Here is a 1,153,433-nt window from a genome sequence, read left to right as displayed (position 1 = left end):
AATTTTTTTAAAATCCTAATTTTCATTACATTTAAAAAAAGTGTATAGTTATCAAAAAATATCTTTATTTACATTAATTTTATTATATTTTAAAATGAAATTATTTATATTTAAAATTTTCTAAAATGTATTGTAATGGGAGTAAATTTTAAATAATTGGATAATAAAATATATATGTATTTAATTTTGGGATATAAACATAATACATTTATAACTAATAGGATTTTATAATGGAAATCAAATATTATTAAAATACATTTTAAAATTGAAATTGGATTATAAAATTTGTAAAACATTTGAAATTTTTAACAAATAATTTAAGAAAAAAATATAAATATTTGTAAAAATATTTAAAACATAAATATTTTAAAATTTAAAATTTAAAATTGTTCTAATTGTGTATTACAGTAATTTTTTAAATGTATGTAATTAAATATTTAATTAAGAATTATACTTTTAAATATGGTATCATTAGATTAATGTTGTTTTTGGTGCTAATATTGATTATTGTGTGATTGTTTGTTACACATTTTTCATATCAATACAGAAAATAGTAGATCAATTTATAAATAATAATTATAAAAAAATTATAAATGTAAATAAAAATAATATATTGTTATTAGTATGATAGTTTAAGATTTATAGTTTTAATATATAAAATATTTATTGAAGTAACAATTATTTATTAATTAATTATTTAATACTATATTAATAATTAATTATTAGATTTTTGATATTTATATAGGAATTGCTATCTAAATTTTTATGAGATTGATGTAATTTTTGATGTAAATAGTTAAGTATAAAATTAAAATATAGATGTAGTTAATATTATTAATTAATATTATTTTTTTATGAAATTAAAAGGTTTATTACAATAACATATTTATATAGAGTGTATTGTGAATTATTTATCACATGGTTTCTATGTACAGCTTGTATTTTGACTTTCTATTTTGTGATTAAGAAATATTTAATGTCCAAAACTATGATTGAGTTTACTTTTGGTGGAGTGGGAATATTAATTTGTATGGGGTCAGTGTCCAACACCTTCCTTGAGTTTACACTTGGTGGAGTGGGAATAGTAATTTGGATGGGCTCAGTGTCCAGCACCTTCCCTGATTTAATACTTGGTGGAGTGGGAATAGTAATTTGTATGGGTTTAGTGTCCAGCACCTTCCTTGAGTTTACACTTGGTGGAGTGGGAATAGTAATTTGGATGGGCTCAGTGTCCAGCACATTCCCTGATTTAATACTTGTTGGAGTGGAAATAGTAATTTGTATGGGTTTAGTGTCCAGCACCTTCCTTGAGTTTACACTTGGTGGAGTGGGAATAGTAATTTGTATGGGTTTAGTGTCCAACACCTTCCTTGAGTTTACACTTGGAGGAGTGGGAATAGTAACTTGGATGGGCTCAGTGTCCAGCACCTTCCCTGATTTATTACTTGGTGGAGTGGGAATAGTAATATGTATGGGTTTAGTGTCCAGCACCTTCTTTGAGTTTACACTTTGTGGAGTAGGAATAGTAATTTGTATGGGTTTAGTGTCCAACACCTTCTTTGAGATTACACTTGGTGGAGTGGGAATAGTAATTAGGATGGGTTTACTGTCCAGCACCTTCTTGGAGTTTACACTTGGTGGTGTGGGAATAGTAATTAGGATGGGTTTAGTGTCCAGCACCTTCTTGGAGTTTACACTTGGTGGAGTGGGAATAGTAATGTGGATGGGTTTAGTGTCCAGTACCTTCTTGGAGTTTACACTTGGTGGAGTGGGAATAGTAATGTGGATGGGTTTAGTGTCCAGCACCTTCTTGGAGTTTACACTTGGTGAAGTGGGAATAGTAATTTGGATGTGTTTAGTGTCCAGCACCCTCTTGGAGTTTACACTTGGTGGAGTGGGAATAGTACTTTGGATGGGTTTAGTGTCCAGCACATTCTTGGAGTTTACACATGGAGTGGGAATAGTAATTTGTATGGGTTTAGTGTCCAACACCTTCCTTGAGTTTACACTTGGTGGAGTGTGAATAGTAACTTGGATGGGCTCAGTGTCCAGCATCTTCCCTGATTTAATACTTGGTGGAGTGGGAATAGTAATTTGTATGGGTTTTTTGTTACATATAAAAATGAAGGAATTGTGAAAAAAATAAATGCTTAATGTAACATGTATAGTTACGTTATGTTTTATAGAATAGTTTTTGCTATCATTGATAGATATTCTAGTCCTTTGCTAGTTGGATAGAGGGTCACCTGGCTTTGTAGTTTGTTATACATTTTTTTTGTTTCTTTGGTGAGTTTTGGTCCAATCAGGGTTACTGATTGCTCCATTCGGAGCTCCTGGTAACTCAGTTCTTTTTGTAAGGATTGAATTAATTTATGAAGGGCAGGCGTTCCTCTGCCTGTAGTTGATTGGAAGGCATTGTGCCATCTTACAACTGCATTGTTGGTTTTTGCTTCCTTATTTAGTGTGCTAAGGTAGACATTCCACCAAGCTATTTGGTATTTGGGTTGTCTTCTATGGCCTGATCTGTGTAAATGTAAAATGTAAATGTAGTATACTTGTAAAGCGCACAGCTGCCCCAGCAACGGGGCGTCCTGGCGCTGTATAACTCTGGGGAACCCGTCCTGGCTTTCCCTGTGGGATGGTCCCTTGCTGGGAGTCTCCAAGGTGGAGCCAGGCATCCCCGGAATTGGTGGGGCCGTTGTGGAGATTAGGCAAGCTAATGCCCAGAGTTGCCGAGTGGAACCCCTGATTAGAGTAAGCACCGAAGCGAGAATTATCGAGTCCGCTGACCAAGGTCCACGACCCTGCCGCGTCGGGAATTGAACCCTGGTCCCGGGCTGACTTCTGCTCTCAGGCCTGCCGCCTCTACCCAGTGAGCCACACTACCTTCCTACCCATGTGTCTTCGAAGTAGTCAAGCATAGGGCTTAGTCTTTCTTCATTTCTTTTATAGTAGGGGCTGTCTATTAACAAGTTATAGTGTTTAGTTACATCTGTCAATGGAACATAGGCTAGGGCGATGAGTTTTTTTATTTGATAAGCAAATGTGCTATCTTTGGCGTATTGGACACTCAAGGTAGATTTTTGTAGATGTCGCCATATACATTGGTTAAAATGGTAATAGCAACCTTGTATTGCTGTGTGTGGGTATGTTTTAAGGATGCTGTTTATCATTGCTTTCTCAAAGTCAATGATTATTCTTTGGGGAAAATAGTCGTTAGGATGTTGTTTGACTTCAGTTAGTATTTCTTGATAGGTAGCTTGCTGTTTGTTTGGTAGGAGGGCATATAGGAATGGAATATTAGCATTTTGGAAATGACAGTGGATAGTGTATAATTGATAAAAAGGTTTTGGACATACAGAAAATGTACCGTCCATCATCCAAGTTTGGCATTGGGTAAGTTTAGTCATGTTGTTTGCTGTGGCAAACAGTATAATTCTTTTTTCTTTAGATTTGTTGTCATATAGTATAAATTGATCTTTACTGTGAGTTACAGAGAGTTCAGGTGGAATTTGCACTTCTTCAAAAGTTATAGGTGTGGGAGGAGTAGTGCATGTTGCTCTTTTTTGTCTAGCTACAGTTCTTTTAAGGGATTCTATAGATGGTAGTTGGCTAGAAGCATGTTGAGGAAGTACACTTAAATGATGTTTCAAAATAGCAGTTGTTGGTTGATCAGTACTAGTACTAGCTTCTTTAAGGGAATCAAGCATTTGTCTAATCTCTATTTCTGTTACATTGGGTGGGTGATTATGTTCCTTAGTATAAGTAACAGTTGTTTCCTGAGTTATAGCTCTACCATAACATTTGTTGGCATAATATTTTGTACACTTCCAAAAAACTTTCAAATCTTTTTGTTTCTCTTGAGTGTAGACATATCCCATGTAACAAAGAAGCATTTTCCCTTTTTGAGAATAAATGAATTTAGCTTCTTCAGTCATGCTTGTATTTTAGTGCTAGGAGGTAATTAAAAGAAAATATCAATAAATTGTTTAAAGAATGAAAGTTGTATTCTAATCACACAGTTTAACACATTTCTGATTTACCTGTATATCTTTTTTTGATTTCAAGCTGTTCTTTTCAGGTGTTGATGTTCTTCAAACTGTTATTTTCAGTGTATATCTTTTTGTACCTGTAGAAATAGACAAAATGTGAGCAAATATTTTACAAGTATTTATGGTTTTTTTGGTAGTGGTTTTTTAGCTCGTTTCTATTTAGTTACCTATCTATTAAACTTCCAAGTTACAACTAAATTATATACTTACTTATTTATATTTTAAGATTGATGTCCAGGTGTTGTGTAGGTCTTCTGTATAATCTTTTTGTCTGTAGGATAAAGAGTAGAAATAAAAGAAATGTTTTAGGTATTTGGCTTTTAAATACAGGTGTGAGGTTTAAGAGTTACATTTTCGATGGATATTCAGTTAGTAATACTTACTTTAGATAGGTGTAGCTTTCTTTATGTTGAAGTCAATTAGTTTTCTTTCAGAAATCCTGCAGAGTTTCGCCTTCCTTTAGTTTGGAGATTTAGGGCCAGACGTAGGTAATTCTATTTTACCGACTCATAAATACCAAATTTTACCGATTCGGTATTTATGAATCGGCAAAATAGATGGAGGGAGATTTAGGTAAATTCGGTAATTGAATTACCGAATCTGTAAAAATCGGTATTTACCGAATCGGTAAATACCGATTCGGTATTGCCCATTGATTCCTATGGGCCTTTGAAGCCCATAGGAATCAATGGGCATTACCGAATCGGTATTTACCGATTCGGTAAATACCGATTCCAGCAAGGGTGCAGGGGGTGTCACTTTGACACCCTCTAGCACCCCAAATACAGGCATGTGTGCCGTGTGGCACACAGACATGCCTTAAGGGCATGTCTGTCTGTCACATGGCATAGGTGTGCATGCACACATGTGCATGCACACCTGGATTCGGTAGTTTACCACCCAATTGGATTGGGTGGTAAAATACCGAATCTGAAATGCCTTTGGGACTCAGAAGAGTCCCACCTACATCTAGAAGTTACCGAATCGGTAAAAATACCGATTCGGTATTTTACCGATTCAGTAAATTTACAGAATCGGTAAAATTGGCCCCCTACATCTGAAAACCCAAATACCGGTCGGTAACAGCCGAATTCGGCCGTTACCGACCGGTATTTGGGCTCCTAAATCTGGCCCTTAGTCTGCATTTTTAGTTTGTTTAAATCTTGTTTATATAGCATTAGTGTAATAGTTTCTGAAATATGATTGGTTGTTTAAATTGATAGTCTATTCTTATTTGTGGATTTGAATTTTTTCACATGTTATGCTAATTGCTTTCCTTATATGGGTGACGCCAATTAACGTGTTTTTTGTGTGTAAGGCCTTATTTTATATAGGTAATGTTATCTTTATGTTTTTAAAGTAGAGGAATATATATAATTTTCATTAAGAAATGTTTAGTTGTTAGGAACGTTGTTTATGTATTATAAAATGTATTTATGATGTAATTTTGTGTTTTCAATGTTTTTAAAGATATAGGGGTCGATCAGGATGGCGGACGGAAGAGCCACCGCGGCCCTGGAGTAGGCGGAAAAAGCCTTTTCCGTGTCCGCCTGCCGCGGATACTCCGTCCGCCATATCAGGATAGGAAAACGTGTCAAATTTCCGTCCGCGACGGAAAAACACGCTCCGCCGGCCAACTACACACGACCACGCGGCGGACGGAACACATCCGGACGCTCCGCCGTACGCACTGACGTCGAAGACCGTCCCCCAAATCAAGATGGCGGAAAACACACATAAAAACGCAGCGGAAAAACAACCTGTCTTAACACGGCGGAATCCCCACAGCGAACATAGGTGACACAGCCGAGATACCCACCGCAAGCTGACCACCACCATGGACCCGGCGCTACACGCTTTCCCGATGCTCTTCGCGATCCACCACGTCCTAGTCATGGCCTACTATGGACGACGACGCAGGTAAGGTACAAACCATTGGCTGTCTGGAGGGGAATACCAGCAAGGGACGTGACGTAGGGAGGGGGAGTGTCATGTTACCGAAACCACTGATGAGAAGCATATACGAATACACATTTGCAGTACGCAAGCAGGAATGACAACGACAGACCACGAGACTTGATAGACTACCTTTATTGTCCAAAATAGGGGTCAAATCACAGTGTATGCGTGAGCATGGGCAAAGTGGGCACCAGAGCAGGTACAACATAGCAGGCAACGAGAGGGCAGCATGCAGTATCAGAGCAACAACAGGGCATTGTGCATTACAGAGCAGGTACATCAGAGGCAGGTAACGAGAGGGCAGCATGCAGTATCAGAGCATCAACAGGGCATTGTGCATTACAGAGCAGGTACATCAGAGGCAGGTAACGAGAGGGCAGCATGCAGTATCAGAGCATCAACAGGGCATTGTGCATTACAGAGCAGGTACATCAGAGGCAGGTAACGAGAGGGCAGCATGCAGTATCAGAGCATCAACAGGGCATTGTGCATTACAGAGCAGGTACATCAGAGGCAGGTAACGAGAGGGCAGCATGCAGTATCAGAGCATCAACAGGGCATTGTGCATTACAGAGCAGGTACATCATAGGCAGGTAACGAGAGGGCAGCATGCAGTATCAGAGCATCAACAGGGCATTGTGCATTACAGAGCAGGTACATCATAGGCAGGTAACGAGAGGGCAGCATGCAGTATCAGAGCATCAACAGGGCATTGTAGAGTACAGAGCAGGTACATCATAGGCAGCACGTGAGAGGGGCAAAGTGCATCAACAGTCCATTGCACAGAACAGGCCCATCATAGGCAGCACGTGAGAGGGGCAAAGTGCATCAACAGTCCATTGCACAGAACAGGCCCATCAGAGGCAGCATGTGAGAGGGGCAAAGTGCATCAACAGTCCATTGCACAGAACAGGCCCATCAGAGTCAGCACGTGAGAGGGGCAAAGTGCATCAACAGTCCATTGCACAGAACAGGCCCATCAGAGGCAGCACGTGAGAGGGGCAAAGTGCATCAACAGTCCATTGCACAGAACAGGCCCATCAGAGGCAGCACGTGAGAGGGGCAAAGTGCATCAACAGTCCATTGCACAGAACAGGCCCATCAGAGGCAGCACGTGAGAGGGGCAGTATGCAGTATCAGAGCATCAACAGGGCATTGTGCATTACAGAGCAGGTACATCAGAGGCAGGTAACGAGAGGGCAGCATGCAGTATCAGAGCATCAACAGGGCATTGTGCATTACAGAGCAGGTACATCAGAGGCAGGTAACGAGAGGGCAGCATGCAGTATCAGAGCATCAACAGGGCATTGTGCATTACAGAGCAGGTACATCAGAGGCAGGTAACGAGAGGGCAGCATGCAGTATCAGAGCATCAACAGGGCATTGTGCATTACAGAGCAGGTACATCAGAGGCAGGTAACGAGAGGGCAGCATGCAGTATCCGAGCATCAACAGGGCATTGTGCATTACAGAGCAGGTACATCATAGGCAGGTAACGAGAGGGCAGCATGCAGTATCAGAGCATCAACAGGGCATTGTAGAGTACAGAGCAGGTACATCATAGGCAGCACGTGAGAGGGGCAAAGTGCATCAACAGTCCATTGCACAGAACAGGCCCATCAGAGTCAGCACGTGAGAGGGGCAAAGTGCATCAACAGTCCATTGCACAGAACAGGCCCATCAGAGTCAGCACGTGAGAGGGGCAAAGTGCATCAACAGTCCATTGCACAGAACAGGCCCATCAGAGGCAGCACGTGAGAGGGGCAAAGTGCATCAACAGTCCATTGCACAGAACAGGCCCATCAGAGTCAGCACGTGAGAGGGGCAAAGTGCATCAACAGTCCATTGCACAGAACAGGCCCATCAGAGTCAGCACGTGAGAGGGGCAAAGTGCATCAACAGTCCATTGCACAGAACAGGCCCATCAGAGGCAGCACGTGAGAGGGGCAAAGTGCATCAACAGTCCATTGCACAGAACAGGCCCATCAGAGTCAGCACGTGAGAGGGGCAAAGTGCATCAACAGTCCATTGCACAGAACAGGCCCATCAGAGTCAGCACGTGAGAGGGGCAAAGTGCATCAACAGTCCATTGCACAGAACAGGCCCATCAGAGGCAGCACGTGAGAGGGGCAAAGTGCATCAACAGTCCATTGCACAGAACAGGCCCATCAGAGTCAGCACGTGAGAGGGGCAAAGTGCATCAACAGTCCATTGCACAGAACAGGCCCATCAGAGTCAGCACGTGAGAGGGGCAAAGTGCATCAACAGTCCATTGCACAGAACAGGCCCATCAGAGTCAGCACGTGAGAGGGGCAAAGTGCATCAACAGTCCATTGCACAGAACAGGCCCATCAGAGTCAGCACGTGAGAGGGGCAAAGTGCATCAACAGTCCATTGCACAGAACAGGCCCATCAGAGTCAGCACGTGAGAGGGGCAAAGTGCATCAACAGTCCATTGCACAGAACAGGCCCATCAGAGGCAGCACGTGAGAGGGGCAAAGTGCATCAACAGTCCATTGCACAGAACAGGCCCATCAGAGTCAGCACGTGAGAGGGGCAAAGTGCATCAACAGTCCATTGCACAGAACAGGCCCATCAGAGTCAGCACGTGAGAGGGGCAAAGTGCATCAACAGTCCATTGCACAGAACAGGCCCATCAGAGGCAGCACGTGAGAGGGGCAAAGTGCATCAACAGTCCATTGCACAGAACAGGCCCATCAGAGTCAGCACGTGAGAGGGGCAAAGTGCATCAACAGTCCATTGCACAGAACAGGCCCATCAGAGGCAGCACGTGAGAGGGGCAAAGTGCATCAACAGTCCATTGCACAGAACAGGCCCATCAGAGGCAGCACGTGAGAGGGGCAGTATGCAGTATCAGAGCATCAACAGGGCATTGTGCATTACAGAGCAGGTACATCAGAGGCAGGTAACGAGACGGCAGCATGCAGTATCAGAGCATCAACAGGGCATTGTGCATTACAGAGCAGGTACATCAGAGGCAGGTAACGAGAGGGCAGCATGCAGTATCAGAGCATCAACAGGGCATTGTGCATTACAGAGCAGGTACATCAGAGGCAGCACAACTACGCGTCCCTACCAACCCGTCACAGGGACCACAAGAGTGCCACGCAGTTCTCAATGGACACACCATGTGAATTAACATTTGAGTGAAGTGTACAGCACCTCACATCACAGATTCAGGGGGACTGCGTGAACTACCTGCCTCGGACACACTGGCAGCACCAGCAACAGGAGTGTGAGACACAGCCACAGCCCGAGTGACACACACATGGGCCACGGACCCAGACTCACTGGCAGCACCAGCAACAGGAGTGTGAGACACAGCCACAGCCCGAGTGACACACACATGGGCCACGGACCCAGACACACTGGCAGCACCAGCAACAGGAGTGTGAGACACAGCCACAGCCCGAGTGACACACACATGGGCCACGGACCCAGACACACTGGCAGCACCAGCAACAGGAGTGTGAGACACAGCCACAGCCCGAGTGACACACACATGGGCCACGGACCCAGACACACTGGCAGCACCAGCAACAGGAGTGTGAGACACAGCCACAGATGTAGTCACTGACACGTGAGCCACTGACCCAGACAGACTGCCAGCACCAGAAACAGGAGTGTGCAACACAGCCACAGATCTTCTAACTGACACGTGAGCCATAGACCCAGATATACTGCCAGGACCTGCAACAGGAGAGGGCAGAACTGACACTGTGCCACCATCTGATACATGAGAGTCAACTGCACCAGCGCCACTGGGACAACTGAAATGATGAGCCACAGGGCTGTATGGGCCAGGAGGCAGGGTGGGCCTGGGAGCTGGGGATAGCACACCTAGAGCCAAATCGGGGTTTGCAGGTGTCAATGGTGTGTGTCTGCGTTTCTTAGGGAGGTGTGAGTGCACCCTGGACAGAACAGGACTGCCAAGTGGTGGGGACTCCAAAGAATCACCACCCAGCATAGGTGGAGCAACTGCTGCCGGGGATCTGGTTTCGGGGGACGTGCTGGAGCCTGCTTGTCGTTTGCTCTGTGCCTGCCGCCTGGACTCGGAATGATGTGTAATGGGGGATGCAACAACAGGGGACACCCTCCTCTGCTTCTGACTGGCCTGGATGGGAGTGGAGGTATGGGGGGACTCCGCCGCGGAGACATCAGTTTGGCGTTTAGTAGAAAACATCAGCCTCAGTGCAGCCAGGGGTGAAGTATGCCTGTCCTTGATTGCGCCATTGTCCATGCTAGATGCCTTGTCCGTAGGATGTGCCTTATCCTTAGGTGGAGTGTTGTCTCTGGATGTAGCCTGTGCCCTGCTCGCCGCCCTGTTCCTGCCAGCAGACTTGTCGTCTGTGGTGCACCTGCCTCCAGCAGACACCTGCTCCCTGTGTGTGTCCCTGCCCTTGGGAGTGTTCCTATCCACTGCTGTGGGCCTGCTCTTGGGAGTCTCCCTGCTCTTAGTAGGTGCCTTAGTCTTCTCACTGTCCTTGGGAGTGTTCCTATCCACTGCTGTGGGCCTGCTCTTGGGAGTCTCCCTGCTCTTAGTAGGTGCCTTAGTCTTCGCACTGTCCTTGGGAGTGTTCCTATCCACTGCTGTGGGCCTGCTCTTGGGAGTCTCCCTGCTCTTAGTAGGTGCCTTAGTCTTCTCACTGTCCTTGGGAGTGTTCCTATCCACTGCTGTGGGCCTGCTCTTGGGAGTCTCCCTGCTCTCAGTAGGTGCCTTAGTCTTCTCACTGTCCTTGGGAGTGTCCCTTACCTCTGCTGTGGGCCTGCTCTTGGGAGTCTCCCTGCTCTCAGTAGGTGCCTTAGTCTTCTCACTGTCCTTGGGAGTGTCCCTTACCTCTGCTGTGGGCCTGCTCTTGGGAGTCTCCCTGCTCTTAGTAGGTGCCTTTGTCTTCTGACTGGCCTTGTCCAAGGAACAGTCCATGGACATGTGAGTATCCCTTGCCTTCGGAGTACCTTTCGTGTTGAATGCCTGTGTAGCTCCGGAAGGCATGTCCCCCAACAACACTTGTGGATCCTGTGTGTGTACTCCAGTGCATCTGACGTCGTCTACGTGAACAGATTTAGCTGATCTAGGGGATGGGGTCTGTGCCCTGCGTGCCCTGACGTGCTGTCTGACGCTGCTTCTAGTGCAATAACCTGTATTTGAGTCCTGCTCTGAATAATCACTACCCCCTGAGACATCCAGCGGTGTAGATGGGGAAACAGAAGTAGCACCCTGTTCATTCGACTGTACTATTGCAGACGACACACTGCTTGCCAATGACTGCACTGTCCTGTGTAGACCTGCAAGATCGCCATGCATCCCTTCCATGAATGCCACCACCTGCCCCAACTTCCTATCATGATCCTGGAAAGCATTTGTCATATTGGTCTGACCCACACACAGCTGTCGCAGCAGATCAACGGCCTCAGCACACAGTGCATTTTGGCTCACCGTGGCAGGGGCAGCGGTGCCTGCACCGAACGCCACTCTGCTCCCCCTACTCCTTCGGCCACGAACAATACATGGTGCAGTTGGCGGAAGTGTGGGCCCTGTGTGCTGTCTTCCGACAGAAGGTGATGAGTGCCCACTCCCAGTCTGTGACAACAGTGCAGGCTCACCAAGAGTGTCCGACGAGGAGGACGATGGTGTCTCCACATGCGAGTCCTCAGGGACGGTCCTGTCCCCCTCTCCGGCGCTGGCCTCCTCCGTGTCAGTCTGCGTGTGTGCGAAGTCTGAGCCGGACTCATTTCCTCGGCTACTCTCCACCGTCTGTGGCTGAGTGTCCTCTGTCAAAGCTGAAATGCACAGAAAAGATGTGTGAGTCATGGGCACACTCACGTACAGAAGGAACAGGATAGCCAAATCACATAGCAGACAAAGGTTCATGAGCCCTCATCCTGCACATGGCCCACCCCTACCAGTCATCCTCACATTTTCTGCCATGGGGACATGGACCACTAGGGGATGTGCTTTAACACTCAACTACTAAGCAAGTGGCGTGTCAACATGGCGGACCTGGATGTCAAATGAGTACCACCCAATGGGACCAAAATGCCATCACAGGCATACATACGCAACACGGAACTCAATAGTGTGTCTGTGCACCAATACATGCATAGCACTCACAAGTTTCCTACACAGACAGTATGCTCACCGCTAGTTTGCTGTTGATCGGCACTCAGACGTTCGGCCAGTTCAGGATGCGTCACTGCAATGATACGGTGCATGAGAGGGGTCATGGAGCGTCGGGCCAGACGGGGCGTCCTTGGAATCAGGCCCAGTGTTACTTCCGCTACATTCTTGCTCAGCCTGGAAATGTCGTCCCAGCGTTTGTGGCAGTGTGTATGTCGTCTGTTGCACACCCCCAATGCCCGTACTTCCCGTGCTATGGTCCTCCACAGGTCCTTGCGAAGGTGCAGCTTGACCTACCATGATGGGAGACAAAAGGGTTTAAGTCAGTGGACAGGTGGCCTGTCACACACATAGGGGCAAGACGTTACTGTCAGCAGCCATGCACAATCAGGAACATATGTCTAGCCCACACTACACAGCTAAGATATAAATAGGCCTGATCATTTGGCCACCTCATGCACACCAACATGTCCCACACTGCACTTACCACCCGTCCCGGTGCGCCGTAGAGGCGTCCATAGTTGCGGAGTACACCGTCCACGAGGACATCAAGCTCCGCGGCGGTGAAGGGTCGAGACCGGATCTCTTTGCCACTCGACATGGCAAGATCACGGAGTATGGCACTAGAGCAGCAGTCGGTGGTCAGCTCAGCAGCAGCAGCAGCAGGTCGAGGTGATGGTCACAGGCAGCAGTCGGTGGTCAGCTCAGCAGCAGCAGCAGCAGGTCGAGGTGATGGTCACAGGCAGCAGTCGGTGGTCAGCTCAGCAGCAGCAGCAGCAGGTCGAGGTGATGGTCACAGGCAGCAGTCGGTGGTCAGCTCAGCAGCAGCAGCAGCAGGTCGAGGTGATGGTCACAGGCAGCACTGGTCCCCAGGGTAGGAAGTTTCATTTTGGCCAAGACACATATATAGGGCCCTCAGCACGTGTCAGTGGCATACGTCGCCAGCAATTGGTCAGCCCTGGAAGCGTGATCGTGAAATGGGCCAATGACTGGCCCTGTTGTTGCGGTGCACAGCTTCCGCTACTTGCGATTGGCCGTATGCGGCCAGCGTCCCTCTTCCCATTGGCTGCATGTGCAGGGACCGTCACGGGCACACATCGGCAACCGCACGTGCAAGCTTCAGGCACGGATGCTTCAGTTGCAACAATGTACTATCACTGGCGCCTCCATGGCGGGGCACGTACACAGCGGGGGAGGTGCAGGCCTATACACCCTGCAGATGTACTCAATGGACATGCCAGTTCATGACCCCCCTTACAGTCACCTTGCATCATCCACCGTACACCGGCCGGAGCGGCCGGCCCATGAACAACCGCCGTGCCCGGCCATGAACACAACCGCCATGGCCGGGACCGGCGGTTGTTCATGGCCGGGCACGGCGGTTGTTCATGGCCGGGCACGGCGGTTGTTCATGGCCGGGCACGGCGGTTGTTCATGGCCGGGCACGGCGGTTGTTCATGGCCGGCACCGGCGGTTGTTCATGGCCGGGCACGGCGGTTGTTCATGGCCGGGACCGGCGGTTGTTCATGGCCGGGCACGGCGGTTGTTCATGGCCGGGCACAGCGGTTGTTCATGGCCGGGCACGGCGGTTGTTCATGGGCCGGCCGCTCCGGCCGGTGTACGGTGGATGATGCAAGGTGACTGTAAGGGGGGTCATGAACTGGCATGTCCATTGAGTACATCTGCAGGGTGTATAGGCCTGCACCTCCCCCGCTGTGTACGTGCCCCACCATGGAGGCGCCAGTGATAGTACATTGTTGCAACTGAAGCATCCGTGCCTGAAGCTTGCACGTGCGGTTGCCGATGTGTGCCCGTGACGGTCCCTGCACATTCAGCCAATGGGAAGAGGGACGCAGGCCGCATTCGGCCTTTGGGAAGTAGCGGAAGTTGAGCACCGCCATGGCGGCGCCAAATATGTGATCTTGTCAGACGCTGCACCGTGATGTGTTGTGTGCAGTTGCGTCATGAGGGATGTGAGCGTGATTGTGAAAGGTCATATGTCATACAATATAGCATGTGTGTCCATACAATGGACATCGGTCGGCACACAATGGCCAACAGATGTGCATTCGTACGTGTTGACGTCGGGTTTGACCCAACAGACGTTGTTACATCTTCACAACTACACAGTACATCACGGCTGTGTGGCCAATTAATGCATCTGTTGTCAGTTTCTTGTTGTGTCGAGGTGACTACAGTGGTGGTGGTACACATGCATTCCGTGTATGTGATTTATACGTTCTGTCACCATGCATGTCATTACCGTATGCACATCATCATTGGTGGTGGCATTTGTGCTTGATGACATGGCGTGTGTAAACTTATCGTTTGTGTGCATGCAGTTGCATGAGTGTCTGTGATGTGTCTACGATACATTAGGGTGACGACTGGAGTTTTGTCAGTAAGGTACACATGTGATGGAGTTGTACACGTATGCGTCGTTTGTACGTTGACCTAAGTTACATCTCTCTCCCACACAGGAGGGCTCCAAATGTGCATCGCCCATACACTCAGCTGGAGGATATGGTAGACGAGGAGGTGATTCGGAAATTCAGGCTGGATCGACGTCGGTTGCTGGAGCTTGTGGCTCAATTGTCTCCTCATCTGCAGCCACGTAGAACGTATCCTGGCTCGTTTACACCCACTGCAAAGGTCATGGCGGTACTACATTTCTTCGCTACTGGCACATTTCAGTATACAGTTGGAGGTGCCGGGGGTATGTCACAGGCAATGTTCAGCACAGTTCTTCGGGATGTGTTAACAGCTATGATGCTGTACAAGGATGAGTACATACATTTCCCACGTCCGGAAGAGTTGCCAGCTGTCAAAGCTGGTTTCTATGCACTGGGCCACATACCTCACGTTGTGGGCTCAATTGATGGCACGCACATCGTGCTCATTCCACCACGGGCACGCGAACAAGTGTTCAGGAATCGCAAACACTTTCATTCGCTGAACGTGCAGGTGGTGTGCCTGGCGAGCAACATCATCTCCCATGTGTGTGCAAGATTTCCTGGATCCGCACATGACGCCCACATCATGCGAACCAGCAATGTCCCACGACTCATGGCAAATCTGCCACCCGGTCAAGCGTGGCTTGTTGGTGAGTGTGCAGTGGGAACTCTTGTGATCTCTGTGTTGCATGGGGTACCCACCATATCTTGTTCTGATGTTTGTCTCTGTCATCCCCCTACATAGGCGACTCGGCTTACCCAAACCGGCCCTGGCTCCTCAGTCCCCTACGTAATCCGAGGACGGCGGGTGAAATGCGGTACAATGAGGCACATGGAAGGACACGGAGAGTCATCGAACGTACCTTTGGACTGCTCAAGTCTAGGTTTCGGTGCCTCGATAAGACCGGAGGGGCCCTGCCTTACTCACCAGGAAAAGTATGCAAGATCGTGATTGCCTGCTGCATGCTCCACAACCTGGCAGTACGCAATAACATTGAACTGCTGTTGGACCCTGAAGACGAAGGAGTTCCTCGGCCTCCCATCCCACCCATGTCGACTGATGAGGATAGTGGTGAGGAGGAAGGTGTGGACCAGAGGCGCCAGCTCATTGATCGCTACTTCCCTTGAATGTGAGTATCTACCTCTAGTGGCGGATGACAATGCCTCATGTATGTTTTCTGGTGTTGTGTGGATATGGGGTTAATCAGCTGGGTGTGGTTTGTGATGGTTGCACATGTGTGTCTTCATGTCTTTGGACATAGGAGTGTCCATGATGTGTGTGCTCCCATCCCATGCTTGTGTGATGGTTGTCGTTTGTGTAATGTTGCTGTGCATTGTGTTGTGATGTGTGTGAATCGGATGTATGACGTTATAACGCATACTTTTACTCCGCAGACCATTACAACGCGACTTTTACACCGCATACCGTTACAACGCATAGCGCCTTGGGGCGCTGGATAGTGGTAAGTATAATTTACTATTCTAACTCCAGTCCCCGTGGACCCTAGGGAAGGTGTTGGATAGTAAATTATACTTATTCCCTATCCTAGAGCGCCCCTCAGCGCAATGCGTTGTAATGGTATGCGGAGTAAAAGTCGCGTTGTAATGGTAGTGCGGAGTAAAAAATGCGTTGTAACAGGTGTATACCGTGTGAATCTCTTTACTGACGTGTGTTTGCTGTCTCTGGTTTTCTCTAGGTCACTCCCGCAGCGCCATGATCATGTGCGACTATGATCCCTGTACCTGTTTACATCTGTATCTGATGGCAATCATGTGAATAAACATGGAGGCAAAACATCATTGTGTGAGTAAATGCAATTTATTGACAGGTTGTGCTTTTGTGCTGGTGAATATTTACAAGTAAGTGGGGGGGAGGGAGTTGGAGTTGAAGGTAATGGCAGATGAAATGTCCGTGCTGACACCACATTGGGGGGTGTCAGGCTAGTCCAGCAGACCAGTGGCAATGATTGTCTATGTGGGACAGGATGGTTTGCAGGGTGAATGTCTGGCACAGGCAGTGGCATTGTCAAGGTCGTCCCCTCTTGGAGCGTGTGCCTGGCGCTCCAACACTGCTCTCAGCAACTTCCTGCCTCGGCCGCCCCCTCCGTCTCGGAGGTGGTACAGAGGCAGCTGGGAGGGCAGGTTGGTGATGGGCCACATCCGTCGCCAGGGGCTCAGGTGGTGGTGGCGGCGGTGGAGGCGGAGGCGGAGGTGACGGGGGAGGCGGAGGTGACGGTGGCGGTGGCGCTGACACACATGGTGGAGGGGGGGGGGGTTGTTCCGGGCAACCCATTCCCTCCACATCGTTGCCTGCTGGCCCATGATCACCAACATCTGGCCAAGGATGCCAGAGATCTCGCGCAGGCTGTTGGTGTTGTCCACTGAGTCCTGGTGAACACGATCAGCGTTTGCCTGGGACCGGTCGTATGAGGCCTGGCACCTGGCAAGAGCTTGTAGGGACTGTGCCACTGGCTCGGGTAGCTGTCCCTCCTCTGACCGGCGGTGTGTGGGTCGCCTGATTGGCAGTTGTCCCGTTGCCTGTGTTTGTGGCCCACTCACCCTGCTTGTGTGTGGGGCCGTTGGACCAGCGTTGCGCGCTGGGTCATGCTGGGTGGCACCGGCAGGAGTCGTGGTGCTGGTGGTAGTGGTGGTACTGGTGGTACTGGTGGTACTGGTGGTACTGGTGGTGGTGGGGACTGTGCAGATCACAGAGACGGGTGCCGCGGGAGTCACACATGCGACGTTGGTCGGTCCCGGGAGTCCCTGTGAGCCAGATGGCCCTGGCTGCGTACTTGGTCCCGCTCCATCCTCCGCCCCGGAGCTGCCTGTGTCGTCGTCGGCAGAGAGTCCTGTAGGTGTGGGAGGCGAGGCTGGCGGCCGGGTACTGCTTTCCCCAGTCAGTTGACGATCACCTGAGGGACAAGATCGAGCTGGTCAGTAATGTGGACAGTACATGGTTACATTGATTTGTAGACATTTCTGTTTCCTGTCGCACACACCCCACCCTCCACCACCACCACCACCCTCCCCGTGCACATGGGGGTCTGTTGGGAGTTGTAGTTTGGGCCTCTCACACACCCCACCCTCCACCACCACCACCCTCCCCGTGCACATGGGGGCCTGTTGGGAGTTGTAGTTTGGGCCTCTCACACACCCCACCCTCCACCACCGCCACCACCACCACCACCCTCCCCGTGCACATGGGGGCCTGTTGGGAGTTGTAGTTTGGGCCTCTCACACACCCCACCCTCCACCACCACCACCCTCCCCGTGCACATGGGGGCCTGTTGGGAGTTGTAGTTTGGGCCTCTCACACACCCCACCCTCCACCACCGCCACCACCACCACCACCCTCCCCGTGCACATGGGGGCCTGTTGGGAGTTGTAGTTTGGGCCTCTCACACACCCCACCCTCCACCACCGCCACCACCACCACCACCCTCCCCGTGCACATGGGGGCCTGTTGGGAGTTGTAGTTTGGGCCTCTCACACACCCCACCCTCCACCACCACCACCCTCCCCGTGCACATGGGGGCCTGTTGGGAGTTGTAGTTTGGGCCTCTCACACACCCCACCCTCCACCACCGCCACCACCACCACCACCCTCCCCGTGCACATGGGGGCCTGTTGGGAGTTGTAGTTTGGGCCTCTCACACACCCCACCCTCCACCACCACCACCCTCCCCGTGCACATGGGGGCCTGTTGGGAGCCATGGACATGTTAGTGTGTTGGTGTCCGACGTGCATGGGTTGGGGCGTGGGGGATGTTTAATCTCAGTTGTGTGAGCCTGACCATGTCGTGCTGATCGTGGTGCTTGGTTTGTACTCACCAGTCTCTTCTCCTTCGTCAAGGCCGTCTAGGCTCTCTGGGTGTAGTATCACCAGCACCTTCTCCTCCCAATCGGTGTAGGGTATGGGCTCCGGGGGTGTGCCACCGCCAGTAAGATTGGCTCTGGCGTGGTTTTTCGCTCGGATGCCCTTGACCCTGGTCTTAAGGTCATGCCACCGCCTCTGAATGTCGTGCTTGGTCCTCGGCACAGTCCCCGACGCATTCACACGAGTGACGATCCTGTCCCACATGTGGTTCTTTTGCGCCACGGTCGTCTGCTGGACTTGGGCCCCGAAGATGTTGGGCTCCACACGGATAATTTCATCTACCATTACCCGCAACTCTGTCTCCGTGAATTTGGGGTTTTTTTTGGGTGCCATGGTGTGTGGTGCTCAGTGTGTGAGTTGAGTGAGTTGGGAGGTGCAGGTGTGTGGTGTGTGATGTGTAGGATTTGTGTGGTGGGTGTTTGTGTGGTAGGGTGGTGGGTGGGTGTCTTCTATGTGATTTTATGTGAGTTAGCAGTGTCTCGAATGGCCCTCTTGCTGGCAGCAATGCTGTGGTGCAAGGGATTGTGGTTGTGTGGGGGTGTCTTTTTGTAGTCGTGTCTCAATGGTTGTTGCGAGTCAGGTGGTAGGTGGGCGTGTTGACTTGTGTGCATTATTGGATAATTGGGACGTGTCATGGTGGCTTGGGCTGGGGGGGGGCCTTGTCAATGTTCGTATGTTTGCTTATGACTTGCGGTGCACTTTCATACATTTGTTAGGCGCTAGGGATGTTGTGCGTGTTGGCCTTCCGCCCTGATGCTGTGGTTCTCGTTGCATTGTTTCCGCCGCGGACGTGGATGGCTGTGAGTTCCGTTGTACGGGCGGATTTATCCTAATTGCGGCCGCGGAGTATTCTCAGGGATGGCGGTACATGTTTTATTTTCCGCGGTCATTTCCGTCCGCGGCAGTGGTTGTTAATTGGACTCCGTCCGCCGCGGACGGACTTGGTTGTGTTCCGTCCACCGCGGACGGTGTTGGTTGTGATCCGTCTGCCGCGGTCGGAGTTTCGTGACATGAATATCCTAATCCCAACCGCGGTTTCTCCGCGGCGCAGCCGGGAGTAAAATTTCCCCCACCATGGCGGACAGTACCCATTTCCGTCCGCCATCCTAATCGGCCCCTAAGTGTGTTTTAAATATTTTTAGAATCACTTTGTGATTAATTGTGATGAATATGACAAATTTCAAAAATTATAACGTGATTTATTTAAGTATGTAGTAAATTCGATATTTTTAAAAAACGATATATTTGCAATCTATATTTTTGTTTTCGATATGTTGACTGTATTTCATGTAAAGATGTGATATTCGATGTTTTAAACATCGATAATGTTGTTAGTCGATATTGTTGTAGTCGAGGTTATTTATAATCGATAATGTGGGTTCGATATTTTTGTCTTTTGTTGTTTAAGTATAGGCAATCGATAATTTTGTGGTCGATAACTTGGCATCGATATTTTGTCCAGTCGATATTCGGTCTGTCGAGGTTATGTCAGTGATCCACCTCATGTAAGCCCTACACACCGGAATTCCTGAGCGCTGGTCAGAGGCCCAGCACCCTTTTTCCACCACTTTGCAAATGCGACTACTAGTTAAAGAAGTGTTTGCAATGTAATAGGTTTCGCATTTGTGAGAATTAGAGCTATTGGCGTTGTAAATGCAAACGTTTTTACTACTGTTTTTTGGAGTTGAGTGGATGTACAATGCGTGTAGTGGAATTTTGTGGTATGTTGTGCATTGAAATTATGTGGATAGAAAGTATGCTGTATTTAGTTTATAGGAATTATGTAGAGTGGAATTATGTGTTATGGAGAGAAATTATGTGGTATGGTAGTCTGTGTTGTGGAGTGGTAACCTCAGATTTAGTCTCCCTCGTTTCCATAGAAGCTGAACTATGAACTAATTTATTTATGAGTTTTTATATTTATTTTTATTTATGAGTTTTTATAGCGCTAGAATCGACTCCAGCTGGAGTATCTCCGCGCTTTTGGGCCAGCTGACATACACCGAGGAAAGAGTAAGGCTGGAACTAGATCTCATTTTTAAACAGCAGGGTTTTAAGTTGTTTCCTGAATTTCAGATGTTCAGAACATAGTCTGAGAGTTAGAGGGAGTCTGTTCCACAATGCGGGTCCCACTACTGATAGGGCTTTGCCTCCGTGCCTAGCCTTCTTGGCGCGAGGCACTACCAGTAGATCATTAGATGGCTATTACTGGATCTGAGCGATCTGGGGGGGATGTAAGGAATAAATTTCTTTTCCAGGTAGGTGGGGCCTTGTCCATTTATGCTCTTGTGAATCAGACAGCATATTTTAAATGTTGTCCTTTGTCGAATCGAGAGCCAGTGCAGTTTATCCAGGAGGGGCTTAGATGCTGTTCTTGGAGGGGCATTGAGGACTAGGCGAGTCGCTGTATTTTGAATTACCTGGAGTCTGGCCAACACTCCCTCATTGGCGGAAAGAAACAAGCCATTGCAGTAGTCGATTCGACTCAAGATAAGGGCTTGTACTAGGGTTTTTCTGAATGAGTCAGGCAGCAGGGGAAAGACTTTGCGCAGCAGGCTAAGGGTATGGAAGCATGAGCCTGCAACATAGTTGCTGTGTTGTATGAGCGATAATTCCTGATCAAGGCGGATCCCCAGATTTTTGACGACCTGTTTGGGTTTTGGGACCGTACCAAGATCAGGTGGCCACCAATCCGGGGTCCACAGTATTTTAGCTTCTCCGAACAGCATAACGTCAGTCTTGCTGATGTTGCACTGTAGATAGTTGGTGGACATCCATTGTGCTACAGCCTTCATGCCTGCAGAGAAGGAGTTCCTTAGTTCAGCGGTGAGGGTTTTAAAGGGAAAGAGGAGCTGCGTGTCATCCGCATATGACACGGGGATGAAACCGAATTTGCGCATCACTCTTGCCAGGGGTGCACCGTAGATGTTAAAGAGTGTTGGGCTCAGGCATGAGCCCTGTGGCACCCCTTTTGAAATCTCTACCTCCGCTGATTGATATGCACCCATGGTAACAGTCTGGGTGCGATCGGATAGGAAGCTCCTTAGCCAGGCAAGGGCTTTGTCCTTGATTCCTACGTTCGACAACCGGTCAATAAGGATGTTATGTGACACGGTGTCGAACGCTGCCGACAGATTCAGTAGCACTAGGATCACAGAGTAGCCTTTGTCCTGGAACATGTGCAAATCGTCAGTGACAGACAGGAGGGTGGACTCTGTGCTGTGTTTCGGCCTGAAACCTGATTGAGAATAGTCCAGGCCGCCAGCTATTTCTATGTAGCTGGATAAATGTCGGTTGACATATTTTTCAGTCAGTTTTCCCAAAAATGGTAGCAGGGAGATGGGCCTGAGATTGGCTAATTCGGTCCATGGTGTGGCAGTGTTTTTCCTAATAGGCCTTACTAGTGCCTGCTTCCATTCTCTGGGGACGGAGCCTGTACTAAGTGACAGATTGACAAGTTTCTCAATCGTAGGGCATAGTGTTTCCAGTAAGGTGGGCATTAGTCTGGTTGGAATAATATCATCTGGGCTCCCGCTTTTGATCTGCGTGGTGAGTACTGACAGCTCCTTTGGAGAAATAGGGGGCAAAATGTCTAGGGTATGTGTGTTTTGATTGTGTTCTGTGACGTGATAAGCAAGAGCTGCGTCGGTAGTCATTGCATTGTTGGAGTTGACTATTTTCTCATAGATGGTATCTATTTTATTTGAAAAAAATAGAGATATTTCGTAGCAGAGCTGTTGTGATGCCAGCTCAGAGCTTTCACATGCTACAGATTTGACAAAGGATTGTAGTACTTGAAATAGGACTATGGGGGAATTACCTGCAGCTGTGATTTGAGATGCTATGTGGGTTTTTTGTGCAGTACGGATGGCTTTGTGATAGGTGGACAATGAGTCCCAGTAGAGACTCCTGTCTGTCGCCAGGTGGGAGGTTCTCCATTTCTTCTCTAGCTTCCTAGCTGCTTGTTTTAGTGTCCTGAGGTCATCAGAGAACCAAATTTCCTGCTTGTTGGCTGGCCGGGGTCTAAATTGTTTTAAGGGGGCTAAGGTGTCTATGGCAGTCTTAGTTGCTATTTCGAACTTCTTGAGGGCGCTTTCAATATTCTCCGAAGTGGTAATGGAGGGTTCTGTGAATTTATCTTTAAATGCGCTTTCGTTGACTTTATGCCATTGACGTCGTTCACTTGGGAGGAAAATCGGCCCATGGAGAGCAGGTTTGGGATGAGGGGTGTAAAATTCAATGATAAAATGGTCAGTCCAGCTGACTTGGGTGGGAGGTAGACAAGTAACTGTAGGGAAATTAGCTAGTATCAGATCTAGGGTGTGCCCTGCCTGGTGTGTTGGCCCCAAATTTCGTTGTGTTAACCCCAGTAGGGATAGGTCATTTAGTACAGATTGTGCCTCCTTGCAGTCTTTCTGTTCGCTGTGTATATTAAAATCTCCTACTAGTAAGAAGTCCCTGTCTTTGTTAACATAAGGGGCAAGGTTCTCAAGTAGCGTGTTAGAAAAATTTGTGCAGGGTCCCGTTGGGCGGTACACTAGGGCACCCATTCTGGTATGTTTGGGGGAAAAGGCAGATTTGAAAATCAGTAATTCAATATCTGGAGTGCTCAGTTCTGCTACTATGTTGCAGTTGAATTCTTGTTTATGAATAATCGCGATCCCTCCTCCTGTTTTTGTGGGGCGGTCTAGCCTGATAATTTTGTAGCCGGTTGGAATTGCTAGTGCAATTGAGGGGGTCGAGTGGGGTTTAAGCCAAGTTTCAGTGATGAAACACAGATCTGGGTCACTGGTAGAAACTAGGTCCCATACTTCTGATGCGTGCTTGGGTAGTGACCTTATGTTGCAAAGCAGATTTTTCCTCCCAGTGAGAACACTGGTGGATTTTTTCTTGAAATTGGGGGTGGGTGTATAGGCTGTTACATGCCCCTTAGTACAGGTTTCCAGAAACTGTGTGGTAAACTGGGCTCTACAGTGGCGACAGGCGAAAGGACCTTCCACAGAAAGGTTCTCTCCCTTAACACAATCTTGCGTTTGTTTCTCACATAGATTTCGGAGTACCTGGGCTGAGTAGGTTATCCTGGAGAGGGGGAATTTGCAGGTCGTTTGTAATAGCCCCCATGGCCCCTGTGCCCCGTCCTGTAACGGACGGGCACAGACGGGCTGGTCTTAGGCTAGTCTTTGGCGCCGTTGAGGGCGCCCCTCTGCGCGCAAACGCTGCGCGGTTGGGCCGCCGACTGGCTAAATAGTCCTTCTCAAAGTGGTGCTAGAGCACTAACCGCTCGACTGCCTCGGGGTTGCTGGACGTGTCTGGCTCTCACCTGCTCCGCCCTCCGCTCAACGGTATTGGATACCGAGTCGGACCGGGGCGGGCAGGTTTGAACACGGAGCGCAGACCGGGAAATCAGCCCCTGGTGCCCCTTACAGTTCTGGGGAGTATCGTTCGTGCACAGAGGGTGAGTGTGTAAAATTAGCTATCAATTTCAGACACAGCGTGCAATTTATAAAATCTTTGTCAAATGACATGCGGTGCAAGTGAGTTATTTTAAAATTCGCAATCAATCTTAAAAAGGTCCACCAGCTCTTTACGAGTGTTCCGCTCTGAGGATGAAAGTACCTGGCACCAAGCGGGGTCGGGAGACACTGCCACTGTCCTCCCCCTACCCTCATTGAGACAAAAAAGATGGAATAACTGAGGAGCACTTGTGGACCTAATCAGAGGTATGAGCAGGGTCACTGGAATTATGTGACTGTTTGGCTGCACCGACGTTTGCACAATTATACATTTTCTGCATTAGCCACATATTTCATCATTTGCACCCTAATCTGCAGATTTGAATTAAAAAAGCCTTGTTTCTAGCTGAAACAGGTCAAACGTTACCAGAAAATGCAGCAACAAGTTTTACAGCGTGATGGAAGGCCCTTTGCAAACCTAGAATGGTCACCTGTTATTTATTGCTAAATGTGGGTGTTAAATTGGTAGTAATGGTGGATTCGCACGAGCGAGTGAAAACAAGATGGCCGCCGCGATGTGAGCTCTGAGTTTTTAATCCATTTTAACGCCGAATTTCAGCTATTTTCATTATGATTTATCTTTAAATATTGCTGACAGTCCTGTGAAGCTTACCTGCGGCTGTATGGGCGTTTTCCTGGTACTGTTGTCTTCAAGTGCAGTGTGCTGCTACCTCTGGTGGCTGCTTGGAGCTCCTCATCAGGTACTGCCCAGATTTACGGTCAGGGGTGTGGAGCAAACTCTCAGGAAAGGCGCCTGGCTTTGGCCTAACCACTCCCACAGACCATTTTAGCTGCTGCACCAGCCTTATTTGCTACATTTTTCTGCGTTTATCATATTTATTTGTGCTTTACGGTTATTTACTTATTCATTTTATTTAAATTGTGAAAATTGAGAGTAAAAATGCCTAAAATCCCAATAATAAAAGGAAACAACAGATTTCTCCTCCTCCATGTTAAGTCTAAAGTGGTGGAATCAAGTGAACCCTCTTTGTCTTTCATTCTCTATGAACTTCATGCTCTACATGCCACACTGATAATATTGCATCAGAAATAAAAAAAACTGTGTAAAGATATGGCTAGCATGTCGATAAGGGTCTCGGATAACTCCATTAAAATACGAGATAACAAGGTTAAAATCAACGCCTTTTCACCTCTTGTGGCTAAAATCTCTCCTATGTCTGCTCAAATATTAGATATGAAAAATCGTAACAAACAATACAATCTACACATTTTTAATTTGCCAGAAGATGTTGAAGGCTCCAATTGCAGATTATATCTGGAGAATTTGATTCCTGGTCTTTTAAATTTTAAATTTCCAGAGAAATTTGAAATAGATAAAGCGCATAGGATTCCATCCCAACGCAATCCTCATCATACCAAGCCACGACAAATGATTTTTAAGGTTCTTTGTCCTCATCATTTAGTTTTGATAAGGAAAGAGGCACGTGAAATTCCATCTTTAATGGTAAATGGCAATAACATTTTTATCCACATAGACTTCGCCAAAGAGACCTAAGATTCGCAAGGAATTCTCTGATTTGCGTCCTCAACTCCATAGTCTTGGATTTAAGTATGGCATCTGGAGAGATAATTTTTCGAAGTCCTTCCAACGCCCAGAAGATTTAAAATTGTTTCTGGAACAACAGTCACATCTTTCGTAGCATTCTATGGATACGAATGACTCTGCTACTTGAATAATATTTTAGCTGATATTTCTGACTAATTTTGTCATTCTCTAAAAGCTGGGCTCCAACGGTTTGGTGGTGCTTGTTAAGTGCATGTGCATTTCGCATCTGTTATTGATGTTTCTCTGTGTTTGTCATTTTTGTTGTCGTCATTTGAGTGTTGGTCTGTATACTCTTTTTCATACCCTTTGCTTTTCCCCTGTTCTGGAGCTACTATTCTTCATGTTCTTTCCTTACTTCTTACTTTCCTCTTCTTGACCTTTTTCTTTTTCTCTTTTATCATGGTTAAAGTTCATAACATTAAAGTAGTCTCATTAAATGTTCAAGGTTTACATCATCCAGTTAAACTTACAAACATTTTAGACTACTTAGGTAGTTGCAAGGCAGATATTTGTTTTATACAGGAATTCCATATTGAGGACAAAATCTTAGAATATATGAAAAAAAGTGGGTTGATAATATTGTCTCTTCTCCTGCAGTTGGCAAAAAAAATGGTGTGGCTATTCTCTTTTCAAAAAAATTACATTGCCAAATTTGGAGTACATTTTCAGATGCTGACAGGAGATATGGTAAACACCCAAAATATAGAATAAAAAATATCAAGAGGACATAATATCGAATGAAAAATATGGAGAGGACAGAATATAGAATGGACATAATATAGTTGGAACATATAGGTAAGTAATATCGAATGTCATATCGAATGTCATTATATAGTGTGTCATAATATAGAATGTCATAATTTGGAATGTTATTATATCGAATTTTTTAAAATTGTATTATATGTAAGTATATGTGTCTAATATTTGTTTAATGAATTATATGTTAATTCATTTTTGTGCATATTAGTTCCTTAACGGGTTGTGGGTTTATAGGGGAATATAGGGGAATAGGGTGGAAAGTAATTTAATTTAAATTAAAAAAATAATTTATTAATTAATAATTTTATGGTTAATAACTAATATTAGTAATTAATTTTTGCGTATATTATTTCTGTAGCAGGTTGTGGGTTTATAGGGGAAAAGGGTGGGAAGTAATTTAATTTAAATTTAAACAAAATATATTTATTAATTAATAATTTATGGCAATAATAACATTGCTAATTACGTTAATTAATGTATTATTAAATATTCAAAAAGTTATTAATAAATATTTTCAATGAATTGATAAATATTTAAATTGTTGTTAATTAGTAATTAATACAATATTAATTATTAATAATTAATGTATTAATATGTTAATTATGAAGTTTTTTGAGGAGTGTGTTGAGTGTTTATAGGGGAGTATGGTGTTTACTAAAATATTCGAAAATAAATTTTTATCAATATTGATATAATATTTAATCAAAGTTATTTTATACTGTTAATTGTGTTCATTAATTTATATATCATTGTTTTTATATTTTTGCTAATTGTGATTAGCTAATTAATGAATTGTTTAATAATTATATTAATTTATTAATACTTTAGATTATTGGAAGTGACGTTTATAGTGGAAAATAGTGGGAAGTAAATGAAATTTAAATAATTAATTTTGAAAAAAATAATTTTAATTAAATTGTAGGACTGGGTCTACTAAATTATTCCTCTACGCTATCCAACACTTTCCCTACTGTTGCACTCTCTGGAGGGGGAATAGTATTTTTCACCCCAACGCTATCCAACTTTTTCCCTACTGTTGCACTCTCTGGAGTGGGAATAGTAATTTTTACCCCTACTCTATTCAACACTTTCCCTACTATTGCACTCCTTGGAGTGGGAATAGTAATTTTTACCCCTACGCTATCCAATGCTTTCCCTGCTGTTGCACTCACTGGTGTGGAAATAGTAATTTTTACACTCCCGCTATCCAATGCTTTCCCTATTGTTTCACTCACTGGAGTTGGAATAGTAATTTTTACCTACCCGCTATCCAACGCTTTCCCTACTGTTGCACTCACTGGAGTGGGAATAGTCATTTTTACCCTCCCACTATCCAACAAATTCTCTACTTTTGCACTTGTTGGAGTGTGAATACTAATTTTATTCCTTTAGCTATGTAATGTTTTTAATTTTGTTATATTTAATGTAGTGTAAATTATTAATTAACATAAAAGTATTATTAATTATGTAAATGATTATATATTATTTATTTTTATATAATAGGTTTATTTATATATGTAAATATATTTTTAATAATGTTTTAAATATTTTACAATTAAGATTAATAATTATTTATAATAATATTAAGTAAATATATATATTAAAAAAGTATGTTTCTTTTACATTACATTTATTATTTTTACATTTTAAGCTTTTTTACATTATTTTATCTGTTTTATTTAATTGTGTTTATTATTTAATTAATTTTACATTATTTTTGATAGATTTTAAAAATTAGATATTTTTTTTAATTATATTTGTACTATCGATATTTTGTACTTGATATTTTAGTACTTACCTGTTTGTAGATAGGGATTCTATATTCTGTCCCTCGATATTTTTGAATCGATATTCTGGACAGTCGATATTCTGTCCCTCGATATTTAGTCACTGAACCGGGAGATATGTCATAGTTAAAATTAAAGTTCATGATTCAGTTATATTTTTACTAAATGTTTATGGTCCTATTGCAGATGATCCTGCTTTTTGGTCTACTCTCGCAACTGAAGTTTTAAGGTTAGGAAAAGTTCATCTAATTGTTGAAGGTGATTTTAATGTTATATTTGATCCTTTATTAGATAGATGATCTCTCACTAAATGTCATCCTCCTAAGGCTTTTTATGCTTCAAAATCATTTATTCAAACCACACAGTTAGTAGATATTTGGTGACTACATTTCCCTACAGAAAAATGTTTACATTCTTTTCTAATCCACATCATTCTCATTCTAGGCTTGATTATTTATTAATCTCTAATGAATTAATTAACTCTGTCAATACTCCTATGTTTGGTAACATTAATATTTCGAGTCATGCTTTGATTACTTTTGTTTTGAATTTAAATTCTTCCCTTACAAAGCAATCTAGATGGCGAATGAATACTGACATTGTTCTTAATGAGCGTAATAAACCTAAGCTCTTAAATGCCTTTCAGGAATACTTCCTCCTTAACCCAGAGGGTTCTACCTCTATGGTTAATAGATGGGACGCTTTTAAATCTTATATTAGAGGTGTAACTATTTCTCTTATGGACCACGAAAATAAAACCTTTAATGCAAATATTAAACAATTGGAAAAGCAAATAGCAAAATTTGAGAGACTTTTTATTATGTTTAATGTCTCTCAATATAGAATCAAATTACAAAAACTTCGATATGAATTTAATTCAATCCTTAGCAAAAAAGCTGGTATTCAGATCTCTAATTCTAAAGCCAAGTATTGTTCCAATGCCAATAGGTCCGGTAGACTTTTAGCTAATTATCTGCGTATAAAAAAAGATAAAACTCAAATCAATTCAATTCATGGCCCTAATGGTAAAATTGCTTTATCGCACAATGATATTGTTAATGAATTTTTGGATTTTTATTCTACCCAATTTTAGTGATATTTCCCTGATTGATTCCTTTTTAACTAAGTGTGGTTTACCCAAGATTTCACACTCAGATAAAACTGGGCTTGACTCTCCCATTACTCACGATGAAATTCTATCAGCCATAAAATCTCTTTAAAAAAATACGTCTCCTGGTCCCGATGGTATTCCTGCTGAGTTTTACAAAGAATTTCAATTACAGCTTATTCCTATTTTATTTCAACTTTTTACCTTTCTTAGTTCTACAGGAACTACTTCAGGTTCTGTTACTGAGGTTTTAATTATTGTACTTCCCAAACCTGATAAAGATCCCGTACTTGTATCAAATTCTCGCCCTATCTCTTTAATTAATCAAGATTGTAAATTATATGCTAAAATACTTGCTTCTAGATTGTCCCCTGTGTTAGATTCTATTATTCATCCAGACCAATCTGGTTTTATGAAGAATAGATATTCTGCTAATAATACAAGAACTCTATTACATGTCATTGAACAAGCTTCCAATATATCTCTACAAACAGGAATTCTTGCATTAGATGCTGAGAAAGCTTTTGATGAAATTCACTGGCAATTCTTATTCCATACATTATGATCATTTAACTTTGGTGACACATTTATTCACATGATTTCTGCTCTGTATTCTGCTCCTACTGCTCGTTTATTTATCAATGGCCAAACATCAAACTAATTTTCCCCTTTTAGAGGTACAAGACAAGGTTGACCCCTTTCCCCACGTTTGTTCCTTATAGGTATTGAACCTTTACGGACTTCTATAAGAAATTGTGATAATATTAAGAGAATCAATATTAAGGACAACATTATTAAAACGTTAGCATATGCTGATGATGTACTTTTATTTTTTAGTGAATCTTTACGCTCATTCCCTCTCCTATTAGAGATTATTTCGAAATATTCCACATTATCTGGCTACAAATTAAATACCAATAAAACAGAATTTTTTCCTTTCATTATTTATTGTACTCCTGCTATGTTACCTATGAATGAAACTATTTCGCAAAACGATAAATTGTAGTATCTCGGTATTCTGTTCTCTTCATCCATAAAGTCTACAATAACATTGACGTTATTTTAAATTATATTAAAGATAAAACATCCAAATGGTCTTTACTTCACCTTTCATGGTGGGGAAGAATGGATTCTATTAAAATAACTATTGCTCCTCATATTTTCTAAACTCTAGTAATGATTCCTACACAATTTTCATTAAAATTTTACAAAGATGCTGATAAACGTCTTTCCAAATATCTTTGGAATAAAAAATCAACTCATATTAGTTATATAAAATTTAAAATACCCAAATGTAATGCAGGTTTTTGTTTACCTGACTTTTTTCATTATCACAAAGCTTTCATTTTGAAACAAAGTTCCATATGGTTTAACCATTCCTCTTTAAATAATCCACCTAAGTGGCTTCTTATCGAGAAGTCAATAGTTACTCCATTTCTATTACCCACTTTGTTAACTATGTCTAATAAATCACCATTTTTCATACATCTGTTATTCCTAAATCCACTAAATAGATATTTAATGATTTAAACTCAATGTTTCAATCTCCCATGTTTACTACAGAAGACATGTCATTATGGTACAGCACAGTCATTAAATGAAATAGAAATATACTTTTTGGTATTCATGGATTAATGCTGGTATTTTTTATCTTAAAGATGTCTGTCACAACAAGCATTCATATCATTTGATTCTCTACAAACAAAATTTAGTTTACCTCAGTCTGATATTACCAAATATGAATATTTATGTAGTTCAATTCTAGATGAATTTCCTTAAGTTATTCCTTCTAATGTTAAAGCTGACTTATCAATTTATAGTCAAACTATTTCCACATCATCTCATTTATAATTTATATAAAAAATTATCTAATTCTCTAGGAACCAACATTAATATGATTAATATGATTTCAGTGTTTTGGAATCATGAACTTTCGCTCTCCTTATCTGTTGATATGTGGAAAGATATTTGGCGTAGTAATATTTCTGGTTGGTTACCTGTCTCCCTTTATCAAACTAATTCTTATATTTTATTTAACTGTTTATGGACTCCATTACATTTATTTCAAGCTAAACTTCTTCAATCTTCAAGTTGTTGGCACTGTAAATTACACCTGGGTTCATTAAAACATATGCTTTTTGATTATCCTTTAGTTGCTAAATTTTGGACAGACGTTTAGGATATTATAAAAAAAGATATTCAGTGGCAAAGTGAGCAAGGGGCCCATGTCTGGGCATACCCTGCCAACATAGGGCATACAAAGCAAAACCAAAGGGGATGATGGACGGAGTGTTGAACATTGCAAGCACTCACACCCAGTCAACTGATCTGGGTTTAATCCACCATCATTCTTTAGCTCAATCCGCCACCCCAGTTCAGACATGGCCATATGCAAATCTGTCTGACCCTGTGCCTCATGGGAACCGTTCAGCCCAAACTTCCAAGCCATGTCTCCCCTGGACCGGAAACAAGCATCCTGTGACCGGTTTCTGGCTAATCAGCCGTCATCAGCCAGGCTAGCTTCAATCCAGTGGCAATCCTAAGAATCAAAAGTCACATCTGAGAGGAATTGCACCAAGACCTCCATTTGAGCCAAAACAGGAGTAGGGTGCCCTCTAATCCTGAAGACAGACAGTCAAACAACTTCTCAAAATCCTCCAGCAGGACCTACGAGGCATGGGCCGCACAAGTGCTAGCACGTACCCCAAAGTGAGAAGCAGTGTAAGAACATTTGAGAGCAGACTCCACCTTTCGCTCCACCGGATTTGACAGGGAAGCGTCCTCCGATGCCAAGGAGGAAGAGGAGGAAACGCCATAGAGGACAAAAGAGAATTGATGAAATTCACTGGCAATTCTTATTCCATACATTATGATCATTTAACTTTGGTGACACATTTATTCACATGATTTCTGCTCCTACTGCTCGTTTATTTATCAATGACCAAACATCAAACTAATTTTCCCCTTTTAGAGGTACAAGACAAGGTTGCCCCCTTTCCCCATGTTTGTTCCTTATAGGTATTGAACCTTTACGTACTTCTATAAGAAATTGTGATAATATTAAGAGAATCAATATTAAGGACGACATTATTAAAACGTTAGCATATGCTGATGATGTACTTTTATTTTTTAGTGATCCTTTACGCTCATTCCCTCCCCTATTAGAGATTATTTTGAAATATTCCACAGTATCTGGAAACGGAGAGTCAAAGTCCGCCAGGCAATACCACTTCCCCAGAAAGTGAGGAATACCCTGCCTATCCACCTCAAGCAATTCTTTAGTGAGGATATCCTCAGGACATCATGGAAGGGAAAGTCATCCACCATAGAGGAACTATACTGTGCGTAAAACCCCTCATCAGCCAGAGACTTAGGGTCAAAACCAAGCACCTCCTGGATATGGACCAGCATATCAGAAAAATCCTTGCCCTGGACATACTTCCCTTTAGGGTAAGTTTCCATGTCCTCCTCATCATCCTTAGCCCTATTCACCGCAGGCTCCAGCAGCACAGACTGGACAGCTGAATTTATCAAATCCTGTAACATCATCCTCTTGCAGGTCTAGGACATTATGCTGCTTGGAAATCGCCTTCGCAGGTAGAGGAGAAGAAACTCATGATGAGCAGAAAAGAGTAAACCTCTTGGGAACTCGCAATATACAAAAAAGGAAGTGCCCAACAACCTTCCTTAAATACTGCCCCTTAAACAGCAAGTCTTGCCACTTGAGACCTAGAATATACAAAAAGGGCAGCCCTGTAGTCTCCACCCACAGCCACGTACTTCAAACATGGCCACGAGGGCCGAACGCTGCTCGTAAGCACCAGGGCCGGAATGACCCGAGGCCAGGACACCAGGAGAGCTCCCTGTATATATGTACGTGCATCTACCTGAAGCGCAGCGGGCGAGCGCAGCGGGCGCGACGATTGCGAGCCGAAGGCGCGCATAGCAAGCTCGTCTGCGCTCGTCCGCGCCGAGTCCGGGCCCAGGGCCATACCCCTTACATCTCAGCCTCAAAAGACCAGACAATACAGCGCGGACACCCTCCGCAGCATAAGGTCCTTAGGAACTGACTGTGGCCTGCATTGTTATCATGCAACAGAACTGCCAGATACCTGCCCAAAATGTAAACTATCTCTTAAACCTAAGCAGGTCCAAGAAACGAAACAGGAGTACTGTATGTTTATGTTAAACTGCAGATCCCTGCCTAAGCATAGGGTAGAGATTGCCCTTTTGTTAGAGGAACGCATGCCAGATGCAGTGTTTCCCACGGAAACGTGGCTCGCAACAGACTCCGACCCTGTCTTAGTAACAGCCCTCCCTCCAGGCTTCCAAATTACCCGCCAGGACCGTCCTGAAGGGAGAGGAGGAGGCCTAGCAATCATACACAAAGAGCAGTTTCACTGTCGAGTTATCCCAGAAACAATTCCAGACTGCGAGAGCTTAGCTTTCACTCTGGAACTCTCTCCTAACAACTGCTTCTCGGGAACAGTAATATATCGCCCCCGGGCCCCCCTAAACAGTTCCACAACCACCTTCCTTCGATTGTGGCCGAACGCGTCAGCACTGCCTCTAACTACACTTTGCTAGGAGATTTTAATTTTCATTTTGATACTGCTCTGGATCATACAGCCATGACACTCGCAGACGATCTAGCCGCTCTTCAATTAATCCAACGAGTGAAGACCCCGACTCACGTGAAGGGCCATTTACTGGACCCTGTGTTCAGTAACTGTGCAGACCTTGTGGTAGGACTACCAATCTCCCTCCCGTGGACTGATCACTTACTGGTGCCCTTTACCTGGACCACTTTTAAGCGACCCCCCGTAAGACCCACGATGAGACACGCCAGATCCTGGGCGCGGATACCAGTCGATGAATGGACTAGTAAGCTCGCTAGTGATCAACCCTCTTACAACGAGGATCCTTGTCTGGCCAATCAGGCTTACGAAGACTGGATCACACAATCCCTTGAAGCCACCCTCCCCATGAGGAAAATAACGCTGAAACGTCCCCATAAAGCTGCTCCCTGGTACTCAGAGGCTCTCAGGGAAAAGAAACGCCATTGCAGGAAAATAGAAAGACAATGGCGTCTAGACTTCTCTCTGGAGGTAAAAATTTGTTACCGAGAGGCAATCAATACCTACAAAGCTGAAGTCAAAACTGCCCAATCTGTATACTTCTCTGACAGAATTATACTAGCTAAATCCAAACCTAAAGAAATTTTTCAAATACTGGAAAAACTTACAAAACCCCCATCCTCCAGCCTGCACGAGGTAAAAACAACTGCCCACTGCAACGACTTGGCAGAATTTTTCCACCAAAAGGTCAATAAAATCTACTCATCTTTCCCCTCTACAGTCTCTCCCCCCTTAGCTCAGGACCAAACAAAGCTGGTAGACACTCTATCAGATCCCCTACCTGTACTGGACCACTTTCCCCCTCTAGACCTCGAAACCTTGGAGTCTGTGGCCCGCAAGGTAAAATCTGGGTCTCCAAGCGACCCGGCACCTCCTGATGTCATGATGTTAGCATCCCAGGTCACTTTACCAACTATTATGGACCTCCTGAACGTATCCATCACCTCTGGCACTGTCCCTCCCGCTTGGAAGCGGGCCATGGTCCGAGCCCTGCTAAAAAACCCAATCTGGATCCCTCGGATTTTAGCAACTACCAGCCTATTTCTCTGCTCCCCTGGGTGATCAAAATCCTTGAGAGGTACATCAACCTCCAGCTGGTGAATTTTCTAGAAAATAACCAGCTGTTGGATACCACCCAGACGGGTTTTAGACCCAGACATGGAACAGAGTCCGCCCTCCTAGTAGTCACCGAGGAATCCAGAAAAATCCTTGATCAGGGAGGATCAGTGGCAGTGATCCTCCTTGACCTCAGTGCGGCATTCGATACGGTCAGCCATGACACCCTGCTGAGCCGCCTTTCGAGCGTCGGAATAGTGGACGGGGCTTGGCTTTGGCTCAAATCCTTCTTGAGTGATAGATGATTTCAAGTATTTGATGGAGAGACATTGTCCATGAGTAGGCCTTTGAGGTGTGGAGTCCCGCACGGCTCCTCCTTAAGCCCTGCGCTTTTCAACATCTATATGAGACCATTGGCTGAGGTTGTTCGTCCATTTGGGGTTAAGATTATCTCTTACGCGGACGACACCCAGCTGGTGGTCTCACTGGCGCAGGAGGCCAACCGGCCGTTATAAGGTGGGCTAGTAAAATGCTTAGAGGAGGTAAAGGTCTGGATGACTTCGTCATCCCTCAAGCTCAATGGGGACAAAACGGAGCTGATGCTCCTGGGCCCCTCAAACCCCACCTTCTTCAACTCATTGTGGCCCCCCTGTCTAGGCACCCCTCCAGCACCGAAGGACAACATTAAGAGCCTTGGGGTGTGGCTGGATAAGAGCCTCTCATTTAACACCCAGGCTACAAAGCTTTCGGCTACCTGCTTTGGCCTTCTTAGGATGTTAAAGAAAGTCCTCCCTCTTCTACCTATGGAGGCAAAGCAGGTGGCCATTCAGGGTTTGATACAGTCCCGCTTAGATTTCAACAATGTCCTCTACCTTGGTGCCCCGGAGTACACCTTGCGTAGACTGCAGATAGTGCAGAACTGTGCGGCCCGCACACTGTTACAGCTTCCACGCAGACTATCAGTCAAAGCTGGACTGATTAGCCTGCATTGGTTACCAGTGCGTCAGAGAATCATCTTCAAGGCCATGTGTATTGCCCATCAGGCTTTTTGGGACACAGGCCCTATGATCATCCGCGGCCTAGTAAACCAGTACCAACCTAGCAGAAACCTCCGATCTAGCCAGGCCTTCATGGCTATAGCTCCGAGAATAAAAAAGGCAAGGTCTGGCGGCAGGACGTTCACCTACAATGCCGCCACGACCTGGAATTCACTTCCACTTCATCTCAGATCCAACCCCAACCTTTCTTTTTTCCGAAAACAGCTAAAGACTTTTCTGTTTAACCCCCCTCAGTAAACTTTAGCTAGCTGCTGCTGTCACGTTCTTCTATTCTGGTTCCTAGCGCTTGGACGCCCCCGGGCAGCAACCGCGCTCTTATAAATTTACGTTTCATTTCATTTCATTTCCTGCACTAGCCCAGCACATGCGCAGGGAGCGTCCTTACCTCAGCACAGGAGGGCGGCTGACTGGAGCATGGGAGCGGCAGCGCCGACAGAAATAGCAATTCCAAACATGAAACAGATTTCAAAGAACATGAAAAACAAGAAAAATCACTCACGGCACCGCAAGTCATCCGGAGGTAAACTGGAAACAGAGACATGAACCGGGAGCACCAGCGTTCCGACAGCTGTCGGAGGAGAAAAAAAACAGGCATGGTGGTAGGTGGGAGGGGCTTATGTAAGCTTTTGAATGCTGGCGTTTTGATTGGCTGGGTGGAGGCCGGACTGCCTCACATAGTAAGGACTGGGACGGGGAGAACCCATGACGGGGTAATGGCCGTCAGTCAGAGCTCCCATGGGCTGTCTGGGCAAAGCCATCTCATTGCCTCTGAGCGCTCATAAACAGCCTTACAACCGTACACCCAATTCCAGGAGTTCCTGAGAGAGCTGACTGCCACAGTTTTCAGATGCCAATACTTTAGTAACTGACTGCCCCGTCATTGGCTGCCTCCCGGCCTCTCTCCCTGTGATGAATCCGACTGCGACCTCCTCAGGACATCCCTCGTAGGCTTCACCAGTGCCCTAGCAGTGTCACAGATGAATCACAGCAAGTGAAAGCACCAGGGAAAAACAAGGCATCTCCGAGGAACAAACAAGGAATTCAGCCTCATCAATTAGTGGTCTGCAGGTAAGTGAGTGCCTGAAAATCATGGGCTGACAACCTAGTGGCTAGTGGCGGTGAGGGGAAGAGAGCTCACTCACGGCAGCGTCAGCCCGCCGCCATCTTCCTTTACCCCCCAACTCCAAAGGCAAATTGATCAAAAGTAGGCAGTCCAGCTCATTCTGTACAAAAAAGAGCTTAACATTTACATTAAATATTCACAGCAAAGTGACTTCTATTTGCTGAAGTCACTTACAACCTATTTACAAGAGTCCACCAGCCATTATTAGAAAAAGTCATGTTAAGTACACTGTGAAGGCTCCCAGAGAATGCCCATCCCTATAGAAAGGCTGACCCGTGTCAGGTTTAGCTGCTTAGAAAAATATATAAACATTCAGAAAAGGTCAAGAGCCACACAAGTGGCAGGGGCTGAGGCACTGACAGCACTGTGATGAGGCTACTGTGGGAGGCTCATTGAACCCTCCCTCTATCTCCAGTAGTCGGTGCTCAGTGGCATCTGGTCCATAGGCCCCCATAGGAAACAGGTCTGGAACACGGGTCATCCGTCCATGTAGTGGTCTTGTCACCAGGAGGAGGTCTGAGAAGAGGACTTCTAGGTGCTAGCTTGTTATGTCTGTCTATAGGGAGCGCTATGTGCCATGGCCCCTGCCTTAAATGATCTCTGAAGATTTCTAAGCGCTAACGCCCGTGTTGATGCAAGGGACCTCTGGGAGCCATGCTCCGGCACTGCTGCACCATGGGTGGCTCACAGGGCCATGCTTTGCACTGGGGGCCCTTTGGCTCGGCCTAGGAGGAGTCCGAGTCAAACAGCATTGTTGAGGCTCTGTTTAATCAATTTAATCAATCTATTTACACGCAACAAGGTAATACGGAAACTCTTTTCAACCTCGAGAGGGGACCAGTGACACCCTCTATCATAGCTAAGCCGTCTACTAATAACCCTTAGCTTCTTTCACTTAGCAAAGCTCTGGCAGTTACAATGACAGAGGGTATAAATGCATTAAATACTAAACCTATTGTAGTAATATCTTTATTTGATTTTTTTGAAAAACTGTAGAAGCACAATCGAAGTTACATAGACATAAGCAATACATTTACAATACGTCTCAGTTGTACACCTAGGTACATATGAGTTAGATAATAATAATGATACTCCATTTATACATAAATCACATTATTCCAAACACAGAAAGCTAGAAGTAACAGTTGAGAGTTGTACAAGTACTAGGCCACTCTTCTATTTCAGCCTTGCGGTCATTGGCAAAATTTAATAACATATACGCTAACCGTTAAGGAATAGGCTTAGTAAATCATCATGTACAATAAGATTCTTAAAACCAAAATTCTTAGAGTTATTGAAACATATTCATTCCGTAATGACCTTATAGGTTCCAATTCAAATAACCATTATTTAAAAAGTCTTGATTTCACCTAAAATCTATTACAAATTGACTCTCTATAAAAATAGAATAAAATATAAGAATTCAAATACAGTTAATTACTACTAATATCAGTTTCACTGCATTACAGGGGATTTCGTCATCCTGCTTCTCAATCCCAAAAGGTATAGCATATATATAGACACTTTAGGGTATATGTACAAGAACTGCCGCTAACTAATGCTAAAGCTAGTTAGTGGCAGTTTTCTTAACACGGCCTATCACCAAAAACTATCGCCATGTTAGAGATGTATTTATAATTTTCATTGCTACATGGCAATAGTTTCAGGTAACTGCAGTGAAAACTGAGACTAACACTAGCGTGAAGGTGATACAAATTGTGACGTTAGCAGGCAAAAACTGACGAAAGGCCCATTAGCGGCAAAAAAACTCATGTTAGGCAGCACAGTGTAACTTTTTTGCCTCTAGAAGCAAAAATAGCTGATACGTCCACCTCCAATAAAAATAGGAAACAAAACCAATGGAATGACGAATGGAGCAGCCAGGGCCAAGTGCAGCACAGATCAACAACGCCCCCCCCCAAAAAATTTAGGACTACAATCATGAAAAGAGACACATCGCTGGGCAAAACAAGTGATGCATCACTTATCATTGCGTACTCCTTGCAACACCATGGCATCCAAACCCTTAAAAGCTCAAACATTCCCAGGGGCCTGGAGGCCTCGCTGGGCCTGCGTCTGGGCCCCGTTGTGGGATGCGGAGGTGTTGTGGAGTTGCTGAGCCATGGCGGTAGACATTGAGGCGTCGGCGATTGCCTTTACCTGGTTGTAAATTCTGCCAGGTTGCATTGAGACAAGTTGCAGACCTGTGTGAGAAGTCCGCCTGTTGCCCCTTGGAGCTGTGAATGGTAGAGACACTCCTGTGCACCAATGTAGAGAGGTATGCATCGCATACCACGTGCCACAACTACACCATGGTGCACGGAGGAGATTACCAATGGTGGGCGTTGCCTCTTTGCATCACAGGCCGGAGGATGTTGCACTGGCCAGACGCTATGAAGGGTGAGGGTCCTGAGCTGTGCCAAACTTGTGTGGTGGGAGAGCTGCAACTTGATGCCTAAGGAGGCCCTTTTGCACCTTCTGCATCAAGAGGTTCCCCAGTGAACTTGGCGACGACTGCTGTACCGAGGCTTGTGGAATCCCGCCCGGCTGAGGTCCCTGTTGACTGAGTCACAGGTTTGGAGAGAGTGCAGCGGATTGCACCACCGTGTCAATGTCCAGGTGAGGAGAAGATGGCATGCGTAGCAGAAGGGGGCCGGGGGTTGAGTCAGGCCCAGGCCTAGCACCTGTGGGTGATGCACCCCCAGTGGCGGCTCATCTTCTATGGGGGAATAGCATCGCCCCACTGCTTTAAAGCAGTGCAAGAAGAGGAAACATAACATGATGATAACTTTCTGATGTACTTATGCTAAGTTTCCTTTGCGGGCGGGAGGGTGGGTGGTACTGCTCTACTCACTGAGCAGGACAGAGGCGGAGTGGTATACCCACTCAAGTGCGCAATGACTGTTTGGTCAGCCCTCTCAGGCTGCCCTAAGCAGTCATGCGCACATCCCTGTGCGCAATGCAGGCTGAATTACAGCCTGCATGGAGAACACATCCACCCCTCCAGCTCCTGGCTGAACACCCTATCATGGCGCTCAAGAACAATCACAACTCTGCATTGCAGCATTGTGATTGGCTTAGGGGCGTGAACCTGGCTGCCTGCTTCCTGTTGCTGGAAGAAGACTCAGGACAGCAGAAGCACAGAAAATGTGGGACCCGGCCTCAAGGTAAGAATTGGTTTAAAATACAGTTACAACCCGCTTCCCCGTGTCCCTGCCCCTCCAGTGTTCTTTCCTGCGTTTCCCACCTCCTAGCCGTCCAGTCCACCCGCAGCCATGTGCAGCAGGTGTAACACTGCTGTCCCAAAGGCAAGTCCATCTGCCTCCGTCTGTCCCTGGACTACGACCAGCACCAAGGACCCTTCTTATTGGACACTCCACCTCTATGACACCAGCACCCTCCTCGCCATCAACCCTGGACGCCACACCACCTGCCATCTAGCATCATTGTAGAATTATCTTGCACCCTGTCAGAACTGCAAATGCACCTTCTGTCACATCAGCACACCAGCGCCTCCTGCTGCCCAGCTGACCAACAGCTCAGCCCACCAGTTCAACTTCATCCTTCTCAATGTGCAGTCCCTCCACAAACACGCAAAATAAATCTGGGATCTCCCTGACACCACCTCTACATCGTCTTCTTCATGGAAACCTGGACCAATCTCTGCTCTGGACCGGACATTGCCATCACCATCCATAACAGCTACAAATTTACCCGCATGGACCACCTAGAGTGGCAGAGAGGAGGCAATGCCATTGTCTGAAAAAGCACACTCCGACTGACCAAGCACACTAATGACCTGACGACGACCATCAAACACCTCCACTCCGAGTCCGGACCAACCCCAACACCACCCTCTGCAGCACCCTCATCTACAAGCCCCCGGGTCAAGATCCCCCATTAACCGATGCCATTGTATACGTCAACGCACCCCATCTCTTTCATCCACCAACTACATCCTACTCAGAGACCTCAAGTTCCACCTGGACAGCCCCAGTGAACAGAACACGACCCCCCTCCTGGGGAACCTCACCAACATCGAACTCAAGCAGCTAGTCACCGCACCAACCCATTTTGACTGACACACACTCAAGCCCGACTTCTCCATTAGCAGGAACTTCAACTACAGCTACACCACAGGACTCTCCTGTACCGACCATCATTGTATATATATGACGCCTTCACTATGCCCACTGTACACCATCGCCATTATTGCCCCCTCCCCGCCACAGCTGGATGAGGGCCACCAAAGAACTTCCTGTCAACTCCTTCAGCACCACCACTCTGCCAACGCTCACAGATGCCAACACTGCAGTGCACAACCTCCACCGATGGACCTCCATCTGCACTGACACCCTGGCACCCCTCAAGAAAAGATCAGGCAAACTAAACTCCAAGAAATCCAACTGGTTCACTCCGACCCTCCACTAGTCCTGCCCCACCTGCAGACAACGTGAAAAGAGATGGAGCCACATTATCAATCAACTCCGCAACACAGTCACCCGTGAACCATGGAGCAAGGGTGCCTGCGTTGGCGCATGGCAGCCATTTTTGCACCAACGTAGGGGAAAGAGGCAAGGGGGCTTCTTCCAGTTTCACCCCGCCGGCGCATCATTTTCTTGACGTACTTGCAGCGGGATTCTTCCACCACGTTGTGCCATATTTGCAAAGTGGTGCATCTAGGCATATGCGTGACCTTGTGAAGCCCTGTACCACATCATACCTGCATCTGGTATGTAGTATGCAGGGTGGGCGTTCCTACGCAACAAAGCCTCATAGGAGTGGTGCAGTGAAATCCATCAGATTTCACTGCAACAACTGTGGGATGTCACTGCGTCAGCACCTTACACCTTCCTCATGGCAGGCATAATGGTGACGCAGTGCCACAGGAATAGGCTGGCCCCATGCATTGCTGGAGTTGAATCATGCTTCTGACACAACTGCAGCAATGCGTGACTTTAGTGCTGACAGATACTTCAGGATTCCAGACGTATCTGTCATTGATTGAAACATGGAGCGCCGTACATTGAATACGATTCAGAAAAGGGGGTGGTGATGAACAGAGTGTCTGAATTAAGCAGACCACTCTTACCCAGTCCAAAGATCAGGGCTTGATCCATCACCGTTATTTAGCTCACTGCCCCATCCCAGCTCAGAACCTGGCTATATGCAAATTAGTCTGTCCCTGGCCCAGTGCATCATGGGAACAGGGCAGACCAAACTACCAAGCCAATTCTTCACCAGAAAGGAGACAAGCTACCGGGGACCGGTTTCTGGCATTTCAGCCTCGTCGGCCCGGCTTGCTTGAATCCTGATGGAGCAGTGAGCAAGGGACTCATGTCTGAGTATACCCTGCCACACCTATAGTGTGCACTATATATACTGACTGAACACAATGTGATTACCCCGGTGCCACTCTCACTTTTTACACTCATAAGGGCTTATTAACAAGCCCTTTGCGTCGTTGGGGCGTCACTTATTATCACATAAAAAGAGATGCACTGGCAGTTCAAGGGGCTTGTAAATAAGCCCCACAGTGCCTTAACTCGTGATCAGGTCAAAACATTTGAATGGACCCCACTGCTGAGCATGATAGTGTGTACCTTCCCAGCTGCTGCATGTAAGTTAGTAGCAGCCAATCCCAGTGGTGGATGCCAATAGGGAAGCCGAGGGAGCCCTCTGACCCTGACACAAATGCAATGGTCTACCGCAACCCCCGAACCCACAGCTCGCTCACCTCCAAAGTCTGTATAGTCATATCCTGATGTGTGTGTGGTCCCCTGGGAAGTGTAGGGGTGTGTTTCAGGAGTAGATGACCACAGGTGGCCCAACAACACACATCCTTGACTTTTTTTGCTTGTGGGGGGCTACAGCCCTCTAAGCAGTAGACTGCCATCCAAAGTTTCTGCATCATGACAGTACAATATGAGCAATCTCCGCCTCCATCCCAGGGCATTATCCAAGGGGAAGAATAATCAATCAGTGACAACATCTACCTACAAAGGAGAACTCACCACTCATGCCCACACACAACTCAGACAAGGCAATGCTAGGTGGAGGAACATTTTTTGTGAGGACAATAGGTTTTGCATAGGCCACTGTACTCAAAGCGGCCATTCCAAAAATCAGTCAATGACATTCAGTGGCAGTCAGCAAGCTGCAGCAAACACATACTACAACCTCACATTTCATCTGCCAACAGTTTTTGCCTACTTACGTACACATATAAACTACATATATGCACTTTTCACATAGCCTCTTGGCCTGTATAATCACTACTTGTGCGGTTATGACCCCTCTCACGTCCACCTCAAAGTACATGCCCATCTCTCAAAACTATTATACATGCACAAGCACGTCATAAGCCCCCTCTAATGCATTTCTCTGACAAAGCATATTTGCCTCACACGCTCCAGCCTAGTACTCAAACTCTTCCTACATGAATCTCCATATCTCACACTAGTGCTGCCGTTCTTACATCCACATCTACATTCGCAGCAACATTCTTTATCACTATGTACACAACACCTCTCATATACCTGGCATGTACACAATGTACTGTAGAGGAAAGTGTAAACCTCTTAGTAGGACTGGAAGTAAAAAACTTTTTCTTTCAGATAACCCTCACCCCCCCTCCCCCGGGTTGCCCCTTTGTGGCATGCTTAATAATAGGGTTCATCCCTGCCATCTATGGATAGGGGTGTGCTACTATCTGGACCTGGCCTGGCAGCTCGGTCTGGACTGTTCCCATGGGGCCCAGGGTCTAGGGTCAAGACTGATATGCATATGGCTGGGTCCAAACTGTGATGGCGTAGTGGGCAAAAGAACGATGGGTTTAACCCAGATCTTTTGATTGGAGGAGAATGTTTGCATTGTCAGCATTCTGTCCATCATTTGTTTACTGTGCGCTACTAACTATAGAGACGCGGGAGCACTTTATGAAAAAGGGGTGTTCCTATACATCTACACACCTATATGGGTCATTAAGATGGAGTTTGTTATTGCTATTGCCGAAATAGTAATGCATTGCTCCCCGGATTACTTAATTTTTTTATGAACTTGCCACTCATACTCCCTGGGAAGGTGTTTAAGACATTGGATACCTTACTGGCAGAGCTAATTTGGGGGACGGGCCGCCGCCGAATTGGACTATCAAAACTTTGACTAGGCACAAGACATGGGGGAATGGGAGTCCCGGACTTCAAGACATATTGCTACGCAGGACAGTTACAATGGCTGGCGTATTGGATTGCAGGGCGTAATCTGCAGGAGACTGATATGTCCCGACGCGATTGGGAACGGGGTAGGTTGCATACTCTCCTGTTACCAAACAGTAGGATACCTCATAATGTACCCCCACTGTTGAAAGGGACATTGTTGTACTGGGGGAGTGCGCTGCGATACACTAAGTGACAGACTTCATATTCCCCCAATGTTCCGCTATTGGGTACTGGAGTACCGAATACCTTATTCCTACTACACGTGAACATAGATATGTTAGAAATACATTGGCACCTGCGGAGTCTAAACCCCCGACACATGAATTGGTAGGCATGCAATATCTAATGGGGAACGGAAGTGACTTAACCAAATGGCTATCATATGGGATACGAGCACACACGGTAGTAACATTGCAGGTTTTACATAATAAGTGGCATACCGACGTGGAGAGAGTACTCCCAGATAAGGAATGGGGTACAATCCTTGAACACCCAAGCAAGGTGGCACGTAATCCGAAGTTTAAACTCATTCAACTTATGATAGTACACCATGCTTATCTTACCCCCCCACTGACTAAGTGCTATGTTTCCAGACACAACAGATACATGCCCACGGTGCCAAGAATCTGATGCTAATTTACGTAGGGCTGGGCATAGTTTGCGAAGTAGCGCTTCGCAAAGCTAAGCAAAGTGCACTTCGCACTACGCGAGCTACGCGTAGCAGTACGCGAACTACGTAGTAGCATGTTCGCACTGTTCAAGATGCCGTTTTCAATGATTGCACAGTGCGGACAAGCATCTGGCACTGTGCAATAATTGAAAACTTCATCTTGCACTGTGCGAGCTGTAGTTTTCTGCCGCTCAAGTAGATTTTTACTCGAGCGTCAGCTTTCTCAACGTGGACTGGTAGTTTCTCATCATGAGGGGTTGTGAGTATACGCGACCACTCGCAATGAGAAACCTGACCTCCCCGCGTTAAGAATCTCGTCAGTTGCCAAGGCCAGAGAAGCTGACCTCAAAGTGCGAGAAGGCATATAAAAAGCCAGCCTGTTTCTGATATATTTGGCTCCGATGCCGTGGAGCGCCTTGAAGGCTAGCGTGAGAGCCTTAAACGCCGTGCGCTTTTTAATGGGGAGCCAATGAAGTTTTTGTAACAGTGCCGTCGCGCTTGTTCTGCGATGGAAGCCAAAAATGGCTCTAGCAGCGGCATTCTGTACAACTTGCAGATGAGAAATGAGAAAATTCGGCAGGCCCAGATAGAGCACATTAGAATAATCCAGGCGGGAGCCTATCAAAGCCTGGACCGTCACTTTCCGGTGACATAGAGACAACATCGGGAGGAATTTCCTGAGCGTTTTGATGATGCCAAAACACTTGCCCACAAGGCCCATGACCTGGGGTTTCAGTGTCAGTCCATCATCAATCTGAACACCCAGGTTCTTAGCCCTGGAGGACACAGCCAAGGGAGGGAACATATCTGGTGGCCACCAAGACTGCCACCTGGGGTCTGATGGGCAGCCAAAAAATAGCAGCTCCGACTTATTGGAATTGCATTTCAGGCTGTGTTGCTCAAACCATTGGAAGACCGCTCCTAAGCAGCCACTGATCTGCACACCGTCAAAATCAGCACCCTTCGGGCAAGTAAAAAGAAGCTGGGTGTCATCACATAGGACACGATCTGGGCACCTTGGGACTCCGCCAGAGCCGCCAGGGGTGCCATGTAGATGTTAAACAAAGTAGGGCTCAACACAGAGCCCTGCGGCACCCCGACCTCCAATGGCATCATCTTGGCGGAGAACGGAGGGGCCCAGACCGTTTGTCGGCAACCAGCAAGGAAGGATTTAAACCAGTTGAACACCGCTCCCCTCAGCCCGATCTCCTTAAGTCTGCACAGCAGTCCGCTGTGGGGAACGGTGTCAAAGGCTGCCGACAAGTCCAGCATAACCAACAAGTCCTTACCTCCCGCGTCCAGCACCTCTCTGATGGCATCCGTGACTTCAAGTAATGCCGTCTCCGTGCTAAAATTAGCACGGACGCCTGACTAAGTGTCATGTAAGATGTTATTAGTTTACCAAAAATTGGAAAGAGAGGCGTGGACGTGCTTCTCCACGACCTTAGCCAATGCCGGGAGAAGAGAGATTGGCCTATAGTTGGCATGCAGCAAAGGATCCAGACCAGGCTTCTTCAGAAGCGGCAAGATCAGGGCATGCTTCCATGCCTGGGGGACCACACCCGTGCTGAGCGAACAGTTCAGCACTGGGTTGACAAGATCGTTTATCACTGGGGCCATTTTGCCCAGGCATGTTGCAGGACTGGGGTCCAAGGGTGAGCCAGATTTAAGCTTGGACAACAGATCATGAGAAACAGTTAACGAAAGAAACGGAACATTGGCAAGAATAGGACCATCATCAAGGGAAAGAGAGGGGGAAGAGGCACATATTTCAGAAGGCATAATCGGGATATTGGTGGGAAATGATTTTTTAACAGTTTGAATTTTAGAAATAAAGAAAGAGGCCAGCTCCGACACCCAAAGTTCAGAATGTTGGTGCATGGGCAAAACAGAACTGGGCGTAGTAAATTCTTTAACTATAAGAAATATTTCCTTGCTAGCTACAGTGGCGGCCTCAATTCTCCTAGCGAGGTACGCTTTCTTTTCCAGGATGATGCTGCCGTGATATGCCTTGATGGACTCTCTATAAGCAATTTTCTCCTGGGGATCATAATGACGGCGCCAAGATCTTTCCGCTTTTTTACAGCTGCGTCGCAAATCCACAAGAGAGGCTGTGAACCATGGGGCAGATGCCCGCTTGCAGCTTTTGCGGAGGGTCAAGGCAGGAGCAAGTTCATCAAATCTCTCCATCAACCAGTCTTGCAGAAGAGCAAGATCCGTCTCAAGACTGCCCGACAACAGGCATGGATGGTCCACGAGAGCTTGTGTCAGCATAGATGGAGTTACTCGATTGTACGCTCTCGTTGTCTGACGCGCGTCCTCTAAGGGTCGTGTTAATGATTTATTGGTCACAGGAATCCGGAATTTAACAAGAAGATGGTCTGACCATAAAACCGGGCACTGAGGAGACACGGCCATAGGTGTGGTGCAGAAAACTTGGTCTAACGTGTGACCTTTGCTATGTGTAGGAGTAGTGATGTAAGGAACCAGACCTAACGGGGTGGTAACATCTAGTAGCTTGATGGTATCGACATCAGTGTTTATATCCATATGGATATTAAAGTCCCCCAGCAACAGACAGTGGTCCTTTCTTAGGCACAGAGCTGCTACAGCAGTGTTAAGCTCTTCATAAAAGGCGCCGAGGGGGCCAGGGGTCTGTAGAGTAGGATCCCTGTATAAGTTTGATGTGGGGACACAGCCAGAGAAAACCCAAGAGTTTCACAGCCTACGATGTTGTCTATCGAAATAGTGGTGCAGGGAAAGCGTTTATCCACTACCAGGGCTATGCTACCCCCTCTGCCTTGTGCTCTATCTTTCCTAATGATGACGTAGTTGGGGGGGATAGCCGACACAAGGTCGGGTCCCGAATTTTCACCCAGCCAAGTCTCCGTCAGGAAAAGGCACAGAGGGTTCATGTCCACCAGCAGATTGTAAATATCCAGAGAATGTCTGGAAAGAGATCTTGTATTCAGCAGAAGACAAGTCAGGTTTATAGGCGAGTCCCGGGGGGAGGATGCTGTCAGGCCCCCGCAGCTCCAGCCACAGGCAGAGCAACGTTTTTTAAAAGCATGTCTCCCAGGAAAAAGCCTATGACAGAAACCCGCCATTCCTCTTATAGAGACAAGCTCTTCAGATGTATAGGTTAGCATGCTGGGAAAGGCTTCGGTTCAAAAGAGGGACAGAGAGCAACTGCCCGCACCCGTCCGCCTCCGGGACGCTGATGGGCGCAGACGGGCTTAGCTTAGGCGCTCCTTTGGCGCGAAAGTAGGCGCGCCCGCACCGCGCGACCGCTGCGCGGAGAAAAAGGCCCCTAACTTTATAGCCAATCCTGGGAAGGTGGGGAAGACCGCACCACTGGTCCGCCGACCAGCGTGCCGGTAATCCTCCAAAGATGGCCTCTGAACACTAACTGCAGCCTACTGGCCTACAGGACCCAGAACGCCTTGCGTGCCCAAACAGCCGAGCAGGTCTGGGGAAATGCGCGCAATAATCACCCGCGCTGCTGTTGCCACACCAGCAGTCTGGGAGAGAAGTGAGGAGTGGGGAAAAAATGCTAAAGTTGCGGGCAGAAGAACACCCGGCTTTCCGCCTCAGGTGGGGAGATTGAGGAGGAGAAATGAGCGTCAGGTAGGTAGTGTCACAAAGTAGGCACAAACTCTAGTAGTCAGCGCACATAGGAAATTAATACACACGCTAGAGCAGCCGCCTGACGCGCTAGCAATCAGCGCGCAGTAGCGGTGAATACAGCCAAACAAACACGATTTTAAAAGGTTAAAATGCACTCTAGATCAGCGCAATTAGAAATTTTTAAGATTTGCTCTAGTAACAGTACAGGAACAGTACTTCAAACCTCCGTCCTACCACACCCAGCATCCGCCTCAAAATGCAGCGGGAGGGTGGTCAATCAGTCCGGGGGAGAGTCTGGGCCTGCTTTGTAGCCAATCCTGGGAAGGTGGGGAAGACCGCACCACTGGTCCGCCGACCAGCGTGCCGGTAATCCTCCAAAGATGGCCCCTGAACACTAACTGCAGCTTACTGGCCTACAGGACCCAGAATGCCTTGCGTGCCCAAACAGCCGAGCAGGTCTGGGGAAATGCACACAATAATCACCCGCGCTGCTGTTGCCACACCAGCAGTCTGGGAGAGAAGTGAGGAGTGGGGAAAAAATGCCAAAGTTGCGGGCAGAAGAACACCCGGCTTTCCGCCTCAGGTGGGGAGATTGAGGAGAGAAGGAGGAGGAGAAATGAGCGTCAGGTAGGTAGTGTCACAAAGTAGGCACAAACGCTAGTAGTCAGCGCACAAAGGAAATTAATACACACGCTAGAGCAGCCGCCTGACGCGCTAGCAATCAGCGCGCAGTAGCGGTGAATACAGCAAAACAAACACGATTTTAAAAGGTTAAAATGCACTCTAGATCAGCGCAATTAGAAATTTTTAAGATTTGCTCTAGTAACAGTAAAGGAACAGTACTTCAAACCTCCGTCCTACCACACCCAGCATCCGCCTCAAAATGCAGCGGGAGGGTGGTCAATTTACTGCACATGCAGTGGACCTGTCCAAGACTGATCCCTTACTGGGCTACAATCCATACAATATTAAACGCAATAGCCCCGGGGTACACAGGAGTTTCACTAGAACACTACATATTGGGGCTTGGTCCCAAATTCAAAAGTGGATATCCCACATATAGGTTTGTCAACCTGGCATTGATATTAGTGAAATGAACAATAATCATGGATGGAAAGCAAAAAAAGCACCAGCGGTGTTGGACTGGTATAATGAGATGGTCAGATGGGGCAGGCATAGAGTACAGCGTCACAGAGAGAGGAACGCAGAGGTATGCGTAAAAAACCCATATCGTTAGACTGTAATGTGATGCTGGAGTTACTTATAGCAACGGAGGTACCACTGGTATAATCTGTTAATGTCATTTATCACTGCAACAAAAGTTGTGCGAGAAGTCCAGAATGTGATATTGGTCTATCATGACTTTGTTACTTACTGTTGGTGATGTGTTCCTAATTGCCATGGATAAAGAAAGAAGAGATGTCGGCTACAACTGCTGTTCAGAAGTAGATCTGAGTACGTGAGTGAGGGGAAGGGGGAGTTATGTTTAGATTAGGGTCATTGACACGGGAAGGACCGAGCTGTGAAATACAGTCAGATGATCATAGTAAGTTACTGATGCACACAGAGATGGCCCGGAAGTTATTGCGATGTTTTGGTTTGCATATGCAAATGTATACAAATGTGTAAACAAGGTTATAGTCTCATAGTTATCTATGTACATCAACCAGTGTTCTATATCTGTGTCATATTATGAAAGGTGTGTACATGCAGTGATAAACTCTCAGAAATTGTAAAATGTGTTAAAAAAAAGATGGAGTTTGTTAAACTATGTGAAAAAAAGTTTACGGATATCAAGCTAGTGGGACGAAAAAACTTTATTTTACTCCCCTAGTTGATATGCTAAAATATGGGGCCCAATGTGAATACTTGAGGTGAAATACCTGCTGTTTCCCTGGTCAGTCGACTAGTTTCAAGCCCTACCCCAAGACTTTTCTTCAGGACCTCAAAGGAGAAAAAATAATCCTACTCCTAAAGTTCTATTCAACAGATAAAGTATAATGATAAACAAAAAATCCAGAAAATACAGTGTATACAGCACCTTATTGGTCTGTTTAAATTGCAAAAATCCTACAGAGGTTTGGAGAGAAAAACAAAAAAGTTAAAAAATGCGCTACCCAGCTGGTCTACAATTATGTAAAAACATTAGTGAAGCAATGGTCTTAACGGTGGAGATAATGCAGATATGTGAGCACACAGTGCAGCGTATCGTGACACTTAACTCACAAGACAGACCAACATAGTAAGACTCACAAAGCATATATTTGCAGGTCATCATATAAATATGGTGGTTAATGCTGATTACTAGTATGGGCGAAATTTGCGAATTCGCAGTAAGCGAATTTGCGCGAAAGCGAATTTGCGTTCCGCATAATCCGCGAATTTGTGCGAATTTGCGGGGTTTTTTGCGTGTTTGCAGGGGGTTTCGCGTATTCGCGGGCCAGCTTGCAGCGCACTGACCGCGAAGTTACCCACGCGGTCCTCAATGGGCGCGGCCATCTTGTTTTTCATTCATTGCTATGGTTCTGGGCATGGCTTTTCTATCCTCTTTCAATCTTTGCAATCCTTTGTTTCTTTGAACTTTTTTTGCTCTTTTTTGCTCATTATCTAGCTCTCTATTTGTCTAGATCTATATTTTGTTTTTTTCAACTTTTTGTTACTTTAATAACTACTTTTTTTTGTTTAGCTCTCTCTTTTATTTTATTTATTTTTATCCCCCTATTCTTTTCTTCTTTCGCCCAGGACCATGGCAAAGAGAGCCGGGAAAAGCAAGGGGAAGGGTCCCGCACCCCGTACCTGGCTCCCATGCGGGCGATTGAGGGGGGGAGGATGTAGTGGCCAGGGAGGTTTTCACCGCGGTGGAGGTGGCCGCTCTTATATTTTTTGTTCTGCGCCACCTCCCTAAGACCATGGCAGCAGGGGGCAGACCCGGTCAAGGGTATGGCCTCCGGGAGCGTCGCCAGCGGTGGGATAAGGTGTGCCGGGCCATGCAGAGGGAGTCGGGGCTCCGGCGCACCTATGACCAAGCGACGCACCGGTGGGCCGACGTCCTCGACCGGGAGCAGGACCTGCTACACCTGCTAGGCATGGAGATCCCTGGCCTTGGTGAGTAGCTATTTAATAACTACTTTGTTTTCTTCTGCTCTGTGTTATATTGCTAATATATGTTTTTCCCGAAGAGCAAGAATGCTGCCTATTCGATTACATTGCAGGTAAAATAATGTTTAAATAGCTTCTGTGATTGCAGGTGCTTGCCTCCTCGGTGGCCCTGCTACTATGCTTACTTGTTTGCAACTTTGTGCTCATTTGGCCTGAATATGTATGAGTGTAGTACTTTACAGAACTGCGTAATGCTAGAGAGACTAGAGACTCAAGTCTAGTCCTTCCTTTGTACTCCTGCTGCCACTAAGAAGAAGAGATAGTGCTGGATTAATAGGTTGAGTATATTATGACTTGTTATTAGTCGTAGGACATTTTCTAGTGGTCTGCAATCATGATGACGGACTGTGTCTGTCACGTCACGTGCTGCTGAGTGCTGGCAGTCGTAGTAGAACCTTTTTGTGGTTGGTTTGGTTAGTGATTTACATAACTTTCCAAGTAGACGGTCCGCAAATCCAGCAATACTGTACTAGTATCCTCCTAGTTGACCAGATCAGTTAGGTCAATACATGTATTGCTATTGTTGCTAATTTGTTTCCCCGAGATAATTTTGGATTGTGGTCAAAGAAATCAAATGTTTCCAAAAAACAATCATCCATGTTTGTGTTAATTTCATGATCATCAGCACCTCCCAGGGTCAAGAAGACAGCAACACCCCAGACTCCGGCGGAACAGAGTGGGCAGGAACGGTCCTCTGCAGGCTCTTCTGCTGGCCCCAGTAAGTTGTTCTGTTGTTAATATAATTATACTACCCTAACTTTTACAGCTCCTATTCATTCCAAACTGTTTCCTAATTGTTTTTTTACAAAATAGTCTTTGATCTTCTTGTAGACTGTTTCTACATTCTTATCCTGCCTCTCTACCATCACTCTCTGTGCTACTACTATTTACTCTTATTTATGAGTCGGTCTGTGTAGGTAGCTAAGCTTTCCAGTCGGCAAACGGTGTTAAACAAAACTCTGATCCAGCAATAGCTCTAGAGGCACTCAGTGCAGTCCTCTGGGTTGCACTTGCTGTCTATTCCAGTCTTCTTAATGTTAGTGCTTTGACAATTTCCAACAACAAAATGTCAATGTCCACCAAGAATAAGCTAGTACTTGATAGTAGCACATACCATACCACTAATGTTTCAGGGACTATTCTGCACATACAGAAGTATGGGCAAGAGAAATAGGACATTGTTGATGATAGGTGCAGTTCGACTTTCCACATACCTCAGTCAGAAGTAACTGTGAGGGACTCGGGAGCCCTCACCTTGTTGGAACTTCAAGTCCTCCTGGTGGTGATGAGGAGTGGTTGGTTCTGTCTGTAATTATAAAAATGTTGCACGTTAAAGAGCAAGCATTCATCAGTTGTGCCAAAAAGAGTTGCATGTTATGGCTAAGCATATAAGTTAACACCCTCCCTAAAACCGTGACTTCTTTTCAGTCCCAATAATTAAAAATTGTTTAACATTTTCTCTTCCATTACGAGACGAAGTAGGGGGTGGTGTATGGCATCTAAAAATATGACATGTTTTTCTAGGCGTCACAACATCAGATGCAGCACCACCAGTGCCGGGGCCAGCAGCTCGGAGGGGTCCACTCAAGCGGCGGATGCGGCGGCGCCACAAGTGCCACCAGGAGGAGCTGAGGGGGATGGCTCAGCAGCGGCGGACGGTGGTAAGTTATTATTATACTCCTTACTTATTGACATTTTAGAGTAGGCTCGCAAAGGAGTGTATGATGTACTGTACAGTAGACAGTACACTACTACAAGTACACTGTACTGTTAAGAACAGTTACTGATTTAGAACTACATTGTAGCCAATCACGGAGAAGACAGTTACCCTTGACTTAGCAATAGCATTAGCGGTGGTAGTTCTCGAGTAAGCAATGGCCCCCTCTATTTGACTTCAAATCAGCTGGGAAACTTTTATCGTGAAGCCAAGTCATATCAGATGAACTTGAGGGATGTGATGAACCAAAAGGGAAAGAACTTAGGGTCAATGGAAGGACGAGCGAGTCGTAACATTTATGACTGTAAAGAATGATACGTGTTTTTGAATGCAGGCAGAGGTGGCTGATAGGAAGGAATCAGATGAATGGCTGCTTGAAGCAGGGATGGTTGGAGGAGAAAGAAAAAATGACTGCCTGTGTGGGTGAATCAGAAAATTCATGTGTGGTGTGCATTGCAATATATCATTTGGGTGAAACTCAAATGCAAGTCAAGCAGCTGGTGTCCACCCCCACCCACCTCGCCGGACACACACTCGACGCAGCCTTCTCTTCCAGCCCAGACATCGACTTCAGCCACGCCACAGAGCTTCAATGGACGGACCACAGCTGCGTCCACTTCACCTTCAAGAGAACGACGACCCACCACCACCAGCAACAGACCGCCCGCAGAAGCTGGAACAAGATCACAGCAGACCAGCTCGCCACCTCCCTGAGCCAGCACCCTCCTGCCAGCTCAGCGAACCCCAGCCAGGCTGCCGACAACCTCACGAAGTGGATCAGCATCTGCGCGGACGAGCTCGCCCCGCTAAGGACCCCGCCCAGCAGACCCGGCAGCAAGAAAGCCCCGTGGTTCACCGACGAACTCAAGAGCTCCAAGAAGAACTGCCGAGCCCTCGAGAAAGTCTGGAGAAGGGAACCTACACCGGACAACAGGACCACCCTCAAGCTGGCCACCCGGAAGCACCACCAGCTGATCCGCGCCGCCAAGAAAACCGCATTTAAGGACCGGTTGGACAACAACGCACACAACTGCAAGGAACTCTTCAACATCGTGAAAGAGCTATCCAACCCCAGCGCAGGAAACAACGACATCACCCCATCGCAAGACCTCTGCAACTCCCTCGCTACATACTTCCACAACAAGATCGCAGACATACACAACAGCTTCAACAACCAACCAACGCACACCAGGACCGAACAACCACCCCTCACCACCACCCTCCACGCCTGGACCCCGATCAGCACCGAAGACACCATCCAAACGATGAACTCCATCCACTCCGGATCTCCGACAGACCCCTGCCCTCACTACGTCTTCAATAAGGCCGACGCTGTCATCGCACCCCACCTGCGAGACATCATCAACACATCCTTCGACACCGCCACCTTCCCTGAGTGCTGGAAGCACACCGAACTCAGCGCTCTACTCAAGAAACCCACAGCGGACCCCACCGAACTCAAGAATTACCGCCCCATCTCGCTCCTCCCATTTCCAGCCAAAGTCATCGAGAAGACCGTCAACAAGCAGATGGCCGCCTTCCTCGAGACGAATGGATCCCTCGACCCCTCACAGACCGGCTTCCGAGCCAATCACAGCACCGAGACCGCCCTCATCGCCGCCACCGATGACATCCGAACCCTGATGGACAACGGAGAAACAGCGGCCCTCATCCTCCTAGACCTCTCCGCGGCATTCGACACTGTCTGCCACCGCACCCTAGTACAGCGCCTCAGCAACGTCGGAATCCAGGACAAGGCGCTGGAATGGATCATCTCCTTCCTCGACGGAAGAACACAGAGAGTCCGCCTCCCACCGTACAAGTCAGAGGCATCCGAAGTCATCTGCGGCGTCCCTCAAGGATCCTCTCTGAGCCCCACCCTCTTCAACGTCTACATGAGCCCACTCGCGGCCATCGCACGCCAACACAACCTCAGCATAATCTCCTACGCCGACGACACCCAGCTGATCCTCTCCCTGACCAACGACCCAGCCGCCGCCAGAGCCGACCTGCACGAAGGGATGAAAGAGGTAGCCGAGTGGATGACGACCAGCCGCCTGAAACTGAACTCCGACAAGACGGAGGTCCTCATCCTGGGCTCTTCACCCTCCGCCTGGGACGACTCCTGGTGGCCTCCCGCCCTGGGCACCGCACCCAAACCGACAGACCACGCACGCAACCTGGGCTTCATCCTGGACTCCTCCCTCTCCATGACCAGGCAAGTCAACAACGTCTCCTCGGCGTGCTTCAACATCCTACGCATGCTACGGAAGATCTTCTGGTGGATCCCCACCGAGACCAGGAAGACCGTCACCCAGGCCCTCGTCACTAGCCGACTGGACTACGGCAACGCCCTCTACGCCGGTACCACCGCCAAACTCCAGAAAAGACTCCAGCGGATCCAGAACGCCTCTGCCAGACTCATCCTCGACATCCCACGAACCAGCCACATCTCCGGACACCTGAGAGACCTTCACTGGCTCCCCGTCAACAAAAGAATCACCTTCCGCCTCCTCACCCACGCACACAAAGCCCTACACGACCAAGGCCCGAGCTACCTCAACAGCCGAATCAACTTCTACGCTCCCAAACGCTACAAAAGTAAGAGCTTCCCTATCCTTGCCTGCATGTACTGCTTAAAGTAATGCATGCAAGTCTGCGTCATCATGGCTTCTGTCTCTTTTTCTTGGGTGCAAGCTGACTGAGCTGGCATTATGCCGGCTAACACAAGTTCACCTACAAGTAATTTCTTTCGCAAAACTAGAGAAAAAAGAATACTGGTGTACTCTCTGACTCTCTGACTATGTATTGAGTCCATAGTGCTGCCTGGCAATAGAATTCCTGAAACTCCCACTGTTACAGGCCTACAAAGACGCCGGAAAGATACATGCCAACATATTATACTGTGTTTGCAAATTGCTAGTGTTACTGTGAGACAACTTTCTGTTGAAATATTTTGTGTTATTGTTAAAGAGTATTGGTTACATTATTTCTCTTTCTTTCTTCATATAGATGCTCCCAAAAAGCTCACCAGACAGGAGATGATTGTCCGGGCCAGGGCCCGGAAGCTGGAGGCCATTTGTGTGGAATATCGCCGGCTGTGGGCTCGGGAAATGGGAATTGGAGGAGGGGGCGTCAACATCAACAACCTCCACCAGCACTGCCCCCGTGTCCACCAGCCAGCAGCCTCCAGCACGGCGCTGTGCTCGGACAGCCTCCCGCTGCCGCTCAGCTGCAAGAACACCAGCAGCTGGCCCCCCTAGAGCGTGGATGGCACGCATGCGCCGCCTACGCCTAAGAGTGGACTAACTGGAGAGCAAGGTGGACAATCTTGAGAAACAGCCCCGGCACCTCCGCAAGGAGCGTCGGGACCGCCTGTCCAGACACCGCCGGAAGTGACTGTGTCCCTTGCCCCTTTTTTTAAAGACTGTTGGGGGGGTGGGAATCGGGAGTTGGGGATTATTTGGGACTTTTCAGAGGACTATTTGAAATGGACAATTGTTTGGGTTAGGGAGGGGTGGGACTAATTTATTTTTGTTAGGGTAAATATATAATTATTTATTTTACATACTTCAACATAGTGTACGCCTTGATGTTATTTTGTGGGGTGGTGGGCGGGGGTTACGGCACGTTTGGTTTCCTCAAACTTACCAGCATGAATTATCTAAAACGTCCAACAATGTTCAAAAGTGCCACTAACAGAGTTAGTGAATTCAATTGGCCTACTAGTAATTTACTAGTACTACTGTCAGTCTCTCCACCGAGTCCTAGCCCATTATTCTACCTCCCCAAAGTGCTTATCTTACCTGTGATTCGTGTTTGAGAATAGAGCTAGGCACAACGCTGGCTGCATGGCAAATGGCGATTACGCCATCCCAGACCGAAATTCCGTTGTTGTGGTGTTAGTAGGAGTGGTACCACACTAGCAGTAGCAGCATATGAAAAACAAAGTAAAAAATGAGACATTGAGTGGCCTGAGAGGAGTATTAGAAGGAACAGTAGCCTAAGCAATTCTGAAGATAAGTATGGGGAAAAAAGAATTGCATGGATGATTATGGCTACAACAAGAACAGTGACACAGCAGCGTAACAACAAGTCTTCTTGACATGTAGGAGGATGATGTTGATGATGGATCCAATCGATGGGGGGCATGAAATTCAGAATTTATTTTAAAATACTCATTGTTGTTTTTTTAACCAGAATTACAATATCCTAGGATTCATCTAGTTGCCTTAAAATTGATTTGAGGAGATTGCTTGCACCTTATCCTCCCCAGCAAGTGTGTGGAATTATTGTTGTAATTTACTCACACCTCAATGAAAACCACACAGCCCGGGGGAAGAGGGTTAGGGTTTGAAACTTGGATGGGAATGGGGTTTGTGGGGAAAGTTTTGTGGAGAGAGGAAAAAAAACCACAGCATGGACAAACAACAAATGAAGATAAACAAATCTTTGGATATGAACCTATCCATAAATCTTTTAAGGGACATAAAGAAAGTGCATGCACTACTGCATGCATGAAGTTGTTTGCTAAATGGATAGGTTACTGAAAAGTAAGTAGTACTTTCTATAATGTACTAACTACGAAGAAACAATGTGACAGTACAGGGCTGCAGTAATTACGCAATTTCACTTGCCTATCTGCCCTCAGAGAGAAGAACCACTTAGTACATTAAATTAGTTTAAAAAATACCAAAGAAAAAAGTATACAATGGCCACCCATAGAAGTTCAAAGCAATAACATTACTTAAAAGATAAGTAGAAATGAAGATGGATACTGTAACTGTATGTTGTTGCAGTTGTCCTGTTGAATTTGGGAAGTTGCATACATCCAGCCATTCCTCTTTTTCGCGGTACCCCTCCATTCCATCTGACGCTCAGTCGATCAATGTTGGGGACCAGAAGACACCTTGTCCACTGCCTGCCTGGCGAATGCTGAATTGCAGCTCGCTAATGGTAAGCCTGAGTTCATCCTAAAAAAGCCGGCCTGTAATTGTTGATGGAAAAACAGGAAGCAATATTATATAAGGTACGCTGTGTAGTGCAAAATAACACTTTCACTTTCAGAGTCGACAGTATTACAATACATACAAGCATCATTTCGAAAGTGCGTACTCTGAGTCTCCTTTTCAAGGATAAATAAGTGTGGGCGAAATTTGCTGATCTTTCCCCTCAAGCTAGGTGTAAAGTGTAAACTGCGATTTTAGAACAAAATTAGACCTTCCCAGCAGTGCCCCCAGACCCCTCAACCCACCCCCAAAAAAGTATAACACGCCCAAACAGGCCAAAAGCAAAAATAGAAAATGCCACACTTAGAAAATCTACAGAGGCCTACCTGAAAATCGCTCCAAACGCGCTCTGCAGCTAGACCCTAACCCCGCTTTTTCCACCATGTATTTTCTTCAAACCACTTGCAATCAAAATTAGACCTTACCAGCAGTGCCCCCAGACCCCTCAACCCACCCCCAGAAATGGAGAACACCCCCAAACAGCCCCCCAAAAACACGCAGGAGTGCTATCCTCAGTGAGGCCTACCTTTAAATCGCGCCAAATGCGCTCTGCAGCTAGGCCCTAACCCCCCTTTTCCACCATGGATTTTCTTCAAACCACTTGCAATCAAAGTTAGACCTTCCCAGCAGTGCTCCTAGCCCCCCAACCCACCCCCAAAAACCTAGAACCCCCCAAACAGCCCCCCAAAAACACGCAAGTGAGCTAACAAAGAAAAACCTTTTCACCATGGATTTTCTCCAAACCACTTGCATCCAATATCAGACCTTCCCAGCAGTGCCCCCAGACCCCTCACCCACCCCAAAAAAGTAGAACACCCCCAAACAGGCCAAAAGCAAAAATGGAAAATGCCACACTTAGGAAAATCTACAGAGGCCTACCTGAAAATCACTCCAAACGCGCTCTCCAGCTAGGCCCTAACCCCCCTTTTCCACCATTGATTTTCTTCAAACCACTTGCAATCAAAATTAGACCTTCCCAGCAGTGCTCTCCCAACCCCCCAACCCACCCCCAAAAACCTAGAACCCCCCCAAACAGCCCCCCAAAACATGCAATACTGCTAGGCCTCAGTTTAAATTGTGCCAAAACGCTGTCTGCAACTACGCCCAAACCCCCCTTTTCCACCATGGATTTTCTCCAAACCACTTGCAATCAAAATTAGACCTTCCCAGCAGTGTCCCCAGACCCCTCAACCCACCCCCAAACATCTAGAACGCCCCCAAGCAGCCCCCTAAAACATGCAATACTGCTAGGCCTCAGTTTAAATTGTGCCAAAACGCTGTCTGCAACTACGCCCAAACCCCCATTTTCCACCATGGATTTTCTCCAAACCACTTGCAATCAAAATTAGACCTTCCCAGCAGTGTCCCCAGACCCCTCAACCCACCCCCAAACATCCAGAACGCCCCCAAGCAGCCCCCTAAAAACATGCAATACTGCTAGGCCTCAGTTTAAATTGTGCCAAAACGCTGTCTGCAACTAGGCCCAAACCCCCCTTTTCCACCATGGATTTTCTCCAAACCACTTGCAATCAAAATTCGACCTTCCCAGCAGTTCTCCCAGACCCCTTAACCCACCCCAAACATCTAGAACCCCCCCAAGCAGCCCCCCAAAAACATGCAATACTGCTGTCCCCAAAACATGGGAAATCACAAATCGCGCCTTGACAAAAAAGTGCTGTTTTCAGCACTTCCACTACTTCGATCCTCTTAAAACTTACCAGGACACTTGTTCCAGTGATTCCCAAGAATCTCAGCAAGGCAGAACAAAATCGATCCACTGTAAGGTGTACGACTAGTTTACCCAAACACAGCGCCCGCAAAACATCAAAAAAGGCCACAATTCGTCCAATTCTGAAAAAATGCCAAACCCCACCTAAAACCTTGCCAACATGATTATGAACGAGCCTGCATCGGGCCCTGAGCCCTAGACTCCGGGAACCCTACCAAATTATTAATTAAACCCAAAAACCCTAGTAAACCGCACTGAACCCTAAACCCTAGATATGCTTTGTCTGTCTGTGTCAAAGAGCCTAGGTATGCTACACCAGGTTGCTTCACTCAGTGGTGCCTGCCTTGACCGTACTCTGCATGGCCTGGGCCAAAAACAAAAGTCCGTTCGGCTCGCGAAATTTACTGTTTTTCGGAGGCAAATTCACAATCCGAGAAGCTCGCGAAATTGCCGAAAATTCGCAAACTCTTGAGCGTGACAGATTTTTGGCCCATGCTTGCGGCAGGGCCATGCAGACGGTCAAGGCAGGCACCACTGAGTGAAGCAACCTGATGTAGCATACCTAGGCTCTTTGACACAGACAGACAAAGCATATCTAATTGTATGAAGCAAGCCAAATAGCCCCAATTTTACATGAACTGCTGTACTCTGTAATCTGCCGGATATAACAACACTACACTGCCTCGACCACTCCATACCACGACTAGACAGACATGTAGTTCTGCTGTAGTAGTTGTTGTAGACTGGTGTACCTGTTTGATACTCACGAATTGGCCATAGTTCTTCCCTAAACCGACGCTGATAATCCATCCATCCCAGTGAGTGACTGTAAAGAAAAAAGATATAATATTTAATCAATCATCATGGTATATTGGCAAATAGTAAGTCCAAGGACATTTTGCATATTGGAAAATGCAACGTAGTGGCTTCTGCAGTTGAAGTACAATTTGAATTAAACAAGGTAAAAAAAGCAGAGTAGACTTGAGTTACATTTAGGGGCAGATTTACAATCCCCTTGCGCCTCTTTTGCGCCGCCGTTGCGTCACTTTTGTGACTCAACGGCGGCGTAAAAGATGCTCCATAGTGTGGTGTATTAACAACGTGACGCATCTGGGAGATACGTCACGTTGTGGAGCCCTGCGCCATAAGGAGGCGTTCCTGTGCAGGGGGGGGGGGCGTTCCTGCGCAGAAACGCCTCCTAAAAGAGGCTGAGTGAAATCTACAAGATTTCACTCAGTCACTTTTAGGCCAAGGCTGCTTCAAAACCCAGCGCCTGCTTGAAGCAGGCGTAAGGCTTGAGGCAGCATTGAAAGAAAAGGCACCCCCAGAGCATTGCTGGAGCTGCGTCACGCTTGCGACGCAACTCCAGTAATGTGCCGCTTTTACGGCACAGATGCGTCACGCATCTGTGCCGTTTTGGCCCCATGGTGCGCCGCATTGTAAATGCGGCGCATCAAGGGTAGCGGAGCTGCGGCGCACAATTACTGGTGCATCCCTGCTAATTTGCAGGGATGCGCCAGTAATTGTAAATCTGCCCCTTAGTGTGTAAAAGATTAAATAATAACAGAAGACATATGATTCATTTCATGCACAACAAACAAACAGCAATTGCTTTCATCAGAGCCAGACACTAGGACAGCCATTGATGTCCTCTGCATGCCATCTTCTTCTCATTATTCATTACCTGTTCCAATTTTTGTCCACATCTTCTCCTGAAAGTGCTGGACCACAGGGCAGCCTCTCCTGTCAATTTCAGAAGTAACTGTCAGCAATCAGCAAGCATGTAGTCAGTAATTCCAGTCCCACTTGAGGGGATTCGTCTATCAGTACAAAAACAAAGTTTCTTGATTCTGCGTAATCCAGCCATCTGCCTTGAGGGAAATGGATAGGGGGAGTCTGGAGGAGGAGGATAGAGGAGCATGATTGAGTTGTGAACTTGTGAACCTCAGCAATGCAGACTGCGGCACCTTCAAATCAATAAGGAAAGAAGATGAAGACAGTGCTGCTGATGGACTTGTTGTGATTAGGTGATTAGAGTTTTGTTGTGGTAAAAGTTGCAAAACAAAGAAAGATACACAGGAATAAAAGTGAATAAGGACGAAAAAAAAAAGGAAGTTATTTTCAGGTAGAGCTAGTCCTCAAACTCTATGAATTGAGATGGGAGTAGGTCAGCTAACAGAGAAGAACTTCCGTCACCTAAGTCAGTGTCCTCTTCATCCTGCGTGCATTCACGTATTTTGTAATCTGGTGGTATGAAGTGCTGATTCGTCTTGATCAGTGTTAACCTCTCCACGTTTTTGGGTGAGAGACGGGTCCTTTATGAAGTTACAATGGCACCAGCAGCACTGAAAACATGTTAGACACACTTGCGAGTGGGCAAGACAAATAATTTACAGCCAGGTTGGTGATCCGTTGCCAATGAGGCCTTTTCCGATACCAATACATCAATGGGTTTTGATTAACAAAGACCTCTGTTGGGTCATCCAGTTAGACCTGCACCATCGACTCAAGGTTCTCCAGGGTTGCTCCACTTTGCGTACCATATGTGGCCTTTGCATCACTGGAACGAGCAAACCCTTGATGAGTTAGCCAATCCGCTTCCGACAATATTATGGCTGGGCCTGGTGCAGGTGAGGATGATGATACGGTTGCTGGTGTCGGTAACGGCTGTGAGGGAAAGTGACTTCCTTCGGCCACAGATTCAGAATTGGAACTTGACGCCGGATGGCCTTCTGATTCAGTTGTACTTCTGCCGGCTCCTTCCTTTTTCGAACCGAGTGGCTGACACCGCTATCCAATGTTTGTACTTTGATGAAACATCTGCTTCATCAAAAGGAATGAATGCTTTGCTGGCCACTGCCTTTTTGTACCGTGGATCCAGAATAGTGGCACAAATGTAATGTTGTTCTGTATGTATGTTTTTAAGCCTTTCATTGGCATCTAGGCGGCTTAATACCCTCTCCGCCAACTGATATGCGTCTTGCTTTTCAGCATCACCTCGGAACGTGGAAGACACCGTCTTCAGTTGTTGCTCTAGCATGCGCAACAAAGGGATAGCTTTGCCCAAAGAACAGTCCTCCCTGCTGACTTCACGCGTGAAGACCTCAAAAGGACGAAGCATGTCTGTCAGGCTTGCAACTAGCTTCCATTCCTCCAACTCTAGCCTCATGTCTTTCATAGTAGAACCCAGTTTATAGACATAGTCATTTATTACCCCCCCACTGCTCAGACAGACGCTCAAGCATGTAAAAGGTTGAGTTCCAACGTGTTGCCACCTCCTGGATGAGTCCTTTGACGGACAGCTTACGTTCATGTTGAATGCTCCCCAGCTGCTTCCGGGCCTTAAAAAAGAATGGCTGAAATGTGTGCAGATTCTTCGGCAGGTGGTCAGTAACTCGCTGACTGTGTTTTCTTTTATCAAGAAATCTTGCACCACGATGTGCGCCAAACACGGCACTCTGAAGTAGTTACCATCCTGCATGGCCTTAACTATATCACTGCCATTATCCGTGGAAACATAACCAATCATGCGATTTCTTGGTTCCAGCCATTCAAAGACCTTCCTATCAAACTCCTCCAAAAGGTTAGGTGCAGTATGAGTTTTCCCCATGGCAAACATGGATACTGTTGCATGTTTCCGAGTAGCTTGAAAAACTGTGTCCGTGTCAACACCTGCTTTTAACTTGTCTTTAACCCCTGCAAAAGAGACCCAATGTGCAGTGATGCACATGTAATCAAGGGCTTGGCAACTGGTCCACATTTTGTCAGGTGGATAGTCTGAACAACACTCTTCTGAATAGCTGCACCAATCACCTCCAGCACATCTTGATGTAGTGCTGGAACAGCAACCCTGGCAAAATAGGACCGGCTAGGAATCTTCCATTTAGGGCAGACTGTTGCCACAAATTCTAGAAAACCCACCCCTTCCACAAAAGAAAAAGGGAGAATGTCCAGCGCTAGCATTTTAGCCAGCTTTGCGTAATACAGACGTGCCATTGGGTGGTTGCATTCAAATGGTGCATCCGATCAAAACATGCTTCTAATGGTGGGCTGGACCATTTTACCTGATGAGGATGATGCAGACTTCTTCAAACCAGTTAGGCACATTGTTGTACTTTTTCGCATTGGTGTATCTCCCAGACTCTTAGTGTGCCTCATACATGTTGTAGGGGTAGAGGGTGTGGGTGCTACCACTGCAGTGCTGCTGCCAGGGGTACTGGGTGTACCAGAAAAAATGTCTGTCGCTACTTCACTTCCCCCCTGCATGATCAGCCCCTTGTCATCATCAGATTTCCTGATGTGCCCCTACTTCTGGAGGAACAAGCATTGTGGGCAGTTGTGCCGCTCCATGCGCCTCTAGTTGCGCCTCTAGTTGTGCCTCTCCTTGCGCCTCTCCTTGTGCCTCTCCTTGCGCCTCTCCTTGTGCCTCTCCTTGCGCCTCTACTTGCGCCTCTACTTGCACGTCTACTTGCGCCTCTACTTGCACGTCTCCTTGCGCTTGCACTAGTTGCACCTGTGGTTGTCGTTGCGGCTGTGGTTGTTGAACACTCGTCAGCTGAGTTACCCCCTGCTTTGATTGGGTGCTACTTTCTTGCGATGAGCCAACATCACTGGTCGATGTTGATTGACCAACCAAAGTGGCTGCCTCTGCAGCACTCATGGACTTGGACCTAACTTGGGGTGGTGGCACTGAGCCCAATGAAGCGACGGTGCTGCTCCCAGCTTGGTCCCCGGGGGACCCCACTGCGGCAGGCGTTGTGTTTTTTTTCCCGAAAAAAGTGTCTGTGGGCACACCAGTCTTCTTGGTAAGTGGCACCACTTGCTTCTTCTGCTCCTTCTTACTGGCAGTGGCAACTTTCTTTGTAGAGGAGCTACGGCCACCTTTCTTTGGGCCCATCTTCTTCAGATGTCAGAACAGCAGGCCGCAGTTGCACGAGTTGCAGAGTTGTCTGTGGCCACACGTGACGTTGTACTGCACACACCACTGCAGGACTTCTTCCTGGCACTGGTGGTTCTCTTGTGCACCTAAAAGCAAAGTAAGCCAGAGGAACATCAGTTAAACAACCCAAAAAGTCGAAAAACACACAAAAATCAACACAATCCAATGCCATCCATGCCCTCAATGATGCTTAAATTCAAGAGGCCCCACACAAAGCTTTGGTCCATGCACCACTCACTACCTCTGGGCATAAGGAGTGAAAGCAGGGCAGGCTGGGTGCAGGCCCATGGCTCAAAGCAAACTGCCTGGCTTCAAAATGGCCCCTTGACCCCCACCACATGGCCAGGCCCTGCCTGGACCAGGCCTCAAATGGCCCCCACCCACATGGCCAGGCCCCAACAACACCCCAAAAAGTCGGAAAGCACACAAAAATCAACACCATCCAATGCCATCCATGCCCTCAATGATGTTTAAATTCAAGAGGCCCCACACAAAGCATTGGTCCATGCACCACTCACTACCCCTGTGCATAATGGGTGAAAGCAGGCTGGGTGCAGGCCTATGGCTTTAAGCACACTGCCTGGCTTCAAAATGGCCCCTTGTCCCCCAGCCACATGGCCAGGCCCTGCCTGGACCAGGCCTCAAAATGGCCCCCACCCACATGGCCAGGCCCCAACAACAACACTCCAAGAAGTCAAAAAACACACACAAATCAACACAATCCAATGCCATCCATGCCCTCAATGATGTTTAAATTCAAGGGGCCCCACACAAAGCATTGGTCCATGCACCACACACTACCCCTGGGCATAATGGGTGAAATCAGGGCAGGCTGGGTGCAGGCCTATGGCTCAAAGCACACTGCCTGGTTTCAAAATGGCCCCTTGTCCCCCAACCACATGGCCAGGTCCTGCCTGGACCAGGCCTCAAAATGGCCCCCACCCACAAGGCCAGGCCCCAACAGCACCCAAAAAGTTGAAAAACACCTACAAATCACCACAATCCAATGCCATCCATGCCCTCAATGATGTTTAAATTCAAGACACCCCACAGAAAGACTAGGTCCATGCACCACTGAGTACCCCTGGGCAAAATGGTTAAAAGCAAGGCAAACTGGGTGCAGGCCTGAGCACAGTGCCTGGCTTAAAAATGAACCCTTGACCCCCACCACATGGCCAGGCCCTGCCTGTACCACGCCTCAAAATGTCCCCCACCCACATGGCCAGGCCCCAACAACACCCCAAAAAGTAAAAAAAAACACACAAAAATCACCACAATCCAATGCCATCCATGCCCTCAATGATGTTTAAATTCAAGACACCCCACAGAAAGACTTGGTCCATGCACCACTGAGTACGCCATGGCATAATGGATGAAAGCAAGGCAAACTGGGCGCACTGCCTGGCTTAAAAATGGCCCCTTGACCCCCACCACATGGCCAGGCCCTGCCTGTACCAGGCCTCAAAATGGCCCCCACCTACATGGCCAGGCCCCAACACCCCAAAAAGTCAAAAACACACAAAAATCACCACAATCCAATGCCATCCATGCCCACAATGATTTTTAAATTCAAGACACCCCAGAGAAAGACTTGGTCCATGCACCACTGAGTACCCCTGGGCATAATGGATGAAAGCAAGGCAAACTGGGCGCAGGCCTGAGCACACTGCCTGGCTCCAAAATGGCCCGTTGAGCCTTGACCCCCACCACATGGGCAGGCCCTGCCTGGACCAGGCCTCAAAATGGCGCCCACCCACACCTCAAAATAAAAAAAAATCAACATATAACAGTGAGCTAAAATTCCATGACATAAATGAGAATTAAGTTAAACAAAATCACAGAAACAGTTGTATTATGCACCCATGACTAACCCTGGGCCTACTGGATACTGTGGCTACCCACAATATATATTTTTTTTAAGTTGTGAAAACATTTTTAAAACTGTAGTTGCAGCAACTGCAATGCCCCAAACAAACAATACCAACTTAGTTGTAAAATCTCAAGTCCAAAAGTGATCCAAACTCCAAAGTCCAAAAAGTCCTGAAATACAAATATCCAGCAGCAGCCACAAAAAGTAATCTTCCATCTCCAGATCCAAATCAAAAGTGACTAGGACATGGACAAAGCACTGGGAGGAGCCTGCTGGACAGGAACAGGAAGTTGGAGACTCTGGGGCACTTCCTTCCTCCCACCCCTCCACAAAAATGGACTCCTTGCACCAAAAAGTGCAGCCAAATGTCAATCTGAGGAGTTATTCTGATCAAAATCATCATTTTCAGAAGGTTTATGCTGCCTGCCTGGATTCCTTGTGCAGAATTGCAATTTTAGCAATTTCGAGAAAGCGAGCTGTTCAAATCTCCCGCCGGAAGTCAGCTGCGCGCTGCATCTACGTGTTTGGCATTGTTTACTCCCGCGATGCGTGATCGCAGGCCCTTATGATGTACTCGCGTGGTCAAACTCTCGCTGTGCAAGATGGCGGGCCGCGATGACATAATCACGTTCGAAAAACTCTCGCGCGATCACGCAGCAAGATCCAAAAGGGCGCCGCACACGCAAACCGGGAAAAACAACTCGGCGAACACAGAATCACGGTAAATCAACGCAGCGCGCGCGATATTGTATTTTTCAAGCGCGACCAAGCAAAAAAATCTGCAGCTTGTGAATTTGCGGATTTGTTGGCAAATTCGCGCGATTCGCGGACCGCGAATTTGCCAAAAATCTGCAAATTCCGTGTACAACACGGATTTTACGCCCACGCTTAACGATGACAGAACCCTCCACGCACTCAACACAGGACTATCACACACCTGCTTCCTGGCCGCCCGAAGCGCATCCACGGAGCATTCACCTGCCGGAATTGCAGCTTCGCAAGGGATTCGCTGAATGATGCTGCCGACCAGGAAAGAACCCAACCACCTCAGATACATCCTTCTCAACACCCGCTCCGCCTGCAAACACGGGTGAACAGCCTTTACAACGAAACTTTTACAACGCACTACCATTACGACGCAACTTTTACAACGCAAACCATTACAACACATAGCGCTGGGGGGCGCTCTAGGATAGGGAATAGGTTTAATGTACTATCCAACACCTTCCCTACTATCCACGGGGACTGGAGTTGGAATAGTAAATTAAACTATTCACTATTCAGCGCCCCAAAGCACTATGCGTTGTAATGGTATTCGTTGTAAAACTTGCGATGTAAAGGTAGGCGTTGTAAAAGTATGCGTTGTAACGTCATACATCCGCAAACACGCCGTTGAACTCTGGGACCTACTCGACTCAACCTCCCCAGACGTCGCCTTCCTGACGGAGACCTGGCTGAACCCCACCTCAGCATCCGACATAGCCATAGCCGTCCCGGAAGGCTACAAGATCACCCGCAGGGACCGCACCAATGGAGCAGGAGGAGGAATTGCCATCGTCCAAAGGAACACTCTCAGAGTCTTGACCAACACCGACGACACCCTCAGCACCGCCAAACATCTGCACTTCCAGATCTACACCGATCCCAGCACCACCTTCAGAGGAACCCTCATCGACAGACCCCTCGGATCCCGAACACAGTTCAGCGACTCCATCGCCAACTTCGTCAGCACACACGCCCTCGCCTCCACGGGCTACATCCTCCTCAGGGACCTGAACTTCCACCTCGAGAACAACAACAACACCAACTCCACCACCCTGATCGACAACCTAGCCAACCTCGGACTCAGACAACTCGTCACAACACCCACCCACTCCCCCGGTCACACGCTTGACCCCATCTTCTCCGCAAGCCCCCACGTTTCCTTCAACCACACCACCGTACTCCACTGGACCAACCATCGCTGCATACACTTCATCTTCAAGAAACCCACCAGGCATCACCTCACCCTACAGATGCCTCGCTGCTGCTGGAGTAAAGTCAACGAAGACCAGCTAACCACCACCCTCGCCCAGAGCCCACCCACCGACCCCACTGACCCCGTCACCGCTGCCCACATCCTTAGACAGTGGGTCAACGACTGCGCCAACTCCCTCACCCCGATTAAGAAACCCTCCAACAATCACACAAACAAGAAAGCCAGCTGGTTCACTGAAGACATCCGGGCCTCTAAGCAAACCTGCCGAAAGATGGAGGTCTGGCTCTGTAAATGAATACGGGACAGCCACGCAGCCCACAAGAATGCCACCCGCAGACACCAACACCTCATCAGATCCGCCAAAAGGGCTTCCTTCAAAAACCGCCTAGACAACAACGCGCACAACAGCAAAGAGCTCTTCAACAATGTGAAAGAACTCTCCAACCCCAGCTCCAAAACCAACGAGGTCCCACCCTCCCAAGACCTGTGCGACTCGCAGGCCACCTTCTTCCACCGCAACATCACAGACATCCATGACAGCTTCAATGCCACGACCGCCACGACAACCACTGAGACATCTGCCCCCACGACCGCCATCCGCACCAACTGCCTGCTCTCCTGAACCAACATCAATGACGACGACACCATCAAGATCATGAACACCATCCACTCCGGATCTCCGTCAGACCCATGCCCACACCACATCTTCAACAAAGCCAGCACATCCATCGCACCCCATCTCCGTAAAATCATCAACACCTCCTTCGAGCCAGCAACCTTCCCGGAGAGCTGGGAGCACGCTGAGATCAACGCTTTACTCAAGAAACCCAAGGCGGACCCCAAGGACCTCAAGAATTTCCGGCTCATCTCCCTGCTCCCGTTCCCTGCAAAGGTCATAGAGTAGACCATCAACGAACAACTGACCTGTTACTTCAAGGAGAACAACATCCTGGACCCTTCCCAGTCAGGGTTCCGCAGCAACCATAGCACCGATACTGCCCTCATCGGCGCCACCGAAGACATCTAGTCCCTGCTGGACAATGGAGAACCGGCGGGCCTCATCCTCCTGGACCTGTCAGCCGCCTTCGAGAAGGTCTGCCACCACACACTACGAACACGCCTCCACAACGCCGGGACCCAAGAGAAGGCCCTGGTCTGGACCACCTCCTTCCTCTCCGGCAGAACACAGAGCATCCGCCTTCCCCCTTCTGCTCCGAAGCCACCGAGATCATCTGCGGTCTACCCCAGGGCTCATCCCTCAGTTCAACTCTGTTTAACATCTACATGGCACCACTCGCCCACATTGCCCGTCGGAACGACCTCAACATCATCTCCTACTACGATGACACCCAGCTGATCCTCTCCCTCACCAAGGAACCCCACACCGCCAAAACCAACCGACGGAATGAAGGCCGTCGCTGAATGGATGAGGAACAGCTGACTGAAGCTGAACTCAGACAAGACGGAGGTCCTCATACTCGGATTATTTTGAAAAGAACAGTAGTGAAAACCAATAAACCAAGTGGCAAAAAACCTAGGGGATTCAACTAAATTAACATTCATAGTGACATATGACCATGATAAAGTGAGACCAAACATGAATTATATATCAAAATACTCTTTTAGATTTATTTATCTTTTCCTTAGTTTTTTGTTTTTTTTTTGTTTGTAAAGTTCTTTTTGTGGTTAAAATTACAATTCAATAAGTGAATAAAGGACATATATTTTTACAATACAAAATTATGTAACAAAACGAGGAGAGAAAGAACCCAAACGACTTAGTTGTAATTGTGGGCTGATGAAGTAAGCAAAGCGGTGGATGAAAAACTCAACGCGCGTTTCGGCTATTGCCTTCTTCAGGAGTCCGTCATTTGCAGCAGGACAAGTTAACCAGTCAAAAAAAATGGGAGATGGAATCAATGGATGGGCCACGTTTGGTCATAAATTGTAAGGTTTGATTTGTCTTCAGCAGAAATATAGTCACTGGTTGCTATGTCTTTACTTTCATAAATGCGTTACGACAGATCTTCGTTTGACATAATATTGTGAATATTATGATCAGTTTGTTTGTGGTTACTCTGTGTGGCTATAGGAACAATTCAGACCTCAGAAGTCAGGAGCAGGCGTGGTTGTCAGGACTAGATGAGGACCGGTGGGCCTCTGAAATAGCTTTAACTTGATATGATGTAATCAAAATTGATTCTTTATATTATACGCTTGCTTGCAGAATGTTGATTGAAGATTTTACATCAGATATATTGATGGATTTTCTATTTTTCTTGGCTATATATCAGGATACTGTTTTAGCCATCCATGCCCTGAGTTCAAACGGCGATCATGGTGTAGAGTTTGCCTCTATTGGCGTGATAGATTAAGTCCGTAGTAGAGAGTCTGATGGACCGGGACCGCTGGCCGCAACCGGATAGAATTACCGGTCCTCATACTCGGATCCACCCCTTCGGCCTGGGACGACTCTTGGTTGTCGACGGCACTGGGAACTGCTCCAGCACCCACCGACCACGCACGCAACCTAGGGGTCATCCTCGACTCCACCCTCTCCATGACTAAACAGGTCAATGCCGTTTCCTCCTCCTCCTTCAACACCCTCCACATGCTCCACAGGATCTACAAGTGTATCCCCACTGAAACGAGAAGAACGGTCACCCAGGCCCTCGTCAGCAACAGGTTGGACTACGGAAACATCCTCTATGAAGGAGCCTCAGCCAAACTCCTGAGACGGCTGCAACGCATCCAGAACGCCTCTGCATGCCTGATCCTCGACATCCCTCGTCACAGCCACATCACACCCCACCTGAGAGACCTTCAATGGCTCCCAGTCAACAAGAGGATAACCTTCAAGCTCCTCACCCACGCACACAAAGCACTCCACAACACCAGACCAATGTACCTCAAGAGACGACTCAGATTCTACATCCCCAACCCGCCAGCACCTCTCCGCCGACCTTGCCCTCGCCACAGTTCCCCGCTTCCGAAGAGCGACCTCCGGTGGCAGATCTTTCTCTCACCTCGACGCCAAGACCTGGAATACCCTCCCCATCCACCTACGGCAGACCCAAGACCTGCTGACCTTCAGACAACTCCTCAATACCTCGCTTTTCGAGCAGTAGCAGCATTAACCACCCCAGCACCTTGAGGCCCTCACGGGTGAGTAGTGCGCTTTACAAATGATATGATTGATTGATTGATATTCCGGCCAGCATACCACCACAGTCTTCATTATTTAAAAGCAAATAACTACCGTTTGATAGCAACGTGAAAGTCATGACCGGGACCGGATTTCCTTTTAAAATGCATGGTAAATTCGGGGCCATGCAATTGGATGTTCCTACAAACTAATGAGTTGAAGTGCAGTATACACCTTTCAGATAAACTTCTTTACCTTCCCTTAGGCACCTATAGGTGAATGGCAGAGATCAGACTTCATGGAGAAAAGCGCTGCCCAAGGGTTCATATCTGCCTGTGGCATAATACTTCATATATAAATCAAATTTGTAAAGGGGAAAAGGCAACGTTATTACCATATGAATGAGCCATACAGCTGAATTACATTCGGCAACAGAAAAAGGCAATGGCTCTAATTTTTCAATATGCAAAAGTGAATATGCAGCATCTTTCATAGACATGAATTGTTGTTTCACTGTCAAATAATTAAACGGTAAAAATGAAGAAGTATTCATGTAGTCCCAAGGCACTTTAAAAGCCTTCAACGTTTACAATGTCCAAGCAAATTGCATAATGGAACGTAATTGATTTTGACTATGGTACAAAACAGACACTTCGTCATCCACAGATGAAACAATATTGTCTAATGTATAAATTCGGGAAGAAAGGGTGTCAATGCTGTTATCAACAACTGCAAGCCCTTTTTCTAAATTCGCCTAATCTATTTCACGTAACCTAGAGGCCGCTTCAATTTGAGACAGTTTCCAAACTTCATTGTAAACAGCATGCACCCATCTTTTCGATCTGCCTTCCACAGAGCCTTTAACAAAGCCAATCAGAGCAACATCTTCAGTTAATTTGGACAGATGGACTTTAACTGATGCTAAGGTGGACTGTTTGAGCCAGTTCTGACATAACTTGCCTACTGAATAGGAAGGAACAGAATGATCACTTTGAAAACGGGGATCCACCCTCACCTGTGTATAGCCAGGGGTCAGACCCAGAAAACGATGTTGGCATAAATCAGAGCTTGTGTGCCATAACAACCACCCTTGGGAATCGAAACTGGAAACATTAAAAGACGAATTCAGCATCAAAGACTGTAATTCACTAAGAGACAAATCTGTGTGATTGTACCATGTAGGGTACTCTCCTAAATCAGGAAGAGAGGGAGCATTTAATTCTTTAGATGTAGCTAATCCAAAGCAGGTTGTTTGTAAAATTGTCTAATTTATAAACAACATATGATTCGGGATGAGACATGCACGATGCAAAGCCTCAGCCTTTGTACCTGCCAGCCTTTAGAACCCCAAACAGATTTAAGAACAATAGTATCTTTCCACAGTTCATAGCCCCCAACTGCTAATTGGTCAAGAAAGGACTTAGAATATAGTAATTTAGTGTGGGTAAGTCTAACTTAGGAAGAGGACTTGCCAGTCATCTTAAAATAAAATGCGTCAGGATTAGATTGATTAAAATCAGTAAAATATGTAAACTTTTTCAAAAGAGTTTTTGAGTTGCCTTCAATGGGAGCCACACCATGTTCCCACTGTGTGTAATTAACCACATTTCTAAATGTGTTTCTTTGTGCAGAAAATGGCTGCCATAATGTTGGTAGCAAAACAAGTCAGCATAATCTGCTGAGTCTAAATATAAATCTTCAGCATCAAAAGCAGCATAATATTTCAAATCAGAAAACAGAGCCTCTATGGCCTGGACATCCCAGTCATCAGAGCGTATATTTTGTTTAACCACATCCTCCATTGAAACATGTAGTACATTGGGAACAGTAATAACCTCTGAGGGGCCGTGGATCTGAAATTTCACAGCATCCCATACAATCCCAAAGCCAAGCAGTGATGTTAACAAAAGTCTGGCCCCTCTTCATGATGTGTGATGAGGAGTGGGGTGCCAAAGTTCCATCAATTAGTCCAATTTAAGTTCTTTCTTTAACATAGTGTCCTTTAAAAAACGGAAAAAATACACCACAAATCCAATTGACATTGATAAAAAACATTAAAAAAGCACCAGCCAAATGTAAGTACAAGGAGGTATCAACAATGTTTTCCTAAACCAAACAGCAAAAATCGAAATTTTTGTTTGGGACTTTTATGCAACAGAGTCGGAGTCAAATGAAAAGCATGACTGGTGAACTGCAGATGTTTGCAAATCAGGCATCGACAAGTCTGTAGGGTAGGTATACTCAGTATCATTAAGGAGATCACCAGCTGGTGAACTCAATAAAGGACTTGCAACTATAGGCATCTCGATTTCAACGTCAGGCCTGGTGCTAACTGCAGGAGCCAAAACAGAATTTCTCAGCATTGCTGGACAAGAGACCGCTGGAGTCATACTAAGAAGAATCAGCCATTCGCTGTAATTTGACATTGTCAATGGAGATGTACGTGTTTTCCTTGCGACCAGGAAGTGGAGGTAAAATGACTGTTCTTGTACCCTGCACGGCAAGCACAGGAACTGGTGCACAATATGAGGGGCCGAACTCCTTCTTGTTCTCCACCTTCTCACAGACCAGATCACCACCTCGGGGTAGCCAGCCAACTACCGGAATCTGAGAGCAGCATCAGATGTGGAGGGCAAATGTTCCTTTGCAAGACTGTCTCTGGTCTTTTGTAGATTCTGTAAAACAGCAGAATGTTCATCTACGTCAAAGGATGCAACAGACGTCGCCATGTCTAGACCCTCGAGGTCCCGAACAAATATTTTGATGCCAAAGAGCATTTCGTATAGAGTCCTCCCACCCAGAGACCTTCTAGGGAGATTATTAAATGCACGCTGTGCGCTATAGACATGGGCTAGCCAGTTCCGGCCTGTACCTAAAACCTTAGCTGTCAAGCATTGCTTTAAAGCACGGTTCACTCGCTCCACAATATTATTGACCTCCGGCCTGTATGGAGACGAAAATTTGACTTGGACCCCCAATGAACGAATAGCATCCTTGTACGCCTTAGAGGCGAATGCTGGACCCTGGTCGAATGAAAGATGCCACCTGCAAAAATTCCCACAAAGACACCCAAATCCCTGATGACAGTGCAGGCATCAGTACTCCTTTGCGGCCACACCCAAACAAAGCTGCAACTAAGATGTACTTATACGCAGTATCAGAGGAGAAAGGACCGCAGTGACCTAAATAAACACACCCAAGTGGCTCATTAGATATGTACAACTGTGTCTGGGGCGGGCACGTAGCAGTTGAAGGTTTAATCTGCTGGCATATGTCACAATGAAGGACATAATCACGCGTCTGTTTGTACAATCCACGCCACCAGTAACGCTGTTTTAGGAGAGATACAGTAGTCGACACGCTGGCATGAGCAAAGGCCATGCCCTCGTGAGCCGCTGTTATCAACGCCTGCCTGTGGTCTGCGTTGGGAATCAACCTGTCACCAACGTCGCTAATTCTCACATAGGGAACTTTATCAGGACTTAAAAGATAAAATTATTTTGAAAGGACACCACTAAGGTAATTACATCCCTTCTCTGTTGCGGCAATAGCTTCCAAGACGTCATCATCAATCTTACTTTTTGAATGTGTAACTGCTGCTACTAAATATGTTGCAACTGCAGTCTTTGCTGCTTCATCAGCAAGACAGTTACCAACAGCGTGTACACCCACGCGTTGGTGACCAAGAGTATGAATTACAAACACAAGTGGCAGCTGTTCTTTAAGCTCGGCCACTAGAACCCATAGCATTTTGTGTTTAATTGTGCTACCTTTGGAATCACGATAGTCATTCTGAGTCCAAAAGAATAAATTGTCATTGTAAGACTGAACACAGCAATAAGAGTCACTCACAATAAGAGTAGTCACACAAGGGTCAGCGTACTCCAGTGCAAGCACCAGAGCACTAAGCTCTGCCAATTGGGTGGTACAGTCCGCTAATGTCTGTGTATGCACGACATCGGACTTGAACTCTCCATTCACCAAAGAACCAACCGCTATTGGGCAGGTCGCTGAATAAGCATGTTTTGAACACCGTAGCCGGCTGCGCCAATCCGTCAGTGTAAATGATACAATGGAAATCTTCCAGCAGGCGCATTGTCAGAGAAGCCAGATGAACGAATTCGTACTGCAAGAACTCTTGACTTTGCAAAGAGGAATGAAAGATGAATGTGACATCCAGAGATGTCAATGACATGGCCCTTCGTATGCACCGCGGGCGCAAAGCTTTGGAATTTGGTAAACTAGCTTTCGCCACTGCGTCCATGGCAGGCTACGATGTAACAACCAACATGCGCTTCCCCTGCAACAGTGCCCGTTCTTTCAGAATTGCCATCTGTACTGCAGTCAACACTTTTTCCACTGTGAAAAAGTGCATTTCAGCCGAAGTGTACAAGTGTGACTTATAAGCAATAGGGACTGTGTCACCCTCATTAAAAGTCAGGTACGTTAAACCCACCGCCCCAGGCACATTTCTTATTACCAGGTTGGTGTGGTTGTCAAGAGTCAGTAGGTATTTAGATTCAAGAAGATCAGACTGCAAAGATCGCAAAATTGCAGAATGTTCAGGCAGCCAGCAAGATTTGGTGAAAGTAGGTTGTACCAAGGTGTAAAGAGGCTTGATACGCCTGAAATTTTAAAAACCCAGTAAAGTTTGTAGTTTTTTCAGAGTTGTTGGAGCGTGCAACTTTGCTCATGTTTCCAGGAAGTAAGGTGCTAAACCTCGACCTTCATTGTTGAGCTCATAGCCCAGAAGCAACATTGCGTACTCTGCAATGTGTGATTTTGCAAAGTTAAATTTGTAACCGAAGTCTGCAAACATGCAAATGATGCGATCAACGCGACACAGATGAGGCTATAATTCGTCGTCTGTGAGATAAATGTCATCAACATACGAACAACGCATCAGGGTCGAGTCTCTCCAAAAGAGAGACAATGCGGGCGGCAAAGACGCCTGGACTGTTCTTATAGCCCATAACTAATCTTCTGAACTGTTTCTGTTTACCGCCACTGGTGAAAGCTGTCCATTGACTACTAATAGAGGACAGATTATGGATAAAAAGCCATTGGATATGCCAAGTGTAGTCTAAAACCGTTTACACACAAGACTATCCACAAGGGCTGAACTGTGAGTATTCTGTACTGCGCAGGTCCAACAATGAGAGTTCAAGTGCCGGTAATCCAATGCCAAGCGTTACGGTCACAGTAAAAAGAGAATTAGTCATTGGAGTTGCTGTCACCTTCAGAAATGGACGCAATGCTTCCCCACTACTGTAATTTCCGCTGCGCTGTCTAGCAGCGTCAGCGCCCATGTCAGATTCCGAAGCTGCGTTCTCACTATCAATGGCATACCTCGCTGTTAAAGCGGCACCTTTTTTCTTCTGAAACTGGGATCTTTGACGCGGACAGTCGTCTTGCTTGCCTTTACCCTTTGTCTGTCTGGGCTGCTCACTGCTTTGTTTGGCACCCGACCTCTGCCGCTGTCTCCTCCACCGGTTGGTGTGGCCGATGTATCCTGCAAAGAGCGAGGAGAACATTGATCAGGAACCTGAAAACGATCAGGTGACTTAACATTAGCGTGGTCGCGAAAATCATATGTGCGCTCAGTAGATACAGGTATTGGCGAAGAAGGACGTGACCCCTGTTTCTGCTGCTTTATCCCCTGTTTTTTATTCTTATTCCAATTCTGCTTTGGAAAAGTGGTGCGTTTGTCTTTATCAGAAGTCGCCACCTTAGTTTGCTTGTGCGCTGCTGTTTTAACAAAAGGCTTAACACCCAAACTATTGCGGCCAATGGTCTTAAAAGCAGCAGCAATGATTTGCGGCATCAGGGACATCGCGCAAAGCATTAGAAGCCTGGAAGTTCACCGCATCTCCCTCAACATTAGCAAGGACGAGATCCGAAACAACCTCAAAGGCTCCCACGAGTCTCATTCCTAATTCAACTGCCGCCTCCGCTCTGTGCTCATCTTGGACACGCTTAATGACAGAGGGTATGACAGTCATGGACGGAGTGCCGAAGCACTTAGTATAGACTGTCGCAAATATCTTACCCTAGGTCTCACAATCAGGAACCTCTGGTATTAAGTCTTTCTGCAAACTTATGGTTAGAATCCTGTGTTTCTCAACAGGAGTCGTATTAGGAAATACTGTTTACAGCTGGTCAAATTTCTCAGCAAGCCAAAAAGGTAAATCGTCTTTATCTTGGGACCGCTAGTCCATGACTGAATTAACCATGACGGGATTAATTTTCATCCCGGCTGGCCCAGCTGGTTGCGCCGCAGTGCCAGGCAGCCCTGCCTGGACGTTGCTGGAAATGTATTGCCCTAAAGCCCTAATAACCCCTACTGCAGAGGTATAAAGGACTCGTAGGGGTCGATTAGGATGGTGTTGAATCCGCATCCTCCTGGCCGGTGGAAGCCACCACCGGCCCGGAGGATGCGGATTCACCGCCGCGGTCCCTGTAAACACCACCTGCCAGATTAGGATGGCGGTGGGATCAGCTGCGGACGGCAAGTCCGTCCACCGCTGATCCGCGGGGTGTTTCCTGCTGTTTGGTGGCGGTGTCTGCAAGACACCGCCAGCCAAATTAGGAAGCGTGTGTAAACATGCTTTTCCGCTGCGGTTTTTCTACCGTGGAAAAGCATGTGGACCTTTGCTTCTGGGAGGCCCTTGCGGGCCCCCAGGGTGAAGGAGGGTGGGGGTGCACATGGGGGGTACCTACGGTGCCGCACGGTACCACGCGGTGCCTGCCGCTTTGTGCATGCAAATGCAATGCATGCATTTTTAACATTGCGGCGGGTGCTGCTTGAAGCAGCACCCGCCGCAAAGTTAAAGATACAGGATTTTACCACCAGGGTGGCGGTCACATCCTAATTGGCATGGAGGGAACGCCGCTGCCCTTGCGGACGGTCCCTCCACCTCGGGGGGTGGTGGACGGACGCAAGTGCGTCCGCCATCCTAATCGGCCACTATGTTTCCCAACAGGAACTGCCAAGTAATGCGGGTGCGGAGTACACCCGGCTAAAACAGGCCAAGTGGCCCCAGGGATGGACAAAGGACCTAATCTAACTGCCGTTACTGAGTGGGGAAGGGCGCCATTAAACCAAACTCGATGCTGCCAAGTAGTAATAGGATTCTTCAGTGTCCTATACGGAGTATACTTCAAAGGCACGTCAGTGGGAGTGTAGGCATGAAAAGTATTACTATCTGCATTCACCGCAGGGAATGTAACCCATGTTTAGAAAATCTCAAACGGGTATGCCGCCTCACCACTCACCACAAAAACTACTGCCATGCCCTCCAAGGGGACGGCATACGTCTGCAAATGATTGCAGACAACCATCCGACTATGCTGGGATATTTCAATGTCACCCATAGCGACACAGAGGAGAAAAGACAATGTCAATAAATTGTAGCACTAATGGGTAGTAATTCAATGTATGAACCGTTTTAAGTTATCAAGCTTGAAAAGACCTATGTAACCTTAGTTAGGTTAATCTGTCACCACTGCCAACCAGAAACAATAGTGAGGGTGTCATGGACTGATATAGGCACTATTCGAGAGTGTCAAAATAAGACCACTACGTTAGGTGCACCATGTTGCAGGGATTCTGCTCATACACAGGACTGTGCATAGAGACCCAGGACATCAGTGAATTGTGGTGGACCAAAAACTCACCTCAGTACCTAGAACCCCTAACGGACTAGCATCAGTGTCACATTAGCTCTTCATCCTATAGCAAAGGTACCAATGATTAGACAACCCAGAACATGCAACTTAGGTTACTCTCAGGAATGGTGGGAATCACGAACACTCTTTCGTTATATTCTCATACCAGTCCACAACATGGGTAAAAAAGAGACACAATAAAGTTTAAAATATTTATTTTTACGACGTGCTCTAAGATGCAGTATTTTTGCGAGCATAAGCAGGCATATGATTAAAAATAATACAATCAGCATTGTTACAATTCCATAAAACACAAAAGGAGAAATCATATAATGATGGAGGAAACAGATACTATAGTGCTTTGTACGCCACCCTCCCTGGCTAGGAACTACGTTTTATAAAATATAGAAGGTCTCTTAGGCTTGAATAAGGGACCCCATACCTCCAAGATCAGCAGAAGTGAATCACAGCAGGATCTGCAAATGCTCTCTGTCTCTCTGGAAACAGATTTTCTTCAGAGTGTCTAAACAATGCGTGCAGAGTAATATTAAAGACGCCAGAATTTCAGCTAGCTGCAACTGCGTGCATGATATGTCTAGTGCATGATCCGATCAGCTCGAACAACACCTAACATTGTTATGATAACCTTGGAGGCTTCAGCATTCACTGTGCAGACTAAGGTCGAGATGTAAGTCTAGGGACGTTGAAAGCAAGCCATTCTCAAGTGAAGCAATTCAAGCAACCTAACTCACAACAACATTTAGGGGCCGATTAGGATGGCGGTTTTTCCGCATCCTCCGGGCCGGCGGAAGTGTCCGCCGGCCTGGAGGATGCGGAAAAACCGCGGCGGAGACTCCAAAGACCCACCGCCAAATTAGGATGGCTGGTGGGTCTGGAATTCCGTCCGCCGCTTTTCCGCCGCGGTCGGCTTCCGACCGCGGCGGAAAAGCTATAACATGGCAGGCGGTGTCTATGAGACACCGTCCGCCATATTATGATGTTGGTGTAAATATGCTTTTCCACGGCGGCTTTTCCGCCATGGAAAAGCATACGGACATTCACTTTGGGGGCCCGTTGCGGGCCCCCTGGGTGAATGGGGGTGGGGGGTGCACATGGGGGGTACCTATGGTACCCCCCTGCATTTGCGTACACAAAGCAGCAGGCACCGTGCGGTGCCTGCCGCTTTGTGCATGTAAATGCAACACATGCATTTTTAACATTGCGGCGGGTGTAGCTTGAAGCTGCACCCGCCGGAATGTAAAAAATAAAGGATGTGACCGCCACCCTGGCGGTCACATCCTAATTGCCATGGAGGGACCGCCGCTGCCCATGCGGACGGTCCCTCCTACTCAGGGGTGGCGGACGGACGCAAGTCCGTCCGCCATCCTAATCGGCCCCATAGTGTAGTGTGCAAAAGCAGCAAAAAGGTAAAATGGGGTTTAAACTTCTAAGAAGCCTATGCTAACATAGCAATGTGCGCAAGTAAGGCCCTGCCTTCACTACACTTCCTGTAAAAATAAAGGGGCAGATTGACAGGCTTGCTAGGAAATGCAGTGGAAATACCGGAAGAGACTCCACTGACCTGATAAGACCTAGTGCTGTGATTTGAAACTCGAGTGAGTCAAGGTGTCACTGCATATCAGCAGAGATGCATCAGCTAAATTGCGTCATGTAAAAAAAACGTTGTGCTACCATGGATGCGTCGCAAGGACTGACCGATGTGTGACGCATCTGCCTGCGTAAAGGTAACGCAGTACTGCTTAGGGGCGGTCTATACTTGCTGTGCTGCATCACTCTTTATGCCTGCTTCAAGTAGGCACAAGATGTTAAAGTGTAGCTTTCACTGCATCACTTTTATGAGGTTTCTTGCGTGGAAATGCCCAACTTGCATACCTTATACCTGACGCAGGTATAATGTGACACAGGGCTTTACAAAGTGACGCATCTCCCTAGATGCCTAAAGTTGTAAATTTGTTGCAACGTAGTGGATTGTTTCTAACACCGCTGCGTCACAGAAGTGACCCAACAGCAGCATAAATGTGTCGCAAAAGGCTTGTAAATCTGCCCCAAAATATTACTTGAAGAGCCCCACCTACCTTGGCTCAAATCATCCCAGTCAAGTTTGGGCTTGTTCTTTTTCTACATTCCCTCTCCATATGCCAATCGAAATGTGGTTCAAAATGGGGAGGGGAGGTGTTATTTTTTTCTACTTCCTTGGTTTCAATCTTTGCTCCTATCTGAGGAGCTTTGACTTTATTCACCCTTGGAACAAGCATTGTTGTCCTGATCTTTATATCAAGTTTTTTTGAACTATATGTGTTCCTCTGACTTTTTATGAATCTTCTACTCCGATATATATATATTTTAACATTAACGAAATCACGACATATAAACACCATGACTCTCTCAAGTTTCAAATCACAGCACTTGGTCTTATCAGGTCAGTGGAGTCTCTTCCGATATTTCAACTGCATTTCCTAGCAGGCCTGTCTCTGAGCACGATTTTCCTCCATGTCTTGACTCTTTTTGTACCATTTCTAAATCAGATGGTCTCCCTCCTTTTTCCACAGCAGGGCACGGTCTCACCATCAAACGAGCTTCTCGCAACAGTTGTCAAATCTGTTTTCACCTTGCTCCTATGTAATCTCTGGGTAATCTTTCCATGTCTTCTGTAATATGTCCTTCTACTTTTAAGACTGCATCCATTCTGTTTTTTTCAAAATATCATATTTCAATCCTCACAACTTTCCAAACCTCAATCAAGTTTTATGTTCTTTCACCGGCTGTTTGTTCTTCTTCATGCTTGGAACCTCCACACTCATTTTAATGTGGTTCTCCTCCTGGTTACTTCACTGAAACTACACGCCTTGCTGTCTCTAACTGTCTTCATTTTCTTATCCCAATCAGCAATCTTCTACCTTAATCCTTATTGACCATTCTGCTGGTTTTGGCACAAAATGGTTATGCTACCATTTTGACTTCCTTGAGCTTTTTGGGCATTTCAGGTTCTGCCCTGTCCTAGCATTCCTTCTACCCCTCTGACCAATTTTTCTCAGTCTCTTGGAATTGGCCTGCATCTGTTCTCGATCCACCACACTTTGGGGATTCCTGTTCTGAACCCCTTTTTTTCTTTTTGTGTACCACTCCTTTGTTCTATATTATCTCATCTTATAACTTGGAGTTTCACTTTTGCATGCATGTCTCCATAATCTTTTTTCTTGTTCTTCAAGAATTTGACCCCTCACATCTCTCGTCTATCCAGGACTGGGTGGCCAATCCTTTTTTAAAACTCATTTCCAGCAAGACTGAGATTCCTTTTTTCTACTCATTCTTCTTCTCCTATACTATCATCTCTAGTCTGTTACCTCCTTCTACTGTTTCATTCTCTGCCTCTGCCTCTGCTTAAGGTGTGGGTTTTATCTTTGATTCATCCCGTAACTATGACCTTCAGATTGCTGCTATTGTCAAATCTCTGCTTATTCTATAATGACCAGTCAACATCGATGTGTCTAGCTGATGTTGAATCTGTAAGAGGATATGATAACAACAGGACTTTCAGTGAATACATCCTGTTAATAAAATCGTGAAATAGATACTTATAAACTTACTTATGCACCATAGGAAGTTCATCCTGAGAAAAACAACACAACAATGGAAATAAACAAATATGACCACAGTTTAACTATGCGCTGTGGACCCTGTGGGGAGAAGGTATGAATGGGGAGGGAATTTGGAATGAGTGGTAGGAATGGCATCCATCTTGTTTAAAATGACATTTCACACAGAAATGTGGCAAACTTGTTTCAATTGCTATTATACTAATTCAATCTGCAGATTGAGAATCATTCATAAAAGACAAATGTATCCTCATTTGTTGTATTCAAATATAGAAACCCAAAAACTATCTCCCAACTCTCCCCTGAATGAATGATTGTAGAACTTGTGTGGCACACTGTCACTCGCAATTGGAGCATCCTGGCGCTGTGCTGGGAAGTAACATGGTTCCCTGTGTGACAATGTATGCATATTTAGTGGAAAATAATTGTGAATTAGATGAGGGACAGACAAAGTGCATTGGGGGCAAGCAAGAGCCAAGTTTTGAGGTATTTTTTGAATTTTGCTTCAGTGTCAATGAATAGTGAGAAATGGGGGGTAGGTCTAGGCTGTGGCCCCAGCATCATTAAGGATTTCCCCCCGTCCCCTGGGATTTGAGTCTCTAAGACTGGGGCTGTAGAAGGTTGGCATCAGAGGATTTAAACGTTCTTTGTGTCTTGTAGTGGCAAAACCAAGAGATAATATATTTGGGGCCAGAGTTGTTAAATGCTCTAAAGACTAGTAGTAGGATCTTAAAAAGAATCCCTTTGTGGAAAGGTAACCAATGCAGCCTATTCAGAGACGTGAAGGCAGAGCTCTGTCGAGTCTTGAAGTGATGAAGGCGAATGCAATGGTCTTTTTGGTGGCAAGAGGAAGAAAGAGAAATAATTTTTATAGGGAATTGACTAGATTGAAACACATGCCTGCCACTGTTACAGCCTGTGGGTAGAATGGAAGGGCGGTGGTGACTTTGACCTGCAGATTTATTGCTACTTATACTGTGGACAGGGGAGGAGGTATAAAGTTAGGCCTCTATTGTGAGGGGGAAAATGGATTGGATTTGTTGAAGAGTAAAATTTTTGTTTTGTTAGTACTGCATTTTAGGTGACTGCTCTGCATCCAGCGGATAATATCATAGAAACAGTTGTGAAAATTAAGTTCCGAGGTCAATGATTTTTTGTGGAGAGAGAGAATCAGCTGTGTGTCATGAACATAGGAGGTGACCTCAATTGAGTATGATGTGATCAAGGAGATGAGGGAAGCCATGTAGATATTTAAAAAGATGGGACTAAGGGAAGATCCCAGTGGCACTCCCATTGTGATTGATGTGACTGATCTGACTATCCTAAAATCGCTAGTCAACATCCATGTGTCTATTTGATATTAATTATTATGGTGTGTTGGATTTGACGGTCCCACCATGTTAATTAGGTGTCTTATTGGAACATTCTAGGTGTTTTGTAATCATTTCCAGCCCACTGACCATCTACAATAAGTATATGCATTTCAGTTCTGATTTTTCTATTTTCAATGTGAAATCAACTGCTGATGTTGATGCTCTATATAAACAGAAGTAATTAACAAATCCCTATCAGAAATAAACCTATGAAGTCCAATTGGTGCGGTGTAGTAAAGCTAGAAGCCCCAGCCTTGCAGAGGGAAAGGTGACTTTTAAGGCATCACGTTCTCTGCCACAGGGCATGATTTCTACTAATATGTCTTGCCTTTTCCCTAGGTCTGTGGGCCGGCTTGGCAGTGTGTACCTTCGTTTCTGGCTTCTTCCTCACTGTATGTATATTTAGAGCCAATTGGAAGGATATTACTGAGGAGGTAAATCACTGCAGCTCTTTGTTAGTTTAACATGTCCGTTAATTATTGTGGATATTAACAGCAATATTTTACTCACATAAATTAAATTATTTGTGCAAGTTTCTCAGCATAAGACTGCCGTACCTTTTTCTATGTTGTTAACACTACTTCTCATGTGTTAAGAAGAATTAAGACGATGTGGTGTATTGTCTTTGCTAATTGAATTCAAGATGCAGAGTACTGATTTTAAAACTCACTTTTTGATTTGACCACAAGGTTTTAGCCTTCCCTGCATTTTATGATGCCTATTGGGATTTCCTCTTATGTATTTACTTCTTACACTTGTATCATGAGCACAGGACTGTAACTGTAGTTGTTATTTTGGTATTGGATGGGCAGACTTTTGGAAAGTGGATTATTGGTAGCGGTAAGTATGCACCTACCACTAGTAATAAGGAAACCAACAAAGTATAGGGTTCAATTCACTAATCCAAAGGTTTGGATTTTCCTAGATGGTCTCTGGGATGTTAGGACCACAATCTCCACAATGCAACTGGCAAAATCCTTACAAGTGTTACTTGATGTACTCCAGGAGGGGGACTCTTGATAGAGATGATGTAGGTGGGCTTTGTTAACCTTAGCTTGTATGGAATCCACTCCTTAATCCTTTTTGAAGCAAGGCATAGTCCTCAGGGCTGTAGTACCGGATCCTGCAGCATTCAGAGTGTAGGCCTTTGGGTGCAAATCCAGATTCCAGCAGGGAAGGCCTTCTTTTCCTTGAAGTTTCACGGAGCTTATCTGAAAGACTGTGCAGCTGTGACATATTTATTTAGCGCTTTGGGAAGACAAGCATGGGGCACCTCTTTCCAATGAGATGGCGGGTGCCACCCAAAAGCACCACAACTTCCTCCAAAGTGTGGCATCTTCTTGTCCCACAAAGCACTGCACTTCCAAAATCCAACATGAATGATCTGTCGCCAAAGGAGTAAGAGCTAACTAAATCAAGTCACAGTGTGGCTCATTTCCATTAGCTCACCTTCCCCTGACCTCTGCAAATCCCTGTCCTAAGCTTGCCATCTGGCTGGGGCACAGAATGTGGGGGTAGGCACACCTGGCATTCCTTACTGATCTGCTCTGTCTTTGAGCTCGGTTTGATTTACCCAGCCCCCTTTGCAGGACCCATCCCCCTCAGCTTCAGAGATCTCTCCATCGGATGACCTCTGCTCCAGCTGGGCCACTTATCACCAAAACAAAGCAGCCTGGTGTAGGAAGGTGGATATCTGACTATTGTTACCCCCAAACTTTTTGCCTGGTGTTTAGCTGGTTTTTTACTTTAGTTGTCCCGGGATCCTGCTATTCAGGGCCCCAGGCTAATTGCTCTCTCCTTAAAATGGACTCCATGTACCTTAGGTACATACACAATTGGAACTGGTTCACCTTATTGGCCCCTGTAACAGTGTACCCCAGGTACCCAGGGCATAGGTGCTTCCAAGGCCTACCAGGGGCTGCAGCACGTATTGTGCCACCCCTGGCCTGGCCTCCATATTTGACACAACTGGCTGATCACTCAGCTGGGGTAAGTGGGTGAAATCACCCCTTACTTAGGTTTGGTATATCTATATTCAACCTAAAATGGACACATATGTTCCTATCAGCCACTCCTATGGAAGGCATCATCAATCCTGGAGGCAGAGTGCTTGGAAATATGTGAGATGGTGCTCTGGCATGAGCTGAGCCTGTCTGAAGCTTTCGGAACCAAGTCCTTTAGCTGTTTCATGATACTGCCATACCATATACTCTTAAGTGCATTATGAACCTTGCGGTTAAATGCTATCTTTGGTTTGGCTTTATCAAAACATGTCGAGTAAGGTGTCATACGAATTGGAATACTACCCCCTCGCCAGTTATGGCAATGGGGGTAGCATTCCACCCTTCTAGAGGGACACGACATGTACATAACCTGAAACCCGGGTAAAGTTAAACCCGAGCCTCAGCATCACAAAATGGATGCTGCCACCACAGACACAAGTCTGACCTCCTGCTGCTGGGAGTCCTTCCAGCGAGGGTGGCTTGGACAAAGGGTTTCCTGCCTTGGGAGGTGCTAGCACCACCCCAGACAGGGTTTTGTGTATTGGGTAGGACAGGGCTGAATAGAATCAGACATGCCTGGGGCACACAAGGTGTCCCTGTGCATTTGCCAGTTCAAACCGGAGCTGGGGCTCTCCAGCCCCAGTCTTGGCGTGAAGCTGCACAAAGGAAAGGGGGTGTAACCGCCCCTCTTCCTGGTCCCACCCAGAGGAGGGACCTAGTAGGTGATCCGGCCCCTAGAATTCGAATAAGAGTAGGAGCTGTGTCCCAGGACTTCAGATCATCCTGAACTCGACTTAAAATAAGAAGAAGACTGGACGTCGACATTCTGCTGCACAGAAGACGGAAGAGAATCTCCCTTGTGGCCAAGGAGTGATCACCCTGTGAATACAGGCACCAACCAGCAACTCGACGTCTGCTTTGCCGCCGCCTCCCGCCGGAGCCCGAGCCCAGAGCCTGACACGACCCAGACTCCCAGACATCTCAGAGCCCGATCCACAGTCCCTGAAAAGAAGAGACGTGGGACCAGACATCTTGGAAGACCCCCAAGAAGCTGACTGCGCAGCACCCAAGGTACCCTAGACGCTGTGCTTTGGGGTTTGAGAAGCCCCAAAACCGAGCAGCATTTGCACCGAAGATCAGCCCCCCCAGCATCTCCATGATCCGCGTGGGGCCCTTTTGCACTTTGCCACTTGACGCGCCATCCCGGCCACTTGCCACGTGGCTAGCGGCCATCTTGGCGACGAAAACTACAACTTACACTGCTGGTCTGGTTGCTCCAGACTGGCCCTTGCTCCCCTGAAAAGGAGCACCCACTCTGACCTTGCTGGTCTGAGTGAGAAGCTTGCATCGATTCCTGCGTGGCTTGCTTTAGCCAAGGCCTGTTTGCTCCAATCAAGTTGCCGACACGGCCATCAGCGAGAGCCTGCGTGGGACAGCTCGTGATCAACTCCTGGACGTCCTCGACCTCTTCGTGTCCACGTGGCTGCAGAGACAATCTTCACTTCATCACCTGTTTGCACCCGACATCGCCTGGTTCCATCCTGGTTCCACGGTAGTCACTGGCTAGTGACTTTGAACATTTTCCCCTCTGCTTTCAGGTCTTCACCTCTTCAGATCCACCCTTGGATCCACCGGAACTCTCCTCGACGACCCGCCTGCAGCATCTTCAGCTCCAAGCACCATCGACCTGCGTGACGAAACCCGACACTACTTCGCACCTGTGCACCCGCTTCCTGTGGGTGAGGTAACTCAGCAACGCCGGTGTTCCCACACTGGTGTATACCTCTAGTGCCGGTGTCTAAAGTTTTAGCCTTGTAGGTCCATCGGAAGGTTCCTTAAAAACTAACATTGTAACTTTTACGCACCATTGACATTGCATTGGTGCATGCGTGCGCTTTCCGCACTGCACCCGAGTCCCGCGGGCCTTTGCCGACTTCATCACTGCTAGTCCCGAACAGCTCCAGCGATTCCCCAGGCCCTAGGCCTCTTCACTTTCCCCATAGTGGTTCTTATACCACTATTTTAGTATAAGGTTTAGGTGGCCCCTAGGGCTCATCCATATTCGTGCAACTTTTGTATATTTAAACTGATGCAACTGTTTTGTTGAATTTCAACATCATTTAGGGCATGGATGGCATTGGATTGTGCTGATTTTTGTGTGTTTTTCGATTTTTTTGGCTGTTGTTGGGGCCTTTTGCCCAGGGGTATTCACTCAGTGGTGCATGGGCCTAGTCTTTCTGTGGGGTGTCTTGAATGTAAACATCATGGAGGGCATGGATGGCATTGGATTGTGGTGATTTTTGTGTGTTTTTCGATTTTTTGGGGTGTTGATGGGGCATGGCCATGTGGGTGGGGGCCATTTTGAGGCCTGGTCCAGGGCCATGTGGTGGGGGTGAAGGGGCCATTTTGAATCCAGGCAGTGTGCTTTGTTCCATAGGCCTGCATCCAATGTGCCTTGCTTTCATCCATTATGCCCAGGGGTACCCAGTGGTGTATGGGCCTAGTCTTTCTGTGGGGTCTCTTTAATCTAAATATCATGGAGGGCATGAATGGCATTGGATTGAGGTGATTTTTGTGTGTTTTTCGATTTTTTGGCTGTTGTTGGGGCCTTTTGCCCAGGGGTACTCAGTGGTGCATATCTTTCTGTGGGGTGTCTTGAATGTAAAGATCATGGAGGGCATGGATGGCATTGGATTGTGGTGTTTTTTGTGTGTTTTTTGATTTTTTGGGGTGTTGATGGGGCATGGCCATGTGGGTGGGGGCCATTTTGAGGCCTGGTCCAGGCAGGGCCTGGCCATGTGGTGGGTGTCAAGGGGCCATTTTGAATCCAGGCAGTGTGCTTTGTGCCATAGGCCTGCATCCAATGTGCCTTGCTTTCATCCATTATGCCCAGGGGTACCCAGTGGTGCATGGGCCTAGTCTTTCTGTGGGGTGTCTTGAATGTAAAGATCATGGAGGGCATCGATGGCATTGGATTGTGGTGATTTTTGTGTGTTTTTCGATTTTTTTGGGGTGTGATGAGGCATGGCCATGTGGGTGGGGGGCATTTGGAGGCCTGGGCCAGGGCCATGTGGTGGGGGTGAAAGGGCCATTTTGAATCCAGGCAGTGTGCTTTGTGCCATAGGCCTGCATCCAATGTGCCTTGCTTTCATCCATTATGCCCAGGGGTACCCAGTGGTGCATGGGCCTAGTCTTTCTGTGGGGTCTCTTTAATGTAAACATCATAGAGGGCATGGATGGCATTGGATTGTGGTGATTTTTGTGTGTTTTTCGATTTTTTGGTGTGTTGATGGGGCATGGCCATGTGGGTGGGGGCCATTTTGAGGCCTGGTCCAGGGCCATGTGGTGGGGGTGAAGGGGCCATTTTGAATCCAGGCAGTGTGCTTTGTGCCACAGGCCTGCATCCAATGTGCCTTGCTTTCATCCATTATGCCCCGGGGTACCCAGTGGTGCATGGGCCTAGTCTTTCTGTGGGGTGTCTTTAATGTAAAGATCATGGAGGGCATGGATGGCATTGGATTGAGGTGATTTTTGTGTGTTTTTCGATTTTTTGGCTGTTGTTGGGGCCTTTTGCCCAGGGGTACTCAGTGGTGCATGGGCCTAGTCTTTCTGTGGGGTGTCTTGAATGTAAAGATCATGGAGGGCATAGATGGCATTGGATTGTGGTGATTTTTGTGTGTTTTTCGATTTTTTAGGGTGTTGATGGGGCATGGCCATGTGGGTGGGGGGCATTTTGAAGCCTGGTCCAGGGCCATGTGGTGGGGGTGAAGGGGCCATTTTGAATCCAGGCAGTGTGCTTTGTGCCATAGGCCTGCATCCAATGTGCCTTGCTTTCATCCATTATGCCCAGGGGTACCCAGTGGTGCATGGGCCTTGTCTTTCTGTGGGGTGTCTTGAATGTAAAGATCATGGAGGGCATGAATGGCATTAGATTGTGGTGATTATCGTGTGTTTTTCGATTTTTTGGGGTCTTGATGGGGCATGGCCATGTGGGTGGGGGCCATTTTGAGGCCTGGTCCAGGGCCATGTGGTGGGGGTGAAGGGGCCATTTTGAATCCAGGCAGTGTGCTTTGTGCCATAGGCCTGCATCCAATGTGCCTTGCTTTCATCCATTATGCCTAGGGGTACCCAGTGGTGCATGGGCCTAGTCTTTCTGTGGGGTGTCTTGAATGTAAAGATCATGGAGGGCATGAATGGCATTAGATTGTGGTGATTTTCGTGTGTTTTTCGATTTTTTTGGGGTGTTGATGGGGCATGGCCATGTGGGTGGGGGCCATTTTGAGGCCTGGTTCAGGGCCATGTGGTGGGGGTGAAGGGGCCATTTTGAATCCAGGCAGTGTGCTTTGTACCATAGGCCTGCATCCAATGTGCCTTGCTTTCATCCATTATGCTGTGGAAAAGTAAATTTTGCCATGTTCTGTGTCCCTACGTGTTCCCCATCTTATGTTATGTGTGCATGATTAATATGCATATGTATTCCCCATGATCGATTAAAGACGCAATTACAGTTGTGTCCATCTCTAGTATGCCAGTTTCCAGTTCTCGTGAAAGCTACGAGCATCAGGCCTATGTAAAGTTACGTTGCCACGTTTCTCAGTGTGCACGTTATTTCATTGTAAAAATCCCCGTTTCTAGGCCTCAAAAGGGCCCGGACTCAGATTCAGCTCCTGTCTCCTGAACCCTCGCTGAGGAGCGATACAGCCCCCACCTGTATCCCTGACCCTTCACTTACTTCCTGCCTCACAGTGCCCGGCTCGGCCTGGCTCTGCCTGCCAGTCTGCCAAGAGTATGTTATGATTCCAGTTATCAGTCCAGCTCTCCTTCTCTGCATTCCTAAGTTACTGAATCGCATCAATAGTTTCCGTCATCGTCTAGCCTTTACGTCTCCATGTAAGAGAAATACTGTATTAATGGTCATTTAATATTCCTCAACACACACTACATGTAGAATAATGCATGCACCAGTCTTAGTGTCTGTTAGCCTTTGCCCTGATAACTTTTGGATTCTATCAACATGTTCTCTAAACATCAGATACTAGATAGTGTTTTAGGTACATGTCGCTCTGACTCTCCAGACTTTCGTCTCTTCTTCTAGCGCAGAAGTCATAGCCCCCAGCTTCTCCTAGTAACACGTCATTGCCAGCTTGCGCGCACCACTAGGTTAGAGGTCCCGGCTCCTTAGGTAGCCCCCTCCATGTTTCCGCCCCATTTATGACATATTCTGTTACGTCTACATCACATGTCTATGTATACGCCTCCTGTTACACCCACTTTCATCCTTATCTTTCGCGACTGTTGCTAACTCCACCCACTATCACACCTACTGTATGTACTGTAATGCAATTGTTTTAGTATATATACTTGTGTATTGTTATTAAAAGCCAGCGCGCTCATTCCAGCTCCTGCCCGACAGCTGTCGGGGCCCCCTGTTGGCTAGCCATCCCAGATCTTGCCCGTGCAGGTTGTCCTGTTCCTGTCCTTTATGCTGTATTAAACCTGCAAACTCCTACTACCTCGAATCTTGACTCTTATTTATTGAGCTATCTGTTATTGTTATATCTAGTCAAAAATAGAGGTATTATTTATTTATTTACCACATAATGGCGCCCGAATAGGGACTTGCCCTTTCCCCACGCGCCGGTGAAGCCACGCAAGCCCCCTGATCCTCTGCAGCCGTGACGGAACCATACCGTGCACGTGCAGATATTTCTGCTTCAAGTATCCCTCAGGCCCACGGAGGAAACGGAGGTTGCGGTCCAGCATCCAGACGAGGCGGTGGAGGAACGCGGCGAGTCCCGACCAGAGCCCAAGCCGAGAGTCCAAGGTCCGAGGTATCCGGAGGCCCACCCGTAACTGAAGTCCAAAGTTCGTCCGTCCGGCGTCGTAGCAGTCCAGTCCAGTCCGAGGCCTTCTGTTCTTGCTGCCCGGTGAGTATCGTTGCTGGGGTAGTATCTAGACTAGTCAATCTAATTGTCTCTGGTCCGTGGGTTTGGGTACACAGATCCAACACGAAGTGTCCACCTAGGTGGATGCGGGTCCTGACGTGTCTCTTTATGAGACCGGTAAGTTTCGTACTGTTTCAGCAGTGCATCTAGTAATTCTAGTCAGTTCTGTTCTCGAGAAAATTCATGTGTTCTGTTCTCAGTATTTCAGGTAGTATCTTGTCCGAACTGTTATTTTAAATGTCATTCATGTATTTCAATGTCGTGGTATGAATGTGTGTTCTAGTAATCATCGTGTTCATTGTGTATTGTATTGTGTCTAGACTCTAGTTCAGCCATGCCTCTGTTCTCGAAATTACGTCAGTTAAAAACTAGAAAAGGTCTGCTCGAAGAAGCAGTTCCTGTCCCGCCTAGGGACAGTCCAGGTCATTTTATGTATCAAAAGCATGGCATAAGTGCCATATTGTATCTAGATTTATGGGTGGAGTACACCAAACAGTTAGAGGAAAAGTATAGATGGCCCGTATCAGGTACATGGGATGCCGAGTGCATCATGCGAGTAGAAGAAGCATTATGGAAAAAGAAAGCCAGACAGTCCCAGAAAGACGCCATCGAGTTATGGCGCAAAGAATCTCACAGAAGAACAGAAAAAGAAATCAGAAAGTCAGAATTAAGTAGAGAATCCTTAGAAAGAGCCCAAGAAAGGGAATTAATCGAAGTAGGTGAACGAGTTAAAGCCGAACAGTCAGACCGACAGAGAAATGCCCTCATTAAGGGTATGTACCCTCTTCTTGCCGAGAGCTTGCCAAAAGCAACCCCGGAAGCACCATGTAATTTTCCGCCACCCTTAGTTCCGACCAAGCTACGTCACAAACCGACCGCAGCTGATATTTTTCTCTCGTCCTATTTGGACGACACAGTCCCAGAATATGCAAATCCTGTTCCGCCAGCTCCTGTAAATAATGTAATTCATGATCCTCCAGTCACCGGGGCACCTGTTGCAGTACCTGCTACGGTACCCCCGGTCCAGCCCGTAGTACAAATTCCCGCTACTTCAGTCACTCTGCCAGCTCGAAGAGTATCAGTCGACGATTCCAGTATAGGGGCCGCGGGAGGAGGTCCTCCTGGTACCCCACCGCCAAGTAGACGTCTAGGGGCAGTCGAGTTACATGAACGTGCGTTACAGCGTACGCCTAAATATAAGTCCATTGCAGAAATCAGGCGACTTCTTACTGAATGCTGTTATGATCCAGTCCCAGGCGAGGATGGTATGGTTATATATTCCATACGTATAAGGCAGGTGTCCGAGTATTTGGTCACCCTACCGAATATGAAAGAAGATCTAGACAGAATGTATCGTTTCATTCGTACAGGACAAGATCCAGAAAGTATTGCTGAAGTCATGTCTCTCAGGAAATCTGAGATCCAGTTCATGTTATTAAAGTTTCTGATCAATTGTTTAATTAGGGAACAAGATTCCCCGACTAAAGATCCGAACGAAATGAAAATTTTGACAAAGTGGAGTGATAATATAGCCGAGGGTAAGCACAAGACACTCAATAGTATAGAGAGTATGTACAAGAAAATACGTAAAGAAATAATAAGGTTACACGAACAACGAAAAGAAGCACAAGTAAGCGAGAAAGAAAATGACTCTTCTACTGAAGAGGTAGACGACGAGACTACCGCCAGAATAGCGTATGTAGGTAAATCTAGACTTCCAGACCGACATTTACGCCTAGAACACAAGAAAGTCTTTCATCTTCCAGCACCAGAACAAGGTTCTCTAGAACAAGTATTTCAAGCTACCGATCAAATTCTGAAATCACGAATCGGTTATAGTGAATTAAGTACCATGCATGAACAAGAACTAGCCCGATCAGCAGTCCGATGGATTACTGATTCTACCACTTTTCCAGACGAAATAGTGGCACAAATGTTTCTGAAACTGCCCCCAGCCGAGCAGCGACTGGTGGGTATGTATATGATCCAGCACCTCATTACGCTGTATGAGGGTCAACATTCTGATCCAGGTCCGTTACATGATGTCCTGAACGAGTTACTCCAGTATAGATGGAAAGGTTTAGGTACCGATTTAATTAGTGTCATTCTAGAACAACGCCACAAATATAGAACGTTTTTGAACCCGCATTTTGTTCATGTCTCACCCCCAGAAAGTAAACCATTTTACATAGACAGACAGCATCCGTTACGAGAAGTACACCCAGTTAGGACACCAGATGGTGAAATGCAACGAGTATTTGTTTACACCCCAGTTACCAAGATGGAACTCTTAGAGATGAAGAAATTAATTCCCTGTCACGACAAAGATCCAGCAGGGTTCCACCGTGAATTAAAAGACATGCTCCGTATGGGAGAATACACGTATCCAGATATTATTAAAATGCTAAAGTCCTGTTGCCTGCAGGCATATATGAAAAACTCAAGGAAAAGGATTGGGAGGTGGGAGAGAAAAAGATCGATTGGACAGCTCTAGAAGCTGAAGATAAGATACGAGTACCAGGTACCGGTCTTGGAGACAAATGTAAAGAATTACCTGAACTGTTAATACAAGTTTTGCCTAGATTATTAACCACTAAAAAGGAAGACTGGGATGCAATCTCAGCCTGTAAACAGAAACAAGACGAAGACACTAGTGATTTTTATTCTAGATTTGAGAAATGTTTTATAATAAACAGTGGTCTCAAGACGAGTAGTGAGTCATACCCTCATCTTTTTGTTACTAAACTAGTCGAGAACTCAAGTCCACAAGTTAAGAATCGAGTTTTGAAAGTTGAAAGTACCTGGCAAGCTAGTACTCCGTCCCAAATGCTTCAGATGCTCCAGTATCACCAGAATAGAATCAGGGAAGAGCAAGAACACGAGAAAAGACGTATGAAAGACACGAAAATGAAAGTACTAGTTGCACAATCTGTTCCACAAGACAGTCAGAAGAGGGGTCCGAATCAAGCCAGTCATCCTGCAGCTCCCGTTAAAGGGACATGTAATTATTGTAAACAGCCAGGTCATTTTATAAACGAGTGTGCAGTTCTGAAACACAATATAGCCACTGGTAAAACTAAAGAAAGACCACGTCCGCCTAGACAAGAACAAGTTTCACAGACTTCTCAGCCACAGAATGCACAACAGACAGTTCCAGCACCGCAGCCTATCGCTGCAACACAGCATGTTACACAGCAGATGTACCAGTATGCACAGACAGAGTATCCAGAGTATCAGCAGTATTCATGAAACAGCCTAGAGAGGGAGGTAGGCTTGCCTCTCATCGAGATACCTGTAGATCAAGAGGGTCCCTATGTTCACAGTCAAGTATTAGGGAAAGACAGAAAGTTTTTGATTGATACAGGGGCAAGTAGGACTACCATTAGTCACGACGAGGTTCCAGGGGCTCCGCTCTCAGGCTCTAGAAATGTTTCCCTTGGATTTTCAGGAAAGCCTATTGTAAACGAGATATCAAAGCCAGTTACTCTAGAAGTAGGTCCATTGTCCCGAACTACTGATCTATTGCTTACAAAGTCATGTCCAGAAAATTTGTTAGGCATTAAGACACTGAAAGAATTAGGTGCAGTTATTTGCTGTTCCCCAGAGGGGATACGTTTGTTTTTACGTGACTTCAAGGGTCACTATGTATTACGAGATTTTGATCCAAGATTGTCTAACGTTCCGCAGCATCTATGGGCGCAAGGTCCAACTGATGTTGGTTTTATGCAAATCACACCCCATCGTGTGACTCTCAAGCAAGGTGTAGTGTTACCACGAATCAGACAGTACAGATTGCCACCTGAGGCTGTAGCAGCCTTATCCAAAATTATTGACGAGCTCATGGCTCAAGGAGTAGTTGTAGAAACTGACTCCAATATATGTAATTCTCCGATCATTCCAGTCATGAAACGTACTGATCCAAATGCACCCCCAGTATATCGATTAGTGATTGACCTTCGAGAACTCAATAAATGTATCATTCCCCAGTATCCAGTAGTCCCAGATATCTCATCTCTATTGACAGCCATTGATTCTGAGGCTACATTTTTTACAGTCATAGACCTCAAAAACGCATTTTTCAGTGTTCCAATTCATCCAGACAGCCAGTACCTTTTCGGTTTTTGTTTAAATGGAAGGAGCTATAAATTCACACGAGCTCCTCAAGGTTTCACAGAAAGTCCTAGTATTTACAGTCAAGCACTTAAGAGACAACTAGACAACATTCACATGCCAACTGACACTGCCCTGCTCCAGTATGTCGATGATCTACTGATCACAGCCCGTTCTGAACATGCTTGCGAGCGAGCATCGCTTACAGTCCTGTATTTTCTAGCCGAGATGGGGCACAAGGTGTCCCCTTCGAAGCTTCAATTCTGTGTCCAGCAAGTGATCTACTTAGGCCACTTACTGTCCAAGTGGGGTAGGCAGTTGACACCTGACCGTATCCAGTTAATAGCGAGTCTTCCACAGCCCAAGACACAGAAGGAGGTACGTGCTTTTATCGGCCTTACTTCCTATTGCAGACAATGGATTACTCAGTATGCATTTCTAGCCAAGCCACTGATACAGTTAACGACACAGGAGGCAGCCGTATCGACTGTCCTCCCTTGGACATCTGAACATACACTTAGTTTTAATGAGCTAAAGAAAGCTTTATGCCAAGCACCTGTTCTAGCTACACCGAACTACAGTAAGCCTTTTACACTTTTTGTCACAGAACGTGATGGTACAGCATTATCTGTTCTTACCCAAGATCAAGCAGGACAATACAAGCCCTGTGCTTATTTTTCGAGCACACTAGATCCTGTAGCCCAGGCTCTGCCTGCGTGCCTCAAGTCAGTTGCAGCCACAGCACTAGCTATCAGACAAAGTGATTCCATAGTATTAGGACATTCCCTGACAGTACAAGTTCCACACTCCGTGGAAGTTCTTTTAAACCGAACACAGACTCAGCACTTGACAATTGCACGTTTGACAGGTTATGAATTGACACTGTTCCAGCCACACATAGAAATCAGACGCTGCAACGTTCTAAATCCTGCTACACTGTTACCGTCAGTTACTTCAAATCCTGCCACACATGACTGTGTGGAAGTAGTTAACACCATGACAAAACCAAGACAAGACCTGACAGATATTCCATTACCAGATCCCGACCTGACACTTTATGTGGATGGTTCATGTATGAGAACAAGTACAGGAGAACTAGTAGCCGCGTATGCAGTGACTACTGACACTGAAGTTATTGAAACACACCGTATTGACACCCTGTCTGCTCAGGCAGCAGAGCTAGTTGCTCTGACACAAGCCTGCATACACGCCAAGAACCTGACAGTTAATATTTACACAGATTCACGCTACGCATTCGGAGTCGTACACGACTTCGGAGTGCTCTGGCAGGAGAGAGGTTTCATGACTTCTCATGGAACCAAGATTCAGCATGGTTTCCTTATTCAAGCTCTGTTAGATGCAATACATTTACCGACATCTATCGCTATCATGAAATGCAAAGCACATACGAAAGTTACTGACATTATTTCCCAAGGTAATGATCTAGCAGATCGAACAGCCAAGCTTACAGCACAGACACCAGACATACCAGTTAACAAGACACCGACATCCACTCTAGAACAGACTACTTGTATGACAGTTAAGGACCCTACTCAGGATGTCATAGATATCCAGTTACATGCTACTCCCGAGGAAATCAAGAAATGGTCCGAACAAGGAGGGGTCCAGACAGACCAGGGATGGGTGACGAAGGGAAAAGCCACATGGTTTCTCCCCGACTCAATGGTTCAAGTCATTATCAATACCGCACATAGTCCAGCACACTTAGGAGAAAAAGCCATGTTAGACAGTATCCAGAACATTTGGTTTAACAAGCATTTACGAGCTGCAGCCAAGCAGAAAGTCCGTACTTGTATGATATGTTGTCAATTCAATCCAGGTAAAAGTGTCCCGGTGGAACAAGGTGGATTCCAGCCCCCTGACCACCCTTTTGAAGTCCTCCAGATGGATTATATTCAGATGGAGCGATGTCGAGGTTTCAAGTATGTCCTTGTAGTTGTATGCGCTTTGTCCAGGTGGACAGAAGCATATCCAGTCCCAGATTACACAGCCGCGACCACTGCCAAGCAGCTGGTTCGTGAATTCTTCCCCCGTTATGGACTCCCTAGGGTCGTGTATTCTGATAACGGCCAGCCATTCTCATCCGAGCTTATGAAGCACGTTTCCCTTTTGTTAGGGTACCAGTGGAAGTTTCATTGTGTACGCCATCCTGAAGCAGCCGGTCTCGTAGAGAGACATAATCAGACCCTGAAAATCCGCATTGCAAAAGTCTGTAAAGAGAAAGGTGTGGACTGGCTAGTAGCTCTGCCAGTCGCCCTATTTTATATGCGCATGGTCGCACATTCCAGATCAGGTCTGTCCCCTTACGAGGTCGTATTCGGCCGCCCCCCGAATATGTGGGGTACGCCCAGACCCCGAAGTATTACAGATGTTTCCAGTAATATGCTGACAGATTACCTAGCTTCCTTGATGTCTGCCCTACACTCTTGTCGTTCACAGGTTGCCGCCGCATTTCCAGACAATACCGAGGTGAAACCGCATGAAATCGTTCCAGGGAGCTTGGTTCTCGTGAGGAATTTCGATCGTTCAAGTCCGCTGGAGCCTCGTTGGAAGGAGCCGAAGCTCGTCCTCTTGACCACCCGAACTGCCGTCAAGCTGGAAGGCAGGAAGGGGTGGGTCCACCTGTCTCATGTTAAAACATTTCACGGACTAAAACCTAAAAACATTTCCAAGGATTGCCAGGATTTTAAGGACTGCCAAAATACTATTCTCAAGGACTGTCCCGCAAATGACATTGATACTAAGCCCTCCCTGTTAGAGAAAACTCCGCAGCAGGAGTATAAATGTAAGCTCCGGTCTAGTAAAATAAGTCAGCCAGTTTAATTGTCTAAGTCCTCCCCTAGGTGAAACGGTTAGACAGGTATCTGACATGTATGAAATAGACCCCCATAGTGAGAGAGTTAGTCAAAACTCAATCCGATGTATCGTTTTTCTAAGTTTTATATTGTTTTTCAGCTTGATGGTTACCTGCACGAGTTATGCATTTCATTTATGTTTTCCAATTTCTCATGTAAATAAGTTTTCTAATGCTACAGTAGAGCACACGTTTAGTGATCTGCCTCCTCACGAACTATCCTATCGTCTTGCTATGCGCAACAATTCATTTATCCGTATGTTACATTATTCACACCAGACCAGCAATGCCACTAATTGTTGGGTGTGTGGTCGACTCCCCCCTTTCCAGACACCGAAGGGAGTTCTGCCACTCTTTCCTTATCCGTTTTCACATAATGGCTCATGTGGAGCATGGTCCACGTTAACGTCATCCTCAACTGATATGTCCCTTCTGAACAGTACATGTTTTCCAGACAAGCAAGGTCTTCCCCACAGAACAGGGTTAGATCTAGAAAATGAAGTCTATAATTTAGGTAATTATTCTTCGAATTTCATGGTCCTGAATGTTCAGTCTGATCCTACTCCAGACTTACCTGCTTTTTCAGTATTACCAGTCAAAGGCAAATTATGTGTCCGAAATAACGGTTCCGTACATGTAGGACATAGTGATTGTACTACTATTGTCGAGTATAGTGACAGTGGGAAATCTATTTTCAAAGCTTCACGTCATTCTTATTTTGTTTGTGGTCAGACCGCATATGTTCGTCTGCCCCTCGATTGGGAGGGAACCTGTTACATTGCCTTCCTACTGCCACCAGTTTTTCTAGCCCCATCCGATTATCATAGAAACACACATCTAGTACACATTAGACATAGAAGGGAGATTGAGTCCCCAATTGTCGATCAAACTGAAACTGCTCTAGAACAGTATACAGATTTCAATAGAGGTTTCTTTTTCTTTATAGGACCTATCCAGAATAGTAAGCTAATACGTAGACTAACCAGAACTCTTGAAGCAGTAGTGAATGAGACTGCCTCTGCCCTAGGTAACTTAACCGAGGAGCAATCTGCTATGAGATTTGTCGTGCTCCAAAATCGTCTCGTTCTTGACGTCATACTGGCCGATAGAGGAGGAGCATGTAGAGTCATCGGATCTAGTTGCTGCATTTTCATTCCTAATAACGCGCCGTCTGTTTATTTAGCTATAACCAGACTCCATAAAATTGCCCATCAGTTACACCAGAATCCAGGCACCTGGACATGGTCCGGTTGGTTTTGGAGTATAATTTCTGCCTGGGGATGGAAAGTATTGTCATTTCTAGGTATTGCAGTAGCGATCATATTCAGTTGCTGCCTCTGTATACAATGTGGCCCTGCGATTTGCGGCATTTGTGCTACCTCTTGTATTCCCAGTCCCAAGTCCCGTCCTAAATCCCGTTCCAAGAAAATTCGAGACGAGCAAATGATACTGTATGAAATGATAGATGGTATCATGAATATTGATGTTTCCTGATGGAAACGTAGTGACAAGGAGGGAATGTGGAAAAGTAAATTTTGCCATGTTCTGTGTCCCTACGTGTTCCCCATCTTATGTTATGTGTGCATGATTAATATGCATATGTATTCCCCATGATCGATTAAAGACGCAATTACAGTTGTGTCCATCTCTAGTATGCCAGTTTCCAGTTCTCGTGAAAGCTACGAGCATCAGGCCTATGTAAAGTTACGTTGCCACGTTTCTCAGTGTGCACGTTATTTCATTGTAAAAATCCCCGTTTCTAGGCCTCAAAAGGGCCCGGACTCAGATTCAGCTCCTGTCTCCTGAACCCTCGCTGAGGAGCGATACAGCCCCCACCTGTATCCCTGACCCTTCACTTACTTCCTGCCTCACAGTGCCCGGCTCGGCCTGGCTCTGCCTGCCAGTCTGCCAAGAGTATGTTATGATTCCAGTTATCAGTCCAGCTCTCCTTCTCTGCATTCCTAAGTTACTGAATCGCATCAATAGTTTCCGTCATCGTCTAGCCTTTACGTCTCCATGTAAGAGAAATACTGTATTAATGGTCATTTAATATTCCTCAACACACACTACATGTAGAATAATGCATGCACCAGTCTTAGTGTCTGTTAGCCTTTGCCCTGATAACTTTTGGATTCTATCAACATGTTCTCTAAACATCAGATACTAGATAGTGTTTTAGGTACATGTCGCTCTGACTCTCCAGACTTTCGTCTCTTCTTCTAGCGCAGAAGTCATAGCCCCCAGCTTCTCCTAGTAACACGTCATTGCCAGCTTGCGCGCACCACTAGGTTAGAGGTCCCGGCTCCTTAGGTAGCCCCCTCCATGTTTCCGCCCCATTTATGACATATTCTGTTACGTCTACATCACATGTCTATGTATACGCCTCCTGTTACACCCACTTTCATCCTTATCTTTCGCGACTGTTGCTAACTCCACCCACTATCACACCTACTGTATGTACTGTAATGCAATTGTTTTAGTATATATACTTGTGTATTGTTATTAAAAGCCAGCGCGCTCATTCCAGCTCCTGCCCGACAGCTGTCGGGGCCCCCTGTTGGCTAGCCATCCCAGATCTTGCCCGTGCAGGTTGTCCTGTTCCTGTCCTTTATGCTGTATTAAACCTGCAAACTCCTACTACCTCGAATCTTGACTCTTATTTATTGAGCTATCTGTTATTGTTATATCTAGTCAAAAATAGAGGTATTATTTATTTATTTACCACAATGCCCAGGGGTACCCAGTGGTGCATGGGCCTAGTCTTTCTGTGTGGTCTCTTTAATGTAAACATCATGGAGGGCATGGATGGCATTGGATTGTGGTGATTTTTGTGTGTTTTTCGATTTTTTGGGGGTGTTGATGGGGCATGGCCATGTGGGTGGGGGCCATTTTGAGGCCTGGTCCAGGGCCATGTGGTGGGGGTGAAGGGGCCATTTTGAATCCAGGCAGTGTGCTTTGTGCCATAGGCCTGCATCCAATGTGCCTTGCTTTCACCCATTATGCCCAGGGGTACCCAGTGGTGGATGGGCCTATTTTTTCTGTGGGGTCTCTTTAATGTAAACATCCTGGAGGGCATGGATGGTATTGGATTGAGGTGATTTTTGTGTTTTTTTATTTTTTGGCTGTTGTTGGGGCCTTTTGCCCAGGGGTACTCAGTGGTGCATGGGCCTAGTCTTTCTGTGGGGTGTCTTGAATGTAAAGATCATGGAGGGCATGGATGGCATTGGATTGTGGTGATTTTTGTGTGTTTTTAGATTTTTTGGGGTGTTGAGGGGGCATGGCCATGTGGGTGGGGCCATTTTGAGGCCTGGTCCAGGGCCATGTGGTGGGGTGAAGGGGCCATTTTGAATCCAGGCAGTGTGCTTTGTGCCATAGGCCTGCATCCAATGTGCCTTGCTTTCACCCATTATGCCCAGGGGTACCCAGTGGTGCATGGGCCTAGTCTTTCTGTGGGGACTCTTTAATGTAAACATCATGGAGGGCATGGATGGCATTGGATTGAGGTGATTTTTGTGTGTTTTTTAATTTTTTGGCTGTTGTTGGGGCCTTTTGCCCAGGGGTACTCAGTGGTGCATGGGCCTAGTCTTTCTGTGGGGTGTCTTGAATGTAAAGATCATGGAGGGCATGGATGGCATTGGATTGTGGTGATTTTTGTGTGTTTTTCGATTTTTTGGGGTGTTGATGGGGCATGGCCATGTGGGTGGGGGCCATTTTGAGGCCTGGTCCAGGCAGGGCCTGGCCATGTGGGTGGGGGTCTAGGGGCAATTTTTAAGCCAGGCAGTGTGCTTTGTTGTGTCATAGGCCTGCACCCAGTCTGCCATGCTTTCATCCATTATGCCCAGGGGTACTCTGTCAGTGGTGCATTTTATTGGTCTTTCCATTTTGGGGGGTGGGTATAATAAAAATGCTTACTTGCAAACTATTAATTGAAGCGCTACATATGCAACATTTATTTAACTGATGTTCCTCTGGCTTCGTTTGCTTTTAGGTGCAGAAAGACGAATCATCAGCCTCATCGTTCCTCATCAGTGCCAGGAAGAAGTCCTGCTGCGGTGTGTGCAGCACAACGTCACCTGTGGCCACAGACAACTCTGCAACTTGTGCAACTGCGGCCTGCTGTTCTGACATCTGAAGAAGATGGCCCCAAAAAAAGTTGCCCATAGCTCCTCTAGCAAGAAAGTTGCCAGTAAGGAGCAGAAGAAGCAAGTGGCGCCACTTACCAAGGAGACTGGTGTGCCGACCGCCGCATTTTTTGGGAAAAAAAGTACGCCTGCAGCAGCAGCGGGGTCTGCTGGGGACCAAGCTGGGAGCAGCACCTCCGCTCCATTGGGCTCAGTGCCACCACCACCATGCCAACTTAGGTCCAAGCCCTTGAGTGCTGCAGAGGCAGCCAGTATAGTTGTTCAATCACCATCGACCAGTGATGTTGGCTCATCGCAAGAAAGTAGCAGCATCCCTCAATCAACACAGGTTGTTGTAACTCATCTGACGAGTGTTTAACAACCACAGCCTCAACAACAACCAAATGTGCAAGTACAAGCCCAAGTACATGTGGAAGGAGAGGCGGCGCAAGGAGAGGAGCAAGCAGAGGTGCACGGAGCGGCACAAGTGCCCACAATAGTTGTTCCTCCCGAAGTAGGGGCACATCAGGAAATCGACATTCAAGCCGAGGTATCACATGAGGAAGCCACTCCTCCTGATGATTCATTGTCTTCCAGATCCCCAGCAAGGAAAAGATCAAGGATGGTGTCTACTTCTTCTTCAAGCCCCCTTCCTCCTGATGATAAGGATGAAACTTGGGAACCACCACAGCCGTCTGAGAGTGCGGCACACCATGATCTGACAAAGGTAGCTAAGCGTAAAAGGAAGGTCCCCGAAAGTCTCAGAGTTATGGAGTGTGATGATGACGCTGAACAAGAAGTGGCGTATACTCCTGCTGATGAAGACTCTCACGACGACGACGCAGTCATCATACACGTCACTCCAGCCTCAGGAGGCATGCAGCAAACAGACATTTTAACCCTAGCCCGAAATGCTGCTGAGCGTGATGATGATGATGGCGACGTGGGAATGGGACCACCACAAATGCAGTTAACTAGTACACCACCACCTACAGCTTCCATATTTTCTCGCCAGAAGGGACCTCCATCCACCTCGACCTCCATTTCCTCAATTAGTGGTGCTGTAAGTGCACAACGTACTAAATTTCGGCAACACACATCCTCCAGTTCATCTGGCATTAGAAGCATTCCCAGTATCGCCTCCTCCGCCCCCCACAGACATTTGAAGTCCGCAGTTTGGGACTTCTTTAGTGTTAGCCCAACAAGGGAAAACATAGCCATTTGTACCATTTGTAAGGTTCGAGTTAGTCGTGGTAAGCTTGGTACCAACTATGGTACCGGAGGCCAGAGAGGTCATCTTGAGAGACAGCACACTGTCAAATGGCATGCGCACCTAAGGGAGATCAAGGATGCCCGAATTGCAAGTCAACAAATTGTATCCGTTGATGTTTCATCTGCTGATGACGAGGAGGAAGAAGCGTTAAACATTGCTTCAGTTACACCCAGTACCCCTGTCAGCAGCACACCCCCTGCAAGATATATGAGCCACCCTAAGAGTGTGGGAGAGAGTGAGACACCAATGCGAAAAAGTTCATCATCACTGAGCGTAACTAGGTCGCAGAAGTCATCATCATCCCGTAAAATGGTCCAGCCCACCATTAGAAGCATGTTGTTTTCAGAAGCGCCATATGAACGCACCACCCAATGGCGCGTCTGTATAACACTAAGCTGGCTAAAATGCTAGCGCTGGACCTTCTCCCTTTTTATTTTGTGGAAGGGGTGGGTTTTCTTTAAATGGTGGCAACGCTCTGCCCTAAATGGAAGGTTCCTAGCCGGTTCTATTTTGCCAGAGTTGCGGTTCCAGCACTACATGAAGATGTGCTGGAAGTGATTGGGGCAGCTTTGCAGAAGAGTGCTGTTCACACTATACATCTGACAACAGACATGTGGACCAGTTGCGCAGCCACTGATTACATGTGCATCACTGCACACTGGGTCTCTTTTTCAGGGGTTAAAGCAAAGATAAAGGCAGGTGTTGACTCGGACAAAGTTTATAAAGCTGCTCGGAAACATGCAACAATAGCCATGTTTGCCATGGAGAAAAGTCATACAGGAGAAAACATTTTGCATGAGTTTAACACAAAGGTCTTTGAATAGCTGTCCCCAAGAAAACGCATGATTGGTTATGTTTCCACGGATAATGGCGCCAATGTAGTTAAGGCCATGGATATGGGTAACTATTTCAGAGTGCTGTGTCTGGCGCACTGTATAAACCTGGTTGTTAAAAAATTCTTGAGTGAAGAAAGTCCAGTCTCCGAGTTACTCACCACCTGCCGAAGAATGTGCACACATTTCAACCATTCTTTTAAGGCCCGGAAGCAGCTGAGGTGCCTGCAACATGAACGTAAATTGCCAGTGAAAGCACTCATCCAGGAGGTGGCAACACGTTGGAACTCAACCTTCTACATGCTTGAGCGTCTGTATGAGCAGTATGCGGTAGTTGATCGGTATTTCTTTAAACTGGGTACACCTATGATAGACATGAGGATACAGGTGGAGCAATGGGACCTAGTTAAAAGCCTGGCAGACATGCTTCGTCTTTTTGAGGTCTTCACGCGTGCAGTCAGCAGGGAGGACTGTAATTTGGGAAAAGCTATCCCATTGTTGAGCATGCTAGAGCACCGACTGTAGGCGGTGTGTTCTAAGTTTGAAAAAGATGGAAAGGAAGAAGCATGTGAGTTGGCGGAGAAGTTATTACACCGCCTACTTGCCGATGATCGTCTTGAAATGATCAACACAGAACAGCATTACATTTGTGCTACTATTCTGGATCCACGGTACAAAAAGGCAGTGGCAGGCAGAGTATTCTTTCCTTTTGATGACGCAGATGTTACAAAGTACAAACATTGGCTAGCTGTGTCAGCCACTCGGTTTGAAAGAGAACGGCAGGAAATTGAAGGAAAAGGCAGTACATCAGCATCAGCAGGCCGTCCGCAGTCAAAAAAATCCACTTCTGCATTTGTGACTGTGGCAGAAGTGAGTGATTTTCCCTCCCAGCAACGACACCAGCAACCGTATCATCTGCACCAGACACAACAGTAATATTGTGTGAAGAAGAGGATTGGCTAACTCAGCTTGGGTTTGCTTCTGAAATGGTCCCAGAAAAAAGTAAGCAAAGTGGAGGAACCCTGGAGAACCTTGAGTCGATGGTGCAGGCCTATCTGAATGACTCAACAGAGGTCCATCTTTCTCATGACCCATTGGCGTATTGGCATGGGAAAACAGATGTGTGGCCAGAGATCACCAACCTGGATATAAATTACTTGTCTTGCCCACTCGCAAGCGTGTCTTCTGAACGTGTTTTCAGTGCTGCTGGTGGCATTGTAACTTCCAAAAGGACCCGCCTCTCGCCCAAAAATGTGGAGAGGTTAACAATGATCAAGATGAATCAGCACTTCATACCACCAGATTACAAAATACGAGAATGCACGCAGGAAGAAGACGAGGAGGACACCAACTTAGATGAGGGAAGTTCTTCCCTGTTAACTGACCTACTCCCGTCTGAATTAGCAGAGTTTGAGGACGAGCTCTTCTTCCCTGACACCGAGCCCTGAAAATGAGTCAATGAATCACTAACTTTCTTTTTCGTCCTTATTCACTTTTATTCCTGTGTGTCTGTCTCTTTGTTTTGCAAAATCTATATAAAAAAAACTTTAATCACCTGATCACAAAAACAAGCCCATCAGCAGAACTGTCTTCACTTATTTGCTTATTGATTTGAAGGTGCCGCAGTCTGCATTCCTCAGGTTCACAAGTTCACAAGAACATGCTCCTCTATCCTCCTCCTCCCCCAGACTCCTATTTCCCTCAAAGCAGATGGCTGGATTACGCCCAATGAAGAAAGACTCTGCAATTGTGGGGGTGTTCTACTTCTTTGCGGGTGAGTTGACGGCTCTGGGGCATTGCTGTGAAGGTCTAATACCGGATAAAAGTTGTTTGGAGAAAATCGGAGCAGAAAAAGATTTTGCGCTTTTGATCACTTGCCTGTCTTTGGGGTGCTGTTTGGTGGGCTTTTAGGTTGTTGTGGGTGGGTTTTGGGGTCTGGGAGCACTGGTGGCACAGTCTAATGTTGATTGCATTTGTTTTTCAGGAAATCCATGGTGGAAAAGGGGAGTTAGGGCCTAGCTGCAGAGCGCATTTGGACAGAATTGAAGGTAGTAGGCCCATTTTTGCTTTTTGCCTGTTTGGGGGTGTTCTGCTTTTTTGCGGGTGGCTGCAGGGGTCTGGGGCCATTGCTGGGAAGGTCTAATACCAGATAAAAGTGGTTTGGACACAATAGGAGGTGACATTTTCTTTGCATTTTTGCTGACTTGCTTGTCTTTGAGGTGCTGTTTGGGGGGGTTCCGGGTGTTTGTGGGTGGGTTTTGGGGTCTGGGGGCACTGCTGGGTATGGATAGTTTTGATTAACCCTGGGCGGCCAGCTACGCTCCGTGCACGGAGTGCACGGAGTGCCGTCTCCTACGCATTTTGCGTAGCCGGCGTAGCCAGGCGGCACTACGCGCGCTCAGCAGACGGGGCGTAGCCCGCCGCCACCCGCCTCCCTCCCGCCCTCCCTAAATACATAAATAAAGGCAAATAAAGGCATAAAAAGCTTTTAAAAACACTTACCTTGTCTGCCGCGTCCCCGGGGCTCCCTCTCGCCGTCCCGCGATGCGCGCCGCCATTTTGGATCCTAATGCGCATGCGCGGGCGGCCGCGCATGCGCATTTCTCGTGAGGAATGCGCATGCGCGGCCGCCCGCGCATGTGCATTAGGATCCGATGCGGTGGCGGCGCGAATCGCGGGACGGCGAGAGGGAGCCCCGGGAACGCGGCAGACAAGGTAAGTGTTTTTAAAAGCTTTTTATTCCTTTATTTGCCTTTATTTATGTATTTAGGGAGGGCGGGAGGGAGGCGGGTGGCGCGGAGTGGGGCTATGCGGAGTGCGTGGGTGGGCGTAGTTGTGCGCCCACTTCACGTAGCTCCGCGGAGCCCCACTCCGCCCACTACGCCCAGGGTTAGTTTTGATTGCAAGAGGTTTGAAGCAAATCCATGGTGGCAAAGGGGAGTTAGGGCCTAGCTGCAGAGCGCGCGTGGAGTGATTTTGGAAATTTGCCTGAAAATTTCTAAGTCCCCATTTTTGTAGTTTTGCTTTTTGGCTGTTTGGGGGTCTTCTACTTCTTTCCGCCCGGGTTGACGGGTATGGGGCCATTGCTGGGAAGGTTTAATATCGGATAAAAGTGGTTTGGAGAAAATCGGAGCAGAAAAAGATTTTGCGACTTTGATCACTTGCCTGTCTTTGGAGTGCTGTTTGGCGGGCTTTTAGGTTGTTGTGGGTGGGTTTTGGGGTCTGGGAGCACTGCTGGCACAGTCTAATGTTGATTGCATTTGTTTTTCAGGAAATCCATGGTGGAAAATGGGAGTTAGGGCCTAGCTGCAGAGCGCATTTGGACTGAATTGAAGGTAGTAGGCCCATTTTTGCTTTTTGCCTGTTTGGGGGTCTTCTACTTCTTTCCGCCTGGGTTGACGGGTCTGGGGCCATTGCTGGGAAGGTCTAATACCGGATAAAAGTGGTTTGGAGAAAATCGGAGCAGAAGAGATTTTGCGCTTTTGATCACTTGCCTGTCTTTGGGGTGCGGTTTGGCGGGCTTTTAGGTTGTTGTGGGTGGGTTTTGGGGTCTGGGAGCACTGCTGGCACAGCTTATGTTGATTGCATTTGTTTTTCAGGAAATCCATGGTGCAAAAGGGGAGTTAGGGCCTAGCTGCAGAGCGCATTTGGACTGAATTCCAGGTAGGCCCAAAGTTTTTTAAGTGTGGCTTTTCCCGGGTTTTTCCTTTTGGCTTTTTGGGGGGGTTAAACTTGTTTTCGCCCAGGTTGACAGTTCTGGGGCCATTGCTGGAAAGGTCTAATACCCGAAAAAAAGTGTTTTGGAGACAATCCCTGGGGGAAAAGTTTTTGTATTTTCTGAGATTTCGCTCACTCTACCGTTTTCGGGGGGCTGTTTGTGGGGGTTCCTGGTGTTTGTGGGGGGTTTGCGAGTTTTAGAGCAATGCTGGGTATGGATACTTTTGCTTGCTTGCAAGTGGTTTGAATACAATCCATGGTGGGTAAAGGGGGATTTGGGCCTACTTTACTTTCAAAGTACGTTTTGTCACCATTTTCTACTAGGCCTCGTTTTTGGAGATCTGATTGGGGGTCTTCTACATTTTTCCGACTGGGTTTTGTAAGGGTCTGGGAGCACTGCTGGGAAGGTCTAATTTTGTTCTAAAACACAGTTTACAGTACACCTAGCTTGAGGGGAAAGATCCGCTAAATTAATTCGCCCATACTTATTTATCCTTCAAAAGGAGACTCAGACAGAGTAGGCACTTTCAAAAATATTGTACTGTCTATAAGGAAACTCAAAGTGTGACTTTTTGCACTACACAGCGTACATACCTTATATTTACTTGTCAGTGGTGTTCTAATATCACTTCCTGTTTTTCCATCAATAATTACAGGCCGGGTTTCAGCCTTTGCAATGGGAAAAAAAGGATGAAGTCAGGCTTCACATTAGCGAGCCGCAATTCAGCATCCGCCAGGCAGGCAGTGGACAGGGTGTCTTCAGGTCACCAACATTGATGGACGGAGCGTCAGATGGAATGGAGGAGTCCCGCTAATAAGAGGAATGGTTGGATCCATGCAACTTACCAAATTCAACAGGACAACTACAAAAACATACAGATACGGTATCCGTTCTTTTCTAATTATCTTTTAAGTAATGTTATTGCTGTGAACTTCTATGAGTGTGACTCTGCATTTCTTTGATCTCTGCTTCTAAATTCATCCCTACAGCCATTCTATAGGTTTTACTTCTGCTATTTTTTAAACCTAATTTAATGTAAGAAGTGTTTCTCTGAGTGCAGAGATAGGCAAGTGAAAACGCATAATTATTACTGCAGCCCTGTACTGTCGCATTCTTTCATTCAAAGTTGTCGAAAGTACTACTTACTTTTCAGTAACCATGCATGCAGTAGTGCATGCACTTCCTTTATGTCACTTACAAGATTTATGGATAGCTTTGTACCCAAAGATTTGTTTATCTTCAATTATTGTTTGTCCATGCTGTGCTTTTTTTTTCTTCTCTCAACAAAACGTTCCCAAAACCCCCCCATTCCCATCCATTTTCCAAACCCTAACCCTCTTCCCCCGGGCAGTGTGGTTTTGATTGATGTGTGACTAAATGACAGCAATAATTCCACACACTTGCTCGGGAGGATAAGGTCATAGCAGCAGGCTGGTGAAGGAATCCGAGGATATATTCTTACTCAGCTTGACACTGAGTCACTATTGCCAAATGAAAGCAGATTTTCATGTGCGCCATCAACTTGATTGGTCATCAAGAACATCCTCCTCCTAGACGTGGCAAATTATTACGCTGCTGTGTCCTTCACCTTCAGTACTATTTCTTGTAGTAGTAGCCAATTTTTTTTTTTTAAAGACATTTATTGTACTAAATGCATCGTACACAGCTTACAGCTTACAACCCCTCGGGGCCGGCCGCGTGAATCAAGAACCATACATTACAGTATCAGGTGAACACAGCCGTCTGGCCGACAACCCGGAGGTCCGGCGGCGTAATACGCATCGTGTGTAGCATTCAAAATTTAGCAAACTACATATCACGTTGGGCAAACAGGTCTGTGAGGTTATTATTTTTTTGTAGCGCAATAGCGGGGGCGTCACGGTCAGTAGTCGGATAACAGCTCGCATCTATGAGCGTATATGACCAGTAAATGTGTCTACGGGTGTCGTCCCCCATGGGGATGCGGGGCATCAACGCAGAAGTGTGGTGCGATACAATATCGCAGATTCGCTAAGGGTAAATGAGTGCATAGCTAATTATACCTTGTGGGAGAATTTCGTGAGGACGGCAGCGTTTGGCGGGACCCGCCCCAGCTGTGTCCGTCGTATTCAGCGGTCTCATGATAGCGGCGTCACCCAATAGTAGTGGTTCGAGCAAGCTAGCCGGTGGTATGAAATACCATCTGGATCTATCTACCCATCTCCGGGCAGTGAGCGTGTGTGGCGGCCAGTCCCCCTGTCCGTGTCATGGTGATATCGTGTTCTGTCAGCTCCGGACAGAGGGGAGGGGGCCAGGCGTGTGGAGCAGGCTATGGTGTTTGAGGGTCGTCGTGTAGTTCGTACAATGTCTTTATTAACTAAAGCAGGAAGATCTGGTCAGGGAGCCGAACCATTGCAGCAATAAGCATCGAAACCTCAACTGGGGGGGTTATATACAAAGGGGAAAACAACTCTTGGTTGGGTGCTTGTGCATTGTCGGGGAAAATAAGGGTAGGATTGCAGCAGTTGTGTGGGTGTAGGTCTGATGTTCAGGGATCAGGAGCATCACGGAGTCGATGCGTCCGTTCGGGGGGGACCCAGGGGGCCGTCCGCAGAGTGCAGCCCATGAGGTGGCCTCGTCCGGGTTGGAGTGTGAAGAGTTGGCGTGTATATGTGTAGGTGGAACACCAACGTTTCGTCGCCAACAGCAGAGTACACCATGCAGGAAACCCGGAGTGGGCGGTGTGCGGGTAGGGCGTATTGCATGATGCGCGGCATGGCAGGGGACACAAGGGTGTGTGGGTCGTAGTCCGCTTTACCCAGTCGGGGAGGGGGGGGAGAAGTGCGCCGATAGGGGGAGCAGTGGGCATAAGCACAATCCGTGGTGATCTGTATAGACGCGTGGAGGTCAGGTGCGAGTACCCTCAGGTGATCCCTTGTTCTAAACATTTCTGTTGGAAGGATTGGAGGATGTCATCCCAGTAATGTGCAATGGGGAATTTCCTAAGCCCTGCTGTCTCCTCCCGTCGTAGGATCGTGCCTTCCGCTTGTGCCCAAGTGGTGAGGGACATGCACCAGTGTCGTACGTGCGGGGGGGGGTCGGCCTTCCACCTCTTTGTGAGCAGTCGTTTGGCCGTGATTAGGCCGAGATGCCAATATCGGGCCGGCACCTTGTTGAGTTTGGTGCGTTTGTATAGTCCTAGAAGACAGGCTTCCCAAGTTCTCGGTATGCGTTCACCGGTGCAGTGCGTAAGCAGCGCTGTAACCTCGTCCCAATACTGCTGGATGTTGGGGCAAAACCAGAGCATATGTAAAAAGTCTGCATCCACCCGGGAGCAGCGGCTGCAGGCGGTATCTGTGACTGAGAAGTATCTGTTGATCTTGTCTGGTGTGAGATAGGCGCGGTGTAGTATGTAGAGTTGTGTAATTTTTAATCGACGGTTGCGTGGGATGTTAACCGGCCCAGCGAGCACCATCGCCCATTCTTTGTCCGTCCAGTCCCTCCCTCTGTCTGCCGCCCATTTCTCCCTTAACTGCGAGGTGGTGGGTTGTGTGTGAATCAGGAGGGCCTGCGCTAACCAATGCACTATGTGGGAGCCATTGCCCATAACATGGAGGTTTTGCATGAAATGATGTGTCGGTGGTTCCTCAGATATGTCGCCCCATGCGGCATTTAGCGTGTGGACAAGGGACGCATGTAACAGGAATTGCCCATTCGGGAGGGCCGTATCCTCCGCGAGGGTCACAAAGGGGAGGAGGGCCCCGTCGGCGTATAGGTCACCTAATGTCTCCACACCCGCGGTGGACCAGTTGCCCAACTTCGCCTCCGTCAGTACGCCACCGGTCGTAGGGGTGCCTAACAGTGGGAGAGTCGGGGCATATGGTACGGTTGCTCGGGTAAGCCGCAGACATCTTAGAAAACACTTGCGCGCCACTGCCAGGTGTATCTGCGGGGGGCGGGGGGTGCGGGCCCTTGTAGTAGTAGCCAATGTCAAAGAAATTCAACGCAAGTACTTTCAATACTTTACCATTTATTCGGCTACATTGTGGCACTGTTCTAGTGTACTGTCACCTGCTATATTCTCTATCGTACCGTTCTAATGCTACGGTAAGGACAAACAAGGTTTCATTTTCTTTTTTTCAGATGCTGCAACTGCCACTGTGTAACACCACAAGTACCACCGCAATGATGACATTTCATCCGCCCAGGATTGCCAACCTTAATCGCCATTTCCTGGGCAGCCAGCCCTGTGCCTAGCCCTATTTCCAAACACAAATTACAGGTAAGATAAGCGTTTGGGGGGAGGTAGTATAATGGAGTATTAGGAGAGACGAGAGACTGACGGTCCTAGGACTATTGAATTCACTTACTCTGTGACAGGCACTTAGTTTTGAAAACATTTGGGAAATTACTAGTACTTACACAACTTGAATCAAGATGCCACTTAAGTTTCAGGAAAACAAACTTACTGTTAAACCCCCACCCACCAGCCTCAAAAGCAGTAAAAAACACGTATGCTAAGATATGAAGTTTAAAATATATTTATATATCCCTAACATAAATAATCTCCCACAAGACCCAACCCACCCCCCCTCCCAAACCCCAACGAATGTCCGTGAAAACTAAGTCCAAAAAAGTAGAAAACCCAACTCCCAATTCCCACCCCCCAGAAGTCTTTAAAAAAGGGGCAAGGGACAGTCTCCTCCTACTGCTGGCTGCTGTTGACTTTTCGGGCCAGGTCGGCATGCTCCTTGCGGAGGGTCTCGAGCAGGGTTTTGGTGTTGAGGAGCTCCTGCTCGAGGTAGGACACCCTCAGTGAAAGGCGGTGCACGCGTGCCTTGCACCTGCTGTGGGGGGCAGCTGATTTCTTTGCTGCTCGGCGGTGGCGGGTGGCTGCGGTACCCCGGCTCCGTACCGCTAGAGACCTGCTGCGCTGATTGGATGACCCAGGGAGCGCCGAGGAGGATGCAGGTGTCGCCGTGGATGTTGTCGCGTACTCTGCGTGTCCTCCTCCTCCTGGGCCACCAGCCGCCGATATTTGGCGACAGTGGCCTCCAGCCTCCGTTGCCGGGCCCTTTTAGCTAGCTCCTTCCGTGTTGGTTTGGAAGGAGCATCTATATGAAGAAAAAAAGACATAGCCTGTAACCAATGCTCTTTAAGATTAACACAAAATGATTCAGCAGAAAGTTGTGTCACAGTAGAACTAGCAACTTGCAAGCGCAGTACATAACTATTGTGGCCAGTATCTATCTAACCTCCCACTTCTTCATCCTTGCTCTAACATTAATGGGAGTTTTAGGAATCAATTCTACGAGCACTATGGACTCACTCCATTAGAGTCGACTATGACAGTACACCAGTCTTATTCTTCTTCTTCTCTCTTGTTTAGCAAAATTGGTACGTTAACTTCTGCAAGCCGGCATAATGCCAGCGCAGTGACCTTGCACCCGAGAAAAACAGACGCCCGCCATGATGAGTGAGACAGACTTGCGTTACTGTTCCAGTACATGCAGGTGGTGATGCTCTTATTTTTGTATTACGGGTGGCACTGAGAATACTCTGTTACAAGGGCTACTGCTTAATTAATTTAACTTTCACCCTACAGTGCCAAAGAATACTAGAAAAGGAAAATTAAGAAGATAAATAATCTGATTATCTATCACTGCACATGGTATGTATTTGCTTACATATGGGATGACTTTAGGTGCTTTGCTTTTTATTGAGTGAACAGTGATACATCCACACATGAATGACCGAGTTCTACTAAACTTATTAACAGAGGTAGTGAGTGGCCATCGTAATAGCCGGATATATGCTGTGCTTGCAATACAAACTACTGCTACTATTCATGGTAGTATTCGGACAAAATTACAACTTCTTTTCCTTGCCTTTCCTACACTGGGACGGACGTGCGGTGCGGTGTTACATGCTCTTCAAAATAACACTTAGTTCATCCAGTGACCGTCTACTCTCTCTAGATACACATATGCTATCTAAGAGTCAGATAGTACCATGATCCAGGCATCCATCCTTTCAAACTATATGTCAATCATTCTTCTTCATGTCTCTCTTCTGGACAAACCTTACGTTTTCTCACGGGAAAACAACCTTTTCATTTTATTTGGGAAACCGCAAGCCATACATCCGTGCTTGACTTGCATTTGAATTTCAACCAAAGCATATATTGCGCACACATACAGTTTCTGTTTCACCCACCCAGGCTGTTCTCCTTCCACCCATCCTTGCTTCATCCTTCACCCAGCCATGCATCATATTCCTTCCCAGCCACCTCGGGCACCAATCAAACACGTATCATTCTTCTTTGTCAGTCATCATTACTTTTATCTTGCTCGTCCTTCCACACTTACTTACACCCTTCTTTCGCTTTTCGTTCATCCCATCCATCAAGTTCATCTCAGATCTGATTTGGATTCTCGAAAAAAAACTTCTCAGCTGAGTTGAAGTAAATTTAGAGGAGGCTACTACCTGCTTGATAAAAAACTTTGTTCTAAATTTGAAAGTCTTCTTAACAGTATAGTAACTTAACTGTAGAACATATATAATACACCCGTGCAGAGAGCACACTATGCAGTCTGCAATCTCAATAAGTAAGGAATATAAGAGCTTACCACTGCCCGCCACTACCGTTCCACCTACAAAGTACATTTAAGAATGTTAGATGTCATAGACATACACCACTCACTAGTATTTTGTCTAGGAATGAAGAAATGTGAATACAGAAACCAATCTAATAATTTGTGACTGTCTACTCTAAAGTAAAATGTCCCTTTTTCCAGGGAAGGGTGTTGTCTTGCTGCACTTTTTTGGCACAACTGATGAATGCTTGCTTTTTAACACGCACCATTTTTCTCATAACAGACAGAAGCTTCACTTCTAAGAACAAATCATCATCACTAGGACGGAGTGACCAAGGATTCAGCACCAAAAAGAAAAATTAAAGTTCAAACCAGGTGAGGGCTCGGCTCGCCCACAATAAATGTGTGAAATCACTAAGCACTTTCCCATTTTTAATCAACCGTTTATGTTTTATGACAAGCTTGATTTTAATAAATATTTTTACTTTTAATAAAGCTTTAAAACTTAAATAGACTCTGTGGTTTTTGGTCAAGAGTGAATGAGCAAAAGGTTTTGCAATTTCCAAGCATGAGTCCGTGCCTCTGACACTTCTGGACTCTGACTCCGTACTCTTGTCCTGCGTTGGATACTCATCATTGGGGATCAATCATCGATGAATTCGGGAGCTAAATGACTCTGCCACACTATCTAGTCAGTAAGGAGATTGGGGGTTCTTCAAAGTCTGATATCACTGAGGTATGTGGAAAGTCTCCCTGCGCCTATTATAATTGATAAACAATGCACTATTTAGTGTCCATAGTTCTGTTTCTGCAGATTTGTCCCTGCAACAGTAGTAGTATGGATTGTCCTCCTATCCAAACTAAAAGTAAAGTAGTATCTTATTCTTTCTTGGTGGTCATTCACCTTTTTATTGTTGGTAATTGTCAAAGCATAAACATTTAGAAGACTTGAAAAGACATTATGGACAATCCCAGAGGAGTGCATAGAGCTATTGCTGACTAGAATGGGAGTTTCGTTTAACACCTTTTTCCAAATGTGCAATCTTAGTTAGCTACACAGACAGACTAATAAGAACTATCTAGTAACACCACAGGGAGTCATAGTAGAGTCAGGATAAGAATTTAGATACAGTCTACAAGAAGATCAAAGACGATTTAGAAAAAATCGAATGAGGAACGCTAGGAATAAATAGGTACTCTATATTAAAATTAAAACTTACCGGGGCCAGCAAAGGAGCCCTCGCCTGACCGATCCTGGTCTTGAACAGCAGCAGCAGCCGATAACCCCTCCTCCTCTGTCCTCTTGCCCCTGGGGGGAGCTGATGTACAACATGAAAGAAAGAAAGACCCGAAAACATGGATGATTGTTGTCAACCAAATCAAACATTTCAAAAGAACAATAACAAAATATTTTGGCGAAATAGCAAATAGACAACTATTCCACGGGATATATTGACCTATCTCATGTGGTCTATTGCGATATTAGTATTGCTTGATTTGCGGACCGTCGACTTGGAAAGTTATGTAACTCACTAAACAAACTACTAAAAAGGTTCGCCTAGGACTGGCAGGCAGCAGTCCGCAGCACGCGAAGTGACAGACAAACTCTATCGTGATTGCAGATCAGCGACAACACTAAAAAGTTTCCTACTACATTAACCAGTCATTAAAATACTCAAACTATCAATCCACCACCACTATTTCTTCTTATTGCCAGGTGTACAAAGGAAGGACTGGAATTGAGTCTGTAGGGGCAGATTTACAAGCCCCTTGCGGCTCTTTTGCTCCATTGTTGCGTGACTTTTGTGACGCAGCGACAAAACAAAAGAGGCACCATGGTGCGGCGTATATTACCAACGTGACGCATATGGGAGATGCATCACTTTGTAAAGCCCTGCGCCATCAGGGGGCGTTCCGGCGCAAGGGAGGGCGTTCCTGCGCAGGAACGCATCCTAAAAGTGGCTGAGGGAAATCTACAAGATTTCAATCAGTCACTTTTAGGACAATGATGCGTGACTCAAACCTTGCGCCTGCTTGAAGCAGACGTACGGCTTCACACAGCATTGGGGAGATAGGGCACCCCAGAGCATTGTTGGAGCGGCGCCATCGTTGCGACACAACTCCAGCAATGCGCCGCCTTTACGGCACAGATGCGTAACGCTTCGGTGACGTTTTGGGCCCATGGTGCGCCGCATTGTAAATACGGCGCACCATGGGTGGTGGTGGCGTGGCGCACAATTACTGGCGCATCCCAGCTACTTTGCAGGGATGCGCCGGTAATTGAAAATCTGACCCTTAGTGTCTAGCATTACGCAGTTCTTTACACTACACTCATACATAATTTCTCAGGCCAATGAAATGAACACAAAATCGAAAACAAATAAGCATAGTAGCAACGCTACTGAGAAGGAGAGCAGTGCACCTGAAATGCACTGAAGATTTTGAAATATAATTTACCTACAATGTAATCGGCAGCATTATTGCTCTTGGTAAAAAACAAAAATTTGCAATATAATAACACACAGAGCAGGAGAAAACAGAGTAGTGATGAAATAGCTAGATATAGCTACTACTACTCACCAAGCCCGGTCCAGGAGATCCATCCAACCGTGGGTGGCCTGGTTGTAGGTGTGCCGGACCCGAGAGTGTTGAAACATGGCCCGCCACACCTTCTCCCACCGCTTCCGGCGCTCCCGGAGCCCGTAGCCGCTATCGATCTTGCCGCCTGCCATGATGGTCCTGGGGAGGCGGCGCTGGACATAAAACACTAGTGCGGCCACCTCCTCCGCGCTAAAAATCTCCCGGGCTATGACTTGCTCCCCCTCAAATGCCCGCACGGGAGCCTGGCACGGGGTGCGGGACCCTTCCCCTTCTCAGGCTGCTTCCCGGCTCCCTTTACCATGGTCTGGGCAGAAAGGAAGGTAAATAAGAAATAAGAAATAGAATAGGGAAGAAGAAAAGAAAAGAGTTTAAAAAAGTAGTTTAAAATTAACCAAAAGTAGCAGAAAACACAAAAATATAGAGCTAGAAAAATAGAGGGATAGATAATAAGTAAAATAGATAAAAAAAATTCAAACAAGCAAAGGATGGCAGAGATTGACAGAGGATACAGAAAGCATGCCCAGAACCATAGCAATGAATGAAAAACAAGATGGCTGCGCCCGTTCACGACCACGTGGGTAAGTTCGTGCGAGATTTCCCCCGCGATCACACGCAAACTTGTACTAGCGAGCCGCACACTTTGCGAGATTACACATAGCGCCCGGAAACGGAAATACGTCACGCAAACAAGATGGCTGCGCCCATGTACGACCGCTAGGGTAACTTCGCGAACGTTGCGCTACAAGCGGCTTGCGAAAACACAAAAAATCACGCGAACTAACACGCTGCAAAAAAAACAAATCGTATATGCGCACGAATTTGCGGCTTCCGAATTCGATCTCGCGCAAATTTGCACCCCGCGAATCGCGCGAAATTGCAGAAAAACGATTTTTGCAAAACTGAAAGCACTCAGCAGGTGCAAAAGTTCAATCTTAACATTAGTAACCATTCCCTGTAGTGTTTCCTGAGGGGCCCCTTCAGAGTTCAGTTGCCTACTTGCAACTATTCTATGACCCTGCTCTGACCCTCACAGCAGGCTCAGAGAATAGCTACAAGTATGCCACAAAGGTCCTGTTAAAAAAAAATTACACTGCAACAGAAAGCAATTACAGATAAGGAAGGAGGTACCAGCCTGGAATTTCAAATTCAGTGACACATTAATCAGCCCCTAATTCATTCATGTCAGTTGAGGCAGGGAAGGTGTGCTAACGAATTTTACAAAACTGAAAGCACTTGGCAGATGCAAAAGTTCAAGCTCATCATTAATGAGGAAGCACTTACAGCTAAGGAAGCAGGTGCCAGCTCAAATTCAGTGACACATTCATCAGCCCCAAATTAATTCATGTCAGTTGAGGCAGGGCAGGTGTGCTTTTCCCCCATAATCTACAGTGATGAACCAGAGGGTGGCATGGGTGAGCCAGAGGGTGGCAGTGGTGAAACAGAGGGTGGCAGTGGTGAAACAGAGGGTGCTGTGATGAACCAGACGTAGAAACAACATGGTCGCGACCGTTGCTACCCGACAAGTAAGTTTGCGTTTGCGACTGGTAAAAAACCCTTGGGAAATGGCAGAAACACTTGCGAATACAAAAAAAAGAATCTGCAAAATTCGCGAGAATTCGCAGATTTTGCAGATTGCGTATCCGTAAATACGCAATTTCGCGGATTGCGAATTCGCAAAATTCGCCCATGCTTGATATAAACTACACATATGCACATTTCAAATAGTCTATTGGCCTGCATAATCAATGCATGTGCAGTTACATTATGTCCTTTCTCACGTCCACCTCAAAATACATGCCCATCTCTCAAAACTATCATACATACACAAGTACGCCATAAGCCCTCTCTCAAGTGCATTTCTATGACAAAGCATATTTGCCTCAAAAGCTCCCAAGTTGTACTCAAACTCTTCCTAAATGAATCTCAATATCTCACACTGGTGCTGCTGTTCCTACATCCACATCTACATTCACAGCACCATTCTTCATCACTATGTACACAACACCTCTCATAAACCTGACATGTAGACAATGTACTGTAGAGGAAAGTGTAAACCTCTTAGTAGGACTAGAAAGAAAAAAAACTTTTTCTTTCAGGTTGCCCCTTGGTGGCATGCTTCATCATAGGGTTCATCCCTGTCCTCTAAGGACAGGGGCGCGCTACTACCTAAGGAGACACTGGGGCACTTTATGAAAAAGGGTGTTCCTATACACCTACACACCTATGTGGATCATTAAGATGGAGTTAGTTAAACTATGTGACATTTTGTTTACAAATATCAAGCTAGTGGGACCAAAAAACGTTATTTTACTCCCCTAGTTGATATGCTAAAATTTGAGGACAAATGGGAAATACTTGAGGCAAAATACCTGCTGTTTCCCTGGTCGGTCGACTAGTTTCAAGCCATACCCCACGACTTTTCTTCAGGACCTCTATTCAACTAATAACCCTTTAGGTGCTGCCGTCGGCCAACGGTCGTTACGGGCACTACCTCCCCAGTGCTGCGTGCGACCGCTGGACGTCCAGTTCAGCACTGGATAATGGACAGCGCAGCACTGGGGAGGTTTGTTTACGAAGCTCCTAAGGTGATAAAGTATAATGATAAACAAACGATACAGAAAATAGAGCAGTGCCCAACAATCTATGATTACCTCATGTGTGGTAGACTTCAGTTGTGGGTGCGTAACATAGGATTTGCTAAAGACCATCCAGGCTGGGGCAGGCTGCAGTCACATCCATTGCACTTACAAGAGATGTGGCCACATGCCATAATGATGACAATGCATTGTTTATGCTGTGTGTGTAGAGACCACAATTCAAGTGTGGCATGAAAGCCAAGGCAGTATCAAACATATGACCTTCCAGTCCATGAGCGAAAGGTATGATGGTGCCAAACACATTGAAATCTCAGCACAAGCACATTCCTAAGTGTCCGGGGGAGGGGTGTTGTGTGTTGATTCTGCATCATCCAGAAGCATTGTGGATGCAAGCCCAAGGGAGGGGTCTGCCTACCTGTGGCTCCTAACTGTGACTGCACACTTGAGGCTTTGTTGCTGGGCTTTGTAGTCATTGCCATTTGTGAGGCCCTGGGCAGCAGTATATGGGTAGCTTCAGCCTGGACTGGCACACAGCATACACCTTGAACTAAACCACTCTACACTACTTCTGGTACCAACAACTGAGATTCAGACTGCTTTCATTAACTGAGACAAGAAGGGGATTATTGCTGTGCAGTGTCATGCTGAATATGTATACCTTCAGCTGTGTCACATGAGGATGCCTGAAGGGCCTTAGGTTTACCAAGCACAGACAAATGTTGAACACACAGAATGTACCAACAGGACTTGACAATGCCTATCCAAATCAAGTCACTTGAAAGATTTGTGTCATTTCTTTGTGTACGTGGGTGTGTACAAACTCACTACCATGTCGTCAAACTCCATATCTATCCAGGTGAATTGACGAGACAGTGGTCTTCCTGCGCATTACAAGAATATGCAGCATGTTTCACATAAACTGCTGTACTTTGCAATACTTGCACTATGTTGACATCTGGAAGCATAAACCATGTTGGACAGTGTTTTCATTGACATCTAGGCAAAGTAGCCATAACAATCTAAGATACATACTGACCAAGTAATTGTACCCTATGGACCATATGCAATCCACACCATACCTACATCATTGTATGCTTACACCACATATTACACATTAATACCAGTTAACCAGAAAACCATGTTTAGGACACAGACACATATGAAAAAATAAATAGAAAATGCTTTATTCAGCAAAAGTAAATATTGAATCTGTAATGCGAAGAATGCCAATGGCCAGTCCAATAACAGTCAATGGCTTTGAGGGCCACAAATGTCTTTCTCCTCACTGCTTGCCTGTACTTCCCTTGGGAGGGGCGTCTAGGGGGCATGCCAGGCACCAAAGGGACAAACCTAGGGGGGACTGGTTTGGGTTTTGAGAGGGATGGAATAAGGAGAAGTGGTGGGTCCACTGCAGTGGTAGGTTCTGATTGAGGGGGTGGTGGCTATACTGTAGTGGTTGGCTCAGATTGAGGGGGGAGGGAAGCTGTTGTGGGATGGGTAGATGAAGGAGGTGTGGTGGGCTGTATCAATTTGGGATTTTCACAATCTTTAAGGGGTTTGACAAGAATATGGAGGGTATTAGTCTGTTTAGGAGGGGGTGTTTTGGGGATGGAGGTACTGGGCTGGGCTGGGGAAGTATGGGTTGCTGGAGGGATTTATTTTTGGGAGACCGGGGGGGAATTTTCTTGTGGTTGGTTGTTTTTTCCATCACAGCTTGCCGCATGCAGCACAACCTGGCTGTAGGGAAAGAAATACTGCTCAAACAGGATGATGGAGACCAGCAGCTGCCATCGAGGGAGGAACCAGGACTGGGACATGTTGACATTGGTGATGAGGAGGATGGCTTGGATTTCAGACAACAGCTTAGCCACATGTTTTTACATGAGTGTAAGTATGCAATAAGAGGATATGACTATCCCCAATTGTTTGTTGTTGTGTTGCTGGAGGACAATGTATATATATATATACAAATACTTGTGAGTGTCCGATACTTGTTCTGTTTTTTTTCCAAGGTGGGTCATTTAAGTGGGCAGTTTACCATGTACCGTGTTACCAAGAAGCCTAGTTAGGGTTCACACTGTCATTCCTGTGCTTCCGATGACATCGTTTGCAATTTATGTTTTCCTTCCGTATGATGTATTCTCAAGTGTTATGATACTGCTGCTATTTTATTTCCGATGTCTTGAGGATTATGAATTTTTAACTGTTTTTATTTCTGCTGTGATGATTCCTGATGCTTATTTTTAATATGAAGATGCTTGGATTTGAGATTGAAAAATTCTCTTTTTAAATTATTTGTTTTGTACTAAATACATTTTTGTAATACAAATAGCGCATCACCTTTGGAGTTGTTCCAAGTGAAAGAGTGGGGTATGTATGGATCAGATTGATAATCTTGTAGTCCAAAGGGTTAATCTTTTTAACAATATTGCAAAAATTAGCTACCTTAGTCCAGTGTTCATAACTCTGTTCTAAGTTTCTCCTTACCAGCGTACTTTGCCATGTCAACTGCAGAGTTGTAACCTCACCAGACCCATGATGCTGTGACATACTCCAACAATGAACTGTTGTAAAAATCCCTGGCACGCACTTCCTTCTGAACTGATGGCGTTTTCTTTTTACTTGGGAGCATTTTCTTACTGTGTGATGTGATCTGACTTTAGGTTAAGGTGCCAGCTTGTATATGGGGAATAAACCTGAGCTCCATAATGAGGTGTGCCTTGACTGTTTTCACACATCCAAGGATTATTTTGAACCAAAACATGTACAATGGTAATCTTGTTTGTAGAAAATGGTTGTCGATCGATCTTGCAAATGGTGATAGTTTTGTCGACAGTAGACTTCCATCGAATCAGTACAACTATGGGTTGTGTGATAACCTGGTTGTATCTATCTATCAACTGTGACAAGATACAATTACTCACAAGCTATTAGTTGACAATTTGGAAGTGGTTTGTTACCAATGTTGTTGACACATTTTGTTTTGTGTTTTGGTGCATCATTTAAATCTGTACATTTTGGATTCAACGTCACGACATGAGCAATTATTTTGTGAAAAGTGATTTATTTTAGTGCATGACATAAGGAGATCCTTCCACACAATGGTGGAGTGCTCAACAAAAAAAAACTTTAAAAAGTGTAGATGGGAGTTGGCAGTGTTTGTAGATGAAGTCTTTAAAGGTAAATCTACTGTTATTTCAGTCCAAAGTGCAACTTAGACCCTCATTCAAATGTGGGACAGTTCTTGATGACAGTCAACAAAGTGAACACTTGGCACAAAATTGAAGCTATCAGGAGCAGATTGTCACTCGGAGGTAGGGGGGTGATGGATTGTGATCTGTCACTCAGGGATTCTTCCTCGGATGACCCTTCCCACGCTTTGCGGGAGGACCCTCTGCTGCAGGCAACTGAAGTTCTGGGGACTCTCTCAGAGTCCACATATCTCCCTTTGGCTTGTGCATATGATAAGGCATCAGATGTGGGCAGACCGGGTAGTGTGGACATGTTGTTAGCAATCTTGCAGAGGCAGGTGACAATATCCCTGTGCACTGCAGTCATTTGGCCTATGTGCTATAAAAATATCCAGACGTTGATTTTGGGCTGACTGCAGCTGTTCGATGTTCCAGAGGATCCCTACGACCTGGACAAAATCTCCCTGGCAACCCAGGTAAGCACTGAGGATCCAGGAGAGGTTTGGGATATCTTCCTCAGCCGCACAATCTGCATGACGGCCCAGGTCCCCAAGGCCCCTCCCACCACCCTTACCCACCTGAGCAGGTTCAGTTGGTAGTGGAACTGTCAACACTGAACCTCATTCCTTGTTGCCAGGGCTGTTGTTGTGTGCCATCTCCAGAGTGCCCTCTGTTGCTGTGCTGTCGGTAGGGGCTCCCGCTGCTATGTCCCATCAGTGTTGGGACAGCTGGGTGTTGTCAGCTGAGGCGGGAGTGGTTGCAATGGATCCTGCTGTAGCCGCTGCTAATGTTGTTTGGCAACCCCAGCCTGATGGTCTCAGCTCCCAGTGCATGACTAATATGCCCTGGTCGCTAGCACTTGATTAGCAAATTGTACTGCTGCTACTGCTAAAATGTGCACACTTTTTAAACTTCGCCGTGTTTTTAATAATTATAACTGCACTTTACTCTTTATCTCTGGGCTTTCAGACTGATTACTAGTTTGCTGTCTCCTTACCGTTTGTTGCCTCGCCTGCCTTGTGCCCTGTTCCACCGTGGGTGTTCCCGTTTGCGTGGAGGGCGCGCTCGGCAAACAGCTGGTCCCTGCTCCCATTGGCTGGTGTTGGTCAGGTGGGACGCCAGACTCGGGATCAGACCTATTTAACCAGGATGACTTTCTCCGCGCACAGCGGACACGCACAGCATGAGCGAAGCCGAAGTTGCGCCTAAGTTAAGCCCGTCTGCGCCCGTCCGCGCCGAGGACGCGCCAGGGGCCAGGCGGGCTGAGCCACGATTTCCACGTCAGCCAGACTGTGAGTTATATACTCCTTCTTTTTTGCTCTCTGTTAGGCCCTCTCCTAGGGCATGCCATTTTACCCTGTCTCCGGATCACCTCTGTAATATGCAGTGTTGTATGGGGACTCCAAGAGCAGTAAGATCTCGGCATTTTACCAGAAACAAGGTACAACTCGGGCGAGTTAAGCCCGGAGAAAACCATTTAAAGGAGGCAGGCCTACTTTTAAACGCTAGGTCACTATTCCGAAATAACGTTGCTTTCAACGATTTTGTCTCGCAAAGGAAACCCCCCCTGGGTTTTTATAACGGAAACCTGGGGCTCAGACTCCGCAGGCCCGGATTTGGTGGAGGCAGTTCCTGAGGGCTACACCCTCACTAGGATGGATAGGGCCCGTCGTAGGGGTGGTGTGCTGGGAATTTTATTTAGAGATGTTTTTAGCTGCCGTACTGAGCCTCTTTTGTCGTGTATTTCTATAGGTTCTGATTCGATCCCCCTATTCCTGACCCTATTCTGGTTAAACTTACTAGCTAGTTAACTAACAGTCAGCCCATGAGGCAAGAAAACCCCCATGATGCAGATACCGTTATCTGACGCAGTCACACTACGGCACAGGAACGTGTTATCTGATTAGGTCATAACGCTTGAGATCTAATTAGACAAGCGACATTCCTCCAGCCCCTGATAAGGCATACGACGTTCTCATAACAAATCAAACCTATGACAACCTGGATAATCCGTGCGGCCATTGTTTTGATTTCACAGAGAACTTTAGTAAAGAATGTGCTAACGAGCAAGTCGTATGACATCTTTATTGACGTACCTATGTCCATCCTTACGTCAATCTCGGCACCTTTAAGGTATAAATATTGCCGACCTTGCCCTATGCAAACACACGCGTGGTGACAAGACGGAGCAGCCATACTTGCCGAAGCCGAGAGCAGAAGCAGACCCCGCAGGCAGCAGCCCCGCCTTCCTGACGCGCTGAGAGACGCGCTGCTATCTCAAGCCGAGAGACCCAGCACCGGCGCTTCTGGGCAGCCCTCGCAGGCAGCCTGGAATATCGAGAGCAGAGAAAGAGATACCATTCCGCATTCATCCTAAATTCCAGGTACAGAACTGAATAACCCCTCCTAGAGAATTCTTTAGTTATTCACTTGGCAAAAACAAACTTAACTTAAACTGTAACTTTCTATTCCCGCCCACGCATTAGACTTAGGTCAGGTACACGGGGTAGGCGTATTTAGAAACACCAGTTGAGTACGTTTAATCAAAATGTATATGTGTATGTAAATATATTTTAATCATTTTAAACATCATATGGCTCAGAAACCATATCAATGTTTTTACAGTATTATTTTATACTATTGCTTCTAATGTATGCACTTTACTTAACTATAAGTATTGCAATAATATCGATCCATTTCTCTTGTACGAGAAAAGAGACTGATCAATAAATAACATCTTTTATTGAACACGCCCGTCTCTTCCTTTTCTCTACATTCTGATGAGACTAAGAATGCACGTACTGACTGAGTAAAATAATTGCCTTGTGCTCACACGACTCTCGAGATTGACTCTTGATTAGGGGAGAGCAAAGTTGTCATGTTCTATGGTTGTCAGAAACTAAATCCCTTCTTGTCTAATCAGGGGAGTTAATCCTTCCTTGAACATTCGAGAAAGTTTCTAGCGAACTCTGAGCTTAGCTGGCAAACCCAAAAATTAAGTCTAGTATCGACAGTAGTAGACCTAGTTAACGTCTGGCCTAGGCCTTTACTGCTGTAGGTACTATTCCAATGCGCAGAGCCTATTGGGAAAATAGGAGCTACACTACATGGCGCCCAACGCGTTTGGAAAGGGCGATAAAACTAACGTAAGACATTTAGAGTAACTCAGTCGTGCTTTCTCACTCAGACCCCTTTTCCCAAATACTCCAAAGACGTCTGGAGTGGGTGAAAGGTTATAATATCCTCCAAAACCTCGCAGGAGGGAACTCCTATGTATGGTTCTTGGTCTAGTCAACGTTGAAGGATAAAACAGTTCCAGAATATTGTGCACCTAATCTCTGTTTCCATAAAGAAACCTGATCTGCAAACAAAAATAATACCATCCTGTCAGTAAAATGGGAGACAGCGATGGAGAAAGAGAGGCAATTAGATTAGCTACTGAAATAGCAGCAGCTGATACTACAGCACTCGATGCAGACCCGGATATAATACTCATCCAGGTCGCCAAAAGGAGAGCTATAACTCTAAAACTTATAGAAAATGGACTGACACCTAGAGGTGGTACAGTCATATTCGTAATCGAGGCACACGAATATCGGCAGACAGAGGTATACTATACATGGATACATTTTCCAGCAGCAAATGCTGTAACAAAGTACTTCCACTATTACAAAGTAGAGGAACCTCCTGAAACGTACACTCCTTTCGAGGAGGTGGAAGTACCACTCAAATTCCAAGAGCATTTGCTCTTATTTGATGGCGCCCTAATACATAACAATCACATTACAAGGCTCGGTCCTTTAGGAAGACCAGGAGCAACGTGGCCGGTCCTAGCCGGATACACACCACATCCAGACATCGAAAGAATGCCTGCAGCAGAGCTGTTAATACAGCTAAAACAACTACTAAAAATTCACAGACAATTAGTTCAGTATGTAATGCGGACTTCAACAATTCAGCCAGCGATTAAACTTCCACAGCTGACCCCTCACCAGGGGAACACAAATAAAATTACACCACAGAACATCCAATCCTGCCTAGGTAAAGTTCCAGCTAAACGGGAACAAATACCATTCTGGTTGGCACAGAAAATTACCCAAATAGAGGCGGTGTTTCCTGACACCACCCCGCTGGAAAAACACAGGATTCTGACTATATGTCTCCCAATGGGAATCGCACCACACATTGAGGACTGTGACACTTGGGGTACAGTCTTTGCTTCCATCTATACGAAAACGCACGGTGTTCCATCCATTTCGGTAATACCAGATGTGCTAAAACAAATTCAAGATGAATACGGTCCAGAACCTGCTTTAACTCTTGGTATGAAATTACTGAAAGACTTCAAGCAAGTCTCGGCTATATTACTAGCCAACATAAAAGGTGAAGCAGCAAACGTGGCGATCCGCCAGAGGTTAAAAGAGACAGATATAGCAGACCAACCAGCTGAAATTGCCAGAATCATAGAAAAATCCTATGAAGAACTAGGCAGAGATAGTCTAGGTGGAATACCAGTAAAACCGCAACTGACTACAAGTCCAGAAAAAATATTTTTTAATAATAATTCACCAAAAAAGAACTGGGATGGAAATAAACAATCCAATCCTAAAGAAAAGAAATTCCAGTCCAGAGGAAGGTCTCCTATGCGAAGAGAGAAATCTCCAAACCCGAGACAAAGGTCACCTCAGAGTGAACCCTCTGGGAATAGATATAACCTTAGAAATAGGGATAATATTAAAAAACCTGATAGATATCAAGACATTGATACACGTCCCTCTCAATCTTTTCAGAATTCCTCGCAGAAATCGGAAAGAGGACGATCAGAAGAGCACGCCAAGTCCAAAGACAAGGAACCTGCTCAACTGAAAAAGAAATCACAATTTCCAAAAAAGAAGGTAGCCAGTATCAAGGTAGTTAACAATGCCGAGAATACTGAGGACACAACTGAAAAACGGAGAATGGGCTCAGACAATGCTAGACAGCGCAGCAGAGGTGAGCATAGCTCGCAAAGTCCTTATGAATCATCTGGAGACAGTGGACACGAATGAATACCTTCAAGTGGAAACTGCAGATACCAGAGTTAGCAAGCCCCATAAAATATACGAGATAACATTACGTATAGAGGGAGATAAGACTAGGAAAATAAGGGGACTATTTTGGGATAACCTCTCCAAAGGCTATGACATCCTTCTAGCTGAAAAAGACTGGCCACCAGAGTTTGTCAGGGAGTGCCCTCATGGCGAAGAAGTAATTATGCCTGCCTTCTCGAATCAAATACCGATTCATAAAAAATATACACTTGCTAGAAAGTGGGCAGTGGCCTTAGCACCTGCTTTATATAAAAATCATGTGGGATGGGATGAGGATTCTCCTCCTCACAAAGTCCAGTTAAAATCACAACCAACTGCACAAAGGCAGTACCCAATCAAGCAAGAAGCTAAAAAACAAGTAAATGAAATACTAGATCAGCTAGAATACCAAGGGGTGATTGAAACTTGCACCTCACAAATGAACAATCCTTTGTTTCCGGTCTCCAAACCAGACAATTCGTACCGTCTAGTTTTGGATTACCGACACCTTAACACATGTTGCAAAACTTTTGCAGTGCAAAACTCACACAGTGCTGCACTAATGAATAACATAGTGCGCAAAAAATACAAAACAACCTTGGACATCTCCAACGGATTCTTTTGTCAAAACATAGCACCAGAGAGCAGATATTTAACTGCATTTTCAGTAAATGGCACTCAAAAACAATTCTGTCGGTTAGCCCAGGGGTACAAGAATAGCCCGGGGGTATTCTCAGCGAGAGTAACAGAATTACTACAACTATATGATGATGAAGCATTATCTTATGTCGATGACATTTACTTAACAGATGATGACTTGGAGACTCACTTGAAAAGAGTGAACACCATAATACTTGGTTTCGCTGCAGAGGGTTACAAATTCAACTTCAAAAAGTCCAGAATTGCCCATCTGAAAATCCAGTACGGAGGATATGAATTATCAAGTATTGCCTGGTTAACAGTCTTTTAAGAAACTAGAAGAATTAAAAAATCTAAAATATGAAAAAACGTATCCTCTGCCAATCGACATTCTGCCTCTACGACATTACGCCTGTGTAATCTATACAGACGGACATGCTCAACCCTCCGTTTGGGGAGAACATGCATACAATCCCACATGTGAGATTACAAAAGAAGTGTGGCACGGAGGTAAACTAAGACCTCTATTAACAAAATCACACTCAGTAGAAACTAATTCAGAACTACAAACTGAAATAATAGCTTTGAAAATGGCGCTAGATAATGCGGATCGCGAATTCCCGACACTTATAGTGTCAGATTCATATTTCTGCGTCAAAGCATATAACAAGGATTTGCAGACATGGATTCAGAACGGTTACAAAGATGACACAGATGCACCAATAAAGCAGAGATTGCTCTGGGAACAAGTAGCTCTTTTGAAAAAAGAACTACCAAAGACTCACGTGACACACTCACTGAGTCACCAGCGTGATGGCGTTCACGTTGTAGGGAATTCATTGGCTGAAACAGCCGCAGCGGCAGCCAGTAAACCGGCTCCCGTAGATCGAAAAAAGCGTACATTAAAATACATTGACGGCGAAACATTGCTGGCAGTAAAAACGTCATCAAAAGGCGACTGCTCGGCGTTACCGATCAACTATCCACTCAATTACACATACATCATAGATGCAAACTCCATTCCTTTTGCTCGAATCCCTGGAGTGGGGGATAGAGTGATTCCAAACATGGACAGGAGAAACTTGTTAATCGCAGACGCACACATGGGCGAGGGTCTCAGACACCTTAAATTAAAAGATTCTCTGGAAGAATTACAATCACGGTACTGGTGGCCAGGCATGAGCCTGCACTACACCATGTTTGTAAAAAACTGCCCAAACTGCAACAGAGATCGCAGTGGGGAGAGAAGCAGTTTAATACCTCGTCGTATCAAGGCAGATAACATCACCACTAAAAAGAATGGCTTGCGATTAACATATACAGGCTAGTTCCCACTTATAATGTAGATCCACAGCACTCGGCTGACGTCCGGACTGTTATACAAGATTTGCGAGTCTAATTGGCATATACGCTAAGAGCATGCTACGTTCGACCATTTTTTTTTTACTTTTCTCAGGCAATCCAGCCTGGGGGGGGGAAAGAATGGCCAAATGAGCACAGCCCAGCGGGAATCTTCTCACTTCCTTCCTGAGGGTATGGGATGGTGTAAAGAAAAAACCAAGACAGAAAGCAATCTATAATAGAAAGGATATTAGGTTCGGGAGCTGGGTGGGTCAAACATCTAATAAGTGTCCAACGTAGTCTAAATAACTTGCCAAGAAATTCTCTGAAGGGATTCAGTCCGTACGAATTATTATTCGGAACTAGGATGTTGATCTCTGACCTTGATAGTCAGACTTCAGTGGTAACAGAAAAAAGCTTTGATGTCAAAGACCGTTTGGCTATTTTGCAGGACTTAAACAAAACAAGAAAAGACCTGAGCAACATACAGTTGAAAGAACAGCCAACGACCACTGAAGAATCACCACCTGTCCCAGCAAGACCTGTCTGGATTCCAAAAGTCGGGGATCTAGTCAGGGAGAAGATCGCGGTAAAGAAGGAATTTGGGCCTTCTTACAGAAAAGCAGTTCCTGTATTGTCTGTCAACAGGACAAGATCAGTTGTACTACCGCCACTTGCTGGAAAAAAGGAGAACCGAGTTGTATCCATCGACCTGGTAAAACCACAACATGTGGCCGATAACCAACAGTAGGCCAAGTGGACTCCCAATAAGTAGCAGAACACCAAGGTTTGCTACCAGTACAGAGGTCCTATCAAAGAGGCTCATCACATTCGAAACGCCTACAGAAGAACAACAAGGACTATGCAACAATGCAATAGAACTTAGACCTCTGAAAACCCAAATAAAGACATTTAGCAGAGACACACCAATCTATACAGAAGTACCAAGTGAAAATGCGAGAAACAAAAATCCTGAACCAATTGGAACAATTGACAGAACTGCATCCGGTTACTTCATCAACTTCGATGATTCCTCTGAAGGCTTCAGCGAACAAAAGACACAGCCATCATCAAAATCCTTTAAAGACAAAGCTAAGGAACTTTTGAAACAACTGAAAGAAACATATCTAGTTTCTCCATGGATTGAATTTTGGGTGGGTTTTGGTGCATTTATCCTCATACTTTGGCTCATCATGGTATTTACCTTGGGACGCTTCATTGAGGGAAAATATGCTAAAATGGACACAGCAAGTCAGAACATCAACTTGGTCCTCAAACCACACACATCTTCACACGTCGAGAAAAGAGAACTTTCTTCAGAACTTTCTTCAGCCAACTTCACAGCAATTCCAATACCTGGTGGGGTAGCCTGGGACAACACTGACTATGAAATTTATGGTCCGGTCGAGATCCTGAAATATCCACACCAAATCAAGATCTCCTTGAGTGACTTTGCAAAACCAAACTCATTTGCTGATGATTGGGACTTTGAAAGTATAAACAATATGATGTCTGACTTAGTAATGTCTGCTAAATTTACAAAACATGATTATTTGCAGGGTTCTACAAATTATGACAGCATGTACTGCTATAACCATTATGGTAACCATTTCTTGCATAAATCTGCACAACCTAGAAATGTTTTAAATTTTAATCAATGGGAACATTGTGCTACACCTCCAAAAGGGAGCTCTAGAACCGTGTATGGCAAATATTCATATTTTTCAGGTTTTAACATAACTAATGCTGAAACATTTTATTACAAATTGTCAAACAAGACAGGGATGAAAACCATGATAACCAACACAAAATTGATATATTCAGATTCTTTCTTTGAAAAAATGAATACTTTTGGATTTGATTATTGGGACAAACATGTTGATTTGAAAAGTGTTTGGGGTACAAAAGAATGGCAAGTACAGGGTATAGAAGCTTTGTTTAGAGCCTGCATGATCCCAGAACAAATGATATTTTTAAATGACACCGTTCAACAAACCACCTGTCTTGGCTTAGCCAAATTCAAAGATTTAAATAACCTGTCTATTCCAAAGCCAACAATGTTTAGCAATAACTCTGAAACAGATGAAGAAATAGACATAAACCATATACTTAACCAAAACAGAACACATCCTGATTGGAAACAATGGTTGATCTGGCCCACAGATACAAATAACTGTCAAGATAGATTCCTGAATAAAACACAGGGTTTCAAAATGAACAGGCCAGACCCTAGATATCCCCAAAGACATCACCCAGGGATAATAACAACCTACAGTGTGGGCAAATTATGCCTTCAATGGCTACAAACTTCCACACTGCCTGAAATTAAGCAACACCTAACTTTACTTACTGATGGTGCTGACTTGCGTGATTTCATAATGGGACCACGCAAACAGCGTCAAAAGCGTTTCATAGCAGCCTCTGTATATGCAGCATACAATGAGGCCTGGAAGGTTACTCAAATTGAGACAGCAGAGAGAATACGGGAAATTGACCGTATTAATTTGGAAAAATCACTTTCTGTAGTGGACAATGGGTTAATGACTCTGTCCTCCAGAATTTTTTCATTGGACAGCATTGTGTCTTCAGCAATCGATATATTATCGCAAGACTTACTGTTATTACAACATGGTCAGTCACAATTGCGTTCTATTGTACAGCTTGGCTGGACGTTACAAAATCTGCGTTCAGGCTATGTGCCTTGGCGTTTAATCAACACAACGTCACTATTCCAAATCTTTAACCTTACTGATAGACAAATCGGTATGGCGCAGAAGGGTGCTGATTATACAATCTTGAGCATTGAAAAACTAGAAAGATTACCGTTGACAATGTCAGAACGACCTGTCAGTGAATGGATAATCCACGGAATCATAAATATTCCAATCTCAACCTTCAGGTTTCAATACTGCCAAAAATATATACAGGCTGGCATGTACGAGAAATTGGGAAAGGGGTACCTTAAAACAACATGGAACCTGCCCTATTCACATGCATGTGTCAGTAACAAAGGACAGAAAGTGTTTCTTAGTGGCAACAATTGTGCTATGTCACTAAGCGGCACGCTTCTGTGTAACGGTATTAGTTTGCACGGAGCCTGTGAAGGGAATTCATACAACCTTTCATGTCACCAGCAAGGCGCACCTGCAACTGAAATAGAACCATTCTTTCAAAGACTCTATAATGGGAGTTACATTCTTATTGTAGACCGCAGATGCTGTAGTCTTATGCCCGGGACTCCTTATCTCGTCACTACGACGGCGAAGGTCAAGTGCTGTGGACGTTCTTTGTTTCCCAGCTCCTTTCCAGACAGGGAGGCAAGGGCATGGCCCGGTTTGAAAATTACTTCTATTCGAATAGACACTTTAAGCAGAATGAAAACAGTGCTTCTTCAGACGCCTACAAGGCTCACGTCATCTAAAGAAACGTATGATCTACAAGTCGCAAGGACGACTGCAGAGATACATACATTATTATCAACTAATTCCCCCGTACATTTCGCGGAAATCCTGAGCGAAATCTTAAATATTTCTGATACCACTGGGGTCTCAAAGGTATTTAAGACAGTATTTTCGATGGCATTAACACCATTCAAAGCCATACTGGGTATTTTTCCAGATTTCGTCCATTCGATTTTTGGCGGACTTCCCCTGATCCTAGGACTAATTGCAGGAATCCTATTCCTAGTCCTTATTTTTCGTTATGGCAACCCATGTCACAGATCAAACTCTCGCGACAATGGAAGATACGATCCTAGCCATTGGATACCGGGACCGGATATCAAAAATCCTGGGACTATCCCGGCTTAGAGACCTAAACATGACTTGGTTTCTATCATTTCGACCAATGTGGCAAAGGTGTGTTTTACCTGTACTAAGGTGTCTGCTATGCGGAGAAGAATGCGTGTTAGACACCTGTCTGACGCTACAATCGGATGCGCCGGTGGATGCAGATACACTGTTGGTTCCTACCAAGGTTCACGCACTGTGCTGCCCTCAAAGGCTGCCAATTCTGATGACGGCATTCCTGGAATCTTCACCACTGCGATTGAAGAGTAGTGAAGTTCAAGATGAAAGCAGCATCGAACAGGTACGACCTTCTGTCAGCAATGCAAATCAGAATGTCAATGGAGACAATCATGCGCATGAATGCATGGTTACCCCTATTTCCGACTTAGAGGAACTTTCCCATGAAGCTGTTGACAGTTTTTTCGAAAGCCTGAATGATATGATGTTCTCTCCGGAACAGAAATAGAGACTTTTGAGTAAACTCGCACACGGCGTTCCCTGAATTCGGCCTTCAACTTTAAAAATAAAGTCACATGAACAATTACAATCCAGTTCACGGACAGCAACCTTTTTCAGCAAGCCCCTAAAATATTTTTCTATATATTTTTTCCCGGGACACTGATTTTCTGCTTAAAGTAAGAGACTATTCCTAGAGAACTAAGATTTCTATTTTAGATACTTTATAGACTTTATAGACTTTAGCTGCCCGCTGGTATGTTCGCAATAGATTTTATGTGATGAAATGGTTTCGACTTTTTTTCTGTATAGCCATATTAAGAGCCATTTCATGTGTATTTCTCATATACCAACAAGCAATAATGCATAACAATGCGTGTTTACTTTTGCATTTAATTCATAGCTTAAGTGCATACAATATATATGACTGCAATTTTTCAGTATATTTGAAAATTTCGAAATGCATTTATGTATTTTGGGGTGGTAAGGTATACACTATACTCTATAGTATGTTGTACTATGTTATACTATGCATAGATTAGTAGATATGACCATAGTTAGCGTGGAGTGGGTGTCGTGTATTTCTATAGGTTCTGATTCGATCCCCCTATTCCTGACCCTATTCTGGTTAAACTTACTAGCTAGTTAACTAACAGTCAGCCCATGAGGCAAGAAAACCCCCATGATGCAGATACCGTTATCTGACGCAGTCACACTACGGCACAGGAACGTGTTATCTGATTAGGTCATAACGCTTGAGATCTAATTAGACAAGCGACATTCCTCCAGCCCCTGATAAGGCATACGACGTTCTCATAACAAATCAAACCTATGACAACCTGGATAATCCGTGCGGCCATTGTTTTGATTTCACAGAGAACTTTAGTAAAGAATGTGCTAACGAGCAAGTCGTATGACATCTTTATTGACGTACCTATGTCCATCCTTACGTCAATCTCGGCACCTTTAAGGTATAAATATTGGCGACCTTGCCCTATGCAAACACACGCGTGGTGACAAGACGGAGCAGCCATACTTGCCGAAGCCGAGAGCAGAAGCAGACCCCGCAGGCAGCAGCCCCGCCTTCCTGACGCGCTGAGAGACGCGCTGCTATCTCAAGCCGAGAGACCCAGCACCGGCGCTTCTGGGCAGCCCTCGCAGGCAGCCTGGAATATCGAGAGCAGAGAAAGAGATACCATTCCGCATTCATCCTAAATTCCAGGTACAGAACTGAATAACCCCTCCTAGAGAATTCTTTAGTTATTCACTTGGCAAAAACAAACTTAACTTAAACTGTAACTTTCTATTCCCGCCCACGCATTAGACTTAGGTCAGGTACACGGGGTAGGCGTATTTAGAAACACCAGTTGAGTACGTTTAGTCAAAATGTATATGTGTATGTAAATATATTTTAATCATTTTAAACATCATATGGCTCAGAAACCATATCAATGTTTTTACAGTATTATTTTATACTATTGCTTCTAATGTATGCACTTTACTTAACTATAAGTATTGCAATAATATCGATCCATTTCTCTTGTACGAGAAAAGAGACTGATCAATAAATAACATCTTTTATTGAACACGCCCGTCTCTTCCTTTTCTCTACATTCTGATGAGACTAAGAATGCACGTACTGACTGAGTAAAATAATTGCCTTGTGCTCACACGACTCTCGAGATTGACTCTTGATTAGGGGAGAGCAAAGTTGTCATGTTCTATGGTTGTCAGAAACTAAATCCCTTCTTGTCTAATCAGGGGAGTTAATCCTTCCTTGAACATTCGAGAAAGTTTCTAGCGAACTCTGAGCTTAGCTGGCAAACCCAAAAATTAAGTCTAGTATCGACAGTAGTAGACCTAGTTAACGTCTGGCCTAGGCCTTTACTGCTGTAGGTACTATTCCAATGCGCAGAGCCTATTGGGAAAATAGGAGCTACACTACACTTTCTTCTATCTCTGACAATTTTGAGGCAATGTATTTCTCTATTAATTTCACCCCTTCAGCATCCTTTTCAGGTATTCTCTGTTATAGATCCCTGGCCCTAGAACCACCTTCTCTCAAAACATTCTTAATCTTTTAGAGACCTTCATTGATAAGCCCAATCTAAGCATCTTGGGCGATTTCAATTTTCATTTAGAGGCTGCTGAGGTCAAAGATACCGCGGTACTAGTGGAAGGCCTAGCCGCGTGCGGTCTGGTTCAACTGGTTGACGGCCCCACTCACTCTGCTGGCCATACGTTGGATGGCATTTTTACTAATGATGCCAGACTAACGACTGGAACACCTATCCCCTTGACTTGGTCTGATCATTGGGCAGTGCCTTTTCATCTTAATGCCAATCCTCCGCCACCTAACCACTCCAAGGGCAATCTATGGGAGGTCAGAATGAATTACAGAGAGATCAAGGATGCTACTCTTGCACCATTTATGAATGCTTTCAGCTCTCTCTCTCTGTCTGATCCCAATACTGCAGCACTAGGCTTGTCTAATGCCTTATCCAACGAAATAGACACCCTAGCACCGGCAAAACAGCATTACTCAGCCCGTAAAAGTCCTTCGCGACCCTGGTACTCTGACCGCCTCAGGCTTTTGCGACAGAAGTGTAGGCAACAGGAAAGGGTCTGGCACGTTCATCCTGACCCTACAGGAAAAGCCCTACACAAATCACTGTTGAGGGATTACAAGAAGGCTGTGGAGGAAAAAAGGAGTTACTTCACAAACCTTACTGCATCCCTAAAATCATCTAGAGACCTGTTCAAAATAATCGATACTCTATCGGCACCTAAAGCTGCTGACCCCACCATTGAGACGCAGGAACTTTGCAATAATATCGCGAGCTTTTTTCACTCTAAAATCGCTGATATTCACAACTCTCTTGAATCTCTCAATTTGGAGTTGGATGCTAACTCAACACCCTTCCCTCCCTTGCCTTTCCCCTGCCAAGCTGAGGCTGTTGAAGGCAACTCCAAATTGCGCCTCACTAGTTTCCCTCTTCTGACCCTGGAAGATTTAAATCATCTTCTTGATGACATTAAGTTATCCTCGCCTTTGGACCCTTGTCCTTTAAAAACCCTGAAGACCTGTAGAGGGGTTGTTCTCCCACCCTTACTTGAGGTCATGAACTTGGCTATTAGTGAGGGGACGTTTCCCCTATCGTGGAAAACTGCTGTCGTCAAACCTTTGCTCAAAAAGGCCTCTCTGGATCCGGGAGTTGGACCCTTGCCCTTTAAAAACCCTGAAGACCTGTAGAGGGGTTGTTCTCCCACCCTTACTTGAGGTCATGAACTTGGCTATTAGTGAGGGGACGTTTCCCCTATCGTGGAAAACTGCTGTCGTCAAACCTTTGCTCAAAAAGGCCTCTCTGGATCCGGGAGTCTTAAAAAACTATCGACCCATCTCCTTGCTTCCAGCCCCGGCCAAGATACTTGAGGCTCACCTCAATCGCAATCTCTCCATCTTCATGGAGAACTCTAACCTGCTTGACATCTCTCAGCACAGGTTCCGTGCTGCACACAGCACAGAGTCTGCCCTCACGGTTGTGATAAACAACATCCGTTCTGAGGTTGATAGGGGACATTCCACTCTATTGGTGCTGTTAGATCTCACAGCAGCTTTTGACACCCTTTCCCCGTCAATCCTAGTTTCTAGACTTGAGGATATCGGGGTAGAGGGCTCTGCTCTTAGTTTACTCTCCTCCTTCTTACACCACAGAGAGCAGAGTCAAGATGGACAACTTTCTTTCTTCATCTCACTCGGTGCAATGTGGGGTTTCGCAGGGCTCCTCGCTGAGCCCTCTCTTATTTAACATCTATGTTACCCCACTTGCTAGGGTGGTGAGATCTTTCGGATTTGAGGTGCTATCGTATGCCGACTATACCCACATCATGGTTTCCATCACTCAGTCGGCAAGCGACTCAGCCCTCAAATTCAGAGCATGCATGGAGGCAGTCTCCCAATGGATGGTACGCAATTTCCTAAAGTTAAACGGGGAAAAGACTGAGGTTATGGTCTTTGGAGGAAATCAGGACCTGTGGTCTAAGGAGTGGTGGCCGGCTGCCCTAGGAGATTGCCTTCACCCCACCCTTTCCGCCAGAAACCTCGGAGTCTTGATTGACCCGACCCTTTCATTCGACCCTCAGGCCAACAGAACGGTGTCCACCTGCTGTGCCATCATAAGAACTCTGAGGAAGATCGCCCCTTATCTGTCTCATGCAGCTCGGAGACAAGCAACAGTGGCCTTGGTCTCATCCAGGCTTGATTACTGTAACACCCTTTATAGCGGCATCAATAAGTGCTTCATCCATCGCCTGCAGATGGTGCAGAACGCTGCCTCCAGGATGGTCTTGAACTTGCCGAGGCTGGCTTCGGTAACTAAGGCCAGAAAGGATCTCCATTGGTTCCCGATCCATTCCAGGATCTCCTTCAAACTCCTCTGCCTGGCCCATAGAGCTGTATATGGCTCAGGTTCAGAGGGCGTTAGGTCTCTTCTGTGTGTCTATACGCCCAGAAGAACTCTCCGCTCAGCCTCCAAGAATCTGCTCTCGGGTTCCTAGATTTGGGAAGGCAAGGTGGGGAGGTAGAGCCTTTTCCACTCTCGCTCCCAAACTGTGGAACTCCCTCCCCCCAGAACTGTCCAGTCAGTCCTCTCTGATGGTCTTTTGTAAGCTTTTAAAGACCTGGCTCTTCTCCCAGGCGTACTAGGGGTCCTGCATTCGGCTTTCTGAGACTTTTTCTGTTCGTCTGTCCTTTGCGCCTTGATGCCCTTTCTGGGCTAAATCTGCGCGTTATAAAACCTTTTTCATTCATTCATTCATGGGCCTCGTTGTCTGAGGATTGTTGAGAGACATCTCCGCCGGAGAGCTCCTGGTCGACCAGAGTCTGGAATTGACTGTCTTGGTCTGTTCCGAGGTGGTCCCTGCTCGCCCTGTAGGTACATAAACGACACAATGATTAGTGTGAAAGTCCACTGCCCCTAAAATCATACACAGTACGTAGATGACTGAACCTGGTAATGAGTTAATGCAGATAGATTGGCCTCCTTCATCCATGATGCTGGCCTATGTTTTTGGAGAACAATGCAATTCAGAAAATATGGGGATTAATGAACATGTCCAGCTCTGTGCATCAATGGGCATGTTTTGTTTAGTTCACATCATATGTCAAAAGATATTGACTGGTTTGTGACAACCTCTGAAGGACGCAGGTGGGTTTAGGTTGTCCATATCTGTACTTTCACTGTGATAAATGTACTCTTTATCTCCCAATGTTGATATTTTAAGGCCTGTGTACTGGGCTTAGTGCATGTCTTTGGCAGTCACATAGGATTGGCTACCTACACACTCACAATCTGATCTGAGGTGCTTTTTGTTCTCATCTCATTATACAAATATGAATGGCTGTGAGGAGCAAAAGGCGTGACTGCTTAGCTTTGAACATTCACAGATCATGTATTTTGTCCTCTTTTATTCCATAATCATATGATCACAAACTGTGGTTTCTGCCATTTTGTGACAAACAACTTTAATGAACTGAGGTTTGAGTGCGTGGGCTCTGTTTGTGAAACTCACACTCCTCCTCACTCAGCCTAAGCAGGCCACCAGGAAGAGTGTTGTCCAAACAATGCTGGGAAGTGTACTAGCAAGAAGGTTGTCACTGGTGGCTGGTGTTTGTAGCACAATGGCAAACTTTGTAGTTGTCCCCATTTTGTCAGTACATTTCCACTCACTATCAGGTAAGCATGGTTCCTGGTGGGCTGTGTGTGCTGGGTGGGAGGAGGAGTGTTGTCCTGCGTACATCTCCCATCAGGCTCTGTCCTCCACAGACCATCCTACCCATCCCAACCAGCTTACCAGGGACTCGGCTTTCCTGGTAGTGAGTGGCAATGTGCTGCCAAGATGGCTGACACTGGGCACTGGTGTCTGATTTGTCCACAACTCCCAACAGTGCCTTGAGCTCCAAACACCAGTCCCGTAGTGCCAGACATCTGGCCAGTACATTCTCATTGACGGTAAGGGAAACAGTTCCAGGTGGGCTTGTTGGGAGGAGGAGTGTTTGAGCTAAAATCAACTCACATCATGCCCTATCCTCCCTATACCTTCCCAGCCAGCCCAAACAGCACATCTGGAACAATGCAGTCCCTGACCATGAATGGAAATTCACTAGCAAGACGGCTTGACACTGGGGGCTGGTGTTTGTGACACAAGGCCATGATGGGATTTGGCTTCAAGTTCAACACCATGTCGCAGTGTCAGCCATCTTGCAAGTACATTTCCCCATACTGCCAGGTAGCCATAGGGCCAGATGAGATATTTGGGCTGGGTTTGAGGAGGAGCACTTGCTGTCACTACAACTCCCATCAGGTATGGGCCCACTCACACCTTCACACACTGCTCAAACAGCACACCAGAAAGAGTGTTGTTCAATGAGGGGAAGAGTACCATCAAGATGTCTGACACTGGTGCCTGATGTCAGAGTTGACCACAAACCCCATAATGGCCTTGTGGGCCAAAACCAGTCCCCAGTGTCAGCCATCTTGCCAGTACATTTCCACTCACCATCAGGGACAGCATAGTCCCAAGTGTGCTGTTTGAGCTGGGTGGGAAAATGTGTGTAGGACAGAGCCTGGTGGGAGATGTAGTCAATGCAAACACTTCTCCTCTCAGGCAGCCCAACCAGGCCATCAGGAAGAGTGATGTCCTGATGATGAGTAAAGTGTGCATTCAAGATGTCTGACACTGCTGCCTGCTATTTGATTAGACTGTAACACCCACAATGGCCTTGTATTCCAAACATCAGTCGACAGTGTCAGCCATCTTGCTAGTACATTTCTACTCACTGTGAGGAAAGCATAGTTCAAAGTGTGCTTGTTGGGCTATGTGGGAGGAGGAGTGTTTGCCGTCACTACAAATCTTATCAGGCCTCTGCCCACACCCACCTTCCCAGCCCTCCCAAACTGCTTACCTGTGACTCACCTTTCCCGAGAGTGAGTGTAAATGTGCTGGCAAGATGACTGATACTGGTGACTGGTGTTTGGAGCACAAATCCTTGCTGTGAGTTTGTAAGACGTATGCACATGGCAGGAATTTTCATTTTCATTGCAGGTATTCATACATATCACATGCTCATTTACTCAAGTTTGCTTTTATTTTCAAAACAGTCACTTTGTCCTTTACAGTGATGTCTATGGAGGTGTAATTGGGAACTTTGTTTGAATGTGGAGTAGGTACTTACAGACTCTGGTGCTTCTGGTAGTCCATAGATGCTCTACGACAAAAAGATGGTACGCACCTTTTCCTCCCAGGACGTGAAGTGCACAGGTGGTGCAGGAGAGCCACCGCCAGTCTGGTGGCTCTGGGCTTGTTTTCTGGGCAGCAGTTTGTTTACCCTCCTTCCCACATCATAATACCTACTCCTGAATCTAATCTCCTCCATTGTGCACAGGACAGATGCTTCGGCATTCACCTTGTTGACTAACCTGCCCCAAATCCTATTTCTCTGGAAAAGGGGGTCTGTTGGACTAGGTTCCCACTTAACTGTGGCTTTAATCTGACTATTACATCTACAAGCACTTCTAATTCCTTCTCTGTGAACCGTGGCTGCTTCCTTGGGGCCATGGTGAGGGTGAAGGTAAGGGTGAGTGTGAAGGTGAAGGTGAGGGTGAGTGTTAATATGAAAAAGAGTGTGTGATTGTAAGAATTTGTATGTAATAAAATCTGTGTACGTTGTGTGGTGTTGTAAGTGAGAGTGTGTGAGGCAGAGAGGCTGAGAGCAGGGGATGTGTAATGACTCCTCAGACCTATTAGCAGTTGTGTTGTAGCAAAGGATCATGGTCATGTTTTTGTGCCTTTATATAGGTGGATTGGTGGGTGTGGCTAATATAATTAAAAATATATATATTTGGCGTTGCCAATGCTTATTTTGACTGTTTTCATCAGTTTCCACTTGCCGTTTGTAACACAAACCAACACAGTTCTGAAACCACATTGGATATATTGTTATCTGGTTGAGGGATAAACCGAGTCTGATTCGGAACCGGAATGCTATTCAGCATATCCGAATGATTCGCTCGCATCAGGCTTGTTTCTGGACAATTCGGTAGTGCGGATTGCTTTCCGACTGACTCGGTAAGAGTGTAACATGCAATGTATCCTTATTAAGAAGCTTCACATTAATCCTAGAGCCTAAAGAACCTATGTCTATTCTAGAATATAGCAAGAAACAACTGAAAACAAGATTTATTGCTGCCAAGGACTTAGCAAGGGAGGATGAGCAAAGCACAAAACAAAGTGTTATTTCTTATTATGAACGCTTTTTTATGGGCATACAACCCTACCTTGTTATAGTAAGCAATGTCCAGCATAGGTTCTTGCTGACCAGACTAAGACTTGGTACCCCACATTATTTGGTTGCGTTTCCTAAGACGAGGAGAAGGTATTATGTATTACCAAATTGTCCATGCGATGGAAAATCGTCTCAAACCACTCTGCATTTTTTAATATTTTGTGATTTTTACAGGGACATTTGTAAATTCGTTTTGAAACCCCTTTTTAAAACAAATACATATTATCATTATAAACAAGCTTTTAATATTATATGTAGCTTGGAGGATGAAACAATTATGAATGCTGCTTTTAATTTTATTCAAATGTCAATTAAGAAAAGAAAGACTTACTCCCAATTGGAGGCTTTAACTTATGAAAACTATGAGAACTGGAGTTGGATAACATAATGCTCAAAATTTTAATATGAGTGACACCTAAAACCGAATGCACTGTATTTACCATGTGATGATTTTTTTTTAATTAATGAATTCATAAGATCTTTATGAATTTGTACTGAACTGTTTCCTACGAGCCTTATCGAAATATGGACTGTATTTTGTAAATTAATAGAGAATGTGTAAATTATATATTTGCTATTTTATGTTTTTAGTATGCTTTTATGGTAATTAAAAATGTACAGAATAAAGCTTTTTGAATTTGAATTTGTATCCTAATGCGTTGTTCAGAAAGCTCACTTTTGAGTCAATTGGAAACCATTGCTGAACCGCTTGGATCTGAAGGCTTTCCCAACGGCATTGTAATTGGCCCCATAACGTTTTACCATGTGGATCAACAATCCTACCCCACAAACTTGGGCAAGCCAAATGTACCTCATACTGTTGTCCCACGGTCAAATGAATCGGTGTTAAACCCCAATTTCAAAGTACCTGGGCTAAGGCATCTCCCCAAACATCTAATCAACAGAGTAAAATAGATCATAAGTAAGGGGGTCTACTCATTATCAGAGTTCTAAATCAAATTTAAGTTAAAGGATTTTATTCTAGAATTCAGAAATAGGCAGTACAAGATCAAAGCCATGAAGACTTTCAGAAGCAGACTTATAAAAAGTATATAGAAATCTGAAAATATTTTAAGTCTCAAATGATCAGCAAAATCAGTAAATGGCTGGACAGCTTCCTTAGTTGTCTTCCCTAAATCTCTGTCTCACCCCCAAAATCAAGGTTTTTTATGCATAATTCCAGCATATGACATTAGCAAAACTGCAACCTCATTGTGGTATGAGCGAAAATATAATTTTTTAAAATCAGAACACAAGAATAATACACGTTATTATCACCCCACCCTAGTACCATCCCAATTTCCATGAAAAATATTCAACACCCTTTATTCTATTGTCATCCAGAGATATTCAAACAAATATGAAATACTGACAATGATGGGACTTTCTCTAAGTGAATAAATACTGTGAAGAAAAGAGACCAATAGATACTTGTTGCAAACTTACATAAAGACCATAGGATGTTCATCATGAGGAAAACGAAAATACAGCAAAGTAAATAAACTAATATAACCTTAGTTTAACTGCGTTCTGTGGAGCCTTTGTGGAGATGAATAAAGAATGGGAGAGAATACTGGATTACCGAGCTTCAACTACTACCAATGGTAGGGTCAAACTGATCCAGTTTTTTGTACTCCATAAAGCCTTCCATCCCTCTTTTGAAGATAAAAGAGTTCTTCTCTGGGGCAAATGCTTGCTGCCTCCGTTGTTACCTGCACAGTTCTGATCTACTACAAATGCCGTGGTCCTGTCCATATTTAGATCAATACTGGTCGACTGTTACAGAACCATGTGCCCAAGTAATGGGCCAACCCACTTTGTATAGTTAGAAGTTTTGTGCCCTGCGCTTATTTAAACACACCCAGATAAATAAAGTAACCACCAGCTTCTTCAACCTAACCCTGCACAACCAGAAGGCATTAATAAGGCGCCAATCGTTGTTGGTTTGGACCAAGTCAGAAAACACAGCTTTGAGGTGTTAGGAGGTTAGAGGCCTTTGAAAATACCTTATTACCATGTACTGGGATGAGCTCCCGCTTCATTTTCAGACAGAGGATGACGACGATACCCTTCCACCATATAGGCCACATCACCTAAGGGGTATTGCCCTTTACTAGCATCTAATTCCCTATATGGAATTTCCCATATCAGTTTCACCTTGAAACTTCTCTGGTTCCTCATTATAGCCTAAAGAAAAATATAGCCTTTCAGCCAATGTCATTAATACCTAGATGATCTGCCCAGCAAATGCTCTCTGCCAAATCCTCTCCCTGAATAATTGGCAGAATTATGTATGATGTTACCATTTACCTCCTTCTCTGCACCTGAGCAGTTATAAGTAGTCCGTTAAGTTTGAGCTTTAAGGTTCTTATCATACTCTTTCTTCCCTTCTTGCCAGTGTCATGTCGATATGAGATCAGTGTAAATTGTGTATTGTCACACTGAACACATCGGCTTTACTTCCTGCCATGACAGAAATAAAGATGTGATTTTACCAAAGGGGCGATATTAATATGTTTGGGATATTTCATGCATGTATGTTATATCAATACCAAAACAAAAATAAAATTAAAAAAGCAATAGACTAGCCTCGAACTGTCCTACTATCAATTAGATTAATACCCATCAAGCTTTCATACAGACAGACCATGGACTTCGGTCAAGGCAGGTCTGAAGCCTTTTGTGACCCCGAGCAGAAAGGGAATGTGTGAGGGCCCCCACCCCCAATGTGAATATGACGTGAAATCACAGAAAATGACACCTTAAGAAGTGCCATCAATTGTCTAGTGTTGAGCTACTTTGCAAAAAGCTGATTTATTGGTGCGGATATCACTTAAACAAATGCATTAATATTAACACTAATAAAATGAGCACATACATTATAAATTTCAATTAACTGGAAATACATTATATACGTCACACTGGATGGAAAGGTTTGGCCTAGGTTTCTCCAAAATGTCTAAGGTCAATGAAATGTTAAGAATTTGTTTACAGATTAGTGCATTAGATACATATGTGTGCATGCAATATTTCTATAGGCCAGGGCATGGCCCCTTCGAGTCATGCAGTGCTTTCCCATATTTGTACGGTCCACAGAAAGGATGTCCTTTCTCTGAGTCTTGCCCACCCTGGTCCAGCACTACAAAGCACATGGGAGAGCCCTGCCCTCTGGAACTTGCAGCATAGGTCCATTGCTGGGATCTCATGATGAAACAAATAATTTACTAACTTTTAAAAGTGAAGACCTTCGGAAAATCATTTTCTTCCTGTACCTTTTCGTCTTTACCTACCATTATCTCATGGGCTTACTGGCCATTAGCTTAAAGGTCTCAGGGTGAGTGCTGCTCATTATGGGGTGATTTATTCTCTCTGTTCTCAATTTTAGCAAGTCTAAAGGTAACATTTTATTAATGTGCACTTTGTACAGCACTTCCTTTGGTACAAGTCCTCAATCCCAGTACCATGTTAGTAAATGCTTCCCCCTGTACCTCTGTACAGGTGAACCAGTGTTTTTTTTATTTATTTTTTATTCTTTTTATTTAGAATAATGAGAACAAACTTGGCCAATGCCTTACACGTTAGAGTCTGCTACAGCACCAGAAACACAGTGACAATACGGTACATTCATGACATATACAGCTGTGGAGAACCAATTTTCATTCTACATCTTCTAAGTCAGTCTGTAAGGCCTGTGGAGGCTCGCAGATGTTACCTCTGAAGTCATTCCAGCATGACCACACCTCCTCTCATTTCCGAGGGCACCCTCGTGCCACGTACACAGTCTTTTCCTGCAGCAAACACCAGTCCATATCATTTTGCCAGTCTACCAATTTTGGTGTGGTAGGGGCGCCCCACAATCTGGCGATGTTTCCTTTTGCTACCATTTGTCCAAGTGTTACCCAAATTTTCCCTTTTGCAGGCAGATCTGTAGGCTCCCAGACTTTTAGGAGACATCTCTTAGCCTCTGGGCGTATATCTACCCCCCATACCTCTTGCATGCACTGCACCACCCGTCTCCAGAATCTACGCACTTTTGGGCAATCTCAGAGTATATGGAAGAAGGAGCCTGTCTCACCACAACCCCTCCTGCAGATCCCTTCTCCTCCCCTCCCCATCAACTGTAATCTTGTGCAGGAGATGTACACCCTGTGCAATATTTTCAGTTGGATTAGCCGCAGTCTGGCCGCATACATCCATTCTTCTTCATCAATCTCTAGCCCATCAGCAACCCATTTCTCTTTAAGGGAAAGGAGTGGGTCAGGGGGATTATTGATCAATTTTTTGTATGTGAGCGAGATGGCGTGTTCTGGCATGTGGCCATCTAGCAGTCTGTCTTCAAGTGGGGAGGCCTGTGGCAGTTTCGTCCCCGGCAGAATATTTGACTGGAGGGAGTGCCTTACTTGCATGTATCTGTAATATTCAGTTTGTGCTAGTTCGTGCATTTCTTGCAAATGGACAAAGGAATGAATCCCTTCAGGGCCCCATAAATCTTTAATTTGCGAGATACCTATGAGGTCCCAGTTGTGGAACCCCTTGGTACGCCCCAAGGTGCCTAGTTTTTCGGACGCCCATAGTGGAGTAGCCATGGTAAGGGTATTTGACCAACCGAGCTTCCGCTGTGCTATGTGCCATATTTGCACTGAGTGTTTTGTCGGTCCCGTGAGTTGATGTTTACCCGGTTAGGAGTAGAGTGCAGCTTCATAATTCCCCCCAGGAAGTAGCCATCTGTCCATTCAGTAGCCTGGATCATTACAGTCGCTATATGTCCCTTGGTTAATTGCAGAGAGGTGGGCGGCCCAGTAATATTTACTGATGTCAGGGAGGGCTATCCCACCATCGTACCAACCCAGTGTGAGTTTATGCAATGCAATTCTAGGCGCACCCGCCCAGAGGAGGTCACGCTGCGCCGCTTCAATTGCTACAAAATAAGAGTTAGGTACCAGGTCAGGATAGTTTTGTAAGGCATAAAGAAATCTTGGCAGTGCCATCATTTTGATGAGGGCCGCCCGGCCCAGCAATGTCAATGGGAGTTGCTGCCAGGACTTAGCGTCACGTTGGAGCCTTCTCAGAGGCGGTAGTAGATTCCTTTCATAAATCTTGGCTTTGTCTGTGGAGACAAAGACTCCAAGGTATTTGAAACCGTCCTCTGCCACGGTGATTGGGCAGGTGCTGGGGAGCCTCGGGGTGTCGCCATGGAGGACGTAAAGGTGAGATTTGCTCCAGTTAATACGAAACCCGGAGTTTCTCCCGAGGCTTCACAGCTAAACTGTTTGTTTTATAACCCATATTGCGTAGACTGCTTCTCTGAATCTGTTCCTTAGCAAGCAAAAAAGGTTAGACGTTAGACATCCTGCAAGAGCTCATTACAATATGCAGTGCAAATATCTAAAAGGAAGTGCAGAGCAATCTAGAATACTGCATTCCTACTTTGGAGGGCCTCACTAGACTGCACCATGGCTTTGATATCCAGGAGAATAAAGGCCTCTCCTGAATTGCAGCGCTGGATCATGGCTGTGAGGCCTAAGTGGGCGGGCTAGTGGTGTAGAAAAGGTGCCATTGGTCATAGTTAATGGAAGATAAATGGACCCCCTCTACTCTCCTCCCAGTGAAATACATCCATAATTGTGGTACATTTGGTCCAAAACACCCAGGACTCCAGTACACCTGCTGCACTAATAATACCTAAGACCCTGGAGGGACCACATCCTATGGGCCTTGCAGCCATAGTCCTGTAAAGACAGCCATAATATAGGTATATTGGGGACCTAGTACCCCAGAGATCTAAGTTCATTGCACCTGTTGCACTATTATTAGCTATGCCACTGCAAGAGGTCTCACAGTCATGGTCCTGTGATGTGAGGCCTTGCAGCTGAGGAACATGATTGAGAGAGGAGGGGAACCTGTGCCGTATCAGTGGTGCATTGAGCCCTGGTGCAATCAAGGTAAACTGTTCCTCCTCATTCTCTCCGGCCACTGAATGGACAGTTAAATGCAGCCATAATTTGGGTGCATTTGCCCCAAAAACCCACAAGGCAATTGTGACAATGCACTTGCTATCCTATCTAAAGCTATGACCCTCTGAGCCATGGTCCAGTGCTGGGAGGCCTGGGACTGAGTCTTCCTATCTTGGGTCTCTGAGTACAGGACCACGGCTATAATGCTTAGTAGAGGATAGGCTTTCCCTGGCCCTCGCTGGTCAGGGTCATGCCTCTGAGGTGCATGGGAGAAGGGACCAGTAGCATAGTATGGGCTGTGATGCAAGTAAACGATACTGGACAGTTAAACACAGCAATACTTTTGGCACACTGGCTCCTTCCCATCCATGAACCCTGGTGCCACACCACCTGCTGCACTATTGGTAGCTACACCCAGGAGGGAGCCCGCGTCCCCAATATCTCATATCCATGAAGCACTGTATGAAAGCTCATGGGCAGGCACCCTCTTCTCTGGACATTCAACCATGGCTGAGAGGCCCAGGGGAGAATCTGTCTGGTTGTGAGGCAGATGAAAGAGGCAAGTTGCGTAGCAATGTTGTCATGGCCCCTGTGCAAAGGAAAAGTGTCCCCTCAAACATGTCCACATCCTGCACAGTAGAATCCATAATTTGGGTACATTGGGCACTAATACCTCTGGACCCGGTACTAGGTGTAGGTGAGGGAGTCTAACTCCTTTGGGTCTTGCTGGACTGGACCATGGCTATGAGGCCTAGGGCAGGTCCCCCCTCCCCCACTGCCCAGGGCCTCTAGACTATGGTCTAGAGCTGCAAGGCCCAGGAGAGCCGAGCTCAGCGTAATGGAGCCCTCTTCCCTGGATCTAGCAACAATGGTCTGGAGCTGCAAGCCCAGTTAACAGTGGTTTCCTCCTCTGGATATTACCCCTCATGATCCAGAGCTGAGAGGGCCAGAGGAGTGGGTAGGAGCTTTCCTTTGGACCTCACATTTATAGTCTAGTGCTGTGAGGCCTAGGGGGTATTGTCCCACTCCACTGTGCCCCCAGCCATGGTTTAGCACTGCTAGGCCCTGTGAAGGGTGGTCCCTTACTCTGGCCCTATTAGCTGGTGTGGCAAGGCCCATGAGAGGAGGCCCCACTGACTTGGGCCTCACATCCATGGTCTAGTGCTGCAAGGCTCAGAGTAGAAGAGTCTCCATTGCTGGTCCACGCATATATGACCATTTACTGTGAGTCCCTGGATCGGAGGCCCCTGTTACATGTAGCTCACCGGCAAGGCATAGAACTGGGAACCCATAAGAAGGCGGCCAATTTCTCATTTTCATTTCATAGGACACTTTGTGCCCTCGGAGGCACATTGTGCTTGCAAAGACATCAGAAGCATTTCTAGTGGAACAAAGGAACTGCAAGTCACATAGAACATTTTTGGAACTTTACTTTGAATCTGCGCCTCTGACACAGACCATCTTAAAATAATTTGGCTGGAAATTTAGTTTATTGATTGTGATTGTCATACTAGAATTAATGTCAGATCCTGTTAACAAGTCCTGGAGTAATCCTTCTCACTATTGCAAATTCTGAGCAACAAGTTTAGAAAACTCTGGTATTTAAATTTACTGTATAATTTAGTTAACACTGCTATTCGTAATCCAAAAGTAATTCTTCAGTTTCTAGTGATGTGTGCATGAAAACACTACAAACTCTAAAAGCACTGAGCAGGTTCCAAATCTTACATGTGACAGCACCTTTTTCCAGAGATCAGACACTAAAAATGTATGTGAACAAAATCCAGTTGATTTCATATAAAGCATCTTTGGAATCTCACTACCTGACATACCAAAGCCATATTTATCAGTAATGTTCTATAATACACCTCATCAACCTTCATTTTTACTCTTTTCATGCTTCTACTTCAGTTTAACTCATGTGAATAAGCATTGACAAAGCTAATAGGCCCTGTCAGTGAAACCAGTTGGCTTTGCCAGTGCTGTTTTGGGGTTAGATAGCAGCCATCAAAATGCCCGCCTCTGCAATAACCATCTTGGAATGGGATTTATTGATATGCAATGCATTTAAATATAGCCACAGTGTTCACATGGGCTATTGTTTAATGTTTTTGGAATGTTTTAACACTGTCCTATAATTCAAAATGTTGCTCTTAATCCATGCAGTCATGGTAATATATATGCCCACATACACCAATTTGTTTTTAGTTGACCGATGGTTCTGTGGTGGAAGCAAATCTTGTCTTTTTAGATATGCAACTTCATCTGTATCTAGCTATCACTACAGAGTCACCACCCTTGCAGCATTATTACAAGTCATTGAAAGATAATTGTTCCTATTCAAAATACCCTTTGAATACTTTAGATCTAAAGTTGTGTAAAACACATGTTTGTGTACAACAAAATAATAATTGACAGTTCTGGGTAGATTATTCATCCACCCTTCAAGTTTCTGCAAACGCTCTGTGGTTTCCGTGCTAAAGTCGTCCACATAGCAGTACTAATAGAACAAGATACAATTGAACCATTCTATAAGATCAGTCATGATTAGGTAGAACAGATAGAGTATTAAAAATATAATAAGTCAAGTTGCTTCATAAGCACCACCTTACATATTTAAGTTCAAAATACAGTTTTGGCCAGAATCTATTAGTAATTTGCATTGCTCAGTGCGCTGCCAGACCCACAGCCATGCTACATACATGAGAGAAAATTTGCCTCTGAGATCTAAAATAGTTACAATTCAATATCATCCCCTTGCAGTATTCGTTAATCCATAGCTGTTTCACCATGGAACATTGTCGAACATTTGTACACAAGCTCTGAATATGAAATGTTACAAAGGTAATCCCTCTGGTAAATGAGATCATATTTCCACTTTTATAATAACTCTGTAGAGACTGAGGAAAGTAAACAAGTTGAGAAGTCTAGAGAAAAAGAATGGACTAATATAATTAATCATTTTAATCAACAGTTATCAAACACTTGGGAAAGAGAAGTGATACATTAGTGGTGACTTTAGGAAATGTCATTATTAAAGATAAGAGCCCTTCACAAGAAATTAGTTTGCAATTGTCTTTTTACTGGGAACCCAGCACCCCCTTGTTGCCCTTGACTCTCTCAGGGTAGGGTAGCAGAGCAGCCCAAGGCCTACTCAGCACAGATAGTGCTGGCTATTAAAGCCAGCTTGCTGGTATGCAACAACAACATTCAAATAATTGTCCAGTCAGTCCTTTATCTTATAAAAAAGTAACATTTATTTATTACACCCACTGCTAAATTATGCATTAAAGTACACTTATATACTCTCAGATAGATGGAAATAGCTTTGGTGATATGCTGACAGCACATATCTTTAGTTTACACCCTGAATGTACCCTGAACCCTATCACCACAGTATCCCTCACCTATACTACACGCAGAATTAAAAAAAGGGGGTGTTATTATCAATTTGGCAGGATGATTTGCTGTGTTAGGGCATCACAATATCAGTAAAAGCAAACCACATTTTATATTTCACCAATGGAAATCCATTCAAATCAGTGGGCGTAGTCCCACTATCCAAAATATGTGGGTTTTTTTTGTTTAAGAAGTTTTGATTACATTTTTCAAAGATAAAAGAGAAATTGGAAACAATAAAAGGGAGGAAGGGAAAAGGCCATAATAAAATATACAGAGCATAATTAAAATAAACTATGAGGCAAATAACACATGAGTATATATTTATATCATAATTAAAAAGAGGTAGGAAGAAGAAGAAAGTAGGAGAGAGAAAGATAGAAAGGTGAAAAAAGGAATAGAGAGAAAGAAAGGAGAGGAAGGAACAAAGTGATATAGGAGACGCTTATAGAAAAAGAGAGAAAAAGAATTAATGTATAAGAGAATGAGAAGGAAGACATGTAGTGAAGGGAAGCCAAAGAAGATCAGATTTAATTTTTTGAGAAAGGGAAGGGGAGGAAACAATAGCAATCCTATGTTCATCACAAATAAAATTCCACCAAATCAGTGGAGATATTGTAGAATTGTCTTTCCAGGATGATAGAATTACCTTAAAAACGAATGCACTAAAAAGATCAAATAATTTGGAAACCGAAGATATAACAGCTACATCAGGTGATAAGGAACCTAGAAAAACATTTTGTAGTTATAAAGTAGCATTGAATTTGAAGATTGACAAACAAATATTTCAAACAGAGTTCCAAAAGGATAAAACATTAGGACACTCATAAAGTTGATGTGTTAACGTGCCCATTTCAGTGGAACAAGAGGAGAAGAGGTTGTCGAAAATTAATTTTTTTTAACAGGAGTAATAACAGCTCTATGGTAAATAAAATATACGGTTTGGGTTATACGAGCAGAAGCAGAAACTTTAAATAACTTGGACCACAATTTATCCCAGGTTAAAATAGGAAAAGAAACAGACAAATCAGTTTCCCATGCAACCTCAATATGGGACTTAGGTCTTTCAATAACATTAGACAACAATAACTTATATACAAGAGTGGCTTTAGGTCTGTGGGTTGAAAATAAAGGAAATAGAGGAGTAGAAGGGGTTAAAGACGGTGTGTGAGGGGGAAGGGAAAAAGTAGATAGATGAGATTGTACGGCAGTAACAATAATATTATATTCATTTAGAAAAGAGTCGGGTAATTGATAGCGGGTTTGCAAAACATGAAAAGGAACAATAGAATAGTTATGGAGTAATTGATGAACAAAAATAATACCCTTCTCTTTCCAATATTTGTAGTAGAATGTTTTGCCTTTATATTTAGGAAATGTATTATACCATACAGTGGAGGACAGAAAACATTGAAGTGGAGTAAAATCCTTAGAAAATGAGTTGTATAATAAAGTTGGGAGTATTTTAAAACAGGGTTAGTGGACAAAAGGTGCAGTGTGACATAAAAATTACATGTTGAATAGAAAAATCTTTTAATAAGGAACGTTAAAAAAGGATCCATCTGGGAACAGGAATATTTACAAAATCATAAGCTAATGCAAAAGATTGTTTAATCAAAAAAGCTGAATGATAAGCTTTAAAATTTGGGAAACGCACACCACCTTCATCTTTGGAGCGAATGAGTTTGGTTAGAGCAATTCGTTGGTGTTTATTGTTCCACAAAAATTTCACACATAAAGAGTTAATTTGAGCTAATATACATTGGGAATTTTGATAGGGAGCATAGATAATGTATAAAAAACATGAGAAACAATCATCATTTTAATGGTATCCAACCTGCCCCACCAGGAAAGGAACAGGGGAGAGCAAATAAGGAGGAGTGATTGGATTTTATTTATTAAAGCATTACATGTGAATTTAATGGTATCATTTAGGGAAGATGAAAACCAAATGCCAAGATATTTAATTTTTGAAGGACACCAAGCAAAATTAGTATCACTAAACATAGAGTTTACGGGCAGGACTTTTTTAGAGAGATTAAGTTTGTAACCAGAAATACTGGAGTATAATCGAACTTGATTCATAAAATGTGGGAGAGATTCAACCAGGTTAGACATATAAATCAGAATATCATCTTCATAAGCAGATATTTTAGTTTCTACCGAATGAAGTTTGAAGCCAGCGATCAGGGAATCAATACGGATACACTCAAGGAACGGTTCAAGGCATAAGATAATTAATAAAGGGGAAAGAGGGCTTCCTTGCCTTGTGCCTCTGGTTAAAAAAAAAATCCTGAAAAATTATTATTAACGAAAATACTGGCACGAGGGCAGGAGTAGAAAAGTTTAATATAAGAAATAAAAGAGGGCCCAAAACCAAACCATTGGAGAGTTTGAAACATGAATTGCCAATTAATACGATCAAAAGCTTTTTCAGCATCTAAAGATAAGGCAGCGAGGGGGGATTTATATTTTTTGCCATAGGAAATGATATTAACAAACATCCAAGCATTATCAGATGCTAGTCTGCCTTCAACGAAACCAACCTGATCAGTTTTAATCAAAAGAGGGATAATGATTTCAAGAAGGGAAGCGAGAATTTTGGCAAAAATGTTACAGCCATAATTAATTATTGATATAGGGCGAAATTTTTTACAATAAGAGTGGTCTTTATCCGGTTTAGGTATTATAACAATTAAGGTATCCATAAAAGATCCAGATGCTTTAGCATCAGAAATAAAGAAATTAAAGAGTTGTAAGAGCTTGGGAGCAAAAATGGAATTAAAGATGCTGTTAAACACTACAGACAAACCATCTGGGCCTGGTGCTTTCGACTGCTTTAGAGATTTGATAGCATTGGTTACCTCCTGAAGAGTGATGTGTTTCTCTAATTCATGAAATTCATCGGGGAGAGACGGAGGGGAAGGAAGACCTGAGAAAAAGGTGTTTACATTTTGATTAGTGGGAAATGTATCTTCAGAGTAAAGAAACTTATAACATTCATGAAATACCTCGGCAATATCCTCATCTGATGAGACTAGTTTTTTTGTAGATTCATTAAGAATAGGACCTATATTTTTACGTTCAGATTTAATTTTTAAGAAATTAGCTAGCTTCTTACCCGCTTTATTTTGACCACCATGGTATTTAGATTTAACTTTAAGCAAAATATTACATGCTTCAATCGTCGCTAATTTGTTGAGTTCAGTTTTTACCTTAATCAAATCATGAAGGACATTAGGTGACCGAGAAGAAAATACATATGTTTTAAGTCTTTGAGTTTCTGTAGCTGATCCTCATATTTCTTCCTGGTGGTCTTCTTTTTTTTTGATACATAGGAAATGGTAAAAGCTCAAAAAGCGGCCTTAAAAGCATCCAAGTTATTAGGAACAGAAGTATCCAATGGGTTGTTGATAGTGAAAAATTCATTAATAAAAGTGGTGGCTTCTTTGATATAAACTGTGTCAGATAATAAAAAAGTATTAAGTTTCCATCTACTAAAATGGGAGGAGGTGAGTGAAAGATCCAAAACAGCATGAACAGGGGCATGGTCCGATAAAAAAATTGATCCAATTTCAGATTTTTGAATAGAAGGAAGCATGGGTTTACTGACCAAAATATAATCAATCCTAGAACGGGTGTGATGTACATTAGAACAAAATGTAAATTCAAGCAAATCAGGATTACAAGTCTTCCAAACATTATACAATGAACGAGAGGCAATGGCCGATTGAAAAGCTTTATGAGATTTATCAGGTTGGAATTTACATTTGGATAATCTATCAGAAAAAGGGTCTAACCATTGGTTGAAGTCGCCAGCAACAATAATAATAGGGCAATCAATTGAAGAAAGTAGAATTTTAATATTGTTCCAAAATTTTATCTTGCTTAACAGGACCATAAATATTTAGCAAAATTAACTTTTATTTTGTACCACAATCTTTGCCATTACCCATCGCCCATCGTCATCATTCTGGGTAGACAATATTTGTACTGCTAAAGCTTTATGAAACAATATAGCGACACCCCCTTTTTTGTTGGATGCAGGAGAAAAATCAACTTGACCCACCCATTGCCTTTTCAGCTTAAGTGACTCCACGTCAGTACAGTGAGTTTCCTAAAGAAAAGAAATCTGAGAATTTAGTTTAGATAAATGAGACAATACCTTTTGCCTTTTGACTGGATTCCCAATACCACGGACGTTCCACGTGACAAAATTAAACATAATGGAGGGATGGGAGGGTACAACACAAGAGGAGTTGAGACACTTCAAGGAAGAAACAACAAGAAAAAATACACCACAAAACAAAATTACATATGGAAAATATTACGAAAAAACCCACAAAGCCAAGCTACATAAACCATATAAAAATAACATAGGCAAATGTTGAACAAATAGAGATAATTAAAGGAAAAAAGCATAGAGAAAGGGAAAGAAGAGAAGATAGAAAAAGAGAAGAAAGAAGAAGGATGACAGAGAAGAGACAATAAACAAACAGATCAAAGCAAAACAGCCAGACCTGTAAAAAGAAGGGAAAACAATGTAGAGGGAACATAGTGACGCACGGCAAGGCGGATCTCATGAAAATGAATGAGAGATATAGAAAAACGAGAACCACAGTAGGAGATACAACATGTAAGAGATAAAGAAAAGAAGGAAAACAAATGAGTTAGAAGAGGCAGTCGTGATGAGCTAGTTAGATATAGACAAAGAGAGGAGAACATAAAAGAAAATCAGGCGTTAGTATCCATTCCAGTGGAAGAAAAGGAATGAAGAAAAAGTTTAAGCTTTTCAGGATCGTCAAAGGATCGTGATCGCCCATCATGGGTGATCTTGCAGAGGCAAGGATGAAGTATTCCGTATTGAATATTAACATGTCTCATCTGGGGGCGCAAGGCAAGGAACTCTTTCCGACGAGCGTTGGTTGCATTGGAGATGTCTTGTGAGATGAAGATATTATGGCCAGACCAACTAAGATGACGCTTAAGTTTAGCAGCCCTCAGGACACTCATTAGATCAGTAAATTCCAAAAAAAGCATAATGATGCCTCGTGGTTTCGTGGGGTTAGAAGGAAGGCGCCCAAAGCGATGAGCTCTCTGAATGTTGATGGGAGTGGTTGAAGGTGGAAGACTGAGAAGCTCAGGAAGGAATTTCTGAAGAAACACCACAATATTGGAGCCTTCAACATTTTCCAGAAGGCCATAAAGGCATAGGATGTCGCGATGGTTACAATTTTCCAAATCCTCTGTGTGAATTTTCAGTTTATGTATTTCCTGCTCAAGAATTGGAATCTTCGTAGAGACCTCTTGCAAATCGCTCACACGTTGTTCCAAATGTAATACTTTACTTTCCATAACGATTCATCTCTCCTCAATTTGCTTGAATTTTTCATTTGTTGCAGACATAAAAGGTTAAAGGCCACGCACTTCCTCTAAAATAGAGTCCAAAACCGGGTTTTGTGAGGAATGAATAGGAGAAGGTGTCTCTTTGGTTTTGTGCCCATAACGGAGGATCTAGCAGAGTGTAAATCGCTGGCCATTGTTGAGAAAAGAGAAAGTAACTGTGGGAAGAACGCAGCGAAATACTCCGTAAAACACTCTGATGAGAGTAAAGTGTAAAATGACGGCACACGTAGAGAAGACTGTCAGGTCCTAGCCTTCGCGCCTGCATTGCGAACTACATTTCCCAGGGACTGCGGGCCAAGAACTACATTTCCCATGACCCATTGCAGCCCTCGCGATATAGCGTTGCCGAGCGGCTTGCTCGGGGCTAGTGATTCTGGACATCCCCGCGGGAGCGGCTGCTCTCGGTTCCGGTTCTCCTTCCTAGGAGAGAGGTCTGCGTAGGTGTCAGCGTTGAGGACGTTCCTGGATCGGTATCGTTATCGACACTGTTCCCTGATTGCTGGGCTCATCGTTTCTTAGGAGAGCCAAGTGTATACTCTGGCCAGGATCTGCAAGTCGCATAGAGCTGGCACTGTACTGTGTTGTTGTACTTTCAGAACGTCTTTGGATAAGGCGTGACTATCATGTGTTTATTTTATTTATGTTTCTTTCTGGGTTTGGTGCTTCAAGTGGCGGAATGAAGGGGGAAGATAATCTCCTCATTGCAGTCATGAGTTCTTGACTTGTGTTTGTTCTTCGAATTCGGATTACAATTCCCAAAGCGGGAGGCAGTGGCATTGTGGCTACACTTCACCGTGTTTGGTTGGGTTTGCCTAAAAGGAGGTTTCATGTTCCAGGCAAGGATTTCAATGCAGTAATTGATATCGCACTTTACGGAAACTGGCCTCTGCAGTTTAGCCTCCTGTTGCTTGCATACCTTGATCTGCTGGATAGCAGGAACATAGCAACGTGCAAGACTTTCTTGGCTGTAGGATTTTCAGGAGGAAGAGTGTTGCCACTCTGGGGGTGCGTGAAAACAATCTACCAGTGATAGCTGATGTACATGGTGTTGTCATCCTTGTATGTGTTAACTGTGTTCCTTGTGTTGTATAGGGATTGGAGGAAAGGGATGAAGGCCGTCGAGCGGAGAATGATTCTTGTTTGATGCAGGTGATTAGTCCTCTTAGCGAGACTTTAATGAGAGTAGTTATAAGGAAATGTACTAACCTGTTCTTTTGTTTTACAGCTTCCTTTCCCTGCTGTCCCCTCCTTTCCTTCCTTGGGTTTTCCCCGTTTACGGGGTTTTTCCCTCACCGTATCACTCGAACACCCTGTGTATTACAGTCAGGGTGTTTGGGAGGTCCGGAGGTGGAGCATATTGCTGCAAACGAATCCTGCAGAGTGCTGATCCTGACAAAGACCTAAAAAAATGAGCATATGTTGTTCCTTAACAAAAATATATTGTACTATCCGTATAGTAGTAGAAGAAAAATAAGGAAACGTGAGCTCAGCGGCCAAAAATGGCGGACGCCCACATCTCCAGCACACGAAAAGACGCCATAAAGCAAGGGTAAACCATATGTAGTAAAACCTGAGTCAGTGCAAACCCAAGTTGTTGCACAGGGTGAGCGGAGCCGAAGAAAGTTGACAGTAGATGCGTTCTACAACTCAAAAACTGCTTGAAATACGTTGGGTGATAGAAAAATTTCCTCAGAAGACAGCAATAGAGAGCATTGCCAAGAACAACTGTGCACAGTAAGGGCTTTCAGGTCATAGCGTAATTGATAAAGAGAAAAAAAATTATGTAGATTGAATAATACAGATAGCCGTAAAAGCAAGCATTCAGCAGTATGTAGGTATGAAGCATAAAAAAAAAACAATAGTAACTGTGAACCAGGAAGGATGTGAAGGAAAATGCACCATCGACATGCTGCCATTTGGATTGCAGGAAGCAATATTAGATGAGAAAAAAATAAATACCGGGTAGTTGAAAATACGCGGATACGGTGACCTAAAATGGAGGCCGCCCGCGTTTACTTGAAAAGAAATCCACGGATGTCGCAACCGGAAGCCCAGGGCACGAAGGAGCTTGAAAAGAAGTCCAGAACGATCGCGGCATGCTCCGGAGCAAAATCCCGGTGTTTTCCGGTAGTAAGAGGAGAAGAATAAGCAGCTCTCGGGAGAACACGAGTCCCGCTAAAAAGCAGAGCTCACGGAGAATCCGCCATCTTGCCAGGGCGTCGAAACCACGCCCCCTCCAATATATGTTATAACCCACCATTGAAGACAATGGGGGGTAATACCAGCAGTCAATTACATAGATACTAATGCAAAACATTGTGTTGCTTTCTATCAACGATATAAAAAAAAGTATTGACTTGAATCACGTTTTCCACAGTATTTCTTTCACTTTTACAACGATCTTACTTGCTGTAAGACCCACCAATAGAAATCTGTGTAGTCCAGATCCGAAGAGCAAAAGCTCCAGCTTCAAGAGTGTTTGGAAACAGGCAAAAACTCTAAGCACATCACTGACACAATATGAATGTAAACTATATTTTGTGACACAAATATCTTGTCAAAAATATTGTTTACCAAAATATTGTGTCTCAATACTTTTAACGTTAAGTTGAAAAATACCAGAAATAATGTTTAATATTAATACAACAAAAATAGTGTTTCTTTAATATACATCTAGTTTAAAGTAGTTTGATGTATAACAAAAAATATAATTTAAATCACATACATTCCACTAACACTTCACACTGGGGGGCCGATTATGATACATCCCGTAAAGGCTCAGACTTTTGTTCATAGCCTCATCGTAATCGGGTGGTAAATTTCCTTTCTGACTGTGTCATTTTGATGGAGGCAGTAGGAAAGGAAACTGGACGGTTATTCCGGCCAGCTTCTGATGGTCGGAATGCGGCCTGTAATCTAGAAGGGCGACTCTGTCTGCCTTTGAGATTACAATGCATCCTTTCTGACATGGTTTCCAAGCCAGTCTGTCCGATATGGAAACCTTTTTGGAAAGTGTGTTAAGGAGCCCCCAGCAGGGCCCACTTGCGCATGGCCTCTGGTTGGAGGCCAACATGCCCCCCTGTTGATCCGTTCACCTTGTGGCAGGTACCTTGAGGGGCCTGCACGGGGTGCAGGGATGAACAGCACCTCCATTTCACTATGGGAGCATGCATTACAGGCGGTTTATGGCTGTAATGCTTGCTCCCATAGTGAAATATAGGAATGCAACTGAACAGTGTTCGGTTGCATCCTAATGGGTCAGTCTGGACCGCCGACCGGGTGTTGGTCAGTCCTATGACCAAGTCGGTGTTGGGCAGAAGTGATTCCACCCAACAGCTTAATGAGCCCCTAAATATAAATATATACTTTTATAAATACACACATACATATGTGTGCATATATAATTATATATAGTAAATATGTGTATAGTGTAACACAATTATTATTAATATATATTTTATATTATATTAAATTCACTACAATGAAATATATATATATATATATATATATATATATATATATATATATATATATATATATATATATATATATATATATATATATATATATAATATATGAGTCACTAGGGTTTCTCTGAGAAACAGTGAGCTGGTGACCCTCGGTTGAGAAGAAGGGTGTCCGCCATCTTTGCATCTGAGAGTGCAGAGGTCTGGTCATCCATCGAATGAACCCCACTCTTGGCGGCTCCAAAGTCATCAATGAGTTTCTGCTGGTGCTTCTGCTTCCTGTTAGCCCACATCCAGGAGAGGCTGCTGCAGTCTATGTTTGCCATGCATTGCATTCCCTGCTACACACCTGAGACCTGACACCGACCTACAAGAAAACAAAGGAGTCGGCCATCCCTGTAGGTGAGGCCGTTTGGCTGCCTTGCTCCTGACTTGGACACCAGATCGACGCTGCCATTGCCACTGGTGCCTAACAGTGCACCCTGCAGCGCCTGCTGAAGACCCGATGCTCTGTACATCCTCTCACCCACTTGTAATCTGGCACCATTTGTCAGTGAGGGTGGGAGTCCACCCATTTTGGACAGCCTGGGATCTGCCAGCGTGCTGCTCCAGCAAGAGTACAGCCTGAGTGCTGCAATATTGCCCTGCTCTAATTTCAACCTGATGGCGATGGCCTAACATTTTGAATGTCCCCATCGCTTAACACTTTAAAAACCCACTTGCCCACTGCCCACACCGGCTGCTGACTGCATCTGGCATGGACTGAATCCACTGACAAAATATCGACCACAAAAATAGAGATGTAAAAAAATATCGAGGTAAAAATATAGAATACAAAAATATGGACTCCCTATACTTAAAAAGGTAAGCAGAAAAACATTGAAAGAAAATATTGTTTACAATAATATAGTTGTGTTAAATATCGATTTTAAAATATAAATAATTTAAAATATTAAAATACACATAAATTAAAGGCTAACTTTAATTTTTTTAAAATATATACGTAAATGTATATTTTAACAAATACAACCAATTAACAGCCTTTTAATAATGTAAACACACACATATATATGGCAACAAAACAATTTTAGCTTCCAGAGCACTCCCAACAGATGCCGGCAAATCGGATGGAATCAAGCCTGTGAATACATTCAATAAACAAAAAAGGATGTTCAGTAGATTTATTTAAACCACTAACACCAACGCGTTTCGACACGTGTCTTAATCACGTTGGGTATGTCCTACCTTATTTACCATTATATACTAGTATCCCATCTTGCCTGTAATGATGCATTCTGGGAGATGCAGTTCCAAGCACAATATATATATCCATAACCAAGGTGTGTTTGGAGATACTTCCCTCTATACCACATTGGTGCCGAGTAACACAGTTCAGTATCTTGCAGTATGACACTCAAAGCGTCAACTGTAATTGGCCCAAAAGTGCCTCAATGGCCTCATTATTGGCTCAGTGTACTTCAGAAAATATTAAGACAGACATTCATTAGATAAAGTCTACATGTGGTATTGTGGTAAATAAATAATTAATTACCGATACTATTTTTCTATACATTAACTAAAACAGATAGCTCAATAAATAAGAGGCAGGATCCGTGATATCTGAGTCGGAATGGCTTTAATCGGATGGCTCGAGCCTAAAGACCATGAAGTGGCATGCAATGGAATGGAATGGCAGCTGCAACGTCTCATCAACATTACATAGTATATATAGTAAAATAGTACAATTGGATTACATATAGTAGGCGTAACAAGTGACAAACGTAAGATAAGAACATATGTGCGTACAAAGAAGGCGTGTACGGGGCGTGCACGGAGACATGTGATGAAAACGTCACAGAAATGTCATAAATGGGTGGATACATGGAGGGGGCTACCTGGGCAGCTGGAACCTTTAACCTACTGGTGCGCGCAAACGGGCCATGACGTGTAACTAGGGAGAACTGGGGGCTCTGACTTCTGCACTAGAAGAGGAGACTAAAGTCTGGGATGTCAGGACGACATGTACCTATAGCATATCTGATATCTCGTGTTTGGAGAACATGTTGATAGAATCTAAATGTCATCAGGGCAGAGGCTACTTGACACTAAGGCTGGTGCATGCATATATTCTACATGTATTGCGTGTGCTATGAATCTTCTATGGATATTAATTCAGCAATTCTCTTGCATGGAGACAGGAAGACTAGACTATAGCTGAAGATGTTTATGCGGTTCGTTAGCTTAGGAATGTGAAGCCGGGGAGCTGAACTGATAACTAGAGGCATAACATATTCTTGGCAGACAGGCAGGCAGGCCAGGCCGGGCACCGCGCTGCTTGGCAGGAAGTAAGTGAAGGGTCAGGGATGCGGGAGGGGCTGCATCGCTCCTCAGAGTGATTTCAGGAGACTGGAGCTTGAATCTGGTGTCCGGGCCCTTTGAGGCCTAGAAACGGAGACAGCTCGATGAATTAACGTGCACAATGCAAGACGTTGGCAACATAGGCCTAATACTCGTTGCTTTCATGAGGACTGGAAACTGGCATATTAACGTTGGACACAACTATAATTGTGTCTTTATTCGGTCAAGGGGGAACATATGCATATCGATCATGCACATATAACATATAATGGGGAACACGTAGGGACACATGACAAGGCAAAATATAATTTTCCTCATTCCCTCCTTGTGTCCTACGTTTCCTTCAGGAAACATCAATATTCATGATACCATCTATCTGTTCATATAGCATCATTTGCTCGTCTCGAATCTTCTTGGAACGGGACTTAGGACTTGGAATACAAGAGGTAGCGCACAAGCCGCAAATCGCAGGGCCACATTGTAAACATAGGCAACAACTGAATATGATCATTACTACTATTCCTAGGAATGACAATATTTTCCATCCCCATGCAGATATTATACTCCAGAGCCAACCGGACCATGTCCAGGTGCCTGGATTCTGGTGTTTAACATAAGTACGCATCGACTACGCAAATTTTTACAATAACGTATTTTCTTGGAGTTTCGACTAACTCTCTCACTATGGGGGTCTATCTCATACATGTCAGGAACCTGTCTAACCGCTTCACCCGAGAGGGACTTAAACAATTAAACTGTCTGACTTGCTAGACCTCAGTTTTAGTTTATACTCCTGCTGCGGAGTTTTCTCTAACAGGGGGAGTTTAGAGTCAGTATCTGGGCAGTCCTTGAAAAAAGTCTTTGGACGGAGTCCATGAAATCGCTTGACGTGACTGGAGTGGATCCATCCCTTACGGCCCTCCACTTTGACGGCGGTCCTTGTGGTCATCAAAACGAGCTTCGGTTCTTTCCAGCGGGGCTCCAGCGGGCTTGAACGATCAAAATTCCGGATCAACACTAAATCACCTGGAACGACCTCGTGCGGTTTCACTTGCGTGTTGTCTGGAAAGGCAGCAGCGACCTGTGAACGACAAGAGAGTAGTGCAGACATCAAGGAAGCCAGGTAATCTGTCAGCATATTACTGTCAACATCCGTAATTTTACGTGGCATTGGTGTACCCCACATATTCGGGGGACGACCGAAAACAACTTCGAAAGGTGAGAGACCTGAACGGGAGTGAGCGACCATTCTCATATAAAAAAGGGCGACTGGCAGTGCTACTATCCAATCTACGCCTTTCTCGGCACAGACCTTTGCAATGCGGATTTTCAGAGTCTGATTATGTCTCTCGACGAGGCCGGCTGCCTCGGGGTGTCGTACACAGTGGAACTTCCACTGGTACCCTAACAGAAGAGATACTTGTTTCATGAGTTCGGATGAGAATGGCTGGCCGTTATCTGAATACACGACCCTGGGCAAACCATAGCGAGGGAAATACTCACGAACCAACTGCCTGGCAGTGGTCGCGGCAGTGTAATCTGGGACTGGATATGCTTCTGTCCATCTGGACAAAGCGCATACAACTACGAGGACATACTTGAAACCTCGGCATCGATCCATCTGAATATAATCCATCTGGAGGACTTCAAAAGGGTGGTCAGGAGGATGGAATCCACCTTGTTCCACCGGAACACCTTTACCTGGATTGAACTGACAACATATCATGCAGGTACGTACTTTCTGTTTGGCTGCTGCTCGTAAATGCTTGTTAAACCAAATATTCTGGATACTGTCTATCATGGCTTTCTCTCCTAAATGTGCTGGACTATGTGCGGTATTAATAATGACTTGAACCATAGAATCGGGGAGAAACCATGTGGCTTTTCCCTTCGTCAACCATCCCTGATCTGTCTGGACCCCTCCTTGTTCAGACCATTTCTTGATTTCGTCTGGGGTAGCATGTGACTGTATGTCTAGTACATCTTGTGTAGGGTCTTTAACTGTCATACAAGTAGTCTGGTCTGGAAGATCTGTCTTTGTCGTGTTAACTGGAATGTCTGGAGTCTGAGCAGTAAGCTTGGCTGTTCGATCCGCTAGATCGTTACCTTGAGAAATGGTGTCAGTAGCTTTCGTATGTGCTTTGCACTTCATAATGGCAATGGCTTTCGGCAAATGTATTGCTTCTAACAGAGCTTGAATGAGGGGGCCGTGCTGAATCTTGGCTCCATGAGAGGTCATGAAACCTCTTTCTTGCCAGAGTACTCCAAAGTCGTGTACGACTCCGAATGCATAACGTGAATCTGTATATATGTTTACTTTCAGGTTCTTAGCTCGTAAGCAGGCTTGAGTCAGAGCAATGAGCTCTGCTGCTTGAGCAGACATGGTGTCAATACGATGTGTTTCTATAACTTCAGTTTCAGTAGTCACTGCATACGCGGCTACTAACTCTCCTGTACTTGTTCTCATACATGAACCATCCACATAAAGTGTCTGGGTCAGGTAATACAATGTCTGTCAAGTCTTGTCTTGGCTTTGTCATGATGTTGATAACTTCCACACAGTCATGTGTGGCAGGATTTGATGTAATCGAGGGTAAGAGTGTAGCAGGATTTAAAATGTTGCAGCGTCTGATTTCTATGTGTGGCTGAAACAGTGTCAGTTCATAACCTGTTAAACGTGCAATTGTCAAGTGCTGAGTCTGTGTTCGGTTTAACAGAACTTCCACGGAGTGCGGAACTTGTACTGTCAGGGAATGTCCTAACACTATGGAATCACTTTGTCTGATAGCTAGAGCTGTGGCTGCAACTGACTTGAGGCACGCAGGCAGAGCCTGGGCTACTGGATCTAATGTGCTAGAAAAATAAGCACAAGGCTTGTGTTGTCCTGCTTGATCTTGTGTGAGTACAGACAATGCTGTACCATCACGTTCAGTAACAAAAAGTGTAAAAGGCTTACTGTAGTTGGGTGTCGCTAATACAGGTGCGTTACATAAAGCTTTCTTTAACTCATTAAAAACAAGTGTATGTTCCTGGGTCCAAGGGAGGACAGTCGATATGGCTGCCTCCTGTGTCGTTAACTGTATCAGTGGTTTGGCTAGATATGCATACTGAGGAATCCATTGTCTACAGTAAGAAGTGAGGCCGATAAAAGCTCGTACCTCCTTCTGGGTCTTGGGCTGTGGAAGATGTGCTATTAACTGGATACGGTCAGGTGTCAACTGTCTACCCCTCTTGGACAGTAAGTGTCCAAGGTATACCACTTGCTGGACACAGAATTGCAATTTGGAAGGGGACACCTTGTGCCCCATCTCGGCCAGAAAATACAAGACTGTCAGTGACGCACGTTCGCAGTCACGTTCTGTACGGGCTGTGATTAATAGATCATCAACATACTGGAGCAGGGCAGTGTCAGTTGGCATGTGAATACTGTCTAGTTGTCTTTTAAGTGCTGGACTGTAAATACTAGGACTTTCTGTGAAACCTTGAGGAGCTCGTGTGAATTTATAGCTTCTTCCGTTTAAACAGAATCCGAAAAGAAACTGGCTGTCTGGATGAATGGGGACACTAAAGAATGCGTTCTTGAGATCAATAACAGTAAAGAACGTAGCTTCAGAATCAATGGCAGTCAATAGGGAAGAGATATCTGGAACCACTGGGTACTGGGGTATGATACATTTATTAAGTTCTCGGAGGTCAAACACTAATCGATATACTGGAGGTGCATTTGGATCAGTACGTTTAAGAATCGGAATGATAGGAGAGTTACATACATTGGAGTCAGTTTCTACAACTACTCCTTGAGCAATGAGCTCGTCAATAATTTTCGATAAGGCTGTTACAGCCTCGGGTGGCAATTTGTACTGTCGGATTCGTGGTAATACAACACCTTGTTTCAGAGTGACACGATATGGTGTAATGTGCATACAACCTACATCAGTTGGACCTTGCGCCCATAAATGCTGTGGTACATTCAGTAATCTCGGATCAAAATCTCGTAACACATAATGACCTTTAAAATCACGTAAAAACAATCTCACTCCTTCTGGGGAGCAGCATATAACTGCTCCTAATTCTTTCAATGTTTTAATACCAAGTAAATTTTCAGGACATGATTTCGTGAGTAACAAGTCTGTAGTTCGGGATAATGGACCAACTTCTAGGGAAACTGGTTTCGATATTTCATTAACAATAGGCTTTCCTGAAAATCCCAGGGAAACGTTTCTTGAGCCTGAGAGTGGAGCCCCTGGAACCTCGTCATGACTGATGGTAGTCCTACTTGCCCCTGTATCAATCAGAAACTTTCTGTCTTTCCCTAATACTTGACTGTGTTCATAGGGACCTTCTTGATCTACAGGAATCTCGATGAGAGGCAAGCCAAGCTCCCTCTCTAGGCTGTTTCATGAATACTGCTGATATTCTGGATAATCTGACTGTGCGTACTGATACATCTGTTGTGTAACGTGTTGTGTGGCAGCTATAGGCTGCGGTACTGTAACTGTCTGTTGTGCGTTCTGTGGTGGCTGGACATTCTGCGGAACATGTTCTTGTCTAGGAGGACGTGGTCTCTCTTTCGTCTTACCTGTAGCTATGTTGTGTTTCAGAACTGCACATTCGTTTATGTAATGACCTGGCTGTTTACAGTAATTGCAGGTCCCTTTAACTGGAGCTGCAGAATGGCTAGTCGGGTTCGGACCCCTCTTCTGACTATCTGGTTGAACAGACTGTGCAACTAGTACTTTCATTTTCGTGTCTTTCATACGTCTCCTTTCGTGTTCTTGCTCTTCCCTGATTCTGTTCTGGTGATACTGTAGCATCTGGAGCATTTGAGATGGGGTATTAGCTTGCCAAGTACTCTCGACTTTCAATACTCTATTTTTAACTTGTGGTAAAGAATTTTCAACTAGTTTGGTAACAAAAAGATGTGGATACGACTCACTACTTGTTTTCAGACCGCTATTTATAATGAAACATTTCTCAAATCTGGAATAAAAATCACTAATGTCTTCGTCTTGTTTCTGTTTACAGGCTGAGATGGCATCCCAATCTTCCTTTTTCGTGGCTAATAATCTTGGCAAGACTTGTATTAACAGTTCGGGCAACTCTTTGGCTTTATCCCCAAGACCAGTACCTGGAACTCGTGTGTTATCTTCGTTTTCTAATGCGGTCCAATCTATCTTTTTCTCTCCCACCTCCCATCTTTTTCTTTAACTTTTTCATATATGCCCGCAGGCAACAGGACCTTTAACATTTTGATGATATCAGGATACGTGTATTCTCCCATACGGAGCATGTCTTTTAATTCTCGATGGAACCCTGCTGGATCTTTATCGTGACAGGGTATTAACTTTTTCATTTCTAGTAGTTCTATTTTCGTGATAGGGGTGTAAACAAATACTCGTTCGAGATTACCTCCCGCTCCCTTAACTGGATGCACTTCTCGTAACGGATTCTGTCTGTCTATGTAGAATGGGGGTGAAACAGGAACAAAATGCGGAGTCAGGAACGTTCTGTATTTGTGGCGCTGTTCTAGAATGACACTAATTAAATCGGTACCTAGACCTTTCCATCTGTTTAGGAGTAACTCGTTCAATACATTATATAAGGGACCTGGATCAGAATGCTGACTCTCGTACAGTGTAATGAGGTGCTGGATCATGTACATACCCACCAATCGCTGCTCGGCTGGGGGCAGTTTCAGAAACATTTGGGCCACTACTTTGTCTGGAAACGTGGCAGAATCACTAACCCATCGGACTGCTGATCGGGCTAGTTCTTGTTCATGCATGGTACTAAGTTCACTATAACCTATTCGTAGTTTCAGAATTTTATCTGTAGCCTGGAATGTTTGTTCAAGAGAACACTGTTCTGGTACGGGAGGAGGAAAAACTTTCTTGTAATCTAGGCGTGAATGTCTATCGGAAAGTCTCGTTCTACCTACATACGCAATTCTAGTGGGATTCTCGCTATCTACCTCTTCGTTTGAAGAGTCATTCTCCTTCTCGGCTACTCTCACTTCTTCCTCCTTCTTGTGTATACTTATTATTTCTTTACGAATCTTTTTGTACATGGATTCTATACAATTTTGTGTTCTGTGTTTTCCTTCTGATATATTGTCACTCCATCTTGTCAGGACTTTCATGTCTTCCTTGTTTTTATCAGGATAATCTTGTTCTCTTATTAAACAATTTATCAGAAATTGCAAAATCATGCCTTGAATCTCGACTTTCCTGTGTGTCATAGCTTCGTGAATACTTTCTGGATTCTCCCCTGTCTGAATACAATGGTATATTCTGTCTAGATGTGGTTCCATATTCGATATGGTAACCAAGAAACTTGCAACTCGACGTAAACGTATGGAATATATTAACATGCTATCTTCCCCTGGTACTGGATCATATCTACAATCAGGTCCGCACTCTGTAAGATACTTTCTGAGGGCGTCATACGTAGCCAGTTTTGGCGTATGCTGTAACGCTACATCTCTGAGCGTCCGTCGTCTTGTTTGAGGCGGGGTGATAGGAGTACCTCCCCCTGCTCCTCCTGAACTGGAATCGTCAACTAATACTGAATGTGCGGGTGCTGGTAACATGACTGGTACAGTAGTAGTACGTAATGTGGGTTGATCCTGGGGAACTGGCGCATGGATAGGACCAACGACTGGAGGCACAGGAATTACATTAACAGGAGGCTGGACTTGAACTTGGACTGGCGGAGTAGGATCTGTATTAGCATATTCTGGGACAGTGTCGTCTAAATAGGAAGAAAGAAAAATTTCAGCTGCAGTCGGTTTATGACGCAGTTTAGTCGGGACCAATGGTGGCGGTAAATTACGGGATATTTCCGGGGTCGCCTTCGGCAAACCCTCGGCGAGAAGAGGATACATACCTTTACTTAGGGCATTTCTCTGTCTGTCTGACTGTTCTGCTCTAACTCGTTCACCTTCTTCCATTAATTCCCTTTCTTGGGCTTTTTCTGAGGATTCCCTACTTAATTCTGCTTTTCTGAATTCTTTCTCGGTTCTTTTATGGGATTCTTTACGCCATAATTCTATGGCATCTTTCTGGGACTGTCTGGCTTTCTTTTTCCGTAATGCTTCTTCTACTCTCATGATGCACTCGGCATCCCATGTTCCTGAAACAGGTCATCTATATTTCTCTTCAAGATGTTTGGTGTAATCCACCCATAAATCTAGATACAGTATGGCATCTAAGCCATGCTTATGATACATGAAATGTCCAGGACTGTCCCTAGGAGGGACAGGAACTGATTCTTCGAGTAACCCTTTTCTGGTTTTTATCTGACGTAATTTCGAAAACAGCGGCATATTTAAACCGTACTTGAACTTGAACACAATACACAATGAACACAGTAATAACTAGCAAAACAATCATTCATACCACGACATCAAGAACACATTAATAACAGTTCGAACAGAATACTACCTGATACATTGAAAACACAGTACTTGAATTTCTCGAGAACGGACTTACTAGAATTACTGGATGCACTGCTAAAACAGTACAGAACATACCGGTCTCCTAAAGAGACACGTCATACCGTATCCACCTGGTGAACACGTCGGACCGGATCTGTGTACCCAAACCCGTCGGACCGGGCACAAACTAACGAACACCCGTCTAGATACCCCCAGCAACGGTACTCACCGGGAAGCAAAACTTGAAGGCCTCGGACTGGACTGGACTGCTACGACGTCTGATTACGGCTACGTACTACGCATGCGCCTCGGGCTTCGGAAACAGGTTACAGGTGGGCCTCCGGATACCTCGGACCTTGCTCTCTCGGCTTGGGCTCTGGTCGGGACGAACCGCCTTCCTCACCGCCTCGTCTGGATGCCGGACCGCAGTCTCCGTCTCCTCCGTGGGCCTGAGGGAGACTTGAAGCAGAAATATCTGCACGTGCACGGTAGAGGTTCCGTCACGGCTGTAGAAGGGTCAGGGGGCCTGCGTTACATCGCCGGCGCGTGGGGAAGGGGTAAGTCCCTATTCGGGCGCCATTTTATGTGGTAAATAAATAATTAATTACCGATACTATTTTTCTATACATTAACTAAAACAGATAGCTCAATAAATAAGAGGCAGGATCCGTGATATCTGAGTCGGAATGGCTTTAATCGGATGGCTCGAGCCTAAAGACCATGAAGTGGCATGCAATGGAATGGAATGGCAGCTGCAACGTCTCATCAACATTACATAGTATATATAGTAAAATAGTACAATTGCATTACCTACAGTAGGCGTAACAAGTGACAAACGTAAGATAAGAACATATGGGCGTACAAAGAAGGCGTGTACGGGGCGTGCACGGAGACATGTGATGAAAACGTCACAGAAATGTCATAAATGGGTGGATACATGGAGGGGGCTACCTGGGCAGCTGGAACCTTTAACCTACTGGTGCGCGCAAACGGGCCATGACGTGTAACTAGGGAGAACTGGGGGCTCTGACTTCTGCACTAGAAGAGGAGACTAAAGTCTGGGATGTCAGGACGACATGTACCTATAGCATATCTGATATCTCGTGTTTGGAGAACATGTTGATAGAATCTAAATGTCATCAGGGCAGAGGCTACTTGACACTAAGGCTGGTGCATGCATATATTCTACATGTATTGCGTGTGCTATGAATCTTCTACGGATATTAATTCAGTAATTCTCTTGCATGGAGACAGGAAGACTAGACTATAGCTGAAGATGTTTATGCGGTTCGTTAGCTTAGGAATGTGAAGCCGGGGAGCTGAACTGATAACTAGAGGCATAACATATTCTTGGCAGACAGGCAGGCGGGCCAGGCCGGGCACCGCGCTGCTTGGCAGGAAGTAATTGAAGGGTCAGGGATGCGGGAGGGGCTGCATCGCTCCTCAGAGTGATTTCAGGAGACTGGAGCTTGAATCTGGTGTCCGGGCCCTTTGAGGCCTAGAAACGGAGACAACTCGATGAATTAACGTGCACAATGCAAGACGTTGGCAACATAGGCCTAATACTCGTTGCTTTCACGAGGACTGGAAACTGGCATATTAACGTTGGACACAACTATAATTGTGTATTTATTCGGTCAAGGGGGAACATATGCATATCGATCATGCACATATAACATATAATGGGGAACACGTAGGGACACATGACAAGGCAAAATATAATTTTCCTCATTATACCGATATTACCCTGTGAATAGTAGGTACATATGTTGCTCTATGTTGAAATAGTTGGGTCACCAATATTGAGTGTGTTTTGGGATGCAATTGCAATCATCAGCATTGAGCCCATGGGCTGTTTTGTCCTGAACCGTATCATCCTTCATGATTCAAGGCGTCTCAATTTTAATGTTCTATTTTCACCTCTTTTATGTTTGAGAACGTGGACAATGCCATAGTATTTCATGTTCTGCCACGTGTGACCTTTATGTGTGGCAAGTTGTTTTGCCATTGCATAGTTAGCGTCTTTGTTTTGTATCACTCTGATATGTTCTAATATCCGTTTCTTTAGTTGGCAGATGGTACTACCTGTGTATCTCAGGGCACAGTCACATGTAATCATGTATACCACATTACTTATCTCACACGTGATCTTGTGAATGATTGTAAATTGTTTTCCCTTGAAATGTGTGAGACGCTTGGGGGCCCATTATGATGGCGGGCGGATTGCCCCTGCCAGGCTGGCGGTGGCCACCGCCAGCCTGCGGGGGCAATCCACCCGCCATATTAGTATGGCGAGGAGGACCTCAGCCATCCACTCTCCCACCATATTAGTATGGCGAGGGGGACCTCGGCGGACGGAAAGATTGCCCGTCGCTTTTCCGCCCGGTCGCCTTGCGGCCGGGGCCGAAAAGGAATAATATGGTGGCGGTGTCTATCAGACACCGCCAGCCATATTATGATGTGCTTTTGGCAATGCCGCCACGGAAAGGCAGACGGACTTCACTGTGGGGGCCCCGTGCGGGCCCCCAGAGTGAAGGAGAGTAGGGGGGGTGCACACGGGGGGTACCTGTGTTACCCCCCTTCATTTGCATTTACAAAGCGGCAGGCACCGCGCGGTGCCTGCCGCTTTGTAAATGCAAATGTGAAAGTGCTTTTTCAGCATTGTGGCGGGCAGTGCTGAGAGCACCGCCCGCCACAATGCTTAACATGCAGGATGTGCCCATCGCTGTGGCGGGCACATCCTAATACCACCCCCGGGACCCCCGCCCTTATGGCAGGCGGTCCCGAGTCCCACTAGGATGACGGGCGGACTAAGTCCGCCTGTCATCATAATGACCCCCTTGGTGTTTTTCCCAATTTTACACGCCTTGCATTTGTCACATTTTGTGAAGTCTCTTTGATAATCAGTTATTCAAGTTTCACTTTTTGATCTCACAACATGGCTTCTAATAAATTTGTGCTTTAAGGATTGCGCTTTCCAAAATTAGACATCTGCCTTGTTACTTAGAGTGTCCCTCTGGAAAATACTACATTGAAATACAATTCACAAGGCAAATATCAAAATCCTTGAACATAAATGAGCAGTAAGACACAAATAATGAACACTACCCAGTAGCTAAACACTTCAAGGAAGTACATTAACAAAATGACAGTTGTTGAGATTTGTGGTACTTGATTCAAGTAAATGACAGAAGAGGGTTGGTAACAGAGAACCTGGAATCCAGGTATATTATTGATTTGAAACACTTGCACTAATAGGACTGAACTCAAGGGAGGAATTATCAGTACATTTGGGATAATTAAAAGAATGCATACAGTGGATTGGACGCTAGTCTCAAAAACAGCAGTTCATAGGCTATTTTGAGTTGCTAAAAACGCAAATGTGAAACCCATGCGTGAAAAATAATGCTTAATATCCCAAAAATTGTGCATGGTATAATATGATTTGGATTTGAATTGGGTTTTTGTTTACCATGTACATACATTATTATGACATATAAGATTAGATCTTAATGTAAATTGCTGAATAATTGCATAGACCAAGATGGCGCCGTCTTGCACTGCTCGCGTATTGTAGTCCTTTGTTGATTTTATTGTGAATGCTTATGTAAATGAAAATGGTGGTCCACGCAACATACCGTTAACAAGGCGAAAGACAAAACACGTTTCTACGAGACAACATTGTGACAATAAATATAAGAAGCATCCTGGAGTGTCCTGGTAATCACTTGATCACGGAGATATTTTGGGGATTATAATTATACATATGTAAATAAAACTAATATTTTAATCATTAATATAATTTCAAAAACTTTAAATAGCATAATATTATCAGAAATATATGTAAATATATTTAAATATGCCAATATAATTAAAAATAAGTTGCAAACATAAATATTGTAAAATATAATATTATTATAATAAAGCAAACACATGATTATAAAAATTACAACATAAAATACATTATTACAAATTAAAATAAATATATATACATTTCCCACCACATTAAAAAGAAAACATTTTTCTACTAAATAGATTTGAAAATAATTACTGTCACCTAACACAATACAACAGTATCAAAATATTTTATACCACAGAAAAATAAGATTATCATTCTAACTGTAATAAAAATAAAATTACATTAAATATAACATCACACAATACTACAATTTCCTATTCCCAATACACTTAACACAACAATAAAATGTATAAATAACAAAAAAAAGCAATTCCCTTTTCAATCATTCCAACAATTTTCTATTCCCACTCCAGTTAGTGCAACAGTAGGGAAAGCGCTGGATTCCCACTACACTCAGTGCAATTGTAGGTAAAGCGTTGGATTGCGGAGAGGTAAAATGTACTATTTCCACTGCAGTCTGCAGAACAGTAGGGACAGTGCTGAAATGCAGAGGGGTATAATTTACTATTCCCACTCCAGTCAGTTCAACATTAGTGAGAGAGTTGGATTGTGGAGGGGTATAAATCAATCAATCAATCAATGCATTTGTATAGCGCGCTACTCACCCGGAAGGGTCTCTAGGCGCTGGGGGGAGGGGTACGTCACTGCTCGAACAGCCAGGTCTTGAGCTGCTTCCTGAAGGAGAGGTGGTCTTGGGTCAGTCAAAGGTGGATGGGGAGGGAGTTCCAAGTCTTGGCTGCCAGGTAGGAGAAGGATCTTCCTCCGGTGATGGCTCTGCGGATGCGTGGTATGGAGGCGAGGGTGTGGCTGGTCGAACGTAGCTGACGGGTGGGCGTGTAGAAGGTCAGGTGGTCGTTGAGGTACTTGGGGCCCAGGTCGTGGAGAGCCTTGTGTGCGTGGGTGAGGAGCCTGAACGTGATTCTCTTGCTGATGGGGAGCCAGTGCAGGTCTCTCAGGTGGCCGGAGATGTGGCTGTGTCGGGGGATGTCCAGGATAAGTCGTGCGGAGGCGTTCTGGATGCGTTAGAGTCTTTTTTGAAGTTTGGCTGTAGTTCCGGCATGGAGGGTGTTCCCGTAGTTCAGTCGGATGGTGACGAGTGCCTGGGTGACGGTCTTCCTGGTTTCGGTGGGGATCCATCGGAAGATCTTGCGGAGCATGCGCAGGGTGTTGAAGCACCATGAGGAGACGGCGTTGACTTGTCTGGTCATCGAGAGGGAGGAGTCCAGGATGAAGCCGAGGTTGCGTGCGTGGTCCGTTGGTTTGGGAGTGGTGCCCAGGGCAGGGGGCCACCAGGAATCATCCCAGGCGGGGGGCGATGATCCCAGGATTGTGGAATTTTAGTTCGTGAACTGAACATCATCTGCGCCATCTTGTCCATTCCTCAGACTCACGTATCAACATGCACGACAGCCATTTTAGGTACCATGGTCTCCCTGTTCACGATCGCTCGTCGTCGCACTTCCCCGACCCTGCAAGCATCCCCCATGCACCCTGACCGCCCCCGCTCTCACATGCACAAGTCATGAACCCTTCTCCTTCTGCATGACGCTTTCATGAATGAATCACACCCCGCGCCTGACCAACACCTCCTTTCCTTCCATGAATACCCCTCCTTTGATGACCCCGTCCTCTGAGCCTGATTGTCTGCGCGGACCGCTGGTCATCCCTCAGCCTGAGGATACAGTTTATTGCCCTCTACTGTATGCACTCGCCCCTCTTCAACGGAGCTACTATTGATCATGATCTCCCCACCCCATGAGATTCGTTCAGGCGCACACATTCCAAAGGAATCGGCAGAACACTCAGCTGTGTGATAGCCCCCTCCTATTGTATGAGGGGTAAGGGCCTCTACTGTTGTCATGTGTTGGAATGGGCCGGAACTGGGGGGGGGTGCCGGGGATGTCATCCTCATACTTCACAATGTCTTTGTTGTGATAAAGAGCGTTCACATGTCTTAAACCAGTGTATAAAAGACCAGGTCTCAGAGAGGCTGGGAGACCACCTCGAGACGATACCTTGTTGTCCGATCTGACGTGTTCTGCTCCGTCGGAATAAAACTTGTTTCCTGTCTTCCTGTCTCCAGCGCCTGCCTCTTTATTGGATAACTTCGTATGGTATTAGAGGCGTTTAACGCCGGGCAAATTTAACTTAGGAAACATCAACTGAATCGCCTGACCATTTTGAATTGATCTTTATCAGAATGAGGACTTCCGTCTTGTCTGAGTTCAGTTTCAGGCGGCTGTTCTTCATCCACTCGGCGACGTCTTTCATCCCTTGGTGTAGACTGGCTCTGGCGGTGGCGGGGCCGTTGGTGAGGGAGAGGATCAGCTGGGTATTGTCGGTGTAGGAGATGATGTTGAGGTTGTGTTGGCGTGCTATGGCTGCGAGGGGGCTCATGTAGACGTTGAAGAGGGTTGGGCTGAGTGATGATCCTTGTGGTACGCCGCAGATGACTCCGGTGGCCTCGGATCTGAACGGGGGGGAGGCGGACTCTCTGGGTTCTTCCGGCGAGGAACGAGATGATCCACTCCAGTGCCTTCTCTTGGATTCCGATGTTGCTGAGGCGCTGCACTAGGGTGCGGTGGCAAACAGTGTCGAACACAGCCGAGAGGTCCAGGAGGATGAAGGCCGCTGTTTCCCCGTTGTTGAGCAGGGATCTGATGTCATCGGTGGCTGCGATCAGGGCGGTCTCGGTGCTGTGGTTGGCTCAAAAACCGGACTGCGAGGGGTCAAGGGATCCGTTCGTCTCGAGGAAGGCGGCGAGCTGTCTGTTGACGGTCTTCTCGATGACTTTGGCAGGAAAAGGGAGGAGCGAGATGGGGCGGAAGTTCTTGAGGTCGGTGGGGTCCGCTGTTGGTTTCTTCAGGAGGGCGCTGAGCTCGGCGTGCTACCAGCTCTCCGTGAAGGTGGCGGTGTGGAAGGAGCTTTTGAAGATGTCCTGGAGATGGGGTGTGATGATGGCTTCGGCCTTGTTGAAGACGTGGTGGGGGCAGGGGTCGGTTGGGGATCCGGAGTGGATGGTGTTCATCGTGCGGGTGGTGTATTCGGTGCTGACCAGGGTCCAGTTGCAGAGGGTGGTGGTGGCAGGCGTTGGTTCGGTGGTTGGGTGCTTGGTCTGTGCGCCGAAGCTGTTGTGTATGTCGGCGATCTTGCGGTGGAAGAAGGAGGCGAGTGAGTCGCAGAGGTCTTGCGAGGGAGTGATGTTGTTGTTCCGGCGCTGGGGTTGGAGAACTCTTTGACGATGCTGAAGAGTTTCTTGCAGTCGTGGGCATTGTTGTCCAGTCGTTCTTTGAGTGCTGTCTTCTTGGTGGCGCGGATCAGCTGGTGGTGCTTGCGGGTGGCGTGCTTGAGGACGGTCCTGTTGTCTGTGGTCTGGTCGTGGCACCAGGCTTTCTCGAGGGAGCGGCAGTTCTTCTTGGAGTCCTTGAGTTCGTCGGTGAACCAGGGGGTTTTCTTGCTGCCGGGTCTGCTGGGAGGGTTCTTTAGTGGTGCGAGGTTATCGGCGCAGGCGGTCAGCCACTGTGTGAGGTTGCTGGCTGCTTTGTTGGGGCCCGTTGTGCTGGTGGGAGGGTTCTGGCTGAGGGAGGTGGTGAGCTGATCGGCGGTGATCTTGCTCCAGCTCCGGCGAGGAACCTGTTGCGGGTGGTGGTGGGTCGTGGTTCTTCTGAAGCTGAAGTGGACGCAGCTGTGGTCAGTCCAATGAAGTCCGGTGGAGTGGCTGAAGGAGATGTGCTTGCTGGATGAGAAGACGGGGTCAAGCGTGTGGCCGGCGTAGTGGGTGTGGGGTGTTCACCAGTTGCTTGAGTCCGAGGTTGGCGTGGTTGTCCAGCAGGGTGGTGGTGTTGCTGTCATTGTTGTTCTCCAGGTGGAAGTTGAGGTCTCCTAGGAGGGTGTAGTCAGCGGAGGGAAGGGCGTATGGGCTGATGAAGTCTGCGATGTCTTCACTGAATTGTGTGCGTGGTCCCGGGGGTCTGTAGATGAGGGTGCCTCTGAGGGTCGTCTTGGGGTCGGTGTGTATCTGGAAGTGGAGGTGTTCGGCGGCGGTGAAGGTGTCGTCGGAGTTGGTCGAGATGCGGATGGTGTTCTTGTGTACGATGGCGATGCCTCCTCCCGTCTGGTTGTCGCGGTCTCTCCGGGTGATCTTGTATCCGTCCGGGAAGGCGATGGCGTTGTCGGGCGTTGAGGAGGCGTTCATCCAGGTTTCCGTGAGGAAGGCGACGTCTGGTGCTGTTGTGTCGAGCAGGTTCCAGAGTTACTTAGAGTGCCCCTCTGGAAAATACTACATTGAAATACAATTCACAAGGCAAATATCAAAATCCTTGAACATAAATGAGCAGTAAGACACAAATAATGAACACTACCCAGTAGCTAGACACTTCAAGGAAGTACATTAACAAAATGACAGTTGTTGAGATTTGTGGTACTTGATTCAAGTAAATGACAGAAGAGGGTTGGTAAGAGAGAACCTGGAATCCAGGTATATTATTGATTTGAAACACTTGCACTAATAGGACTGAACTCAAGGGAGGAATTATCAGTACAGTTGGGATAATTAAAAGAATGCATACAGTGGATTGGACGCTAGTCTCAAAAACAGCAGTTCATAGGCTATTTTGAGTTGCTAAAAACGCAAATGTGAAACCCATGCATGAAAAATAATGCTTAATATCCCAAAAATTGTGCATGGTATAATATGATTTGGATTTGAATTGGGTTTTTGTTTACCATGTACATACATTATTATGACATATAAGATTAGATCTTAATGTAAATTGCTGAATAATTGCATAGACCAAGATGGCGCCGTCTTGCACTGCTCGCGTATTATAGTCCTTTGTTGATTTTATTGTGAATGCTTATGTAAATGAACATGGTGGTCCACGCAACATACCGTGAACAAGGCGAAAGACAAAACACGTTTCTACGAGACAACATTGTGACAATAAATATAAGAAGCATCCTGGAGTGTCCTGGTAATCACTTGATCAAGGAGATATTTTGGGGATTATAATTATACATATGTAAAAAAAACTAATATTTTAATCATTAATATAATTTCAAAAACTTTAAATAGCATAATATTATCAGAAATATATGTAAATATATTTAAATATGCCAATATAATTAAAAATAAGTTGCAAACATAAATATTGTAAAATATAATATTATTATAATAAAGCAAACACATGATTATAAAAATTACAACATAAAATACATTATTACAAATTAAAATAAATATATATACATTTTCCACCACATTAAAAAGAAAACATTTTTCTACTAAATAGATTTGAAAATAATTACTGTCACCTAACACAATACAACAGTATCAAAATATTTTATACCACAGAAAAATAAGATTATCATTCTAACTGTAATAAAAATAAAATTACATTAAATATAACATCACACAATACTACAATTTCCTATTCCCAATACACTTAACACAACAATAAAATGTATAAATAACAAAAAAAAGCAATTCCCTTTTCAATCATTCCAACAATTTTCTATTCCCACTCCAGTTAGTGCAACAGTAGGGAAAGCGCTGGATTCCCACTACACTCAGTGCAATTGTAGGTAAAGCGTTGGATTGCGGAGAGGTAAAATGTACTATTTCCACTGCAGTCTGCAGAACAGTAGGGACAGTGCTGAAATGCAGAGGGGTATAATTTACTATTCCCACTCCAGTCAGTTCAACATTAGTGAGAGAGTTGGATTGTGGAGGGGTATCAATCAATCAATCAATCAATGCATTTGTATAGCGCGCTACTCACCCGGAAGGGTCTCTAGGCGCTGGGGGGAGGGGTACGTCACTGCTCGAACAGCCAGGTCTTGAGCTGCTTCCTGAAGGAGAGGTGGTCTTGGGTCAGTCAAAGGTGGATGGGGAGGGAGTTCCAAGTCTTGGCTGCCAGGTAGGAGAAGGATCTTCCTCCGGCGATGGCTCTGCGGATGCGTGGTATGGAGGCGAGGGCGTGGCTGGTCGAACGTAGCTGACGGGTGGGCGTGTAGAAGGTCAGGTGGTCGTTGAGGTACTTGGGGCCCAGGTCGTGGAGAGCCTTGTGTGCGTGGGTGAGGAGCCTGAACGTGATTCTCTTGCTGATGGGGAGCCAGTGCAGGTCTCTCAGGTGGCCGGAGATGTGGCTGTGTCAGGGGATGTCCAGGATAAGTTGTGCGGAGGCGTTCTGGATGCGTTAGAGTCTTTTTTGAAGTTTGGCTGTGGTTCCGGCATAGAGGGTGTTCCCGTAGTCCAGTCGGATGGTGACGAGTGCCTGGGTGACGTCTTCCTGGTTTCGGTGGGGATCCATCGGAAGATCTTGCGGAGCATGCGCAGGGTGTTGAAGCACGATGAGGAGACGGCGTTGACTTGTCTGGTCATCGAGAGGGAGGAGTCCAGGATGAAGCAGAGGTTGCGTGCGTGGTCCCTTGGTTTGGGAGTGGTGCCCAGGGCAGGGGGCCACGAGGAATCATCCCAGGCGGGGGGCGATGATCCCAGGATGAGGACTTCCGTCTTGTCTGAGTTCAGTTTCAGGCGGCTGTTCTTCATCCACTCGGCGACGTCTTTCATCCCTTCATGTAGACTGGCTCTGGCGGTGGCGGGGCCGTTGGTGAGGGAGAGGATCAGCTGGGTATTGTCGGTGTAGGAGATGATGTTGAGGTTGTGTTGGCATGCTATGGCTGCGAGGGGGCTCATGTAGACGTTGAAGAGGGTTGGGCTGAGTGATGATCCTTGTGGTACGCCGCAGATGACTTCGGTGGCCTCGGATCTGAACGGGGGGGAGGCGGACTCTCTGGGTTCTTCCGGCGAGGAACGAGATGATCCACTCCAGTGCCTTCTCTTGGATTCCGATGTTGCTGAGGCGCTGCACTAGGGTGCGGTGGCAAACAGTGTCGAACACAGCCGAGAGGTCCAGGAGGATGAAGGCCGCTGTTTCCCCGTTGTTGAGCAGGGATCTGATGTCATCAGTGGCTGGGATCAGGGCGGTCTCGGTGCTGTGGTTGGCTCGAAAACCGGACTGCGAGGGGTCGAGGGATCCGTTCGTCTCGAGGAAGGCAGCGAGCTGTCTGTTGACGGTCTTCTCGATGACTTTGGCAGGAAAAGGGAGGAGCGAGATGGGGCGGAAGTTCTTGAGGTCGGTGGGTCCGCTGTTGGTTTCTTCAGGAGGGCGCTGAGCTCGGCGTGCTTCCAGCTCTCCGGGAAGGTGGCGGTGTGGAAGGAGGTGTTGATGATGTCCTGGAGATGGGGTGCGATGATGGCGTCGGCCTTGTTGAAGACGTGGTGGGGGCAGGGGTCGGTTGGGGATCCGGAGTGGATGGTGTTCATCGTGCGGGTGGTGTATTCGGTGCTGACCAGGGTCCAGTTGCAGAGGGTGGTGGTGGCAGGCGTTGGTTCGGTGGTTGGGTGCTTGGTCTGTGCGCCGAAGCTGTTGTGTATGTCGGCGATCTTGCGGTGGAAGAACGAGGCGAGTGAGTCGCAGAGGTCTTGCGAGGGAGTGATGTCGTTGTTCCAGCGCTGGGGTTGGAGAACTCTTTGACGATGCTAAAGAGTTTCTTGCAGTCGTGGGCATTGTTGTCCAGTCGTTCTTTGAGTGCTGTCTTCTTGGTGGCGCGGATCAGCTGGTGGTGCTTGCGGGTGGCGTGCTTGAGGGCGGTCCTGTTGTCTGTGGTCTGGTCGTGGCACCAGGCTTTCTCAAGGGAGCGGCAGTTCTTCTTGGAGTCCTTGAGTTCGTCGGTGAACCAGGGGGTTTTCTTGCTGCCGGGTCTGCTGGGAGGGTTCTTTGGTGGTGCGAGGTCATCGGCGCAGGCGGTCAGCCACTGTGTGAGGTTGCTGGCTGCTTTGTTGGGGCCCGTTGTGCTGGTGGGAGGGTTCTGGCTGAGGGAGGTGGTGAGCTGATCGGCGGTGATCTTGCTCCAGCTCCGGCGAGGAACCTGTTGCGGGTGGTGGTGGGTCGTGGTTCTTCTGAAGCTGAAGTGGACGCAACTGTGGTCAGTCCAATGAAGTCCGGTGGAGTGGCTGAAGGAGATGTGCTTGCTGGATGAGAAGATGGGGTCAAGCGTGTGGCCGGCGTAGTGGGTGGGGGTGTCCACCAGTTGCTTGAGTCCGAGGTTGGCGTGGTTGTCCAGCAGGGTGGTGGTGTTGCTGTCATTGTTGTTCTGCAGGTGGAAGTTGAGGTCTCCTAGGAGGGTGTAGTCAGTGGAGGGAAGGGCGTATGGGCTGATGAAGTCTGCGATGTCTTCACTGAATTGTGTGCGTGGTCCCGGGGGTCTGTAGATGAGGGTGCCTCTGAGGGTCGTCTTGGGGTCGGTGTGTATCTGGAAGTGGAGGTGTTCGGCGGCGGTGAAGGTGTCGTCGGAGTTGGTCGAGATGCGGATGGTGTTCTTGTGTACAATGGCGATGCCTCCTCCCGTCTGGTTGATGCGGTCTCTCCGGGTGATCTTGTATCCGTCCGGGAAGGCGATGGCGATGTCGGGCGTTGAGGAGGCGTTCATCCAGGTTTCCGTGAGGAAGGCGACGTCTGGTGCTGTTGTGTCGAGCAGGTTCCAGAGTTCGACGGCGTGCCTCTGGACGGAGCGGGTGTTGAGTAGGATGCACTTGAGGTGGTTGTTGCTGGGGCTCGGTTTGGCGGGTTCGGTGCAGGTCCGGAGGCAGGTGAATTTGCAGGCTTGGCAGGTGAAGGGTCCGTGGGTGCGTTTCGGGGTGGCTCGGTAGCAGGCGGGTTTCCGGCCGGCATTGAGTGCGATGAGGGTGGTGGAGTCGTAAGTCCGTCGTGTGGGCTGGCATCTTTGGGGGCCAGGGGTCCTGGCGCTGGGTGCGGGCCAGGCACGGACGGGCGCAGATGGGCTTGCCTTTGGCACGCCTTCGGCGCACAATTGGTGCGCCCGCTGCTCGTGACCGCTGCGCGTACGCGCGGGCTCCATATGAGGCGAAGTGGGAGGGCGGAGCAGCTGGGAGGCGGGAGCGGGGGGCCAATCGGGTACAGAAAGGAAAAAGGGGGCGGGGCCGCGATGGAGCAGCGGCGGGAAGAGGGAAGCGGCTGGGGGCACCCGAGGGAATTGCGAGGCACGCTAATATAGTACAAGTAAAGAAAAGGCAGCAGTTAAACACAAGGACAGGAAAAAAACAAATGCAGAGTTAACACACAATTACAGGAGAAAATTACAGTGAGCACAAAAACGGGCCGAAAACGGAGCAGGGAGAACGAGCAGCAGCGAGGGGCACCGCTGGCGAGCCGTGCGGCGTGGGGGGTGTCCTGAGGTACAAATTCCCACTCCAGTGTATCCAACAGTAGAGAAAGTGTTGGCTAGCGGAGGGATACAATTTACTATTCCCACTCCTGTTAGTACAATAGTAGGGAAAGGATTGGATTGCTGCAGTCAGCACAATGGTATATTAAGTTTTGGATTGCAGAGGGGTAAAATGTACTATTCCCACTCCAGTCAGTTCAACAGTAGGAAAAGCGTTGTATTATTTAGGGGCACACTTTACTATTCCCACTCCAGTCAGTAAAACAGTCATGAAAGAGTTGAATTGCGGTGGGGTAAAAATTCCCATTCCAGTAAATGCAGCAGTAGAGAAAGGGTTGGATAGCGGAGGGGTGACATTTACTATTTTCACTCAGTTAGTAAAACAGTAGGGAAAGTGTTGGATTGCAAGGGGTAAGATTGACTATTCCCACTCAAGTTGGTCCAACATTAAAAACAAACAAAATATCTTCAACAAAATACAAATATTTTAAAAGCAAAGTAAATAAAAATAAATATGTTGAAACAAATATATTACCTACTGGCGGTCGCCAGTAGGTATATATAGTTAGGACCTAGTTACCATAGGAAATTCCGAACATTCTATTGGGATTAACTTTGGCGCCGATTGGGGGATCTGCCTGTAATTTTCGTTAAATTTGCCTCGCTGCGCTCCACTCCTTCCCTGAAAGTTTCCGGGGGATTCGTCAAGCGGGGGCCGAGAAAAAAGGGGGGTCCCAAAACGTGTTTTCCCCATGTTAATTTCCATAGGGACATTCTGACAAGGCTACAACTCGAACGGCTGAACGGAATTACACCAGATTTGGCAAAATGGTAGGGACTGGTATGCAGCAGTGCCTTTTGTATGTTTGGTGTAAATCCCTCCAGTAGTTTTTGAGAAAATTGAATGTGAAATTGAGTCCAATGCAATTTTCCATAGGACATTTAGACACGGCTACAGCCCGAACGGCTGAATGGAATTACACCAAACTTGGCAAAATGGTAGAGCCTGGTATGCAGAACTGCCTTTTGTATATTTGGTGAAAATCCCTCTAGTAGTTGTTGAGAAAATCGAATTTGTTCAAATTATATATCTATATGTGGCACATGTGAGTGCACTGTAAGCTTACTGTACTCTGTACCTTCCAGAGTACGAGCTGCATGTTGATTGGCTGCTACTGTCCTATCGGCCAATATGACGTCAAGGACGAGACGATTCTGGAGCACGACAATTCTCATGAAGGATTGTTCTTCGGTTAAATTACTTAGAGCAGAAGTAGTCTCAATTACTACTGCTTCGAGTGTTCTGGTTAATCTACGTATCAGTTTACTATTCACGACTGTACCTAAATAAGGGAAGACACCTTTATTGATATCTATATATTGTTCTAGAGCAGTTTCAGTATAATCGACAATCGGGAGGTTTCTCTTGTGTCTTGTATGTACTAGGTGGGAATTCCTATGGTAGTCGGGTGGAGCTAGAAAAACCGGTGGCAGTAGGAAGGCAATGTAACAGGTTCCCTCCCAATCGAGGGGCAGACGAACATATGCGGTCTGACCACAAATAAAATAAGAATGACGTGAAGCTTTGAAAATAGATTTCCCACTGTCACTATACTTGACAATAGTAGTACAATCACTATGTCCTACATGTACGGAACCATTATTTCGGACACATAATTCACCTTTGACTGGTAGTACTGAAATAGTAGGTAAGTCTGGAGTAGTATCAGACTGAACATTCAGGACCATGAAATTCGAAGAATAATTACCTAAATTGTAAACTTCGTTTTCTAGATCTAACCCTGTTCTGTGGGGAAGACCTTGCTTGTCTGGGAAACATGTACTGTTAAGAGAAGACATATCTGTTGAGGATGACGTTAACGTGGACCATGCTCCACACGAACCATTATGTGAAAATGGATAAGGAAAGAGTGGCAGAACTCCCTTCGGTGTCTGAAAAGGGGGGAGTCGACCACACACCCAACAATTAGTGGCATTGCTGGTCTGGTGTGAATAATGTAACATGCGGATAAAAGAATTATTACGCATATCGAGGCGGTAAGAGAGTTCATGAGGAGGCAGATCACTAAACGTGTGCTCTACTGTAACATTAGAAGACTTATTTACATGAGAAACTGGAAAATACAGGTAAAATGCATAACTGGTGCAGGAAATCATAATACTGAGAAATAATATGAAACATAGAAAAACGATACATCGGATTGAGTTTTGACTAACTCTCTCACTATGGGGGTCTATTTTATACATGTCAGAAACCGGTCTAACCGTTTCACCTAGGGGAGGACTTAGACAATCAAACTGGCTGACTTATTTTACTAGACCTTAACTTGAGCTTATACTCCTGTTGCGGAGTTGTCTCTAACTGGGAAGGGTTCGTAGCAATGTCTTTTGCGGGACAGTCCTTAAGAATAGTACTTTGACAGTCTTTAGAATCCTGGGAAATGTTCTTTGAGACTGGCTTCAATCCATAAAAAATTTTAATATGCGAAAGATGCACCCAGCCTTTGCGTCCCTCCAACTTCACGGCTGTACGGGTGGCGAGGAGGACCTGTCGGGGCTCCTTCCAGCGAGGCTCCAGTGGACTTGAGCGATCGAAATTTCGCACTAGGACCATGGATCCGGGAACGATTTCATGCGGTGCCACCTCGGTATTGTCTGGAAATGCGGCGGCAACCTGTGAACGACAAGAGTTGAGGGCAGACATCAAGGAAGCTAGGTAATCTGTCAGCATATTACTTGAAACATCGGTAATACTTCGAGGTCTAGGTGTACCCCACATGTTAGGGGGACGGCCGAAAACGACCTCATACGGGGACAGACCTGATCTGGAATGTGCGACCATGCGCATATAGAACAAAGCGACTGGCAGAGCTACTAGCCAGTCCACACCTTTCTCTTGACAAACCTTTGCAATTCGGATTTTCAGGGTCTGATTATGTCTCTCTACGAGACCGGCTTCTTCAGGATGGCGTACACAATGGAACTTCCACTGGTACCCTAACAATAGGGAAACATGCTTCATGAGTTCAGATGAGAATGGCTGGCCGTTGTCAGAATACACGACTCTAGGGAGTCCATAACGGGGGAAGAACTCACGAACCAACTGCTTGGCAGTAGTCGCGGCTGTGTAATCTGGAACTGGATATGCTTCTGTCCACCTGGACAAAGCGCATACAACTACAAGGACATACTTGAAACCTCGACATCGCTCCATCTGAATGTAATCCATCTGGAGGACTTCAAAAGGGTGGTCAGGGGGCTGGAATCCACCTTGTTCCACCGGGACACTTTTACCTGGATTGAACTGACAACATATCATACAGGTACGGACTTTCTGCTTGGCTGCAGCTCGTAGATGCTTGTTGAACCAAATATTCTGGATACTGTCTAACATAGCTTTCTCTCCTAGATGTGCTGGACTATGTGCGGTATTGATAATGACTTGAACCATAGAGTCGGGGAGAAACCATGTGGCTTTACCCTTCGTTACCCATCCCTGATCTGTCTGGACCCCTCCTTGTTCGGACCATTTCTTGATTTCATCGGGAGTAGCGTGTAACTGGATATCTATGACATCTTGAGTAGGGTCCTTAACTGTCATACAGGTAGTCAGATCTGGAGTGTATGTCTGTGTCGGATTAACTGGAATGTCTGGAGTCTGAGCTGTAAGCTTGGCTGTGCGATCTGCTAGATCATTACCTTGGGAAATAGTGTCAGTAACTTTCGTATGTGCTTTGCACTTCATGATAGCAATGGATGTCGGTAAATGTATGGCATCTAACAGAGCCTGAATGAGGAGACCATGCTGAATCTTGGTTCCGTGAGAAGTCATGAAACCTCTCTCCTGCCAGAGCACTCCAAAGTCGTGTACGACTCCAAATGCATAACGTGAATCTGTGTAAACATTAACTTTCAGGTTCTTGGCGTGAATGCAGGCTTGTGTCAGAGCAACTAGCTCTGCTGCTTGAGCAGACAGGGTGTCAATACGGTGTGTTTCAATAACTTCAGTGTCAGTAGTCACTGCATACGCGGCTACTAGTTCTCCTGTACTTGTTCTCATGCATGAACCATCCACATAAAGTGTCAGGTCGGGATCTGGTAATGGAATATCTGTCAGATCTTGTCTTGACTTGGTCATGATGTTAACTACTTCCACACAGTCGTGTGTGGCAGGATTTGGATTAACTGACGGTAACAGTGTAGCAGGATTTAGGACGTTGCAGCGTCTGATTTCTATGTGTGGCTGAAACAGTGTCAATTCATAACCTGTTAAACGTGCAATTGTCAAGTGCTGAGTTTGTGTTCGGTTTAAAAGAACTTCCACGGAGTGTGGGACTTGTACTGTCAGGGAGTGTCCTAAGACTATGGAATCACTTTGTCTGATAGCTAGGGCTGTGGCTGCAACTGACTTGAGGCACGCAGGCAGAGCCTGGGCTACAGGATCTAATGTGCTCGAAAAATAAGCACAGGGCTTGTATTGTCCTGCTTGGTCTTGTGTGAGGACAGATAATGCTGTACCTTCGCGTTCAGTGACAAAAAGTGTAAAAGGCTTACTGTAGTTCGGTGTAGCTAGAACTGGAGCTTGACATAGGGCTTTCTTTAACTCATTAAAACTAAGTGTATGTTCAGATGTCCAAGGGAGGACAGTCGATACGGCTGCCTCCTGTGTCGTTAACTGTATCAGTGGCTTGGCTAGAAATGCATACTGAGGAATCCATTGTCTGCAGTAAGAAGTGAGGCCAATAAAAGCACGTACCTCCTTCTGGGTCTTGGGCTGAGGAAGACTCGCTATTAACTGGATACGGTCAGGTGTCAACTGCCTACCCCTCTTGGACAGTAAGTGTCCTAAGTAGACCACTTGCTGGACACAGAATTGAAGCTTCGAAGGGGACACCTTGTGTCCCATCTCGGCTAGGAAATACAAGACTGTAAGTGATGCTCGCTCGCAAGCACGTTCAGAACGGGCTGTGATCAGGAGATCATCGACATACTGGAGCAGGGCAGTGTCAGTTGGCATGTGAATGTTGTCTAGTTGTCTCTTAAGTGCTTGACTGTAAATACTAGAACTTTCTGTGAAACCTTGAGGAGCTCGTGTGAACATATAGCTCCTTCCATTTAAACAAAATCCGAAAAGAAACTGGCTGTCTGGATGAATGGGAACACTAAAAAATGCGTTCTTGAGGTCTATGACAGTGAAAAATGAAGCTTCGGAATCAATGGCTGTCAATAGGGAAGAGATATCTGGGACAACTGGGTACTGGGGAATAATACATTTATTAAGCTCTCGGAGATCAATCACTAATCGATATACTGGAGGTGCATTTGGATCAGTACGTTTCATAACAGGAATGATCGGAGAATTGCATACATTGGAGTCAGTTTCTACAACTACTCCTTGAGCCATGAGCTCGTCAATAATTTTGGATAAGGCTGCTACAGCCTCAGGTGGCAATCTGTACTGTCTGATTCGTGGCAGGACTACACCTGGCTTGAGAGTCACACGATGGGGTGTGATTTGCATATAACCAACATCAGTTGGACCTTGCGCCCATAGATGCTGCGGGACATTGGACAATCTTGGATCAAAATCTCGTAATACATAGTGACCCTTGAAGTCACGTAGGAACAATCGTATTCCCTCTGGGGAACAGCATATAACTGCACCTAATTCTTTCAGTGTTTTAATGCCTAATAGATTTTCTGGACATGACTTAGTAAGTAACAGATCAGTAGTGCGGGACAATGGACCTACTTCTAGAGTAACTGGCTTTGAAATTTCATTTACAATAGGTTTTCCTGAAAATCCAAGGGAAACATTTCTAGAGCCTGAGAGCGGAGCCCCTGGAACTTCGGCGTGACTTATAGTGGTCCTACTTGCCCCTGTATCAATCAGAAACTTTCTGTCTTTCCCTAGTACTTGACTATGAACATAGGGACCTTCTTGATCTACAGGTATCTCGATGAGAGGCAAGCCTACCTCCCTCTCTAGGCTGTTTCATGAATACGGTTGATACTCTGGATACTCGGACTGTGCATACTGATACATCTGCTGTGTAACATGCTGTGTTGCAGCAATAGGCTGCGGTACAGTAACTGTCTGTGGTGCATTCTGTGGCTGAGAAGTCTGTGAAACTTGTTCCTGTCTAGGCGGACGTGGTCTTTCTTTAGTCTTACCAGTAGCTATGTTGTGTTTCAGAACTACACACTCGTTTATAAAATTACCTGGCTGTTTACAATAATTGCATGTCCCTTTAACGGGAACTGCAGGATGACTGGCTTGATTCGGACCCCTCTTCTGACTGTCTTGAGGAACAGATTGTGCAACTAGTACTTTCATTTTCGTGTCTTTCATACGTTTCCTTTCATGTTCTTGCTCTTCTCTGATTCTATTCTGGTGATATTGAAGCATCTGTAACATCTGGGACGGGGTATTAGCTTGCCAGGTACTTTCGACCTTCAAAACTCGATTCTTAACTTGTGGACTTGAATTCTCGACTAATTTAGTAACAAAAAGATGAGGGTATGACTCACTACTTGTCTTGAGGCCACTGTTTATGATAAAACATTTTTCAAATCTAGAATAAAAATCACTAGTGTCTTCGTCTTGTTTCTGTTTACAGGCTGAGATTGCATCCCAGTCTTCCTTTTTAGTTGCTAATAGTCTGGGCAAAACTTGTATTAATAATTCTGGTAATTCTTTACATTTATCTCCAAGACCGGTACCTGGTACTCGTGCCTTGTCTTCAGCTTCTAGGACTGCCCAATCGATCTTTTTCTCTCCCACCTCCCATTCTTTTTCCTTGAGTTTCTCATATACCCCTGCGGGCAACAGGACTTTTAACATTTTAATAATATCTGGATACGTGTATTCTCCCATACGGAGCATGTCTTTTAATTCTCGGTGGAACCCTGCTGGATCTTTGTCATGACAGGGAATTAACTTTTTCATCTCTAAGAGTTCCATCTTTGTGATCGGGGTGTAAACAAAAACTCGTTGCATTTCACCACCGTCTGTCTTAACTGGATGCACTTCTCGTAACGGATTCTGTCTGTCTATGTAAAAGGGTTTACTTTCTGGGGGTGAGACATGAACAAAATGCGGGTTCAAAAACATACTATATTTGTGGCGCTGTTCTAGAATGACACTAATTAAATCGGTACCTAAACCTTTCCATTTATACTGGAGTAACTCGTTCAGGACATCATGTAACGGACCTGGATCAGAATGTTGACCCTCATACAATGTAATGAGGTGCTGAATCATATACATACCCGCCAGTCGTTGCTCGGCTGGGGGCATTTTCAGAAACATTTGTGCCACTATTTCGTCTGGAAAAGTGGTAGAATCAGTAATCCATCGGACTGCTGATCGGACTAGTTCTTGTTCATGCATGGTACTTAACTCGCTATAACCGATTCGTGATTTCAGAATGTGATCGGTGGCTTGAAATACTTGTTCTAGAGAACCTTGTTCTGGTGCTGAATGGTGAAAAACTGGCTTGTGTTCTAGACGTAAATGGCGATCTGGGAATCTAGATTTTCCTACATACGCTATTCTGTCGGGATTCTCGTCCTCTACCTCTTCTGTAGAAGAGTCATTTTCTTTCTCGCTTACTTGTGCTGCTTTACGTTGATCGTGTAACCTTATTATTTCTTTACGAATTTTCTTGTACATACTCTCTATACTACCGATAGTCTTATGCTTACCCTCGGCTATATTATCACTCCACCTTGTCAGGACTTTCATTTCGGCTCGATCTTTGGTCGGATAATCTTGTTCCCTTATTAGACAATTAATCAGAAACTTTAATAGCATGAGCTGGACTTCAACTTTTCTTTGGCACATGACGTCACTAATACTTTCTGGATCATTCCCTGTACGGATGAAACGATATATTCTGTCTAGATCTTCTTTCATATCTGGTAGGGTAACTAGATACTCGGTCACCTTTCTTACGCGTAATGAATATAAAACCATACTATCCTCGCCTGGGACTGGATCATAGCCACATTCGTTAAGGGCTTTTCTTATTTCTGCAACAGACTGATATCTGGGCGTACGCTGTGACGCTTGTGCATGTAATTCGGCTAACGTTAAACGCTTGTGTGGCGGCGGGGTTTGAGGAGGACCTCCCCCTGCGGCCCCTAAACTAGAGTCGTCTACTGATGCTCTTCGTCCTGGCAGAGTGGGAAATGGAAATGCAGACTGGACTTGTACGGCGGGCTGGACCGGGGGTACCGTAACAGGTACTCCGGTGTCTGGAGGAGCGGGAAGTGCCTGATTTACAGGGACTGGCGGAGTAGTAACAGGATTTGCATATTCTGGGACTGTGTCGTCCAAATAGGACGAAATGAAAATATCAGCTGCGGTCGGTTTGTGACGTAGCTTGGTCGGAACTAATGGTGGCGGAAAGTTACTGGATGCCTCCGGGGTCGCTTTTGGCAAGCCCTCGGCAAGAAGAGGATACATACCCTTAATAAGAGCATGCCTCTGTCTGTCTGACTGTTCGGTTTTGACTCGTTCACCTATCTCGATTAATTCCCTTTCTTGGGCTCGTTCCAAGGATTCTCTACTTAATTCTGACTTTCTGATTTCTTTTTCGGTTCTTTTATGAGATTCTTTGCGCCATAACTCGATGGCATCTTTCTGTGACTGTCTGGCTTTCTTTTTCCATAATGCTTCTTCTACTCTCATGATGCACTCGGCATCCCATGTGCCTGACACAGGCCATCTATACTTTTCCTCTAACTGTTTGGTATACTCGACCCATAAATCTAGATACAATATGGCGCTTATGCCATGCTTCTGATACATAAAATGACCTGGACTGTCCCTAGGCGGGACAGGAACTGCTGCTTCTAGCAGACCTTTTCTAGTTCTCAACTGACGCAGTTTTGAAAAGAGCGGCATGACTGAACTATAATCTGGACACAATACAATACATAATAAACACGATAACTACTTCACACTCATACCACGACATCAAAGTACGTGAAGAACATTTAAAATAACAGTTCGAACAGAATACCACCTGGAATACGGAAAACAGAATACATGAATTTTCTCGAGAACAGAACTGACTAGAACAGAAACTAGATGCACTGCTGAAACAGTACGAAACTTACCGGTCTCATAAAGAGACACGTCAGGACCCGCATCCACCGAAGTGGACACTTCGTTTTGTGGGTCTGTGTACCACCAACCCACGGACCAGAGTCAATTAGATCGACCCTGTCTAGATACTACCCCAGTAATGGTACTCACCGGGCAGCAAGAACGGAAGGCCTCAGACTGGACGGGACTGCTTGGACGCCGGACGGACGAACTTCGGACTTCTGTTACGGGTGGGCCTCCGGATACCTCGGACCTTGGACTCTCGGCTTGGGCTCTGGTCGGGACTCGCCGCGTTCCTCCACCGTCTCGTCTGGATGCTGGACCGCCTCCTCCGTCTCCTCCGTGGGCCTGAGGGATACTTGAAGCAGAAATATCTGCCGGTGCGCAGAAGAGTTCCGTCACGACTGCAGAGGGTCAGGGGGTCGGCGTGGCTTCACCGACGCGTGGGGAAAGGGCAAGTCCCTGTTCGGGCGCCATTATGTGGTAAATAAATAAATAATACCTCTATTTTTGAATAAATAAATGAATAACAGATAGCTCAATAAATAAGAGTCAAGATTCGAGGTAGTAGGAGTTTTGCAGGTTTAATACAGCATAAGGACAGGAACAGGACAACCTGCACAGGAATAGGATGGCAGCGCTGCCGGGGGCAGAATCGGGACAAGGATCAGGATAACCTTTTAATAACAGTACACGATCATATATACTAAAACAGTTGCATTACAATACATACGATAGGCGGAGCAGTGGGTGGAGCAAAGGGTGTGACGCGTAGCAGTCGCGAAAGATAAGGGTGAAAGTAGGTGTAACAGGGCGTATACATAGACATGTGATGCAAACGTAACAGAATATGTCATAAATGGGGCGGAAACATGGAGGGGGCTACCTAAGGAGCCGGGACCTCTGACCTGATGGTGCGCGCAAACTGGCAATGACGTATTACTAGGAGAAGCTGGGGGCTACGAACTCTGTGCTAGGAGCAGAGACTGAAGTCTGGAGAGTCAGGGCGACATGTACCTAAACAGTATCTAGTATCTGATGTTTAGAGAACATGTTGATAGAATCCAAAAGTTATCGGGGTAAAGGCGAACAGACTCTAAGACTAGAGCATGCATTATTCTACATGTAGTGCGTGATGAAGAATATTAAATGACCATTAAATGCAGTATTTCTCTTACATGGAGACGTAAAGGCTAGACAATGACGGAAACTATTGATGCAGTTCAGTAGCTTAGGAATGCAGAGAAGGAGGGCTGAACTGATAACTGGAATCATAACATACTCTTGGCAGACTCAGAGGCAGAGCTAGGCTGAGCCGGGCACTGTGAGGCAGGAAGTAAGTGAAGGGTCGAGGATACAGGTGGGGGCTGTATCGCTCCTCAGCGAGGCTTCAGGAGACAGGAGCTGAATCTGGTGTCCGGGCCCTTTTGAGGCCTAGAAACGGGGACTTTACAATGGAATAACGTGCACACTGAGAAACGTGGCAACGTAGCTTTACATAGGCCTGATATTCGTAGTATTCACGAGAACTGGAAACTGACATACTAGAGGTGGACACAACTGTAATTGCGTCTTTAATCAAACATGGGGAATACATATGCATATTAATCATGCACAGATAACATATGATGGAGGACGCGTAGGGACACAGAACATGGCAAAATTTACTTTTCCACAGTGTGGGCTGGCATCTTTGGGGGCCAGGGGTCCTGGCGCTGGGTGCGGGCCAGGCACGGACGGGCGCAGATGGGCTTGCCTTTGGCACGCCTTCGGCGCACAATTGGCGCGCCCGCTGCTCGTGACCGCTGCGCGTACGCGCGGGCTCCATATGAGGCGAAGTGGGAGGGCGGAGCAGCTGGGAGGCGGGAGTGAGGGGGCCAATCGGGTACAGAAAGGATAAAGGGGGCGGGGTGGCGATGGACCAGCGGCGGGAAGCGGGGAGCGGGTGGGGGCACCCGAGGGAATAGCGAGGCACGCTAATATAGTACAAGTAAAGAAAAGGCAGCGGTTAAACACAAGAACAGGAAAAAAACAAATGCAGAGTTAACACACAATTACAGCAGAAAATTACATTGAGCACAAAAACGGGCTGAAAACGGAGCAGGGAAAACGAGCAGCAGTGAGGGGCACCGCTGGTGAGCCGTGCGGCGTGGTGGGTGTCCTGAGGTCAGGTCACACTCACCTGCTCCGTGCGGGCTCCATATGAGGCCAAGTGGGAGGGCGGAGCAGCTGGGAGGCGGGAGCAGGGGGCCAATCGGGTACAGAAAGGAAAAAGGGGGCGGGGCCACGATGGAGCAGCGGCGGGAAGCGGGGAGCGGGTGGGGGCACCCGAGGGAATAGCGAGGCACGCTAATATAGTACAAGTAAAGAAAAGGCAGCAGTTAAACACAACAACAGGAAAAAAACAAATGCAGAGTTAACACACAATTACCTGAGAAAATTACAGTGAGCACAAAAATGGGCCGAAAACGGAGCAGGGAGAACGAGCAGCAGCGAGGGGCACCGCTGGCGAGCCGTGCAGCGTGGGGGGTGTCCTGAGGTCAGGTCACAATCACCTGCGCCGCGTGGGCTCCATATGAGGCCAAGTGGGAGGGCGGAGCAGCTGGGAGGCGGGAGCGGGGGGCCAATCGGGTACAGAAAGGAAAAAGGGGGCGGGGCCGCGATGGAGCAGCGGCGGGAAGAGGGAAGCGGCTGGTGGCACCCGAGGGAATTGCGAGGCACGCTAATATAGTACAAGTAAAGAAAAGGCAGCAGTTAAACACAAGGACAGGAAAAAAACAAATGCAGAGTTAACACACAATTACAGGAGAAAATTACAGTGAGCACAAAAACGGGCCGAAAACGGAGCAGGGAGAACGAGCAGCAGCGAGGGGCACCGCTGGCGAGCCGTGCAGCGTGGGGGGTGTCCTGAGGTACAAATTCCCACTCCAGTGTATCCAACAGTAGAGAAAGTGTTGGCTAGCGGAGGGATACAATTTACTATTCCCACTCCTGTTAGTACAATAGTAGGGAAAGGATTGGATTGCTGCAGTCAGCACAATGGTATATTAAGTTTTGGATTGCAGAGGGGTAAAATGTACTATTCCCACTCCAGTCAGTTCAACAGTAGGAAAAGCGTTGTATTATTTAGGGGCACACTTTACTATTCCCACTCCAGTCAGTAAAACAGTCATGAAAGAGTTGAATTGCGGTGGGGTAAAAATTCCCATTCCAGTAAATGCAGCAGTAGAGAAAGGGTTGGATAGCGGAGGGGTGACATTTACTATTTTCACTCAGTTAGTAAAACAGTAGGGAAAGTGTTGGATTGCAAGGGGTAAGATTGACTATTCCCACTCAAGTTGGTCCAACATTAAAAACAAACAAAATATCTTCAACAAAATACAAATATTTTAAAAGCAAAGTAAATAATAATAAATATGTTGAAACAAATATATTACCTACTGGCGGTCGCCAGTAGGTATATATAGTTAGGACCTAGTTACCATAGGAAATTCCGAACATTCTATTGGGATTAACTTTGGCGCCGATTGGGGGATCTGCCTGTAATTTTCGTTAAATTTGCCTCGCTGCGCTCCACTCCTTCCCTGAAAGTTTCCGGGGGATTCGTCAAGCGGGGGCCGAGAAAAAAGGGGGGTCCCAAAACGTGTTTTCCCCATGTTAATTTCCATAGGGACATTCTGACAAGGCTACAACTCGAACGGCTGAACGGAATTACACCAGATTTGGCAAAATGGTAGGGACTGGTATGCAGCAGTGCCTTTTGTATGTTTGGTGTAAATCCCTCCAGTAGTTTTTGAGAAAATTGAATGTGAAATTGAGTCCAATGCAATTTTCCATAGGACATTTAGACACGGCTACAGCCCGAACGGCTGAATGGAATTACACCAAACTTGGCAAAATGGTAGAGCCTGGTATGCAGAACTGCCTTTTGTATATTTGGTGAAAATCCCTCCAGTAGTTGTTGAGAAAATCGAATTTGTTCAAATTATATATCTATATGTGGCACATGTGAGTGCACTGTAAGCTTACTGTACTCTGTACCTTCCAGAGTACGAGCTGCATGCTGATTGGCTGCTACTGTCTGTGAACATTCCAAAACAGAAATTATTGGCAGCCATCTTGTGCCTCAGTAGACTGAGGCACAGGAAAGCAGAAAAACAAACTTGTAGAACTCAAAAAGGGGGCAGGGTAGAAGCACCCTGACCCCCTAGGCCTGCTCAGGGGGTCCCACAAGGCCCCCCCAGGCCCAAAAAAAATATATTTTTTTTCGGAAAATCGCGTGGGTACAGAGTACAGTAAGCTTACAGTAAGCTTCCCGTAAGCTTACTGTACTCTGTACGGTGCGCGTACCCTCGCAATTTTTCGGGAAAAACATTTTTTTTTGGGCCTGGGGGGGGGGGGGAGCCTTGTGAGGCTTCTACCCTGCCCCCTTTGCGTGTTTTGCACCTTTGTTTCACTGCTTTCTTGTGCCTTGGTTCTACCAAGGCAAAATATGGCTGCCAACATTTCCTGGTTTGGAGTGTTAACAGACAGTGGCAGCCAATCAGCATGCATTTCACAGGAAAGCAGCATGCTCATTGGCTGTCAACACTTCTAACCAGGAAGTGTTGGCATTCATCTTGTGCTAGGTAGACCGAGACACAAAAGAAGCAGAGCTCACAGCCCACACAGCTCTCACAGCCCACACAGCTCTCACAGCCAACACAGCTCTCACAGCCCACCCAGCTCTCACAGCCCACACAGCCCACACAGCCCTCACAGCCCACACAGCCCTCACAGCCCACACAGCTCTCACAGCCCACACAGCTCTCACAGCCCACACAGCCCACACAGCTCTCACAGCCCACACAGCTCTCACAGCCCACACAGCTCTCACAGCTCTCACAGCCCTCACAGCCCACACAGCTCTCACAGCCCACACAGCTCTCACAGCCCACACAGCTCTCACAGCCCACACAGCTCTCACAGCCCTCACAGCTCACACAGCCCTCACAGCTAACACAGCCCTCACAGCCCACACAGCTCACACAGCCCTCACAGCCCACACAGCCCTCACAGCCCACACAGCTCACATCCCACACAGCTCTCACAGCTCTCACAACCCACGCAGCTCTCACAGCCCACACAGCTCTCACAGGCCTCACAGCCCTCACAGCACACACTCTTGCAGCCCACACAGCTCTCACAGCTTTCACAGCCCACACAGCCCACACTCCCACAGCACACACAGCTCTCACAGCCCACACAGCTCTCACAGCTCACACAGCTCTCACAGCTCACACAGCCCTCACAGCCCACACAGCTCACATCCCACACAGCTCTCACAGCTCTCACAGCCCATACAGCTCTCTCAGCTCTCACAGCTCTCACAGCCCATACAGCCCACACAGCTGTCACAGCCCACACCGCTCTCACAGCCCACACAGCCCTCACAGCCCTCACTGCCCACACAGCTCTCACAGCCCACACAGCTCTCACAGCCCACACAGCCCACACAGCTCTCACAGCCCACACAGCCCACACAGCTCTCACAGCCCACACAGCCCACACAGCTCTCACAGCCCACACAGCTCTCACTGCCCACACAGCTCTCACAGCCCACACAGCTCTCACAGCCTACACAGCCCACGCAGCTCTCACAGCCGACACAGCTCTCACAGCCCACACAGCTCTCACAGCTCTCACAGCCCACACAGCCCACACTCTCACAGCCCACACAGCTCTCACAGCCCACACAGCTCTCACAGCTCTCACAGCTCTCACAGCCCACACAGCTCACAGCCCACACAGCTCTCACAGCTCTCACAGCCCACACAGCTCTCACAGCCCACACAGCTCTCACAGCCCACACAGCTCTCACAGCCCACACAGCTCTCACAGCCCACACAGCTCTCACAGCTCACACATCCCTCACAGCCCACACAGCTGACATCCCACACAGCTCTCACAGCCCATACAGCTCTCACAGCCCACACAGCTCTCACAGCCCACACAGCCCACACAGCTCTCACAGGCCTCACAGCCCACACAGCCCACACAGCTCTCACAGCCCACACAGCTCTCACAGGCCTCACAGCTCTCACAGGCCTCACAGCCCTCACAGCCCACACAGCTCTCACAGCTCTCACAGCTCTCACAGCCCACACAGCTCTCACATCCCACACAGCTCTCACAGCCCACACAGCTCTCACAGCCCACACAGCTCTCACAGCCCACACAGCTCTCACAGCCCACACAGCTCTCACAGCCCTCACAGCCCACACAGCTCTCACAGCCCACACAGCTCTCACAGCCCACACAGCTCTCACAGCTCACATAGCTCTCACAGCCCACACAGCTCTCACAGCCCACACAGCTCTCACAGCCCACACAGCTCTCACAGCCCTCACAGCCCTCACAGCCGACACAGCCCTCACAGCCCACACAGCTCTCACAGCCCACACAGCTCTCACAGCCCACACAGCCCACACAGCCCACACAGCCCTCACAGCCCACACAGCTCTCACAGCTCTCACAGCCCACACAGCCCACACAGCTCTCATAGCTCACACAGCCATCACAGCCCACACAGCTCACATCCCACACAGCTCTCACAGCTCTCACAGCCCATACAGCTCTCACAGCCCACACAACTCTCACAGCCCACACAGGTCTCACAGCTCTTACAGCCCACACAGCTCTCACAGCTCTCACAGCCCACACAGCTCTCACAGCTCACACAGTCCTCACAGCCCACACAGCTCACATCCCACACAGCTCTCACAGCTCTCACAGTCCATACAGCTCACAGCCCACACCGCTCTCACAGCCCACACAGCTCTCAAAGCCCACACAGCTCTCACAGGCCTCACAGCCCTCACAGCCCAAACAGCCCTCACAGCCCTCACAGCCCTCACAGCCCTCACAGCCCACACAGCTCTCACAGCCCACACAGCTCTCACAGCCTACACAGCCCACACAGCTCTCACAGCCCACACAGCTCTCACAGCCCACACAGCCCACACAGCTCTCACAGCCCACACAGCCCACACAGCTCTCACAGCCCACACAGCTCTCACAGCCCACACAGCCCACACAGCTCTCACAGCCCACACAGCTCTCACAGCCCACACAGCTCTCACAGCTCTCACAGCCCTCACAGCCCACACAGCTCTCACAGCCCACACAGCTCTCACATCCCACACAGCTCTCACAGCCCACACAGCTCTCACAGCTCACAGAGCTCTCATAGCCCACACCGCCCACACAGCTCTGGCAAAGATAATACCAGCAGCGAACAAGCACTGGCAAAGACAATAACGGCAGCAAACAAACACTGGCAAAGACAATAACGGCAGCAAAGAAACTCTGGCAAAGACAGTAACGGCAGCAAAGAAACACAGGCAAAGGCAATAACAGCAGCGAACAAACACTGGCAAAGATAATACAATCAGGGGTGGCAGGGGCACGAAAAACGTCACAATTAGGGGACAGAAGGCCTGACAAACGGCACAATCAGGGGGCAGAAGGCAAGAAAAAACTGCACAATTAGTGGGCAGAAGGCAACAAATACGGCACAATCAGGGAGCAGAAGGCAAGAAATATGGCACAAGCAGGGTGCAGAAGGCAAGAAATATGGCACAATCAGGGTGCAGAAGGCAAGAAATACGACACAATCAGGGGGGCAGAAGCCAAGAAATATGGCACAATCAGGGGGCAGAAGCAAGAAATACGGCACAATCAGGGGGGCAGAAGGCAAGAAATACGGCACAATTATAGAGCATCCTGCTCCGGTCCAAAAATTGGTTCCCTAGGGCTGCTCAGGTGGTCCCACAAGGATATTAACATATTTAAATGTAATCCGCTAATAGAATTAGCATTTTAAAAACCTTGCAAATTCACTGAAAAAAACAGGTTTCAGGCCTTATTTTGTTAGGAATTAGCATTTAAAAAACCTTGCAAATTCACTGAAAAAACCATAGGTTTCAGGCCTTATATAGTTAGGAATTAGCATTTAAAAAACCTTTGAAATTCAGTGAAAAAACCATAGGTTTCAGTCCTTACATAGTTAGGTATTAGCATTTAAAAAACCTTGCAAATTCACTGAAAAAAACATAGGTTTAGGAATTAGCATTTAAAAAACCTTTGAAATTCACTGAAAAAAACATAGGTTTCAGTCCTTATATAGTTAGGAATTAGCATTTAAAAAACCTTGCAAATTCACTGAAAAAACCATAGGTTTCAGGTCATATAGTTAGGAATTAGCATTTAAAAAACCATTGAAATTGCTCCTATATAGTTAGTTGTACAAACTATATTTCACGCACCTGCAATCCACTGCTGATGATTTTACATCATTCATGACATGGTCAGTGACATCACTGATGACAGCACTGATGACATCTCAAATGACATCACTGATGACATAATCCAGTGACTGTGTGTTTCTGTAAAGTTTAAATATGTTTTACATGTTGAAGAATGAGTGGAAGTATAAGTGTCTGGATGAAAGATTTAGTAGGTACATGACTGAATGTATGAGTGAGTGATTAAATGTGTCTTACTGAATGCATGGGTTAGTGACTAAACTGTCTGAATGTGTGCATCAGTATGTCTGTTGTTGCGTAAGCAACTGCATGTGTTGATCAGTAGATATATGAGTGGCTATATGTGTTATTGATTGTTTGCCCAAGTATTTGTATGGGAGACTGAGTGTGTGTGTGGGTAGCTGGCATATATAAATGACTATACATAAGAGCCACTGATTGTGCGAGTGGCTGTATGGATCATTGTGTACTTGTATCAGTAATTCTATAACACCGTAAGTATGTGTTAGTATATGTTTGAATAAGTAAGGTGTTGTGTGTATAACTGTATAGTTAAGGAAATGAAAGTGTGATTGATTCTTTGCATGACTGACTAGATGTGTGAGTAACTCCATGGATGAGTGGCAGAATGTGAGTGTCTGTATAGGTGTTTGAGTGCAGATGATAGTGTTGTATTGATGAGTGACTGTATGTATGAGTGAATCTATGGGTAAATGATTGGATGTGTGTATAGACCTAGCAATCAGTGCGTGCGTATGTAGTAACTGGTATTGGTGTGTCAATGGTTTCAAGAATGGTAGTCTGTGTTTAACACTGGGTGTATCAAAGGTTATATTAGAGTGTGAAGAAGTGCCTCGTATTATCACATGAATGATATCATCAGTGATGTCAATTGAGATGTCATCAGTGATGTCATCAGTGATGTCACTGACCATGTCATGAATGATGTAATATGTGACATCATCAGCAGTGGATTGCAGGTGCGCGAAATATAGTTATTGCAACTAACTATATAGGAGCAATTTCAATGGTTTTTTAATGCTAATTCCTAACTATATATGACCTGAAACCTATGTTTTTTTCAGTGAATATATATATATATACATATATATATATATATATATATATAGTTAATAGTAAACATTTTAAAAAATAAAAACATATTATAATGTTAAATACATATAACAAAACCTACAATAATTAATTATAATACATAAAATACAAGAATGATTTTCATACACAAAATGATTTTTATTTAGAAATTACTTATTAGCAAAAACATTATGACATAAATTTAGTTTAGTTACTTCCCACCCTATAACACCATAAAGTTCACAACATGCACCTAAAAAATTATTTACAATATAAATACAAATGTTTAACACATTTGAATTAATTAAATATCCATTAATAATCAATTAGAATGAATGTGCTTCCCACAATATATCCCCACAAAACACACAACACAATTAAATATTACCTTAATAATTATTATTACATTTTTAAAACATTATTAAATATTTAAAATGCATTTACTTTCAACGTCATGCCGCTAAAAAACCCACATCTAAAATATAAACAAATATATATTTACACAATTAACTTCATTCATAATCAATTAGGCAAATATTATTAATTAAAAAACAAATTATAATTCGTTAAAATTATTTAACTTCCCACCCTATAACCTTATAATCCCCAGAACCTGCATCTAAAATTGAATTTCAAAAACATTAATTACACAATTAAAATTATTTTTCAATTAAATAACTAAAAGTAGTTAACAACTACTTATAAATTAATTTACACCCCACTCTTTACCCCTATAAACCCAACATCCACACCCAACAAAAAGTAATTAAACAATTAATTAATAATAATTATCAACTAATTATGCATTAATTCAAAATAAAACATTTTCTTGGTGACTGCAGCATTCACTGGAACAATACAAATGACCTGTTCTTGAGCAGTTTCAACTCCTTCCTCCCAGGCCTCAACCTTATACAAGTCTGCAACATCCTAACCCATAATAATGAAGCCACCCTACCCTTAATCATTGCAAAAGATAACACCCTTCAAATTGACTCTATTCTCCCCTGCAACTGTACTGACTGCCACTGCATCAACATCTTCCTAAATAAAAAGGCAACCACCTCTAAGTGTCAACCAATGAAAGCCAAACACTGGGTCAGTGACACCCGTAATCTTAACCCACTCACTGAACCGACTATTTGAAACAACTTCCCACTCCCACCCTCCTCCATGAACGATGCCCAAGATCACACTAATCACTACTTCAAGTCCATGTCCAAAATCAAGGACACTATTACCCCCTTATAATAAAAGAGAACCCTGTCTAAAAGATCCACACCCTGGTTCAACTGTGCCCATAACGAAGAATGAGGTCACCTCAGACTAGCAGCAAAGAGCATGGAGACATTCCCCCTCTCTGGTCAACCTCAAACTCTTATGTCAAAGACAGAGTTCCTACATTAGGCACATTAGGAAATCCAAGGCAGTCTTCTTCCAAAATTAACTAGACTCTGCAACTAATCAATCAAAAAAACTGTTCAAAATTATCAAAAATCAATCGACCCACATAATAAAGATCTCTCTTCCACTGACAACAAATGACTACCTAATTGCAAAACCTTTGCCTCCTTTTTTGCTGAGAAAAGCACGATAATCTCTAATGATAACCACATAGCTATTAAACTTTTTCCACATGAACCCCCCCCACACTACTCCCCAATAGATCAATCATGCACGAAAAATATCTCCCAAATATAACGCCACCTGGTCATGCTTCAAAACCCTCAATGAGGATAGTATCCTAAATCTTTTGACCTCCTTAAAATAATCCAACCTCTTCAACAATCCCCTCTCTTCCAAACTCCTGAATGAGTCCATCCACCTTGTGATCCCACTATGGACTAGGATAATCAATGTATCACTCACCCAAGGCTGCATACCCGACTACCTAATAAGTAGCCAGGTCACCCCTCTCCTAAAAAACAACTCTGATCAATTCAGCCCTAACAATTACCACCCCATCTCTAACATCCCTACTTTGGCCAAACTCATAGAAAAAGTGTGCACTTACAGCTTCACAACTACATCCAGCCATTCCAACTCCTTGACCATTGTCAATCTGGCTTCCTATTGGTTCATAGCACCGAATCAGTCATGGTCCACATTTTCGACTGTGCTATACACTCACTCGACCAGAATGCCTCCTGATCTTATTGGACCTGTTAGCAGCCTTTGGTCCCATCACCCATGCTACCCTTCTAAACCCTCTAGAAGACAGGATGGACCTCTCGGGCACCATGCTGAATTAGTTCTCCCCCTTTCTACACATCTGATCACTGCGCAGTCTAACCAATCAGACTCACTGGGCGTACCTTAAGGCTCTATTCTCTCCCTGACACTGTTTAACCTAACTGAAACCTTCAAACGTTCATATATCACCTACCACATATATGATGATGACACCCATCTCTACATAGAGAAAGTGTTGGATTTCGGAGGGATTATATATACTAGCCCTTCTCCAGTCTAGTGAAAGCAGGGAAAGCGTTTGGAGGGGGTTACATGTGTTATTCATTCTCCAGTTCGCCCAACAGCAAGGGAAGTGTTGGATTTCAGAGTGGTTACATTTAATAATCCCACTCCAAACAATGCAGCAGTAGTGAAAACGTTAGACTTCAGAAGGGTTAGATTTGCTAATCCCACTGCAGTATGTGCAACAGTAGGGAAAGTGCTGGAGTTTGAAGCCTTAATTTACTATTTCCTATTTCCTCTCCTCACTGTGCAACAGTAGGGAAAGTGTTGAACTCGGGAAAGGGTTAAATTTACAATTCACAATCCAGTATAAGCAACAGTAGGGGAAGCACATTACATATTTGAATAACCCTATTAATTTAGAAAAAATATTAAGCTCTTAATATAAACATTAATAAATAACATTATACATATATTTATTACTTAATTAACTTTTTACCCTATACCTCTACAAACCTAGTATCTCACACTTAAAATATAGTTAAAATAAAAAGAGTATAGCACAATTTCCATAATTTCCATATTTGATAATATATTAAATTATTAATTACAAATTATTAATTTCTAATTATTACTTAATTAACGTGTCACCCTTTAGCCCTACAAACCCAACAACCTCCATCCAAAGAACTGAAATATATAAGAATTAAACGATTTATATAGTTATATAGTTAATAATCAAATGATTAATTTACAATTAATAATTATTTGTTAATTAACAACCAGATCATTTCCTCTATAAATCTAGCAACCCCTACCTAAAATATAACCAGAATATATAAGGATTCCATGATTGATATAATTAATAGTCATTAAAATATTTAATTCTGAATTAATGATTTATTGGTAATTAATTCATATTTAATGAACTTCCCACCCAATACCCTACAGACCTAGCAACCCGCACCTAAAATATAACTAAAATAAATATTATAGTATTACATAGTTTACATAATTCATCAACATTTATTATAAATTAATATTTAATTATTACCAAGGGGCTGATTATGAGTTTGTCGGGGACACCAGCAGCCCGCAGCGACCGCGGTTAATAGAATGCCACCAAACAGGCGACAGCCAGACCAGAGATCTTGGCAGTGGACTTGCAGCACACTTGCAGTGGCCTGCCTGCCTTGTAATCCATTGGTCGGACCACCAGGGTTATAGGCATTCAGACCGCCAAAGAACGACGGCGGTCCCCGGACCACCTATGTCTTAATTAGGTCCTTAGATACCTTCTGACCCCATCCCCAGAAACCTAACATCCTGCTACTGTAGGGCGTTCCATTTTGTAATGCTGAATTACTATTAACAATGAATCAAAACATTCTAAATCACCTAAAATGATAAACTATATTGAAAACAAGATTTTTTTACAATTATGTTACTGAAAACGATATTAAAACAATGATTTTTTTAATACAAGTGGGCAGCATGATTTTTTGCTCTTGACTCAAGTGGAAGAAAACTGTGTCTCTTTGGTCGGTAGTGGGCAGGAGGCAGAATGTGGCGTACATTGCCTCCCCCAGAGAGGGGCATTGGGGGTGGGCAACGCATCTGTACTTGGTTCCTTGTGTCCTAGGAAGATTGGATCCCCTGGGACATTACAGTTTTCCTTTGGGGATCTAGGCTGAGGTTGGTCTGAGGAGGCGGTTGTATACATGACCCCTCCCCATCAACAATAAATTCATGAGATTGCTCTAACTCCTTGAAGTTTGCCCGTCCCAGGTGGGTTGTATGAAAATATGGCAACACAATATATACTTTATATTTTACCCACTCCCCCAGGGAACCTGGCTCTAGCTCGGGCCTGTAGAGACTATGGGCCTCATTTATGAGAAATGACGCATCGCTGCGTGCAAGCAGCGATGCGTCACTTCTCAGTGCGCACTCCTTGCGACATTCCTGATGCGTCATATCTAATGTATGACGCATCATGTCGCAAGGAGTTACAGATACGTCAGTATTTCTGACGTATCTGTAAGCGCAAAAGTGACGCATTGCTGGAGTGTGTCACAAAAGTGACGCAACTCCAGCAATGCGCCCTTTCACATGGGGCAAGCCCCATGTGAAAGGGCCTGCGTCAGTCTTGCGCCTGCTGTGAGGCAGGCGCAAGATTTTGACGCAACAGTGTCCTAAAAGTGACGTAGGGAAATCTCATAGATTTCACTGGGTCACTTCTACGACCCTTCCTTGCCTCAATACGCCCCCCTTGCATACATTATACCTGGCGCAGGTATAGTGTGGCGCAGGGGTTTAAAAAGTGACGCATCTACCTAGATGCGTCACTTTTTAAATATGGCGCAACAAGGCGCATTTTTTTACACCACTGGTGAGTCACAAAAAGTGACGCACCGGCAGCGTAAAAGTGACGCACAGCCTCATAAATGAGGCCCTATGTTTGCAAGGATGTTGTTGTTTTGCTCCTGGTGGCTACCTAGAGCACCCTCTTCACACATTCTGTCCTTTGGATTTGGATTTTTCATTTGGTAGCCTGAATGTTACTGCTTCACTGCAAGAGCTGTCCTCTGCCAGGGCTCCTCTTGTTCTCTCCTGCTTGGAAGGTGTCTTCCACAGACCCTCTATTTCCATCCATCAGAGCCTACTCCCTGCTTCACTACTTTCAGGCTCCTGCCTTCTTGAAGGGTACATGTGTGTCACCGTAGTCAATCGATAAGAGCAAGAAGTCCAAGGAAAACCATCCTGACTCCTCCCCAGGTCTATTCCCCCAATTGTTCCTGTTTCGGCATAAGGGGGCCAACTCCATTAGCCCCAGGATGACCCATCCTCCTGAGGGTCAGCTGGGGTTCAGTCCTTCAGTCTGTCCTTGAAGTGGCATCATGTGATCCTACCTTCCAGCTAGGCATCATTTTGCCATTGTCGCCCATTGGTTCAGTGTCTGCTCATCTGTCTCTTTCCTGTGTAGGGGATTTTAAGTGGGAGTAGAAAGTTTTAGAAGCCAGGCACCCTGGCTAATCCTACGGTGCAACATCGTCACTTCATCCCTGTCCCAACCCTCCAACACAGCGTTATGGCAGAAGTTCAGTTACACCCATGGTGAGATCAAGTTGCAAATCCCCTATAATAAGTCCATATGGCCTCCTGGAGCAAATCACAAAAAAAAACTTTTAAAATGTACAGCAATTATGGACCCATAAGCAAACTTGTACTCATCAACAGCAAACCGCATCTCCCACTAACTGTACAAAAAGTAAACAGATGGAGACCACCAGGAATCCATAGCCCCAGTCTGTGGAACACACTGAATTCTAGTTTGAGGGCAAATTCAAACCACGTGTGTCCAGAGAAGTGTGTAAAAATTGAACTGTTCCACACTGCCTTCGTCTTAATTCACAAAAAATGGTAGACGTAATTGAAACATATAGAACTCTGGCCTAGTTCTGCCATCTATTCAATATACACATTCCTACACACCTGTTACACTCTGAAGCATTTAAAAGTAACACAGTATGTTATACAATTCAGTGAATAAATACATTCCAGGTCCCTTTGTCTAGGTGTTTTCAGTAAAACTGGGGAGGTGATAGAGCTAAAGCTGAAGTTATTGAGAGCTGGTAGACAATCTGGATTTGAATGATCTCAAGCGGGAATTTAAGCAGGGTTCTTAGGGCAATATATGTTTAAATTTGTCAAGATTGTGTCTCCTTTTACTATCCAACTGTATCTGGTCTTTTTGTTTGTAGGTGCAGGAACGAGCAGGATTGAAGCAGAAAATACCAGCAGGGCTGGTGCCAGATTACACAGAATCTGTCTTTGGTAAGTACTGTATTGTTGATTTTGAAGAAGAAGATCTTGAGCATACTTCTTTTATCAAACAATCAGGATTTCTAAAGTGTGGCTCATCACCCAATATGGGGTCCAAGCACTTGCAGGCACTGGAGGCTTATTTGAACAGTCAGATCTTGAGGGCCATTCGGAACTCCGGAAGTGAACTGTCCTGAGGTGTCCATGGGGAGGCTGCGATGTGGGAGCTTCAGTAGATGTGGGGAGTATGGGCAAGTCAAAGGGAGGCAGAGTGTAATATTCTCAGTGGTTGGTGGAAGTTCAGGTGGTGGTTAATGTAGGTGGGTACTTGCTTGTGTAGAGCTTTGTGTACGTGGGTCAGCAGCTTGAATTGCTATCTCTGCTGTACAAGGAGACAGTGGAGTTTCCTGAGGTGGGGTATGATGTGGGTTCATCAGGGAAGGCCAAGGATGAGTCAAGCTGTGGCATTCTGCAGAAGGTGTGTGGTGATTCCTACATAGAGGGCGTTGCCCTAGTTCAGTTGTCTGGTAATGAGGGCCTGTGTCACAGTGCGTCTCGTGTGTAGGGGTAGCCACTTGAAAATCTTGCATTGTATTCACAAAGTGAGGAAGCAGGCGGAGAATGCTGCGCTGATCTGTGATTTCATGGTGAACTTGTTGTCAATGATGATTCCGAGGTTGCTGGCGTGGTTGAAGGGAGTGGGCTCCCCACCTGTCCAATAAGGTTATTTTGATAGATTTGACAGCAGGTTTTTAGGCTGCTGCAGTCAAGCCACATATGGGTGGCTATAGCCATGTTTTACAGTCTCACTCTGTGAATGGCACAATATGTGGTGCAGTCCTCAAGTGACATTTAACTTCCATCCCATATACTAGGGACTTATAATTAATTTAAATAAGACAACTGGAAGTACGTCAATGTTGATCCTGTTTGAAGGGGGAGCACAGGTACGTTACACAGAGATCTAATGCACCAAAATAGATAAGGCAGAAATTGGGGAGAATCACACAAAAGATTGTAGCTTCCTACACAGTTCTTTTAAATTATTGTGATAAGGGTTAGGTTTCATTACCTAGTGACCACTTAGGGCTGGGGAGGAATTTAATAGACGCAATGTTATGTGTTGAACTGTAAAGGGATTTAGACATTTAAGTGTAAATACAGATATTTATTGTGCAGAAATATTGATGCACATTTGTATTGCATGTAAATGTTTAAATGTTACACAATTACAGAGGCAGTATCACTTTCATTTCAGAGCTAGAACAGGGTGTGTCATATAGAAGTACTCAACCAAGAAATTAGAAACTTTGGGGACCAGGAGAAACCTCTGCCGTGGCTCAAGGAGAGCTAGTATCAGGAGCATCACATTTTGTGATCTATAGACACCTAAACACTGTCAACATTTCCTCAACCTACATCCTTACAACATATTGGCTAGACATGGGCAGCTCCCAGCAGTTGCTTACTACCAATGAAGAATCAGTGGGACCCAGTAAAGGTATAAGGACTTAACCAACCTCAAGGTGATACATTTCTAGAATCACAAAGCTTTGTTTCCTACTTATAGTCTTATGTTCAATATATTACCAAGGCATGTTATTTATGTCATTATTATGTTATGCCTCCTGTACTTACAAGATCAGTGAGTGAAGGCTGTTACTTCTTTCAGGGAAGCCTTCAGTTAGAATCAGTGATGTGATTCGGCACAGCCTATCCTCTTGTGACCTCGCTTGGAGGTCCCCTCTAACCGCTCTTTATGTTGAGTTTTTTTAACATTATGCCAGTGTTGTTGAAACTCTTTGAATAAACAATTAACTAAGAGTGGTATGATGGCTGTTCACTTATTTTAATTTTGCGAGAGTGTGTTCTTTTGAACAACAAAAATAAACAAGACACATAATTAGCAATATAAGCAATCGCAATGGAGCACACACCGCTAGCCCCTCCTCCGGATCGCCCCTCGGGAATCTGGTACATGGAGTTCTTGAGTGGTTCACCCATGTGGGTGCAAGTAGGTACTTGTCAAACTGATGATCTCTAGACCCGATACATGTCCCGGGTTTTTGGATATCGCCCGAGACATGGCTCGGGTTTCGGGATAACTTCCCTCATCAGTAGAGAAAATAGTTAGGGGTGGAAGAGAAGGCCGCCAAAAACCCGGGACATGTATCGGGTCTAGAGATTCATCAGTCCAACAAGTACCGACTTGCACCCACCTGGGTGATCCACTATTGAACTACAAGTACCAGAATCCCGAGGGGCGATCCGGAGGAGGGGCTAGCGGTGTGCGCTCCATTGCGGTGGGTTCTATTAATTGGCTCCCTTGAGCTTTGAGCCGACGGGCTCCTGGATGCTGCCCTGCGTGCCGGTTCGGGCATCGAGGCCATTGACGGTTGTTTGGCGGCCTTCTCCTCCACCCCTAACCATTTCTCTACTGATGAGGGAAGTTATCCCGAAACCCGAGCCATGTCTCGGGCGATACCCAAAAACCCGGGACATGTATCGGGTCTAGAGATTCATCAGTCCAACAAGTACCGACTTGCACCCACCTGGGTGATCCACTATTGAACTATAAGTACCAGAATCCCGAGGGGCGATCCGGAGGAGGGGCTAGCGGTGTGCGCTCCATTGCGGTGGTTTCTATTAATTGGCTCCCTTGAGCTTTGAGCCGACGGGCTCCTGGATGCTGCCCTGCGTGCCGGTTCGGGCATCGAGGCCATTGACGGTTGTTTGGCGGCCTTCTCCTCCACCCCTAACCATTTCTCTACTGATGAGGGAAGTTATCCCGAAACCCGAGCCATGTCTCGGGCGATACCCAAAAACCCGGGACATGTATCAGGTCTAGAGATTCATCAGTCCAACAAGTACCGACTTGCACCCACCTGGGTGATCCACTATTGAACTACAAGTACCAGAATCCCGAGGGGCGATCCGGAGGAGGGGCTAGCGGTGTGCGCTCCATTGCGGTGGTTTCTATTAATTGGCTCCCTTGAGCTTTGAGACGACGGGCTCCTGGATGCTGCCCTGCGTGCCGGTTCGGGCATCGAGGCCATTGACGGTTGTTTGGCGGCCTTCTCCTCCACCCCTAACCATTTCTCTACTGATGAGGGAAGTTATCCCGAAACCCGAGCCATGTCTCGGGCGATACCCAAAAACCCGGGACATGTATCGGGTCTAGAGATTCATCAGTCCAACAAGTACCGACTTGCACCCACCTGGGTGATCCACTATTGAACTACAAGTACCAGAATCCCGAGGGGCGATCCGGAGGAGGGGCTAGCGGTGTGCGCTCCATTGCGGTGGTTTCTATTAATTGGCTCCCTTGAGCTTTGAGCCGACGGGCTCCTGGATGCTGCCCTGCGTGCCGGTTCGGGCATCGAGGCCATTGACGGTTGTTTGGCGGCCTTCTCCTCCACCCCTAACCATTTCTCTACTGATGAGGGAAGTTATCCCGAAACCCGAGCCATGTCTCGGGCGATACCCAAAAACCCGGGACATGTATCGGGTCTAGAGATTCATCAGTCCAACAAGTACCGACTTGCACCCACCTGGGTGATCCACTATTGAACTACAAGTACCAGAATCCCGAGGGGCGATCCGGAGGAGGGGCTAGCGGTGTGCGCTCCATTGCGGTGGTTTCACATAATTATCAACCTTTTAGAAACCCTTAATAAATCAATAAGAAATTATGTAAAACAAAACATTCAGGGCCTGATTTAAAAAGGTAAACTTAGACCAAAAGTCTAGGTTTAGACATGAATCTAAGTGTAGACCTAAGGTCTAACTTTACTGCTAGTAAAGTTAGACTTTTGGTCTAAGTTTAGACCAACAGTCTAACTTTACAACTACTAAATTTAGTTTAACTTTAATAGTTGCAAAGTTAGACGTTTGGTCTAAGTTAGACTTTTGGTCTAGACTTAGGCCAAAAGTCTAACTTTAGTAGTAGTAAAGCTAGCCTTTAGGTCTAAACTTAAAATTCAGGTCTAAACTTAAACTGTTGGCCTAAGTTTACCTTTGTGAATAAGGCCCTCAGTGGTTAGATTAAATATTGCAAATATATTCAAGCATTACTTGATTTCATGTTGCAGAGCATATTAATATAAACTAAATGTACATTCTATTAATCATACATATTTATTCTGGATTGATTGATTAGCACATGCAAGTCAAGAAAGGGAATACCCAGAAGAGAAAAGGCAAAATATTCATGACAATGAAACTACTGACCGTGCTTCTCTTCCTTGCCCAATCTTGATGGAATTCCCTAGGCTTCTCTTGCCTCCAAGTATCATTTTCAAAATAAGCTGCATCATTTACAAAGCGAGTATGACTATCACTCTCACTTGCTTATCCTACAGGCAAACTGACCATCTTTGGTGGTTTTTGTCACACCCAGTGCAAGGACATGAGACTAAAGTCAAAGAACTGTAAAAAAAGAAAAAACAAGATAACAGGCCTTTAATATTTATGCAACCAGGACCTGGAACAAAATCCTTCAGGAATGTCCCAATGCTGCTCTAATTTAATAACAAATCAACTCTTTAAAGAGCATTATAACACAATGGATTTGCTGCCTACAACTCGTCTTCTTCTCCTATTACTCCTTAACTTTAAGCTTGTCTTTGACTATGTACAGCGCTCCGCCGCCTTTTGTCTACCTTTACACTATAGAAATACCATACACATATGGGGGATTTCCGGTACCAGTGGGCAATCTGTATGATAGAGTAAAGCCAGCATTTAACAAAGTCCGGATACAGGTCTTAATATCTCTTCTCAGGTTAATGTCTGAGTACATTGTCTTCTCCAGACACTTCCAGAAAGAAAGCCTATCCTGGTATTGTTCTGCTCAATTAGGGTCTTTACATATGGCAGTGGTCTGTTAAGCCGCACTCATGTAGCACTGAAACTTCCAAGGCCTTGCCTCTCACTATTCTGGGAGATTTTAATTATCACTTAGAACTGTCGGATAACCCAGAATCTGCCAAATTGCTAGATACTTTGGAGGCGTACGGTTTCGGACAACTAGTTACTGGACCGACCCATAAGGCAGGCCATACCTTAGATGGCATTTTCACAAGTAATCCCGATCTTGAGTTGGGGGTCATATTGTCCTTGACTTGGACGGATCATAAGGCCATCCATTTCACCATCAAAACCACAAATCTTGTTCGAGAGCCCGTTACCAAATCTGGTAAAGTAAAAGTTTGGGGCTGGAAAAAGGTTCAGGGTAGTGACTTTGAGATGGCACAGGACATGGGCCCTGACTTGTCCTCTTTGAACAATGATGCATTGAACATCCCTGTTCAATGAATGGATTTAGGCGGCGGCTAAGCATGTAGCCCCTGAGAAAGAGTTAACTGTAAGGAGGCCAAGGATATCATCTCCTTGGTACAGTCCTCAGCTCAAAGCTCTAAAGGTGGAATGCAGGAGAGCGGAAAGTCGGTGGAGACAAGATTACAGTGAAAGCAGTAAAATAATTTATAACCATGCATTACAGAAATATAAGAATGAGATAATCGTCGCTAAGGAGCATTACTTTACTACCAAAATCAGAGACGCGGCCAACTCTAATAAAGAACTTTTTAGAGTGGTCAATTTTTTGGCAACACCTCATCAGAAAAATGCTTTTAAGGCAGACCAGGAGATGTGTAACAATTTGGCCCTTTTTTTCAAAACAAGGAGCAAGTGATATATGAGGGTCTTTTAAATGCACAGGGATCCCAGGATGTCAATAGACATAATGAAGAGGATGATCGGCCGCTGATGCAGTGCAAGTTATCCTGTTTCCCAGAAATGGCAAAGGAGGAGGTGCAAAAGCTGCTCCTCTCTATGAAATCAGGCTCTCCTAGAGACCCTTGCCCCCCTACTATTATGCATCTAGCCCCTAAGAAGATTTGTGAAAAGCTGACGCCCCTCATTAATCAAGTATTGACAACAGGATCATATCCGGCTCGGTGGAAACAAGAGGCCATTAGGCCTTTGCTTAAAACACACAACCTGAATCCCGAGGTACTAAAGAACTACCGTCCGATTGCAGGACTACCCATTGTGGCGCAGGTCATCGAGAAATCACTGAACAAAGTGCTCAGTGACTATTTAAATTCTTACAAGTTGCTAGACTCAACCCAACATGGCTTTCGCGCCTGTCATTCCACTGAATCGGCTTTGATTGTTGAAACTGAGGAAATTCGGAGGGTGGTTGACGAGGGGGGCAGGGTGGTCCTCATATTCCTAGACCTATCGGCAGCATTTGACACCGTGAATGACACAGTGTTAGTGCAGAGGCTGAAGGACCTGGGGGTTGAGGATACCGCCCTTGCCTTGCTCACCTCCTTTTTGGAGGATAGGGAACAAAGTTTGCTCTGGGTTAGACTGGAGTCTAAGAATTTTCATCTTCCATGCGGGGTCCCACAGGGATCATCTTTATCCCCCACACAGTTTAATATCTACGTCACCCCGTTTGCGAGGCTCATCAGAAGACATGGTTTCGCGTTGGTATCTTATGCTGATGACTCACAGCTTGTTATTTCGATCTGCAAGCAGCCTGAGGTCACAGCTGCTAAATTCCACGCCTGCCTATCTGCGATCATTATCTGGATGAACCACAGTTTTCTGAAGATTAATACAGACAAAACGGAGGTGATAGAATTTGGAGGGGGGACCCCCGTATGGACCGACTCATGGTGGCCAGACGAGGCTGGGAAATGTCCGGTTCCTGTCTCTAAGGTTAGGAACCTGGGGGTCATCTTTGATGATAAGTTACATTTCTCAGCCCAGGTCAATAGTTTGACATTGTCCTGTTTCTTTCTCCTAAAAACCCTAAGAAAGATTTTCCCATTCATCGCACGTGACCTCCAGAAGACGGTGATGGTGAGTCTTTTTTTCTCCAAATTAGATTACTGCAACACCCTGTTTACGGGCTTAGATAAAACGCAGATGGGAAAGCTCCAGTCCCTTCAGAATGCAGCAGCAAGGTTGCTTCTGAACATTCCAAGGGGTTGTTCAACCTCAGCTGGCATAAAATCACTGCATTGGCTTCCAGTACAGCAGCGTGTTGATTTTAAGGCCTCAGCCTGGTTCATAAGGCACTTTATGGTGGGGGTGCCGATGAAGTCTCTAAATTATTCACGCCCTATGCTCCCTCACGTCATCTGAGATCAACTAATCTAGGGCTACTTAAGACATTTAGGGTTAAACGGGCCAGATTGGGGAGGAAGGACAGTATCAAACGGGGCAGTACACCTGTGGAACAGACTACCTCTGGATATGAGATTCCAACCAGATATGAGGCTCTTTAGGAAGAACCTGAAGACGCTGCTTTTTGTAACTTAGGCTGGCATAAGTTATGGTTTTGGATCTGTATTCACACACACCAAGACGCCGCGGCATTCGAGCGCTTTATAAACTGTTTATCCTATCCTATCCTAGTAGATTTACTACATTGGAAAATGAAACATGCCATCACACAGTGTGATATGGTAACCTCCATTTGGCAGCACCCATCAATAACCTTCAACTGTAGATTTTAAGTGTAACACGACTCAGTAGCTCTCCTATTTTATTCTTGTCAATGTGAACCATATTTAGCAAGGTTTTAGTTGGTCAAGTAATGCAAAGCTTAATAACTATAGAAGTATTCCTAGCTTTACTTTTATTAGCCTCAAATGCCTGTGTTTTGCTCTTCTCGAGCTAAGTGGAACACAGTAGGTACTGGTGTGAAACCTTTTTGCAGTATCACATTGAAAGACCAGTGTCTTCTTATCTGTTCTTCAAAGTGCATGTTAATGCAAGGACCACCTCTCTCTGGTGAATAGTCATTGGCCCCAAGAATCATTTATGCAAAAAACAAGAAACCTCCATTTGCCAGCACTCCAAACAGGACTGGCACTCACAAATAGTCATCTAAACAAGAGGAACCATTAGCTTTTGAGTAGATCCAGCACACATACTCCCTTCTGTAGTAGTTAAATGCAGGGGTGTGCAGTTCCTGGAACAGGGGAAGGAGGTCAGGTCAGTGGAATAGCCTCCAATTGGAGTAAGTGCCCTCACACACCCGAGAGGTGTCATGCTTCATCATCTGGACGTGCTCCTAGAAGGAGCTCTTCGGTGAAGTTTTTTTTTTTTTGGAAACCCAGTTGGGTGAGAGAGGGTATGTGGACTATGAGAAGTTGTGTAGTGGAATAAAAAAGGTAGTTAAACTAGGTTTTGTGATGCTAGGTTTTTCTAAACTTTATTGGTGGGGGTCACTATCTAATAAAATCAGTGTAGCTCAAGTGGGATACATGGTCCTATAGAGCATGCATGCTGTGAAAATGTGTGGTCAACATGTTTCTTGCCTCATCCAGCCCCTAAGGGGTCTATTGACACAAGGGCTGCCTTAGGCATGTTCAAGCTGTGCACCTGCACAGGGCCGCCAAACCCAAGGTGCCGCCACGCCAATAAATATCTGTGACGAAGTGGGGTCGGAGCAGGGAGAGGAGGGAAATGAGGTAGACTGATGGACCCTGACACCCCTATCTCCCCCTCTTGTCTCCTTACAGCCGGAGGAGTGGACACCAGCATCCTTGCTGCAGCAACACAAAGAATACGATGGTCCCTTTAATTGGGAAGACCACAAGATTAAGGCCACGCCCCTCACTCTGACGCAGCATTGCAAGGACCAATAAAGAGATGGGATTCCCCCTTTGTGGTGTGTGACAACACCAGAGAGTAGTAAGTAAGTAAAATTTTTATTGCACAATTATTTAAAATCATTGCAATATGCACATACAGAAAAAGACCTTTTAAGTAAAAAAGATGTATTCAAGTTTAAAAAAGACAATAACATTGATGGGTAGGGTAAAGGGAAGGGAAAGCGGAAAAGCCAAGGGAATGTTACCTAGGGGGGTTAAAGTTCAAGCTTGCTCGGATGATAGTCGAGGAGTTAATTTCTGTAATGAATTTTACAAAGAGGGTCGCCAACTGTGGCGAGTCCCCCCTCATACATGCCTCAAGCGCTTCTTGACATGTCCTTATGCCTAGAAGAAGCCAAATTGGTCTCAGCCAGAATATTTTTTGCGCCCAAAGGCGATGGCAAATGCACAGAATGTGGATTAGGCTTTCCTCTCCCTGGTTGCAAAAACGGCACTGAGAGGAGGCTTCTTTTTTGTATCCTTGGCCAAACTTGTATGCCTTCAACGGAATTAAGCCAAAACGAAATCTCATTAATTGATGTTTGATATACGGCTTCATTGCTGATGCGAGATATGATGGGAGATTTTTCGGGGCATATAGTTTGGCAGCCCAGGTGCCATGAAAAAGCTGGAGAACCTGTTGCATATCCGATTGGTTTGATAGAATTTTAGCTTGCTTGGTTAAAAGCTTCGATTTCATTTCATCGGACATGGAAAAGGACCATATGTTCCCCGCTTTGAGGGAATTGAGACAGAATGTAAAATATTTATTCCATGATGTAGTTGGGTTGTTAAGCAGGAGCCATATGCGGCTCTTCAGCGTAAGGAGGTTAGCTTGTTTCGCTTTGAAACAGTATGAGACGTATCTTGCTCCCATAATCCAGCGCATAGAGGATAAGGAAAATTCTTTCCTGATTTGGGCATGGGAAGTCGAATTTGGCAGTCGGAAGACCCGGCGATAGCATGATGATTGTGCTCTATCTAGCCAGTTGTTCATTTTGTCTTTGAAAATTATTGCACCAAAGGAGATTGTAGGAAGGAATTTTGCGTTGATCAGTTTTGTCAAAGGGACAAAGTCTTGGGAATGCAGAGCGCTCTTCGTTCTCGTGAAGGCCCCCTCTGAACTACGAGCCACTGCCTGCATCTCGGTTGTATGTACCGCGCATCTCCCTTTATGATCAATCCAGACGCCCAGATATTTATATGCAGTGACAGTCTCCAGTGGTTTCCCTTCTATAAACCACTTGATCTTTTTTCCATTCGCGGGTGAAATTGCCATCGTTTTGGTTTTACTAACGTTCATCTCTAGCATATTGTTGTTACAATACTGGGCGAGGGAATTGAGCAATCTTTGGAGGCCCACCTGGGTTTGATCTCGAAGAATGGTATCGTCTGCGTATTGCAGGATTTAGATTTTACTTTGACCGATTCCTGGGGGAAAGGCTCTTGATCGGGACAGCCATTCAGGGAGGTCCGCAAGGTACAGATTGAAAAGTATTGGAGGTGGACCATTTCGATGTTACTCTGACTTTAACCCAGGTGTCCGTGTGTAGGGCTATTAGTGCGTTTAGTAGCGTCCGTGGGATCCCCGATCTTGTCAGTTTTTCCCACAATTTGGGCCGACTAACGCTGTCGAAGGCTTTACGGAAATTGATGAATCCCATGTACATTGATTTGCCTTTTGCAGCTAGGGTTGTTTCCATCAGGTGGGCTATGGAAATCAAGTTATCCTCGATGTGGCAACCTTTTCGGAAACCAATTTGGCTAAAAGGGATTAAGCTTTTCATTTCCACCCATTTTGTTAGTTCTTTTAAAAGTACATTGCGTAGGCTTTCCCATCCACATCAAGTAGGGCTATCATCCGATAGTTATCGGTGTTGGTGCGCGAGCCTTTTTTATGGAAGGGTACAAGGAATGGTCCTTGCCAGGAGGGCGGGATGGTGTGTCCCAGTATTGCATCCTCGAAGAGAGGGGTCAGTATTGCGGCCCATTTTTTTGTGGAGACTTTGAATACTTGCGTAGGGATCCCATTGGGTCCGGGGGCACCACTGGAGCGCATTTTCTTTAAGACTCTTACTATTTCTTCTGTTGTTATCTTGATGGAGGTTGTGCCATCCTCGGTGATGAGCTGATCGAGCGTGGGTTGGGTACTACTGCTGTTATTTGATGTGTGCGGTGCTGTGTACAGTATTTTAACGTAATTCTCCCAATCAACGGGGGAGAAATTGGCTGCAGTGGGTGGTTTAATGACTTTGGTTGCCTCATTTACCCAATTCCAAAATTTCCTTTGGTCCTTGGTTTTGATTATCTCAAAGACTGTCGCCCAACGGAGCTCTTCTTCCTGTCTTTTTAGGGCGAATCTGGACTTCCTCTAGTCTGTTCTGGAAGCAGATATATCACTTTTCAGGGATTTATATTCACTTTCATTGTTCGCATGGACTTGTTGCAACTTATTTAATTTACTCTTTGTGGAAATTGTAAGTTGTTTTTGCTCTAACAAAGTAGTTGGGACCGGAAGGTCCTTCGGGGGGCTATTTGTTAGTTTTAATGCTAATTGGTCTCTGAAATCGTTTAGTCTTGTCTCCCAGGAGGATCCTGTCAAGTAATCAGTGTCATCCAGATTCTGTTCGGAGAGAAGATTATCAACTTCCGCTTCTATTGCTTCACGATTCCATTCCGACCATCTTAATTTCCTTACATTCTCAAGGTTTGATTCCCTTCCAATCAGGGGAGTTGTCGGGCGATGTTGCTGCCTAAGGGCAATCTTGCATACTAGAATGGCATGATCGCTGTCTAAAGATGGTATTATCGAGAGCTGACGTGCCAGATGAACGGCAGTATGAGATATCTATATGTAATCTAAAGTGGCCATTCGGGATGAAGATATATGGGTGTATGCAGCTGGTTGATCAGAGGCTAACCTTCCGTTAAGAATGCGCAGGCCGGATTGGTTTAATTTTGTTGCTAATTTTATTCCATTGGCTTCCTGCCGTTGGTATTGGGACTTTATCTCCGGGATTGCCCACTCTTCATTTACTGATGATATTTGAGAGGAATGGGTGGGGTCAAAATCCATTAGATTGGAGTTAAAGTCACCCGTTATCAGCCACAAATCGTTTGGGAATAGAGCTTCAAGATTATTTATTATAGGAAGCAAGTTGCTTAAAGTAGTTTCTCGACGAGGTTTTACGGGGTGCAGGTAGACACAGCCAAGGATGATTTTTTGCTTTATTTTTCCCTTAATATGACTCTTAATCTCAATGCTGAGGAAAATGTAGTCGCCTCCGCCGTTATAAAGTGTCTCTAGTTTTGCAATCAATGTGTTCTTTACGGCGATCAGCACGCCTCCGGATGCATGGCCACCTGCTGTGGATGGAATAGCAAAGGATTCGGCTACAGTGAAATCTTCCCAGATGGTATTCTCCAGGGCCCAGGTCTCTTGAATGGCGAAGATATCGTTTGACTTCCGGAGGTCCGTAGTTAATCGACCTATTTTCTCTTTTGTTAGGCCCCGGATGTTCCAGGAGCAAATATTTAAGCAACAGGCTGTGTCGTACTTTGGTTCGTTTACATGCTGAATTGTCTGTGCACTACCCTAAGACCTTCGAAAGCCAGGACCAGTCTTGGAATTTGTTTGATTTGAATACACATTTACGTGGGCCGCCTGATGTTGTGGCTGTTACTTGGAGTGGAGTGTCGATCCAAGGTGCTACTGTTGATTCCTGTCTGTGGCCGCGTGACATCCGGGGTAGCTGTTGTTTGCTCCCTTCCAAATTTAAGTCTGAACTAATGTTGTTGGTCAATAGGAGTTCAGGGGTGTTTTTTAGGAAGGTCGGATAGTTAATGGTGGTGTAAAGGCTAGCTTGAATGCCCCATTCGCTCAGTTGCTTTACGTTCTTCGATAGTGTTGCAGCCAATTCTGGGTTGAAAAAAGTTACCAGGGTTGACTCATTTTTCTGGCCCATAACAGGATCTATAAAGGCCACTGTTTCAATGTCCGCTGTGTTGACACTTTCTAAGCCCGGAAGATGCTGGCATAGCTTTAGAAGATTTCTCCTGCTTAGGATATCCCATTGACCCTGGGATTCATATTCCGGATATAATAGTACTTTTTTTTGCTGTAACTGTGTGGGTCGAGACTCTTGGTTATTGGTATTGGCTTTGTGTGGTTGTGCCCAGTTGGGGCTACATGTTAATCGATCAGTTTTGAACTTTTCATTTCCAAGGTGCTCTAGATTATTTCAAATAGTTGACTTTAGAGTCGTGCAACAACTGCTTGTTGGCAAATTGCTCGTAACTAGTTCTTGGGTGGGGGGGGTCTTATTGTCTGATCCAGCATCCTCTAGTTTTTCGTCTATTCTTGGTAATACAATTTCTGTAATAGAGGGCATTTTTATTTGTCCTAGGTCTTCAGTAATAGATGTGCTTTTTCCGTTAGTAACGGCAGAAGGGCTTTTGATAACGTATTTAATAGACTTGTCATTTTGAATGGAATGATTAATACAAGATTTTTTTATTATTACTGCTATTTTTAGGTGTTTTATCCTCCTTTGGGTCTAATAATTTCTGCGTGAAATTTAGAGATGATTTCGGATTTTCAGTGGTATTTGTTTTCAAGTCAATTGATTTTTCTGGCTCCTCTGCCCGATTTGTAGTATGGTCCCTCTTGTTTGTTTCAAGCCATTGCAGTAATACGTTGCTCTTTTTTTTTGCTTTGTTTAATTTCTTCCGTTTTTTCTTGTTCTTTCTGGACATCGTTGTTCCTTCCTTCAAAATTTGTTTGGTCTCGATTAAAGGCATAGAAGAGCTTATAGTGGTAGGTGACTGCTCGAGCTGAATATTTATTGTAGTATTAAGTCGTTGTTGGTCCAGTTTCAAGTTATTATAATTATCGCTAGGGCTAACTGGGTTAATGAGATTTAGTTTTGATGTTCGAGAAGTTTCTTGGGTTTGAGGTTGAGTCGGAGAATTCTGCGATGTAGTTTGAGACTTTATCCTTAAATCTTCTATTAAAGTAGACATTATTTCGGGCAGGGACTCGAGTTTTTTTATTAAAGGCTCACAAGTGCAGTTGATCTGAGTGTGATTTGGATACGGGATTATATTTGCGGGCAATTCCTGACTTAAATGTACTACGGAGGTGTAATTTTGGCCCGCATTATTTTGAACTCTTCGTATCAGTGCGTTTAGCTGTTCCAGTTTAGAGTCTATACCCATTATAGAGTCTGCTAATAGTTGAAGAATAGCTATCTGTGTCTCCAGTTTATCGGCATGCATATGAGCAGCATTAGCCATGGAATCCAATGCTTGGTTGGTGGCTGCGAGAAGCTATTCGAATTTAGGCATTCCTGGGCTTGCTTGAGAAGGCTTTTGTCTAAAACCTGCAGAGTCAGGATTTTTTTCAATGGGCTGATTGCAATCGAAGGATGAGTTGGTAGATAAATTAGTTTGGTATTTTTGAGGGTTTCTGTTAGGGTCGTAATTGGAACCGTAGTCTTTAATTCCAGTTTTAACATTGGTAGTATTTGCAGTTGAAACTATAGGTGGGCTTACTTTGGTCAACGCATCGGGTGAGGCAATATTGCTGAGAAGAGTAAAATGAGGTACCCCATTAGGAGTTGGTGTGGATGTTTGTGATAGGAAATCGGGGCTGCGTTTTTTAATGTAATCATTTGATGCGCCCTTTATCGAATTTGTCATATTTTCTTGCGGTAATGAACTTTGCTGGATTGAGAGCTTTGATGATTGAGTCAAGGAATCTGACGATGAAATCCAAATTATAGAATCAGCTGAAGTGCGTGCCATGGCTTTGAGAAAAGAGAAGAATCAGGAAGCCGGAGAAGACGCCCGAGATGGAGGAAAGAATTTAGCGAGAGAAGAGGACCAGAACCGTGACGAGGGATTGCCAAGTGCTGTGGGAGAGCTAGGAGGCCAACGGAAATGACTTGGCCAGGTACGTGAGCGTTTTGCAGGCTGGGTTGGGAGGAGGCAGAGCGCAGCTAAGTAGCCCGACACTCCGCCAGCTGCTCTCGTCTTTGTAAAAATACCCTTCCCCGAGCAATCTCAACTCACACTCCCATTACTGAACGTCTTTCACCACATTTAGGAGTGCTGCACGAGTGTTCTCCCTCACCCCCTTTCCCACTGAAGTAAACCACTATCACAACCAAAATGACACCCGTTCTACTTTTCTCTTTTACGGAGGTGGAACTGGATCCGATTCCCAAACAACGGAGCCGAGAAGAAGCTGTTAACCAGCCCCCATACCATCGGTAACCTTTGAGAGTAGAGTACAACAAAGGACTGGGAAGAGGGAAAGTCTCCTTCCCCTCTTTGCTACAGACGTTAACCTACAAACTGAACTCATAGCGTTAAAACTGGCTTCTTACAGAAAACGTGTATTGGGAAAAATAAAGCCCTCACTAACTAGAGCTGGAGTACGTGCCCCTTATTCTGTCCCGCAACAATATCCTTAACCCCTTCAGTGCTAATGACAAGGGTAACTCGTCATGGAGTTTCCATTGATTTCAATGGAAAGTCAATGGAAGTGCCTCAGGTGCCTTAGCAGCCAAGTGGTTAATATAATATTCCTCTGACGATGGATACATATTTGCGTGGCGGCCCCTCAGCTCTGTACCTTGGTTTTAGAATGAAGGAGGTCTTGTATCTCTCTCTCAGGACTCGATTTCCCAGCAACCCGCAAGGGTAGCCTGGAAACACTGGAGCTGGATTTCTCGGCAGGAGAAAAGACAGCATCTCTCAGTGCGTCAGCTGGGGGGTTGGCTTCCTTCGGCACTTGCTGCAGCAGAGCATCGGGCAAGTAGTCAGTCGATCTGCTCCAAACCACCGTGCGTTTGTCTGGACAAATGTAGGCATATTTATACCTTGAAGGTGCAGAGTTTCACGTATGATTGGACATAATAACATCACTCAAAGACTCAGTTCTTTGAAAACTCCATGATTTCCTAGATAAATTAGTATTCAGATGAGGGGAAGTCCCTAGCTGCTGAAGGCGGGTTTTTCTAAGAAATCATTGTTGATTCTCGGAACTTAGTGGACGTAGCCATGCCGTATTTGGGCTGCATAGACTCGGTCTAAATATGGTAATGATTTCTATGCCTATATAAGGATCGGGTAATTTATACCTATATATGGGCATGAATCGGGAAAATTACACTAGGGTCCTAGATTCCTACACAACACCCACTCCACAATATTAAGTTCAATAAAACTAAATGTATAAGCACTGAACATATCTAAGGCAAGTGTTTACAATCCCACCCAAAATACAAATTGCATTTGAAAGGTTTGTTCACATGAAATGAGTATAAACTGTATGAAAAAATAGGTCTCAACTGATATGAAGCATAGTATGAGAGCATACATTCTAACATTTATGAAAGACGAAATTGCATTTATGAAATGTTTCTTTAGGGTACAGAAAAAACGTCGAGACTATCCCATAGCATAATATTTAAACTGTTTTGTTTTTTAGAACAAGGCCAAATATTGTCATTAGGAAGTTTTCAAAAGAAATCTTGTTCTCTAAGAATATTTCTACTTTAAGCAGATTACTCTGTGCCAACAAGTTCTATTTTGGAAAAAGTTCAAATTTGTTATACAGTTTGTTTTGAAAAAACGAAGGCTGAATTTCAGAGTTCAGGGAACGCTGCGTGAATTAGTCAAAAGTTATTCTCGGTGTCAGGAGAAAACATCAGATCGTCTAGGCTGGCAAAGAAACCGTCTACCATAGTAGGCGAAAGTGGAACCACTTCAGTTCGCAGGTCAAATGTGCATAGATGAGGATCATGGCCGTCAGCGTTTGATGCATTAGCAATGTCGGCAGTAGGTGGTACCTGTGTGCCTGTAGTGTCACGTATCTCACCCTCAGTTAGACTTGGCAGTGAGACCTCAATGAATGCTGTCATCAGAATGGTCAGCCGTTGGGGGCAACATGATGCATGAGTCGTTACCGGACCTAGCAAAGTGTCAACATCCGATGGCAGGACTGATGGTAGTGTAATACAAATGTCCAACACGCATTCCTCTCCGCAAAGCAGGCATCGCAGAACAGGTAAGATGCAATCTTGCCAGATTGGTCTGAACGAAAGGAACCGAGTTGTGTTCAGATCCCTTAAACGAGCCAAGCCAAGAATCTGTGTAAATCTCTCACGAAACCTCATGGCAAGGAGGGCTTGTTCCATGGTAGTCTGGGTATCGCTGGTGACTGGACTTGCCATATCGGAGCAGAAGCAATAAAAATAAAATTCCTGGTACGAGTCCCAAGATGAGAGGCAGGCCGCTGAAAACAGAGTGCACGAAACTTGGAAAAATGCAGAGGACTGCTTCAAATGGTGCTAACAGCACCTCGTAAGGAACGTATTCCGTTGGAGGTTCCTCTACTTTGTAGTAGTGAAACTCGTGTGTTCCTGCATCTGCAGGAGGAAAGTGAATCCATGAATAGAATACTTCTGTCTGCCGATATTCATGTGCCTCTATAACAAAGATTACTTTACCACCTCTCAATGATACTCCATTGTTTATGAGTTTGTAAGTTAGAGTTTTACGTACATTTACAGGGAAGATTATAACATCCGGGTCATTCTGTAGGAGATTTCTGTCATCTAAAACTGCTTGAGCTGCAGCTGCAGCTATTTCTTTGTCACTAATCATTATTTTACTGACTAAGGAGTTTGCAGAACAAGTTTCAAGGAAACATAGATTAGGTGCACAATATTTTGGAACACTGTATCCTTCAACATTGAACAAACCAAAAACTAATACATAGGATTTTTGTCCTACTCAGTTTTGGTGGATATTATCCTTTCACCCACGCCAGATGTCTATTGGAGTATTTTACGGGAAAAAGGGGTCTGTGTGAAAAGAACGACTGAGTTACTCTAGTATCTAGCGTTAAATTATCACCTTACCAAACGTAGGGCGCCATGTAGTGTAGTTCCTATATTCCCAATAGGCTCTGCGCATTGGAATATTATATCCTGTAGTTTAGACGTAGGACTGAGGTCGACTAGGTCTCTACAGAATATATTAAACTTAATTGTGAGTGCCAGCTAGCTCAGAGGTCACTAGAAACGTTCGCGAATTCACAAGAAGGGATTAGTTTCTGACAACCGCATACACATGACAACTCTGTTTCCCAAGAATAAGAAATAAATCTCTAGAGTCGCGGAAACAATAGATAGTTAGTTTACTCAGTCAATCGTGCATGCTTCGTTTCACCAGAAGTGCTGAGTAAATAGAGAGACGGGCGTTTTCAATAAAAAGTATTTATTGAACAGTCTTCTTTCTCGAGCATAAGAAATGTACTGCCACAATTGTAATACTGGTTATAAAGTACAAGGCATATATTACAATAAGTATTATAAAGTAGTACTGTAAAAGCATGATATGGTTTCTAAGCCACAAAATACCTAAAATACATATAGTAATAAAATAATGACTAAAAGTACTAAACTGGTGCTTCTAAAATATGCCTACCCCGGTGTACCTGACCTAAGTCTAGTACAAGGGAAGAAGTAAATGTGGGGTAGCGTAAGCTTAGTATTCTTTGGCAAGAATCTATTCCAAGAATTCTCTAAGGGTCTACGTACCTTGGTTTTAGAATGAAGAAGGTCTTGTATCTCTCTCTCGGGACTCGATTTCCCAGGAAACCCGCAAGGGTAGCCTGGAAACACTGGAGCTGGATTTCTCGGCAGGAGAAAAGACAGCGTCTCTCAGTGCGTCAGATGAAGGGTTGGTTTCCTTCAGCACTTGCTGCTGCAGGGCATCGGGCAAGTAATTAGTCGATCTGCTCCAAACCACCGTGCGTTTGTCCGGGCAAATGTTGGCATATTTATACCTTGAAGGTGCTGAGTTTGATGTATGATTGGACATAATAACGTCACTCAAAGACTCAGGGGCATATTACCAACAACTAGCGATAACTATCGCTATGTTGGCTTAGCGGCAATATTTTTATCGCCGAGCTGCGGCGATTTTTATTGCTTAGGAACCTTGCTATTATCAAGGTTTATCTCGTAAGGGATAAAAATCGGCCGAAATGCATGAATATCACTGTAAAGTCCGCGATATTCATGCATTACTGAGCAAATGCTCTTAGCCATGTTATCCACCTACCATTAGATAACATGGCTAAGAACTGCTCAGGGGCAGGTGTTAGCTTTTGGAGATATTCGCGCTTAGCGTGAATATCTCCAAAAGTTGGTAATAGGAGATAGCGATGTTAGCGACTGTTTCCAGTCGCTAACATCTTGGCACGCCCACTTTGCATGTCATTAGTGATAAATTTCACTGACATGCAAAGCGGGGCCCAAGATGGTCGCTATCTTCTACTAGCTGTCGCTAACTGGTGTTAGCGACAGCTAGGTAATAGGGAGATAATTTTATCTCCGCTTTCTTGGCTTTTAAAGCCAAAAAAGCTGAGATAAACCCCCTTGATAATATGCCCCTCAGTTCTTTGAAAACCCCATAATTTCCTAGATAAATTAGTATTCAGGCGAGGGGAAGTCCCTAGCTGCTGAAGGAGGGTTTTTCTAAGAAATCGTTGTTGATTCTCGGAACTTAGTGGAAGTAGCCATGCAGTATTTGGGCTGCATAGGCTCAGTCTAAATATGGTAATGATTTCTATGCCTATATAAGGATCGGGTAATGTATACCTATATATGGGCCTGAATCGGGAAAAATACACTAGGGTCCTAGATTCCTAGACAATATCTCTGCTACATCAGATTTGTTTTGCTACATGCTCTATAGATTCTGTCTTGTACAATATTTGTTTTGAGAGAAGCTATATTCATTCATTTATGCATTATATGCACTTTGCTATGTGCTATTTGTTTCAGAAAGTGTAATATTTGTAGCTGTGAAAGTGTTGATACCTGGAATTATTCCAAAACATGTTTCGCCCTTTATTAGGAAAGGGTATCTTCACATGGGTATTTTCCCTTTCTGCTCCTCTTGACATAGAAGGTGAATATATAGGTTTGGCAGTTGAGGGTTCCACATAAATACTAAAGGTTTATGATCTGGAAAAGGTGGCATTATTCAACTCGGAAAATAATGTTAATTACGGGTGACATCCTAAAATGAAACACCGGATGCAGAAAAAGCATTGATCAGTTCTTGAACATGGGAAGAGAACCAAAGTGGCTACGCTAACTACTGCTTGGCTCAGAAAAAGAAAGATGGCTTTGAAATGCTTAAGACACTTTTTGCAGGCAGGACTATATACAATACTCCAGAGAGTCCACCCTTTTTCCTGAGTAAGTCGCTTTCTTGTCAATCTCAACCAACGTGTTTGTACATCCTCAGTAACATAGCTCTTTTTACCTTGCTTTTGATTGGCTGTAGTATGTGGCTTTCCTCTGCATGAGATCATGGAACCAGTTTTTGAGTTTTTGTCTTTACTGCAAATATTTTTTTAAGCGCAACATGCTCTTTATTTTTTTATCCTATGAAATGTTACTGATTTCAATCAAAATGGGATACTCAGCATAAGATCTCCCAACAGTATTACATATTTTAGTATGAGTAAGCGGCAATGCATAACCTATTCCTAAGAACTACTCTCCTTCCCAACTCCCTGCCTCTCTCAAAGGGTGAGGTTATAGTAAAATAACAATAACACAGTCTAAACCAATTAATCAGTCTGGCAGTTACCAGGATCTGCCGGCTTACACTTGTATGATTGCCATAAGAAAGCAATTCGCTGAGAGTGCCACAAGACGAGAGATCTGAATGGTTTTGAGCAGTCAGTAATCCTCTGTACAATAGGTAGCTCACTGAGCGATGCGAATGTTTCTCATATTCGTTGTCCATTTCAATTAACTCATAAGACAGTTTTTCCATGGACAGTAACGTCCAGAGTTTACAGGCCCGCACCTGCACAGCTGGGATAGCTACAGACTTCCACTTTTGTGGAATCCGCTGCATGGCTGCAGGTAACATCTTACGTATAAGTCAACTGGATAGGGAAAGATTCATGGGCTTATTTAGAAGTCCCTTGCGCTGCCGCTGCGTCACATTTTGTGACACACTGGCGGCAGATTTTGCTGCCCCATGTTTTCAAGGACAGGAAAAGCCACTATAAGTGGCTTTTCCTCTCCTTGTAAATACTTCCCCTGTACACAAAGCACTTTGCGTGAAAGGAGCGTTTCATGGGTGTTACTGTGGGTGTTCCCACGCAACACACATGGCACCTGACACATTTCCAGATTTACGAGAAATCGTAAATCTGGAAATTCATCTGAATGCTATGCCTCCCCAGGGGAGGCGCAGGGAAGCAAGAGGAGAAATGTATTAATTTTTTTTTTTAAACTCCTTTCTTTTGCAGCACACAGAAAACGAGAAAATCACCTCTGGTCATTGTGTAAGTGCAGGAAGTTGTCCCTTCCTGCACATAAACAATCATCCAGTGTTGCAGGAATCCTTGCACCAAGGTGCAAGGTTGTCAGCATCGGCGCATGGCAGCCAATTGTGTGCCAACACAGTGGAAAGCACAGGGATGCAACATATCATTGTAAATATGTCCCATTCCTCTGCTTTGAACGTGCTGCAGCGTGGCTAAGCACAGGGCTTGCGTTGTCGAGCTGTGTTTCTTGTAAATGAGGCCCTCAGTATCTGAGCTAGCCTATGACCCAGTAGTATTAATGCTGGGTCTAGTCATATCGGGTTACTTACCACTCCATCCACCCCTTATATGGCTTAAAATTTCTTTCCAAAAGATTTTCAGTTTGACACAGGATCACCATATGTGTATTGCCTTGAATGTGCTACCATGCCATGTGCTGACATTCCTTCATATATGGCCTTGCAGGGCTTCTCCTAGTGTAGCGTAGATATTTTAAATGAGACCTTAGTGGAGATGTTTGTCAAAGAAGGCTTTTCAAATGATGTGGGTGATCTAGTTGACACTGCATACTTTTCTGGATAAAGAGCCCAGTGGTGTAACAGGAAATAACCTGTGGCGGCTTCACCTCTAATGCAGAGGAGTGCCGCCCTACTGCTGCAAAGCAGTGAAAGAAAGAACAAATACAATGATAATAACTTGATGTTATTATCATTGTATTTGTTCCTGCTGGGCAGTGCTGCTCTCTGAGCAGAGGAGGAGTGTTTGCCCACTCCAAGTGCACAAAGACTGTTTGGCAGACCCACTGGGGCTGTCCAAAACAGTAATGCGCACTTTACATGTTCTCCCTGCATGCTGCACTACAGCCTGCATGGAGAACATGCCCTGGCCCCCATCCCCTGGCTGAGCACCGATCCATGGCGCTCAGACCAACCACAGCGCTGCATTGCGCCGTTGTGATTGGCTTTGAGGAAGGAGCCTGGATGCTTCCTGTTCCGACACGGAGAGGAGAGACCAAGACGATGTGCAGTGCGGGAGAGCACAAAAAGGTACGTTTTTTTACTTTTTATTTTTATATCTCAGTCTCTGTCCGACTGCCCCTGCCCGTCTCACCACTCCCTATTCACGCCTGCTGCTACTGGAAATAACACCTGCTCTAATTCTTTTAGGTTGTACTACTGCTTGAATAGCAGGACTAGTTAAATAGATATATCAACATTCTACATCCTCCCACATACCATGCCTCAAAATTAAGTTTTGAAAGCCCTGGTGAGAAGGCCATGTTACCCAAAAGTGGGGTGATGGGTGAAGGGAATGATGTCAATTTATAAAGTTGCTTTTCTGAGTCCTAGATTTCAGGAGTGTCGGCTGTAGTGTTTGCTAGTAGTATCATACAGAATTTCGGACAGCCCTGCTAGCCAAGAAATTGCCCGCGGGGTTCTGTCCATGACCACCGCATCCACATAGGCCTAGTGGAGCTCTGTTTCATATAAGACCAATCAAAGAAGATCAAGTTGAGCTCATTGATAGCATTTTCTTATATTAGGTAAGCCCAATCACCCTTCACAAATAAAGTGTTTATAGCTTTTTGAAGAATCTTCAAATTCTTGTCTGGAACCTTTACTGGGAGCGCCTGAAAGATGTAAAGCAGACGAGGAAGTTTGTGTGGGTGCTGTAATGTACATTCATACGTTCGACACCTAGGACTGCAGGATTCAAGGGTAATCAAAAGTCCTGTGACGACATCGCAGCTGCTTTTAAAACCAAAGTCTGGGACATTTGTAAAAATGTTGAGGATACCTGAGCTCACCCGCCCACACACTATTCCTCCAATAAGCCCTTATTCGGACAAAGCCCCCCTGCATAGCTTTTCACCCATTTCCTCTGAAACAGTGGCGAAACACATTCATGAAACAAAGTCAGGATCTCCCTCCGACCCATGCCTGCCACCATTTCTGAAAGAATTTGCGGATCTGGTTAGTCTCGGGTTACCAGAAATTTTCAATTCAATGTTTGTTTCTGGAAAGTTTCCGGCCATGTGGAAGGATACCTCTATCCTTCCGCTGTTAAAAAACAAACACCCTAGACGCAACCAACCCCAACAACTACCGTCCTATAGCACGGTTGCTGTTGCCTGCCAAAATAATTGTCAAACTGAAGAATATCCAACTAACCAAATTCATTCGTGAAAATAACTTGCTTGATCACTCCCAATTTGAGTTCCGCCAAGAACACAGTACGGAAACGGCACTCATTAAAGCCACAGAGGTACTAGTACTCCTCGATCTGTCAGTCGCTTTTGAAACTGTTGATCATTCCCTCCTGCGACAGCGGCTGGACAGTCTGGGGATCAGGGGCACAGAATTTGGCCCTACTGTCCTCCTTTCTCAAGGATAGGAGATTAACGGTTTCGGTTGATGGGTATTGCTCCAAGCCTTATACCGTCCCATGTGGAGTGCCACAAGGCTCCTCCTTGAGCCCGTCTCGATTTAATGCATATTTTTCCGAACTAGCCCCTCTGATCCGGGATTTCGGGATCAGTCTTAAGTTGTACGCTGATGGCACTCAGATTGTGGTGGCTGCATATAAAAATCAGGATCCCCCTTTCAAGCAATTTCAGAACTGCAATTGTGCTATTAACCGAAGGATTAGTACACACTGTCTTAAACTTAATTCTGATAAAACAGAGATCCTGATTTTTGTAGTATGCAACCTAACTGGGACAATCTGTGGTGGGCGGCAGAGATGGGAGATCCACCTAAACCTGCGGTGAAGGCCAAGAACCTGGGAGTGTGGTTGGACAACAAACCTTCGCTTACCCAGCACACCAATGCAACTGTTTCTTCCGTCCGAATAGTCCAAAGTAAGGAATATTCTTCCTTTCATTCCTGTGGACACCAGCAAAACTGTTGTTACATCACTGGTTCAGTCCAAACTTGATTATTGTAATGGGCTGTATCTAAACATTCAGCAGCAGTGCCTAAAAAAAGCTCCAGGTTGTACAAAATACAGCAGTAGGACTATTGTCCCACACCCATAGGTACAAATCCATCTCCAAAGAGATTTTTAAATTGCACTGGCTTCCTGTAGCACAACGGATACAATTCAAGGCTCTGTGTCCGGCTTACAAAGCTCTGAACCACACTGGCCCCATCTTTTTGCAAAACCTTCTCGCCTGGTATGAACCGACCAGACATCTTTGCTCTACAGGGGCCAAATATCTGACAGTGCCCAGAATTTCAACATCGCACTGGGGTGGCCGCAGTTTTTGCTTTGGAATCTCTAAACTCTGGAACACTTTTCCAAGTGAGCTCAGAAGTGCAAGCTCCCTCCCCTCCTTCAGGAAATGACTTAAAACCTGGTTGTTCCAGAGCTAGATGTCCGAGCAGGCTCACTAATGTCCTCAACGCCAAGACACCTCCTGGTGTCCGTGCGCTTTATAAATCCCAGTAATATTAACATAAATATGTTAGTTTATTATTGTGCAATAAAAGGGGCATTTCTCAATCAGTTCATGGGCGAATTCTGGAGGGAAGCCTATGTTTAACTTTCGGATTAAGCAAGAATCACTTTGACACCCAACACCTTGCCAAACATCACACAATTTGTGAATAAAATGCTACCCACCTGGAGCTGTAAAAAACCACTTAACCACTACACCTCATGTCCTACTTGGTAGGACTGCTTTCCATCTGATTTTCATTACATGCCTCACATGTGAAAAATAAAAATAAAACAATTCAAGTGGGAATGGAAACTTAATGCAACTAATATAGTTTTGAATGTCCTATTTGACACTAAATAATATATATAGTAAGTCTTTCAACAACACTCATTGCGGATCCTGTTCACGGTGCTGCACTAAGCTTAATTTCAAAATCATGTCAAATAAAAATCCTGGAGGACAATACTGAGCTCCAACTTCTCACCAGGAGTGTTGGTATATTTTCTCGAAAAGTCTGAAAATGTTAAAAGTGTCAATGGATTGACTGATATAGGGCCTTATTTAGATCTTGGTGGTCTTCCCACCATCCTGCTTCAGTGGTGGGACTGAGTACTTTGCCAATCTGACAGTCTTCTGCCCACCATATTTAGATGTAATACACCGAAGACCACCGCAGCGGTTGTCTTCAGTGCTGTCGAACCGCCTGTCCTCTCCATTGCGGGGTCCCGCTGAACAGATTTGGATATATCCTGTCGGCAGAGTACTGACAAGGGCGACCGTGGTGGTGGGGAGACAGGTAAGTAACATTTTTTACACATTTTACACATATTGTAGCAGGGATTCTGCTCCTACACAGAACTGTGCATAGAGACTTGGAACCTCAGTGAATTAGGGTGTGCATAAACTCACCATAGTACCCAATATCCCCTAGCAGACTAGCATCAGTATCTCATTGGCTCTTCCATAATACCAATGATTAGAAAACCCAGAACATGGAACTCAGATTACCTCAGGCAATGTGGAACACATGAACACTCTTTCATTATAGAAGAAGACACGTGCAAGTTTGAAATATTTATTTCTAATGCTGTGTTCTTATGCACAGTCTCTTAGCTAATACAAGCAGACATATTATAAGCAACAAGATTATAAGCATAGTTACTATTCCATAAAATACAAACGGAGAAAGCACGTTACAATGCTAAATGGAAACAGGTTTAAAATATACCTATATTTTACCCTCCCTTGCTAGTAGGTTATTTTATATCTACAGAAGGTCTCTTGGGCCCCATACCTCTGGTACTTAGCAGAAATGGATCACATCAGATTCTGCACCAGCTCTCAGCATGCAGCCTATGCAGTGCAATATTAAACGAGCCAAAATCAGAGGTGGCCACAGCTGCATATATGTTATGTCTAGAACGTACGCTGATCAGTCTGAACAACAACCACTGTGTTGAACTAACCTTGAAGGCCTCGGCACTCACTGTTCTGACAAAGCTTACCAAGCAAGGCTGCTAATATAGAAAAACATATTATTTTAGTGTGAAGCAAAATACTCTGCTAGACTCTAAACATTTATTATAATGTGCCGTTTGCAAAAGGCAGCAGAAACGAAACATGGCGTTTAAACTTCTAATAAGCTCGTGTCAACTTAACACAGTGTAAATGCAAGGCTCAGCCCCACGACAATATATCTTGTGTATGTGTACATATGTGTCTGTAGGTTTTACGCAGTAAACATATTTTGGACATTTTGCTTTCCACCACACCAACCTACTCACTCCAGCACATACCTGCACATGCCATGGGCACCTACCTTTGGGTCTGTCAAAATGGGGTGCCGGTCTGTTGCGATCATGGTGCAGCAAGTAAAGGGGGGCCTGGGCAAAGCAGAAGAGGAAAAAAATCACATGCTGTTCCCCAAAAAAAGGGGAATATACACCCTTTGTCGTTCCATTCCAACAACTCGAAGTAGGAGAGATTCCCGACAAAATTCCCTTTGAAACAGCCCATATCTAAATATGAAGGGTGAGAATCCACGCTGGAGTCCCGCCATGGCCTATTGCAGTCCATCCCGCTGTAGGGGCGGGGAGCAAAGTCCTGAAAGAGTTGGCAGGACTTCAGCGCTCTTCTTTTATATTCCCGATCAGCATCTAAATCGGGTGGGCGGACCACCAGGGCAGCATTTTCTTTCCCCTTCTCAGTTACTGACATATTGATCTCTGGCTATGTCTGGAAGGGAGCAAAGGCTGTACTGTACGAGGGTTCGATTAGGGATTCTGCAAGCATTTTTGTAGTGTAATGAACAGATGTTCAGAAAAAAAATGGTTGCATTCTGGGTAATTTAGGCAAGGGGAAATTAAAGGGAGGTACCTGCCATACATTGTAGTGCAGTACCTCATTGCCAAAACTGATACTTTCAACATTGGCAAACGTGACCAATTGGCATTGCCAAAGCTTGTTTAGTTATTAGTTCATTACTTTCATACCTAAGGAGCTGAAATTCATCTTTCTTCTTAGTGCATCTTGTCTTGTAACAAAATAAAATGAGCCGTAAGCAAAATAACCTAAACACCTTCAAAAAGCAGTCTGCTGATGCAAGAAACACTTGGGGGCTTATTACAAGTTTGACAGTTCAGCGGCGGGACCGCCCTGCTGCTGCACTGCCAAACCCACATGAGAACTGCCTGCCAAATAATTACTTTTTTTGTCATTGGTGGGTGAGTCCTTTGCCGTTCCCTCGGCGGTGCCTATAAAATAGGCACCACAATGGGAACGTCAAAGGAAGTTCCAGAATAACATGGACTCGAAAGCCCATTCTGTGCTGGAACTTCTGTGCATGCACACAGGAAGGCACATGTTGAGCTCCCCCTTTATGCCTCCACAAGGCATGAGGCACAAGTTTACTTTAATTAAATTAAAATTAAACAATAACCTCCATTGAAAACAACTATCTGTATTTTATGCAGACCCCAAAACACGACCGACTGTCTCCCCTCATCAGTATTCCAAACTTACAGAACCTTAATATATTATTTGTTTTCTCACCTCTGTTGGGCTTTCTTTTGGTGTTCCCACGGCGGTGCCTATAATAACAATCACTGCAGTGGGATACACAAAAGGAGTTCCTGCAGGACGTGACTCGAAAGTCCGTGCTGTGCAGGAACTGATGTGCATGCACACAGGAAGACACATGTTATGCCCCCTTGTGTACATCCACAAGACATGAGGGAAAAGGGGGCCCTGTAGGGCTACCTTTGTTTCCTCTCTGACAGGTTTACATGGAGGAGAAACCGCTATGTAAACCCTGGTGGAGAGGAAACTCGTAATATGCTTGCGGGTCCCGCCAAGCATATCGCGGCCTCAGAACTGCTGCCCCCTACAGCGAACTGCGTTTCCCTGGTGAAATCAGTGGTTCCATTATTGAGCAGTCAGGAGACCACCACAGCCGCGCCCACATGAGTCTGGCGGTCCTCAGACCACCAGACTCATATACGGGTCTAAATGTCTGTATCATGTGGATCATCCGCTCAGGCAGTTGTCTAGAGCTAGGACCCAGCTTTCTGCTACACAATAATTAATATAATGCATTTTGTTTTAATATGTTACAGAGAAAGAAGAGAGCCAGAGCAAAATAGATTTCCCTGATAGAATCTCAGACGGGCATCTTTCTGATCAGCAACCATTTAAGGACTTCTTTTCACCTGTGGAGCCAACAAAAAAGGACCTCCGGCCAAGACATTAATTTTAGGACGGGTTTTGCTTTTCACAGCTGCTCTGGGTATATTAGTAGTGGGAATTTTGGTAAGGGTTCGGTTAGCACATAAGTAGACAAGTGATACCATTGAACCTCTGATTAGAATATTCTGTTGCAAATGGTGTATGAAAGAAGGGAGAACAGTACAAATTAAATTCTGATTGTTTCACCAAACCTTTCTGGAAGAAATGTTGTTTTGTGGGGTGCGCAAATATAACCTCAAGGAATAGTCACAACTCTTGTCAGGGTGAACCTCAAAGTCACTAAGTTAACCTGAGTTCAACCGTCTCGTAGCTATGGCACAGAGCAGACAAGCTTAACTTAGGGCAATGCATAAAGTAATTATGCGGTTCTAAAACAATAATGAAGCAAAAAAAACTAAGCCAAAAAATTGATAGATAATAAATAAATAAATAATATGACACCAAAACAAAAAAAATCCAATAAGGGGAATCAGGGAAATACATTTTTAAATTCTTAAGTGCCACAAATTGCAAAGCGCCATTAGTAGTCAATGGTTGCGGTAGACTGGGACCTAGGTATGATTTGAGGGGGAACATGGTGGATCCCTGGTTGGATACACCAACCAAGTTTGTCAAGGTCAGGAGGTTTTAACTTGAGATCTTTTAATGTTTTCTGGAAGTGAATATACTTTCGCAGGGCAAGACAGTAGGATGTATCTGAGGAAGTATTTACAAAGTTGGAAACATGTTGGATGAGGTACTGATGAAGCCACTGATTTTGGCCTGAAAAGTTCAGAGCAGGAGATATTCGAATTATGTACCCAGGGAAGTCCACTCACTGGTCAGTTACTTTAATCACCTTCGCCCAATCAAAATGCTTACCTTTGGGTTTAGGGCCTGATTTACAGTTCAGCCAACAGGTTACTCTCTCACAAACATGATGGATATCCCATCTGCCATATTACTAGTGCCACTGGATATAACACACTTGTAATGCAGCGGACGGGATATCTGTCATGTTTGTGATGGACAAACGTATTCACATTCACTGAATTCTAAATTAAGCCCATGTTTTGGTGGTCAGAATTCTTCTTTGGAGTAAGGCTGTGACTCATTTCTATGCTGAGTTTCGTAGGGCTTATTACCTTCTAGCTGAGGGTCCACTGACACAGATTTGCTGCTGTGGAGAAGCACTGAGCATAAGAAAACTGACTTCTTAGCCCTGGAAGGTCGCACCTTGATCAGATAGGATGGTGTGGTTTGTCCTGGTCCTCCATAGTCCTGGAAATTCAAATATGTTATAAGTCCCAGGTGGTAGAAAAACTGCACATACACACAGTCAAAGGTCCCACAGCCTCAGAAGCAGTATGAATTTGAATTTAAAACATTTGTAGAGCGCAGCGTTCACCAAACGGTTTCTTGGCGCTATTGTGGTAGGTCCAGCAACTGAGGGCAAAGTGAACCAGGCGCAAAGGAGGATGGGCAGGTTACAAGGGAAAAGCCTGTCGAAACAAGAACGTTTTAAAGTCTTTACGAAAGGATGAATATTGTGTGGCCAGGCGTAGGTGATCAGGGAGGGAGTTCCAGAAAGTGGGAGCCAAAGTTGAAAAATTGGCTCCACCCCACTTTTTACGCTTAAAACGTGGAATTTGCAGGAGAGATTTGGAGGAAGAGCGAAGCTCTCTGATCGGGACATAATCGTGGATCAGAGAGGAAATAAAGGCGGGGCAGTGCCCTGGCGAGCCTGAAAACCATACAGCCGGTTTTAAAAAGGGAACGTTCCTTAACAGGGAGCCAATGGAGCTCCTTTAGGAGGGGTGTGGAATGGTGAAAGCGGGGGAGACCGTACACCAACCGGGCCACTTGGTTCTGGATCATCTGGAGCTTCCGCAGGCTGTATGCAGGGATGCCGTTGTATGTGGCATTAGCATAGTCCAGCCGCGAAATCACCAGTGCGGACATGATCAACTTAAGTGCTTTGGGGGAAAAGAAACGGGAGACAGTGCGAATGGTTCGAAGAGTGAGAAAACAGGAAGAGACAACTGAACTGATTTGTGAATGTAGAGTGAGTTGATTATTTATTTTGACACCCAGGGTTTTGACAGTGGAAGAAGGAGTGGGGGAAGTACCAAAAGAGGAAGGCCAGAAGAGAGAATTCCAGGGACTGGAAGAACCACCAGTGAGAACCAACTCGGTTTTATCCGGGTTCAGTTTGAGATGGTTGTGGTTCATCCAGTCCCTGATGAAAATCATAATGGATTGGAAGTTTAGAATAGAGAGGGGTGAGGAAGAGAGATTGAAGATGAGCTGGAGGTCATCCGCATAGTTGTACACGGTGACCTCCAGCTGCTGAAGTGCAAAGATTAGAGGAAAAATGTAGAGGTTAAACAATAAGGGAGAAAGAGAAGAACCCTGAGGGACACCACAAGTGACTTGTAAAGGTGTGGTAGTGAAATCCCCCAGTCGAACCGCCTGGGTGCGGTCCCTCAGGAAGGAGGAGAGCCAGACCAGGGCTGAGCCCTCTATTCCCGCCGCCCTGACACGTGAAAGTAAGATGGTATGGTCCACCGTGTCAAAGGCGGCGGAGAGGTCGAGGAGCACCAGCGCCTGACGTTTGTCTTGATCCATGCCCTCCCTGAGGTTGTCCAGGACCGACACCACGACCGATTCGGTAGAGTGCCTGGGACGAAAGCCGGCCTGGCGAGAAGCTAAGCCTCCATTTGCTTCTACGTGGGCGCTGAGTACTGAGGTGACATGGCGCTCAAGCACCTTGCCCAGGTAGGGTAACAAAGAGATGGGGCGGTAGTTTGCTGAGATAGAGGGGTCAGCGCCGGGCTTCTTTAAAATGGGCACTATTGTGGCTGATTTAAGAGCGGGAATCACCACTCCCTGAGTAAGAGAACTATTAAGGAAAATGATGGGGGGCTGGGGACAGGCAGAATAAATCTGTTGTAAGATTCTTGCCGGACAGATATCTGCCGGAGAACCCGATTTACTTTCGAGAGTATCGCTAAGAATGCTTCCTCAGTGATGGGGGGAATGACATTGAGATGGCTTTGAACAGTGGGGGGGGAAGGGTCAACAAAGGTAGAGGAAGGGGGGGGGGATGTTGGCTTTGATGGTTACAATTTTGTCCACAAAATAGGTATTCAATTGGTCACAAAGGAACTGGGTAGGGGGGATTTGGGGTGAGACTCTATCAGAGAAAGCTAGGTCGTTCACTATGCCAAAGATCTCCCTAGGTTTGTTTTCCGCTGTCATTATTTTTGTTGAAAAATAGATGGTTTTGGCAGCTGTGATAGCTTTTTTATACTCAGTAAGAGATGTTAGATAGTGAGTTTTTAATGAGGGGCAGTAATTTCTTCTCCATTGCCTCTCTGCTTGCCGTACGGTCAGTTTTAGATCTTTTAGGTGGTCAGTGAACCACCTGTTGGAGTTCTTGGGTCGACGGGTGGAGATACGGCGTAGAGGAGCAACCGAATCACAACCTCCAGCCAGCCAGGTATTAATAGCAATGGCTTGAGAGTTGGATGAGAGACCAGAGAGGGTCGGAGAGGAATTCCGAAGCAGGGAGGTCAAGGAGAGAAGATCAACCCGGTTCCAATTCCGCGCCCAGGTGTTTTTGGCATGTGGAACCTTGGACACCGAGTTGAGAAAGATGGAAAAGGAAATAAAGGCAAAACTGTTTAATTTTATGTTTGCACTGTAGCACTTTAGGGCGCCGTGCAGCGGACCTAGCGCTGTCACGTGACACCCTCTACCGGCTTCCATCGCCGCTGGCCACGCCCACTTTAGGCCACGCCCCCTTCCCGCCCTACTTATAGCGCGGGCTTACGAACGCTCAGCTGGTTCTTGTCTCCTGAGGCGAAAAGCCGGGAGTTGCCGCATTTTGTCTTTAAACTGTGATTTTAAAACTTTTTAATTTTATCTTTGCACTGTAGCACTTTAGGGCGCCGTGCAGCGGACCTAGCGTTGTCACGTAACACCCTCTACCGGCTCCCATCGCCGCTGGCCACGCCCACTTTAGGCCACGCCCCCTTCCCGCCCTCACGGTCTTCTATTTAAATGTGCAACCCTAGAACGCGCACGGCTCCCTAAAGTGCTACAGTGCAAAGATAAAATTAAACAGTTTTAAAATCACAGTTTAAAGACAAAATGTGGCAACTCCCGGCTTTTCGCCTCAGGAGACAAGAACCAGCTGAGCGTTCGTAAGCCCGCGCTATAAGTAGGGCGGGAAGGGGGCGTGGCCTAAAGTGGGCGTGGCCAGCGGCGATGGGAGCCGGTAGAGGGTGTCACGTGACAGCGCTAGGTCCGCTGCACGGCGCCCTAAAGTGCTACAGTGCAAAGATAAAATTAAACAGTTTTAAAATCACAGTTTAAAGACAAAATGCGGCAACTCCTGGCTTTTCGCCTCAGGAGACAAGAACCAGCTGAGCGTTCATAAGCCCGCGCTATAAGTAGGGCGGGAAGGGGGCGTGGCCTAAAGTGGGCGTGGCCAGTGGCGATGGGAGCCGGTAGAGGGTGTCACGTGACAGCGCTAGGTCCGCTGCACGGCTCCCTAAAGTGCTACAGTGCAAAGATAAAATTAAACAGTTTTAAAATCACAGTTTAAAGACAAAATGCGGCAACTCCCGGCTTTTCGCCTCAGGAGACAAGAACCAGCTGAGCGTTCGTAAGCCCGCGCTATAAGTAGGGCGGGAAGCGGGCGTGGCCTAAAGTGGGCGTGGCCAGCGCCGATGGGAGCCGGTAGAGGGTGTCACGTGACAGCGCTAGGTCCGCTGCACGGCGCCCTAAAGTGCTACAGTGCAAAGATAAAATTAAACAGTTTTAAAATCACAGTTTAAAGACAAAATGCGGCAACTCCCGGCTTTTCGCCTCAGGAGACAAGAACCAGCTGAGCGTTCGTAAGCCCGCGCTATAAGTAGGGCGGGAAGGGGGCGTGGCCTAAAGTGGGCGTGGCCAGCGGCGATGGAAGCCGGTAGAGGGTGTCACGTGACAGCGCTAGGTCCGCTGCACGGCGCCCTAAAGTGCTACAGTGCAAACATAAAATTAAACAGTTTTAAAATCACAGTTTAAAGACAAAATGCAGCAACTCCCGGCTTTTCGCCTCAGGAGACAAGAACCAGGAGTACCGGAGTAATCAGGGATCAATTCTTACTCCGGTAGAGTCCACCACAGTAGGGCCCAGGTCAGTTCCAGTTGATACTGGTCACCTGGGTGCCTCAGTGAAAGTCTTCCTGCAGATTTTTGTACTTCTAAATGACTCTTGTCCACTTTGTTGTCCTGGGCACATGAGGGAGCAAGTCCAGTCCTCTCAAGAGCTCCCCTTAGGTCACAGAGAGAAGGTCCAGTCCTCTTCTCTTCTTCTGCAGGTCCAGAAAGTGTTCTGATGAGGGTGAATGGGGATGCCATTTATGCCTAGCAACATCTAGTGGGTGGGGGTGAAACTTGGCCCTTCCCGAGCCAAATGGTAAAAGTTCCTAAGGTTGACCTTACCCACTTTTGCAGCAGTTTCTGTTGGCCCTACTGCACAGTGCCCCCTACCAAATTCCAAGATGAGGAAACTCTTTTCCCCTTGTGCGGAGTCTGTGTGCCCACACATCCATAGTCACTGCAAACCAGTACTGAGAGCAGCTCTCCCCCACTGGGTTTGGTACCTACCTGACTGGGTGGACAAAAGCTAACGCAATATCATATGTCACCTAACATTTACTTGTGACAGGGGAGAGCTCTTTATACTAAATTAAGTTACTGGCTACACTCCAACTGAAACACCCAAATCATTGTTTCTGCTCCCGGAGGAGTTATCACACTTCATCGGGGTTAATCACCCACTGGACTACTGACGGAAAGCATTTGCCTTCAGGCGCTTCAAGCAGGGCAAGGTGACTTTCTAGAAGTTACATTTCTTTAATGTTTATTGACAATCTGACTTCACCATTAAGGGGTCGATTACAATGTTATTCTGAAAGGCTCTGGATTGGATTCGGGTCTGCCGAACCCGATTCAGAACCCGTCTTTCTGACCGATTCAAATAGCTTTCTGAACTACCGATTATGTTGTTCAAAAAGCATTCGGACTTTCCGAGTCAGTTCCGTATGGCATTTGGAGGAACCGAGTCATTTGGAGCCGACTCGTACAGGTCAACGGGCCAAGTTTCCGAGCAATTATGATATCAGATTCGGACAGCCTTTCCGAATCGGTTGCTCCGACAAAGATCCGCTGTCAGAATATGACTTTGGGGACCTGTAGCAGGCCCCCTTCATCTGGAGCCTATCAAATGAGACCCGTGGGGATATCTCATTGATCCCTCTCTGCAACCATGCGCAGTGTCGTAGGCACCATGAAGTGCTCACCACAGGGTACACGGTTTACCCCCAACCACCTATTTTTTCAATGGGAGCCTCTGTTCTCGCTAGGAAGACAGGCTCTCGTTGAAGTCAATGCAAGTCCTATCGGACGATGTTCTGAAGCATTGTAATCGGTCGGTCGGACTCACAATACTCGATTTGGTCAGAAACAATTCCGAAACCTATTCAGTCAGAAATGGTAATCGGCCCCTAAGATGGGCTTTTAATAAACATGAGTGGGTTAAGCATATTTTTACTTTGTCCCAATTCAAAGGTACCAGAATTAATATTTAATCCCACTTCCCATTATTTCCTATGCAACAGCCAGAACCTTCTAACTGTGAAAATAGTTTTTGGGCGCTAGTCACTATAAGAACATGTTAACTTCACATTTCTAAAGTCTTCAGTATTGTTTTAGTGAATCACAATTTAGGTTTGTTTCATGCCAATAGGACTTTTTGCTGTCCTAACCTACCCTATTTTTGCGATTCTGACAATATAAAATCTCCATTGTATGTCTGGCCAACAGTCCCATATGCTTTCAAAATGGAAATACAATACAAGAGCAAATTTCACCAGACAGAGGAGTTGGCCCACAGAATTAACAGCAGGAAACTTCAGTTGCAAATGTGGGAGAAGAGTGTGCAGCAAGGCATTGTGTGCGGCCAGTAATAGAGAGCATGATGTGCAAATTGTGTGTGATTCCCTATTCTTTCATGCACAAACTGTAATTAGCTGTGACATGGGTTCAATGACAAAATATTGCCTATGAAAATAATGCCATACCAAAATATCATGACCAAAATATAGTTTCCCAAAGTATCATCATCCTATACTTATAATGGCAAGAACAAAAATAGAAAAAAAATTATATCGTTGTCATCAATATCATTGTATTAAATATTGTTTTTTAAATATATATCCATGTAAATATTAAATAGTAACAGTAATTTAATAAAAATAAAATGGAATATATATTTCAAGAAATATAAAAAATAAACGTATTTGACCACTTTGCTGCTAGGCATCCCGTTTCCCCTCCCCCCACCCTTCTAGGCATTTTCTGGCTATTTGGGGTAGTTTGCGCCTTGGCCCCTGTAACTTTTTGATCACATAAGGTATCCATGCCAAATTTGCGTCCTTTTCTTCCAACATCATGAAGATCCTAAAGCTACCCAGGGTTTGTGGATTGACCTGGAGGGGACCCAGAAATTAGCTAAAATACAGCTAAATGTAGTTTTTGGGGGGAAAATGAGAAAAAGTGCTGCAAATGAAAGCATCTGGGTTTTTTTCCTGCAACTTGTATCAAAAAAGGGTTTGTGGGGCTGAAATTGCCATTTTACCACCGTTTAGGGAAAGACAGACTTTTGTAAGAAAACAAACATTTTTTACACAGTTTTGGCATTTTTCGGGGACATAGCCTATTTTTGCTCTTTTTTGTGCTTACAACGTCTTCCAGGTAATGGTAGGAATATGTATAAAAGCAATAATGGATCCTGGAAAGCTATACATTTTAGAAAATTAGACAACATTCTTAATTCAGCAAGGAGTCATTTGTGTAGATCCTTCAAGGTTTCTTTAGAGAAACTAACAGTTAAATATAGGAAAAATAGAAAATTTGTTGAAATAAACTACCATTTGTGTCAACGTTTTCCCCTGTAACTTCTTCTAATTATAAAAGCATTATACAGTTACATTCGCTGGGCCTTACTGGTTGTGGAGATATATAGGACTTGTAGGTTCACCAAGTACCCGACGAACCCAGAGCCAAAAGCTAAGCAGCGACTTGCAATGGTATTTTATTATGTACCTCGTATATAGCAATTCTTCTGAAAAAATGTGTACATGGAAAAATCGGTCTGAAAGACACCTATGTATTTATGAAATGTTAACAAAATATAGAGTTTTAAAACAGTAGATATTTTCACATTTCCGAAACTGGGAATACTCATATTAGCATGAGAATTATCAGTCATTTTTCAAAATGACTTCTTTTTTACACATTGTATTTTATTTGGAAGGCAGAAATGCATCAAAAGTTAATAGGTAATAACAGTTGCTCTACAAATCTGAATTACCATAAGTCTCCTGATAAAAAGGTACCTCACTTGTATGGGTAGGCCTAGTGCCCACAACAGGAAACGGCTCAAAACGCAAAGTGAACACACCACATTTTCACAATGAAAAAAGACCCTTTTTTTGCAAAGTGCCTAGCTGTAGTTTTTTAACCCTAACTCTGCCGGCACCTAGGTAAACCTAGCAAACCTATACATTTCTGAAAACTAGACACCCAGGGGAACCAGGGATAGGGTAATTTGACTGTCTCTCACCAGGTTTTGTTACCCAGAATCCTTTGCAAAACAAATAATTGTAAAAAAAACACATTTTCCTCACATTTCTGTGGTGGAAAGTTCTGGAATCTGTGTGGATCCGCAAAGTTCCACACACCCCGCGTTTCCCAAAGTCTTCCAAGAAAAATGGTAGCTCACTCGTGTGGGTGGGCCTAGTGGCCATGACAGGAAACAGCATAAAACGCAACGTGGACTAACCACAATTTCACAGTGAAAAATGACCCCTTTTTTGCAAAGTGCCTAGCTGTAGTTTTTGAACCCTAGTTCTGCCGGCACCTAGGGAAACAAAGCAAACCTATACGTTTTTCAAAAAACTAGACACCCAGAGAAATCCAAGATGGGGTGGCTTTACTGGCTCTCACAAGGATCTGTTACACAGAATCCCTTGCAAACCTAATAAATTGTCAAAAAATCCACATTTTCCTCACATTTCTGTGGTGGAAAGTTCCGTAATCTGCGTGGATCCACAAAATTCCACCCACCTCACATTTCCCAAAGTCTTCCAAGAAAAATGATACCTCACTTGTGTGGGCAAGCCTAGAGTCAGTGAAGGGAAACAGTGCAAAATGCAACGTGGACACATCACAATTTCACAGTGAAAAATTACCCTTTTTTTACAAAGTGCCTAGCTGTAGGTATTTAACCCTAGCTCTGCCGGCACCTAGGCAAACCTATACGTTTCTGAAAACTAGACACCCAGGGAAATCCAGGATAGGGTGACTTGACTGGCTCTCACCAGGTTCTGTTACCCAGAATCCCTTGCAAACCTAAAAAACTGTAAAAAAAATGCATTTTCCCCAAATTTCTGTGTTGGAAAGTTCTGGAATCTGCGTGGTTCCACACATTTCCACGCAACCTGCATTCCCCAACGTCTTGCAAGAAAAATGGTACCTCACTTGTGTGGGCAGGCCTAGTGCTTGTGACAGGAAACAGCGCAAAACGCAACGTGGACACACCACAATTTCACAGTGAAAAATGGCCCTTTTTTTGCAAAGTGCCTAGCTGTAGTTTCTGAACCCTAGCTCTGCCGGCATCTATGGAAACCTAGCAAACCTATACATTTATTAAAACTAGATACCTAGGGAATCCAGGATGGGGTGACTTAACTGGCTCTCACCAGGTTCTGTTACCCAGAAACCCTTGCAAACCTAAAACATTGTCAAAAAAACAAATTTTCCTCACATTTCTGTGGTGGAAAGTTCTGAACCTTGCGTGGATCCCCAACATTCCACCCACCCTGCGTTCCTCAAAGTGAGGGTAGGCCTAGTGCCCATGACAGGAAAACGCCAAAAACTTAAGGTGGACACACCACAATTTCACAGTGAAAAATGACCCTTTTTTTGCCTACCTGTAGCTTTTGAACCCTAGCTATGCCGGCACCTAGGGAAACCTAGCAAACCTATACATTTTTTGAACCTAGACACACGGGGGATGCTAATGAGGTATTACTTCCCCCGATAAAAATGGTGCTTCACTTGTGTGGGAGGCGTAAATACCTGCGACAGGCAAGGGCCCAAAACTTATTGAGGCGACATCAAAATTGCCTATGTCAAAATGACCAGGTTTTGCAAGGGGGTCACCTGGGGTTTTGGCCTGTGCTCCGTGGCCATCTAGGGAAACCTATCAAACCCACACATTTCTGAAAACCAGACACCCGAGGGATTCCATGGTATGGCTTGCATGGATCCCCCAACGTTTCCTTACCCAGAATCCCCTGCAAACCTCAAATCTAGCTAAAAAAAAATCACTTTTTTCACACATTTTTGTTTGGAAAATTTGTGGCATCACCAGGCTCCCACAAATATCCTACCACTCAGCGTCCCCCTGGGTCTCCATATACAAATGGTGCCTCACTCGTGTGGGAGGCCCAGGTACCCACACAGGCAAGGGCCCAAAACATATGTAGGCAACATCAAAATTGCCTATCTTAAAATGACCTCGTTTTGCAAGGGCCGTTGCCTGGGTTTTTGGCACCGTGCTCGGCTTTGTTTGCTCTAAGTTCGCAGGGTATGCCCAGACGTGGGTCCCTTGCTCACTTTGCCACTGGATTCAAGCTAGCCTGGCTGATGACGGCTGATTAGCCAGAAACCGGTCCCAGGATGCTTGTTTCTGGTCCAGGGAAGACATGGCTTGGCAGTTCGGCTGGACTGTTCCCATGAGGTACAGGGTCAGACTGATTTGCATATGGCCATGTCTGAACATGGGTGGAGGAGTGAGCTGAAGAATGACGATTGATTAAACCCAGAGCAGTTGACTGGAGGGAGGGGTTTGATTTGCTCAAACGCTCCATCCATCATCCCCTTTGGTAATGCTTTGTTCGCCCTAAGTTGGCAGGGTATGCCCAGACGTGGGTCTCTTGCTCACTTTGCCACTAGATTCAAGCTAGCCTGGCTGATGACGGCTGATTAGCCAGAAACCGGTCCCAGGATGCTTGTTTCCAGGCCAGGGAAGACATGGCTTGGCAGTTCGGGCTGGACTGTTCCCATTAGGCACAGGGTCAGACTGAGTTGCATATGGCCATGTCTGAACTGGGTTGGTGGAATGAGCTAAAGAATGATGATAGATTAAACCCAGATCAGTTGACTGGGGGTGAGTGTTTGATTTGCTCAAACGCTCCGTCCATCATTCCCTTTGCTATTGCTTTGTTCACCCTATGTTGACAGGGAATGCTCAGAAGTGGCTGTCCCTTGCTCACTTTGCCCCTGGATTCAAGCTAGCCTGGCTGGTGACAGCTTATTAGCCAGAAACCGGTCCCAGGATGTTTGTTTCTGCTCCAGGGAAGACATGGCGTGGAAGTCCGGGCTGGACTGTTCCCATGAGGCACAGGGTGAGACTGATTTGCACATGGCCATGTCTGAACTGGCGTGGTGGAGTGAGCTAAAGAATAATGATAGATTAAACCCAGATCAGTTGACTGGGGGTGAGTGTTTGTTTTGCTCAAAAGCTCCATCCATCATCACCTTTGGTATTGCTTTGTTCTCCCTAAGTTGGCAGGGTATGCCCAGACGTGGCCCCTTGCTCACTTTCCCACTGGATTCAAGCTAGCCTGGCTGATGATGGCCGATTAACCAGAAACCGGTCCCAGGATGCTTGTTTCCGGTCCCGGGAAGACATGACTTGGCAGTTCGGGCTGGAGTGTTCCCATGAGGCACAGGGCCAGACTGATTTGCATGTGGCCATGTCTGAACTGGGGTGGTGGAGTGAGCCAAAGAATGACGATAGATCAAACCCAGATCATTTGACTGGGGGCGAGTGCTTGATTTGCTCAAACGCTCCCTCCATCATCCCCTTTGGTATTCCATCTCACTATGGCACAATGCCCCAGTAGCAAACAAAAAGAAACAAAATGATGTCCTATATTTTTCTTTCCCTGTGGGGCTGATAATAGAGACCTAGGTCTGATCATCCCACAAGAGAAAAGAAAATGCTAATATTTAACTGTACCACCAAAGGAGTGCTGCCACAGTGTGGCAAACCCCTTCCCAAAAGAGACCACCTTGTTGGCAAGTGGATTGTTCTTTTTTGGGGGTGGAAGATTTAGCTGTGATGCGGGCATAGGAGAAGAGCAGCATTGGAAAGGGCACTAAGATTCTAGTCCCAAACAGCAAAAACACTATGAAAAAGGCCAAGGCCAGTTAATATTTAAATGTGCTCCCAGTAGTGTCAGCCAGTGTGGTGGGGGCAACCACCCCATCCCCCCAAAATTGTCCCTAGGTGTTAGTGGAGATTCCTGATCAAGGTTTGTGCCTCGGCTGTGCTTCCCATCCAGAAATCCTTCAGTGAGTCATTGTTAGAAAGGGGCAATTCACACCTTTTTCAAACTTTCCCCTCTGAAGGTTTGCGGGGGCCCATGGGCAGAGAGAATGCCTCTTCAATGTGAACCACAAGAATTTCCAATCGCCAGCGGGCACATTTTCCTAAAGAATAATGACATCTGCACCCTCACTGCTGGTCTCATCATTTTGGGAGGGTGGGTGATTAGGGCTCTCACAGAAGCACAGCAAATAAAATGCCCCTAAATGTGGCTGTTAGATCTGGGGGTCTCTAGTTGGCAGAGGTAGGTACCACTGTCCAAATAGGGACCCTTGCTTCTAGTCAGGACAAGGAGATAACTCTCTGAGATAACCCCTGCTCGCCCTCTAGGTAGCTTGGCCTGAGCAGTCTAGGCTAATCAGAGGCAATGCGTAAAGTATTTGTACCAACACTCACAGTAACACAGTGAAAACACCACAAACTGATTCCACAACAGTTTAGAAAAATAAAGGTATTTAATCTAAAACTACACAAGACCAAAACGATACAAATCCAACATACACAGTTCAAATATGGTTTAAAAAAGAGTTCTTAAGGTTGCGTTAAAATTCTTCAAGTTGCGGTAAAATTAAACACAGATGCGTGAAAAGTTCACAGTTGCGTCACGTTTACTCACAGTACCTTTAGTTGCAACAAAGTTCCAAAAGCAGAAGCTGGTGCGGTGGAAAACAAGCGATGCGTTGCTCCTGAGACCCTGGGGAGGCGTTTGCGACAGCCCCGCTGCAGCAGCGGGCGTGTTGCGACGAATCGGTCTGTATGGGGAGGGAGGCCACTTGTATGGATTCCGGTGCGTAGGTTCCGTAGGAAGTCTGTTCTCGCAAAGGCACGATGCGACGATCTCGTAGGTGCTGCGACGATCTCCGGGGCGACGATGCGCGGTCCAGCGGTGATCCTTTCTCTCGCAGCTCCTCGATGCGATGATTCTGCGACGACACTCGCAGCGACGTGATGCGGTCCGCAAGCAAGCGGTGCGGCGTTCTCACCCAGCGACGACAGGCTCTGCGACGATACTCGCAGCGATGTTCGATTCTCCCACACCGGTCTGGTGCGTCCCGCAAACCAAGGATGCAACGGCTCTGGCAGCGGCATCAGGCGCTGCGACGATCTCGACCTTCGTAGCGGCGGGAAACTTCTCACACTGTCGGGGATGCGCTCCGCAAGCGAGCGATGCGACACTTTTCAGATTCAAAAAGTCTCTCAAGCTTAGTTTCAAGCTTCCCAGCACAGGTACAACCTCCAGAGGCCCCACAACTGGATCAAGCACTCTAGGAGGGACAGAACTCTCTCAGCAGAGTTCAGGGAAGCTGGGGGTGAAGTCCTTTTGTTCCTGGGACTTCACAACAGGGAGCCAGCTCTTCTCAGGCCCTTGGAGATTCCTTCAAGACAGGGGACACAGCTCACAGCAAAGTCCTTCCCCTCTCCTTGGCAGCAAAGCAACAGCAGGTCAGTCCAGCAGAGCAACAGCAGGACAATCTTCCTTCTTCAGAGTCAGCTTTCTCCTTGGCAGAGGTTCCTTCTTGATTTCCAGGATGATCTAATTTTCTGTTGTCAGGGGTCCTGTACTTATACCCCTAAAGTCTTTGTTCTCTTGGTGCATGTGGGCCCTGTGCCCGGTCTGAACCAGTTCTGGGTGGATCCTGAGTACTTTGTTTTGCTGGCTGCATCTTTCCTTTCAGAGTGAGGGGCAGGGTCCTCAGCCGCCCAGCAGGGGGGTGGAGCCAGCATTGTGGCAGGCAGGCACAGCCCTATTCAGCCCAGGTGCTAACTCCTCCCACCACTCCAGTTGCAACTGCAGTCATTCAGCCTAGTGCTGACTCATCCATCCTGCTGGGGAATTCCCCAGCCCCTGTCACTCACAAACCAGACAGTCAATACACAAACAGGCCCAGGCGCACAGAAGGGTCAGACAAGAGAACAGCAACTTTCTAAAAGTGCTGTTCTCAAACACAGGATTTAAAAACAACCTTTCCTAAAAGATGTGTTATTAAATTCTGAGTTCAGGGATACTAGATACTTATGTCCTATCTTGTTCCTATGGGAAGAAATGCTGTTAACCACTGTAGCCAGCATCCCCCATGTTAACCTATGGAGCAAGATAGCCTTACAATAGTGAAAAACGAAAATGGCTGTAATTAACTACCAGAACATGTTACCTGCACCAGTACATGCTCTACCTTTCACATACACTGCACCCTGCCCAGGGGGGTACCTTGGGCCTTCCATATGGGTGGCTGATGTGCACGAAAAGGGAAGGGTTAGGCCTGGTCAGTGGGGACACTGACCAGGAGGACATGGCAGTTCTAAACTGCCCATAGGCACTGCAGTGGCAGGCCTGAGACACCATTTTAGAGCTACTCCTGTGGGTGGCACAATCAGTGCTGCAGGCCCACTAGTAGCATTTGTCATCACCAGCCCTGGCACACCCAGTGCACTTTACTAGGGACTTCATGGTGATACAAATATGCCAAACAGGTATATTCAATCAGAATAACAATTTACATAGAGAGCATATGCACTTTAGCACTGATCAGCAGTGGTAAAGTGCGCAGAGTCCTATTGCCAACAACCACAGGTCAGGAAAAATAAGGGAGGAGGAAGCAAAAAGTTTGGGGATGACCCTGCAAAAAGGGCCAGTTCCAACACAACCCCCTTCCAGCCTAAAGCCAGGGTAGACCAAACGATACCTCAATGGGATTCCCTGCTTGAGGCGATAGAACATGGAAACTGGCCCACACGGCAGGGCAGTCCTGTTCTACGCCATCCTAAACCCAGTTCAATCACTCTATCCATACTCTCAGGGTCCACCATGCCAATCCATGTGGAACCCTTCTCCTCACCTGTGGACACCACCTGTGCAGCACCTAACCTTAATTTCCTCACAGGTGTGTCCCAACAGACAGACAGCCAGCCACAGTGACCACCAACAGTGATCAGGGATGAGATCCAGGCCTCATGCCTCTCATGGCTCTCAAACCCCTGTGGCATCAGAGGGTGGGGGGCAGTAGCCCCAGGTGCTTGGCACCCTTTGTCCACTCCCTCTCTTGTCAAGTCAGGTCTAACATCCTGGCACTGACCCACCAGTCCCGGACCTGTATCCGGCGGCTGGACAGGAGGCTGAGGTGGGCTTCTCCACACCCGGTCCTCCTCTTCCTTGGGGATCTGTACCCTCCCACCTGGAGCGGTACCCCTTTCTAGAATAGCCAGGGCACCTGTGGCAGGTGTCCCGCACCATTCACCCACCAGTTCAGGGGTGCTATCCTGCAACTGGTTTTCCAGGTCAGGGGGGACACCCCAGACCTGGCCCTCAAACCTAGGCTCCAAAGCCTCCAGGTCAGACAGCACCTGAACCTGGCTTCCCCACCCAGGGACTAACCCCTGTAGTGGAACACTTGCCTGGCGCACCAGGACTTCTGGGGACTCACATAGTACCCCCTTGAGGGTGACACACAACTCATGTGTCCTGTGACAGTCTGCCTGGCGCAGATCTCCCGACCCCTGTCCACCTGACAGCGTGGGAAGATCCCCCAGGACAGAAGTGAGGTCACCATGGTCACTCACTGGGGACTCAGCCCTTCTGACTGGTCTCTGACCCACTGGTTCTCCCACTGGGGACTCCTTCCCCCTCTCACCCCTCAGTCTGGACTTCTGTACCCTCCCAAATGGAGCGGCACTGCCAGACACCAGAACTGATGGAGGCCTGGTTACAGGCACTCCCCGTTCAACAGACACTAGGAGATCCTCCTCAAATGGCCTACAAGTACAGTCTAGGTCCCCAACCTGGTGTTCCCTTAAGGAACCCTCCAGGCCCTGAGACTGGGTTTCGGGCACCGTGAGACACACCGTCCCACACTCACTCCTTCTCCACTGAGACCGGACATGAGCCCCTACACCCCTCCCACTACACTGGGACCTAACTGGGCTACACTGAACCTCTTCCACCTCACAGGTCTGGAAGACATCTATGCCACTCCTCTTGGGATCACTCCCCAATGCCTCTTCAGACCCTTTGGAATCCACCAAGAGGTCTGCCTCCAACGCAAGCTCTCTGGGGTCAGAGAACTCACACTCCACCGGGTGTTGGCATAGCTCTGGAAAACAGGGACTTAAAATATGCTCTCCAACAAATGAATCACACAGCCCCCCACAGTTGTTAACCAAGCTACCCTTTGCCTCACCCGCCAGTGCCTCACACAAGTACCCCACACCACTCTCATGAGACTGGCAAGACAGTATCTGACTGTCTCTGTCACACAACCCACACTCTTCTGGCTGGTCTTCACACACACACACCAAGGTTTCTACCACGGGGGAACCCCTCTCCTTGTACCTCTCTTCTAGAGTCAGTAGAGTGTCCCTCCCACCACTAGGAATATGGTCCCCTGTGCTAGTCCCGCAATCTACTTCAGGGACACTGCACTCCACTGGAACTACATCATATACCTGAACCCCCTGGTGTATGTCGACCCCCTCCCTCAAGTCAGGCGCCACATCTCTGGGTGTTTGTACCTTTCTTTCCACACTAGATATCATAATCATGCTGCCACCATCTGAACTGGACTCCACCTCCAACTCAGCAAAGCTCCTGCCTTGAGCATCCCATTTTTCTTTCTGGGCTAAGGCCCACCGGATCATACCTTCCTTGTTTAGCCGGTCTAATTCTCTGCACCTTTGCTCAGCAGCAAGGAGCCACTCATCTTTCTCTTCCTCACTATCAGAGAAGTCCTCCTCCTCAGAATCATCTGCTAATGTTGCTTCCCAAATTCTGGCCTCATGGGAATACAGGCATGCCTCAAGATCCCTCCTTGTGGAACCTTTCTCCACAGGCAGCCCCCTCTTCTTGCAAAAGGCTTTTATCTCCTCTTCTGTGTAGATGCACAGGTGAAAAAAGTTGACTTCCATTTTGGCAGGATTTTACAGGTGCAACACTTAGCCAGAGTCTCAATATCCAAAAATACTTCCAGGAGGACACCGGAAAAAACAAACAGTATGTGGTGGCGTAGTGGTCTGCACTCACTAGTGATGTACAGCAATTACTGTGGGTCAAGTACAAATACAAGTTCAAATCCCACCGCCTGACCACCAATGTTAGATCTGGGGGTCTCTAGTTGGCAGAGGTAGGTACCACTGTCCAAATAGGGACCCTTGCTTCTAGTCAGGACAAGGAGATAACTCTCTGAGATAACCCCTGCTCGCCCTCTAGGTAGCTTGGCCTGAGCAGTCTAGGCTAATCAGAGGCAATGCGTAAAGTATTTGTACCAACACTCACAGTAACACAGTGAAAACACCACAAACTGATTCCACAACAGTTTAGAAAAATAAAGGTATTTAATCTAAAACTACACAAGACCAAAACGATAAAAATCCAACATACACAGTTCAAATATGGTTTCAAAAAGAGTTCTTAAGGTTGCGTTAAAATTCTTCAAGTTGCGGTAAAATCAACCACAGATGCGTGAAAAGTTCACAGTTGCGTCACGTTTACTCACAGTACCTTTAGTTGCAACAAAGTTCCAAAAGCAGAAGCTGGTGCGGTGGAAAACAAGCGATGCGTTGCTCCTGAGACCCTGGGGAGGCGTTTGCGACAGCCCCGCTGCAGCAGCGGGCGTGTTGCGACGAATCCGGTCTGTATGGGGAGGGAGGCCACTTGTATGGATTCCGGTGCGTAGGTTCTAAACTGCCCATAGGCACTGCAGTGGCAGGCCTGAGACACCATTTTAGAGCTACTCCTGTGGGTGGCACAATCAGTGCTGCAGGCCCACTAGTAGCATTTGTCATCACCAGCCCTGGCACACCCAGTGCACTTTACTAGGGACTTCATGGTGATACAAATATGCCAAACAGGTATATTCAATCAGAATAACAATTTACATAGAGAGCATATGCACTTTAGCACTGGTCAGCAGTGGTAAAGTGCGCAGAGTCCTATTGCCAACAGCCACAGGTCAGGAAAAATAAGGGAGGAGGAAGCAAAAAGTTTGGGGATGACCCTGCAAAAAGGGCCAGTTCCAACAGTGGCCATGCCAGATTTTTCTTCAGCAATCGATTTGGTTTCAAAAAATCGTCTCTCTGAGAAATGGAGCATTATGGGCATTGATCTTGGGCTCTGGGAATTTACTCAACAGTTGTATACTAGAACATCTTCCCAGGTGAGACTCAATCAAATAGGTCACATCAGTAAAAGATTGTATACCAACAGAAGGTTCAAGCAAGGCTGCCTCTTGGTTCCACTCTTGTTTTCACTCTACATGAATGATCTGTATCATGAAGTACGAAAAAGCCATTGATGACATCCCAACAATAAATGGTTTCAAGATCTATGCCGACAATTCCATTTTGATAGCAAAAAACCCCCAAAGATTTACAAGCCCAACTTTCAGGTTTAGGAAACTATTGTAAAACAAATAACTTAATAATGAATGCAGGGAAAAACAAAATTCCGACCTTTAGGACCAACTGTGGCAAAAAGTATTCATTTTTTATAAACCAAGCCAAGATTGGAAGAAATTGCTTCATTTAAGTACCTTAGGGTAGTAATAGACAGACCACTAAGACTGAAAGCCCATATACTATAAGTTATAGGAAAATCTGAAGCTGCTCAAATGCCATCTTATGGATGGTGAGCAAACACAGTCATCATTTTCCTTTTTTTTTTAAGTCTTTCAGGCAAAAGGCAGATGTCAAATCTTGTACGGAGCAGAGATGTAGGGAATAGACACGTTCACGAACAGCACATGGTGCTATGAGAGGACATTTTGGAAATCATTGCACAAATTGCCATCAAGCTTTCCAACAGCAGCCTTGGAATCAGAAATATGGATATTCCTCCATTAAGATGAGTTATCAGATGGCCCTCATTAAGCACAAGCTAAAAAGACTCAGATTGCAAGGCACAAACATAGTCAGTCAATAAGGGGTTTATTACGATGGTGGACTGACTCGGGGAGTGGGGCTGCCTGCCTACAAGGTAGCAGTCCCACAGGGGGTATTAGGATGCGCCCAACAATGTGGCGGTCGCACTCATCATATTTTGCATTTCAGCGGCTCGTACTGGCTGCAGCACCCGACACAATGCAAAAAAGGCACTATTTACATTTCCCAGCTCTACGTGCAGGCACCATGGTTCAGGGAAATGTAAGGGAACATCATAGGTGCCCCACAAACCCCAAACAAAAGTGCCCTCTACAGGCTGCCAAAGTCCATTCCCGCCTTTCATGGCGGGTGAACCACCATGGAAAGGCTGGTGGAGATGGACCATCATAATCTCAACAGCGGTGCCTGGTAGGCACCGCCGCCATGTACGGGTTTGTGAGGGCCTCCGCAGCACCCGCGGGCTCAAGGAGCCCATTTGATGCGTTGTGGTCAGAGTTTCCGACTGTCACGGACCCGCTCGCCATTATAATATGGAGGTCGGAAAATGGTTTCTCGATGGCGGTGAGTCTACCACCGACAGCAGGTTTACCGTCACCGTAATCAGCCCCAAAGTCTTTATTCGACTATAAATAGCCATAAAAATGCAAAGTTAAACAATGAAACAGTTGCATTAGATGATCTTTACCATATATATAATAAATTCCAGGAATACATTTATATTAAAACAGTTTGTCTAAATCAATCTAAAATACAAGAATAATGTTTACTGAAGTATTGAAGATATGGTTAAATTCAGGACTTCAAGCTTGTTTGTGGCTTAAAAATTGGAATTGAAATTACTGCTGATCTCATACACATGCAATTTCCTCTGAACAGTACTTTTAATGTGAGAAAGGTCGATTATTTGAGGTGTGTTATGTATGAGATGAAATCACAACCTAGACATGCACAGTTTGAAGCTTTGAATGAGTGGCATCATGTAGCAAAGAAAAAGAACATAGGAATATGATGTAAAGCCAGGTCAAAAGCACAAGAAGCTATCAGTTTAGAAGGGAAATGGTGCATTCAAACGAAAGCATAGAGAGAAGACATGATACAGGGTGTGAGTCTGTTTTCTGCAATGTAAAAGAAATAGACAAAGAGAATATAAATAATGACAAAGATGACACCAAAACTGACAAAGAGAAAGAAAAGACAGAGCTAGAAATCGATTCTTATGAGGAGGATGGATTTTTAGATGATTTGCTAAGTTTGAGTACATTGAACCTGAACAACAGGTGATATGTTCCTTTTTATTTTTCACTTAAACCCACAGCAGTAGCAACATCAAGGTCCTGACGAATGCATTGGTACTGTCCATCTATGCAGAAACATGTAGATCACTATTTTGCTGAAATGGATATTCTGTTAAATCCGTCTTTTCACTATTGTTTTTAAGCTTGAGGAGCTGAGAGAACTTATTAAAAAATGTCATTTCTACTCAGTCTCACCCAATTTTATTCTATCACTAATCACTTTATTTGCACTGCTTTTTTCAGTTGTCACATTACATTGACACCACCCACCAGACAACACGATAGGGCTTTCCTATACTGTTGTGACTGTGATCACACTAACTCCTGGGTAAGGAGAACCCAAATGATGTGATAATGGTGGAACAGGTCGACAACTGATGGGAAAAATTTTCACCTACCCTTGGTTGTGTGTTTCCCTGTAGAACAATCACGTGCACTGTAATTCACTACATCACGTGGTGTTACCGAGTAATTTGGTCCGCGATACCTGGTTTTTGTCGCGTCAAAAGGGTTTTCTGTGTTTAGAGCCTTTTCCTTTGACTCCTAGATATTTTTGGTATGTTTTAAGTTTGAGTCCAACCAACCACTTTCGTATAATGATGAGTCCTGGGCGTTATTTTAGTTATGCTGGAGCAATTTGCTAATTTTGCTTTACACTTGTTCTGCGTAATTACCGATATTAATGTCATGAAGCTACATTGGGTAACGATTTTACTGTTCAAGGAAATTTGTACCACATGATGGAACTGAAATAATACAATAGCAAGAATATGAACATTCTTCTTCATTTACCAGGAGTGATGGCGATCATGTGAACACGATCCGAAATTTAAGCTGGATTTTCAAAAGTCAACAGGGGCTCTTTAAAGCGGGCAGTTGATGGTCAACATTTTGGATATATTTTGTACCCAAGCGGCTGGGAATTCAAATCAAAATGTATTAATATGTAGATATTTTACCCAAACTGACAGTTTGGTCATTTTTATTAGCACAAAAAAAACACGAAGAAAGTGCTGTAGAGACTGGGAGGCAACTATGCACATAATAGCAACTTGCTCTTACTATTCTAAAGTCTCTTCCCTCTGCATTGTTCAGCCCTAAGTCACTTTCGATGTGTAGCTTGGAAGGAAAGCATCACTCTCTTTGTCTGCAATGTTTACTGCAGCCATATCCTTACAATCAAGTTTGTTCAATGCAGCACTTGTGAAGATTTTTGTTGTTTGAGGGAGAGCTTGCACCAAAATTTGGTGGTGGGTGACTCTCAGGTTTCCTCCCTTTATTCATCTATCTCGTGAAAGATCTGGATACCAAAGTACCAAAAGTATGTTGCATCCACCCAAAGAATTCCAGATGGAAGCACTGCAGTCTGCTCCATGTCTGCTGCATGCAGCTCCAACTGCTCACCCTTCATTTGATATGTTTCCAGCGATCTCCAGGCATCATTATGTTCCAGACAAAAGCGTGTATGCCCTTCAGCATGGTCTTCAGTTTTCACAGGGAGGAGGAGTGAATAGTGGAATCCCTACTCGTGCAGTGCCCTTTTGACCGCAAAGAAAGAGGCTTGTTTAGTAGGCACAGCTGTGCTGAAGTCAGGGAAGAGGGACACCCGACCATTACCCACCCAGAATGGGCCCCCACCTCTTGCACATTGTAACTGGGCGTAGTGGCGTAACAAAACTTGAGGGGCCCCCTACAAAGCACATGGAGGGGAATTCTTCCCTCAACATACTCCTCACCTCTCTACCCAGAGGTTTTCTTATCCAATGTTTTATGAACTTGGCAACATGTTCATGCGGCCACCAATCCGCACTTCTTGGATGCCTTATTTCATATGGATTAAACATGTTACCTTGGCATTTGGTGGTTGGCGCGAGGAGTAGCACGCGCTGTCTTGGGGCCAAGCTCTGCAGACACTGTGACTTTCTATTCATTTTTATCTCGACTGCTGACGGATGATATCCAGAAACACATGTCTAGAGATTTACAGCACTAAATTGCACCAACTTTGGTGGAATACTCCAGTAAAATCTCAACTAAGCATGTACCATGAAATGCATTTACCCCTGTGCTGGGAGGTGAAGCAGTGTGCTTCCACCCCTTTCTGTTTGAAAAGGTCCCCTTGAGCCTTTGAACTGACACTCCTGTGGAGATGCACCTGTATGCCTGTGAGTGGTACTGAGACCTGAAAGGGTTGTGGCAGCCTGCTCAGCAACCCCGGATTAAATTTGTTTTTATTTCTACTGATGATGGATGATATCCAGAAACATGTGTCTAGAGATTTACAGCACTAACCTTCACCAACTGTGGTGGAATACTCCAGTAAAATTTCAAGTCAGCATGTTCCATGAACTACATTTACCATAATGCTATGGAGCGAACTGTGCTGGGAGGTGAAGAAGTGTACTCCCACCCCTTTCTGTTTGAAAAGGCTTCCTTGAGCCACTGAGCTTACAAGCTTGTCGAGATGCACCTGTGTGCCTGTGAGCGGTACTGAGACCTGAAAGGATTGTGGCAGCCTGCTCAGTAAACCCAGATTACATTTGTTTTTATCTCTACTGATGACAGATGATATCCAGAAACACTTATCTAGAGATTTTCAGCACTAACCTGCACCAACTTTGGTGGAATATTCCAGACAAAATTCAAGTAAGCATGTACCATGAACTGCATTTACCATAATGCAAAGTGGAGAACTGTACTGTGAGGTGAAGCAGTGTTCTCCCACCCATTTGTGTTTGAAAATGCTCCCTTGAGCCATTGAGCTGACAAACTTGTAGAGATGCACCTGTCCGCCTGTGAGAAGAACTGAGACCTGAAAGGATTGTGGCAGCCTGCTCAGAAACCCCAGATTCAATTTGTTTTTATCTCTACTGATGATGGATGATATCCAGAAACATGTGTCTAGAGATTTACAGCACTAACCTGCACCAACTTTGGTTGAATACTCCAGAATAATTTCAAGTAAGTATGTACCATGAACTGCATTTACCATAATGCAAAGGGATGAACTCTGCTGGCAGGTGAAGCAGTGTGCTCCCACCCCTTTCTCCCTGGTTATATTGGTTCAGCCAATGCACCCCTTAGCACATTGTACAGGCCAGGGACCCCCCATACCTCTTGCGGGTCACTGCAGGCTACCAGAACAGCTCCAGAGGTATGCCCTCCAGTCAACCACCTTAAGTGCTGACTTGTGCCCAGAAAAACGGACAATGGCAACCACTGCTCAAAATCTCAGCCCCCAGAGCTCCTCTGCAGGGAAAGGAAGAGCCCCCTCTTCTCCTAAGGGAACTGCCATGATTCAGCTAGGCCCAAAATCTACTTCCTCTCAGCTCGCCACCTCACAGTGGAGGAAAGTTCCTCACTGCCTATGGGGGGCTCGCATCCTCGAACCTTGCACTTGGATATCACTTGAGGGGGTGCCCAGGGTCTGAGGGGTCCCTGCATGCTCAGTGGTTCAGTCTCTCATCCACTCCAATTTCTCCATGGGGTGGGTCCCTTCCACGCACAGGCCCCTGCCCATTTGCAGGATTCGGACCCTATCACCATCCTCTCCGGGGTGGCAAGAAGCTGCTGGCCCCCCAAGTGCATGGGCCCCAGTCACCATCTCATGCTGCATCCCCGGCTCCGCTCCAGTGTGGCTCTGCTGGGCCCCTGGCCCAGTTGCGCGCCCTGGCCTCAGTGCAGCAGCCTCCCAGCAGTCTAGGCCATCCACCAGCAGCCTGGCACCTCGCCAATCTCTGCTGCTGTGTCATCAGTGAGGGCGAAGCACCCTTCAGTATGCAGATTATCGATGTCGCATCAGGAACCAAGCTTCGTGTGGGCCAATGCAAAGCTTGAAATCAAGCGTCCACCATCTCTTCTTGGTTAGCCATGCTTCCTTCTATTAAATATGAATATATATTTAATTCCAACAATAACATTACCCACCCCAAAATTATTAGAAATGTAACTTACAATTTTGAAGCTGATGTCCATTAACTCCACAAAAAAAACAATTAAAAAATCCAAAGATAAACCCAAAATAATCTAAAAGTGAAAGGTCCAATAATAAATCCAAAGAAATACTTCATAATTCAAAGAGACAATAAAAGCCCAAAAAGTGAAATTAAAAACACTCCAGGAAAACTTGCTTCAACCACTCGCAATGAGAAATCCGATCACCAACGTTGAGAAATCTAGCCAGAAGGTTGATTTTCCTCACCCGCCAACCTGACCTTGGGGAACATGAGTGAGAAAAATTCTCGCCGTTAGGTAGATTTTCCTTACTCGCCAACTTGACTTTGATAAGCTCAAGCGTGGATAAAAACTCCACTCCAGTTTTTGAAAACTCTGCATGCTCCGTGGAGTACGGAAAACTCTGCAAACTTGGCAAACATTGTGGAGTTTACCGCATAGGTTTAGTTTAAATATAACCAATAACCTTTCCTTTCTTTTTCTAAAAAAAAGAATTTGCATCCTTAGATAGGAATAATCTTGTCTTGAGAGAGAAAAATCTGTAAAAAACATTTCAACAATACATCGCAAACATTACTGACATAACCACAAAAGCTAATATATGTAATTACACTCTACAAACTGAAGTAAGACCTAATAGACAAGGCCAAAATTTAAATTAAGCTGGCATAATTTGCGTAATTCGAGTGTTGTGCATTATGCTTGTTATTCAAAATTCTTGAAATTACACCATAGTGCCTCTATGCATAATTATGTGCCATTCAAGTAAAAGTAAAAATAAGCCACAAATAGTCACAGTTCTGGTCATTTGTGGTGAATTTGTACCGCTATTTACCACAAATTGCACAGGAACAACAGTACTCAAATAATTGTTATTCACTGTCCTCTTATTTAAATGATTTGTGTCCTGAAGGGTCTGACAGTGACATCATACCCTGGTATGCCATTGCTTGAGCAAGCTTCACAGACTGAAGGGTCTAACTGAGAAACCATCAAAGAACTGAAATGCTATGCGCCACCCTCATCTCATAACACCAATGCCAAGGCAAGCTTAATGGACCCTTAGGGCTCGGCAGAAAAACGGCCGAAAGCAGAACAGTCAAGCTCTCCTTAACCCAAGAATACCAATACTAGGGAATATTCTCGAACTGAAGGATCCGGTTGCACAGCTGTCAAATGATGGAACCCCCAATCTCTCAGCCTTTACACAAACATCAGGGCAAATTTCAGGAACTGAAGGGCTTGACTGCAAAATTGCCCAAATACAGACCCACAAAGCTCACACACATCACAAAACACAAATGCCTGTTAAGCTTCACAGACTCAAGCTCCTGGCAGTGAAACCTTCACAAGGCAGAACCATCAAACTTCCCTTCCAACTCTGGAACACCAATGCCAGGGCAGGCTGCAGGGCAAGCACCTGTGCTAGATCTGTGAGCCGTAGAGTGGTCTTCCCCCAAAGATGTTACCTTCCTCCTCCATTTTTGTTGATCTCTTTTTAGCTGGCCTTATGACTCCGCACACTTTATCACTGCTAAAGTGGATGTGCTCCCTCTTTAAAACACAGTAACATTGGCTTATCCCCAATTGACATATTTAATGTACTTGTCTGACCCCAATAAAGAGGTACTACATGTGCCCAGTGCCTGTAAATTAGATGCTACTAGTAGGCCTGCCGCACTTATTAGGACACCCAATTAAGTAGCCTTTAAACATGTTGCAGGCCTGCCGTTGCAGGCTGTGTGTGTGTGTGTAGTTTCAAACTGCCATTTTGACCAGGCATAATAAACCTTTTGCCGAGCCAAGCCCTTCCTTTTTAGTACATATAGGTCACCCCTGGGTAGGCCCTGGACAGCCCAGAGGGCAGGGTACAATGCATTTAAAAAGTTGAACATAAACTTTCAGGATTTACATGTGTTGGTGTTGAAAAAATTAGTTTTTTACTACAGCAAAGCCTACTTCTACCGTGGGTTAGAATGTGGCGTTATCTTATTACATTTAATAAGCTATAATTTGCAAATGGGAGTGGTCAACCATTTCATGTTTGGTATCTTTGGAATTGTAATGCAAAATCCACTCTCATGGTGAAGTCAAATTTTGAATTAAAAGTTTGACAATGCCAGTTTTAGTAAGTTTTTAAGAAAATCAAAACATCTAGCTGACCAGGTTTAAGCTGCTAACATTTAGGCAGACTCACACTAAATACACAAGTCAATTGGTCTATTACATTTAAGTATTCATTTTTAAATGATTTTATTTTTAAATCCTCAAAGACAGATGTCAGATACACATAAAGTTCACATAACATCAAAACAAACATAATTGAAACATAGTCACAAATAACAAATAATAAAAACTTCAAGTAATTTCCAGTCCTAGTACAGAAAAAAACAGGTAACCCACAAATCTGATTTCCAAGTACACTGGGGTTACCTCTCAATGGGGATCAAAACGTATTTGGGTAACAAAGGGTTAATCCATTTAATACATATATTTCCCTACGTTGCTATGCATATTCTTATTCAAAATATTCCCCTGATGGTACAAAGAGTGCCAACGCGTTTCAAGTCCCAACTTTATTTAGGGGACTCTCTTCAGGGCTGTGACTGGATTCTGAAAAAAAAACAATAAACACATATATATTGTTTTAGTGAAAGCCCCTCCTTTATCTTTCATCTCTTTTCACGTATGGACTATTCAGTAATATATCTACCATGAGTAGATCTTGGGCACCCCTCCAAGGATTAAGGGGAATATTGTCGAGTTATATTCTGAAAAGACAAGGGGGCATATTACCAACAGTTAGCGATATTTATCGCTAACTGAGCTTAGCGGTAGTTTTTTTAACGCCACGCTTCGCCCAATATTATCGCTGAGATAACGTCCTATTACCAACATTTATCTCAAAAGCGATAATATTGCAGGCGTTAGCGTGAATATCGCTGGAAAATCAGCGGTGTTCACGCATTAGCGTGCAAATGTTGTTAGCTATGTTATCCACCTCCCATTGGATAACATGGCTAAGAACTGGTATTTGCAGGCGTTAGCGTTTGGCGATATTCGTGCTTAGCGCGAATAATTCCATCGCTTCGCCTTTCTTGGTAATAGCCGATAGCGAGGTTAGCGACTGCTTTCAGTCGCCAGTGCTTAATTTGTGCCGGGGCTTTCCGGTGCTCAGCACCGGTACTTTATTGTCAGGGCCGGGGCTATACATGTCTTTCAGGAGGCAGTGTTGGTGAAGGTAATTTTTCAAAAATACGGAGTGAGACAGCTTAACTTTTTCCACGTTGTCTGTGCTGCTCAGCCTCGTCTCACTGTCTCCTATTCATCAAGGCATGCACTGACTCCTGGCTGGCTGGCGGATGGATTTCAACTTTCGTGCTTTCACTAATAAACAAGCGTTTACAATGCAATGGTCTCGGCATTATTAAAGGTAGAGCTATTGGCATTGCTCATGACAATTTTTTTAATTTTTTTAAAAAACATAAATAAATGGTATTGTCATTTACAATGGCAATAGGTGAACATTAGAGAGTAGTAGAGAGTATTCGCGGACACAGAGTCGCACACACACACACAGACAGACAGAGCTGTGCGCACAACACACACAGAGCCGCGCACACACACACAGAGCCGCGCACACACAGAGCCGCGCGCACACACGCACACAGAGCCGCGCGCACACACGCATACAGAGCCGCGCACACACACGCACACAGAGCCGCGCGCACACACGCACACAGAGCCGCGCGCACACACGCACACAGACAGAACCGCGCGCACCCACGCACACAGACAGAGCCACGCGCACCCACGCACACAGACAGAGCCACGCACACAGACAGAGCTACGCACACCGACAGAGCCATGCACACAGAGCCACGCACACAGAGCCACACGCACAGAGCCACGCACACAGAGCCACGCACACAGAGCCATGCACACACACAGACAGAGCCATGCACACACACAGACAGAGCCACGCACACACACAGAGCCACGCACACACACAGACAGAGCCACGCACACAGCCACGCACACACACAGACAGAGCCACGCACACAGACAGAGCTACGCACACCGACAGAGCCATGCACACAGACAGAGCCACGCACACAGAGCCATGCACACAGAGCCACGCACACAGAGCCACACGCACAGAGCCACGCACACAGAGCCACGCACACAGAGCCATGCACACACACAGACAGAGCCATGCACACACACAGACAGAGCCACGCACACACACAGAGCCACGCACACACACAGACAGAGCCACGCACACAGCCACGCACACACACAGACAGAGCCACGCACACACACAGACAGAGCCACGCACACAGAGGCACAGAAAAAACCAGGATGACAAGCAGGGAACAGAGGCACAGAAAAATCGGGGGAACCAAGGCACAGAAAAACTGGGGAACTGAGGCAGAGAAAAACCGGGGTGACAAGCAGCACAGCTTGTGCTTAGTAACCCAGTACAGTGTGCAGACACCCTGCTCTTTCAGATGTAAACACTTGCAACACCACAATCCTCATCCAGCAACGAAAGGCTGGTTGGAGAAAGAATACCACACCAGTATATCAGATGAAAGCAAGTACAATGCTACAATCCGCGCATAGTAACTGAGCCGAGCTCTAAGGAAGAGGTACCCAGACCAGTAATCAGATGTAAGGTAGAAAACCACAATTGAATTGAACTTTGTGCAGGAACATGACACTAACATCCTAGATGTAAATATGTGCAGCAGCGCAATCTGCACTATCAGCAAAAAGATGTCTTCGCTTGCATTCCAGATGTCAAAATAGGGAACGCCACAATGCCTGCACATCAGCTGTGTCGTGTCCAACATTGCTATTATAGACTGGGACTGCAGAGAGATGACCACAGTAAATGTCAGATCCAGCTACAATCCCTGTATATTAAGCCAGTAGAACTCTGCAGAACGCTGACCACACTATCCTTTCCTTGAACAGGCAGGAGCTATGCGCAGAAAAATGTACAACACAGCAATCCCTTTATTATAGCAGATCAGGGACCCTTTAATAATTGGAGATTAGTGGCGCCTGCAAAAAGTGACCACAATGAAGATTCTTATATGTACAGAATCACGAACCGTGTGCAGGGATAGACCAGTTGTGTCTGCAGAAGGGTAGGAAGATGTGCACAATGGATATGTACATTTGCAATGCCAAAAACCCCATTGAGTAAGCGCGAAGTACACACACGACGTCCGACTTGTAAGCTAAAGACAGAGTGGAACGGGTGTACACCAAACACACACACACAAATGAGAAACCCCGTCCGCCCATAAACAGATGACAGAGCAGTACTGTTGTAATCTCCCCTCTGGTTCTGGCCTTCCCTCCTTTTCCCCCTGTGGCCATACGCCCAGTGGTTTGTTCCTAGAACCTTCAGAGAAAGGCTGCATTAGAATGTTGACTGAATGTTTGTTCCCCTCTGGCACTGGAGGCGCTGAACTGCTTTATACTGGTGACAATAAACAAAGGTGTTACCTAGAAGCTGTTTGTGATTTATTACCACAATTTGGCGACAGAGGACGGGATGCTGTGTCAGGGACAGCGTGGTGCCTTCCCCTGAAGTTATTAATTCTTGCGAGAGGACGGGAGTTTTGAAGAAGTTACTCTTCATCTTAACCGTGAGTGACGAGCTCCAGTATTTCAAGGACTTTTATTGCCACAAATTTAAAGGAGCTCCTTCCTATGCGGTCTTGGGTTTGGATTGGTGCTTACTTTAATCATCTGTGGTGCGGCCACTAACCTTTGCGGAAGTTCATAGGAGCCTGGCCGTAGGAGCGGATACCTGCTCGAGAGTATTTACCGTAGGAGCAGTGCGGTGTGGTGTGGCCGGAATTCGAGTGTCAGGTCGGACACTAGGGCTGCGTGAGGAGCGACATTGTTTAAGGGGGACCTGTATTAGCGTTCTTCCTGAGGCTGAAATGCGCAACCACCCCCAGGAGTGGAAGCTGTGAAGAGCCAGGTGAGGAGATCTGGTTACGTAAAGGGCAGCTGCGGAAACTCGTGTGTCAGGTCGGGCACAGGGGCGGCGAGTGTAGAGCTGCGGATTGTGTGTTAGCAGTGGTGTGGAGCTCGTGGCAACTCGTGTGTCAGGTCGGGCACAGTGGCGGTGTGTGGAGAGCTGCGGATGGGGTGTTTGTTCATCGGTGTAGACATTGGAGCGAGGAGACGCATTCGGAACCTCGTAAACGGCAGTGCAGCAATAGTCCGTTATAGTGGACGCTTTGCGGCAAAGATTCCTGCTCCGGTCAATATTTACAAAAAAAAAATTATTGCGAAGAAAGTCAAGGGGTTTTCACCTCATTCGGCTTTTCCCGGGCGGCGGACATACAAGCCTGGCTGACACCTCTCGCAGTCTCCTCCTCATACACGGCAAAAAAAAAAACATAGAAAGGGGGCTTTTAACTGATATCGGTCTGGTTATCCCAGGCAGCACTTTCCTAGAAAGACGCAGACAAACACAAAACACAAAGACTGCGGCGCCCACCAACTTGAGAAATATTATATTTACGTCTTCGATTTTAAAACTGCTGAACATGTAAATGAAATGTTTTGCTTTACCGCAGCCGTGTGCTCGGAAATAGAAATGTACCTTTAAATTTGTAAGCTTCAGAAAGCGGCAGCAACTTCATTCGATGCAGGGTCGTAATTAGCAACACCCGTGGGCAGCACTTAACAAGCCCATTTACTTCGCCACCCCTTCCATGGGCCAGCCTGGAAGCCATAGATTTATCTGTTATTATTCAAGACAAGGGAACCCAAAGTAGCAATAGGTCTGGGACCTTGGGAATGATTACTGTTACAAGGAACACTGGTCCCAGATTTCAACATAGATAGCCAAGCAATAAATATAGACCAAAATTGAAGTCTATATTAAATGTCCAGCCGGACATATTTAGTAATTTATTATATTCAAAATAGGAAGAGATTACTAGACAATTTCCAAGTGAGACACAGCCTGTGTCCGACTACCACATGAGTACAAACAAGGAAACAGTAAAATACAAGGCAAAAGCAAAAAAGTCTGGGCAATATTCACAATTAAAACAGACAATTAGATACACTATGTGTGATTTCATCAAATGAAAAAATACAAATCATCAAGTGCAAGTTGTCGACGACGTTTCGATCCCCTAAAAATGTGGGATCATCATCAGTTGTTGTGTTGTTTGTCAATTTCATGTGATGTATTATGTTTGGCAATTCTTATATTAGTTAAGGCATTAATGTATAAGTCCTGATGATGATCCCACATTTTTAGGGGATCGATGAAATCACACATGGTGTACCTAATTGTCTGTTTTAATTGTGAATATTGCCCAGACTTTTTTGCTTTTGCCTTGTATTTTACTGTTTCCTTGTTTGTACTCATGTGGTAGTCGGACACAGGCTGTGTCTCACTTGGAAATTGTCTAGTAATCTCTTCCTATTTTGAATATAATAAATTACTAAATATGTCCGGCTGGACATTTAATATAGACTTCAATTTTGGTCTATATTTATTGCTTGGCTAACTATGTTGAAATCTGGGACCAGTGTTCCTTGTAACAATAGATTTATCTGTGGCAGCGACGCATAGCACAAAAAAAAAATGGCGGCCGCAAGCTTCCGAAATTTTCAGATTCGGGGCCATGTATTTGTTTTTCTGAGTGACGGATGACGTCACCGTCGAAAGAACAGCAAAACTTACGCCCCCCGAATCCGAAAGAGACGGGCTTGTTTGGAGTGACTCCCTTCTCCTCCAATGGCTGGCCTCCGTTTAGGAAGCCAACCAATGGAAGAGTATGGAGGAGACAGGCGGGTTCAAGCCCCCTTACTCAAAGTCATAAAATCTCCGACTTCCGGCTGGCAAGCCAGCCTTCGGTTCGAGACCTAAAAAAAGCAAACGGGCTCCCCAAGAGCTGTCTTTATTTCCATGGTTAATCTTCCCCCTCCCTTCGACCAAGTTGGAGAGCCCCTTCCCCCCTCCCTTCGAGCGGATTATAGAGCCCCTTCCCCCTCTCTTCGAGCAGGTTACAGAGCCCCTTCCCCCCTCCGTTCGAGCAAGTTACAGAGCCCCTTCCCCCCTCCCTTAGAGCAAGTTACAGAGCCCCTTCACCCCTTCCTTTGAGCAAGTTAGAGAGCCCCTTGATGAGCGGAAGAAGGCTGGACTCTTAATGCCTGTTACCTGTCACGTAGGCCTTCAGCAGCTCCTTATTGGTTAATGAAGGTCTAGGGAGTTGCTCAAGTTAAACAGACACTGAAATTTCGGGTCGAGATCCCTCCAGCCACGCACACATGACAATTTCTTCCAGGATGCAGAGGAGCTTGTTTATGATAATTGAACCCGCCCGGGCAGTCGAGTCAGACTCCAGCCAGGAGAAATGAGTTATGAATGGCTCTGCTCACCCCAGGTACCGATTGTTTTAAAAAGTGAGGCATGATGCAGGTGATCCATTACCGCTTGTATTACATAGGATGCATTGCTTTATGGAGCTAACACTCAGAAAATCACAGTGCCGAGAGTGTACACATGGATTTTAAGAACTCTAATTTTACCTCTTAAACACGGTGCATGCGGGGCTAAACCTCTACGTTATTTTTTTACCCCTTCTGATCCTCCTGCCCTTTCTATTGCTCCACCCTTGGGCCTCTCGTGCTCAACCGAGGTCGCTTCACACCTCTCCCCTTCCTTCACTTCCGAGGCTTGCAGTGAAGCACCTTGATTCCTCTTGTCATGCAATTCTTGGGCCCTCCCTTCACAAGTTGCTTACCGTCTGTTTCATCCGGTGCCTCTCACCGCTATTCTCGGCCATTAATGTTTCATCCAGGTCTACATTTAAGCACATTACTTTTTCTGTGGGACTCACATGCAGCCTAAAGGCCCACCCCATCACTTTCCTTTTCATGAGCCCCGATCGCTTTGATTTATTCCTTCACCAGCACCTCGGAATCAAGAGGCCAGAAAAAGAAAACAAAACGAGCAAAACAGAGTTTGCTTTTGCAGGCAGGTTTGCAGTGATACATTTACCACAAACTAAAAGCCTAAGCCCTACAATGTCACCAAAACCTTGCACTTGAAACTATGAGGGATTTATAAGCTGTTATGTGCAGCACCAATTGTGACTTTAAAGCAGCACTGGGGCGCTAGACTGAGGGTGATTTCTTTAAGCCAGGACAAAGGCCATCCATTGACATCTGCTACGTGATGCGACCTGAGGCTCTCACAGAGACTATTGCCAGGGCCACTGGAATTATGTGACTGAGCCACTATGGGCGATTTTCACATAATTATAGATTTGCCTCAGAGTGGAACCCTTTTTTGTAAAGCTGGAATAGTCAACCCTCAGGTGCTTATTGCTGTGTTTGGATGCTAAACTAGTAGTGAATTGCAAGTAATGCCCACAGAGTGTTAGCACGTTTAAAAATGATAAAACTATAAACCAATTCTATTACAAAATGTGCTGCATTGTGTCGCATAATTTGCCTTTTACTTGCCATGTAATTTACTCAACCCTGCTACATAATTTGGCTCTCTCCTGCCGCTGAATTCCAGTGGCCCTAACTATAGCTCTGGTCGCACAACATGCATGCCCACAGGTGTTCCAAAATCCCACATTTTATCTAATTTACAACAGGCGAGTCTCTGAACGCTCTTTTTGTCCCTTCTACTCCCTGCAAACACTATAAAAGTTCGGGTTAACCCCTTCGACGCTCATGACGAGCTGGGCTCGTCATGAGGTAGCCTCCCAGCACGCTCATGACGAGCCCAGCTCGTCATGAATAATGGGTTTTTGAAAATCCCAGCGCAGGAAGGGAAAATGTGCCGCGAGGATGTGGTTAAACACAGTGCTCCTGTGCTGTTTTGCAACTTGAAGGTCAGAGGATAACTTCATATCAGCTTATCATCATTTATTGTCTACTTGTACTTTGGAAAAACAGTCATTAAAAGGTGCCCTTGCGAGAAATCTTGCTATCTGGGCATTGGACGAAATGAATCATCCACCCCTGATTTACCTTGAGTCAGCAACAACATTCCCCAAGGTGCCCCTAGAAAGGCTACCCCTTCCACTTCACGCAGCCCTGATTGCAGTGCTCATTGTAACCTTGTGTGGTGAGATTAAATGGAATAGTATTTTTAACTTTGTAGAAAATGTAACAGTTCAAATCCGGACAGACACTTTGCCGCCCTTTTTTCTTTTACTTTACATAAATCTTAATAGTTGGAATTGCCACGAATACAAAATGCTGTATTTTACTTTAGTAATAGCACTTAAGGTGCTGCAGCATCCCTCCCTCGCCCCCAAATACATGTAAGCTGATGTGGCCATAAACAATTTTAAAAACTCTGCTTTGACACTGCACAGTTTCATTCTATTTTCAAGAACAACACAGCCAGAATGCACTTTGGCCACATGTGCTGTGAGTTTCATTAATTTTCTTAAGTGTAAGACACATTTGTGTGTTTTTTTATTCAATTCGATTTTTTTAAGACAAATACCAATATATGGGTTTAGTGTGATTTTTCCTTCATTTTTCAGTTGAAAGGTTACTGTTTGATTATTACAAAATGTATTGATTAATTAAACGTTTTAAGTGGTAAACTGACAGAATGAAAAACTAGTACTGAAATCTAGAAGAGTGTATTTGGCTGTTTCAAATGTTTTGTGCATGTGTAATATGTGTAGTGCATTTTGTACAGTTGAATTTGCTAACCTTCAAATGTCGCGTATACATGAAAACAAAACAGGATGGTATCAACATTCAAATTATTTTGGTCCATTGTCTCTTCATCTATGCACCCTGTCAAACATAGACCTCTTTATAGTCTGTTGTCAATTGTGTTCTGTGATGGTATTACCTTCATGTTAGAGAGCAAAAGGCCCTGTTGTATGTTGGGAACATTATTTTAAGGGTTAAGGGGTGCCAATTGGGGTAAGATGTGTTCGGTTTATTCCCATTTACAATGCACTTGTGAGAGTAAATCCCTTTCTAGAGACTTGTCCCTCCTCCATCTCTCCTTTTACTCCACCCAAGCCTCATCTTACTACTTTGATCTACCTAATAACCCTTTCTAGATTCTTCCCTCCTCTATCCCTCCCTCCACCCATCACAGACCTTGTTTTACTACCATCTCCTAAATAACACTTTCTAGGTGCGTCCCTTGTCCATCCATCCATTATACCATTCAATGAAACTAACAGACTCATATGTCCATCGCTCAAATTAGCATACATTTCCCTATATTAACTCACCACTAAGACTTTTTGGGTTCCAGAGTAGCGTACTACTCACTGAAAAGTGCTGTGATGCCTCGTCAGGAGTGGAAGTGCTATATAAATACAATTACAATATTGGGCTTATTACAGGACTGAATGATGTGCCAACATCATTACAAGTTGTATACATATCAGGGAGGTGCATATTGTGCCTCTAACAGAGTAAATATATTCTTTATGTGATAGATGCCTTCATAGTGGGCTTGTACCTCTGAACTCTGTAATGTCATGTATGCTTTGGCTAAAAAATGTACATATATCAGTGGGAAATTCCCCAAATTCTCAGAGCAAAAGAATTGAGAATTGTGCAAGGAGTGGTACTGTCTTTTAGTAAAAGTTTGGTTCGGGGCAGTTTAGTGTCAAGCCTGGGGAGGCACAAAATACAACAGAAGATGATAGTCATATCAGCATTACTTTAGAGTCAGGTCTCTAAAGGTCAGAACAAATTCATTATCTTTGGTTCCAAAAGTCATGACATCCAGTTTCTTTTGCTGTTTTGCCTTGATTGTATTAAGATATCCTTTCCAAGAAGCTCGAGACCAGTACGTTTAAAGTCAACCATCATATTACTAAGGTAGGAATTCAAATCGGGTATTACATGTGGCTTTCAGCCGAGCCAGTTGAGGATGTGGGTGGAGCCAGTAAAGGAAGTGGGTGGAGCCAGGAGAAGTGGGTATGGCTTCCCACAAAAATGTGAGCACCTGCACTTCATATTGTACAAATTATGCACTGTCAGTCGCTAACCGGTTGGGTACGCCCACTTTGCATGTCATTAGCGATAAATATCGCTGACATGCAAAGCGGGCCCCAAACTGCTCGCTATCGCCTACAAGCTGTCGCTAACTGGTGTTAGCGACAGCTTGGTAATAGGGCGCTGGAATTATCGTCGCTTAGCGGCCGAAAACGGCCGCTAAAGCGGTGATAATTCAATATCTCCACCCTTGGTAATATGCCACAAGGTTATTTAGTTAATCATTGCCCTCGTTTCACATTTTCATGGGATAATTACAAGCAATGGCATGTCTAATGCACTTACTCGAAAAGCAGATATCTTTTAGTCCAACAAGCTTTCTTTCTTTTCGTTACGTTTAACTTGACTGTAGGTTCCGGTTTGTTTGAAGCCTGCAAGCATAGAAGTATTGAGCGTGAGCCGGTTTTTGGCTTTTTAAGAAAGAACATGTGAGTGTTCATTTTAATATTCTTACTTGCTATTCGAATTAGCGATGTTAATAGAGGCAGTTCTGTTTATGGCCTCATTTGCTGTTCTGAAAGACCGAAATGCGAGCAGAGTCATAAATCTACTGTGTATATTCCTTACGATAGAAGGTCAACAATCCCTTCTACAAGAACGTATCTTCATAGTGCTTTCCTCATTACACCAGCTCTCTGAAACGCTGGTTAAACGTTTGAGTTCATTTTGTTGAAAGTGGTCTCTGTAGTTTAAAGTGTGCGCATTTTTCGAAGTCATTGCCTCTTGTTATCATCATTGCGAGCAGTGGCGGCTGGTGGATTTTGAAAGTGGTGGGCGAAGAATGTTGTACCCTAATGAACCGCAAAAGGAGGGTGCAGGGGGTTTTCCTCCGCAAGAAAATTTTGAAAAAATTAGATTCAAATTGTGGGTTTTACGCCACATATTTACTGCAAATTGTTGAAAAAGGGGGATCCAAATATAGCATTTTGAAGCACAAGTGTGAAGAAAAAACATTAGAATCAAATAACAAATGTGCCCAATCCTCAAACTGGTCTGCTTGCAAAATGACCCTCAAGCCAAGCACATAGAACCAACGGAAACAGGCCCTCTAAGTGTTTCCCATCTGTAACACATCTCTGAACCACCTGTTTTCATTGTATATAATAATGGAAATGCTGCAGTCTGTTCTTATTTATCTTATGCAACTTACAACCATTGACAAAGCCTACAGTCCTGGCTGGTTGTAGGTTTAATGTCGTTCGTATGTAGCACAACAAGACAGAACATAGCACCCAGCAAAGCATATGAACACTTCACAGCTCAATACAATGTCACAACTCACACCTCTGCATCGCATCATAGCTCACTGCAACCCATCACATCATCAGAGCTCAAGGCAACTTGCAACATCATACGACACATCACACCACCACAGACCAGCTCGTCACAGTATCAGTGGGACATATACAACACAATGACATAGCTATACCCACAAGATCATTGAAACAATCTGTGTGGAAAGAGGCCAGTGTACATGCAGCCAGCTGCGCAAGGTTCTACCTGCCTCACATCTTAGACCATCACCACAACTTTCACATTTCTTGAAGACTTTCTCTGAAATCACTATGGAGCTGGAGTTCTCCAAATACATCACACAACTTGTTTGCAGTTTCGTATCAGAGGCAGCATTACACCACGGCAATCCTAACAGCACAACACATTAGTTACCATGGTTGGAATGGCTATTCAAGGTCACCTATATGATAATTTTCTTATGTTAAGAAATGAATGCTAAGCTTTTGATTTTGCTCATGCCTCACCTGTCGACTTTGTCCCAGGCACAGAGGCTTTTCGTAGGCTGTGCTTTAAATCCCCACAATTCAGTATTTCCCACATTTATACTCCCCTTTTCATAAATGTGAGCAACGACTTACTTTGGAAAATGAGACGCCAGTTGCAATTTTACAGATACAGAAGACTGCTGTGTTTAGGGAAAAAGCACACTTAATAGTACATTCCTCGATAATAGCAATCCGGCGAGGAGGGTGAAGACTACTTCTGTCGAATTTTTTATTTGGAAATCCATTGGAGAGTGGAGAAATGCGGTAGGCAAAACGATCCTCGAGCGCTGTTTTTGGGAAGTGCAAATACTGTGACCTGGAGATGCCCTGTCTGTACGGAGAGAGTGGAGAGGGGTGCCGAAGACAAAATCACGTCTTCACACTGTTCTTTTTCATGAGGATACGAAAAGGAGCAGATCTCGATGAGGATTGGTGGGAATGTATGAGGAAAGCTTTCTTCAGTGGTGAAATGTTTTTAATTTGGAGAATAAAAAGAAAGAACATATTTTTTTTTACATTGGGCAGCTCTTCCTAATGTGCAGAAATGCATGCTATGCACAACTGCTTACAGTAGGACTAGACAGCCTAAACAAAATCATATGCAACAAGTACCCCTGGAAACCGGCATCCGCCGTGGCTTTCCGTACTATTATACTGTTTGATGATTTTTTTTAAAGCATGGAAATACATTCATAGAACTTCTCCCATACTTGACACTTTTTTCGTGAACCAGGCCCACTCTGAACAGTTTCATCAGGTTTCTACACGAGAGAGACGAAGACCTAATAACAATATGGGTCCAGGGGTGAAATTGAGTCACTAGTGAAAGCTTTGTCATGACGTCCATGCTTGCTCCCTCCCACATTTAAGGAATTCCGTACTAGTGCGTTTCCACGTAACTAGGGGCAGACAGGCGTCCAGTGCACCATGACCTCGAGTTCCCAGAACCTATTCTCTCATTCCAGTGGGAAATGACAGATAATTTCAGAGAAATAGGAGGTTTCGTTGTTCAAACACAGAACCTCCGAAGCACCCCTGCACAATGACCCAGACACAGCTATCACCCCGGTCTGGCCAACATGAAAGCGGCCCTGACTGTGTGTCACAGGAGACATTGACACCATTGCAGCCCCCAGCATCCTACATGACAGTGATAGCGCCGTGGTGGTATTACTGTAAAATAGAAATGCCCGCCTGGGCCTTACCTGAACTTGTGAACTGACCCGAGTTAGTTCAGAGTGGACGACATCACGTCAGCAGGCAGTCCGGCCTAGTACTCTCTGGCAGGCGGGCAGCAACAAGTTCCAAAACCGGTGCTATTTGAATCGGAAAGCAAGGCGGCAATACTGCGAAGTAATCAGTGCTGGCCTGGCACTGCAGTAAATAATGATGATGATGACGCAGATAAAAAATGCACTCCGACCGCAATTTCCACAGTGACTGCAGAGTGCAGGGTCATGCGCGGGAAGCCTGTGGTGGTCGCGGGAAGCCTGTGGTGGTCGAGTCTGCGCAGACTCATTTCCTGCTTCCCACCTGCCACACCCTTTCCCAACTTGTCACTGGGAGGGGTCCCACCCACCCCCTGTAACGAGCTGGGAAAGGGCGTGGTAACAAGCTCCACTCTCTCTGATTGACGTGGAGGGTACCGATCCGGGGCTTGTTTTCAAAACGCCCGGGGCTAACTGAACCTCCAGGCCATCAGGGGGTGGAGACTGCGCCTCGCAGCTAGTTGTTTGCCGAGCTGATGACATCACAGCCTTCAGGGCTGTGAGGTTCTCAGCCGGCAAACACGTAGCCTTAGGCAGGCTGCTTGCTTGAGAAAACAACAGGGCAGGGTGAGTCATGTGAGGTGAGAGGTCATAACAATGAACACTGCAGTGGTGATATCGGTGAGCGAGTGTGGGGCATACAGTGCCTCGTGTTCAAGGCATTGATTTTGGCAGCTCGTAATTCATGGGTATTTTTCATAAATGACATCCAGCAATGTAACGGGGGCGGAGCCCCGACGCCCTAATAGAGAAACCGCCACTGATTGCGAGATCAAAATTTCTTTGCATTTCTAGTCAAAGGCTTACGTGAACCTTAATTTATGGATATTTTCATCACACCTTAGGAAAGAATTCAGGAACAATGATGTGCCTTCTGGGCTCTTTCAATTTTCCTTGTCAATTCAGTATGTTCATAGCGACTAGTGCTCAAATGAATTTGAAAAACATCAGTTTCATACTCTGATGTTCTGGTGGTTCTTTCGTTACTCATAGAACTATAAAACATTTTATAGAGGCACAAATGAGTTATTTCCTTTTAGGTTTGCAACCGAGCTGTAGCTCTGATATTCATTCTGGAATCATACTTTTTATGTTCTTGAAATTTCTGACATTTCGTTCAGTCCTGATAGAGTACTGGCCCAACCTAGCTGAGTGGTACAGGGCCCACCCCTTGCGTTACTAACTTTTAGTCAGTTGTCATTTTCTCCCTTAGCCATTTAGTACCTCTAGCCTGCCCCTGAGTCACATGACTGGGTCTAGATGATAATTGACTTTTTGTATTCCTCCTAGACAGCCAAACATTATAGAGAGATTAGGTGTGATTGGATGGACCATCACTGTCAGTATGGAAGGCCGGAGCTGGGCCCAGCCCTACATACACTTGAATAGACTGTGTCTTGCCTCCACACAAAGAGCTGCATACCCCCTGTAGTTAGTCTGGAGTGAGGACAGGGAAAGCAGAATACCTGAGGACTTCGAAGGGAAACCTCTAGAAACTTTTCCCCCTTCAAAGGCAGAACTGGGTAAAAATATTGGCCCGCAGACACCAGCTCTTCAATACAATTCTGGACCTGTGAATACTCAGACAGGAAAAAGGACTGCTGTTCTGCTGAAAGGACTGCCACTCTGCTGGACTGCTGATTAGAAGGAATTCCTGCACTGCTGCACTGACCTGCTCCCCTCTTGGCTGGATGAGAAGGACTGGACTTCCATCTGTTGAACCCAGCACTCCAAAGTGACTCAAGGATCTAGTTGGCTGGCCTCCAGACAGACAAGGATAAAGGGCTCCAACATCCTTGAGCACAGCGCCTTGGCTCTGCCATCTAAGTGGTGCCATCCTAGTCCTGGACTGTTGGAAGTGGGCCTGAAGGTTTTCTGCCAGCCCATCTGTGGACCTAGCAGATAGGATGCATCTCTTTTGCGGTGCAGCGCAAACTTGAGGAGAACTGATGCATCACCTCTGTTGCAAGGGTTCCCTGACACGAAGGACTCTGAATTGACATTGCCACCCACAACATAACTACTGCCTGCTCAAAGCTATCCTAATGCAGGCCCTCGCATCACACATCTCTCATCAACTGCCTACATATGACAATGCAGGTTCTCGCACCGTAGCCTCACAGCTTCTCGGAACTGGCACATTGCTTCGACTGCCCAACACTGGACTTTGCAGCGCAAACCTTCATTGACTGGATCCTCTACAGCAATGCCACACCTTGAATCGCATCTCCTCAGAACCGAAGCATCTCCTTGGCTGCGTGAAGCATCCTCAGTGTGGGGCCTTGCAATGCTCCACAACCAGAGTCTTAGGATACTCTGTTCAGCGGGCCTACGTGGGTCCCTGTATCCAGCCAGCACTTCATCATGGTTGCGGTTGGCCTGAACTTGCTGCTGTGTCCCGGTCCGGAGTGACCAGATATCCACAGTTGGCGCTTTGTTGTTTTTGGTGCTATTTTTACTTAAATCTTTAAGCATGCATATCCCCAGTTCTATTCATTGGATTTTGACTTTTTGGTCTTGTTTTATTTACTAAAAATTACTTTTTTTTCCAACCTGGTGTGGGATCCTTTTGTGGTGTGTTTTCACTATATTACTCTTTCAAGTGTTGCACAAATACTTTACACATTGACTTCTCTGTCCCAAGCTACCCAACGGGTGAGAACAGTTTCATTTTTGGTTTGCTTGTGACTTCACCCTGACAAGGATTGCAGTTTATGCTTGTGTAGGGGGTTCATCCCTCTCAACCAGCAACCAAATTTCTTACAGCCTAACGGCAGAAGCACCAAAGGCAGAATGTATCCAGCTCCTCTCCACCCTGGCACACAGAAAAGTCCAGGGCAAGCTTCATTGTCTGAAGCGCCCAGCTATGATACCTCCAAAAGACAGAACTACGAGGGAATGATGCAGGACAGAAGGGTCTAGTTGTGAAACCACCAAAAGACACAACTACCAAGCTACACATGCCCAGAACACCAATGCTATGGCTAGCTTTATAGTTTGAAGAGCCCTGCTGTTACAATGCCAACAGGTGAAAAAACCAATCTACTCTCAAACCTTCTATGCCAGTGCAAGCTTCATGAACTGAAAGGTTCGGCTGTGAAGACTCCAAAATCAGCACTACCAAGCTTCTTTTACATTCAGGAACACAAACACAAGGGAAAACTACATGGACTGCTGAGCCCTGATTTGAAATGACTGAAAGGTGGAGCCATCAAGCTACCCTCACCCGGTAACATAGATCTCAGGGAAAGGTTTGTGAATTGAAGGGCCCGGCTGCGAAAGGGTAGCAGGGGTGCAAAACTGAAAAGGTGGAACTGTCAAGCTCTCCCCCACCCGTTACACCAATGGAAGGACAAGCTTTACGGAGGGGAGAGCCCAGATGCAAAACACAACAGGTGATACAATTGAGCTCTCGTTCAGCCCAGTAAATCAACACCAAGGCAACATTTAAGGCCTTGAGGGTCCCTCTGCAAAGCCACTAAAGATGGAACCAACAAAATCTCCCCCACCTTGATATTGCAATGCTAGAACAAGTTTTAAGGACTACATTTCCTGGGCATGAAACTTGCAAAGGCGAACAATCCTTCTGATCCCACCACCTCGGAACAGGAACATCTGGGTGAGCTTCATGGACCGGAGGGCCCAGCTGTGAAACTGCCAAAGCCATAACCAACATGCTTTTCCTCAACCCGGTAAACAAATGCAACAGGAAACTTCACAGATTGGTGGGCCCTGCTATAGAACTGCCAAAGGCAGAACCATGCAGCTCTTGCCCACTCTGGTACACCAAGGAGCATGCTTCTTTACTCAATATACGTACCTAAAACTAACAATACAGAGCTTCCATACTTCAACCATTGCGCATTAGGAACACTAGCTAAGCTTTGAAAAAGCCATAAGACAAAACACATGTTGTTTGCTGGTTTCTGGATATTGCCACACACTAGAGAAAGAATATTTGGCTATTGGCTAACATCACACACTTGAATGGGAACATATTGTGAACTTACGGAATAAAACATACAAGTATACCAAAAAGAAGAATCTATGCAAACCAATGTACTTTGACTCCTTATGTGACATCTAAAGGGTTCTTTGTGTGCTCTCATATTAATTCCTATATGTAGGCTGTCCGGTTTTAGGTTTAAACCTATACTAACTGATAAAATCCAACCGGAAGGGAAATAGCCCTCACCAGTGTAAACATATAAACACTGGAAAAAAACCTGCACAACCACAAACTAAATGCCATTCAAAGAAAGGAATAGGAGAGTGAAAGAGTCATTTTTGTTTCTTCCTGAAGGGGCCAATCCAAAGTAACTTTGTTATATAAGGTAGCAGTAAGAAAGACTGGGCTAACATTATTCTGCTTGAGATTTGTTGTTTAGGGATGTCACTAAAATATTGTTTCTTCTTCCATTTTTCAGTTATGTGGTATTTTGTCTAAAGATACATGGGTTAGAAGCATGTTTTAGGTGTTGCTTATTTATTTTATAAACTGTAGAGAATCAGGAAATATCAAAATCATATTAGATTTTTCGCTATGTTTGAGTCTTTCACTGATAGGAAAAAGGTAGGTTTCATAAGAATCTTTCCCAATATGTACCATCACATTAACCTACAAAGAATGGGTAAAAACTAACCGTGGGCGTAAAACCCGTTCCGCTCGCAGAATTTGTGGATTTTTGGCAATTTCCCAGTCCGCGAATTTGTCTAAAAATCCACAATTCGAAAGCTGGTGGATTTTTTTGCTTGGTCGCGCTTGAAAAATACAATATCGCACGCGCTGCGTTGACTTTCCGTGATTCTGAGTCCGCCGAGTTGTTTTTCTCCCGGTTTGCCCGTGCTGCGGCATTTTGGATCTTGCTGCATGACCGCATGTACGTCATCGCGGCCCACTATCACAGCGAGAGTTTGACAACGCGAGTACGTCATAATGGCCCGCGATCACGTATCGCGGAAGTAAACAATTGCGAACCCGTAGATGCGGCGCGCAGCTGACTTCCGGAGGAAGATTTGAACAGCTCGCTTTCCCGAATTTGCAAAAATTGCAATTCTGCACAATAAATCCACCGCAGGCAGCATAAACCTTCTGAAAATTATGATTTTGATCAGAATAACTCCTCAGATTGAGATTTGGCTGCACTTTTTTGTGCAAGGAGTCCATTTTTGTGCAAGGAGTCCATTTTTGGGGGGGGGTTGGGAAGAAGGAAGTGCCCCAGAGTCTTCAACTTCCTGTTCCTGTCCAGCAGGCTCCTCCCAGTGATGTGTCCATCTCCTGGTCACTTCTCATTTGGATCTGGAGCTGGAAGGATTACTTTTTGTGGCTGCTGCTGGATATTTGTATTTGAGGACTTTTTGGACTTTGGAGTTCTTGGATCACTTTTGGATTTGAGATTTTACAAGTAAGTTGGTGTTGTTTGTTTGGGGCATTGCAGTTGCTGCAACTACAATTTCAAAACTTTTTCACAACTTTTAGAAAAATATATTGTGGGTAGCCACAGTATCCAGTAGGCCCAGGGTTAGTCATGGGTGCACGATACAACTGTTTCTGTGAGTTTTGTTAAACTTAAATCTCATTTATGTCATTGGATTTTAGCTCACTATATGTGGAATTTCTTTTTTTTTATTTTGGGGTGCCTGTAAAGCCACACTAGCCAGTAGGCCCAGGGGTCGCCGGCAGATTCACATTGCCGAAAATTCACAAATTCTTGAGCAGAACGGATTTTTGGCCCATGCTTGCAGCAGGGCCATGCAGACAGTCAAGGCAGGCACCACTGAGTGAAGCAACCTGATGTAGCATACCTAGGCTCTTTGACACAGACAGACAAAGCATATCAAGGGTTCAGGGCTGTTTTGGGGGTTCAGTGCGGTTTACTAGGGTTTTTTGGTTGAATTTGGTAGGGTTTCCGAAGTCTAGGGCTCAGGGCCCAATGCAGGCTCGTTCATAATGATGTTGGCAACGTTTTAGAGGGGTTGGCGTTTTTTGGTCCAGAATTGGCCGAATTTTGACCTTTTTTGGAGTTTTGCGGGTGCGTGTGTTTGGGTGAAAAGTCAAACACCTTCCAGAGGATCGACTTTGTTCTGCCTTGCTGAGATTCTTGGGAATCGCTGGAACAAGTATCCTGGTAAGTTTCAAGAGGATCAAAGTAGTGGAAGTGCTGAAAACAGCAATTTTTGTCAAGGCGCGATTTGCCATGTTATCCAAAAGGCGGGTTGGGGAGCTCAAGGAGAAAGTGTGTTTGTGGTGTTCCAGTTGAGCTAATGGAATGGGGCTTCTGTGAGTGGTAGGGAGGGTGAATTGGTGGGTGTGCAGGAAATTTGGGAGGAATCGATTGATGGGAAGGGTGTGTTTAGGCAAAGTCGAGGAAGGGAAATCACTGCCATAGGCGCTAATGTTAATTTTCGAATATTGCGTTTTTTAGGGTGCGATTAGAGTGTGTTGTAGGTGATTCTTAGTGGATTTGCTTAGCTGGGATGAGAGTTGGGAATGTCTAGTTTTGATTGCAAGTGGTTTGAAGAAAATCCATGGTGGAAAAGGGGTGTTTTGGGCCTAGTTTCAGAGTGCGTTTTGGCACGATTTTAACTTAGGCCTCTGCAAGGTAGCAGTATTGCATGTTTTTGGGGGGCTGTTGGGGGTATTCTATATTTTTGGGAGTGGGTTGAGGGGTCTGGGAGCACTGCTGGGAAGGTCTAATTTTGATTGCAAGTGGTTTGAAGAAAATCCATGGTGGAAAAGGGGTGTTTTTGGGGGCCTAGTTTCAGAGTGCGTTTTGGCATGATTTTAACTTAGGCCTCTGCGAGGTAGCAGTATTGCATGTTTTTGGGGGGCTGTTTGGGGGTGTTCTAGATTTTTGGGGTGGGTTTAAGGGTCTGGGAGCACTGCTGGGAAGGTCTAATTTTGATTGCAAGTGGTTTGAAGAAACTCCATGGTGGAAAAGGGGAGTTTGGGCCTAGTTTCAGAGTGCGTTTTGGCATGATTTTAACTTAGGCCTCTGCAAGGTAGCAGTATTGCATGTTTTTGGGGGGTTGTTTGGGGGTGTTCTAGATTTTTGAGGATGGGTTTAGGGGTTTGGGAGGCAGGGTTGGAAGGTCTAATTTTGATTGCAAGTGGTTTGACGAAAATCCATGGTGGAAAAGGGGTGTTTTTTAGCAGTATTGCATGTTTTTGGGGGGCTGTTTGGAGGTATTCTAGATTTTTGGGAGTGGGTTTAGGGGTCTGGGAGCACTGCTGCGAAGGTCTAATTTTGATTGCAAGTGGTTTGAAGAAAATCCATGGTGGAAAAGGGGGGTTTGTGTAGGAAGGTGGATACCTGACTATGGTTACCCCAGATTTTTTGCCTTGTGTTTAGCTGGTTTTTGACTTAGTTGGCCTGGGATCCTGCTAATCAGGGCCCAAGGCTATCTTCTCTCGCTATAAAATGAACTCCATGTACCTTAGGTACATACCTAATTAGATATTGGGTCACCTTATGAGCCCCTGTACAGTGTACTATAGGTACTCAGGGCATAGGTGCACCCAAGGCCTACCTGGGGCTGCAGCATTTCTTTTGCCAACCCTGGCTGGCCATCCAAACTGACACAACTGGCTGATCACTCAGCTGGGGCAAGGTCGTGTAATCACCCCTTGCTTAGATATAGCATACCTATGTCTAACCTTATATCTGGACACATATACACCTATAAGTCACTCCTATGGCAGGCCTTAACAATCCTGAAGGCAGAGTGCTTGGTTTTATGTGAGATGGTGCTCTAGCATGAGCTGAGCCTGTCTTCAGCTTTCGGAACCATGTCCTTATAGCTGTTCTAGGATATTGCCATACCATATACTCTTAAGTGCATTATGTACCTCGCGGTCAGATGCTAACTTTGGTTTGGCTTTATCAAAACATGTTGTGTAAGGTGTCATATGCTTTGGAATACTACCCCCTCGCCAATTCTGGTGACGGGGGTAGCATTCCGCCCTTCTAGAGGGAGAAGACATGTTACTTCCATTAATCCCGGTTAAAGTTAACCAGAGCCTCAGCATCACAAAATGGATGCTGCTGCCGCAGACACAAGTCTGACCTCCTGCTGCTGGGAGTCCTTCCAGCGAGGGAGGCTTGGACAATAGGTTTCCCGTCACAGGGAGGTGCTAGCACCACCCCAGACAGGCTATAGTGTATTGGAGCAGGGAGGGCTGAATGAAAGGAGACACTGCCTGGGGCACACAAGGTGTCCCATGCATAGGCCAGTTCAAACCGGTGCTGGGGCACTCCAGCCCCAGCTCTGATGTGAAACTGGACAAAGGGAAAGGGGTGTAACCACCCCCTTCCTTGGTCCCACCCATAGGAGGGTACTAGCAGGTAATCCAGCCCCTAGATTTGGTATATAGGTAGGAGCTGAGTCCCAAGACTTTAGATAATCCTGACTGAAACTCTGATATGAAACTCTGGACCCTTCGACATCCTACACGACGTAGAAGACTGAAGAATCTCCCTTGTGGTCAAGGAGTGACCACCCTGTGCAAGAAGGCACCATCAAGCGCTCAATGGTTTGCTTTGTCGTTGCTCCCGCCAGAGCTTGAACACAGAGCCTGACAAGACCCAGACTTCCAACAGCCCGATCCACGGCCACAGCAAAGCTGAGACCCGTGGAGGCGAAGAGAGACGTGGGACCGGCCATCTTGGAAAGCCAGTGAAACGCTTTCTGTGCAACTTCTGAGGTACCCTTGAAGTTGTGCATTGGGGATTGAGAAGCCCCAGCCCCGAGCACCAACAGCACTGAAGATCACCTCTCCACACTCACCAAGTGCTTCGTGGGGCCCTTTCGCATTTTCCTGCTCAACGCGTCTGTCTTGTCACTTGCCCGTTGGCTAGTGGCCTCTGTGATGACAAAAACTTGAATTTCCAATGCTGGTCTGGTTGCTCCAGACTGGCCCTTGCTCCCCTGAAAAGGAGCAGCCCATCAGACATTGCTGGTCTGATCCAGAAGCCATCTTCGATTCCTGCGTGGGTTGCATTTGCCAAGGCCTGTTGATTCCAAATCGAGAACCGACACCACCAACATCGAGAACCTTTTGTGGGACAGTCCGTGCCCAGCTCCTGGTCATCGTCGACACCTCCTGGTCCACGTGGCACCAGAGACCAGCTTCGCGACATCACCTGATTGCTCCCCGACATCGCCTGGTTCCTTCCTAGTTCCATCTTGGTCACTGGCTAGTGACCCAGACTCTGTCCCCTCTGCTTTCAGGTACTCTTCATCATCGATCCGCCCTTGGATCCAACCGGACTCTTCTCTCCTGGTCGCCTGCAGCATCTTTTCTCCAAAGCTCCATAGAACTCCACGACAAAACCCGACACACTTTGACACCTATGCACCCGCTTCCTGTGGGTGAGGTAACGCAAGTACTGCGGTGCTCCTGTAGAGGTTTACACTCCTAGTGTCCTAGTGGTTAGCTTCTAGTCCAGTTGGAAGACTCCTAAACTTTTAACTTTCTAACTTTACGCACCCATTGACTTCTATGTGTGCACGCGTGTGCATTTAGACACTACACCCGCATCCCGTGGGCCTCCTGCTCCCTAACTACTGTTAGTCCAGTGTAGCCTCAGCGATTCCCAAGGCCCTAGGCCTTACCATTGTTCGTGATGTGGTTCTTATACCACTATTTTAGTATATGGTTTAGCGGGCCACCAGGGCCTATGCATATTTGTGCAATTTTTGTATGTTATATTAAGTTACGTGTTATGCGCTTGTGCTTTTGTGCTCATAAAGAGTTCAGAGGGTTGTTTAGAAATAAATACATATATATTTTGAATATATAACCTGTGTGGTGTCCTTTCATTTGGTATTAAAAGGATTGCATATGGTAAAACAGCTGGCTTCACATGCCCTCTTGAGTTTAGCCTAAGACTGCTTTTGTCCATGCTACCCCTAGGATAGCTGGTCTATAAGGTTGACTTTACAACCATCACCATGAGGGTTGTTTGGACTGGTGCAAGGTGCTCACTAGAATAGTGAACATCATATACCAGGTCAACTTCTCACATTGGTGTGCAGCGGTTGGGATTTGAGCTTGCTGTTGTTTTACCAATTGTAATCTTTGATATCATTTGAAAGATCACATTAGGTATCATAGGTACATATAACAAGACCTAGAATACATAAGTTCTACTGAACTTAGTTATAGTTAGGTGCACACACCACACCTCACTAGAATCATGTCTACCACAGGTGAGCCACGTATGACTCTCCCTGTGGGAGGTGACCCTCCCAGGGCACCATCTAGATATGAAATGCTCAATTTTCAAGAGATGAGGCACTTGTGCACCTCAAGGAGATTGAAACAGGGTTCTAACCCTACCATTTCCCACCTGATAGAAGTCCTAGAAAGGGCTGATGCTGAGAAGGCCTATAGACAGGGTCCCTCAGTGCAGGCAGAAGAGGTCTTACCCTCTACAGATGATGCATCTGATCCTACTATCATAGGTGAAGAGGGAGATGAACAAGAGGAAGGCTCTGAAGAAGAGATTTTCCAAGATAGCCAGGTTCAAGTAGGAAGACTTAGCCAGGCTATCCTAAGCCTACATGGAGCTGACAATGGGGAACACCCATACAGACCTATTAGTAGACTTAACATGGGGTATGAGAGGAGGAGGTCTCACTCAGGTGACTCCCACCACTCTCAGGCCTCTAGGGGATCCAATAACCCTGCTCAGAGAAGGATGACCTCTCCTGAAAGGAAGGAGCATCAGGCTAGGATGAGGGAAGCTACTCTAAGGATTGAGAGGCAAGAACTTAGGGCCCGATTCACAAAACTAACTTAAGAAAAAATCCTAAACTTACTACCATTTTCGTATTCACGGAAGGCATTTACTCATTTTCGTATTCACAGAAGACACTTACTCATTTCGGTGTTCACAGAAATTAGAAGTCCTAACTTTAGGACTCCCAAATGCCTTCTGTGAATACCGAATGTCTTAAAATTAGGATTTTTCTCAGTTTAGTAGTTGTAAAGTTAGGACTCCTAACTTTAGGACTCCTAAATGCCTTCTGTGAATACCGAAAGTCTTACTGAACTTAGTTGTTGTAGAGGAAAGGGCTTAGCACACCCTGACTACAACTCCTAGAGAGGTTCTAGTAGGTAAACACATAGTGTCGGTAGGTGCACACACCACACCTCACTAGAATCATGTCTACCACAGGTGAGCCACGTATGACTCTCCCTGTGGGAGGTGACCCTCCCAGGGCACCATCTAGATATGAAATGCTCAATTTTCAAGAGATGAGGCACTTGTGCACCTCAAGGAGATTGAAACAGGGTTTTAACCCTACCATTTCCCACCTGATAGAAGTCCTAGAAAGGGCTGATGCTGAGAAGGCCTCTAGACAGGGTCCCTCAGTGCAGGCAGAAGAGGTATTACCCTCTACAGATGATGCATCTGATCCTACTATCATAGGTGAAGAGGGAGATGAACAAGAGGAAGGCTCTGAAGAAGAGATTTTCCAAGATAGCCAGGTTCAAGTAGGAAGACTTAGCCAGGCTATCCTAAGCCTACATGGAGCTGACAATGGGGAACACCCATACAGACCTATTAGTAGACTTAACATGGGGTATGAGAGGAGGAGGTCTCACTCAGGTGACTCCCACCACTCTCAGGCCTCTAGGGGATCCAATAACCCTGCTCAGAGAAGGATGACCTCTCCTGAAAGGAAGGAGCATCAGGCTAGGATGAGGGAAGCTACTCTAAGGATTGAGTGGCAAGAACTTAGGGCCCGATTCACAAAACTAACTTAAGAAAAAATCCTAAACTTACTACCATTTTCGTATTCACGGAAGGCACTTACTCATTTTCGTATTCACAGAAGACACTTACTCATTTCGGTATTCACAGAAGTTAGAAGTCCTAACTTTAGGACTCCCAAATGCCTACTGTGAATACCGAATGTTTTAAAATTAGGATTTTTCTAAGTTTAGCGGTAGTAAAGTTAGGACTCCTAACTTTAGGACTCCTAAATGCCTTCTGTGAATACCGAAAGTCTTAAAATTAGGATTTTTCTCAGTTTAGTAGTAGTAAAGTTGAGGAGTCCCAACTTAACTACTACTAAATTGAGAAAAATCCTAACTTTAAGACTTTCGGTATTCACAGAAGGCATTTATTAGTCCTACAGTTAGGAGTCCTAACTTTACTTTTGGAGTCACCCGATCCTAGTAGTAATAACACATCGTCTCCAAGCCCTTTAATACTTTCAGGAGATCCAATATCTGAGTCAGTCCATTCTCCAATGCCCCTCACTAATCAAGCTTAGTCTGCTACCGCAATTTCAGACTCCACAATTCCCGTCTCAGTTTCAGGCCCTAACACTTTCGGAGAGCAGGAGTCGGTCATCTCTCTATTAGACATTATTTTACAAACCTTAATGAGCCACAATTCGGAGGCACAGGAGCACTTCTTGCAGTTGCGGGAGGACAATAATAAGGTGCAGAATTCTCTGCAAGAGATGACATCCAAACTAGGCGGGATTACAAAAGACATTGCGAAACTTCAACAAAGGGTCGTAACCATTGAGGAGGGATCAGCTCGCATGGAATACTTGGAACAACATAATGATCAGATAATATCCCTACAATTGAAGATAGAAGATTTGGAAAATCGACAACGGAGATCTAATCTGAAACTCTTTGGTATCCCAGAAGGTGCAGAGGGGTCGGACCCGAGGGCCTATCTAGTCAAACTAATGCATAACGCCTTCCCAGAGCTCTCTGATTGGGATTTGGACTCTCAGCTCCAGAGAGCCCATCGCCTCCCCTTAATGCAGAGGAATCGTGAGAGTAAATATTCCAGGCCCTTTCTCATTTATTTAGGCAACTTTCTTCTAAAACAAACAGTCTCGCTGAAAGCACGCCCCAATTCTCCTGTTATATTTGAGAACATGTCTCTTTTTGTCCGTTCTGATCTGAGTAAAGGAACTATGGTCCGGAAATGGAAACTACGAAAACTCATCGACCCGTTTAAAGCCAAGGGGGGGCAAGTGTTCTTGCAGGAGCCGGCCCGTCTCAAGGTCATCAAGGGTGGCCACACTTACTTTTTTCACGATAAGAAGGAAGCTGAAAATATGCTCTTAAAATTTGGTTAACCAAAGTGAAAGAGAAACGTGGATCCTTTTGTTTATAGAATTAGACGTATCTTTTTTTTTTGCAGAGTTTTATATAGCGCGAACTAGAACCGAACCGAATCAGTTATCAGAGCGCTTTACATAGCACCAGTTACGTTAAATGAGGACACACTTTCATTTTAGGCACGGGGAGATTAAGTGATTTGCCCAGAATCACAGGGGGTTTTTGGCGTCGTTACCGAGACTCGAACCAAGTTCCCCAGGTCCGAGGTTGAGCGCCTTAGCCGTTAGGCCAACCCCTCTCCCCATCTCCCCTATCTCTTTAACTTCTATCTTTTCCTCCTTCTGATTTTTTTTTCTTTCCTTGAGACTGATATAATTCCAAAAAGGGGGGGGGGAGGGTGAGAAAGGGGGAAAGGGGAAAAAATAAAAAAATATAAATAAATAACTAACAGGGTGGTCGGGTGGTGGGGTAGGCATTAGGCTGCTTCTCTCGAGAGCTGCCTTTCCAGCGGCAGCAACTTGTAGAAGGGTGCTCCCTCCCGGGTGGGGGAAGGGAAAAGGGGGTGGGGGGCCTCCGGGTCTCCGGTGGAGGCCTCACTGAGGGTGGGGAAAATATTATTAAAAAAAACAACACGAGAGGATGAGATATTGACTACAATGGGATGGAGTTTTTTGGTTTTTGAGCAAAATGATAGATTATATCTAATTCTTGTTTTTGAATGTCTAAGTTAAGATGCATAGCCTGGAATGTCGCGGGTCTCAATAATAAGAAAAAAATACGACTTGTCTCTGAAGAACTTAGAATATATGATCCTCATCTTGTTTTTTTATCAGAGGCGCATATTGCATACAAGGATAGGAAACTACTCAACCAACTTGGATATGATGTTATAATAAGCTCTGCATTATCGGTTTCAATTAGAGGTGTTGCTGTCCTTAAAGACAGACGACTGAGAGCAGAAATTCTTAAAACTGCTACAGATAAGGATGGCCGCTGGACAGTTGCTCAATTATCTATAAGAAATTGTAAATTTGTACTGTGTGTGATTTATGGCCCAAATATTGATGATCATACTGTTTTTGACTGATTGAACATGGAACTTATGGGGTGGGAAGGCGAACATATCATTATGGGGGATTTTAATTGTATCATGGATTACCAACAAGATACTACCAGACAAGGTGCTTTTCAGCGCATGCGTAAATCGCGTGCTGCAATTTTAGAAATCGCCCTCATACATAATATCAAGGATATCTGGCGCTCTCTTCATCCTAATACATCAGGATCTACTTATTATTCAGCACCCCACAGACTGTGTTCGAGCATTGATATGGCCTGGGCCACAGATAACATATTACAGTCTAGCTCTGTTGAGATCTGTCCCCGGGTCACCTCGGATCACAATCCGATCTTGCTTGTGTTTAATAACCCTCAAACACAAACGGTTCACAGGATGTTTACTTTTCCTCGTTACCTATTATCAGATGCAGGGTTTATTTTACAACTTAAAGTACATCTCAGCGACTTCATTGAACTTAATCTTAATTCTACTTCCTGTTTATTCGTCTGGGATGCATGCAAAGCCAGTATTAGGGGATTTAGCCAAAAATATATTCTAAGGCAGAGCTTAGAGCGCCGTATCCAAAATAAGAAATTGACTTCTGACATTTTGCCATTAGAACTACTTCTCGCTGAAGCTCTTTGTAATGGTTCGTCTAATGTGGCTGAATTAGAGCTAAACCTTGGTTGTGTAAAGTCAAATCTAAAATCAATTCTCTTCAAAAAAAGCAGTGCTAAATTACAAAAGGTAAACATTTCCCATTATGAAAGCAGTGATAAAATTGGTAAAATTCTGGCTTATAAAGTAGCGGACTATAGAGCTGTCACTATGATTAAAAACATCAGAGGTTCTCATAATACTATATATGATCAACCAACGCAGATACTCGATCAATTTGTCAAGTTTTACAAAATCTTATATACTCCAGAAGATCAACCTAGTTCAGCCAAAATACTTGATTATCTAAACAGCAACATTCAAGAAAATTATAATATAGCAGGGTTAGATAAATTATCTGATGAGATAACGTTATTAGAGATGAAGCAGGCTATCTCATCTCTTCCTTCAGGGAAAGCAGCAGGGGAAGATACTCTCCCAGTCGAGCTCTATAAAATATGCATGGAGGAATTATTGCCTCTATTTTCTCAGGTGATTCGATCTATTGGGGAGAGAGGGAAGGCACCTAATTCTTGGAATGTTGCCAAAATTGTATTTTTCTTAAAAAAAGATAAACCGGCTGATGAGTGTGGGTCTTACAGACCCATCTCACTCATCAATACAGACGCTAACATTTTTGCAAAAACTTTGGCTGTTCGGCTAGCTCAGTTTATACCTGATTCACTCACAACAGCATGGCTTCTTAATGGGAAGAGATACTACAGCACACATTAACATGGCCATTACGGCATTTGATATAGCTGAGAAAGAACCCACCCCACTCGGTATGATTCTATTAGATGCTGAGAAAGCGTTTGATCGAGTGGGGTGGGAATATCTTTGGTCTGTTTTGACTTTTATGGGTTTTAAGGGCAAATTTGTTAAATGGATACGAGCGCTATATGACAATCCCACGGCGAGTATTGGTTACGCCGGGCTGACATCTTCCATCTTCTCCATCTCCCGAGGCACCCGACAGGGCTGTCCTCTATCACCCCTGCTCTTCGCCCTGTCGATGGAACCATTCCTCACTGCTCTCCAGACTCAGCCTCAAATAACACTGTTTAGATATGGTCCGCATTCATTGAAAATCACCGCATATGCGGACGATATTGCTATTTACTCTACGAGTGTCGTAGAAGCATTAGAAGGGATAAAAACTGAGGCTAGCAGATTTGGAGACATTTCAGGGTATAAATTAAATATAAATAAGACGCAAATAGTCATCAATTATCAACCATCGGCGGCAGTCTCCGGAATTTGTAAGATCGCCACTTACTTAGGAGTTAAAATCTCATCGAAAATCAATGAGGTCATCACCATAAACTACGACGCTTTGTTGAAGTCTATCACTCTGTCCTTAAAAAAATGGCATAAACTTCCTTTAAACAGCATCAGCAGAATTAATCTGATTAAAATGAAAGTGCTTCCAAAATGTCTCTATTTATTCCGCTCTATACCGCTGGCACTTAGCAATTCCTTCTTTAAAAAACTTGATGGGATAATCAGTGCTTTTATTTGGGGATATAGGAAGGTTCGTAGATCTCTGACGTTACTAAAGGGCTCTTTAGATATCGGCGGACTCGATTTTCCCGATTTCAAATTATATTATTGGGCTAGTTTCCTGGGTTGGCTACGTTCTCTGCTCAACTCTGACACTCAACTTTATTTTCATATCATCATGCTAAATTCAGATTCTAAAATGTTTCTGCTAAAACTTAATGACCCCAACTATCACAAAAGGGTTAAATTTACGACCGCTAAAGATATTGCGAAAATCTGGTTTAGTATTATGGCATTCTGCAAAGTCTCCTTCTTTCACTCTAAATTGCGGTTATGGGGAAATGCAGGCCTTCCCGAGATTTGTAATGATGGATTGACAAATACATGGTTTAACCTTGGCATTAAAACAATGGGGATCTTTATGGTTCTCATGGCTTTTTGGGTTTTGAGACACTGAAAAAATTATACAAATTGACAGATTCAATGAAATTCAAGTATATCCAGATTCACGATTTTTTTGTTCGAAAGATGAAAATAGGTGTTAGTTCAGACTCCGATATTTGGAACTTTCTTTACTCACTTAAAACTAAATCTTTAATTAGCGACGGATATCGGTGCTTCAATACCTATAAGAGCGGCGATTGCTCTAAACTAGCTGAGAGATGGAGCTCTAAGCTGAGATTGAGTATAACTTCGAATCAAATCACCTCTTCTTTTTCCATTCTTAATAATTTGATCAACTCCTCAAATTTAAGACTACAACTATTTAAAACATCTTGCATGCTGTTTCATACTCCAGAAAAGATTTCCAAATGGTCTAATAATATTCATTTCAGCGACGGTACTAAATGTCCAAAATGCAATCTAGAAGCAGCCGATCTAGAACATATGTTATTTTCTTGTCCAGTTTTATCCAAATTCTGGTTTGACTTGGACAAAGTACTAAAATTGAAACAGAAAAGACCATCTTTTCTATCAGCGGAAATGGTATTACTAGATGTCCATCCTGTTACTTTCCTCCAACAGGCTTTAGTTACTATAATGTTATCCTGTGCTAAATTAACCATAGCTCGTGCCTGGATTTCTTCTAAACCTCCCCATATCATGGATTAGTGGTCTTTAGTCAACGAGATTCATTCTATGGAATTTGCTTTGGCTAAATTTAGGGGTGTTCGCTCTTTAAGAAAATGTGAAAAAAATTTGGGGTAACGTCAGTTAAAACCAGAATAAACTATACATGTTCTCTGTCTCAGGATACTTAGGGGAAAAATTCTCCCCGTCATGTCTGTAATTAATTTATTTTCTTGTTTTCTTTTCGTGTCCGGTCTCACGAAATTGTCTGTATATTCATTTTGCTACATTCTATATTATTCCCATTGCCATGCTAATATTGTTATTGTTTTAATTTTCTTTGCCTCTTGTATTGCAAATAAAAACAATTTAAAAAAAGTCTGTCTTAAGTCTGTCTTAAGTCTGTTTTAAGTTTGTCTTAAGACAAACTTAAGACAAAATCCTAACTTCTGTGAATACCAAAAGTAGTAAGTTAATTCTGTGAATACCAAAATAGTAGTAAGTTTAGGATTGATTCTTAAGTTCATTCTGTGAATTACACTGTCCTGAAGAGTGCTCTGATTGATGGGTTTGACTTAACCACTGAACAGTACAGGTTGATGTTCCGGGATACCCAGAAGACACAGACTCAGGACTGGACTGATTTTGTAGATTGTGCTACTAAGGCTCTGGAGGGCTGATTATTGGGCAGCAAAGTACAGGACTTTACAGGATTCTATAAAATGGACTCCATGTACCTTAGGTACATACCTAATTGGATATTGGGCCACCCTATGAGCCCCTGTACAGTGTACTATAGGCACCCAGGGCATAGGTGCACCCAAGGCCTACCAGGGGCTGCAGCATATCTTTTGCCACCCCTGGCTGGCCATCCAAACTGACACAACTGGCTGATCACTAAGCTGGTGCAAGGTCGTGTAATCACCCCTTGCTTAGATATAGTATACCTATGTCTAACCTTGTATCTGGACACATATACACCTATGAGTCACTCCTATGATGGCAGGCCTTAACAATCCTGAAGGTAGAGTGTTTGGTTTTATGTGAGATGGTGCTCTAGCATGAGCTGAGCCTTTCTGCAGCTTTCGGAACCATGTCCTTATAGCTGTTCTGGGATATTGCCATACCATATACTCTTAAGTGCATTATGTACCTCGCGGTCAGATGCTAACTTTGGTTTGGCTTTATCAAAACATGTCGTGTAAGGTGTCATACGCTTTGGAATACTACCCCCTCGCCAATTCTGGCGACGGGGGTAGCATTCCACCCTTCTAGAGGGAGAAGACATGTTACTTCCATTAATCCCGGTTAAAGTTAACCAGAGCCTCAGCATCACAAAATGGATGCTGCTGCCACAGACACAAGTCTGACCACCTGCTGCTGGGAGTCCTTCCAGAGAGGGAGGCTTGGACAATAGGTGTCTTGTCACAGGGAGGTGCTAGCACCACCCCAGACAGGCTATAGTGTATTGGGGCAGGGAGGGCTGAATGAAAGGAGACACTGCCTGGGGCACACACGGTGTCCCATGCATAGGCCAGTTCAAACCGGTGCTGGGGCACTCCAGCCCCAGCTCTGGCGCGAAACTGGACAAAGGGAAAGGGGTGTAACCACCCCCTTCCTGGATCCCACCCATAGGAGGGATCTAGCAGGTAATCCAGCACCTAGATGTGGTATATAGGTAGGAGCTGAGTCTCAAGACTTTAGATAATCCTGACTGAAACTCTGATACAAAACTCTGGACCCTTCGACATCCTCCGCGACGTTGAAGACTGAAGAATCTCCCTTGTGGTCAAGAAGTGACCACCCTGTGCAAGCAGGCACCATCAAGCGCTCAACAGTTCGCTTTGTCGTTGCTCCCCCCGGAGCTCGAACACAGAGCCTGACAAGACCTGGACTTCCAGACATCACACAGCCTGATCCACAGCGACAGCAAAGCTGAGACCCGTGGAGGTGACGAGAGACGTGGGATCGGCCATCTTGGAAAGCCAGCGAAACGCTTTCCGTGCAACTTCTGAGGCACCCTCGAAGTTGTGCATTGGGGATTGAGAAGCCGCAGTCCCGAGCACCAACTCCATCGAAGATCACTTCTCCACACTCACCGAGTGCTGCGTGGGGCCCTTTTGCATTTTCCTGCTTGACAAATCTGTCCTATCACTTGCTCGTTGGCTAGTGGCCTCTGTGATGACGAAAACTTGAATTTCGAATGCTGCTTTGGTTGCTCCAGACTGGCCCTTGCTGCCCTGAAAAGGAGCAGCCCATCAGATCTTGCTGGTCTGATCCAGAAGCCATCTTGGATTCCTGCATGGGTCGCATTTGCCAAGGCCTGTTGATTCTGAATCAAGAACCGACACCACCGACAGCGAGAGCCTTTGTGGGACAGTCTGTGCCCAGCTCTTGGTCATCGTCGACACCTCGTGGTGGTCCACATGGCAGCAGAGACAAGCTTCGCGACATCACCTGATTGCTCCCCGACATCGTCTCGTTCCTTCCTGGTTCCATCCTGGTCACTGGCTAGTGACCCAGGCTCTGTTCCCTCTGCTTTCAGCTACTCTTCATCCTCAATCTGCCCTTGGATCCAACCGGACTCCTCTCTCCTGGTCGCCTGCAGCATCTTTTCTCCAAGGCTCCATAGAACTCCACTACGAAACCCGACACACTTTGACACCTATTTAGAAATAAATACATATATATTTTGAATATATGACCTGTGTGGTGTCCTTTCATTTGATAATAAAAGGTATGCATATGGTAAAACAGCTGGCTTCACATGCCCTCTTGAGTTTAGCCTGAGACTGCTTTTGTCCATGCTACCCCTAGGATAAAAGTTCAAGTTCAAGTTCAAAATTTGTATAGCGCACTACTCACCCAGTGGGTCTCAAGGCGCTTTAGGGAGGGTGGGGTATTTTACTTATCGAATATCCATGTTTTTAGTTGCTTTCTGATATAGCTGGTCTATAAGGTTGACTTTACAGCCATCACCATAAGGGTTGTTTGGACTGGTGCAAGGTGCTCACTAGAATAGTTTCAGAGTGCGTTTTAGCACGATTTTAACTTAGGCCTCTGCAGTATTGCATGCTTTTGGGGTGCTGTTTGGGGGTGTTCTATATTTTTGGGAGTGGGTTGAGGGGTCTGGTAGCACTGCTGGGAAGGTCTAATTTTAATTGCAAGTGGTTTGAAGAAAATCCATGGTGGAAAAGGGGTGTTTTTAGCAGTATTGCATGTTTTTGGGGGGCTGTTTGGGGGTGTTCTAGATTTTTGGGAGTGGGTTTAGGGGTCTTGGAGCACTGCTGGGAAGGTCTAATTTTGATTGCAAGTGTTTTGAAGAAAATCCATGGTGGAAAAGTGGGGTTTGAGCCTAGTTTCAGAGTGCGTTTTGGCACGATTTTAACTTAGGCCTCTGCAAGGTACCAGTATTGCATGTTTTTGGGGGGCTGTTTGGGGGTGTTCTATATTTTTGGGAGTGGGTTGAGGGGTCTGGGGGCACTGCTGGGAAGGTCTAATTTTGTGTAAAAGTAGCGGTTTGGTCGTAGGTTGAGGGGAAAGGGGAATTTGGCCCTGTTTCTGAGGTGCATTTCGGCTCATAGGCTAACATTGCCGGTAAGGCATTATTGCAGATGTCACTGGAGACAACTCTTCTGGCACTTTACGCAGCTGTAGTGTAGGAAAAGCACTATACATTTACCCAACGAGGTAGCACTTACTGGATTAGCCAGTAGAAAGTACTCCAGTAATAGTTATGCAAATCGCAAAAAAATCCGCGAGTTTGAAGGAAAATCCGCGATTTCTCTGATTTTTTTTGCAATTTCGTGGATTTTTTGCAGTTTTGCGTGAATTCACGTACCGCAGATCGCCCATAGTGACTAATTACTATCCTTGAAAAGGAGACTCAGGGTACGCACTTTCGAAATGATGCTTGTATGTAATACTGTCACCTCTGAAACTGAAAGTGTTATTTTTCAACTACACAGCGTACCTTATATTTTTTTCTCCGTGGTGTTTTAATATCACTTCCTGTTTTTCCATCAACAATTACAGGCCGGCCTTTACCCTGTGCCATGGAACAAACGATTAACTCAGGCTTACCATTAGCGATCCGCAATTCCGCATCAGGCAGGCAGTGGACAGTGTGTCTGGTCACCAAGATTGATCGACGGAGCATTCGATGGAATGGAGGAGTACCGTGAATAGGAGGAATGGCTGGATGCATGCAACTTCACAAATTCAACAGGACAACTACAACATACAGTTACAGTATCCTCTTCTCCTTATCTTTTAAATGTTATTGTTGTGAACTTGAACTTCTACATGTAAATGTAAATGTACAGGAATTTATATAGCGCAAATCACCAAGCGGTTTCTAAGCGCTTGCTTAGGGAACCCGTCCTGGTATTCCCCTGTGAGATAACCCCGGCAGGGTATCCGCAAGGTGAAAGCCAGGCATCCCACCGCGAGGGGCCGTTGTGGAGATTAAGCAAGCTATTGCCCAGACTCGCAGAGTGTGAACCCGTGAATCGAGTAGGCACCGGAGCGAGAATTGTCGCGTCCATGGACATTTTAGGACTCAAGACCCCGCCGAGCCGGGAATTGAACCCTGGTCCCGGGCTGACCGCTGCTTCCAGGTCTGCCTCCTCTAACCAGTGAGCCACACTTCTCCACAAGTGTGACTCTGTGCGTTTGTTTGCTCTCTGCTTCAAATTCATCCCTCCAGCTATTTGATAAGTTTCTTTGCTATTTTTAAAACTAATTTAATGTACTAATAATTGTTTTTTCTCTCTGAGGGCAGAGAGGCAAGTGAAATTGCGTAATTACTGCCCTGTACTGTCAAATTGTTTCTTCATAGTTACTAGTAAGTTGTAGTAAGTACTACTTTTCAGTAACCTAACCATCCATTTAGCAAACAACTTCATGCATGCAGTAGTGCACTTCCTTTATGTCCCTTAAAAGATTTATGGATATCTTCGAATCCAAAGTTTTGTTTTTCATCATTTGTTGTTTGTCCATGCTGTGTTTTTTTTCCTCTCTCCACAAAACTTTCCCAAAAACCCCATTCCCATCCAATTTTCAAACCCTAACCCTCTTCCCCCGGGCTGTGTGGTTTTTTCATTGAGGTTTGACTAAATGACAACAAGAAATTCCACACACTTGTTGGGGAGGATAAGGTCAAAGCAACAGAAAAATCATTCAAATCAGAATTTCATGTGCGCCATCTTGGATTGATCATCAACAACATCCTCCTCCTACACGTGACGAATCGAATGCTTAATGCTTATGTTTCTGTGTCCTTTGCCTTAATACTATTTCTTATAGTGCACTGTTCTCTACCATACTATCTATCGTACTGTTTCTAATGCTACGCTCAGGCCACTCAATGTTTCATTTCCTTTTTTTTCATATGCTGCTACTGCCAGTGTGTACCACTACTACTACCAGAACAACGATGATATTTCATCCGTCCAGGATTCAAGTCAACACCCAACCTTAATCGCCATTTGCCATGCAGCCAGCCCTGTGCCTAGCCCTATTCTCAAACACGAATCACAGGTTTGATAAGCATTTTGGGGAGGTAGAATAATGGGCTAGGACTCGGAGGAGAGGAGAGACTGGCAGTAGTACTAGTAAAGTACTAGTCGGGCAATTGAATTCACTAACTCTGTTAGTGGCACTTTTGTACATTTTTGGATGCTTAGATAATTTATGCTGGTAAGTTTGAAAAAACCAAACGTACAGTAACCCCCGCCCACCACCACACAAAATAATATGAACGCGTATACTATGTTTAAGTATGTAAAATAAATGAATATATTTCCCCTAACAAAAATAAACTAACCCAACTCACCCCCCTTCCTAATCCCAACCAATGTCCAAATGTCCTTCTTCAAGTCCCTTTCCCCAACGCCCAATTCCCACACCCCCAACAGTCTTTAAAAAAGGGGCAAGGGACAGTCACTTCCTCCGGCGGTGTCCTGTGGACAGGTGGTCCCACAGCTCTTTGCGGAGGTCCCGGGGCTGGCGCTGTTGCTTCTCTGCCAAGCGCTCCAGGTAGTCCACTCTCTTTCAGAGGCGGCGCAGACGTGCCATCCAGACTCTGGGGGGGGGCAGATGTTGTTTTTGCTGCTGTGCGGCGGTGGTGGGAGGCTGTCGGGCCACGGCGCCATTTCACTGGAGGCTGCTGGCTGGTGGCCCCGGGGCACTGGAGGAGGATGCAGTAGTTGCCGCCTCCTCCTCCTCTTGCTCCCGAGCCCACAGCAGCCGATATTCGGCGCAAATGGCCTCCAGCTTATGGGCCCTAGCCCGGACAGCCATCTCCTTCCGGGTGAGCTTTTTTTGTTGTGGAGCATCTATATGAACAAAGAAAGAAAAATACTGTAGCAAATAGTCTTGAACATTAACTCAAAATAATTCAACAGAAAGTTGTCTCACAGTAACACTAGCAACTTGCAAGCACAGTATAACATTTTGGCATGTATCTTTCCACCGTCTTTGTAGGCCTTTGACATTAGTGGGAGTTTCTGGAATTCTACTAGCAGCACTATGGACTCACTACTACATAGTCAGAGAGTCAGAGACTACACCAGTCTTCTTCTTTTTTTCTCTTGTTTTGCAAAAGAAATTACTTGTACGTGAACTTGTGGTAGCGGCATAATGCCAGCTCACTCAGCTTGCACCCAAGAAAAACAGACACACGCCATGATGACGCAGACTCGCATTACTTTAAGCAGTACATGCAGGTGGGTATAGGGAATCTCTTACTTTTCTATATGGCCATACTCGGTTACATCAAGGGCTACTGCTCAATGTAATTTATATTTCGCACTGCCCCCCGGGCCTTGACTACTACAAAAGGAAAATGAAGATTATTCATTTCTGATCATATATCCTGCTGCCGATCACATGATCTTTGATTATATGATGGATGTCTTTATGTGCCTTGTTTTGCTAGATTGAGTGAACAACAGCGATAGTCCACCCATGACACAGCTGAAAGAAAATTATTAACATAGGGAGTGAGTGTGGTACCCATAATTTCCTGAGGAAGGGACTTGACTTGATATAATGTCAACTATACAATACATACATAATATATGCTGTGCTTGCAAAGTAAACTACTGTACTGTTAGTCAAGGGAGTATTTCTGAACAATAACAACTTCTAGTATTTGGATTTCCTCAGCTTTGCTACTCTGGCATGGACATGCTGTTCAAAGTAACACTCTTCATCCACTGAGCATCTGCTCTACTACATACACCTCTGCTATCTATGAGGAAGAAGAAGATACCGTCCAGGCTTCCAAAGTAAACATCTATCATTCTTCTTAATGTCTCAACTGTACCAAGTTTACTTTTTCTCAACGACCAACTAACACCCTTTTCATTTTATTTGGTAAACCACCGTCTTGACTAGCATTTGAGTTTGACCCAAATGATATATTGCAATGCACACCACACATGCATTTTCTGATTCACCAACACAGGCAGTCATCTTTTCTTTCTCCTCCAACCATCCTTGCTTCAAGCAGCCATGCATCTAATTCCTTCCTATCTGCCACCTCTGCCTGCATTCAAAAACAAGTACCATTCATTACAGTCATAAATGTTACGACTTGCTCGTCCTTCCTTTCACCCTTCTTTCCTTTTTCGTTCTTCACATCCCTCAAGTTCATCTGATATGACTTGGCTTCAGGATAAAAGTTTCCCAGCTGAGTTGAAGTCAAATAGAGGGGGCGATTGCTTACCCGAGAACTACCGCCGCTAATGCTATTGCTAAGTCAAGGTTGACTGTCTTCTCCGTGATTGGCAAAAATGTAGTTCTAAATTAGTAACTGTTCTTAACAGTACAGTGTACTTGTACTAGTGTACTGTCTACTGTATAGTACATCATACACTCCTTTGCGAGCCTACTCAAAAATGTCAATAAGTAAGGAGGCTAATAACTTACCACCGTCCGCCATCGCTGAGCCATCCCCCACAGTTCCTCCTGGTGGCACTTGTGGCCCCGCCGCATCACCCTCTGGAGTGGACCCCTCCACACTGCTGGCCCCGGCACTGGTGGTGTTAGATGCCGCATCCGATGTTGTGACGTCTAGAAAAAACATGTCATATTTTCAGATGCCATACACCACCCCCTATTTCGTCTCGTAATAGAAGTAAATGGGAATGAAAAAAAGTGACGGTTTGGTTGAGGGTGTTAACCTTTTATATGGTTAGCCATTAAATGCTACACTTTTTGGCACAACTGATGAATGCTTGCTTTTTAACGTGCACCATTTTTCTAATTACAGACAGAAGATTCCATTGCCCTTCTGCCAACAGGACAATTCACCACCTACTCCTCATCACCAGCAGTACTTTAAGCACTTTAAAGAAGGTGGGGGCTCCCACACAGTTATTCTAATAATTTGATGTGTTAAGTTGAAGTATATTGATTCAAGGGAATGTTGTTTAAACTTTAACGTCATCTGTCACCAGTGCTCGCTCGGAATACTGCGCTATTAAAAATAAAGAAATAGTTTTTTTATTTCTTCTTTGAAAATAAAACCTTAAAACTGACAAACACTGTGTAGTTTTTGTTCACGAGTGAGTGAGCGGAAGGGTTTGAACTACTGCACTTTGCAGGCATGTTTCCGTGACTCTGATAGGTCGGGAATCGGCGGTAGTCTTCTTCTGTTCTTCTGGGTCGTAATCATTGGTCAGACACACTAGATAGTCCGTCAGGGGATTGGGGGTTCAACTTCTGTTCGGACTGAGGTATGCGGAAAGTCAAACTGCACCTATCATCAACAATGTCCTATTTCTCTTGTCCATACTTCTGTATGTGCAGAATAGTCCCTGAAACACTAGCGGTATAGTATGTGCTCCTATCAAATTAAAAAATCCAACTACTAGCTTATTCTTCGTGGATACATTGACATTTTGTTGTTGGAAATTGTCAAAGCACTGACATTAGGAAGACTGGAATAGACAGCAAGGGCAACCCAGAGGACTGCACTCAGTGCCTAGAGCTATTGCTGGATCAGAGTTTTGTTTAACACTGTTTGCCGACTGGGCAAGCTTAGCTACCTACACAGACCGACTCATAATAATAGTAAATAGTAGTAGCACAGAGAGTGATGGCAGAGGCAGGATAAGAATGTAGAAACAGTCTAGAAGAAGATAAGACTATTTTGTAAAAAATAGAATTAGGAAACAGTTTGCAATGAATAGGGGCTGTAAAAGTTAGGGAAGTATAAGTATTAATATAACAATAGAACAACTTACTGGGGCCAGCAGAAGAGCCTGCAGAGGACCGATCCTGCTGCCCACCTTGTTCCGCCGGAGTCCTTGTTGTGGTAGTCTCCTTGCCCCTGGGAGGTGCGGAGGATCATGAAATAAACACAAACATGGATGATTGTTTTTTTAAAATATTTGATTTCTTTGACCACAATCTAAAATTATCTCGGGGAAACAAATTACCAACAATTGCACTACATGTATTGACCTATCTGATCTGGTCAACTAGGAGGATAGTACAGTATTGCTGGATTCGCAGACCGTCTACTAGGAAAGTTATGTAAATCACTAACTACACTAACAACAAAAAGGTTCTACTACAACTGCCAGCACTCAGCAGCACGTGACGTGACAGACACAGTCCGTCATCATGATTGCAGACCACTAAAAAATGTCCTACTACTAAATAACAAGTCATAAATAATATACTCAACCTATCAATCCACCACTATATCTTCTTAGTGGCAGCAGGAGTACAAAAGAAGGACTAGACTTGAGTCTGTAGTCTCTCTAGCATTACGCAGTTCTGCTCTCAAATGAGCACAAAGTTGCAAACAAGTAAGCATTGTAGCAACGCCACTGAGCAGGGGAGCACCTGCAATCACAGAAGCTATTTAAACATTAATTTAACTGCAATGTAATCAAATCGGCAGCATTCTTGCTCTTCGGGGAAAACATATATTAGCAATATAACACAGAGCAGAAGAAAACAAGTAGTTATTAAATAGCTACTCACCAAGGCCAGGGATCTCCACACCTAGCAGGTGGAGCAGGTCCTGCTCCCGGTCAAGGAGGTCCGACCACCAGTGCGTCGCTTGCTGGTAGGTGCGCCGGACCCCTGACTCCCTACGCATGGCCCTGCACACCTTATCCCACAGCTGGCGACGCACCCGGAGGCCATACCCTGAACCGGGCCTGCCCCCTGCTGCCACGGTCTTCGGGAGGTAGCGCTGCACATAGAAGGTGAGTGCGGCCACCTCCACCGCACTAAAGACTTCCCTGGCCTGTACATTCTCCGCCCGCAAGGGAGCCGGCTACGGGGTGCGGGACCATTCCCCTTTGACTTGCCGGCTCTCTTTGCCATGGTCCTGGGCGAAAGAAGAAAAGAAAAGGGGGAAAAAAATAAAAATAAAAGAGAGAGTTAAACAAAAAAAGTAGGTATTAAAATAACAAAAAGTTGAAAAAAACACAAAATATAGATGTAGAAAAATAGAGAGATAGATAATGAGCAAAAAAGATAAAAAAAAAGTTCAAAGAAACAAAGGATTGCAAAGATTAGGGAAGGATTGAAATAGCATGCCCAGAACCATAGCAATGAATGAAAAACAGATGGCCGCGTCCATTGAGGACCGCGTGGGTAAGTTTGTGCGATATTTCTCTCGCGAACACGCAAAAACGGACGCAAACACGTAATTGCGGCCCGCATGTAGGAAATGCACAACGCGAGCATGCAACTTGCGCCCAGAACCGGAAATATACAATGCGAACAGGTGAAACAAGATGGCCCCGCCCATGTACGACCGCATGGGTAACTTCGCGGTCATTGCGCTGAAAAAAATCCCGCAAACATGCACCCCGTGAACACGCAAAAAAAGAAATCCGCAAATTCGCACGGATTTTGCGGACCGCAAATTCTATTTCGCGTGAATTCGCGTGCCGCGAATTCGCAAATTTCGCCCATACTTAGTAAAAACCCTTGATACATCAGCCCCCATTTCTAGTGAGTCCGTATTGATAGTAGGTGAACTTCCAAACACCCCAGGCTTTAAACATTCAATGCAAGGTATAGTGACGGGTATATGTGAAAAGAGTGCAATCACAAAGCATCTGGGATACTGGTGAAAACTTGACACCAGACTTTTGGAAATCATGGAACGCAGTGTCACTTGGAATACTGCTGCAAAATGTTCTTACCAAGTTCAAGAAAGATTGGAGTGATATTGTTTGTATTTGCAGTGGTTCAGCTATGTTTATAAAAAAAGTTGTACAATGACCTGTCAAAATCGATATACTTACATAAACGAGGAGTGGAGGGTCTAAGGGAGTTTTAAGACCTGCCCAGGCTAACATCCCCTAATTGTCATACTGAAAATACAAAGAAACCTGGGGGTCTAAAGAAAGAAGAACAAAGAGTCAAACATATACTCTAAACTTATAAGACTAAATGTCACCAATGTACAAGGTAAATAACCAATAAGTCTTACACAGAATTAATAACCCAACGCATATAACCACCAGCAAAAGTAGGTGAGACCCAAGATCCAGAGATGGATTCCCATCAAAATCTTGTTAGTGATCTAATTTTCTCATCTGGTCATTCAAAGGTTGGGCTGGTGTGTCTCTAGACCATTGAGACTGCTTCCAAACCCACCAAGTAGGACAGGGGTCAAACCCACGATAACTTGTAGACCATGAGTGGGATCACTAAATGGGACCAAGTGCAGTGCAAAACGTGAGTGTGTGTAAAGTGAAGATTAAAAGTAGAATAGACAACAAACAGTAGGACAACTTTAATAGCTGTAAGCCTCTTTCTGATTAAAAACCAGAGCAGCGCAAAAAAGCAGTGTAAACAAATAACCGCTTGTGGGCCAACATGTTTCTGCCATACAGGGGGATTACCTCCCTAGGCTTTCTTCAGGGCCTCTGTTCTAAAAGAAATTCTTTGGCAACTGCTAGTGCGAACTAAAATGAAAAACCATATAAACTGTGAATAAAGTAACAACATAAATGATATATATTCCTATTCCTCCATGTCAAATGGTGTATCATTCACCTACAAAAAATGCAGAATGGTATCAATACATTGGGTATAACTTCTATATGTAAATCAAAAATTTATATATAAAGGACAACCAAGATTCCTTACTCACCCATAGTGACAGGGGATATTACCTCACCTCGCCTGGACCAAGCTCAGGATAAGGGAGGCCATGCTCTAAAAGGGTAAGAAAAGAGGGGATGCTCACATTAGGGGGAAAGGAAAAGAACTACTCCTTTCTATTTCTAGTGAGTCCCTTATAACTATCTTAGCTTTAGAGCTCATTCTTACAAACAGTTCTCACCTAGGCTCACCCACAGGCTCTCTGCCTAAGTAGTCTAAAAAGGGGAACCAAGCTCACTTACTAAGTATCTCAACATCAGGGGTTAAATGAGTATCTCACCAGCAAGGGTTAGATAATATGGCCTCCAAATTCATCTACTGCTTACCTCTCCGTCGTTACCTCGGACAATTCCTGAGGTTGGGGGAGGTAACGAACGGGAACCAAGCAATGTCTTATATTGGGTATTTCTTCCATGATCAGCCACCCATCAAACACGTCAGATAGTATCGCGTGCAAAACGGTGGCCAATCAATGGGCTTGTTGTTCGTTTTAACGGACGATGAGTCTGCTAGTTTAATACATCTTTGTTAGTTTATGAGAAACGCTCACCTTTTGGAGTAAAGCTTTAAACGAACCCTCTATTTGTGGATGAGTTAAGGACCCGAGCCGGCAAGGAGATTCATACCGGCATAACGTAGTCTCGCAGATCGTCTCAGGCTTAGTCTCGCGAGAGCATAAAGAACTACAAATAAACGTCATATCAGTGGGAGTTGAGTTCTCTCTTCTAAGAGACAAGAGTTCGATCCTTCAGTGTGTCATTGGGAAAAGTGAATTTAAACAGATGAAGGGGAGGTTTGCTTTACGTATGTCCATGTCATGTGTGTTGAACAAGGTATTGCGTGTATTGCACAGACTTATTATGATGTATTTGCTCGTTTCTTACGGTAACTATGACTACAACGTGGCTACATCAATGGCCTCTTTGTAGTTTACTATTAATACTGCAGTTTATAATAGTGCCATTACGCTTGCTCCTAATGGATGAAAAAACTGGTGCGCATATTCACCTACTGTTAAAAAGGTATATTAACCAGACGATCTCTTCGGGCAGCTTCTTGGAACAGACAAATAGTCGTTACTGCTCAGGACCGAAAAACTGGTGCATGAATCTATCATACACTCAATAGTGCCTGGATGCCTGTATGCAGGAAAGGTTTTGTAAAATGGGAAACCCTTTCGAAAGATTCCAGTAGTACGACAGTATGGGGGTATTGAACTTGTCTCCACACAGTATATAAATAAGTACCAATCAATACCCTGGAAAGACTATCAACAAAGGGTATGACCTACTTATACCGAATGAGTATAAAAGTTCGAAAGAAGAGTTCTATAGTTCTCCTCATAGAGATCAAGTTGGAATCTCAGTCTAGAATGTCTAGAGCAGGTCATAACATAGTCCAAGGTATTTCGTCATTCAAACCCCGGGAATCTGAGGACAATCTAAAGATCCATTTTTGTTCTCTAACAAACAAATATCTTGAAACGTCCCCAATGTATGAAGGTATAAAGGGTTTCTCCAGGACTGTCCATGTGAAATCAGTTTCACTATGGTTGTGCTCGATAAAGTGTTTCGTGAGTTTAGAGACGCTTTTTTTTCATCTAAACGCACGTTTGTGCTCCAGCATCCTCGTCCGCACTTTTCTGAAGAATTATTGTATGGTGTACTACGATAAGTTTGATATGTAAAAATGTATTTGGTCCTCATATACACTGTATGTAGACTGTCTATATACCATGCACTATCAGTGCATAAAGCAAGCAATAATAAAAGCAAAAACTTCCATAATCACCGGAAAAACACTGTTTTGGTTGTTGTTAATGGCGAGAAAATGTGTAACCACTGATAACCACTTTATTTACGGTATTGAAATCACTTGAAAACACTGAAAAACTCAAGAATTTACCAAAAATAGAAACTGAAAACAGGACTGCCTACATATATGTATTGTTAGCAGAAACCCTAGGGTTAATTCTATTACAACACCACGGGGTAGCAAGGTGTTTAATATTGTTGTACCACCTCTTTATACATGGACAACTATCTTCTGACATACTTAAATCAGAAGCAATAATATCCTTTCACAACAACAGGGATGTGTAGCTGCAATGTAAAACCATGGGTCGTGAGGGAGAGGGGAAAGTGCTGCATGGTAGAGGCATAGACCGGTGCCTACCAGGGCCCTCAAAGACCATGGAATGGGAAGACATTTCTTCTCCAGAGAGCTCTAACATCCATACCACCCAGATCCCCTCTCTGCCATAGGCCCAGTATCTAAACCCCCATCCCAGGTGGCCAATAGGGGTTGAACTCCAAGGAATCAAGGAAAACTAAAGTGCTTTAGTTTTCCCGGCCAGCAGGTTACTTACATTCGGGGCAGTTTAATTCATAATTCCTGTTGAATAACAGGGTCATTCTATCTGGAATTGTCAATTCTAGCTGGAATATTTATGTCAAGTTACGGGGATCTCAAATAGGGGCCTGGAAGGGAAATTCAAACAACTTTTATAGAAATTAACAAACTTGCACCATAGCACGTGGTGTCAGCAGGAGCAGTGTCTGCTTTAACTTTGTTGATGCTCCTTAATGACCTCCTTCTCCACAGATCCTCTCTCTACCACTCTCCAAGGGTGCCCCTCATCTCTGCAAAGCCTCTCTAACATGTATTTAATTTCCTTTATAGCACTACTCGTACTAATGTAGGGTGTCAGAGAACTTTGCACCACACAGTCAATGCACACCATGGAGTGGCAATGAATCAAAGATGTGTAAATCGATGTATTGTAAATGTTACATATGTCATTCATAATGGTAGTCACTATATTTTATGAGTGATTGGTCTGGAGAAACTCAAGCTCAGGATTTAAAACGTAACACAGTGGTTATTGTTCGCTTTACTAATAAGAATATATTTCTACCCAAACAAACCCTCTGATGGAACCCTAGGATAATGAAATGGTGCTGGAACCATTTTAAAAAGTGAGGGTGCTGCTGACATTATTAATGTTTCATCTCTGAACTCATAGGAACTGTGCAAATTCCGAGGGGAGATTTACTAAGATTTTAAGTAAGGGTGGGCGTAGTTCGCGAAGTAGCGCTACGCGAAGCTACGCGAAGTGCACTTCGCACTACGCGAACTTCACGTAGCACTACGCGAGCTGCGTAGTAGCATGTTTGCACTGTGCAAGATGCGTTTTCAATGATTGCACAATGCGGACAAGCATCCGGCACTGTGCAAGCATTGAAAACGGCATCTTGCACAGTGCGAGCTGTAGTTTTCTGCTGCTCGAGTAGATTATTACTCGAGCGGCAGCTTTCTCAATGCGAACAGGTAGTTTCTCATTGAGAGCGGTCGCGAGCATGAGCAACCACTCACAATGAGAAACCTGACCTACTCGCGTTGAGAATCTCGCCGGGATGTCATTTTGCTTGCTCGTGGTCGCGAACATGACGTTCAGGACCGCGAACAAGCAAAAAATGACCGATGCACTACGCTACGCTGCACTACGCATGTTCGCACTGAGCTACGTGCAGCTCGCGTAGTGCGAAGTTGCGAAAACATCGCAAACTCCGCGAGCGTAGCGTAGTGCTTCGCCCAGGGTTAATTTTAAGCCATGTTTGCATCACAAAAGTGAAGTAAATCGGCGCAAAATCTGTTTTTGATTTACTTTAGAGCTCTAACCCTGTTGAAATAACATGAAAGCATTTGCATTACCATGTGTGGTGCATGGACATTTCCATGCTACCACCCAAGGTTTCTGATGCAAACCCCTATTTACTAAAAAAAAGTACACGGGGTTTAGCCTCAGAAAACTGTGCTCTTTTGAAGTAGGTGCAAGCAAAGAGAAATGCTTTCATTTCTCCTTCCTTTTCTGACTGTATTATTAAATTATATTTATATGGCCAACAGCTACCCGGAGGATTCCCGGTGCCTACAGACCCATGCAGAAAAAAAGAACAGAAAGTCAGAGCTCAGAGGTTGAATAACCACGTTTTTAGGTCTTTACGGAATTTAACATAATTATGTTCATAACGAAGTGGGAGTGGAAGGGAATTCCATAAAGATGGGGCCAACAAGGCAAAGGACTGTCCACTCATTCGAGTGAGTTTAATCCTAGGGACAATAAACTTTGCCTGTTTGGATGATCTAAGAAGGCGAGTAGGAATATACGGGTTAACTACGGTACTAAGGTAACGAGGAGCTGTACCGGAGTTAATCCTGTGCATGTAGCAAAGGGCTTTGAATTTGGACCGGTTTTCTATCTTAAGCCAATGTAGGTCCCGGTGAGTCCCTGTGATAGAAGCCATTTGAGGTAAATGACAAAGAAGTCTGGCCACCGAGTTTTGGACCACTTGCAGCCTCCGAATTACGTCCTTTTTAGCACCTAAATACAAAACATTGCCATAGTCCAGCCTGGACATGATCAGGGCCTGAACCAGAGCTTTTTGTGTCAATGATGGCAGCATCCATAGGTTTTTTCTGAGCCATTTCAAAATGAAAAAGCAAGTTGAGGCAACCATGACCGCTTGCTGACGCGTAGATAGTTGATCATCTATAATAATGCCAAGGTTGCGGACAAAATGAGAAGGTTGGGGTAGGGCACCCATTTGTAGAGGCCAATGTTGTGGGCCCCAGAGAGCTTTGTTTCCAAACAGAACTAGGAGTTCCGTTTTTCCTCCATTCAACCTCAAATTGTTAGTGTGCATCCATCCAGCAATTTCTTGAAAGCCTGTTTGAAGAGAGGATACCTTAGAAGTGTCTTTAGGTGATAGGGAAAAGGTGAGCTGGGTGTCATCAGCGTATGAATATATGGTTAGCCCAGCCTCTTCTGCTAAGATCGCCAGAGGGCTTATGTAAATGTTAAAGAGCAGAGGGCTGAGAATAAAGCCCTGTGGAACTCCATAAGGGGAAGCATGGGATGTGGAGCTGGCTGTCGGGGAGAAAACCTGAAACGTTCGATTGGTTAGAAAGCATACCAACCATTTCAGTGCTATGCCGGCAATGCCCTTAGAATGTTATACTTGAAGAAGGGTCACGTTGGACACGGTGTCCAAAGCGGCACTCAGATCAAGTAATATGAATGCCACTGTGTCTCCCATGTCAAGCAGTTGGCGGAGAGTTTCGTTGACTCCCAGAAGCGTCGATTCGGTGAAAAACCCGTTCTGAAACCAGAGTGGGATGGATGTAAAATGTTTTGGGAGTCCACAAATTGTGTGAATTGCTGGTTGATATGTTTTCCCAAGATTTTGGAAAAGGCAGGGAGCAACGAGATCGGTCGGAAGAATTTAGAGAGAACTTCCGGATCAGCATTTGGTTTCTTTAGCAGAGGAAGGATCATAGCATGCTTCCACACAGCTGGTACTACTGCTTCAAGAAGTGAGGCATTGAGAAGTTTCATTATAAGTTTAAGAATTGGAAGGTACAATTTTTAAGAACAGAAATTGGAAGGGGGTCTTTAGGGGAGCCTGTTTTGATACTTGTTAAGATGTGGCTTAAAGACAAAATATCAAGAGGTAATCAACTATCAAGTATATTATCAGGTCTATCCTTTTTTTTCCAACGTTCCAGAAAAAGAAGTAGAGTCTGATAGTGTATTGTTGGTCTTAGATGGCAGTTCTCCATTAATATCAAATTCAGAGTAAATTTTGTCAATTTTATCTCTAGAAAACACCGCTAGATCTTCGCATTGTGTCTATGTGTACTGCAACTTTACAGCATACACACATAGAGGGAAAAGGGTTAATGTAAGTCTAGGCATGGTATTTTGTACTAGAAGGCTACCCTCCCAGTGCAAAATCTATGCTAGACTAACGGAGACTCCCTTGCACTATGGCGCAAAGGTGTCTCCGTGTCACATGGCATCTGATTTCAGCACCGGCACTAGGGAGAGGGAAGGAGAGTGCTATATTTTAGTAAATATGGCGCTCTCCTGCTCTCTCATTCTCCTGCAGCACAGTATTTGCTGCTGCTGCACTGCACTGTACCATATGAGAAAGTGATAAATCTGACCCCAGGTGCTTAAAAAAAAACAAGTGAAGCACATAAGCCACACCATTCATCAGGAGAGTGGTAAAGGTGTGGTATGTAGCCAGTGGTGAAATATGGGCAACACTATTGCAAATATATTACTTAAGCATGGTGTGGTAGCACACTGTTATTTACAGACAGCACATTTTCTATTGAACTACCCACATAATTTGCACTGACATGCAGTTTCACAGATAAAACTATATGGGATATAAATAATAATGGGTGGAAATAGGATTTGAACAAATATTTATCATTTGCACATTGCCAAGTAAAGTGTCTTGGTTAGTTATGATCGTATTAAAATCTTTGTTTCAATCACACTTCAGAATTATTTAAAAAAACGTGCTTCATTTGTTGGTTTCTAACTGATGATATATTTCAAAATAGTTGCACAGTTTATTTACAGGTATTTCAGTTTTTTTGTGTTAGAAAAAACTGATAACCTGCAAATTTTCCTTACACACTCCCTGTAGCCCAGCAAGATTGTCAGATAGTTCCCTTTACAAAATCCTCCAACTTTGTATACCAAGAAAGAAAAATAAACACCAATCTACATGTAAGAACAGTCAGCAGCGGATGTATGACGTTACAACGCACACTTTTACAACGCATACCTTTACAACGCATTTTTTACAGCGCAACATCCATTACAACGCATTCCCTTACAACGCATGCCATTACAACAAAATTTTATAAACTACATATACAACGCATTCCATTACAACACATAATACCTTTACAACGCATACCATTACAACGCATAACATTACATTGCATGTTTTGGTAAGTATTGGCTAGTGTAGGGGTAAAAATTACTATTCTAACTCCAGGGGGTGCAACAGTAGGGTAAGTGTTCGGATAGTGTAGGGTTAAAAATTACTATTCTAACTCCAGGGGGTGCAACAGTAGGGTAAGTGTTGGATAGTGTAGGGGTAAAATTACTATTCTAACTCCAGGGGGTGCAACAGTAGGGTAAGTGTTGGATGGTAATGTTATGCGTTGTAATGGTATGCGTTGTAATGACTGAGTTGTAATGACATGCGTTGTAGTGGGGTGCGTTGTAGTGTCATGCGTTGTGATGGTTGCGTTGTAAATGCATGCGTTGTAATGGATGTTGCATTGTAAAAGTTTTGTTGTAATGGTAGTGCGTTGTAAAAGTTGCGTTGTAAAGGTTGTTTCCCGTCAGCAGCTATTTGTCAGAAGACACAGACTGACAATTGACTGATGTCTTTAACTGCACAGCAAATGTGACACGATAAAAATACAATTTAAAGGCATCTTTATTGGTCATTCACCTTCTGAACTCAAGCATAGTTATTTTGAGAGTGAAGCATCACCCCCAGTAACTTTACTTCTGGCACTTACCGGATAACGAAAGACTGGGGAAGAAAATATATGGCTCTAAACCTATACTTTGTAGTTTGCATGCAGCTCTTGAATGCTAACTTATAGCTCACTGTGCCATATTAGAAGGGTTGTAAGAAACCGGACCTGTGTGACAAAAGCAATGCCCCGCACAGTTGTCTACATAAAAAAACAATTCTGTGATCGGCATGTTACTTGTGCTTTGCAGAAGGCACATTTACCCTCCGTACTACTTTGTGATGTCAAACCTGTGACTAAAAGTAGATCTTTTCATTGGGTACATTAACCACCCGAGTTATCTTGACATTTTTTCCAATACCTAAAAAATTCTGGATGCACAAGGAACTCTGCAGCAGTTGTACTTAAACCCATACTATAATTCAAAATGCAGCATCCTGGAGCTGCCTCGCCCGGTGCGGAGACACGGGTCAAACTGCACTAAAGCTAGCACTGGGGGAGAAATAGGACACTCCAAGATCAGCAACACACCTGCTCCAGCAGCACTTCCAGTAGTTTCCCCGATGGATATTAGTTCTACAATAGGGGCACGCATGCCTTAGGCGAACCTGGTTACCCTGTTTCATATAACAACGGATTCATTCAGAATGAGCAAATACGTGTAACCAACGTGGACTAGGACTGTGCTCTTCCGCAGTCATCTTGTGATTCACGTCAATTCCACACTCTGCTGCAGGTCGTTATGCAAAAATATGTTTTAGAGAGGAGTGGCAGGGTGTGGCTTGGCAAACATCCGTTTGCATTAAGCTCCTGTGGTTTTTTATGGTCGCTTTTGCTTATGTTCAGTGGGAGAGATAGATGCGGAATCTTTTGACCGAAGTTTCTCGATGGACCGCTTGGCCAGTGATGGAAACTGTGATATCAAAAAGATATGCCCAGTGCCACCTTTGGAGCACCCCGTGTGCTGGTGCAGGGCTTGTGCAGGATGGTTGCGATGGTGCGTCCCCGTCGGCTCCCTGGACAAAGTCATATCCCTCATGAACCTGGCCGTGCCGCTGGTAAGGACGAGTGCCAACCATCTTATATCACATGTTAAAGAATGGATGAATGAATGAGTGGCATCGTAGAACCCTGCGCAAAAAGTGTGCCTTATATTTGTGGTTCCTGGGCTGTATAAGGCCTGCTTTTCTCTAAGAAGCAACTTATTTGAGGATTTTATCCGAGGATTTGATTGGATAAGCTCACAGAACCCCCAGGGGCATGGTGCTTTATGTGCTGCTCATGTATTTGGGGCCCGACTAGTTGCATTTGTAGGTGCTGTGTAGGGTTTTGAATGTGAATGAGATACAGAAGGCGAGTGGGGTAACTGGGCCAAAGAGATGGAATCCTTGAGCTCTTTTAGTAGCTAATTTGCATTCGATATTTGGACCACTTGAGCCCTGATTATCAGCTGGAGGTTAAATTCAAATTACTGTGGACACAGAAGTCCCCAGTGTTGTGCCCTGAAAAGGCCTGGCAAAATTGCCAAACTTGTGGAAATCAGTGTGCTAAATATCGATTACACTTTTTGTATCTCATTCCTGAAATTGAACATTTCTACCACACATGGCAAACACCTCACTTTGGGCTAATGGTATTTACCACGTGTGTTACAGACCTCACTTATTCTTCACAACTTAGAATTAAAGCCTTGGAGGTAGGTGATTTGGTGCTTTGACATATGAGGGTGATTGAACTGTAGTAATTGGCACAGTAGTTCAAGGCAGTCCCCAGCACTTCTCATTGGCCTACTGGGCAAGTGAAGGACAGGATGCTTTGCAGTATGTATAGATAACCGAGAACCGTGCTGATCAAAGAGGGCAAGCCATTCTTTTGAGTTGAAGGTTTCTTTTATACTTTCCTCCATGGTGCTAGCGATGATGGACTAACCTACAACAGGGAGGTGAAGGATGCATCTGGGGACAAATTTACTAACATTCGACGTAGCGCAAGGAAGCAAGACAACTTGCTGTGCTGCCTCAACTGGAGAGAGCAGGTTTGCGCCACTCTACCAAGATATGCTGCATTCCTTCTCTCTTTCTGCACTGGAGTATTAGGGGCTGCCGAGTGCCAACAAAGAGAAAGACATCACATATAAGTTACATCACTGCGGACATAATCAGTGGCATCACTGAAGGTTCTCCATGTGCCTACATGCCAGAATCAATTCCGCTCAATGTTTTGTCAATACTAGAAGGTGCTGGGAGAAAAGACCGCCCTGATCCAGGCCCTGGGTTGTGTGTATTGTATTGCATCGTAGGCACCTGCTGCAAGGCGGACAGCTTCCATGTTACAACATGGGAGAGTGCTCAATAAGAAGAGTTGAACTTGTAAATGATTCCTATATGTGCAACACAAACTTCAAAGACCTTGGGGTAGATTTATGAGGCCCTTGCGCCTCTTTGCGCCGCAATTGCGTCCCTTTATTTGACGCAACGGCGGCGCAAACAATGCGCCCTATTTACAACGTGACGCATCTAGGAGATGCATCACGTTGTAAAGCCCTGCGCCATCAGGAGGCGTTCCTGCGCAGGGGGGGGGCGTTCCTGCGCAGGAACGCCTCCTAAAAGTGGCTGAGTGAAATCTATAAGATTGAAATCTATAAGATTTCACTCAGTCACTTTCTGGCCAATGCTGTGTCAAAAGCCTGCGCCTGCTTGAAGCAGGCGTAGGTCTTGACGCAGCATTGTTAAGATGGGGCACCCCCGAGCCTTGCTGGAGCTGCTTCGCGCTTGCGACGCAACTCCAGCAATGCGCCACCTTAACGACACAGATGCGTCACGCATCTGTGCCGTTTTTGCCCCATGGTGCGCTGCATTGTAAATGCGGCGCACCATGGGTGGCGGAGCTTTGGCGCACTGTGGCGCACATTAACTGGCGCATCCCTGGGGATGCGCCAGTTAACATAAATCTGCCCCCTTGTATGTAACACATCCCACAAACTATCTGTCGTTGTGAATTCTATCGCTTTCAGTTGAATATCTCTCACCCTCACTGAGGGAAGGGCACTGATTGATTTGCAAAAAAAATAGGTGGCAGGGCCCAGGCCAGGAGGCCACTGCAGCTTGCGCCAATCATTGCCCCGTCATCACTACCAATGGCGATACCAAAACAAAAATTAACCATCTCTCTCGCCTTCAAGTGCGACAGTTCAGATTATTCCAGGTCCCCAAAGCTAAAGGAAGGGTTGGGGAGGTAGGTATTAGTATTTTGTAATGTATATTGTATTCATAAACAACCGTTGTTCTGCTCATCGCTGAATTAGATGAGCAGCGCCACCATGTGGCTCAGTGTCATAAGTACTGTGATGACTATTAAGTGCCAGTGCCGATCACCAGAAACCAAATAAGTGTCAATGCCAGGACTGGAAACCACCGGCTCAAATGAAGTACTGAGCAGGGGCCTGATTTGCAAGTTTGCTTTGTTTTCAAGCTTCATAGAGCGTAGCCTAATTCAGATTGTTTTATGAAGGAAAATAATTGTACAAAGGAAAACCATTCTAAGAGTAAATGGCCTTGGTAGAGTGAGCCGGAGGTAAATTGCTTACTCTGAAACAGTAAGACCGCAGTTCTAATTGTGGCTTCACTATTTAACTATGTGAATGCAGATACATTTATACACATGTGGCTCTTTTCCCTCGGGTATCGATTAGCAGAGTATATAGTCAGTGTGAGCATCAGCGCAAAGCATTGTGTGCAAAGACATCTGAACACGCCTCAAATCGCCTCCTTTCCATTCAGCTTTGATGTTGCAATTTACCGGGGTGTTTACAGAGAAATGCGCGCTTCGCCGAGTTTGGGATAGTCACTGTAGCTAAAGTGGAGTTCAGATTTGCCTAGTAAAAGGAGTTTACAATTTTCTGACAACTTAGACTGTTCGACAAAACTGCTCAACACAGAACTTGGCAGAAACTTGTCCCCTACAGCTCAGGATATTTTTATCAACTTTCTTTTAGAATGATCAAGAACTAACAAAGTTATTGAGGGTGATCTAAAAATATAGAGGCAGATTTACAAGAAAGTGACTCACTGCGTGCTGCAAGCCATTTGGCTATGCCGCACTGAGTCACTTTCATCGCACAGGGATGCAACATATTTACTACAATACGTTGCATTTCTGTGCTTCCCCCTGCGCTTGCGCACAAACTGCTGCCATGTGCCGGCGCAGGCACCCTTGCACCATGGTGCAAGGGTGTTTCGTGTGAAGATGGTTTTAGCTCAGGAAGTGTTCCCTTCCTGCGCAAAAACAATCTGAAATGCCATTTTTCAACTTCTATGCGTGCTGCATTAGCACACATAGAAGTTGAAAAACGTAATTGTTTCAATTATTGTTTATGTACTGGAAGGGAACCCTTCCTGAACAAAAGCAATCTCCCCACGATGCAGGCATCCTTGCACCATGGTGCAAGGGTGCATGCGCCGGCACATGGCAGCAGTTTGTGTGTTATAACCTTTGCCGGAGGTGATTTCCTCCTTCTATGTGGGACACGTTCTAGTGTTCCGCAGGAAGCTGTACCCTCAGCCACTCCCTTGAGGGCTGGACAAACTGCACCCCCACACCCATCTATCACGGGTGTCACGAGTGATGTGGCCCCGCCAATAAAAGGGCCTGGGTGCACGTACTTGGGGCCAGTTACTACACTACCTTGTCTGGTGTCTGTGTACATCTTTTGCCGTCATGTGGGCCTGAGGCCCGACACCACACAGGCGACAAGGTGGGTCTATGATCCTGCATGCCTGCTGCCCTGCCTTTCATCATTTCGCATGGGGGAGGAGAGGAGCCTGGCAAGCGGAACCCCTGGTGCGCTCTTTCACGCCACCCGTGACGGAAACGAGGAGTGTGCCCCTCGTGCCACCCAGGCATGCCTCCTGGCCCCAAGAGGATTGGTGTCACCTGCACAGTGACACAAACATGCCCCATTGCCAGCACGCCAGCAGTAGCCCTGCCGCAGAGGGAGGAAAACACTGTGTGCTTGGATCGCGTCACGGGGAACTATAGGGAGGTGCCCGGAGACGCCCACACACTGCTGACGCTGCAGCCGCGGTGCCGGACTGCCCAACAGATAACGTCAGTCAAACTCTGCAAGCACCGAAGCATCCACAGGCTGTCCCACCCGCCGTGTCTGTACTGAGAGTGGACAGCGCAGGGACTGCTGCCAGCAACTGCCCGAGTCACGGAGGAGTGTCATACCCACTGGGAATGGGCCCGCAGCTGTGCCCAGGCGGCCGCCTTCTCAGTGCAGGCCGGCGCTAGGCATGGGCAGCATGGGCGGCTGCCCAGGGCCTCGAGCTCAGCCAATCAACAGGGGGCCTCGCAAAAGTGTTTCCCCACCAGCCTCGCGCCTGTGGTGAGCACTGCGTGGCCCAGGGAAGGGCTGCCTCTCCTCTGGGCTTCGCAAGCATGTGTAAGAATAGCAGAAGAGGCCCCCCCCCCCTGTGCCTCGCAGCACTGGTTAATGGCTGTTAACCCCCAGGGAGGGGGCCCCTTTTCCCCAGGGCCGTGCAGCCCACATGTAGTGCGAGGCCCGTCTGCATTTGCAGCTTTGACCTGTAATTGGGGACAGGGTCGGATTGCGAAGGCAACAGTCGAGCATTGGCTTAAAGGTGTGACATGTGGGCTGGTTGTTAAAGGGCCTCAGCTTCATTCCTGCCTCCCAGGCCATCACACTTCTGGCTATGGTGTGCGGGGCGAAGGTGTTAAGTGTGGCAATCTGCCTTAATTGTGGCCAGGTGTTGCTCTAAGTGTTGTGTCATTCTCCCCTCAGCCCCCCATTGGGGCCGCAAAGAAGTGTCTTGCCCCAGACCGCTCCCCTGCCAGGCAATGGTGGGTGGGGGCAGGTGGGAGTATGCCAGGGCCCGGCACTGAGGGAGCAGGTTTTTGGCTATGGGCAATTGACACCTTAGTCTCCACAATAGCAGCAGTAGCTGTGTCCTTTTTCTTGACCCCCCTCCCCTGCAAGGTCATCACCCTGAGGAAATGGAGGGCTGGGGAACGAGTGAAATATGATAGGCCTTCCTGGAGGGTGTGGGTGTATTTACATGGGCCTCTCAGTGAGATAACCTTTGTTAGGCTTTTATTAAACTAGAGAGGATGTGGCGTTGTGTCCTAAGCTGCCGGAGAGCAGGTTCTAGTCCCAGCATCAGCTCAACATCCTGTCATTCTGGGCAAATCACTTAATCTCACCAAAGATTAAAGTAAACATACCTTTGATCTTGTGCAGTGTAACTGTTGCCCATGTAAATCACCCCAATGCCCTAGCACCGAGTTCACCTTATGTAAACTATAAAAATCACGGACCGATCGCAAAAATACATTTTTTTTTACTTAATTCCAGCTATTTTAATGCACACTAACTGTCTGATCGGCTCACAGTGCAACAACAAGGAGTTTAATCCCCAAGCCATAGTTTCCACTTGCCTTGCGTTTGCTTGAGTTTGTTTTGTGCTCAATGTGTCGAGGTATGCATATAGCACCGTATGTAGATTTGCATATACACCTGGCACATAGCACTCCATGCATTATCCTCACTGGCCTTTGCTTTTCTCCAACTATGTATTTTAACAAAAATAAAACGTGAACAAAAAGTCGGAATGCTTGTTCTTTACTTTGCATGTTTGTTGCCTCTGAGTAAAATTAACTGTGGTTTTTGCGTGAGACAGTGTAGGAACAGAAACTGTCTATGAAGAGAATGCTGCAAAGCGTTCAAAGCAAAGAGAAAATAAAACAGCAACTTATTTATGTTATAAGATTCTGCAACGTCCAGAGCATGATAATTAGAGAGCACTATTTATATATAAATATCCATATTATTTTTAACATTTCTTATCTGTCTTTCTGTAGTTTAACTATTGGTCATAGTTATGTAAAGCAGCTTAGGAACATATGTTAAAGTGCTTTCAACTTACGTTGACTGTTTACATACTGATCAGAGAAAAAAAATAGAGACTTCCGCCTTTTTCTTAATTTTCACACCGGCCAGGATATTAAAATGCAGGTCATGTCAGGTGGCAACCCTAGCCAAATCAGGTATTGTGGCCCTTGTGCCATTTTATTTCACCTAGTCCGCATGGTCTAAATGCAGTGCTTCTAGTTTTCACCAATCTTACTAATTCTAGAGGATTTAAAGTGCTTAGGTTACCAAACATTTCTCTAAACAAGCATTTACAATGCAATGGTCTCGGCATCATTAAAGGTAGAGCTATTGGCATTGCTCATGACATTTTTTTTTTAAATCATAAATAAATGGCATTGTCATTTACATTGCCAATAGCTTAATCGTTAAATAAATGGCATTGTCATTTACAATGCCAATAGCTTAATCGCTCGCAAATGCATGACCTATTGCATTCACATCCACACAGAGCCACACACACAAAGCCACCCACACACACATACAGAGCCACCCACACAGAGCCACTCACACAGAGTCATTCACATAGAGCCCCCTACACAGAGCTACCCTCACACAGACAGAGCCACCCACACAAAGAGCCACCTACAAGAAAAGCTATCCACACAGAGCCACACAAACACACACACACACACACAGAGCCACACACCAACACAGAGCAACAGAGACACACACACACACAGCCACACACACAGAGCCCCACACACACAGAGCCCCACACACAGAGCCCCACACACAGAGCCCACACACCCAGAGCCCACACACCCAGAGCCCACACACACACCCAGAGCCCCACACACACACCCAGAGCCCCACACACACACCCAGAGCCCCACACACACACCCAGAGCCCCACACACACCCAGAGCCCCACACACACCCAGAGCCCCACACACACCCAGAGCCACACACACACCCAGAGCCACACACACACCCAGAGCCACATACACACCCAGAACCACATACACACCCAGAGCCACATACACACCCAGAGCCACATACACACCCAGAGCCACATACACACCCAGAGCCACATACACACACAGAGCCACATACACACATAGAGCCACATACATACACAGGCGAGGAAGCACAGCGAGGGGGCAGGGAAGCAAGCACAGCGAGGGGGCAGGGGAGCAAGCACAGCCAGGGGGCATGGGAGCAAGCACAGCCAGGGGGCAGGGGAGCAAGCACAGCCAGGGGACAGGGGAGCAAGCACAGCCAGGGGAGCAAGCACAGCCTGGGGGCAGGGGAGCAAGCACAGCCAGGGGTCGTAACGCAGCACAAGCACTAACTATCATTACACCACCTTATCAAAAGGGAAAGGCAAGGAGGGGGAGGTGAGGAGCTCACGCACACACAAGCAACGAGGGGGGTGAGGAGCTCACGCACACAAGCAACGAGGGGGGGTGGAGGAGCTCACGCACGCAGAAGCCACGAGGGGGGTGAGGAGCTCACGCACGCAGAAGCCACGAGGGGGGAGGGCGGTGAGGAGCTTACGCACACAAGCAACGAGGGGGGAGGGGGTGAGGAGCTCACGCACGCAGAAGCCACGAGGGGGGTGAGGAGCTCAAGCACACAAGCAACGAGGGGGGCGAGGGGGTGAGGAGCTCACGCACACAAGCAACGAGGAGGGGAGGGGGGTGAGGAGCTCATGCACAAAAGCAACAAGGGGGGAGGGTGGAGGAGCTCACGCACACACAAGCAACGAGGGGGGAGGGGTTGAGGAGCTCACGCACACAAGCAACGAGGGGGGGAGTGGGGTGAGGAGCTCACGCACGCAGAAGCCACTTAAATGCAGCACTTTTAGTTTCTTATTCATCAAGAAGATGATTTTCATCTAAATGCTTAATATATGCCTTTCACTCTGAAGCTATGATAAAGGCCCAAATGCTGTTATGACAATACCAGCCCAGTGTGCTGAGCAATAATTTTCCCTGCATGTCCCTGTATGCCTCCCGAGAGGTACACCTCTATGGCACAAAACATGTCATCGTTTAGCAACAGCCCTTACTAAGAGGCCTATAATTGTAGGAGCATGACCCTGCTCACTTGCCTGTGCCGATTTTAAGTGCGCAGTCAGAGAGCTTATGTTGCTGCACAACACTTCAGATTCCAGTGTTCCCAATCTGTCACCTTTCAGGCACACCGAGAGAAAATGCAGCATATGAGCCTTGAGGGAAATCGTTAAACCTGCGCACTAAACAATTCCCCACATCCCCACCCACAAAGGCATCTGGGAGAGTGTGCAGTCAAACGCCTGCCTGTCTGGGTAATCAATGTAATAGCCTCTCCCCGCAGAAGGAAAATGACATTTCCATGTGCTCAAGATGGGAAAACCGGATTGTGCAGTGCGAGCAGTAAAGTCGGCCTTAAATCAATTTGATCCAAGTGAAGTTGCTGCCCTGCGTGCGCCCGCGGAGCAGGGCTGTTTATTTATTTCCCACTCCGCACCGCTCCCTGCACATCTGGCACATTTAACGTGCCCATTCCCGGTGCTTGGGTGGTAGCATGTGTCCGTTAGTTTTACCACCACCCAATTGCAGCTGCCACCCAGAGCAGGCACTGTGGGCTCAAGAGCCGTCCACACAGGTAGCGCACACGTGCACAGCGCCTGGAAGCAGCGCTGTCCTCACCTGTCTCTTTGTCCCGTACGTCGTCCAGGTGGGTCCCAAGTTGTTTCAAGGTTAGTTGGAACATTTACCCACACGTCCCGGGGCATGTATAAAATCTCCATTCCCACCACCCCCAGCCGAACTGGCATAACTCCCAGGAGCAGCCGATAATGCTGAGCGGGACTCCAGAAAACTGCTTTCGGCCCGGGCGAGTTGCACTGCCATGGTTGAGGGGGGCGCTTAGTCGGGCAAGTCTACCGTTGATCAGTTGGTGGAGCAGAGGACAGCAGTCCAATAACAGGCATCATTGGAGCGCATGTTCGAGTCCGTATCTATGTGTTTTTGCCCCGAGGGGCATGAGCAGGGAGCACTGGCAGGGAGGGGTCGGCCGCTCATCGCTCTGACCCTGCGAGGGACACCTACCCCTCGCAAAGGATGTCTGCTGTTACAGAACAACTCTTGTTTTCTGTGTTGTTAACGCTGGCTGCAGCGCTGCGATCTGTCTGCAGCACTTACAGTGGATGCGCTGTAGGGACCTGTACTGCTTTCAGTAAAGGCACTGTTTGGAACGGCAGCGCTTACAGTTAAGTTAGTAATGGAATCTGCTGGGATTGCAGTGAAGGCAGCAGTGCTTGCAAAGAAAGAACTGCTTGGACCTGTCTGCATTGCTTGGCGTGGTGGGCACTGCTGGGGTCTGCATTGCCTGCAACAGAGACTTCGGATCGCCGATGCTTCCGGGGGAGGCAGTGCTGGGATCCTGGGACAGGATGAGGAAGAGTAGGGCGGGTTGGAGCACTGGCCTCTAGCTTGAGTTGAATAAGGCACCAAATTAAACTCTGGACTTTGCCCGAGGCACAGCAAGTCACCACCGACTCGGGTTATGAATGACTTGGAATGGCGGGTGGGGATGCCCGGGGTACAGTCCACGCTGTGGCACCACAGGCTGGATGCCAGCCTCCTGCCTGGCACACGAGATGTCCGATGTTGATGAGACAAAAGGAGACACGGACAGCGGGAGGGGGGGCGGGAAAGGAGACACGGACAGCGGGAGGGGGGGCGGGAGAGGAGACACAGACAGCAGGAGGGGGGTGGGAGAGGAGACACGGACAGCGGGAGGGGGGACGGGAACGGGCACAATCAGAAGGCAACAGGCACTCACCTGGCACTCTTCACAGCGCCTTCGGCCTCAAATGGCTGCCACTCTTCACAGCGCCTACATTTGGCTGCAGATACCGAAAGCACATCAGGCTGCCCCTGGCAGAGGCAGATGGAGCGGACTTCAAACAGGGGTGCAGGAGCACTAAAAACGGCATAAACAGGGGCAGAGGCAGAGGCTCGATGCTCACCTTCACTGCGGTGAAACAAAATGGCGGCCGCAAGCTTCTGATTTTTTCGGAATCGGGGGCGTGGTTTCGCTGTTTTGCTGCTTTGAGTGACAGACCATGTCACTGTCTAAAGAACAGCAAAACTTACACCCCCAAATCCTAAAAAGACGGGGCTAAATCGGAGTGACGCATCTCTCCTCCAATGGAAGCCAGCCAATGGAGGAGAGACGGGCCAGGGAGGCGGGTTCTAAAGCCCTACTAAGAAACATTAAATCTCCTCCCCAGACTGCGCAGGCGCAGCCTTTAGGTCCTCGACCTAAAAAAGAGTCCAATGAGACTAATCAAATGATTTCTGAAAGAGCACGACCGGCAAATGTGGGCCACTTTTTAGGGACTTCCCGGCCTAATTGCAATCCCAATCCGACCCTGATTGGGGATGCCATCCACTTCCCACCCCTGGGCCAATTAACACACATTTTGGGGCCTGACAGTTGTAATGATTTAGAAAGACAAGCAACTCTCACTCTTTCAGATGCTGATGGGCTGTGAAAGAGATGCTGGTCAGTGGCAGAAAGGACGGCCTTGTAGCACACGAGGGGGGCATGCACCATGCAGGGTCAGGAGCACCTTCCGTAATTTAGATGCGAATATCTTTCAATCTCTGAGTTCCAAAGAGCTCTCTCAGTCCAGGGGCTGTGTGTCAGGTCAGTTAAAAATGTTAAGTGTTTTGGTGGAGAGTTCATACTACTCCTCATTTCAGTTGTGCATGAATGTTACGCGGCATCCCCAAAGCTTCGAGGGAAAAGAAAGTTACCTTTTAATTAGTAGTTACGAAAAATCTTGATTGTGAAAAATTATGTCTATTTGAGGAGTACCGTGTCTAGTAGTTTAAGCCCTAGGCTACGTTTTACAATGTTTTTTTTTTTAACAAATCTATGGAGAGAAAAACACTTTAAACATCGAATGCAAATATATAAAATAAAAATGTTGCCTACCCCAAGTTATGCCCTTGAGTATATTCCCATTTTTAATTGGCCTATTTGAAACGTATACAAAGGGAAGATTTTACGAAAAGTTTGTAGCCTAAGCTCTGCTTTCCCAGTACTAATTCTTAGGCTATAGCTTGGACTCCATCAACCATGTTCAAGCACTGGCTAATGTGATTTGTTGGGGGGTACAAGGTCCTTAACTCCCTTTGCTGCTAGGCCTTTCCCCAGTGCTAAGCCTTTTTTTTGTCCATTTGTTGTAGTTTGCGTTTAGGCCTGTAACTTTGTGCATGCAAGTGGATGGAACCACCCTCCCCTGGGCCCTACAGCTCGGGCTCATGGTGGGGGGTCCACATCTTGAAGCCATGGTGTAGCACTGAAAGGCCTTGCAGAGGGCCCCTCTCCCCTGGGCCTCATAGCCATAGTTCAGTGCTGATAGGCCTTTGGGTCTATCCTAATCCTCTCAATGCTACACCATGTCTGAGAGTCACAGGAGAGGGGCGCACATTGTGTGGGCCCCCACCCCTGTGTCCAATTACATTTTTCTCACAATGCTGGACCCTGGCCCTGTGTAACAGAGGAATAGCTATCGGTAGTGCAGCAGGAGGCATGGCACCAGGATCGGGCATATTAAGAGCTCAATGTTCCCATATTATGCTTTACTGTACTGTGCAGCCAGTGGACGAGGGTGAGAGAAGCTTTCACTTTGCACCATGGCACCACTGGTGTGCTACAGCCTTCTTTCATGGGCCTCACAGCCATTTTACAGAGCCGTGAGGCCTGCGAGAGGCCTACCTCCAATGGGCATCACAGCCATGGTTCGACAATCACAAGAGGAGGCACCCTCCTATGAGATAAGCAGCACTGGAACATGGCTATGAGGCCCATGGATCCTCTCTCAGGGGGTGTAGTTAACAATAGTGCAGCAGGTGCAGTGGCACCAGGGCTCTTTCTTGCATCACGGTCCATGACAACATTACTATGTTACTGGTTCCTTCTCCCTTGCACTGCACAGCCATGATCCAGTACTGCTGTGCAGCTCAGTGAAAGCCCACCCTCCCCTAGGCCTCACTGTCATCGTCCAATGCTGGGAGGCACAGATTCATGACTCCCATGCTTAGGGCAAGAGGCGACATCTGAAGGGCATAGCTATCAATAGTGTAGAAAGTGCAATGGGATCATGGTCTTGTGGGGTTATGTGTCCAATGCACCCAAATTATGGCTGTATTTTACTGCTCCGTCAGTGACCAGAGGGTAGTGGGGAGTCATAATTTGCCTTGCTTGCACGATGGCTGGCCTGCTCTCCTACACCTTGCAGCCATGATCCTGATCTGCGATGTCCAAATGTCATTCTCTCCCTTGGGCCTTATGTTTTTTATTATATGTGTTGTGTTTTACACTTAACATAATTCTGGCGAGTAAAGAGCCTACACACAAAAAAGATTGTCCTACGTCTCTTAGCATGTGTGTGTGGAATACTGGTGAGAGAGAGGATTAATGCTAAAACAAATTACGAAGTATTAATGTCATCCTAAGTTAGCACAATAATGGCACATAAAGATAAGGGAGCCTTTTGAAATTTGCAATTATATCCATGGTGAGTGAGGTTTTCTCTTGTGTCATTTTATATTTTGAATGATATCGCCCCTCATTACCTCACAGGATTGCCCCCCTTTATGAGGCAGAACTGGAAATTGTATCATGCACTCATCTGGAAACAATCAGTTAACGAGGAGTAAATAATATACATCTTTGTGAGACCTGCACCTAGCTTTTCCATCCAATGTGACAAATGTAATCCATTTAATACAGTTTTAAAATATATGGACTTATTTCATTTGTATATTTATTTTTTTGTCCATGTTACTGCTATCCATGTTAGGTCTCTTCAGAGATGCCAAATAGGATCAATAGTCCTGCGGTGTAACTTTCTGTTATGCCACTTCTTGTGATGTTACCAAGGGCGACTCCTCCACTAGGGCGGAGGAGTGTCACCCCACTGCTTTCTCGCAGAGCGAGAAGCATAAATATAATGCGAGAAGCATAAATATAAAATGAAAAAACTACCATTTTATGTTTCTGCTATTCACACTGCGAGAAAGCAGAAGTGTTTGGTTGGGGGCAGGTGGGTCTGCTTTAGGGCAGGGGAGGAGTGCCTTGCCCCCTGCTAAGGGCCCTGACTGTTTTAGCCGGCCCTCCGGGACCGACCTAACCAGTCATGCACACTCTGGCCTTTCTCCATGTAGGCACCAATGCACCCTACAAGGAGAAAACGGCCTCCCCATAGGCGCCTGTCTGGTAGGCCTCCCAACCAATCACAATGCTGCCATTGGGCAGGGAGGCTGCCTGCTTCCTGTTCCTGCCAGAGGCAGGAAAGAAAGAGAGCAGGTCAGGAGCAGAGATGACGCGAGACCTGGGAAGGTAAGTTTATTTTATTTTTTAAATAACCCCTGCGAGACCTCCCACCCGCGAGTCATGCTAGCCGCGACTGGATTTTACATGCAAATTAGAGGGGCCTCACATCTTCCCTTTCGCCCGGGGCCCCAGAAGTTCTAGGACCGGCCCTGTCTCAGTGGTGCGGTCCTGTGACCCCCAACTGGCAGCGCTCAAGGCCCTGCCCTGCGTCTAAGCCGCCAGGCTCAGATGATGGACGGCACTCCAACCGGCACCCACCGATGGCACGCCCCGGTATATGGGTCAAGGACAGCATGGCGCTGTGACCTAGTAGGGCGGGAGCGCTCCAATCCACAGCCTCCCTGCTGCTGCACACGTGAAGATGGTGCGGTGCCGCAGGCAGAGATTAGTCGCCCTGCATCCCGGCGTGGTGATAGTTTGGTGCCCAGCCGCACCAGCGGTGAAGAAAGTCCACGGCGTCTCTGTGCCCCAGCACATCACAGCCCGGACCGCCCACAGCGCAGTAGCAGGCCATCAGCAAAGCATTGTGTGACACCACCACACAGCTGCCCCCACCCCCCATACCTCCCGTCCTATCAGCAACCCTCCAACAGGCTGCCCACACATGCTTGAAACAGGAAGGATAGAAGAAGGTGCACCTATCTGACACCGGCGGCTCACCGCACGTAGTGCTCCCATGCCTGCCTCCATAACGCCCGGAGGGCGGCTCAGCAAGCCAACGAGAGAAAGGTTTCCACGCCCATGGGAAGAGCGCTGGCATCAGCTGGAGTCTCCAGTCCGAGGATATGCCTGCACCTTCCAGAAAAGACTGACGGGATGAGCACTGAAGCGCTGCATGGCCACCCAGCGGCCACATGTGGTACTGCACCCACACCAACCAAGCACGCAAGGAAGAAACAGCCTGCAATGCAAAATCAGCAGAAAGTTAAATGCATCATGGCAGGAAGGTCCAGGCCAGTGTGCCCACAGAACTGCTGAAACCAATGGACCACAGGCCTAAGAACAAGGGTGAGCAGTGAGGAATGCCTTAGACCCCCACACAGGTAGAGGATGCAGCTCACTCACCCTAGCATCAAGTGAAGCACTCAGGGTCCCCAGCTTTCGCACCGTGGCCAATAGAAATAGACACAACTCCAGCGAAGAGGAAAGCTGTCGTCCAGGTGGCAGTACCAATTACTGCAGGGAAGAGCCAGACAGGAGAGAGCATCCTGTGAGGACAGGGGCCCACCAACACGGCGCATGGCCCCACACCTGCATATTCACTCCCGCCTGATTTTGCAGTGGCCGCAAGCTGACCCAGCACCTGAACAGATACCGCAGTGCTTCTAAGGGTGGTGCATGACACAGTACCTCACCACAGCGTGCACAACGCTGGCAGCAAGAGGAAATCTACCAAGGATCAGCGAAACCCCCCCAGCACAGCCAACAGAGACACAGCATAGGAGAAGTAGTCAGCGGCAATGCTAATGCTTCCATGCCCAAAACCCCCCCCCCCAAAAAAACCCAAGAAGTCCAAAATACAGACTGGCCGCCCGAGCCAGACCGCGACACCCACTACAGCATCAGCACTAGGGCAGACCCAACACTTCTGTGACAAGCACGAGTAGCAGAACTAACATAGCTCGGACGGATGATGGGGGCACCGCATGCCCCACTGGGCTACCAAGACTTCCAAAGTGGAGAGTCTGTTGCACATCGCCAAGGGCCCCCAAGAAGCCTGAAGCCTCTCCAGCCCAGGCAAGCGCCGACCAAACACAAGCAGCAACACCAAGGACAGCCGCCACCAGCAAGGGTGGACGACCAGCCAGACATCAACGTCTCAAGGTAGCTGTCCCAACCAACAGCACAAGAAAGCCTGGTGCAGTGCGCGCACCACAAGCGGCTGCCCAACGCCACAGCCAGTGACAAGATCATTACCCGCTCCTACTTGTGAACAGACACAACCGCAAGCTGAACCACAGGCACACCAAGTGCCAAAACAGAGCATCCAAGAAGATGACGGAGCACGCAAAGTGAGAGGCACGCAGGAAGCCTCACCAGTGAACCTGACTGCACAGACAGGCACCCTGGAGTTAGAGATATTTCCACAAAGAATCACTGCTGAACGCAGGTAGGAGAGCATCCACGTCTCCACCACCCCCGCGAAGCCCCGCAGTGGGCCGAAGGCAACACGGAGCGTCCTCCCTCGCACTGCCTCAAAATGGAGTCGGCGGTAACCCGACAGGCAAGAGAGGAGTCTGTAGGAGAGTAGGTTCGGCGACGACTTAAAGAAAAAAAAGTTGACTCTCAGGCAGGCCGAGAGACAATGGAGAAGGCATTACTGCCCCTTATTAAAAACTCACTATACGACTCTACTGAGTGATTATAAAAGGGCCATTTTAGGTGCTAAAACTGCTTATTTCTCTGCCAAAATATTGGTGGCAGAAATACACCTAGGGAGATCTTCTCCATTGTCCATGACTTGGCCTATTCTGATAGGGCCACTCTTAAGCCCCATCCTACCCAGTCCCTTTGTGATTCATTAAACTTATATTTTTTGGAAAAAATTAGCAACATTAAAGCCAACATTCCCCTCCCCTCCCCTATTTTTGTTGAGCCTCACCCCCCGGTTGCCCATGGCTGTCTCTCTTCTATTCCCCTGCTTACCGAAGAAGTGTTCCTCGCAATACTTCCAAAAGTTAAGTCTGGTTCCCCGGCAGATATCTGCCCAGCTCACATACTACAACAAATTTACACTACTTGCCCCAATCCACCAATTTCCTTCCTCAACAGCTCGCTGGCTCAGGGTGTGGTAATCCCAGCTCTTAAATCTGCCATCATAGTGCCCATCCTGAAGAAGCCTGGTGCGGACTCTTCCGCTCCAGTCAATTACCGCCCCATCTCCCTCTTGCCCTATTTGGGCAAGGTGTTGGAGCGACATGTAGCATCGGTTCTTAGTGCCCATGTAGAAGCCAATGGAGTCCTAGCATCTCGTCAGGCAGGTTTTCGACCTAGGCACTCCACCGAGTCCGTCATGGTGTCGGTCCTGAACAACCTCAGGGAGGGTATGGACCAAAACAACTACCAGGCTCTGGTGCTCCTCGACCTCTCCGCCGCCTTCGACACGGTTGATCATACCATCTTACTTTCCCGTGTCGGAGCGGCGGGGGTCGGGGGCTCAGCCCTGGTTTGGCTATCATCCTTCCTGAGGGACCGCACCCAGGCGATCCGGTTGGGGGACTTTTCAGCCACACAACTTAAGGTCACTTGTGGTGTCCCCCAGGGTTCTTCTCTATCCCCTCTCTTGTTTAATCTCTATATCTATCCTCTGATCTTTGCTCTTCAACAACTGGAGGTCACCGTTTATAATTATGCGGATGACCTCCAGCTTATCTTTTCTCTTTCTCCTTCTCCCCATTCTATTTCTAATTTTCAGACTACTATGATTTTTATCAGGGACTGGTGGACCACAACCATCTGAAACTGAACCCTGATAAAACGGAACTGGTCCTTACAGGTGGTCCCTCCAGTCCCTGGAACTCCTTATTCTGGCCTTCTTCCTTAGGATCCCCTCCCACTCCCTCTTCCTCAGTCAAAACTCTGGGTGTCAAAATCAATAGTCAACTCAATCTTCATTCACAAATTAACTCTGTTGTTTCTTCTTGCTTTCTCGTTCTTCGAACTATTCCCTCTGTTTCTCGTTTTTTTTCTTCCCCTGCACTTAAACTAATCATGTCCGCTCTGGTGATCTCCCGGCTGGACTACGCTAACGCGCTATACAACGGCATACCGTCGTATAGTTTGCGGAAGCTCCAGCTGGTTCAAAACCAGGCGGCTAGATTGGTGTATGGTCTCTCTCGTTCCCATCACTCCACCCCCTTACTGAAGGCACTACATTGGTTACCGGTTAGGGAGCGATCCCTTTTCAAAACTGGCTGCATGGTCTTCCAGGCGCGCCAGGGCACGGCTCCTGCCTTCATTTCCTCTTTGCTAAAGGAGTATACCCCTGTTCGGGAGCTCCGATCATCCTCCCAATCTCTTCTCCATGTACCCCGCTACCGACGCAAGAAATGGGGCGGAACCAATTTCTCAATCTTGGCACCATCCTTTTGGAATTCCCTTCCCAATCATTTACGTCTAGCTAGACATTATCCCCTCTTTCGGAAAGATCTCAAGATCTTTTTATTTACCCAGGCTTTTCCCAATGGTATCTGATTTTATTCCCCCTTCACTGGCTTGTTGTTCCAACTGTTAATTTAGCTTTCAAAAGCGCCAAGAAACCGCATGGTGAATGTAGCGCTATACAAATATTTTAAATTCAAATTCAGTAGGATCTGCTTCTCATGGTTACCCCCACTTTTTGCTGTGTTTCACTGGTTTTTTGACTTTAGTCTGGCTGTGGCCCTGCTAACCACAGCCTAGCTGTTTTCTCTCTAAAGGTCAGCAGGTCTTGGGTCTGTCGTCGGTTCAGTGGGAGGGTGTTTCATGTCTTGGCGGCGAGTTGGGAAAAGGATCTCCCACCGGTGGATGCACGGGACGGTGGTGAGTGAGAGGTCGGCGGAGCGTAGCTGGCGGTTGGGGATGTAGGAGAGCCGTCTGTTAAGGTAGGCTGGGCCGTTCTTGTGGAGTGCCTTGTGTGCTTGGGTGAGGAGCTTGAAGAATATCCTCTTGTTGACGGGGAGCCAGTGCAGGTTTCTCAGGTGGGAGGTGATGTGGCTGTGGCATGGTACATCGAGGATCAGTCGTGCCGAGGCGTTTTGGATGCGTTGCAGTCATTTGATGAGCTTGGTCGAGGCTCCCGCATAGAGGGCATTTCCGTAGTCGAGTCTGCTGCTGACGAGGGCCTCAGAGAGGTATTGCTGTTAGATGACCTGAAGAGGGTTTCAGAGCCTGTAAGGGGAGGCAGTGGGTTGGGAGCAGCAGATGAGGAAGATCCCAGTGTTCCAATCTCACAGGATTTAGACTCTGATGCTGACTAGGAAGTTGACAATGAACTAGACCTGGAGAACCCAGATACTACTGGAGATGAGGAAGGCCCAAGGGGCCCTCTCTTTGTCCCCCCAGGAAGAGGTGGTGGTGGGCCCAGAAGACCAAGATCACCTTCAGTGGAATCTAATCATTCTGGCACATCTATAGGGTCTTCCGCCTCTTCTCATAGGAGGGCTACCTCCCAGGATGGAATAAGCTCAACTGAGAATAAGGAGACAAAGAGGAGCCTTAGAAAAGGAAACCCTAGCTCTTGAAAGAGCAAGACAAAAGATGAGGCTAGAGTCCCATGGTGGCAGCAACTTCCCTAGTGGCAGGGATAGGTCTTATGACCATAGAAACCTAAACAAGATTGTCCCTCCCTATCAGACTGGGGATGACATCCACAAATGGATTACTGCACTGGAGAGGGCCTGCAAAGTACAGAAGGTTCCCCAGGAGCAGTGGGCAGCAATCTTGTGGCTATCTTTTGCAGACAAAGGTAGAGATAAGCTCCTCACTATAAGAAAAGAGGATGCTGATGATTATAAGGTCCTGAAGTGTGCTCTGATAGATGGGTTTGGCTTAACCACTGAACAGTACAGGATACAGTTCAGAGACACCCGGAAGGCACAGACTCAGGACTGGATTGACTTTGTTGATTGTGCTACTAAGGCTCTGGAGGGCTGGTTGTTGGGCAGTAAAGTGTGTGACTATACAGGATTGTATATTCTGATCATGAGAGAACAAATTCTTAATAATTGTCAGAACCAGCTGTTGCATCAGCACCTGGTAGACTCTGATCTGACCTCTCCCCAAGAATTGGGAAAGAAGGCCGACAAATGGGTCAGAACCAAGGTGAAGCAGAAGGTACAGAACCAAGGTGATGACCAAAAGAAGCAAGATCAAAAGGTTGGGGAGAAAGGTAAAGACCAGAAGTCTTCACAAGGTCCCCAAAAAGCTTCTAATGGTGGGGCTCCCCAATCTAAAAAGAAAGAAGGCCCTAAGAAACCATGGTGCAAAGTTTGTAAAACTAATAGTCACTGGACTAGTGATTGCACCAAAAAGGAGACAGCTCCAGCCACCATTGCCCCTAAAGCAACTGTTCCCCCTAGTTCAGCTACAAATGGTGGTTCCCAGAAAAAGGGTGTAGTAGGGTTGACTCTGGGATCTGAGATGGACTTTGGCCTAGTCAGAGTACCAACTCAAGCTGTTTTGATCTGTGATGGAGGCATGGATATGACTTCCTCTGTGAGTCCCAGTAATATGGGCAAGTGCAGACAAACACCTCTAATTAACCGCTACCGCGCTAGCGGGTTTTCCCGCTGTGCGCTGAAATTTTTAAATCGCGCGGTTTGTGACAAAGCCAGCTCGTCATCTGCGTAGCGCAGGTAATGCCCATGACGAGCTGGCTTTGTCATCCGCATCGAAGGGGTTAATGAGAAAAAGGCTGAGGCCTACAAGGACACAGGAGCCAGTGTCACAATGGTGACACCAGACTTTGTGGACCCTGGACAAGGTATACTTGGTGAGACTTACCAAGTGATCAACGCCAGCAATGTCAGGACTACCCATGCCCTGGCAGTTGTTGATTTCTCCTGGGGAGGGATAACTGGCCTTAAGAAGGTTGTGATCAGTGAAGACCACCCTGTAGAATGCTTGCTTGGCAATCATTTCGAAACTTCAGCCTGGTCTGAAGTGGAGTTGAGGACCCATACAGCAGTGTTTAGAATTCCTGCACATGTGCTTGCTGTGACTAGGTCACAGGTCAGAAAGTCTAAGACTGGACAGGCACTGGATTCTGGAATAATGGACCAGTTGCCTACCAAGAAAAGGAGCAGTAGGGTTAAGGCAGTGCCTTTCCCCCGACTCAGAGTGAGGATCAGCCTTCTGAGGAAGCTGATTGTGAGCCTAAAGAAGGAACTCTCCCAGAGGAGATTGAACCTGTTCAGGTTGAGTTCTTAGGGACAGGGGGCCCTTCCAGGGCAGATCTGAGTCAGGCACAGTTGAGCTGCCCTTCTCTTGAACCCTCAGACAAGCTGCTGCTGAGGCTGCTGGAAATGCTAGTGGCACCCATAAGATTTACTGCGATGATGAACTCCTGTATTCAGAGAGTAGAGACCCCAAGCCTGGTGCAGCCAGGAGGTTGGTCATACCTTTGGCATTCAGGGGCTTCCTATTGACACTAGCCCATGATATTCCCTTAGCAGGACACTTGGGCCAGAACGAGACTTGGAACAGAATTGCCCCTCACTTTCACTGGCCCCATATATCTGAACACACCAAGGAGTTTTGTCACTCCTGTGTAACCTGCCAAGCCAGCGTCAAAACAGGTGGCACTACAAAGGCCCCCCTTATACCACTACTTGTCGTGGGGGTTCCCTTTGAATGTGTAGAGATTTGACATTGTTGGACCAATGGATCCCCAAACTGCATCTGGGCACAGGTTTATCCTAGTGGTAGTGGACCATGCCACTAGGTACCCAGAGGCAATTCCCCTTAAGACCACTATAGCACCTGTTGTGGCAAGAGCCCTCTTGGGAGTTTTCTCAAGAGTGGGTTTCCCTAAGGAGGTAGTATCTGACAGAGTCTCCCAGAAAAGCTCAGGCGGAGATGGGACATCCTGCTACCCTGACTTTTGTTTGCATACAGGGAGGTTCCACAGAAGGGGGTTGGCTACAGCCCATTTGAACTTCTGTTTGGGCACCCTGTCAGAGGACTACTTTGTCTGGCGAATGAGGGATGGGAGTTACCTCTCAAAACCACTAAACAGGATATTGTGGACTATGTACTTGGTCTCCGCTCCCGGATGGCTGAGTACATGAAAAAGGCAACTAAAAACCTTGAGGCTAGCCAGGAATTACAGAAAGCCTGGCATGACCAAAAGGCTGTACTGACTGTTTACCAGCCGGGACAGAAAGTGTGGGCGTTGGAGCCTGTGGCCCCAGCAGCTCTCCAGGACAAGTGGAGTGGGCCCGACACTATTGTTGAACAGAAGCAAGAGGTCACCTATTTGGTAGATCTTGGAACTCCCGGGAGCCCCAATAGGGTGCTTCATGTCAACAGATTGAAACCATATGTTGACAGGGCAGACATGGGCTTGCTCATGGCTACAGATGAAGGACAGGAGGAAGAGAGTGACCCTCTCCCAGACCCGCTCTCTCAGAATCCTGATGATGGATCAGTTGATGGAGTAGCCTTGGCAGACAGCCTCACTGATCAGCAGCAAACTGATTGCAGACAAGTTCTACTGTTGTGTAGCGTTTTAAGCTCCGAGTGAATTTTCCCGATTCATGCCCTTATATAGGTACAATTCACATTGCCCTTATATAGGCATAGAAAAAAATCCCTTATTTAGGCATAGCCCATGCTACCCAAATACAGGCATGGCTACTTCCACCAATACCAAACATCACAACAATTTCTTGAAAAACCAGCTTAAGCAAGTTGGGGAACTTCCCTTGCTTGAATATTGATTTGTCCAAGAACTCAGTTACTTTACAAAGAACAACTATTCCCTAGGGGTTCTTTCCTGACATTCATATGCCCGACTTTAAGTCAAACTATGGCATTCCTAAACACCTTCAAGGTATAAATGTACCTTCACTTGCTCTAGTAAGATACGGTGGTTCAGGGCAGTTCGAAGATCTACTTGCCCGACGCAGCTCGCTACAGCAGGTGCTGTAGGAAGCCAACTCTCCAGCTGATGCACTGATCAAGAAGCTGCCCTTCTCCTGTCGAGAATCCAGCTCCAGTGTTTCCGGCTCCCCTTGCGGGGTGTTGGGAAATCGAGTCCCGAGACAGAGATACCAGACCTCCTTCATCCTAAACTAAGGTATGGAGCTGATTAGAACCTAGAGAAACCCTTGGTAGATTCTTGGCAAAAAACAACTAAACCTATGCTACACAATACTTACTTCTTCCCTTGTACTAGACTTAGGTTAGGCACATTGGGGTAGGCGTATTTTAGAAGCACCAGTTGAGTATTTTAGTCAATGTTATTTATGTATGTATTTTAATATGGCTTAGAAACCATACAATGCTCTTACAGTATTATTTCATATTACTGTTTACGCTGTTCACATTATACTTTGTAGTCTGCATAATGATTGTAACAGTTCACTTCTCTTGAATGAGAAAGAAGACTGTTCAATAAACCCTTTTTATTGAAAACGCCTGTCTCACTATTTCTCTTCAACTCAGTAGAAACGAAGCATGCACGATTGACTAAGTGAAAAACGTATCTATTGTTTCCGCGACTCTGAGAGGTATATTCTTATTCTTGGGAAACAAAGTTGTCATGGTTATGCGGTTGTCTGAAGCTAATCCCTTCTTGTTTATTCGAGAAAGTTTCTAGTGACCTCTGAGTTAGCTGGCACACACACAATTAAGTTTAGTATATTCGATATAGACCTAGTTGACCGCAGTCCTACATAAATCTATAGGATATATTATTCCAATGTGCAGAGCCTATTGGGAATATAGGAACTACACTACACTACAACAGTTCAGACATATGTTTTCACTGACTACAAGTCAGACAACCTGGTGCACTCATGAAGTGGACACTGGGGACAGTCTGCCTGTTAAAAATAAGATTTACAGTCAACCTGATCATGTCAGGGACAGTATCAGGACAGAAGTCCAGAAAAGGCTGGATCTGGGAGTGATTGAAACTTCAGATAGTCCATGGGCTAGTCCAGTAGTCCTAGTACCCAAACCTCACACCCAGGGTTGTAAGAGAGGGATGAGGTTTTGTGTAGACTACAGAGGTCTCAATGCAGTCACTAGGACTGATGGCCATTCAATTCCCAGAGCAGATGAGCTCATTGATATGTTGGCATCTGCCAAATTTTTTAGCACATTTGATCTAACAGCTGGCTACTGGTAGATCAGGCTAGCTGATGATGCAAAGCCAAAAACAGCATTTCCAACCCCTAGTGGACATTATCAGTTTGTGGTAATGCCCTTTGGTCTGGAGAATGCGACTGCCACATTTCAAAGGTTGGTGAATAAAGTCTTAACAGGCCTGGAAGCCTATAGTGCAGCTTATCTAGTTGATATTGCTGTCTTTAGCTCCACCTGCGAAGATCAGCTGATCCACCTGAAAAATGTTTTGGAGGCCCTGCAGAAGGCAGGCCTAACTATCAAGGCTACTAAGTGCCAGATATGGCAGAGTCAGGTTGTGGACCTGGGTCACCTTGTAGGTGGAGGCCAGGTTCAACCATTGCAGAGCAACATCCAGACCATAATGGACTGGGTTGCTCCAACCACCCAGACTCAGGTCAGAGCTTTCTTGGGCCTGACTGGGTACTATAGGATATTTGTCAAGGGGTATGGTTCCATAGTGACACCCCTGAATGACTTAACTTCTAAAAGAATGCCTAAGAAAGTTCAGTGGACGGTCAGCTGTCAAAAGGCATTTGATGACCTGATGCAGGCCATGTGCACTACACCAATTCTGCAAAGTCCGAACTACTCCAAAGATTTCATTGTCCAAACAGATGCATCTCAGTTGGGGGTAGGGGCTGTGCTATCACAATTAAATGATGAAGGTCAAGACCAGCCAATAGCTTTTATTAGCAGAAGGCTAACCCCTAGACAGCAACGTTGGTCAGCTATTGACAGAGAGGCCTTTGCTGTGGTTTGGGCTCTTAAGAAGCTGAGGCCATACTTGTTTGGCACTCACTTCACAGTTCAGACAGACCAAAAGCCCCTCTTACAGCTAAAACAGATGAATGGTGAAAATCCCAAACTGCTCAGGTGGCCCATTTCCCTACAGGGAACATAGACCTGGGAGTAACCATGCCAATGCAGATGGACTCTCCAGATATAGTGACACTTAGAACATGAAGACTCAACTGGTCATGGTTAATTTACTGTCCCTGCATTTGGAGGGTGTTATGTAGGAGAGTAGGATCTGCTTCCAATTGTTACCCCCACTTTTTGCTGTGTTTCACTGGTTTTTCGTCTTTAGTCTGGGTGTGGCCCTGCTTATCAGGACCCCAGCCTAGCTGTTCTCTCTCTAAATTGATTACATGTACTTTAGGTACATACCAGATTGGTTACTGGGTCACCCTCATGAGTCCCAAGTATATGGTACCTTAGGTACCAAGGGCATAGGTACCCCGGAGGCCTACCAGAGGCTGAAGCATGTATTATGCCACCCCTGGGAAGACTTCCAAAATGGCACCACAGGTTTGCACTTGCAACCTGGGTAAGGGGGTGTAAGCACCCTTTACTGGGATATAGTATACCTATATCCACTATTTGAAACAGACACATGTTAACCTATAAGTCACTTCTATAGCAGGCCTTGACAATCCTGAAGGCTGAGTGCTTGGTTTTGTGTGAGAGGGTGCCCTAGCAAGAGCTGAGCCCCTCTGCAGTTTTCGGAATCCCTTCCTTATAGCTGTTCTGTGATATGGCCATACCATATACTCTTAAGTGCATTATAATCCTCGTGGTTAATGCTAAGTTTAGTTTGGCTTTATCAAAACATATCGTGTTTGGTGTCAAACACTTTGGAATACTACCCCCCCACCGCCAGTTCTGGCAGCGGGGGTAGCATTCCACACTTCTAGAGGGAGAAGACATTAACACACTTACCCGGTAATGTTTAAAAGAGCCCCAGCATCACAAAATGGATGCTGCTGCCACAGACACAAGTTTGACATCTTGCTGCTGGACAAAACTCCGGCAGGGGAGGCCTCGACAATATAGGTTTCCTATCCAGGGAGGTGCCAGCACCTCCCCAGACAGGCTTTAGTCTATTGGGGCAGGGTGGGTTGCATTCAGTGAATGCTTTTCATATACTGCCTGGGGCACACAAGGTGCTCAATGCATTTCCCAGTTAAAACCGGTTGCTGGGGCACTCAGCCCCAGCTCTGGTGTGAAACTGGACAAAGGGGAATGGGTGCAAACACCCCCTCCCCAGGTCCACCCATAGGTGGGACCCTAGAGTTAGTCCGACCTCTAAACTTAGTATAAGTATGGGAATCCAGTCACTATGACTGTAGATTACCCTGGGCGAAACTCGGAATATGATATCTTGGAACTTCGACATTCCATATCGACTGGAAGATGGAAGAAATCTCCCTTGGGGTCAAGGAGTGACCTCCCTGTTCAAACAGCCACCAAAGAAGCATCTTGCTGGTCTGCATTTTTGAGGCTCCCGCCGGATCCCGAAGAATCTGTGACACAAAACGCAAACTTCCAGAAATCTCCGAGGCTGACACGAGCCTCCAGTAAAGCTGAGACCTGTAGCGATCACGAGAGACGTGGGACTGGAACTCCTAGACATCCTACAAGTTTGCAAGTGCACCTACTTCCTAAAATTTCCTGAAGTTGTGCATTGGGCTATTTGTTGCCCTTGCCCCTAGCACCTTTTGCACTGAAGCTGAGAGGCCTACACTCCACGAGTGTTCCGTGGGCCCGCTTTCTTCACCACAGCTTGAGGCTCCTTCACAATCTCTAGTCCATTAGCTAGTGGGTCCCCACAATGGACAATCCTTTGTTTCTTGGGCTTTTCTGGTTGCTCCAGACGAATCCTGACTTCCCTCCAAAGGGTGAGTCCCTCAGACCTTGCTGGTCTGCACCGAAGCCAATCTTGTCATCTTGCGTGGGTTGCTGTTGCCAAGGCTTGTTGGGTTCAATCTGGATACCAATGCTGCAGCACTCGACATCCGATGTGGTACAGCTCAAATCCAGCTCCTGGTTGTCGTCGACACCTCTTGGACCTCGTGGCAGAAGAGTCAAACTTCACCTACTTCACCTTAAAGCACCCAACATCGGCTGGCATCTTCTTGTTGCCATCCTGGTCACTGGCTAGTGACCCAGACTCTGTCCCCTCTGCTTTCAGGTTCTTCTGATCTCTGATCCACCCTTGGATCCATCTGGACACTTTTCTTCTGGTCGCCAGCAGCACTTCTTCGCAGCTCTCCATTGGAAATGACGATGAAACCCGCCACGAAAAGACACCTATGCACCCGGCTTCCCTGGGTGAGGTAACACGAGTACTTCAGTGCTTCCATGGTTCTTGACTCTCGTAGTGTCTAGTTCTAAAGGGGTTTCACCGCAGTCCACTCCTAAGTGTCCTAAAACTTTAAAACTGTAACTTGAATTTCCTCCATAGAAGTCAATGGTGATTCGCGGCTGTGTTTAGACACTGCACGCGTTCCCCGTGGGTCTTTTGCGTCCCTACCTTGGGTGGTTCCTGGTTGCCCCAGCGGTTCTCCAGGCCCTATGCCTAACTTCTATCCCTCACGTGGTTCTCATACCACTATTTTAGCATATGGTTTGTGAGGCCCCTAGGGCAAAACGTATACTGTGCTATTTACTATGTGTTATTTAAGTTCTTGTATTTTACTTTGGCCTCTAGCCTCATAAAGGGGATGGAGGGGTTGTGTTTAGAATAAATACATATATTTTATATAATACCTTGTGTGGTGTACTTTCATTTGATCGTTCAAGAGATTATAGACTGGTAAAACAAGCTGCTTTACATTCCTTCAAGACTTAGCCTGAAGGCTGCTCTCCACAGCTACCACTAGGAAAACTTTCTATAAGGTTGTCTTTAACCTACCATCAATAATGGTCGTTTGGACTGGTGTAAGGTGCCCACTAGAATAGTGGACATCATATGCCAGGCCAACTTCTCACAGAGTCGCACACCCCATGTGGCAGGCCGCCACATCAACATGTGCTCCACCAACCAATGACACACGACCGGACATCACGTCGCCCAGCAAGCAAGGAGCGCGCTGGAGCGAAAGCAGAAGCCGGTGCCACGAAAGCGCCGCCTCAAGGTCCAAGCGCAACACCCTTGAAGAAAGAAGAGAGTGAAAGCCCTTTCACCCCAAATACCGGATGAACACAGGTGGGCTGAACAGACCAAAAAAGGGAGAAGACCGAGGACTCGCACAGCAAGCCAAGAGCACACCCTGACACTCTAGATAGCCACCAAGGTGGACCGACGTCCCTGGATACAGCATCACGGGTGAACCAAATATAAGCCGCAGCAAGCGCAAACCGCATCTCACCCCAACACTTCCCAAGGCGCCGTTCATCCCCGAGCGGCGGCAGTCTAAGTCAAGCAGCATCCCTGCCCCTGTCCGCAGATGCTACGGGTAAATATAAGCACCGAGTGTCTGTCAGCACACTGCCTCAAGATGGAGTCGGGAGTGGCCCCAAGTCAGGCAAGAGAGGATTTGTACACGCTACGTGTCAAGCCGCCACTGAAACTCCATTTCAGCAAGGCAGAGACACATGGCTGCTATGTCCCTCCTGACATCCGACTCTCCCAGCAGGTCACCACCCCCTGTCATGCCGACTCACCACATGGCTGGCAACCACCATCACGCAAGCCCTCAGCAAATGCGTCAAGCACCACTACCAGTGTACCAATGGAGTGGAGTCCTACACCGTTGCCACGTCAACCGACAAAAGAAACCCGAGGCTGTCTGTGAACCTGGCCTACACCGGAACTGCGGCAGCGAGGGCAAGTCTTGGCCCAGACTCATCCACCCCCAAGGGCTGTGCGTGCGACTATGTAAATGCTCCTCGGCGGTCCTGCAGCGGCCCCCAGTCAACACACAAGCGGCCCCAGCGCATCTTTCCTGCAGTCCCGCAGCAACCCCGACAACGGGCCTCCCCAGGCGGGAGAGGGAGAAGAGACTTTGCCCCACCGACAGGTTATCGGTTACAGACTAGCGCTTCAACAGAGACATTTGATCAGGCAACGCTTCTGTGATCTCTCACCTGGGACTCCATCCATGTCCATGATGGAACCCACTATAAGGAACTGTTATAACACACCACAGACCATCACCGAAGTCAGCAAGGTGGGAGTCAGGCAAGACCGCAAGACATGTCATCATCAGTGAACTGACTGTATGCAGCGGATGTCCCCAAGCCATCTGTCGTGTCCTGAACCCATCAGGTTAAACTACGGGTGCCCGCCGGGAAGGTCCTGCAGCAAGCAAAGTCACCAGCTTGTGTTTAACGTCATCTTGCCACCTGACTCAGAAGACTGATGGACCCTGTGGTATTTAGTTAACTGTTTGTTTTGTCCCCAAAGGTTGGACTTACGTTTTGTTGGTTCTTCAATAAAGTTGGGGAGGAATGTAGTGTCCTGCGGGACACATTCTAGTGTTCCGCAGGAAGCAGTACCCCCAGCCACTGCACCCCCACACCCATCCATCACGGGTTTCACGAGTGACGTGGCCCCACTAATAAGAGGGCCCGGGTGCACGTGCTTGAGGCCAATTACCACACTACCTCGTCAGGTGTCTGTATCCACCTTTTACCGTCATGTGGGCCTGAGGCCCGACACCACAGGCTGAATGCTCCAGCCAAGCTACCAAGGGGGTGAGCAGGGGTTATCTTAGCTGTGTGACTACCTTACCATGACTAGAGTGAGGGTTCCTACTTGGACAAGGTGTAAACCACTACTAACTAGAGACCCCATTCGTAACTCTTACCAAGAACTTCACCATTCAGCCTCACCTATGCTGGGTATCAATCTAGATAGCCTCTGAGATATGATCTAATTAAGGCTTGCCCCATTGGTGCACAGCCGTTTTTGAGATCCTGTGGGAGAGTGATAGGAGTTGGGGCACTAATCCCTGATCAACTTTTAGACTTGTTGGCCTTGTTTTGAATAGATTAAATCAGGGCCTTTAAAAAATGTGTAGTTTTTTAATGTTGCCTACCTTGAATGCTCTTCAATTTCTTTCCTCACATAGGTAGTGTATTTCTACAACAGCAAGAATACCCTTGTCTCTAAAAAGGCTTCTGGCTACTATTCATATCACCAACTCCCATTCTTTTTGATTTGGCATCATTTTTCACATTTCACAGCATCGCTGCCTTGTGCATGTTGTCGTATGGATTACTGGTCCTTCATTGATTAGCCCTCTTTTTTGGTGTACATTAACATGACTTTATTGTCTTTTTCAGGTTACAAATATGCAACAAAGTCTTAAAAAAGTTAAAGAAAAGGTACAAATAAAGTACCAGATCAAATTAAAAGGAATTGTTTGGTCTAGCGTTAAATCAGAAACGTCAAAATTACCCAGGTCCTGGCCGACTTCCCTTCTACACATTTATAAACGGCCCAGCCAGAGCCTGGTCCATTGGGCCTGACTCCCCTTGATACCACTTATGTAAGTGTGGCACCCTGCACTAATCCAGAAGACCCTTGTGTTGATTGTAGTGGTTTAGACAACCTTAGAAGGGCTCTCTAAGTAGTAGCTGCGTAGTGCAGCCTACAGGCTTAGTCTAGGAGGAGTGTAAAGCAGCTTGGTTTACCAGTATTTAACCTTTAGTATAGGCTAAGGGAAAAAGAACCACACAGTGTACTTATAAAAATAGATATTTATTACAGTCACTCACTAACACTCTACAACAGAGGTCTTCAAACTTTTTTAGGTTGAGCCCCCCCAGCTGAATTTATTTAGATGTCGGGTCCCCCCATCACTTGACAAAAAATTCTGGAACCTGGTATTCTACATAATCGACTGTCATCCACATTTCCCAGTCCATATCTGGCTAATAATGTTAAACACAGTAAGAGTGTGGGTTTCTCATACTTATGCTTTTTCTACCTAAGCGCGCTATGGTGAGCCCAGGCGGTCCATATGTTACTGTAAGTGACAAAAAGACCACTGTTAAACACTTTGCAAAACAATAAATACATAAATAACATACTCACGTTCTTGTTTTCACTTATTCTCGTTCACTTGCACTCTTTTCCTCTTTCTCTCTCTCTCACACACACACTCATCTTCTCTCATTCCCTTTCCCTCCATTTTGTTGCCCAATTTTACGCTTCTTCTTCCCCATTTCGCTTTCTAGCTCTTCCTTTCTCTTTTCATTCCCTTCTATTTCACACTCACACTCACTTCCTATCTCCCTCTTCCTCCTACTACCACCCATTTTTTTCATACCTCCTAACCTCTCTCTTCCTCTGCCCGCCTTCTTTTTCTCACCTTTCAGTATATACCTCTCCTCACTTCTAAGGCCTCGTTCATCCCCTTCTCCTCCCATGTTTTCTTGTCCTCCATTCTGCCTCTCCCTTTTCCACTCTCCTTCCTGCTCTGCTTCTCCCTCTTCCTTTCATTCTCCTTCCTACACTTTCTTTCACTCTATGCCCCGTTCTAATCCCAGATCCTTTTATGTGTTTCATCTCCTGCCTCCTCCGGCTTGTCTTTAACTGTCCCAGTTTCCTCTGGATGCCAGCAAAGCGTGGGTGTAAATGCCAGGCCGGGTATGATGCCCCTGCCCTCCCGTTCTCCGGAGAGATCTGGATCCTTAACTGTAGGGCGCGGTTTCTACAAGGAGCCCGAAAATCTCTCTAAATGTTTTCATCTTACTGGTTACGCTGTTAGACAAGTATTGCAAGGACTCTGGAGAAGGGGACGTTATTTCCGTGGTGCCTTCACTGCGTCTTCATTATTTTTTATGCTGCCAGCAGCCGGTGAATAATTTCTCAGATATCATTTACAATACGTGCAATCAGCAAAGCTGGTGCATTAAAAAATGATTACCTCTAGGGCTGCTCATCGATTGTGTCTGGAAGTGAAACACGTAGGACTTATCGTGCTATTTCTGGCAGCGGCGGGAGAGAACACGAGCCAAGAACAGGCGCGCAACGCCCATTGGAATTAAAGGGCTTTCCCCCCTCCTGGGTCTCTGGGTGGCAGCCCGGGATGACACAGCTTCAGCTTCGCAGACACACAGCCGCACTCGAGTACTTCACAGGTCTTTTAAAGACCTTTTTGCATGTTAATCAGGCGTTGATGGTCTTCACCCCTTCTTAGGGCCCCTGCAGCTCCACTCTGCCTCTCCGCCGTGGGAAACAAGGAAAGGTAACATTTTATGGTGGAGAGCGCACGCCCCCCCTGAGATGGCGTCGGGCCCCCCCAGGGGGGCGAGCCCCACAGTTTGAATAACTCTGCTCTACAATATCTCCTACCCAGAGATATAATGACAATGTGCACAATACTTCGAAATAGAACAGTATGGAGCACCAATACACAGGGGTCCCAAGGAGGAGGCCAAACCATATACCAATATAGTGGAATGCGAACCACAACAGTTGTAGAGACAGGGCAGGAGAGATGTAGAAGATTTTGGCACCCAGGATACCACCCCAGATGAGAATCTAGGCACCCCAAGACAGTAGTATGCAAAGAGGATATTTGACAGTGTACTCTACTATTCAATGGGTATGCCGAGCCTGCAGTCTTGGAGAGAAAGGACCCTTCCAAGGGGACCCTGAAAACACCCCGCGGCGGACAGAAGGCTTAGGAGCCGCCCACCAATTGATACCCTCAAAATAAGAGGACAAGTAAGGCCTAGGAATGCAGAACCACCACCTTTGTGTTGCTGATCCTTTTGGAGTCTGTGGAAGTCCAGATTCAGCAGGGCGGTCGATTTTGTTGTGGTGCCTGCAGATGCAGTAGAGTGACTCCTGCACTCCAAAGGAGATTCCTTTGGATGTAATGCGGTGTCCACAGGCCCAGGACGGAGCCTGTATGGAACATGGACACTGATGTTGCAGCTGGTTTACAGGACAACGAGGTCAGGAGTAGAAAGAGTCTTACCGGTTGCAGTCTCGGTTCCCAAGCAAAGGTCGATGCAATCAGTCCAACACGGTCAGCACAATTCTGCCAGGATGTCCAGACAGTCAAAGATGAAGTGAAGTTGGATCTGAATCAAATTCCATGACGAATCAAGGGTCCCACCCACAGGTAAACCCCTAAGTACCCTCAGGAAAGGGTTGGGATGATTCAAGGTGTGAGAAGTTGGCCTGGTATATGATGTTCACTATTCTAGTGAGCACCTTGCACCAGTCCAAACAACCCTTATGGTGATGGTTGTAAAGTCAACCTTATAGACCAGCTATCCTATTGGTAGCATGCACAAAGCAGTCTTAGGCTAATACTTCATAGAGCATGTGAAGCCAATTGTTTTACCAATTATAATCCCTTGAATACCAAATGAAAGGACACCACACAAGGTATATATCACATATATATGTATTTATTACTAACACAACCCCTCTGTACTCTTTATGAGGTCAGAGTTCGAGATACAGCACAAGTTACTCAATAAGCATACTATTAGTTGCACAAATACAATTCTGCCCTAGGGGCCTCATGAACCATATACTAAAGAAGTGGTATAAGAACCACTTCAGGAAAGGTGAGTAGGCCTAGGGCCTAGGAAATCGCTGGGGCTACACTGATCAACCAAAGGAATGGTAGTGGAGACCCACAGGATGCCTGTGCAGTGTCTAAACACACATGCGAGTTACCATAGAGAATCAATGGGAACGTAAAAGTTACAAAGTAGTTGATTTCGGACACTTCCGGGTGGACTACGGGAAAACCCTGTTAATTAACCCTGGGCGTAGTAAGCGTAGTCGCGCTACGCGAAGACGTTCTCGCACTACGCGAGCTTCGCGAGCGTGCGTAGTAGCTTGCTGGTCCCGTTCGTGAGCCGTTTTTCTTGCTCGGGAGCGCGTTGTGCGTGTTCGGGGCGCTGTCTGCGTGTTCGGGGGATTGTAGCATGCGACCTTACCCATGTGGTGGGCTATGAGCGCGGCCATCTTGTTTTTTCAATTGTCCCGCCCGCTCGCGTCCCCTATTTCCTCTTCCGGGTCGCGTATAACGTGTTCGCGCGGTGCACGTCTTGTTCGGGAACACAACTACTTGTTCACGCTGACAAAGTGCGTGTTCGCGTGAAATCGCGCGCGAACTTACCCACGTGGTCGCGATGGGCGCGGCCATCTTGTTTTTCACACTCTATGCTATGGTTCTGGGCCTAGTTTTCTATCCACCTTATATCTGTGCAATCTTTACCTATTTTCACAGTTTTTCTTACTTTTTTTACTTATCATCTATCTCTCTCTGTCCCTAAGTTTATATTTTGCATTTTATATCTACTTTTCCACCTTTTTTTAAACTTTTCTACTGTTTTATTTTACTTCTTTATTTAAGCTCCTACTTCTTCCCCCTAACTTTTTTCCTTTTGTTCTAACTTTTCTTTTCCACCTCCACCTCCACCCCAGAACCATGGCAAAGGGGAGCAGCAGAACCAGCTCGAAGGGCAAGGCGCCTGCGCCCAAGAGCCGGCTGCCTTGCGGCAGAATGAGACCTGCAGGGGTGCATGCCCAAAATCTTTTCATCCAGCGCCACCTCCCCTTGACCTTGGCAGCAGGCGGCCGGCCAGGCTCCGGTTACCGCCCAGAGGAGCATCACCGCCGGTGGGCAAAGGTGCGCCGGGCAGTCTACCGTCGCTCGGATATCCGGCGCACCCTCCAGCAGCTGGCCCACCGGTGGGCAGACATTCTGGACAGGGAGCAGGACCTGTTGGACCTGCTAAATGTCGAAGTCGTGTGGCTTGGTGAGTAGCTAGTAATATTTAATATATAATATAGTAGTATAAGTATTGTGTATATTTCATGGACGAAAAAGTAACACGATTACTGGTGCGCTTAGTTACATTGCAGATCAATTCCGTCTCATCCTCTGTTATTGTATGACACAGGTGCTGCTCGCCACTTCTCTTACTGGTTTGTAACTTTGCGCTAGCTTGGGCTGGTGATTATTGATGTTAGATTTTTTAGAGAACTGAAGTTAGTTAATGCTATTGCTGGAGTCTAGTCCTTCCTTACATTGTCCTTTAGTGAAATAGTGGTGGATGGATAGTATTATTAGCTCATATTATTTTAACGGTCTGCATGACGCCTCCTCTGTCACTGAATGCTTAGTTCTTATTTACCCCACCCCTCTATAGAACCGGTTTGAAGTTTGTTTACTGAGTGGTAAGCTTAGCAGCAATAGCATGGTCAGGTGAGTCAGTAGCAGTTCATATGACGCAAGCAACCAACAATTCCGTGTATGCACAAATTTATGCATGTGTCCTCCATCTCATCATCTATGCATGTTTGCGGGCAAAAATAAAATGGAAATGCCGACTTACTGAACAATTGGCCCGTCTGGATTTTTGAATAGGACAGGTGGTATTGGCTTCGTTAGTATATTCTGCAATCAGAATGTTTATGGAACATTTGATTAGTGTTCTAGAAGTAGACGGTCTGTGTATCCTGCAAGCCAGTAGTCATTTAGACTTCGAAGTCAATTTTATTGGGATTGTTGTTTCCTAAAATCTTTGAGAGGATTTTTGAATGATGTCTTTGTTTCACAGCACTTAATGTTTCTCTTTCTTTATTATTTCTTACATGATCAGCACCACCCAGGGGCAAGAAGACGGGGTCCGAGTTGGCGGGACAACCACAAGAGGAGCGCTCCTCTACCGAGGATCCTGCTGCTGGCCCCAGTAAGTCCTACAGTGCTTATATTATTAACAATTATATTTCCCTAACTTTTTAACGCACCTTATTGTTTCCAACCTATTAAGCCTCCTTCCTAATTCAATGTTAGCAAAACCTTGTTTGGTCTTAAATTTTTTTTCCAAAATTTGGGTATCCAATGCCATCCCTGACTTTCAGTTCCTTCAAACTGCCTCTGCCCTAAGACTCTCTGTGCTACTACTATTAGACTGTGTGTAGCTAAGCTTGCCCTGTTGGCCACTCTTTAGTTAAGGTATTCTTTTGAATAAAGCTGTGATTGAATAGCTGTAGCCACTGGGTCCACTCCTGTCTTTTGCGTTGTCCTCTGTAATCTCCAGTCTTTGTCAATTCCCTACAACAAAATGCACAACCAGATGTTTGCCTACTTATTTTTGTTCAGTTAGTATACTACTACTACTGTTGTGGTTATTATTCTTCTCTGCACATACACATACAGAACTATGCACAATAAAATAGGATGTTGATGTCGGTGATAGGGAGGTTGGACCTTACACCCTAGTCACAGAACTCAGTCAGAAGAACCCACAATCCAATGACCGTCTACCTACCTAACTGTCTCGGTCATAGTCATTTGTCCCACTCCCGACCCCCACACGAAGATAGTTAGATATATATACCCAATGATTTTATTACACAACCCAGGCCAGAACAGAAGAACACCCTTTCGCTCACTCACTCGTTTCAGTCCACAACACCCCAGACACTCAAAAATATACCACAGAGTCTATGTGCAAGTTCTAAAACATTATTTTTTTAACAAGCTTTGTATTGTTGTACCTTGTAAGTATTCCCATGAACAAACATCCTGCTCCACCATGCAAAATGAAGAAGATTAAATACTATACACTTTGTACATCTAGTGCACGATAGAGAAATGTGTGAATTGTGGGAGACCCCTCACCGTTGAACGTATACACATGCATCTTTCGAAAGCTCTGCAAATCCCTTGTTTCGTAGAAGGCAATCTTATCATCTGCCTATGAGAAAAATGTTGCACGTTAGACAGTGAATACAACTATGCCAGTTTTCAGCAGTCATGGCAAAAAGTGCAACATTATGTATAAGAAAAAGGGACTAACAACAATACTGGTTTGTCAACCTCTTTAGTTGTATGCAACACTCATGTGGCCTCAAAGGTGTCTTTCTTACTGTGCAACAAGCTGCGAGGTAACATGGGCAAAGCAGTAGACCCGGATCTAAAAAGGTTATATGGCTCAGGCTAACTTTCCAAAGACTAGAGTAGGAGTAGAGATTAGATGACCCTAGGGACCATCTAATAAATTAAAACTAAACTCTGTCTAATGTGACTGTTGTACAGTAGGACGCAATTTGGACTAGTTACAATGATTTATGTTGTACGTCACTGTTTTTTCAATCTTCCTTCCTGGTGAAAAAAGTACAACTAGTAAAATAGGGGGAGTTGTCCAGGCATCTAAAAAGGTGTACTTGTTTTTATAGGTGCACAATCACTACCAACCACCAGTGCCGACGGGGCCAGCGGCGATGCGATTGCCTTCCAGGAGGGGACAGGGGCTGCGCCACCTGCAGGAGCATCAGTGGGGGAGGAAACTTCAGCGGTGGGCGGTATATTCATCCATCCATCCATCATCCCCTTTTGTATCGCTTTGTTCGCCCTAAGTGTGGCAGGGTATGCTCAGACGTGAGTCCCTTGTTCACTTGGCCACTGGATTCAAGATAGCCTGGCTGATGAGGATTATGAATCCAAAACCGGTCCTCGGAAGCTTGATTCCGGTACAGGGAAGGCATGGCTTGGCAGTTCGGGCTGGACTGTTCCCATGAGGCACAGGGTCAGACTGATTTGCATATAGCCATGTCTGAACTGGGGTGGCAGAGTGGGCTAAAGAACGGTGATGGATCAAACCCAGATCTTTTGACTGGGTGTGAGTGTTTGATTAGTTCTGATGCTCCGTCCATCACCACCCCCTTTTGTACCTACAAGCAAAGAAGGCAGAACAACATCAGTCAAATGTGGATTTTTGTTAGCTTTAATTTTAATTACTACTAGAAGTATTAGTACACTCAGTAAGAGTAAGAATAGCAAAGAACTAAAATGCAAATGTAGTGGAAGTGGAACTTGTTTATCCTTAATTTGTGCATCGTTTCAGATGGATGCAGCATCAGGCACCTGCAGCACATAGCAATGGGGATGTGAACAGTAGTAAGCCAACAGGAACAATGGCAAGACACAGGCCAATTTGTCAAAAACAAAACAGCACCCTACTACTACCACCACAGCTCCACATGGGCACTCTCGTCACAGGTACATGGGTAAAGGCCAGAAAACAATAAACTCAAGCAGGCCTATATCCCTCCCTACATGGCCAGAAAAAGTAGGATGCCTGTTACACATCACAGCTTAATGCAAAAAAGAAAATCCCCATGGCTAAAAGGTTTGAAAGTTACACAACAACACAAACAACAAAGGCATTTACAGTTTACACCCAAACAGTTAACTACATCCCAAACACCACATTTGAAAATTCAATAATACATTGCCACCCATGCCCTAAATGATTTTAAATTCAACAGACAAAATGGAAACCGCTACATCAAGCATCCCCGCTGACTACCTCTGGAACTCTAAGCCAACTGGCAGAAAAAATCACAAGTTTGTAGGCCTGCGGCAAAAAAACTAAAGCATGATGGAAGGTCACACAAAATGGCCGCCCCCACATGGCCTGGCCACCCCCAAAAACATGAAAAGAAAGAGAAGACAGACAATACATTCCTATGGCAAAAGGACTATGCTTGGCTTCACAAAATGGCCGCCAAGCCGCCCACATGGTCAGGCCACCCTCAAACAACAAAGTACAAAGAGGACAGAAACAGTAAGTGGTCCATGCTCCAAAAACTACAAGCAAATGACAACCTGAGGAGTTTCTTTAGCAAAATGAACAGCATCTACATTTTCGGGAAGTTTTTAGGCAACTCGTGAGATGTTGCTCGCGAGAATGCAAATTCGGCGTGTTCGGCAGCGCGAACTGTACAAAACATCGTTATCGCGTTCCCGAGCATGCACATTGAGCGCACGAAAAAGACAAAAACTGTAAGGTCGCGTTGTAGCACTGTGCAAAGTTACCAAAACTACGCAAGCTGAATTCTAGGGTTACCTGTGCGTAGAAAAAGCCATATTATTCAACACCCACCCAAAACCTGCAATTCAACACAAAAAACACATTTTGTTAATTAATCCAAAGCCATCCATGACCTACATGATGTTACACTTAGAACTTAAACACCCCAATAACAGTTGAACAACTTTCATGCACCCATGATGAGGACTCTAGTAGTACCCTTGGGCCTACTGGCAGAGTAGGCCACAAGCTTGGAGGCCTATGGCAAAAACACAGTGGCTACAAACACAAAATGGCTGCCACCACCTGGCCAAGCCACCCACAGAAAGTAAATGAACTCAAGCAGGCCTACACTAACTACATGAACTACTAGGGTTACCTAATTTTACTAAAAAAAATTTAAATTCCACTACAACAGAGTATGCAATTAAATCCAATGCCATCCATGATGTTTTACAGACACCACAGAAACATGGGTGGACCCTTGGGTACCTCTAGGCCTACTGGATGAAATTTCAAACACATACAACTTGGCCCCTCATGAAAGTACAGGCCTCCCTCAATAATAATTTTTAAGAAAGATTGAGAAGCACAGAAAACTAGTTAAAAAAACCCAAACCAAACAAAGATTTACAGTACACCAATTCTCAATTCTCAAACTTACTTGTAGAAGAGGGACTGGACAGTGGGGAGGATACTCCCATGTCCTTTGTCCAGTTTTGCACTAGAGCACGAGCCAAAGGCCCCTTGAGCAGGTTTGAATGCGAATATGCAAGAAGGGCACCACATGTGTCCTTCCAATAGACTATGTGGCTCTGGCAAGCGTCCCCACCCCGGCCTAATACACTAGATCCTGTCTGGGAGGTGGTCACACATCCCTGTGATAGGAAACCTATTGCCCTACCTTCCACTGCTCGGGCTAGGCCTAGCAACAGGAGAGCAGAATCAAGTCTGTTGGCAGCAGCAGCCTTAGGTTGCTGTCAGGCTCTGTAAGATCGGTCCCGGGAGCATGGAGGCTCCACAGAGGGGTCCTACTGTGGATGGAATCATACCTCCAACTCCGGAAACAGTGTTGGGGTATGATTAGAACATGTTTGATACCATACATGCCCGCTTTGTTCCAGCCACTTTAGAGATGGTCATCGCGTAATGACTCATGGCCTCTCTATATCGTAATGGCTGATTCACTTACAAAGTCTAGAGAATGGACTCCAGGATTTGTGTCGGGTTTCGTCGATCAATCCTATGGAGAGCTGCAAGAAAGTGCTGCAAGCGACCAGGAGGAAGATGTCCGGATGGATTCAAGGGTGGATCAGAGCAGTGAATAACCTGAAAGCAGAGGGGACAGAGTCTGGGTCACTAGCCAATGACCAGGAAGGAACCCGGCGATGTCGAGATGCAATCAGGTGAAGATGTGTAGCTTGTCTCTACAGCCACGTGGACCAGGAGGTGTCAACAATAACCAGGAGCTGGATATAGACTGTCCCACTAAGGATCTAGCTGTTGGCGGTGTCGGTATCCGGATTGGATCCAACAAGCCTTGGCAAAGGCAAGAAATGCAGGGAGGGAAGATCGCCTTCTGTTCAGACCAGCAAGGTCTGCGGAGCTTCCCCTTTACAGGAAAGCAGCAGCAAGCCCAGATCAACCAGGCAAGTGGTGTTGTTTCAAAAGGATGTCTTCAGGAGGGCCAATAGCCAATGGGCTAGCAACCGCGAAGAAACATCGAGGAGAAATGCAGGCGCAGGCCCCACGCGGCACTCGTGGAGTATGGAGGGCTGAGCTTCGGTGTACTTACTGCTCGGGGTTGGGGCTTCTCAATCCCCAATGCACAACTTCGAGGATGCCTCAGAAGCTGCACAAGTAGCAAAAAGCAGATACTGCAGGATGTCCGGTCCCACGTCTCTCGTGTCCGCCACAGGTCTCAGCTTTGCTGTGGATGTGGGTCGGAGTCAGAGAAGTCTGGAAGTCCAGAGGCTGCATCACTAAGTCTTCGGGATCTGGCTGGAGCATTGACAAAGCAAACTGGCAAGTTACTGGTGGTGCCTGTTTGCACAGGGTGGTCACTCCTTGACCACAAGGGAGATGTCTTCAGTCTTCCAGTCGAAATGGAACGTCGAAGGTCCAAGAGTTTGTTTCAGAGTTTCTTTCCAGGATAAATCTAAAGTCTCTAGACTCAGCTCCTATCTTTATACCAAATTAAGGGGCTGGATTACCTGCTAGGTCCCTCCTATGGGTGGAACCTGGGAAGGGGGTGGTTACACCCCTTTCCCTTTGTCCAGTTTCGCCCCAGAGCTGGGGCGGGATTGCCCCAGCAACTGGTTTGAACCGGGCTATGCGTGGAGCACCTTGTGTGCCCCAGGCAGTCTCATTTCTTTCAACCCACCCAGCCCCAATACACTAAAGTCTGTCTGGGGAGGTGCTAGCACCTCCCAAGGCAGGAAACCTATTGTCCAGGCCTCCCCTGCCGGAGTTTCGTCCAGCAGCAGGAGGTCAGACTCGTGTCTGTGGCAGCAGCATCCATTTTGTGACGCTGAGGCTCTGATTAACTTTAACCGGGGAAAGCTACAACTACATGTCTTCTCCCTCTAGAAGGGTGGAATGCTAACCCCACCGCCAGAACTGGCGAGGGGGGGGGGGGTAGTATTCCAAAGCGTATGACACCTTACACGACATGTTTTGATAAAGGCAAACCAAAGTTAGCAATAACCGCAAGGATTATAATGCACTTCAGAGTATATGGTATGGCTATATCATAGAACAGCTATAAGGACATGTTCCGAAAACTGCAGACAGGCTCAGCTCATGCTAGAGCACCATCTCACATAAAACCAAGCACTCTGCCTCCAGGATTGTCAAGGCCTGCCATAGGAGTGACTTATAGGTATATATGTGTCTATATATAAGGGTAGATATAGGAATACTATATCTAAGCAAGGGGTGATTACGCGACCTTGCCTAAGCTGAGTGATCAGCCTGTGGTATCAGTTTGGATGGCCAGCCAGGGGTGGCATAATACATGCTGCAGCCCCTGGTAGGCCTTGGATGCACCTATGCCCTGGGTCCCTATGGTAAACTGTACAGGGGCTCACAAGGTGACCCAATACCCAATTAGATATGTCCCCTAGGTACATGGAGTCCATTTTACAGAGAGAGCAGATAGCCTGGGACCATGAATAGCAGGATCCAAGGCCAACTAAGTAAAAAACCAGCTAAACACTAGGCAAAAAGTTGGGGTAACCATATAGTCAAATATCCAATACATGCTGCAGCCCCTGGTAGGCCTTGGATGCACCGATGCCCTGGGTCCCTATGGTAAACTGTACAGGGGCTCACAAGGTGACCCAATACCCAATTAGATATGTACCTAAGGTACATGGAGTCCATTTTACAGAGAGAGCAGATAGCCTGGGACCCTGAATAGCAGGATCCTAGGCCAACTAAGTCAAAAACCAGCTAAACACTAGGCAAAAAGTTAGGGTAACCATATAGTCAAATATCCACCTTCCTACACAGAGCTCCCTCCTAGAAGAGGGACTGGACAGTGGGGAGGATACTCCCATGTCCTTTGTCCAGTTTTGCACTAGAGCACGAGCCAAAGGCCCCTTGAGCAGGTTTGAATGCGAATATGCAAGAAGGGCACCACATGTGTCCTTCCAATAGACTATGTGGCTCTGGCAAGCGTCCCCACCCCGGCCTAATACACTAGATCCTGTCTGGGAGGTGGTCACACATCCCTGTGATAGGAAACCTATTGCCCTACCTTCCACTGCTCGGGCTAGGCCTAGCAACAGGAGAGCAGAATCAAGTCTGTTGGCAGCAGCAGCCTTAGGTTGCTGTCAGGCTCTGTAAGATCGGTCCCGGGAGCATGGAGGCTCCACAGAGGGGTCCTACTGTGGATGGAATCATACCTCCAACTCCGGAAACAGTGTTGGGGTATGATTAGAACATGTTTGATACCATACATGCCCGCTTTGTTCCAGCCACTTTAGAGATGGTCATCGCGTAATGACTCATGGCCTCTCTATATCGTAATGGCTGATTCACTTACAAAGTCTAGAGAATGGACTCCAGGATTTGTAGAGGTGGTTTGCTCATGCAGGGCCACCCTCACACTTGGGACAGAGCACCCTGCCTTTGGGACTGAAAGGCCTGCTAGAGGGGTGACTTATGCAAGTGCAGTGATGTAAGATATAAGGGAACTTATATCTTTCATGAGAGGTGTATGCAGCAACTCACACAGGCTGCAGTGGCAGGCCTGTAGTCAGAGTTTTGAGGGTCCCCTATGGGTGGCGTAACAAATGCTGCAACTCATGGGGACCCCTGGTGTACCTAGACCCTAGGTACATTGGTGCCATATACCTACTTGGGTACACCAGCAGCCAATTAGGAATGTATCAAAGTACTCACCATGGCCAATTAGGGAGGTAGCACAGTGACTGGGGTCCTGATTAGCAGGATCCCAGTCAGACTAGTCAGAAAAACATGAGAACACCAGAAAAATGGGAATAACCATGAAAGCAGAGCCTACTTTCCTACAAGTGTTATCTGGGGAATCCCCCTCAACCGAGCAGAACAAGATATGAAATCTCTTGCTAATACATTGGTGCTCTACTTAATCAATCAATCAGGGGTTGTAAAGTACACTACTCACCCGTGAGGGTCTCAAGGCAGTGGGGGATTGTGGGGGGGTGGTCCAGCAGCTCCATAAATCATTCGAAGAGCCAGGTCTTCAGGTCCTTTCTGAATTAGTGCAGTGTTGGGCTTTGTTAGATGCGGCGGGGGAGTTTGTTCCAGGTCTTAGCCACCAGGTAAGAGAGGGATCTGCCAGCTGCTCTGGCCCTGTGGATGCGGGGGACCGTGGCTAGGGCGAGATCAGCAGATCGGAGGTATCTCATGGGGGCATGGAAGGAGTTTTGTTTGTTGAGGATGTGGAGTCTGGTGTTATGGAGGGCTTTGTAGGAGTGTGTGAGCAGTTTGAAGGTTATTCTTTTTTTGACAGAGAGCCAGTGGAGATCTCAGAGGTGTTGGGTTATGTAGTCATGTCGTGGGACGTCAAAGTAAAATCTGGGTGTGGGGTTCTTGATGGTCTGGAATTTACCAAGGAGTTTTTTTGTTAATTCTGGCATAGAGGGATTTTTCGTAGTCCAGTCTGCTGGTGATGAGCGCATGGGTGACGGTCTTCCTGGTTTTGGGGGGATCCATTTGAAGGTTTTACAATGAATGTGGAGGGTGCTGAAGCAAGTGGAGGACAAGGCATTGATCTGGTGGTTCATGGTAGGTGAAGAGTCAAGAATGATTCCGAGGTTGCCTGCATAGCCCATGTGTGGGTGGGTTTCCGAGGGTGAGGCCACAAGGTGCTGTCCCATGTGGAGGGGGTGGAGCTGAGGATGAGGACTTCTGTGTTCTCCGATTTGAGCTTCAGGCGGCAGCTCCTGCTCATGCAGGTTGCAACATCTTTCATCCCTTCTTGGAAACTGCGCCTGGTGATGTTGGGTTGCTATGTGAGGGAGAGGATGAGTTGGGTGTTGTTGGCATATGAGACTATGGTGAGTCTGTGTTTTCTGATGATGGTTGCGAGGGGGGCTATGTAGACTTGGAGAGCGTGGGCCTGAGGGAGTATCCCTGGGGTACTCCACATCTGATCTATTAGTTCGGAGAGGAAGGGCGGGACTCTTATTCTTTGTGTTCTGCCTGAGAGGAAAGATCAAATCCAGTCTAGGGCTGTTCCCTGGATGCCGGCGCCAGTGAGTCTGGTGGCTAGTGTGCAGTGGGAGACAGTGTCGAAGGCTGCTGAAAGGTCCAAGTGGATGAGCGATGCTTTCTGGCCTTGGTCAAGGAGGGCGCGGATGTCATCGGTGGCAGCTATGAGGGCGTTCTTGGTGCTGTGGTTGCTTCAGAAACCAGATTGAGATTTGTCTAGGATGTTGCTGGTTTCTATGCCGTGTGCTAGCTGGCTGTTGACGGCTTTCTTGATAATTTTGGTGGCGAAAGGTAGTAGTGAGATGGGCCTGGAGTTCTTGAGATCCATCGGGTCTGCGGAAGAGTTTGACTTTGGCACATTTCCAGTCATCGGGGAATGTGGCGGACTAAAGAGAGAAGTTGATAATTCGTCGTAGTTTGGGTGCGATCGTTGTGGCTGCCCTCTGGAAGGTGTGCGGTGGGCATGGGTCAGTAGGTGCTCCAGAGTGTATGCTTTTCATTGTCTTAGCAGTGTCTTCTGTGGTGGGAGGGGTCTAGGTGAGGAAGGTCTGTTGGAGGGTGTTGCTGCAGGGGTGTTGAGGCGGAGCTGTAGTCTTGGTTGTTGAAGTTGTCACAGAGCATCTTGATCTTGAGGTGGAAGAAGGAGTTAATTCTGTTCCAGAGGTCTTGGGAGGGAGGGAGGGACGTCGACTGTATCGCTGTTGGGTCTGGCGAATTCTTGTATGATGGCATAGAGTTCCTTGGAGCTGTGGGAGTTGGAGAGGATTCTGTCTTGAATGAAGTTTCTCTTAGTTAATTTGATGAGTTTGGGGTGTGCCGTGATGGCTGTCTTGTAAGCGGAGCGTGCCTCCAGGGTTTTGTTATTTCTCCACGGTTTCTCCAGTCATCGGCACGAGCGCTGGGATTTTCGGTGAACCAGGTTGCTTTTGTGTTGTGTCATCTCGTGGTGTTCTGGAGGGGGGCAAGAGTGTTGGTGCAGTAGGCAATCACTGCTGTGTTGGTTTCAATCGTAGTAGGGGAGGAGTGCAACTGAGGTCAGAGGTGAGGAGTTCTTCTAGGACTTTGTTCCAATTTCTGCATGGGAGGTGGGGCGTTCGCTTGTGCGTGGAGGTTTTCGAGAAGGAGTAATGGATGCAGTGGTGGTCTGTACAGAGCGCCTCAGTAGTGTGGCGGAAATTAATGTTGGATCCTCTGGCAAAAATGGGGTAGAGTGTGTGTCCTGCTGTGTGTGTGGGGGTGGAGACAAGTTGATTCAGTCCTATGTTGGTGAAGTTCTCCAGGAAGGCGATGGTGTTGGGATCGCTGATGTTGTCTAGGTAGATGGATGTTAAGATCTCCGAGCAGTATGTAGTCTGTGGAGGCGAGGGCGTGGGGAGCGATGAAGTCTGCGATGTCATTGACAATGTACAACTTAGGGGTTATCAAAGAAGAAGGATGGCAAGGACGAGGAAGGAGAGAGGCCATCGCGGGGGAGGCAGCCACGCCAGGTAAGTACCTTTTTTATATTATAATTACTTTGAGAGGGTGAAGGGGCTGGCTAACTCCGCTCCGCCATGGAGTCGGAGTGTTTTCTAAACTCTGCGTTCGCAACAGAACGTAGAGTAGGCAAAAATCTGGAAACTCCACAGGCAGAGCAGAGTTACCTACCTGGGTTAGTCTGTAAGCGAGTGTTCCACAGAGCATCGTTCTAGGGTTGGGCTGGATCTGGAAGTAGAAGTGTTCAATGAGGGTTGAGGCATCGTCCGAGCAGTTGCTTGTTAGTTGGAGGGAGCTTATATGGACAATGGTGAGGCCGTCTTCTGAGCAGTTGTGGCAGTCCTTCCTCTGGATCTTGTATCCGTCGGGGATGGCGGTTGCAGTGGCGGGAGCAGAGCTGGCGTTGGTCCAGGTTTCTGTGAGGAAGGCAACATTAGCTGAATGAGAGATAAGGAGGTCCCAGATTTGTACAGCATGTCTGTGCAGGGAGTGTAGATTGAGGAGGATGCAGCTCAGGGGCTTGTGTACTGTGGCATCTGGTGGCTTGGGGGTGGCTGTCTGGATCCAGAGTTGGGTGAAGGTGCGGCATCTGGGGTTGAGTGCGTGAAGGGTGCTATGGTCGTAGCAGCGGGGGTCGGGGGACCAGGGTCCCTGGCGCATGTTGCTGACAGGTGCAGATGGGCGCAGACAGACTTGCCTTTGGTGTGCCTTTGGTTCACCAGCGGCGTGCCAGCCGCACGCAGTAGCCATTAAGTAGGTTTGTGGGACAGTGAGCAACTGAGAGGCGGGAAAACACTGGGGGGAGGGGCTGCGGGGGACACCAGTGGCAGGGAAAAGGCAACGCAATGCAGGAAAACAGAAAGAAAAACAGAAAAAGGCAAAACTGTCAAAAAAACAGGAAAGACAGAAAAAGGGAAAAACAAAAAGAGGATGGCACACACAGAGTGGACTAGCAGAAGAGCAGGCTCTTCCACTAGACCGCCAGAGATGAGGTGCAGGTAGGAGCCATTGGGTGGAGGACCGGCCTGAACACCTTCCTGGATCACAAGAAGGCGCTAAGGGCAGTGCCTTAACGGTGGACCTGCGGAAGAGGAAAGCAGTTACTCTGACCAGGAGGTCAGAGGTCTTGCCTCCTTGGCAAGCAACAGCCACCATTAAGCAGGGGTGGAGGGAAGGATGAGCAGCTGGGAGGTGGGAGGTGGGAGGCCGGAGCAGGGACATGCTGGGGGGGTGGAAGGCTACCCCAGGGGCAGCAGCAGCCTCGAAAAAGGCAAAGCAAAACAGGAAAACAGAAAGAAAGACAGAAAAAGTCAAAAAACAGAAGACAGAAAGAGGCTAAAACAGAAAGAGAATGACACACAGAGAGCGGACTAGCAGAAGAGCAGGCTCTTAATAGACTATTGTAACTTTCTCTTGACTGGTCTTCCCAAAACCCATATCACCCCTCTGAATTCGTTTCTACACTTGACAGCACACTTCCTCCACGGGACAAAAGGGTATGAACACATCACACCTCTGCTGGTCTCTCCCTGCTGGTTTTCCATTGAAGCTAAGGCTGTATACAAAACTGCTTGCTTCACTCATAAGGCCGTACATACAGACTACCTGGTGGACAAGCTCAAACTTTCAGGAGGTTCTACTCTACACCATCATGAAACACTGAAGCATTGCTGCCTAAAGCGAGACACCTCTTGGTATAGAACGACACTATCTGCACTTCATCAGATGCTTACAAATGTGTCAATGCTATGTACACCCACTGTATAACGTATTTGTTTTTTCAATAATATTTACCATTTTGAAAATTTAGGAGCATACGTAACTATCCGCCTGATTCATCAAGCTAAATTGCGCTCGCAAAGGGCAAGATTCTCAGAATCTTGCCTTTTGCGAGTGCAATTTTTGCATTTGGGATTCATCATCCCAAATGCAAAATTCGCTATTTAAGAATTCGCACATTTGCGAAGAATAGAATTTAAGGAATCTCTATTTGAGATTCCTTAAATGCAATTCATGAAGCATTTTAAAATTGCGAAAATGCAATTTTGGGCCGCTATTTACCGAGAGGTCAGACCTCTCGGTAAATAGCAAAAACTTAGAAAAATGCTTTTAAAAGCATTTTTCTAAGTTGCATGTTGCACACACACATGTCCTTTGGACATGTGTGTGCGCAACACCTGTTTCAATTTGTATTTAAGGGGTGCTACAGGGTGTCCTTTGGACACCCCTGGCACCCTTTAAATCGCTATCTTATTTGCGAGTAGCAAATTGCTAATCGCAAATAAGGAATACTCCCCATTCATTCCTATGGGCCTTTTGGCCCATAGGAATGAATGGGGAGTTATTCCTTATTTGCGATTAGCAATTTGCTACTCGCAAATAAGGAATGTGTAGGAATCGCTATTTATTTAGCAATTCCTACATGAATACCGTTTTGCGAGTCCTTAATAGCGATTTGCTATGAATCGCTATTAGGGGCTCGCAAAACGGCCCGTTGATGAATAAGGCTGTTTAAGTGGTAATATTTGGTCATTCTTGAACCCTGTCTAGCTATCCATGTTATATCATAAGTCTACTGCTAAGACCCTGGCACCTTTTGGTGTTGTTCGCACTATATAAAAATGCATAAATAAATAAATACTCTACACAGCTGCTGCATCACTGCACTCGCACCTCTTGCTCCTAAATCACCAGGCACCATCTCCTCCGCCCAGGGTCCTGCTTTCTGTCCTTTTTCCGAGTTCATCAAGTGTTCATGTAACAGAACAGCTCTGACTAACCAAACCTTAATCTAAATATAAGTTTAGCTGAGATTACTGGTAATGACTAGATTTGCCCGAGATCACATGTTGTGTCCTCAAGGGAAGAGTGAGTGGACTACAAACTCTGCTTCACACCTACCCTGTGTTGTACGGTTTCCATGATGGAGAATTGCCCTTCGTGGAAGACCACATTAGATACTAACAGCCTTTCGATTTTTAAAGCTAACAATGGCTTTACTTTAGCTGTCCCTGGGCTATACCTGTCTTTGCTTTAATGCACTTTAATGGGGGGAATGAAGTCGCCAATTTTGTTTCGGAGTGTGATGCTTTCTAGGTGTGCACCGGCAACTCTCCTAATAAAATGTCTGACGTCGGTGGCATACATCCTTATTCATAAATGCTCCCTGTCAGGCTCCCTCAGCAGTCACTACTACCCAGTGTGGAGGGGGAGGAATGTGTTGGTCCTCAGTCATGTGATAGCGAAAGATGGTAATCAGTTCCATTTATACTTTGTTGTAGGTCCTTATAGATTAGAAAGGAGGGGGAGGCAGCTTTCTAAACAACTCTGGACAATGAGTATCTTGTTCCTTTCGGCTGCTCCTCCTGCGCGTGTTTAAAACCGGAGAACTCCTCAGTGGGCTGGTGTTCCTTGAGCCTTCTCCATGGATAGACGGGCCACTGCTGGGGACACCGATGTACTGGAAACAATGCAGGCGCCCACCCCTGCTGCCTCGAGGAGCCCTCTCTGCTGCTGCCCGGCGTGCGCACGATGTTTGCGCCGCTGCATCCCCATCGGCTGCCTGGAGGAAGCCAAAGCGCTCGGAAAGCTAGCCGTGCCTCTGGTAAGGACGCGCTCTCTCTACCGAACGTGTCAATGAATCAGTGAATGAATGAGCTGATATATGTAGCACTATTACAGCTCTACAAAACAAGGGGTAGATTAATTCAACCTCAAGCAAGCAGCGCAACAACCAACATCTGAGCTGATTGGATGAGAGGGAGAGAGCCGAACAGCGCTATATTAAGATACTAAGATTTGGCGCTGTCCTGCGGTCTCCCTAGCACTGGCACACAATCTGGCTGCATAGCACCACTCACCTGTGCACCAGGGTCCAAAGGTGTCTGCGTCATGTCTCGCATAGATTTTATACTGAAAGGGTTACCACCAAGTACAAAATACGATGCCAAGACAAACTTTGAAACTTTTCACACTTTGGATGAATGCTACACAGTGTAGCACACATACAAAGTCAGACGTTTTGGAGGAATGAATATATTTCTTCTTTTTAATGCTTGTTTTTTTTTGGCACAAAACCCGGTCTATGTTTGTAGATAGGGCTTGGCATCACAAACCATGGGTGTATGCATGGGAACACCCATGTTCCCCCCAGGGAACAAAATGCTACTTTGCTTTACGTAGATGCATCTGCTCAGCACAATTCTAGTTTTTCTCCGAACGTAAATTCCGAATTAACATTTTTGCGCCGGTTTGTATCGCTTTTTGGGATGAAAAACTGGTGTAAAATGTTAGTAAATATTCCCCTAAATCTTTAGGCTTGGAAGAATATATAAGATTGGGTGGAGCAATTAATATTTTTAGGTGTGGCGTAAAAAAAAAAGCTACAGGTGGTGAAAATATACCAAGTAGATTTTGGCTTTGCAATAAAAGTATTTTGCGCTCACTTCAAGCTGTTGGCTATTTGGTGCATCAATGCATCTTCTCTCCAGTGCTCACATCTAATTACCTTACATGGAGGGCTGTTTTACATCGTGAAAATATACTTAATCATGACATTTTAAAATCTTTATCGCATAAATGCATTGTATGCAGAAAACAGTAGTTTTTATTTTGCCTGCACTACTGCTGGCTTTTAGAAAACTGTTTTAATCGGAACTTTCTGCAGAAAGAAAGGGTGCCTTGGTCAGGGGCAGAGAGTGCACAAGGGGCATGATCCATAGTTAGGGCCCCTGGCGGCAGTGGCGTAGGAAGGGGGGTGCGGTGGGTGCGGTCCGTCCCGGGTGTCATCACTGAGTGACAAAATGGCAAAATATGTGCTTTAAACACATATTTTTGCCATTTAGTCAAGCCGGGGTGACAGGACATTTTCTGCACCGGTTACCACCTGACCTTGCAACACCACTGCTTCTAAGCAGAAGCCTGAAAGTGGGGTTTCGGTGCAGGTTTGGTTGGGGTATGCATGCGGAAACTACAGGGTCATCGCGTTTTATTGGTTTTTGCTCAGTAATTTGTCTCTTCTGTGGATGCACTTTGAGTGGCGTGACCTTAGGGTCAGGGAGGTAGAGTCCACGAGCTCTTTGTAATTGGTTAGTTGGCACTGTATTTGGAAATGGACAAGAAGGCATGATAGTTTCTAACACTAGGGAGTTTAAAATGACGTATTCTTGGCTATTATTAAGTTTAAAGCTACGCTTTTTAGCTTGGAAAAAGGGTTTAGTGTCTGATCTATGTTGAATGGAGTAGTTTAGTCTGTTGGGGCGTTGCTGTGTGGAGGCTGAAGGTGGGATTTATGTTGCATAGGAAGAGTTCTATTTAAGTGCCATTATTTCAGGAAGCTTCTAGCCATCCAGGATTTTATTTTCTCATACAAATGAGCAATAACAAACACCACCACAAGAACACAAGAGCAGTACGCACAAGATAGTAAAAATACAACATTGCCAAGCGATATACGAAAGCAATTCCATCACCTCTGGGTGCTTAAGTGTCAAACTTACTGCAGCTAGGAATAGGCATTTCAACTTATTATATTTTGTAGCTTCTGAGAGTGCAAGCAAATGGAAAAATGTACAAGGGAACAAAACAATCCGAACAGAACATGCCTATAGGGGAGATGTGTACCAATCATGGCTGCTCCTTTTAACCGAAATTGTGCGATGTGATGTAAATCACTTTGGGCCATATGTATGAAGCCAATTTGCGATTGCAAACGCTGAAATTCACAAAATTTCAGCATTTGCGATCACAAATTAGCAGTGTGCAATGTTTCACACAAAAACCTCCTCACAAAATAAGTAATCGCAAATTTTGCGATTCCCTATTTTGAAATTAAATTTAAGGAATTGCAAATTGTGATTCATTAAATGCAATGTAAGAAGCACAAAAGAAATTGCGATTTGGCCTTAAGGAATTGCAAATTACAACCAACTTCAAGATGGTGGTAAATTGGGATTTCACTTAAAAATTCACTATTTTGCATTTTTTAAAGTGCCATGTGGCACACATACATGCCCTTAGGGCATGTATGTGTGCCACATGTGCACACATGCACATTTCAGGGGTACAACAGGGTGTCCTTGTGACACCCTGGCACCCTTGAAATTGCATTCTCAATTTGCGATTCTCTAATTGGTAATCACAAATTAAGAATGCCTTCCTATTCATTCCTATGGGCCTCCTAGCCCATAGGAATGAATGGGAAGTTATTCCTTATTTGCAAATCTCAATTTGCGATTCGCAAATAAGGAATGTGTGGGATTCACAGAATTATTAGCAAATCCCACATACATTGCATTTTGCGATTCTTAAACTGCATTTTGACGAAAATCGCAATTTGCGAATCGCAAAACTCTATTTTGATACATATGGCCCTCTATCTGCATTTGTCTGCTTTTCCCTCTGTACAAAAGTTGAGAGCACAAGTGAGGCCATTCTGCATAATTCTTGTAAGCACTAAATAATGTACATGTGCTACGCAAGGGGACATCGTATACTTTGGTAATAAAAATATTCAGAGGCCTAGAGTGCACGTAGGATCATGCTGAACTGCTCTTTAGCTCCCCTTGGGTACAGGTCTTCAACCAGGCTTTGTGGTCCGTGCCCATGGAGGTTCATGAACTTTGGCCAGGTTCATTGTGGTGTGAGACAGGGTTTGACCTTCAGCCTGGCCCTGCAATTGCTTCCTGAGTGCCCCAGCTTCACTGATGTCATTGATGCTATTTTTGATGTTCTTTGCTATGACATGTCTGAGTACAGCTTTCATCATGTTCTTTTTATGGATGGGAGTTGTGGCCACACCCTACACCCATTCCCCTTCACCATAGAGCCTGCTGCATCTGACCTTTGGATGTGGGCGGCAGCCTCTGACTGCATGCTTGGCAAAATGACCAGAAAGTGCGGTCTTTGCCAACCTTAAACACAGGCTACAGCCCCTGCTCTGTACATGTACCCCCAGCACCTATTAGGCTCCAGTCTCCTTTTGTCACACGGACCATTGATCATGACTTATTTTTTTTTTTTTTTTATTTTTTTTTATTTTAGAGAGTTTTATATAGCGCAAACTTGAACCGAACCGAATCAGTTATCAGAGCGCTTTACATAGCACCAGTTACGTTACATGAGGACACCTTTTTTTTTTTTTTTTTTTTTTTAGGCACGGGGAGATTAAGTGATTTGCCCAGAATCACAGGGGGTTTTTGGCGTCGTTACCGAGACTCGAACCAAGTTTCCGAGGTCGAGCGCCTTAGCCGTTAGGCCAACCCCTCTCCCACTTTCAGTCTAGTACTCCCTCATCTGGTCATCTGGGAATTCATTCCGGCGAATTGCCCCTCCCCCTTCAATAGTTTGTTCTGTATCACTGTAGGAGTAGTGTAGGAAAGTGGCTCCATATATACTGGACCAAATTAAGGTACAGTGTGTATAGAGTCCCCAGGGGTTTGGCAGAGGCTAAAGTTAGATATAACCTTACTCTCTAAAGTGGTAGCTTGGTTGAGCAGTAAGGCAGTGCCAGAGGACAGTGTAAAACATTTGTTGTACACACCCAGTCAGCAAATGGTCTCACACACTTAAGAACTGTACTCTAGGCCAATGGTTTTGTATCAAAAGATATAGTTGTTTTATTTTAGAACCAACAAGGTATCAAAATATACTTTCTCAGGATGAGTTACTTTAGTTAAATACTTTTCAAATAGGCAATAGACTTTTTGAATGCAATAGTTACAGTTTGTTGCAATAGGCAACACAATTTCAAATACAATGCAACATTGAGCTCAATGGGAATTTCTAGTTAAATGCAATTAGTTACTTTGTAGATTACTTTTCTAACTACAGGACTGGATCCTAGATTCAGTCACGGGACATGAGCTGTAAACAGTTAAGTAAAAGCATTTTGGTTACAGTAGTGATTTTTAAGGAGTTTTATTGTGTTTTAAAAGTTGCCACTTTTTCAGCTGAAATTACCAATGTTATCCAATCCAAGTTGCAGGTAAAGTAGGTTCTCGTTACTTTTGTAATCCAGTACTGGACTCCTAGGTTCAGCACAAGGACTTCTATCTAAAACAGGTAAGTAATTACATTTTGGTAGTTGTTACGATTTTGAAAGAATATTTGTAGTTTGCAAAAATTGACACTTAGAAGAAATTTCACAGAAAAACAGTCAATGGTTTCCTATGGAAGAAAATTCAGGTTACTGGTAAGTATGGCTAAAATTACTTTTCAGGGTTTGTGCTGGGCTAAAAGGTGAAGCACTGAGGTCTCTCCTGATAACAGGTGAGTAAATCGGAATTCGTTGTTCGGCTGATTTCAGGTAATTATTTTAAAGTTCCAAAACCGCACACATAATTTCCAAGTGAAACCAGTCAATGTTAGCCTATGGAAAAAAAGTGAGTTATCGGCTTTTAGGTAAGTACTCGACTGGCAGAGTTAAGGTTCTGGGCATAGACTCAGGGGTCTCCCAGGGTCAGGTAGGTACATTTGGTACACCCTCAGCGGCACAGGGGCAGCCGGGTGCAGAGGTAGTTAGGCCCAATGTTATCCAATGAGAGGCAGGGGGCCTTCGGTTGGTGGCTGCTGGCTAGCAGGCCACGTGGCCGGGGGAGCTGGTCTTCTGGTCACTTGCTCAGGGCAAATGGGGAAGTAGGATAGGACACAGGTTGCACTGCCAGGGGCACTCGGGCAGCTGGGTGCAGGGTGCTTTTGAGCCATTGGGCGCTCAATGTTATTCAATGGAGATCTTGAAAAGGGAACAAAGGCTGCAGGTCTGGGGGAGGTGAATCTTCTGGAGCGACCAACACTTCGAGGGGTAAGTTGGAATCTTGGAGAGTAGGTAGGCACCCCGGAGTTGGGTACAGGAGGCCGGGGGTGCCGGGTGCAGGGGTGTCTTTAGACATCGGGAAATCCTACCCTCTGCTGGTCACGGTAGGAGGGGTCCCTGGTTCTGAGTCTGCAGGCGTCATCTGGGTCGTCAAGGAGGGTCATTAGGCACTGGATTACAGGTCAGAATCGCGGGGGGATGTCCTCAGGGTCTTTGTCCACTTGGACACAGGCCGGGCTCGGCGGGTGCAGAGTAGGCTGGATTTGCATTTCCTGGCTGGCACCAGGGGTATTTCTGTTTGAGCAGAGCCACTGCTCGTGGGAGTCCCAGTCTCTAAGAGGGTCAAGGCAGGCAGGTCCTCCAGGGTTCTCGAGGTTGCTGTCCGTAGGAGACGCAGGATTTTAGCATGAGCAGGTTCAAGGATCAACAGGCCTGTAGGGGTGGGGCCAAGTCAGTTGCAGTCATCCTCTTGTTAGCAGCTGCACGGCAGGTCTTCTTCTTCTTAGTCTTCTTTTTGTTTCGAAATCGGGATCTGAGGAAGGAAGGTTCAGGGTGCCCGGTATGCCTTTGAAGCTTTCTCCTGCCCATCCTGGGGGGAGGAGGCCTAGCACCTCGCCCAGGATGTGCATTGTTGCAGCCCCAGGAGAGTGGGGGCTCTCCAGCCAGGGCTCCAGCAACATGTCTGCTGTATGGCAGCCTAGGCACCCTCTCAGACCAGACGTGGATTGTAGGTTAACTTTCAGGGGGGCATCTCTAAGATGCCCTCTGTAGTGCATTTTACATTCAATCCCACACTGGCATCAGTGTGGGTTAAATGTGCTGAGAAGTTTGATATCAAATTTGTCAGACTTCAGTGTAGCCAATATGGTGCTGTGGAGTTCGTAATGACAACCGCCCAGCACCATATACTGTTAATGGCATCACTGCACTTACAGTGCCCAGGAATGGCCCTGGGTACTGTAGGGGCACAGGACTCCTGCACCTGTGCCCACATCATTGGCATAGGGCACCCAGCTAGAGGAGTGACTGAGGTATGCCAGGGCAGTGGGTGTGTGGACATGGGACACAGGGATGTTTGCCATGTCAAGACTTTGGTTAGTTCTGCACCAGGCCACTCAGTCTGCAAAAGAAGTGTGTGGTTGTCAGGGTGCAGGGCCCCTAAGGGTGGCACAATAAGTGCTTCAGCCTGTAGGGGTGTTCTCTGGTCACAATGCCCTGGGTACCTAGGGTACCATTTATAAGGGGCTGACAAGTGGCCAGAGATGCCAATTGGGTTTCAGCTTCAATACAGTTTTAGGGAAGGATCACAGGCCCTTGGTACCTGATTGGCAGGAGCCAAGGGGAAAGTCAGTTAAAGCACATCAGCAATTCAGCAAAAAGTGGGGGCATACCAATGCAAGAAAGATGGCACTTTCTCACAAGTAGCAATAGTCTCAGCCAACTCCACTTGACCGCACAATGTGGTTGACAAACGTCACACGCAGGCCCATTGAATTCAAACACCTTTTGAGTTTTTGTAGATCCCCCTGTTTATCCCAGTTTACTTTTCTGTGGCACTCAAACAGTTCCTGGATGGGACTGGTTTGGGGTTTTTGCATTTAGTATTCCATTGTACATATTTTTCTGACAAAAAAATGTATTGTACACTCTACTGGGATTTGCAGTGATCTGCTTTGGGGTTTAGATGTGCCTTTTGCTTCCACTTGGCCCACGAGATTTTCTTTCCGATCTGAGGAATTGGAGAACACAGAGACAATATAAAGGCCCATATTTATGAAGCCAAACGCCAAGGCTTCAACAATATTTACAAAGCCATGCAAGCCCTGATTTGCATGGTCTTGCATGAGTTTGTAAAGAAATGTAATGCAAGGCAGCTGCTTGCACTGCAATATGTTACATTTTAGCTTGGGAGGCGTCCCAAGGGCGGAGCATGAGGGACCCACACATTAACCCTTGGATTTTGGTGCATTCCCAGATTTACAAAGACTAGTAAACCTGGGAATGCATCAAAATGCTATGCAGTGACAAGTGAGGCATAACAAGGAGAAATATCTTTAGTTCTCCTAAATTTCTGTTTCCACATGTGCTGCATTATGGGGCACACATAGAAAGAGAAACATGCCACTAAGGATTGTTTTTGTGCAGGATGGTGTCCCTTCTGGCACAAAAACAATTCTGCCTTTAATGCAGGCATTCTTGCACCATGGGTCAAGTGTGCCTGAGTTGATGCTAGGCTGCACAGAGTACACCAGTGCAAGGAGAGAGCAGAAATGTTCAATATATTTGTAAATATGGCACATTTCTGTCCTCTCCCTATCATGCAAAGCAATGCAGAATCTTTGCTTGCTTCCCTGCGTTGCATGAAAGTGTATTAAATGTGCCCCTCAGTTTCTGACAAATCAGATATGTATTCATAATGCAAAACTAGTTCTCTTATTCTCAGTTTTGTGTTTATATATGTTTGTTTTTGATTGAGCGTAGACTTCCTTAGGAAATAGATTTTTTGTACAAGATCTTAAGTGCTGTTTAACAAATCTTTAGCAAATTTGGCAGACACTTCACGGTCTATTTTCTAAGATTTTACACCATGTTCGCATCATAAAAGTGACACAAATCGTTGCAAACCCTTTTACTTTCCAGTGCTAAACGTGTTTAGTGCAGGACAATCACTTGAAAATAACGCAAAGCAGCAATTAGCGCCAAGAGGGCATACCATGGGTGGTGCATGAGCGTTTTCATTCAACCACCCAAGCTTTCTGATGCAATGCCCTATTTACTTAAAAAAGTAGACAGGGTTTAGCTTCAGAAATGTTTTTCAAGTAAGTGCTATGAAGGAGAAATGATATCATTTCTCCTTCCTTTTCTGACTTTGCATGTGTGCTGCACTGTACAGCACACATGCAAAATTAGAAATGGTTTATAGTCAGTCTGAGTGTAGTATTTTGTACCGGAAGGCTATCCTTCCAGTACAAAACCATGCTAGGCTCACTCAGACACCCTTGCACTATGTTTAAGCAACACTATGAGCAAACAAAATTAATTGGAGTGCAGCCCAGAGCAATTTTTAGTGGTTGAGATTAATTCAAATGCTCCATCGATCACTTTTATTGTTTTTCACAGTATGATGCCCTAAGTGTGAAAAATATGCCAGAATGTGAGTGGTGGCTCATTGTGCCACAGCATGCAAGCTGCACCTCGCCGATGAGCCCCAAAAAGGTGGAAACTGCTCTGTGGTTTTTTTTGTGTTCCTATTCAGAGGGGATGGAGCCTAGCAATTTGACCTGGAATGTTCCTAGTGAAGCAGGATCAAGCCTGATTGGTACTTATGCATATGGGTGCTCCCAGTCTAGAGTAGCACAGTGAGCCGAAAATGATAGACTGGAATGTGGCCAGGAGTAAATAACATTGGCTGTGATTATTGCAATCACTCAACACACCATTTAGTTTTCCTGGTATGAAACTTAAGTGTGATTATTATGTCCAGAAGTACTTCCCCTTGCTTGACATCAGTCTTTGGATGCTTGTGTTGTCTTTCAAAGAGGGGTGGCCTAGTGGTTCAGACTGGATTGTTCTTATTTGAGCAGGACTTCATTGATGGGGCCCTACTTAAATGAAATCAGTCTTTGGACATTTGTGCTGTCTTTCAGGGAGTAACTCACTTGGCGATTCAGGTGGGCTTGGTTTAATTGGAGCTGGACCACGGCTTATTTTGATATAGTGTCTCCCTGTATAAAGTGTTATAGTTGGCAAAAAAAACTAAGTATTGGGATGTAACCTAGTCATTACCGATAGCCAAAGATTGGTTTAAGCAGTCCAAAGATTTTTTCTCATTTTATTATTTTAAGTGCCGTAAGTATACTCGGATATAGCTCTAACGGCTCCTTGTGGCACAGATCCAGAGCTACACTTTAGAAATTAGGCGGGAAAAGACAGGGACCAATTTAGGGTTCTTGTTTAGAGGGGATGTGCCTTGGAGGTTGGTGACATATTGTTCCAGGGCTGACATTCATATGTCGTTTATGTGTCTCGAGATGAACAGAAACAAAAACAAATGATGCAATAGAATGGAGTCCAAAATAATGATCAGCGGCTAAGATAAATGCAAGTATTCAAAGCATCACATTTATCACTTTTAGTTTTTCTCAGTGTCACATTTTAAGTGCTATGGGTAAGTCCATGACATGTGTCCCATAACTCACTGTGTCAGAGGAAAAATGCTGCACCTCACTAATGAGGTCCAACCAGTCTGAAATAAGTCTGGTACTGCTTATATTCCTTTTCAATGGGACAGGTTCTGTGGTTTGGGTTGGACTGTTCTTATTAGAGCAGGACCAAGGCTGATTAGCACATGTCTGTTCTCCGGAGTGGCACAGGGTCAGCCCCAGCTCAAGGACCCTGGGGAACATAGGTTTTTCTGGGCCTCAATCGTGGGGGTTGAACCCACTGAAGTCAGCGGCCTGGCCTAATATAGATACTGAACACCTATATACCCTTTTAGCACTTGTCTTTAAGAGTAGGGAACACTGTAGAAGTTAAAACCAATAAAATAAATTTGCAGTAATATTCAAGGCATCACTTTATGAAACACAGCGGTGTGAAGTCATTCACTCCCAATAGCATTTTACATGGGATTTAGTACCTTTCCTGATAAGGATAAGGTGTACCACCTCACTCGGGCATAGGGAAGGTCAGGCACACTTTTTTGCAAGGAGCGCTGTAATGGGATCCCGATTGTAGGGTCTCTTCTATCATATTCAAGTCCTTGGCTAGCCCTGCTTTCATCAAGGCTCAAGGGACTGAGCGACTTCAGTTAATGTGGCAGCGGTAGACCAAAGCAAAACCTTCTCCCAAACAGTGATACAAAGCCACTGCATAGATTTTGTGCCAAGTTACAGGAACTTGTACGGGAACTTAGAGCTGTTCTCATGTGCCATGCTCTGGGATCCTTAGCACACTACAAGTGGAGAATCCAATGACACAGGGCTCATTGATCACCAATAGCAATAGTTGGTTGCAGTAAAAACCACAGACAGCAATCTTTTGCATCCTTATGCCACAAAATGCTTCTTGAGCATAGTTCAGTTCAGTTGCAAAGATGGAATGCAGTCTCATGTATTCCCTGTAATGGAATCTCAAGCAGAGTACATGCTGGTTACAGTTATTGCACTGGTCCACTCCAGCCACCACTCCAATCCAGGGACAGAGACCACTGACAGACCACTGTGGTGGTCCCACCGACAAACAGCCCTTCAGGATGACTGCTGTCTTACGATGCAGACAGTTTGACCCTTAAATCTCGGGGAACAGACTGCCGCCTCAGACAGGATCTATTAATCCCGAGGGTGCAGTAGTCAGAAGTGTGATCCAGAATGGAGTAAGTGTCTGCTCAGGCACCACCACCAGGATCACAATGTCCCTTTCTGACTGCCAATTCATGGTGGTCTGGGAAAGCTATGTCTTTGAAGCATGACCATTGTGGGATCCTACCAGAATAGGTTGGTGAGAGATATGAAGCAGCCTTGGTATTGTCGATGTGCTGTCAAAACGTTTTTATTTTTTGTTACTGAAGACGAGGTTGATAGTATTGCACTTTTCTATGGAGTGAGGAATACATGGGTCTTGCAGGGTGTTTATGCGGTGATTTATTGTCCTGAACAGTGTTCTGCTTGTGTGGTGGCTTCATTGATGAGCTGTCTCTGGGTCGTGTGGAGGGCCTACAGCTTCAAGAGGCTATTAGGAGTTCTGTTTTTCTTTTATTTGCTTCTGTGTCTGTGGAAGGGTCGTTTATTGCCAACAAGGTCCTTAGAATACCAGTGCGCTGAAGACTCTGGCTTGTGCTTGTATGTTGTAATGTGGGCGTGAACATTCACATGACTTTCCAAAACATTGTGGGAGTTCTTTAGAAGGGTGTTGGTATCAGATGTGGAGTTAATTAGAAGAGAGATGATTTCAAGCATTAGGTTTTCAATGGAGAAGTCTTTGTAGGATATGAAGGTTCAGTGTGAAGAAAGTGAATTATTATTCAGGGTGGTGTGAGATCTCACCAATTAATAACATCACTAATCCATAGCAGGTCCAGTTATATTTATTTAAATCAAACATTAGCTGAGTCTGGATAGGTTTGGTATAGAGCAGTCAGGCCTAACTCAAAGGAAAAGAAATGTCAAGTATTTATCCGTACCAAAACAGTCAAGTTAAATGTAAGACAGAATAAAAACCCCACTCCAGTTAAAAATATAGAGTATATTATTATCTTTAAATAGGCCCCAAAATGACCATGATCTGATGAAAAGTTATAGTTTCTGCAAAGTATCATATATCACTGCCTTTCAGACCTACAACTTTAGAAAACTTGAAAAATTATTATAAGTCACTGGTATTCGCTCATAGTGGTAGTTTATGACCTTTGAACGCAAGGTCTGGGGCAAAGTTTCAGGATGACCACGACGGAAGTCAGGTTCGGATGAGCTTGTCCCAGATTTTACCTTCTCACTTAGAAACTTTTCTGGTTCTTTCATGCATTGACGTTGATATCTGCAGAGTCCTCTGCAGTTTGAGTATTTCTTTGGGATCCATGTCGGTGGACAGGTGAAATCCAGGGGGTCGGTGAAATCCTTGGTGCTGGGCAGTGTTTGCGGCTACCAACAAACTGGCAATCAGTGGTAATATATGAGCCTTGGACTTCGTGCTAAAAAAAATTATCTTTCGTCTTTAGATGGCAAGTTGCAGTTCTGTCGTGAAAAAGTGCCTGGTCCAGCACTAGCCAAGGATTAAGGACCAGAGAGGGACCTCCCTGCGGATTACACCAGCAGAGTCCAGTGATAGTTTAGTGCAAAATGGTCAGCTAGGCCTTGAAGTCCACTCACTGTTCTGTGGCACAAGTGGATGCAAGTTCAGTTCTTAGGGGTCTCTCTCCACTACTTCAACAGTAGGAGCAGCCTTTCTCTTTCTGAATTAATGCCCTGGCCTAGTAGGTGCAGCAGGTGCAGTCTTCCTCAGTGCAGTCTTTCATTCTTGATGTCCACAGGTTCAGCAGGTGCAATCTTTCTTCTGTTCCTTCTGAATACAGTGGTGTTCTGGGGCTTTTAGCCAAGGGTGCCTCTTTTCTGCCATATTTATAGTTTGTAGGTGGGGAGGTTTCACTAACCAATGGCGTTACTAGTCCAATGGGTCAACCCTACCCTACCCATAATGTTCTGTGGGCTTTCCACTAAAGAATCCCACAGTGCATCTCTCTGTGCAAATCGAAGATGTCAGGACTCTTCTTCCTTTGGACAGAGCCATGGGATTGCCTATGTGGTGTGTCCAATATAATTAGCCATTCCTCCTGCTAAACCAGTTTTGCAATAAGTTTTCCCTCCTTTGAATATATGTGTCTATGTCTATATCTATGTGCACAAAGTGAAAGGCAGGCTACAGTGTAATTCTCATTTGCATGTCAGATGCAGTAGCCCATTTGAAGCTGGGCCACGTGTGGCTGCAGCCCTGTGGCCATCCTGCTGGAGGAGATCACACCTCCTCCCACCAATAGTCATTTTGTTCCATGGTCTGTAGAGAGTTTTACACCTCTTGGCAGGTGGGCAACAAGCTGTCTCAGCAGACAACTGATGTAAGTAAGTAGAAACGGTTACTAGAACTTTGGGGTAAGGAAGTGGTGAATTTCATTGTGCATTGTAATTGTCCCCTGAGGCGGAAAGCCGGGGGTTAGGCTAGCGCTTGGTTAAAAAAAACGAAGCTAACAGTTTTTTAATTGTGTGTGTTTCACTGAAGTTTTACTGGAAGATTTCTATTTCCTTCTTTAAAAAAAACGCTGTGTGTGTGTTTCACGGGAAGACTCGATTTCCCTTTAAAACGCTGCACTCACCTGCGCCCCTGCACCTACTCGATCCCTGGTCCTTGCACAGCGATTTACAGCTGATGCACCGAACTCAGGGACGGAAGCCATCTTAGAGAGAACAAAGGGCAGCGCTCTAGTCCTGCGACGCCTCCCGCCCTCCCAGGTACAAAAGGAGCCCTACACCTGCGCACATTATTTCATTGTGCATTGTAATTGTCCCCTGAGGCGGAAAGCCGGGGGTTAGGCTAGCGCTTGGTTAAAAAAACGAAGCTAACAGTTTTTTAATTGTGTGTGTTTCACTGAAGTTTTACTGGAAGATTTCTATTTCCTTCTGAAAAAAAAAGGTGGACTGATAAATGCACGTTCCATGGGTGCCCATAGCCAGGACATTAATGACCTCATTCTGGAGCAAAATCTAGACTGCCTTCTCATAACAGAGACATGGCTCACGAACAGCAGTAACCCAGACTTAGCAATAGCCCTACCTGACGGCTATACTATTGTTAGGCAGGACAGACCGAAGGGAAGAGGAGGAGGTCTTGCTTTGGTGTTGAGAAACCATATAAAATGTCACACTTTTAACTTAGACTCTCTGCAGGGTTCTGAGGGGATTGGATTCTCCATCAAATTGAACGACACCACCTCCTTCTCAGGAGGACTAATTTACCGGCCACCAGGATCCACAACTAAGTTTTTAGAGTCACTGAGCGACTCCCTAGGCCAGCTCCTTCTCCGTTACCCTCATTTCACACTCTTGGGAGATTTCAATTTACATCTGGAATCCAATATAGACACCCAGGTGCTTACCTTCCACCAAATTCTGGAGATCTTCAATCTACAGCAAAAGATAACCAAACAGACACATCAAGCAGGTCATATCCTGGATGGGATATGCTCGAACTTTCCCCTTTTGAATGTCCACACTCCCATTCCACAAATTTGGACAGATCATAGTCTGATACCCTTTAACATCAAAATTACACGCCCCCCTAACTCATCAAAATTGAATCAACAGGCAGTAAATAGTATAAACTGGACTAAGGTCGAAGACAGTTTTAAACTTCGACCCATAATACAGAATCAGACTCCTAACTTGTCTGGCAATGTAGAACTAGACTCAATACAGTTCCATGACTGGATGCAGCAAGAGAACACACAACGTGTTCCACCAAAACATCCCCGCAAAATGGAAAAAAGAGGAAAGAAGAGTGCCCCCTGGTTTACACCAGAACTAGCAGAGCTCCACTTATCATGCAAGAAAGGGGAACGCAACTGGCGCAAAACCTATGATCCTGCCCACAGAATCCTTTATGTACAACAGAGGAAAATATACCTAGCCTCTATTAAAATTGCTAAGAAGGATTACTACACTAATGCTATAAGGGAAGCAAAACAAAAACAAAAAACATTATTTTCCATCGTAAAGACCTTTACGCACCCAAAATTCCTACAGCCAGAAATTCCACCCTCCTTAGAGCTCTGCAACCAAATTGCAGACTTCTTTGTGGAAAAGATCGATCTTATACAAAAAGATTTCCCAATTCCTAAAGTCGACCAGCCCTCAACTCCCTTTCACCAAGGAGCAAATATAACTGATAATCTTAACACCTTCACACCAGTATCGCTCGACCTCACCAGGGAAGTAATTCTCGCCTGCAAATCAGGTGCCCCTTCTGATTCGTGCCCCCCACGAATTCTCCATCAGGCAATAGAAGTGGTCAACCCTTTGATAAACAATATTGTAAATACCTCTCTTAATACAGGCATAGTCCCTTGCCAATGGAAACAGGCAGTCGTAAAACCACTAATGAAGAAACTCAACAAACCCCCCACAGAGCTGGCCAATTTACGCCCAATATCACTTCTCCCAGTTCTGGGCAAGATTACAGAACAGATGGTACATAAAGAACTAAAAAGGTACGTGGAGACCAACAATATTTTGCACCCTCAACAATCGGGTTTTAGACCTAGCCACTCCACAGAAACAGCCTTGATCGAACTCTCCGACTCCATAAAAATCCTGCAGGACCAAGGAAAGAACGCCGTCCTAATCCTATTAGACCTCACAGCGGCATTCGACACCATCTCCCATACAATACTGATAGGGAGACTTAGAGATATCGGAATCTCAGGGGTAGTACTGTCATGGATTACCTCTTTTCTGACGGAGAGATCACAAACTATCGCTCTAAGCCCTTTCCTATTTAAGGAAAAAAAGATCATGTCAGGAGTTCCCCAGGGCTCTATTCTGAGCCCACTCCTGTTCAATATTTACATGGGCCCTCTCATTTCCCTCATTGAATCATACGGCATACTGGTAACATCGTATGCCGATGATACTCAGCTCATTGTACCTCTGGAGAAGAACTCTACCAATGCTGAGCTTAACCTTAAGAACTGTTTGAAGGATGTGTTTCTCTGGATGGACAAAAACCATCTTAAATGCAATGTCAGTAAAACAGAGATTCTTCCTATGGGAAAGTCCCAACATTTTTGTCCCAGCAAATGGTGGCCTGAAGACTCTCCTGTTCCCCCACAAACTGTGACATCAGCAAGAAACTTAGGGGTTTTATTCGACACCGAGCTTTCATTTGACCAACACGTAAGGAATGTCGCAGGAAGTTGCTTTAGCATCATTAAATCCCTAAAGAAATTCTTTGACTTCCTGCCCATTGACTCACGAAAAGCCGTCACTGTAGCCCTAATCCTAGCACGCTTGGATTATTGCAATGGCCTGATGGCTGGCGTTAAGAAAACTACACTAAAAAAACTCCAAAGTGTACAACACGCGGCAGCCAGATTGGTCCCTAAATTGCCAAGAAGATCCTCAGCGTCAGCTGCCCTAAAAACCTTACATTGGCTACCCCTCCACAAGAGGATCTTATTCAAAATCTTGATTGTTGCCTTTCGAGCTTTCAATGGCGTCGGCCCGAAGTATCTTACTAAACGCTTCCCCCATTACACTCCAACTAGGACATTACGATCAGCAGGAGAAAACCTCATTAAACTGATCAAATTCAACCTCAAAACAAAGGGGGGTAAGACCCTAACCTTCTTATCCTCCAAGGCCTGGAATGCGATGCCCAAACACCTTAGACTGCTCACTCAGGAAAAACAGTTCAGGAAACATCTGAAAACCTGGATCTTCAGTCTTCCAGATGAGTACGTAATGACAGCCATCTAACCCAAAACCCGCAATTGTATGCACTTTGTTTTACTAGCGCCAAGATGCTCCTTCCGGAGCGATAGTTGCGCTCTATAAATAACCAATACAAATACAAATACAAATTTTCTAAAGTCATCTTCGCATTAAAAGTTACTTCAAATCTGAATTCAGCAATAAGTTGGCTTTAATTTAACAATGAATTCAATGCCTTGAAGTACTATATTCGGAGGTCCCAAACGAAGGCTAACTGTTGTAATCTGGGATGATCTGTCTTCTATGTCTATATAATTACAGTCTTACAGTATGTCATTGTCATCTCTATAGAAACAGAATGTTTAGCTTTGAATATTGACTCTCTGCTCTAGGCTGTCAGTTTCCTGGGAGCAGTTGTGACTAGTGGTGAATAAATACCATCTGACCCATCATTTGTGTATGTGTGGGCTTACTTCAAATTGGCGACAAGGACTGGCCATTAGTCACCTTACCCACGTGTGTTTAAGCTTCTGGATTGCCATTAGAGTGAAGTTTGGAGAAAAATATATATTTTTTTCTCATGTCTAACGCTGATGGGATCGGGGATCTCAGCGTATATCGGAAGCTGTGTGGAAATCAATTCTTGATTACATCAAGGTTATGATTTTGTAGAGAATTGGTGACTTGTTTTTACTCTACGATTTGGAATTTGTTTTTTGCTTGAAGCTGTCTATGTGTCATGAACACGTCAAGTGAAAGTATTCAAAGGAAGTTGGAAGTACGATCTAATTCACTGACATGACGAAATTGGTGAAGACATCTTTATAAAAAATCATCTCACCATTATTCAGCCGTCAGGGTATCGTCATATGATCGTTTGCTTTTACAAGAAATCTGAGGTCGTCGTATGATCGTTTGCTTTTACAAGAAATCTGAGGTACTGTATCATTTTAAGTATTGGAATTTGATCTCACCTCTGTTCTGAAATTGTTCTTGTTTCGCTATTTTCTTCATGCGAGCTTTATGGTGTATGACTGTCTCTAACTGCCATAAGTGACCGTTAATGATTCTCTGGTGCTGGAGCTCCATTCCGTGCTGCTTCAGACAACAAGTCATGACGTTGTCCAATCCGGAGGAGGTGTAGGCGATTGATTGCTCACACGTCAGAAGTGCACATCATAAGTGCAGCGCTGAAAGAACGCTACTACCGGTGTACTAAAGAACGTCAGCACGTAACTTGGAAGCATCTATTCTTTCACGCACGTCAGCACATAACCTGGAAGTGGAAGCCTTTATTTTTTTACGCATGCGTGCTGTGTAACACTTATGGTTAAGAGTTCTTCACAACGGAAGACGTATTACGCGCATAAGAAAGAGACACTGGCATGTGCTGTTACTGACTGTTATTGGATCGCATTCGAATAATTAACTGACATCTCGATTTGACACATCGCTATGCAGCCTTGAACTTCATTTTCATGGTCAGTGGAAGAAATCAATACTATCTACATCGTGCAACTGAGGAACATTGATCCATTACTTATTGGACTTATTATTATTTTTGGCGGGGGCTCCAAACAACAGCATTTCTATGTCATTTGTCTTTGTTATAATGCTTTAACAGTCAACATATATTCTACAATATATCAATAACTTATACAGGTGTTCATTGGAGAAAAAGCTGTTGATAATTTAGTATACACTTGGTATACATTTACATAATTTAGGGCTGTGTGTGTGTGTGTGTGTGTGTGTGCTTTATCCACAGTGCTATTCATAATATCTGTTTTGGGGGTTTTCTTTAAAATGCAAAACGTACAAGCTCCCAGGTGATCCACCAGTGAAATGGAAGGTATGGTTTAGGGCTTTTGAAAAATATTTAGGAGCAATTGGTGGTAGTAGATTTAGTGTTCAGAGGAAATGTTTTATACTTGAGCATAACTTAGGCTTTGAAGGACAAGCAGTGTTAGAACATCTTCCCATAACACAGTTAGGAGAGGAGGGGGAGGAATTAGATGAGTTTCAAAAGGTAGTTATGAGTTTGAAAAAACAGTTTGATGTCGAAAGTAGCTTAGTAGTGGCCAGACATAAGTTTTTTACTAGGAAACAAGAAGAAAATGAAAGCATAATTTCTCATGTTTCAGCTCTACGTATACTTGCATCTGAATGTGAGTTTAAACAGTTCACGTCACAACTGATTCGTGATCAGATTGTGGTTCATACAAATAATGGGAAAGTTCAGGAAAAGTTGTTAACGCTTAAAAATCCTACATTAGATGAGAACATATCGATTGTAAAAAGTATTGAACTTTCACAGAAATCTAAAAAAGAACTTAAACCAGAGAAGAACATGGTTAGTGTAGTGAAAGAGACTGAAGTTGTGAAAAATGCAAAAATTCAGGTTAAAGTTCCACATCGAGTTGAGTATAAAGTTTCAAATGGTACTGAATCGAAAGGTTCAAAATATGTACCCAATAAGTTGGTTTTAAAAAATGTGTGTGAAAAGTGTGGGTTTGCAGCTCATTTTCCAAATTCGAAAATTTGTCCAGCAAAGAATGCTACATGTCATAAGTGTGGTAAACAAGGACATTTTGTGAAAGTCTGTAATTCAAAAAATAGTGTGAATATAGTCTATGTAGAAAAGGAAAAGGAATGTGAAAGTGACTGTGAAGTGGTAAGTTCATTATCTGATTAGGTGGTGGTTGTGAAAGATGAATGTGAGGATTGTGTGGATCCAATTGTTGAGATTTTAGTTGATAACAAACCCCTTGATTTGTTAGTCGATTCAGGGGCACGTATAGCAATGATAACTGATGAATTATTTGAAAAAACTTGGAAAGAGAAATCGCTTAATCCACCAGATAGAAACCCAGTTTCATATGAAGGAAGGAAAATTGAATTTTCTGGGTTTTTTGAAACTACATTGGTGTTTAAGAATAGATCTATTGAAGGCAAGGTGTACGTGGCGAAAAAAGGACTTAACATTCTAGGATGGTATCATCAAAGTTTATTCGGCATGACACTTAGGCCAGGTACTAAGGAACAAGTTTCAGTGGTGGAAGATCCTGATATGGAAAAGACACCGAAATCATGGGTTGTTAAATTTCCTAAGGTATTTGGTAATAAATTAGGATGTATTTCTGGTTTCAAGCATTTAATTAAAGTAAAGGAAGGTACTGTCCCCATTAAACATAAGTTACATAGTGTACCCTATAGCGTTAGGGATGATTTAGCTATGGATTTCAAGCAAATGTGTGAGTCAGGAGCAATTGAACCTATTGAATCCCTTTGGTTGTCTCCCTTGGTTGTCAGACGCAAACAGAATGGTAGTCTTAGAGTCTGCATTGACCTTCGCAGTGTGAACAGAGAAATTTGGGTAGATTCTCATCCCCTTCTGCGTATTGATGATATTCTTTCTAAATTTGCGGGTGCTAAGTATTTTTCTAAAATTGATTTAGCATCCGCTTATCATCAAGTTCAATTTGATCCTTCATGCAAACATGTTACAGCGTTTGTGTCACCAATAGGGACATTTCAATTTAGGAGGATGCCCTTTGGACTGACCTCTGCGGCTTCAGTCTTTCAGCGCATAATGGAAAGGGTTTTGGAAGGAGTTGAGGATACAGTGGTATATCAGGATGATATTTTGGTGGCGGGTAACACAAAAAATCTACATGATTACAATTTATCTAAGGTTTTAGAAAGAATGGAGGGAAATGGAATTGTGGCAAAAAAGCTTAAATGTATTTTTGGTGTGCTATCTATTGAATATTTAGGACATCAAATTTCAGGTGCAGGAATAATACCTAGGGAAGGTCTTATTCAGGCGATAGTAGATGGTCACAGTCCAACATCAAAGGAAATGGTATCTTCATTTTTGGGGATGTGTGAATTTTATTCAAAATTCATTTCAAACTTTTCAATGAAAACGGTGCATATGAGAGAGTTACTTAAAAAAGAGCTATTTTTAAATGGGATGAGACATGTCAAAATGAATTCATAAGTTAAAAAAAATAGTTGGGATCTTGTGACATTCTTACGCCATTTGATCCAAATATCAAATGTACAGTGTCAGTTAATGCTAGTTTCTATGGCTTGGGGGGCATGATATCTCAAGTGAAAGAAGGGAAGGAATTTACGGTGGGGTTTGCATCACGTGCGCTAAGACCCAGTGAGAAAAATTACTCTGTAATTGAGCGTGAGCTACTGGCATGTTGCTGGGTCATTGAAAGGTTAAAATGTTTTTTGTGGGGAAGGAACTTTAACCTACTCACAGCACAGATCATAAACCTTTAATTCCAATTCTTCAAGGGAAAGTGGTGAAAGATCATACACCACGAATTGCCAGGCTTAGTTCTGAACTATTACAATATAGTTTTCAAGTTGCACATATATCGGGTGGTAAGAACACTTGGGCTGATTTTCTATCAAGATTTCCAGTTCCTATGACTAAGAATGATTTTAAAGAAAACATTGATGAGGATTGTTTGATTGCGGCAGTGGATGCTTTTTCAGTGGGGTGTTTCACTGAAAGTGAATGGTTTTCAGCCATGGAGGCTGATTTAACACTTAAGAAAATTAAGCATTATATTGTCACAGGGTGTCCTAAAGAAAAACATCTTGATAAAAATGTTCATCCTTTTGCGAAAATTGCTGATGAACTTACTGTGTTATGAATATGAGAGGGGAGAAGTTTATTCCACCTGAATCTTTGAGAAATTGCATAATTAATTTTGGACATGAGGGACACCTTGGCCAAACCAATACTAAAAAAAGGATTTGCAATTTTTATTGGTGGCCCTCTACGGATCGTCAGATTAATTCAGTGGTGGAAGATTGCGTGATTTGTAATACCAGTGACAAAGTTATAAAGATAGTTTCACCTCCTGTACAACAGGTGGAGTTGCCGGATGGGCCTTGGTTAAAATTGGCGGACTTTGTAGGACCTTTTAACATTTTACCTAATAAGTACAAATTTGCCCTGGTCATAGCTGACTATTTTAGTAAATGGTGGGAGGTTCATTTCATGACTGATCCCAATTCATTAGAGGTTATTAAATTTTTTCAGAGTTTATTTGCAAGTTAAGGATTTCCAAAAGAGATTGTTTCAGACAATGGGGTGCAGTTCACTTCGAAGGAAATGTCTGACTTCTTATCCCAATCAGGTATTGTTCACAAGAGAGTAGCTTTATATCACCCACAGGCAAATGGTTTTATTGAGAGGAATAATCGTAATTTAGTGGAGTGCATTCAGTGGGCGGTTTCATCTAAATTTAATATCAAAGAGGCAGTGCAAAGTATGTTGTGGGCTCATCGCACTACACCAGGTACTACCACTGGTTTAAGTCCATTTAAGCTGTTAAGAGGAAGAGAAGCATCATTTCTATTGTGTCTGGCTTGGATGAAAAAGTGGGGTTCTTTTACTCAGAGGATGGGTACACAGGGAAGTAGTTGTTTGAATGATCAATCTGAGTCTGTTGTTAAGGAAATAAGTTCATTGGAAGAAAAGGATTCTTTAAAACAACAAAAGGTACTTAATCAGAAAGTCTTTGATTCGAAGATGGGTGATTGTGTCAAAATTAAATCACCACATAATGTACCTAAAGGATTATCTAAATTTGGTTCACCGGTGAAAGTTGATGCTATTACTCGACATGCTGTCAGGATTAATGGGAAAAACTGGTGGAATCTTTCACGTGTTTATAAACTTTCTCAGAAAGTGGTGTTTCAGTTGGGTCTTGAACAGAACAATGATGGAACGTATATAACATCTAATTGTGAAAGAGGTATGAGCAGTGATCTCAAAGTGATATATGTTCCTCCAAGGAGGGGCAGTAAGATCCGGGTTATGCCAAAACGTATGGATCTTTAAATTGTTTTTGATTCAACTTTTAATATTTATGATTTTTATATTATTATTTAAATGTTTATGTTTTCCTGTATGTTTTTTCTAGGATTCTTTTGTTGTTCTATATTTATGGTTGTAATTTCATTTTTGTATTATTATATGTATAGTACTTGGTTCATGCAAAATTTAGGTTGATAAATTATAAAAGAAGGGAGATATTGTAGTAATCTAGGATGATCTGTCTTCTATGTCTATATAATTACAGTCTTACAGTATGTCATTGTCATCTCTATGGAAACAGAATGTTTAGTTTTGAATATTGACTCTCTGCTCTAGGCTGTCAGTTTCCTGGGAGCAGTTGTGACTAATGGTGAATAAATACCATCTGACCCATCATTTGTGAATGTGTGGGCTTACTTCACTAACACCCAGTGAAACCACATGCTAGCCAATGATATTACCAGTCTTACTCAGTTAAAATTACAATTTCAAGTTTTCACATGCCCTTCTTTTTAACATCTGCCAGCCTGCCGTATGGGTTACCAAGGCATGCTTTATGGGTGACTTACATATATTTACAAATATTTAAAGGTTATGACTGCCCATCTAGGCTGCAACGGCAGACCTCAACCCATGTGGCGGCACAATAAGTTGACAGTTGACATGTGACATTTAACTTGCTAGCCCTGAGTGCACTTTGTAACATGCACTTAGACAAGCCTGTGCTTTAGGCTCTTTTCATTCTCTTATGTTATGGCACCAAGATAGAGCTGGGTAAACTACAGTTTTTGCAAGTACCAGTAAAATACCATACTTTAGAAGTATAATAAACATGCTAATCTGGGATTAGCCAATTGCACATACGCTTTAAGAGGTACAGAGCACAGGGTAAAGAGCACATGCACTGGCGCCTCATCAGTAGTGCCCACCGCACTTCGGAGTAAAAAAAAACAGCAGCATCAGTCCAAAAAGAGAGGTGTAAGGGGTTCTGGGTAAAGAGATTTGGAGACTGGAAAGGTTAGGATTTTTTCAATGTAAGTAGTTTCACTCAGAGAGATTATGATACCAACAGTACTTTGTTTGTTAAGAGCTTGAAAGGGTTTCTGGAGTCAATCGGTCTGGGGAGAATATCTGATTTGACAGCGTATGCGTTGATCTTGTTGATGACATGTCTTGATAGCTTCGAGAAACTCGAAATGAGAATTACTAAATTTAGAAATTGATGAGAGGGAAGGATAAATATTTTCCTCTAAAATAGTTTATTTCAGCAGGATTATTACAATTGTCAACAACGTAATTCGAACACTTAGGGGGATATTCACAAAGACGGGCGATAACTATCGTCATCGCCAGAAAAGGTAACGCTGCCTAACCCTGATGAATAGCGCCATGTTAGCGGACTATTTTCAAGCCCACTGTACATGGCTATAGTAACAGGGAATGGGTGTCAAACCCCACGTACTAATCATCGCGATGGCGAATTCAAATCCTGCGTTAGCCGGCGGTACGTTGTAAATGGCCGATAATCACCTGAAAAGTCCCATCTTCACTACTTTAAGCTCCCGGCCCAACACTGCCCCTGCTGGAAGCCAGGTGTCACAGTGAGACTGGCAGCATGGTGACCGCGGCAATCAGCTTCCTCGAAATCTGACCATTTGTTTTAACCAAAAATACTGTAATTTTAGTGGGGCTAACTTAGGAAGACAGCTTAAATACCTACATCTTAAAAGGCTCCAGGCTGTGTTCCTTTCCATGCTGCAAGTAGTCGTCCTGCTTAGCACCAGCAAAAGGCAGGTGTAACATTTCTGGTGCTATGGCTGGTTATCCCCGGTTTTTGCTTCGCGTCGTAGATCTGGCAGTTCGTTGTGAATGTGGTGTTGTGGTTTTCTCATGTGTTTTTACACGGGAACGCCTACTCTGCATCTCATTTGGCGCAGTTATCTCGGGAATACTGGTGTTGTCTGCAATTTGCACCAGATTGTGAATGGGGTGTTAAATATATCTCCACTTTTGCTGCGTTAAGGTGGAGATAAATCGGAGTTAACTACTTGTGAATATGCCCCTTAGTAGTGTTGAGACTGGAGAAGGGTGGTATACGTGGAGCATGGTGTTCTCTAAAATCACCGCCAAACACCGCATGGCGTAGTTTACCGCCTACCCCAACTTTTCTGGTGCTCTCTGGCAGTAAATCAGCTCTGTTGTCCTATGGGAACACTGCTGTGGCATTATTTGCGGCTGGTACAGTGATAAAGGATCCTGTTGGGGTTTAGAGGTGACCCCACATGAGCAGACCAGCAGCGGAGAGGAGTGCAGACATCTAACGTAGGTAATGAGTAGTTTCCATCTCCAAGGGTCGGCGACCCTTTAACCGGGGTTGGAATGAGTTACCTATAGATTACACAAGGTTCTTTTGTAGGAAACAAATACATCCCTAATAGAAATTACTCAAATCACAACTATTCACCCAAAATGGGCAAGCATGGATTATTAACACAGGAGTCTATACATTTTGGGCCTGGACTTTGTGGTCTACAGGATAATGCAGAGCTCTGTAGTAGTCAAATCAGTCAGATTGAGCTTTGACAAATAGGTTCTGCTTGGAACTATACAGCCGAGCAGACACCCACTGAGCTATCTAGCCTAGTCTTGCTACAAATGAATGCATGTATCTTTAAATGATAACAGTGGTAGACATGCACTTTATGGGGTGAGGAATAATAATCAAAAAGTAAAACATGTTCCAGTGAGTTCACTAACTGTCACTGACCCTCCTCTCACTCACAGCCTTTGCAACCAAGTGCCAGTTCATCTACTGCATTGACAGACTGCCCTGGAAGGCTTTCCCCATAACCTGAGGCAGGCCCCAACACCTGTGCTACACAAACATAGCAGAGAGGCCATAGTGTTAGTCTCCCATAACAAGATGTCTCCGTAAACATGCAGAGACCCTAGATAGCAGCACAACAGCTTCAGATCACAACAAACGCAACAAGAGATAACTGTGCCTCAACCACATTATTTATACTAAGTCAAAAAAGAACAGGAGAGGGTGCATGACAATAGTGTACTTCAATTACTGCATGATGGAGGAGCTGGACTCTAGCTGTTCAGCCAAAGTGCTGTGCTGAACATCTCAATACCGGAGACCTGACATCATGCAGACAGCAGTGTGTAGCAATTACAAATTTGGACTTCATTTCATATTAATGTGTGAGGAGTTTGCGTTCCTAGTTGCCCATTTAGAAATTTCCTAGGCATTGGGAAATTGTAGTTTATTAGGATAGGCTTGTTCAGCGCTGACATTTTACCGGTCTTGCACACAAATATTACATTCATGACAGAGCCAAGCCACTTTTAAGTTCATTTAAAAATATACCAGTTCGTCAGTGTCTAACTGTCATTGATGTGGATCAGCAAGGAGCCAGAATACCATGGAGAGCACACTTCATGAGCGCTTCTGAGGCCAGCGTCTTGTGTCTTGCCTAATAAAGGGGAAGGCAGACCTGGCCGCCCCTGTGGAGAACTTTGCCTCCAGGACCTTTTCGGCCAGTGCCAAATTGAGTTGCTTGTCCCTATTTTCACATGGCGGTTATATGCCACAATCACCGACTCAGCCACCTCATTTTACATGACATTGTCAAACATCAGCTTCTGAAAATTAGGAATGGTGGTGGAACTCTGAGTAATATCGCAGTTTTAACTTAACACTGTGGAATTCCGGGCAGTAAAACTTCACGTATTCCACCAACCCCTAGTCGAGACGTAGGGTAGAGACTGTCTGAGTCTTCACAAGACTAATGGGCTGGTTTATATATCGGCAGGCATTCAGTTTTTTCCATCAGAACAATGGAGTAAATTACTTTATTGCCCTAATGAAGATGCTGTCTGCTGAATTTAGAAATGACTACCAAGCTAGCGTTGCATTTCACAGTTTGGCGCAGGGCTCCATCAACATGATGGAGCCTTGCAACAAAATGTTCTCTTCTTTCATTTCATTAAGAAAATACCCAAACTGGATTTTCTTTTTGTACATAAAATAGACAACGCCTTCTCACCATAGAAATTATTTCACAGGCAGAGGGCGGTGTTTTTTGTTTTTACTGTCCCTTTTCACTCGTATTTGGCTGGCGGCGATGGGAAGTATAAAAAAAGCTATATGTTTGGCCATCCTAATTGAGTGGATGAACCAATAGTCAATTATCTGACTTACGTTACCCTGTTGGGATGTTAGAGAAGTTTGGCCACTGGGGTGACTTAGTAGTCACTACCATAGCCAAACCTCTGGTCTGTGCACATTAAATTCGGATGGTCAGACCACTTTGGCCTACAAGACACTCCACAACATCGGACCACAATAGCTCAACTACTGCCTCTCCTTTCACATCCCCAAGAGAAACGTCCGCTCAGCTGACCTCTCCTTACCCACCGTCCCAAGTTTCTAAAGGAACAGAACGGGTGGAAGGTCCTTCTCCTACCTCCCAGCCAAGACCTGGAACGATCTGCACCTTCACCTCCAGTGAAGCTTGACACCAAACTGATTCAGGAAAGACCGCCATACCTGGCTCATCGAATGACCCCAACGGATCTGAGCTCTGCACTCCCTTTCCCACCAGCGCCTTGAGACTCTAATGGTTGAGGAGCACGCTCTATGAAGTTCTGATTGATTGGTTGTGTTGGCGGGGAGAGACAACCGTTGCTGTCGCCATGGAGTGCCCTCTCTGCAAATATCAAATTCAGCCCCAAGTCAAATGTCAATAACTGAAACCTGCACAAGACAAGAATTCAAGTCAAAACCATAAAGGTTTCTTCAAATTGTGAGTCATTAAAGAGAGCAAAGTTGTTAATTAAATCACTTGAAATCATCAATTAAAAATCAACCATTATAAATAAAGATATGCAAGAAGATTGACATTAGGTTGATCTTAAGAGCAAGCATCTGCCAGAATCAAAGTATAGTTATGTGAGGAACAACATAGAGTCTGCTCCCTAAGCAAGTACAAAAAGCTATAAGTATAAATCAACAGATAGACTGACATAGAGTCAGCACAGTTAGTAAAGCAAAAATGTCTAAGTATAAATCAATAGCCACGCTAATACAAAGTCTACCTTCTAAGCAAGTGCAAATAGTTCTGGCCCATCTCCAAAAACATAATCTTTTACATGGTTCGAGGCAAAAGAAGCCACTCAGTATGGTGATACGTGACATAATAGGGATGGATTAACAAAAATGCATTCAACAGTCAATCATTTTTCAAATACGCTAGATACATGAAATAAGTTACAGCTAGCACATGCCTACTTTGCTGTATATGAATAAGAAGGTGTGCATCAGAAGTGAAGGCGATAACATGAAATTTATATAATACAGAAATAAAATAGGTAGTTCAGATAATCAATGGTCCCTAGAAAAAACTCAAGCAGAGCATCTAGAATGTTAAAAAGACAGTAACATCTGGAATTTGGCTTCTTTATAAGGAGGACACATTTATACACTTATACACAGTAAACAACAACAAAAATAAAGCTTCTATTTTGCTGATTTTGCTAAATAGAACATCACAGATATAAAAACATAAACCGGCAGAATGCTTGCTCACATAAAAAAAAATGCATTTTCTTTCTGTAAACTTGAAATGATGCTCATGCATGCTGGTTAAGGCCTATTCAGGCTAACTTGACCACATAATTCTTCCTATTAAAATTATTTTTAAATCACCATACTGCACTTCACTTTACTACAATATAATACTTCATTCTTGGTTCCAACTACTTTTTCTACAAGGCCTTTAATTCATAATACATCTTGGCTTTAAGTTCATCAAGTTTGATTTTCTCTCTCTTCCGTCATCTGGTCAACTTTTTTCTTCTTCTTGGCAAAATAGCACTTTGAACCTCCTTTAAAACAATTAACTTCAAAAATGTTTCAATATTACTACTAAGTCCACTATGCGTAATATTACATTTATTGATGGGGTCGGAAATGTCTTTAGTATGCCACTGGGTATGCCTCCAGACCATTCTCCTGTCCTACCAAATCCTTCACTAATTTTTCAAAACTATTCACTAACAGTTTCTTGAACACCAGGTCTCCAAAACAATGAACTTCTCTTGCAATGTAGGTATATTATCAATACATTTATTCATGGCCTTGCGATTGTCGGGGAGAAAAGTGCAATACTGTTGAAACAAAATTACATGGAAAAGTCCACCTTCTTTAGCGTAAAGCATATTTAAATCTAAGAGGTTCTGGATGACCATCACATGAAAGCACTAATTTCTTCATTGATTTTAGTTAATTCACCTGTAGTATTAGTAGTGAAACAGTCCACTAAATTAATCAACTTTCTCATTTTCGCATCTTTCAAAGCCACACCAATAGGAGGAATAAACGCACCAAATGCATCCATAAACCCTTGACCAAACCCATGTTTAATTAGTTCAAAAGTGATTTTATTCAATTAATTACATGGAAGATTTTAGGTAACACTAATGCTAAACAGTAAGAACCTACACAGTTTTTTTGAATAATAAGTTAAGCTGTTTACCACAGATGTGATATATGCATCTGAATATAAATGATTCCTTCAACTTAAAATTTCTATAAATCAAATATTCATAACTACACATACTTGATCCAGTCATAACTGATGTAGCACATCTAATGCTTGCCACATGGATCATACATACCACTCCTTTATTCTCTTGTGATATACTAAGTCAAGGATGTAGATGCATATTCCTATAGTCTCTTCTTTGAATTATACTCCATTGTGTCAACACCACTGATACTAATTTGCACTCTCCTTTCATTATATTCTCTTAATAAATTACACCCTTTATCAGTCAATCTACACATACGCCTCTAGTTAGTGTTGATAGCTTCTGAGTTATAGTAACTATAATGGGACTATCACCTTTAGTAGAATAATCTCATCTTACAAATTCTGCAATTGTTTCTACAGAAACATTATAATCTACTTCATATTCTTCCAGCAATTCCTGATACATATTTAGGGAAAAATAAACACTGCACCATAAGCAATGAGAAAGGTGTAACTGGACATGAGACACCCTTTCTGTAAAAGTGGTAGGAAGGTGTGCACAGATAGAACAATTAGAAAAAATCATTCTGCTCTTATACTTATTAAGCAGATTTGCATAAGTATTTTCCCCAACGTTTCCATCAAATTTATTCCTCAAATTTATTCTACTATCTTTCGAATTGTTATGATGTTGTGTACGATTTAAATGGATTAAGTATGTCCAGCAGGGAAGTATAAACTCATCAAGATTCCAATTACTACTACAATATAATTATAATACCTATTTATAGAGCCAATTACTGTCTTCCTATACATGAAACCATCTTCTTTCTATAAACAGTCTCTTAAAGTTTCAGTCTAACAGTAGAAACATTTTTAAATTCTCCAAAAATGTTACAATCAATATGATGCATGCATTTAACTATGTCTGGGTGAAGTATTGATTACGGTGGCCTAACTTGCTTACTTTTGGGAATGTCATGTTACTCTTTTTGTGCTAAATTCCTAAAATTATGCTACTTTTCATAATTATGCTGCATTCACAATTAAAATGTACCTTGAATGGTGCAATTGTGGTACAAATGTACTGCAAATGCACAGGGACCACAGGACACAAGCGACTATAGTTCACAGTGCAATTTGTGAGAGGATGCATTTCATATGAATAAATAGTGTAAAATAACAGATTTGCATTTTCTGTAATTATGCTTAATTTCATATAAGCTTAGCTTGGAGGCGACGGACCAGAGGGCAATAGCGGAAAAGCGAAAGAGGACAATCGAGCGATCACCGCAACCCGAAGAGGGCAGACCAAAGACAAATAGCGATAAGCGTAAGAAAGTATCGAACAACTGGAAAACAAGAGTAGCAGCCAACAAGAGACCTCTGGTAGCAGGTGAAAAGCATAGCGGCACACTCTCGCCACAAAGGGCATCCAACTTAACCATGCAGAGGTGGGACAGTACACCAACAAGCAATACAGATCAGACACGCAGTAGATCAAGGCACAAGTCAAAGGCCTAAAAAACGGCAAAGGCGAGTAAGGAGCCCAGCCTAGTGTACCTCTAAGGGAAGAACAAGCAGTAAGATACCAAGAGGCAGCCTGAGAGTAACTACTGCCATGGAAAATTAACAACTCGGCAAGGACACAAAAAGGCTAAGTACGTGCATATCAAAACTACATTATAGATAGCGTGCATCAGGCTCACATAGGCAAAAAGTGCACAGAGGAAGCACAACAAGGCTGGACACACCACAGAAGTCAGACAGAAGGGCGGTGAGAAGACTCTTAGAAAACACAGGGCACAGAAGTATAAGGAACTCACACTGGGAAGCACTCTGGACAAACCCCAAGATCAAATATAAGGAGAAACCACTCAACATAGAGGCAAGGAGGAAAACAGGAATTTCATTCCCAGCTCAACTCGAGACTGATGGAAAACCATACAACTTTAATAGCGTGAAAACTAAACATGATCTCCCTGATATAGAGCTATACAATTTCCTGGCAATAAAAACAGCACTAGCAAAGTCAAAGCTAGCCAAACACATGCCATCAATCTTCCAATACATGGAAACCATTAACAAAGCGGGACACCAAACCTCACTCCTATATAAACTCCTCCACCCTGTATCTAACAAGCTCAACGCCAAAAATACCAACTACTGGGAATCCAAAATAGGTTCCAAACTCACAAAAACGGGAGCTAGAATCCCTCTGGGAATCTCCCTAAAAAAACATGATGTCCCCATTGCTGGCACAAACTAAATTCTGGTTACTTCACCAGGCGCACTGGACACCAGCCCGTCTCGCCTCAATGGTCATAAGAGACAGCGACTCCTGCTGGAACTGCGGTTTGGAAAGGGGAGACCTAGCGCACCTAATCTTTCACTGCACTAAGGTAAAAAAATTCTGGAATAAGGTGCTCGAATTAGCCACAAATGAAGACAGATGCCTGCTAGACTTCCTCCTCAGCACAGCAGTCAAAATACTGCAAACCAAATGGAAGGACACCTCCAAAGCCTCTTTCAAGGAGTGGCTAAACTGGGTGACCTTTCTCAGGGGTGCAGACAGCACTGCACCTAGACACACACTGGTGAGGCATGTGGTCGAAATTGGACAAATTCCTAGACACCTACAATCCCCCGTAGACAACGAAGGCAGGTCTAACAAACCATTCCAACTCAACGCAACTTCAATGGCCCGGCGCTCTGTCACCAAATAACAACTGGTAGCGTAAATGTTCTATGTTTCAACTGGAAACGCGCCCAACCGCAACAACCCATGTGTTTAGTGTTATATGTGAACTAGATTATGTGGGGCGGACAAGCAAAATCTGATAAAATAATCATGGCTGCTCTATACTACTGACTGCAAAACCTGCTTTATGTTATCTGTCCTTGTGTTTTCTTTTGTAATATGTAATCTGTAAATACAAATAAAAACGTATATAAAAAAAAGTCCTTAAAGCAAAATGTGAGGGCATATTTAAAGTAAAATAGTCCTTAAAAAATGTTGGTGCAAACAGAAAATAATGTACACATGGGCATATAATTTACCAGCTCATATATTCCCCAAATGTCATATGGGCAAGGGAAACAGTTCAATTTAGCACAAAAATATGGGCCTCACTACGATGGTGGGGTGACCGGTACTGTTGGGCCATTGGTGGCGATCCCACCGCCATCAGACCATGCTTGTCTGCCCGATTCAGTATGATGCCAGGGGGATGGAGGGCGGTTTACCATCAGAGGGACAGATATCCTTACAATAGGGGCGGTGCCTGACCAGGCACTGCCGTAGGAATTACAAATTCCCTTTTTCCACCGGCCATTTGATGCAGCCATGAAAAGGCAGGTAGAAAGTGACTTAGGGGCCTGTAACAGGCCCCCCTCCCCTTCCGGACCTCCGATATGGGATCTGGAGGGCACCAATGGTGCCCTCCCAACATATCCCTACACCATGTGCCAGGCACCGGAAGGTGCCAGTAAAAGGATATGTCGGATGTGTTTTTTTTTGTATTGCAGCATGTGCTGCATCCCACAGCACATGATGCAATACAACAAATACACATTGAAGGCTCTTGCATCATAATACCAATGGTGGGATTACCGACAGCCAGTCAGGCGGTCCTATTTCCGAAAGGATGGCGCTTGGATGAAAATACGACCGCCATCCTAATAAGGCCCAATGTCCAAATGTTCACAAAAATTATATGGGCAAGAAATAACATTAGTGCAGCTGTTATTATCAAAAGCTATCTGCTTTATCCAGGTGGATATCTAAATAGATATAAAATGAGTCTTCTAAGATGAGAGCATACTCTTAATATGCAGGCAAAATCAACATTTCTTAAGTGGAGATTTAAGAGGGCATACTAATAAAAATTCAAAAAACAAACATTTTCTTCCCAGAAGTTCAAAAATTGAATAACTTTATTTTATTAGAAAATTATTTAATGTTGATCATCTTCATTCGCAGATCATTTTTGGTTTCATGGAAGTTCTTCAAATCACTCATATAAATGTCTCTTTCTTCTGGTTCAATCTTTGCCAGATACGCTCATTCAGGAGATGTGTGATTTTTGTTAGGCAATCTTACTCTTGTTGATCTTCTTCCTGCTAATTTTCCAGACTCTTTGTAATTATATCTATCACTGCTTCAGCTGATTTTCCTTCATTCCTGTTGTAGCTGTTCAACCTTTGCACCGTTCTCTCTCTCTCTCTCACACCTTCAGACCATTCAGCTTGCCTCAATCTCCCAGCTTCAGCTTCAGCTTCATTTGCTTCCCCTGCCTCATTTTCGGAGTTTGATTTTTTTCTTGTTGACAAGTTTGAATGTGGGTGGAAGTGTGAAAGCGACCACCAATACTTGCATTTTAATCTTTAAAAGTTTGATATTTTCTTGATTTATTTGGTTTTTCTTATTCTTCTTTCGGCTAAACTCTTTGTTCTCCAGGCTATGGATCCATGTAGCGAGCACTGGCTTGTCGCTTGGATCATCAGCTTGAACCACTGCTTCTTCATCGGCAGTCTACACTCTTTTCCTGTGAGATACATGAATACAGTAATACATTTGCTAATATGGGAACTCTCCACACATCATACCAGTATTAAGTGGTAGGGCCCTTTCCAGCGAGCCTCCAGGCAGATCTTTTGAATGTATTTCTTCACCACAACTCAAGCTCCAGCTGCTGGGCAAAGGTAGGGTTCATTGTTTGCTGATGCTGTACTTAGTTTTACCTGGTGGGAGATAGAGCATACCAATTCAGCCAAAACCTGACAGTAATCCACATCTATTCATCAGTAATATCCTTATGGCTCTCCCCATTAACATCTCATGTGGTGTTAATCTTAAACTTTTATTTGGTTTGCTTTTCATGATGTGTAGAACTAGAGGAAGAGCATTTGTCTACTTTAATGATGTAGAAGAGCACATTTTAGTCAATTTTACTTTCATTGTACTGTTCAGTCTTTTCACTACACATGATGCTTACATATGGTAGTATATTTTTAGTGCAAGGTATAGGGCCCTCATAACCTCGTTGTTGTAAATGAGTTCCCATATTTGATTCTGAAGAAGTTGGCAGACCAAATCTAGGGATTCACTCCCTCTTTAATAGCTATGCCACTGTGAGTATCAATCCATCTACAGAACAAAGAAATGACTACTAAAATATTTCTTAGATCATTTGCTAACTAACATTTCAATAAAATGTATTTGCAGCATCATGAATGAACCCTCCAATTTTTCCATATGACTCATGGTTACTTAAGTCCTTCTCCCTATGTTCACCTACAGACAGATTATACATCTTTGATATACATTTATTTTGAGCACTACTTTTAAAATGAGGATTAAAGTCATATTTCTAGAATGTGGCTAATTTTCCATAACGTCCCACATGAGCAGGTCGAAGCATGTATCTTGCAATTTACAGTAGCATTGAATCTGGCAGCCTAAACCTTCATCAGTTGGCTTCCACAACTTATTGTTATCTTGAACACAACCTGCTTTTCCCATTATTTATTTTCATTATCTGATGCCTCACTCTGCAAGTCCATGCGTTCCTGCAAAGTTTGACATGACATTGATAAAAATATTATTTACAATTCCTACTTCTGTTTTAGAGTTCACAACCAGTTTTAAAGTACCAGACATAAGAGCGCAGCATTTTGCAACTTCATCTGCTAAATTATGGTCCGATGAAAACATGTCATCTCTACTCTTGTGCTTGGCACATTTTAACAACAAAGTTCACAGCAATTGTCTTTGGAAATGTTAAAGCTTCCAGTAAGTCTATAACTCATGGGCCATTCTTTACTGGAGTGCCAGCAGAAGTTGTGAAACCCCTTGGGGACCACAATTGACTAAAATCATGGCCCACGGCACAACCATACTGGCTATCTGTGTAGATTGTAACATGAAATTCATTGGCCACACAGCATGCTCTTGTAACAGCAATCAGTTTCTCTAGTTGTGCTGAAGTCACACTAAACAAGTATGATGTCTCCACAACATCTGTGGATGTGCAAATGGCATATGCTGATTTAAGTGGAACTCCACCCCGCTCACACCACAGGGTTACCCAAGCACCCTCTACCACTACCCTTGAGACACCTTTGCCCTCGCAAGCACACCCGTAGTCCGCTTGACCTTACAGAAGAGGAAATCCTTGCCATCTTCAGTGACTACAACCCTGACTCAACCACCCTTTGTCCGCTAGGCATGAGAGCCGAACATGCCATCCGCACAGTCTCTATCAACACCAACAGATCGGCTACTTTCTGCAACAGAAGTGTGGTCAAGAGAAACCTTGCACCTGTACACTTATCCACCCTGACTCCCGACACTCCTGCAGATTCCTCTCTGTCTGGTCTTTTAAGTAATTGCCGATCGGCGTTTAAGCACGTCGTTGACATTGCTGCACTCATCCTAAACAAAAACTTCGACCTAGCTATTCTAACAGAATCATGGCTCAACGATTCCTCATCTCCTTGCCTGAACCTCTTAGTCCCTCCCGGCTATAACATCGCCACTAGCAAGAAAGGAGGGGGCATCGCCTGCATCTACCGCTCTAACCTCAACATCACTGAACGTCTGGCTGATTCCTACGACTCTTGCAAATACCTCGCACTCTCCATTTGTAACAACTCCACCCTATTGTGCAACCTACACATCATCTATCATCCCCCTGGCACGAACAACTCCTTCACTGACCACCTCATGGAACTTATTACTGCTAAGTTCTCCTTCAATTCCAAAGATATCTTCCTGGGTGATTTCAGCCTGCATTGGAATGACCCCAAGGACCCTCATGTCAACGCCATCAAAGACCTCCTGTCCGATCAAGCCCTGACCCAAGCCTGCTCTCTCCCATTACACTCAAAAGGGGCCATCCTTGACTGGATCATTTCCAAAGAATCAACAGTCAAGCTTATCTCCATAGACCCATGCGACTGGTCTGACCACCACGCCATCGCTTTCCTGCTACCTGGCACCCACAAGATAAGGGCCCCTCAACCAGTGATTCCCAAATGCTGGATTAGAAATACTAGAAACCTGGTCTACAATGAACTGGAGGCTCGCTGCAAATCTGACCCCCCCTCGCATTGCTCAACGGTCAATGACCTCAATACCCACTACTCCGCAACTACCTCGAACATTATGGATGACCTAGTCCCACTAAAGCTAAAAAGAACTCAAACTAAAAATAGGAACCCCTGGTTCACTGGACCACTCAATAATGAGAGGAGATGCCTCCGGCAATCCGAAAGAATCTGGAGACAGGACCTCCCCTCCGCTCATCTAAAACTTCTTCACCAGGCCAGAAATGCCTACAACACGTCCTGAACTCAAAGAAAGAATTTTTCAGATCCAAACTTGAGAACGCAAAGAACAGACCTCGTAAGCTCTTTGATCTGGTCAAACACCAATCCAATAAACTGGTCAAAACCTCGAAAGAAGCCCCCAAGGCTTTAATATCATCTGAGGAATTCTCCTCCTTCTTCGCGCACAAAGTCGCAGCCTTGGAAGATAAACTTAGTGCCGCCACATACTCTCTATCGCTTCCTGGCTTGTCGCCCCGGCCTCCTGCGATGCCCCCACAATATTTACCAAAAAATAAAGCACTCCAGACTGACATCAACCTCTATGACGAAGACTCCGTTTCTAAAATCTTATCATCCCTAAACCCGAATAACCATTTCAATGACCTGCTCCCCTCCAACTGCCTAGCGGCTGTCGCCCAATCCATTATTCCTAGCTGGACCACAATAATTAACGCCTCGCTCTCGCAGGGTTCCATTCCTAACTCCCTGAAAGCAGGCCAAGTCCTCCCCATTTGAAAAAACCATCGCTGGATCCAGCCATCCCCAAAAATTTCAGACCTATCTCCAACATCCTCCTCCTAGCCAAAGTGTTGGAGAAGTGTGTATAACAGCAACTAAGTCAGCACATCAACAACTTCCACCTTCTCAATGATTTCCAATCCAGTTTCCGACCTGGACACAACTCTGAAACGACCATGCTCTACATCGTTGACGATACCCTCCAAGCCCTGGACCAAGGGAAAACATGCCTTTTAATCCTCCTAGATCTATCCTCGCCTTCGACATGGTCAACCACGAAAAACGAATCCAACGCCTCAAACTGAGGATGGGTTTGGACGGCTCTGTTCTAGAATGGTTTAAACCCTTCCTCCAAAACCGATCGCAGCGATTCCTAATTAACAGCAAACTATTTTCTCCCTCTCCGGTCAAGGTCAGAGTCCCTCAAGGATCAACCCTGTCCCTTACCCTCTTCAACCTTTATCTTGAACCACTTACCGAAGTACTACGCACAGTGAATATCTCCTGCCATATGTATGCTGATGACACCCAGCTCTATCTCAAAGCCTCCTCTCTTGAGGATATTCTCTCCCTGAACGAGGCCCTGAAATCAACCGTCCACTGGCTCACCTCCAATCAACTTAAACTTAATGCCAAGAAGACATAATTTCTCCTAATTTCCCCTCCAAAAACTATGGGTCAAGGCTATCACAGCCTTAGATTTCCCACCGACCATTGTGGACTCAGCAAAATCTTTGTGAATAACCCTTGACTGCAATTTGAACATGCAAAACCACATCAACTTGATGGCCAAATCAGCCCGATTCCACCTGATCTACCTCTGGAAACTGAAACCCTTCCTTGACACTACTGACCTAAAAAGCGCAGTCCAAGCGCTAGTAATCTCTAGACTGGAATACCTCAGTTCCACTCTCTCAGGCTTACCCAAGATCTCCCTAGCACCCCTAAAAGCCTGCCTTAATGCCGCCGCCAGACTTCTTACAAGCTCAAAAAAAATTGACCATATCTCTCCACACCTGAAAGCTTTGAACTAGCTCCTGCTCGAGGCAAGAATTCAACTCAAACTGGCTTGCATCACATACAAATCTTTATACTCTAACTCCCTTGCCTACCTTGCACAGAAACTTGTGGTATCCGGCCAAAGCAGAAACTCTAGTTCTGCCGGAGACCTTTTACTCCAACCTGCACGGTTCCAGAAAAAAAAAGTATAACAGGGCTTTCTTTGGATCTGTTCCAAGAATATTGAACTCTCTCCTGTGTGCCATCAGAAGAATCCCTCCTCTGGAACGCTTCAAAAAAGAGGCCGAAACCTTCCTTTTGGGTAAATTCCTCTCCTAAATGTTGCCTCCTGCCGATTCACAGACCTTGACCAATACACAGACCGCGACCAAATACGGACTAGCGCCTCCCTTCGGAATACCAACCTACCTCTTCAAGAAATGTGGGGCTTATCTGGAGTTAATTATATGTAAACAGTTTCATACGTGTCTGCTAAACCATTGTGATTCCTTGCCTATTGTGCACTGCTATGTTGCCCTGTAAAGCGCTCTGATACCCTACGGGTGAAGCTCGCGTTCTATAAAACAATAAATTAAAAATAAAAAAAATTAACATGACGGTCTCTCAGACAAGAACTATCAACAAGTCAAATCAAATCTTCCAACTTGAATGGTACATCTTGAATATCTGTTCTTGACATTCTGCAAATGTAAGTTACTTCAGTACTATCATGCCTAAAGTCATAAATTCTTTCATCAACTTCTTTTGCTTCTTTCTATGGCAAAGGCAAGACAGTGGCAGGATTCAGGGTATTGCAACATTTAATCGAAATGTTCTTTGCCGCTAATATAATCTGTTCATACTTAGTCAAGCGGTCACTGCTCAGTGCATGTGTAAATTAACAATGTCTCAACTGAATGTTGAACCAAGACAAAAGGGGCCCAATTACAAGTCTGTCAGTGCGGCGTCTGGTCTGCCCGACACTGCACCGTAAAACTTGTGGGGTTTTTTGGCAGTCCCACCGTCTTTAAAAACTAGCAGCCCAATGGGAACTCCAAAAACAGTTTCTCAACGGCATGGACTAAAAAGTCCATGCCGTGCAGGAACTGGTCTGTATGCACACAGGGGGCTACATGTTGTGCCTCCCTGCGTGCATCCACAGGGCACAGAAGCACCAGGGGGCCCTGTATGGCCTCCTTTGTTTCTTCTCCGCCAGAGCTTACATGGAGGAGGAATTGCCATGTAAACCCTGATGGAAAGGAAACTACTAATATGCTTGGAGGGACCGCAGTGGTCCTAACAAGCATATGGATGCCTTCTGACCGCTGCAACACTGCAACGGAACGGCAGTTCGCTGACAGCAGCGGCAGGGCTGTGGCAATCCCACCACCAATCTCATAATAGGGTGGTGGAAAGACTGCCCCCACTGAGCGTCTGGTGGTCCGAAGACCTCCAGACTCGTAATCAGCCCCTAAGTGAATACGATTCTACATTTGTCTCATTCTGTAGTGCCAAAGTAGTAGCTGCAATGTTCTTTATGCAACCATGAACTTCAGTGGCTACTTTATCTAATGTTGCAGAAGGGTACGCAGTGGATCTCTTCCCAGATACGTGGTGTAGAGTAAGAACAGAAGGTGCGCACTCTTTCTTTTTATGACAAAATTAAAATCCTTCTTATATTATTGCATTCCTAGAGTGGTGTGGTACAAAATGTCCTGATTCACAAAGGTAAACTTACACATTTGTGTAAGTTTATGATTGTTTGCTATTCACAAACGTATTTTACAAGTAGGATCTTTATGACTGTGAAGCCTCTGCACTTTAAAAGATAGGACAGTCCCGTCTTTTTATGTGCGGAGACTCCACAGTCATAAATATGCTACTAGCAAAATATATTTGTGAATAGCAAACAATTTTAAACTTGCACACAAGTGCAAGTTTACCTTTGCAAATAAGGGCCTAAGTTACAAAGCTCCAGGAAGGCTCTCCTATATTTAGTGTGCCAGGACACTTGAACACTGGCACCCTTATGCATCAGCCTCGGCGGTGGCTTTGAAGTCAAGGAAAAATTTGAATCCATTGACGACAGTAGCCAACCATTCCTAGAAACAACCTCACTTTGCTCTGTGGGGTTGGTAGGTTCGTTCTAGGGGTGGGTGAAGAATTCCGCTCTGCCAGCGGAGTTCGCAGAGTTTTACCCACTCTGTGGAGTTTTTTTCTCAAGTGTCTTGCCAACTGTAAGTTGGGGAATGCTTGCAAGAAAAAATTATGTGCTAGACCTCCTCCTGGTGAGTTATCTCATCGCGGGTGGTCGCAGTAGGGCATGACCGCTCACGTTGAGAAATCTTGGTCATAATTCATATTCATGGAAGGAACGTCAATAAGGAAACGTAGAGCAGCTTTTGTGTGTGTTGAAGTCATTTATTGAAAGTAGAATTTGAAGGTCCCATTTGAAGGAAAGAAAAGTTGCAGCGGAGATCCTTGTGGAAAGAGTTCCAAATCTTAGGAGCATTTCTTGAAAAGGAGCGCCCCTGGGATGATTTCTTCTTTAGTTTAGGAGATATGAGAAGAAGACCATTAGAGCTTCTCAGTGCCTGTACTCTTCCTGCTTGAGATTTTGTTTTCTAAGTATTTGGTGTTTTTTGTATGAAGGGCTGATACAGACTGTTTTGAAGATGCATCTTCTTTGATGGGATGTGAGTTCAAACTTTTGAGGGCAGGAGATATCTTATCAAATATTTTGATTCCTGTGAGGAGTCTGGCAGCTGCGTTGAGAACTGCTGTAAGGGGAACAAGGTGATATTTAGGAATTCCTATAAGGAGGGCACCGATCCAGTAGTTTGGAAAAGAAGATGGCTTTTTCTCTAAAGATGTGTTTCTTCTAGAACAGCAGTTTGGATCTGAGGAGTGTTAGGTGAGCCAGTGAGGCGTTCTGTCTCCAGAGCCTTTCGATTTGTCTACGTTGTCTCCTCTGTGGTAAATAAATAATTAATTACCGGTACTATTTTTCTATGCATTAAATAAAACAGATAGCTCAATAAATAAGAGGCAGTATCCGGGGTATCTGAGTTGAACAGGCTTTAATCAGGCACAAGGGAAGGGACAGTATCGGAACAGCCTGAAATAGAATGGCATGGAATGGCAGCTGCAACGTCTCATTAACAGTACATAGTATATATAGGAAAACATTACAATTGCATTGCATACAGTAGGCGTAACAAGTGACAAACGGAAGATAAGAACACATGGGCGTAAAAAGAAGGCGTGCACAGGGCGTGCACGAAGACATGTGATGAGAACGTCACAGAAGTGTCATAAATGGGTGGATACATGGAGGGGGCTACCTGAGCGGCTGGAACCTTTAACCTAGTGGTGCGCGCAAACGGACCATGACGTGTAACTGGGGAGAGCTGGGGGCTCTGACTTCTAGCACTAGAAGAGGAGACTAAAGTCTGGGATGTCAGGACGACATGTACCTATAGCATATCTGGTATCTTGTGTTTGGAGTACATGTTGATAGAATCTAAAAGTCATCAGAGCAAAGGCTACTTGACACTAAGGCTGGTGCATGCATATATTCTTCATGTATTGCGTGTGCTATGAATCTTCTATGGATATTAATACAATAATTCACTTGCATGGAGACAGGAAGACTAGACTATAGCTGAAGATGTTTATGCGGTTCGTTAGCTTAGGAATGCGAAGACGGAGAGCTGAACTAGAGGCATAACATATTCTTGGCAGGCAGGCAGACAGAGCCAGGCCGGGCACCGCGCTGCGCGGCAGGAAGTAAGCGAAGGGTCAGGGATGCAGGTGGGGGCTGCATCGCTCCTCAGAGTGGTTTCAGGAGACTGGAGCTTGAATCTGGTGTTCAGGCCCTTTGAGGCCTAGAAACGGGGACAATTCGATGAATTAACGTGCGCAATGTAAAACGTTGGCAACATAGGCCTGGAAGCCTAATTCACGTTGCTTTCACGGGGACTGGATAACTGACATACTAACGTTGGACACAACTATAATTGCGTCTTTATTCGGTCATAGGGGGACATATATGCATATTGATCATGCACATATTACATAGGATGGGGAACACGTAGGCACACATGACAAGGCAAAATTCAATTTTCCTCATTCCCTCCTTGTGCCCTACGTTTCCATCAGGAAACATCAATATTCATGATACCATCTATCATTTCATATAGCATCATTTGCTCGTCTCGAATCTTCTTGGAACGGGACTTTGGACTTGGAATACAGGATGTAGCGCACAAGCCGCAAATCGCAGGGCCACATTGTAAACATAGGCAACAACTGAATATGACCATTACTGCTATACCCAGGAATGACAATACTTTCCATCCCCAGGCAGATATTATACTCCAGAGCCAACCGGACCATGTCCAGGTGCCTGGATTCTGGTGTAACTGATGGGCTATTTTATGAAGTCTGGTTATAGCTGAATAAGCAGACGGTGCGTTATTAGGAATGAAAATGCAGCAACTAGATCCGATGACTCTACAAGCTCCGCCCCTATCGGCCAGTATGACGTCAAGAACAAGGCGGTTTTGAAGAACGACAAATCTCATAGCAGATTGTTCCTCGGTTAAGTTACCTAGAGCAGAAGTAGTCTCATTCACTACTGCTTCAAGAGTTCTGGTTAGCCTACGTATTAGCTTACTATTCTGGACAGGACCTATGAAAAAAAAGAAGCCTTTATTGAAGTCTTGATATTGTTCTAAGGCAGTTTCAGTTTGATCGACAATTGGGGACTCGATCTCCCTTCTATGTCTGACGTGTACTAGATGTGTGTTTCTGTGATAATCGGATGGGGCTAGAAAAACTGGTGGCAGTAGGAAGGCAATGTAACATGTTCCATCCCAATCTTGGGGCAGACGTACATATGCGGTCTGGCCACATACAAAATAAGAATGACGTGAGGCTTTGAAAGTATATTTCCCACTGTCACTATACTCGACCACAGTAGTACAATCACTGTGTCCTAGATGTACTGAACCATTCTTTCGGACACATAATTCGCCTTTCACTGGTAGAACTGTAATAGCAGGCAAATCTGGAGTAGTCTCGGACTGAACATTCAAAACCATGAAATTCAAGGAATAATTACCTATATCATATACTTCATTTTCTAGATCTAACCCTGTTCTATGGGAAAAACCTTCCTTGTCTGGGAAACATGTTCTATTCAGAAGGGACATATCGTTTGAGGATGACGTTAACGTGGACCATGCTCCACACGAACCATTGTGCGAAAACGGATAGGGAAAGAGTGGCAGAACTCCCTTCGGTGTCTGGAAAGGGGGGAGTCGACCACACACCCAACAATTTGTGGCATTGCTAGTCTGGTGTGAATAGTGTAACATTCGGATTAAAGTATTATTGCGCATGGCAAGACGATAGGATAACTCGTGAGGAGGCAGTTCACTAAATGTGTGCTCTACTGTAACATTAGAGGAAAAATATACATGTGAAACGATAGGAGGAAAATATATATGAAAAACATAACTTATGCCTGTAATCGTAAAACTCAGAAATAATAAAATTAAAAGAGTAACAATGCATCGACTTAGAAGATTCTTTCGATAACGTATTCTCTTAGAGTTTTGACTAACTCTCTCACTATGTGGGTCTATCTCATACATGTCAGGAACCTGTCTAACCGTTTCACCCGAGAGGGACTTAGACAATTAAACTGGCTGACTTACTAGACCGTAACTTTTCTTTATATTCCTGCTGTGGAGTTTTCTCTAACAGGGGGAGTTTAGAGTCAGTATCTGGGCAGTCCTTGAGAAGGGGGCAGTCCTTGAAAAAAGTCTTTGGACGGAGTCCATGAAATCGTTTCACGTGACTGGAATGCAACCAGCCTTTGCGGCCCTCCACCTTGATCGCCGTCCTTGTGGTCATCAGAACGAGCTTTGGTTCTTTCCAGCGGGGCTCCAGCGGACTTGAACGATCAAAATTTCTAATCAGAACGAGGTCGCCTGGTATGACCTCGTGCGGTTTCACTTGGGTGTTGTCTGGAAAAGCAGCGGCGACCTGTGAACGACAAGAGAGTAGTGCAGACATCAAGGAAGCCAGGTAATCTGTCAGCATATTACTGTCAACATCGGTAATTGTACGTGGCCTAGGTGTACCCCACATGTTTGGGGGACGACCGAAAACTACCTCGTAAGGGGACAGACCTGAACGGGAGTGAGCGACCATTCTCATGTAAAAAAGGGCGACTGGCAGTGCTACCATCCAATCTACGCCTTTCTCTGCGCATACCTTTGCAATGCGGATTTTCAGGGTCTGATTATGTCTCTCTACGAGACCAGCTGCTTCGGGATGTCGTACACAGTGGAACTTCCACTGGTACCCTAACAGAAGAGATACTTGTTTCATGAGTTCGGATGAGAATGGCTGGCCATTGTCTGAATACACGACCCTCGGTAATCCATAGCGGGGAAAATACTCACGAACCAACTGCCTGGCAGTGGTCGCGGCAGTGTAATCTGGGACTGGATATTCTTCTGTCCATCTGGACAAAGAGCATACAACTACGAGGACATACTTGAAACCTCGACATCGATCCACCTGAATATAATCCATCTGGAGGACTTCAAAAGGGTGGTCAGGAGGATGGAATCTACCTTGTTCCACCGGGACACCTTTACCTGGATTGAACTGACAACAGATCATGCAGGTACGCACTTTCTGCTTGGCTGCTGCTCGTAAATGCTTGTTAAACCAGAGGTTCTGAATACTGTCTAACATGGCTTTTTCTCCTAAGTGTGCTGGACTATGTGCGGTGTTAATAATGACTTGAACCATAGAGTCGGGGAGAAACCATGTGGCTTTTCCCTTCGTCAACCATCCCTGATCAGTCTGGACCCCTCCTTGTTCAGACCATTTCTTGATTTCATCTGGGGTAGCATGTGACTGTATATCTAATACGTCTTGTGTAGGGTCCTTAACGGTCATACAAGTCGTCTGAACTGGGACGTCTGTCTGTGTCGTGTTAACTGGAATGTCTGGAGTCTGAGCTGTAAGCTTGGCTGTTCGATCTGCCAGGTCGTTACCCTGGGAAATGATGTCAGTCACTTTCGTATGTGCCTTGCACTTCATGATAGCGATAGCTGTCGGTAAATGTATTGCATCTAACAGAGCTTGAATGAGGGGGCCATGCTGAATCTTGGTTCTATGAGAAGTCATGAAACCTCTCTCTTGCCAGAGTACTCCAAAGTCGTGTACGACTCCGAATGCATAACGTGAATCTGTGTATATGTTTACTTTCAGGTTCTTGGCTCGTATGCAGGCTTGGGTCAGAGCAATGAGCTCTGCTGCTTGAGCAGACAGGGTGTCAATACGATGTGTTTCTATAACTTCAGTTTCAGTAGTCACTGCATACGCGGCTACTAGTTCTCCTGTACTTGTTCTCATACATGAACCATCCACATAAAGTGTCAGGTCGGGATCAGGTAATGCAATGTCTGTCAAGTCTTGTCTTGGCTTTGTCATGGTGTTAACAACTTCCACACAGTCATGTGTGGCACGATTTGAAGTAACTGAGGGTAACAGTGTAGCGGGATTTAAAATGTTGCAGCGTCAGATTTCTATGTGTGGCTGAAACAGTGTCAGTTCATAACCTGTTAAACGTGCAATTGTCAAGTGCTGAGTCTGTGTTCGGTTTAAAAGAACTTCCACGGAGTGTGGAACTTGTACTGTCAGGGAGTGTCCTAACACTATGGAATCACTCTGTCTGATAGCTAGAGCTGTGGCTGCAACTGACTTGAGGCACGCAGGCAGAGCCTGGGCCACCGGATCTAATGTGCTAGAGAAATAAGCACAGGGCTTGTATTGTCCTGCTTGATCTTGTGTGAGAACAGATAATGCTGTACCATCACGTTCAGTGACAAAAAGTGTAAAAGGCTTACTGTAGTTTGGTGTTGCTAGAACAGGCGCTTGGCATAAAGCTTTCTTTAACTCGTTAAAAACAAGTGTATGTTCTTGGGTCCAAGGGAGGACAGTCAATGTGGCTGCCTCCTGTGTCGTTAACTGTACCAGTGGCTTGGCTAGATATGCGTACTGAGGAATCCATTGTCTGCAGTAAGAAGTGAGGCCGATAAAAGCTCGCACCTCCTTCTGTGTCTTGGGCTGTGGAAGATGTGCTATTAACTGGATACGGTCTGGTGTCAACTGCCTACCCCTCTTGGACAGTAAGTGTCCAAGGTAGATCACTTGCTGGACACAGAATTGCAGTTTCGAAGGGGACACCTTGTGCCCCATCTCGGCCAGGAAATACAAGACTGTAAGTGACGCACGTTCGCAGTCACGTTCAGAACGGGCTGTGATCAATAGATCATCGACATACTGGAGCAGGGCAGTGTCAGTTGGCATATGAATATTGTCTAGTTGTCTTTTAAGTGCTTGACTGTAAATGCTAGGACTTTCTGTGAAGCCTTGAGGAGCTCGTGTGAATTTATAGCTTCTTCCATTTAAACAGAAACCGAAAAGGAATTGGCTGTCTGAATGAATGGGGACACTAAAGAATGCGTTCTTGAGATCAATAACAGTAAAGAACGTAGCTTCGGAATCAATGGCAGTCAATAGGGAAGAAATATCTGGAACCACTGGGTACTGGGGTATGATACATTTATTGAGTTCTCGAAGGTCAATCACTAATCGATAAACTGGAGGTGCATTGGGATCAGTACGTTTTAGAATCGGAATGATAGGAGAATTACATACATTCGAGTCAGTTTCTACAACTACTCCTTGAGCAATGAGCTCGTCAATAACTTTTGATAAGGCTGCTACAGCCTCAGGTGGCAATTTGTACTGTCGGATTCGTGGTAATACAACACCTTGCTTTAGAGTGACACGATATGGTGTAATGTGCATACAACCTACATCAGTTGGACCTTGCGCCCATAAATGCTGAGGTACATTCAATAATCTTGGATCAGAATCACGTAATACATAATGACCTTTAAAATCACGTAAAAACAATCTCACTCCTTCTGGGGAGCAACATATAACTGCTCCTAATTCTTTCAGTGTCTTAATACCTAGTAAATTTTCTGGACATGATTTCGTAAGTAACAAGTCTGTAGTTCGGGACAATGGACCAACTTCTAGGGAAACTGGTTTCGATATTTCATTAACAATAGGCTTTCCTGAAAATCCAAGGGAAACATTTCTAGAGCCTGAGAGTGGAGCCCCTGGAACCTCGTCATGACTGATGGTAGTCCTACTTGCCCCTGTATCAATCAGAAACTTTCTGTCTTTCCCTAATACTTGACTGTGTACATAGGGACCCTCTTGATCTACAGGAATCTCGATGAGAGGCAAGCCAACCTCCCTCTCTAGGCTGTTTCATGAATACTGCTGATATTCTGGATATTCTGACTGTGCGTACTGGTACATCTGCTGTGTAACGTGTTGTGTGGCAGCTATAGGCTGCGGTACTGTAACTGTCTGTTGTGCATTCTGCGGTGGCTGAGAATTCTGCGGAACATGTTCTTGTCTAAGAGGACGTGGTCTCTCTTTCGTTTTACCAGTAGCTATGTTGTGTTTCAGAACTGCACATTCGTTTATATAATGACCTGGCTGTTTACAGTAATTACATGTCCCTTTAACGGGAGCTGTAGAATGACTAGTTTGATTCGGACCCCTCTTCTGACTGTCTTGTGGAACAGACTGTGCAACCAGTACTTTCATTTTCGTGTCTTTCATACGTCTCCTTTCATGTTTCTGCCCCTCCCTGATTCTGTTCTGGTGATATTGTAGCATCTGGAGCATTTGTGACGGAGTATTAGCTTGCCAGGTACTTTCGACTTGCAGTACTCGATTTTTAACTTGTGGTAAAGAATTCTCAACTAGTTTGGTAACAAAAAGATGTGGATACGATTCACTACTTGTTTTCAGGCCGCTATTAATAATGAAACATTTCTCAAATCTAGAATAAAAATCACTAGTGTCTTCGTCTTGTTTCTGTTTATAGGCTGAGATGGCATCCCAGTCTTCCTTTTTCGTGGCTAGTAATCTTGGCAAGACTTGTATTAGCAACTCGGGCAATGCTTTAGCTTTTTCCCCAAGACCGGTACCTGGAACTCGTGTGTTATCTTCAGTCTCTAATGCGGTCCAATCTATCTTTTTCTCTCCCACCTCCCATTCTTTTTCTTTACGTTTTTCATATATGCCCGCAGGCAACAGGACCTTTAACATTTTAATGATATCGGGATACGTGTATTCTCCCATACGGAGCATGTCTTTTAATTCACGGTGGAACCCTGCTGGATCTTTATCGTGACAGGGTATTAACTTTTTCATTTCTAAGAGTTCTATTTTCGTGATAGGGGTGTAAACAAATACTCGTTCTAGATCACCCCCCTCTCCCTTAACCGGATGTACTTCTCGCAACGGATTCTGTCTGTCTATGTAGAATGATTTTCTTACTGGGGGTGGAACAGGAACAAAATGTGGATTCAGGAACGTTCTGTATTTGTGGCGCTGTTCTAAAATGACACTAATTCAATCGGTACCTAGACCTTTCCATCTGTTTAGGAGTAACTTGTTCAGTACATTATACAAAGGACCTGGATCAGAATGCTGATCCTCATACAGTGTAATGAGGTGCTGGATCATGTACATACCCACCAGACGCTGCTCGGCTGGGGGCAGCTTCAGAAACGTTTGGGCCACTACTTCGTCTGGAAACGTGGCAGAATCACTAGTCCATCGAACGGCTGATCGGGCTAGTTCTTGTTCATGCATGGTACTAAGCTCACTATAACCTATTCGTAGTTTCAAAATTTTATCTGTAGCCTGGAATACTTGTTCTAGAGAACACTGTTCTGGTACGGGAGGAGGAAAAACGTTCTTGTAATCTAGACGTGAATGTCGGACGGAAAATCTAGTTCTACCTACATACGCTATTCTGGCGGGATTCTCGCTGTCTATCTCTTCACTTGAAGAGTCATTCTCTTTCTCGGTTGCTCTTTTTGCTTCCTCCTTCTGGTGTATACTTATAATTTCCTTACGAATTTTCCTGTACATACTTTCTATACTATTCTGTGTCTTATGTTTTCCCTCGGCTATATTGTCACTCCACCTTGTCAGGGCTTTCATCTCGTCTTTGTCTTTATCAGGATAATCTTGTTCTCTTATTAAACAGTTAATCAAGAACTGTAAAATCATACTTTGAATCTCGACCTTTCTGTGTGCCATAGCTTCGTGAATACTTTCTGAATTCTCCCCTGTACGGATAAAATGATATATTCTGTCTAGATGTTCTTTCATGTCGGGCAGGGTGGCCAAAAAGTTGGCAACTCGTCTTAAACGTACGGAATATAATATCATGTGATCTTCGCCTGGTACTGAATCATATATGCAGTCAGTAAGGTGTCGCTTGAGGTCCGCGTATGTAGTCACTTTTGGCGTGCGCTGTAACGCTGCGTCTCTCAGCGTCAGTCGTTTTACTTGTGGCGGGGTGGTAGGAGCACCTCCCCCCGCTCCTCCTGAACTAGAATCGTCAGTTAATACTGAACGGGCTGGTAAAGTGACTGGTAAAACGGGCACACGTAATGTGGGCTGGTCCGGGGGTACTGGCACATTAACGGGGTCCCCGGGACCAGTGGCTGGAGGAACAGGAATTACATTATTAACTGGGTGCTGAGGGTGAGCAGGCGGAATAGGATTTGCATATTCAGGGACTGTATCGTCCAAATAGGACGAAAGAAAAATTTCAGCTGCAGTCGGTTTATGACGTAGCTTAGTCGGGACCAATGGTGGCGGTAAATTACAGGGCACTTCCGGGGTTGCCTTCGGCAAGCCCTCGGCAAGGAGAGGATACATACCTTTAATAAGGGCATTTCTCTGTCTGTCTGACTGTTCTGCTCTAACCCGTTCACCTTCTTCTAGAAGTTCCCTTTCTTGGGCTTTTTCTGAGGATTCCCTACTTAATTCCGCTTTTCTGAAATCTTTTTCGGTTCTTCTATGAGATTCTTTACGCCATAACTCTATGGCATCTTTCTGGGATTGTCTGGCTTTCTTTTTCCATAATGCTTCTTCTACTCGCATGATGCACTCGGCATCCCATGTACCTGATACAGGCCATCGATATTTCTCTTCAAGATTCTTTGTATAATCCACCCATAAGTCTAGATATAATATGGCATCTAAGCCATGCTTGTGATACATAAAATGTCCAGGACTGTCCCTAGGAGGGACAGGAACTGCTTCTTCGAGTAACCCTTTTCTGGTTTTTATCTGACGTAACTTTGAAAACAGAGGCATATTTGAGTCGTACTTGAACTTAGACTTAAACACAATACACGATAATCACAGTAATGAAATGGCAAACAAATCACTCATACCACGACATAGAAATACATTAATAACAGTTCGAACAGAATACTACCTGATACACTGAAAACATAACGCTTGAATTTCTCGAGAACGGACTTACTAGAATTACTGGATGCACTGCTAAAACAGTACAGAACATACCGGTCTCATAAAGAGACACGTCATACCGTATCCACCTAGATGGACACGTCGGACTGGATCTGCGTACCCAAACCCATCGGAGCGGAGACAAACTAATGACCCCGTCTAGATACTCCCCCAGCAACGGTACTCACCGGGAAGCAGAACTGAAGGCCTCGGACTGGACTGGACTGCTACGACGTCTGGTTACTACGCATGCGCTTCGAACTTCGGGCTTCGGAAACAGGTGGGCCTCCGGATACCTCGGACCTTGCTCTCTCGGCTTGGGCTCTGGTCGGGACGAACCGCATTCCTCACCGCCTCGTCTGGATGCCGGACCGCAGTCTCCGTCTCCTCCGTGGGCCTGAGGGAGACTTGATGAAGCAGAAATATCTGCACGTGCACGGTAGAGTTCCGTCACGGCTGTAGAGGGGTCAGGGGGCCTGCGTTACATCTCCGGCGCGTGGGGAAGGGGCTCGTCCCTATTCGGGCGCCATTATGTGGTAAATAAATAATTAATTACCGGTACTATTTTTCTATGCATTAAATAAAACAGATAGCTCAATAAATAAGAGGCAGGATCCGGGGTATCTGAGTTGAACAGGCTTTAATCAGGCACAAGGGAAGGGACAGGATCGGAACAGCCTGAAATAGAATGGCATGGAATGGCAGCTGCAACGTCTCATTAACAGTACATAGTATATATAGGAAAACATTACAATTGCATTGCATACAGTAGGCGTAACAAGTGACAAACGGAAGATAAGAACACATGGGCGTAAAAAGAAGGCGTGCACAGGGCGTGCACGAAGACATGTGATGAGAACGTCACAGAAGTGTCATAAATGGGTGGATACATGGAGGGGGCTACCTGAGCGGCTGGAACCTTTAACCTAGTGGTGCGCGCAAACGGACCATGACGTGTAACTGGGGAGAGCTGGGGGCTCTGACTTCTAGCACTAGAAGAGGAGACTAAAGTCTGGGATGTCAGGACGACATGTACCTATAGCATATCTGGTATCTTGTGTTTGGAGTACATGTTGATAGAATCTAAAAGTCATCAGAGCAAAGGCTACTTGACACTAAGGCTGGTGCATGCATATATTCTTCATGTATTGCGTGTGCTATGAATCTTCTATGGATATTAATACAATAATTCACTTGCATGGAGACAGGAAGACTAGACTATAGCTGAAGATGTTTATGCGGTTCGTTAGCTTAGGAATGCGAAGACGGAGAGCTGAACTGATAACTAGAGGCATAACATATTCTTGGCAGGCAGGCAGACAGAGCCAGGCCGGGCACCGCGCTGCGCGGCAGGAAGTAAGCGAAGGGTCAGGGATGCAGGTGGGGGCTGCATCGCTCCTCAGAGTGGTTTCAGGAGACTGGAGCTTGAATCTGGTGTTCAGGCCTTTTGAGGCCTAGAAACGGGGACAATTCGATGAATTAACGTGCACAATGTAAAACGTTGGCAACATAGGCCTGGAAGCCTAATTCACGTTGCTTTCACGGGGACTGGATAACTGACATACTAACGTTGGACACAACTATAATTGCGTCTTTATTCGGTCATAGGGGGACATATATGCATAATGATCATGCACATATTACATAGGATGGGGAACACGTAGGCACACATGACAAGGCAAAATTCAATTTTCCTCACCTCTCAGAGTTGAGATCAGAGTTGAACCAGGTTCTGGATTTAATTTTTCTAGAGTATTTAAGTTTAAGTGGGGCATTTGGTCAAGCGCTTCAGTAATGGCAGAGGAATAATGGGCGGTAAGGTTGTCAGTGGTGTGAAGGAGAGGTTGCAAGTGTAGTTGGGTGCAGATTCTGGATTCCAGTTCCATTAACGGGATGTGTTTATTGGCGGGGGTGGGTGGAATATGGGATGGACATTTATATTAAACAGTATGAGATGATGGTCGGATCAGTTGGTGGGCTTTCTAGATTGGAGGGAGGCAAGCTAATTACTTGACATTATGGCAGCAAGAGTAGAGCCTTTCCTTTGAGTTGGTTTGTTGCAAAATTGCTTGAGGTTGTTGATATCATGAAGGTTAGTTAAGTTATGGACTGTGGCGTTTTCAGCACTGTTGCAGTGCAGATTGAAGTCACCTAGAAAAATGTTATTGATGTCAATTAGGGAGTGCTGTGGAATAAGGTCAGTTAGTTCTTCAGTGAAGATTGGCTGATCACCAGGGGCGTGGTAGATGGTATGGAGTTTATTGGGAGTGATGGCTTTTGCTGTGAGTATAACTTCCAGGTATTTGTAGGTTGAAAAATTCAGAGGTTCTAGTGATTTAAGCTGAATTTCTTCTTTGTGGTTGATTGCTAGCTCGCCCCCTGTTCGACCTGGTCTGTCACATCTGATAACAGAATAGCTAGGTAGAGTGAGCAAGTCTAGAAACGGAGTAAAGTGTTTGTTGAGCCAGGTTTCGGTTAGGAAATCTATGTCAATTCCTTCTTCAAGTATAGGTTCAGCTAGATCGATGATGTATCTCACTGCTTATCTGCAGTTATGGAGCATATAGGATAGTGAGTGATAACTATTATTACTGGAGTGTATTGTCTCAACAGTAATGTATTATGCGGGAGGTCTAGTTGATGTGTGGGCTCGAGGGAATGGATTCATGCCCAGGATTAGAGGGACTCTAGCGAGAGGTTTAGGGTCAGCAAGAGGTGTTTTTGTGCTGTAGGATTCACTAAGTGATTCAGCTTCCACTGGGTAAAGGGGGTTGAGATCCTCGAAGGTGGTCTGTTGGAATGTCAGCAGGGGTGTTGTCTGTTTCTTGGAGATCATTTTTGGGGAGACGCTTTCTCTATTCTCAGGCTGAATAGTGTGTGATCTTGGTCTGGATCATGCAGTCATTTTTTAAATGAGAGATGACTTTCGCTAGACAGTCAAGTTTTTGTTGAATTCGGCTCAGGCGCAAGGTCCGATTTTCTATGAGGCTATCCATTCTGTGGTTTAATGGAAAAGCGGAGGGCCCAGAGTCTGAGGTGGAAAGGAGATCCTCAAAGGAGGGACGGGCATTGTTATCAAGGTAGGTGGAAAGGAGGGTTTGTTTGTGTTGGCTGGGTTCAATATGGGGATTCAGGGTTGTGTTTGAGGGGAGCTCTGTGGTGTAAGGACTAGAAGTTGAGCTGGTGCTGTCATGATCGGTGTACACGTTTAGGGGAAGTGTTGCAGTATGATCGGGTGTAAGGGTGGAAGCAGTGGGGTTTGGACTGATGCTTACCAAACTACGTCATGTGACAGGAGAGGAAGGAGCTGTGGACTTTATGGCGGAGGAAACCAAGGGTGGAGTGGCTAGACGGTTGACTGGTAAGGAAGAAGGGTATGGGGAGGGTTAGGAGTAGGGCCAGCATGTCTTAATGAGGCGGGAAGTGACAAAAAGTGTTGATCAAAGATGGTGAGGTGCTGGTCTGATTCTTAGATTAGTATGCAGCCTGTTCTGTGGATATAAATGGAGACTTCCTCACTGAAACTTTGGGAGGGGGTGTTTGTGAGTTTAGTTCCATATGAAATGTTGGTTGTTTTTGAGATATGACGGTGAAGAAGGAAAATGCTTCTCCATTTTGCAGGGCTTTGGAGTAGAAGAATGTCAGTTGTCAGAGTACCGCTGTTGGCTCTGTAGTGTGCATCAGTATTAGTCTTTCTGGAAGTTGCTTGAGTAGGTTGTGTTTGAATTTATTTGTAATTACTTGAGAGGTTATGTGGATATTTTATGCTGCAAGAGTTGGGGCTGTATCTCTCAAAGGGGGAGTTGGAAGGAGTGGGGAAGGAGTAGGATATTTTGGACATTTCCTTTGAAATCAGGTGATGAGGTGGTGTGTTGAGGGTTAAGTGCACTGCCTAGGTGTGGGATCAATGTACTCGGGGATTATGTTGAGAAGACTCTCCAAGGGTTCTTTTGTGAGTTATGGGGTGAGCTTTAAGCTAAAGTATGTAGGAGTAGTATGTGCAGTGGAGCTTAGACTTTCAGTTAAAGATATGTAGGTGTCAAGTTTGACTTCGTGATTTGTCTTTCTCCGAGTATCAAATTGACTCCTGGGCAAAGAAGCATAGATTAATTGTGGGTGCAGGTAGCTGTGTCTGGCTGTTGAAGGAAGATTTTGGAACTGAAGTGTTGCCAGTATTGACACAGCCTATGGTAGTCCATCAATATGTGTCAGCTGGGGGTTTCACCAAGCCAAATGCCATCACAAGTGATTCAGGTCTTTCAAACCCCCAGCTGTGAGGCTATCTACCCTAAGCCCTCTGCTGTGAAGCTTCAGTCTCCTGGCCTCCAGTGGCAGTAGCAGGCTATGAACTTCCACCAGTAAGCATGCCTGCAGCTCGATCTATCTACACTGGACTGCAATGGTGCTGTCCGTCCACTGCACTGGTATTTCGTGGTCCTTGTTTTGGATCATCGAGTCGATCACAGCATCGGTGGGACCAGGGATGATGCAAACGATCTCTACACGAGTCAGGTGTTCAATAAACCCAGGAATGTGAGAGACTTCACATAAGGAGGTCATCGAACGATGGAGTCAGCTTGGGAGGGATCTGCCTACTCAGGGCGAATATGTCAGGAAGCCATTGGCCTCCGGTCCTTCTTTAGCTGAGCTGAGATTTAAAAGAGCCATACTGAAAAATTGCTACATTAAATTGCCAACAAAAATATTTGTTTGGAGTCTTTTGTAAAGCCAGAAGTTTCCTAGGACAGTGTTGAAATTTTGACAGCAGCACAATGTTCCTATTAAGTCCCCTTATCTTTGCATACTGCCCAGTTGATTTATGGGAGCTTACATTCCTCTCAGTGAGGTATACGTTGATGCTTGATGCCACGGGCATGCAGTTCATGGAAATAGTCTACAAACCTGCTACGCCTAGGTCAGCAGAGCTGTGAGGGGCAAAGGGCAATGGAGAATATGCACTAAATAGGTACGAATGATTCACACTTAAAGCTAAGTTTTGACCTCCCCCCCAATGTGAAACTGAAGTTTAGGTCACGAGCTATAGCTATTAAGAAATTCCCTCAGCACTGAGTCTTTCACATTAGGGAAAGCCCCACTCCAAGATGACTGCCATTGTGGATCTCATCTCCTCTTCTATTCAGTATGCACCAAAGTTACTCTTCCAAGATGGTCGCTGAGTTATTGACTGTAGCCTCTTTCAGTTCTGACACCCCCATCGTTCCCTGTTTCTCCGGTCCGGGGATGATATTAATGAATAATTAATTCATGTGGACCAGCAAAAGTATTGTCGCCAAATATTTATATGGGTAACGCTCCATGACATCACACACTCTTCTTTGCAATCTGCACAAACTCATAGTATGGATCGTTGTATTTGACATACTGCCAACCAATGGACCCATTGTGACTAGTAATCTTCATGGGACATAATTCGTAATACTGGAAGCATCCTTGCTTAATTCACACAAATGCACAATGCCAACCAATGCAAATTTGTGAAGGCTACTACACACATTTCCATGTCATCGGACTATGTGCACATACTTCACCAAATAACAGTCCTTGAAAAAGTATTTGTGAAGAAACATGTGTCTGCTGTACCTGATGAAAATGGACACCTTATATGGCCACTTAATATCATTGTCTAATAGTGAGGATTCAACCCTCACAATCTACTCATCTGTTGTACCAAGAGTGTAGTCTGTTCTAGCACAAAACTAGATGCTATTCTGCTTAGCTTGCTGATCTAGAGCAGTAGTGCTACTTCCCAGGCAAGTGTGGTTTTCAGTACCATTGCTAAAATTGTAAAGTTCAACGTTATATTTAACTTGAGTTCTCAATTCTCCATAAATCTGCAACCTTTACACATGAATCCAAAAAACGAAACCTTTACATTAAAATCACATAAAATCATGTCTCTTCATCAAAATACATTACCCTATACAAATTGTAAGGTTATAGAGCTGTTTCACGTTGCACAACACATTAGAATACAGTACAACCTTACATTTTTAACGCATACTCAAAACACAATACTACTGACAAAATGTAAAAACACAACCGAAATCACGAAGTCACATCATACCACTGCAAGACAAAAATACACCTCACAAAAACCCCATTAATACTCACCTCTCAACAACATCTACAGGCGCTACAATAATAATCCAAATGATTCCAGGATTCTCCAAGGTTCTGAAACCCAAATATTTGTCCTAAATAGCCTAATAAATTTGCGTTATTAGTGTTGATTAGAGTAACTGACAGATTAACTGCATTCTCCACCAAAAATCTGTTAAAACAATTCAGAGGTTTGAGACTAGGAGCTATCTGAATCTTCATGAGACTAACAGCCAGATTCATCAAAGGTAAATCGGCTCGCAAAGCACCAGATTCTGCACCCTTTGCGAGCGCTATTTTTGCATTTGGGATTCATCATCCCAAATGCAAAAATCGCATTTGTAGAAATCGCAAATTTGCGAAGATTTGCATTTAAGGAATCTCAATTAGAGATTCCTTAAATGCAATTTATGAACCATTTAAAAATTGCGAATTCGCAATCTGGGGCCGCTATTTACCGCGTAGTCTGACTTCGTGGTAAATAGCGAAAACTTAGAAAAATGCACTTAAGTGCATTTTTCTAAGTTGTATGTTACACACACACATGTCCTTTGGACATGTGTGTGCGCAACACCAGTGTACATGAGCATTTCAGGGGTGCTATAGGGTGTCCTTTGGACACCCTGGCACCCTTGAAATCGCATCCTTATTTGCGATTCGCAAATTGCGAATCGCAAATAAGGAATGAATGGGGATGCCATTCCTTATTTGCGATTCGCAATTTGCGAATCACAAATAAAGAGGCAGTAGAAATCGCTATAATTTGTGAGATTTCTACATGAATCCCGTTTTGCGAGTCCTTAATAGCGATTCCTTAATAATCGCTATTAAGGGCTTCCAAAACGGGACTTTGATGAATCTGGGGGTTAGGCCCTTATTACTCATGCTGGCAGTCTGGCAGTCTGCCCACAGCCGAATTACAAGTGGGACCGTCAGACTGCCATGAGACAGATGGCTCCACGGAGATCAAGGATCCCGCTGTGCCGGCACTCTGAAATGGCACAGTAATATGCTGGCAGTGCTGAAGCCAGCACCACCAAGCATAGTAGGAGATGCCTTTCCACCACCATTTTCATGGCGGTGAGACAGCCATGAAAAGGGTGGAGGAGAGACTAATAAGGGAGCCCTAACCAGGACCAAGGACATCTCCATAGAACCTCGGTGAGTGGGGGCCTGGGAGAAGGCACTATATGTGCCTACGAGAGCCAGTGAAATCTCCCTGCAAGAGGGGCCCTCGTGAGGGGGGCTCCCAGGCCATGAATGGTGCAGAGTGAAATGCACCAAAAGGAGCCCAGTGAACGGGGCTCCCTAAGGCACTGTTATTGCCAGCGATTGTGTCCACAGCTACCCTGCCGGCCAGCGGGCAGCTGCAACGTGGGGCAATTTTGTTCATCACTCCAGGAGTGGGACCTTAAAGGCACGGTGGTGCCAGTGCTTGTGGGATGCCGATGTCTTCACAGCTGACCCCCCAGCTGGAGGGCAGCTGCAACATTGGGCAATTGTGTCTTTAGAGTCCCAGTGGGGGCTCAGAAGGCACCGCAGTGCCAAAGGTGATTACTCAGGTGCACCGCAGGAGCACAGGCAGCTGCAACACAGAGGCATTTTCTTTTTGTGAGTAGGAGAGGGTGAGCCGCCCTGCCCAAGTGCGCTAAGCACATTGTTTCTGCTGCATTGGCAGCCACAGGGCCAGCGGAAGGTCCCAGTTTTATGTTCTTACATTTAGGACAAAGGGCATTTGAGCCCCATGGCAGGCCAGTTGGCCTGAGTTCAGTTTGGGGTACCTGTGTGTACCGGTAGGGTGCAAGGCCATAAGGGAAGGCCATAAGGGAAGGCATAATGAAGCTATGCCAAAAGTGATGTAGATACATGGGGAATGTTACTAAGGTGCGCTCCTAATTCTGATTTATGCATAAATAATGTGTATGATGCCTAATGTGATGCAGACATAATGCGTTTATGTTGCTAGTGCTAATGCTGAGTACAGTATTTTACCAGTAGTTACTGGTTGTGTTATTTACTGCTTGTGCTTTGTGATGTTTCTGACAGTGGCCGGATTAGCCCTGTCATGTATATAATCCCCTGTGAATATTGCCTAGTGCCAGTTGGCACAGTGTATATGTGTGATTATGATTCTATTGGGTTTTGGATAATACAAAGGCTACTTTTATATAACATTGTGTGGAGTTTCTTTTGTGTTGTGCCTAGTGTGTTGCTGCTCTGTGTGTGTGTTGCGCAAACACTTTTCACATTGCCTCTGGGATAAGCCTGACTGCTCATGCCAAGCTGCCAAGGGGGTGAGCAGGGGTTATCTTCAGTGTGTAACTCCCTTGCCCTGATTAGAGTAGGGGTTTCTGCCTGGCTTAGGTGCATGCCCTAGCCAACCAGAAATCCCCTTTCTAACAGTGAGACATGACATAAAAGAGTTGGATTAACAAAGATACATTTATGCAGATCAAGCCTTTTTCAAATATACAAGATGCATCAAATAACAAACATCTACGAACATCTACTTTGCTGCATATTAGTAAAGAGGGATGCATAGTAAATGAATGAGATGTCCTGACATTTATATAATACAGAAATACAATAGACAGTTCAGCTAATGAGTGCACCCTTGAAAAGACTCCAGCAAAGGATCTTCAATGTTAGAAAGACGGGAGCATCTTGAGCATGGCTTCCTCATGAGGAATACACATTAATACATTTATATTTAGTGCAGTAAACCACACCACAAAGAAGGCTTCTATTTTGCTGATTTTCTGAAGTAAAAACGCACGCAGAGAAACACATGTAAGTGAAAAATTCTCCTTCACACAAGAGAAAGCACTTTCTTTCTGCAGGTTTTTCAATACAAGCTGGTTAAGGCATAGTCATCCTAAATTAAACACATCCAAATTAAGTTTTATTTTCTTAATATTATAAGTGATTCTCACTATTATTACATTTATTAAAATGCACTTGAGGAGGCACTGTAAATCTATAATTATCAAAGCACAATCTAACTAGAAAATGAGAAATAAGTGAGACCAATTGGCTTGTTTCTGAGGACTCTTTTCTTTCAAATGCTCTAGACCATGTTTATACTCTTTTCATGACAATTTTCGAAGGCTTATTACTTGGGCCAACTCTCTGTGGTTCTTCCTCAGGCCACTGAACTATACTCTTACACTTGATCCACAAACTCCAGTAAAGAGCTGTTCGCTACTATCAAAAAACGAGCAAAACTTCCGACAAAAGAGCTATCAGATAACAACCCAGATTTTTGTAACGTATTAGGTCAGGATTTTACCGACAAGGTGGAACTATTGTATAAAACCTTTACTAAGCCCCCTGTTGAATCTACATCCCAAAGGAGCGCCTTTACTCTGAGTTTTCCTGGTTTTTCCTTCTTCCCTCCGACCAAGGAGCAAATTATCAAAACCATAGTGGGTATTAAATCAGGGGCCCCGTCCGATCCTTGCCCCCCTAAAGTCTTTCATCTTTTCTCAGAGACCCTTGGCGAACAATTGAGTGATCTATTCTCAGGAATAATACTGCATGGAAAATTCCCTGATGTATGGAAGGTAGCATCGGTTTTACCGCTACTAAAAAAACCTCATCTAGACCCTGCAGAGCCTAATAACTATCGGCCAATCTCCAGAATTCCTTTCTGTTCTAAGGTCCTGAAGACAGTGCTTAATACTCGGCTTACTGCCTTTGTCTCCTCTAATACTCTGCTTGACCACTCTCAATCCGGATTTGGAGAGGGGCATGGAATAGAAATGGCTCTCATCGCCGCAAGTGAGGATCTAAGGATGTCATTGGACGAGGGCGGGAAAGCCGCCTTGGTATTATTAGATCTGTCGGCGGCCTTCGACACTGTCAATCACAAAATTCTTATCAATAGATTGTCTGATCTGGGCGTCCAAGAATCTGCTACAACCCTTTTAACATCATATCTCGCAGAAAGATCTTTTCGAGTTGAATTAGGTGGGGTCAGTTCCCAAACCTTTAATTTTCAGTGCGGAGTGCCACAGGGCTCGTCGTTGAGCCCCACACTGTTTAATATTTAGGTGTCCCCATTGGCTGCTCTGATTAGACAGTTTGGTTTCTCCGTAATCTCCTATGCAGATGACATGCAGATAGTCGTGCCCATAACCAACAATGAAGACGAGGTGGCGGATCGCTTTAACATCTACATGACCCATGTCAATTCTTGGATGCAATCCAATTGCCTTAAACTGAACGGCACTAAGACCGAAGTTCTACTCTTCGGTGCTAATCCATTGACTTGTTCTCGGAGGTGGTGGCCTGTAGTTTTGGGGGACTGCCCAATACCGGTCTCTAAGGCAAAAAATCATGGGGTCACGTTTGACTATAGGTTGACCTTCGCCAGTCAAATTAATGGTCTTACTTCCAGCTTCTGGTTAATCCTCAAAATGATTCGGAAAGTGCGTATTTGTGCCTTTGGAGGCAGTAAAGATGTTGGTGACTGCGCTGGCGTTTTCCGGACTAGATTACCGTAATGCACTGTATGTAGGGATTGAAACCCAATTCCTTAAAAAGATGCAACGCCTACAGAATGCAGCAGCCAGATTACTATTCAACATCCCTAAGCACGAATCAGTTGCTCAACAGTTGGGAGCACTGCATTGGCTACCGGTTAAGAAGAGGTTTGTTTTTAAGACTCTTTGTATCACATTCAAGGCACTTCATGAAAGGGGTCCTGCTTACCTAACCTCACGTATAAAATACTATGCACCGTCCAGGAATCTCAGATCTGCAAATCATAGACTGCTGCAACTGCCCAGGTTCAAGCAGGTTTGATGGGGAGGAAGGAGCTTCCTGTTGGGAACCACCAAGTTTTGGAATCGTCTTCCGCTCACAATCAAAAACAGCTTGGATCTTCCAGCATTTAGGAAAAAATTAAAAACTTGGTTGTTCCAAACTGATATCTAGTTCATCACAGTCTAGCTTCTCGCTCTCTGAGTCCTTAGCGCCAAGATGCCTCCGGGCATTCATATAAATTGAATAATCAAATCAAATCAAATCAAATCAAATCTTTATGTATTATAACTGAAAATAAAAGATATACAGGTAGATTCATCAAGCATTTTTGCGAGCACAAACGGTGCGAATCGCAAAATGCGGCCGTTTGCGCCTGCAAAAATGGCATTTGAGATTCATCAATGGTTCATGAACTCGCAATTTGAAAAATCGCAAATAATTGCGATTTCTCAAATTGCGATCGCATTTAAGGAATCACAATTAGAGATTCCTTAAATGCTATTCATGAACCTTTTAAAAATTGCAAATTCGCTATTTTTTGCCGCTATTTACCGCGAAGTCTGACTTCGTGGTAAATAGCGAAAACTTAGAAAAATGCACTTTAGTGCATTTTTCTAAGTTGTATGGTACACACACACATGTCCTTTGGACATGTGTGTGCGCAACATCAGTCTACATTGATATTTCAGGGGTGCTACAGGGTGTCCTTTGGACACCCCTGGCACCCTTGAAATCGCATCCTTATTTGCGATTAGCAAATTGCTAATCGCAAATAACGAATGACTCCCCATTCATTCATATGGGCCTTTAGGCTGTAGAAATCGCAAATAATATTGCGATTTCTACATGAATCCAGTTTTGCGAGTCCTTAATAGCGATTCCTTAATAATCGCTATTAAGGACTCGCAAATCGGGACATTGATGAATCTGGGGTTTAGGCCCACAGGAATGCATGGGGAGTCATTCCTTATTTGCGATTAGCAATTTGCTAATCGTAAATAAGGAAGCTGTAGAAATCGCAAATAATATTGCGATTTCGACATGAATCCCGTTTTGCGAGTCCTTAATAGCGATTCCTTAATAATCGCTATTAAGGACTCGCAAATCGGGACATTGATGAATCTGGGGGATAGATCCTTCCAAAGCTCCTGTGAAATAGTCACCATTCTTTCCACTTATGTATGCCAATTTAATGGCTTCTCCCTGAGCTTCAGTAAATTCTTGGTAAAAGTCTGCAAGCCACTCCTTGACCAAGGTTTTTGCACATATGATCCTCCAGGCACTTCTCTTAACGGAAACTGTCACTTCACATTCAGATTCACTCACATTTGTATCTCTTTTGATTTACGCATTCTCAACCCTTTCAGGCTTGTTAGGATCTTCTGTCCACGTATCCCGATATCTCAGCACATCTCTCATTCTCTAATATATTCAGTAATTCTCTCAGACTCTGTCATAAATGTTCAATCTTTTGCTTTTGCTATTCAAATTCAGTCAGTTTCATTCTAAAATTCATACAAATTATATTTGTATTCAAATTCACTTTCAATTCAATCCACTTTCAATTCTTCAGTCATTTTTTCTCAAATGCACGATGAGCATGCTCCCCTACTTCTGCACCCAGAAATGACAATTCGTCTATATTATATTTTGAAATTTAGTCATTTAAAAATTTCCATTTCGGCCATGATTTCCAAATCTTCATTAAGTTTTAAAATACTAATGTCCATCACTTTTGTCTCTCTTTGTGAAGACAAGCTGGAGGCTTGTTGATCTCTGCTTAAACTCTGCTCTCCTACTGCTGCTTCTCTTCCTAGTGTGTGAGCCTCATTATATGTGGTGGCTGTGCATCAATAAACAAACTATCTATGAACTAATCCTCCATCTCAGAATCAATCCCATTCTCTTTCTTTTTATTCTTTTTCTCATCTTTAATCTTATTTATGTCATCATTTGTTTTCTTTTTGTTTAAATCACTAGCAATCACAGGAAACACACCTACAGTCTCCAGAACATTAATTCTACATCTTTTTCTGTAAACGCAATCTCACATACAACCACTAGTTAACAGCCTTTGTTATGTGCTTATTGATTCTCCACATAATCGCATTCATTCAGTTCTTTGAACTGTGCAGGTCTTGACTTCAGCTTCATCTAAAACATTGCATTGCTTAAATTCTCAATGTTTTTAATCTCAAGCATACCATTCACAGGAGCTTTGAACTTTTTATTATTCGTGGTAATATTAGGTCATTTTTTAATTCCAGTCAGTCAGTCAAGACAGCTTTATTCGAGATTAACTCATAAAAGCAGCAAAAGAAAACATCCATAATTAGTACAGAAATACCAAATTACAAGATAATAAGTTAAAATGTACAGGCTTGAAAAAATAATAAGAAATACATGATCCAGACAAATGGAAGAATACAAAATTCATTTGAACTAATTACAATAGGATAAAAATCATTTGCTAAAAAGTTAAAAACTATTAATAACAGATTATAACCAATCACATTACATAGTCGATCTAAAATAACTAAAATTATTATTCAGAAGCCCTCAGAAGACTCCGAATTGAATGCTGCCTTAGCACCCAGACCCATCCTAAGTATTTGGCTACCGCTATTGAAATGAATGGCAAAGTGCTGGTGCATATAAGCCTTTCTGCTACAGCGCTTCTGGTAGTGCCCAATAATTTGCACATTGGGGTAAGCCAAACACGCCTTGGGTCTACAAATACAGGGCAGGCAAAAAGAACATGACCAATTGTTTCCTTTTGACTCCCACAAGCCCGGCAGATAATACTGCTAGTATCCGACCACCTTGAGGTCAATGATTTCAGGGGTAATGTTCCAGCCCTAAGCTGAAAGTAAAGCTTCCTATCCCCAAGCTTAGTAATGATATCCCAATAGGATTCAAGCCTGGGGGTAAGTATTACCCCTAAAAAAAATCCCCGTCATGGAAGATGGATCAGTGTTGCTCCAGGCGAGATATGCAGCCTGCTCCCAGTATAGCTCCTTTAAAACTTTTTTAGAGGGGAATAAGGCTTCTGCTGGGTTTTCCCGCAGCTTTTGCATGCCCAGAGCAACCAAGCTATTTCTAAAATTTCTTAGCCAGCGGATCTTGTGGAAAGAATCAGATTTTATAACAGCCACAAACCCTGCGGCGTAGGAGGAAAGCTCAGGTGTCGTCCACAACCTGCGCCAGTATAAAATAGGGTGCAGCTTGGCGACATCTTCAATAGCCTTCCTACCCAAGTCATATCTTAGCGGCTTTAAGGGAGTGCTCTGTGGGAGACCGGTGATGTTACGAAGGAACTTTTTTTCTGAGAGGGTTAGTGGTACTAGGTTCTCAAACCCCCATAATTCCGCACCGTATTGCGCGGAGCTAACGGCTTTGGATTCGTAAACCTGGAGAACAGGCTTGATTGGTTTCGTTAACGACCTTTTGTGCTCCAAGCTTAAAGCTCCTGAAGATTGGCGATGTTTTAGAGTGGCTATATCTATATGGCAATCCCACTTAAGTTCTTTTCCTAAGTGGACGTCCAAATACATAAAAGATTTAACCAACTCAAGTGGTTTCCCATTCATAAAAACTTTCCCCTTAAAACTAGGATGCAGATTAAAAGTCATAAATTTATTTTTTGCCACGTTAACTTCTAGCCCTTGCGCTGTGCAAAACTCTTCAACAATCACCAGAGCGCGCTGGAGGCCACTAGGAGTTTTAGAAATAATTAACGTGTCATCTGCAAACATTAAAATCGGGATCTTAGCACCAGCTAGAGACAAGCGGGCGACATTTCCATGAATGTACAAAGAAAATAGGGTTGGTGCCATAGCAGAACCTTGCCGCACCCCATATTCAACTGGAAATTGGGTGGTGACCCTTCTCTGTCCACCCCATTGGATTTTAGCATAATTATCTTCGTGCAGTCTCATTACCATAGTTAGGATCTCATCAGGGAGACCTAGTTTCTTTAGTGTCACCCATAACTGTGTGCGGGGAACAAGGTCAAAGGCTGCCCGTGGATCACAAACACATATATGTTCCTTGATCCACCAGCATTTCATGGGCAGCTGTGTCAACCGGAGGTACCGCCTCTCTGTACCTGCACACAGTCCATGCAATAATAATGCACATAGCCCTTTGAAAATCTACAAAGGTTATTTCTTGGTCACAATTCATTTAAGCTTGGGGTTTGGCATGATCTGGGCGACCCTTTCCTCTTACTGATTCAGTTTTTACACCATAAGCGCTTAGAGACCTATCGGTGATAATTTGCGCTATACAAATTGAATAAATAAATAAATAAATAAATAAATAAATAATAAATTTATTTTATTTTTTTACATTTTATATACCACTGGCTAGACCCGAGGGTATCGGAGCACTTTATGTTAAAGATTACATTTACAAGAAAGAAAAGAGCAATACATCATTAGGTGGTTATAAAGTCACAAGGGAACAATTCAAGGATGCATTGAGAAATGGCATCAGGATATTCCTGGAAGGAACGTCAATAAGGGAAACGTAGAGCAGCTTTTATGTGTGTTGAATTCATTTATTGAAAGTAGAATTTTAATGTCCCATTTGAAGGAAAGAAAAGTTGCAGCGGAGATCCTTGTGGAAAGAGTTCCAAATCTTAGGAGCATTTCTTGAACAGGAGGGCCCCGGGATGATTTCTTCTTTAGTATAGGAGATATGAGAAGAAGACCATTAGAGCTTCTCAGTGCCTGTACTCTTCCTGCTTGAGATTTTGTTTTCTAAGTATTTGGTGTTTTTTTGTATGAAGGGCTGATCCAGACTGTTTTGAAGATGCATCTTCTTTGATGGGATGTGAGTTCAAACTCTCGAGGGCAGGAGATATCTGATCAAATCTTTTGATTCCTGTGAGGAGTCTGGCAGCTGCGTTGAGAACTGCTGTGAGGGGCACAAGGTGATATTTAGGAATTCGTATAAGGAGAGCATCGATCCAGTAGTTTGGAAAAAAAGGTGGCTTTTTCTATAAAGATGTGTTTCTTGTAGAATAGCCGTTTGGATCTGAGGAGTGTTAGGTGAGCCAGTGAGGCGTTCTGTCTCCAGAGCCTTTCGATTAGTCTAAATTGTCTCCTCTCAGAGTTGAGATCAGAGTTGAACCAGGTTCTGGATTTAATTTTTCTAGAGTGTTTAAGTTTAAGTGGGGCATTTGGTCAACCACATCAGTAATAGCAGAGGAATAATGGGCGGTAAGGTTGTCAGTGGTGTGAAGGAGAGGTTGCAAGTGTAGTTGGGTGCAGATTCTGGATTCCTTTTCCATTAAGGGGATGTGTTAACTATACCTTGCCCACTGCGTGGGTTTATTGGCGGGGGTGGGTGGAGTATGGGATGGACATTTATATTAAACAGTGTGAGATGATGGTCGGATCAGTTGGTGGGCTTTCTAGATTGGAGGGAGGGAAGCTAATTTATTGACATTATGGCAGCAAGAGTAGAGCCTTTCCTTTGAGTTGGTTTGTTGCAAAATTGCTTGAGGTTGTTGATATCAAGAAGGTTAGTTAAGTTATGGACTGTGGCGTTTTCAGCAATGTTGCAGTGCAGATTGAAGTCGCCTCGAAAATTTTTATTGATGTCAATTAGGGAGTGCCGTGGAATAAGGTCAGTTAGTTCTTCAGTGAACATTGTGTGATTGCCAGGGGCGTGCTTGGTAGACGGTATGGAGTTTATTGGGAGTGATATCTTTAGCTGTGAGTATAGTATTTGTAGGTTGAAAAATTCAGAGGTTCTAGTGATTTAAGCTGAATTTCTTCTTTGTGGTTGATTGCTAGCTCGTCCCATGTTCGACCTGGTCTGTCCCATCTGATAATAGAATAGCTAGGTAGAGTGAGCAAGTCTAGAAACGGGGTAAAGTGTTTGTTGAGCCAGGTTTCGGTTAGGAATTCTATGTAAATTCCTTCTTCAAGTATAGGTTCAGCTAGATCGATGATGTATCTCACTGCTTATCTGCAGTTAAGGAGCATATAGGATAGTGAGTGAGGACTATTATTACTGGAGTGTATTGGCTCAACAGTAATGTATTGTGCGGGAGGTCTAGTTGATGTGTGGGCTCGAGGGAATCGATTCATGCCCAGGATTAGAGGGACTCTGGCGAGAGGTTTAGGGTCAGCAAGAGGTGTTTTTCTGCTGTAGGATTCACTAAGTGATTCAGCTTCCACTGGGTAAAGGGGGTTGAGATCCTCGAAGGGGGTCTGTTGGAATGTCAGCAGGGGTATTGTCTGTTTCTTGGAGATCATTTTTGGGGAGACCCTTTCTCTATTCTCAGGCTGAATAGTGTGTGATCTTGGTCTGGATCATGCAGTCCTTTTTTAAATGAGAGATGACTTTGGCTAGACAGTCAAGTTTTTGTTGAATTCGGCTCAGGCGCAAGGTCCGATTTTCTATGAGGCTATCAATTCTGTGGTTGAATGGAAAAGCGGAGGGTCTAGAGTTTGAGGTGGAAAGGAGATCCTCAAAGGAGGGACGGGCATTGTTATCAAGGTAGGTGGAAAGGAGGGTTTGTTTGTGTTGTCTGGGGTCAATATGGGGATTCAGGGTTGTGTTCGAGGGGAGTTCTGTGGTGTAAGGACTATAAGTTGAGCTGGTGCTGTCATGATCGGTGTACACGTTTAGGGGAAGTGTTGCGGTATGATCGGGTGTAAAGGTGGAAGCAGTGGGGTTTGGACAGATGCTTACTAACCTACGTCGTGTGACAGGATAGGAAGGAGCTGTGGACTTTATGGTGAAGGAAACCAGGGGTGGAGTGGCTAGACGATTGACTGGTAAGGAAGAAGGGTATGGGGAGGTTTAGGAGTAGGGCCAGCATGTCTTAATGAGGCGAGAAGTGACAAAAAGTGTTGATCAAAGATGGTGAGGTGCTGGTCTGATTCTTAGATTAGTATGTAGCCTGTTCTGTGGATAGAAATGGAGACTTCCTCACTGAAACTTTGGGAGGGGGTGGATGTGAGTTTAGTTCCATATGAAATGTTGGTTGTTTTTGAGATATGAAGGTGAAGTAGGAAAATGCTTCTCCATTTTGCAGGGCTTTGGAGTAGAAGAATGTCAGTTTTCAGAGTAGCGCTGTTTGCTCTGTAGTGTGCATCAGAATTAGTCTTTCTGGAAGTTGCTTGAGCAGGTTGTGTTTGAATTTTTTTGTAATTACTTGAGAGGTTATGTGGATATTATATGCTGCAAGAGTTGGGGCTGTATCTCTCAAAAGGGGAGTTGGAAGGAGTGGGGAAGGAGTAGGATATTGTGGGCATTTCCTTGCAATCAGGTGATGAGGTGGTGTGTTGAGGGTTAAGTGCACTGCCTAGGTGTGCGATCAATGTACGCAGGGATTATGTTGAGAAGACTCTCCAAGGGTTCTTTTGTGAGTTATGGGGTGAGCTTTAAGCTAAAGTATGTAGGAGTAGTATGTGCAGTGGAGCTTAGACTTTCAGTTAAAGATATGTAGGTGTCAAGTTTGACTCCTTGTTTCTACATGAGGGGTGATTTGTCTTTCTCCAAGTATCAAATTGACTCCTGGGCCAAGAAGCATAGATTAATTGTGGGTGCAGGGAGCTGTGTCTGGCTGCTGAAGGAAGATTTTGGAACTACAGTGTTGCCAGTATTGACACAGCCTATGGTAGTCCATCAATATGTGTCAGCTGGGGGTTTCACCAAGCCAAATGCCATCACAAGTGATTCAGGTCTTTCAAACCCCCAGCTGTGAGGCTATCTACCCTAAGCCCTCTGCTGTGAAGCTTCAGCCTCCTGGCCTCCAGTGGCAGCAGCAGGCTATGAACTTCCACCAGTAAGCATGCCTGCAGCTCGATCTATCTACACTGGACTGCAATGGTGCTGTCCACTGCACTGGTATTTCGTGGTCCTTGTTTTGGATCATCGAGTCGATCACAGCATCGGTGGGACCAGGGATGATGCAAACGATCTCTACATGAGTCAGGTGTTCAATAAACCCAGGAATGTGAGAGACTTCAGATAAGGAGGTCATCCAACGATGGAGTCAGCTTGGGAGGGGTCTGCCTACTCAGGGCGAACATGTCAGGCAGCCATTGGCCTCCGGTCCTTCCTTAGCTGAGCTGAGATTTAAAAGAGGCATACTGAAAAATTTCTACATTAAATTGCCAACAAAAATATTTGTTTGGAGGCTTTTGTAAAGCCAGACGTTTCCTAGGACAGTGTTGAAATGTGTTTGCGCAACACACACAGAGCAGAGCACGGGCAGCTGCAACACAGGGGCATTTTCTTTTCGTGAGTAGGAGAGGGTGAGCCGCCCTGCCCAAGTGCGCTACGCACATTGTTTTTGCTGCATTGGCAGCCACAGGGCCAGTGGAAGGCCCCAGTTTTATGTTCTTACATTTGGGACAAAGGGCATTTGAGCCCCATGGAAGGCCGGTTGGCCTGAGTTCAGTTTGGGGTACCTGTGTGTACCGGTAGGGCGCAAGGCCCTAAGGGAAGGCATAATGAAGCTATGCCAAAGGTGATGTAGACACCTGGGGAATGTTACTAAGGCGCGCTCCTAATTATGATTTATGCATAATTAATGTGTATGATGCCTAATGTGATGCAGACATAATGCGTTTATGTTGCTAGTGCTAATGCTGAGTACAGTATTTTACCAGTAGTTACTGGTTGTGTTATTTACTACTTGTGCTTTGTGATGTTTCTGACAGTGTCCGGATTAGCCCTGTCATGTATATAATCCCCTGTGAATATTGCCTAGTGTCAGTTGGCACAGTGTATATGTGTGATTATGATTCTATTGGGTTTTGGATAATACAGAGGCTACTTTTTATATAACCTTGTGTGGAGTTTCTTTTGTGGTGTGCCTAGTGTGTTGCTGCTCTGTGTGTGTTGCGCAAACACTTTTCACATTGCCTCTGGGATAAGCCTGACTGCTCGTGCCAAGCTGCCAAGGGGGTGAGCAGGGGTTATCTTCAGTGTGTAACTCCCTTGCCCTGACTAGAGTAGTGGTTTCTGCCTGGCTTAGGTGCATGCCCTAGCCAACCAGAAATCCCATTTCTAACAGTGAGACATGACATAACAGAGTTGGATTAGCAAAGATACATTTATGCAGATCAAGCCTTTTTCAAATATACAAGATGCATCAAATAACAAACATCTACGAACATCTACTTTGCTGCATATTAGTAAAGAGGGATGCATAGGAAATGAAGGAGATGTCCTGACATTTATATAATACAGAAATACAATAGACAGTTCAGCTAATGAGTGCACCCTAGAAAAGACTCCAGCAAAGGATCTTCAATGTTAGAAAGACGGGAGCATCTTGAGCATGGCTTCCTCATGAGGAATACACATTAATACATGTATATTTAGTGCAGTAAACCACACCGCAAAGGAGGCTATTATTTTGCTGATTTTCTGAAGTAAAAACGTACGCAGAGAAACACATGTAAGTGAACAAAATTCTCCTTCACACAAGAGAAAGCACTTTCTTTCTGCAGGTTTTTTAATACAAGCTGGTTAAGGTATAGTCATCCTAAATTAAACACATCCAAATTAAGTTTTATTTTCTTAATATTATAAGTGCTTCTCACCATTATTAAATGTATTAAAATGCACTTGAGGAGGCACTGTAAATCTGAAATTATCAAAGCATAATCTAACTAGAAAGTGAGAAATAAGTGAAACTTTTTTTAAATTTGGGGGCATATTTACAAGGGCGGGGTTAAAATTATCGCCGTTTTAGCGGCGGAAAACTGCTGCTGAAACGGCAATAATGGGCATGATAATAGGCTCTTGTGAATTCCAGAGAATTCCAATAGAAGCCCAAGTTTACACCCGAACATGGGCTTCTATTGGAATTCTCTGGAATTCTCAAGAACCTATTATCAAGCCCATTATCGCCGTTTTAGCGGCAGTTTTCTGCCGCTAAAGCGGCGATAATTTTAACTCCGTCCTTGTAAATATGCCCCAAGGTTTTAAACTTCTCTAGGTCGCAAATTATTCTGACATACTGAGGGGTTGTTTCACACGTTTTGCACTAGAGCAGGAAATGTTTTTCCCTCGGATTAGCAGTTATTTGGATGGCCCATACCAGCATATACGGGTTTCATTCATTGACCAGGACCAATCCCATGTCAGAACTTGTGCATGGTAAATAAGTCATGGAGTTATAGTCTTCTCCGAACGCGAGTCAGTGCAAAACTCATAATGCCGGAGTTACATTTTCCAGGGCAAAGACTAAAATTCCGTCTCTGCAAACAAGATTTAACATTTTCTTTAGTTAATTTTTTTAATTAATTACCTGAATGTGCCCAAGAACAGTGCTCCAACCCTGTATGTTCATGAGCTGAGCACTGACGTTGATCATGATGCGACAAAGAGTCTGAAATTCCCACCTAGAAATAGTCTAATTTTGTTTAGAGTGTGTTCATAGCCACTGTAACTCTTTGCAGTAGCATTCAATTGTTCCTCCAGAGATAAGTTACAGACAAAGGTGAATCTTAATTTTGTCACTTTTTTGTATGTCTGGATATTATTTGCATGAATAGCGAAGTAGTTATAATATCTGTTGTTCATCTAACTGCAGGAATCATTTGGATGATGGTGTTCATCTCTTTCTTTAGGGTGTTCAAGGCAAGCCAGTGATTGGCCATCTCTTTTGAAATACTTGTAAATAGTTTATTGAGCTTCACCTGAAATTTATAATTGCCTTTTAGAGGAGAGAACAGGTGAGTGTTGTCTGCATGTACGTGGAAATATCACCCCTGACCCCTATCTCCTCGGGCTCACCGCGTAGGTGTTAAATGGAATTGAGGAAAGAGAGAGAGCGGGGGCCTCCAGGAGTAGCAGTCAGCGCCTGGCACTACTTAAGGACTACATTAACTTCCTTAACTCCCTCCGTTATGAAACCCCTAAACCAATTAAAGGGTGAGTCAGGCCCTCGAGCTTCTCTAGACAAGACACTGTTTGTGCTTCACAATCCTGCGTGATCTCTGCTATTTGAATGCATTCGGTTGTTCCAGAAGCCAAAGCTGCATCACTGAACCTTGTTAACAGCCCACAGCGGCTGTCCTCTGACACCAATAGTAAGAGGCGTTAGCCCCCAATGTCCCGGTGCTGTGAGGCACGGAGCGTAGCCTCAGGGTAGATCAAATATGCTCTGTTGCTAAAGCTCCTAAAGGTATGTTTTGCAGCTCCAACTGTCTGTCCTTTTCGTCTCTGTATGTGTATTGTTTTTCCTCCTTCATGCGGGCCCTTTCCCCTTCTCTCCTGCTGGTTCCCGTTCCCTCAACTTACCCTCGTCCCAGACTGCATGATACCCCTACCAGTAGCCTGTTGCTTCTCCGAGCCATGTTCACCCCTTCATACCTCCAGTGTGAGACTGTATTTACCTCCTGCAGCACTGACCATTTCGAAAAATGGGAACAGATGCTTCTCATGCTGCTGTTCTAGCTAAAACAATAGAATCAGGGTAAGTCTCCTTCCATCACTCTGTATTTTTGTTACCCTTAAAAACACTCCCTTTCTTTTAAAAAAATATTTGTATTGGTTTTTACACTTACAGCATATGACATATCATCGTCATCGCTTTGTCAAAACAGGGGTGACAGCCCACGTGGCTTAGTTCCTGGTAGTACAGTTTACACTTAAATTTATTAAGCTTGTCCGTCCCTGCATTACTACATATAACACATATAGCTACGAAGCAGCAGCTGTCTGTGAGGAAGTTCAAGAAGGACAGGGGAGCGCTTGACCGTGTCAAATAAGGAGCCGGGGTCTCTGGTATCCACGCACAAGTAACGAGTTTGCCTGAAGGGACTTGTACTGTCAGCACAATCACTATCAATCACTAAGGGCCACATGCAACAACCTTTTTTCCGGTCGCAAACGTGCCGAATCAAAGAATCGGCCAATTTGGATTTGGAAAAAGGTCTTTTTGTGACGCATGAAGCAATTTTCATTGGCAAATTAGGGAATCATTTTTTTTTGCGATTTCCTAAATTGGGAATGCATTAAGGGAATCGCAATTTGAGTTTCCCTAAAGTTTCCCTAAAAGCGATGCATCAGGCCTTTCCTAAATGCAAACTATGGGGCAGATTTATGTTAACTGGCGCATCCCCAGGGATGCGCCAGTTAACATGCGCCACAGCTCCGCCACCCATGGTGCGCCGCATTTATGATGCGGCGCACCATGGGGCAAAAACGGCACAGATGCGTGACGCATCTGTGCCGTAAAGGTGACGCATTGCTGGAGTTGCGTCGCAAGCGCGACGCAGCTCCAGCAAGGCTCGGGGGTGCCCCATCTCCACAATGCTGCGTCAAGACCTACGCCTGCTTCAAGCAGGCGCAGGCTTTTGACGCAGCATTGGCTTGAAAGTGACTGAGTGAAATCTTATAGATTTCACTCAGCCACTTTTGCGAGGCGCACCTGCCCCGGAACGCCCACCCTGCGCCGGAACGCCCACAAGCGGCGCAGGGCTTTACAACGTGACGCATCTGCCTAGATGCGTCACGTTGTAAATTGTTCGTAGGGATGCGCCACGTTTACGCCGCCTTGCGTGACGCAACTGCGGCGTAAACGTGGCGCAAGTGCCTCATAAATCTGCCCCAATGCATTTATGAAATGCTAATTACCATCAGTTGATGGTAATTTGCGCATTCTTTGAAAGATGCACTAAAGTGCATTTTTCAAAGTGACATGTGGCGCACACACTTACCTTTTTGGGGGTTGCATCAGGGGGACCTTAGACCCCCTGGCACCCTTGGGATTGCATTCGCAATTTGTAATTACCAATTTGGTAATTGCAAATTGCGAATACATTGCAAAACATTCCTATGGGTCTATAGGCCAATAGGAATGAATGGAGTAACATTACCTATTAGCGATTCACAATTTGCAAATCGCTAATTGGTAATGTAAAGAAATCACAATTTATTTTGTGATTTCTACATGCATAAGGATTTGCGATTCCCAAATAGCGATTCCTTAAAAATGGAATCACAAATCCTACTTTTGATGCATGTGGCCGTACGTCTCAGAGTCACGCAGAGGGGCATGGGAAAAGAATGCCTGCTCAAAACTTTTCTGCCTAGCATAAATAGTTGAATTCTAAGCCTTGTCAAACAAGCATTTACAATGCAATAGGTCTTGCATTATTAAAGTTTGAGCTATTGGCATTGTAAATGACATTTCCTTTTATTCATTTGCATCGGTGCGTAAACAAGCACTTTGTACTTATAGTCCATGCTTATTTGAAGCAAGACTGGTAGTCTCTTTTACTGCCAGCCTTGCTCATCGTAAGCAAGGACTAGACGTTCAAAGTGCGTGTTTCTGCACCGATTACAGGTTTTAAAAACAAATGAATAAAAGGCATTGTCATTTACAATGCCAATAGCTCAAACTTTAATAATGCTTACACATTGTAATGAATTAGATTGAAACAATTACAAATGTTAAAGAAGTCATATTTTATTTACTATAAAGAGTTTTTATTTTATACATTTACGACACTGTCACATGATTTACATGCCTAGTCTTTTGATGGTTCTATTCATCTTTCGGCTCCCAGGCAGGCCAAGCCCTGCTCGCGGACCTCTCTGTCAGTCTCTGACTTGCCCTGTCCTCCCTAGTGGTGGTAAAAAGTCTGCAAGCGTGAGGGTCTAATAATGACAGTATAGCATTAGTCCTATATCACACAGGTATGGTTAGATGTGTTGCTTTTCGACAGTTTTTATGTGGTACCCCGGGCAAAATTACTTAATCTGGTCAGAGCTTGGTTTATTTCCTGGACTCTGGTCTGTTTTGGCGTCAGCTTGGCGCTCCTAAAACAGCTGGGAACAGAGAGGGAGTGACAGAGGGGGGACGAAATGCAAGCTCCGTCTTTGATACGGAGGGTAAGGCAAGCTGCTGGTCCATGTTGAGAATGGAGAGCATAAGGAAAGCCCCTGCGCGCGGGACCTCCATCTGCAGCTGCCTGCAGATTGACACCTCTACAGCCTACCTCTGTTGACCCGCGCCCCAAGAAAGACAATCCGCAAGGAGGGAAGCAACTCAAGGTGTTTACCCGGTAGCTGACCGGACTTCGTGCACATGAAGAGTACCATCTTAATAAATTAGGAGGCACGGGTTTCCACCAGCCGTGGCCGGTAGTGGGAGTACCGGCCAGGCAGTGAGGTGGGGAGGGGGAGGGGGAGGGTGGGGGGTAGTAATGTATGGATTACGGACTTTAAAAGGTAAGTAAACATAAAAATAAATAAAACGAATTTCGTTGCACACACTGCATCACCAAATGCGATGCAGTGTGTGCAACGAAATTTGTTTTATTTATTTTTATGTTTACTTACCTTTTAAAGTCCGTAATCCATACATTACTACCTCTACCCTGCCCCTCCCCCTCCCCACGTCACCGCCCGGCCGGTACTCCCACTACAGGCCGAGGCTGCCTCCATGTTGTACAGGGCTCTGAGACCCGAAAGGGTCATGTTCGCGGTGTATAAAACTCGCTAAATAAATATTAACTGACAAATGCGAGCTGAGGTCAATAATTTACTTAGTCCACCCGCCCCAAAAGGAAAGACGTTGCATTAATGGATCAGATATTCATTTATACAAGTGTAATATATATAGGGACATACATTTTGCTTTAGTGGGAAACGATCCTCTTTGACCAGCCCAGGTCGGTAGTGGGAGTACCGGCCGGCCGGTGACATGGGGAGGGGGAGGGCCAGGGTGGGGGGTAGTAATGTATGGATTATGGACTTTAAAAGGTAAGTAAACATAAAAATAAATGAAACGAATTTCGTTGCACACAATGCATCGCATTTGGTGACGCAGTGTGTGCAACAAAATTCGTTTTATTTATTTTTATGTTTACTTACCCTTTAAAGTCCGTAATCCATACATTACTACCCCCCACCCTGCCCCTCCCACTCCCCACGTCACCGCCCGGCCAGTACTCCCACTACCAGCCGCGGCTGTTTAAAGTCCGTAATCCATACATTACTATCCCCCACCCTGCCCCTCCCCCTCCCCGCGTCACCGCCCGGCCGGTACTCCCACTACCGGCCGCGGCTGGTTTCCACTGATATATTCTCCCTTAAATCAGGACTAGGAGATGGGGTTGTCAATGCGTTTTAGCAGTAGTTGTAACAGCAGGTTGAAATTTACGGTTTGTTTTTGATGGCACAAAGAGCCAAATAGTTTTTTTGATGCAGCTTTTTATTGCTGGACTCAAACTTTCAGACAAGGTTCATCTGAGCTCAGTTAAGCAGAATGTGTAGCGGGGTCAGCTTCTGTAACATGAAGATAATTTGAAGTTAGAAGTGCAGGTTTTTTCTGGAAATGGGGCCTGATCAAGAAAATGTATGTAAAAATATGGCCAGATCGTTCCACATCCGCCTTAACTGATTTGTTGTTGTTTATTCCCTATTCACCAACATTTCTGGCAGCACTATTGGGAAGCTGCCCCAGGTGCAAGTTTCCTGATGGACTAGTGAGATCAGGTGACTTTTCCTACTGGCTTCTATTCCCATTAACTGGGAAGTCAGACCAGGAGGCTAAAGCCCCCTTGTGCAAATGCAGTTTTTTCATCCATAAACATTTTGAGGTTGGAAAGGAGTCATATCAGAGAACGGACAAATGTCCATGTTGCTGAGCCTTCTAAAGCTTCCAAGGCAAACCAAGCCTAGAATGCCCTTTTCCCACCCCTTGAGTGGAATTTACAAGAGTGGCCATCTCTGCATTGGTGGCGCAGATTTCCGCCCATGCAAAAACCATTTACATTGGCCCTGAACCCACTCTGAAATCCTGGCAGGCGTAAAAAAAAAACAACTGAATTTTAGTTTTGAACATACTTTTATGGCCAACTTGAAATCTGTGATCAAGTCCCAATGAATGTTTCTCTGCGTCCTCCCCTTTGAGGCCCCCGCCCCCCACTTCTCTGACACGATTGCCTGATTTTATAACCCCCGCACAGGGCCCACTCCGGAAACAGACATGTTACCAAAATCACGGCCAACACGAGTTGTAGTTTGTTGTGGTCGTTGTTGGCCGCAGTTTTATTATCATTATATACCAACTCATTTTTCTGTCCCCTGGGCATCACCTTCATGGCCAGGGTCATAAATCATTATCATGACATATCATAAATTACGCATCATACATCATCCGTATGTCATAAATCATTTGGTGTCATGATAAATTGAACATCATAAATGATTAGCGTCACCTGCCATAACTCGAAAATTCTTCTGCGCCGCTCCCCAGCTCCACGATGTAGTGACGAGCTGCAGTAGGGGGGGGGGCTCTGCAATAAGGAGCGTACAGGTCACTTAATTACAAAATGACACCCTCCGAGCCCACACCAACCCCTCCCGAGTCAACTGCCAACTATTCCCAAAGGTCCTCAAAAGGTTGATGACTTGATGCATGCGGCACATACGGGGTCAATTACCCAATCATCGAACCACCCGAGCACTAAACTCAAAACATTCCCACCACAGTGCAAGCAAACTTGCTTTATAATTAAATGTTGGCTTGGCCTCACTGTAGGGGGGGGGGGTGTGCAGATCAAGTCAAACGCTAGTTTAGGTCACGGGTACCATTACAGCTCCCGGTGACATCACTGAGCGTGACATCACGGAATGTGACATCTGAGGCTGACATCACCGAGGGTGACATCACGTAGTGTGACGTACCTCACTGAGTGGCGCCTCATTGTTGCAGTAGTAGCTGCAGAGTCTTATGCTACGCTCCCGACAGCGCGTCAAAATGAAAATGATCACTTAGGCGCTAAAGAGGCCAAATAATGATTTGAAAAGCGAAAGACCCCAATTTGTTGGCGCTATATAAGAATCCAAAGTTACGAGTGGCTTTCTAGAGAGCTCCCATTAATTTGGTTAATTTTTATTTATATAGCCATAAAAGTAAACAAGCTGCAAACTATGCGAAAACAATACTTACAAATACTTAGATTAAATGTGTTTGTACACCAATACAAAATAAAAGAAAACATGTAATACAGCTGTAAAAATTCAAAATTGCTTCGTCTAAAAATCTTCTTGGCGCTAGTGGGAGGTGAAGAAACAAAATGATCATAACAAGAGACTAGAATATTACATATTAAGCGACTTTTGCTGCTCCTTGTGAAAAAAAAATTCAAGTGAACAAAATTCGAGGTGAGGCTGCATGCTGGGGGGAGAGAAGGGTTTCTGGAGAAAGAGGCCGGAAGGGAGGCAGTATGGTCACCTGTGCGGGCGGTGTCTGCAGTACCAAGTGACACCCAAGGGAGGCACAGTGCTGAGATTTAAGGCGTTTGTTGAAGCCAAGACTCATTTTTGAGGCATGTTTCCTAGAGACAGACCCAAAAGTTCAATTTATCGCACTAAACACAAGCCGCTGCTTGCATTCCTAACTCTCCCGCTCAAGCAGTTTGTCGTGGATCAGTTCTGGGGGCACACAATGGCTGCACCCTTGGCAAACAGCATTTTTAACAGGCCCATCACTTTTGACATGAAGATCTGAGGATCAAAGGATGCTGTTTCTAAGACCCTGCGTGCGCCCTGCACAGGACGCAAGTCCAGTCCTGTACCAATCAGAGATGGCTATCTGTGCTGATAACTGTGCAGGACCAGACCAGGGTGCAGGAACTGGGGTCCCGGCTGGTGACCCCCGGGTGCATCGATGCAGGGCTTCAAAGGGGCAGATAGGTTTATTAGTCTCTTGTTTGTTGTCCCGGCCCTAACCCGGAGCAGCCCCCTGCACACACTTGCATCTGGCCAGCAGCCGCTCCAGCTATTTGCACTTCACTCGCCCCTAGAGGAAGGGGCGAGGCTCACCTGGGGACAAAGGCCTGCTATCAGTTTGTCAGAAACGGATGGAAAAAAAAAACATGCCCGCGAGTGGTGCGCGCGAACCACTGCGAGCATATGTTTTCAATTATCGCGCCCGTCTCTGGGCACAGTAATTGAAAACATATGGGCTTTGGTGCGCATAACAGACACCAATAGGCCATAGGCAGAGCTACGCGACCGCCTATGGCCTGTTGCGTGTTCTGTTAAAAAACAGCACGCACGCAAAGCCCAATCAAAATGGACCATAGGAAATGAACACGCACGAGCATTTGGAATTTCCAGGTCCATTTTGAAAACCCCTACAAAACGTCTCGCCTGCACGAGCACTGTTGCGCAGTGCATCACGAGGGCTCGCCCTAAAAATGTGTACATTCTGCTCAGGTTGCCAAGTTTCATTCTTCTTCTTCCGCTCAAAGCGCAACACAGTTTGCTATGGCTTGGCAGGATGATGTATTCATGGCTGCAGCGCACGACATGAGAAATGCAAAGTCCATTAATACTGCCAGACGCGTTTCGGGCCCTTCCTCTTATGCATTGGCTATGAACACTGGAATTCAGAAAGTTAGTAGTACACCTGAAGATCTTTTCAAATCCCACGCCCTTGTGGGCGCGGCCACTTGCAAGGCCTTCTGGGACTTTGTGGTGTACTCAGTATTACTCGAGTGAGCCTTAATGCCGACCGCTGATACATTTATTCATATTATTCCGCTGAAATAATAAAAAACATGTTTTTTTGGCCAGGACCCCCCACCCCCCAAAGACGCCTAGGGGGTCAGGGTGTTTCTACCCTGCCCGCTTTTCTTTTTTTTACTTTATTTTCTGTAACTTGGTTCAACCGAGTCACAAGATGGCTGCTAACACTTCCTGGTTTGAAGTGTTGGCAGTCAATCAGATCTCAGCACGAAATCAGGAGGGCTTGCAGATCATCCCTGTGCCCAGATATACAACTAGAAATGTCTTTACATTTCTTTGCTACTGAACGGATTTACACCAAATCACAAAAAGACACATTCCTGAATGACCATCTATCTTCCTGCCAAATTTTGTGCAATTCTGTTCAGCAGCTCAGGCTGTAGTCGTGCCTAAAGCTTCCAATGGAAATGAACATGGGGAAAATGCATTTTGAGATCCCCACAAACCAGTTTTGAAAATTTCACGTGGATTCGTCAAATGATGCTAAAGGTATTGGCAAATCAAAAAACGCTCTTCCTATGGAAACTAGGTCTTAACTATAGGTACATTCTGGTGAGCGCCAGTAGGTAACAAATATGTATATATATATATATATATATATATATATATATATATATATATATATATATATATATATATATATATATATATATATATATGTGTGTATATATATATGTGTATATATATATATATATGTGTATATATATATATATATATATATATATATATATATATATATATATATATATATATATATATATGTATATATATATATATATTTTTTTACAAATACCACCATCGACTGCCGCCAAATGGCTGCATCCATAAAGAAGGGGGTAGGACCCGTTTGTTCCACAACAACTATGTAATTAGTTCAGAGCATTCACTGGGTATTGAATGATTGTATTCACTACAGGCACGTTTCTATGCAATGCCTTCTTCTATGCGGTAAACAAATTATCAAATATGCACAGTGTTTGCCTCGTTTTAAACATCCAATAATTGTTCCTATTGGTGGACTTGTGGCCAATGCGAGGACGGCAAAGTTCATACTTGATTTTAATTAGCCCCCAGATGTGAGTAATACGTGTTGACATCCTTACTTTTGATTGATATACGCAATGTCCAATTAGCAAATCTCTCTCGGATGCCCAGTGGAATATTGCTCACAGTCCCCCATGCTGGGATTCAGCCACATTATATTGCTAGTGCTAGTATTACTGTTCCAAATGGATAGCAAAGAACAAAGTCACTGGGCATAACACCCCTTGCCTGCCACTGGATGTTACTCACAATATCTTCACACATGTCTGTCATATGACTGGACCCTATGTTTGTATAATCCACATCCTCCATATTTGGTTTTCACACACATAATTTCCTAAGAATGAGTGTGGAAGTGTGTATATATGACGTTTTTATTTTTAAAGCAGGAGTCACTTTAAAGTATATAGGTTATGCACTAGGCAGGAAGATATTTGACATAGTAAACGTGATGTTATTCAAATTCATGAAGTTTGCTTTCACTGCTATATTACTTACCCACTTTAAGCAATGTTAGCCCTTTAAATATAGAGCACTTTTAGGCACTGTGCACTTTATGTGGTTTGAATTAGACAATTACATTCAGGCCTTCAGGGCCCGATTCACAGAACTAACTTAAGACAACATCCTAAACTTACTACCATTTTGGTATTCACAGAAGGCAGTTATTTGTTAAGCACACTACATACCCGCGAGGGTCTCAAGGTGCTGGCGGGGAGGTGGGGGCTGCTATTGATCGAACAGCCAGGTCTTTAGTATCCTCTTGAAGGTCAGCAGGTCTTGGGTCTGTCGTAGGCTCACTGTGAGGATGTTCCATGTCTTGGCGGCGAGGTGGGAGAAGGATCTCCCGCTGGTGGTTGTTCTTCAGATGCGCGGGACGGTGGCGAGTGTTGCCACACCCCGAACACGCTGGGGCCCGCAACGTGCGCCCAACAGCAGGAACTGCCAACCTTTCCATGGCAGCAATGCAGCCATGAAAAGGCTGATCACAACCTGCATCATAATATGGATGACGGTGTCTTCCAGACACCGCCACCATATTAAACCCGTTTTCCGCCGGTTGGCGAGTCGGAAAAGCAACGGACGGTCTTTCCGTTCACCGCGGACCACCCAGCCATCATAATATGGCGGGTGGTCTTTGCAGTCAGGATGGCGGGCGGATCGCCCCGCCAGGCCGGCCATCGTAATCGGCCCCTAAGGGCCTGATCATGAGTTTGGCAGTTAGATGGACTGTCAAACCCACAGTGGCGGTGCAGCAACTGCCGCACCAGTGGTCCGACTAGCGTATTACAATCACGGCAGTCAGACCACCATAGGACCACTGCAACTGCTAGGGATCTGCAATCCCTGGCAGTAGCCAGAGGCTCGCAATATACTGGCAGTCCCCCTGCAGCACCACCAAGCATATTACGAGTTTCTTCACTGCCACACTTTTCATGACTGTGAGCCCACCATGAAAAGTGTGGCAGTGAGGAACCAAAGGGGTCCTATAGGGACGCCTGTTGTCTCAAGGGCTGGGGATTCATGCAGGTGGGCTCCTGGTGTCCCTCCCTGTCCGCACGCACCCCTGTTCCAGCATGGCACAGACTTTACAGTCCATGCAGTGCTGAGATGCACCTTTGAAAGGCAGCGCTGTGGCCAACCTCCGCAGGACTGCCCACCCAGATTTCAACTTGTAATCCAGCAGGCAGTCGGTGATGAAGTTTGGCAGTATGGGAGTGGGGCAGTAGCAATCCACCACGCTTTCTCACCACCAAACTCATAATCAGGCCCTAAGTTGGTAGGTATAGTCCTTGACCCAGATGAACCTGGTTGGAGTATCCCACCAGCAGTCTGTCACCATCTGTCTCAAATTGCAGCTAGGTTCCCGGGATCAATGAAATATTATCTAAAACACAAATATTGACCCACAGAAATATTGAGTCCTAAATATGGATGTTAAATATATAGCCTCCTTATACTTATAAAGGTAAATTTAATAACATCGGAAAGATCGGAAAGAAAATATCGGTTTGCACTAATATCGAATAAATATATACAAAAATATAGTTTTTAATATATATAGTTAAAAATAATAAATATTAAATATTTTAACATGTAACATTAATATAGTATAAATTAAATATTTTTGAATAATATTTAACACTTTATATAAATATATACTTATATAAATAAATACACACATATATGTATGTGTTTATGTTTATGTACAGATATGTAATGTAACATTATTACTAACAATATTCATTTAAATGCATATTATCTATTTTGTCATTTTTTAATTTACTAATATAACAAGTATGTTCATATATATTTATGTGTGTCTATATATACATATATTTATAAACATATATATATATATATATATATATATATATATATATATATATATATATATAAAAGAAAATATACTAGAAAAAAAAAATAAAAAAAAAATAAACTGCAAACAATTTTAGAAATTGGCAAATTAATTATATATAAAATGTAAACAATACAAAAGCAAGTTATAATAAAAATATCCAAACACATAATAATAACATATATTTAAACAATATTAACAAAACTATTGAATTCTAGAAATAATAAATATACTATGCTTACTCCAGTCCCTGCAACAGTAGGGAAAGCGTTGGACTTAGGAGGGGTTACATTTACTATTCCCACTACCGTTGGTTCAAAGTAGGGAAAGCGTTGGACTCAGGAGGGAGAACATTCACTATTTCCACTCCAGTCTGTGCAACAGTAGGGAAAGAGTTGAACTCAGGAGAGGTAACATTTACTATTCCCACTCCAATCTCTGAAGCAGTAGGGAAGGTACTTCACTTCAAACAAATATCATATTTTAATAATGGCACTAACTGAACAAAAATATAAAACCCTTACTATAAAAATTATATATGTATACATTTTAAAAACATCGAATCAATTTACATAATTACAGTTTTTTATAATTAATATATTAATGTATTAATTATAATTAAAATAAATACACAATTAACATTTTAAGTAGTATATTAAATAATTAATAAATGTATAATTAATTGTCAATTAATTATGACTTACATAACTTCTCAGCCTACCCCCTTAAAAACACCACAACCCATACCTAATATAGAACATAAAACATATATTGATTACACATTTAACATACTTATAAATCAATTACATATTTTCATTAGAACTAATAATTCATTGGTACTTGATATTTACACAATTAACTTTCCACCCAGTACCCCTACAAACACAACAACACACACCTAAAACAAAACTTAAAAATGATAATAATTGCACCATTTACATACTTAATCATCAATTAAATAATTAATAATAAATTGATAATCGATTCTTAATTAAGTATTACTTCTTTACATTTCCACCCTATACCACTACAAACTCAACTACCCGCACCGAAAATATAACTTAAAAAATACAATTACACAATTTACAAAATATCAATTAAATAATTAATATTTGTTGGACCTGGACCTTTTGGCAGGTTCACCCCAAGACTTTTTGCTTTTTCCTAGCCTGTTTCTGGAAACTGGGTTGGTGATTTTAGGCCTCTGCGCACTTTTTCCACTGTGGTACAGTGTAAAGTGCGTGTGCTCTCTGTGTATGTGTGGTGAGTGACCTGCCCTCCCATAGGAATGAATGGGGAATATGTATGCCCATGGTAGTTCCTGATGTGTGGGGAGTGCAGGGTCGAGTTTGATATGTGTGAACTTGTGAGATTAAATGCTGCGTAATGGTGTATGCGGCATGGTTGTGTCTAGTCTAGAAGTACCACTTTTAGAAGTTGGCATATTTGTGTAGTGAGTCTGCTGGCACGTGATTGGCTGGTGAGCCTGGCCCAGGAGTGCCTGGGCCTGCTTGTGGATTGACTGTCTGGTTTGAGTGTGACAGGGGCTGCGGAGCCCCCAGGAGGTTGTCTGAGTCAGCCCGTGGATGAAAGGCAGCATCTGCTGCCAGGGAAGTGGGAGGAGATGGCACCTGATAGTGAAGGGCTGTGCCTGCCTGCCACAATGCTGGCTCCTCTGTCCCTGATACTGGAAGGACTTCCCTATAAACCAGTCTAGCTGGTTCTCACACTGCCTACACAAAGACTTCAAAGACTTTTCTGTGTATAAGAAGGGGCTGTGTCCCCTTCCAAAATGTTCTTGTTTCTAACTTGAATCTGCCAGGGGCGTGCTGCTGCTTGGGCTCAGGGGAATCCCTGGGCCCTGCCCAGCCCCTGGACACCTGATGGACTTTTCCTGGATGCTGGAGGATTTTCCTGCTGGGGGCTATGCTGCTCCCTCTTATTCCTGGACTACTGAGGTCCTGGACTACTGAAGGACTTTTTATTTGCTTTATTGTGGCCTCTAGCGCTTTGGAGCGCCTTATCTCTCCCCCAGCGCCTTATGTTGTTCAAGAAGCGCTGTATTTCATTTATAGCGCGGAGAGCGCTTTCGTTTTGCCCCCAAGCGCTTTGTAGCGCTTTCATTGTTTTTTTTATCGAGGGTGCCACCCCTCGGATCGTGATTCCCCGCCTGCCTGCCTAAGCGGGGCCGCTGCGCTGCCCGCAGCGACCCGGAAGTGGTTGGCCGGCCGGCCAATCCGAGCGCGACCGGCCGGAAGTCCCGCCCCCGCAGCCCGGGTGCCAAAAAATGGAGCCGCGAGGCGTGATGAGAAGAGGAGAAGAGGCGGAGATTGGCGATGGCCGCCCGGGGCCCCCGTGATCTGGAGGGAGCCCCGGGAGAAGAGGAGTAAGCGTCGCCTGCTGCTGGGGCTCCCGTGTGCTGAGGGAGCCCCGTGGAGAGAGAGAAGTCCGGCGCGAGGCTCCCCGAATGAAGGGAGAGCCCCGAGAGAAGAGAAGAAGCGTGGCCTGCTGCTGGGGCACCCGTGTGCTGAGGGAGCCCCAGGGAGAGAAGGAAGCGCCAGCGAAGGGGAGCCGCCGCCCAGGACCGCCGGGAGATGGCACCATAGCGAGAATGAAGGTAGGGCGGCCCCAGATGGCAGTGGGCCGCCCCAACGTTTTAATGGAGCCTGAGGCTCCCATGCCCACATTTGTCTGTGAGCCTAGTGAAAGGCTCTTGGGCACCAGTGTATTTCGAGTCCCCTCCGAGGGACTCCAACGAAGGGGGCCATAGTTGTTGACGAGCCCCGAGAGGCTCCGCAAGGCGGCCCTTATTTCTTGCAGTTAGGAGCCTAGTTCATGGTGGGGCATTTAGGGCGGCCCCGGTTGGCAGCGGGTCGCCCCAACGTTGTCTAGAGCCCAGGAGGCTCCCTGGGGACATGCTTGTTTAGAGCCTGTCTAGGCTCCCACGACCATAGGGGCATTGTGATTTTAGAGCCTGTGTGGCTCCCACAGTGGGTGCAGTTTGCGCCCAAGGGTCAGTGAGGGCCCTGGCGCAGTTTTGCTGATCTCCAGCTGCCCAGCAATTAGTGGGCAGCTGCACTGTTTAGGCGCAAGATGGAGAGTGAGTCCCTGAGAGAGACAGAGATGGCACAGAGGTGCCCGGCCAGTCACAGCTGCGCAGCACTTAGTGCCAGCTGCAGCGTTTAGGCCCTTGTGAGTGTCCCCAGGTGCCCAGCAAGTAGTGGGCACCTGCACCGTTTAGGCCCCTGACATTGAGACACAGGGCGTCCTAGCCCCAACAAGGCCAGTTGGCCAGGGACTGCCACAGGTGGTGGCTTATGTAGGTTTTGCGCAATTGCATGGTTATTGCACCTCTGAATGTGATTTCTTGCATCATGTGTTATTCCTGCACCTCTGAATGTTTTTTTTATTACATCATGTGCTTTGTTCTTAACACCGCTGAATGTGTAGGTTTATGCATCATGTGTTTCCCTTTATTACTCCTCTGAATGTATATTTGTGCATCATGGGTAATGTGTTCTTTCCTAGACCCCTAAACGCTGTGTGATACTTAGGTGGTTTTCCTTTACTACTCCTCTGAATGTGTTTTATGCATCATGGGTAATGTGTTCTTTCTTAGACCCCTAAATGCTGTGTGATACTTAGGCGGTTGTTCTTTTTAGTACAGGTGGTCCTAGTGAGGACCTGGTCCCCTGCGTGACATTCTCCTAAGGTGTTTAGGGTTGCATAGGTGGTACTTACCTGTCCCCAGTAGTTACTGAATGTGATTTACAACTGTTATTCTTTTTGCTATACTTATTCTAAGTTCTATAAGTGCTATTTCTATATCTACAAAGTGTTGATTCTGAAAGTGGCGCATGTGGCCCTGTCCTGTACATAATCCCTTATTAATGTTGCCCGTGCCAGTTGGCACAATGTACATGTGTGATTTTTATCTGATGTGTTTTGACAATACAAAAGTTATTTTAATATAACCTTGTGTGGAGTTCCTTTTGTGGTGTGCCTAGGATGTTGTTGCTGTTGTGTGCTGGCGCAAATGCTTTACACATTGCCTCCGAGTTTAGCCTTACTGCTCGTGCCAAGCTACCAAGGGGGTGAGCAGGGGTTATCTTGGCGTGTGACTTCCTTGCCCTGACTAGAATGGTGGTTTCTGCCTGGCTTTGGCGTCAGCCTTAGCCTACCCGAAATAGCCAGTTCTAACAATATTAAATACACATTTATTATTCATTAATTATACTTAATTGACTTCCATACCCGTACCCCTGTAAACTTCACGACCTGCTACAAATTACTATTAACAATTAAATATAAATTATCATCAACATAGAATTACAAACTATATTTAAAAACATTAACAACAATGATAAAAATAATATATAAAATATACAATTAACCAATAAATTAACACATATAAAGATAATAAAAAATTATATTTTTTACAACTATACTGTTAAAAACGATATGAACAACACAGTTTTTTCTAAAAACAATATTACTTACGTAAAGAAATTGATATTTTTGACAACAAAATTTCTGCATCACAATATTTATGTGTCACAATATTAATGTAGCTCAATATTTTTGACTTGATATTTGGCCAAATACCAGTCCCGGTCTATCACAACCTTTGACTAATTTGGAGACTAGTGCTTTCCTAATAAAAACCATAAAAATTCATATCATGTCTTCCCCTTATTGGATTTTTGTCATTTGTATGTTGTTTCTGTTTATTTGTGTTGTGGTACTGAATACAAATGTTACACTTTACCCTAAAATAAGCTTGTCTACTCTGTGCCATAACCACTAGGAAGTTGAGATCAGGTTAATTTAGGGGCTGTTAAGGTTAACCCTGTCAAATGTTGTGATTATTCCTTGAAGTGGGTAGTCACACACCCCAAATGATAATCCAATTTCTTACAACGCAGCAGGCCGGATGCCTGGATTTTCCTTTTACCTGATACACAATTAATAAAGAAGTAACATAACATGGACCTGGTTAGAAACAAGTTTGTTTTATGTTAGAATGATACGTCATATGGCATGACTGATTTTTCAACACTCTGACAAGCAATATCCCACTTCAAACTTAGTAATAGAGTATTTCAACAATTTATGCAAATTATAGCCTCATGCTTTTCTCAGTAAATGTTCCAGTTACAAAACGGATTTTATTGTGGCAGTAGGCCTCATGCTGCATAGCATACCAATAAAGTACAATCAGTGCAAATGCTCTATACTGAAGACTTGTTGAAGGGATACTGTCATTTCAAATGCCTTGTCTAACAAACATAAATCATTTCGCCAGTTTTTTCTCCTGCTTCACAAACCACGACAGCTGACATATTTAGCCTTTCAAAAACAGACAGCAGTGCAGCTGGTACCTTAGTGTTATAGTCAGTGCAGGGATTTTATGCTACCCAACTAATTAGAATAGATGCTTAAGGCCCATCCCAATTAAAGGAACTCTTGATTTTCATTTGTATATGGAAGCAAAATTATAAATTATTATTATCCAAGACACCTAAGTAGGAATAGTAATTTTCCAATTTGGTATTACGTAACCACTAGTCTCTTACTGGAGACTTTATCTGCTTGTCAAAGACCATTGTTTTGGTCCTATTAACACTGAACACAAGTCCATTTTCTTTGGCATGTCCTATAATGCAGTAAGTTGTCTCTGCAGTCTAATAGGTGTAATGTCAATATTAAGAACTTCCTCAACATACTCTTTCAATGGAATAGAATAAACAGCAGTGATCATGTGAAGGATCTCATACTAACCATATGCAAGTAAAGGACGCTGTATAAAGTGAATAAAGGGTATAGTTTTTTTCTACTACATTCATTATTGAAGCATATCATTCCTCTAACCCAATTCTCTGTGGGTTGTGGTACTTAAGAGTTCAAAGGGTCTATTGATATTCTACAAGTCATCCATTTTGTCCAGGGCCATCCAATTGTATGTGGGGCCGCCCACCTACATGGGGCCGGTCCCATAGGGAAAATTAGGATGTGACCACCACCATGGTGGTCGCATTGCCCATATTTTGTATTGTGGCGGGTGCTGCCCTCTGCAGCACCTGCCGCAGTACAAAACAACCACCCCACACAAATCCATACACTGCTTGGCAGACACCATGGGGAGCCTGCCACACAGTCCAGGAATATATAGGGGGGGGGCAATGTAACAGGCCCAGGTGGTAAGGGTGGCCCACTTTGGGCCCCCAAATCCGTTTCCGTCTGCTGTTTTGCGGCGGGTTGACCACCGCGGAATGACAGGCAGAAAGGGATTTTGTAATCCCCACGGCATTGCCTCACAGGCACTGCAACCAGTCTGGGACTACAGGGAGGTCCGACAGGTGGTCGGATCAAGACCACCTGTCGGGACCGTAAGGGACCGTAATGGTCTGTGTTTCCGACGGCCACCCATCCGGAAGCCATTATAATATGATGGATGGGTATCTCTGTTTCGATGGCCGAGGGACTGCCTCTGGCATCCTGTCGGGGGCGGTACCTCGGCCATCGTAATGAGACCCATATACTCAGGATACACAGGTGGGCTTGGCCAGTGTAAGCAGAAGACAAGATGTAACTAATTCATGGGAGTACAAGGATCCTGGCTCAGGAATGGAACAAGAAGGCAACATCACTGCAGCGTTGGGAGGAGGGAGCTTGGAAAAGCCAGGATAGGGGACATATAAAGGATGCAATGGAGGATACAGTTAAGTTACTATCCAGGGGGTACATGGTGATCAATGGAATGATTGTGGGGAAAACAACAAAGGTGAAGAAACGTAATATCCAGGTGCATACCATATCGAGGTGTTGAGAGAGTCAAAACAACTGAAACTGCCAGACAACTTGCCCCGTACAATAAGTACTTATATACTCTCTGCCATCGGGGCTGCCTATATTACTCGGTGGAATAGTTCTGATGGTGTGAATCCTTATTCGCTTTTGTCCCAACTGTGGCTGATAACGGCATTTTTCTGTGACCCTTTCTTTCCTTCAGGTGCAATAAAATAGTTTTAGCCTCTCTCCATTTTTGGAGTTCTATCCACCAACCCTTAATAGTGGGGGCTACTCGGGTTTTTCCTTTTATGCCAATCATATGCTTGTCCAATAGAAGAGAAAGGTCTATAAATCTAGAGGCGGGCCTACTGGCTGCAGGGCAAGGAGCTAATCCCAAGAAACAGCATTCAGGATAAAGTATATTAACATACCCCGTAATAACAAATAACAAATAACAAATAACATGCTTGGTATTTGCATTGAGTATTCGACAATAACAACGCAGATGCCAGAACCCTGCCCCATAATATGAACATCTTGGGCACCTAGAAGTAACACGGCAGGGGCTTAGTAAGTCCTGTGAAGGATAGTAAATTAATACATTTAAAACAAGCAGTCCTTCAGATACTATATGGATAAGAACCTAAAACTTGACTCTTTCCCTAGAAATAGAAGGTTAACTTAAAATGATTCAGCAGCTCCTGTAACAGTCATTTCTCCTCTTTACTGATAAATTACTAGCGCCAAGATGTCCGTTGGGCGATAGTTGCGAATTACAAATGTCTAATAATAATAATAAGCTATGATAGTATTTCACTCAGCGGCGTGGACACACCTGCCCAGAGCAGCATTCCGTTAATCTCTGAGGAGTGAAATGGGATCACTCATAATTTTCAGCAGGGCCCTGTATAACCAGTGACAAGATGTCACCCTCTCCCACAGTATAGATGGTTTCCACATTATCTATGCTGTCGGCTCAATATCCGTAATATTCCAAATTGTTTTAAATTATTTAATGAGGCCATTGCGTGTGATAAATTGCATCCTGTGCAAGTCCAAAATTGTTCATAATAGAGTCAAACTAGAGAAGCTGACTATTATCATGCAGATCACCCGCTGCAAATATGCCTACTTTATCCCAATGCACTGTGTCATTACTGTTGAAATAACTCTTGACCTTGAGAAGATCCTTATGAGGGACTGAGGGCGCATATTGGACTTTCTAACATGGGTTGCTTTTAACTGCTTTCTAGCAGTGCGGGCCAACTCTCAACAATCCAGGGGGCGAACCAGCCGGTATACGTTTATCTTACAGCATGTTAAATAATGTGCCATCCTGATTCATATCAAGTCGATTTTTTTTTATTTTTTTATTTTATTAAAGTTTTGTATAGCGCTAGCTGGACCCGAGGGTATCAGAGCGCTTCACAGCAAGGGTAAAGGCGTTAGACAGACAATGCGGACAAAAAACAAGACAATGAGCACAGGAGTGAGTACAATCTGTACAATAGCCACCGGGTGTGAAACAGGGCGGAGAGTCGTAGGCAAGTCAATCAGCTCTGGGGTGAATGAGAACATGGAACTATAAAGTCTAGGTTGAGTTCTAGTTGGTTCCGGAACGATCGAGGAAGAGGACTTTGAGTAACTTCTTGAATTTCGGGAAGGATGCGGTCATTCTGATTTGTGGGGGGATGGAGTTCCATATCTTGGGAGCATTGCCCGCAAAGGATTTGCTGGATATCCAGTCTCTTTTACGCCAGCACTCACAACAAACACATGATCCAGCGGATTCAACCTCACCATCGTGGCCCTGATATTTTAGACATTTTCCTCTTATGAGGATAGATCTCCCTCTCTGGCTGGATCATTTACTTTCACTTTTTTTTACGTGCTGGCTTGGTCCACCGATGGTCCTTTTTTAATCATACTGAGGGACTCAGGTGCCTCCCTACCTCAAGATTGAAAACAAAGTGTAGAAGAACTGACCCTGCTTCTCTTTTCTTTAAACATATTTTGACACTCGAATAATGCCCTTATGGATTTGAACGTCTTCATGACTAAAGGAATGTGACATTAAATATTGTAGAAAAGACCTTGTTCATAGGGCATGCTATGCATGTGCATTCTATATATAATTTTTTCTTGATAAGAAATAGAAACACCTTCATTCATTTGATGGAAACACCCCTTCTTCTTGCAACTGGAACATCTTAGGCAGAAACAGTGCAAGTATCCCTCCTGCCGAGTTCAAATATAGGCAGGGTGACAGAAATGCATGCTTTAAATGAGGAGCTCAGGGCAGACAAGCTATCAAGAGAACAGTGAACAACCAAGAGTTGCTGGGACAGTCAAGTATTATAAAAAAGATAAAAACTGAAAAATTAGGAATTTAAACGAGCTTGTGAAAAGAGAAAATTAATAAAAAGGGAAATATTAGGTGGGGTGGATGTGGAAAATGTACAAAAGCAAAATGCCTTCGCTCAAATTGAAGGATCCCAATGACTGAAGTGGATAGAAGACCAGCCCCATGAATGCTGTGGTGGATATAGGCAGGGAGTCTTTCCCCAATAGGACAAATGCACAAATCAGGCAACAACAGTGCAAGTTCCTTTTTTTTTGTCCTCATTTGTGACAATGGCTGGGAGGTACACTCCAAACTCCAAATGTAGCCCACAGCCATTAAGGGTTATAACCTCCGAAATCCAGCCTCCTTCAAACAATTAATGGAAGGTTTGTGGAAGCCACCACTCAACTCCTCCAAAGTTGAGGTTTGTCTTTAATCCTTGGACTATAAAACCGAATTATATGGTCTCGTGGTTGGCCCGTCCCAACGGCAGTGTTAACTTGTCAAGAGGGAGTGGAAGGGTTCCCACATCTTGGTGCTCTTTACTGAAGCACTTATACAGTCTATCCTGCCACTGCACTTCGCTGAGTTAACCCATTCCATCAGTGGTGACCCGTACAGGTAAGCACGTTGAGGCGGTGGTGTGAGGCAGGGGTGGTTGGGAGTGAAAGTGACAAATGACAGACTAGGTAAGTTAAAAGAAATAAAACCACTTACCTTGCGTTCGCCTCATCGCCGACTTGGCGATGCGGCATGGGCAAGGTAAGTGGTTTTATTTATTTATCTGACCTATTACATCGTTTGTCACTTTCACCCCCACCACCCCTGCTAGCCCCTCCGTGCTTACCTGCATGAGCCACCAATGCATTCCTTGCAGGTATGTAGAGTGCTATATATCCATTTAAAGCAAATTGGTCTGAGTGCAATTATAAGAAGTAACTGAGACTGAGATTTTACCAATTTCGTGTTTAATGTTTCATCCTCTAGAATCCCCAAAATAATCAGTCAGGCTTACCTCTATATCTCTTTTCATTACTTCTGTTAAAATCTTACCCACTTCTTGCTTGAAGACTTGGACTCCTGGACACTGCCAGAGTAGATGAACATCGTCTGCCTTCTCGAGTGCACATTTTGGACAATACCTCGTTTCTGCCCTCAGAACAGTGCAAGTTTTGCTTCCACGCAGAATCGATGAAGGACAGTAGCAGCAAAGCAAGCTTCCCACGCTGACAGTAGAAAGCATTCCCCAAAAGTTCCAGCAGTACAAACAAGTACAAACTTTCACCTGTCACAGAACATGTACTGCTAAGGCAAGTTTAGAATGAGACCTCTGAACGGGTCTGCTGAACTCACTGAAGGGATTAGTGTGGGAATATGCACGTTTTCACATGATTCTCACTTAAGTAATATTTCACATCCGCATCCCGAAAGTCTTACTTGTATCACATATTGAAAAGTAGCCATTACCTAATCGATTATTGTTATTTGGTGCAATCCAGCCTGGTAATGATTTGAAATCACACAGCAGGGACTGTAAAATCCTAGCCTTGGTGATGTTGAGGGCTAGTGTGGTGATGCTCTATTACTTACCGGTATTCTTCATTACTCCTGGTCCCGTTGTCCTCGGCCCATTCATTACTTATGGAGATAACCATCTCCCCGACAGAAATAAAAACAAGACGAATGCTGGGATATACCTACTGCCCCTCCCCCCGGGAGTATAAAGGCAGGACTCACCCAGCAGGCCACCTGTACAAACAAGCCCAGACAGGACGGCCAGCCGCCCAGGAGGGAGGGAGGGGCGCATGAATGGGCCGAGGACAACGGGACCAGGACTAATGAAGATTACCGGTAAGTAATAGAGCATTACCCCCAGGTCCCTTATGTCCTCGGCCCATTCATTACTTATGGAGAAATACCAAAGCAGAAAAAGCCGGCCTTCCCAAACCAAACAGAAGCCAACCCGGAAACCACACCAAGGCAGCAACTGCAGGAAGAAAAAGGAAGAACCGGGGAAAACACAGGCAGAGCCCCCGACAACAGAGGACTCCAACCAGCCCAGCACACACCCAACAAAACCAAGGGAGCACAGCCAGACGACCAGACCGGCCACCACAGAGGCCAACCAGCCCACCGCAGGAACACCCCACAGCCAACCGGCGACAGGGAGAGCACAGACACCCAAGCCACTACAGGCAAGAGGACAAGAGCAGAAGAGAGGCCAAACAAAGAGAAAGGCCAAGAGCCACCAGGCCAACAAGCTAGAACGGGCAGAAGAAGACAACCCAGGCAAGAACAGGCAGGAGACAAGCGGACCAGAGGAACCAAAAGGTCCAACAAAACCAACCCCGGGAAGAACAGTGGAAGCCCACCAGCACCCAACCCGGAAGGCAAGACCGAGCCCACGGACAGGGAAAGAGAGAAAACCCAGGCACCAGGGAACGAAGAGCAAACCCCAGGAAGCCCAGCCACCAGGTCCCGCAAGACGGGGACACAAGGCAAAGGGAACCAGCACCTCCAGGAAACCCGAACAGGAAGAACCAACAAGGGCAATCAACCAGGACAAAGAGACCCGGAAACAGAGGAAAAGGGAACCGAAGGAACCCCAGGAACCACAAAACAGAACTCCAGCCAAGGCGGAGGAAACGGGAGCAGGAAGCAACAGCCCGAAGAAGGCAAACCTGAACACCAGAGCAGGAGTGCAACCGGACGGGCCAAGGACCCAGAGGACCCAAGACGACAGCAAGGGAACCACGAGGGACACAACAACCCCAGCCAAGCCAAACCAGAGGCAGGCCAGGCACAAAGACCCCAAACAGCCCAAGCAAAGGACCGTGGCAGAAACCCAGAGGCCAGAGAGACCGAGGCAAAACCACCCCAGAGGAACTCACAGAAGCAACCGCAGCCAGGGAGGAAAGCACAAGCAAACCACACCCCACAGCCCGGCAAGACCCAAGGCAGGGCAGGTACAGGGGACGAACCCCGCACGGCGAAAAGCCGCAACCAAGGATACAGACAGGAAGCCGAAGCCAAAAGCAACCCGCAGAACCAACCCAAAACAAGGGATGGACAAAGAAGGAAAGACCCCAACAGAGCACAGGCCCAAGAGCCAACAGCCCCATCGACGCCCCAACGAACCCAAGAAGAGGCAAGAAGGGAAAACAAGAAGGCAACAGCGTGACGGCCAGAAACAAGAAGCAGACCGGAACACACCATACCCAAAAGGAACCGGAACCCAACGACACAGGGACCAGCCACCCCACAGGCAGACAGGGCACCCGCAAAGAAGTGCCAAGCCACCCAAGAAACAACCAGAAGAGACTCAATCAGGCAGCCCAGGACCGCAGAAAGAGCACAACCAGGCAACCCAGAGCAGGACGCAGAAACAGAAAAAGCAGACCAGCCCAGAACAGGAGCCAACAGGGAGGAAGCCCAAGGCAACAGGCCATCCCAGAAAGCCACAGCCGAAGGACAAGCAGAAGGAAACGCAGGTCACAGCAACAAGCGCAGCGCGGCTCCCACACGGCCAAGCCACGGGGAGACGCGCACAGCGACCCGGAAGAAACGGGGAGGCGGCGCACCCGCCACAAAGGGCAGAGAAACCGGAACACCGGCCAGGAGGAAGCCATGCCGCCCAGCAAGCCCGGCAGGCCGGGGGCAGACCCAGCAGACACCTTTCGGCGAGAGAAAAAAACCCATAGGCCCAGGAGAGGCAACAACAACGGTCACCCCGCACCACCACCAAAACCAGAAGAGGCAGGGAACGAAAACCGAAGGAAGAAGTCAATCGCACCCCGCAGCCCCAGGCGGCCAGGCAGAAACCAACCAGTCTCGACCAAGCACAACCACCGAGCAGACAGCGGAGCGCGGGACCAACACACCAACCCCGAGAACAGGAGGCATGACCGGACCCGGCAGCCGCCAGGAGGCCACAGCCAGGCAACACAGCAGACACAGGAGGGGATGCCAGGAACGCAACAGCAGAACCCAGCAAAGGGAAGGCCACAGCACCAGAAGGACTCAAGCAGGCCCCCACCACGCACCACGCCCGACAACAGGCGCAGGCCGGGAGGAACAGAACAGCCGGACCCAAGGCAGCCCAAGCCACCCAAGCAGAGGCAGAGGGGAGAGAGCACCCCAAAGAACCAACGGCACCAACGAGAGGAACCAGGCGCAGCCAAGGAAAAGGAGGAACAGGACCAGGAACCAGGCGCCCCAAAAGACGGCCAACTACACAGAGGCCAGAAAGGGAAGGACCAGGACCCCCAAGCAGGGCAGAGGCCACAACAGCCAGCCCGCGGCGGAGGCAAGGCCACCGAGGAAGAACAGCATGGCAGGCCAACCCGAGCGAGGGGAGCCCACAGGAACCCCCCCCCACCGCGAAGCGGCCCAAGAAGCAGGAACAACGACCCACTGCTTGAACGGGGCAGAGAGCCGGAAGCAGAAGGCAACCCAAACAGGCCGCCTCAGCAAAAAAAGAAGCGACTCCGACACCAGAGCACTAGAGGGCAAGGCGCAAGCAAGCAGGCAGGAAAACCCCAACCACACAGGGAACCCACGAGCAAGCAAAGGCAGGAGCAGCGAAAAGAACCAGCCACCACAAAGGCGACCGGAACCCAAGCCAGCCCGAGGCAGGCCAGAAAAAGAAAGGGCAAAGACCCCCAGAGGCGCCAAGAGCATGGAACGCCCACCACCGGAGAACCGGGGACAGGCCAAGGCAGCGCGGACCCCAGAAACAGCAGCAGCAGGAAACCCCAAACGGGAAGGCAGCACAGAGCCCGCAAGCAAGCCCCGACACCGCAAAACTGCCAGAGCGGAGGCCAACCAGAAAACGGAAGGAAGCCAGGGACATAAGCCCCCAAACCCCCCCGGCCAAAAGAACAAACCCCAGTGCACACCAAAGCCGCACAGGGGGCCGGAGGACCGACAGAGGGCAAAGCGCCAACCAACACAGCAAAAGGAAGCGCCAGCAAGGCAACCCAGGAGGCGGACGAGCAGCAGCACGGTAGCGAGGAGCCCACAACAAGGAGAAAGGCACCCACACCCAGCCGCAGCGAAAGAGGCAGAAGGGAAGAGGCGCCGAACAAAAGAAGGCAACAGCCACCGAACACAAAGGCACGCCACCTAACAACCCCAGAAGGCGGAAAGGAAGAGCGGACCAGCCCAGAAAACGAAACCCAGAACACGAGGACCAAACACAAGCCCCGCAAGGGAATGCAGACGCCGAGACCAGAACCAGGACCACCCAACGCAAGGTCGCCCGGCCAAGGCCGAAAGGGCAAGACGGGCAGAGAGGCAGGGACGGACCAGCCCCCACCACAGTGGGGGAAAGCACACCCCTCGAGACCCGGGCCCACGAGAGCACGGGACAGAGCAGCGGCCCAGCTGTCACGCAACACACCAACAGCAGAGGCCAAAAACAAACCCCCGTCGCACACCCCCAACCAAGACCATCCAAGAGGAGGCGAGCAGAGGGGGCATTGGGCAGCAAGCATCGCAGCACCCACACGTAAGGCAGCACAGGACACAAAGCAGAACCACCGGGACCAGGGCCAGCAGACAAGAGGGCAGAACCAGAAAACCACTGCATAGACACATTGAACACCCCGGAACAAGAGAAGCCGCAGCAGAGCTCCTCCGTGGGATAGCGAGCGAAAAGCAGCCAGAGACAGAGCACCACGCTCCGAAGCAGGCCACAGCAGCAGCGGCAGCCTCAAAACATCCGAGGCAGGAGAGCCAATAAATGCCAGCGCCGGTGGAGCATTGAACCGAAAGCAGGACTCCACAGCAAGGTATACATAACGGAAGGAACAGCAATATGTCAGGCTCCAGCCGTATATTTGCAGGTAGAAGAGGCAAAGCCAAGCAGCCCTACCCCCACGAAGGCTACGGTCAGCTCTGCAAAGCAGGAGAGAGCAGGCGCCGAAGCTCCACACACCTATAGGCTGGCTTTGCACCCGCCCGGATACGAACCGGGGACCAGGCGCGTGTGAGGCTAACGAGACAACCACAACAGCATACACAGACAGGGGGAGAAAAAAAACACAGCAAAAAGCGGAACTCACCCGGAGGGGGGGCCTGAGCAGCATCAGCAAGACCCCCACACCCACAGCCGGATCCGGGATCGATCATCCAGCGCAGCGCGTCTCCCACCCGGCCAGGCTCGGGGAGACGCGCACAGCGACCCGGAAGCAACCGGGAGGCGGCGCACCAGCCGCAAAGGGCCGGAAAACCGGAACAACGGCCGTGCAGAAGCCATGCCGCCCCCGCAAGCCCGGCAGTCCGGGGGGCAAAGACATCAGGAAATCCCACCCCTGCCCGCGAAGCCAGGCAGCCGGGCAGGAGGAGCAAGAAGAGCCAGCACGCCACCCAAGCCCAGCAGGAGCAGGTGCAGCCCATCAACACCAACAGCATCCATCAACCATTCTGTCGAAGACAGAAAAAAAGAACAGGTGGCCTGCTGGGGGAGTCCTGCCTTTATACTCCCGGGGGGAGGGGCAGTAGGTATATCCCAGCATTCCTCTTGTTTTTATTTCTGTCGGGGAGATGGTTATCTCCATAAGTAATGAATGGGCCGAGGACATAAGGGACCTGGGGGTAATTGCCGTTTACTTTTCGTATCTCTGGCTATAAAGTTAGAAAGTTAGGGGATTTTGCACAGTGAACTGTTTGAACTATGTGACAGTCTTGCTGGCAATCAGTGAGCTGTAAAAGGAACGGTTGTAAGATGTCTATTTTTTTCTAACACACACCAACATTTCAATACATGTAAATGAACGGTATAAACATTCAAAATATATCAGCTCACTTTATTGTAATTCTGATGTGGGACAGAAACAAGGATTAGCATACTATCAAAACAAATCAAGACATTTTAATCGATGATGTACAAATAATAAATATTGCTTGAAATCCATCACTTTATGTGTTGTTTGTGCTCTATATAATGTTATCAGTAAAAGTGCATGTCTGTGCAACTTGTGTGGCGATTTAAAATGGAAAATGTGCTGTCTGTAAATGGCAGTGCGCTGCCACACTATGGGTCTCATTTATGAAAAGTGACGCATCGCTGCGTGAAAACAGCGATGCGTCACTTTTCACTGCGCCCTCCTTGCGACACCAATGATGCATCATATTTAATGTATGACGCATCATGTCGCAAGGAGTTACAGATACGTCAGTATTTTTTACGTATCTGTAAGCGCAAAAGTGACGCATTACTGGAGTGTGTCACAAAAGTGACGCAACTCCAGCAATGCGCCCTTTCACATGGGGCAAGCCCCATGTAAAAGGCCCTGCGTCAGTCTTACACCTGCTGTGAGGCAGGCACAAGATTTTGACGCAATGGCGTCCTAAAAGTGACGCAGTGAAATCTCATAGATTTCACTGCGTCACTTCTACGACCCTTCCTTGTGTCAATACGCCCCCCCTTACATACATAATACCTGGCGCAGGTATAATGTGGCGCAGGGGTTTACAAAGTGACGCATCTACCTAGATGCGTCACTTTGTAAATATGGTGCAACAAGGCACATTATTTACGCTGCTGGTGCGTCACAAAAAGTGACACACCGGCGGCGTAAAAGTGACGCGCGGCCTCATAAATGAGGCCCTCTGCTTTCATACTATATTTGCAACAGTGTGCTCCAAAATGCATCACCGGCTTAACCAAACCCTTATCACTTTCTTGCTGAATAGGCGTGGCTCATTACACTTTTTCTTAGTGTGATGCTTGCCAATTACTACAGTGATGCAACATTGATGGCAGCACCCCCACTCTGAAAATCTACCAGCGCCTTTGCTATTTTCTGAACACAAAACTATCAAATAAATAAATATACAAATAAATAAATAGGTAGAGAAGTAAATACAATAGTCACAAACAACTTTTCATCTAAAATTGGAGGCATTGTCCCTTGTTTAAGCACTACTCTCAACGTGAGAACCTCCACTGATACTGTACGTTTCCTGGGCCAGGCCTGAGTATCTTCTAAATAACATAATCAACAGTGTCCTCAATGGGGAAAACGATTTCGAAGTTCTTCCTCATTTGACACTTTCTCTTGGGAGTGACTTTCTACATTTGCTCACTATTTGTATCCAGGACCGCAGACAGAAAAATGCATCAGCCGCCCGGCTGCATCATGCGGTTGCATCTTGTGCTAAAGAGGAATTTGAGCTCTGCACAGGGTATTGTGTCAGTTATTACCAAAGGGGGATAATGGGCGTGCACTCAGGCCTCACAAAAGGTGTGTGTAAGCCTCCTCAGTAGCCTCGGGGCCATCTGCATGAGCACGTTGTTTGATGTCACAGCAACTATAAAATCAAGCATTAGCAAAGCCAATAGGTCTCTAGCATCTGCAGATGTTTGGGCTTTGGGAGCGTGTATTTCCTTTGGAAATGTTTTTGTAAAACATATACAAGAGATTTAAAGATGGCCTCACATGAGTACTTGTGTGCTCATGAACGGGCAGCCAGTGGGTAATTTGTTTTGACAGGCACGGCTCCCAAAGCATCCACAGGTTTTATCAAAACAAATTAAAAATCTCATATGACTGACCTTGCGTCTGCGTACAACCCCATGCATGGGTGATCATCTTGAAATGTTTTAAAACTAAAAACATTCCAATATTGCCGCACAAGTGCTCGCATCCACAAACAACAAGCCCATCTTGGGATGCTTTTCAAGGGGTCGTGTCCAAGATGTTGGCCTCAACAATGACCCTGTACCAGTTCTTGCTGAGCTACCAGGCCCTTGCATTAGAACACAAATAAACGGCTATAAAGAACCCCCACAGGTTGGGCCAGCCGTCCCTGACCCCAAAGGGGACTATTTACAGGGATGGTGGCAGGCAGCAATGTAGACTGCGGAATCAGTCACTGATGCGGAAGGGTGCCGGTGGCTTCAGTGGGCTGGCCGGGTACCCAGGCTGTATGCGGTGCTATTAGGAAATAAACTGTGAATGACACCTCAAGAGGCCATTGGATGGAGAGGGCCGACTGAAAGAACCTTTCTGAATCTATGCAGATGCAAGTATGCCAAATGCATCTCAAGCATGACATTCACAAGCTGTAAAAAATAGAGAAAGCAAAAACTAAAGCAAGAATAAGCCGGCTATTAAATCTAGCCTTTGCAAATACATTTTCTATTTATAACAATAATAGCTTTGATATAAATACAAGTTGATTAAAAGTGTTCAAAGTATGTGGAGAAACAGTTTCTTTGGCTCCTCTATACGGATGTACACTTGTCCACAGTTAGTCTAACTCACTGCTGATGGTCAGTTATTTCAGACAGCAGTGAGAATAAAAGAACAAACACTGACACCATACAGCAACAAATGAGAGAAAGATGCTGCGACAAACTGCTCTGTAGACAAACACTACACGCATAATGCACGAAAGTACAAGAAGTATAAAAAGATATTATGTGCGTCCACACATACCTGAACGTTTCAAAACAACGTCTGTAAAACCCAGTATTTGTTTATTTGATCATAACGCTCAAAGCAAATACAGCACACATGTCTACATACTGCTTGAATCTCTTTCATTTGCTGGTCTAGAGTGCTGGTCTGACTTTTAAGCCAAGCCAAACAATAAGACAATTGAAGAGTTCGTTTCAAGTAAGCAGACGCGTTTCTACACAGAGAATACAATAATACACAAACTAATAGCAAATGTGGCTCTTCCTTTCGTCTTCAACAACACATACACATGAGAACCAGCACATAATGAAACAGTCAATAGAAACAACCCAACGAACACAGGCTTGGTAAAATAAAATACACACAAACAACAATATTGAGTAAGTAAAAAAGCACTAGATTCCCAATTTCCTCATTATAGAATTTTCAAACAAACAACTTATCTTGTGAGTAGGACATAATATTAGTTAAGTGCTCACAGGCCACAAGAGCATCCATCACGAGGCAAGCTGTTTCATTTATGATTGGTGGCCGTAGGAGGAAGAGGGAGGAGGGATCGCATTAACAGGGTGGAGAAATGGGAGCCACAGACGACCAACAAGTGATGTTTCAACAATAACACTACTCAGTAGAAAGCGGATGTCAGGAAAAGATGAAAGTAGAGAGCGTTTCCCATCTAAGAATAGAGCTGGTACTGAAACGTCACCTAAATCACATGACAAGTAAAATGTGCTTGTCTGCATGTAAAAATATAACCATTCACATTTATTCACATACACAGGCAGTCAGTATTTTGGAGCTGTGGTAACAGTAACTGTGGCAAGACTTGTGCACTTGACAAAATAATTTGATAATAGTGCTCCGAAACTGACATGGTGTTCTGAAGAAAGAGGCCCTAATATTGTCGTCACTGCTGTGTCCCATGAGAGGTGGAGACTGGCTCACAGAAGCTGAGGGAACTGGAACAGGGCGGGAATGGACGCTGCTGGGACTGTCAAGAGCCTTTGAAAGGAGAAGCTCGGGGCGGGCAAGGTATTCAGAGAACAGTGCACCATCACTAAATGTAAACTGAAAAATAAGGAATTAAAGTAAGCTTGTGAAAAGAGAAAATGAAAAAAAGGAAGTATTTGTTGGATGGATGTGGAAATTTTGCAAAAACAAAATGCCATCGCTCAAATTAAAGGGATTCAATGGCTGAAGTGGGTGGAACCCCAGGCCCTTGGCGTATGCTGTGGTGGGTGGGAGGAAAAAGTGAATGATGCTGCAGCAGAACAATTTAAGAAAAGGGCCAGCTATAAGCCCACATAATGGAGTGTGAGAAAGGGGATTATTAGTTGGATTGTTAGTTAGTAATAATGTCACTGTTCTTGTTAGGTCCAGTAGAGGTTTCAGTAATTTAAACCTAAGTAGCCATGGCACCAAGCGGATAGGCTTATCCTAATAACATGTGTAAAGCATTTAGAAGTTCCAAAAAAAGTGGAAAAGTCAAAAACACACCACAATAAAAACCCCACTCAAATGTATAAAACATAGAGAATAATTTAATGAACAAAATGACACTAAAATGACAAAAATCCACAGAAGAAACCAGGGAATTAATCTAAACATTTTAAAATAAAATTAGCAGTAATAAGCATTAATCAACAACCACAGTCTTCTAGCTGCGGTTTACCAGGAACTAGGAACAATTTAAGGCTGACCTCGATGAAGCACGGGTCAGATTTAGTAACCATGTTTATCCCAGTTGGAGGTTTTACCTTCTGACCTAGGGCCAGATTATGATGTCAGTGGCTCCGACGGCTCATCGGTGTCGGACTCACTGATATCTGCCCCTGCAGTCCGCCTGCCGTATTACGGTGTAGCAGGCAGAGGCATCGGGCAGAGGGACCGCCGCAGAGCTTCTGACGGGCTCAAGGAGCCCGTTGAAGGGTCAATAATCCATACAGCTGTAGGGATTAAAATGTCCCTTTCCACATGCCATTTCATGGCAGTTCACTTGCCATGAAAAGGCAGGCGGAAAGTGACCTTGGGGGCCCTTAGCAGGGCCCCTCATCCCCTGGCCCTCCACTATGGGGCCTGGAGGACACTGTGGTGCCCCCCTAACCATCCTTGCACCATCCCGGCATCATGTTTCAGGCACCGCATGGTGCCTGCCACATGGTGCAGGGATGTTTCTCAAGTGTTTATTTTCTATTGGGGCATGTGCTGCAGCCTGCAGCGCACACCCCAAAAGAAAATATACCCATTGCAACTGCCATGAAGGCGGTTCCATTGTGATCAGGGCAGTGGGACCGCCGACTTCTAGTCGAGCAGTTCTGCTTCTGCTATGGTGTCAGTCGGATGAGAGTCCGACATGCATCGTAATGATGCCCTTAGTCTCTTAAATGGAAGTCAAAAGGCTTCAGCAGGGCAAGGTAACAGGATGTGGCTGAGAAGGGCTCCAACCAACTCCCAGCGACACTGTTAAATTTTAGGGGAGAAGTTCAGAGGAGGAGAAATTAAAAATCTCTGCCTAGGGAATGGTCCTTGCTGGCCATATACTTTTGCCACCTTCACCTAGTGAAGAAATCTATGCCTGGACTCTGTCACTTTTTTGTGACTCTGATTCCTCCAGCTTGAAAGGCTGCAAGTTGTAGCCAAACAGGGCTCACAAGGCCAGATACCCTCTCCATGATGCCCTACTGTAATGAATTTGCTGCTGCAGAGAAGCTCAGGGTGTTATCAACAAGAATATTTGACCCAGAGGCAACATACCTTTGTTGGATTTACTTATTTACTTGGCAGGTTTGCTCTGGTCCTCCAAAGGTCGTTGGAGCGAAAAAAACTTCTAAGTCCCAAGTTTTTCAAGATTTTATGAGTATACATTTATGTAGCCAAGTTTCCCAAGACCTCAGAAAGAGCACTTGGCGGGTCAAGACTCACTTCAGCCGAAACCACCAGCATGGTCTAGGGCAAGTGCAGTTGGAACTGGTCACGTGGGCTCTTCAGGAAGAAGGGATTCTAGCAGCTTGTGTCCTTGTAGCTTAACCAGATGTCAGCCACCTGACCATTGGCATTCACTTCCTTTTCCTGGGTACAAGTGTGAGCAAGTCGAGCCTTTCAGATCCCCTCACAGGTCTCGAAAGCAGGTGCAGTCTATCCACTGTCTTCTACAGTTCCCGTACCGTTCTGATGAGGGTGCCCAAGGGTGTCTCTATTATAACTGGTACTAGGTTGTGGGTGACTCTTGCCCCCTCCCTATCCAATAAAGACAATGTTCCCAGGGGTTACCTTACATACTTTTTTAGCAGTTCCTGTGTGCATATCTGCAACCAATCCCATAGTGCCTACTCTACCTAATTCCAACATGGCAAAATCTTTCTTCCCTTGAGCAGAATTCTGGTGCCTATCCTAGAGGAATGGCCAGGGAAATGATCAGTCTCTCCTCTGTGGTTATTCAAAACAAGTTCTGGGGGCAGCACTTCTTCCACTGGGACTGGAGTGCAGCTCGTCTCCCACTGGAATTGGTGATTGGTTGACTAGAGTGACCAAGGAGGGGACAGGCCCTGGTGATAGGTGCAACTGCCTCTGACAGGGCAGACCTCTTTCAAGTTACGTTCCTGAGTACAGCCCAAATGGCCATCATCCCAGGGGAACAGAACACCTCCCTGAACCCAAGGCCTTTGTCTCAGCTCTGGTAGTAAGTTCACACCTCATGAAGGAGCTATTTAGCTCCAGGGTGACACTTGGAAACTCTTCCAAATTGGTTTCTAGAGGCTTTAGAGTGACTTTCTAAAAGTCCCTACCCTAAAATATTTATTAAAAATCCAACATTCCCAGTGAAGTGGGTTTTCAATCAATGTTTTAAAAAGTAAGAGAATAAATATTGTAGATGTTTCTTTGGTGGAAGTAACATTATTCAATTTAATTTGGTTTCTTAATGCTTTCCTATGGAACAGGTAGCCCTACAACCGTGTGAATAGCTTTTAATGCCTTTTCACTGCAGGGACATATCCAACATGACAGGCTTGCATGACCTCCTTTTGTGTTGACAATTTTTATTAAAAGATTTTTAGATGAAAATGCAGAAATACATACACATGTAAATAGATAATAAAGTTAAATATGAAAATGATATAATTATACATAGGATGTATTAAATGTGGAAAAGCAAAAATATCAAATATTCAATAAGCTATAAAGCGAAAAATAGCAGAAAAGAGGAAAGCGAAAGAATGAAAGGAAAGGAGAAAAGAAGAGAAAAGAAAAAGAACAAAGAAACCCAGAGTAACAAAAGAAAGGAGAGAAGAAGAGGAGACCGAAACAAATGAAGAGGATTAAGGAGCAGAATAAAACCAGGAAGAGCACACAAACGCAAAAATAAAAGGAAAAATAATTCAGAAGGGATAGCAGACGTTGGGGAAGAAGGAATGGAAACAGAGTCACTATTCACCGTGGTTTCTATGAATGGGGACCATGTTTGAAGGAAAACAGAAACCTGATCCTGCAAGTTATAAATTACACGTTCATAAGAAGCTGTTTGTACCATAGCCACCAGCCACTCTTCCTGAGAAGGAGATAAGGAAGACTTCCAATGGCGTAATATACAGATTTTGGCCGTAGCCAAAGCAGTATGAAGAAGACGAGTTTGTTGTTTAGACAATGTCGGAAGACCTCGAAAATCATGTAAAATGATATTCGCTGAATTAATGGTAATGGTAATGACATGATAGACGCCAGAGTCTTTCTAATAAAAAGCCAGAATGATCTAGTACGGGGGCATTCACAAATAATGTGTGTAATATCACAGCCAGAAGCAGAACATCTCCAGCACAAAGAGTGTGGTATCAATTTGGCATGATGTAGTTTAGATGGAGACCAGTGCCATTCATAGATGATTTTGAAAATGCAAAATTTGAGACGAGCTTCTCGGACACCTTTATGTAAACTTTCCAGAATTTGATCCCATTGAGTAATGGAATATGTAACTGATAAGCGAGATTGCCACTTTAATTGAAGAGCTTTCGAGAGGGGTTGCGAAAAGAGAGGATGCAGGAAAGTTTTGTAAAGACCAGAAGTCACACCTTTAAGATTTCCCCACAGATGTAAATAAGATAAAATAGGAGATACGGCCAACAAATCGGGTGGAGAACATAAATGTTTTGTGATGGCTTGTTGAAGTTGAGTATATTGATGGGATTCTGTGGGTGGTAAATGGAATTCCTCACTGATTTGAGAGAAAGATTTAAAGTTATTGTCATGGAACAGTTGTTCCAAAGAGTGAACACCAGCCTCCTGCCACAAAGGCCATGATATCATACGACCATGAACACGAATAGCCGAATTGGACCATAAAGGAGCTTTGACATGAAGCCGCGAATTGGATTTAAGTAAGCGATGACTTCTTTGCCAAGATTTATGCATAGCAGATAAGATAGGATTTTTAGGGTCGGAAGAACTGGAACCTTTACCATATAAAAGGGACAGGCCAAGACTAGAAGATAATAAGTGACGTTCATGTGGGACCCATTGAGGTATGTCCTTAGACTTGGGCAAAAAGAAGGAAAGTTGTGAAAGATGGAGGGCGAGTGAGTAATGCTCAATAGAGGGAAGACCCAAGCCACCATGCAATTGATGGGATTTGAGTTTGGCCAAGGTAATACGCGGCTTAGCCGTACCCCAAATAAAAGATTTTATTTTGGAGTCGATGGACCTTAGAATAGACAGGGGAATGTTTAAAGGGAGCATACCTAAAACATAAAGAAAACGCGGTTGGGTGACCATCTTAACAACCTGAACTCGCCCCCAAAGAGATAAGCCGAGGACTTTCCATTTATCGAAATCTCGCTGCATTTGTGCAATCAACGGTGTTAGATTGTCCATAACTACATTATCCAATCCTCTGTTAATTAATACTCCTAAATATTTAAGACGGGAAGATTGCCAGTGAAACGGAAAACCTAAAATTGCAGCTTTTGTAGTACCAATGGACATGGGCAGTGCTTCACTCTTATCCCAGTTAATCTTATAACCGGAAAAAGAAGAGAAATTATTGATGATGCGAAGAAGAGCAGGGAGAGAGCGGGGAAGATCGGTAAGTGTGAGAAGAATATCATCCGCGTAGAAATACATTTTTGAATGACCAATTGGAAGAGGAACTCCAACCACTGCAGGTGATTGACGTATTGCAGCAGCCAAAGGTTGCATTGCCAGACGGAAAAGAAGAGGGGAAAGAGGACAACCTTGACGAGTACCCCGTTGGATTGGAAATGGAGTAGAAAGGAAGCCGCCACAGTTAACTTGAGCTGAAGGACTATCATATAGCAGACGCACTTTAGCTATAAATTGGTCGCCTAAGCCAAAACGTTGCATTATGGTAAAAAGATACTCCCACTCAATACGATCGAATGCTTTTTCGGCATCCAAAGAAAGGAGTATGGCATCACTAGCAAGATTTTTAGCTGACCATAAGGCATGAGAGAGAGTACGTAAATGATTTCGAGATGAACGACCAGGAACAAAGCCTACCTGTGAATTGTGAATTAAAGAGGGTAAAACCTTACGAAGACGTGATGCGAGGATACTTGCAAGAATCTTAACATCAGAGTTTAAAAGAGATATAGGGCGGTAACTACCACATAGCAGAGGATCCTTACCGGGTTTTGGTAAAACAGCTATAATGGCCTTGTTGGAAATAGAACCAAGAGAGGAGTCCTCTGTGGCTTCTGCAAATGCGGCATGTAGAGTATCAACCATACTCTGACCAGTCCACTTGAAAAATTCAGGGGGGAAACCATCCTCACCTGGTGCTTTATGATGCGGTAAGGTAGCAATAGCTGAGGAAATTTCCTCCTTCATAATAGCTCCGTCAAGTAGAGCTCTACCATCATCAGAGAGTAGTGGAAGATGTACTGTATCCAAAAAATTGGACATCTCTGATGTGTCTCTGTGAGTGCTTGGTGAATAGAGAGATCTGTAAAATGAAGCAAATTCATCAACGATTTCCTGCGGTCCAGTAAGCATAGCACCAGAACTTGATGTAATAGCGGGAATTGCCATAGCAGCCTCCCTCTGACGCAATTGCGCAGCTAGTAGCCGGCCAGCTTTTTCACCTTGCTCATAGTGACGCCCTTTCATCCTTTGTAAGGCATATTCGGCCTTAGAAGTAAAAAGACTGTTGAGAGACATGCGTGCCTGTTCCAACAATTTACGATTTTGAAGGGTTGGTTTCGAAACATATAACTGGGAAAGTCGGCCAATGTCTTTTTCCAAATTAGCCTGTTTGGCAGCATTTTTCTTGTTGTGTATAGCAGCGTCCCGCATAAGTTGGCCTCTAATAGTTGCCTTAGCAGCTGCCCATACCGTTCTTTTAGAGAGGATTGAGTCCTCATTATTCAAAAGGTAGTCCCGTAGGTGCGACTGTAGGAGAAGTTTACCTGACGGTGTCTTATATTTATTGATGTTTAGGCGCCAGGATTTGCGTCCCGGGCTGGAAAGACCCAAATCAAGAGACAAGAAAATAGGGGAGTGGTCGGAAATGGCTGCTTCTAGAATTTTCGATTCTGTAACTAGCCGGACTGTATGTTGCGAAAGAAGAAAGTAGTCGAGACGGGAGAATGTACCATGAGTAGAAGAAATTAATGTGTATTCTTTATCCTGAGGGTGACTGAGTCTCCAGTGATCAACCAGACCAGTATCAGTAAGGATGTCTCGCAAAATGGCCCTATCAGATGCATTGACGGTATCAAGGCAACCTGTTCTGTCAAGGGCAGGATCTGGAGCCAAGTTCCAATCACCTCCAATGAGAAATTGGGTAGCATTTATTTCTGTGAGGTGGCGATTGAGTCGAAGAAAAAATTGCTTTTTGGAACCTAACGGGGCGTAGACAGAACCAAGACAAATGAAAGAATTTCCAATTTTCAACTTAACAAATACATACCGACCATCCGGGTCAGTCCATGTCTTGATAATCGTTAAAGGAAGTGACTTGCGAAAAAGGATGGCAACGCCACATTTACGAACAGGGTTGGGATTAGTGGGGTCCGGTTTAGAAACACTGCTGTGGATGACTTTACCCACCCAATCCCTGGTAAGTTTACTAGATTCGAGATCGTCCAAATGGGTTTCCTGCAGCAAAGCAACGTCTACATGTTTAGAATGCAAATAAGAAAGAACCTTCTTTCGTTTAATATAATGGGTGAGGCCATGAACATTCCATGAAATCACCGACAACGGATGGGTAGAAGACATGACAGTAAAATTGAACAAGAAGATGAAAGAGGAAAAAGAAAATAAATAAAGAGAAGAGGTTTGTTACTCTGGGCAAGGAGGAAGAAGAAAGAAGAAAAAGAAGAGGGAATGTAGTTTATAAATGCAGAGCGAAGAGTAGAACAGATAAAGCAAATATGAATAGAGAGAGAGAAAGTATTAAAGATGGAAAAAAGAATATGAAAAATAAAGAAAAGAAAAGAAAGAGAAGAAAAAAAAACTAAACCTAGACTGTTAACTACGGGTCTGGGTGCACCTACAGCAGCACCAAGGGAGGCCGGACCCCCTCCAAGCAAAGAAGAATGGGGAGTCGGGGAACAAGTAATAAAACTGAATATGTAAAACGCAGTTAGAATATGATTACAACAAGAAAAATATGTAAAACCATATACCATTATTATGAAATATAGGCAGTAAAATGGAAAACATCATGATATAAAACTATACAATAAGAGAATAACAGAAGGAGAAAAAATAAAAGCAAGGAAAATGGAAGAAAAGGAGACATATTACATAAGAAAGGAGGTGAGAGAGATAGAATGAAAGAAATATGAAGGTTAAATGAGAGAAATAGGGAAATCCAGCACCAGCATAAAGAGGGGAAGAAAAGGGAATAGTGAGTACAGATAATAAAGTATGGGAAGAGGAACATAGGAAAATACCAGAACCTATTTTAAAAGAGTATATGGAAGTATCCAAAACGGAGTGAGCAGTGAAGGAAATTAAGAATGTCACGTGAAGGAACGAATATAATATCATAGGGAAGGAATACATCGGAAAAAGGATCACCATAACAAAGGTAACAAATTGGAGGCGAGCCTACAAACAGAAGTATACACTGAGGAGGTCAAACGCATATTATAAAACCATGAAAGAACATGGAGGCAAAAACACAGTAGGAAACGGAGAACCGAAGTTATAATACCCCAAAAATAAAGACAGCATCAGAATAATACCTAGACGAGGATATTGAAATGAAGAAAAACACGAAAAGGATACAAACCAATAATGGCACCTAAAAAGAGGGAAATACATAACATGTAAGGACAAGGAGGGAAAACCATGAGATAATGCAATGGAAGGGAAACAGAAAGAAAATGATCAAAAACAGTCTAAAGATAAAAAAACAGTGAAACAAATAGACAACATTCAGAAGCGAGATAATCAATCAATGGAATATTGAGTGTTTACCCGAACAATAGTAACATCACTATAACAGGGAGAACGGATATGAAGAAAGAAAACTACGTGTAAAAAAATAACAGCCTATTAGTATATAAGAAGCAAAACCTGAAAAATGATTAAATGACTGTAAAACTGAAAATCACAGATTAATAGTGAATATATAATAACAGTAAGGCATAAGACATCATATAGAACACTTAGTATAAGGAGCCATGTTATACAATGCATGAAAGGCTCAGTTGACCAAACAAACAGCAAAAGCATTATGAACAACAAATACTACTTATAAACTCATAGAATTAGGAATAAAAACAAAACCCCTAGAACATAAAAGAGAATTCAGTCAGCATCAGAAGGTGTCTTAAGAGGTGACCTGGACTTGTCTCTCTGCTGTGTGTTAGTGAGAGAGAAGACAGAATGTAGAGCTGAATCCCTGTCCTCCTGAGTACGAGACAAACAGGTGAGATCCCTGCCACGTTGCCTAGATTCAGGAGAGGTGTATAATTGAGACGCTGGTAGGTTCATAGAGAAGGACTTGGACTGAGGAGGTTGAGCAGAGGAAGGAGACTGAGTGTCCATATCATTGGATTTAATATCGTCCAGAAACTGTTGCAGAAGTGAAGGATCATAAAAGTCTTTGGATTCTCCATTCCTTGTAACACGGAAACGTGCAGGTTCAAATAAACCATATTTGATGTCCATTTGACGTAACTGGGGCCGCATAGAAAGAAACGCTTTCCGCCGTTCATTTGTTTCTTTAGAAAAATCTGCAGCCATATGGATGGTATGACCTTGAAATAGGAAGGAGCCATGAGTGCGAGCCAATAATAAAATCTGTCTGGTCTGCTCATGCCGAAGAAAACAAGCAATAATTGGCCTGGGCCTTGCCGAAGGACCAGAACGCGGTGGGCCTAGTCTATGAGCACGTTGGAGCTCAAGAGGAGGGGCAAAAGAAATTCCAGTCAAAGTGGGAAGGGCATTACAAAGAAAGGACTTCACATCTTGTTTTTCAATATTTTCTGGAAAACCAAAAAAAGCGGATATTGTCTCTACGACTGCGATCTTCCAAATCGATGATCTTACTGTGTAGAAAAAGTAGATCTTGATCCGAACCCCGAACAGAATCCAGTTGGCTTTCTATATCCACTATTGTAGAGTCAATGACGTCAATCCTTGTATGGAAAGTAGCAAGTTCTGCCCTGATAGACTTAGTCTCTGCGGTTAATGAAGTCATGGCAATATCCAGACCTTCCAGTCGTCGGCTAACCCCAGAAAGTTCCTGCAAAATGCGTTGCATAGTATCAGATAAGGATTTATCGTTCTGAGGCAATGCAGCTTGTGATAAAGGAGGCGACGCAGATCCATTACCTTTAGCTGTCGAAGTAGAGGATTGTTTGACCACATCAGTAAAAAGTGTTTGTTTAGGCCCACGACCACCATTTCTATTATTAGACATTTCCGTGCACCGTTGTAGTGGTGGTCTGCAATAGCGAATAGAGGAAATATTGGAATATGAGGCAATGATGAAATATATCAAAGAACAGGAGAGTAGAAAAATATGAGCAGCAAGTGAATGACCAAAACGAGCAGCATACAATCAATGCCTGAAATTTGAAAAAATCATTACAGCATTGCCACAAAATAACAAATAGTATGCCACTAAACCAAGGTAATGCTGAGGTGACAAGTCACGTATACCAAAAGTACCTCAGAAATCAAGCATGGAAAAACAGTCTAATAAACCTGCCTGTGAAATTTCAGTAGCATAAGCGTAGCAATAGCCCATGTATCTGTGACATCAACACATCAATAAATGCAAAATACAGTTGAAAGGGTTCCAAAAATATCAAGTGCAGAGAGGCAGGAGAAAAAGAACCAGTCGAAAGTACTTCAAATGGCCTCTAGTTGGTGAAATTCGTCGTGAGGAAACATTTCTGAGAGGATTCTCCTACTAAGCTTCAAAGAAATCCATTGAAAAGCACTTTGAAATGGACCACGCCCAAATGACCTCCTTTTGAATACCATGTACTCTGTCTTTTGGATATTATGGTCTACTTAGGGCTGGCCTATTAATATTTCAAAGGAAAATTTAGGCCTGTCAGAAGGGGTTAGTTTCAAAGGCCACATTTTCTGCTATAAAACTGCATAGACAGGCTACTGTGGTAGGGCCGCAGACATGTTTGCTCTGTCACAGTAGTGGGTTGCACAATGGGTGCTGCAGTCCACTAAAGGCATTTATATTACAGAACCTGCGCATACTTTCTACCATATACTAGTAAATTATAGGTAAGTTTGATATACTAATTAAGAGTATAGCCTAAAATAAGGTTTCACAGTGGCACTTTGCATGTTCATCACTTCCGTGTTCCCCTTGCTTCCTGGGTTATAACATGACTATTGCTATGGCCTTAATAGCAGGGCCTCAATATTTTGAGTTAAAATGTCTTTTGAAACCTGCGTAACAGGCCTGTGGTCAACATCAAGCGCTGAGAATTACTCGTCAAGGCACTAGAAGCCTTGGAGTCCATTTCGGAATTGGACTAGTCAAGAGTTTACCATGGTAAACACAAGTTGGCAAAGGGGTAAAGCTGTGGTCCTTGGTTCAGATCTCTTCTTTCAAAACCCCAAACTTTGCAAATCAACCAGCTCTCCCTTCGTTTGTCTGCACCCCTGTATATGAAGTGGACCCTGTCTCTCCTGCCCTTTCTTCTGTGTGAACACCCCCTAGTGCTCACCAAAATCACCCTTAGACAGACATCAAGTGCAAGAAGTTCCACGTCTCTCACTTCTAGTGCCTCTTTTCAAAGTGTCTTCTTTAAACTTCGATGCGCCCCGCCCCAAGCTTTGAAATGTAGTGCTTAGAAGCACAGCCACAAAGCAGGCGGGCGCAGAAATGCGCGGAGGAGCAGTCACGTGACACGCTGGGCTGCCAATAATGCACCCGTAGTGAAGCTCAAAAGACACTTCGCACTCGGGGGGCCTGCATACGGGCCTGCTAAGTCCCCAGCTTTCCTCCTTTTCCTGCATTAGTTCCTCCTTCCCTTTTGTTCTCCTCGAGGTCCCACCTTCTTTCTTCCCCCTCCCCACCCCAATTTATTCTGCAGTTCCTCTTGTTCGTGCTGTTGTTTTTTTCCCAATTTTTTTTTCCTCTTACTCTTTTTGCTGCCCCCTTCTCGGTACCCTCTTTTAATCTTCTCCTTAACACCCTCCTCCTCATCTCCTCTGTGCATTGTCTCCTCTTCTTTCTGCTCCTCCTCCTACTCGACCTCCTATTCATTCTCCGAAGTATTCTTCTGCGCCTTCTCCTCATTTCCCCCCTCTCTTCCCTTTCCTTCTTTTATATCTTTCCCTCCTCTGTTTTCAACAGCCAATCCTCAAACATCTCTAATCTCTTTCTCCTTTTTGTTCTTCTTCTTGGGGCATATTACCTAGAAGTGCGTTAGAAAACGCACATCGCACATCTTCATATCGCCGGATTTTTTTCGCCGTGATAGCGCGCAATTATCAATGCCCATCACGTAGGCGAAATGAAATCTGGCGATAGTCGGCGATATGGCACATTAGCGCATGAAAACAAATGTTGTTTTCCTGCGCTAATGTGTGCATTGATGATATGGGGGGGTGGATTCAGCTTTATGATCCACACCCCCATGTTATCAATGCCCTAACACCTGGTCAGAGCAGGCGTTGGGAGACCTGCGATAAACGAGTTTATCGCGGGTCTGCCTCTCCCAACGCCTGCCTTGGTAATAGGGTGTTCCCACCTCCAACCACATTTTACATGTGGTTGGACGTGGGAACGCCCACTTTGCATGTCATTAGCGATGTTTGTCGCCGACATGCAAAGTGGGCTTGAGGCAGGCGTTAAAATACCCTTGTGGATAGGGCTTTAGAAGTATCGTCGCTTTCTCTGCACAATTCGCCGAAAAAGCGGCGATACTTCCCCTTGCTAATATGCCTCCTTGTTCCCTTACTTCTATTCTTTATATTACCTTCTCGTCTCCTCTTCTCTTTTTTTATTTTTGTTCTCCTCCCGTGTCCCTACTTGCCCCTCTCCCCTGCTGTTGGGTGCTCCATCCACAGATTTCCCACCCCCTTCCCTGAACCCCTCACTGCTCTGCTTTTCCCATTTGGTGCTTGCTCCCCATAACTAACCCCCATCCGTTTCTTCTCCCTACTACCCACCTACTCCTATCTGTTTCTTCTCCACCCGAATCTCCCACACCCATTCTCAGAGTCATGCAATTGTGAGTGTAGCGGGCGTACTGTGGAGTGGTGTGGCTCACTGGTTAGAGGCGGCAGACCCGGAAGCAGAGAACGGCCCGGGACCAGGATTCAGTTCCTGACTCCCGAGGGTCGTGGACATGGTCACCGGACTCGATAATTCTCGCCTCAGTGCCTACTCTAACCAGGGATCACACTCGGCAACTCTGGGCATTAGCTTGCCTCATCTCTACAACGGCCCCCCACATTCGCCTGGGATACCTGGTTTCACCTTGGACATACCCAGTAGGGACCATCTCACAGGGATAGCCAGGACGGGTTCCCCAGCGGTCTACAGCGCCACGACGCCTCAGGGCAGCAGTGCGCTTTACAAGATACAAGAAACATACACATACTGTGTGCTCTTGTTTTTAATGTTTACTTTGCGCCGTGGCTGCCGGTTGTCAGTGCTTGTTTTATCATTGGTGTCTTTGGCGTAAGCATTGTACAGAAAACAGTTTTTTTTTTAGATATTTATTTAACCCCTGATGCACTCCGGGCTCCGATAGCGGATTCACAAGGGCGGATATGTTTTTCTGTGACCGGCTCCATCAAATTATGTAATTTTACATATTGATGAGACGTTTGTGCGATTAAGCATACACTAGTCACTGGCTGATTTGCTCGTTTTGCCCATCTCTTTTCCTTTCCCTCTCCTACCGGCTTTGCTTACCTCCAACCCTTACTATGGAAAAAACATGGGCTTATTTACCAGCAGATTTTTCATGTTTCGAATGTTTTATTTAACGAGTTGTTTCCTTTTCCCACTTTGGAAAGATGTACATCCTTAGTACTGCGTTTTCTGGAAATATTTGTTTATCATATCCCTTAGGCTACTGGCCTTGCATTGCCCCCTGCAGCAGTTGTGACTAGTTAATAGCAGTGGAAGGCAGCAGTGTCTTATCAGAGAAACAAGCATTCATGCCATCAGTGCTGCTTCAGAACTGTATATTCAAAAGAAGTGAAGAAATTAATACAGATCACACCTTTCTTGTGTTTGTGTTTTCATGAGATCGAGTGCCTTCACAATGGAGGCTTGTTTTTCACTGCTGCAAAGTGGCTTCAGCCTGGTCCATCTCTCTCTACAATTGTGACCATTGCCAGTACGTGTTTTTGTCTCTGAAGTCAAAGGGGAGCAGCGCCATAAATTAACTAAATTGTTTGCAGGGAGGATGTGGGGTATTGGGGGCAGTTTGGAGATAAATCAAGGAACGGGAAATACTATTTTCATCACCGTTATCAGTGCCTGCTGCTGAGATCAGAGAAAGAGTTTGCGTGACCGATCCGGTCTCATAAAGACTGAAAGACCGTCTCACTCTGACTTCAATCCTTCAGAATCCAATATGCAGACCACTAGGTTAATGCACATATTGCAGAGCTCAGCATGCAACGTAAAGCTCAGGGTTTGCAATGCTATGGGGTCTAACTGAGCATTTGAACCTTCTTCGGCTGATGGACTGCGCTCCACCTCCTGTTTAGCTAGTGCAGGGGGCAGGGAGGGTCCCTACTATTTGTCGCAACTAAAAAAGGTATTTTGTTAAGTCCTCTTACTCCAGGTAGATTTACAAATGAGTCACATTGACAGAGGTAGGAAAAACAGGAAGCCTATCTGTGCTGCCAGAGTATTTTTCGCAAGCTTTGTAACCTATACAGTTAAACAATAATCATTTGTCTTCAGCGCCTTTGTGACACCCACACTTTTCATAACTTTACAATATAAACGTACAATTCACCATCCATTAGCATGGAAGCCTGGCCTTACTTTGGTCTGCGATTGGCCATGCCATATACATACGAACTGCTTAGCTAAGCACTTAAAAGGTACCAAAGGCGAGACCACACACACAACCACACACACAACCACACAAACACAACCACACACACACAACCACACACACACACCCACACACAAACAAAGTACACACAAACCACACAAACAACCACACAGAGAACCACACACAACCACACCCAAAAACACACACAACCACACACACAATCACACCCATGCACACCGAAACACACATCCACACACACACCCACAACCACACACATGCACACACAACCACACCCACACACACAACCACATATACAACCACTTACACAAACAACCACAACCACACATAACCACACACACAACCAGACACACAACCACAAACACACACAACCACACACACAACCACAAAACACACACAACCACACACACACAACCACACACACACAACCACCCACACAGACACTCACACAACCACACACACACACAACCACAAACACACACAACCACACACACACAACCACACACACACAACCACCCACACAACCACACACACAACCACGCACACAACCACGCACACACACAGCCACACACACACACAACCACAAACACACACACACACACAGAACCACACACACACACACACACAACCACACCAATAATTGACATAGCCAATAGGTCTTGCCTTTGAGACCTTATAAGTGTTTAGCTATGCAACAGTTGATGTTGTTGCACCAACGATATTGTGCTGCATAACTAAATACTTAGAAGGTCCCAAAAGCGAGACCTATTGGCGTAGGTAAAACATTCCGGGGGCACTGTTTACTCCTCGCGCCGATCGGAGAGCGCCATTTTGGATTGGGGGAAGCTCTCTCTGTGGGAGCGCCATCTTGCTGAGGGAGAGCCACTCGCCCTGCCAGGACCCACGCATAGGAGGCGGAGGCACTATAAGTAGCACCTCCTCACTCTGCCTTGCTAGATCTAAACCCTGCACTCGCGCTGCACTCGCGCTGCTGACAGAACAGCTAGGCTTGTTTTTTAATCTTTTAAACTTTATTGTGTTCGCGCTGGGCGCTAGCTGTAACTATCTTTTTCCTCCTGTTCTTCCGCTTAGTGGGAACTGAGGGAGCCACTTACCCGCATTTAACACGCTGCATACCCACACTTGTGGGTTAGAAGGGACTCGGGGGCACTGTTTACTCCTCGCGCCGATCGGAGAGCGCCATTTTGGATTGGGGGAAGCTCTCTCTGTGGGAGCGCCATCTTGCTGAGGGAGAGCCACTCGCCCTGCCAGGACCCACGTGACCTTTTGGTCAGGCTTCTTAACATGGCGGAGGGACTGGCGCGCAGCGACGGCGCGCAGCGGACGCGCCGCAGACGCGCCGGAGGTGCGCCAGAGGTAAGCCCGTTTGCGCCCGTTCGCGCTACGGGCGCGCTAAGGGCCGCTGCCTCTGGCCACCTGCTCCCTTCCCCTCGGGTCTACTCCCACTCAGACCTGTGTGCTTTGAGACCAGCGCGTGACCCTGCAACACATGGTCCCAGCACTCGTTCGCCGCCCCAGCCACTCCTTTGTGGGTTGCTTAATGTGCGGTCACTCTGCAAACACCACACGGAGATCGCCTTCTTGGTTGAATCCTCCGGGTTGGATGTGTTGTTTATGACGGAGACTTGGACTCGGGAGGACTGCCTAGTAGAACTCGGCCTGGCCTGTCCCCCGGGCTTCAAAATTATTCATACTCCGCGCCCACTTAATCGTGGCGGCGGAATTGGCATCATTTTCCGCGAACAGCTGGATGTCTCTCAGCTTAAAATCGGCGAAGTTTCGGGTTTCGAGTTCATGGGCTTTTCATTCAGTAACCCAGAGAGAACGCTGCTATCTGGCGTGTTATGTTATAGACCGCCGGGTTCGGCCTCTTCGCTGCCGGAGTTCCTGGACCTAGTGTATGATCTTTCTAACACTCATTCTAATCTACTTGTCCTGGGAGATTTTAATCTCTGGCAGGGGGGTCCTTTAGATGGAGCTTTCACCTCACTCTGCCAGGCTTTGTTCGACATCCATCTGCAACAACTGGTTGGCTCCACGACTCATAGGGGTGGTCATATGCTCGACCTTATCTTTGCGGGCGCCCACTTGGTGGTGATCATTGACATCTTAGTCCAATATTGGACGGATCACACGCTGGTGGTCTTCTCCCTATGCCTTGGGAATAACCCCCCGGAGGTTTCAGGGGTGGGACTCTCGCAAGTGGGTCGACCGTGGTCTAGACTGCTCAGTCTAGCGCCTTTGCCCTCTTTGATACCTGCCAATTTTGGCCTGAGGAACTCAGTGGAAGACAGCTACTCCTCCTTCTGCCGGTCCATTACTGAGTCACTCGATAACATCGTGCCTCTTCGGAAAGCAAGAGCGAGGGCGAATCGGGCCTTTCCTTGGTACACGGTGGAGCTACAACACCTGAAGCTGAGCTGTAAACGGGCAGAGAGAGCATGGAGAAGGGAGTATTCCCCCTCGGCCAAAGTCTTGTTTAGACTTGCACTGAGAGGTTACAAGGAGCAGATCAAGCAGGCTAAGACGTCTTTTATACAAACATCTTTATTACAGGCGCCTAATAAATCTCAAGCCTTGTTTAAGATTGTTAATGACTTGTCCCACCCGGTCTGCGCGGCTAACTCCGTGCGAGCCTCTCAGGCTTTATGCGACTCGCTGGCGTTGGCCTTCGAGGAGAAGACCGCTAAGATTCTGGCTGGCCTAACACTTCCTGCAACTGAGGAGGCCTGCCTTGTTAGCCCTACTGACAGGGGGCAGGGAGCCCCGGGCAGCCAACCCCAGAGGGTCATCGGGGCTCTGGATCTGGGCGCTCCGAGCGGCTCACCCAGTCGACCCCAACCGACGGGTATGGGAGCTCCGGGCGAGCAGCCCAGTCGACCCCAGACAAGCACTGCTGTCTCTGTTCTGGGAGCTCCGGGCAGCTCACCCAGTCGACCCCAACCGACGGATAGGGGAGCTCCGGGCGAGCAGCCCAGTCGACCCCAGACAAGCACTGCTGTCTGCCCTGGGAGCTCCGGCCAGCTCACCCAGTCGACCCCAACCTACGGATATGGGAGCTCCGGGCGAGAAGCCCAGTCGACCCCTGACAAGCATTGCTGTCTCTGATCTGGGAGCTCCGGGTAACTCACCCAGTCGACCCCAGCCAGTTGGCGTGGAAGCTCCGGCGGAGCAGCCCAGTCGACCCCAGAGAAGCACTAGTGTCTCTGATTTGGGAGCTCCGGGCAGCTCACCCAGTCGACCCCAGCCAGTTGGCGTGGGAGCTCCGGTGGAGCAGCCCAGTCGACCCCAAAGGAGCACTAGTGTCGCTGATCTGGGAGCTCCGGGCAGCTTACCCAGTCGACCCCAGCCAGTCGGCGTGGGAGCTCCGGTGGGGCAGCCCAGTCGACCCCAGCCAGTCGGCGTGGGAGCTCCGGGTTGTTCACCCAGTCGACCCCAGCCGGCCGCTGTGGCCTTTGGGGCGGGCGATTTGATCACCTCACCCAAACCACCACGGTTGGACTCCTTCCCCCTCCCGTCCTTTGAAGAATTTTGTAAAACGGCTTGCTCGGTGTCATCTGGATCTCCGCTTGATCCACTGCCCCCCAAATTTTGGAAAACTTTTCAGGAAGAACTGTTCCCGCCTTTGTTTTCAATCTGTCGCCAATCTCTGGAATCGGCTTCTGTCCCGGGTTGCTGGAAACTAGCAGTGGTGTCGCCTCTGCTAAAAAAGCCAACCCTGGATCCAGCTGTCCTTTCCAACTACAGGCCGATCTCCTTGCTTCCCTTTCCAATCAAGATCTTGGAGAAATGGGTAACTCGCTCTCTTTCCGGCTACCTGGAACATATTGGTTGGTTCGATGAGGCCCAGTTTGGCTTCCGACCTGGTCACGGGACGGAGACCGCACTTGTGACCGTGCTGGATAATCTACGTTCGCGTGTCGACAGTGGTCGGGCAGCCTTTTTGGTGCTGCTCGACATGTCGGCCGCGTTCGACACGGTCTGCCATCGGACCCTGGTTCAGAGGCTGGAAGAGTGCGGGATTTGCGAGGTAGCCAGAGACTGGCTGATGTCATACCTCGAGGGCAGGCAACAGTTGGTGTCACTTCCGCCTTTTAGCTCGGAGCCAAGGAAAATCGGACAGGGGGTGCCACAGGGCTCGGCCATCAGCCCGCTATTGTTTAACCTGTACCTCCGTCCGCTTGTCCAGCTAATAAAATCTTTTGGGGTCTCGGCATTTAATTATGCCGATGACACTCAGCTGGTGTTTTCCTTGGAAGGGAGCAATGCAATCTCGCTGAACACCTTCCATCACTGCATGGCAGCTACAGCGGATTGGCTTCAAGCAAATTCTTTGCAATTTAATAGCTCGAAGACGGAGGTGCTCCACTGCTCCACCGACCGGATCCCGCGGGCTCTACCTACCGACTTTTGGCCTAGCACTTTTTCCGAACCAGTGTCGGCATCGGAGTCAGCCCGTAATTTAGGGGTCATGTTCGGCCCTAACTTACAACTTGACCTACATGTTAATAAAACCACGGGAACATGTATGATGCTGCTCCATATGCTCCGCAGAGTTTTGCCTCTGCTTCCTGCTCAATCCAGGCCGGAGGTAGTCCGTGGGACTATTTTAAGTCGGCTGGATTACTGTAATGGTCTCCTTTTGGGGGCCCCAAAAAATCTGATTGGGAAGCTGCAGAGGGTGCAGAATATGGCTGCTAAACTGGCCCTTTCACGACCCAGATCTAGCTCTTCTACTCTTGCGCTTCATGACCTGCACTGGCTCCCGGTAGAACTACGGGTCCAATTCAAAGCGGCCTGCTTGGTATTTAGAGCGGTACACCTCTTAGGCCCCATCCCGCTACAAAACATGTTTGCATGGTATTCTGCCCCACGGCTTCTGCGGTCGTCATCGGCTCACCTTCTGGTGGTGCCTAGGTTTCAAAGAGTGAGGATGGGCGGCCGCTCATTTAGAGTGGCGGCAGCTAAATTGTGGAATTCTCTCCCACTCACTCTCAGGAGCTGCAAGGACTATCTTCCATTCAGGAAAGCCTTAAAGACTCATCTTTTTCCCAAGTAATGGCTGCGCGTTTGCTCTGGTCTTGTGCGGGGGTTCTCTGATCAAAGCGCCAGGATGCCCTCTGGGTGACAGGTTTGCGCTCTAAAAGTATGCGAAATAAATAAATAAATAAATAAATTCCGTGATCAAGGAAATGCTTTTTTAAATTTGTGTCAGCAAAATATTTCTATGCAACTGCTGCTCTTTTTACTTCATATCTCAAGATGTTTTGCATGTGTGAATTTTGGCACATGACCTCTGAGGCAGAGTGTTCCAAATCATGGCTTAGTTGCAACTTTTTATAAAGGTTGCTAAAGAAAAAGGAGCCCAACTCGGATTGTTCAAAACCCGAAGCCATTCCCAAGCAGACCGCTGTGCACTGTCCTGTGCTGAATAAGCTACTGGTCTTAGCTAAGTTACCAGCACACCAAAGTTCACATCACTGAAAGCACAATCTCAACTGACGTTAATTGGAGCCCGGCTCGATTTCCTTCATAAAATGCGCCTACCTCGAGACTCAATTGGCCATCGTTTGTGTCTACATATCTTCCTGCCAACAAATGTCAGTGCACACTTTTCCACCAGGCAAACACACCACCAGCCTTCAGTGCACGCTTCCAGACACACACACAACCAGCTGTTAGTGCACGCTTTGCCACCAGGCACACACACCACCAGCCGTTAGTGCACGCTTTCAACAGGCACACAAACACCACCAGCTGTCAGTGCACGCATCCACCAGGCACACACACACCACCAGCCGTCAGTGCACACTTTCATCAGGTACACACACACACACCACCAGCCGTCAGTGCACGCTTTCACCAGGCACACATCACCAGCCATCAGTGCACGCTTTCACCAGGCACACACACCACCAGCCATCAGTGCACACTTCCACCAGGCACACATGCCACCAGCCATCAGTGCGCAATCTCTACAGGCACACACACCACCAGCCATCAGTGCACACATCAATTGTTAACGCATCCACAATGAACTATTTTAGCAATTGCAGTATGGCGCACTTTACTTTTAAACATATTCATCTAAAGGGCAGCATGACACCATTGCTACAAAAATAAATACACATTTTTTTGCCTACAATTTATAGACTTTTATTGCAATTGGTGTTGCAATATTTCACAATGCCAATAGCTCAAACTTAGTTAATGCGAGACCTATTGTATTGCAAATGCTTGTTGTGAAATGTTGTGTAAATTCGTTCAGTCGTTCCTTAGAAATTTAAACATTTCTCAGAAATACAAATAGAGACCCAAAGGATCCGCAAACCCTCCCGATCTTGTGCCTGAGATCTGATTGGCTGCCAGCACCTCCAACTAGGAAATGTTGGCAGCCATTTTGTGACTTGGTTGAACCGAGTCACAAGGAAAAAGGTGAAAAACACTATGAATAACATGAAACAGGGTCAATGTTGAAACACCCTGCACCCACAGGGACGCCCAGGGCTAAATGAAAGCATTTTTTTGTAATTTTTGGCTGGATATACATTGGATCTACGAATCTGGCTGAAAATAAAATTTTAAAAATGAAGTGCGGGCTCCCGCGCTTGATTTCCTGTAAGCCCCGGGGTGGGTCAGGTCACCTGAGGGCCAGGACTAAAGTAGACTTCATCCCCTAAATAGTAGTGTGCCTGGAGGTGCATTTGTTGATTGGTATAGAAAGGGACATGGCCTGCGACCACCTCTCAGCAATCCCACTGTGTGGTGCTCACTGGAGGTAACAGGTGGGCTTGTTGGGCCCTAAGGACCCTCAGCAGCGAAGGAGGCTTCATCCCCAAACTAGCAGCATGCAAGGAGGCATGTTTGCAAGGTGCTGGAGAAAGGGGCGGGCCACCAATAAATTACCACCTTTTTTTTCCTTTACTCTTTTTTGGACCATCACCAGGGCCCAGCCTTTTATTATTTTTATATATATAAAATAGAAAGGAATTTGAGCTACACGCCCACCCTCCCGGGCCCCTCCTCTAGCCAGAATCACTGGCCCCCTCATGGCAGCTGCCCCGTAATCCGATGGTACATCTGGGAGACCAGAACATGCACCAACCGTGCCTGGGGAGCCCCTCCTCCCCGGGGCTCCTCTGGGTGCAACTCAGGCCTCCAGTAGGCCCCTTTAGTACCAGACAAGGACTTCACTCACCAGGGCTTCTGTGCGACTTCAGGGCGACCTGGAGATGGCTCGTAGGGGAGCCGGGAGCATCCCTAACTCTTGGTGGCTCCATACACGAGCGGAGGGCAGTAACAGCTGAGGGGAGCCCACAAGGCTCCAGTCCCTCATTCACCGCCGGTCACCACAAAAGAAAGACACGCAGGGCTCTCCCTTTCCTCATGGAGCAACGCTCGGCATATACGGACTTTAAGGTTCTTAGGCCCCGCCCGCAGGGAAAACTCCAGAGCCTCCTCAGCTGCTTGGACTGGGTGCTGAACACCCCTCCTCCTGCCAGGCAACGCCTGACTTCCGGTGACGGGCACGTCCTGCCCGTGGCTTTGTTCTGGCTATGTGGGCCCGACTACAGTCAGGCAAAGGCACGGCAAAGGTCACGCACGATCGCAGCGGCCGTTTCTTTTCTCCTTCTGCGGGGGCAATAAGGGGGAGGCTCCCATTTTAAATGAAGACACTTGCGGTGGGCACCCGCTAAGTATATATGAAACAAAAAAGCAAAGATGTAGGGGGGTACCCGCTCGGTGCACAGAAATGCGGGTTGGGCACGTCGGGATTGCCCCAAAAAGCAAGGAAGCTCCGTGCTGCGATGCCCCAGCCCTCTTCTCTTGGGCAAATCAAAATAAAAGCCCTCACTGGGTGCTAGCAAGCAGGCAGGCCAAAGAGTCTTATTGCTGGGGAGACCACAGCACAGCCAGGCAGGCCAGCACGTAGGGACCCCCAGGAAACACACTCGCTGAGTCCCGTGACAGTTCCTCCTGGCAGAGGGTCTCCTCCAAGTAAACACAAGCATAGAACAATTTCATGGTGTCACAGCCGGTACATTTATACCACATTTTCCTTTGTATGTAGTGCAGGGCATGGGGCAACCAGATGCAACTGGTTCAGGGGGGAATTGGAGCACGTTGTTTTCCAGGCTCCTCTTGCCCTTTGTCAGGTGGGTTATCGTCATCAGATACACCACAGGGGGATGAAGCCAGCATTCACTAGGGCAGGCACCATCCTATTCAGGGACTTCTCCTCCCACCACTCCAAATGCAGATGTACAATTCGGCTTAGCGTTGACTCACCCTGTCCCTCCTGGAGCCACACACATCTCACTGGCCCCGTCACTCAAAAGCCAGACATGCAATTCACATCAGGCAGGCAGACACATAACAAACAGAAATGCAACCATCTAAAAGTGGCATCTTCTAAAATAGCTATAATAAATCTGCACACACCATTGTGTAGCATTTATTATTACTATTTTAAACATACCAAACTTGACCACGCTGCACCTCTCATATCAGAAATTACCACTGAAACACTTATTGGGGAATCCCAAATGCATTCCTATGGGAGGACAGCCCCACAGTAGTGAGAAACCAAAAATGTCTGTTTTTCACTACCAGCACATGTCACACACTTAAGGTACATGTCCTGTCTTTTACCTACAATGCACCCTGCCCATAGGGCTAGCTAGGGCCTACCTTAGGGGTGACTGACATGTAGTAAAAGGGGGGTCACGGACATGGCACACACTTTAGGTGCAACATCACAGCGGCAGTGACACTGCGCGCACAGGCCCTGCAATGGCAGAGGCCTGAGATAGGTTTGAAAGACTACTTTGGTGGGTGGCGCAATCACAGAGAGCACACATGCTTTACACTGAACAGCGGTGCTAAAGTGCCCAGAGTCCTAAAACCACCAACACCATGTCAGAAAAAAAGGCTAGGAGAAAGGCAAAAAGTTTAGGGATGACCCTGCAAAGAGGGCCAGGTCCAACACAGTGTAGTGCACCAGCATAGAATGGATGGACATAGAGTGGAGTAGAATGGCATAGAGTGGAAAAGAGTGTATTTCTGTGCTGTAGAGTAGAGTTGCATACAGTGGAGTACAGGAGCTGCGTAGACAGGAGTATAGTACAGTGTCATAGAGTAGGATAAAGTATAGCAGAGTGGAGTATAGTGTAGTGGGGTACACTGAAATAAGGTAGTGTAGAGTGAAGTAAACTGTCATAGAGTGGAGCTGCATGTTGTAGACTACAGTGGCATGGAGTGCAGTAGACCGGATTGGCATAGCATACAGTTGAGTAAAGTGTCATAAATGGGAGTACTGTGTTGTACAGTAGAGTGTAGTGGGGTGTCATACATTCTTGGAAAGTGGTGTAGAAATAGATTTTTGCTGAGTGGACGAGTGTACATTACAGTACAGTGTTGTAGAGTCAGGTATAGTTGATTGGCATACAGTATTATAGAGTACAATTGCATAGTGTGCCATAGAGTGGAGTGGCATACAAAGAGTTGCGTACAGTTTTATATAGTGGACTGGAGCATTGTAGAGTGGAGCAGAGGGATTTACAGTGAAATACAGTGTAGTGTAGTGCTATATAGTGGGATGAAAGGGTATAGACAGGAATAAAGTGCCAGGGAGTGGCATACATTGTAATACAGAGTTGTATATTGGAGTTGTATAGAGTACAGAAGTGGTTAAAACAGTAGAGGTGCGTAGAGTGGATTGTTTTAAAGTAGCATAGAGTGAGGTAAAGTCTTGTACAGTGAAGTAGAGTCAAGTGAAGTGGTGTGATTAGTGTGGAGTTAAGTACAATAGAGTGTGTTGGTGTGTTGTAGAGTAGAGTGGCATGGAGTGGAGTATACTGACATAGCTTAGGTAGTAAACTGTTATAAATTGGAGTGACTAGAGTGTTGTACGTTTGAGTGTAAGGGCATAGAGTAGAGTATAGAGTTGGAAAGTGGAGTGTACAGGGATAGAGTGGAGTAACATGTCGTAGAGTGCCATAAAATCTGATAAACTTTTATAGAGATGAGTTATATAGGGTGGAGGAGAATGTCATACAGTGGAGCAATGTAAGGTGGAGTGACATCCACTGTAGTAGTGGAAAGTGGATTACCGTAAATGGGAGTAGCATACAGTGGAATAGCATACAGTGGAATAAAGCACAGTGGTTTATAGAAGAGTGGCGGGCATAGAGTGGAATAGCGTAGAGTACAGAGGTATACAGTGGAATGGTGAAGAGTGGAGTAGGGTACAGTGGATTAGTATAGTGTAGGGTGGCATACATTGAAGTGGCATAGCGTTGAGTGAAATTCTTCAAAAGTACAGTGGTGACAGATTTCACTACATTTAAAAGCCTTTAAAACCCTTATAACGTAAGAAAATACGGACCCTACTTAACTTCAGTACTCCAAAAGCATAATCTCTGCACCATAATGTATAATTCTGCCAAATTTCATGTAAATCTATTCAGCTATTTTTGTGCTACACCAAATACAATAGTCTATTGAAAATACATTGGTGGAAAGCTGTGCTTTGGGACCCCCTTTTATCTCTGCACCCCCTTAACGATTCAACACAAAAATGAAAAAAACGCTATAGATCTGGAAACTTTCGTGGTGATTTGTCAAACGGGTGGGAATATATTAGGGAGCTAATATCCAAGGAATTCCTATCTTTGGAAATAATTACTATAACTACAGAGTGGCAATGAGATTTTATGTAATTTCCTTCTATTTATCAATTGTATTTGTTATGTATTTGTTCATTGATTTACATAGTCATGTGACCATGAATGTGTCTTTTAGTTGTACCTGTAGTACTTCTGAAACTTTACATATGCAGTCTAGTTTATTTTGTGGCTTCCTTGCTATTTTAGCCGGTTGTGCTATATATGAAGGCCAAAGTGAATGAAAGCTAATAATTGTTGTTATAAAAATTAAGATTATAATTTTTTTTCCTAATGGCAAAATATCATATCCTCATTTTGGTAGTTTGTGTTGCTTACTGCTGAGTCACTTTGCAATTTTGTTGCACATGGCGTGCATAAGAAAGATGTTTTTTGTAAGGCTTTTTGGATCAGTTTTATTTTGTGAGTCAGAAACCATGAAAACAAAATTTATGAAGATTAAGATGTATTTTATTTGTTACGATTTTTTTTATAGGTTTCCATTAGCGTGTGACCATAAATGGGTCTTTCAGTTGTTAATGTGGCAAATCTAAAACTTTACATATGCAGTCTAGTTTAGTTTTTAGGCTTCCTAGCCACTTTTAATAGCATTGTGCTACAATACGTAACTGAGATGTTGGCCTGTATTATTTCATATCCACTTCACACCATCGCTTGCAATAGCAAAAACTATTAGTTACATAGTTTAATTTACATTGCTGTGAAATTTCTTTACAATCCGTTCAGCTGTTTTGCCATTACATGAAATAAAAAAGTCTATCTAAAATGCATTGACTTTCAAGTGTGTTTTTGGAGCTCCCTTTTTTCTTTGCACCCCCTTAACCAAATTCTGTTAAAAACTTTCAGTCCTCCGACAATTAAATGGGTTCAACAGTTTTATCAAGTTTCATGGCGACTTGTGAAATGGGTGCCAAATTATTAAGGGACAAAGGGCCAGATGTACGACCGTTTTTAACAGTCGCAAATCGAAATTACTGACTCACAAAATGGGGTTTGTAAGTCGCTGTTAGGACAGGGCAGCCAAGGGCGTCCCTTCTTTATAGCGAGTCGCAGGAGGATGTACAATTGCTTTGCGACTGCAAAGCGGTCGCAAAAGAATCACAGTAACCCAACTACTACAAGTAGGTAGTAAACCACTCGCAAACAGGGGACCCCTTCACCTTTGTGTTTGTCAGCAAAAATACGGACCACTGCCTGCCCTTAAAAAATTCAAAGACAATGATATTTTCTTTCTTTTAAATGCATCCTGTTTTCCTTTTAGGAAAATAGGCTGCATTTTTTTAATAAAGTTGCTATATTTAAAAAGCAAACACAGACATGTGATTATAGCCTATTTCCAATGGGTCACAAATTGCGAACTGCCTCATTGATATTGATGAGGCAGGCCATTTGTGACCCCATTGGGAATGGCTAAATGTGCACATTAGTACATTACGTTTTGCGAGTCACAAAAAATCGCAATTTGCTACCCTCAAAATGGAATGATCATACATCTGACCCAAAAATCCAAGAAATCCCTATGTATGGTAACCCTAACAGTAACAATATTTTGACATTTTTGCTCACCCAATGCTCTCTTGCTAACGTAAACAAATGCAAATATATAAAAATGATTAGTGTCACGTCATTGTACATGAGAATACACTTGTTGACTTCCAAGTGACTTTGCTTCACACATGTCATTATATACCTTACCAACATATTTGCTCATAAAACAGTATTAATTAGTAGAACCATAACATTGCATATATTGACAATATGACTGACTGAATTTTGCTCCAGTGGACAATAGCGAATATGTGTCTTTTTCTATATGTGTTTATCAGCATACTCAAAATGTGTAATTAAATTCTCTTCCATGTTGAGGCCTCCTGGTGTCTTAATGTTCAATTCCAGGTTGTAACGTGATCCTAATCTTCAGAGTTGCTTCACCTTATTGCCCCCCACGTGGGTTTTTAAATACTGAACCACTAATGAAGTATCTCAAACCCCCAACATTGCTGCCATGCCGTTCCTCTGGCCTGGGTTCTTTCTCCTCCTTTTGAAATTCTTTCTGGCTTCCCCTCTGGGTGTCAGGTTCGCTCTGTGATCTATCCTTAAAAAAAGCCACTCATCTACCACAGTTGGGAATGGCACTGTGCCTAGTTAGATTCCACAGTAATTACCGACCCCTCTTCAACATCAGTCTCAACCTCTGAGCTCAATCATGAACCTGTTTCAGATATATGCAGCAATTGTTTTTTTTAATGTTACTATCACTTTAATGTTGTCTGTATAATTCTCAAATCTCCTGGCAAATGGAAAAATCTGCCCTCTTTCATAGTCAACTTTATCTCTGTGAAATGTCACAGTTTTGTATTCTTGACTATATCCTCCCTTTTCTTAAGTCTTTTTTCATGGCAGTCATATATTTATTCTCAAAATCCTGATCCACATTTTGCTTTTACAATGACCAGAAAAGGATGTAAGAGTGCCCAGCCGACCCGTGCTTAGCCATGCTGTGGGCCCTCCCAGGCTACAGTTGGCGGTGAGTGGCAGCGGGACAACGTAGGACACGGACCTTGAGGGAGAAGTGGCGGCAGAGGGTAAGTTCAAGCGGAGTGCTTTTCCAGCTTACCCCGTGGCTCTCCGGCCCTCCCACGGTTTCAAGCGTGACTCTCCTCCTCCCTCCCATCCACCTACCATTCTGCTATCCACCCCGTGCTCCTGTGGGTTCTTCTGTTGGAAGGCCGGGGGCCCCGGGTGCAGTGGCTGGTTTATGCTGGGGCGGCACCAGTATTCAATCCGCCTACATCCGATGGCCACGCGGGGGGGCATGCAGCAGTCTGTCTGGTTAGGTGAGAGCTCCTGGTGATCACAGGAGCTGCCTCACAGTGTGATTTGAGGAGGAGGGGGCAACATTAGCCCACCAGACACCAAGATACTGTCAAACTTGGCCAAATTTTGAACTTCCAAGTTATTAGACCTCTAATCTACAAATACTACTCCTTAGCATCTACCGTCAACCACCGTCAACCACCAGCAGCCGCTAGTAAGATTTTTAACAATATCACTAGTCCTACAGAACAATGGTAATAGCACGAATAATAAAAAAGGCAAAATCAAAGGCAAGGTTAAAGGCAAAAAAAATAATAATACCATAAAAAAAGAAGAGGCCAGAGCAAATACTACAATAAATCAAAGGAATACTATAGGAATTCTAAGGCAACCCACAGGTGAAGAGAAATAATCAAGGAAAAATCAGAGGCAAACCAAGCATAAAAAAGTCGAAATAAACAGGCAAAAAACAATAAATAACAAACCAAATACAAAACACAAACGAAAAAAAAAAACAGATAATGATCAATAAATCAAAGGCTAAATTCAAACACCAAACACCAAAAACTGTAGGAAAAATTCGACAACAGGATAATAGGATCATTATGCTGGGGCGGCAACGGTATTCAATCTGCCTGCGTCCGAGAGCCACGCAGGGGAGGGACATGCCGCAGTCTGTCTGGTTAGGTGAGAGCTCCAGGTGATCGCAGGAGCTGCCTCACAGTGTATCTGCTGCCACTCCTGCAAGTTCACCTGCAACCGGACCCACGCCACACCAGCACCCACCAAGCCGAACACCAGCAGCACCCACCTGAAGTGCATCCTGCTCAACACCCGCTCCGTCCACAGACACGCCGTCGAGCTCTGGAAACTGCTCGACACCACAGCCCCAGACGAGGCCTTCCTCACAGAAGCCTGGATGAACGCCTCCTCAGCGCCCGACATCGCCATCGCCATCCCGGACGGCTACAAGATCATCCGGAGGGACCGCGTCAACCAGACAGGAGGAGGCATCGCCATCATCCACAGGAACACCATCCGCATCACGACCAACACCGACGACACCCTCGCACCCGCCGAACACCTGCACTTCCAGATCCACGTCAATCCCAAGACCACCCTCAGAGGCACCCTCATCTACAGACCCCCGGGACCACGCACACAATTCAGCGAGGACATCGCCGACTTCGTCAGTCCACACGCCCTCCCCTCCGCCGACTACATCCTCCTCGGGGACCTCAACTTCCACCTGGAGAACAACAACGACCGCAACACCACCACCCTGCTGGACAACCTCGCCAACCTCGGACTCAAGCAGCTGGTGACCACCCCCACCCACTACGCCGGACACACACTCGACCCCGTCTTCTCATCCAGCAAGGACATCGCCTTCAGCCACGCCACGAGACTCCACTGCACGGACCACAGCTGCGTCCACTTCAGCTTCAGAAGGACCACGCTCCACCATCACCAGCAACAGGTTCCCCGCAGAAGCTGGAACAAGATCACTGCAGACCAGCTCGTTACCTCCCTGAGCAAGAACCCTCCCACCAGCACAACGAACCCCAGCCAAGCGGCCACCAACCTCACGAAATGGATCAGCGACTGCGCAGACGACCTCGCCCCTCTGAAGACCCAGCCGAGCAGACCCGGCAGCAAGAAAGCCCCATGGTTTAACGACGAACTCAAGAGCTCCAAGAAGAACTGCAGAGCACTCGAGAAAACCTGGCGCAGAGACCCAACACCGGACAACATGACTGCTCTCAAGCTCGCCACCCGAAAACACCACCATCTGATCCGCGCCACCAAGAAAACCGCAATCAAGAAACGACTGGACAACAATGCACACAACAGCAAGGAACTCTTCAACATCGTCAAAGAGCTCTCCAACCCCAACGCCGGAAACAACGACATCACCCCTTCGCAAGACCTCTGCAACTCCCTCGCCTCCTACTTCCACAACAAGATCGCGGACATACACAACAGCTTCAGCACTCAACCAACGCACGCCGCGACCGAACCACCGCCCCCCACCACCACCCTCCGCGCCTGGACCCCGATCAGCACAAAAAACACCATCCGCACGATGAACTCCATCCACTCTGGATCTCCGACAGACCCCTGCCCTCACCACGTCTTCAACAAAGCCGACGCTGTCATCGCACCCCACCTGCGGGACATCATCAACACCTCCTTCGACATCGCCACCTTCCTAGAGAGCTGGAAGCACGCCGAACTCATCGCTCTACTATAGAAGCCATCAGCCAACCCCACCGACCTCAAGAATTACCGCCCCATCTCACTACTCCCGTTTCCGGCAAAAGTCATCGAGAAGACCGTCAACAAGCAACTGGCCGCCTTCCTCGAGACAAACGGTTCCCTCGACCTCTCGCAGTCTGGCTTCCGGGCCAACCACAGCACCGAGACCACCCTGATCGCAGCTACCGATGACATCCGAGCCCTGCTCGACAACGGAGAAACAGCGGCCCTCATCCTCCTGGACCTCTCCGCGGCCTTCGACGCTGTCTGCCACCGTACCCTTGTACAGCGCCTCAGCAACGTCGGAATCCAGGAGAAGGCACTTGAGTGGATCATCTCCTTCCTCGCCGGAAGGACACAGAGAGTCCGCCTCCCCCCGTTCAGATCGGAGGCCACCGAAGTCATCTGCGGCGTTCCTCAAGGATCCTCGCTCAGCCCAACACTCTTCAACGTATACATGAGCCCCCTCGCAGCCATCGCACGCCAGCACAACCTCAACATCATCTCGTACGCCGATGACACCCAGCTGATCCTCTCCCTCACCAACGACCCCGCCACCGCCAGAGCCAACCTGCACGAAGGGATGACAGACGTAGCCAAATGGATGTCGAACAGCCGCCTGAAACTGAACTCGGACAAGACGGAAGTCCTCATCCTGGGATCCTCACCCTCCACCTGGGACGACTCCTGGTGGCCCCCCGCCCTGGGCAGCGCACCCAAACCAACAGACCACGCACGCAACCTGGGCTTCATCCTGGACTCCTCCCTCTCCATGACCAGACAAGTCAACGCCGTCTCCTCGTCATGCTTCAACATCCTGCGCATGCTTCGTAAGATCTTCCGATGGATCCCCACCGAGACCAGGAAGACGGTCACCCAGGCCCTCGTCACCAGCCGTCTGGACTACGGCAACTCCCTCTACGCCGGAACCACCGTCAAACTCCAGAAGAGACTCCAGCGGATCCAGAACACCTCAGCACGACTCATCCTGGACATCTCCCGCGGAAGCCACATCTCCGGACACCTGAGAGACCTGTACTGGCTCCCGGTCAACAAGAGAATCACCTTCCGGCTCCTCACCCACGCACACAAAGCCCTACACAACCAAGGCCCAGGATACCTCAACAGCCGCCTCAACTTCTACGCTCCCAAACGCCAGCTTCGATCGACCAGCCACGCCCTCGCCGCCGTCCCCCGCATCCGAAGAGCCACCACAGGAGGAAGGTCCTTCTCCTACCTGGCCGCCAAGACCTGGAACTCCCTTCCGACCCACCTCCGCCTGACCCAAGACCACCTCGCCTTCAGGAAGCTGCTCAAGACCTGGCTGTTCGAGCAGTAGCGGACCCCCCCCCAGCACCTTGAGACCCTCCGGGTGAGTAGTGCGCTATATAAATACTTTGATTGATTGGTTGATTGGGGGCAACATTAGCCCACCAGACACCAAGATACTGCCAAACTCTGCCAAATTTTGAACTTCCAAGTTATTTGACTTCTAATCTACAAATACTACTCCTTAGCTACTTCAGTGAACCACCGTCAACCACCAGCAGCAGCTAGTCAGATTGTGAGCAATATCACTAGTCCTGCGGAACAATGGTAATAGCACGAATAATAAAAAAGGCAAGATCAAAGGCAAGGTTAAAGGCAAAAAAATAAATATTAAATAAAAAAAAAGAAGAGGCCAGAGCAAAAACTAAAATAAATTAAATGAAAACTAAGGAAACTCACAGGTGAAGAGAATTAATAAAGGAAAAATCAGAAGCAAACCAAGCATAACAAAGTCAAAACAAACAGGCAAAAAACAATAAATAACAAACCAAACACAAAACAAAAAAAACCTAAAAAATAATAATCAATAAATCAAAGGCTGAATTCAAACAGCAAACACCAGAAACGGTAGGAAAAATTCTACAACAGGATACTAGGATCATTATCCTCCCCAAAATATTTTAAGGACCCAACTAAAATCTATAACAAAAAGTAACATAAGAATAATAGGAATCATAAGAATCACAGGACCACAGGAATCAGGTGCATAAGGGTCTGACGGGATGATATCAGGCAGGGAGAGACGAACTGTCACATCCTTACTGAATAAAATGAAAAAAAAGAGTAAAGGACTAACTGACATATCCAGCGAGGAGAACCTAATGATGGAGGAAAATCCCAACCAGATTCTGGTAGATGTTGCAGGCCCCGAACTGAACACAAAAACTACAAAAACCAGCTATCAGCCATAGGTTGACACAAAATTCACGTTTTTGAGGGACGCAGGGGCAGTGCTCTGCATAAGCAACAAAAGTTGAAATGGCCCCCTAACTCTCTTGTACTCAGTGAAAATAGACAATCAAGGCATTAAGCCTAACACGCCTGCTCAAGGCAGTGAAGGTTCAGAAGGCAACAGGGAAAAGCCCATGGATACAAGCACTCCACACTGGGAAGGACAGCAAATGGGGTTAGCGCCCAGTCAAAACACCAGTGTCCCAACTAAGAGAGATCATGTAGGATCTTGCCTAGCACCAAAAATGGAAAAAGATTTGGAGGTAAACCAGGTAACAGTAACAGGAGCATTTTCTGCTATGACTGAGCCTGGCACAGGTATACCACTTGAACCGATCATCAAAATCTTTTCTGGGAACACAAACTTCATTTCAGATATCAAGCCTCAAAATACTGAAAAGGCACCTACAGCTGCCCCTAGCTCACCCCCTTCACACTCAACTCAAAATGAGGCAGAGTGCCCAGAAAGCTTGGCCTGCAGACCCAAGCCAACACACAATGAAGCTATGTGCATTGAGGAAGAGAACCGTACTGATCCCTGTTAGAACTGGGGGTCTCTAGCTGGCAGAGGTAGGCACCACTGTCCAAATAGGGGCCTTTGCTTCTAGTCAGGGTAAGGAGGAAACACTCTTCAGATAACCCCTACTAACACCCTTGGTAGCTTGGCACGAGCAGTCAGGCTTATTGAAGGCAACGTGCAAAGTATTTTTACCAACACTGACAGTAGCACAGTGAAAACACCACAAACTGACTCCACAACAGTTTAGAAAAATAAAGGTATTTAATCTAAACTACACAAGACCAAAATGACAAAAATCCAACAGACACAGTTCAAGAATATGGTTTCAAATGAGTTCTTAAGGTTGCAGTAAATTTGTCCACAGTTGCGTCACGTTTTAGCCAACAGTACCTTTAATAGCGACAAAAGTTCCCAGTGAAAGCTGTAGCGTTGAAAAGCAAGCGATGCGTCACTCCTGAGACCCTGGGGAGGCTATGCGACAACCCCGCTGGACGTAGCGGGCATGTTGTGGTGACTCCGGTCTGTATGGGGAGGGATGCAATACCTTGCGTGGATTCCAGTGCACAGGTTTCGGTGGAAGCGGCTCGCAAAAGGTACGATGCGACGATATTCTGGGTGGCGACGATCTCCGGTGCGGCGACGATGCGCGGCTCCGCGTTGATCTTCTACTCTAACGGCCCCTCAATGCGATGGCTCTTCGACGACTCTCGCAACAAAGTGATGCAGTACGCTAGCAAGCGGTGCGATGATCTCACCCAGTGATGACAGGCTCTGTGACGATACTCGTGGTGCGTCCCGCAAACGACGGATGCTACGACTCTGTCAGCTGCAACAGGCGCTGCAACGATCTCGGCCTTTGTAGCGATGGGAATTTCCTCGCACTGACGGGGATGCGCTCCGCAAGCGAGCGATGAGATACATTTTGCAGAAAGTTCTTTAAAATCTTGGTGTCCATCTTCCCAACACAGGTACAACTTCCAGAGGCACCACAACTGGCCCCAGCACTCTAGGAAGGACATGTCATGCCTCGAGGTCCGCAAACGGGCGGTCCCTTTAAGAAACCCCTACATAAGCAGGTAGAGCCCTTGGAGCGACGCTTTACGTCCTTGCGTCAAGCTCCCGTTACTGCGATTCCTGTCCTGTTACCTGTTGCCTGATTTCCGGAAATCCTTAGTGTTTGAACGAGCTCGCCTCCGTTCCTCTGCATTGAGGCTTTCTACTTGTTCCTGCTGTGGTTCCGAGTTCTGGAACTTGTCTTAGAGCCTCGTTTTGTATTTAGACTGCTCCGCCCGACGGCCGGGTTTTGCTCCGCCGTCCGGCCGGGCAGTGTGTCAGTTTTCCCCTTGGTCTTGCTGGCTCCGCCCGACGGCCGGGTCTTGCTCCGTCGTCCGGCCGGGCAGTGTACTGACCTCTCCTCTTTTCCCTTGGCTCCGCCCGACGGCCGGGTTTGTACTCCGCCGTCTGGCCGGGCTGCTGCTTCCCCGTCATTTCTATTACCTGCTCCGCATTCCAGCCGGGCTTGTTCCCCGCTGCCTAGCAGGGAATTCTTTAGGTATTTAGCCGTGTTTATTCCTTCCCTCCACCCGGCGGCCGGGCTTAGTCTCCGCCATCCGGTGGTTCCCTTACCCGCCATTTGTTTCCTTCTTGGTCCTTATCATCTTCCCTCACTTCCTGAATTCCTGGCCATACTTACTGTGTGTGGGTTCTGCACTTGCGTGGACTCGTGAAAGATACATCTCCACATCTCCCAGAATCACGGTAACAGCGCAGTGCGCTATTCTTATGTTATTCTCTATAAAGCCATTCTTGAATTAATGAATGTTTGTTTTGCATCTCAGACAGTTAGTTCTACGTGAATGTTACCTTCTGATTCTGGTGTGCTCTACTGCGATACAGAACGTAAAGCCCATGTGGTTTGTTCTGCCCGAGCGTCATGGATCTCGATGCGGTATCCCTGGCTGATGTTGCTAGTATGTTGGGGAATCTACAGGTAGAGACCCAAGCATTGATATCTAGAGTGGATGTATTACAGCGACAACAGTCTGGTGGAGCTACTGGGGGAAGCACATTGGTGGTTCAAGTAACCACACCCCCTTCTCTACCTTTAGCACCACCTGAAAGGTATTCCGGAGACGGGGCACGATGTGCCGCCTTCCTTAGTCAGTGTCAGCTGCATTTTTCCTGTAAAGCTGCATGTTTTCCGTCTGACCAGGCTAAGGTAGCTTTTGTAATTTCCTACCTCAGTGGGGGAGCTGCAGATTGGGCCATACCGTTAGTTGACAGGGATGATCCGTTGCTACACAGTTACCCCGCATTTAGGAGGGAGTTTCGAAAACTTTTTGATAGACATGTATACACCCAGTCTGCAGATACAGAATTATTAGCCTTGAAACAGGGCAATCAAGATCTCGTGTCCTACATTACTTCTTTTCGTAGACTTGTAGTTGAATCCCACTGGCCAGAGGAGAAACGTGGCACCATGTTTTACAAAGGTCTCAGAGATGACTTGAAGGATGCTTCATCACAAATTGTAGATCTGCCTACATCATGTAACGAGCTCATTGATTTAGTGGTAAAAATAGATCACAGACAACAAGAAAGAAAGAAAGAGAAGGGTAAACCTGAAGCAAGATATCTTCCTTTACGTGAAAAGAAGGTCACTGTGGAGAAATCCACTGACGAGAGTGAGCCCATGCAGATAGGCATAGTGAGGGGACCTCTCACACAAGAGGAAAGACATAGAAGACGAACACTCAGACTGTGTTTGTATTGTGGGAAGGCAGGCCACTTTTTGAAAGATTGTCCTGTAAAACCCGCACAGTCTAAGTTTTCGGGAAACTAGGAAGCCTGGAGTCCTGCGAGACAAGGACTCCAGGTAGGTTAGGATTAACAGTCTCTTCCTCTGACTATAGAAACACCCCAACGAATCACATGTATGAGTCTGCCTTTTTGTCTAGCGGAGCACATGGTTTACATGCGTTAGTAATGATTGATTCAGGGGCATCAGGGAATTATATGGATCAAGAATGGGCCAAAGAAAACTTGTTACCTTGTACACCAAAAGCCATAGCCAGTCATGTCACCACCATTGACGGTAGCCCCCTTGTCTCAGGCCCTGTGACACATCATACCTCTGTTTTACACATGACTATAGACCCCGAACATCACGAAGACATAAGTTTTGATCTTATTTGTTCTCCACAATTTCCAGTACTCCTAGGTATACCCTGGCTCAGAGCCCAAAACCCTAACATCAATTGGGAAACCTCGACCATAACGTTTCCACCTAAACCAGGGGAACCAATAGGGGGAACATTAGTTAACATGGTTTCTTTGTGTAGCAGTAGTGATGAGAACAAGACTGAACTACCCTCGTGTTACCAAGATCTGCACTCGGTCTTTGATGCTAAAGAAGCAGAGATCCTCCCGCCACACAGGGTTTATGATTGCCGCATAGACCTAGAGTCGGGAGCAAGAATTCCATGTAGCAGAGTATATGCTCTCACCGAAAAGGAGAATGTATATTTACGCGATTACTTGGACGACATGCTTGCTAAGGGTTTTATAAGGCCTTCCCGTTCCCCGGCCTCCTCTTCTCTATTTTTCATCCCTAAACGAGAAGGAGGTCTTCGGTGCTGTATTGACTACAGGAAGTTGAATACTGTCACGATCAAGAATCGTTATCCATTGCCTCTGATCAATTCCCTCCTTGACCGAATCCGCAATGCCAAGTTTTTTACCAAGCTGGACTTGCGTGGCGCATATCATCTTGTGAGAGTCAGGGAGGGAGATGAATGGAAAACCGCGTTTTGTACTAAATTCGGGCTATTCGAGTATCTGGTGATGCCCTTTGGGCTCTGCAACGCTCCTGCAGCGTTTCAGTTTTTCATAAACGAGGTCCTGAAAGAAATGCTGGATCTATACGTCATTGCATATATCGACGATCTTCTGATTTTTTCTTCATCTTTGGGTGAACATGTACAGCATGTACGCAACGTGTTGGAACGCTTACTAGAGAACCGTTTGTATTGCAAGCTAGAAAAGTGCAACTTCCATACACAGGAGGTCCCCTTTTTGGGTTATATAGTGTCTCCTTGGGGTCTCAGCATGGATCCCGCTAAGGTGGAAGCAGTCTTGTCCTGGCCAGAGCCTCGTACAATAAAAGAGATCCAAAGTTTTTTGGGATTGGCCAATTTTTATAGAAGATTTATACAAGGATTCTCTACGCTTGTAGCACCTATCACTGCTTTGTTGAAGAAAGGAATCCCTTTCGTTTGGTCCCTAGCAGCAGCCGAGTCTTTTCGCCTGCTGAAAACGGCCTTCACTAGCGCTCCTGTTTTGAGGCATCCGAACCCGGCCTTTCCCTTTGTGGTGGAGGTAGACGCCTCACTGGTGGCAGTGGGTGGAGTACTGTCCCAAATAGACACGGAGTCAGGCGAATGTCATCCGGTGGCCTATTTCTCCCATAAGTTCACCCCTGCTGAATACAACTATGCAGTGGGAGACAAAGAATTACTGGCCATCAAGAAAGCATTCGAAGAATGGAGGCAGTATTTACTGGGTGCCAGATATCCCGTGGTGGTATATACGGACCATCGCAACCTACAATATATCAATTCCGCTAAGGCACTTTCCATGAGACAATTACGTTGGTCACAATTCTTTAGCGAATATAACTTTACAGTTCACTACAGACCCGGGAGAAAGAATGGAAAGGCCAATGCACTGTCAAGATTAGGGTTTGAAGTTCCTACGGACGTAGTCGAACAACCATACATCATCCCTAGAACTAGTATTGTAGGAGGGACGTCAGAGGAAGAAGATTTCATAGCACAGGTTCGGAGTAGCCAGGCTGCAGTGGACATGACAACGTTGGTGGGTTCCCAAGACATGATCTCAAAAGAGGGTGTAGTCTGGGTACAGGGGGGAGTGGTGCTACCTTCTACTGACCTACAACAACAGGTTTTGAAGTGGTATCATTCACATCCAGTGGCAGGACACCCAGGAATAAAGAAAACCACCAAGGCCGTGAGAGAGAGATTTTGGTGGCCTGGTATGCTTAAGGATATAGAGACCTATGTGAAGACATGTCACGTTTGTGCCCAAACTAAGGCTTCTCACCTTAACCCAGTTGGCCTGCTCATGCCGTTAGCTTCTCCTCCTAGCCCTTGGCATACGGTGTCACTTGATTTCATAGTGGATTTGCCTGTGACTAAGAGGAAGAACAACACGCTACTGGTAGTGGTAGATTTGTTTATGAAAATGGCCCATTTCGTACCCCTACAAGGCTTACCTACAGCAGCTAGCTTGGCTTCCATATTTCTACAGCACATAACCAGACTCCATGGGGTCCCTTCCGTCTTAGTGTCCGACAGGGGTGCCCAATTTGTGTCACGTTTCTGGACGAGTTTCTGTTCCATGCTCCAAATCGATGTCCGACTGTCCTCAAGTCACCATCCGCAGACAGACGGACAGACAGAAAGGGTCAATCAATGTTTTGAACAATACATACGAAATCAAGTATTACATTCATTGAGTGATTGGGATGAGTTAGTATGGTTAGCCGAGATTTCATACAACAACAGTCCGCATTCCTCTATCAACGCAACCCCTTTCTTTTGTTCCTATGGGTATCACCCCAAGCTATTGCCTTCAGTAGTCCCTACTGATGGATCCAATCCAGCTGCCACTGACAGACTAGAGAAACTACAACAGGTACACAAGAACGCTATCGACTGTCTAGATATGGCTAAGGTGCGGTACACAGAAGGGGCTAACTTACACAGGAGGCTAGAACCCATTTACACTCCAGGAGACAGAGTATGGCTTTCCACAAAGCATATAGCATTGAGGGGTCCACGCAAGTTCAACCCTAAATACATTGGCCCCTATAAGGTGGTGAAGATGATAAATCCGGTGGCCATGAAACTGGAACTTCCCCCCTCTTTCAGGATTCACCCAGTGTTCCACGTTTCACTGTTGAAACCGGTTGAACCAGGTACCAAACTGCCCCAAAGACCTGCTCCTGTGAACCTCCAAGATTCGGATGAATATGAAGTGGAGGAGATTCTGGATTCCCGTAGAAAAGGAAGGGGCTTGCAGTATCTGGTGCACTGGAAGGGTTACGGAATAGAAGAGCGTACATGGGAACCTGACACTAATATCCATGCCCCACGTCTGATACGTCTGTTTCACCAAGGTCATCCTGACAAACCCACACAGAAGTCTACAACCAAGAAGAATATTTTTTCCCCGCCTTTCCTTGTTTTGTCTCCCTGTTTTCCCCTGGCGAGCCTCTCGGTACTCTAGTGCTTGATAGAGTCGGAAGGCCGTAGGGGAAGGCTGTGGAATATTCATCGGATTCTTGGCGCTCCTGCGGAACCTGCCTGAGAACCATTACAGGACAGAACTCTCTCAGTAGAGTTCAGGGAAGCTGGGGGTAAAGTCCTTTTCTTCCTGGGACTTCTTAACAGGGAGCCAGCTCTTCTTCAGGCCCTTGGAGATTCCTTCAAGCAAGGGGACACAGCACAAAGCAAAGTCCTTCCCCTCTCCTTAGCAGCAAAGCAACTGCAGGTCAGTCCACCAAAGCAACAGCAGGACAGTCTTCCTTCTTCAGTCTCCCAGCTTTCTCCTTGGCAGAGGTTCCTTCTTCATTCCAGGATGATCTAATTTTCTGTAGTCTGGGGTCCTGTACATATATCCCAAAAAGTCTTTGTTCCCTTTGTGCAGGAGGGCTCTGAGTCTGGTCCAAACCAGTTCTGGAGCACTCTGTTTACATGACTCCTTCTTCCTTTCACTGTACAGAGCAGAAGCCTTGGACGCCCCACAGGAGGTGAAACCAGCATTGTGGAGGGAAAGCACAGCCCTGGAGCACTTTGTTGACATGATTCCTTCTCTCCTTTTACAGTGCAGGGCAGAGACATCAGACGCACCACAGGGGGTGGATCCAGCACTGTGGGGGGCAGCCAAAGTCCTATTCAGGTCCCAGATGCAACTCCTCCCTCCCAACTAGATGCAGATCTCGCTATTCACCACTGGGCGGACTCATTCTGTCTCCTGGAATCCCCCAGCCCTGTCACTCACAAACCAGACAGTCAATTCACAAACAGCCAAAGGCACACAGAAAGGTCAGACAAGAAAGCAGCCACTTTCTAAAAGTGCCGCTTTCAAACACAGGATTTAAAAACCACCTTTCCTAAAAGATGTGTTATTAAATTGTGAGTTCAAGGATACCAAAGTTTTATGTCCGATCTTGCTCCTATGGGAAGAGATACAGGTAACCACTGTACACAGCATTCCACATGTTAGCCTATGGGCAAGATAGCCTTACAATAGTGAACAACGAAAATGGCTGTAATTCACTACCAGCATGTCACCTGCACTAGTACATGCTCTACCTTTCACATACACTGCACCCTGCCCAGGGGGGTACCTTGGGCCTTCCATAGGGGTGTCCAATGTGTACAGAAAGGGAAGGGTTAGGCCTGGTCAGTGGGGACACTGGCCAGGTTGACATGGCAGTTTCCAGACTGGACACAGGCACTGCGGTAGAAGGCCTGAGACATCATTTTAGGGCTACTCATGTGGGTGGCACAATCAGTGCTGCAGGCCCACTAGTGGTACAAAAGGGGGTGGTGATGGACGGAGCATCTGAATCAATCAAACACTCACACCCAGTCAAAAGATCTGGGTTTAATCCATCACCGTTCTTTAGCCCACTCTGCCACCCCAGTTCAGACATGGCTATATGCAAATCAGTCTGACCCTGTGCCTCATGGGAACAGTCCAGCCCGAACTGCCAAGCCATGTCTTCCCTGGACCGGAAACAAGCTTCCGAGGACCGGTTTCTGGCATTCCAGCCGTCTTCAGCCCGGCTTGCTTGAATCCAGTGGCAAAGTGAGCAAGGGACTCACGTCTGAGCATACCCTGCCACACTTATGGCGGCCAAAAGCGGTACAAAAGGGGGTGGTGATGGACGGAGCATCTGAATCAATCAAACACTCACACCCAGTCAAAAGATCTGGGTTTAATCCATCACCGTTCTTTAGCCCACTCTGCCACCCCAGTTCAGACATGGCTATATGCAAATCAGTCTGACCCTGTGCCTCATGGGAACAGTCCAGCCCGAACTGCCAAGCCATGTCTTCCCTGGACCGGAAACAAGCTTCCGAGGACCGGTTTCTGGCATTCCAGCCATCTTCAGCCCGGCTTGCTTGAATCCAGTGGCAAAGTGAGCAAGGGACTCACGTCTGAGCATACCCTGCCACACTTATGGCGGCCAAAAGCGGTACAATAGGGGGTGGTGATGGACGGAGCATCTGAATCAATCAAACACTCACACCCAGTCAAAAGATCTGGGTTTAATCCATCACCCTTCTTTCGCCCACTCTGCCACCCCAGTTCAGACATGGCTATATGCAAATCAGTCTGACCCTGTGCCTCATGGGAACAGTCCAGCCCGAACTGCCAAGCCATGTCTTCCCTGGACCGGAAACAAGCTTCCGAGGACCGGTTTCTGGCATTCCAGCCGTCTTCAGCCCGGCTTGCTTGAATCCAGTGGCAAAGTGAGCAAGGGACTCACGTCTGAGCATACCCTGCCACACTTATGGCGGTCAAAAGCGGTACAAAAGGGGGTGGTGATGGACGGAGCATCTGAATCAATCAAACACTCACACCCAGTCAAAAGATCTGGGTGTAATCCATCACCGTTCTTTAGCCCACTCTGCCACCCCAGTTCAGACATGGCTATATGCAAATCAGTCTGACCCTGTGCCTCATGGGAACAGTCCAGCCCGAACTGCCAAGCCATGTCTTCCCTGGACCGGAAACAAGCTTCCGAGGACCGGTTTATGGCATTCCAGCCGTCTTCAGCCCGGCTTGCTTGAATCCAGTGGCAAAGTGAGCAAGGGACTCACGTCTGAGCATACCCTGCCATACTTATGGCCAGAAACCGGTCCTCGGATTAAACCCAGATCTTTTGACTGGGTGTGAGTGTTTGATTGATTCAGATGCTCCGTCCATCACCACCCCCTTTTGTACCGCTTTTGGCCGCCATAAGTGTGGCAGGGTATGCTCAGACGTGAGTCCCTTGCTCACTTTGCCACTGGATTCAAGCAAGCCGGCCTGAAGACGGCTGGAATGCCAGAAACCGGTCCTCGGAAGCTTGTTTCCGGTCCAGGGAAGACATGGCTTGGCAGTTCGGGCTGGACTGTTCCCATGAGGCACAGGGTCAGACTGATTTGCATATAGCCATGTCTGAACTGGGGTGGCAGAGTGGGCTAAAGAACGGTGATGGATTAAACCCAGATCTTTTGACTGGGTGTGAGTGTTTGATTGATTCAGATGCTCCGTCCATCACCACCCCCTTTTGTACCGCTTTTGGCCGCCATAAGTGTGGCAGGGTATGCTCAGACGTGAGTCCCTTGCTCACTTTGCCACTGGATTCAAGCAAGCCGGGCTGAAGACAGCTGGAATGCCAGAAAACGGTCCTCGGAAGCTTGTTTCCGGTCCAGGTAAGACATGGCTTGGCAGTTCGGGCTGGACTGTTCCCATGAGGCACAGGGTCAGACTGATTTGCATATAGCCATGTCTGAACTGGGGTGGCAGAGTGGGCTAAAGAACGGTGATGGAATAAACCCAGATCTTTTGACTGGGTGCGAGTGTTTGATTGATTCAGATGCTCCGTCCATCACCACCCCCTTTTGTACCGCTTTTGGCCGCCATAAGTGTGGCAGGGTATGCTCAGACGTGAGTCCCTTGCTCACTTTGCCACTGGATTCAAGCAAGCCGGGCTGAAGACAGCTGGAATGCCAGAAAACGGTCCTCGGAAGCTTGTTTCCGGTCCAGGTAAGACATGGCTTGGCAGTTCGGGCTGGACTGTTCCCATGAGGCACAGGGTCAGACTGATTTGCATATAGCCATGTCTGAACTGGGGTGGCAGAGTGGGCTAAAGAACGGTGATGGAATAAACCCAGATCTTTTGACTGGGTGTGAGTGTTTGATTGATTCAGATGCTCCGTCCATCACCACCCCCTTTTTTACCGCAGGCCCACTAGTAGCATTTTTATCACCAGCCCTGGCACACTCAGTGCACTTTACTAGGGACTTCTTGGTGATACAAATATGCCAATCATGGATCAATCAATCAATCATTTGTAAAGTGCACTACATACGGGCAAGGGTCTCAAGGTGCATGTGGGGGGCCGCTACTGATGAAACAGCCAGGTCTTGAGTATCCTTCTGAATGTCAACAGGTCTTGGGTCTGTCGTAGGCTCAGTGGGAGGGTGTTCCATGTCTTGGCGGTGAGGTGGGAGAAGGATCTCCCACCGGTGGTTGTTCTTCAGATGCGCAGGATGGTGGCGAGTGAGAGGTCGGCGGTGTGTAGCTAGCGGTTGGCGATGTAGAAGGAGAGCCATCTGTTGAGGCAGGCTGGGCCAGTATTGTTATGTTATGTTAAGTGTCATTTATAGAGCGCGCTAACACCGAAGCTTCATGGCGCTTTAAGACTGAGTGAGTGAGGGGGAAACATGAGTGAACGCTGTTATTGACCAAGGGGTGGGAAAAGGTGAGTTTTAAGAGATTTTCTGAATTGCAGGAGGGAGGGGCTGGATTTAATAGAAAGAGGGAGGAGATTCCAGAGGACGGGGGCTAGGTGGGAGAAGCGGCGACCGCCGAATTTCTTGGTTTTAGCTTTGGGGGTGACTAGCAGCTGGAGGTGAACTGATCGGAGGTTGCGCGTAGGTCGATAAGGGGTGATGAGGGATTTGAGGAATGCAGGGCCGGTGCAATGAAGGGCCTTGAAAGTGAGACAGGCCACCTTAAATGCTGCCCTTTGGCCAATTGGTAGCCAATGCAGGCTGTGAAGTAGAGGTTTTGCCGATTGCCATCTGGGTGTTTTGTGAATAAGACGGGCCGCTTGGTTCTGAACAACCTGGAGACGGTGCAGTAGAGATTGTGGGAGACCATGATAAAGGGAGTTGGAGAAGTCCAGACGGGAGAGTACTAGTGAAATGACGACCTGTGTGAGTGCGGCGGTCGGAAGTAGATGGCGAACTTTGCGGATCTTCTGGAGCTGGTACATACAGGATGAGATGACCGCACCCACTTGGGCTTTGAGCGATAGTTCAGTGTCGATAATCACACCCAAGCTCTTCACTGATTTAACCGGGATTGGGGGGGGGGGCCTAGCTCAGAGGTCCAGAACTGTGGACCCCAGTGGGCATGGCTGAGTCCAGGGAGAAGGAGCTCAGTTTTCCCGGGATTTAGCCTTAGTTGATTCAGGTTCATCCATTGTTGGATGGGGATCATGACAGTGTGAAAAGTGTTGATAGCATGGGGTGAGTTAAGAGGAAGGACAATCTGCAGATCGTCGGCATAGTTATAGACATTGATGTCCCATTTTTGGAGTGAATGGATCAAGGGCCGGAGGTATAAGTTGAATAGGAGTGGGGAGAGGGACGAGCCCTGAGGGACTCCGCAGGTCGTGGGGGTTTTGGTTCCAGTATAGGGGCCCAGGCGGACGGCCTGTGTTCTTCCGGTCAAGAAGGACTCTACCCATTTGAGGGCAGTGCCCTGGATGCCCGCCTGTCCGACACGGTGGAGAAGGATGTTGTGGTCCACTGTGTCGAATGCGGCCGACAGGTCCAGGAGCACGAGGGCTTGGGGGGTCCCTGCGTCCGCATTACTCCTGAGGGTGTCCAGGACTGCCAGAATGACGGCCTCAGTCGAGTGGGCAGTTCTGAAGCCGGCTTGGTTGGGCTCAAGGTGGCAGGAGGATTCGATGAAGTTAGACAGGCATCGAGTGACGTGGGACTCCATTAGTTTGGAGAAGTAAGGAAGGAGGGATATGGGGCGGTAATTGGATGGTTCCGCGGGGTCGGCGCCAGGTTGTTTGAGAAGGGGCACTAGGATTGCCTCTTTGAAAGAGCTAGGAACGATGCCACGACTGAGTGAGCCATTCAGCAGGGTAAGGATGCAATCAGGTAGGTTGAGGCAGATGTTCTGTAAGACAGGTGGTGGACAGCAGTCGTAAGGGGAGCCCGATTTAACACGCATAGTAAGTTCTGCTAATGAAGTAGGGTTCAGAGCCGTAAAGGTAGTGAACGTCCGGGGGTTATTAGAGGAAGTGTCCGGAAAGTGTGACTGGGGAGGGAGGGGGATAGAGTTTTTGATTTTTAAGATTTTTTCCACAAAGAAGAGGTTAAGAGAATCGCATGCCTCTTGAGTGGGGGTCTGGGCTGGGAGGGTTCTGTCGTCGGTGGTGAGTTCGTTCATGACTTTGAACACCTCCTTAGATTTATTAACCGCAGACGAAATCCTATTGGAAAAATGTTCCGATTTTGCAAGGATAATTGCGGTTTTGTATTCTTTGCGTGCGGCCAGGTAAGACGACCTGGCTGAATTAGAATAATCACGTCGCCAGGTGCATTCTAGCTGGCGCGTTTTTAATTTATGATGCTTGAGGTCCTCGGAGAACCACCTGTGGGAGTTGGGATGCCTAGTGCAGGGGAATTTGGTGAGGGGGGCAAACTGGTCACTGGCTAACCTCAACCAAGAGGTGATGTCGTTTTCTATAGCGTCGATGTTGTCAATGGGATTGGCGACTGGGCAGGTGTCTGTTAGGGTGGTAAGAAAGCCCTGGGAATCGTAAGCGCTCCATTTCCGACAGGAACCGCCAGCCATCAGAGGAGCGGGAGTCCGGCCAACGACCGTGATGGACGTATCAACAAAGTGATGATCTGACCAGACGCAGGGGGATACTGCTGGTTGCGACAGAGCCAGATTGCAGGTCCAAATCTGGTCCAGAATATGGCCCTTGGAGTGAGTAGGTTTGGTGACCTGTTGAGTGAGATTTAGGCTATTGAGAAACTCAAAGAGCTCGATAGCATGGGGACCGGCGTTGGAGTCATTGAACCAGTAGTTCAAATCGCCGAAGAGGGCGAAGCTGGAGTGTTGCGTTAGTAGGTTGGACAACTGTTCGCTTATGGTGGTAGAAAAAGATGGCATAGGATGTGGAGGCCTGTATAAGAGGAGGAAAGTGAAAGTGCCAGTGGCGGTTTCCAGGCTGACGAGCAAGTTGTCCACCTCTGGGAGGGGGAGGGAGTAAGAGGAAGTAGTGTTCAAGCGCTTGGATATGATAGCTGCCACCCCACCCCCTGGTCGGTCGCCGGGCCGGTTGGCGTGAAGGATGTAATAATCAGGGGGGAGGGCCGCCAGGATATGTGGGAGAGATTCTGACGTTAACCAAGTTTCCGTTAGTAGGAGTATGTCCAGTTTGTTATTGGACAACAGGATGTAAATATCCTCGCGGTGTTTTACTAAAGAGCGGGTGTTCAGGTATGACACCCTGACAGAGGTGGGATACGTGGTCGATGTAACTATAGGAGTGCAGCCGTGAGAGGAGGGTAAGGCAGTAGAGAGTAGGCCGGCTGTGTGTATGCGGCTATAGGAATTAGGAGACACCGGGGGGGCTGAGTGCTGTAGGTCCTTAAGAGCTTGTGCGGTGTATGAGATGGGCCGGCCGGCATGGTTTGCCCTTAGGCCCGGCCTAGCGCGGACGGGCGCAGACGGGCTTTCCTTTGGCGCGCCCGCTGCGCTCGTCCGCTGCGCGTCCGAAAGGTGCACTTTTTTTATAGGTATGGGAGGACGGGGGCGTGGCCTCAAGAGGGGGCGTGGCCAGCTTCCTCGCCGAAATGGCGACTGAAAGACTTTGTTGTTTCTGGGGGCCTCGGCAGCGCTAGGGCCGCTGCGTGGCGCTGAAGCAAGAGCAGAGTGAATGACACGTGCAGGCAAGTAATAACAAAGTAAATCATAAAGTTAAAAGCAAGTTTTTTTAAAAAAAAGCTCTCGGCTTCCGCCTCAAGAGCTCTATTCAATCCTAATGCCCGGCGCTTGTAATCAGCGTCTCTATATAGGGCGACGGCGGGGGGCGTGGCCTCAAGAGGGGGCGTGGTGAGCGTCCTCGCCGAAATGGCGACTGAAAGACTTTGTTGTTTCTGGGGGCCTCGGCAGCGCTAGGGCCGCTGCGTGGCACTGAAGCAGGAGCAGAGTGAATGGCACGTGCAGGCAAGTAATAACAAAGTAAATCATAAAGTTAAAAGCAAATTTTTTTTTAAAAACGCTCTCGGCTTCCGCCTCAAGAGCTCTATTCAATCCCTTGTGGAGTGCCTTGTGTGTGTGGGTGAGGAGCTTGAAGGATATCCTCTTTTTGACGGGGAGCCAGTGCAGGTTTCTCAGGTGGGGGGTGATGTGGCCATGGCGTGGTACGTCGAGGATCAGTCGTGCCGAGGCGTTTTGGATGCGTTGTAGTCATTTGATGAGCTTGGTCGGGGCTCCCGTGTAGAGGGCGTTTCCATAGTCGAGTCTGCTGCTGACGAGGGCCTGCATGACTTTCTTCCTTGTATCTGTCGGGATCCATCTGTAGATCTTGCAGAGCATGCAGAGGGTGTTGAAGCAGGAGGAGGAGACGGCGTTGACTTGCTTGGCCATTGAGAGCGTTGAGTCGAGGATGATTCCCAGGTTGCGTGTGTGGTCAGTGGGTGTCGGGGCTGCCCCCAGTGCCGTCGGCCACCAGGAGTCGTCCCAGGCTGAAGGGTTGGAGCCGAGGATGAGGACCTCCGTCTTGTTCGAGTTCAGCTTCAGATGGCTGGTCTTCATCCAGTCGGCGATGGCCTTCATTTCTTCGTGGAGGTTGGCTTTGGCTGTGATGGGGTCCTTGGTGAGGGAGAGGAACAGCTGAGTGTCATCGGCGTAGGAGATTATTTTATATTGAGGTCGTGTTGTCGGGCTACGTGTGCGAGCAGGGCCATGTAAATGTTGAACAGCGTCGGGCTGAGGGAGGATCCCTGGGGTACACCGGAGATGATCTCGGACTCGGAGGCTTTGGAATGGAATGGGGGGAGGTAGACAATCTGGGTTCTGCGGGAGAGGAAGGAGGTGGTCAAATCCAGAGCCTTGTCTCGGATCCCTGTGGCGTGGAGGCGTGTGCGTAGTGTGCGGTGGCAGACGGTGTCAAAGGCGGCAGAGAGGTCTAGGAGGATTAGTGCTGTGGTCTCGCTGTTGCCCAGCAGTATCCTGATGTCGTCGGTGGCAGCGATGAGGGCAGTCTTGGTGCTGTCATTACTGCGGAACCCTGACTGGGAAGGGTCCAGGATTCTGTTTTCTTTGAGGTATCTGTTGACGGTTTTCTCGATGACCTTGGCCGGGAAGGGGAGCAGAGAGATGGGCCAGAAGGTGTCTTCGATGCTCACGCTGGCCCAGGCTAGCAAGGGGTCATGGTCGATGGTGTACAGAGGGTCTGTTGTGTTGCTGTCTGTTGGGGCTGTCTGGGTGTTGAAGCTGTCATGGATGTCTGCTATCTTGCGGTGGAAGAAGGTGGCGAGGGAGTCACACAGGGCTTGCGACGACGGGATCTCGTTGGTGTTGGACTGTTCCTTCACGATGTTGAAGAGCTCCTTGCTATTGTGTGCTATGTTGTCGAGGCGGTCTTTGAGGGAGGTCCTCATTGCCACCCTGATGAGGTGGTGGTGGTTGCGGATGGAGTCCTTGTGTGCTGCGTGGCTGTCCGGAGTTTGTTCACTGTGCCAATTCTTCTCTAGTTTCCGGCAGGCTTGCTTGGAGGCTAGGAGTTCTGGGGGTAACCAGATGGCCCTCTTGCTGGTGTCTCTGTGGGGGGTTTCTTCAGTGGGGCGAGGGTGTTGGCGCAGTCCTTGATCCATCGTCTGAGGCTGTGGGCAGCGTTGTTGGTGTTGGAGGGTTCTGTGGGTGGGCTGAGAGTGAGGTTTGCGTGTAGTTGGTCTTCGGTGATTTTGTTCCAGCAGCGGTGGGGGATCTGTTGGGTGTGGTGGTGTGTGATGGGTTTCTGAAAGGCGAAGTGGATGCAGCGGTGGTCGGTCCAGAGGAGTTCAGTGGTGTGGCTGATGGAGAAGTACAGGCTTAAGGAGAAGACTGGGTCGAGCGTGTGGCCGGCGGAGTGGGTGGGCGTTGTGACGCGTTGCTTCAGTCCGAGGCTGGCGAGGTTATCGATCAGGGTTGTGGAGTTGTTGTCGTTGTTGTTCCCAAGGTGAAAGTTCAGGTCTCCGAGGAGGATGTAGTCGGTGGAGGTCAGGACGTGCGTGCTGATCAAGTCGGCGATAGAGTCGCTGAACTGGGGGTGGGGTCCGGGAGGTCGGTAGACGAGGGTGACTCTTACGGTGGAATTAGGCTCTGTGTGGATCTGGAAATGCATGTGTTCGGCAGTGCTGAGGGTGTCGTCGGTGCTAGTCGAGACCCTGATGCTGTTCTTGTGGACGATTGCTATTCCTCCTCCGACTCCGTTGGTGCGGTCTCTGCGGGTGATGTTGTAGCTGTCTGGGGTGGCAAAGGCGATGTTGGATGCGGAGGAGTCGTTAAACCAGTTCTCTGTCAGGAAGGCGACATCCGGGGATGTTGTGTCGAGCAGGTCCCAGAGCTTGACGGCATGCTTGCCTGCGGAGCGGGTGTTCAGTAGGATGCATCGGAGGTGGTTGGGGTCTTTCTTGGCGGGTGGTTCGTCGGCTCTGAGGCTGGTGTAGCTGCAGTTCCGGCAGGTGAAGGGGCCGTGTGTGCGTTTTTCGGGGCAGCCTTGAAGCAGGTGTGGCTCCGTCCAGAGTTGAGAGCGAGCAGAGTGCTGGCGTCATAGTGGCTGTGCTCGTCGTGGCGGGTGCGGGGCCAGGGTTTCTGGCGCTGGGCGCAGTCCAGGAACGGACGGGCGCAGACAGGCTCGCCTTAGGTGCGCCTTCTGCGCGCCAGCGGCGCGGCCGCGTATTGGCTGGCATATATGGGGAGGTGGGAGGGAGGAGCAGCTGGGAGGCGTGAGGTGGGGGCACCGAATGGGCAGTGGGCAGTCAGGGGGGTTGGGGCCGCAGAGGACGCAGCTGCGAGGGTGGTGAGGGACAAATAAGGTAACAGAAGGAAAAGGAGCACAAAACTCGAGGGTAAAACGAGTGGCATCATCCCCTTTTGTATCGCTTTGTTCGCCCTAAGTGTGGCAGGGTATGCTCAGACGTGAGTCCCTTGTTCACTTGGCCACTGGATTCAAGATAGCCTGGCTGATGAGGATTATGAATCCGAAACCGGTCCCAGGATGCTTGTTTCCTGTCCAGGGAAGACGTGTCTTGGCAGTTCGGGCTGGACTGTTCCCATGAGGCACAGGGTCAGACCGATTTGCATATAGCCATGTCTGAACTGGGGTGGCTGAGTGAACTAAAGAATGATGATGGATTAAACCCAGATCAGTTGACTGGGGGTGAGTGTTTGATTTGTTCAAACGCTCCGTCTCTCATCCCCTTTTGTATCACAGAAGGCAAAAGGGCACAAAAAAACAAGTGAAACAAAAGGCAAAGGGGACACAGAAACAAGGGAAAAACGAGTGGCACAGAAGGCAGAAGGGCACAAAAAAACGAGTGGAATGGAGGGCAGAAGGTCACAAAAAACGAGGGAAAAACAAGTGGAACAGAGGGAAGAAAGGCACAAGAAACGAGGGGAAAACGAGTGGAACAGAGGGCAGGAAGGCACAAAAAAATAGGGAAAAACAAGTGGAATAGAGGGCAGAAAGGCACAAAAAATGAGGGAAAAACGAGTGGAACAAAGGGCAGGAAGGCACAAAAAACGAGTGGAACGGAGGGCAGAAGGCCACAAAAAACGAGGGAAAAATGAGTGGAACAGAGGGCAGAAAGGCACAAAAAACAAGGGAAAACGAGTTGAACAGAGGGCAGAAAGGCACAAAAAACTAGGGAAAAATGAGCCAGGGGTTCTGGCGCTGGGAATCCAATTACAATAACAATTTACACAGAGAGCATATGTACTTTAGCACTGATCAGCAGTGGTAAAGTGCCCAGCATCCTATTGCCAACAACCACAGCTCTGGGAAAACAAGGGAGGAAGAAGCAAAAAGTTTGGGGATAACCCTGCAAAAAGGGCCATTTTCAACAATCCCCTATTGCCACAGGTGCAGAAATCTTTTGGACCGAAGGACTCAAACTATACCAGCCCGGAGACAGGTAGGGAAGCATGGCACGGCGAGATTAGCCCCAGCGGGGCAAACAGCCCAAGGACAATAGAACACCAAAACAGGATAACTCAACTGTAACCAACTGCTCCAGTATTGACTTACCCCTCCAGTCTAGTTCACAACTAACCAATTTCTCAGGAAGTTCAGATCAAATATTTAGGGACAGGGAATCAGGAGCCATAGAGGTCCTAAAAGGTGCAATAGCCAGCAATTTAGCCCAAATAACTTGCAACTAAGCTCCAAAAGAGCTTTCCCATTCTTCTACCGCCTGGCAGGCAAAGGCCACCCCTCTTCAGCAAACTGACATTAAAGGATCGAATCAATTAGACTCAGATAAGCTCTGGGAATACTTATTAGATACCATGCAACTTTCCGTCAAGTCAGTGCAGTACCACTCTGGCAAGATGGATGTTCAATTATCAATCCTTAACTCCGTGGCCATCCGTATCTCAAATATTGACAGCAGACTAGCAGACATGAACAACTTGATTACAAGGGCCCAGGCAGACACGCAATGACTTCCAATGCACTGCACCTGCTTTGCCATTGTTGATAAACTCTCCACCCTCCCCGAGGCAATGGGCAATATCCTGGCAGAAATCAGGAAAATACCAATAAGCCCAAGCACATTACCTCAGGAGTCCCAATCAAAAGGGCCCTTAACGGGCTCAACCGTCAATCAGGAGGTCCCGAATAACACAGAGGGAGCAAAGGGTCAACCAAAGGATCCTTATAAAGAAACATGATCAGCCGGAGACCCAATCGTCAGACCATTCAGTAATGCTACAGAAACTGCTGATCAAAAAAGTGAGGATCCCGGCTGCCACAACACACCAGAGTATAGAAGGGACCCAGAAGATAGCTACGACCACCACCCGGAGGAATTAAAACAATTAAAGCTTGAACCAGAAGCTCCAGAAAAGCCCCATGCTGGGAGGAAAGAAGACCAAACATATAGCCGCAAGTAGAGGATAAAGGGAAGAAAGAAGAAGAAGAACATGGCAGATTATTTCCATTCAGGTAGCAGAAGACCTGGAACAAATGGACAGGTTGCAAGCAAAATAATAGAACTACCTTCCCAAGAAGGAGACAACAAATTGAGCCACTTGACTATTTCAATATTAGAGGGGTCGGAAATCAACTTGGATAAGGCAGTGGACGATTCAACAATGCCATCTACAAAAACATCAGATGGAAGCACAAAGAACGCAAACACCAGAGCTTCTGCACTTTTCACCAAAAAAAGATCTGCAGAGGTAGTCATTCCTGGAAAAACAGAAGGAGACCACATACCACGCCTTTTGACCACTTTAACATCAAGGGATCTAGATACTATACTGGTTAAAACAGCGGATGAATCAACAGAGCAAGCGATAAATACATCATATGGAGCCAGAAAAAACAAATGTATGAGAGCTCCGGCACACTCTATCAAGAAAAAACTTGGGGAGGCAATCACCTCAAGGAAACCAATGACCACTACCAGGGAAGACTGTGGTCTCCGAGTGGATCCATCGAACCCCCAACTCGATGTGGAACCAGTTATCCAGGCAAAATTGCCAACCGCCAGCCAACAACAACTTAAAAACAACTCAATTCTGTTTATCCCTGAATACAAATCCAGAGGTTGTGGGGATATCCTGAACAGAAGGAGCATTCTACATCTAATTCAAGCAATTAGAAATTTGGCAGATATAAGTACACAGGATCTGGAAAGAATAGCATTTAAAAACATCAAAGAAATTTCTGACAGAGAAATAACAGAGACAACCGGATCTTCGGAAGAAATAGCGAGGAGGATTCTGGAGGAAGAACCCCAACTAAAAGTATGGGGAATAAAAATACTACTCTATCAAAGGCCTGGCTACCTTGATCCCCTGATTCCAAACAAAAGAGACCAAGGAAAGTTAGCTAACCCGTTAGCGGGGCTGCAGCCACAATCAGTACTCAAAGGCGCGTGCAGTACTGACGCACGACCATCAGAAAGGAATGATTTACACTGCGTAATCAGGTCAGAAGATTGGTCCTGGCTAACAAGGACAATAAACCAGCAAGAGGAGAATACTTGACTAAGGACAAAAAGACCACCTCCAAGCAATCACCACCTATGAATCTGCTCCTGGAAAATTAACGGTCTGAGCAACAAAACATCGGATGAAGACCTTCTGGATTATTTTCAAGGCTTCGATCCAGTGGTGGCTGGTGACAGTTGAAAGTGGTGAGCCGTAAAAGTTCAGGATGAGCGGCATGTAGCGAGCGAGCGGAGCATCCCTTCAAATTACACTTCCACCACACACTAACAATGATGCTCCATTCTTTTTTCCGTCATTGGTACCACACACAGAAGAGTGGCACAGCATCCCTTCTATTTGCACTCGACCTCAAACATTTTAGACATACTGCATCCTATTTCCATTTCTATCTTATACAGAAGTAAAGTACAGCACTCCTAATTGCACTTCGACCTCACACTACTGAATCACAATGCATCTTTTCGATTTCTAGTTCTAGCTCACACAGAATGGTGGCACTGCATCCAATTTGATTGCACTTTACCCTCACACAGCCGTGCAGTACTGCACCCTATTTCCAGTTCTACCACATGAAGCAGAGAGTACAGCGTATGTTGTTACTCGCGTCTACCTAGCACAGTAGGGAAGCACTGCATGATTAGGATTTGTCACCCTGACACAGCCAGCTGTTCACACTTCTTCGTCTCCCTCATAGACACCCCTCCATGCTGACAATGCGATACCTTCCAGATTGTGCCCTTATCCGAATCACTTGTATTATACTATAATTGTAACAAAATAAATACTCATTGTTTTAAAATAAAATAAACATGAAAAATATTCCTGAAGCTTTCAACCAAAACATTCCAAAATTATTTTTCTTAACCTTGGAATTCCTCCATTTAGCTTCCCACTGCTTTTCAAGAATGCCCAACAGACTGTAGTCCTCACCCAACAAGCCGTGGTGATAAGACATTGTTCATAAAGGTCTTTAAAAAAACCTCAAAGGCTTTAAACTTTACACAAAGAGATTCTTCGGGGAGCTCTTTTCAGGCATGTTTTGAATAAGGCTGGAATAATACAGCTTTGAAACTCGCCAGAATCTCTTGCAGATTCCTTGCCATAGCCACTGGGATGGCCCCCTTTTCATGAGGCTCCACACAGTTTCCTGGGGCTATTTTAATTTTGTAGCTACTCCCTTGGGCATAGGGTGTTACAGCAGGAGGTCACATCTTTCATGAGGCTGAACCCACTTCAGCAGACTGACTCCGCTCTTATGCCAGACGTCAGCCATTTCTAGTTCAACCAGTAATGAGAAAGTCCCGTCCTGCCCCCGCTGTGCAGTCTCCGTGGCTCAGACACTCATAACAATGTCTTCTCCCTTTCTCCTTTTCCCTCAACAAACACCCAAAAATAACCCAGCAGTGACATCACTCAACGGCCTTCTTCCTCCTAGCGCCTTGTGATCCATAGCCAGGGCACAAGTGTGATAAACAGCAGACAGCATATACCTGGACGTGGGGGGAACAGATGCACAGGCCTCCTGCAAAGCACACACCTAAGATGCACTGTCCCATGCACCCGCACACACACTTTGGAATGAACAGTATGAGGCATCCGCATACAATTAGGGGCACACTGTCATCACCTGCACACGCCTGGAATGTACACAAAAAGTCACCTGCGCATACACTTCTTCTCTACTCGCTACAGAAGCAAAGAAGCCCAAGACCCGCCTCCGTGCTTTGCTACAATTTACACTGGTTTCTTTAGCCACTTTACGGTCGCTTCAAAGCGCTTTCTTCCCTGTGAGCCCCCGTACCTTCAGCCTCTTGCCTGCAGTAGCAGCTCGACCTCAATCTTCCCCACTTATACTCTTTCAAAGTTTTAGTGGCCGCTGGAAGGACTGTTTTCTGGATGGTTTAGAACTTAGTAGTCAGCCACATTCGCTCTTATATTTTGTTTGGCATGGGTGTCGCGGGGGGTGTCATGGGGGAGCATGCGGGGGGGTGGCGGGGGGAATAGCGTGGGGGTGGGTGCGAGGGAATTAATTATGAAAAGGAAAAAAACTTACCTTACAGCCGGTCCGCGCCACCTCTGCTGCTCCCCTGGCTTGGCGCCTTCACTAATGGCCCTCTCGAGTGTACTGGCAGTATCTCTCAGCCAAGCGCCAGGATTGGCCTGGGGCACAGGCTTCTCTTCACCCGCAGCACGCCCATTAGGATACCGAGGGGCTCCTAATGGGCATGCGCAATTAAGTGGAAACACAAGTGCGCATGAGTGGGCACGGGTAAAAAACTCACCCTCCATCCCCACTCATGCGCACTTGTGTTGCTGCCTGCTGGCCCTGGTGACAATCATGTCAGGCAAAATGACGCCAGACTGCCCACCCCTTCAGACTCTGAAGGGGTGGGCGGTCCGACATCATGCTGACTGACATGATTGTCAGTTCTTCCTCGGCGTCTTTGAACTTGAGTAACCTGCTCAGTTTACTCAAGTTCAAAGACGCCGCGGGAGCTGCGGGCGTGGGGGCGTATGCAGGCAGGGGGGCTATGCCCCCACGCCACAAAGGACGCACCGCGCCTGCTTCGATCTCATCCTGCTTCAAGAAACATGGTTAGAAGAACCCTTCCATTTATTTTATTTCAAAACTCACCATACTCCAGCAGTGAGTGGCTCCAAATTCGGACATCTAAAGGGTGGTCTAACAATTTATACATCAAAAAAATCAATATCAGCGACTGAAGATGTTGACACCTTCACATCTTCCACCAATGCAATTAAAGCACTCAGAGTGAGTACACGGGATGGAAATACTATGCAACAAATACTACTTATAAACACCTATATACATCCTTGTGAGAAAATTAAAGGAGTCAAAATGGTGGAGGCAGAAATTTCTAGGCTCCTCTCGGACAAACCAACCTCAAATCTACTGCAGACAAGTGACTTCAATATGTACCTAATAGGGCCACAGACGAGGGATGAGCTACTCGAGGAACAACATACTGCCTGTAATATTCCCTGTCAGGAGCTGAGTACTAAGAAGCAGCAATCAGTATTCGCTAGGAATTTTGTCAAAAATCTGGAACCCCTATGCTTTGTCTTGCTAACCATGTGTTTCTCAGGAGATCAGCCACTGACGGCAACATTTCACAGCGCAATCTCAAGCACGCTGATAGACTACACCTGTGTATCTTTATCATTTTTCAGTTGTATTACAGGCTTCCGGGTAGGGACCCAAGATCAAACCAACCATCTGCCACAGGAAATCTCCACAAGAATAACTGACTCACCATTAGACCAGTCTGCTGAGGACCCCGAGTCCATGCATATGGACAATTTCAGGAGGATTACATTAAAAACTAACCAACCAGATGAACTACTGGTCTCAGTGAAGTCACTATGGGAACAAAGGGACGAGACTGACATAAATGAGATAATGCACTGGGAGCAATTGATCAAAACATTGGGAGAAACGCACTCGCCAAACGCTCTTTCAGCCTCAAAGACAAAGAGACCTTTAGATCATCAAGACAAACAATTTCATGCTACTAAAACTCCAAATCTCCGAAATCTCAAGAAAGCAATAAACAAAACACTGTGCAGGCTTCGGCGTACAGGGCAGGATCCAAGTTTACAAAGGTAGCTAGCGCAACTCAAAGCAGAAAAGAAAAAAATAATCTGGCAGGCAAAAGAGACTCAGATGAAAATCTGTGGGCTACACTGCTACATGACTCAAAATCAAATAACAGCACAAGATTCTGGCCCACAATAAACAGCTGAGCTAACACAAATTTTCAAAGAATCAATAGACACCTGACAGAGGAAGCTTAAGCCTCTCATCTGCTTCACCATTTCAATTCTTTTCAGGAGCAGACCACACGCTATATCCCTGAGTCAATCCCTGCCAATCAAAATGCGAAACCAGAAAACGAACATCTCTCGTTCACAACTCAGCAGATCAAGAACAGAATAGCTCAAGGCAAGCAGGAAGGCACCCCGGGTCCTAACGGGATTCCACCAAGCTTATTAAAAAAAGACATGGAATACTGGGCTTCTAAACTGCTTCTGCTGTTTGCGTAAATTGCAGGAGGAGATACCATCCCGGACTCTTGGAGGGGGTCAATCATATCCCCAATATATAAGAAAGGGGACAATAATGTAGCAAACAGCTACAGGCTAGTGACTTTAATTGACATCAAAGCGAAATACTACGCCAGTCTACTTTTGGAAGACCTCATTACTTGGACAAACGAAAGATCAATCATACCCATCAATGAAATGGAATTTTGCAAGGGCATGGGAACAACTACAAACATACTTGCCCTGTCTCTGTTGCTAGATGGGGCAAAATCATCAAAATACCCTCTATTTTTGTAAGTTATTGACTACTCATCAGCGTTTGATGAAATCGACAGGAGCAAACTTTGGCACAAGCTTAAGGATACAAAATACCACCTGCCCTCCTAAGCCAGTTAATACTTCTCCACACAAATACGTGGATTCAAGTCAAACTAGGAGATGGAAAGTTCCTGTTGCGGAAAATCCCAACAACCATGGGGCTCAAACAGGGGTGCGTTTTGGCACCAACACTTTTCAACTTGTACATGTCCGATCTATCATCTGAATTGGACACTTGCAAACCGTACGCGCCAAACATAGGAGGGCTGCTACTCTCCAACCTGCTGTACGCAGATGACCTTGTGGTGGTCTAGAACCCCCCATTGGCCTTTAACATCTTTTAGACACACCCAGTAGATATTCAGCAAATAATGGTTTAACCATTAATTTTGACAAAATGAAGGTCAGGAGGATTAATCCAAGAAAAGAAACTAAATTCCCCTGGCACCTGGCTAACTCAACAATAGAAGTAGTCGACCAATACAAATAGTTAGGCGTGATAATAGACAATAGAGGTACATTTAACCCACAAAAAGATGTCATCAAAAGAAGAGGCAATTCTATTACGGCATCAATAAAATCTATCAAACCTAAAACTACCGGTCCAAATCCTACTCCACTTTTACAAGTCTGGCAAGCAAAGCTCATTCTGGCAATCACTTATGGAAGCGAGTGCCTGAGGGGAAGAGATACGGCTATATTAGACAGTACTATCTCATGAGTGGCCAGAATGATTTTAAATTTACCTAAGTAAGTCTCGCCTGCCCAAATAAGGTTAGAATTCAGCCTACAAAGCCAGGAAATAGCCCGAAAGGGAGCATACGTCAAAAACTGATACAGGACCAAAAGGGCCAAAGCAGGGGCACTGAATTCCTATCTTTGGAACGAAATACATCGAAAGAGGGACTAGGCAGCCTTGAGCTATCTTTCAGCAGCAAAAGAGCGTCTGGGCCTGGAGGAATTCTGGGCGGCCTGAGGGTCCTACCATTGTTTTAAACAAATCGTAAATAAGACAGTGAAAAAACTTTCCCTAGTAGAAGACAATGCAGCACTCACAGAAAGAGCCCATGTATGGTTTGTTGTTCAAAGTTATATCAAGTCCTCTACGCAATCTTACCTAGGCATAGATTTCAACACGAGGAAGAAAGAAAAATATCTTCATCTTTGAATGGGCATTTTACCATCATTGCCCCACATTCCACCTGGGAAACGATCGCCGTTTCAGACAACATGTTGTTTATGCAAGGAAGCTAATGAAAGTGTATTACACCTTTTGTGCATTTGCGGAGAACTACAAGATGAACAACGTCAATTACTGAAGCCTTTCTTTGTAAGCAAGGGGATAAGATCCTGTAGACAAGCTGTGGTGGCATGCCACAGAGGAGGAAACGTTCACCTAGCATGCCGCTTTGTGCAATTTATGGAAGCAGCAGGGGAGAAACTTGCCCGTAAAACAACGACCGGTATGTATCATCACTGCACCAAACAGACTTTTTAAGAGACACTTCACAGCAAACAACACATATTTAGATTGCCCCTCATCCGGACGTCATATGTTCCAGCGAAACCAGTCTACAGCAATTATCTACTACTGCCGCTGTTCAGAAAGCAACTGTTTAATGTACGTTTACCTCTTAACTGAGAACCTAGTATTTGTTATCAAATTTTTAACTTTCTAGATCTTTTCTTCCCTCCTAACAATTATTAGGATCTGAAAAAGGGCAGTACTAGCAAATCACTTGGCAATCCTTTAACATACTGAAAGGTTGAAACCCCTTTAAATGTATTATGTCACACAACATTATCGATAATTGCATTATTGATTTTACCACAATGTAGGGATGTTTCACTGGCACGTTTCTTTTTAAAAATTTTCTTTTAATTAGTTTTAAACCATGAACTTTGCTGCAGTGTCTTTTTTAGGTCTCGCTGCGTCCAGCGAAAGACCTTATGTTGTTCACTTGCGGGGAATGTTGGACAGGGGAAGGGTACGCGCTTTCCCTCGGCGATTTCATCACTAGGACGCGCTTCTGCTCGCGGGCTTTCATCACGTGTGCAGAATCTCTTGGGCGCTGCTGGTGTTGTGAGCGCGCCTAATGACTTCTGTGTCTCGCTCTGTTTAGGTCGAGTCCCCGCCCCCCTTACCGGGCACACACGGGGCTTACATACACCCCCCACCCCACTCACTGGGCACACGTGTGGCTTACATACACACACACACCCTCCCCACTCACCGGGCACGCGCGGGGCTTACATACACATACACCTCCCACCTCACTCCCGGGGCTTACATACACACACAGACACCCCCCACCCCACTCCCCGGGCACATGCGGGGCTTACATACACACCCCCCACCCCACTTACCGGGCACACGCGGGGCTTCCCTCACTGGGGGGGCTGGCACCGGCAATGTGCCCCGACGCCCCCCCCCTCACTGGGTCTGTCAGACTCCTCTCGTCCCGTCCCGCGGTAGTAGCGGCTGCATGGGATTTGTAGGCGGCTGGCTCCCTTCTCTTCACATGAGCGCGGGGTAGGCTCCCGTCTGCTTCCTGTCTGTGCTGGTGGCCCCGCCCTCAAGCAGGCAGTCCCGGGCAGTCCCGCCTGGCTTCCTGTGTCTCGCCCGTGCAGAGAGGACCCCAAATTTCGTGGTCGAAACTAGGTACTTCCCCAGCTCTGCCACTTGTTTTAAATTGTCAATTATGTTTTGTAAAAGAGAATGATTTAGTTCACGCATACCTAATAGTTGTGAAACCGAGAAATGCACGGCAGAGTCCCCTGTGTTTTAATGCTCATTGCGAGAATTGGTTAAGAGCTGCTCAGGGACAGCAATAATCATAGGAGAGCAAAATGCAGCTGAAACTGGCGGATCAATATAATTATGTGAATAAAGGGAAGGCAAAACACTATGGCCTTGAAGACCGTAGTGCAAGAGATCTTGTCTGGATAATTAAAACGTGATTGCTGAGCTAAAGAAGTCAGATAAATAATTCTGATGAGACGAGGTCTCCAGCCTCGTGTAATATTACTTGCACTGTCTGTAATCTATATTCAGTGCATTTTGCTCACATAGCCCGGAAAGATGTGCAGATGGCGTCCGGCATAAGCCTGAGTTTGCAGATAACTCTCCCGTAAAAAGATTAAAAAGTGCCCGGCTTACAGAACCTGTTACATCATGGCTAAAATACGTGCTTCTGGGGGGTAGATGGGGCTTCATCGAACAGATCAGATTACATCACACACAACACTTGTTTCTTACACTTCTTATTCCGGTATGGAGACGGAAAATGGTACTTTTATGACCAGAGATAGCGAGTTGAAGGAATGCGTTCAGCATGCGACGCTTGAGGGGCAATGAGGGGCCCCAGGCTAGCAGGGCTGGAACCTCCACTCCCATACAGCGGGGTTAACGAGAGGTGAGATTAGCTCAATTTTTCCACAAGAGCTTTTAAAAAAAATGTATTTCACATTTTCTATATAGCACAACACTGCCTAGTCCAGTGTTGTGCATTTTACAAAATCGAGAGGTAGAGAACTGCGTCTGTTTACATCCAAGTAGAGATCTGGAAACAGTGAAACAATGAGCCTCAGGCTGGTTACATTTGGCATCCGGAAAGGGTTTGAAACACAAAGTAATGCAGGTACAGAGTGGGATATAGAACAAGCATTTGCAATGCAATTGGTCTCGCATTTACGCGAGTTAGAGCTGTTGTCATTGTAAATGACGATGCCTTTTATTTATCTTTTGGTTTTTAAAACATAAATAAAAGAAATTGTCATTTACATTGCCAAGGGCTTGTACTCGCGTAAATGCGAGACCTGTTGCATTGCAAATGCTTGTTCCTCTTTGAGAAATGGTAAAGGTTTTAATTGACCAGACAATAAACTTATCTTATCTATGACACTCCGCATCACTCTACTCTATGACACACCACTCCACTCTGCCTTATCAATGTACGCCACTCCACTCTATGCCCCTCCACTGTAACTCACTCTATGACATGCTACTCCATGACACCCCACTCCACTCTGTTTTATGGAACACCACTCTTCTCTAAGCCAGTCCACTGTACTCCGTGACTTCAACACAACACTTGCCACTCCACTCTGCTCCACTCTATGACACTCCACCCCACTGTAAGACACACCAGTCCACTGTACAGCATGCCAGTACACTCTACAAGATGCCACTCCATACTACAACATGCCACTGCATTCTATGCCACTCCACGGCCGTCCACTGTAAGACACTATATTGAACTTTACTACATGCAACTGCATTGAATGCAACTCCTCTCACTGAGTCCTTTTTTTAGGACACAGTGATTTTATAATAATTATCACAGAGGCCCCACTTGTTTTTAATGTGACCAGCAGACCTGCGAATAAGGTTTTTTGAGGTACTGCTGGGATCTTTTAATTTTACACTCACATCACTGAGCACACACCACCAGCTTCACAATTAACCTGCTCCGCTGCAATCGCAGGCGTCGAAGCACACGGGGGGGACATTCGGTCTCCCTCGTGGGAACCCCATGATGAAGCATGTCACCACTAGGGTGAGTGAGGGTTCTTTTTACTAATAGAGTTATTCCCTTTACTAATAGAGTTGTCTTTCTTTTCATTCTAGTTTTCCTTTTCCCTTCACACAGTGTATTGACTGGTAGTCACTCTTTAGTTGTTGTTTATATATATGTGATGGGGGTAGGAGAGTGACCTCTAAATCCCTGACTCTCTTGTTGTTTGGATGTAATCACCTAAGGTAGCCAGGGCTTACATTGAGGAGTTGAATACTAAAACACTAAATCTACAATTCATAGGCAAAATTAATGCTTTGTCTGTGAATTTTTTGGATTTACAAGTCCTTGTGTATGAGGGGACTCTCTGCACTTGGCTTTATAGGAAACCCAATGCGGGCAATTCACTATTGCATGCCACCAGCAATCACCCACATAAACGTATCAGCAGCATCCCCCATGGGGAGTTACTGAGGTTGAAAAGAAACAACACACAAGATGAAGATTTCCAGATTGCAGCGAAAGAAAGTATGGCCTGGTTCAGAACCAGGAGTTACAACAATCAAACTTTGGTAGAATCCTTGAAATAAATTAAATCTTTACCTAGATTAGATATGTTGAAATACGCCCCGAAAAAAGAGCAAGAAAATGACATTGGCAAGTTTAGAATGGAAACTACATTCTCGGATAATGACAATTATTTAAGAAGAACTATGCAAAGAGACTGGTATATTCTTAGGACTGATCCCGTCATAGGCCAAGACATTCCATTGTGTCCTTTATTGACCTTTAGAAGAGCTAGTTCTCTTAACAATGACTTGATTCATAGTCATTTTGATTAAGAGGTGGCACGTTCCATCTTCAAAAAACCACAGGGTTTCTTCATTTGCGAGAAGTGTAAGGCCTGTAACAATAGAAAAAGAACCCTTTCCTTCAAAATTATTGGAATAGCTAGACCTAAAAACATCAGAAAATTCATGACTTGTACCACATCGTACAAGGTCTAATGCCTCACATGCCCCTGCGGACTAAGGTATATCGGGAGTACGATTCACCCAACCAAGGTACGAATATTGGACCACATGAGGGCGATTACTAATCGAGATGCCACATATCCTGTGGCTCAGCATTTCAGTAAGAAGCATAATAGAGACATTCTAACCTTCTTCTGCATGGTTCATGTACTAGCCAATGCTAGGAGAGGAGATAGGACTCTCAAATTGAGAAGGTTAGAATCACGCTATATAATGGATGTCCAAACCAAAGCTCCACACGGTATGAATAACAGTGTGGAACTAGCCGTTCAAACGTAAAGCCAAGCGGTGGCATTGATTCAAGAATCACACTTGATGGGTTTGGCATGCAAAACCTTAGATAGATGGGGCTTTAAAATGGTGGCACATTCTGAATTCACCTCTGGTTCTCGGTCAACAAACATTTCTCCCTTATTATTACTGGGTCTTGGACTGATGGATAAGGACGTTTTGCAGAAATAGCGTGTCAGTGGGAGGGACGATCATACAATTTGGTATCGGTCTATATCATGCCAGCACTTTATCGGATGGCCTTTCCGGCCCTGGGTAAATTCCTATTAACACTCCCGCAAGGAAAATTGATTATGGGAAGTGATTTGAACACCACGATTGATGCAACCCTAGACCGAAACCCCCACAGAGACCCCAGTAGCGCAGATCTTAAATTAACAGAATTCATGGATGCCCTAGGGCTCATCGACACTTGGCGATCTATGTTTCCACAGGAGAGACAGTATACTTTCCACTCAGGAGTCCATAATAGTCTCTTGAGAATAGACTACATTTTCACACTAGCGATGGGTTTAGAGAGAGTACTAGAGATACCACACCTGCCCAGGGGTATTTCAGACCACTCACCTGTCCAAATTAAATACACATCGCATATCCTGGGACGGAGACATGTTTTTCCACTTTACCCCGGATATCTTAAAAACCCCAAGATAGAGAAAGGTCTACTCAAAGCCACAGGGCAATATTTTGCAGAGAATGAACACTCAGTTACATCCCGACGACCTTATGGGAGGCATATAAAACAGTGTTACAAGGCCACGCAATCTCATTAATCTGTAGATATAAACAGGAGCAGCGACAGCACATGTAGACCCTGGAACAGGGAGTGTCCCAGGCTGAGGGTGAACATGCCATGGACACCAACGATACCACGGCGCACAAATTAAATCTGGCCCAACAAGAATACAGGGCCAATGCATGGGAGGAGGCAAAAACTAGACTCACCAAGAATCAGCACACGATTTCTGAAGTTGGCGACAAGACAGGCAAGCTTCTAGACTGGTTTGTTAGATGGGAAAGAGCTAGTCGAGTGTTGTCGCTACTAAAATTATATAATGGAACTGGCACAACAGACCCACAGCAGATAGTGGACGCACTAGCGATCCACTACGAGAAGGTATACTCGCCTACAGCCACACCCACAATAGCTGATAATCTAGCCTTCCTCAAAGATATCCGAATGCCTATATTAACCCAAAGTGCAACTCAAGAACTAGAGCCGGATCTGACCTCAGACAAACTGGCATTAGCACTAGGCGCATTGCACACTGGGAAGGCCCTGGGACCCAATGGTACACCTATTGAATTCTATAAAAAAGCTGCCACTCCACTCATACCACATTTGCTTAACATGTACGAAGATAGTTTGAAAAGAGGAGAATTACCAAGGGACCAGCGTCTAGCAATAATTGTAGCAATACACAAACCAGGCAAACCGCCACGGGAATGTACGTCTTATAGGCCGATTTCTTTAATAAATGCAGAAGCCAAAATACTGGCGAAAGCTTTGGCCGTCAGGCTGCAACCGTATCTTACAACGCTGATTCACATTGACCAATCGGGGTTTTTGCCAGGCCGTAACATGGCACTCAACCCGAGGCGACTATGCAGTGTTATGGCACGCATACCCACTATTCAGGAGGACGCTGTCATTCTCTACTTAGACGCACGCATTGCATTCAACCTTGTCAAATGGCCTTTCCTTTTTGTGGTCCTCCAGCATCTGGATTTTGGCCCCAGGTTCTGTGCGTGGGTCCGGCTGCTATACACAAGACCCCTGGCACAGATGGTGGCAAACGGACGCATCTCGGCGGACTTTCCACAGGGAAGAGGTACAAGACAGGGATGCCCCTTGTCACCGCTCCTATTTGTGCTGGTATTAGAGCTGCTGGCGGCATGGATACGGCAAGACCCGGTTATAAGAGGGTTAAAATAGACAATGGGATGGAAATGAAATGAAATGAAATTAAATTCAATTTGTAAAGTGCATGGCTGCCCTAGAGCGTCCCAGGGGAAGATCGTATTTCGCTGTATGCAGATGATGTGTTACTATACATGGCATCCACTGCACGTTCCATTAATAGCTTATTAGACATCTGCACAGCATATTGGAAAGTCTCAGGTTACACCATAACCTGGGCAAAACCACTCCTATATGTGCTTCATGGTCCCCCTCTGCGGCTCCCGCTGGGCTGTGAATTACAAATTGAGGTCAAAGAATTTAAATACTTAGGATTATACATGACGCCCGAGCCCACGCAGTTTATTGAGGAAAACCTCATGGAGCCACTAAAAAAGATTTCTCTGTGATTTTAAACACTAGAGATCGCAACCGCTGACACTACTGGGAAGAGCAGCCCTCTTTAAAATGATAGCACTCCCCAGATTCCTATACACGCTACAAAACAACCCATTCCTGCTTTCCCCCGCATATTTCAAAGCGATTGATCCCGAAGTGACTAATCTCCTATGGGATGGGAAGCCCGCCCCTATAGCAATGAATAAACTGGTAAGTGGCTGGTATGATGGTGGAATTGCACTGCTGAATATAAAAATGTACTATTGGGCTTTACAGCTTACAGTAATAAACTAATGGCTTCATGCCTCCCAAGAGGAACCAGCGTTCTGCATTGACAGATATGTCCTTTCTGCAGAAGGTGTTATGGGTGCACTATACAATAACTCAAGGAAGACTACCCTCACAGGTCCAACAGCGCACACTGTACGGATATGGTTCACTGCACAGCGAGCACTAGGAAGGGAGGGAGTTCTAACTTAGGCTGCGCCACTCTGGGAAACCCGATGGCTATGCAAACTATGCAATACCAAGGGATTCAGGCAGAGGGACCTAATAGGTATCTCAAAGATAGGGATCCTGTGGAAAAAGGGTGAAGTCATTGCTTTCTCTCAACTAAAAGACACAATTGGATCGGCACCAACGGAAACTTTCCGCTACATGCAGATCAGACATGCACTCATGGGAGTCATCTCACCTGCAAAGCATCTACCAGAGGCCTCATCGTTAGAGGACAGACTTCTCACGGACCACATGTGTAAAAAGGCCATTTCCCAAACTTACCAAAAAATAATAAACAACCAACCAGATCCCACGGCAGCCCTTGGTGAGTGGTGGCAGACTGAGATAGCAGAACTGGACGAAACAGATTGGCAGGAGGCACTCGCATCCCCACGAAAAGTTGCGAGCTCATTCAAATTAAAATCGGTACAACTGAAAATCCTCCATCGCATGTACTACACGCGCATAACTATGCACCGACTAAGTCGGATGAGCACACCACTCTGCTTACGACAGTTTGGCTTGCCAGGTACATTCTATCACATAATATGAGACTATCCAGAGATCACACCTTACTGGGAGGCGGTCATACGCACGATTTCACAGGTTGGTGGAGCTACTGTCCTGCTGGAACCAAAGAGATGTCTCTTCAATATTTGGGAACCCACAGATCTGAACCTTATGACTCAAGATTGGGCGACGCTGGGGATGGTGATCGCGAAGCAAAATAAAGCCCAACATTGGGGAACGGGGCTGACCCCCACCTATCGACAAGGGGGTCATGACATGGACAGCGCAATGATAGCAGAAAGGGGCAGTCTATACACATAGAGGGTGTCTCAGGAAATGGTCAAGGATATGGGGAAAATGGAAAGCTTTTCAGGGCAACATCTGTGATCTCCCTCAGGAGGAATCGATATCGGATGTCAGTGAATAATGGATCTGTGACAAAGATATAAAGTCGTCAAAAATAATTCTCTGTGATGTGTCGTCAATGAATAGGGGTCATAAATAGATAACTAATACGAGAGTTTAATCATGTAATGTATGATCTTTTCCTACACCTTGTATGCAAAGTTGAATCTAATGTTATGTTGTGCATGTCAACAGTGCAAATTGCCAATAAAATGTTTTTCAAAAATGAGTTTCTTTTAGCTGCCTGAAATTGCCTCTCCTTCAATAGACGTCAGTGGGGGAAATGCATTCTCCCGATTATTGTGTTTGTTAAATCTCCCACTTTCCTCTTTCAAAATGTTGCCATGTATGCTGGGTGGTAAAGTTCACTGTTCCGCGAAGGGTCCATCAATCATTACACGTACCCATGCCACAATTTGTGTGACTGACTCCTTCATACAGTCCTAGTTTTTTGTCAAAGCGCTTTGCTGGCAGAAATATTCTAAGGTCATTTCTAAAACTTTGCACTAAAGGCGATTTTTTCAAGCTTCCATCTAATTGCATAAACTGAACTTCTTACAGAAAAGCGTCATTCAGAATATCACACAACAGGCATTGAAAAGTCACACGTATGCACACTGAAAACATTGAATTTCCTACCTAACGTCTAAGTCCTCTACAACGAAACTACAACAACGAATGAAACTTAGCTCATAATTTAAAGTCAATGGCACAGATTCATCAAGGTAAAATCCGCTCGCAAAGGAGCAGATTCTCAGAATCTGCCCCTTTGCGACCAGTATTTTTGCATTTGGGATGCATCATCCCAAATGCAAAAATCGCAAATTAAGAAATCGCAAAATTGCGATTACTTGCATTTAAGGAATCTTAAATTGAGATTCCTTAAATGCAATGCATTAAAGTTTAAAAAATAGCGATTTCGCTACTAGGGCTCGCAAATTACCATGAAGTTGAATTTCATGGTATTTTGCAAAAACTTTGAAAAATGCACTAAAGTGCATTTTTCAAAGTTTGATGTTGCGCACACACATGCCCTAAGGGCATGTGTGTGAGCAACATATGTGCACAGATCAATTTCAGGGGTGCAACAGGGTGTCCTCTGTACACCCCAGCACCCTTGATATCGCATTCTCAATTCGCGATTCGCCAATTGCGATTCGCAAATTGAGAATGTCTTCCCATTCAGCCCATAGGAATGAATGGGGAGGTATTCCTTAATTGCGACTCGCTATTTTTTTGTGATTTCTTCATGCATTGCATTTTGCTATTCCTTAATAGCGAATCGTTATTTTTCGCTATTAAGGAATAGCAAAATGGGTTCTAGATGCATCTGGGGGAATGTCCCTTGTGAAACCACTGAACGTATTTAGAGTACCTCCGCTGTTATTGCATGTGACATAAGCCAGTACTGAGCACCTTCTTAACATAATAGTGTCCCATAGAAAACGTGTAACTTGTCGAAGTTCTTTTACCTCATTTGACACTTTCTCTGGGGGTGAAATTCTGTATGTGCCAAATATTCTGATCCTGGTCCCCTTATAGAAAGTTTCCAGGAGCCGCTCGGCCTTAACCTTAACTAGAAAGATTTCTCCAGGTCATGAGACCCGGACTGAATCACATGGTTACGCATCCTGTACTCTACTAAAGAGGAATTTGTGCTTAACACAGAGTGTCAGGAGGGGGTATTGTAAGGGGGCATTATGGGCGTACACACTGGCTTCACACAAGGGTTTCTTTAACCCCCTCACTAGCCTTGGGGCTGTCTGCAACTCTGCATGGTCCAATGTTTGATGTCACTGCAGCAATGACAACATCAAATGCGGAATGTTCTTTGAAGACATGCCGTCCGTGCTCGAGGGAACTGCGGCGTGACCGTCATTTGATATTTGTGCGTGAGGAAGGGGTGAAAGTGACTTACGACAGATTTCCTCCGTCCGTTGTCTGTTCTGGGCCGTGTGAGCTCCCTTATATTGTACTGCCTTTGGGCTCTGAAGAACGTGGAAAGCAGACTTGTCTTGAATGAGAGCTTCGTGTTCATGTCTGTTAGCCGAAAAACGGATACATTTTAGGGGAACAGAAAATCTCACCACTGACTAGGAAGGCAGCGGTTTGAGTGAATTCATAACCTTGAGCCAGAGTGACTGCTGATTCTAAAAGATGGGTGGCTCTAGGCGCAGCCAATCTCATGTCAGGCACTACTTGCAGACCTGCCATCTACCTGATGTACGTCTAAGGGCCGGACAGGGACAGAAAATAGATCCGGCCACCAAATTGAAAGTGAACCCCATTAGGAAATCAGGGGGCATATTATCAAGGGGGTTTATCTCCGCTTTTTTGGCTTTAAAAGCCAAGAAAGCGGAGATAAAATGATCTCCCTATTACCTAGCTGTCGCTAACACCAGTTAGCGACAGCTAGTAGGAGATAGCGACCATCTTGGGCCCCGCTTTGGATGTCAGTGAAATTTATCACTAATGACATGCAAAGTGGCCGTGCCAAGATGTTAGCGACTGGAAACAGTCGCTAACATCGCTATCTCCTATTACCAACTTTTGGCGATATTAGCGCTAAGCGCGAATATCTCCAAAAGCTAACACCTGCCCCATAGCAGTTCTTAGCCATGTTATCCAATGGTAGGTGGATAACATGGCTAAGAGCATTAGTTCGGTAATGCATGAATATTGCTGACTTTTCAGCAATATTCATGCATTTCGGCCGATTTTTATCGCTTAGGAGATAAACCTTGATAATAGCAAGGTTCCTAAGCGATAAAAATCGCCGCAGCTCGGCGATAAAAATATTGCCGCTGAGCCAACATAGCGATAATTATCGCTAGTTGTTGGTAATATGCCCCCAGATCGCTAAAAAAAAGTGGCCTATATTTGCAAATTATGGCAGTTTCAAAAAGACGAGCTGAATAGATGTTTAGCAAGGTATGTTAAAGTGTATGCATTTGTGTTTGCTGCAAGTGATGCCAATGACTTTTATTTATGTATTTGGAAAGCCTGCAAGCGGTGCATAAACATACACTTTGTACTTATAGTCGTTGCCAACGAGAAGCAAGGCTGGCAGTAAATTCACCTTTTTTAAATACAAGGCATTGTCATTTACAATACCATAGCTGTTTTGGTGGCTATGCAAAGTCATCTTTCATTACAAAATAGCAATGTTCTCTAGAGTTTGACAAATTTCCAACCAGCAAATGGAAATACAGTGCATAAAAGTTGTTGCTTGCTGTATCTTTGAAAGTGGGTGTTTCCTTTGCAAAGTGACTTACAGCGCACCTGATTCTTTTTTTTTTTAACCCCTTCGCCGCTGGTGGGATTACCCCGCTGTGCTGGGGGGCGCATACAGCGCCCCCATGCTCATGACGAGGTCAGCTCGTCATGAGCCACGGCGCTCCGGTGCTCATGACGAGCTGAGCTTGTCATGACCGCGGCCGTTCCAATTGAACGTTCAGCACAGCAGGGGAATCAGCTCAGCGTGCGAGCGTTCCTTCTAACGGGCGCGGTCATGACGAGCTCAGCTCGTCATCAGCACCGGAACGCCGTGGCTCATGACAAGCTGACCTCGTCATGAGCGCTCAAGGTGTTAAACCTTTGTTTTCCATTTTGAAAAAACTGTTGTTAGCAGTACATATACAAGATTGCCAGTCAGATTGAGTTCATGGGGCGACATGGTTTCTTAAGAAGTAAATTTAACAGCACTCTATCTAGTAAGGGCGCTTTGCGTTTGTGATTTTTGACCTGTGGACTCTGGAGATGGCACTGTTGATTGAGCAGTGATTAAGCGATTTGATGCCTCGTCAGGGTTAGTAAGCACTGTATAAATCGAATTACAATACAATACAATTATGTCAAAATCAGGTGACACGGTTAATGAGGCTGAGAGTTCACTTCGCTCTGGTCACAGGTATACATTTTATGCTGAGCGGTTATACTTTCACTGAGGCACATGTTGAAGATGGTTGCCACTCTAATAGCGTTGGAAAAACCTAATAAGGCAGTTCTAATTATCAACTGGGTTCTGTAAAAGAATTGTAACGCCACTCCCCCCCTTGGGTCACACTAGAGCAGAAGCAGAGGTAGAAAAATAATTAGCATTGAAACTGACATCAACTCACCCTAAAGTCACAGTGTAAGCCATAAAGTCCAATTTTGACATGGCTGTTTGGGGATTCACAGATCCGTCAGGCAGTGGACATGCTTCTTTTAAGACTGATCAACTCGTCGCCAAATTATGTAGGGGCAAATGAGCCAACATCGCTGGAAAACAAGCGATGTTGCATTCAAAACAGAGATAGCCTTGGTGATACGACCCTGTGGTCGTATCACCATGAGCTACCTCCCATGTTAGGTATGCCTTAGTCAGGAATTTAACAGACGTTGAATTCCTGCGTTAAGGCATAGTTAACGCGATGATTATCGCTAAGGCTCTTTGCTGATATCGCAAAGCTGCCAGAGCGATAATTTCCCATGTTGTTACCCACCAATGCCTACTTTGCATCTCATTAGTGATGTTTGTCGCTGAGATGCCAGGCGTTGGGAATATGGCAGCTAACATGCGCTAATGCATGTTAGCACCGCCTTGTATGTAGGGCAATAGGAATATCGCTGCTTTAGCTAAAGCGGCTTTCATGCCCTTGATGATATGCCCCGTAGTTTGGTCGCAGTTGAGACAGGCTTGACAGGAAGTTGTTTTATTTGCTTTCTGATGTACAGTTACAGATATTAAATCTCTCCTGGCCAGCCAGATCCAGCTGACCAGGGAATAGCATTCCATTCTCTCCTGACATCACTGATCATTCCTATAATCTGTCTTAAAGCTACAATATAATTCAAATTGATTAGGTATTGGAATGTACCATTCGCTACAGTAGAACAATAAAATATATTTGTAAAAAGTCTCCACGATTGGTGAAATCAGCCTGAGGTGTGGGGCAAGGGCACATGCTCTCAGTGGCGGGTACGCTGACAGACTGCCTGATTGGATGATAGACTGGCCAGCTTTTTGGCTGACATACTGAATGGCCACCTGCCTGGTTGGATGACTGCCTAGCAGATTGACTTGTTGACTGGCAGATTGAATGCCTGGCAGGATACTGAGAAGGCTGGCTGACTGAGTACCATACTGCCAGACTGACTGAATGACAGCCTGACTAGTTGTCCATCTGGCTAGCTGTCTGGGTAGTTGGGTGGCAGCCAGATTAGCTGCATGCCTTGACATTGGACTGTCTGACTCGCAGGCTGACAGACCCATTGTCTAAATATCTCTTTAGATGGAAATTCTAGTGCAAATGTGAGTAGTTCAGTCACATTGGAGTTCCTCGCACCTTGTCCAAGAACTCACCTGTCTCTGTCAAAGCATAGCTCCCCCCACCCTCTCTTTAGGAAGAGGACAACTCCAAGGTTTGACAATTTGGAAAAATATGTCTGTGCTCTCCCTGTAACATGGAGAGCCTGGAATTAACGAGGTCGTTCAAGGAGCCCACTTCATACCGCTCCAAGGGGCATATCATCAAGGGCATTATCGCTGTTTCAACGGCACTTTTTGCCGCTAAAGCAGCAGCATTCCTATTGCCGTATAAACAAGGCGGCGCTAACATGCATTAGTGCATGTTAACTGCCGAAATACCAACGCCTGGCATCTCAGCGATAAACAGAGTGCAGAAAACTCATCTACAAGGCCTAGTTTCTCCCTCAGGCCGTCTGCAATCTGGTAAGGAGAGGCTTCCATCCTCAAAAAGCTCCTCTCTGGGGCATCTCAGCTCCAAGGCGTTCCTCCGCTGGGGCCACACTGCTGATGGGAGCCTCCTCAGTTCAGCACCACAGCCCCTGCTGCAAGCCCCAGGGTTCAGGCCTCATCCACCAATGGGCACTCAGTGTCTCTGGTAACTGTTCATTAGTCCATCGTGTTGTGCAGCAAACTGCGGCTGCCATCTGCCCAGGCCACCACGGTGCTTGGTGGCGAGGCCACACCAGATAAACAGGTGGCTTACTTTTGGCGGATCCCGGACCCTCGTAGTCCGCAGAATGGGCAGCTGGTTGCAGTTGAACATAGTGTTCTGCTAGTTTATGGGAAAGAGCCGCATCTGTCAGCCAGCTCTTGACCAAGGGTGCGGGCCCGCATCCAGAAGCGGGCCAGACATATCCTGGCCTAAAGTAGTAGAACTCCTGTCAGCCTTTTGGTTGGTTTTGGATGTTTTTTCTGTGTATCCCAATAATGCAAGTAGGGGACTGCTTTCGATCAGGGTTTCAACTAGTCTCTTCAATTTTATGGAAGACTTCCCCCCAGTAGGCCACGACAGGTGGAGACTCTGAAGCCAAATGGAAGAAGCTAGAGGGGTAAAATGATCATCTTATTGATTGCACTGGTTTTCTCAGGTCTAGTATATGTAGGTAGAACAGGGAGCAATACATTTAATTGAGGAATTTAAAGTGAAAGAATATGTGCCTGTAAATAATGGAAAGCTGTTTTGTCTGACCACAGCAAAATTTCCAAATGTCTAGAGTAATGTCACTGTTTAGATCTAACCACCATTTTCCTAAGGCGCTATGGTCTGTTGATGAACTAATCTCAGTGTATAGTTTGTACAATATAGAAACCCAGCATCTTTGTTGCTTTTTATATCAATTGGGTAAGAGATGAAAACTCTGTGGGTTTATCTGGGAATTCTTGCCAGATAGACTTAGCTGCATGGCCGAAGTGTATTTCGTGAGAAAGAAATGTATGTCACTTGGGGAGAAAGACAAACTCGGATTCACACAAGCAAAACTTCAATCAAACTCAAGAACCCCAAACAGCGGGGAGTACATATATACTGAAGTCACTCAACTGAAACACCACCAGGCCCAAGAATGTAGCGGCAGAGACTTTATTCATGAAATCTTAACAACCAATTCCTATTGTAAATATAACAATTTTCATTTAAAATCCATCCTGAGTTGTCTTACAATTCTAAAACACAATGATTCTAATATACATTAACCTCTTCCGTGCGGCCCCGATTCCCCCCCGGTGCTGAGCCCTAATGAAAACGGGCGTGGTCATGACGGAACGATTCCGTCATAAGCACAGCTCGACCGATGCTCATGACGGAACTGTTCCGTCATGAGCATTGAAGGGGTTAAAAACAGTTCATATTGAGCACAATAAATCCAAAATACAATTGAAACCACCTTATTGCTTATGCTATGACACATTTACGTCCCATGAGAACAAATAGTCAATTATAATAAAACATTTTCAACAAGGATATACAATAAAAAGAAGAAAAAAAAATTAGAAGAAGAATTATAAAAACAAATAGGGAGACCCTATTGCACAGCTAGAGAGGTACTGTTACAAAGCCTGATCCAACTTATTACGTAGAATTCATGTCTTTGTTGCTGTCCATCATTGTTTTTTGCAACATTCTTTCACGTAGTTGGATTCAGTAATTTAAAAGCGTTGACACGTTTTAGTGGTTTTGGCACTTTAAATCCCACCTTCCTCAGGACCAATAAGGTTTATAAGGGTTAAGAAATCTCCAGGGACTACAAAGAAATTAAATCTAGTAAAAGAAGCATAGTGAAGAGATATATAAAAATACATTTCCAGTGGTATGACCCGTTTCATTAACTAACTACCAATTTTTTTATATAAAAAGGTTTCTAAATACCCGTGGGCAAACCCCAACTGAGCAAACATCAACATCCCACCTGGGGCATCTGTCAATACATTAATCGGATATGATGGATCACAGTGAGACCCTCATTCTATCATTCGCACACTTCGTTCGTTCACACTTGTTCAATTCCAATTTCAATACTTTCAGTCGTTTTGTAAGGAGACTTCACTCACCAAAAATGGGTGATGTGCTATCAGACGGCATCAAATAATCTATGTGGTAAAAAGTTTTATTATATAATGTTCCTTTTTCTCTCAACCGGGTTTGACTAAGTTCTGTCCTCGGTTCTAAAAAAAGGGGAGGGAAACATTGTCTACTTAAGTTTGGGGTCAATGAAACGTGCAATAGAGAGGTTAATAGGTGTAAATCATTATCAAGTCATTATAGTGTACATAGTCTTACCTGAGTGATACATTTCTAATAGCACTACAAAAAAACGTAGGTTGTATGGTCCCAAATGGATCGTCTCATCGAAAGTGCTAACAATACCGGAATTTGAATAACCGGGGAAATCGCTATACATTCGTTCCTTATGATGAAGGTGAGGCAAGGGCTTTTGATACCAGCAGGGGGCCCACCTACTCAGAGTCTGGATAACCATATAGGGTGTTTATCTACAACCTGTGTCTGCTTTTTCTAAGGGAAGTCGTCTGCACCCATCCACGCTTGGACTGTGCCCCGTGAAAGCCACGACACCGACACCGCTACAACGCCAGCAGCCTCCACGCACTCAATGCGGGCCAATCACACACCTGCTTCCGTGCCACCCTGAAGCAGACCCATGGACCCTTCTTCTGCCAGAACTGCCACCACACCAGCCTCCAAACCACCACCATGCCCACCGGGGTATGTCGCAACAGCCTCCGATGTCTACTACTCAACACCCGCTCAGCCCGCAAACATGCCATCGAACTCTGGGACCTACTCGACTCCACCTCCCCAGATGTTGCCTTCCTGACGGAGACCTGGATGAACCCCTCCTCGGCACCCGACATCCCCATAGCCATCCCTGACGGCTAAAAGATCACCCGCAGGGACTGCACCAACGGAACAGGAGGAGGAATCGCCATCCTCCATAGAATCTCGACCAGCACCGACGACACGCTTATTACCGCCGAAAATCTGCACTTCCATATCCACACCCACCCCAACACCACCCTCAGAGGAACCCTCATCTACAGACCACCCGGTCCCTGGCCACAGTTCAGCAACTCCATCGCCGACTTCGTCTGCACGCACGCCCTTGCGTCCACGGACTACATCCTCCCCGGAGACCTGAACTTCCACCTCAAGAACACCAACAACAGCAACTCCACCACCCTGCTCGACAACCTTGCCAACCTCGGACTCGAACAGCTCATCACAAATCCAATCCACTCCACCAGACACATGCTCGACCCCGTCTTCTCAGCCAGCAACCACGTCACCTTCAGCCACACCACCGAACCCCACTGGACCGACCACCGCTGCGTCCATTTCACCTTCGAGAAGCCCACCACGCACCACCGCACACAACGGGCCCCCCACCGCAGCTGGAGCAAAGTCACCGAAGACCAGCTAGTCACTAACCTCGCCCGAAACCCACCAACGGACACTACCGACACCGACTCCGCCGCCGTCAACCCCAGGCAATGGATCGACGACTGCATCAACACTCTCGCTCCGATCGAGAAACCCTCGAACAGACGCACTGACAGAAAAGCCATCTGGTTCACCGCCGACCTCCAGGCATCCAATCAGGCCTGCCGTAGGCTCGAGAAGAAATAGCACCACGAACAGGCACCAGACAGCAACACAGCCTAAAAGAGTGCCATCCGCAGACACCACCAACTCATCCGTACCGCCAAAACGACCTCCTTCAAAGAGTGCATTGACAACAATGCACACAACCGCAAAGATCTCTCCAACCCCAGCTCCAACTCCAACTACATCCCACCATCACAAGACCTCTGCGACTCCCTAGCCACCTTCTTCCACCGCAAGATCGCAGACATCCACGACAGCTTCAGCAACCAGGCCCCCCCGACAGACACCGATACCTCAAACTCACCACCCCCCAGTCACATCGACATTGACCCTCTGCTTTCCTGGACCCACATCAACGATGAAGACACCATCAAAATCATGAACACCATCCACTCAGGTTCACCATCCCACCCCTGCCCGCACCACATCTTCAACACAGCAAGCTCCACCATCGCACCCCATCTCTGCAAAATCATCAACACCTCCTTCGAGACCGCCACCCTCCCGGAGAGCTGGAAGCACGCCCAGGTCAACGCCCTACTCAAGAAACCTAAAGCTGACCCCAAGGACCTTAAGAACTTCCGGCCCATCTCCCTCCTGCCGTTCCCGGTGAAAGTCATCGAGAAGATCGTCTACAGGCAACTGACCTCCTTCCTTAAAAAGAACAGCATCCTGGGCCCGCCCCAATCCGGCTTCCGCAGCAACCACAGCACCAAAACATCCCTCATTGCCGCAACCTACAACATCAGGGCCATGATGGACAACGGAGAAACTATGTCCCTCATCCTCCTGGACCTCTCGACCGCCTTCGACACCGTCTGACACCACACGCTCCGCACACGCCTTCACAACGCAGAGATCTGCGACAAAGCACAGGACTAGACCACCTCCTTCCTCACCGGCAGAACCCAGAGTCGCCTCCTCTCCCCATTCCGCTCTAAAGACACCAAGATCATCTGCGGCGTACCCCAAGGATCGTCACTCAGCCCGACACTCTTCAACATCTACATGGCACTTCTTGCCAACATCGCCAGATTGCATGACCTCAACATCGTCTCATACGTCAACGACACCCAGCTGATCCTCTCCCTCACCAAGGCCCCCACCACCACCAAATCCAACCTCCACAAAGGAATGAAGGCCATCGCCAAATGGATTATGATCGGCCGCCTGAAACTGAACTCGGACAAGATGGAGGTCCTCATTATTGGATCCACGCCTTCCGCCTGGGATGACTCATGGTGGCCAGCCGCACTGGGAGCTGCACCGACGCCCACTAACCACTCATGCAACTAGGGAGTCATCCTGGACTCCGCATTGTCAATGTCTCAGTCAGTGAATGCTGTCTCCTCCTCCTGCTTCAACACCCTCCGCATGCTCCACAAGATCTACAGATGGAACTCCACCGGTACCAGAAGGATAGTCACCCAGGCCCTTGTCACCAGCATACTGGACCATGGCAATGCTTTCTACGCAGGAACATCAGTCAAACTCCAGACAGGACTACAACGCATACAGAATGCCTCTGCACGCCTCATCCTTGACATACCCCACCACAGCCACATCACAGCCCACCTGAAAGACCTACACTGGCTCCCCGTCAACAAAAGGATCACATTCAAGCTCCTCACCCACGCTCACAAAGCTCTAGCAACAACGGACCAGCGTACTTCAACGAACGACTCACCTTCTACACCCCAAACCGCCAGCTTCGCTCAGCTGACCTCACCTTCACCACCGTCCCCCGCATCAATCGAGCGACCGCCGGCGGCAGATTGTTCTCATACCTCGCCGCTAAAACCTGGAACACCCTCCCTATCCATCTACGACAGACCCAGGACCTGCAGGCCTTCAGGAGACTCCTCAAGACCTGGCTGTTCGAGCAGTAGCAGCACCCCCGCCCCACCCAACGCCTTGAGACCCTCACAGGTGAGTTGTGTTTTTACTCACACGTGTATATATTCAGATGTCTCAAGATGTGTCAGGCTCTGGTATTCATGAACGTGATCTAGGGTGAGGAACTCTCCGTCTATAAGCAGCTGCCCCACCCTTGTCAGTCCAGCATTCTGCAATCTACATATCAGGCTTCATTCTAAGGGTCTGAGAAGGGTTATTTATGAGAGGGATATGTGGTGGGCATGTTTGTGTGAGTCCAGCCTGTGCTATAGGGTCCAGAGTGAACAGCAGAGATATGTACCGGTTCTAGGGGTTCAATGGTTATGGCAGTATGAAAGTCCCCCAATAGCACCTGATCTTTTTCTATTGGGATAAGAGGGGCACCTCCCGTGAGGAGTCCAGAATACAGTATAGTTAGATTGTGCAGCATAGAAGTATAATTCTATATTGGAGACTGAGAAGCCTCCCCGGTCAAAGGGCAGGTCTAAACTGGGGTGGCATGGTGAGCAAAAGAATGAGGGATTTAACCCAGATCTCTTGATAGGGGTGAATGTTTTGATTTGTTCTGCATTCCATCCCTCAATTGTCTGTCTTTTGCTTTCTCACCCTAAGTGTGCCAGGTAGGCCCAAATGTGGGTCCTGGGCTCACTGTGCGACTGGAATCAAGCTATCCTGGATGATGAGGGGTGAAATCCCAAAACCGGTACCAGGATACTTGTTTCCGGTCCATTGAGGACCTGGCTTGGCAGTTTGGGCTGGACTGTTCCCATGAGGCACAAAAGGTCAAGACTGATTTGCAAATGGCCAGGTCTAAACTGGGGTAGCATGGTGAGCAAAAGAATGATAGATTTTATCCAGATCTCTTGACTGGGGGTGAATGTTTTGATTTTTTCTGCATTCCGTGCATCAATTGTGTGTCTTTTGCTTTCTCGCCCTAAGTGTGCCAGGTAGGCCCAAATGTGGGTCCTGGGCTCACTGTGCGACTGGAATCAAGCTATCCTGGATGATGAGGGGTGAAATCCCAAAACCGGTACCAGGATGCTTGTTTCAGGTCCATGGAGGACCTGGCTTGGCAGTTCAGCTGGACTGTTCCCATGAGGCACAGGGTCAAGACTGATTTGCATATGGTCAGGTCTAAACTGGGGTGGCATGATGAGCAAAAGAATAATGGATTTAACCCAGATCTCTTGACTGGGGGTGAATGTTTTAATTTGTTCTGCATTCCGTCCATCAATTGTGTGTCCAATATTAAAGTCGCCCATTTGAGCATCGGGTTGCGGCCTGCCCAAATTATGTTGATGAGTAGGGATTGTAGTTGGTGTAAAAAGGTTTGATTTGGCGGGATTGGGATTGTCAGAAAGTCATCCTTTTTGCCCTGATCACCTTCATTTTTCACTGATACTGGTGGTTACTGATTGCGCACTGGACTCTGCTAACCAGACCCATGGACAATGCTCTGTCTAAAAGGTATATGGTAATGAGGTGTTTAGTATATGGTTGGGCATATAGGTTTGATAGCCCAGCAGAGTTAATTCACTGCTATAGGGCATGCTGTCATTTTAAAAGTCAGCCCTGATTTGCAGGCTGCCTTTAAATGAAAATTATATGCAGGTTTTCCATTGTTGCCTTCTTACAGTCAGTTAACGCTGTGTGTTTCCTGGGTTGCTATAGACAAACTCTGTGGAATGCAGCCAGTGAAATCTTGCCAGCAATTCTGGAAGACCCATGGGCCTCTTTAGTTCAAACGATTCATGATGGACAAGACACAGCCAAATATGTTATCAGCGTTGGTCTACATACTATTACTAATTTGGGGAGAGCAGTTGGCATGAGTGTGGGGCATTGTCCAATACGCAGTTACCCGCTCCACAGGATTTCTGGTGAAATAGAGGCCTCCCTGAAGGATATCCCTTTTGATGGGTCTAATCTTTGAAGTGAGAAGACAGACTCCACACTGGAGTGCTTTAAAGAAAGTACTGGCACACTGCACTGCTTGGGTCTCTTAACCCCTGCCAAAAGTTTTGCACACCAACTCAAAAAGCTCAGAGGCTATTCCAGATGCTGGTACATGGGCAAATATTGCATTCCCAATCAGTTTAGAGGCCATTGGCATTGGGGCATCTGTCCTCCTAATCCTCTTTTACTGCTGTATCAGCCACTAAACCACTTCAACAAGACCACTGACTCATTGTCAGTGAAATTTCTCTCCTCCCTCGCAGCTCCAGCATTAAGTGAGGCCTTCACTTGTTTTTTACCCTCATCTCAATCTCCCCCTTTCACTCTCCTTCTGTGTCTTCTGTCTTTCCTCTACTATTTCTTGCACTTTTGCTGCCTTATTTACACTTTTCTCTCTCTTTTTGCATTTTTCCTTTTGCCTTTTTCAATCCGTTTTTCCCCTCCCCGCTCCCGCCTCCCAGCTATCCAGCCCTCCCCGACCCCTACTTAATGGCGGCCGCTGCAGGGACAGGCGAGCAAGACCACTGACTCATTGTCCGTGAACTTGTCTCCCTCCCTCGCAGATCCACCACTAAGTGAGGCCTTCCCCAGAGCCCCTGCACTCTCGAGTGTTGGTGTTCGAGGCCCACCTCCACCCGCAGGTTTCACCTGCACCTCATCCCTGGTGGTCCAGTGGACCTCTGTCTCCATTCTCTCGCTCTGCTTTTTCTCTCCTTTTTCCTAGTTTTTCCCCTCACTTCTATCTCCCCCCTGCACTCTCCTTCTGGGTCTTTCCTCCATTTTCTGTTGTTTTCCCCTCTCTTCAAGCTCCCCCTTCACTCTCCTTCTGTGTCTTTACTCCGTTTTCACTAGTCTTTTACCCTCATCTCAATCTTCCCCTCTCACTCTCCTTCTGTGTCCTCTGTGTCTTTCCTCCACTCTTTCTTGCTTTTTGCTGCCTTTTTTGCACTTTTCTCTCTTTTTGCCTTTTTCCTTTTGCCTTTTTCAGCCCGTTTTTCCCTGCCGCTGCTGCCCCCACAGCCCCTCCCCCCAGCACGACTAGTGTGACCGGTCCAATCCAGCTCCCCTCCCCACCCCCCAGCTGTCCGGCCCTCCTTGACCCCTACTTTATGGTGGCTGCTGTGCGGCTGCGCCGCAGGTGCACCAAGGGCAAGCTCGTCTGCGACCTGACTGCGACCAGTGCCAGGAACCCTGGATCTCTGCACCGCCAACGCTGTGACCCAGCAGCACTCCACGCTCTCAACTCAGGCCGCAACAACAACTGCAAGCTAGCATCACCAGCCGACACCCAGGGATCCTTCAGCTGTCACCACTGCCGGCACACTTGAAGCACAGCCAAGGACCCAGCACAACCCGCCCGCAAGAACACAACCGAACCGCAGACTTTGCAATTCATCCTCCTCAACTTCCGATACCTCCACAAACACGCCACCAAAATCTGGGACCTCCTCGACAGCACCACCCCAGACGTAGCATTCTGTACCGAAACCTGGACCAAAACCACCTCGGGACCGGACATCGCCATCGCCGTTCCCCAAGGATACAAGATCTCCATGAAGGGCCGCCACACTCACCCGGGAGGAGAAATCACCCTTGTCCACAAGTCCACCCTACGCCTGAGCACACTCCCCGACGAGCTCACAGACCTGATGGAACACTTTCACTTCAAGATACTGGCCAGCCCTACCTCCACCCTCCGAGAAACCTTCATCTACTGACCCCCTGGACTCTACCAGATCGTGACCGAACCCACACACTCAGCAGGACACACCCTCGACCCCCTCTTCACAACAGGAAACTCCATCACCTTCAGGCACACCACCGAACTCCCATGGACTGACCATTAATGCGTCCACTTCACCTTCAGAACACCCACCATCCACAGACTCCAGCACCTGCTCCCATGAAGAAACTGGACCGGAATCCCCGACGACCAGCTAACGTCATCACTCAGCAACTCCACCCCAACCATAGCGGAAAATGACAATCACAACACAGCAACCTGAACCCTGCACAGATGGATCTCCAACAGTGCCAACACCATAGACCCCTCAAGAAAAACCACAACACCCACGCCAAGAAAGCTAGATAGTTCACCACTGAACTTCAAGAGTCCAGAGGCACTTGCCGCCGCCTCGAAAAGGCCTGGAGGGACACCAAATCCAGAGAAGCCCACAACAACTTCAGAGCCGCCACCAACGCCCACCACCAACTCATCAGAAAAACGAGGAAAAAAGCAATTGAAGACAGAATCTCCACTCATGCACACAACAGCAAAGAACTCTTCAACATCATCAAGGAGTTCGCCCAACCCACCAGCGAGTCCACCAACATCCCTCCATCACAAGACCTCTGCGACAAACTCAGCACCTTATTCCACCACAAAATCAAGAGCATCTACAACAACTTCGACGAAGACAACCAACACACTGAACCCTCATCAGCCACCCCCGACACCCTGTAGCCAGCGATCGACAACTGGACAGCCCTCACCACCAACGACACACTGAAGATAATGAAGTCAATCCACTCCGGGGCCCCCACAGACCCTTGCCTCCTCCACATTTTCAACAGAGCCGCTGACACCATCGGACCCATGCTCTGCCACACCATCAACTTCTCCCTGGCAATCACCTCGTTCCCTGATGACTGGAAACACGCTGAGATCAACCCCTCCTGAAGAAACCCTCGGTGGACCCCACCGACCTCAAAAACAACAGACCCATCTCCCTGCTGCCTGTCCCAGTGAAAGTCATTGAGAAAGCCATCAAAAGTCAACACATCCATCATAGAGCCCAACATCCTTGAATCCTCCCAATCCGGCTTCAAATAAAACCACAGTACGGAAACAGCCCTCCACGCTGCAACAGATGACATCCATACCTTACTGGACAAAGGAGAAACAGCAGCCCTCATCCTCCTTGACCTCTCAGCGGCATCCAACACGGTCTCTCACCGCACCCTAATACGCAGACTCCACGACGCAGAGATCCAAGACAAGGCTCTCAACTGGATCCACTCCTTCCTCTCCGGCAGAGCGCAGCGGGTCAGGCTCCCCCCTTTCCTCTCGAACCCTACACCTACTACCTGCAGAGTCCCCCAGGGGTCCTCACTCAGCCCTACGCTCTTCAACATCTACATGGCTCCGCTTGCCCCCATCGTTAGAACCTACGGACTCAACATTGTGTCATACACAGACGACACCCAACTCATCCTCTCCCTATCCAACAAACCCAACACCGCCAGACACAACTTTCGAGAAGGCATGGAAGCCATCACCAAATGGATGAAAAACAGCTGTCTACAACTAAACACCCAAAAAACGGAAGTACTCATCATGGGCCCAACCCCTGACACCTATAACAATACCTGGTGGCCACCTGCCCTCAGAAGCCCGCCCACCCCCATGGACCATGCACGCAACCTGGAAATCATCCTGGACTCAGAGCTCAAAATGGACCACCAGATCAATTCTGTCTCGTCCTCCTGCATCCACAGTCTTGGCCTCCTATGTAAGTCCTTCAAAAGGATCTCCTACGAACTCAGAAAGACTGTCACTCACGCCCTGGTCACCAGCAGGCTCGACTATGGCAACGCATTCTATGCCGGAATAAACAAAAACATCACCGCAAGCTATGGAACACCCAAATCGCTGTCGCAAGACTGGTCTTCAACTTGCCAAGACACTGCCACATCTCTCAGCACCTGCGCACACTCCACTGGCTCCCCAACGAAGCTAGAGTCACCTTCAAGATGCTAACACATGCTCACAAGGCCCTCCACAACACCGGACCAACATACCTGAACAGCCGACTCAAATTCCAATCAGCCCAAAAGACCCTATGATCAGCCCAGCTCTCCTACGCAGTGGTGCCCCGCACCAGAAAGACCAGATCGGGAGGCTGCTCCTTCTCCTTCCGCACGGCTAGAGCCTGGAACGATCTTCTGCTCCACCTCGGACAGATTACATCTCTCCCCATCTTCGCAAGAAACCACAAACCTGGCTCTTCGACAGACCCCCTCCTTGATAGACTGGAACAAGCGACCCCCTCCACCCCCCACCTCCCAGCACCTTGAGACCCTTACGGGTGAGTGGTCACGCTCAACAAACACCTGATTGATTGATTGAATAAGTTTGATCTTATTAGCACATTTTCACTCAGAGGAGCCAGAATTCGTAATTTCCTTCCACGGTGGACTGGAGATCAGTTACGTCTGACAGATTGGTCTTACAAATCATTCAATATGGCTATACCCTGCTTTTTAAATTTGTGCCACAAAATATCGACCTTCACAACAGAGAGAATTTTAAGTCTGGTGCAGAGAGGTGCAAGTGTCACTCTCCAAGGGTGCTAATGAGATGACACCAGTCTCAGAAATAGGAGAGGGTTTCGCTAAGTACTTGTGCTGAAGAAGGAGGGTGCTCTCAGGCCTATTTTGGACTTACAGCCTCTAAATGCTTTCCTGCAGTAGGATACATTCCAAATGGTCACACTGACCCAGATCAGGCCTGAACCTGGGCTACTGAATGATGTCCTTGGAGCTGTAAGATATGTATTTTCAAAAACCTGTCCTACATTCCCAAAGACGTTATCTGCAATTCAAGGAAGGCCAGAAGCATTTTCAGTTTTCCCAGCTCCCATTCAGCCTCTCCAATGCTCCTTAGATGTTCACACATGTTATGGCAATGGTCGGAGCCCACCTTAGGGGGTAGGGGATACTAATTTTGCCCTCCTTCGATGACTGGCTGTTGAAGGTGGGCTCGCCACAATCAGGCATTCTGACGTTCTAACACATGGTGTGGTTGTGGGACCTTACTGTTTAATAAAGTCACAATCCCATATTAGGTCAAGTCAGGTCTGTTTTTAAAACCATAGCTCATAACTGAGTAGCTGTGGCTCAGAGCAGTCATGCGTTGTCAAATGAACGCATGCAAAGCATTAGGAAGTACCAAAACAGTTGAATAAAAAGAGAGTACAACACAATAAAAATCCTACACCGGTGTAAGAAAATATACACTTCAATGACAAAGTTCCACCAAAGGGTTCCAGAGATATGAACTTTTAAGGAACCAATAAATAACAGCTGTTCAGTAAAGTCATTGTTTAGGGATAGCCATGTCATATGACTTCAAAGTGGGTATATGGGCACTCTTATGGGAACCAATTACAACTGGGAGCCAGTTACAGGGTTGACTCTGGTCCAGTTGGACTGTTACCTCACAGTTTAATCAGTCTCCAGTCAAGTTCCTAGTCCTATGGGTGAACTGTCAAAGAAGTCCATGGATAGATCCTGATTCAAGAGATGCAGGATGCTAAAGATGCTCAAGTATGCTAAGCTGCTGTTGAGGTTCTACCTGTAGCCATCCCTTGGTCCATGAGCTTGGGGGGGCATCCTTGGTCTCAGGGTTCGATATCCCACAAAGTCCAGGTGTAGTCTAGCACAAACCCAGTTGCCACTGGTCTTATGGTCTCTGGTTACACCAAAGCCAGCAGTTCCCATTAGCTTACAGTGACTGTCATGCTGGGTGACCAACATGCAATCTGAGGACTCTCCCTGGTCTAGGGTGTGACTTTTGAGGGCCAGGATTCAGTCTCCCAGGCTGTATTTTAGCATCTAGCTTCCTGATCAGGCTTCTTGGCACTGAGCTCTCAAAGGAACAGGAATCCCAGCTTTAATGGCCCTGTGGCTGCAAAATAGAGTCAGCTAACTGACTCTTGGAGTCACCTTCTCTGTCTTTGACTCAGTGGATAATTTTTCATTGAGCGGGACACCGCATGCCCAGTCCCATCTTTGCTAGCCCAAAATGCAGCAGGTGCTTTCCAGCCTTTGGTGCTGCTTCTCTTCGCTGTTTCCAGGACACAGTAGGGCAATCCTTCTGCAGTCCTCTCTCTAGTCCACACGTGAAGTGAGGCTGTATGTCAGAATTATCACTTTTATACCACTACAAGCCTAAGGGATGTGGTTACTAACTAGTGAAGTGATGCAGCCAGCTCCTTCTGCCTTATTCGCGTCCCATGTACATCCCTGAAACTGCTTCAGAATCACAATTGAGAGGTTTCTCCTGTCTCTGTGGGGTTATGTTACATCCTCTGGAAGGTATCTTTATAATTTCCTTGCTCATTATTCACAGTAATATTCATAAAGACATTCATGTCAGTACATTTAATTTTACTGCATGGAAGGAGGAGCTTCACGCGCAACCAAGATAGACGTGTGAGCAAGGGGCTCCCGAGACCCTCGTAACCTCCGAATATATCCTGTCACTTGTCCTGTGTGCAGTTGACACCTTTGTGCGGATGAACCACCGGTGATCCTGCTATCGTTTCCGCCATCCTTATCGGACCCCGGGGGCCTGAGTTGTGCGGCTGTGAAGTTTGCGGCCTTCGTCTTCTGGATGCCCGGCGCCCGAGTTGACGTGGTGCCTGGGGCGTAATTGAACAACAACGGCGTGGGGCAGCGAAGAACCCCGGTCTAACTCAGTTTCACTTTCGTTTTCGGTTGTCGTGGTGGCCGCCGGATTCGAGCCACCTCACTAACTTTCGCTCTCCCGGCCCCCCTGCCGATCTGTCGCCTTGGTTGGCAGTCCCTCTGTGTGGAGTTAGTTTTTTTTTCTCCCTGTCTGATCTACTGGGTCTCCCCTCCTCTCGTCTTTCCCTGGGACATTGTCTGATACTGTCCCGACATGGCGGGCAAACCTGAGGGAGACAAACTGAAGGTGAAGAGTACCAGAAGGGGCAGCTGTACCCAATCCAACGTCATGGATCGTTATGCCCAGGTTCGGGGGTCGCCCAGTGGAACCGGGAGGTTGCTGGAGGAAGCGAAGAGCTCGTCGGACCCGGTGATGGAGCCGACGCTGCAGGATGTGATGGCCGCCATAGACGGTATCCAGTCCTCCCTCGGGAAGCAAATGGAGACTCTTGCCCACAAGTTGGACACTGTGGCGATTGAGGTGAACTTGATCCGGACGGACCTCACGAAAACCAATGAAAGGGTTAAATCACTGGACATTTAAACATCGAGCCTCACGGACGACGTTGTTGAGCTACAAACCAAGGTCCGTGCTTTTGGGGACTCTCATGACATGGTTGTTCGCCGCCTGGAGGACTTTGAAGGACGGGCCCAGCGGAACAACGTCCGTATTATCGGCGTTCTGGAAAAAGCAGAGGAGCCGGCTAATGACCTTTTTGTTGAGGATCTTATCGTCAATCATTTAGCGCCAAAGGGGCTGAGCAAGTTTTTCATGGTGGAACGGGCCCATAGAATCCCTGGTGGAAAACCAAAAGTGGGAGCCCCGCCGCGGCCTCTGATAGCACGGATTTTCAACTTTCGCGACAGAGATGCTATCCTTCAGGCCTCGCGTGCGGGTGGTCCCCTGAAGTTTGAAAACTCTTCCATCAGTTTCTACCCAGACTTCACACAGATGGTACAGAAACAGCGACTCAGTTTTCTGGGTGTGAAACGGAGACTTCGCGAGATGGGCCTTAAGTATGCCATGCTCTTTCCTGCCAAACTGAGGATTGAACACAATGAAAGGGTGCACTTTTTTGATAAGCCTGAGGTTGTGGCTGATTGGTTGGACACCCTGCCGGCCCGACAAGATCCTGAGAGTCAGCCTGGTGGAGCTGAGGGTGGACTTGAAGAGCAGGAGTGAGCACCGTCTTCCAGGTCTCCGGGGACTATGAAAGGACTTTTCATACGGTGGTTCTGGATTGGACTTATCACGGCCAGTTTACTTTTGCATGGGGGGTTGCGGGGATATCGTTGGGGTTTATTCCTCCTCAGCCTTACTTTTCGTAGTCTAGTTGGGTATGGGGCGACAGGCACACTGCAAGTTGGGGTGGCTTTTTAGTCGTACGCAGGGGTGGGGGGTGTTGTACTGGGTTGTTTGGGGGTGGGTGGATGGGGGGTGTGGATGTTGTGTTCGTTGTTTTTGCAAGGTGCACTATTTCTGGACATTTTCATCGAAGCATTGGACCTAGCTCGTGGCTGGACCTTCTTTTTCTTTTATGATGGGGGTAGGGGATTGAGGTTGATGAGCTGGAATGTCAATGGACTAGGGGACAAGATTAAGCGGGGGGTGGTACTACAGCTCCTGAAACGCCAATCCCCTGATATTGTTCTTCTTCAGGAGACTCACTTAGTTGGGCATACGTGTCATGCCATGAACAGGAAGGGGTATCGTCTTATTGCCCATGCTGGGTTCTCCTCTGGATCTCGTGGAGTTGGAATTATGGTTAGAGCTGCTCTCCCTCTAGAGGTGGAATCCTCTGTCATTGATGATAGGGGACGCTATGTGGCGATTTCTGGGCGGTGGGAGGGTCATACTATCACTGTGGTTTCTATTTATGTTCCTCCAGGCTTACAGTCGACTACCTTTGCTGATCTGGGGCGGGTGTTGCTTGACCTCCCGGTTGGGTCCCTGATTTTAGGTGGGGACTTTAATGCGGTGGTTTCGGGTAGGCTTGATAGACATCCACCCAGGGACGTCAAGGGGACGCATAATTGGCTGCCTGATTTTATTGATGCACTGGGTCTTGTTGATTTTTGGCGACTGCTTCATTCCACTCAGCGGCAGTACACTTTTCACTCGGGAGCCCATGGTAGTCTCTCCAGGATTGATTATGTGTTAGTACCGGCTGCGCAGGCATTTGGTGTTGCAGAGGTCCGTCATATGGCTCGGGGGATATCCGACCACTCCCCGCTGTGGCTCCGCCTAGACTTGGTCCCGGGTGCTGAGGGTCGGGTTGCCCCGATCAACCCTTGGTATCTTCTTAGCCCTAAGATTCGTAGCGAGCTTGTGAAGGCTTTGGATCATTATTTCCGAGAGAATAAGGGCTCGGTTTCTTCTGCGGTCTGTTTGTGGGAGGCTTTTAAGACCGTCCTGAGGGGTCATGCCCTGTCATTGATCGCTGGCGCAAAGAAGCGGAGAGAGGAGGAAGTGGTCAAAATAGAGACGGAAATAACTGATTTGGAATTAGCTCTGGAGCAGGAGGTGACCCACTCAAAATTGCATGTTCTGCAGCTGAAGCAGCTTGAATATAAATCAGTGGTCTCAGATGCGGCGAAGGCTCTTAGTCGGGAGCAGCAGGGGCGTATCTATGATGTTGGAGATAAGGCTGGCAAATTGATAGCTTGGCTAGATAGGAAAGATAGAGCAAGTCGTGTGGTGCCAGAGATTGTGACTGAGGATGGGGGCCTAGTTACGGACCCGCAGGAGATAGTGAAGTGTTTCGCCAGTCATTTTCACACCGTGTATTCCTCTGTGTCCGATAGACCGGAGGAGGATTCTCGTTTACTACTTCGAGATATAGCCCTTCCAAGCCTTTCTGAGGAGGATAGGGATCTGATGGACTCGGCGATCACGGTGGATGAAATAGAGTTAGCTATGCGCTCCTTACGTTCGGGTAAAGCCTTGGGCCCCAATGGTTTGCCAATTGAGTTATATAAGCTTCAGCCCGATAGGATTGCCCCGTATTTGAGGGATATGTTTCTGGAGTCCCCCGACGGTGGGTTTCTCCCACGGGATCAGCGTTTGGCTACCATAGTTGTCATACATAAAGAGGGGAAGCCGCCGAATAAATGTGTGTCGTATCGTCAGATTTCATTGTTGAACGCCGAGCCAAAAATTCTTGCTAAGTTGTTAGCTACTAGACTAATCACGGTTATTGGCGATCTAGTTCATCCGGATCAATCTGGTTTTATCCCGCACCGGAATACGGCACTGAATCTTCGGAGGCTGCATGGTGTTATTGCTAGGGCGGCGATGCTGCGTGAATCGGCCATTTTGGCGTCTTTGGACGCCACTATGGCGTTCGATACTGTGGAATGGCCGTATTTATGGGCGGTGCTGACTAAATTTGGTTTCGGCTCGCAGTTTATTGGCTGGGTGCGGCTTCTTTATGCGGATCCCCTCGCTCAGGTAGTTGTAAATGGCCACGTTTCTGCAACGTTTAGTCTCGGGCGAGGTACCCGTCAGGGTTGCCCGCTGTCTCCTCTCCTATTTGCTCTGGCGCTTGAGCCGCTGGCTGCGTGGATCCGTTGGGAACCCTCTATAAAGGGTATTTATTGGTCCCCCGAACACGAGGATCGTAACTCCTTATATGCGGATGGCATCCTTTTGTACCTGACCTCTCCCAGAAAGTCCCTGATAGTATTATGCGATGTTTTGATTTCCTTCGGTAAGAACTCTGGTCTGATTATCAACTGGACCAAATCTTCTGTTTATGTACTTAGTGGAGATGTACCGGTTTTGCCGCATGGATGTCCTATCCAGATCGTACAGGAGGGGTTTAAATATCTTGGTGTTTTTATTTCAATGGACCCCTTGCTCCGGTATTAGAAAAATCTCCTTCCCCCTTTGGAGCGGCTGCGGCGAGAAGTGACGAATTGGCAGAAACTTCCCCTTTCATTACTCGGGCGTGCAGCCCTTTTTAAGATGATGTCCCTTCCTCGTTTTTTGTACGCCCTGCAAAATACCCTTGATTTGGTTCCCGGTAGCTACTTCCGTATAGTTGAGGGTCTGCAGAGGAAACTGCTGTGGGATGGTAGGCTCCGGATTGCGCTCGCCAAATTGACGCTCCCCTGGTACGACAGGGGTATTGCTCTTCCCGATATCAAACGGTACTATTGGGCGTCGCAGTTGGGGGCCATCAACCATGGTACGTATTGCCCCGGGCCAAACCCAGGTTTTGCTATGGACAGGTGGTTGCTCCCTGGAGGTAATTATTATAGGGCATTATACTCTAGATCGGTTGTGAGGTCTCTGACGGGGCCGACGCGGACAGCGGTGCGGGTTTGGCAGGACGCAACCATCGCGTTGGGGTGGAAAGACCGCTTGACTTTGGCGACCCCGCTTTTTGGCTCAGATCGGCTTGGTAGGCTGTGGAACACGAAGGGATTTGACAAGTAGGACCTCATTGGTATTTCCAGGGTGGGGGATCTCTGGGTTAAGGGGCAAGTGAAGTCTTTTGTAGCCCTGCAGGCTGAGTTCAAGCTGGGAGGAACGGAGTACTTTCGTTATGCACAGATCCGTCATGCCCTTCGATTCTGTCTTCCCTAAGGGGGTGTAGATACCTGAGTCTAACCCACTGGAGGACCGTGTTCTGGATGGCTATGTACCGGATAGTACCATCTCCCTAGTGTATAAAAAACGGATCAACCATAGAGCAGACCTTTTGTTGCTACTGCGAGATCAATGGACCCGTGACGGTCTGGAACTAGATGATGAAGATTGGCAATCTGCGATCTCCTCACCGAAGGAGGTCGCGATTCCGGCTCGCCTGAGACTGGTCCAACTCAAAATATTACATAGAGTATATGTCACGGGTCCCCGCTTGGTTCAGATGGGTTTTTCTGAGGAGGGTCTGTGTAGGCGGGGTTGTGGCCAGCTGGCCACGTTTATGCACATCATCTGGGAGTGTGGGAAAGTGGCTGATTATTGGTGCAGCGTCCACAGTGTGCTTCAGGAAGTTACGGGTGTCGCACTTTTGCCTGAAGCCAGGCGATGCCTGTTAAATGTTTGGGAGCTCACTGATCATACTGTAGCCGGGACGCAATGGGTAACCTTGGGAATGATGATTGCTAAACGCAATATTGCACAATTGTGGGGATCCCAGCTGCCTCCTACTATCGAGGGTTGGATAGACGACATGGATTGGTGTATGTTCAGGGAAAAGACTGTATACGTGGCTCGAGGTCGTCCCCGAAAGTGGCATAAAATCTGGGCCCCCTGGAATCGCTATAGAGGAGATATCTGTGTACCACCTGAGACTGTTGTATTTGATCCCCCGATTTCCCCCTGACCTTGACTGCAAAGTATATTTGATACCTCTTATTACTTCTTCCTCTCCCCTCCCCCCCCCAATCATATTCCCCTTTTATATTGTGATCTGTGTACTGATGGTCCGCCCTTGTACAGTCTATTTGCTTTGTGTAATTTATTGATACCTTGCTGTTTTCTTTGTTTATTTTTAATAAAAAGAAATATAAAAAAAAAATTTTTTACTGCATGGTAGCCCCAGATATTATTAACCACTAGTAAGTAAGTAAACTTTTACTGTTTTAGGTTAATTAAAACCATTACAAAAAATACATTGAAAGCACGTATCCTCAGGTAAAATTTAAAAGAAAAGGTTTTAAAACCATAAAACTTTAGTTATAAAAGTAATAGTGCTAAAACAGTGTGATATGGGAGGTGAGCGTTGTCCATTGCGACTAGTCTTTGCCATAGTTCCTTAGGTCAATCTGGGCCGAATTCATGGCTTGTTAGTTTCAACTCCACTAGTTTCAGGAATTTCACCAACTTTCCATTTAGTGGCGGAAGACCTGGATCAAAACAAGCGAGAGCTGCTTGTTTACGTGTGCGAATTCTTTGTTCATTAAAGGCAGTTTTTAGCAGGGCTGCTCTTTCCTCTTTCTGCCTCGGGCAGGTGCATAGCAGATGTTCAAAGTCTTCGTTCCTTGCCTACATTTTGTCCCACAGTTCTTGCTCAGCCATGGTTGTAGATGTGGTATGGCTGGTAGAATTCCTAGCCTATGTTTTAAAAAGGCTTCTTTAGTTTTCCTGCCATACCCCAGACCAAAGTATGCTTGTAGCCCCGGTGATTTGTATGTACACAGAGTCGTCCAAGCGTGACGCCTGTGGGAAAAGGTGGCTTTGTCTCCCACATGCGAATGTCTTTTTACGCTCTTATTTACTACATGCTTAAATTGCGCTTGCGATAGTGGAGTTTCCCATAATTCTTTCAGTCATGTGACAGTCAGGGACTCCTCTAAGTATGTTTTCGCCGGCATTTTGGAGAAGCTGCTCAAGTCTTGCCAGAGCTGATGGTTCAATGTATTTTCTGGTGAATTTTTTATTTTATGCCAGCACTTTATATATGACCCTCTTCGTGCGAGCGTTTGGCGGGTCAGTCCAAATTCAAACCGGATCTGGGCTAGTGAGGTGTAGGTTGGCAGGTTAAAGAGAAATCTGTAGGCCTTTGAAATGGTTATGTCGAGCAGTTTCGCATCTGTACCTCTTAGAGCCTCGCTGCCGTACTTGATAGATGACTCTATTTTGACTTCAGCCACGCGGAGCAGTGGCAGAAGAGTGGGACCGTTCAAGTTTGACTTTAGTTGATTAAGTGTCGTAGCTATCAGCATACCTTTTCCTCTTGATGGCCTCTTGTTGGTTTGAATAGCGCCCTCCTTTGTCGACCAAGATTCCAAGATATTTGTATTCCGAGCAGTTTGCGAGTACCTTTGTTCCAAGGAACCAAGTGTGCGGCTTTTTATTCCCAGTTATAGACAAAACTTTTGTCTTGTCAATGTTCACTTCTAGTAGATTTTCTTCGGTGTATCCGTGCAGCGTGTTGATAAGATTCTGGAGACCTATTTTCATGTGGCTAACCAGGACCACATCGTCTGCATAGGATATGCTAGGCAGCGTTTTGCCCCCCAAACGGGGTGAGTGCAAGTTGCAAGCCTCTAGAGCAAGTAGCAGGTCGGCTGTAAATAAGTTAAAAAGGGTGGGCGCTAAAACGCACCCTTGCTTCAGGCCTTTTGTGGTCAAAATGCGCCTAGAGAGGTGTGTGCCATTCCCAAGCTTTACCTGAACCCACGTGTTGGTGTGCAATTTGATCAAAAGGTTTAGTTGAGGCGCGAGGATCCCCCAAGAGGCCAGTTTCCTCCAAAGGTTACCTTTGTCATTGTCAAATGCCGCCTTGAAGTCCACAAAGCAAAGGTGGAGAGCCTGATTATTTACCCTTGCCTTGTCGATAAGTAGCGAAATTGCCAGCAGATTTGTTGTTGTTCCCGTGTCTCTGCAGAATCCCATTTGGCTAGATGGAATTAAGTTGCGGTTTGTTGCCCATTCGCACAGCTGGGTCAGTAAGAGCCCCGCGAAGTACTTATCCTCGACGTCCAAAAGTGCTATCAGGCGGTAGTTTTTTCGTAGTGATCTGTCCCCCCCTTATATATTGGTGAAATGATTGAGCCTCTCCATGAGGCAGAAAGGCTCCCGGAGTGGCTAACAGACATGTAGAGGGGGGTCAGCGTTTCTGCCCAGTATTCCGGCTCAAGTTCAAAAAGGGCCGGGGGAATTCCGTTTGGCCCTGCTGCGCTGTCTTTTCTTCCTTTGGAGATTAGTTTCCTGAGTAAAGCCGCAATAGTTCCAAATTTGACTTCTTCCCGTGGTGTTGTTATTTGTGGGGGTTGGCCCTCTAGAGCAACCTGGGGCTTACTTGTTATAGCGACCTGTTGGTTAAAGTGTGTGTCTAAGAAAGATTCCCATGAAGATTTGGTTGTGTGGGATGTTATTACGCTGTTTTTCGGATTTAACATTTTGTTTATTGTGGACCAGAACTGGGCGCTGTTGTTTCCCTTTGAGTCGTAGTGAAGTTTGGCGCAGAGGTCATCATCATTGGATCTTTTGACTGCCCATTTCAGTTTTTTAAGGTCCGTCCTGTGCTTGTGAAGCTGTGCAAGAAGAACACCATCCCCCGGGGCTTTTTCTCAACAGTCTTAAGGATTTATTGATCGCTTTTTTGTGGATTTTTAACGCTAGTTTCTGGGTGCTCAAGGTCTTCCTTGTGACACCCGAGCCGGAAAATGGAAAATGCCGTACAGTTGTTGAGTATTTGTTTGCAAAATCGGCCGTGAATTTTTCCCATCCTGCTACTGGGTTGCCCGAAGGATAGTTTAAGCTGTTTAATTGAAATTTTGCTGCTTGAAGTACCTCCACCGTGTTTGCGGCCGAGGTTTTGATTCGCTTAAGGTTTATGGTGTAACTGGCGTGTGGTCCTGTTGGGTTTGAAATGATTAGGTCCGGAAGGGCACAAATAGAGACTTCTTGGGGGCGGTGGTCACTATCACCATTGTCCCCTAGGTTGAAGCCCAGTACGTGATGAAAAAGTGGAAGAGAGACTAACGTGAAGTCTATTGTAGAGGTTGCGTTGCCTGAGTTGAACGAGGCCACAGATGGGGAATCTTCAGGAAATCTTCCATTTAGAACCCTCAGGCCCATGTGTTCCAAATCTTCCAGCAGCTCCTTTGCAAGCTTGGGGATTTTACCATGGCTGCTGAATGATTGGATTGGAATGTTCCAGTGGTAAGACTGGGCCTGAATGTCACTGTTTAAGGATGACCCGAAGATACATTGATTGAAGTCTCCGGAAAGAATTAAATTGGATGAGGTCCGCGTAGACATGACATAATATAGGTGGTCCATTAGGAGTTTCACCTCTTGTTTATTCTTTTTTGGATTTATGTAGGTGTTAATCAGCTGAACCTCTTTCTTCTTTCCCCCAAAGTTTAATGAAATCCCAACTGTGTTTATAGCCGGAGAGTTGGTGGTGAGTGCCTGCACATTGCCAACAGTTGAGATTTTTATGTAGGTTGCTAGGCCGCCTGCCAGCCGTCCGAACTTGCTTTTCCTTGTGGCTGGGGAGTGGTAGCAGGTGTAGCCCTCTATGTGAACCGGCTCCTCCAGCCATGTTTTCTGGAGGAGGATGATGTCGAATGATTTCACATATTGTAGGACTCAGTGTCTGCTGCTTTGTTGTTAAGCCCATTTAGGTTCCACGAACATAGTTCCAGGTATAGCGCGGCCGAGCGCAGGCCAGACTCCGTTCGATTTCCTTGTCATTGAGGATTGCTTTGTGTGTTGCTTATTCTGAAGAGCCGGTGTTCGACTGTGCTGTACGAATTAACCACTAATTCTGCTTCTCATTTTCCCTTACCCCTACCAGTGCCTGACAAAAGTACCCCATGTCAGTATCCCTTCCCTTAGTTACACACATTGGGTGTGCACTACATACTAACGCATTTCCCCTTCTGTATCAGTTATGCTCTTCCTTATCTTCAGAAGGCATAAACCTTGTTGCCCTAAATAGACAACCCACTGTTTTGATTTACAGGTGTGCCCAATCAGTTGGTCTTGATGAGACCCCACCAATTATCTGACTCCATTGATTGTAAAGAGGACTTGTGCTCAAACATTGTTTACAATAACTTGGTTGTTTATGTGATATTTGTAAACCTTTCTTGCTTTATTATTTGTTCATTTCACTGTATTGTCATTTTTGGCTTTCTTCAGTTCTGTTCACGTGGGACATGTAGCACCATCTGCATTTATTCGCATAAATACAGACTAAAAGTTGACATTTTTTGGGTCTTCTCTATTAGCGTCCTACTACAGTCATATCATGCCATTGTGTCTATTTAATACATAAGCTATACATATATTTTCCGATAGGAACCATTGTTTCATTGATAATACTTCTGACAAGTGTGGCCTCTGGATACCCCAGAAAGCACTATTCTGCCAAAACCCAATATGGAAGAGCTCTTCTCATGATGTTTGGAGTTCCCTAGCCCAACCAGAGGTGTGGCTACCAAGGGACTACACACCCTCTGAACAAATAGTTTGTCAACAGCTTTTGCCTCTCTGCTGAGATGCCAGACTGTCTGCTAAGATAAACGAGCAGTCACTTCAATGTGTAGCTACTATTTGTCGCTTGAAGGTGTCTTTCCCTTTGAAGCTCACCTTTTGGGCTTACACCCACTCTGGACATTCTGCCAGGAGGAGGGCACTTTCCTATGCTCTGCAGGTCCTTTGTTGTTCTTCACACTTGTTACCAGGAAAGTAGAAGTCTGTCTGGGACTGCTGGAAACTTTGGTCAGCAAGTGGCGACTTTCTAAAGTTGCCGTTTGTGAAAAAGTTACATTAAGTTCAACTTGAATAACAAGTCTTGTTAAATGCAACAATTTGTTTGCTTGAAGTACCATATTAAGTAGTACCATTTGGAAGTTAGCACTGCTGAGCTGTCAGCATGTAGCTCCATGCTCGCCAACAGGGACACTAGTCTTTCCACAGTAGAAAACAACAATGCAGGGTTTTTGCTGTCAGGAAATGTAAGTTTAATAAAACATACGTCCATCTTTTAAATATAATGCACCATGCCTTTAGGGCTCAGTAGGCCTATCTTAAGGGTGACTTACAGATATTAAAAAGGAAGGTTTGGGCTTTGCCATTGGTTTAAATGATTTAGCAATTGACAAAGCTCTCCCAGTCTGCAATGGCAGACTGGGAGTCATGCTTTGCTTTGTCATACTCGTGGTCAAACAATAAGTGCTATAGTCCATGAGGAACATTTAACTCACACGCTGGTACATGGTACCCCTGGTACCATATAGTAGTAAAATATAAGTAAGTTAACTTATGACAATTTGAGGTTAACCAATTAGACAAACACATTTTAAGGGTCAGAACATTAGCACTGTGGCTTTTTTGACAGGACTCATTGCACCTTCGACGCCAAAAAACCAGCACCATCAGTCAAAGATCTTGGGGATGATCATGCAAAAAGAGGCATTTCTTTATAGTAGTAGACCACCTTTAGACAACAGCAAACCTCCAGACATTTTGGGAGTTTACTATCAACTAGCCAAAGTTGCACCGGATGCTTTTGCGGAGGCTTCCATTCATTGGAGCTTTCCTAGACACTGATCACTGAGAGCAATTGAAAGACAATGGAGGCACACTCTTTCCGCTGCCCACCTCGAACTACTAAGAAGCACCAGAAACTCCTACTACAGAAAGATTGGACATTCAAAAGCTGACTTCATATGTAAACAATCAGACCAAGCTAAGAATCGCCCGAATTTCTTTTTTTGAAATAATCAAAGCTCAATCTAAGGGTGTCTCCCACTCCCCCAAGCTAATCCAGAAACACTCCACAATTGTGAGGAACTTGCCGCCTTTTTCAGAACAAAGACTCAAACTTTAAAGACAGACCTACTTAACAACCTATTATCCCACACCCACCCACACATTAACACCACGCTGACCACACCAGTGACCCCGCCTAACTGCTCTACAAAGCTCGACCTCAGGAACAACGCCTCCTGGACCACCTTCAACTTCGACAGCGAAGAAACTATCTTAAACACGCTCATGGCTTTGACTCCCTCCAATCATTTCACAGATCCTCTCCCAGCAACCACTTAAAGACCTTCATGCCGCAGCTAGTGCCCCTATGGACGAGGGTTATAAACACCTCCCTTTTGCAAGGAATCACCTCAAAGTGGGTCAGGTATCCCCTATCTTAATGAAAGTATCAGCAGACCCGTCAGACCTGAATAACTATCGCACAATATCCAACATCTCGACCATGGTCAACCTACTCGAAAAATGTGTCCTCATGCAGCTTAGTAACCACATTGACTACTTCAACCTGCTAGATCAATTTCAATCTGGCTTTCGATCAGGGCATAGAACCGAATCAGCCATGACCCACATTATAGATGATGCTCTACAAATACTGGATCAAAATAAAGCCTGTTTGTTAATCCTACTTAACTTATCCTCAGCCTTTGATACAGTCAAACACAGCAACCTACTAGACCTTTTGAAACATAGAAGGGGTTTATCTGGAAGAGTGTTAAACTGGTTTACTTCCTTCCTCCAAGACAGAATGCAAAGATTCAAGATCAACCAATCTTTATCTAGCCCCACCCAAGTCACCTTGGGAGTACCCCGGGGATCTTTCCTCTCCCCAACAGTCTTCAATCTGTTTATTGAACCACTCACTGAGCTTCTCACGTCTTAAAACATCAAATATCACATGTACGCCGACGACACACAACTCTACATTAAGGTCCACTCTCTTGAAGACATCAAGTCCCTTAACACTAAAAACAGAATTCCTCCTTATCGCTCCCCCCAAACAAACAGACATGATCCGCGAGTGGATGCAGCACCTAACTGCACTCGATGGTCAACCTCTCATCATTGATTCGCCGAAATCCCTAGGAATAACTCTGGATAATAAACTAAATATGCAGAAACACATCAGCGCTGCGACTAAAGGAGCCAATTTTCAGATGAACACCATGAGAAAACTGAAACCCTTCATACCCGCGAATGACTTTTAATAGGCAGGTCAAACTCTAGTAATTCCCAGAGTGGACCATGGGGGTGTCGCTCTCTGCAGCCTTCCCAGATCAACAACCGCTCCGCTAAGAGCCTCAATCAATACATTCGCTAGACTCATCACAGGCTCCAGAAGAAACTGCCACATTTCCCCTGACCTTCGTGCTCTGAACTGGTTACCTTTTGAGGCCAGAATCCATTTGAAAATCACCTGTATGACACACAAGGCTTTGCACTAAAAAACCCAGAGATACCTTTGCGGAGAAGCTAGTACTATCGGGTGGTAACAGAACTACTAGGAGTTCTGATAATCTTCTACTTAAACCACAATGTTTCTCCTCCAAGAAAACAACTTACAATCGTACCTTCTCAGGTATGGCCCCCAGGATTTGGAACGCCTTGCCCCCAGAAACAAGACTGAATCCATTCGCTGCTTTCTTAAAAAAAGAAGTGAAATCGATTTTCTTGTCCAGATTCACTTGAACTTTCTTATACACTCTTGTTGATATGTGCTAGTCGCTAACAGTTACCAGTAATGTATTCACATAGCTCATCATATTTATATGTATCTGTCAATCACCTGCATGTGCCCAGTAAATCGCTCTGATACCCGCAAAGGTCATGTTCGCGCTATACAAAAGTGTCAAAATAAAATAAAATAAATTGCAGTTCAGAGCATTCACTCCTCTGCAGTGAGTCCATAACATTGGGGCTATGATCCCAATGTTTCAGCCTAGGTCCTAGATCTCAGTTAGAGCAACTTTTAGGATTCTTGGCCTCTTAGCCTCCTGCTTTCTTCATCTCAGTTACACCAGATGGAACATGTAGACTGTGCAATAGAATCTGAAATTCCAGTTGACCCAGGGTCAAGGAAATCTGACAGAGGTCACCCAGATCTAGGAGGAGGTGCCTCATGATCTCCAGTTGTAGCTACTCAAACGCCATTGGTTCGGCTTCATACCCCTCTCCCTTTTCCAGCCAGATCTGGCATCGCCCTTACTCATGCAAAGCTGACGGTAGTGATGAGTCGTGATTGCTGGGTGGGAAGGTCAACTGGGGAAGGTGGAGATCAGAGGATGCTGGTCTCCAATGAGCTCCATAGCAATCTGTTATCGTTCCAATCCAATCATGTGGCTCTGAAGGACTTCCTGCTTTCCTTCAGGGTAGGCTGATGCAGGTTCTCATGGACACCACCACTGTCACGAGGTATTGCAGCAAGCAGGGTGGAGCAAGGTCCTGTGCCAGGATGCTCTGCGCCTGTAGATTTGGTTGTAGTGCCAGGGAATGTCCCTTATCACAAAGCTTCTGACAGGGTTACTGAATGCCATAGCAGACAAACTAAGCAGGCAGCATCTGGTGGATTATGAGTGGAATCTGCATCCTGACTTGGTGCATGGCACCTTCTAATGGTGGTGAGCCTTGGCTAGCCATTTTCAGTACCATTGAAAACACACATTGTAGAAGATGTTGCTCACTGGAATTTCTGCAAGAACACTTGTGAGGAGATGTGTTCTCCTCTATGCCTTCTTGCCTCTGCTTTATTGTCCTGAATTCTAAAAAGCATGAAGAACAACCGGGCCAAAGTCAACCAAGTGGCTCCAGATTGGGCCAGGAGAGTGTTGTACAGGAACTTCTCCGGCATGAGCATCTGATCCCTGATCAGGTTTCCACTTTGTTAGGATCTTCAGTTGCAGAAAAAGTCCAAGATCCTTCGCCCAAAATATTTCTACATGCATGTAGACTGAGTGGTGGTAAATGACTGCATTTAGGGGCAGATGTATGACCTTTTTTGTGGTTGCAAACAGTAATTTGGACCATTTGTGACCTCAAAATTGGTCAGCCCCATGTACAAACAATATTTTGCAAGTCGCTAACCTAGTAGCTACTCGCAAAATATGGTTTGCGACTCGCTGTTAGGAAGGGTTGTGCCAAGGGCGTCCCTTTCTAGTAGCGAGTCCAGTATCAATGTACTATTGTTTTCGACTGCATTTGCGGTCACAAAACACTCACAGTTTACCACCTACTTCAAGTAGGTGGTAAACCATTCACAAACGGGAAGGGTCCCCAGGTGACCCCTTCCCCTTTGTGAATGGGTGCGCAAATATTTTTTAAGAGCAGGCAGTCATCCCAGGGAACACTGCATGCCCTTAAAAAATGAAACTGAAAAGTTAAATTTTTCTTTTTTAAATGCATCCCGTTTACCATTAGGAAAACAGGCTGCATTTAAAAAAAACTGCTTTACTGAAAAAGCAGTCACAGACATGGTGGTCTGCTGACCCCCACATGCCACCATCCCTGTGAGTGCTAGCCATTCCCAATGGGGTCGCAAATTGGGCTTGCCTCCTGGACATTGATGAGCCATGCAATTTGCGACCCCATTGGAAAACGCAAACAGTGTCTGAGACACTGGTGTATATTCAGTTTAGCGAGTCGTATTTTTGTGCAGTTTGCGACTCGCTAAACAGAAAGGTCGTACATCTGGCCCCTGATCAGCAGCCTGATGTGGTGGATGGCATCCTTGTCAGTGGGCACCCTTCCAGGAAATCCAGTTAAGGTGGTTGAAATAAATTTGTGGCCTTGTGCAGCATTCGTAAAGTTGATCCAGATAAGCAAATCTGTTGGCTGTTCTTTTATTTGTTACAGCTTTTGGCCCAGCAAGGCCTTGCTGTGGACACTATTAAATATTGTTTGGCGGCCCTTTCAGCATTTCAACATGTACCTGACCAACGGTCTTTATTTAAATCACCTTTTGTGATTAAACTTATTGAAGGTTTGACAGACATGTTCCATCCTAAGCTGTTTATGATGGCACAGTGGGACCTTAACTTGGTCGGGCATTTCTCATGGGGACACCCTTGCTCACTGTATGACTTTGAATATTATTTTCCTCATTGCAACTATGTAAGCCTGTCAATTGAGTGAAGTCCAGGCACTGTCAGTGCAACTGCCATACACCAACTTTCTCCAGGAGAAGTTGGTGCTGAGGACTTAAGCAGCGTTCTTGCCAAAAATCGAGACTCCTTTTCATGTTCAGCAATTCAACAATCTGTTAGTGTTCTTTACCTAACAAAACAACAGGAGAGGCTCCATTGGGTGGACCACAAAAGGGATTTGAGCTTTTACACTGATCTTATCAGTAAGCACCTTATTGATGAACAGCTTATTGTGGGGTTGTCCAGGGTGATGAAAGGGAAGGCTGTTCAGATGAAGACTCTTTTAGGGAGGATAGTCCTTTGCTTAAAAAGGCTGCTATGCACTGTTCAAGAAGAAGCTCCCAGAAAGTCTGAAATTCCATTCTACCATGGCTAAGACTGCTACCATTGCACTGGATCGTGAAATGCCTGCCCTTGGCATTTTCACGCTGAGACATGGGCATCAATGCATGCATTCACAAAGCACTACATCCTTGACAGCTAGGTCTGAGGGTAGGGTTCCTTCCTGGAAGACGTTTTGGTCTTAGTCCAGTCCACAGACCCTTCACCTGAGGAGGTACTGCTTTAGTATCTATTCTAAATCAAGGAATTTGTGGTTAGGAGTATCCACCAGGGGAAAAAGTTACTTACATTTAGTAGCACTCTGAGCAGATTCCTCACTGTCCTCCACCCTCCTCATCTCTAGAGTTGCCTCTTTTTATTATCTGTTAAGGTCCTGTGAGAAATTATGTTATTAGTTGAGAGGTGTGGAAGCCCCACTCAAATGACAAACGGAATCCTTCGCCTGCCATGGTGAACCACAAAAATCTGTAAATTAACGTGTGCTTAACCCTCTGGTAGCATAGTGCATAGCAGTCAGGCAATGTGTTAAGTATGTATGCAGCACACACATAGTAATACAGTTAAAACACAACACAAGAAAAATCCCACATCAATATAGCAAAATAGAGTAATGTTTAAGAAATAACATGACACTAGAAAAACAAAAATCCAGTTGGTAGAACTGGAGAGATGGAATTTCAAAGATATAAGTAAATATAGTATCTAAAATCACAAAGTGCCAACTGAGGGTATATAGTTGCACTGGACTGAGATTAAGTCACAAGTTTAGGCCAACCGGCAATGGAGCTAAGGCACAGGAGCACGTTTTGTCTGCTAGAAGTTGCACCCTATGTCTTTGGTGCAAGGTCTGAGTAGCGTTGCTTTGCAAGACATCATGTCTCTTGGCGTCAGTTCCAACATCGCTTGCAGCTGTGCAACGAAGCTTCGCAGTACTTTGCGTCGCTCGGCATCATTTTCGATAAAGCTTGCAGTTGTGTGGCCAAGCTCTGCTGTAATTTGCATCTCTCTGCATTAGTTCTGATGAAGTTTGCAGCTGTGTGGTGAGGCTCTGTGGAGATTGGCATTGCTCAGCATCAGTTCCAATGAAGCTTGCAGCTGTGCAGTGAGTCTATGCATCACTGGCAATGGTTCCCAAGAAGTTTTCAGCAAGGCATTGTTGGGCTTTTCATCACTTTTGGCCAAATTTGATGGAACCTTCAGTTTGGCAAGGAAGAGTTCTCTCTGATGCTAGCCAGGGGTCTAAGACCTGGGGAGGCACCACTTGTGGATCAGGGACTCACTCTAGCAGAGGCCATCAGGGCTCAGGCAGGTCCAGTTGCAGGTCCAAATCAGTCCTCTGCAGAAGGTCAGTTGGGCAATTGAAGGGAGGCGTCTGGAGCTTGTTGTGTCCCAGTAGTTCAGAACAGAAGGTAAGTCAACTAGCCCATGGAGACACTCTGGCGGACCCGGGTTCAAGGAGCAGATACATGCTTCCTGCCTCAGGCAGCAGTACAGTCCTTCCAGCACCAGGGCAGCCTTTCTTCTGAGTCTTTCTTCACTAGGTCCAGAAGCAGTCTTCTGAGTGGCACAGGAGGTCCAATATTTGTACCTGGTGCTAGTCTTTGAATTCTGGAGACTCCATATACGACCACAACATCTGGTTCTGGAAAATACTTCTCTTCCCCTGCAAAGCCTCCAAATAGTCTGTCGTTTCTTTGTGTGTATGCTGAAGGCAGTCCTTCTAAATGTAAACTGGGCTGGGCAGAGCTCCGCCTCCAAACATCCTGGCGGGATGGCCCATTCTGCCAACAACTAGTCCCCTTTTGTCTCACTGTCTGGGAAGAATACACAAAAGCCAATATTCAGAGTCATGTGAGCCAGGACATAGATAGCAGACACTAAATGGTTAGGGCAAGAAAATGCCACATTTCAAAAAGTGGCATTATCAGGATTGTAACTTAAAATCCAAATTTACCATTAAAGAGGATCATAACCTAGAATTTATTTGAGTGTAAAAATAATTTTCCTATCTGCTCCCAAACTTAAGTTGTTGGATTTGCCCCTTTCAGCAGGATCACCCCCAAACATTATGCCTTCCTCCACCCCTTTTCGCTAAATTTGTTTTGTTGACTTTAGGACTCTAGCTAACCAGTACTAAAGTGCATGTGCTCTCTACTTAAAACATAGTAACATTTGGATTATCCACAATTGGCATATTAAATTTACTAATAAAACCCTAGTAGAGGGCACTATATGTGCCTAATGCCTGTGTAAATTAAATGCAATGAGTTGGCATGCAGCACTAATTGTGCCACCCACTTTAGTAGCCTTTTAAACATGTTTCTGACCTGCCATTACAGAGGATGTGTGTGCAATTTTAAACTGCCATTTTGACTTGGCAACGTACCCCTTTTGTCAGGCCGAAACCTTCCTTTTTAATACATATATAAGCCACCCCTAAAGTAGGCCCTGGACAGACCCTTGGGCAAGGAGCATTGTATTTAAAAAGTAGGGAATGTACTTTTAAGTTTTACATGTTTAGGTGGTGAAAAACTGTTAAATGTGTTTTCACTACTGCAAGGCATATCTCTCCCAGAGGTTAACATTGGGATTATCTTATTACATTTTATAAGTGAAATTTCCAATTGGGAAAAAAAGTCCAGACTGGTGTCTCTGGATTTACAATTTAAAAACACAACTTATTGGATTTTAAGTTGCAAGACTCAAATGCCATTTTTAGAACGTTGCTATTTTCTTACTTTAATCATGCTGTGCCTTAGCTTGTCTCTGAATAAACGTCTGGGGTGGGTGACAGCTGAGATTTGGGCATTCCCTCGAGACAGCCACACACAAAGAGAGCTTAGGCGTTCCTGATGTGCCATCACCAAGTTTATAGGCCATCCTGAGTAGGATGGGAGGGAGGAGCTGACACTTGCAACTGAATAGGGCTGTGCCTGTCCCTACAAAAATAGCTGCATAGCCCCCTGTAGTGAGTCCGGAGCCAGGGCAGGGACCATGTGCACTTCAAAGGCCTCTCTTTGAAGTCTCCTCCACTTTAATGATAAAACTGGGTATAAGTACTGGATCCCTCACACCATCATCGTATTACACATCTGGACCTGTGGACATTCTGCCAGGAAGGACAGCTGTACTGCTGACAGGACTGTCACTCTACTGGACTCTGCTGGATTTTGCTGGACTCCTGCTTGGCTATGCCTGCCCTGCTGCCTGCTTCCCTCCTTGCCTGGGAGTGAGAAGAACTGGACCTGCATCTCTACATGCCCAGAACCAAAGTGACTCCAATTTCTTGCCTGGCTTGGCTCTAGTTCTGAAGTCTTAGGGATATCAAAGACTTCCAACAACCCTTCTACAGCCTCTGGGCTCTACCAACTGTGAGTTCAGCACTGCCAAGTGGCACCAATAAAAATTGGGCCCTTAGAGGTGGGTTTTCGGGCTATGGTCTGTTACAATCCACACATTGACGTTTTTGCATCAGTCAGAATCGACGCATTTCACCTTGACACCAATGCATGCGAGTTGCAGCCGAAGATGAGGACATCGCATCACCCTCTGCGCAGTTCGACGACGATGCATCACCTTCATCTGGAGGGGTTTGCCGATGACACACTTCCGACTGAACGGATTGTAACTGTTGCATACATCCAGCTGGATTAAGGACACTGCATCACTTACAACTGCTTCTCTTATTGGGTCCTCAATGACGTCTCATCCTCCATCCAAAGGTACTTTTCCAGCGGGGCAAGGTTGGTCCCTGTATCTGACCAGGACAAGCCTGGGTGCCAGACGCAATCAAGGAAATTAAGCACTATTACATGTACTGCACTGCACACAGGACAGCCACAAACGTGTGCTGCCCTGGGGGCAGCGGAATAAAGTGAAATACAGAGCGGCTTCGGAGCAGCTGCTCTGTGTTTCACTGTGCAGGCGGCAACCCACCTGCACTTTTAAGAGGATTAGAGATCCCCTTGCAGACGGGTGCAGTCATTGACTGCACCTGCCTGCAAGGGGATGTCTGGGGGCTCCATTAGACCCACTTTTCCCCCTCCAGATGGCTGCTATCAGGGGACGCTCTGTCAGTGCGCCCCCTAACAGCTTCTTTGCCTCAGTGCCTGTGTTAATAATACGGCGCTGGCGCAGAGGCAAAGGGATTCCCTCATTTGCATGGGGCATGCCACCATTCAAATGAGAAAGAGATAACAATAAGGCAGGGTTTGTCTTCAGCAAATACATTTTAAAAACATAAATATTTTTTTTCAACTAAAGTAGACCTGTGGTTTTTCTTACATTAAACTCAATTCAGCCGAACTGAGTGATATGTTCATTCATTAATTCATTCAATTAATATAACATTTGTTAAAATTAGTTTGCAGCAGACAACCCCTGCCTTATTGTTATCTCTTTTTCTTTCCCTGACTAAACCAACACAGAATAAGATTTTGTGATAACATGCAATTATTTCCAAAGTGAGTTCCATATGATCACGTGTTGCAAGCTATAGCTTAATACTCAGTTCACAAGGACATATGGGTCTCTCTTGTTTTTTTTTAAATGGCCATGCAAATGAGGGAACACCCTCTGAAGATAGTTCTGGCACTTTATGGGGACGCACAAGCATCTGAGGCTCCTTCTGTAATACCTAAGTCCCCCTGGTGCATGCAAAGCGGGCGCATATGCCCATTGCGCCCCTGTGGCATCTTGTACAATATGGCCCCTGATGTTTCTGTTGGCACTTTATGCTTTTAAGCACTATATTTAAATGTAATCATTAAAATGTAACAACTCCGGTTCTACTTTTTGGATTTATGTAGTTTTGGTCTTGTTTTGTTCATTAAACCATGCTCTATTTTTCTAACCGGGTGTGGATTAATGTTGTGTGGTGTTGTAGCTGTTTTACTGTATTAAGTGTTGCACAAATACTTTACACATTGCCTCTTAAGTTAAGCCTGACTGCTCTGTTCCAAGCTACCGGAGGGTGAGCACAGGTTAATTTATGGTGTGTATCTGACTTACTCTGACTAGTGTTGTGGTCCCTACTTGGACAGGGTGCATACCTCTGCCAACAAGAGACTCAATTTCCTACATAAAGTATCACTTATTAAGTGTAAGTAATATCCTAAGAGGGAGATAGGCCCTGCAACAGTAAAAAACAAATGCAGGAGTTTTTTACTACCAGGCCATGTAAAATGTAAGCCCACATGTTCTACTTTTTACATACAATACACCCTGCCATATGAACCTTTAGTGCCTACCTTAGGGGTGACTTATATGCTTTAAAAAGGTAGGTTTAGGCCTGGCATAAAGTGTATTGTGCCTGGGTGAAATGGCAGTTTAAAACAGCACTACACGCTGCACATGCAGGCCTGAGACATTTTTTAAAGGCTACTTTGGTGGGTAGCAGTGCTTCAGGCCCTTTAGTAGCATTTCATTTTCATGCCCTGGTTTCATGTAGTACCCTTTACCAATTCCAATTCCAAAAATTCTTTATTTCGGCCACAAGGGCCATAAAAGATGCAATAAAAAAACAGTACATACTTTTAAAACACAGTATTTACAATAAAAGTAGAAATGACCTGCTAGGCCTGCATAGGTACAGAATACAAAATAATGTAAGTCAGGGGGACATTTTCTTCCTTATTATCCATGCTGCCATTAGAAATTTTGAGACCGCAAACACAATATGGCCCAGAGTATTAGTCTTCAAAACCCTGTAAGCCTGTGGGTACTTCCTAAAACCCAAGTTCCGACACAAGGGTGCTATCCAGCGCCTCCTCGGGCTCCGGTAAGCATAACAACAAAACATAATGTGCAGATCATCTTCGTCGTGGGCTATACAGCATGGACAGAGTTTGTCACCCCCTGCAGACCATTTATAAGTAAAAACTTTGGTGGGTAGTGTACCAAACCTCCATTGCAGGAACAATTTCCTTGCCAAGAGAGGAAAAATAAAATCCATAAAAGGTTCAAATTCGTAGGAATTTTTGGATTCTAAAAAATGTCCCGTCAAGGTGCCACTATCATGAGCATTAACCATGGCAGCAAGGTGTTTGTTCTTGTACAGCTGGGCAAGGGTTTTTCGCGAAATCCTTTGGCATCCCTGGGCTGGGTCATCCCATAAGTCTGGCAGGTTCAAGCTAAACAGTTCCGACTTGATAAATGCCAGCCAGGGAATTTTGCTGTTGGCATTCAGCCTCATGACTTGAATAAGGTCCTGTCTATAGTGATGCAGTTCCTCGGTGGTCCAAATCCGATGCCAGAACTTCACAGGCTTGGACAGAAGATCCTCAGCAATAGAAGGAAGGCCCAGGTCGAGTCTTAAGGGGAGGAGTGGCGTACCTTGCGAAAGCGCAAGTAGGCGTCTGAGAAAACAATTTTCCACCCCTGCCATGACCTTGCCTGCTTTGTGACCCCACAGCTCACTGCCATAAGAGGCTGCTGCCTTCGCTTGTGACCTGTAAGTTTCCAGGGCCGGGCTTACAGGCTTAAAGGAGGACTTATTGGCCACCTTCAGGAGTGCGCCCGATAGCTGGGAGAGTTTCAGCCTAGATCTAGCTACCTGGGAGTCCCATGACAAGTTTTCTTGCAATGATACCCCCAGATATATAAAGGTCGAGACCCTCTCAAGAGTGGTATCCCCCAGTGTAGGGTTGGGTCTGGTTTTGGTGGGGGGGTTGAAGATCATGAACTTAGTTTTTCCCGTGTTCACCTCCAACCCATGCTGGCGACAAAAAATGCCAAAACCGTCCACAATCCTCTGTATCCCCATAGGGGATTTGGAAAGCAGGAGGGTGTCGTCGGCAAACATTATTGCCGGGACCCTCCTGCCTGCCAGGAGCGGGGCGTCATTGTCTTTAACAGCGTCAAGATGTTGAATGACGCTGTTGATGTACAGACAGAACAGGGTCGGGGCCAGGACACAACCCTGTCTGACGCCTCGGCGGACCGGGAATTTGCCCGAAAGCTTTCCATCCCTCCCACACCTTACTTGTGCAAAGTTGTTCTCATGCAACCTAATGATGATACTAAGAAGGTGTGGGGGTACTCCTAGGTTGTTCAGAACCTCCCATAGCTTGCCTCTAGGGACGAGGTCAAAGGCTGACCTCAGGTCCACGAAGACCATGTACAACCGTCCTCCCTCCAGCGTGACCGTCTTCCAATATAGGAGAAGGAGGCGGAAAATTTGGTCCATGGTCGACGTGTTCTTCCTGAAGCCAGCCTGAAGGGGGCTCATGATGTCGTTGTCCTCCACCCAGTCTGTAAGATGGTTTAAAATGAGGCGCGCAAAAAGCTTTTGGGGGACATCAATTAGGCTAATGGGCCTGTAATTGGCGGGGAGCAGAGTAGATCCCTTCTTGTGGATTGGAACAATCTCTGCCCCAGCCATGACCCGGGGATCGCCATACCTCCTAAGATGGCATTAAAAAGGATAAGAAGGTATGGGCCCCAGATATCCGGGTGATGCCTAAAGAGATCCCCGGGTAACCTATCCAGGCCTGGCGCCTTCCCCAATGGTAAATGCTCCAGGGCAACTTCCACTTCCCCCAAGGATAGTTCCATACCAGAAACCTGGGAGCCCGGAGGGACTTGGAAAACTATGTCAGGGCAAGAGTCAGTGTCATGATAAAGTACCCCGAAATAGGCCTCCCAAACCGCGGGGGCAATATTAGGTTCGATTGCTTTATTGAGCTCCCCTGTCCCATTGTTTACAAGGGCCCAAAATTTCCGGGAATCCCTGGCTTTTAGGGCATCATGGAGATCCTGCCAGTGGTTCCAGTCCCACTCGGCCCTGGCAGTCACCATCACTGATTTATAGTATTTCCTGAGGTCACATACCTTGGCCTTATTGGACCCCTCTTTAATTGCAGCAATAAGCTCAGATTTTGCTGCCCTACAGGAGGAGGTATACCAGGTGGGAACATGAGTCTTTTTCTTTCGAGTAGGCACCACCGGGTGGAAAACCTCAGCCAGATCCCTCACTAGGTCCTGGTGTATATTACCCAGTTTCTCATTAAATTCTGGGATCCTTGGCTCAACCAGAAGTGCGTCCACCTCCATGAACCTTGGGAGTGCCCGCTCATATAGATTGATAATGGCCTCTTCTGAGCTCACCAGCTTCCCCCACTTGACCCGGCGCCTATTTGTCGTGAGGCGCAGTTCCCCCACGTCTTCCCCTCGCTCTACTAGGGATACAGCCGTCGAGGGCAGAGGGCACTGGATGTTTAGACAGAGGGCATTGTGATCACTATCTGCCCTGTTTAACACCACAAAGTCAAGTACTTTTGGCCAGAGTGTAATGTCCACCATGATGTAATCTAGCCTCGACTCATGGCCCCTTCTGTTGAAGGTGCACACTGAGGGGGTATCGGAAGGAGTACGACCATTACAGGCCCTCAGTGCGCAATTCAAGGTGAGGGAAATGAGCTGAAGTGCTAGGGGGGACCAGGCTTTGGGGTGGGGAGAGGACGAGGGTGGCACCCCCCAATGATCATCCTCGGCCGTAAGGGCACCATCCAATAACCCCTCCAGAGGTTCAAAGTGGCAATTGAAGTCTCCTCCAAGCACCACCTTGAGGTCTCCTGGAAGTTGGCCCAAAAAGGAGGACAAATCGTTTATGGTTGGTGATTCATTTAGTGAGGCTACTGGACGGGAGTAGACGTTAACAATGGCCCACGATGGTTTGCCGGGCCATGTAAGCCGAACACACTGAATGTCCTGCGAAGACGTGTGGACCTGCTCCGCCCGGCACCCAGTGTGACTCGCAATCCAGATTGCCAAGCCACCCGATGGCCTCCCCCTCCCACTCCATTTGGCAGGGATTTCAAATATTTCGAACCCTCTCCTGGACTGGGTATCCCTCGCCCATGTTTCTTGGAAGAGGAGAATGTCACTGCCAGCTATTAGCTGATCCCACTCCGGTAGACCCTCCTTATTTGCAATTCCTGCCACATTCCAGGAGAGAATTCTCAACCCCTGGTCAGGAGGCAAGCCACCTTGGCTTCCAGAAGGTGGTTGCACAGCGACCAAGGATAGATTAGTATCTAGGGGGCCAGTGCAACAAACCGCGCTGGCGGAAGGCCCGACCAAGTCCGCCACCCCAGATTGCAGAATGTGGGCAGAGCTGATATTAGGAAGGGGTCCCAGTTGTCCCGCACTATCAGCCGTATCAGCCGTGGCAGGCAGTCGCTCTTTGGCGTTATCATGCCGATTAGGATCAGTCACAGGGGCTGTGCCCGTACCCACGAGACTTTGCACCACCTCATCCAACCTCTTCCCAGGGCCAGAAAAAATTTCCCTGGCTTGTGGTCAATCGACCTGATCCAAGCAGGAAAATCTGTTAGGATGTATAAAATTGGTCTGGGCAGGTGGTAGATAATGCCTAGGTCTGTAACGCGAGCCATCCACAGCAAAGCCTACTCTAGTCCACCCCTTCTTGCTCCCTGTCACCGTGTTACTATCACTAGGGTAGAAATATGAGAGGGGTACTAACTCAATATTGGACTTATCAGGCCTTACAAGCCAGTTGCAGATGTAGTTTGCAACATGTGGGCTTTTGAAGCTTAGGATGATGCAGTCCCCTATCCTATTCTTTGGGGTAATACCAATCCATGGTATCCTCCTTACCATCAAGAGCTCGCCTTTCAGGTTCGGAGGCAGCGGCCTATTGATACTAAGCCAACTGATAGCCTTATTACGTAAAGAATCTTGGGTCTCCCTTGTACCACCGGTTAGCTCAGGAACTCCTACCATAATTGCCGTATAGGGGACCGCTTCTGGCGGCAAGTTAACCACCCTGCGCCTATCGGTCGGGGGAGCGATACCACCAGTCGGTGCATTGGTGGCACCCGCTACCCCCCCGGTTGCGGTGCAGGAGGCGGCTTGGATCTCCTGGGAGCCGGGACAGGGGGCCTAGGCGCTAGAGGTAACAAGGGGCGCGCCTGGGAAGCAGACGCACCGATTGTGCTCAGCGATACCCTATTAGGGGCCTTAGACGTCACAAGAGACAACGGTCTATTCCCATGTGGATCCCCGGTGGCTGTAGGAACATTTGCAACTGGCCCAGGGCTTTTTCCAATATGGTTATTTCCCAGTGACTGAAGTCGATTCTCTATGGCATCCAATCTCACTGCAATGGGGGTTAGCAGATTTTTAATAATGGCTGCGAGTGAGTTAATTATTGTATCTGCACTGTTTGAACTTGCCCCCCCAAAAATGAATGGGCCCGGCGGCAATGGAAGTGAGACCGGGGCAAGAGAGCCCCCGAGATCTGACCTAGAGCCCGCTACGCTAAGATCAGGGGAAAGCGAAATATCTGTGCTATCTTCATGGGTTGATTCGACTGTATCAACTCTTGCTCTTTTTGCCCCCTTTGATTCCCTAGACCTTTTCCTTTTTGGCGGATGTTCCACCCCACTGTCTGCAGGTTCTAAAGGGAGCTCAACCTGTCCCGCTACAAGCATGTCTATTCCCATATTATCCGACATGGGGGAATGGTTGATAGTCCCAAGTGGGCGGGGGGAGTTCCTATCCCTCTGTGTTAGGGGAGTTCTTAATTGCTGGAGGACCGACTCAATTGTCTGATCTATACTGTCGAGTAGTGACATGTGGGTAGCGTCCAGGGGGATCGGTGTACTAGCATCTGTTGAGGATGTTTCCCCATGGTCCAGAAAGACGCTTTCAGGACCCATCAGGAGGTGAGAGTCTGTAGATGAGTGACAAGTGCTAATTTGGGAGCTCGCTTTTGGGAAGAATTTCTCCAGAGTACTTAAGACTTGTTGGGCCGACTTGCTCCGTAAAGTTCTGGACGCCATTGCGGGGTAAGTTACAAGGGACACGAGCTGGAAGCGTTAGAGGGGTGGCCCGGTCCGGTCTCTCCCGGCCTCTACCGGCCTAGAACGTCCCGCTCTTTGCCCGGTCTTCGCCCCGGTAACCGCCCCGCGCGCGTCCCGCGGTGCGCGTGAGGAGGTTCTCCTAAGTATGACAATGGGGCGTGGCACTGGGAGGGGGCGCGAGGCGCGGCGGGAAGAGGAACCAGCTGGCGTTGACAGATGGACTGCTGGTCCTCGCAGTCCCGCTCGCCTGCGCCTCTCGCCTCCGCTGCGGCCGGACTTTGCAGGTAACGTTCCCCCAAGTGGGCGTTGGCTCCCAACCACTCCTGTGGCGAGCAAAGCAGCAAAACAGAACAAACTCCTCACTCGAGCGGCACCCCTTTACTGTGGAGTTACAAGAAACTGACATGCTTATTAGGTGTAGGCCAATTGTGATGTGTTTTAGGGAGAGAGCACACACACTTAGCCATAGTTAGCAGTGGCAAAGTGTGCAGAGCCCTAAAGCCAACAGAAACAAACTCAACAAACAGGAGGGGGTCTAGGCAAAAATATCAAGGGGAGGGGGTGGGAGTACCACTCAGGGGAGTCCGGCTAACGGGTCCCAAGTTAGTACTCTGCATACTGGTACCAACACGTTGTCATTCTCTGTATCTGAGGGCATGGAAAGGGTAAAACAGGAAACTGATGTCAGCACCGAAGGGTGGCACTTACATGTTGCTTTGCTCTATTAATTTAAGGGCGGTACAGAACCAACACAGAGGGGTACATGGCCAGCTATCTGAGAGCAGAAGCACAGTTTATGAAACATGTTCTGGATCCATTCTGGTGCATGGGAATTGATCTACGGTATCCTACTCACTTCATACTAGTTGAGCGGCCCAGCAAGCACAACATAAGAACTGCTGGGTACTCACCACTGAAAAGACTTAAATGCATAGCAAGCATGTGAGAGAGGGCTGTGAGTGTAAACACAGTGAAACAGTCATAAGTAGGATGGGGCACAGCAGCAGCAGGACCTCCATGAGCTAACAGGTAACAAGAATGGTAGGGTACATAACATGTTGTACACGACCATCACCTCTGCTACAACAGTGACCACCACTATTATTACTGTCACCACTACCACAATTGTCACCGTCAACCTTACCACCACTATGATCATTAGGACCAACACCACCAGCATTGCTACTATCGCCACCACTACAACTATCACCACCACGTTCCTGTGAGTATGTGTATAACCACAGCAACCTCCATGCTCTTGTATGTGTATGCGTACAAACAAATTATTTATTTACAGTATCGTATGTGTGCATAGAAGAAAGTGTATTGTGGGCATGTGTGTTAGAGCCATTCTGTACATGCTAAATGTCATACCAAAAGGCCAGACCTGTTGGCTTTGTCAGTGCTTGTTTCAGTATATACCTGCAGAGAGGGAGCCTAAAGGCCCTTAAATGTAAAGTCCGTTACTCCACCATAACTGATATCTTCAGTTCTGTGTGTTTGTGTGTAGAATGTGTGGTTACAAAATTTAAAATATGAAGACTAAAAAAGCTACTGTGCAACCTGTTCTGTGTGAAGTCCACTCTGTTGGTAGTTGAGTGCTCTATTGTTTGCATACCATGATGGTCTTTTTTGTACTGCAACCCTTAATGCAAATCATTCTTTTCTTCCCTTACAGATCATATCACAGATGCTAGTTTTCCTGCTAACTCTAGTCAGCACCATGTTCTGTGGCCACCTAGGGAAAGAGGAATTAGATGCAGTGACTCTCGCTAATAACGTATGTATTCATTTTGCTTTGTATAATTAATTATAATTATACTGGATTATACTGGTCGTATTGCTGGATATACAGCCTTTTGTCTTGTGCCAAAACAGACTATTTCAGGGTGCTAGTTTTGGTATTGCTGTCCCTAGGAAAAAGGTGAAAGTTCCACTCTCTAATTTTCAATAGGAACTTCCGTTAGTGAAATGTGGAACAGATTAATATTTTGCATCCGCCTTAAAATCTCTTTTATGTTGGTTTATGCATTTCTTGTATACCTCAACATTTGAGCTTTCTTGACCTCGGTGCTATTGCGTGTTTAAGGAGTTAATTTGTAGAATGGCGGACTTAAGGCCAGTCAGCGCTTAATTTCAGCAAATGGCTTCAGGTGAGGACCCCCAGCACTCGTTCTTGGGACCTGGCAACTACATTTTTCCTCAGCTGACTCTGACCTAGGGGACGATAGACCACATAACACGGGGGTAGTAAAAGGAAAACACAGAGACAAAGAGAGAAAGCAGGGATGAAAAAGAACCTGAGAGATTGAGATAAAGCGGCAGGATGTGTCTGGTGGTGGATTTAAGAGTCATGAGGGAAAATCAAGACTATGCACCCTTGGTATTTGTTACCCCAACATTTTATAGTGCCGATCACAGGGTTTTGAACAAATCTTTAGGCCCAGCACTTATTCTTTTGCAAATTAAGCACTGCAGTGCCATGTCACACAAGGCCATCACCTCCATATGTGCTTGCGATTCATAGAGATCCTTCCTAGCAGGTGAGGGTCTCTCTCCTTCCAGTGGAGCTACCTACCGCTGCGACATATTCACTGAAAGCAGCAAAGCCTTGGGGGAGACGCGTCAAGCTTGATGCACCCGCTCTGCAAAGTCTTGTGTTTTTCGAGAAAAAACTGCCAAAGTGAGAGTTTATTAAAAAAAAAAAAAAATCAATGGCACTGACGCATATGTAGTATTCCCTTTGTATATGGGAGCCATTGAGTGATTTCCTGGCCCCCAATAGCTACGCCGTGCATGATGGCTTAAGGTTGGGAAATCAGATTGGGAAACATGACTCACCCTAAATAGAGAGCGATGACTGTTGCAGTGAACTGATGGCCCTTTGGAAGATGGACCACCTGGTCAAAGGTTTCTGATGTCTGTATCTACCTGTTTATACAAATTATACACCCTAACTTGATTCAGTCAAACTGGGAACCCTCCCATTGACCTAAGGAGAAAAGAATCCTTTTGCTTTAAAGAACATGCAGGCACAGACAGAGGTATTTTAAGTGAGCAGGCCAGGCGGGACCTTGGAGTCTGTCTGACAACATGCATGCCTCTCCTCCATGGCCCTTTGGAGCACTATTAGGTGCCTTAATATTTACCCACTTGCGAACACCAAGTAGGTGGTTTAGTTGTGCTTGACATATGTGTGGTAAATTCACCAGTTACATATGCATTGGATTGTGGTAGAATAATCAGTCCTGACGAAAGCCACAAGCATTTGGGAACATACGTGGCAAAAAACCTGTTGCCCCTTAGAGGAAGTAGGGGTAACTAGAGCCCTGGGACTTCCTCACTTATCCTGTTTTTAATTATACTGGCGGACGCCCGGAATAACACATTAGGGCTACCAAGCGGGTATTTTTAAAGAGTAACCCTGCCCCCACTCACTATTCTATACCTTTTCCAACAAAGTACTCTTGTGCCTCATAAATTGTAGCACACCCTAATCCACAAAAGCATGGGAAGGAACTCCACGATAAAGCAAGCCACCAAGGGGTACCGCTGGTGGATGAGAGTTTGTTAAAGTAAATGGATTCTTTTCTCCTTAGGTCAATGGGAGGGTTCTTGGATTGACCCGATATGTCATCATCTTCTTACTTATATCAGGCTGAGTATGATCATTTTAAGGTGGCCTTTCCAGAGCAATGTTCTTGGTCTCGAGATTTACCATCTAGACATGTAATAATGTATGGTCTCAGTGCACTTGCCACTTTATAATGTTTTACACTTTATGTTCTTATCCACGGGCGGTTTATCTTCCACCAGTGCTATGTAGGGCAAATGTTACACAATATCGGTTAGCACTAGATTTTTTGCAAAAACTCCCCATGAAAGCGGTCTGTTATGCAGTTTTAAATTATAAAGAAAGACTTGGGTATTAAAAAAAGGTATGAATTATTATCTTAATACAAATATTACATGTATTTCATGTTTTATAGGAAATATTATGCTTTATGGTCTGTATTTGATTAGCTGATATGTTTTTATTTAACTTATAACATTTGTATGTAGAATCGTTTAATGGTTTTATGGCATACTGCTGAAAAAAGATGCTCTGACTGACTGATTGATCCAATTGACTTGCGCTCTAAAGTTTATGTAAAGTTCTGCGTCAGAGGAGGGTTAGCCCATGCGCTACAGCACTAAGTGGTCCTGACTTGTACTCCTGGTGGAGGAGTTTAATACCACTACAGGCCATTCTGAGACCTATTGTTTTCTCGCCCAGGATTACCAGATTTAAAAATTCAGAACCCACCAATCTTGAACTTGGAAGCATTGGACCTGGAACCTAGTTTGCTGTTGGGGGACTGCAGGGAGCTGCTGTCTCTTCAGCTGTCCTCCTGAAAAAAGGTGGTAGCAGCAATGCTATCCCCAGCTCACCCTTCAGCTACTGTGGCCTTCCTCGCACTAATAACCCACCACCTGCTATACTACTGTCAAAATAGCCCCATACCCATTTCATGCACGTGGTATATAGGTATGGAATGGACCCGTTATTTCCACTGGCCATCAGAGGCCTTTATTACCTGGTCTGTGTGTGCCAGGTGTGCTAGGTCCTCGAGCGCTGCATCCTGTTAGAGGTGGCAAGAGAATACTTCTTTGCAGGATCACTGGGGACTGCTTGCCACAGAGGCTACAGGTTACTATTTTTTAGGAGACTTTTTTCTCACAGGGTGGTGAACACCAGATTGGGTGGTGGTGCGTGGGTTCTCCTGGCGATCCTCTTCATCACCCAAGTGGTGTATTGCCTCTTGTCCTCCAGGTGGCATTTTCTGGTTTTGATGCACCAAATAAATTAGCTAAAAGCAAAGAAAATGGCAGCGCAAACTAGACAGGATGTGAACTGCATGAACTGCCACTCTCTTATAATAGTAAGAGGGTGGGAACTTTTTGAGTATACATCAAAGTAATGACATTTGCCAATGAGATGATGTTTCAATTTACAAATGCAGAAATGGCACTAAAAAGGTTCAGATACATTTGATATTTGAGCCTGTCAGACAACTTCAAGCTTACACTTTCAATAAAACCACCCCTTCACAGTGAACTCAATTTTTTTTAAATGTTCCAGGTCCCCTGTATTCCACCCCTCGAAACTGGAAGTAAAGTCACGCGGAATTGCAGCAGGATCCTCTAATTGGTTCTATTGTTTCTCTGGTACCGCTGGAGCACTTCAAAACCTTTCAAAAAGAAATAAAAATGAAAGCAACCATTGGCTTTTCAGATGACACAACTCGAAAAAAGCCCACACCTTTTAGAAACAATCTCAAATGATTTTGCTAACCACCATTACTTGACTGGTGTTTAAGAGAGAGAGACTGCGGGAAATGCAATCTAAACCCTTTGGGACCTCAGATAAAACTAGAGAACAGCAGACAACAACTGCATCTTCAACCAACGCTTTACAAAGTATACCATCTGAAAATGATGCCATCAGTGTTCTCCCAGGTTTACTTCAGCAGCACCACAAGAAGGAAGTCCAGCAAAGGAAACACTGGTGTGGCCCTTTTCGAGCTTCCAGCTGCTGAGAAAAGAAAACCAATGTTCAAGAGGTTACTTGCACTTTGTGCCAGAAACCTCTCCACACATATGGCTAATATTCAATGGGAACTGACAGAATCTGGAGGCACCTGATGGGCTATTGAGGGGTATGCATCCAAACTTCATAGTGTGTGGAGAAATGCAGAAGAAGTGAGCAGTAGAAAGAGAATTACTGCTCTAGAGGATGTGCTACAACATGAAAAACAAGAAAACATGTAGCATTTCAGGATGTACTGCAAACACTTTCATAAGGTTGTGGTTTGGGGTGAAGTTAATAGAAGACTCTATAAATGGGCACTGGAACAACATCTGCAAATAGAACACAAAGACTTGTAAAAAAAAAAAGAAGTGTTAATAAAGGTTTTCAAAAGTATGAAACAATAAAGATTTTTCTTTTACAAACACCGTACTTGAATATGTTGGTTACCAGTCTTTTCTTTTGAAAATCTTCCCGGACTTCCTTTTGGGAGGGGTGCAGGGCCATGGCGGTGTCAGTTTAAAAAAAACAAAGGTGAAAGTGGCATTATAGTTAGGCATTGGCATAAGACAAAATCTAACATTTAAAAACCTCACAAAAATATATTTCACTGAACTGTCTATAACTTACGCCCCGCCATGCATTGGCATCACTAATGACATCAACCAACGTACTGTTCCTCAAATTATGAAATACATAGCTAGATCATTTAAAAACAAAAAAAAACATAATAGGTAATAAAGGGTCCACAAATATATACAGCATAGATTGACGATATGTAGGAGTACATATATGAATTAGAAACAGTGTAGTAGTGGAGACAAGTCTGATTCAGTAGCTTCCAGTGAAGTGTTTAGTGCAGGCAGTTCTACATACAAACAAGGCAAAGACAAAGCTCTATTAGAAGGACTTGCACACATAGGTTACAAATAGGCTGTGGCTTAAATTGAAGTCCTATTGCCAAAACAAGTGTGAAAAACGAAAGCTTCTCCTTTCAATACATTATTAATCTGTGAAGTACATGCTGATATTAAACACTTGTCATGTAGTGCTATCAACAATTTCAATATAAACTAGAAAGTTATAAAATGCAGATAAGTATTTCCATAAATTGAGTGAAAATTCTGAGACGTTATATATTGTTGTAGAATGTATGGTGTATAATTCAAATAAAAGGTGCGTTGGAGTTTGGCACACACTAAGCTATTTATGAGGCTATCACTTTGGATGAAAATCCATGATTTAAGTAAGTTCTCTTTGGTTCACAGAAGCTTCTTTTAATCCCAGACCCACTAGCCTGGAAGAATGACTACTGGAAGGTCCAGTCAACTACAGGTTCAACATTGTAAAGACCCCCACCCTAATGCTGTTCCTCACTATATTTAGCGGTACAAAAGCGGGTGGTGATGGACATAGCATCTGAACCAATCAAACACTCACACCCAGTCAAAAGATCTGGGTTTGATCCATCACCGTTCTTTAGCCCACTCTGCCACCCCAGTTCAGACATGGCTATATGCAAATCTGTCTGACCCTGTGTCTCATGGGAACAGTCCAGCCCGAACTGCCAAGCCATGCCTTCTCTGCACCGGAAACAAGCTTCCGAGGACCGGTTTCTGGCATTCCAGCCGTCTTCAGCCCGGCTTGCTTGAATCCAGTGGCAAAGTGAGCAAGGGACTCACGTCTGAGCATACCCTGCAACACTAATGGCAGCCAAAGCGGTACAAAAGGGGGTGGTGATGGACGGAGCATCTGAACCAATCAAAAACTCACACCCAGTCAAAAGATCTGGGTTTGATCCATCACCGTTCTTTAGCCCACTCTGCCACCCCAGTTCAGACATGGCTATATGCAAATCAGTCTGACCCTGTGCCTCATGGGAACAGTCCAGCCCGAACTGCGAAGCCATGCCTTCCCTGGACCGGAAACAAGCTTCCGAGGACCGGTTTCTGGCATTCCAGCCGTCTTGATTGATTGAGGGTTTCTCAAGCGCTAGAATCGACTCCCGAAGGAGTATCTCTGCGCTGTAGACCGCTGGGGAACCCGTCCTGGCTTTCCCTGTGAGATGGTCCCTACTGGGTACCTCCAAGGTGAAACCAGGCATCCCCGGCGTATGTGGGGGGCCGTTGTGGAGATGAAGCAAGCTAATGCCCAGAGTTGTCGAGTGTGACCCCTAGTTAGAGTAGGCACCGAGGCGAGAATTATCGAGTCCGTTGACCCTGGTCCAAGACCCTGCCGCGTCGGGAATTGAACCCTGGTCCCGGGCCGTCCTCTGCTCCCGGGTCTGCCGCCTCTAACCAGTGAGCCACACTACTCCAGCCCGGCTTGCTTGAATCCAGTGGCAAAGTGAGCAAGGGACTCACGTCTGAGCATACCCTGCCACACTTATGGCGGCCAAAGCGGTACAAAAGGGGGTGGCGATGGACGGAGCATCTGAACCAATAAAACACTCACACCCAGTCAAAAGATCTGGGTTTGATCCATCACCGTTCTTTAGCCCACTCTGCCACCCCAGTTCAGACATGGCTATATGCAAATCAGTCTGACCCTGTGCCTCATGGGAACAGTCCAGCCCGAACTGCCAAGCCATGCCTTCCCTGCACCGGAAACAAGCTTTCGAGGACCGGTTTCTGGCATTCCAGCCGTCTTCAGCCCGGCTTGCTTGAATCCAGTGGCAAAGTGAGCAAGGGACTCACGTCTGAGTATACCCTGCCACACTTATGGCGGCCAAAGCGGTACAAAAGGGGGTGGTGATGGACGGAGCATCTGAACCAATCAAACACTCACACCCAGTTCGGACTGGACTGTTCCCATGAGGCACATGGTCAGACTGATTTGCATGGGGGATGCCCAGGCCAAGGGCGGGCCTGTCTGAGCGCGTCAGAACCCGAAGGAGACCGGGCTGGGCCATATTCCTTGGTTTGGCAGCGTGATTTCCCTGCTGTTTATTTACTTGTGTGGGAAATGTTCCATAAGGTGGGTGTCTTCATCGTACAATTGATCCACATATTGCCAGAACAAACCACTCAATGACTTAGAGTTTTATAACTTGTTTTAATTTCGCCTCCTGTGAGATCTTTCCAGCCGAATATATTATATTGTGACTGAATTTTTGTCCCCTCCACAAATTAACCAGCCAAACTGATCCAAAAGGAGATTGGTAAAGTTGCACACTTTCCCGTTGGCCATCTAAAATGGGGAGGAAAATCTGCTCAGGGAAAAAAGCAGTAGTATCTGCGCAATAACCAACAAGCCACCAACCTACCTCAATCGACAAGATGCTCCAAAGGGCTATATGGGTGGTTTTAAATGAGATTGAACTGATCGAAAGACGTTTATCAATAACCCCAGATTTAGCCTGTCTATGTTTAATACTGAACTGCAATCTGCTTTGTCAACCATCAATCCAGACCCCCAAGGGCTCAATCCAGAACATGTGCATTAGTACATGACGTGCAAACTCTGGATTTGCATACTGTGGATACTCCTCTGGACTCTCGAAAAAGAGTGAATGCTAAAACTGCTGCGAAAGCTGGGAAAACTCGGAAGAAGGGAGCCCAGGATTCCACAGAAGATGGGGTTCTAGGGAATGTAGGGCTGGGGGGGGGTGACTGAAGGCACAGAAAAACCACAGTGGCTGTCAAATCTGGTCAGGGATTTACATCTGGAAATAAGAAATATAATTAAGGGGGAGTTGACCACTCTGACCACTAGGGTAGATAATCTCGCATCTCTATTAGATGTTTACATTAATAAGGCAGGACCTAGGGAGAAAGATCCCCACCAACAGACCTAGTCCCTAGCCCACCCAGCCCACCTAAGAAATGACCATGTTTTAGAAACCACTTGCAATCCGACTCAACAAGCTCAGAGTAATAGGGAAGATGTGGTTATTTGTATGAACACATCTAGTAAACTAATTAATGCTATTACTAGCCTAGAAAATCAGGAATCAAGTCAGAGGTGGGAGACTGGTAGACAACAAAGATCCCCAGCAGAAGAACCCCAAGCACGAACAAATATGCAAAACTTGGGTTCAAAGTGCAGAACTAGAGAGGGGCAGGATCTGCGAAATGTGGCATTAGAGGGCAGCTCAGACTTACCATGCATTAACCTTCCCCCTGACTCTACACCATACGTCTTGATTTTACCAAATGTGCCAGAACTCAAAATGGGGCAAAGGGAATCGTATTATGAACTAAAAAATAAGTGTATCTTTTGGCTATCTAAACAACTCCAATTTTCCTAGAAAGGATGCAAGTGAGATTTTATTCACGCGCGGGGTGAGGTGAGTGGGCCAAAGAGTAAAAGACTTAGATTGCGATACCATTGTGATCAATTTTAGAAATCCACAGGTTGTCAGGACACTCTTAACGCAAACCCATCATATGCACGAAGGGGCATCAGGCCCCTTTTATTGGGGTACTTCTACCCCCGAGATCGGTACCAGACAACAACCCATGGGCAGTCTGCGGAGTAGGGCCCAGAAGTCTGTATGAGCAAAATTACACCAGGGGGCAAGAGTATACAAATATACTATCTTTTAACCTTCCACTTGCAAATAGATTTGCTCCCTTGGATTCCGTTGACTGACTAAAATCAATACAGCAATCAAACTCGGAATCGAGGGAAACAGAACAGACAGCAAGGTGGGCTGAGGGAGTAGAAGCTGTCCATAGTGAAGGAATGGAGAGGCCCCACCTAAATTACATTGTCTTAGGTACACCATTAACAATAGCTCAAACTCCCATAGGCCACCAGCAGCCATTTCCAGCCTTTACAACTACTAACCCTCTCCATTCTACCATTGGGGTTAGTACCAAGCCAACTGCAGTAGTTTATGGCAATATAAACCAACCATTAAATAACAAACCCAAATTCCATGTTTTATCCTGGAACATTGCGGGTTTGATCCCTAAACAGGGTAACCCGGAGTGGAGATCCCTTATTGATGTAAATGACATCTGCATGTTCCAGGAGACCTGGGCCAGAAAGGACACCCATAGATTGGGTTACGCAACTTTTTGCTTGGCAGCTACGAGTAGGGGAAGGGGAAGACCTACGGGAGGACTTAGTGTCTGGGTTGCTGTCCACTTGGGATGCACTGCAAAACAGATTGAACCACCCTCACGTGACATTCTTTGTGTCATCCTGAGTTTCCCCACCAAGATTAGAATAGCCTTAATCAATGTCTATTCTCGCCTGGTTACGTACGGCCAGGAGTCATCAACTCTTGAGCATTTGTCAACCTTTATACATACCATCTCTGATGGCACTCTGGTGGTACTTGCTGGTGACTTTAATTGTCAGTATGAACCACTGAAGGACCTAATTGGGGGTGACATTTATGAGGAAGACCAACACTGGTCTATTCCAGAACTGAATGCCCTGCCAACTCAAGGCTGGACCCCTCCGGTGCTTCAAATGAATACTCTTACATTGACCCATTCCTTCAGGGCCTGTAATGGCCAAATCAAAACTGATTCCCCAGCAAACCATACTTATAATAGATCTGGAAGTTCTTCCATTTTAGAATACATCTTGATGGATATTAAATCCTGGTGTTGGGTGATTGATTTTAAGGTCATACCTAGATATGACAGCGACCACAACGCCCTGGTATTATTGATGGTATCACCTTGCTCTATGGGTATTCAATTAGGTAATCATTTAAATGGGTCCAGGTTAACCTTGACTGGTTGTAGGAGGCGAGTGAAATGGGGAGCCATCTGTATTTCCCAGGACAAGTTGGCCTCCCTTTTTTAAAATTGTTATTCTATACCATGAGATTGCCAATCAATTTAGCTGCACAACAGTCTCTAATACAGTTAGCATTGGAAATCAGCAGACCTGTCCAAAATATTTTGGACAGGTCTGCTGATTTCCAATGCTAACTGAACCCAATGTTTGTATGGGATTTAAATAGATGATAAGGGGGCCTTAGTAGGTTAGTGTAACTTGTTGCTTTCAGCATATACTACAGAGCTTTTCACCATGTTGCCTTTCAGCCTATGTATGCCTGGCACCCAATGCTCAGTACTGACTTTGCTTTTAGTTGAACTGCGATCTACATGTCCTACATGGGCTAACTGTCATATCGGTGGGGGAATGATCTTTCCCCCATGACAGATGGAATCACTTACAATGCAGAGCTCATGTCTCACTTCCCAAAATTTCAGTACGGACCTTGATAGAGGTGGGCACACCTTCTGGACTGGCTAATTTTTCCCACCTGTCTTTCCGCCGAAAGGGAGGGGAGACAGGAAGGGTACCTGCTCCTGCTAGCAGGAGAGGCTGGGGTTGCATTACAAAGGCGGCAAGGCCTTTGAAGTTCCCCTGCCATGGAGAAAGCAGGGGTCTCCCTTCCAAGCGGGTACAACAAACTGCCTAAAAAATTATTAAACTGGTTTCTCAGTGAGTGAATTTTAGCAGTGTCCTGTAGCCCCACAGAGATAAATTAGGAGCTGTACTCTGCAAACTTAGATTTGCTGGCTGGGAACTCTGCACGGGGTGATGCTGCCTCCATCCCCATGGGGATCATTGCCAGTGTTACAACAAGATATGGTGAGCAAAGGATAGTAAGAAAAGCTGGTTTATTCTGCATCACCAATCCAGTGAGCTGCTCAACATCAAATGATTATCAACGTTCTCAGGTGACAGTTGACAGCTGATGGAACGTTCCATTGAACAGTAAGGTAAGGGGGCAGGAGGAAAAGATGATCAGGCAGGTAAGTTTATTTAAGTGAGGTAATGGCATCTATAGGAACAGGAACAAATTACAACAATGCATTCATTATCTATCTCTGTCTTACTCTCACTCATTCACTACGCCCTCTTTTACTTTGCCTATCCTCCTTTCTCCCTCACTTATTATCTCTGTGTCTCTCTCTCACGATCCATTGGTAGTTTTCTTCTGTCGCAATTTTATTTTATTGTCTGTCTCTCATTCCTTGCTATTTATTCTCTCTTTCTCTTACTCTCTCGTTTTCAGCAAATTGCGCAACGCATGCATCTACAAGTAGTTTTCCTTTTCCCATTATTACTTATGGTGATATATGTATCATCATGTTTAGCATTGCTGAGTAAAAGAATTGGATCGAATAAGAGTTGCAGCATGCGTAGCGTAAAATAAAAACAGGAGTGACTCAGAGTCAATCTTAAATAAATGGCTAAGTAGACCCACTGGGATCTGGACTACTGACCTTGGCAGTCAAGCACAGACCCCTACAGTAGATGCATTATCTGCTCATCCACCAGAACGAGCATCAGACACAATCGGCCTCCTGTTCTTCCTCTTTTATATTTATATGTTGGCTTATCTCATAATAAGGAAATGGCAGTGCTTAATTTGTGAAATAATAAGTACAGGTGCTGAAGGCTTTGGTCAGGGGATGTTGGCTGCTGCTACCGGTTGGCAGGTGTGCCTAATACCACTTCAGGTTATTTTATTCCACCACCAGACACTCTCTGCCAATTTCTCTCTCTTGCAGGTTTCAGGTTCCTATTTTCTCACTTCATCACAATCTATCCGCCTTTCTCTTTATTTTCCTTGCCCCTTGTGTGTTTTTCTGTTTATTGCTCTGTGTGAAAGTCTCTTGAAGTGCTGGTCCACAAAGAAAATGTACCCCCAGGCCTCTGATCACAATTTAACACCGACCCAAACCTCTAACATTAAACCCAAAATGACCTAACCCGCTAACCACAACCCTAACCTTTACCATTGACCTAAATCTAACCCCATTCCAAATCTTAACTCTACGCTCACCCTCATTCCATCATTGATTATCCCCAAACTCCACCCATAAAGCTTTATTTAACCCCATTGTTTATCCTCATGCAATCTCATAACTTACCTTTTCTGCAACCCTTATCTTACCTCTGTAGGAAGCTGGGTTTCTGTCGCAATAACCCGCCCCCTCACCTTTTGACAGATTTCTGATTCAGTTTGACTTGATGTGCCCTGGGTCCCTGCCAATCAGGTTCTCAGGCCTGTGTCCTTCACCAAAACTGTACCTTGTATCCTCAATTGGCACCTCTCTGGCCACATGCCAGTCCCTTGTAAATGATACCACGGGTCCCAAGGGCACTGTGGCCAGGGAAGGCCTTTAAGGGCTGTGTCACTTATTGTGCCACCCTTAGATGTCCTGTACCCTTACACACATAAACACTGCCGTTGCAGGCTGCATGTTTTGGTGTAGAACAAAGTGAAGAGTGCCATGCCTACAACCCACTGCCCTGGCATAGGTCAGCCACCCCTCTATCTGGGTGCACTATGCCAGTGGTGAGCGTACAGGTGCATGAGCCCTGTACCCCTACAGTGTCTAGACCAATTCATAGATATTTTAAGTGCAGTAATGCCATTAAGAGTATATTGAGATGGGAGTTTCTCATTAGAAACTCCATAGCACCATAATGGCTTTACTGAAAACTGGGAAGTTTGGTATCAAACTTCTCAGCACATTCAACCCACACTGATGCCAATGTGGGATTTATTGAGAAATGCACTCTAAGTGCATTTTAGAGATGCCCCCTGAACAATTGCCAGCCTTTGGTGGGTTCCCTGACTGGTACACACCAGCCTGCCACCACAAGACATGTTTCTGGACCTCTGGGGTGTGAGCCTTTGCTCCCTGAGCCCAGAAACAAAGCCTTTCCTGGGCGGAGGTAGTCACACCTCCCCTGGGTCAGGAAGAGCCATCTATGGCAGGGGAACTTCAAAGGCCTTGCCACCTTTGTAATGCAACCCCAGCCTCTCCTGCTATCAGGAGCAGGCACCCTTCCTGTCTCCCCTCCTTTTTGTCAGAAAAACAGGTGGGAAAAATTAGCGAGCCCAGAAGGTGTTCACACCTCTGCCAACCCCACCATTCAGGTGGGAGAGGCGAGATGAAGCCCACTCTTCAGTGCCCGCTATCTTGCAGGTGGCAGGCACTCCGCAATCAGGATTAGGGATTGTGCCCACTCCCTCACATGGGGTGAGCACACCAAGGGTGTAGTCACCCTAAGGTCAGTAGTCCTTTGGCTAATGACCCCGAGACCCCTGAAAGGCCCCTAAACACTGTATTTAGGGGGCAGCCCTGAACCAAGAAGGCATATTCCCACAACCTACAAAGAAGAAGGATGAAAGAAGACACCCAGCAGAGGAGACTACAGAAAAGAACTGACTTGGCCCCAGCCCTACCGGCACGTCTGTAGTTTCCAGCGATCCTGCACCAAAAATCACCTGGTCCTGCAACCAGTAACGTCCAGCCATGGGAGGACTGACTGGCTTCAACAAAGACTCCTGTGAACAACAGCTCTCTTCAACAGAAACTCCCAATTCAGACTCTGAGCCTGCAGAAGGACAAAGAAACCCAACGTCTGAAACTACACAAGTAGCACGCCAGTTACCAGCAAGGTCCCCCAGCACTCCAGAGTCCGAGTCCACCATGGGTTGACCCCTCCAGGACTCCCAGACTTCGCCTGCTGCTTCTGCATAGAGAACCAAGTGGCCCAGTAAGATAAAATCTGACCTCAAAAGACACCCCTGCATCCAACTACCCTATGCCCTGGAGAAGAGAACCCAAGGTGCACCTACGTGCCACAGCCCTCCAACTTACCTGCCCAGCTGTGGGTTCCTCCCGGAAATCTTCCTGGACCGAGCCTGCAGCCAAAATCCAAAACTGGTAACTCACATTGAAAACAACAGGGCACCGGAAGTCAAAACAGCACCCTGCACCCAGCTGCCCCTGCGCCGCTGTGAGTGCACCTTGTGTGCTTACTCAGACCCCATTTGCCCTGAGCCTAGCACCTAGAGTTTTGCTTACACAACCTTGTGACCTGTTCGTGACCTTCCACCAACTGGAGATCCTCTACCCCCACTGGATATCATTGGGCCTCAGTACTCTGCAGCCGGCCGCTCTAGTGCCGCTGAGGGTGCTTTGAGAGTGCATCCTCAACCCTGGGGGAACCCTGGTTCTAACCCCAGAATACCAAATCACACAAACGTGTACTTACCTGCAAACAGATAACTTAATTTCCTTCCATAGTATTGCATTGACTGTTTTCCCTGAAAATTCTTCTAAGTGTGGTGTTGGTTTGTATGAAACACTGAAAAACTGCAAATATACAAAAACTGATTTACTTACCTTTCCTTTAGTAAATGTCCCAGTGTGATATCTAGGCATATCACACTTAGTAGTAAAAGAAACTTAAAAAGCAATCTAAAAAGTAATGTACAAAGTAATCCGTAAAGTTATTTCGAAATATTGACTTATCACAAATTCAATCAACTGCATTTGAACCTGCATTCAACTGTAAAACATTGCATAAGGTTTTCCAAAGTATTTATTTCGCTTACCTGCACCAGGCTTGCCATGGTTCTAGAAATAAAATAACTTAATATTTTTTTTTATACAAACAAATTTGTCTTTGAGTGTGTGACATCATTTTCTGCCTGAGTGTGTACAACAAATGCTTAACACTACCCTCTAATAAAGCCTTACTGCTCGCCCACACTACAACAAAAAGAGAGTAAGGTGCTATCTACTTTCACCTCTGCCTACCTTTGGGATTCCATTGTAATCTGTGCACACTATACCTCATTTTGGTAAAGTATATAGGGCCCGATTCACAGAACTAACTTAAGACAAAATCCTAAACTTACTACTTTTGGTATTCAAAGAAGTTAGGATTTTGTCTTAAGTTTGTCTTAAGACAGACTTAAGACAGACTTAAGACAAAATCCTAACTTAAGTCTGTCTTAAGTCTGTTTTAAGACAAACTTAAGACAAAATCCTAACTTCTGTGAATACCAAAAGTAGTACGTTTAGGATTTTGTCTTAAGTTAGTTCTGTGAATCGGCGCCATAGAGAGCCAGCTTCCTATAACCTCTTAACACTAGCCCTTACACTACACCTTGCTGTTTAATTCTCCCGTATTCTTCACCCAAAATTCTTACCTTAACCCATCCTTTGGCCTGGCCCCTATACTTAACCATAACTCTAATTTATTGAAATTATTAAGAGATCATGTATGTTTTTACCTTATTTTCAATATTTAAAAAAGTTACAAATAAACAACAGGGGCCTAATTCACAAAGGTAACTCACACTTTTGAGTATGTTTGCTGCTTTTGGCTATTCAAAAAATTCACCTGCAAGTTACTACAAAACCCCCCAAAAAAGTAGTAAGTCCATCACCACAAATTGCTCAAATTAATGTAACAATATTTCTATAAAAATATATCAACATTTATTTTAATGACTGCATTAATACATAATACAAGTTTTTTTCTTTAAGTAGGAATTGATTTAAAATTCAGAAAAATATTTTTCATTTGAATTATTTCCATTAATTAAAGATTTATTTCAAAATGAAGTTATACAGCTGTAGCATTTTGTATTTTTTGTTCCACATTTAAAACAAATATAAACAACGCTGGAGCCATGGGAAGAGCCCAAGTAAAATGTATTGTTCTGTCAACAATGTTGTGGAGACGCATTTTAAAGGTTAACTCCACAAGCAATAGTAATGCAACAAACAGTACATTTTGAATTATAACATTCTTAGAATGAGCATTATGTGGGCACATATAGAAACCTGCGAATATTACTCATAATATTACAGATAATACACAATAAAAGTACACAATGAAAGCCATTCTCTGCTAATACTACACATCTTCCCTTCTTCCCCAAAAGAAAATAAAAAAAGAGGAAAACAAACTGAACAAGAGCAAAGCAGAAAGTAGCAATAGAAAATGAAAATTACACAGAATCACATACAAAACCTACTCCACATGAAGCTAATTCGAAAGCTTCTCCTTGGAATCTCACTCTTAGGCAACATGGAGGCCTCACAGTTCCTAGTGGACAAAGGTTTCTTGGTAACTTCGTCGATCACACATTCATCACAAGGACTAACTCTGACATTGATAACCCTAGCAAGATTCCACCAATGCCCCCTTCAACTTTGTTCGAATTACCACCAATCTTTATCACGCGGGTAAGCTCACCAACCTTGTTTTTTCCTTTTTCAAATTTTTAGGAGACATAATCCGTACGATGTCCCCCCCGCAGGAGGAACCATTTAAGCACCTATTTTAGTATCATGATTTGATTTGATTTGATTTATTATTTTGTATAGCGCTTGAATCACTCCCGAGGGGGTATCTCAGCGCTCGGAACGTGCAGTGACAGCGGAGTCAATGGCTAGGCTGAGAACAGTGTGGTTTTCAGTGTTTTCCTAAACTTCAAGTGGTCGGGGCATTGGCTTAGGGCCAGAGGGAGTTGGTTCCATATGATTGGGGCTTGGTGAGAGAAGGACTTGCCTCCAGTCCTTGACTTCTTCATTCTGGGGGTATTGAGGAGGGCTTTGGAGCTTGAGCATAGGGTCCGAAGTGGGGTGTACGGGTGGAGCCTCTCCGCCAGATAGGCGGGTCCGTTCCCCCTTTATAGCTTTATGGGTAATGCAACATATTTTGAATTTCACGCGTTGTTGTATGGGTAACCGGTGCAGTTGGTGAAGGAGAGGGAGAGAAGCAGATCTACGGGGGCCATTTAGTGTCAGGCGCGCAGCGGTGTTTTGTATCATTGGAGACGGTTTAGAGAGGACTCGGTAGCTGCAATCAGGAGGGCATTTCAGTAGTCCAGCTTGCTCAATATCAGAGTTTGAATCTAGGTCTTTCTGGTGGAGTTGGGTAGGTAGGGGAAAGCTCTCCTTAAGATGCCTAATATGTGGAAGCAAGAGCCTAGGATGTGAGTAACTTGCTTCTTCATAGTGAGGGCCTGTTCGAGGTACACTCCTAGATTCTTAACAGCGGTTGCTGGGGAAGGGGCCTTCCCTAGTTCCGGGGGCCACCAGTGGTGAGACCATAGGAGTGGTGCATCACCAAAAGCAAAACCTCTGTTTTTCTGTCATTCAGCTGGAGGTAGTTGGTTTCCATCCATCGGGATATAGCTAGCATGCCAGAAGAGAAGGTGGATTGGGCGGTCTAAGATGTTTTGTTGAAGGAAAAGGTAAGTTGGGTGTCGTCCACGTAGGATATTGGGACAAACCCATGCTTCCTTAGGAGAGCAGCCAAGGGGGCTATGTAGATATTGAACATAGTCGGGCTTAGGCAAGATCCTTGTGGCATCCCCTTGGTAAGTTCTTGTGTTTTGGAGCTGAAAGGCCCTAGGTTGGTGGTCTGGCACCGGTTAGAAAGGAAGCTGACCATCCATTTCAGGGTTACTCCCCCAATCCCTGCCTCCCTCATTCTCATGAGCAAAGTCTGGTGGTCGGCCGTATCGAAAGCGGCAGAGAGGTCTAATAGCACTAGAAGTGTGGGCTGGTTCTGATCTAGGGCGAGCCTGATGTTGTCGGTCACAGCCACTAGAGCAGTCTCAGTGCTATATTTGGGCCAGAAGCCCGATTGGACCGGGTCCAAGTAGCCTGCCGCTTCGATATGGTTGGAAAGGTGTTTGTTGACGTGTTTTTCCAGGCCTTTGCTCATGTACGGTAAAAGGGAGATGGGGCGGAGATCTGATAGATTCTCCGTGGGTAGTTTGGTGTTCTTCCGTATGGGAATGATTTGGGCCGCCTTCCATGAGGGGGGTAGGTATCCGTCCTCCAGGGATTGGTTTAGGAGGGTGCAGATGGGCTATGATAGTTGTTTTACCAGGGATGACATGATCTTGGCTGGTATAGCGTCAAGTGGGGATCCGGATTTTATGTTGCGCATAACTATTTCTGTTTCCTCTTGTGTTAGAGGGGGGAAGTGCATCATGGTGTGTTTGTTTTGTGTAGGGATGCAGAGGGGTGCTGTGGGGGGGCCTAGGGGGGGGTTTGGAAGTAGCGATGTTATTGTATATAGCGCCAATTTTCTGAATAAACTGATTGCTAATGTTGTCGCATAGTGCTTGAGAGAGGACTTCTTCTGATTCGCAGCCTTTGGGGTTGACAAATGTTTTTAGGATTTGATACAGGACTTTAGGTGTGTTTTAAGCTTGGCTAATTTGTGTGGATATATATAGTTTGTGGGCGCGCTTAATGTTTTTGTGATAGTGGGTGAGTGCAACCTTGTACTTCTATTCGTGGGCAGTAAGATTGGTACGCCGCTATTTTCTTTCCAGGTTTTTGCACCTGGTTTTTTCGAGGTGAAGTTCTAGAGAGACCCATGCTGCCTTTGTGGTGTTAAAGCAGATACAAAGGTGGCTGGGTTGACTTTATGCCATTGCCTATAGGTGGAATGATTCGGTGTAATGGGCCGGGGGGGTTCTCTGGGTCCTTTTAGATGGAAGTCGATGATTGCGCGGTCGGTCCAGATGACTGACCTCAGGCCTCGCAAGTGAGGAGGGGGGAGTTCGAGAGAATAATATCTAGGGTGTGCCCTGCTGGGAGGGTGGGGCCGTTATTGATTTTGTTGAGATTGAGTGAGGCGAGGTCTGCTAGGAAGGATGCGGTTTCTGCTTTTTCTAGGTTCTCGCTGTGGACGTTGAAATCTCCCATTAACATGAAGCAGCTAGAGGAGATCACGTGCGGGGCTAATATATCCATTAGGAGGAGAGAGAAACCAGCTAGGGTGGCCGATACACTTATGCCCCTTTCCAGGTTTGTTGGAGTGATAGGTCCAGTCTAAAAATCATAATCTCGATCAGTTCATCCGAACGTTGTTCTAAGATGGAGAATTTTGCCCTCTCATTATGAATGCTGGCAATCCCTCCTCCACCTTTAGGATGCCTGTCTTGTCTAAGGATCCTGTACCATTCTGATAGGACAATGGCAATTGCTGGAGTGCTGGCTGGTTTCAGTCATGTCTCTGTAATAAAGCCAATATCAGGGGACTCGAGTAGGTTCCATATTTCAGTTGTATGCTTCGGGAGAGATCTTACATTTCACAGGAAGCCTTTCCAGTTAGTTCGTGGGGGAGGAGTTATGTGTGAGGGGTAAGAGTCAGCGTTAGCCTTAGTTATTCCCTTAGTGCCTGCGATGGGTGAGGGGTGGGGGGTGAGGTATGGGCTGGGCTAGTGTGCAATACGTGCTTTGGTATCTGCATTGAGGGCATGAGAAGAAACCCTCCATATTTTGAAGGTGATTCGAGCCCTTAGTGAGGCAATCTTTGGTTTGGGGGAGGTGGCGATCCCTGATATGCATGAGCTCTGTCTTGGAGTAGACGAGTTTATTGTCTTTGAGGCGAGGGGCAAGTTGGGCATAGTCCCTGGTGGCTGACGGAGGTCTGGCACGACAGACGCAGACGGGCATGCCTTTGGCGCGCCTTCAACGCGCCAGCGGTGCGCCAGCCGCGTGCGCCTGCCGTGTGTGCCAGCCACGTGCGCCAGTGGCGTGCGTCCGCTGCGCGTCCGCTGCTCGTTGATCCTACCATCAGTTTTTATGCTGTCAGGCAACTGAACTGCTGACCTATAATTGAAGTTTGTTGTTATGCACGTCACTTCCGGGTGGTGTTGACTCCCTTCACTCAAACAGAACGATCCGCGGTGGACGTAAATGGAGCAAGTTAGGGTAATTTTTAAAACACAGGATGGAGAGATCGCAAAATAGTGCAGGTTAAAAAAGTGGCTGTTTGATTTGGCATGAAGGGAACTAAGAGGTGGGTGCATAGATTTAAAAAACAAAGTCTAAAAGCAATAATTCCAACGAGCCCTTTCCCAGGCGCTCCCAGGTGCTGCAATGTCGCTCGTTAGTACCGGACACCTGCTTTGATAGCCACAAGCGCATCTGCTGCGCGTCGGTCCTACCATCGGTTTTTATGCTGTCAGGCAGCTGAACTGCTGACCTGTAATTGCAGTTTGTTGTTCTGCGCATCACTTCTGGGTGGTGTAGACTCCCTCCACTCAAACGGAATGATCTGCGGCGGAACGGGGAGGCACCCCCACGTGACGAGCAGCAGGTAAATGGAGCAAGTTAAGGTAATTTTTAAAACACAGGATGGAGAGATCGCGAAATAGTGCAAGTTAAGAACCAGTGGGAGTGGCTGTTTGATTTGGCACGAAGGGAACTAAGAGGTGGGTGCATAGATTTAAAAGAGTCTAAAAGCAATAATTCCACAGAGCCCTTACCTAGGCACTCCCAGGTGCTGCAAAGTCGCTCGTTAGTACCTGACACCAGCTTTAGTAGCCACAAGCGCGTCCCAAAGTTCCTGTTTTATCTGTGTCTGAGCCATATTCTCATTTACAATAAGCATACATTTCATCACGTCAGAGTCTGATTTGAGCCACTTACTCATCCAACCAGGTCTAAAACTTGTGTTTACTCTTCTTCCTCTCAAAAGCTTTAAAGGCAGAACTTTGGTGGAAGAATGTGGTGTAGTTCTGTAGAACCATAATATGCTGCTCAAAGATTTGGCAGTATCCCGGTTCACAGATTTGGCCCACTTAATACACTCCCCCACCACACTGTTTATTCTCTCCACAAGACCATTTGACTGTGGGTGGTATAAAGAACTTTTCAAATGCTTTATCTAACATGAAGCAAAGAAAAATTGCAATTTATTACTTATGAACTGAGTTTCATTGTCTGGAACAAGAACCTCCGGGAACCCGTCTCTCATACAGACTTCCCTCAAAAAGTCTACAACACTTAATAGATTCTGTTCCCTGACCATCCTGATCCCTGGACATTTTGACGCAAAGTCCGAAAATATACCTTGACACACCTGGCAAAGAGTCATAGGGCCCCATGACGTCAGTGTCCAAATCGACTCACAGACCCGATGGACAATCAATAGGCATTAGAGGGGGCGTTACCACTTTGAGGCTTTTATCAGCTGACCCACACACACAACGATTACCCACCTCCTCATCATTCTCAGGATCCATACTTGGCCACCAAAATGTCTTCTAAATACCACTCTTCGTGAGGGACGCTCCCAAATGTCTGTCATGAGCCTTGAATGAGATTATCAGGCAGTAAGAGCATACCATCTTCAATAGAGATTTGACTCTCAACCTTACAGTAAGGTTGCAATAAAGGAGATAAAACCTTTTCTCTGGGCCTACCCTTTCGCACCAGTTCATACACCTGCTGTGACAATGAGTGACTCCTCAGCGCACACATCCAGTACTTTTCAGAACCTATGTTCAATTTAGGTATTTCCAAGCTGCTACCAGGCAATGCTTACAATCCTCATCACAAACATTACATTTCATATTCTCATGTTCATCCACTTTTTGTGGGAAACAGGAAAGAAGTCAGTTCTCCCATTCTTGCCTCATGAAAAGTGGGTCACATCAAACTGTTACTGTAACAACTTGTTGACCATCCTCAAACTCCTAGGAATACAAAATGTGCTCACTCCACTACCCAGAATAATGACTAAGGGATTGTGATCTGTTTGTAACTTGAAATGCCTTCCCCATGCATATGGTTGAATTTCTCTCTGGCCCGCAAACATACCAATAATTACTTCTCAATAATTGAGTACTTCTGCTCTGCATCCCTCAACACTCTGGATGCAAACGCCACAGAGTCCTATCCATATGCAACACATTGTATCAAACTAGCTCCCAGCACCACCTGGCTTGCGTCAACCATTATGCAGCTTAGAAAACCTTGATTAAAAACTTTGCTTTTGCCTAATGTGAACTCAACGTTATCAAAGGCAGCAACGCAATCATCACACCACACAAATTTCTAATAAGGCACACCTTGGTGGCAAAATCAGGGATAAGCTGAGGGTAATACTAGCGTAATCCCAGCAGAGAATTAACACCAATCAATAGCAGAGGAGCATTCACAATGGCTTCCACAAGGTCAGGCATAGGTTTAATCTCCACTTATTAGATCGTGTGATCTACGTATTCCACCTCATTGCAGAAAAACGTACATTTTTCCATCTTTAGGACTACCCCGGGTCTTTAAAAAAAGGCTTAGTACACTGCGTAGTACTTATCATCCTTGGGAAAAATCAGCACACCATCCTGGAACACTAAATTGTGCATTACTCTCTGAAAAACTAAACCCCCAGATGCTAAGCCAAAAGGCATGCATCGATATTGTAAAGTACCAAGTGGTGAAATAAAAGCAGTCAGATGACGTGAGTCTGAATGCAACTCTACCTGATGGTAGGCACTGGCCAAATCAAGGTTAGAAAAAAACTTGTCCCCCTAAAGCAGGCAAACAAATCATTGATTTTTCGCAGGTGGTGCGAGTCCACCCGGATTTCCTTATTAAGTGGCCTCAAATCGACTAATACACGTAGCAGACTATGCCTCTTGTGAGTCACAACATGAGGAGAAAGCCACAAAGATGATTCAGTCAGCTCAATGATTTCCTTGTCGCACAAGCTCTTAAGCTCTTTTTCAAGATGTTGTGCTTGATAGGGACCACCCCTTCCTTTATGATAATGTTGTGCTTAAAGCCCCAAACCATCACTAAAAACTTCCCTTCCACTTTTTCCCCACATCTTCGCAGTCAACCACCAAAACTTGCTTTCTGACATCTGGCCTTAATACCATACCAAAAAACCCTTTGTTAAACCACCCCAGTATATTAACTCCTTCTCTGCGGGGGTAATTCCCCCGCTGTGCTCGCGGGTGGGGGGGTGCGCACAGCGCCCTGGTGCTGATGACGAGCTCAGCTCGTTATCAGCCACAGTGCTCGTGTGCTGATGACGAGCTGAGCTCGTCGCGGCCACGCCCGTTCCGTAGAACGCTCAGCACAGCAGGGGAATTATCCCCACGTGTGAGCGTTCTAACGGCCATGACGAGCTCAGCTCATCATCAGCACACGAGCACCGTGGCTGATGACGAGCTGAGTTCGTCATCAGCATGGGAGGGGTTAAGGCCCTTGACCACAACATAAATCATGCCCCTGATCTTCCTTCACTTGAACATCATCTCTTCCTCCACGAAAACCAATAGCTCAACCCTGCGACCTTCATAAGAAACAGGGGAACATTGAGGTTGCAAGTCAACAACTATCCCCCCACGTCTCCTCAAATAACTGTTGCATAATCATAATGAACCTAGCACCCAAATTAACCAAAAGTTTGAGAACTTTACCACCCACACTCACTTCTGCTATAGGGTCTACACAGCAGTAAGGATCACCCACAACAGGTTCATTACAGGAGTCTCCACTGCCTTGAGCACACACTTGTTCATCCCTGACCACAGAAATAACCTCAGTGGCTGATTCATCCTCTGAATCCATCAAACAGACCTTGGCACAATGTCCAACATTTTTTAAATAGTTGTTTATAGCATTATCTGCAGGATATTTCTTTCTCCTCTTTAGGGTGTGGAGCATTACCACCATTGTTTGAACTCACATTCTCTATTTTAGGTATAGAACCACAGAACGTATGATGTGTCCAGAATTCTGTTTGACTTACCTGCCCAACCCACACTTACACTCTCAAGCGTTTTTTCATCTAGTCCCTTTAATGAGACCTGAGAAATCTCAATACACCTGGCTATTAAGAGAAAGGAGACGCGCGCTGCATGAAGTGCTAATTCCTGATATCGCTGTGTTGCATTTTTAATTTGTTTGTTCACTAAGTTTGTTCACTTAGGTGTTTTTAAGACTCACCGTCGCTTCCCCGGTCCACCGCTGACTTTGTCAGTTTGTTGTGGAGGGAAGTTGATTAGACGAACACACCGGAAGTGACTAGACTTCCGCTGTGCATCCTGCACCAGTCAGGGGCCCGGGCGGTGCTACATAAGGAGCAACAGCCCGCTTTCCCAGCTGATTAAGAGTAAGGAGACGCGCGCTGCATGAAGTGCTAATTCCTGACATCGCTGTGTTGCATTTTTAATTTGTTTGTTCACTAAGTTCATTCACTTAGTTGTTTTTAAGACTCATCGCCGCTTCCCCGGTCCACCACTGACTTTGTTAGTTTGTTGTGGAGGGAAGTTGATTAGACGAACACACCGGAAGTGACTAGACTTCCGCTGTGCACCCTACACCAGTCAGACGGGCCCTTGGCATATAAGAGGATGTCCATCCAAGCGCGCAGCGGACGCGCGCAGCGGGTGCGCCTATTGCGCGCCGAAGACGCACCAAAGACAAGCTCGTCTGTGCCCGTCTGCGCCAGTACGTCGCCTCTCGCCAAGGACCCTGGCTGTAACGAGTTAGCTGGGCTCACCTATTCCTGGGATATACTCCTAAGCCTTAATACATTAGTAACATCCTGTACTAAGACATCACCATATCATTTGAGGGGCATTTTAAAATGTACCTGTGGATACACTCTGCCGAAGCCCACTGCACTCCCGTCCTCCACTATCACCTGCCCTCAACAACGACTGTTGATAGCGCAGCTTAACATTAGATCTTTGGCTAAGCATCCCATGGAAGTGCACAATTTGGTTGAGGAATATTCACTAGATATCCTGTTTCTTACAGAGACTTGGCTCCAAGAGGACATGAATACTGTCATCAATTTGGCCACTCCACCGGGGTGCTCTACCCACTTTCTGAATAGACAATCCAGGGGTGGAGGTATCGCGGTTATAGTTAAATCGCAATACTTCTGCCGATTTACCAAGATGGACATTGAGGGAAGCGAATGCGCTCGCTACAGTATTAAGATTAACCCCCATCTAACTCTGTCAGGTATTCTGATATATAGTCCCCCTGGACAGGATAGCAGTTTCATTAAAGCCCTCCTAGAAACAGCATGTTCCTTGGCAATAGGGACTGCTAACTTTAACATCTTCAAGGATCTAAACTTCCATTTCGATCTTATTACGGACAAAAAGATTAGCAGCCTATTAGCCAACCTTGCCGCATTTCAACTCTGTCAGCTAGTCACGAGTCCCACGCACAGGGGAGGCCACCTTTTGGACCCCATCTTTTCTAACCTAGATGAAGCCACGGTAGAGGCGCCTATTCCAATTCCTTGGTCTGACCACATGTTGGTTATTATGTCCTTACCTATACACGACCCGTCTAACATGAACAACGCCCAACGGGTACTCAAACGTCCATGGCGGAAGCTACGCCTCGAAGATTTCTATGCCCTGCTGAAAGCTGACCCACCCGAAGCAGGCGGCAACACTGAGCAGGGCTACGAGAACTTCTGTACCTGGCTTTCCCAGGCTCTGGATTCACTGATCCCGGCTGACTGGATCAGAGCTCGTTCTCAAGAGTCCAGCCCGTGGTACAATGAGGTGCTTACCATCCTCAGGAAAGAGTGTAAACAAACTGAACGTAGCTGGAGGAAATCGTACGACCCGGTACTAAAACCCCATACTTGGTCGCACAAAAGAACTATCATAGAAATATCTGTAGGAGGCGAGCCGCTTACTACGCCAATGAGATCAGAACTAGCCAAAACCCCTCGAAAGCTATCTTTAAGATTCTGAAGGATCTTAGAGCCAAAAAAGCTGTTGTGGCAACGACTGCTTCCTACATACATTGTAAAGAACTGGCCTCCTTCTTCATAGATAAAGTACGGACGATCTATAGCTCCTTTTCAGCCACTCCCTGTTTAATCCCCTCCAATATCGGGCCAACTAATAAACTTATGACTATACCTGACTTAAGTCAGGATGATATTCTCAGACTCTGTGGGAAAATCAAGTCGGGCTCGCCTGCGGATCCCCTAAAACATGCTCAATTCAGAGAAGCCTACACGCTTGTACTCAACCCCCTTCGACAAATTATCAATTCGTCGTTTAAATCTGCCACTATACCCGCTAGATGGAAGTAGGCATGTGTATCTCTCCTTATTAAAAAGCCCACGCTAGACCCCACTAGACCAGAGAACTTTAGGCCTATTTCACTGCTCCCCTGGCCAGCTAAGGTGGCCGAGTCTCACGTCAATAATATTCTGACGAAATTTCTCTGCTCAAATAACATTCTGGACCCCACCCAGCATGGCTTCCGTGCGGGCCACAGCACCGAAACAGCACTGCTGAGTGTGACGGAACACATTCGGACCATCATGGATACCGGCCAGACGGCAGCGCTGATTCTATTAGACTTCAGCGCTGCCTTCGATACGGTTTCACAAGAGGTATTGCTGTATCGACTGGAGGTGGCAGGGATTAGTGGACAGGCACTGGACTGGTTCAGGGCGTTCCTGACCGGAAGGTCCTTCCGGGTCTCCATCCCCCCGTTTCTATCAAAGGAACGATCAATTGAGCAGGGAGTACCCCAGGGGTCTGCACTCAGTCCGACGCTATTTAATCTTTACGTCCAGCCACTGGCTGAGGTTGCCAAACGGTGGGAGCTATCTATAGTCTCATACGCAGATGACACTCAGTTAGTAGTGTTGCTGAGTGACCATTCCGGCTGAGCGCGTCCAATTTTAAACAAGGCCTAACAGCAGTAACCAACTGGATGACATCAAACTACCTACAGCTCAATGCCAATAAGACTGAGGTCCTGCTGGTAGGAAAGGATGTCTCGGCCTGGGGAGATAAATGGTGGCCTGAGATTCTTGGTAACCCTCCTGAGCCTAAGAGTGAGGTAAAAAACCTTGGAGTTTGGATAGACTCTTCTCTTAACTTTGTCCATCACACTAAAAAGGTTGCCGCCATGTGTTTTGGGATTCTTCGGAACCTCAAGCCGATCTTAACATTTTTTGATCCATCCACCCGTCAGCTCATAGTGCAGTCTTCCATCCACTCTCGACTGGATTACGCGAGCTCTCTACTTTTTTTTTTTTTGAAAACCTTTATTTATCTTATGTATAATACACAGCGTCTGCCTACAACCACTTCGGGCCGGCCGCTATGACAATCAACAACAGTCCAGGTCGTCTTACTATGCGGAAAAGCTAAAAAATAAGAGCGTCGCGGTGTATGAGCAGCAGACATAAGAGAATAACGTAGGTTCCAATTTATAAGTTTAAGAAGTGTCATACATTCAGACCAGACAACCGAAAGGGCGAGACATACGACATATTATCAACTAAAGGAGCAGCAATAGTTAGGATTTGTGCGTTGAACATTTTAGACAGGATACATAAACACTATACTTCATTCCGCGCCAGTCAGTGCCCACCCAGTCAATACATTTCTGCAAGTTTTATTTGCAAACTTAACCACTATATAGCAGGACATGAGAGGGCACATTCTTACTGCAGGAAGAAAGGATCCAGTGTCATACAATAAAGCAAGTTATACGTGGAACAAGCCATGTAGGAGGATACAGGCCCTCTAAGAAATACAATCGTGAAGTGAAAACAGGATATGCGAGCATTCAATGGCTGCGTACTAATATCAACGCCATACACACAAAATCCAATAAACAGTGCAAACAACATAGGCACAGAGTACTAAATCCTACCCAAAAGGAACACCACCCGACCCCCGGTCTGATCTAAAAGATACGAAACATTAAAGGGAAAGGAAATAAAGAAATATAAAAGGAGAAACACAATCGTGCAAGATGGGCGCCACCCCGGGCCAGGCATCCCGCGGCTAACAATACAGAAGAAAGTAGAGAGCTGGCGAGAAGAAGGGTATGGCAGTCGCGACGGAGCATCGAAAGAGATAAAAGTGGCATAGCAACAGACCCCAACACACTCATGCCAGAGAAGCGAGGAAAGAAGCGGCACCGCTATAAAGGGATAGAAGAGGGCCATAGAACCAAAAAAGAAACATCTGAAAGACCCCGCCCACCCGTCCCACCCCGCACCCCTGCAGAAGGCTACGGCCTACCCTCCAAACAGCGTGCCTGTCGCCCTAATCCGAAACCCGAAATATAGTAAAGAAAGAAGTAGAATAAGGAGACAAAAAGAAGGAGGAAAGGGAATATGAAACAAAAATAAGATGTGAAGGAGGAGCCAGAGGATATGAACAAACACACTCGGCTACGACCCTCCCCCGACCAGCAAATGAATAATTATCAAATCAATGCTACACCTTCACTTACAGCAAAAAAAAACCCAGGGGGGGGGAGAGGGGGAAATTTTAACGTTTCACAATATCGAGAATACAAGCATCAGTGCCACGGACAGGTAACCCAGCAATCTATTAGTGTCGTGCAACTTACCCCAGCCCTTCCTAATCACGAAACCAACCCAATAAAGGATAACATGGAGCGGACCACCCAGCACAAAATAATCGTAATGTTGACCAGGGTTACGGCAGTGATGTTGAGTAGGGAGAGCCTTCATACTAATGGAATACAAAAAGTCAATGAGGCAAGTCAATTGTAGCAGCAACGACAGGGCAAGCAAAAGCAAGCCGGAGTCCAGTTTCGCAGTTCGACAGTGCCAAGGTGCCCCACCAGGACAAAAGCTCGAACCCATCGAAGCGGGAACAAACAGCGGTCCACCATAGTTCTCAATTGTCCGGGAAGGAGCAGATCTCCACGTCGTGTGCAAGTCCTCGAAGTCCGGGCGGTGAGGAAGCAGAGGTTCAAAAGCCACCGGCCCATCAAGCGGCCAAAGAACAGCGACAGCAACTCCTGGCGCAGCCGAAGGGGGCAAAACAATGGAGGCATCAGGACGAGAGGGGTGCATGAAAGAGCGACGACCCAAAATGGCGGCGGGCCGCATGGGGTCGGTAGAAGCACCGGGGGCCAAGACAGCGTACAAAGACATCAAGGCGTCTAGGACATCTCCGAGCGTGGGCGCTCGAGCACACGCCCAAGCCTCCACGCAATCCGGCCAGCAAGGTTCGTCGGTGCAGAGCGGATCACCCCACACGTTGTTGGTAACCATTTTGTGAGTTTCGCCGCCCCGCACTCCACCGTGGGCCCCCAAACAGTTCCCAAATGTAGGACTTTACAGACCTCCGGAGGTTCCCAACAATGGCCTCACCGGCACAGAGCGGGCCAGCGCTCAACGGGGGGGGCCCCCCTCCGAACAGTGGCGGGCCCCTCAAGCGAGAGCCAGGCGCGGGGTCCAGGGCTGCCGGACGGAACAAAGGCGAAGGGACCCCTTCACACAGTCAGCCCCCGACAGATCTCGTCCCCCTCCAGCCGCACGGTCCACAAATCGGGGCCGGTTCAGGATCGCCGGGGCATACACACAACGGCTCCCACCAGCGGCTCACTCTCGCGGCCGGGGCCGGCAATCTCAGCACCGCCAGTCGGGTCCCACAGGCGAGGTCCCGGTCTCGAGCGCCCGGAGGCCCCAATCCCAACGAGGGCACAGCTGCAGACCCACAGCACGCTGGAACCTCCGGACCAGACGGTGAGTAAGAGTGGGTCGTTAAATTCCAAAATCTGCAGTGAAGTATCGTCGCAGTACAGGATATATTGCAGGATATTCGAGGTTGGCCGGAGGGCCGATGGAGCCGAGCTAAAAGGCGGCCATTACGCTCTCGAGCTAGGCTCCTCAGTGAGCTCTCTACTTTTAAGGGTTAACCAGGCAGAGGTGGGAAGACTACAACGAGTGCAAAACGCGGCAGCCAGAGCCCTGATTTCACTCGGTCTCTAGTACCCTGACTAAACTCCACTGGCTACCTGTGGATAAGAGGATTCAATTAAGACCCTTTGTTTGTCATTTAAAATCCTGAAATCCGCATCTCCAACCATGCTCTGCCCCCTTCTGACCCCTTATATCCCTCATCGAACCCTGCGTTCGGAGGGCCAGTACCTGGCAGTGGTTCCTCGAATAAAACGCTCCCGGATGGGAGGACGCTCTTTCCGCTATCTTGCAGCAAAATTATGGAATGCCCTACCGCTCCAGATACGCGACTTAAATGACCTTCTGATGTTTAGAAAGGCCATCAAGACCCATCCTTTTTCGCTAGACTGCTTAGTTATGTTATAGCCACGATTATATTCCTGCGGTAGCCGACTTTCCTGCTTTTAAAGCGCCGGGACGCCCCTTAGCTGGGGCAGCTGCGCGCTATACAAGAATATATAACATAACATAACATATCTTAATAATCTTACCGAATGTAGGATTATCGATAGCTAATAACTTCTCTCTAAGCTCTAACATTTAAATAAAACTACAACGGACATGTATGTTGAACAAATACTGAGGACATGCAGTATCAAAATAGTGTGCACAGCACCATGTATGAAAATAAATACAATACACATTAAGCGGTATGCACTTTGCTGCAAAGTTCAAAAGTTGTGTGCACACCATAAAGGCCCAAGATTTATGTATAATTGAAGAGAAATAGAGCAGGAGTACATCACCCCAATGCTGTGGTAGGAAAAGGCAGGTTCTACTATAGGCAAAGTCATGATCTGCTTCCAAAGTACATTCAGTAACATTCAGGTGCGCGGATCACCATGCGCTATTCTCATTAACACCTCTATTATGCAGGCAGAAGCAGCCGGGTGTGTGCTCATCGCCGTGAGCTGTGTTCAAAGTAAATCAATGTGAAGAGAATCTACAGTGCTGAGTTTCAAAATGGCCCAGAGGCTGTAAATGACGCTACTTCGAAAGCAGGAACTCTACACCAAAGACGGCACCAGTATCGCCTGGGCTGTGGCTTGGCTTAAAACATCAGGAATGGCAGATAAGGAAGACTGGAGTTACACAGCATAAGAAGAAAATGGCTGTTGTGCATAGATTATGTCCCTGATGGTCGGGCTGGCACTTACTTCAAAGATGGGGCAGAAAATAAACTAGAACATGAACCCACTAATGCGATCAATTCCCAACAACAACGGCATCAGGTAAATGTCAAGGCCTTGCGAAAACCACCAGCAGCAAGAGAAAAAACAAAGGTGGCAAAAAGCAAGATTGCACACCACTGTCTGGAATACACAATCAGCAAAGTAACATCCCCAGCAGCCAAACAAGCAGAAACGAGTGCCAGCAGCTGGAAGACACATGCTGAACAGTCCGAGCCACGGGAAGAGCTCAAGTAAGATTTATTTTTCTGGCTACATGGTTGTGGAGATGCACATCAAACGTTGACTTCACAAGCAACCGTGATGCAATAAACAGTACATTTTGAAATATAACATTCTTAGAACTCGCATAATCTAGGCACACATAGCAACCTAAAAATATTGACTAAGAATGTTCACCTATAAATCAAGAACCAGTGAAACTGACAGGCAAGCATAATGCACTCATTCTCTGCCAATCCTAGATGAGCTTACGTAGAGAACAGGTCTCTTTGGGATTCCTCCAAATGTGGTCTCTGCTCCACCTGCAGCATGGAGCTCTCTGTCCTGGACACTATGGACGATTGTCGCATCAGCTTAGACCAGGGAGGCATAGCCACCCTTATCTTACTCTAGCTCACCGCTGTCTTTGACACAGTGTCGCATCCATACTTCTCAAAAATTATTTGAATCTGGTATTTGTATGAATGCCTTGAATTGATCTTCCAGATTCCAAATAGTCTTCCTTTCACTATTCAGCTCTGATTTGACAGACATCTCTTGTGGGGTTCCTCAGGGATCTTCCATGAACCCCACTCTCTTAAAGTACAAATATCTTTGTTGATTTAGTCCCCTGCTGGAGATAACAGTGCATACAAACATAAATAAACATTTGCAATGCAAACGGAAGTGCAGGTGAGAAGGCACGAACAGCGGGAGTGGGGGTGGAACAGAAGGCACGGACAGTGGGAGGGGGCACAGGGAGAAAATAGTGCTCATGCAACACGAAGTAAAGGGGCCAGTAGCCATGGAAGGATACAAATGATGACATGGCTGTCATAAGGAGGGACTAACAGCCTATAAATCATTCAGAAGTCAGCATTTAGAAAGGACAAAGACACAAGCCAATGAAAAGCGGGGGGAAGTGGGCATGGCTTCTCCCCCATACTCTACTAACACAGATCAACCCCAGAGCAGCACTTGCGTGCTGGCTCAGGGCTCGACCTAAAAATGAGTACTGTGCAAGACTTCCATCCATTATAGTGCAATGCCGTTTTCCATCCATAATAGTGCAGTGCAGATCTATTGCCTAGTAGATATTTTTAGATATGATACAATTGCTTTTCATTAGTTGATGATAAAAAAAGAACTGAGATATTCCATGCATTGTACACTACTGAATAATTAAAATAAAGATCTAGAAAACTAGCATGAAAATGTACAAGCCAACACCTAAAGTATATTTGGTCCAGGTTCCCTATTCCATTGTTACATAAAAGGCAAGTTCAGCAGAAATCCCACTTTAAGCTCCTAAAACTGCTGTAAATGCGCATTTTGTCGGTCATAAACATGAATATAGTTCTTCTAATGTTATGATCAATAGCCAATAATAAAATATAGTTACATCTTGCCCAATAACAAGGCACCTGCAATAATATTACATTTTTCAACGGTGAGCAGTGCAATTTACCAAAATTATAGCTAATGAAGGGAATTACTCTTTTTATAACAAGTCTAAGATGGATATATTTCCAGGCTAATAGGTAATCATAAGGAATTTCCAAAATTGATAAAGCATGATGCAGTTCGAGGACATTCATGCCATTTTATATCTAAAAACAATTCTTTCTTTAAAAATTAAAGATCCTGTTCTGGAGTGTAACATATACCTCCAGCACACTCTGCAGCACAAAATATAATATAGGCACGTGAAGTCCCACTTCTAATCGCAGAGCATGAACTAGTATGCTAAATGCTACGGAAAAATTTGCTTAGTATGTTCCCCTTGGCTTTTTTTAAATAAAGACCAATCTTTGTGGGGATATCTCTTATCCTGTAGAACAGTGTAGGTGAAATGTTGTTCATACATATATGTCTAAGATGTTTAAAATACCTTTTCCTAATTCCATTATGGAATGTATTTATTGCTCTACCATGAACTGAAGCTTTCAAGCGTACATGTCCAATGTGGAGTTTTGCATTTAGGTTTTGGCATAGGATTCTAACTAACTTGGGGGCATATTCTCAAGGAACTATCGCTGCGTTTTCAGCACTATTTCGCAGCCAAAGTTGCGATAAAACTAACGCCCCATTCACAAGCTGGTGCTAACAGCCCATAGCCCCAGTTTACCCGCGATAGCAGCCGCTAAAAACATCGCCACAGATGACCCCTGCAACAATCGCTAATGAGATGCAGATTAGGCATTCCCATGCCAGAAGCCGTGACAACACCACTTCGCCGCATTCTCAACGACCATCCAGATCGGCGATACGACCACAAAACATGCGATACAGCACGTTAGCAGCAGGAAATTAACACGTGCTCTGACCTGGTGCAAAGACGGACAGCAGCCCGCACAAAATGGAGCCCAGCCCACAGCCACACCTGAAGACAACAGATGCCATGGAGCTACTCATCATACAGCTCGGAGCCCCAACAGGCCCACAACACTCACTGCCACCATCCCCCAGGCCCACCACCACCCTCCGCCCCCCCCGCACCACCCCTCCCGGACCACCACAGAGGCAGCGCAGACACAGACCGCGGACCATCAGAAAACGCACCAGCCTCACAGACATGACACCAGAGTATGTCATTGCCCACTACTGGCTCAAAAAGACAGCCATCCTCCACATCCTAATCATCATCTCCCACAAGCTGAAGGTACCAACACAGTGGACAACCAGCATCCCTCCGCAGACAAAGCTGCTGGCCGTGCTACATCTGTTGGCCTCTGGTACCTTCCAACCAAAAAACGCCAGAGTCAGAGGAGTATCGCAGCCAACCCAATCAAAATTCCTCACACGTGTCCTGTATACCATCATCAGCTTGGTACCCCAGTACCCATACTTCCCCCACAGTGCACAGGTTACAGCTCGAGACCAAGCAAGCCTTCTACGGCATAGCTGGATTCCCACATGTGTTGGGGGCAATTGACTGCACACATGTCCTATCTGTGCCCCCTGCTGACACTGCACACAATTACTGCAACGTAAAGCGCACACATTCCTTCAATATGCAGGCAATAGTGGACAAACTGGGACTCTTCACCAATGTCGTCGCCAAGCACCCAGGCTTTTTTCTACGACTTGACCGCTTTATGGGACTCACAAGAGATTAATAAGCCCCGATGAAGTTCCGCAAAGAACGAAACGCGTTGGCTGAGGCCTTTTAAAGATTGAACTAATAAAGGACTTTTACAATACTGCAAATTGGTTGGACTTCTATTTTTGGTGCACCATCCTTATTCTCAAGATTTGGTATCTGTCTCAACAGTGGAGCCTCCGTGTGCCTAGCTCCGGATGTTTTGTGCACAAACCAGTACTGACAATCCTACTTTGAAACTGAAGTGCTGAACCTTGGTCAGCCACATTTTCCGTTCTTTATAACTACCCAGGCAGTGTGCATGATTCCTTCATCTTCCGACAGTCCATCATCAACCGGCGCTTCCAGGATGGTACCTACGGAATTGCACTGCTCGTTGGTAAGTACCAAATGAACACACCACACACCTCAACGCCACAATCATGCAACTCACAACTCTGGCAATGCACACGCTACAAGCTCACATACAACATGCCAAACAACATGCCAACCCACCAGACATGACAGCACAACTTACTGTGGGAACCTGGGCTAGCCATGTACACAAGCCATCAACGGCATGGCACCTCAGCCACACAATCGCAGATTTTGGAGAGCGGTGGGAACCAGGCATGTGCGAACCCGGCAAGTGACCCATGAAAAAGCATGGAAACAATACCAAGTGTGGGGTGGATATGCTGGCCAGACTGCAGTAGGCAGACCACACACATATCCATGTCAACACACACTTTTGGTATTTGGAGTGTAGTGGACAGTGGACGCAACCATGTCACCTCAGCCTGAGGGGGGGAGATCAAGGAAATGTAGCTTGTCACGTCCCCTCTCTAAGCGTGAGTAGAGTGGGCTTGACGTACGTATGCCAGGCCAGCGTAGGGGTGTGAATCAAAGGCACGTAACTCTGGATGTGGTCCTCTTCCGGAATGCCCAATGTCTCTGCCAGGGCGGCACCTCTCACCCCTCCATGAGGCCAATGCGTCGCCGTGAGCTGTGTTGCCTGCGATTCTGTGCACCTGCTGCACCCCGGGCCGTTGGTCCCCGAACCCATCTTGGCCGCCCATGCGCACCCAGGCCTCAATGCCCGACTGTCAACATCGGCGTGTGTCAAAGAGGGCCCACCACGTGCTCGTGCAAGCTCCAGGCCCAAGGCCCACGACTTTGGCAGCCTCCTCCAACCATCACGGTCTCCTCGACAAAGGCCTGCAGAACTCCATTATTGTTGGCGTACTCCACCGGCATATACACAGTGGACAAGTAGGACACACGGTGTACAGTCATAATATCGAGTCTTTTATTTCGACTGGACAGAATATCGAGTAAAAAATATAGAATGGACATAATATCGACTAGACATAATATAGACAACAAAAATATCGACTAGAGAAAATTAATATCGAATAGAATGGACATAATATCGAATCAAAAATATAGAATGGACATAATATCGACTAGACATAATATAGACAACAAAAATATCGAATTTAAGGTAAGTTAATAATAATTTTTATTTTTTGTGTAATATAAGTCTGTAGCGGGTTGTGGGTTTATAGGGGAATAGGGTGGGAAGTAATTTAATTCTAATTAATTAAATATGTTAATTTATGTATTGATATATATTTAGAATTAATTGTTAATTAATTATTAATTGGTAATTAATTAAAATATAATTGGTAATTAATTATAATTGATTAATTGATAAATATTTTAATTTTAGTAATTTATTTTCTGTAGCGGGTTGTGGGTTTATAGGGGAATAGGGTGGGAAGTAATTTAATTATAATTAATTAAATATGTTAATTTATTTATCGATATTTATTTAGAATTAATTGTTAATTAATTATTAATTGGTAATTAATTAAAATATAATTGGTAATTAATTATAATTGATTAATTGATAAATATTTTAATTTTAGTAATTTATTTTCTGTAGCGGGTTGTGGGTTTATAGGGGAATAGGGTGGGAAGTAATTTAATTATAATTAATTAAATATGTTAATTTATTTATTGATATTTATTTAGAATTAATTGTTAATTAATTATTAATTGGTAATTAATTAAAATATAATTGGTAATTAATTATAATTGATTAATTGATAAATATTTTAATTTTAGGGTTCAGGGTCAGTTTTCAGTTTTTGGGTAAAGGGGTATTTTTAGGGTTCAGGGTCAGTTTTCAGTTTTTGGGTAAAGGGGTATTTTTAGGGTTCAGGGTCAGTTTTCAGTTTTGGGGGTAAATGGGTATTTTTAGGGATCAGGGTCAGTTTTCAGTTTTTAGGTAAAGGGGTATTTTTAGGGTTCAGGGTCAGTTTTCAGTTTTTGGGTAAAGGGGTATTTTTAGGGTTCAGGGTCAGTTTTCAGTTTTTGGGGTAAAGGGGTATTTTTAGGGTTCAGGGTCAGTTTTCAGTTTTTGGGTAAAGGGGTATTTTTAGGGTTCAGGGTCAGTTTTCAGTTTTTGGGGTAAAGGGGTATTTTTAGGGTTCAGGGTCAGTTTTCAGTTTTTGGGGTAAAGGGGTATTTTTAGGGTTCAGGGTCAGTTTTCAGTTTTTGGGGTAAAGGGGTATTTTTAGGGTTCAGGGTCAGTTTTCAGTTTTTGGGTAAAGGGGTATTTTTAGGGTTCAGGGTCAGTTTTCGGTTTTTGGGGTAAAGGGGTATTTTTAGGGTTCAGGGTCAGTCTTCGGGTAAAGGGGTATTTTTAGGGTTCAGGGTCAGTTTTAAGTTTATGGGTAAAGGGGTATTTTTAGGGTTCAGGGTCAGTTTTGGGTTTTTGGGGTACAGGGGTACTTTGTAAAAATAAAGTAAAATTACATTTAAATTAAATTTATTTAATAAAATTAAATTATATTAAATTATATTATAATATTTTTTATTAATTTATATTCAAAAAATTATTATATACTTACCAATACTTACGTTGTAATGGTATGCGTTGTAAAGGTATATGCGTTGTAAAATCTTGCGTTGTAAATGTATGCGTTGTAAAAGTTTTTGCGTTGTAAAAGTTTTGTTGTAATGGTAGGCGTTGTAAAAGTATGCGTTGTAACGTCATACATCCCTGGAGTGGGAATAGTAATTTTAACCTCTACGCTATCCAGCGCTTTCCCTACTGTTGCACCCACTGGAGTGGGAGTAGTACATTTTACCTCTACGCTATCCAACACTTTTGCTAATGTTGAACTCACTATAGTTGTAACAATAAATTTTAAACATTTTCTAAAATCTTATATATGTTTATTTAATAATATGTTTATATATATATATATATATATATATATATATATATATATATATATATATATGTGTGTAATTTTTGGTGATATAATTTTTTTAATTATATAAATTATTTATTAAAATTACATTTTATTATTAATTATTTCTAAGTTTATATTAAATATATTTATTACTATATTAGTTTTAACTTAATTTTAAGACATTTAAAAAAATTGATATTTTGACAGTCTATATTTTTGTAAGTCGATATTTTGGAGTCGATATTTTGGTACTTACCTGTTTGAAGATAGGGAGTCGATATTTTGTCAATCGATATTTTTGACTCGATATTTGTGTATCTCGATATTTGTGTCGTCGATATTATGTCAGTGATCCAGGACACACATTTGGAACTGAGTCTTGATTACACCATGGCAGAGTACATTTTCATGGCTGAGGTTAAGTAAATTTTCAAGGCTGAGGTTAAGTCATTATACTCCCTTCTATGTGGTGGCACCAAGGCTGTGCATAGGACTCGCACCAAACGTGTCTGTGGGCCCTTGCTGACTGCGGCCTTCGGCCTACATTGCGGTCCTGCAGGCCTCACACCAATCCAATGGAGTCCGTCACCGGCAGGACTCTGCATCTTTGCTGGCCAAACACACACTCAGCTCTGGTGTCACTACCTGTCACCCACAAATGTAATAAAAATGCCATCCCAACATCGTGTGTTAGAGATCCAGGAGGAGATGGCTGGACAGCGGTTAACCCGCACTGACCACAGACTCCGCCCGACCCTGCGGCCATCAAGTGAGTCTTGATATCTTCATGGCAGTGTACATGTCACAGTATGCAAGGAGATGAGTAAGGGGAAGACGTGCTTCAGTCCGGAAGAGGTGGTGGGCTACTACCAACAACGCCACTGGTGCCACTGACTCTGTGCAGCGCATGCCTACCACAGGTGGCTGTGGGCCCCTGATTACCGCTGGCTCCGGCACACACTGCGGTGGAGTAGGTCACACATTTTGAACTGAGTCTTGCCCTCTACATGGCAGAATCAATGTCATCATACAGGCCTCGTCGCAGACTGTAACCCCTTCCAGCTCTGGTGCCCCTGAGTGTGTGCCCTGAAATTCATGGGCGATCTCTGTACGTCTGTGGCGTCTGGGCCCATGGGCTGGAGGTTGTCTTCCTCTACATATAGCTGATACTGACAAGGTGGAAAAGTGGAGTCTGTAGCATTCAACTCCGCCATTTGCCGGTTCCTGCTTGCTTCTGCCCTTCTCATCATGCTCTGGAGGAACACCTTCCACTGTCCTCCGTAACCCTCCGCGACATTCCCCTTGGACATTGACGAGTACACGCTCAGCTCACGTAGCCCTATCTCAGTGCACCGCAAGTCACCGTCCCGTGACGATGTGCCTGTGCCAGCCGCTTTGCATCTGGGGCCACTAACTCTGGGCTGCTGAAGTCAGGGACCCAGGATGTCCATACTCTGTGTTTGGATGATGACACCTCTCCGAGCCCTGAACACACAGGCCCAGAGGCAGTACAATGTGGCCCACAAACGCACCAGGGTCATTGTGGAACGCACATTTGGTGTGTTCAAGTCACGTTTCAGGGGTCTGGATGTCACAGTTGGCAAGCTCCTGTACAGTCCAGACCTCATGTGCAAGGTGATAGTTGCATGTTGTGTGTTGCACAACATATATGTAGACAGCAAGGCCCCTTGGATATGAGTGCCAGATGCACCAGACCATGATGATGAAGATGGGGTAGGTGGACCACACCCCACTGCAACCGCAGCAGGAATAGCGCATAGGGACTACATCATTGACAATTTCTTCTCTGGTTGACGTCACATTGTGTGGGTCCTTAGCAGTAATGGCACAGTAAGTTGACTGACCACAGTCACTGCATGAGCATTCTGATACATAATCCCTGCTTGTATGTCACTCATCATTCTGTACAGGCGCTTCAATCAGACAAGTGTGGGTGCGACATGTTGTGCTGTCAATTTTGGGATTTGTTAATGGATGGTGGGTGTGTCACCTCTGTGCAGTGAGGCTCTTTATGGTGTCACATATTCGGACTACCAGTCCTGTGTGTCACAGTTTTTAAGGTATCTCACTCTTCGGCATTTCACGTGTCCCAATTCATTCCATTTTGGCTGTCATTTGTGGTCTACAAGTGACAACAGGGATTCTGTTGTGCTTGTATATGTGCCGCCATGATGCAGGGATGTACCCTTTGTGGGAAGTCCCACGACATGGGCAACATGTACTTAAGGGGGAGACACTGCCCCAACATTAGTCCGTGCTTTCATTCTTGTTTGATCATGGACATGGCACGTCGGTGTGCAGGGGGTGTTGTTTGTCCCTCTGCAATGTGTGGGGGAGATGCGGTTTCACAGTGTGTACCATGTTTGTTTCTGCATTGGCGCAGGTTACATACTGAATGTATGTCGATGTACATTGTTGCTGTTTGTGGGGAATTGCCTATCTGATTTGGACAATGGTCATTTCTTCTGCGTCACAGCTGTGCGGTTGTGCTAGCACGTTGTCATTTCATCATTTATTTACTCTGCTTGTATGGTGTATTTTCCCACCAGATGCGTGGGATTTTCAGCCCGATCGCAGGTATTCGGTGCTTTTTGAACCTCGATTGGCCTCATCGCAATATTTATTGTGTTCGCTTTTCTGAGGCTTGGCATTGATATTAACGAGGACATTTAACTCGTTATCTGGAGACTGCCGCATGGTACCGCCGGTGTAAGCGTCATTTTGCAATGGTTCTTTTTAAAAATGCAGCCACAATTCCTTCATTAAACCAGTTTAAAAAAAAAAAAAAAGAGAACGCACCAATAGTCAAGAGAACTCACAGGCGTGTATATGATTCTTGCCTTCTCCCAACACCACTCTCTTCAGCTCGTGCTTTCATTCAGAAGCACATCCCGGTATGATATTTCCGTGATGACACTTGTGATCACGTCACGTCGTCCTGTTAGACTAAACCCCTCTTTAAATAGTAATTTATAGATCTGCCACCAAACTTCATTGTATTATCAAATGGACTGAACGCAAACACTGAAACCCATGCGTTTCAGCCCCGAGCGACACATTCACCTTTTGTATTTCCCACATCTTATCCAGGCCTCGACATTAGGACTACAATTAACAGGAGGAGTCCATGAGTCTGCTTCCCAAAAGGACTCTTGAACATGGACCCAATTAAAAAAAAAAACCTTTTAAAAAAGATTTTTTTTTTTAAATATCAAACCTGGGAGGAGCGCGATGCACCTGGGAGCTGATCGAATCAAGGCTCCATAGAGGTTATAATATTATTAATAAAGGAGAGTTCTTCCTGTCAAAACCAATCCATTCACATGTGTTATCATAAGATATGAATCCATAGGTACACAACCACCACCACAGACATCGATACTGCAGCCAATACGTTTTTTGGAAATAGGGAGGGAAAGTATGTAACAAACTTTCTCTCACAACTGACTTATCTGCTGATTTTGTTCCACTCAATAAAATCATTAAGGCCCGATTGATCAGCCTTTTCAGAAAATATCCAACGGGCCTCCTTTCTTGCAAGTGTCTCTTCTACACTATATGCCTCACCAGTTACTCTTTCCAGCACCGTCCACTTTAGTGCTCTAAAGTTGTGTTGTTGTTCCTGAAAATGGCAAACCAATAATGTTCCTGCTTTTATTGTACTGAGATGTTCCTGGATTCTTACTTTCATTTTTCGCGAAGTTAAACCAATGTAATTGTATATCGCATTGGTGGTATTACAGTTGCTGAATTTATTGATGTACCATGTCTTACCACTCAGCAACTGCACATTCCTGTTTTTTTCCATAAGGTCACAAACCAAACAACTACCACAAGGGTAATGTCCAGGTGGAATAGTCGAATCTTTGTTGAGTTGAACTGGGCGAGTATGAACCAACTTGTCGTTCAAGTTGAATGCTCTCTTAAACACAAATCTTGGTGGTGGCATGCTAAATTCACTCGTGGTCAACAGTGACCAATATTTCCTAGTGGTTTGTCGTATTCTCATCGACAATGGATCAAAAGTCGTGACCACTGGCAAGCAATCATTATTCTGCCTCACAGTGCTTTCCAATAATGCGGTGCGGGGCATATTTAGAGCTCTCTTGTGTGCTCTTTTTACCACACTAGTAGAGTAGGCCCTCTGTTCTAATTTAACAACCAGGTTCTAAGACTGCTCCATGTACACATCCGTAGATTTGCAGTTCCTGCGGTACCGCAGAAACTGTCTCATGGGATGATTGTCCCGTATGCCCTCGAGTGAAAAGAGTTGCAATGGAGTAATTAATTTCTATCAGTTGGTTTGTGATGAACTGTATTACACAGTTTGTTGTCCACTACAGAGATATCCAAATCCAAGTACACCGCTGACCACCGACTTACACCCAGTGAATTGTGAGTCTTAAATAAAGGCTTGCGTTACATACCCACAGCTTAAAACAACACTTTCAAGTTCAAGATGGAGTTTCAGGAAGTGATGAGAAAAATCAAACTTCCTAAAAAGTTGTTCATAAATAAGAGCCTTGACCGCCCTAGTTATTTTCAACGAATTTACTCCACCCTTCACAGTTTTGTCAAACAAGTACCTCTGTGGGACCTGGGGTTCTTTGATCAGCGAGTGCTCCAAGACATTACCACACTAGAGCAATCTGAGAACCAACATACGTTTAGTAACATGAGTCCTGATGTCTGGCAGACAATCAAATCTTTACAGGGCGATGAGGGAATGACTATAAAATCCACTGATAAAGGCGGAGTGGTGGTGGTGCTGAACACTAAGGATTATGAGACTGAAGTTTTAAGATTACTGGGGGCTCATGAAAATTATCAACCCCTGCCCAAGGATCCCTCTGGGGAACTTCAAGACCTAATTTACGCTATGGTACATCAGTCAAGAGGGAAAAAGTGGATTACCTACAAGGAGGCCGAATTTTTAATAAATCCTAAACCTAAGACACCAGCATTTAACATACTGCCGTAAATTTATACGGCACAATGCCCTCCACCGGGTCGCCCAATAGTTTCGGGGATTCAATAAGTCCGAGAGCCATTGTCTCAGTTTGCCGACTTCTTTTTGAGGGAGTCGGCTGTAAACCAACCCTCATACATTCAGGACACCAATGACGTTTTAAACATCCTTAATGATGTAGATTTTGACCCCGTACATCAGATTTTGGTGACCATAGATACTGATTCTCTTTATACCAGCATACCCCAAGATGCCACACTGGTGCCAGCAGCGTGTGTTCTTGGGGCTCAAGACTGGTTCTATGACACAAGCCAATCTTTTGTACTACAGTGTGTGGAATTGACTTTGACCAGAAACTACTTTGGTTACAGGAACCAGCTGTTTTTACAAGTGTTCAGAACATCCTTGGGGGTAACTTTTGGGCAGAGTTTGGCCTGTATTTATGTTGGTCAGTTTGAAGAGAATTACATCTACCACGGATCAAACCCCTTTCAGAGGAATATTTGCCTCTGGAAGAGGTATTTTGATGATGTGTTGTGTATTTGGAATAGGCCCTAGGTCAGACTCCAGGAATTTTTGACATGGCTAAATGAATTGGACAGGTGTCTTAAGTTTACCTGGATAATAAGCAAGCAGGCGGCGGTCTACTTGAATTTGGATATCTTTGTAATGGACAACAAATTGTGTACCACGGTACAACAAAAGCCAAGTGATAGAATTGCATTACTCCATTACAACTCTTTTCACCACAGGGCATTACAGGACAATCTTCCAGTGGGACAGTTTCTGTGGTACCGCAGGCACTGCACATCTAAGGATGTGTACATAGAGCTGTCTGAGAACCTTGCTAAATTAGAACACAGGGCCTACCCTACTAGGGTGGTAAAAAGAGCACGCAAGAGAGCTTTAAATACACCCCACGCGCATTATTGGAAAGAACTGTGAGACAGAATAATGATTGCTTGCTAGTGGTCACGAATTTCAGGGCCGGACTGGTCAGTCTGGGCACTGGGCAATCCCCCGGTAGGCTGGATGGGTTGGGGGCCGTTTTCGTGACAGGGAGGCCGGTTCTGTTGTTGAGGCCGATTTGGACTGACCGTGACTCACGGTTGGTCCTAATCGGCCCCAACAACAGAACACAGTGCTTATAGCAGTACTTTAAATTAGCACAATCAGGTCGCCTGGCTCTCTGAGAGGCCTGGTGTGAGCTGCGTTGCCATGGGCGTCCGCAGGGGAGGGCAAGGGGGGGCACTTGCCCCCCCTGGAACACCGGTCCGTCACTATTGAAAGCCCCCACAGTGGTGTTTGTCTGCAGGGCCGTCAATTTTAAAAGCGTGAGAAAGCGCTTGCAATGACGGTCCTGCTGATGGGCAGGAGAGAAGGTCCGGGCCTGGCTGCTCCCACAGCTTGAAGCAGAGGCGCACGCGCACCTAGAGTCAAATTTCGGGGGGGGGGCAAATTTTTCAAGCTAAGGAAGAGTGGAACTGCAGCCAGGGGCCCTAGGAAGGGGTGAAAACCATCAAAGCCTCATTAACGCTGGCACCGAATTACACAATTCGCCCAGAGATGCAATGTGTGTGTCTGCCTGTTTTTTGCAAGATCAATTGGAAAGTCCTTCTGTGCACTCGGATTTATTCGTACTCAAGCTATATTCCTTTCTTTTGTTGGTGCTACTACATCCTGGTACCTACTCTTTAGGTGCCCTTTCGTATACCATATCGTGTGTGGTGCAGACACTTCTGTTCCGATGGATGTGTGCACTTTTCAGCGAACATTAAAGTTTCATCAATTTCTTTTCCATGGTAATAATCAGTTTTAATTCATATTTTGGTTTCCATTGTTAACTGTTGTTATACGTTTTTTAATATATCAATTATTTCTAAAATAAAATAAAATAATGGATATATTAAAAAACAGTTAACAATGGAAACCAAAATATGAATTAAAATATTTTGTTGACAACTGAAAAAGAGTTAAAACTGAACAGAAGTGTCTGCACCACACACGATATGCCTGTTTTTTGCACCATAAGCACTAGTATTACAGAAGGGTCTGCTGCAATGAGATGGATTAAAGAGTTTACGCCTTGAGCTCCAAAGGGGCAGGACCTCGTGTTCATTGCAGTATCGACCACTGTCTGTACTCACTGTCGCCTGCCATGATTCACAAAGGGAAAACTGTCCCACAGAGACAACTTTTCTTTTCTGAATCATGTACCAACTGCAGCTCAGTGTTGGTATCAGATCAACGGTTTGCGACTGCCATTGCGTTTGAAAACCATTGATATATGTCATTGTAAATTGCAATTTGAAGATAGCACCCTTTCCACTGCCCCTCCAAATTCCAATATGAAGTAAGATGCAGAACCCCTTTTGTCAATCATGAAGGTTATACATGCAGTAGCAACCACTGTGATGCTGCAAATTGTAAGCTTTATGACCACAACATCCTTTTGTATTTGAGGACCCTAGTTATTTAGATAAAGCAGGAAGTGCACTGAAAGGAATGACGCTACAAATGAGTAGTGCCTTTAATGATCTGGAAATGCTAGGATCTCCAATCTACCTCTCTACCTCTCTCCCTCTACCTTTCTCTCTACCTCTCTCTCTACCTCTCTCTCTACCTCTCTACCTCTCTCTCTACGTCTCTCTCTATGTCTCTCTTTACCTCTAACTCTCTCTCTACACCCCTCTCTACACCTCTCTACCTCTCGCTATCTCTCTCTCTCTACCTCTCTACCTCGACCTCTCTCTCTACCTCGACCTCTCTTTCTACCTCTCTCTCTCCCTCTCTCTCTCTACCTCTCCCTCTCTACATCTCCCCCTCTATCTCCCTCCCTCTACCTCTCTCTCTACCTCTCTCTCTACCTCTCTCTCTCTACCTCTCTCTCCACCTCTCTCTCCACCTCTCTCTCTCTACCACTACCTCTCTACCACTACCTCTCTCTCTCTACCTCTCTCTCTCTACCGCTCTCTCTCTACCTCTCCCTCTCTACCTCTCTCTCTCTCTACCTCTCTCCCTACCTCTCTCCCTACCTCTCTCCCTACCTCTCACTCTACCTCTCTCTCTACCTCTCTCTCTACCTCTCTCTCTCTACCTCTCTCTCCCTACCTCTCTCTCTCTACCTCTCTCTCTCTACCTCTCTCTCTCTACCTCTCTCTCCCTACCTCTCTCTCTCTCCACCTCTCTACCACCACCTCTCTACCACTACCTCTCTACCTCTCTCTCTCTACCTCTCTCTCTCTACCTCTCTCTCCACCTCTCTCTCTCGCTCTACCTCTCTACCACTACCTCTCTACCTCTCTACCTCTCTCTCTCTACCTCTCTCTACCTCTCTCTCTCCACCTCTCTCTCTCTCCACCTCTCTCTCTCTCCACCTCTCTCTCTCTCCATCTCTCTCTCTCTCTCTCTCTACCTCTCTCCCTCTACCTCTCTCTCTCTACCTCTCTCTCTCCACCTCTCTCTCTCTCCACCTCTATCCCTACCTCTCTCCCTACCTCTCTCTCTACCTCTCTCTCTCTACCTCTCTCTACCTCTCTCTCTACCTCTCTCTCTCTACCTCTCTCTCCACCTCTCTCTCTCTCCACCTCTCTACCACTACCTATCTACCTCTCACTCTCTACCTCTCTCTCTCTACCTCTCTCTCTCCACCTCTCTACCAATACCTCTCTACCACTACCTCTCTACCTCTCTCTCCACCTCTCTCTCTACCTCTCTCTCTACCTCTCTCTCAACCTCTCTCTCTCTACCTCTCTCTCTCTCTACCTCTCTACCACTACCTCTCTACCTCTCTCTCTCTCCACCTCTCTCTCTCTCCACCTCTCTCTCTCCACCTCTCTCTCTACCTCTCTCTCTCTCGCCCTCTCTCTCTGTCCCTCTACCTCTCTCTCTCTACTGCCTCTCTCTCTACCTCTCTCTCTACCTCTCTCTACCCCTCTCTCTCTACCCCTCTCTCCCTCTACCTCTCTCTCTACCTCTCTCTCTACCTCTCTCTCTACCTCTCTCTCTACCTCTCTCTCTACCTCTCTCTCTACCTCTCTCTCTACCTCTCTCTCTCTACCTCTCTACCACTACCTCTCTACCACTACCTCTCTACCTCTATCTCTCTACCTCTGTCTCTCTACCTCTCTCTCTCTCTACCTCTCTCTCCACCTCTCTCTCTCCACCTCTCTCTCTACCTCTCTCTCTCTCTCCCTCTCTCTCTCTCTCCCTCTACCTCTCTCTCTCCCTCTACCGCTCTCTCTCTACTGCTCTCTCTCTCCCTCTACCTCTCTCTACTCCTCTCTCCCTCTACCTCTCTCTACCTCTCTCTCTCCCTACCTCTACCTCTCTCACTCTACCTATCTCTCTCTACCTCTCTCTCTACCGCTCTCTCTAACCTTCTCTCTACCTCTCTACCCCTCTCTACCTCCCTCTCTACCTCCCTCTCTACCTCTCTCTCTCTACCTCTCTCTCTACCTCTCTCTATCCCTCTCTACCTCTCTACCTCTACCCCTCTCTCCCTCTACCGCTCTCTCCCTACCTCTACCTCTCTCTCTCTACCTCTCTCTACCTCTATTACTCTACCTCTCTCTACCTCTCTACCTCTCTCTCTACCACTCTCTCTCTCTCTCGCTCTACCTGTACGTCTCTCTCTACCTCTCTCTCTCTCTACGTCTCTCTCGCTCTCTCTCTCTATCTCTTTATCTCTTTACCTCTCTCACCCTCTCTACCTCTCCCACTCTCTACCTCTCTATGTCTACCTCTCCCACTCTCTCTACCTCTCTACCTCTACCTCTCTCCCTCTACCTATTTATTTTATTTATTTATTTATTTATAGAGTTTTGTATAGCGCGGACAAGACCCGTGGGTATCAGAGCGCTTAACAAGGAGAGAATAACATGTAGACATTATGGTAGCAGTAAATCACAAAAAAAAAAAACATAATTATGAGGTAGAAGGTAATGTAGTGTATAGACATGTTAGATATATACTTCCTAATGTCTGTGCAATTAGCAATTGGTGACGAAACTAGGCTTAGCTTGTGTCGTGGTAATGGTACAAGCATGGAGAGGTAGAGTTATAAGGTAATTGATTGCATATAAGGATAATATGGTTAAATAAATATAGTGAGGTAGCAGTTATATAGATTATGACTGTGAGATAGAGTATAAGTTCCCAGGTATGAGAGGAAAACAGTAACATGACAATCCTCGACTTGACCATGCAAAGCGGACAGTTATCAGCCTTCAATTTTCCAAATTTCCAAATTTTCGATGAGGGCCACCCTCTGGTAGCGTAAATGATCATCCCAGTAAACAGATGGATTCTCTATGTAGGGAATTTACTCATCAAGTGAGACTTAAGTTCCCGTTTGAATGTTACTGTGTTTTGAATTTTTCTGATGTTTGGAGGTAGTGAGTTCCAGATTCTGGGGGCAGCTCCGGAGAATGCTCTGTTGTAGGTCTTTATCTTGTGGAAAAAGGCTGGTCGCAATAGGAAGTCTTTTGTGCTTCTAGTTGGTCTGTTGCCTCCTGAAGGCATGAGTTTCTTGGCAAGGTATCTAGTACCTCTCTCTCTCTCTCTCTACCTCTCTCTCTCTACCTCTCCCTCTATCTCTCTACCTCTCTCTCTACCTTTACACCTCTACCTCTCTCTACCTCTCTCTCTCTCTACCTACCTCTACCTCTTTCTACCTCTTTCTACCTCTCTCTCTACCTCTCTCTCTACTTCTCTCTACCTCTGTCTCTCTGTCTCTCTACACCTGTCTACCTCTCAACCAGTTGAATTCTGGGAAGCCCAAATCATCAGTATTTCAAATCTGCGCATGAAACGTGGGTAGGATGAGCCGTGCAGCTCAGCAAGGGATATTCTTTTTACATCATTTGTATTTAATAGAATTGGGAAGCAGGAGAGCAGTCTCACAGTTGAGATAGGGATTAACATACACTGGTGACAGCTTTTGAATTGGCTTTAAAACCATTCAAAGATGGCTGCAGCATCTACGTGGGATGTGGTGGACTAAGTGGCAGCCGGAGCCATATAGCACTGCTTATCCTTACCAGCACGCAGGCAGCCCACCTAAGCCTGACACACCAGCGGGACGCCACATCGCTCCTGGGGCCCTGACGCTGTGGTCTCGCCGCCCCACTCCATCGCGGCAGCTGGAGACTACAGCTCCCAGAGGGCTGAGCGACAACTTCCGCCCACTTCCTCACGCAGCGCGCCCGGAGGCGCTATTAAAACTGGGCTCTTCCTCGACGGAGCGGGGACCATCCTTACCAGCACGCAGGCAGCCCACCTAAGCCTGACACACCAGCGGGACGCCACATCGCTCCTGGGGCCCTGACGCTGTGGTCTCGCCGCCCCACTCCATCGCGGCGGCTGGAGACTACAGCTCCCAGAGGGCTGAGCGACAACTTCCGCCCACTTCCTCACGCAGCGCGCCCGGAGGCGCTATTAAAACTGGGCTCTTCCTCGATGGAGCGGGGACCATCCTTACCAGCACGCAGGCAGCCCACCTAAGCCTGACACACCAGCGGGACGCCACATCGCTCCTGGGGCCCTGACGCTGTGGTCTCGCCGCCCCACTCCATTGCGGCGGCTGGAGACTACAGCTCCCAGAGGGCTGAGCGACAACTTCCGCCCACTTCCTCACGCAACTGGGCTCTTCCTCCGCGTCGCGGACGGCGCCGGGCGGAGCCCGGGCAGAGGGCGGGCCGTCTGTGGCCATCCGGGGACAACGAGGGACGGGACGGGCCATCCCTCTTAGCCCCTACGCTCCCCCTTTGACAATACACCCAGGTACTGCATTGTGAGTATAGGGAATTTGCACAGGGTATTCAAGCCCACCTAAAGCCATTAATCAAACCCCCACGGAATCACACAAGAGGATTGGCAGTAACCTACGCAGCACAGAGCTGTTGTGATAAGGTAGGAGTCCTTTAAGGGAACTATGTCTACCCATCCCAACACACGTTCGGCTGGGAACAAATCAAACAAAAGAGCGACCCCTAAACCCGCACGGGGGGAAATAAAGGAGGGCGCCCTCGCAAAGGGGAACAAACCCACAGCAATTGACCTAATGTTAAAGAAAGTCACAGGGGAAATTGAACGTATGGAACGAAGTTTATCCTCCTCGCCCAACCTCAATGCTATCACTCAAACAAACTCTAGAGACGTACTAATAGCAGATAGCCCAAATACCCAGGACAGTATATCCCAAATAAACAATGACATAGAGGATGTCCCCTGTGCACAATCCTCAGGCCCAGAAACCTCTGAGCTCAATGACACGACCCATCGAAAAAAAAGGAAGCGATTGGGGAGGAACAAGGGATACCAGAGACAGAGGAAAGCACTAGTTAGAGACAACTCTCCAACACGTATACAAGAGTATATAACAGTAGAAAATGACTCCCAAGTAGAATCCATTCCACCAGGGTGGATCGAGACAGTAGTCACAGATCTCAAAAAACAGCTAGAATCCCTCATTGTGGCACAATTAAAGCCTATAATAAGCAAGGTGGATAAAATAATGTGTGAGCTCTCCAAACAGTCTAAGGCACTAGAGCACACACTCGCAAAAACTCCCCCCAACCCACCCCACTTAAATGAGGAAGTCACAAATGACAAGGCAAATACAAAGAGACTGCAAAAGAATAACTGTGTTAATCACTCTCAACATGCTTTAGCCCAGATTCATGAGGCCCCCAAAACTGCCCAAAATCCTAAAGGGGATACCAACGATGACTCTAGAGGGAGACACAATCAAGGTGCGAATAACACACAGAGGGAGAAACCCTCCTTAAAACCACTAATGCAATGGAGACAGGAAGATCGCCCTCAGAGGGAAGGGAATTCTAATCACTGTTATACAGACCCCGACCCCGTGTATAACACCAACACTCATGCTCCACATATAGATCTACCCCCTGAGGAGAGTCCTTTTGTAATAATTTTTGCAGGGGTACCAGAAATTAGGTCCAACGAGAGAGAAACACACTACCAATTGCTTTCCAAAATCTCCAAGTGGCTGAACATTCACAGACCCTTAAATAATGGGGAAAGAGGAGAAATAGCAAGTGTAAGAAGGGCAAACTGGATCGGGGGGAGAAACAAAGATATAAGAGGAGACTGTATAGTCGCAAACTTCACTGACACTAGTCTGGTTGAGTACATCCTAAAGAATCCCAACAGGAATCAAACCAGTACTATTTGCGCACTCCCACTTGGGTATTTCTACCCAAGGACCCGGAATAACAATCGTGTGGGTGATGAGGGAGGGTGGACGCTGGGTAGACCACAGCGCCCATATAGACCTAGACTAGCAAACCACCTCGAACAACCCTATTCCCCCCGAGACTATGCACAATGGAGAAATAGATTTGCCCCAATCCAATCACTAGAGGATATCGATTGACTTAAACCCTCAGAAAACAACAGCGTAGCAAGTTTAGCCACTAGTAGATGTCCAGGTCCAGAAATAGGGGGCAATCGTGGGAGTGAGGAGAGTACATTAATTGGGAGATTAGACTCATTCCGGTGTCAGGGGGAGAACAAAATAACCAACATAGACTTACCAAGAGCTGGTGAGGATAGATTAATTGAAACCCAAATAGTAAGAGATAAAGAGAATAGGAAGGGTCTGACCATCCTATCCTGGAATATCGCAGGGCTGGAAGCCAAATTAAAAAGCAAGGAGTGGTTAGAATACATAAAGCGTTTTCATGTTATAGCGCTCCAAGAAACTTGGGCTAGGGACACGGGCCCATGTCAACTGGAGGGCTATAAGTGTTTCTTTAGACCTGCCCAAGGGACAAATTCGGGCAGAGCAGAAGGAGGCCTAGCATTATATGTAGACTTAGACCTGAAAGGCACTTGGTCATACCCAGTCTGTTTGTCAGACAACATACAAGCAGTTAAACTTCTACATCAGGGGGAGAGTCTACTGTTTTTAAACTTCTATAACGCCGGACCGGTGGAGGGGAATTTCCCAATCTTAGCGGAGCTGGAGAGCAGACTAAATGAGGAACTAGATCAAAGGACGAAGGGGCCAGAACCAACTGTCCTGTTGATGGGGGATTTTAACTGTCACCTATGCCCCAAACTACTTCCTCTAACTCCCGATTGGTCAGCTTGTCCACTAGAAAAGGGCCCCCATTTTTCACACAGTAAAGAGGGTACAACTCTGATGAAGCTTTTAGACAATTTCGCCCTCACTCATGTTATGGATCTAACCGCACTCAAGGTAGGCGAATCCCCAATACCGACATTTAAGGGCAAAAGTGGGGGGTCCATAATAGATTATATAAGGATTTCCGCTTGTGCTAGAGAACAGATTTTAAATACCAGCACAGAGTGGAGTCCCTTCAGTGACCACAACCCTATTCTAATAGAAATTATAGGGAACGATGTAATTAGAAAAGACCCGGGGGTGATCCATCAAACAGAAATTCAACCTATAGACCAAGGGAGACACCTAAGGTGGTCAGTGATTAACCCCCAAGAATTTTATGTCAAATTAGTGGATGAAGGGAAAGCCCACATAGAGACCTGTTTAGATCATACAACAGAGGGGAAAGGAGTAGTAGAGGCGTTCGAATCCTTAACTAAAATTATAGAGAGACTCCTGATAACCAAGAAGCCCGCAAAACAGTTTTCCTCTCCAAGATGGTTTGACTCTAACTGTTCCAAAGCGCTAAGAGACCTAAAACAGAGTTTAAAAAAGACCCCAAGGGACAAGGTTGAAATTACTCGCTGCAGACAGAATTATAAAACCCAGGTAAAGATCAGGAAAGGGACTCTCCAAAAAGAAGTCTGGGCCGACTTAAGGGAGGCTGGTGAAAATAAGGACTATGCCCAGTTTTGGAAAATTATAAATAGACCATGTTTTCACGATTCGAGCTCCCCAGTCATCAGCTCAAATATCCTGCCGGAACAATGGGTCGCTCATTTCAAATCCTTGTACAATCAACAGGAGGTAGACACTGGTGATGGAATATGGAGGGGGCCAAGGGCAGAAAAATTTGAATTATCTTTGGATGAAGTACTCAAAGCAATCATAGGGCTAACACGGAACAAAGCCCCGGGCCCGGATGGGACCCCCCCGGATCTATTTCTTAGTAATACCGAGCTATGGGCCCCAATGGTAACGAGAGTACTGAACGCAGCAATCAAATCGGGTTTGCCGAGATCATGGTCCACGGCGGTGATTGTCCCGATTTATAAGAAAGGCTGTAGGGACAGCCCGCAGTGCTACAGACCAATCTCGCTTATTGATGTTTCCGCCAAGGTACTAGGGAGAGCACTTCTCAACCGCCTATTAGAATGGACTGACACCCACAACATCTTGGTGGACACCCAGTATGGGTTCAGAACAGGCAGGTCAACTAGTGACCAATGCCTTAACCTATACCTTCTCACCGCCAAGTACACCAAGGCGTCTGATGGCACCATCTACATGGGGTTCATGGACTTAGCAGCGGCGTTTGACAATGTCAACAGAGCCAAACTATGGTCACTCATGTCTAACCTGGGAATTGATCCGGATCTTATTAACATCTTGAGGGAGCTTCACTGGAACACCACTGCCAAGGTCCGCTACAGCACGGGGGGGGTGAGTACTGACCCCTTCCCGTGCTCGGGCGGGGTGAGGCAGGGGTGTATCTTGGCGCCATTCCTGTTCTCCCTTTATATAAATGGCTTGGAGAACGACCTGATAGCACTGGGAACTGACTGCCCAAAGGTGGGCTCGCGTCACCTACCAGTACTTTTATACGCCAACGACTCGGTCCTCCTAGCCCGGACGGCTGTCGGTCTGCAGCTCTTAATCAAGGGTTTCTCGGACTTCATGAGGAAATTGGACCTCTCCGTTAATATGACAAAATCTTTCATCATGATAGTGGGAAAGAAACCACAGAAGAAATTCGTATTTAAACTGGGGGATCATGTCTTGGACATTGTCAAAACATTTCCATACTTGGGCCTTTTATTCGATGAGAAGTTAAATTTCGCCCCTCTGATAGAGGAAAGGGCGAGGAGACTAGTCTCAGCTAATGGAGCTATACTAAACTTCGCCCGTAGAATGGGACGCTGGTCCCCAGAGCAGGTGGATGACTTTGTATAGAGCAGTCAGCATCTCAAAGACCATCTACGGAGCTGAAGTGTGGGGTATCAGAGATGCACAACCAATACAAAGAGAGGAAGATACATTTCTAAAAAAATTGCTAAAACTTCCGCTGAGCATCCCTGCAGCAATAACACACGAAGAGCTGGGAACCACATTTATAGCCGACCTGATTAGACTGAGACCCATACTGGCCTGGCTTAAAATTTGGTCAAACCCCAACGCGGAATTAACCAGACAGATCTTGCGGGATTGCATGATGAAAGAGAAATGCCTTCAAATCCCCTGGCTGAAATATGTTAAAGACACTTTGGGGGATATTGATGAACAAAGGCTATTCTTGGACCCCTCTACGGTGGACATATACTCCAGACACTCTGTTCAAAGGCAACTGCTGGATAAATTTAATGGCAAGAGGAGGGAGCGTGACTCTACTAAACCCTCGGCAGTCGCTCATTTGCTTGTATCTAATCAAGCAGGCATGGAACCGTACCTCTTTTTAATGTTCAGTCAGCACAAGAGGTTTTTAATGACTCGTTTTAGGCTCAATTTGTTGCACCATATTTTATCTTATCCATTAGGGTTCACTCAAACAATTGAGCAGAAGGGTGCCTGCGGCTGCGACAATAGGTCTCCGCAGGACACCCTTCATTTTGTATTATTGTGCTCTTTTTATAAAACACCGCGCCAAAGATTTTTAGTGGGTGTCTTAAAGGACTCAAATATTATCCATGCCAAATCTGCTTTACTGTATTTGCAAAGAGCCACTGAAATGCGAACTCTATTTGCTATTACAAGTTTCCTTAAAGTTGCTTTTAAATTGAGAAATACAAGGGGTTGATGCAATTGGTGGGTCTGGGAGGGACCTAAAATGTCATATGGGGTCTTGTATTATATTTGCACCTTGGTTTTACTGTTCACAAAAACCCTTTTTAACTTGATGCCCTTTTTAAATAATGTCACGTTGTTCAGAATGTTTTCACTTGAGATTATGTATTATTATTACTATGCATTTTCATGATGGTTTTTAACCTTCGAAACAAATAAATGAACTGAACTGAACACTGCTTGTCATTTAACAAAAAAAAAGCATTGACATAGCCAATAGGTCTCCCCTTTGGGACCTTATAAGTGTTTAGTTGTCTAGTACAATATCCTTGGTGCAACAACTTCAAGTGTTGCATGGCTAAACACTTATAAGGTCCCAAAGGCGAGACCTATTGGCTATGCCAATGCTTGTTTGTTTTTTCCTCTGCTTCATTGTGGTTGCCAGGTAATCTGCTGTGAAGCCTCACATGATTTTTCTCCCACCCCATGGGTTTCTTTGTTTATTTAAGCTCTTTGTCTTATTAGATTTTTTTATTTGTTTATTTAATACTTGTGCTCAATCATATCGGAGGATGGTGATGAAGTAAAAATGTTGCCCCCCCCTGGAAAACTTTCTGCGGACGCCCATGTGCGTTGCCGCGCCGATTTCAAATAAATTATTATTTCATTTTGATCAGGCGGCAGTCTGCTCAGCTCTGGGTAAATCTAGTGCAACAATGTTACAATTGAATCTGCCCTGGGGGCCGGGCCTGCCTGCGTGTTGAAATTCGCACCCATGAGGCACTGACTCACTTGTGGGGGCACCAAGTTTTTCTTTCAGGGAGGCTCCTTGTTGTTCCAGGTCTTTGCGCTGGTGTGGAGTTCCGGCTTTCAGGGCCCCCCTCTCGCTCCAGCCTCAATTTGCTTTTCTTTTGTATTCTCGGGAGTCGGCTTCGGATTTGTTCTTTCAGTCTCTGCTTGTGTTTGTGCCTCGATGGTGAACATTTCCAGGGGGGGGCGAGGCAAGCCCAGGCGGCAGCCGAATACAATATACAATTTAAAATTAACAATATTAACTATCCTGCAGACTACAGACTAAATAACCTGCATTGAAGGTGCCTGTCAGCTGCCAATTTTCCCAGGTCCATGCACGACTATTTAGGCCAGAAAGGCTTTTTTCTTAGAATCTGGGAATACCCAGCATAAAACACAGTCTACAAGTTCCAGAATTCTGAGTAAAAAAAAAACGCTGTGACCTAACTAGTTATGCTTAGGAAACTAAACTAGGCAGACTTGCTTTCCCAGCTGAACAGTATTAATCTTGTGTAGTCCCATCGTAGGGATAAAAGATAGAGCTATCAGGTCCTCAAATTGAGAACTACATTTACCCCTTATTTCTCTCTGTAGCGTGTAGTTTTATTACACCCATTAGAAATGCATAACGTCCAGTAGCAGAATGCAAAGGGGGAATAGGAGAGGGAGAGCTGCTAGAATCTGGTGACATGACCCGCAGACTGCTTACAGATTTCTGCAGCAGGTGCTCAATGCACTGAGAAGTCTAACCATTAATATGTAAAAAATCAGGCTTCCAATAAAAAAATCTGCACGGGGGTGAAGAATGGTGTTTTTCACTATTTATGTTAAATTGTTGCATATAACTTGCACTAAGAGCCTCGGAGATTGCTTTTAGAATTGCTTCTGCTAGCTTTGTTGAAACAAATATCAGTTGCTTTTATTCGTCGTTTAATGACAAAAACAGAGTGGGGCATATTATCAAGTAAGGGCGTTACATTATCGCCACTTTTATCGGCAGGGAACTGCCGATAAAGCGGCGATAATGGGCTTGATAATATGCTCTATGAATTCCAATCGAAGACCATGTTAGATGTGAAGACATCTAACATAGGCTTCGATTGGAATTCATAGAGCATATTATCAAGCCCATTATCGCCGCTTTATCGGCAGTTTCCTGCCGATAAAAGCGGCGATAATGTAACGCCCTTACTTGATAATATGCCCCTGTGTTCTTTGATTTAGAGAGTAGTTCGAGGCAGGTGTGTGTCGTGTTAGCTAAGTCAGACATACGAATGTCACCCCCACCCACAAATTACAATGACACACAAATGACTAAAAGTATATTATTTTCAACACATTTACATCTTGTAGTCAAATGGAATATTCTAAATGCTTCGAAAGCAGGAACGTGAAAATAAGAAAGTTACTGCTTATTTGCTTCAGGTATGGCAAGCACTTTGGGGCATATTATCAAGGGGGTTTATCTCCGCTTTTTTGGCTTTAAAAGCCAAGAAAGCGGAGATAAAATTATCTCCCTATTACCTAGCTGTCGCTAACACCAGTTAGCGACAGCTAGTAGGAGATAGCGACCATCTTGGGCCCCACTTTGCATGTCAGTGATATTTATCACTAATGACATGCAAAGTGGGCGTGCCAAGATGTTAGCGACTGGAAACAGTCGCTAACATCGCTATCTCCTATTACCAACTTTTGGAGATATTCGCGCTAAGCGCGAATATCTCCAAAAACTAACACCTGCCCTGAGCAGTTCTTAGCCATGTTATCCAATGGGAGGTGGATAACATGGCTAAGAGCATTAGCTCGGTAATGCATGAATATCGCTGACATTTCAGCGATATTCATGCATTGCGGGCGTTTTTTATCGCATTTGCGATAAACCTTGATAATACCAAGGTTTATCTGCGATAATTTCTGACGATGCTTAGCGTTAAAAAATTCGTTGCTAAGCATCGTTAGCGATAAATATCGCTTAACGTTGGTAATATGTCCCTGTGTTTTTACGCATGTGTGTTCCATTAATAAATTAATGCATTCTGTGAGTTGTAGTCTTCGTTTGCTTCGATTAACTAATGCATCAAGTAATCATTTACAACAACAAAGTCCAGAACTGGATTCAAAGTGTTTGGTCTGGATGAAGTGGTCCACCATCAGACCCAATTATGCCTCATGTTAGCAATATAGACCTTGAAGGTACGTGTAATGGTACTTTCGTATGATTATAGCAAAGAGGCCAATGATACAATGTTCACTTAGAGTTGTGGATTGTCTGTAGGTCTCTTATTCTGACTGCATGAGTGCATACATGTCTCACACACCGACACGCAGGGTCAGTGAGTCTGCTCAATTTTCAACTGTGGTAGTTAGTCGCACTATACTCGTCTTGTGACTGGCCCGGTGAGACCCATCTTCTGTGGTGCAACTTTAGCTTTTGAACTCAGCGTGCTGAGCATCACTAAGTCAGCAGACTTTGGAGTGTACAGCTCTGTGACAGGCTGCGGCTCATATGATAACTGCTGCTGCCAGTGGGGCTGGACAGGTAGTGTGCGGTGCGGCAGACCACTAATGATTTTTACAGGGTTGAAGATAATGAGATAATTTGTTTTTGAATATATGCAGCCTGGCTGTGATCGCTGTGTGTGCATCAGCCTCACTCTCCTGAGACTTGCCCAATGCTGTGCTGTCTGTGGTGGACTTGCTGTAGAGTCAGCAGCCAGCTAACTGCTGCCCTTCCATTTCTGGTGCTTTATAGCAGTTTTAAGATGTTCTTACAGTTTATAGTGGCTCAAATGGGTGTAATTTCTGATATTTATGTTTCCCGCTCATCTTCCTTTTGCTTGCGAGAAAGTGTCACTCATAGGGGCATATTATCAAGGGGGTTTATCTCCGCTTTTTTGGCTTTAAAAGCCAAGAAAGCGGAGATAAAATGATCTCCCTGTTACCTAGCTGTCTCTAACACCAGTTAGCGACAGCTAGTAGGAGATTTGCGACCATCTTGGGCCCGGCTTTGCATGTCAGTGATATTTATCACTAATGACATGCAAAGTGGGCGTGCCAAGATGTTAGCGACTGGAAACAGTCGCTAACATCGCTATCTCCTATTACCAACTTTTGGAGATATTCGCGCTAAGCGCGAATATCTCCAAAACTAACACCTGCCCTGAGCAGTTCTTGGCCATGTTATCCAATGGGAGGTGGATAACATGGCTAAGAGCATTAGCTCGGTAATGCATGAATATCGCTGACTTTTCAGCGATATTCATGCATTGCGGACGTTTTTTATCGCATTTGCGATAAACCTTGATAATAGCAAGGTTTATCTGCGATAATTTCTGACGATAATTTCTGACGATGCTTAGCGTTAAAAAATTCGTTGCTAAGCATCGTTAGCGATAAATATCGCTTAACGTTGGTAATATGCCCCATAGTCATTGAAATGTCACTCATAATTACAATGAAATTATGAAAATGTCACACATAGCAATCTGAAGCCTTGGCAGCTATGACTGCCTAATACCGAGACCCCGAGCTGGGCCTGGCATGAGCAGGTCGTTGCATTAATGGCTGTGCCTACAGTGCATGTGGCGCCATGGGCGTCCTGGAACAGTTAACAGGAAGGAAGTCGTCTGTCAGAAGCAACGGGACTCAACTGGAGTGCGGTGCTGTATCAATGTCCCGGCCCGCATCGCAGTCTGAGAGAATATGTGCTGCTGAGTGCGTATTTATCACCCGGTGTTGGACCACGGGTGGGACGGAACAGCATTGACCTCACCTGACTCACTCTGAGTCTCATCATGATCATGGTGGCCGCCCGGCATGAGAGGCATGATCGGGCGCTGCGTGCGATGCGGGGAGACTGCATGCTGCAATGCTGTGCGGCGGGCTGTGACCCAGTGAGGCTCACTGCTGCGGCCCCTGGACCAGCGCTCAGAGACTCTGACTGAGACAGACAGTGCATGTCACAGACTGGACTGTCTGAGACTACAGAAATAAATAGACGTTCACAAGTAAGGTGAGTGCTATTTGCTTGCAATCTTCCCCCGTGATTTCCCATTTGGCATTGCCTATTTGACCTGTAATGAGCGCCTTGTAGTAGCATTACCCGGCTCTACATACTTTTTTTTCTATGTCTTCTAACTAGAGATTTCATTTGTATTATTTACATAACTGTACAGCCATTCCACATCAATATGCAGAGGAGATACATCATAGTTCTTTTAACCTGGCCGCTCTGAAGTGGTGTGCTTGTTATTATTTGAGTACATTGAGCAATATGTACTCGAGTGTCATTGCAAAACCCTTTGGCATATAATTTATTGCATTAAAAAGACAAATTGCATGCGTTTTTTTCCTGGTCTGTTAGTTGCATGTGTGACATGCTACATTGTTTTTAAAGGTCAGCTCTAGCAAAAAGCTGTCAGGTTCCCATCTTGTGAGAGTCGCCTGGTGTCTGCCTGCTACAGCAACTTGAACACTGACCAGATATAGAAGTGTGTAAGCCTAATAGGGTGCAAGGTCAGCAGTTGGTACTCTTGTAGGAACGCTTCTTTTCATAGGCTGCCAACCAGCCAAGCCGTATTCTCATAAACTGTACTGTGAGCGGAATGGCCGTGTGCTCTGAACTTGTGTCACGACGCCCCATGTATGAGCAGCCTCTCTGTCCAGCCAGCTCCTTTTGACAAGGATTAACAACTGTTGCTTGTAGCATCTTGGCTGAAACGTGCAATCAATGTTTCTTCTGACCAGACAAGTGGTCCACAACAAGCTATGCTCATAAATGGTCGATCAGGTGTAGACCTTTACAGAAAACACACTTACCCATATAAGTACTCTTTTAATCTAACGGTGTTTTGACCAATTTTACACCATCAGTGTCCTTACCATTGTAAGATCCCCACTCCCTGTAGAGTTCTGTTATGAAACTACAAAGTTTTAATATTACTTGCCTACTGTTATTTGCACCCTTTGAAGCTATAGCGGTTCTTTCCTTGCCTTGGCCCAAGAGAACCAGGAATTGTACATACTTTGACTCTCAATCCTAGCATGCAAGCTTCACACCGGGTCCGAACGAAAGAGATTTTCTTAAACCATGGCCCTCATTGTGGGCCTGATGTACTGTTTCCATTTATAAACCAGGAATGTGCAATTTACTCACTGATTGCACAATTCACATTGCAACCTTTGTACTAATAGGTAATTTCTCATATTGTCCATTCGAAGAGATTACGAAGTGGACTACTAACAGATATTAATTTGGGGGGGGTGGATCACAGTTTGCAACTACCAGGGACTGTAAATTAAATGCTGCTAGTGGGCCTGCAACACTTATTGTGCCACCCACGTAAGTAGCCGGCATGGCCCGGGCCTGTCATTGCAGTCTGCCTGTGCAGTTGTAAAACTGCCATTTTGACCTGGCAAAAGGAACCTTTTACCAGGCCTAAAAATATTCCCTTTTACTACACATGTCACCAGGATGTCACCACTAGCGCAAGCCCTTTGCATTAGGTAAGGGGGCAGTATGCAGAGTGCAGTGTCTTTAAATTCGTTGGCATATACCTTTACGTTTTTTATGTCCGGGAATAGGCAAGGCTGAATTGCTACCCTTGTTCTTTGTGTGATTCTTGAATTTTTCACAATCCCATGACTTCAGTGATGTACAGGCAACATTGATGACAGCACCCACAGTTTGAAAAGTGTTCCAGTGTCACTGGTCTGGGTGCGTGTGTGTGAATTTTTCATGCTTTCTCGCTAGGGTGCCATGTGAGACATTTCCATGCCTTCTGGCAGCCTGGGTGCTTATGTGTGATATTTCCATTCTTTCTGGCCTGGGTGCTTATGTGTGCTATTTCCATAGTTTCTTGCCTCAGTGACCTGGAGGCTCATGTGTGACATTCCCATGCATACTGGCCTGGGTGCTTAAGTATGGCGTTTCCATACTTTCTGGTTTGGTGTGACCAGGCTTGGGTCAGTGCCTAGGTGCTTATATGTGACATTTCCACAGTTTCTGGCCTCAGTGGCATGTGTGCGCATGTGTGACATCACATGTCAGTGCTTAATGACAACGTGAGTGACAATCTATTGAAAATACAAAAAAAAATATCAGAATGTAGTTTTTATGCTGTAAAGTTATGACATTGAAAGAGTCTTAAAAAAAGCCTAAAACACATAAGGTTATCATTTACTATGCTTTAAAAGTTAATACAATCTAATAAGTAATGAAAAATGTGTTGAAAAATGCTTTGTTTTGGCCTTTCTGTCTCCAAAATATTCTTGGGGGGCCAACCCCTCAAACTCCCCCAAGTAGTGTTTGCTCACTGCGTTTGCTCGCTTTACACCATGTGGGGGCTGGTCTCACTTTTACTTTGTTCTCTCTGATTCACTACTTGTATCTATTTTTGATGCTCTCTGAAATAATGTCTATGGGTACATATAACTGGGTGGGTAACCTGGTGCTCTTTAAAGTCATCATCCACTATTTACTGTGCCTTGATAGTTAATACAATTGAATATGTAATGAAAAATGTGCTGTAAAATTCACCATTTTGGTCTGTCTTTTTCCAAAATTTTCTTGGGGGGGAGAACACCCCTAAAACCCCTAGTAGTGGTCAGGCTTGCTCGCTACATGCCAGATGGGGGCTGCTGTGGCAAAAGTTGCCAGGGCTGCTTTCAGTTCCCAGTCCGACCCTGACGACTTTTGATCCATTGATGACGAGAATATGACAAACCATTAGGAAACATTGGTCACTGTTAACCACAAGTGAATTTAGTATTCCACTGCCTAGATGTGCGTTTAAGAAAGCATCAAACTTGAAAGACAAGTTGGTTTATACTCACCCGGTGCAACGCTTCAAAGATTCGACAATGCCGCCTGGACATTACTCTTGTGGTAGATGTTCGGTGTGTCACCTTACGAAAAAGAACAGGAATGTGCAGTTGCTGAGTGGTGAGACATGGTACCTCAACACATTCGCCAACTGTAATACCACCATTGTGATATACAGAGTTACCTGTGAATGTGGTTTACATTGCATTGGTTTAACTTCGCAAAAAATTAATGTATGAATCCAGGAACATCTCAGTACAATAAGAGCAGGAAAATTAACCACACAATTGGCTCACCATTTTTAGGAACAACAACACATTTTTAGAGCACTAAAGTGGATGGTGCTGGAAAGAGTAAGATGTAAGGCATATAGTGTAGAAGGGACACTTGCAAGAAAGGAGGCCCGTTGGATATTTTCTGAGAAGGCTGATCAATCGGCCTTAATGACTGTATTGAGTGGAACAAAATCAGCAGACATGTCACTTGTGTGAGAAAGTTTGTTACATACCTTCCCTCCCTGTTTCCAAAAAACCTTTTGGCTTCAGTATTGATGTCAGTGGTGTTGGTTGTTTACCTATTGATTCATATCTTATGATAACACATGTGAATGGATGGGTTTTACAGGAAGAACTCGCCTTTATTAAGATATATTAATAAGATAATTAAGATAGATTATTATAACCTCTATAGAACATCGATTCAATCGGCTCCCGGGTGCAGCGCTGCCCTCCCAGGTTTGATACTTTATAAGAATAGTTTTTTTCAAGATTTTTTAAAAATTGGGTCTATGTTCCAGCGTCATTACGGAAAGTAGACTCATGGACTCCTCCTGATAATTGTAGTCATAATGTTGAGGGCTTGATAAAGTGTGGGAAATACACAAGGTGAATGTGTTGATCTGGGCTAGAACCCATGGGTTTCAGTGTTGCGTTTAGTCCATTTGCTAATACAATGAAATCAGGTGGCAGATTCGACAAATAACTATTTAAAGAGGGCGCTTACTCTGACAGGACTATGTGACGTGACGAGAAGGGTCATCACGGAAAGGTCATACCGGGATGCGCTCATGAATTAAAGCGCGAGCTGAGGAGAGTGGTGTTGGTAGAAGACAAAAATCATCTACACTCCTGTGAGTTCTCTTAACTATTGGTTGGTTCTCTTTTTTTAAAAACAGCTTTAATGAAGGAATTGAGGCTGCATTTTAAAAAAAGAACAATTACAAGATGGCGCTAACACTGGCGCGATCATGTGATGTGCTCACTAGTGGGGTCACGTGGCAATGTTCTTCTTAGACGCGCTCTTGTAGTAGAGCACGAGGACAGCAGAGAGACGCTGGGAGGAGGTAAAGCGGTGTACACACAAAGATGCAGTAAGGGTATGCATGCCATTGCGATGGGTGGTGAGAGAACCGGGAGCTATGCCCCTTAAGGCATACGAATAGGACGAGTGGTCATGTATAGTCAAAGAGTGATGAGGAAGTCTAGTGCCCCTATCCTGCATTTACGCTAAAGAGGAGGAACACTTTGGCGGTTTGATATGGATCTCCCATTGAAAATAAAGGGATAACGATTAACAGTATTGAGGGGATGAGGACTTAGAATGGCTGTACATGCCTACAATTTCCCGCACATATTTAGACCATAGCCTTGAGAGGGACTTGTGTGCCCCTGCTTGAATTGAGTAATGCATGTATCACCATGGGTTGTGAACATGTAGATACTGATTAGCATATGTTTACAGGTATTCGGATGGCAACAGATTGTGCTGTTGGGGGATTTAAGATTGAAGGACACGGTGGGAAGCCAGTATGAATTCTAATGGCTACCACCTGGTAAATATATTCTGAACTTTGTGCTTCGTATATTACCTTTGACAATCTGTCAGGTCACGCGATGTAGGATATCCTAATTGGTTGGTATTTTAATTTGCTCTTTGTTCATTGTTTATCAGTCACTCAGTGGCTTAATTTGGAAGTCCAGAGAGGTGAAGTTTGGCCCTGAGCCCTGATGAAATTGCTGTAACTGTAGATTGAAATGAAACATATTGGTCCATTCTAAAGTGGTCTGAAACATGCCGTTTGGTTTTAATTTTGAGTAGACTCATAGTATGGAATAAAATTGCGATCTTGTGCATGTGTGTCATAACTCAGTTTTAACTTGGAGAAATGTGGTTATTCTTTCTCACATTACGGGGTCTAGTTTGACACAAACACAATTCTGTGCATATTCTTCTTCAGTCCTCTTTCACCTCTTACATTTTACACTGGACACTGTTTCTTTTCTTTTCATGGGTAAGAAGGTTACAGATGATGAGAAACGTGTGTTAACTGATGAATACCTGCTAGCAGCTCCTCTGGTGATGCTTACGTGAGTGACTTTCTTACCCTCACACATTTTTTGTACACACTTTCCAGTGGGGGTACAGATACACTGGGGGACTGGTAAATATATATTTGAAAGATTGTTGTGGGATACAACTGGCAATTGACTAAAGTCAGCGGTTGGGTGGAGAGATTAGTATCCTGTCCCCAGTTTTGAACAAGTTTAATATGTCCTAATACTGTGAGGTCTATTCAGTATATTGTTAGTACGTCATGGGCGCCAGTAATGCTTAGCATGACAGGTACCTTTCAGTCAAAGTAGTGTCCAGTTCCAGGCTCTTGGGGATAACCACTATTTACATCAATGGAGTGGTCCTGATACAAGAGATACAGGATTTTGAAGATGCTGAGGAGCTTGATCTGGTTTATAGGGGTCTTCTTGTGACCACACCTCATTCTACAAACATGATGAGGTGACTTAGGCTACAGAGACCAACGTCCCTCTATGTCACAGTGATGTCCAGCCAAACATCAGTTGCCACTGGTCTACTAGTCTCTGGTCATAGTAAAACCATTGGTTCTCCTTAATTGCGGCTAGTGTCCATCTTGGGCAATCAAACTGCACTCCTCCCTGGTCCAGAAAACTCTGGTGAAAATTTTGAGTGTCAGGGGATTAACCGTTTGTGGCTACCAACTCACCAAGGCGGCTTCTTCAACTTTTGGTGCAGTCTCTTTTTTGCCAGGTACAGGAAACAGCTGGCTAGTCCTTCTTCAGTTCTTTCTCCAGTGTAGATGTAATCTGAGGTCTGGATGCCAAAGGTGCCACTTTTATGCTCACAAATTGCCCTCTGGGTATGCGGAGACTAATAGCCAATGGGCTACCAGGTCCCCCCCACTTGATGATGACTTCCTGCAACGTGTGGCATCTAGATATCCCAAAGTGCAATCTCATTCTCAAGTGCTTTATTTGTAAAAGAATGAGTGCCAGGGGCCAAAGCTCTTCCCAGAAGTCTGTGTCCAGTGCAATAAAATATCAGTGTGCCCAATACCAAGGCTACTTAGTCTTGAATTCAACTCATGCCACTTTAATCCACTACCCCCTGCCGACCCCTCTACTTGACTCTTACAGGTTTCTCCTTTCTCCCTTTTTGGTCTGTTTACATCATTCTCTTTCTAGGTCTTTGTGCTTGGTTTGTTTTTCCCTCTGTTGCATTCGTTAACTGCCTGATGCAGAAGAAGGAGTGTTGATCCCCGAAAAATAGTGCCAGTGGCCCCCACCAGCAGCTACCAGTTCAAATTTAGCACTGTTCTGCCCATTCCCAAAATAGCAGCATCCTTCTTTTTTTCAAGTGCAAAGCTTTTGCAGGCCACCCTAGAGGTGTGGCTACCTGAGGGCTCCATGCCCACGAGAAAACTGGTTTGACCGCTGTTTCCCCCTCTTTGCCCCCGATCTATTTACCAGAATAACGGACAGACAGACCAAGATGGCGAATTTTTACAGCACTTGTTTCATTACATATTCAATTTTTTTAACTTTCAAATTACAGTAAATAGTGGATGATGACCTTAAAGAGCACCAGGTTACCCACCCAGTGGTATGTACCCATAGACATTCTTTTCAGAGAGCAGAAAAAATAGACACAAGAAGTGAATCAGAGAGAATAAAATTGAAAATGAGACCAGCCCCCACATGGTGTGTAGCGAGCAAGCGCAGTGAGCAACCACTACTTGGGGGAGAACATTTTGGAGACAGAAAGGCTAAAATAAAGCATTTTTGAACACATTTTTCATTACTTATTAGATTGTATTATTTTTTAAAGCATAGTAAATGATTACCTTATGTGTGTTAGGCTTTTTTTTAAACTGGTTCATTGTCATAACTTTACAGCATAAAAACTACATTCTGATATTCTTTTTTGTATTTTCAATAGATTGTCACTCACGTTGTCACATATTAAGCACTGAAATGTGATGTTACACATTAGCACACATGCCACTGAGGCCAGAAACTGTGGAAATGTCACACATAAGCACCTAGGCACTGACCCAGGCCTGGTCACACCAGGCCAGAAAGTATGGAAACGCCACACATAAGCACCCAGGCCAGTAAGCATGGAAATTTCACACATGAGCCTCCAGGTCACTGAGGCCAGAAACTATGGAAATAGCACACATAAGCACCCAGGCCAGAAAGAATGGAAATATCACACATAAGCACCCAGGCCATAAAGTATGGAAACATCACACATAAGCACCCAGGCTGCCAGAAGGCATGGAAATGTCACACAAACGCACCCAGGCCAGTGGCACTGGAATGGATGTATGACGGTACAACGAGTGGTATTACCACACGTACCGTTACAACACGTTTTTTACAACGCAAGTCGTTACCACGACTTACGCTGTAGGGGTGCTGGACCAACACCAGCCTACGTACAGTAGGGAAGGTGTTGGAATAGTAAATCTACTATTCCTTGTCCTTGAGCGCCCTCCAGCTCAAGTCGTGGTTACGACTTGCGTTGTAAAAGACGTGTCATAACTGTAGTGCGGGGTAACATCCACGTTGTAAAGGATGTTCCCCCACTGGAACACTATTCAGAGTGTGGGTGCTGTCATCAATGTTGCCTGTACATCACTGAAGTCATGGGAATGTGAAAAATTCAAGAATCACACAAAGAACAAGGTTAGCAATTCAGCCTTGCCTATTCCGGGACATAAAAAACGTAAAGGTATATGCCAAACCATTTAATGACACTGCACTCTGCATACTGCCTCCTTACCTAGTGCAAAGGGCTTGCGCTAGTGGTGACATCCTGGTGACATGTGTAGTAAAAGGGAATATTTTTAGGCCTGGCAAAAGGTTCCTTTTACGAGGTCAAAATGGCAGTTTTACAACGGCACAGACAGACTGCAATGACAGGCCCTGGCCATGACGGCTACTTACGTGGGTGGCACAATAAGTGTTGCAGGCCCACTAGCAGCATTTAATTTACAGTTCCTGGGGGTTGCAAACTCTGATCCACCCCCCAAATTAATATCTGTTAGTAGTCCACTTCGTAATCTCTTTGAATGGACAATATGAGAAGTGACCTATTAGTACAAAGGTTGCAATGTGAATTGTGTGAGTCCTGCCATCAATGCTGCCTGTACATCACTGAAGTCATGGGATTGTGAAAAATTCAAGAATCGCACAAAGAACAAGGGTAGCAATTCAACCTTGCCTATAAAAGTATATGCCAAACCATTTAAAGACACTGCCCTCTGCATACTGCCCCCTTACCTAATGCAGGGGGCTTGCGCTAGTGGTGACATCCTGGTGACATATGTAGTAAAAGGGAATATTATTAGGCCTGGCAAAAGGTTCCTTTTGCCAGGTCAAAATGGCAGTTTTAGAACTGCACAGGCAGACTGCAATGACAGGCCCTGGCCATAACGTTTAAATAGGCTACTTACGTGGGTGGCACAATAAGTGTTGCAGGCCCACTAGCAGCATTTAATTTACAGTCCCTGGGGGATGCAAATTGTGATCCACCCCCCAAATAATATCTATTAGTAGTCCACTTTGTGATCTCTTTGAATGGACAATATGAGAAGTGACCGATTAGTACAAAGGTTGCAATGTGAATTGTGCAGTCGGTGAGCAAATGTCACATTCCTGGTTTATAAATGGAAACAGTACATCAGACCCACAGTGAGGGCCATGGTTTAACCCCTTCGCAGCGGGGGTAATTCCCCCCCTGTGCTGGGGGCGCACACAGCGCCTTGGTGCTCATGCCGAGCTCAGCTCGTCATGAGGCACAGTGCTTGTGTGCTCATGACGAGCTGAGCTCGTCACGGCCACACCCGTTTTTGTGGAACGTTCAGCACAGCAGGGGAATTATCCCCACGTGCAAGCGTTCCACGGCTCATGACGAGCTGAGCTCGTCACGAGCACCATGCCTCATGACGAGCTGAGCTCGTCATGAGCATGGAAGGAGTTAAGAAAAGTCTCTTTCGTTAGGACCAGGGGTGAAGCTAGCATGCTAGGATTGAGAGTCAAAGTATGTACAATTCCTGGTTCTCTTCGGCCCAGCTAAGGCAAGGAAAGCACTGCTATAGTTTCAAAGGGTGCACATAACAGTAGGCAAGTAATCTCAAAACTTTGTAGTGTCATTACAGAACTCTACAGGGAATGGGATTAGGTTTGTTTTCTCAGAACGTTAGTGGAAATCTTACATTGGTAAGGACACTGATGGTGTAAAATTGGTTAAAAAAATACTTTATATGGGTAAGTGCGTTTTCTGTAAAGGTCTACACCTGATCGGCCATTTATGAGCATAGCTTGTTGTGGACCACTCGCCTCGTCAGAAGAGTCACTGTATGCACATTTCGGCCAAGATGCCGCAAGCAACAGTTGTTAATCCTTGTCAAAAGGAGTTGGCTGGACAGAGAGGCTGCTCATATATGGGGCGTCGTGACACAAGTTCAGAGCACACGGCCAGTCCGCTCACAGTACAGTTTACGAGAATACAGTCGCTTGGCTGGTTGGCAGCCTATGAAAAGAAGCGTTCCTACATGAGTACCAACTGTTGACCTTGCACCCTATTAGGTTTACACACTTCTATATCTGGTCAGTGTTCAAGTTGCTGTAGCAGGCAGACACCAGGCGACTCTCACAAGATGCCGAACCTGACAGCTTTTTGCTAGAGCTGACCTTTAAAAACAATATAGCATGTCACACATGCAACTAACAGATCAGGAAAAAACGCATGCCATTTGCCTTTTTAATGCAGTAGATTATATGCCAAATGGCTTTGCAATGACACTCGAGTACATATTGCTCAATGTCCTCAAATAATAAAAAGCACACCACTACAGAGCAGCCACATTAAAAGAACTGAGATGTACTCTTCTGCATATTGATGTGTAGCGGCTGTACAATTATGTAAATAATACAAATGAAATCTCTAGTTAGGAGACATAGATAAACTATGTAGAGCAGGGGAATGCTACTTCGTGGCGCTCATTACAGGTCAAATAGGCAATGCCAAATGGGAAATCACAGGGGAAGATTGCAAACAAATAGCACTCACCTTACTTATGAACGTCTAGTTCTTCTGTAGTGTCAGGCAGTCCAGTCTGTGACATGCACGGTCTGTCTCAGTCAGAGTCTCTGAGCGCTGGTCTGGGGGCCGCAGCGGTGAGCCTCACTGGGTCACAGCCTGCCGCACAGCATTGCAGCATGCAGTCTCCCCGCACAGCACACGATCATGCCTCTCATGCCGCGCGGCCTCCATGATCATGAAGAGACTCAGAGACTCAGTGAGTGAGTCAGGTGAGGTCAATGCTGTGCCATCCCACCAGTGGTCCAACAAAGGGGGATAAATACGCACTCAGCAGCGCACTCTCTCCAGACTGCGACTCGGGACATCGATACAGCACAACACTCCAGTCGAGTCCCACCGACTTCCTTCCTGTTAACTGTTCCAGGACATCCACGGCGCCACATGCACTGTAGGCACAGCCATTAACGCAACAACCTGCTCAGGCCAGGCCCCACCGAGGGTCTCGGTATTGGGCAGTCATGGCTGCCAAGGTTTCAGATTGCTATGTGTGACATTTTCATAATTTCATTGTAATTATGAGTGACATTTCAATGACTGTGAGTGACACTTTCTCGCGAGTAAAAGGAAGACGAGCGGGAAACATAAATATCAGAAATTACACCCATTTGAGCAACTATAAACTCTATGAACATCTTAAAACTGCTATAAAGCAGCAGAAATGGAAGGGCAGCAGTAGCTGGCTCGCTGACTCTACAGCAAGCCCACCACAGACAGCACAGTATTGGGCAAGCCTCAGGAGAGTGAGGCTGATGCACACACAGCGATCACAGCCAGGCTGTATATATTCAAAAACAAATTATCTCATTATCTTCAACCCTGTAAAAATCATTAGTGGTCCGCCGCACCATACACTACCTGTCCAGCCCCACTGGCAGCAGCAGAGATCATATGAGCCGCAACCTGTCACAGAGCTGTACACTCCAAAGTCTGCTGACTTAGTGATGCTCAGCACGCTGAGTTCAAAAGCTAAAGTTGCACCACAGAAGATGGCTCTCACCGGGCCAGTCCCAAGACGAGTATAGCGCGACTAACTGCCACAGTTGAAAATTGAGCAGACTCACTGACCCTGCGTGTCGGTGTGTGAGACATGTATGCACTCATGCAGTCAGAATAAGAGACCTACAGACAATCCACAACTCTAAGTGAACATTCTATCGTTGGCCTCTTTGCTATAATCACACGAAAGTACCATTGCAAATACCTTCAAGGTCTACATTGTTAACATTAAGCATAATTGGATCTGATGATCCAGACCAAACACTTTGAATCCAGTTCTGGACTTTGTTGTTGTAAATGATTAACAGATGTATTAGTTAATTAAAGCAAACATAGACTACAACTCAAAGAATACATTAATGTGTTCTTAAGAGAACACACATGAGTAAAAACACAGTGATTGCCATACCTGAAGCAAATAAGCACTAACGTTCTTATTTTCACGTTCCTGCTTCCAAAGCATTTAGAATATTGTATTTGACTACAAGATGTAAGCGTGTTGAAAATAATATCCTTTTAGTCATGTGTATGTCACTGTAATTTGTGGGTGGGGGGGTGACATTCGTATGTCTGACTTAGCTAACACAACACACACCTGCCTCGAACTACTCTCTAATCAAAGAACAATTTGGGGTCCATTACGATGTCGGGCGGATCGCCACCGCCATGGTGGCGGTGGCGATCTGTCCGACATTAATGCCCGCCCGCCACCCATTTCCCCCCGCTATATTACTTTTGCGGGGGACCGCTGCGGACGTAAACACCGTCTGCCGCTTTTCCGCCCGGTGCGGAAAATGTTTAATATGGTGGCGGTGTCTAACAGACACCGCCAGCCATATTAGGATGGGCCAGCAGACAAGCTTTTCCGTGGCGGCAATGCCGCCATTAAAAGGCATGCGGAGACTCCCTGCGGGTGCCCGTTGAGGGGCCCCCTGGGACTCCGGGGCGTGGGGGGTGCACATGAGGGGTACCTATGGTAACCTCGGCATTTCAAAGTGCAACATGGCAGGCAACACACGGTGCCTGCCATGTTGTGCTTTGAAATGCACAACATGCATTTTCACCATTGCGGCGGGCGGCGCTTTCTGCACCGCCCGCCGCAATGGTAAAAATACAGGATGCGCCCGCCAGTGTGGCGGGCGCATCCTAATTTTCAAGGTGGGACCGCCGCCCCTATGGCGGGCGGTCCCATTTTGCACTGGGCCGCCATCCTAATGGACCCCTATGTTTTTGTCATTAAGCTACGAATAAAGGCAACTGATATTTGTTTCAACCAAACAAGCAGAAGCAATTCTAAAAGCAATCTCCGAGGCTCTTCGTGCAAGTTATATGCAACAATTTAACATAAATAGTGAAAACGCCATTCATCACCCTGTGCAGATTTTTTTGATGGAAGCCTGATTTTTAATATTAATGGTTAGACTTCTCAGTGCATTGAGCACCTGCTGCAGAAATCTGTAAGCAGTCTGGGGGTCATGTCACCAAATTCAAGCAGCTCTCCCACTCCTATGCCCCCCTTTGCATTCTGCTGCTTGACTTTATGCATTTCTACGTGCTACAGAGAGAAATAAGGGGTAAATGAAGTTCTCAATTTGAGGACCTGATAGCTCTATCTTTTATCCCTATGATGAGACTACACAAGATTAATACTGGTCAGCTGGGAAAGCAAGTCTGCCAAGTTTAGTTTCGTAAGCATAACTAGTTAGGCCACAGTGTTTTTTTTTTTACTCAGAATTCTGGAACTTGTAGACTGTGTTTTATGCTGGGTAATCCCAGATTCTGAGAAAAAAGCCTATACTGGCCTAAATAGTCGCGCACGGTCCTAGGAAACTTGGTAGCTGATGGGCACCTTCAATGCAGGTTATTTAGTCTGTGGTCTGCAGGATAGTTAATATTGTTAATTTTAAATTGTAAATTGTATTCGGCTGCCGCCTGGGCTTGCCTCGCTCCCCCCCTGGAAATGTCCACCATCGAGGCACAAACACAAGCAGAGACTGAAAGAACAAATCCGAAGCCGAATCCTGAGAATACGAAAGAAAAGCAAATTGAGGCTGGAGAGAGAGGGGGGTCCTGAAAGCCGGAACTCCACACCAGCGCAAAGACCTGGAACAACAAGGAGCCTCCCTGAAATAAAAACTCGGTGCCTCCACAGTCAGTGTCTCACGGGCACGAATTTCAAGGCAGGCAGGCCCAGCTCCCAGGGCAGATTCAATTGTAACATTGTTGCACTAGATTCACCCAGAGCTGAGCAGGCTACCGCCTGATCAAAATTAAATAATAATATTTTTGAAATCGGCGCGGCACCGCAGCTCACAGGCTTCTCAGAGATCCAGGAGACTTGATTGTGCTTATTTAATGTACTGCTGTAAGCACTGTGTTCTGTTGTTGGGGCCGATTTGAACCGACTGTGACTCACGGTCTGTCCAAATTGGCCCCAACAACAGAACTGGCCCCCCTGTCACGAAACCAGCCCCCACCCCATCCAGCCTACGGGGGAATTCCCCGGTGCCCCGACTGACCAGTCCGGCCCTGGCCTCACTGAAAGTACAGATCACTATTTTAAAGACAACCTCATCTCAGTGGACTACGCAAACTGTGTGGGGGGCTTATAAAACAGTGGTGATGGGCCTTGTGTGGACATAACAGAGTTGAAGTGCCTCCTCACAACAGAGATGGGATTGGAAGCACAATGGACTTTAGCGCTGATGCAACAGGAATATAACGACCTGGATACTGAGGCCGCCTAGGCGGTGCATAGTGCTACGGCTTACTGCCTGTATAATGTCGGGAATAAAACTGGTGAGTTTCTGGTGTCGCTAGGTAAGAGGGATCCGTTAAGAAACTAACTCCTGGAGATCAAAACAGAGATAGGAGAGCTCATCAGGGAAGGAGAGTGTAAAGCGGGGAAGTTAGCAGCTTGTTACATTCAGCTATACTGCGCCAGCAGTGACAAAAATTGCAGAGGATACAAATGTCTGCCATACACCTTCTGAGAATATCAGGTGATGATCTGGAGTTTCTAGAAGCAGATATTGATATTTGGTGGCAGTGGGGAGGGAGCTGCGGTCCGGGAAGGGCTTCGATCTGAACGGACTGCCAATTGAGCTTTACAAAATGATGGCAACTAAGCTTGCCCCACTGCTCTTAACTATGCACATGGAGAGTAAACAGTGGGGATCTCTGCCCCAGGACCAAAAGACTTGCCACTGTACTGATGATAAACGAGGAGGGAAAGCCCCCTGAGGAGTGCCCCTCCTATAGACCTATATCGTTGTTGAAAGCTGAGGTCAAAATATTGGGCAATGTACTAGTGAAGAGGCTCAAAAAGGTAATCCGCTCACTGATCCACACAGATCAGTCAGGATTAATCCCTGGTTCCTATACGGAAGAGGGCTAATTTAAGGGAAAATGGGACCGGTGCTGTCACCGAATGGCAAAATGGAATTTGATACAGCTGAATAGAACTACATCTTTGCAGTTTTGGCCATACATTTGGCCAATGCGTTAGGTCCTCCCACTCTACAATGGTTCTCTGGCCAGAGTCAAGGTAAATGTGGTGCATTCCCAGGTTTTTAAACTTCGTTGGGGCACTAGGCAGGGCTGTACATAACAGGACTTGGTGGTCCGAGGATTGCAATGTGGGGTCCGTGGGAAGATAGAATATCACTGTATGGGGAAGACATGCTTCTTCAGGTTGCTGACCAGATTTGAAGATGTCTAGATCGATGGAGATCATCACTAATTTTGGTCAATATTCTGGATATACTATCAAGTGGCACAAGTCTTTAAACCACCCAGTTTGGCGGGATGTTCTGCATCCGCCACCAGGTTGTAGGGTTCCTGTGGTACTGACTAGCCTCCGCTACTTTGGGAAATACATTACACCTAACACAGAGCTTTTCTTCAAGTGCAACTTGGCCCCACTATTAGACTAATTACGAAGAGATGTGAGGCACTGACGGACCTTTCCACTTTCCCTACTGGGTAGCGTGGCGCATTATAAAATGATTTCACTGTCATGTTTGTTATATGCTTTGCAGAACACCCCCTCTGAGGTTAATAGTGAAACAAGAGGGGCTGCAAGGGATGTGTAGGAAGGCTACAAGCAATTCTTGAATGTATTATAAGGTGCAGGACAGTGCTATTGCTAAATAATGTTGATGTTTTCATAACATTCTTAATAAAGAGATCTTTTGAAAAAATATATCAGTTTTGGACACTAGGGCACAGAGAGGTTACTCTACGTTGTTGGTCAGGAGATAAATATGCTCAGACCTTGTTCACAATTAACAACGTAACTACTGAACCACATATCCTCTGCATATGGTGAAATATTAGTTTGAGCACCTGCCTCTGATTTAATTACAGCTGTGTTTTTTTCCAGGTCATGGCCGTCCTGGGTTTTTCTTTGGGAGTCGGATTCTCTGCAGCAACTGACACACTCATATCACAGGTGAATACTGTCATGATAATGATATTTTCTTATACTTTATTTTGTGATTGCTTTTTTGCCTGCAATGATTTTAGAGTTGCAAGGTATGTGATAGTGCATTTAAACGTTTCTTCTTCCTGCAAGGGATCCGTAAAGCACCGCATCTCTGTCCTTGAAGTGAAGGAGTTTCACCAGCATTGTGTGAGGGGGGAGCCCAGAGGTGGGTACCGCGCTGGGACCCGGTACACCCTCTCGAGGGAATAAAAGGGTGTAAGGATGGGTTGAATGTTTTGAACCAAGCCTCTAGGTAGGCAATGGGGTCAGACCCCTCAATTCCCTCCAGCAGCCCCAGAATAAGAATATTGATCCTCCGGGAGCGACCCTCCAAGTCATCTGCTCTAGTCTCCAACTGTGTTACGCGAACTTGTAGGTCCCGGATTTCCACCAGATGATTCTTCATGAGTGGCTGTCGGGCAGAAAGGGTTTTCTGGATGTCTGTGACTCTGTCCGCAAGCTTGCAGTGGTCATCCCAGAGGAAGTTCAGGTCTGTGGCTAGGAATCCAGAGCTATCCTCCATGGTGATCCTGGAGTGTTCTATTGCTGCCAACACTTTGTCCAATTAGTTAGATGTGGAGAGGGTCTGCTCTCCCTCCTTCCCCCTCATATGGCATCGGGAGCTAGGGAGACCAATTGCGCGGGAGCCGGCATGTGGGTCCCAGTGGCTGACCCCTGTTGGCAAACATGGTAGGCAAAACCTCTCTACTTACCAAGGATATTGTAATGTTGGATCTGGTACATTAAAAAAGTTGAGAGTGCACTTAATAGAGCTCATGCTGGTCTCAGTCTGGCAATAGGATCAAAAATCAACTCTCTTACATTTTGGGAGATATGTGAGAGATGGGGATCTATTCGCGACACAGAAGAACTCTCAGCTTCTGCAATTTCTGTCAAGATGCTAGGATCAGCAGGCTGTAGAAATAGAAGCCTTGACCAGCCCCAGGGTAGATGATCTTATCTATGCCTTCCCCCTCATTCCTCTAAATCTAAGGGTTCTGGTAAGACTCCAGAGGGAATCAGTGGAGATGATTATGGTCCTTCAGTTCTGGATAAGCAGACTGTGGTTTTCTCTCCTGAGACTCCTAGCAGTGGAGCAGGAATGGATACTACCTTTCTCGCCATCTACTCTGAATTACCCTCTTCTACCTCTAGACACCCTACCACGATTTAAACTGCTGATTCAGAGGTTGAGAGGGCAGTTTTTCTGAATAATGGTCTCTCTCTCTTTAGCTGTCTCTAAATCTCTGCAAGCCTCCAGAGGGCAGTCCACTAATAGGACCATCATTGGGCTTCTTTCGATGCTTGATGTATAGTGAAGTCCTTCAGTTCATACAGGACCGATTTTATGAGGTTAGTAATGTCTACTTAGACTGCACTGGACTGCAATTAAGGCATTGAAGTCCCCCTGGAGTGACCTCTACCCAGTAGAACCTCTAGTTTGAAAGCTATTTAAGGGTTGAGACAAAGGATTTGAGATTGTTTTTCAGCTTGAGATCTAACGCTAGTCTTGTTTTTCCTCCAGAGGGCTCCCATTGAACCTTAGAAGTGGTGTCTGAGCAATTTCTCACACTTAAGGTGTTTGTTCTAGGTCCAATAGGCACCTCAAAGAGGACAAGGGAATTAAGGGCCTTTGTATGTTGACACCTTTACTTCAGAATTTTGAAGATAGAATGGTCTTCTCTCTGGACCTGAGATGCCTTCCACAGATTAATTCTAATTTTCAGATAAGTCAGGAGAAAATACTACCTTTCCTCACAGCCAGACACCAACAGCTCAGGTCCTTTTGTACATCTTTTAGATGTGGTGAGGGCAGTTAAAACCTAATTTAAGAGGTTGGCCAAATATAGAAGATTTGATAGTCTATTTGTTAATTTCAGGCCAGGTAAAAGCTGAGACTAGCACTCCTTGTGCACCCTACCAAGGTGGATAAAGGCGGTCATTTTCTCTGCCTATCAGGATTGTGGAAGGGAGATTCCTAGGGTAGTGGGAGTACATTCTACCAGGAGAATAGCAGCATTATGGGCAGATTGGGCAGAAATGTCCACTAGATATAACTGTAAGGCTGGCACTTTGCACTCCGCTTTGAACTTTAACTTACATTATTAGCTGCATATTATTTAGGATTCTGAGCTGGCTTTCGGATCACACCTTACTTTATGATGAATGTCCCTTTCATGTTTTATCTGAAATTAGAGTACCTGTGTTTTTTTGTTTCTTTCTGTGTTCTTGTTGAAGAAAATAATAATCAAACAAGCGAAAGTATGGTAGAGGAATGTAAGACGGACGGAATGACAATAAATTGCTTCCAAATCTTTACAGTGTAAAGGGTTTTTTTCCCCTGATGAAGGAGTTTTAGCTTCAGCAAACCTCGAAAAGTAAGGAAAGGATGAGGATGGAAGAAGATGAGGAAATTCTTGGATTATTTACTGGTAATCTTTGTAAATATGCACATTTACTTGGAAAGTAAATATTAGGACGAGTAAGAAAGGATTGGAGTAATGAAGATTTGATGTAAGTAAGCTGACCTTTCACTCCTATGAGACACATCATTTAAACTTCACATTCATTCAATAAATGCAGATCTAAAAGAAAAGTATTTTTAATTTTGTATAGCTGCGTGAAATGCAAAGAAATACGCAGTATAAATATTTATGTATATTTATATGTATTCCTGCATTAATTGTGTATTTTTATAGTGGCAACTTTGCGTGGGTGCTATATAGCATTGTACATCAGATATGTGAGATAATTCACATCTATGTATATTCCATTCGGTTTGTACTCGTTGACATTACACGGTTACATTGAATTTCACAGATTGAAAAAAAGCAAATTAATATTGGCAGAGTCATTTGACCCAATCAGTAAAATTAAGCCCCAATTATCTCACCACAAATTTAATTTATGATGGGTGCCTGCAATGTTTCTATGTAAGAATTAAATATTAGGACACATCTTGACGAATTACGAAAATTGTGTTTTCATCCATTTTTTTGTATATAATTAATCATATTTTCCTGTTTTTTACACACAATTGCAAACAGCTTACAGTGCTAATGCAAACCATGAGCAAGGAAAGTTTGCATACAACTCTCAGGCACTAGTGCGAAAACATGCATAACTGCGTTTTGCATCAATTTCAGCCCGATAGCTCAATTCTAAATAATCAAATAAGTGAATTTTCTAATCACATGACTTTTAGTCGTGTGCCAAAGTGAGGATTGCAACCAATTTGTCCAGGCAGGAGTGTGGCTCACTGATTAGAGCGGCAGACCCTGATGCAGAGGTCTGGCCCGGGACCAGGGTTCAATTCCCGACGCGGCAGCGTCCTGAGCCCAAAAATGTCCACGGACTCGATAATTCTCGCCTCGGTGCCTATTCTAATCATGGGGTCCCACGCTGCAACTCTGGGCAATAGTTGCTTAATCTCCACTACGGCGGCCCACCCGCTGCGGGATGCCTGGCTTTCACCCTGGGGATACCCAGTAGGGGTTATCTCACAGGGAAAAGCCAGGACGGGTTCCCAAGGCAAGCGCCTTGATGCCTTCGGGTGATACGTGCGCTATAAGTTGCAATACATTTACATTTACAGGCATATTACCCACTAGAGAACTTATTCTTTATTTTATGTGTTTTATTTTTATGTTCTTCTTTTACCTTTGGTGATGCAGTGCGTGCAACGAAATTCGTTTTATTTATTTAAATGTTTACTTACCTGTAAAACTCCGTAATACATACATTACTACCCCCCACCCTGCCCCTCCCCCTGCCCACGTCACCGCCCTACAGAAACACCTACTGCTGACCGCTACTGTCTCTGACCCTTTTCCCTACCCTCCCAATCCTGCATGCGCTGCTTCTCTCTCTCAAAAGGGGGTGGTGATGGACAGAGTATCTGAGTTAATCAGAACACTCCTACCCAGTCAACAGATCAGGGCTTGATCCATCACCGTTTTTTAGCTCACTGCACCATCCCAGTTCAGAACCTGGCTATATGCAAATTAGTCTGTCCCTGGCCCAGTGCATCATGGGAACAGGGCAGACCAAACTACCAAGCCAATTCTTCACTGGAAAGGAAACAAGCTTCCGGGGACCGGTTTCTGGCATTACAGCCGTCTTCGGCCCGGCTTGCTTGAATCCTGATGGTGCAGTGAGCAAGGGACTCACATCTGAGCATACCCTTCCACACTTATGGTGGCCAAAATAATTTCAAAAGGGGGTGGTGATGGACAGAGTATCTGAGTTAATCAGAACACTCCTACCCAGTCAACAGATCAGGGCTTGATCCATCACCGTTTTTTTAGCTCACTGCACCATCCCAGTTCAGAACCTGGCTATATGCAAATTAGTCTGTCCCTGGCCCAGTGCATCATGGGAACAGGGCAGACCAAACTACCAAGCCAATTCTTCAATGGAAAGGAAACAAGCTTCCGGGGACCGGTTTCTGGCATTACAGCCGTCTTCGGCCCGCCTTGCTTGAATCCTGATGGTGCAGTGAGCAAGGGACTCACATCTGAGCATACCCTTCCACACTTATGGTGGCCAAAATAATTTCAAAAGGGGGTGGTGATGGACAGAGTATCTGAGTTAATCAGAACACTCCTACCCAGTCAACAGATCAGGGCTTGATCCATCACCGTTTTTTAGCTCACTGCACCATCCCAGTTCAGAACCTGGCTATATGCAAATTAGTCTGTCCCTGGCCCAGTGCATCATGGGAACAGGGCAGACCAAACTACCAAGCCAATTCTTCACTGGAAAGGAAACAAGCTTCCGGGGACCGGTTTCTGGCATTACAGCCGTCTTCGGCCCGGCTTGCTTGAATCCTGATGGTGCAGTGAGCAAGGGACTCACATCTGAGCATACCCTTCCACACTTATGGTGGCCAAAATAATTTCAAAAGGGGGTGGTGATGGACAGAGTATCTGAGTTAATCAGAACACTCCTACGAGTCAACAGATCAGGGCTTGATCCAACACCGTTTTTTAGCTCACTGCACCATCCCAGTTCAGAACCTGGCTATATGCAAATTAGTCTGTCCCTGGCCCAGTGCATCATGGGAACAGGGCAGACCAAACTACCAAGCCAATTCTTCACTGGAAAGGAAACAAGCTTCCGGGGACCGGTTTCTGGCATTACAGCCGTCTTCGGCCCGGCTTGCTTGAATCCTGATGGTGCAGTGAGCAAGGGACTCACATCTGAGCATACCCTTCCACACTTATGGTGGCCAAAATAATTTCAAAAGGGGGTGGTGATGGACAGAGTATCTGAGTTAATCAGAACACTCCTACCCAGTCAACAGATCAGGGCTTGATCCATCACCGTTTTTTAGCTCACTGCACCATCCCAGTTCAGAACCTGGCTATATGCAAATTAGTCTGTCCCTGGCCCAGTGCATCATGGGAACAGGGCAGACCAAACTACCAAGCCAATTCTTCACTGGAAAGGAAACAAGCTTCCGGGGACCGGTTTCTGGCATTACAGCCGTCTTCGGCCCGGCTTGCTTGAATGCTGATGGTGCAGTGAGCAAGGGACTCACATCTGAGCATACCCTTCCACACTTATGGTGGCCAAAATAATTTCAAAAGGGGGTGGTGATGGACAGAGTATCTGAGTTAATCAGAACACTCCTACCCAGTCAACAGATCAGGGCTTGATCCATCGCCGTTTTTTAGCTCACTGCACCATCCCAGTTCAGAACCTGGCTATATGCAAATTAGTCTGTCCCTGGCCCAGTGCATCATGGGAACAGGGCAGACCAAACTACCAAGCCAATTCTTCACTGGAAAGGAAACAAGCTTCCGGGGACCGGTTTCTGGCATTACAGCCGTCTTCGGCCCGGCTTGCTTGAATCCTGATGGTGCAGTGAGCAAGGGACTCACATCTGAGCATACCCTTCCACACTTATGGTGGCCAAAATAATTTCAAAAGGGGGTGGTGATGGACAGAGTATCTGAGTTAATCAGAACACTCCTACCCAGTCAACAGATCAGGGCTTGATCCATCACCGTTTTTTAGCTCACTGCACCATCCCAGTTCAGAACCTGGCTATATGCAAATTAGTCTATCCCTGGCCCAGTGCATCATGGGAACAGGGCAGACCAAACTGGGTAGGAGTGTTCTGATTAACTCAGATACTCTGTCCATCACCAACCCCTTTTTGAAATTATTTTGGCCACCATGAGTGTGGAAGGGTATGCTCAGACATGAGTCCCTTGCTCACTGCACCATCAGGATTCAAGCAAGCCGGGCCGAAGACGGCTGTAATGCCAGAAACCGGTCCCCGGTAGCTTGTTTCCTTTCCAGTGAAGAATTGGCTTGGTAGTTTGGTCTGCCCTGTTCCCATGATGCACTGGGCCAGGGACAGACTAATTTGCATATAGCCAGGTTCTGAACTGGGATGGTGCAGTGAGCCAAAAAACGGTGATGGATAAAGCCCTGATCTGTTGACTGGGTAGGAGTGTTCTGATTAACTCAGATACTCTGTCCATCACCACCCCCTTTTTGAAATTATTTTGGCCACCATGAGTGTGGAAGGGTATGCTCAGACATGAGTCCCTTGCTCACTGCACCATCAGGATTCAAGCAAGCCGGGCCGAAGACGGCTGTAATGCCAGAAACCGGTCCCCGGATAGCTTGTTTCCTTTCCAGTGAAGAATTGGCTTGGTAGTTTGGTCTGCCCTGTTCCCATGATGCACTGGGCCAGGGACAGACTAATTTGCATATAGCCAGGTTCTGAACTGGGATGGTGCAGTGAGCCAAAAAACGGTGATGGATCAAGCCCTGATCTGTTGACTGGGTAGGAGTGTTCTGATTAACTCAGATACTCTGTCCATCACCACCCCCTTTTTGAAATTATTTTGGCCACCATGAGTGTGGAAGGGTATGCTCAGACATGAGTCCCTTGCTCACTGCACCATCAGGATTCAAGCAAGCCGGGCCGAAGACGGCTGTAATGCCAGAAACCGGTCCCCGGAAGCTTGTTTCCTTTCCAGTGAAGAATTGGCTTGGTAGTTTGGTCTGCCCTGTTCCCATGATGCACTGGGCCAGGGACAGACTAATTTGCATATAGCCAGGTTCTGAACTGGGATGGTGCAGTGAGCCAAAAAACGGTGATGGATCAAGCCCTGATCTGTTGACTGGGTAGGAGTGTTCTGATTAACTCAGATACTCTGTCCATCACCACCCCCTTTTTGAAATTATTTTGGCCACCATGAGTGTGGAAGGGTATGCTCAGACATGAGTCCCTTGCTCACTGCACCATCAGGATTCAAGCAAGCCGGGCCGAAGACGGCTGTAATGCCAGAAACCGGTCCCCGGAAGCTTGTTTCCTTTCCAGTGAAGAATTGGCTTGGTAGTTTGGTCTGCCCTGTTCCCATGATGCACTGGGCCAGGGACAGACTAATTTGCATATAGCCAGGTTCTGAACTGGGATGGTGCAGTGAGCCAAAAAACGGTGATGGATCAAGCCCTGATCTGTTGACTGGGTAGGAGTGTTCTGATTAACTCAGATACTCTGTCCGTCACCACCCCCTTTTTGAAATTGCTTCTCTCTCTCAGACATGCTCCTGGATGCAGGGCTTCAAAGCACCAGAACAAAGAACACTTCACTCTAAGCTTCATATACTTGAGTAAACTCACAAAGGCCTTCGCCGAGAGTGGCACAGTTCAGTCAAGGGGGAAGACATGTTCTGGCCCTCAAACCTCCTGGCTCCACAGCTAACCAATCAGGCCCACATTTCCCAGGAGTAAATGCCTCTAACTCCTAAAATTGAGATGTACATCAAACCTAAGCCAGAGAACAACACAGCTGCTCACAGAAAAGGTGTTGTACATCATTTTTTAGCAGCCAAACCCCCACCTCAGTTTTCGATCTAGGGGTACGCTGTTTTCTGAAAAAAAGACAGCAGGATTTCCAGTTATAATCAACTTGGCCCACGCAGAGGTGGTTTGCTCGCCCTGCCCCCTCCCCTTCTCCTCTGATGGAGATGTTTATAAGGGAAGAAACAGGAAGCCATGTCATTATTTTTGTCCCCTCTCTCTCTCTGCCACAGGGATACCTCTGTGATTAACAAAATAGTTATGTGTATTTTTTGTTTTTATTGGGGTATTTGACATGCACGAAACTCCAATAACCTACAGACAGTGACTACGGCATGAGCGCATCGTCTGTGTGTGCATAGGCATGAGAACACACACGTGCGGAGTCGAGTTGACACCAAGTAATGCAGGAAATGTATGCGTGCTGTAATGAAAACTGTGCATCAGGCTGTTAGTGAGTGAGGTGAGATCGTTAAGTAAAGTTTCGCTGTTAAACGATTTGTGATCTACAAGTGGCGAGTTACAATCCGGATTTCGGGCAGCTTCCTCCCATACTTAGATCGGTAAATTGAGTGGCATTTACATTTACAGTTGTATTTATGTATTTATATGTTTACTTAGAAACTTATATAGCTCGCAGCTACCCCCAACGGAGGCGTCCCACTCCCGGCGCTGCGAACAGTAAGCAGTTGTGAGTGTCTCTGTGCGACTAAGGGTTGGTAAACACACCTAGGGCCTCATTTATGAAAGCCTTGCGCCACCGGTGCGTCACTTTTTCCCATGTTAAAAGTGACGCACCGGCGGCGCAAGGCCTTCATAAATAAGGCCCCTAGGTTTTTAAATTGTGTTGAAATAAGCATTCCTATTCTGTCATATGGAGGGACAGTGTCAAGCTGTTCCAGGATCGAGCAGATCTGTGTTTGTAGCGCTGATAAACATTTAGGTTGAGGCGCCTTACCAATTAAACTATAGGATCGTATCGTCTCTACCACATGACTTTCCAGGTTATGTAATCTGCACTTCGTTCATTTTGAACTGTCTCTTCTTCTGCCAGCAAGCTCTAAAGGCGCACAGAAAAGAGTCTGGCAAAAACAATGAAAACCAGCTGTCATTCGATTATAGCACTAAAGTACTCTCGGAACCCTATTGGACACCACAAATATTGAAATATTCCTATACAAAACGTATGAGTAGCTAGACAATTTGTTATATATGTATTTATTGTGATTGAGTGGCAGCTCACAACATGTTGTTTCACAAAATCTGCAAACAAATACTTCCTGACTTTGCCTGCTAATCTCTGCACACCACCAGCATTCGCCTGCCCCCCGACTCTCCTTTTCCCTTTATGTCAGTCTCTCTGAATTTTCATCAAAGATTCCTCACCTTCTAATTAACATTTCTTTCTGTTCATAAAACGTTCAATCCCCCCTCCTTTCTGATGTTTACCTGCCCTCACGGGTGCACTCCTGGCACTCTCCATTAAACATAGCATGCACCCCAGATCCAATGTCACACATTTCCATTGGCTCATTTTAATGTCTGGAGGGTTTGGGACAGACAAGCTGACATCACTGGGGATTTGATTACTCAAGCGCATCTCATTCGTCCAACTTCAATCCCCTCTGTGATGAAATGGTTTGATGCCTCCCCACCAACTGATCCCTAGATGCGTCACGTTGTAAATAGGGTGCATTGTTTGCGCTGCTGTTGCATCACAAAAAGTGACGCAATGGTGGCGCAAAGAGGCGCAAGGGGTTTGTAAATCTGCCCAGAGGTCTTTAACATTTATGTCAGAGTTTCATTTGTTTTTATATTATTATTATTATTTAAGATTTGTAGAGCGCATTGCTACCCTAGGGCTTCCCAGCGCTGAGAAGAGACAGGATGCAAGCAGAGGCTGGATGGAAGTTAGAGATACTGCTTGAACAGCCACGTTTAAAATTGACTTCTGAAATTCTAATTCTTTATTCATGATCCACGATTCATGTGGTAATGAATTCCACATTTTGGGTTCTAGGTGGGAGAAGGATCTGCCTCCCCACCTTGCTTTCCTGATGAATATTGGTTTTACAAGTCCTTCTGAGCTAGATCTCAGGCTCCTATTTGGGACATACGGGGTCACCAAGTTTCTGATTTTTCTTGGGCCCATGTTGTGTAATGCTCTGTGTGTTATAATCAGTGCCTAGAGTTTGATTCTGACCACCACCGGGAGCCAATTAAGGGCCCGATGTAGGTAAATCTTTTTTACCACTTCTTAAATACCGATTCATACCGAATCGGTATTTAAGAAGTGGTAAAAAAGAGGAGAGCAGATGTAGGTAATTGTATTTTTACAATTACCGAATCGGAAGGATTCGGTATTTACCGATTCGGTAAATACCGAATCGGTAATGCCCATTGATTCCTATGGGCATTGAAGCCCATAGGAATCAATGGGCATTACCGATTCGGTATTTACCGAATCGGTAAATACCGAATTTTGCAAGGGTGCAGGGGGTGTCACTTTGACACCCTCTAGCACCCCAAAGACGGGCATGTGTGCCATGTGGCACACAGACATGCCCTAAAGGCATGTCTGTGTGCCACATGGCACAGGTGTGCATGCACAGATGTGCATGCACACCTGGATTCGGTATTTCACCACCCAATTGGATTGGGTGGTAAAATACCGAATCTAAAAGGCCTGTAGCACTGGAAACAGAGTTACCTACATCAGGAATTTCCCGAATCGGTAAAATTACCGATTCGGTATTTTACAGAATAGGTAAATTTACAGATTCTGTAAAATATAGCCCGCTACATCTCAATGACCCATTTACCGGTCGGTAATGGCCGAATTCGCCCGTTACCGACCGGTAATGGCCACCTACATCGGGCCCTAAGTGCTTTGTGGAGCCGGAGACCGCCCATACTGTACTTAAAAATTGTATCTGAGCACTATTAAGAGTCTGGGAGTTTGGCTTGACCCAGCTCTTAATTTCCTGGTGCAAGCCGTGAAGGTAGCAGCTACTTGCTACGCCCTGATCGGATCACTTAGGAAAATCATTGGGCCTCTTCCGTTCGAGGCTAGGCGGATATTAGTACAGGCCCTGATTTTATCACGCCTGGACTATTCCAACGCAGTTTACTTGGGGGCCCCACAGGGGACACTCAAGGTCCTACAGACTGCTCAGAATTGTGCAGCCCGGTTGTTATTGGACATTCCATGAAAGACTTCAGCCAAACCAGCGCTGCGACAACTTCACTGGCTGCCAGTACAACAAAGGATTGAATTTAAGGCCATGACCATTGTCCATAAAGCCTTAACCAAGGTCGGACCAGCCCTTATCCAACCTATGTTCCGCCCCTATCAAACCTGCAGGACCCTAAGGTCCAGTAACAAGAACTTACTGGCGATCCCTAGGATAAAGAGAATCCGTATGGGTGGCAGGTGTTTTTCTTTCAGGCGGCAAAACTCTGGAATAACCTTCCGGATGTTATACGGCTGGAAGATAACCATCTTAGGTTCAGGAAGTTGTTAAAAACGTTTCTGTTCCTTTAAACCTCGGGAATGAATGGATCACTGAAGCGCTGGGATGCCTCCGGGTAGCCATGCGCTATACAATTGCGTAGTCTTTCAGTCATTCATTCATTTTTGTCTGACTCCCAAGCTGGGGCCTTACGCAGCAGCCTTGCTGCCACATTCTGGACCACCTGATGTCTGTTGATCATGTATTTCAGCGTCCCAAGGAATAGTGAGTTTCCGTAGTCCAGACGTGATGTGACAATGGAGTTCACTACAGTCTTTCTGAGCTGTATGGGAATCCGATCTAGTATTTTCCGGAGTGTTCTGAGTAGTCCAAAACAGGTGCTTACTACTTTCTTGGCTTGAGTTGTCATAGATAGGTCTTTTTTGAGCCAGAAGCCCACATTCTTGATGGATTCTTTCAGCGTGGGTGGGCTGCCACAGCAGTTGGGCCAGCCTATTGATGACCTAGTAATTGTCTTCTTCCCAAGGACCATTAGTTCCGTTTTGTCCCTGTTTAGTTTTTAAGCAGCTGTTAGTCATCCATTTCCATAACTTTCTCCATACAGGGAGATAACCTGTTGGAGTCCCAGTTAGTTCTAGGGTCTAAAGAAATCACCAGCTGCATATTGTCAGCGTAGGATGTCATGGAGATGTTGAAATCTTCGGCGATCCGTGATAATGACTCCATATAAACATTGAACAGTGTGCGGCACCCCACAGGTTAGGGACATCGATTTGGAGAGGATATTATTTTCCATAACTTGGAAAGTTCTTCCTTCCAAGAACACAGCCAGCCACTGTAGCGTGGTGCCTTGTACACTCATGGCCGAAAGTCTGTTTCACAGAATGTGGTGGTCCACCTTGTCGAAGGTGGCACTCAGGTCCAGGAGTAGTAAAGCTGCTGAGCTTCCCCGATCTAACGACATTCTTATTGTCTCGACCACTGTTAACAGAGCAGATTCAGTGCTGTGTTGTGCATGGAATACCATCTGGATGGAGTGGAGACAATGGTTTGTTTCCAAGAACTCTGCCAATGATCTGTTTACATGTTTTTCCAGTAGCTTACCGATGAATGGCAGCATCGATATGGGGCGGTAGTTCCCTAGTTGTGCTGGGTCTGCATTGGGTTTTAAAGCAAGGGTCTAATTATGGCATGCTTCCATGCCACTGGAGCTACGCCCAGCTCAAGATACTCGTTCCTGATCTTAACTAGTGTAGGGAGGATGGAAGGTGTGACTGTTTTGAGGATGTGCGGGGGGCTCGGTCTAGTGGTGAGCCAGACCTCACCTTGCCCATCGGAAGTTCCAGATCCCCTGCCTGCACTAAAGGGAGATTGTTGATGGTTTGTAGGTGGGAGGTTTCCACCCGATACTCTTCCAGCCTTGCAGTCATTTCCCCTTCAGTCCTAAAAGAGCTGTAGATGTCCGTGACTTTAGAGAGGAAGTAGGTGGCAAAGTCATTGCACCTTTCCTCCGATGTCTCAGTTAGGTGATGATCCTGGGCTGGAGAGGTTAGGGCTTTGACTACTGCAAACAGTTCTTTTGAGGAATTCTCCTCAAAGAGTTTGGCTGGTGATGCTGTTGTGGTAAAGTCTAATGGGTGCCTTGTAAAAGGTTTTAAGTTGTGGGTCATAGTTTTACCTCCAGTCCCTTTACATTTTTTTGCAGTTTTTCTTTAAAGAGAGTAGTTGGTGGTTGAACCATCCCCCCGTTTTGTGTCTGGCTTTTGGTTTTGAGGTGATTTTGGGGGCTACTTTGTCCAATGATTGGGTGATCTAGGTTTCCCAGTTTCAGTATGCTTCCGCCACTGTTTCTGATGTCTTGATGTTTGGTACGGTCACATCTGCTAGGACGTTCTCCCAGGCCTTTGCATTCAGCTTGGTTCAGCATCTTTTCTTTGTCTCAGCCGTGGTTGTGGCTTTGCCCTGCTCTCTTGCACTCTTCCCTAGATTAAAAGGAATGAAGTAATGATCGACCAGGGCACTGATATCGATGGCACAACTTTAGTGTTGGGGTTATTAGAAATAACTAGATCCAATATGTGTCCCATGGTATGTATGGCAGACGTTACTAACTGGGAGAGTTGTAAGCCCTCGAGATGTAGCAGCAGCCTTTTGACGCTAAGGAGATTCTGGTCCTCAAAGTGTAAGTTTAGATCTCCTACAATGGTGGTGATGTTTATTTTCACCAATATGCTAGCGAGAGAATCAGATAGGTTTGTCTTGAAACTCTCCATATGGGCCCGGATGTCTATAAATTAGGAGCCCTGAGAAGGTGTTGGTAGGTGATAATGAAATAGAAAATTGGAGGTATTCTCACCCATTGTTGGGGAGGGCATCGATGGTACAGTTAAACTCATTTTTTTATCAAAATGTTCGGTCCACCCCCCACCTGCCCTATCCGTTCCAATCTGTATATTTTGTATCCTGGAGGCAGGGCCAGTACTATGTCAGGGGAGGAGCATACCATAAGCCAGCTTTCTGTGATGAATAGGACATCTAGGGGGGTGTCCTCTAACAGCAAACAGGTTTCTGTTTTGTGTTTGTGCAGAGAGCTGCAATTGATCAAACCTAGCATCCATGCCTGCAACTCCTTTTGCAACTTGATTTTACTCGTCCCTGGCTCGGACAGCGCTTTCATCTCTAGGTTAAAAGGTTGACAGGTTTTGTCTAGTGTTAGCTTGCCCTCGAATTCCCAGCCCCTGTTACAACCAACTACACAGGGTGTGTTGAAACTATGTAATTCATCACCGGTGTAAGTGATTCTTGTAATTTGTGCAGGGTTCCTGGCCCCTGTTCCTGATCTGCCGTGGACGGGTGCAGATGGGCTTGCCTTTGGCGTGCCAGCAGCATGCTTGCTCCTCAACCTTCATTTAAGGGTGTGGGGCCAGTCAACTAGACTGCTGACCTCCGTTCCCCAGAGTGCACTCTGTGGTAGAGAGGGGTATCTCTACCTGTCCAACGCACTCTATGATCTTGCCTAACGGCCAATGCACTGCATACGCTGACCTGCAAGGTTTTTCTATTCAGCGTACTGCGTTGTGCGAGGTGCAGTGTGGCTATGTGCACTACCATAATGGGGAAAAATGTGCGGTAAGTACTTTTTTTTTTAATCTTTATTGTGCAGTTCATAGCATACAAAAAAGCGAAAAAAACAGTAGAATTTAAAACAGTAATAAAGTAAATATCATAAACCATGCTTTCACAATAAAAGTTCCAGATGTTGGAGCATTGGTTGCCATATCTTCAGCCCTAGTTGTTTTTTTCTCACAGATTTGATGAGGTATAAGTTAAATTCTAGATGGAACACATTATAGAATTTAGCTCTCCACATTTCAAAGACCAGGGCCTCTGGTTTCAACCACATTGTAGCAATACATAACCTGTCTACCGCCATTGCCATAAAAATAAAATCTCGGTGGGGATAATAATTCTGTACACTTTCCATGTCAGTACCCACCCCAAAAAGCAGCAATTCGCGACTAATATGACATTGCACCTTCGTTGTTGCAAACAGAAATTCCTCAATACATAGAAAAAACTGAGAGAGTGCATTGCAATCAAAAAATACATGAACAATATCTGCTTCATCCATTTGACATCTAAAGCATTTTCCATCATGAATATTACCCCACTTCATCATTTTAGCTGGCGTATGATATAAATTAAACACAGTTTTATAATGTTGGGTACGTAGATTTGCAGACAAAACTACTGCTGCCGCTATATCAATTGATTCTTGCAAGAATGAACCAGAACTATCCAATCGATTTGCCATTTCACATCTTGCATTTCAATATCGGCCGGTTGCTTTAAAAGTAAAATTTCATACAAGGCCCCAATCTTAGCCCCTTTTAAAAGAGCTTCAATAAATTCAATGTTAACAATACCCTGTGGTCGACATTGTTTATATAGAAAATCCTGTATTTGTAAATATTTGAAAAAATCGTTCTTCGTGATTGCATATACTTCCATTAAATCCATAAATGAAACCAGTGCACCTTCCTTAAAAAAATCCCCTAAACGACAAACCCCTTTATCTCTCCAAGTTTGCATCTTTGTAGCCAAAAATATCAACGGTAATATGGCCCTGGAGTCAAGAGGTGTATAGAAATTGATCCGTTGAATAGCCAGAATTTTCCAAAGCCACTTCCACCCCTTGTAGGCTGCGGTCATAATTTTAAAGCTGGTACGCTTGAAATAGCTTGGCTCATAGAACTTCAACAAGGCTTCACACGCCTGATTTCCCATTGTCATCTGATAAATATTAGGTGACTCAAACTGCTGTGTAGCCCCCTCTGTTACCATATACCTCACATTTTGTATAAGGCATACTAAATAATATTAGATAAAATTTGGGACCCCCATCCACCGCGTACCAATGGTAACGTCCTATATTTTGAAGCACCACGGGGTTTCCTCCCGCCCCAAATAAACCTATCCGTAATACCTTGAAGCAGCATTAATTGTGCCCTTGACAACTCCAAAGGAACCGTCCGAAAGTAGTATAGGACTTTGGGGAGGATACACATCTTTAGCATGTTACGACTTCCAACCATTGACAAGTGTAAGCATTCTAGTTTTTCTAACTGGCTTTTAGCAGCCCCTATTATATCATTCCAATTTACATCAATTATCTCCTGAATGGACATCCTAATTTTAATCCTCAAGTACTTAGCCTCTTTCGTTACTCGTGGCTCACTCGGACACAACCCCGTCGTACAAATAACTTGGGTTTTAGAGATATTCAATTTATACCCAGCAACCTGTCCAAATGATTGCGTCAAACATTCAACCTCCCTTAATGCTGACTCAGGATCCGAAATCACGACCGCGATGTCGTCAGCATAGGCAGGGACACGCACATCGTATTCGCCTACCAGCATTGATTGTATTAAATTGGTATACTCCAGTAGTTGTAATAGTGGCTCTATATAAATAGCGAAAAGCAAGGGAGAGCAAGGGCAGCCCTGCCGCGTTCACCGGGTAATATAGACAAACGATGACTCTTGTCCCATAGTACATATTTTAGCCCGAGGGCTCCTATACATAGTTTGTAAAGCCTGCAAGAACAAGGGACCCAACCCCATTTTACGCATTGTGACCCATAAAAAACGACCACGTAACGCGGTCAAATGCTTTTTCCGCATCCCAAAAAATAATACCAATATTCTTTTGAAGTGCAGTTGCATAGTCTATTAAGGCTATTACCCGATGACGATGGTTTACTATACTTCTACCTGGAAGAAACCCAAGCTGATGACGAGATACAAGCATTGGGGTAACTCGCACCAACCGAGTAGCCAATATTTTAGAGTAGACTTTTGCATCAGCATTAATTAATGATATGGGCCTGTATGACCCCAGCAATCGAAGAGGCTGATCTTTTTTTTTAAAGACTACTATATTGGCGTCGTCCCAGGACGCCGGCGGGTTTCCACATTGAGCAATAATAAAAGTAGTGAGCAAAACCTCCTTAATAACGCTAAATAATAGTTGATAAACCTCCAGAGGTGTTTATCCGGGCCAGATGCCTTCCCTAACGCTAACTCTTCTACTGCAAGCTGCAGTTCTTGCATAGTAATTGGAGCCTCCAGCATTTCCCTCTCAGGAGACCCAAGTTTAGAAAAGTCAAAATCCTGAAGATAAGTTTCTATTTGATCTTGAGCAATTAAATCTTGGGTATATAATTCTTTATAATATATACGAAAAACCTCCATGATACCATTCATGGTTTCAACCAGTTCCCCTCTATCATTCCCCAGCATATCAATACGTTGAGACGCCTGCCTGCCCCGCATTCTATGAGCCGAGCATCTACCCGTTGCCTCTCCATATTCATATCTTTCAGTTTTATGAGCATTGTACTGAGCAGCAATATCTTGACTCCAAACCCCATTAATCCTAGCTTTCAAACTAGCAACCTTAGTTTGTACAACTTGGGAGTCAACATTAGATTGGATTACCGACATAAGTTCACACTCTGCCACTCTAAGTTCCTCAATCAACCCTGCTATCATAGCTCTCTGTTCTTTTTGTTTAGCACAGCCATAGCTGCATGTTTTCCCCTGACACCTGCATTAAAAGAATCCCACACCATCGGTTGACTAGCAGTGCCTCTATTGTCTTCTAGAAACTGCGTAGCCCATAACTTAATATGAGTTATAAACTCCTCATCACTAATACGTTTTTTGTTGAAAGTAAATGCTCGTACTACATGTACCGGCTGCAGGCAGATCACATCTAAAACTACTGGGCTATGATCAGAAGTAATTCGAGGCATAACTTGCATCTTTGCGCCAGCAGTTAAAAATCGGGGTAAAAAAATATAATCCAGCCTCACAAATTTAGAATGGGGAGAGGAAAAGAAAGTGTACCCTGGATTACCCGAATTTATCTTGGACCACCCATCACCTAGTCCATGTTGGGATATCAGCTGATAGGCCCGATATACCTTCAGCTTACGACCTTGATAACCCTGAGAATGAAATCCCCATGTATGGGTGTCTCCATGTATATTAAAATCACCAAGTAATATCAATGGCATTGGCCACTGTGCTAACTCCACGTTCAGGAACTCAAGAATTTCTGCCTCGTCAAAATTAGACCCATACACTGTACATATTGTAACTTTGGTGGCCCATATAGTACACTCACTAATCGCCCACCGTCCAAGATTGTCAACCCGTATCCTACCCGTACCAGCTACAGCTCGGCTACCCATTATGGCTACCCCCTATTCATAGTAGATTGTTTAGACCCTGCTAATACAGAAAAACCCAATTCTAATAAAACCTTGTAATTGGACCAGGAAATGTGGGTTTCCTGCAGACAAAGAATATCAGGATTAATTAAACTCAATTCATTAGTTACCCGTTTTCTTTTCAAAGTATTATTGAGACCGCAAACATTAAAGGAGCAAATTCGTAGCTTCCTAACCGCCATCAAAACAGGTAATTTGCAGGTCGTTAATAAATAAACAAGAGTTTAACTTCGCTCCAACATACTTAAAGCAGATGCTATGAACTGACACTTTAGCATTTTTTCCCCACAAACCCTTGCACCCCCCATACCCACAAAACCCACAGTGCCCCCTAACCCACCCCAACACCGCCACCCCAAACCCCCCTCCCTCTTGAAGTGGACCCTCCCCCCTTAGTTAGGGCAATAGGGCTGATGGCCCTTGTGATGCTCGGTGAGTGGTTCCCATGCTGCTCGGCTCACCAAATCTAAATATATCAACCTTTGTCTCTTATCTTAATACAAACAGAATAAGTCGGAGACCTCCTAAAAAAAAAAAACAGAGACAAATAGAAGGAAAGAAGAGAAAAAAAAAATGAGAATACGGTGTAGAATCAAGAACAGTCCAGGCAATATATCGGTCCGTCAAGGAAGTGTATGCATATACTCTTTTGCAGCAGCCTCTGAAGTAAAGAAAGGATTCTGACCCTTATTAACAATTTTTAAAGTTGCAGGTTGCAATAAAAAAACTTGTAGACCTTTTGCTTGTAAGGGTACAATCAGCTGCCGTAGTTTCCAACGCTTTTCAACAGTAGAATGACAAAAGTCTGGCCAAACAAAAAACTGTATACCTTTCCCAGTTATCTTACTATCAGGCCTTGCCATATCGTATAATACCTGTCTTGCCAGAAAATTGTTAAAATTGTTCAAAGAAATCAGAATAGCCCATCGCTGCTGTGGGCTTACTTGACCACTTCTTGGCGATCGCTGCCGAAAAGGAAACCTATGGGCCCGTTGTATCTTGCGACTCCAATTCCATTCAGAAACTTCACGGAACGCTTCCTCAAATAATTCTGCAACAAAGTTACACACATCCTGTCCCTCAAGACCTTCCGAGACACCAAGTAAGCATAGATTATTTTTTTTTTTTTTTTTTTTTTTTTATACCTTTATTAGCATCAAAAGGATATACAATTCTAGGCCTACAACCAAATCGGCCGGCCTCAATATGTAAAGCGGTCACAGGTTCCAAGGCAAATAATACAGATTCAAGCAGCAAAAGCAAAGGCAAAACAATCGTAAAAAAGGGGGGAGAAGACACCTAGGAACCAGACGGCCAAAAAACAGGAGCAAAAAAGGTTAATTTTATAATATGGGGATAAGGCGTATGATAGGCTCACTTTCAATATAAAGGCGTCCGAAGTCCCACAACCATCCGCAGCAACAATAAGGGGGCATGGGACCGCAATACAGGAGAGGCAACATAATACACACCGGGAGACAGGGACATTTTAGACATAATCGACACGTGTTCAGTAACATCATTACATGCCCACCACCCAAACCACAGCCAAACCAGGACAGAGGGATCGGACAAACACCACATCAAAACTAACCCATCATAGTGACCTCTAGGAAAAAGGGGGAAGGGGGCCAGGAAAAGGGAAAAAAGAGGGAAAGGAGGGGGAGGGGAGGAGGACAAAACGGAAAAATAATAAAAAGAAACGAAACACAAAACGAAGGAAAGAAGACCACGCCGAAACAGGAGTCCCGTGGCGAGAGTATAGGAGAAAACAGGAGCATCCATAACAAGGAGGGTACAGCAACCGAAACGAAACGTAACCAACCCAGAAGAGGAGGATCGATGACGCCTCATACCCACTCCGAACATACCACGGGAGGCAAGGACAGACGCGGCCTTACTATAAAGAGAGACAAAAGAAAAGGGCCATAGAACCATAGAACAGACAACAAATAGATCCCAACCCACCCATCCCACCCTGCACCCCTGCAGAAGGCTATGGCCTACCCTTCAAACAGCGTGCCTGTCGCCCTAAACCAGAACCCGAAATATAGCGAGAAAGAAAGAGAGAAAAATGAGACAAAAAGAAACATAAACAAAAATAAGGAAAACAGGAGGGAGGAGCATAAGAACAGAATCAATACGGTCGGCCGCAGCCCTCCGCCCAACCAAACAATCGTAGCAAAAACCAGACCAGGACGACACCATTTCAAGCACCATAAAACTTACAGAGGAGAGGACCTCCCACCGCGCCATGGGTACAAACAATCGCGCCACAAAGTCGTACAGCAAGAATCCCCAGGAGTCACGCATATCACCCCCAACCCTTACGAACCACAGATTCCACCCACAACATGACATTGTAAAGTGAGCTACTCAATACAATACCAGCACACAATCGAAATAAATTGTTTCCGCCATGAGGACAAGGAGAAACAATCGGTCCGCAAGTGAGCAAAAGTCCGAATAGAGAGTTTATAAGCACCAGCAATCGCAGCACGGGTGATGAAGAGCAGGAGAGCAGTGTCGCCGTTTGGGAAAGCGAGGGGTTCTCCGCAATAGACAAATGCGAAGCCATCGGTGCAGGCGCAGGCGGCAGTCCACCAATAGTTCCGGGCATCCCAGCCAAACAGGGCCGCGGTACAACGTCCCAGTCTCCGGGGTCAGAACCTAGAAAAGCAGGGAGCTGCAAAGTCCCCGGCACATCAAATGATCGTCGATCAGCGGCGGCAACACTTGCAGCAGTCGAGGGGGGCGAAGCAATGGAGTCTCCGAAACAAAGGGGAGGCAAGAAGAAACGGCTGCTCAAAATGGCGGCAGGTCGTGGCGGGCTCACGGGGACATCTGGGGCCAGGAATGCGCGCAGGGATCGCAGAGCTTCCAGGATATCTCGGAGGGTAAGCTCCCGCTCACCAGACCAGACCCCCGTGCAATCAGGCAACCCAAGCCCGCCGCCACGAGGCGATACCAGTTCCAGATGGTCGGCCGCCATTTCGCGAATTCAGCCCAGTCGCCACCCTCCGCGACTCTCAATAACAGTTCCAAAATGTAGGACTTTACAGAGCTCCGGGGGGCTTCCAGCAATGGCAGCCTTGGTGCAGAAAGGATGTCCGCCCAATGCGGGTCTCCGCCTGCACCAGCACCGGCGCCCCAAACAAGCAGAGTCCGGGCGCCAAGGTCCAGGGCCGCCGGAAACCGCAGCAGCGGGGGGACCCCTTCACAGAGTCAGTCCCCGGTGCATCTCACCCACATCAGCCTCGCGGCCACCAGGGCAGGCCCGGATCAGGAACGCCGGGATGTTCGCACAACGGCTCTCATCATTGGTTCACTCTCTCGACCGGGGCCGAGAGACGTCGGATCCCACAGGCGAGGTCCCGGTCTAGGGTCCACGGAGGCCCCGATCTTGCGGAGGGCACAACTTTGGAACCGCTGCACGTCAAAACCTCCGGGCCAGATGGTAAGTACAAGTGAGGTGTGCCGTCTCCAATTCCACGATAATTTGTCGTCTCCGGACAGGATAAGGTACAGGATATACGATCAGGCCGGAGGGCTGTGGGAGCCGAGCTAAAAGTTCAGAAATTTATATAGCGCACTACTCACCCAGAGGGTCTCAAGGCGCTTGGGGGCGCATTTACTTATCGAATATCCAAGTTTTTAGTTGTTTTCTGAAGGAGAGGTGGTTCTGAGTAAGGCGGAGGTGGGTGGGGAGAGAATTCCAGGTCTTGGCCGCTAGGTAGGAGAAGGATCTGCCCCCCATGGTGGATTTACGGATGCGTGGGATCGCGGCGAGGGCTTGATTGGATGATCGTAGTTGGCGGGTGGGGGTGTAGAAGGTGAGTCGTGTGTTGAGGCATTCGGGTCCAAGGTCGTAGAGGGCTTTGTGTGCGTGGGTGAGGAGACGAAACGTTATTCTCTTGTTGACAGGGAGCCAGTGGAGGTCTTTCAGGTGGCCGGAAATGTGAGCTAGACGAGGAATGTCCAGTATGAGTCTGGCTGAGGCATTTTGGATGCGTTGAAGTTTTTTCTGTAGTTTGGCTGTGGTTCCGGCGTAAAGGGTGTTTCCGTAATCCAGACGGCTGGTGACCAGGGCATGGGTGACCGTCTTTCTTGTTTCGGTGGGGATCCAACGGAAGACTTTTTTGAGCATGCGTAGGAAAACGTAGGAAATGCGTAGGAAATCTCCAAAGGAAAACGAGCAACCGGACAGCGGAATCCTCGTGAAAAGGTGAGCCGAGTTACAAACAGGGGAGCTCCTCACACACATGCCCGCACGGCGGACGCCATCTTGCCTTCAGATTGCGGTAAGTACTTTTCGGCGCAATTAAAACAAGCCATCAATAATTAAAATATGTTCTGTTACTGCATTTTCATAATTACAGTGTCAATAGTACTTGTGTCCCACCCGGACCACCTCTACCATTCTGCGCTGTCTTCGCTGCACACCCGCTGCCTGGCCTTCGTTTAAGGGTGTGGGGCCAGTCAGATAGACCACTGACCTCCGTTCCCCCAGAGTGCACTCTATGGTAGAGAGGGGTAACGCTACCTCTCTACCGCACTCTATGATCCTGGCTAACGGCGAACGCGCTGCATATGCCGACCTGAAAGGTTTTCCTATTCGGCGTAGTGTGTTGTGTGATGTGCAGGATGGCTATCTGAACTACCAGTACGGTGGAAAATATGCAGTATGTACTTTTCGACACAATTAAAACTGGCTATCAATAATTAAAATATATTTTGTTACCGTGTTTTTAAAATGACAGTGTCAATAGTACTCATGTCCCACTCGGGCCACCTCTACCATTCTGCGCAGAGTCTATGTTAGTTTGTTTACTTGCTTATATTTGGTTCTGGCCTTTGTCTAGATTCAGTTACTGACCTCATGGTAGCCCTCTTGCAGATTAGGATTTTAATTGAGCGACTTGATTAATGAGTATTCATGTGTTGCCTTATGTAATGATCTTAATTTTGAAAAAACCTATAAAGTTTAACCCTGGAATTCTATCTTGCTTAAGTTTGTTTTATTAACTTGGACTAAGTCTTATGAAGACTCACATAAGCTTATGCATCGATCCTCTTAATTATTTTAATTAGATTGTCGAAAACATCCCCTGAATAAAAAACACAGATATTCTAATAAGTGAATGTTTGCTTATTGAAGAAATCCACTTTATAGTTATTTGCAATGGAAACACCTCTGGCGAGCTGTGTCTTTTGAGCCTGGAAAGCAGCTGCATAAGATCCAGCAAGTCCGCTATGTACATACTGACTGATAGTTTGTTTACCTTTTCAGACATTTGGTGGTAAAAACTTGAAGCAAATTGGCGTCATCCTGCAGAAATCACTGCTCATGTTAATTCTCATTTGTTTTCCCTGTTGGGCTATCTTCATCAACACGGAGAAACTTCTGCTGTTAATTAAGCAAGATCCGAACGTGTCCAGGTAAGAATTTTAATTTTACATTTATCATGTACCAAAACCCGATCCCGGACGATCATGCCGGTGATGTATCAGCATACTCGACAGGACTTTGAAACAAAACATGCTTGCGTGGAGAATGCAGCATAATAGGTGTTGGGGTGAGATGCACACTTGTCCAGAGTGCATAATCAGGGTCTCGTTAGTTACACAGCTTCTGAAGTTCAAATATTCTGGTGTAGATTAGTATACATATTTACGAGCCAGCCCCTAGCAAACTTAAAGGCAATTAATGACAGTGTGAAACACAACGTCTCTGGCAAACAGATTAGACCATGCATGATGCGCTTTAGGTGTTGAAAGTGACACTTATGAAAGCAAGGAGCGCTCAACTTATATAAGGCTATCCTCAATTATTTATCTACATTATTTTCTTAATTGAATTGGTATAAATGACTTGAGTCTACAGTTGCACTGCACCTTTCCAATGCAACTATTCGTAACTGCTTATATATTAGATTGGATGCTGAGTGACATTTCTTTCTAATGCAATAAGCACTAAGAAATGTACCTTCCTCATTGTATCTGGGGTTCTGGTCTGTGAGGTTGCAGTTGAACTTCCAGCTGCTTTTCAAATGGATACAGATCAGCCGCGATGATTCACCAGACTTTATGCTTCCATGTGTGAAGGCGGCATCCCTCTGGATGGAACCTGTGCCACTCTCTGGTCCATGCACTCCCTCCCAAGTGGAGTGTTTCTTTCTTCTGTAGCCTTCTGTTCTTCTTCTACTCCTTCCTGAGGCATACTCACCCGCTTCCTTCCAGTGAACCATCCCACTGAACTCTGCTGCCACCCTCAATTCTTATTTTGTTTCGCTGTCATGTCAGCACCTTATCTTTGAGCCCACCAGCCTATCTTTCTCCCTACCTCTGTAGCATTGATTAAGCCTGCACCAATTTCGTGTTGTCCATATGGACCTGCGGCAAAATAGACCATGTCGGCAGGTACAGTGCTGTTCACGCTCTGTTTTACCCAGAACATCTGGCATCCGACTCGACAGACAGCTGATCCATTGCACGTGTAAGATACTGGCAGAGTCCTCTGAAGTTTCTGAGATTTCAGACACATGTGGTGAAAGCATGAAACATTGTGATTGAAGAAGATGAAGGTTTGTGTCCACACTAGAAATAGAAATCGCCTCTGAATCCAAATCTGCATATGGTTGCATATCCAGTGACTGAGTTTAAGGGTGGATCAGTGAAGGCAGTGATGGTGTCCATCAAAGCTGAGTCAACAACATCTGTGATGTCCCTTGGAGAAATGGCACTAAGGTGTAGATGGTGACTGCGGTGCAGGCATTGTAGGTGGCTGCACAGACATATTAGGTATGGTGATGCTATTTAAGGTCCTACTGCTGGCATTAGCTGTGCAGCTGTAAAAGAGTCACGGTGAGACATGCAGAGCATGGCCGTACTTGCATCTGCCCCGTATTTAACCTGATGTCTTGTCACTCATCCCATCAACCTCTGGCCATCTCTTACCCCCTCCACCTAAAACCGGTATCTGGCACCCTAGCAACCTCCCAGAGCACACACAACATTACCCTCAACCCCCCTCTCAAAAAATAGAAACATGCCTGGTATCCATCCACCCAACCACCCTCGCCACCTTCTTCATTTACCCCCTGTCCAATTCAAAAAAACAAAATGCTGGTGTCCTGCTATCAGGCGAGGTGTGGAAACAGAGGAGAAACACCTTGTTATCAGATTTCTATTGCAATCTTAAACAGGCCCTCTGTCGCTGTTTGTCTCAAACTAATTAAAAATGAGTTATAGAAATCAGACACATTTGGTCTAACCAGTTGAACTGTGACCTATTTTTCAATGTGTGGATAATATCAATAAAGAAACATTGCATAATCTTCACCTTCGTGACTTTTCAAACACAGGGGGGCATATTATCAAGGGCTTTATCTCCGCTTTTTTGGCTTTAAAAGCCAAGAAAGCGGAGATAAAATTATCTCCCTATTACCAAGCTGTCGCTAACACCAGTTAGCGACAGCTAATAGGAGATAGTGACCATCTTGGGCCCCGCTTTGCATGTCAGTGATATTTATCACTAATGACATGCAAAGTGGGCGTGCCAAGATGTTAGCGACTGGAAACAGTCGCTAACATCGCTATCTCCTATTACCAAGCGCGAATATCTCCAAAAGCTAACACCTGCCCAGGAGCAGTTCTTAGCCATGTTATCCAATGGGAGGTGGATAACATGGCTAAGAGCATTTGCTCGATAATGCATGAATATCGCTGACTTTTCAGCGCTATTCATGCATTGCGGCCGTTTTTTATCGCATTTGCGATAAACCTTGCTAGTAGCAAGGTTTATCTGCGATAAAAATCGCCGGTTTGCGGCGATAATGTTTGTCTCTAAACAAGTTAGAGACAAAAATTATCTCTATTGGTTGGTAATATGCCCCAATAATTCCTTTCAGAGCTGAAGAGAATTCTGAATTACCGTTCCAAGAACATCAGCTCTTCCAAAATGCTCTCTTTTGATATAAGTTTAGTTATGTTGTTTTATTTTCCATTACAGGTTAGCAGGTGACTATGTACTAATCTCCATTCCTGTCCTGCTGGTAAGTTTGTCTTAAAAACTATGCTTGCTGTTCATTGATATATTAGAGTTCAATTAAACTTAGGTAAAATAAGTACTAGAAAGTATACTAATTATCTAATTATTCAACTGTGGTGGAATGGTGTGAAAAATAACGATGGGTTGCGATGCAGCCTGAGCTATTTTTGATGGCTGGCTGAGATTAATAGAAGCATTTTATCCATCATTTTTGTCTAGACTGACGAGTCCAAATTAGGGTAAAATAGATCTTAGGTTGCTTGTGTTCCGATTTAGGGAGGACCCTGCCTGGCAGTTAGGGCTGGACTGTTCCTATTGAAGCAGGGTCAAGATTGAATTACATTTGGCTCGGTCCAAACTGAGGTGGCATGGAGTGCAATATAAGGGTGGACTGGGATGTGGCCCCAATTAATTACATGTGGCTGAGATTAAAATTTCACCCATCACTTTTTTGCAAACTCCAATCATCTCATTGAAGCTACTCAGAATACAGGAGTACAAACATTTTAGTATGTTTTATACACACTTCAAGATTTGTGGGTTATCACTGACTCACAACCTATTGACTTGAGGTTAAATACATCATTTACCACTGGTGAGTGAGGTATTTAAATTGTTCTAATTGGGCACACAGCCTAGGGGGAAAAAGGAGTGGACGTGACTCTCCTAAACTCAGCTCTGCACCCGGGTCCAATAGCATGATTATACTGCTTAGCAACCACTTCTACCGTCAAGGAAATATAGGCTTTGTGACTGAATACTTGCTGCCTCAAATTGCTTGTCCCACGTCAAGGGGAGGCGCAGCCAGAAAACAGGCAGCAAACAGAGAGATGAATAACTGCCATCTTTAAAAATCAGAGCCTGAAAGAGAGATTGGTGTGAGAAAGATCTCTACTTGCACCTTTTAATTCTTTAATGTCTGGGTGGTGAACGCACTTGCGAAAAAGTCAACCAATGCATCTCCTCTTTCCAGGCCACTACACATTCCCATATTGAGTGCACCACTTTGTGGCAGCTCTGAGGCACTGTCCCTGTTAATATGGGCCTGATCGTTCAACCAAAGGTACCTCAATGCGAGACTTATGAATCACAATAGAGGATATTGAAAGAGCAAAGAAGGATGTACTGCATCATGTGAAGATAATTAGCAGGCACAAAGAGATGGGTGAATGTGGCACAGAATCTGACAACCAAGTCCCTGGACTCATTATGGAGCTAACTCATATGGGGCCTGATTCACAAAGGCAAATTACACTTTTGAGGAATTTACACTTTTAAATACAGTCAGTCAGTCAGTCATAATAACTTTATTTTGATTCGTAGAAACAAATCATAAAAGTTCAGATATTTACACAGTTTAAAAACATGATACCATTGTGTTTACAACCTTAAACATTATTATGTTACCACTAAATGTTTTACAAGTACAAAAAAGTCACATATATAAAAACACATAAAATTTCAGTCGTTACAATACAATTCATATCAATGCTAGTCTATACGATATTTTATCAATCAACTTGTGTACCATGATGATAATCAATATCGGTTTCTGATAGTAAGTGCCACTCTAATAAAATTAAGCACGGCATTGCATATTGCTGGGGTTGATAGTGAGAGTAAATGGTCATATTTATCTTTATAATAACGAGTTCCAAGGGATAACAAAACCGGCCTGATAAAACGGTTTCTTGAATCTTTGTACAGAGTGCAAAATAGTACAAGATGGAGAGTATTTTGAGAAACTTTGTTGTTACAGGCACAGGCGGGTAAACTCTCACACCATCCCACTTGTTTTGGAAAAGCAAATAAGAAATGTAGTGTATTAAGGCGGAACCTAGTCAAGTAAAAGCGCCATTGTATATGTCCTATATATGAAAGGTAAGGTTGATGCTGCAACCTTCCCTTGTAGTAAACCACACTCTCACTGTTTCTCAGAGCACCTAACCTGGTGCGATATGCCTCTTTAATTAATAACTTTGTCTCACTACCAATGGACTCAGTATTCGTAAAGATGTCACCCAAACCTATCCTAAAAAGAGTTTCCCTAACATATGATAGCCAAGGGATCTTCCGGAAATACTCCAACTTGAGGCAGTCTTGTAATATTGCCTTTGTGAGTTTCAAATCATCTGAGCTCCAGACCTTACTCCAGAGCAGTAAAGGGGAGACATGGATGATATCACTCACAAATTCAAGACCCACCTCAGTGTGGCAAAACATGTTAGAGGTGCCCGTTGGCACACATAGGAGCCGTTTAACAAACTTATTCTCCATAATTTGAATTTTGTTGCAGGATTGCGTTCCCCACACACCCGCACCGTATGTTGCAACTGGGATGCATTTTGCTTTGTATAGGGATATTAATTCTGCAACCGGCTTCTGACCCAGTTTACTGGAGAAACGGAAAATAGCCTCTACTGCTTGGGTGGCCTTTTGGACATGGGCAGACACCAGGGGGTCCCAACTCAAGGTTTTATTAAATATGTTCCCCAAGTAATTAAAGCAGTCAACTTTCACAATATATGAGTCCTTCACCATAAGCCGGCGAGATTTTATTCCTTTGGGGCCGCAATCCATAGGGAAGGACTTTGTGAAGTTGACCCTTAAATCTAGACCCTGCATGAAGGTTTCGAAAGCATTTAAGCAAATTTGCATGTTGTTGGCAGTTAGGGTCATTAGAACCGTGTCATCTGCATAAGATAACGTCGGTATCCGTTTGCCATTAACCTGGGGAAAATCAGCACAGCTCTCCAACAGGAAAGCTTCCAGGCCATTTGTGTACACCAGGAATAAAAAGGGAGCCAGTATACACCCCTGGGAACACCCTCGGTCGATGTAATGGGCTTGGTTTTCTCCCCGGCTGGGCCAAATCTAATCCTTACTGTCGTGGCAGCATGGAGTCTGCGGAGGAGTGTAACCAAAGGCTCCTCAAACCCCATAGACTCCATCATTTGTCAAAGTTTGTTTCTACAAACAGTATCAAAAGCACTGGATAAGTCTATGAAGGCCAAGTGGACACAACCACACCTGGCCCTCATGTACTTACCCATGATTAGCGCCAAATTTAGGCACTGCTCTGTGGTGCCTTTTCCCCGCCTAAATCCATATTGGGATTCCACAATGATGTCATTTGACTCAGCCCAAGTTTCCAAACGGGCCAAGATCACCCTGCCCATTAATTTACAAGATGCATCAATAAGCGATGTAGGTCTGTAACAACAAGGGTCACGTTTGTTGCCTTTTTTGAATATCGGGACCACTGTCGCCTCTTGCCATGAGTCTGGAATATGACCCACCACGACTGCTTTAAACAAGAGTAGAAAAAGTGGTGCCCACACTTCTGTATTGTGTTTAAAAAGGTCCAAAGGTACTGAGTCGGCCCAGGGGCCTTTAGTGACGTGCCCTTTCTTAATGCGGCCTCTACCTCAGAAAGAGTTAGTGAGCGGCTAAGCATATTCGCTGACTCCAGCTTAGGATCACCGATCCTATCACTACTAATTACATCCGGGGCCCCCTTTGGATTAAAAATATGCCCACAGTGTACCTCCCAAGTTTCCCCTGGAATGTGCACCTGAAGGGTATCCTTTTCCTCACATGTTAAAAAGGGGCGGTTTATAACCTCCCAGAAGAGTCGGCTGTATTTTAATTCTGAGGCCTTCCATAAGTCATCCCACGCCTTTCTTTTCAACTCTGTTTTACGCTTAAAAATGGCATCTCTATAAGTTTTCCTTGCCCCTTTAACCGAATCCCTATCCCGTGGCACTTGGCGTAAAGCCTTCGTTAGGCTAGACTGAGCTCTTGAACATTCTCGGTCAAACCATTTGCAGGTATTTCCCCTATTACCACCCACAGGTTTCAGTAAATGCGAGGCCACATTGTCTAAAAGTTTCTCAAAGTTATCAATTATAACCTCCGGCTCATTTAGTGAATTTAAACAAGCATCTATCCTATGTGTGTTTATTTTAAAAATCTCACGCTCTAGGTGACTTACATCTATCTTGTTCCACTTTAAGGTGACCCCCTGATTCTGGCTGAATTTGATTGCATGCTCCAGAATCTGCATTCTCTTGGAAGCAGGACACAAACTCAAAATTAATGGATTATGGTCACTTACTGGATTAGCCTCAATATGGAAATCGTTAATAAGATAAGAATATTTTCTAGAGACCAGGGCAAAGTCAATCACACTCGCCTGTCCTCCTGTTCCATAAAAAGTGGGGATGCTCAACAATCTTGAGAAGTTAGACATGTCCAGGGCACAAAGATCAATAATTATTATATTATTGTTTAAAGCCTCTCCCTGTTTTGTGTGCTTAAAATGGGCAGATGGCTGATCATTTAGGTCTACCAGACCACAGACACTTGTACCGCTAAATTTACACAAACTTCAATTAAAATCTCCTACCCACATAATAAATAGAGGTGATGTAGTATTGGATACTTTACTCGTCCTGTAATTTTTGTATGACCTCTGTAATTTGGGAATCTAATATATTGTAATACCAATTAATTAAAAGCAAGGGCACCAAAAATAAGTCCTTAATCAGAAGTAATTGGTACCATAGAGATTCTACCAACATAACAGTATTTATCCCAGTATGCTTTATAGAAATAGCTGCCATAAGGCCGCCCTTGGCTCTACCAGCAGGTGAAGGTTCAGCTGGAACATTAAAGGATTGATAACCATCAAGACCAAGGTCCCCTCTACTCCATGTCTCCTGGAGACAAATAATATCAAAGGATGCGACAAATTTTAACCATGCCGGATCCTCTAGCCTCCGTGCTAGCCCAGCTATATTCCACGAAATCAAACGGAAAGAGTAACCCTCGACCATGCTATCTACCTCCCTCTGATGTGTTCGAATTTGCAACTGGGATACGTCATTCACTCTCGAGATTGCTTCCGTTAAACCATTATCTACACCCAGTGGGGGGGATTCTAACTGTCTGGGAATGGCTTTCTCTCCCTGTGATAAAATACAAACAGTATGCTCCAGATCCCCATTTAGACAGCTAGTTGGAGTTGGTGGTCAGTCCACCATCTCCAAACAGCTGTACCTATTCCTAGTTGGGATTCCTCTCCAGGTGTCCCTAAAAAAAGGTTCTTTGGGAAGAAATCTAGTAGGATTTCCTCCCCATTCCTCTCCAGTAGGATATCCATCAAAATTTCCTCTCCAATCCTCCCACTCTCTTCCTAAAGCTCGATGGCCTACTCTGTGCCAATTATCTTCATTGGCTAGGTCATTATAGGACCAAGGGGGATAAAAAAGGAAAGCCATTTTGCATCTATGCCTTCATTATTATCTCGGGGGCCCCATGAACAGATATAATTCACAGTACGAGGATCCTTGAAATTTACCAAAATGCAGTCGCCTTGGATTGACTTCTTTCCATGGCCCACCCAGGGAACTCTACAAACAGTTCAAATCTGGCTTGACCAGCAAGGTGGTAATGGACGGTTGTTATTTAGCCAGTATTGGACCTTGTTGTTTAGTGCCCAAGGGGGTTCCTCTGAGGTGTTTGACAGCTCTGGAACACCAGTCAGCACCACCACAAAGGGGCCAGCCTCAGGGGGAAGATTGGCGGGGAATCTACGATTAACAATTTCCCTATGGAAATCCCCATTAAGATCTGTCAGGGGTACTATGGGGGTATTGCTAACCACCTTTGTTTTATCGGTAGTTTTCTTCTTCTCTACTGCTGCAGGGGTTTTTGATGTTACAGTTTGCCCTGCTCCCGCCGCTTTTGTTACTTGCGGGACCACTGTTTTATCAGTAGGTAGTTTATTGCCCCCTATCTTTGTTGCCCCGTGAGTCAATGGGTTATTCCTTTTAGAAAGAGTGAGTAGTTCATCTAGATGTTTTTCAATTTTTTGAAGTCTAGTTTCTAACGGGGAGAGGAGAGATTTAAACAACTCTCCCAATTTTGTTAGAAATTGGTTATCTACCACTGTATCTTTATCTCCCCCCACCATCATAGTCAAGACTTCAGGGATTTCATTTCTGATGGACTGATTTGATACTGGAATTTGTACATCATTTTTTCTATTTTTGTTTATGTCCCCCCCCCCCCCCCCCCCTTCGGGGAAGTTTGATTTAGAGTCACCCCCTGATGTTTGGCTAGCTCCTGTGTCCTCTTAGTCCTTTAAGTTTTCAGTTTATCCCTTTTTTTCCTTACAGCCCCATCCTTCTTTCCTCTCATCTGTCTTGTAACCTCTGGCGTAGTGTGTAAGGATAGGTCTGGTGTTCTTTCTGAACTGATTTGGGAATCAGAGAGGAGTTCTGATGCTGATAGGTCCACCACATTTGGTAGACTATGGACATCAGCACGAACTTCAATCGAGGGGGTTTTCATTATCTGCTCAGGGGTTTTTGCAGTTGCGAGATGACCCAAAGAAGATCTTTTTTGGAGAGCCAATGTTAAATCTTGAGATACTCTACGTTCCAGATCGGCAATACCCTGATCAATAAACGAATTTGCTCTCATAAGGAAATTATTAGGAAATTTTAAATACGTTTACTACTTATAGGTGTTTAGAAAATCCAAGTGTAAGTTACTACTAAAAAATCAAAAGTAAGTTCAGAATCACACATGACCGGCCACTGATACTGCAACACCCTCTCATAGAAAATAATGGAGGTAGGGATATAAAATAAAAACTGATAGGAAATAATGTTAAATTAATGTAACAATATTTTTTATTAACAAATAATTAACTTGATTTTAAATAATTGTATACATCACTTTGATTAATTATCAATGCTTTTTGAAAATATTTGTGTCTTACACAAATTGCATATGCTGAGTATAAACTTCCATAGGCATCCTTAAAACATGAACCAAAACTCAAAATTCCCCAATCTCCACCACGCTGTAAAAAACATAATCATTGTTATAGGGCTTCTTAGATGCTTTCCAACTGTGAGTACTCATCTTACTCTGCTTCAAATCAGTAGCAATGCGGGGTGGCGGGGGGGGGGTGAATATCGTGTAAAGGAAGGTGCAGTGTCAAGGGACAATTTTTTTTTTTTTTGTTAAAGATAGGAAGTAGCTCATGAAAGCAACCATCAAATGTTTGTTGGGTAGTGCTTGCAACTGGCTCATGTTATCATCTTTGACAATTCCCTTTTCAAACAGGAGAACTGTTGTAATCCATTCCACTTGGTACGTTTCGTTCCCCCCCGCCCCGCTCCTCCCATGGTTTTCCCCTCCTGTGTTGCCAACATTCCACAGTGCCCTCTAGAGAGCTGCCGGGAACCTGTGGTGGTGAGAAGACTAATAAAGTACAGTTACCTTCATACCGTACATTTGTCTTCATTTCAACACTGGTGACTATTCACTGGGTAGGGACGGTTCACCACCACCCCAACGCTTACTCCAGGTCAGCAGTTCTGATTCTATGAAATACAAGTGAGAAACTCCCTCATTTCGTCATCCTATTCTCCTGCCTCACCTCCTCATCTGACTTCGCTGTGCCTGGGTATGTGCCTTAAGGACTTCCAACGTTCTCCGCTGCCTGCTCATTTCCTCATTTGGCCCCAGTTGACGTGACTGTGGTGTTCTTTTACTGGATTTATTTGACAGCGCTAGCTCAGGTGGAGCGTTGTAGCAGTAATTCCTCAGAGGCGTCTGTTTCTTTTCCTGCTTTTTACTCTGTAAGGAGCAAGCGTTTTGGGGCATATTTATGAGTTCTGGCGCATCTCTGCAAATCAGCAGGGATGCGCCAGAACAAATGTGTCACGCAAAACTACCGTTGCGTACAGCTGATGCACAGCATTTACAATGCGGCATGCCGTGGCGCAAGGGTAGGCAGATACGTGACGCATCTTGTGACGTAAGGGCAGCGCATCGCTGGAGTCGCGACGCGACTCCAGCAATGCTCGGGTGTGCACTATACTTAACGTGCTGCGTTAGTCCTTGCGTAAGGAATTGACGTAGCAGAGTCGCACAAGTGCCTGCCTGAAATCTTGTAGATTTCACGCAGGAACTTTTGCGAGGCGCACCTGCCCCGGAACGTCCACCCTGCGCCGGAACGCCCACATGTGGCGCAGGGCTTTACAACGTGACGCATCTGCCTAGATGCGTCAAGTTGTAAATGGGTCGCAGGGATAAGCCACGTTTACGCCGCAGTTGCGTGACGCAACTGTGGCGTAAACGTGGCGCAAGTGCCTTGTAAATCTGCCTCTTCGTTTTTAACGCGGGTGGGCGCTTAACTGGAACCCTGCCGTCAGCGCACTGTCGCATTCCTGTGTACTTGTAGCGGTAGTGTCTACATTCTTTGCCGCTTCAGTAAGGTAGTTTGTGGCAGATTAATGAAATCCTGCTGTCAGCACTCCTGGGCACTCAAGGATATTCGTTGAAGCAGTGCAGGCACACAGAAACTCATTAAAGCTGTGGTTCCTGCTCTGTATCTCCATATTGACAGCCAACATAATTTGACGAGCGATTTTGACTAAAGCTTGGGGCATATTTACAATAACTGGCGCATCCATGCAAAGCAGCAGGGATGCGCCAGTTATTGTGCGCCATAGCTCCGCCATCATTGTAAATGCGGCGCACCATGGTGCAAAAATGGCACAGATGCGTGACGCATCTGTGCCGTAAAAGTGACGCATTGCTCCAGCTCCAGCAATGCTCTTGGGGCCCTATCTAGTTAATGCTGCGTCAATCCTTACGCCTGCGTCAGGCAGGTGCAGGGTTTTGACGCAGCATGGGCCTAAAAGTGACTGAGTGAAATCTTGTAGATTTCACTCAGCCACTTTTAGGAGGCGTTCCTGCGCCGGAACGCCCCCCCCCCTGCACAGGAACGCCTACATGTGGCGCAGGGCATTACAACGTGACGCATCTCCCAGATGCGTCACGTTGTAAGTACCCCTGCACCATAGAGCAGGATTTGCGCTGCCACTGCGTCACAAAAGTGACGCAACAGCGGCGCAAATGAGGCGCAAGGGGCTTGTAAATCTGCCCCCTTATGTGTAGTCGGTGTTGGAACTCTCACGCACTTAGGGGCAGATTTATGTTAACTGGCGCATCCCCAGGGATGCGCCAGTTAATGTGCGCCACAGTGCGCCACAGCTCCTCCACCCATGGTGCAAAAACGGCACAGTGTTTTATGACTAAAGATATGGTGGAGTCTGGAATTTGAGGCCCACTGCAGGACGAGCTGTATGCAGGTGCGAGGGTCCTAATCAGCTCGAATGAAAGGGACTTTGTTCAGTGGCGCCTTGCGCAGGCCTGTAGGAGTTTCCAGGAATTTCAGGGGGTATCAGCGCACTGAAGAAGAAGCCTGGGAACCAAGGTCAACTATAACGAGGGTCTTCAAGAGTACCATCATGGAGTTTACCGCGCAAAGATGTACCACGTGAGGGGCGTCCCAAGGGGCGTTCCTATCAGAAATGTGATTTGGTATTAGGGAAAGAGACCCGGGAGGAGAGCAGAGCAGATGATTTTGGGAGCCTAAGGAAGCGGATGGGTAGGCAGATAGGCTGATCAGGAGAGACCCATTATCAGAGAAGAGACAAAGAGAAGTGCGTGATCTTCTTAGGAAGTCACCACGGCTGACACCTAGAGGGTAAAGATCTTGTTAAGTAGGGATGTCACTTAGTGTAGTGTAGGGACAGACTAACCTTAATTTTCTTTTCTGTAATGACTTTGAGGTTGCAACTTGTATCCATTTTGGCAACCCTGATGGTTTTCGAGCTTGTACTTATTATTCTGTTTTTCAGACTCAGACTATTCAAAAAGTTCATGTTCATAGTGATACCGATTTATCTTCTTAATCTCATTTTGAGAAGTTTGTATCTTCAGTTATCTTTGACTTTATATTAAATCTTTAAAACTTAAGTTTGGTCAGTGGTCATTTAGAGTGGTGTAAGTTCTTAAATTGATTGACTTATTGCGAGATTACCTTTTACTCCAAGACAGGTACCAACGATTCAGTCGACATAGTTTGGGATTTGGTAAGATAATTAGTAACCAGTAATCCCGCGTTAGCAGTTGGTAGCAGAGTGAGGATGGTTATCTTCTTGAGGAAGGTAATCTAGAGAGGTTAGTTTACCCCAAGGCCCGAGACGTCGAGAGACGAGCAGCGGAAGAATCGTGTGCCGAAAGGTGCAGACGGTGCAGACGGTGCGAGAAAAGCAGCAGTATCGGAGAGTGAGTATAAAAAGGGTCATGCGTGAACAGATTGCGGTGTTTTGTGTTGTATTTGTATTGTAATGTCTTGCGGAGTTGAATGCCTGTAGTATGAATGAGAGAAGGTTGTGAGCGCGCGCAACCTGGTAAGCTGGTAACCTGGTAAACGGGTGAACTGGTGAAATCTTAAGTTCAGGCCAGAGCTTAAGTGGTTTTGGGTGTATCGAACATCCAGGGTAGTTGTCGACCATAGTACGGAGGTCACGAGGTACCATTGACCGCCGTGGATCCAAGATAGGGGGAGTGTAAGAGTGAGTGTATGAGTAACGGACGCTGGTCGAAAGTTACTGCGTGTGAGTAACCTATCGGAGAAGGCGATTGTCTGGAAGTAAACGGAAAGACATTTCGCCAAGTTAAGGTGACAACTACAGAAAGACTGTGGGCGTACAGTCAAGAAAGGTGATCGCTTGGACGGAAGTAATCATTTTTCAGAGTATGAATGGGATGCGTGCATGACCGAGGAGACGAGCTGAGAAAGGAGGGGAACTGCTGCGAAGGGGGACGGGTGACGTCGGCTAGAGCCGCGCTCTGATTGAGCGGTTGGTGTGACGTTAGCTAGAGCCGCGCTCTGGTTGGGCGGCTAGAGTGACGTTGGAGGAAAGTCGCGTACGGATAGGCCAGTTAGTGAGAACGGCGCTGAGATTGGTGGAGTGTCATCAGGAAGTAAACAAACGCGGAGAAAAGAGAAATCATGAAGTGTTTTAAGTGTTTGAAAGGGATTTTTAAACGTAAACGAAGTGAACATTATTACGGGGAAGAGGCTCCCCCAGAGGGTACGCCAGCTCATTATATGGCAACGAATGTGGGGCTGCATACGATATTGTGGATTGGGGCTTGGAATAAGCTTACGGAAGGGAATGAGGAAATGCAGTTCCCGAGGTACGGGACGTTTAAGTTAGAGGTGTTACATCGGCTAAAAGCAACCATGTCCTCATTGAAACCCTCGCCCAGACCAACACAGTTTGAGGCTCTTAATGCATGGATTAAGGCTGCACACGACCGAAATTTGAACAGGCGTCAACAAAGACTGACGCGATCGGTAAGGGCAGTGCGAGATTCCAAATGGGATGAGGAGGAAAAGCGTTGGAGAGTACAGACTATTGAGGTGGAGAAAATGTATCCGATGAGGGAGGTGTCAGGAGGAGGAAACCTCATGGAAGAAGACGAGGAAAGCGAGTCGGAGGACAATCTGATAAACAGATTGTTAATGGATAGACCACCTCCGAGAGTGGGGTTAATAGAAGATAGAGGGCTCGCAAGGGAAGATGGAAATGACATAGAGGGATATACACCACTCCCTATATCGGAATGGACACCTATCAAAGGCGGAGAAACACCTCCAAACAACACTGTACAGAGTGTAGTGGGAAGGTTTGTGGTGCAGAAAACGCCAACCACAGAAAGGGTTGAGTCTGTGGGATTGCCAGACGCTCTTCAAGTGCCTGTTACCATAGGACCCATAGTTTCGATCTATAATTCTGAGAGAGATAGAGGGGAACAACAAAGGCAATTGGATAGGGAAAGGATTGAGATGGAAAGGAGGAATAATGTGACAAATGCATGGAAACAATTGCCAGGTTCGGTAACATGGAACACCCCATTAGACACAACTGTTGGTCCCAATTCAGAACAGGGAGGTCCGAGAGGACCAATGGATCTAAGGGGACCACGGCCAAGATCTTTTTCAGAGTTAAGAGCTGATTTGAGGGAATGGGACGGGTCCGTAGTATCTCCGAGTAACAGGACAAGAACAGAACCAGAGTGGGAAAGCAGGGGTAACGGGACTGTATCTCATTGTGGGGCCAGCGAAAGCAGTCAGGGCCAGGAAGGCCAAAGTCAAGAGAATAGAGGGGATGCATGTCCTACAAATCAGAGAGAACAGCCGGAACAAAATACTAGGATTGTAGAATGTGAGGAAATGTCCCGTCTCTGGGGGAAAGGAGGAGATGAGGCGGTACGGGCTTTTCAGAATAGGTTTAGGTGCCTTCATCATACACTTGGGGAAGACGTTCAACATTGGAGAAAGGAGAACAGCGAAAGGTCTCGCCACGCCTCGAATAATCAGGAATCACAGGGAAGTAGGGAAGAAAGAGGGAGTAATGGAACATCTTACCCTGCATCCCGTGAAACTAGCCCGGATGGGGAGAGAGGGGCTATGAGGCATGAAGGAGTGTTTCACCACCCACCCCGAGAAGATGGAAAGGCATGGGATCTAGAGAGATGGGAACGGGGGAGGACTCCCTATAATTCACCAATACCTAAACGTAGATCTCGGAGCTGGGATGGGAGAGATGCGGATGGAGGAGCTAAATTGAGTGTCTTGAAAGCTGAAATTAAGGCAAAAAGGCTTGATGTTACTAGTTTAAAATCAGATGTTGATGAGATAATAGATGGAACATTGCCTTTGGAAAGGATAGAATTGTATGAACAGGATGAGTTATTGTTCATGGCAAAGGATATTACTAGGAAAGCTAGAGCGTTTCATGAGAAATTGACTGATTTGGCAGACAGGTATGCCGTGGATTTGTCTAGGACAAGGGCATTACAGAGTAACCACAGATTACAGTACGCAGACCAAGATCTAGATGAGAAGAGAACTACTGGATTAAAAACACACATAAGAGAGCTGGTAACAGGGATAAGAGTGTGGAGGGAACTGGATAAATGGGAAGAAAGGTGGTCGAAAAAGGGCACAGTTAGGCGAAGTACAAATGTGATGACCCCTGAGGGAAGGGTAATGCAGATGGAGGCATTCCCTTTGCGAGAGATATCAAACGGAAATTATGTACATGTGCCCTGGAGTAGATGAGATTTAGCTGCATTTACCAACTCGTTTCCGAAGTTGCGGGACAATCCAGTCGAATGGTATAAACAGGTAGAGAGGTTTGTCAAAATCTCGAAAGTATTGTGGATTGATTTGAACACGTTGTTTGACATCGTGGTCCCATCTGATCTGTGGACCCCTTGTAAGACTAGTGTCGAATGGCCAAATGCTGAACCATTGAGGGATGCTCGGACTAATGGACCGTCTGAGATTGTCATGCGAAAGTATGAAAGGGTAATAGCATGGCTGAAAGATAAGGTACCACCACAGGACATAGATTGGGTAAAAATAGACCGAACAAGGCAGGAACCCAAGGAGACAGTTCACGAGTTTTATGAAAGGTTATTGAAAACATTCAAGCAATACAGTGGACTGGATGTAATGGATCCCAAAGATATAGGGCAGTTTGTGTCAAAGTTTGTCTTGGGGTTGAGACCTGATATTTGTTTGATGATACAGCAACATTTAATCTGTTGGCAGAACAAACCACTAGATGAGATTTTACGTTATGCGAGGTACTGCAGTGACGAGATAGATTCTAAAGCCAAGAATCTAAAGGAGAAATTGATGGTGGTGCAAATGCAGTCCGCTGGGAAGGGTGGCCAGCAGAAGCAGGGGATGGGACGAAAACCAAATGGTCAGAGCAAAGATAATGAAGAAGGGCAGAGACCTAGGATAGACTTTGCCACTTTAAAGAAAACGACAAAGTGTCATCAGTGTCACCAGGTGGGGCATTGGCGACGCGAGTGTCCCTTTAACCCTGAAAATGGAGAGCTAGAAGTAGAAGAGCAGGTCCAAGAAGTCCCAGTGCAAAAGGTGACAGTCCCAAGTAGTAAGGTGGCCAAAGGGGGGACTTCGGCTCCACGGGCCCAATTCCCACAGCCACCGAAGATAGCAGCTGGGGGAAAGGTCTTTAAACAAATGCCTCTGTTTATCGAGGAAGAAAAGTGTTATTACATTGACCCATTGACAGGACAACGGGTGAGCAGTGAAGAGGATTGTACCCTCGGGGCAGTCCTAGAAGTGGATCAAAGAGGGCCATTTGTTGAGGCAGAAGTGGCAGGGTGTCCCACTACGTTCTTAGTGGACACTGGGGCTACTCGTTCGACTCTGAGATCAGCGGTAGTTCCAGACTTGCCAATGTCAGGGGAAACAATTCAAGTGGTAGGAGTCGCAAATAAAAGAATGACTAGTCCCTTGACAGAACCAGTGTCTGTGAAAATTGGAAACCACATGAACGAACATCAGTTTGTGGTTTGTGACTCGAGTCCGGTATGTCTGTTAGGAAGGGATTTGTTGTGCAAATTGAACTGCACCATATACTGCACCCCGCAAGGAGTGGAGGTACAGACTACCGACGAAGATGCTACTTTTAAGGTGGCCAATTCCAAATCTTGTGTAGAACTATATCCTACTCTGACAATAGAAGATCTTCCCCAAGACCTACGAGATGCAGTGGCGTCAGAGGTATGGGATTTCACAGGAGAAGAAATAGGATTGATTAAGGGGGTAGAACCGGTAAAAATATTGGTAAAACCAAATGTTGAGTTTCCAAGAACGCCTCAATACAAATTGTCCCAGGAAACGATTGCGGGAATAAAACCTGTGATCGAGTCAATGATACAGCAGGGAATACTGAAAGAAATCGTGGGTAGTCCTTGTAACTCCCCGATTATGGGTTTGCAGAAACCTAGCGGGAAGTTTAGGATAGTTCAGGATTTACGAAAGATTAACAACATAGTTGTTTCATGTTGTCCCGTGGTACCGAATCCATCAGTGATATTGTTTCAAATACCATGTCAAGCAGAATGGTTCACAGTGATAGATCTTTGTCAGGCTTTCTTTTCAATCCCATTGGATGAAGAGAGCAGGTATCTTTTTGCTTTTAAAATGGAAGATCGCGTTTTAACATGGTGTCGAATCCCACAAGGATTCACAGATAGCCCATCCATCTTTAATCAGTTGCTGAAGAAGAATCTTGAGAATCTAGTACTGCCACAGAACTCGGTTCTGGTACAGTACATAGATGACCTACTTGTTGCGTCAGAAACAGAGGAAGCTTGTAAAGCAGATTCAATTGCCTTACTGAATCATTTAGCTGAAAATGGACATAAGGTATCTCCGAGCAAGTTGCAGTATTGTTTGACAGAAGTACAGTATCTAGGGCACAGGTTAGAAAAAGGGAAACGTAAGGTGTCCCCAGAGAGGATTGAGGCGATAATGAAAATGAATGCGCCTACAACTCAGAGAGAGGTTAGAATGTTCCTAGGAATGGTGGGTTACTGCCGACAGTGGATAGTTAACTTTTCACTGAAAGCAAAGCCCTTACAGAAACTGACGCACAAGGAGGTGAGTGATCCGGTACCATGGGATGAAGAATGTCTGGTGGCGTTTTTACAGCTGAGAGGCGATTTGTGTCGTGCCCCAGCTTTGGGAATGCCCGATTACGAGAAGTCATTTTCACTCTATTGCTGTGAGAGAGAGGGATGTGCTTTGTCAGTCTTGGCACAGACCCACGGAAATGCCCGTAGACCAGTTGCATATTTTTCGGCTACATTAGATCCAGTAGCCGCAGCGTTGCCCGGATGTCTCAAATCCGTTGCTGCAACGGGTGTCAGCATTGAAAGGAGCGAGAGTATTGTGATGGGACATCCAGTAGTGGTGTATGTACCACATTCAGTTGAATTGTTAATGACCAGGACGAAGACGCAGCATCTGACCAATCGCAGGCTCACGCGTTACGAGCAAGTTATACTTGCCGCAGAAAACGTGACTCTCAGGAGATGCTCTGTCTTGAATCCTGCTACTTTGATGCCATTACCTACTGTAATAGAAGGCGAAGGATGTGAAGACCACGATTGCCTTGATGTGACTGAACTATGCACGAAACCCAGACCAGATATTGTGGATGAGCCATTGTCAGACCCCGATGAAATTTACTTTGTTGATGGCTCATGTTTAAGAGACGATACTGGTCGGTTGAGAGCAGCTTATGCTGTTTGTACCATTACTGGAGTTGTGGAAGCCGCTTGCCTGGAAGGAGTACATTCCGCACAGGTAGCAGAGATTATTGCCCTAACTCGTGCCTGCATAGCAGGAAATGGAAAGAGAGTCACCATCTACACGGACAGCCAATATGGTTTCGGTGTGGTTCATGATTTCGGGCAGTTGTGGTCTCAGAGGGGTTACATGACCTCCTCTGGTTCGCCCATTCGAAATGGAGAATTTGTGCGATTGCTGATAGAAGCATTACAAGGTCCTGTTGACATCGCGGTAGTGAAGTGTGTAGCTCATACTAAGAATACAGATTTTGTGTCACAAGGTAATAGATATGCTGATGAAGTCGCACGCTATTGTGCGGAACAAAGTTATTCTTTCTCAAAGGTGGAAATAGAAGGTGCAGAAGAAAAGACTGAATTAAGTATGATGTTAGAAACTGTAGACACTTGGGAGGATTTAAGAATAATGCAGGAGAACGCACCTGAAACAGAGAAAAAGGCATGGGAAATAGCAGGTTGTGTGCGAAGTGAAATGGATTTTTGGGTTTCAGCAGATGGGAGAGCTGTGTTACCTGAAGAATTAGCTAATCCCATGGCAAGAGAAATACATGGTCCAGTACATCTAGGAAGGGATGCTATGATGAGAGTTTTTAGGCAGACTTGGTATTGCCCGAAATTCAGAATAGCAGCAGAATCAGTATGTAAGCGATGTGTTACTTGCCAACAGCTGAACGTAGGCAAACGAACACCAGTCACACTGAGTCACATTGGGAGGTCGGGGGGGCCTTTCAATAGAATGCAACTAGATTTCATCGAAATGCCAAGAGTCAATCGCCTTCGGTATGTGTTGGTGATTGTATGCGTATTTTCCAGATGGGTTGAAGCGTACCCTACACGTAGGTGCGATACACTCACAGTGGCTAAATTGTTGCTCAGGGAGTTGATACCGCGCTTCGGGGTGCCTGCCTCTTTGGAATCTGACAGAGGAAAACATTTTAACAGCGAAATAGTGAAGATGTTGTGCTCCACACTGAATATCGATCAAAAGCTGCATTGTAGTTATCGACCAGAAGCTTCAGGAATTGTGGAACAAGTGAATGGCACTTTGAAGAATAGATTGGCTAAAGTAGTGGCATCCACATCCTTGAGTTGGCCAGATGCTCTTCCTTTAGTGCTCATGAGCATGCGCAGCACACCTGATAGGAGGACAGGTCTCTCTCCTCACGAGATCCTGATGGGGAGGGCCATGAGACTTCCTACAGTTCCAACTACTGCTCTATTGAATATTACAGATGATCTGATCTTGGATTATTGTAAAGGACTGTCTGACGCCATCCATTCTGTGTCCCTTCAGGTGCATGCGGCTGAAGTTCCAGCAGCGAGGAACCTGTGTCATGACCTGAACCCAGGGGACTGGGTCTTAGTTAAAAAACACGTCCGGAAGAACTGCCTAGATGTTCGCTGGCGTGGGCCCTTTCAGGTAATCCTGATAACGAACACCGCGGTGAAGTGCGGGGGGCTGCCAAATTGGATCCATGCATCCCATACTAGAAGAGTTCCAGCACCTCTAGAAGGAACAGCTCCCATCCCAGACGAAAGCCCGGAAGTGGAAGAAGAGTCGCAAGAAGGGATTGAGGCAGCTGAGGGGGTGTCGGAAGAAGTTGGGAACGCATCGGATTCAGAAGAAGAGCGAAGGCAGGACGGCAGTGAGACAGAAGACGCAACTGAAGGGGAGAGCAGAAGTGAATACGACTCAGACTCAGATCCGTATCGGAGCGACCAAGAACCAAGTGGGAGGACAAGGAATAGGAGAATAAGGCTTGGAGCTGCCACTTGGCCAACTAGGAGAAGAAGGCTAAGTTTGAGGTCGGCCCAGGAAGAAACGCTTACTCCTATATCCGAAGACTCAGATCCAGAAGAAGATATCCAGGATCAAGCCGAGGAGGGTCTTAGAAGATCAAGGAGGGTGCGAGTGCCTAGTAGAAGATACTCTACTCCCGATTGGACCTACCTCGTTGCAGATGTCTGGGAGACACAGAACAGGGAGGATCAGGGAAGTGGAACTGATCAGAACTGACCCGATCATCACAGTGCAAATAAGGTTTCTACTACCAGGAGCGGAGACCGAAAGGTTGCTGACACTCAACATCGTTCATCCTGCTCTCCTGAGTGGAATAAGAAAATTGATTTTAGAGACAGTTGAGTTTCCAGTTTGCTGTTCACGATATCCAATATTGGAGGGAACTCTTCTTCGTTTGGAAATGCTTGAGCGAATAGTAGAAATGCTAGGAGCGCTTATTGTTGTGGATTAATAACATATTGTGAATGTCTTCAAAGGGGCGCAGAACTGGAAAGGTGAAGAAAGTGATCTTGATTAGAACGGACCCCTTTGTAATTGTGGATGTAGAACTGATAGTACCAGGAGTGGAAATTGAAAAAACGCTAACTCTCAATTTTGTCCGTCCACTTGTCTTGAGCGAAATAAGGAGAATAATCCTAGAAAAAGTTGACTTTCCATGTTGTGGTACGAACTGCCCAGAACCTGAGGGAATGATACTTCGGATGGACATTTATGAAGACGTAGTGTCACTCCTTGAGTCATACATAACTTCAGACGAAAATAAGACTGTTGAAAAGAAATTGTAAAAACTTGTTGCAAGATAACCTAGCGCCGAGTGGAAGAAGAAAAGTGATAGGGGTTTCATTTTAGTGGATGGAGAAGGGCTAGGGTTGTCTATTTTCTACTGGACTTTGAACTGTTTTGCGGAAACAAATTGTCAAGCTTCCAAGTGTTCAAAGAAAGACATTGCAAGAGAGAAAGACTTTGTTTGAAAAAAAAAAAAAGAGGAAGTGAATGCTGGAAGAAAGTCAAAAACTACACTGTTTGAGAACATGGAGGCTGGCAACCCGAACCGCAGGGTAAAATGTATAGCTGTTACACTTTTAGGAGTAGTGGTTTCTCTTATAATTTTAGTGGTAACTGTTTCATTCCTAGTGGGACACGAGGGGGATGAAACCGCAGTCAAGGAGGATAAGGGAGTATCAACACCGAAAACTACCATTATTAAAGAGAAGGGAAACATCAATGAGAAAGACAAAGCATTGTTAGATGCAGAAATAAAAAGGCTTCACACCGACGAGTCACAGGGAAATTACAAGTCAAATGCTTATGCTAAATTGCTTTATGAATATGTTGATGCCATGGAAGTAAAGGATTGTTACGTTTGTATGCAATTACCAGCTTCAGTGGAGGAGGGTATCAGATACCATCATCTTCCGTTGACATATGGAATAACGTGCAGTTTATTGTTGAGCATGTTTTATGGACGAGAAGGATTCGAGTATTATTTCTCGAATTTCGACTCGACATTGCCAGAGGTCCCGAATTTCAAGCATTTGAACAAATGGGACTACTACAAAAGCGAAGACAGATTACACAAATGGTTTATTCCATGGAAAACGTTAGATACTTCACATGCTCGAAGGAACAATCTGACTTGTCAAATATCGGAAGTTGAGAAAAAGTTTATAGCACAGGTAGATACTAGATATAGGAGGCAGAAGATTTTGAAAGCATCAGGACAATGGGAAACAGATTGGACCAAGGAAGAGAGGGCACATCAAAGAAAAGGTAGTATTGGTCCAATTGCTTTGGATAAGGATAAACGGGGAAAACTGTGCATACACAGGAGTTACTCATATTATGAAAACTTTTATGTAGGTCAAGTCCATTGTGAACATGCCTTTCAATTGGAGTATTACTCTAAGAACTTTATGAAAGGGATGCAAGCAATACCAAATGTATATTTTGTATGTGGAAGATATGCCTATGTGAAGTTACCAGATAATTGGTACGGATCATGCTATCTGGCTGTTGTCTTTCCTAAAATATATCATGTTGAGAATTTAGACACGCCTAAGAAGGAAATATCAACTAGATGGAAACGAGGGCTGGGTGCAGCAGAGGTAGTTGGAGATGTACTAGGTGCTGCATTCCCTTTCTTAGGATTGATAATGAATGACATTAAGATCAGGAGGTTAGCTACAGTCGTAGATAGGCTATCTGCTAGTACTGCAAGATCCTTGATGCTGATAGAAGGGGAGATGCAATCGATTAGGGCGATGGTTCTTCAGAACCGACTTGCTTTAGACGTTCTGTTAGCAAAAGAGGGAGGAGTCTGTAAGGCCTTGAAGGTCCAGGAATGCTGTACTTACATTCCGGACAATTCAAAGCCTCTAGAGAAATATATACAAAACATCACTGCCATACACTACGAAATTGAGGACCTGGCAAAGGTAAATGTGTGGGAAAAAGTAGGCCATGGAATGGGTAAAGTTGGAAGTTGGTTTGCCAACTTAGGAAAGGGTATCGTTTGGTACATACTGAAACCCATCATCATAATTGTGATTTGTGTAATCACTTTGTGGGGATTGGTGCGTTTGTATCAATGTTATAGAGCAAATAGGTTACAGAGAGCTATGAAGAAACAGGAAGAAGAGTTGACAGCGATGCAGGACACTCAATATAAGAGTCTGAAAGCATTAGAGAGTATGAAAAGAGGTGGAACTGCCCTGTCTTCACTTTAAAAGGTTCTACATTTTTAGTGTCTTGGTGATGATGACCCCTGAAGGTCATCAAAGGGGGGACTGAGAGAGCACAAGTTTGAAAAAATGTATAAGTACGCCATATTTACAAGCACGTAGTTAGTTTAAACATGTTTTGCACACGAGTATTTTATATCCAGGAGTGAAATATACAGAGTGGTTTATATTCAGTAGTGAAATGTATAGAATGTTAAGTAGAGTAACTATAATTATAACGGTGTGAGATTAATGTAGAAATGTTGGAATATATGTGAAAACCTCATGTTCTCATGTTAAAAGAATCATGTCCGAATTAAATGTAACTTTGAAAATCCAGTATTATGTGTAGGCCTTAGGGCAATTCACAGCAAACCTGAACGTGCTGCTAAAATAATGTGAGATAAGGTTGACATGGTTCTTCCAAATGTACTATTGAACTTAGGGTTAAAAGTATATGCTTTATAGATGTGTTATTTTAGAAACGTATGCTAGTTAAGAATGTTTGCTGTTTAAATCAAGTTAACGTTTTAAGAGTGCAGGGACCTGCTGCATGTAAATCAAGTAGGCCAGAGGAGATAATGTCATGTCGTGTAAATCGTCATGTGCTCGTTAGAGAAGAGGTCGAGAGGTGTCCAGCACCGAGCTTTGAGAGTGTTTTATGACTAAAGATATGGTGGAGTCTGGAATTTGAGGCCCACTGCAGGACGAGCTGTATGCAGGTGCGAGGGTCCTAATCAGCTCGAATGAAAGGGACTTTGTTCAGTGGCGCCTTGCGCAGGCCTGTAGGAGTTTCCAGGAATTTCAGGGGGTATCAGCGCACTGAAGAAGAAGCCTGGGAACCAAGGTCAACTATAACGAGGGTCTTCAAGAGTACCATCATGGAGTTTACCGCGCAAAGATGTACCACGTGAGGGGCGTCCCAAGGGGCGTTCCTATCAGAAATGTGATTTGGTATTAGGGAAAGAGACCCGGGAGGAGAGCAGAGCAGATGATTTTGGGAGCCTAAGGAAGCGGATGGGTAGGCAGATAGGCTGATCAGGAGAGACCCATTATCAGAGAAGAGACAAAGAGAAGTGCGTGATCTTCTTAGGAAGTCACCACGGCTGACACCTAGAGGGTAAAGATCTTGTTAAGTAGGGATGTCACTTAGTGTAGTGTAGGGACAGACTAACCTTAATTTTCTTTTCTGTAATGACTTTGAGGTTGCAACTTGTATCCATTTTGGCAACCCTGATGGTTTTCGAGCTTGTACTTATTATTCTGTTTTTCAGACTCAGACTATTCAAAAAGTTCATGTTCATAGTGATACCGATTTATCTTCTTAATCTCATTTTGAGAAGTTTGTATCTTCAGTTATCTTTGACTTTATATTAAATCTTTAAAACTTAAGTTTGGTCAGTGGTCATTTAGAGTGGTGTAAGTTCTTAAATTGATTGACTTATTGCGAGATTACCTTTTACTCCAAGACAGGTACCAACGATTCAGTCGACATAGTTTGGGATTTGGTAAGATAATTAGTAACCAGTAATCCCGCGTTAGCACACTTATACCAGCACATCATAATCAACCCAGGCTGGCAGGTTTATTCACCATGTTGCCTATTAGGAGAACAGCTACTTGGGGTGCTTGCATGCAAAAGGAGTCTCATATTCCTTTTTCATCTCCTCGTTTCACTGATGGGCACAGTTTATGGATACATTGCACTGCCTGTCATTTCACGCTGACGGGCACAGCTCTAAAATGTAAATTTACACTGATGGGCACAGTTATTTTCATCATTGCCTTGCCTGTCTTTTCACGCTGACAGGTTCAGCTCTGCTCATTTTGTTTCACTCAGCACTGTTTGTCTACAATTGCACTACGTACTTTGGGGCATATTATCAAGGGGGTTTATCTCTGCTTTTTTGGCTTTAAAAGCCAAGAAAGCGGAGATAAAATTATCTCCCTATTACCTAGCTGTCGCTAACACCAGTTAGCGACAGCTAGTAGGAGATAGCGACCATCTTGGGCCCCACTTTGCATGTCAGTGATATTTATCACTAATGACATGCAAAGTGGGCGTGCCAAGATGTTAGCGACTGAAAACAATCGCTAACATCGCTATCTCCTATTACCAACTTTTGGAGATATTCGCGCTAAGCGCGAATATCTCCAAAAGCTAACACCTGCCCTGAGCAGTTCTTAGCCATGTTATCCAATGGGAGGTGGATAACATGGCTAAGAGCATTAGCTCGGTAATGCATGAATATCGCTGACTTTTCAGCGATATTCATGCATTGCGGCTGTTTTTTATCGCATTTGCGATAAACCTTGGTAATACCAAGGTTTATCTGCGGTAAAAATCGCCGTAGCTTAGCGGTGAAATTTTCTCTCTAACCAAGCAATAGCGATAATTATCGCTATTGCTTGGTAATATGCCCCTTTGTTGTTTAGGTGCTTTGATAGTCTGTCACGTAATTTTCAGTTATTACTTAATACATACGGGCACATATCCAAAGTTTTTATTACTTCTAATCTTGATTTACATTTCCCTATCAACTGCATATCATACAATAGTACGTTTTAACCAGCTTTAATTGTACATTTTAACTGTTGATATCATGGCAGCTGCTAACATGTTGAAACCCTCACCCTTCCTAAATGAGGGGGGTGGAACCTTTACTGCCATGGAAGCAATGGTTTGGATTATAAGAATCTTACCTAATTTCTATAGGGGGGAGAAGTTTTCGCATTTACGCAAACTACACAGCCTTTTGCACAACTTGGGCATTGAGGGCCGTAAAGTTTATGATGATATTTCTGTCAATGCAGAGGGCGAAAGTGATAGTGATGATGATGAGAATGTATATCTTGTGGCTGTTAACAAATTAGAAAAACATTTCAGCAAGAAAATAAATGTGGTGTTAGAGAGGCCTAAGTTCTTTTCAAGGACACAGGGGAAAAGTGAAAAAGTTAAACCAGTCATTGCTGCGTTAAAGGGCCTAGCGAACACATGTGAGTTTGAATCTCTTCAAGAGTCCCTTATCAGGGATCAGTTGGTTAGATGCACCAACAATCCCAAAATACAAGAGAGGCTTCTGGTGGCCAACCCTAACCTCAAGGAAGCCATAGACATAGCGGTGGAGATTGAACACACAGCAGATTGTATGGTGGCTATGAAAGGAGAAGGGGCAAATCCACGGAGGTCAATGCTATAAGTAAACCTGATACAGGTAAAGATAACAAAAACAAACCAGCCAACACGTTCTCACCCGAAACTAAACTCAAGTGTTATAGGTGTGGGAGCCCAAGCCATCTTGCCAACAACCCTATATGCCAAGCCCATTCTGCTATCTGCCACACGTGTGGTAAAAGGGGACATTTGTCCAGAGTCTGTCATGATCTGTGCACAAAATCTGTGTTGTCCATTGAACCTGAATCGTCCCGTGAGCCTAAATTAATCTTCCAACTTACTGCCAAATTTACATCGTGCAACATCACCTTAGACAACAAATCTGTAACAGTTTTTGCTGATTCTTGTTCCCCATACACCGTAGTTGATGCCAAGGTATTTTTCCCTCATGGCAAGAAAGCATACAGCCTCCAGACATCCTACCGGGGGGTTTCAATGGGGACCCAATACCCTTATTGTGCATGACCACTAAGGAGATAGGGTTTAAAGGTAGGAATATCGTAGGCAACATTTACATCACCCAGGAGGGATCCAATTTGTTGGGGGTGGAAACACCAAAGGGAACTGGGGATCAAGTTAGATCCCAACAGTCCTGCTCAGGTTCTTTTGGTAGATCCTTCAGTAGGTAGAATGGAGGTGTGCAATGATTTGCCAAAAGTATTTTCGGGGGAACTAGGCTTACTTAAGGGTTACCAACACTCCATCAAGTTAAAATCTAACGCTAAGCCGGTATCACACAGAGCTAGACCCATACCCCATTTGATGCATGCTCCACTTAGTATAGAGATAGACTGTCTCTGGGGGTGATTGAACCCATTGAGTGCTTGCAATGGTTGGCCCACATTGTCCTCACAATGAAAGCATCTAGTAAAGATATCAGGCTATGTGTTGACCTCAGGGACCTCAATGAGAACATCTGGGTAGACAGGCACCTTCTTCCACGCATTCATGAGGTCCTTACTCTTATCAAAGGTGCAAGTTGCTTCAGAGAGCCTCTCCCCCCACGACAATTTAGGAAACAATAGTGCATTCTACAACCCATTTATCATTATATATTGAATTGTATTAGCTTTAAAAGAATAGCAAATGATGACTTTACTATGCACCAGGATACGATAATCTTTGTTCGGGTTCTTCAGTGATTCCCTTTTTATCACACTCCAACAGTCCCTCTCGTCTATCCATAGTCCCTCTCTCACATGTATTTCATTTGCTTTATAGCATCTCTCATACCATTGTAGGATGTCAGAGCACTTTACAACACACACACATATAGGGCAGATTTACAAGACCCTTGCGCAACCAGTGCATCACAAAAAGTGACGCTCCGGCGGCGCATTTTAGTGCCACATATTTATAAGAACAGGAAAAGCCACCCTGCGTGACTTTTCCTGTTCTTATAAAAATGGCCCCTTTGCACACAGGACTTTGCGTGAAAGGTGCGTTTCATGGGTTTTGCTGTGAGTGTTCCCAAGCAACACCCATGAAACCAGACACATTTCCAGATTTACGAGAAATCATGAATCTGGAAATGCGTCCGAATGCTACACCTCCCCAAGGGAGGCGTAGGGAGGTCCAACAAGAAGAAATGTATTCATTTCTCCTCGTTGTTTAGGAAGATGAAATCCCCTCTAGTGATTGTTTATGTGCAGAAAGGGAATCCTACCTGAACATAAACAATCTCCCCACAACACAGGCATCCTTGCACCATGGTACAAGGGTGCCTGTGCCGGCGCATGGCAGCAGTTTGTGCACCAGCGCAGAGAGAGAACTGAGATGCAACATACTATGGTAATTATGTTGCATCCCTGTGCTTTGAAAGTGACTAAGTGCAGCACAGCCAAATGGCTTGCAGCACTCACTGAGTCACTTTCCTTGTAAATCTGCCCCATAGAGACAATGAATCATACATGTAACAACATAAGGCAAAGGTGACTACTAGTTGTAGGATTCACTTCATTCATACTGGTAGGCATAACAGAGTGTTTAGCACTGACTTTAACAATGAAACTGTATTTCCATTCAAATAAACCTTTTTAGCAGCATCAGGATAATGAAAGACTGGGAAGAAACTTAAGTTACTATCTTGTACCATGCAGTTTGCAAACATCTTTTTGATGTCAGTTTATATGTCTCTGTGCTAGATCACAATTGTCACTTATAAACTGCACAGTAACTAAAGAATCTCTGTGACAAAAGCAGTAACCCATTGACCTATGCAGATCAAACACAGTTAAAAAAATAAATACAGGCACACTTTCTTTGCAAGAGGCATATTAACCCTCTGTGCTACATTAAATAAGTCAAGCTGCCACTGGACAAAACACATCTCTCTCCAGCAGGAACACTAATCACTGGTGTTATCTTGGTCTTGACACTTTTATTGTTGCTCGAAAACTTCTAATTATACTTGGAACATTTGCAGTGCTTTTAAAACTGCTGCCTGCGGACCCCCTGGGAATGTGTCACGGACCTCTAGGGGTCTGCCGACCACAGCCCTAAGCTATACATTACATATGAGTTCTCAGGCCCTAAATCAACTTTTTAATGTGCAGCCCCTGGGCTCATGCCTAAACATGAAATCACATGCTAGTGGGGGGGTCTGTTAGTTGTTACCTGATAAATTTACTTGCTGCGCTGCATGATGTTTTTTGTAGATATCCTCCCCCCCACCTGTTGCCTAAAGGAATTGACCGAGATAAACATCAGGTAGGTCACACTGTATAAGAAGCAAGAACTCCCTCTTACTGAAACCCCCAAAATTTAAAAAGTCCCAGTCACTACATCAGATGCAACTAACCTTTGAAACTCTCCCCCACTCCACATAAGAACTCACCCTTTTCTTTATTTTTCAGAAAGCCACTAAAGGCTCACCTTTTCCGCCTCTCTGTCAACTAAGATGAACCTTAAAATAATTTGTAAACGTATCCCTGCTACGTGGTCCACCTTTCTTGTTCAAATGGCCCCATGTACTGGTTATACTCTATAGAGAGTATTAATATCATTGGGGCATATGTGCTGTGGAAAACTGTGCTGAACAACAGATGCAAACAGAAGTAGGATATATTTCATAAATATTTTGGAAGAATGCTGGCTGACATCTCATGGAATCACAAATGGGGCCTTTCATAGGAGAAGAATTAACTACATTTTCTGTGAAAACCCTGATTTTAAAGGATTAACTTCACAGAAAAATAACATCAAATATAAACCATTGTCAGTAGGTAAGTTGTTCCGTGAGTGTAATTGAGAGGCACCTGCATAGTTCTCCTTATAGACTTTATACATTGGAACATGGTACAAAAGCGCCTCCTTATTGTTTTCATTTTTCATGATGATTAGCTTTTCTTACAAAATTCTTGGAGTAGCATTCCTAAAAATATCATTCAGCTGCATTGTTACATTTAGACAGTCATTTGAATTTGTCTTCCTAAAGCCGCATATAGTAACCATAAAGAGGGCACAAAACTACATTTGTAGCGCGTTCAGATGGACATGAGCATTGTTCTCAATGGCTAACGTATGAACCCAATCCGTAGACATTGTGGGGGATATTCAAAAGGAAGTGCACGAGAGAGGCGTCAGCCTTCTTAGCTTAACGCCTCTCTCCGCCACTGCAGAAAATCAAAGCAGCACCTTATTCAAAAGGACATGGTGCAGCCTTGCTTTTCCTCCTGCGACGGCGCTAAGTTTTACAACTTAGCGCCAATTCAGGAATCCTTGCAACAGAGTGCAAGAGTGTATGCTAGCAGGGAGGTTTGTTTATGCACAGGAAGGTGTCCCTTCCTGCACATAAACAAACCTAAAATGCCAGTTTGTAACGTACATGTGAGCTGCTTCATGCATCACAGATTTAAGTTACTAACAGCATTAAGAAAAAAGGTTTGTTTATGTACAGGAAGGAACACCTTCCCGTACATAAACAAACAATGGCATTTTGCATTTTCCATGTGTGCTGCAAAAGGCAGCACACATGGACAATGTTAAAATGAGGAGAAATAAAGCATTTCTCCTCGTATCGCCAACTTAAGATCAGGGGGCCTCATTTATGAGGTCTTGCGTGAGTTTTGCGCTTCCGATGCGTCACTTTTTGTGACGCATCGGCGGCGTAAAACTTGCCTCCTGACGCGCACTATTTACAAAGTGACGCATCTAAGCAGATGCCTCACTCTGTAAACCCCTGCGCTACATTATACCTGCGTCAGGTATAATGTATGCAGAGGGGGCGTTCACCCGCAAAAGCCTCGTAATAGTGACGCAGTGAAATCTATGAGATTTCACTGCGTCACTTTTAGGACGCTGTTGTGTCAAAATCTTGCGCCTGCCTCACAGCAGGCGTAAGACTGACGCAAGCCCTTTCACATGGGGCTTTCCCCATGTGAAAGGAAGCATTGCTGGAGTTGCGTCACTTTTGTGACACACTCCAGCAATGTGTCACTTTTGCGCCTACAGATACGTCAGAAATACTGACGTATCTGTAACTCCTTCCGACATGATGCGTCATATTATAAATATGACGCATCAATCATGTCGCAGGGAGAGCGCAGTGAAAAGTGACGCATCGCTGTTTTCACGCAGCGATGCGTCACTTTTCATAAATGAGGCCCAAGCTTTTCCTGGTCTTAAGTTTGCCGTTAGCTCCTATTTACTCTGCCCTTGTGAATAGGGGGCAGCGTAATTATCAATGGGTGTTGCGGTGGAACGCCCACCATAACACCCACTTCACGCCCCTTTCACGCTAAAAACAGCGTGAAAGGATGCCTATTCACAAGGCAGCGTAAGCCACGATAATTGGCTTAGCGCTGCCTTGTGAATAAGTGACGTTGTGGTGGCGATAGGGGCTTGTGAATATGCCCCTGTATTTCTTGTTCTAATTCTAATTCTAAAAAAAGAGTGTTCAGTGTTTTTCCACATCAATCCGATCTGGTATTCTGGAATTTAATACTTGTGATTCATGTACCCTCACCTGACGAAGTCATTCTTAAAATCACCCTGGTGCATAAATACAGCAGGACACCTAATATACATTCAGAAAATGAAAATCAATATTATTCAAATGAAAATCATGGTACTAAAATACGATTGGTAATACATTTCGAACATCGTTATGCAAAACTTGTATGCACTACAGTATGCAGTGGCGTAACGAACCTTGAGGGGGCCCCCCTGCAGGGTACATGAAGGGGCCCCCTCCGGACTCAATCTAGAGCTCCCCAGCAGAAGTGCGGTGCTGACAGGCCCCCCTGGAGGGTGAGGGCCCCCCCCGCACCGCGGGGGCTGCTGGGGCCTGTGTTACACCCCAGACAGTATGACAATGCAAAATGTACCTATGACTGATTTTAAAGTAAAAATGTTATTTTATTTGTCTGTTCATGACTTCAAAACCAATATTACATTTAGTTAACAGTGTTCCATTTATGCTGAAGTAAGCTTTATGCAAAAAGCTTGTTTATTTTTAATGTTACTGGAAAGGCGGGATTTTACCTCCAGAGTCTGCTTACCATTCTCTAGAATCCCGTCACAGGCCGACTGGACCTTTTCACCTGTCATAGAGTGTATTAGGCAACCTAGTCACAGCAAAACAATTCAATTATCCCAATATCCAATTGCTTTCCCCAAAGAACCACTGACTAAAACTGAATTTAAAAGGTTTATTACATAACCAAAAATAACTGGAGATACAGACACCTCAACAAGAGGTTCAGAAGATAAACCGGTACTAATACAAACATAATCCTACGGAAAAGTCTCAAGCGGCTAATGAATAGGACCAGGACCTTTTCTAGAATCATCAGACTAAACAAGATTGCTATAACTTGAGTTCTGGTACTCATCAGGATAATAGACATATATTCAGATTAGTCTGTCCCTACTCTATGCTAGGTGACATCCCTACTCAACAATAGCCCAACCTAACCAAAAGGTGTCAGCCGTGGAGACTTCCAACAGAAGTTCGCCACCTTCTCTCTTAGACTAGAATTTCCATCACCGCTGCTAAGCTCCTTGCCCATGCGACCGCTCTCTCTAGCTCCTCAGCTCGTCTGCTCTGCCTCCACCCTCGGGGTGCTGTCCCTAATACGAAACCCCACAATGTAAAGGTCACGCCTATAGGTACGCCCCTCTAAAAGATGTTGGATTCTGTAAAATTACACATATCATGGGTCCATCCTTGTCCGTTCAAACGTCCTTGGGTCCCAGGCTCTTCTTCCTTTCAAGTCGCCTTCTTGAATTCCTGGTCTACTCCTCCATGTCTGAGTCTAGCATCCTAACGCTCATACACAATGGGCCCTTCTACTCTACTATCTGCTCGATGAGGCGCCTGCAAAGGAATACACGCAAATAGCTCACAGTCTATAATAGTTGCAACATTTTCTAAAAGGTTCTTTTATAAATCATTTCTACAGTTAAATGTTAAGCAAGACATTTTCCAACAAGCCTGTACCCATTCACTGAACTAGGCCTCTGCTTGACTTACAGGCCCAGCGCTTTGTATTAACACTTTTCTTGGTTCACAAGGCCTCCAACCTTATACTGCAAATGCATTGGCTCTAATTTAAGCTAATTATCGAGTACATAAAGCATGATTATACATTTCGCTGTAATCCATCCGAAGGCACGTTAATAAATCAATTAACACTTCTATCAATAGTGAAAGAATTCATTTCAAGCATCTCTACATTGCAGTAAGCATGGGATTGCACTTTGTAACTCTAGCTCTGCACATTTTCTGATACCAATTTATTCTAATGCTTTGTCATATATCGCATCTAAACATGATTAAACGTCCTCTATATATACGGGTGCTGACTACTTGTACATATGCTGCACCCCTACAAATTTCACTGCAAATGGCGCTCTCTCAGTTCCCCCCTTTGATGACCCGTGTCATCACCACACTCACTTCAGCCTCAGGGTAAGAACTAAGCTAAACAGAGCTTGTGGCCATTTTCCCTCTTTTGAGCATCTCCAATGCCCTCAAACTGCGATATTGATTGTCTTGCAGTCTTTCCATTCGCATCTCTTGCTCTCTCATTGATCTCGCCAATCTGTTCGATCTATACCACTTGTACATTCTCACTAAACCCCACAAGGCAATCACACATGCCACTGCTATGATAAGGGGTTTCAATACAAATCCAAGGAAACCCTTTCCTAGGTTGGCAAACCAGTTTCCAACCTTTCCGAATCCCTTGCCAATGGTCTCCCATGTATTCTCTTGGGTCAAATCCTCGATCTCATAATGGATTGCAGTAATGTTGGTTATATATGTCTCCAGATCCTTAGAGTTGTCTGGTATATAAGTGCAGCATTCCTGAATCTTCAAACGTTTACAGACTCCGCCCTCCTTTGCTAGTATGACGTCTAGGGCAAGACGGTTCTGTAAAACCATTGTCCTTATCGACAACATCTCACCCTCGACCAACACTAATGACTTGGCTGTATTCATTGACAGCTCATCCACTACAGTTGCTAACCGCCTTATCTTAATGTCATTCAAAATGACCCCTAACATAGGTATCGCTGCTCCAAACACATCTCCAATAATTGCTCCAGCATTCTTTCCTCGCTTTACCCTCCTATGGGACCCTCCCTCCAAGAGAGCAAAATCCTCAGTATGGTAAATCTTGGGGAAGATAATTGCTAGGTAACACGTTCCATACCACTTCTCTGGCAATCTCACATACGCATTCCTTTCACAGACAAAATATACCGTAGGGATCACCTGCACTACGCTCTTCAAGAAGTCTTTAGTATAATACTCTAACGTAAAGGTGTGTTCAAGTCAAATTGTGTCGGTGTGCATACGGGGTGTCTAGCTCTTGTGTGGGAATGAAAAAATATCCCAGTCTATCTTCTGATTTATAATAGTCCCACTTATTCAAGTGCTTGTAATTTGGGACCTCTGGCAACACAGCATCATAATTGGAAAAATATTATTCAAAATGATTCCGCCCATATAATATGCTAATCAACAAACTACATGAAATTCCATATGTCAATGAAAGGTGATGGTATCTAATACCCTCATCTACTGAAGCTGGCAATTGCATACACACGTAACAGTCCTTCGCATCCATCGCATCAATGTATTCATACAGCAGCTTTGCATATGCGTTCTGCCCAAAATTTCCTTTAGACAGATCTGTATGTAACCTACGACTTTCTGCAGCCAGCAAGGCCTTTTCTCTCCTTTCCCTTTCATCCTTCTGACTAGGGGTGTCAGGTGCCTGGGTTCCCTCAGCCTTCTCTACTTGTTCGTGTGGTGCAAAATAGTAAACCGAAACTACTATAACTATAAGGAGGATCACTCCTGCTAAAAGGGTGCCTACTATGCACTTGGCTCTACGATTCGGGTTTCCAGGCGCCATGGTCTCAGCTCAAGCAGTTCGTTCTCGGAAAGCACCCAAAGTCTCTTTTCTTTGTTACTCGAGTTTCTTGTACCACACCTGGCAACAGAAGTTCTCGTTTCAGTTCTTCTTTTCGGACAGCCCTAACCCTTCTCCGTCCTCTGTGGAAAGTCCCTAAAATTCTTCTTCTTCCACTCGGCTCTAGGTTAGTTTCAACAGATATTCACAACAGTCTTTTTCAAAGTTCTTTTTCAACGCAAAATTTCAAAGGTCGAGCATATTCAAAAGTTCAAAGTTCAATTTACGGCTCTTAATAGTCTATGATTATACTTGATCCGATTGCCTGCAACACATAATCCAAAAGTTCCATGCGAAGCACAACTTCATCATAGGCTGGCATATCCGGGACAAAAGTAGGAAATATTAGTCTATCCAGGAGTAAATCACGTATCTTGCTTAGGAGTGGGGGATTAGGAATGGTGAGTGTTAGTTTACCTTCGATTTCAAGTCCAGGTACCAACAGTATCACCTCCAGCTTAACATTGGGGATGGTGCTGGTCACCGCCACTGACCTCACCCTCCCGGACCTCAGTACCCCTGGCATTGGTACTCCTAGCATTTGTGAAAGGGTAGGTCCACTCTGGAGTGGCGTATCTCTGGCAAGGTACTCGCACCCTCCTTGACCTTCTCGGGCCTTCCTGCTCAGCTCCTTCGTTTTCCCCTTCCAGATCGGACTCTTCGGACACAGGGGCAAATTCTCTTTCGGAAGCCAATCTCACATTCATTCGCCTCCTTCTTTCGGGCCAACGAGCTTCTGCTCCTCTTGCTCGCCGGCCTCTTGTTTGCGCGCCCTGTTCGTCCTCACTGTCAGCCACTTCTGCACTCAGATCACCTTCTCCGCCACTTCCTTCTTCTTGGGCGGATTCAGTATCACTGTCGTCGTGGTCATATGCAGCCTGATTAGTGGAGTCCCCAACTTCCACTGGCACCCCCACAGCGTGACTTGTCCCCTCTCTCGGATCTTCTTCCTCGTTGTTGTTCTCATCTACGAGAGGAGCTGTTCCTTCTTCAGGTGCTGGAGCTCGTCGGGTGTGGGAAGCATGGACCCAATTCGGCAATCCGCCACACTTCACAGCAGTAGTGGTTATGAGTATCACTTGGAAAGGTCCTCTCCAGCGTACATCTAGGCAGCTCTTCCTCACATGTTTTCTTACGAAGACCCAGTCACCCGGGCACAGGTCGTGACAAAGGTCGCTAGCAGCCGGAACTTCAGCAGCCTGCACCTGAAGGGACACAGAACGGATGACATCAGATAGTCCCCTGCAGTAATCAAGAATCATGTCATCTGTGATATTCAGCAAGGCAGTTGTAGGAATGGATGGCAGTCACATAGCCCTCCCCATCAGGATCTCGTGCGGCGAGAGCCCTGACCTCCTATCTGGGGTACTACGCATGCTCATTAGTACCAACGGCAGTGCATCGGGCCATTTCAGGGACGTGGATGAGCACACTTTTGCCATTCGGGCCTTTAGGGTTCCATTGATCTGCTCTACTATGCCAGAAGCCTCTGGACGGTAGCTACAATGCAGTCTTTGATCAATGTTCAGGGCAGAGCAGAGCATCTTCACAACTTCGCTATTAAAATGTTTTCCTCTGTCTGATTCCAAAGAGGTCGGAACCCCAAAGCGTGGCACCAATTCCCTCAACAATAGTTTGGCTACAGTGAGCGTATCGCACCTACGAGTGGGATATGCCTCAACCCATCTGGAGAACACATACACGATCACCAAGACATACCTGAGGCTATTACACTTTGGCATTTCAATGAAATCTATTTGCATCCTGTAAAAAGGTCCGCCGGACCTTCCAATGTGACTCAGTGTAACTGGTGTTCTTTTTCCCACATTTATCTGTTGACACGTCACACATCTCTGACATACTGCTTCCGCAGCCTGTCTAAACTTGGGATTGTACCACGTCTGCCTGAACACACGCAACATAGCATCCCTTCCCAGATGCACAGGACCATGTATCTGTCGTGCCATCGCACTCACCAGCTCATTCGGCAACACAGCTCTTCCATCAGCCGAAACCCACATGTCCAAGTCTCCCTTAACACAGCCAGCCGATTCCCACACCTTTTTATCATAATCTGACGTCTGTCCTTGCATATCTCTCAACTCTTCCCATGTATCTGCCACCTCAAGCATCATGCTTAGTTCAGTTCTTTCCCTTGGTCCCTCAATGTTTTGTTCAGTAAAGGAGTATCCCTGCTCCGCACAGTAGCGTGCAACTTCATCAGCATAATTATTCCCCTTTGACACGAAATCATCGCCTTTGGTATGAGCCGCACATTTTACCACTGCTATTGCTGCGGGACCTTGCAAAGCCTCCAGCAATAACCTGACGAACTCGCCATTCCTGATTGGGGAGCCCGATGATGTCATGTAACCCCTCTGAGACCACAACTGGCCGAAGTCATGGACCACCCCAAATCCATATTGGCTGTCAGTGAAGATGGTGATCCGAATCCCGTTGGCTGCCAAACAGGCACGCGTCAACGCAATTATCTCAGCCACCTGCGCGGAGTGTATTCCTTCCAGGCATGCTGCTTCAATTACTCCAGAAATAGTACAGACAGCAAATGCTGCTCTCAACTGACCTGTATTGTCTCTTATGCATGAGCCATCCACAAAGAAAATTTCATCGGGGTCTGTCAATGGCACATCAACAATATCCGGCCTAGGTTTGGTGCATAGTTCAGTTACATCAAGACAATCATGGTCTTCCCAATCATCTTCTATATCATTTGGTAATGGCAACAAGGTAGCACGATTCAGGACAGAGCACCTCCTAAGAGTCACATTCTCCCCAGCAAGTATAACCTGCTCGTAGCGTGTGAGTCTATTGTTGGTCAAGTGCTGCGTCTTGGTCCTGGTCATCAACAATTCCACAGAATGAGGTACATGCACTGTCAGTGGATATCCCATCACTATGCTTTCACATCTCTCAATGCTGACACCCGTTGCAGCAACGGATTTGAGACATCCGGGCAACGCTGCGGCTACTGGGTCTAAGGTAGCCGAAAAGTAAGCAACTGGTCTACGGACTCCTTCATGATCCTGCACTAAAACTGCCAAAGCACATCCCTCTCTCTCACAGCAGAATAATGCAAATGATTTGTTGTAATCAGGCATTCCCAGGGCCGGAGCACGACACAAGTCCTCTCTCAACTCAAGAAAAGCCATCATACAGTCTGTGTCCCATGGTACCGGATCACTCACGTCCTTGTGCGTCAGTTTCTGCAGGGCTTTCGCTTTCAGGGAAAAGTTAGCAATCCATTGTCGGCAGTAGCCAACCATGCCCAGGAACATTCTAACCTCTCTTTGGGTCGAGGGCACGGTCATTCTCATGATCGTTTCAATCCTGTCAGGCGACACTTTCCTCTTTCCCTGCTCTATTCTGTGGCCCAGATACTGCACTTCTTGCAGGCAGTACTGTAACTTGCTGGGGGACACCTTGTGTCCGTTCTCTCCCACATGGTTCAGTAAGGCAATGGTGTCAATCCTACAAGCATCTTCTGTGTCTGACGCAACAAGGAGGTCGTCTATGTACTGTACGAGAACTGAGTTCTGTGGCAGTACCAGACTATCGAGATTCCTTTTCAGCAACTGATTAAAGATCGATGGGCTCTCTGTATACCCTTGAGGGATACGGCACCATGTTAAAACGCGACTCTCTATTTTGAACGCAAAAAGATATTGGCTTTCCTCGTGCAGCGGGATAGAAAAGAAAGCCTGACACAAATCAATCACGGAAAACCATTCAGCTCGAAACGGTATCTGAAACAGTATTACTGATGGATTCGGCACCACTGGACAACATGGGACAACTATGTTGTTAATTTTTCGCAGATCCTGCACTATCCTGAACTTGCCACTCGGTTTCTGTAGCCCCATTATCGGAGAGTTACAGGGACTGCCCATAACCTCCTTCAGAATTCCCTGTCTGATCATGGATTCAATCACGGGTTTTATACCTGCAATTGTTTCTGGGGTCAACTTGTACTGGGGTGTTCTTGGGAATTCAACATTTGGTCTCACTTGAATTCTGACCGGCTCTACCACTCTGATCAGTCCGATCTCTTCCCCCGTAAAGTCCCACACCTCTGGTGAGACTGAATCTCTCAAATCCCAAGGGAGCTCATCCACAGTTATAGCAGGGTACAATTCGATGCACTCATGCGTGTTTGCAACCTTAAAGTCAGCATCGTCATCATTAGTCTGCAATTCTACTCCCTTGGGGGTACAGTATATGGTGCAATTGAGTTTACATAAAAGATCTCTCCCTAGCAAGCATACGGGGCTGGAATCGCACACTACAAACTGGTGTCTATCTCTAAAGCTTCCGATCTTTACCGGGACTGGCTCAGTCAGGGGGTTTGTCATCCTTCTGTTCGCTACTCCTACCACTTGAATGGTCTGTCCTGAAAGAGGCAAATTGGGGACTACTGCGGACCGCACAGTGGACCTGGAAGCACCAGTATCAACCAAGAAGGTGGTGGGGTGTCCGTCTACATCGTCCTCTACAAAGGGTCCCCTCTGATCTATCTCCAGCACTGCTCCAAGGGTACAGTCCTCCTCCCCATTCAGACACTGGATCAAAGTAATCGTGCTCACCTCCCTCAACTATAAAGGGCATCTGCTGGTAGACCTTGTTCCCTGTTGAAATCCTCGGTGGCTGGGGGACCGGAGCCCTAGGGGCTGACGTCCCCCCTTTTGTCATCTGGGGCTTAGTCACCGTCACCTTCCGTACCGGAGGGGCTTCAACTTCCTCAAATCCTCCTCCTGTACCTGATTGTCAGGATTATGGGGGCACTCGCGTCTCCAATGCCCGACCTCATGACACTGATGGCACTTGGTCGTCTTTTTCAGAGTCGCTATGTCTATCCTAAGTCTCGGACCTTCTTCGTTGTCCCTTTTCTGTCCCCCTGCCTTCCTACCCACGGTGCCATTGCCTGACTGACCCTGTCCTCCTTGCATCTGGACTAACATCAGTTTATCCTTAAGCTTCCTTGTCTTCGAGTCTATCTCATCACTGCAGTACCTCGCATACCTCAAAATCTCATCTAGAGGCTTGTTTTGCCAACAGATCAAATGTTGCTGTATCATGAGGCAGATGTCGGGCCTCAATCCCAGCACAAACTTGGATACGAACTGTCCCATATCCTTCGGATCCATCACATCTAATCCGCTGTACTGTTTGAAAATCAGCAATAGCCTCTCATAGTACTCGTGCACCGTCTCTTTTGGTTCCTGCCTGGTACGATCTATATTTACCCAATCGATATCCTGTGGTGGTACTTTAGTTTTTAGCCACGTGATCGCCTGTTCGTACTTCGCCATCACCATAGGTGACGGTCCATTCGTGGCAGAGTCACGTTCTGGCTCTGCCGTGGGCCATTCAACACTGACCTTGCATGCTATCCACAAATCGCTTGGAACCACAATGTCAAACAGTGTGTTTAAATCAATCCACAGTACCTTTGAGATTTTAACGAACCTCTCTACCTGCTTGTACCATTCCACTGGGCTCTCTCGCAACTTTGGGAAAGTGTTTGTAAAGGCAGCCAAATCTCCCCTGCTCCAGGGTACATGTACATATCCCCCATGAGCCACCTCTCTCAAGGGGTACGCTTCTGCATGCATCACCCCTCCTCCCGGGGATGTCTCGATAACGCTCCGCCTAACAGTCTTTTTCTTTGACCACCTTTCCTCCCATTTCTCCAACTGGGACCATGTTCGGATTCCCATAATCAGCTCCCTAATGTGGGTTTTTAATCCGATCACCCTCTTTTCTTCTAGGTCTTGATCTGAGTACTGTAACCTGTGGCCCCCCTGTAGGGCTTTAGTTTTTGTCAAGTCTACCATGTACTTGTTTGCCAATTCAGAGAGTTTCTCATGAGCTGTCCTAGCCTTCCGAGTGACATCCTTTGCCACAGACAACAGCTCATCTGGTTCGTACAGTTCAATCCTTTCTAGTGGCAGTGTACCTTCCACTATCTCCTCTACTTCTGATTTTAGTCTCAGCACATCTAACCTTCTTGCCTTTATTGCCGCTCTCAAGGTGCCTTGGTTAGAAGTTTCCTTAGAGTCCCTCCCTCCACCGTTCTGACTCCCTCTCCTGTTCTCTTCAGGTGTGTTAGGGGGAACCCTTCTACCTTTGCACCCCTCGCAGTCCCACCCTTGTCTACTGTCTCCGGAGGTGTGATGGGACGTCCCCCTACTTCCCACCCCTCCGTGTTCCTATTCCTGTCTGCTTTCGCTAGCTCCACAGTGAGAACCCATCCTATTCTCCTCATTCTCTGACCCAAACACGTTCCTTGACCTGTCGCTTTGGGTATCCACAACTGTTTCCCAAGTTCTCAAATCTGGCCTTAACTCCCTCATCGACTTCGGCCTTGGTCCTCTCAGATCCATCGATCCCCTCCAACCCCCTCTGTCTTCCGAAGGGTCTGCCGATGCCACCAAAGGGGTGCTCCGTTCTACCGGTCTGGGTAATGTCTTCCACCCATCCGCCACATTAGTTCTGTCTTCGCTGGCACTCCTCTCGCTCCCCTTCTGCGGTGGACTTTCAGCTTGTCTCTTTTCTGGGTTATACACTGATACTATGGGACCTATGGTAACAGGTACTGTAAGGGCATCTGGCAGTTTCTGAGAATGGACACCCTCTTCTACCCGAACTTTCTGTACAGTAAACCTTCCCACTACTCTCGTCACTGGGGAGTGTGGGGGTGCATTTTCTCCTTTTTCTGGGGTATACTTATCCCCTGGGGTGTCCCATCCGTTCCCCTTTGGAACCCCGCCTTCCCCCACTGGGGCTTCCCAGTGTTTTGCCGATGTTTGTATTCCCCCTGACTCGGGATTGTATGGGGGTGGCCTTTCCAACAACAGCCTCTCTATCAGGCTGTCGTCTGTCTCGCTGTCCTCATCCTCTGTGCTCTTTTTCTGCCCATCCCCTGCACTTTCCAGCAACGGATACAACTTATCTACTCCAATGGTCTGTACCCTCCACCTCTTCTCCATGGCATCCCATCTCGCTTCCTGGACTGCCCTTACCGATCGTTTCACTCTTTCTTGTCTCCTATCTCTGTTCCTGTCGTGGGCTGCCCTGATCCATGCATTTAACGCTTCAAACTGTGTTGGTCTGGGCAGAGGTCGCAATGCAGCCATAATCGCTTTCAACTGGTATAACACTTATAGTCTAAACGTCCCATATTTAGGAAAAGTCAACTCCTCGTTTCATCTGTCATCTTACACCAATTATCAAGCCACAATATGGTATGCAACCCAACATTCGTTGCCATGTAATAAGCTGGAGTATCCTCGGGTGGAGCTTCCTCCCCACCCCGAGGTTCTATCCTGTTTTCTCCTTTGAAACATTTTCGCAACACTTTAAAACATTTCATGATGAAACCCACAACGTTTCTTTGTTCACAACACTCGTTTACTTCCTGATGACAATCCACCAATCTCAGCGCGGCTTCACGCTAACCGCCCTATCCCAGCGCGGCTTCACACCGACCGCCCTATCACAGCGCGGCTCCGTCTGACGTCACTCGCCTCCGTTTCGCAGCAGTTCCCCTCCTTTCTCCGATGTCTCGCCGGTCACGCATACGTCCCAATCATACACTAGAAATGACTACTTCCGACCAAGCAACCACTTCCTTGACTGTACGGCCACAGTCTAACTGTAATTGTCACCCAACCGGCAAATGTCTGTCCGCGAACGGACAATCACCTCAACCGTTCAACACACGGTAACTTCCGGCCAGCGTCCGTTACCCACGCTCCCTCTATCCTCGTCCTTCGGGCGATCAATGGTACCTCATGACCCCCTTACAATGGTCGACAATTACTTTGGGTGTTCGATACCCCCGAACCACTTAAACTCCCTTTTAGCTTAAGATTTGCACCGGTTGCGCGCGCTCACAACCTGATCTCCTTTCACACTACAGGCATTCAACTCCGCAAGACATTACAACACAATGACACAACATAACACCGCAATCTAGCAACGCATGACCCTTTTCATACTCACTCTCCTTCGACCTGCTGGTTTCTGCCGCACTGTTACTCTCCGTCAGTTTCCATGGAACGCCATCCTCCGTCCGCGATTCTCTGGACGTTCTTTATTTGTTCTCTATGGGCCTCGGGGAAATCTCAACCTACTTCTAGATTACCCTTACTCCAGAAGATAAACCATCCTACACTGCTACCAACTGGAAAGGCGGGATTTTACCTCCAGAGTCTGCTTACCATTCTCTAGAATCCCGTCACAGGCCGACTGGACCTTTTTACCTGTCATAGAGTGTATTAGGCAACCTAGTCACAGCAAAACAATTCAATTATCCCAATATCCAATTGCTTTCCCCAAAGAACCACTGACTAAAACTGAATTTAAAAGGTTTATTACATAACCAAAAATAACTGGAGATACAGACACCTCAACAAGAGGTTCAGAAGATAAACCAGTACTAATACAAACATAATCCTACGGAAAAGTCTCAAGCGGCTAATGAATGATCAATTCTAGAATCATCAGACTAAACAAGATTGCTATAACTTGAGTTCTGGTACTCATCAGGATAATAGACATATATTCAGATTAGTCTGTCCCTACTCTATGCTAGGTGACATACCTACTCAACAATAGCCCAACCTAACCAAAAGGTGTCAGCCGTGGAGACTTCCAACAGAAGTTCGCCACCTTCTCTCTTAGACTAGAATTTCCATCACCGCTGCTAAGCTCCTTGCCCATGCGACCGCTCTCTATAGCTCCTCAGCTCGTCTGCTCTGCCTCCACCCTCGGGGTGCTGTCCCTAATACAAAACCCCACAATGTAAAGGTCACGCCGATAGGTACGCCCCTCTAAAAGATGTTGGATTCTGTAAAATTACACATGGCATGGGTCCATCCTTGTCCGTTCAAACGTCCTTGGGTCCCAGGCTCTTCTTCCTTTCAAGTCGCCTTCTTGAATTCCTGGTCTACTCCTCCATGTCTGAGTCTAGCATCCTAACGCTCATACACAATGGGCCCTTCTACTCTACTATCTGCTCGATGAGGCGCCTGCAAATGAATACACACAAATAGCTCACAGTCTATAATAGTTGCAACATTTTCTAAAAGGTTCTTTTATAAATCATTTCTACAGTTAAATGTTAAGCAAGACATTTTCCAACAAGCCTGTACCCATTCACTGAACTAGGCCTCTGCTTGACTTACAGGCCCAGCGCTTTGTATTAACACTTTTCTTGGTTCACAAGGTCTCCAACCTTATACTGCAAATGCATTGGCTCTAATTTAAGCTAATTATCGAGTACATAAAGCATGATTATACATTTCGCTGTAATCCATCCGAAGGCACGTTAATAAATCAATTAACACTTCTATCAATAGTGAAATAATTCATTTCAAAGCATCTCTACATTGCAGTAAGCATGGGATTGCACTTTGTAACTCTAGCTCTGCACATTTTCTGATACCAATTTATTCTAATGCTTTGTCATATATTGCATCTAAACATGATTAAACGTCCTCTATATATACGGGTGCTGACTACTTGTACATATGCTACACCCCTACAAATTTCAATGCAAATGGCGCTCTCTCATTACTATCATCCACCGATTCGAAGAACTATTTTTCCATCTTCCTAGTTTCACATGAGATGAATTGTGAAATTTAAATGCAAATTGTAAACTTGTTTAAATTTACTTTAGTTAGTAAACACCCTGTTGAGTAAAAATTCTCCGGTGCAGTGCTCACGTAGTAACCTGCTCCTCATTTTCGTTTTCTGGCAAACCTGAGAAGTGTCATGGTGCAGAAGGCGGGACTTACACGTCTCCAGGCCAGTTCTGTACATGACTCTGGTGTGTTGCTCACTAGTAAAGTGCTGAACACTCTTAGGATTAGAGTTGCACCCAAAGTCAAACATCATGTTCCGCGGATGACTACTATCCCTTTTCTCGGGCTATAAGAATAATGCTTGGCGGTAGCCGACTCTAGCAGTGAGTGCAGCTGTTCTTACCTTGAAGCTCGCTGCTGGAATTACCTCCTGACTCTCCCTGGTAAATCCATGTAGCAGGTCATGACTGGACCCTCTCATCCTCCCTTAGTATCTGTTGCATGTGAGTGCTTGTATATGTGTGAGGTGGGAAACACTAGAAGTTGAATGGTGCTCTGCAAGGCTAGTGACAGTCCTCTGTAGCAGAGATGCCTTTCCTGCATGTCCATCTGCATTGCTTGGCTGGAGTCCCGTCCATCTGAAATTCATTGTGGAATCAAGTGCACTGCCTGGCCTCCCATGTGCAGTGCAAGGAAGGGGGTTTTATAGCATAACCGAAACTGTGCACCAGTTCCAGCAGCTCAAAGTGCAACTCGAGACAGAGCAACACTTGGGCAAACACGTCTGTCTGCTACATTGGCCAAAAGGTACCCCACATAAAGAAAGGACAGGAATGATCCCACAACCCCACATCATGTTCTTTGTGCTCGAGGCAGGTATGGTATTTGAAATACACAAAAAACAAAGCAACAGTCCCAGCCACAGGCGGCTGCCAAAAAGATGTGACTACCTGAAAGCAAGAAATACACTCTTCAAGCATTGATTCCTGGGCTGAGCTTTCAGTACGCTTGGACAGACGAAAAAGTCAGCTCTCCTGAAAAATGACCATAACCAGCCCATTTAGCATATTGAGTCTTGACCTTTTAAATAGCTGAAGGTCTGCTCACCTGTGCAATGAATGTACTTAACCTGGGCAAAACACATGGCTGACTTCCTTTAAGGGGGCAGGACCAAATCCCCAGAGGTGTGAGTAGAGCTGTGCTTCTAAGCCCTGCAGAGAAAAAAATGGACAGTTTTTCTTGCTGCATACCCACCTGTGTTCTTCTGAGACTCAAGAATATGCTCTAAGGCCCAGTCCGATCTGAAGGTAAACACCAAAGCAGTCACCCCATGAGCTACTGCAGGTGCAACCCTGAAATAAACACTCTCTGGGGTATCCTATTATTGAAGTGAGACTCTGCATTTTTCAAATGTGTGCTGATGTGACCTAGTGAGAGGCACCCAGTCATGAGGTCTCTGATTAATTTAAGCCCGATACTGAAACAGGCATCAATAAGTGTGACTGTGAGAGCACCACATGGCGTGGTGTCATGTCATCACTGTGGTAAGCACCTCCAGCATGTGTAAGCTTTTGAGTGCTACCTATGTGGAGGCCTATGACCATTGTAAGCTTCATGTATCTGACCTCAATTTATACCAGAGAGCTGTAATCCCCATCACAATGACCACAAGATTGCCAAATTATGTCACTCCTCTTGCACACCTGTGACTGTCAGAAATGCCTATCCAAATCTTCTCCAGCTACTCTCTGTATCCATGGCCATTGGTCCAGGACCAGGTAACATGAGCCAGTGCTTGCAATGGCAAAACCTCAACTGTCAACATTGGCCTGATCCATCTACATCTCACATGTCTCTACTGTCCCAATTGGTCGAACAGCATAAAGACCCTTAACTCCCCCAGGAGTCCCGAACATTTTGGAACAGTGATTTCTACTGTATTAGAAAAAGCAGGCATTGCATTTGGCTCAATCCTAGTTTAAATATGTGTTTAATTGTAATACTCATTTCCTGCTGCCATTTTATCCAGCCACGGCCGGTCTTGTTGAGAGCGGTGGGGCCCGGTGGAGAGGTATTTCAACGGACGATGACGGGGGGGGGGGGGGGGGGGGGGGGGGGAATTAAATAAATAATTAATTTTCCCTCGTCATCATACATCTAAATCTTCACCACCACTATGCGTGCTGCTCTTACCTGCGTGGGCCGCAGCTGATTTTATCCCCACTTGAGTCGGAGAACTATATTTAGTGAGAGAATCCCAAGCAAGCTGTACTCAATAAAACTCATTAAAGCTACTTCACATGCTTGACTAGTAATTAATGCAGGTCTTATGGCTGGATGTAAATGTAAGTGGTCACAGAATTATGGTTGTGAATTGCAACCCGTATTTTTACAACTAGGAAATAATTTTCCTATGTATTGATAGGTTCGTTCATAAAATTCTTTATCATATTGGGTCATAATCTGACCTAACTCATAAATAATAATGCAGTAGTTCAGAAATTGCAACTCACTATGATTAAAGGCCATCACAGATATTGTCGTGTACATGGGTCTGCAGGTCACCATGTATGTCTGTGATCAGAGTTTAATAAGGTAATCTTTTAATACAATGCAGCCCATTATCGTTAAAGGAAACAGGGGTGTGTTGAAAAAAAACTGACTTTTTTCTATAGATTTGGTAGTAGTCCCCTGGACCACTGCTTACTTTACAACAAACTTTTTTTAATTCACAAAGAGGTAGGTGTCCCAAAGTCGCCTTTTTCCCTAGGGAATGCATTAACACCCAAACTCAGAAGTAGGTATTTTTGTACGTTTTGAGACCAGATGAGGGTAGCAAAACAGGGATACATATCATACCGATTTGATATTGGGAAAAGTTGCCTACAACATGCCCCTTCCAAATATGGATTTGTTATGAGATCACAATGCCATTTTAGGAGGCGTTAAAAGCTTATTGTCTCCTATATTGGGATTTATAAGTAACAAAACGCAATTTTGAGGTTGTAAATTCGATATAAGAGGGTTTGCAGCTGGAACAATACTTAGTAGATTTGGCCTAAATCTTTGCTTTGTAAAGAATGACACTGTCTGGACACATCTATTTATTGTGAGTGATACTTGTGCTGCCTCAACTAGATGTTCATCCTTCAAGAGTAATCTCGATTGTTTGACTCCACTGCTCCCTGAAAGTCAAAACCTAAGGAGAAGGACTTTTCTCTTTCCATGGGTATGTGGTTTCTGTGACTCCAAGGACAGCTGCAATCCCTGTTACAACATTACCTGGAGAAGTGGTCTGTTCTTCCACACAAAAATATCGAAAATCAGTTCCATTCTACCCAGTTTGATTTTGATAATAATATTCTGCTGCCAGCAAATACTTATGAACCCCTCAATTAGAGCCAACATTAGATCAATTTTAATTATTGTCCAATTTAGATCCTACCTAATTCTGTCCGATATTGGTCTGTTGCAACAAATCTAGGAAAACGCTTGGGCATGTTTGGCTTGCATGGCAAAAGGGGTACGGTTTCTGCTATGTTTTGAAAAGGATTCCCTTTGTTGGGCAATGAAAATCTGTGAGGTTTTCACATACTCATACATAATCACTTCAGTGCAACGCATTGGGGTCAACGCCTCTGATTATCATCACCCCGTACACTTCATTACCATGCATATTTTCCAAAGTACCAATATGTTTTGGATGCATATCAAGGTTGGTGCTTTCACTATTCGTAAATGCAGTATCTCAGATTAAATGGTCATTGCCATTTCGTTTGCTAATTAACGTTTAAGTATTATTAATGACATCATAATAAAGAGCTGAGGGATAAAGTTGTGCTTATTAAATACTTTTTTCCGAGACGAAATGAAAATCCAATTATTAAAACAATTATTTGTCCATTTAAAGGCATGCACGCATAAGTCTGTGACTTTGTGGCACTTCAGTTTAGGTACAAATATTGTAAAATCAGTTACATGTCCTAATTATGTTTTTTCTTTTTTGTGGCAGGAGGCCTTTGTTTACCAGCTGCAAGCAAGCTTTTTACAAAACCAGGTACTAATTTCATGTATCTCTTTTTCTTTACGAGTTTCAGACTATCTTTCCCGAACTCTTACCCCTTTTCCATAAGAAAAATTGTGTTTCCTTTCTAAGCCTGATTGCTGACAGAATAGTCCCAACTGAAACAGAGTGACCTACACCTCTTTTAACACGTATCTTCCACCCCACCCTGGTCTTCTCTTTGCTCTACCTTGCATTCAATGGCCTCTTGCGTCTGGTAAAGTATCCAGATCTGAAGTTTGTACAAGAGCTGCAGATGGAGGTTATGTTAGAGTTCCCTGCCTATTAGATATATGTAGATGTTTTAAAAAAAAAGTTAAATCCAAGGATCATCATTTAGGTGAGATAATCTTGAAAAACATATTTTGTAGATCTTGAAACTTCACAAACCCTAACTGAAATGTCAATGCCTTAATCTGGATGTATGACGGTACGAAGCGTACCGTTACAACGCATCCCTTTACGATGCAGTTTTAACAACGCAAGTCGTTACAACGACTTGCGTTGGGGGGCGCTGATAGTGAATAGTTTAATTTACTATTCCAACACCAGTCCCCGTGGATAGTAGGGAAGGTGTTGGATAGTAAATTAAACTATCCCCTATCCTAGAGCGCCCTCCAGCGAAAGTCGTTGTAACGACTTTCGTTGTTAAAGCTGCGTCGTAACGCAACTGCGTTGTAGCGGTTGCGTTGTAAAGGATGTTCCCCGCTTAATCCACAAGTTCCCTCGAGCCAGTGATTTCCGGTTCAGCGCTCAGAGAGCGGCGAGAAAGCTGCATTGGAGCTTTGGAGCCTTGGAGCCTCAGAGAGCTGCGTTGCAGTTTCGGACCGGCACGATGATCACAGCTCAGAGGGGAACAGAAGAACTCAGACGGAATGTATCATTCTTCAAAAAAGTCAATGCGGGAACTCCCAACGTTCTGTCACAAAGCAGTATGGAGGTGGGCCCAAGTCAGCAGAGAGCGGAAAAGGAGGTCGAAGATGGCCAAGGGACTATCCCCATGAATGATCCAGACAGATCTGACCGAGAGGCACCATCATCGCTCGGAAGTTTGGACAGACTTCTGTCCAATGCCCCAATGAGAGCTCCGGAGGGCAGAGTCTCGCAGGAAGTGACTCCATCCCTATCATCATCACGGGGATAGCAGTCCAGATACTGCCTGAGGAACAATCCGGCTCCCTCCTCCCATCTAGCGGGATTCATGGTGTGACCAACCAAAGAATTGCAGCAGGAGGTGACCGGTGGCTGGGTAGGAGCTGGGAGCAGACGGCCCAGCCAGAACTGGTAACAGATCAATATGTTGATGATTTGTTCATGCTTTATAAAGGTTGGAAAGAATGTAATGTTCACCGGCGGGGTAGCATTCCAGTCTACCCGCAGTCGGAACTTGCGCACTCGCACTGGCGCATGACGCCAGGCGTAGTTATATAATAAAGAGGCGTGGCCCCGGATAGTTTGTCGGGATCACACCATTGACACCAACACACGTGTGGCGAGTTTTATTAGCGGCCGCAGCACGCCTCACACATCGCGCTCAGCGGCCTTATTACAGGGGGACCGGCTGGGGAACAGGCAGGAAACTGAATACATGTAACAGCTTAAGTCATACACCAGTAGCCAGGCGGCAGAAACAATTGTTGAGATTCTGCATTAGGCAGCCTGCGCCGACCGTGCCTCCTGACTGCTCCCTGGAAATTGATCCAATTAATGTTGCATCATTTCAACACCTATAATTTTTAAGTACTCGGTGCTGTTGCAGGGATTCAGCTCCTACACAGAACTGTGCATAGAGACTTGGAACCTCAGTGAATTAGGGTGTACCAAAACTCACCTTAGTTTCCAAAATCCCCTACCAGACTATCAATCAGTGTCTCATTGGTTCTTCCATATTCCCAATGATTAGACAACCCAGAACATGAACTTAGAACACCTCAGGTAACGTGGAACACATGAACACTCTTTTGTTACACTATCATACCAGTCCAGAACGAGGAGTAAATGAGGACACGTGCAAGTTTGAAATATTTATTTCTAATGCTGTGTTCTCAGGCGCAGTATCTTAGCTAATACAAGCAAACATATTATAAGCAACAAGGTTATCAGCATAATTACTATTCCATAAAATACAAAGGGAGAAAGCATGTTAAAATGCTATAGGGAAGAAGGCTAAATGACACCTCAGTCTTACCCTCCCTTGCTAGTATATTATATTATATCTACAGAAGGTCTCTTTGTGTTTTAGAAGGGCGGCCCCATACCTCTGGTCTTAGTAGAAAGGGATCACATCATCTTCTACACCAGCTCTCTGCATGCGAATATTCATCAAGTGTGTGTGCATGCTCTGCGCAGTGCATTATTAAACGCGCCAAAACCAGAGTTGGCCACAGCTGCAAATATGTTATGTCTAGGACGTGCGCTGATCAGACCGAACAACAACCACTGTGTTGAAATAACCTAGAAGGCCTCGGCACTCACTGTACAGACATAGCTTACCAAGCAAAGCTGATACAATAGGAAAACATATTCTCGTGTGAAGCAAAATATTCTACTAGGCTCAAAGCATTATTAACAATATGTGCCGTGTGCAGAAGCAGCAGAAAGGAAAAATGGCGTTTAAACTTCTAATAAGCTCATGCTAACTTAACACAGTGTGAAGGCAAAGCCTATCTTCATGACAGTGCGTCACTGTCAGCTGACTCGAGGAGTGCTGCCCAGCCCTGCAGTCTTAGCAGTCAGTTTTATCAGTTTTTATTTACTTTGTTGCAGGAGCTCAGGTGCGCAAGACCAATTGGGATGAAAGGGCTTCAGCCCCCCGCACCCCTACTTGTCGTGTGTGTCAGCCCGGAATGAGAAGCCTTCCCGGGCATGCACACAGCCGCACCCGAGTACTTCACAGGTCTTCCAAAGACCATTTGCTTCTTAACGAGGCTTTGTTGTTTTTTCACCCCTTCTTAGAACCTCTGCATCTCCACTCTGCCTAATGCAGCTGGAAGAATTAGCCCTGCCCCACTGAAATCTGGCTCTAGTTGTGCCTCTGCAGGAACTGTATGGGAGACATGCTTTTAGTTTGAAACTTTCTCTCCCCTGACTGGCGGGGCTTTTGGTGTCACGTTTCCCTCTAAAATAATTCTTTTATTTGGGCTTAGAAGGTTTCTTAAATTACATGTTTTATTGAGGTTTGCTTTGGGCGGGTGGTATCTGGCTGGCACTCCCCCACCACCACTGCTCCCGCTATGATCCCGACGAGGCCTGGTAAAGGGCTGATGATTCTCTTTCTGCCTGGGAATCCCTGACTGAACTGGTGGGGCACGAGGCACTGATGCAGGGCCTAGTCAGGTATACTGTACCCATTTACAACATAGAATAGCCAAGCGGTGAGCGCTGTAACAGGCTCAGCACAGGGAAGATTGCTGCTAAAAAACATAGTATTTAAATTACCTGATTGAGACTTTTGATAGTCTGGCTCTGGTAGAGCGAGATACGGTACCAATGGGGCAGTGTTATGAGAGTCTGCAGGCACCAACAGCATCAAACTCAGTCTCTCCGGCAGCCTCTACGACGGTAAAATTTTGAGAGGCATTTTGTGAAAGGTTGCAAGCAGTGAGCGAGCTCCAGTCAGAAACTTTACTCAAGTATAGCGCTCTGAACTTCACAGTATCAGGAGGCACTATAAATGCGTGACTTGGCATTATAGTGCGGTGGTGCGGATCACCACACAAAAATGCTTTAGTCTCACGCCAGATGCGTGGTAATTGGCAGAGCTGGAGATCGTGGCTGCCAGATCGAGCCCTTCCCGTGGAGGCAGGCCGGTGGTGTTCGACCAAGACTGTGTGCGGCTTGCAGAGGGGCCACCCGCTCACTCTGCTCACTCCGCTTGAGACTGCTTCCGGCTCCGACTACAACGAGCGTGGGGAGTGGAGAAGTGTGACAGCGATTCTTCGTCTGCCCTGCGGTAACTGGAACCAGCGACATCAGCTACAGTGGATGGCGCGGGGCAAGCCAGGTGAGTCCTTTCAGCGGGGACACAATGGGGGGTCCAGGTGGGGTCAGTGTCCGTGCCCACTGTGTCCTGAAAAACCTGACCTAGAGCAGCATTGTGCTCGAGCAGCTAGAGTGGCCGTAGCGAGGCGGCTAAGGAGCTAGGCATTGGGGCCTGCGCTCAAGCGTCTGCTGCTTGCCCTAATTTGAACAGTGCATGCTCTTCAGTGTCCCCAATCTCTCTCAGCAATCTCTCCCCAGCGTGGCCGCGTACACAGGAGGCAGCCCAGAAAATCCCTCTGAGTGAGTATGGGGTGTGGGCCCAGGACGTCTAGGGTTACCCTGAGCTTGTTTCTTCTCCTCGGTTTGCACCTCTGCTTCTCTGCTCAATCATCTCAACTCATCTCAACAGCTCAACAGCTTGAATCAAATAAGTGAAAATAACAATATTAACAAAACAAAAGAAGCATAATAAAAGCATAACGGAGAACGTAAAAGGGGACTACATAAGGGCAAAAGGCAGTAAACAAAGGCAAAGGGATTGGCAACACAATAAAACAAAGACAAAGATAAAGGCAACACAATAAAGAAATACAGCAAAGATCAAACAGGAAATAGCTGAAGAAAGGAGACAGGCAATTTTAACCAACTTTAGCCAAAAACCTCAAAGCCCTACGTATAACGAAAGAATCTCAAGAACTATAAGGAACTGTAGGGAAACTACAGGTGTACAGGTGTACATGGAGATGAGATTGGGCAGAGAGAGATTGACAGTTACATCTATTATTAATAGAAGAAGAAAAAAGAGCAAAGGCTTAAATGAAACGGTCAGCAAGGAGAAATCATTAATGGAAGAAAATATATACCGTCACCAGACTCTGGTAGACGTTGGCCCTTTAGGCCTCAAACAGAACTGGAGAACTACAAAAGTAGCTACCAGCCGTGAATATACACAAAATTCACATTCATGAGGAATGCAGGGGCAGCATTTTGCACAAGCAATGAAAGTCTTAACGGCCTCCAGTACCCCTTGTGCCCAACAATATTAGATCATCAAACCTTAAGAATGACATGCCAGAACCAAGGTGAAGAAGAAATTAAGATCAGAGATACTAGCACTCTGTGTCCAGAAGGACAACAAGGGGGGCTAGTCCCTATGGAGAAAACCACTGCCCCAATAACCGGAGACTGTGCCAGTTCTACCCAAGCACTCATAATGGTAGAAGCACCTGAGGATAACTAGACAACATTAGCAGGAGCACTCTCTGACTGGATTGTGCCAGGCACAGCTCTACCACTTGAACCAAACATCATAATTCTTCCTGGAAGAACAAATTCAAATTGAGACACTCTTGACAACAACTCGGGAAAAATAAAAAAAGAGCTAACATCTGTCTCTAGCTTAACCCTCTCATTTACAACTCTCTAAGAGGCACTTGCTGAGCCTCCAGTAAGCCTGACACACGGACACATGCTACCCCACAATGAAGTCACATAATGAGGAACAGAAACAAACCGATCATTCAGTGCGGCAGTCCCAAAAGGTACCGGGAGCTGAAGGAGCTGAAAGACCCAAGCAACTCCAGCACTCAGACAAGTACGGAAATACAGCGCACCCGAGTTAGCCACAGTGGGGCAAGGAGCTTAAAGAACAACCATAACAAAAATAGAGGCCCACAGGGAGGTAAACCAACCATAACCAATTTCTTTAGCACTGACAGCACCAAACCGTTTGGTTCGCCCCTCTGTTCCCCAAACACACAGCACAATCAATCTCCAAACTGCTCAAAAGCCAATATCAGAGTCTTAGAAATGGGAACCACGGAGGACCCTAACAATGAAGCAACCGACAAGATAACCCGAACAAACTCATGAGCAAGGGTGGCATGAACCCTCCCCCCCCCCCCCCCCCCCCACTCTCCTGGCTCCAGGAAGGCTAAAGCCAATCCTGGCCACCAAACTCACATCAAAAGTGCAAACCGATTCGATTCAGATAAGTTCTGGGAATCTTTACTGGACACCAAGCAGCTATCCATCCAGTCAATGAAGTACTACTCTGATAAGATGGACGCTCAATTATCCATTCTTAATTCAGTGGACATCCCTGTTTCAAATTTGATCAAAAGGGCTCTGGCCCACACACAACTATCCCAAAACCACTGTACCTGCTTTGCTACAGTCGACAAGCTTTCCACCATTCCAGCAGTAATGGGGAACATCCTAGACAACATCAGCAAAATCGCAATAAATTAAAGCACAACACCCCTAGAGGCTTATTTAAACGCCCTAAGTAGAGACCAATCAGCAACAACAAGGATATGGGCAACAAAGAATGGGGAGAATGCCCCCAAAACGCTTCTCACAAAGAAAGGCAGACACCGAACCACTCAAACACCAGATTGGCAAGCCTTCCCAAAAAGGCGGATGAATGAATAAGCGTGGAAGTCAGAGCTGAAGGGCACAACAAATGTCACAATACTATAGAAAAAAAAAGGGACGCAGAGCTATCACCTCCATCCGGAGGAAGCTTCACCAACAAAAGTTGGATTAGAACCTTATGATCAGTCCCACACTGTGAGAAACGAGGATCCAAAACCTAGGCGCAAGCAGAGGAGAAAAGGAAGAAAGAAGAAGATGAATTTAATGGATTGCTTTCAAACAGGAGGCGCATGTTTTGGACGAAAAGTCAAGCTGCCAATAAAATCATCGAAAGAAAAAACAAAGCAAACCACTTGGCTAGCTCAAGCTCAGGGGGTCCTGTCCCTAAACTGGATAGGGCAGTGGATGATCCACCGGAGCCATCCATAAAAGCATTAGATGAAAGTGTGAAGAAGGCAAGTAACAGAACTCCAGCTATTTCCACCATGAACAGACATGCAGAGCTAGCTACTCCAAGAAAAACAAATACCTCCGCCAGGGAAGACTTCAGAACCCTAGTGGACATTTTCAACCCCCACATTCAAGAGGATTCAGCCATCCAGACAAAACTCTCAACCGCCAATCAGCAAGAATCCAAAAACTGCTCTATCCTATTTATACCTGGCTACAAGTCTAGAGAATGTAGCGACATTCTCAACAGAGGGAATATTCTACAATGAATTCAAGCATTCGCGAGCCTGGCGGATATAAGTACACTCGAGCTTGAAAGAATAGAATTTAAAAACATCAAGGAACTCTCAAGCAGAGAAATAACAAAGACAACCTGGTCCACAAAGGAAACAGCAAGAAGGATTCTGGACAAATAGCCTCAATTAAATGCATGGGGAATCAGAATACTCCTCTATCAAAAGCCGGGCTACCCAGATCCACAAGAGAGCAAGCCAACACATTCACGGCATCATCAGGCATGCAGGCCCCATCTGCGCTTTAAGGCACCTGCAGCACGGATGCACAACCAAAAAAATGAAAAGATCAGCACAGAGCAATCAGATTGGAAAATTGGACTTGGTGAGCAAGAATGATAAATCAACAAAGTGAGGGCACTGGACTCAAAACCAATCAACCATCATCAGGTGAACATCACCTACGAATCTTCTCTTGGAACATAAATGGGTAAGGTAACAAAACATCGGATAAATCAAAGCAAATCAAATCGGGTGTTTGTTAAGCGCAATTAACACGTATGGGTCTCAAGGCGCTGGGGGGTGGGTGGGTCGCAGGTTCCAGTCCATCAAGGAGGGGGCTGTCGAAGAGCCAGGTTTTGAGGTTTCTTGCAAAGATGGGGAACGATGTTATCTGTCTGAAGTGGAGCGGAAGGTTGTTCCAGGCGCTGGCAGCGTGGAAGGAGAAGGAGGGGCCTCCCGATCTGGTATTTCTGGTGTGGGGGACCACGACGTAGGAGAGCTGGGCTGATCGTGGGGTCCTTTGGGGTGCGTGGAATTTGAGTCGGCTGTTCAGGTATGCTGGTCCGGTGTCGTGGAGGGCCTTGTGAGCATCTTGAAGGTGAATCTAGCTTCTATGGGGGGCCAGTGGAGTTTGCGCAGGTGCTGAGAGATGCGGTAGTGTCTTGGCAGGTTGAGGACCATTCTTGTTGTGGCGTTTTGGATGGTCTGTAGCTTGCGGGTGAGGTTTTTGTTTATTCCGTCATAAAGTGCATTGCCGTAGTGGAGCCTGCTGGTGACGAGGGCGTGAGTGACGGTCTTTCTGTGTTCGAGGGGGATCCATTTGAAGGTCTTACGTAGGAGGCAGAGGGTGTGGAAGCAGGAGGATGAGACGGAGTTGATCTGGTGGTCCATTTTGAGCACTGAGTCTAGGATGATTCCCAGGTTGCGTGCATTGTCTGTGGGGGTGGGCAGACTTCCGAGGGCAGGGCCACCAGGTGTCATTCCAGGCATCGGGGTTTGGGCCCATGATGAGTACTTCCGATTTGTTGGTTTTTAGTTGTAGGCAGCTGTTTTTCATCCATTTGGCAACGGCTTCCATGCCTCCACGAAAGTTGTGTCTGGCGGTGTTGGGTTCGTTGGATAGGGAGAGGATGAGTTGGGTGTCATCTGCGTATGACACACTGTTGAGTATGCTGGTTCTGACGATGGGGGCGAGTGGAGCCATGTAGACATTGAAGAGCGTAGGACTGAGGGATGACCCCTGGGGGACTCTGCAGGTGGTAGGTAGAGGGTCCAAGAGAAAAGGAGGGAGTCTGACCCGCTGCTTTCTGCCGGAGAAGAAGGAGCAGATCCAGTCGAGGGCCTTATCTCCGATCCCTAGCGTTGTGGAGTTTGCGTATTATGGTGCGGTGAGAGACTGTGTCGAACGCTGCTGAGAGGTCGAGGGGGATGAGGGCTGCTGTTTCTCCTTTGTCCAGTAAGGTACGGATGTCGTCTGTTGCGGCGAGGAGGGTGGTTTCCGTACTGTGTTTTTTTCTGAAGCCGGATTGGGAGGAGACGAGGATGTTGTGTTCTTCAATGAATGTGGGGAGTTGGCTGTTGATGGGTTTATGGATGACTTTCGCTGGGAACAGAAGCAGGCTCTGTAGTTTTTGCGATTGGTGGGGTCCGCCAAGGGTTTCTTAAGGAGGGGGTTGATCTCAGCGTGTTTCCATTTGTCAGGGAACAAGGCGGTTGCCAGGGAGCGGTTGATGGTGTGGCAGAGCATAGGTGCGATGGTGTGGGCGGCTCTGTTGAAAATGTGGTGGGGGCAGGGGTCCGTGGGGGCCCCGGAGTGGATTGACTTCATCGTCTTCAGTGTGTCTTCAGTGGAGAGGGCTGTCCAGTTGTCAATTGCTGGCTTCAGGGTGTTGGGGTGGTTGGTGAGGGTTCAGTGTGTTGGTTGTCTTCGTCGAAGTTGTCGTAGATGCTTTTGATTTTGTTGGGAAAAAAGGTGCTGAGTTTGTCGCCGAGGTCTTGTGAGGGACGGATGTCAGTGGACTCGCTGGTGGGTTGGGCGAACTCCTTGATGATGTTGAAGAGTTCTTTGCTGTTGTGTGCATGAGTGGAGATTCTGTCTTCAATCGCTTTTTTCCTTTTTTTCTGATGAGTTGGTGTTGGACTTTGGTGGCGGCTCTGAAGTTGTTGTGGGCTTCTGTGGATTTGGTGTTCCTCCAGGCCTTTACAAGGTGGTGGCAAGTGCTTCTGGACTTTCGAAGTTCGGTGGGTAACCATCTAGGTTTCTTGTAATGGGTGTTGTTGTTTTTCTTGAAGGGGGCTATGGTGTTGGCACTGCTGGAGATCCATCTGTGCAGGGTTCGGGCTGCGGTGTTGGGGTCATCGTTTTCCGTAATGGTTGGGGTGGAGTTGCTGAGTGATGAGGTTAGCTGGTTGTCGGTGATTCTGGTCCAGTTTCTTCATGGGAGCAGGTGCTGGTGTCTGTGGATGGTGGGTGTTCTGAAGGAGAAGTGTACGCATCGATTGTCAGTCCATGGGAGTTCGGTGGTGTGGCTGAAGGTGATGGAGTTTCCTGTTTTGAAGAGGGGGTAGAGGGTGTGTCCTGCTGAGTGCGTTGGTTTGGTCACGATCTGGCGGAGTCCAATATTATGGAGGTTGTCCAGGAGGGATGTGGTGCTAGGGTTCAGTTGGTTGTCGAGGTGGAAGTTGAGGTCTACCAGTAGGGTGTAGTTGGTGGACACGATGGCATGCGGGGAGATGATGTCCGTGATGGAGTTGGTGAATAGTCCGCTGGGTCCAGGGGGTCGGTAGATGAGGCTTCCTCGGAGGGTGGAGGTAGGGCTGGCCAGTATCTTGAAGTGAAGGTGTTCCATCAGGTCTGTGGGCTCGTCGGGGAGTGTGCTCAGGCAGAGGGTGGATTTGTGAACAATGGCGATCCTCCTCCCGGGCGGGTGGGAAGGTCCTTCCTGGAGATCTTGTATCCCTGGGGAATGGAGATGGCGATGGAGATGTCCGGACCCAAGGTGGTGTTGGTCCAGGTTTCGGTAAAGAATGCTATGTCCGGGGTGGTGCTGTCGAGGAGGTCCCAGATTTCTGTGGCATGTTTGTGGAGGGATCGGACGTTGAGGAGGATGCATTGCAGGGTCTTCGGTTTGGTTGTGTTCTTGTGGGCCGGTAGCGCTGAGTCCGTGGTCTTGGCGGTGCTGCAGGTGTGCAGGCAGCGGTGACAGCTGAAGGGTCCATGGGTGTCGGCTGGTGATGCTAGCTTGCAGTTGTTGTTGCGGCCTGGGTTGAGAGCATGGAGTGCCGCTGGGTCGTAGCATTGGCAGTGCAGAGATCCAGGGTTCCTTGTGCTTTTCACAGTCGGGTCGTAGACGGGCGCAGACAGGCTTGCCTTTTGCGCACTGGTGGCACAGCTGCTCAGCGGCTGCCATTAAGTAGGGGTCGGGGATGGCTGGACAGCTGGGAGGTGGGAGCGGGAAGGCGAGCTTGATTGGGCCGGTCGCACTGGTCGTGCTAAGGGGGAGGGGCCGCGTGGCCGCGGGGGCACAGCGGTGGGGAAAAAGGGCTGAAAAAGGCAAAAGGAAAAAGGCAAAAAGAGAGAGAAAAGTGCAAATAAGGCAGGAAAAGTGCAGGAAAGAGTGGAGGCAAGACACAGCGGACACAGAAGGCGAGTTAAAGGGGAAGATTGAGATGAGGGTAAAAACGAGTGAAAAACAGAGGAAAGACACAGAAGGATAGTAAAGGGGCTCGGGGGAAGGCCACACTTAATGGTGGAGCTGTGAGGGAGGGAGAGCAATTTCACTGACAAAGAGACCTTCTGGACTATTTCCAAGGCTTTGACCTCATCATACTACAAGAGATTTGGCTAGAAGAACCCTCACATCTACATGGTTTCAAGACACATCACACTCCTGCGGTAAAAGCCTCTAATTTTGGGCACCCAAAGGGCGGTCTAACAATTTACTCATCAATAAGTACCATATCAGCAACCAAAGATGTTGACACTATTACAACTTCTACAAATGCAATTAAATCACTCAGAGTGAATATGCAGGATGGCAACCCCAAACTACAAATATCATTCCTAAAAATCTACATACATTCACGTGACAAAGTTAAAGGAGTCAAAATGGTGGGATCAGAAATAACCAGAATGGTCTCAGAAGAATCAACGTTCAACCTTCTGCTGACAGGCGACTTCAACATGCACCTACTTGGGCCAGAGAAGAGGGGAGAGCTACTGGAGGACCAACATACGGCCTGAAATATTCTGCGTCAAGAGCAGAGTAACAAAAAGCAACAATCAGTACTCACTAGGAACTTTATAAAGGATCTGGAACATCTAAGTGTTGTGGCACTAAATGGGTGCTTCGAGGGAGATCAGCCCCCGGGGGCAACATTTCACAGCGCTGTACACTAATAGATTATACTTTCTTAATGTTACCACTATTCTGCAAGATTGCAGGCTTCCAGATTGGTTCTCAGGATCAAAGTGATCATATGCAACAGGAAACCTCAATAAGATCATCATTAGATCAGCCTGTTGGGGATCCATGCATACCAACAACTTTAGGAGGATCAAATGCAAAACCAACCAACCAGAAGAACTGCTGGCTTCAGCAAAGTCATTATGGGAAAATCAGGAAGAGACTGAAACCGATGTGATAACGTGCTGGGAATCATTGATCAAAAAACTAGGAGAAAACCACACAGCAAGCTTTCTTTCAGCTCTAACGTCGAAAGGTTCATCAGACCATCAAGAGAACCACTTTTCTATCTCCAAAATTCCCAACCTTTAAAAGCTCAAGAAAGCAATGAACAAAACACTACACAGACTTCGGCATACAGGTCAAGATGCTACTATTCACAAGGAGCTAACACATTTAAAATTAAAAAAATTTTAAGTAATCTGGTAGGCGAAAAGAGAAACGGATGAAAATCTGTGGGCTAGACTGCTGTGTGACTCAAAGTCGAACAATAGCACAAGATTCTGGCGAACAATAAACAGACTAAACAACCAGAAAGTACAAAGGCTTAACTCACACCTGTTGCTTCATTTTAATCCACCAGTGTAGCAGAGTTCCCGCCACATCTCTGAGGCAAATCCTCCCGATCCATCGGCCCCAGCAGTAAACTATCATCTTTCATTTACAATGCTTCAGATCGAGGACAGGATAGCCAAAGGCAAGCTGGAGGGCGCTCCGGACCTTAATGGGATTCCACCAAAGCTAGTAAAAAAAGATCCAGATTACTGGGCTCCCGCATTACTACCGCTGTTCATGCAAATCTCAGAAGGAGATAATATCCCAGACTCCTGGAGAAGGTCCATTATATCCCCAATATTTAAGAAAGGGGTCAAGAATGTAGCAAACAGCAACAGGCTTGCAGCTTTAATTGAGATCAAGGTCAAATACTTTGCTGACCTCCTTCTGGATGACCTTGCTGCCTGGGCAAAAGAAAATCAGTTATCCCCATCAATCAAACGGGTTTTTGCAAAGGCATGAGAACAACAACGAATATTCTTGCCCTGTCCCTACTAGCAAACGGCACCAAATCAGCAAAACACCCTCTCTTTCTGTGCTTTATTGACTACTCATCAGCCGTTGATAAAATTGACAGGAACAAACTTTGGCAAAAACTGGAGGAAAAGAAAATTCCATCTGTTCTTTTAAACCAGTTAATACTTCTACATACCAAGACGTGGGTCCAAGTAAAGTTGGGAGATGAAAAATTCCTGTTCAGAAAAATTGCAACAAACGTGGGGCGTAAACAGGGATGTGTGTTGGCCCCAATGCTCTTTAACTTGTGCATGTCCAACCTATCAACAGAATTGGACATTTTGATGGGAGGGCTCCTACTTGCTAAGCTGCTGTGTGCAAATGATCTCATGCTGATAATCCGAACCCCCAACGGGCTTCAACACCTGCTAGACACAACCAGTAGATATTCAGCAACCAACAGACAAACTATCAACTATGATAAAACAAAGTTAGTGCAATTATATACAAAAAATACATCCTCTAATTATCGCTGGCAATTGGCTGACACAACAATAGAAGTAGTTGAAGAATTCAAGTACTTAGGAGTGGTAATAGATAACAAAGGCACCTTTAACAAACAGAAAGAAGCTATCAATGGAAGAAGCAAATCCATTTTGTCTGCCTTAAAATCTGTTAAACACAAAACTTCCAGCCCAAGCCTTATCCCACTGCTACAAGTCTGGCAAGCAAAACTCATTCCAGCCATCACATATGGGAGCAGGTGCCTGAGGGAAGAGACGCAGACATTCTAGACAGAATTGTCTCAGGAGCATTTAGGATGATTTTCAATTTATCCAAGTATGTCTCACCAGCACAAATGAGGTTGGAATTCAGCCTGCAGAGCCAAGAAATTGCCCGTAAAGGAGCCTACGTCAAGTGCTGGCACAAGATCAAAAAGTTTGAAGCAAGAAAACTGAACTCCCATCTATGGAATTAAATTCACTTAAATAAGAAGTATGAAGCTATCAGTTACCTGACTGCATGAATGGACCGTCTGGGCCTTGAGGATCTCTGGTAAGCTTAAGGGACCCATCAATGTTTTAAACAACTTGTAAACAAGACTGTCAAACAACTATCCCTACTAGAAGATAAGGCAGCACTTACCGAAAGGGCACACGGATGGTTTGTTGTGTGGAGCTATGTCTAGTCTTCTCTGCGATCCTATTTAGGCGTGGGATTCAACAGGAGGAAGAAAGAAAAATACCTTCATTTTCAAATGGGCATTCTACCATCCCTGCTGCATCTTCCTCCCTGAAAACGATCTCCAGCTCAGGCTATATGCCGCTTATGCAGGGAAGCAGATGAGAGTGTATTACACTTACTGTGCATCTGCAGAGCACTGCAAAACGAACTGCAAGACGAACGGCGTCAGCTACTGAAGCCCATCTTTTTAAGCAGGGGGATAAGAACCTGCAGACAAGCAGTGAAGGCATGCCTCGGAAGTGGAGACGTACAGTTATTGTGTCGCTTTGTACGGTTTATGGAAGCAGCAGGGGAAAAAACTCTTACATCAAGTGACCAGCAACTCTTATCACTGCATCCAAAAGACTCTCCTAGTCGTGCCCTTCAGTGAACATCATTTTTCCAGCTTAATCGCCATGTAGAAGATAGATGCTCATCAGAATCACACCACAGTTGCTGTTTTTTAACCAATCGAACATTGCACCCTCTTCAGTATTACCCCACTGTTTCTGTGTCTAAACCAGCCAAACATTGTAATGTTGCCCCCTAAGAGCGACCCAAATATTGGCTTTTTTAGTCTCTGTGATCCCTATCCCTTTCTTCATTCTTTTTAGGCACTTTAAGTGACAGTATTAGACCTCATGGAAAGCCGTCTGGACAAAGAAGGGTCAAAAGACTTTACCAATTCACGATATCTGACAAACATTTACTGATTAAATGCCCAGTTATTTTTTATACAACTAATGAATGTCTTATAATATGCTCTTTTGATCTTTAATTACGAACTATGCTGCAATACTTTTTTTGGAGGGGGGATTTTAAAGTGTTTATTTACCAAACAATAAATTATGACTTACTTACTTACTTGTGAGAGAGTGGATTATTAGTTAGGAAGGATTGTAGTCAACAACAAGTAGTAATGTCACTATTCTTGTTAGGTCCAGCAAATGGGCCAGTAATGTAAACCTGAGCTCAACCCCGGCAAACTATTGCACAGAGAAGCCAGATTCAAGTACCAAAACTGTTAAAAAGTCAAAAAAACAAGACAACAAAAATCCTACTCAAATTTAAAAAATAGAGAATATTTTAATGAGCAAAATGACACCAAAAGGACAAAATTAGGAAGAAGGCAAAGCCATAATTTTATAAAGTTTAAAATAAAAATAGCACCAAATAGCATTAAGCACTAACTGCTGTCTTTTGGTTGCACTTGACCAGTTTCTAGGCACAAGTTAAGGCCTGCAATGGAGCGCGGTTCAAATACAGAGACCAGGTACATTTCAGGTTTGCCTTCTGACTTAGTGCCTGAAATGGAAATAAAACATTCTCAGCGGGCAAGGCAGCAGGCTGTGGCCAAGATAGGTTCCACGAGGGTGGCTAGCCATCAGAGAAGGTACTGGCAAAGTGTTGAGCCTGCCCTTTTTGCAGGGTTATCCCCAAAGTTTTTACCTTCTACTTCCTATATTTTTTACACTCTTTTTGACTTTGCTGAGCAGGAGCAGAGCAGAGCTGCCATGAGTTGCCTCTCGCTGGATTTGGATTGCCGGATTTCGGGCTACTGAGCTCCCCTTCCCGCCACCCGCCACCACTGCTAATCCCCGACGGCTGCTGTTCCCGGTGCCTGCAGTGCCTGCCCTGTTGCGCTACCGCTGTGTCCCACCATTACGCCACGCCGCACCGCGCTGCCTTCGTGTTTGGTGGTTAGCGTTTCAGAGGTTTCGGCATTTGGCATTCGTGGCTTTGGTAGCTTTTTCCTTGTGACTGGGCCTGCAGGGAAAGTGAGCAGACAGGCTGGGGAGGTGGAGGCGGCTCGTTTGGGACCACTGCAGGTGTGCCGGAGTAAGTGGTTAACTGGCTGGTTCACCGGCTTTCTCCTCCAGTGCAGTAAAGGCTGAGGCAGAGGCAGAGGTGAGCTGAAGTGAGCTGAAGTATCCCCTGAAAGGGCAGGGAAAAAAGCCACGGAGCCACGGTGCATACTGGATGTGGATGCGGTGAGGAGTTTTTCAGTTTATCCTTGGATTGTTTATGTTGCTAGAGTGCGGCCTGAGAAGAATCACTGGCCTAATGCAATACACAAAAATCAAAATATAACTACACTACAAGTACAATACAAGTAGTAATTAGTAAAATTAGTAAAGTACAGGTACAATACAGGATTATTTTTTTTTCTTTCAATTCCCAGTGACTTGTGAATCGTGAGGACCTTCTTTGGAAAGCTATCTAACCAGCACTTAGATATATACCTTGCATCGAGTATGCCTAACTACATCTAAAATTATCTGCCATCCGCAGCAGGAGGAGTACTCCTGAAGTAGGTGGAAGTAGGTGGAATATTGCTGGTGTGAGCTGAATACTTGTTGAATACTATTCAGGATTATTCGGGAATGTGATTAATACTTGCTGTGTATTGCATAAAGTTATACAAGGTACTGCTGGTTGGTCTGCTTACCTGGGAGTTTGATTGCTACTGCATACTTTATATTATAAATGCCCTCAAACGCCCTCAAAATATGCGTTCAGGGAAGGAAAGGCCAATTGTTTCCCCAGCACGTGGGTCACGGAAATCTAAAGCACCAAGTATATTAAAAAAAGCTAAAGCACAACCTAAGGAGTTGAATGAGACGCTTATATCACCAATTGCAAGGATGTTTGAAAAAAGTATGAAAATTCCTAATAAATTTGATTTTCTAAAAGATCCAACCGGAGTTCTGATGTCGATACAAAGTGATCCAGCAATAGGAAACTTGCAGACACCTATCATGCCTATTAATAATTGGAAAATTATGACACAACAACCTGGTCAAAATCATGGCATTGAGGAAACAAATAATGGTGACATTGAGCTCAATAAACCCAATAAGCTGATTATGTCATTAGACCAAACACCTACGCAAGTCACAAACCAGGGCTTAATGTGCACAAGGGATCTACATGAAGGGACCACTATAGAGAGTACTCTAGAGAAAATAAAAACTGAAATCTCCATTGTTGAACAGTCTATGGAACCACGTACAGTAACCATGCCATCTAGGATGCCTATAGAGGTTAATGTTGAAGTAATAAATATACTGTTCAAAGTTTGGTACTGAATATTAATAACCATAGCATATTGGATGATTCTCTACAGGAAAGTCATCTTAGGAAAAAAGAAATTGCTTTACCTACATGGGAAACAGCCAAGCTTTCAGATAATGATGAAATTATAGGCTTGCCAACACTATGTAACGATCAGAGTACTCAGAAAAAAGAATCACTGAATTTTTCATCTATTCACCTAATGAAATAACCTGATAAAGCAATTTTGGCACAGAAAGGACACAGCCTTGGGGAATCAAAATAAGACGTAATTCTGAACCGGTGCAAATAATACAATCTGACGACTATAATAGGAGCCATTTAAAAAATACCATTACTATCGAACAGAAACCACGGCCGAGTAAAAACATTAAAACCACTGATAAACAGGACTTGGGTTCTATCTGGGATATTTTCTACCAAACGTCATCACTTACCCTCGAAGCACTGTCACATCAGTCCAACAAAATTGATATACAAATTAAAATATTAGGAACAATGGCAAAAGCAGTCGCAGGAATCGATCTTAAACTAGCTGACCTTAACTGCTTGATAACTAGAGCTCAAGCAGATCATTCCACCTCTTACATTGCTCTTTTGTGTCAATAATTAATAAACTAACAACAATACCAGAAGTTATTAGTACCATATTAGAGGATGTTAGGGCAACTCTCAAATGGGATCAAAGCAAAAAAAGAGATGACAAACAAGGTATAAGTTGTGTAACGGAAACTAAGCACGCTAAAAAGGATTATCTAACAGTCCAAAGTGAGCTGGATGCTAAAAATCTGTCATCTAACACAACATTAGTAAATATTCTAGAGGATATGAAAAAACCCAAAAATGGGAAAACAAAAAACCAATCAGTGGAAAATGAAAACGGAGATAATGATGATGATGAGGACAAAATTGATATGGACCTGAATCCCTTTAAAATGACAAAAAGGCATAGGAAAAAATTACGCAAAGCGCAAAATAAAGCAAAGGCACAGGATCAAATAGAACTAGGGTCATATGATGGAATAACACAAAATCAAATCAATAAGGGGAACAAGGGAAAACTACCTTCTAAGGAAACAACTGGAATAAAAACGAATATAGATAGTGACCCGTTAATAAAACCTACTACAATAAAAACTAAATATTATGATATTTTTGAACAACATGGAAACCATATGAACATGCACAATGACCTGAAAAATAAGGCAGCAACAGATAAGGAATCTGAAAGTGACACAGTTGATCTTGCACTTGATACATTTTCTAAAGCCTGGAAAAATGTCATAGTAAATAAGCCTCTAGACCATAAGACCAGAACTGGCTGTGAGGAAAAAACGTCAAAAAAGGATACCCTGATTGGCATACAACCAAAAAGTTACCACACAATTAGCTGAATAAAACGAGAAATAGGCAAGACTGTACTAGAGAAAAAGAATCTAGCCCCATTGAATACTGACATTATGGAGCACTAAATATTGACGCAAACTCTAAACGAAGAAATAAATACAAAACAACCTCCATCCATCGAACTGGTAAAAACGACTGAAGCAAATGATCTAATAGACGACATAGCTGACCCAATGAAAGGAGACCACATAGTAATAGTCAGAAGTGGCAATAACAACCGACTCATAAATATAGTTAAACAAGATTTAAAAATGAACAACGAAAGAGTCATGGAAAATCCAAGGACGGAACAACTAATCTTCAAGCCAATATATGAGTCCAGAGGACAACAAGATACGTGAAATAGAGGCAACCTTTTGTGCCTATTTAAATCGGTTCCATCTCTAGCAAATCAGACAACGAATTATATTGATTGTGTGGGCTTCCAACAAAATCCAGAAGGTTTACTGCCATTAACCGTAATAACAGTAGCATCCCCTGCTATAGCGGAAAAAATTATAAAGGAAGAAGACATTTTTCGTAGTTGGGGAATAATGATCTATAAAGTTGCACCAAAAGAATATCCCACTCCACTCATAAAAGCTGAAAATTGTCAAAGCGCTGAGAAAGGAAAAAAGGGGCCACCATCCTTCTCTGTGTTAAAAAATCCAATACAACAGATAGATAAAGGAGTCGCAAATCAATCTGGTGACAAAAGGAAAGAGAAGGAAAATGGGATAAATGAGTCATGGATTAAAATGGCCCTACCTGGAAATAACAAACAGTGACAAGTAGATCAGAAAACATCAGTTGTAAACTCAAATAATGGCAATGAAGCTATACAATTTTGCTCATGGAACATAAGTGGTATAGGCAAAAAACTGGACAATATAACTCAATCACTTAAGAATGTTCAGATAATTGTATTACAGGAGACCTGGGCAACAGCTCCGTTTATAATCCATGGTTATAAAGGAAATTTCGAACTTGCTACTAAGCAAAGCAATTATGGTCGCTCCTCTGGTGGTCTAGCAAGTTTCATTTCAATTGATCTACATGCGGAACATGGGAAACTGGTTACGAAAAACTGTAATGTTCGGTCTGTATTGCTAAAATACAAGATTTATGAACATGAAAGATCGCTAAAACTGGTTAATATATATATTCCACCAACATCTTCCTCCAGGAAGACCCTGTGTGCTACTCTTTCCTCCTATCTGGTAGAACAAGGGATAGAGGACCCTTTTATGGATTTCATTATTACAGGAGATTTCAATCTAAATCTGCTAGTACCTTATACAAGAGATGATGTGACAGACACAAGATCATCAATGGTTAATTCCGGCACAAGTATTAGAGTCCTCGATTAAAGCAAGGCAAAATCAAATAGGCCTACATTTACTGAAGGATATGGAAGCTTTGGGGCTACGAATACTTAATGGTAGATTCCCAACGGATTCACCTCTGGCATGGTCCTGCTATACCCATAATGCCAAATCTCGAATTGACTATACTATGGCATCATTGAATATCTTTAACAACTGTACTTTGTATCATTTAAAGAAGGTCCCAGAGAGTGATCATAGTCAGCAAATCATCACCACATCATTTATAAATAAAAAACATCAAATTTATTTTCAACGCAAGGTCAAGTTGGAACTAATAATTACCGAAAATTAAACTGGGAAAAGAAAAACCAAACGTTTGACCAGTGACTTGGCTTTAAAATTGGCTATGGAATGTTTTCAAGAGATGCCAGCTACATCAATAATCGATCAATGGGCCAGTTTTATTTCCAAACTACCTAGTCATAATCGTAACCACAGCGACTTTAGAGACAGATATGTGACTCGAATAGAAAAAAGGGAAACTTTTATCAACCTTCCATATGCGGTTCAGAAAATGAAACAAACTAGAAATCGACTAAGGAAAGAGCTGACAAAGTTCCCTAAAAAAGAAGAAACTAAAGTTGCCTTAAAGAATTTAAATCAAAACATAAGGAGATTAATTTGGAATGAAAAAACGGCAGCAAATAATAATCTGTGGACTCGAAAAATTTTTATGCCAGTAATCAAGGAAACTCAAGGAAGTTTTGGAAGATGATAAATAGCCTAACAAGGCCTGGCAAAGTTGTAGTCTCATCAGTATTAACGGCGACCGAATGGGTGAATTTTCTGGGGCACCACCTAAACCCATGTCCTACAAAATCAGGAAGCAAAGAGCATTGCTCACGGAAGGAAACTCTAGTTCCAAGGCAAGAAACTGATCTCGATATAACACAAGAACAAGTTGCCAAGTTAATAAAGAAACAGAAAGATGGAGTACCAGGGCCAAACGGTATACCCTTTGCTCTGTATAAAGAGGATCCTGACATATGGGCAGAACATCTTGCCAGAGTCTTCAAAGAAGTAGTTAGGAAAGGGGTGATACCGGAAAACTGGAGAGGGTCTTTAAAATCTCCCATATACAAAAAAGGAGATTGGTCGTTGCCCGGAAACTGTCGACTAATAACCCTACAGGACACCGATGCGAAACTATTTGCAGGCCTTTTGCTAGCAACTTCTGACTGGGTAAAGAACAACAGCATTCTCTCGCCTAATCAAACCGGCTTCATTAAAGGTCTAGGAACAGCTACCAACATCTTAGCCCTATCTGTTTTAATCGACAAAGCAATCACAAAAAAAAAACCTTTGTATTTATGCTTTGTTGATTTTAGATCAGCTTTTGATTGTGTAAACAGAGAACGCTTATGGGGAAAACTTCATACTCAAGGGATCCCTCTCTTGTTAATACACCTTATCCGTCTTCTGCACATAAATACTTGGGCTAGAGTACGTATCAGTAATGGTCATTCATTAACCAAGGAAATACCAACGCTAGGTGGGTTGAAGCAAGGGTGTATATTGGCTCCTTTATTGTTTAATTTGTTTTTAACCGATTTTAACCGATTTGACGGAGGCCTTGAACAACGTAAATGCTCACCCTCCTAAGCTTGCCGATAAACATATATCGAACCTACTCTATGCAGATGACGTCATCCTTCTAAGTAACACAAAGGTGGGTTTACAACGTTTAATAACACGCACTTAAGAATACGCGACAGAAAATAATATGGAAATAAATGAATCCAAATATAAAGTTATGGTTGTTACAAAAAATTCAAGACCGGAAGTATAGCTCAAAACTGTTCCTGGGAAAGGAGAACTTGGAACAAGTTAAAACCTATAGATATCTGGGAGTCATATTTAACTTTAGCCCCCAGAAACTTGATATCACCAGGAAAGCGAATGCTTTAACGGTTGCATTTGGGATAATAAAAAAGTCTACAAGTAATCTATCTTATCAACCACTTCTTAAGGTAATATCAGCCAAACTGTTACCATTACTGACCTACGGTAGTGAGGCCCTAAACGGAAAAGATGCAATAACTATTAACAACGTTATCTCAAAAACTTTTCGATCTCTCTTTCTCCTACCAAAAAACGCCTCACAAGCCCAAATTAGGTTGGAGTTCGGCTTGAATAATCAACTGCACGCACGAAAGAGTCATATAATCAAAGTATGGAACAGGGTGAAAAATTATATGGAGAACTTAATTTCACAGCTTTTATGGAAAGAAATTGAAGGCAACAAGAAATCATCCGCATGGAAATATCTGGATAAGGCTCTGGATGAATTTGAGGTTAGGGGGATTTGGACCTCTACCATAACCCAGCCATCGTTTAAAAAAGTTGTGAATAAAACAACAGATTACTTATCACTGATAAGCGATAAAGATACCATTGTTAAAAGGAAACATGCATGGTCCGTAATAAATGGCTATAAAAAAAGGAGGCCTCAGCAATATCTGGAAACGGCATGGTCATTGAGAAGTAAACAGATCTTCATTAAAGCACGATTTAGAATATGGCCAGGAGAATCCCATGCACTACCTTGGAAAAAACTTGATCACAACATACTGTGTAGGTTGTGCACATCTGGAGAGGAAAATATTACATCTCCTGTGCCTTTGTCCAGAACTAAAAAATGAAAGACTAACATTTTTAAAAAGGTTATTTAATGAAAGAGGGATAAGGACTTGCAGACAAGCATTGATTTGATGTCTTTGCCCAGACGATGTACCCATTAATTCTGCTTTGACAACATTTCTAACAATTGTATGGAAAAAATTAGAACAAATATAACATTGTTTATTATAATGATTATATTCTCAATTAACTCTTAAATATATGAATTTGTTTTATTTAAACTGTTTTAATAATGAGTGTATATAATTTTAAAGATTTACTGTTATCTAAAAGGCAATTTTAATGATGTATTGTAATTCAAATGTACATAATGGAATATCTACACTTTTGTAAAGAGATTTTATTAATCAATCAATTAACACTACCTACCACTCTTTTTGTTGGCTTTAGGTGTCTGGACACTTTACCAAATCTAATCAGTTTTAAAGAGCATATGGCCTCTCCTTTAAACATGGTATGATTGGTTTATAGCTGTTTGGCATATTTAATTTACATGTAAGTCCCTTGTACAGTGGTATCCCATATACCCAGGTCCTGCAAAATAAATGCTACTAGCGGGCCTGTAGCTCACATTGCGCCATCCACAGAAGAAAGCCTTTCAAATCTTTCTCAGACCTGCCACTGCAGGGTAAGTGTGCGCTGTTTACTGTCACATTGACTTGCCGTTTAAAAACACTTGCCAGGCCTTAAACTACCCTTTTACTCCATATAGGTCACCCTCAGGTAGGCCCTAGGTAGCCCCATGGGCAGGGTTCTGTGTAAGTAAAAGGTAGGATATGTAACTTTTTTTGTGTGCCATGTCCTGGTAGTGACAAACACCCTATTTTTTCACTCTACTCTGAGGCCTACTCCTTCCATAGGCTAGCATTGGGAATTCCCTGATTTGTATTTAAGCAGCAATTCCAAATCTCAAAGAAGTAGCGATGCCATGTTTAGGATGGTAGTGAGAAATCCTGCTTACTGGTGTAGTTGTAATTACCATTACTATTTTAGAGATGCCACTTTTAGAAAGTGGCCATTTATCAGTGTTTATAACTCTAGGGGGTTATTTATAAGTCCGTGCTCCTTCTGTGCATCACTTTTTGTGACGCTCCAGGGATGCAGGAGCCTGCTCCATATTTACCAGGCAAAACCAAAGGGGATGATGGATGGAGTGTTAAGCACTGCAGGCACTCCCCCCCGGTCAACTGATCTGGGTTTATTCCATCATCATTCTTTAGCTAACTCTTCCACCACAGTTCAGACATGGCCATGTGCAAATCAGTCTGACCCTGCACCTCATGGGAACAGTCCAGCCCGAACTGCCAAGCCATGTCTACCCTGGACCAGAAACAAGCATCCTGGGACCAGTTTATGGCTAATCAGCCATCATCAGCCAGCCAGGTATTTTCCGTCCCCCCGGGGGCAGAAAGACTAAATAAGGCTAAATAATTATGGTGGGAGCAAAGGCCTTTGCCGAAGGGGATCCTCCTTCCTCCCTGGTGTTTAGTGGTGGATCACTGCTTGGGGATCACCCTCCTGCAGAAATCCCTAAGCAGGGATATACTAGGGGATGGTACCTCTCTCATTTTCCTCCGTGCTCGGGGGCTGAGATAGCCCCAGGAACACACAGGCAGTGAAAATGGAATGAGCCAATTGGCCCATTTCACTTTCACTTTCCATGTAGGGACGTTGGCGCGCAATACGCTCGGGCTGAGATTAAGTATGGGCGGAATTTGCGCATTCGCGCGAAAGCGAATTCACGATCCGCGAAATCCACAAATTTGTGCGAACTTGCGAATTTTTTTATTTTGCCGTGTTCGCTGTTTTTTTTTTGCGCGGCTACCGCGAACTTACCCATGCGGTTGTTTTTGAGTGCGACCATCTTGTTCGGGGGAGGAAAACAACTCGGCAAACTCAGAATCAAGGTAAGTCAACACAGCGCGCGCAAGATTGTATTTTTTAAGCGCGAACAAGCAAAAAAGATTCATAAACTTGCGAATTGCGGATTGTTTGGCAATTTCGCGTGATTCACGGAACGTGAAATTGCCAAAAATCCGCGAATTTCGCGAGCGGAACGAATTTTCAGCCCATGCTTAGCCAGCCACGGCCCGTGGAGGGAGTTTCGGTGGGGCGGGGCGGGGGAGGGGCAGGGTGGGGGGTGCTAAAAACCGGAGTATGGATAATTGAAGGTAAGTAAACAATTCAATAAATAAAACGAATTTCGTAGCGCGCCCTGCATCACAAAATGTGATGCAGGGTGCGCTACGAAATTCGTTTTATGATGTAGCCCATTGACAGCATGTTTGCTAGCCACATGTTGGCTTGCTGTGCCAATCATATTTACTCAAAGTGAGGGATCATGAAGACTGTCATGAGAGCAAGCAGGGTGCAGCAGTGACGAGCGGTGGCGGCGGTGAAAGCAAGCAAGCGAGTGCCGAAAAAAGCCGTGAAAAGTCAAAAACGAAAAGCTGAATAAAAAGCCGCGGAGAGGAGCCGTGGGAGAGCCGCTGGAGCCGCGGAAGCCGCGGGTGAGGAATCCGGGCACCTCGGGCAGCTCCGGGTGAATCCGGGAGACGCCAGCGATTTACACCACCACCACCGCCGAGCCCGAGCCCAAGCCCTGCCATAACCCGCTCGAACCGAACTGGGCTCAACACAAGCGCTTAGAGACCCCCTGACACCTGGCCGAGGCAGGAAAAGGAGAGCCCGGGTGTGCTGCGGTGCCGTGCCATGCTGTGCCGTGGTGCCGAGGGAAGCAGCTGACATCCACGGGGGTTTAAGCGGTTTAAAGTGCTACCTGCCTGCAGGACGAACCTGAAGGGCAAGACCCGGTGTTAAGGGGAGACACCACACCGCCATCAAGCCGCCAAGCTCGAGGGGGGCCAAGGGGGCCCACCAGATAACAGGTGAGAAGCCCTGCCCTGGTCCCTGTTATCTGGCTCTCTTCCTCCACCTCTGCGCACTTACCACTCCTGACAGGTTAGGAGGAGCGTAGCCCCCCCCCTGCTAAACCGGCGATTAATACCTCGCAGGCCCGCCATGGAAAACCCCAAGCAACTCAGAAGACTCCCACGGAGGAAAGGTACTACCCTCCGCTCCGCCTCCCCCGGCAGGGTTCAACAGGAGTCGCCACCACCCCAAGACAAAATGTCAAACACAGGCGGCCTATCATCGCAATCGCAATCTCAACCTCGGATTAGCGACTTCTTTATCAAAACCCCCATCCAAAACGGCTTCTCCTCTACCCAATCATTTCAGCAGGATACAGACTCAAAAGCTGACGTCCAGACTGACAACCACTGCTCCCCCGGTCTTGCCTATGTTAAAAACTCAACCCCGGATAAATCCTCTCTACCCTCACCCGAATCTTCCATCACTCATGAGACACTCCATGAGTCACTTCATAAGACACATCAGCTGCTCATCCTCACCCAGGAGGTCGCCGTCACGACTCACGACAGTTCTCTTCTCTCACTGAGCGCCTTCTCTGTAGCTCCAGGAAATCCATCCTCACCAGTCTTCAGCTCAGACTCTACAAACATCACGATTTTAAACAATGCGACTAAACTAGAAGTCCAAGCTCAAGTCCATGGCAGTGTTCCGTTTACACCGTCTGAATATACTGACAACTGCTACATTGCAGACCTAACACTGAAGGCTCTATCACAACCCACCCCAAGTGCATGCTCAGGGGCCCCTTTCTCTAGCCGGAACGACCCCCTACCTTCAAACAAGAGCCCAAAAAATGCTGGACCCTCATTATCTCACAAACTATCGAACCGATTCCTGGCCTCTTTAGAAAGTCGAATTGAAGAATCACACGCCCACTCACCGGGCTTTAGCCCTTCCTCAAATTTCCTCAGAACCCTCCAGAGGACCAGGAATTATCTGTGTTCATTTTATCGGACCCCACAAACTCTATTTCGGTCTCACTGACATCCCTCCATGCCAAACAAGACGCGATTGCCAAGGCTACGCTATGGCAGTCGCAGAAAATGGAGCTGCAGATCGATCTAATGCAAACTCTGGCCTCAGCACTGTCGGATCTGGGCTCCTGGATATACACCCTCGAAGGCTTGGCGGGGACATTGGGCAATCGGAATCCTTGTTCCTGCAGCCCAATAATCAACAAACTCTCGTCCCTCCCCGAAATCCTGGGCGCAATCTTGAACAGTGTAGAGTGCCACAGCACCAGACAAGGAACATCTCTGCCCACGCCCAAGCAAGAGTCTCAAACTCCATCTATCCTCGAAGACCCTTTACGCTCCGCCTTACTAGCCGGCCTATGTTCTGTGAAAAAAGACACACCCCCTCGCGCCGACCAAGCAACCAAAAGTTAGGCCAGTCTTTCATCAGGGACCAGTCCCGTCTCGCTCATAGCGGGCTTGGAACTCACTGAAACCACATCGACGCAAGTATCGACCACACGATCTGATCGCTCCGACAGTACCCACACGGGCACGACTCACAGCGTTTCTAAGCCTCCAACGAAAACTTCACTGTCAAGTAGGGAGAGAAAAAAACTTTAAAAACAATCTAAAAAACAACGCTTATTGAAAAGAAGAGCGGGGCTTGAAGGGTTAGCGGCACCCAGTCTATCAGTTAATAAATCGAGGGGTCTCCCCTTCTTCCCCATTTTCAACCCACCTGTAAAACCCGAAATAAAAACATTAAGAAAAGTACGACCCCCGCGGGCTCTATGGATACCAGCGAACAGCCCGGGTCATCAACCCTGGGCAGTCCCGGGACCACAAGAGCGTCAGAAGCGCACATCACCACCACAGTAAACGTATTACTGCCAAACAAATCTACAGGAATAAATACCAAAGATTACAGCGCTGGGAACCAGAATAACCTTGTACAGATCACTGAAGCAATAATGGAAGACCGGAATAGCCCATCTAAATCCTAGGGAATGGCAGAAATTACGAACACGGATATTCATACCTTACCAGTGGGCAATGTAACAGACTGCGGTGTGCCCCATCGTTTAGAAGACCCAACCAAAGCCTGTTGGGACTTCCACATGCAGCCGCAGAGGCATTTTTTGCCTCAAGTGCCACAAGTCTCGGGAATGACAAGTGAATCGGGGGGGAACTATTTACGCACCCGAAGCACGCTTCCAACTCCTGACGGGGACAGCTCCTCTACCTGGAACAGCCAAGAGTCAGGATAACCAGAGCCTGGAAAAAAGAGCAGAACTAGTCTTTTATCCACACTACGAGCATAAGGGCCCACATGATACTCTTAACAGACGTAACCTCCTCCGCCTATTCAAGTGCATTCCAGCACTGGCCGGGGTCACCTCCTCAGACCTTACATCAGTCAAGTTCTCCACAATACCAGGGAAAGGGGGCTCAGAGGCCACCATTACTACGTGGTCCCAGGAATCCATTAGGAATGCAATTTTCAAGGAATACAATCAATTTGAAAACTGGGGCATTGAAATGTGGGTTCACACTCAACAAAAATACCCCCATGTTCTTCTCCCACAGGCCCCTGCGAAACAGCTCACCAGTGTACTGAAGGGGTCCCGGGGCGCAACCCATGCCTGGCTTCCAGAAGCGTCCAAAGCTGACAATCTCCTAAATATTGCATGCTATAAAAATCAACGTCTGATAAGCTGCAAACTCAATTGCCCTGTCCCCCATGCCAACGACATGCGCTATGGAGACTTTGTCCCGGAGCCGTCAATCAACTCCGCCCAGCAACAGCGATCCTCCTAACAAGAGCACCAACTGGCCCGATTACAAACTAACTATCACATCTTGGAACACAAGCGGGCTAAAGTCAACCCTTGCTTCAAAATCAGCCGTTGAATTCCTGAACAAAAGCGATATAATTTGTTTTCAGGAGACCTGGTCTCTGTCTCCATCGCCTCTGCTTGGCTACTATGAACTCTTTCAACCGGCCGCCAAGGTCAATTCTTATGGAAGACCCTCAGGGGGCCTCTCCATTTTCATTAGCCATAGGTGCAAGATAACGGCCACACCTATCCCTCGAAACCTGACGGCAGGGCAGACGGTCCTGATTACCGGTCTGTCATTTTCAGGCAGGGCACGCTCTATCCTCCTAATTAACATTTATCATAATACAGCAAAAACCGCAAAATCAATTGCAATGGATCTAATGATAAAACAACTGGAAGACCTTTTAGCGGAATTTGCATCCACGGAGGTACTGCTATTAGGAGACTTCAACATCAAAGACCTCGCAACCAACGGCCTCTTAGCAAGAAAAAACAAAGAGCAAGAAGCGATGATCACTTTTCTAACAACCCATAACTTCCGCTCGGCTCAGCAAATCTCGCTGGAACTGCACCCGGACGCTCATTTCTTGCCAACATTCAGGAGAATTTCAACTATCGATTACATTTTTTTTTCACCGCTTCTGGGCAATCGTCTGGCCAGGGTGGAAATTCCCTATTGTTCGGAGAGTGACCATAACCCCATAATGGCTACACTGGACCTGCAAGTGCAAGTCGCCCTCGAAACGATAGATGTGGGGCATTCAACGCGGGCTGAATTGCACACCATGGTTAGAAGAATCAAATGGGACTCATGGGGATCTGCCAAGGTGGGAACCTGGCTCAAGGGCGAAACACTTAACTTCAGATACAGTTCCCCGACAGAATCACACTACCGGTGGGATAACACCATTGCTAAGCAACAGGATCTCCTGGCAGGGCCCGTGGTTCATCATAGAACACTCGGGCCATATCCGAAGCAAACCCATGACCCATTGTTAGCCTTCCAACGAAAGACCCTCAGGAAGGCCGTCCGCCAGCATAAACTGATTGGAACCGTACATACTGCCAAAAAGGTGGCATTGCTGCGGACGACTTACAAGAAATCTTCGTGGGAGACCAAGAGACTCAAAGAACAGTCTGAGTGGGTAAAAATGTTCACCCTTCTCAAGGGTAAAAGCCAGTCCCAGTTTTGGAATGATATGAACAAGCTCCGCTCCACCAACAAGACGAGAGGAAACGCAGTCTGTGAAGAAGCCTGGGCCCTGCATGTGTCCGATCTTTATCGCAGTGACTCTGGGGACACCGCGGTGACAGAATTAAGAGATCGCGCTGCTTCCACTCAAATAGAAACTTTCGAACTGACCACTGCAGCCGAGGTCGCCAAGTATCTGCGAGCCATGAAAAAAGACGGAGCTCCAGGGCCCAACGGACTCCCTGCCGGGATATTTAAAAGTGCCCCGGAAGAGTGGGCGGACCTTTTGACTCCCCTATTTAACAACGTGTTCACGACAGGCCAGCTACCAGACTCCTGGTTAGGTTCGACTCTATGCCCCATATCCAAGAAAGGAGACCCTGCGTCACCGGCTAACTACTGCCTCATTGCCCTATTAGATCTGGAGGCAAAGGCATACGCTCGGTGTCTTCTTCGGTTGCTTGAAAAATGGGTTGAAGAAAATAACATAATACCATACTACCAAACTGGGTTCCGGGCATCGGCCTCCACAATAGACAACATCATTACTTTAGCCACTCTGAGTCAAAAAGCAGTACAAAAAACCCATCTTCCACTCTATTGCTGCTTCATAGACTACAGCGCGGCTTTTGATCAAGTGTCTCTGAACATCTTGTGGAGGAAGCTGAACAAATGGGGGATTCCACATGACCTACTAGGAGCACTAATTTCCCTGCATAAGAACACGTGGGTGTGAATTAAAACCGGCCCAAAGACACTTTCTTCAAGAATTGCCGTCGAAGATGGGCTAAAGCAAGGCTGTGTTCTTGCCCCGCTGTTGTTCAATCTCTACACAGCTGATCTCGGCACATTCTTGGAGAATAGTAATCTTCTCCCGCCAAAACTAGGACCCGCTAAAAAGCCTTTTCACATACTACAATATGCAGATGATATTGTAATAATGGACCAAGCAAAATCGTGTCTCCAACGGGCATTAAGTACGCTTCATACATATAACACCGCCAATGCCCTGAAAATCAACCAGGCAAAGACGAAGGTACTGGTATTTGGCAGATGCAAGAACAAGAAAAGGCTGGCATGGAACATCGGGCCCGCCAGGATTAACACAATAGTAAAATATAATTACTTGGGAGTCTGGTTCAACGAGATGTCCAGGCCTACAGCTCACCTAGCCGACTTGCAAAAGAGAGCAGGTGCAATTACATACTCCCTGACCCAGCTGAACCAAACTCTGAGCAGCCCCTCTGCAGAAGCCATCCTGAAGGTGACTAAAGCTATTCTACTTCCTGCGCTAACCTACGGACACCAGGCTTTTCCTGGTGCATGCTCCTCCAGTCTTGAGCTCGCCCAAATCTCCACCTATAAAAAACTTTTCAATCTGCCAAGTTTTATTCAGCGGGCAAGACTACGATTGGAGCTGGGTTTACAAAGACAATCTCTTCACTGCGAGGCCGACATCCTGAAATATTTTATTAGGACCTTAAAAGCAGGTGATAACACTCTTAAATCCCAGTTAAAAGGATTCCTGTCTAGTCCTGGCAATCCCTGGAATACCCAGATTGTAAATGCCATAAGAGTGTTAGAGATTGACAAGTCATCTCTCCTCTCAGTCAGTATTCCATACTCGGCCTGGAAAAGCTCCATCAATAAGCAAGTCAAACTTATTTCTCAGTCCATGGATCTGCAGGCTCTAAAGGCATCCACCATTCTGCTCGCCTTGAACTCTTCGTATCTTCCTGGGATTCCACAAGCATATTGCCAGGAAAACTTAAGTAAAGTCGCTCGGAAGAACATAATGTTTATGCGACTTCTAGGCCTGCGCTCGACGGCCTTCAACAAATGGGCCTCAACCAGCGAGGGGGGGCTTGCAGGCTGTGCAAATACCACTCCGAATCATGGCTGCATCTCCTGTGCTGCTGCCCGGCACTAGCAGCCCCCAGAAGGTCCCTTTTGAAACCCTTGTTCTTAAAATGGGGCGCTAGGACGTGCTGGGAGGCCTCGGCCTTGTGCTTTACATCCACTGACATTCAAGTGCTCGCAAGATTTGGAAAATTTGTGAGACTTTTGGACAATCTTCTATTACCTCCCTTGGCTGCCATGTTTCCTCCCCCTCCCCCTCAAATACTCATTACAGACTTTTTCCGTCCTTTGGCCCAGTACTCTTTGTCTTAATTATTTTTATCTGGCCAAGCACAGTAAAGCGTTCATACAGGCAACTATAATGCTGTTCCTAATAAGCATATTGGTCTCTAAGCCTGGAAAATTGTTTTTTAGTCTTGTTTTTATTTGATAAATGTGCTAAAAGCTAAATTTTATAACCGTGCTAAAGTAGATTTTGTATAGCAATGGTTTTAAGTAACTGTGCTAAATTAATAAAAACTTAAAACTTGAAACTTGACTGTCATGTTATTCGGTTTCATTTTGAACTTCTTCAGGGCATGGGGTTCAGCATTTAATGTAGTTGCATGCCATTTGTGATTTCGCACTTATCTTTTCCCCAAAAAATCTTTTACAAGTTTTGGCTCTATGTTACTGGATGATCAATCAACTACGTTCACAATTTAGGGGTCTCCTTGGTGAAATGCATTGTCCATTGCTAATAGATTAAGTGCTATAAATGACCAATTGATGTTGCAATCAGTGTGGGTATGTCATTTAAGCGGATGATGTTGTGGCGCACTGGTAGGACTCGCACAGAGGTATTGAGTAATGGTTCAAACATTTACAGAGGCCTTTAGTCTCTTGTGGAGTGGCAAGTATTTGAGTATACCAAGGGTGCAGATTGCATTTGTCTGATTGCAGAATTGACTAAGATAACCACTGGTCGATAGTCATTGATGTGCTTAGGATGATAATGGTATTGAGGTGTCAAATTTTGAAGGGGGACCTACAAGGGGGTGCAAGGTCCAACTCATGTTTGTATGTATATACTGAATACCAGTTATGGAAATATTGCCTGAATATTGTATCCTAAATATCTTTTTGAAAATATCAAACCTATTAGGTATAGATTTTCTATTACTAACTCCAGAGTGGTGAGGCTTCTGTAAACTATACTTAGGACACAATATGTATGTAGTTGGTCTTCTGACGTTGATATTCTGGTAACTTTTTGAAAATTACAATTTTTCTGCTCAACCCAAATGTGCCTTCCTGCCTGTGTCTAGGGTTCACATGACTGTAATATGAGTGTGATGTGTATTCCTTCCAGACATAGGGGAAAAGGGCCTTGGGTGGTGAACAGGGTATTTCTCTCCTGAGCAGGATGTCCTGGATTCAGCCCTTACTGACCTTGATTGGGTATCCTCAGCGCTATGTCTACCCCTTTACCCCTTCCGGACTTCTAAGGTCACTGACAAATGCTGCTCACAACTTTGCCAGCCTGCCTTTTTACACTCCAGACAGATTACAGCCTAATCCAGGAAAGGAGAAAGGTTAGACAAAGGGACATCCCCCACCACAGGCTGACACTGGGTATAAGAATGACAACTTCAGGACCTCACATCAGAACTGTACTAGACCTTTGGGAAATTCAGAAGCAGGCCTGACCTGCTGTCTCAAGAAAGAAGACTGAGCATATTTGCCTTGAACGAAGGATTCCCAGAAGGGACTCCAAAAGCCAGTTACCCTGTTTGAGCTACAGGGGAAAAACAAACTTTCAGGGGTGACCAGATTACTGCAAGTTGAACTTTGTGCTTTTTGATTCTGTTATTACTTTAAACTTTTAAAATGTTGTTTCTCTTGATTGGAGTGCTGCTATTTTGGTGCATTGTATGTATTTGAACTTGCTCTATTTTTGTAAAATGTTTTTCATTGTGTTATGTTCTCACTTTTTTATTTTTGTTTGCCTGTTGCATAAATACTTTACACATTGGCCCTACGTTTCACTTGTATACTTTGGTGCCACACTACCAGAGGGTTAAGAACAGGTTTATTTAGTGACTTTTGGGGTTCACTCTGACAAGGATTGTGTTTGCTCCTTTGGTGGGGCTCTCACCCCCGTCAGCTAATAATCCAATTTCTAGCATTAAGCCTGTGGAGCAGGACATGAGATGCTTACAGATAAAATCTGTTGGCGTAGTCAACAAGTACAGTGGTTGGTTGCGCTAGTTGTGGGAATCCAAGAAGAGGGAAATCCTTCTTAGGATCCTTAGCAGGTGGAGGGAACATTACAATATTGATTCTCTATGAAGTGCCAGGAAAATGTTTCTGTCCAGAGTACTACCTCAGAGGTTTCGGACACTCCTGACAACTATAGGCAGTTCTCCTAATTACATCAGTCACCTTACCTGAGTCTAGTGAAGGTGAATTTAAGCGTATATAACCGAGAACAAGGAAATCGAAACTCACTCTGTGGATTACGAGTCGGTTTTGTATGAATAGTTTTAGAATGTATTAATTCATTTTTTACATACAAAGTCGGACTAATGCAAAAAAGCATGGTAAATTTGGCCCCGTGTCTTTAGTATGGTAAGCACGATTTAAAGTTAGGTGGTAACAAGATGTTCCACTTTACAGAGGAAGTTCTAATTCCTCTAAATATTTCCTGGACGAATTTCCTCCTCATTACCTATTTAATGATGAGGAAACACAAAAGCACATTCTCTGGTAGAATTAGCTTTATTTCTGAAAAGCGTTTCTCCTCACTAACCACATATTTTCACACATTTAACATGTTAACATATTTAATTGTCTTTTCTCTTTTAGGGAATTACTGTTCCTCAAATCTTCACGGGCGTCGCCTCAAATATCATTAACGTCATACTGCATTATGTCTTTATGTTTGTGCTGGATTATGGTGTCATGTAAGTGCTACTTTATTTGATATGATTTTAACAAGAAAAAACATCGCAGTCTAGCTTGCTAAGAAGCATGTTTAAATGTGCTTCTTCACTGTTTACTTACTACAAGACCTTAACTGAAAGTCTGCAATATCTAATAATTTCTCAGTAAATTCTTGCGATTAAATTCACATCGATGTATACAGTAATTTGAACTAATTGTTTCGAAAATAGACACATTTTGCTTCAACAGGGAATTTAATGACTTTTTCGTTAAATGAATTGGCGATCAAGACGTCATTGCTGTCTTTTAAGGAGCCTTGATGGTTTGCATCCTGCAGACCGTTTTCAATCCTGTCAATTTTCAATCCTAGTAGTTAATTTATTGTTCTATTCCTCTGAGGTCTATGCAAGGGTCATTGCTAAAGTGAGTGACTTTTAAGCCTTATAGTAAAGGTTCAGGAAGCAATTCAGCTTGTGGTGTGACTTATATACATGGTTATGTTATTAGTACAAATAGGCAGAATGAAATGCAGTTTATACATTTAACTAAGAGTCGAAGAGAGCTCTTATATAGTCATAACAACGAATGCATCACAAATATCGTGACTTTCAAACATTCTGCGACCTTCAAATAAAATTAAGACATAGATTGGACTGCTAAGAGTGGCGCCGCTAAAATCGCTTGAAATGTCTGTAATAACTGTTACAGACAGATTTTCTGTCAACTACTTGGGGAGGGACAGAAGCAAGGAAAGTTTCACCGCCATCTACCATTATGTAAACACAGGGTATAACATATTTTAATTTAATTTTTTTATTTAAAAAGGTTTTATATAGCGCTGGTTAGACCCGGAGGTATCAGAGCGCTTTACATGAGTATCAGACCATAGTTGCAGGTTACATTGTCATAAAGGTTACACAGTTGTTAGAGAATGGCGACATAGTTACATGTAAGGGCGAGATAGACAATCATGACATATACATAAGGGAAAAAGCAGGAAAGGGGAGAGATTCAGGGGAGGGGGTAGGGGCAGGGGAGGTAGACAGAGAGTGAAGGAGGGAAAGAGGAGGGGAGGGTCAGAGACACAGCATGGAAAGAGGAGGGGGAGGGTGACGGGGACACAAACCGGTAGACAAGTCAAAGCTGCGTCCAAAGTCCAGTAAGTTGTGATCCCAGGGAAAGTGGTATAATTTCCCCATCTCTGTTGCGAGAGGTTCCCTTTATGGAGTGGACTCTCTCAGAGGGGTCTCTGAGACTCCAAGGCCTACATACTGGATCCTTCCCCAAAAAGGGGAGAGGGAGTGCTTTTGGCAAGAGGTGCCATACAGAGATAAAGGGAACTATCCCAGACCTCCGCTAAGTGAAGAATCCCTTTACACTGTGGACTCTCTCAGAGGGGTATCTGAGATTCCAGGACTGGAATGCTAGGATCCTTCCCCAACAAGGGGAGAGGGAGTGCATTGGCAAGGGGCACATTCAAGGAGGCCAATTACAATTAAGGCCTATTTCCATTATGTGTGAGATCCCTAACACAGTGGACTCTCTCAGAGGGGACTCTGAGACTCCGAGGCAATACTGCTGGAACCCTCCCCAACAAGGGGAGAGGGAGTGCTTTGGCAAGGGGCACAATCATGGAGGCCGATACGGGATGGTTGAGCGGTGGGGGGGCCAGTACCGCAGACGGGGGGGAGTGCTAAACATAAGGTTCAACATAAATAAAAAAATTACATCAGTTACACCATTACATCAAATACTAGAAGAACATTTCACGAGGATAGAAGATGAAGTAAATGGATCTAAGAAGGGTAAGAGGGTATAGATACATATATGCAACAAATGGAAGAGCGAGAAGGGGAGAGAAGTAGAGCGGATAGGGGCAAAGGGGTATTGAGAAGGGAGAGGAAGAGGGAGTAGACGGTATGAAGAGATGAAGGAAAAATCTGCTCAATGGTCGACTGGGTAGGTGATGGTCGAGGAGGGAGTCCACAGCCAGTCTCCCCTTTAGCTCACAGGATAGCTCCATTGGCATCAGTCAGATGGCTAGGTCTCTAGATTAGATCAGGTATGGGTTACATTGGTAGTTCGACACATTTAACTAGCATATAAGACAAGATTAATGGCACAAGGGAGGGTAAGGAGAGTAAGGGTAAAAGGTACACGAGGAGTGAGAAATGGCGGGGGCTGAAGGAAATTGACTGTCCAATGTCCAGGGGGGTAGGTGACGGTTGAGGGGGAGGTCCATAGACCATCTCCTCTGCATCAATTGAGGTAGCTACATCCGCCAAAGTGCTTGGTCTCCACTATCAGTGGCAAGTTCACAGATTAAATGTAAGAAGGGTGAACCGGATAGGGTGGTGGGATGGGAGAAATGCACGAGGTCAGGTCGATGACCACTCCACTTGTTGTAGTATTTTTACCCTCTGTGCAGCATGGGCATCATCCATCACTACTCATCTCTCCTCCTGACTTAAAGCTGATGACTCTCACTTGGAAATCAGCCCCTGGCGTCATCCTGAAGTCAGGAAGGTTTGGGTACTCCCTAAGGCCTGAACAGCAGTGAGAAGCCGCTATCCAAAGACTATGTACAAGATCAGAGTTTCCTGTTGCACCACATTGTTTTGCTAGAGTTGTCGGCTATTATTGATCACCTTTTTCGTTCTCGGTTACAGACACTGTAGACCCGTTGTTTCCTATACATTACCTATACTCACATTGGTCCTTGGGTCAACCTGTTGTTCATGATTGGAGAGCTTGTTGTCTGTCTCACTTCCCTGCTCCTGATACTACTGCTTGTTCCCTACTCTTGTGTATGTCCCGCTCAGAACCATTTTGATCTAACCGTGTTTTGATTAGATGACGTAAATCATTCCACTGCTGACAGTACACCTTACATTGTAGTGCATCTCAGAGATAGTCTATCCCTCGCTTTGTCTCTTTCCTTGCTCCTTGCATCCCCCCTATCAATCCCATCTCCCTCCTATTATGAGCACCTCTTGCTGAGCGTCCATATTAAAATTGTTTTATACCATTTGATGATCGTCCTCAATGAACGTGCAATGGCACACGGGTGTCGGTCATATGTAGATTTATTTTCTTAATGTTTTAAAAAAAGACTACTTCAAAAATGCAGTCAAAGACGGCCAGCACGAATACTCATGCTTCCGCATCAGCCATCTGTGAATGTATTTTAGGAAACTCATACAAAAATGCATTCACGGATGGCCACCACAGATGCACATGGCCTAATGCTGTGTGCATGACCAGCATCCATACCTAAAGAACCAGCAAAGCTCGTTTTGCACAGCCGAAGGCCATACCATGAGCTCAGAACGTTTTGCACACAACCAGAGGCTGTGCACGTTGGACTTAGAGTTATTTAGAGTTTGGTGGAGAAGGTACTCTGCTACAAACATGGTAGAGTGCCCTGTCCCCAGTCTGGTCCATTCATTTAGAGTGGGGCGGTCAGAAATCTTAACTTGACTGCCTGACGGACTTGGGGTTGTCAATGCACTTACATAAGACACCCGTCCTATATAGAGCAGACAGCCTGATTAGCTTTGGGGGTTTTTCAGGGACCAGCAGAGAAAGCATGGTAGTCCTGAAAATAAAAAAATACAAATGACCCTCAGATCATGGAAGAAAACGCCCAGCGTTTCAAGGTTGCTCGTATTTTGTTTTACAAAAGCAAACTCCTGCATTGAGAGTTTGTTCTTGTAAAACAAAAGGTTTGCTGGAGCACCCTCATAAAATATAGCGGGCACTCAGCAAACTGTAAAGCCTTCAGAGGAGCAGCTGCGGTCTCTGCCATACTGGCGGAGACCTCCAAATAAAGCAGGCGGTACTCCGCCAGGGAGTCGGAGGGAATCGGAGGTTACTACCTCTGCTCCTTTGCTGGACAGGGGACAGCCAGCCAAACTCAAATCGGCTGCTTTACTAAGATCCTGTTATGACGCCAGGCGCAGTGGTTTCACGTTTTGACAGGCGGCCAAAATGTATCATTAAAAGGTCAAAAAAGCTATGGCTCTTTACTTAAACACTAACAACAACATTTTTTTTGTTATTAGAGACAATAGATATTTCTCTTAAAAGCCTCAATTGAAGAGCCACTATAGATGCAGTGCAAAACCTAGATGCTACTGGGGTTTGCCAGTAATGCAGTCATAATTCCCTCTTTTATTGCACAAAACGCACTGGAATAAAACCACATATCTCACAGTGAACAAAGATATATGGAGAATATGTTATTGTTCCCCGTGAAATATGAATTCCTTCCTTAAAGTGACAGCTCCCAATTCACTAGCCAGACCTTTACTAATATTAGGGTTATTAGGATCATGTGACACAGAGAATCAAATTGACAGCACAATTATCTAAATGATGTAGCAAAATCTGCGGGCCAGGTCCACGGCCTTTCCTTTTCATCTGTCCGCAGTAGGGTATGGTTGTTGCTGATGGAATAATCAGACTGGCCTTTCATGCTGATTCATTTAATGGTGCTAGATAAATTAACATATGAACACTTTTTAACCCCACCCTTTTAAGTCTAACTCCCTTGATAGACCTTCATGAAATTACAAAAACCATTAGTAGTGTAAATATGTTAGTCTCTTCTAAATAACATGTAGATGCATCAAAAGGTGCCAAAGTCAATAATAAATAAAACATATTCTGACCTATCCTTTTTAAATTTCACTCCCCCATTCAAACTGCCTGCCACATTTGATACAGATTCATCAGTGTCAAATTTACATAAAAAGAAAAAGTGTATTAACCACTTATCTAATTTCCACTTTGTATATACTGTAAGCAAACAATCACAGTAATCTATTCCCACCAAGCTACTGCCACATTTTGTGTCCATCCTGTTTTTTTGGCCTCTCCTCTATAAATGGGCATCTCTTGATTGTTCCAGACGAATTAAAAAATGCCAACACTGATCACAGCATACTAAGGGCAGATTGATGACATTTTGGTGCAGAGCAATGCAGCAAGCCATCTTGATGCGCTGCCCTGGGTTAAAGGGAAAGGGCAGGAATGCACAGTATCTATGGTATAGGACACATTCCTGTCCTTTACCCCTGTGCTGGTGCTGTTTTGTTAGCCCAGCACCAGCACAGACCCCTTTCACCATGGTGCAAGGGTGTCTGTGTTGCATGCAGGATTATGTTTGTGCAGGAAGGGACAACTTCCTGCACACAAACAATCCTGAGAGCCGTTTTCCTCTTTCTATGGGTGCAGAATGAAGCACATATAGAAATAGTAAAAAAAGGGGCACGAATAGTGCTATTTCCCCCATTTACACCTCACCTGGCGAGGAGTAAGGTTTTGGCGCAGCACCAGATTTACCAGGTCCTGTAAATCTGGAGATGCATCAAAATCTATAGGTGTTGCATGTTAACACCCACCGTAACACCCATGGCACGCTCCTTTGCACAGAGTAAGGTAACACAGCAATTTGTACTGCCTAACTCCATTTTTATGGGGCCACGTAAAGGCCCGCAAAGTGGCTTTACATGGCTTCATAAATCTGATTTAGTGGTTTGCGCCACAAAAAATTATACAATAGTGGCAGGTGTGCCTCATAAATATAGCCCTGGTATCTACAAAAGTCATGCATATTTGCAAAATGGTTCAAAGGTCATAAGCAGATCAACAAATTGACCTTGTAGCCAACATATTAGCTGAAGGCTGTGCGTAGTGGGCATCAGTCAGCCACTGGATGGTTGGTCACAAGGCCCTTCGTCTATCTGTTGAATGTAGTTTATGGTTAGGGTTTCTGCATACATGGTACCTCTTTTTTAGGTCAAGCCTATATCGGCATCGCGCATACGCTGCTCGCTTTGCGAGGCATGCAGTAATCCGGTATGGAGTGGAAGCTCTGTGGGATATATCGTAAATGCTGCCGTCTGATTATGAGGCTTGTTAGTCCCACCTTATTAAGACCATGTCGTCATTTGTACCCTTCCATGGCTATGGCCCCTTTACTTCAAGTGTTACACAGTGTGGTACGTGTTATTTAGACTGTGAGCACTACTTTGTACGTGTCTTCTCACACCCTTCTCTCGCCGGCACACTATTTGTCCATGCTCCCCTCTCCCGTTTTCTATAATGCAAGGCAATAGGTCTCGCGTAAATGCAAGTCCTATTGAATTGCAAAGGCTTGTTTCCCTCACTTTCACTATTTTTAGTCAACAGTTGCCTTCCACTCCTACTGTCACCCTTTCCCCTCGACACATGTTTCTTTTCACTACAATTGTCACGCTCTCCACTCGTTAAATCCAGTTTCTGATCCCTGCTGTCCATGTTCTGATGTGGCTATTGCCATTTTGCCTTGCTGAAAGTCTCCTTGGACTTTAACCCGTTGCACCTCCCCCCTCATTGTCACTTCTTACTCCTCTGAACCATTCAGTCTGTCTTGTGCCTTTGCTGCAGACTGCTCACAACCTCCTCACATTGGAGCCCCTTCGTCTTATTACCCCCTGTCCTTACGTAACTCCAAGACATCCTACCCCCTCCCTCTTGATGCTTCTCAGTAACCCTTCTCTTCATGAGACCTTTCCTTTCTCACTTATCTCTCCATGTCCCTGATCCTGGGTGAGCAGCTCACACAGGCTAGAGTTTTCCTTTGCAGCATGGGGCGTGAAGCCCTGGTTTTACGGGATCAAACTGTAACACACATCCCAGAAAGCCAAGAGATAACAGGGCTGGGTGAGCTACCCAAGTATAGGATTGGGAAGACCAGAAGCTGCGCATTCATGTCATGTACTCCCCGCAGATTTGATCACTGCCCCATGCTGTGGGATTGGGAAGACCAGAAGCTCTGCATTCATGTTGTGTACTCACCGCACATTTGATCACTATCCCATGCTGTGGGATTGGGAAGACCAGAAGCTCCGCATTCAAGTCGTGTACTCACCGCACATTTGATCACTGCCCCATGCTGTGGGATTAGGAAGACCAGAAGCTTTCATGTCATGTACTCAGTTTGATCACTGCCCCATGCTGTCATCTTTTGCAGGTGTCCCGAGTCCTCGTTTCCCCTGTAACATCTTTACGTACACCCCTAAGGACAGGCCCAATGGGAGAGAGTGGTAGGAAAAAGGGATGTTTTCACTGTATGCCTTCTCAGTATTACATATTGTATTGCTGCCTTATGGCGCTTCAAAGTCCTGACAAGGCGCCATGTTTGTTTTCCTCCTAGAAACTGTGTCCAGTAGTACTGCTGGCTCGTTTTTTGCTCCATCAGAACTATTTGGATCTGTCGATGATATAAAAGTACAACATTGGGGTTCAAAGGTGGACACAAAGCAACTGAGACCATGGGGCTACAGAGGAATCGTGATATATAGACGAGGTGTTGTGTTTAGAATTTATGTATCCTCCGTATGAGACAGACAGTTCTGACCTAAACAATGCAACTTTACCACTACCATCGACCGCTCCTGTGAATGTTACCTTATGTTTTCTAGCACTTATGTAGCTCGCTGCTGGAACTGGTGAAGCATTGTAGCGTCCACATCTTTATGCAACGAGGGTTCGGTGTGCTTTATCCCAGTGAAAAGAAGCAAGTTTCTACTACAATGTCCAAATCCAGGCATAGCTTAAAATTGTCACTTTTCACAAGTGTTGAGTTATTAGATGATTTGGTCGATTTGGAGGGACACATTTAAAACAAACGATGAACTATAAGGCGGCCAAAAACTGAAGTTGTTTAAGTCATTTATGTCCCGGCCTGGTTTTTTCAGCAGTGGGGTGACTTGTCCCACTTTCAGACAATCCGGAACAATTCTGATTTTTAGGGAGCTATTAATAATCCTGCACCAGAGTGGGGCTAGGGAGAGTTTCATCTTTTTGGTGAGTTGAGCAGGTAGAGGGTCTAGGGCATGAGATGGAGGTTTGGAGGTGGAGATAAGTTCGACTAGCTCTTCTTCTGGGATGGGATGGAAGAGTGACCAGGGTTTAGTGGTGGCAGAGGGAGCGCTACCAAACACCCCACCCAGGCTGCTATCGAGAAGGAAGGTGCAGTTGATGTCGAGAGAGCGCTCGATCTTGGAGATCTTATCATTGAAGACGTTGGCACCGTTCTTTGGAATCCTGCCCTATGGACATATTGGATATGGAGGTTTGGCGTCTGATGATATTAAAGAGGTCCTTGGGTCTGTTTTTTGCGCTATCCAGTGCGGAGCGGAAATACTGGATTTTTTTGTTCTTGATATGACTGTTGTATTTCTTCCGGACTGTTCTAAGATGGTCGCGATGAGTGGTAGTGGGCATTATCCTCCAACGTCTTTCTATGGCTCTTAGTTGTCTCCTTTCATCATTGATGTCTGAGTCGAACCAAGATCTGGACGGAATAGTACGATTTCTTTTTAGTTTCAAGGGTGCAAGTTGGTCAAGCAGGATTACCATATTCGTGTTATAGAGCGAGGTAAGATGGGTTGTGGAGAGCTCATTGTTGTTAGGTAGGAGCAAATTTAGCCTCTCTTCCATGACATCTAGGGGAATCTGGGTGATAGAACTCTTTGGTTGATGAGGGATAAGATCATGTGGCGATCCGACCGGATGTATGACGGTACCACGCGTACTTTTACAACGCGTACCGTTACAACGCTACTTTTACCACGCAAGTCGTTACAACGACTTGCGTGGAGGGGCGCTGGATAGTAAATTTTTTAATTTACTATTCCAACTCCAGTCCCCGTGGACTCTAGGGAAAGGAGTTGGATAGTAAATTAAACTATTTACTATCCTGGAGCGCCCCCCAGCGCAAGTCGTTGTAACGACTTGCGTGGTAAAAGCAGCGTTGTAACGGTACCGCGTTGTAAAAAATGCGTGGTAACCGTTGTATACCGATCCGACCAGACCACTGGAAGATTGTTGTTGATCGTAATTGCGTCCCGGTGGGCAATGATGGCATCCAAGGTTGCTCCTTTGTTGTGAGTTTCTTCAGGACAGTGTTGGGAAAGATTATTGTCACAGAAGAGGTTATTGAGAGATTGAATTAGAGAGATGTTGGTTTCATTCCAGCGTAGGTTGAGATCACCCAGGATTAGGTAGTTAGTGTCTTTAAGTGCGCAATGGGCAATCAGGTCTGATAAGTGTTCCCCAAATGTGGGTGTGTTGCCTGGAGGGTGATAAAGAAGGTGACATACTAAAGGGTTGTTGTCCCTAGTCTTAATGTTGACAGAAAGACATTCAAAGGAGCTGTACTTGCAGGAGTCGGTTACAGCGATGACTATGTCGTCCCTATGGATGATGGCTCCACCTCCACCTCGTTGAACTTTTTTATCTTTGTTGACGATGGTGAAACCTGGGGGCACAAGCATGTCTAAACAGGGAGGGAAGATCTCATTTAGCATTGTCTCCGTGATGAACGCAATGTATAGATCGTGAGAGAGGATTGCTTCTGCTAATTCCATTGCATGTTTGGGGGCTGATCTACAATTAATCAGCAACCAATTAGTGGATAGTTTCTTTTTGCTAGGGGCCCTTGGTATGGAGGCGAGGTAGGGGGTCTTGTGGTTTTTGAAGGGGGGTGTTCTCTTCTGAAGCCTGTGATCACTTGAATATTGGATTTAGGGGAGGATGTGGGAGGAGAGTCATATGTGGAAGCTAGGTCCGCTGCTTCTTCCACGGACATTGCTGCTTTGGTCCTAGAAGGTCTTTGTATCTGGGTCACAGCATCTTTACTTGGGGGACTCTGTAACCTGGATGCGGGGGATTTGATTCTAGTGAGGGTCTGTAACGGGATCCCAACATCGGTTTTTGTGGGCCTCTGGTGCTGGTTTTCGGGGGTGAAAGAGGGCCCGAAATGGGGCTTTAGAAGGTTAGAGTTGGTTGGTGGAGAGGCCCTGGAATGAGATTACTGAGGCAATAGAGCCTTGTCTAGGTTGGTTAGGATTTCATCAAGGCCTCTGAATATTATTTCTAACTGACTCTCTAATAGGGTCAGCCGGTGCATCATGATTTCAAGGGCAGGGGGCATGCAGTTGTGGGAAGGGACAGCTCTTGAGGTGGAGGGCAAGATCGAGTTGTGGGGTCTAGTGCTAATTGGGTCGCCCAAACTGCCACTGTTCGCGACCCTCTGTAGTGAGAGGTAGTAGTACAGGAGGTGGAATCGCTATCGTCCATAAGAAATCAATCCGCATCTCAACCAACTCTGACGCCAACCTCACTAACTCCGAACACCTTCACTTCCAGATCCACATCGACCCCAAGACCACACTCAGAGGCACCCTCCTCTACAGACCACCAGGACCCCGCGCAAAATTCAGTGAAGACATCACGGACTTCATCACCCCACACGCGCTCCCCTCCAAAGACTACATCCTTCTGGGAGACCTCAACTTCCACCTGGAAAAGATCAACGACCGCAACACCGCCACCCTCTTAGACAACCTCGCCAACCTCGGACTTAAACAACTGGTCACTTCCCCCACCCACATCGCAGGTCACACACTCGACCCCATCTTCACCTCCAGCAACCATGTCTCCTTCAACCACACTACGGATCTCCTCTGGACTGACCACAGCTGCGTTCACTTCACCTACAACAAACCGAAACCCATCGTCCACCTCCAACCAACTCTTCAAAGAAACTGGAACAAAATCACCACGGAGCAGATCTCCACATCGCTCCTTCAAACCTCCCCAGCCCTCTCTTCTAACGCCAACGAAGCCGCATCTAACCTCACCCTTTGGTTATCCAACACCGCCGACACCTTAGCACCACTGAAAAAACGCCAACACAAACTCGGCATCAAGAAGGCCTCATGGTTCAACGATGACCTCAAGAAGTCCAAGAAACTGTGCCGCTCCCGTGAAAAGGCCTGGAAAAAAGACCCATCCACCAGTAACAAGGACGCCTTCAAAAGCGCCATCCGTACTCACCACCAACTGATCCGAATAGCCAAGAAAACAGCATTCAAAGATCGACTGGACAACAACGCCCACAACAGCAAGGAACTTTTCAACATCGTCAAGGAATTTTCCAACCCCTCGGCCAACTCCAACGACATCACCCCCTCTCAAGCCCTCTGCGACTCCCTAGCCTCTTTTTTCCACAACAAGATTGCTGACATCCACAACAGCTTCGACAACCAACCCGGAAGCCAGCCCACCCTACCATCAGCTGACCATCTGCCCCCCGTTAACACCCTTAACGCCTGGAACCCCATCTCCACTGAGGACACCATCCGCCTGATGAATTCCATCCACTCTGGATCCCCCACAGACCCATGCCCTCACCACATCTTCAACAAAGCAGACTCCGTCATAGCTCCTCACCTCCGAGACGTCATCAACTGTTCCTTCAACTCCGCTACCTTCCCAGAAGATTGGAAACACGCTGAACTCACCGCCCTTCTGAAAAAACCAACAGCAGACCCCACCGAACTCAAAAACTACCGCCCCATCTCGCTTCTTCCATTCCCGGCCAAAGTCATCGAAAAAGCTGTCAACAACCAGCTCGCCGCCTTCCTCGAAGCCAACAATTCACTCGACCCTTCACAATCTGGCTTCCGAGCCAAACACAGTACTGAGACCGCCCTCATCGCAGCAACAGACGACATTCGAACTCTATTGGACAATGGAGACACAGTCGCCCTCATCCTCCTCGACCTCTCTGCAGCCTTCGACACAGTCTGCCACAGCACCCTTTTACAACGCCTCAGAAACCTCGGAATCCAAGGAAAGGCACTGGAATGGATAACCTCGTTCCTCACCGGAAGAACCCAGAGAGTCCGCCTCCCACCATTCAAGTCCGAGGCCTCTGAAATCATCTGCGGCGTACCGCAAGGATCCTCACTCAGTCCCACCCTCTTCAACGTATACATGAGCCCCCTCGCGGCCATCGCCCGCCAACACAACCTCAACATCATCTCTTACGCGGATGACACTCAACTGATCCTATCTCTCACCAAGGACCCCAGCACCGCCAAAACTAACCTTCACGAAGGAATGAAAGAAGTCGCCGAATGGATGAAACAAAGCCGACTGAAACTGAATTCAGACAAAACAGAAGTCCTCATCTTAGGTAAATCCCCCTCTGCTTGGGACAACTCCTGGTGGCCGGAAGCCCTCGGAAATGCACCCATCCCGACAGACCACGCACGGAACCTTGGTGTCATCCTGGATTCCTCACTATCAATGAACAGACAAGTCAACGCCGTATCCTCTTCCTGCTTTAACATTCTTCGCATGCTCAGAAAAACATTTCGCTGGATCCCCACCGAAACAAGGAAAATAGTCACCCACGCTCTGGTCACGAGCCGACTGGACTACGGAAACACCCTCTACGCAGGTACCACCGCTAAACTCCAGAAGAAACTACAACGAATCCAAAACGCCTCAGCCAGGCTCATATTAGACATCCCACGCAACGAACACATCTCTGGTCACCTTAAAGATCTCCACTGGCTACCCGTCAATAAGAGGATTACTTTCCGACTGCTCACCCACGCACACAAATCACTCTACGACATCGGACCAGATTGCCTCAACTCTCGACTGTCCTTCTACTCCCCCTCCCGCCAACTTCGCTCCTCCAACCAAGCCTTCGCCACTGTACCTCGCATCAACAAGACCACCATGGGAGGCAGATCCTTCTCTTACCTGGCTGCCAAAACATGGAACTCACTCCCCGCTTACCTTCGCCTCACCCAGAATCACCTAGCGTTCAGAAAGCAGCTTAAAACGTGGATATTTGACAAATAATCCTCCTCCCCTTCCTAAGCGCCTTGAAACCCTCTGGGTATGTAGTGCGCTATATAAATCCTATGACTTGACTTGACTTGACTTGACGTGGGTCAAGTCGAGCTCTTCCTTAGAGGTTCTGCAGGAGTGAAGAGGGGGTCAGTAGACCAAGCTCGTGGGATGGTGATGGGATGTAGGAGAGGATGAGTCTGTGAGGGTGGGGGAGTCAGATCTACCTCGGAAGATTGACGGACGCGATTAGTAGGAATGGAGGAGTGGGAGGAGCTACTAGCGGGGAGGCTGAAGGTCTCACCGGTGAGTGGGAGTAGGTATTTGCATCACCAGGTGGGGTAGGGTGACCGTGGAAGGGGGTTTGGGGTGGAGCAGATCGAAGAGAGTGAAGATGGGCAGAACAGAGAGCAGGAAAGAGTGAGTCGAAGGCCTCTAGGTTCTCGTTTTTAGCTTGTATCAACACTGTGCTGTTTGAGTAAATGGTCACTGTTATGTTCCCGTTTCTAGTTGCCTGGTTATGGAGAAAGGTCGTCAGTTTACAGCTATGTGTGGTGGTCGTCGTTTTGGATATGTGAAGTTGCATTCTTTTTTTTTTTTTTTTAACTTTATTTTTGTGCAGGGAGTAAATGAAATAGGCGTGTCAAGCCCATACAAGATAACACTGTTACAGTAAAGCCACACTTCCACAGCCATCGTGCCCACATCCCTGAGGCCGGGCGGCAACTTCGGAAACAGCACGATATGTAAGTTAACGCTAAGGCTGACACTCTCCACATGTCTCTCACCAATCCTGCTTTTCGATTTCCACCCACAACTCCCCCCCCCCCCCCCCAACCCCCCTCACGAATCAATCAACTGGTAGCTGGTCCCATTGGAAGGAAAAAAACAGTCCGGTCTAGCGACTCTCAATCAAAGAGTCATTATTTCATTTGTGTCAAGTACATATAGGTAAACAGTTGCTGATCCCTCCATCCACTCCGTTGTTCAATACCCAATATGTGTAGTACCTCCATGTTCCCTGCGTCCCTGCCACACCTTAGGCACACATCGATTTCAGGTGTTCCCCTCTACCCCTCACCGCCTTCCCCTCCCACCCGGAGTCTCCTCTGATCGCCAACTTCCAAGCCATGGTACTGTCTCCACCTACTCCACACCTTTCGGAATTTCTTGGGGCAGCCCCTCGCCTTGTAGGTCACCCGTTCTGCTGCCATATAGAGGTCCAGCCCTCTCCTCCACTCCTCTATGTCTGGCCTCTCCGCCACCCCCCAATATTTCGCAACGTCCCTTTTGGCCACCACTAGTGCCAGCACCAGGAAAGTGATAAGCGGGCGTGGCAGGTCTACCTCCGTGACCATCCCCAATAGTGCCAGTTTCGGGTCCAGCGTTAATTCCACCTCCAGCACCTCCCCCAACTCAGTGAAAATGTGTGACCAATATACTTGTATGTCTGTGCATGACCAGATGGTGTGGAAAAAGTCTCCCTGGGCCGCTCTACATCTAAGGCATGTGGCGTCCGTTATCCTGCCCATCCTGAGGAGGCGCATTCTATCGAAATAAGTCCGATGTAAGACGTTCAGTTGGATCAGCCTCAGTCTCGATTTAATAGCCACCTCACGTGGGTGCATCAGTATGAGCTCCCAGTCTAAGTCCTCCATTCCTCCTACATCTGCCTCCCAAATCCCTCTAAGTTTCGCCAGTGTCCCCAACATATTGTTCGTGAGTGTTTTGTACGTGAGGGACACTGCCTGGTGTACCAGCTGTTCCTGCAGGAGTCTCCCTTCTAGTGGTGCATATTCTGGCATGTCTTGTAGTGATATCTTCTGAGCGTTCCAGGCATGCGCTAGCTGTATGTGTTTGTACCGTTGTGTGTGGTGTAAGCCATATTCCGCCCGCAGCATCGCGAACGTCTTCAGCTCACCGTTCCTCATCACATCCCCAATAGTGGATATTCCTATGTCGTCCCACCTGGAGAAGCCTCTCAGTTTGCGAACTTCTGTGAGCCAAGCGCAGTGCCATAGTGGTGTCTGACGCGTCAACCTCCCCTCCCACCCCGTGGCTTTCGTGGCCCTTGTCCACGCTCGGATTGTAATCACCGTCGCCGGCAAGAGCGTTCTCCCTGCCTTCCCACCATACAGATAGTGGAGTATACTGTGTGTAGACAATTTGTGCCTTTCCAATGCGTATGTGGGGTGGTCCGCTGGTGTATGTAGCCAATCATTTATGGGAGTTAGGTGTTCTGCCCAATAGTAGGCCTCCAGATTCGGTAACGATATCCCTCCATTATACTGGTGTCGTTGGAGTGTCCGAAGCGATGCGTGGTTGTTTACCTAGCCAGATGAAGGAGCGCAGGTCAGCGTGAATTCTGGGAATGGTGTTAGCTGGGAGCGGGTAGTATGCATTTTGAAGTGCGTAGAGGAATTTGGGTAACGTGATCATTTTATACATTGCCGCTCTTCCCAGGATGGTGAGCGGCAACTGCCTCCACCTCGTCATATCCTCCACCGCCTCCATCATTATTCTGCCCACATTCTTCTGGAAGGAGGCCTTCTCGTCCACTGAGATATAGACCCCAAGATATTGGAATCCCTCCACAGTGGTGAGCAGGCGGGCCGGCAGCGCTACCCCCTGTATCATCCCCTGTGGTGTGTACAAGACAGACTTATGCCAATTGATGGTGTGGCCCGCCCTCGCCCCAAAGCCCTCTAGCTCTCTGAACAACGCCCCCACCGTTACCTCTGGTTTCGTAATGTATAATAATACATCGTCTGCATAGAGCGATATTTTCTCCTGGGACCCCCCTATCTCACCCCACTCAAAACCATGTATCTCCGGATTTTGCCTTATTCTAGCAGCCAATATTTCTATGGTGAGTGTGAAGAGCAGCGGCGACAGCGGGCATCCTTGTCTGGTGCCTCTCTCTATTCTAAATTCCCGCGATAGGCATCCATTCACTCGCACCCGCGCCTTCGGTGCTGCGTAGAGCAGCCTTATCCAGTTCTGAAAGTTCGGACCAAAGCCAAACCGGCCCAATGCCGCCATAAGAAATGGCCAGTGCACAGCGTCGAACGCCTTTTCAGCGTCCAATGACATGAACCAGTGCGGCTCCATCCTATCCTTCACCTCTTGAAGCCAGTTGTGTGTCCGTCGAAGGTTGAGTTTTGTCGCTCTGTCCGGCAGAAACCCGGACTGATCTGCGTGGATCAGGGCAGGAATGACTGTACGTAGGCGTGCCGCCAGAATCATGGCCAGCACTTTTACCTCCATATTCAGCAACGAGATGGGACGGTATGAGGCACAGTCCTCTACGGGCTTGCCCTGTTTGTGGATTGGTACTATGGTTGCTAATTCCAAATCTCGGGGGAGGCTCCCCGTGTCGTAAGCTTCGACGTACAGGGCCAGGAGGTGACGTGTTAGTAAGTCAGCTGTTTTTTTAAAGAATTCCGCCGGGAACCCGTTGGGTCCCGGCGTTTTCCCCGTTTTTAAGCTATTAATGGCAGTGGTGATCTCCTCCCGAGTAATTGTCTCCTCGAGTGGGGCACTGAGTTCCACCTCCAGAGATGGAACTTCCACGTTTTCCATGTATTGTGCGGCCTCGTCCACTGTGCCGAGGTCTCTTGCTTTATAGAAGTTTTCGTAGTGTAGTGCAAACGCATCGGCAATTCCCCTGTCAGTCGTTTCCATGTCCCCCTCGTCCCCCCTGACTTGGGCCACCCACCGTGCCGCTCTCTCCTTCCTTCCTAACCATGCCAGCAGCTTGCCCGATTTATCGCCGACATCGTAGAGGCGGTGTAACGTTGCTAGCGACTGCGTTTTTGCCTCGTTCGAAACCAGCTCTCTGTATTCTCTTTGTTTGTCGCACAATTGCCTCAGCGTGCCTACCTCCTTGTGCATGAGATAGTCACCTTCCAAGGTCAGGATTTCCGTTTCCAACGACATCGCCTCCCTGTGCTGCCTGTCTCGTTCGTCCCTCAGTCTCCCTTTGATTCTGTCTCTCAACACCGGTTTCATGGCCTCCCAGAAGGTAACTTTGGAGTCTACCGAGCCCTCATTTTCGGCTACATACACCTTTATGTCCGCCCTCAGACCCCGTTGTATATCAGGAGTGTGTATGTCCCAAGCCGCCAGACGCCATTCCGTCTCTCGTCGTTCGGTTGAAGTCCCCACTCTTGCATAAAGAGGGGAATGATCTGAAATCCCCCTTGCCTTATAAGTGTATTCATCCCCCTCCGACAAGTATTGCCGTGCCATGAAAATGTAATCCAGCCTGGAGAAGGCTTTATGTGCCCCCGAATAAAAGGAGTACGCCTCCTGTGTCGGGTGTCGCCAGCGCCAAGTGTCAGTGAGTCCCATCTCTGCCATATACGCCGCCAGCGCTGTCTGTGCCCCCCCTCTGCGTGTGGGTCCCGAGCGATCCAATTCTTCCGACATGACATCATTGAAGTCCCCCCCACAATTTGCATCGTATCTGCCGTGTCCAGCAGTATGGACGCCACCTCTCTGAGTGTGCGTGATTGGAGCTTTGGAGGGGCATAAACTGAAATCACTGTAATGTTTAGTCTATTCCATGTTCCCTGTATCCCCACGTATGTTCCTTGTGGATCACTCCATGTGCGTGTTATGGTAAATGGGTGTGTTTTGTCCACTAGTATCGCGACCCCCCTCGCACCAGAAGTGTAGCCCGCATGTGCCAAGACTTTGTACCTCCCCCTCGCTATGAATGTGCAAGTCCCTACCTTCATGTGTGTCTCCTGTAGGAGAACCATGTCCGGGGCGAGTCGCTTAATGTACGAATTCACCAATCCTCTCTTTATTTTGGACCCCAGACCGTTAACATTCCATGCCAAGATGGAGATTCCCCTGTGCAACCTTCCTGTTGACGTTAATGTACCTGCCATGTTGTGCAATTCCTCTGCAGATTGGTAGGAGACCCCCGCCACTGTGTGTAGCCTACGTGGGGCTCAGGTTTCTGACCGCCTTCCTTCGTGTGTTCCCTCCCCCAACTACCCCCCCAACTTCCCCAACTTGTCGTAACTCCCATCTCCCTTACCCCCCCCCCTCCCCACCTCCCTCCCCCTCCATACTCGACCCCATCGAGGTACAAGCTGTTGGTAGAAGTCGGTCTGTCATCCCCCCCACTCCCACCCTCTATCCAACTATGTCTCACAAAGCTCCGCCTAAATCAACCCGCGGTGAATCCCCCCAGCCGGGCGCTCAACCCAGCCGAGGTATGCACCACTCCCTGAGCTTGTTTCCAGGCGGCGGAACTACTATTTCACTAACAATGAACTGTTCCTGGAAAACAGAAAAGGGTGGTAAAGTAAACAAAAACAACAACTGAAAGGGTTGTGGCCACTTGCGTGTCATGTCCGTGTCCCGACCGACCATCCAGCCGTCCGTCACTGCCACGTTCAGGAGTGCGAATCTTGCGTGGTCGGCACCGTGCTGCAGTGCGTATCAGTTCTCTCCTGTTCCAACTGTCGTATCTCGGCTTCTAGTGGATGCAATGAGCGGTGGTCACTGTCCGAGTGCTCATCATTCCCGTCTGAAATGCTGATGCGTTCCCCTTCCCCATCCGAGCAGGCCTGGTCCAGGAGCCTCCTCGGCGACTTGTGTGTCCTGCTCGATGTCCCTGGTGATTCCGATCTACCTCTCCTGGTTCCTGCTGACGGGCGTGGCTGATACGGGGTCCCTGTGTACCTCGAGTGCAATCTTCTGGATCTCCTCCGCTGCCGTTGTGGGGAACCCCACCGTGCCTTCTCTTGTGCTGCTTTCGCCAGTTCCTCTCTCCCAACTGTTTCACGGCTATTGAGAATCGGTCTTTCCTCCAACCACTGCCATGCGTCGTCTAGGTGTGTGAAGAAGTGTGCTTTATCTTTGTAAAGTACCTTGAGCTTTGCCGGGAAGAGCAACATGTATGTAATGTTCATTGACCTCAATTTGCTTTTCACCGATTCGAAGGAGCGCCTTTGCCTCTGAACTTCTTGACTATAATCTGGGAAGATCATTATGTTCGTATTTTCCACTCTGATGTTACCCATCTTCCTTGCCTCACGCAGTATTAAATCTCTGTCTGCAAAGTTTAGGAAGCGGGCGATCACCGGTCTGGGCCTGGCTCCCTCCGGAGGTTTTGCAAGGAGTGCCCTGTGCGCCCTTTCGATCACAAAGCATGATGAGAAGCGGGCCCCTGCGAAAGTGTCCGTGATCCATTTATGTAGGAATGACGCCATATTGCTCCCCTCGATTCCTTCTCTGAAACCCACGAAGCGGAGGTTGTTGCGCCTGGCCCTATTTTCCGCGTCGTCCACCTTCCACAGAAGTTGTCTGTGCGACGCCTGAAGCTCCGCCATATCTTTCTTGAGCGTCGTGATCGAGTCTTCGGCCTCACCAATGCGCGTTTCAGTCTCTGTCACTCTGGCGGAAAGGTTCTTAAAATCCTGCCGCAGGAGCGTGACCTCGGAGCCCACCTCCCCAATTTTAACTTCCAATGCCGCTCGTGAGTCCTGAATATCTGATCTAGACGCCTGAATCGCCGCTAGTAACCTGTCCGTGTCGGTGGCTCCCTCCGCCGTCGCACCCGCGTTGTCTTTGGATGATTTCGGTGCTGTAAAGGTGTCCAGTGTGCCTTGCTTGGGCGGCTTGGGCTGGAGATTGTCCTTCTTCACCATCGTCGCTGAGGTCGTGGTGCTGCCGCGGTGGCATGCGGCGGTCGGCCTTTCGTGGTCACCCCCGCGTAGTCCTCCTCACCGTGCACCACTTGCGCCGGATTCCGTCCGCCGTATGTCTACAACTTTCTCGCCGATTGCCACCACCGTGCCCGGCCCTAGATGACTGCTCCGGGAGGTATGCTAGCCGGTTATCCCGTATCCTGCCGCTCCGTACTGCTATGCCCCACCCGGGCGCTCGCTGCCGCCTGGCCTCTCGCTCCTGTCACGATGCTGCCCTGGCTGGATTGGGGTTCTGTCGCGCAAAGGCGTCGATGCGTTTCTCCCCCCCCCCTGCCTGCTGGTCGGCTGATCAGTGCCTCCTCTGCACTGTCGTGGTCTCTCCACCCCGCCGGTCAGGCGGCCGGCGGCAAAACTCGCCGTCCTGGGGTTTGCCCGGGTGCTGTGTTCCTCTGCTCCCCTCGTATCCAGGACGACTCTCCGGTGTTGGGGGGGGGGGGGGCGGTGAGCAGCCTGCCAATGTCTCCCTCAGCCAGGCACCAGATGGTCACTCCCACACCACCGCCAGGTCTCGCTCCCACCGCCTCACAGCCCCACCGCTCCTCCAGCGTTGCGCGCTCTTCAGGCGCTGCAAGACTTTCCTTTCGCGGCCGCCATCTTGGTAAAGGTTGCGGCGCACCGGACCGCCTTGCCAGCTACTCCGCTGTCCTGGCTGCTCCCCGTACCTCCTCCGGGCCGTCGCTGCAGAGCCTGCGGGCAGGGAACCACTCACTCTCCTCGCCGGCGCCTCTGTGCTCCCCCTCACTCGTCAGTGTGACACTGCCGCCGCCATTTTGAGTAGGGGTATCTCGTACCCCGTTACCTTCCTCTGTCCCTCCGGTGCACTTCTCCCAGGGGTGAACGCGTGCCTCCCGGCGCGGCTGGGTCCACTGTTCCGCTGCTCCGCTCTCTTCCCCGCCAGTCGGAATCGCCCGGTCAGATGCGTGTCTCTCTCACCGACCGGTTACTGCGCCGCCATTTTGTCCGACGCTCTCACTGCCACCCGAAGTGTCCACAGAGTCAGCGTAGCTCGCTCAAAAGGGCGCTGTGCTGCACGCCGGACCCCTCAATCCACTCCTGACCACCTCCTATAACCGGTGTGAAAGTGTCCGGTCGCGATGGCGCCGGTGTTAGTCGGATCTGTAGACGTCGGTCGGGAGCTCCCGGGAGACACGTCTAGTCTAGCATGCCGCTGGCCACGCCCCCGTGAAGTTGCATTCTTAATGTAGTGATCCAGTTCTCAGGTCTAACCATGTGGAAGATGAGATCCATCTTTATATGCCCTTTGGAGGTGCAGTGGTAGGTGTCGACAAATAGTGTTTCTGAGAGTTGTCTGATAAGACTATGTTTTGATGGAGAGCTTGGGGTGGAAGCTAATTGCGAAGGCATTCACGCCTAGCGGTTTCATGTGGATCGGCATGGGTGAGTTGACGAAAATTGGGATGCCCGGTAGCATTGTTGTGTTTTCGTGTGATTAGCAGGCACCTGGGGGCCCTCACTGCTATGGGAGCTGAGGGACTCGCTAGGGAGAAAGGCCACAGAGTAGTGATGAAAGCAATAGGCGGCTGTGGAGTCAAGTAGCCACAATAGGAGTCAGAGCGTTCTTGATGGCCTGGTCAGAGGTGCTAGGACGGTATCACTTATAGAAGAGGGAGCCTTGCAACTAAATTGGGAGAGAGGCTGCTGTGTAAGGGAGGAGGGAGCGAAAGTTTGTGAGATCTAAATTGCCCAGGTTCGGGCACTCTTCAATTGGAGGTTGAGTGCTCCTCGTCTTGTTTGGACCCTAATCAGCATTGTATGTGCTCGTTGAGGAGTTCGAGAGAAGCCGTCCTAGGATCCGTGGAGATAATGGTTGAGGGGCAAAGCTTTGGTAGGGAGATTGAACTGAATGCTGCCAGGGGGAAAAAACGTTTCAAAACAGAGCTGGTACCTTAGTGTGGGCTAGGAGTCACCAGCACCCCTGGGGCAATCGGAGGATTGTCTTTTTTGGTCGCCAACAGAGGGTCAGGCAGTCTCTGGGCTACAGGAGGATGCCCCGAATTCTCATCAAGGTCCTAAGAGGGTCGGGAATTGTGTTAGTTCGGGTTGCGCTCCACTAAGTGACCTGGGCACGTTCCTGTGCTGCCTGAATACCCCGATAGAAATTCAAATGCCACTCTCCATTTACCAAGAGGGACTGTCCCCGGCCATTTTGGGACCAGGCATCAGCTCAGTGCCAATCGAGCTCCCCATCAGGGTTCCTTCGGGGCAGATCAGAGGAGGAAGGAGCCGCGCCTCAGCCCGATGTAAGCTCTGGTGTAGAGGAGCAAGAAAATGGCAGGAAATGAGCTTTGTGCAGTAGGACCATCAAGCAAGGTCCACAGCGTCGGTCATCTTGGGGTCATTCTCACAGAGTTGTAGTCTGTGCAGTCTTACCGGGGTGTAATACACTCTATGAAGGAACTTAAAATGAATAATGCGAAACCTGCTGCTAGAGGTGATGCGTTCAGTTTGTTGGCAGCAATATCCCCAGGCCTCTTCTGTGATCTGGCGCCCCAATTCTCCTTCCGACCCCTGTGTTGCTTTCACTATAGTGGTGGTCCCCATCCCCATGGATTTCTTATAGATGCGGATTACAACATGTGAGGTCTCCGCCCGCAGCAGGTGGTGCATTGGGAGCAATGTAGGAGGTTCTTCCGAAAATGCGGGAGTAGCTGCCTTAACAGTTTGCCGCAAGCAAATATATAGGAAGCGGTCCATGGTAGTGGGTGAGCCATCTCCTAAGAATGCGGCTGCATTTTTGAACCGTCCCTGAGAATACATGTCTCCCCAAAAATGTTTACCTAATCGGGTAAGCATGTGCTTGCAAATTCCTTCCTGTGTCACGGGCTGGTTATGTTGGTCGTGCAAAGGGAGTAACGGGGAATAGAGCATGGTGACTTGGGATCATTTGGCTTTGGCGCGCCACGCACTGTTTGTGCAATCCACAGTGGAACCCCTCCCCCCAGCAGCCCTATCATCTACACCCAGGAAACCTGAGAAAGACATTGGCGCCATTAGCCCCTGTTCTACGGCCAAATGTGTCATGAAGGGCGGATCACGAGCCAATACGCGGCGAAGTGCGCCTGGTCGCTGAGAAAGTAGAGTTTGGTTTGGAGTCTAGTGCCTCGAACCCACCCTGAGTAAAGGGCAACATCAGGGTTCGCCACTTGACCAGAGGTTGTTTCCCACCCCAGGCAAGACGGATGAGTTGGCTCCTCAGACGAGTAAAGAAAGGACGCCCCAGGGAAAAGGGGATATTTGTGAATAGATATAAAACAATTGGGATAACAATCATCTTCATTAAGGCTATTCGGCCTGCCAATGACGGGGGGAGGGCAATCCACCTGTTAGTCGAGTCTTCTACCCTAGCAGGGGCCTCTCCGTAGTTTGCTCGTAGTAGTTCCTCCCTATCTCTGGTAACGGTTATTCCCAGATAGGGAACCTCATCGTCACACCACAACAGCGGATATTCCATTTGGAACCAAACAGTACTATTTGTTAGTGGCATGACCTGAGACTTACCCGTTAATATTAATAACTAAGAATGCCCCAAATTTTATTATTGGTCAAATCATTGGATTTACTCCGTCAGCAGGGTTGCGTACGTATAGCAATATGTCATCTGCATAGAGAGATATTAACATCGGTCTCGTGGGGTAGTCGAGTGCATATGGTTTGTGGTGCTGTCGGAGCATGGCGGCCAGCGGTTCCATGGCTATTGCAAAGCGCAGGGGTGAGAGGGTGCACCCCTGCCATGTGCCTCTGGTGATAGCGAAAGATGAGGAGCGATCCCCATTCAGGAGCAAGGAGGCACAGGGTTGGTTGTATAGTAATATGATCCACGTGAGGAATCCTGGAGTGAATCCCATATGTGTCAACACAGCACTCCTACTCCAGGGAATCAAACACTTTGGTGGCACCTAGCAAGACCGCCACCCCCTGCTCTTCTTGGTCTATGCCATGTAGTATAGCGAAAAGTGTCCGCAAGTTGTGTGATGTTGATCTACCTGGTATAAAACCCGCTTGATCAGGTCGAATTAGCCTATCCATTAAGAGTGTAAGTCTATTAGCCAACACTTTGGCCAGTATTTTGACTTCACAGTTAATCAGTGAAAGTGGCCTATACGAATCAGTGGAGTCGGGGGGGTTTCCCAGGCTTCAATAGTGACACCAGCATTGCTTCCCTCCTAGTGGGAGGGAGCATCCCCGTTTGGGCCACCTCCTCATAGGCTGCCTTCAGGAAGGGGGCCAAAGTATCTATATGCGTTTTGTAGAATTCTATGACAAGTCCGTCTGGTCCCGGAGCTTTGCCATTACTTATTTTCATTATTGCTTCTCGTATTTCGTCCATTTCCAAGTCGACCACCAAAAAATCCCTCTGCCCGTCACTAAGCCAGGCCAGTTCCACCTGTTGTAGGTATTGCGGGGTTTCTGCCTGTCGCGTTGCAGATGACTTAAACAATGCACGGTAGTGTGCAGTAAAGACTGCCATCATGGGCTCTGTGTGATTCCCCTTCCGTGTCATGGATAGTCAATATGTAATTGGCTGTTCTAGGTGGTCGGGTGGTCTCAGAGAGCGATTTGTCAGGGCTCTCTCCCTCGCCATATCGCCGCACCATGCGATATTTTCCTCGGAAGCGACATTTCCTTTCTGCTTCCGTTTGGTATTCTTTGAGCGTCTCCAGTATCTGGGCCTGTATGGGACCAGCGTGCGCACCTTGTGGATCTGTCTACAGATGCTTAATCTAGCGTTTTAAGCGTTGTTGTGTTGTACGAATATCCCTGAGGATTCCCCCCACCTTGGCTATGCAGTGGTCCCGTACAAGGACTTTTAACGCTTCCCATACAGTGGCTAGTGATGGCACAGAATCTACGTTAATTCTCAGTAACTCTTCCAGTATGTCCCCCAACTCAGACTGAAACACTGCATCGAGGAGCGCCGAAGGGGATAGACGTCACTGCCTACCCTGAGGCGATGATCCCAGAGGCATCATAGACATCAGCACCGGGGAGTGGACAGAGTAAGTGCGAGCTAAGTGGTGAGAATTGAGAGTATGTAGTGCGATGTCCTGTGATACGAGTCATAGGTCTAGCCTGGACCAGGTATTGTGTACTGCCGAATGAAATGTGCCCTCCTTCTGCGCTGGGTGATGTTTGCGCCAGACATCAACAAAGAGGTTTCCAGTGACTATCTGCTGGTGCTGCGCCTTAGTGTAGTGGTGTGGTAATGGGTGGGATCGGTCCGCAGTTGGGTGTATGGGTAGGTTGAAATCACCTCCCCATATGATGTGAGTCGAGCCAATGCTGACTATGTGGACCCATAATAAAATGTAGTAGTCTTCGTCATCCACATTGGGTCCATACCTGCACACCAACATGACGGATGTAAACGCCAACCTCCCTCATGTAATGCAATCCCTGCCCTGTGGATCCAGCAGGGACCCCTCTTCAACGTAAGGTACAGCTCTTTTTATAAGAATTGCTGCTCCCCTGGAAAAAGCAGAATACAAGAAGAAGTATCTATGTGATGCCCACCTGATAGCGAATTGAGACTGTTTCTGGGGCGGTATATGCGTTTCCTATATCACAGTTATACTAACATGGTGCCTGTCCATAGAGGCCAGAACATGACGCCTATTTCTGGGGTCTCCCAGCCCTCTGACATTCGAAGTGAGGAGGGTTATTGCTGTATTAGCATCTGCCTTCAGCCGGTCAGCCGACATATCCAAATCTCCAGTATATGTATGAGTGTGTCTGCTCTGTGCTGCTTATTGTATGTGTGTGATGTTGACGCCATCAAAACAGTAGGACTAAAATGATAAATGTCCAGTTTTCAATGTCTACCTGTGTATTCCAAGAATCCCCCACACCGGCAGCCCCAACTTGCTGTGCATTGTACCCACCTTCAAACCCCCTCCCAATGACCCCCATAACAATAGGAACATAGGAAGCAACATTTTCCACAGTGTATTATGTATTAGCCATATACCAATGCTGTGTGTCGTTTGTGGCATCGTGTGATTCCAATACACAAACAAGTTGGCATAGTGTAAGGTCGAATTCAATAGAAAATATGCATTACAGTCATTAATGAATCGTGGTGACAATGTTCCTCTGATAAAACAGCAACAGTAACAGATTAACAAAATAACCCTCACACATGAGGGGAAGGGGTATTCCCTCAGAGGCGTGTGGTCCAGGGGGCATGGCGACTCCTCCCACAACGTAGTGGCGTGAGGGAGGGGGCCCTGGATTGCAGGTGTAGGATCCGATGGGGTCATCACTATTTATGCCCATGGAGTTAGGAATGATCCGGATACAGTACTGTGATAAGCATTAACTCTACCTCTATGCCAGAGCAAATCTTCAAGCCGTTAAGGGCAGTATGGCTACCTGTCACCAGTCTCATGTCAGCAAGTTTCTCAGTCTTCCTCAAGATGTGCCGGGCTGCTTCCACCGCTTGCCGTAGATCTCTCTGCTTTCTTGGCCGCTCGCACATGACGTTTGAAGAAGTCCGCCGTCTGTTGTGGAGTGGCGCATGTGTGTTGCCGGCCATCGTATATGATTCCAAGTCTACATGGGTAGAGCATTGCATATTCCACCCACTCCTGCTGGAGCTTCTTCTTGATGGGGGCACATTTTTTTCTCGCCTCTTGGACATTTAGACTGAAATCAGGGACTATTGAGGTGGCATTATTTTCAAAGACAACATTTTTAAGGTCTCTTGCCTTACGTAGGGCAGTGTTACGGTCGTGATAGTTAAGCAATCTCGTGACTATCGGTTGGGGTGGCGCACCCGGCAGAGGCCCGGGAACCGGAGTACAGTGGGCTCTTTCCACTATGAGCATCTTCGAGAAAGCCTCCTGTCTGAAACAAGTGACTAGCAACCACTCTACATAATCTTCTAGGTGTCCCGGGGTGGTGGATTCGGGTGCACCAGTTATGCGAATGCTGTTTCGCCTTGAGCAGGCTTCAATGCCTTCATTTTTGGCTGCGATCATCTTAAGCAGTATATATATATATATATCTGGAAGGTGTCCCGTTGCCTGAGTGGGGTCATCTTCTAAGGTGGTGATGCGTGCTTCAGCCTCCATGAGTCTTCCGTCCTGCTTTTCAATTTTCTGCGTTATCTGGTCCATTCTGGTGCATATGGAATCCATTTTCCCTCTACTGAAGCAAAACTAGTCTTCATTGTGTGGAGGATTGTTTTCATATCCACCTCATCTGTAGATTATGTCCCTTGGCCGGATCCATCCTGGTCCAGATCCGGTGGTTGTCCTCTAAGTGTCTTTCGGGTGTCAAAATTAAGTTTTGTTTGCTTGCGTCTGGCTTGCCTTTTGTAGCAGCTAGTTAGGTGGGTGGGCCTTGCCGCTGCCTCCACAAAACCTGAAGGGTTATGGTGAATTCCAGTGTTTTTAAAAAATATATATTTTTATTTGCATTTTCAACCATTTTGTATTAGTATTTTGTATTGGATGAGTCGTAGCCGGTACTTTATTGCCACCTCCCTGTGGAGCATTAGGGCAGCTTCCCAGTCCACTGTGTCCATCTCACCTACAACCTGTTCCCAAGCTGCCCTAAGTTTCCCCAGCCCATCCGGTGCATTATTATTCAGAGTCTTGTACGTCAGGAAAACCAGTTTGTTGGACACCTGTTCCTGCAACAAACGCCCCTCTAATGGAGCATACTCCAGCAAGGTGGAGGTGAGCGCCGGTTCAGCCCTCCATGCATGGCGTAGTTGTGCATATTTAAGAAACTGTGTGTGACGGAGGCCAAACTTTGCCTGCAGGGTTTGGTAAGATTTAAGGTCCCCTCGCGCCACCAGGCCCCCCAGAGTGGAAATCCCAATGTCATCCCACCCCTTAAACCCCCTAAGTTTGTGGAGCTTCTTCAGCCAAGAGCAGGACCATATCGGTGTCTGTTTTATCAGTTTGTGCACCGACCCCATCATCTGTGTCGCTCTATCCCAGACCCCTATGATTGTTTGTGTGGCCGGAAGTAGTCGTCTCCTACCTGTACTTCCATATAAATAGTGCAAGCTGGTACATCTGGCCATAGTGTCCCTTGCCAAACGGTATTTAGGATGGTCAGCAGATGCATGAAGCCAGTCATTGATCGGCGCTAGGTGCTCGGCCCAATAATAGGCCTCCATATCTGGTAGCGAGATCCCTCCATTATGCTGGTTCCTCTGGAGCGTGGCATGAGCTATTATGGGTTGTTTCCCCAGCCACAGCAGGGAGCGCAATTCTGCGTGTATCGTTGTGAACGTCTGTCGAGGGAGGGGAAATATTCATTTTGTAGGGCGTACATGGAGCGAGGCAGCGTGATCATTTTGAACATTGCAGCCCTGCCTAGTATCGTGAGTGGGAGAGCTTTCCATCTAAGTGCATCCTCTGCAAAGTTTGCCAGTACCCGCGAGATGTTCTTTTGATAGGACGCTGCCCTGTCAATTGTCAGGTAGATACCCAGATATGTAAATCCTGCTTGAGTCACCTGGAGGGCCATAGGCAGGGGTGGCCATGATACTTCCTTTCGCGAACTATACAGAATTGACTTGTGCCAGTTTATCGTATACCCCGAAAAGGAGCCATATCGATCCAAGAGTCTGAACAGAGCTGGGACTGTAGTGTCTGGCCGGGTGATATAAAGTAGTATATCATCCGCGTAGAGCGAGATTTTCTCTTCCTGGGTATCCGTAGGTGATATCTGAAATCCCCTGACCTCCGCCTCCTGCTGAACCGCACAGGCCACTATTCCCACAGTGAGGGCAAAAAGCAGTGGGGACAGAGGGCATCCCTGCCGTGTCCCCCTTCTGATGGGAAAGTCCTCAGAGAGGAGCCCATTCACCTTAACTTGAGCACTAGGGTTGGCATACAGGAGGCCCACCCACTTACGAAAGTTAGGGCCAATGCCAAACTTAATCAGGACGGCCTCCAGGAAGGGCCAGTGGACCGCGTCAACCGCTTTTTCAGCGTCTAGAGAGAGGAACATATGTGGAGCAGCCCGACCACCTACCTTCATAAGCCAAATGTGGGTCCGCCTCAAGTTTTGCCTCGTCGCCTAACCGCAAGAACCCGGTCTGGTCCTGGTGTACCAGGCCCAAAATCACCCCACGCAGGCGGAGAACCAAAATCGTTGCCAGGAACTTCACCTCCACGTTCAAGAGAGAGATCGGACGGTAGGACGCACAGTCTTCCGGAGGCTTGCCTTGCTTATATATGGGTACAAACGTGGCCATTCGCAGATCCAGCGGAAGAATACCTTCGTGGCTTCATCTTGGAACAATGCTAATAGGTGGGGTGTCAGCAAGTGAGCTCCTTTTTTAAAGAACTCCGCCGGTAGCCCATTGGGGCAAGGTGACTTTCCCGGTCGCAATCTGGTGATGGCCTCCCTCATTTCGGTGACTGAGATATCCTCCTCCCAGGTCTCCCTATCTTCGTCCGCTAGGGTCAATGTGGAGACAGTGGTCAGGTAGTCCTCGATCTATGCCGGCTCACCCAGATCCCTGGCTCTATAGAAGTCACCGAAGTATGCCCTGAAAATCCGCACCACCTCAGAGTATCCCCTCTGCAGATGTCCTCGCCATCTACCACGCCCTCTATCCACCTGGCGTCCTTTTATTTATAGCTCAGCCACGCCAGGAGCTTCCAGGACTTATCCCCCACATCGTATAATTTGTGTAGGGTCGCTAGTGCCTGCTCTTTTGCCTCCTCTGTCGCCAGGCTTTTATAATGCTGCTGTACATTAGCTAATTGCCGTAGCACCTGTGAGTCTCTATCAGGCAAGTACTGCCATTCCAACTCTAAAATTTGGGCTTGCATAGAGGTAAGTTCCGCCTGCGATTTCCGCTTTTCCCAGGCTATTCGGTTTTGGGCCCTATCTAAGAGTACCATTTTATATGCCTCCCATACTACCACACCTGATTGGACCGAACCTACATTTTCAGCGAAGTACACTTTCGTGTCCGCTCTGAGGCCCCGCATGAGCTCTGTGTTCTGTATGTCCCAAGCCGCTAGTCTCCATCCCCCTCTTCTGGCCCTAGTGGACCCGCCTACCTTGACCAGGAGGGGAGAGTGTTCTGAGATTCCCCTTGCCAAGTATTCAGCTTCAACATCAGCCCCAAACGCATGCCGCGGGAGGAAAACATAGTCTAGTCTCGAGTGCACCTTATGCGCCCCTGAGTAGAATGAGTAGCCCCTAGTGCTTGGAAGCATCCATCGCCATACGTCCGTCAATCCCAGCGTCTCCATGACCCTAGCCAGTGGTGTAGTCGGGGGGGTGTCCGCCCGGCTCCCTGAATGATCCAATGGTGTAGACATTACGTCATTAAAGTCCCCCCCTACAATGTGTGTTGTGTCTGATGTGTCTAACAGGACCTCAGCTAACCCGAAGATGGTCCTCGCCTGGAGCTTTGGAGGTGCATAGATCGAAATCACTGTGACCTTGCGGTGTCCCCACGTTCCTGAGACTGCTACGTACGTCCCCTGGGGGTCCATCCAGGTTCGCTTAGTCACATAGGGGGGGGATTTCCTAATCAGGATAGCTACCCCTCTGGAGCCTGTCGTGCACCCCGCATGTGCCAGGACCTTGTAGGCTCCTCTCACCAAAAAAACACATTTTATGCCCTGCAAGGGGGATTCCTGGAGTAGAGCAATGTCAGGGTGTACTCTCTTCAGGTATGCCTGCACCAGACCTCTCTTGACCTTGTCCCCCAATCCGTTCAATTTCCATGTCAGCACTGTATAGGGGTCCATTTCCAGATTCCTGTCTCTAGGGTTGTGATATGTCAGGGAAGACATGCTGATGTGCGGGTCAAATATGGTACTAGTGGGGGGAGGGGAGTGGGCGCGCCTCTCTGATTCGCCCCGTGAGTAGGGTGCCAACCAGAAAAATAACCTAGGAACCAAAACAGCCCCAACCATAAACCTCCTCCCATTTCCCCCCACTCTCCCCACCCCACCTCCTCCTGCCCATGAGCCCTCCCAGCCATCCGGACAGGAGGCAGACTTTTGGGGTAGTCGGAGGTCTGTCGCCCTCCCCGGTCCAACTTACTCCACAACTACAAACTCCTGTGGGTTCCCCAATACCATAAAAAAAGCGTTTATCAAAACATAGACCAAAAGCTATGGTGTCAAGAAGACACGAATAGGTAAAAGTAAGAGAAGAGACCAGATCAATAGAAAAAGCGCAGTAGATAAAGGAAAGGAGAGAAAGAGAGAAAAAAGAAAAAGGGGGGGGCGTGTGTCCAGCCTGCCTGCTCCGGCAGAGTCCATCGTAGTCACGGTCGACCCAGCAGGCCCTTGTTCAAGAGTTGGAGTCTGGGGGCTCATTCTGTGATGGGCCCGCCTCCGGCAATGACCCTTGTTCCAGAGCCAATATTTCCGCCGCTAGGGGGTGCAGTGAAGGGCCCATCCTCTCGTCTCCTTCAGATGAAGAATGGTCGCTTGTAGTTCCTACGCCCTTTTCTGTATAATCGCCCAGCCGTAGCCATCTAGAGTAGTAGCCAGAGTGCGGCCTTTCCTCAGTTGTTGGGGGCAGGACCCACGCTGCGGGTCCATGGGTCGGTCTCTCTTAGCACCGGAAGGCACTCCATCACCTAGTTGTGTCCCCAGGCGCCGCAGATGGGGGCGCTCCTCCAGCCACTGCCAATCCTCCTCCGGTGTATGGAAGAAGTGGGATTTCCCCACAAACAGGACCTTCAATTTTGCAGGGAAGAGCAATATATATTGTATCTTGCGTTCTTTCAATTTAGCTTTCACCGAGTCAAAGGTGCGCCTGTGTTTTTGCACCTCCTTGCTGTAGTCCGGAAAGATCATGATACGAGTGTTCTCATGTCGTATCTCCCCCAATTTCCGAGCCTCTCTGAGTATCATGTCCCTGTCCAGGAAGTTAAGGAAACGCACTATGACGGGTCTTGGCTGGGCACCCTTCGGTGGTTTAGCCAGCAACGCCCAGTGGGCCCTTTGTATGACGAAGCAAGAGGAGAACTTGTCCACTGGGAAGGTGTCCCGCAGCCAGGCATAGAGAAACTCCGGCATTCTGGCCCCCTCAATTCCTTCTCTAAAGCCCACAAAGAGCAGATTGTTCAGCCGGGCCCTGTTTTCCGCATCGTCAATCCGCCACAGTAGCTCTTTGTGAGAGGATTGGAGTTCCTGCATCTGCTTGCGGAGGTCATGGACCGAATCTTCTGTCTCACCCAGCCGTGTCTCTGCCTCCGTGACCCTACCTGCCAAGTTCCTGAGGTCCTGCCGCAGGAGTGTCACCTCCGACCCCACAGCACCTATTTGGCCCTCCAGCGCTGTTCTGGATACCTGGATTGCCTGGACGAAGGTCTCCGTGACTGTCTCTCTTCCTGCGCCGGCGGGAGGGCCTTTGTGAACTGGTCCATCTTGCCCTGGCGCTGCTGCCTCGAGTCCCTATCTTTTCCCATGTTGTATTCGGACCAACTTCACTCCCACTTGTGCCGTAAGTCCAGTCACCTGCCACCCGTCCCCCACAGGGAACCCACCAGGTGAGTCTCCTATTGGGGTCCCCCCCACAGAGGCTTAGGGCTGCAGGGCAGAGAGGGGGGCCAGGCACAGTTCCGCCAGGACTCCGGGGCCCACCGCAGCAGACGGGGGAGTCAGGCCCTCAAGCTGTTTCACCAATCCTCTATCCACCTCCTCTGCACCTGTACACAGCCTCTCCTGCACCCCCCACTCAATGCCGCGCTTATGACAATGCCATGTGATGATGCTCTAGGGCCCCCATCCCTCAATGGCAGGTGGTGGAGGTCGGGCTCCCCCCCGACCAGCTAGACAAGTTCCCCGGGGTCCTCCTCTCCATTTGCTGTCCCACAGGTGCCTCACAATCTCCCAGCAGCACAGACCCCGGCCCCTACACGTGCAGCAGGCGATGCAGACCCAGCCCTCTAGGACACCAGCTTGGGCCGCAACCAGTGTGGATGCAGCGGAGGGAGAAGGATCCAGTCGCAGCGGCCAGCTCTCTCCTCACGGGAGGGGGCACGGGGAACTGGAGCGCCCCGCACCCCACCTCCTTTCCAGCATCGTCCTGCCAAGCAGTGGTCCTACGCCGGACCAGGCCACAGACGCTGCGGGAGAGCAGAGAGACCGCCCCACCTCAGCTCTCCACAATCCGATGGCGGCTCGCGGATCCGACAGTCCCTGGGTCACCCGTCGTCGGTGCCTGCTCAGACCCAGCGGACCGCTCCTCCGCCGCGATCCCACGGCCACGGACCTCCGCGCGCCTCACCACCCCGCCCGTAGACAGGTCCGTCTCCCACTTCCGCAGGGCCGGGCTCCGGTCAAAGTCCTCCGCTGCAACTCGCCAGCACTTCCGAGCCTCCGGCTCTCCTCCCGATCCTCGCAGCCGCTGTGAGTCTTTACAGGATGAGATGGGGGGAGGGAGCTTTTCCACGGGTCCGCCACAATTGCCCACAGCCTGCTCACAGCCTCAGGGGGTTGCGGCCCTCACCAGCACTCTTACACAGCCGGGATGTTCCCACGTAACCGGCGCAGGGAACAGCCGCCTCCTCCGCCAGCGCACCAGGCTCTGTGCAAATCTTCTAGCCTTCAGCTTCCATTGGGCGCCATCTTGTGGTCCATCACCTCGTGCGGTCGCACTTGAGTCATGGGCTCCCCCGCTGCAGATCTTCTCACAATCTTCCCGTTTCCTGTCTTGGGTGAAAGCAGGGCACCCTATGCGGCCTTATCTGTGTTCTCCGGGTCCGCTGGGCACTGGAATCCTACTTCGGATTATGCTGTCCGCCGGAGCTCGGCGAAAGCACTGCTTACTCAGCCATGCTGTTTTCCACGTCCCCCGATGAATTCCAGTGTTAGGCGATGTATGTAGTCTCCCCAGCGGCTGGGAAGGAGCAGCTCCACGGTGCCCACACCCCTCAAGGACCTTGAATGGTTACATGTTTAAGACAGGTGGCAAATGGGGGGACATTTGTCGAAGCAGGCTGTTCCCAGACGACCGTAGTAGGGTGCAAGGAGTGTGGTTTGCCCCCTCCATCAATGACAACTCCTCAGTTCCCCCAGTCGTTCGCCTTCTTCTCTAGTGCTGCAAAGTAGGGTAGTCCAGTGGTGTGCCCCCGGTGGCTGAGTCGGTAGTGTGTTGTCGCGCCTCTTGGGGATGGAATGGATCTACTGCCAACAGTGGCTCAGTTCGAGGTTAGGCAAAAAGCTGTGTCCACTAACTGTGCTTGCTGTATGAGCCTATTCGAGGTTTCAGTGCAGGGGAGATCAAGAGCTGCCTCCCACGTTACTCCCCGGTACCCGCTCTCCGTTAATATCTCCTGCTCCAAAAGGACACTTTTTCTGGGTAGTCCCACCACTCTCCCTCGTTCAGGGACTACAAAGCCGCACACACCCCTAGGGCCCTAGTTGCCTGTGATCAGTATAAGGCTGCGGGAGGAAAGGCAGCCAAGGATTGGAGAAGCGTCAGCAAACCTACCGTTATGTATGTCCCTCGTGTCTTTCTCCGCTTTGCAGTCCATTAGTGCTTCACCAAGGAGGGGTTTGTTTGCTGGAGGAGAAGCAGCGGTGCCGCGCACATTCCCAGGCTCCGCCCGCGTGGTGCAGGTCCAGCGCAAGGCAGCAGGGGGGTGAAGGCAGCCGGCAGGCAAGGTGGGCTCAGTGAGTCTGCCTTTGTGGCTTCCACGTTGCTCTCTGCAATGTGGCCTACCAGTGTCTTGTCAGGGAGGGTGCGCCAGCTCGGGGGGGAGCGGCGGGATCCGTGCACAGTAGTAGGCCTCTCTTACGTGGAGTAGGCCGCAATGCCCAGATTTGCGTAGTCGTGGCAGAGGGGGAAGGCAGCTGGTAGGCGAGGTGGGCTCGGTAAGTCTGCCTTTATGGCTCCGCGCTGCTCTCTGCTGTGCAGTCTGTCAGTGTCCTGCCAGGGTGTGTGCGCCTGCTGAGGGGTGTCGGCGGGGTCCGTGCACAATAGTAGGCCTCTCTTACGTGGAGTAGGCCACGATCTCTGGTCTTGCGTAGCTGTGTCTCCAGCCGCGACGGTTCAGCGGAACCGGGGTCTCTCCTCTCTCCCGCCAGAACGGGCAGTTCGCCTGACACCGGCAACCTCGATCGCTTCTCCACAGGTGACCGTAGTGGGTTGCTCATTCATGCCTGTCAAGTATCACGCATTAGGTGTGACGCTCATGCATTTCAGTGCGGTGTTCCGCATCACCGCACTGAAATGCTTTGTCACGCATTTAATGCCACTCTGAAACTCTGGCTACACAGGGTGCCAGCACGCTCCACCAGCGTCTATGCACCTGTGTGCCGGCTCTCAGGGCTGCTCGGAGAAGGTCTGCCAGCAGCTTCTGGGCTCAGTAAATAAATAGTTAATTGTTCGCTCTCAGCTCTGGAGCTGATGAGAGTGCCTACAATGTTACAATTCTGCCGGGGAGCCAGCCTGCCGTGCCTGGCTGTATATTTCCTGCGACGCACGCGGTTTTGGACTGACGCCGGGGCTGGGCCTGCCCTCCGCAGTGGTTTCTACTTGCTGTGGCCACACCATCGGGGGCCCCGAATTAGAATCCGGAGGTGAATGATGCACTGCCTCCTCAGGTCCTGGCTGGAGGAAGAGGAAGTAAGGTAAGGCGGGACAGAAGTGGCGGAGACTCAATCTGAGTCGTCGAGTCCTCTGTCCGTTGCTGACTGTCTGCGGTGCTCAGCCCACAATAAAGCCCCCAGCGACGTTTACTTTGCCATATACCGAAACCAAAGTCACTGAATAATTTCTGACACTGTCTGACGAATCACCGACAGGACACTGAGGGCCGCCGCACATCAGAGGCATCGCCGGTGATTGTGGGCACAAAAAGTAGTGTGGCCGGGCCGGGGACGAGTCAGTGAGTCTCTGCACTCAGTGTCTCGGAGACGAAGACTGCTGCAGAGTGCATCCAGACCGGGACGACAACACAGAGACAGCAGTCTGAACTCGTCTAGTTGATTACTTACTTTGGCCAACTTACTCCCTGAGTGCCAGGCAGTATAACTGTACACAGAAAGCCCCTTGCAGCTAGGATACTCATGGAGAAGCCCGGGCCTTTCACTTCCCTCTGCTAGCTCTCTGCACTGACAGGTCTTCGGAAGAGAGTCAGCCGAGTCATCCCGTAAGTACAGAGAGCTTTGTCATACAGAAGAGAGTGGGCGGGAGCACTGCGCATCACACAGAAAGGTAGGTGCAAGCTAGAGTATGCACTGAGGGAGCGGTTACAAACTGGTTCTTTTTTGGTTTAATCAATTCTTTTGAACTTCGTTATAGTAAAATTTTTTTGTGTAGATCGTGTATTCAGATTACATGCAAGTTGAAGGCAGTTACGCAACAGTCATTTCACAATGCTTACCACTGTGTTAAACTGAAGCCGGCCAGCATCCATGAAATGCCTCACAATAATCAACACAATTCATTCACCATTGTCAAAGTGAAATGTGGGTTTCTGTACAAAACTTTGTCTATGAACATTTGTATTGTCTTTTATATTCACACGCCTTTAGGGCACTTTTAACTATTGCAGACGCCCTGCCTACTCGACGTGCTTCACTTTGTTTCAAACACCGACACGACGTGTTTCAGGTTGTTTTAACCATTTTGCCTGGGTATCTCCAAGATGAGGTACTACTGTCAGGAAAGGGTATAATATGTAAACAGAAAAAAAATGAAAATTCCAGTCCTGCTTTATTTCTGCTTCAAGGAAGACTTTTGTTTAGCAATCTGTTGTTTCCTTCCTTAATGGGGAGTGAAGTGCTTTGATTGGGAACAATGCAAACTTGCTCAGGAATCCAAGCTACACAGTGAAAACGTACTCCATAATTGTTTCTTTTTCTAACTTTAAAACTGCCCATGCTCTCCTAGGATGACGCAATTAAGACCAAGGCTCCTTCAGGACCTAATTTTTGCTATGCACATATCTGCCAAGTATGCCCATGCCATCTGAGACTCCTTCTGAGAGTTATGCCTTTTTAGTTTACAGCAGATTGTATTCTAGGACTTGTGATTTTAGTTAAACCAGTGCAATTATGTGCTTAAAATACCAATATAGCAAGTGTTGAAGCCCCCAATTTTTTTTTAGCTACGGTTCTTTCACAGGACATGGGCTTGTTTGGCTAAAAGAGGCAAAGTATGGGAAGCCGTTCACGTCAAAATTACAGATCCCCAAATACGACACCGTCTGAAATGCATATCGTGATGCAAAATGATTATGACACACACCAGAATGAATATAATATATGTCAAGGTAAATATGACACCTGGCATAGTGAATCTGACTTGAACCAAAACAAATATGAAACCTGGCAGGTTGAATATGCTACTTAGTGATTAATATGGATAACACACTCTGAATTGAATAAGAGACATATTGAAATATACATCAATGATACTTTAATGAATATGGCCCTCACTGTAAACAATATAGCAATCAGTGAAACAAATACAATATGCATCAAAAAGAATGGGACATTCCTTGAAGTGACTAACATATGCCAAGAGGAATATGACATACAATAAAATGAAAACGACAGATGGAAATGAATATGAGTTACTGAAATGAATATATTATATTCTGAAAAGAATATAAGGCATATTGAAATTATAATATACACTGAAATGAATGTAACACATGTTGCAATGAATATAAATTAAGTTGAAATGGATATTACCTACATTGCAATGAATATGAGATATAATGAAATGAATAGCAGATGGTTTCAAATGAATATAGCTTGTGTTGAAATGAATATAAGCCCCAATGAAGTGAATTTAACAAGCCTTAAAATGAGTATGAACAAAGTTGACATTCTCATGGCCTATGTCAAAATTAATATGATATGCATTGAAATTAATATGCTACATATTCAAATGAATATGATACATGTTAAAATGAATATGAAATAAGTTGAAATGAATATGAGGTCTATTGAAATTAATTTGCCATGTTTTAAAATGAATATGAGTAAATTCAAAATGAATACAGCTTGCTTTGAAAGTAATTTGATACACATTGACATGATTATGATACGTGTTGAAATGGATATATTTCATGTTAAAATTAATATAAGTTTTGTTATTTTGAATGAGACATCCTTTGAAAGCAATATGATATATGCTAAGATGAGTAGGACATGCATTGAAATGATTATGAGCCCCATTTAAATTGATTTCAAATGTCTTCAAATGAATATGACCAACAGTGAAAATAAAATTAAACTTGTCAAAATGAATATGTTATGCTTTGAAATGAATATGATATACATCAAAATGGATATTTCATGTATTGAAATGAATATGACCTATGTTGAAATGGATGTGGGCCATGTTAAAATGATTATGACAAGTGTTAAGGTGAATCTGACTTCCATTGAAATGAATATGACATTCATTGAAAGGATTATGACACATGTTGAGATGAATATGAACCACTTTGAAATGAATATGGCACCTGTTAAAATGAATATGTCCACATCAAAAGGAATATGACATTTATTAAAATGAATATGACATTTTTTTAAATGAATATGAAACTATTTGAGATAAATGCTTTGAAATTAATAACCACATTAATAACCACATATCGAAATGAACACAAGCCATGTTTAAGACCCCTGTCCAAATGAATATGGCTTGCAATGAACTTATGTTGATTTGCTTTAAAATTAATATTACATATTGAAATGAATATTACATAACCTGAAATGATATGATGAGGACTACATTGAATCAACTACAATTAATAACAGACATTTAACAGAATATAAAACAAGGAACCAGTCTTTATCATGCAACCATTACATGCATCTATTTGCAATGCAGGTAAGTATTTTTGTAAATAACATAATTTTTTTATGTGTGGGAAGAGATAAAAGGAGGTAAGGATGATTTTAGGGTTTAAAGGTGGTTAGAGGTAAAGGGAGGTAAGAAACATTTTTGGTTTTAGAGGTGGGTAGAGATAAAGGGAGGCAATGGTGATTTCAGGGTTTAGGAAGGAGGTAGATGAAATAAAGGGAGGGAAGGAATAAAAAATGGGTTCTCATCCATACTAATATAATAAAGAGAGAGAGCCCAGACCTTTGAGGCGGGTAATCTCAGGAACCACAGCACCAATCACAACACCCAATACAGCTTTGGAAAGGGCAGTTGCAGCAGAAGGACATAAGCTATACAGACGCCCACCATATACATTTAAAAGGTAAAAGAACCGTGCCAGCAAAGTAGTCCCTTGTGGGCATGTCTGGGTTGTGCTGTGGGCGTGTGCTGGGGGTGTGACAAACGTGGGGGCGTGTGGTACGTTCTGCCCTTCATGCCATGTCTCATATCGTGTGCTGTGGGCGTGTGCTGGGGGCGTGGGCGTGTGCGGGGCGCGGGATTACGGGGAAAAAAGAGAGCGTTGTGCCCAATATTTCATTGTTTTTTCTTCCCAGGTTATGTACATTCCAGCTCCGGGTGTCCACCCTGCTCCCTTTAAATACCCCTGCACCCCATAATCATAACCCACCCTTACTCCTTAAAATACCCCAACACCCTTAAACACTAACCCATCTTAACCCTATAAATATACCCTGTACCCCAAAACCCAAACCTATCCCTAAAACCTAAAAAAACCCTGTACCTCAAAACCCAAACCTAGCCCTGAATCCTAAAATACCCCTGTACCCCAAAACCCAAACCTAGCCCTGAACCATATTATTTGCAAGGTATTTCTTTTGTGCATCTTATTAGTCTCGGGAGCCAGCACAGACAGGTCCTTCCTCTGATGGGAGCAGCACTCACCCGTTGCTAGAAGTGCAACAGGTATAGTATATTAACTTCTCATGACATGGGAGTGCCTCTGGGCTCCTGCCCACTTGCTCTCGTTGGACTATAGATTATTAACTTGTTTAATACAGTAGACACTCGCAGAGCATCTAGGTCAGAGGTGCGGCCAGAAGGAACATCCCAATTTCTAGTATTTGTTTGGCATTTCACATTGTGCATGAAGCAGAGTGACCATGAAGTTTGTGAATGTAGGGGCATATTTACAATAAAGTGGTGAAGCGTATCGTTAAGCCAAGAAGGCTATCGACACGTCTCATCACTTTTAAATGCAGGCCTGTACCATATTTAGTAGAATATGGGGCAGCCCTGCGTTCCACATGCGCTGGCCCCAACTTTGACTACCTAGTGCAAATGCAGGCACCCTTACACCATAGTGCAAGGGTGCCCGTGTTGAGGGGAAGATTGTTTATTTGCAGGATGGGGTACCTGCACATAAACAATATTTGAATGCCATTTTGTAACTTGTATTCAGTGGCGGCTCCCTCATTAGGGTGTTGGGCCGTTGCCCCTCAACCCCTGAATTTAATGTAAATAATTTCAGTCAAATGTTTTCGTTTTGTCCGCGGACGCTGGGCATTAATTTTTTATAATCAGCTGCGGGCTGGGTTGCTTGCATCGGGATGAGAGGGTGCGGCTTGAAGGTAATTGACATGCAATCAGGAATACAGGCTCACTTCGTCAACGCACATTCACTTCGAGGTGCGCAAACCAGGTTGGCTGACTGCCTTTCAGTGGCCAACCCGACATGCTCATTAGACTGGCCTCTCATTATTTTTACATAGTGAGTGGGGGATGGATTCCAGCCGCAGGCCCCTGCACTCGGAATGAGCGCTGGGTTCACCTGCTCAATCCAATCCTTGTCTGCTCTCAGAAAAGAGGGCAGTGTCTGGATTGGCCAGGACTCGCAGTTAGGCCCGGTCCTCCTGCACATGAAGCAGGGCGGGGTGGGGAGTTTAGGTCCATGGAGCATATGGCCAATCACTGCACAGCTCAAATATGAAGCCATGCAGTGATTGGCCATTCTGTCACCTGCTGTTCCCCCCCACTCTCTCTGCATGCAGCGTCACTAACAGCACTGCAGGAGAAGGAGTGGTGGAGAAATCGTAGTGGGTCCAGGCAAGTGTCTTCCTGGCAAGAAGACAGCTCTCCAAGATGGCGTGTAGAAAATGTAGGAGGACATTTATAAGATATACTTTTCTGAGGCTGTTTGTGAATTCTTTTAACTAAAGAGGAAATTTTTTTTGCATTTATAAGTATTATGTTACTATTGTAGAGATGAAGAAGCCAGATTTTCTAAAAGCTAGCGCAGGTGCTATTTAGAGTTCTTGGACTCCAATCTCGGTCTGACATGCTGTCATTGATAATATCTTCAGGCTTTGCTGCCTGCAACTAACTCACATGGGTCATTTTGATTAGACAAACTGTGCGTGGCATAATGTTTTTTTTGGGCAGTGCAGTCCTGATTGTGGGGATGCAGTGTATTTATTGTGTGACATGACATCCCTGAAGTTTAAATGTTCGCTTTTTTTTAAAAAAGGGCATTGAAAGATCTCCCCTGCTGTTTTATGAATTATAATTACTTACTGCGTCACACAGTCCACGACGAGTTACAAACTGGCGGTAAAGCTGGGCGGACCTTGCTGCACACTGCCATCTCACAAAGTAATCAGACGGTAAACTCAAGCTCAGAGCGGGCCTCAGCTACTCGCCTTTGCAAATTTAAGCAGCATCATAGTAAAAAACACAATTGTGGTATTTCAAATACCAAGAATAAGGATGTTTCAATGTTTCTCTACTGCACTCACTTCACCGTGTTTTGTCTGTGTTTGTCCCAAAAAGTAAGTAAGGATCGGGAGTGGGATGGATCTGTAAAAATAAGCGCAGTGAAATAGCGTTTCACAACGTCACTATGTGTTGTGTGTAAGTCTTGCATTATGTGACCCTCTGATCAGGCCTTTCATGATAAATCAGAGGTTAACTTAAACTCAGAGCGGGCCTCCGAGACCTCGCCTTTGTAAAGTCCATCCTTGTACACAATCAAATATCACAGGTCATGAAATTTGTGTTTTCTTTGCATAGTATTACTCCTGGACTGCAGCGCCCGAGTGTTCTTTCCATGTGTAGGTCCTGGCCGAAAGGCAGCAGTTTAAAATTATTATGTATCGGTATTCTGATCGGGTGTCTCTTAGCAACTCGTTTGTGATGTGCTGCCTGTGTACGGTGGTGTTGAATTATCTGACCCAGAGATCAGACCTTCCCCTAAATGAAAAGCCACAGTCACAGGGGAGGTAAGCAATGCAATCATAAGAGCAGTGCATGCAGCGCTACTGCAGCATGGCACGTGTTTCAAAAAATCAGCAATGTTGTGCACACTACCACCTCACAAAGGATATCTATCTTTCTGTTTAACCTTGTACACTACTACTAAACTGCCTTGCAGTGCGCAGTGTGTTCTTTCTGTTTTATTCCGGTCGAAAGGCAGCAGTGTGAGATGTTTAAGGATCGGGATTCAGATTGGTGTGCTTAACTGCAACAAATAGTATTTAGTAACTAGAGTGTGGTGTTCTACCTGCGTGTAGTATTGTTGAATTATGCGACTCTCAGCTTAGGCCTGCCCCTGAATGAAAAGCCATAAGCACAGCAGGCAAGGCCAGCAATGAAGGCAATACTAAACAGCTCATAGAGCGACGCCTGTGCACGTATTAAAAAAATCAACAATGTTGTTAATATTGTGGCAATGTATGTAGATTGTCTGTGTGATGTGGCATCAAAGGAAAGGTGCCTGGGCTAATTCCTTCACCAAGTTTAAAAGTCTGTGATTTAGTCTTAACAAATGAATTAAGTCTGAATAAAACCACCGAAGCAGGCACTTAGGTCCAAATTCAAGAAATAAATACAAACCATTTGTCAGCACATAAATACCTGGCCTGGTAACTGATCGAAGGACATATGGATTCGGGCTGTAGTCTGCACTGTGTAAACACCGAGAAAGGAAATCCATTATATGAAATGACTCTCTTTATTGGTGTCATCAGAACTAAAGTTTGTTATAAAGAGAAGGAAGGCTTCTACCATTCAGTTTAATACATTCGTAATTACATGTTAACATTTTGCTCGAACCATAATGAACATTTTAATTTTGCAATACCCACGTGTTCGCTTGTTATTACATAATCATTATTGTAGGAAGATTTTCAGCTTTAAGTGCCAACCAGATGCAGTGCAGAGAGTGACAACCGTGTCCAGGTAGGATAATGGCACACGTTTCTTTCTGCATTGTACAATTTGAATTTATAAACTAGACTAACCGTTTAACAATTTTAATTCACTAATATATGGAGTATCTTTATGTATTTTAATATTTTACGTTTCTTTTTCACAAGTGCTTTGTAAAAGTTCTTGGCTTCTCAAATTTGCTTGAAAATGAATCATTTGTCCTCTTTAAAAATAAAAATTCCTACAGGACGAACCCCCCCAAACCCCAAACCCATGTTATGACAGTCTGTCAAGCTCACTCACTTGCCAGTGGCACTCAAGCCAAACTTCTACGCCTCTCCACTTTCAAAGGTCACCAGCCGCCACTGCTTGTATGTGTGCTACTTAATGCGGCACTCACAGAAGTTATACAATGTCATTTTTTTTCAAAAATGATTGTTTATGTGCAGGAAGGGCTACCTTCCTGCACATAAACAATCATAGGCAATTCGCTGTTCCTATGTGTGCTGCACAAGGCAGCACACATGGAAAAAGCAAAAACGGGAAGAAATAAAGCATTTCATCTTGTTTCTCATGTTTAAGACCAGGTTTTACCTGGTCTTAATTTTGGCGCTGCCTTCTATTTATGCCACTCTTGTAAATAGGGTGCAGCATCAAAATCAATGGGTGTTGCAGTGGGCAGTCCACCCTAACACCCATTGCCCTCCCCCTCCCCTTTCATGCTAAATACAGCGTGAAAAGGTGCCTTATTTACAAGGCACTGAAAGTGATGCTGTAGAGGCGATAGGTGCTTGTAAATATGTCCCGTAGTTTGGTGTTCATGCAAATCCTGCATTGCCAATCCCTGGTGAGTTGCACTAATACTGATAAAACAAGGACAGTGGAGGTACCAATGTGTGAGGCGGACTGGCCTCAAGGGTTCTGTGACCTCAGTGACAGAGTCACTGTTGCTCTATAGTATGCTGCTTCGGCCTGCCCTCAAGACTGTTGGTGATCTTCATTATGGGTTGTGGTGGACAGGCCTTCAAGGTTAACCCACACTTGCCACCACTAGGTTAACCCTGCTGGTGCTAAGACACCAGGGCTTCTATGGTCTAGCAGGGCCTTCTAAAGTCTAGCACGGGAATCTTCTCCCTCAGGAGAGTGTTCGGGTGGACTGGTTATGAAGGCTGAGCCTGGTTCCTCAGTTCTAAAGTTGGCAGCTCTGGCCATGGTGCCGCATCCTCTCCCCACTGAAAACCATACTGCCCCACAGAGAAACTCACAATGCCTTCAGCTACAATCCAATTGTGCCCCACTATAACCACCTGGATGCGACTCAATTCAAATTACGCACTAGACAAGAGCAATATGCTGCCTGAACAAGAAAGTACCACCATCCTGGAAAAAGCAAATAGATAGCGAATGCAAGAATAAGTAAAGAATATGAAATGTAAACAACATGGTTACTTTTACCCTTTTACACTCATTATTCAGAAATCAATTATTGTTTTTGCCTGGAAGGGACACGTTTCAATGTCCTTTGTTTAGATCATTAAAAAACGTAAGCAGTATGGTTTCAAAAGACCACTTCTCTGAACACAGAGCCACGGTACACATTTTACAAACTAAAATAAGGACAACAGCTTATTAGGATCCATTGAACGTTTTTTACTCCACAGGCCATTACAAAAAGTGTCTGCCAGGATACCACTACCAGACCGCAAATATAGTTCTCGGGCATTATGTCAATACATGTTTTATTAGCTTTGGTGCCAAAGCATCTACTTTTATTTTCTTTAGAGGGTTTTAAAAATGGCTTCCAAATTGCTGATTCATTTGAATAGGTGCACACAACAGGACTCTGCTAGCCTCTGAACACTGTTGTGCTTTTTAATCTCATTTGTGGTCAACATTTGTCCAGCTCGACGCAAAGGGTTGGTTAGCTGGACTAGTGAGCATTTTTTGGAAGAACTGCTTGCCCTCGTTGCAATTGAGCACCAGGGAGTTAATCACTTGCTTTTGCAACTTTCACCCTTATCAGTGTTTTTTCTTCAAGACCGCTCCCTGACTGATTACACTGCTTACCTCCCTTTTCCAGAATCCACTCACTTGTACACACTAGTCGAGGCCTATTTGCTTAGGCCATTGCACGGAGAAAGTGCCATGGCCAGTAGAGAGGCTGAAAAAAATGTGCACTGGCCTCCAGGAATAGACGGACACTGGCACTGGTAAGGGATACTTGGAGTCACACATAAACTGTGCCTGTCCGGGGAAGCCCACAGAGGAATCTGGGTTTTCTCAGTAGCAATCAGGAGGCGGGAGACTAGCCTTAAATTCGGTCGTCTCCCGCCTATATCGGGAGGGATGAAAGGATGCGGATTCAGCGTGCAGCCCGTGTTTAGTCAGGATGCAAATTGCGCACCACCATGTAACCGAGCGCTGATGATCTGATGCCGAGCCATTTATCTTTATCACTTTCAGCATTTAAAGGCACGCCACTTTGAGGGCCTTATAAGAAGTGTGCTAACAGCTTGCAGGGCTAGGAGCAGAATGGAAATCATGTTGCAATGGAGCCTCGTACAGTCAGCACTTTCTAGGGCGTCAGTAAAGATCCATAGGTAGTGTGTACCTTCCCCATACATGGGCCGGCTGACCAACAGGGGCTCATAAGGGGGGAGAGCGGAGCCCTCTGGGCTCGCGGAGTAGAATCTCGGTGCTCTCGCCGCTGGTGCATCCGGGCTCATGGCCCCAGACACCATCATCACCGCAGCCTCACTCCTCCAAAAATATGCATATCTGGGGGGCAACAGTGGCTCTCACTATGAAGCAGCAGCGGCACTCGACTAGATCTCAGGCGGAGGGTGGAGGGGGGGCCTGATGGACACCTGAGAGCGCCACAACCCGAGCTGCAGCACTGCGCTGCCGTGAGAAGTGCAGTGTGCTCGTTTCAACAGGACAGCGAGAGGCACACCACCAGGATGAGGGGCCCAAAGAGGCTTCAACGGAGCAAGCCCGTCCATGCCCGTCTCACTCCAACAGCCGCTCATGGCAACAGTCATATTCGCCCCGAGTGGCGATAATGGGCACGGACTCTTCCAGGCTGTTCCTGGTGTTCATAAATGCGAGCAGAGCTTGTGGTATGGTGTGGGCGCAGGGGCCACAGCGCCCGGGGCCTTCAACAGGATCCGCCTCTCCCCACTTCAGACGGCGCGCCGGAAAAGTACCTTCCCTGAGCCAATAAGCTTCCTCAGAGTATACGGCTGTGATTGGCTGTTAGTGTCACGTGCTTTTCAGTATGTGTTATACACACAATTCACCGTATCCAATTCATTCACATCCTTATCCAGTTCATTCAGCATTCTATGCAACACAATGTGATTCTATTACAGGACAGGAGGCTTCAGATTATGCTTCTCAATCTTTACTGCATAAAACACAGCAGCCAATGAAAATGTATATTTTCAGTAAACATTAACAATAAACTTCATTACCCATGAACACCCATGAGTATAGGCACGCCCCCACAGTCCATAAGAACCCCTTGCGTGCTCCCATCATCCTCTTTCTTTGCTGCTCACAAGCCAGAGTTAAGTGTACCTTCCCTGTCCCCTCACTCTGCTTGTCGCTTTGGGGGTGTCTTGGGAGAAGTGTATGTATTAACTGACTAATGCGGGTGGTTCCGCTTATAGATTGAGGACTGGGGTGCTCTCTGGTGTGATTTATAGTTGGTTTGTGTGATTTTTGCAGGTTCGAGCGCTCACCTTGCGCTTCCTTGATTGGGCCGTCTTCTTCCAGGGGCTGCTCCCGTGGTGGAGCGAGCGCCTGTCAGCGCGCGGCTTCCGCTGGGGAGTACGCGACTTTCAGCGCGTGTTTTCACGGTCTTTGGCCGGCGAGGGGCATTCCGCTTGCATCACTGGGGCCCGGTACCGGCTGCCTGAGGGCGCACGGAGGCTTCCCTAATGCGCCCTGCGTTCAGGCCGGGTGGCTCACGGCCGACGCGCGCGCCCAGAAACGCTGACCATTTGGGCTGGTTTTTAGTTGGATTTGGTCGCGTTTTGGGCGGCGCGCCTCGGCACGTCTCCCTGGCTTTCTAGAACGCGCGTTTTGCGCGTTCTACACACCGGTTTGCCTCTCGTTTGATCGCCTGTGCTGGGTGTGTTATTTTGAGCGTCCAGAGTGAGCACACGCTCTCTAGATTAAGGACCTTGGCCACTGGCTTTATTGATTACAGCTTTGCTGAGGGGGTTTGGGTACAGTTGGTAATAATTACTAGTTGTGTGCAGTGGGCTGACCCCCCCCACCGCCCCCATATACTGCCAGGGTTGTTTCCCTGTTCTCTTATTATTTCAACACCATGGAAGAATGGGTTCAGTACCCTGAAGATGGAGAGGCAGATGGGGAGGTAACTAATGAAGGGCAGCAGGAGGCTGTCCTCGAGGATAACATTGTAGAAGCCTTGGATGCCTCGGTCCAAGCTTCAGTGGATAAGGCCTTGGACCGGAAGGTCCCCCAGACTGTGCAGCAGGCACTGGCAGTGGCCCTACGCCCCATTCAAAAGCAATTGAAAGGCTTTGCTAAGCGCCATGGGTATGGGAAGCGCAAGCAGCAGAAACGCGATGTTCCCTCTACCTCGGCTTCAGTTCATGAGGAGCGGCAAATGTCTTAGTCCTTAGCTGCCCTGCCGGTCAAAGATGTCCCTAGCCAGCCGCGTTCTGGAGGCAAGGCTACTAGTAAGCGCCTGGTGGTGGTGGACACGGATACCACCACCACCACGAATACAGATACCAATACGGATACTGATACTTCGGAGGAGCAACCTCCGCCCCCTAAGAAGGCCAGGCCGGCTCCCAAAGTGGTGGAGGATAAGACCCCTAAGGCCTTTCACTTCGATCCTTCGGATATAGTTCACCCTCGGTCTTCGGACTGGGTTCCTCCACCTGACGTGTCGGATTATATTCATGACCACCTCCGGAAGAGCTTCACCCGGGAGGTGCGCAACCGGCTGCGGTCGGAGTGCCCGCGTCCTGATATTCCGGACTGCGTCGCTGACACGCCGGAAATAGACGCAAGCATGCTGCCATTCCTTAAAAAATTTTCAAAGGATCCTAAAAGAGGGCTTGACAGGGCCTGGCGGGGCTGTCAGGACAAGATGCTCGATGTCATAGGGCCCCTAGCGAAGATCCTAGAAATGGCCTTGGCGGCCAAACAAGGGGCGAATCCAATGGATCCTGACATCCTGGCGGAATGGACTCAACGCGCCATTTGCTTCCTGGGCAATGCGAATTGCGCTGTTTCTTCGGAGCGGCGCAAGTCCTTGCTGATGCGCATGGACAGCAATTTAACGGAGCTGGCGGAGGCAGAACCGGGCCCTCTGGCCGGGGGGTGTCTCTTTGGCGACAGGTTCGTGAAGGATGTCACCAAGTATGTAGGCACCTTCACCGCATTGGATAAGGCCCAGAGTGGTATTAAACGAGCCCTAACGCAGGGTGTTTTCAACAGGGCCGGGCGAGGCGGGGGTCGCTCGTCAGGCCGAGGGTTCCAGAGAGGCTCCCAGAGAGGTGATTTTGGCCGTGGCCGCGGCGAGTGGGACTCTACCCGCGGAGGAACCTTCTACCCATCGAGAAGAGGCTTCAACAAAGGCCGTTTCCAGTCGGGAAACAACAGGGCGAATTTCAAGGCCCATCAAAGTTCCGGTGAGTCTGACAGATGTGTCTTTCCTTCCTTTGGGGGGTCGCACGCAACATTGCCTGCCTCAGTGGCGAGTGTTGACCCAGGATGTTTGGGTCTTGCAGACTGTTCAGGGATTCAGGCTGGATTTCTACTCCCAGCCGGCGCAAGCGTTTCCCCCGCCACCTCTCCATTTTTCCCAACTAGATCACAGTTTTATAGAGGCAGAGGTGGCAGACTTGCTGAGGAAGGGCGCGATCGCTTTTTGTCAGAGAAGTCCTCGCGGCTTCGCCAGCAATGTCTTTCTGGTCCAAAAGAAGGGAGGGGGCAACAGGCTTGTGCTCAACCTCAGAGATTTCAACCAGTTCCTGGTGTACAACCATTTCAAAATGGAGGGTATCCACATGTTAGCGGATTTGTTACAGGAAGGAGATTGGTTAGTGCGTTTGGATCTAAAAGATGCATATCTTTCTATTCCAATTTTTCCTCCACACCGCAGATTCCTGCAGTTTCAGTGGAACGGCCGGTGGTACGAGTACTTGGCTCTTCCTTTCGGACTCTCCTCGGCTCCCTGGTGTTTCACCAAGGTAATGAAACCAGTGGTAGCCTTCCTCAGGGAGAGGGGTGTGCGCATGATCATTTACCTAGACGACATTCTGATCATGGCTCAGGACAGGTCAGTGTTGCAACAACAATTGACCATGACTATTTCCTTGTTACAAGGTCTGGGGTTTGTGATAAACCTAGCGAAATCAGTGGTGATTCCGTCTCAGATGATAGAATTTCTGGGGTTCACGGTCAACTCCCTCACGGCGCAGCTGCTTCTTCCGCAAGCGAAGTTGAGGGACCTAAAGAAGGAGATCAGGAAACTGTTGGACAGTCAGTTGGTCTCGCTAAGGACGTTGGCCAGGGTTGTAGGAGTCCTCGCGCCCTCTATCCAGGCAATTTTTCCAGGTCCTTTGCATTACAGAGCCCTCCAACGTCTGAAGATCAAACATCTTCAGAGGGGTCTCTCGTATACGGACTCGGTTCCGCTTACGGACGAGGTTCGTCACGAACTCCAATGGTGGCTAGGCCACGTGGATGCCTGGAATGGCAGGGCGATCTTCGGGTCGCGACCGGATGTGGTAATCGAGTCGGACGCCAGCAGATGGGGCTGGGGCGCGCGCTGTGGAGAGGTTTCCACAGGCGGCAGATGGTCGTCTCAAGACCTGGAACTTCACATAAATTGTTTGGAATTACTGGCGGGATCGTTCGCGGTCCGCACGTTATCCCCGAAGCAGACATCATGTTGCATCCTCCTGCGCCTGGACAATGTGTCCGCAGTGAGGTATATCAACAAGTTGGGCGGCACGAGGTCGTCTCTTCTTGTACAGATAGCCAAAGAGTTTTGGCAGTACTGTCTACAGAACCAGATATCAGTCATAGCGGAGTACATCCCGGGTCAGGCCAACCAAGTGGCAGACTGGCATTCCAGGCACTTGAGGGATTACAGCGACTGGAAGCTGCTTCCCCAGGTCTTTCTCTGGTTACAGGCGATTTGGGGTCCTTTTCACACGGACCTGTTCGCCTCCAGGTTGACGTATCAACTTCCCCGGTTCTTCAGCTGGAGACCGGATCCGATGGCAGAAGCGACGGACGCATTTCTCCAGGATTGGTCGGAGGGGACCCAGTATGCATTTCCCCCCTTTCTGTTGATTCCCAGAGTAATGACTCATGTGATACGGCAAGCGGCGGAAATTGTCATGGTGACTCCGTGGTGGACATCACAAGCGTGGTTTCCCAAGTTGTTACAGTGGAGCTGCGACCGCCCCCGGCTACTGCCGGATTTGAAGTGGTTGTTGCAGGGCCCTCGTCAGGAACAGCACCCGTTACTGTTGGAGGGCAGGTTATCCCTGATGGCATGGAGGCTTTCAGGGAGCAGTGGCAAATGCCAGGAATTTCGGACAAGACTGCTGACTTTATCAAGCAGGCTTGGGCACCTTCCACCAGGAAGCGATACTCCGCTGCCTGGAAGAACTGGGTGGATTGGTGCGTGGGACGACGTCTGGATCCCGTGGGGGCAGGATTACCCCAAGTGTTGAACTTTCTGTCCGAGAAGGAGGCAGGTGGCCTAGCGTATCGTTCGGTCAACAACTTTCGCTCAGCCCTCTCGGCGGGGCATGCCCTGGTGGATGGTAAACCGGTAGGCATGCACCCGGTTGTTTGTAAGTTGTTGAAAGGCATCAGGGTGGCCAACCCTCCCAAACCCAAGTATTCAGGTTTGTGGGATGTCGCAGTGGTGATTTCTTTGCTCGACAGATGGCCGGTTAATTCTCTCCTGTCCAGAAAGCAATTGTGGGCTAAATTGGCCATGTTGCTTTGTCTATCCTCTTGCAGACGATCTTCAGATGTCAGAGCGCTCGACGTAACGGGTAGAGTATTTACCCCAGAGGGGGTTTCTTTTCATATTACAGGTCGTACTAAAACAATGTCTAGACATATATCTTATAATGCTTTTCCTGATAATGAGAAACTATGTGTGGTCCATTGTTTGAAGACCTACGAGGAATGTACGAAGGCCTTGCGGCCGCAGGGCTGTTCGCAATTGTTGATTTCTATTCAAAAGCCCTTTAAACCGGTGGCAGCTGCCACTATTGCTAGATGGCTTCGGTTCATTATGAAGGAGGCTGGTGTTGATACGAGTATTTTTGGTGCTCATTCAGTTAGAGGCGCGATGGCGTCCAAGTCATATGGTTTAGGATCCAGTATCCAAGATATTATGCATTGTGCAGATTGGTCCTCTGATTCAACGTTTAAGACGTTTTATTACAAGCCGGTGGGAGATATTACTTCTGTGGTATTTAAACAGCGTTAAACTAGCATAATCTGAAGCCTCCTGTCCTGTAATAGAATCAAAAATTTGCTAGCATTCGCGACAAGAATTTTCAATTCTATTAAGGACAAGGAGGCGAGGATTATCCCACCCGGCTTAATGTACTGTATGTATTAAGCTTACCCACCCTTTTATGCAAGAATTACGGGGTGTTGTTTCCTTTATTTCAGGATCGGATAAGAAGTCGGATTAATCGGCTCCGGAGGTCAGGATGTTCCGCCTGAGGATGTTCTTCCACGTTGGAGGATTGTGACTGTTCAAGTTTTGTTGGACTTGTTTCGCCTCAAAGAAAGAGGATGATGGGAGCACGCAAGGGGTTCTTATGGACTGTGGGGGCGTGCCTATACTCATGGGTGTTCATGGGTAATGAAGTTTATTGTTAATGTTTACTGAAAATATAAATTTTCATTGGCTGCTGTGTTTTATGCAGTAAAGATTGAGAAGCATAATCCTCGCCTCCTTGTCCTTAATAGAATTGAAAATTCTTGTCGCGAATGCTAGCAAATTTTTGATTCATATTCGATTTCAGTGATGCACACATTCATTTCAAGAACAGTGTTATTTGTTTCACTGTTATTTATATCAATTTCAAGATTTCTTATATTTAAACCATTCTGTAATGTTAATTTTTTTATTTAGTTTCAAATTAGCTTTTGTGTTATATCAACTCTATTCAAAACAGTACACTTGCCTACAACAAATGACAGAACCTTAACACATGGGACAGCATATATTTTAATAAATTAACATTCCAAGGTATCCCTCTTTTCACAGATCTTTTTCACACATCAGGATGGCACCTCTAAAGCATAGTGGCATTCATCAATGCTGAAATAGAGCTGAGATAGCGCATTCAGATACTATTACATTAGGAGCTTTTGTCCTGGAATCAGCGTGTATACACATTCCCATAATGCCTCCATCCCTCCCCCATTTTACTCTTTGGGGACTCCACATCCTAGCTGCCTTCACTCCAGGAGGCACGCCCCTGCATCTGCGGCTAGGGGTAGGAACCTATTTAGCGCTTAAAGCAATCCCCAAACTCCCGCACCGCAGGCCGGGGACGGGCATTCCTACACCCACCAGAGCCCGGAGGAGGCTTGGACCACACTCTGACATTGTGATCCCGGGGTGAGTGCTCTCTGATATAGTACTGGAGAGCTGAATAGTGTGAATCTGTTAACATGTTTGGGTATAGCTCTACCCTGGTTGCTATTCTTTGGATACTGCCTCTGGTGATCTTGAGGTTTTGATAATGCCAAATTACAATGGGAAAACGCACACCCCAGGAGGTTGAGGCAAAAGCACCTTCTCCCTCTAAGAATACCAGGATCGATAAAATGTTGCAGAGGGCTATGGGGATAATTTCCACAGAAATATCCCTGACTAAGAGGACATTGTCTCTGGGAATCCCAAATTTTGCAAACTTGGACGGCTCCTTATCATGCAGCTCAACTGGTACAAATAGTGCATTGGACCATTTGGGGTTGGGTAACAACCAAGCCAGTGATAAGGAGGCAAATACGGACCCTAATCCAACAGGGGCATGCCTGAAAGTTACATCTCGACCTTCTTGAGCCATCAAACGACCTAAACAGCAGCACACGTCTCAGTTCCCTCTAGCCCTTGCTAGCTCATATGCTGACTCGAACATTATTGACCCTTATAATTCCAGCCTAGAGGGGACCATGCTTACACCTCCTTTCGCTGTGGACCTCATGGAGTCCTGTTTTGGAAAAATTAAATCCTCATAAAGAACTTTCCTCATTGACAGTGCAGTTGGAACCCATCGAAAGGGGTCTCAATTGCGTTTGATCCCAACAAAAGCAAGTTGTATGTTCAATACCAGTAGCAGAAAATGGTTCCCAGATTATGACCTCCAATTGCCATTTCAAACTGTTTAAGGACTCTAGCACTAGCCCCACAGCCACTTTACCTAGAGATGCCGTAATTAGCCATGGTAAAGGTACTGAAGTTGTGGGTACTTTGCACATATCAAAAGTGTTAGGAGTTAATAACACCTCATTGTCCTTTAGGGGAGAGGGTGTGGTCTCATGGCTAGACTGCCAACCTTGGAGCTGGGAAACCAAGGTTGGAGCCTCGGGGTCAACTCCACATCCTGTGATTCTGGGCAAATCACTTAATCTCACCGTGCCTACCAAAAACATAAAAGTGTCCTGTGTATGTAACTGGTGTTCATGTAAAGCGCTCCATTACCTTTGGGTCGAGTTTGTGCTATATAAATCTGCACAAAAAAACAAAACATTGGAGCTGCGAGGATACAGCCACCTATGCTAAATACCCCAGTATGCATGTAGAGGCAAATAGTGACTGATTTCACCAGAGCATCTTGCCCATATGTACTTCTTTTGGTAGGAGTTCCTGAGTTGAATGTGAATCAATGAATCAGAAGAAGGGTCAGGACTAATAGATGTTTAAATTGGCTGGCCCAACAGGGGAAGTTCCCCTATTACATGGCTACTGAGATTTTGTTCACATGGAGAGTGGCACGGTTGGGGTCAGAATCCAAGGATCATTGTAGTGATTGTATAATTATAAACTTCAGATCCACACAAGGTAGTGCAGAGGTTATTTGGCCTGCTTCCCTGACTCAGAAGAGAGTCTATGATTCAGGTATTCCAGCTGGGGTATATTTATAAACCATCTTGTGTTAGGGACTGTGATAATTTTGCACAAAAAAAGGTCATGTCTTCGCATTGGCCCTGTAAGGACTCCCATTGAGCATGTGATAAGGCCTGTTGGTTTTACAGTTCCCACCTCGATTGTTTTGGTGCCATGGATGGGATGGAGTCACTAGCCCCTGACAGGAATAGGTCTCCTTGATTATGCTCTCCATTAGGGAAGGGCAGGAGAACTATCCAAGGTGATAGGGCACACTACGATGACGAGGGCGAGTCACGGTTTGACGTCGCCTGATTGGCTCTCGACGACAGGTCGGTCAAGTTATGGAGGTTTTTGACAAAAATGCTCCAAATGATCTCAAACTTCTGAATCTTCTTCCAAGAAGATCCTTTTGTGGGTCCAGAGGGTCCTCAACAACAATCCAAGGCTCCAGAGGCTCTGGAACCTCATCCTTCTTCTCTCATGCTCCCTTCATTCTTCCTCACCTTTTACCCCTAATCGCTCATTCTATATCTCTTGGATTTCACCTTTTCTTTTCGCTTTGCGTGATAAGTGCAATTGACAAATGATGATGTCCTAAAATATTCACCACCCGGTCTATTTTAAGGCAATCTAAAACCTCACGCCACATGCCTCTGTTCTTATTCCTCATTCCTTATCACTCGTCCATATATCCAATTTCCTTTGACCTCATGACTCAGTGATCATCCTTCTTTCATGAAACCTCTCTCCTTAACCCCCCTTTTCCACGTGTCACCATTCAATTCTTATTTATCAGTTCCTGTACCTCACCTCATCCCACACTCTTCTACTTTCACACCTCATACCTCACTCTTCATCTCTCATTCCTCATCTCTCACTGCACATTCTTTTAATTTTCACCTCTTTATTGTCTATGCCTTACTATATATTTTTCATCCCTCAATCTTCATCTCCTATTGCTCAATTCTCAGTCTGAACCTATTGCTCTTCATTTCTTGATTCCTGTCCCTAACCCCTCATTTCTCTTTTTTCACTTCTCTTTCTTCATCATGAGACCTTCACTTCTCTTCTTTTCTTCCTAATACCTCAACGCTTATGCCTTACTCCTTACTTCTTGTGCCAGATTTTTTGTACCACACTCTTCAGTTTTTTCACTGCTTGGGCCTCAACCATCAGTCATCATCCGACACCTCTCACCTCTCAACCTTTGCTCCTCATTCTTTAGCTGTCTTCTCTCACTGCTTTTCCTACACTTCTCTCTTACTCTTCATCCTTTACTCCTCACTCATTCCCCCTTTTCCCTCATTAACCTTTCACACCTCTGTCTTAATCTCTCACTCAAAATTTCTCACTCTTTAACTCTCATCCCTTACTCCTCTTTCCTCATCCTCACTCTTTATCCTTGGTTTTGTATTCTTACTCTTCAGTCTTCATTTCTCAGCCTTCACTCCTAATCCCTCATCCCTCACTTCCCATTTTTCACTACTCATCTCTTGCTCCTCATACCCATTGCAGTATTCCTCATCTCACACTACTAACTCTTCATGCCTTAGTCTCAGTCCTTCTCCCCATCCATCACCCCTTCAGTTCTGATCTCTATCATCCCTCATTTATCTTTCACCACTCTTCCCTAACATTTCTTCCCCACACTTTGCAAATAGGTTCTGTGATGAATTATTGAGTGTTGTATTCCTTTTAACATGTCTAGGTCTCGCTTAACGCTTGCGCTGTCTCTATGAGACATGCTGTATTCAGAATATGGGCTTGACGCCCTGCCCATTTTCTGCCTATGTACTTAATTAGTTTCTTTGAGTGTATGAGTGTATTTTTAAATTGTTTTTTGTTTGTTGGTTAATTTGTTTCTAAGTCCCTCCTTAGTACCTCCTTTCCTCCCATGAGGACTGTCCCTGTTACATGTGTTCTTACCCCGGATGTTTTATTTAAAGTGTCAAATGTCTGCTTTTCTATAAAAGTCTTTGATAGAAAAGCAGACATTTGAGGTGAGCAAATTTAGAGTGTCGTTGGTGTTGAGGGGGCTCTATACAGGAGCTGCTTTCCACCTATACTTGAGAACTAACTCATGTCTGTAATACAATTCTGAGTTCAGGGACCTATCCTGACTCTTTAAAAAACACGCTGATCAAACCTCTGCTCAAAAAACCTAGTCTAGACAACAAGGAATTGAAGAACTACAGGCCTATAGCTAGTCTTCCTTTCCTAGCTAAAGTGACGGAAAAGGCCATGAACCAGCAATTATCTGAACATATAAAGAGAAATCATCTGCTCGACGATACGCAGTTTGGTTTCCGTAAGTACCACGGTACGGAGACCGCCCTTATTAAAGCAGCAGATGATATAAGAATCATCCGTGACCAAGGAGGAACAGCACTATTAGTGCTCTTAGATCTCTCGGCAGCCTTCGACACGGACGACCATAAGATCTTGGTCGACCGTGTCGGTAGAATGGGTGTTCTGCTCACTGCGAGAGACCTACTTGCCTCCTTTCTGGCTGACAGAACTCAGGCGGTCACACTGGGACCATACCAATCCTCCAAGCTGTCATTACCGTGTGGGGTTCCTCAAGGCTCATCCCTCAGTCCGACACTATTTAACATTTATGTGTCGGACCTTGCTAGTGTTATCAAAGCACATGGGATGAGCCTAACCTCATACGCAGATGACACGCAATTGGTGTTGGCCATCAAGGGTGATGGGCAGGAGGTGGCTGAACGCTTCCAAAATGGAATGACCGCTATTGGAGAGTGGATGGCAGAAAACTGCCTGAAGCTCAACTCCGATAAAACGGAGGTGGTCATCTTTGGAGGCCTCTCCCCGACCTGGTCAGCAACCTGGTGGCCTACAGTTTTTGGCACCCCTCCTAGTCCCATTTCCAAGGTTAGGAACCTGGGAGTAACCTTTGACGACCATCTCAATTTTATGGCACATGCAAACAAGGTAGCGGCCTCCGCCCACTATAAACTCAAAATGATAAGGAAAATCATCCCTTTCCTGCTGGATGCGGCTGCCAAAACTCTGGTTACATCCTTGGTTTTAACATCCTTGGATTATTGTAATGGACTCTTTCTTAACGCACAAGCTAGAGTCACAAAAAAGCTGCAGACTATTCAGAATGCAGCTGCACGTCTGCTGTCTAGACTACCTAAATTTGCTCCCATTTCAGACACCTTGAGGACCTACCACTGGTTGACGATCCAAAATAGGATCAAGTTTAAATCTCTTTGCACAGTTTATAAAGCACTGCATGATCAAGGACCTCGCTTTCTCAAGGACCAGCTTACTCCTTATAACCCGGTTAGACAACTCCGATCCACATCCCTTAATCAATTAGTGATCCCTCGCTCCAGAACAGATACCTGGGGCGACCGCCGCTTTTTAGTAGCAGCTCCTAAGATTTGGAACACTCTGCCTCAACACATCAAAACCAGTCCCTCACTCCTGCAGTTTCGAAAAAGTCTGAAAACCTGGCTGTTTAACCAGTGATACTGCTCATTACTCTGCATGAACTTCTTATCTCGGGGAAGGGACATCTCTGTAGTCTAGCGCCGAGACGCCTACGGGTATTCGTTCGCGCTCTATAAATGTTAGTAAAAAAAAAAAAAAAACTACTCAGAGTTCTCTGCTTCTTTTTTGCACAATTATGTGTCACTCTAAGCCTGAAAGGGTATTGTTTTGACTTATACTGGGTGCTACCTTGTGTCTGTACAAAGCTAAACCGCTCTGAAGAGCTGTAATGACAGTGAAACACGTGTCAGGGCTTGCTTTTGCTAATTTCAGGTGGGCTTGGTTGGTATTTGACCTATTCAGAGCTGTAATACTGCGCCTGGAGTGGTAAAAGGCTTTTGTCATTTTACAGCTCGGCTTGGATAACACTGTGCTAGTCCTATGTTTAAAAACATTGCTGTAGAAATGGCAAAAGCCTTTGTCCCTTTCTATCTTGGCGTGAATGGCACTGTGCTAATCCTACGCTTAAAGACTTTGATAGAAAAACAGACATTAGAGGTGAGCGTTGCTGGTGTCGAGGGAGCTCTATACAGGAGCTGCTTTACACCTAAACATGAGAACTACCCAGAGTTATCTGCTTCATATATATATATATATATATATATATATATATATATATATATATATATATATATATATATATATATATATATATATATATATATATATATGTGTGTGTGTGTGTGTGTGTGTGTGTGTAAACTCCGACTCCAGTCTCCATCAGACGCAGACACCGACACAGGGGCACAAACTAATTTTTCGAAATCTCCATATATTTCATCTAGTTGTTATGCGTTTTGGCATTTCCTGCCTTTGGGATTGTGTGAGCAAGGCAGGAAATGCTGAAACGCATAACAACTGGATGAAATAAATGGAGATTTTGAAAAATGTGTTTGTACCCCTGTGTCTGTGTCTGATGGAGACTGGAGTTGGAGTTTATGTTTAAGCCGCGGTTGCTGGAAAGTGGCGAAACCGACAGGCCCTTGATCAGGTGTCCTGGTATCCATCAAGATGGTGTGATATGTGTGTGTATGTGTGTATATATATATATATATATATAGCTTCTGGGGCTTTGCTGAACAACACTTTTATATATAAGATCTATACAGATATATGTGTGCCGCCGGGCATCGCCAAATGACACCTTGGGCCCTTTTTCCTGCTGAAAGCTGAAACTGCAGCTGTACCTTCACCTACCACCACCCAACAGCCCCACCCATCGCACAACGGACAAATACCGGACCCCATGCCTCAGCTGTATTCTGCTCAGCACGCGCTCCCTCCACAAAAATACAGTGGAGATCCGGGACATACTCTACTCCATCGATCCCAACATCACCTTCCTCATGGAAACCTGGATGAACTCCACCTCTGCCCCGGATATGTTATGTTATGTTATGTTGTCTTGTAAAGCGCATGGCTACCCCAGCAATGGGGCGTCCCAGCGCTGTAGACCACTGGGGAACCCGTCCTGGCTTTCCCTGTGAGATGATCCCTGCTGGGTATCTCCAAGGTGAAACCAGGCATCCCCGGTGTATGTGGGGGGCTGTTGTGGAGATGAGGCAAGCTAATGCCCAGAGTTGCCGAGTGTGATCCCTGGTTAGAGTAGGCACCGAAGCGAGAATTATCGAGTCCGCTGACCCTGGTCCACGACCCTGCCGCGTCGTGAATTGAACCCTGGTCCCGGGCCGTCCTCTGCTTCTGGGTCTGCCGCCTCTAACCAGTGAGCCACACCACTCCACTATCACCATCACCATCCCGGATGGCTACAAGATCATTCACAAGGACAGCATCAACAAACTGATTGGAGACATCCCCATTGAACACAAAAGTACCCTCCGCCTCAATACCCACTCGGACGACAACTCAACCAACATGGAGCACCTCCACTTCCAGGTCCAGACCAACCCGAATACCACCCTCTGCAGCACCCTCATCTACAGAACCCCCCGGGCCCGTCCACGGTTTGGCGACTCCATCATCGACTTCATCGCACCACACGCTCTGGCCCCACAAAATACATCCTCCTCGGCGACTTCAACTTTCACCTGGGCAACCTCAATGACAAGAACACATTATCCCTGCTGGAGAACCTCCCCACCGTCGGACTCAAACAATGGGTCTCTTCCCCTAACCCACTGAGCAGGACACACGCTTAAACCCATCTTCTCCACAAGCGGCAACATCACCTTCAGCCACACCTCTGAGCTCCTTTGGATCGACCACCCCTGCGTCCAAACCCACCATACACCACTGCGGCCAACGCTACCCTTTCAGAAGTTGGAACAAGGTCACTGAAGAACAGCTCACCACCTCCCTCAGCAAAACCCCACCTCCGACATCTGCAGACATTAATACCTCAGCATGCAACCACCATTGATGGATCTCTAACTGCGCCAACACACTGGCTTCCCTAAACAAAAAGAAACAGGCAAGCGACATTCCAAAAAACCCAGCTGGTTTTCTCCCGTCCTTCATGATTCCAGACGCCACTGTAGATGGCTCGAGAAGAGATGGAGGAGCAGCAAGACCCCAGAGGACCACTCAGCCTTCAAAAACCAGTGTCATCGCACACCACCACCTCATTAGAACAAAGAAAGTGGCCCTACAAGAAAGGATCAACACCAATGTACTCAATAGCAAATAACTTTTCGCCAAACCCAGCACAGAGACAGGAGACAACCCACCCTCCTAAGACCTCTGCAACAACCGCAGCACCTTCTTCCACTACAAGATTAAGGAGATATATGACAGCTTCAATACCCAAGACCCTCTCTCCCCACCCGCAACCACCGCACCCAATGACACCGGACCCCAGCAGACCCTGCTAAGTTGGACTCCCCTCATTGCTGACAACACCCTCAAGACCATGAAGAGCATTCTTTCTGGAGCCCACTCGGGCCCCTGCCTGTACCACATCTTCAACAGAGCCGCCACCTCCATTGCTCCAGAGATCAACCCTTTGCTGAGGAAACCCTCTGCCGACCGGAAGGACCTCAAGAACTTCAGACCCATCTCTCTGCTCCATTTCTCAGCCAATGTCATTGAGAAGGCCATCAACGTCCAACCTTCTGAGTTCATTGAAGCGAACCACATCCTGGAACTCTCCCAATACTGCTTCTGAAGTAACCACTGCACGAGGCCACCCTACTTGCAGCCACAGATGACGTCTTCACCCTCCTCGACTGAGGTGAAGCTGCAGCCCTCATCCTCCTGGACCTCTCTGCTTCCTTCAACACCATCTCCCACCACACCCTATGCACAAGACTCCAAAAAGCTGACATCCACGACAAAGCCCTGGAAGGGATCCGCTCCTTCCTCATTGGCCAAACACAGGGAATCAGACTACCACAGTTGCACTCTGAACCCACAGAGACCACAGAGCTCCTCCCTGAGCCCCACTCTCCCTGAGCCCCACTCTCTTCCACATCTACATGGACCCACTCACAGCCTCCATCAAGAAACACATTCCACATATTCGCCTATGCCAATGACACCCAGCTGATCCTCTCCCTCACCAACAAACACACTCCGCCTGGGACAACTCCTGGTGGCCAACAGACCTTGGATCCCCCCATGCCTACAGACCTTGAATTCCCCCACGCCCCCAAACCTTGGATTCCCCCACACCCACATACCACGCATGAAACCTCTGCATCATTCTGGATCAACGTAGTCTCATCATCCTGCTTCCAAATGCTACATTTGCTCCGAAAGATCTTCAAGCGGGTCCCCACCGAGTCCAGAAAGATGGTCACTCACACACTCATCAGCAGCAGACTCAACTATGGCAACACACTCTACGCTGGCATCAATCAGAAACTCCTCTGCAGAACATTCAGAATGCCTTCGCCAGACTCACCCTCAATATACCCCAGCACGACCTACACTGGCTCCAATTGAACAAAAGAATCTGCTTCAAGCTCCTCCTACAAAACCCTACACGACATGGGACTTGCGTACCTCAACCACCGCCTTGCATTACACTCACCCACCAGACTCCTCCGCTCTGCCCAACTGGCCCTGGCCACATTTCCACAAGACCCCGGCCGGAGGACGGTCCTTCTACTACCGTGCAGCAAAGACCTGGAACACCCTGCATTTCCACCTCAGGTAATCATCATCACAGCCTCAATTCAGAAAGGACCTCAAGACTTGGGTCTTCGACTGAACCACAGTGCCTTCTATGGATCAGCAGTCCCCCCTACCAGTGCCTTGAGACGCTTACGGATGAGTAGTCGCGCTGTACAAGTCACATGATTGATTGATTGACTCATGTGTCAAGGGATGCTTTTATTCGATTCAAAGCTGTGATACAGTGCCTGAGTGGTACAACAGTTTGGTTATTTTGTTTCTTGGCATGGATGGCACTAGCTAATCCTGTGTTTAAAGACTTTGCTGTAAAAATGACAAAAGACTTAGGGCCTGATTACAAATGTGGCAGTTGGACCGCCAAACCCATGTGGCAGTGCGACTACCGGCAGTCCTACTGCCATATTATGATTTTGATGGTCGGACCGCCGTAGGACCGCTGTTACCACAGGGTTACAAGATCCCTGTCAGTCTTGCAGCGTCTGAGGCCCACAATATGCTTGTGATGCCGCTGCGGTACCGCCAAGCATATTACGAGATTCCTGACTGCTACAGTTTTCATGGCGGTAAGCCCATTATGAAAAGTATGGTGGTGAGGAAACTAAAGGGGCCCTACGTGGCCCTCTGTCTCCTCTGGGCCAGGAGACACATGCAGGGGGCACATGGTTTGCACCCCTGTCTGTATGCACCCCGTGTTCCAGCACGGCATGGACTTCACAGTCCATGCCATGATGGAAAATGCTGTGGCGGTTGCATGCTGCCTCCTTTGTAAGGCTCACATATGACTCTTTGATAGGCACCGCCATGGGCCGGGTAGCCGCCGCAGGACTGCCTGACATGTATTTCAATCAGAATATGGCGGGCAGCTAGACTACGGGTTTGGTGGTCTTGGAGTATGGCGCTGGCGTGGCAGCCCACTCCAAGACCGCTAAACTTGTAATGAGGCCCTTAGTCACTTTATAGCTTGGAGTGGATGGAACTGTACAAATCCTATACTTAAAAACTTTGCTAGAAATATTTACATTTGAGGTGAGCAGATTTGGGTGTGTTGTAGAGTGCTCCATAGAAAGGAACTGCACTCCATGTAAACTTGGGAACTACCCAGAGTTCCCTACTTCTTCTTTTGCATAATTTAGACATCCTGAAACGATAAAGATATATACATATGTGTGCACGCCCATGTATATGGATTTATATGTGTGTGTTTTCTTTTTATTTTGCACATGAGAACCCATTTTTTATTCCTTCCCTCCCTTTACATCTACCCCCTTCCTAAACCCTGTAAACCCTGAAATCACCATTACCTCCCTTTATCTGTACCCAACTCTAAAACCAAAAATTATTCTTACCTCCCTTTACCTCTAACCACATTTAATTCCTAAAAGCATCCTTACCTTCCTTTATCTTAACGCACACATAAAAAAATTATGTAATTTACAAAAATATTTACCTATGTGATAAGTACGATGTGACAAATGTAGAAATACTTACCTGCATTGCAAATAGATGCATGTAATGGTTGCATGATAAAGACTGGTTCCTTGTTTTATATTCTGTTAAATGTCTGTTATTAATTGTAGTTGATTCAATGTAGTCCTCATCATATTTCAGGCTATCATTTCAATATGTAATATTAATTTTAAAGCAAATCAACATAAGTTCATTGCAAGCCATATTCATTTGGACAGGGGTCATATTCATTTAAACATGGTTTGTGTTAATTTCAATACGTGGTTATTACTTTCAAAGCATGTTACATTGATCTCAAATAGTTTCATATTCATTTAAAAAATGCAATATTCATTTTAATAAATGTCATATTCCTTTTGATGTGGACATATTCATTTTAACAGGTGCCATATTCATTACAAAGTGGTTCATATTCATCTCAACATGTGTCATATTCCTTTCAATGAATGTCATATTCATTTCAATGGAAGTCAGATTCACCTTAACACTTGTCATAATCATTTTAACATGGCCCACATCCATTTCAACATAGGTCATATTCATTTCAATACATGAAATATCCATTTTGATGTATATCATATTCATTTCAAAGCATAACATATTCATTTTGACAAGTTTAATTTTATTTTCGCTGTTGGTCATATTCATTTTAAGACATTTGAAATCAATTTCAATGGGGCTTATAGTCATTTCAACGCATGTCCTATTCATCCTAGCATATATCATATTGCTTTCAATGGATGTCTCATTCAAAATAACACATCTTATATTAATTTTAACATGAATTATATCCATTTCAACACGTATCATAATCATGTCATTGTGTATCAAATCACTTTCAAAGCAAGCTGTATTCATTTTGATTTTACTCATATTCATTTTAAAACATGGCAAATTCATTTCAATAGACCTCATACTCATTTCAACTGATTTCATATTCATTTTAACATGAGTTAGATTTTTTTCAATCAATGTTATATTTATTTCAATAGATGTCATATTGATATTACCACTTGTCATATACATTTTAAGATGCAACTTATCCATTTTAACATATATAATATTCATTTGAATATGTAGCATATTAATTTCAATGCATGTCATATTAATTTTGACAAAGGTCATGAGAATTTCAGCTTTGTTCATACTCATTTTAAGGCGTGTTAAATTCAGTTAAATGGGGCTTATATTCATTTCAACACGAGCCATATTCATTTTAGTATATCTCATATTCATTGCAATGTAGGTAATATCCATTTCAACTTAATTTATATTCACTGCAACATGTGTTACATCCATTTCAGTGTATATTATAATTTCAATATGCCTTATATTCTTTTCAGAATATAATATATTCATTTCAGTAACATATTCATTTCCATCTGTCGTTTTCATTTTATTGTATGTCATATTCCGCTTCGCATATGTTAGTCATTTCAAGGAATGTCCCTTTCTTTTTGATGCATGTTGTATTTGTTTCACTGATTGCTATATTGTTTACAGTGAGGGCCATATTCATTAAAGTATCATTGATGTATATTTCAATATGTCTCTTATTCAATTCAGAGTGTGTGTTATCCATATTAATCACTAAGTAGCATATTCAACCTGCCAGGTTTCATATTTGTTTTAGTTCAAGTCAGATTCACTCTGCCAGGTGTTATATTTACCTTGACATATATTATATTCATTCTGGTGTGTTTCATAATCATTTTGCATCATGATATACATTTCAGAAGGTGTCGTATTTGGGGATCTGTAATTTTGACGTGAACGGCTTCCCAAAGTAAAGAGCCTCATTCTTAGCCCCAGATTACAATAGCGTCTGTCCTGCTACTTCTTTACAAGCTTCAGCACTGATCTAGAAGCTGCCTTATCAGTACTGCCCAACCTTGCCATGCTGTGACTGCGGCAGCCGAAATCCGAGTCAGTTGATTGCTGAGAGCCGTGTTGGAGCCTCTCACGCCCTGTTACAGACTCAGTCGGGGTCCAAAAATGGGTGTAATTTATGACATTTATAAGTTTCCCTCATCTTCGTGCTTGATTTTCCTCGCAAGAAAGTGTCACTCATAGCCATTGAAATGTCACTCATAATTACAATGAAATTATGAAAATGTCACACATTGCAATCTGAAACCTTGGCAGCTATGCTCATTACGTTGATGAGTCCCGAGCTATGAAGCAGCCGGCCCTGGCAAGGCCTGGCCAGCCGCGGTAAGTTGTCTCAGTCCCAGCAGGTTGTGTCTGGCGCCTTCACGCGCATCTGTTGCTCGCAAAAGGTTTCCTCTATCTCCCGCTGTGTCCCGGCATCGGGTGTCGTTGGCGAGGGTGAATATGTCACCTGGATGCCAGATAAATTATGGATAGTTCGTCCAGGGCTGACAGAGCCTCGCTAGTGTGTGGCCATCTTGTCTGCCCACCCCCTAGCATCTCCCGAAAACTGGGAGCTTCATATATGACTAAGAAACCCCAAAACTTCACTGAAAAACTACAAGGTTAAATTGAAGTTATGATTAGCTTTAGTTGTAACACCTTAGCATATGTTTAAAAAAATGAAATTCGCTGATAACAATATAGCTAAAGTTCAGCTATTGTTACAGATTAAAACCGAAAAAAACACTGAAATTTGAAAGTTATTATTAGCTCCAGAATACACAACTCACACTGCAGCCATGCAAACCATAGGCCACACACTAAATGCAATGGTGTACAAAACCTATGGGAGGTATATTAAACACCCACAAGTTTGTATAGGTTCACACACCATGAGGCAGGGGTTGAGAATCCGAGAGAAAATCTACCATGTCTCCAAGAAGCAGGTTTCACAGATATTGCAGCAAAATTGACTTTATTCCTTTTTATAGGGGGTGGGTGGATTCCTTTGGACAACACTCATGTGAGCCAGGTGTACAGGGCATGCTATCCGTGCACCTTATGGTGTTATTTGCAACTCCTAACATTTCAGGAAGAAATTCAACAGCAACGGCAAGGCACTATGTTGCCCTCACATGGACCTGTAGCTCAGCTAGGCTCACCCTGCACTCTTATGACCTTTTTGCTTTTATTTTTTCTAATTTTTTCCAACACAGTTCTCTGTGTTGCACCCGGCGTGTTGATCAATGGACCATTTGGGGTAATTTTGGCTGCAACAGAAACTTTTTTGTGATGGCAAGTCAGTCAGAGCGCGGCGGATTTGTGAATCTTTAACAGTGGGAAGAGAGGGCGAATTGGGGTGTGTGTATTGTCTGTTGGTACCTATGAATTGGTAAAAAGAAGAAAATACAATGAAATAAAAAAATACAAAGGAGCTAAGACTCAAAACAAAACACTTAAACCACTATGGACAGAAAACCCAGAAGCAGTGATAACATCAGTGATGTTAGTGGTGTCATCAATGATGTCACTTATGATGTTGGATAATAATGAATGTGTGAGGTAACGTACAGTGCAAGGAGGTTACATGAGTTATAGTTTCCACTGTTAATGTTAATGTTATTTGTATTTATAAAGCGCAGACTGATACCCGAAGGTGTCCTGGCGCTGTGAGAAGACCTACTGTGAGCTGGGCATGGGGATAGCCAGTTAAATAGAGAAAAGCCACGTTTTCAATGCCTTTCTGAAGGGCAGGAGGTTAGGAATATTTCTAACGTTCAGCGGTAGTGAGTTCCACGATTTTGCCGCATGATTGTGAAACGCCTTCTGCCCTAGTTGACTTTTTTTACTAGAGGGATGCTGATGATTTTTTGGTCAGCTGACCATAATACTCTATTAGGCTTATACCAAGTAAAGCGTTGTTGGAGACAGTTTGGTCCTATGCCATGAAGAGCTATAAATACAAGGCAAAGTGACTTGAATTGAGTGCGTTTACTGACAGTGAGCCATTAAAGTTGTGAACGATAACTTTATTTTGTGTTTAATGGCCATCCCCTGCTGCTTTTAGCCAGGCCTGCGCCAGACTTGGATTGGGCAGCTAGACCTCGACCATGCACCAAGAGTTTGGCCACAGAGCATCCCTTCCAGCCAGCCTCTGTTACCAACCCACACCAGTTGGGCGATCCCTACAGGCAGTGTGTAGTGGGGTTTTCTCACAGGTACTGGCCTGCATCTAGCTCCAACGCCTAACTAACAGTGGATGGTCAATCCCACTGCGCATGCCATTTGACCATGTACAACAGGTTTGGGTGCAGGTCTTCGGAATCAATTCTTTTTTACATTAACTGCATTATTTTGAGAACATCTCTAATCTACAGCCTTTCTCTTCCTCTTCATTTTGAAGGGCTTACGGAGCAATTGCTTACTCCTCCTCTTCCTACCGTCACTAAGTTTACACTTCCACTTGTGGCAAAACAGTACGTGGTGGCATACCCATGATGTATCTATTCCCCGATGCATACTCGTAAACCATTTTCCATCTCAATGTGAATTTAAATGCACAGATCATCTTGGGTTTGTCTATGTCACTTTTTCTCACGCATGTTGACTGGTTGGTTGCCATCCTCACCTGTTTATAAGGGTTGTATTAACTAGGGTCTCTGCATGCCTCCATGAGCTCATGCGTATTGAAAGGCAGTGGATACCATTTTCTTCTTGGCCCCTGGGTAATTTTACTAAACTATTATCCCAGAGATACTACAGAGCCTGGCTCATTGTAGGAAATCACAATTTTCTCCTATTATTCTGTCATCAGTGGAGTTAATCATATACATTATTTTTATGTACATGTCTATGTTTGTGACAGACAACCAGCCAATGAAAATGATTGGCTGTTACCGGTCACTATACTCAGGGTTGGCTGGCTGGTTACGGCTGTGGAGGAACATATTCAAGTATGTACTCATAACTGTGCCCACATGAAGGGGCATGGCTTGAGAGCCAATGATGGCGGACATGTGAGCTTAGTGCTCAGCGCCAGGCGCGCCATTTATACTGTTTCTGGAGGTGTCTGCCAGAGCCTGGGGGCGCGCCATCGAGGGCCTGACCGGCTGAAGTCTTCTGGACCCTGGTTGCACCGCCAGAGGGGCTGGGAGTGAAAGAGGATCGGACCGGGGCAGTGTGCGCGGTTGATGAGGTCGTGTCAATATGGCCGCCTAAGACCCCTGTGCATTCGCAACAGAGGAGCCTGTAATCGGGACGCGCATGACTAGCGGTCCCCGGGGAATTGAGCAACACCGGAGTCATGTGGCCCTGCTGGGGGATGATACTAAGCGGCAGCGCTGAGGCAAGATTGCCTTGACTGGGTGTCCAGAGTGTGGCGCTGCAGCATGACCGTCTGTTGGAGGTGAGGCCCCGAAGGCACTGGGAGACGCTGAGCTGCCTTTTGTAGCCCAGCATAGTAGTGGAGAGGGCTCAATTGAACTACGAGGCTGTGGCTAGACTCCTTCTCCCCCCCCCAGGTATCGCACAGCTGGAGGTGTGTTGCGGGACATCAATTAAGAGACTGGGGCCGGTAACAGTGCCCTGGAAGTGAACGGCGTCCTGGAGACTCTTTGCCTGTTACGAACATTGGCAGATCCAGATTAGGTGCAACTGTAGATGCGCCCTGCAGGTGATGGACTGAGGCCTGTGGTTAGTGCCGGCGGCCTAAAGCTTGGGGTGAGACCGTGGTGCATGTCAGTGCTGTCATATGGGGGCGGTGAAGTGCTGCATCACAGCTGGGTCTGGGACGGAACCGAAGAGTGCTTGGCTGTCACAAGGAACCCCCTGCAGTGGTGGGTGCCCTGTAGCGGAGTGAGGCTGCAGCAGTGTTGGCCCAGATTGGGAATCTGGTGAGGGCTGAGGTACTATTGGTGGCTCTGGAATCTGAGGGCCCCACAGCCAGGAGTGGATTGGAGTGCACATTGTTAGAACAGCAGGCGGAGAGCGCTACGCCTTGTGAGAATCTGTGGTGAGGCTGGGGGGTGCGGAGCCACCTAGGTTTTTGGACCTGAGTGTGGTGCCTGGCTGAATCTTTGGATTACGGCCCCAGTGGCGCATTGCGGCGGGGGTGCGATAACACTGTGAGGCCTCGGTGCCTCTGCCACTGGGTTGCAGCAAACCTTTGGGGACCGGGTCCTGAGGCATTGTGCTGGATAACATGAGGACAAGACAAAGGAGTAAGTTGTGTAAGCAGTGAGCATCCCACGAAGCAGAATGAGCCCTATCGCTCTTGCCACCTGCCTCTGGAGCACGGAATCCTTGTATTGAGTACCCCGAGGGCATCGGGGAGAGCAGGCGTGGGATCCCAAAAAACACTCTCAACAGCGCGGGCTGCTGCCATAAAGTGTGAGAGACCTGGGTGGGTCCCCACCTTTGGAATTCTGTTTCTCTACACCGGGGTGGGGATTGGCCGAAATATTGGTGGCTGCCCCCCCCCCCGACTGCCCAGGGAGGAACGCACCAGATCCTCTGTGGTACAGTCTGCTCACCTGACGATGGGAAAACCAAGGGGGAAACAAATGGGGCCTCCCCCGAACATACGAGGATGCAGCATCAGAAAAGATGCACAAGGAATTAGAAGATGAGCCCGAGGAAGTCCCGGTTGATCAACAACTGGACAAAATCTTAGCGGCCATTGCAGATACCAAGGAAACTCTGTACCAAGACATCAGCACAGTGGCAGGGGTCAGGGTCTGTTGAGAACTCAGCATGCAATATTGGTGGACAGGTTGAAGCAGACTGAATCATCTCTGGCAGTAATTACCGCAGGGCTCCAGTCCTTATCTACTCAGGTGGCGGAATTGTCCAGCAGGTGACTGTTCTAGAACGAATGGCCGAGGACGCTGAGGGATGGAATTGAAGGAACAATGTAAGAATCCTAGGATTGCCGGAAGGAGTGGAAGGGGACGATATGGTGCAATACCTGAAAGGATGGCTCAGTGAAGTTGTTGCACCGGAGGGCCTGTCATGGTTCTACACCTTGGAGAGGGCACACTGCGTCCCTGCAAGCCCCCGCGCCAAGTGGTTGCCAGATTGCTTCTCTTCAAGATGTATTATTACAGAAGGCGAGCACAGAGGGTCTGTATGTGGTCAGAAATAGCAAGGTGTTCCTATTCCCCGACTATACTTTGGAGGTGCAGAGATGCCGCATCTCCTTCCTGGAGGTTAAGAGAGCCCTGAGAGACAAGGGGATACAATACTCCTTAATGTTCCCGGCCCGACTGCGGATCGTGCTGGATGGGAAGACACACTTTTGTGAGGACCCTAAGGCCACTTGGAAATGGTTGGAAGGCTACCAAATGGAGGCCCGACCCTGGACTCTATTGAAGGTGACTCGGCCAGCAGCTGGGGGGTCCAGGAAGCGTTTGCGGAAACGTAAGCATTGGGGGAACTCGAAGAAACTGAGCCCATCACAGACCGCAAAGGAGAGAACAGAGGTGCTACAGACGGTGGCGGCAATGATGCAGGGTCAGCAGTCATCGTCTGACGGTGGAATGGAATCACAGAAAGGGACGGAAGAAACAGACTCTGATGCCTCCCCTGCTGATGGTATTCAGCTGCTGGTTGTGACTCTGAACACAGCAGATGACAATATTTAACTTGTGGATGGGGGTTTCAGGACTCCCTTTGGCTTTTCCCCCACCATTCCCCTCCCTTGTGCTGTTGCTTCCTCCCCCCTCCTTAATGCATTGTGATCTTGTGCCTGCTCTTCTTGTCAGGGGTCCAAGAGAGGGTGGCGAAATTAGCACGGTGCAACCCTGGGTGCGGGCTGGACTGGCATATCAAGGCTGGCACGCGCTGGGTGTTTACTGGTCCTCTTGTTAGGTGACTGTGGTGACAGCCACGCTCTCCTTATGGCCTCGCTCTGTAGCTTTGGGTCTCCTGTGTAGGTCCGGGTGCCAGTAGCTTTGAGCCTAACTTACCTATTGCAGTTTAGTATAATGCAGTTTGTGTGCAGGTTTGGGCAGCTGACCGTCGTCAGTCCACTCTTGGGTCAAGGAGTTATTGTGTTGGGTTTGTTGTTACACATCAGAAGGTTCACAGCACGTACACAGATTGGTGCACTGGGGGGGTTACCAGGGAGGGGGGATTGTATCGAGGGATGGCCAGTACTGCTAGTCTAGCTGAAGAATTTTAAATCCTGACTTGGAACATTATGGGTATGGGTTCTCCCTTCAAACGTTACAGTATCCTGAATTACATACAGCGGCAGGGAGCCCATGTAGTGCTGTTGCAGTAGACCCATGTCACAGAGGTGGAGGTGGCTAGGCTGCGACATTGATGGAGAGGGCAGCTATTTGCAACTACTTACTCGGCTTTTGCAAGGGGGGTGTTTGTGTGGGTCAGGCCAGGGGTCCCCTTCCAGGTCTCCCGGAAACTCATAGATGCAGAAAGGAGGTTTGTAGTGGTCAGGGGTATGTTCAAGGGCAGGGACATAACATTGGGAAGTATTTATGATCCAAATCACGATCAGATTTCCTTTCTGGAGCAGCTCTCTGCAACATTGGCAGGAGTGGCACAGGATGATTTGATTCTGGGGGGCGATTTTAACTGTGTATGTGATTTGGACTGGGACAGATCTGCTCCCCCATTAAGCGGTACAGTAGTATTCACTACAGCAATGGGACTCAAGAACTGGTTGAGGGGGTGGGAATTGATAGATGTGTGGAGGTTACACAAAACGTAAAAAAGAGAATATTCTTATTATTTTTCCCTGTATGATCTACATACAAGATTGGATATGTTCTTCTGTTCCGACAGACTGGCACCTCAGTTCTCTGGGGCTGAATACCTGGATCACAGTCCCTTGATAATATGATTTGCCCCTGCCTCAGAGAGGGCTCCAATCTCACTGTGGTGCCTAGATCCCACCCTGCTGGAAGATGAGGCTTTACACAACGCCTCTCTGAAGCTATGACTAGCTATTTTGCTGAAAAACATGGGAGCGCTAGCTCCCGCTTTATAGAATGGGATGCCTTTAAAGTGGTAATTCGAGGGCAATGTTTTGGCAACTAGTAGGGGCCAGACGGGAGAATGTTCCGGTAACTTGAATCCCAGGAAGCGTTAGATAGAGAAATTGCGTCAGCGGCTGATGTGCAGGGTCAACTGGCAGAAGTGAAGGGCCTCTGTAACTCCACATGGGACAAGCTGTGGACACTGGATTACCAAACATACCAAGAACAGCAACATGTAGAAGGGGGCAGAGCAGGGAAGCTCCTCGCTTGGTTGATCAGACCGGAAAGTAGGGGGGCCCCCATCCCCAGTACTCATGCTGTAGATGGACGGGTACTATGCTCACCGCGGGACATAAACGACTCGTTCTGGGTGTATTAAGTGACCCTCTATGGGAAACAGAGAGAGTTGCGGGTTGCGGACATATGGGACTATTTAGGAGACTTGGGATTGCCGAGTTTGAACCATGACTCTCGAGAGTCGCTGGCACTGCCAGTCAAGACTGGGGAAATTAGAGCAGCCATCATAGAGATGGCGCAGAGGAAAATGCCTGGGACTGACAGCCTCCCGACTGAATTTTTCTCTTCTTTTAAGGACATAGTGGCCCCAATATTAGAACAGGTGTATGTGGCTGTGCTGCAGGAGAAGCAACTACCACCATCGATTAGGGACGCTTTGGGGATTCCCTTGCTAAAGACAAAAAAATATATAGCTGAGGTAACGGAATTTTGGCTCCTGTCTATGCCAAATATTGATTTTAAAATTTTGAGTAAAGCCTTGGCTAGTAGACTTTTGCCGCAGATGTAACGACTGGTCCACATGGACCATAATGTGTTTATCCCCTCCCGCTCCGCATCCAATAACTTGAGGCGGTTGTATCATGTTCTGTTTCATAAGAACCTCAGTGACTATCCCGATGCGGTGATAAAAGCGGTAGACCTGGAAAAGGCCTTTGATTCACTGAGTTGGGGATTTTTATTGGCAGTCATGGGGAAAATGCAATTGGGGGATGGCTGGGCACAATGGGTCTGCCTTTTGTATGCAGATCCTGGAGCATGAGAATGCACGGGTAATGTGGTTTCTACTCCAAATTCTACATATAGTTGAACCTGCCAGGGGTGTCCCCTGTCACCATTGCTCTTTGCTCTCGCCATGGAGCTGTTAGCGGAACGATTTAGGCAGGAGAGTGAGGGGCTGGGGTGGTCCTGGATGGGACTCATCATATAATATCCTTATACACAGATGACGTATTGATTTATTTGCGTAATGGGGCTCACGGGATCCCAAAAGTGTTACGAATTTTCGAGTAATTTGCTGAGCATGAGGGCTACGTCTAAATAAAAAAACCTACGTGTTCCTATTGAATCCGGACTTGGCCAGACCGCGCAACATTTCATTAGACCTGAAATGGGCTTCGACCTCCTTCCGGTACTTGGGAATACCAGAATCATCGTCAGGGTGACCTCCTTGAGGGGAACCTTGGGAGCACCCTCAAAGCATTATGGGCAAATATTACATTCGGGAGATCTCTCAAATTGCCAGTAATGGCTAGGGTGGCACTATCTAAAATGGTGTGCTCCCACGACTGCTATACTTCTTCGCAAATTTGCCGGTGGTGATCCTAAAGAGTTGGTTTAAAACCCTGGACATGTTATTGAGGGACTCGATGTAGGATGGTGGATGTAACAGAGTATCCCTGCAGACTCTGCAGCTGCCGCTTACGGGGGAAGGATTGGGTGCCCCGGATTTTGAAGCTTACTATTTGGCAGCACAGCTGCAGTGGCTGGCCAGTTGGCTTGCTGGGAGAGGGCTTGACACACTATTGTTGCTGGCTAGTAACATACATAAGGCCTTGCTCCCTAGAATGCTTAACCGTTGCCAGAAGATTAAGCATATGGGGACATTGCTATCAGTGGCGTAAGCATGCTGGGATAGATGTACGGCGAGATCCAAAGATAGACCGCTTTATGCATCGAGTATTCCCCTTACGGGACTCCTGCAGGTAGGGATGGGGCCCCCTCTGACACAGAGGCAGGCTGAGGGGAGGCGGGTTTGTTGACAGTTGGGGATTGCCTTTTGTTTGGGGATCTCTGGGCACTCCCCGCCTCTTCCCCTCTCCCTTTGGGGGCCCCTAATCACATAATAGTGCCGATCATATTATCTTGGATAATGGTATTGACTGTGGACCCCTGGTAGTTTTAACTGTGCATTAAGTTTAAAGATGCACTGAGTTGCTTGGTTTCTTTTTTCCCGTGTTGTGTTCCTTTATACCTATTCATTTTTTTCTCCTTTCTGGAGTTAGTGTATGGCATTACCCCCAGGTCCCTCCATCCTCGACACCTTTATTACAAATGAGATTTACATATCTCTGACAGAAAAAAGAAAGAAGGAATGCTGGACCAACCCCCACCCCCCCTCCCGCCGGTAGTACAAAAGGGTACTTGTCCCAGCATTCCCTCTGTTCTTTTTTCTGTCATTCTGACAGGATGGATTGGAGCACGAGGAGCTAGACGACGCTCCCGCGCTGGACTTACGTTTTTTGGATTCTTCATGGAACTTTGGCCTCTCCCCCCCTGCCGGGCTTGGGGGGAGTGGCAGGGGCTGTTCCTTTGCGCTTCTTTGGCTGCGCGTGGGTGTCTGCACCGCGTGGGCTTGGCGCTCGCCCGATGGCCGCCCCTCCTGGTCTGCCGGGCTTACTGGGGGGCGGGGCCTCCTTTGCGGTTCCGTATTGGCTGCTGGCTAATGATGCCTTCCGGTTTACGCTGCCTGACTCCCGTCCTGGAGGCAGTCAGGCGCTGCTGTCCCGGCGTTTTTTTTCGCAGTTTAAAACTCGGGGCAGTGGTAAGTACCGCATAGAGGTTTTTGCTGTTTCTTGCTGCTGTTTGCTTCTTCTTTCGTGCTGTGGGGTTTTTTTTTGCCTTTGTGGAGATGGGCAAATGTTCAAAGAAACTGCGCCATAGGGAGAGGTCTTCTTCCTCTTTGTCCAGTTCATCTCGTTCTCCTTCTCCTGCCAGGTCCTGGCACCGTGGTGGGGGTGACGATGCGCGCTTGAAGCGCTTGATTCGGGAGACCATCACTGAGATGGGTGCTGGCAGGGCTCGCAGCAAGGTGGCAGTTTCTGCTCCTATGTCTTCTGATTCCTCTGGTGATGAGTCTACAGTGGCCGGGGACTCTGATCTCAAGTGGAAGTATATTGACAAGGACGCTCTGCCTGGGATTTTGCATCATGTCAAGGAGAACATGGGTTTCACAGATGTGGCGACTCCCGGTACGTCTGGTGGTTCTTTGCTGCGGCAGTTTCAGAGTTCTGCCACGGTGGATGTCCCGGTGAATCCTTTTATTAAGGATGTTCTGAAGCGTGAGTGGGCTGATCCGGATCGTATTCTGGTTCCACGGTTTATGGCCCGCCTTTACCCCCTGCAGGATATGGCTACGGAGCTCCCGGATTCGATCCCCATTGACTCCTTTGTGGAGAGTTTGGTGGGTCGCACTTCCTTGTCGGAGGACGCTGTGCTGAAGGATCCAGTGGACAAGAAGGCCGACGGGGCTCTCAGGAAGGTGTATTCTGGCTCCCATCTAGCCTTGAGGGCTGGTGTATAAGGTACTTATGTGTCGCAGTCGCTGCTATCTGACATTAAGTCCCTCTATCAGTCGATGTATGATGCCACGGACTGTTCTGCTCTTCTTGGGCAGATTGAGCGTCAGGTGGAGCTCCTTTCTGACGTCTCTTTTGACATTGTGCGGGCGGCTGCCCTCTCTGGCGGTGCTTGTGTGGCGGCTCGTCACAGTCTTGTGCTGTAAGACTGGAAGACGGACTCTGCGCAGAAGGCTTGTGCTTTGCGTTTGCCCTTCCAGGGTTCTATGCTGTTTGGGGGGGAGTTGGAAGACAAGTTGCACAAACTGTTTAAGGAAAAGAAGAACTCTTCTTCTTTTAAAGCTTCTCCTGCTGCTCCTGCTCCCTTTAAGCCTAAGCCTTTCTTCCGCCCTTCCTCTCGTAGGCAGTTTCGGAGTGGCCAGGGGAGGTTTGCTTCTGGTCGGGGTCGGGATCGTAAGGCTAGGTCCCCTCCTCCTGCTAAGCCTCGTTCCTGACTCTTTGGCTGTGGTTCCTGGGTTGTTGGTAGGAGGGCGGCTGCACTTCTTCCTGGATGCCTGGGTTCAGTCCTGTTCCGACGCTTGGGTGTTGGACGTCCTGCGCGAGGGTTATGTGGTGGAGTTCTCTGTTCCCCCTCCAGACTCCGGTGTCCGCCCAACTCCCTGGCCTGCTAGCCGGTCCAAAAGAGGTCATCTCTCTCAAGGAGTGGAGGCTCTTCTTCTGAAGGGGGCCATTCAGGAGGTCCCTCCGGCGGAGGTGGGGTCGGGCTTTTATTCCCTGATATTTCTTGTGCCCAAGGTTACGGGGGGGTACCGCCTGGTTCTGGATTTGAGAGTTATGAACCGGTGGGTTCTCAAGATTCCCTTTCGCATGGAAACTCTGCAGCGGGTGATTCCTTTGGTGCTTCCGGGTCACTTCATGTGTACCCTGGATTTGCAGGATGCCTACTACCACGTCCCGGTGCATCCTCGGTCCCGTTGCTTCCTGCTGTTTTGTGCTCAGGGGCGTCACTTCCAGTTCCGTGTGTTGCCCTTCGGTCTGAGGTCTGCCCCGAGGGTCTTTACGAAGGTGGTGGCTCCTTTGGTCGCTTGGCTTCATCTCCAGGGCGTGATAGTGTATCCCTACCTGGACGATTGGTTGATCAATGCTCCATCCCGGGTCCAGTTGTTGGCAGCCAGGGAGGTGATTTGCTCTGCGTTGTGTCAGCACGGGTTTCTGATCAATTACCCGAAATGTCAGTTGTCCCCGTCTCAGGACTTGGTGTTCATTGGGGCCCGGTTTCGTACGGACCTCAACCATGTGTTCCTGCCTGTCCCTCGTATCCTGACCCTTGTTTCCCTGGATCGGCTGTTTCGGGCTGGGGGTTGTTTCCCTGTGCGCCTCTGGTTGCGTCTTATGGGTCTGATGGCGGCGACGGTCTTTACGGTGGCTTGGGCTCGGTTCCACCTGCGCCCCCTGTGGGGTTATCTTCTGTCCCACTGGAATCTGTTGCCTGGGAATTTGGAGTTCCTTCTCCCTGTTTCTCTTGTGGTCCTCCCGACTCTTCTTTGGTGGTCGACTCGGTTGCATCTGCTTCGGGGTCTCCCTCTGCAGCCTTCCCCTTCTCTGGTCTTGACTACGGATGCAAGCTCCCTGGGGTGGGGGGCGACCTTGGGGTCTCACTCCCGTCAGGGTCATTGGTCCGTCCTGGAGTATCGCCGTTCCTCCAACTGGAGGGAGCTGACGGCGGTTTGTCGGGCTGTGATGGGGTTTCGTTCCCTGCTCCTGGGTCAGAACATTCTGGTCCGTTCCGACAATATGGTGACTGTGGCGTATCTGAACCATCAAGGGGGGATATGTTCGGCCTCTCTGAACGCGGTAGTGGTTCCCCTGTTCTGTTGGGCGGAGGGTCATCTTCTGTCTCTGATGGGGGTTCACATTCGGGTTGTGGACAACTTTGTGGCGGATGCCCTGAGTCGTTGCTTTCCGGGGCTGTTGTCTCTCACCCGGGTTGCGTTTCAGCTTGTGTGCGTGAGGTTTGGGCGTCCCTTTCTGGACCTCTTTGCCTACCGGCAGAATGCGCAGCTGCCTCGCTTCTGCTCCCGGTTCCAGCAGGAGGGTTGTTGGGGCGTGGATGCCCTGTCGGTTCCTTGGCCGTCTCGCCTGCTTTATGCCTTTCCGCCCCTGGCTCTGATCCCTCGGTTTCTGTCCCGCCTGTGTCTGGAGTCTCTGGATGTGATTGTGGTCCTGCCATTTTGGCCTCGGAGGTCTTGGTTTCCGACAGTTCGTCTGTTGGCGGTCCGGGGCCCTTGGTTTCTCCCTCTGTCCCCGTCTCCCCTGCGTTCGTCCCCGTCCCTGTCTCTTCCCCGGTTGCAGCTGTCGGTGTGGAGGTTGAGAGGCAGGGGTGGCGGCGACGAGGCTTCCCTGAGCATTTAGCTGTGGCTCTTCAGGGTTCCCGTAGGCCTTCTACCCTCCGGTCTTATGATCGTCATTGGGGTAATTTCTCTCGTTGGTGTGCGGGGTTGGGCCTTTCCCCTTTGTTGTGTCCCTTACAGGCTGTGCTTCAGTTTTTGTGAGATGTTTTCGAGAAGGGTTGGGCTGTGTCCACTTTGCGTGCGCAGTGGGCGGCTGTGAGAGCGTTCCGTTCCCCATGGGGTACCCTGTCGGATGATGAGGACTTGGTTTCTCATCTTCTGCGTGGTTTTTCCCTTTCTCGTCCTGTGTCCAGGCCTTCTTTTCCTTTGTGGGATTTGCCTTTAGTCCTACGGGTTTTGCTTGATCCTCCTTTTGAGCCCTTGTCGGACGTGGACTTGAAGTTTGTCACCTTGAAGGTTGTGTTTCTGGTGGCCATCACCTCTGCTCGGCGCCTTGGTGAGTTGGGGGCCTTGATGGCACGTGAGCCCTTCTTGTCCTTTTCGGAGGGTGGGGTGGTTCTTGGCCTTGATTCTTCCTTCGTTCCTAAGGTAGCGTCTCAGTTTCACCGGTCCCAGGAGTTGGTCTTGCCTGCTTTGGGCCCTGGTTTTGATTCCCCAGGGGGTCCTTGTTGGTCCTTGCTGGATGTGTACAGGGCTCTGCGTGTGTATCTGGAGCGCACTTCTGATTTTCGTGTTTCTGATTCCCTTTTTGTCTCCTTTGGGGCTGCTTCCCGTGGGCGTAAGGCTTCCTCTGTCTCAATTGGTCGCTGGCTGAAGCAGGTCATTTCTTTGGCCTACTCTCTTTCTAGTTACCCATCTCCGGTGGGTGTCAAGGTCGTTCTACCAGAGGGGTGGCGGCGTCTTGGGCTGAGGTCCGGGGTGTTCCTCTCTCTGAGATTTGTAGGGCTGCCACTTGGGCTTCTCCCAATACTTTCATCCGGCATTATCGCCTTCCCAATTTGCTGGGTGAGGAGGGCGGTTTTGCTTTTGGGGGTGTTGGGTTGTTTTCGCCCTTGATTTCTGTGTTCTGCAATAAATCTCTGGGTTTTCTTTGCTGTCCTGGTGGTTTGTTGTGTTTTTTCTGGTGGATGAATGCCGGGTTGCTGCTTTGGTATGTCTCATTTGTAATGAAGGTGTCGAGGACGGAGGGACCTGGGGGTAATGTCCTATTACGTATGGTAATCTTCATTACTCCGGGTCCCGTAGTCCTCGGCACCTTCATGACTTCCCTCCCTCCCTTTGTGCCGGCCTTCATCTGGGGCTTGGTATTTCAGAAGGAATGCTGGGACATGTACCCTTTTGTACTCCCGGCGGGAGGGGGGGTGGGGGTAGGTCCAACATTCCTTCTTTCTTTTTTCTGTCGGAGATATGTAAATCTCATTTGTAATGTAGGTGTCGAGGACTACGGGACCCGGAGTAATGAAGATTACCATACGTAATAGGACAATCATGTATGCATTCTAAATACATGTAGCTCCGTGACAGATAGTGTTGCTAACAGATCCAGCCACTACTTCCCACGCACTTTACCATGGCGATAACGTACTATCTCCCGAACATAGCATAGAGACAATGAACATATTGGGGAAATAATTGTAGTCTCAATGACATAGAGGAACCATATGTTGATGCAGCGATATGTAAATAATGTATTGATGAGAGAATTGTTAGGAAATGATTTAAAGATGATGTTCTTGACGTGGATATGGAACTGTATTGCACATGCTAATGCTATATTTTACTTATGCCAACGAAAAAAGATATTTAAAAAAACAAACTGTGCCCACATGTGGAATGTCTGTTCTCTTGTTGGAAGCAGGTAGCTGTTCTATTATAGGAACAGGTGGGTATTTTTCGCTGTTCCTGATCTAATACCTAGAGGAAGAGTGTTCCCTGTACAACCTATTAGTTGCACAACCTCGTTTCCATTAGAAAACCTATTCTGAGCAATGAGTAATCAAGAGGGGGAAGAGGTTTGAGAAAAGCTTTATTCTTGCCAGTCCCGATACAGAGAACTCTGGAACCTGTAGTTTTTCCATCGTGCTGCAGCAGGTATGCTGACATGTGATCAAGGGGAGGTGCTCCTCGACGAATGGGAGCACACCAGGAGGCAAATAAAGGTGTGGGACATCAGAGACTGTGTTCTAATTGGAATCTGAGGAAGGCGCTTGTTGCACCGAAATGCATTATGCCGCATTGCTCTCATTAAAAAGTCTCCAACAGGTTTCCCCCGTGTGGCTTCTCACCTTTCTTCAGCGGAGGGGTGCTATCGTGGATATTTGCACGCTGCCAGTGGCGTGCTTGAGAGGCCCTCGTTCAGCAAGTAGGCCAGAGTTTTGCTGGTTCAGCCCAGGCTGTTTTGTTACTTCACCAAGGTTTTGGTTACTCTGGCCCGCCTCGGAGAACAGACGCAGGACAGGGCTTCTGCTGATAGCAGTTCGTCACTATGCGAAGCGGAGGGAATCACTGTATCCCGTCGCAAGGCCCGCCTGATTTCTGTTTGAGGGGCTTGAACGATTGTGGGGACCCAAGAGGGATTGAGGACATGCTTTAAACACGGAGGTAAAAACGAGAATCCTGCACCTTTTGCCCCTGTAACACAGACTATTGTGGTCGTTAAATAATTTTTCCCCCAGCAAAGCCAGTCCCGATACAGAGAACTCTGGGACCTGTAGTTTTTCCATCGTGCTGCAGCAGGTATGCTGACATGTGATCAAGGGGAGGTGCTCCTCGATGAATGGGAGCACACCAGGAGGCAATTAAAGGTGTGGGACATCAGAGACTGTGTTCTAATTGGCATCTGAGGAAGGCGCTTGTTGCGCCAAAATGCATTATGCCGCATTGCTCTCATTAAAAAGCCTCCAACAGGTTTCCCCCGTGTGGCTTCTCACCCTTCTTCAGCGGAGGGGTGCTATCGTGGAGATATATATATATATATATATATATATATATATATAATTGGCATACGAAAGTCTCCAGCAATTCTGCGGGTAAATAGACAAGACGAACCCAAAGACTGGTGCTGATTTTTTATTTAGCTCTCCACCACACCACCATTACGCGTTTCGGGCCAAACGAGCCCTTGATCACATGACAACGTGTAGGGGCGTATGTGCTCCTTTTAAAGTGCTAGTGCCATAGTATTGCTTTCATAGACATAGAAAACATATTGCCTTTGTTAATAACTGCGTGAATGCAGGAATGCACATAATACATAACAATTGTATAACCTCATAATGAGTTCTATTTGCTCAATCGATTGTATATATATCTGAACATATTAAATATATGAATACTTAGAATATAAAAATATAAATATAAATAAGATGTTAAAATCACAGATATAAATATAGCAGCAAAATACTAAATATCAACAATAAAAATAACGTATTGTAGTTAAATTAATTTTGATATTGTTCCACCCTCACAAATTTGAGACCATACACCTCAATAATCTTATTATGGTGTATGTATGAAATTAGCCATAGAACAAATCCATATGTCAAAAAATATAAGTTCTAAAGGCTAGCATCCTCAAAAGAAAGCCTATACACACATTAAACACTAAGGTTTAAAAAATTCCCCCTTAAAATGGGTAGGCAAACAAATGTGCAAAAGATGAGCCATTGCTGCATTATGTGCAAAGATAGCAATAAATATCGGCAATGTAAATACTAAAAAATTGTGCAAATCATAAAATGACATACTAGTATAAAAACTAGTTTGAGACAGCCGGTATGTTCATACTGGTACAGTTAGTCATTGTTAAAACAGTGTTTAAAGATAGGTGTGACAATCTTCCCCTGCGTTAAGACCATTAGGAGTCTTAGTATCCAATAAGATGATATGCCTGGTCTCTAACCTACGCAATAGCAACTCTCTATCCCCACCTCTTCTTTGTGGTGGTACCATGTCGATGACATAATATTTCAATCCAGCCGGATTTTTCGCATGTACCTCTTCAAAGTGCCTCGCAACCGGGTACGCAGTATCCCCGTTGGTAATGGCTCTTAGGTGCTGCAGGATGCGTTTATGTTGTGATGTATTTCTATAGGTACTGTATCGATCCCCCTATTCCTGACCCTGGTTTGGTTAATAATTAACTAGCAGCCATCTAACGGTGCAAAAACCGTTATCTGATTAAGCCACACCACGGCACAGAAGCGCCTTATCTGATTAGGTCATAACGCATGCCATCTAATTAGGCAAGCGATATTCCTCCAGCCCCTGATAAGGCATACGGAGTTCTCAAAACAAATCAAACCTACAGCGACCTGGGAAATTCCCGTAGCCATTGTTTTGATTTCACCGAGAACTTCAGTAAAAGAATGTGCGAACGAACCCGTTCGTATGACATCCTTATTGACGTATATATGTCCATCCTTACGTCAATCTCGGCACCTTTCAGGTATAAATATTACCAACATTGCCTTAAGCAAACACACGCGGTGGTGACGAGATTGGAGCAGCGAGACTTGCCGAGGAGCCCAGCTGAGAGCGAAGCCCACAGACGCTGCCCCGCATTCCTGACGCGCTGAGAACGAGACGCTGCCTTTCTCCTGCCGAGAAATCCAGCTCCGGCGCTTCCACGCAGCCCTCGCAGGCAGCTGGAATATCAAGACCTGGGATAAGAGATACCAGCCCTCCACCATTCTAGATCTCAGGTACAGAACTGAATAAACCCTTGCAGAGAATTCTTGAGTCAGTCCCTTGGCAAAACAAACTTAACTTAAACTGCTACTTATCTACTCCCGCCCACGTATTAGGCTTAGGTCAGGCACACTGGGGTAGGCATGATTAGAAGCACTAGTTGAGTACGATTAGTCAAATGTATATATGTATGTATATATTTTATCCATTTTAAAGTATCATATGGCTCAGACACCATATCAATGCTTTTACAGTATTATTTTATAATTTTGTTCTTATTGTATGCACTTTACTTAACTACAAGTATTACAATAGTAGCGATTCATTTCTCTTGTACGAGAAAAGAGACTGATCAATAAATACCATCTTTTATTGAACACGCCCGTCTCTTCCTTTTCTCTACAATCTGGTGAAACTAAGAATGCACTGAACTGACTGAGTAAAATAAGTTGTCTTTTGTTTTCACACGACTCTAGAGATATACTCTTGATTAGGGGAGAGCAAAGTTGTCATGTTCTATGGTTGTCAGAAACTAAATCCCTTCTTGTCTATCCAGGGAGGTTAAACTCCTCCTTGTCTATTCGAGAAAGTTTCTAGTGAACTCTGAGCTAGCTGGCAAACACAAAAACTTTAAGTCTAATATCGTCGGTAGAAGACCTAGTTAACCTCTGCCCTAGGTCTATACTATTGAAGATATTATTCCAATGCGCAGAGCCTATTGGGATAATAGGTTACTACACTACATGGCGCCCAACGGTTTGGATAGGCGATAAATCTAACGTAAGACATTAGAGTAACTCAGTCGTGCTTTTTCACTCAGACCCTTTTTCCCCATAATACTCCAAAGACGTCTGGAGTGGGTGAAAGGTTATATCCGCCAAACTTCGTAGGAGGAGACTCCTATGTATGGTTCTTGGTTTATTCAACGTTGAAGGATACACTGTTCCAAAATATTGTGCATCTAATCTTTGTTTCCGTGGAAACCTGATCTGTAAACAAACAAAATAACCTTCCTGTCAGTAAAATGTCAGACAGTGAAGAAGGAAGGGAGACAGCTAGAGTAGCAGCTGAACTCCTAGCAGCTGACAATAGTCTCCTACTGCAAGACCCGGACGCAATACTAATCCCGGTCAACATAAGAAAAACTATAACTTTAAAACTTATAGAAAATGGGCTGACACCGAGAGGTGGTACAGTCATATTCGTAATTGAGGCACACGAATATCGGCAGACAGAGGTATTCTATTCATGGATAAATTTTCCAGCAGCAAACGCTGTAACAAAGGACTTCCACTATTAGAAAATAGAGGAACCTCGGAATGAGTACACTCCTTTCGAGGAGGTGGAAATACCACTCAAATACCAAGAGCACCTGCTCTTGTTTAATGGCGCCCTAAAACATAATAATCACATCACCAGGCTCGGTCCACTAGGTAGACCAGGAGCAACGTGGCCGGTCCTAGCCGGATACACACCACATCCAGACATTGAAGAAATGCCTGCACCAGATCTTTTAACACAGCTAAAACAACTAATTAAAATACATAGACAATTAGTCCAATATGTAATGCGGACTTCAACAGTTCAAGCAGCAATTAAAATTCCACAGCTGACCCCTCATCAGGGGAACACAAATAAAATTACACCACAGAACATACAGTCCTGTCTAGGTAAAGTACCCGCAAAACGGGAACAAATACCTTTCTGGCTAGCACAAAAAATCACTCAAATAGAGGCTGTATTCCCAGATACCACCTCTGTTGAGAAACACAGGATTCTGACTATCTGTCTTCCAATGGGAATCGCACCACACGTGGAGGATTGTGACACTTGGGGAACAGTCTTTGCTTCCATTTACACACAAACACATGGTGTTCCATCCATGTCAGTAATACCAGATGTGCTAAAACAAATTCAAGATGAATACGGTCCAGAACCTGCTTTAACTCTTGGTATGAAATTACTGAAAGACTTCAAGCAAGTCTCGGCAATATTACTAGCAAACATAAAGGGAGAAGCAGCAAATGTGGCGGTCCGCCAGAGGTTAAAAGAGACGAATATAGCAGACCAACCATCTGAAATTGCCAGAATCATAGAAAAATCCTATGAAGAACTAGGAAGAGATAGTTTGGGTGGAATACCAGTGAAACCCCAACTAGTTGAAAGTCCTGAAAAGGTATTTATTAAAAATAATTTAAACACTCAAAAAAAGAGCTGGGATGGAAATAAACGATCCAATCCTAAAGAAAAAAGATTCCAGTCCAGAGGAAGGTCTCCTCGGCGGAGAGAAAGATCTCCTGACCAAGGACGCAAGTCTCCCCAAAGGGAGCCCTCTGTGAAAAAATACAACCTTAGAAATAGGGACAATATAAAAAAACCTGATAGATATCAAGATATTGATACACGTCCCTCTCAATCTTTTCAGACTTCCTCGCAGAAATCGGAAAGAAGAGGACGATCAGAACACAGGGAAGAGCAGGTCAAGTCCAAAGACAAGGAGCCTGCTCATCTGAGTAAAAAATTACAATTTCCAAAAAAGAAGGTAGCCAGTATTAAAGTAATCAACAATGCCGAGAATACTGAGGACACAGTTGAAAAACGGAGAATGGGCTCAGACAATGCTAGACAGCGCAGCAGAAGTGAGCATAGCTCGCAAAGTCCTTATGAATCATCTGGAGACAGTGGACACGAATGAATACATTCAAGTGGAAACTGCAGATACCAGAGTTAGCAAACCTCATAAAATATATGAAATAACATTGCGTATAGATGGGGATAAGACTAGAAAAATAAGGGGTCTATTTTGGGATAATCTCTCCGAAGGCTATGACATCCTTCTAGCTGAACGAGACTGGCCACCCGAGTTTGTCAGGGAGTGCCCACATGGCGAAGAAATAATTATGCCTGCCTTCTCAAATCATATTCCAATTCATAAAAAATATACACTTGCAAGAAAGTGGGCAGTAGCTCAAGCCCCTGCCTTATATAAAAATCATGTGGGATGGGATGAGGACTCTCCTCCTCACAAAATCCAGTTAAAATCACAACCTACTGCACAGAGGCAGTACCCAATTAAGCAAGAAGCAAAAAAACAGGTAAAAGGGATCCTAGATCAGCTTGAATACCAGGGGGTGATTGAAACTTGCACCTCACAAATGAATAATCCTTTGTTTCCTGTCTCCAAACCAGACAATTCATATCGTCTTGTTTTGGACTACAGACACCTTAACTCATGTTGCAAAACCTTTGCAGTACAAAACTTGCATAGTGCTGCACTAATGAATAACATAGTGCGCAAAAAATACAAAACAACATTAGACATCTCTAATGGATTCTTTTGTCAAAATATAGCACCAGAGAGCAGATATTTGACGGCGTTCTCAATAAATGGCGCGCAAAAAAATTTCTGTCGTTTGCCCCAGGGGTTCAAGAACAGCCCAGGATTATTCTCAGCGAGAGTAACAGAATTACTACAAACATATGATGACGAGGCATTATCTTATGTCGACGACATCTATCTAACAGACGATGACTTGGATACTCACTTGAAGAGAGTGAACACCATAATACTTGGGTTCGCAGCAGAGGGTTACAAATTCAACTTTAAAAAGTCAAGAATTGCCCATCTAACAGTCCTGTTTCTAGGATATGAACTATCAAGTGAAGGCAAAAGCCTGGCTGACAATTTCCTAGAGAAATGTGCTGTAATCCAAGCACCTAGAACACTAAAAAACTTACAATCAATTCTAGGCTTCCTGAATTTCGGAAGAACTTACATTATAAATTACGCAGAAAGGGTCAAACCCCTTTATGATCTAATAAAACCAGATTTTAAAAGAATCAATTGGACTCAAAAACACACAGAAATTTTGAGATCCTTACAAACAGACATGTTAATTAAAACAAAATTACAAACACGTGATAACACACGCAACCTTGTGATTCGAGTCATCCCAGGAAGATGCGGATTCACATACCTGACCTCTAATGAGGGAGAAAAGGTACCAATTGCATACAAATCACACTTGTACACAGAAGCTGAAAAAACGTTCAGCATTAAGGAAAACATTGTTCATGCGGTTCAAACGGCTGTAGCAAGAGAAAAAGACCAAGCTGACGGTAGACGTATTACAGTCAGAACAGCAGAATCAGCCTTTGAGGCATTAACAACCCCATGTAATTTACCTACTACAGCATTGAATCCAGAGTGGATACAATGGGTAAATTCAATTGCTACGGACAAAATAAAATACTATTTTGATCCAGAATTGAAAGAATTAAAATATCTAGAATATGAGAGAGAATACCATCTGCCAATCGACATTCTGCCCTTACGACAGTACACCTGTGTAATTCATACAGACGGCCATGCTCAACCACCTGGGTACAACCCCCACATGTGAAATTACAAAAAAAGTATGGCGTAGAGGAAAACTGAGACCTCTATTAATAAAAACACACTCAGAACAACAGACTGAAATAATAGCATTGAAAATGGTGCTAGACAATGCCGATCGCGAATTCCCGACACTTATAGTGTCCGATTCGTATTACTGCGTCAAATCATACAATACCGATTTGCAGACATGGATTCAGAATGGTTACAAAGATGACACAGGTGCCACAATAAAGCAGAAAGAGCTTTGGGAACAAATAGTTCTTTTAAAGAAAGAACTACCAAAAACTCACGTGATACATTCAGTGAGTCATCGGCGTGATGGCGTGCACGTTGCAGGGAATTCATTGGCTGAGACAGCCACAGCGGTTGCAACTAAATCGGCTTCCGTAGCTACAAAAAAGCGTACAGTAAAATACATTGACGGTGAAACAGTGCTGGCGGTGAGAACATCATCAAAAGAAGACTGCTCAGCGCTACCGATCAATTACCCACTCAGCTATACATACATAATCGATGCAAACTCCGTTCCTTTTGCTCGAATCCCTGGAGTGGGGGACAGAGTAATTCCAAACATGGACAGGAGAGGCTTGTTAATCGCAGACGCACATATGGGTGAGGGTCTTAGACACCTCAAGCTAAAAGATTCCCTAGAAGAATTACAATCAGTGTACTGGTGGCCAGGCATGAGTCTGCATCATCACATTTTTGCAAAAAACTGCCCAGACTGTAACAGACATTCGCAGTGGCGAGCAAGGAGGACTATTGCCATGGCATTTCGCTCCAGATAAACAACAAAAATAAGAAAGTACCCATCATGAAAAAAGCGTCATATTAACATAAGAAGACTAATTTTCACTTATAATGTAGACCCCAGCGCTCGGCTGACGTCTGGACTGTTATAAAAAGATTTGCGAGCCTATAATGGCATATATGCTAGGAGCATGCTACGTTTTGACTTATATTTTCCCTTTAGCCCTCAAGCTTATGGGGAAGCATGGCCAAATGAGCATTGCATAGCGGGACTCTTCTCACTTCCTTCCTGAGGGATACGGGATGGTGTAAAGAAAAAACCAAGGCATAAAGCTATCTATAGCGGAAAAGGTATTAGGTTCGGGAGCTGGGTGGGTCAATTATCTAATAAGTGTCCAACGTAGTCTAAATAACCTGCCAAGAAATTCTCTGAAAGGATTCAGTCCGTACGAACTATTGTTCGGGACTAGAATGATGATCCAAGATCTTGATAGTCAGACTTCAGTGGTTAAAGATAAATGCTTTGATATCAAAGATCGTTTGGCTATTTTACAGGACTTAAATGAAACAAGGAAAGACCTGAGCAACATAAAGTTGAAACAGCAGCCAACAACCACTGAAGAGAAACCACCTGTCCCAGCAAGACCTGTCTGGATTCCAAAAGTCGGGGACCTAGTCAGAGAGAAGATCGCGGTAAAGAAGGAATTTGGGCCTTCTTACAGGAAAGCAGTTCCTGTCTTGTCTATCAACGGGACAAGATCAGTAGTACTACCGCCCCTTGCTGGTAAAAAGGAGAACAGAGTTGTATCCATCGACCTGGTAAAACCACAATCATGTGGCCGATAACAAACAGTAGGCCAAGTGGACTCCCTAGAAGTAGCAGAACACCGATGTTTGCTACAAATCCTGAGGTTCAAACTAAGAGGCTAATCACATTCGAAATGCCCACAGAACATCAACAAGGAGTATGCAACAAAGCAATGGAACTTGAACCTCTAAAAACCCAAATAAAAACATTTAGCCGAGACACACCAACCTACAATGAAGTAACATATGAGTATGCTGATAAAACAAAGGAAACTTCTAGCACAAAAAGTAATCCAGAAGCCATTGGAACCATTGACAGAACAGCATCCGGCTACTTCATCAACTTCAATGATTCATCTGAAGATCTGAGTGAATCTAAGAAACAGCCATCAACAAAATTTTTTAAAGATAAAGCTAAGGAACTTTTTCAACAGCTGAAAGAAACCTATCTGATTTCTCCATGGATTTAATTTTGGGTGGCCTTAGGTGCATTTATCCTCATACTTTGGCTCATCATGGTACTATGCTTGGGACATTTCATTGAAGGAAAATATGCTAAAATGGACACAGCAAGCCAGAAAATCAACTTGGTCCTTAAACCACACACATCTTCACACATCGAGAAAAGAGAACTTTCTTCAGTGAACCTCACAGCCAATCCTATACCAGGCGGTGTAGCATGGGACAAAACTGATTATGAAATCTATGGTCCGGTTGAAATCCTGAAGTATCCACACCAATTCAAGATCTCATTGAGTGACTTTGTAAAACCAAGTACATTTGCTGATGATTGGGACTTTGAAAGTATTAATGATATGATGTCTGATCTTGTGATGTCTGCTAAATTTACAGAACATGATTATTTGCAGGGTTCGTCTAATTATGATCAGATGTTCTGCTACAACCACTACGGTAACCATTATCTACACAAATCTGCACAACCTAGAAATGTTTTAAATTATAACCAATGGGAACATTGTGCTACTCCTCCAAAAGGTAGCTCGAAAACATTTTATGATAAATATTCATACTTTTCAGGGTTTAACACAAGTAATGCAGAAACATTTTATTTCAAATTGTCAAATAAGACAGGTATGAAGACCATGCTTACAAACACAAAATTGATATATTCAGATTCATTTTTTGAGCAAATGAATACATTTGGTTTTGATTTCTGGAACAATAATATTGAAGCAAAAACTGTTTGGGGTACAAGAGATTGGCAAGTACAAGGTATAGAATCATTGTTTAGAGCCTGCATGATCCCAGAACAAATTATATTTTTGAATGACACTATTCAACAAACTACCTGTCTTGGCTTAGCCAAAATCAAAGATTTAAACAAACCGTCTATTCCAAAGCCAACAGTGAATGATAACAGCTCTATAGATGTTGAGATAGACGTAAACCATATACTAAACCAGAACAGAACACATCCTGAATGGAAAGAATGGTTGATCTGGCCCACAGATACAAATAACTGTCAAGACAGATTCCTGAAAAAAATACAGGGGTTCACATTGACCAGGTCAGACCCTAGATATTCCCAAAGACAACATCCAGGGATAGTAACCACTTACAGCGTGGGCAAGCTCTGCCTTCAATGGCTACAAAGATCCACACTGGCAGAAATTAAGCAACACCTAACTTTACTTACAGAAGGTGCTGACATGCGTGATTTCATTATGGGACCATGCAAACAGCGTCAAAAACGTTTCATAGCGGCCTCTATATATGCAGCTTATAACGAAGCCTGGAAAGAAACTCAAATTGAGACAGCAGAGAAAATACGGGAAATTGACCGTATTAATTTGGAAAAATCACTTTCTGTGGTGGACAATGGGTTAATGACTCTGTCCTCCAGAATATATTCTCTGGACAGCATTGTGTCTTCAGCAATCGATATAATATCGCAAGACTTACTGATGTTACAACACGGTCAGTCCCAATTGCGTTCTATTGTACAGCTTGGCTGGACGTTACAAAATCTGCGTTCAGGCTATGTGCCTTGGCGTTTAATCAACACAACGTCATTATTTTATATCTTTAACCTTACTGATAAACAAATCAGTTTGGCACAAAAGGGTGCTGACTATACAATTCTGAGCATTGAAAAACTTGAGAGATTACCATTGACAATGTCGGAACGACCTGTCATTGAATGGATAATACATGGAATAATAAATATTCCGATAACTACTTTCCAGTTTCAATACTGCCAAAAATATATACAGGCAGGCCAGTATGAAAGGTTGGGTAAAGGGTACATTAAGTCAACATGGAACTTGCCCTATACACACGAATGTGTCAGTAATAAAGGCCAGAAAGTGTTTCTTAGTGGCAATAATTGTGCAAGATCACTAAGCGGTACACTTCTGTGTCAGGGTATTAGCTTGCATGGAGCCTGTGAAGGGACTTCAAATAACCTTTCATGTTACCAGCTAGGCACACCTGCAACACAAATAGAACCATTCTTTAGGAGACTCTCGAACGGGAGTTACATTCTAATAGTAGATGGCAGATGTTGTAGTTTGCTGCCCGGAATACCTTATCTCATAACCGTGACTAGGAGGGTCATGTGCTGTGAACGAGTATTGTTCCCGAACGATTCTCCAGACAGGGAGGCAAGGTTATGGCCCGATTTGAAAATTGCTTCTATTCGAATTGATACTTTAAGCAGAATGAAGACAGTGCTCCTACAGACGCCGACCAGGCTAACGTCATCAAAAGAAACGTATGATCTCCAAGTTGCAAGGGCAACGGCAGAGATTCATTCATTGTTATCAACTAATTCCCCCATACATTTCGCAGAAATACTAAACGAGATCTTAAATATTTCTGATACCAGTGGTCTCAAGTGTATTTAAGACAGTGTTTTCAGGAGTTTTAACACCATTCAAAGCCATCCTGGGTATTTTTCCAGACTTTGTCCATTCCATTTTTGGCGGACTTCCTCTACTTTTAGGACTGGTGGCAGGTGTCCTATTTTTGATCCTGTTATTTCGCTATGGCAAACCATGTCACAGACAAACCACTTGCGACAAGGGAAGAAACGATCCTAGCCATTGGCTACCGGGACCGCATAACTAAAGTCCTTGGACTAGCACGGCTTCGAGACTTGAACATGACTTGGTTTCTTTCATTTAGACTGATGTGGCAACGTTGTGTTATGCCTGTATTAAGGTGCTTGCTATGCGGCGAAGAATGCGTGTTAGACACATGTTTGACACTACAATCGGATGTGCCATTGGACGCAGAAACCTTGTTGGGTCCGGTAACGGCTCATGCATTGTGCTGCCCCCAGCGGCTACCTATCCTGATGACGGCATTCGTGGAGACTTCACCACTACGATTGAGGGGTAGTGAGGTACGAGATGAAAGCAGCATCGATCAGGTACGACCTTCAGTCAGCTATGCTGATCAAAACATCAATGAGGGCAATCATGCTCATGAATGCATGGTAACAACTTTTACAGACTTAGTGGAACTTTCGCAAGAAGCTGTTGACAGTTTTTTCAACAGTCTAACTGATATGATGTTTTCACCAGAGCAGAAGGAATAACTTTGAGCAAGCTAGCACACGGAGTTCCCTACATCCTGAATTTGGCCTTCAACTTTTCAAAAGCGATATGGGAATTTTTTCTCATCAGTGTGAATACAACGAGAACCTTTTTTCCCAATTCCAAAATATTTACAATTTTTTGGGACACTTATCTTCTGCTTAAAGTAGACATTATTCTTAGAGAACTGAATTTCTATTTTAGGTAGTCAAGAGACATTAGCTACCCTCTAGCATTTTCATACGAAACTTTATAATTGTGATGAAATGGTCTCGCACTTTTCTTCTGTATTAAGAGCCATTTCATGTGTAGTTTTCGCATTTATTCGTGCTGAGTTTAAAATATGCGTTATATGTTTAGCATTATTATACTGCCTGTGCATATAGTACATATGATTGTGTTTCGTATATTTCATAATTCCAACTTTCAGAATGCATATGAATGTATTTTGGGGTGGTACGGTATACACAAATGCTACTAGTTTCACTATGCCTAGATTTGTAAATATGGACATAGTCTACGTGGAGTGGGTGTGATGTATTTCTATAGGTACTGTATCGATCCCCCTATTCCTGACCCTGGTTTGGTTAATAATTAACTAGCAGCCATCTAACGGTGCAAAAACTGTTATCTGATTAAGCCACACCACGGCACAGAAGCGCGTTATCTGATTAGGTCATAACGCATGCCATCTAATTAGGCAAGCGATATTCCTCCAGCCCCTGATAAGGCATACGGAGTTCTCAAAACAAATCAAACCGGGGGCACTCCATCACCTTGCATAGTATTATTGGCTGGGGATGTAACTAGTGCTAAGGCCCCTAAAGAAGAACGCTTTTGGAAAAGAGGTTCAAGTGACAATCTGCGTTCAGTGAAGGCGATGTCTTTCTCCAGCACAGAAAATGCGCTAGTTATAAAATTGTCGAGGAACCCATTAACACTCCCACCCCCCCACCTTCCTACCCTTTCCAGATCTGGTTGTCATGGGCATGGGCAACGAGACAGTCTAAATAGAACAACTGTCCTCAGCAATGTCGGTGGTCTGAAGGAAAATAAAATAGTACTTGCAAGCTAGAGAGGAAAATCAAGGTAGACAAAATGTTGGGGGGGTGGCCTAGCCCGGCCTGCTCCGGCCTGCTCCGGCCTAGGACGGTCCCGCCCTTGTCCCGGGCTTAGCCCGGCGACTGCCCGCGCGCGTCCCGCGACGCGTGGGCTGCCCTGTAATTTATGCGCCTCCTGGCGCTGGTAATCGCGGCTTCCGGCCGCTAAGGGCCCTGGATCTTGCAGTCCACCCCACTGGTCTCCCCCCCACTGCGGCCGCACTCAGGTGTTGGAGCTGCGGCGGCAGGAGGATACGGCAAGCGGGATTGCTGGCGGCCTTGCAGGCAACAAGGAAACTGTGTCCGAAGAGGGTTTGGCCCCAAGAATGGCCCAGCGTCTGTTGCAGTTAATAGTACGGCAAAAAAACAAACAGGATTTGGTCCCCCGCTACGCCGGGGCTGCCCTGTAATTTATGCGCCTCCTGGCGCCGGTAATCGCGGCTTCCGGCCACTAAGGGCCCTGGATCTTGCAGTCCACCCCACTGGTCTCCCCCCCACTGCGGCTGCGCTCAGGTGTTGGAGCTGCGGCGGCGGGAGGAGATGGCAAGCGGGATTGCTGGCGGCCTTGCAGGCAACAAGGAAACTGTGTCAGAAGAGGGTTTGGCCCCAAGAATGGCCCAGCGTCTGTTGCAGGTAATAGTACGGCGAAAAAACAAACAGGATTTGGTCCCCCGCTCCGCCGGGGCTGCCCTGTAATGTATGCGCCTCCTGGCGCCGGTAATCGCGGCTTCCGGCCGCTAAGGGCCCTGGATCTTGCAGTCCACCCCACTGGTCTCCCCCCCACTGCGGCCGCGCTCAGGTGTTGGAGCTGCGGCGGCGGGAGGAGATGGCAAGCGGGATTGCTGGCGGCCTTGCAGGCAACAAGGAAACTGTGTCCGAAGAGGGTTTGGCCCCAAGAATGGCCCAGCGTCTGTTGCAGGTAATAGTACGGCGAAAAAACAAACAGGATTAGTTTTATAGAGCGCAAACCAGACCTGTGAGGGCATCAGAACGCTTTACAGGCTTGAGGGGGAGGAATACAATGCGTAAGGATGGAAGGAATCAATTTGGGAAAGATAGGGATACATTATACAGGAGGAGCACGCAGTCTAAAGTCCAAGCTACATGTGGGATAAAAATTCAAGCTGGTAGATATAATATACAATAAGGCTACATTATACAGGAGGAGCACGCCGTCTGAAGTCCAAGCTACATGTGGGATAAAAATGAAAGCGGGTAGATATAACATACAAGAAGGCATGCAGTCCCAGGAGTGCAGAAAATATGTATCATCTGTAGAGGCCGTGAATAATGCCGAGGTGGAGGGTGGAACATGTTGATGAGGTGATTGTAAAGTATTCATTAGGAGAGGTATTTTCCCATTAAGAAGGTTTTGGTCTCCTTCTTAAAGTGTGGCAAGGTCGGAAGTCTTCTGATGGCGGGTAGGAGAGAGTTCCAAATTCTTGGTGCGGCCCCAGAGAAGGCCCGATTGTAGGTTTTTTTCTTCTGGAAGCGTACTGTTGCAGCAACAGGTCTTTGGCAGATCGGGAGTTTCTGGCTCCTCGGGATTTCATGAGTTTTTGTGCAAAAAATGTAAGGGTAAAGAGCTTTATGTGTAATACAGGACCGTTTAAATTGTATTCTGGCCTCTAGGAGAAGTCAGTTCAGAGCTTTGAGGTGGGGTGAGATATGGTTGAATTTCCTTGAGCCAGTTAGGAGTCTGGAGGTGTTAGAAATGGCGATTTCTGGTTTGCTGAGGCTGGCGCCAAGGCCAGGCAGAAACCACCACTCTAGTCAGGGCAAGGGAGTCACACGCCAAGATAACCTCTGCGCCAGGCAGAAACCACCACTCTAGTCAGGGCAAGGGAGTCACACGCCAAGATAACCCCTGCTCACCCCCTTGGTAGCTTTGCACGAGCAGTCAGGCTTATCCCGGAGGCGATGTGTGAGCATTTGCGCGCGCACCGAGCAACAAGGAACCATGAACTCACTAGCATAACTATACGAGGTAAGACAACCTCCTAGGCATGAAAAACACATGTAGAGGTATAGGCAAAAAGCATTGCATATTATGCATAAATCACATTAGGCAAGTAATCACATTTGCGCCAAAAATCACATAATTGACCCCAGGCCAACTTGGCCTCTCAGGGGCTCATAGGCCCAATGTCCAGAATGTCTGGGCTGGCTGCGCAGGCAGCCAAAAAAGAATGCGCAACAGGCCTAAACGATGCTGCTGCCCACTAAGTGCTGGGCAGCTGGGGAACTGAGCCTGGTACCAGCGTGCCTCCTGGCTCTCCTCTGGGGCTCTAAATACCCAACAGTTCCCCCAAAACAATGTGGGAGCCTCGTGGGCTCTGAAACAACTGTGCCCTCAGATCAACGTGGGAGCCCTGCAGGCTCTAATTAACAAAATGTGGTCACACAACGTGGAGCCTCTCGGGCTTTAGATACAGAATGCCCCCGCAATCGTTGGAGCCTCGTGGGCTCGAGATACAACAATGCTCCCTTGGAGCCTTCTAGGCTCTAGAAATACTTGGGGCTTGGTCGGAGCCCTCAGGCTCTGATTACCCCTGATGTGCATTGGAGCCTCGTGGGCTCGAAATTACCGGGAAAATGCTGTACTTAGCAGAGGAGCGACCAGCTGCCATCCGGGGCCGCTCCTCACTGACTTGGGACCTACCGAGATGCCCGCACTCAACGGCTGCTGGGAGGCGGCGTCTCCGCGGGGCTTCCCTGCTCCTTTCTGCGGCAGCCAGTGCTCCTCTTCCGGCGCTGCATCCGGGGGTGGCTCTTCTCCTGGGGACTGCCTCTGTCACTCGTCACACTGGGACACATTGGTAAAGTGCGCAGAAGCCACAAACAACCAACACCAAGTCACATATAAAAGCAAAAAGTTTAGGGGTGAACCTGCCAGAAGGGCCAAGTCCAACAGGTGGTAGTTTTGAGGCAGGCTTTTAATGGAGCCAGAGAGTTCTTGGGTTGCCCTGCGAGAGTAGAACATCCATATTCTAGTCTGGAAATGACTAGGACCGGAGTTTCCGTTTTAAGGTCGGACACATCGAAGAAGGGTTTTATGTTTCTTATGTATCTCAGGGGAAATCTAGCCATTTTGGCCATCGAGTTTATATGGCCACACCTATTCTGGCTGCTGTCAAGGGTTATTCCCAGGCATTTCGCCGAGTCAACAATGGTAGGAGGGCAGTTTAGTGCTGTGATTTCCTTGATCCATCCCTGGATGTCTGGATTGGATTTGGGTGGGGAGATTAGGAGAAATTCAGTTTTATTTGCATTGAGTTTAAGCTGGTTGGTGGTGACCCAATGGACTGTCAGCTTCAGGTCCTCGTTTAGGGAGAAAATGTCCTCAGGGGAAGAGATTTTTATGTAGATCTGTATATCGTCGGTGTACATAAGGTAGGAGATGTTGGCGGCATGAAGCACCTCGGTGAAAGGTTCTAGGTAAATGTTGAAGAGGGTAGGGGAGAGGGTTGATTCTTGGGGACTCCAACCGAAACCGGAGAGGGGGCAGATAGATCACCGTTGATGAGGACTCTCTGTGAGCGTTTTTGGAGGAAGGATCTAAACCATTCAAGGATGGAGCCATCCAACCCCATCCTGAGTTTGAGGCGTTCTAGGAGAATTTCATGGTTAAACGTATCAAAGGCAGAGGAAAGGTGTAGAAGGATTAAGGGCCATATGTATCATCAAACTATTTTGCATTTCCTAAATAGCGAATTTTAAGGAATCGCTATTTAGGAAATGCAAAATGGTATGTATGAAACAAATCGCTTTTTATTTGCGATTCCTTAGCATTCCTAATTTGCGATTAGCAAATTGCTAATCGCAAATTACCCATTCATTTCCATGGGCCAGGAGGCCCATAGGAATGAAAGTGCAATTTGCGATTAGCAATTTGCTAATTGCAAATTAGGAATTTTTTCAAGGGTGCAGGGGTGTCTCAAGAACACCCTGCTGCACCCCTGAAGAAGACATTGGGGGGCATATGGCGCACATACATGCCCTAAGGGCATGTATGGGCGTCATATGGCACCTTTGTTTTTTTGTAAAAAAGCTTTTTGAAAAGAATTCGCAACTTACCACCAACTAGAAGTTGGTGGTAATTTGCGAATCCTTAATGGCAATTTTTGAATATTTTTTGTTTGATACATTGCATTTAAGGAATCGCAAAATTTGCGATTCCTTAAGTGCAATCGCAAAATAAGGAATAGCAAATTTTGCAATTCCTTATTTTGCATCAAACATGTTTGATACATACCATTTATCTAATTAGCATTCGCAAAGGCCGAAATTCGCAGAATTTCGGCCTTTGCGAATGCTAATTAGCTTGATACATATGGCCCTCTGAGACAGGTTTTGCCTAGGTCGAGGGCTTGGAGGGCGTCATCCACACTATGGAGGAGGGTAGTTTCCGTGCTGTGTCCAGGTCTGAACCCTGATTGGAAGTCATCTAGCAGGTGAAAGATATTAACACATTAAAAAGGTACCCATTTATTTCACCTCAAAACTGCCTAGAATTTAATGTTAAAAAGATCACAAATGTACTATTTCAAGGATTTACATGACAGTTCCTGCTTTACCAAAAGGAACTGATATATGCATCGCCTATTGCAACGAGACAGCTCCTCAGAAATACCAATGAGGTATTAACCTGATCCTAAAGTAATGTATTTTTTCTTAAGTCAGTGGATAAACCTAGATGCCTTGAATGCGCTGCCCCTTATCTTAATAGGCTTTCTTGAATGCCAAAATAGGAAAACCACCATACGTGCAATTAAAACGCGATAGGCCTCGTGCTGCAGCACGTTTGAAAGATAAATATGGCCCCTAGCTAATGCGAGATCTAATTAAAGACCCACATTTTGATAGCTTTTGAAAAAAGCCTCTAACCAGGTATCCGAGCTTCATGATCCTAAAACATACAACGTTAGTATTTGTTAAATTGACCATTAGGTTGTTTAACCTAACATATATCCATCAAGGAAATTCAGCCCCCACTTGAATCTAAAAGAAGTTTTAGCCAGACTCACCATATCATCTGCTTAAAATAAAGACTTTACATACTTGCCACTCAACTTTGGGGAATGCTTGTGCACCCCTCCTTCGCCAGGTTTAATATATAAACACTAACTTGGATGAGAGTGAGCACACAGCCTTGCCTGCCACAATGCTGACTCCTATTCAGATCTCTGTTCCTGACCCCTGTTGCAGTCATATCAGATACTAGCCTACCTTCCATGTTGTAACATTAAGTGCAATTATCTGGGGAAAGGCAATTGTACACTCACACCAACAAATTACTATTTTTTGGGGAAGTACATTGATTTCTTGTATTGCAAATATTTGATCAGCAAAAATGTATGCAACTAGGTGACCTTTTTTCATCAAAGTTGAGAAGTGGGAGGAGAATGAAGAAGTCAGATACTTTTGCCCCTACCTCTAATGAATGCATATTTTCATTCTGCCAGCTCCTACTGCACTCATCTTCAGTAATGAAAGGCAAATATTTATAGCTGTCCAGTGAAGTTCCAATGCTGATCTAACAGTTGATTTTCAAGGTAGCAAAGAAGTGGAAAAGTTACATCTGAATCTGGTTGTGCAGTTGCCTGTTGTTTGGACATGTGTATTGATGTAATACTCACCTTCAATAAACTAATCTCATCTCCGGTCCTGTGAACCGTCCCCACCCTTTTCTCATTTCTCAGGGGAGCTGCCTTGGCCGTCAATATTGCTCGTATTTCCCAGATCATCATGGTTTTCATCTATATCTGGATGAAGAAGCTGCACGTTGAGACCTGGGGAGGTACCATATAATTCACTTTACTTCTTATGTGGGGACATAGTGTGGCTAATTATATAGAGCTCACCAGTGATTGTTTGTGAATGGTGGGAACATGGGTGTTTTAGGCAGTGTGCATTTTAATACATTGATAAATTGATTAAAAACAGTATATTACTTTAGGTTTCAATGTGACAGTCCTGAATACGTATTCAGGGACCCTTCCATTAAGTAAAACGCCAGTTTCACCTTCGTAACACTTTATGTAATATCATCCAAGGGGGTCTTACTTTGCAACCACCGCTGTCTGTTACAGGCACACCTTTAAATGGGGGGCAACTGGCACAGACTAGGATAGTGTGCCATGTTACGTAAATAAAAAATGTGGTGGTCCCCAATTCAGGATTACATTTACCCCTGTACTGGCAACCTGGCAACAGTATTTGTTGATAAATTGTAATTTAAAATATAGCCAGACCTACAGTGCAATCATCATGTCCATCTTTCAATGCAGCAAAACCTGTGACAAAATGAGGAGTGAGAATGGATGAGACCACAGGTGGGTGTGGTGTGAGACTACCTATGCCTGTTAGAAGGTCCCCGTGGGCTCTCCGGGACAATTTTGGGGAGCACATATACTCTAAACATATTCATACGCCCTCCACAAACTCAAAGTAAATCATATTCTAAATTCCCTGCTCCTAGATGAATGTTTTTGCCTGTTTCTGACCAGCTAGGTGCAGAGATAAATCCACCTGGGATCTATGGTTCACCATTAAGTATCATCATATTTTATAGTGTAACTTCAGTACAAATTCTACATTATACACTGAACATATCATTTTTGCTAGTACCTTAAACCATCTTGGTAATTAGTGGGGAATGAACAACAATTTTTCTTTTTCTGTCTTCACAGGCTGGTCTTGGGAATGCCTTCAGAATTGGGGCCCCATCACATCATTGGCTGTTCCCAGCATTCTTACAGTGTTTTTTGAATGGTGGATCTACGAAATTGGGACCGTACTTACAGGTGAAAAAAACATACTTTAATGACTTTTCAATAATTTCGATTTTACAATTTTTTCTAGTATTTAGTCTTTCCTATGTGCCCACGGAAACACAGTCAAGCTCCCTTTCAAAAGCAGATTAGCCTACATTTCAAAAAGGTAGGTAGGTATGTGGAAGAGTCAGTCTCATTCTCAGAGAATGACTCTGACACACATAGAAAAGCCCTAAAAGTCAACGGACGGCGATGCTTGCTTGGCGAATTGGTAGGCGCACCAACTTTGATCTCATGCGCTGTCAGCATGGAAATAAAACATTACTACCCAAAATACTCACGGAAAGGACTCAACCTTGACAGTGCATGGCTTGTCCAACTTTCACAGTTATTACTCTATACTTACAGTAGTGTTAGACCTGGCACCTTGGCGTGAGTCTCCCTTCCATTTTTTGCTGATGTGCCTCAGATGTTTTGCTGGTGTTCGATGCTCAGGGCACTGCGCCACGGCCAATCCATGCCGCATTGCAAGTGCTCCCAATGTAAAGTGTATGTGTAATTGAGTTCCCCGATTGGCTTATTTGGTTTACTATCAGTCCCCAGTAACGTGCACGAGGAGTGCCGGGGCTTGTAGATACAAATGCTGCTAGTGGGCCTGCAGCGCTGGTTGCGCCACCCACAGAAGCGGCTTAGTAAGATATGTCCCGGGTCCGCCATCGCAGACCCCGCGTACGGTCTCGTACTGTCACGCTGACTGCGCAAGTGCCCACAATTGCCAGTCCCTGAACCTTCCCTAACCCTCATATCAGTCACCCCTATGGTAGGCCTACGGGCAGGGTACATTGAAGCGTAAGGGAGGACAAGCCTAGAGTGTGGCATGTCCTCGTAGTGAATTACCGCCTTTTTCGTTCTTCACTATGGAAGGGCTACCGGTTCTCTTAGGCCAAGATGAGCTGTCGGAACTATTACACGCTATAGTCCCGGCAGGCTCAGGGAACACGGTAGCACATCGAGTTTAGTATGCCTGAACTCAGAATAATAAAATACTTCCTTTAGTAAGGTTTATTTTAATACCCTCTGTTTGCAAACGCTACTTTTAGAAAGTTAGCCTTTGCTCGCCTAACTATTTAGCCTGCCTCTGCCAGGATGTGTATCTGCTGTCTGGGTTTGTGTGAGTAACAGGGCTGGGAGATTCCCGGGGACAGTCTGGGCCCCCAAGGTGGTGAATAGGGTGCTTACTCCAGGATGGGTAGGCGGAGTAGTCCTTGACTCTGAATAGGGTTGTGCTCCACCACCACAATGCTGGCTCCACCTCCTGTGGAGCGTCTGATGTCCCTGCCCTGCACCCTGAAAGAAGACAGCAGCTTCCTGTAAACAGAGTACTCCAAAACCGGGTTGAACTAGGCTCAGGCCCCCTGGCCTGTAAGACAAAAGAATCGCAGTATAAATATAGGAGCTCCGCTCCTTACAAATCAGATCCAGTTTGACCACGACAAACCTCTGCCTGACTAGAAGGACCAAGAGAAGCTGAAGGATGGAAACCAGTCTGAATCCTGTAAGACTGGCCTGCAGTGGTGCCTTGCTGAGAACGGAGAGGAAAGGACCAGAAAGGACTTTGTAGACTTGTGCCTGAAACGATCTCCAAGGGCTTGATCGAGAGCTTGCCCCCTGAACGGAACCCCAGGACCATTGGGTTCTATCTGCTTGTGCCCGTCTGCTGTTGGGCCTTAGTTCTTATTCCTTCGACGGAGTTGTGTTGTGACTCGGGTGCCTTCGTCCCCTCCCAGGTCGTGACAGTTCGGAGCCTGGTCGCCCCGCCGTAGAGAGCCCCGCTCATCCCTGAGTCGCTTTCCGCTTCAGTGCCGGGCCGCCCGCTCTCCTGTCACCTCGCCGCTAACGGAGCGCGTCGTGCACCTCTCATCTTCTCATGCCGAAATCTGCATGGATCGCCTTCCATAGCCTCGGACGGTCCGTACGTCGTAACGTACCCGACTGTCTCGCTGTGCCCTCCTGCATACCAAGACCCGTGCTGTACCTCAAGAAAGGCCTCCCCGTACAGTGGTACCGGAAGCCTGGTGTTGCACACGTCTGCCATAGAACGTGCCGCCCCTCACAGATCCACGAGTACGACCCCCCGTGCTAAGAAGTAGTTCGCCCCGCAGGCCTGAACGGCGCCTCGCCCCATGAGCTGCATCGACCCCGGATTGCCACAACCCTCCACAGTCCTGCTCCCCCGCCTCGCTCCTCGAGGGGGACCGAGCCGGAGAGATCCTCCGGAGAACCGTTGGCCTCGTCCTTAGTCCGCCCTCACCAGTAGCCGCGCCTGAAACGCCTCGGACTTCCACAAGCAAGGTGCACCTGAACTCCGTCTCGAGTTCATATCTGATCCAGGGTCCGCAATGTTCTTATTTCCCTGTCATCGTACCTTGCTGAACAACGAACATTTAAAGCACAGCTTTCCAAACTTTTCATGTTGGTGACACACTTTTTAGACATTCATAATTTTGCAACACGGTAAGGCGAGCAAGCGTAGTGCAGAAGCCCAAACCACCTAAGAGAGGTTCGGGGGGGGTCCGCCCCCCCAGAACATTTTGAAAAAATAGTGGTCAAATGGTGCATTTTCAAGCAAATTTGAGAAAGCAGGGCTCTGCACATCCTTCGGCTCTCAGAGCCAAGGCAGTGCCCTCCCATGAATTCTCTGGCTTGGCCACCTCTACAATTACGGCCAGGTAGACTCAGGTAGAGGATAGCTGACGGATCACTGGTGCATGGTGACTGTTTCGTGAGCCCCCTCCTCTGTACAATGGTTATCTGCTCCCTGCAGATGGGAGTCTGGAATGGCAACTTGTGGCTCAGATGAGGACTAGATCGGTAACCAGTGGGGAAGTGTCCAGCAGCCAATGAGGAGTGACCTGCCTAGACCGGCCCTCTCCACTCAAACAGTGTGTAATCACAATGCTGCGACAGGCCAGAGGGTCTTCTAAACAGTAAGATGCAGATTTAAAATAAACTGCAAGCCAAACGTTCCCTCCCTACACAACCCTAAAATTGTATACAGGGAACCTAAGTAAGGCTGACAACCACTTTTTCTCCATTAAGCACTCAGTTTATCACCACTCAAAATTGTCTACCTTCTTTCAGCAGTTGTCTCTGCTTTATTATAATAATTTTTCTCTCACCAATCTTATCTCTTTTTCATCTATTTCTGTCAGTATCACAGCTTCCATATTGACGTCACCTTTCACTGGTACTCTCCTCTGTCTGACTCTTGGCTGTGTCTTTGTCACCCATGTGTGTCTCTATCCCCTAGTGCTCTCACCTGAAGTGTGGCTAATCACGAAAACACCAGCAGGTTGTTCAATGAGTAATTCTGGAGTAATTGAAAAAGTATAAGTTAAACAGATAATCTGCCCAGAAGTGCACATCCAGGTCCATCATACTTGAAATTCAGAGCGGTGCAGCGATCTATTCAGCTCTGAGGCTGGTAATGGCAATCACTATATACCGGAAAAGCATTTCCTGGAGTTTCTTCATAGCTTTGGTCTGATGTAATGTACACAGTGGCAGCAGCAACTGTAGTATCACCTTCTGGAGAGGACCTGACCCTAGGGACAGACCTGCATACTCTAGCACCTTAGAACAAAATTGGAGTCTCTGAACCCGCACAACATCCTGGGATTCTGGCCTAATCACGTAATCTTCTTGTGCCTAAAAACACGAATGTGAACGTGTCTAATATAACATGTTAAAGCAATTCAATACATTTGGATCGAGTTCACGCTATATAAAAGTGCAAAATTAGAGCAGCTCTGTACCTGTGGTCTCTCTGCACGGTGAAATATCTCAGCTTATGAAAAGAAGGTGCTTTGGTAACAGTAACCTCAGACTGACCCAGTTAATTAAAATTCACGTCCGTTTTTTCTTCAGGCAAGAAATTACACTTCGGGTGCGTAGAGACACTTAGAGCAGTGAAGGGCAGCAGGGATGATACGGGCAGTTGTAAAGGGAGAGAGGAGTAGGGGAAGGGGCAGGGCACGGGTGAAGGGCAGTACTGAAACTGCAAGAAAGCCCGGGAGGTGCTGGCGAGTCACGCGGAGACTGAAGGTCAAAGAAGGGCATGCAAATTGAGGGCAGAGCAGTTAAGACACCGCATCTCAGCGACACACCCACACATGGCAGGCGACACAGTACTGTGTCGCGACAGAGTTTGGAAAGCTCTGATTTAAAGACTAATCTTGCCTATTGTAATCTGGTGGCCTTCAATCGCTAAACGTTATTTGGTCTTGTGATAATCCTGCTTGAATCTATCTTTTATATAAAGTATACGTATTTTTGATACAACCATACGACTGGTGTCCGTTTGTGGTGGGTCAGTGGGTTTACTGTATGTGACCACACTACCTAGAGGGTGAGGAGGGGTTATTCGAAGGAGTAGTTCCCTTGCCCTGACGTGGAGCTGAGGGTCCCTGCTTGTCACAAGTGCATACCTGTGCCAACCAGAGACCTCCGGTTCCAACATTGGTACCAGCGGTGAGGATTTCGGATTTGCATTTATGATTTATGTACAGTAAATTACTGATCACCACATAGTGAGAGCAGACCAATAACGAGCCACAGATTACGTTCTTGCCGAGAGATCTCCAATCTCCAAAACCATGCCTGGTTCACTCCCCGTGAGAGCACCCTCTGTTATCTCTGGAATCAACGAAGTTGACTGGGAAGGGCTTGACAACTGGAAAATGGATCAATTGAAAGCCCTGTGCGAGAAGTTCCGAGTCGCCCGCTCCGGGTGCAAAACCAGAAACCAGCACATCAAGGCACTGAGAGCCTGGAAAGAGTCGAGAGAGCCAGAAAATCGGGTGGTGGTGGATCCACCAGATAGCCTTAGCGAAGGGCAGGGAGGTCTGTCGTCAGAAGAGCTGGTGGACAGGGCCGCAACCAGAGCGCATGAAGTGGAGATGGTCAGATTGAAAGGACAGATGTCAATGGAAGAGGCACCAGCTGGAGCATGAGATATGCCTTAAAGAATTGGAGCTGAAAGCAAAGAGCTTGGACGCAGCTCCTGGTGGCAGCACGCCAGCCCAGCTAGAGTCAAGGGTCTACGTACCGAAGGATGTGGTGCAGGAGTATTTTAAGGGGGATGACATAGGGCAGTGGTTCCGGGCCTATGAGGTAGCCATGTCCTCCCACCGGGTCCCTGAGAGAGATCGGGGAGCGGGGTTGTGGGTACAGTTCCTGACCGAGGGGCGGGATACCCTGCTTTATCTTCCTTCTGTAGAGTCCAACTCCTACCCGCACATGAAAGATGCCCTGATGAATCGATTTGGGTTAACTCCTGAAATGTACCGACAGCGGTTTAGGAAGTGTGTAAAGATTCAGGGGGGTACGTATGTGGAGTATGTGACCTTTTTCTGCAGAGCGCTGGATAGTTGGGTGAAGGGCAGTAAAGTAACTGATTTTCAAGGGCTGCTTGATTTAATAGCATGGGAGCACTTGTCGGATAATTGTTTTCCTGAGTTACGCCAACACCTGATCGATAGCAAGCTGTCCAACCCGAGGAAGCTTGCTGAGGAAGCGGACCGCTGGCTCAGCACCAGGGTTCACAAAGGTCCAGTGGGAGACTCAGCCAAAGGTGGGCAGGGTCCCCAGCAGAAGAGTGGGGGGGGACAGGGGAAAACAGAAAGGGTTCCACAAAGGCCCCCAAAGTAATCCCCAAGGGAACCAAGGGAAAGGTTCTCAGCCTCTTCCACCCCCGAAATCAACCGGGGCCCCGACAGGTAAACCTGTTCAAAGAGGGCCCATTACCTGTTTTAGGTGTGGCAACCTGGGTCACGTTGCCTCTGACCCTAAGTGTCGCTTGTTTGCAAACCCCGCACCCACTGGTGCTCCACCCCGGCAAGTAGCTAATGTTAATTTTGGGGAGGAAGTAGCCGTCCGAATGGGTGGGGATCCCGTTCAGATGACCCTAGTCTCGCTAGGAGACAGTGAGATGGTCCCCGAGAACTACCTACCCAATAACACTAAGAAATATGGGCAGGTAGTGACCATCAACGGTAAGAAGGCTGAGGCTCTTCGAGATACAGGAGCCAGTGTGATTGCAGTAAGGCAGCACCTGGTGTCTCAAGAGCAGGTAGTACCGCACGCCTACTGTAGGGTTGTCAATGCTGACAATTCTGAGAGCCAGTGTCCGATGGCTCAGGTTCCCTTTGAGTGGGGGGGGTCTCAGGTACTCTGCAAGTCGCTGTGAGGACCTCCATGCCTGTAGATTGTCTGCTATGGAACGATTTGGAGAACTCCCCTTGGGGAAAGGTGGAGAAAACAACTCATCTGCTGATGGTGGGTCTACCTGACTGGGCGTGCGTGACCACGCGGTCCATGGCAGCCAGTAGGGGTGTTGAAGAAGTCCTGGAGCCTGAGGGAGAGGCCCAGGAACCGGCCTGCGAGAGAAGGCGCAGGGGGCGGGGACAGCCGGCTCCCGAAGTTCCCACGGCCCAGGAGGAAGCAGACCTTGAGGGGGATGCCCTGGAGCCTACCGGGGAACAGATTGCCGAACTGGGAGACCTGCCGTAGCTGACCCATTGGCAGCAAGAAGGGGGTCCCTCCAGGGAGGAATTCTGCAAGGAGCAGAGAGAGTGCCCTTCTCTCGTGGGTATGCGGCAGCAGGCTGCAGACCAGGCCAATGGTGTTCAGTCCGGAAAACACTTGGTCTACTGGGAGAACGATCTCCTGTATTCAGAGCCTAAAGCTGCTGAACCTGGGTCAGCCCGTGCGCTGGTGGTACCCCAGAAGTTCAGAGCCTTCCTACTGGGTTTGGCTCACGATGTGCCGTTAGCAGGATATCTGGGGATGGACAAGACCTATGACAGGCTTGTCACCCACTTTTACTGGCCCCAGATGCACAGGAGCTCAGACGCTCACTGTAGGACTTGCCAAACTTGTCAGGCAAGTGGTAAGTGCGGAGGGAAGAACAAGGCTCCCCTCCAACCATTCCCCGTCGTCAGTACCCCATTCCAGCGAGTGGGAATTGACATTGTGGGGCCTCTGGACCCCAAGACAGCCATGGGCAACAGGTTCATCCTGGTCTTGGTGGACCATGCCACCCGGTACCCTGAAGCCATCCCTCTGAGGACAGTGACGGCCCCCGTGGTGGGACGAGCACTGATGGGAATTTTCTCACGAGTAGGATTCCCTCTAGAGGTGGTGTCTGACAGGGGCACCAATTTCATATCGAAATATATGAAGTCCCTTTGGCAAGAGTGTGGTGTAACGTACAAGTTCACCACCCCTTACCACCCCCAAGGAAACGGGTTGGTTGAGAGATTCAACCGAACCCTGAAAGGCATGATCATGGGCCTAGCAGAACCAATGAGGCGTAAGTGGGACGTCCTCTTGCCATGCCTACTGTTTGCGTACCGAGAGGTGCCACAGAAGTCGCTCGGGTTCAGTCCCTTCGAGCTTCTGTACGGTCACCCAGTCCGAGGACCTCTGAGTCTGGTTAGGGAAGGCTGGGAGCAATCACCCAGGAAACCTCCCCAGAATGTATACAGCTACATGCTGGCCTTCCGTAACCAGACCAGGCGATTCAGGCAACTTGCTGAGGCAAACCTGGAAGCCAGCCAGGAAGAGATGAAGCGGTGGTACGACCAGAATGCCACTCTGGTGGAGCTTCAACCTGGACAAAAGGTGTGGGTCTTGGCCCCGGTGGAGCCCTGTGCACTTCAGGATAAGTGGACGGGTCCATTCGAGGTTGTGGAGCGCAAGAGTCCTGTCACCTACCTGGTGAACTTGCAAACTCCCAGGAACCCTTTGAGGGTCCTACATGTTAACCGCCTTAAGCCCCACTTGGAGAGGTCCGAAGTGGGCATGCTGTTGGCAACCGATGATGGAATGGAGGAGGAGACCGAGCCTCTTCCGGACCTCTTGGTAGCCTCCGAGCGAGACGGGTCAGTGGATGGAGTTAACCTCTCACCCTCCCTGACCCCTGAGCAGCAGAGTGATTGCCGCCAGCTGCTGGGGCAATACTCTGACTTGTTCTCCCTGGTCCCGGGTGTCACAGATGGGTGCGTCCATGATGTGGACACTGGAGACAGTTTGCCGGTAAAGCACAAGGCTTACCGCGTGACTGACAGGGTACGAGCCTGCATCAAGGAGGAAGTCTCGAAGATGTTTGCTCTTGGGGTGATTGAGTCCTCCAGCAGTCCTTGGCCAGCCCAGTGGTCTTGGTCCTGAAGGCTGCGACGCCGGGAGCCAAGCCCGAACTACGGTTCTGCGTGGACTATCGAGGACTTAATTCGGTCACGAAGACTGACGCGCACCCCCTCCCCAGAGCTGATGAGCTCATCAATCGGTTGGGGGCTGCCCGGTACCTCAGTACGTTTGACCTAACGTCTGGGTACTGGCAGACCGCCTTAACTGACGGGGCCAAAGAGAGGTCAGCGTTTTCAACCCCAGATGGGCACTACCAATTCCGGGTCATGCCCTTCGAGATGAAAAACGCCCCTGCCACCTTCCAGAGGTTGGTCAACCGGGTGTTGGTTGGACTGGACGCGTTCAGTGCCGCCTACCTGGACGACATCGCAGTGTTCAGTGGTACGTGGGAAGAACACTTGCAAAACCTGTGGGAAGTGTTGGCGGCTCTGCGCAAGGCAGGCCTCACGATCAAGGCAAGCAAGTGTCAGATCGGGCAGGGTTCGGTGGTGTATTTGGGACACCAAGTTGAGAGCGGCCAGGTGGCGCCCCTTCAACCCAAAATTCAGACCATCCTGGCTTGGGAAGCCCCCAAGACCCAAACAGAGGTGAGGGCCTTCCTCGGGCTCACCGGGTATTACAGGAGGTTTGTCAAGGGATACGGCACCATCGTTGCCCCCTTGACCGAGCTGACTTCGAAGAAGCAGCCCCGGAAAGTGATCTGGACTGACGCCTGTCAGGTAGCATTCGACACCCTGAAGACGGCCATGTGCGTGGCGCCCGTGCGCCTGGCTCCTGATTTCTCCAAAGAGTTCTTAGTGCAGACAGACGCTTCAGAGCATGGGATTGGGGCTGTCCTTTCACAGACGACTGAGGAGGGCTGGGATCACCCTGTGGCCTTCATCAGTAGGAGGTTACTTCCACAGGAACAGAAGTGGAGTACGATTGAGCGAGAAGCTTTTGCTGTGGTCTGGGCCCTGAAGAAGCTAAGACCCTACTTGTTTGGGTCTCACTTCCGAGTTCAGACAGACCACAGGGCCCTCAGGTGGTTGATGAAAATGAGGGGTGAGAACCCGAAGCTGTTGAGGTGGTCCATTTCTCTACAGAGTATGGACTTCACGGTGGAACACCGCCCTGGCATAGACCACGCCAATGCTGACGGTCTGTCAAGGTTTTTCCGCCTTAGTGATGAGGAACTCCCTGGGCAAGGGTAGTTCTCCCCACATTTCAGCTGGAGGGGACACGTGTTAGACCTGGCACCTTGGCATGAGTCTCCCTTCCACTTTTTGCTGATGTGCCTCAGATGTTTTGCTGGTGTTCGATGCTCAGGGCACTGCGCCCCGTCCAATCCGTGCCGCAGTGCAAGTGCTCCCAATGTAAAGTGTATATGTAATTGATTTCCCCGATTGGCTTATTTGGTTTACTATCAGTCCCCAGTAACGTGCACGAGGAGTGCCGGGGCTTGTAGATACAAATGCTGCTAGTGGGCCTGCAGCGCTGGTTGCGCCACCCACAGAAGCGGCTTAGTAAGATATGTCTCGGGTCCGCCATTGCAGACCCCGGTCTCGCACTGTCACGCTGACTGCGCAAGTGCCCACACTTGCCAGTCCCTGAACCTTCCCTAACCCTCATATCAGTCACCCCTATGGTAGGCCTACGGGCAGGGTGCATTGAAGCGTAAGGGAGGACAAGCCTAGAGTGTGGCATGTCCTCGTAGTGAATTACTGCCCTTTTCGTTCTTCACTATGGAAGGGCTACCGGTTCTCTTAGGCCAAGATGAGCTGTCGGAACTATTACACGCTATAGTCCCGGCAGGCTCAGGGAACACGGTAGCACGTCGAGTTTAGTATGCCTGAACTCAGAATAATAAAATACTTCCTTTAGTAAGGTTTATTTTAATATCCTGTGTTCGCAAACGCTACTTTTAGAAAGTTAGCCTTTGCTCGCCTAACTATTTAGCCCTCCTCTGCCAGGATGTGTATCTGCTGTCTGGGTTTGTGTGAGTGACAGGGCTGGGAGATTCCTGGGGACAGTCTGGCCCCCCAAGGTGGTGAATAGGGTGCTTACTCCAGGATGGGTGGGCGGAGTAGTCCTTGGCTCTGAATAGGGTTGTGCTCCACCACCACAATGCTGGCTCCACCTCCTGCGGAGCGTCTAATGTCCCTGCCCTGGACCCTGAAAGAAGACGGCAGCTTCCTGTAAACAGAGTACTCCAAAACCGGGCTGAACTAGGCTCAGGCCCCCTGGCCTGCAAAGACAAAAGAATCGCAGTATAAATATAGGAGCTCCGCTCCTTACAAATCAGATCCAGTTTGACCACGACGAACCTCTGCCTGACTAGAAGGACCAAGAGAAGCTGAAGGGCAGAAACCAGTCTGAATCCTGTAAGACTGGCCTGCAGTGGTGCCTTGCTGAGAACGACGTGGCTGAAACGATCTCCAAGGGCTTGATCGAGAGCCTGCCCCCTGAACGGAACCCCAGGACCATTGGGTTCTATCTGCTTGTGCCCGTCTGCTGTTGGGCCTTAGTTCCTATTCTCTCGACGGAGTTTTGACTCGGGTGCCTTCGACCCCTCCCAGGTCGTGACAGTTCGGAGCCTGGTCGCCCCGCTGTAGAGAGCCCCGCTCATCCCTGAGTCGCTCTCCGCTTCAGTGCCGGGCTGCCCGCTCTCCTGTCAACTCGCCGCTAACGGAGCGCGTCGTGCACCTCTCATCTTCTCCCGCCGGAATCTGCACGGAGCACCTTCCATAGCCTCAGACGGTCCGTACGTTGTAACGTACCCAACTGTCTCGCTGTGCCCTCCTTCATACCAAGACCCGTGCCGCACCTCAAGAAAGGCCTCCCCGTACAGTGGTACCGGAAGCCTGGTGTTGCACATGTCTGCCATAGAACGTGACGCCCCTCACAGATCCACGAGTACGACCTGGCGTGCTAAGAAGTAGTACGCCCCGCAGGCCTGAACGGCGCCTCGCCCAGTGAGCTGCATCGACCCCGGATTGCCACAACCCTCCACAGTCCTGCTCTCCCGCCTCGCTCCTCGAGGGGGACTGAGCCGGAGAGATCCTCTGGAGAACCGTTGGCCTCGTCCTGAGTCCGCCCTCACCAGTAGCCGCGCCTGAAACTCCTCGAACTTCCACAAGCAAGGTACACCTGAACTCCGTCTCGAGTTCATATCGGATCCAGGGTCCGCAACGTTCTTATTTTCCTGTCATCGTACCTTGCTGAACAACGAACATTTAAAGACTAATCTTGCCTATTGTAATCTGGTGGCCTTCAATCGCTAAACGTTATTTGGTCTTGTGATAATCCTGCGATCTAATTTGGAAATGTCAGAAACCTACTTAGGACAGGGCCAGTCAGGCCAGGTATATGTACAACGACTGCATTCATTTAGCACCACTGCCAGTGAAAACATGCACCTTCTAACACTGCCTCTGCCACCCTACTTATGTTTCCAGCTACTAACACTTCCAGGCCAGCTGTAAACTCCTGTTTTTTAAAATCACCACTGTCAGCTAGGTGTAAACTCTTGTCTTCAGCTGGGATGAGGCCTCATGTCATCAAATACAGGCAACATCACCACAGTTGTAAATGACTGCCCTTTCAAACATCTACTACTTGCTTAGCTAGGGTGTGCTTCTGTGTTCTTACCATTTAGTAAAACAGTGCCTATTCTAGGCATAGGCCTGTGTCATCTGACATGGCCACTGTTAGCCTAGATGTATCTATGCGATCTAAAACATAACAGCTACAAATCTAGGAGTAATGCTTACCTCTAAACGGCCACTACTTGTCTTTAGAACTAAATCTAAACTCTAGACCTCTAAGATGTCAGCTAAATTGTAAAAACGTATTCTTTAAGATGTCCCACTCCTGTATAGTTTCAGCCAACACGAGAACAAACTAATTTTTTGTAATATGACTGCTTCAAACTTAGGTGTCAGTGAATGAAATTTCCTGATTCCCCTGCACTGGCTTCAGGCTGTGCAATGACAATGCAGGGTTGTTAGGACCTTTGAGTGAAGGCAGAGCACAGCTATTCAGTTGTAGGTGGGTCTCTGCTCAGTTCCACCCCTCCATCCTGCTAGCAGAATGCCCATTGAGGCACACCTGTTCCCTCTATTTTATGACTGTCTGGGAGGAATTCTCAAAGTGTAACTGTCAGCTACATTCAGTCATGTGAACCAAGACAGGCTGCAGGCACAAAAGACTAAGGGCAGGAGGTAAATACCAAATGTTTTCAGTCCCATTTTTCAAAATTGTAATAGAAAATCAGAAATTACAATGAAAGAGGGTTTATCATTACTATTTCATATGATATGACCACCTGCTCCCAATTAGCAATTTCAACCTATTGAATGTAATAAGGAATCCCCAATTATATCTTAGGGGAGAGGTAGGCCTCACAGTAGTAAAAAACGAATGTAGGAGTTCTTTGCCACCAGGACATGTAAAACCTAAACGTACATGTCCAGCCTTTTAATTACACAGCATCCTACCTATCTCACTACGTAGGGCTTTACTTGGCGATGCCTTATATGTAACAATAGGAGAGTTTAAGGCGTCAGAAGGGGGTTTAAATGTCAAGTGGACATAGCAGTGTAAAGCTGCACTCAGGTTGCAATAGCAGGCCTGGGACATGTTTTATAGTGCTACTTAAGTAAATGTCACAATGAGTGCTGCAGGTCCACTGGTAGCATTTAATTTAAAGGCCCTGGGTTTATGGTATGCAACTCTACAAGGGACTTATAAGTAAATAAAATATGCCACTTGGGTATCAACCAATTTAACCATGGTTGGGGAAAGAGTAAAAAGAATTTAGCACTGGTTAGCAGTTGCCAAGTGCACAGAGTCTTAAGGCCAACAAAAATAAATTCAGCAAAAAGTTGGAGGGTAAAGGCAAAAGGTTTGGGGGGATCCTGCAGAGAGGGTCTTCCAAGAATGTAAGCAGCCCTTTAAGAATATGTTTCAGGCCTGCCACTGCAGCCTGCAGATGCAATTTTAAACTTCCATTTCAACCTGGCAAAATAAGCCATTTACCAGCCCTAAAACTCCCTTTTTATTACATATAAGTCAAACATTGGGCAGGCGCAAACATGTCCTTGGGCAGGGTACATTGTAATTAAAAGTTGAACATGTACTTTTAGATTTGTCCTGGTAGTGAGAAACTCCTAAATTTGCTTTTCACTGATGTGAAGCCTACCTCTCCCATAGGATAACATTGGGTTACCTTTTGCTAACTGTTGATTGCGAGCAGGTAGAAATGGCAGGTTTGCTGTCTTAGTAATTGTAATTTAAAACCACCTTCAATGGTAAAGTTGGATTTTAAATCACTGTTCTCAAAAATGCAACTTTTAGAAAGTTGCCATTGTATTATTCTTACCATTTTGTGCCTCCAGCCTCTTCCAGGGTCATATGACAAGATATGGTTGGCAGTTGGGCTCTGTGTATTCCTCCCACACCTTATCATAATAGAGGGTCTAGTTGTTGGCAAGATGGACCTTCCTGGATTGATGGTGGGGCCGGAGCTGTGAACTACCAAACTTGTACTTTAAAGGCACTGACCCACCACACACGCAAAGACCTTAACACTCGCCTATTGTGCCAACAGACGGACTGGGACCAGGGAGGGAGGCAGAAAATTATAGACACTCCTAGAAGGGAAAAACTCCAGAAAATTCTGCCACGACATAGGAAGCCCCATGTAAAAAATGGGACTCGCTGACCCACTCTTCAGTATACTCCTGGACCTATGGATACTACAGAAGAAGGACTGCTCTCCTTCCTGAGGACCACACGGCTGTTCAAGCCCTGCCCTGCTGTCTGAGAAGGAAGACTGGACCTGCACCCGCATCTCAATCAGCAGTGGCTCAAAGGGTCAGCTGAATGACCACCTTTTCCAAGCTACATGGACATTACAAGCTCCAAAGGGCTCTGCACTGCGCAGTTGACCTGCTGCAACTGGAATGAGCCTTAATGACCTCTGCTGGAGTGAGTTCCTGATCCCAAGGAGGTACCTCCCAGGTCCTGCACCCTTTTTGTGGTATGAGTTGCCTCCTAGACAAAAAAGTGAAATCCTTAAGTTTTGGGCTCTTCACAACGGTAAAGCGCCCAGTCTTGCCAATCTCTTGCCATCCGCGCTGACTGTCAGTGTGCAAGCTCACTAGCAGCGACCGGCAATGCATGATTTATTTTTCACACTACAGCAACGACCATCCATGACACTCTACCTGCTCCTCACGGCCTCCTCCACCGCAAACGCAACTCTTGGTGATGGACTTTAGAAGGTAACTTTTGGAGCAGGAGTACTCTGGTCCCTGTATCCGGCCCATGCTCCATAAGGGTTGACACGTACTTTTTAATTTCACTTGGTCTCGCACAAACAGATAACATAGGTTGGTAAGTATGAGGGTGGGCTGCTGCATGGAAGGAGATGGATTTGTATTTTTATGTGGTAATTAAATTTGGGGTCTTCCCATCATTGCTATTCTCCACACTACTACCATTTTTGCTCTACTGAAGGTTTAGCCAGTAGGAGGGTTCGTTTTTTAAATATTTTATTTACAACTTGGGAGTACGTCCACATACTGCTCTGAGAATCAGTCAATGGTCTAAAATGAGGACATTATATTGGGTATTAAAGTTCTACATTCTTGGTGTAGTATTGCAGCAGCCTCCAATTTCATTCTATAAAATGATTGAACAAAATAAGAGTAATCTTGATTTACCAACTGTAAACTCCTGCTCTCTTTAACACTCACTGCCAGCTCGTGTGTGAGTACCTGTCTTCGAAGATGAACTATACTAAACTGAGTTTAAACACCTGTCTTGTTGCATGTCTCCTGACACTCTAGGCATAAAAACATGTCTACTCAATTTTTTTTTTACATAGATGTTTATTTTGGAGAGTTTATTTAAAGTATGACACACAAGCAATCTTGTTGAGATTAACAATATACATAAGAGCATAGAAAGCATAAAAAGAGGGCGGAATTAATACATTCTTTATAAAATAATAAAATAAAATGACCAAATAATTGATAGAATCAGCTTTGCACATTCCCAAGAGGTCTTCCAGTTTTTCAAAGACAAAACGTTTTCATTTGGACTCCTTTATCCCCCACAATCATCAAAGGAATTCCCATGGAGCTTTAAACTTGGTATAGGAACCGGACCGTAAAGCATATCTTCTTTCCAGTTCTCAAACTCTACACATTTTGTTCAGCCATTGCTGGAATATTGGGATATTTTCCCTTCACCAATTCTGTAGTATTAATGATCTGGCTACTAAGGCAGCAATAAATAAATATTTAGCCTGGAAAGAATTGGTTATATAGTGTTGAAGGAGTATCCTAGGATTGCGGTATGCTTATCAATGACTGCCCCCTCCCTAAATTGTGCTTGCAGTATTTCTCGATATCGTCCCAGAATTGTTTAGTCTTTGGACAATCTCTTACAATATGAGACCAGCTACCTCCACCTCCCATTATACATCGAAAGCATATATCTTGTATCTGGGGATATATACTATGTAAAAAGGCTGGAGTCCTGTATAATAGCCATTTGGTGTGGAATTGCATTCTTCTAAAATTGGCTCCTCTTAATAGTCTAGTGTTGAACTTGTTGATCCTATTCCAAGCACCCATTGATACCAGAAGGCCCTCTTTAGTTTGCCATTTTCCAGAACCCTTCAAACATTTTATTATTGGTATCTTCTCTAAGAATAGACATCCAACCGCTTATAGATCTACATGTAGTCAATTCAATTATCACCTTGGTGAGGTCCAGCTTTGTTGAGGGTAAAATGGCATCTATATCTTTCAGAAAATTTCTAATCTGAAGGAATGACCACTGGAGGATATCTTTGTAGCAGCTAAGACATCACCCAATCATGTTCCATTTTTTCCAAGCATCAAAATTGATCAAATTGACCACCGTGAAATATCCTTTCCTTTCCTATTTAGTTGAGATATTTAATTCAACCAAACACTGTTCCCCTACAAATATCTGATAAACGTGTAGATCCATTTATCAGAGGTATATTATAAGGCTTAAACATTTGTGTTTGTCTTCTAACATGAACGCTGCCCACCTACTTGTAAAAGCATGTCTACTAACATGACCATTGCCAATCTGTCTTCTAATCTTGACACAAGCAACCTAAAAGTAGATTTCAAGCTTTTAAGATGAACACTGAAAACAGCGATGTAAACACCTGTAACCAAGGGGCATATTTATTAAAAGTTCACGCAATGCATGGCAGCAAGGAAAGTTGCTGCTCCGTGATCCATGAACAGGAAAGAGCTGAAGAGTGCTCTATCTTGTTCCTGGTACACCTCAGTATGGTGAGCACACAATTCTGGTGCAAAATCCAGGTTTACAAGTCTTCTGGGTTTGGGTCAAAATACATGAGTGAAAACATGAGAATGCCCATGCCCAATTTATGTAACACCTACTCAACATAAAGTAACACAAGACAGCAGTATGGGCAAGATGTACGACCTGCCAATTAGCGAGTCGTAAATTGTGTCGCATTTGTGACTCACAATTTGCGACTCGCTAATTGGAATGCACAACAGTGTATCAGACACTGTATGCGATTCCTAATGGATTCGCAAATTGCATGCCTCATTAATATTAATGAGGCAGGCGTAATTTGCGACCCCTTCGGGAATGGCTAGCGTTCACAGGGATGGTGGCCTGCTGGGGTCAGCAGACCACCATGTCTGTGACTACTTTTTTAATAAAGTAGTTTTTTTTTTCAAATGCAGCCTGTTCTCCTTAAAGGAAAACGGGATGCATTTGAAAAAGAAAAATGGAACTTTTCAGTTTCATTTTTTTAAGGACAGGCGGTGGTCTCTGGGACACTGCCTGCTCTTAAAAAATATTTTCCTACATACTCACAAAGGGGAAGGGGTCCCTTTCCCCTTTACCAGTAGTTTACCACCTACCTGAAGTAGGTGGTAAACTGCGAGTGTTTTGTGGCTGCAAATGTGGCTCAAAACATTAGTACATAGCATGTGGACTCGCTATTAGGAAGGGACACCCCTTCAAAACAGCGAGAGTCGCAAATGCTATTTTGCGAGTGAGTGACTCGTAAAATAGCATTTGTACATGCTATTACCCTTTTTTCCGGCCTCAAATAGGAGGATCTCCCGGTTGCGGCCACAAAAAAGGGTCGTACATCTGGCCCCTTATGCTGTGTTGCAATACTTTGTATTTACTAAAGCATGTAATGGGGCTTTGCACGACTTAGTAAATACTAAAAATCATTTTGAATTGTGGCTGCACCACAAATGGGACAAACCCCAATGCAAAATCATGCTGTCTGAGAAGGAAGACTGGACCTGCACCCGCATCTCAATCAGCAGTGGCTCAAAGGGTCAGCTGAATGACCACCTTTTCCAAGCTACATGGACATTACAAGCTCCAAAGGGCTCTGCACTGCGCAGTTGACCTGCTGCAACTGGAATGAGCCTTAATGACCTCTGCTGGAGTGAGTTCCTGATCCCAAGGAGGTACCTCCCAGGTCCTGCACCCTTTTTGTGGTATGAGTTGCCTCCTAGACAAAAAAGTGAAATCCTTAAGTTTTGGGCTCTTCACAACGGTAAAGCGCCCAGTCTTGCCAATCTCTTGCCATCCGCGCTGACTGTCAGTGTGCAAGCTCACTAGCAGCGACCGGCAATGCATGATTTATTTTTCACACTACAGCAACGACCATCCATGACACTCTACCTGCTCCTCACGGCCTCCTCCACCGCAAACGCAACTCTTGGTGATGGACTTTAGAAGGTAACTTTTGGAGCAGGAGTACTCTGGTCCCTGTATCCGGCCCATGCTCCATAAGGGTTGACACGTACTTTTTAATTTCACTTGGTCTCGCACAAACAGATAACATAGGTTGGTAAGTATGAGGGTGGGCTGCTGCATGGAAGGAGATGGATTTGTATTTTTATGTGGTAATTAAATTTGGGGTCTTACCATCATTGCTATTCTCCACACTACTACCATTTTTGCTCTACTGAAGGTTTAGCCAGTAGGAGGGTTCGTTTTTTAAATATTTTATTTACAACTTGGGAGTACGTCCACATACTGCTCTGAGAATCAGTCAATGGTCTAAAATGAGGACATTATATTGGGTATTAAAGTTCTACATTCTTGGTGTAGTATTGCAGCAGCCTCCAATTTCATTCTATAAAATGATTGAACAAAATAAGAGTAATCTTGATTTACCAACTGTAAACTCCTGCTCTCTTTAACACTCACTGCCAGCTCGTGTGTGAGTACCTGTCTTCGAAGATGAACTATACTAAACTGAGTTTAAACACCTGTCTTGTTGCATGTCTCCTGACACTCTAGGCATAAAAACATGTCTACTCAATTTTTTTTTTACATAGATGTTTATTTTGGAGAGTTTATTTAAAGTATGACACACAAGCAATCTTGTTGAGATTAACAATATACATAAGAGCATAGAAAGCATAAAAAGAGGGCGGAATTAATACATTCTTTATAAAATAATAAAATAAAATGACCAAATAATTGATAGAATCAGCTTTGCACATTCCCAAGAGGTCTTCCAGTTTTTCAAAGACAAAACGTTTTCATTTGGACTCCTTTATCCCCCACAATCATCAAAGGAATTCCCATGGAGCTTTAAACTTGGTATAGGAACCGGACCTTAAAGCATATCTTCTTTCCAGTTCTCAAACTCTACACATTTTGTTCAGCCATTGCTGGAATATTGGGATATTTTCCCTTCACCAATTCTGTAGTATTAATGATCTGGCTACTAAGGCAGCAATAAATAAATATTTAGCCTGGAAAGAATTGGTTATATAGTGTTGAAGGAGTATCCTAGGATTGCGGTATGCTTATCAATGACTGCCCCCTCCCTAAATTGTGCTTGCAGTATTTCTCGATATCGTCCCAGAATTGTTTAGTCTTTGGACAATCTCTTACAATATGAGACCAGCTACCTCCACCTCCCATTATACATCGAAAGCATATATCTTGTATCTGGGGATATATACTATGTAAAAAGGCTGGAGTCCTGTATAATAGCCATTTGGTGTGGAATTGCATTCTTCTAAAATTGGCTCCTCTTAATAGTCTAGTGTTGAACTTGTTGATCCTATTCCAAGCACCCATTGATACCAGAAGGCCCTCTTTAGTTTGCCATTTTCCAGAACCCTTCAAACATTTTATTATTGGTATCTTCTCTAAGAATAGACATCCAACCGCTTATAGATCTACATGTAGTCAATTCAATTATCACCTTGGTGAGGTCCAGCTTTGTTGAGGGTAAAATGGCATCTATATCTTTCAGAAAATTTCTAATCTGAAGGAATGACCACTGGAGGATATCTTTGTAGCTGCTAAGACATCACCCAATCATGTTCCATTTTTTCCAAGCATCAAAATTGATCAAATTGACCACCGTGAAATATCCTTTCCTTTCCTATTTAGTTGAGATATTTAATTCAACCAAACACTGTTCCCCTACAAATATCTGATAAACGTGTAGATCCATTTATCAGAGGTATATTATAAGGCTTAAACATTTGTGTTTGTCTTCTAACATGAACGCTGCCCACCTACTTGTAAAAGCATGTCTACTAACATGACCATTGCCAATCTGTCTTCTAATCTTGACACAAGCAACCTAAAAGTAGATTTCAAGCTTTTAAGATGAACACTGAAAACAGCGATGTAAACACCTGTAACCAAGGGGCATATTTATTAAAAGTTCACGCAATGCATGGCAGCAAGGAAAGTTGCTGCTCCGTGATCCATGAACAGGAAAGAGCTGAAGAGTGCTCTATCTTGTTCCTGGTACACCTCAGTATGGTGAGCACACAATTTTGGTGCAAAATCCAGGTTTACAAGTCTTCTGGGTTTGGGTCAAAATACATGGGTGAAAACATGAGAATGCCCATGCCCAATTTATGTAACACCTACTCAACATAAAGTAACACAAGACAGCAGTATGGGCAAGATGTACGACCTGCCAATTAGCGAGTCGTAAATTGTGTCGCATTTGTGACTCACAATTTGCGACTCGCTAATTGGAATGCACAACAGTGTCTCAGATACTGTATGCGATTCCTAATGGATTCGCAAATTGCATGCCTCATTAATATTAATGAGGCAGGCGTAATTTGCGACCCCTTTGGGAATGGCTAGCGTTCACAGGGATGGTGGCCTGCTGGGGTCAGCAGACCACCATGTCTGTGACTACTTTTTTAATAAAGTAGTTTTTTTTTCAAATGCAGCCTGTTCTCCTTAAAGGAAAACGGGATGCATTTGAAAAAGAAAAATTGAACTTTTCAGTTTCATTTTTTTAAGGACAGGCGGTGGTCTCTGGGACACTGCCTGCTCTTAAAAAATATTTTCCTACATACTCACAAAGGGGAAGGGGTCCCTTGGGGTCCCTTTCCCCTTTACCAGTAGTTTACCACCTACTTGAAGTAGGTGGTAAACTGCGAGTGTTTTGTGGCTGCAAATGTGGCTCAAAACATTAGTACATAGCATGTGGACTCGCTATTAGGAAGGGACACCCCTTCAAAACAGCGAGAGTCGCAAATGCTATTTTGCGAGTGAGTGACTCGTAAAATAGCATTTGTACATGCTATTACCCTTTTTTCCGGCCTCAAATAGGAGGATCTCCCGGTTGCGGCCACAAAAAAGGGTCGTACATCTGGCCCCTTATGCTGTGTTGCAATACTTTGTATTTACTAAAGCATGTAATGGGGCTTTGCACGACTTAGTAAATACTAAAAATCATTTTGAATTGTGGCTGCACCACAAATGGGACAACCCCCAATGCAAAATCATAGTAAATCTGAGCCAATGTCTTTTCCAGCCTAGATGCAAACACTTGGGGGCATATTTGAAAGCCCCTGGTGCCACAGGAACGTCACTTTTGTTGATGCTCCGGTGGCGTTGTGTGCTGGCCCATATTAACAAGGCAGAGCAAAGCTACTTTGCATTGCTTTACACGTCCTTGTAAATATGGCACTCTTTCACGAAGTACTTTGCATCAAAAGGCGTGTCAGGGGTGTTGCTGGGAGTGTTCCCATGCAAAACCTATGACTTTTTGACACTGCTCCGTATTCGTAAATCTGCGTCAGCGCCAAAAACTTACACCTTTCCAGGGGAGGCGTTAAACTGGCGCCACAAGGAGAAAAAATGTCTCTTCTGTTTTTGATCTTTTTATGTGTGAGGCATTCTGCAGCACACACAGAAGTAGCAAAACACCATTAATGATTCTTTTTGGTGTCACTTCCTGTACAAACACAATAATTCCTGCAATGCTGGCACCCATGATGTAATAGTGCCTGCATTGGTGCACGGCTGCTGTTTGTGCTCCGGTGTAGAGGCGAGCACAGGTGTGTGCTGTATTCTTGTCAATACGGAGCATCGATGCATTTTTCAAATGGAGCAGCTAAGCGCAGCAAAATTGCTTGTGGCGTCGCACTGCACCATTTAATTGTAAATAAGCCCCTTATTGTCTATTATGATAAATGCCAGCCCTTATGTAGACATCTGCCCTTTAACACAGCAAATAACCTGCAAGATGATTTTCATTCGCCTTAAAATGTACAAATTCCTGTGCTCTAACCATGCCATGGGCTATAGAGCGACATAACATTGCAGTTGATTCACAAAATAAATAATTTGTGAATACAGTAGTTGGAAAGAGTACTCTTTTTTTGTTCATGTAAATACCTTAGTGAATAAATCCCAAATCATTCAAATCTCTATCATTAAAAGGGCAGTGGGCACAGTCCTTTCCGTTTGTACTAGTTGTATATAACCATGAACTGAATATTCCTATTTTATTCCCTTTGTAGAAGTTCTGGGTCAATTCACAAAGATGTCAGAGTGCATAAAATAGTACCAACTGCGTTTTTGTTATACATACTCTTACCTGTGTTTGTGAATCTGCACTCATGTTTTCTTTATTCACAACTGTGTCTGAGAAACTATTGTGGGGACCACATAGACATTGCCTGTTTCACAAAACTGTTAAATTGAAAATACAAAAGTTAATAGCTATGTTCGCAAGTATACATTTGAGATAGAGCCTGGAGTTTGGAGTAATTCCATCCGTTTGTGAATGATTTGGCTACACTTCAGCATCAGAGAATGTTTTAGGCTATTACAAAAGCATGTTTATGGAAACTTCAGTCTGTTTGGCTTATGTGTCTCAAATGTACTGTTCTTCTGAATCAGCTTTTATTTTTCAGGTCTAATCAGTGTGACCGAGCTCGGTGCACAGGCTGTCCTGTACCAGGTCGTGATTTTCCTTTACATGGTAAGACATCTCCTTTTACGCATTAGCAGTAAATATCACCATACTATATAGAGCCAGGATTCCATGTGCAACCTGGGTAATATCTTGATCTATAGGTTTCCAATGGATTTTTATAAAAGACTTGGAGAATTTCAGTGGGGGTAGCAAACTTTTTGCATGAAAGCATCAGCTCTCCAAGTGCAGTGTTGTATATTCACTATATTGTAGTGTTTACACTCACAATCAACAGTATTTGGCATCCAGTACTAGCAGAACTAGGTCTGGACATCCCTGGACATGATGTCATGGTATTTGTCATTTATCAGCAGATAGCCTAGCAAATGCAGTACTAATCACCTCAGCCATGTTGTGATAAAATACTCAGGGGCAGATTTAAAAGCCCCTTGCGCCTCTTTTACGCCGCTGTTGCGTCACTTTTGTGAAGCAGCAGCGGCGCAAAAGAGGTGCCATGGGGCGGGGTATTTACAACGTGACACATCTGGGAGATGCGTCACGTTGCAAAGCCCTGCGCCAGAAGTAGGTGTTCCGGTGCGGGGGGGCGACCCGGCGCAGGAACGCCTCCTAAAAGTGGCTAAGTGAAATCTACAAGATTTCACTCAGTCACTTTTAAGCCCATGCTGCTTCAAAACCCTTCTCCTGCTTGAAGCAGGCGTAAGGATTGACGCAGCATTGCACAGATAGATCAGCCGGAGCCTTGCTCGAGCTGCGGCACGCTTGCGACGCAACTCCAGCAATGCGACGCCTTTATGGCACAGATGCGTCACACATGTGTCTGTTTTTGCCCCATGGTGTGCCGCATTGTAAATGCGGCGCATCCATGGTGATGGAGCCCTGACGCACAATAACTGGCACATCCCTGATGATATGCAGGGATACACCAGTTATTGTAAATCTGCCCCTCATTATATTATCTCACTAGTGCCATGGCATATTGCACACCATATGCATAATGAGCAACATGACTAAGAATAAGGTATGATCTCTTTGTTTGTGTACATTCTGTGCTCTTGTGAGAAAGTCATACATTTCTGCAGTGATCACCCCCATTTTTTGACTGATACTTGTCGTAACTGACTCTCATTGTGCACTGGGTGCTATCAACTAGACCCAGAGCCTGTGCTGTTTGCTCTGTGTAAAAAGTATAAGGTAACTAGGTGGAATTACAATTGGTATGGCAACCTAACTGTAAGCCCCTAATATATGGCAGGGCATTTAGGTTTAAAGGCCCACCAGATTTACTGCTTTTAAGTATGCACTTTTGTGTTGCCTGCTGTCATATTAAAGGCAGCGGTGCTTTTTAAAAGTAATTTATATGCAAATTAAAGGTACTTTAAAAGTCTTAAACTACCTTATTTTTACATATAAGTCAAACCTAAGGTCTCTTGTAGGTGCCTTGTAACTATAAACAGGACATTACAAAATAAGTTTTACGTGCCTTGACGAGGGAAAAACTTCGGATTTTGTTTTTCGGCATTGTAGCCCATTGGCTCCATAGGCTAACATGGGAATACTTTAATAAAGTATAGAGTGAGCTAATAATATACTTCAAAGTATTAAAATGATAGTTAAAATAAATATAACAACTTGCCAAGGTTGGATTTATTATAACTTTCACAGAAAATAAGTTATAGAACTTGTTTTTTGATATGCTAAAATCCTTCCAGCAGCCTCTCCTGATTGGCCATCCTTTAGCAGGCTGAGCCAACTGCTCCGATGAGGTGTGAAGTGGTCTACACAGAGACAAAGGATATCTGGTAGAAGGAGATCTGCAGCACCAGAGCAAAAGGCAGGATGGGGGTGGAGTAGCCAAACTGATCTTCAAAATGCAAATGACAGTTAGGACAGGACAAAGGCTTACGCCCACATCCTGCACCTGCAGCCAGACAGGAGCACCAGTAATTGAATTAGCAGAGGGACGTTGCCATGCCAGTGCGCCGGCTTAGCCAGATTGTAACTTTCAGGACATCGTTTTTCTATTTTTGATTTTAAAGGAATAGTGCATTATTGGACATGAATATGCCATACTTTGGAGAAAGTTGTCATACTTTTTTTTTTAACTTTATTTTGGTATTTTACAATTAAAACAAAACATCATGAGTACAGCATACAGTATAAAATCTTCTTTTTTTAGCTTAGGTTGCGGCATTGAAGGTCAAACGAGAACAGAAGGAGTACAGAATCATTCTTACATATGGCACATTATGGAACGGAGCATGGTTTCGGTCATATAAGCATTAGTCCTACACTTACCATTATTCTCCTTGGCCTCTGCTTCCTCGCCGGTTTTCCTTATGCAGGGGCGTAGCTAGAGCTTGTGGCGCCCGGGGCTATACCTCAGATTGCCGCCCATGATGAGGAGGCGGAAGGGTACTAGGGAAAAAGGACCGAGAGACACATAGTATTGCCACTAATAGTTACCTCGATCATGCAAGTTACATGCACATACATGACACGGTCCAAGGCTACACAGTTGAATACACCAGTGACCGGCAGTACAAAGGAGAACACACAGACTGCCACCCTGCAGGATTTCAAGAAGGGCCTAAAAACATGGTTATTCGATTAACATACCTCATCAGCAGCATACATGAGAATAGCTAAAATTATAAATGTGAATAAATCACTGGTGTTGCTGAATATATGACTAAAGAGTTTTAATTTTAACTGGTACACCAGCTGTTTGATGTTCTTGGGTAATATCGCATATATGTGGGAAATGGAGCGAGGACGATGGGCGAGGAGGTAATGATCAGTTTAATTACTAGTAATCTTTATTACTTGTCACAGTTCTAGTTAGCGACCCTCCCTCTTCATACACACCCCAACCGACTGTACATCTTCATTTTTAGATACCCTTGATAATACAAGAAGTTCGGAGGTGTACTTCCTCCTTTTCTAGAGGGGGGAACAGTGAAGTCATAGGATGAAGTTATATTGGGTACGTTTTTTTAATGCTATTGCTGAGATTGGTAAACAAAGCCTGCATGCGCAAAACAATCACTCATATGGGTAAGGATTGGGAGGAGTAAGACGGGTGAGGAAGTAATGCGTAATTTCGGTGGTCGTGGAAATAGCATTCAGGTATTCAGCATAACCTTCATTGCTGCCAAGGTTTCAGATTGCTATGTGTGACATTTTCATAATTTCAATGTAATTATGAGTGACGTTTCAACGACTATGAGTGACACTTCCTCGCAAGCAAAATCAAGTCATAATCCAAGGTGCTCAAGTCTGGGTGAAGTTTGCCTTTTACAGCAGCCTATAGTGCCACATTTCAAGGGTAAGCCAAGTCTACAACTCACCACATTAAATATAATTATCACACATTATAGCGCTTCCTCAGTGTCAAGCTGAAGTGCTGCAGTATAGGAATTGTTCATATAAGAAATATGGTAGCCAGTAAGCGGTATGTACTTGGGGCCTCTCAGCTCCTTGAGTGTGAACAACATATTATAAGGGCGGCCTGCAGCGTGAGTGAAAGACAGTCATTATGCTGTCTGGGGGTAGGGGGGCTAGGAGCATGAGAGCCATATTAAAGATGTGCTCTCACCTGACTTCCTGTGGTGCCGGCCACAACAAAAACAAAATCAGCCAGGATCCTGTACCATGCCTACTTCGCTACCCACTGACAGTGGAGCAGGCACCTTGCAGGAAATTCAGCAATGTAGGCAGAGCAGTAAGCAGCAGTCCATCACAGATCTACAAGGGGTGGGGAGTAGTACTATTAAGGTACGTTATAGGATGATGTCTAGGGTTAAAACAAATAAAGTGTTGGTGACACTGTACATATTAGAGTGTGGGCAAGGCGTAGTGTAAGGATTAACAGTTTATGCGTGGTTAGGGTTTGAATTTGGTTGTGTTTACTAAGGGTGATAAAAAATATTTTTGCTACAGAAGACTCAGTTGTATATAGTCCACCATGGTGGGTAAAGTAGTGGTAATTTAAACATCTGTTTGGAGTCTCATTGTGACGGATTCTCAGAAAATATCCTTCTGAGTAACAGTCTCCTGGAATGACAAGGATCCTTTGCACAGTGCTCCTCCATCAGAAGACACACTGCTGAAAATGACACGTGCCACATATTTTTTCCTCCTCGCTTAACTTTCCACTTGGAGTGCTTTGACTCTTCCGTCCGCTGTGCTACCTCTATATAAGGGCACTACATGGACTAGTTAATCCAGAAGTAAGGAAGAACAAACACACACACACACACACACACGAACACACACACACACACACACAGTATTTAAACCTTCACGAACAGCATCCACTCATTTACATATCCCTGATGGGGTAGAGAAAAGCATGATAATATAACAACTTCAGTTGGTATTCAAGAGTCCCTTCACTAGTCTGCAGTCTGCCATTCCCAATCTGTATCTCAGTAAACATAAATATACAGTACGTTTCATATGCTATAAACATTTTAGTAAAATGTAAGGATGCCTTCTTTTGTAGAGCATTATTTTCAACATAATGGCAACTCCATTTAGGATATTTTTTTCAAATAATGGATTTGAAATTAGCATGCAGACTTTATAGCGCTTTAATACGATCCAGGTAGCAGCACGCTTCCTGTGTGTGTTCTATTTTGCTGAGGATAAAATAAAATCCATAGTTGCCCATTTCCAAATAAATAAAATGTAATAATTACGTAATTATGAAAAACAAAGTGGAAGTTGGCAAAGAAAATAAATGCTAAGAAACAAAGCAAAACATGATTACATTTTTCAGAATAAAGGAAGTACTGTGAAGTAAGTCATCTCGGCTTGAAAGACAGTGTTAATCTCAGATGGCTGCAAACCGAAGCTACTTTATTTTTCTTTCTAATGGTGAGGATTGTTACGAGAGAGCTAAGGACGGTGGGCGGGGTGAGGGAAGTTAAATGAAGCTAATTACCTTGACACTACTACTCACACAGCGCGGCCGCGGTCTAATCAGGACTCGCACAGAATTCTTGAGGCTCAGCTGCAGGAATTCTCTCGTGTGGCGTGATCGGCTGAGGAGGCTGCATACATTACTGGCACCTCAGCGCTACATAGCACACTAGGGGTGCCTCGGGAACTTCAACTACAGCGGCGGGATTTGCCTACTGAGCATAACGGTCGCCTGCTTGTGCCTCCTGCCGCCCGCCTTCATGTGTCCTGTCTCGGCTGTACAGCCATTGAATTCATATGCTGCATCGTCAGACCGGCCCCGCTCCTACCGCGCACGAGGGGCAGGGCGTCAGAAGAGTCAGCATGCCGCCCGGCAGGTCATGGGAGATTGGCATAGTCCAGGAGACTGCAAATCACTGCATGTCCTGACCTTAGTGACCCAGGCGCGATTCGCGCTCTCACCAGACCAGTGCGTGCAGCTTGCGTGTGCGTGCGTGCAGCGTGCGTAAGCAGATGAGCTTGCTTGAACTTCAAATGGGCGGCGCGGCAGCACTGGTGGTCCGTTGCGGCGGCCTTTATTATTTATTTGGGGACAGTGAGTGTCCCCAAATAAATGATAAAGGCCGCCGCAACTGACCACCAGTGCCGTGGGACCGCCGCCCCTAAAACAGTGCCGCCTGGGGCGGTCCGCCCCCCTCGCCCCCCCTTAGCTACGCGTGATGCACTGTGTTCGGACTCACTCCCCATTGTTAGCCCAGTATTGCACAATTCCCACCATTCCATCAAATCTGATTGTAACTATTCATATTTACGTGTGAGCTTCATGTGTGCCTCCTGTGCTAATGCCCATTCCCAAACGTCCTTAAGGCAGACTGACACCTCCGCGCCCCTCTGCCCCATCCATGTAATGGCCCTCTATGTCTGGCAAGTACTTGCATTATTTGTAGTAATTTGTAGGGTAATTTGCGTTTTTTGGCCTTTCGTACGTGGACTAGTAGGCATTGCAATGGTTCGTTCCTAAGCAGAAGGCCTGAAACCTCCCTTACCCGATGAACCACCCCGTCCAGAACTGACTCACCACCAAACAGTCCCATGCAAGATGTAGAAAGTCTGCATTTTCCGTGGCGAACCTCGGACATCTGCTATCTCTGTCGTGGGAGATGTGTTTTAACTTTGCCGGTGTCAAGTACATGCAGTGTAATAAATTCTAATGTGTTAGTTTAAATCTGGCTTTGCAGGAGACAGTGCGTGTGAGAGCGCCGATAGACGCCCACTGCTTTTCTTCTTTCTGCATACAGAGGTCTCTCTCCCAGGCTGCCCTGGAGGGCGGCGTTGGGGGCGTGGAGTCTTGCATCATGGCTTTATATAGGAGGGAGACCATTCTACGACCAGCACTGAATGTTAGTAGGATATCTAAAGCATGTGTCGGTTGGAGAATGTCTGGATATTGTGGCAAGGTGATTTTAACTACCTCCTGTAGTCCTCTGTGGTGTAGTTAATGTCCCTGCCCTAGACTCCAACACTCCCTGGCCTGGCCTGTTCATAGGATATAAAGGTTTCGTTCTGGAATAGGTCGGCAAGGACCTCACAGCCACCATCGCTCCACGTCTGAAAAAACATGTGGGTTTCCATTTCTCTGAAGGGGGCCAGGATCCAGATCGGCAACTCTCTATGGAATGGTGCCCGCCCTAACACACTTTCAACAACTCGATGCCAAATGCCTGCGATGTATCTTCCTACGTATGGGAGAGTTCCCTCTGTGCCCTGTCCCTTCATCAGCATGGTCTGAAGTGTCGCAGTATGAAAGTTGTCATACTTGAGGGTGGCACCTTACAACCGATTGGTCAAGGACGCCCCTCTCTTTGTCACCCAAAAACATTGGATACATATGGGAGAGCTGCCCAGCAAATCAGATCCCAGTCTGAGATTCAGGATTGCCCTGCTGAAGCTCCAGAGCTTGTCATCGCCGAGTCGGCTTCCAGGAGTTGACCAACACATTGTGCTGAAAAGTGTTTATTCTTTTAAAATTACTAACTCTGATTCCCTACATTGGATTTTTGTTGTGTTGGTGTCATTTGAATCATTACAATATATCATATTTTTATAATCTGGTGTTAGACTTGTATTTTGTGTTGTGTCTAACTCATTTAATGTATTGGTGTTTTGAAATAATTTACACACCTGTCTTCTTATATTGTGAATGTGGCCTTATTACTAGTGGCAGGTACATAACTACACCTACTAAGAAGCCCCATTCCCCTTACATTTTTTGAGGTCTTAACAATTAGGATATCTTTGTAATATAACTCTTTTTTGAATGCTGATTTCTCAAATACTAGTGAACTAGTTTACAGCAAACCGCACAAGGGCACTCTTCTGAGTATAGTTCCAGTTACATGCGAGAATTGGTGCCATTCTGTTCAGTGTTTTTTTTTTCTGGAGCACAGAACAAACATCCTGATGGGAGTCAATGGGAAACACCCTCCTCTTTGTCTTCTCTACTCCTGGACAGATCGGCATGAAACTTGCACTGTTGAGTCTATGTTATTACCGTTTCATGTTTTATGTAAAATGTGTGTGTTGGAACCGGTACTTTTTGGGTGGCTGAGGCGGTGCCCAAGCCAGGCAGAATCTACCACTTCTGTCAGGGTTATGTGATTACACTCACTGTATAACCTGTGCTCACCCTTGGATAGCTTGGCACTGAACAGTCAGGCTTATCACAGAGACAATGTGCAGGCATTGGCACAGAACTCTCACACAATAAATACATTAAGCGTCACAAAAGAGTTTTCACATGTGGTATATGACAACATGAACATCTTTTTATGGGCATAAATCACATTTGGAAATATTATTGGCAGTACTAGGCCCAGAAGTGTTAAAATGACATCAGTAATATGCACCCTTCTTATTTTTACAACCAGCAATCTTATGCGGTGTGATACATTGTCAGAACTGGGCCCACAATGGCAAATAACACAATTTAAATCTATACATTTGCAGGGTGCGCAGCAGGTCACAATGATGTCAGGGATGTGTACACACAGGAATTTATAACACTTTTCAGCAGCACTGTTGGCCAAGGCTTCACAGGGAAAACCAATTTCAAAACAGAGTATTCCTTAGGTAATGAAACAAACCAGAAAAACAACACTGTTGTGCTGTACAACTATTTGCAGGCTGTTCTCATGCAGCACATCATCCCAAACTCACACAGCACCATAACGCAGTACAAAGGATATCAGTAAGTCTGTATGAAGTAGACTTGCACACCCACGCACTGTTCACTTTAATGCGTTGCAATATGATATCCGGCAGGTCAGTTGATAATATGAATGTGGACCCTGTTACAGAGTCCCTCCCATAACTCTCAGTTAGCCCCCCTCTACTCAGCCCACAGGTAGAATAAAAAACCCCTACCCCTTACTAAACCGGTTTAAGTTCAGAGTTCCAGGGGAAAAGGCTGGAACATCTATTAGGGTAACCAGGCAACAGTCAACAAATGGGGGGTTGGCCACCACTCCGGAAGTTCACCCACTTTATGCGGAGCAGTAACAAGCTAGAGGCTGTCCTCGTTCAATCAAGAAGTCCCTCAAATCGCCTTCCAGCACCAGCTCAGTTCTGCGTAGTACAGGGAGGTCACGCGGTCTGTCTACCCTCTACCGATCGCTCTCGGAAGTGTTCCTCAGCCCCGTCTCTTACTCTCAGCAGCCAGGCCTGGTCTGGGCGATAGTACCTGGCAACACAATGTAGTTGGGCCAGGTGAGAAAAGGGCAGTTGATTCGCTGCACTGAGGGCAAAACGGATCACTCGGTGCATGAGGGGTGCTGATGTCCCCACACTCCACGGGAATTGATACACAAAGTCTGGTGTACGTTGATCCGAGTCGCACCAGACAATCTGGTCCCAATGAACCATGAGTTGGCTTCTCCATACTTCCCTGAAAATGAAGCACAACATCTGGTGCGCAATGATAAGAGTTGTACCAGACAATACGGTCACAATGAACCAAAACTTGGGTTCGCCATACCTCCCTCGAAATGAGGCACATCGTATAGTGTGCGAAGATACTAGTTGCACCAGACAATTTAGTCACAATGAACCAAAGGTTGGGCATTCCATACCTCCCTGGAAATGAGGCGCAATGTCTGGTGTGCAATGATTCGAATCCCACCAGACAATCCATTCACAATCACACCATGGTCGGGTTTGATGTACCTGCCAGGTATGAGGCACACATCTGGTGCACGTTGATACAAGTTGCACCAGACAATCCACTTAGAATCAATGCACAGTATGCTGCCTCCCTGGAATGAGGCACAACATAGGGTTTGCAATGATATGAGTTGCACCATTCAATTTGGTCTCACACACAGTTGCAAGTATAGTGGTACCACACAAGGCACTACTACGGATGAGCTGTGCCTCCGAGGGTCACAAATCGGTGAATCGCACACCACAGGCAATCGTCATGCAGTCAGCATGTCGCACAAGAGAGATGAAACACATACAATAAAGAAGGCCACGCTAAGTCCCATAACTGTTTAGTTTGCTCACCACTAATGAGATGCTTATGTGTCCTGAGGTGCCACAATACATGGGCCACACTCCTTAGATGCGGGCACGGTTTAGGGATTTCACACGAAGAAGTGCGGTCTACAGTCACAATACTTAGTTCCACCCCCATACTGCTCTGCATTCAGGATCCAGCAGATGAAGTAGGTATTTTTAGAGAGCACCGTTCTCCAGATGAAACATGTAGATGGTGCAGGTCCCTCATGGGAGGTCTTTGATGACCTTGAGACCTCCACAAAGAACACGGGGCAAGCTAACAAGCCATTGGAGAGCACACTTGAGCAGAAGGTAGTCAGCCCAGGCCAGCAACTATTTGAGCAGGGTGCATGGTTCTCTAATGGCATTAATCCTCTTTGTACACAACAGATTCCTCAGGCAGTGCACACCACGCAGTCTAGGATGTCTGGTCCCACATCCCTACAGGTTTATCTCTGCTCTGCTTAAGTATGGCACCAATAGTTATACTGTAGTGTGCCTTTGAAGAAGGGGTGGTTCAGGGGGTTCCCTGTGAACCACACATGTCTACCCTAAATTTTAGTTCTGTCTGCCACAAGGCATTGGAATGCAGATCTTAATCTTTAGTGGGGCCATGATCTGGCTTTCCAGAGGCCAAGTGTCAAATCCAATCCCCCCAGTCTATCCAACCAAGTCCTCAAATGGCAGTGGCCTGTCGTTCTAGTTGCATCCCCAGTGTTTATGGCTGTGTCTGGGGAATGCACAGATGTGCTCCCCCAGCCTTAAGTGTGGACTGCAGTCAAACTAAAAGGCACACAAAAGAGTTTAGCGCAGAGAAATGCCCCCTTTCTAGATGTGCCATTTCTAAGCTATTAATGACAAACCCACCTTTACCAAGATGGATGATTTGTCACTGTGAACCCAATGATATTAAACAACATGATGCTGCTGCACTGTAAGCCACCACTGCAACTTAAAGTAATCTCAGCTATTACCCCATGTTAACCTGTGGGAAGAGCAAACGTCATACATTCTTGTTTCAAACCCTGCAACTGAAATACTAGCACCCAAAATGTTACAGATTTTTTTACTCGATTAACTATTAAGGGGCTTATTACGATGTCAGTCAGATGCATCGTAGGGGACTGGAACTGCTCTGCCAGGGGTCAGCAGTTTGAAGCACACAATGTAGGTGCGACCACCCTATGGGCCATCAGAAACATTCATTTCTCAATGGCAGCTTTTGCCGGGGGTGCAAAAGGCCCTCAGAGCAAGTTGCATTAAAAAATGGATATTTGTAAACATCCCTTCACCCTGTGGTAGGCACCATGTGGTGCCTGCCACAAAGTGCAGAGATATTTAGGGGGGCACCAGGACCCATGGCGGAAGGCCCAGGGTAAGGGGGCCCTGCTAGGGACGCCCTGGCAGAGACGCCCTGCTATGGGCCCTGACAACCACTTTCTGACAGCCTTTCCATGTTGGAAAGGATGTCATGGAAATGCTGTGGGAAAAGTGCCATCATAATACAGATGGCAGAGCTGACGCTGACTCCGCTGTCTTTATGGGATTATGTTGCCTTCCGACGCTCCAATGGGCTTCTTGAGCCCGTTGGAAGCGCAGCGGATGGTCCCTCTGCCCGATGACTTGACCTGCAACATCATAAGGCAGTGGGCAGACTGCAGGGACAGATGTCAGGCGGTCTGCCCTATATTCCCCTTTGTGTTTCTGTAACATGCTCGATCCATTGGTATTCAAGCTTCGAAATTTGCAGTTAGTGTTCGATTTTTTCAAATTAAATGTACCATCCAGTATAGTGTCAATTTGTCTATTACTTCTTCCTATTCCTACTTCTGTAACAACCAGCAACAAGGGGCTGTTTAGAATATTACCATGGTTGATGACGTCAGCTGGGGTTTTGAGCTCTGGGGTAGGGGTATTCACCAGGTGGTGCTTTTAAATGGAAAGAGATAGATTTATTTTGTTTTACATTTCTTTTAATGAAAATTAAAAATATAAGAATTCATTTCAGAAAATAAGAATGTTACATTGAAGAGCCGGAACTATATTAATCTAACCTTTTTTGACACAGTTCTGTAAATCAAGACCAATGTTCGTTGCTTTGTAGATACCCTATGGTATGGGCACTGCTGTCGGCGTCCGGGTGGGCAATGCACTGGGAGCTGGAAATGCAGAGCAGGCAAAGAGTTCTTCGACAGTTGCTTTGCTAAGCACAGGTAGGTTTACTCTTCTCACATCTGAACCCACTCATGCATAGCTATTAATAGATCACAAAAGAGTGCACAGTGGCTATGACCAATGCACATTCAATACACATTAGCTGGACAGAATGTTCATCTTCCTTTAGCTCAGTTCTATATGTTTGGTATAGTAAAGGAAATGTGCCTCGTACCATCTTATTTACCGACTTTGTAAAGAATTGTTTGGATCTAATTAAAAAAACACAACTTGAACTAAAGTGCCCAAATGTTTTGATTTACAAGTGCAAGCGCAAATTCGGAATTGGTATTAAATAAATGTAAACATTGCACCAATAAATGTCCACAAATACAATTAAATTAACTGAAGCGGGGTCCAAACACTGTAAGTTATTTTGTACTAAATATTAGTTTTAAAGTCTGTGAAATTTGACGTGCGAAAAAATCTACTCCCTGTACTAAGGAGAGGCCCCTCTAGGGTCGGGTAAAATGAGATATGGGTAAAAACCCTAAGACCTGCGAAATTGTTGATAGTCACAAACATTTGCAAATCACATTCCCATGCTGAATATAGTTTGCAATTTACCCCGACCCAGGGAAGGTATAAAGTTGTATACAAGGTTGGGACAGGGAGAAAACATACAAAGAATTGGGGAGGAGAGGTGGAAGACGCATCTCCCAAAAAAGAGAGAAAAGAAAAACATTTTCAGTGTAAATTAACTTTTGCAATGTATTGAAATATGTGGTATTTTTCACCTTTTACGTATATGCATGTGAAAATGTGTTTGCAACGGTGTAATTTAATTTGACCAAGAATTCAAGAACTACTCCTGGTTACCAACACACCAACAAGTTGGCCTTGTGTACTGTTCTTGATTTTAGCCATCACGGGCCAGATTTACTAACCTTTCATGCAACGCAGTGTAGCAAAGCAGCTTACTGTGCTGCGTTACATGAAAGGTAGTGCGCAACATTTCACCATTTCCACTAAGATATTCTGCTCTCTCATAGCAGTGGTGCACCAACTCAGGCACCCATGTACTACGTTGCAAGGGTGCCTGTGTAACAAGGATTATTGTTTTTGTGCAGCACAAAAACAATCTGTTGAGGCAATTTCCTCTTTCTAAGAAAGAAGAAATAACAAGAAAAAAAAGTTCTCTTCCAGGGGATCCTCATCAAAGTAATAAGCATTAGAATATTCCCGCCCATGCACGGGACCCTGGAAACACTATATTATATGCGCCCCACATATATATAACCATATATATATATATATATATATATATAAAAATAAGCAATTGCAGCCTAATAAACACTAGAGCTGAATCATGCTGTAAAGAATTTCCACCATACATGAATAACATGCATTAGAAACATGAGAAACAACAATAAAGTTCGTTTTGGATCTGTTTTAATGCTCAGAAAACAGTAGAAATTCTTATAAACACTGAAAGCATAGGAAGCTCCCAGGCTGCATTGCAAACACACAGTCTAAAAAGACTGAAAAGCTAACCTGTAGCTGCATGCAATAGACTGACACCGTGCCTTTAAGGCACTCCTGACCGCAGCTTCCCATCATGGCTCAGGGGTGACAGTTAGGTCAGTTATTCTTTCTGGCTCCTTCTGGAAGGATCCTGGCAACACAGCTCCACTCTCTTCTGATTTCTTCAGAAAAATCTTTTCACTTCTGACAACTTTTTCTCTTTACTTCGACGTTTTACATCTTTAGAAGTAAGGGACTGTCCTTTTTTGACAGATTAAGGCATCTTTAACTGTTTAACATGCCGTCTCTTTTTGACTCTTGCCCTTCTTGTGGTCATAAGAAGGCCAAAACAGACTCTCACCAAGTCTGTATTCTTTGTCTCCCTGAAGACCATGACCCAAAGGCGGTGAACAACTTTTACAACGAAACTTTTACAACGCACTGCCATTACAACGCAGGCATTACCACGCATACCATTACAACGCATTGCGCTGGGGGGCGCTCTAGGATAGGGTATAAGTTTAATTTTCTATCCAACACCTTCCCTAGTGTCCACGGGGACTGGAGTTGGAATAGAAAATTATACTTACCACTATCCAGCACCTCTAAGCGCTATGCGTTGTAAAGGTTTGCGATGTAAAAACCGCGTTGTAAAGGTATGCGTGGTAAAAGTATGCGTTGTAACGTCATACATCCCCCAAAGGCCTGCTCTCACTGTCAGCACCTGACCAGCAGAACTTTGAAAGAGAGAGAGCAAATTCGTATTTATGGCCTGTCAAGAGGAAGATCTCCAGTCAAGAAGGGCTCCAAGAGGGCTAGAACATCTTCTAGCAGAGCGAGCCCTCCTAGACACAGACAGGAGAGTTCTCCAGAGACAAGGCACCACTGGTCTCGCTGTCCGAGACTCGAGGTCCGCACTGGGAGATCGAGAGAAGGGAGGATTTCTGAACATCGACGGCGTAGGAGAAAACCATCTACGTCCTCGTCTTCCTCCACCCGATCCTCCATGAGAGTTTACTCTCCCACACTATCAGACAGCCCGACTACAAGGGTCTCTCCCATAGACGATATTGCCACCTACCATGAGGTTCTGCAAAGAGGTGCCCAAAAGCTTAATATTGAGATGTCTGTCCAGCAAGTCACGACAACAGTGATTTTTAACTCCAGCGACCATTAAGGCGGTTCCGGCTCGTCTCTGGAAAGAATACAAACTGGCTACCTCAGATCCAATCTTCGACAAGACAGACCCTCTTGCAGACTCTGTCATTGTGGCAGCAGCGAAAAAGACACATGCTGTTTCGGCCACTTCTTCTGTTCCACCAGACAAGGACAGCAGGTCCCAGGACTCGTGGGGTCGCAAGGTCTGCACTTCTGCTGCTGCTTCTCTTAAGGTCTCCAGCGCGGCTGCGTTGCTTGGCAGGTATGACAGGGCTCTCTGGGACTCTTTGGAACATTTCCAAGCCAAGCTCCCAAAAGAAGACCTGAAGGATTTTGCAGAGGGATGGGATGCCTTCAGATTCAAGTGCGGTGGTCGGCAAAAGAACAGACCTACCACATCAACATGCTGGAACTTCCGGCAGTCCATCTAGCTCTGACAGCTTTCCTGCCTGCGATCGAGTCCGATTCAGTCCTGGTCCAGACAGACAACACGACGACCATGTTCTACCTGAACAAGCAAGGTGGAACTCGGTCATGTCCGCTCTCTCTGGAGTCTCAGGCCATCTGGCACTGGCTGCTCGCCCGGAACCTCTCGGTGGTGGCAGTGCATCTTCCAGGAGAGCTAAACGTCACGGCAGATGCCCTCAGCAGGCACTTCGAAGATCAGCCAGACTGGGTACTGCATGACGAGGTGGTGGCAGACCTTTTCCATCATTGGGGTCGTTCGGAAATAGATCTGTTCGCGGACGACGACAACACAAAATGCCACGCCTTCGCGTCCAGGTTCCACCGTCCTGGAAATAGACTGTTGGTCTTTTTGTGAAGCTGCCATAACATCGCGAATCCACAAGGACACACCTCAAGCGGCACTTACCTGCACAATGGATTCTGGGGTTTGTAGTTCCTCCGAATAATCGACAGTGTATCGTAGCTCAAGAAGGGGGTGTGGCGATTTGCAACCAATGAAGCAATTGGCAGAGAGATTTCAAACGAAGGACTGAGTCGCCAGTAAACAATTTGATGGCATCTGAGGAAGGCCATGCCTTGGCCGAAATGCATTATGCCTGTAATCAAATAAAGTGCTTCCTCTAGTGTCCCCGATGTGGCCTCTGCTTCTTCACGAACGGTGGGAGAAGGTATTCCTGAAAATATATATGTATATATATATGGTTATATGTATGTGGGGCACATATAATATAGTGTTTCCGGGGTCCCGCGCATGGGCGGTAATATTCTAATGCTTATGACTTTGATGAGGATACCCCTGGAAGAGAACAAGGATTACAGGTAAGTAAATAATCCCTTTTTCCCCTTGTTACAGCATTCCCTGGGAGGCACAGTGATTTCCTGCAATCCCAGGTTAAAAAACCTTTGTAAGTCTGTGACTGTGTTAAATCCATGGATGGATTCATTGGAACGTCGATGTCCGTGCTACATGCTGCCAGCCAGCACCCGGCACACCTAATACGGAGCATTCCTTATGGGGAGATGCTCCGTATTAGGAGAATATGTAGCAGTGACACTGAATGCTATAAAGCCCAAAGAGAGAGTCAGATCAGGTTTCTAGCCAGAGGTTATGATAAAGAAACTCTGTCCAGAGCCATCAACAGAGCGAACTCCAAAACAAGGCAGCAAATACTATTTCCTAATGTGGATAACACTCCAACCCTAGTAAGTGACAGTGAGACACGCATCATTTTTGGCTTTAGTACTCAACATAAGGCCATTCACAGGATTGTGAAAAACAACTGGTCACTCGTAACTAGTGATCCGGTTGTTGGCCACCTAATGAGAAGTACTCCAAACATCACCTACAGAAAAGCCAGATCCATGCAGGACAGTCTTGTCTCTAGTAGCCCGGAAATCAGAGCTAAAACACCTTGGCTCGATAGCAGCAGGGGTTTTCTGAAATGCTTTGCCTGCAAAGCCTGCAAAAATGGCATTAGCAAGAAAGAATACACGACCCCTTTTAGCAATGACCCTATCCAAATTCGACACAAGTTGAACTGTAGAACAGAATATGCCGTTTATATTCTGGAGTGTCCCTGTGGCCTTCGATATGTGGGAAGTACCAGGCCGCAGGTGTACAAACGGATTCTACAACACCTCAGAGCTATCACCAATGCTGACGCAGCATATCCTGTTGCGCGGCACTTTGAGGAGTGTCATGCTAAGAATGCCAGCGGACTTAGGTACTATGTAATAGACACAGTACCACCCCAGAGAAGGGGTGGGGACCGTGAGGCCCAGCTACGCAAACTTGAGACGAGACATATCATTCTGCTTGACACTAAAATACCAAACGGTCTCAATACTAGTGAGGATTGTTACACTTATTTATGAACAAGGTAACCAAATAGGAGCAAATGTGTATGCATTTGGCATTGCAATCCTTTAACTCTCTTTTACATGCCTCTATACAATGAAATGATGCCTTCCATATTTGTTTTTAGCACACAATTTGTATTTTGATATTTCACAGGTAGCACTCTTTTAACCTATTGCATATAAATGAATTGTATGTCATCCTTTTATGCTATTGCTAATAGACATATTTTGATATATATATTTTTTATAGTTTGCGCTGTTTTGCACACAATGTAAGGTTAGCCCACTTGGGCTCAATTAACCCTCCGGGCACTGTTGGACTAGTGACGGATTGGGGGTTTTTAGCATCCCTGTAAATATGTGTTTTAAATTGGTTGGATAAACTGATATTTTATCTTGATTAACCGTTTGTTTATACACATTTTACCATGGTTTTAGGGTAGCTAAGTCTTTTTTATCGTTTGCAATAATTTATGAATATTTACATTTTAGAACTTATATGAGAGTCACTCATTGAGTTGTATTATTATTCTTAAAATTGCATCCAGATAATTATTTTAACCTTACACATTACTCAGTATGTGCAATCAACAATGGCGAGTCAATTTGATTACAACATTTGCCACGCAAGACTATCTGATGTTTAGACATTATGTCTTTAAGTATTGTCTTTATGTCTATGTCTATCTACTGCACTGTGCACTTTAAATTCGCTAGTCCGTCTCACTAACGTTGTCATGTGATCAAGGCCTCGCCAGGCCGAAACGCGTCATGGCAGCAGTGGTGTTGGGTTTTAAATAAATTTACATGCACCAGATTCTGGGTTTGCCTCGTTCTTGACCGATCGATTGGTTGCTGAAGGACGTCCACGTACCGAAGATAATTCCGGGAATGCTTCCTCGGATTTGGCTTAAACCCCTCCACAACTTGGGCAGGAACGGCTTGAAGCAATAATTCCGGCTTTGGAATTCCCTTACAGCTCCGAGGAGGAGTAGCCGTCAACGCCCCGGGAGAGGCGGAAGTTTCCGACGCGAACCAGGGAAGGACTGGAGCAGTTCCGAGTCGAAGGTCGGCGGAGAGCTGGTCGACGACTGGAACGGCATCGGGAGTACCTGAAACGCAGCTGGGAGAACCGCAGTAAGTCCCGTGTGGGGTGTGCGAGTGACCGTGTGTCCTTGATTTACTTGGGACTACAGTCACGGACTCTGTTTATCTTACCCAAACTCACCATGTCTGCTGACACGTTAAGGGGGCGAATGGAGGCATCCAAAGGCATGTTTACCGATTCCCCGGCTGGGGAATCAGCATTGACAATTACACCGAGTCCACAGCAGGAGCAAACCAAAAGTGCAAAGGATTTGTTCAGAACCTTGGAGAAATATAGTAAACGGGAACAGGCTAAATGGTGGGAGCACAGCTCTCTCACAGGATACTTGGAAGTGGGGAGAGTGCCTAGGGGCTTACGTAACATGGTGATGCCATCGTATGAAGACCCAGACCCCAATATGCTAAAAGACTGGGCTCAGTGCAATCTGGACTCGTCGCGCCGCCAAATGGAGATTTTAGTACAATATGCTGAAAGCGACAGAATTAAATTGCTTGCTGAAATCGATAGGTTAAATACAGAAATTGAAAAACTACCTAGCTCCCCCCTAATTGATAAACTCCGTGAGGATATGGCTGCGAGATTAAGACGGGAGGAGGATATAATCAAAAAGCGGAAAGCCTACAAATTCCAGAGGGACAGGCTCGACTACGAATGTGGTCAAATCTTCACATTCGCTAAAAAATATGATAAATTAAAAACTAATCATCAATCCACAGCCAATACTAGCATACAAACGAAACCAGTGGGTGAAGCCCAAATAGATACATCGTCTATCTCGGGAGAGAGCTCGGCAATTGACAGCGAACCTGACAGCGAGCAAATTAGAGGCCACCGGGTGGGGTTTCGCAGGCTGACTCCGGCACAAGAGCTAGAAATTATGCAACAGGACAGAAAACAAACTCTCCGTTCCAGTGCCAGGGGTGTAAATGCCGACGCAGGCAAATCGACAACTTCAAACGGGCAGCAAGGAGGAAAGCCCGCAAAAACAAACACCGTAAGAAAACAAAGGAAGAAACGCGGCGTCTGGCATCAGAACCCGACCAAGCAATAAAAGACAACAATACAGTGGTTAATCTCACGGACATAACGCTGACACCCAGTGAAACTGCTACACTTGCCTTAGGTCTATCTTACAGCGCACGCAGCAACTTTGACTATGCCAGTACCAAAATCGATTTGTTTAAATATGTCCGTAAAATTAAATTAAAGAAGTACCACTGTTTGCACAAGAAGTCGGATGCCAATGTGCCCTATAATGCCAATAATCCTGATCCTGAGATGGGTGTGGCCCTCACGCAGGAACTATTTGATCTACAAAGACAGGAAATGCCAACCACACCAGTTCCCGACGGGGATCTAGTAACAGCTGTGACCCCCACTATCTTTAAGCCAAAGTCCAAATTCTGTCCACTTATGATTAAGGACAATCTCGACGTTTTCCACGATAAAGTTGGATCTGAACTTAAATCATTGCACTTAAGAGTTTCAAATGCTGCCAAACGTAGAAACTATAAAGATATGGAGTATCACAAACTAATCAAGAAAATAAGAACCAATGTCAACATTGTAGTGAGACAATCTGACAAGGGCGGCAACGTGGTCTTGTGGCCACGCACAATGTACACGGAGGTGGCCCTTGGTCAATTGAACGACCGTGAGTGTTACAAAAGGACAAATCTTAATGAGGTTCAAATGGCACACAATGACATCTATTCAAAACTGATGGCCTGGAGGAGCAAGGGATTGCTAAGCATGGATGAATACAAGTTTCTAAAGAATGATAAACCTACCATGCCAGTGATTTACTTCATCCCGAAAGTGCACAAAAACAAACTGCAACCACCTGGCAGGCCGATCATCTCAGCAAGGAACAGTATTCTTGAAAATGTAAGCAAATATGTTGACTACTACTTACAAGAACATGTGAAAAACCTAGCGTCCTTTATATTAGACACTGGAGACTTACTCAAGAAGCTGTCAACTTTCAAATGGAAACCTGGTTACTTATTGGTTTCAATGGATGTAACATCCCTGTATACGAGTATTTTTCACAGGGATGGCACTAGAGCCATTCATTTTTACTTGAACAAGAGACCTAACTCTCAAAATGAACACTCTAAAATGATCATTGATATGATTAACCTTTGTCTTAACAACAATGTTTTCCTATTTTCTAATCAGCTTTTCCAACAAACCAGGGGTGTAGCAATGGGGGCTTGCTTTTCCCCAAGCTATGCCTGCCTTCACATGGGGTATTGGGAGGAGCAGGTCCTGGCCATAGACTACGGTCCCATTGTGAACACCAAAATAAAGAGGTGGTTAAGGTATATTGATGACCTCCTCTTTATTTGGGATGGGTCCACAAGTGAAGTCGTTGAATTCATTGAACACCTCAATGTAAACAATCTGAATTTACAGTTCACTAGTAACATCAGTGCAGAGTCAGTCAATTTCCTGGATGTTGAAATAGCTGTAGTAGATGGCAGACTAGAGACCAAACTCTTTAGGAAACCCACTGCAGGGAATTCCGTGCTACATGCTGCCAGCCAGCACCCGGCACACCTAATACGGAGCATTCCTTATGGGGAGATGCTCCGTATTAGGAGAATATGTAGCAGTGACACTGAATGCTATAAAGCCCAAAGAGAGAGTCAGATCAGGTTTCTAGCCAGAGGTTATGATAAAGAAACTCTGTCCAGAGCCATCAACAGAGCGAACTCCAAAACAAGGCAGCAAATACTATTTCCTAATGTGGATAACACTCCAACCCTAGTAAGTGACAGTGAGACACGCATCATTTTTGGCTTTAGTACTCAACATAAGGCCATTCACAGGATTGTGAAAAACAACTGGTCACTCGTAACTAGTGATCCGGTTGTTGGCCACCTAATGAGAAGTACTCCAAACATCACCTACAGAAAAGCCAGATCCATGCAGGACAGTCTTGTCTCTAGTAGCCCGGAAATCAGAGCTAAAACACCTTGGCTCGATAGCAGCAGGGGTTTTCTGAAATGCTTTGCCTGCAAAGCCTGCAAAAATGGCATTAGCAAGAAAGAATACACGACCCCTTTTAGCAATGACCCTATCCAAATTCGACACAAGTTGAACTGTAGAACAGAATATGCCGTTTATATTCTGGAGTGTCCCTGTGGCCTTCGATATGTGGGAAGTACCAGGCCGCAGGTGTACAAACGGATTCTACAACACCTCAGAGCTATCACCAATGCTGACGCAGCATATCCTGTTGCGCGGCACTTTGAGGAGTGTCATGCTAAGAATGCCAGCGGACTTAGGTACTATGTAATAGACACAGTACCACCCCAGAGAAGGGGTGGGGACCGTGAGGCCCAGCTACGCAAACTTGAGACGAGACATATCATTCTGCTTGACACTAAAATACCAAACGGTCTCAATACTAGTGAGGATTGTTACACTTATTTATGAACAAGGTAACCAAATAGGAGCAAATGTGTATGCATTTGGCATTGCAATCCTTTAACTCTCTTTTACATGCCTCTATACAATGAAATGATGCCTTCCATATTTGTTTTTAGCACACAATTTGTATTTTGATATTTCACAGGTAGCACTCTTTTAACCTATTGCATATAAATGAATTGTATGTCATCCTTTTATGCTATTGCTAATAGACATATTTTGATATATATATTTTTTATAGTTTGCGCTGTTTTGCACACAATGTAAGGTTAGCCCACTTGGGCTCAATTAACCCTCCGGGCACTGTTGGACTAGTGACGGATTGGGGGTTTTTAGCATCCCTGTAAATATGTGTTTTAAATTGGTTGGATAAACTGATATTTTATCTTGATTAACCGTTTGTTTATACACATTTTACCATGGTTTTAGGGTAGCTAAGTCTTTTTTATCGTTTGCAATAATTTATGAATATTTACATTTTAGAACTTATATGAGAGTCACTCATTGAGTTGTATTATTATTCTTAAAATTGCATCCAGATAATTATTTTAACCTTACACATTACTCAGTATGTGCAATCAACAATGGCGAGTCAATTTGATTACAACATTTGCCACGCAAGACTATCTGATGTTTAGACATTATGTCTTTAAGTATTGTCTTTATGTCTATGTCTATCTACTGCACTGTGCACTTTAAATTCGCTAGTCCGTCTCACTAACGTTGTCATGTGATCAAGGCCTCGCCAGGCCGAAACGCGTCATGGCAGCAGTGGTGTTGGGTTTTAAATAAATTTACATGCACCAGATTCTGGGTTTGCCTCGTTCTTGACCGATCGATTGGTTGCTGAAGGACGTCCACGTACCGAAGATAATTCCGGGAATGCTTCCTCGGATTTGGCTTAAACCCCTCCACAACTTGGGCAGGAACGGCTTGAAGCAATAATTCCGGCTTTGGAATTCCCTTACAGCTCCGAGGAGGAGTAGCCGTCAACGCCCCGGGAGAGGCGGAAGTTTCCGACGCGAACCAGGGAAGGACTGGAGCAGTTCCGAGTCGAAGGTCGGCGGAGAGCTGGTCGACGACTGGAACGGCATCGGGAGTACCTGAAACGCAGCTGGGAGAACCGCAGTAAGTCCCGTGTGGGGTGTGCGAGTGACCGTGTGTCCTTGATTTACTTGGGACTACAGTCACGGACTCTGTTTATCTTACCCAAACTCACCATGTCTGCTGACACGTTAAGGGGGCGAATGGAGGCATCCAAAGGCATGTTTACCGATTCCCCGGCTGGGGAATCAGCATTGACAATTACACCGAGTCCACAGCAGGAGCAAACCAAAAGTGCAAAGGATTTGTTCAGAACCTTGGAGAAATATAGTAAACGGGAACAGGCTAAATGGTGGGAGCACAGCTCTCTCACAGGATACTTGGAAGTGGGGAGAGTGCCTAGGGGCTTACGTAACATGGTGATGCCATCGTATGAAGACCCAGACCCCAATATGCTAAAAGACTGGGCTCAGTGCAATCTGGACTCGTCGCGCCGCCAAATGGAGATTTTAGTACAATATGCTGAAAGCGACAGAATTAAATTGCTTGCTGAAATCGATAGGTTAAATACAGAAATTGAAAAACTACCTAGCTCCCCCCTAATTGATAAACTCCGTGAGGATATGGCTGCGAGATTAAGACGGGAGGAGGATATAATCAAAAAGCGGAAAGCCTACAAATTCCAGAGGGACAGGCTCGACTACGAATGTGGTCAAATCTTCACATTCGCTAAAAAATATGATAAATTAAAAACTAATCATCAATCCACAGCCAATACTAGCATACAAACGAAACCAGTGGGTGAAGCCCAAATAGATACATCGTCTATCTCGGGAGAGAGCTCGGCAATTGACAGCGAACCTGACAGCGAGCAAATTAGAGGCCACCGGGTGGGGTTTCGCAGGCTGACTCCGGCACAAGAGCTAGAAATTATGCAACAGGACAGAAAACAAACTCTCCGTTCCAGTGCCAGGGGTGTAAATGCCGACGCAGGCAAATCGACAACTTCAAACGGGCAGCAAGGAGGAAAGCCCGCAAAAACAAACACCGTAAGAAAACAAAGGAAGAAACGCGGCGTCTGGCATCAGAACCCGACCAAGCAATAAAAGACAACAATACAGTGGTTAATCTCACGGACATAACGCTGACACCCAGTGAAACTGCTACACTTGCCTTAGGTCTATCTTACAGCGCACGCAGCAACTTTGACTATGCCAGTACCAAAATCGATTTGTTTAAATATGTCCGTAAAATTAAATTAAAGAAGTACCACTGTTTGCACAAGAAGTCGGATGCCAATGTGCCCTATAATGCCAATAATCCTGATCCTGAGATGGGTGTGGCCCTCACGCAGGAACTATTTGATCTACAAAGACAGGAAATGCCAACCACACCAGTTCCCGACGGGGATCTAGTAACAGCTGTGACCCCCACTATCTTTAAGCCAAAGTCCAAATTCTGTCCACTTATGATTAAGGACAATCTCGACGTTTTCCACGATAAAGTTGGATCTGAACTTAAATCATTGCACTTAAGAGTTTCAAATGCTGCCAAACGTAGAAACTATAAAGATATGGAGTATCACAAACTAATCAAGAAAATAAGAACCAATGTCAACATTGTAGTGAGACAATCTGACAAGGGCGGCAACGTGGTCTTGTGGCCACGCACAATGTACACGGAGGTGGCCCTTGGTCAATTGAACGACCGTGAGTGTTACAAAAGGACAAATCTTAATGAGGTTCAAATGGCACACAATGACATCTATTCAAAACTGATGGCCTGGAGGAGCAAGGGATTGCTAAGCATGGATGAATACAAGTTTCTAAAGAATGATAAACCTACCATGCCAGTGATTTACTTCATCCCGAAAGTGCACAAAAACAAACTGCAACCACCTGGCAGGCCGATCATCTCAGCAAGGAACAGTATTCTTGAAAATGTAAGCAAATATGTTGACTACTACTTACAAGAACATGTGAAAAACCTAGCGTCCTTTATATTAGACACTGGAGACTTACTCAAGAAGCTGTCAACTTTCAAATGGAAACCTGGTTACTTATTGGTTTCAATGGATGTAACATCCCTGTATACGAGTATTTTTCACAGGGATGGCACTAGAGCCATTCATTTTTACTTGAACAAGAGACCTAACTCTCAAAATGAACACTCTAAAATGATCATTGATATGATTAACCTTTGTCTTAACAACAATGTTTTCCTATTTTCTAATCAGCTTTTCCAACAAACCAGGGGTGTAGCAATGGGGGCTTGCTTTTCCCCAAGCTATGCCTGCCTTCACATGGGGTATTGGGAGGAGCAGGTCCTGGCCATAGACTACGGTCCCATTGTGAACACCAAAATAAAGAGGTGGTTAAGGTATATTGATGACCTCCTCTTTATTTGGGATGGGTCCACAAGTGAAGTCGTTGAATTCATTGAACACCTCAATGTAAACAATCTGAATTTACAGTTCACTAGTAACATCAGTGCAGAGTCAGTCAATTTCCTGGATGTTGAAATAGCTGTAGTAGATGGCAGACTAGAGACCAAACTCTTTAGGAAACCCACTGCAGGGAATTCCGTGCTACATGCTGCCAGCCAGCACCCGGCACACCTAATACGGAGCATTCCTTATGGGGAGATGCTCCGTATTAGGAGAATATGTAGCAGTGACACTGAATGCTATAAAGCCCAAAGAGAGAGTCAGATCAGGTTTCTAGCCAGAGGTTATGATAAAGAAACTCTGTCCAGAGCCATCAACAGAGCGAACTCCAAAACAAGGCAGCAAATACTATTTCCTAATGTGGATAACACTCCAACCCTAGTAAGTGACAGTGAGACACGCATCATTTTTGGCTTTAGTACTCAACATAAGGCCATTCACAGGATTGTGAAAAACAACTGGTCACTCGTAACTAGTGATCCGGTTGTTGGCCACCTAATGAGAAGTACTCCAAACATCACCTACAGAAAAGCCAGATCCATGCAGGACAGTCTTGTCTCTAGTAGCCCGGAAATCAGAGCTAAAACACCTTGGCTCGATAGCAGCAGGGGTTTTCTGAAATGCTTTGCCTGCAAAGCCTGCAAAAATGGCATTAGCAAGAAAGAATACACGACCCCTTTTAGCAATGACCCTATCCAAATTCGACACAAGTTGAACTGTAGAACAGAATATGCCGTTTATATTCTGGAGTGTCCCTGTGGCCTTCGATATGTGGGAAGTACCAGGCCGCAGGTGTACAAACGGATTCTACAACACCTCAGAGCTATCACCAATGCTGACGCAGCATATCCTGTTGCGCGGCACTTTGAGGAGTGTCATGCTAAGAATGCCAGCGGACTTAGGTACTATGTAATAGACACAGTACCACCCCAGAGAAGGGGTGGGGACCGTGAGGCCCAGCTACGCAAACTTGAGACGAGACATATCATTCTGCTTGACACTAAAATACCAAACGGTCTCAATACTAGTGAGGATTGTTACACTTATTTATGAACAAGGTAACCAAATAGGAGCAAATGTGTATGCATTTGGCATTGCAATCCTTTAACTCTCTTTTACATGCCTCTATACAATGAAATGATGCCTTCCATATTTGTTTTTAGCACACAATTTGTATTTTGATATTTCACAGGTAGCACTCTTTTAACCTATTGCATATAAATGAATTGTATGTCATCCTTTTATGCTATTGCTAATAGACATATTTTGATATATATATTTTTTATAGTTTGCGCTGTTTTGCACACAATGTAAGGTTAGCCCACTTGGGCTCAATTAACCCTCCGGGCACTGTTGGACTAGTGACGGATTGGGGGTTTTTAGCATCCCTGTAAATATGTGTTTTAAATTGGTTGGATAAACTGATATTTTATCTTGATTAACCGTTTGTTTATACACATTTTACCATGGTTTTAGGGTAGCTAAGTCTTTTTTATCGTTTGCAATAATTTATGAATATTTACATTTTAGAACTTATATGAGAGTCACTCATTGAGTTGTATTATTATTCTTAAAATTGCATCCAGATAATTATTTTAACCTTACACATTACTCAGTATGTGCAATCAACAATGGCGAGTCAATTTGATTACAACATTTGCCACGCAAGACTATCTGATGTTTAGACATTATGTCTTTAAGTATTGTCTTTATGTCTATGTCTATCTACTGCACTGTGCACTTTAAATTCGCTAGTCCGTCTCACTAACGTTGTCATGTGATCAAGGCCTCGCCAGGCCGAAACGCGTCATGGCAGCAGTGGTGTTGGGTTTTAAATAAATTTACATGCACCAGATTCTGGGTTTGCCTCGTTCTTGACCGATCGATTGGTTGCTGAAGGACGTCCACGTACCGAATATATATATATATATATATAAAAATAAGCAATTGCAGCCTAATAAACACTAGAGCTGAATCATGCTGTAAAGAATTTCCACCATACATGAATAACATGCATTAGAAACATGAGAAACAACAATAAAGTTCGTTTTGGATCTGTTTTAATGCTCAGAAAACAGTAGAAATTCTTATAAACACTGAAAGCATAGGAAGCTCCCAGGCTGCATTGCAAACACACAGTCTAAAAAGACTGAAAAGCTAACCTGTAGCTGCATGCAATAGACTGACACCGTGCCTTTAAGGCACTCCTGACCGCAGCTTCCCATCATGGCTCAGGGGTGACAGTTAGGTCAGTTATTCTTTCTGGCTCCTTCTGGAAGGATCCTGGCAACACAGCTCCACTCTCTTCTGATTTCTTCAGAAAAATCTTTTCACTTCTGACAACTTTTTCTCTTTACTTCGACGTTTTACATCTTTAGAAGTAAGGGACTGTCCTTTTTTGACAGATTAAGGCATCTTTAACTGTTTAACATGCCGTCTCTTTTTGACTCTTGCCCTTCTTGTGGTCATAAGAAGGCCAAAACAGACTCTCACCAAGTCTGTATTCTTTGTCTCCCTGAAGACCATGACCCAAAGGCGGTGAACAACTTTTACAACGAAACTTTTACAACGCACTGCCATTACAACGCAGGCATTACCACGCATACCATTACAACGCATTGCGCTGGGGGGCGCTCTAGGATAGGGTATAAGTTTAATTTTCTATCCAACACCTTCCCTAGTGTCCACGGGGACTGGAGTTGGAATAGAAAATTATACTTACCACTATCCAGCACCTCTAAGCGCTATGCGTTGTAAAGGTTTGCGATGTAAAAACCGCGTTGTAAAGGTATGCGTGGTAAAAGTATGCGTTGTAACGTCATACATCCCCCAAAGGCCTGCTCTCACTGTCAGCACCTGACCAGCAGAACTTTGAAAGAGAGAGAGCAAATTCGTATTTATGGCCTGTCAAGAGGAAGATCTCCAGTCAAGAAGGGCTCCAAGAGGGCTAGAACATCTTCTAGCAGAGCGAGCCCTCCTAGACACAGACAGGAGAGTTCTCCAGAGACAAGGCACCACTGGTCTCGCTGTCCGAGACTCGAGGTCCGCACTGGGAGATCGAGAGAAGGGAGGATTTCTGAACATCGACGGCGTAGGAGAAAACCATCTACGTCCTCGTCTTCCTCCACCCGATCCTCCATGAGAGTTTACTCTCCCACACTATCAGACAGCCCGACTACAAGGGTCTCTCCCATAGACGATATTGCCACCTACCATGAGGTTCTGCAAAGAGGTGCCCAAAAGCTTAATATTGAGATGTCTGTCCAGCAAGTCACGACAACAGTGATTTTTAACTCCAGCGACCATTAAGGCGGTTCCGGCTCGTCTCTGGAAAGAATACAAACTGGCTACCTCAGATCCAATCTTCGACAAGACAGACCCTCTTGCAGACTCTGTCATTGTGGCAGCAGCGAAAAAGACACATGCTGTTTCGGCCACTTCTTCTGTTCCACCAGACAAGGACAGCAGGTCCCAGGACTCGTGGGGTCGCAAGGTCTGCACTTCTGCTGCTGCTTCTCTTAAGGTCTCCAGCGCGGCTGCGTTGCTTGGCAGGTATGACAGGGCTCTCTGGGACTCTTTGGAACATTTCCAAGCCAAGCTCCCAAAAGAAGACCTGAAGGATTTTGCAGAGGGATGGGATGCCTTCAGATTCAAGTGCGGTGGTCGGCAAAAGAACAGACCTACCACATCAACATGCTGGAACTTCCGGCAGTCCATCTAGCTCTGACAGCTTTCCTGCCTGCGATCGAGTCCGATTCAGTCCTGGTCCAGACAGACAACACGACGACCATGTTCTACCTGAACAAGCAAGGTGGAACTCGGTCATGTCCGCTCTCCCTGGAGTCTCAGGCCATCTGGCACTGGCTGCTCGCCCGGAACCTCTCGGTGGTGGCAGTGCATCTTCCAGGAGAGCTAAACGTCACGGCAGATGCCCTCAGCAGGCACTTCGAAGATCAGCCAGACTGGGTACTGCATGACGAGGTGGTGGCAGACCTTTTCCATCATTGGGGTCGTTCGGAAATAGATCTGTTCGCGGACGACGACAACACAAAATGCCACGCCTTCGCGTCCAGGTTCCACCGTCCTGGAAATAGACTGTTGGTCTTTTTGTGAAGCTGCCATAACATCGCGAATCCACAAGGACACACCTCAAGCGGCACTTACCTGCACAATGGATTCTGGGGTTTGTAGTTCCTCCGAATAATCGACAGTGTATCGTAGCTCAAGAAGGGGGTGTGGCGATTTGCAACCAATGAAGCAATTGGCAGAGAGATTTCAAACGAAGGACTGAGTCGCCAGTAAACAATTTGATGGCATCTGAGGAAGGCCATGCCTTGGCCGAAATGCATTATGCCTGTAATCAAATAAAGTGCTTCCTCTAGTGTCCCCGATGTGGCCTCTGCTTCTTCACGAACGGTGGGAGAAGGTATTCCTGAAAATATATATGTATATATATATGGTTATATGTATGTGGGGCACATATAATATAGTGTTTCCGGGGTCCCGCGCATGGGCGGTAATATTCTAATGCTTATGACTTTGATGAGGATACCCCTGGAAGAGAACAAGGATTACAGGTAAGTAAATAATCCCTTTTTCCCCTTGTTACAGCATTCCCTGGGAGGCACAGTGATTTCCTGCAATCCCAGGTTTAAAAACCTTTGTAAGTCTGTGACTGTGTTAAATCCATGGATGGATTCATTGGAACGTCGATGTCCCTCCCAGGATTAAATGTAATGCAAGGCAGTGCAAGCCTCTGTAGTGGGTTAATTTTTTTTTTATAAAGCCATGCAAGGCGGCGCAAATTACACTTTGTGTGGTTTTGTAAATATCCATTGGCATTTTGCATTATGGATGCACCACAAAAGTGGTTCAACCATGATGAAAAATGTTAGTAAATCTGGTGAAGGTGTTCCTTCCTGCTCAAAAACAGTCCTGCCTTGCATCTTGACGCATTGAGTGCACCAGCTCAAGGAGAGGGCAGAAATGGATGCATTCCTGTCCTCTCCCTTTCATGCAGTGAAGCACAGATAGTTGTCTTGCGGCATTGAGCGAAAAAAAGATAAATATGGGCATTGATTGCCTTGGATTTACCGTCTTCCTCATTTTAAATATTGATTACAATTAGTGATTTGTGCTTCCATTTGCTTCAACGCTTCTCCACTGCGTCCTCTCGGATCATCGTTGATCCTTTTGATCCCTTTTCTTTTTAATGTCTACATTTATTTCTTTGCTATTCTGCCTCTATTTTGCCATTTGATTCATCTGATTCACGCCTGCAGAGGAGACCCATAACATTCTTAGACTGGACAGAAAGCGAAAATGCAGGCACTTGGTTCCCTAGCTATATGTCGTCTGTGATGACATCATTGGCATATTCTTCTGTGAAACTAAACATCAATACAACAGAAGTTATGATTCTGAATGGGACCCTTGCTACTTGCTGTTTTGCTCTCAGGATCCACGTCGTGCACCCTGCTCTGGTGTGTCTGCTGGGCGGAGGCGGCTTCCGTGAACAACTCGCCGGACCCGCTCCGCGGGTCCCGCAGCGCGCCTGAGGCAGAGGAGGCGGTTGGGCACAGGCTGCTGAGAGTGCTGGGAGGAGCGCGAGAGAGGCGTTGGGACCAGCGGGGTTGCGAGTGCCAAGCAGGGACTCCAGTATCCAGGAGCCCCTGCGCGCCCAATCAGTGACACCTGGGCTGCTCTCCCCGCTGGCCACGCCCCCCCGCCGAGGAAGTGAAAATCGGCATCCTCCCTCACCCACCTGGGACCCTTGCTACTTGCTGTTTTGCTCTCAGGATCCACGTCGTGCACCCTGCTCTGGTGTGTCTGCTGGGCGGAGGCGGCTTCCGTGAACAACTCGCCGGACCCGCTCCGCGGGTCCCGCAGCGCGCCTGAGGCAGAGGAGGCGGTTGGGCACAGGCTGCTGAGAGTGCTGGGAGGAGCGCGAGAGAGGCGTTGGGACCAGCGGGGTTGCGAGTGCCAAGCAGGGACTCCAGTATCCAGGAGCCCCTGCGCGCCCAATCAGTGACACCTGGGCTGCTCTCCCCGCTGGCCACGCCCCCCTGCCTATCAGCCAACCAACAAACAGGCCCTGTGTACTTTGGCCTGCGTAGTAGCCGCTACGCGGGAGCGTGCGGGAGCGCGCCGGGAGAAGCCCGGGACAAGGGCGGGACCGTCTGTGGCCGTCCGGGGCCGTAGGAGGCCGGGCTGGGCCACGTCCCTTGCCCCTCAAAGGCGGTGCATCACACGGCCTGGGTGAGGCCCTGTACCGATCCTCAAACCATGTCTACCCGCTCTGGCAAACTCATCAGGAGTGAAGGCGAGAGAGGATCTACTGCTGGGAGCCCTGTGATTGGAACAATGGACCGCTTCATTACCAGGGTAGCAGCGGTGATAGAAAAGGAGATAGCGATGTCCGAGCGGCGCCTATCTGAGATCTATCTCCCCTCAAGACGATCATCATTGGGGGCTGCTGCCCAGTCGCTCACACCGACTAGTGAGAAGGCTCACTCTGTTCCCCTACCCGGTGCTTCAGGTGTTACTATAGACACTATAGATACGCCCCAGTTGGAGGAAATAGGGCAAAATATAACTAGGTTGGAAAATCTGGCTACGTCCATCCCCTCTGTTTCTGTAGAAGATGGTGACCTTAATTCCCTGTATCCAACTGTAATATTTAAATCCTTTAGTGATGCTATTAGTGTCCCTTCTTCACCAGAATCTCCTACCCCCACACTAGTCTCATTAGACGGGGTCCCAGAAGGTGCTTCTGTCAACATCCAATCTCCCGAAACTAGGCAGGACAATAGTCCTAAAAGTAAAAAGGCAAGAAAACGTAAAAAGGGTAGGCTTGTTAGGCAGGCCGCACTTTACCAAAGAGTAAGAAGGCATACTGGACAAGGTATGAGAATCACAAAGGCTGGGCTGTTAGAGAGTGAGGGCGGCATAGAAGGGCCTGCTGTGGACTCCCCTACGGGGACTTGCACAGATGTCAATATTACTAACGTTCCTGCCCTTGCTGACCCTGTAACGCTTGAAAATATCCTAGAGAAGGTAAATAGTCTCCTGAGGCCTCTTTTAGCCCAGGTTAAGGGCCTGGGGGTGAGGATTGACAAATTAGAGCAATCAACCCTTGACGGACTCCACTCACTCAAAACTACAATTAAGCAAATAGTTAGAGTGGGTGAAAACCGGGACATTGGTGCAAAGGGGAAGGAACCACCTCCTCAGAGAGACCCTAAGCCCCTAAACTGTTCAAAGAAGGTTGATCCTAATAATATAATAACTTCATCTTCTAAAACTTCTCCTCCTCCCAAAGTAGGGCTAAACCGTAAGGACTCTCCAGCATGCCCTGTGCATGTCGCAAGTAAACCCAACCCTATCCCACAAAAGCAGCCACTGACAACCAGAGGCAAAGTGGAAGATCCACAAGTGGCTGGTACATGTAATAAAACTCAAGGCCCAGTGATAGGGAAAACTCCCAGATCTAGGGTTAAGTCTACAGTCCCGGCTCCCACTCCATTGGTCCCCAGAAATCCTGTGCGTCGGATCCCGCCTGTAAACCTCCCGCCAGACTGTCAACCTTTTGTTGCTGTGATGGTAAATGTCCCCCCTCTAAAGGAAGGCCAGATGGAAAATCACCAATCACTTAAGAACAAGTGTATCCACTGGCTGAAGGCATATAAGCCTATTCCCTTGGACGTAGATGGGATTATTTTAAGCGTTCGTAGAGTTGGGTGGGTAGGGCAGGGGAGAAAAACACAGGAAGGGGACTGTATAATTATAAATTTTCAAGACCCTAGAGTAGTGCCCTCCATTTGTTCTCCTATTAAAAACATGGGGGCTCCAGGGATTAAAGTGGTAGACTTATCTTATTTTTACCCTAGGCAAGTTGTAAAACTAACTGGAGAAAGCCAAATCTCCCCTGGGCTGGGACACATTGGGGAGGTTTCCTGGGCAGGGAAAATGGGAGGCACGAGGGCTAATCACGTGTGGGCGCCAAGCTCGAACTGACTGGAACTTGGGAGTAGAGCGTACCCAACAGGAGAATTGCCCTCTCAAATCCTTTTGACTAGCGGGACGCTAGCCACTAAAACTAGCATCCATGGCCCCTGCTCCCCTAAGATATCCATGGCGAGGCCCATAGACGAGAATACTCTTGCACCCAGAGACATTCCAGCTGTGACGGACCTGGCTTTTAAGGTTTTCAGCTGGAATGTCGCAGGGATTGCAAGAAAGTTGGCCCAACCGGATTTTGCTGCTTGGGTTGATGAGCACTCTGTGTGTATTTTTCAAGAGACATGGAGTTTGGCCCCGGCCCATAGGGTGGGATTCTCCTCCCATTCTGTCCCCGCTCAAACCTCGGAAACAGGGAGAGGGCGTCCCTTGGGTGGCCTCCTTATCTGGGTTGCTGCCTCTCTAGATTGTAGAGTAGAGGAGTTCCCCACAGGCTGCCCGGATATTCAAAACATCACCTTAACAGACCAAAGGGGGAGACTGGTCCTAAATATTTATAATGTTTATGCTCGTGGGACCAAGGGTGGACGGAAGTCTCCTGTAATATCTCTTCTTGAGACCATCCTAAAAAATACTCCTCACAAGATGCGTACTTTGGTTGCAGGAGATATGAATTGTACTTTCGAGCCCTTGGGCTCGGACGTAGCCCTTGACCAAGATGAGGAGGATGCTAGAAGGGGGATTCCTGTATTGGAAATTTCTCCGATCAGGAGGTGGTCAGAAGTGGCGCTCCAGCTATATTCCTTGTGTCTCGAATTAAACTTACGGGCAGCAAATGGGAGGACAAATTCGGACAGGGTGGGGGCCCACACTTATAATAGACCAGGGCACACCTCGAGGATCGATTATTTGTTGATAGACGTACACCTATGGCCCCATGTAAGGGACATGCTGGTGGTCCCTGCGACTGAAAGCGATCATAATTCGCTTTCCCTAAAAATGGACCAGTGGTGGCGCCCTAGAGAAAAGGGATATATTACCCCGGTACCTGCTCCTCCCGACGAGTCTGAAGTCTCCCCTTGTGGGAGAAGAATAAAATGGGCGAAATTGGTCCTCTCTGAGGCAAGGGTAGGGGAAATTTCATCTCTCCTAAACCTCGCAGTGGCAACCCTTGGGTCCCCTATTGAAGGAGTGGGCAGAGCGAGTGGGCTGTTTGTCGCCCTGATAGAGGCGTTGACTAATGTGTTTACCCCATACTCTAGTAAGCCGGGCAATAAAAGATCTATAAAGCCCGCTGATGGATGGTATACCCAATCATGTAGGGCGTATAAGTCAAAATTAGTGGAGGCTGTAAAGTTTAAATCCCCCAGTGAGATTCAGGTCGCAAGGAAGACCTATAATAAAGCCCTTAAAAATGCTAGGAGGGAGTGGGAAGATAAGTTCTGGGAAGACCTGCTCTTAGCGAGTAAAAGTAGGGACACAAGGGCTTTCTGGAATCTTATAGCTTCACGGAATAAACCCGCTGAAACTATGAGACCCTGTAATATTCCGCCCCAAAATTGGGTAAATCATTTTGGGGCGTTATACCTCCCTCCAGACGGGGACATGAACATGGGGGTAAACTTCTCACTAGTAATTGAACCTCAGTCCTATGATTTCTTCACCCCTGTAGAAATTGAGGGGGTCATAGGGTGGGTAGCTCCCCGCAAGGCAGCGGGCCCAGATGGCCTCCCGGGGGACTTAATGAAGGCTTATCCCGTAGAATGGGGAAGGGTGATAGCTGCTCTCCTCAATGACATCATGATGGGAGGAGCAGTACCAGAATCTTGGAAAGGGGCAGTGGTGGTCCCAATTTACAAAAAAGGCTGTAGGGAAACCCCGGGGAACTACCGCCCAATAAGTTTGATAGACTCCACCCAAAAGATAGCTGGTAAAGCTATTCTCGGAAGGATCCTCCACTGGGTGGAGGAAAATAAAATCCTATCAGACTTCCAGGCAGGCTTCCGGGCAGGAATGGGGACAATAGAGCAGGTGTTTAGGTTGGCACTATTGGGATGGAAGGTGGTGGATCTAGGTAGGGGTAGTCTTTACTTGGCCTTTATAGACCTGAAGACTGCCTTTGACCTGGTCCCCCGGGAAGAACTATGGAGGGTACTTTACAAACTGGGATTGCCCGATTATATCTTGTCCCTCCTCATTAGCCTCCATGCCAATACCTATGCACAGGTTCGTTGGGGTAAAAACGGAGAGGTCACTGAAAAAATACCGGTGTCTAGGGGAGTAAGACAGGGTTGCGTCTTGGCGCCCACCCTATTCTCACTTTATCTAAATGGGGTGGTGGAATATCTCCAACAAGAACCAGCCGACGCCCCCTGTCTTGGAGGAGTCCGGATCCCCACCCTGCTTTTTGCGGATGACACGCTTTTGATCTCGAAGACTCCCCAAGGCCTCCAGAAACTCCTAACGCGCTTCCAGGAGTTTTGTGCTGCAAAAGGGCTAATAATAAACGTGGACAAAACTAAATACTTAGTCCTAAACCCCCCACGGAAATTGGGCCGCCCACCTATGCTTAACTCTGTTGCCCTAGAAAAAGTATCCGAATTCGATTATCTCGGAATTCGGATCACGGATAGAATGTCCTGGGGAAATCACATAGATAAAATGGTCCTTAACCATAAGAGAGTAGGAGGAGCTCTTATGAGGGAGTACCGGGCCTCACCGAGGAGATCGCTTACCCCGGTAATTGAAATTTACAAGACCAAGGTAGTGACATCAGCCTTGTACGGGGCTGAATTGTGGGGCCACTCCCGATTGGACACTCTGGTAACAGCTGAGACCAAGCTTCTGAAATCAATCATTGCCATCCCCCTGAGCACCCCATCTGTACCTGTGCTGTTGGACACAGGCTGCAGAAGCATTAAGGATCAAGCTCTGCTTCGCCCTCTTCTTTTATGGACCCGAATCTGGAGGGGCGAGGAGTTAAAATCCTATGCTGACGGCCTGAGGGAAATTATGAGCCTGGGGGGTTGGGCAAAGATAAGATGGCTAAGGGATACCAAAAACCTGATGGAGAAAATTGGTTTGGGAGACTACTGGTCATCGCGTTCAGCTCCGCCGAAAGATGTTGTAAAGGCCCTTTTCTGGAAATGGGTCGCGGAGCAACTCATTACAAACTCGAACCATTGTAAATCTACTGCCGCCTTTTTACTTGTTAAAGACATCGTGGCATTTGAACCCTATTTGGATTTAATTACTCTTCCCCTTGATCGTGCCCTTTATTTTAAATTTAGAGTTGGTTCTCTACCTCTTGGTGCTCTGGTATCTAACTGGAGCTCCACGGCCCGTAAGTCCCCGAATTGTGCCTGTTGCCCAAGTAAGATAGAGTCCGTTGCGCATGTACTGTTTGAATGCCCGGATTATGCAAGGCCTAGGGGCACTTGGTTGAAGCCCCTTTGCCGAAATATGGGCACACGTAGCCACTTAACAGCTCTACGTATCCTAACCACGGACACATCCCCCCTGATTGTATGTGGAACTGCAAAATTTTTAAAACAGTTTTGGCTTATTCGTTGCAAGAGATTGTCAGTAGCGATTTAATTCTGTTTAGCTAATTTATCAGCGGACAATCTATGTCCTTTTATCCCTTTTAAATGTGCTTTTTATACTGACTTCTTTAAGTGATGCTTTTTGTATAATTGAAAATGTTTGTATTGCATGTGTGCTTATAAGATATCTTGCATATCGAATAAAAGCTTTTTGACTTGACTTGATTCTGAATGGACTTCCCAATATTTGGTGCCCCCTATTTTTAGTAATCCTAGTTTTGGCACTCCCATATCCACTGTGGCGATAGTCCATATTTTAGGCTTTGGGTATAACACAGACTAATATTTGGGCCTCACCATATTCCTTTTTCATTGACTTGTGCAGGATGCGGTGCAGAACATGGTTATAATCAATGCTATAATGCTATGCAGATTTTTTGTTGCACGCTAATTACCCATGAGGGCATCCAGGTGTCTGCCGATAGGTAAGTGGGGGGTTTCCTGGAATTTATCAAAGAACCCATCTTCAGCTTCATCTGGAATTTGAGGAGCAACACAGAGGACTTTATGTTGTGGCCATTCCTTATCGTGGGACATTCCTAGAAAGATCATATCCCTGCTTAACTGGTTCAACTCTACTGCCATGCAAGATGTAAATGAATAAACTTTAAAGTGCCTCAAAACTTCTCCGCTTGGGGTTCCTGATTGTGACCTTCTTTTATTGCAGTCAACCTCATGGGCTAGTCAAAATACATAGGTACATTCTCCCAGCCTTTGTTTCAGAATTAAAAAATTAGTAGCCAAACTTTTGACTATCACTTTTCCTTAAAATGTGTCAGCAACTGCATTCTCTTCTACAACAGACTTAAAACCTGTCTTTTTTTACTATCAATTTTCTATATTTATCAATGAGGCTGCAATAGTCAGCTTTGGTTTTTAGGAAGCCTCAATAGTAGCAATGACCCTTGTGATATGTATGTATTTACCTTTCAAGATCTTTCTTTGTCTCACTCTCCCCTCCCTCTCTTATTACCCCTGCTTTCTCATTTTACCTCTTCTAATGCCCATTCACTTTGTTCTCTTTCCTCTTTTGTTTCCTCTATATTGCACATCCTTTCTTGGCTAACATGTGCATTGCCTTAACTTGCTCTCCCCAGACTACTTGTCAATGGAATAATACGTGTTACCTCGTTATTAAGTCCAGCAAAGAGGCTGGAATCAATTTAGTATCCTTGAGTTTGTGAAAAGCACTTATAGGAAAAAGAATGATGTTGCCAAGCTATTCAGCAGATAAATAAAAAGGTTTATCCTGCACACAGATGTATTTTGTTTTGTCGGAAGCACCTTAGACTCCTAACTAAATGTATTAAAATGTTTCAAATGCATAGTATGCCTCATAAGGTCCTCCTTCATTCAAACACATTGCATAGTCTTTGTGGGTACTATTCGTTGTATTACCCTTTCATAAGTCCCCTTGCTTGTTTAGAAACTCTTTAAACTGATCACAGTGCGATTTAATTCAATGTTTTAACCTGTTTTCCCTCCCGTCCTGACAAGAACCCATAAAGAGCATTTACAAATGCCTCCCAGCAATTCAGAATTTACACATTTTCTGTATACAAAATATCGGGGCCTATAAACACTGTTTACGTCTGCCATGAATTGACACAGAGATTCCTGAAGGGCCTAAATGCATCACCACTGTGTAGCGGGAGAAATCCACAGCAAGAAATCTCACTTAAGTATGTAAATTAGGCTTTACCTGGGGAGGTAAAGTGGTGGAAGGAGGTGAGAGCTGTAGATATCTATAGGCACTTACATCCCCACATAGATTACAGCTTCTACTCAACATTCCATAAAATATATGCATGCTTTAACCATTCCTAGAGACAACTGCACTACTGGAGGAAAAGTAAAAAATGTATATACACCCTATAGCCTTGTCAAATGACACACCGAAATCCATAGACCTGTACTTCCTCGAACCCAGAAAAGTTTCCAGACCATTGAGACTGTGAGGTGCCATAATTCAGCTATCCACTCAGCTATTACCAAGTTATTGGCCAAAAACTATCATAGGAAGGTTAAACGAAACATTCTATAGGATACCTATAAGACCAAATGATAGCTAAAACAGCCAAAGGGACAAAAGGACATAACTTGAGCACAAAGTCAAGAAATTAGAGAGGATACATGAACACACAGGAGGACCTAAAGAGTGGCATTCGCTAGCCACAGCTCGGGTTCAGCTACATCCATCATACCAAGGCAGGGCAGAGTACATGTGAATACAGCTCAAAGACAAGTATTTTGTAGGTGAAAACAAAGCAATTCCTAGCACAAAAGATGTAAGAAAAATGTAACAGAGAAAGGGTAGATCACCTCAAGGACAAAATGGTTCATAAAATATCTGGAGGACACCATATTACAGCAGTGTTCAGGGAATTTTATAAATCTCTTTACAAAGCACAAGACTTACCACATGGAAATATTCACCCCTTTATCGTCCAAACAAAACTGCGTTAGCTATCAGAGCTCCAGGCAGAAAGCTTAGGCAAACCCATCATGAAGGAAGAGGTAATTTCAGCTATTGCTGGACTAACTAAACATAAGAAATCCCAGGATTGGATGGCTACTATTTGTACTTCTATAAAGCATTTTTTCAAATCATGGCTCACATCCTTAAGGATTTATTTAACTCTTTCACTGACCAAGGTACCCTGGCTCTTCCATGCTCAAAGCAACAATAGCAGTCGTATACAAGCTTGGTAAGGACATCTCTCAATGTGACTCCAACGGACCTATATCCCTCATCAATGTGGATGCTAAGTTTTAATGAGAATCTTAGAAACCAGATTCAAACTGTACATGCAGCGGCCAATCGATCCAGACCATTCAGGGTTGGGTTTCTTAGAAAAGATGTTTCCACAACACTAAAAGGATCCTACATTCGCTTAATAAGTTCCCCAGATCCATAACTAACACCTTACTGATAATTATTGATGGCAAAAAAGCATTCAATAGCATACATTGGGCATATCTCATGCACACTCTCAAGGAGTCCTGGCTTCGGGACAAATTTCAGAAGTGGGTTCAGAGAGGGTACTCCTCCCTGGTAGGTAAAAAAAACGTATACAGTGTTTTTTCTGATCCCTTACTCATCGAAAGGGGGACCCGTCAACATTGTTCCTTTTCTTCTCTTCCATATGCCCTATACATGGGACCATTAGCTCAAAGAATTAGAGCACATGCCCCTATCAAAGTTGTCCCACTCATAGAGGAGTCAAACACGAACTACATGTACACCGATGATGTGATTCTCTCCCTGAAGGACCCTGATCACTCCATCCAAGCTGTAATGGAAGAGACGTACATACAGCTAGAACTTACAAAACTCCCAGATACTATGCCTTTTGCCACCTGCCCAACAGCAAGAGACATTGCTCTCACTCTTACCAATTGTTTGGGCCTCTAAACACATTACATACTAGGGGATTCAGTGCCAGAATATCCTCCAGGGTGAGTTGTGCGCTATACAAATACATATAACTGAACATAATATAACTGATTGGCACTCAGTCGGACTGGGTAACTACTGTGGCATCATTTGAAAGATCTGCCTGGATCTGCCAATGTGAGCTAAACACGGCTTTATTTGACTAGTCAGAGTAGCAGTCCTCAATATTACGGCCTTACCATGGATACTTCAACCTCCTCCTAATACATTACAAAGGCTGCAAATGGAAACAAGTTCCTTTATCTGGGGCGCGTGTGGTTAACAATCCTCTTATGCATCTTGCACTTTCATATTGACATACCCAAGGGGTGTGGTTGGGTATCCCCAATATTGTCAGGTATTAACAAGCAGCTCAACTTCCGCACATAGTTGAATTTACGGAAAAGTGTTTGTATTTCATGGACCAACAAGTTGGCTTCACAACGTACCCAACCCCTCTCACACAAATACTTAATAAACTGGAGTTCATCCTGGCATTTACAAAAAAACACTTCAAAGCAGGGTGGCTGCAAATGCACAGGGGACATGGTTGAAGGGTGAAACCTTTTGAGTAACTCAGAAAAAAGACTGGGGGCCTCCGGAGAAGGAGCACATGCATTATATACAAATTCAGGTATTTGATGTCTAACAGGGATATAAAGAGTGATAGAAGCAGGGGTCAGCAGATCACTATAGACATTTGAGAGATGACTACTCTCTAAAAGTAATGATAAACACATACTCTGAGAGCTATCTTCCCTTCTGCAATAGGCCATTCCACAAGTTAACTCATTGGGCCAGTTTAGATGGTAGAATGAATTGATCCTGACTCTCTCCATTGAGGATTTGGAGGATATATTTCACAGAATGAGTACAACGGCCCACTCCACAGCTGGTAGAGAAACAATGACGAACATAACAGCACATTGGTATTACACCTAACCCATTTATAGAAATGGTTTCCCCAAATATCTTATCTCTACTGGAGGGCTAATGGGAATGTGGGAACACTCATTCATCTCCTCTGGCACTGCCCCAAACTAACATGGAGCTAGATAATTTGGATAAAAGCTGAGGCTTGTATATCCCACATATCCCAGCCTATACTATATTGGGTTTTCCTAATACATACTTCTACACTTCACTTGCGTATGCAATAATACTGGTTTGATGTGTAGGAAACCGCATAATTGTATTTCACTGGGAGCCACTAAAATCCCAGAACACAGACACTGGCTCCATCTACAATGGGATTTGATGGGCAAAGAGAAGCTTTTAGTGGTCTGTGTTCCTCTCCTTACATACATCTCCTTAGAATTCAGAAAATCTTCCTAACCCCGATATTTGAAAGATTTACACATCCTCTGGACATCACCAGGCGACAACCCATGACAGAATTATTCAATTTAGGCTGTAACAGGCTGACTCTCTCGTATTATTCATGATAGTCAGCGGTGTACTAGTGAAACATAAATGTTAGCTCATGTTCAGGACTTTTATTTACATACAGTGATTTTTTGCACCTTTTTCAAACAAAAGCTGTTACGAAGGGTGTGTAAGGGTGTGGTTTACAGTCTATGAACGTCTGACAACACATGCCGCCATTTGGGTTATACTCTCTATAGCTCTGCATTTGTTTTATTGTTTGAAATTACAATAAAGACAATTGATCGATAAAGTACACTTTGCAATGTGTGGTTTGCCTTGGAATTTGCTAATGCTAGCAACAATATTTTGTTGTCAGCTTTCCCAAATTCCTTTCTGGGTGCTTTCCATCAAGAAGATGGTAATAGATTTATTCTTCCAAGGTTGAGAGTAACTCCCCTGCCAGCATGGGAAGGGCAACAGGTCTGCCCCATATTTGGAGGGAGGTATGGATAGTGCTTTCTTCATTTGCAAAATGTTTTTCCAGTGTAGAAAAAACATCTATGCCCCCCTAAATTCTATGCTCTGTGGAACTCCTTACAGAAGAAGTAAGAGCCTGCAGCAATTGTCTTTTTGACATTTTGACTTGTCTCTCATCTCATCAACCTAATTTCTAAGAACCATAAAATTACACAATAACAAACATCTCATATTGAGTAAAAACAAGAAGAGGAAAATACATAATACACGACAATATATGTAAATAAAAATAGGTTATGATTATGTAACCTCTGCTTGAAATAAGAGACACAATGAGGTACCTTCAGGTTGGATAATTAGCAGGTGGATAAAACCCTCAAGCAGAAACCTAAGGGTGATCCTTACAAGGGTCTGCTATGCTATCCCAAGCATCAAGCATTGCAATCTAAGTTGGAGTTCCCACAGATCACAAACTTTAAAGGTACACCTAAAGTGCAGAGTGCATACAAAAGTACGTACATAAATAAAAACAGATTAAAATCAAATGATATCTGCTTGCAATAGAAGTCCAATCTGGGTACATCTGAGGTAGAATATTTTCGGGAGGGCAAAGACCTCAAACAAACCTAGGATTATGCTCTATTTATTTATTTTAAAAGTTTTGTATAGCACGGACCAGATCCAGAGAGGTATCAGGACGCTCCACAGTAATAGGAGAGGAGCACACCGTAAAAGGGAACATTATAAGGCGATAATAGAGGATAACCTAATAAGGTAATAAAAATGTACAAGGATGCGAACGATAATTACTTGGTACAATAAGGTAGACAACCCTGGATAATAAAGTCCTTGAAGAAAATAGTCGACGAATGGGTATTTACAGCAGGAACCTGTCCATTAGGAGTGTTTTTACTTCATGTTTGAAAGCAGCTGTGTAAGGAATTCTGTGGATTTTCGGAGGGAACGAGTTCCAGATCTACGGTGCCGAACCTGAGAAGGCTCAAAGTCTTGTTCTCTCCTTTAGCGAAAAGACTGGGGTTTCAATAATAGAGCATTTGCACATCTTAATGTTCTGCTCCCCCCGATTGTTCTAGTTTTTGAGCCAGGTAACCAGGGGTTTTGAAGTGTATGGCTATGTGCGTCAGGCAGGCAATCTTTAGTTAAATTCTCGCTTCGTATGGTAACCACTTTAGAGATCTTAGAGCTGGGGAGATGTGATCAGTTCTTATTGTGTCAGTGATCAGTCTAGCAGCTGCATTCAATGAAGCCCTGAGCGGGGCCAAAGGATGTTTGGGGAGGCCACATAAGAACGCGCTACCATAGTCTAGTCTTGGCAGGACAAGCGCTTGAACCACCAGCTTGAGGTCCTCTTGAGGGAGGACTGGTTTTAGGATTCTAAGAAGCCTCAATTGGTAGTTGGCGCCCTTGCACATCATACTAATGTTTTTCTTCATGTTCAGGTGTGAGTCTAGGGTGATTCCGAGAGATTTAGCTGAATCAATGATAATAGGGGAACAGTTGAAGGTAGTGAGGTGCTTCATAGAGATGTCAATCTTGAGGGTGTGATTAGGAGGGGATATGGCGGTTTTGAGCAGGAGATTGTTCTCGTTTAGCCAGTTTTTGGTAATCCTCAGGGAGGAGTTGAGTGAGAGGAGGTCTTCCGAAGAGTTGATTTTCTAGTAAAGTTGCGTATCATCTGCATACATATGAAAAAGAATGTTCATGGATTTAAGAGCGCTCACTAGTGGTTCCGGAAATATATTAAAGAGTATGGGAGAGAGTGCCGACCCTTGCAGGACCCCCACGGAGACTGCGGATATTTGGGATATCGTATGGTTCACTTTAACTCTTGGGGATCTATTGTTGAGGCCATCCTGTGTTCCAGAATGGCTAAGAGGATATCTTGAATAACCGTGTCAAATGCCAAGGAGAGATCAAGTAGGATTGGTAGGCAGGATTCGTTATGTTCTAATATTTTTAGGATGTTGTCTATGATGTGAAGGAGTTCGGATTCAGTACTATGACCGCTCATAAACCTTGATTGATGTTGATCCAAGAGATTGAAAGTCTCAATGAGCGAGTAGAGTTGCGATTGGATGCTTTCTTCAAGGAGCCTGGCCAGAGTAGGGATGTTGGAGATGGGACGAAAGTTGTTGAGGTCAGATCTATCCACATCAGGTTTTTTGAGAATGGGTGAGATCTGAGCTGCTTTTAAACATTCTGGGATCTTGCATTGAGACAGGGAGGCATTGACAATCTTTGTCCAAAAAGGGGTTAAGGGCACCGTTGATTTATTTGAAGACAGACAAGAGTAAAGGGTCGCTGAAATGATTAGAGGGGTTAATGTTCAACAGAGTTTTGTAGATGTCATTTTCACTGAGGGGGGAAAAGGAGATCCATGTGGCCATGTACTTGGTGCTTATCGTAAGTGGCTTTAGACTCTCAGAGAGGGCAGGAACAGTCGCACTCTTGGATTCGAGCTCACGACTGATGAGCTTAGTTTTTGCATAGAGAAGATAGCCAGATCATTGCAGGAGGGTGAGATGACTGTTGATTCGAAATGCTTGGGTGCTATAGCTGATTGCTGTTTGACAATTTCGAAAAGTTTTCTGGGACAATTTGAGGCTTGAATGAGTTGGGCACTGAAATAATTGGCCTTAGTCGTCTTGATTTTCTTTATTGTAAGAACTCCTAACTGATCTAAGGAATTTTAAATGATAGATGTAGGGTTTGGCTCTCTAAAATGTCCATTGTATCAACAATAGTCTAGAAATTGTATCAAAATTGGGAGTTCCTGCAAAGCGCTAAATGTTGTCAGCGTCATCAAAGCAGACAAAGACACTAGGCCCTTATGATAATTTGTCAGATTAAAAAAACAAATATCAAAATTACAGTCCAAAATAGCATCAAGTCAAATAGATTATTGGCATACAATTGGACAGCGTTGTTAACTGGCACCCTATGTGACTTGTGCAATAGGGTAGGCTAACAATCAACCCACACCCCCTAGCAATGCTAACAATTAGCATTCTTTTGGTTTATTTGCCATATGTAACCCAAACATTTGGCAACACAGCTAGCATATAAAGGGTGAGGGTGAGATCCAAGAATTCTAAGAGCCATATTACAACTATGAGTGCTCAAGTAATCACAAATAGGCTTGAGCCATCTTCCTCATGGTTCGTCGTAAACATGACAAGCAAATAAAGCATGGGTTAGAGAATCAAGAGTACCATTGCATACAGGGCCCGACAAACCATAATTACAGGTCCATTTATGCGTAAACGATTTCAGGAGTAAAGTACCAGCCCTAAATTAAAAGTATAATTTCCTATCTTGAATATGTTATCACAATAGGGCTACAAACGACTAGAACTTTTAAAACCTAGAAAAGCTCTAGACAATGATGACTTTTTAGCTGCTGGAACATCAGTCTGGACAAACCAATATTGTCTTTTCAAGGACTCTCTCGAAGGAAGAAGATGGCTGGATGGATTATGCAGAGCTCTCCCAAGCCAAGGGTAAAAAAAGTTTTTTGATTTGCTACAGCTAGGCAATGTCATTGAACCTGTCAGAGTCTATAATATCCTAGAGTGCGGTTGCATAGTGACTTACGACCTGATTATGAGTATGGCAGTGTGGGAGTGGGTCAGCATGCCACCACGCAATCCCACAGCACTAAACTCCACTGCTGACTGACTCCTAGATTATGAGTTTCAGTTTCAGTTTCATAAGTCTTTATTTCGGCTAAATGAACCATAAAAGACCACACAGAATAAAACACGATATAACAATGAAACCAACATAATACATGAATTAAACAATACATCATTAGCTGTTCAGTAATATACATAAGAATCATAAAAGCAACATTCATTATATACACGTTATTAAAAACCATTTCATTACAATAGTTGATGATGAGTTTAAGTCATAGTTAAAGATACTTCATGAGAAATAATTTGGGATGGGGATGTTGAAGCCATTCTGTACATACACACTCCGATCCGACCGATAATTAATCTCTAAGTTAGTTCTTTCTGGAAAGTGGTGTTTTCTCTCCGGTCTTGTCTTTAAGGGCCGAGGGTAGCGGGACCTAGGGTAGAAATCATGGAGTCCCCAGACAGAGATCGGGCCATCCCCTAATTGTGGAAACCAAGATTGTAAATAAGGCACCACCCGATCGCTCCAGAATCTAACTAACACCAGTTCGCCTGGGAGGTCCTTTGGAAGGGGGCCGAGCCATCCCACCCTTCTTACACTTCGAATGGCACCATCAATGTTCGCTGGCAAGGGTCGATTCCTAGACAGCCAATAGATGACCTTGTGTTTTAGATCCTCTGGTCTCTCGGTTTTTCCCTTTGTACTTGGTAAAACACCAGTGAGAACACAAACAAAGGGGGCGGCCATTGGGGGCAGATGTATATGTTTAGTGTAATCTAGGTTGGTAGTAGTTTTCTCCTCATAAAGTGGGGGAACATTTGGCACCCCTACATCAGCGTAGATACACTTGATGGTAATGGGCTCGGTAATGGATGACGAGGAGATACATGGGTCCGTGGGTCTGTTAGGAGGGATGCTACTTCTTTGAGGAGCTAACTTAGAAACCACGGAAGCGGATAAGGGCTGTGGTTGGCTCAATCCTGCCAGGTTCTTGTTAGGTTGAGTCGGTGCCCTAAATGAGGTCTCTATATCCCTTAACCTATCCCCTAGGGAGTTGATTCTTGCAGTCAAAGGGGATAGTAGAGAGGTGACCAAGCGTTCAATTAGGGCCAGAAGGGCTGCCTGGTGGGGGGGTGCAAAGGATTCAATATTATCACGGGCCTGGGAAACTGTAGGTGGGGTGCTGAGGAACGGTAAGGAACTTGTGCAAGGCTTAAGCAATTTAGCTTCCCTCCCCATGCTGTTATCCCCGGGGCGCTTTCTTGTGACCATAGGAGTTTTAGGGTGCCCTAGTTGTTTAGTGTTTGCTATTACTAACAGGGATAAGAGTGGGGCAACCAGAATATTATCATTTGCATTCAAAAACGAGTTAGACAGCAGATGTACGGGAAGTATTGGACTGGATAGGACTTGGGGTGGGTCTGCTATGGTCTCAACTGGTACATATTGAATGTGATAAAGGGCGTTCAACTCCTCCAACCAGGACAAACTTGATGCTGTGTCGACTAGCTGCGCCTCGGGATGTTTGCAGGCTACGCTGTGAAAGGGCAAACGAGTTTCTAAGTCTTCCAAATCATGAATAACGGGTAATAATGCCCTGTCTATCCTTTCTACATAGCAGTCTAACCTCCCCCTACTAGAATCACTTGGGAGAGTACTGGGATTGAGAGCCCCCTTAAGGGACATGGCGACAGTACAGCAAACAAAGCCCCACAATAAGTCAATGGAAGTCCTGGTGTCTCTGCAGTGAATGCAGAGATGTAGGTCAAAGTCTCACTATACCTTGTTCTATAGGAGCCAAGGGGGGTGGCCCGTCCCGTCCTTCTCGGGCCTCTGAGGGCCACAGAAGGCCCGCCCTTTGCCCGGGCTTCGCCCGGCTAGTCCCGCACGCGTCCCGCGATGCGGGAGGGGCGGCTGGTTCTTATGCGCCTCCGGGCGCTGCTGTGTGATGCGGCAGGTCGGCGCCCCCGTTGGCAGTGAGGGGACGCTGGGAAGTGTAGTCCCAGTCGCTCTCCCCCCTCGGCGGCCCCGATGTCCAAGCGGTGGCGGGGGAGAGCGTGTGCAGGCAGGAAACAACCACGGGACACCCACAGGTAGAGTCCGGTCACAATGCCCCCAACAGGTAGTGGCCCCCGCTCAGCCGCTGGGGCGGCTGGTTCTTATGCGCCTCCGGGCGCTGCTGTGTGATGCAGCAGGTCGGCGCCCCCGTTGGCAGTGAGGGGACGCTGGGAAGTGTAGTCCCAGTCGCTCTCCCCCCTCGGCGGCCGCGATGTCCAAGCGGCGGCGGGGGAGAGCGTGTGCAGGCAGGAAACAACCACGGGACCCCCACAGGTAGAGCCCGGTCACAATGCCCCCAACAGGTAGTGGCCCCCTCATGGTCTGGCATGCGGTCCCGTGGCAGTGCAGTATAAAGGCTCATAAATGAGCCCTAGTACTGCAATGAAGAGGGAGCAGCAAAGCCCATTACTGCATGACATGGATTGTGAAGTCCCTACCTTGCAAGAACAGTGAATGCATGCACACAGGGGGCACTCCATGTGCCCCCCCTTCGTCCATCCCCAGGCCTTGAGGAAATAGGGGGCCGTGTAGGACCACTTTTATTTCCTCACCACCACAGTTTTCATGGCGGGCTCACCGCCATCAAATGTGTGGCAGTGAGGAATCTTGTAACATGCTTGGCAGTGCTGCTGGGGCACTGCCAGCATAGTGCTACCCTCTGACCGGCACACCACTGCAGAGGGATCACGGATCCCTGGTAGTTGAGGCGGTCCAATGACTGTCTGACCACCGAAGTCGTAATTGGGTGGTCGGACTGCAGGTGCAGCAGTTGCTGCACCACCACCGTGGGTTTGACTGTCCATAGGACTGCAAAACTCATAATCATGCCCTTAGTTTAAGAATTGACCAAATCAAGAAATAAAGGGACAAGTGGGGTTCTTGTAGGAAGTGAGCCAAGCACCTCAAAAATGTATTCTCAGATCTAGCGAGGGCAGTTGGAGAAGAGATTCTCCAAAGTTTAGAGCCAAACAGAGCTTAACCCACAGTCATGGCCTCCTAGTTCACAAGAACTGGCCCCTGTCTATGTTTGAGTGTCATAGTCTCAACATTTAGCTTCCAAGATATATTCAAAGAGAGGGTGACACCAATATAAAATAAAAAAGTTCAGCCTTTCCAATGGGAGATCCCCCAAAAATATTTTCCCCTTAAAAGATGTGTGTTGCTTAAAAGTCATAAACTTTGATTTGGCTTTGTTGATTTCCAAGCCACATCCCATGCAGAAATCTCCAAAGCACAGCAGCAATTGCTACAAACCGCTGGGGATTCGTTATTTACCACTGACTACAAGTTGGTGGTAAATACTGAATACCTTTAAAAAATCAATTATTTGCTTTTTTAAGAATTCCATGTGGCAGACATACATGCCCTTAGGGCATGTATCTGCACCACATGTGTACACATGCACGATTCAGGGGTGCAACAGGGTGTCAATGTGACACCATGCCACCCTTGAATATGCTCCCGCTATTACTGATTCGGTATTTACCGAATCGGTAATAGTGAATGGCTTCCCATTCATTCCTATGGGCCTCCTGGACCATAGGAATAAATGGGAAGGTATTCCTCATTACCGAATCGGTATTAGTCTAGTTAGCTCTCCTGAGGCGGAAGCCGGGAGGTAGAGTCAGAGTCAGAGTCAAATACACTTTATTCCATTATTTTAAAATCATAAAAGTATGCTATACTATATATTCATTTTTTGATCATACAAATACAAGTAGTTGGACAAACAATTTTAAAAACTATATTTACAAAATTTGTAAAAAAAGGAGAAAAACATGAATTCGATGTACACATATTCGTCATACAGATCAAAGTTAAAAGCAACCATTTTTACATAGTTCATGAATAATTTTTACTAATGGTTCAAGGTCAAAATTGTCCGCAATCTATTTTGTCTAGATCAAATAGACGTAATCAGAAAATTTGCTACCCCATACATAACCAATGGGGATTCCATAAGCTGCAGGAACAATAAGGCTGGTTTAACCTGCTCGAACCTTTGGTTTTTCAATATTCATCATCATTTTAACTTTATTTCGGTTTGTTAATGAACCATAAAAGTACATTGCAACTAGAAAAAATACATTTACAACTCATCCAATGCATAGTTACATCTCATTTTGAATATTTGCAATAATCAGTTAACGTGCGGTTTATAATATAACAATAAAAACACAACAATAAGATACAGGAGCTAAAAAATTTTTTAGGACACAATAAAAAACTAGTTATTACTGAGACAGAGCAGTCTACCCACAATAAGCGGGTTACAACAAACGAATCAGTCTTCGTCTAGTTAACCACATCGAAAACAAGAATTTAGCAATAGCAGTGACTATCAATGCATTAGTGTCAGTTTTTAAAATTCTAAAATAGTCTATGTAATTCCTGAGTTCTAGATTCACACATAACTGTATGATCCATTTTTTCCTGCTAGCAGAATAGGCAGGACAGAACAAGGTCACATGGATTAAAGATTCATTTGGATCATTGCAACCTGGACAAGGACGAGCTAAACCCAATTTCCATTTATCAGAATAGGAATAAAGGGGTAGTGTACCATATCTGAATTGTAAAAACAATTTTTTTGCTAAGACAGGTTCTATAACGTCTAGTTCTTTCTCAAAACTATAGACATTCTTGAAATCCAAAAAACTGTCAGTGAGGCTAGAGGGCCTGGCTGATCGAAGGACCTCTTCAAGGTTGTGATATTTTATAGACTCAGCCAGGGTTCTCTTTGAGATAGATTTGCATGTGTCCTCCGGGTTAGACCAGAGATTCTCCATGCCAATCTTGGACGCCTGCCCCCTTATAAAAGATAACCACTTTATCCTCCCTACACCCGGGCGAGCCATCACAATCTTTAGTTCTTGTCTATAACACTCGAGCTCCGGGACACTCCACAGTCTACGCCAGTAGAGAAGCGGGCGTGAGGCAATTACTTCTGCAATAGGCCTCAGATTTGTATCCAACCTTAGTGGAACTAGAGGGGTGTTAGTAGGTAAGGAGAGCAGCTGTCTAACAAATTTATTCTCTGTTATACTAATCTCATTCGCTGGACAGTGGCCCCAGAGTTCTGCCCCGTATAGGGTGGAAGATCTGGTTTGTACCTTGTATATTTCCAGCGGTACACTGACTAGCTTGTGAACACAGGATTTCTGTACTTTAAGAATACCCCCCATAGACTGAGAAAGGGTTAGATTAGCCTTAGTCATTTGGGTTTCCCAACTCATTCTATCATTTAAGGTCAGGCCTAGATAGGTAAAATTATTTACCCTTTCCAGGGCTCGTCCATCCATTGTTGGACAAGGGCAATTTGTTGTAGTGCCATTAAACACCATGTACTTTGTTTTGTCTATGTTAATTACCAGGTTCCTGTCCCTACAGAATTTGGTAAATTGATCTAACACCCGCTGCATCCCCATAGATGTTTTTGAGAGCAGCAGGGTGTCATCCGCAAACATGAGTGCAGGAAATTTACCACCAGCTAGGTTAGGAGCCTCACTGTTTTGTACACTAATTAAGTCATCGACGAGGCCATTTAAAAAAAGGGAAAATAGCGTAGGGGCCAGTACGCATCCCTGCCTAACTCCCTTCTCAATGGGAAAATCTCTTGTTAGCTGGCCATTTTTGCCATAGCGAACCTTTGCATAGGTTCCATCGTGGAGTCTTTTGAATTGGAGACATAAGTAGGGTGGTATCCCCATTGTTGTTAATATGCTCCAAAGTTGATTTCTGTCCACCATGTCAAATGCGGATTTTAGGTCCACAAATGTCAGGTAGAGGCTCCCCCCTTCCATCACCACATGCTTCCAGTAAAGAACCTGGAGCCGTAATAATTGGTCAATGGTCGATGTTTTAGCACGGAACCCTGCTTGCAAGTGGGAGAGGATGTTATTCTCGCTAATCCAATCTTGCAAGCGTTGCAAAAGCAGTTTGGCGTAGATTTTTTGGGTGACGTCAATTAGACTAATTGGTATATAATTTGACGGGGCCAGCGGAGATCCCTTTTTATAAATCGGAATAATTTCGGCCCCCAGCCAAGTGCTTGGAGGCTCTTGACCGTCAAGAATGGCATTAAATATGACGGTCAAGTAGGGGACCCAGATCTTCGGCTCATCTCTGAAAAGATCACCGGGGATCTTGTCCAGCCCAGGGGCCTTATTACATTTTAACCCTTGAACTGCAAGAGTAACTTCCGACATAGTAAAGGGAGGGGAGGGGCATTCTAGGCTCGGTCTCAAAGGTGTTATAAGTAACGCGTTAAAGGGGGAAGCGGTACTAGAGTAGAGATCACCAAAGTATGCACACCAGGCTTCCTCGGCTATATTGGGATCGATCTTTACCTTCCCTTCTGGCTTCCCAGTATGGACCAAGTTCCAAAAAGTTCGAGCGTCTTTCGCTATTAGTGCTTGTTTAATGGCCTTCCATTTCTCTGTTTCCCATTCAGATTTTGCATGAGAAAGGAGATTCTTATAGAAGTTCCTTGCAGCCATAATGTTAGCCCTATGGCCTGATTTGATGGCAGAAATTAGGGTGATCTTCGCCTTCCTACAGGACTGGTTGTACCAGGGATTTGTGGCACATGCCTGTCGGTTAGTACGTTTTACCGGTTTAGAGAAGCTAGCTGCTAAGGTCAGCATTAATTCTTTGTGTATAGCTAAGCATTTAACATCATTATCAGGATTGAAGGCGTTTTCATACAATATATTTAGACGCTCAAGCTGGGGAATGACACTTTTATACAGTAATGCCAGGTTGTCTGGGGACGACTTGATAGTAGACCATCGAATTTTTTTACCACCCTGTGTGATCCTAATCGCACTGGAGACCAAGTCAACCGCTTGATGCTCCCCGCCGTGATTTGGCACATCCAGTTCTGCTACCAAGGGGTTGTGGTCACTTTCCACGCGATCAGATACGTGGAAACATCGAATCAGGCGCCATACAGACATACTAACCAACAGATAATCTATTGTTGACGAATGGCCCATTCCATTAATGGTACTCTTGCCTGGGCTATCCCCCGGAAAGCGGCCGTTGCAGGCTCTAAGTGAGAATGTGTATGTCAATGTGGTGAGCTGCATGGCCATGGGAGTCCAGTTTTTAACTGGGTAGATGTTTGGGGGTGGAATCCGGCAGGCGTCATCCTCATCTGATGTTAACTGTGAGACACCCCCGAGTGGTTCATAATGGCAATTAAAGTCCCCCCCTATTATCACCTTGGTATCAGTTGAGAAGCTGTTTAATAGGGCAGTTAAGGACTCTAAAGTATGAGAAACCGTACCACCCAAAACCGGACGTAGGTAGATATTAATAATCGCTATTTTGGGTGTGTTTCTGCGGGTTAAGAGAATACACAGATTATCGCAGGAATTGGTGTTAATTCTTTTGACCGAAAACCCAAGATGGACAGCCACCCATATGATCAATCCACCAGATGGTCTGCCCCTAGGACCTTTGGTTGCAGGCTCGGCATAAGTTACAAAGCCCAATCTATGCTGAATAGTCCTGGCCCATGTCTCTTGGAATATACAGATACCATGGTTATCCACATAATCACACCACTCCATGTTCTCTAGTTTTACCACCAAACCCGCCACATTCCATGATAGCAACAATACATTTTTATTATTGGAACACAGTTGATCAGCTGGCTTGTTTGAAGGTATAACAATTTCCACATTAGGATCGCCCACTTCGGGACTCGCCTGTTTCTTCGGGATCTCATGGTTAGTTACAATGCAGTTATCATCATCTGTGCTAGAGGGGGAACTACCACGTTGGGGGAATGTGAATGTACAGCTTGTCCCACTCTGAGTGTTCTCCTCTAATAGCCCCCCACCACCAACACTAGAATCTTTGGCAGGTACCTTAGCTGGAAGTCAATCGCAGCCATCAAGGCCAGAAATGGCTCCATATCTATTCGAGGTTTCCAGTGGAGTAAAAGGAATCAAATGGTCCATGTTTCTATTCCCCTGGAAAAACTCTTGCCCCGCAGGGGGCTGGCTACGTCCGTTAGCAGGGACTATATTCCACGCTGAATTGTTCCTAGGAGGGGGAGGCCTCTGCAAGTGGCACATGTAGTTGTTATTTGGAGGCATATGGGTGTTCCTAATGCCATTGGGGTCTGGAACCCCCCCAGAGAAAAGAGCAGGAGTCACATACGACCTTGGATAAAAGTAAGTTAGGTCGTGTGGGACAATGGCGGTATTCAAATTCATAGAGGGGCCTGTTAATATAGCCCCAACAGCTACTGGGTTCCTAAAATTAATAACAACTGTATCACCCTCAATGTTTTTTTCCCTGGTACCCAGCCAGGGCAGGCGTCTAACATGGACTATCTCCCCATCGATATAATATGGGAGTGGTCTATTTTGACCTAACCAATGTAGAATCTTATTCTTAAGTTGGGGATGGCCCTCCTTTCTGCCTCCTTCTAATGGGGGGACACCTGTGAGTACAACTACAAAAGGTAGCGACTCTGGGGGTAATTCTACATTGGGTCCATATGGAATACCATTAGTGGACCTTGAAAACCTCCCCCTACTCAAGTACTTAGTTTTAGTACTAGAAGTAGCGTCGCCCGTCTGGGCTTCTATTGGAGCCTGAGCCATGGTTTTTGGTACTGTTTGGACAGGAGCCTGGGACTGTTGAGAAACCAAGTTTTTCTGCTGGTTATTATTCAAAGACTTACTATTTACAGTAGTTGTCTTAGCAGAAGTCATTGGTATGTCTACAGTGCCCTGTTTATTACTGGCGAGAGGTTTAGCAACTCTATTGTTACCACTGTTGGAATCGTTTGGGGCCAAGGTAATAGGAGCAGAAACAGTTAGGGGCTGTGGTAAAATTGTCGGCACAGGGGTAGGCATTAAAGAGGTGATAGGAGCACTTAATTTGGCATTGTACAGAGCCTCCAGGTTGCCTAGTCGATGCTCAACCCTTTTTAGGATATCCAAAATTGGGAGCATGAAGGACCTAAGCAACTGCTCAACTGTATTCCGCTCAGTATCAATGGGGGGAATAGTCGCTAAGCTTGGGATAGAAACGGCCTCAACTTGCTTCCCTCGGGTATTACCAAGATGTATACTGATAGAGTCTGGGGTTGGTACCGCTAAAGGCACTGTATCAGTCGGTGCCGAAGTTTTGGGTGCAAGTACACCAGAGGTCTTAAGTTTAGATGTCTTGCCAAACTCAGTATGACTAAGCTTGCCCCTTTGGGGTACTCCTAACCCCCTCCTCTTTTTGGTAGGCGGAGGGCCGAGGGTTTTAGGGGTGATAGATGGTCTACCTTGCCTTTTCGGCTGCTCCTTAGGTAGATGACAAGGTACATTGGCCACATTTGGAGACGGACTAGAGACAGATGGAAGCAAAACTGTAGGTGAGGGAACAATTAATGAGGAGACCGTAGGCAGTGGAGTGCTTCTAAGCAATAGTGGGAATTCGTCCAGTGACAGTGGATCATCAAGTGGTGTGTCAGTAATAGTGTCCGACAAAATGGGTGGGGAAGCCAAATCAATTAGAGGTCTATTTTTCAGGGACTCGATAGAACGGCGTCGTTCAATCCTGCGTTCAGATAATGAGTCATCCTTGTCCAAATCCACGACAGCCCTAATGAAATAATTGTCAAGTGTCCTTTTACTGGATCCCACTATGCTGGAGTTCTCAAAATTTGCCGCCATCGATAAAGGCCTACCTTACAGTGTGGGACAAAAGATGTTAGTAGGGTAGCCCGTCCCGTCCTTGGACGTCCCCGGACGGCCACAGACGGTCCCGCCCTTGTCCCGGGCTTCTCCCGGCGCCCTCCCGCGCACTCCCGCGCAGCGGGAGTGGTGGTTCCTTAATGTAGCTGTCCAACTAGCTACCGGGAGGGCGGGGCCGGCAGGGAGAGCAGCCCAGCTGGAGTAGGGGCGCGCGGGGACTCCTGGTCCTCGGAGTCCACCGCTATGCTCGCAGCCCTGCCGGTTGGTCCAGAACAATGCCCCTTCACGAACCAGAAAAGTGCTGCACGGCGAGGCGTGGCGGCTACAGCAGGGTCACAGGCTTCCTCGCTTGGATAGGAGGTGCTTTGCACAGGGTCAGCAACAGAATCCCTGCTCGAACCTTTGGTTTTTCAATATTGGTTTGATGAACTTATCCCTTCCACTCTTAAAAAGAGTGCAGAAGAACACAAAATGTAATAGGTCCTGATCAGAAAAGTCATCACATTTGCAGGGAGCATTCTCTTGAGGCTTACACCACTTCTCATAATCTCCTAAGAGAAAGTGAGCTAAATTGAAGCGAAATCTTGTAAGGACCCACCGGTGAAAAGGTTTATTTACTGTCATCAAGTAAGGTTGAATAGATAGCGATATAATCGCCATGTAGTGGGACCTTACAGTTGGCTTCAAGATTTCTCTAGCCTCCCTTTCAGCCTCCTTTCTCTTTGTATAATGGGTCTTAACCCAATCTATATCCTCTCTCACCAGGCTCTCTGGGTTTAAAATATAGATCGGGACGGCCCAGGTATACTGCAGATGTTTTAATATGTGTTAGCCACCCGATCTCAGCCACATTGTCCCTTCCCATACAATCCCCAATAATCTTGTGATTTAAAGTTAGAACTGGGTTAAGCCATGTCTTAATCCAGGACAGTAGGGGGGCCAGAGGCAGTGAGTCTTCGATATACCCCATCCCCAATTCCATATGTGCAGAAAATGCTGGGGTAGATTGAGAAAGACCCAATATAGATCGCAAGAAAATATTTTCCTCTCTCTGTATTTGGGTCAAATTTTTGTAGCCCCAGATCGACGCCCCATACCTGGCAATAGCCAAGGTTTTGGCTCTATAGATGGACAATATAGCCTCAGCTGGCTTACCACCCAGTCGTTTTGCAAAGCCCAGGATAGCAGCAGCCGATCTCTTGACTGCCGCTGTTTTACTTTTAATTTGTGGTGCCCATGTCCCCCTCTCATCGAACACCACACCTAGGTAGGTAAAGACTTTGACCTTGGTAAGCACAGAGCCGTTACAAGAGAGAGTTTTAATACTATTCTTACATTTACCTACTGCCATTACGTGAGATTTCTCTATGTTAACTAACAAGTCCAAATTTTGCATAAATGCCCCAAAGGAATTTAGTAAAAGTTGTAAACCATTTGGGGTTCTTGACAATAAAACCGTGTCATGGGCATATAATAAAACCGGCAAAGTAGAGCCACCCATACGTGGTACATCAATAGAGGCTGCTTCCAACGATTTTCCCAGTGAATTGATATAAAGGGAGAAAAGCATAGGGGCCAAAATGCACCCTTGGCGCACCCCCCTACCAGACTTTAAAAAAGCAGTGCAATTTCCCTCTTGAGACATACGAATAGTTGCCCTCAGATCACTGTGTAGCTGCGCTGGGAAATTAAGAAGTTCCCTTTCTAGGCCCATTTCCAAAAGAATTGTCCACAGCTTTGACCTATTGACTAGGTCAAAAGCTGTGGACAAGTCCATAAAAGCCAAGTACATCATCCCCTTTGATGCTACAGTGTATTTGCTCAGTGTAAGATGTAAATTGAGGCATTGATCCTCTGTGCCTCTTCCTGAGCGAAAGCCGTACTGAGCTTCACACAGAATATTTTTATTTGTCGCCCAGGATGAGATTCTTTCTAGGATGACCTTGCCCAGGATTTTAAACGAGGAATCTAACAAGGATATGGGCCAGTAGCATCTGGGGTCCCCCCTTTGGCCCTTCTTAAAGATGGGGATTATGGTGGACTGTGACCATGATTTTGGGGCACTTAACTTATCCAGACTAATCACGTTAAAACATTAGTGAGGACCACTGCCCACATGTCGGAATTAGCCTTAAACATGTCAGTCGGGACGCCGTCTGGGCCTGGGGCTTTTTTGCCTGCTGTATCTTCAATTGCTTTCAGTACCTCTTTAATGGTAAAACTGGGTAGATTCTCCTGTGATTCCAACAGATTTTGCTCTAATGGGTCCACCTCAAGGTTACTGCCATAGATTTTTTGGAAGTGATCCAGCCAATCCTGTTCAGGAATATTTACTTGCAGTGACACATTATCTTTCCCATTGAATAAGGGGGTATTAACAATTTTCCAAAATTTAGCACTATCCCTCAGCGTGGCCTTATCATACAGTCATCCCAAGCTTGTCTTTTAATTTCGTTTTTTCGTCTTAGGATATTTAAATTATACTTTTTCCTAAGCATGGCCACCTCTTGTTTATCTCTGGGTATCTTTTTTAATGCTTTATGTAACTCTCTATGGGACTTGGAGCATTCCTTGTCAAACCACCATTTTCCTTTTTCTCCTTATTTTTCGATTTACATTTTAAGTCATCCGCTACTTGTTTACAAATTGTTTCGAATGATAAAATTATATTCCCCTCAAACTGTAGTGGGTCCCTACAGATGTTAATTTCTTTGCCCACCTTTTCTTTTAAGGAATATAAAAAATCCTCTGAGATGACTTTGTTCCATTTGACCCGTCTTCCCTGGTCCTTAACACTTAGATCTGTAAATGATTCCTTTATTAAAAAACAGCCTGTTGTTGTCTACCTCTAAAATTACAGGATTATGATCACTAAATGTTGTGTGTACAGCATTATAAAAAATAACATTTTCCAGCATGCCCGGTGAGATAAATATATAATCAATAATAGTATTGCTGTCCCTAGCACTATACGTTGCCACCCTCTCGTTAATGTCATAGAACTCCGGTTCGTATAACTCATTCTCTAAGAGAAGTTCTTCCAGGTGACCGCCTGGATTCCATCCTACACGGTCGCTCCCCCACGCTCCCCTGCTCAATAGATTTGCAGCAACTACAACGCAGCTGAAGCCCCTTGCACCTACAGACCTACAGACTGCGCCTGGTATTGTAGCGCCAAACAGATAAACCGCGCTTAGAAGATATTGCTGGTGTAGCGTTTTGGATACTTTTGTATCACTCATTTTACCGCGCTTTGTGCTTGTAGCGCTGTGATTTCAACAGCGAGTATTGTAGCTGCATTGGATACTTTGTATCACTCATTTTACCGCGCTTTGTGCTTGTAGCGCTGTGATTACAACAGCGAGTATTGTAGCTGCTTAGGATACTTTTTATCAATCATTTACATCGCGCTTTGTGCTTTGCTTGGTGAATAGCGCTTTTAGTGGAGAATTAGTCTGCTGTACCTAGGAGCCTTGAACTGCTTGCTGGCGTGCATTGTGCTGTGCCCTCGCAGTTTTCACTTTCGTTTCTGCCCTCCATTTTGGTGTTGTGATATCCCCTGACCCGCCTCCACGATCCCGCCTCCCAGCTGACACTCCCACACTCCACCATCCATTAATGGCCAATGTCCCCACGCGAAGCGTCCACACGCTACGGCCGCGCCGAAGGTGCGCCAAAGGTAAGCCCGTCTACGCCCGTCCGCGCCTGGACCGCGCCCAGCGCCAGACCCCCTGGCCCTCGCATTGCCCAGCCCTCCCGCATTTCCTACGATGCCACCACCCTCCTAGCCCTTAACCCCGGCCGCTCCCCCAACTGCGTCCAAGCCGCTCCTGGACACACCCATGGACCTTTCTCATGCTACTCCTGCAAATTCATCGGCTCCGACAACAACTCCGCTAAGACCACACCACAGATTCCCGACCCCAACCACCTACAATGCATCCTTCTCAACACCCGATCGATCCACAGGCACGCCATTGACCTATGGAATCTACTAGACACCATCTCTCCGGACGTCGCCTTCCTAACAGAAACATGGATGAACGCCTCCTCCGCCCCAGACATCACCATTGCCATCCCAGAAGATTATAAGATCATACGCAAGGACCGTACCGGCCACACAGGAGGAGGAATCGCTATCGTCCATAAGAAATCCATCCACATCTCAACCAGCTCAGACGTCAATCTCGCCAACTCTGAACACCTTCACTTCCAGATCCACATCGACCCCAAGACCACACTCAGAGGCACCCTCCTTTACAGGCCACCAGGACCCCGCGCACAATTTAGTGAGGACATCACAGACCTCATCACTCCACACGCGCTCCCCTCCAAAGATTACATCCTTCTGGGAGACCTCAATTTTCACCTTGAAAAGAACAACGACCGCAACTCCACCACCCTTTTGGACAACCTCGCCAACCTCGGACTTAAACAACTGGTCACTTCCCCCACCCACATCGCAGGTCACACCCTCGACCCCATCTTCACCTCCAGCAATCATGTCTCCTTCAGCCACACTACGGCTCTCCTCTGGACTGACCACAGCTGCGTTCACTTTAACTACAACAAGCCCAAACCCAACAACCACCCCCTACCAACCCTGCAAAGAAACTGGAACAAAATCACCATCGACCAGATCTCCTCATCGCTTCTGCTAAACCCCCCAACTCACTCCTCAAACCCCGACCAAGCCGCCACCAACCTCACCCTATGGTTATCCAACAGCGCCGACATCCTAGCACCACTGAAAAAACGACAAAGCAAACTTGGCAGCAAGAAGGCCTCTTGGTTCAACGATGATCTTAAGAAATCCAAGAAACTCTGCCGCTCCCTTCAGAAGGCCTGGAAAAAAGACCCAACCACCAGCACCAAGGACGCCTTCAAAAACGCCACCCGCATACACCACCAACTGATCCGAAAGGCCAAGAAAACCGCCTTCAAGGACCGACTAGATAACAACGCCCACAACAGCAAGGAACTTTTCAACATCGTCAAGGAATTTACCAATCCCTCGGCCAACTCTAACGACATCACCCCCTCTCAAGCCCTCTGCAACTCCGTAGCTTCATTCTTCCACAACAAAATTGCAGACATCCACAACAGCTTCGACAACCAACCCGGAGAACAACCCACCCAACCATCTGCTGGACCTTCACCCCCCTCGAACATCCTTAATGACTGGAACCCAATCTCCACTGAGGACACCATCCGCCTGATGAACTCCATCCACTCAGGATCCCCCACAGACCCTTGCCCTCACCACATCTTCAACAAAGCAGACTCCATCATAGCACCGCACCTCCGAGACGTCATCAACTGCTCCTTCAACTCCGCCACCTTCCCGGAAAGCTGGAAACACGCTGAACTCAGCGCCCTTCTGAAAAAACCCACTGCGGACCCCACTGAACTCAAAAATTACCGCCCCATCTCGCTCCTTCCATTCCCGGCCAAAGTCATCGAAAAAGCTGTCAACAACCAGCTCGCCGCCTTCCTCGAAGCCAACAAATCCCTCGACTCCTCACAGTCCGGCTTCCGAGCAAAACACAGCACTGAGACCGCCCTCATCGCAGCAACAGACGACATTCGAACTCTACTGGACAATGGAGACACAGTCGCCCTCATCCTCCTCGACCTCTCCGCAGCCTTCGACACAGTCTGCCTTAGCACCCTTCTACAGCGCCTCAGAAACATCGGAATCCAAGGAAAAGCACTAGAATGGATCACCTCGTTCCTCACCGGAAGAACCCAGAGAGTCCGCCTTCCACCATTCAAGTCAGAGGCCACTGAAGTCATCTGCGGCGTACCACAAGGATCTTCACTCAGCCCCACCCTCTTCAACGTGTACATGAGCCCCCTCGCGGTCATCGCACGCCAACACAACCTCAACATCATCTCCTACGCGGATGACACTCAACTGATCCTATCACTCACCAATGACCCTAGCACCGCCAAAACTAACCTACACAAAGGAATGAAAGAAGTAGCCGAATGGATGAAACACAGCCGTCTGAAACTGAACTCAGATAAAACAGAAGTCCTCATTTTAGGTACCTCCCCCTCCGCATGGGACGACTCTTGGTGGCCAGAAGCCCTTGGAAAAGCACCCATCCCGACAGACCACGCACGGAACCTGGGCGTCATCCTGGATTCCTCACTTTCAATGAACAGACAAGTCAACGCCGTCTCCTCATCCTGCTTCAACATTCTTCGCATGCTCAAAAAAACATTTCGTTGGATCCCCACCGAAACTAGGAAAACGGTCACCCACGCTCTGGTCACGAGCCGACTGGACTATGGTAACACCCTCTACGCCGGGACTACCGCTAAACTCCAGAAAAGACTCCAACGAATCCAAAACGCCTCAGCCAGGCTCATATTAGACATCCCGCGTAAAGAACATATCTCTGGTCACCTGAAAAACCTGAAAAACCTCCACTGGCTTCCCGTCAGTCAGAGGATCACTTTCCGGCTCCTAACCCACGCACACAAAGCACTCTACGAAATCGGACCAGAATGCCTCAACACACGACTGTCCTTCTACACCCCCTCCCGCCAGCTACAATCATCCAACCAAGCCCTTGCCACTGTACCTCGCATCAACAAAACCACCATGGGAGGTAGATCCTTCTCCTACCTGGCAGCTAAAACCTGGAACTCACTTCCAACTTACCTTCGCCTTACCCAGAACCACCTAGCATTCAGAAAGCAACTTAAAACGTGGATTTTCGACAAGTAATTCCCCACCCCCCTCAAGCGCCTTGAGACCCTCTGGGTATGTAGTGCGCTATACAAATTCTCTGACTTGACTTGACTTGACTTGACACCCCTTTACAGAGTGTTCAAAGTGTGGATAGGGAAGCATATCAGTATTAATAGTATCTCTAAACTGGCAATTCTGCTGGCATAAATGAATATTAAAATCCCCCATCAGGAAAAAATATACAAAAGTTGTTTGGCTCTCCTTATATTTACTTAAAAACTCAGTCAAGGAGTTAATGTTGTCATTTGGTATTGTGCTATGTGTACTATTATAAAGATTAATATAGACACATTTATAGTTGTTAGGCATAGTAATCTCCACCACTAAGAATTTAATGGATGATGTGTTTAAAACCTTTACAGTGCCCCTCACGTTCACAGATATCAAGAACAACAAACCCCCCTTGTTTCGGCCTATGCTCGATAGCTGAGACGCTAAAAAATGAGAAGTGTATCCATCTAACCAGAAATCACACTCCTATCCCACGTCTCCTGAAGGGCAACCACATCACATTCCTTTAGCATACCCAGCCATTTTATGTCATCTCTTTTTGAGCGTAAGCCTGCAATGTTCCAACTCATCATTTTCACAGTGTTGCCCTTTTTATTTCCAATAGCCGGGGTCGGTGATGACTGGTTTGGGGTTCTACCAGGAGACGTCAGTCAATCATTTTCCTCTAAACTTGAAAAAACAGAAAACCTATTTGTTAGCATCAAACCAGAACTTACTTCACTTCCACGGCTATCATCGGATTTTGGTAGCATGCCTGGTATTTGCTTGGCCCATGAGCTAGAACAAGGGGTATAGCTAGGGGGGACATTATAAGCAACCTTTCCCGACCCCAGACTATGTATAGCTGGTCGGGGGTAAAAGAAACCTAATGGTACTGCTCTAATCCTGTCCTCTTTTACCTCAGTGGCATCCCAGAATAACCGTAGGGCCTCGTGGGGTCTGTTAAAGTTAACAATCATACAGTCTCCCGCGAATTTCTTTTCCGTGTACCCCACCCATTCAACCCTTCTACCCGTCTGAATACACTCTGATATATTATTTGGGCCCGTACAGTTTGCATCACACCAGGTCTTTATATTGTTCAACTGTACACCATTTGATTCAAATTCGCCCGGTTTCAGTACAGGTATGTTCACCAAGACGGCAACAAAGGGTGTAGCGTCTGGGGGAAGGTGCACTGGTGGTCTCGGACGCTGTCTCCTAGATTCTGATGATTTATGTTCTGCCAGTATTGGTGCCATAGGCTTAGCCTGGGGTGGGTGGGTTTTACTTATAACTTGGGCCCTGGGTAATTTACTGTTTACCTTTTGCATATTTGCACATCCCTCAGAGCCTAATGCTGGGACAATTGATGTTAAAGAGCTTTGTTGTGCATTGTTCCCCAGTTCCATAGAAGAATGGGATTCCAAGTTTTGATCAGTAGAAAGTCGTGTTGATGTGTTTGTCGGGATTACTTGAGGTTCTATTTGTTTTGTAGTTAAAAAGGCATTAATCCTTTCACATTTCCCCAAGATTTCCGCCACACATTCCTTTAGAGTGTCTATTATATCAGTCGAAATCTGTACAAGTGTCACTTCAAGCTTATCCACAAGCACTTTCTCTACCATAGCCTTTATTGAAAATTCAAGGTTATTTAATGAATGACGATGTTTTTTACGTGTATGTAGTCTTTGGACTCTTGTTCTTTGAGTTAGTCGTTTGAAACGCCTAGTAGCTTGAGGTGCATGTCCCTGAGTATAATTTGACACGTGGTTTTGTAAGACTAATTGACTGACCTCTTGGCCCTCTTGTTCCATAGTTTTTACTTCCTCTTGTGGCCCAATATCAATCAAGGTCTCTATATGTATAGTTGGCTCCAAAGGGATAGGGAGTCTATTTACTGTGGGTGATAGCTGACTGTCCAGAATGACAGGGTTCAAGCCCAGCTCACGTTCTTTATCAGCAATTTCTTGATTCAATTTACCCACAGCAGTAGTAAGGTATGTCATAATACTGGATGAGGCTCTAGCAGTACGTGCCACTTTAGTTTTAACTGGCCCCCCAGAGTTAGAAGTTTGTAATTTACGCTTACCCATTTTGAGGAGCAGATCGAAAGGGAAGGGGCCCGTCCCGTTCCTGGTCATCCCCGGACGGCCACAGACGGCCCGCCCTCTGCCCGGGCTCAGCCCAGCGCCGCCCGCGCGCGTCCCGCGGGTCGGGAGGCGTTCCGCTCTTTGTTGGCGCCTCCGTGCGCTGTGGTGACGTCCTCTGCCACTGGGGCACCTGGGGGTTGTGGTTCTCGGTGGCCGTTCACCTCACAGGGCGTGCAAGAGCGCTGGTGTTGGTGTAGCGCTGGGGCTGGTGTGGCTGCCTGGTTTCTAGTCTTGGCCGTTCCCGTCACGGCGGTGAGTTTCCCTGCTGCCCCCACAGAGCGCTCGGCGCTCCGCTCTTTGTTGGCGCCTCCGTGCGCTGTGGTGACGTCCCAGGTGCGCCTCTGCCACTGGGGCACCTGGGGGTTGTGGTTCTCGGTGGCCGTTCACCTCAAGGCGTGCAAGAGCGCTGGTGTTGGTGTAGCGCTGGGGCTGGTGTGGCTGCCTGGTTTCTAGTCTTGGCCGTTCCCGTCACGGCGGTGAGTTTCCCTGCTGCTGAGGCGGAAGCCGGGAGGTACAATTTGGATGTATTTTAAAAATTACCTATTTGCACTACCGTGATTTTAAAACTGTCTGTGCTTACTTGTTGTTGTTATTTCAGCTCCTGGGCTTGAGGTTTCCTTGCACAGCGGTCCCAGCGCTGTTGCAGGGAGGGTCACTACAGCGACGCCATCACCCTCGAGGCGATAGGCCACGCCCCCCACAACAAGCCACGCCCCTTTTCCCTGCCAATAAGAATGTTCACTAATCGGAAGCGCAGCGGACGAGCGCAGCGAGCGTGCCGGCAGCGCGCCGAAGGCGCGCCAAAGGCAAGCCCGTCTGCGCGGTCTACTCTGCCCAACTTACTATAAGCCAGGGGGCTTCCCCTTCACTATACTCTCCGGAGACTCTGCTCAACCTGAGCGAGTATGCGTGTGAAGGACACTTTTCATTTGCCGATACTGCTTTCCCTCTGAATGACTTTGCGATTAGGGGTCCGCTATCATGCGGACTTCTTAATGTAAGATCACTGCCGAAGCATGCTGCTGAAATTCAACTCTTAGTAGAAACTTACCAGTTAGATGCTCTTTTTTGTACTGAGACGTGAACCCACTCTGACTGTGAAATCGAACTTGACTGGGCTTGTCCGCAGGATTATAAAATCCTGCATTTACCCAGACCCAAAGGTCGGGGGGTGGGTTGGGAATTATCTACAGAGCCTCTTGGCAAGTTAACATCCTAGATATGGACCCAGTTGTTGGGACTGAGCTCATCGGCCTTTCAATTAACAGTCATACAGGTGCTACCTTCACGGCAATCATCTGTTATCGCCCTCCGGGGGCCTTCAGTGCCCAGCATCAACAATCGCTACTCACTTCTCTTTCCAACATGGCGACTTCCCACAACAAGCTAATCATTTTAGGGGATTTTAATTTATGGCCGAATGGTCCTTTAGATACTGGACTGCACAATCTTTTGATCTCCTGTGAGAGCGTGGGGTTGCAACAACTAGTCAGGGAACCCACTCATAGAGCAGGGCACCGACTTGATCTTATCTTCTCCACCCCGCAGTTAGTACATTTAAATGATATCCTGCCCATGGGCTGGACTGACCACTCTCTCCTTAAATTCTATATCAACTGTAAGGGAGCTAAAATGCCGGCACGCAGTACCTCCTCTGAAGTCATGTACAGAGACTGGAAAGCTCTGGAAAGGCGGAGAACTACTGGTGCCGTGTTCCAAGTGGAGGACAGTTTCTCTCCAAATTGTCCAGCTGAGGATAACTATGAGGCCTTCTGTCTTAGGATAGCGACAACTATTGACTCCTTAGCTCCACTAAAGAAATGTAAGCACAAGGGTAGAGTATCAGCTCCTTGGATCGACGACTCTCTAAAGGCCCTTAAACTGGCCAGTAAGCAGGCTGAAAGAAAATGGAGACAGGGTTACCTCGATGCTAACAAGCAACTCTGGAAAACCAAACTTTTGGAATATAAAACCGCGATTATGAAATCCAAGTCCGCTTACTATTGTTCCACAATTTGTACAGCCGCCAACAGTTCCAAAAGTATCTTCCAGATTTTGAATAACCTTACCCACCCTGACTGCGCAAAAAAATCAATCCCTCCCACTCAATCCCTTTGCGACAATCTTGCGCTGTTTTTCAAAGAAAAAATTGAAATTATTATTCGAAACCTGAGCATCTCCCCCACTCTGGTCGGCTCCACTGGCCCTGAGGGCGTCTTCATTGATTATGGAGGGGCGAGCCCAGGGTGCCAGCTTATGGACCACTTGTGGGAGTTTCCCTCTCTGACTGAGGTAGAATTTGACAGACTGGCTCAAGGGATCTCTTCGGGCTCTCCTCTTGACCCTATTCCTGCTAAAAACTGGAAGGCTTCCGGAGAGGAACTCTTTCCCACTCTCCGCAGGATCTGCGATCAGTCCCTAAGCAGTGGCCTAGTCCCTGCCCCTTGGAAGCAGGCTCTCATTAGGCCACTGTTAAAGAAACTCTCTCTGAACCCTGAGTGTCTACAGAACTATCGACCAATCTCCCTGTTACCATTCCCGGCAAAAATTGCCGAGCGCTGGGTGAGCTCTTGTCTCTCCGTACATCTGGAGCAGAATCATTTTCTGGACGAAGTACAATTCGGCTTTCGTCCAGCCCATGGCACTGAAACAGCTTTACTTACTGCCATGGAGGACCTTCGTATGCGTGCAGACAGGGGCCAAGCAGTAGCCTTGATCCTGTTGGACCTGTCTGCCGCATTCGATACGGTCAATCACGTGATTCTATTGGAGAGACTAAGAGAGGCCGGGGTGGGCGGCACTGCCCTGCATTGGTTTCACTCCTTCCTGCGGGATAGGAAGCAGGCTGTGTCCCTCCCCCCGTTTCAATCTGCCTTCTCCCCGGTGATCCATGGGGTGCCTCAGGGCTCGTCCATCAGCCCGATTTTATTTAACGTCTATCTAAAACCACTGATTACGTTAATAAAATCCCACAGACTAAAGGCAATTAACTATGCCGACGACACTCAGCTCATCCTCTCTTGGGAGGGCGAGGAAGCGATTCCTTTGGAGTCGTTTCATAACTGTCTGCGAGATACGGCTGGCTGGCTACACAAAAATTCCCTACAGTTCAACGCCTCTAAAACTGAGGTTCTGTTCTGTGCCGGAAGTCGGATTCCACGCCCGTTCCCGGCGGAGTTTTGGCCCCCTGAAACCTTGGAAAAGCCACAGCCGATCACCACTGTTCGCAATCTGGGGGTTATGATGGACAACAAACTAAGCATGGAAGCCCAGGTTGCGAAAACAGTGTCCACCTGCTCCGTCCTTATTCGATCACTTCGCAAGATCTTGCCACTACTTCCCTCACAGGCCCGGGCCTTAATAGTCAGGTGCACCATTCTTAGTCGCCTTGACTATTGCAAAGCGCTTTTGCTTGAGGCCCCGTCTGTGCTGCTAGACAGACTCCAAAGAGTTCAAACTGCCGCTGCCAAACTGGCCCTGGGCTGGCCTAGGAGATCCTCGGCTACCGCGGCTTTGGCCGAGCTTCATTGGCTCCCTATGAGACAGCGAGTTGCTTTTAAATCTCTCTGTCTTGTTTTTAAAGCTTTGCATGGAGTCGGGCCCGGCCCCCTGCAATCGATGTTTGACTGGTACATTCCAACCAGAGCCCTCCGATCTACAACGGCCTGTCTTGTCAAAGTACCAAGATTTAAAAAAGTCAGGACAGGAGGAAGATCTTTCAGGGTTGCTGCAGCGAAACTCTGGAACAGCTTGCCTTTGGATGTCCGTCAAACAAGTGAACTGCTCCCTTTTAGGAAACGGGTTAAAACTTGGCTGTTTCCAAATTGTTAGCCGCTGCTTATTCAACTGTTGTTCTCCCAGTGCATCTCTCTTACGAGCTATCTCAGCGCCAGGATACCTGTAAGGTGATAGCTGCGCTATATAAATGTTTTAAATAAATAAATAAATACATATTACCGATTCGGTAATAAGGAATATTACAGAATCGGGAAATTTTACTGATTTATTACCTATATCACATTTCCCGATTCTTAAATACTGAATCGGTAAAATTCGGTATTTAAGAATCGGTAAATTGTGATTACCTACATCTAGCCCTAAGTTATTAAGAAATAGAGAAGTCATAGTAGGGCCCAAGTAGCAGCCCTGTTGAACACCATTATGCACAGCAAATCGATCTGTTAGTTTACCCACGCTACCCCATCTGACTTGCACAAAATTACCTTCATGCAAGCAAATGATTATTGCTAGGAAAAGGGGTATGCCCATGTCCTAAAGGACTTGCCGCAACTTTGTATGTTGAACTAAATCAAAGGCAGTGTTTAGGTCGACAAAGGGAACATATACATTGCCTTTGCTGTTTTCAAAATATATAAGCAAAAATGTTACTTATTTTTTTAGTGGAACCCAGCTTGAAAGAATGTCATCATTATCGATCCATTCCTGGTCCAGATGACAAAAAATCTTTTCGGCGTAGTCACTAAGACTAATAGGTCTATAGTTGCCCTTTAGATATCTCTTCCCCTTTTTAAAAACGGGAATAACTTCAGCTTCCCTCCAGGAATCTGGGATGGGGTCCAACGGGCAATAGCACTAGTAAGAATAGTAAAATACTTAACCCAATGAGCTCCTCCTTAGAGAAATATGTCAGCAGGACCATCCAGTCCTGCTGCTCTACTGCGAGTAATTGTGACAAGGGATTTGGAAACATCAACAAGATCAAACAAGCATTTGCAATGCAATGGTCTCGGCATCATTAAAGGTAGAGCAATTGGCATTGCTCATGACATTTCTTTTTGACAAAACAGAAAATTTAAAATATTCACAATAGACTACCTCTGTCCTTTTCCTCATCTTCAAGTTGCCCACCCCTCTCAACTCCTCTTTTTTAATACTGTTGAATAATGGAAACCGAAAGCAAAGAGTTATTACTGCAATAACCCAAAGACTACACCAAGAATAACTATAATTAAATTTACTATTATCAAAAGTAAGATGTATTTTAAAGTAAATGGGAACTAAAGATGTGCAAAAGAAAATCACGAACTGATAAAGTTGTAACATCTGAACATCTGTGAGAGGAAGAGTAAATGACCAGATTTCATTTAGGGATCTTACACAATTAAAGATATACAGGAGCAAATGTGTTCAGTTGCAAAGATGCTAATACAATATATTTATCTACAATAAAATCAGGCTCTACTAAAAACCTCCCTTTCCCTACCATCACCTAGATGAAATCTTTACCACGTGCCCCATGCGCTTGGACAGACCACGAACATAGAATTTACACAAGAATTGAAAAGAAAACACATAAAAAGATGCTTAACTAGAAAATCTTTCTACAGCATAATACAGTTTAAAGTCCAGGGAACGTAAATAATGTAGGTTGCGCAGAAACTGTAATGGGGATGACAACCATAGACTCCATATGCCTTTTTACAATAATGTATCGAATTATCAAACATATTTCATTACCGAAAACAAATGCTGGAGATCTGTTTCAGAGAAATTAAGAACACTCTCAGAGCATCAAAAGCTAAGACACTTGGACTTTGAAAGAAATGTCAGTGGCAGATGGACACGCTTTCATTTAGCAGCCAAATATACAATAACTCTTACTGCCCCCGGAATTCCGCCGCGGCCGCACCGGAAGTCAGGCAAGGTCGCCTGTGACGGGGGCGGAGCCACGTCCGGACCGGAAGAGGAGGCAGGCGGAGGAAATGCGTGGAGCGGCCCGGGGCTCCTGCGAGCGTGGAGAGCCCCGGGGCCGACAACAGGACGTTGCACGCGTGTTGCGGGGCTCCCTTGACCAAGAGGGAGTCCCGGGATAGGAGCCGCAGCGTCAACTCTCCCTGCCGGTGCGGAGAGCGGAGTCCCCCAGATTACCACAGTAAGTTAAAGGGGAGAGGGGGGGCCGGTGCGCGCGCGCGCACGCGTGTGTGTGTGTGTGTGTGTGTGTGTGTGTGTGTGTGTGTGTATATGAGTGGGGGGGTTCTGTATGTATGTGCGTACGTGAGCGCTTCTGTTTCTATGTATGCGTGTGTTGTGTGGGAGCCTCGCGCAGCGCTCGTACTAATGCGCGTGCCAGTTTAGATTCGCCTGCGCGCGGCCAGGAGTGTCTCCTGGGAAGCACGCTCGGTGACATAAGATCTCGGCGGAGACGCGCTTCCGCGCGTCTTTAGCCGAGACCTAAAAAGGTAGATGTCGATGCTGGGGGGTCAATAACTGAAGCCTCGTGATTAACAGACGCAAATAAAGAGGGATGACTTTCAGAATACAAGTTGAAAAAGTGATCAAGCCAATCAGAAGGAGGAATATAGTTGGGTAGTGGGGAGGCACACTCGTCACTTCCCTTTGCAACCTGGTACCAGAATTTGGCAGAGTCCTGAGAAGAACAGGTGTCCTTTAAATAGTTCCACTATCTATCGCCCCACTCTCTTTTTGCATTCGCCTGAATCGCTTTGTCCATATTCATGGCTGAGGTAGTTTGGATCTCATTCTTACATTTAATACCCTCAGCCAATTCCATGCATGCTGGTCTACACTTTTTAATAAAGCAGGTTTTAGGTCTGAGGGCATGCTTACTAATGGCAGGGACTGAGATGATAATGTAGGATACAATTTGCTTGAATTATTTGCAATGGGTGTGAGGAACCCCTATAACTATACCAAGAAAAGAGCGTTTATCATGCTCTGACAAACAGGTCCTGTGTAATAGCTGCCAAGAAAATCAGTGTGCTCCATTAGCTGATTCCATCTTAGCCAACTCCAGCCATTAGTAGGCTGTATGATGCTAGTAGAATACAAAGTCTGAGGAATGTTCAGTGGTTTTGCAGAGAAGGCGGTCAAAGTGAGACCTAAGGGATTATGGTTGCTCTCAATCCATTCATCTATGTCCAGTTCAGTTCAATTCAATAGGCTTTATTCGGTGATTGGCATTCATTTAAAACTATTAACAATCTCGTCCAGTCCAAAAATAAATATATATTTTTTTGTCAAAATGTTTTTATTGACTTTTCTTCAAAAGATACAAACATTGTGTACAAGTCACATTTGTGTTCAACTCGTCCCACAGGAGCTTGCACAGTGCATTAGATAGCTAGAGAGCATGTACAGTTTTTTCACAAGTTCCAAGCTTCCACTGCGGAGATCTATCAGGAGTGGGGGGCCTCATCCAGGCTGCGAAAGAAGAAAAATAAACCTCCCGCGATCGGAGGGCAGCCCTCCAGTCCCATGTATAGGAATACATGAACGTTAAAAGGAAAATAAACAAATACAACAACAAACATGAAAGACCCAAAGATTTCCAGGGTGTCATAATGGCTTCAGTACTTGCATGAGGAGTGGGACTGGGTGTGCGCTCCCCCGCGGCCTGCGTGGGCGGGCCCGTGGGGTGAGGGGAGGCACAGGGCCCCTAGCACAGCCCCCAATCAACTGTATCAGGAAAAGATGGAGGTCTCTCAGCTGAGGTCCGCAAGCAAACAGTGTCAGCCCCTCAGACAAGTAGCTCACCAGAGGGCTCCAGATATAATCAAAGCATTTTTGAAAGTCCTCAATGACATCTGTCATCCGCTCGAGGGCCAGGGTGCGCAACAGATGGGCATGCCATTGGGTGAGCGAGGGGGGTTCTGGCTTCTTCCAGGCCACCGCTATAGGCATTTTGGCTGCTCCCAAACAGATCCACGTGATGGAGTGGGCCGCATGAGTCTGGTATTTGAAGCTGGGGTACCGGATACCTAGGAGCAGGTGTTCCAGAGAGTCAGCAATCGGGTAGCCTAAGATGTGTTTAATTTGAGATAGGATTTCCTTCCAGAACAGTTGGATAGAGAGGCAGTCCCACCAGATGTGCCTAAAGTTCCCCAAAAGGCCGCAACCCCACCAGCATCGGTCAGAGGTGTCGGGAAAGATCGAGTGCAATTTTTGTGCGTGAAGATACCAGTCATACATAATTTTGTAGTGAGCTTCCCTCACGAACATGGAATGATTGTGTTTGGTGATATCTCTGTGTAGAGGGATTCCCATTGTTTCTCAGAGGGCGAGCAAGAGCACATATAAGAAGGAGATGCATCCCTTAGCTGTGGTGCCAGTTTGTACAAATCTTTCTATCGAGAGCAATTCTCTGGTGGCTGCCTACTGTATGAGTAGCTGCTGGGTCCAATGTTTCAGTTGCACGTAGCGATACACTTTGGTGGGTGTAAGTGGGAAACAGGTTGCACAGTCAGCAAAAGTTTGCATCTTACCCTTGAGGAAGAGATCCGAGACCATGAGACATCCCCCCTCTCTTCATTTAAAAGCATACCTCCTCCTCAATTTGAGCAGATTTCAGCTAACATAACCCCTTCATAGAGGTAACTGAGTTGTTTGGAATAGTATACCTTGGAACTTGCACCTGGCACAGATTTCTAGGCGTAATACTGAGAATGTTGGTGAATACGGGGAGTACAAAAAAGCACTTACTACTTTTGAGCCCCTTAGCGCAGAGGATATAGTTGGGATAGAGGAGGAAGACAATGGTTGGGGTGTACCACCTCTGGCCATACCCCATGTAAAGCGATGGACCCAGGTGGCTATCCGACTGTATGCACTCACTCTGGAATGCGGTTTACGGGCGGCAAATGGTAGGACTAGATCCGACACCCTTGGGGCATCTACTTATAATATGGCAACCAGTCCATCCCGAATTAACTATATATTAGTGGATGTTAGGCTTTGGGGTTTTGTCCTAGACATGATGGCGGGTAACACAACCGACATTGATCATAATCCTCTTTGTATGTCACTGAGGTGCCCCTGGACACCAATTCGCCACACACTACCTAACCATATCTACTCTGTGACCAAGGAGGTGATACCTTCAAACTCTAGCAGAGCCCTGAGGTTGCCCTTGACGAAGTAAAAATGGAGGCCATCAAGCGAGTTCTTTGTGAAAGCATAATTGAGCTCAGAGAGGGAATAGTAGTAGGGCCAACTAATGCTCTTAGTGTACACTCTCGTACTATTGAACAAATTTGTATTTACTTTCAAGCCACGAATAGGCCCACTAAATCTCTTATCAAAACTGGAAAAGGCAGAAAATGGTTCACAAAGGAGTGCAGACTCAAACGCACGGCCCTGATAATCGCGATTAGAGACAAGACGAGTCCAGCTCTTAAAGTTGCAAGGCAGGAATATAGAAAGGCGCAGCATCAAGCGAAGCTAGACTGGGATGAAAGCCGATGGGTTGACCTAAAAAATGCGAGTCTAGCAAGAGATACCAATCACTTTTGGTCATTGGTTAGACAGGCAAACATGGCGGAGTTAGAACAAATCCCTAATCACATGACATCCCAGGTCTGGTATGACCATTTCTGTAATCTATACTCCGAGCCTAACAGCCCAAATGCGGAGGCCCATCCCGCTCAAACCTTATTAACTCCTGTAGAGGGCGATTGCGACCTATTTACATTAAAAGAAGTAGAGTCAGCCATAAGCAAGATAGTGCCCACAAAAGCCCCAGGACCTGATGGCCTACCAGCGGACTTATTCTTAGCTGACTGGGACAATTGGGCTGCGTATGTTCACCTTAACTCCATCGCTGGAGGATGCCCGGTCCCTAATTCATGGAAGGGAGCTGAGGTAGTCCCAATTTACATAAAGGGGGACAGAGAAGACCCTTCCAACTATAGGCCAATTAGTCTTATAGATGCAATGCAGAAGATAGTTGGCAGGGTCATATTGCAGAGGATCCTACTGTGGGCAGAGGAAGAAGACATTCTTTCACAATTTCAGGTGGGTTTCCGGACCAAGATAGGAACGGTGGACCAGGTCTTTAGGCTTCTTATGATCTATTGGAAAGTGGTGGTACTTGGTGGGGGCAGCCTCTACGTTTCCTTCATCGATTTGAAGACTGCCTTCGACTTGGTCCCTACAGATAAATTATGGCTTGTATTGAAAGTTATGGGCATCCCTTCATTGACTCTTAACCTACTCATAAGGCTACATGAGGGTAACTACGCTCAGATTAGGTGGGGGTCACAGGGACGGCTTACTGGTAGGATTCCAGTAAACAGGGGAGAACGCCAGGGTTGTGTGATGGCACCCGACCTGTTCTCATTATATGTGAACGGGGTGGTTAAATTCCTGCAAGAAACACCAGCAGATGCCCCAACCCTGGCAGGCAACAAGGTGCCAACTCTCCTGTTTGTTGACGACACACTACTGATCTTGAAGACACCAGCAGGCCTCCAGAAGCTCTTGAACAGGTTCCAGCTTTTTTGTAGTACTTGTGGTTTAGTCATAAATACGTCCAAAACAAAGTTTATGACTTTTAATCCCCATAAATCTTTTAAGAGCAATATCATTCTAGATGGAATGTGTCTTGAGAGAGTTAAGACCTTTGACTACCTTAGGATACACCTCTCTGACAAAGCCCAATGGAAATTTCATTTCGACAAAATGCTTCTGAATCACAAGCGCGCGGCTGGAGTGATAAGTAAAGAACATCGCTCGTCATATAGCAGATCTATTGCTCCAGCCCTCGCCGTGTACGAAGCTAAGGCAGTTAGTACGGCCCTTTATGGCGCCTAACTATGGGGTTTTAACAATCTTGACGACCTTGGTAGATCGTAAAATAAGTTCCTCAGGGACCTCCTTATGCTACCACAAGGAACACATTTAACGGTAACCTCCCTGTTATATGACTTGGGCAGGCATCATATTAAAGATCTGGCCAAACTCCGCCCCCTGCTGTAATGGGCACACCTTAGGCGCACCTCAGAACTTGTAAATTATGCCAATGCTTTCACTGAGGTAATGACATTGGATACTGGTAAAAACATAAAATGGATTACGAATGTCAAGGCACTGCTGCTAACATTAGGACTTAAAGAGTCATGGGACTCCAAAACCCCCCCGACAAAAGCTGAGCTTAAACGTAGTTACTTGGAGTGGATAGGTGCTAGAGATCTCAGTAACCTAAACTTAGGTAGGCTTACAGAGGAGTTTTTTCATCATAAATCATCTAGAGCATTTGAACCTTATCTAGATGTGTTCAGACCCCAAGAGACAGGACTTTATACACTCAATTTAGATTTGGCACAATCCCAGTTGCCGAATTTACTATGAAGTGGCGCTCCTTTAATCAGACCGCCACAGAATGTCCATCTTGTGGGAATCCTAATGAGAGCATTGCACACCTAATGTTTACCTGCCCTGCTTACGCGAGCACCAGGTCTTGTTGGCTTGTACCTATTTGCAAGCAGCTAAAATGCCAGCATTTGTAAATGCCAGCATTTGTAAAGCGCACAGCTACCTCCAACGGACGTGTCCTGGTGCTGTCCGTATACCGCTTAGGAACCCTTCCCGGCTTTTCCCTGTGAAATGTCCACTCCTGGGCACCCCCAAGGTGAAGCCAGGCATCCCAGTGCTGTTGGGGCCGTTGTGGAGATTAAGCAAGCTATTGCCCAGACTTGCAGAGTGGGACCCATGATTAGAATAGGCACCGAGGCGAGAATTATCAGGTTCGACGAAATTGAGCCCAAGACCCGCCGAGGCGGGTATTGAACCCTGGTCCCGGGCCAGACCTCTGCATCAGGGTCTGCCGCTCTAACCATTGAGCCACACTTCTCCACTAGGCACCACTAACCATCGAGATGCCCTTCACATACTGAGAACAGACCCAAGAACCTTATATGTTTGTGCCGTTGCTAAGTTTCTGGGTCGAGCCTGGTCAATTAGGCATAGGGCCATACGAAGGGCCTCCAAAAATACCATAGTGGTTAAAAGCACGTGCATTGTAAGATTGAAGCTTGTTATGCTACTCCTTGATTTACAGAATGAACTTTATATATTTGTAATACAATTGTCCTCTTTGTCTTAAATTGGTTTTCTTAACCATACTGATTATTTATAACATTTGTCAAAAGCTTTAACTTCTATTGATTCAGTGAGAATTGTGTTGCATATTTTTATCTATTCGATTATTTATATTTTAATAAGCTATAAATTGTTTTGAACTAGAGAGAATTGTGCTGTATGTTTTTATCTATTTATGCATTTTCTCTCATATTAAAATTGTTATTGCTTTTACGATATTTATAGCGAAATAAAGCTTGATTGACTTGACTTGAAAAAGCATAGAAAAACAATCAGCAGGATATCTAAATGTCATACTTTACAATTTTGAATTGGTGAATCAGGCCCATTGTGTCTGCTTATTGCATTATGAGAAATAGTGGAATCCGCATTTTCCTGCACTTAATAAAAGAAAGTCTGCAAAAATTAATCATTGTCCAACAGGTTACTATTCTAACAGGATATTTATGCACATTAGTCACAGGTCAAAGACATGTATGTTGGTTAATGACTCTTATTTTTCAGGTATTTTGATTACTTTTGATGTCACTGTGATAGGCGCATCAAGGACGGTAATTGCAAGACTCTTCACCACTGACGAGTGAGTATTCACATTTTAATGAAAAAACGGCTTTTTTTATCAATCTTCTGATTGTTGATCAGATTTACTGGATATTGGTCAATCTATGTAATCAAATGCCTTACAATGCCTTAGGGATTCAAGGAATCCGGTAAACATGTCTAGAAAATCGATATAAATCGTTGATTTTCTTTAAGAGTCATGTTTCAGCAAGTCTAATTAAGTGTATAGTTATCATGGCAGAAATATCCAAACGAGCTCTTTTATTCATGGGGAATTCCCCAAAGAGAACATTATTCTATACATTTCTGTGAAATATGGGAATCTAGGTGGGTCCATTGCTTTCCTTGTTTGAAAATGGACTTGCACCTCCTCCTTGAAGATAGGGGGGACACATACTTGCAGGGGCGGTTGCTGAGGCTGAGTGGACACAGACTTGCAGGGGCAGTTGCTGGAGCTGAGTGGACACAGAATTGGAGGTGCGGTTGCTGGTGCTGAGTGGACACAGACTTGCAGGAGCGGTTGCTGATGCTGAGTGGACACAGACTTTCAGGGGAGGTTGCTGGTGCTGAGTGGACACAGACTTGCAGCAGCGGTTCTTGGTGCTGAGTGGACACAGACTTGCAGGGGTGGTTGCTGGTGCTGAGTGGACACAGACTTGCAGGAGAGGTTCTTGGTGCTGAGTGGACACAGACTTGCAGGAGCAGTTCTTGGTGCTGAGTGGACACAGACTTGCAGGGGCGGTTGCTGGTGCTGTGTGGACACAGACTTGCAGGAGCGTTTCTTGGTGCTGAGTGGACACAGACTTGTAGGGGCAGTTGCTGGTGCTGAGTGGACACAGACTTGCAGGGGCAGTTGCTGGTGCTGAGCGGACACAGACTTGCAGGGGCGGTTGCTGGTGCTGAGTGGACACACACTTGCAGGAGCAGTTCTTGGTGCTGAGTGGACACAGACTTGCAGGATGGTTGCTGGTGCTGAGTGGACACAGACTTGCAGGGGCGGTTGCTGGTGCTGAGTGGACCCAGATTTGCAGGGGTGGTTGCTGGTGCTGAGTGGACACAGACTTGCAGGAGCGGTTGCTGGTGCTGAGTGTTGGGGCCTCGCCCTCCCAATAATTTGAGTCATGTGGATGGTAATTGCAAAGAACAATTACCATCCACATTGAAAGAATGCGTGGCCCTCCTGATTTTTACACTCTAATAAGTATTAGAACATTGGAATGCTGGGAGCTCCATTGCAGACAATGGAGTGCTCCCTGCTTCAACGGGCCGGTAAAGGCCCGCAGAGCAACATTCCAATGTTCTACAAAGGCTTCTCGAAGCTCGTGGGGATTTTTATCCCCTCGAGCTTCGAGAACCCTTTGTTTAATTTGTTAGAACATTCTGCCCTCTAGTGGCAGAATGTTCTAATAGCCTTATAGCCCTTCGTAGCAGGGCTATACCGGCAATTAAAGTCCCGCTGTCTCGTTAAAGTCCCTCGCCTTCGGCTCGGGCCTTTAACGATTCAGTGGGCCTTTAATAGCCAGTATAGGGCTATAAGAAAGCCAGACAGCTTTCAATAGGGACAGGCATTATTGCGCATGTGCCACCTGAGAGCAGCTGAATTGTAGCAGACTAAGGGCTGGCGTAGTGGCAGCCCTGGCGTGCGATGCTAAAGAGTCCCACGGAGATCACCCACTTAGGACTCGGAGCAGCATCAGATTTTAAAGCAGCCTCCGGACATGTACATCGGCCCCGTACTCCCGGGGATGCTTGTAGCATGCTGTAAACAGATACACTGTGCGTGCTTTTTTGTGCCTGGTGTACTTGATTGCAGCATTTTATTCAGAGCACTTCAGGATTGCAAGGATGCACTGCAGTCCTCACTGCACTGCAGCCACACCAACCGCTGAAGAACCTGCAGCAAGCAGTCCACGGGCACAGGAAATCAGGGTCAAGGGCGCACTGATGGTGCTGCAGGGAATCTGTGACGAAGTGTCTCGAGCGTTTGAATTATTGTTGCCTCGTGCTTCCATCACGAGCAATATGAGTGGTTTGCTCCATTCATATTTACTATAAATAACGTTTGAATTACTTTAGGCCAGGATTCCATAATCGTGTATTTCAGTGTTTTTCAGCAAAAAGGCTCATGCTAATCCGTGCATTAACTACAAAAGTAACTTACAGAGTGATCATACATAAATGAAGGCACTCATGTTGGTAGTGATGTGCGCATGGAGCAAAATAATTTGTACACAAAAAATCCTTAAATTCACCTTTGGCCCTTCCCCACCACTTTCATGTTCCACCAGCCACTACTGCAGACTTGCAAACTCTGATCAAACACCGACAAACGTAAGCTCGGGGCTTTTCACAAACAGTGGGCTAGGATGTCAGTCAGGAATGCATTCTCTCCTTCACTTCTCGGTTGGGTGATTTACTCTACCAGTCGCATACAAGAGTACATCTAATTCATGGTGGAGATATCTGCTGCGTTTCTGAGTCCAGAGCAGTTTTTGTACATGTGAGTTCTACTTATGTGTTCATAAGAACGTGTAATTCGGGCTTTTCAATTAATAAAAAAAAAGTTACATACCTACACTCCTTTTTATTTTTAATGCAGCCTGTGTTTTTTTTTATAAAAAGGAAACAGGTCTGCATTTAGGAAAGGAAATGTACTTTTATAAAAATTTGGGGCATATTATCAAGGAGGTTTATCTCCGCTTTTTTGGCTTTAAAAGCCAAGAAAGCGGAGATAAAATTATCTCCCTATTACCTAGCTGTCGCTAACACCAGTTAGCGACAGCTAGTAGGAGATAGCGACCATCTTGGGCCCCGCTTTGCATGTCAATGAAATTTATCACTAATGACATGCAAAGTGGGCGTGCCAAGATGTTAGCGACTGGAAACAGTCGCTAACATCGCTATCTCCTATTACCAACTTTTGGAGATATTCGCGCTAAGCGCGAATATCTCCAAAAGCTAACACCTGCCCCTGAGCAGTTCTTAGCCATGTTATCCAATGGTGGGTGGATAACATGGCTAAGAGCATTAGCTCGGTAATTCATGAATATCGCTGACTTTTCAGCGATATTCATGCATTTCGGCCGATTTGTATCGCTTAGGAGATAAATCCTGATAATAGCAAGGGGGTATATTATCAAGGGGGTTTATCTCCGCTTTTTTGGCTTTAAAAGCCAAGAAAGCGGAGATAAAATTATCTCCCTATTACCTAGCTGTCGCTAACACCAGTTAGCGACAGCTAGTAGGAGATAGCGACCATCTTGGGCCCCACTTTGCATGTCAGTGATATTTATCACTAATGACATGCAAAGTGGGCGTGCCAAGATGTTAGCGACTGGAAACAGTCGCTAACATCGCTATCTCCTATTACCAACTTTTGGAGATATTCGCGCTAAGCGCGAATATCTCCAAAAGCTAACACCTGCCCTGAGCAGTTCTTAGCCATGTTATCCAAAGGGAGGTGGATAACATGGCTAAGAGCATTAGCTCGGTAATGCATGAATATCGCGGACTTTTCAGCGATATTCATGCATTGCGGCCGTATTTTATCGTATTTGCGATAAACCTTGGTAATACCAAGGTTTATTTGCGACAAAAATCGCCGCAGCTCAGCGGTAAATTTTTGTGTCTAACCAAGCAATAGCGATAATTATCGCTATTGCTTGGTAATATGCTCCAAGGTTCCTAAGCGATAAAAATCGCCGCAGCACGGCGATAAAAATATTGCCGCTAAGCCAACATAGCGATAATTATCGCTAGTTGTTGGTAATATGGCCCTGTATTTTTAAGACATGGCACTAGTACCCTGAACTATTGCCCATTCCCAAACATTTTTTTCCCAAACACCACAGGGTACCGGTCGCACAGAGAAACCTTCATATTTGCTTATAGGTTACCACTTTCTTTGAGTAGTTGATAGCCAATGTGACCGAAATTGCAGTTTGTAAGACCTGTCTGCCCTTTGAGTAGTCCCTCCTACTTGTTTATTAATTTTTGTCCCCTTTTTGCCCCTCAATCGTTTTCTTTTTATGTCCACTGGACTTTTCAGGTGTTGACCTAGGGGTTAGGTGCCCTTTGCCCTCATAGTCTTTTTCCTGAGGCCTAGGTACCTTTCTGACTGAAGTTACAAGACCCACAAAATGGTGGCCAGTAACTGCCATAACTGACACCTCAAGGAACAGACCCGTAGAACAACATAGAAGAACTCCAGACCCTTCCAGCTGGTTCTGGTAGCCTGAGGTTAGCCTATAAAAGGTTCAGAACCAGGGCGGCCATTTTAAGAAAAGCATCCTCAGAGAGCTGACTGGAACGCAGACTGCTGTGAATAGGGAAGGGTGATCCTGTCTGGGTTGATGGTTCTAAAAGGACCGCTGCCAGTGCGGGGAATCTGCCTCCCTACCTGCTGAACTGGCCCAGCGGAGATAGTGGCTGTGGGGGGGGGGGGAATTGACTTCCTTTAGGAGTTGTTGTCTGGCGGCTATTTTTCCCTCCCCTACCTATAGATCTGGCCCCGCTTAGATAAGCTTCCCCAGAGACTGGCTCCGGTGTCACTAACCGAAGGGGGAACTGTAGTGGTGAGTGTGGCCTGAGAACACCGACTGGTTGCATCTGAGGAGTAGGGGCTGAGATGATTCCCCGCCATCCCTATCCAGCAACAACTTGACTGATAGGGTTTCTATTAAGTGGTAACCCCGTTCACTTACCCAGGATCCCTGGTGCCGGGGACCGCTGGGAGGTCATCCTGTCGCTGAGCCCTGGGAACATCTCCGTAGGGGCCCCGCTGTGGAGTAAATGTTGCCAGTGACAGCGGGCCGGGGCATTCTCCCTTGAGGATCTGTGGCTTCCGCCTAGCGCAAGGGGAGATTGGCCGTCCCGCAGAGGCCTGGCTGAGGAGAATCTTGTGGTGGGGGCGTTGCCGAGGGTAGCGCTCCTAAAGCTGCGCAAGTCAAGAAAAGAGGGAAGGCCCCTCTCCTGGAGTAGGCGGTGTCACACCGCAGTGACCCCTTTCCTGCGCACTCTCAGTGGAGGCAGCGCCGATCTGAAGTGACTTCCCTTCTGCGCAGGACCAGTGAGGGGGGAAGGCTTGACTTCGTCGAGGCGACGCCGCTCAACAACGAAACATCGACTGGCGAACCGAGGGAGATCCCCAGCCTCAGCTGACGTGCCGAGTTGACAACAGAGGCGGCTCGCTTCTGTAAGGAGCCAGTGAGAAGGCTTGTATTCCCGCTGGGAGTCTGCTGGTGAGAACGGAGACTCCCCGTGGCAGTGACAGAACGAGGAACAATACTTCAGGCTACAAGTAAGCTGGGAATTGGGGCTCTGGCGGGACACTAACGTGATGAGGTTACGAATGGGAGCCAGGGATTCATAAGTAATCACAGAAATCATACTTCAGAGACAAGAGACTGGCTAAACCCATAATGACCTTTTAACCTTGGAACCCACGGAACAGAAGTCAGGGCATCGTGGGATATCTGCTCAAGTTCCAGAGTACCAGCCGTGTATGATATTTATTTTGTCCCACAAGGGGGTAACTGAATCTGATTCCAAGTGTATAATTGCCTGTACTAATCCTGCTGAAAGGAACGTGTGAGAGTATTGCATTGCTGAGAAGAGGCATCCACTAGTTCCACTGAAAAGGGGGGAGGCTAGTGGGTATGGTAATCATTACAAGGTGACTTCCAGGGAACTCTCGTACTAAGTGGGTATTGCCGGGATCATTCATTCCGAAGGAGGAAGTGTAACATCAAATGCAATGAAATGTTAAGATTTCCTTTTATTGATGTAAAGAAACTGATGCTGGAATATTTGATGTGAGAAAGTGACAAAATTGACAGATGAAAATAAGGGAGAGTATACAAAATTCTTTTATAAAAGTGAACCGTATTTTCCTAAAACTGGTGTAGCGTTGTTTTTGAATGGATGGACGCTGAGTTACTGCAGGGTGTAACGCAAGCTTAACAATTTTGCCTTTGGATTATACCTTATCTACTCTGTGCCAAGCTACCCTATGTGGTCTGATAACTCCAGGTCCAACATAATTGGTGGCCAGCGGTGGGATGAGAACTGTGCTTGCGTCCACTCCATAGTAACATAGTGTACTCCACAGGCCTACACCTGGAGTTTTCTCCTAGCGGACTCCCTAATTATATTTTTGTTTTCCAAATTTACTCCTGGTGGTGGGTGGAGGAAGCTTCTAGTTAGCCTCTGAAATAATTCCTTCCAAGTGGCTGTCCCGAAACTCTCTTGGCAAAAATGGAATTCGCATTGGAGGAGTTAGAAACCTATACTGTGACTCAACTCCGAGAATTTTGTCAGAATATGGGAGTGTTCTTTAAGCATGGTGCTAAGAAGGGGGAACTTCAGACCAGCTTGAGGGCGTGGGTGGCAGCGCACCCAGAGGGGAAAGAGGAGGAAGAGGAAACAGACAGGGACACTGTCATCGGGGTCGATGGATTGTTCCAACCTGAAGTGGGGAACCTACTACCGGGTCCTAGGACATCTTCAAGGGAGGGCAGCAGTGTTTCAGCGAGAAGCTTGACTGAAGCCGAACTAGCGGACAGAAGGGAAAAAAAGACAACTAAAGTGGGAGTTAGCTAGGTTAGAAAAGGAGAGGGAGGAGCAGAGGATGGCTCACGAGTTGAAACTCAGAGAGTTAGATCTCAAGGCCCTACAGGCAGGGACTCCCAGTTCTTCAAATGGTGGCAGCGAATCAAAGGATTTGACCAGGGAACCCAGACCCTATCTACGTAAGGACGTAGTTGCCAGCTACAGCGCAGGGGATGACATCGCCAAGTGGCTGGCTGCCTATGAGGTCTCTTTAAGAGCCCATGGGATCCTGGAAAAACACTGGGGGGGGGGTGGCTTGTACAAATACATGCCTCCTGCAGGAAGGGATACACTTTTGGCCCTAGAGCAGGAAGAGCAGACCCACTACCCCACCATGAAAGTGGCGCTAATAAGAAAGTTTGGACTAACTCCAGAAAAATACCGACAAAAGTTTAGGGGTAGTCACAAACTAGGCACACAGAATTGGGTGGATTTCTTGGACTACGGGAAGAAGGCATTAGAGGGTTGGGTACAAGGCAGCGAGGTGAGGGACTATGAGGGGTTGTATGACCTTATTCTCAAGGAGCACCTACTCGAGAAATGTTTTCCCGAGCTGACATCCGAAGAGCGACAACAGGAGGAAGGTCCTTCTCCTACCTGGCCGCCAAGACCTGGAACACCCTCCCTACCGACCTCCGCCTGACCCAAGTCCACCTCTCCTTCAGGAAGAAGCTCAAGACCTGGCTGTTCGAGCAGTAGCGGCACCCCCCCCCCCCAGCGCCTTGAGACCCTCTGGGTGAGTAGTGCGCTCTATAAATGCCTTGATTGATTGATTGATTGAGCTGCGTCAACACCTGGTGGACAGCAAGCTGACCAACCCCCGGAAGCTTGCTGAGGAGGCGGACATCTGGGCAAGTACCCGGGTGTCCTCAAAGGGGACTGGAGGGCATTCCCAAAGGGCCGGACAGGGCGCCCCTCAGAAGAAAGAGGGGGGAGATAAAAAGAGGGAGTTCTCCAAAGGCCCCCAAAACAGTTTCCAGGGAAAGGGAACAGGATTCACCCCTAAGGCTAACCCGCCCAGAAACCCTCATCCTGGCCAACGTCAGCAGCCAAGGGTTGTCCATTGCTTTGAGTGTGGTGGTGTTGGACATTATAAGGGAGATGTCAAGTGCCCAAAGAGACCACCCCCTCCCACCGGAGGAAAAGCCCCGGGAGTAGCTAGTGTAGTGCTCGGGGAGGAGTTGCCCTTAGATAAGGGGGGTCAGTGGGCGGGTGTCACCTTAGTGTCCCTGGGAGATCGGGAGATGGTTCCAAAGATCCAGGTGCCCTCAAATACTGTCAAGTATGGGCAGTGGGTCACCATCACTGGCCAAAGAGGGGAGGCTCTGAGAGACACAGGAGCCATTATGACTATGGTAAGGAGTCAAGTGGTGTCTCTGAGCAGGTGATTCCACATGTACTCCACCCCGCCGCGATGGCTGACTTCAGATTGGGCCACTACCCTGTGGCTGAGGTTCTATTTGAGTGGGAAGGGGGTGCAGGTTCACTTCGAGTTGCCGTAAGCACTGCCGTGCCAGTCAATTGTCTGTTGGGGAATGACATGGAGCACAATGCTTGGAAGGAGATGGAATACCGGACTTATTCGGAGATGCTGGGTACACCTGACTGGGCCTGTGCTAGCACAAGGTCCGCGACTACCCGGAGGGGGAGTTCGCCTGGGCTGGAGCCTGGAACAATGGCCCAACCCGCTGCCAAAAAGGGAAAGAACCGAAGACAGGAGAAGCCTGCTTCGGCTTCCACGCCCCATGAGACCGATCGGCCACCTGCGGTGGTGGACCAGGAGTCCATGGAGGGGGAAGTAGTCCCCCTGGAGGACTTACCTATTCCTGCTGAGTGGCATGTGGAAGGAGGGCCTACCAGGGAGGAGTTTTGTAAGGGCCAGAAGGAGTGCCCTACCCTTGAGGGACTGAGGCGACAGGCCGAAGCCCAGGCAGCAGGGAACGTTGCTGGGAACTACCATATTTACTGGGAGAACGGACTCCTCTACAGTGAACCGAAGGTACCTTTGCCCGGTTCATCACGGGCCTTGGTAGTCCCTCAACGCCACCGAGCCTTTCTTTTGGAACTGGCTCATGAAATTCCCTTGGCAGGACACTTAGAACAGGACAAGACCTTTGCCCGACTTGTCCCCCACTTTTACTGGCCTCAGATGAAAGTGGCATCCGACACATACTGTCGGACATGTGTATCTTGCCAAGCCAGTGGGAAAACAGGGGTGAAGCTGAAGGCTCCCCTGGAACCACTTCCTGTCGTTAGCACCCCCTTTGAAAGGGTGGGCATCGACATTGTGGGGCCATTGGATCCGCCAACTACAGCTGGTCACAGGTTTATCCTGGTTCTGGTGGATCACGCCACACGGTACCCAGAGGCAATACCTCTGAGGACCATTACTGCACCTGCAGTGGCTAGGGCCCTGATGGGGATCTTTACCCGAGTGGGTTTCCCCAAGGAGGTTGTGTCCGACAGGGGGACCAACTTCATGTCAGCGTACATGCGGGCTATGTGGAAGGAGTGTGGAGTTACCTACCGGTTTACCACTCCTTATCACCCACAGACCAATGGTCTGGTGGAAAGGTTCAACAAGACCTTGAAAGGCATGATAAGAAGTCTGCCTGAGAGCCTGCGGAGGAAATGGGACGTCCTCTTACCCTGTTTATTGTTTTCTTACAAGGAAGTGCCACAGAAAGGAGTGGGCTTCAGCCCCTTCGAGCTTCTGTATGAGCACCCTGTGCGTGGACCTCTCAGCCTGGTGAAGGATGGATGGGAAAAGTCTCCCAGAAAGCCTCCCAGGATGTGGTGAGCTACATGCTGGCTTTCCGGAGACAAATGGCTAAGTTGTGGAAGCAAGCTTCTGACAACTTGGAAGCCAGCCAAGCAGTGATGAAAGAGTGGTATGACCACAACGCTCACCCGGTGGAGTTGGAGCCTGGCCAGAAAGTGTGGGTGATGGAACCTGGAGAGCTAAGTGCCCTCCAGGATTGCTGGACAGGCCCCTTTGAGGTGTTGGAGAAGAAGGGTAAGGCCACCTACCTGGTGGATCTTAAGACCCCTCGACAGCCCCTAGGGGTGCTGCATGCCAATCGCCTCAAACCCCACCATGAGAGGCCCGAGGTCATCCTGATGATGGTGACTGATGGTGCAGAGGAAGCGGAAAGCGAGCCTCTCCCTGATCTTTTTCGTCTCAGGAAAAGGATGGGTCGGTGGAGGGAGTGATTCTCTCCCCATCCCTAACTCCTGAGCAGCGAGAGGACTGCCGCCAGGTATTGGAGCAGTACTCCTCGTTGTTCTCTCTTGTCCCGGGAAGGACCCACCTGTGTACCCATGATGTGGACACAGGAGACAGCCCACCAGTGAAGTCTAAGACCTACCGGCTGTCAGACAAGGTGAAGGCCAGCATCCACAGTGAAGTTACCGAGATGCTGGAGCTAGGAGTCATTGAACCTTCCAGTAGCCCCTGGTCCAGTCCGGTGGTGTTGGTACCAAAAGCTGCCCCACCGGGCACCACGCCAGAACTGAGGTTCTGTGTGGATTACCGGGGACTGAACTCAGTGACTAAGACTGATGCACATCTGATCCCTAGGGCGGATGAACTTATTGACCGGCTGGGAGCTGCCCAATATCTAAGTACCTTTGACCTCACTTCAGGGTACTGGCAGATCTCCCTTACAGATGGAGCCAAGGAAAGGTCAGCCTTCTCCACGCCTGAGGGCCACTACCAGTTCTGTGTAATGCCCTTTGGGCTCAAGAACGCTCCTGCCACTTTTCAGCGGCTGGTAACCAGGTCCTCTCTGGAATGGAGACTTTCTCTGCTGCTTACCTGGATGACATTGCCTTCTTCAGCAGCAGTTGGGAGGAACATTTACAAGCTGTTCTCCAGGCCCTGAAACAGGCTGGCTTGACAATCAAAGCCAGTAAATGTCAGATCGGGCAGGGGTCGGTTGTGTACCTGGGCCACTTGGTGGGCAGGGGAGCAGTGCAGCCTCTCCAGGCAAAGATTGAGGCAATCATGGCCTGGGAACCCCCCAAGACCCAAACTGAGGTTCGAGCTTTCCTGGGCCTCACAGGTTACTACCGTCGCTTTGTGAAGGGGTATGGCACTATTGTAGCGCCCCTCACTGAGCTCACATCCAAGAAACAACCTCGACGGGTAGTCTGGACGGAGGCTTGTCAGCAAGCCTTTGAGAAGCTAAAACGAGCAATGTGTGCAGCACCGGTCCTGAGGGCCCCGGATCTCTCCAAGGAGTTCATTGTCCAGACAGACGCATCAGAGCATGGCATTGGGGCAGTGTTATCGCAACTCAATGAAGAGGGTCTGGATCAGCCTGTTGTCTTCCTGTCTAGGAGACTGCTTCCCCGGGAACAGAAGTGGAGTGCAATAGAGCGGGAAGCCTTTGCGGTGGTATGGGCTCTGAAGAAGTTGCGGCCATACCTGTTTGGCTCGCACTTCCTGGATCAGACTGACCACCGACCCCTTCGTTGGCTGATGCAAGTGAAGGGAGAAAATCCCAAGTTGTTGAGATGGTCCATCTCCCTACAGGGAATGGACTTCCGGGTGGAACATCGGCCTGGAGGGTGTGTAGTCTAAATATCGAGTTTTTATTTTCGACTGGACATAATATCGACTCCAGAATATCGAGATGGCATTAATGTCGAGGTAAGTAATATCGATGTATTTATTATCGATTTTCATGTATGTTAAAAAATATCGATTGAAAAAATATCGAGTAAGTAATATCGATAGTAAAAAATATCGTTATTTTTAGTAGTTTAAAAATATCGAAAGTCAAAATATCGGTTTTAAGAATATCGAAAGTTGTGTTATCGACAGTCATGATTAAATATATGTTATTTTTTTATGTATTTATATTGAATTTTTTTTATAAACAATTAATAAATATAACAATTTATTCAAATAGTATAATAATTTCTAGGAGCGGGTAGTGGGTTTTTAGGGGAATAGGGTGGGAAGTAATTTAATTATAATTAATTAAATATGTAAATTTATTAATTGGTAGTAATATTTAATTAATTGTTAATTAAATAATATTTTTTAATTATATTAAATTTAATTGCTAATTAATTTAAGTTAATTGATTAATTGGTAATTATGGTAATTTAAATAATTTATGTCATGTAGCGGGTTGTGGGTTTTTAGGGGAATAGAGTGGGAAGTAATTTAATTATAATTAATTAAATATGTAAATTTATTAATTGGTAGTAATATTTAAATAATTAATTAAATAATAGTTTTCAATTATATAAAATTTAATTGGTAATTAATTTAATTTAATTGATTAATTGCTAATTATGCTAATTTAAAATATTTATGTGATGTAGCGGGTTGTGGGTTTATAGGGGAATAGGGTGGGAAGTAATTTAATTATAATTAATTAAATATGTAAATTTATTAATTGGTAGTAATATTTAAATAATTGTTAATTAAATATTAGTTTTCAAATATATAATATTTAATTGGTAATTAATTTAATGTAATTGATTCATTGCTAACTATGCTAATTTAAAATATTTATGTGATGTAGCGGGTTGTGGGTTTATAGGGGAATAAGGTGGGAAGTAATTTAATTATAATTAATTAAATATGTAAATTTATGATTTGGTAGTAATATTTAATTAAATGTTAATTAAATAATGTTTTTTAATTATATAAAAATTAATTTGTAAATAATTTAATTAAATTGATTAATTGGTAATTATGTTAATTTAAATAATTTATGTCATGTAGCGGGTTGTGGGTTTATAGGGGAATAGGGTGGGAAGTAATTTAATTATAAATCATTAAATATGTAAATTTATTAATTGTTAGTAATATTTAATTAATTGTTATTTAAAAAATATTTGTTGATTATTTATAATTTAATTGGTAATTAATTTAATTTAATTGATAAATTGCTAATTATGTTGAATTACATTTTTTATTTCCTGTAGCGGGTTGTGGGTTTATAGGGGAATAGAGTGGGAAGTAATTTAATAATAAAGAAGGAAATAATAATATTTATTAAAGGTATACAACGTTTACCACGCAACTTTTACTACGCACTACCATTACAACGAAAATTTTACAACGCAAATACCATTATAACGCATATATTTACAACGAATTTTTTTACAACGCAGGTACTTTTACAACGCATACCATTACAACGTAAGTATTTGTAAGTATATAATTATATTTAAAATGTTATAGGTTTGGGTTTTTGGGTAAAGGGTTTTTTTTAGCGTTCAGGGTCAGTTTTGGGTTTTTGGGTAAAGGGGTATTTGTAGGGTTCAGGGTCAGTTTTGGGTTTTTGGGTAAAGGGGTATTTTAGGGTTCAGGGTCAGTTTTCAGTTTTTGGGTAAAGGGGTATTTTTAGGGTTCAGGGTCAGTTTTCAGTTTTTGGGTAAAGGGGTATTTTTAGTGTTAAGGGTCAGTTTTCAGTTTTTGGGTAATGGGGTATTTTTAGGGTTCAGGGTCAGTTTTCAGTTTTTGGGTAAAGCGGTATTTTTAGGGTTCAGGGTCAGTTTTCAGATTTTGGGTAAAGGGGTATTTTTAGGGTTCAGGGTCAGTTTTCAGTGTTTGGGTAAAGGGGTATTTTTAGGGTTCAGGGTCAGTTTTCAGTTTTTGGGTAATGGGGTATTTTTAGGGTTGAGGGTCAGTTTTCAGTTTTTGGATAAAGGGGTATTTTTTGGGTTCAGGGTCAGTTTTCAGTTTTTGGGTAAAGGGGTATTTTTAGTGTTCAGGTTCAGTTTTCAGTTTTTGGGTAAAGGGGTATTTTTAGGGTTCAGGGTAAGTTTTCAGTTTTTGGGTAAAGGGGTATTTTTAGGGTTCAGGGTCAGTTTGGGGTTTTTTGGGTACAGGGGTACAGGGTAAAAATTACGTTTATACTTGGTGGAGTTGGAATAGTAATTAGTATGGGTTCAGTGTCCAGCACCTTCCATGAGTTTACAATTGGTGAAGTGGGAATTGTAATTTGTATGGTTTTAATGTGTAGTATGGTTTTGTGAGTTTATAATTGGTGCTGTGTAAATAAGAAAACATTTTTAATACAAATAACTATTATTGGTAGGATACTATAATAAAGTTTTAAAATTACATATAAAAAATTTGTATTAATGATAATTATTGTTATTGTAGTAGTTAAAAGATAAATACATTTTTACATTTATTAAAATTTAAAATGCATTTTTAAATAGAATATTTCATATGCAATTAATAATCATATAGAATAATAAAGAAGGAAACATACACAGGGTTAAATGGAATAAATGAAAAACAGTTTATTAACATATACAAAATAAATTGTAAGTAGAGATGTATTTTTTATTTCTATTGAAAATTGTAAGTAAACAGTTTTTATTATCCCAAAAAATATATGAAGTGCATATATATGTTTTTAACAAATAAATGATATTTAAATATTTATATGTTTATTCACATATATTGTAATTAAATTAGTTAAAGAAACAAATTGGTAATATGTACTTTTCATTTAATAACAATTATGTTATTCACATAGACATTGAATATATTGTCATAGATAAATATATATATTTGTTTTATAACAGTAACATTTTTGTTCTTTACAAAGTTATCATATTATTTTTTACAAATTAATATTATGAATATTTAACATATTTATAATATTAATTTTAACATAGATAAACACACAAATACATTTTTAGATACATACATAATGTTTAAACTAATATGAGCTATTTTTATAAACAAATTATTTGTAGCAAGGTTATATATTCACATTTGTTTAACATATAGATTATTTTCAACATGTATATATAAATAATAACATATTATTTAAAGTAACAGATAACAGTTGAATAATTATTTGAAAGTAATGAATATTTAAGAAATAATTTTCTACAATTTAAATCATTATTTACACTTAATATAATACTCAGTGTATTTTTTTAAAGTGTTGAAATATAGAAATTAATGAGGTTTTTGCTGTATACAGGGACTACTTTTTAACCGCGTAATGTTATTTAGGCTTATTTGGTGCTTCAACAGATCGCGGTTGGATGCTGCTTCGCGTTAGAGAGGGTAAGTTTGTTTTTATTGTATTTCATAAGTTAATGAAGTTAGTGTTAGTGTATGTGTGGTGTGTTTAAGTTTATGTACATAGGGTTATTAAGAGAAGATTGTGTTTTCGGTTTTAGGTAGAGTGTACGATATTTAATTTTTGCCGCGTTTTAGTTGTAGGTGTGTGACGTGAGCTAATATGTTTAAATGTTACAAAGATAATATGTTTGGTGTATAAATATGTCTTTTTATATATGTATGGGTGTTTTTGTGTGGGTGTCAGTGGAACATAGGCTAGGGCGATGAGTTTTTTTATTTGATAAGCAAAAGTGCTATCAGTGGCGTGTTGGATACTCAAGGTAGATTGTTGTAGATGTCGCCAGATACATTGGTTAAAATGATAATAGCAACCTTGTATTGCTGTGTGTGGGTATGTTTTAAGGATGGTGTTTATCATAGCTTTTTCAAAGTCAATGATAATTTTTTGTGGAAAATAGTTGTTAGTATGTTGCTTGACTTCAGTTAGTATTTCCTGATAGGTAGCTTGCTGTTTGTTTGGTAGAAGGGCATAAAGGAATGGAATATTAGCATTTTGGAAATGACCATGGATAGTGTATAATTGATAAAAAGGTTTGGGACATACAGAAAAAGTACCATCCATCATCCAAGTTTGGCATTGGGTAAGTTTAGTCATGTTGTTTGCTGTGGCAAACAGTATAATTCTTTTATATTTACATTTGTTGTCATAGAGTATAAAATCATCTTTATTGTGAGTTACAGAGAGTTCAGGGGGAATTTGCACTTCTTCAAAAGTTTTTGGTGTGGGAGGAGTAGTGCATGTTGCTCTTTTTTTTCTAGCTATAGTTTTTTTTAGGGAATCGATAGATGGTAATTGGCTAGAAGCATGTTGGGGAAGTACACTTAAATGGTGTTTTAGAATAGCAGTTGTTGGTTGATCAGTACTAGTACTAGCTTCTTTAAGGGAATCTAGCATTTGTCTAATCTCTATTTCTGTTACATTGGGTGGGTGATTATGTTCCTTAGTATAAGTAACAGTAGTCTCCTGAGTTATAGCTCTACCATAACATTTGTTGGCATAATATTTCGTACACTTCCAAAAAACTTTCAAATCTTTTTGTTTCTCTTGAGTGTAGACATATCCCATGTAACAAAGAAGCATTTTCCCTTTTTGTGAATAAATGAATTTAGCTCCTTCAGTCATGCTTGTATTGTAGTGCTAGGAGGTAATTAAAAGAGAATGTCATTACATTTGTTCAAAAAATAATGTTGTATTCTAATAATACAGTTTAACACATTTCTGATTTACCTGTAAATCTTTTTATGATTTCAAGTAGTTCTTTTCAGGTGTTGATGTTCTTCAAACTGTTATTTTCTGTGTATATATTTTTGTACCTGTGGAAGTTGAGAAAATGTGTACAAATATTTTAGAACTATTTATGATATTTTGGTAGAGGTTTTTAGCTAGTTTCTATTTAGTTACCTATCTATTAAATGTCGAAGTTACATTTAAATTATATACTTACTTATTTATATTTAACTTTTGATGTCCAGGTGTTGTCTAGGTCTTCTGTATTTTCTTTTTGTCTGTAGGATAAATAGTAAAAAAAAAAACATATATTTTAGGTATTTGGCTTTTAAACATAGGTGTGAGGTTTGAGAGTTACATTTTCGATGGAAAATAATGTAGTATTACTTACTTTATATAGGTGTAGCTGTCTTTATGTTGAAGTCAATACGTTTTCTTTCAGAAATCCTGCAGAGTTTCGTCTTCCTTTAGTAAGGAGATTTAGGCTGCGTTTTTAGTTTGCTGTAATCTTGTTTATATAGTATTAGTCTAATAGTTTCTGAAGTAGGATTGGTTGTTTAAATTGATAGTCTGTTTTAATTCGTGGATTTGAATTTTTTAACCTGTTATACTAATTGCTTTCCTTATATGGGTGACGCCAATTAACGTTTATTTAATGTGTAAGGCCTTATTTTGTATAGGTAATGTTATCTTTATATTTTTAAAGTGGAGGAATATATATAATTTGCAGTAAGAAATGTTTAGTTGTTCGAAACATTGTTTATGTATTATAAAATGTATGTTTGTATTTATTTTGTGTTATAAATGTTAGGAAAATATATAGTATGTTTTATAGCTTTTTAGAAACAATTAGTAAATAAATATGAATAGTATGACTAAATTTTAAGATAATACAGTGATTTATTCAAGGATGTAGTAATTTCGATATTTTAAAAAAACGATAAATGTGCTATCTATATTTTTGTATTCGATATTTTGTCAGTTTTTCATTTAAAGATGTGATAATCGATGTTTTAGAAATCGATAATGTTGTTAGTCGATATTGTAGTAGTCGTTGTTTTTTTTAGTCGATAATGTGGTTTCGATATTTTTGTGTTTTGTTGTTTAAGTATAGGCAATCGATAATTTTGTAGTCGATAATTTTTCGTCGATATTTTGTACAGTCGATATTCGGTCTGTCGAGGTTATGTCAGTGATCCGGCCTGGAGTGGACCACGCCAATGCAGACGGTTTCTCTAGGTATTTCCGCCTTAGTGATGAGGACTCCCAAGGGGTTGGGTAGCTCTCCCCACTTTCAGCTGGGGGGGACGCGTGTAAGACCTGTCTGCCCTTTGAGTAGTCCCTCCTACTTGTTTATAAATTTTTGTCCCCTTTTTGCCCCTCAATCGTTTTCTTTTTATGTCCTCTGGACTTTTCAGGTGTTGACCTAGGGGTTAGGTGCTCTTTGCCCTCATAGTCTTTTTCCTGAGGCCTAGGTGCCTTTCTGACTGAAGTTACAAGACCCACAAAATGGTGGCCAGTAACTGCCATAACTGACACCTCAAGGAAAAGACCCATAGAACAACATAGGAGAACTCCAGAACCTTCCAGCTGGTTCTGGTAGCCTGAGGTCAGCCTATAAAAGGTTCAGAACCAGGGCGGCCATTTTAAGGAAAGCATTCTCAGAGAGCTGACTGGAGCGCAGACTGCTGTGAATAGGGAAGGGTGATCCTGTCTGGGTTGATGGTTCTAAAAGGACCGCTGCCAGTGCGGTGAATCTGCCTCCCTACCTGCTGAACTGGCCCAGCGGAGATAGTGGCTGTGGGGGGGGGGAAATTGACTTCCTTTAGGAGTTGTTGTCTGGCGGCTATTTTCCCCTCCCCTACCTATAGATCTGGCCCCGCTTAGATAAGCTTCCCCAGAGACTGGCTCCGGTGTCACTAACCGAAGGGGGAACTGTAGTGGTGAGTGTGGCCTGAGAACACCGACTGGTTGCATCTGAGGAGTAGGGGCTGAGATGATTCCCCGCCATCCCTATCCAGCAACAACTTGACTGATAGGGTTTCTATTAAGTGGTAACCCCGTTCACTTACCCAGGATCCCTGGTGCCGGGGAGCGCTGGGAGGTCATCCTGTCGCTGAGCCCTGGGAACATCTCCGTAGGGGCCCCGCTGTGGAGTAAATGTTGCCAGTGACAGCGGGCCGGGGCATTCTCCCTTGAGGATCTGTGGCTTCCGCCTAGCGCAAGGGGAGATTGGCCGTCCCGCAGAGGCCTGGCTGAGGAGAATCTTGTGGTGGGGGCGTTGCCGAGGGTAGCGCTCCTAAAGCTGCGCAAGTCAAGAAAAGAGGGAAGGCCCCTCTCCCGGAGTAGGCGGTGTCACACCGCAGTGACCCCTTTCCTGCGCACTCTCAGTGGAGGCAGCGCCGATCTGAAGTGACTTCCCTTCTGCGCAGGACCAGTGAAGGGGGAAGGCTTGACTTCGTCGAGGCGACGCCACTCAACAACGAAACATCGACTGGCGAACCAAGGGAGATCCCCAGCCTCAGCTGACTCGCAGAGTTGACAACAGAGGCGGCTCGCTTCTGTAAGGAGCCAGTGAGAAGGCTTGTATTCCCGCTGGGAGTCTGTTGGTGAGAACGGAGACTCCCCGTGGCAGTGAGAGAACGAGGAACAATACTTCAGGCTACAAGTAAGCTGGGAATTGGGGCTCTGGCGGGACACTAACGTGGTGAGGTTACGAACGGGAGCCAGGGATTCATAAGTAATCACAGGAATCATACTTCAGAGACAAGAGACTGGCTAAACCCATAACGACTGTTTAACCTTGGAACCCACGGAACAGAAGTCAGGGCATCGTGAGTTATCTGCTCAAGTTCCAGAGTACCAGCCGTGCATGATATTTATTTTGTCCCACAAGGGGGTAACTGAATCTGATTCCAAGTGTATAATTGCCTGTACCAATCCTGTTGAAAGGAACGTGTGAGAGTATTGCATTGCTGAGAAGAGGCATCCACTAGTTCCACTGAAAAGGGGGAGGCTAGTGGGTATGGTAATCATTACAAGGTGACTTCCAGGGAACTCTGGTACTAAGTGGGTATTGCCGGGATCATTCATTCCGAAGGAGGAAGTGTAACATCAAATGCAATGAAATGTTAAGATTTCCTTTTATTGATGTAAAGAGACTGATGCTGGAATATTTGATGTGAGAAAGTGACAAAATTGACAGATGAAATAAGGGAGAGTATAAAGAATTCTTTTATAAAAGTGAACCGTATTTTCCTAAAACTGGTGTAGCGTTGTTTTTGAATGGATGGATGCTGAGTTACTGCAGGGTGTAACGCAAGCTTAACAATTTTGCCTTTGGATTAGACCTTATCTACTCTGTGCCAAGCTACCCTATGTGGTCTGATAACTCCAGGTCCAACACAGTTGTTAACCATTGGTACATAACATTACAAATTGTAACTTTGAAGAGGCGACTTAAACACCCCCTTGCAAAGTGCAAGAGTTCTTGCATTGTGATTAGAATAGGTTTTGTGCATGAAGGGATAACGTCTTACACAAAAAAGTATTCTTAGAGAAGTATTAATAGATAGCAGCACACATGTAAAGAGAAAATAACTAGGAGAAATAAATATATTTATCCTCATTACACCAGCCTCACATAGGTATACCATTCAGATGCAAATGCATACCTACTTACTTTAGTAGATATGGGTTTAAGTGTCTGGAGGCAGAGGAAGTCCCATGCTGCATACATATTATGCCTTCCGGATTCAAGATAACACAAGGCAGGTCAATGTCCTGCGTTATATCTTTTTTGTACAAAGCCACGCAATCAGGCCATTCTTGTGGCTTACAAAATACCTAAAAAGCACTTGGTCTGCATCAAAAAAGTGATCTAACCCCGATGCAAAGTCTTAGTAAATCTGTGCCCATATATCTAGCAAAGAGAGAATCAAATGTGTGAGTGCAGTTACTGCCGGGGGTTCGACCAGGAAGGACAGGTATTTTTCGCTAGTAGCAGGTTGTAGTCTGGAATATAGAAGATATTGAGTGTTGTTGTACCAATCAAACTTTTAAAGTGGTTAAGAGTTAAAAATGTTCCTTCGTGGTAAAAGTCATGTACCCTGAGAGCTCCACGATGTCTCAACTTCCTCTGTGCTGTGGGTTCACCTGTGACCCCACAAACAGAGGTTAGTTAATAGAGGCAGGTTTGTGCTGAAATAGTACAATGGTTCAACACCCACATTGGCTGCCAGTCGTTGCTAGGCCCATACCATGTATATCACCAACCCTACTTGTCACAAGGATGTAAGGATTGGTTAAGCTAGTATTGTGTTAAGTGGTCTTGGACCTATATACTCAGATTCTGATACCATATGCGGTAGTGAGTGTGTGGTACGAATAATGCTCACATTATGCTTGAGCATCCCAAAACTATAGCTCCATATCGGGGACACAATCAAACTCTAAGTCATGACTGTTTCCCTGCCCACACTAGTTTTATTAGCAGGGTACTCTATGTTTTAATTTGATTTTACTCAAGGGTATCACATGTTAACAAATAGATAAAGCAGCTTTGGAAGTGGTATCATTTTGATCAGTGCCATTCAACAATTTTTGTTTTGTCCCCTTTTTCCGTAGTTGTCACAATACTACCTACACTCAGCTACTTTCTCTACCCAGTCCTTGATCGATCACAATACTCTTCAGCTGTCTTGTAGAATGCTGCATACCGTGTGTGTTTCTTGGCAGACATTTTACATGGCCATGAGCATGATGTCTGCTCAGTTCCTGCTGTCACTAGGCACCCAGGAAACTAAGGTTCTTTCAAATGATTACACAATTTGTAGCCAGCTTTCTATATTCAATTTATTTGATATCCCTAGTAAGGCTTGTGAGTTTTCTTTTATAATTTCCATCACATTTAACCCCATTGAAGCTGGCTGCCCTGAGGACGAGACCATATTGTCTATAGCACTTAAGAGCTTAATTCGTATCCCCTTCAGCTATAATGCGTTGTCAAGATAGCATGAGGTGGGGCAGTCCCAGAGGCACAGATTACCTTTAACCTCATTAATGCCATACTGTGGGTAGTAAAGCTAGTGGCTTTATTCCTAAACTAGCAGGAGTCTGCTCTTCCTCTGCCTGTGGCCAGGGCGCTCCTCTTTTGTCACTGAGCACATTTTTCCGTCCTCTGTATCAAAGCCACCGGCTAACAGGCCCCAATGCCCAGGCATTACCTCCCGCCAGTTCCTTTGAGAGTTTTGGGGAATATGAGTCATTTGAAGCGTGGCAAATTGGCAGCCTTATGGCTGGGGCAGATTCTGCCTGATGCGCTGGGTGTTTTTCTGCAGGCTGTGGTGGACAGTTGTGTTTTCTGCCAATGTGTAGGGTGCATTTCTTACCTTGGAACTCCATATTTAAATGGTAGACCTGGACAGAAAAAAGCTGGCCGATATGCCATTGGACGTACTATCCTAAACAGGATGCTCCTACTTGAGCCATGTCCCCAATTAGTTGCTCTGCGGAGAGTGTTTTTACTGTCAGAGTTGGCTCTTGCTCCACAGCCAGAAAAACATACGCTCCCAAAAATTCTGTATGAGTTGCGGGTATGACAGAGGTGGGAGCCCATATCTTGGCTCATTTTAGGTGGCTGTCCCGTTACTGCCCACCTCTGCATGAGGTTCTGTTACTTTGGCTAATCAAGGTCTCCTGCTGCGCTTCCTTACTGCAAAAGAAAAGGGTAGGAATGCTCTGTATCTAAAAGAAATGACACATTCCTGTCCTTTCCCCCTGTGCCAGAGCAGTATGGACTGCCTGAGCCAACGCAGGCACCTTTGCACAATGGTGCAAGGGTGCCTGCGTTGCGGGGATGATTATTTTTGTACAGGTAGGGAAACCTTTCTGTACAAAAATAATCACAAGAGGCTTTTCCTCTTTCTATGTGTGCTGCAGAATTCAGTACACATAGAAAAAAGAAAAACTAGGAGAAATAAAGATATTTCTCCCCGTTGTGTCTCCCTTACGCCTCCCCAGGGGAGGCGTAAGCTTTTGACACTGCCTCAGATTTACGATTTCTCGTAAATCTGAGGCAGTGTCAAAAGGCCATGGATTTTGCTGGGAACGCCCCCAGCAACATCCATTGCACTCCCCTTTAACGCAGAACACTGCATTAAAACGTCTGGGGCCTTATTTATGAAGGCCTTGCGCCGCCGGTGCGTCACTTTTTCCCATGTTAAAAGTGACGCACCGGCGGCGCAAGGCCTTCATAAATAGGGCCCCTGATATTTATCAGGCAGCATTAAGCCAAAAAAAGTGGCTTAGTGCTGAGTGATAAATATCATGCAGGCTTCTGCGCCACGGAACGTCACAAAAAGTGACGTTCCAATGGCGCAAGGGGGGGCATCAAATGTAGTACCAAACCTTTCACATTTGACTGTCAGGGTAGCAAGGGTGATCAGTCACATGATTCTCAGGGAAGTAGTGTGGGTGCTTGAGCTCAGAGTTAACTGTCAACTATGGGTCCAATGAATTCAACGCAGTCTATAGATCGTGTCTTTCCAAGACAGAAAGTGCTTTAATCACATAATTGTACTAACTACTAAATATTCCCAATAGCCACAAAAGCTAGTGTCTCAGATATTGATTCTTTTGAAGGCACTACACCCTACCTGTTCACTCTTCTTCCCCAGGCTCTTACCTGCAATGAGTTCCCCATCTCTGGAAGTGAGGCAATAGCGTAAATCAAGCAAGACGAAATCTCAGGCCAATAGTCAAATGCACATGTAGGGTTTAGTTCAGCAGATGAGATATTCTATCAAAGCATAGCAGCTTTCTCTTCCTCCATATTGCAAGTGATATAGGCTATCCTGCACTTCTAATACTGCAGATGGGATATCCACCATGTTTTGACAGTGTATCTACCCACCAAACTCTACATAAGGCTTTTAGTTTCTAAATATTATATTGTTATGATAACGCTGGTGTGTTTTAAGTCCTTGTCTCCCTCTGATAGGAAAGACTGCCAATCCTCATGTTTTCTGCAGGGAATGCAGCAAGCCAATATTTCACTGCATTGAGAAGGAAACCAGTCGTAGGCCACACCTGTCAGTGCACCCATCTAGCCTCAGTCTATGGATCTCCTGCACCAGTGGAGGTTCAGACCCAGTTGTGAAGGTATCCACAGTGGTGCAATCATGGGACTCAACCAGCGTCAAAGACAGCGGAAGCATGAGTCAGGCCAAGGGTGGTCACAGACATTGTAGCCCTGCTTGGAAAAGAGTTGGTGCAGCCTTGGTTTGGCATAACTTGGTCATGGCAGCTGCAGCTCCCATCTGGGCCTTTGACACCCATATAGTTCCAGCCCTCATCTTGGACTGCAGCAGTCACACAGTCACAGCACTCATCTGGGCCTTCGGTAGTCACACAGTTACAACCACTGTCGTGGCCATCAACAAAATGCGATAGCAGCCACTACGGAACTCAAGATGAGCATGGTGTTTAATTCCAGGAATGAGATGGGAGACAGGGGGCCAACATGGCACATGTATCATTCTTGTTTGCAGTCTGATTTTCTGTACATTTAATAGCCCTCCTCCTTCTTGTCGGTCACTCCTTCTGGGCTAGGCAGAGGCTTGACATCCCTCAAAAGGACACCAGGCTTCTAGGTGCTTCCAGGCAGATCCACAGCTCATCCTGTAGAAAGTTCGGATTGCAGGTGAGAGCCTTTCTCCTCTAGGAGACTGGCTGTCAGACAGAGACCAGCCATGCTTCAACATCAGCCCCTGAGTAAGCTACGGATCACCCCCTTCCCTGGTCATATAGAACTTTGAACCGAAAAAAACTGTGGTGTTTTGGGTATACTTTAATATCCAACTTATACACAGGGGAAGTGGATCCTTTTGTGGTGGTTTTTCTTTCAAGCGTCCCCCTCCGGATGTCCTACAGACATACCCTTTATACAGAGTAATGTTTCTCACAGTGGCACAGGGACAGCCTCCAATCAAGAGCACCCTCAACAGAGGCACAAAGTGGTGTGATATTTTCTGTACCTGGCTGCTACTATCCCAAGTGAGTGAGTGATCAGGAACGGACAAATGGTCAGGTCTCCTCTAGAAACGTCCTTACCTCTCACAATAGAAACTGTAGCCCCACCCCGTGCACCACCATCCACCAAATGCAATAGCTCAGAAAGGCTAATTTGAAGTTATTTCTTTTTCTTTTAAATCCTCTTGGAAGGGCGTCCCTGGCTCCATTTATTGCATTACAGTGTTCAGGGCTCCTTTCTCCTGTTGCAAGAATGCAAGCAATACACTACAGCTTTCTAGGTCCACAATCTGTACCCTCCATCATGTTCAATGCCAGGCCATGTTCAGTCAAAATGGCCTCCATTACTCAGGCTACTCATACACATAACTGTCCATCATGCATGTGGTATACCCACTACGTATGCACATCTGCATGTCTCACATACGTATACATGATGTCCTTCCAAGTGTATGGGCATACCAGTGGTGCTGAAACAAATTTCAAAGTGGGGGTGCTGCTATCAATGTTACCAAACTACATTCATACCAACTGCAATAAATCCAGTGTCACATAAAAACCAAATGTAGCAAATGAGGCACACCCATTCAAAAGAAGACTGTCAAGGGTGCAGTTTTTAGCTGCAGGTGCATTTTGGAGCACACTGTCACAAATATTTTGCTAAAGCATGCTGTGGTAGTACACTGTCATTTACAGATAACACAATTTCGGTTAAAGTGGTCACTATATTACCAAAGACATGCAGCTGCACTAATAAAACTGTGCACAAATGATGATGTCTGGAAATTGGCATTCGACAAATTCTTATCATTTGTCCATCAACAGGTTAAGTGCTTTGATTTGTTTTGATCCTATTAAAACCTTTGTTTCCATCACACTTGATAATTACATCAAATCTGCAACAAATATTTGTACAGTTCATTTACAGATATTTAAATTCTGTTGTGTGTTAAGAAATTACATCCTGTATCACTTTACACACCCTGTGCCACAACGAGATTGTCACATAAATCAGTTTACCAAAGTCTCTCAATTATCAGTCGGGTGATAAAAAGAAAATATGTCAGAAGACATAACCTGACATTTGATTGCTGTCTTTGAATGCCGAGGAAATGAGACAAGATAAAAGCGCATCTTTATTGCTCATTCACCTTCTGAAACTCAGCATAGTTGTTGTGGAAGTGCTGCAGTGCCAGCATCCCTTCATCAGTTGCCTATGAGCAATACTCTTATTGGCAGAGCAAGTGGACTAATAAGCCTGCTCCCTGGTGATGCAGATAAGAAGGTTTCCTTATTCTATTGATCTCTTCAAATAACATGGCTAGCTGCCACAACCGCAGTATGCAGCATACCCAGGACAGAGACAGAAGGCTACTAACCACAATAAAGGCACACTTGGTTCCCCCTTGACAGGTCACTGGACAGGTCCAGGATACCACATCTCATAACATCAAGGACGGGCCTAGGCCTCTAAGCAAATACTAGATTAGCATGAGACCAGGAGGAAAATAAATGCCAAATACCAGATAAACATGCAGTTGGGCAATCGGGCAGAGGAAACACACAAAACCATGCAGGTGACATTCCTTTTTCAACAACTGTCTACAGTTTTATGCAGAAATGCTAAAGGAGAGAAGACAAAATGTTTGGATTTTTCACAGTTTTTTATGAAATTATTTAAAATAATTAATCTCCATTTATGTTTACCATATTTTTAATGAAAGTCGGTGCAACTCCTGCATTAAAATGCTTGTGAGGTTGGGTCTTTCCAAATGCGATGAATTTTGTTTAATACATAAATTACATTTATATAGTTTAGTTATCTTATGAAAATTTGAATTTGATGAGTTAATATTTGTCAATGTTGGGTCTTTTGAAATGTGATGAAAACGTATTATAAATAAATTGCATTTATATATTTTAAATATTTTAACAACATTTAATTTGATGAGTGAAAGTGCTATGGATTTTTATTTACAGGTTAATAATATTTATTTTAAAATCATGTACATTTATTATTAACATATGCTTAATATTTTTTAAGAATGAATAACCCCCAACTCTTTCATGACAAGAACTTAGCTGCTCCATTAGATAGATTTAGAAACAGCGCCATTCACTGGAGATCCCTACCACTCTCTTTGCTAGGCCGAGCGGCCCTGTTTAAGATGCTTGCTCTTCCACGGTTTTTATAGGTCCTTCAGAACTGCCCATACAGGATTTCTGACTCATATTTCAACAGTATCAACAGTGAGGTTAGATCACTATTGTCGAGTGGAAGGGCGCCTCGTATAGCTCTCCACATTTGGGAGGTGACCGATCTCACGGTAGTAGAACAACAATTGGTCACTTTTGGCTACACGCTAGTTAAAAGAGCAATGGCAATAAAGTGGGGGTAGCGAGGCAACCATCGGCAAAAGCCTGGGCGGCTGAACTGGACAAGTGCATGATTGCAGAAAAAGTAGTGTTCAAATCTAGAGGATGTCCCAAGAAGTGGGACAACAAGTGTAGTGGGTGGAACGCATATTGAGGAGACTTATGTATATACCCGACTGTGGAAATGGAAATGTCTAGGGATAATCATTATGCACCTGACATGCTTGATTAAATATATGTCTGCTGTTAAATATTATGCACCTGATGTTATGAGGTCGAAATGTCTGTAAATTACTACAGGTGATGATTGGAAGTTTGTAATTAATAAAAATGTTATTTAAAAAAAAAAATGACTAACCTCATTTTAATTGTCCCATTATTTTCTCCTAGGGAGATCGTTGCCCTTGTGGTGGTAATCTCTGCCTTTTGTGGGAAAAGCTACTAGTAGTAACTTTACACTCATAAATCCTAGTTTTACACCTAGGTGCAGAAGTAGATTGGCACAAGAGTACATCTAAATGTGTGAACTAACCTTTGATAATTGGGCCCATAGTATTGGCTTGCCTGAGCATATCAGTGCAGATAATATGATCCTACTTTACTGAAGTAATGCCCACCAGTAAATGCAGCATTTAGGGCTGAGCCAATCGTAAAGTGCGATTGTCAGTGATGTGTTAATGAGCTAGGATAGTTATGATAGTGAATAATGAATCTTTATCGGGTCGTCCAACTCCTTCTGGCGTAATACCAACTACCAGTGGCGGCTCGCACAGGTACCGCTGTGAGGTTGTGAGGCGGGGCGGGGCTCAGTGAGGGGATGGCGCAGTTCACCATACGACAGGAAAGTGGAAAGTAAAGAAACAAATAAATAAAACTACTTACCGTGAGCTTGGTGCATCGCCGACTCTGCTCCGCCCCATCCCCGCCTTACCACCTCAGAGAGTTACCAGTGCAAGCCGCCACTGCCAACTACCAAGCCTTGGTGCCTGCCTGGTGATGAGAGCATGGGCGAATGAAAGACTTGAAGCAAGCAGGTCAACCTCTCCCTTCACTTTTGACTTAAATCAAGAATGGCATGATTAGAAAGTATTTGTGGAGAAGTCCATGTGGATAACCCCTTGCTATGTACATTTTCTATTAAACACAAAGGGGCAGATTTATGTTGGTAATGCGCCACGTTTGCGTCACGCAACTGCGGCGTAAACGTGGCGCATCCCTATGAACTATTTACAACGTGACGCATCTAGGCAGATGCGTCACGTTGTAAAGCCCTGCGCCACTTGTAGGCGTTCCGGCGCAGGGTGGGCGTTCCGGGGCAGGTGCGCCTCGCAAAAGTGGCTGAGTGAAATCTATAAGATTTCATTCAGTCACTTTCAGGCCAATGCTGCGTCAAAACCCTGCACCTGCTTGAAGCAGGCGTAGGTCTTGATGCAGCATTGGTCAGATAGGGCACCCCCGAGCCTTACAGGAGCTGCGTCGCGCTTGCGACGCAACTCCAGCAATGGACCACCTTTACGGCACAGATGCGTCACGCATCTGTGCCGTTTTTGCCCCATGGTGCGCCGCATTGTAAATGCGGCGCACCATGGGTGGCGGAGCAGCGGCGCAAAATAACTGGCGCATCCCTGGGGATGCGCCAGTTATCATAAATCTGCCCCATAGATTCTGGCATAGCTATCCCAAGCTAAGATGGGTGGTCAGATTTACTTGTAGTGCTATATGACGCAAAAGCGACATATACTGCTGCATCAACCATCAATTTAAATTAGTTCACTGAAAACATGATGCTAGGGCGCCACAAAAGAGCTTTGAAAAATGCAGTATCAAACCAGTGTTCATGTATGTAAAAGAAGAGTAATGCACGGAAAATGGCATTCACATCTAATGGTGCAGTGCTCAGTGTCGAACAAAATCTGCTTTTTTTCACTCCATCATGACATAATCCTCTCACGACTCCTTGTAAATACAGGACTGCACAGATTTTTACCCTTTCACAACTTAGTATTTTCACACAGAACTGCTTGAATTTTAGTAAACCTGGATCATATTGTCACCGATGGTGAGCAAATCATAGGCTGTCTCATTATGAAGCGGGTTACACATACTGCCAAGTAATCAGTGTTGTGTCTTTTATTTGTCTTCCTTTAACAGAGGGATCATTGCACTGACTGCTTCCACGCTGCTGATATACTCACTCTTCCATATATTTGAGTCCTTTGGTGTGAGTATGGTCAATTGTTAAGTCACATAAGGTCAGGTGAGTCCAGCATTAGATAGAATGGGAGCTTCTCCATATTCACTGCTTTTAATTCCTGTCATACCACTAAGTAAAGAGGGTTACAGGTAAATAGTGTCATCCTCCCTGGCAGTAATAATTTGTCAGTGTCACTTTGGCCGAGATAGATCCTCTATCAGGGGTTGAGTCTTGACGAACAGAATTGTTGGTCGGGATTTTGGTTGCTCACTATTGTCACCTTTGATTCATGTAACTTAACGTTTGCTTTTGTAATTTGTTCACTTGTAATTTTCTCCTCATGTATCATTACTGTTCCTATTGTGAAGCGCTCTGACACCTTCGGGTAAAGTCCGCGCTATATAAAATCGCATAAATAAAATAAAATAAATAAAATGCTGTGCCCGAGAGTTGTGTCCATGGTTGCAAGCTATACTTATCAGTACTATCCATCTAGAATATAACCCAGTCACTAAATTAGTATGAAAAAACCAAGAAAATCAGTTCTTCTAGGACATGATGAGAAAATGTTTTGAGGTTCCCAGAATTCCGTTTTTATTGATTTGTGTAGATGTGCTGTATCCCTGGGAAAGAGCAGGAATTCCACATAATTAAGGCTTATGGCGCATTCCTCACTTTTTTCCCTGCGCTGGCGCTTAATTGGCTGCCTAGCATTAACACCGACACCCTCAAACAATATTGCAAGCGTGCCTACATTGCAGGCAGGATTGCTTTCACTATGTGTGTTGCAGAATGCAGCACACATATAAAGGGGAAATAACAAGGAGAAATAAAGAAATTTCTCCTTGTTCTGCAACTCCTTGGGAGGCGTATCTTTTTGGTGCATTCCCAGGTTTCTAAAGTCATGTAACTCTGGTAATGTGTCAAAAACCATGGGAGTTCTGTGAGAACAGCTACGCAGTGCCCATGGAATGCCTTCCCAGGGCAGAGTGATGCAATGCAGCTATTTGCAATGCTTTGCGTTACGCCCGATTTTTGAAGCCACTCAAAACCACGCAAAGTGGCTTTTGCGTGGCTTAAAAAATCTGATTTAAGGTTTTTGTTGCTCATATGCCACATTGTGTGGTGCAAGAGCAACGCAAACGGGGTCATAAATATGGGCTCTGACTGCTTTGTGAAGAAGAATTACATTTGCAATGTGACCTATGTATTAACAGACTGTGTCATAAATTTTGCATTCACAGGAGGGTGCAAGCTACCTGCCTAATGAGTACTAATTAGGCAGCTTGCACATTACAACCTCTGATGACTGGCTACTAATGGAGGCCTGCAAGGAATAGCAAACACTCATCCCTGAATTTGCATTACCCAACAGGAAACTTTAAAAGCAGTCCATGTCCATTAAAGGGAAAGGAGATGCTTCTAAAGAAAGCATTCTAACTTGGGTACACAATGGGAGGAGCAGGCAGTGGTCAGCCAGGCAACTGCCTTCTCCTCCAAAAGCTGCTGGCACAATCCTAAAGGGAACGCTGCCCCACGGGAACTGCTTCCTCTTTGTAAATCAGTTACCACCCCAACTCAGATCAATGGTTTGCGACCACAATTATGGTCATAAGCCATTGAAAATGTCATTGCAACTCTCAAATAGGAGAGCGGGACAACTCTTTCCTACCCGTTCCTGTTTCTAAATCAGAATGGATAACAAAAGACTTTTTAGTAATCAAAAAGACTTTTGCAACTCATAAATGGACCATGACGCATTGCAATCATTGAAAGCAAATGTTTTATGATCGCAAATCCTTTTTTTTTCTCGAATTTCAAGCTTTATGACCACAATGCACCTTTGTATACGAGGCCCTATGGGGCATATTATCAAGGGGGTTTATCTCCGCTTTTTTGGCTTTAAAAGCCAAGAAAGCGGAGATAAAATTATCTTCCCATTACCTAGCTGTCGCTAACACCAGTTAGCAACAGCTAGTAGGAGATAGCGACCATCTTGGGCCCCGCTTTGCATGTCAGTGAAATGTATCACTAATGACATGCAAAGTGGGCGTGCCAAGATGTTAGCGACTGGAAACAGTCGCTAACATCGCTATCTCCTATTACCAACTTTTGGAGATATTCGCGCTAAGCGCGAATATCTCCAAAAGCTAACACCTGCCCCTGAGCAGGTCTTAGCCATGTTATCCAATGGTAGGTGGATAACATGGCTAAGAGCATTAGCTCGGTAATGCATGAATATCGCTGACTTTTCAGCGATATTCATGCATTTCGGCCGATTTTTATCGCTTAGGAGATAAACTTTGATAATAGCAAGGTTCCTAAGCGATAAAAATCGCCGCAGTACGGCGATAAAAATATTGCCGCTAAGCCAACATAGCGATAATTATCGCTAGTTGTTGGTAATATGCCCCTATATTCTTTACCACTTTGGCGCTACATCCTATTTGGAAATGCCATTTAACCAGGAACAAAATGTAATCATGGTTTTGTTTATGTTTCTTTCTCCCCAGTGTGTAACAAACGGAATACTTAAAGGGATGGGAAAGCAAAAGATTGGGGCTGTGGTGTACGCCATCGGTTACTACGTGATTGGATTACCATTAGCAGTGGTGCTTATGTTTCCAGCCAAACTTGGAGTGCTAGGTATGGACAATGATGGCGCATGTGGCATGATCATTCAAAGATATCTTTAAGTTGCACTATTGATTAGTAAAAAATGTCTAGTTTCCACACTGTTGATAATGATACAGTACTTTTTGATGGAAGTTGCAGCCAAACATGATGTGTAAGGTGTCACTGTAAGTGGCCTGTAGGTGAATATCTGCTTCTCACTCAGCAGCAATATATTGAGCTTCAGCAGTTTCTGCCACCAGCTCCTCGTTTTATGAACTGATATAATCTTACTTTGCCCAGTCAGCACTCTTTCTTCAGTTTGTGCGGTAACATTTATCACAACAGTTTTGACGTTTTTCCCTTTTTATCAAACCTAACCAGCCTCTTCCTGCATACTCTTTTAATGTAGTTTTCCCATTAGTTAGTTGATTACCATTTCCATAAGACGTGCATTATTGGTACTACTAATGGGTTAAATATCTCAGGATATTAATATTGGAGGTAATGGAATTGAGAGAACAATAACATCTCTTAAAAATAAGAAGATACTGGTAGGAGCTGTGGGTAAGGTCCAATGAATGGGTTATGTACAGCATAAAGGAAAGATAATTATTAAAATGTAAAGGGAAATGTGGAATAAAAGTGAGCTGGAGTAGGGGGTCGCTACTTATAATATGTATAAAAAATGTTAAGGTTATGTATTAAAACTAGAAGAACAGATGGACAATGTTAAAATAGGAGAGGCACGAGATACTGAGTCTCCGCCGTAACTACAAAGAGGGAACTCTAAGCTTTACCTTGCAATGTCAGAAAAATAAAATCTGAAATTAATGCAGACATATGGTGATGAATCAGGTCTTTAGAATATTTACAAGAGACTTATCGTCTATGATTAATCCACTTAAACAAAATATGCAATTTCTACTTTGTGCTTCTTGCTTCTTCTACTGTAGTCATTTGAGCACCACCCTCATACAAAGAGCAGCCCTCGCTCTGACTGAAATGTCCCCAATGTTCCCTTTGTCTCCAGGGATGCTGCTTGGGTGAGCTTTATTTGACTAGAAGCTTGTTGCAAAGAATGATACTCTATAGGCAGGTAGTGTAGATTTTAGGATGACATTTGTTTGAAGATAATAGTCTCAGTTACAGGTTACAGATGTATTGTAGATGTAATATCAAGACCCCACCAGGAGCAGCTTCCTGCTGCTCAACCTGCTCTCTATAACTGATCCCTCAGGCATACATAAACATTCTGTGACATCACATACGGAGGCTGTGCAGCAGGTGTCATGGCAACTAGGGAGAGAGAATTATATCCAGTAGAGAGTATAACACATTTCCCCCCTTAGAAATAATAAACATACATAATGGGTATATTTCAACCCAAATCCCAAAAATACACAGTGGGTATCTTCCAACTCACAATCATGCCAGCTTAGGGCATCTTGTGAACATATAAAAGGGTCTCTTACAACTGAATAATGCCAGCTTAGGGCATCTTGTGAACATATAAAAGGGTCTCTTACAACCGAATAACGACAGTAGGCAGCGGGTATCTCTCAACCTTTGCTCATCCTTACACAGAACACTACATAAAATGGTAAAGGGTGTCACTCAACCCACACTCATCCCAACTTAGGGCATCTTGTAAACAAATAAAAGGTCTCTTTCAACTGCTAAAAGCTAAAAATATTAGGCAGCGAGAAAAAACAACCCTCGCTCATCCTTACATAGGACACCACATAAACTCAGAACATGGGTATCTTACCACCCTCACTCCGACACTCAAGCAGTAGGCAAAGGGTGACATTCTGTGACATGTATGATATCTAACACAGAGTAGAAAAAAGCACTACTTTAAACAGGTGAACATTTAGAAAGCCCATTTTATTTCTGCAATATCAGGGAGATTAGGTTCACTCCGATTGAATGATGGCATGACCTTAACCCATTGTAGAGATGACAGGAGCCACAGGTAAGTTTAACCGGTTTATTAGTATAATTACACTAGCACCGAAAGGAATGTCTTCTTGAAATGAGCCCCTCGCAGCAACTGCCAAGTAACTGTCATCCACTGCCCAACGCTACAAGATAGAACACACTGACATCATAGAGCCTCGAGCATAACGGGATGACAGCAGCAGCAGCGTGAGGGGAAAGATGATAACAATACAAAGTGCTTATAAACATAACACATCTCCTTATCAATAATGAGAACGAAAGGAGGACTATGGAATTCCGACGTATAAGACAGAAAGGAAGGAGGACAAGGAACCAACTACAAATCACACTCAAAATCGTGTAACCTAGCTGGTGGTTTCACCACTCTCCCATATCTGCTCCCCGTAGGCTCACCATGAACACTAATGTCATGAGACATAACATCTTCTTCAACTGAATCACCTAACTCCACATTAGTATTGCTAGTGATCTAATACTCTTTGTCCTCTTCCGTTAATTCTTCACTCAACCTACCACGACTGTCACCCTGAACCAGTGAACCACCAGGAGCACTCTCACCCCCATGAGACACATCGCTTGTATCATGTGGGTAAGAACCTCTACCGGCATCACCATCCAGAATCCAATCGTAGTCCTGAGAAAAGGAACCATCGTGATCATCAAGAATGCAATGGGAATGTGACGTGATCTCCACATTCTTACACAATGACAATGAAGAAAAGTGCCATGTTTTGCCATCGGTCAATAGGGCAGAATTACAGAAAACTTTCTTGACTTCCATAGGTTGTGAGTAGTGACTCTGCCCCTTACTCGAGCACTTATATATTTTTTTACTCTAACCCTGTCTCACACTTGAATGAAGACCTTTTTACATGAATGTTTAGAGTCATAGTATTTCTTGCCAACCATTTGTGAATGCCGCAAGTTTCTTTTAACTTTCTTGGGGGACCAACACTCTCTTTTGGGGGTTGACCAACCTACATTATCTTTAGTAATGGGGGTTCTCCCTCTCAATAGCACAAAAGGTCTAGTACCTGTAGATTCACAAGGAGTCACCCCCAAAGCCCAAAGATTGTTGATAAGCTGTTTTCTCCATGAAAGGTCATTCTGGTTAGCTAATTGAATAACTCCTTTAATCACCGATTAAATCTCTCCTCAGACCCATTACCAGCAGGATGGTACACTGAAGTAGTTTTATGTGAGATGCCATGTTCCGTAAGGAATTCTTTAAAGATGGTAGAGGTAAATTGTGGATCATTGTCAGATACTACACAATTAGGAAGGCCTTCTCTAAGAAATAACTTTCGTAAAAAACTCACAACACTCTTGGCTTCAGCGTTCTGAACAACTTCCACTTCGGGCCACTTTGAAAAATGGTCCACTAAAACAATTAGGTACAATTGTTCCCCATGTTCTCGAATGGGCCCACAAATGTCAATGCCTAATCTGACCCATGGCATGGAAGGACAAGAAAGTGGTTGCAGGGGTGGTCTGAGAGTGTGTTTTCAGATTTGTCTGAATTCTCACACGCTACACAATTTCTGACACTCCTTTCAATTTCAATGTCGTACCCGGGCCACCAATATGAGTTTCTGGCTCTACTCTTGGTTTTCCCTATTCCAAGGTGACCCTCATGGCAAATCTCTAGCAGTTTGGCACGTAAACAGGTGGGAGGAACGACCTTGCCATTCCTTAGTACTAAATCCCCTTCAATAGATAGCTCATCCAATAAGTATGCAGGTGTTTTGGAACCTACCTTTTCACCAGCCAACCTGCTCTTATATGCTTCTTTACTTCAAGGAGTACAGCATCCTCCTTCATCGCTGCAGACCAATCAGAATGTGAAATACAAGGTATCTCATATACAATGTTAGCTATGCAAAATGTATCAATGTCTGAAACCTGGTCATCAGTGTTGGGTAAAGGTAAACAACTTAGACAGTCTGCTACTCTATTCTTTATACCTGGAAGATACTCCACATTATAATTAAAATCCAACAACCTCATTGGAATGCGCGCCAGGCGGGGAGATGCAACTTGAAGGCCCTTGGTAGAAAGCACCTTTATTAAGGGTTTATGGTCACTTCTTAGGGTAATCTGATAACCCGATATGTACTGTCTAAAATGTTCCAGACCCCAAGCACACGTTAGTGCCTCACGCCAATCACAGAGTACCTTCCTTCTGTAGGTGTGATCGAACGTGAGGCAAAAGCCACAGTTACTTCTTTGTCTTCTTCAGTAACCTGGGAAAGTACAGCTCCTAATCCCGTACTAAGTATGGGCAACTGCCAAGTAACTGTCATCCACTGCCCAATGCTACAAGATAGAACACACTGACGTCATAGAGCCTCGAGCATAACGGGATGACAGCAGCAGCAGCGCGAGGGGAAAGATGATAACAATACAAAGTGCTTATAAACATAACACCCATCTGTGAATACCATCACCATCATTAATAATTACCCATTTATCTTGCTCAATATTTTGCATGGCACTTAGTGAGAGCCACAGTTGTGAATACCAGGATATACATCTGATTATTCACTGCTCTGATGTAGCAAAAGTGGAAAACAAAAGGAAGTAGGGAAAGGTATAGAGGATGGCAAAAGTATGTGCCTAAGGCCAGGAATGCTTTTATATTTTGAACATGGACAGGAAATTAAATTAAATATTAATTTGTAACATGCACTACTACCTGGAGGTGTCTTGGCGCCAGTGCTCTGCCTAATGAGGAAGAAAAGAGAAGAAGCTGAGGATGGGGAAATGCAACAATTGCACAGCATGGGATACAGACTGATATTTTGGGATGTCAAACAGCAGTCATGCAGCTGCATTTTGGAGAACCTGCAATTTATTTAAAAATCTAATTTTAATATTAAAAAAGAGCGCACTGCACTAGGTGAGGAAACTTTGGGGGGCAGGGATCCAAAGGCTACCCTGACCTTGTTTGACAGAGAATGGTCTGAACTATAGATTCTGAAAAGAGGTTAAAAACTTCAAAAATGGTGTTATTGTCCAATGTTGCATCTGTAGAGGTATTCACCACCAAATGGGGAAAGGTTGTCTCCTCCGCAGACATCCCATCAGCAGGATGATTGGAAGCAAATGTATTATAAACTCCTTTGACGGTTTTCTGAAAACAATCCTCTAATGAGTTAAAGAATTCTTGATTGACTTAAGTGTTTTTAGGTTCAGGTAACTTACTCAATTTGCTTACTGTTGCAAAGAGTTCTCTTGGGACGTTAAGAGAGCCCTTAATTTTGGCCATCAAGTAACTAGATTTGGCTTTGGAGATCAAAACTTTATTGGCCTCAATAGCCTTTTTGTAGAAGATTTCATCATAGTAGTAGTAATGAATTCGCCATTTTCTATCAAGCCTATGACAACCCTGTTTTTGGCTTCTAAGATTGTCATCAAACCAGGGCTCGGACAAGGAGGTCTTTTTATTACTTGGGGTGGAGCAAGCAGGTTAAGATGACAATCAATTTATGTTAATTTAGTAGTCTCGTCCAGGTCTTCGGAAATCTCAGGTTTGGAATGAGTTAGATGTGCAGTAAACGCATCCGGAGTAATTTTCTGCCATGGTCATCCTAAAATTTTAGGTGGTCGAGAATGGAAAGTAGAAACTTCAACTTAGTGAGTTGTATCATGATCGCATAATGGTCATACCAGGCAAAGGGGAGAGTGAATGGGAGTCTGCGGTGGGGGTTGTTGAAAGAAATGCCATCTAGTGAATGGCCCGCAATATGCCTGGGTCCTTTTGCTAGCTTAACAAGACCTGCACTTTCCAGAAAGTGAGTGAAAAGAACAGTGTCTCTGTCTAAAGGATTGCCCAGATGGATATTAAAATCCCCTAAAATGTGATAGCGGGATTATCAGTTCAGTTAGTCATAATCACCTGGGCCCATAAACACTCACTCTTTGAACCGGTAATCCAACTTAACTTCCTGCCTATCAGAGTTTTATTCACCTGAGGACTTATGCCTGTACACCATGACTTACCAATCCTTGTCACCTGTGCCCTAATTCCTAAATCTAAGGATCAAAGGAGTTATAATATTAGGTAATAATATAACATTTACTTTTTTATAAAATAGCCACAGACTCGGGAAAAGTTTAAACACTTTATCTATGCAATATTTTGTGAGTCAGAGTCCAATACAGACTATACAACAGTTTCTCAAGAGTAAGAATAATGATCAAAGCAAAAATCTTTGGAGACTTAACTTTAGACATTTGTAACTGGGAAGGGTGAGAAAGGGAAACGGTACAAGGACATACCACACAGATTATATTTACCTAGAATGGTGCGAGGACCAACCCTGGCCCTGGGCTGGGACAAAAGAAGGCTCCCAACTAATCAGCGGCCAACAGGACAGGACAGGTGCAGAAAAGGGAAGGTAGCCTCCGCTAGTGCAACACCAGCGTTACACCCCTCTCTACAACTACTCTTGGACTCCGCTTCTCCTTCAGCAAACTCCCGATTCTTCTGTCAAAGTGCTCAACCAGCACTCTGCTCTCGATTCCATACGTTTGGGTCAGTGACAGGTCTGTGACACGTCAGACAAATCTAACTGAATAAGCCTACCTTAGTTATACCATTTCAGAGTGTGTATCACCCCCTTAAAGTTGCAGATTCTATGTGTTCCCTTCATTTGATTGGTCAGAAAGACGAGGAGAGGTCATCACACCATACTAAGATGAGATCATTTCAATTTGATATAGTTGATCAATGTTCCCGCACATAATTTACTTTCCCATGCTTTTTATTCCACCCAGCAATATTATTTCATTTAATATACAATGTTTAACAAATTTGCAAGTTGTCTTCCTTTTCCCAGGTCATGGGGTGAGTTTCCTAGGCGCATCACCGGTAAGACAGTCTTTGGCAAGGTTTCAATGCCACTGCTCGAGGTCTTTCAGTGCTCCCAGCACATGCACAGAGGGATTTCAATATGGCGATTCCAGTCACCCGTCAGGCCCAAATCCGAGCTATTAATAAAGTCAAAGAAAGACACATTAGAATACAAAGATAAATGAATGCACTGTATACCACTTATTTCTACTCTAACCCCATTACTTTATATTAAATGTAGCATTAATAGTTAAGCAGAACACCCGAGTTTTAGTTCGAACAGGAGCATGTGCATTAGTATGTAAAGCATGCAGCGGCCATCTTTGGTACTAGTGCGCAACTCCAAGAATTCCCACCAAAAGCATAGAGACGTCACACCACGTAGATGTGGCAGACGCATGCGCAAAAAGGTTCCCACGATTTCGGCGGCCATATTAGGACACTCGGGTTACTGTTAGTAAAAGCACATAGGAAAGCTTTCCCTAGATACCAACAATTTTGTTAAATGCAATTATTAAGAAAACAAAACATGTTGATAAATAAGTTACATGTTATTTCGAGAGGATTGAATCCGTGCAAGTTTCTGTACGTATGAAACCTTGCTCCATCAGATGGTAAAGTCAGAAAAAATAACTTTACCTTTAATGCCATCAGCTGACTGCTGTTGTTTAGAAAGGCTACTCTGGGAGCGGGGGCTTATAAATTACAGCCTCATTAAAGGCATTAAAGGAATGATGATCAGTCAAAGATATTGTGTAGGCTGGAGGTTGACAGTCTGAAATAGCCCACCATGGCCCAAAGGATGCTTTGAAATGATGCCTATAAATAATCACTACTCCCCAACCCGTTTCCCTGAATGATCTAACCTGGAAATAGCAAACCCAGGAGGAGAGGTCAAGATGAGATCTGGGGCCAAGGCAGCATCCGCCCAGGTCTTGTGACAAATGCCATGTCCAGCGGGTGGGGCTCTAGAAAGTCAGCAAAAACAAATGCATTTTTAATGTGCAGACTGGCTTTTATGAGTGTGGCTTTTAAAATGCTGGATACCCTAGTTGAGTTGGTGGTAAAGGACATGGGGGATTTTAGACACTCTTAGTGTTGTTCAGAGTTAGCTGACACTGTGGGCACGTTAGGGGGTTTGTAGGATTAAATGGCACCAAAGTGGGTCCTAGGCAAAGCCTACTATTACACTTCAAGGAGAGCAGCTCATCTTGTGAATAGCAAAGGGGAGTAACCTGTTATAGAATAAAACCTGCAGTGGGCTGGCACAGAGCGCGGTCTGAGCATGGACGCAGATGGGGGCACCATTGGCACTCCAGCGACACGCCCTCTGTACATGCCCACTGTGCGGACGCTCAATTAGTGCATTTAAATAACCCACCATTCTGGAGTGCAGAAATGAGGGGGCGTGGTCAAGTTCAGAGGTTGTTGGCGTGTGGCCGGAAAACAGATGGGCAAAAGAAGACACAACCCGGGGTCCAGCAACCCCCCTTACCTTAAGCAGGATTCCCTGTCAAGGTAAGTTACTTGTAAATAAAAACAAATTATACAAAACGTGAGAAAAGAAAAACATACCAATGCTAAAGGGTATTAATACCCACTAAAAGATGGTGCCCAGTGTTAGAGGAGCCAGGCACCTCCTGAAAAGGACACTAAGATGCCTACAAGCAAATAAATATGGGTGGTTCACACCGTGAGATTGGATAATAGGCAAATAATACCTCCTAGTCGGAGCTGTGCAGATGCGCTAGCAATGCAGTTAAATAGCCTTCCATTCTGACATGATGAAATGAGGGGGTGCGGCCAAGTTCTGATGCTCTTGATGTGTGGCCGGAAAACAGTTCGGCAAAAAAAGTCCAGCAACTGCACTTACCTTAACATGAGAAAAGAAAAACATACAACTAAATAAAAAGGATATTAAAACCCACTAAAAGATGGCACCCAGTTCTACAGGAGCCAGGCACCTCTTGAAAAGGGCACCAAGGTGCCCACAAGGAAATAAATATGGGTGATTCACAAAGTTAAATTGGAGAGTAGGGAAAGAATACCTCCTAGTTGGAGCCGGACATTTTACGTTTGGCTTCTCTCATTTCTTCACTGCCCCTGCACAGTAGTTCAAAGCAGGTGCAGATAACTTTAAGGTTCATACATAACAAGAATTTATAGGTAGCTGCGTGTTAGAGAGATGTTTTTCTCTATATGGTTCTGAATGACATCATAAAGAACTCCAGCTTCACTCTAGTTATCTATTTGGTGTCACTGAGAAGCCCTCAGAGAAAAACATTGCCTGTATTCATTGTTACCCATTATTAATTTTAGGTGTTAGTACTCATTCCTTTGGAACTGCTAATAACTATTCCGAATGCCTAAAATTCTGGGTTTTTTGGGGGGGGAAGGGGTCACATTGGTTTAATATGTCTACAGTCGATCATAAAAAAACTCACAGAGAGTCATTCCGATACTAGTCATTGCTTTGATATAGTAGTGGGAAAGTGCCATTCAAGGTGTCAGGCGTTTGATAGTAGAATGCCACTCATACTCACATCGAAACTATAGACGCTTCACGCATAGGCAACCTATAAACTTGACAGCCATTTAGGTTGGTTAGGCTCCACCCAAAATATCTTTAGTACAATAGTATCACAACAGAAGAAGTACATCCAGAGCATTTTGAAAGAGCCATTGAAAGTGACAATGGACTGCAATACATCATCATCTGATCCCAATGGCCAACTTCAAATGTTGGCATACGAACTACTCAACCACTCCTGGTGAGCAGAACCAAGACTTAGTATAGGACGTTTTTCTTTCCTGCACAAACTGTATGAGGGATACAGGAGAGAAGGGGATAACAGGGGAGCCATCAAATCGACATTTCAGTGGAGATGAGCCACCAGTAGCATCCACCATCCCACTAAAAGTGCTTGCTGCCATTTGGCTATTCCTCATCGATAGGCAACCTGAAGTGATGAATTAATCTTTTTAGAAGTATTGCAGTCAATGGATTCTGTTTCACAAGCTTCAGAAATAAATTCGGTCACAACCCGAAATATTGATCTCTTTAATTATGGTACAACCCTTTGAAAAGCCAAGTGGTCTGGCCTTGCGAAGCTGGTGCAATCGTAAAATTTGTTTTTTGTCACACGGCTGTGCCATATAAAGAGAAAAAAAGCATGCCCAAGGGTGACAACAATACACTTGCAAAAATAATTCAATGTAACCTTTACATATAATTTATTTGAGTGCTTCATAGCTTGCAGGTGTGCTTATGTTACGTTTGCACTTTTCCCCTCTTGCATTTGTTCCGTTCTTGTCCCCGTCCCTGCCGCGCGACCCCCGCATTTGCATGCGTGTGACGTTGTTACCTTTCCCTCTTGCAAATGTCCCCTGCATTTTCCCGTCCCTGCCGCGCGACCCTATTAGCATACATTACCTCAGATGGCGTGTTTGCTTTGTCATCTGACAGTTAGTTGAGTTGATGAGGACAGTTGCAGCTGTCCATGATTTTGAGCTGGTGACCGGAGCGCTCTGCCCGGTGTGTCGTATCTAACTTGAAATAAAGTGACACCTTCAAAAATACCGTGTGTTTACTTTACAGCTTAGAACAGGTATAGGAAACCTTTTGAATTTTAATGAGGTAAAGGAAAATACGATTTTCATTAGTCTTAAGAAAAGGTGTTACTGACTTCGAATTACTGACTGTAACCTGAAGATCTAGTGTAAACATAAAAGGATTGTTAAAAAAACATAAATAATGAAGGATTGTTAAAAAAAAACATAAATAATGATTAGAACAAACACTGACAAAATATTGGCTTATCACCCCTGCACTGAGGTGCACTTTTTTTTAGGTTAATGGGTACATATGCTCAAGTAATATACCATCGCTCCCAGTCTAGACAGCCTATGGTCTCATTTGTCCATGCTGTATGTTGTGGCGGGTGGAAGCAAAATTTTACTAACAGTTGAACAGACAAATAGACGAAGATAGAAGATCCAAAACCTCTCTATGTATATATGTATATACTTGTTATTCAGAATTTTCTTTGATTGGATGACACTGGTAAAACAACTGAAGATGTCTCCAGACCAGATCTGAAAAGCTCATTTAGTAAGAGGAGTATTTTGTAGCATGATGATGGACAAATTTGTATTAAGGAGGATCATTGGGAAATGCTTATTATGATATGCATTGTGAATTGATAAGCAGCCATTTCATTGCACTTTTTTACAGAAGGCAGTAAGTATGATGTGGCTGATCAGAGGCTCACTCGTCCTGTATTACTAGCACAATAGTTTTCCAGTAGTGGTGATATACATTCCACAGTGCCAAAGCTAGCAATTAGGCATTAAAGTATCCTCTAAATCAGGGGTCCCCAAACGGGTCCCGTAGGGCCGGATCCATGCCAGATTTTTTAAATTACTACATGTATCTCAATGGGGATATCCCAAAAATCTGGCATTGATCCGGCCCTCCAGGACCGGTTTGGAGACCCCCTGCTCTAAATCTTTGCCGATTTGACTACCACGCCTTATAACTCATTGCATTCCCCGGGATACTACTCACTAAAAATGTGTTTTGTACTCAGTTGTACCTAGTTTCTTTTCCTTCCACACCTTTTTGTATTGTATTTATATTTCATTGATGTCCTTTGGTGTGCCTCTATATATGTTAACATCCCGTGAATAAGTATTCTCTTTGGTTACCTTTCACTATCTTTCATATCTATCCTCTTGGCTAATCCTCCTCTTTTCTCCTCTTCACACTGCTCACCCATACATGCACCCCTCTCTACTCAGTAGAGTTACATTAATTAAGTCAATACATTTTCTGCTTTATGTTGCGGTGTGGTTTATTAAGGTCTGCAAAGTATTTATATTACCTAAGGTTCAAAATGTCTATAACAAGTATGCAAGATTGGGAGTACAATCAATATATTTGATTAAAGTGGAATACCAAGAGGAAAACATTTACTTATCTGCTGGTGCATTTGCAAGAAGATTTTATGACATGGGCTAGGAACTCTAGTAGGACAAGCATTTGCAATGTAATAGGTCTCGTATTAGGAAAGTTTGAGCTATTGGTATTGTAAATGACACATTTTTTATTTATGTTTTGTTTTTGAAAATAGCTAAATTAATAGCTTTGTCATTTACAATGCCAATAGTTCTAACTTTCGCAAATGTGACACCTATAGCATTTGTAATGCAATATGTGTTGTATTTACGTGACTTACATGTATTAATATTACAAATAACAATGGTTTTTAATTTTTTTGAATAATTAATACTTAAATAAAAGTTATTGTAATTTATAATGGCAATAGCTTAAACTTTTGTAAATAACATTTGTGAAGATTATGTTCAGTGTATTTTATTATGACGAAAATCCAAGAACAGAAGTGAAATATTAACATCTTTTTGTTACATTTGTAATAAAGCTTGAAACATTGAGATAACATATTTGAACCAGTTGTTGTTGAATGGTTGCACAGATTGATGCTGTGGTGGAGCTCAGTGATGTTGTGGTGCCACTGAGTGATGCTGTGGTGGTGCTGAGTGATGCTGTATGCTATGCTATGTTTTGTTTTGCAATCCTATGTTTTGTTTTGTTATGCTATGCTATGCTGTCCTATGCTTTGATTTATTATGCTATGCTATGCTGTTTGGTTATGCTATGCTATGCTGTTTTGTTATGCTATGCTATGTTTTGTTATGCTATGTTTTGTTATGCTATGCTATGTTATGCTATGCTATGTTTTAGTATGCTATGCTATGTTTTGTTATGCTATGCTATGTTTTGCTCTGCTATGATTTGTTATGCTATGTTTTGTTATGCTATTCTATGTTTTGTTGTGTATTATTATGCTATGCTTTGTTTTGCTATGCTATATTTTGTTGTGCTATGCTATGTTTTGTTGTGTTGGTATGCTATGCTGTGTTTTGCTATGCTATTATATGTTTTGTTATGTTTTGTTAAGCCATGCTATGTTTTGTTGTGTTTTGTTAAGCTATGCTGTTTTGTTGTGTTTTGTTATGCTATGTGTTGTTGTGTTTTGTTATGCTATGTTTTGTTATGTTATGCTATGTTTTGTTATGCTACGCTATGTTTTGTTTTGCTATCCTATGCTTTGTTTCGTTAGGCTATGCTATGTTTAGTTTTGCTATCCTATGCTTTGTTTTGTTATGCTATGCTATGTTTTGTTGTGTTTTGTTATGCTATGCTATGTTTTGTTGTGTTTTGCTAGGCTATGCTTTGTTATGTTATGCTATGTGTTGTTATGCTATGCAATGTTTTGCTCTGCTATGCTTTGTTATGCTATGTTTTGTTATGCTATGCTATGTTTTGTTGTGTTTTATTATGCTATGCTTTGTTTTGCTATGCTATGTCAGCGCTAGGACGCCTCCGGGTAACTACCGCGCTTTATAAATCGTCTTTCCATTCCATTCCATGTTTTGTTATGCTATGCTATGCTATGTTTTGCTGTGTTTGGTATGCTATGCTGTGTTTTGCTATGCTATTATATGTTTTGTTAAGCCATGCTATGTTTTGTTGTGTTTTGTTAAGCTATGCTGTCTTGTTGTGTTTTGTTATGCTATGTGTTGTAGTGCTTTGTTATGCTATGTTTTGTTATGTTATGCTATGTTTTTTATGCTATGCTTTGTTATACTATGCTATGTTTTGTTTTGCTATGCTTTGTTTTGTTATGCTATGTTTTGTTATGCTATGGTATGTTTTGTTGTGTTTTGTCATGCTAGGGTTTCTTTTGTTATGCTACGCTATGCTTTGTTTTCCTATCCTATGCTTTGTTTTGTTATGCTATGCTATGTTTTGTTATGCTATGCTGGTGAGGGTGAGCGAGGGTGAGTGAGGGTGGGTGAGGGTGGGTGAGTGAGGGTGGGTGAGTGAGGATGGGTGAGTGAGGGTGAGTGAGGGTGAGTGAGGGTGAGTGAGGGTGTGAGGGCGAGGGTGAGGGTGAGAGGGTTGTGAGGGTGAGGGTGTGTGTATCCTATGCTTTTTTTGTTATGTTATGCTATGCTATGTTTTGTTATGCTATGCTATGTTTTGTTATGCTATGCTGGTGAGGGTGTATGAGGGTGAGGGAGGGTGAGTGAGGGTGAGTGAGGGGGTGTGAGGGTGAGTGAGGGTGTGTGAGGGGGTGTGAGGGCGAGGGCGGGGGTGTGAGGGTGAGGGCGTGATGGTGTGTGAGGGTGAGAGGGTTGTGAGGGTGAGGGGGTGTGAGGGTGAGAGGGTGTGTGAGGGTGAGAGTGTTGTGAAGGTGAGGGGGTGAGGGGTGTGAGGGTGAGGGTGTGTGAGGGTGAGGGTGGGTGAGGGGGTGTGAGGGCGGGTGAGGGGGTGTGAGGGTGAGGGGGTGTGAGGGTGAGGGGGTGTGAGGGTGAGGGTGAGGGGGGTGAGGGTGAGAGGGTGTGAGGGTGAGGGGGTGTGAGGGTGAGGGGGTGTGAGGGTGAGGGGGTGTGAGAGGGTGAGGAGGGTGACATAAATAGACTAAGAATATACACACTTCTAGAAACAGTCTTTAAGACATTTTCTAGCCGATCACTACAATCGGACTGAGTCTGTGCATCCGTCTTACAAAAATCCCTAGAAGGGTAAACTGGAAACAAGTGCAACAGGTATATATGTACATGTGAGTGCAATAGGTACAATAGGTACACATGGTACATGTTATTACATTAGATGCCAGTACAATATGTACACGTAATTACATCCAAGTAAAATATGTGCATTTATTTAGATGTAAGTGCAATATGTGCATGTAATTACACCTGTGGATCTGCCTGACTGGAATTTATAAACGTTTTTTAAACTGTTTCGAATTAAGCGCTATAAACTGTAAAACTAAGTAAATCTGCATTCTTTATTGGGACTCAAATTTGCTGCCAGATACACGATAATACGCCACTTTGCCCTAGAAAATGCCGACACAAGTGAGCGCCAAACAATTTGGTACATAATGTCCGTGGGGGTCGCTTCATTCAGGAGCTCAGAGTCTGACAAATACCCTCCGATCTGAGAAAGAAGTTCTTTCTCGTGCAAGGCTCAAAATTACATGTGAGTTCCTTTAGGGATCATCGCTATAACCCAGGAAACCTCTTAAAACTCGTTGAAAGCGCATTAGCAGTCAGCAGTTGTTAGTCAATCATGATGCGTGGGCTAATGCAGAGAAAGCAGACGTCCAAAGCAAACCAAAAACACAATTGATAACAGTGTCTCATCTGAATAGTTCAACTGGAGAAGCTAAGGGCACGGTATGCCTGGAGAGAGGTCTGCCGTCCTGGGCAAGAGCCAGTTTAGGAGAAAGAGAAAAAAAAAAGAGAGCTGCATAAGCGAGAGAGCAAAGGGGGAAAAGAAAGGAAAGGAAGAGAAATAAAAAGGAGGAAGAGACGTAAGGGATGTGATGGGGAGAGAAGAACAAGAGAAATGAAAGGAACAAGCTCTAGGCATTGCTGTGGGGGGGCGGGGCGGTAGCGCATTGGCGGGGGAGCAGCAGCCTTTGATGTGCGAGCGAGTGGGAGGGAACACCAGATGGGATGTGATTGAGAAGTGAGGCGCGCGCTGACGAAGCGTCACGGTTGATTACCTCACATGCATTGGGGACAATCCTCGCTGGTTTCAAGAGTTGTTTTGCCTACAATACTCTCGAAGAACAACGCATGCGCGTTGGTTCTACGAGACCTAAAAAACTGTAGAAAAGAAGGGAGAGGGCTGCACGGATTTCCTCACCATTAACGTGTCTCAATAATGGGTAATATCGAGAGGATAACTATGTCTGATGATAGGTCTGGTGCTCTTTTAGGAAACCATGTGTACAAATTTGAAGTGATATTTTATGGTATGCAAATTCATAAAAATGCAAAATAACAGAAAAATGTTTCAGCAAACCAAAATAATCAAAACACAATTAGTGGAAAACAAATTATTGAAAAAACAAAGACTGGATGAAAAAGATAGATACTACTGCTATCCACGAACAATTACAAATAACTTTAATATTAATTTACCCAAAAAGTTAACAAAAGGCAAATGTGGATATACCAGATTACCAGAACAAATCCCTGCTACGGGACATAGGGGGTCAATATGATGGCGGAAGGACCACCACCACAGTGCTGGCGGTCCCTCCGCCATCTGACTCCCATTTCCCTGCGCCACATTATGGAAAGGCTGGCGGAGGCTGTGTTTGGGGGTCCGCAATGGGCCCCTCTGTGTGGGGGGAGGGTGTATGTGCACTGGGGAGCGTACTCATGGTACCCCACACCTTTCCATGCACAAGGTGCCTGCCACCTTGCACATGGATATGCACTACATGGCATTTTAGCAATGCGAACAGTGCTGCAGCCAGCAGCACCATTCGCAATGATCAGGGCCCTGGATGCGCCTGCCATAGTGGCAGGCACATCCCATTTCACTCAATGGGCGGTCCCAGCACTGCAATGATGGCGGGCAAACTGATGTCCACCCGCCAGCATAATGAGCCCCGTAGAGTCTGATTTACATATTGGGGGAAGGCCAGCTGTCTATCAGGTGCGCGGAGCTCATTATTTCAACCACCCTGTCCAGACTTCTAACCACCATATTTACAGTGCTGTATGCATTCAGAGGGTCAGCTTCCATATCAGTGGGTCAGCCACCACAGCAGTTCCTCAAAACGAATTGCTGAGTGGTACCCATGTTTTATGCTCCTGCTTGGATAAAAAAAAAAAAACTCTCAAAGTGGGAGTTTGGCTTTGTAAAAGCCAAATACTAATATTTTCTCCCAGGATGTGGAAGTTATTATTTTTTCTATTTGGGGCCATTAGCCTTTTCCTGACAGTCCTATACAGAAAACATTACAGCTCTAAATAGGTTGGATGGTAAGCTATATTTACACCAACAGTCCGGCCATCAATTTAGTCTACACTGGCAGATACAGCGGAGGCACCACCGTCAGAAACTCTCTCAAGCAGTGTCCCCATCCTCTGATGGCCACTGCTAAGTGGCCTGTGGGGCACATGTAGTGCACCCCAACACTGCCATGCACCATGTGCCAAGCAACCACATGGTGACTGGCACATGATGCATGGATGTGCACAAACTTCCTTTTCCCACTGTGGTCTGTCCACAGCACAAGCCACAGTAGAAAAAAGTCAGTTTACAACTCCCTATAAGGCGTTCTCATACCTGCTTCAATTGTGGCCAGTAGTCCTATGGACCACCATCTTAATTAGGACCAAAGTTAGGGAGTATGCTCTGTCATATTATCTCATGTTATGGGGATTTATGAAGCACATGGTTTCCCCAAAAAACAGCGCTTCCCAGCCCTGAACCTCGATGACAGATAAGTTATAGCAAACAGCCTAGCAGGAAGGACAGGCATTAGATGGTGAAGAGCCATGTCTTCAGAGGTTTCCTGAAGTCCAGATGGGTTTCAATGTTTCTGATAGGAGGAGGTAATGAATTCCAGAGAACAGGGCCCTTGGCATGAAAGTTGCGGCCCCCAGCTCTGGCTCTTTTAAAACACAGGACATTGCCCAGATTAAGATCAGCTGAGCAAAGAAGGTGGGCAGGATGGTACAGCAGTAAAATATTAAATAAAATGGGGGGCCCCAGGAAGTCCAGAATCTTATGAGCAACACACAAGGTTTTATGGTGGATGCGATTTTCCACTGGGAGCCAATGCAGTTTGTAGAGAACAGCAGAGACAGGGCAACATTTTAGGGGAGAAAAGAGCAGCCTGGCTGCCGCAGTTTGGGCAGTGGTTCATTTGTAAATAAATACGTTTTGAGGCTCTCTTCAGGTGGCTGCTTGCATCTTGCACTAGCTCATATCTCCTGTTAGAGCTGCCTAAACAGAACCAACTACTAACCATGAAAGATGGGCCAGGATGTGGTTTAAAGGCCAGAGCTGTTGATTTCAGAGCTGGGGAACCAGGTATGAGTCCCGGCATCGGCTCAACATCCTGTGTTTCTGGGCAAATCACTTAATCGCCACGTAGCGTCAGTGCTGATGATTAAGTGCTGGTGCTGAGCACCGGAAACGACTGGCTCAAATTAGCACTGATTTTGGACAGGCTGAAGTCTTCTGACGACCTACTCATTGGTGCCTAAGTACAAAATGTTGCAATAGTCTAGCTATGACAGAATTTCTACCTGGATAATGTTTTTGTTAGGTGCTAGATTTAAAGAGGCCAATAATGGGTTTAAGGCTCCTCAAGAACCCAAAACAGGTGCTTGCTACCGATTTAGCTTTAGCCTCAAAGGCCAGGGTGCTTTTATGGTGAACTTGGGAATAGGAACAGGCCAAAGAGACACATCTAGAGGTTAACTCTGACGATGCAGAATACGAGGAGCTGGTTGAAACTGGTGATATTGAGAGTGGTGAAGATACAGGTGCGGACATAGAATATACCTCTGCACATTTAAAGGCTATCAGATCTTCTGCTCTGAGGAAAAAGGGGAAGACAAAAAATAAAGTTAAGAAGGGGGGGAGAAATATGACCCCTGCTACTTTATTAAATACATTGATACCAACTATTAGCGGGGGGAAGCTGCTTACAGATCAGAGTCCGCTCGGTAAGTGGTTTCAGGCTCAAAAAAGAGAGGCCAAAATTCTTCCGCCAAGTTTATCAGGAGGGTGCTCTATGGTAGGGGTGAGCCCTAGAGTCAACTTAACAAACCCACAAACTACTCCGGCCAAAAGTAACACCTTATCTAATGCGGATGTAAATATAGAATCTGAACTGCCAATATTGCCTTTCATAACTGATCCCTCTGCTTCTTTAAACACACTACCTATTGGTATCACCAGGATTGATAACACTGCCATTGTTATTGCTGGGGACTCTCAGAAAGACAAATTTATCACAGTTACTACCCCACACTGCGGTTCAACAGTAACACCTATTATCTCCATCTCCTCTCCACCGGCTCCTGTTCACGCCAATGCTGATGCTAATGCCAATAATGCCAATACTTCATCTTTGGATTTAATCCTAAAAACATTAATGGATCATCGCCAAGAGGTACAAGAGAATTTCCGACAACTAAGAGAAGATAACACTAAAATGCACAGCTCCCTCCAGGAAGTTACCAACAAACTAAGTGGCGTGACAAAAGAAATCGAGGAACTACAGCAAAGAGTTGTGGAAGTGGAGGAAACTCTTGCTACTACCTCGATTTCATCTGATCGCCATAATGAGGAAATAGGGGCTTTGCAGAATAAGGTTGAAGATCTGGAAAACCGACAGAGGCGACAGAACCTGAGACTCTTTGGGATACCCGAGGGATCTGAGGGAGCTGATGCAAGGGCCTACATGTTAAAGATTTTACAGAGGGCTTTCCCGGCTTTGGGCGATTGGGACTGGGACTCACAGCTTCAGCGGGTACATAGACTACCTATTACCCCTAGAACCCAAGAGAGTAAATATCCACGGCCCTTCTTAATCTATTTTGGGAACTATCTGCTGCGACAAGCAGTTTCAATGAAAGCTAGGCCAAATACTCCAGTTACAATTGATAATATAACCTTCTTTGTTAAATCCGACCTCAGCAAGGTCACTATGGACAAAAGATGGGGGCTACGTAAATTGATCGATTCTTTTAAGTCCCACGGAGCAATGGCCTATCTACAAGAACCTGCTCGCCTCAAAGTTATTAAATCCTGACATAGTTACTTTTTCCATGATGTCAAAGAAGCGGAGCATTTTCTCTCAAAAATGGATTTAAAAACCTAACTAAATTAACTAAGAAAGCAAATGGATTAGAATGTAATAGAGGCAAAAAAAAAGGAAAGGGGGGGGGAATAAAAAAAAAAAATGAAAAAAATAAATAATAAAACACATCAGGATAATTTGGTATGGGTACTACGGCTGTTTATAACTCACTAGTGTTATTCTATCTTCTTTTATTTTTGTATTTCACCTTTTGGCTGATGGTCATTCTATATGATGGCAATTAGAGGGCTCGGGTTCCTGTGGAATTCTCTTAGGGTGGCTGCCCTTCTAACGGCAGCAGAAGATAGAGGGAGGCTTCCGGGTAGGCACAGGGGGGAGGGTACCAGTGGGATGGAAGGGAGGCAAGGGTGGGGGGGTGGATGGGGGGAGAAAAAGAAAAGGACAAGGCAGGGTTTAAGGTGGTTAACGTTAGAAACTGTAGACAGGTAATGTAATGGCAATTAATGAGAGGTACAGAATGTTTTTTCTTATTAAGAATTTAAAATGCTGCAATTTAGGTGGTTAGCTTGGAATGTTTCGGGCTTGAACAATAAGAACAAAAGGGGTATGGTGTATGAGGAACTTAAAATGTATGATCCACATTTAATTATGTTAACAGAAACGCATATTTGCTTTAAAGACAAAAAAATACTGAGTCAACTGGGATACGAAGTGGTGGTGTGTACTACTTTTAACGCTCCCATTAGAGGAGTCGCAATCTTGAAAAAAAAGCAACCATGGGGGGTAGTGATTAAAACTGCTTCGGACAATGGAGGCCGGTGGGCCATTACTCAAATGCAGGTTGAGAACTGTAAACTTGTTTTTTATGCTATATACGGGCCAAATATTGATGACCCGCACATTTTTGATTGGTTAAATATTGAATTGCTCTCGTGGGAGGGGGAACTTATTATGATGGGGGATTATAACTGCGTGTTAAACTATGAACAGGATGTGACTAAGAGAGGTCTATTCAGACGCAGGCGTAAAACTAGGGCGGCGATATTAGAACTAGCTCGGATACACAATGTAAAAGATGTATGGAGGAGCTTGTATCCAGATCAACCTGGCTATACGTTCTACTCCTCACCCCACAAACTGTATTCACGAATAGACTTGGCGTGGGCATCAGACGAGGTTATTGAGGTTGGACGTATGGAGATCTTTCCAAAGGTCTCGTCGGACCACAATCCAATTTTATTGTCATTCAGTATAATACAAAAGGATCCGGAAGTTAGATCGTTTAACTTTCCTAGATATATATTGGCAGACGCAGTTTATGTCGGAACGCTGAAGGCGCATATCAAAGAATTTATTGAAATCAATTTAGGAAGTGCATCACTTTTATCAGTTTGGGATGCCTGTAAAGCCTCTATCAGGGGTCACGTGCAACAGTATGTATATAAACAAAACGCAGAACAAAGGAAAAAAGATAAGATTGTTACAAATGGTATTTTGCAGCTGGAAAAACAATTAGCTGATAATTTGAGAGCTGGTGGTTTGGGGGCGCAAGATATTGAACAATTACAAACTAAATTAGTGACTGCACGTTCGACCCTTAAATGTGCTTTAAGGGAAAATAATAGTCGAAAGCTGCTCAAATATAAACTTGCACAATATGAATGTGGGGACAAGGTAGGAAAGGCCCGGGCCTACAAGGTGGCAGATGACCGAGCTACAACATTAGTTAAATCCATAAAAGGCCCTAATAATATATCATTTACTCAGCCAGTACAAATAATGGATCAGTTTGTAACATACTATAAAAATCTATACACTCCAGAGGGTAGTTGTACAGAAACGCAGACACAAATGTATATTAATAAAAATCTCCCAGTTTGTGAATACCTAGATCAAGAATGTGTTAATAGGCTTGAGGAAGAAGTTACGTTAAAGGAACTGCACTATGCTGTTACTTCCCTCCCATCTAATAAAGCTGCTGGACACCCTCCCCATAGAATTATATAAAATTTGCACAGATGAAATCTTACCACTTTTATGCTTAGGTATTAATTTAATTGGCGTTATTGGGCAGGTACCAGAATCGTGGAATACAGCTAAAATTATGTTTTTTCTTTAAAAAAAAAAATCACCAACAGAATGCGGCTCTTATCGTCCTATATCATTGATTAACGCTGACGCTAAAGCATACTCCAATATATTAGCTCTTCGCATGGCCCCACTTATGCCGTTGTTGGTAAATGAACAACAACATGGTTTCGTAGCTGTGAGGGACACTACTAACCATGTTAACATGGCGATTACCGCCTTTGATGTTGCAGCAACTAACCACACCCCACTCGGGATGATACTTTTAGACGCAGAGAAGGCGTTTGTTCGAGTGGGGTGGGATTACTTATGGGGGGTGATGAAACAATATGGCTTTAAAGGACGTTTTTTAAGAAGTATACAAGCTTTGTATAAAGATCCTAATGCCAAGATCAGCTATGCAGGGGCTGTTTCATCTACATTTTTAATCTTACGGGGGACACGGCAGGGGTGCCCTCTGTCACCCCTACTCTTCGCTCTTTCCATGGAGCCGTTTATTAATGCCCTTCAAGAGCAAGTCAAAATAAAACCCATGCATCATGAAGACAAAATCTTGAAAATCACTGCTTATGCCGATGACTTAGCCATCTATACCACCAATGTGGTAGAAGCACTAGTAGGGATTTCAGAAGAAGCCAACAACTTTGGGGCTATTGCAGGTTACAAACTTAATATAAATAAAATTCAAGTCATAAGGAATTATCAGTCTAATCCTCAAGTCTCAGGACATTGCCTGGCAGTGATTTATTTAGGGGTTAACATTTCTTCAAAGATCTCGGATATAAACTCATTAAACTATGAACCTTTATTGAAAGAAGTGGCAGCTCTTTTAAAAAAGTTGCATAAGATTCCGCTTAACTTGCTGGGTCGAATGAATTTGATTAAAATGAATGTCCTGCCTAAATTCTTATATCTTTTTCGTTGTATTCCACTGCGCGTTAATAATTTGTTTTTTAAAAAGTTGGACAGTATTATTAATAGCTTTTTGTGGGGCTATAAGAAGCCTCGAAGATCGATGGCAATTCTGAAATTACCATTGGAAAAAGGAGGTCTTAACTTCCCTGATTTTAGAGCCTACTTTTTTGCTTCTTTTTTGAACCGGCTTCGTAGTCTGTTTACTAGTTATAATCAATTTTTCTTTCATCAATTTATGCTTGGCAGAGAGGCAAAACAATTTTTGGCAAAGGTGCAGGACCCGAATTATTTTAAACGTGTAAAATTCAAGACTGCATGGGATGCAGTACGTATCTGGAATATGATTATGACTAATTGTGAAACTTCTTTTTTTCACACTGACTTGTTACTTTGGGGTAACCCTGGACTCCCAGGGATTTTTAGTGATAATACGGGACGAGACTGGGCTAAATATGGTATTCTAAAACTGGGAGACTTATACGGTTCAAGTGGCTTCTTACAATTTGAAACTTTAAAACTTTTGTTCAAATTACCGGAAATGATGCGTTTTAAGTATATTCAAATAAGGGACTATTTAATTCGTAAGATGAACCTGATATCTGTAAGTAGCTCAGATTTATGGAGTTGTTTTTACTCAACAAATCGAAAATCATTAATTAGTATGGGATATAAGTGTTTAAATCAAAACAAGCTGGATGAAACTCCTCGATTAGCGATAAAATGGACTTCCATACTAGGATGTAATGTGACAACTCAGAATATCTCAAATGCTTTAGTAAACATCAACAAAGTGACTCATTCATCTAGTCTAATGCTTCAATCCTACAGAACAATATCTCACTTATATTATACACCACGAAGAATTTCCAAATGGGCACAAAACAATCTGAACAGTGACCGTACTAAATGCCCTAAGTGTGGACTAGTGGCTGCAGATATTGTACATATGATTTATACATGTCCTGTATTAACAGGGTATTGGTCGGTAGTAGAAAATATTCTATATAAGCAAAAAGTGATCAGTTCTGCATTATCCGCAGCCTCAATTTTACTTGCAATATACCCATCTAGCACTACCAACATAGATTTGTTAAATATACTTCTGACCAGCGCTAGATTGGTTATTGCGAGAGCTTGGATCTCCCCGAACCCTCCTCATACAATGGAATGGTGGGCGTTAGTTAATGAGATCTATACTATGGAGGGCTCAATTGCAAGAAAACGGGGAATAAAAGCAACTGGGAAGTTTGTTAAAATTTGGGGCACCTTTTTAGAATAGTACATGACTACAGAAGACACTAATAGTAGTAGGCCTCAGGGAATATATATCTGTGTTTTTCCAATTTGTCATTATGGATACAGGAATATACATCATTTCTCCATTTGCTTTTTGTTCTGTCTTATGGCTATATTTGAAGGATGTGTAATGCAAAGAGTCTGGCGATACTTTATTTGTATTTTGATCTGTACCGTTATTTGATTTTATATTATATGTTTTGTTAAAAATTTATTCGTTGATCTCCTTGCCCTGCTTGTCAATAAAAAATTTTAAAAGGAAAAGGAACAGGCCAAAGAGAAAGTGGCTACCAATGGTCACCCCAAGAGTGAGTGTATTTTCCCAGTTTTTTCACATTCAGGCAGAGGCAATTGGCATTCATTCATTCTGTGACTGCTACCAGTCCTGCTTGAAAGTTAGACCTGTCAAGCATAGGATTGATTATCTGTAAAGGAGAGCACCAGTTGAGTGTTGTCAGCATAAGATATTAGTGAAATCCCTGTAAATTTGATGACCTGTGCAAGTGGTTGGACATAGATATTAAAGAAGTTGGGGCCTAACAAAGAGCCCTGGGAAACACTGCGGGGTAAATTGAGCAATTGAGAGCTGTGGGTGGATGAAATTACCTGGAAGGAACGTTTACATTACCTGGAAGGAGCATTTAGAGAGTAAAGTGAAAAAAAGAGGAGTTTTGGGGAGGCTAAATAATCTGTTGTATAAAATGGGTGAAGGAGATAAATGAGTAGTGGCAGGGGAGGAGACTGACATTAGAATGTCAGAAGGAAAATGCAGTCGATTGACTGACTAGGGCTTGTGGGTTGCCCTATACAAATGCATGTACAAGGCAGCAACAAAAACGCTATTTTGTAAACTGGTTTATTTCAAATGGTAAATTCCATCCACTTTAAAGTTTTGGGTTAAACCATTTAGCTGAAATGTTTTCTCAGATTTAGAATACTCTGAAATTGTTTTTCTACGAAATACCAGATAGTTGTCATGTAGGTTGTCCTAAAATATTTTATTCATAAGAATGTTGTACAAAATGAAAATGTAAGCCAGTTGAAGCATTAAAAAAACGTTCTAATAATGAGGGTATGTCAAATATTTAAATTAATAGTTATATTATGTTGGATTTGTGGAATGTCACAATGGTAATATGGTGCATTAATGTGTGTTATCCAAAGGACCATGTAATAATCCTGGTAGCATTAGCCATCTACAATAAGGAAATTCACTGTAGCCCATTTTATTGATGTTCACATAATTTTTAAACAAATCCGTTGTGTGCAGGGGACTGCGGCTGTTCAGATGGCAAGATGACTTTAAGGCACCCTACTTATCAGCTTAGGGCATAATTTCTCATTCTAATAGTGTTGATTCCCTTTTACCTAGGTCTATGGTCCGGCATGACGGTCAGTGCTTTTATTCCAGCCTTCTTCCTCACTGTGTATATTTCAAGAGCCAACTGGAGGAATATAACAGAGGAGGTAACTCATAACTGTTCATCTATTGTTTAGCATGTTTCTCTATAGCATGTAGATATGAAGTTACACGTTTAAACCAGGTGGGCTTAAAAAATGTGTGTATATTTATCAGAATAAAGCTGGGATATTATTTGTGGCACGGTGTGAATGTGAATGGTAGTTTGGAAAAAATGAGAGCTAATGATTATGCGGATGTATTTAGGACATTAATGACTGACTTCTAATCACTGATTCTCCATTTGTCAGACCATTGTTATTCTTCCATTCCCTTTACTTGGTCTTTCCCTGCCCCCTTTAGTATATCTTGCATTTGTGTAGTTTTACATTCTTTATACCTACTTATTACTACATAACTGACCATTTCATCAGGGTTTGAACATTAGATAATAAAACTTTCATAATGGATTACCTACTTGGACCAAAGTATGTAAGGTTAAGCAAGTACACGAGTGTCTTTTAATATCAAAATGATTGGAACACTCATAATAAAGTTAAATAAGATTTGATGGCACAAATGGTAAGCATCAAAAATATTTGGAACTCTTCACAAAGGTTGCAGTCATTGTAGGTGTTTGGCCGGTACTCCTGCGTAGAGTGCGCTGCCATAGTCCAAACTGCTGCTGACGAGGGCTTGGGTTACAGTTCTTCTTGTTTCGGTGGGGATCCACTTGTAGATCCTTCGGAGCATGCGGAGGGTGTTGTAGGAGGAGGAGGAGACGGCATTGACCTGCTTCGTCATGGAGAGGAGGAGTCGAGTATGATTCCTAGGTTGCGTGCGTGGTCGGTGGGAATAGGTGCTGTTCCTAGCGAGGTCGGCCACCAAGAGTCGTCCCAGGATGAGGGGGTGGGTCAGAGGATGAGGACCTCCGTCTTGTCCGAGTTCAGCTTCAGTCGGCTGTTCTTCATCCATTCGGCGACGGCCTTCATTCCTTCATCGAGGTTGGTTTTAGCGGTATGTGGGTCCTTGGTGAGGGAGAGGATCAGCTGGGTATCGTCGGCGTAGGAGATGATGTTGAGGTCGTGTTGGCGGGCGACGGGCGATAATGCATAATAAACGTTTCTACAATTAAATGTATGTCAATATTTGACTTAAAGTATTTTTAATTTATTGCAAAGTTTAATAAACCTCTTTAATTTTCCCTATAATTTACTATAGGGAGTTCTGAACCCAGACTGTTATGTCAACCTGTGGTGAACTATTGGGAAATGAAAAAAACATATTTTACCCAAACAAAATTAATTATCAAAAGATTTTAAGTTAAATAATAATGGAAATTAATTTTGTATAATCATTTTAAATGTAGAACAAAATATAAAATGATACAGCGCTAATAACTTCTTAGTAAAACTTTGATTAATTTGAATATATTAACGTAAATACAAATTATTTTCTTATATTTCCTAATTCCCTGAAAGCAGTACACTCAGTTTAATGTCTGAAAAAGTGACAAATGACATGTTTAGTAGTGCATTCTCCCTTCCAACTAAACAGAGTTAGATCTAGTGCAAAGTGCTGCAAACATTAAGCTGTGTATGTATTGAAAATATAAGGTTGTGGTTGGTATCCATAAAGGTCAGTAACTCAGCATTTCACTTTTAGTTGCCTTCCAAATTATTCAAATTATTGCCTGTGGACATTGCCAAACCCGGAGAAAACATTATGTCTGTTACTCCTATAATAAGAATAGCCAGAGGAACAAATATGAGGGGCAAGACTTAACAAGGATATGCTTCTACACAACGAAGAAGACTTGAGGGAATTGCCATGTTCGGTGCAAATGTGCATCAGAATTTTAATAACAAAAATTGTCTACCATAAACGTTGCCGCCCAAATGTTGCTACAAAAACCTTGTTCTATTGGGTGTAGATTTTTGTAACTCAAATATGGTGACATGTTTGCAAATGATATTTAAGGCACTATGGGGCATATTACCAACAACTAGCGATAATTATCGCTATGTTGGCTTAGCGGCAATATTTTTATCGCCGTGCAGCGGCGATTTTTATCGCTTAGGAACCTTGCTATTATCAAGGTTTATCTCCTAAGCGATAAAAATCGGCCGAAATGCATGAATATCGCTGAAAAGTCAGCGATATTCATGCATTACCGAGCTAATGCTCTTAGCCATGTTTCCACCTACCATTGGATAACATGGCTAAGAACTGCTCAGGGGCAGGTGTTAGCTTTTGGAGATATTCGCGCTTAGCGATGTTAGCGACTGTTTCCAGTCGCTAACATCTTGGCACGCCCACTTTGGATGTCATTAGTGATACATTTCACTGACATGCAAAGCGGGGCCCAAGATGGTCGCTATCTCCTACTAGCTGTCGCTAACTGGTGTTAGCGACAGCTAGGTAATAGGGAGATAATTTTTATCTCCGCTTTCTTGGCTTTTAAAGCCAAAAAAGAGAGATAAACCCCCTTGATAATATGCCTCTATGGGGCATATGTATCAAAAACGATTTTTGCAATTCTCAAATTGCGATTTTTAGCATATCGCAATTAGAGAATCGCAAAATGCAATGTATGTAGGATTTGCAAAAAATTTTGCGAATCTTACATATTCCTTATTTCTGAAGCGCAAATTGAGATTCGCAAATAAGGTATTCCTTCCAATTCATTCCTATGGGCTAGGAGGCCCATAGGAATTAATGGGAAGACATTCTCAATTTGCGATTCGCAAACAGAGAATCGCAAATTGAGAATGCAATTTCAAGGGTGCCAGGGTGTCAAAAGGACACCTTGTTGCCCCCATGAAAAATGTATGCGTGAATATGTGGCGCATATACAGATGGGAGACGCGGCAGAGCCTGATCAGAGGTAATGCTGCTAGCTGCACAGTTGCTCTTCTACTGCTTTTAAAAACGTTCTTAGCCTGTTCTACAGTATTGTCTTACTTTATTTGGCACGTTCTTTGGCCCACATGTAAAATTGGTCTCTGCACATAATTCCTACCCAGCCTCTACCTAACCACATTGGAGTGCTCCCACGCCCCGGTCCGACTCGGCAAGTGCAGTTGAACGGAGGGCCCTCACGGGAGACACTTCCAGGGCGGGACACTTCCGTCTGCAGTCAGCGCTCTAGTTTCGCGCTGTACTGCTATTTAACCAGATGGCCAATCTCTTGCGCAGTGGATTTGCGCAGCGGGTGCGCCTGGCTGGGACCAGGGGCCATGACCCCTGCCATTTTTCAAAATATTCTCAATTATAGTGCTCAGTCATTGACTGCTTTGAGAGGGGCCACTGGTATCCACTGCCGACACTCAATGAACATTGCTAAAAGCCCTTCCTGCTGCTCCCTCTGTAACTATGAGCTTCAACCCCACAGCAAGGAAACACCGCCACTTGGTCCCCCTCTCAAATTCTTCCTTTTGAACTGCCGCTCACTTCCTTGGCTTTAAACTGAATTCTCACTCCTACTAGATGACCTTCTATCAGATGTCTTATTCTTGACGGAAACCTGGTTACAAGACGAAGTTGACCAAATCATCATTTAAACCCTGCCATCTGGCTACTTAATCCATAGAGCTGAACGTAAGACCTGAAGGGGTGGGGGACTAGCTATAATATTTAAAGATAACTTTAGCTGGCTGTCTTCCATGGAAGGGCCACCAGATTGCGAGTGCATGAATTTCTCCCTAGAATTTTCTCCTTTCAGTACCTTCACCGGTTTACTGCTCTATCGACCCCCAGGACCCATAGGTCAATTCCTTAATGCACTCCTCATACTCGTTGCCAACTTAGCCCTAACACCAGCTAATTTCACCATTCTAGGGGATTTTAACATCCACATGGATGACCACTCTAACCACCTGGCTAATGAACTATCAGCCAGCCTATCGGCACTGCAAGTCAAGCAATAAGACTTTGCCCCTACACATGACAACCCAGTGTTCAGTAATGATCATAATCTCTTGGTGGGCACTCCCATCCCCCTCCCTTGGACTGATCCCTTGCTTATTACCCTGGTCTGGAAGACTCTGGAAGACTCTCGGCACCTCTCCTCCTCAGAACTCTACACCGACACTTGATAGGAAATGGTCTAATCTCTCTGTTAGCCAATGGAGTACTGTTCTCGAGACCACCAGACCCCATAGTGACCATTACCCTGAGATGGCAAACAATAACTTTAACTCATGGATCCAAAAATCACTGAATTCTATTCTTCCAGAAAAAACCTCTCAAAAGAATCATCAATGTGGTTCTCCCCCGAAAGTAAGGTAGCTTAAACAGACCTGTAGGAAATTTGAAAAGGAGATGGAGACAGAACTTTGCAGTAGAAAGAAAACAGGATCATAGAGAGGCAATTAGGAGGTACAAGGCAGAGATCAAATTCCCCCAAACCAACTTTTATGAGAAGAGAATCAATGCAACTGCTAACTCTCCTAAAAAGATCTTTCGCAATGCTAAATCCCTCTCCACGTTGCTGCATAAATCTTCCAAAACAACTTGAAGTTGGTGGTAATTTGCGATTCCTTAAGGCCAAATCTCACTTTTTCTGTGCTTCCTACATTGCTGTGCTTCTGTGCTTCCTACATTGCATTTAAGGAATCGCAATTTGCGATTCCTTAAATGCAATCACAAAATAGAGAATAGAGAAGGCCTTTTGGGACTCTTTAGACTACATTCCCTAGAAAAAGTCATCCTTTTTGTGGTCTGATCCAATTTTCACCAAAGTTTTGTTCAGATTCTTCCCTTTTATGTTGGAGATGAGAAGTGTGATCTGATTTCAGTACTTGAAGGTTGCAATTGTTCCCTTGATTTTGCTCTGGGTGATGCACCCAATCTGCCTCAAGTATGTTTGCATTGTATTTATGGAATGCTCCGTTTGCTATTTTGTTAATTTCTGCCCAAAATGTCCTCTTATTTTTTGATTTGCTTGTTTCCAATAGTTTTTGCCAAGTTTCTATTTGTTGATTTTTTTTTGCAATCCAAACCTCTTTTTTGTATTTTTGCCTTAATTTGTGGATTTGTCTCTTTGTGTCTTCACCCATAATCTGATCTTTTCCTTTCAACTTTCTAAATTCCTGTTCTAGGATCCGTTTTTTACACACTATAGAACCAAGATGTACCAAGAATGCTGTCATTGGTTTTCTTCTATGGCTTTTGTTTTAGGATCCAAATGTGTCTGTTAAACTTATAATCATCTTTTACCAGTTGGCCCGATGGTCAACCGATCTTTTTTCCTCGCCTTTTTCCAGTGCCTTTTTTACGTAGATCATAATTTCTTCAACATTTTTTCGATTCCATGCGAGTCGTTTTAGGTTATATGGGCTTGGGGTTTCCGTCAAGTCATTACTTGCTGGTGCACTTACACATGGAAGGCTAAAATCAATTGATTGCAGACTATGATCGCTCTCCAATTTGTGTATTATGTGGTAGCTGGCGATCCTTTGAAGTAGCTCCAAGTCCACTAAGGTATAAACTAGGACTGATTGAGTCTGTTTAACTATTCTTGTCGTGGCTGCAGGCAGGTCTTGTGGGAAGCGACCATTCAAAGTGATCATGCCGATTTCAGCAAAATTTAAGGCACACATCTGACTATGTCTGTCCTTTTTCCGATGATTTGTTATCAGTGGTGGTATTGTTTTGCCTTTCAGTTTGTTTCATTGGATATTTTGTGTGTGGTCTACTTATAATAAAAACATGTTGAAGTCCCCTGACACGACCAATCCCGCCTGTGGGAAGGTGGATTGCAGAGATTTGACTTAATGCTTTGAGGGTCGCGAATTTCTCTTGTTTCTTCTTAGATTCGGGTTGAATGTAGATGTTGCAGATTACCAATGACCGTATGTCTGGAGAGGCCTGCGATCCTGAGCAGAGGTCTGGTGGTAATTCAATTTTTATGCACTGAATCCATGTTTGTCCTGATCCAATTAGATCGTACGTCCATGGTATGCTGGTGTTCAGGTAGATTGATAATACGCCAGCTGCCCTACCAAGTGAACTTGCTAAGTGGTATTCCATGTAGAGATCTCACTTGCTTTAAGGCATGTGAAGACTATGGGTGGAATTCTTCAGAAACACATGCAGAATTTTGCTCATTAAGTCCAATGTTTGCTGGCTATTACACAACAACTCACAAATCCTGTTAATCAATCAATCACATTTATTTTGTGCATAAACCATAAAGGTACAACAATTATTAATTCAAAATCAATACTAAATATACATAAAACATCTAATATAGACCATTTTAAAATACCTAAATCAACAATATGTAGCTAACATATCCTCCTTGTTCCAAGCTAAAACTATTACTTTGTATTATCCAATTCGTTATACATATAATAAGATTTTCACGACAAAAATATTTCCTGTTATTCCCCTGCTCCCTGAATTACCGATGTCCTCAGTAACAGTAAATCCATTGTGAGAAAATAACTGCAATAATTACAGATCATAGTCTTCTAAGAGAAAATTACTTCAAAGTATTTGTAAAGATTGTGAGAATATAATCAAACTGTCCAACCTAGGTTGAGCATCAGTAGGTGAGTTTACCAATCATGAAACATCAAAAGGAAGATCAGGCTAATGAATGGTAGGTTTACAGGAGCGTCTTCATTCATCTTTGGTACATCAGGTGGTGCTTAAGGTGTTTCGGGAAGCACTTGAGTTGTTTGTAGAGGTCCACTCGAAGTGTACTTGTGTTCATAGAAGATCCAGAGCACATATACCAGAAATGCATGGGACCGAAGCACAAGGTACATAGGCTGTGAGTAGTTAAGATGCAAGATAAGGCGGCATCTATGAGGCATTGATGAGCGAGTGTGGGTGTGAACGAGACGAAACCAATGATAAGAGTCATGACGTCCATAAAATATGGCGCAATGAAAATATCCATTTGGGAGCAGAGGAATGATACCTCAGACTCATCTTTTTGTTCTTAGGCGCAAGAACGAGCAGGATTGAAGCAGAAGACACCATCAGGACTGGTGCCTTCATACACGGATTCCGTCTCCTGTAAGTGCTACTTTACTGATTTTCTAGAAAGGGAACATGAAACGTGATTGATGCTTCTCATGTCTAAAATACATCTTCTACAGGCATGATATTTGATGATCTTGTGAAGTTTCCGGACTTATTTTCACTTCTAGACTAACTGTCTCTCTTATTGAAGAAAGGGCTACATTTTACATAAATATCACTAGGCAATTGAGAAAAAATAATTAGGAAATGAGTCTGTGTGTAATTACAGCAACATCATGCATGCACTGGGATTTACAGTGTGATACATATTCAACATCTAGAACAGAACTAGGGTGCAATGTCTAGCACTAATGTTCTAGTTGCAGAGTGACACAGAAGCTGTGCTTCACCTCTTTACCCACATACATTATCCCGGACAAACATCTACCATCTACTTTGAACTCAGTGTTTTTATCTGCCTGAATAGGAACACACATAAACACGCTAAATACTTATTTACATACTATATATAAGCTCTTCAAGTCTGCTTTCTTTCACATTTGCTGAAACTATTGAACTATTTGAGTTTTCTCAACTACTGAAAGTATTTTTCTCATTGCAGCTGGAAAAATGCATTTTGTGTAAATACTGATTACCAAAACGTACCCGTAACTTGTGTTAACTGTGTTGCAGATCCAGGGGCCGATTTACAAGCCCTCGCGCCACTTTTGCATCAATTTTAACATGGGAATAGTGACACAAAAGTGGCGCAAGGGGCTTGTAAATCTGCCCCCCCCAGAGTATATTGTAAATAGAAGTTATATGCTGATATTATTTGTCTCCAAGAGGCGCATATTGAAGGATCATAATTGCAGTTGCTATATTAGCTCACAACACATGCAATCACCTCTCTGCAACCCAGACCTGTGGCGCTTACTGGAGGTACCTGGTGGGCTAGTTGGCCTCCAGGGACCCTCAGATTGAAGGATAATTAATTCCCCAACTTAAAAGGCGCCACAGGGCGTGTTTGCACACATATCACCTCAGGCCCACCCCCTCCCTTCACCACTGTGCAAACGCTCTTCGAGGCGCATTTTAAGTTGGGGGATGAAGTCCCCTTGAATCCTGAGGGTCCCTGGGGTCCAACTATCCCACCAGGTACCTCGAGTAAGCACGACAGAGCTGGGTTGCAGAGAGGTGTAAAAAGGGGCATGGCCTTGGACCACCTCTCCGCAACGCAGCTCTGTGGCACTTACTGGAGGTACCTCGTGGGCTAGTTGGCCCCCAGGGACCCTCAGGATTCAAGGGGAATTAATCCCCCAACTTAAAATGCACCCCAGGGTGCGTTTGCAGAGTGTTGCTGGGAGGGGGCGGGACTGATGTGACATGTGTCTACGTATGCAATCACTCAGCCAAAACCCAAGCACTTATAAATTCACCAAGCACTCTCCTTGCAGTACTCTATTCATCCAGTCAGTACCCATGCACTCATGCAATGACCTATTCACTAATTCATGCACAGCAACAACACCCTGAGCACTTCCCATGCAGACCTCTAACTAAGCCTGGGCAAAGCACTACGCTACGCTCGTGTAATTTGCGCTACTTCGCACTACATGAATTGCACGTAGCACTGCGCAAACACGCGTAGCGTAGTGCAGTGGGCATTTTTTGCTTGCTCGCGGTCCTCAACGTCAAGTTGGCGACCGCAAGCAAGCAAAATAACAACCCGGCGAGACTTTTTCCTCGGTCGCGATCTGCAACATTGAGTTGCGGATCGCAAGCGTGGAAAATAAAGCTCCCGGCGAGCTTCTCAATGCGGGGAGGTCAGGTTTCTCATTGCGAGTGGTCGCGTATGCTCACGACCGCTCGCTATGAGAAGCTACCAGGTCTACTTGACCGGCAGAAAACGACTGCTTGCGCTGTGCAAGATGCTGTTTGCACTGATTGCACAGTGCAGACAAGCATCCGGCACTGTCCAATCAGTGCAAACAGCATTTTGCGTAGCTGCGCATAGCTTGCGTAGTGTGAAGTGCACTTCGTGTAGCTACGTGTAGGCTTACTTCGCAAACTACGCCCATGGTTATCTCTAACCACCTACAAACTACTGATTCACTCCTCTATTACCTAGGTAGTACCCATGCGCTCCAGAAATCCCTCTGTCACTACCCATGCATTCCTCCAATCACCCAGCCAGCACTATGTACTTACCCAATCACTCCGCCAAAACCCAAGCAGTTATAAAATCACCATGCACCGTCCTTGCAGCACTCTAATCATCCAGTCACTACCCATGTAGCCATGCAATGATCCAGGCACTAACACATGCATTGCTACAATCCCTGTGTACTACCCATGCAGTCCTCTAACCACCTACACACTTCTCATTCGCTTCTTCAATTCGCCTGGTAGTACCCATGCAGTCCAGCAATTACCCTGTCACTCCAGGTGAAGTCCTCCAGTCACCTAGCCACTACCATGTACTAATCCAAACACTCCGCTAATACCCAGGCACTTATATATTCATTCACGCACTCTCCTTGCAGTATTCTAATCTTTCAGTCAGTAGCTATGCACTCATGCAATGATCCCATGCAGTCCAGCAATTACCCTGGTACTCCCGGTGAAGTCCTCCAGTCACCTAGCCACTGCCATGTACTAATCCAAACACTCCGCCAATACCCAAGCACTTATAAATTCACTCACGCACTCTCCTTGCAGTATTCTAATCTTTCAGTCAGTAGCTATGATCCAGGCACTAATTGATCACTGTTATAATCCCATATGCCCTATCCATTTACAAACTTCTCATTTACTCCTTCAATTCGCCAGATAGTACCCATGCAGTCCCGCAATCACACTGTCAGTCCCTGTGCACTCCTCCAGTCACCCAGCCACTCCATGTACTAATCCAAACACTCCTCCAATACCAAAGTACTCATGCAATGACCCAGTCACTAAAACATGCACTGCTGCAATACCTTGAGGACTATCTATGCAGTCCAGTAATCTACCTGGTACTATCTATGCAGTCCTCCAATCACGCAGCCAATCCTATGTGCTTATCCAATCACTGCGCCAAAACCCAATCACTTATAAAATCACCATGCATTCTCCTTGGAGCACTTTAATCATCCAGTCACTACTCATGTACTCATGCAATGAATGACCCAGGCATTTACTCATGGCAAATACAGAGGAGGTCATGCTAATCACAGGGGTACCCCAATGCATAGTGTCCCCTAGTGTATGTAGTTGTTTTCACTGTATTCTAAGGGCCTTTTAGCATAGCACTGGACATAGGGTTCAGGAACATTATAGTTAGAAATTAGCATGTAAAAAACCTTAGAAATTCACTGAAAAAAAAACGTAGGTTTCAGGAACGTTATAGTTAGTTGGAGATTTCACTCATACAAAACTATAGAAATTCGGCTGTTATAGTTAGTAGACCTAACCATAACCCACATTGTACTGCTGATGACATCACATACTACATCACTCATGACATGCTCAGTGACATCACTGATGATATATATATATCTTGGAAAACTCCACTGCCAGCCGGCTTTTGCTATCATACAAAAATAGGAGCACAGACCACCTTTGAGTGCACAGAATCTCCTTTATTCGGGTTGTGCTTTGTCGGCCATAACGCGTTTCAGCACCGAAGTGCCTCGATCACATGAAACTTTTTTTCTTTTTTTGCATCTTTTTTGTGATTTTTTACACCATTTAAAGTGACAGTGCATTATATAATTCAATATGATATTGCATGAATGCTGCATTTGATTTTTGTAATTTTTATTGCTTGTAGCCATATAATTTAATTGAAAATCGTGGTATAAATACCAATAAGAGTACTATTGTCATGTATCTACAGCCAAATCTTGTGCAAAATTACGCAATGTTCCACAAAGTGCAAAGTGCAACACAGTACAACCCTTATATATATAAATATATAAATACAGTTTTACAATAGATGCATAAATACATAAATAGATAAATACATAGATCTAAAAAATTGTAGATTTATAAAAATCTATTTATACATTCGTCATAAATCAGATCCTAAATATATTGAAAGCTGTGCAATACTGGGTGTAAATACCCTTAGTTGAAGATTTGTAATCCACATAAAATTCATATAAAATCGTATATAGAGTTTTTTGACAGTGTTTTATATATCTTTATGAACTTCCTTGCTCCTGTTAATTGGAACCTTGGTCCCAAGAGTCCATTTGTCCTATATATAGGTTCAATTCAACTGTATAGTGCCATTCCCCACAAGTTACTGCATACTGAGTATAGTTGTTTGTGGTCCCTGTACTAAGTATTGTGAGTATTTAGATATTCATGGCCCTCTATTCATGCAATAAAAAGATTATTTCCTGAACCACAGAAGCCTCTGTCCTCAATGACAAGGCATTAATGTAAATAAAAACATGATTTTGGTGTGTAAAAAAAGTCCCTTAAAAAATCTATATAAACAACACACGATAACAAGCCTATAGTATCAAATCAGTTACTAAAGTTCTTAGCCCATACAAAAACTTATTTTGAATGTTTGCATCCAATTTAATTTATATATTTTGTAATCGCAAAGTCATCACTTGACATATCATTAGTAACCCTGTTATTTTAACCTTTAGTTGTTACAATTTTAGCAAAACTTGTCAATTCTCCAATATGAAACTCAACCATAAATGACTCCTAATTCTAACTTGTTTGGATTCAATTAGTGTTTATAAGCAAGTATATAAGTCCTCCGTGATATTGAGGCCATTTGGATGTTTAGAATCCAGTTCTAAAATATATCTGATATCAAGATTGTGCAGAATTCCCTCTCTATGTCCACCTCTTTTATTGAAAGGGACACTGTCAATGATATAGTATTTTAAAAACGTGGGATCTGCTTGGTGAGTTTCATTGAAATGGCGGGCAACAGGATACACAGAATCACGATTTTTAATTGCTCTAATATGTTGTAAAATCCTCTTGTGCCTGCAGTTTGGTACTTCCCACATACCTGAGCCCGCAGGGGCACTCGAGGACATACACAACATATTCTGATTTGCAAGACAGAGATTTGTATATATATATATTATCTACTGGCGGTCACCAGTAGATAGTTATGGTTAAAACCTATTTTCCATAGGAAATCCGTAACATTCTATTTGGAATAACTTTGGTGCCAGTTGACGAATCTTCGCAAAATTTGTAAAACTGGTGGGGCGCTCTAGTCCACTTCTATCCTGAAAGTCTCGGGGTTATTCGTCAAGCTGGGGCCCAGAAAAAAGGAGGGGTCCCAAAACGTGTTTTCCCCAATGCAATTTGCCATAGGAGCAGTTCATCGCGGCTACAGCCCGAACGGCTGAAAGGAATTACACCACATTTGGCAAAAAGGTAGTTCTTAGTTCAGACCCATGCCTTTTAAATGGTGTAAATCTGTTCAGTAGTTCCTGAGAAAATCACATTTAAAAGTACATATTTATCTATGGCCGTGCAGGATCCGTGCATCCTAAGCGCACCCTGCCGTGCACAAGCTGTATTCTAATTGGCTGTCAACACTCCAAATCAGGAAATGTTGGCAGCCATCTTGTGCCTCGGTAGAAAATGTGCAAAACGCGAAAAGAGTCAGGGTAGAAACACCCTGACCCCCTAGGCCTGTACAGGGGGTCCCACAAGGACCCCGAAGGCCCAAAATGTATATATATTTTTTAAATCAGCAAAATCCGTGCAGGAAGCACAGATCTTGCCGATCAAAAAAAAAACAAAGCGCGGCCTCCCGCGCTTCAATGCTAATTAGCCCCCCCCACTACCCTGGGGACCGCCCCCCCAGGGCATTAACATAATATAGGTGGGGGCTCACGGCCCCCCACAGCCCCGGGGACCGCCACCCTCCGGGGCTTCTTTAAATTGGGTGGTGGGGCTCTCAGGACCCCCAGCCCCGGGGACCGCCACCCCCTGGGGCTTCTTACAATTTGGTGTGGGGGGCTCTCAGGCCCCCCCAGCCGCAGGGACTGCCACCCCAGGGCTTTTTAAAATTAATTGTGGGGGCTCTCAGGCCCCCCCAGCCTCCGGGACCGTCACCCCCTGGGGTTTCAAGTGGTTTGTTGGGGGGGATCGCAGGCCCCCCAGCCTGGGGAACAACCACCCCGGGGCTTTAAAGAATGAATGGCGAGGGGGGCATGGCCCCCCACGGCCCCGGGGACCGCCACCCCTCGGGGCTTTAATTTTTTTTTTAAATGCCCTGTGTGGAGGGGCTCAAGCCCCCCCCCCACATGCCCCAGGAACCACCACCTCCCCGGGGCACTAAATGTTCAAATAGGGGAGTCTGTGATGTACCCCCCAGCCTCGGGGACCACCATCCCCTGGGGCTTTGTAAAATGTGGGAGGGGGCCGTGCGCCCCCCTCCTGGAACCTGGTCGAGGCCCTTTGGACCGCCACACCCCAAGCCGTCTCCTGCAGTGTCCCGGGCTGCCCACCCCCGGGACACTGCCATTTGCAATGACAGGGCGGGAGCCTTGCGGCTCCCACCCTGTCATTGCAAACTGCTTTACCCTTCCAAATAGCAAACCAAATTGCTTTTTCACATGGGGAGCAGCTAACATGCTGACGTGGGGAGCCGGCTGTGACCGTGGGGGGATTAGGTATCCCCCACCGCCCCCATCGGAGAGGGCCAGCACAGGGGGATGGGGTCCCAGGGGCTGTTAGTGGCCCGGGAGCACTGCAGATCTGTGGCGCTTACTGGAGGTACCTAGTGGGCTAGTTGGACCCTAGGGACCCTCAGGATTCAAGGGGACTTAATCTCCCAACTTAAAACGGACACAGGGCGCGTTTACACATGGACGAAGGGAGGGGACGGAGCCTGAGGTGACGTGTGCAAACACGCCCTGTGGTGTGTTTTAAGTTGGGGAAATAATTCCTCTTCAATCCTGAGGACACCTGTGGGCTAACTAGCCCACCAGGTGCTTCCAGTAAGTGCCGCTGTGTTGCAGAGAGGTGGCCCAGGCCGTGCCCCTTTTTACACCTCTGTGCAACGCAGCTTTGTGGTGCTTACTGGAGGTACCTAGTGGGTTACTTGGACCCCAGGGACCCACAGGATTCAAGGGGACTTAATATCCCAAATTAAAACGGACACAGAGTGCGTTTACACAGTGGTGAAGGGAGGGGATGGTGTAGGAAAGTGGCTCTATATGTAGTGGACCAAAGTAAAATCAGCCAAACTACGAATTCCAATTTACTCATCTGTTATCAGAAGAGACCACAGTGCTGCATCTTTGAGCCCAGTACTGATCCTGAAAAGAAATTTTAACAGTACTTACCAGTAACTTGAATTTCCTTCCATAAGCTAACATTGACTAGTTTCACTTGGAAATTCTTTTAAGTGTGGAGTTTTGGAACTTTAAAATATTCCTCTAAAATCAGCCGAACTACGAATTTCCGATTTACTCGCATGTTATCAGGAGAAATCTCAGTGCTGCATCTTTGAACCCAATACTGATCCTGAAAAGTAATTCTAAGCAAATTTACCAGTAACTTTAATTTCCTTCCATAGGCTAACATTGACTGGTTTCACTTTGAAATTCTTTTAATCGTGGAGTTTTGGTACTTACAAATATTTCTCTAAAATCAGCCGAATTACGAATTCAGATTTACTCACCTGTTATCAGAAGAGACCACAGTGCTGCATCTTTCAGCCCAGTACTGATCCTGAAAAGCAAATCTAACCGTACTTACCAGTAACTTGAATTTCCTTCCATAGGCTAACATTGACTGGTTTCACTTGGAAATTCTTCAAAGTGTGGAGTTTTGGAACTTTAAAATATTCACCTAAAATCATCCGAACAACAAATTCAGATTTACTCACCTGTTATCAGGAGAGACCACAGTGCTGCACCTTTTAGCCCAAACGCAACAGTTGATGGACAGACTGCAGAACAATGTCGTACATTCACCCCAGTACAGAGATCTGGGCCTAAATCCATCGTTTTTTTTGCTCACCATGCCATTCCAGTTTGAACCCAGCTATATTCAAATACGTCTTGACCCTGTGCCCCATGGGAACAGTCCAGCCCGAACTGCCAAGCCAGGTCCTCCCTGGACTGGAAACAAGCATCCAAAGACCGGTTTCGGGCTTTCAGCCCTCATCAGCCTGGATAGCTTGATTCCAGTGGCATGGAGAGCACGGGACTCACGTCTGAGCATACCCGTCCCACTCGGGGTGACAAATGCAAAAATAACAGTTGATGGACAGAATGCAGAACAATGTCATACATTCACCCCAGTACAGAGATCTGGGCCTAAATCCATCGTTTTTTTTTGCTCACCATGCCATTCCAGTTTGAACCCAGCCATATGCAAATCAGTCTTGACCCTGTGCCCCATGGGAACAGTCCAGCCCGAACTGCCAAGCCAGGACTGGAAACAAGCATCCAAAGACCGGTTTCGGGCTTTCAGCCCTCATCAGCCTGGATAGCTTGATCTTTTAGCCCAGCACTGACCCTGAAAAGTAATTCTAACCGTACTTACCAGTAAGTTGTATTTCCTTCCATAGGAATCCATTGTGTGATTTTCATCATAAAAGTTTCTAAGTGTCGAATTTCACAAACTACAAATATTCCTTAAAAATCGCCTGTATGACTTCAACACATTCTTTCAACTGTTTACAGGAGATGCACCAGTACTGGATCCAGGATCCACCACTGAGTAAGAGAAAGTAACGATAACACTACTTACCTGCTAAGTGAATCTCCTCCCATAGGATAACATAGGTGATTTTTGTGAAAAATGTTCTAAGTGTCAAGTTTTAAAATACAATAATATTCCTTAAAAATCACTACTATAACCAAAACGCTTTTACTCAACTGTTTACAGGAGATGTCCCAGTACTGAATCTAGGATCCAGTCCTGTGGTTAGAAAAGTAATCCATAAAGTAACTGATTGGACTTAACTAGAAATCCCCATTGAGCTCAATCTTGCATTGTGTTTAAAATTGTGTTGCCCATTGCAACAACTGTAACTAATAATAAAAAAATAATATAGCCATTTCTAGAGCGCCTGGTTACACTAAAACAGTGTGTCCCCGCGCTATAAATTGCTGTAAGACCCTAGAAGGCAGAAGACCGGAGGGAGGGGGAAAATTAAGCTAGAAACACTAGTTGTAGTTGGCAGGGAAAAGATGGGTTTTAAGTTTTGAACGGAATCTTGTTTCTGAGGGCTCCATACAAAGATCATTGGGCAGTTCGTTCCAGTGTTTACTTGCCAAAAACCTAAAGGAACGGCCTCCCATCCTGGCCTTGCGAATGCGAGGGAGTTTAAACAGCATTGCTCCGGCCGATCTCAGGTTCCGGATGGGGCGATGGACGGTAAGGAGCTTTTGCAGGTATCTTGTGCCCTTTCATTGGGCAATGCGGTGGACAAAGCAAAGCGCTTTGAACTTAATACGCTCCCTGATGGGGAGTCAGTGAAGTCTTGACAGAGCCAACTTCCCAGATGCTCTGCGGGACAGCTTGAGAACCAGGCGTGCAGCAGCGTTTTGTACACACTGCAGTTGGTGTAAGCCTTTTTTTACTTAAACCTAAGAGCAGGGCATTACCGTAGTCAAGATGAGGTGTGACTAATGCGTGGATGAGGCTTCTCCTAGCGTTGATGGGAAGAAGGTCGAGGATTTTGCGAAGAGTTTTGAGTATGCTGTAGCATCTACCCGTGACTTTGCTGACCTGGTGTTTAAAAGAGAGATCAGCATCAAGCATAACTCTGAGATTCCTGACTGATTCCGATGGAGAAGGAATTGCGCCCAGTTCAGTTGGCCACCACTCAGGTGACCAGACACAAAAGAATTTACAGATGACTAAAAGCTCCGTCTTGTCGCCATTAAGGCGTAGGCAGTTGTTATTCATCCAACCTGCTACTGACAGAAGGCAGTTGGAGAAATTGGTGGCATCTTCCTGATTGTGCGTGAGTTTAATCATGAGTTGGGTATCGTCAGCATACGTGACAATATCCACTCCGAAAGATTGCACAATGTGGGCCAGGGGTTCCATATAGAGATTGAACAAGGTGGGGCTCAAACTGGAGCCCTGTGGAACCCCATGTCTCAGCTTTCTGGGGGAGGATTTGAATGGAGGACAATGCATTTGAAAACTCCTGTTTTCAAGAAAAGATTTAATCCATTCAAAGGCAGATCCTACCACTCTCATATCCGAGAGGCGAGACAGCAGCGTTGTGTGCAGCACGGTGTCAAAAGCTGCACTAAGATCTAAAAGTACCAACGCTGCTGTCTGCCCCTCATCCGCCATTTGCCTCAGACATTCTGTAGAGAAGAAAAGGGCGGACTCAGTAGAGTAACAAGCTCTGAACCCTGACTGTGTGGAGTGAAGGAGAGACTCATCTTCGAGATGTTTCATGAGTTGAATGTTGGCTATCTTCTCCACCACTTTCATACAGAAGGGGAGGAGGGAGATAGGGCGGAGATTCTGAAACTGGGAAATTTGCACATTGGGTTTCTTTTTTAATGGGATGACTTGGGCCATTTTCCATGCATCCAGCACATGGCACTCTTGGAAGGATAGAGTTATCATATGACCAATATGATCAATAGTGCTTTCTAAAATTCCCTTACAATGTTTCGGAGGGATGACATCCATGGGTGAGCCGGACTGAATGCTATTAGCGATGCTAAGCAGGTCTTGTCTGTCAGAGACTTTAAAACACGACAGGCAAGGTTTATTGTCTGTGAAATATCCACTGTCGCACCGTGATCAGACGGTGGATCAGTGCCACTCGTAAAGGTGGTGTGTATTTTTTCAACTTTGCTTACAAAGTAGTCTGCAATAGAGTCACATAGCTCATTGGAGTAGATGTCCTGGGCCTCTAGTCTAGTGGGTACCGTAAGTTCTTTATATACCGAGAAGAGTTCTTTGGTGGGGTTGTCTGCCAGTTTTATGCTTTCCCTGAGATAATTGCCTTTAGTAGCTCTCAAGAGTTCATGATATTTTTTTTGTTCTGCTCTGTAATTAAGCTTGCTTTCTGAATCATAGTTTTTTCTCAGGAGCGTTCAAGCTTTTTACATTTCGCTTTGACCTCCTTGAGCTCATTGGAGAACCAAGGAGCGGTTTTAGTATTTCTTACGGGGGTTTCAGTGTCCAAGGCGCTACTGTATCCAGAGCTTTGGACATCCAACTCTCATAGTCATGCCATGCTTCCAGAAGGGTGTCACCACGGGGAGGGGGTTCCTTTAGCAGGGCAAGATTAAAAGAATCTAGGCTAAAGTTTTTCCAATTTCTGCGTTTGTGGGAGTTGGGCTTAGTATTCCTGATTTCCTGAGGAGTACCATTTACCACAAAGGGAATAATGTAATGGTCAGACCAAGTGATTCTAATCGGAGTGGAGACCTTAATACCACCCCAATTAGCAAAAACAGGGTCCAAGAGATGCCCTAATTGATGCGATGGGGACAATGATTGTAAGTTGAGATTTCAGAGCTTCAACCACCGCCTGTGCCTCCCCACAGTCATTGTCTTCAAAATGGAGGTTTAAGTCACCCAAAATGAGTAATTTTTTATAACGGAGTGCAGGTTGAGTTATCAGTTCTGTCAGATGGTCACAGAACTGTGTGGCCCCCCCAGGAGGACAATATATAAGGAATCCATTGATGGTATTTTTAGGACAAACTTTTATCCTGAAAAAACCACACTCACTGTTAGATAGGGTGGCTTTCTCTAAAGTACATTGTAAGTCCCCCTTATATATCAGTGCTAACCCCCCACCTCTCTGGCGAACTCTGTCAATTCTGAGCAGACTGTAGCCTGGGGGAATAGCTTCAAGGGTTTCGGGCGCCGATGTGTCATCTAACCAATTCAGTAAGAAAAAGGACGTCAGGGCCCTCTTCTGTGAGCAGATCATGTATCTCCTGTTTATGCTTTTTCATAGATCTGCAGTTGAGCAATATCAGCTTTATTTTGGCTGTTTCTTGTTTTTCGATGTTCGGGGGGTGTGCAGTAAAGGCACAGATCTCACACTGTAGAGAAGGAGAGGGAGTGTCCGCTCGTAGGTTGTGGCGGCAGCTATCATTGAATGTGGGACTACTGTACTTAAAAGTCTATTGCCTATTTGCAAAGTATTTAAACTAAAGTATTTCATTCTGAGAAAGTATATTTTGTAATGTAATGTATAATGTAATTATAATGTAATTTAAAAAATGTATCAATCAATCAATCAATCAATCACTGCATTTATAAAGCGCGCTACATACCCGTGAGGGTCTCAAGGCGCTGGGGGGGAGTAGGGGGGCCACTGCTACTGATCAAAGAGCCAGGTCTTGAGAAGCCTTCTGAAGGCCAGCAGGTCCTGGGTCTGCCGTAGGCTGGTAGGGAGAGCGTTCCAGGTCTTGGCGGCGAGGTAGGAGAAGGATCTGCCGCCGGAGGTGGTCTTCCGGATACGTGTAACTGAGGCGAGGGCGAGGCTGCGGGTGAGGGTGTGGAAGCTGAGTCGGTCGTTGAGGTATGCGGGTCCGGTGTTGTGTAGCGCTTTGTGTGCGTGGATGAGGAGTTTGAAGGTGATCCTCTTGTTGACGGGGAGCCAGTGTAGGCCTCTCAGGTGGGGTGTGATGTGGCTGCGTCGGGGGACGTCGAGGATCAGTCGTGCCGAGGCGTTCTGAATTTGTTATAGTCGTCTCAGGAACTTGGTTGTTGTTCCTGAGTACAGGACGTTCCCGTAGTCGAGTCTGTTGGTGACGAGGGCCTGGGTGACGTTTTTTCTCGTTGTCGGGGGGATCCATTTGAAGATCCTGCGGAGCATTCAGAGGGTGTTGAATCAGGACACAGAGACGGCGTTGACTTGCTTGGTCATGGAGAGGGTGGAGTCGAGGATGACCCCCAGGTTGCGTGCGTGGTCGGTGGGTTCCGGGGCGGTGCCTAGCGATGCGGGCCACCAAGAGTCGTCCTAGGCTGATGGGGTGGGTCCGAGGGTGAGGACCTCCGTCTTGTCTGAATTCAGCTTCAGTCTGCTGTCCTTCATCCAGTCGGCGACGGCCTTCATTCCTCTGTGGAGGTTGGCTTTGGCGGTGTGGGGGTCTTCGGTGAGGGAGATGATCAGCGGGGTGTCGTCGGCGTAGGAGATGATGTTGAGGCTATGTTGTCGTGATTGAATGTAATGTATAATGTAATTATATTGTAATTTAAAAAATGTATCTAAGAATAAATAGTTTAAAAAAATTTAGTAAATCAGTATCAAAAAAAATAAATATAACAATTAATACATTTAAACATTTCATTTACAAAACCTTTGAAATTCATAGAAAAAACATAGGTTTCAGACATGTTATAGTTAGGAATTAGCATTTAAAAAAACCTTAGAAATTCACTGAAAAAACCATAGGTTTTAGTGGTGTTATAGTTAGCTGGACATTTCACTTGTACAAAACCATTGAAATTCCTCCGTTATAGTTAGTTGTTCTAATTATAACGCGTGCCCGCAATCCACTGCTGATTATGTCACATATTACCTCATTCATGACATGGTCAGTTATGTTATGTTATGTTAATAGACATTTGTAAAGCGCACGGGCACCCTTGGGTTTCATGGCGCTAGAAGAAGACTGTTGCGGCCGGAAAGCTAGAAGGATGCTTGCTCAACCATCCATGTTTTCAAAGCTTTCCTGAAACTCAGAAGGTTGTCAGTGACATCACTGATGACCTCATTTATGGCATCTCAAATGACATCACTGATGACATCACTGATGATCATCCACGTGACAATCTGATAAATCTCATCATACACTAGCATAACCTTTCAACACTCATTATAAAATATGGAGTACCATATTTGAATCCATTGACACACCAATACAAGTTTTCTAAAAACCCACTTAGTGATTCCTCATCTAAACACTTACCTACACATTCACTCATCCATGCTAACAAAGATCAATAGAACACTATTATATATACTTATACACCTACACCGACATTAAACGCCAGCACACATCCTATTCACTTATGCAGTCATCCTACTCACTTATGCAAACAATTAATCATACTTACATTTACTAAGCTACACAGTTATACAAACACCACTTTATTTATTCGTATAGATAGTAACTTATACTTAGTGTGTTATAAAATCACTATTACGAGTATACAGTTTTCGATAAAGTCACTCATACATTCGCTGAGTTTTATGTATACTTTTTTATATACAACAACTGTCACATACACTGCCTTTTCTATTTCTACTTTGTTGGACATGTATCATTGAGTAAAATGTATTTACTCATCATCACACCCATAAAGAGATTCACTCACCCAAACAACTGTTTCCACATACAATCTTAACCTCATATACCTAAATCAACTATTTACACATCTTTGGACATTCACACACCTCCCACCCAACCACACACACATTCACTATCCCATACAAATACTCACCTGACTAATTAATAACTAATATAGACTTTCACATAGCTAGTAACCAACTTATGTAGTAGTTTACACAACAAGAGATAATGTGATACAGATATTCACACAGTTTAATCACTATCCCATATATTGAGTGAGACACTTTAAATTAGTCACTTAGACAGTCCATCACAGTGCTACTAAATCCTCCATCCAGACACTTATACATTCACTCAGTCTTCAATGCAGATTGCTATATATATAATACTTATTTAAATATTGAACCAAACCACATTCACTGGATGATGTCATCAGTGATGTCATCAGTGATGTCATTTGAGAGGTCATCAGTGATGTCACTGACCATGTCATGAATGATGTAATATGTGACATAATCAGCAGTGGATTGCGGGCTCGCAAGTTATACTTAATCTAACTAACTATAACGGAGGAATTTCAATGGTTTTGTACGAGTGAAATGTCCAGCTAACTATAACACCCCCAAAACCTATGGTTTTTCAGTGAATTTATATATATATGCATTGATTGAGGGAGAATTACACACCTTAAACATTAGGCGGGAGTTAATGTACAACCCGAATATATATATATTTATATATATTCTTCTATACAGGAGGAACGCAAGTAATTTTTCCTGGGTGTAACACTGCCCACTTGGGCCAAACCCGCATTAGTCACTTTATAAGTGCTCTACGGCATTTATAGCCCGCCACATACCACAATAGGTATTAATCAATAATATGGGCAATATTAACAACCTTTTAACATACAATTACAATTTGTTGTTCAGGACTATGCCTTACCTTTTATTCTTTTCAATGGCATTTTGTTTTTCCTCAAACGACATTTGGGTCTTTGGCGCTTGTATCACACATGCCGTGTTGCACCATTCTCTCCCAACCCGTACCGCAATCACTAACCACTCGGCAACTTTTAGAACAAGGATGGAGCTTGACACTAATAGCCCTTTCATTATCATGCTCACACAAACATTTCTGACGGGGATAAGCCCTTACTCACGCTTCTTCACTGCCGCCATAAACACGAGGGTTGACTGATGCTGTTGCTGGAAAGTTACAGAATTGACATGCGCTGTTAGGCTTTAAAGAAAGCGCAAACCTTTTTTCCATGTCCATAGCAACATACTCAGCATTGCAAAGCTTCATACATACATAAATCCCCGATTTAGGTACATTTAAATGTGGTCAGAAACACAGGAGGTTTACATATTATGAGGGTAAAACTAATTTAATTTGTAAAGAATTATTTACGCATTAATGTTATAAATTTCAATACATGAATTTTCAAATGTATGCTTTTTTTACCCTCCGTGTCTATGATTGTGTCACATGTCACTTTTGTCGTTTTTCTAAGAACCAATGGGTTACATTGTATCACTATAAATATGTCTTATACACTTGGTGAAATCAAATGTAGTGAGCAAGGCGGACTTGTCCGCCGAAACGCGTCTGGTCGTCTTTCTTGCTAATAAAGACCCTTGATTACGAATCCCACGGAGTTGGTGCCTGCTTTTTGAAAGACTTGAACACAGGATTGGGTTCATATTGAGAGGTGAGCTGGAAACCTTGTACACCGACCCTCCTCGATCTGGAGCTCCGAATAACCAGAAAAACCCGCTTTCAAACTTTCTTCGCCAAGAGGAATATTTGGAGCCCCCCTAGGCAGGACATCCACGAAGCAGACAGTTCTCCTGCAACGCAACAGTGAGTATCCTCAGTCTGTGGGGCCGGAGGGCTATCAGGGAATGAGTGAGGCTTGCTTGAGGGAGTAGGGAGAGGCTGTAGTGCTATACGGAACACACGCCAAAGGGAGAGGTAGCTCTGAGCGCATTGGGCAATTACAGACAGTGGGAATCAAGGGAAAATTAATTGCAAGAACGCGATGGCAGCAGAATGGGAAGGAGAGCGCGAGGAGGCAGCTCTGGATATCTTTAAGGACAAAGATGTAACACCAACTGAACAGACATCAAACAACAGTGCACAGCAAATCACGGAGAGTACAGATATAAAAAAACTGTTGAATGAACTAGAAAAACTGAGAAAAAGCGAAGTGGCCAAATGGTGGGAATGCACGTCACTCAAAAGATACTTGGAAGTGGGCAGAATACCAAGAGGGCTGAGAGTACTAGTAGCCCCGACATACGAAAACCCAGACCCCGCCATGCTCCAGGACTGGGCGGATAACAGAGCAGAATCTTCAAAGAACATGTTGCACATCCTAGTAAAATATGCGACCTCTGACAGAGAGAAATTGCTGGCTCGATTGACTTTCTCATGGCTGAACTGAGCAAACTGCCAAACCAAGAAGAGGTAAAGAAAGGACTCACAGAAATTGCGACAAGAGTGCAAAAACTAGAAAACACCATAAAAATAAGAAAGGCGGAGAAATTCCAAAGAGACCGCAATGATTACCTCCAAGGCAGGATTTATACATTTGCCAGGAAATTTGAGAATATCCGTCGCCAACAACTCTCTGCAACAAACACGACACAAGCATACCCGAATGCACCAAGTGAATAGGAAATCAGCTCAGGAGCTGAGTCAGACCCCGGCACAAGCAAATCAACCACAAGCCCGAACAAACAGGTGCCAACCCCAGTAGTAGAACTTGCTTTTTTATGCATGGAACGGCTACAACGCCTGAGATCAAGTACACAAAGACAGGATCGGACGACAAACAGGCAAAACCCTCCAAGAGCAGAAGGAGGAAGAACAGAAGGTGGGGAAGACATGGCCCAAAAAACCAAACCCACATACAGGCGCAACAGGAGGAGGTAAACCCCACACCAACAGCGAAAAACACAGTAATAAATCTTTCAAACATGGATTTGACTGCTGAAGAACTAAAGACTTTAGAATTGGGAATCTCATTTTGTAAAGAGCCAACTTTTAATTACACCGACACCAGGATAAACCTCTACCATTTTACTCGGAAATTAAAACTAAACAAGTATTTTACAAACCAAAACGAAAAAACTCTAGATCCACAAGAGAAACCGACTAACCCGACATCAACAATTGCGTTGAATGTAGAGGACTTGGATTTCCTGAGAGACATGACAGAGGTAGAGCTGGACCTAGCGGAAGGAGTGTTGAGCAATACACAAGCAGGAGCATTTGCTAATCTGTCAATCTATGCATCAGAACCCTCCCCATTCAGACCAAAATCAGTTTTCTATCCACCCATGCCTAAAGACAACATTGATGTATTTGCAGAAAGGGTGATCAAAGACCTTAAAAACTTGGCCTTGGAGAGTAGAACCACAGCACCGAGACCGCCCTCATCGCCGCCACCGACGACCTTCGAACTCTGATGGACAACGGAGAAACAGCGGCCCTCATCCTCCTGGACCTCTCCGCGGCTTTCGACACTGTCTGCCACCGCACCCTAGTACAGCGCCTCAGCAACATCGGAATCCAGGAGAAGGCACTGGAATGGATCACCTCCTTCCTCGACGGAAGAACACAAAGAGTCCGTCTACCACCGTACAAGTCAGAGGCCACCAAAGTCATCTGCGGCGTCCCTCAAGGATCCTCACTGAGCCCCACCCTCTTCAACGTCTACATGAGCCCCCTCGCGGCCATCGCACGCCAACACAACCTCAACATAATCTCCTACGCTGACGACACCCAGCTGATCCTCTCCCTGACCAACGACCCCGCCACCGCCAGAGCCAACCTGCACGAAGGGATGAGAGACGTAGCCGAATGGATGACGACCAGCCGCCTGAAACTGAACTCAGACAAGACGGAGGTCCTCATCCTGGGCTCCACGCCCTCCGCCTGGGACGACTCCTGGTGGCCCCCCGCCCTGGGCACCGCGCCCAAACCGACGGACCACGCACGCAACCTGGGCTTCATCCTGGACTCCTCCCTCTCCATGACCAGACAAGTCAACGCCGTCTCCTCGTCATGCTTCAACATCCTGCGCATGCTACGTAAGATCTTCCGGTGGATCCCCACCGAGACGAGGAAGACGGTCACCCAAGCCCTCGTCACCAGCCGACTGGACTACGGCAACGCCCTCTACGCCGGAACCACTGCCAAACTCCAGAAGAGACTCCAGCGGATCCAGAACGCCTCGGCGAGACTCATCCTCGACATCCCCCGACGCAGCCACATCTCCGGACACCTGAGAGATCTGCACTGGCTCCCGGTCAACAAGAGAATCACCTTCCGTCTCCTCACCCACGCACACAAAGCCCTACACGACCAAGGCCCGAGCTACCTCAACAACCGGATCAACTTCTACACTCCCAAGCGCCTCCTCAGATCTACCAACCACGCCCTCGCCGCCGTCCCCCGCATCCGAAGAGCGACAACAGGAGGAAGATCCTTCTCCTACCTGGCCGCCAAGACCTGGAACTCACTTCCCACCGATCTGCGCCTGACCCAAGACCACCTCTCCTTCAGGAAGAAGCTCAAGACCTGGCTGTTCGAGCAGTAGCGGCACCCCCCCCCCTCCCAGCGCCTTGAGACCCTACGGGTGAGTAGTGCGCTCTACAAATGACCTGATTGATTGATTGATAGTACAACTTTCAATAAAAAATCGAACGATTACAGAGTGAAATATGAAAAAGTGATGGACAAAATAAAACAACGCCAAGACATTGTAATCCGCTGTGCCGATAAAGGAGGAAATATAGTCCTTTGGCCGCTAGACATGTACAATCACGAAGCCATGCAACAACTACAAGATAGACAATGCTACATAAGAATCAACAGCTCCAACCTTACTAACATCAAAGAGAGATACCACACAAGTCTGTATGATTGGAGGAGTAAAGGCCTCTTGACCAAGCCGGAATTTACTTTCCTAAAAAATGGCCATCCGATAACCCCCCAACTCTACCTACTACCGAAGGTCCATAAAAACATTGACTGTCCCCCTGGCAGACCTATCCTCTCGGCCATAGGACGTCTCTTTGAGAATACCAGTAAATTCATAGATTTCTTTTTACAACCGTTGGTACAGGCGTTACCAGCTTTTCTGAAAGACTCTGGAGATTTTCTGCATAAAATTTATGACTTTGCATGGCAACCTGATTTTATATTTGTAACATTGGACGTTCAAAGCCTTTATACCAGCATCAGACATACAGACGGTTTAAATGCTATGAAATATTTTTTGGGTAGTCGTAATATCACACTACACCAGCATACCATGATGTTGGTACAGATGGCAGAATGGTGCCTGGTAAACAACACTTTTATATACAACAAACTCCTGTACCAACAGACCCAAGGCACGGCCATGGGTACTTGCTTCGCCCCCAGCTATGCAAATTTGCATATGGGCTGGTGGGAGGAGTAAGTACTCATGGCCCAACACAACCACACATACCTCAACCACATTGTTTTATATAAGAGGTACATAGATGACATCTTTATGGTGTGGCAGGGGACGGAGGAAAGTGCACATGATTTTGTTAAAGTCATAAATGATAACAGCCTGAACCTTAAGTTTACATGTACCACAGACACCACCAGAATCACATTTCTAGACCTAGAGGTTTTTCAGAAAGATGGAAGAATAGAATCCAGAACATACAGGAAAGAGACGGCGGGTAACACAATCCTACACGCCACAAGTTTCCACCCTGTCAAGCTGAAGGAGAGCATACCATATGCGGAATGCCTCCGCATGAAAAGAAATTGTAGTCTAGAAACTGACTTACGTGACAACACAGAAAGCCTCTTTACTAGGCTGAGAGAAAGAGGATACAAAGAAAATACACTAGATCAAGCTAAGAAAAAGAGTGGAAATTTTACCCGACAAGACCTACTAAAGGAGAAACCAAAGGCATTAGCTGACCTTAGTGATAGCAAACTCTTCACTCCTAGAATGATCACAGGGTACAGCAAACACCACAAGGACCTTCGTAGAATCATGTACAAGCATTGGCCACTTATCAAAATGGACCCCACCATTGGACATAAGTGTGCTAAACTACCTCAGCTAACTTTCCGCAGAGCGATATCAATGCGACAAGAATTGGTCAATTATGCGCCCATTGCAAACAAAAACATGAATAAAAACATGAACTGGCTACAAGCCCAGAAAGGTTTCTTTAAGTGCTCAAAGTGTAAGGCCTGCCTACATGGAGTTAATACCAAAACAGTAGAATTCCCGTTCAGGAAAACGCCCTACACAATCAGAGAACACTTTACCTGTAAGACTGACCACGCAGTATATGTGCTCAGTTGTACCTGTAAGAAATTATATGTGGGGAGTACAAATCACCCAGTCCATGTCAGGATCTTGTAGCACCTACGCGCCATCAGCAATGATGATCCCACTTACCCTTTTGCCAGACACATAAATTCACACCACAGTGGGAACAAAGAAGACCTCACATATTTTGTAATCGACAATGTGGCACCTAAACCAAGAGGTGGTAATAGCCTACAAGCACAGAGACGTTTACAGTCCAAATATATCTCCAGTTAAACTCCAAGATACCTAACGGCCACAACGCTGATGAAGCACTTATTGTCCATCTTTAACTGTGCACTACATATAGAAAAAGATGTCCACAAGTAATTCCTCGTGCCTAGACATTAGACCCATCAAGCTGCATAACATCTAGCTTCACCATCTTTGAACACAGTTTTTAACCCACAAACATACACACATTTTTTTGTAGATATTAGTCACATTATCACTCAGTGACAATAGGACTAACCTTGACACAGGCCTCCCCATCACCGACCACAGTGCCATGAGTTTTTAACACACAAAACATGGCCTCCTTCCTCACCGCTATTGACCAGAACTCCATTCATTGCCTCTATCTTTTTTAGGGAGGATTACACACCTTAAACATTAGGCGGGAGTTAATGTCCAACACGAATATATATATATATTTATATATATTCTTCTATACAGGAGGAACGCAAGTAATTTTTCCTGGGTGTTACACTGCCCACTTGGGCCAAACCCGCATTATTCAATTTATAAGTGCTCTACGGCATTTATAGCCCGCCACATACCACAATAGGTTTTAATCAATAATATGGGCAATATCAACAACCTTTTAACATACAATTACAATTTGTTGTTCAGCACTATGCCTTACCTTTTATTCTTTTCAATGGCATTTTGTTTTTCCTCAAACGGCATTTGGGTCTTTGGCGCTTTTATCACACCCGCCGTGTTGCACCATTCTCTCCCAACCCGTATAGCAATCACTAACCACTTGGCAACTTTTAGAACAAGGATGGAGCTTGACACTAATAGCCCTTTCATTATCATGCTCACACAAACATTTCTGACGGGGATAAGCCCTTACTCACGCTTCTTCACTGCCGCCATAAACACGAGGGTTGACTGATGCTGTTGCTGGAAAGTTACAGAATTGACATGCGCTGTTAGGCTTTAAACAAAGCGCAAACCTTTTTTCCATGTCCATAGCAACATACTCAGCATTGCAAAGCTTCATACATACATAAATCCCCGATTTAGGTACATTTAAATGTGGTCAGAAACACAGGAGGTTTACATATTATGAGGGTAAAACTAATTTAATTTGTAAAGAATTATTTACGCATTAATGTTATAAATTTCAATACATGAATTTTCAAATGTATGCTTTTTTTACCCTCCGTGTCTATGATTGTGTCACATGTCACTTTTGTCGTTTTTCTAAGAACCAATGGGTTACATTGTATCACTATAAATATGTCTTATACACTTGGTGAAATCAAATGTAGTGAGCAAGGCGGACTTGTCCGCCGAAACGCGTCTGGTCGTCTTTCTTGCTAATAAAGACCCTTGATTACGAATCCCACGGAGTTGGTGCCTGCTTTTTGAAAGACTTGAACACAGGATTGGGTTCATATTGAGAGGTGAGCTGGAAACCTCGTACACCGACCCTCCTCGATCTGGAGCTCCGAATAACCAGAAAAACCCGCTTTCAAACTTTCTTCGCCAAGAGGAATATTTGGAGCCCCCCTAGGCAGGACATCCACTTGAATTAGAGGCAGAGGGGAGCATCGAAAGATTCATCAAAAGAGGATACGATGTATACTCTTTAGAAAGAACATTGGCAAAGGTTAGGAAAATCCCAAGGGCAGGCTTACTCCAAACGAGGATTGAATCAAAAAAGAAAGACACAGGCGGCAAGTTCCGCATGATAACAACCTATACCTCAGAATCACACATATTCAAAGGGATAATGGCTAAAAACTGACATATCCTCTTGACAGATCAGACCATTAAAGAGGATATTCCTGCGAAACCTCAGATCACATTTCGCAAAGCAAGATCTCTTAAAGATACGCTTGTGCGAAGCCACTTTGAACAGAGGAGACCCAAACAACAGACACTAACCGAAATGAAGGGTTTTTACCCTTGTGGTAAATGTAAAGCCTGTGCTGGGAGCAGACGGATATTATCCTATCATGAAACCTATAAAGAAATTCATGACATGCAGCACACCATTTGCAGTCTATTGTCTTGTCTGCCCTTGCGGCCTAAGATACGTGGGTAGCACCATCAATCCATTAAAGATGAGGGTCCTGGAACATCAAAGGGCGATTGAGAAGGTTGACACATCATACCCAGTCGCAAGACACTTCAATGAGGCACACAATAGGGATAGGAGCAAGCTACAATACTTCGGGCTTGATTGTATTCCAGCAAGCATTCGGGGAGGTGATAGACTAAAACAACTTAGACGTCTAGAATCCAGATACATAATTGATCTGATGACTAAGGTACCTCCAGGGTTGAACAGCGGAGAAGAACTGGCTGTTCACCTGGGCAAGTAGACAATATTCTGGCTAGAATAGAGATCTGGATTCCGCTATACCATCTGCTTGAATTGCTTAAAATGCTATAGTTGCTATAAATGATGTAATTGCTAAAAATGCAGAAAATGTAAAAATTTTGGAAACTGTCAAACATGAGAAAACTGAGATCATTAAGAACATTGTGAATAAGATACATCAAATGTAAGGTTATGATAAGGAATTAGAATGTAAATTTGAGCATTAAAGCGAATCAAATTAATCTACCTTACTTCATGAACTGTAACGCATATGTGTATATATATACAACTTATTCTCCAATCACGTCTATCTTCCTGCTTCATGTTTTACCCCTCCTGTTCCTCTCCTTTTTTTCTTTTTTCTTTTTCCTTCTCAAACTTTCCCCTTTCCTTTTCAACCCTTTTTCCCCCTTTTCATTTGTTCACTTTCTCCCTTTTCTCCTTTTTCCTCTGGTTCTCTTGTCTATTTATGTTTATAATCTTGATTAGATTACAAACAAATTGGTTAGTCTATGAGCTCATGAACTCTTCGTTCTTTCTTTATGGGGCGAATCCAGGTTGGTGATAAGATGAATGAAAACGCTATTATTTGGAAGGATCGTATTTTTTACTTTTTTACTTTCACACTAATTCCTAGACAGATCAAGCTCCCACAAATGTACAGCACTGGTAACGTTGATGTTTTGTAAACATTGCATAAGGTTATGCAAAATGGTATTCAACTGAGGATGTATTAAGGAGTTATTCTGATATTGTATATGGTCTACATAGGTATGGCCCTCGTTGGAGCTTTTGGACGAGGGCACCCAGCCGATCCACGGCAATACATTGGTAGACCCAAAGTTTAAAACTTAGATTGTTTAGAAATTTTTCAAATTATCATTTGTACCTATGTGACCATTAAAACCCTTAACAGCATTTCTTTTAAAGGGTGACATGCCGATCCACGGCAATACAAACACTAAAACTCCACTCTAAGATGGCCCCCATAGATGCGCTATGATTGTGGTCCGTCTTTTATGTTTACAACGCATCTCACTGAATATGTATGGCTCACCTGCGGGGCTCAATTGACACCGAGGAAGGCTTGTAGCCGAAACGCGTCTGTTTCACTCTGTTTCATAAATAAAACCTAGTACAAGCACCAGTCTGATTTCCGAGTGCTGTTTTCTCACTGAGGAGCTGAGAAATTGGAGCTGCATATATATATATATATATATATATATATATTCACTGAAAAAGAACATAGGTTATAGACCATATATAGTTAGGAATTAGCATTTAAAAAACCTTATTTTACTCACACAAAACCATTGAAATTCCATATATAGTTAGTTGCACTAACTATATATCGCGCACCCGCAATCCACTGCTGATCATGTCACATATTACATCATTCATGACATGGTCAGTGACATCACTGATGACATCACTGATGACATCTCAAATGACATCACTGATGACATCACTGATGACAACATCCAGTGACTGTATGTTTCTGTAAAGTTAAAATATGTCTTACATATTGAAGAATGAGTGGATGTATAAGTGTCTGGATGAAGGATTTAGTAGGTGCGTGACTGACTGTATGAGTGAGTGATTAAATGTGTCTCACTGAATGCATGGGTTAGTGACTAAACTGTCTTAATTTGTGCATCATAATGTCTGTTGTGATGTAAACTGCTGCATGTGTTGATAATTAGCTATACGAGAGGCTATATGTGTTATTGATTGGTTGCCCAAATATTTGTATGGGAGATTGAGTTTGTGTAGGGGTGGCTGGGAGGTGTGTGACTCTGTGCATAGATGTGTGAGCAGTTGATTCACTAGGTGTATGAGTTCAAGAGTGCATGTGGAAACAGCTACATGGGCAGTTGACTGTGTGCATGAGTGTATTGATGAGTGAATGGATATCTCAATGCTACATGTCATAGTAAGTACATATGTAAAACACAGTACATGTGAGAGTTGGCATATATAAATAACTGTGCATGAGAGCCACTGAATGTGTGAGTGGTTGTATGGATCATTGTGAACTTGTATCAGGGATTGTATAAGAGAGTAAATATGTGTTAGTATATGTTTGAATAAGTAAGGTGTGTATAACTGTATAGTTGAAGAAATGGAGGTGAGATTGTTTATTTGCATGACTGACTAGGTGTGTGAGTAACTCCATGGATGAGTGACAGTGTGTGAGTGTCTGTATACACTGAGTGTATCTAAGGTTATATTAGAGTCTGAAGAGGTTTATCGTATTAGCACAAGAATGATGTCAAATGAGATGTCATCATTGATGTCATCAGTGATGTCATTTGAGATGTCATCAGTGATGTCATCAGTGATGTCACTGACCATGTCATGAATGATGTAATATGTGACATGATCAGCAGTGGATTGCGGGTGCGCGATATATAGTTAGTGCAACTAACTATATATGGAATTTCAATGGTTTTGTGTGAGTAAAATAAGGTTTTTTAAATGCTAATTCCTAACTATATATGGTCTATAACCTATGGTTTTTTCAGTGAATTTTCAAGGTTTTGTAAATGCTAATTCCTAACTATATATGGTCTATAACCTATGGTTTTTTTAGTGAATTTCATTGGTTTTTTAACAGCTAATATCTGTAGCTGTAAAATGTATTCTTCTTTAAATCCAAAAATATATTTTATATGTTTATTAATAACTTTTTTTTTAAATATTTTTTTTTCTTCGTTCCCGCTTCGCGAATCAGGAAGCTTCCCGTTAGCTGACCTTGATGCCGCGAAATAGACTGCGAGCCGGTAAACGTTTCTTTACCGCAACTGCCGCGTTAGAAAACAACATCATCACGCCTCCCGTCCGCATGACGTTTCGCGTTGTCGCGTGATACGTCATATGACGTGCTACGTTAGCGAACTGGTACGCTTACCGAGTCGCAAAGCACAGGTTTCTGGAAGCAAACCGGGAGGCCCTGCAAAGCGCGTAACGTAAACACAGCAGGTCCTGTGACTTGGTAATAACACTTTTCATTGGTTCATTTCACTTTTGGTTTCCTAATGATGTAAGACTAGGTCATATAATATAAAATGAACACTTTTCAGAACTATTGTTTTTCCCAAATGATGAAAATCCCTCCTTCTTTCCTCACTCTGACTTTCATCATTGTGAGAGAAAGACCCTTTGTTACCAGTGAGCAATGGCTTCTTTAGTAGCTTCAGCTGGTGCTTCCCCACCACCTCCACCACATCCAAGGAAGAGTGGACCACCTGCTCAAGTTATAATTCAGCAAGAAGAGGAAGAAGAGGAACAGGACGACGAGCACGAAGAGAGGCACTTTTTGCCTGAGGAGCCCAGGACGTCTCACCGGAAAGAAAACTTCATTTGGCAATTTTTTAAAATTCCCAAAGGTCAGAAAAAAGTAAATGCAAGATACGTAACTTGCCTTATATGTCAAGATAGACTGTCCAGAGGGACCGACAAAAAATACAGTTTCGGAAACTACACAATGCATCGCCATATGACTAGGTGGCATCCTAACAACTACAGTGCTGCACAGTTTCGTAACGACCTAGATAATCTCCCTATTATGGCCAGAAGATCTGTTGTACCGGAAGTAACTGGACCAGAGGGCAGGGAGATGGTGCCAAATATACAAACAAGATTTCGTGAAGTAAAACAAGTCTGCGTACATTGCAGTGGATTCATTTGCTACGGAGAAAGAAGCATCACTCTGATCAACAGAGCTATTGACTATCATATGCAAGTTTGTACGAAACGCCCCAAATAATCAATTCTTTTTTTTTGTTTTGTTGCTCCTGTTGAGCCCTTTACAATGAATCGTTTTCGTTGCCCCCTCCGAAAAAAAACCCAAAAAAATATAAAACTGTTCAGAAAAATTCAAAAAAAGTAAAAAAATGTTCAGAAAAATAATAAAAAAATATAAAACAACAAAAACAATAAAAAAAAAAGTTCTTTTCAGAACTACCTCCCCGTTATTAAAAAATTGGTACAATATTTGGAACTGTGCCAACCTCTATTTCTCTTAGTTCGCTTCCCAGCAGTTCGCTCCCCGGTACGCGAACCGGAAGCGAACCCAAAAATTTTTTTTAAAAAAAAGAACAGTAAGTATAAGGGAAGGAAACAGACAGTTATGTTAAAAGAAAGACAGCTATAGGGGAGTAAACTAGAGATACTATTACCCGTAATCCACTGCTGATGATGTCACATATTACATCATTCATGACATGCTCAATGACATCATCAGCAGAGGATTGCGGGTAACAGTGGGCCCGATTCACAGAATGAACTTAAGACTCAATCCTAAACTTACTACTATTTTGGTATTCACAGAATGCACTTACTACTTTTGGCATTCACAGAATGAACTTACTACTTTTGGTATTCACAGAAGTTAGGATTTTGTCTTAAGTCTGTCTTAAGTTAGTCTTAAGTCTGTCTTAAGTTTGTCTTAAGACAAACTTAAGACAAAATCCTAACTTCTGTGAATACCAAAAGTAGTAAGTTCATTCTGTGAATGCCAAAAGTAGTAAGTGCATTCTGTGAATACCAAAATAGTAGTAAGTTTAGGATTGAGTCTTAAGTTCATTCTGTGAATCGGGCCCAGTATCCCTAGTTTATTCCCTATAGCTGTGTTTCTTTTAACATAACTGTCTGTTTCCTTCCCTTATACTTACTGTTCTTTTTAAAAAAAATTTTTTAGATCAGTCAGAAACAGTGAAAGTAATGAAATATAAAAGACTACGTACAATATAAGCACTGTATGCAACAACTTTGACACTTACAGAAGCCTCACCTTCTCCATGCCTCCTACACAGTTCTACATGTACATCATAAATGCAAACAGAACAGAATTAATTATACATGTTAAATGGTTTATTTTTGCTGTTCTCAGAATGTATCAAATTTCACTAAAACAGTGACTTGAAGGTATTCATCATATAACAGCGGGGAAAAAAAAACACAATCAAAATGATTGTGTTTAAAAAACCCATACAACATAACAAATCAGAATTCAAAACTCCTTAAAGTTAACTTACTTTCCATGACGGCCAAGGATGTCCTATGAACAGCTTACACTCTGTTGTGCTGTTATTACTTTCAACCCGCCACTTTCTGAAAGAAAACCTCCATCGTTTTCAAAAACATGTTACATACAATAAATGACTTCTCGCTCTCTACCACACGTTTCCACAAGGCCAAATCGTGTCTGAGCCATTTATAACTCTTAAAATTCTTTTAAACCAATCCCGTCATGTTGTATTTCCGCAACTTTCACAATTAAAATGTTGAAGATCATTTTCACAATCCTGGACTAGTAATATCTTCCCCTTCTTGCTCAATCATGTTCTACATTTCCTATCACACTGATACTGCTTACTATGAAGCAGACTTACACTACCTTTATGACTAGTACAATTATTTAATTCTCTACATCACTTTTAATCACAAAGCAATGTAAAACAGTAGACAGCATTGCAGACTTACATTCCCTCTACTCCATGTTTTGATTGGCTGCTTCAATTAGCTTATAAAAAGAAACAGTTTTTCTGAACTCATTCAAAGTGCACGTATTTCTCCATGACGTCCAGTGTTATGATAAGAAGTTATGTCTCTATACTACACTTATCCTCAAGGCCAAATTGTGTAGGAGCCATTAGAACTTCTTGAAATTCCTCAGAGCACATCCCGAGATTCTTTCCCTAAAATTTTGGTTTTAAAAACACCAGGTAAGAGTTTTTAAGGTCATACGGCAATTTTTTTTTTAAAATTAAAACAGAATCATTGCAGAATGACCAGCCATTTCTACACTTTAAATAAGCTGTATAATGTCCTGATGTTATTGAAGGACCATCATGATATATAATTGCTACAGTTACAAAAGTCCTTCCTGATATTGACAACTGTGAAGCCACAAAATTTTTAATTAAAGTTGTCAATTTTGTTCCATCAGGCCTACATCGTTGGAACATTAAAATGACATACTGGCCATATGTTCGTATAAATAATGTGGACATCATTTCAGATTTACATTGGCTACACTCCATGTTGTGATCAGCTGCTTTTACTAGCTTATTAAAAGAGACTGATTTACTGTCTGGCAAAGTTAAATATATAAATCTTTCTGAGTCTACACTAGTAGTACTTGATACCCTACAGTTCTCGCAGTCATGCTGCCATTGATAAGAAAGCCCAAACAGGTGATCTACATCTACACCTTCATCATGCAATACATCAAGCATATACATTAAAAACTCCTGACAATCTTGCTGACTATTTTGAGAGAATTGTGTTTGGCCTGAACATCTGTCTAACAGATTTCGAATTTCAGACACACTTTCTATGTTTGTTCTATCAGTGCTACATTTCTCTAACACAGAATTTAACAAACTGCAAAATCTTTGATCAGAATTGACCACAATCTCTTCTTTTACATTTTCTAGAGAAAACAAAACATTAACCACTACATTAGCATAGCAGTTGACACCAGAACTGTTTTCAAATTGAAAACCAACAACATCTTCAACAGAATCCTTTTTGTTTCTGTTATAATTTCAGGTTCATCAACTTTTCGTCTTTTTGCTACAACCTCCCCAGTATTGGTCACATTTCTTCGTTTCCGGCCTACCACACGTTTCTCAAACAAAGGATACTGAGGCAAATGTGGCGCATACTCTCTTCTTAACCTATTGTATTCCTTAACACAATCTAGATCCGCACAAATGTTTGTGACATCACACTCAATCAAGTACAATCCCGATAAAGTTCTAACTCGTGACAATGCCACATATGCCATACCCTCCTTGAACACAGAACTGCCAATATTCACCAATGCACAGTCTACACTTAAACCTTGCGATTTATGGATTGTCACCGCATATGCCAAGCAAACAGGAAACTGCTTACGACGAACATATAAGTCTTTTACAAGCAAAAATCTAGCAGAACAACGACCAATTAGCTGTACTTCCTCAATGCCATCAAATTTAATTTTTAAAAATTCAATTCCATCTCTATTTCTGTATTTCACAAAATCAACAACATTACCCATTGATCCATTTACCAGACCTCTTTCAACATGTAAATTCCTTCTTAAAATTATACGGCAGTTCAAGCACACATTCAGAGTCTTTTCAAAACCCGCAGTTTTAGATATACTCTTCTCTAATGAATCCAATTTTGTTTTCAGATTCTCAGACAAAATAATTGTTGATCCCATATGCTCTACTCTGTCAATAGCTTCCAGTTTCACAATCTCTTGCTTTTCTAAATGCAACATTTTGTTATTGAATTTGGCACATTCTGCAAGAGTTGGCATCAAACATATTCCAGATTTTTTCTCAGTAACTTTCTGAAAAATATTCTCAGGCACAACATCTTCATCTGGATATAAATTTGTCAGTAATCGTGCATGTAAAGCTTCTTTCCCATGCTCGGTCACTTTTCCAATTCTAACATCTTGTAGAATAGTCTTGTAAACTTCATCCTTTGCCTGACGCATATTTTCATGCAGTTCAGCATAATTGAAGTTTAACCATATATTGACATTGCCAATGCTCCCTAAGCACTTCCTGGTATCTTCATGCGTGAGCATTTTGAACACAGGTTGCCCTTTCACTGGTGTCAGCTGCAGAAGATCTCCGAAAACAATGATGTGTTTGCCACCAAATAACACATCATACTCTGTTTTGAGAACTTCTTGCATTCTCAAATGCACAAAGGCAAGCATGACATTGGAAACCATGCTTACTTCGTCAATGATAAGAAGTTTCATTTTCCTCAAGACTCTTGAAACTTCAAAACAAGCATCTCCAGATAGCTTGTGATATTCTAATTTGTTGTCATGCTCCACTGGCAGCATCAGTAAACGATGTAAAGTAATCCCTTTAATGTTATGTGCTTCCAGTCCAGTTGGAGCGGTGACAACACAAGACAGCGATGACTCTGTCCTTTCCTGCAAATAACATGAAATTGCTTTAATAAGGAAACTTTTTCCAGTTCCCGCTTCTCCACTCACGTACAGTCGGACAGGCTTCAACGACGTACATGAGCACTCTTTCTTGTCATGACTTAATCCATGATCAATTTGCATGGTAATCTCGTCATATATTTTCCTCTGCTCAACGTTGAGTTGTCTTTCCAACTCTTCTAAGTTAACCGCATCCTCCTGAGCATGTGCCATGGCTCTTTCCACTTCATTCATAGCAGTGGCAGCTTCATTTTCAATAAGAGGTCCTCCTAGTGGATCCTGACTCAATGAAGCAGAACTCTGACTGTCCTGAGAACTGTCTCTGGCAATCTCGGCTGCAATCGTTGCTTCCTGCTCAATTTCCACATTCAACATTTCTACATATTTGGGAAAAGCAGAACATTCTATGGTCTCCTTGGCAGCATTGAATGAGTCTTCATAACAAAGGAAATCTCCAAGCAGTTCCTCTTCTGCACGCCAAGGCTTAAAAAGTTGCAAAAGTGCTAAATAGAAAAACTCCTTTTTTTCAGGAGATTCGCCACTCAATTTTCGATGGTTTATCAAGTGGCATTTTCTTTGCTTGACCAGACATCCCTCACTTCCTATTACAGCATACACTCCTTTCTCAGTATCTTCTTTGATGTTCCTCTTGAATATGTAATTTTGCAGAACCTCATACAGACAAACATTCTCGAGGTGACTGCTTCGATTTGGATAATATGTATCCAACATGTTGCTCTTCAAAATGTCGGTACTGTTTGGCTCCTTTTCCGCCAAATACTCAATTTCCCGCACAGGTTTCAGAACTCGATTACGCGTTGCAGCAAGACCAACACTCGCCCAAACGATACTCCTGGACTTGGCATAGAGACTTGCTGAAGACAACCGGTCAGAACATTCGTAAGCTCCGATTTCTCGATGCGACAACATCTTCAGACTGAAACTGTACAACTTCTTGCTGAGGCTCTTTTCATGGGAAATGTCCTCCCACATATCCTTCAATTCTGTCTTCTCTTTTTTGGTGATGTAAGATGTCACATACCGAGCCACAGCCATACAGTTATCAGCCACAAACTGTATATCCATGTTAGCATTCCACATGGACAAAATCACCGGGTTGTAGTCGTTGATGTACTTAGACTCTTCGTTCCTCTTCAAATTGTATGTGTTTTTAGGTGATTTCTTCATCACATTATGTCGCAGCGAAGACATCAAACTGTTCACTCTTCCTTTAGAAATCACCGGTCGTGGAAAGCCGAAACGACATTTGGTGTAGAACTTGTCTTTGTTCCGGAATTTACGACGACAGTACTTTCCACATCGATGGCTTTGGAAACGTAGAACTTTTTCTCTTAGGCTTTTTTTCTCCTTTGCGTTTGGAACAGCACACGTAGAATACTGTTCTATGAAACTCATCACTGAGTCTTCTGCATCCGTTCCAAATTTAGGTGCATCCTTGATCCACAGCAACATATGTATATGAGGAGCACCTCTTGCTTGGTACTCCTTCCTCCAGAAGAAATCCAACACCTCTCCAAGAGGTGGATTCTTCTTATTCATGATGAAAGACATCATACCTTCAAATCTATGATTGAAGTACCTACATACATTGACTGGATCCAAAGAGCACAGTTCTCCGGGTGTCTTGAATTCGATGTTTTCTACATTAGCATTTGCCTCTCGTAGAAATTCAAGTAAGTCTTCCCAGCCATACTCAGCACAGCTCAAAGTGAGTAACCATGTGGGAGTTCCTAAGTTCCTCAGCATACATTTTAAATCACCATGACGATGGTACCAGTACTCATTAGTACCACGCTGACACGCCATGAGATTAATCAGGTGAGAATCCAAAATACTGTCTTGGACATTGACTTTATCCATAAAGTCACTTGCCGAGATGTTTTGCATGTGTATACCACTTTTCAAGATGTGGTTCAATGCATATGACAGTCCAGACAGATCGCTTTCAAACAGGAGATGAAACAAATAAGGAATGCATTGTCGAAACCTAGGATCTCCTGCATACAATCGCAAAGTCCGGTATTCAGAAGCAGGAATTTGATGAGGTCGCTCATCATATCTTCCTCCCTGACCTGTTGGAAAAAGCTGTGGGAAACACCGAGCTTCCAAACTTTCCTCCCAAACACTAATGGGACTCCCTTTCGCTTGTTTCATTTGAAACAACTCAATAGTATTCCCCATGACTTCCTTGGAATGCAAAGGATGAACACTATAATGTTCATATATTTCTTCACTATTACAGGGTTCTACTTTCTCAATTTGACCAGCACACAAATCGCTATCCTCTTCCTCACTTACTTCCTCTTCTGCAACATATACATTTTTATAGTATTTATTATATTTTTTCAAATACAATGTTGCCCTTTTGACTTTCCTAACATCTACTAAATCTTGCCATATTTTCTTATTCTTTGTCGGAACCCCATTAACTAAGATAACAAGAGGTTCCTCTTCCACTTTTTCTACTCCAATTGTGTTAATGTTTTTCTTCAAATCTAGAGGCAAATAAACAACTCTTCCCTTTAATCCTCTCTGTAAATCTGATGGAGGCAATTTCCCTGTCTTTGGCTCCATTCTTACAATAGCCTGAAAGGGATGGATACTTTGAATCAAAATAGATTCATAAGTATTTAAATCCTTCAATTCAGAAGGAATCTCAACCAATTCCAGATTATTATGAACTACTCTAGCAGGCATCTGGTTTTGATTTAATTTGTTACAACAATAAGTACACACACGTTGATCCAATCCCAAATCAAAACAATTTTCTACCATCAAGTATGTTGTAAAATCCTTCCATTCACTATTATTTTCCCTTTCACTTTTTGCATATAAATCCACTAACTTAGTCTGATTCTTATAATAAGTGCGTCGACAACACACACAAGTGAAATTTGGCCTCTCACTTGATTTCACCTCAAACGTCGCAATTTCCCTCTGGAAATTATCTGTACTGGAAACCTGTACACTATCTTCCACATTACTCTCTTCTTCTTGGTCAATTTCAACATTCTCCTCTTTACTTCCAAAGTAACAAAACTCAATTTCTTCACATATATTCTTCACATCTATTTCAGAACCATGCAAAAGAGAAGCGCATAATTGTTTAAGCATAATTGCTGGACTCTTAGCATAATACAACATTCTAACTAATTTCCTCACTTTATTATGATGCACTGCTAGCATCCTGAAATGATGAAAAACACTCTGGCATACTCTCCTGGAAAGACAAGCCAGTGAATGACCATGCAAACCTATCACTTCTCTCACTCTGCAAGGATCTAATTCTTGCAACAACTTCATTTTCTGCTTCAAACTTTTCTTATTAAATGACCGTATAAAATCACAAAGCAAATTGATGGAATCCTGTCGTACACTGCAAATACTACTACACTTCCAGGTGTACACAGGACCCTTAGGACGACTCCCTAAAACCTCATTACCTAACACCTCTTCTATCTCTGTTGTCACAAGTTTTTCTTTTTCAACTGGACAACCATCTTTCACTTCATAACCTCGACCACTGGTGTCAACTGCATGCACCAAATCATTATCCTGGAAATAACTCTCCTCATTAAAAAATGCCTCAGAGCTTGAACTATGCATCCATTCTCCAGAAAAAACTTCACAAAAATTACTACGATTAACTATTCTCTTCCATCTACTATTTCTTTTGAAATCATAAATTGCCTTGTTTAGCTTCCTAATTCTATTGATTGTCAAAATAAATAACTTACGTTTAATTTCAAATGCCTGATCAATAACTTTCTCAACTATTTTTTTTCTCTTATAAAAAACCACTTTCTGTTGACCTTTCTTAATATTTTTTAACAAATTGCCAATTATCCTGTTGCGGAACATTCGTTTACGAATGTCCCTAAACTGTTGTTTCCTTCTACTTTCATGCATAGAGTTATCTCTTACTCTAGCAGTAACATTTCTCATTGGCCTTTCCTTACCGTTTGAATTGCTTCTCCTTTTCTGGACTGAAACATTTTCTGTAGTAATATTTTTTTTACTAGATATATTTCTTATGAATGTTTTTGTACTCTTACCCGGTGCTTTCTTGGTGACTTGACAAATCTTTTTGTTAGAGGACTGCTGCTTTTTTTCATTCACCTGCTGTCTTTGACGTTTTGCAGCCTTTCTCACTCTTTCTTTGCTTGGCATCCTAAAATCTTGAAATAATCTGCAGTTGAATCTGTGGTAAGATATAATAAAAAATGTTATTAACCACTATTACCCAACAGTAAATTAATAACAGTCATCAAAAACTTAACACACTACTTAACATTTTTACATAGAAGAATTTTTTGTACATGGCAAATGTAGAATACAGAAATAGCAGAAAAGAAATGGAATTTATATTCATTTTACCTGTCCTGTTTTATATATGAATCTGATCTAATTTTATGACCATATTTTAATATTTTATTGAAGACACTACACATAACCTGTTTTTGAAGGTGTCTTTATTTTTAAATTAAACGGTTTACATATTTACTTTTTATTTATTATAAATTTATAAAATAAATGTTTATAGTTCCATAGGCTCAAGCAAGTCAGCTTCCCATCCTATGTCATACAATTCTGACAAATCTGCATCCTCATCACGTTCTTCTTCATCCTCAGGATTGAAATCATCCAAGGGATCAACATCCACTGATGTTTCAATTACGAGTTCAATGATGAGGTCGAAATCAACTGATTGCTGATTGTCGCTCATGTTGATGTTGTCTTTATCTTTAAAGAAAGATAACAACAATGAGATGTTGCACAGTAAGAGACAAATCTCAGAGATTATAATAGTAAAATTGTTTAACAAGAGTAACATTTTGCAGCTAATATTTAACCATGTCCAACGATGCTGAGGAGCAGAGGAGGTGAAGCCTATCTCCAATTTTTCACTGAACAGGACTCATCTCTTCTTAACCTTGGATAAACCTCACCGACTCTGTGTCCCCTGCACATAATTAAATGTAAAGGGGCAGATTTATATTAACTAGCACATCCCCAGGGATGCACCAGTTAACATGCAACGCTGCTCTGCCACCCACGGTGTGCCGCATTTACAATCAGATAGGACAAAGCTACATCAAAACCCTGCGCCTGCTTGAAGCAGGCATAGATCTTGACGCAGGTAGGCTGAAAGCTAAAGCAACAACTAAGTGTTGTGTGCAGAAGTTGCAAAAAAGGAAAAATGGCGTTTAAACCAGTAATGAGCCCATGCTAACTTAACACAGAGTAAAGATATCCAGGATCTACATCAGTTTGGGGTTCACGAACCTGGCAGGTACAAGGCACTGAGGCTTTGCACCGTGCATGTCTCATCCCAAATCATATGTTGTTTGTGAATGAAACAATTTCCCAGACCAAATGCTTTGGATTGGCTACTTCTAAAAAATTAAACACCCCTACTATCCCGGAGTTACAGGAATATGATGCTTGGAGTAATTTTACTCGTTGTCCATTAAAGATTTACAGGCCCTACTCCGTAATTCTTCCTTTAACATTTCCAGTATAAATCCAAAAGGTTGACTGCTTTGGCAACGTGCCTTATCCACGGTTTAATAACGCTGCCTTTTGCTTTATATAAGTTTTCAAATTGTATGAAATATATACCAATAGGTCGTTATTAACCTTTAGGTAGTGGTTTTCTTCATGAGGTCTGGTCGCTTCCATACACATACAGATTTTCAAAGATGATCAAGAAGTTTATCTGAATGGAGAGGAATGCACTGAGACGCCAGATCATTCACTAATGTGTAGGCACATACAGTTACACGGTTCATGCAACAAACACCGACCAAATATGGCTTGCGTGTTGCAAGGCACGCCAGTTCCTGCTATCATCCCCACGTTCAAGTTGTTGGAAAATGGTAGTTATTTGATGCTCAATAATGAAGATTGTTCTGGGTTAATTAAAAGTATTCCTTTTATCGTAATAGTAAGTGAACGGGTTATTTGCTGCAGAAATGTTCTATTTCCTCCCACACATGAACATAGGGAGTTTTCAATCTGGCCACAAATACCAACCTTGGGAGCACATTTCAACGGCATGGCAAGAATAAGAGCTCTTTTGTCTCAGAGAGAGGTGGCCTTGACTTCGGCCCGTGAAACTTTCGTGCTTCACATAGCGAACACCCGTACAGAGGTGCAGACCCTTTTAAATACAGATTCGCCTTTCCATTTCAGCAAGATGGTTCGGACTATCTCTAACGCGTCCTCTACAAAGGGCCTGGCGCACTTTTTTAAAGTTGATACCAGTGGTCTCGTGACTTCATTTGAGAAAATCTTTGGAATCATCCCTGCTTTCTTTCATTCTATTTTTTCCACTGTGCTTGGTGGATTCCCATTTTTACTTGCATTACCAGCGGACGCTCTTGTGCTTTTTTACATTTTTAAATATGGATGTCCCTCCTGTGCAAGCTCCCGCCCTGCAGCTGCTCACGCTGTTCCGCAATCGCATGCTTGAATATTATGGCACAATGCCGTTGGCGATATTAAGCACGGCATATGGATTATCTTTTCGATTCTCCTACTTCACCTGTGTCCAGCCTGTATTTCACTGCCTGACCTGTGATTTCGATTGGGCCATTGATTTGTGTCTCTGCGGACCGGTTTCTCCTGACGTCGACTTTAATCAGCTGATGAGTCCTATCATTACTCACGAGTTGGTTTGTCCTGGCGAAAGGATTATGGCTGTGGCATTGATCCATGGACTAATTGGTCCCTGGAATTTACTGGCGGCAACACAGTCTTTCTTGGAACAGAGCTTTCTTGAAAACCCACCGAGCTGTCCTCTGATGGTGATAGAGGATCCGGTGCTGGGAGAGCACGTATGTTCTTTTCCGCTTTTAAATTGGATGGCTGAACTCTTTTCGGATGAAGACGGTGACTTCCTATTAGAGGCTGTTGCAGCTTATTTTGCATACACAGTTATGTCATAGACCTTTTTCATGTTTGATATGCTGAGTACTAGCATTTCATTGACAATTCATTGACTTATTTGTCAAGTTTTTATTATTTAGCTTGCCTATTGGCTTAAGCCTCGATAAAGTAGTTGGCTGTTTTATTTTTCTTTAGCATTAAATTTTCCTAGTTTTTAATGTTTTACCTTGCGGACCGTCCACATATAAAGTTGCAATCTGCTCTCATGAGATGGCACTTCTATTATCTTATTCAGTTCGTTTCCGGATCATGGGGAGGTGTCATGTAGATCCTATATATCTTTACACCGTGTTAAGTTAGCATGGACTCATTACCGGTTTAAACGCCATTTTTCCTTTTTTGCAACTTCTGCACACGACACTTAGTTGTTGCTTTAGCTTTCAACCTAATAGTTCATCGTGATTTACATGAGAATAATATGTTATTGCTCTACTATCTGCTTTACTTGTTAAACTATATCTGTACAGCGAGTGCTGAAGTTTCAAGAACAACACGATACAGAATTGTTATGAGGTCTGATCTCCACGACTTCATACTCATAACATAAGTGCAGCTTCTGCCAATTCTGGGCATGAGGCGGGTTTTATATTGCTTTGCCGAACACACATACACAACACTTGATGCGGTTCACATGAAGAGAGAGCTGGTGTATGCTGATGTGATTCCTTCAAATCTAAGACACTAAAGTATGGGCACGCCCTAAACCAACACAAAGAGACCTTCTTAGCAAATAATATAATATGTGTATTAGGGAGGGTGAGATATAAGCAGCCGCGGGCCGTGGAGGGAGTTACGGTGGGACAGGGAGGCGGGGAGGGGGAGGGGCAGGGTGGAGCCCTCTCCACCCTGCCCCTCCCCCTCCCCGCCTCCCTGCCCCACCGTAACTCCCTCCACGGCCCGCGGCTGCTTATAAGTGTTGCTAACTCTTATTCATTTACTGTCACCATTCGCTTTTTATGTACTAGTAACTATGCTGGTAATTTTGCTACTGATAATATGTGTACTTGTATTATCTAAGATACTACGCCTGAGAAGACGGCATTAGTAAATAAACATTTCAAATACACATGTGTTCTTCTTAACTCCATGTTCTGGTTTCTAAGAAATATATAACGACCGACTGTTCATGAGTTCCACGTATCCTGAGGTACTATAAGTTCATATTCTGGATTGTCTAAACATTGAGAGTTTGTTATATCCAATGTGACACTGTACCTAACTTGCTAAGGGGTTTTTGATTACTAAGGTGAGTTTTGGGGCACCCTAATTCGCCGAGGTTCCAATCCTCTGTCCACAGTTCTGTGTGAGAACAGAAACCCTGCGACAGGGGCACCCCTGAGCCTTGCTGGAGCTTCATCACACTTGCGATACAACTCCAGCAATGCGCCACCTTTACGGCACAGATGCGTCACGCATCTGTGCTGTTTTTGCCCCATGATGCGCCGCATTGTAAATGCAGCACACCATAGGTGACGGAACAGCGGCACAGAATGACTAACACATCCCTGGTGATGCGCCAGTCATCATAAATCTATCCCTATGCTTCTTATCTTGTTAGACATGAACCGTCATATGTATCATCAAAGTTTTTAGCATTTCCTAAATAGCGAACTTTAAGGAATAAATAGCGATTCTTTACCATTCCTAGTTTGCGATCAGCTATTTGCTAATTACAAATTACCCATTCATTTCCATGCAGCAGGAGGCCCATAGGAATGAAGGTGCAATTTGCGATTAGCAATTACCTCATCGCAAATTACGAATTTTTCCGAGGGTGCAGGAGTGTCTCAAGAACACCCTGCTGCACCCCTGAAAAAGAAATTTGGGGGCATATGGCACACATAAATTTTGAAAACATTCCTTTACCTCAAAAACGATTTTCAACTCATAATTTGAAAACACTGCACATGGGGAAATGACTTAAAATGTCTTTAAGACACATAAAAGCGTTTTTTGATTGCCTTTGCAGCATGTTTCAGTCACCTTTAACATACCTATGTAACGCAAACATTTAAAATCTAAATTTGCCATGCACAGGTGGGAGCATATTTACAAGCAATTTTCTCCACAGACAAACTTCTTACATTGAAATGGGAAAAATAACATCAGAGACTCTCAATTACCTTATAAAGAAGCAGACACCATTATGTCCTTCTCATCAATATTAAAACTATTGCTTTTTCTCAAAAACGATTTACAAGTCATAATTTGAAAACACTCCACAGCTCCTATGCACATAAAAACCCTGTCAGTACTAATACTTCACATTTTCTCCAATTACAATTTCTCAAAGAAACAAAATCTATTTGTAAAACACTTGAGACAAAGCAACATTTGAAAAACACAACTTTCTTCATAATTTTCTCCTTAAAGCACACTATTTTCTATCTAAATTAAAGAAATCTTTTCTCACCTTAGCAAATACTTTGAGTTTCAAAACAGTCTCAGAAACACACCAATTTGTCTTCAGCAGAGCAAAAGGTATGCACTCCAGAGTCTGCAGCTATCAAAAGCACATAAATGCTGTAATTCCTCACACATATCTCTCATGTCACCCAATCAAAACTCTTCCCTCACTTTTTTTCAAAGCAAAACCCTTCCCCCCTCTGCCCCCTCTCTGCTTTTTCTGCATAGCAACCACCTCTTGCAAGACCTCTGGTGTTTCCAAGTTCACACAACAAAGTTGCAATTGAACTCTGAACTCTCAGTGCACCTGCATATCCAGTGCAATCTTTCATTTAATGATTTTTTCTTCGCCACTCAAAATACATCTTTCAACGAACTCATCCATGCACCCTAACTTTCTGTTTTCAGCAATCAAAATCCACCAATCACTCTTACTGCTTCATTAACACAGAAACTCCTCAGTTTTTTTCATTTTACACTCTCATTTTTTCAGCTGCCATTTCATTGCCACACTTCATCTGACTGCAGGAGAACCTTCTCTCGCCATGTTTTCTGTCTGGATTGTTGGACATAGTTACATCTATTGGGCTCAGAGGTACGCTGAAAACAGGAATTTACCTAACCTCAATTTACAAGATGTGGAAATTAAGTGGTTTGGCCACAGAGGATTAAAATGTCACCAATTGATACCATTGGTGAAAACCTTTATGCATTTGCCAAAACCTGACCTATTAATTGTGCACTGTGGAGGTAATGATTTGGGCACTTTGACTGGGGTAGGTCTGGAAATGCTTTTAAAGGACACCTTTTAGCAATTGATGGCACTTTTTCCTCAGACTGCCTTGGTATATTCAAATATATGCCAAAGACAAAAATGGAGGTGGTCGAACCAATTTTGTCCACAAATTGAGAAATCGAGGAAGCATGTAAACAAATCTGTTTCAGCTTACATGAGAGACCATGGAATGGGCTCCCTGTACAACAATAACTTGCGTTACTACATGCAAGATATCTACAGAGGAGATGGAGTTCACTTCTCAGATGAGGGCAACAGAATTTTCACTCTGAATTTAAGACTGTGCATTGGTACCTACTTATAAGTACCTAAATGTACCATAAACCCAAAAGCTCTTCTCAGAGCTACCCTACATCTGATCACTCACAATTATTATTTTACTCTAACTTTTTTCACTAATTTTCAAGAAAGTACGCTCCCCAGAACGCTTCCCGGTTCGCGAACCGGGCGCACTCCACGCAAAAAAACTAAAAAAACGGTATATTTTCTTTTGCCCTGCGAGACCCTTTTAAAGCCTCCACATCAAACCTAGGGGGTCAGGGACGATCTACTATGCCCCCTTATGGTCATTTGCCCCTTCGCTTTGGCCTCCTCTTGTCTCTCGATCCTACCGAGAGACAAGATGGCGGCCGCTACGGACTGTTTGGAATGTTTACAGACGCCGAAGAACCAATCAGCTTCGCAAACCTCCGTAACGCGAAAAGGAGCGCTGTTACAGATATATATCTTTTTTTTAACGTTAATTTCTCAAAATCCACTGGAGCACATATATTTAGACCTAGCAAAGGCACATCGGGCTACCAGTCCCTACAATTTTGCCAAGTTTCGTGCAAATCCATTCAGCCGTTCGATTATTATTATTTTTATTTTTTTTTGCCCCGCGGGGCCCTTTTAAAACCTCCACATCAAACCTAGGGGGTCAGCGAGAATCTACTATGCCCCCTTATGGTCATTTGCCCCTTCGCTTTGGCCTCCTCTTGTCTCTCGATCCTACCGAGAGACAAGATGGCGGCCGCTACGGACTGTTTGGAATGTTGACAGACGCCGAAGAACCAATCAGCTTCGCAAACCTCCGTAACGCGAAAAGTACGCGAAGCGGAGCGCTGTTACAGATATATATCTTTTTTTGAACGTTAATTTCTCAAAATCCACTGGAGCACATATATTTAGACCTAGCAAAGGCACATCGGGCTACCAGTCCCTACAATTTTGCCAAGTTTCGTGCAAATCCATTCAGCCGTTCGATTATTATTATTTTTTTTTTTTTTTGCCCCGCGGGGCCCTTTTAAAACCTCCACATCAAACCTAGGGGGTCAGCGAGAATCTACTATGCCCCCTTATGGTAATTTGCCCCTTCGCTTTGGCCTCCTCTTGTCTCTCGATCCTACCGAGAGACAAGATGGCGGCCGCTACGGACTGTTTGGAATGTTGACAGACGCCGGAGAACCAATCAGCTTCGCTTCACAAAGCTCCGTTGCGCGAAAAGTACACGAACTGGAGCGCTGCCCGGTCCGCTGTTACAGATATATATCTTTTTTTAAACGTTAATTTCTCAAAATCCACTAGAGCACATATATTGAGACCTACAAAAGGCACATCGGGCTACCAGTCCCTACAATTTTGCCAAGTTTCGTGCAAATCCATTCAGCCGTTCGGGCTAAAAGTGAGGCCAACCGCCCTATGGAAAACTCAATGTTAAAAACACGTTTTGGGACCCCCCTTTTTTCTCGACCCCCCCTGGACGAACCCCCCCCCAATTTTCAGGGGCTGCTCAGAAACAAAATGTGCCATTTTCCTGAAAATGTCAGCCAATTCCGTCCACAAACGCCAAAGTTATTAGACATAGAATTTTCAAAAATCCCATAGAGAAAAAATCCTAAATATATATACCTACTGGCGACCGCCAGTAGGTAATATATATATATATATATATATATATATATATATATATATATATATATATATATATATATATTACCTACTGGTAGTTATAGTTCAGACCTAGTTTCCATAGAAAGACCGTTTTTTCATTTGCCAATAACTTTGGTGTCATTTCATGAATCCTCATGAAATATTCTAAACTAATATGACAGTCACTTTAGCTGCTGTCTTAAACATTACGTGGTGATTCGTCAAGCGGTGGCTGAGAAAAAGGAGGGGTCCCAAAACACTTTTTCTCCATATTAATTTCCATAGCAAACTTTCAACACAGCTACAGCTCAAATTGCTGAACGGAATTATACCAAATTTTGCAGAAAGGTAGCTATTGGTCCAGAAATCGACCTCCTTTAATGGTGCAAATTTGTTCTGTCTTTGCTGAGAAATGTAAAGATTTCTCAGATATACAACTGAGGCTGCAGTGGACCCGTGATCCCTCCCGATCGCATGCCTGAGATCTGATTGGCTGCCAACCCTTCAAACCAGGATAGCTCAACTGAGTCAGAAGAAAAAAGATTAAAACAAGAAAAGGGGGCCGGGTAGAAACGCCCTGACCCTCTAGGGCTTTAGGAGAGGTCCCACAGGACCCATGTTCCATGTAATTTAGACCTCCAGATGCGTCAGATACCAGGAACAGTTGAAAATAATTATTGGGACCGCCACCTCTCCAGGGCTGAATACAAGTGAAATGCGGGGGGCCAGGTAGTCTCCGGGGACCACCTCCTCTCTGTGGCTAATTATTGTAGAAATGCGGGGAGGCCCTTTGACCACCCCAGCAGCCCAAGAACTGGCACCTCACTGCGGATTATGTAATGAGAGGCCTCGCGGACCCCCCTGCCCCTGGGACCACCACCTCCCTGGGGCTTTTAGATTTCCATGTAGGGGGCCTCATGGACTAGCCCCCGCCCGAGGGACCACCACCTCTACAGGGCCAAATTATATTTTGAATAAATGAGAGGTCAAGTTGCCAGGCCCTCCTCCCAGTCCATTCTCATCCCCAGGGAAACCCCACCTCCCTGAGGCAATCCATATTCTAGGAAGGTAGCCCAGCACCTCTCTTGGAGCCCTACATGGCCCGGGGAACCACCAGCCTGGGACATTGCAGTGTGCTATGGTGTGGAGGGAGCACTGATCCCGCCATAGCAAACAGTGTTCCCTGCCTTGAGCTAGCAAGAGCATTTTTCTCTCGCTTTATAAAAGCGGAGCACACTTTGCTTTTTACACACAGGTAGCTGCGTTTCAGCAGTTCCCTGTGTTTAAAAAGAAATTTCGGCTCCAGCAACAGGCTGAGAGATGGCCAAGGCTGTGGGGGCCTTCAGGCTCTTCCTGCGGTCCCCAATGAGGTGGCCATGTCCTGGCGGATGGGGTCCCAAGGGCTGAAGTTGGCCTGTGGAGGGGCCTGCATGGTTTCCCCTCTTCATTTAAATATTTATATTAAGGCTTGACCCTGGGGTTATGGGCCGTGCAGCGCCACTACCTTTTAAGAAAAAAAGGATAAAGTCCTGGCCCCTGGGGATATGGGCCCCTTGGTAGAAATCGGCATCAGGAGTGTGGCCCCACTCCCTTTCTTAAAAAAGAGTCAGTCCCCAGGGAATGTGGTTCCCAGTGCCAAAAATGGCCGGGGAGGAGGGTGCGGCCATCTATGGCTCCTAATGGGAGCCACGCGGCCCCCTCGTTTGTTACATTTAACCCCGGTAAGGTGGTGATCCCCAGGGCCAGGGGGTCCACAACTGATCTCCCTCATTATATAATATGAGCCCCAGGGAGGTGGCAATCCCCAGGGCTGTGGGGTGACGTGTAGGCCCCCCCAGCACATCTCTATGAATTGTCCCAGGGAGGTAGCAGGCTTTTGGGCTGGGGGCTCCGAGTGCCCCCCAATAATAAAGCCCCAGGAAGGTGAAGCTAGCATGTGGATGTTTGCTTTAGGTGAAGCCTATCCAGGCATCCAGGTTTTTTTTAAATTATGGACACTACAAGGCTTTCTAAGATATTTGCAATGCATTATGGACATGGTAGTTCATTGAAAGACAGGATTTCTAACCAGGACTACTAAAACTCAAATATTATTTAATAGTGGGCATTAGCCATGTTATTGAAAGAGTACTAACTAAGTAAAAATGTTGCCTGGCTCCTGATACTCGAAAAAACACTCTTTATTAAAAATGACTTGTGGTGCACTCATAGTCCTTCTTCACTGTTGAAGACCTAAGTGTATTTAAATCCCAATGCCACTGACCCTTGCATTAGCATATGATTAAGACCCACTTGGCAGTCAAAACGCGTAATGCTTTCCCTGTTGAAGATTTACCTGTCTTACCTGACGTCTGCCTGGGGGGCTTGATTTCGTGCTCTGGATGTTGCATGAAGGTTGTGCTGTGTTATTGCTGTGACTTCGCCCACAAGCCCGGGTCCCCTTGCATCTGCATTTGGACACACACACACACACACACATATATATATATATATATATATATATATATATACACATATATATATATACATTTATATATATGACGCTCCAATTTCACAATGTAACAGAACCCGGTGCGGGTGCCACACACACGTGTAATAGGAAAATCACACAAATAATTCAGCACTCCTCCAACATTGCAAGGCACTCACCGGGTTTTTGTTATCATCTTTATTTCATCTTACAGATGCATTTTGGTGATAGGTTGCCTTTCTCAATGTTCCGATAAAAAAGTTGGTTCACTCACATTGTTGCAGGTTCATTTAAATATCAAGAACCTTTTCGCCATTGGTGGATTTGGAGGCATGATCAAAAAGAAAGAACTGCAATGTCCTTATTGATTTCAGAGCTGCCGCATTAATAGAAAGCTTTTAAAAGTATGTATTAAACTGTTGGTAATATTGAAATGTCCAATAAACTCACTACTAATGTTAAGTCATCATTTTTAATATAACGCTCACTACATTGTCACTCACATTTAGATTTTTATAATGTTGTGTATTAAAAGTGCCCTTGCCTGCCACTGGATGTTATTTCAAAATTAAATGAAAACCTTAGTCAGATTACTGGCTACCCTGAAATTGAATAATTGATGACATTGGTCCATGGGCCAGCTCTTCAGTGGTGACTCAGGCATTTGAAATTAAACATGATGCTTTGATTTCACCATGCTGCCAAACTTGCAGCGGGTGACATACAGACACATGATGATACAAATCACACAAATAATTCAGCGCCCCTTCAACATTGCAAGGCACTCATTGGGTTCTTGTTACCATATTTCACCATTGATGGATTTAGAGGCATGATCACAAAGAAACAACTGAATTTGCCTCATCTATCTCATAGCTGCTGCATTAATAGAACACATTTAAAAATATGTATTGTACTATTGGTAATGTTGAAATGTTCAATAAAATCACAACCATTGGTAAGTTTTTAATGCGCAGCACACCACATTATGATTCATATTTAGATTTGGGGAGCACAATAAGTGTGGCATCTTTAAATGTACCCTTAACAGAAGCATTGGATGCAAAATCGTGTAACAAGCATAGGAGTACCAGGCCTAATTGAGTGGAAAATATTTTGTAGAATTTGGCTGAAAGTTCATCAGGACAAGGTGAACTTTTGGACTTTGAGAATATTATAACAGAGTAAAATTCTTCAATAGTTTAGAGGGAGTCAAACGATGCAAATGTCTAGATTATTTATACAAATGTAAAGCTGTCATCTGTTTTCTAGAAGAAACCCCTCTTGAAAGACACCACTTCTGACTCATGATACACCCAACTTGATAAATAGATCTGCCTAATACACTGATGAGTCAAACCCTCGACTCCATATCTTTGACTGTACGTACCCTTAAAAGACACAGGGGGATATTCTCAAGAACGTATGATAACCATCGCAAATTTAGCGTAACGCAACTTTGCATATCGCAGTCCATCACGAGAAAATAACACCGTTTTAACGTCCAATTCCCAACCCGGCTGCACCATGCGATAGCAGCATGTTATCGTGCCAAATGACCGCGTAAAAACCAATGTGACAGACCAAAAATGCATAACAGGAATGCCCAAAAAGTTGCGATGCCCCAAAGCACAATACCAAAATCAGTGAATACCAGCAACTGGCCTGCAATTCCTACACATCATGCGGGAAAATGCACTATAAAAGCAACAAAAAAACCACCAAAACCAATTCGAACTGCATAGCACCATGGATGCACTCGGACAGAGTGCAGAAGACAAGCCAAACTCCACAAGCCCCATGGAAGACCAGCCAGGAACCCTGTGTTCGGGGAAGGGCAAGGAGAAGAGAAAGATGGGGTTCAGTCTGCAGGAAGACCGGATCATCGTCACGGAGGTGATGGAACACCACCAACAACTGTTCGTCACCTCCACTGCGGCACTGGCAACCCAAACAGAAATATGGCAGTCCATCGTCACCAACGTAAATGCAGTCAGAGTGTCGAGGTCAAGAGGTGCTGGCATGAAGTGCACAACCAAACCAAGGAGAAGCTCGCCGCCAACAGGAAGGCAGCAAGGGCGACTGGAGGTGGGAGTCCTGCACCACAGGAGGAGCTCGATGAGCTGGAGGAAATGGTGGCCACAGTCATCAGTATGGAGATGGTGGCAGGAGTTGGGGGAATAGACACAGCTCAATATGACCTGACCCAACAGCAACAGGGTGAGTAACCTCCAGGGACTGGGGATACGGGGGTAGATGGGCACAATGGCAAACATGCACAATCATGTGTAGCAGACTGCACACGCACAATGACTGTGGAATATGTCCCTCATCCTCGTGGCACACTGCAGCAGACACACATAGCAATAACAGCACATCCGACGACAATGTGGTACAAAGTGCAACACCTACACTACAGAACAGAGGACGCAACAGGTTCCGCTTGAGCGTAGTAACTGGCCACTCACTTCTGGCATTGCCTGACACTGTGTGATGATAATGTACAGGTAATATCACACATCCATCATGTAGTCGAAAATCCACTGTCTGCCATCAAATAGCCAGCTCCACCAAAACAGCCACAATGTGCCTTGTCACGCAGTCTGTATGTAAACATCTGCTAAGCGTCAACATACATGGGAAACTCTCTTAACCTGTATCTCCCTTTAACAATGCAGAGGGACAATCAACATTTACTGCAGAGCGGACCACAAATCCCATCCTTGATGATGTAGAGGACAACCTGTACATATGTCAAGACACCCTCCAATGGATAATTGACAGACTCCGCACACCACCCGCAGGAGCAGGGCAGGCCAGCTGCCTTAAGGTGATCCCCCTACCTGCACAGACCACACAGCAGGAAACACACACCACCACAGATGTCTCCCAGGACCCCACGAACAATACATGGAATTTCAACATCGTGTTTTGGGTTGCCAGGTGGAGTTGGTGGATCAGTTGAGGGTGGGTTTCGAGCTCGTGGCAGCCAAACTCGATGCCATACGTGGGTGTCTGAGTCCCATCAGGGACCATCTAAGTCCCTAACGGACACCCCTATATGCACCATACTCACTGACAATCCTTGGCTGACCTCGTTGGGGCCATTACTCAGATATAGGAACTGTCTAGTCAGACAGGCACCAGCAATGACAGCACAGAGTTGGCATAGATGCGGAGGAGACAATGGAGACCATGGAGCAGATGCAGGTAGGAAGTATGGCTGCCACGGCTGAACACCAGCGAGATGTAGCTGAGATCTTCCATGCCCAGCAGTTCATCATCTTGCCATTGCTGCCACTAAGCCAGTCCCAGATAACTGCAGCAGGAACTTTGACACACACATCTCCGACCCCTGATGTGTCAGTGGCACACAGTGATGCATCCCCATCACCTTCTCACCCTGATGTGTCAGTGGCACCCAGTGATGCAGCCCCATCAGTTTGCACCCTAATGTGTCAGTGGCACCCAGTGATGCAGCCATTACACCACCACACACTCCGGACACACTGGACACAGAAGAAGTATCAGAGTAGTATGATGTGGATGGTAATTGCTGTGTGAGGAAGGAGGTAGTAGCAGCCATCACCACCAGATGGCCTGCCCCTGCCTGTTTCTGCCCTATGCATCATGCCCTGGGACAACACCTTCCACTGACCCCCAGAACACTTGGCGAAATCCACCCAAACCCCGACATGGACTGCCACATCTTCACTGCTTTACAATTACACAGCAATCCTGCTGCCGACTGCACTCTCCCTCTTCCAAATCACTTTTCAATCCCCAAAGGACTCTGGGTGGCCCACCACTGGGCTTTCATGTTATGTGGGCTTGGATGGCCTTGTACATCTCCAGCTCCGTCATTCACCAGAATGTGAATAAAACATTCAAAATCACACAGATGTGTCATGACTATATTTACTCACGTATGAAAGTATGCCTGAATGTAGGGACAATGATTGCACAAGAAGGTACACCCTGGTGAATGACATCAATCCTCATGTTTATCCCTGAGACACATGGCCAATTGGATGACTGTGAAGGTGAGTACTTGCTGTGTCCCCATTGCACATTAACAACAATGTCACAACCCCCCGAACGTAGGCACATGTCCATGTATTGAAAAGGGCTGTGTGTGGGAATGACCAAATAGGTAGCAGGACAGGAGTGGTGTCCTACATCACATGTGACAACGGAACTTCACGTTGCATACCTACTAACACACATCTGTGTGTACACATTCTGTTATGATTCATGACATTGGTCCACATGGTCAGAGGTTGGACACCATACTCACATGGCTGTAGACACTTAAGTGCACAGGTCTGCCACGAACTATCCTAAAACAGTGTCTAGCGCACAGAGATGGAGCTGTCAAAAGGGACCCACCCCATTGTATATGTATCAGTCAGACCCTCCATGTGTAGGAACGATGCTCATTGTGGCACACGAGTGGTCAATCTAATGAACACTCATCACAGTTATACACCAGTGAAGTTGCGCAGACTTTATTGGCATGTGCGTGTCAGTACAGACAAGACAACAGCGACAACATGCAGTGACAGGCTTAAGACACTTACACGCAGCATGGGAACATGTCGTGGTGCAGGAAATGGGGTGGCAGAAATGAACACCAAACATTACAGATGGCAACGGTCTTAGTGCACCTTGCCTTGCTGGATGAGTCATGTGTTGTTTGGCGTTTGCCCATTGCCCCGTATGAGGGGGCACGACTTACAGCCCATGGGGTCTGCATAGTGCTCTGCCACCAGACTGTGCCAACTCTCTGCTCTGCTGACAGTGATGAGGTGAAAGGGGTCCGACAAGGTCACATGTTGTGCTACATTGCGATGTGTGTGCTCTCTCCCCAGCAGTGGGTCCGAATTGGTAACGTTGCCAAACAACACTGTGCTGCTCTGACCATGGAACTGCATCACCTTGCACAGGTGTGTGTACACACACGTGGTTCCACGCACATGCATTCAGATTCCAGACAAAGGCAGACATGTCCTCTGTTATGGTGGGATATGTGAGTATTCCCCACAATGCAACAAGGTGTTGGGACCTGTGCTGTGGGTGACAATTCGATGTTGCTGCAGCACCATAGTTACTTGTCCATGAATGCCAGCACAACTTCATGTGCAATGTGTTCCATTAGTACGTCGTTGTTGGGTTCTATGAACACCAGGGTGAGCCAATCCATTAACTTGTTGGGGCAAATGTGTTCAGTCCATGCCGTTTCCCCAATCCACAACACAGCCCAATAGGGCAGCGCCTTGACGTGGTCACTGCACACGAGGAGTTGTGCAATCTCCCATGCGTAATTGCCAGCACATACGCCAAATATCAGTGCATTCCATGCACGTCTATCCCAGTGACACTCCTGTTCGTGGGCCAACAGGGGACGCACTGTCAGGTCATAATCCAATTCAGCTACTGTTGCATTGGATAGGCAGACCTCCATGGGCCACTCGAATGAGCATGATCGACAGTTAAATCAGGGCTGGATGCAGGTGACATAGGCAAGACAGAAACTGCTTTGCAACACTGCCACTGGCAGTGATCCCAACAGATGCAGCATTCATGCACAGTACAGTTCTACATGACAGGGGTTGCACATGTGCCCGGGAATGCCTGCCATTGCGTTTGTTGGGCTCGTGGCACCGGCACTCCTCAGACCGGCGGAAGTTCGGTGGAAGATGTGACACAGCTCTGGGCAATGAGTTGTATGTGCGTGCAACGTTTGGACATATGGATAGTTTTGAGCCAATGTGTCAAGGGCATCCCTGGCAGGTCTAGGTCATGCAGGGACAAGTGGGTGTGGGGATGTTGGCACATTGGTGTTTCATTAGCACAGTTCGTGGTGTGGGAGTCGTCGGAGGCTGGTATGGTATCTCACCCTGGGTGTGCTAGCCGCATTCAGGACCAAGGTTGGCCTTCAGCCTTGGGTGTTGAGACAAAGGGGATTCAATTTCTGATTTCAGTCTGATAACTGCATGCATTTCCTAAATGTGATGTGGACTTGGTGCTGACTTTGATGCCAGGCCTGTGATTTGGAGTGCACAGATTTGGGGGGACACACAGCTGTTGGCATGTTTGCATGAGCCAAGGGCCCAATTGGCCAAGCGCTCTTCACCCAGTATCTCTCTTTCTCTCTCTCCCTGTCCTTTGATGAGTGCCTGACACACCTTCTTATCTTGGATATTGTCTTGCAGGCTGTAAGTCAATGATTGTCCAGGGATGCCCCACCATGACTCTTCAAAATAGTTGTTTGGTGACAAATTAGGATGTTACATTCAGTTTGGTCTTTCAATGGTGAATGTATGAATCAGGGTTCCAGTGCTCACATGTATGTTGATTGTTGAAATTGACATCAGGCGGTTGCTTTTGTTCATGTTTCTGTGCTGTTGATGTGCAGTGTCTTGTTCCGGGGGAGTTGGGGGATGCCCAGGTTGGGGCCGGGGGGTGGGGTGTGGTCCTGGGGGTGGTGGCAGTGTGTGTTTGAGCCCTCTTGGGTGTCCGGCACGCATGTTCAGTGCCTCCATGGCATCTGTTGTTCTTCAGGTGTGGCTCGGCTGGGCTCCCATTTGTGGTGCAGGCTGTCGTCCGACTTTTCTCCAGGTAAGAGCAGGTGTTAGTGTCCTGCTGCTAACGTGCCTTATCGCATGTTTCGTGGTCTTTTCGCCAATCTGGCTGGTCATTGAGAATGTTTTGGAGTGGTGTTGTCGCAGCGTTTTGCATGGGAATGCCTATTCTGCATCTCATTAGTGATAGTTGCCGGGGTCATCTGTGGCGATGTTTTTTAAGGCTGCTATTGCAGGTAAACTAGTGATATGGGCTGTTAGCACCAGCTTGTGAATGGGGTGATAAATTTATCGTGACTTTGGCTGCGATAAAGTGCCGTTAACTCGGTGATAGCTACTTGAGAATATACCCCACAGTCTCCTGACACAATTTAAAGCACATTTATTCATTAGATGCATGTAATCTTAACTCTTTACTTATCTTCAATACACACTCCTGTATAATGCTTAAGTGAACAGTATATATTAGTTTGTAATGTATTATTTATTAGGCCTGGGCAGTTAATTCTGTTCCGCTTGCGGAATTTGGGTAATTTCGCGTTGTGCGGAGAACCCGTAAATGGCAAAAATTCCGCGATCCGTGGTTTTGCGGAATTTTTGGGTTGTTCGTGCTTTCGAAATGAACAAGCAATTATGCGTATTCGCTGAACTGATTTGCGTAGCGCGACTACGCAAATTCCGCCCACCCCTAATATTTATTACCAGATGTTTGTGAGAAAGTTTCTAAACTATTCATGGACGTTTAAAAAGTTATAAATAAATGCAATTGTCATTTGAGTCTTGCCCAAGTTTCTATGTCAGAGGAATTCTAAACCCACGGACTCTTCACTTATCTATTTTATTTGTATTGTATGAGCATTCAGTTCAGACAACTGTGAATAGTTGGTAGACATTTACTTATTCTAACATATGTTGTGTTCATGTTCTACAGGGGAAGAACATAGCCAGAAAGTTTTTGATTTTCCCCATTATGACCAAAATGGGCTTCACCTGGATCAGTTACCTTTGAAGAACCAATCTGTACCAATGGATTGTACAAAAAACGACACTGTGCCTAAGACGAAGCTGATTTTTGGACGTGGACTGCTTTTTATGGCTGCTGTGTTTATATTATTAGTGGGAATTTTGGTAAGGGTCCTGGACCTCTAGAGATAATTTGGCTTAGAGAACCAACCAATGTTATGTATTACAGGATGAGGAGAAATGTCAAGGTGCAAGACTGATTAACATTTCCAATGTTTCGGCAATACTTTAGCGATGTCCTTGAGAACCGTTGGCAATTGAGTACATGCCTGTTTTTTGGCATTTGATAGACACAATTGGAATCATAAAGCTTTGAAATTTTAGGATAAGATTTTGACACATTATGTTGTTTTCATGTTGGAATCTGTGTTGTGGAAAACAATGATCTCGATGGCCCTAAAGGTAACATCATCCTAGGTAGGCGGCACGAAACACAGGTTGTATGATGGAAAAAAGATTACCATTATGAAGGAAACAAATATCTGCTTTCTACGCTTTGAACTATGATTCCACAAGAAGGAACCACTGTTACCTGACATGGTAATATTTTGTAGCAATGGAGGGAAAGATACTGTGAGTAGTGGGTGACAATACCATCCGGTACTGTTTTCTTGAGTGAGCTTGTAATGGCATTGTTTTACCCAAAATGGTATTCATTTCCTTTATGCAATAAAAACTCAGTAAAATAATTGAAAATGATTGTGATCCTTCAGTATTACAGTGAAAGTACCAAATGGGCAGTAGCAATGCAAGTTTCCCTCATATAAGAATAATATCCAGTCTACACATTGTAGGTTTCACTCAAATGCAGCACAAATTTCAGTCACATGATGCCAGGCTTCACAAACCTGTATGGAGTCTAGCATCTGACTGGAGAGCAGTGTTCAAAGTTGTCAGGGCCTGCCATGGCTGACCCTCCCTGCCATATCTGAACCCTGGTAAAGAACTGGAGCTGCAATGTCATGTCACCCGATGCACCAATTGTGATATGCGGTTGAAGCAATACAGTGGATGCTGCCATATATCATTGCTGTTACAAGGCCTAAGATGTTATTAATTCAAAATTAAATACCAAGGTATCCCCTTTAGATGCGCCTCTCCAACAGAAGTGTAAGCAAGCACATTGTCAAATGCTTTATTGTTTACAGTCCAGAGTAATAGTGCTATATAAAGGGTCAAAGATTGTGTTACTTGCTATCTTTAGTAATTGTTTGCTCTATTACCTCTCTATGAGCTTGACAAGGACAAGATTTACATTTTCCTGCATCTTTAGTTGCTCTGGGCAGTCCTCTTATAGAGAGTTATAGAGAGTTTCTAGTTATTCTTGTTAAGCGTCACCCATTTTTTGGGCCCCCACATCTTTTTCACCACACTTGAAGCTTAGATGAAGCGGTGCCTTAGGGTTGATGTTATTGTAGAGCAATAAACTCCTCAAGCTTAGAAGTGGGGGGGGGGTGAGATGACAGTGCCACACAGGTGAAAGGGATGTACACATGGGTGGGAGTGGAGGTAGTAAGGTAGTGCTGTAGCAGAGGATTGTATGTCCCAGATGGCACTGCAGCACACAGTGGAGCATGGTGATAAAGTAGAGCGGGATGAATCAGAGTTTGGCCAGGTGTGCACTCAGAAAATGAGGTAAGAGGATCTGGTTCTTAAGGGAGTACAAGAGAGGAACACAATCGAAGGCACAAGAGGAGCAAAGGTGCAGCATGGTTCACTAGTTTGAAAGACTATGGAGGCAGAAGGAGGCATGTTACAGCACAAGAGGAGAAGAGTATGAGTAAGGTGTTGGGCCAACATGGGTATGGCACAGATAGAAGGAGAATGTGTGCAGTCCGTCTGGTTACCATTATCCATAAAGTGCCCTACTGGTTGCTGCGATTGAAGAGGTTTATCAATTACTCACAGTCCTTGCAAAAATAGGTCACGTACACTTTCATGCCAGAGGAAACGCATCTATAGCAATTTTCTACAAATGACTTACATAAAACATTTAGCGTAGAATTAGTATCACCATGTTAACACAACAGTCTTTGCTATGTCCCTGAATGAATACACTAACAAACAACAGCAGAGATCCAAATAGAAGTGTTGTGGAAATACAATTCAAAAAAACTAAATTCTCTCTCACTCTCTCTCTCTCTCTCTCACATATATTTATGTCACCGACTCCCTTCACCAGTAGTTATAGTTAGCACCTAGTTTCCATGGACTCAGCGTTTTTTCATTTGCCTATAACTTTGGAGTGACAGATCCGCGCGAAAGTTTAAAAACTAGTTTGCCACTAACGTCAGCTGTTCTCTTGAACATTTTGGAGTGATCCGTCAAAGGGGGGTCCCAAAACACGTTTCCTCAAGTTAATTTCCGGAACTTTAGACACGGCTACAGCCCAAACTGCTGAACGGAATTACCCCAAATTTGGCAGAAAGATAACTGTAGGTCCGGAAAGTGACCTTTTTGTGAATTGGTGTAAATCTGTTCAGTGGTATGTATGAGAAGCGGTGGATCACGACCCTTCCTAATCTCATGCTGAGATCTGATTGGTTGCCAACACTTCAAACCAGGAAGTGTTGGCAGACATCTTGTACCACAGTTGAAACAAGTTACAGAAAAAAACTGAAAAAAAAGAAAAGAGGACAGGCCTCGGGGGTGGAGGGGAGTCCCACAGGGTTCCCCCAGGTCCAATAAAGCTTTTTTTAAACACAATCTTAGTGTGAGTCGCACTGGATGTGCAAATTCTGCTGAAAATGTAAAAAATGAGCATGGGCTTCCGCTCTTCATTTATAATCGGCCACTGGGTGGGCCAGGTCCCTGGGGCATTTGTAAATATAAGGGGGGAAACAGGAGCCCCTTCTGAGGCTTACTAATACCCCAGTGACCACTACCTCCCTGTTTTTTTATTGTAGGGAACAGTACAACCTCCCCCCCTTTCCCAGGGACCACCACATCTCCAGTTCTTGATATGTTATAAATGAGGGGGCCCCTAGGGACCTCCACCTACCCTGGGCACCCAGAATTTTGGCAAACCTCCCGAGGAGGGGTCCCTGGGGCCATAATCTGCCCAGGAGGATGGCCACACACCTCCTCTCATTGTAAGAACAATAAGGGTAGTCTCTGTAGGATGGGAACGGGGCCCAGGTAAGGGGGGGTCATGAAGCCCCACTCCTGAAAAAACACAACAACAAAAAATGAAAACCAATGGCTAAACAGATGTTATATTTAGGCTCAGATTTCACTCATACAACAGCATTGAATTCAACAGTTATAGTTACCTGAGCGAAAGATTGCTTAAGCCCTTGTAATGTGTGGCTTATGACCTCACATACTACATGGATCATGACATGGTCAGTGACATCACTAATGACATCACTGATGATATCTCATATGACATCACTGATGACATCATCCACAGAATCACTGACACACCCACTTATACCTCCTTAGATCCTTTTATATATCCACTCAAACAACCACACAACCCATTCACAGACCATTCAAGTACTCACACAACCAATCCTTCCTCCATAGAGCCACTCGGATACCCACTCACTCATACAGCAACTCACACAACCATACACTCACCTGTGCAGCTAGTCATTTACTCATACAGCCACTCACACCATGACACACTGATCTATACAACTCACACTTAACACTTTCACCTCTACAGCCACTCATATAACCATTCATTCACACACACTCACTCACTCACACAGCCTCTCAACAACGCCACTCCGACACATACATATAATATATATAGATATAGATATATTAACTCCACATGCCTGCCTCAGTGTCCAGACTGACTCCAGCACGCTCGTGTTTGCAAAAAGGATTAATGTATTGGCACACAAGCAACAAGTATTGCGTTTCAGCAGCCACAGCTGCCTTTGTCAAACCTTGTGTGGTTGCCATATTAACTCTCATTTATACATGTTCCTCAAGTCTTACAAACATTAAAGTTACAGTGCTTTTTTCCCTTAAAGTGACAAATGCTTTTTGCTGCCGTAAAAGCAATAAACTATATGCACAGACGTGATTTCAAATACGTCATTGCCTTCAAATAGACCAGATTACTCAACACTGGTCAAGGTTGCCCCTGACGGGGTTGCATCAACAAATGATTAGGCAACCACCCTATATACATAAATGTACAAAAGATGTAAACTATTTCAAATATGTAAAAATGACTATGGCAGATAGAGGGCAAGTGCCCAATGCACCCCTATGCTGGGTTGCTCCACAATGACCAAGGATTCCCTTAGAAGGTTCGCATCAACAGATCATTGAGCAATCATCCTTTTGTAAAAAGTATAAAGAGGACCATGGCAAATAAAGGTCACCCAGTCATTTCTAAAAATTCAAAAACACTTAAACTGTATTCTTATTTTGTCTTTGTGCTCTACGACTAGAGAACGACATACAAAAACCAAAAACAACAAACAAACATGCTCCAAATTAAAAACCACAAAAACATGAAATACAGACTCGATCATTGTAAGAAATGAATCATATCAAACAACCCCTATCAAAAACAGACAACTGTATGTGAGGAATTTGGGATAACAGATAAACTGCCCACACCTACTGCAAGGATTTTACAGGTGGACATACAACTCCTCTTCAGTATTCAGGCCATTGAGAATTTTTTAATTGAATCTCAAGATGTATCTGTATTCTAATTGCCTTAAATACCAATCTCTGTTACCTCCTCTTTGTCTTGCAGGCACTTGATCCAGCACAAAATATTCTAAGTTGTTGGCATCACTGTAATGTGTCTGTTCAAAATACCTTGCCGCTGTGGATGATATCTTCCTGTTTGTTAAGAAGCCAAGGCAATAAATAGACCACATCCTTCAGCTCTTTCGTATATATGGAGAGTACTCTGGCTTTAGAATGAACTGGGAAAAGTCATTATTGTTTATACTATGGGAAGGGCCCCCTGCCCTGACCTCCTGACGCTCTGTGCCGCTGCATTAGAATGGCTTTAAATATGTAGGGATCTTTATCAAACGTGATCCAAGTGAGTTTTAAAGCCAAAACTTGGGGCGAGAGCTGGACAGTCTAGTCATGGACGTCAAACACTGGCGTACACTCCCATTGACATTGATGGGCAGAGCGGCACTGCGCAAAATGATGGCACTCCCACGCTTCTTATATGTTATAAAATTCACCCTTTGAGATACCTCCTGGTTTCTTCCGGAGAGTGGACTCAGAAATTAGGACATTACTGTGGAGCCGAGCGTCTCCCCGAATTGCTCTGAGCAAACTCCAAAGAGGGGTCTTTGACGGGGGCCTGGCGGTGCCGAATATCTGTGGCTAATATTGGGCCGCACAATTGGTGAATGTCAATTGCTAAATGTTTGATGGTCATGCAGAACCAGCCTTTAGGGTCAATAGATTGGCCATGGGATTTAGAGGCCCACAGACACTACTATATAGGAAGCGTGTTGACAGGCTTATCCCGACACATACGCGGACAGTAGTGAGGATGTGGAAAGCTGCCACGAAATACTTGGGGTGAAAGATAAAGCTCTCCGGAATAGCGTCACTTCGGGCAGGGGATTTTTTGAAAGGGGTAGGAAGCCTGGATGGCTTTGCCAAATGGGAAATGCTAGGTATAGAGACGCTAGCTGATATTTGGAGAGGAGGGGCATATATTGTATTTACAGAGTTACAACAAGACTACAAGACGAGGCAGGGTGAATAGCATACACGTTTGGGACCTGGAATCAGGCAACATGTCAGGGAATGTGACACAATAGTAGAAGCTGCACCTTTTGAAGATAGGGTTTTGAAAGAGCAGATATGTGAAAATACAATCTCTCTCTTCTATAGAAAGATCATTAATAATACCCCAGATCCCACAAACACAATTAGGCAGACATGGGAGCATGACGTCGGCACTTTAGAGGAAGATATATGGGTGGAAATACTCCAGATCCCAAGGGAGGTGGCAAGACCTGCCAGATTCTGGCTCATACAACTCAAGTTGTTACATAGAGTATACTACCCCAGATCAGTGTTGTAAAGAATGGGGAGGTGTGAAAGTGCAAGTTGTAACGGGGTGTGGGTTTGTGGTATCCTGTTATCACTTGATATGGGAATTCCCAAGAATTCAGGTATTTTGACAACAAGGGTAACATCAAAGGTGGTAGATATGGATGAGCTATTAGATCCTAAATGTCTCTTTTAACAACTGAGGCTAATGAAGACTGACCGCGACATGTGAACCAATGGGTGATGCTGGCAGCAGTGGTTGCTAAGCGTATTATAGAATGGAATTGGGGGGCAATGCCCACCCAAACACTGGATGAATGGGAAAATGAAATGGATTGGTGCTGGCAAGCAGAATCAGTGATTTATAAAAGTAGAGGGTTCCCCGGAAAAGGGGAGAAAATCTGGTTGACATGGCAGATATATTGTGGATTAAATGAGGGAAGTCGGTTATGAATGGGGTTCTTACTAGGGTGGGCTCAGACTTGTCAATAGAAATAGATAATTCAAGTGAAAATGAGACCAATGATGCAATATTACTGCTCTGTGTATGTGTAATAATTTTGTGGATTAATAAAAAGAGTTTATAAATTAAAAAGAATATATGTACAGGTAGACATATACCTCATTTCTGCGAGCACACAGACCGTTACACTTGAGAGCTTGAACTTCCCATTGAGTACAGAAGAGGTGAGAGAAGTACTGAAAGAGACAGAAGAAGTGCAGAAAAAGCAAGACAGGTGCAGAAAGAGTAAGAAATTTGCATAAAGAGGCAAGAGAAGTGCAGAAAGAGGCAAGAAATGTACAGAAAGATGCAAGAGAAGTGCACAAAGAGGCAACAGAAAAGCAGAAAGAACTAGGTGAGGTGCAGAAAGAAGCTTGAGAGGAGCATAAAGAGGAAGAGAGGCGTTAAAAGAGACAAAAGAGGTTCAGAAAGAGGATGAAAGGCACAGGAAGAAGCAAGAGAAGCACAGAAAGAGGCAACAGTAGAGCATAAAGAGGAAAAAAGGAGCAGAAATAAGCACGATAAAAGCAGAAAGAAGCAACAGAGTTGAAGAATGAGGCAAGGGAAGTGCAGAAAGAGGCAATAGAATTACAGAAACAGGCAAACGATGTGCAGAAAGAAGCAAGAGCAGTGCAGAAGGGACCAACAAAGTTGCAGAAGGAGGCAAGAAGGGTGCAGAAGGAGGCAAAAGGGGGGCAGGAATTTGCAGAAGAGGTGCTGAAAGAAGCAAGAGAAATGGAGAAAGAACCAACAGAGGTGCACAAACAGACAGGAGTGCAGAAAGAGGCAAGCGAAGTGCAGAAAGAAGCAACAGGTGTGCAGAAGATAGCAAGAGAACTGCAGAAAGAGGCAAGACAGTTGCAGAAATAGGCATGAGTGGTGTAGAAAAAGGGAAACAGGTACAGAAAGAGGCAAGATAGGTGCAGCAAGTAGGAAGAAGGGTCCAGAAGGAGGCAAAAGGGGACAGAAAGAAGCAACAAAGCTGTAGAAGGAGGTAAGAGGGTGCAGAAAGAAGAAAGAGAATTGCAGAAAGAAACAACAGCTACAGAAAGAGGCAAGAGAAGTGCAGAAAGAGGCAAGAGAGTGATAGAAACAGCCGAAATAGGTGCAGAAAGAAACAAGAGCAGTGCAGAAAGAACAAACTGAGGTGTAGAAGGATGCAATAGGCATGCAGAAATTCACAAACGAGGTGCAGAAAGAAGCAAGAACAGTGCAGAAAGAAACAACAGAGGTGCAGAAGGAGGCAAGTGGGGTGTGGAAAGAGGCAAGAGAAGTACAGAAAGAAGCAAAAAATGTCCAGAAAGAAGCAAGAGGGGTACAGAAAGAGGCAAGAGTGGTACCGAAAGAGGCATGAGGTGTGCAGAAAGAAGCAAGAGAGCTGCCGAAAGAAACAAAAGTAGTGTAGAAAGAAGGAACAGAGGTGCTGAAAGAGGCAAGAGGGGTGCAGAAAAAGATAAGAGGGGTGTGAAAGAGGCACAAGGGGTGCAGAGAGACACAAGAGAGGTACTGAACGAAGCCAGAAAGATGCAGAAAGAGGGAATTCAGGTGGATAAAGAGACAAGAGAAGTGCAGAAAGAAGCAGCAGAGATGCACAAAGGGGTAACAGGGGTGGAAAAAGAGACAAAAGGTGTGCAGAAAGAAGCAAGAGAGGTGCAGAAAGACGCAAGAGAAGTGCAGAAAGACATCAAAAGAAGTGCAGAAAGAAGGAACAGAGGTGCAGAAAGAGGGAAGGGGGTACAGAAAGAGGCAGTAGAATGGCATAAAGAGGCAGGAGAATTTCAGAAACAGGCAAAATAGGTACAGAAAGAGGCAAAAATGCTGCAGAAACAGGTAAAATAGGTGCAGAAAGAGGACACAGAGGTGCCAACAGAAACAAGAGAGATGCAGAAAGAGGAAATCGAGGTGCAGAAAGAGGCAAGAAGAGTGCAGAAAGAGGCAGCAGAAGTGCAGAAAGAAGCAAAAGAGATGGAGAAAGAGGCAAGAGAACTGCAGAAAGAAGCATGAGAGGTGGAGAAAGAGGCAAGAGAGGTGAACAAAGAGGAATAAAGGGTGCAGAAAGAGGCGAGAGGAGTGCAGAAAGACGCAAGAGCAGTGCCAAAAGATCCAACTGAGTGGCAGGAAAAGGCATGAGGGGTGGAGAAAGAGGCCAAAGAAGTGACAGAAGAAGCAAAAGAGGTGCAGAAAGAGGTAAGAGGGGTGTGAAAGAGGCACGAGGGGTGCAGAGAGAAGCAAGAGAGGTACTGAATGAAGCCACAGAGGTGCGGAAAGAGGGAATTCAGGTGGAGAAAGAGACAAGAGAAGTGCAGAAAGAAGCAGCAGAGATGCACAAAGGGGTAACAGGGGTGGAAAAAAGAGACAAAAGGGGTGCAGAAAGAAATCAAAAGAAGTGCAGAAAGAAGGAACAGAGGTGCAGAGAGAGCAAAGAGTGGTGCAAAAAGAAGCAAGATAAGTGTAGAAAGAAGCAATAGAAGTGCAGAAAGAAGCAAAAGGGGTACAGAAAGAGGGAAGGGGGTACAGAAAGAGGCAGGAGAATGGCAGAAAGAGGCAAGAGTGTTGCAGAAACAGGCAAAATAGGTACAGAAAGAGACAAGAATGCTGCAGAAACAGGTAAAATAGGTGCAGAAAGAGGAAACAGAGGTGCCAACAGAAACGAGAGATGCAGAAAGAGGAAAACGAGGTGGAGAAAGAGGCAAGAGAGGTGCACAAAGAGGGATGAAGGGTACAGAAACAGGCAGGAGGAGTGCAGAAAGAATCAGGAAGAGTGCAGAAAGACACAAGAACAGTGCTGAAAATCCAGCGGAGTGGCAGAAAAGGCAAGAGGGGTGCAGAAAGAGGCAAGAAAAGTGTTCGAAGAAGCAAAAAAGGTGCAGAAAGAGTTAAGAGAATTGCAGAAAGAGGCAAGAGAGGTACAGAAAGAGATAAGAGAGGTAAACATAGAGATATGAAGGGCGCACAAAGAGACAAGAGGGATGCAGAAAGAAGAGAGGTACAGAAAGAATCAAAAGAAGTACAGAAAGAAGCAGCAGTGTCGCAGAAAGAGGCAAGAGTGCAGAAAGAGGCCTGAGAGGTACAGAAATCAGCAGGAGAGGTACAGAAAGAGGGAGCGGGGTGCAGAAAGAGGCAAGAGAGATACAGAAAGAGGCTAGAGTGGTGCAGAAAGAGGCTAGAGGGGTACAGAAAGAGAAAAAAGAATTGCTGAAAGCAACAGAGGTGTAGAAAGAAGTAAGATAAGTGGAGAAAGAGGCAAGTGAGGCGCAGAAAGAAGCAACCAAGGTGCAGAAAGGGGCAAGAGAAGTGCAGAAAGAGGGAAGAAAGGTACAGAAAATGATGAGAGGTGCACAAAGAGTCAAGCAAGGTGCACAAAGAGGAAAGACAAGTGCACAAAGGGGCAACAGAGGTCCAGAAACAAGTAGGAGGGTTGCAGAAAGAGGCAAGAAAAGAGTAGAAAGAAGCAACAAAAATTTAGGTAGAAGCAAGAGGAGTGCAAAAAGAAGCAACAGAAATTGGCAAGAGAAGTGTTGAAAGAAGCAACAGACGTGCAGAAACAGGCAAAAGAAGTGCAGAAAGATGCAAGAGAGGTGCAGATATAGGGAAGAGAGGTGTACAAACAGACAAGAGATGTGCAGAAAAAGGGAAGACAAGTGCCAAAAGAGGCAACAGGGCTGCAGGAAGAAGCAAGAGAGGTGCAGAAAGAAGCAAGAGAAGTACATAAAGAAGCGACAGAGTTGCAAAAGTCGGCAGGAGAGTTGCAGAAAGAGGGAACAGGGGTGTGGAAAGGGGCAGGAGAGGTGCAGAAAGGAGCATCACAATGCAGAAGGAACCAACATAGGTGCAGAAAGAAGCAAAAGATGTGTAGATGAGGCAATAGAACTGCAGAAAGAGGCAAGAGAAGTGTAGAAAGAAGCAAGAGAGGTGCACAAAGAGGGAAGAAAGGAACAGAAAAAGGTAAGAGGAGTGCAGAAAGAAGCAGGAGGAGTGCAGAAAGAAGCAAGAGCAGTGCTGAAACATCCAACAGAGTGGCAGAAAAAGGCAAGAGGGGTGCAGAAAGAGGCAGGAGAAGTGCAGGAAGAAGCAAAAGAGGTGCAGAAAGAGGCAATAGCGGTGCACAAAGAGGGAAGAAAGGTGCACAAAGGGGGCAAGAGGGGTACAGAAAGAAGAGAGGTACAGACAGAAGCAAAAGAAGTACAGAAAGAAGCAGCAGAGTTGCAGAAAAAGGCAAGAGAAGTGCAGAAAGAGGCATAAGAGGTGCAGAAAGCGGCAGGAGAGGTACAGAAAGAGGGAACAGGGTGCAGAAAGAGGCAAGAGAGGTACAGAAAGAGGCTAGAGTGGTGCAGAAAGAGGCTAGGGGGTGCATAAAGAGACAAGAGAGATGGAGAAAGAGGGAAGAAGGGTGCCCAAAGAGGCAAGAGGGGTACAGAAAGAGGCAAAAGAAGTACAGAAAGAAGCAACAGAGTTGCAGAAAGAGGCAAGAGAAGTGCAGAAAGAGGCATGAGAGGTGCAGAAAGCGACAAGAGAGGTACAGAAAGAGGGAACAGGGTGCAGAAAGAGGCAAGAGAGGTACAGAAAGAGGCTAGAGTGGTGCAGAAAGAGGCTAGAGGGATGCAGAAAGAGAAAAGAGAATTGCTGAAATAAGCAACAGAGGTGTAGAAAGAAGCAAGATAAGTGTAGAAAGAGGCAAGTGCGGTGTAGAAAGAGGCAAGAGAGGTGCAGAAAGAGGCAAGAGTGGTGCAGAAAGAAGCAGTCAATGTGCAGACAGAGGCAACAGAAGTGCAGAAAGAGGAAAGACAGGTACACAAAATGATGAGAGGTTCACAAAGGCACAAGGGAGGTGCAGAAAGAGGGAAGAGAAGTGCACAAAGGGGCAACAGAGGTGCAGAAACAAGTGAGAGCTGCAGAAAGACGTAGGATAAATGCAGAAAGAAGTAACAGGTACAGAAAAAGGCAAGAGGATTGCAGACAGAGGCAAAAGAAGTGAAGAAAGAAGCAACAGAAATGTAAGAAGAGGCAAGAGGAGTGCAAAAAGAAGTAACAGAAATGCAGAAATTGGCAAGAGAAGTGCAGAAAGAAGCAACAGACGTGCAGACACAGGCAAAAGTAGTGCAGACAGATGCAAGAGAGGTGCAAATACAGAGAAGAGAGGTGCACAAAGAGACAAGAGAGTAGAAAAAGGGAATATGAGTGCAAAAAGAGGCAACAGGGGTGCATAAAGAAGCAAAGAGAGGTGCAGAAAGAAGCAAGAGAAGTACATAAAGAAGCAACAGAGTTGCCGAAACAGGCAGGAGAGTTGCAGAAAGAAGGAACAGGGATGCAGAAAGAACCAACAGAGGTGCAGAAAGAGGCAAAAGGGGTGCAGAAAGAGGCAACAAAAGTGCAGAAAGAAGCAAAAGAGGTGTAGAAAGAGGCAAGAGAACTGCAGAAAGAGGCAAGAGAGGTGCTGACACAGGTAAGAGAAGTACAGAAAGAGGGAAGAAGGGTGCAGAAAAAGGCAAGAGGAATGCAGAAAGAAGCAGGAGGAGTGCAGAAAGAAGCAAGAGCAGTGCCGAAAGATCCAACAGAGTGCAAAAAAAGGCAAGAGGGGTGCAGAAAGTGGCAAGAGAAGTGCCGGAAGAAGCAAAAGAGGTGTAGAAAGAGGTAAGAGAATTGCAAAAAGAGGCACGAGAGGTACACAAAGAGACAAGAGAGGTGCACAAAGAGGGAAGAAGGGTGCAAAGAAGGCAAGAGGGCACAGAAAGAAGAGAGGTACAGAAAGAAGCAAAATAAGTACAGAAAGAAGCAAAATAGGCAAGAGAAGTGCATAAAGAGGCATGAGAGGTGCAGAAAGTGGCAGGAGAGGTACAGAAAGAGGGATCAGGGTGCAGAAAGAGGCAAGGGCGGTAGAGAAAGAGGCTAGAGTGGTTCAGTAAGAAGCTAGAGGGGTACAGAAAGAAAAAAGAGAATTGCTGAAAGAAGCAACAGAGGTGTAGAAAGAAGGAAGACAAGTGGAGAAAGAGGCAAGAGAGGTGCAGAAAGAGGCACTAGTGGTGCAGGAAGAAGACAGGTGCAGAAAATGACACAAGAGGTGCACAAAGAGACAAACGAGGTGCACAAAGAGGGAAGACAAGTGCACAAAGGGGCAACAGAGGTACAGAAAGAAGCAAGAGAGGTGCAGAAAGAAGAAAGAGAAATGCAGAAAGAAGCAACAGAGGTAAAGAAAAAGGCAAGCGGGTTGCAGAAAGAGGCAAAAGATGTGCAGAAAGAAGCAATAGAAATGTAGGAAGAGGCAAGAGGAGTGTAAAAAGAAGCAACATAAATGCAGAAATTGGCAGAAGTGCAGAAAGAAGCAACAGATTGCAGAAAGAGGCAAGTGACGTGCAGAATGATGCAATAAAGGTGCAGATACAAGGAAGAGAGGTGCACAAAGAGACAAGAGAAGTGCACAAAAAGGGAAGACAAGTGCAAAAAGAGGCAATAGGGGTGCAGAAAGAAGCAAGAGAGGTGCAAAAAGAAGCGGGAGAAGTACATAAAGAAACAACAGAGTTGCAGAAACAGGCAGGAAAGTTGCAGAAAGAGGGAACAGGGGTGCGCAAAGGGGCAAAAGAGGTGCAGAAACGAGCAAGACAGTGGAGAAAGAACTAACAGAGGTGCAGAAAGAGGCACAAGAGGTGTAGAATAAGGCAAGAGAACGGCAGAAGGAGGCAAGAGAGGTGCACAAAGAGGCAAGAGAGGTGCACAAAGAGGGAAGAAGGGTACAGAAAGAGGCAAGAGGAGTACAGAAAGAAGCAATAGAAGTGCAGAAAAAAGGACGTGCAGTGCCAGAAGATCCAACAGAGTGTCAGAAAGAGGCAAGTGGGGTGTAAAAAGAGGCAAGAGAAGTGCCGGAAGAAGCAAAAGAGGTGCAGAAAGAGGTAAGAAAACTGAAGAAAGAGGCAAGAGAGGTGCAGAAAGAGGGAAGAAGGGTGCACAAAGAGGCAAGAGGGGTAGAGAAAGAAGAGAGGCAAGAGAAGTACAGAAAGAGGCAAAAGAGGTGCAGAAAGAGGCAGGAGGGGTACAGAAAGAGGGAATATGGTACAGAAAGAGGCAAGAGAGGTACACACAGATGCAAGAGAGGTGCCTTTACAGGGAAGAGTGGTACACAAAGAGACAAGAGGGGGGCAGAAAAAGGGAATTCAAGTGCAGAAAGAGGCAACAGGGTGCAGAAAGAAGCAAGAGAAGTACAAAAAGAAGCAACAGAGTTACAGAAACATGTAGGAGAGTTGCAGAAACAGGTAGGAGAGTTGCAGAGTCGGCCATGCCTGCAGCAGACACACAGGGGGAGACGGAAGTCAACTCAGCGCCAAGAGGGTGCTCCATTCTCATCAGCACGATGCAATTAAAGGGGCAGCCTCACACAAACCTTACATGCTTCGCTAAGGCATGAGGTCTTTAGGCGCTACAAAAGCAGTTCCTTACTCATCACTACACTTCTGGGCCTTGGGTCATGGGGGTTAACTCCACTCCCTTAGTCAAGGTATTTTGTCCTAACTATGTTGTATCCTCTTCCCACTGTTCTTTACTACGCAGTATCACACATAAGATAGCATCAAAATGTGCAGCACCAGGGTTGTGCGCTTGCTCAAATTACCTCTCAAGTAAACCGTTGTTGTGGATAACTTCTCTATACCATATCCGACATAGTGTACTCATGTCATCAATGCTCAAGACATGTCATAAGTTTGCTGCAGTATTTTCACTTGGCAGTTATGGTCATTTGAACATAATTGTTCTGTAAAGTTAAAACATAAATGTCAATATAAAATAAAGAGGTACAAAAAGAGGGAACAAGGGTGCGAAAGAAGCACAAGGGTGCAGAAAAAAAGCAAGTGGTGCAGAAAGAAACAAAAGAAGTGGAGAAAGAACGAATAGAGGTGCACAAAGAGACAAGAGGGGCGCATAAAGAGGAAAGAGCGGCGCAGAAAGAGGCCAGAGAGTTGCACAATGAGGGAAGAAGGGTGCAGAAAGAGGCAAGAGAAGTACAGAAAGAAGCACCAGAGGTACAGAAGGAGGCAGGAGAAGTGCAGAAAGAGGCACGAGAGCTGCAGAAAGAAGAAACAGAGGTGCAGAAAGAGGCAAGAGAAGTACAGAAAGAGGCAGGGAAGGTGCAGAACCAGACAGGAGAGGTGCAGAAAGAAGGAACCAGGGTGTGGAAAGAGGCAAGAGAGGTTCAGAAAGAGAGAAGAAGGGTGCAGAAATAGGCAAGAGGGTTGCAGAAAGAAGCAAGTGAGGTGCAGAAAGAGGCAACATAAGTGCAGAAAAAGAGAGGGAGGTACAGAAAGACGCAATAGAAATGCAGTAAAAGGCAAGAGAGGCACAGAAAGAAGCAAGAGTGGTTTGCACACCATTAGTACCAAGTTAAAACCCACAATTAGCAATAAGTAGCAGGTGCTCATTCTAGGTTTGCAAAGGGCATTCCACTACGCTGTAACACTTGTCGCTAACATTTTGGTAACCTTTGAGCCATTTGAGCTAGAAACAAGGTTTTTTTATTAAAATCTGCCAATTATGCAGTAGATGATGGATTATGTGGCAAATGCTGAAAATGTATAATTGTGCGAAAGTCGGTGCAGTCAAACAGTCGCATTATTCCAGTTGCCCTGCTCATACCACTGACTAGGTCCAGAATTGCTCGTCAGTGGTTCCTTTTTTTGTCTCATTGAGTTTATAGTTTAGCTTTTATGGAAATGAGGAGGACTAAGCCTGAGGTTAACACTTCACATCACAGACTACCATAACACATAATTCCTCGCCATAACACATAATCCCACTCTGCATAATTCCTATACACTAAATACCACATACTTTCTTTCCACATATTTTCACGGCACAATTTAACACATAATTCCACTACATACAACCTACATCCACTCCACATTAGTAAAACACTTTTACATTTACAATGCCAATAGCTCTAACTTTTGCAAATGCGAGACCTATTACATTACAAATGGTTCTTTAACTGGTAGTCATGTTTTCATGAGTGGAGAAAGGGTGCAGAGCCTCCAACGAGAGCTCAGGAATTTGAATGCTTAGGACTAACAGGAGGTAGCAGGAGCGCTTCTTGGCCCCCAAAGTCCCTCAGGAGTAAAGTGGACATCATCCCCCAACCTATAGTGTGCCAGGAGGCCAACTACCCCTCCTATTACCTCCACTAAGTCCCACACAGCAACATTGGTCAGTTTGCATAGCATACCTTGACCCCTTTGACCACCATTTATTATCAAAAGTGGACTAAGACACTTGTAACTACGTTACGCTCAGTCGTATAGATCACCCTCATAAACGTTATGTTTTAGTGCGGTTTATCTTGGTTCTCCGCCCCACATAAACGTTGTGGCATTTGTCATTGGGTGATCTATTGTGCTACATGCCAGCCTCAAGCCTGAGGTCAACTCTGGAGTAGCGTAGTAGTGTCCAGAGAAAGGTGTCGCCACATGGAGAGGTTTGAATTAAAAAACCACCGTCATCCGAAGAGACTTTATTATGAAAAAGGATGCGGTCTGTTATTAAAAAGAAAGTTTTTGGATATACAGATGGATCGTGTAACTGGGTCCTTGTATATCACTTAAAGAAGGCTGTCAACATGTTTCTGCTCCTTTTGGCCCAGCCGGGTCTGTGGAGCATTCGTCAGGACAAAGACAAAATTAAAATTAATACTCACACCCTTTGTGCAGTATGTCAACGGTTCTCAATACACCCTCTGTGAATTACTTTGAAGGTTCATTTAACCTGAAAGAGAGATCACAAATAAACACATTGCATATTTGTTGTGGCTAATGTACTTTGGCAAGTTTAATGTTAATTCTATTTTAGTTGTCTGTGCGAGCAAGTTCTGCTTATCTGAATTCGTTAAAATCAGCGCTAGCATATGTGGGGATTGTTGGCGAATCACAGTGAGGAAAATTAATCGTGAGAGTCATTCAACCTCGTGTTTGTAAGGCAAGGAGTAATAAAAAACCGTGTAGGTTTTGGTTTCTATTATATCATGTTTCTTGGGTCCGTTATAGTGAGCCTGTTGGTGTTTGTTAAAAAACGTGGGTTACGAATGTGAGTTTACTCGTATTATACCGCATGGTTTTCACTGCCTCTACATGATACTATCTTTCTATCGTATACATTCAAATAACAGATGTTAATCAAAGACAATGAGAGGTGAGTTTAACTTTGCTCGTATTATATAGCATGGTTTAAAATAATTTCGCATCATCTTACTTTTAACACATTTAAATCGCTTTCATTCACGCAAACAATACCTTTCAGAGTAACGGATTTCGTATACTCGGGGGGGTAACGGACACGTGGGTCCCAGGCTGTGGACAGAAAAAGGGGGGTTTTAAGACGCTTACCGCTTCGTAGATGTTAGACCAATTTGTAAAGGCAGCTACAAAACTCCGGTAGTAGCCGTGCGTCTATCTCACCCGCTAAGGAAGGCGTCTTCCGCGTCTGGTGCTGGCTCTGCCCCCGGATGCGGAAGTGTCGTCAGAATGGAGTATTTCTAAGCACAGTTTCATAGTAACTGAAAACGGACAAAAATAAGTTAGTTATGAATGGGCATCAAAAACGGACTAGCGTTCGTGATCTGAAATGGGACAGCTTTTGCATTCTCAGTTATCAAGTATCAATGATGTTAATGATATTATGAATTTATGCAAACTGGTGCCATTGGACATTATCATTGAGCCCATTTTGGTGGGTTTTAAGTCTATCCACCCATCTTTGTTCTTTTTCGTAGAGGGTTTTTTTCTGCATTCCGAATTTTGTACATCAGCATTTCAATTACAGTCCATTTTAAATCCTCTGCTTTATGGCCTGTTTCGACAAAGTGTGAGCAGAGTTTCGTATTGTTCTTTTTTAGCCGTATATTACTTTTGTGTTCCCCGATTCTTAGCTTCACCTTCCTGCAGGTCATTCCGATATATTGTTTTTTGCAGGGGCATGTGATCATGTAAATAACATGTGTTGAATTACATGTGGTGTGCTGTCTCTGAGTCCAGATCAAATTCTCTGTCAGTGGCAACGTTTTGCTGGTAGTGGTCAGATTACAAACAAGGTAAGTCCCACATGGATAATGTCCTGTTATTATGGTCATTGATGGATTTCTTAAGTTTCCAAATGTGAGCTGCTTCTTAGGGCGGGTATGGACTAGTATGTCTTTTAGGTTACGGGTTCGGCGATTTGCGAATCTAGGTTTTGGCCATGAAAGATTCCCTGATGTTAAAATTCGCCAATTTTTATTCACCAATTTTTGAACCTTGTAGGTGGCCGGACAATATGTAGTGACACAGGTGACCAGATCTTTGATAGGTTCTTTTACAAAAGTATCCAGTAGAGCAGTTCTTGGTTGGTTGTTCGCCCTTTTTCGACATTTGGCAATGGTGACCTGTTTGTAGTCTCGTCTCTGGAGTTTTATACTCAGTTCTTGTGCCTGTTTTCTGTAATCGGTTTGTTGGCTGCAGTTTCTTTTGAGTCTTAAAAACTGACTGTAGGGTAGATTATCCCTCAGGGGCTTGGGGTGAAAGCTTTTATATGATAGTAAGCTGTTTTTAGCTGTTGGCTTGGTGAAAGTTTTAGTTTCAAGTTGCCAGTTCTTTGCAAAGATTGTCAGATCTAGAAAATCTATGCTCGTATCATTAGATGAAAAGGTACATTTTAGGCATTCATCTCTTGTGTTCAGCCAGTCTATGAATAGATCCAGATTTTCCTCTTTCTTCCAAATCATCAGGATGTCATCTATATAACGCTTCCAGTACAAAATACTGGAAGCGAATGGATTGGTGTCAGAAAAAACATTTTGACTTTCAAAATGGCTGACATACAGGCCTGCCACCGAAGGGGCAAAGGCACTGCCCATCGAGGTTCCATGTCTTTGTAAAAACAAGCTACCATCAAATTCGAAATATTTTTCAGTCAGTGCCAGCCGGCAACATTCGAGGACAAAGTGGCGTGCTGTTCGAAAGTTCCACTCTTCAGAAAATAGAGTGTCTTCCAGCATTTGCAATGTCTCTTGTTGGGGTAGAGTTGTATATAATGACTCCACATCGAGTCCTACTAATAGCATGGTTGATGTGTCAAAAGGCATTTCAAAAATCTGGTTAAGAAGATCTCGAGTGTCCTTCAGATATGTCGGTGTTTTTTGGACTTTGGGTTTCAGAAATTGGTCTGCAAATTGTGATAAGGGCTCTAATATTGAGCCTATACCCGAGACTATTGGGCGTCTGGGGGGAGGAGATCTATTTTTATGAGTTTTTGGTAATGAGTCGAAGAAAGGAGTCTAGGGTTCCTTCGTGATTAAATAGTCTGCCTCATTTTTGGATATCCAGGCATTAGTCTCTGCTTCATAGACCATCATGGCAATGGAGTTCTGTAATCTCGGTGTAGGATCAGAGATTATTTCAGTGTAGAATCTCTCATCAGCAAGTAACGTTAGACATTGTTGTTTGTAGCCTTCTTTCCCAAGGATAACACCCTTATCTGCGGGTTTTATGACAATTTTGTCATTACTGCGTAGGTCTTCCAAACGAAAAGCATTGGAAGACCTACGCAGTAATGACAAAATTGTCATAAAAAAGGAGGCAGACTATTTAATCACGAAGGAACCCAAGACCTCTTTCTTCTACTCATTACCAGTACTCATTACCAAAAACTCATAAAAATAGATCTCCTCCCCCCGGACGCCCAATAGTCTCGGGTATAGGCTCAATATTAGAGCCCTTATCACAATTTGCAGACCAATTTCTAAAACCCATAGTCCAAAAAACACCGACATATCTGAAGGACACTCGAGATCTTCTTACCAGATTTTTGAAATGGCTTTTGACACATCAACCATGCTATTAGTAGGACTCGATGTGGAGTCATTATATACAAGTCTACCCCAACAAGAGACATTACAAATGCTGGAAGACACTCTATTTTCTGAAGAGTTGAACTTTCGAACACCACGCCACTTTGTCCTCGAATGTTGCCGGCTGGCACTGACTGAAAACTATTTCGAATTTGATGGTAGCTTGTTTTTACAAAGACATGGAACCTCGATGGGCAGTGCCTTTGCCCCTTCGGTGGCAGGTCTGTATGTCAGCCATTTTGAAAGTCAAAATGTTTTTTCTGACACCAATCCATTCGCTTCCAGTATTTTGTACTGGAAGCGTTATATAGATGACATCCTGATGATTTGGAAGAAAGAGGAAAATCTGGATCTATTCATAGACTGGCTGAACACAAGAGATGAATGCCTAAAATTTACCTTTTCATCTAATGATACGAGCATAGATTTTCTAGATCTGAATATCTTTGCAAAGATCGGGCAACTTGAAACCAAAACTTTCACCAAGCCAACAGCTAAAAACAGCTTACTATCATATAAAAGCTTTCACCCCAAGCCTCTGAGGGATAATCTACCCTACAGTCAGTTTTTAAGACTCAAAAGAAACTGCAGCCAACAAACCGATTACAGAAAACAGGCACAAGAACTGAGTACAAAACTCCAGAGACAAGACTACAAACAGGTCACCATTGCCAAATGTCGAAAAAGGGCGAACAACCAACCAAGAACTGCTCTACTGGATACTTTTGTAAAAGAACCTATCAAAGATCTGGTCACCTGTGTCACTACATATTGTCCGGCCACCTACAAGGTTCAAAAATTGGTGAATAAAAATTGGCGAATTTTAACATCAGGGAATCTTTCATGGCCAAAACCTAGATTCGCAAATCGCCGAACCCGTAACCTAAAAGACATACTAGTCCATACCCGCCCTAAGAAGCAGCTCACATTTGGAAACTTAAGAAATCCATCAATGACCATAATAACAGGACATTATCCATGTGGGACTTACCTTGTTTGTAATCTGACCACCACCAGCAAAACGTTGCCACTGACAGAGAATTTGATCTGGACTCAGAGACAGCACACCACATGTAATTCAACACATGTTATTTACATGATCACATGCCCCTGCAAAAAACAATATATCGGAATGACCTGCAGGAAGGTGAAGCTAAGAATCGGGGAACACAAAAGTCATACACGGCTAAAAAAGAACAATACGAAACTCTGCTCACACTTTTTCGAAACAGGCCATAAAGCAGAGGATTTAAAATGGAATGTAATTGAAATGCTGATGGACAAAACTCGGAATGCAGAAAAAACCCTCTACGAAAAAGAACAAAGATGGGTGGATAGACTTAAAACCCACCAAAATGGGCTCAATGATAATGTCCAATGTCACCAGTTTGCATAAAGTCATGATATCATTAACATCATTGATACTTGATAACTGAGAATGCAAAAGCTGTCCCATTTCAGATCCCGAACGCTAGTCCGTTTTTGATGCCCATTCATAACTAACTTATTTTTGTCCGTTTTCAGTTACTATGAAACTGTGCTTAGAAATACTCCATTCTGACGACACTTCCGCGTCCGGGGGCAGAGCCAGCACCAGACGCGGAAGACGCCTTCCTTAGCGGGTGAGATAGACGCGCGGCTACTACCGGAGTTTTGTAGCTGCCTTTACAAATTGGTCTAACATCTACGAAGCGGTAAGCGTCTTAAAACCCCCCTTTTTCTGTCCACAGCCTGGGACCCACGTGTCCGTTACCCCCCCCCGAGGATACGAAATCCGTTACTCTGAAAGGTATTGTTTGCGTGAATGAAAGCGATTTGAATGTGTTAAAAGTAAGATCATGTGAAATTATTTTAAACCATGCTATATAATACGAGCAAAGTGAAACTCACCTCTCATTGTCTTTGATTAACATCTGTTATTTGAATGTATACGATAGAAAGATAGTATCATGTGGAGGCAGTGAAAACCATGCGGTATAATACGAGTAAACTCACATTCGTAACCCACGTTTTTTAACAAACACCAACAGGCTCACTATAACGGACCCAAGAAACATGATATAATAGAAACCAAAACCTACACGGTTTTTTATTACTCCTTGCCTTACAAACACGAGGTTGAATGACTCTCACGATTAATTTTCCTCACTGTGATTCGCCAACAATCCCCACATATGCTAGCGCTGATTTTAACGAATTCAGATAAGCAGAACTTGCTCGCACAGACAACTAAAATAGAATTAACATTAAACATGCCAAAGTACATTAGCCACAACAAATATGCAATGTGTTTATTTGTGATCTCTCTTTCAGGTTAAATGAACCTTCAAAGTAATTCACAGAGGGTGTATTGAGAACCCTTGACATACTGCACAAAGGGTGTGAGTATTAATTTTAATTTTGTCTTTGTCCTGACGAATGCTCCACAGACCCGGCTGGGCCAAAAGGGGCAGAAACATGTTGACAGCCTTCTTTAAGTGATATACAAGGACCCAGTTACACGATCCGTCTGTATATCCAAAAACTTTCTTTTTAATAACAGACCGCATCCTTTTTCATAATAAAGTCTCTTCGGATGACGGTGGTTTTTTAATTCAAACCTCTCCATGTGGCGACACCTTTCTCTGGACACTACTACGCTACTCCAGAGTTGACCTCAGGCTTGAGGCTGGCATGTAGCACAATAGATCACCCAATGACAAATGCCACAACGTTTATGTGGGGCGGAGAACTAAGATAAACCGCACTAAAACATAACGTTTATGAGGGTGATCTATACGACTGAGCGTAACGTAGTTACAAGTGTCTTAGTCCATTTTTGATAATAAATATCTACCCTGGGGAACAGACTAGACACCTATTCCTCCTCCCCCCTTCTGATTAACTACCCTTTGACCACCAGTCTGCAAAGGCACTCCCTGGTGCGCTCTTCAATGGGGATTAAAGTCGCCTTCGCTGCTAGGGTCCTTAGGGGCCAACTAGCCTACCTAACACCTCCAGTAAGTCTCAGATAGTGGGATTGCTGTGAGGTGGACATAGGCAACGCCCCCTTTCTTCACCACTCTGCAAACGCACCACCTGAAGTGCTGTTGGTTGGGGGAAGAAGTCCCCTTGCCTCTTGAGGATCCCTGGGGGCCACCTAGCCCTCCTGTTATCTCCAGTAATCCTCATAAGGCTGGATTGCTGAGAGGGGTCCGAGGGCATGCCCCCTTTATGCACCACTCTGCAAACGCACCTCCTGGTACACTGGTGTTCAGGGGTTCAAGTCCACTTTAGTCCTGAGGTCCTCAGGACACAAGAGGACCTCATTGGCCCACCAGCAGTGTGCCAAGAGGCACATTTGCAGAGTGGTGTAAAAAGGCGCATGGCCTTGCACCACCTCTGAGCAAACCCACTGTGTGGGGCTTACTGGAGTTACCTGGTGGGCTAGTTGGCCCACAGGGACCTTCAGGATTAATCCCCCAACTTAGAATGCACCAGGATGCGCATTTGTTGAGTGGTGCAGGGAGGGGGCAGAGCCTCTGGTGAGATGCCGGATTTTCTTTTTTTTTATAAGGGGGCTGTGTGGCCCCTTTTTCTCAATATTCCCTAGGGCCTTAGTCATTTAATTAAATTAGTTTTCTGAGACCAGTTTCGGCAACAGGAACCCCATCCCCCGGGTCATGGCCACCTATTTTTTATGACTTTTTTATTTTAAAGGAGGGGGGCTACGCGGCCCCCCTCCTGAGGCTATTTTTGGCACTGGGGCCACCTTTGCCTGGGGCCTGGTCACAAGTTGAGGAGCGCGGGGGAGCCCCAATGCCCCCACAGTCCCAGCCAGCTCCCCGCCTCCTGCAGGAGCCGTCAATGCATTTGGACAAGGGGAGCTGCAAACATGCAGCTTCCCTTGTCCAAAAGAAATTCTGCTTCGCTTCACGGAAGTGAGAGCAGGTTTCCTGCTCCCACTTCCATGAAGCAAAACAGTGTTTGCTATGGCAGGCAGGAGCCAAGCTCCCGCCCTGTCATAGCAAACTGCAATGTCCCGGGCATAGGCACCACGGTACATTGCTTGAGCCGGCCCCCTCTCCAACAGGTTCAAAGGCCTGGGGAGGTGGTGGTCCCCGGGGCTGGGGGTCCGCTAACGACCGCTGTATTGAATTTACTAAATGCCCCAGAGAGGAGGTGGTCCCCAGCAGTGTGCAGGGGCAGGAGCCCCCGCTCACTTGTTTATGTAAATAGAAGCTTTTTGGGAGCCCCCTTGTTTCTCGCCCCCCGGCTCCTTGATGAATCACCCCAAAACTTTCAAGACAGGAGCTGACTGTAGCAGGGCTTTAGTTCTGAAAATTCGTCAAGCGGCGCCAAAGATATTGGCAAATTAAAAAAACGTTGTTCCTATGGAAAGTAGGTCCTATCTATAACTACTTAAGGGCGACCGCTAGAAGGTAATATGTTTACGAAATATCAGCAATCCGTGAATATACTGAATATACTAAAGTAACTTTAGAATACGAACGGTAAACTAAAAATAGAGTTTACGCTCCAGCGCGAGTTTTCTCAGAACAGTACTTCAGCTCACTTGTAAACGCATAATACATTTCTTGGGTTCAACTTTAACTTCCCCTCACATTGTCAAGGAAACAATCTCCAAAGCTTCAAGTAAGCGTATGATAACAGCAACTGATGGAGCAAGGTGGAGAAACAAAATTTTGTACACCCCTTGTGAAGATAACATGTAATCTGAACTAATAGAGTGGTGCATGAGAATAACCAACCTAGAAAAAAAACTTGGACATACACACACGTGGGAAACTAATCTCTGTTTATGTTGCAATTATAATTAACTAACTATGTAATTTTGTTGTGTCCTGTACTAATATGCTGCATTGATATAATGGAATGAAGCATAAATGTGCTTTTGTTTATGTATTTGTGGCCAGAAACGGGACCTAAAGTGAGAATATCACGCATAAGTGTCGCTTATCTGCTAGGTAATAGACTGGCTGAACACAAGAGATGAATGCCTAAAATTTACCTTTTCATCTAATGATACGAGCATAGATTTTCTAGATCTGAATATCTTTGCAAAGATCGGGCAACTTGAAACCAAAACTTTCACCAAGCCAACAGCTAAAAACAGCTTACTATCATATAAAAGCTTTCACCCCAAGCATCTGAGGGATAATCTACCGTACAGTCAGTTTTTAAGACTCAAAAGAAACTGCAGCCAACAAACCGATTACAGAAAACAGGCACAAGAACTGAGTACAAAACTCCAGAGACAAGACTACAAACAGGTCACCATTGCCAAATGTCGAAAAAGGGCGAACAACCAACCAAGAACTGCTCTACTGGATACTTTTGTAAAAGAACCTATCAAAGATCTGGTCACCTGTGTCACTACATATTGTCCGGCCACCTACAAGGTTCAAAAATTGGTGAATAAAAATTGGCGAATTTTAACATCAGGGAATCTTTCATGGCCAAAACCTAGATTCGCAAATCGCCGAACCCGTAACCTAAAAGACATACTAGTCCATACCCGCCCTAAGAAGCAGCTCACATTTGGAAACTTAAGAAATCCATCAATGACCATAATAACAGGACATTATCCATGTGGGACTTTCCTTGTTTGTAATCTGACCACCACCAGCAAAACGTTGCCACTGACAGAGAATTTGATCTGGACTCAGAGACAGCACACCACATGTAATTCAACACATGTTATTTACATGATCACATGCCCCTGCAAAAAACAATATATCGGAATGACCTGCAAGAAGGTGAAGCTAAGAATCGGGGAACACAAAAGTCATACACGGCTAAAAAAGAACAATACGAAACTCTGCTCACACTTTTTCGAAACAGGCCATAAAGCAGAGGATTTAAAATGGAATGTAATTGAAATGCTGATGGACAAAACTCGGAATGCAGAAAAAACCCTCTACGAAAAAGAACAAAGATGGGTGGATAGACTTAAAACCCACCAAAATGGGCTCAATGATAATGTCCAATGTCACCAGTTTGCATAAAGTCATGATATCATTAACATCATTGATACTTGATAACTGAGAATGCAAAAGCTGTCCCATTTCAGATCCCGAACGCTAGTCCGTTTTTGATGCCCATTCATAACTAACTTATTTTTGTCCGTTTTCAGTTACTATGAAACTGTGCTTAGAAATACTCCATTCTGACGACACTTCCGCGTCCGGGGGCAGAGCCAGCACCAGACGCGGAAGACGCCTTCCTTAGCGGGTGAGATAGACGCGCGGCTACTACCGGAGTTTTGTAGCTGCCTTTACAAATTGGTCTAACATCTACGAAGCGGTAAGCGTCTTAAAACCCCCCTTTTTCTGTCCACAGCCTGGGACCCACGTGTCCGTTACCCCCCCCCGAGGATACGAAATCCGTAACTAATAGAGTGGTGCATGAGAATAACCAACCTAGAAAAAAAACTTGGACATACACACACGTGGGAAACTAATCTCTGTTTATGTTGCAATTATAATTAACTAACTATGTAATTTTGTTGTGTCCTGTACTAATATGCTGCATTGATATAATGGAATGAAGCATAAATGTGCTTTTGTTTATGTATTTGTGGCCAGAAACGGGACCTAAAGTGAGAATATCACGCATAAGTGTCGCTTATCTGCTAGGTAACTACTAATAGGAAAAACCTTAGTAAGGGGGAGGTAAACAGAAAGGCTATTTTTCATAATTTAACGTTTATTTGTGTTTCTTTCCATGATAGTTCCCATTCTGACTCGAGAGGCCTGTGACAAAATGGTGTCACTGGTTTACTGTGACAGCCAAAGGCAGAACGCATGCGCTGCTGAAGAAATGAGAATGAATGCGAGCTGCTTGGGCCTGTGCGGAAGGCGGTTCAAGGCCGCTGTTGCCTGGAAGTCTAGATGGCTGCCAAATAATGAGAGCAATGGTTTGGGACGTGAGAATTTTACTTGAAGTTGCGAGTTAAGGAAACTGGGCCGGACTTTGAGAGACAATGGGGGCATTAAAAAAAACCCTGACAGGAAGAAATTGTATAATGTGGAGATGAGGTTATGCTCATCCAACCCCAAACTGACCAATGAGGACTCGACTTTTCTTTAAAAGTTACTCTTTTAGATAGATAGAGCTAGTGAAAAAAGGTATAAAAAGTGCTGATTTTACCGAGTAAAAAACTTCTTCTTAATTTCCTCCAGAGATGCTGTCAGATTGCTGATGTTCCTGTGATGTAAGACTCCTTTTTCTCGACTTATGACTTTTCTTTGCAGGAATGGCACTTTAGTGAGGGATTTTAGTTAGGGAGTTAGGAGAATAGACTTTGGAAACTATCTGTCTTTTGCTAATACTTGTGTTCTGCACCTAAAAATGTTAACGTTATTTCTGAAATTTTCTAAAATAAATTAAATTAACAGTTTTGAACTAGAAACTTTAGTTTAAATGCCATTTGAAGATTAAATAAATAAATAAAGAAAAGAAACTTTTAGACATGTTAAATTGCTCTAACAAAATTAGATAAATGGGAAATTAAAGCTGGTCCTGAGTTTTCCTATGCCTAATTTTCTTACTAGCAGACTCATGGACCCTTATGGCGATATGACTAAATGTATATTTTCTGATGATAAGACCATGGTAAACTTTCAAAAACTGCAGATGTAAATAATATAGACGTTTAGTTATTTTAGACATTTCGCTATGATACAGCAGCTCTCCATTGAGATTCACTGATCCCAAGAGTGAGATAGAAATTGTGTGTACGAAACTCACAGTGATATGTGCCCCACTGGTGAGTAAATGTATGTTCTGGTGTTTCAGGGATAAGTGATATGGTTTCAGAAATTATTTTTGGAGTAGCGCTGCATCAGTTATAAGCTTGGTAGCAGAGTAGTGGTTGCTATAGAAATTAGCTAGGATTATGTAAAAAGTGCTATATAAGGGTTTTTGTATACAGAATTATGACTAACACCTGTTGAGTTTGTATTACGTTATATGTAGTCCTGAAAAGGCTTCTGAGGATTGCGTGAAGCTGGTTACTCTGTCTGCAGGCAGAGTAAGTGTGGCAATGAAGTCGCACATCGCATAGTCTGTTTCAAAGAAGTAGTATAGTCGTATTATTTCCCCTCTTATCAGACGTGTATAGAAAGACCCTTGTCCAGGCCCTTGTAATAAGTCGATTGGACTATTGCAATGGTCTTTTTATCTCAGCAAATGAATACGTACTTAACCGTCTTCAAGTGGCCCAAAACACTGCAGCCAGGCTGGTCCTCAATGCCCCCTCGAGAACATCATCTAGGCCCCTACTGGAACAGCTCCATTGGTTGCCCATACGTCAGCGAATCAACTTCAAGATTTGCTGCATCATACATAAGAGCCTTTTTGGATCAGGCCCCCAATACTTGACTCAGATATTCCAAATCCATAAACCAGAACGTCTCCTGCGTTCAAGCAATCAATCCTTACTAAAAATTCCCCCTATTAAGAAGGCCAGGCAGGGTGGCCGAGCACTTTCATACATAGGACCTTCCATCTGAAATAAACTCCCTATTAGTATGAGACAAAATGCTAATCTCCTATCATTCCGGAAAGCACTCAAGACATATCTCTTCTGTGAGACATAGCTCCCTATTTACACCCACTAAAGGCACCGAATCTGGCACCATCAGCGAATTAAGCGCGGAGATACCCCTTCGGGGGTCGAGTCCAGTGCTATACAAGCAAAAAAAAAAAAAATACTGTGGTTGTATCGTCGTATATCACTGTTTAGGGACACTACGTGTGAAAGGATAAATGATTAGCGAGGACAGTCTATAAAATCTTAGCCTTCAAGTATAGGGATCATTGCGTATCCTGGTTTAAAACTTACTGCTGGGAGAGTAATAGAGCTTAACCCGAGCTTGAGAGAAGGGTAAAGTAGAGGAAGCGGTGCTACTTATCAGCGAATGCAAATTTCTGTGGTACAAAAAAGGTAAGCGCTGTCTATTGGAAATATAGAATACTTGTGAGATTGAGAAAAATTCTATCACTTTGTTTTGCGAAACAGAAAAATGGAGTTGTTTTGTGTAAGTTACTAACCGATTTTGTAAAATATCTTGTAAATACGGCTTCTTAAAAAAAAAACCCTGTAAGGGCGGGGTCAGTCGGCGCTGCAGAAGCCAGAGTGCTGGTGACGTCAAAAGTGTCGTACTGGTATTGGTCCGCGTGACCAAGATAGGGAAAAGGCTGATTGGTGCATCACAGAAAGCAGTGAAAGCTATTGGTTAAGCACTCCATAGACGTATCTTGTTCTAATTGGTGCGTTAGTGTAAACCGCGCTGAGGTAGGTTGGTGTTACGGAACAGCAACAGGAAAGTACGCGATCTTTTGAAAAGAAAGGGAATTTACAGAAAAATGGATTACTATTACGGAAAGGAAAAGAAGAAACCTCATGGTTTAAGAAATTGAAAAATGTGTTTGTGAAAAATAAGGCGATAGTCACAAGAGAGGGAAAATTGCTTCCTCCGCCGAAAACGCCTGCTTCATACATGTTGTCAAAATATGGTTACCATGCGTGTGTTTGGTTAGAGAATTGGGTGAGATATACTAGAAATGATGGTGTATTAGCTTTCCCGGAAGGGGGATCTTTTGATGTGGCAGTTTTGAGAAATTTGAGAGAAAAAATGATGAATCTTGACTCAAGACCCAGACCAACTCAGTTCGAAGCTTTAGTTGAATGGGAGGATGAGATGCATGAATTAGAAAGCAAAAGATTGAAAGGACATGTTAGACCAAGAGGTAGATTCCGAAATTCATGGGCAGAGACACATGAGAGTAGAATGCGTAGATAGAGAAACGCTGACATGTGTGATGGCATGTTTCCAGTTAGATTGGTGGATGATTTTGAAGGGTGAAAATGTACAGAAAAGAGGAAAAACATAGAGACAGGGAAACAAGGTTATGGTGACAGTGGATCACAGAATGCTGTATTAGAAGAAATATTAAATAGAAGGCCGCCACCATATCAACCAGGTTCTTTTTGGATTACACTCAATGCTCCATTGGCTGATGAGATAAATAAAGAAACTCCAAGGCAATTTTTAAATTTTAAAGATGTACCAGAAAGAGTAGAAGTGAGATACAACCCAACTACCTCAATAGCAGAGTCAAGACTTTTTGGTACCCCAAACAGAGTCATGAACAAGAGAGTGTAAAAGAGCCGAAAAACAAATTGAAGAACAAGCCAGTACTGCAAAGTATATACGAACCACATATGAATTAATAGAAAAGATACAAGAGCTTACGAAAAATATAGAAGCAGTGACAGTCCCAGTAACAATAGAACCTGTAATTTCAGTATAAAACCAGAGAGTAAAAGAACCAAGTTTAACAATTCCGCTACAGTAGGGCTTGCAAAAGCTGAACAGAAACATTTATCCAGACTTGTCAGCAGTAAAACGAGTAAACAATGTAAATCCACCTGACTTTAACTCTTAATCAGAGTTTACCTTATAAATATGCAACTGGAGCAGAATCTGACTCTGCTACACCAGAAAGGAGCGTAGAGAAAATAGATTTAACGCTAACCACTGTAGGACCATCAGACCAGGAACTAGGGGCTAGATGTAGGTGGGAGATTTTGGCCATTTACCGGCCGGTAACGGCCGAATTACCGACCGGTAAATGGCCATGGAGATGTAGGGGGATTAAAAACAAGCATTTTTGGTAATTTTACAGAATCGGTAATTTTACCGAATCGGTAAAATTACAGAATCTGTAAAATTACCGATTCTGTATATTTTACCGAATCGGTAAATATACCGGTCGGTAAAATTACAGAAAATGCATGTTTGGTATGTAGGTGCCAATTTTAACATTGACACAGGGCTTTGAAAATCGGTATTTTACCATGCAATACAATTGCATGGTAAAATACCGATTCAGGTGTACATGCACATCTGTGCATGTACACCTGTGCCATGTGGCCCAAAGGGCATGTATGTGTGCCACATGGCACACAAGCCTAAAACAGGGGTGCCAGAGGGTGTCAAAGTGACACCCCCTGCACCCTTGCAAAATTCGGTATTTACCGATTCGGTAAATACCTAATCTGTATTTGATATTGAATCCTATGGGCTTCAAGGCCCATAGGATTCAATAGCAAATACCGATTCAGTATTTACCGAATCGGTAAATACCGATTTTTACCGATTCGGTAAAATTTACCGAATTGGTACCTACATTAGAAATACCTACTCTTAATTACCAAATCGGTAAAATTCGGTAATTAAGAGTCGGTATTTCTGATTTTGCTACATCTGGCCCTAAGTGATTGGATTAAAACTTTAAAATTCAAAGAGCTTGATTCTAAAGTATTGGATGTAGCCAGGTTAAAAGTAGACATGGAAGAATTAATATTTGGAACAATTGGAACCAATAAATTAAAAACGTATCAAGATGATGAACTTATGTTTATGTGTAAAAGCATAATGTGGAAGGCAAAGACAGTGCATGATCAATTGGAGGAATTGGCAAATGAACTTGGAGTAGAATTTTCCAAGAATAAAACATTGCAGAAATCATATAGAGTAGATTTTTCAGAAAAAGACATTGAGAACATGAACACTGCTGGAAGATTAACACAGATATAAGAGTTAATTGTGATGTTGCGAAAATGGGGAGATGTGGGTAAATGGAGAGTTAAATGGGCAAAGAAGAAAGAAGAGATTAGTGATAAATCTACCTTAGCGTTTCCAGTCAGGGAAAAAGAGGCAGTTGTAAATGAATTTCCCATGAGAGAAATACCTGGAGGGGGATATGTACATGTTCCTTGAAGCAGACAGCATATAATGTTGTTTACAAATCATTTCCCTAGATTGAGAGAAAAGTCAGTGGAATGGTATCGACAGGTGGATCGATTTGTGAAAGTTTCAAAAGTATTATGGGTTGATTTAGATGGATTATTCGACATAGTTGTGCCAGCAGATTTATGGACTGAATATAAAATATCAGTAGATTGGCCAAGAGAAGAGTACCCCCGAGACAAAGTGACAGGTGCTCCATCACCAGATGTAATGCGTAAATACGAACAAGTGATTGTGTTTTTGAAAAATAAAATTCCACTAAAAGAGACAGACTGGGTTAAAATAGATAGGACAACCCAAGAGCCAAAATAATCTGTACATGCATTCTATGAGAGACTGTCGCTGGTATTCAAACAGTACAGTGGATATGAAGAGTTAAGTGAGAAGGACATGAGTCATTTTGTATATAGATTTGTGTATGGATTGAGAACAGAGATCGAAGACATGATACGACATACAAGTGTTGAAAAAGGCCAAATATTGCATTGAAGAAATTGATGCAAAACAAAAGAAACTAAAACAAAATGTTATGTGGGCACAGGTAAAGGTGGCAGGTACCACAATTAGATAATAAGAGCACTGATGCAAATTAGGGGAAACCAAAGGGTAATTTTGTAAAACCAAAATTAGTAGGAAACATAGAACAACTGAAAACGAAATATCCCTGTCACAATTCCGGCAGAATAGGGCAATGGAGAAAAGAGTGTAAGTATCCACCAAGAGTTAATCCAGAAAACCCCTCATTGAATCCACAGGTGCAGTATGAGGTAAACCAACAGCAACCGCAACAACAGCAGATAGTAAATCAGCAAAGTCAGGTGCCACAACCGCCACTTCCACAACATTGTAAACCAACAGATATACAGTGCAGAGACAGGATTCAGCGGAGGGGATCAGGTAGCAAGACTGCACAGAGTGAATGCGTGTCCCCAGTATTGGTTACAGGAGGAGGGTGTAAGTGAGTCGGATGAAAGTTTCTGATGATGCCTGAGAGAGGGAGAAGAGTGTGTGCTTGGAGCCACTCTTGAGGTAAATCAGTCTGGTCCATATGTGAATGGAAAGGTGAATGATGTAGAAATAACTTTCCTAGTGGACACTGGTGCTACCCGTTCTACTGTTAGATCAGTGGAAGACCAAAATCTTCCTCTCTCAGGAGACTCTATCCAAGTTGTAGGTGTAGCTAACAGACAGATAAAAACATCTTTGACTCAGCCAGTTGAAATAGAGATTGAGAATTTCAGAGACATGCATCGATTTGTGGTATGTGATAGCAGTCCCGTGAATCTGTTAGGAAGAGATATTTTGTGTAAGATGAACTGTGCCATATACTGTTCACCGGATAGCATAGAATTGCAGACCCCAGATGAAGATAGCCTGTATAAAATGACTATGCTCATGGTTGATGCTGAGCAGAATAAATTGTTCCCTGTGTTTGACCGAGAAAAGATACCTGATGCATTGAAAGAGACAGTGAAAGAGAAGGTGTGGGATTTCACAGGATTGATGAAAGATGTAGACCCTGTAAAAATCTCAGTAAAAGAAGGTGCGAATTACCCGAATATTCCCCAGTACAAAATGACTGCAGAAATAATTGAAAGAATAACTCCAGTGATTGACAAGATGATTGAGCAGGGAATACTGAGAGAAATAGAGAGTAGTTCTTGTAATTCGCCAATAATGGGATTAAAAAAGCCAAATGGAACCTTTAGAATTGTGCAAGACCTGAGAAAAGTTAATAAGATGGTTGTCCCCTGTTGTCCGATTGTACCAAATCCTGCAGTGATTTTATATCAGATTCCTTATGATGCAGAGTGGTACACAGTCATAGATCTGTGTAATGCATTCTTCACAGTTCCATTGCATGCAGAAAACCAACCAATGTTTGCGTTCCGGTTCGGAGATCGTATTTTGGCATGGTGCTGAATTCCTCAAGGGTATACAGAAAGTCCATTTCGCTATGAAAATGTATATCTTTTTTTAAAAAAACTACAAAAAGCTGTAACTAGGGTTCTAATATTGATGAAATGAGTTGTTACCCCAATGTGCTGATTTTATGTTCATGCTTTTAAGATAACTTTTATCGAAATAAAGCCTTTTTCATACTCATACTCATACAGAAAGTCGATCAATCTTTAATCAATTGCTGAAGAAATCATTAGAGAGTTTGAGAATGCCTGGAGAGTCCGTATTGGTTCAATACATTGATGACCTTATGCTGGCATCAAAGACAAAAGATGCATGCATAACTGATACTGTCGCATTGCTGATTCATTTGGCTGAAGAAGGACATAAAGTGTCTCCATCGAAATTACAATTTTGTCAGAGAGAAGTGCAATACTTAGGTCATAAGATTGCCAAAGGAGACAGACAAGTTACTGCAGAAAGAATTAAAATGATACAGGGAATGAAACCACCAAAAACTCAAAGGCAAGTGAGAATGTTCCTGGGAATGGTAGGTTACTGTAGACAGTGGATTAGTGGATTCTCATTGATTGCAGAGCCATTGCAGAGGTTAACCAGAGCAGATATCCGAGATCCTATTGTTTTGACGAAAACTGAAATGGAAGCATTTGAACAGTTAAAAACAAGTCTCTGCGAAGCACCAGCTTTAGGGATGCCAAATTATGAAAAAGAGTTTGAACTGTATTGCAGTGAACGAGAGGGATGTGCATTGTCAGTACTGATTCAGAGACATGGAAACTGAGAAAACCAATTGCATATTTCTCAGCTGTTTTAGACTATGTTGCAAAGGCATTGCCAGGTTGTCTGAAAGCAGTGGCAGCTACAAGTGTCAGTATAGAACAGAGTGAAGGGATAGTGATGGGATTTCCTGTGAGGGTGTACGTACCTCACTCAGTGGAGATTCTCCTCACTAGGACAAAGACCCAATACTTGACCAATAGCAGAATTACCAAGTACGAAAAGACAATTCTAGGAGCAGAAAATGTGACAATTTTTAGATGTGTAAATGTAAATCCTTCTACACTATTACCTGATGTTCAGGAAGTCGAGGGGAGAGGTGAGGTTGATCACAAATGTTTGGATGTTCTGGAATACTGTACAAAACCAAGACCAGATATCAGAGATGAGCCCTTACCTGAGTCTTATTATGTGATGTTTGTGGATGGATCATGTCTGAGAACCGATGAAGGTGTTTTAAGTGCAGCCTATGCCGTGTGCACTGTAGCAAAAGTACTGAAAGCATCTGGTCTGAAAGGGACCCGTTCTGATCAAATAGCGGAATTGATTGCTTTGATTCCAGCATGTGAGTTGGGAAAGGAGATCAAAGTCACCATAGTGACTGACAGTCAGTATGGCTTTAGAGCTGTCCATGATTATGGGCAAATGTGGTCCCAAAGAGGTTATTTTACTTCTGAAGGATCTCCCATACCAAATGCTGAGTTTGTAAAAATGCTAATCGACGCAATTCAGTTACCAGATAAAATCGCTGTGGTCAAATGTGCAGCACACAAAAAAGGGGTTGATTACATCACCCGAGGTAATCGTTATGTTGATGCAATTGCAAAATACTGTGCAAAGAATTTGGCTTCAATTAATAAGGACAGAGAGAAAGAACATGTTTCAACTCCTTTAATGCTAACCACAGGGGAGAGGGGTTGGCCTAACGGCTAAGGCGCTCGACCTCGGACCTGGGGATCTGGGTTTGAGTCTCGGTAACGATGCCAATAACCCCCTGTGATTCTGGGCAAATCACTTAATCTCCCTGTGCCTAAAAAAAAAAAAAATGAAAGTGTGTCCTCATGTAACGTAACTGGTTCTATGTAAAGCGCTCTGATAACTGATTCGGTTCGGTTCTAGTTTGCGCTATATAAAAAAACTCCCCAAAAAAAACCCCCCAAAAAAACAGTAGTAGAAACTTGGCAGGAATTGAGGCAAATGCAGGAAGAGGCAGATGAGGAAGAGAAAAATACTTGGTTAAACGCAGGTTGCAGACAAAGAGAGGAAGATGAAATCGGGGTTTACAAAGATGAAAGACCAGTAATGCCTGATAGCATGATCTCAAATATGGCCCGAGCATACCATGGTCAAGCTCACATTGGAAGAGATGCTATGTTGCGTCTGTTTGGACAAACGTGGTACAATCCCAAATTTAGGATGATTGCAGAGAGTTTGTGCCAGAGGTGTTTGGTGTGCCAACAGTTCAATCCAAACAGGAAGACAATTGTGAGTCTGGGAACCATAGGACGGGAGGGAGGTCCATTCACACGAATGCAGTTAGACTTCATCGAGTTACCACCGTGTAATCGACTCAGATATGTTCTGGTGATTGTTGTTTGTTCTCAAGGTGGTTAGAGGCTTTCACCACAAGGAGTAATGATAGAATAACGGTTGCCAAGTTACTTCTACAAGAGATTATACCTAGATTTGGCTTTCCAGTGACCATTGAAACGGACCGTGGTCCCCATTTCCAAAATGAGCTCATACAAATGGTATGTGAAGCACTGGATATAAGCCAAAGACTACACTGTGCATACATGCCTGAGGCTTCAGGAGTGGTTGAGCAGGTAAATGGGACAGTTAAAAACAGGATTGCAAAAATGTGTTTGGCAACAGGATTGAAGTGGCCAGATGCCTTGCCCCTTGTTCTGATGACTTTGAGGAGCATTCCAGACAGAAAGACTGGACTGAGTCCACATGAGATTCTGATGGGAAGGGTAATGAGACAGGCATATGTACCAGTTGATAAGTTATTAACTATTAGTGATGACATCATATTGGATAACTGCAAAAATCTGTCTGATGTAGTGACTTCTGTGTTCAATCAGGTGGGAACTGATTCAGACACGAAAGAGAAAAAGCCAGCTCATGACCTAGTGCCCGGAGACTGGGTCCGCATTAAGGTGCACCGCAGGAGAAATTGCATTGTGCCTCGTTGGCAGAAACCACGACAGGTTATTCTGGTTAGCACAACTGCAGTTAAATGTGCTGCAGTGAAAAGGTGGGTTCACGCGAGCCATACAATCCGTGTGCCTGAACCTGAAAATCCAAACGAAGGTGAAAGTACCACTGATTCAGACTCTGAAGGTGAACCAGAAGAAGGTCCAGATTCTGAAGCTCGACAAGAACGTCGACATCTGGAAGTTTCAGAGGCTAGTTCTGCGTCTAAAGGAGAAGAAGAAACTGTTGAAGTAACAAATTCTGAAGATCAATCTGAAGATCGAGAATTGGTAGAGGAAAACATCAGTGAGGACATTAAGCAGAACAAAGAGGAAACTGGTGACCAGAGAAACTCTGAAGAACAGTCTGCAAACTCGGAAGACAGGAACGAAAATCCTGATACTGGAAAAGCGGAAGTAACTCACGACAAGGATGAGATTCCAAGTACCAGTTATGGAAATGTTCCTTACGGAGTGAAAGAACTGTCAGAAGAGAAAATTAACTCTGGAAAAGAGAAAGACGTTGTGAAGTTTATCATAAACGAAACTGTCGAAGACACTGAAAGCGAAACTGACGACAGTGCAGATGAGACTTCTGTGAGAAGGAGTCCAAGAAAAAGGGCCTGGAGAGTGGAACACAACACCACAGAGCCTAGGACAAAAAGATTCTGTGAAGGAGATAATTGGCCTAAGAAAAATGATGAGCTGAAAATCAAACTGGTTAACAGAGAAAGAAAGCAAGAAGAGCAAGTCCATGAAATAACCAGTCAAAGAGAATCTTTGGGAAGAAAGATTGAGGTGGTACATAGACCCAAAAGAGTGAGAAGACCAAATCACAAGTACAAATCACCCGAATGGACATATATTGCCCTACCGACAATTGAGGAAGTGAACAGTAGCCAAGAAGATTTGAGTTCCTCAAAGACAATTGGGAAAAGTGAGTAAAGAGACGAATTATTGAAAAGGACAACGGTTGCTCAAGGTATAAGATAGAAAGAATAGATCCTGAAAAATCCTGATAAAGAAAAAGGTATTATAGAGGGAAGTGGAAATTTGTAAGTGACATATGGTCGAAGAAAACTTGTTAGAGAAAAACAAAAATAATTGTGTAATTTACATAAGGTCGAAGAAATATTGTTAGAAGTAACAAAACTAACTGTGTAGACAAAACTAATTCTGTAGGTGACACAAGGTCGAAGAAAAATTGTTAGTAAAATTGCTGTGTAAAAAAAAAAATGGTTAATAACGAGCACAAGACAACATGTTCTATATTTAGAAAATGGTGTAGGTTATGCATGGTTTGTACTGGATTATTAACGATAATATGGATAATTTTGGCTATTGTAATTCCTTTCCAGGATAGCTTAGTGAAATTGAAAAATAATGTAAGTTCAAGCGAACAAGAGACAGAGTCGAAATCTAACAAACAGCATGTATGTAGGCCAGAAATACATCAGGATAGCTTGATAAGCGACTTTTCAAAGAATACTTTTTCAAAATTGTTATCAGAGTATGTTAGAACAATGGATGAAAGTGATTGTTATATGTGTGTAAAATTGCCTGCATCTTTTTCTGAGGGGGTGACCTACCACTTACATATGGGGTTACATGTAGTGAGATTGCAAGCCTGTTGTACCAAACAGGTAAATTGGAATACCATTATTCTAATTCAGATGAAGTATTTGCAAAGTTAAAAATTGACAAGACGTTGAATAAAAGAAAGCGTGCTTCAGTTATGGGAGAATATTTTCTAGAAATGGACGAATTAAGTCATGACTATACTTTTAAAAATAATCTGACATGTAAAATGAGAGTGGAGGAAAAGGTATTTTTAGAAATGGTTGAAGAGAGAAGAATAGCTTATAAACGCTAAGAAAGGGTGAAACATGAGAAATTAAAATATTGGACATTCAATGATGAAAATATTGATGAAAGAAATGTAAATGTAGCTATAAATACTGACACTCCATTGATGGGAAAATTCTGTATTAGGAGAGATAATAGTATGTATGATAATTATTTTGTAGGAGCTAGTCAATGTAAAGATACCTATAGAATAATAGGGGGTTGGGGATTTAAAGGAGGAGATGATCCTGTTTTTCCTGGAATTTATTTTATCTGTGGGAACAAAGCTTATTACAGGTTGCCTGACCATTGGTATGGGACATGCTATGTGGGTTTGGTCTTTCCAAAAATCTTTCATGTAGATAGGGGGACAAATGGCATACATGAGATAGGTAAACCGTTAAGTCGTAGAAAAAGAGAGAGTGTTATAGAAATAATAGGTGATGTTTTTGGAGCCAAAGGAAAAATACGAGACCGGACGTACCCGTGGCTGTTACAGTACGAAGATTTATGAGATCTATTTGAGTGCTCACAAACCGCTATCAAAAGGCGAGGGGTGGCCCAGTAACAGAAGGAAAACCACGAGGAAGGGAATACCCTTAACAACAGGAGGGGATCCCCATATGCAACAGAGTGAGGATATAACCCAGAAGCTTCATAACCGGCGTTCCAAAAATGAACCAAAGAAATAACATCTACAAACCTACTTTAAGAAACAACGATCAAATCAAAGCCAGTATCGAATCGATTAAATCCAGTGTCTGGCTGTGTGTGGGAATTGTGCAACACATAGACGGGAAATCCATAACCCTTAATTAAAGAAAGGATACCTGTTAAATGAATCAGATGACCCCAAACGAATTTGAGTTGTCCTGATGAAGGTGTGACCATATCTACGGGCCGATACACCGAAACGCGTCAACGCTTTTGTTCCAAATAGAATTCAAGCCCAGGGGATTCCTGATATTTTGCACATTGTAATACTGGAAATCCGAATGATTTATTGTGAAGGCTATTGAATCTGACAATCTGTAACAACATTAGGTGTTCCATTTATAGTAGGGGGTTCTTTTTATTCTTTTTATAAAAATTCTTTTTTGTCAATGGTAGGATTATGTTGATGACTTAGAGAATGTACTCTTTCTTCCTTTGATATGCTGTATAAATGTGAAAATGTTTCTAATTTCTTTTTAATCTATTGTATAGTTTAAGATGTTTTTATTTCATATGTTTTCAGTAGAATCTAATCGACTCTATACTGAAATTTTAACAAATATGTTTTTTAATAAAAAGACTGTGAACGTTATAAACCAGTTTGTGACCAGTGATTTGAATAGTAATTGGAGTACATACTGTGAGTGAGCGAGATAGTATTCCTTTACACTAACTCTTCCAGGGATAGCCCTTTGACTTTACTTTGGAGCACTGATACCAGCAGTGGGAATATCTTTCAATGCAAATCCAATTCGAAGATTGTCAACGATAGTAGATTGTTTGTCAACAGATACAGCAGGTGGATTCCTAATGGTAAACACCGAAATGATTGCTATGAGAACTATGGTAATGAAAAATCGTCTTGCTCTTGATATTATATTGGCAAAATAAGGAGGAGTTTGTGGGATATTAAAGGTGCAGCATTGTTGTACCTATATTCCAGACAAAAGTCTAAATATTGAATTGAAAAATACATAATAAACATTACAAAGTTGCAGGGAGAAATTGAACGACTGGAGGTTGATGGTATTCTTGATCGTCTTAGTAGAGGTTTTACAGCAGTTAAACATTGGTTTCAAGAAATAGGTAGTTCAATTATAGGCAACATACTAATTCCAGTAACAGTCATAGTATTAGCTATTTTAGTGATAAGATTCTGCTGCATATACAGAAAAAGAAGGAATGTTAGAAAGTCATTAAAGAAGATAATTCAAGAAAAACGAGAAAGAGAAAGAGAAAAGGGTGACATAGAAATGGAGGAGTTTCGACAAAAGATTTTTAAAGGACTAAAGAAAAGGATACTAAAGTATAAAGGCTTATTAACCTGAAGAACCTGGAACAATTTGCAAATTTTGGGAGATATTTGGTGATAAATCACCAAAGGGGGGAGTTGATGGAGCAAGGTGGAGAAACAAAATTTTGTACACCCCTTGTGAAGTCACACTTCGATAACATGTAATCTGAACTAATAGAGTGGTGGATGAGAATAACCAACCTAGAATATAAACTTGGACATACACACACGTGGGAAACTAATCTCTGTTTATGTTGCAATTATAATTAACTAACTATGTAGTTTTGTCGTGTCCTGTACTAATATGCTGCTTTGATATAATGGAATGAAGCATAAATGTGCTTTTGTTTATGTATTTGTGGCCAGAAACGGGACTTAAAGTGAGAATATCACGCATAAGTGTCGCTTATCTGCTAGGTAACAGGGAAAACCTTAGTAAGGGGGGAGGTAAACAGAAAGGCTATTTTTCACAATTTTAAGTTTATTTGTGTTTCTTTCTATGATAGTTCCCATTCTGACTCGAGAGGCCTGTGACAAAATGGAGTCACTGGTTTTCTGTGACAGCCAAAGGCAGAACGCATGCGCAACTGAAGCGATGAGAATGAAAGCGAGCTGCTTGGGCCTGTGCGGAAGGCGGTTCAAGGCAGCTGTGGCCTGGAAGTCTAGATGGCTGCCAAATGATGAGAGCAATGGTTCTGAACGTGAGAATTTTACTTGAAGTTGCGAGTTAAGGAAACTCGACTGGGCTGGACTTTGAGAGACAATGGGGGAATTAAAAAAAAAACCCTGACAGGAAGAAATTGTATAATGTGGAGATGAGGTTATGCTCATCCAACCCCGAACTGACCAATGAGGACTCGACTTTTCTTTAAAAGTTACTCTTTTAGATAGATAGAGCTAATGAAAAAAGGTATAAAAAGTGCTGATTTTACCGAGTAAAAAACTTCTTCTTAATTTCCTCTAGAGATGCTGTCGTATTGCTGATGTACCTGTACTTATGACTTTTCTTTGCAGGAATGGCACTTTAGTGAGGGATTTTAGTTAGGGAGTTAGGAGAATAGACTTTGGGAACTATCTGTCTTTTGCTAATACTTGTGTTCTGAACCTAAAAATGTTAACGTTATTTCTGAAATTTTCTAAAATAAATGAAATTAACTGTTCTGAACTAGAAACTTTCGTTTAAATGCCATTTGAAGATTAAATAAATAAAGAAAGAAAATAAACTTTTAGACATGTTAAATTGCTCTAATAAAATTAGATAAATGGGAAATTAAAGCTGGTCTCGAGTTTTCCTATGCCTAATTTTCTTACTAGCAGACTCATCGACCCTTATGGTGATATGTCTAAATGTATATTTTCTGATGATAAAACCATGGTAAACTTTCAAAAACTGCAGATGTAAATAATATAGACGTTTAGTTATTTTAGACATTTCGCTATGATACAGCAGCTCTCCATTGAGATTCACTGAGTGAGATAGAAATTGTGTGTACGAAACTCACAGTGATATGGGACCCACTGGTGAGTGAATGTATGTTCTGGTGTTTGATATGGTTTCAGAAATTATTTTTTGAGTAGCGCTGCATCACAACAAATTATCTAGATTAAGTAAGGATTTTCTGGACCACACTGAATGTAAACGGAGGGACTTTTTTATGGGAGGATTGCACTGCCAGAGCATCAGTTATATGTATACTCCTGGGCAGCATAGAGGATGAGGAGTGGCAAGAGGCACTGCAGGGCCCAAGAGAGATTCCAATACGACTGCGCATGTGGTTAATCTAGCTCCGGATTCTGCATCGCTCCTACTACCCTATGACATTCTTACATACGATTGGCAGGGCGCTGTCACCGCAGTGCATCCGAAGTTGCCAGGGTGAGGGCACTTTCATTGATGTGTTGTGGGAATGCCCCAGGATCAAGCAGTTTTGGTGGAGGGTTACGGCAAAAATGACCAGAGTTGTGGGTACCGACGTACTACTTGACGCAAAGTGGCTTCTGCTTCTAATTGAGGGAGAGACAGTTTGGCCCACATATGTCACTCTCTGGCTTACATTAGCAGCAGGTGTTGCAAAGCGCAATATTGCCAAGGGCTAGGGGTCGACGCACACCCCTTTGGTTACGGATTGGAAGAAAGACATGGACTGGTGCCAAAGAGTAGAAGAAACAGTATATAAATGCAGGGGGTGTTTAAGAAAATGAGAAAAAGTGTCGGAGCCATGGCAAACTTACAGAGGATCACTGGATAGCCCAAATGCAGCCGTGGGGGTTCAAGTCAACCAGAGTGAGGGGCTCTCTCAATGTTGACGTGGGCACAATTGCACTACGTATCCTCCCTACCCCTTCCCTTGTTATCCTCATTTATGTAAACAAATCTCCAATGTGCATGCTTTGGAAAATTCTATTGTTTGGTCTAATGAGCGTGTTCAATAAATCTTGGGAACTTACCTGCAAAGAAAGAACATGCTAACCAAGCAAAATACATTTTTAAAAAAAGGCCTTTAGTCAAGCTAACTTTAAGCATTTAATGTGCATTTCGATTTCATGATTATACATGCACATGAGTAACTTTATTAAATTGTAAAAGATGAGCAAGGAATAAATGGATATATATGCAATTTTGATGAAGTGTGAAATGTGAGTAAAGAATACATAATTCATGTTACACTTTATAGCCTTAGGGCTCACAAGCTAAAGGTGAGGGCATTTAACAAGGGAGCAGGCCTTTAATGGCTGGTAGAGCCCTCTGTGGGGGGCTCTAAGCTTCTTAAAACATTCCATCTCAGAGGGTAAAATGTTCTAATTTGTAAATCAAAGTCCTGACAGAGACCCATGGGGACTGAAATCCCCTCGGCCTCTGTGAGGCCTTTTTATTCACAGCAAGAGCTGTGAACAAACGTTGGAATGTTGAAGCTCCGGGGGCCTCATTTATGAGAAATGACGCATCGCTGCGTGAAAGCAGCGATGCGTCACTTCTCAGTGCGCACTCCTTGCGACATGATTGATGCGTCATATTTACAGTATGACGCATCCTGTGGCAAGGAGTTACAGATACGTCAGTATTTCTGACGTATCTGTAAGCGCAAAAGTCACGCATTGCTGGGGTGTGTCACAAAAGTGACACAACTCCAGCAATGCGTCCTTTCACATGGGGAAAGCCCCATGTGAAAGGGCTTGCGTCAGTCTTACGCCTGCTGTGAGGCAGGCGCAAGGTTTTGACGCAACAGCGTCCTAAAAGTGACGCAATGAAATCTCATAGATTTCACTGCGTCACTATTACGAGGCTTTTGCGGGGGAACGCCCCCTCTGCATACATTATACCTGACGCAGGTATAATGTAGCGCAGGGGTTTACAAAGTGACGCATCTGCTTAGATGCGTCACTTTGTAAATAGTGCGCAACAGGAGGCATGTTTTACACCGCCGATGCGTCACAAAAAGTGACGCATCGGAAGCGCAAAACTGACGCAAGGCCTCATAAATGAGGCCCCAGGCTTCTACTGGCCATTAGAAGCCCGGAGCACTTTGTTGTTTTCAATGGAACTCCCAACATTCTAATGTTCTAATGAACATTAGTGCACACGTTTATTATTCTCTGAGTTCTAAAGTGAATACATTTCAGTAAATGTGTCTAAATGAGTCATATACATTAATAGGTTTAAGGCACACAATGAATAGACAGTTAGGTGCACGTATAGACAGCACTTCTGTGATGTGTAAGAGTGGTGGCTAAATTACGCTGCTCCAAACTGCATTCCTAACTCGTGCTCCCAAAGCCCGACAAAGCAGCGTGAAATTGGCACTATAGGACTCTTTAAGTTATTTGTCCTCCTTTATTATTAAACATTGTTTGGTATTCTCTGGCACGGCTTGTTTTTAAGACCTTCACTTGTATGGATTCGCTACTCATGCACTAACAAGAGCCTTACTAACACTCCTATGCCTAATAAGCCCATGGCCACTATAGCAGCGAGGCCACGTCTTAAAATGAGTGCCTTTATGGGCAGAAAGTCACTTTTGGTTCCATCCCTTGGTGAAGGAAGCTCATTAATTGGAAGCTGATCCGAGGGATTTCCATTAAGGACACTCTGATCATCTTCTTTCCCTGTAATACACAAACAACAAAATGGGCTTGATTAGCATTATTATTGTTTTTCACCAAGATGGCTAGCCGCTCTTGACAAATGAAAGAAGGGATTAAAAAGCATGAAGCATTAGTGAGTTTGGAATTCTGTGAGCAATAGACGTATTGATTGTTTGAGTGCATTCGAGATCTTAAAACATTTAGAGGTTTGCTGTCGATGGCAGTTATTATTAATTTTGTGCCATGAAACGTAAGAAAAGTTAAGGATTTCAAACAACTATGTAAAATACCTTATTATGAATTTAAATAAATATATAAAAGAAACAGGCCATGAAAACAAATGAGTGCTCTTGCATCTAACTAATATATCAACAAATGCACGTTCAATTGTTGACAAGTATTGTAAAAAACGTGTGAATTGGTCTAAGGTGGGCATCAGAAGGTTTTTCTATAAGACAGCGCCTGTAAGAATCTTACAGATCATGACTTTGCTCAGGGCACCGTGTATTATGTGTAGGAGACTAAAAAGCAGAACTGCAGATAGACATGTAAATTTATAGGAATCAGTTTATTAAAGCACTGGCACACATTTGTGATTATCTAATTGACCCTCGCAATTCTGTGGCAGCAGTGCCCATGAGTTACAATTTTCATGAGTGATGAGCATGCTGAGCTAACAAGCAGGCATTCATGCTTATGGGGGCAGACAGTACATACTGCTGCTCTACAATGCATTTATCTTCTCACAGGATACAGAGCTCACAAGGTTGACAGGGACCATATGTGTCTCCTGTCAGCATTGATTATTTCTGGGTGCCAAAACAGGCTTGGTATATGAAAATAGAAGCACAACAGGGAGACATCCTTTCACATTTCTATGTGAATCCGAATTACGACTACCCTCTGTAAACATGTGGGGTTAACGAAAACCTTTCACACTCCTCACACTGGGACTGCAGTTTGCTCCTTCGTCTGCTCTATGTCTATGAACTCCTGTCACATTTTATTTTAATTTCAATACATTTTTATTGGAGAAGTCCAATGTAGAACAATTCAAATATGGAATTTCGGGGAATATATGTTAATACATTCCAGTGTATAGCAATTGTATAGCAAATGTATTCTTTGACGAAAAAGTGAAATCACTTGTGGTTCAGGTCGCTCATCCTACCCCTCCAGAGGAGCGCAAATCACTAGCCATCTGGCAGAACTTCGACCCCATCTCTGAAGATGTCCTCCTCAAGTGCATCCTCGAAACAAAGCCCTCCAACCACTCGCTCGACCCCATCCCCAGTGCCATTGCCATTGACTTCTATACCCTTTCTCTTCCCTATTGGACCACTCTGGTCAACCTCTCCCTCTATCAAGGCTCCCTCCCTGTTCCCTTCAAATCTGGGCAGGTCACCCCTCTGCTTAAAAAACCCACTGCGGATGCGAATGACCTCAACAACTTCCGCCCCATCACTAACCTACCCTTTCTTGCGAAGATCACAGAAAGATGTGTTGCGAAACAACTCTCACGTCATATTAAGGACAATGATCTTCTTGACAATTTTCAGTCCGTCTTCATCCAAAACTGCAGCACTGAAACTGCCCTGCTGCAAGTGATCGATGATGCGCTGAGAATACTAGACTCGGGGGGGTCTTGTCTTCTAATTCTCCTTGACCTTTCGGCAGTTTTTGACACTGTCAACCACAACACCCTCCTCAACACCCTTCAACAGAGAATGGGCATGGAGGGCACCGTGCTTAAATGGTTTGCTTCTTTCCTTTCTGATAGATCCCAAATTATCAAAATAGCGGACAGTCTTTCACCTCCTTTGGCGGTGGGTCAAGGTGTTCCCCAAGGCTCTATTCTTGCACCCACATTGTTCAATCTCTATTTGGAACCTCTGGGAAATCTCCTAAGTAAATCTGGGGTCAACTATCACCTCTACGCTGACGACACTCAAATCTACCTTAAGGTTGCCTCCACTCACGATCTCTCTGTCCTAAGCTCTACCCTCGACTCCATTCATAACTGGATGTCAACACATCAACTGATCCTGAACCCCTCCAAAACTGAGTTCCTCCTCCTCTCCTCCTCACTTTCTCCTCCCCCGGTGCAATCATGAATGGACCAGATGAATCTGCTGAACACTAATCCCATCATTGTCGACAGCGCAAAATCCCTTGGTGTCATACTCGACACAAAACTCAATCTACTCTCCCACATTAATTCAATTGCAAAGTCTGCCCGATACCAACTGCCCCTTCTTTGGGGGATTCGTCGCTTCTTCCTGGTGCATGACCTCAAAACCCTGGTCCAATCGCTGGTCCTCTCCAGACTGCACTACTGCAATTCTCTTCTGACTGGCCTCCCCAAATCCCACCTATCCCCCCTTAAGTCTGTTCTACATTCAGCAGCTCGTTTCATCTATGGGGCCAAAAGAAGCGACCACATCACTGCCATGTTATCCTCCCTCCGCTGGCTCCCCATCGAGGCTAGAGCTATCTACAAGACTGCCTGCATTACCCATAAAGCCTTGCACTCCTCCTCTCCGCGCTACCTGGCGAATAAACTGAAACTCTCTGGAGGCTCTAGACCATCACGAAATGCGGAAATTCTACTGCTTGAACCTCCCACTTTCAAGAACGAGAGATCGATGGCCCAATCCTTTTCAGGCAGCGCAGTGAGAATCTGGAACTCACTTCCGCCTCAGCTCCGGACCACCTCCTCCTCCCAAGCCTTCAAACATGACCTCAAAGTTCTCCTTCTTCAAAGACATTTCCAAATGTAATTCATGCCCTCTCTGCTATCTGAAGGAAGCCCTTCAACTACTGAAAAATCTACTTTACTTGACTATGGAAGTGTCTGCCCAGTGTGTTCTTGTGGTTTGAGAGTCTGCCTCTTATTGCAGTATTGTCCTTCTTCCTGTGTCTGGGACTCGTGGGTGACTTACACCCGTCACTTTCTCCTGTAACACACTGTTTTCTACCTCCTACATTTGTTTGTTTCGACACCTGCACAAGTGCCACCAGTGCCTACGTAACGTTTGTTCTTGTGCTGGAGTGTCCTCCATATATTGCAGTATTATACCTCTATATTTATTTTGTACGCTTTTTGTAACCTGCACACGTCACTTTTTCCTCCTGCAATGCAGCGTTTGCTACCTCTTGTATTTTGTTGACTCACGATTGTCACTTTTGTGGAAAAGTAAATTTTGCCATGTTCTGTGTCCCTACGTGTCCCCCATCTTATGTTGTATGTGCATGATTAATATGCATATGTATTCCCCATGATCGATTAAAGACGCAATTACAGTTGTGTCCATCTCCAGTATGTCAGTTTCCAGTTCTCGTGAAAGCTACGAGTATTAGGCCTATGTAAAGCTACGTTGCCACGTTTCTCAGTGTGCACGTTATTTCATTGTAAAGTCCCCGTTTCTAGGCCTCAAAAGGGCCCGGACTCAGATTCAGCTCCTGTCTCCTGAACCCTCCCCGAGGAGCGATACAGCCCCCACCTGTATCCCTGACCCTTCACTTACTTCCTGCCTCACAGTGCCCGGCTCGGCCTGGCTCTGCCTGCCAGTCTGCCAAGAGTATGTTATGATTCCAGTTATCTGTCCAGCTCTCCTTCTCTGCATTCCTAAGCTACTGAATCGCATCAATAGTTTCAGTCATCGTCTAGCCTTTACGTCTTCATGTAAGAGAAATACTGTATTAATGGTCATTTAATATTCCTCAACACACACTACATGTAGAATAATGCATGCACCAGTCTTAGTGTCTGTTAGCCTTTACCCTGATAACTTTTGGATTCTATCAACATGTTCTCTAAACATCAGATACTGGATAGTGTTTAGGTACATGTCGCTCTGACTCTCCAGACTTTCGTCTCTCCTTCTAGCTCAGAAGTCATAGCCCCCAGCTTCTCCCTAGTAACACGTCATTGCCAGTTTGCGCGCACCACTAGGTTAGAGGTCCCGGCTCCTTCGGTAGCCCCCTCCATGTTTCCGCCCCATTTGTGACATATTCCGTTACGTTTACATCACATGTCTATGTATACGCCCTGTTCACGCCTCTTGTTACACCTACTTTCTGCCTTATCTTTCGCGACTGCTACAGGCCCTGCCCACTGCTACGCCTATTGTATTGAATACCATGTATTTTGTTTAAGTATATATACTTGTGCACTGTTATTAAAAGTTACCATTCCTTTGTCCCTGCCCCGTGCAGCGCTGCCATCCTATTCCCGTGCAGGTTGTCCTGTTCCTGTCCTTTATGCTGTATTAAACCTGCAAACTCCTACTACCTCGAATCTTGACTCTTATTTATTGAGCTATCTGTTATTGTTATATCTAGTCAAAAATAGAGGTATTATTTATTTATTTACCACATAATGGCGCCCGAATAGGGACTTGCCCTTTCCCCACGCGCCGGAGAAGCCACGCAAGCCCCCTGATCCTCTGCAGCCGTGACGGAACCATACCGTGCACGTGCAGATATTTCTGCTTCAAGTATCCCTCATTATAAAAAATGGGGTAACCCAAAACGGTTCTTTATTGGACCTGGGTAGTCAATATTGGCATAGAAACAATGGCCCAACCCGAAATCGATTATTGGCTCAATGAATCAGTACTCACAGTTGATCATTTTTGTGACTGAATAGGTGTTTCAAGTTAATCACCACTTGTAGATTTTATCAAACAACTTAGAAATGCATCCACCTTGAAAAATTAATTTATTCAAAAAATGAATTTATTCAAAAATGAGGAGTTTTAATGAATTACTCCAACACAGCGAGGAAATTTCATATATACATTAATAAAAATTTTTGAACAACGAACGGTAACAAAGAGAGCAGCGTGCTTCTATAAAGGAGGAGACTTCAGTCATGTATTGAGCCTTCGTGAGTGCCGTTTTATCCATCTATTCGACACTATAAAGCGGGGGCTTAACGAATACGAAGAAATCAGCAAACAGGTAGCAGTTCTAAACAACAGATGATGCACCCCAACTGACTATTGTTTAGGATACTACATTACCCTCGCACTGTGCATCACCCTGAGCTTTCCTGGTGCATTGTATAAACTCTTACAACTGTCCACCGAGAAGCCCTTGCTCGATGTCTATTTATTCTCAAACCATACCCTTTAAAATATAACCAACAATAGTAAATAAAACTACCATGGCCCCGATATCGTTCAAATTATTGAATTTATTTTTACCCATGTCTGGCCACTCTACGGTAAACACCGTTGCCATGACCACACCGAGTCCTTTCTCTGTGCCAAGCAACACTTCCCCTAAAATCCAACTGAGAGTTTCACTGAGTCTGCTCTCTATGTCGACGTCTTTGCAAATGCCTTAAAACGTCCGTATGACGTCACCGCGCTACGAGGCCCCCTGACTTGAGCAGTCGCCGCCAGGAAAGCCACACTCCCGGTAAGACTTTCTTTCCCCCGTAGACCTATTCCCAAACTTAATTAATGACCGTTAGGTTGCGAGATCACCGCACCCGGTTCTGACATGACCTTTCTTTTTCATGTCCCCATACAGCGTCATTTATTGCCGGTTGAGATCGTCTTTTGTAAACGACCCTTAAGTGGAAGCCGCCATCCCGTAAGGTAAATAATGGGTTAAAAACCACCATTTATTTACTAATACGCTGTACCCTCTTAAAACAATATAACACAAGGTCGCATTCGTCTTCTGCATGTTTTCTGCAGGAACTCTGGCGCTTTCATTGAATTCCACCTAGACTCACTAAGATGCCAGCACACGGACACCAAAAGGTATGAACCACCCCGCTATTCTCAATTAAAACAGACGAATACACTGATTGAACCCCCTTCTAAATACTTGCATTCATATGTTCCCTTACAGTAACGGATTAATTCGTATATGTTACTGTTGACATCTACAACTGAATAACCTTGGTGGAAGGCCCACGACCACTAATTGGTAAGCCCTTGTTAATGATACTTGAGGTATTAATTTAATGGATACCTAATTATATGAAGGATTGACACATAATACCCCTCCCTAGGTACTGAAGGAGCGAGACTGTGACCCTTCAGTCGTCCATAACCATCCAGGTGTAGGAGGTTTTTTGATCATCCCAACAAAGAAATTTTGGGTAAGGAAGTAACTTGAGGTCGAGGTCACCTCTTCGTTAACATCTATCTTATGCACCCACCTAAATATTGCCTTTTGTAATTCATTGTAGGCCCACAGCTTTATTAACCACGGTACGGAGTTCTTTTGTGCCACATACGTCCTGAGAAAGACCCGCAGGTGGAGGTCCCCAGCTACCCTAGTACCACCAGACGGGTCGAAACGTCGACGCGAAACTCCCCTAAAATAGGACCACTACCGTTTTCAAACATTATACATGCCAGTAAAAGAATGTATAAATGTTAAAAGAGAAATAAGCAATTAGTGGCCTTTGTACATATCTCTGCTGTCCTTTGTACAGCACTGTGTTTTTTTCAATTTTATAAACAACCCTATGTCACTATTCTGTTGAGGCTTACACCCTTTCTATCAAAATCACTATTTCTCTCTTAGGCACCTTTATAGAAGCACGCTGCTCTCTTTGTTACCGTTCGTTGTTCAAAAATTTTTATTAATGTATATATGAAATTTCCTCGCTGTGTTGGAGTAATTCATTAAAACTCCTCATTTTTGAATAAATTCATTTTTTGAATAAATTAATTTTTCAAGGTGGATGCATTTCTAAGTTGTTTGATAAAATCTACAAGTGGTGATTAACTTGAAACACCTATTCAGTCACAAAAATGATCAACTGTGAGTACTGATTCATTGAGCCAATAATCGATTTCGGGTTGGGTCAAGTATCCCTCAGGCCCACGGAGGAGACGGAGGTTGCGGTCCAGCATCCAGACGAGGCGGTGGAGGAACGCGGCGAGTCCCGACCAGAGCCCAAGCCGAGAGTCCAAGGTCCGAGGTATCCGGAGGCCCACCCGTAACAGAAGTCCGAAGTTCGTCCGTCCGGCGTCATAGCAGTCCAGTCCAGTCCGAGGCCTTCCGTTCTTGCTGCCCGGTGAGTACCGTTGCTGGGGTAGTATCTAGACAGGGTCAATTGCATTGTCTCTGGTCCGTGGGTTTGGGTACACAGATCCAACACGAAGTGTCCACTTAGGTGGATGCGGGTCCTGACGTGTCTCTTTATGAGACCGGTAAGTTTCGTACTGTTTTAGCAGTGCATCTAGTTTCTGTTCTAGTCCGTTCTGTTCTCGAGAAATTCTGTATTCTGTTTTCAGTATTCTAGGTAGTATTTTGTCCGAACTGTTATTTTAAATGTCATTCATGTATTTCAATGTCGTGGTATGAAAGTGGTGTAATTATCGTGTTCATTGTGTATTGTATTGTGTCTAGACTCCAGCCCAGTCATGCCATTGTTTTCCAAGTTACGTCATTTAAAAACTAGAAAAGGTCTGTTAGAAGAAGCAGTTCCTGTCCCGCCTAGGGACAGTCCAGGTCATTTTATGTATCAAAAGCATGGCATAAGTGCCATATTGTATTTAGATTTATGGGTGGAGTACACCAAACAGTTAGAAGAAAAGTATAGATGGCCCGTATCGGGTACATGGGATGCCGAGTGCATCATGCGAGTAGAAGAAGCATTATGGAAAAAGAAAGCCAGACAGTCACAGAAAGATGCCATCGAGTTATGGCGCAAAGAATCTCATAAAAGAACCGAAAAAGAAATCAGAAAGTCAGAATTAAGTCGAGAATCCTTAGAAAAAGCCCAAGAAAGGGAACTAATCGAAATAGGTGAACGAGTTAAAACCGAACAGTCAGACAGACAGAGGAATGCCCTCATTAAGGGTATGTATCCTCTTCTTGCCGAGGGCTTGCCAAAAGCAACCCCGGAGGCATCCAGTAATTTTCCGCCACCCTTAGTTCCGACCAAGCTACGTCACAAACAGACCGCAGCTGATATTTTTCTCTCGTCCTATTTGGACGACACAGTCCCAGAATATGCAAATCCTGTTCCACCAGCTCCTGTAAATAATGTAATTCATGATCCTCCAGTCACCGGGGCACCTGTTGCAGTACCTGCTACGGTACCCCCGGTCCAGCCCGTAGTACAAATTCCCGCCACATCAGTCACTCTGCCAGCACGAAGAGTATCAGTCGACGATTCCAGTTTAGGGGCCGCGGGAGGAGGTCCTCCTGGTACCCCGCCGCCAAGTAGACGTCTAGGGGCAGTCGAGTTACATGAACGTGCGTTACAGCGTACGCCTAAATATAAGTCCATTGCAGAAATCAGGCGACTTCTTACTGAATGCTGTTATGATCCAGTCCCAGGCGAGGATAGTATGGTTCTATATTCCGTACGTATAAGACAGGTGTCCGAGTATTTGGTCACCCTACCGAATATGAAAGAAGATCTAGACAGAATGTATCGTTTCATTCGTACAGGACAAGATCCAGAAAGTATTGCTGAAGTTATGTCTCACAGAAAATCTGAGATCCAGTTCATGCTGTTAAAGTTTCTGATTAATTGTTTAATTAGGGAACAAGATTCCCCGACTAAAGATCCGACCGAAATGAAAATTCTGACAAAGTGGAGTGATAATATAGCCGAGGGTAAGCACAAGACACTCAATAGTATAGAGAGTATGTACAAGAAAATACGTAAAGAAATAATAAGGTTACACGAACAACGCAAAGAAGCTCTAGTAAGCGAGAAAGAAAATGACTCTTCTACTGAAGAGGTAGAGGACGAGAATACCGCCAGAATAGCGTATGTAGGTAAGTCTAGATTTCCAGACCGACAGTCACGCCTAGAACACAAGAAAGTGTTTCATCCTCCAGCACCGGAACAAGGTTCTCTAGAACAAGTATTTCAAGCTACCGATCACATTCTGAAATCACGAATCGGTTATAGTGAGTTAAGTACCATGCATGAACAAGAACTAGCCCGATCAGCAGTCCGATGGATTACTGATTCTACCACTTTTCCAGACGAAATAGTGGCACAAATGTTTCTGAAACTGCCCCCAGCCGAGCAGCGACTGGTGGGTATGTATATGATCCAACACCTCATTACACTGTATGAGGGTCAACATTCTGATCCAGGCCCGTTACATGATATCCTGAACGAGTTACTCCAGTATAGATGGAAAGGTTTAGGTACAGATTTAATTAGTGTCATTCTAGAACAGCGCCACAAATATAGAACGTTTTTGAACCCACATTTTGTTCATGTCTCACCCCCAGAAAGTAAACCGTTTTATATAGACAGACAGCATCCGTTACGAGAAGTACACCCAGTTAGGACAACGGGTGGTGAAATGCAACGAGTATTTCTTTACACCCCAGTTACCAAGATGGAACTCTTAGAGATGAAGAAATTAGTTCCCTGTCACGACAAAGATCCAGCAGGGTTCCACCGAGAATTAAAAGACATGCTCCGTATGGGAGAATACACGTATCCAGATATTATTAAAATGTTAAAAGTCCTGTTGCCTGCGGGCATATACGAAAAACTCAAGGAAAAAGATTGGGAGGTGGGAGAGAAAAAGATCGATTGGACAGCTCTAGAAGCTGAAGATAAGATACGAGTACCAGGTACCGGTCTTGGAGACAAATGTAAAGAATTACCAGAATTATTAATACAAGTTTTACCTAGATTATTAGCCACTAAAAAGGAAGACTGGGATGCAATCTCAGCCTGTAAACAGAAACAAGACGAAGACACTAGTGATTTTTATTCCAGATTTGAGAAATGTTTTATAATAAACAGTGGTTTGAAGACGAGTAGCGAGTCATACCCTCATCTTTTTGTTACTAAATTAGTCGAGAATTCAAGCCCACCAGTTAAAAATCGAGTTTTGAAAGTCGAAAGTACTTGGCAAGCTAGTACCCCGTCCCAGATGCTCCAGATGCTCCAGTATCACCAGAACAGAATCAGGGAAGAGCAAGAACACGAGAGAAGACGTATGAAAGACACGAAAATGAAAGTACTAGTTGCACAATCTGTTCCACAAGACAGTCAGAAGAGGGGTTCGAATCAAGCCAGTCATCCTGCAGCTCCCGTTAAAGGGACATGCAATTATTGTAAACAGCCAGGTCATTTTATAAACGAGTGTGCAGTTCTGAAACACAATATAGCCACTGGTAAAACTAAAGAAAGACCACGTCCGCCTAGACAAGAACAAGTTTCACAGACTTCTCAGCCACAGAATGCACAACAGACAGTTCCAGCACCGCAGCCTATTGCTGCAACACAGCATGTTACACAGCAGATGTACCAGTATGCACAATCCGAGTATCCAGAGTATCAAGCGTATTCATGAAACAGCCTAGAGAGGGAGGTAGGCTTGCCTCTCATCGAGATTCCTGTAGATCAAGAAGGTCCCTATGTACATAGTCAAGTATTGGGGAAAGACAGAAAGTTTCTGATTGATACAGGGGCAAGTAGGACGACTATTAGTCACGACGAGGTTCCAGGGGCTCCGCTCTCAGGCTCTAGAAATGTTTCCCTTGGATTTTCAGGAAAGCCAATTGTTAACGAGATTTCCAAACCAGTTACTCTAGCAGTAGGTCCATTGTCCCGAACTACTGATCTATTGCTTACGAAGTCCTGTCCAGAAAATTTGTTAGGTATTAAGACACTGAAAGAATTAGGTGCAGTTATTTGCTGTTCCCCAGAGGGGATACGTTTGTTTTTACGTGACTTCAAGGGTCACTATGTTTTACGAGATTTTGATCCGAGATTGTCTAATGTTCCGCAGCATCTATGGGCACAAGGTCCAACTGATGTTGGTTTCATGCAAATCACACCTCATCGTGTGACTCTCAAGCAAGGTATAGTCTTGCCACAAATCAGACAGTACAGATTGCCACCTGAGGCTGTAGCAGCCTTATCCAAAATTATTGACGAGCTTATGGCTCAAGGAGTAGTTGTAGAAACTGACTCCAATGTATGTAATTCTCCGATCATTCCAGTCATGAAACGTACTGATCCAAATGCACCCCCAGTATATCGATTAGTGATTGATCTTCGAGAACTCAATAAATGTATCATTCCCCAGTATCCAGTAGTCCCAGATATCTCATCTCTATTGACAGCCATTGATTCTGAGGCAATATTTTTCACAGTAATCGACCTCAAGAATGCATTTTTCAGTGTCCCCATTCATCCAGACAGCCAGTACCTTTTCGGATTCTGTTTAAATGGAAGGAGCTATAAATTCACACGAGCTCCTCAAGGTTTCACAGAAAGTCCTAGTATTTACAGTCAAGCACTTAAGAGACAACTAGACAATATTCACATGCCAACTGACACTGCCCTGCTCCAATATGTCGATGATCTACTGATCACTGCCCGTTCTGAACGTGCTTGCGAGCGAGCATCACTCACAGTTCTGTATTTCCTAGCCGAGATGGGGCACAAGGTGTCCCCTTCAAAACTTCAATTCTGTGTCCAGCAAGTGATCTACTTAGGCCACTTACTGTCCAAGTGGGGTAGGCAGTTGACACCCGACCGTATCCAGTTAATAGCGAGTCTCCCTCAGCCCAAGACACAGAAGGAGGTACGTGCTTTTATCGGCCTTACTTCTTATTGCAGACAATGGATTCCTCAGTATGCATTTCTAGCCAAGCCACTGATACAGTTAACGACACAGGAGGCAGCCGTATCGACTGTCCTCCCTTGGACATCTGAACATACACTTAGTTTTAATGAGTTAAAGAAAGCTTTATGTCAAGCCCCTGTTCTAGCAACACCGAACTACAGTAAGCCTTTTACACTTTTTGTCACAGAACGTAATGGTACAGCATTATCTGTTCTCACACAAGATCAAGCCGGACAGTACAAGCCCTGTGCTTATTTTTCGAGCACATTAGATCCAGTAGCCCAGGCTCTGCCTGCGTGCCTCAAGTCAGTTGCAGCCACAGCACTAGCTATCAGACAAAGTGGTTCCATAGTATTAGGACACTCCTTGACAGTACAAGTTCCACACTCCGTGGAAGTTCTTTTAAACCGAACACAGACTCAGCACTTGACAATTGCACGTTTGACAGGTTATGAACTGACACTGTTCCAGCCACACATAGAAATCAGACGCTGCAACGTTCTAAATCCTGCTACACTGTTACCGTCAGTTACTTCAAATCCTGCCATGCATGACTGTGTGGAAGTTGTTAACACTATGACTAAGCCAAGACAAGACCTGACAGATATTCCATTACCAGATCCCGACCTGACACTTTATGTGGATGGTTCATGTATGAGAACAAGTACAGGAGAACTAGTAGCCGCGTATGCAGTGACTACTGACACTGAAGTTATTGAAACACACCGTATTGACACCCTGTCTGCTCAAGCAGCAGAGCTAGTCGCTCTGACACAAGCCTGCATACGTGCCATGAACCTGAAAGTTAATATTTACACAGATTCACGCTACGCATTCGGAGTTGTACACGACTTCGGAGTGCTCTGGCAGGAGAGAGGTTTCATGACTTCTCATGGAACCAAGATTCAGCATGGGTTCCTTATTCAAGCTCTGTTAGATGCAATACATTTACCGACATCTATCGCTATCATGAAGTGCAAAGCACATACGAAAGTTACTGACATTATTTCCCAAGGTAATGATCTAGCAGATCGAACAGCCAAGCTTACAGCACAGACTCCAGACATACCAGTTAACAAGACACCGACATCCACTCTAGAACAGACTACTTGTATGACAGTTAAGGAACCTACTCAAGATGTCATAGATATCCAGTTACATGCTACTCCCGAAGAAATCAAGAAATGGTCCGAACAAGGAGGGGTCCAGACAGATCAGGGATGGGTGACGAAGGGTAGAGCCACATGGTTTCTCCCCGACTCAATGGTTCAAGTCGTTATCAATACCGCACATAGTCCAGTACACTTAGGAGAAAAAGCCATGTTAGACAGTATCCAGAACATTTGGTTCAACAAGCATTTACGAGCTGCAGCCAAACAGAAAGTCCGTACCTGTATGATATGTTGTCAATTCAATCCAGGTAAAGGTGTCCCGGTGGAACAAGGTGGATTCCAGCCCCCTGACCACCCTTTTGAAGTCCTCCAGATGGATTATATTCAGATGGAGCGATGTCGAGGTTTCAAGTATGTCCTTGTAGTTGTATGCGCTTTGTCCAGGTGGACAGAAGCATATCCAGTCCCAGATTACACAGCCGCGACCACTGCCAAGCAGCTGGTTCGTGAATATTTCCCCCGCTATGGACTCCCTAGGGTCGTGTATTCTGATAACGGCCAGCCATTCTCATCTGAACTAATGAAGCACGTTTCCCTGTTGTTAGGGTACCAGTGGAAGTTCCATTGTGTACGCCATCCAGAAGCAGCCGGTCTCGTAGAGAGACATAATCAAACCTTGAAAATCCGCATTGCCAAAATCTGTCAAGAAAAAGGTGTAGACTGGTTAGTTGCCTTGCCAGTCGCTCTGTTTTATATGCGCATGGTCGCACATTCCAGATCAGGTCTGTCCCCTTATGAGGTCGTATTCGGCCGCCCCCCGAATGTGTGGGGTACACCCAGACCCCGAAGTATTACAGATGTTTCCAGTAATATGCTGACAGATTACCTAGCTTCCTTGATGTCTGCCCTACACTCTTGTCGTTCACAGGTTGCCGCCGCATTTCCAGACAATACCGAGGTGAAACCACATGAAATTGTTCCAGGAAGCTTGGTTCTCGTCCGGAATTTTGATCGTTCGAGTCCGCTGGAGCCTCGCTGGAAGGAGCCGAAGTTAGTCCTTCTAACCACCCGCACTGCCGTCAAGTTGGAAGGCAGGAAGGGGTGGGTGCACCTGTCACACGTCAAGAAATTTCACGGACTAAAAACTGTTTCCAAGAACATTTCCAAGGATTGTCAAGATTTTAAAGACTGCCAAGATACTATTCTTAAGGACTGTCCCGCAAATGACATTGATTCAAAGCCCTCCCTGTTAGAGAAAACTCCGCAGCAGGAGTTTAAAAGTAAGCTCCGGTCTAGTAAAATAAGTCAGCCAGTTTAATTGTCTAAGTCCTCCCCTAGGTGAAACGGTTAGACAGGTATCTGACATGTATGAAATAGACCCCCATAGTGAGAGAGTTAGTCAAAACTCAATCCGATGTATCGTTTTTCTAAGTTTTATATTGTTTTTAAGCTTAATGGTTACCTGCACGAGTTATGCATTTCATTTATGTTTTCCAATTTCTCATGTAAATAAGTTTTCTAATGCTACAGTAGAACACACGTTTAGTGATCTGCCTCCTCACGAACTATCTTATCGTCTTGCTATGCGCAATAATTCATTTATCCGTATGTTACACTATTCACACCAGACCAGCAATGCCACTAATTGTTGGGTGTGTGGTCGACTCCCCCCTTTCCAGACACCGAAGGGAGTTCTGCCACTCTTTCCTTATCCGTTCTCACATAATGGCTCATGTGGAGCCTGGTCCATGTTAACGTCATCCTCAACTGATGTGTCCTTTCTGAACGGTACATGTTTTCCAGACAAGCAAGGTCTTCCCCACAGAACAGGGTTAGATCTAGAAAATGAAGTTTATAATTTAGGTAATTATTCTTCGAATTTTATGGTCCTAAATGTTCAGCCTGATCCTACTCCAGACTTACCTGCTATTTCAGTATTACCAGTCAAAGGCGAATTATGTGTCAGAAATAATGGTTCCGTACATGTAGGACATAGTGATTGTACTACTATTGTCAAGTATAGTGACAGTGGGAAATCTATTTTCAAAGCTTCACGTCATTCTTATTTTGTTTGTGGTCAGACCGCATATGTTCGTCTGCCCCTCGATTGGGAGGGAACCTGTTACATTGCCTTCCTACTGCCACCAGTTTTTCTAGCCCCATCTGATTATCATAGAAACACACATCTAGTACATATTAGACATAGAAGGGAGATCGAGTCCCCAGTTGTCGATCAAACTGAAACTGCTCTAGAACAGTATACAGATTTCAATAGAGGTTTCTTCTTCTTTATAGGACCTATCCAGAATAGTAAGTTAATACGTAGATTGACCAGAACCCTTGAAGCAGTAGTGAATGAGACTGCCTCTGCTCTAGGTAACTTAACCGAAGAGCAATCTGCTATGAGATTTGTCGTGCTCCAAAATCGTCTCGTTCTTGACGTCATACTGGCCGATAGAGGAGGAGCATGTAGAGTCATCGGATCTAGTTGCTGCATTTTCATTCCTAATAACGCGCCGTCTGTTTATTCAGCTATAACCAGACTTCATAAAATTGCCCATCAGTTACACCAGAATCCAGGCACCTGGACATGGTCCAGTTGGCTCTGGAGTATCATATCTGCCTGGGGATGGAAAGTATTGTCATTTCTAGGTATTGCAGTAGCGATCATATTCAGTTGCTGCCTCTGTATACAATGTGGCCCTGCGATTTGCGGTATTTGTGCTACCTCTTGTATTCCTAGTCCCAAGTCCCGTCCTAGATCCCGTTCCAAGAAAATTCGAGACGAGCAAATGATACTGTATGAAATGATAGATGGTATCATGAATATTGATGTTTCCTGATGGAAACGTAGTGACAAGGAGGGAATGTGGAAAAGTAAATTTTGCCATGTTCTGTGTCCCTACGTGTCCCCCATCTTATGTTGTATGTGCATGATTAATATGCATATGTATTCCCCATGATCGATTAAAGACGCAATTACAGTTGTGTCCATCTCCAGTATGTCAGTTTCCAGTTCTCGTGAAAGCTACGAGTATTAGGCCTATGTAAAGCTACGTTGCCACGTTTCTCAGTGTGCACGTTATTTCATTGTAAAGTCCCCGTTTCTAGGCCTCAAAAGGGCCCGGACTCAGATTCAGCTCCTGTCTCCTGAACCCTCCCCGAGGAGCGATACAGCCCCCACCTGTATCCCTGACCCTTCACTTACTTCGTGCCTCACAGTGCCCGGCTCGGCCTGGCTCTGCCTGCCAGTCTGCCAAGAGTATGTTATGATTCCAGTTATCTGTCCAGCTCTCCTTCTCTGCATTCCTAAGCTACTGAATCGCATCAATAGTTTCAGTCATCGTCTAGCCTTTACGTCTCCATGTAAGAGAAATACTGTATTAATGGTCATTTAATATTCCTCAACACACACTACATGTAGAATAATGCATGCACCAGTCTTAGTGTCTGTTAGCCTTTACACTGATAACTTTTGGCTTCTATCAACATGTTCTCTAAACATCAGATACTGGATAGTGTTTAGGTACATGTCGCTCTGACTCTCCAGACTTTCGTCTCTCCTTCTAGCTCAGAAGTCATAGCCCCCAGCTTCTCCCTAGTAACACGTCATTGCCAGTTTGCGCGCACCACTAGGTTAGAGGTCCCGGCTCCTTCGGTAGCCCCCTCCATGTTTCCGCCCCATTTGTGACATATTCCGTTACGTTTACATCACATGTCTATGTATACGCCCTGTTCACGCCTCTTGTTACACCTACTTTCTGCCTTATCTTTCGCGACTGCTACAGGCCCTGCCCACTGCTACGCCTATTGTATTGAATACCATGTATTTTGTTTAAGTATATATACTTGTGCACTGTTATTAAAAGTTACCATTCCTTTGTCCCTGCCCCGTGCAGCGCTGCCATCCTATTCCCGTGCAGGTTGTCCTGTTCCTGTCTTTTATGCTGTATTAAACCTGCAAACTCCTACTACCTCGAATCTTGACTCTTATTTATTGAGCTATCTGTTATTGTTATATCTAGTCAAAAATAGAGGTATTATTTATTTATTTACCACACTTTTGTAATGCACCATTTGCTACCTCTTATATTTTGTTGGCGCACAATTGTCATTTTGCTTCATTTAATGTAACGTTTGCTTTTGTATTTTGCTCACTTGTAATGTTGTCATGTATCAGTTCTGTTCCTATTGTGAAGCGCTCTGACACCTTCGGGTAAAGTCCGCGCTATATAAAAATGCATAAATAAATAAAATAAATAAATAAATGCGTTTTACGCCATGAAACAGGAGATGAGTATCTAAAGCATTAATGTATACACTGTGGTAAAACAACATATATCCGAAAGGGGAAGACGAGACTCAGATAGTGGTCTTGAGAGGAGAAAGGAAGAAAGATTCGGAAAAGAAGAACGTGGAAAACAAGATTGGTTATGCACTCTAAGAAATTGCAGGCCATATGCATTTCAAAAGAGTTGCTTGATTTTTTCTGTCTATAGTCTACTGTAAGAGTTTGGTGTTGACATCATCATTGTGTATGCTCTTGTCTGCACATCTGGTAAAACAAGTTCAAGCCCACCATGTTCTCGAGGGTCTCTATCCTTCTTGTCACGAAGTCTGTTTTTTCAGTAGTGCATATCCCTTGTTTTCTCAATTCGAGAGTCTGCTTTCTACAGGCGATTAGTAAGTACTTTAACATCTAGATGCATGCCCACAATTTCTGTTTGTAGGCAGTCAGTAGTTTTTTTTGTCGATTGTGTCAAGTCCTGCAACGAGTTAAAATGCTCCAAGAGGATCAATCAATCAGAGTACTTGTAAAGCGCGCTACTTACCCGTGAGGATCCCAAGGCACTGACGGGGGTGGGGGACGGGGAGGGTGCTGCTACTGCTCGAAGAGCCAGGTCTTGAGGAGTCTTCTGAAGGCGAGTAGGTCTTGGGTCTGCTGTACATGGGTAGGGAGGGTGTTCCAGGTCTTGGTGACGAGGTAGGAGAAGGATCTGCCACCGGAGGTCGTTCTTTGGATGCGGGGGACAGCGGGGAGGGCGAGGCTGGCGGAGCGGAGCTGGTGGGTGGGGGTGTGGAAGCTGAGTCTGCTGTTCAGGTAGGCTGGTCCGGCGTTGTGGAGTGCTTTGTGTGCATGGGTGAGGAGCTTGAGGGTGATCCTCTTGTCGACGGGGAGCCTGTGTAGGTCTCTCGGGTGGGGGTGATGTGGGTGTGGCGGGGGACATTGACGATTAGTCGGACGGAGGCGTTTTTGATGCGCTGTAGTCGTCGTAAGTGTTTGGCTGGGATTCCTGCATAGAGTGCGTTGCCGTAGTCCAGTCTGCTGCTGACGAAGGCCTGTGTCAGCGGTCTTCTTGTTTCTGTCAGGATCCACTTGTAGATCCTGTGGAGCATGCGGAGGGTGTTGTAGCAGGAGGAGGAGACGGCGTTGACCTGATTAGACATGGAGAGGGAGGAGTCGAGGATGAATCCTAGATTGCGTGCATAGTCGCTAAGTATTGGTGCTGTTCCCAGTGTTGTCGGCCACCAGGAGTCGTCCCAGGCTGAGGGGGTGGGTCCAAGGATGAGGACCTCCGTCTTGACCGAGTTCAGCTTCAGACGGCTGCTCCTCATCCAGTCGGCGACGGCCTTCATTCCCTTGTGGAGGTTGGTTTTGGCGGTGTGTGGGTCCTTGGGGAGGGAGAGGATAAGCTGAGTGTCGTCGGCGTAGGAGATGATGTTGAGGTTGTGATCTCGGTGCTGTGGTTTCGTCTGAATCCGGACTGGGACGGGTCCAAGATGTTGTTGTCTTCCAGGTGGCGGGCCAGTTGCATGTTGATGATTTTCTCGATGACCTTTGCCGGGAACGGGAGCAGGGAGATGGTCCGGAAGTTCTTAGGTCCTTGGGGTCCGCTTTGAGCTTCTTGAGGATAGTAAACTTAGAAGCGTGGCTCGTTACACCTTGCACAAAACCAATATTTAAGTAACAATACGACAAATTTTTTTTCAAGATTGCTCCAGGGAACAAAATGGAAATGGCCACCCGCGTCCCAATAATCCTCTGTAACTACAAGTACACAGTGGATAAACAGTAAGCAGAATATCGCTCCCAGGCAAAAAACAAAGTAACATTCAAAATTGAACCATATCAAACCATCAGTCCAGTGAAGTGTCCAGATTCAAGATGTTCTCAAATAGTTTTCTTCTCTTTATTTTCTTATTTCCTTTATCCTTATCATAAACGTAGATGTATTATACATAAATTCATAGTGGGTGAGTTGATGTAGATGACATCACCAAATGTAGCCAATAGCGGAAACGTGTTTCGTCTCAGGGAAAATCACCCGACGACTTCCTCAGGGCAAGCGCAAATCTTTGTAAGCAAGTTCACCACATTCCAGATAGAACCTGTGTATGGTCCCATATAATATGGGTCTAAGAGAAATATATACAATACGTATCCTTCAGCATTCTGACGTATTTTGTTAATAAATATCTCAATCAGACTTGTAATCTGGTCCAGATAAGTATAAGTAGAATAAATTCATATAAAGGAGAGTACACCCGCTGCCGTCATGGGTTCAAGCATCAATTTCGGACTTGTAATCTGGTTCGGGTTCAAGCATCAATGAAGTTGATGCTTGAACCAGATTACAAGTCCGATCGAGATATTTATTAACAAAATACGTCAGAATGCTGAAGTATACGTATTGTATATATTCCTCTTAAACCCATATAAACATGCTGTAAATGTGAAGGATTTTGCAATTGGAAGCTAAAAATGAAGCTGGCATCCTCAGATTGTTTTGAGGGAACATGGAAAAGTTCCATCCTTCCCATTAAGTTAAAATGTAGATTTTTTTATATTTGTTTGCTAATCAAATGAAATATTTTGTCATTTGTATAGTTGTTTTTATGAATGCTTGCTCCTGTATTTTAATTTGCAGTACAAATCATTGAAATTACTTAGGCTAGGGTACCATTCTCCCAGTAACTACTAAGTGGGGACCCCTAAATTCAAATGATCATTCAGTGTATGTCTCTGGATTCCAGTAATGATTACATGGGGTTCCTTAGAAGTCAATAGATTAAGAACCACTGCTCTATGACATTGTGTCACCTTTCTGCAAGAAGTGTTACGTGTCAATCTGATTTCTTCGCTCTTAGCTGTACCAACATTTGGCAATTCAGCACTCTAAAATAAAAGAAATATGAAAACTAGAACACATGATCCCCTCACTTAAAGAAAGATTGGATATTTCAAACCACGTCAGACCCTATTGCTCAAGGAGAAATGTGTTCAAATTGAGAGGATCGTTTGGTGTTTATAATCCTTATCTTCAAAACTCATAATGCAATGCTTACCTGAGAAGGAGTGTGTGTATGGCAATTTTACATCTGTTGGCTTCTTCTGCTTTATCCCAGTTCGCTCAACTGCCTAGGCACAAACAAATCAGGCAATCAGTAAAAAGACAGAAACATATATTCCAATATATATAGCTGACCTTTCAGCTCACAGCCTTGCAGAGACAGAAAACTACCTGTACAGCAACACTAACCATTTCGACTCAACATATCTTGGCACTGGGTGCACATAAAGATCCATCTGATTCTCTCTAGGCATGCTAAAGAATGTGGATGCTTCCTCTTACCAGATGTACATAGACTTCGTGTTCCCAGTGGGGGCTTTAGAAGAGTACACATAATCAGCATATAACACAACAGCATATAAGTACCTCAAGTTTACCCTATGAAGCAAACAAATCTCCCCATATAATTCAAATTTAGAGGGCAAAGATTTCACAAAGCAGTGGGGTAATAAAGTTTAATTAGACCCAATTCAGCCATGTATATGGACCTATCTAAAACACACACTACCAAATCCATCAGCCTTCACCAAACCAATGAGCTTTAAGATTGTTATAAATAAAAGCGCCTGTTTTAACCTTGATAATATTTCATCACTATTTAAGTGGTTCATCAAATTGTGCATTCTGCATGTTTCCCTAACACAAAAGATTCCTTCTGAAAGCAATGGCACAAGTTTGGAATAAAACTACATGTCACCATGTTGACTTAACAACATCACTTTCCTTTCAAATGTGTTCAGGTTGCACATTACAAAATGCATACACTTTTAAAAAATACTTAAACAATTATACTCTAGTGTTAAACTTTTTAAGTTTCACATTTGGAAAATAAAATAATTCTTTAAATAGCACTTTTAGTGCTCCCATAGTCCATTATTTTTTTTTTATTGCAGATCTATTTTAACACATCACATCAATCCAGAGAACAACAATTGCCCACCATTGCCCATACATTCCCAGATGGCATGCTATTTAAACATATATTGTACCAGTATCGTATACCTTACATTTCCTATTGCATCACATCATTAGGTCTGCTGGGGCCACCTCCGGCACACTGATCTGCACCCAAACATCTTTTGGTCTAGAGTCGCTCAGCAGTTACATACGTTTTTAGTTGGTCTCCTCAGTATGCCAAGTCTCAAAACCAGCTTTCCAGCTGGGGGTATGCACTCTGGCCCCAATATTTAGCAACCCCTATCTTAGCCAGCAGCAGACGGACTAGTTTTTGACAAGCCGGTTTGAATGACTTCACACAGCCAAATAAATATACTTTAGGAGTACAATGAACTTTTTCAATCACTACCTCTTTGAGGATGTGTGTAACCTGCTCTCAGAACTGGTATATCCGGGGGCAGTTCCACGCCAGATGTAGGAAGCCAGCCCCTGGAGGACCCACATATGCCACAAATATTATCATCTCTGAGGCCATACCTCCAAAGCCTGAGTGGTGTGTAGAACATCTGATGTAAAAACTTGAAGTAAATGATTCGAAAGTTCCCATTCAAGCTTATCTCCCCGGTTTGTGCACAGCAGAACAACCATTCCGCTTGAGTGATGGGCAAATCCAGGACGTCATTACATTTACCTCCTAGTAATTGACTGGTCTGAGCTTCTTCGGACACATTGTATAACCTGGTGACAAGGTTCTGCCAAGTGGAAGTGGACAGTAATGTCTGTAGTGCCATCAGAGGTGGGGGCTCCACTGGGAACAGTGGGTATAGTTCGACTGCAGATATGTGAAGTAAAGCAAGGGAGAGCAGCTTTCCTGTAGGGCTATGGCTGCCCATTCAATATATTGCCCATATGCGAAATCATCACCCATTGTGTGTAGCCCACTTTAGCTAGCAAGCTTAGCGCTTTGTGTACCACAGTGACTGATAGTGCTGGGTGGTGAGTTAGCAGGAGGACCTGCGCACATGGTGGGGTTCTATGGGCTCTTTAACTAAGCCTCTGCCATGCCCTAGTAATGCTGATTGTCGTGGTGATTTTTGCAGTTTGATAGTCCCCAGAGTATGTAGAATCACGGCCTTGAGTGGCATGGAGTATGCAGCGTCTGGTTCGATTGCTAAATGTGGTATATACACTAGGAACTAGACCCAATAGTCTGCCTATTGTGCTTGAGTGCATATATAATATAAGGGCATATCTGGGGCAGCAAACCCTTCTTGCTCATATGGCCGTGTGTGCATACACCAAGCAATCCTCGGTTGTTCCCCTCCCAGGTCAGTGATATTAAGAGAGAGTTAAGTATTTGGAAAAACCTCTGGCTGAGTGGAATTGGTATGGTATGGAATAGGTAAAGAAATTTTGGTAAGACTATTATTTTCGTGATATCTACATGATCAACAAGGAAGAGTGGCAAAATGGACCACCTAAGCAGTTAGTCCTACAGTTTTGTGATCGCTTTGCCATAATTATATCAGACCACCACCTCAGGGTCCCTATAAATTGAGACCCCTAAATATTTTACTGGGTCAATGTGCCACTCTAGAGGGAATTTCAATTCGCATGGTACCGTGCTAGTGATGAGGGGTATGATATATGATTTTGTCCTGTTTATAGTCAAATAGAAAATACTTCCAGATGATCTGATCTAAGCAGATGTCTGGGTTCCGGATGAAGATGGCCATATCGTCCGCATACATCAACCTCGCGAGTGGATGGAGAAGAAAGAGTAGTGCAGCTGCTGCATGACATTGGCTTATTACACACGCTAGGGGTTCCAGCCACAATGGACAGCCTTGCCTCATGCCTCTGTGTGTGAGTTTTGTTTCAAATGTGACACTATCCACTCTCAGTCGGGCCACGGGGAGGGTATATAGTAAAAAGATCCAGCATAGAAAAGTGGGAGGTATGCTCATCCTAAGCAGGATAGTGAACATTTAGGTCCATTCAATAGAGTCAAACGCATTCGCTGCATTTAATAGGACCACAGCAGCTTTTCAGAGTGGGGCCAAGCTGGTGAACTAAAGTAAAAGTAGTGTGTACATTCTGTGCTGTTGACTGGGTGAGAACGAATCTGGATTGATCTGGTAAGATCATGGTAGCAATGAATGGAGTCTGGAAGCAATTATCTTGGCTAGTATATTCATGTTAACATTATTAAGTGACAGCGGTCGATAAGAGGAGCATTGGTTTGGAGGCTTGTCCAGCTTTAATAGCCTTATCAAGAGGGCCTCTCGAAGTGAGGGGGCAGTATTTGCTTAGCCTATGTTTCGTCAAACATCTTAAGCAGGTGTGGGCCAGACGTTAAGCATATTCGTCATAAAATCCACCTGGTAGACCATCCAGGCCCAGGGCTTTATTATTGGGCAACGTTTTTATAATTTTTTTAATTTTCTCTACTGTAATAGGGGGGTTGAGATATACACTCTGGCCCTGTGAGAGTCAAGCTAAAGCTATATCATCCAGATACCCTGAGGTCTTGGTTGCTGATGTGCTCTCACAGGAGCTATATAACTGAGCATAAAATATAAAGAATTTCGACCCAATGGGCTGTGTGTCATAGCAAGGCACACCATTGGGCTTTTCAATACTAATTACATGTTTGTGCGCCCACAGAGCTTTTAAAATCATGGCTTAAGGGCGTACGGGTCTACCCGCCTCCCCATATGCCCTGGCTACACGTCTATGGGAGAGATGGCGTGTTTCCTGCTCTGCTGCTGCTACAAACTTGGCGATCTGGTTTCTAATGGCTGCTAGGGTACTGGCCTTTGGGTCAGATTAATTTTCCCGCTCTAACGTCTGCAGGTTATCTTCCAGATTCTGTTGTTGGGTGCGGATGTCTCTTAGGATGCCTGTGTGTGTGCCCATACTCCCTCACCCCCACCTGAATAGTGGGTTTTAATGCTTTCCAGAGGAAACAAAGTCCATAATTCTTTGTGAAATGTTCACCAGTGATCTCTCCATTGCATCACGAGATTTCTCTTGCATCTATCATTCATTGTAAGACTTGTCACTCTCCTGGTTTCTTTCACTGACTGTCTTCCCAAAATAGAAATGTTGTTATGTCTTTGCCCTTTCCCTGCTTCTGTTGCCTCTACACCATTCCAAGTCAAACTTGAATTTCATTCCTCCTGACAATACATCTTCATTAAGGACATGCTTTTTTATACTGAGAGAAATAGTTCACCTGTATAATTGACTGAACATGAAAACAAAAGTAGTAATGTGTTTTCATATAAGCTAACTTGACATGATACTGAATTACAACTACTTTAGGTTTTAGTGATTTGGTTAGAAGTCGGACACATATTTATGACAGGTTTTGAAAAAACCCTATTTTGAATCTAATGATGTGTCTTTAACACTGTAATCGGTTTTGAACTCAAGCCACAAATATATATATATACATAGATGTAAAAATAGTAAGTGGTCTGAAAATATCTGGTTGCAGTATAGCTAAAGAGACAAAATCATTTTTGGGCTAAATATGAACTAATTAATGTTATCAGGGAATTATTGAGAAGATGAACAATCTGCACAAACATGTTATTTGGCAATGAAAGTGAGAGGCCTTAATATATTTTTGGGACACAGCCTTACATGTAAATAGTGTGATGATTATTTTTTATCTTGAGTCATAAGAACAATTACAGAAAACAACAGCATATATAATTTACACACAATTCAAAAAAGAAAAAAACACAAATTCGAAAAAACAGTTCATTGTAAATAGCTTTGTGCAAGTACATTTCTCTGTAAAAGTGCCTCCCAGAAGCAAAACATGAGTCTCCGCTATCTTTACCCTTTTCTCCCACCACTATTAGACAATAAATTATACAGTTACTTTAATTAATGTGACCCATGTCTCACATCATTCAGCCATAACCAAAACCAGCTCGTTACAGAGATATTCATTCACTGGCCACAAGTGCTGCATTACACTATCAACCCTTTTCCTTGTAACTCTTACAATCTGCAACTTTTTTAACTCCATACCATGTTGCTGCTAAATTAATTTATGAAGTGAAATGATATAGCTCATCTTCATTACCCAATCATAAACTGTATGAGGATATGGATCCTTCCAGCTCTGTCTGGCCTATAATAAAAACCTTAGACAAGAGTGCCCGCCTTAAACATTTGTAGCCAAACTTCTTTTAGTACTGGACTCTGACAAACCAAATGCTCAGAGACCCCCTTTGGGACAATGATCATTATCTTTAAAATAAGCCTTTGTAACTCTATGCATGCAATAGTATTAGATAGGTCACATATTGGCACATACAGGCAAACTCATGAGTAAATTTGTGTAAGGGTCATCATTCTTCACCAGAAAACATCAATTGGCTGTTTGCCTTCATTGTCTCAAGATAGCATTATGCTCCGGCTTAATGATTAGCAATAAACAATATGAAATGATTAGCAATTAACAATATGAAATTCCTTTCACCCCTGCGCTCTTATCTAACACATTTAAGAGTTCCATTCTATCCCAGTAGTTTTTTTCTCCCATTAGCGATTCTGCTCTGAAAGTCCTTTTTAAAAAAAGGTCCTGTGGTATATTGATGTTCTGCTGTAATTTATCAGAAAGTCTTAAAGTGCCTTTCAGACAATCATCATTTGAAACATTAGATTCCACAATTTTCCCTGGGGTGACCAGTTCTCTGCGGTGATTTCTATTGTGCACACAGGGTTGTTCCCCAGAGTTATGGCATGCCAGGATGAGATTTTCCATCATTGGAAGAGTGTCCATATCTTTTATATATTGTACACCACCTTGGATGTAGTTTCATTGAATTCTGGAATATCAACAGCTTCTCTTTTAATTCCCAATCCCTTATCATAGGTTTTGAAAAAGATTTTAAAAGCAGTTGCTAAGTTCTGTTCAATGAGCCTCTGAAAGTATTTAGTAGTTGCCAAAACAGTAACCCACAAAGTCAGGGAAGGATCATCCCTGCTTATCTAGGACTTGAGTTGCCTTTTTCAAACTCATTTTGGGTAATATCCCATCCCATAGACTTACTAAACATGTACTGCAAAGATATTTGTTAGCTGGCAAGGAAAGGCTTGGATTCAAAATCATATTAAAAAACATTTAAATGTAACTACAGTTCTGAACAATAGTTAATAGATGTATCCATATGATTGCAGTTGGTTTTTTATCTTGTTCATCAAAGGCTGATAATTCAGTGGGAAAGCCAAGTAGAATTCACTGACACTATCACTCCTACATATCTAATGGAACAATATATGTTGCCTAGCCCAAAAATGTGAGGAATTACATTTCTAGTCACTTATATCAATGAAATCTGAGTTTTGCTAGTCTTTGCCCTGTAGCCTGACACTTTTCTGAAATTGAAAATACATATTATCATTCTTTTCAGTTTAGGGAGGGATGGTGTCAGGAATCAGTAAAGTAAAATAGCTAATCATTCTACTGGTAGTAATAATGCAAGAGGGGATGATGGGCAGCCCTGTCTAGTCCCTCAACACATTTCAGTTTGCTCAGCACCTGCTCCAATGCCAATTAACAGTAGAGTCACAGCTTTATAAATCCAAGTGATCTTTCTAATTAACTGGATGGGAAAACCTTTTCAAGGTTGAGCATGAATATGCCCAGTTTACCAGAGCAAACATTTCTGCTGCATCCAGAAATATTGATATTAAATGTAAAGATTCTGTGAAGTAATGAGTGTTATTCATCTATGTCCCCCACTCAGCCCGTGCCTCAGCCTTGCCTACCCAGGACATTAGACCTCCCCCCATTACTACCTCACTATTTTCTCACACTGCCTCTGCCTACCTTCTTAACACTCGCTCGGCAGGCAAGCATCACCTGGAACTGTTCAACCTTCTTACCACCGACTCCCCGGATATTCTGTTCCTAACGGAAACATGGTTCTCTGAGGCCTCTCTCCCTGACATTCTAGCCATCCTCCCCGACTCTTATTACGCCCTCCGGGCCGATCGCCCCGACGGCAAGACCGGGGGGGGTGTCGCTATGATCGCTCGATCCACCCTTCAATTTCAGCCTCTTTCACAACCTTCTATAGCTGGGGTGGACTTTCTGGTCGCCCGCTCCACCAATCTTTCCGCGCCTCTTACTGTCGTCCTTGTCTATCGCCCCCCCCTGAGTATGCCTCTGTTTGTGGCCTCCCTGCAGGAACTTCTCGCTACCCTTGTAGTCAACAATTCTTCCATCTTCCTCCTAGGCGACTTTAATTACTGGCCAGGTGACCCCAGGGAGGACCTAGCGTCCAAGGACTTCACGGCTACTCTCTTATGTCTGAATTTTAAGTCCCATGTACTGTCCCCTACTCACAATCTTGGACACATTCTGGACCAAGTTTGGTCATCCCCAGACATAGTTTCTTCCCCCAGCATTCTCCCTTGCACCTGGTCCGACCACTCTCTCATCTCCTTTACTATCAACATTGGTCCCCCTCACAAACACCCTCGTCCCAAGAATGTTTTTGCACGTAGCTGGAATCGTGCTGACCTGTCTTCCCTTTCTCATTCCCTCGCCTCTTCTCCCCCTGACCTCACTGGCACTTCCCTTGACTCACAGGCCGCCGCAGTTGACAACTGGTTATCGTCTGCCTGCGATCTTGTAGCCCCCCTTAAGCTAGTTAAGTCCATCCGTCCCCACGAGGCTCACCGTTGGTTTAACTCTGAGCTCAAGGCCCTTAAATTGGAACTTAGACGCTCTGAGCGCCTTTGGCGCCGTAGCTACTGCCCCGACCTCAAGGAGAAATATAAATCTCTTCTTAAGGAGTACAAGAAAGCCATTCTCGAGACTAAGTCCAAGTATTTCTCGGAACAAGTAATCCTTTCGTCTAACAAATCTAAAGAGATCTTCTCCTTAGTCAAAAATTTGGCTACTTCTGATCGTGCCTGCCCTAATTTTACTCCCTCTCAGGCTCTTTGTTCTTCCTTAAACGACTTCTTCATTGAAAAGATCGTTAAAATTAAATCTAACATTTCTATCACTCCTTTCACTCCGCTTCATTCTGTCCCCTCTGCGTCCAATTCCTCCTTCTCCTCCTTCCCACCCCTTTCCCTGGACTCCTTCTTAATCCTGCTCACTAAAATCAAATCCGGCTCTCCCACCGACTGTGCCCCTGCTCGCATTCTTAAAACTCTCTTTTCTTCTTGCCCTGCTACCCCTCTTTCCCTTCTCAACGCCTCTCTCTCCACTGGATCGGTCCCTTCTTCATTTAAATCTGCTATTGTCTCCCCTATTCTCAAAAAACCCGGTCTCGATTCCTCCCTCCCTTCTAACTTCAGGCCCATTTCTCTTCTTCCCTACCTTGCTAAAATTCTGGAATCTTATGTCACCTCTTGTCTTTCTACCTACGTTGAGCAGAACCACCTTCTTGCTTCTCACCCAGCAGGTTTTCGCTCGGGTCACTCGACCGAATCTGTGGTGCTCGCCGTTCTTGACGAGCTGAAAGCCAAGGCTGACATTAATTCTCCCCAAGCTTTGGTTCTCCTCGACCTGTCCACTGCATTTGACACGGTCGACCATAACATTCTCTTGGACCGTGTCAGCGCAGCGGGCATTAGAGGCCCTGCCCTCTCCTGGATTACGTCCTTTCTAACAGGACGTTCACAAGCTGTTCACCTCCCCGGTTTTTCTGCTCCCCCCCTTCCGGTGCCCTGTGGGGTTCCCCAAGGGTCTTCCCTCTCTCCACTTCTCTTCAATCTTTACATTCACCCACTTATTTCTTCTCTCCTTCAGCTGGGGGTCTCGGTGTTTAATTACGCAGATGACCTCCAGCTTGTCTTTGACCTTTCCTCTCCTTCTCACTCCCTATCCTTCTTTCGTTCCACTATGGTCTTTATTTCTGGTTGGATGGGCGTCAATCATCTCAAGCTCAATCCAGATAAGACTGAGCTTGTCCTGACTGGCGGCTCATCCAGCCCTTGGTCCTCTGCTTTCTGGCCCCCCACCCTCGGCCCCCCTCCCACCCCGGTTGCTTCTGTTAAAACATTGGGCATCAAGGTCAGCCAGGACCTGTCCATGCACGGCCAGGTCAGTGCTGTAGTATCTTCCTGCTTTTTCTCCCTTCGGCTGATCCGAAAAATTTCCCGTTTTTTTTCCCTTGAATCTCTTAAAATTATCATTTCTGCCCTCATCACTTCTCGCCTCGATTATGGCAACAGCTTTTTCGTGGGTATTCCTGCCTACGAAACCCGCCGTCTTCAAGCAATCCAGAATCAGGCTGCCCGTCTCATTTTTCACCTGCCCAAATCTCACCACATCACTCCTGTCCTCAAATCCCTTCACTGGTTACCCATTCCGCAGAGATCCTTGTTCAAATTAGGTTGCCTTGTTTACCGGGCCCTTGATCGCTCTGCACCGGCGTTCATCAACTCTCTTATCTCTTCCCACACCCCTGTCCGTACTGTCCGCTCATCTTCTTCTGCCCTCCTCACTGTTCCCCGTTTCCGCAAAACTCACACCGGTGGGTCTAGATTTTCTGTTCTTGCACCCCGGTTCTGGAATTCTCTTCCTCTTTCTATGCGTTCTATCCCTATCTTCTCACATTTTCGTAAAGCGCTTAAAACATTCTTGTTTTCCTTAGCCTACCCCTGCTAATCCTCCCTGGCCCTGTTTATTCTGCTCCCGAGTCCTCCCAGCGCCAGGAAGCCGTTTGGCCATCGTGCGCTCAACAAATAATTTCATTCATTCATTCATTCATTCATTCATTCATTATTAGAAAGTATAATTTCTGTGATAAATTCTGCCTGATCCAATGTACTGGAATCTCAAATAAGCCTAGCTAGTTACATGGCTACGACCTCCATGAATTGTTTGATGTGTCTATTAAGTACAGTGATTAGATGATAAGCGTTACATAGTTACCTCTATTTGTCATAGCAATGAAGGTTAAATGTGAACACCCTTTTTAAAGGTAAAATTGGCCCTTCAGCCAGTACTGAATTCAATATTTAACCGCTACTAAGAACAGCTGTTCAGCCAGAATCTTATAGTAGTCATTACTGATTCCTTCAACGAATAGGGATTTCACAGATTAAATAGTCTGGATGGACTTAAAAACTTCATATACCTGAATGTTGGCCAATTATTTAAACTAATATTCTAAGAGTTTTTAGGAAGGTCAAGCCTAGATAGCGAGATCTCACGTTAATATCTGATTTTATATAGGGTTTATTCAAATTGTTGGAGAACGCTTAAATATTTGAGCAACAACTAACATAGGCACATAGCCAAAGCATAATTATATCCACAGGTTCTATTGCAATAAAACTGTGATCAGGGACCAAACGTTAGCCAATAATTGATTTGCTCTGACACTTATAGTCACAAAAATATATCCGGATACCCTTGGAATATTTAACCACCTTACATCATTCAGCTTCTGCATTTTGATATCTTTCATGGAGCATGTCGGGCTTGCTTATCCTTCAAATTAGCACCCATGTAAACCATTACACATGTGCCGAAATTAAAATTGTCACCTGCCAAGGCAACAGGTGCAGGATAGTCTCTCTGCCACAAGGTCAGATTTTACAATAACAGTATTTTAAATCAGTGCATAAATCATGACCAGTGAACACCATGGTCTTCCCTCTTTTGAGTATCCATTTACCTTGAGTAACAGATTTATATTTTCCTTAAGTACTTATCTCTTCTTATGAAAAACAATAGCAACATCGCTTACATTTATAAATACTGTATAGGAGTATGCATATGTTTCCTACGCTTCTGAACATTACTCAGTCCATCTAAACAAAATGACTTTCAGTTGATATTCTTAAACACATATAGTATAACTCATTGTCTTGTAACTATTTTCCAAACCTGTATACATAGTAACTCCATGTTTCCCTACCCCCAGCAGACACCCACCCATACTACCCTCTAAAACTATACTGTACTATAATGTGTTCTGGAAATAGTAACGACCACTCAGTCCGAGTCTTCAAGGAATGTGGTTGCCTGACCTGGAGGGAGGCACAAACAAACCAAATTAGTGCTGCGTCTATTAAGAAATAAGCCTCATCCTTTAAGCCACCTTGGGTCAGTCCTCCCTAGACTACCAATATCATCCCCAGCCAAAATCTATCATCAATAACTGTACTACAATACCAGTAGAACAAATGCTGTGCATCAACATACCTGATGTAACCACTGTATGACACCTGTCAAATTACCATTGTGCAAGGCATTCTCCCTTACCATCCCTTTTTTTTTGTCAACTCTTTTTATTGGCATTTCAATATCATTTCCAACAACACAGTTCGCACATCATGTACTTCAAACACAGTATCAGTAGCATTCATCTAACAGCGCCCCAACAGCACCTTGTGTTACTAAGACGCTGTTTTAGCGTGTCGTGTACGGTAGGCGACTGAGCCGTTTCTCCGTACAGGGCCGTGTCCTGTGTGAGTCTTTACGTCTCATTTCCGCCTGGAGTGCCAGTACATATAGACATAACTCAGTTGCAACTGCAACCTTTGCAAGAAACCATAATAACAAGATACAGCTTTACCATCTGTGCTCAAAACAAAACATTCCTCCATTCCCATCCCCGAGGTCCCCCTCCCCCTCCTCCGGTCAGTAAACGTGTGCTTATTACTTCATTTTATCTTATCTAACCTGCCTCCCGCGCCCCCCCCGGTCTCCGTCCCCTCACTCTCGGTGTATGTATGTATGTTCACCGTGTCCATTGCACCCTCACAATGTTCCGACCATGGGCCCCCGCCTACGCGATATTGGCAGTGTTACTGCTGGCCGTGCTGTTATTAGTGTTCGACACGCACTCCTCCCCATGATTATCCAGTCCGCCCACTGTGTCCCCCGCCTCAGCCATGTTGGTCCCTGCTGCCTGCAGTGTGTTGAGCATACCCTCCCAACATTCCGCCATAGGCTCTCTGCAGATTCCCACTGTTTCCTCT

General features: G+C 45.3%; 2 protein-coding genes across 6 annotated transcripts in view; one reads left to right on the top strand and one right to left on the bottom strand.

The window, feature by feature from the left end:
- Positions 1-315,939: 315,939 nt before the first annotated feature.
- LOC144822417 (multidrug and toxin extrusion protein 1-like) lies at positions 315,940-1,078,168 on the top strand. Of its 2 annotated transcripts, none has more exons than XM_078679904.1 (17): positions 315,940-316,139; positions 581,863-581,964; positions 656,122-656,190; positions 679,610-679,758; positions 682,331-682,373; positions 728,192-728,236; positions 762,385-762,482; positions 860,981-861,078; positions 861,971-862,084; positions 884,494-884,561; positions 896,098-896,206; positions 960,733-960,808; positions 989,319-989,388; positions 991,875-992,007; positions 1,017,140-1,017,234; positions 1,024,123-1,024,195; positions 1,077,396-1,078,168. In XM_078679904.1, exons 1-17 carry the CDS (start codon positions 315,969-315,971, stop codon positions 1,077,611-1,077,613), a joined length of 1,731 nt encoding a protein of 576 aa, XP_078536030.1. In that variant the 5' UTR covers positions 315,940-315,968; the 3' UTR covers positions 1,077,614-1,078,168. The 2 variants fall into 2 exon arrangements, with proteins under 2 accessions (XP_078536030.1, XP_078536029.1); XM_078679903.1 differs by lacking the exon at positions 315,940-316,139 and adding an exon at positions 364,325-364,571.
- Positions 1,078,169-1,120,758: 42,590 nt separating this feature from the next.
- Positions 1,120,759-1,153,433, bottom strand: part of LOC144822416 (multidrug and toxin extrusion protein 2-like) — a 1,067,040-nt gene continuing 1,034,365 nt past the window's right edge. For 2 of the 4 annotated variants that reach the window (XM_078679901.1, XM_078679902.1), the window contains exons 13-14: positions 1,141,555-1,141,627; positions 1,120,762-1,121,522 (exon numbers count right to left, since the gene is read on the bottom strand). In XM_078679901.1, coding sequence (XP_078536027.1) covers positions 1,121,320-1,121,522; positions 1,141,555-1,141,627 — 276 coding nt within the window. In that variant the 3' untranslated portion in view covers positions 1,120,762-1,121,319. Of the gene's footprint in view, positions 1,121,523-1,141,554; positions 1,141,628-1,153,433 lie in introns of all 4 variants that reach the window. The other 2 variants (XM_078679900.1, XM_078679899.1) reach the window with 2 other exon arrangements.

This window comes from Lissotriton helveticus, chromosome 3_1, assembly GCF_964261635.1.
Source record: "Lissotriton helveticus chromosome 3_1, aLisHel1.1, whole genome shotgun sequence".
In the NCBI taxonomy this organism is placed as follows: Eukaryota; Metazoa; Chordata; class Amphibia; order Caudata; family Salamandridae; genus Lissotriton; species Lissotriton helveticus.
The sequence above is the reverse complement of the archived record's forward strand: the minus strand, read 5'-3'. Positions and strand labels throughout refer to the sequence as shown.

Coding starts and splice junctions, on each gene's coding strand:
- LOC144822417 (XM_078679903.1), top strand. CDS start 364,392: ATGGATAGACGGGCCACTGCTGGGGACACCGATGTACTGGAAACAATG. Junction 656,191..679,609: donor CTGACACACTCATATCACAG/GTGAATACTGTC, acceptor TTACCTTTTCAG/ACATTTGGTGGTAAAAACTT. Junction 861,079..861,970: donor GCACGTTGAGACCTGGGGAG/GTACCATATAAT, acceptor CTGTCTTCACAG/GCTGGTCTTGGGAATGCCTT.